This window comes from Sabethes cyaneus, chromosome 1, assembly GCF_943734655.1.
Source record: "Sabethes cyaneus chromosome 1, idSabCyanKW18_F2, whole genome shotgun sequence".
In the NCBI taxonomy this organism is placed as follows: Eukaryota; Metazoa; Arthropoda; class Insecta; order Diptera; family Culicidae; genus Sabethes; species Sabethes cyaneus.
This window is the reverse complement of record NC_071353.1, coordinates 135359941-136508254: the sequence shown is the minus strand read 5'-3', so window position 1 is coordinate 136508254 and position 1148314 is coordinate 135359941. Positions and strand designations below refer to the sequence as shown.

Sequence of the window (1148314 nt, the reverse complement as noted above, 5' to 3'; positions counted from 1 at the left end):
TCCTTACCCTACAATATATTTGAATTTTGACGCATTGATTTGTAGCCCAATTCTCCCAGCCGCTAATTTAATCTCGCGCAGATTGCTTCCACTGTCCCAAAGTTTCTATAGCAATGATATGAAGATCGTATGCGAAGACTAGGAGTTGGCTTACTTTTGCTGAAGATCGTTCCTCTCGTTTCGCTCCCTGCTCACCAGATCACACATTCAATAATTACTTTACTTTAGAGGCGATGGCGACGGTCCGTTATCGATTCAACGCCGAACGAGTTATGATCCTCCAGTACTGTTGATCCTGGACTACCACCAGTCTCCAATGCCCTCGAAAACCAGCAGACCATGCATTGCCCTCGTCAGCGCACATCCACCTCGAAGACTACGTTCTCTTCGAGGTTCTCGGCTGAAAATAGTTTTGGCTATTATTTCATCGGGCTAGCTGGCCACGTGCTCAACCCACAGCAAGTAGTATGTGGGATTACTTGATGATAGTTCTGTTCTTTTCCACGTTTACTCTTCGTATTGGAGCTTCCAAAGCAGTGTTGAATAGCTGGTTAAAGAGTGCATCCCCTTGCTTTAGTCCATCAAACGTCACGAAAGCGGCTGAGGTCACATTCGCTATTCTAACGCATGGTTTTAACCCATCCAGCATCTCACGAATCAACTTAACTAGTTTCGTCAGAAAACCATGTTCTAGCCTTATCTGCCACAGCTCGTTGCGTTTGACTAAATCGTACGCCTCCTCAAAGTCCACAAACTGATAATGAGTCTGCAAATTGTACTCCCGGAACTCCAGTTCACATCAGATTGTCTTCTTAACCTCCTCCTGTGTTGGTGGCTCTACAGCTTGGCTATCGGTCACAACTTTTATCCTGTTGTGCTGATCTGTTCACCTCTCCATTTAACAGCGTCTGGAAATGCATCTTCCACCTGGCTGCTACCGCCGTTTTGTCAGTAAGTAAGTTGCCAGCACTATGTTTGCACATTACAGGCATGGCAAAAATTCTCCATCACTCCTCTACACCGGTAAGCACGTGCTCCACGTACTCGCGTTTTTTAAACTGTGGGTTCTTTTTTGCGCAGCTCTAGTCTCTATACCTTTCTCTATATCTACATGCGACTCCTGACCTGGTTCTTTTCATCTGTCACTCTCTGGCATTTTGCACTGTCGTCCACGCTTCTTACCTACCACCTATCTCCTACTACGAGTTGTATCAAGTATGCAAATATGCTGTTATTTATATGCTGTTAGCTGTTGATTTCCAATCATCGAGAGAAAATCTGTTTCCGAGTTTTTAATCGTGTATTATAGCGGCTACGATAAAAACTTCTTGTAAGATAGTTGGATAATAACAATTAGCTGTATAATTGGAGCCCTTTCTCGACTGTCTAACGTGCGTTTAATATTTTCAATCTTTATAACTTTCCATATCTTTCAACGTTTTCCTATCTTCACTTCAACTTTACACTTCTAACTTCGCTTTTTTCTTCCTTCTCTGCTTGACACTCTATATAGAAATAGTTTAGCTTTAGGATGCATGTTTGATTTAGTTTAATAATTTTAATGATTGTCTTATCGGTTGCTACTGTATGTTTAATCCAAGGCAATCGAGCAGCACAATCCAGTAAGAATGAAGCTAACCTAGTATTTAGTTTAGAAATGTAAGTTATGAATTAAGTACATCATTTCAGATATTGCATGTTTACTAATTACCTCTAAGTTTTACGCCTACTAGTTTTAAGAAATTTAGTTTTAGGAACGTATTGACTTATTATATTAGTTTTAATAAATCTCAACGCACTGTATGCTTTCAATCATAGAACGGTCATTTGCGCAACTAGGTGGGGCTAAGCCCTCCCCCCTAGGAGAGATTTATCCCCTCTAGAAAAATGGAGCTGGCCGATCAAATAAAATGGTCGAAGAAAATGCGGGGGGTTACTTTGCGCACGATGCATGATCTCGTTCACACATGCAGAGGAATTCTTACACTCATACCAGTCAACAAGGTCTATATGCCAACATCATTTTGTAACACGGAAAGGAATACAATCATTTATTACCAACTGGATTAATTATCCAACCAATTTATTTTGCCTGACACATTCCCTACATTCACCCCTTCCCCTACTCTATTGATGTCCTAAGTTAACTGAGTCTGAAAAGAACATGATAAAAACGTAACTTCCAATAGGGTTTTTTATACTATATTTTCATGCAAGTCTTAGAAGACGTACGTCGCGTCTTTCATCCATTTTCAATCAAATCCATCTTCGTCCAAATTCCATTCCAGTGGGGCTCTGAAATTCGCAAACGATATCGGCTTTTTTGTCCTTTCCAGAAACAAAGCTCGCTCAAGTTGTCTTCCGAAAATACCAGCACAATGTAATTTCTAGACTACTATCGAAGTCCCCTGGTAAAATATAGGAACAACTTCCGTTTCAATTTGCCTCAGAAACACGAAAACAACACAATTTCATTCCACAGAACATCCATTCAAGTTTTACCCTGAAGCACAATAACATCTATTCAAATTGTCCTTTCGAAACGCAAGGACAACACAAAGTCCTCAATGAAAACGCAAAGCAACGCAAGTTAATTCCACTACCGAAACACGGGAATGGCGTCCATTCGAGTTCACCCAAGAAATACGCGTACAATGTAATTCCGAGTCCGTTCGAATTGCTTTCCGAAAATCAGAAACAAGTTTTAAGATTCGCTTTTAACTACAGAAGCGCTCGAGCTATAAAGGCAAAAAAATGCTTGCGAAACTACCTTAACAAGTTTCAACTTTTACGTCAAGTAGAACGCTGCTACTACGTAAAATTAAACGTTACATTCTAAACTATAATCGACGGAAACCAGCTACTTTATATCCGTGAGATATAACATATTATTACTAGTGACCATACCCGTCCAAGTTGCTCTCCGAAACAGAAGTAGAGTGATTTCGAGACCACTACCGAAAAGTAACAACGAAACACGGGAACAACGGGAAGCTTTTCGCAAGTGATATTTCATGGCCTTCCCAGAGGCGCTTGAACTATGCACACGAGTATATATCGATACCATACATTTCAAATATTTTGGCAAAGTAACGATACTGTATGTATTCGTTAAACTGTCGCATATCTTTAGTTTTCTATTGAAGAAAAAAAAATAATGGTTATAAACTGAGCTACAATATTCTTCAGCAATATGTAAAATTGCAATTAAGGACTTTTATTTGCTCTCAACAGATGAATATTGAAAACAACGTATGCGCAACTGCCTTACAGACAACTACCGAAACCGTGAACAGTCCAAAAGTAAACATGTCGGTGAAAATCTACGTTTCTTTTCTGTGGACCTTCCGTACACACCAGCGTATTTTATCAAAGCATTCACTTTTTCTCAGGTTCTCAGGCACTCAAACCGCTCAAAGCAAGTACAAAAGCAATTTTCTTAGCCTTCCCAGCGGCGCTCAAACAACGCAAATTAGCGATTTTTCATGGCCTTCCCAAGAACGCACAAACCACGCCGGTTTATTTTAGATAGCATTCATGGCCTTCTCAGAAGCGCTCGATTCACGCACACAAGCCTTTGCAGAGGCACGCAAACCTAGCATACAAGTGATTTTCATAGCCTTCCCAGGGGCACTCAAACGACGCACGCAGCAGTTTTTTTTGTGGCCTTCCCAGAGGCGCACAAACCACGCATACCAGCGTATTTTACAAAACATTCATTGCCGATTTTTCATTGCCTTCTCAGAGGCTCACAAACCACGCAGTCCAGCGAATTTTACAAAACATTCATGGCCCTCCCAGAGGCGCTAGAATCACGCACACTTGCGATTTTTCATTGCCTTCCCAGAGGCTCACAAACCACGCATGCCAGCGTATTTTAAAAAGCATTCATGGCCCACCCAGAGGCGCTAGAATCACGCACACAAGCGTTTTTAAGGCCTTCGCAGAGGCACTCAAACCTAGCATACAAGTGATTTTCATAGCCTTCCCAGAGGCACTCAAACGACGCACGCAGCAGTTTTTTGTGGCCTTCCCAGAGGCGCACAAACCACGCATTCCAGCGTATTTTACAAAGCGTTCATGGCCCTCCCAGAGGCACTAGAATCACGCACATGAGCGTTTTTTAGGACCTTCGCAGAGGCACTCAAACCTCGCACACAAGTGATTTTACGTGGCCTTCCCAGGGGCGCACAAACCACGCACACCAGCGAGTTTTTTTAAAAAAGTATTCTGCCTTTCCAGAAGGCACGAAACAATTAGACGCGCGCAAGCGTACTTCTTTTTTCAAATGCACTCTTGCATTCGGTTCCGGTCGCAAAATTACGCACTGTCTTCACCTGCGTACTACATGATAAAAGAACCACATTATCACGCTATTGAGAAAACATATCCCCACAATAATTTTCTTAAATCAATGAGCCGCCAGCTTCATTCTTCAAAACACCTTTGATAAGTTTAGCACTTTTTCCAGAAAGCCGTGCTCACACTTTGGGAGCGATATTTGCGCCAATGTCGTGTCTCTCCTTTTAATGACTGGATTTTTCACGATTTGGAGCATAATTCAGCTCCAAATCTACCATCCACACAACTTTCCAACTCCGATGAAACACGTCCGTTCAAGCTTACATCGTCCGAAAAACTGTCCCTTGTTTCGCACACGCCTTTAATCACCCCGCTGTCACAAATGTCATTCCCATACATTTTTCGTGTAGCCAACATCTCATCTAGCCCACAACAAACTTTGCCTCGGACAAAATGTATTTGTGAGTAGCCCGCTCTAACTTCAGCCTCGGATGAATCTGTATTGGTAAGCTCCCGAACAAAGTTACTTTTTTGCTTTTTTTCTTTTTGTGTCGGACGTGTAGGAAGCGTAAAAAGATGTTAGCTACTTCTTTACCCTTCAGTTTCATACGCCTGCCTTTAATCAACTCGCAACCGCAATTCGAAACGAACGATTCGCTATCCTTCCCTCTGTTCTGCTCAGACGAGAGAGTGTCGAGCCACGCACTTTGTGCGCACGATGCATGATCTCGTTCACACATGCAGAGGAATTCTTACACTCATACCAGTCAACAAGGTCTATATGCCAACATCATTTTGTAACACGGAAAGGAATACAATCATTTATTACCAACTGGATTAATTATCCAACCAATTTATTTTGCCTGACACATTCCCTACAGAAAGGAGTTTCACTTCTTCCGGAAAGGAGTCATTCTGCGCCAGCCTAATGAGGTAATACACTGCTCGCTGCTCGTTTCCAAGGTCTGACAACCGTTGCTATTTAGTTGCGTCAGCCGCCACGTTATCTTTCATGCCAACCCACCTCCAGTATGCCATTTCACTGGTCTCCAAAATGCAGCTCACGCGAAAAGCCACGTATTGCGAATATCGGCGATGATCTGACCGTATCCAGCATAAGACGTCACGGGAATCGGTCCAGTGTAATCGGTTCTCGTTTATTTTAAACGATAGGCTGCGTTCGCTAAGCGAGCGTCTATGACCACGGCTTGTAGCTCGAGCCATGGGATGGAGACAAACTTGAGTGGGGCAACTCGCGCCTTCGTTGCAACGATCGCACATTCAACAGCACTGTTTTGCTGCACTCGGAAATAAACTACGGCTGCATAACCGTCTTCCCTAGCGTCAACGAAGGTGTGTATTTGTGCAAAACTATTTTAGGCAGAAAATCGGGAAGAGGCCGTAAACTTGGGGGCAAACCCCGCAACTGATGGATGTGCGCTATCGTAGATGATGCCCGTTCAGCTAGTGTTCTAGGAGAACGACGCCCCGGAACCGAATAACCGTAACAGTTCAATATTTTTGAACCATAGAATGAATTTGAGAAATAGAAACTTTGGTTTAATACTGTTTATACTGTTTTCTCTAAAAAAAATCGTGCCTACGCACATGAACAAACAAAAATTAGAATCATAATTTCAATGCTCTTGAACCATTTATTCCGGCCACATCAATTATAGATCGTATTTGAACGTTTTCACAGCAGAATAAAGAACGTTAAGGCAAACCCAAAACAACCCTAATGTCCGTATTTCTGGAATTCCCATTCTCTGTTATCTAGCGGGCAAACCTGACGCGTTTTGAGCCACCTTGAGATGCAGTGGAAGTGAAATGCGTGCTGCAATTTTTAACAATTGCCTGAATTAGTACAAAAAATCAAAGCAAAAGCCAGAATTTAAACACTTACATTGCATACACCCCAAGCGACCGTACATTCCTCACTGGTGGCAGATGCTTGATTCGCTTGGCACTCGATGCACAAGTCCATGATGTGATTACGGCAAATAGCGCAGTTGTCTACCACAATATCTGCAAACGGAAACAGTGCAGTTTAGCAAAAAGATCAAATTAAACAAGAAAGGGCAATTATTTTTCACTAACAAGGAAGTGATTTTACAGGTTAAATCTCAGGGTCAGTAGTTTACACAATGTACTTATACAACTTAATTCATAGATACACTTACCCCAAGCCCATAGAGCGACGGCATTCCACTAAAATTACACAAAAAATCTGCTATATTAAAAACTGCTCTAACTTTAAATGAAGCGCAAAACTGATTACCTTCTTTACTTCGAATCGTTTCCGCTCACCCCGGCTGCTACTGGATGTGGGTTGCTCGAACTCTTCCTCGTCGATCTCCATTTTGTAGATTCCTTTGTTACTTTTTTGCACTTACTGGGGCGTCAATATGTAAGAATTTACAGAAAACTAAGAAATTTGCTCTTTGTTAGTTATTTGTTTTTTTATAGAGATAATTGCAAGAAAATACTACCTTTAAACAGATTTAAACCCAAGGCAAGCAACCAGGATCAGAAACACTCGTTTTGCAATCAGACCAAAATGACAATCAGAAACTTTGAATGTTTTCTTTCAATCGAACAAAACTGGAGATGCCAGAATATTTAAAACTTACAATCACAAAAAAAATGCTCAAATCAAGTTATGAAACAATTAAAATTGTTTTTTAAATTAAAATTAAAAGCAGTAGGTGCAGGCAAAAAGTACATTGCACGTAATCTGAAGCAAACTTTAAAAACTTCAATTCAAACTTTTAGAATATGTAGGAAAACTATACTATAAATTTCAATAATTTGGTAAAAGTGGAAAATTACTATAATTTCAGATAAATTAGCAAATCTGGTATCCCTGGAACATTCCGCCTACTCGATGGCAGCTGAACTAAAACTGAACGAATCCTAGACAAATACAAGGGGTTTGCTAATGCTGTGATTAAAACGCACGCACAAACTTGATCAAAAAGTTACTTCTGATTATTATTTAAATACCCTTGTTAAATATTCCGCATTTTGCACCTTACTGGACACCTCAGTCCAGACATGCCAGAAGTGAAGACCATGTCTTCATTTTGAAGACATTTTTGAGGATTTATTTTGAAATGTCTTCACTTGGAGACTTCACCTGTCTTCACCATGCAATTTAAATAAGCGGGAAATTCTGGAATCCCGGAAGAAGGCAAACGAAGACATTTTTTCTTGATTCGGAAGGTTCGGAAGACTTTTCAAACATTCACCTGGTAACCCTGCCGCAGTCTAAAAGTGCAATTGGCACAAAAAGTGCGACAATGCGAATGCTGTGAGTGAGAAAGAGAAAGAGTGACAACTGCAATGTTGCTGTTTTCTTTTGTCATATACATTGGTATATTAGAGAAAATAATCTGCACTCAAAATATTCTGCACGTAACTAATGGTAAACTTCCATATAAAATTCCAGATAATTATCATGTGCGGATACCAGATTTGCAGATTTGTCTGCAAATTGCAGATTTTTGGAACGGTCTTGCAGATCATTATAAATTTGCAGATATTTGCAGTTTTTATGACTTTTATTGTTTTGTTGCAGATTTTTGTTCGAAGCTCTTTAAACTTTCACAGACTTCCTAAAAAAGTGTGCAGATTTTCGCAGATTATTTTCAAACCAGAAAATTCGAGTAGCCGGAAAACTGCTCGATTTTTCCGGTTGTCGAGCAGTTACAGACATTTTTTTAGAAAATATGGCATCTCTGCATGTGCCACATATAAGCACAATACGCCTAGAAATACACATAAAAATTATACGGATATGAATAGTATGTGCAATTATACACATAAAAAATATACGCATATGAATAGTATGTGCAAAAGTTTAGCGTACCCATAAATTATAACTGTTTGGCATATCCAGCTTTCCACGAGCGATAATGGCGGATATTGAGCACAACTGGGCACAATCTTTTGACATTAATTGGAGGAGCGTCGAGTTCGCCCTGACGGAGTTACTATGGATACATTCATGATTGTTTATTGTTCGAGTGGAAAAATATAAACATTGTTTAATTTTGCAGATCAGCTGAAACGGAACATAACTGAACCGATTCAAACTTTTATAGTGATTTGCAGCCATAATTTGCTGAAGACGCTGGCTCAGAATACTTTTTCATAATCGTACGAATTAAACATTCGAAACATTACACATTAACGCAAACATTAACTTCATGTTGGTCGAGCCGTTGTCAAGTTTGCTCTCGAGCAGCGTCTCGACTTGATAACAAACTTTCCGTTGCGTATTTGGACATTCTCCCTGAAATTTGCGAAAACTGGAAAGCCACAATCCATAAAACTTGTCCGTTCAATCATGTTCCTCTTTAGCTGATCTGCAAAATTGAACAATGTTTGCATTTTTACATTCGAACAACAAAAAATCATGAATGTATCCATAGCAACTCCGTCAGGGCGAACTCGACGCTCCTCTAATGAATGTCGAAAGATTGTGCCCACTTGTGCTCAATATCCGCCATTATCGCTGGTGGAGAGCTGGATAAAGTTCATTAACTGGGCACATTGCAAAAATCTATGTGTGGGACACATAGAAACTATACGAAAAGTTTTCTCAGTGTGGATTAATCCAGGTACAGCTGCAAAGCACAATATTATGTTAAATATATTGTGCAATTGTGCTTCCCAAGAAAATATTTCGTTTTTCAGCTTTACGTAGTTGTGCGCAAAGTTAAAGCATGTATTATTGACAGTGCAAGTTTTCTATGTTTATGCTCTTATTCTTTGTTTAGGTAACACTTATTTTGTTTTATTTTGTACAGACTTTCAAACAACACAGTTACACTCTCTTACGTTAACCGAAAATGATAAAAATTTAAATGCTAATTTAATTGCTTTTGTGAAAAAATTGTCTATGTTCAAACTACCCTAGCTTTCAGCTGATGAGCGAGAGAGAAATATAGTTGCTTTTCTCAGCACTCTTACGTTGACAGTTTCTTACGAGATTTCGTGTTAGTGTAAAGGAGATACTTTGACTGCGAGCAACTAGAACAGAGCTGCACATTAAGGCCAAGCCAGCGCACTAGAGAGAGAAAAAAGACGAAGCAAAATTTTCAATGAGAGTGCGTTTTTATTAGATGGTTTTGAATACTCAATTGTAGTGACATATCGGACATATCATATCAGGTATATGGGTTTTACACACAATGATGTATTTGAAAAACTATGTTGCAGCGTTATTTAAGAAATATGTAAGATTTTCAAAATGCTATCTTTCTCGATCGCACCAACGCTGTTTGATCGCGATGCTTCGGCTTTAATAAACTGACGAAAGAAATTTTTTAGAAAATAATCGCAGTTCTTTGTCTCAAAAAAAAAATGATGTTATAAAATACATCATAAACAACCCTGCACGAAACTTAACGAAAGTACCTGCGAAATGCCGTGTAACAAAATTAATCATCGTCACCCTGTGCCGGTGCTGAAACTGCACTGTCAAACTCGAAAATTTAACTGTGGCATCGATCGGTTCTCTGGCTTTTCAATTGTTTAATATTAGTTAAAAAAATAATCAATTTGCAATTAAAACTGAAAAGTGATATCTTCCATTGTGCACTTGGTGTGTCGTTGGTGAAACCAATATTCAACTGCAAAGAATACGACTAGAAATCCGGCTCCAAATTACGTTTCAGTTTTTCGAGTTTTCCTCCATTGCCAGCAGAACAGAAGTGCAAAATATGTGCGTTTCAGTGCGACGGGTGTCGAAAATAAGATGTCTACACCTGTAAAGCGTAAAATCACACTTGATCTTAACCCTAACAAGAAAGTACTTCCGAAAGATCGTCCTAGCGTGTTCCAGCGTCTCGGTACGAAAAAGTTCCCCCTTCCGGCATCAGCGTCGTCCACCGGCGGAAGTGGATCCTCGAAGCAGCGAGAAGATCAGGAACCGGTAAGGACATTTCGCTTGTAACAATTTTAAGGCATCGAAATGCTAAAGGTCATTATTTTTATCGTTTAGCAAGAGGTTAATAAAGAGGAGATAGTGAAGAGAATTGTTAGCTGTGACGAACCCAAACCGAAACCGGTTCTTCCCCCGAAGGTAGTTCCGGAAAGTGTATCGGCGCACGCCAGATTAATTGAAGCTCAGTTGGCGGCCAAGCTTGGTAAAGTAATTGTAAGCCGAGGTGAAACTATCGGTGCGAGTCCTGTTCCGCCTCCGGGGCCAATCGCTAAGAAAAACGCGGAAACGGACCGTGTCGCCGCAGGCCACAGCAGCTCGTCAGCTGGTGATCGTGGGGGAGGAGGAAGCAACAGAGAAGCAAGCAGTTCCGTTCCATCTGCCGGTGCAGGTGGCGGCTGGGATCAGTCCACCCTGGAGAATGCTGATCAAGACATCCTAGAGCGTAAACGCAAAGAACTGCAACACGAGCTGAAACTGGAGATGGATGCCAGCGGCGGGGGAAGCAGTAGCCATCATCATCACCATCATCGTCACACGTCCTCTTCGGCGGCTGCAATGAAGCAAAAATCCGCCAAGGAAACCTTGGTGGTGAAGAAAGTCCGTAAAGTACCACCGCCTCGAAGATCGTCGTCCAGCTCGGACAGTTCTAGTAGCAGTGGCTCGGATTCGTCCGATTCCGATTCAAGCTCTAGTTCTAGCAGCTCTAGCCGTGACTCGCGTAGAGTAAAAAAACGAGTCGTACGCCATCGGCGGGAATCTAGTTCCAGCTCGGAACGGGGAGGCAGTAAAAAGGTTTTGAAAAAGCATGCTAAAAAATTATCCAGCGCAGATGGAACGAAGCGTATTGTTACTAAGAAGGTTGGCACTCACCTAACCACTAAAATTCGCGTAAAGAAAGTCACCAGCCCCGGTGGAACTAGCCATCTACGGAAGGTAGCTCGGGAGGTTTCACCCAGCGGCAAGACTCCGGTTAAGTACGCAATGAAGAAAGTTGTTTCTTTGAAGAAAGAAAAACACTCCGCTACAATGGTCGATGCTCGCGAACGTGTTCGCGAGAAAGAACGTGAAATGGCACTTCGCGAGAAGGAACGGGAACGGGAAAAAGAACGTCTTCGCATGCGGGAGCGAGAGCGAGAACGTGCTGAACACGTCAAGAGCCGCTCACCGCCACGATCCCATATTCGGTCCCGTTCTCCGCGTTCCCGTATTTCACCAGCTGCTATGTCTTCCTCATCCCGTGGAGGGCGAGAATTGAGCAAAAAATCCCCTGAACCATCACGTTACCGAGACCCCCCGGTAGCAATTTCGAGACGCTCCGAGCGTTCCCCGGAACGTATCGACGATCGCCGACGCCACGAATCTCTAAAAGACCGCGAACGCCGTGAACGGCAGGAACGTGAATTGGCCCGAAATAAAGAACGCGAAGAAGCGTTGGCCCGCTGCCAGGAGCGACAGCGGGAACGAGAACGGTTAGCCGCTGCAAAGGAAAAATCCAGACGGCCCTTGGTATCCGTTGCAATGGACAAGTCGGTGGATGACGGTGGACTGGAGAAACCGGACCGTCATCGTCCGGTCGAACGTTTGCTGCCACGTCCGGCTGAACGTGCTCGTGCATTGGCAGCCGCGAGGTCTCCAGGCAAGCTCGATCACGATCGCAGCCGTACGCCGAATTCGCCGCGAAACCGAGACCGAATTGCACCAAGAGAGAGGTCCTTCGATCGGGGAGGTGGTGGCTTGGAAAGAGGTGAGTTTCAGTGGTTGTGATTCGAATGTTGATAAGTAAAATACTCTTTTTTGTAGGGTACATGGATCACCATGATCGCCGCAGTCGTTCCCGCGAACAGCGGGAGTACGTGACCCCAATCGTACGTGGTGCACGTTCACGGGACAGTCCATTCGAACGACATGCACCACCGATGCGCGAAACACGTGACTATCGTGACACCGAACAACGTGGATATGAGAAAGAACGTCGTGCACCAGATTATGCGCGTACAGAATACCCAGATGATCCCCTACCGCGTCGGGAACATGAGCGAGAATGGGAACGTGAACGAGACCGCGAGCCAGATCGTGGAACTCGTGGCTTCGACCGACGTGGAGCAGATGATCATGGCAGAGAATGGGATAGAGAGCACGTACCAGCACCGTCGCATGGCCACAGTCACAGCCAGGAGCCGTATCAAGCGTCCTCTAGAAGCTGGGATGATCCCCACTGGAAAAAGAATGACGCTTGGAACAGCGGCGAGAAAGAGCGTACCGATTGGAAGTACCAGCCGGAACGCCAGTGGGAACGTGACGATCATGCGGCCGTGGGACCACCGTCTCACTCACATTCACACGGTGGAGGAGGTGGTCGCTGGCAAGGGGGGCATCTGGACCAGCCTCAAGGCTCTAGTTGGCACAACAAGCCAAAGGATGACATGGAATTCACTCCCCGTCATAAACTGGCGGGAAGACTGGGCGACGCTGGCGCTGGAGGTGGTGAGCGCGGTGGTGCAAGCGACCGCGGAATGTTCCGCCGACACCATCCGGGACATCAGCCAATGTTTCTACATGGTCGCAAAAGTCACGTAGGAGGAATGGGTGGTCCAGGTCCAGGCCGCTTCGGCAACCAACCAAAATACGGTATTAATCGTGCTCCGCAGAATGTTGGTATGCAATCTCGTCAGTCGCCTGTCCAGCAATCCGGACCGGCGGACAATCGAGAAGCTCCAGCCTCAAGTGGTACAAAAGACACCGGAGGTCATGAGAGCAGTTTCACGTACAGACCAGCTGAAAAGTCATCTTCTTTAAATGATGCTGTCGCTCCGATTGCTGCTGAGGCCGAATGGGACGAGGAAGCTGATGCGGGACCAATTCCGGTCCCGGCTGCACCGGCTACAGGCACAGCCGTTACGGCAACTACGGCAGCATCTGAGAGCACAGAAAGCTCTGCGACACCAAGCAACGTTGCAACCGAAGCAGCTGCACCTATCGTCGAGAAGAAAGCACCAGAACCAGCAACGGAACCGATTCTAGACGAGGATAACCTAAGTGAAATCAGTGACGATCCGGACGATATACTAACCCGGGAAGAGGTGAGTCTTTTTCGATTGTGTTATATGATTTTGGAGCGACCGCTCAGTCGATTTGCTTTATTGATGTATCGTGAAAGCACCAGTCACCGTGCGGTTCCAATGGTCGCGCACTCGGCGATTTTTTTGTTGATTGCATAAAATTAAGATTGAAACATATAATTTTATGCATACAGCTCTGTTTGCCACGGTTTTTCGGTTTATATTAAAGCAAAACAAACAAACAGGCAACGCTCGACTTTGAACGGGCGATAATGGCAAAACGCTATCTCTGAATGCAGTTTTGTTAGCTAACAAACTTTAAAGAAAGTGCATTCTTAAACTTAAGAGTTTCTTGGGACGCGGAACAAAATACTTGCAATGAAATGCTGCGCATTTTGATCATTGTTTTGCATTTTTCCTGATATTTTCGAGTGTGCTGTCATTGGTACAGCTAAAACAGTACCTTATGCTATCGCCGCGTGTGGGTCTTGAAGTTCATGAAAAGGTTTTAGAGAACGTTCTGATGTTAAACGACAGTTTTTCTCACAGTTTTATACAAAAGTAGTAATCCTATATGTATATGTTATATTATGTATTCAATTACAAGTAACGACCTTTCAACATAGACGTTATAAACATTGTTTGCTTTCCCAATTACGATGCTGAACATTAGTGATTACGCACAATTCAAAACCGGGACACTCAAGTATTTCCCGAGGCAAAATAACACAGGCACCAGTACGCCGAATGTTAGCCATAACTTTTGTAAAGCTTTACAAATTTTAGCTGACTTGGTTCTTTCTTCAACAGAAAATATTTAAAAGGCCATTGCCAGTGGTAGCGGCGAGTCAAGCATGGATAACATTAACAAAAAAAATCTAAAAAACTATGCATTTAATGTAACAAAGAAACTTACATATTTTAAATTTTTTATTTTACCAGAAATAAACTACTGACTGGAAAGCATCATTTTTTGCTTAAAAGGGTGAATATGAGAAAAGAACTATTTAAAAAACATGTTTATGATGCTCTAAATTTATAAAAATGTATTAGCAGCTGAATATAATATTTGTCATTTATTTATTGAAATAAACGTGTACGAAAAGTGCGCGGCGATTGGACCATTGTTGCGCGGCTAAATTTTGTGCAACGGAATTGGTATCACGTACATGAAGCACTCCAAGTCGTTTTCTGCTATCTAGTGCAAGAAAGTGTAATAAAAACACTAACCGAAAATCTCTATTGTTTAATGATATGAAGAAAAAATATGTTTATACTTACATATTTAATTTCCATGTTTATACATGCATTTATGTATCAGCCGACGTACCAAGCGCGCGGCGACTGGTGCTTTCGCGGTATACATAATTGTTTCGAATATCGTGCCATTAGGGAATAATCACTATCGGTCGTGGGCTTAATTATACATCGCATAATGTAGTCCTATCTAACGATAACTTCATTGCATTGCCCAGACAGTGGGATGATTATAAGAAAGCATGGATGTGAAATCAAATTCTAAAAATGCGTTGGTTTTGGTATGCTAATAGCTCGATCGTTTCTCAACCAATTCCAAAAATATCGGCCATAGCAAAGGGAAGCTGTTAATACACTGTAAATAGTTGAAACATAAGTTCATTCCCAATCCAGACTTTGTTCACTATAGGCACTATTTTCATTTCCACTTCAAATTGTTCTGGGCGCAGAGTGTGTCCTGCAGAAACCGCAATCTTCCGTTAAATCGAAGTTTAAATTTCCGCAGAAAACGAAAGAACGATCATCGCGAGATGGTTTCGTAGGGAATTATCAGGCGGGTTTCATGGGGGCGCAACTACGGACCAAATTTTTACTACCCGACAGATTTTGCAGAAACGTCGGAAGTACAACGTGCCCACGCATCACATCTTTATTGATTTCAAAGCAGCATACGATACAGTCGGTCGAGACAAGCTATGGCAGATAATGCGCGAACACGGTTTTCCGGACAAACTGACTCAACTAATCAGAGCTACATTGGATCGAGTGATGTGTTTCGTACGCATCTCTGGGACACTCTTGAGTCCCTTCGAGACGCGGCAAGGGTTGAGAAAAGGTGACGGTTTATCCTGCTTGCTGTTCAACATCGCTGTTGAGGGAGTTATCCAAAAAACGGGCATCGAAACGAGAGGCACGATTTTTACCAAGGGTAGCCAACGTCTAGGCTTTGCAGATGACTTCGATATCATAGCCAGGAACTTTGCGACGGCGGAGGCAATCTACGCCAGACTGAAAGTGGAGTCTAGGAGAATTGGGATAAAAATAAATGCGTCGAAGACCAAATACATGAAAGAAAGAGGCTCAAAGGAAACAAACGCGCGTCTCCCACGGACGGTAACCGTTGACGGTGACGAACTAGAAGTGGTAGAGGAGTTCGTGTATTTGGGATTGCTGGTAACCGCGGACAACAACACTAGTAAAGAGATCCAGCGGTGCATCCAAGCGGGAAATCGGGCCTACTTTGCCCTTCGTAAAACGCTACGATCAGGAAGTGTACGCCGCCGCACGAAGCTAACAATGTACAGAACCCTTATTAGACCGGTAGTTCTTTATGGACTTGAAGCCGTTCACGGAGGACACACGCGCCCTTGCCGTGTTCGAGCGGAATGTGCTGCGGACGATATTTGGCGGAGTCCAAACTGAAAGCGGAGAGTGGCGGAGGCGTATGAATCACGAGCTACAGACACTGGTTGGGGAGACTCCCATCGTACATCTAGCGAAAGTATGCCGGACGACAATGCGACGAAGAGGACTCTCTTCAACAACCCCACCGGCGCCAGGAACAGGGGGACCCAACGTGCACGATGGCTCGACCAGGTCGAAAGCCATTTGCGGCTTCTGAGACGACTAGAAAATTGGCGACGAGTGGCCCAAGACCGAGTTCAATGGAGACGAGTGCTTGAAACAGCACGAGCCATCCCGGCTACTATACTGAAGAAGAATAAGAAGAAGAAGATCATCGCGAGAGCTGACGATCGATAGTGAAAGTGAAGGAACCGGAAGTACACGGACGACATCTCAGAACGCTAGGTGAGTTGCAGGATGCTGCAGCCATTCGAACGGAAGTGTGTGTGTGTGTGTGCTGCTGGAAGCGCAATGATCTTCCGGCCATGGTACGACTGTGAGGGCGTCAAAACTACACATCGTGAGCATTCGCGGCCGATGATCCAGTTGTCGATCCGGGTTTGAACGAGAGGCCGTTAGCGGCAATTTATGGTAAAAGACTGGAACTCCCTGTAGCAGGCTATATACAGGTAGTTACTTACTTATGCGTCCGTATCCGCCGGTCCGGCAGAACAAAGGGATGAACTCAGAGATCTCCACTGCTGACGGTTACCCGTCATGGCCTTTACCTGTCGCCATGACAGGTTCTCGTCTACAGCCCGGATGTCGTTGGCTAGGCTGCGTCGCCATGAGCCTCTGGGTCTGCCTCTTCTACGCTGTCCTTGTAGATTCTAGTCGAGTGCTTCTCTGCAAACCTCGTTCGCTCCTTTCCTCAAGGTGTGTCCGATACACTTCCACCTACGTTGTCGAATTTCTGTGGCTATCGGCTGTTGATGACACCGACGATAGAGTTCCAGTTATCAGGCCACCAGGCATGAATGATGTATCGCAGGCACCGGTTAATGAATACCTTCGGGATTCGGGTTTTCGTACGTAGAGTGATCTGGTTTGAGCGCCAAATGTTTCGTAGACCTGCAAAGGCACCCCTGGCCTTCCTGATCCGTGTGGCTATATCAGTCTTGGTTGTATCATCGGGCGTTGTTTGGCTACCAAGATATTGAAAGGCGTCTACCTCCTCAACTTGTTGTCCCGCGACTGTGATGGTGGTGGAATTGTCAGTGTTCGCTACCATAGACTTAGTTTTTGCTACATTGACTGTGAGACCTGCTGCCTGGGAGCTCTCGGAGAGGTCATCTAACTTGCTCTGCAATGCCGCCGGCTAGGTCGAGGTCATTTAGCTGCTCATTTAGCTGGACTCGGCAATCCTCGATTTGGTCTACTGTCAATTGCTCCAACTAATATCTCATCCATAACGATGAGAAACAGAAGCGGTGATAGATGCAGCCCTGTCTCACGCCAACAGTAACCCTTATGGGGTCGGACAAGACGCCGTCGTGCAAAACCTTGCACGAGAACGCCTCGTACTGAGCCTCGATGAGATGGACTAGCTTATCTGGAACTCCTCTACGCCTAAGTGCGCCCCAGATGTTTTCGTGGTTAAGTCGGTCGAACACCTTTTCGAAGTCAACGAATACCAGCGAAAGAGAGTCCTGGAATTCGTTGATCTGCTCCAATATAATGCGGAGCGTTGTGATATGGTCTACACATGATCGGCCAGCACGGAATCCAGCTTGCTGCCGCCGGAGAGTAGCGTCGATCTTCTCCTGGATCCGGTTGAAGATTACCTTACAGAGTACTTTGAGAGTAATACAGAGCAACCTGATGCCACGCCAGTTACCGCATTCCGTTAGGTCTCTTTTCTTAGGGACTTTGACCAATATGCCCTGCATCTAGTCCACCGGAATAGTTGCGGTTTCTCATATATTGCTGAAAAGCTGATGCGTCATCTGGGCTGACAGAGATGGGTCAGCTTTGAGGATTTCGGCTGAAATACAGTCTATCCCTGGCGCTCTATTGGATTTCATTCTCTTGATGGCTGCTACAATTTCATCCAGCGATGGCGCCTCCGAGTTGACGCGGTTAATTCGACGAACTGTAGGCGTCATACGCTGCCGGTTTTGTTGGTCTCTGACTTCTGACTCTGACTGTTGGCTGAAAATGTTGGTGAATTCATGTTCGGTCAACACTCATCATCCGGTATTCTTGCGACGTGACCGACCCATCGTACTCTCCCAACTTTCGACAAGTGTACTTTAAGAATCATTCCAAGTAGTGCCTGCAGTGCATGGTTCATACGTCTACGCCATTCTTCGCTTTCTGTTTGCGCTCCACCTCCTCCTGGTGAAAATCTATTCGCAACAAAACACTCAGATAAACGTGGTGGGAAAGTGGCATTGATGATATTAAATTATTTAGAAATTTTTCGGGAGAGATTTTCGAATCGCTTCAGAATCCGCAATCAACAGATTCATCTTCGATAAAGTAGCAAGGTATGAGGACGAAGTTTTTGAAGTAACAGGGAAATATGAACCTAACTTTTTCGTTTTTGAAGGTTTATCATTCTAATGGGTTTCAAGAAACCGACAATTATTCAAAAAAAAAATAGCGGTGTTGCAAAGTCCGCACTTGTGTGGGCTAATTTTCTCACACACGCGTACTTGTTCTAATAAACACGCCGGCATAAGCATTCCTTTCGGACTCACTGGGGCTCTTGTTTATTCATGCACTGCAACGACTTTTGCGAGTGGCTAACAGCCACGGTCGTTGCTCTCGCACGTCATTGCAGTTTGAGCAACTGATATGAATCACTCGTGAGGACTCGCACTTCCACCCGCATGTAGAATCGAGGGCGTAACATGAAAAACATGAACATGAAGAAAACAAAAAGTAATACAAAATTTGTATCCTAGTGTGCCGCTAGCCCTCACGGGCAATTGGCTGCTCACGAGTTGTTTACCAGTAAACATTTTCATATGCATATCAGAGTAACAAAAGAGTTATATGTTCCTATATATACCCTGAAAAATCGTATCTAATGCACAAAACTAGCATATGCGTACTAATTTGGAGGCCTTATACGTACTACAAAATATACATTAACAATTCTGTACTGGAAGTCGTAGGTCAATCACTTGCTATCGTCAAATACGACAGAATATAAACTTGTGTGCATTTCATTCGGCTATATTTACGATCCTGATATTTTTAAAAGTCAGTAACGATGATTTTCGTACATTGATATACGAGTTGGTGTTTGCTGGGTTGCCTCGTGAGTGCTTATGCAGAAAGACGCTACGAGACTGTGCGTTTGCGAGTGTGTAGGTAGTAAAATGTCTGCACACAGTAACGCCGGCTGTTTTTCGTTCATTCTGGGGGCGCAATTTTGAGAATTTGCGTGGAGCGACAAACTGGTTAGCGTCGGCCCTGTTCAGGGCCGTAAGATATTCAGATAGCTCTGGCTGCAATGAGCAAAAAAGATTAAACACAAATTGAGCTTGTTGTCTTGCAAGGATTATTCGACGAAGGCGATTAGCGGTCAGCCAATGAGGCAATGAATTGGAGTGATTGTTGAAAAGAGAACTAATCTGCTTCTATTTCTTCAGAAGTTAGCTGCACGTTCGCTACGTCCAACTCGAGTAAATGTTGGCAAATTTCACTACTGGTTCCCATAAACCGCCAAAATCTGGAGTTGTTTTTTTTTTGGCAAATCCGTCCAACATGCAGCCGAAGAAGTTTAGTTGCGTTATCTGTGCTGCTGTGCTGAACCATTCCACTTCGACCGATGAACCGTTTGTTGCTTCAACTAAAAGTAGCGTGTGGTATCGGTGCTGCTTGGCACTTGTAGCACGTTTCGTCAGAAGGATTGGAGATTTAAGAAGGATTGGAAGGAAGTTTGAAATTCTATTTGAGAGTTTTCCTCCAAATAACTTAAACATCAGGCTGGAATCAATTTTAGATTTAGTCGTCGGAACATACCCTGCTTGAGCTCTATCCCTATGGCCGATAGTGATGATTCATTGTGAATGAGTTTATGTAAATCTTAATAGTGTTACCAATTCATAGACAGAAGTGTGATTCACACTAAAACAGGTTCAACCTGTGGAAACCTCGACTTTTTACTGTTGAACTTTATCTTTAAAATTTTAATTTTTTGAACATTGGCCTATCCTAACTATACGATTACTGTGGTTTAGAAGTTTCTAAAATGCTTTATTATCATAATTTGTTCTCCGTCATGCTGCTTCGGTCAAACCCAAAAAATGTTTTCACGCTAGGATGACGATATCAGCACTGTTGCCACATCGGCAAAACACGGTGGTAGTCCTCAAACCGGCACAACTGACACGGCATCCTTCTCAACTGTGGCAAGTTTGAGTTCTTCCTCATCCTCAATGATGATTCCATCGCAAGTTTTGCAACATAATCAACATCAGCAGCAGCAACAACAACAACAGCAGCAGCACCAGCCGCTGCAATCTCGACCCCCTCCAAGGCGCCCTTTTTTATCTAAAGCTCGCTACAAATCGTACGACGGTTGTATCGGAGGTCCCAGCGGACCTTTGCCAGATCTCTACGCCAACGTCGATGATTCCGATGCATCGGCATCGCTTCCAGTTGGTGGCCCCGTAAGCTAGCAAAAAATGCCATCTTCATCATTCGTTTTGTTGATAATTTGATTTGTCGTTTCTGTTGTGTGATTTGTTGTTGCTTAGGTGTGTTCTCCTATTTTGTACCTTCTTTTTTGCTGCAACTTCCGAAGTTCTGCTGGCCGACTGAAAGCCGACAAAAATCTTACGTACCTAGTTTCGATTAGGACACCTGGAACTTCAGGAATTGCACCTGTCCTTTTTCAAAATTGGAAGAAAGCATTCAGTAAATGTTGAGTTAAAACCAATTTTATTTACCATGCATCTGCTTAAGTAGCTCTGCGTCCAATTATTTTCCCCCATGAAAATCAACTTCTTCTCCAAGTTCGGCACATAAAAAACATTTTGACAAAACTGTATTTCCCCTTTTCCCTTTTCGGTTTAAACTTTGTTTCAAGTTTTCCTTCGATACTGGCTTCTATGCTTGTAGCGCATTTTTTCAATGTAACTTCCGGTGGTGCTAAAAATGTTAAAAAAATTCTTTTCTCTCCACATCAAGGACGTAACCAGTCAGCCAAACGAATCGAGCAGTGGTGGCGATAAACTGTTGTCAAGTGAGCAGGATGCTTCCGGCAGCGGTGGCGGACTACACCCGGGCAACAATGTAGGCTCGGAAGAAGCAGCACATTTGAATGCTTCGCAAGCAACCGGAGGAGCACATCCGACGGACACACAATCGGGCAATGTTTCCGCCGAACAACAGGAACCGAAAGATGCCAAGGAGGCAGGGAAGTTGCACGCCAACAAAGAGCTGAAGGAGGAAATGGATCTGGACTTTGAGGAAATATCCGACGGCGAACTGGAGGAGGAAAACAAAGTCAAAGGTAAGCTCTGTGTTTGATTAACTTACACTATTTTAATCGCTTTCGATTCAAATAGGTCTAGGGGACGCACTGGGCGTAGATTGGGCCAGTTTGGCCCATGAAACTCGTGCCAAGCTAAAACCGGAACAATCCATTCCGGTATCGGCACGAAATCGCTGGAAGGCACATCACATTTTACTAGACATCGGCATATCCGTTCGACTCGCAGGTGAGGCTTACGCCCAGCGGGTCCTTACTGGGTCCAAGGAAAAACTGCGCGAAGAAATAGAAGAGTTCAAAGCGGCAGCCGCCGCTGCCGAACAGCAGAAGGTTGCTGCGGTGAAAAAAGAGCAGGAGGAACAACTTTTTAACGGTATTAAAATCAAGAAAGAAATCCTGGACGAAGAGGAGCAAGAAGCACAGAAAGAACTCGAACGCAAGCAGACAACGAATGTGAAGAGCGAAAGCGAACACGTCGAGAGTAAGGAAACGAGCGAACAGGAAGCGAACCTGGCCGGAATCGACAAAATCTTGCATCCGGTAGCGTCGGTACATGTGGCTATGCGCGAAAAAGCTCGAGCACGTCGCGATCTTATCCTGTGCTCGGCTGGTCCACACAGCCGCGCACTGAGCGCCCGACGTGATCTCGAAATCCGTCGCCAGTTGTGCGGTTTTCCCCCGCAGGAATGCAATGAAAGAATCAGCGAGCACCAGTCGCTGCCTACCAATCCGGAACTGCACGAAACCGTTCTGAAGCTCTTTCAGGCCACGATGCAACCGAAAAAGATAGAAGTACAGTAAGGTGATTCTTCGAACTTATTGACCCATTATTATGCAGTAGAGCGTTTCTCCGGTTTATTGTAGTTTAGCATTGACTGCAAAGATGAAGCAGATTTATTTTCTTTTTCTTAGATACTTCATACGCAGGTATATACTCCCTACTTAGATACTGTCTATATGTAAACTTACCTACATATGACACACACACATATATTATTAAATGTTTTTCTCCTAGGCACTCGGCTGATTATAGGCTCAAAACAAGAATGCATTTCTCTTCGCTTAGCCGCAATTTAACCAACTGACAGCGTATTATAGAATCGTGCTGATTAAATTTTCTTTTTCTCGTTGTGTACCCTGAAAAACCTGAAAAACGTAGAAGATCAAAAATAAAGTGATACAAGTTTTAACACCCAATTAGCATTTACCTGCTTAGGTTTTATTTCTATCAGCGTCTTCAAGAGTGCACACCATCAGCTTTCAAAAGTCATCTCAGAACTGGACGGACCCTTCAGTATCTCAAAAGAGCAAAGCCTAACAGACTCTTCCAGTCGAGATTCGAACATGCGACGACTGTAAACCTTTTCCGCATCTACAGGTGAGTAATGTTATGGTTGGTAAACGGCTGGATAATGCGTAAAATAACCCCGGCTGTAACACAGGTTGTATGCCGACAGGAAAGTGGGAATCATCGTCCTGGGACGCTAAACGAGGGCCTTACAAGTCATCCCTAAAATTACCAGTACAGGAAGCAAACAACGTGAATACGGACATGAACTACCCGCATAGCCCAAGACAACGAAAAAGGATTAACGATTGGAAGCTTGGAACATGGAACTGCAAGTCTCTCAATTTTCTGGGAAGTATCTGCATTCTTTCCGACTTACTGAGAGCCCGTAAGTTCGACATTGTATGTTCCAGCAACTCGTGGATGATAATTGGCAACCTCTAGATAATTTCTACTCACAGAAATTCTCCATCGCTCAAACTAAGTATTCTACATTCGGAAGGGAACTTATTGCAGTCAAGATGGCAGTTAAATATTTTAGATGAATGAATGAATGAAGGTAGGGCATTGACCGTATTGTCGTGATCGAACGCTTGATCTTCTTTTTGTGAATGCCGAAGCTTCATCGCACTGTATCTGTACTGAAGCACATGAGCCGCTAATTGATATCGACAGACAACACCCGCCGCTCCTAGTATCGCTTAGCTGTCCCCAGCAAATATCTTTTGAAGATATCTTGGATGTTACCGAGTTGAATTTCTCAAAGACGAATTTTCCTGGGCTTCAGGCGTCTCTCTCAACCGTGGACTGGAACGATTTATTAAACAATGTAGCCGACGTAAACGCAGCAGTAGACATCTTTTCGAACGTTCTAATCCAGCAATTTAGGATGTTTGTTCCCACACCTCGTCCCCGACCTAAACCTCCTTGGTCAAATAGTCGTTTGCGAGAACTAAAGCGACTGAGAGCAGCAGCGCTTCGCAATTATACTAATCGGCACGGCCCCCTGACAAAGCGAGAGTTTGTTTTTGCCAGTAATAACTATAGGGCTTATAATCGATATCTTTTCTCCAGACATGTGTTACGTACCCAATCAGATTTAAAGCGAAATCCGAAACGTTTCTGGCCTTTGTAAATGAGAAGCGCAAAGAGAACGGCCTCCCTTGCAGTATGTTTTTGGGTGAAGACTCTTCAAGTACGATGAGCGATACCTGCAATGTTTTTGCCAAACATTTTTCAAGTGTATTTTCAACCGTGGCAGCTAATCCGGCCCAAATTGAAAATGCTGACCGTGGCATACCAAGCAATGTGTTAAACATAGGTAATTTCAGCTTCTCAGACGAAGATATTCTTGCTGCATTGCGAAAGTTAAAGTCTTCAACATCTGCTGGGCCTGATGGAATTCCGTCTATTGTGCTAAAAAGGTGTGCGGAAGCTTTATGTGCTCCACTGAAACTAATTTTGAATCACTCACTGCCGCAGTCGATATTTCCAACGCGTTGGAAAAAGTCGATCATGTTTCCCGTCCATAAAAAAGGTGATAAACAAAATATAGCAAATTATCGTGAAATTACTTCCCTATGCGCGGGTTCCAAGCTCTTCGAAATATTAGTTAGCAATGTACTGTTTCGAGAGGCCAAAGCGTATATCTCATCTAACCAACATGGATTTTACTCAGGAAGATCGACAACAACGAATTTAGTACAGTTCACATCGCATTGCATTAGGTTCATGGAAACAGGAGCTCAAGTAGATACCGTGTACACAGATATAAAAGCGGCATTTGACAGTGTAGACCACTCTATTCTATTGGCAAAAATTGAGCGACTTGGTGCATCACCCGCTATAGTACAATAGTTGAAATTGTACCTTATCGGTCGAACCCTATCTGTAAAAATTGGAAGCCATGAATCACAAAGTTTCACCAACCACTCGGGTGTACCACAAGGGAGTAATCTGGGGCCATTACTATTTTCATTATTTTTTAACGACGTCTGCTATCAGGTCGGTTTCTTATTTATGCTGATGATCTTAAACTTTACTGTGGTGTACGCTCGACGGCTGATTGTATCGAACTACAGCAACATCTCAACGATTTCTACTATTGGTGTGCTCAAAATCTTCTGATCCTGAGCGTGGCTAAGTGCGCAGTGATCTCATTTTCACGTAGAAAAAATCCAATCCAATGGAATTACACTATTTCTGAAGAGACAGTTAACAGAGTAACGGTAGTTAGAGACTTAGGCGTACTCTTAGACACTCAAATGACCTTTAGAGACCATTATTCTCATATAATTGGTTAGGCGAATAGAAACTGGGGTTTTATTATTAGAGTTGCCAAAGGATTTACTGACCCGTATTGTTTACGAGCACTCTATTTTGCCCTTGTTCGTTCCATACTGGAAGCGTCAGCCGCTGTTTGGAGTCCATACACAGCTGTTTGGTCAAACAGGATTGAAGCAATTCAATCAAGATTTCTGCGTTATGCATTAAGAAGCTTACCGTGGTGAAATCCAATAGAATTACCGCCATACGTTGAACGCTGTCGTTTGCTAGATATGGATACCCTAGCTAAACGAAGAGACATATGTAGAGCAGTTTTTGTGGGAAAATTACTGACAGGCGAGATCGACTCCTCTTTTATCCTTGCACAAATTTGCATTAACATTCCGCCCAGAAACCTGAGATCATGGGAATTTTTAAGATTACAATACCAGCGCACTGAATATGGACAGAACGAACCCGTAAGGGCGATGTGTGAAGTTTTCAATAAATGTTATTTATATTTTGACTTTTCCATGACCAGTGTTAGTTTTAAAAATAGATTAAGAAGATTATTTAGCTTATAAGTTTTGTGAATTTGTATATTAGAAATGTCTGTGAACCTTGTGATATATGTAAACACTTATTGTAAACGTTCAAAAGAAAATGGGGTTTTTATGCCTTTTTGAGAGTCTATGTTAGATTTTTTCAAAAAGGCTTTTCCCCATCCAAGTAAATTCATGGAGGCCTACTTGGCCAGATGGATAAATAAATAAAAATGAAATCCGGACTCGTCGGCTCGTCCGGGATAACAGCGGAAACAGTATCAAATGCTTTTTGTAGCGGATGGGTCTCTCGGTTTGGCGTACCTGAGACCGTAACACCCGATCAAGGAAGACAATTCGAATCAGAGCTTTTTAGAAGAGCTGAGTCATTTGTTGGGAGCGCAACGAACTCGAATCAGCCTATTATCCAGCCGCAAACGGAATGATAGAACGGCTTCATAGGACAATGCAATCTTTTATTATGGCCGATAAGCTTAAACGATAGTGCTACAGAGACTAGATTACAGAGGCGACTAGGCACTCAAAAACTGCTAAATTTTGAATCAAAACGGAGTGTTACCCTAATTTGTGATGATGCTCTCCGTTTTGATTCAAAACGTTTTTGGGTGCCTAGTCGTCTCTGTAGATAGTGCAATAAGCTTCCGTTTTTTTTTTTTTTTTTTGTAGAGACTGCCTATTTTGGCGTTCGCCTCTGCCCTCTGAGCTTCCGTTAATATTAACGGGATTACGTCTTACGTGCATCTTTTAAGGGAGACATGAAATACGCCCCAGAAATGGTCAACGGTTAACCGCAGAAGCTTCCTGAAGAATTCTTTGACCAAATTTGTTCGCTCACTTCGGAGCACCTTGGCAGCAGTTGAAATCAACGAGTAGCAGTAACCACACCAATGCAAAAATTTTCGGCCCTAAGAACCTAAAAGATTGCAGTCTCGGTTTTTATAGGCATCGATTCAGTCAAACGGTCGCTTCAACCTCCTTATGAAGTGCCGTTTGAGGTGCTGAAACGCACGGAAAATTTTTTAGACGTCAATAATATCTATAGACTGGCATATACACCTAATGAACAACAATTCTTAGATAGGAGCACTAAAGTTACACGCTCGAAGACACCAAGAACCGTTTTCCACACTGAATGATCATAGAGCACCACAATCGAAGATTAAAATAAAGTAAGAATTTTGTCTAGCGTTTATTCCCTGGCGTTTTATTTCGCGTGCCTTAGATCCATCACTGGGATGTGAGGTACCGCGACCCTGGTTAGTATACCTGTTACTGTGGGAGTTGTCATCATCCAGTCATCATCATCATCGGAGTTGTATATGCTCCAATGCGGAAAACGCGAGCGTTGGTACCATTTCTCCTGTGCGAAAGTGGACGTTAGTACAGCGCAATCTAGTGAATTCAGCCGTGTGAAGTGCGTTTCTCTGTCACGTGCAAGTTCTAGTACGGGAGATGAACGATAGAGCGGGAGCTTCAGCAATTGGAAGAAGAACGATGTCTACGTGAGAAATTGGAGGAGGAAAGGAGAAACTACTGGTCGAGAAGGCGATGAATGAAAAATTTGAACGTGAGAAGGAGTACTTAGCTCGGAAGCACGAGCTGCTTCGCCAGCAGGATGAAGAAGCGGGGAGTATCCGTAGCAGCCAAAGCAGTAGAAACCACGCAAGTAGCCGAAGTAAAGTAGAAACCTGGTTCCACCAGCAAGCAATGCCCTGTATGACCAGAAATGAACCAAATCAACAAGTTTCGGTTGGAAACGGGGAACCGGTCGGATCGTCCGAGCGAACGATGGCGGACGTCATGTAAAAAGATGCTTTAAAGCAGCAGTGCGGTCAGCAGCAGCAGCAGCATACCGATAGTTTACCGAATCTACCCCCAGTCAAGGTCCACCTTTCCCAAGCAGCACTTGCAACATCTTCCATGTGGCTATTAAGTCTTGTTTAAATTGCAAAAAACTTCACCGGTTACAGTATTGAAACACGCAACAAATAAGCAACTTCATGTTATTAATATGTTGGATTCAGGTTATCCAATACTTATACTGGCTGTCACAAATATATTAGTCTAGTAACATGAAACTTCATCGCAACATCGTGTTATTATAATGCCATTGCTAAACAATAATGTCACATGATGTTGCATCATGTTGATTACGGCATATTGTTAAATAAAATGTAACCAAACAAATACAAACAATGTAACATCATATTCTGCCATATTTTTATGAAAAAATATTTTTCAACGAAGGAATGTTTTTATTTTAACAATAATTACACGAACATTCATCAGGAATCCATGGCATTTACTAAAATATTATTTGATTGCAGTATCTAGTTCGATTTTACACCGCATTTTTCCATCGTAAACGAATTCTTAATCTGGCTGGGTTAATTCTTTAAACTTGAAAATAAATAAATTAATAACTTTCACGAGGCGCATCAAATAATACAAAGCAAAATTAATTTTGCACGATAAATTTTGAATGGCATGGAGATTAGCTCATAATAGGCCCAAAAAACTAAAGTCGCATTAAGAATATTAATATAAATAATTTTCGTCTTGGAGCCCTGAGAGGAAATCCCGGTTTCCGCTAAACATAATTCGTGATGAAGTTGCTCATAATTGTTTGGTTTTTGTGCGAGGAAAAAAGAGAAGAAAGTATTTTTGTTTTTGTTTTCACGCAAGTTTTGACAACGCGACATAGAATTTCGTGTGAGTGCGAACAGGCATAAAATCTCTTTTAGTATCGTAGTCGCGAATACCTGCTTGTATTTAGATAACGCGCATTGGTTTTTGTGCGAGAAAAAAAGAGAAGGAAGTATTTTTGTTTATGTTTTCACGCAAGTTTTGACAACGCGGCATAGGATTTCGTGGGAGTGCGAACAGGCTTAAAATCTCTTTTAGTATCGTAGTCGCGAATGGATAGATAACGCGCATTGATGTTCCATAAAACATCTGTGTAACAATTGGTTGCATATAGGCTCCACCTCTTGCGCTTTTTCAATCACATAACAATTCGATAAAGGTAACTGATGCGAACTTTTACCATATTTGAATGTTTCAATTAGAGTTGCGTAACCCTTCATGCAACAAATGGTGCTGCTTGGGTTAAGCTGATTGTTTGACAGCAGCGGTCAGATTTCGAGTTCATCGAAAGTAGACGCTTTTCCAAAGATCATCACTTAGTTGATTAGAAATCCACTACCGTACGGAGAATGGCAACGCGAGACAAGCAAGATGCGAAAGCATGCCGAGCAGCAGTAAGAAGAGCTCCGGCGGCTAGAAAAGCGAGAGCAGGAGTTAGCAAATCTGCTTAAGCATGCCGAGGAGAATCGAGAGCAGAACAGATACCGTATGGAAGGAATTTATCAGCAACAACGTGAGAAAGAAGAGAAAGCACTACAACTACGAGACCAGCGAGAACAGGAGTTGGCCAACCTGTTAAAATATGCGGATGAACAGCGTAAACAAGACAAGTAGCGACTGCAGCAAATCGAAGCCGACTTGAAGAAGGGGACGACGTCGATAAGCAGCATAGGAATAGGGAAATGGACCTAGTACAACGGATCAAACAGCTAGAACAGCAATGCCAAGTTGAGCGTTCGAAACGAGACGAAGAGAAGCAGAGGTTCCTGGCACAGGAGCAGTATCTTACCGAGGAGGTGCAACGACTTCGCTTTAAGTGCGAACATCAATCGGCACAGCATGCAGCAGAACAGGCCGAATCAGCACGACGTTTCAGCGGCGAACCAGCAAGGTGTACCTGTAAGTAATAACCCTCAAACGACTCCCGACAAAGTAGACCTAGTAGGGACACCCACCCAGACATTTTATGTACCTCCAAAGCCAGGATTGCCCCTCTATTCCTCTTCTAGTAGATCCGTTAGGGCCACGAAATGTCCCCGAAGATGTAAATTATGGTCATGCAATGCAAAGTCCTACGTCCCATCAGTTGGCAGCAAGGCAAGTCAACACAAGAGAGCTTCCTGTCTTTAGCGGGGACCCTGTCGAGTGGCCGCTTTTTATCAGTAGTTATAACCATTCGACAGAGGCCTATGGTTATTTACTTTCTGAAAACTTACTGCGTTTGCAACGGGCGCTGAAAGGTGCTGCGAAAGATGCCGTCAGTAGTTTTCTTCTACATCCGTCTACCGTGCCACAAGTGCTGTCTACCCTTCAGACATTGTACGGTAGGCCGGAGCAGATTGTTCATAACCTGGTGGCCATAGTTTGGCTGTGCAAAATTTGTGTGGTCATATGGCGGCTGTTGGAATAACGAACCACCTGTCCAACCCGATTCTCCTACGAGAACTGGTGGACAAGCTGCCGACAAACATCCAATTTAGTTGGGCGCTACACCAAGTAGGTCTACCCGTGGTCGATTTAAAATCTAGTACATGCGGAACGTTTCACCTCAGCCTCCGAAGGACGAGAAGCATGAAAAACCCAGGAATAAAGAATAGGCGTTCCTAAATACGCATGATGCACACGAACGAAAAGAAGCATCCACCAATCCACCCGGGGAACGGCGAGAACGTCACCAGAATGCTACGAGCAAAAGACAAGAAGTAAACAAGAATTGTCCTAAATAATTCAAACTGCGCAAGCTGGCGCTTCAAGGTGGAACTGCTAGTGATGCGGAGGAACTTGTGTCATTTCGTGAAACTAGGCGTGAAACAGACTGTAGAGGCCAAAACTGCTATTTGAACCGCTGCTGGAGATGCCAAGGTCAGGACACTATTGGGTTGCTCATCGAAGACAGTCAACATGCGCTGATTCGTCCTTCGAAGAACGCGAAAGAAACCTGCAAAGCGCTCCAGAACCATCAGAAGGTGAGCCTCACGTCAAAGGTCTCATTCTTGAAGCGGATCTATAACAAACATTCGAGAGGAGAGGACTTGGCGGAGTACATTTTCGAACCTTACGAATACCGGACAAAAGCTGAAAGAAAATCTCATGGTCGCGATGATCTTGAGGAGTCTTCCGATCTCGTTCGACACCATCATCAGCGTTCTGGAGACGCGATACGATTAGGACCTGACCCTGGAGCTTGTCAAGCGAAAACTCGGACGAAACCGCGAAACGGCATCTTTCATCGTTCGAGAAAAAGGTAATTCACAATTTTGTTTCGTTTGCATTATTCTGACCAACCGGCACAAGGATCGAGGCGAGGACGCCGGGCATCGTGGACTCAGGAGCGAGTAGCCACACCGTTGCAAGTTGAGAATTTTTTACGAAGCTCCACGAAAGAGAGGTGAAGCATGTCACACTTGCCGATGGGAGCGAGCTGTCGTCGAAGGAGAACGCCCGGCGTGGTCCAATGAGAGACCGGTATCTGGTCGAGTTCCTCGGGATTCGAATCGTGTTGTCTACGTGTTGAATCAGACCGGATACATCGACAAGATCGTGTAGCACAATTGCAAAACAATTGCGTGTATTTCAGTTATTTATTATTGAATTCAAGATCTTTTCTTACATAAATGTAACATTTTCTTCATACTTTTAAGAAAAAATACGGATAAAATTATTCGTCACGGTTTCGAAGAAATTCTCGAAGTTTTCCTGTGATGGCTCATTAGATGGCGCACACAGCCCGACAGGTTGGTATTCCTCTTGACGGTCTTCAAAATCTTGCCACGCAGTTTTTGGTCGACAGTTCCACTTCGATGATTAGCTTGAGGCTTCCGAATCGTCGTCAATGTTTCCTTATACCGTTTGATAACGCGCCATACGGTATTTCTGGGCAATTTCAGCTGTGTAGCTAACCTAGAACAAGACCACAATGGATTTCCCAAATAACTGTGCACAATTTTTTCCCTTCTTCCGGCTTTCATGTTGTTTGTTTACAAAACACAGTCGTTTTGCGGAATGTCTTAAATACATAGGTGATGCTAACAAAATTTCCGACACCTGAGCGCCAAGAACTTCCAAATCCGCCCACCAAGTGCGCCACAATATAAGTAAAAGTTTGTTCCAATTCTAAATGAAGCAAGCGGCTTTACCAATGAATCGTACCGAAGATTGGTGGGTAGTTTGCTATACGTCGGGGTCAACATCTGGCCAGATATCTACCTTACCTATCTACCGAGACTGGACCTCAAGGCAACCTTAGAGCTACCGCTGCATGTGGAATCTGGAGACAAAGCTATTAAATGCTTTGTCGACGCACATTGGGCTGGAGATGAAAAAGACCGTAAATCCAACTCCGGTGACCTGATCAAGTTCGGCGGCGGGCTAGTAAGTTGGGGCACCCAAAAACAAACCTGTGTTGCTTTTTCTTCGACAAAAGCCGAGCTCATGGCACTGGCTCAAGGATGCCAGTAGCTGCTATGTATGCACAAACTTCTGAACGACATCAACGAGGAATTCGTCTACCCAACCGTCGTTTACCAGGACAAGCAATTGTGCATCCGAAGGTCTGGAAACAACGACATCGACACAAGATACATATGCGTTCACCAGAGATCTTCTCCAAAAACGGATCTTCGACCTGCAATATCTACCGAGCAGCTCCTCCAAGTGAAATAATGTACCATAATTGGTTCCGTTAACTTCTAGATATTGACAACTATATATGTGCAGGAAAGTCAGAATACTTTGAGGCATTGCTCGATGAAAATCCACGCCAAATGCAAGAAGAACTTACTTCATCATTAGGAGTTACCCAATAAGCCATTTCCAAGCGATTCATTGCATTTCGAACATTTGCATAACAACAAAGGAAAGGACGTTCGTAGAACGTTCGAACTCGGTGGGGACCCTCTGAACTCACATTCTTTCGCTTCTATCTCGATCAACGGCTTTCGCTCTCTCGGTCTCGCTCGTCTAATGTTGAATCGCAATTATTTTATTTGTTAATTTTACCGCCAGTTCCATTTGAAGGTTAGATCATAAATAACATTTGCGTGTGTTTCTGTTTCTGTTTTGCTTTTGCTAGCTTATTGCGACGACTGTTTTCAAAGTGTTATTTTTGCGCTGCTATTTGTTTTCATACTTCTACTATTTGTTCATATCAAATGGCTGTCCCTATAGAAAAATGTATAGAAACAATCCCCCTCTTAAGCTGTTTCTTTAAAACATCACCGACGACGACGACGACCTTGGAATTACTTTTTTCTTAGCATGTGTTGTTGTGGTATTAACTTCTAGATTGTTTTGCTGAAGTTTTTTTTTTGTTTTACTTTATCTCTATATCCAATAGTACAGTTTCAATTATTCACTAATTTAAATGCTGCTTACTTTTTTGAAGATTTTTGTTTGGTTTTCCGTTTTTATTAATAATATTTATTCTGTCATTACTAGCGTTGTATCTTGTTAATAGGTAATGAACAACGTGTGTGGACGTGGATGTTTATTCTGTTCATAATTTTGTTCTAATATGAGTAATTTGTTTTCTGTTATCATCGTACTAAACTAGTAGCTAAACGTTCTCGGCGCGCAATCTGAACAAGCGTTTAATCTTAATAAATTATGTGGCGTACAAGCAGTGATTTCTACGAAACAGTAACAATTGGTTGTGATTATCAAGTTCTATCATGCTTCTTTTGATGACTGAAATCATTGCAAACAGAATACCTGTTCAGTTTTTGCTCCCTCTGTGATGCTTAGCTAAGATAGATCAGGATAAAATTACAAAGGATCTCTTTTGAATTAGCACAAAGGTTTCCTTCCAATGAGTGTAATTTCTGTCTATTTCAGTGATGCTGATATCAATCCACTCGACCAGAGAACACAGTTCCCAAATATAATGTACACTTAACGTTCTAATTTATGGTAAACAATTATACACGAAATAAACAGGTAAAATAAATAACAAACCATGAAAATCTCATTAGCGTTTCCTTGCCCTCTCGCATATCGCATTTTCCACCTAAACATTAGCATGCTCTTTACACTACAGGAAAAGGGAAAGTTACTCATCACGGATGTAGACTGTGCCTTTACGCTGATGTTCCCTTTTTTCTGGTTGAATCAATTCTAAATTTCAATAGCAGAGAATGGATATCAGGATGTACGAAAAATAACCTGAAAAATTTTCCCCCAGAAAACATTTTTCAAATTTGTTCCAATGGTGAAGATATCAAAATTATGCTTTATTTAAGATGTATTTGGGAAACATTTCTAAAACGGCGCAATGGAAAAGACTGTAGTAGGTCATAACAAATAAATTATTTGAGCCTAGCTTAATTTCTTAGTTTGTGATTTACAAGCCAATCAGTAGGTATGAGACTTGTGTCATATAAAAATGGAGTAGTTTTCCGAATAGTTCTCATTGTAGGTAAAGTAGGCCTTGAAAAGTTAAATTACCGGTCAGCTTGCATTTATTATCCTACTAATAGATGGTTGGCGTGACAACAGCGTGTGAATTCAAGTGTTGCGTTTGTTTCGCTGCTGCTGCTGCACATTTCCGGTTAATGAAGCCCTATCAGCCTTTCAATTAAATTTCCATTACCGTTATTAAGCGATATTGCCAAGAACCATCAATATTTTATTGTAAACTCCGTGATGAGCTACGTACCCTCGGTTATCAGAAGGTTGAATGAAAACAAACACTTTTTGTCACGCGTATAACCTATACTTGTATGTAGCAAGTTTGTTGAGTGTGAACAACAAACAAAAGTACAAGACTTTTCTATCAACGCGCGAAACTATACCTTTTCTTGGTAATTCAGAGAAAATACTGAATCATATCAAATTTACAGGTAATAATAACAACAGCTAACCTGCTTAACTTACACAGCTACATGAAAAGAAAAGTTCTAATGCCTAGTAATGGTAAATAATACCGCTAGAGCCTATCGTCATCAGATAGTGAATCGAAGTAATTCATCGGCCGCGACCTTTTCCTAAAACCTGACCACCACCGGTAGTCGTGTAAAGGCAGACTTAAACAGTCACCAGTGCATGGACATCCTTCTGTACGACGTAGAATTTGTGCTTCTTCCCGACGAGACCCCAGATGACGGCAACGTTTTCGATGATAACATTGATCGGGATCGTGCACAGTGCTCCCAGGACGCACGCGAGGAACTTAACCACTCCGAAACGGTACAGGGAGAACGATTTTATCACCCCGAAAACGTACATGTAGATGTTGAAGCCTGCGATGAAAGCGCACAGAAAGTCCACCATGTTCGGACAGGGAATCGGATACAGAGCGGCGAAAATCATGTTCGAAGTGGACAGGGGCATCGTGACCCAGGAGTACACACTGATGGTAAGCAGAAATTTGTTGTACCACGGGATCGCGTTCGAGTGCACCACCAGCAGGATTCCCTGCAGCCAGCGTTTCCGCTGCTGCAGGAAGTCCAGCAAGGTGAACGGCGACTTTTCGTACATTTCACCCTCGATGAAGTTGAAGCTGTATCCCTTGGCGAACGCTCGCATCGCAAAGAAACAATCCTCGGCCACCGAACCGTCGATTCCGTTGTCGAACGAGACCTCCTTCTCGGCGTGGACCTACAATGAAAATGGAAAAAGAACAAAAATTAAAAATGTGGCAATATATTTTGGAATGTTTTAATGACACACTGAGCTATAGCCAAGAGAATTCCTAAGCCGATTAACGGTCCAAATATGCAACTATGGCACAATTTTGTAATTTTGCCTCGCGACATTCATTCAAGAGAATGAATGGAAGAAATCCAGAAAACTAACAGAAGATGACAGAATGGTCTTTTTCGATGTTACGGTCTTATTCCCGAGCGTCACTGTGAAAGAATCGATAACCATCTTGGAAGATTGACTATTGGGGACAACGCATGGAGAACAAAGGTAGGAGGATACTTGAAGCTGACACGTTTATTTATGGAGGAGAGTTACTTTACATTTAGGGGAAACTACTACAAACAGTTGAAAGGGGCGCCAATGGGTAATCCACTATCATCGTTTCTGTACGAACTGTTTATGGCTAAACTTGAAAGTTAGCTGGAACAAAACCAGTTACTCCCGAAAAGATGGTGGTGATACGGCGACAATGTTTTCAACAGAATAAAAAAGGAGAACTAGGAATCATTCTAGCATCCATAAACAGTACGCACAAGAACATATACTTCACAGACGAAATAGAAAAGGAAGGAAAACTTCCTTTCTTGGACATGTTGGGAATTAGACAAATCGAAAATGCAGAAACATTAGAATTTAAAATATACAGAAAACCCACCAATACAAAATGTGTTACACCTAGTTGACCCAACCACTAGCACCAACACAAAATGGCTGCTTTTCATCATATGATGCAAAGGATGAAAACATTACCGTTGAATTACCGTTGAACATTAGGCTTAGGCCCCCTAGTTACGCCAATGCTAACCACACCAACAACACCAGAACTAAAGAGAGTGGCAGTAGAATTCGACGGAAATATAATACGTCCTCTGCGTCGAAAAATAAAGAAATGCGGAATCGACCTCGTCTTCACCGGCCGAAACTAGCGCAAAAGTAAGTTGGGATCAACTAAAGACCCGATTGAGGAACATAGAAAATCAGGGATTTATGCAAACAGTTACCCACATTGTGAACAGGTTTACATAGCCAGGCGAGAAATAATGGAAACACGTGCGAAAGAACGATTGTTAGTTGCCGCTCTCCAATTCCCTGGACACTGTGTCCTCGCCACCAAATGTCGCTCCACCTGGTCTAACCATCATGGTCGCTGTGCTTCTGGTTGTCTTGTCCCTATCGGATTTGAACCAAACACCATCATAACAAGGTCAATGTCTGGCATTCTTGCAACATATCCCTGCGCACCATATTCGCCCAACTATAACTACCTTTACAAAACTGGGTTCATCACCAGTAATCGTTCTTAACAGTCGTCCTTCGAAATCTCCGAGCATTCGCAGGATCCTCCAGCACTCTTTCTTCAGGCTTGATGCCCGTAGCAAACAATCACATTCGGTCTAATGAGCGTCTTGACCCGGGTACACTATGTACGTTCACAGCCGTTCATAGTAAGCACGATAATATGCCTCCGATTCAGTGGTGTCAGTGAGCGAATGTATACAAATTACTATCCAGCTTCGTCAGGTGTACCTCGAAGAAGCCACCTAGGCCCTCTGATTTTTCTGCCGGCATTGCTGCAACAAGAGTCATCAAATTAGCAGCCAAATGCTGTCCAGATAGTCTCTCCATTGATGTGAACGACGTCAAGTTCATTCCATTGATGTCGAACAATCTGTCGGTGGGTCGCCACGGTCAGGAGGTGCGTTTCAACAACAAGGGTGTGAAGTTTATCGATCCGGATAATGAGCTGACAGCAACCGAGATTCACGATTTGTAACATAGATTGTTTCGGAGGGCGTCGTCCTTTGAATCTACGTCAGCAGATTTTAACGTATGACATAGGAGAATGGACTGCATCAACATTTCCTCCATCTACAAGAAAAGCGATAAGCTGGATTGTAAGAACTACCGAGCGAGCACTATCTTGAATGCGACCTACAAAGTGCTGTCCCAAGCTATCACCCACCGACTATCGTCAATAGCCAATAGATTTGTGGGAAGTTATCAGGCCGGCTTCAGGGGGGGTCGGTCTACAACGAACCAAATCTTCACCCTGCGGCAAATCATCCAGAAGTGCTGTCGGCAGAACATTTGAGGCGGTGAAAGATCAGTACACCAGACTAAAACGCGAAGCGAGGAGATTGGGTTGAAGATAAATACGTCTAAAGCAAAGTATATGCTGACGGGCGGGACCGAGTGCGACAGGGACCGCTTGGACAATACCGTCAAGTTATCGACGGGGATGAGTTTGGGAACAGAGGACAACAATACCCGCCGTGACGTATTATCAACGCAAGTCGGGCCTACTACAGACTCCACGAACGCTTGCGGTGAGCCCCCGTACAAAGTACACACTGTACAAAACGCTAAATAGACCGGTTGTCCTCTACGGGCATAAAACTTGGACACTGCTAGAAGAGGACCTACGACCACTCGGAGTTTTCAAATGGCGGGTGCTAAGAACCATCTTTGGTGGAGTTCAAGAGAAGTGTGTATGAACGACTAGCTTGCACGTTTCTACGGCGATCCAATGGGTAAGCAAACCCGTCTCTCATTTCCGAAGAGCGGTCATCATGCCAGTGGCGTCCTGGAACTTGTCCACACGGACATATGCGCACCAAAGTAAGAGAGAGTCGGACGACCGAAGCCAGTATTACGTGGCGTTTGTGGTTGACTTGACACGGCCAGGACTGTCGTTGAGCGGGCGAGGTGCATGCTGTTCGAATTTCGGGTGCTGTTGGAGAGCGAAACAAGGGAGCTAGTGTAACTACCGCCAGGCAAGAAGGCTATCGGTTACAAATGGCTATTCAAGGCCAAGAAGAACGAGAAAGGAAACGTGGTAGGATACAAGGCCAGAATCGTCGCTCAAGGCTTCACCCGATTACGATGAGGTCTGCGCACCGGTGGGAAAGCAGACAACCTTCCGAGCTCTGCTTCCATAGTCATGCGCGTCAATGTCAAAACCGCATACTTCAACGTAACGCAAGATGAAACCATTAACCGGCGCGTATGGAACCGGAAAATGGATTACGTTTTCAAGACCATGGAATTCCATCCAACAAAGTTGAATACATGCCTATACGTACGACGTGGGAACGATGTTTAGTCGTTTATTCTCATTTACATCGACGACGTGATCATCGGGACGCAGACAGAAAAAGAATTTCACGTAATTGTCAAGAGTCATCAAGTCCATCATTTCAACGTGACGAGTTTTTGAAGCGTTTGTCATTTCCTTGGAATGGAGATAGAGAGAAGTGCATTCGGATACAGGATCAAGCAGACCACGTACATCCGAAAACTGAAACGGCACAACGGGTCGGTTTGGACAAAGCGAAATCATCGAAAATTCTCCTCGACATCAGCTTAGTAGGAGGAAATGGATCAGCAACTCAATAATCACACAGTTTCATAGAATTCTGGAATCATCACTCGGGACTCAATCTGTTTCTGTTATAATTCTACGGGAAAATAGGAAACCCCAAATATTTTAAACGTTGAAATTATTCGCAAGTCCATCAAGTATGCTCAACAATTAACTTCAATCAGTCCACAACTGTCCCCACTGAAGGAACATAACATTTGTTGTAGTAGAAATTAAAAAGAATCTTTTGTTCACTTTCGTGTTGATTCAGGAATTCTACCAGGCGCTTTCAAAAATAATTTAAAACTTTTTTCATATTACTAACCTGAGTAACGACGTAACTGCCCTTCCAACTGAAGAACGGCTTGTGGAACATTTTGAACTGCAACCGCAGCTTGCCCATGTCGTCCGAAACACGGAAGCTGTCGGCCAGCGTCGTCAGCCAGTTGACGACGTTTTCGTTGGCGTACGTAATCAGCCCCTGCCCGAAGGGATGCTTCCCGTCCAGGACAAAGTTGATAATGCCCCGCACACTGTTCTTGGTTAGTAGTGTTTCCTCGTCCAGATGCACCACCCAGTCGTTGTTGTTAAGTACGTTTACCGTGTCCTCCAGGCAGTACTGCAAGGCGCGCGATTTGAACATGGCACCGGTTTTCGTTTTGTAATCTTTCGGGACAACGATCTCCCGCGTTCGGCGGTGCTTAAGCAGATTCACTGCCTTGTCGGTAACAACTTCGATCAGGAAGTTTTCCAGCCCGGTATCCAAACATGTATTCATGTTACGCATCACATTGGATTTGACTAGATCCGGATAGTCGCCACGGGTTACGACCCGAATGCATATGAATGGTGCCAACAAAGGCGACCCTTTTAGCACTACCTTGTCTGGGAAGGCATTGTAGCACACCAGTCCGAGTAAATTGAATATCACCTGGGGTAGCGTCAGGAACGTAAGCAACCGCAGCATGTATAGCAGTAGCGTTGGTATCGTGCCATATTCCTCCCAAGGATCAACCGACACAAAGCTGTTCTCGTTTACTTTGATACCTCCCGTAAATACTAGGAACACAACCACTAACGTGACGAGCAGCGCACAATGCAGCAAATGCTTGGAGGTGGAGTTCAGCATCTTATGTTTTGCAGTATCCGGTAACTTGCTGTGTTGTCGCTTTACCACGTTCTTGTTGTACTTGTATTAACTCACTGTTGCAACTTCAATCGTATTCTGCCACGAACAGCTTTGCTGAGATTTCACCTGTTATCACTTGTCAGTTCGTTTCACTAATGATCTAAAGCTAGCTTTCCATTCTACACCTAACGTCGCGATAGTTGCACCAAGGTAATTGAAATTGCTCTCGAAAGTAGTTAGTGCAGTAGGTACTCAGGTTTTGAACGCAGTCCTATCCGCGGGTGGACTACGCTGCGATGAGGGCTTCTTCCGGTGTAGCATTGCGTCCCGTCACGACACGACTGGGTCCTATCGCCGCATTTCGCGCTCGATTTGGTTGCACTCTATCTGTGGCTGTGTAGATTCACCTGTTGAGGAGCGAACGAAAAAAAGGAAAACACTTCAGTGCTCAGCGAATAGGTAACTGATAAGACAGATCAAATATAGTTAATTATTAACGTTGGTCTTGAGATGATACCGGTCACCCTTTGATTATTGTTGTGACACACGTCCGAGCGTAATTGCTTCGGGGCGATAAGAATAAACTGGCACTGAAAAGCTTTAAGTGGTGAAATCATCATTATAACGGTAGGAATTCAGTGCAAAACTGGGAAAGTTGAATTGTATAACGATTGCGCGGTTATCGAATGGAAAGTGAATCATTAAAGTCGAGTCCGTAGTATGACACACTTAGTAATAAATTCTTTATTCGATTGCATTGCACAAATTTCTAAAACACGTCACAACTGTTCCTCCTTCCAATGAGTCCACGGACAAAAACATATCGCGATTAATCAGACACTTATCTGAGGTCATTCTAATTTCATTGTTATTGATAATGATGTCATTTGTATATCAAAAATGAAAAAAAAATCCATTCTAGCACTGCTTCTCGCTTTCTCGTTGATAAAGTAAATTTAAAAAAATGCGCAGAGTCAAGCGTACAGGTCAAACAAAGTTGAACTTATTTTCTAAAAGCCGGCTTTAAAATATACATCCAACTGGTAAGGATTGTTATTGTTGTTGCAGTTGAAAACCGTAATAATCGACGTGCGACATTCGGTTTTATTCTTGTTCTGCGTGTCGCAACTACGTCGCACTTGGTGCGCTGTGTTCGTATATTGATGCGCTATACAGCGCACCACCTGCGACGTAGTCGCGACACACAGAACAAGAATAAAACCGAATGTCGCACGTCGATTATTACGGCTTTCAACTGCAACAGCCATAAATCATATTAAAATGGAAGGTTACAACACGTTTTCAAGCATAACTACAGAGGACGGGGCTATGGAAGTATTTTTTCAACCATGAAAAGATCGAAGCAAACGACGCTTGCATCGTAACTTCGTATTTCCATGAAAACGTGCTCTTTATAAGAATTTTTATACTTAAAGACAATTTCGGTGCAACAACCGAGTAGTTATCAAATGGTTTCTTTCTCCCCTCAAAAATGCAACATTGTTCATATAATGTTCAATCTTATGAATCTTATTACATTTTAAAGAATTATCTCTGCCGTAAATGCTGCTCAATCGGCCTGGCCGTCGCCGATTTAATATTTATTTTGTATATATTTATTACATAATATTATTCGTAGTAAATATTAATACAGAAAATATGAGTATACATCTCATTATTTGCTTGATTGACTATCATTTTAAATACAAAGATTTACTCCACGGTGTACGACAAACGAGATTAACGTAGAGTAGTTTGTTCACTTAATGTAAACTAGAAATCTTTGTATAGGAGGACTTTGATACTGAATTTGAACAACAATTTGAACGATGAAACGGTTTGGAAACTCGGGACGTTGAACTGCCGATCTCTTCTCATCTTCCAAGGAATCGCTCGAGTGCACTTCGAGGTATTGAAAAGCTGTATGTTCGAAGTTGGTACGCCGTCAACGGAGGAGATGTGCTGGATGGAAGGGCTCAATGGCAGCAATGTCAGGTTTACGGATTTAAGAATTTTCTTCGGACCTAGGGAGCAAGTGCTGATATCTACGGATGCTTAAAAACTTTACAGGAAGAGTTGAAAATTTCTTTACAGAAAGGAGTGAAAACATGAAATAAATAATATCCCGAAAAGCATAACTTTATTGTTTAAAAATTGAAAACGTTAGATTTATATTAACATTGATATGCTATCAATGCATTGTAATTGTACCGATTTAAATGAAGCTGTAGATAAATTCTCTGCAACAATTCATCAGCCTCTACCGGCAACCGAAAATGTGATGTGTTTGCTGAATACTTCTTGGGAGTTTTTAAGCCATAAGTCAGTTTCATCGGAAAGTATTGATAGCAGCGTTACGTTTTGCTCCGAGTGACAAAATTGCAGCTCAAACATTCACAGTTACTGAATTTGTAGTTGCTGAAGCCGTTGGTAGAATGGAACGATGCTATTATCCTGGATCGGATGGCATTCCTGCTGTACTGTTTAAAAAAATGGTCAATCGCTTTATTGTTCAGTCTCTCTATACAATGCCATCAATTGGCTCGGAGCTGGCAGTCCGCCTGTATGTTTCCTATATTCAAAAAAGGGGACAACCATAATGTCCTCCCAGTTGGCCACGAGGTAAGACGCTGGTCTAATAAGCCAGTCGTCGTATGCTCGAATCTCGGCTGGGAGAGGCTGTTAGAGTCAATAGGATCGTAGCACTGACCCCGCACTGTCCTGTATTCTAACAGCTGGTTGCGAAGTCTGTCGTATAAAAACGGAAGGTCAAATTTCGATAACGGAATTAGCACCCAGGCTTTGGCTTTATAATATCGAACACCACCGCGGAATTACTTCTCTATGTGCTTGCTCGAAGGTTTTGGAGGCAATTATTTATAAGCATCTCTTGTTTCGTGTTAAGAACTATATATCTACGTCGCAGGATGGCTTTTTTCCTGGAAGATCAGTTGCTTACGTGAAATGGACCAGCGTCATCAGGTTGACGCAATTTACACAGACTTAAAAGCAGCACCTGATCGCGTCGACCACGGAATTTTACTCGCTAAGCTCATAAAATTGGGTGTCTCTGCTGGTTGAACTGCTTGGTTTCAATCCTGTTTACGAGACCGCAGAATGGTTGTTAAATTGGGTGCAGCACTGTGATGTTGGTTCCAAAACAATACTGGTGTACCTCAGGGTAACACTTTAGGACCGCTATTGTTTTCTTTGTTTGTAAAAGACATTTCCCGTCTATTACCATCGGGAACGAGACTACTGTACGCGGATGATGCCAAAATCTACATGATTGTTTGTAACAACGTCGATTGTCTGATACTTCAAGAATTTATCAACCGGTTTATAGAGTAGTGCGATTGCAACTATATGACTATAAGCGTCCCAAAATGTGCCGTTATCGATTTCTGTCGAAAAAAGCATACGTTGTTGTATGATTACCGCATTAACGGTCAAATTCTCCAACATAGTGAGTTGTATTGGATTAACAACTAACGTTTGGACTTCATTATGAACTGATTATCAACAGAGCATCACGACAGCTAGGAAAGATACTTAGAATTCAGGAGCCTGGTACGCTCGGTTTTGGAAGCAAGCTGCGCTGTTTGGGACACCCATTTTGAGAGTTGGTCTCTTCGTATTGAATGAATCCAGAAAGGTTTCGTCCGTAAAATATGCCACATGATACCTTGGTGGAATTCTGATAATCTCACACAAATGTAACAGAAATTTAGCATATGGAAGTTTTTGAAGACAAGAAATGTTTCTATGGTGGTTTGAGACCCGTTCTCTTCTTGAAAGTGGGGCTCTCATACAAATGAAGCAGAAATTTCAACCATATATGAGACTATTTCCAAGCAACTAAAACACAAACTGTGTATTTCTCGGGTAAGAAGCATATTCTGATAGAAGTTTGAGCCCCTCCTTAGTCAAGAAAGGGGGATGCTTGAGCTACTCTCAGTGCTACATTATGCACAAGAAATTAATCAAAGGCTATGCAAAAGAAAATTACTTCACTGGTATGTAAACACTGCAGTAGAAAATACTATGACCTGTCAAAATTTATGGTAGTTTTCACGAAGCCATCGAGTTTAACATTTATTTTTTGTTAACATTTAATAAAAAAATAAATTGATACCAGCACAACTGCTGGGTACTAGAAAATCACCATATTTTTAACGGTTTGGTAATAAAGTTTTAGACTTTAAAAAGATTACCTTTTCTTTACTAACGTTTTAGCATAGTTGTAAAAAACAAATGTTCTGTGAAAATCCGGTGATCCGTTAACTTTTTTTACTAAAGTATAAACTTCTCAAGAAGTGCAAAACTTAACTTACATTTTGACTACATACGAAATTTATAATTTACGTCATTTAGCTCAATTTGTGGCAGTACGAAGGTTGCCGGGTCTGCTAGTATGGTTTAAAAAAGCCACTTAGAACTGCCTATAAAAATACAACCGAAGGATGCATATATATCAGTAAAAACAAACAACTGCTATTAGATGTCTTCCGTAAATTAAGTTAAAGGTCATTTCCTCTACCATCATATGAAGCATGCCGCGTGCTTATAAAGGTACACAAAAACAATATTTATGTTAGTTTTTTATCTGAAAAAAAACATGATTTTGTACTGTGTTCTGGGTTGGTTGACGAAGTAAATAGAACGGATAAGATCGTTTCACATTTTTAGCTTTTATAATATTAATTTTTAAAATCACTCACTTTTCACCTTACAATCAGCAGTGTCAATGGGCTTTTTATCAACTATAGATCTGATGATTTTATTGATACACTTTTAAGAGGATATTTTTTTATTTTTTATCCAGAAACATTCTTTTTTCACTACACACCTTAAGTCCTCAATGTCCACCTTTAATTCATAACTGTTCCGCTCCAAGATTACAGCGTGAATTGTGGGTTTATATCATTCGATCGATTCGATTGTACTCAACCAGATGGAAAAAAACGAAGCAAGATAAGACAATCAAACGAAAGAAGAATTGCTAGCTCCCTATCAGAACGCACTTGAAGGCAGCCCCAAACACTTGAACCGAACTTGCTCCGAAGGGAAAACAGATAAGGAAATAGCGAATTACGATAAAAATACGTCAATATTTACTCATACTGCACCAACCACGGTTAACACACGGCACCGAATAATCTCAGTAGGTTTCTAGCACAACCGAATTAATATTTATGACACACGGAAATCCTTGCTACCAAGCACACTCCCGAACTCGGAGAGGGCATCCTGCTGACACACTGATCTGCCGCTTCCGCCCGCGTCGAGCCGTGCCGGTTGGGTAGAATAGTGAATTAGCAAGCAAGGACACTCCCAGCAACAAGGAAATGAGGTCTGCTATTTCACTTTCATCGTCCAACTACATCCTTCGGAAAGGCTTCTGTTCTGTGCCATCAAACTCGAACATAAAGTCCCGTCGGGACGGACGACAGAAAAAAGGACAATGTAAAGTAAAGCAAAAAACGACTGCAATTCCCGCGCACGCGTGTACCTGCTGCTGCTGCTGCCGTTGTCGATTATGCAACACAAAGTTGTCGCAGTTGTCGTCGGCACCGGCGAATCGTCGCTTCGACACCGCACTAACGACAGTTAGAGTACTCACTCGTCGATATCGGGGTACCGTACCGCACCGACGATGGCCTTCTCCGCGCTACTCGATACCACTGTAGTACCTTTCCCACTAGGTCAAGACGGTTCCAGCGACCGACGACGGTTCAAACAAACCGGCGACGACTACGACGGCGATGACGGTGCTGCTGCTGCTGCATCAGCTAGCGCGCGCGTTTGTCTGTCTAGGCAGGCGGTGTCAACCACCACGATTGTGTCAACCCTGACCAACGTTACGAGAAGCACTAAACCCGGCATTCGGCGGTGCGGCAGTCTGCCCCGTAGACGTTCGCTTCGCAGCGCAGTTTTATTGTTATCAGCTGTGCACTTCGCGTCGCCGCCCGTTTTTTTTCACTTTTTGTTCTCAGCGGAAAAACACCAATGTGCTTCTAGATATGCAATAAATCCATGCACGTGGTAGGTACGAACGGGGAAAAAATACTAAACGGTCGACAAATACCATCTAGCGCCATTGGTTTGAACATTAAACACATTGCCCGTTTTAATTTTACAGCCACAATGACACATAGTAGCTGGCAGGCAGAATGATGGCATTCCATTTGGAATGCAGATTCGGACCGATTCAACTGCAACATTTGTTTAATTTGATTTAATGACATTCATGACATTTTTTTGTGAACTAATCCTTATCAAACGGAAACACCAGTCTCTATTGGAACATACAGTCTGATACCGCTACGATTAAGTGTGTGCATTCTTATCGAAATTGAGCTCATCCTGCCCGGCCGCCGCGCCACGCCGCACTTCCCTTAAACTTGAAAGTGTTACTTGTTTGTACGCAGACTTGTATCAGCTGGTGGTAGCTCCAGTCGGAAGGCCGTGATCAGAGTCACAAGTTGTTTTTTCCTATTCTTTTTTTAGTTTTTTCCAAGTACAAACTGATTACGCGTGCGCTCTCCTAACAAAAAAAAAGCGACAACGAGTGACTCATCACTGTACCGAACCGACGACGACGATGTCCGTATCAAGTACATTGTGTTTTATGTTCGTAACAAGTGATTGCCTATCACAAGCTCCAGAGATCTGCCATGTACGTACGTGTATTTATGGGTTCGTAGAGTCAACCAAGCAACCAACGAGCTTATGAGGGAGGCCGTTCGGGAATAAGACACCGTACCGCTCTTTGTCCGGCGATAGACACCACTGGCACTGCAACGATTCGTCAGTCATCGTATTTTTCAAACAATTACAACGTAATGTAATGTACGCACGATTGACTTGACGGTTCCCAGTTGGTGCACTGGTTGGTGACCCCGTTTGAGGTTGACTCAGTCTGAGCCGTAGTGGAACATTGTCTGAAAGTCATTGCTTTTAGCCACAATCACTCAGTACTTGTTAAATATTTAAATATAAATTTCCCAGTTTTTAGGCGCCAGGACAAAACTTTGTTTAAAAATATCGAGATTTATCTCCAGACAACTTTTGTTTCATTTGTGGGAAATGTTCACTTTAAAGTAAACAAAAATGTGAGTGATGCTGCATTTTTTAAATAAGTGTTACTCATAGAGTACATAGAGTAGCTACTCATAGAGTAACAAATGAAAAAGTTGTAGAGACGATCTGCTGCTTGTGGTTCAAGGACAACGACAACAACTATACTACTGATTGCTATTTTTCCCACAAATATGAGATGCTGCACTTCTAGAAATAAAATATAGATACACATTTTTCTCGCGGTTCAGTTCAAAGCAACACATCCATTTTTGGATATCCTTATTAATTTTGGAAATGAAGTCACGTTAGCTTATGAACATGAAGGTAAATCTAGTCCGGATTTCTCAGTTGCTAAAGGACTCCAAACTATTTTCTTCAAACGAGCTTTATGTCTTTATGGCTCAAGCAGCACGTTCATTTATGTGGTGGTTAGGGATTTATGCAACGGATCAAGGCTGTAAAATAAAAAAAACTTGTCACGTGCTATCGAGAGAAGAAAGAAAAAATCAGAACTGTTGCGACGAGACCTGGGCTTGAGACATGCCTCCTTATTGTTGTTGTCTCCTTTGGCCTGCTTTTGACAGAGATGAACGTTTAACCTATCTTTTAACTGGCTTCTGACCTCCTTTTGACCACCTTTTGGACTCCTCTTGGATTCCATTCGGACCCTTTTTGGACCTTCTCGAGATTCTTTTATGACCTCCTTTAGGGCTCACCTCTGGAGTCATTTCTGGGCAAAATTATAGTCTTGTTTTTAAGTCATGTTTGGGCTTACTTTAGACTCATTTTTTGGCATCGTTTTCTAAACCATTTTTAGATTAATTTTTGACCACATTCATTTCATTTATGGTTTCTTTCTAGACTTTCTTTTAGAATCATGAGTCTATGACTCCTAATGCATACTGAATTTGAATAAAGGGTGTGCCACATCAAATTGCACCACGGAAGAAACGCTGTAGAAAATTACCTAATTGACCGATCCTTTTCAAACTTTCAGACAATAAAATATAGCAGTTCTAGCTTCAGTTTCTTCTGTACGGAAACCCACTTTTTCGTCATGTCTTTCTCAGATTTGACTTTCTAGGGAAGCTTCGGTGGCGCCTGCTTCGTAATAGCCCAATGTTTTTCGATGGGCCTTAGTTCCGGTGCATTGGGGAAGGGTACGAAAGTGACCCCGTTGTCTTCGTACCACTCCTGGACATTCTTTAAATAGTGGTACGAAACTGGTGCTTCAACTTTGCTTGTGGGGTTTTTCTTGTTACGATAAACTAGCTTAAACTAGCTTAAAGGATTGAAGAATGGTGGTGCTTCAACACAGAAAGTAGACGCTTCTGTAGACACTCCTTAAGGAAGATCGGCCCGTTTACAGTCCCGATAGTCACGAACGGCGCACTCCGGCGTATTTCTCCAAATCATGTATTACTCGGCAAACTTTGCAAGTTTCTGCTTCCTTATTTCCTCTGGAACATCAAACTTGTGCTGGGCGGTGAAAAACAGTAGCTCCGGAAGCTACCGGAAGTCCGCCTTGACGTAAGTCTCATCATCCATGATGAGACAATGAGGCTTCGTCGTGAGAAAATCGAGGATTTTCCAGGTGCTTGCGCGGAATTCAATTCAGCTATAAAAATACAGCGTAAATAATACACTCTAAACTAGTTCTGCCCAAATTCAAGAGAAAATACCCAATGGATAATTTTCTACAGTGTTTCTTCCGTGGTGCAATTTGATGTGGGACACCTTTTAAATAGATATTTGGTCTTCTTTTGGACTTTTTTGACCTATTTTTGGACTCAGCTTTCGAATCATTATTGGACTCATTTTCGGACTCCTTTTGATCTCATTTTGAATTCTGTTTGGATTCTTTTGTTTTCGGATTCTTTTTGACCTCTTTTTGGACTGATTTTTAAACTAAATTTTGAATTACTTTTTGCTAAACTTGGGGATTGGGGGCTCCTAACTAGCCTTCTACGCCTCTTTTTAGCGTCATTTTGATTTTCTTTTGGCCACCTTAACGCATCGTTTGACCTGCTATAGACTTCTTTGGTGGAGGTCAACGCTTGAGGGATTGAGAGTTTCCTATTAACTTGCCTCTGACTTCTTTTTGGCCGTCTCTTGCACCACTTTTGGAATTCTTTTAGATTCTTTTTAAACTCCATCCGGGCTCTGTTTGGACTTTTTCGAGACTCCTTTTGGACGGCTTTTGGGCTTATTTCTGGACTCATTTCTTGGCTAAACTTTAGACTTATTTTTTAGTCATGTTCAAACTTTTTTGATTTGTTTTATGGAACATTTTTTATAACGTTTTTGAACATTTTGATTAATTTTTACACTTATTCCAGGAATCATTTTTGATTTCTTTTTGGGCTTCTTTTAGAATCATTATTATATTCTGGATTGGAAAATATAGATTTTTGGTCTTCTTTGGCCTGTTTTGCTTCAGTTTTAGAATGAGTAATAGACTCATTTTTGGATTCAATTATAAACCCATTGATGGGCTCAGTTTAGGACTCATTTCCGGATTCCTTTGAGACCCCTTTGGACCTTTTTTGGACTTTTAAACTTCTTTTGGATTCTTTTTGATTTCTTTTCGGACTTCTTTTGGATTCTTTTTGACCTCTCTTTGGACTTATTTTTGGACCCATTTCTAATTTTTTACTCAATTTAGAGCAGATTTTTCGATTAATTTTTGGACTCTTTCCTTGACTTCTTTTAGACCCATTTTTTGACTTAATTTAGGACTCATTATTGAAATCATTTTTAAACTCATTTTTGAATGCATTTTAGGACTAATTTTTGGACTAATTCTCGGATTCATTTTTGGAGTAATTTTTAGATTCAGTTCTGCGCAGATATTTGGATTTATTTTTAGAGCAATTTTTAGATTTATCTAGAACTGAGTGCAAATTTTTTGACTCATTTTATGGACTAATTTTTAGACTTATTTTTGGACTCACCATTGAACTGTGTTTGATGTCTTCTAGACTGATTATTTTGACTAAATGGAATCACTTTAGGACCAATTTTAGGACTCCTTTTCGATGCTTCAGACTCTTCTTAGACTCCTTTTGGTTTCTTTTTGGATGGATAGATCCATTTGGAATCTTTTTGACCTCTTTTTGGACTCTTTTTGGATTCTTTTTTGAATCACTTTTGGAGTCAAAATGGACCCATTTTGGAACTCTTTTTGGACTCTTTTTGAATACAGTTTTAGACCCAATTGTGGTCTCATCGCTAGACTCATTTTTGGACTACTTTTAGATTCCTTTTTGGGCTTCTTTTGCACTCCGCTTGAGGTCTGGTCTGGTCTGGTCCTGGACTCATTTTTAGATTCATTTTTAGAACAATGGTCTCATCTTTGGACTCATTAATGGATTCATTTTTGGACTCATTTTCGAACTCCTTTTGGACTTTATCTGGATCGGGTTTGGTCTTTGCAGACCTATTTTTGGTCCTTTTTAGACTTGTTTTCGAACTCATTTCTGAACTTATTTTTGGATTCACTTTTGAACTCATTAATAGATTCAACTTTGGACTCACTTTTCGACCCAATGGGAACTCATCTTTGCACTCATTTTTAGATTCGTGTTTTGGACTCCTTTTGGATTCCTTTTCAACTCTTTTTGGATTATTTATGAACTATTTCTGGTCTTTTTTTAGACTCAATTGGATTCATTATTGGACTCACTTTTAGTTTTATTTTCGAACTCCTTTTGGATTTTTTGGACTTATTTTGGATTCATTATGGATTCTTTTTAGATTTTTCTTGACCACTTTTTGTACCCATTAGCAGACTCATTTTTTACTCTTTTTAGACCACATTTTTCGATCAGTTTTTGGACTTATTCATCCACCTTCTTTAGATTAATTTTTTGACTCAATTTAGAGCTCATTGTAGAAATCATTTTTAAACTCATTTCTGAACTCATTTTAGATTTATACTAATTTTTAGACTCATTCCTGGGCTGATATTTTGACTTATTTTTAGGGCAATTTTTAGACTTATTCTGGACTCCTTTTTTGACTAATCTTTGGATTAATTCTTGAAGTCATCTTTTAAATTCTTTTGGATTCCTTTTAAATAATTTTTTTTTATTAATTGGAATTGGAATCACTTAGACTTCTTCTGGACTCTTTTTAAATACTTTTTAATTTTTAGATTTTTAAATTTGTTGGTCTCATCTTTGGACTTATTAATCAATTCATTTTTCGAACTTCTTTTGGACTTTTCTTGGATTCGTTTGGGACTTCTTTTTGGACCTGATTTTGGTCCTGTTTTTAGACTTATTTTCGAACTTATTTTTAGATCCAGATTTGGACTCATTTTTGAACTTACTTTAGGGCACATTACGGGTTTCAACTATGGACTCATTTTTGAGCCCAATTGGGAACTTAACTTTGCATTAATTTCTAGACTTTTTTGGACTCCTTTTGGATGTCTTTTAAACTCATTTTAAACTAACTGGAATCACTTTTAAACTTTTTGGATTTAATTTGACTCTTTTTTGGACTTTTTCTGACTCATTTTTGGACACAATTTTGGAAAAAAAATTAGAATCCTATTTGGACCAACTTGTGATTCAATTTTGAACCCAATTGTGAACTCATTTTTGATTCATTTGTACTACTTTTCGACTTCCTTTTTTGAGCTCCTGTAGGACTCCGTTTGACTCCGTCATGTTTTCGATTCATTTCTGAACTCATTTTTATATTCATTTTTAGACTCGTTGTTGGTCTCATCGTTGAACTCAACCTTTTTTTGGTTTACGATCCCGCTGCCGGAATTCCGTATACTATTTTGCTACGAGCTAGAGTTTTGGCGGTCGCTGCAATAATGGATTCATTTTTAAACCCATTTTTGACCCATTTTTGGATTTTTTCTGGATTGATTTTGGACTCCTTTTGAACTTTTAAAATGTCTTTTTGGTCCTTTTTAGGACTACGACTTTAGGCAGGAAGGAGTTTGTCAATCCAAAAAATCTGAACCTGCGAACGTCAGGAAAAAGGCGCATATAACTATAAATTTTGAGTACTAATAACTCAGTGATTTCCATAGTGAATTCTAATATTTCTGAACCAATCGACTCCAGTAAAGCTTCTATGAGAATTTAACAGCTGGAATTCCCGGGATAACTCGTTAAAGGAATCTCCTTTACTGTGAAATGACTGAAATAAAAATGAGCTACAAAAGGGGATCGATAAAAAAAGCCTTGAGCTGGAACGTCGTTCTAAGATTTGACCCTTCTTTATCGACATACTTAACAGCCGGCTATTAGAGTACAAGACGGTTACGGGGCTAGTACAACAATCCTACTGACTATCTAGCAGCACCGCCTAGCCGATATTCGAACATACAACGACAACAGATCTGTAAAAACATTTCCCTTTTTTCGTCATTTGTCATGGAATGCCTTTACTACTCGATGATGTAACAGAGAAGATGGAACCTGCCGGCGGTCTATCAACGCCACGGCGGGTATGAATCATAACGCCGTGATCTGGCGATGCACTCGAGTTATTTAAAGCCAATCAGACGCGGGTCGAAAGTTCAGTAGCATTATCAGCGCAAGTACTCACCATCTATCACAAAGTCAGAATAATTATGATGAGCTACAACAAAAAATATAATGAAGAGTGACTAAACTGGGACCAAATTCCAAAGTATTTATAATGGTGCAATCAGACGCTAATGAGTAGTTGATTTGATTCCGAACAGTTTCGGAAAGAGTTTACGTAACAAGTTCGTTCGATAATCATGCAATATTGTAAGGATTTTGTCAACATTTTAGTTCATTTGGTTTATTGTTGATATCCCTCTATCCTTTAAGCCAGTTTAATTTATCATCGTAAGAAGAAAAACCCCACAGACGAAGTTTTCAAAATACTATTCTTAACTTATACTATTCTAGAACAGGAAAACAAACTCTATTAAAATTGCCGGTTTGCTACCGTATTTATTTTTACTCCCGACCTAAGAAACAAAGGAGAAAGTTTAGAAGGCATCGTAACGACAAGATTCTTCTTGCGAACGGGCAGGCAGACAGACAGGATGTTATAATTTGATTATGGTAAGAAAACCCTATCATTGTCGTTCCTGTTTAGTGACGAGGCGTGGCTGATAAACAATAAGAAAAACAATAAGAATTGAACTATTTCTTTCGCTTATGTTTGCCGATAAAAATGCTCTTTTTAGGTATACCTTTGGAAGGAAATCGCTTGAAGTGTATACGTTTTTGTTTAATTGTTTGATAATCCAGTCGATAGGGACTGTCCGCTCAAGACAACTTGGTTACCGAGAATTTCAGGAACTTGCAACACACATAACTGAAACACTTCTTATCTTTAAATAGTGATTTAACAATAAACTGCTTTATAAATCCCAAATCTAATGGAAGGTGTGACAATAAAAAAAAATCTTATCAGGTGAAATCAAAGCGGTATTAATAATATTTCTTTGTTCGAATTTTAAAACACCTTGAAGCGGCTAGTTAGTTTTGATCCAACGAAGGTATCTCGCTCGAATGGTCTATATTATGTTTGACATAAGGGAACCCGGGGTAAATGGGAATACGGGGTAAGTGGAAACGGAGCTAATAACTCGTTTCAACGTCATTTTTTCCAACTGAACTTTTCTAGAAATGAAAGATACAACTCTAACACCTAAATTAAAATCATAGATTATTTACAATTGGCATTCCACACACCAAAATTGTTACTGAATTAGAAGACACGGCAGTGCCGTGTTTTATCGCAAATATAAAATTAAATTATGTAAAACTAAATTAGTCATATTTGATGGTTAGGTTATCTCACTATAAACTGTGCTCTACGTTCGTAGAGAACATGATATAACTACGTACCAATCTTAAGTACGTCTAAGGTCTCATTGACAAAGTGTGGAAATGAAACAGAAAAAAACCTACGACGCCAGCCAATATAATTATAGCAATAATTTTAACTATAATTGAACTAGATATGGCATAAAAGTACGGGTCATCGATTATTACTTACACAATTCAATGGCGGTATGACGAAATCCGTAATGACACCGGCCATCCGTAAAAAAATACCTACGTACTAACGATATCTCCACAATCAGATCGCCCATAAAGCACCGTAAAGCTTTCGCGTTGAATGGGCACTGTTCTAACCGCTGTCATTTATCTGCAGTAGTAGCAGCTTGATATCAGCGTTCTAATCATTTTCTGTTTCATTACGCGCGACTAAATTACTGCTATTATACTGGTGATGACTGAAATAAAGATTACACAGGTCCCTTATGGTCGACCGTGTACGAGTGGTTGTGTAACGCACCAGGCACCATGCTAGAATAGGCTAGAATATTTCCATTAAAGTTAACTGATTGTTCTGGAATAACTGAATGATTAAGCCAAATCAGTTCAATCGAATGTCCGCAGGACAAAATTTTAATCGCTGGTCTAAGGAATTTGTCACATTTCTTCAGCGTGACATAATTGAGGGACAAAAAATCCAAATCAATAGAATTGATTGTCCAATCGGGGGAGGAGCACATGACGATAGAGAAAAAGGTCGTGTGTAGCAACACCACCATCATCATTATGAAAACAGTTAACACAATCGGTTATTTTTCCGCTGTTGTACGTGACTTTTGGTGCCTATTCGGGGCTTACACTAACTTGCTCTCTCTGTGGTAAAGATTTTATTATTTAATCTCTTTATACACGCTGGAGGGCGGGTGAATGTACCCATTGTTGGTTCAATGAATGAATGAGTTAAGCTGGATGGCGGCCTTCGCCGTCTAAGCTCGCTTAATGTCACACTGTAACAAATGGAATTTGATAACAGGTACCAACGGCGCTTGGTGCACCACCGGAGAGACCATCCTCTAAAATTATACCGGGCATTCCACGCTCTGATCACGCATAGCTGATAACCGCCGCCGCAATTTTTTATTGCCCATTGTCACTAGTGTAAACATGACATAAGCAATGACATACCTACTAAATAGTGCAAATACTAAACGGCAGGCATATGTTCATTCATTGGCCGCATTCAACAGTGTGCTCACCGCAACCAAAGGGTTAGATATTGAATAAGATTGCACTCGGGGTCGAAAGAAACACTCCAGAAAAACAAGACACGCGAAAAATGCTACCAACTATTTATTTTGTGAATGGACTTTTTGTAAATTATCCTGAATTGCGGTAAAATCGAACGAACTTCGAACCTGGTAAGTGCTGCTTCAATGCTCGCCCCTTATCTAATTTTCCACCTGTGTTTCATTACTTTCTTCTTTCGTTTCCTTTGGTCTATTTGAAAGACTGTCGTTATAAAAAAAAAATACTCAGATTTATTGCCTTTTCTAGCCCGAATCCGCTTCGCTAATCAGATTCGACCAATCAGTGGTACAACGACAATGGCGTCACTGTACCACCCAAGGAATAGAATCCGGCCAATAACACGGACCAACTAAGGCCGAAAAAGGCATATTGGTCGATTATGAAGGGCAAACGGAAGAAAGGCGAACTGCAGGTGCAAGCAACGAGAAGGAGTTCAAGTAAACAGTGGTTTTCGTGGGAAGTGGGAAAACAGGTGATGCAACGGATGTCTGACTCGACCGCGTCTTTAGCCAAATCCTAACGAAATATTCCAAATAATTTCGTCAGACAGTAAGGTTCTATACTTTTCAATATTTTCTGTGCCACAATACGTTTAAAAACGCACGAGGGGGTGATCCAGAAAAAAAATCACAACATATTTTATTTCCTCCCGACAAAAGCCAGGATCCTGTTGTTATTGAATCGCACGTTCCTTCTATTCGTGAGTTATGTGAAAAAACCTCTCTACTGCGAGTGCGGTTTTAGTTGACGGACCTCAACCTTCAACAAGCCAACTTGAAACGTAATCATCTCGGAAGGGTGCTAGTGGGTTTTTTATTCTGCTGACCACGTTGTATCCATTAACGAGTGCGTTGCACCATTACTTCCGGTTGACTCTCATCACCCCTCATTGTTGATTTCGTTACCCGCTTTAAATGACCGCCCCGAGAATCATTCACCTTCAGTAAATGAACGACGAAAATTAAACTACCGCAAAATAGATTTTGACCTGCTCTCTGAACATTTACTAAACTATGACGGGGAGAATCTTCTTGAAATGAGCGAAGTGGATGACATGGCCAATTTATTCTGTAACTCTATTAACCGGTGGCTTCAATCAAATTTGCCTTTTGTTAAGCAACGTTCCACACCGCCCTGGAGTAGGGGAATGTCGTCGTGGTTGGGCCATCTTTTGGTCCACAAATCTCATTTCAAAAGAAACTTTGGAAATTTAACAAAGGTCTTATTAATAGTTCGTATTTAGACATTTGTTAAATTTCCAAAGTTTCTTTTGAAATGAGATTTGTGGACCAAAAGATGTCCCAACCACGACGACATTCCCCTACTAATCGTTTATGAGCCTTAAAACGTTCACGCAATACTTATTTATGTAAATACCGACGCCGTAAATCGCAGAATTAAAACGTGAATATAAACGTACCAGTGACGAGTATCGTCAGCTTAACGCCTCCCTGTATAAGTCATATGTTCTCCGTGTGGAAACTAACCTGCGAAGAAACCCGAAAGATTTTTGGAGTTTTGTTTCCGTTTATACTCGAAACGCAAATGCAAATCTGTTCAGGCCAACGTCTATCTTGATGGCTCAGAATCGTGCTCCACTACAGACTCCTGCGAAATGTTTGCAACCTTCTTTTCTTCGGTATTTGCAAATGAGTTCGCCTCCGACGCAGAAGCTGTATTGGCCGCAGTGAATGTTCCCGAAGAACTCGTCGACCTCGACACTCTCGAAATTACTCCAGTGATGATTGTTGAAGCAGGTCGGAATGTTAGGAACTTCAGAGGTATTACCAGCTTGTCTGCAGCTTCCAAACTTTTTGAAATTATTGTGGGCACTGCCATGCTTAACCGTACCAAAAATTATATATCAGCCTACCAGCACGGGTTTATGCCTGGCCGATCGGTTTCCACCAACCTACTCGACTTTACCTCCTGCTGCATCACGCAACTTGAAGAAAAAGCACAAGTCGACGCAGTTTACACTGACATAAAAGCTGTATTCAACCGGATCGATCATCGCATCCTTCTACGGAAATTGCATTTGGGAGCCTCAGAGCAGCTATTGGCTTGGCTTGAATCATATCTACGCGATAGAGTCTTGCAAGTCAAGTTAGAATCTACTGTTTCATCTGTGTTTAGAAATAAGTCTGATGTTCCTCAAGGAAGCAATATGGGGCCCTTGCTGTTCATATTGTTTTTAACGATGTAGTTATGCTACTAGAAGCCGGATACGCACTTATCTACGCTGGCGATCTTAAATTGTTTCTTACCGTGCGCTCCATCGACGATTGTCGTCGGCTCCAAAGATTGTTAGATGCCTTTGTGAATTGGTGTAAGGTCAACTACTTGACAGTGAGCACAACAAAATGTGAGGCAATAACGTTCCATCGCACTCAAAACCCCATCATCTTTGACTACAATATAAACGGAAATACTCTCCGGAGGGTAGAGCAAGTTAGCGACCTCGGCATCTTACTCGACTCCAAACTTATGTTTAACGCTCACCGTTCTGCTATTATTTCCAAAGCATCCCGAAAGTAAGGATTAATCTCCAAAATCGGAAGAGATTTTAAGGACCCTCACTGCTTGAAATCTTTATACTGTGCATTAGTCCGTCCATTGCTTGAAAAAGCCTGCGTGATTTGGCAACCACACCAGCTCACCTGGATTCTAAGCATCGAACGCATCCAAAGACGATTTATCCGTATTGCCCTCAGACATTTGCCTTGAATCAAAGAACGCTTGAAATTGGTCTCACTCGTTAGGAGATTTGGCCGTGACCTCAATGATCCTCATGTTATATAGGCAATCTACAAAGGTCTTGTTGAGCAAACTGGATTTCGCAAGCGTAATATGACACCCGCAGTACATTACTCACATTCAGCGAGTAGAAGGAGAGATTTCTCTCAGAAATCTCGGATGGAACGGAGAACAGCTACCACCTTATCGTGGTTTGTGTTGTTTGGTTGACCTCGACTCGATCCACTCGAGGCATAAGATTGCCGATATATCGTATTCTTTACGAACATCCTTGCAGGACGAATTGTCTGTTAAAACCTCTTTCCAGTCGATTAGTATTGAATAATAACCCAGTCCCGCTTCGACGAAAGAGAACTTTCGAGCCACCGTTGCGGACCATAAACTACTCCCAGAATGAACCAATTATAACTCAGAAAATAATAGCCATCAACCTGAGCTCAGATACAATAAGACCTAGGCTTAGATTATATGTTAGAGGACAATTATGTTAATATCTTTGTTGTTTATTTGTAATGTTTATTTTAAAAAATGTGATTTAAGTACGTAATTTTTATTTTTTGTAAATAGGTTAGGCTTGCCTCCCAGTTGGCCTTGAGGTATGCTGCTGGCCTAATAAGCCAGTCGTCGTATGCTCGAATCTCTGCTAGGAGAGGCTGTTAAAGTCAATAGGATCGTAGCAACTGGCCCTGTAATTGTGCTGTATTCTAACAGCTGGCTGCGAAGTCTGTCGTATAAAAACAGAAGGTCAAGTTTCCATAACGGAATGTAGCACCTAGGCTTCGCTAAATAGGTTAGGGTTGGGAAACGGGCTCAAAGCCTATATTCAAATTCAATACATGTTGTTTGTAAACATGTTTGTACGATTTGCAGTTGAAGAATATGTTGTTGGGCCCTGATTATAGTTATTTATAAATTCACAAATAAGAAAAAAATCCAGTCAGCTGTGGTTTAAAGGTTCACCAATATCTGCGATTCAAAGGGTCTGGGGGAAAAGTTGGGTTCGAACCCAGTTATAATTGGCTCACGTTGTAGCTTGGTTTAGTCCGCGAACCCTCCAGCTTATGTGAAGAGGAACGTTATACAAACTTAATAAGCGTTGCTTTTATGACTTTCTCGTATATAATTTTTCGTTCTTTCTCCTTCACATCTTATCCCGCCCTGGAGATACTATCAACAGCTTTATATCATTACCTTCTTCTGTTGTCCCCTAAATAATGCCTGATCTCATTATAAAGTTCAAGACAACAAAATATGAGGTTTGTATATAAAAAATACTTCGAAAATTTGTCATGAGCCTTTTTGCTCAACCGCAACCGCCCAGCTAGCTTCGAGGTACAATGCTGGTCTAACAAGCCAGTCGTCGTATGTTCGAATCTCGGTTAGGCGGTGCTTGCTAGTTAGAGTCAGTAGGATTGTTGCACTGGCCCCGTAATTTTCCTGTATTCTAACAGCCGGCTGCGAAGTCTGTCGATAAAGAAGGGTAATGTCTAAAGACGGTATAAATCCATGGCTTTGCTTTTTGCTTCTGTTCAGTGTTTCACTATTGTGGGACAATATATTTCATAGATTGCTGAGAGAATAATTACGTTTTAAAAAATGTTTGGTCTACAATGCTTTGTCTAAGAATTATGAATTTCTAAAATAAGCGATATCCGACCAAATCGTAAAATTTCTCTTGAAGTTTTCTGAGTAAAACAAAAGAATTAGATTCTTTTAAATGTTGTTTTCGTTAAAGTTCGTGTACGAAATTTCGTGAAATTGTGGGACCTTTCAACCCCAGAAATCGGATGGAACAATGTCTAATTTTTCATTTTAGCACTTCAAAACAAGTTTTTATGAGCTTGACAACATATGATCAGACATTGTCGTGGGACAAAATGATTCCTCGTGTCGATTCTTGAAATTGACGAGCTTGTTAACTTTAGACTGTTCTCGACTTAATAGGTCGGGAAATGTTCGCTTTTTTGAATCTACACAGATTTGATGTCCTTAAAGTTAAGCTTCATTAATGTAAAATAAATTATTGTGGGATAAGTAATAGTACTTCGTGCTGATTACTGAAGCGATGACAGCTACCAATATTGTCGCAGACATTGAATTGATGGAAACGAACAGTTTGGCCAACACTTGCGCTCAAAATGCAGAACGCTGTCAAGCAACAACACCTTGGATTCTTCAGAGTTACCTCACAAGAAGGGATAAGATAATATCGAATCAAAACACGGACCTCTCCTTTATAGACCATGCAAAAAAATATATTAGTGGTAATAGGGTAGTAGTTACTTCGATTATAACTAACATCTACGGATTCTGTAAATAAGAGACGAAGTTTTTTCTTTGAATTCTACTGTTTATTTATTTTTTTCGAATTACTGGCGATGTAGACACATATTTCGTGCATGACTCATAGCTTCATCAGTATTAAAATAATTAATAAACAGCAGAATCGGTTTCTCAAAACCACTCAGATTATAGGAGTATGAATAAGAATAGAGTCACGCAACGGCTGCATATCATCTATTGCAAAAAATACCGTAACAAATCAAGGCTTTCGCTGATTTTATGACTGCAGATATGCAGAGTTCAGTTCTCTGAGAATATATTAATCCCGCTTAACAACGGCAGCTATAGAGTAGATTGAAATAATGCCAGTACAGCTTGTTGAATGGAGTTTTTGTCTTATCGGCACTTATATAATATTGTCCGGTGACTAGTAGTTATCTAAGCGAGGGTTTCGTTATCGGCCGGCAGGCGATAGAAAAGTAATCACAATACTTCATATGCACCAACGTAACAATTCTATTGTTCTCCTGCTCCGATAAAGAAATTACCGCGATAGCAAAAAAAATAGGTTTCTGCTTCTTGGCCAGGAAAAGACACGATTCGATCGCTAATTTTTTATTTTCCTAACGCTACAACATACCCAGGTACTAACTTTCCGCTAACCGAAGGCTCACGATTGGTTTTTTTTTCTCCTGCGGACCGTGACCGAGATCATTCTGATTAATTAGTAGAATATTCGCTGCATAATAGTGTTTGGCCATAATAATCCATTTAGCTGGCACATGGTAATTTAGACTTTTCGGTCAAAATTTAAAAATATGCGTGTGATTCAAGTTGAAACTTTCGTGTTTGGTTTAGTTCCATTTCCGATCTGGGATGTTAAACTAGTTGGATAGTTTCGCACGGGCTGTTCGCTGACGGAGTGGCAGAGCAATTTTTCTCGGAGTGGAACGAAAATTAGCTATGACAAATTTGTTTGCAAAAACTGGGCACCCACGTGCGCTTTCTGTGCGATACAGCTAGAGGCTTTTCTGCGTCGTAAATAACCCTGGTAAAAGTGCTGCAAACGGAAGCATGATTAGCTGTTTCTGTGTTCTGCAGGCTGGCTTGTATTTTCAAAGGAAGTCATCGTGAGTTCTGGAATGGCTTCTGAATGGAGCTCAAGGACGCTGAAACGATGATTGATTACTAAGACTGGATTAATGTATAGTTTAGATTGAAGAAAGTGATGGATCGAAGTGCTGACGAGACATGAATTGCTGTTTTTTATTTCCTAAAAGGATACGCACATTAAAGGATATTTTCAAGCGCATTGAATATTTTGCCAATTTAGTTAAAAAATTTAAATGGGAGAATAAAATCGTAATTAATCAATTCAGAACTGGCTGTACAACAGTTATCATTCCTCTGTGACGAACGTACGATATGAACACATTTCATCGACACCATTTCTGTAATATTTTTTATGTGGAAAGTGCAGCGCAGTAATTATGAGCGATTGCATACACCCTATTAAAAGGGTTCAGCGACTTTGCATGTCTGTGGAACAAAGTAGAATTGTGTCGCCTTCGCCGCTTCTTGCTTGCCGCCTGCCAGACGTGTTACTTTACTGGTGACTAAATATACACAATTGCATAAATTCGCTGGTGCCGGGAATCGTCTCTATTCTCTTTATGGCTAGTTTCAATTTCCAACCATCGTTGAACAACCATCGTCGGTACGGCACGGAAGGAAATCATTACGCTAATTAGTAAGCCAAGCGTGGTTCGCATTATTTTTTTGCATGGTCTATAAAGGTGGGTCCGTGTTTTGATTCGATATTATCTTCTCCCTTCTTGTGAGGAAACTCTGAAGAAGCGTTGTTCCTTGACAGCGTTCAGCATTTTGAACGGAAGTCTTGACCAAACTGATCGTTTCCACCAATTTAATGTCTGTGACATTATTGGTAGCTGTCACCGCTGTCGTAATCAGCACGAAGCCCTATTGCCTTTATCCCATAATAATTTACTTTACATTAAGAAAGCTTTACTTTAAGCACATCAATTCTGTGTAGGCTCAAAAAAGCAAACATTTCCAGACCTGTTAAGACGAGAAAACTATCTAATTTTGTTTGACGCGTTTGAATCTAATGTTAACGAGCTCGTGAATTTTAAAGATTGACATTTCAAAGATTGAGAAATTATTTTACCCTACGACAATGCCCGATCACATGTTGTCAAGCTTGTAACGGGTGACAACTAAAATTTTGGATTTTTTTTGGCCCTTATACTCCACAACAAACGAGCTTAGAGAGAAATGAGAGTATGTATGTGTTAGCTCTCTCTCGCTCTCTCCCCTCTTTTTGTCAATATTTTTTATTTTGTTTATGCTTGCCTTGTTTTGCTTAAAATGACGTCGAAACAAGAAACATTTCGAGAGCGCGTTGTACCCTTCTACGAACTGCCACAGAAATGTCGGCAAAAAGTATACGGTTCAACATTTAAAAAGCGAATATGTTGCGGCTTCGAGTGTTTACCATATCCTAAGATGCCCAACAACTATTTGCAAGCAAAATAGTGGAAGACCAGCCAAAATTATGGATGCAGAAGGACATCGTTCTCATTCTCGTTTCTTCAACAACAAGCCCTCTGGTTTGGCTATCAATTAAGATGCAGCAGACGAATGTTTGAAGAAAATTTTGATCCCGTTTCTACAAAAACACCATGCAGATGGACAATACGTGTTTTGACCGGATAGAGCATCATCGCTTTACGCCAAAAAATAACATAATCGTTCCTGAATACCCATTCGATCCCATTTTCACCCAAAAACTACAGCCTGAAAAATCTGTCTCAGTGCGCCCAATCGAAGATTTCTTCGGGATTTTGAGTTCCTTGGTGTACAAAAATAACTGGAGAACCACGAATTGCAAAAAGTTGATTGATAGAATCATGAGATGCATTCGCAAGGCCGTGCAACGCTCCTGTTTCGACGTCAAACGAAAGCTTCGCCGAACAGCCGATTACGGACCGTTTTCAAATGAAGACTAATTTGTATTCAACAATGGATAATATATCTATATCTTTAATTTTGGTAGATCAGATCTTCTTCATGTATGTTTTTTGACAACTTGAGAAAAAAATTCCAAAATTTTAGTTGCCACCCGTTACAAACTTATTTGGAAGTACTAAAATAAAAAGTTCGACATTCGTCGTCGTCCGCAGAACCTTCCGCTCGAACACGGCAAAGACGCGTATGTCCTCTTCACGTCCATAAAGAACTACTTCAGTTCCATAAAGAACTACGGGTCTGATAAGAGTTTTGTACTTCGTCAGCTTTGTACGGTAACGTATGCTTCTTTTTTTTTGTTAGATTATAGTCACTTTAACAGCTTGGGTCATTCATGACTACTGTGGGGTTGGGATTTGAACCCGAGTACTCGGCCTGAGAGGCATCGCATGAATGCTAACCACTACGCCGGAAATGACCCCACGTATGCTTCTTGATCGTAGCGTTTTACTAAGGACAAAGTAGGCCTGATTACCCGCTTGAATGCACCGCTGAATCTCCTTACTAGTGCCCGCGGTGACCAGTGATCCCAAATACATGAACTCATCTACCGCTTCTAATTCATCGCCGTCAACGGTTACCCTCCGTGGGAGACACGTGTTAGTTTTCTTTGACCCTCTTCCTTTCACTCTGTTTAAGTCTGGCGTAGATTATTTCCACCATCGCAAAGTACCTGGCTATGATATCAAAGGCATCTGCAAAGCCTAGGAATTGGTTATTCTTGGTGAAAATCGTGCCTATCGTTTCGATGTCCGCTCGTTGGATCACCCCTCAAGCATGCAGGATAAACCGTCACCTTGTCTCAACTCCTATCCGCGTTTCGAAGGAACTCGAGAGTCTCCCCGAGATGCGCACGAAACACATCACTCGATCCAATGTAGCTCTCTGATCAGTCGCGTCAATTTACCCAGAAACCCGTGTTCATGCATTATCTGCCATAGCTGGTCTCGATCGACTGAATCGTATGCTGCTTTGAAATCAATAAAAATGTGATGCGTTCTGCAAGATCAATCGGATGCCAAAAATGTGATCCGCAGTGGTGCATGCCTCCATGAAGCCCGCCTGGTAATTCTCTACGAAACCCTGTGCTATCGGTGACAGCCGATGTAACAGGATCTGAGCTCGTTTGCTGTTGTGCATAGGTGCCTCAAAAAATCCAAACTTTTATTTGCCACCCGTTATTACTGAGGCTGATACATGGCGGGAAATGAAAAATGGACCACCTATCAAAATTACAGAGACTATAGATTACAGAGACGACTAGGCAGTCAAAAACCGCTAAATTTTGATCACAAATGAAGGTAACTCTCCGTTTTGATTCAAAATTTAGCGAATTTTGAGTGCCTTGTCGCCTCTGTAATTTATAGTCTCTGTAATCACAATATTAGGTGAAAAGGATGTGATGAGCCAATTCAAACAATGGTCAAAATCCAGAATTGATGGCGACGAAGGAGCTACCCTGAAGCTCACGTAATGCAAGTCGGATAATCTTTTTTTGGATATGTTCAATCCGCAAGTTCCAGTGCAACTGATGGGGAAATAAAAATAAATTGCAGTTTTTCAGTATTAGACGAATTAGAGAGCAATAGAGAGGTTTCAGACAATGCGCGAGCAATTTTGGAGATAATTTGGAGATTTTTGGATTTTGGTGTAGCTTTCGATATCAATGCGGGGTGATGTAAGTGAAATGTGAGCTTCCCATCAAGGAGAACTCCGAAATCACCTACATGATTGACTCTTCTTAGTTGCAATCCGTCGGCTGTTACGTCTAGCACAAACTCGCCAACGATATCATTCAGCATGTTCTGCAGACGATGGTAATCATCTATGGTTTGAACTACTAGATACCATTTAAGATCGTCGGCATATACCAATATTGCAGCCAGATGCGAGTAAAATGGCGACGTCGTTGAAAATAGCATGAATTAAAAGAGTCTCATGTTGCTTCCCTGCGGAAACTCTGAATGATTAATAAATTCCAAACACATGCATGTACCGAGTTTAACGCGTAAGATGCTACCGCGTAGTTCCTGTAGACAATTACGGTTGGATGAAATTATCAAGTAAATAATAATAAATAATTATGGTATAAAGCTCGACCCATTCAATATCTGGACCCACTGTCAATTTTTGCGGTCCAATCTGGAACATCAGTCAGTCCAGAAAGCACGTCACGATTAACTTTGTTTCAAAGTTATACTTTATAGAAGCAGCGAACCAAAAATTAATTTTGGACACCCACTTCGAAAATGTGATCGACGTGATCAGGAACTCGTTGAAATTGACCGAATCGACCATGTGCACCGTTTTCAACGATTTCCGTGAGCGGCATACTATCGATCGACAGAATCATAGCAAGCGTCATAGTAGCACTCAGGATCGGAAGCTGCATTCAAAGGTGACCAGGGCTGTCGAAATATGACATCGCCAAGAACATCAAGGCAAGGCAAGGCCAAGGCACCGTCAGAAGGATTCGTCTGCGAGAAGAATTCCGATCTTTTCGGGTCTGTAGGCAGCCAAACAGAACACTGAAGCAGAAATTAGTGGCCAAAAGACGTGCCTGGAAGTTGTACAGTGAGGTTCTTAGGAAGTACAAAGGATGTATTCTTATGGACGATGGAGGGTGCGCGACGTTAAGCATGTGGACATTAGGCATAATGGACGTTGGACATAATGGACGGTATAATTTACAAAACTCCGCTTTCTTATGAATACACACTTAAGCCAATCATCGTTCGGTCACAATCCAATGAGAAGCCATTTGACATAAGCGTGTTTGGTACATTGGCATAATCACAGGGGACCATTTGACATAACGCCGATTTAGCATAATACTGTCATAACACATTACCAATTTAATATAAAGTCATGCTGTTTGGCATAAAACATTAGCATAAACATAAGGGACCAATTGGCAAAAAACTATTTCACATAATGACCTTTTGGCATAATTCCTTGAAAAAATCAATCCTTTAATACGTAATTCAGGACGAGACGACCGCAGGCTGCGAGTGTTTGCCAGCGACTCGCCGTCGGAAGCGGGGAGCAACTTCCCCCTGCAGAAATCACCTCTGTTTAAATGCATTGTTTTTCTTGGGTAATCTGACTAGTAGGGTTACCCAAGACTAGAGTCCAAACGAGAGGCATCGAGTAATGACACTATATAACCTACATTTAAGCAGGTCGAAGACCGCGCATATTTTCTATGACACTCAGCTATTCGTGATTCGGCCATGTGCTACGGCCGTTTGTAATTCAGGGTGTCGATTATCTAGCGAAAATAAAATTCCCTGACTTTTCCAGGTTTTTCCAGGAATATTTCGAAAAAATCCAGAAGCAAAATATCTCGTTAATTTCTATTTTCAAAGTGTTTATTCATTTAAATTGGTTGTGTACTCTTCAATTTTGATTTCTTGATGAATACATTTTTCGTTTTCAGTTCAAATTCATCTTTTATGCGAAATTTCTATGTGCAAAGTGAAAATTAAGCAAAGCTACTTCGTTCTACTATTTAAAACCTGACGTTCTGCTTTTATTCGATCCACTTGCTACTTCGGGTTTTTATCTCCGAGTCGAGTCGAGTTTCAAACAAATGACGGTCTGATCTTGGTTCAGTTTGATTCGTCTTCGTTACAATACGATAATACGTTACAATGCGATTTCGGTCTGGAAATCCGGAATTATCTGAATGCAAAATTGGGCAGTTTCAAGTAATGGTCATTTGCTAAATGAAACATAGAAATTTTGCTAAATTGGCCGCTAAGAAAACAGAGAAAATATTGTTCAAACAATAGTCCTGTATAGACTAAAAAATATGTGCTTGGCGTGTCAACACTCACCAACCTAATACAGCCTTTTCATAGAATTTTCCATACAAAATAATTAAATTTTTATGCACAACTTTTGAACTAAATATCCAATCAACTACGAAGAACTTTCAGACAGTAAATAATGAACAATTAGGCTGTGAGCTCTTCTAGTTGAAACCTAAATCGGTCCAGCCATTGTTGAGAAACGTTGTTTGGTTAGGGGGGTCAGAGGTATATTCATGAAGTTCTAAATTTCGCAACTCTTTGAAATATACACACAGCAAATAGGATGCACATGAGTAAAAATAACGTGTTACCTATATTTTATTTCATTTGGACACACGCGGAGGCATTGAACAAAAAGGTGCCAGAGACTTGAAATAAATATTATCTTTGCAGACTGTTGCTAAGCGCCGGTATATTTTCTTCCAGTGCCAAAAATCCCTGACTACAAATGAAATTCCCTGACATTCCCTGACTTTTCCAGGTTAAAACGAAATTCCCTGACATTTCCAGGTTTTCCCTGATTTTCCAGGTAATCGACACCCTGTAATTTGTGTAATTTGTTATTTTGTCTATTTGAGTTTCGGCCAATCGCAGGTAATAAAAGCCTTACCAGCCACAGGCTGAAAGCCTCTGAAATAAAGAATCAAATCAACCGTAGGTTATCCGACTGAGCCTACATACAATGCTTTTTTAAACAGACTCGAATGAACCTCTTGCAAGCTAACGGTAGATTGCCTAACCTAACGCCTATTATGCCTAACGTCCGTATGCTTAATCGAGTATATCCGAAGATGCATTATGGGCAGCTTCCCGGATAAAAGTTCTATGAAATTCGAGGAGATGTCCCTAGCAAGTCAAATTCGTTTTTACCGATAAATTTACAAGAAAGCTGATGACCTGGTAAGGTTTTTGCAGCTGCTTTGCTAGCTACTCGATAGTATTAAACAATATGCATGGTCACAGTCAATAATTGTGTAAATTATAAGCCGTGTCGAAGAAGGTCGTTGCGGATCGATTCGTGGATTCGCATATACCAAGTTTTTTTACGTTCGCATATCATCTAAAAAACTTGCTACGAGTAACAACCTGTAGCCAAAATGCAAACCCGGTACACGTTCCCAGTTCTGTGCATCGAGGAATGGTAAATTCTCATAACGTTTCACACCACGCGCTCCTAGAAATGAAAATCTATGCTAGCTTTCAACGCACATTTAACCATCATCATAACTCTTCCTAGTCTAGAGGGAGTAAAATACATAATTGACACGTATTGTTGTTGCGAGAAGCTATTAAACAGCAGAGCGGAGCGCAATCAGAGCGCTCTATCCACCAGCTCAGCATCGATGGAAGCTGCGTGTAGCGTATAGCGCCTTCGCTCCACTCGGTCTGGTTCTAAGTGGCACCAACCAACCAACCACCACTTGAGCTAATAGTTTCACACAAATTACGTTTGCCTAACTCGATTGATGCGCCCCTATCGAGCGGAACGATTGCATGGATGCACTTTGCGCTGGCTGCATTGAACTATGAACAGGCCCGTAGGCTAGCTAGCCCGTACGTATGAGGAATACTATTTTGTCACTCGAGTGACAATCTGTCATGGTTCGGGTGTTTCCCCCTGGGTTTCTATCAACCCGTCTGGTTGTTTCTTTTTTTTTGCACAGCTTCATTATTCCATCCGACTGCGAGTGCGATCTGTCTGCCATATATTTTTTTTTTGTTGCCGGTCAATTATTGTCTGTGGCTGCTGTGTGAGAAACACTATCCATAAAGTTGTTACATTTGCTGTCAAATAAAAAATCTAATAACAATCAACACTGGGGGGTTTCGACAATGGAGGTGTAGTGCTCGGTTGTGGTCTTGATGGTATATTCATTGGAGTGGGAGGCGTACAGGGCAGAAACCGACTCACTGAGCTCTACCGTCTAAGTGTAGTGTAGGGTGTTACATTTGCGGTAAAACGGTTCACCGATTGTACAATAAAATCCAATGCTGTTACGTTTACTGATCATGTGCGCACGCGATTTTTCCTAGAAACTGGTATGCATCCGCAAGTTAAAATTAACATCTCCCTGGGAGAGCTTCGAGCGTTATTCGTCTACACTCGTTGAGAACGATAGAGTAAGGTTAATTTTTTTTATTTTTGAAGATCAAAAATTTATCAATACTAAAAGGTTGGTTGCAGAAAAAAAAATTTTTGGGCATTTTGTAAAGGTTAACCTACAGTGAACCCAATTTACGCTCGTGTCAGGAGACATGTGTCGTCGTAAGGCGCACAATAACGAAACAATGCCAAGCTGTGCCTTGTCACATATTTTAATAATATTAGACTTGGCTCTAAAATGCCACATTTCCTTGAAGGCGGGAGGTCAGGTTCAGGTTGCGTATTTTACTCATCTCACAGGGAAGGCGATAATTTAATTTACTACTGCCAGCCATTATTGCTCGTATGCATTGTATGATTTAGGGCGTTTTAAACAAACAAGCTGAGTCTAATAGCGGGCAGCGTAGCAGCTCGTAATTTTCTTAATTTTCGGCTGGGGTGGTGGTATGATAATTTCGTGCTTGTTTTTGCTTCGCTAAAGTTCATTTATTCAACGCAAAAATGCGTGACGTTTTATAATGTTCAACGTTATAAATGACTGGAATTTTGTTCCATAGGTATTGATTTGTCCCAAACTCCGGAAATTCTTTATATGTATACTAATCTGGTGGGGATCGTTCCATATTTCACAGCGATTTTCAGCACATTAAATTGACTAAATAGAACTGTTGAATCTAAACAATCTGTAAAATCTTGCCCTTTCTCTTAGAATTAATTATGCAAATAGCAGCTTTTCAGCTAAACAGCATTGGCACTAAAACACCCCCTTGTGGCACTAGAATATGTTTGTGAATTTTTACACAAATTTCATCACTCTTGAATGCAGAGCATTCTTCATTCAAAAGTAGAAAAAACATGTATGAGAACGGAAGTAAATTTTCTCAGCAAGCCAGAGAAAATAGTACCTTGAAAAAACTTTTCGCAAAGTTATCCACGGTGTCACTACTTTTATATATCAGTAAAAATATTAACGACACATGACCAATCGTTAGTTAAGAATGCACCAATAAAAAATAAAAAAATACCAACCAAAAGCACCAAAACAAATATATTTTTAAATTCCTATAAGTTTTTCCATCTCTTCGTTGGAGTATTTTTTTACCAACGCTTAGTGGAAAACTTTTTTCGGATGATATTTTTCCTGAAATACCGAGATTTGGTTCCATTGGCATAAAAAATGTTATTTGTGCGACGCCTTTTGCTTAGCTTGGAGCAATAAAATAATAAACACAGCGAAGTTGTTTGGAAAATTCTGTAGTTTTTTTTAAATATTCGTTCAATTTTTCCGCCACAAGCCCATGAACCATGGAGAAGTACAAAATTTCATTTTTGGCTCCTTTTGGCCCATTCCGAACGATAATTTTTACTTACGTTCAACGCTCACCTGGAACGTTGTTATTATTTCCAAAGCATACCGGATTTATGCTACTGATTTATGCATTGATTGCTAAAATTGGAAGAGATTTCAAGGACCCACATTGCTTAAAATCTTCGTATTGCGCATTGGTCCGACCTGTACTTTCAAACTTAAACGTAATTTGGTAACCCCATCAGCTCACCTGGATTTTGAGAATCGAGCGCATCCAGAGAAGATTTATCCGTATAATCCGTATATGTCTTAGGGATTTACCTTGGCGAGACCATGAAAATATTTCGCTGTATCCAGCACGTTGCTGTCTACTTGGTTTGGACACTTCAGCAACGCTTGTGGCGAAAGTCCAAAACAACCTTTGTATCTTATATGTACTTTATTCATTAAGACATTGTCAGAAGGATGTGTTAAAAAAATAAGAAAGTATTTGAATTGGATTTGGATTTGAGTTGGATTAAATTTGGATTAGATTTGGATTGAATTTGGATTGGATTTGGATTGGATATGGATTGGTCTTGGATAAGAGGAGTTTATTTAGATTGGATTTGAATTGAACTTTGATTAAATTTGGAATAGATTTGGATGAGATATGAATTGAATTTGGGTTGGATTTGGATTTAATTCCGATTGGATGTGGATTCGACTTTTGATTTTGATTGGATTTGGTTTGGATTCCATTTCGATTGGATTTGCATTGAATTTGGATTGGATTTGGATTAGATTTGGATTGAAGTTGTATTGGATTTGGAATTGAATTGAATTAGGTTTTGTTGTGATTTGAATTGAATTTGGTTTGAAATTTGGAATGAATTTGAATTAGATTAAGATTGAATTTGAACCAGATTTGGATCGAATTTGAATTAGATTTGGTCTGGATTTGGATCCGGATTTAATTCCGATTGAATTAGGATTAGATTTAGATGGGATGTGGATTGTATTTGGATGCTAATAGATTTGGCTTTAATTGCAACTAGGTTTGGATTAGAATTGGATGGAATTTAGATTGGATTTGAATTTGATTAAAATAGGATTTGGGTTGGATTGGAATTGGATTGATTTTGGATTAAATTTGGATTGGATTTGGATTGGACGGGATTTGGATTAAATTCCGATTGGATTTCATTTGGGTTGAATTTGGATTGATTTTCAATGGGATTTGAATTGGATTTGGATTGAATTTCGATTGGATTTGAATTTGCACTGAATTTGCATTTGGATAGAATGTCGATTGAATTTGGATTGGATATGAATTGTATTTGGATTAGATTCGGATTGGATATAAATTGGATTTGGATTGGATTTGGACGAAAAGCATTCATTCAGCAAAATTGTAGATAATGACTAGTTCTATAAATGTTCCATATACAGTAATGTTCCGATTTTGTGAGCTCCCGATTTTGTCTATCCCCGATTTTGTCAGCTTTTTATCCCGATTTTGTCAACCTATAAATTTTGTTTAACTTTTGTGCTTTCAAACATGACTCATAAAACATTTCAGTCTGCATGAAACTATTTGGATTCCCTGGGGAGAGTTTTTGAATGAAATGATGTCTTTTTGCGCGTAGTTCGGGGTCAAAACTAGGGAATTTTTATATTAAAAGTTCTACAATTCCTAAACAAGTAATGACAGAAGTACACTCTATTCAACAATGTATTGTACATTCAACACTGTATTGTACAACTTTGTAAAACATAAAAAAATCATACAACAACTACAAAAATAGAAAAACTGATTTTAACGATTTTACATATATGAGAAATAGAATTTTAGTGTATTCTATTAGTGTTAGTAACATATTAGTGTTGGTAAGAGGAAATGCTTTGGGACTATATTGGCTCGTTTCAATGTGCCTGATTTTTATTTTCAGGTATAATGAATTTAAGTTGTTACGTGTTTTTTGAGCCACCGTATATCTCGCATGAGCATAGTATGTTTCGATATGAATTATGCTGTTTATGAGTACCGTAACCATTATATTAAATTGTTAAAAAAGGTATATTTCATATCTTAATTTTCGTAATACTAGCTTTACGAGAAAATGTTTGAATATCTAGACTGATCTCATATAATTGGTGCTTACATAGAGTCGTAGCATTTTTCTGGCACCGCTTGTTTCTAAAAATCATTTTGAATTAACTTGAGCACACTAACAATGACGTGTTTACAAACCGGGACTTATATTGAAGCGTTATAATCATTTTCGATTTAATTGCCAAAATTAACCCGTTTGTCTCAGCACAACTTTCGCGTATAGCAACAAATGTCATTCGGTGTCTAATAACTGATCGCGCGCGATTTCGGACGGATCGAATAGGTTGAAAGCACATAATCTTCGGTGTCGGTAAACTGAATTCTCGTAGTTTTTTCTTATATCAATATTTCGGTTTTCCCAAAATTGAAAAGCATAACCACTTCAAGTATTAAAAAAACGAAAATAGAAAGCATCTAAAAGTTAATCCATAACTATGATCCAATAATACTCAATTATAACACAACAACATGATAAAAAAGAGCATTCAATATTACTATAACCCAATAATTGCCACGACAGAAGTAATTAAAAAAGAGCACTTAACCAAATCCAACAGGGTACTTGTTTGAAGCAGTGTGCTTAGTGAAGTGGTCAACTCCCTAAGGTTAACCTTGGCCCGGCTAACAACACATTGTGGATGATGAGCGGGTCCTTCTCCCCACCTATTGGGGTCATTCTGCATTGGGAGGGCTTACTTAACGATTGTCTCATGCGAGCTAGTTTCTGTAAGGAGATTCTTAAACACCCCAGGTACGTGCAAGCGATGTTGGTTGCCGACCGATTCCCTTTTGGTCCTTCTTACAGGACCTGGTGAACGTGACCAATGTAACTCTATGAAGTGCAACTACGTTACTTTTGCTCGTCTTGAATGTAATCTGCTATGATTGGTTTGAGCCATTGCTTAATGTGGGAGATTATTATCACGAAAATACATATTTAGTTTAGTTTATTGAACATATATGACGTAAGACAAGTCTTTTTCGTGTCATTAACGGATAAATAAAGAAAATCAAATCTAACATTACTTTGTTCTAGCAACACATCACTAACTCATCTAACTACAACATATCATAATAAAGCAAAATAATTTTTGGCAGCTATTTTATACATTGCTTCTGAAGTCAGCTGTTTTAAAGCAGTAGGTTGCGCGTTCCAATCTACCACACCTCTCACAAAAAAGGTGTTTCCATACAATGAAGTCCGGTGAGTGGGAACTATAAAGCCACGCGTTCGAAGTCCTTGGAGAGCTGTCAGTTTGTCGTAGAGGTACGATGGACCCTGGCGCTGAATTAATCTATGAAGATAAATGCACGTTCTCAATGCATAAAAACTTCGAAAGGGGCATCCAAGAAGGTTTTTCTGCAGATGGCGAACGGAAGTGTAACGGTTTACGTTATAGATATAACGAGCACAATCGTTTAGAGCTACCTCCAGTTTGGACATCATAGCAGAGCGCATGCTAAGATGTATAACATCTCCAAAGATGAAGTGCGGTAATACCAGCGTCTTAAAAAGTTTGAGTTTTATGCATTGCGAAAGATCGGACGTGGTAGCCCTTAGAGTGCGAAGTGCAGCATAAATTTTACCACACTGGCGCGATACTGTTTTATCCCAGCGTAGGTTGCTTTGGAATATGATCCCCAAACTGTTTGCATCATCAGTAAACTGGATATGATTCCCATCAAGCATTATTCGTAATTCCGATGAATCTTCACGTTGAGATGTCCCAAATTGGATGGCTTTCGTTTTCATATGATTGATACTAAGCGAGTTTTTGGAAGCCCACCGAGTAACACGTTGAAGATCATCGTTTAGTTGGGCCACAGCTGTGGAGGTGTCATGATGAATACAGTACAGTTGGACATCGTCAGCAAACATCTGAATACGGCAATGTCTTATCACTCCTGGAAGATCGTCAATATATAGCGAGAAAAGCAAGGGGCCAAGTACAGATCCTTGCGGAACGCCGGAAATGACCGCCAAAGATTCAGATATAGCTCCATTACAGTGCACAGCTTGCTTCCTGTCGGTTATATACGATTGAACAAGTCGAACAGCTGACGGTTCGAAGAAGAAACATGCTCGAAGTTTATCACATAAACGGTGATGAGAGATCGTGTCGAAAGCCTTGCTAAAATCTATGAGCAGAAGAACAGCCTTGTCGTTTCTATCCACTGCAACCGCAATATCGTCGTGAACCCTTAATAGTGCAGATTTAACTCCTTGTCCCTGACGGAAACCTGCTTGATGATCGGAGATGAGTTGAGCAGAAGATAGAAAAGAGCTAATTTGTATTTTTAGCAGCTTTTCAAAAGCTTTCGATAGTACACATAGCAAACTAATCGGGCGGAGATTGTCAATGGAGTTAAGATGTTTCTTCTTACGTAATGGTATAATTATTGCACGTTTCCAGGCATCGGGAAAAACAGACGTCTCGATTATTTTGTTGTACAAATGCACGATTTGGTTGACCACTAATGGAAAAACGAGTTTCAAGAACTTTTTTGGGAAATTATCCGATCCAGCTGCATTTGACTTGATATCGTGAAAAGCGTTTATCACTTCATGGTCACTTACGGGTTGGAACCGAAATCCTTCTTCAAGCCTTATATTTGAATGTACGTAATGGTTGCTATCGTTGGTAAAATGGCTTGCGAATTTAGCATTTATCACATTGGGATCAAAGGAACACTCTTCACCACCCACTGATTTACCAACTCCAAGCTGCTTTAACTTTTTCCAAAGGCTGGTTGAAGACTCGTCAGAAGCAAGATTAGCACTAAGGTGTTCGATTTTAGCTCTTCGTATAAGTGTGTTAGCTCTATTCCGTAATTGCTTATAAACCATTTTTTTCCGGTCCTTGCTAACTATGGGTGCAATTTTCCAGTCCTTGTATGCCATGTCCCTCTCCACTATAGCTTTCCGGATATCCTCGTTAAACCAAGTATTATAGACCTGGCGGCGACGAACTGTCCGCAATGGAATACATATCGCGCCCCTCGTTTTGGTGACAGACATAAGCCTCTTATATTTATGATGATATTGCACTTTTTGGAGGATTATTCCAAATTTGAATCCCGCTAGACGATAGAACTTCTAATTTTAGGAAACTCTGCCAAAGGTTCCATAAACCTAAAACCAAGTTTTCCCGCTCAAAATTCTAATGCGCACTAAAAAGGTTCTGGACTAGTGTGCGGTGCCCAGCTGATTAGACTGCGTTGAGCTTTTGGTTGATCAATTGAAGGTTAAAATTTAATTTTTAGTAGAAATCTTCGATATTGCAAGGCCTTACGTCTTGAATTTTGAATCTAAACATTACTGTACAATTTTGTCAAATTTTGCGCGGCTGACACGGTACTGTCAAATGAATCACAATTGAGCCAAAGTGCCCTCAGGGTGGTAATCTGGGATCACTACTCTTTTCTTCATACACAAACAACGCGATCTTGCTCTTACGTCGAGTAAGTTCCTTATGATCAGGTGCAATAAAGATTGCGAAATCTGTATTTAGAGAGATTTATAGCAGTCAAGTACCAACGACGAAATGTAGATCGAAACGCTCGCAGAAAATATATAGAAACATTTAGATTAAATTCTTGCATTGTGTGGATCCTAAAGTTATACTGATTTGAAGCATTCGATATTTGCTTAAATGAAACACGTAATAGTTGACTCAAATTTAAAATAATTTCTTCGAACTTCGAACTTAGATATAATCAACGAATTCACCACAATTGTTCGAAAATATCCTTGATTTGATAGACGATCTAAATCGCTAATTGCCTCTGAAGGCTAAGTTTAAAAACCATCAGCCTGTTCCTTGTCGCTTATTTCGGTTTGGTCATCTTAAAATATGGCTTACAACCCTCAATGATCAAACATATTAGCTTAATTAGTCTGATTGTAAAAATGATTCACCTTAGTTCAAGAAGGAAAACTTTTTCAAACAGTGTGCTACGCCTCATTTATTGGTTTTTCGCACCTCGAAATATGAAGGTTTTGCGTTATTTCATGTTTCAAGTTCTGTCGCGAGGCAATCACTATTTCGCTGTGGTTCTTTTATGTCAGAAATGAAAAAAAAATCACCTGTATAGATTTCCCTACGACCACGACCTTAATCTTGCCGCACAACTAATTCTGCACAATTGTTCTGAACCCAGAACTTTCCCTTTAACCGCAGTGAACAAGTTGAGTGGAGTTGTGGAGTTGAATTCCGAACCATTTTCTACTTTTATTGTCATTTATTGTGTTATAATATCTTCATCGATATTTGCGATTTCCTTGATGATATTTTTACGCCACTTAATTGAAGTCCGATTGAATCGAGAAGAGAGGAACACCTTCGTTCCAGCACACGTTCCATCCAGCGCATACCAGTTAGAATCGTACTTTGTTAGATTTTGTTTTCCATAATCCATATTCAGACAGGTAATCGACGACCAGTTTCGCGTATAATTTCCATGTACATAGCGTTTGTTAGGTCGGTAATTCCTGTGCCTTCGGCAAACAGGTTTTAACACTGCAGCACGGGCATTGTTTACTTTTTGTGCAAATCATTGCGATGCAAAAAAACAAAATGATTGAAATGATCACTCATCATTACAATGAATCTCAACCGACTAAAAATAGAAATAACTTGTTGCGAAAGTGTGAAAAAAATCGCATTACGAAATCGAAAGCTACTATTACCTTGGCACCGGCGGCACCGCCACGCCGAACTGTCCGATCGGAAGCGAAAAATGTAACTTGTCGCGAATGACATATAATTTCCCCCGGCAACGAGACGTAGCGAAGGCAATTTTATGGTTCGATTTGAGATTTGCATCATGGGCCTGGCGGGACCGGCATCCATGCACCGGCATCGATGATCGATTATGTCAATTTTGTGTTGTTTTTTTTTTCCTACACACTTTGCACCAGAGTACTCCGGTTCGAGTCCCCGCATTCGAGTTTAATCTCACCAATTTCCGGAAAGTTAGCACAATCATTTTTTTTATCATATAAAAGCTACGTTGCGGGATTAGTTGGCTCGTGCCAAATGAAAGCCACGTATTGAAATAATTAGAACGTGGCGATATTTTCTTACGAAAAGCCATGATGGAGCAACAAAACATTGCGAAAACACTCTTTCGGTGTGCAAACTTCGTCCACCACGTAGTGGTGCACCACGCCGGCACCAGCGTTATTGGATTGAATTTCGGCGAATTTGGATCATTATAGCAACAGCACTCCGTTGAAATCGGATTAGTTGGTTGGTAGGATATTTTTGCCAGTTTGTGCGAATTTTCGCCATCATCGATTTGGCTCTAACTGGTATAGGCTACCCACAAGCTCTCTGCAGGGTGCATTAATCATTCGAAACATTTTTCTCTTTGAATACGCAAACCGCCTGGATGAGGAACTGTGTGATGGGTGGTAGATTTGGCACACACAGACAAGGGGAAATTAGTTTGGAGTCTGTTTCCGGCCATCGACACATCCAATTTTTAGATTTAATTGGTCACGTACGTGACCAGCCAGCATAACAGTTTCCTGTTTGTTCCAACGACGACAACGGTTCCAGAATTTTTATTTTACATTGACGTACAAATTCCAGTTGGTTACCATCGAAGGAATATTATATTTTTTCTTAGGATTATCGATTTCTGTACAACACGCTATTGTAGTTTCAAGGTTTAAATGCTTTCTCTTGTTGTAGGTCATAGAATGTAATTATTATGCCCAGCCGCAGCGATAGGCTCGGAAGACCAGTTTGGTTTACTTGTTCTTTGTGTGGTATAATGAACCAAATGAATAATGAATTATTTACGACATCGACTGAATGTCAGGAAAGGAAAAGAAAAAAACGCAATGAGATATGTGTTACTACACACCGGTTAGGACAATCCGGTGGCATAGAGAAAATAGCATGTAACCTGTGGTTTTTTGGTTGCATTGTCCCGTTCTAACGGGTGGCAACTAAAATTTTGGAATTTTTTCGTGACCCTTATGCTCAACAACAAACGAGCTCAGAGAGAAATGAGAGTATGTATGTGTTAGCTCTCTTTTTCTCCTCTTTTTGTTAATATTTTTTGTTTTGTATATGCTTGCCCAGTTTTGTTAAAAATGGCGTCGAAACAAGAAGCATTCCGGGAGCGCATTGTACATTTCTACGAACTGCAACAGAAATCTCGGCAAAAAGTATACCGTACAACATTTAAAAAGCAAATATGTTGCGGCTTCGACTGTTTACCATATCCTCAGATGCCCAACAACTATTCGCAAGCAAGGTAGTGGAAGACCCGTCAAAATTATGGACGCAGAAGGACATCTCTCTGGTTGGGCTATCAATTAAGATGCACCAGACGAATATTTGCCGAAAATTTTGATCCCATTTCTACAAAAACATCATGCAAATGGACAATACGTGTTTTGGCTGGAGAGAGCATTATCGCATTACGCCAAAAAAACACAATCGTTCCTGAATACCCATTCGATCTCATTTTTACCCAAAAACCACGACCCGAAAAACCCCCCTGGGCTTGGTGGTTCAGCCTTTGGGGGCGTACTCCCGGGTGGCGGATGGGAGTGGGAGCTAAAAGAGTCAGTTCTTTTTGGTTTTATTGATTTTTGTTTTTTGTTTGACTCTGCCTCTTATTTAGTCTCTTATGTGGGCGGAGTTTCACGATTCTACATCCACTCAACTTGACCTTAGTGATTCTTGGGATCTAGATTTGAAGAACACTTTCTCGCACGCCGACCACACCACCATTTTTTCTCGAATAATATACCAACCAAAACTGACCAAAAATCCCATTTCTTCTTATTTTCTCTTTTCAACCTCATCTTCCACAATGCAGTAATATGTGTGAGAGGCATCGAGGGTATTTCAGGTCATCACAGAGGATAGAATACGCTGACGACGAAGAATCTAATGAAACTAGAACTAGAAGAAAGAATGGCTCAAGAAAGACAGAAAGGAGGTTTGACCGTAACAGAAGCAAAATACAAGGTAGGACCGGCAAACTGAGGTTGGTAGCGGGGATCACTCCAGGTACCCTGTGATAGCAGGTATGTAGCTACAAGGTAGGGTATGTGTCTCCAACAGAGTTTCGATTGGAGAACTGCACGGCAGTTTCATCATCTATACGTTGCAGTCTCCTTATGTTTTTGTATTCAACACTGTTCTGAGCTATCCACTGCTTTCCGATCTGCACTGCATCGAGAACCAGGAATCAGTTATACGACACGATTATTGGTGTAGCATGGAGGACGTAGATATTTCTTATTGGCGAGCTTTGATTTCATATTCCGTTTTAAGATTGTACTCCCTAGTTGCGGTATTTATAATCAGCTGAAACTGATTGCATATATTCAAATAATTTTCCAAATTATCTGGACATCTGGACTTTCGTGTTTTTTGAAAATCTGTTTGCCTTTTGCCTACGATTTATTAAGTTTTTAATTTCCATCTGCTATAGATATTTCTTACTGCCGACCTGGTCTCCTGGACCCCCTTGTGCGCTAAAATGAAAAATGAAAATGAAAGACGAATATAATACAGCAGTACAACACATGACGAACTGTGACACAAAGACCTCACTGAGCAATCCTGAGTGATATTGGTCCTCTTGGTCCGAGGAACGGCACTCAATTGACCGAAGTGTGTTAGTCCGGCCGGCCAATACCTACTCAGCTTGCTCGCGAGCCGGACCGAGACCCAATTAGCAATGCGCTACAGTCCGTCAACTCGCTGAGAAAAAAAAACACGACCCGAAAAATCTGTCTCAGTGCGCCCAATCGAAGATTTCTTCGGGATTTTGAGTTCCTTGGTGCACAAAAATAACTGGAGAGCCACGAATTGCAAACAGTTGACTGGTAGGATCAAGAGATGCTTTCGCAAAGTTGACATGACGGCCGTACAACGCTCCTGTTTCGACGTCAAACGAAAGCTTCGTCGAACAGCCGATTACGGACCGTTTTCAAATGTACGCTTTTTTTTAACAATGGATAATATATCTTTAATTTCGGTAAATCAGATCTTCTTCATGTATCTTTGTCTTTTTTTTGACAGCTTGAGAAAAAATTCCAAAATTTTACAGTAGTTGCCACCCGTTATGTCTAATTCAAACACCGATATCGAGTCCAATGTTAAATCTAGTTTCAAGATCAATTCCAAATACAATTTCAAGTGCAATTTATATACAATTTCAATTCCTACTTTAAGTTCAGCAATTGAAAAACTGTGTTCGCGAAATATCTACAGACCTGACACCAATATTTAAATCTATTAACAGCCTGAGATAAGTATTTGATTTTTCCTTTATGTATTGCGTCATGCTGTATTCAAGAATATTGATATAGTTCGTGATAGTTGAGTGGTATGATCGGGAACAGAAAATCTTTGCTTGTATTACCATGCATTCGATTCTAATGAAAGATGTCGTGTTGTTTCGGGCGGGTGGCCTTCGAATTCGTTTTCGTTCTCGGGAGTTCTCGTTGTCGATGATATCACAGTCTCACGCGTAATTTAGAGATATTATACTATTCTTTATACTGCTATCAAGGAAGCTTTCTTCCTTCTTTCTTTCTCTCTGCCATCAAGCTTTTTTTACTACCAATATATTGGGCTTACCAATATATTGGGCTAACAACAATTACTTTCCCGAAATGCTTGTGAAGGTCCAGAGAATTCGCTGATCTTTAGTATCAACCAGTATTGGACTAACATTCCTTCCCATCCCACCAGGACCCGCATTCTGACGTGGCCGTCGTCGGCATTGATCAGCATACAGGGACCTGATAAAGATGCACAATGAGGCACAGTGTGTTATCCCAAGCATGCTTTTTCCAGCCATCATTTTGCAATTTTCATCGGTCGTGGTCAATAACGGAGTAGCAGCACACGGCGGTATCCTATGCTTATGCTTCTTATGCTTAAATCCATTTGCATCCAAATGTAGAAGTTTTCAGCCTGGTCGGATATTTTTGTGATAAGTAATAATAGATTCACCATCCTACTATTACTCCGTTGCTCCAGGCCAAAACATTCTTCTGAAAGTTCGAGTGTCCCACCTTTTGTTTATGAGCTTATGAGAACGCAAGTAGTCTCAGATTTTTTACTGCCTGCTCTGGAATCCCACAAGGCAGCCACCTTGGTCCTTAGATCTTTCTCGTCTTCTTCAACGATGTCAATTTCCTGTATTGTATACATGTCCGCGACTCTCCTTTGCTGTCGATCTCAAGCTGTATGCAAAAGTAGAAAACTTGTCCTATACTGCGATTCTGCAGGAGCAGCAATCGATGCTAAGCGATACTGCTAAATGCAATCACGTTTGATATTTTTTCAAAATTAAACGTGACCTCTGAATCTGAATGTAAATGAACATTTACTGATTAGTTAAAAAGCCCTAAACACCACACTAGGATTCAGTTTTATCGTAGGAAGTAATTCGTCTAACAATTCCGAACAGTAAACTCTCGATGCTATTGTGACATCTGACTCGATCGAGTCAATCGGTCAATCGGAGTTGGACATTTGCCCGATCAGCACCACTATCGGGGCGTACATTGTACCCAAAGCACAACACGCCAAAGCAACTGTGTGCCGCCAGCAGCAGTGGCATCAAAATTATTTCAACCAAAAACAGTTCATATTTCATATGTATCACAATGACCGCACCCAAGTAGCACTTGTAACTAATCATAAAAATAAAAAAATACAAAAAGATTGCACAGCAGTTACATTTAGGATACTTGTAACGAGTTAGGTTACATAAAATTAAAAACAGTTATTTTTTAGTTTCCTAGTGACAAAAATCTCAAAAAGTTACCAGGTAGTTACCAAATGACCAAATTGAAACCTTTTTTTCGAACTGTCAACAACTTGGTCGTCGCAAAACAGCCACCTTTTAGTTACGAGTTACCAAATAGTTATCAAGTGACAGAAATGAAACCTTTTTCCAAACTGTCATAAACTTGCTGGTCGCAAAACAGTTAATTTTCCGTTACGAGCAGTTACGATGTCAAAAAAGTCGGCTAGTAACACTTTCGCAACAACTTGTTGACTGTTCCATGTAAACACAATGGATTAAGCAAAAACTAGATCTCAAGAATTTCACTAATGGTAAAGATAAACAATTGGTTCACGGGTTGTAAAATGCTCTTGTAAATGCGTTTATTTACTTAATTGATGGTACTTGGAATTTTCTCCGCATAGACATTAATATTAAGTAAACAAATTTTGATTGTTCTCAAACGTCAAAACGATCAAGTTACATCGAAACTAAACCGGCAATGAAAATAGGTTACAGTGTAACTTAGAAATGACGACATAAGAAATAAGTGACCACAACAGATTTAATATTGGTTACCGTAACCGATAGCGTAACCAGGTCGAAGGCTAAGGTTACGTGAAACTAGAATGTAACTGAATTGTAACCTTCTATGATAAACACTGCTGGTAAACTGTTTTATTCAAACTGAAACTATTCTTTGATATTAAATTAACACTTTCTTTTCACAACAATCACTAAAAACACCTTTTCCCGATATCTTTGAACAATGTCTGCTTAAAATCACTCCATGCAATATGCCGAAAACGATATAAAACTTCAAGGACGATGTTTAGTGGCAAAGGCAAAATGGCTATGAATTTTACTAAGTGATAGCGAAAACAATTTGTTTATTAATGATTTCTAGGTGAATGCTCCACTAATTCTTTATTGCTAAGAATAAATTTAAAAAATCAGAAAATTAAAATGTTTTATATTTGTACATATTTGTTTTACAAAAAATCAATTTTTCAATTTTCAATTTTTCAAGTAACGAAAAGCTAGATTAAATAAGAGCGCGTGAATTTTTCAAAGCTAGAATCATGCATTTCACCATAAATTTAAAGCTGCATTAAAATTTGTGTTGAAATAACAAGTGAAATTTAAACACTCTTCTATATTCAACAATTAAATTTACTGCTTGACGTTGACAGCCATAGATTGAAATAATAAACCTGCTGCATTGTTTTCGCAATGCAATAAAAGTTTCAAGATAACTAATTTGCCACCAATTGAAAGTCAATTTACAGTTTATGTGTAACTTCAATAGTAACCATTTTGTAACCATACATGTTACATATTGGTTATTGAGTAACTGTTAATGTAACCATATTTAGTTACATAAGTTACGCTATTTCGGTTACACAACTGTTATATTTTAGGTTACAGTAACCGAAGTTTTACATTTAAATTTGTCGCATATCAGCCGCTGCGACTCAATTGTGACAACGTGTGCTACTTGGGGCAATAGTCGGTTGGCTTTGCTTGTGCCACGCGATATTATCATTCGGTGAAAAGTTTTGCCATGTTTTCTTCTATTTCGCTCTATTGGACCTGCTACCCAACACGCAAGCTTTATTTTTGATTTCACACATTTAACAACCATTAACTTAGTTGAGGATTATCCACCCAGCAAAGCAAACAATTAAACATATACGGATACAGGGTAAAAAGCAATTAGTCGTTATTTTTAAAGACAACATTTCGGTCAAATTATATCGACTCGGTTAAGCAGCTTATCATCGGTCAAAAATCAATTTTCTCCTCATTAAAAAAATATTACGATTACGCTATCGACACGGGGAAAAAACAACGAAACGTCATTCGGTGCACCTCCCTTGAATCAAGCCATAAACGAGAGAAAAATACACCGAAATCGCTTTACGGACGAGTTTTGTAACGTTCGGTAACAGACCGGCATTACGCCGACAGTCCGGGTTTTATCCTGCACTGTGCCGTAATTTGTTCCATTAACAGGTAGTTTTTTAGTCTACAGGTTTTTTATTAACAACTTTGCAGTTGTTTGGGAGAATTAGGAGGCATAAAATGCCTGCTGTCAGTTTCTCTTCATTTTTGTTTATTTTCCACATAACGTCATTAACAAGGCAGGCTTTGCAAAGTACATTTTTTTATTGATTAATAATTAGATAAATTACACCGTCCAATTAATTTTATCAAAGGCCTTGTCATTATTGAATGTTATGAAATAAATGTGCAACGTAAAAATGCCAATAATACTTCATAAGTACCTACAAATATGTTTTCGTTGTCACTTCGCAATTCAACTGCAGTTATTGAAACTACCTGCTGTAAAACAGTCGATATTATAAAGTTTTACAGTAGAAATTTCGCTTTATTAATTTCAAAGCTGAGCAGATAATTGTTTTTAATGTTCATGGAAATATACCAACTCGCAGAGCTACGTTCATAGAGGTTCATAGTAGCATTAACTGCCACACATACCTACACATGCCGAAAAGCAAGCGAAAATTTCGACTTCGGAAAGGTTTTCAGCGGCTTAAAGTTCAGTTTGCGGATCATTGCACTGGCTTTGGCTTACATTTCTGCCATTCTTCTCCTTCTCCTATACGCACTATTATAAGCGCTGCTGACGCGGCTCTTCCCATTCCCAAAATTCGGTGTTACATCGCAATCGCAGCACCGATAACGAACCGGTCGAAGGCAGAAGAAGCAAGATAGGAAACGGCGAACACCACCACCAAAGGTCGATGAACACACTTCCACTTGACGGTGTTCGTACGGATCGAATGGGGGGTAGCTTTGGCCCTTGCCCAGCCAGCCAGGCAAACTGGGCGGACGTTCGGTTGCGTTCAATTTTCAAAATAAAATAATAATCTCCCGGTTTATCACGCGATGTTTCGTTAGCTTAAGCTCGTCATGCTATGCACTGACTTTCTGATAGCGCGTCCAGTGCCAACAATAAGCGCAGACAACAGTCGTTGTCCGTCGCTGCGCCGATTACTTTCGCTTTCGCCAACAAATCAGGTGTGGTCTGCTGAAAATGATCTTTAAGCGATCGCGTTCGCCAGCCGCCGAGAACATTGGAACCCAAAAATAGATTGCTCCATTGGCAAACACGCACGGGGTGGGGTGTTGCGATGCCGCCCGAGCGCCGCAAACTAGGTGCATGGTAAGATTTGCACCATTTCCTCCGTCCGAAGCGGTGCCAAAAGTGTGAAACGTTGTCTAGCTACCTGGGATAGGCTCGTAAGCTCCCGTACATTTAGATGTGGCATTAAGTACTAGGTACAACTGTGATTAAACAAGACGATTGTATAAATAGCCGTTCGGTATTTTTACCGGGCGTTCGCATTCGAATAGACAAAGGGAACCCCCGCCAACCGAGCGAATAGTGTTTATTTTCACAACTTAAGCTAATCCAATACGAATTTATGGGATAAACTACGGGATGAAACCATATTGTACCAAGAATTTAAAACCGGTACTATAAACATGGTTGTACCTCCATCGATAAATTTGATATCGCTGGAAAAATATATTTTATGAGTAGCGATTCTGCTGAAGAATCTAAAATTGTGTTGTTTACTCTTACAGTATCGTTATTCGACATTTTATGTGCTTGTAGATTAAACATAACCGTACACCTGTAGCATATTTATAGCATTATTAACTAGTTAGGATTACCAAATGCCGACTTACCGTTTTATAATCTATTCACCTGCACGTCTGGATGTGGATAATTAGTTTTCTTATGGCCAATTTGCGAACCGATAACTACTATTCCGAGGCGCTATGCTCTCTTCGTCATAAACCTGCTTTGTATAACTAATTTGCCTCCACCCTTCTTACTTAGATCGGACACTAGGTATAGCTTAAACCATCATCACAGCAAAACAAACTCAGCATACCGACTGCACAGAAGCATCCTTCAACCTTGGTATGTTATTTTCAGGAAACACATCAAATAAATCCAAAATTTTCACTACTTGACCCCTCCCGTTTCTGTGTGGCTCTTGTTTGTACGTTGACAGATTTGCGTCAGCAGCAGGAGCGGTGTGGACAATCGATCGATAAAATGTTGCTCATCAAAATATCACTGCTGCTTCCAAAGCATTCACTGCCATTTTACGTTCACGAAATTTTCCGATCCGAACTGTTAGCAACAAAGAATTACCACCGATTATTGCCGGACAGAAGACGAAAAAGGACGCGGCCGTAAAAAGTTCACCGATTTGGCTTTAAATTTTTAGCTCTTTTTGCAACGCAAACATCACTCGCACAACCAAACAACAACGAAACGCAACGGGAGTGCTACTCCTACTCGTACTGACAGAGAACTGAGATATCCATTCCGGGGTGCAGCGAATCTATCATAACCATGGTTGCCACTATAACCGATTTGTATTAATAGATGCAGACATTTTATTCTTCGTCACACAAACAGACCAATACGCCAAATACAGTTGGATATTTGTTTCTTTTGTCATGCGAAATTATCTTTGTGCCATAATCAAGATAGATGTAATATGCAAAATACCATTTGACCGCATCGAATGACGCAATTTACGCAAATTATCAATCGCGAATTTTCCTTTTAATTTCACTATACTCTTGGTAAAACATTCTGGCTACCCTGCTCAATGCGCCTGGCAGAGCATCACAAATACATTAGAAAAATTTTTCAGTTTGACTTTTGTGACGCTTATATAAAATGAACATCACACGCCAGCTTTTTATACGAGCCATAATGACAACAGACCTCATCATGAAGTAATTTGCGGTTTCGTCACCAACGAGAATGACATTTGCTGAGGATCGCTTATGTAGGAGTGAGAGGGGAGCAAAGAGTGGAGGAGAGGATCCGGGAGTTTGGAATTTGATGTTGTTGATATTACTCCTACTGCAAACAGCCTCAGTGAGGGCCTCAGCTAATGTCAAAAAATCTTTATATGTGTGCGTGGTGGAATACTTCATAGTCCATATAGAGTGACTATATACAGAGTGGCGACAAGTCATCCCAAATGTATGCAATGCGGCTTTTCCAATGTTTTTTTTCTCTTTCCTGCATACGCGTTGGATAGGTCGTCTGCTCGATTGGAATGACACTGACAAATAATTATCATTCCAATTTTGACATTGTCGCCACTCTGTATATAGTCACTCTAGTGTTCGTAACAGCATTTTTAATTGACATTATTCTCTAATTCTAGATAGAATTAACAAAAGGGCGAATGTCGCAAATGTAAACAAAACGAGTGAGAGTTATTTTTTGCTGGGCCAGGATAGGAAAATCAACTCTCACTCGGTTTGTTTACGCTTGCGACATTCCCCTTCCCAAGCCAAGAAGCTGGCTCTTTTTTGACAGAAAATTGGCTTTTTGCGATACAACGTGTCACGTCCACATCCCTGGCACAAATGTCATTCTCATACATTTTTCTTGAAGCCGTTTGAGCCAGACTTTCTGACTTAATTTTATGTAAAATTTGACAGCAGCTGTAAGAATTACGCAATCATACGGTTGTATCCAGCTTTTTACGCGCTATAATGGTGGCCGCTATAAATTGGGTTCGTGATATGCGAACAATCTTTTTGACAACTCTGCATACATCAAATCTGGCACTCTTCTCTTGCTCTTTCCTACCGTGCTCTTTCTTTCGTTTACGCCAAAGAAGGAGAGCAAAAATGTGCGAAATGTAAACAAAACTATTGCTCTCCTTCTTTTGCGTAAACGAAAGAAAGAGCAACACTGCCGTACAGGAGAAGAGTGCCCAGTTTTGATGTATGCAGAGTTGTCAAAAAGATTGTTCGCATATTACGAACACAATTTATAGCGTCCTCCATTATAGCGCGTAAAAAGCTGGATACTCGACTAAATTTGTTGCATGTGGTAAGTAAATAGTGAAAAACGTTCGTTTTTTTGTAATCGACAACGGAAGATAGGAAAAATTCTGATTTTCATTATGTACTCCTATTTTTACGCTAAACGAAAGAGGGGAATCAACGCGCTGCGTCGTCATACCCCAACATCAAACATTTTTGTTGAATAGTAGCTTGCTCAACCATTGTACAGCTAATTACCGGATAACAAGTGATTGATAAGCTGTTATTTAACCAAAATGTTTGTTGGGACTACACAGCATCAAATACAAGCGATGTCCTGTATAAACTTTGCTTCAAAACTTGTCAACCTGGGACAGGACGTGCCAAGTGTCAACCGCGGCGTTGACCCAAAATTGGGTCCTAAAATTTGTGATAAAAAGATGATTTTTTTAGAAGGAACGATAAAGCTTCCCATTATGACTACCAGAGTATAGTTTTTTCTTTTTTAAAAAGATGCAGAGCACTAAAAAATTAAAAAACAAAAATATTGTAATTTATTCTCCCTTGACATTAGAGATCTTCCTTGACATAACGAAAATAACACGTTTCTGGCAACAATGATAACTTTTTCTCACTGGCAACTCTGGTTTGACATATAGAGCAGCTGATCGTTTTGACAGTTACAGCTTCGCAGTTGTCTCTTGTGCTTGTCTGCGTTTTGCTGGTCGTGAGGAAGTGGAACATCAAATTTGTACTAGTTATCGGATAAAAGTTTTGATTCGGGCAATATATTCCAATCCATCGATTCACGGTGCTAGACTTTGTCCAAATCTAGTTTGCGCTAAGAATGACTAAACGGTGTCAAACTGATGACCAACACTATAATCTCGGTACAATCGATCCCGCAGAACAGCATGAAAAAAACGCCAACCGAAACTGGCACCGTATTATCGATCAGATTGGTATGTTCTGCTACTCCGATGTGAATCAGCAGTAGGGCGAACGGCAGACCAAAAATTTCTGTGCGTTTCTAACCAAACACGGTCGCATCTCGATGGCGGGTGTTGCATCCGAAAACTGAAGCCATCCACGCTGTGACCAAGTGCAGTCACTACGCTTATTGCTGATTTTGACAAAGGCCTTAATTAAACTGAGATGACCGGAACCGGAAAATGAGCTGTAAACTCAGAAAATGTTTTAGGTCGCGATTGCCAAGCCATTTCCTGACTTTGCAACTTTTGACTTTTTGACACTATCACATGAGCGTGAAGGTAAACAAAAAGTTTTCCGTGACATTTCAAGACATACTATGGTTTCTTTTTATAATTCGTGTTGTCTAGACACCGCTTGACACAACCATGCACAACTCAAGGGGTCGGACACTCGGCACAGCCGTTTTTATGTTAGGCGACTTGAAACGAACCGAACTGTGCCGGTGCTGTACCGAAAGTGCCGAACTGCAAGATTTGTTAAATTTGTTAAAATCTGATAGACCTGGCAACCGTGCGAGATGATTTTGACAACTGGCAGTGCTCCCATTTCATATGTAAAATTGAACCGGAGGTGTGTAAAGCCCTATAAATGTTATTTTTATAAGGCTTTAGAGGTGTGCCGTTTGATACAGCGGGGTGCTATCTGTATCTTAACGAACGGTGTTTGACAGTCCACTTAACGAAGGGCGCTATTTCAAAAAATGCAAGAAATAGCGCCCGTCTGACAGGTAGATTTGCTGCCAACCTTTGTCGAGATGTGCTGAGATGTTGGCAACAAAAACATGGCACCCATCGCAAGCCCCTGGTTTGATATTTCTGCAGTGCCGGGGCACTATGTGCTGAGTGTCCGACCCCTTGGCACAACTATAGTTTGTCTATATAAGGTTGCCCAAATGTTTATTTTTTGTTCAAAATTTCACAAAATTAAAAAAAAGGTTTTTAACGGCAATAGCCTAAAAATATAAAATTGAATATCAAAATATGTGTTCCTAACCCTTACCTCATCGATTCAAGCTAAAAACGACATAGGGCTTTAGGACCCAATTGACCCAATTTCTGATTGGCTGAAAGCGACGAGCAACCGTTGACTGGAAAATATAACGCGGTATCGCTTTCAGTGTTGCTGAAACTCATTAGTGAGAACACGACGATAAGTTATTATTTCTGAATTTCGATTTCTTTTGTATTCTGTAGTTCTATGCTTGGTTCACCATAAGTTTTGTTTGTACACGAATTTTAATTTTTAAAATGAAATGCTAAACATGATTTTGGTCACATAAACTGTGGCGTATTCGGGAGCCGTTGTTCGGCAAACGAAGTTATTCTTGAAATAATATGTGCAGGCAACAGTGGTGCAGAGTGTAACAAAGAATATTCAATCGGGATGGCGGTAATAATAAGAAGAAGAGTAAGAAGCCAGATGGCACATCCTGTCCTAGGTCAACCCAAGGGTCAACCTCTATTACCCCACTATCGGAGGCAATATGATATATACAGGTGTGCGAATGTTGGTTAAGTGGTGTTAGTGCAATGAAAAAATTTCATCATGGTGTGGGTGGAATCGTAAATCGACCAACCACGATGAAGCGTGACGTCAAACTCCAAAAACAAACCCCATTGTTCGACGTGGTTTGTTTTTGTAGTTTGACGTCGTTTTTTGATTTTTCGCTACTAATATCACCAAATGTCTTCATCTGCCACACCTTTTTAAACCTCATTGTATCGGAGGCGGCTTCAGCTGACAGCTGTCGTGACAGGGATCTTGTCACGTCCTGTGTTAGGATATCCAGCTTTTTACGAGCCAGAATGGCTGACGTGTTGGTAATATTTGACCGGCATCTTTGACATTTCACTAATACATCGCACGTCTTGTTTCCGCGTGTTCACGGTAAAACTGAAGGAATGTACAGAAAGAAAATGAGCGATGTATTAGGGAAATGTCAAAAATGCTGTTTAAATATTACGAACTCGTCCGCCATTATCGCTTGTAAAAAGCTGGATACTCAGAACTCAGGAGAAAACGGTATCCAGCTTTTTACATGTTATAATGGCGGACGCTAGAGCCAGAAATCACAGCAACTGAAATAATTGATGGGTCCCAAATTTATGCATGCACAAATATCTGTATTTGTGGCAGCTCTGCTCTGCGCCAGACTATGTTTTTAGTACTTTTAGTGACTGGGACCGCAGCCAAAAATCAAAATCAAAACAACGTTGCATCAGTGCCTTTTCGCGCCAAAGCCTTGCAAACAATATAATTTTGTAGTTTTCTTAAAATTCAGAATAAACATTTATTTTCAAAGTCACCGTTTAATTGTTAACTATTTAAACGATGGAATTCTCACGCCGAAGCCGCCTGAAGCCGGAAGCACAGTTCAGTCTGGACTCGGTGCTCGAGTGGCTGATTCCGCACAACGTCGCACTGTATGTTATTCCGCCGATGATCGACATGACGATATCGGAGTTCGAATCGCTGGCCCTAGAGCGCCTTAAGGTGTTACGTGTCCTGGAGCAGGCCGCAGCTAAAAACCTAAAACTTATGTCCGACGAGTGGCGCGATTGCATCTTCAACGAGCTGAACCATGAAGGGCTGAAACATTACGTGCGGCTCTGTCAGGGCAACCACTCGAAAGAGCAGGACATTTCCGCACGCCGCAAGGACTATCTGTCCCATTTCATTCTGCGCTTCGCCTACTGCCGGTCGGAAGAATTACGCAGGTTTGCAGCTAGTTTTGTATCTGTGGTATATTTTTTAAACCAAAAATGTGTATTTTTAGATGGTTTATTGCCAGGGAAATGGAGCTGTTTCGGCTAAAATTTAGCGGTTTATCCGCACAGGATACAAAGGATTTTGTTCAAAAATATGAGATGAACTATACCCCACTTTCGTCAGATGAAAAGAATGAAATCAAGGACGGATTGTATGACAGTACTGTCTACCAGAGTATCGTTCAAATTGAAGCTATGGATTTCTACAAAGTTCGTTTCACAGATGTACTGGACTTGGTTCGCGGTCGAAAGTGTTATCTAAAAGATGGTTTCGCTTACGTTTGTTCGAGTGATTTTATTTCGATCATAGCTAACAAACATCAGCAGCTATTGGAGGATGGTTTGCAGGCCCACCTTCGGTTGTTACCCGAGTTGGAGAATGACGAAAGATTTTCTACCCTTCTGAAAGGACTTCATACTTCCTATACCGGAAAGGATTATACCATATCAAAGGCCGGAGATGTTCCGATTGAATCGTTGGATCAACTGTCTAAAAAATCGTTCCCGCTATGCATGCGATATTGTCACGATACTCTGCGCGCCCAGCATAAGTTGAAGCATGGCGGTCGTATGCAGTATGGTCTATTTTTGAAAGGCATTGGTGTGACTCTGGAGGGATCACTGCAGTTTTTCCGGGAGGAGTTTAGCACTCGTGGCACGATTCCACTTGAAAAGTATGAGAAAGAATATGCCTATAATGTTCGACACAACTACGGTAAAGAAGGTTCCCGTATTAACTATACGCCCTATTCTTGTATGAAGATTATTACGTCAAGTGTCGGGGTTCAGGATACTCATGGATGTCCGTTTAAAATCTGGGAGCCTTCTATGCTTAAGACAAAGCTTGGCTCCTACGGCTTAAGCGTGGTGCACATTGAGGAGATTGTTGGGTTCGCTAGCAAGAGCCATTATCAGATAGCTTGCGGGAAGTACTACGAAATAATCCATCAGACAAAACTGGAAGAGGGCATCAAACACCCGAATCAGTATTTCGAGTTTAGCCAGATTACGATGGGTGCCCGGGCCCCGAAGGTAAAAGCAGCACCTGGTAGCGTGCGTCGCTCGCAGGCAAATGAAGGCGGCAGCCAAGATTACACCCTCCGAAGTCAGGATACTACCACGCTGAATGCTGACGATGACGATGAATTGTGGCAACTAATGGAAGCGAATGAAAAGGATGCAAAGGAATGCGATGGGAAGGGCAGTTTGTTGCTTGCTCAACAGCCCAAAGTTAACGTGGACAAGCCTAGCTTAAAAAGAGTCGCTACGTCCGAGTGGGGAGACGATGATTTCGACGTTAGCCAGGTAGACATGGAATGAGGGTGAGTAGTTTGTAAGTGTGTGTATTAAAGTTATGTTTTAAATACAACTTTTCACATGATATCATTCTATAATGGTTGATTCGTGGCAAACAATTGAGTTAAACATTGTTTAAAACTTTATTTTACTTCGTTTAATGTTTTAAATTACATACAAAAATTTATTGCTCCGAGATGGTCCTACTTCCATCCGACTTGTGGGCCCACTCAAGGCTAGCCACCAGGGCGATATGATCGGACGGAAAAACAGGCGACGGGATTGCATCATACGCTAGCAGTTCCTCTTCACTTGGCAGAGGAACCACGTCGTTTACACGCAAAACGTCGGACTGATAATAAATGTAATCAATGCATGCCTGAAAGCCTACCGTAAAGTTGGTATACTTTGGGCACCCACAAGCGGACTGAAATTGGAACGGTTGCGAAAGTGTTACCCCGCGTACAGCTTCCTCCTCGTTGCTCTGCCAGTCGGCCATTTCATCACCGACGAAGCGTTCCGTCATTAACCGATACATGCCACATTCCGGTGTACTGTTAAAGTCTCCGCAAAATACAATTGCAAAATGTTCCCTTTCAAGCTTTAACTTTTCCACAAATTGCTCATACAGACTTCTAACGTACAACATCGAAAATCCTCCCTGCAACAGACGAATGTGGTCCGCATCAGGATGGAAATAGAAATGGGTGTTTGCCACCAGTAGATGTTTCGTGGGATTTTGCCGAGACCTAAGTAACGTAGCTTGGATGGCGGTCGAGCGTTCCTTGATTCTGCTAGCTAACTTTTCGTTCGATTTGATTTGGTTCCACAAAAACTGGAAAGCTTCCAAGCTTTCCAAATTTTCTCCAATAGTGATTCCTTGCTGCTCCAAAACCCTGCAAAAGGAAAAGCGGTAATTTGTTAATTTCAAATCAGTTTTCATGATCAAAAAAGCAAACTTACTCAAATCTTCGGGCATCGAAGAAAGTTGCTAAGCCTTCAGCAGTTTTCCCTTTCGCCTTGAAGTGTCCGTCATAGGATTTTAGTCTCAGCACCGGCAGCAAATCCGAATCGAAGATTTTACTATCAACTTCTTGCAGGCAAATTATATCGGCATTGTATCCCATCAACTCCTTGATGAACAGCTGCTTCCGGTAATCGATGTGCAACGCATAATTGGGACAGTAACCAAACAGTTCCGTTCGACTATAGTCGCTATCAGCGTACAGGTCAGCCAAAATATTGTACGTCACCATTCGAAACTGGTACTCGTTCGAAAGTTTCGTCTGTGTGAACAAATGCCGCACATCGAACGGACACTGTCCAGGACCAGCCTGAACCTCACCAACCGATGTTATCTCCGATGAGGGGCCTGATTGTTGTGCGTTCTTTGGAACGCACATAAACTTCAAATGATGACCAACATCTTCCGGCACAGCCAAATAAGAAAAGTCAGCTCCAATCTGCACCCACTCGATTTGCTGAGCTTTTTTCGATTTGGGCATTTTCCCTCGAAACCACCGGAACTCGGACAGCGCTCGATCGGCGAACACCAGTTCCAGTTTGCTCGGATAAACGTAAAATCCGGCCAAAATTGATTGAGGCAAACTAACCGTCTGTACAGCGGGTGAATTGAAATCTATCCGAAAGTCGTCGTCCAATATTTTCAACAAAATGTTCTTCTCCTCGCGTACGCGATTAAGCAACTCCGAAAAGGCAATTCCCTTAACATCTTGCTCTTTGTCACTGTCGAAAAATCGTACACTTACCTCGGGGAGTTCGTCTTGTACCGGTGCTGATTCCGATGTCGCCGTCTGTTCTGATGATGGGCCGGGTTTTGCTTTCTTTTTCTTGGCCATTCGTTTTTTCGTCTCTTTTTCAATGTTCGCTCTCATCCGTTCGGTACTGGCATCGATATCTTCAGTTACGTCCCGGAAAAAGTTGAATACGCGATTGATTTTATACTTTTCGCTGGCCAGATGGAAAGTTATCGCACATTGTTCCTCGTTGGGTAACTGACGGAAGTATGCGACGTGCATATTGTACTGGTGGTGTACAACGTAGTTGGAAACCAAACGTGATATCGATAAATGTGCTTTTCTGCACAAATTAATGTTAACAGAATATAATAACAAGTTGCCTATGCCTAAACAAGGCGCTAGAGAAAGCATTTTACGATGTTGACAGCAGAACCAGCAAGCTCCGCACTCCACTGACAGCTGCACTGCTGACTGCTCTTTTGACTGCCGCTGAAAGCATATCTGTCCCATGTTACAAAACACGAAAATGAGAAAATCGCACTCAAAGTTGAAAAACCAAGAAAAATCTGATTTTTCTAAAATTATTTAGTTTTGATGTTATTATTGTGAGTTCAGAGAAAAATTATTCTCATCGGCCGATTTTGAACGAAAAAGAAGAAGCAACCCCGCATTTGTCAAACTTCTCAAATACGGAAATTGCGATATTGGGCCAAATATTTTTTAGTTTCAAATTGATTCTACACTCTTAAATGATTCTACCTGTAAATAGGTTGGATTTGGTTAAAGCTAGGTTGAAACTACTCAAAATGCCCTTAAAGCGTATATAAGGGCATTTTGACTCAAACTTTGGGCAAAAATTTTAACCAATTTTTAACCAAACCTACTTGCTACGCACTTTTAAGTTCCTACTATCAATTTTCTGGTTGAAAAACTACTCAAAATCTGAGTTTTTTCACTTCAAGGGCATTTTGAGTAACCTAGCTTTAACTAAATCTGACCTATTTACAGGTAGAATCATCACGGGTTAGAAACCTTATAACAATCCAGTGCTATGCGCCAACAGATGCTGCCGATTTGCAAGAGAGTTTCTACAGCCAGCTGAACAGCGCGGGTAAGAAAATCCCGAAAGGGGACAACCGAAACCATTTGGGCGACTTCAACGCGAAGATTGGCTAAAAAAACGGGGACCTTTAACGCGTCATGTGACGCCATGGCCTAGGAGAGATGAGCGAAAACGGGGAGCTGTTTACAGAATTCTGTGTAACATGGTGATTGGTGGATCGCTCTTTCTCCATGGACCAATACATAAAGTGACGTGGGTTGCCCGCGACGGCCGAACAGAAACCCAAATCGACCAAATCACGATCAATACAAAGATTCCGCTAATGGACAGAGCTGGTCAGCTATTGACTGACCGTATAGAACAGCTTAAGCAATGGGCTGAACATTTTGAACAACTCTTCCGAGTTTCAAATGTCAGAGACCCACAAAACTAGCAGCGTATGACGCCTAAAAAGTTCGTCGAAATAATCGCGTCAACTCGGAGGCGCCATCGCTGGATGAAATTGTAGCAGCCATCTTTGTTAGCCCAGATGAGGCATCAGATATTCAGCAATATATTGGAAACCGCAACTTTTCCGGTGGATTGGATGCAGGGCATATTGGTCAAAGACCCTGAAATAGGAGACCTAATTGAATGCGGTTATTGGCGTGGCATCACGTTGCTCTGTATTACTCTCATAGTACTCCGTAAGGTAATCCTCAACGGGATCCAGCAAAGACTGACGCCACTCTCTGCAGCAAGCAGCAAGCTGGATTCCGTGCTGGCCGATCATATGAAAACTATATCACAACGCTCCGCATTATGTTGAAGCAGATCAACGAATTCCAGGACTTTCTTCTGCTGGTATTCTTTGACTTCAAAAAGGTTTTCGACCGTCTCAACTACGAAAACATCTGGGCGCACTTGGGCGTTGAGGAGTTTCAGATAAGCTAGTCCATGTCATCGAGGATCAGTACGAGCTGTTCTCGTGCAAAGTTTTGCGTCTTATCCGACCCTGTATGGGTTACTGCTGGCGTGAGACAGGGCTGTATCACCGCTTCTGTTTCTCATCGTTATGGATGAGATATTAGTTGGACCAATTGACAGACCAAATCGAGGATTGTCTTGGAATTCTCTAACGATGGAGCAACTAAATGACATCGACCTACCTGACGACATTATCTTGCACGCACAACGTCGAAACGATATGCAGAGCAAGCTAGATGATCTCGCCGAGAGCTCCCAGGCAGCAGGTCTCACAGTCAATGTAGCAAAAACCAAGTCTATGGTAGTGAACACTGACAATACCACCAACTTCACGGTAGCGGGACAAGTTGAGCAGGTAGACGCCTTTCAATATCTTGATGGCCAGGCAACACCCGATGGTGATACCAAAACCGCCCAGGTAACCAATAAGCATTTCCAATGCAAGCCAATAAGCATTTAAGTTACCTTAAATGCTATTTTGACAAAATATGCGGCTGCTTTACTGCTAGCCCTGTTATAGTGCTGACAATGCTTATTTGCGGCTAGTTACCGACAAGAAGAATTTAAATAGGACTGTGGATGCCAATGTACAACAGTTATGCAGTCAAAAGGCTGATAAACAGCAACCTGCAGTATAAAACGCCAGGGATGCTATTGCCTCTTTTATGACTATTTAGACTACTGTGATAATCATTTAATGCAACGTACCGCATTTTGCACTGTTAATCTGACACTAAAGTGGCTTTTAGTTTGATCTTCTAATGAGTTTGACTTCTTTTTCCTTCTTCCCCTTCTTTTTCACTTCATATTCTTTGAGCGAAATCGTGTGCGAGATTCGACTGTGATAATCGTGTAAATCGGGGTAGTCTAAATAGGGGCAAATGTCGCAATAATAAACGATTGATTTGCTGTTTATACTAATGCTTATTGGTTATCTGGGTGATATGACCTGACAACTGGATATCCAATGAGGAACTCCATCGTCGATGTCTTCAACGGCCGATAGCAACAGAAATTTGTGAACGTAGGTGGAAGTGAATAGGTCACACCTTGAGGAAAGGCGCGAACGAGATCTGCAGAGAAGTACTCGACTGGAATCCGCAAACTGCAAGGACAGCGTAGAAGAGGTAGGGTTGCCAAGTGGCCGGTTTTTGGCCGGCCCGACCGGTTTTTCACTTGCAAAGCCGGTGGCCACTCAATCCTGCAAAAAAGCCGGTTTTCCGACATATGAAGCCGGACTTGTACTTTTTGTGTACCCAGGTAACCAATAAGCATTAGTATAAGCAGTAAATCAATCGTTTATTAGCATCCCTGGCGTTTTATACTGCAGGTTGCTGTTTATCAGCCTTTTGACTGCAGAACAGTTGTAAATTGGCATCCACAATTCTATTTAAATTCTTCTTGTCGGTAACTAGCTGCAAATAAGCATTGTCAGCACTATAAGAGGGCTAGCAGTAAAGTAGCTGCATATTTTGCCAAAATAGCATTTAAGTAGCATTTAAGGCAACTTAAATGCTTATTGGCTTGCATTTAAATTGCATTGGAAATGCTTACTGGTTACCTGGGCAGTTTGTAAATTTTCTGATAATTTTTATTAGCAATCCTGAGCAGTGGATTATTGAAGATATTGTTGTTGCAGTTGAAAACCGTAATAATCGACGTGCGACATTCGGTTTTATTCTTGTTCTGTGTGGCGCAACTACGTCGCTGGTGGTGCGCTGTACAGCGCTTCAATGTGCGAACACAGCGCACCACGTGCGACGTAGTTGCGACACACAGAACAAGAATAAAACCGAATGTCGCACGTCGATTATTACGGTTTTCAACTGCAACAACAATAGCCAGGTTTGCAGTGACTATATACTTTGCTTCTGGCGGTTATACACATTAAATTATCCACTAGCGCCAGCAGTAAGTAGTTGTCACTCTGATACTACTGTTTTACCTGACTCACTGCGAATATGCGTATTATTGAAATAAAACGTAACCATACGTTTTATTCGTTTATAACGCATATGCAGTTAATATCGATAACAAACTATTTTTTATAAGTTGTGCTTTTGTTATTGCATTTAATTTGTAAAAGGTTGCATAAATAACAATTCAGTTTCACAATACAATTATTGCGTACTACTGGCACATGAAATATAACGTTTAAGTACGTTATTTTTAGTGATCAAAATTAACGATATTTTCGATACAAAGGCGATATTTTTCGAAACCTTTCGAACCAACACGATACCGCGAATTCAACGCATTTCGCAGTGAGTCAGGTAACACAGTAGCTATCTTCAATAATCCATTCAATGTTCGTTGTGGTTTCGACTGTGATGTCCTACCGTTCCCTATCTCCACAACTGACTGTTCTCATCCCATTTACACAGGAAACTGTCAACTGACTTCCGGCGACTACCCAAATAATGTCATTAACGCACATTACACATTTCAGGCCAATCCTCTAAAAATATGCTGTTTTTGTAATTTTCAGACTTGGCAACCCTAAGAAGAGGCAGACCCAGAGGCTCATGGCGACGCAGTTTAGCCAACGACACTTAGGGTACCGCCAGAGTGCAAGCGACATGCGACGCGACGTGACATTTATTGCTGTAGTTATATGCGCAGCCCTTTTTCGCCCGAGGCAGGACTGTGCATTTAGCAACATGAGATCGAAGTCGTGTCGCGTTTACTCTGCACGGGGCCTCAGGGTGTATAGACAAGTGTGCGTGCGGTAAATGTCAGCAAGCTCTATATAGCATACACAATTGTTATTGTTTTCTCCATTTTACGATTTTACCCCAGTTATTTTATAACCAACTCCCCGGTACATTGCCATTTTTTTATGACAAATGAAGATAGAATCAACAAAAGGGCGAATGTCGCAAGCGTAAACAAACCGAGTGAGGGTTGATTTTCCTATGCTGGTCCAGCAAAAAATAACTCTCACCCGTTTTGTTTACATTTGCGACATTCGCCCTTTTGTCAATTCTATCTAGAAATCTAAAACCTTGTCAGTTGAAATCACTGGACGAAAATCTCTTGAACTGGCAACTTATCGTTTTCATCAAGGTTGGGCAAAGTAATTGAAATAAAATATTGAAAAACCCCTGATAAAGTTTTAAAAACACCTTGATGGTAAATTTAGATGAACATTGAAAGCATCCTCAGGCTCGATGGTATCTTCTATATTTAAAACTATTCTTATTATTAAGACAAAGATTTGTCACGTTGACTCATTCAACATGATATTTTGTAATGTTGCTATCTGATATGCAATGCTTGTAATAATAATTGCGCAATTGAAAATTTGGCACCCCTGCCTATTGCGTGAAAATGATTAGAGAACGATAATTTTTTGGATTGTTCACGCAATGCGCACCCATTGGGCAACATATATCGTTTTCGCCGTAAGCTCTCGGACTGCACGTCTCATATGTGGAGTGAGCAGGGTTGCCACATGCACAGATTATTCTGTGTTTAACAGATATTTGAACGAAATCGCCTGTACAGAATATGTATGCATAGAATACAGATTTTCGCCAAATTACACAGATTAAACAGATTTTTGAACTTTTACATGAGAGTGAAAGAGACGGAAATAGTCAGCAAAATGGCTCTCTATCTCTTTCACTCTCATTGTTTTGCATTGGACAGATTTTTGCACAGATATTTTTCCTCGCCGTACAGATTGTCAGATTTTTCCAACAAAAAACACAGAATTATATGTGGCATCCCTGGGAGTGAGTCCCATCGTTTTCTTTTCACCAGAAGGCACTCATTCTATCTATCGTGGTCAGAAGGTGTTGTGTGAAGGAGATTTTCGCGGATCTGGTGTCGTTCGGTCGGTTATTCCTTGCGAAACGAACCGAATTTTAGGTAAAAAATATCCCATTCAGTGAAGTGAGCAATAATGCGCAAATCAAATCGCAATTTTCATTCTGAAAACGGTGCTCCAGGTTACGGGATTTTCTTACTGAATTTCTTTTGAGTAGAAGGTCTTGCAGGGATACGATAAGAGCTGTATAAGTGCAAAAGAGAGGTTGTGCCAAAAATGAGTAAATGGCAAAATGGTTGCTTTCCAGAGAGGATTTATTTTCTGTCTAAACAGTGTTGCCAATGTTAGGCTCAAATTAGTGTCTGTTATTAATTGCGTAAAACGCCACATTGCAATTGTGTCACTAAATTTAGTGTTTGCACACGGTATGCTTGATTTGAAGATGAAAATTTGGACATTTTAAAGTACGACACAAATGCTTTTAACTGTAATTTTTATCGAATGAAACAAAGAACAATAGTCGTACTAAACGTAATTTTGCTATTGGTAGCGGACCTAAGTGCAATTCGTAGAAATTTATGAATCATTGGCAACGCAATCATCGTGCGAGAGTGAGTATGAGCTGGTTCCGACCGAAAGTTTGCCAGTAGTTGACTTCCGCAGTTTGGTCGCTCGCTTGTTTTTGCTTGCTGTCACTCAGTGACACAATTTGATCGTTTTTACGTCAATTTTGCAGTGTGGCGAGCTGTTGGGCGAGTCACTAAGAAAATTTTTTGACGAGACGAAATCGTCATCATCCAACCGTGCTAGTGCTAGCAAAACGATCGCGACAGGGAAGAGGAAAACCGTAGCCATCTTGTAATACGACTTGGTCGGCCTGGTTTGCACCGTTTTCAGAGTATTTTTTTAATCGAAAAAGTAAAGCGGTTTGCGTTTGTAGACTCGTTGCGAACTGTTCCGTGATTCGACCGTCCTGGTTAAGCTGGTTTCCGGTTCGTACGCGAAGGCTAGACCGAACTGCCTCTGACCCGTGCACGGGCACATTCGTTTTTCCTCATTTCAGTTTTCTTTCGGTTCTTTTTTAATTCCCCTTTGTGAATTTCGTGCGTTCCGCGTGCGTGTGTGTGCGTGAGTAGCGCAAGAGCCAATAGGGGGAAAAAGAAGTAGGCGAAGAAGCAGACGGACTTTTTTCACATCGAGCAAAAGCAAGGAACAGCCAGCCAGCAAGTAGCGATTTCTGAAAGTTGGAAGCGGAAGAGCCAGTTTACTTCAGTTTTTACGGTCAAAACTTAGAGCCTAGCGGCCCAACACACATTGCAATCGCGCAGTACCGATGGCGTTAAAAAGAATTAATAAGGTAAGTTTTCGAGAGCCACCCATTCTTTCACCACTTTCGTGCCAGTAAATGGAGTTAAGGTTGGGTTCGCTCGGTGTTGATAGTTCCGGCCAACAGTGGCACTTTGAAATGGCCTTCAATGTTCATCCAGTGCAATCGTGGCGCTAACAGTTTTCTGCGAAAATTTAATGGACAAAACTGAAGATTGTGCAATTTTCAATCCTTGCTTTTCTACTGTATTTGGGTACGGTAGAAGAAAAACCTTCAATAACGGGGCTCTCGCTTCGCGATTATACCGTCATCCGTCAGCAAAAGGCTGCCGATGTGTGCGTACGGCTTGCTTTGTGTATGTTTGTTGCCGTCAGAGCTGCCAGAGATAGGAGGAGATGGCACTTGGGAAACTTATTTTAATCTATTTTAATGGCATGCTTTATGAAACATTTTAAAGGTGTTTTATTGTATTCTTAAATTTCTTTTCGCTTTCAAGGAACTAAAACTTCGTTTGAATTACTTGTGACAACTGCTTGGAAATTGTTTTATCGTCAATAGGTACAAAAAATTTAAACTGTCATTTTTGCAGTATTCGTTTGATTGTATAACAATTTTCAACTGGTCTATTGTCGAAAATCAGATGAAAGTTTGATATATACAAGATTGCAAATGAAAAACATGATTCATATTTATCATAACCGGATCGGAAGGACAAAGTGATTCATGGCTTAGATGATAATTTACAGACGCCCAAAGTGATCTAAACATTTTAAATGCTTGTGTGGGTTTTATATCCATTATAAAATACAAGAAAGCTTTGATCGAATCATTAAACCGGAAGGAAATGGTTGAATTATATTGACCAATCATTCATCTGAGTTAAAACGTATGAAACAACCGATAGGCTAGAAGATACGACGCATTACGTCCGCTGCGTATCTGGTAAAGTTTGGCTTATCATATTGTGCATATTTTGCATGAAGCAGAAAGCTACGATCGACGCCTGCATAAAGCAGAATATTCAATAAGACCGTGTAACGAAAGATTTTCCAGTGTGCGCACAATAGGTGCACAGCAATGCGGCAAGGGCAAAACGATTGAACAATTACCTTTTTTGCGTTTTTGGTTGCCATCCACCAGACCAAAGTGGCTCAAAGTTTCCAAAATTCAATGGTCAGCTTTCTCCTTGTCCTGCTGCAATTTTCTCAATTGTTTTGGAGCCTTCAAGATTTGAACTACCTTTGTCAATTTTTTTAATTGACCCGTTTAAAGTGTTTTTCTCTTATGTCCAAAATATGCATTTGACGCTAGGTTCTCAAACTATGCCAACAGTTTTGCAATTAGATAACCATGAATATTTTTTTTGCATCTATATATATTAATTAAATTCGTTTTGCGGAAAAAGTCAGTTCACCCAAAAAATATTAAAAGGTACATATTTTTCGAAACATTAAAGTTTTCCAGCAACATTTGATATAATGATGCGCAGTTTTTAACACGTTGAACGTTACATACGCTGTTAGTGGAAGCATAACTGTCCTATGTCACATTTTGTCATTTTTGACATTTTGTTGTCTAACGTTATAATTCGATATATATTTTTAAAATATGAATCAAAAACATGGTGTTTATACTAGGAAAACTCGACACTTCGAACGAGTGTGAGGGAGGCACTGAGCGACGATCCTGTAGCAGAAACGACGATACTAGTGTTCCTGAAAGATTGCAGTTTATTCGACCAAATTTAAATTGAATGCTTTAGCAGAAACAAAATTGTATTCTATTACTTTTCACAAAAAGGCAAACCAGCTGCAAGCTGAAAACCTCTAAAGTATAGAATAATAATAATAGGAAAACTCAAAAAAAAAATTTGAAGATAATTCGTCCCACTGAAAAAAGAAACGCATATTTGTCTCACTGCAACATCTTATATATAAAAAAGGATTTCTGTCTGTCCGACTTTCTCTAGAAAACTAAACACCAGAAAATAAAATACCGAAGGATATTCCCCAGAAAGAATCATTCTCAAGAAAACCAATGCCCAGAAAGTACTGAATTCCAGAAAACCAATTCCCAGAAAATATTAAATTCCAGAAAACCGATTCCCAGAAAGTATTATTTACCAGAAAGCAATTGACAAGAAAGAATCAATATCTAGAAATATATTTAACGAGTAATCCGTAACGAGTAAGTAAATTACACTTCTTTTTTTCGCAAATGTGTTACGCTCGTTGCAAGATGTGGCACCTATTTTAGTAGCAAACGTTTCCTAGATGATTCAGGGCGAGACGGCCGTAAGCCGCGAGTGTTTGCCGGCGACCCGCCTTCGGAAGCGCCGGCCACCGCAGAAATCACCTCTATTTAGGTGCATGCGTTTTTCTAGGTTTACTGACTAGTAGGAGTTATCCCTTAGTTGAGTCCGAACGAGTGGTAGCGAGTAAGGACAGCATATAATTACCCAACAATTGAGTAGGCCGAAAGTTGTGAATGGTTTCTATGACAAAGCAAAGCCTAGGTGCTACATTTCGTTATCGAAACTTGACCTTCTGTTTTTTTATACGACAGACTTCGCAGCCAGCTGTTAGAGTACAGGACAAGCGCAGGGCCAGCTGGTACGATCCTATTGACTCTAACAGCCTCTCCCAGTCGAGTTTCGTACATTCAATGACTGGCTTATTAGACCAGCGTCATACATCGAAGCCAACTGGGAGGTTTCTATGACATACTGTTTAAATTTTCCAACTGTTACAGTTACATCCAATAACCCGTATTACTCTACAGTATACCGCTAGTCCGACGCCCAATAATCCGACGACTCGATAGTTCGGATCTCACTAATCGGGAAAATTCCGAATTAAAAAGCATTGTACTTAGCTTCATTCAACCAAACACTGCCTTCATTGGGAGTCTTCATTTGAGTCAAGATGTTATTCATTCCAACTAAATGGAAAAGGCAAATGGCGCTCCTTATAACTGCGCTCAATTTTGCCAGGAGCTCAATTTTTCATTACTCTTCTCAAAACATTAATGTTCTTTCGCTTATTTTTAAGCTAAACTAGAATTTAATAGTATTTCATAGAATAAATTGAGCATTTTTCAGTACAACACAAATTTATTACGTAATTGTGACAATTTTTTCGGAAATTTCCAGAGTTGTTTACGTCTGGATGTAAACAACACTACATTTCAAAACCCCACTGACATTAATTTGACTGCCGGATTATCGAGTCAAAATTCGTTAATCCGGCCATGAGTTTGTCGGATTAGCGGGGTGGTACTGTATTCCATAACTCACAAGGTACTACTTTACGACTTAACTGATTCTTGGGAATTTGTTAATAGTCATTTATAAAGAAATTTTATTCGAAAGCCAGATTTTCAGAAAAATTAAGAAGGTTAAAGTCCGTCACCTTGCTCCCAATTGTGCGCATCGCATATTTTAAATAAAAATTGAAATATTCTCTAATTAAGAACTAAATGTAGGTATACATATTTTGCGATAAAAATTCATCGGAAATTGGAAAGTTTTAATTGAAATGCGGGGTGCGTAGAACTAGGCGCGCTTACAATAACTGTTATTTCGCGGATTTCGTCTTCAGGAATATATAATTATTTCTGGGATATAGTATTCTGGCGATTAGTTTCTTCTAGAGAATAGTATTCTGGCAACTAGTACTTTCTAGATATTAATTTTCTGGGGACTAATGCTTTCTGGTCAATGGTTTTCTGGTTATTGGTGCTTTCTGGGGTTTGGTTTTCTAGGAAAAAAGCTTCGGCGTTTTATTTTCTGGGGAATAGTTTTCCGGGAATTGTTATACAATCGTCTGTCTGTCTGTCGGGATGTTCCTTATAGAATCAAAAGCTACTGAACCAATCGGCGTGAAAATTTGCATATAGAGGTTTTCGGGGCCAGGAAAGGTTTTAGTGATGGTTAGAAACCCCTCTCCCCACTAAGAGGGGGGCTCCCATACAAATGAAACGAATTTCTGCTTAACTCGAGAATTAAGCAAATAGAACAAAATTTAGCATGTGGGTGTTTTTGGTGACATAAATTTATTCGCTCCTCTTTAGAAGGGGAACTATGACTCCTCTTCCCTTTAAGAGGGGGGGGGCTTCCAAACAAATGAAATACAAATTTCCTCATAACTCGAGAACTAATCAAGCAAATAGAACAAAATTTGGCATGTGAAAGGTTTAGAGGGCAAGAATATTTTCTATGGTGAATTAGGACCCCTCCCCACTTTAAGAGGGGGGGCTCCTGTACAAATGTAAAACAAATTTCCTCATAACTCGAGAACTAATCAAGCAAATAGAACCAAATTTGGCATGTGGGTATTTTTGGAGACAAAATTTTTTTCTATGATGAATTGGCACCCCTCACTACTTTGGGAGGGGAGGTTCCTATACAAATGAAATACAAATTTCATCATAACTCGAGAACTAATCAAGTAAATGGAAAAAAAATTGGCATGTGAAAGTTTTCGACGGCACGAATATTTTCTATGATGAATTAGGACCCCTCCCCACTTTAAGAGGGGGGGCTCCTATACAAACGAAATACAAATTTACTCATAACTCGAGAATTAATAAAGTGAATGGAACCAAATTTGGCATGTAGGTGATTTTGGAGGCAACCAATTTTCCTTGTGATGAATTAGGACCCCTTACCTTTTTAGGAGGAGGGGCTTCCATACAAACGAAATACAAATTTCCTCATAACTCAAGGACTAATCAAGCAAATGGAACCAAATTTAGCATGTGGGTGTTTTTGTGGACAAGAATATTTTCTATGGTGAATTGCGACCCGTCTTCTCTTTAGAAAGCGAGTTATGACCCATCTCCCCTTTAAGAGGGTGGGCTTCCATACAAATGAAATGCAAATTTCCTCTTATCTCGAGAACTATACAAGCAAATGGACCCAAATTTAGCATGTGGTAACACTAGATCATTCAGGACGAGACGGCCGCGAGTGTCTCCGGCGCCCCGCCGTTGGAAGCGCCACCCACTGGGGGAGGCAACTTCCCGTAGAAATCACTACTGTCTAGGTTTATTTGTTTTCCTAGGTCTACCTGGGTTTCCTGAAACGAGCGACAGCGAGTAAGAAGAGGATCGCGAAAGGGTACTTTCCACAAAAAAGTTTTCCGGGAAATGGTACATTCCGCTTAAGGTTTTTCGCAAAATGATATTCGGCAAAATGTACAATCATGGCGAATATTACTATCCGCTTTCTGGCTATGCAATGAGGAGACAGGGTAGTTGTTTTCTACTTTACTGTGAGGAAAAATTGCAAATTTGTATATTAAACTACCCATTCCTGGTAACTAATAAGCATTAACATAAGCAGCAAATCAGCGTATCTGGCATTTTATACTGCACGTTGTTGTATATTAGCTTTTTGACTGCATAGGTGTTGTAAATTGGCATCCAAAATTGTATTCAAATTCTTCGTGTCGGTAATTAGCTGTAAATTAGCATTGTCAGCACTATAAGAAGGTTATCAGTAAAGTAGCTGTATATTTTGCCAAAATAGCATTTAAGTAGCATTTAAGGCGACTTAAATTCTTATTGGCCTACATTTGAATAGCATTGGTGATGTTTATTGGTTACCTGGGATGCTTTCATAGTTACGTAACTGCCAAAATGAATCATCTAAGGTTGAACTCCTCAGAAACTTGCAAAACTCGAGATTGTGACAAAGATCATCCGAGATTCATGATTTATGTGCAACACAGGTTAATTTGTGGCAATACGAAGTTTATCGGGTCAGCTAGTTTCATATAAAATGTTGTTCAATGTAAAATAGTTTTCAACATTTTCTCAAAGCGGGACAAATAATGACAATAAAATTAAATAATTTTATAAAAATCAATTTTTCCACTTTGAGTGTGATTTTCTCATTTTCGTGTTTTGTAAACGTGCGTGAGCAGCTGGATTAGTTATTAGTTAGGTGTATTGTCTTCGGCTATAAGCCGTTGCAAATTATTTATAAAGTTTTTATCACACCTCCTCCCCCACCCCCTTCAAAAATCGGGAAGCAAAACAAAATTGTTGAACTGGAATAGAAAAAATCATTTAAATCGATTATATGTAGGGTTTATAGCCTATAGAACTCGACAAATGAGTGTACGGAGTGTTAACGCTTCTAGGACGAAATAGAAGTGGAAGTTCAATTAATGTAATTTCCGAAAATTTTATTCCATTTTCTCATTTGGTAGGGTTTCGCATGGAAAATGTGTAATATGTAACGGAATATAAAAAGTAACAATATATTTTTCGTTTTTGTGTTTAAACTTTAATAAAAAACTTTAAAAAATCATTATTTTTTTTTGACGATGGTTTACGTCTTACTAGAAGTTAGTACAGTAATGTTCCGATTTTGTCAGCCCCATGTTGAAACATGCAAAACCGGCCGCTTGAATATCACCAACGTATACTCCCTACGGTCTGCGGCTATCATGTCGGACCATTACATAGTAGCAGTACATGTGCACTCAAAACCATCGATTGTTTATACCTTGCGACAAAGTCGCCCCTCTCGATTAAGCATTCTGCTACTAGACAACCCGCGAGTTGTCGAAAACTATGCGCGTACTGAATAAAGCTTTGCCTTTGGCGATATAACATGAGGAAAGCATATAATATTGAAACAATATTTTAGGACAATAAGTAACTCAAATCAATGACAATAGAAAACTAGCAGAAAATTAGCAAAAATCGATTGATAACATTAGATTAAGCTTGTATCACGGTCTACACACGATTGACTGCAAATAAATAAATGAATAAATGAAACGAAACGGAAGTTAACCTCGGAGTGCCTACAAACAACAACAGCGTGCCGGCTCCCGATCTCGAAAGAATCCGGCGAGAAATCAGTCAGCTGAAGAATAATAGAGTCGCCGGAAAGAACGGACTCCCGGCAGAACTCTACAAAAATGGCTTAGAAGCGCTAGCACAGAAATGTCAGATATTCGGATTTTTGTGCATGCTTAAATTTGGGACCCACACCATTACTCGAGATCAGAAAAACGATCCAGTCTAAACATGTACATAATATGAAGTATTTTTTGTTTGAAGTGTACTACTCTATTCTAAACTCACAGAAAATCCGTAGGTTTGACATCTCTGGCTAGCAACGGTACTTCACTGGATAATTTCGAGGATTTGGGAAGAGGAGAAGCTACCGGAGGAGTGAATGGAAAGTGTGGTCTGTCCCATCTACAGAAGGGCAATCGGCTAGATTGCTGTAATTATCGCGGCATTGCGCTGATCAACGCCGCGTACAAGGTGCTCTCCCAGATTTTACTACGTCGTCTATCCCCAATAGCAAGACAATTCGTAGGGCAGTATCAGATCAGGTTTATGGGGGCTTGTGCTACTACTGATCAAATTTCCACTCCGACAAATCCTCCAGAAATGTTGGGAATACAACGTATCCACGCATCATACTTTCGTGGATTTCAGGGCAGCATACGGTACAGTTGAACGCGAACAGCTATCTCAGACAGGGACCTACAACGTCACCTTCAATTGCATAGCGTCACTCAACAATGAAGCAGTGAAGCTTCGGTTTTTACAGAAGCGGCACCGCTTCAGTTTCAAACTAGCTTCAGTCAGCGTCAGCGAAACGGGTTTCACTTCGTCATGACTATCGGTTTCAACTTTTCATTTGTACTTTTCTATCAAATATTCAGAAGAAGGCCAGCAACTATGAATGCAAATGAATTGAATTTAAGGAACAATTCCTACAACGCAACGCATATTAAAGTTAATCTTGTCAATGTCGCCAAATCGTGCCTGACTTTCTGCCGTCGTCAATTGAAACAGCCACCAACTTAAACTGAAGCTTGCTTGATACGTTCAGTTCAACAATTGAAGCAAGTCACTTCATGTATGAAGCGAAGGTAAGAGAAAGTCAGTTTCATTTATTTGTTTCGACGATGCCGGGCCCTGATCTCAGATAACGAACGAGTACGGTTTTCTGGACAAACTGATGCGGCTGATCAAAACTACACTGGAGCAAGTGATGTGCTACGTGCGCGTTTCAAAGGCCCATTCGAGTACTTTTGAATTTCGCAAAGGGTTGCGGCAAGGGGATGGACTGTCCTGTATGTTATTCAATATCGTTATTGAAGGTGTGATCCGGCGAACGAGAGGAACGATCTTCAGCAAGAGTAGCCAACTCCTAGTCTTCACAGACGACCTCAACATAATTGTACTGGAAACCTTAGGACTAAAAACGGATTGGGTTAAATGCATCGAAAACTGAAACTGAAAGTGGTTGATGAGGTCGTATATTTGGGATCTCTGGTCACCGCCGACAACAACACGAGTAAGGAGATTCAACGACACATTCAAGCTGGAAATCGAGCCAACTTTTCCCTCGGTAAGACTCTTCGATCAATGAGCATACGCCGTTGACGATATACAAAACACTAATCGGGCCGGTAGTCCTTAACTTTGCTTACGAAAGACATACGTGCACTTGCCGTATTTGAACAAACGGTGTTGCGGAACTATTTTTGACGTAGTACAAATGGATAGCGAAGAGTGGCGTAGGTTTATGAACTACGAGTTGCAGACATTACTTGGAGAGTTTCGCTTCTTACAGCTGGGTCTCTTCAAGAACCCTACCGGTTGGCACCAGGAATAGAGAGGCTCAACATGCTAAATGGCTCGACCAGGTTGAAGCTGACTTGCATGTGTCGTCCCGCCCAACAAATTGGCGATGAGCAACCCAGGACCGAGTACAGTGGAGAGGATTTCTTGATACGGCAAAGAAGCGGGCTGGGCGTTTGTACAAGCATGTTTTGACGAAATTCAATGGATGTATTTTTAATGGAAGCCGAGACCTACGTAAAAATGGATATCAAGCAACTTCCTGTTAAAAAACTTTACACTGGAACTGTGCGTATTCATCAGTTTCTCAACAATTACCTCACAGGTATGGAACAATGGCATGGGAGAATGCTTGAAGAAACGAATTTAGCCATTCAGTCGTAAACGTCAAGTTAACGTTATTTTCTGTCCTGATTAAGCTAGCTGTCACTACTCTAAAGCGGTGTTTGAGTGGTATGCAGCTAATAATGCCTATTTCGTGCCAAAAGAGATGAATCCTCCAAATTGTCCGTAGTTTCTACCCATTGAAAAATGTTGGAAAGTTGTCAAACAACGACTTCGACGAAGCGTGGTTCAACAGTGTTGAAGAAACGCAAATGGAAGAAAAATGCTGATTCAGTTAGGCTTTATCTATTAAATGAACCAACAAAGCTAAAACATCTTTTTGATAAACAAAAAAGCATCCGCTAGCGTTATGCTGTTACCAGTGTGCAATCAGAAATAGGTTAAAAATACAAATTTATAATGTCTAGCCTTAATGGTACTCAGATGAATGTCATCAAGAAGTGGAGTTTCTGTGTTCTGAGACACAGCAAAATTTTTGGAAGTGTAAAAATGGTACCTAAGAACAGATACAAAAACAGGTCAACTAAAATCAACACTGTGATTAGCGAGCGTGCGGTTAAATTAACACTGTACCTAAAGGGCCATAAGGTAAATATTGATGATAGGAGAGGAAGTACGACAAGATAGTAGGTACAAAAAAAAGGCATTAACAAAGTAGTACCCACGTAGATTTGTTATAACCTTATGCATAAATACTGAGTTTAAAATTCAGATTTTGGAAAGTTTCAGTAAAATATTAGGCTATTGAACTTTTGGTCGGACTCATCATTAGCATTATAATAGTACGGTACTACAAAATTACTGTAGGACATAAAAAATGTTGTTGTTGATTTAATGCGTAGTTCCCTACGATAAAACTGAACCTTGTCGTGGTGTAGGGCTTTTTAACTAATCAGTAAATGAACAGCGGTCACGTTTACTTCTGAATGTGGGTATATATCAAAATACTTTTGTGATTTCAAGTGGGACTCGGGGTAAAAATTTACCAAATGTGATTGTTGCGTTGTTCAGAAAGTGCTTTTATTCCGTTCAAGAATAAGGCCAGTATGGGGATCTCTGACAATAGATGAAGTTTTCTGGGATTCATCCCTATTTATCACAAATGTCACAAATATCTCCGAAAAATGTCGGATTGATTGAGTTGGTCGGGGGCTTAGGGTTAGTAAGGGGATGTAAGCGGGATACCAGATCCGATTGGATGCCGAAGGACCACTCTGTAATGATTACGGGTAATAGCACTTCTTAGGTAGCAGATGGGAAAATTAGGTCAATTCGTGTCGCGTGTTCGAGTTTCGGCTAGGTGGTGTTGCTAGATAGAGTAGGAATTTTGCACTGGCCCCGTGGCTGTTCTGAGCTCTGATGGCCGCCCGCGGCCTCTGTCGATGGGAAGGGGTCGAGTCTTAAAGAGACGTTTAAACCCAGAGCTTTACTGCACTAGCTCTTTGGTCTCGAGGGTTGGAAGGCGGGTGAGTCTATATTTTGAAGCTTCTGTCGACTACCGCGAACGTCCAGCTTGTGCTGCGCTCAATTTACTTTGTATCGTGGAAATGCACTGTGAATGCTAAGGGGCTGAAAGATTAAATTTTCCCTGATAAGTTGATAACCACTAATGCTCCTAAATTTGTCTTACCAATTGGTTCATTTGTGGCTGTTTGTATTGGAAAACTGAAAGCGGGCGCGCGGTTGAAGACCGGTGTCAGGCGGGGCTGACGAATCCTCCACTTCTTCACTATACCACATATTGCAACTCGAGTGGTACAAAAAGTCCAAAGCACATTTACAAATTCGATCTATTATTTTTCTTCTCATCATCATCATTATCATCATCATCGTCATCATCATTATTATATTTAAAATATGACATTCCGGCCTTTGGCAGAGAGATCTTAGAGTCAGTTCGTGGAGTCCGCGCAGGGCCGAAACGCCTCCGCCTGCGGGTATAGGCGTGACGGCTATGCTTGGGGCTCTACCTGTGTTTTAGTGGGCGCCAGTGCCTGTCTCGTCAGGTAGAACTGATGTTCGAGGTCTCCCTGACACTTTGTTGACATCACAAAAGGGCCCAGCGCAGAGTTTTATACGCTATTAAGCGACCAGTTGGATAACCCGAAAAAAAGGAAAAAAAAGGTACTACAAAATTACTGTAGGACATAAAAAATGTTGTTGTTGATTTAATGCGTAGTTAATACGGGATAAGGAAAAAAGGTTCTCCTTTTCATATTTTCTTTTCTTCGGTTATTAGAAAATTATGCCTATATAAATATAATTTTGGCAAAATTTACATATTTTGAGATATCGTATAGATCATAAGTGATCTTCACATATTCTAAAGAATGGGTTTAAAATTTAAATGATTTTTGAAAATTACCACCATTCGAGAGTAGCATTTTACTAACAGTTGAAAAAACAGTAGAGCCCACGAGATGCAACATACTAGCTAGCAACTAGCAGGTCTTACAAATGTATGCCACGGACACCAAAATAAACTTTTCCCGACAACCAACCGCGAGTGGAACGTGGAATTTTTCGAGATAAATTATTTATAGCCAGGCAAAGCTTCAATCAGCAGATGTCTGTCACAGGTGCCTTCGCCTTCGCTTGTTGTAAATGTTGGTTTGGTTTGGCGGTCGGAGGCACCTGTTTTTTTTTCACTAATTTTCGCCCCCCCCCCCAGTGTGGGGTGATAAGAAAGTTTAGTTTAACTAAACTTCAAACCAACACAATTCAAAAGCATTAACTTTCAACATTTCTTATTTTTCATTCAAGGAACTACAAGACCTGGGGAGAGATCCACCCGCACAATGCAGTGCCGGACCAGTAGGAGATGACCGTAAGTATAAAAAATAATAATTTTGTTTCGTTATATCTGTGTAAATTTGGCAATAATTTTAGGCTCGACATTTATGGGAGATAGTGCGTTTTTTATGTTTAAAAAAAAGTCGAAATTAGGCTACACATAAATATTTATATCACCTTTTCCAGCATTTAATACGATCCTTGACTGGAGGTTTTTTTTATTTGAAAAATTGACCTTTCCCGATTCTGCCTTTTCAACATGAAATCTGTTAGTGAAGTTTAATTAGAATTCCTTCAATTTAAGTTATCCAAGTAGTATTCAAAAACTTAGTAGTACATATTTTATTTCACTTCCATAAGTACGACTTTTTAGAATTTCAAATAAATACGAACTAGATTTTTTATTTAGAAGTGTTCGCCTTTTTTTAATTCATTGTATAATTTGAAATTATTCAAATCTTTCCAAAAAATTAAGCACTTTAATGTGTTTCTCTCTTTTTTCCCTATTTTCAGTATTTCATTGGCAGGCAACAATTATGGGACCGGTAAGTTAACATTGATCCTCAAAAAAAAAAAAAGAACACAGGCGTGCTCACAGTATTTTATTTCCAATCGAACACCGGCAAATCCAATATTATTGCAAGCGTTTCTCAATTCCCAATTGAAACAATTCGTAACGTGTTCAGTTTACCAACCAACACTTGCTCAACCGGCTGAACTTGAACTCGTGGCGGCGAAGCTCTTTCCTGCCTGCTGTAACAGGGAAATGTGTAACGATTTTCTACCGTTCGTTGTTGTGCCTAACTTGCTGATGTGCTACAATCATGCATGCATATAGCGGTACCCGATTTATTTCTAAGTTTAAATCAATTTCCGATTTGGCCATCGGCCAGCAGCGTGCTACTGCCGACTGATCGTCGTCGCGTTGGTGACAACGACCTCCGGGGACAAACAATCAATCTGGCCGCTGCTGGCAGCAACTAGCGGTGGGATATAGAGTGTCGATCGATCTGATGATTTAAAACCCGCTTTGTGATTGATGGTTCGATAGTTAATCACTGATGATCGTGCATACATTATGCAAGAGACACCTAATTGAATTTCCAATTAGTTTTGTGTATTCTTATACTTTCGGTGGAGCAATGAACAGATTTTCATATCTGTGTCTCAACTTTCCAGGCGATAGGGACATTCATTTAGCTCTAGTCTAATGCAGAAAAAAACCAACGGATTTCTCAAGGTTATTGTCCAATCGGCAAACCCCAATCAGAATATATCAGCACTTCCGTTATCCGACAGACTAAGGGGGAAAATTCTAGTAGAGAAGGAGGTCAAAGCCACTAACCAGCAAGTTATTAGAAATTTTTACTCTACATGTGAGTGATATTGAACTGAACATTGTGTTAGCATGATGTGGAGAAGAAACGCTTCAGTATGTCTGACGATATTATTATACACATAAAAAGTTAGGTAGGTACCTGCCGGGTTTGTGGATATCGATTTTTCCAACCTCTACACGGTTGTACCCGCTCAGTTCGTGATGAAGTACTTTATTGTCCCTTTTTTTCGATCCCCCCTTGCGTCAATCGGTTCGTCATTGTATAGTTTATATCCTCACGTTTTGCCCTGAACGTATGCATGCCACTCGTTCGCACATGTAATATGCAACGGAAAGTGATAGTGGCATTATAACCATGTTCTCATTATTAGTCGCTAGTAGGTATTTGTTTTTATACAAAACTTGTGAAAAAAAATTGTACTCCTTACACAGTTGTCAGCTTCTGGTTAATAGTATTCTAATAAAATACAGAAAGAAATTCTTTTTCCACCGATTGACAGCTTTAATTTCATGAGAAAAAATCACTTACTTTGCCTAATCATATTTTTATTTTCCTCGCTTCTTCATACCTATTCAAGATGGCCCAAATCAAGAAGCGTAGTCACTTCAATATCTGAATAAAATCGTTTATCTTGTTAGCCGAGGACATATCAGTAAGATTAGCGATGCAGAAGCAAGTCGAGATCATGAGAGTAAAGTATGGAATGTAGAGTTTCGGGGGTTTTTTTTTATTGTGGCATGAAATAGGCCCTTAGAATTTTATGAATTTATTGTTTATTGTGCAAGCAAAATTCATCTGAAATATGTTTGTCATTGTTGTGTGCAAAGTTTCATAGAGGTATGGAACTATTTTGCCCAAGCCTTTACGATATTCTGAAAAGTTTCCAACACCAACTCTGCATGCAATCTACAATTAGGATAATCAACGTATTGTGGACCCCGACAGCGCAGCTGTACATAATTTGGACACTTACAGCAAAAGTGTCTGAATAATGTACAGCTACTGATGGGGTCCAAAATAGGTTGGTTGCCCTAGTTGTAAAGCTTCACAATCATCCTCACAATAAAATCAAATGAAACTTTAAACAACGTTTGTTTATTTGTAAATTTTGCTGAATAATGCAAATTAGTTTTGAAATGTACTGTTCTCTAATATAGCAGAGTAGCCCATACTTTTTTTTTGCTAGATTATAGTCACTTTAACAGCTTAGGTGGTTCGTGGCTTCTGCAGGGTTGAGATTTAAACCCGGGTCCTCGACGTGAGAGGCGTTAGTGCTAACCACTACAGCGCACAGTGGTCCGAAAGTCAAAAAAGCTGGCAGAAATATCAAAACGACCTCCTGGAGGGTAGGTGTCTTCTGCGAAGTTGGTTGAAATACTCAGGAGATCTATTTGATATCATTCAACTAGTGCTTAAGCCTTAAATTTTAAGTTAACTCTTTAAAACACGTTTTATTGCCATAATATAATATAAATTATTGGATAAGTTTTCCAGTAATGGTTGAGTCCCCTACGATAAAACTGAACCTTGTCGTGGTGTAGGGCTTTTTAACTAATCAGTAAATGAACAGCGGTCACGTTTACTTCTGAATGTGGGTATATATCAAAATACTTTTGTGATTTCAAGTGGGACTCGGGGTAAAAATTTACCAAATGTGATTGTTGCGTTGTTCAGAAAGTGCTTTTATTCCGTTCAAGAATAAGGCCAGTATGGGGATCTCTGACAATAGATGAAGTTTTCTGGGATTCATCCCTGTTTATAACAACTGTCACAAATATCTCCGAAAAATGTCGGATTGATTGAGTTGGTCGGGGGCTTAGGGTTAGTAAGGGGATGTAAGCGGGATACCAGATCCGATTAGATGCCGAAGGACCACTCTGTAATGATTACGGGTAATAGCACTTCTTAGGTAGCAGATGGGAAAATTAGGTCAATTCGTGTCGCGTGTTCAAGTTTCGGCTAGGCGGTGCTGCTAGATAGAGTAGGATTTTTGCACTGGCCCCGTGGCTGTCCTGAGCTCTGATGGCTGCCCGCGGGCTCTGTCTATGGGAAGGGGTCGAGTCCAGCTTGTGCTGCGCTCAATTTACTTTGTATCGTGGGAATGCATTGTGAATGCTAAGGGGATGAAAGATTAAATTTGCCCTGATAAGTTGATCCGAAATTTGTCTTATCTATTGGTTCATTTGTGGTTGTTTGTGTTGGAAAACTAAAAGCGGGCGCGCGGTTGAAGACCAGTGTCAGGCGGGGCTGACGAATTCTCCACTTCTTCACTATACCACATATTGCAACTCGAGTGGTACAAAAAGTCCAAAGCACATTTACAAATTCGATCTATTATTTTTCTTCTCATCATCATCATTATCATCATCATCGTCATCATCATCATTATCATCATCATCGTCATCATCATCATTATATTTAAAATATGACATTGCGGCCTTTGGCAGAGAGATCTTAGAGTCAGTTCGTGGAGTCCGCGCAGGGCCGAAACGCCTCCGCCTGCGGGTATAGGCGTGACGGCTATGCTTGGGGCTCTACCTGTGTTTTAGTGGGCGCCAGTGCCTGTCTCGTCAGGTAGAATTGATGTTTGAGGTCTCCCTGACACTTTGTTGACAACACAAAAGGGCCCAGCGCAGAGTTTTATACGCTATTAAGCGACCAGTTGGATAACCCGAAAAAAAGGAAAAAAAAAGGAAAAAGTTTTCCAGTAATGGTTGAGTCGATATGATAACTATCAGTTGCATTAGAAGGTACTGAAAGGTTGGATAACATTACATTTTCATTTAAATGGATTGTTATCTAATAATGGTTTAAGTAATTATTTTTTAATGGAAGATTTTTTTCACATTTTCTCAGCTTATTTGATTCAACAATTGTGCATTCTAATTGCATCCGAATGGTATTATTGACCAGCTATTTGTTAAATAAGTTTTCAAAAAATGAAATACAAAAAAAGTTCAAATTAAAAGCAGATACTGATGAAGCTGGCAAGTCGTAGGCGAAATTACGTATCGGCCCGAATAATGAAACAACAATTAAAAGTTAACCAGAAAAACTTTCTTCTTATTGCTTCGTTTTCAGCCCCTACTATACCCTTGATTAATTAATATTAGACTTCTATTTCCTTCCACTGAAAAGTACAAAATTTTTTTTTCATATTATTTATTGTATTAGATATATTGTATTATGATATATTTATAATAGCTGCGAATTTTGACTAGAGCATCATTAATGTAATGTAACATACAGCGAACGATAATTACAGTTCTATGACTTGTTTCGATGCTGTGTCACATTTTGAATACTTTTGAGTATTTTTTTCAATAAAATATCAGTTTTAGTCCTTGTACATCTTTATCGTTAAAAGGTCTTCAATCTAAAATGCGAGACTTACAATAAGATGTAATGGGAGTGCTATGTCTCCTGATAAAGTCTGTTGAAATGAGCCTTTACATGAGATGGGCCTTAGAAGCGCGTTATTCTGTTTCGATATTCCCAAAACAAACCAAATTGTTGTTTTGCGCTACGATACTTTCTTTGGAGTATACTTCAAAATCAATTTAATAAACTATATTAATGCTCGTCCCTTTCATTTCCACGATATCCTGGACTAGCAGAATAATCAATGCCTACTATCATATATTGAAACCATTGCAGGGATTATTCGTTATAATCAAATTTGCTTACATGAATTCGTACATCTTCTCAAAGAAAGTTGCAGCCAAATTTTGGCTTAATCGGTTCCTTACAAGTATACCTGCACAAAAAAATAATATGGCAGCGGAACTCGACGGGTTCCAGAAGTTACGACTGTCAATTCTAAAGAGTTTAGATTTTTTTCCTTATTTTTGTCATAATCAGGCCAGACTTGGTGAACCAATAATATTTAAAATTAGTGTATCCTTCTAAATAATATTGAAATAGGTGTCTTTCAACTAAATTTGTCATTATGATATTTATGCAACGTCTGCTACATACCGATAAGGAACAGCCATACGTGTTTTTGAAAAGATTTCACCGGATTTAACGTTATTCAACAAGTTCAGAAGGCCACAGCTTTTAGAAAACCAAGAAACGAACAACCAAAACGAGGATTTAAGCTCATATGGGTATGTAGAAGAACACTTTTGAGTTATTTGATCAATTACAAATACTTGCAAAATGGGGTTTCTACCAACTTTTTTGATTTTCGGACCACTGTGCACCGGGACTGACCCTTAGAGTAACCCATATGTGTAATCACTCTTTATCACATTTGTTTTACATGCATTGTTCTTGATCGTATTTGAAGAGAATTAATACTTTTTTGAATTAAATTAGTTCATTAGTTGACACATTTGCGATTTGAGCTAAATTATTCAAGGACGCTAACTCTTGACCTTCGCTATTGGTTTTTCATCATCATTTCTATTGGCCCGCCCAGTTAGCATCGGGGTACGAAACTGGCCTAACAAGCCAGTCGTCGTATGTTCGAATCTCGACCGGTCGGTGCCACTATAGAGTCAACGGGATCTTTGCATTAGCCCCTTAATTTTCATGTACTTACCTTAGTTTAGTGGCAACAGTCCGTTACCGATCCTGCGCCGAACGAATTGTGGTCCTACAGTGTCGTCGGTCCTGGGTTGCCGTTCTCCAATCCCCACGAATACCAGCTGAACGGCATCGTCTTCGACAGCACACACCTACCTGGTGCGGGGTCTGCCTCGAAGTCTACGGCCTCTTCCTGGTTCTCTCCTGAAAATAGTTTTGGCTACTCTTTCATCGGGCATTCTGGTCACGTGTCCAGCCCACCGCAGTCTGCCACATTGCACTACCTTCACTATATCAGCATATTTGTATACTTGGTACAGCTCGTGATTCATGCGTCTGCGCCACACTCCATTTTCCATTCTGCCACCAAGTATAGATCGCAGAATTTTACGCTCAAAAACTCCAAGCACTCGCCGATCAGCTTCCTTTCGCGTCCATGTCCGTAAAGGGCCACCGGGAGGATTAGTATTCTGTATTGCGCCAGTTTTGTGCGAATTTGCAAACTACGGGACTTCAGATGGCTACGTAATCCGTAGAAAGCCCGATTCGCGGTTGCAACTCGTCGTTTCACTTCACGGCTTACATCGTTGTCACATGTCACGAGTGTACAAAGGTATATAAATTCCTCCACTACTTCACATCGTTCCCCATCTAACTCCACCTTGGCACCAACACCACTTGGGCTCCCACGTTCCCTACCAGCAACCATGTACTTCCTTTTGGGCGGTGTTAATGGTAAGTTCCAATCTCGCCGCTTCCCTTTTAAAGGGCCTAAAGGCCTCTTCCACTGCTCTACGGTTAATTCCAATGATATCGACGTCATCCGCAAAACCAAGAAGCATGTAAGATTTCGTGATGATAATTCCATTCCTTTCCACGTTTGCCCTTCGTAATGCACCTTCCAAAGCAATGTTGAATAGCAGGTTAGAGAGTGCATCCCCTTGCTTCAGTCCATCCAACGTCACGAAAGCAGCTGAGGTCTTACCTGCTATTCTAACGCATGATTTGGATCCTTCCAGCGTCGCACGAATCAGCGTAACTAGTTTCGACGGAAAACCATGTTCTAGCATTATCTGCCACAGCTCATTTCGTTTAACTAAATCGTACGCCGCTTTAAAGTCCACAAACAGATGGTGTGTCTGCAAGTTGTACTCCCGGAACTGGTCTAGCAACTGACGCAGGGTAAACATCTGATCCGTCGTGGAGCGACCATCACGAAAACCAGCTTGGTACTCGCCGACGAAGGACTCCGCTAACGGTCCCAGTCTGCAGAACAGGATACGGGAAAGCACCTTGCAGGCAGAATTGAGCAATGTAATTCTTCGATAGTTTTTACACTCCAGTCGATGTCCCTTATTGAAAATTGGGCAAATGAGGCTATCCAACCACTCCTCCAGCATTTGTTCTTCCTCCCAGATCCTGACAATGGTCCGGTGGATGGCTTCGTACAGCCGCTCGCTTCCCGCTTTTAGAAGTTCAGCCGGGATACCGTCCTTCCCAGCAGCCTAACTCTAATAACCGGCTGCGAAGTCTGTCGATAAAGAAGGGTCAAGTTTTTAAGGGCGTTTATACCCATGGCTTTGCTTTGCTTTTTCTATTGTCCCGTCTTTCATGTTTCATTTTTCGTCGATTGGTTTTTTCTTTTGTCTTTAATTTCACATTTTTTGCCGTTTGTTTGTTGTCTTGGACGTCTGTTAGTTGATTTCCAATCTTTTTAACACCTGGCTTTATGGTATTTTCACATCGTTTTTTGTCTCTTTTCTGTGATTTGTTGTCATTTTTATCGTCTTTTGTAGTATTTTATAGCATCTCCTGTCTTTATATTACAGTGTTATTTAGGTTATATCAGCCCCTCAGTGAATTATGGACAGATATACATAATTGTAATTGGAAAACTGATATAATCGGAAAAAATTTTTTGGTTACAGTATGCGAAGTTTACTAATGAATTGTGCTCTGTCTCTGTCTGTGGTCCTGTTACCACAAATTAGGGTTATTAAAAAAAAGTTTTAAATGCATACTAAAAATATGACGTTTTTATAATTTGTAGAATATACTAAACTAAGTAACTTTGTCGAATATAGTAACTATCTATCTCTTATGCTACTCGAAATATAATGATTTTTTTAAAAAAGCACTTTAAAATCTATTTGTGTCAATAATCAATAACTTTTGAGGATACAATCAAATACAGACAGATACAGGCCGGACTCGATTATCCGGGGATTCGATTGTCCGGGTTTTTAGACTCGATTATCCGGGTGAGAAAAAAATATTTTTTTTGATGATTTATTTTAAAGCTTAATGTTATAGTTTTCATGCTGCATGATGATTCTTACTTGACAAGTATTGATTCACCTCTCTAAAGCTACAAAATTCCTTTCTTATATCTGTTTTTTCGGCGAACGAAACAAAAATAAATCCTGTGATAATGAAATCAATTTTTTTATTAAAAAATCATCATCATTATCATCATGATCATCATCATTATTATCGTAATCATTGATAAAAAAAATTGCAAAAATGTGGATTTTAGTAAGATAAATAACTTTCTAGAACACAATAAACACGTAAAAATTGACTACAATAATTCAGAGACAAAAAACTGTTTTCAAGGGTGTGTCCACAAATAACACTTCATAGCTATATATTTTTTAATATTTGTTTTTGAAACGGTGGTTCTACAATTGATGAAGGGACGGTAGGGGAAAGTAATGAGGATTTTTTTGCATGAAGGGGAAAGAGTGGAAATGTGAGGGTTATTGGTAGCTACGCTTAACAAGTTGTCGTTGTGACTCCTTCCTTTTGTCCAATGCTGGAAGGTGCATGGGTCGAACCTAGCTATAATCTGAGTTTGTAACCGGATTCGAACCCACAACACCTGCCAGGGCATGTGGCTTGCTGGTGCTTGTACCTTTGAACCATAGAGGCGCTGGACAAAAGGAGTCTGCAAAAACCCCCTTATTAATGCAGCGATGTATCTTCATATGAGAATGTGTTAATTCTTAAAAGAACGGATTTCGGTAATTGATGAAACTTCCCTACGATAAAACTGAACCTTGTCGTGGTGTAGGGCTTTTTAACTAATCAGTAAATGAACAGCGGTCACGTTTACTTCTGAATGTGGGTATATATCAAAATACTTTAGTGATTTCAAGTGGGACTCGGGGTAAAAATGTACCAAATGTGATTGTTGCGTTGTTCAGAAAGTGCTTTTATTCCGTTTAAGAATAAGGCCAGTATGGGGATCTCTGACCATAGATGAAGTTTTCTGGAATTCATCCCTATTTATCACAACTGTCACAAATATCTCCGAAAAATGTCGGATTGATTGAGTTGGTCGGGGGCTTACGGTTAGTAAGGGGATCTAAGCGGGATACCAGATCCGATTGGATGCCGAAGGACCACTCTGTAATGATTACGGGTAATAGCATTTCTTAGGTAGCAGATGGGAAAATTAGGTCAATTCGTTTCGCGTGTTCGAGTTTCGGCTAGGCGGTGCTGCTAGATAGAGTAGGATTTTTGCACTGGCCCCGTGGCTGTCCTGAGCTCTGATGGCCGCCCGCGGGCTCTGTCGATGGGAAGGGATCGAGTCTTAAAGAGACGTTTAAGCCCAGAGCTTTACAGCACTTTGGTCTCGAGGGTTGGAAGGCGGGCGAGTCTCTATATTTTGAAGCTTCTGTCGACTACCGCGAACGTCCAGCTTGTGCTGCGCTCAATTTACTTTGTATCGTGGGAATGCACTGAGAATGCTAAGGGGTTGAAAAATTAAATTTGCCCTGATAAGTTGATAACCACTAATGTTCCGAAATTTTTCTTACCTATTGGTTCATTTGTGGTTGTTTGTGTTGGAAAACTGAAAGCGGGCGCGCGGTTGAAGACCGGTGTCAGGCGGGGCTGACGAATCCTCCACTTCTTCACTATACCACATGTTGCAACTCGAGTGGTACAAAAAGTCCAAAGCACATTTACAAATTCGATCTATTATTTTTCTTCTCATCATCATCATTATCATCATCATCGTCATCATCATCATTATCATCATCATCATTATATTTAAAATATGACATTCCGGCCTTTGGCAGAGAGATCTTAGAGTCAGTTCGTGGAGTCCGCGCAGAGCCGAAACGCCTCCGCCTGCGGGTATAGGTGTGACGGCTATGCTTGGGGCTCAACCTGTGTTTTAGTGGGCGACAGTGCCTGTCTCGTCAGGTAGAACTGACGTTTGAGGTCTCCCTGACACTTTGTTGACATCACAAAAGGGCCCAGCGCAGAGTTTTATACGCTATTAAGCGACCAGTTGGATAACCCGAAAAAAAGGAAAAAAAAGGAAAAGGATTTCGGTAATTGATGAAACTTAGGTAACTTGGAACTTAAGACTTTCTTTTCGGTTTCCCTAACAAAAAAGAACGGCTTCGCTTGGCTGGTCGTTCGGCAGTAAACCAAGGGTAACCCCATTCATCAATTGTTTGCTGTTCCTTCCAGTTCCAACACTTCAGTACACTGGAGTCGCTTTTTACGCGACTATTTTCACGCTAATTTCGGAATTTTCGCGTTTTTTTTAAGCGAATTTCGGACTTTACGCGGATGTCCTCAAAACTTCTATATTTACACGTAGGTTTGGAATTCACAAGGTTTTTTCGCGAATTTTGGCATTTACGCGAATTTCTGAATTTATGTATTTTTTTACGTTAACTTCGGAATTTACACGATTTTGATTTACGCGGAATGTACCCTTCACGAAAAAATCGAATTGAGCGTAGTTCTCGCTTGAGTTTGTTCAACATAGTAATGGAATGATAGACCATAAAAATAGGACAGACTAAAATTGTGCCTGAAATGTGTTGGTATAAAACAAGGGACGACTCTCGGGAGCGCTACCAGTTGCTACAGAACGACCGAACACAAACCACCCGTGTGGCACAACGGAGAAAAGAAAGAAAGGAGAACTACGCGGAAGCAAGTCCACCCGGACTGTTCTATTATTGACATCCACTGACTGGTATTTCATCGTGACTCATGACTGTCACAAACGGCTTTGCTGATGATATCTTGGATCGGATAGTTGCTGAGGCTTCCCGGTTGGCTCGCTACAACAAGTCGTGCTTGATCTGCAGTTTTCGGTACGGCAATTTTCCGACAAGAAAATTACTCCAAATCCGTTAGTGCAAGTTTATTGCAAGGTGGGGATATTATCGAACATTCAAGCCGATCTGTTGCCAATAAAACCAGAAGCCTAAATTTCTAAAACTGTCCTTTTAAGGACAAATACATCCTTAAATGAAGATTAAATTTTTTTCTTTGTTCTACTGTAATTTGTAGATAATGTTTCATGTAAGTTTAAGTCAACAAAATTAATCACGCGATTTCTCCAGACCTGTGGTGTAATACAAGGAAAAGGAACAAATGTTGGAGTTATACACAAGTTGTTTACCAATGAAATGTTAACATTCATACTATCATTAAAATTTGACTGCATATGGGACATTCCGCGTCAAGTGACCGAGAAAAATTACGAACTTGTAATCGACCTACTCGGATTTGAACCAAATTTTGTCAGATTGTTCGTTTCAGGTCAGCATGAAAAAATCCTAAGTTTGGTGCCAATTGGACGTTCCCTCGGTTAATGGGAGTACCTTAATTTTTAACGAAAAGATATGTTTTCGTCATATTTTCTTATTTTTTTTGCTTGTAATTCTGGAAATACTAGGTTTAGAAAGACTATTTCTGTAATTGTAATTCAACTATTGATTATTTATGAAAAATCGTTGGTTTCTTTCTTCAAATCGCTATAACTCTGGATCAGCAAAGAACACCCCATACTTTTGAGCGATTCTTATGTAAAAAAATCTGAGGTATACAATGGAATTGGAATTTTTGAAATCAAATTGTACTCATTGAGAGAAAAATGCAAATTTAGTTTTTAAATCGAATTTAAAAATATTTGGCCGCACTTCCGCTAAAAACTAATAGTTTTCTCGGATTCCTTTGTCAATTGTCCTTGGAAACATGAGAAAATAGTCTTTCTTAACCTAGTATTTCCAGAGTTACTAGCAAAAGAAAATAAGAGGATTTGACGAAAACGTGTCTTTTCGTTAAAAATGGAGGTACTCCCATTAATCGAGGGAACGTCCAATTGGCACCAAACTTAGGATTTTTTCTTGCTGACCTGAAACGAACAATCTGACTAAATTTGGTTCAAATCCGAGAAGGTCGATTACATGGCACTCGGACACTTGACGTGGAATGACCCATATGAGTGATGTACTATTTGAACGCGTTGCTACTGAGACATCGCGGTTGGCTCGTTAGAACAAACTTTTTTCGAAAACCTCTCGCGACGTCCAAATTTCTGTTTGCTTCTTACAGCCGGGTGAGTTGACCAAGTACGCCATCTCGGAAGGTACCGAAGCTGTGTACAAATGTACCAGCTCTAAGTAAATGTGTCTCTCTACCATATTTCCGTCTTTTTTTCATGGTCTTTTTTCTATCATTTCAATATATTTTTTTCGTCCATTAAACGTCTTTTCTTGTCATTTTTGTGGTCTTATTTGTTTAGACGCCTTTCTGATACTTTTTATGTCATGCTTTTTAGTGCTGTTTTGGCATTTTATTATGTTATGACTCTCACATAGCACTGCATCCCATCCAATGTATCCATGATAAGTCTAGTAAGCTTACCCAGAAAGCCGTTTTCGTCCATAATTTTTCATAGCTCTTGTAAGTTTACACTATTATATGCGGCTTTGAAATCAATGAATAGATGCTGCGTGGGGACTCGAAATTCGCGGCACTTCAGGAGGATCTGCTGTAGGGTGAAGATTCAGTTCGTTGTGGCCCGACCATCCATGAAGCCAGCCTGATAACTTCCCACGAATAAATTAGCTATCGACGATAGGCGATGGAAGATGATTTGAGGGGCATTCAGGATAGTAATCGCTCGGTAGTTCACACAATCCAGGTTATCACTTTTATTCTAGATAGGGAAGATAACCCCGTCTTTTCACTTCTCCGGTAATCGTTCTGTAGCCCAAATCTTGACAATCAATTGGGCCGTTCCGAATTATAGTGGTCTATTGACCGTTTTTACCAAAAATGAGATTTTTGCTTAAATCGTAGCTTTTAGCATAGACGTACTCTGCAAACAACAAAAGTTTCAAAAAAGCAGGTTTCTAACCTGCTAGGAAGACGGTATTTGAATTTACGTTACCATGTCAAAGATTAGTGGAAATTTTTTTTGCAGTTATAGAGTAGGGCGGGGCATAAGTGCGACGTTTGAAGTTATGATCATATTTCATGAGATATGAAGGAGCACAACAATAAAATATTATTTTATATTGATGCAATAACTCAATATTTTCACATTAAACTATAAATCACCTGGAGTAATAGTGTTATGCAAAATAAATTTTTCATTTTTCTGATCAAGTACTAAATCGCACTTTTACCCCACTAGCGGGGGTTAGCAGTAGCTAACAAAACCATAATATCTTCTATCTGTTTCGGAAAGGAATATTATCAATTTGCACCTTTCCTGTTTTCCGCTGGTGTACTGCAGCCTCCGTCAGATCGAAACTTTAACAAAGGTTTTTATTTGTTTCACCAGCGGATAGACACTGTTTTCCTTCGGCCAGCATCTGTAGAGCACACAATTTTCAGCTGATCTTCCTTGCCTAGCATCTGTAATACAGTCCTTAAACTGTATATAATCACCTATGCATTTCTGCCTCGTCCATGAATCGCACTTTTGCCCTGTTCGTGAATCGCTCTTTTGCCCCGCTAGGCGCCTTACGGGGATTGATCAAACTATGGTAAAACAAAATATATTTTGTAAATTCTTCTCATCGCATTTTCAAAAGTGATATGTGAGTGATGTAAAACGCTGCTACAATTTTTCAACAAGTAATATCCTCCTGTCGATATCGTACTTGCAGTATAACGAAGTATTACATTAAAGCCGCCGTTAAATAACATTTGCACATAACTCAGCAACCATGTTTTGCAAACAATAAATGTTTACGATAGATTCAAGCTGTCAAAGTAGCTACCCATACATGCCAATGTAGTTAATTTACTCGGAATCTGTATTGATAAATCATTGAATCGCACATTTACCCCTCCTTACTCCATTCTGCAAATTCCGCAATTTGCTATTTATCTCAACCTTGCCAACCTCCCAAGATAATGATTAATAAAATAAATGAGTCACAAATAATCGCCGATTTTTCAAGTGTGTGGCTCTCTTTGTCTAGCACCTAGTAGTATGTACATTCGTATATGTACTTCACTCTATGATACTGAACAATTCGAATGGTGCAACGCAAAGGTAATCGGGACCAAAAACAATTAGATAACGCTTTTACCAATTAATTGTTGGTTAAAGATAAGTTGATTGCCTACAATCAGGTACAAAAAGGTTGTACCTTTAAACTGACGGTTTTTTACTTATTAAAAATGATTAAATAGTAAAAAGTAAGACTTATTTTTCTCAACAAAAGTGCTTTAAAGTCGTGTTTAGTCTTTAGGTAAAAGCTACTAGACTAAGACGTTACTTGCAGTTGTATTAATTTTATTTTCTTATCGGCACGGCTGGGATGTTCATTTGAAAATGTCGGTCGAGCTTGTCAAATCTTCACGACGAATAACATGATCTTGCATCATTTACACTGCAAAAGCACGCCACAATCTTGATAATATAAATTTTCTCATGTTATCATTTTTATTTTTCTATTTCATGTAAACAACCTGCTGCTACCCCGTCGCTGCTGCCGCCAACTCGCGTGACGCCCCTTGCCAATGGTATTTCCTGCTACTGCCGCGATGCTCCGATCTGATCGACGATGATTAAACCACCGCAGCCAGACAGTCCGTACCAAGGGGGTGTATTCTTCTTAACCATACATTTTCCTACAGATTATCCATTCAAACCACCCAAAGTGGCTTTTACAACACGCATATATCACCCTAACATAAACAGTAATGGTTCGATTTGCCTCGACATTTTACGATCTCAATGGTCACCTGCATTAACTATATCGAAAGGTAAGTTCTACCGTACTCTAAGTTAGGTTTTATAAATCTGGACCAACATTTTGTTTAGCAAATTATTGACACCCTCATGCGGTTATAGAAGATCAGATTGTTTTCCAAATTAATTTTGCTAATACTTTTTCTGTCGGTTTTGGTTTCCTCTTCTTTTCTGTAATGTTACATTGAAATCTTAATTCGAATAAATCGCTTTTTGTGAGGTCTAATTGTAAATTAGAGTGTGAAAATAGTGATGGCATAGAATTACTGAAAGATGCATGATATCCTGGTTAAAATCACACGTGAGTGCAAACCAATAATCAATGCAAAATAATGCTATTCTGTCTCTTTCCAGTGTTGTTATCAATTTGCTCTCTGCTATGTGATCCAAATCCAGACGATCCACTTGTACCAGAGATCGCTAGAATATACAAAACCGATCGGGAAAAGTATAATGAGCTTGCGCGGGAGTGGACTAGAAAGTATGCTATGTGATGCGTTCCAGAAAATAATCTAGAAATCAACAAAAACAACAACATCAACCAGAGAACCAACAGTAACTACAGCAAAAAACAACAACACCCACTTGTATCAGAATTTTTACTTGTGCTACTCCTTCTACTACTGCTCCAACCGTCGCCACCCGTTCGCCGCAACAATGTTGTCGCAGGTGACAAAGCCACCGCCACCGTCGCCGTCGCCGCCACCGCCGCCGCCGCCACAACCGCAACCGCTGGGACGAAAACTAGCGATGATGATGATGATGTCGTTTCTGATAGCAGCAGTAACAGTGTGACTCCTTCTCTATCGACCACGATCCTCCAGAGTTTCCGCCACCTCCAGATTCCTCTTTTCTGCAGTCGTCGTCGCCGCCGCCGTACTCGTCCTTGTAATTGTCGTCATCCGCGCAATGACCCACAGCAGTGGCTGCTGGATGAGCACATGTACCGAGGAGATAAGCCACAGCAGCAGCAACAAAAACAATATGCAAACAATACGTTTACTATTATTTATTAACATACACACATACCAACAGATTAATGTCATGATGATCAGCTGGGACAACAAGATCAAGAACCGTTACTGAAAAAAGCTGAAAACAAAAGAAAAACAGTAAATAAATCTATTGATTACTCGTAAAAAAAACTCAATATCCGTTCTTGAAATGATCGTTTCGACGGCGATTGTGCGCGTTGATTTTTTGAACAATTCCTCTAGAACCTTTCTCTCCGTCTGTGTACTACTACTTGTATAGTGTTGAAGAAGAGCATACATAATCGACTGGTCCCCTTTACGCCACTCAGCACTCAAACTACCGAAGCGAACTGCAACAACGGACAGCCGGTGCAAGCTGTGCGTCACGTTTTCTTCGCAAAAAAAAACAACCAAACCCGTTCTAGACATGTTCCTTATTTTATTTTATTTCATTTTTGCAAAACCTTTCAACTTTTCAAACTTCAAAGTCTAAATAGCAAATTCCAGCCGCCTATTATTATTATTCTAACTAATTTCCAATCTGCAGAGAGCAAACAGACTGCAAGGTTTTAGATTGCTCCGGCCAGTTTCGTGTAATTTTGCCCCTCTTAAGCGAAATCCAGCTCCAGCTTGATGCTGTAAAAAAAAGAAAAGAAATGTGTTTTTACTTTTTTTTTGTTTTGTAGCAACAAAAAAAACAAACTATTGTGGACAATTAAAAAAACAAAGTGAAGTCAAATAAATAGTAGTGATCAAAACGTTATAATTTTATATTTGCTTTAAATACAGCTTATACTTATCGTACTTTGAAACAGAGAAACAAAAAAAAAAACACTGCAAAGAAGAACATTGTAGTACTATAATGCAAGCATTTCAAAAAAAAACAAAACAAAAGCAAGAGGAGATACAAGATACTGAGATAAGTGAGATTTGAACAGAAACTTAAATGATGATGAACAGCAGTGCAACCGTTCGAGGTTTAAAAATATGTGAAAAGCGATAGGAAAAAACAGCAGATTACAGAACAAGAAAAAAAACTATAATTAATTTTTATTAGACTTTTTTAATTAGAATAATTATTACTATTACTGCTATCTTATTACTAAACACATGAAAAAAAAAATACTGGAAGTAAAGCGAAACAAGAGAGATAAAAATCCAGACGGTAAGAGTGTGTTTTTGTGTACGTGTGTTTTCTCTTCTATACTACCTTTTTCCTATCATAGCAAAAGTGTCCAAACTTTAGTAGTTCTCAGGTGTTTTCTCTGTCTCTATCTCTCTCCATTATATGATTCGGTTTGAAATGCAGTTTTTTTCTTTCGGCTCTAAAATGTACGAAGTGATGATATCAAATGTTTAAAAAGTCACTATGGAACTTCAACTTTGGGTTTTCTAGCACAAACATAATGAACCGAGTTTGATTACTATTAAAAACGTTATACGCAAACAAGCAATAAAATATGGGAGAATAAAATTGGAACTTCGACTGAAAATGACATGAAAATAATATGAATGCATCGGTCGGTCGATCCGCATTACGGGTGGATAAACAGTCGTTCAAAGCTATGGTATTAAAAAAATAAGCAAGTAAGATAATCGAGGAGGTAAGTAGAGCAACCATACTCATCATAAGTCGTTTCAATTCGAAATTGTGTCAAGAGCCATTTTTAGCTCATTAATGACTACTTGTTTTAGAAGGTTTCCAAGTAGGCTTTGATTACAAGCTCTACAAGCGTTACTAGACGTCATTTTCTTGCGAAAATTTGCAATCCATAGATTTTCAAAGAAAGTCTAATCACAACTTACAGTGTTTGATAGTGATTACCGTAGTTTAGTCAGAAGCCATGTCTAGAAGAAATAAAGAAGCCCAGCCCTTTTATCCGGTAAGTTGACCCTTACCTAGTTTGAATAGATATTTTAAATCAGCTGAGAGCAGTAACAACCTCCTGTAGATCAAGCCTTAACGTGTTGGAATTAACGGCGAAACCGTGGCCAGAAACAGCAGACGACGCAAAAGGAAATACTGCTTGTGTTAGACATCTTGCAAGAAAGAGCCTAAATACGAATGTGAGACGTTTGGTAAGTATTGTAGTAGCAGATTTTGTTTGGGGAGCCTGCATAATGTGCAGCCAGTATAGTTATTAGGATACTAACTCCTATCCCTACCTGCACGAGGTGCTCGCTGGAGTAGGCAACCCTAGTTGCCGTACGCAAACAGGGAAGAAGGAACAGTGACTCGTGCCCACTCTAAGATTGCAGTCCCGTCATGCATGAAAACGTGGACACGAATCGAAATGTTAAACGTTCTTACCCTTGCCCGGCGAGGTGTAAACTGGTTGAAAGTGCAAGGGAAGCAGGCGGTCTGAAGCTTCAAATTTTGGGGCTGAGCGAGGTCAGTTGGTCGGATACTCTGGCATACGAGTTTAATATATTACTCCAAGAGACAGGAGTTACATTCCTACTGAAACCGGAAAACGAAAGAATAATCGTTACCAGATTCAGAACACGGGTTAGAGCAATCCAGTGCTATGCGCCAACCGATTCTGCCGACCTACAGGAGCTGAACGGCGTGCTAGAAAAAACTCTCAGGGGGAAATCCAAATCCACTTACGCGACTTCAACGCGAAGATCAAACAACGCGGACCTTGAATGCCATGGCCTAGAGAGATGAGCGAGAACGGGGAGCTGTTTACAGAATTTTATGGTAATAAAAACATGGTCACTGGTGGATCGCTCTTTCCCCATATACCAGCACATAAAGTCTCGTGGGTTTCCCGTGACGACCGGACAGAAAACCAAATCGATTACATCTGTATCAGCTGAAAATGGCGACAGAGCCTTCTTGACGTACGCAAGAAACGCTGATATTGCATCCGGCCTTCACCTTATCGCTGAGATACGTTTGCGCATCGTACGTATCCAACGATGGGAAGAGAAAGTTGCCGTTATGACGTCCGCCGATTGGAGAATCCTGAGGTGAAAAGGGCCTTTGACTTAAATCCCGAGTATCCCGAGGAGGATGAGTAACTAGCGGAGAGAGGCGAAAGCCGGCATTAAGCGAGCACGAACCAGATCCTGTTAAACGAGTTTGTAGGCCAGATAAGAAAGCCTGTACCGCCACCAATATTTCTCGGTACCTTAGTATTGCCAGGATGAATACTAAGCCTAACATACAGGGGAAGAAGCGAGCGGGTCAATTATTGCATGACCGTGCAGAACAGCTTAAGCGATGGACTGAACATTTTAAACAATTCTTTCTAGTTTCAAATGGAGTGGAGAGTAAAAAACCTGCATACTATCGTCTTGATGTAACGCACTGGTGCGAAGTGTTGTATTAATATTTATTCGCAACAGATACGCATTTCGAATTCGTCAAGTTCGAAAATAGACACTGATGAAGCCTGTAAGTCGTTGGCGAAGTACGTATCTGACGCGAATTAATTTTAATACTGCGAATTTAATCGGAAATAGTTTTTTCTTTTCTTTGATTTCAGATTAGAACTGAGGAAATTATGATATCATTTGATGTAACGGCCTTGTTACCTATGTAGTTTTCCGGTGAACGAAGCCAAACGAAACCTTTAGAAGACTGGCAACTTTCACGACGTGTTGTAGTGCAAATGAGTGGAGAACAAAGGTTTCGGGTTGCTTGTGGTTGACCCAACTTGGTATGGAGGAAAATTATTTTGTATTTAGAGGGAGCTTTTATGTGCAAATGAAGGGATCCGTAATAAGGAATCCTCAGTCACCTTATGTGAGCTATTTATGGCAGACAGAAAATAAATTAAATGAAATGAATCGCAGGTGGTGATGAGAGTATGTGGACGACAGTATTTTAAAATAAGAAGACCTCGATACTCTCTTGAAAATACTCAATAACGTCCATAGATATGTTAATTTTACATTTGAGAAGGAACAAAACAACAGACTTCCATTCTAAGAGGTCGCTGTTATAAGAAGCTCCACCAATTTCTAAATTAAGGAAACCGACTAATACTAAACGAAAGACACTAATCACGTCCAACCACTCATTTCAAAACAAAATGGCCTTTTGCCACATGATTCCACGTTTAGAAACTCTTACACTGAGTAAGGAAGGAAAAAAGACTAAAATATATTTTTAAGATCGCCATGTTGAACGCCTATAAGAAAGAAACCATCCAAGCCATTTTGAACAAAAAATTACTCAGAAATTTCTTTACGACACTAACCCCTATAGCAGAAGAAAAGAGGGGCTGTCAAGTATAATGGTGCTTTAACCCTTTATAAGGCCGTGGCAATTAAATTGCCACCTACGAAAAATAGTTGTTTTGCGTCTATAACGACATCAATATAATTATAGAAGCAAAATAAAAAATTTTTGTTGGTGGCAATATAGTTGCCACTGCCTTATAAAGGGTTAACACAACAGCTTCCTACAAAATTTAAAAATATGGGATGGATATTGTCTACACTAGTAGAAATAACTGGCTCCAAACATGATTAGGATCCACAAAAGTCCTATTGATAAATAAAATGAGGCAAGAGTCTACAAAATTTCATGTAGTCACTGATAAGGTCTAGATCGGACAAACAAAAAGAAATTTTGGAATCCGATTCAAAGAGCTCGTTTCATAAGTAACAAAAGCTAGGAAAGAACTACAGGAGAAAGGATTTTACCATTTCAAATGCAAAGTAACCGAGTACATTTTCATTTGAGAACACCCCGTTACTTCTGAAATCTCTCCATCACGTCAATAATGGCCTCGATTCTACATTTCGGACGGGCCCGTTCCGATCAGAAACATCCCGATCGCCGTGTGCTATAGCATACGTTGCATTCTGATAGAATATATTTGGAAGCGGATGTTGCTGAATCTCTTGAAATTTTTAAGGAAAATTCATCCAATCTTTTAAATAAACCAACGGTCAGTGACATTTTACCACTTTTCTAGCTATTAGGCGATTAAAATTGTTTGTTTGGGACAAACATGTTTTCTGACATTTGCCTATTGAGTTTAAATAGGAGACCAGGCTGCTATACCGCAAACAGTCTAAGTTAGTTAGATACTAAAGAAGGTCTCACGTCAAGACCAAAATACGTATTTATCGTTAGACTTACACCGCTATTCTATATTTCGAACGGATTCGTATTTCAAAAGTTTTTTCGAACGAAATAACATGATCGAATAAATCAAAGGTGAAGTGTGAACCATATCAAACATTGAACAACGACAATACTGACGATAAGGATGGAGTAAATGACACAGAAAAGAACGAAGGAGAACATAAATATTGAGCGCTGTCCAATATAATAAAAAACAGCCATTTATTTTAAAATAAAATTTATTTATCTGCGTTCAATTTCAGCTCATACATCTTAATTTTTTCCTTATATTCCATGTCCAATTTCATTCTTACCATCTCCAGCCGCTCTTCTTTCTCCAATTCCAACTTTTTTATTTCCAGCTGGTGCGACAATTCCATCCTTTTCAACTCGACTTCATTTTCTGCCTGCATTTTCGCCAACTGCAATTTCTTCTCTTCCAATTCCATCTGCTGATGCCATTTTTTCTCCTCAAACTTGAGCCTTTTCTCTTGAATGTCGACTAAAAGTGACGTAGATCCAGGATTGGCTGTCACTTTATCTCGCTTCAAAGGGTGCTTCAAGTGGTTGTTAAACGTCGTAAAGTTTAAACCAGTGGTACTTTGAGCTGGTTCCGTTCCACCGTCCGCATCAGCATCATCTAGAATGGGTTCTTCGGTCACGCATTCCAGTTTTACTGCGAACGGATCTGGAATGTACGAGTCAGCAACATTAGTGTCGTTGCTTGAAGGCTCTGCGTCATCATAATTGTCGCTCGATGTCTCAAGTACACCGACCGGGGTGACACTTTCGCAGTGACCGAAAATCTGCTCCAGAAACTCCCAGTATGGACATATTTGCTGACTTTCCCCCGACACTACTTTCTGGTACGTAGTCTTCAAATTACGCACCTTACTCTTCATCAATGTCCAGCTCGGAACTTCACTAGAAGACATTTTTCCAGCAATCTTTGTATAGAATACTTGAGCAGTTGGTTTCTGAAAAAAATGACAACACTTGGTTAGTGGAAAATTCTGAAAATCAAACTAACGTTACAAACCTCAAACGCTTCCGGGTTAGCTTTTACTTCATCCACTATATTTTCAAGAAGGTCAATAGTTTCAGAATCCGTCCACCGGTGGATTGGGTTCAGCCGCTGACGTTTTCTTTTTTCCGCTACCTGCAAAATGATGATTTTTATGTTTAAATTACGACAAAAACTGTTTTGTTTTGCTTACCTCAGCCATGATTTCGGCACGAACGCAGCAAGCAATGTTTGAAAACGAGAAATCGAGTCGCAGGTCGCTGTAGGCAGTTTGACTGCTTCGCCTGGTCTTCCCCCAGAGAAGTGAAAATAAATGCTCATCACATCAGGGGTATTCACGTAGTGGTTGCTATGCTGCGTATTCGATGTACTCCGTGTATTGGTGTATATACGTGTTACATACACGGAATAGATTGTATAGCGTGTTTACAGAGTGTATGTGTATTGAGGAGCCATTGGGCAGGCAAACGCAAAAGTGACAGATCCGTAGAAATTATAATTTCTACGCTGAATTACGCTAATTCCGCTGAAATTATACTTTGCTCTATAAATATAGCAAAATATCTATTAATTTTTACTAAATAACCAATTTATTTTTAACGAACAGGTCAATAAGACGCGGAAGAAACGAACAAAACTTTAACCTTTAGCGGAATAAAACTAAACCAATATTGATAAGTAGTGGTTGCTCCTGGTTAAGAAAGCAATTGATCACTCTATAATCAGTTATTTCGAGCTTTTTACAATTCGGACACCGTTTTGAAGCTAACTCACTAAAATATCAATTGCTAACTGTCAGCATATATTTCAAGATACGGTTGCTCGACTTACTTAAAGAATTAATTGTTTTGAATAGACAAATATTTTACAGCAAAAATGGTTATTTTTATCAAACCTCTTTTTGCCCAACTGATTGCTTGCATGTTTGTGTAGCAAAGTGAGCAAAAGAAAATAGTTGGTTAAATATAAGCACATGGAGATGGAATACGCACAGCATAGCGATAGCGATGAATACCCCTAAGGTAAATGTAATAGCGTAGAAGTACCGATTTTGGCCATAGTTTGTCAAGCATTCACCAATATCGATTACGTTGCATCGGAAACGAACAAAGTAAGTATTGAACAAACTCGTGTTTTTAGTTTTTGACCTTGAAATGCGGTCAGGCATTAATATTAATATTTTTTTAAAAAAGATGGTTTTTACAATTGATGGAGGGACGGTAGGGGAAAGTAACGATTTTTTTTTTGGAAAGGAGGGGAAAAAATGAAAAGGAAGGGGGGGGTAATAGGTAGCTACGCTTAACAAGTTGTCGTTGTGACTCCTATCTTTTGTCTAATGCTGGAAGGTGCATGGGTCAAACCGGATTATAACCGGATCTGAACCCACAACATCTGCCAGGGCGTGTGGCTCGTTGGTATCCGTGTACCTTTGAACCATAGAGGCGCTGGACAAAAGAAGACTGCGCAACTCACTTATTAATGTAGCGACCTATCTGGTTTTTGGGCTATTTTTAGACACAGATTGTGCATCTTCCTCCGTCAACTGTAGAAACCACCGACCGAGAAGTTTTAATCTAACTTGTTTTTACTTTCAGAACGACGACACTATGCAGGCCCTTACGACTTGCAAGGTACTGCGTGTGACGTTTTTCGTCCGTAAGCGTGTTAGTCCGCGTTTCTCAGCGCGGGTCTTCGGAGAAAGGCTCCGTTCCTATGAAATTGACCAAACTCGTGTTTTATAGCTTGGTGCACCTTCCAGCATTGGACAAAAGATAGGAGTCACAACGACAACTTGTTAAGCGTAGCTACCTATTCCCCCCTGTTCCTTTTCACTCTTTCCCCTCCTTTCCCAAAAAAAAAATTCATTATTTTCCCCTAACGTCCCTCCATCAATTGTAAAAACCATCGTTTCAAAAAAATATTAATATTAATGCCTGACCGCATTTCAAGGCCAAAGACTAAAAACACGAGTTTGGTCAATTTCATAGTAAACGGAGAAAATGGTTCAAAGGCAAGGATATACTCAGTCAATGGTTATTTATTCGATCTTAGTAGAAAACAGGTATTTTAAATTACTAATTATCCTACAATTACATCAAAATTTTCTTTTTGTTTCAAGGAACCGTCCTTCTACCGGGAATATGCTAAAAGACGACACGTGTCAGTGTCAGGAGAAACGGATTGCAAGGCCAGAGCGACCACCGTGTTGAGCAGTAATGCACACAGACTCCTTCAATCGTCTGAGCATAACCACGCTACCGATCCAGTGAATTGTGTAGGCGTAAAGTGGTGGAACGTGATCGTTTCCCAACCTGGAACCGAAATCCTTAGAAGGGTACACCGTTCCTGACGATAAATGCTCGATGAAGAAAACTTTTTAATTGGAGACGTAGAGGAAGCTGGCCAACGTTAAAAAGTATGGACCGACTCGCTAAGGTGAACTATTGGATCATAAATGGGACATTCGCTACGGTACCGGGGTTATTTCGGCAATTAATAACAATCCACGCTAGCGTGGGAGTTACGCATAACCAAACTTATCCCGTGATTTTCATATTGCTAAATTCAACACATGAACTGCTGCACCGGAAAGTATTTGCAGAAATTTTGGAGTATGCTGACGAAAATCATGTGAAACTGGACCCACCACCAGTTGTAACGGATTTCGGAAAAGGACTTTTAAATGCGGAATACCCGGAAGCACGCCACTCAGGTTGTTTCTTTCATTTCTGCCAAAATTTATAGTTTTTTCCAAAAAAACATCTTGTAGCCTAATTTGCTAAAAACGCGTGTGTGTACGAAATGTTCTAGAAAATACAGGCCCTAGCCTTTGTGTTACCGCTAAAAATCTCTGAAGCGTTTAATGGAATTAAACTGATTGCTCCGGCATGTCTGGAAAAGTTTATAGCCTATGTTGAAGGTTACTACATTTCTGGAAAAACCAAAGTCTCAATAACTAAACGAATCATAAAAACGGATCCAGCGTTCGATCCCAAGCTGTGGTCTGTATATTCAAACGTAATGGAAAACATTCCACGTACCAGTAATTCAGCAGAAAGCTGGCATTCCCGATGGGCAAAATTTAAATTCGCGCAGGGGAGAATACAGTCAAGTTTAGCTGAGCGTGAGCAGATTGAAAATAAAAGGAAGAGACAACAACAGAACAAAGAAGATATAAATTTGAAATTCGTTCAAAATTTTTATAAATATTCAGTATCTGATCATGATAATGCGATAACAGCAAATCTATAGATTACGCCTTCATTTGGGTCATTCCACGTCAAGTGATCGAGAAAAAGTACAAACTTGTAATCGAGATTCGACCTTCTCCGATTTGAACCAAATTTTGTTAGATTGTTGGTCTCAGGTCAGCAACAAAAAAAACCTACGTTTGGTGCCAATTGGACGTCCCCTCGATGAATAACTAACTTTGGAAATACTAAGTTTAGAAAGACTATATTATCACTAGGTGGACCCGTCGTGGCTAACCACGATATCAAAACCTTTGAAAATGTAAAATGGTTCACATTTAAAAAGCACGTGTTAAAAATTTAATAATGAAACAGCTTTAGAATTAGCAAACTTCTATTAATTGAGCCGTTCAGAATTATAGTGGTCATTGACCATTTTTCTCAAAATTGAGATTTTTACATATATCGTATCTTTTTGCATAGATGTAATCTGCAAACAATAAAAATTACAAAAAATCAGAGGGGTTGTGTACAAGACACGACCGCATATATAGGTGACGCAGTACTACGTAAGTCTCTTTGTAGTGATAGTGGCATGTATTCATGCTTATAATCATTCGATTTTTCGTGTATACATGCTATATGCAACATATAAACATGCTACATGTGTTGTATGTAACATTTATCAAAGTAGTAACATTGCATACGTTCAATTCTCAAAAGATTGTGCATTTGAAAACCACTTAACAAAATCAAGAACACAAACTATTGCTTTCCTGCTACCTTACTGAAATTAAAGATTGTTTTTATTACCCATGGTTCCCCACGTTGAAGGGATTTTACCAATTCAATCCTATTTTATCAACAGCACATCTTTCCACTGCACTTCTAATGAAACGGCAAGCATGCGTATTCATAGAGTCGTATTATAACCGAACACTACAGCTGTAGCACATTTTTCCAACACAGATATCAAATTCGCCGAGGTTTAATCAATTTGCAATCTGTTGGGACAACGAACTTGTCATTTTTTGTGGTATACTTCCCTAACACAGACATCAAATTGGACTAGGTTTAATCGCGTTCGTAAGAAATCTGTTGGCACGAGGGGGCTTTAACACTCTTTTTGGCTTGCTTCCCAAGCAAGGACATCAACATGGTCTAGGTTTAACCGCGGTGATAAGAAATCTTGTTGAAATGAGGAAACTTCGTCACTTGTTTTGGCTTACTTCCCAAGCACAGATATCAAATTGGTATAGGTTTAGATCATCGTAAAAAATCTTCCAACCAATCACGAAGCGTGAATTCTGGTAAAACATTATTATTAATTTCAATTTTTCAATAGTTCAACATCAAGAATCCACACTTTTCTTCATTTGAGTCAATTCTTAGAAGATTTTCCGATCGATTGGTGTAAGAAAATTGAAAATCGGTCGGAAAACCGCTGAGCTATTAGCGCTCAAAACCTTTCATTTTTCGTGACGCTCGCATTTTTCGATTTTTTGGAATGACACCCTATCTCAAAACTTGCCGTAAGACGTAGTCCTACGTCAAAAATAAGTTTCTAACTTGCTTTTTTCATGTTGAATTTTTGGTTTGGAACAGAATGACCATTCTGTTCCGCATTATTGTGGTCTATGTACATGCGACTTATTAATAATCGATATTCGACTATTTTTGATTTCAAAACTACATTGGAACACAATATTCGACTTCTGTCCTTTAAACCCTTTCATCTGATACCCATATTATGAGGATTTTGCAATATTTCCAGTCATGTGCGGTCATTTTCAGAAAAGCGGTAGTCGCCATCTTTAATTCCAAAATGGCGTCAGAACACGATGGAATATCGTGTCCCAGTCGTCATACTATTTCACTAATGCCCATTTTATGGTAGTTTTGATATTTACAAATCCCATGGATAGAGGTCACTATGTTGCGGAATGTTTTGGGGATTTCAGCTAAATTATACAGTAAAGATTAGTATAACGCGGTGGGTGGTGCTGTACGCCCATCGCGATATCTCAGCTGCCCATTAACCAATAAAGTTATTGGTTTTAGCTACCATTCTCGTAAGGAACTACGGAAAAAGTAAATGTAGTTATAAATATACCTACTCAACGAGATATGCGCCTTCGCGCTTTACATTGAGTATGCGCTACTATGGCAGCTTCTGATTATCAATTATAGCTTGGTCAAACTATCCTTATTATCACATATGCCAAATCACATGTCAAGAATGTTTCATCACTCTCAAACGATTGATATTTGCTTCAATTATTGCTTTAAAACCAAATTCTTTTGTTCCACCGTGAGACTTGTTGAAATCAGTATCGCATTATGTGGCATCCCATCAAATTGCCGATTTCGCCCACCCAAACACTGCTGAAATCGGTGTTACCTTCACAACGTATGTTGGAGTCAAGAAAAAATTTTATTAACAGCTTGCTTGGATCTAGCGTTACAGTCAGACACAAGGAAACTATATATATTAATGATTCCAAAGGAAATCGTCTAAGAAATCCGAAAAAATGACAGTGCTGCAAAATATTTTTAAATTCGATTTTAAAACTAAATTTGCATTTTTCTCTCAATGAGTACTGAAAATTTAGGACCTCTTTCGCGTTTCTAAGAGCTAGCGCCCTTGGTGGCGACTAGTCTGGTCAACCGTTCACTACGGTTCTTTTTGGGAGTATAATCAAAGGGTCCACAACTTGACCGGAACCACTGAACGAACATATGACAGTTATGTTCTGTTTACCACCCTTTCTGTGCAATAATAACTTCGCGACTCTTTATGGTTGAAGATAAAAATGACGTTTCTTCGCCGTTGAAACACGTCTCACATCAGACATAATATTCATGATTCCCTAATGGTTCATCCACGTGAAAACTTGCTGACGGGTCATGAAAGACGATAACCATTTCCTGCTTTACTACTTTCCGCTTAAACTGTGATGTGAATATTTTACACAATGTGGAAATTACCTGGTTAACTGTTTTTGAATGGAGTAAATGTCACGGGGTTTTTACTGAATATTACGGAAGCGCTGTACTGGAATGCCTCGAAATTGCATTGCAATGAGCCAGGAAACAATATTTTCTTCTTCCTCCTTGGACAGTATCGTTCCGGCACACCGTGTAGTGTTTTTTCCACTTTTCACAATCATGCGGTGTCGAATTGTAGACCTACGATTAGAATACACCACCCGTATATTTTGCAGAATGCATACACCGAAGCTGTTGATGTATCCTGAACATAGAATTAAGGTATCCAGTCATCTTCAGGTCAGCTATTGATTAACAAAATTTTTAACAATGTATAACATAACGACATTTTAAAATAAATGTGGTAGAGTCTATTGAAATTTACCCCGAACGACGGTAAATTTCTCACAGACCATCGCCAAAAAAAATAGGTACACGTAGAAATTCACGAAATGCACATCATCCAGTATCGACCGACCGGTAGGCAAATATCTCCGATTCTCCCGTGACGCATCTTTCTCTCGCTCGCGAATAACGTACTACAGTACAGTACAGCAACGTACCTTCATCACAAGGCCGGCCTACCAGCTGCGCTGCGGCCGAACCGAGTCCTAGTCGGTAAACAGTTTCTCTCCGGGCTGCACATATATCGGTCATCATCAGCGAGCGGCGTTTTGGTCGGTCCTCCCGAGCGAGTCGCGGTCGCGGTCTAAATCGTCCCGTGCCATGATGACCTATAAGTAAACGCGATGAGACGATGTGCCTTTATGAATAAGTGAAAGCGTATTTATCAGAAAAGGTTAAATTACCCGGAAATGTAAACAGTACACTGTGATAAACCGAGGTGACAAGTGAAGCTACCGAAGTAAGCGAGGTGTGAACAACAAAAGTTTGTGATAATTTTTATGCCACAACAAGAATTAAGAATAAGATACAATACATAAAAATTAAATTTATGTTTAAATGAAAGCGGCTAGACACAGATATATTTATTCACTCATAACCGCATTATACTGCAGTGTCTGCTTCACGGAGAGAAATGCGCAGTGTGTATAGAAATCTACAGTGCACTTTCCTTAACTCCGATGGATGGGTATAGACACATCCTCTCCGCCAACGAAACGGACAGTTTTCTCTGCGAACCGAGCAATCGGCGATCCACTATTCACTGCTTTTGCTATTTATGGCAAAATTACTAGCGCCGCAGATGAAAATTACCACCGAAACCCGCAAGCAAGAATGTGCTATAATATGTGCCTTGTTGGTTATAAATCGTTTTTATCACACACAAGTGTGACTAAATTTTAAATTGACCCGCAGGTTTAATTGAATTATCGATGTGTTCCGTTCTCGCTTTTGTGCTGCGTTTAAGCACTTCTCTTTGGAGATAACTCAGCCAGTGAAGCCTCGTGTTATACTAAAAGAATTTTGTCGTGGTCGAGCTACGAGCTGATTGTTATACTTCCTGAAATATTTCTATACTAATATGCAAAATAATTTTATTCTCTGAATAATTAGAATTGGTGTTCTTCACGGAGTGCGTTTGATTCAACTAGTCTTACTAAAGAATGGTACATGAATCATGTCACATTCGATTCACACTTACCGTGAACGCAGGTAATTTCGATCAGTTCCTGATTTCGATCACTCAACTAAAGCAGTCGATTTCCAGAAGATTGAATCAAAAACCAAAGTTCATGTGAATCCCGGAGCCAGTGCTACGATCCTATTACCCTTGCAGCTTGTGTTACTGATATATTTATTAAATTCAATCAGCATATACAAACACTTTCTGTCTTTCATTGATACCATTACAGTACTAAGGAAAACAACTGGTTTATGATTCTCCCGTGTGGAATTTCTCCTAATCATTAGCGACTTCGCGAATGTTTGATATTAGCAGGAATATTGATTTACATGTGCTGTTCACAGAATTGCTTACTTTGCTTATCTGTTTTTGTACTGAATTGTGCTCGGAAAAAGAATGTCCGCCGGTCTGGCAGAACAAACGTTTACCCGCCAGGACAGGTTCCCGTCAAAAGCCTAACTAGATCTATCGAAAGCCTACTGGATTTCCTCAAGGTGTATTCGATCCACTTCCACCTTCGGTCTCGAATTTCTGCTGCTATTGGCTGTTGATGACATCGACAATGAAATTCCTCGTTCGATATCCAGTTTTCAGGTCACCAAGCACGAATGATATAACGAATATATTGTATAATGATATAATGAATATATTGTGATTTGATTAGAGCCTCAGAACAAACTATTCAGGATGGCAGTTGGAGCAGTGATCGTATTGTCGCACCATATCAACACTCCTCCTCTACAATATCTTGCACATCTTGGCAAATGTGTCCCGTTCTTCTCCTTCTGCTGTAGTTACGCAGGATCCAATTAAATTCTTGAAGGCTTAGTAATTTGCAGACCCGTTTCTAGTTGAGCGATCTCTCTCAATCTCGATACCTAGGAAATGCTTTGCGTCACCAAGTGCAGTTATGGTAAAGGATTGTTGCAGTGCCTGGTGTATTGCGTTGAATTCCTCCTCAGTCTGACACACTATAAGCATGTCATCGCCGTATATCGGGATAAAGGTGACCATGTTGACCTTCTTCCGGATGTAGAGAAATTAATCTGCTGACGAAGGTTTGACGCTTTCGGAAAACTGCGTCGATGATTTAATTCCAGATACTAGCGGATTGCTTAAGTCCACACAAACCTTTTTTCAGAATGCAGATTGTATTCAGACCTCCCATGGTGTAACCTGGCGGCTTCATGTAGATAGTTTCTTCCAGCTTCCAGCATGAAGAACATCTCAAGCCGATTTGCGATGATTCCGAAAAATCACTTGCTTGGCGACGGGAGGTAACACCTCATGAAAGTCCACGCCGAACTTCTGCGTGAATCCTTAAGCTACCAGTCGTGCCTTTTGACGACATTTAAATCGTATGGCAGCATTTGCTCTAACTCTTTTATTCATACGGCCTAATGGCCTTGTGAATCGGGGGCAGTTCAACCAGGTCCCATATACCGCTCTCAATCAAAGACAGATACTTGTCGTCCATTGCTTCGTTCCAGATTTTCGCCTTCGGTTTCAGGACTTCGAATGTGTTTCGTGAATCTCCATGGTTGCCGTCTGGCTGCTAGTCCCTACTGTTGTGCGCTTGCCTCAGCTTCAGGACGATCGCGGCTTCTTCTAGTACTTACTTTACTTACTTTCTTATCAGATTTAATCAGACTCTTTTCGGTGAATTATTACTTAACTTTAGTGGCAACGGTCCGTTATCGATCCTGCGCCGAACGAATAATGGTCCTCCAGTATTGTCGATCCTGGGCTGCCGTTCCCCAATCCATACGAACACCAGCTGAACGTGCGGGGTCTACCTCGGAGTCGCCGGCCTCCTCCTGGTTCTCTGATGAAAATAGTTTTGGCTACTCTTTCGTCGGACATTCTGGCCACATGCCCAGCACACCGCAGTCTGCCACATAGTACTACCTTCACTATATCAGCATATTTGTAGACTTGGTACAACCTGTGATTCATGCGTCTGCGCCACACTCCATTTTCCAGTTTGCCGGTTTTGGCACCAATCTCGCCACTTCCCTTTTAAAAGGCATTAAGGCCTCTTCTCTACGGTTGATTCCGATGATATCGACGTACGACGTCATCCGCAAAGCCACACTGAGAAAACTTTTCGTATAGTTTCTATGTGTCCCATAAATGATCTTTATGTGCCAAACAGTTATCATTTATGTGCACGCGAAAAATTTTCACATACTATACATATGCGTATAATTTTCATGTGTATTGCTGGGAGGATTGTGTTTATATGCGGCACATAATAATCATATGGAAATTTACTATTAGTTATGTGCAGAATATTTTGAGTGCAAGAAGCATGTGAGATTTCGTGATGATAGTTTCATTCCTTTCCACGTTTGCTCTTCGTATTGCACCTTCCTAGGCGATGTTGAATACCAGGTTAGAGAGTGCATTCCATTGCTTCACTCCATCCAACGTTACGAAAGTGGCTGAGATTTTACCCACTATTCTAACGCATGATTTGGACCCATCCAGTGTCGCACGAATGAACGTAACTAGTTTCGTCGGAAAACCATGTTCTAGCATTATCTTTCAGCTCGTCTCGTTTGACTGAATCGTACCCCGCTTTAAAGTCCAGAAACAGATAATGTGTCGGCAAGTTGTGCTCCCGAAGCTTGTCTAGTAACTGACGCAAGGTAAACATCTGATCCGTCGTGGAGTGACCCTCACGAAAACCAGCTTGGTACTCGCCGACGAAGGACTCCTCTAACGGTCTCAGTCTGCAGAACAGGATACGGAAGAGCACCTTATAGGCAGAATTGAGCAATGTAATTATTCCTCAATAGTTTTTACACTCGAGTCGATGCCCCTTGTTATAAATTGGGCAAATAAGGCCATCCAACCACTCCTCTGGCATTTGTTCTTCCTCCCAGATCCTGATAATAATCCGGTGGATTGCTTCGTACAGCCGCTCGCTCCTCGCCTTTCTGTCGGGATACCGCCCTTCCCAGCAGCCTCACCGTTTTTCAGCTCACTGATTGGTTTCTTAACCTCCTCCTGTGTTGGTGGCTCCTCAGTTTGGCCATCGCTTACAATTCTTATCCTGTCCCTGCTGATCTCCGCGTTTACCTCTCCTTTCAACAGTGTCTGGAAGTGCTCCTTCCACCTAGCTGCTACCACCCTTTTTTCAGTAAGTCGGTTGCCAGCACTATCATTGCACATCACAAGCATGGCAAAAGTCCTGCAGCTCAGCGTTTTGCAGAAAATCCGTGTGTCGTTGCTGGCGTATCGCTTCTCTGCGCCGGCAAGCACGCGCTCCTCGTACACGTGTTTTTTTAGACGAAAAATTAAATATTCATTCCAACCTTTTTATTTAAAGCTACACTGAGAAAACTTTTCGTATAATTTCGTATAGATTTTTGCAATGTGCCCAGTCAATGAACTTGCATATTCTGTAAAGCCTTAATGGAGAGTTCATTTTACATAGAATAAATGAGTTTTGTTCACACATATATGTTAAAAAAAGTGTTCATTCAAAACATTTAGCTATTAACTATTTCCATCAGTACGTTAATTTTATAGAAGCCTTCAATAGTTGTATCTTAAAATGAAGGCTAAATTATAATTTCCCAAATAAATTTTCCATTTGATTTTTTCATGTGACGTCACATAACTTCATACTCCCCCCCCCCCTCCCCCTACGTCACAAATCGTCACGATTAGGTCAACCCTCCTCCCCCCTATAAGCGTGACGTACTTTATGGATGCCCCCAAACCAGCTGTTATGCTGTCTTCTACGAGTCGTGTCTACCACCTCTCTCGCAGCTGTTTCGATGACACCATTGATGTTGCTCCACAGCCCATTTATATCTTCTCTTATTTGCTGTTCTGCGATTCGTTGATCAAGCTTCCTGGCGTACTCCATTGCCACGCCATCTGCCGTCAACCGCTGAATGTTGAAACGCAGCGTCCTCTCAGTGCGCGCCTTCGCCGTGTTCGACAGCCTTGCGCGAATCTTGCTTACTACGAGATAGTGGCCAGAATCGATATTTGGTCCCCGAAAAGACCGTACATGATTGATCTGAGAGCTAGAGTCTCCATTTGGATGCCTCCAGGTGTGTTTCTGAATATTCAAACGTCGAAAGTAGGTACTACAGAGTGTCATTCCTCTGGCCGCGGCAAAACTTATGAGCCCCAGACCGCTACTGTAGAATACTTTTTTCAAAACATTATATCTTGAAAATTATTTATTTGATCAAAATGGTGTCAAAGGAAAAGTTGTAGGAATTTAAGTGTATTTTTAGAAAAAAAATACACTGAAAGAAAAAACTTTACAAAACCATGATAAAAATCATTACTTACTTACTTATTTACTTACTTATTTACTTACTTACTCACTTACTTACTTACTAACGGGCCTAAAGTCTTACGAAAAGGCCAGCGCAGTATAATTTCTCCATCTGTTTTGGTCCTTGGCAGCTGGTATCCGATTCCGCGGGCACCCAGTGCTCGCCAGATCTCGCTCCACCTGGTCTTACCACCTCGATCGCTGTGCCCCTCTTCGTCTTGTTCCTACCGGATTCGATGCGAAAACCAATTTTGCAGGATAGTTGTCCGGCATTCTAGCAACATGTCCTACCCAACGTATCCATCCACCTTTAACCACTTTCTGAATACTTGGTTCATACGTGGTTCATTCTTCGCCTCCATACACCGCTCTCGTGCCCTCCGTCCATAATGGTTCTTAGCACCCGCCGTTCGAAAACCCCGAGTGCTCATAGGTCCTCTTCTAGCAGTGTCCACGTTTCGTGCCCGTAGAGGACAACCGGTCTAGTTAGCGTTTTGTACAGTGTGCACTTTGGGCTCAGATTATTCGACCGCAAATGTTTATGGAGTCCGTAGTAGGCCCGACTTCCGCTAATAATACGTCTTTTAATCTCACTGCTGGTATTGTTGTCCTCTGTTGCCAGTGAGCCAAGGTATACGAACTCGTCGATTACCACGATCCACCCGAGATTCTCACACAGCACTGGATCCCATCGATCGTAGCCATGATAAATCTAGTAAGCTTATCCGGAAAGCCGTTTTCGTCCAAAATTTTCCATAGCTCTTGTCGGTTTACGCTATCATATGGGACTTTGAAATCGATAAACAGGTGATGCGTGGGGACTCGGAACTCGCGGCACTTTTGGATGATCTGCCGCAGGGTGAAGATTTGGTCTATTGTAGACCGACCCTCCATGAAGCCTGCCTGGTAACTTCCCACAAATCTATTGGCTATTGGCGATAGTCGGTGAAAGATGACTTGGGACAGCACTTTGTAGGCGGCATTCAGAATAGTGATCGCTCGGTAGTTCTCACAATCCAGTTTATCGTCTTTCTTGAAGATAGGACAGATAACCCCGTCTTTTCACTCCTCCGGTAGTCGTTCCGTATCCCAAATCTTGACAATCCACCTTCCGATTACCCACGGTCGTCAGTCAAGATACCTCCATCTTTATCTCTGCACATTTCGGCCCGCGGCACGAAGACTTTGCGAGATCCGTTGAGTCTCTAATAGAACTTCCGTGTGTCGTGAAAGCGGTACAGCTGCTCGAGTTCTTCGCACTCCTTCTCCTCTTGGTGGCGCTTCTTCTTGTTGAAGAGTCGAGTTTGCTATCTCCGCTTCTGTTTGTATCGCACCACCTTCTGACGGGTGACTCTACGCAGCATTTATACCCGCGCTGCGTTCTTCTCAGCCAATATCTGCTGGCATTCGTCGTCAAACCATTCGTTACATCGATTCGGTACTACACGGCCTAGGACGTCCTCCGCTACGCTGTTCATGGCTGTTTTCACGGCATTCCAACAGTCCTCAAGAGGGGCTTCATCCACCTCACCCTCTTACGGCAGCGTGGTTTTGAGAGATAGCGCGTAGTTTTTGGCGACATCCGGTTGCTTCAGTCGCACTAGATTATACCGTAGCGGGCGCCGGTATCGTAAGTTGTTCACAACAGATAGTTATTGATGTATCCTTACCATCACTAGGTAGTGATCCGAATCGATGTTAGCGCCCGGGTAGGTTCTGATGTCGATAATGTCTGAAAAGTGCCGACCATCTGTCAGAACGTGGTCGATTTGTGATTCTGTCTGGTTAGGTGATCTCCAGGTGTACCGATGGTAGAGGTTATGCTGGAAGAAGGTACTACGTATGGCCATGTGCACTGAACCGTCCAATCACCGGTTTGAATTCCTCCTCCTGACCAACCTGAGCATTACAGTCCCCGATGATAATTTTGAGATCATGTCTTGGGCAGCTGTCGTATTCACGCTCCAAATGCGCGTAAAATTCGTCTTTGTCATCATAGCTACTTCCGAGGTGAGGGCTGTGCACGTTAATTATGCTAATATTAGAGAATCCGCCCTTGATTCTTAATCTGCACATTCGGGGGTTGATCGGCCACCACCCGATCACCCGCTTCTGCATCTCGCCCATCACTATAAAAGCTGTACCCAGCTCGTGTGTATTGCCGCATCTCTGGTAGATGGTATGACCATCTCTATACGTACGTACCATTGTTCCTTTCCAGCATATCTCCTGCAGCGCTACGATGTCGATCTTGCGGCTCTTCACTTCTTTCCAAAGCACGTGGATACTTCCGAGGAAATTTAGAGACCGACAGCTCCATATTTTTGCCGTATTTTGGTCTTTGCCGATTGTTCCGATTAGAGTAATTATTACTTACGGAGTCCATTGCTTTGATTTTTAGTGGTTCAGGCTTAGTCATTTAACCCGATCAGATCCAAAAATCGCAAATTCTTCGAAATTGACTAAATCAACCGTGTGCAGCATTCCCAAGCATTCCAGTGAAGTAGTAGTAGTAGTAGTAGTAGTAGTAGTAGTAGTAGTAGTAGTAGTAGTAGTAGTAGTAGTAGTAGTAGTAGTAGTAGTAGTAGTAGTAGTAGTAGTAGTAGTAGTAGTAGTAGTAGTAGTAGTAGTAGTAGTAGTAGTAGTAGTAGTAGTAGTAGTAGTAGTAGTAGTAGTAGTAGTAGTAGTAGTAGTAGTAGTAGTAGTAGTAGTAGTAGTAGTAGTAGTAGTAGTAGTAGTAGTAGTAGTAGTAGTAGTAGTAGTAGTAGTAGTAGTAGTAGTAGTAGTAGTAGTAGTAGTAGTAGTAGTAGTAGTAGTAGTAGTAGTAGTAGTAGTAGTAGTAGTAGTAGTAGTAGTAGTAGTAGTAGTAGTAGTAGTAGTAGTAGTAGTAGTAGTAGTAGTAGTAGTAGTAGTAGTAGTAGTAGTAGTAGTAGTAGTAGTAGTAGTAGTAGTAGTAGTAGTAGTAGTAGTAGTAGTAGTAGTAGTAGTAGTAGTAGTAGTAGTAGTAGTAGTAGTAGTAGTAGTAGTAGTAGTAGTAGTAGTAGTAGTAGTAGTAGTAGTAGTAGTAGTAGTAGTAGTAGTAGTAGTAGTAGTAGTAGTAGTAGTAGTAGTAGTAGTAGTAGTAGTAGTAGTAGTAGTAGTAGTAGTAGTAGTAGTAGTAGTAGTAGTAGTAGTAGTAGTAGTAGTAGTAGTAGTAGTAGTAGTAGTAGTAGTAGTAGTAGTAGTAGTAGTAGTAGTAGTAGTAGTAGTAGTAGTAGTAGTAGTAGTAGTAGTAGTAGTAGTAGTAGTAGTAGTAGTAGTAGTAGTAGTAGTAGTAGTAGTAGTAGTAGTAGTAGTAGTAGTAGTAGTAGTAGTAGTAGTAGTAGTAGTAGTAGTAGTAGTAGTAGTAGTAGTAGTAGTAGTAGTAGTAGTAGTAGTAGTAGTAGTAGTAGTAGTAGTAGTAGTAGTAGTAGTAGTAGTAGTAGTAGTAGTAGTAGTAGTAGTAGTAGAAAGTAGAGTAGAAAGCCACCATCAGTTCAAGGACTTGCCAATGTATGTGGGTAGAATTACAGTAGATCCAAATTTGATTATCAAATGAATTTCACACTAATGCTGTTACAGAAGGGCCAAAAGGGATTGGACGGACCCACAAGCAGAGGCACTTGTGCGCATTCCGGGGCTATAAGAGTCGCCTTCCAGCATTACGATCCTTCCATGTAATAATCAATTTCGCTGTACCAACTTTAACTCACGTGATGATTTGTTTGTTTTAAATTGAGAAGTGCCATATTTGCTTCAGACCTTAAGGATTCAGGTTGGCAATCCACTCCATCATCCAGTCTTCCACATTTATGATACCAATAATAATACTGTTAATAATATAATATTAAGATGAAATGTGGCATATATGGGTAAAATTAGAACAATCTCACCAGCAGTCCTTCGTATGGAATAGCGTGCTTTGAGGTTCCATAAGTGCTTCTAATAGTTAATTTAATTTTTCATTCTGGTATCCATGTGCAGTATTAAAACTCGTTTTGGCCAAAGTTTTTACTATATAACAGGAGATGCTTCATAAGCTAAAACGAAAAAAATAATTAAAATAACTTATTAGGCTTACCTATTAGCTAGGCCGTGTGACTCCGTCGTCTGCCCAAAACCGCGGTTTTGAGACCAGGCAGCCTGGAACTACCCAGCATCGCACCTCCTAGCTTGGCTACTCAATAGAGCGTTACCAGGTATGGCCACGTGGAGGCACTAGGCTTGGGATAAATAATTTCCTGCATCAGATTTCTAGGATAGGCACTTGTTATAGGCTTCAATCATTCCCATGTCTTTCTAGCTGAAAGTACTTCTTTTCGACATCTTTAAACTGTCCGATTGAGTAATATTTTTCTTCCAAAAACCAATTTAATCCACGAAAAACATGGCAAAACATTTCGTGGGAGACATGGAGCAGATTGCAATCTCACACACGATCTCAGTAATCCATCGAAACATGAATTCACCGTTTCCCATCGTTATGTAATCGATAATAGCGTTTGGCTATTGAAAACAGCTTCGGTTAAGTACTAAAACCACGGATTTGAGGTCAAATTTTATCGCTTTGGAGCCCTTTTCAATTCATCACATTTTTTTCCAAAGAAACTGGCGTCGAAAATATCGTATGCTTGCTACAACTGTCCACAGATGGTAGATATTGAACGGGCTATTGACATTGTAATCAGTGTAAGGGCCTCACATTTGAAGCTACTGGTTGTTGCAGTTGTTCTTGTTCTGATGGATCATAAATCGACAGCCACGCGCAAAATTATAGCGCCGATTAGTCTAATCGTTGTTTTTATTTCGCAATTTAGCTTGATTACCACATTGCGTCACATCACTCACTGGCACTGCTCGAGTGTATCAATGCCGAGCAAGACTCGAAATTTGCATTTTTGAACCACAAGAAAAACAAAATTTTCAAGGCAGCTCCGGTCCGGTGAACTTAATAAATGTCTATTTTAAACCGTTTCGCATATTATTAACATTCTTCTTCTGAATCAAACCTGGGTTTGATGTTGTTGTTGTCATACTTTACCTTTTAATTTTGCTCATAATTCACATTTCAATGTGCGATTTAGGTGATTTGCTACTAATTGCAGACACTAACACTGCTAAAGTTCGTAACAAAAGTTGGCTTGTGTGATAAGGATTTCTTATCAGTTAATACATCACTCCCGTTAGTACTTTGGAACCCAGGAGAATTTAAAATATACAATAATTGTTGCATAACGGTTTCCGATTGCATTAGTAACAAATTTACTCAGGAAAGTCGGAACTGTCTAAGCCACTTCCTATATTTTTGAGATGACATCCGGATGTAAACCTGCAGCTATTGCTGCTGGGTCCGAAAGTGTCCACTTCGTATTGATTGCAGCTATGTATGCACTTTAGCGTACGGGCAAGATTTTGCACAAACAATTACTTACTCGTATTCAAGATGACGTGCTTAGGTAATAGTCGACTCGACATGACTTCAGCACCGATTCAGCACATTATGATAAACGATGACTAGCGTGAATACAGCTAGTTCCTTTATTGCCCGGTACCTTTTCGAGCTGCTGGCTGCTGCTGCTGTCCGCTCGTGTAGCAAAATCGGTGCGGGTAGTCAACTGCACGCTTTCGCAAAATCAAAACAATTGCTGCTCGAGGTACATAGGGTCGTTCGGTGGTAAACATGAAAATCGCGGCTCGGAAAGTGGCGAACAGTGCCTAGCCAGCCAGCGCACGGAACTGAACGTTCCGTTTGTAGAAAGTTGGTACCGTTCGCGTCCCTTTATCGCATCCTTCAATCGCTTGCCACCGAGCCAACCGACCACAAGTGCTATGCTGATGAGAGGACGGCTGTGGAAGTGTTTACCAATTAATAGTTATTGAACATAATTGTATTTCCAACTGTTGCTAATTACATTTTTCAAAACTTGGTGTTAATTCCAGTGGAATAATAAGCAATTTCGACGGAAGAAAAAAGTGAAATTAAACAAAAAATGTGATTATAACTGTTAGAACAACCGAAAAAACGGCGATCAAGTGCAGTACAATGGAAGATTTAAACAATCTGTTCCAGGCGGAGATGATCGTTTCAGCAGCAGGATCGGCGGGGATTTCGATCGAAGAAAATATGAACACCGGCGCAGGAGCAGCGGGAGGAGGGGTGATGGCGTCAACATTTTTAACAACTACCACAGCAGCGGCTGCCACGTGTTACAAGCGGTTACAGTCAAGAAATAGTAAGGTATGTATCTACGTTTTTGATGACTTTTCAAAAAAACATTTTGCTTTACCGGTAACGAATTTCTGCACATCGCACCGGTACCAACCGGCTGCAAAATGATCGCGCAGTTTGTTTTGCTTTTCGTCACCGCGAAAAAAATTAATTATATGTACACAACAGTGTGGTTGGTTTGCCAAATTCATCAAATTGAAACCATTTATGGAAGTAGCAATGGAAACAAAGCGTAGCGAAGTTTTTTTTTCGATTTAAAACAAAGAACAGACGAATGTTGCTAACAAATGTATCAATTCATCAGAATTTGCTATCTGAACAAGGGCACTTCTTATGGTTAGAAGAGCATTTGAACGCTAGCGAAAATTCACTGGTGCTTGGTGCTGTTTCAAGCACCACAAGCACAATTGATTAGCACTATACGATTATAGAATAATAATTTAGAATGTGGTTGTTAGAATTCCAGTTCAATTATAATTATAATTTGTGTGTACAAAAAACGATGGATACAATTAATCTATGCACCAGTAAAGTAGTCCGTAACTTTAATGAATGTATATACCTATCTAGACTCTTCTGGATCACGAAAAGGCGCGTATTTCGATTAAGATGCTAATTTAAATTCATAAATAACAAAAACAAATCACGCAAGTATCCCAAAAAACGACTACAAAAAAAGTGTAGCTGCCTCCTGTGAGAATCGAACTCACGACCGCTGGTTTACAAGACCAGCGCTCTGCCATCTGAGCTAAAGAGGCGGATGAAAATGGGTCCGGCTGGAGAAAATCGCGTCGTCACTCGTCGCGGTAGCAGGAGCAGCCAGCTAGCTTTGTAGCTGTAGGAGCCGTCGGCGTCGCAACATTCTGTTGACACAATCGTTGCTTGTACGTGTATGACCCCGAACCTACAAGCTGGAAGCTGCGAGAATTATTCTCTGCCACTAAAGCTGCCATAAAGATATTAAATGCTATTGACGCGTTCAGTCCCGACTGAATTTTAATTGTTTATTATAATTAATCGATTCATTTCTTGTTATAAGTTTATTTTGAATTACCTACTAAATTGCAAAATTGCTTGGGGTAAGCATTTCAAGGTCAAATTTCTTCAGACACACAATTAAACTTTACGCGCTAGCGATTTAACTGTCGTTACAATTCTACTAGCCCGCAAAAAAAAGCTCCGTGAGATTTTATTAGATGAATTTTATGTTTTTAAAGTACTGAATCTAAGACTGATTTCCATGAAATGGAATTTTCTCTCCATCACATTTGCAAAATATACTTTTTATATGATAAAATATAAATGTGATGAAAAAATCAATATGTATTTCACAGCCAGTAAAGGAAAAATAGTTCTACATTCAGTAAAGTTGCACATTTTAGTGCGTTCTACAACTTAACTTTTCTTGAAAAAGTTTTTTGGTGCATTTATAAAAACAAAAGTTTATATCAATCTAACTGGTGGATTCATGGTCACCCCTGTAGTGTAAAAGGAAGCCCTAGGGAAAGGGCAGTAAAGACGGACTCTGCGGGAAAGACAGACACTTGTCATATTTCATAAACAATAATTTTTTGAAGCAAACCAATGATGGGAAATGTTTCTATAGACTGAATGAACACTTGTAAATTTAACTGCCGATTTTTGGCAGCGCAGCTGTCAACTTTATAAGCAAAACAAGAAAAAAATGCGTCGATACGCTAACCGATGTAATTTTGTGTGTGAAGAAAATAGTTGGTAAATCGTTAAAAAGCAAAATCGATGACATTGCGTTAGTTTGATCCTTCACTGAATGTCCATTGGAAATCTGGTGAATTTTTGAATATTCAGTAAAAAGCTTTTGAACTTCGAAAAAATGGTATCCAAGACGGGAAAGACGCACACCCAAAGGTAGGGAAAGACGGACCCAAAGATTTAGAATTCATTTTGCCCAACAACGATTAAAATTGCAAATACTTACATATTATATATGTAAAAGTAACCAGAAGTCATTTACCAGTTGGAATAGGCCAACTTTTAGAAACGATTAATTCGTCACCTATTAATATATTGAAAAATATAAAAGGGAACCATTTTATTTCCTCGCTCAAAGGGAGGATCGGGAAAGGGGTTTTCCCAAGTCAATTCTTTCTTGAATACATGATAAAATATGTTAATCTTTCTTAATATTGATAATTTGTCAGCTCACGATTTTGTCTACCCCGGATTTTTTCAGCCTATAAATTTTGTTTAACTTTTGTGCTTTTAAACATGATTTATAAAACTTTTCAGCCTGCTTGAAACTATTCTGATTCTTTGGGGAGAATTTTTGAATAAAATGATGCCTTCCTGTGAGTAATTCGGGGTCAAAATTAGAGTATTTTGTAGAAAAGTTCTATAGTTCCTAAACAAGCAAAGATAGAGGTGTACTATATTCAGCTATGTTGTGTATTTTTACTATTGGTGCAACTTTGTAAAACAGGAAAAAGTCATACAACAACTACAAAGACAGCTAAAATAGAAAAACTGATTTTAACGATTTTTCTATCTTTGCTGAAGAGATAGAAGTTTACTGTCTTCAGCAAAAATTCTTGTAATAATATGCTGTAAAACTTTGCAGAACACTTGCTTTAGTGGCCACGGTCCGTTACCGATCCTGCGCCGAACGAATTATGGTCCTCCAGTACCGTCGGTCCTTGGCTTCCGTTCTCCAATCCCCACGAACACCCGCTGAACGTGAATCGTCTTCGACAGCGCACACCCATTGGGTGCGGGGTCTACCTCGGAGTGCCTGGCTTCTTCCTGGTTCTCTGCTGAAAATAGTTTTGGCTACTCTTTCGTCGGGCATTCTGGCCACGTGTCCAGCCCACCGCAGCCTGCCACATTGCTGTCCCATCACTATATCAGCATATTTGTATACTTGGTACAGCTCGTGATTCATGCGTCTGCGCCACATTTTCCATTTTGTCACCAATGGATCGCAGAAACCCCAAGGACTTGTCGATCAGCTTCCTATAGCGTCCATGATTCGTGTCCGTAAAGGGCCACCGGGAGGATTAGTGTTCTGTAGAACGCCAGTTTTGTGCGAATTTGCAAACTACGGGACTTCAGCTGGCCACGTAATCCGTAGAAAGCACGATTCGCGGCTGCAACTCGTCGTTTCACTTCGCGGCTTACATCGTTGTCACATGTCACGAGTGTACCAAGGTATATAAATTCCTACACTACTTCATATCATGGGCGTAGCGACGGGGGGGGGGGGGGGGGTTTGGGGGTTTAAACCCCCCCAGGAGAAAATTTGTTATACTATACTTTGTACTTTCAAGCTTGAAATTTCACAGCCAGCTATTGTTTAAAACACAGGAAAATTTACGGGGCTGATTGTACTATCCTCGTCGGCGTCGTGAACAAGTCCATTTGCTGAGTTGTCCTCGGAATGGCCACTCCGGGGACAACTTGTCAGATGGACTCAAAATGGATAAAAATGAACTCCTGGCGTGATTTCATGAATTTTGACATACATATTGCTAGGATTTCTATCCAAACATGCTAGTGACACCCCACGGGAATCTGCTCCGGAATGGCCATTCTGAAGACAACTCATCAAATGGACTCAAAGTGGATAAAAATCAACTCCTGGAGTGATTTCATGAAGTTTGACATACATATTGCTGGGGTTTTCTATCCAAATATGTTAGCGGTCCCGTAAGGCCCCAACGGAGTTTGCTCCGGAGTGGCCATTCCGAAGACTATAAGTTGAATGGACTCAAAATGGATAAACATCAACTCCTGGAGTGATTTCATGAATTTTGATACCAATATTGTGTGGTTTTATTGACAATTGTACACATTTGTTTTGGATCCGGAACATGGTCCCGGAGATCGGGATTTACGTGAACCAGACGTTGTCCCAGGCTTGGTAAGTCTCATGCTCTAAAAATAGACAAGTTTTCCAATGTTTTGACGGTTCAAGATCCAAAATCGGTCAAGAATTGATAAAGTTAGAAGCATTTCATTTCGGTGGGTACCCGGGTAACCATCCGAACACTTATGGGGTAAAAAAAATCGAAGGCCCTCCCTTCGACCCCCTCTGCTGCTACAGGCAATCTGTTGATGGCAAATGGTTTATTCCCACTAGTTATGAGCATTCTACGAGTTTTAGCTGGCTGAGTTATCGTAAACCTTGTTTTTCGAGTCTATAAAGTCTCAAAAGGTACCCGGGTACCCAGCCGAACACATAACGGTTAATGACACCAAACGATCAAGAATTTTCTAAGCTACATTTTACTCTAATAAGACTACATAAATGTTGCAAACAGCCAGTGTTATGAGATGATTTCGAACAATTTATAGCTGCAAACCATACAGAACAGCAAATTTTGAACGCATTTTTCTCGAAATAAGATTTTTGTCACTTGGCTCGGTCTGACTTAACAGCGACCATTTGAGCTATTATCATTCATGTATTTGGTCTTCGACGCGTTGATTTAAAGCCCAATCCTGCTAGGCTCTGCCTTCAGTCTAGCACAGATGGCCTTCGTCGTGGCAAAGTTTCTGTCACCTGCTTATAAGCAGCAAAGTCATCTGCTTAGCTAAGAAGTTTGCTACATTTACTGAGAATCAAACCTCTTTTCGAAATCTGATCGTCGGATCACCTTAAAAACGATGTTGAGAATCATACAGGATAAGTTGTTCTTCAGCACCCTCGCTGCGTCTCGAAGAGACTCAGTTCTATGGATTTTAACAGCCTCTCCCAGCCGAGGTTCGAACATACAACGTATACCTCAATGCCGGCTGGGAAGCCATAACTTCAACTCTGTTATTTTAATTTGATTTTCTGTCTGATGAGCAGAGCAAAGCCGTGGGATTAAACGTCCTTTCTAAGACTTGATCCTTCTTCATCGACAGACTTCGCAGTCGGCTACTAGAGTACAGGACAGTTACGGGGCTAGTGCAAAAAACCTACTGACTCTAACTAGCAGCACCTAGCCGAGATTCGAACATGCGACGACTGGCTTGTTAGACCAGCATCGTACCTCGAAACCAACTAAGAGGCATTTGTCTGATGAAGAACACTCAATTTCAACCAAAATAAGCTGCTTACGGTTAGACTATGTCAGATTTGTTCTTGTAAACCCCCCCCCCCCCCCCCAAGGAACTTTTGGCTACGCCCGTGCTTCATATCGTTCCCCATCTAACTCCACCTCTGTACCAGCACCATTTGGGCTCCAACGTTCCCTGCCAGCAACCATGTACTTCATTTTGGCGGTGTTAGTGGTAAGCACCAATCTCGCCGCTTCCGTTTTAAGGGGGCATAGTACTTTTTACACCATATTTTTTGCCTTATTTCAAATATTTTTTTCTCGATAACGCGAAAAGCGAATCGATTCGGGTTTATTGCTTGCTAAACATTGCACTTAATACTAATATTTGCAGTTTTGTTTGCATATGTGAACCTATTCCCCTCTCCCCTACGGCCCCTTGAACATGATCATTCGAAAAAAACATGATTTGCGGTACCATGGATTGGCGCTGGGGGGCTTATCTGAATTGAAAAATTCCAAAACTACATGCAAGAATATTAAATTATCTCGTGTTTGACCCATCCTTTTTTTAAAATTCGAACGCATAACAAAATGGCGGGCATTCAAACATAAAAGTAAGGTTTTTAGCCGAAAAAATTGACTTTAAACATTTCTAAAAAAATGCAAAAATTGTAATATCGAAAAAAGGATGGGTCAAACACTAGATAATTTTGTTGGCTTTGAAACAAAAAAAGAATCATGATAATTGCTTCAGCCGTTCTTGAGATATTTATGGTACCGACTTTCAAAACCTGGTTTCGAGAAAAACGACGTTGAAGTTTTTATTCGCTGTGTAATCGCTCCAGACATGCGCGGTACAAATAGCTGTAACTTTGTCAATTTTTGGAATTCATCGAAATGACTTGAAACACATATGGTCAAAATGTTAATCTTTCGAAATAATCAATAAAAAAAAATTCGATTTTTTTAAATTGAAAAAGTACTATGCCCCCTTAAAATGCCTGAAGGCCTCATCCAAAACCAAGAAGCATGAGAGATTTCGTCATGATAGTTCCGTTCCTTTCTATGTTTGCCCTTCGTAATGCACCTTCCAAGGCAATGTTGAATAGCAGGTTAGAGAGTGCATCGCCTTGCTTCAGTCCATCCAACGTCACGAAAGCAGCTGAGGTCTCACCCGCTATTCCAACGCATGATTTGGATCCGTCCAGCGTCGCACGAATCAGTGTAACTAGTTTCGTCGGAAAACCATGTTCTAGCATTATCGGCCACAGCTCATTTCGTTTAACTGAATTGTACTCCGCTTTAAAGTCCACAAGCAGATGGTGTGTCTGCAAGTTGTACTCCCGGAACTTGTCTAGCAACTGACGCAAGGTAAACATCTGATCCGTCGTGGAACGACCCTCACGAAAACCAGCTTGGTACTCGCCGACGAACGGTCTCAGTCTGCAGAACAGGATACGGGAAAGCACCTTGTAGGCAGAATTGAGCAATGTAATTCCTCGATAGTTTTTACACTCCAGTAGATGTCCCTTTTCGAAAATTGGACAAATGAGGCCATCCAACCACTCCTCCGGCATTTGTTCTTCCTCCCAGATCCTGACAATGATCCGGTGGATTGCTTCGTACAGCCGCTCGCTCCCCGCTTTTAGAAGTTCAGCCGGGATACCGTCCTTTCCAGCAGCCTTACCGTTTTTCAGCTCACTGATTGCCTTTTTAACCTCCTCCTGTGTCGGTGGCTCCACAGCTTGACCATCGCTTACAATTCCTATCCTGTCCCTGCTAATCTCCGCATTTACCTCTCCATTCAACAGTGTCTGAAAGTGCTCTTTCCACCTGGCTGCTACCACTGTTTTGGCGGTAATTAGGTTGCCAGCACTATCATTGCACATCACAGGCATAGTAAAAGTGCTGCAGCTTACCGTTTTGCAGAAAGTCCGTGTGTCTTTGTTGGCGTATCGCTTCTCTGCGCCAGCGAGCACGTGTTCCTAGTACTCGCGTTTTTTTAGACGATGGGTTCTTCTTCCCGCAGCTCTGTCTCTCTGTACCTCTCTCTGTGTAGACGCGTTGCTGCAGTGAGCATGCGACTCCTGGCCTGGTTCTTTTCATCTGCCACTCTCTGGCGTTCGGCATCAAACCAGCTGTTACGCTGTCTTCCACGCGTCGTGCCTATCACCTCTCTCGCTGCTGTTTCGATGGCACCATGAATGTTCTTCCACAGCCCATTTATATCTTCTCCTTCTACCTGCTGTTCTGCGATTCGTTGGTCAAGCTTCCTGGCCTACTCCACTGCTACGCCGTCTGCCGTTAACCGCCGGATGTTGAAACGCAGTGTCCTCCCAGTGCGAGCTTTCGCCGTGTTCGACAGCCTTGCACGAATCTTACTCACTACAAGATAGCGGTCAGACTCCGTGTCCCCGAAAAGACCTACATCGATAACATCCGAAAAGTGTCGACCGTCAATCAAGACATGATCGATCTGAGAGCTAGAGTCTCCATTTGGATGCCTCCAGGTGTGTTTCCGAATATTCAAGCGTGGAAAGTAGGTGCTCATTCACTCAGGAAGGTAGGAAAGTAGGTTATCATTGGTCAACAGATGAAGGTTATGTCTTCCAATGACTGGACGGCAGAATTCCTCCCTTCCCATCTGCGCATTTGCATCTGCGATAATGATTTTCACATCGTGTTTTGGGCACTCTCCATAGGTCCTCTCAAGCCTATCTTAAAACTCGTCCTTAGCATCATCGGATTTATCATTTGTCGCTGCGTATAAGTTGATTAGGCTGTAGTTGAAGAATTTGCCCTTAATCCGCCACACGCGTATACGGTCATCTACGGACCTCCACCGGATAACTCGTTGCTTTTGTTTTCTCAACACTATGAAACCGACTCCATGTTCTGCTTTTTTGCCGCGACTGTAGTAGATGTGGTACTTGAAAGAAGTGCCTGCAATAGGGTCTACTGCACGGAATTCCCTTTCTCCGGAATTTGACCACCGAACTTCCCGAATAGCAGCGATCTCCACTCCGAGCTGATGCAGCTCTCGAGCAAACAAGCCAGCCCGTGCCGGTTCATGGAGAGTTCGGACATTCCAGGTACCAAGTTTCCAATAATTATCCCTTAATTGTTTCCTTGTCCCTTGCCGTGTCCTATACCGATTGTTCCGTCCTGAATTTCTTTCTTCGTTATTCGTGGTAATTGAGTTTTCGGTATACTACCTCACCGAGGTCGCAATACCTACATCCCGCTGATGGGCTGCCAGTAAGTACATGAAGCATTTCCGGGTAAGGCCATCGACCGTCATCATTTGACTTAGATCTGCGTGGAGGCGCTAGGTGGGAGCTTGAGAGAGCCAGAGCTATATTTGACGCTCCTTCCAGATAACTCTCTCCATTTCATACCCTTTGCAGAACACATCAATGTGTTATATTGAAACTGAAGAAAAATAAATTCATTGCACTTTTAGGGGGATTAGTCAAAATTTGAATTCCGCTGGTCGATAGAACTTTTAACTTTAAGAAACTCTTCCAAAGGTTCCATAAACCTAAAATCAAGTTTTCCCGCTCAAAGCTAATGGGCACCAAAAAAGGTTTTGGACCAGTGTGCTGTGTCCGGTTCATTGAGCGTTCGGTTGACCAATTGAAGGTTAAAAGGTTAATTTTAGTAGAAGTCTTCGATATTGCAAGGTCATAAGTCTTGAATTTTGAAAAATTTTTCGAAATTTTTTTTCCGATTTTGTCAGTTTCCCATTTTCCTAAAATGGGGCCAAAATTTAACATAGGGCTGACAAAATCGGAACATTACTGTATAAACTTCTTAAAGGTATACCAATGGATATGGAATCGTGTTAAACAAAAATTTAATACTCCAATTTCTGTGATGAATGAATAATTTAGTTCGTGTTCGTTCGTTCGTGTCAAGTTTCAAACTTCGTATTGAACTTTTGTCTATGAAGAAGCTTTGAAACGGACGACACCAATGATGTTTTTAATGGTTCACTTAATTTCAACCAGCTACCGTATCCGGTAAATGTAATAAACCCTGAATTAATCGGCGTTATTCGGAAGTACTTATGCGAGTTTCTTCTCACGTTCAATAAAAGTGAACACATTTGTTATTGTCATATTGTCGCCCCGCCGTGTAAACGCTATCACGATCACGACAGGTACTTAACTGCCGTTACAAAGTTCCACACGCGTTGGTTTCGTTTTGTTTCCTCCCCATTTAGTTGTTGAGCTTTCCAACAACTTCCAATTGGTGGGGAAGATATACAAGATTTCGGTATACATAAGGAGATTTAGCAACAACAACCAATTCGGGCCGCTTGGGCTCTGGCCAGGCCAAGGACAAACAAGTATTATTTTTGACAAACCACTTTTTCGACGAATATCGCACTACCGACTGGAGTCCTCTGGTATCCGAAAGAAAAAAACACAAACATCACGGGTGAATGGCCAACGCGGAGGCGAGCGCGCGAGGAAGAGGGTGCGTATCTATACAGAAAATGTGACTTGCACCTTTTTCTTCTAAAAGCACTCAGCCCGAGTTTGGTGTTAAACCGGTAGCCGAATGTGGCTTAAAACGCAAAATCCATTTTAGAATAGACGAATTGTCTTATAAATGCGTAAAATATATTCGAAATCTAAAAAGTCCAAAAGTGACACAGGTTTTTCCGTACAAAACTGTGAGGTTTTTCCGTTTAATCTATACTAGAGAACTACACAATAGCAAACTTTGACAGAAAACAGTTTTGTTCATCACTGTTCGACTTATGTTTTACCCGCTGCTTCTCTAGCCCGCGCGCGCCATGCGTTATTGCGCAGACGGACGATCGATTTAAGCCACTTTCCTCAGCAACTGTTGCGTCAAAACGCAACAGCAGTTGAAGGCCGCAAAAAAGTTCGAATTGTGGCTGATATTTGAAGGGCACGCCGCCACTCGAAGCTGTTCTTTTTTTTTTGGCGAACTTCGATTGTGAGTGACGCACGGTGACTGGTGGAAGTTTATGTACCTACATAACGGTGCCTCGCTCTTTTGATCCCATACAATCGTGTATGCGAAATGCAAACAGCTGGTTTGCATTGGGGGCGCTAATAGACTCATTTTTTAGTTTGTACCAAATTACCACATCTACAGGATAATATAAGTAATCACCAGCATGCTCAGACATAAACAAGGCATTCGACTTTTCAAAAGAATATTTTGACCTGGAAAATGTAGTAATCGTAGAATAGCTCATCTTTTATTACTTCTCAACAAAATGCCGACCGATTAGGTTGAAAACTCCGGACTTTACGGAGCAATTGGATTTAAAATGAAAGCTGAAATTGGACTAGAAAATGGACTTGGAACCGGTCTTGAAATTATAGAATAAATTAACCTTGAACTTTTGATTAATTTGAACTCATAGCTTAAATTCAAATTGAACTGACAATTGAACCTAAATTTGAATTTAAATTGAATTGAAAGTTTTACTTGGAATCAGACATTAAATTGGACTTAAAAGAAGATTTGAAGTTTTTATTTGAAATTGGACTTAAAATTGGGGATGAATTGAATTAGGCTTGGGATTGGATTTGAAATTAAAGTTTAAATTTGAGGATGGAATTGGATTCTAAATTATGCTCGATTATTGAACTTAAAATTAGATTTGAAATTAAACGTAAATTGAATTTAAATTAGACCTGAAATTGAAATTAGACTTGAAATTTGAATTTAAATTTAACAAGAAATTGGACTTGATATCAGAATTTGAATTTGACTTAAAACAATTAAAGTTGAAATTAAATTATACTCGAAATTGGGCTTAAAATCAAATATGCAATTGGACTTGAAATTGAAATTGATACTTGAAATTAAAATTGACGTATTTGGTCTTACTCTTTCTAGCGTATTATCTCTTTTCTGTTTCATTTTTTCCCGTTTTACCATTTTTAGTTTCGTTTTTCTTTTTTTCTATAACTTGGTTTGCTTAGTTTTTGCTTCCATTTTTTCCTTAGATTTTTCTGTTTTCTGTTTCATTGTTTCGTTTTCCATCGTTTCCTGTTCCATTTTTTTCTTATTTTCAGTTCGCTTTTTCCTCCGTTTTCCATTTTTTCTCTTTCCTTTTTTTGTTATCAGTTTCCATCTTTCTCCAACGTTTCTTCTTCTCGTTTCTCATATTCTTCGTTTGTTCCTTTTAGATTTAGATACTTTTCTGTCACGTTGATTCTGTTTTTGGCTCCCTTTTTTCCTTTACTCTCTGGTTTTCCTTTTTTAACTGCCGTTTTTCGTCTTTTTCTTTCCGGTTTTACTTTCTTCTTTGGTCCGTTTTTCTGTTTTTCTTTTGTTTTTTATCTGTTCCCATTTCCTGTTTCCCATTTCAATTTTGTCCCATCTTACTCCTTCTATATCCCGTTTGACCTCTTTTTCCTGTTTTCATGTTCTCCTTTATCGCTTTTCTTTTTCTCTCTTGCTAATCTGTTGTTGCCTCTTTCATGTTTCGTTTTTCCTCTTTTTCTTTTCCGTTTTCCTACTTTTTCTGTCACATTTTTTTCTTGTTCTCTCCCTTTTTCTCTCTATTTTTCTCGTCTCTACCTTTCCTTTTTTCTGCCAACAGTTTTTTTGTTCTTTCCCTGTCCTGTTTTCCCCCTCTTCAGTCCTTTCTATTCTATTTTTCTATTTTCTGTTCCGTTTTTCGTCTGTTTTCTTCCATTTTCAGTTTTTCCCGTATTGCCTCTTTTCCAGTATCGTTATTTGTTTCCTGTCCTGTTATTTCCTTTTCTATTATTCCAGAACAGACCATAGTTTTCCATATTACAGGTCGGACTCGATTATCCGGGGATTCGATTAACCGGAACTTCGATTATCCGGGGATTCGATTATCCGGGTTTTTAGACTCGATTATCCTGGTGAAAAAAAAAATTTTTTTTTTCACTGATTTATTTTAAACCCAAATGTTATAATTTTCATGCTACATGATGATTCCAACTAGACAAGCATTGATTAACCTCCCTAAAGCTACAAAATTCCTTTCTTATTTCCCTTTTATCGGCGAAAAAAACAAAAATAAATCCTACGATGATGAAATCAATTTTTTTACTTAAAAATCATCATTACCATCATCATTATCGTAATCATCAGTAAAAAAATTGCAAAAAAGGAATTTTATGATTTTAGGGGAGATTGATCAATAATAAAAAAACATTTATAATACCTAAATATTGAAAAATATAATATACAAAAAAAAATCATCAGTGGAAAAAATCGTAAGAAAGGATTTTTCTGACTTTTGGGAAGATAGATCAATAATAAATAAAACATTTCTGATACTTAAAAGTCAAAAAACTTGACATACTAAAAAAAATTTTGTACCAAAAATGATGATTCGATTATCCGGGCTGAAAATAAAAATGAGCACCCGGATAATCGAGTCCGGGCTGTAATTTTTTTCCAATTTCTTGTTTTACTCTTCTCAATTTTCTGTCCAATTTATTCTCATTTTCTTTGTCGTTTTTTCGTTTTCTTTATCGCGTTTCCTTCTTTACTCTCATTTTTCTTCTTTACTCACTCGTTACCTTTTCTTTTTCTATCATGCATACTCTTTTTTCTCCTCGTTTCCTCTTTTTCTACCGTTTTATTCTTTTTCGTCCCATTCTGTCACGAATTTTTTCTCGTTGGTTTTTCTTTTCTTTTCTCTCTCACGTTTTTCATGTTTTTATATTCCGTTTGTCTAATTTTCAAAATTGGATATTAATATATACAGTCGGATTTCGAATTTGGCAACAAATGCGTGTCGCCTATGTTGCCAAAATCGAAACCATGCCAAAATCGAGACCCTTTTTCGATATGAAAAAATTTAATGTAAATGCTTTAGAAATTGACTAAATATCATTAATCAACGATTATAACCATTTTATGTTCAAAAAGTCCGACAAGAGCTATCCGTCCGGTGCAAATAAGTTATTGACACCCTGCGGTAAGACGTAGTCCTACGGCAATAAAAATATTATTGTTCGAAACCACATAACTTTTTTTTATTAACATACTCAGGGCATCATTTTTTCGTCATTTAAAGCATGTATGCGGAAACTGATTAATATTTAAGCATATTTTTGGAAAAGAAATATCTCGTGTTGCCAAAAACGGATACTTTTGTTGCCAAAATCGAACCATGCCAAAATTGAACCATGCCAAATTCGAAATCCAACTGTATTTGGTATTAAACTAGACTTGAAACTGGATTTGAAATCGGATTTGACGTTGAACTTGAAAGGTTTTAATATTGTTTGTTTTTTCTTTTCTTTCCCGTTCTGTTTTCTCCCTCTTCAATCCTGATTTTCCTCTGGTTTTTCTTCGTCTTTCGTTTTTTTATCTTCCATTTTCAGTTTTTCCGTATTTCTTATTATCTAGTTTCGTCTCCTCCTTCTTCCGTTATCTCCTTTTCTTTTGTCTGTTACGTTGTATTCCGTTTTGATTTTTTCTCCATTTTCTTCTTTTGCTGTTCTCGTTTCTCAATATTTCTGTTATCTTCCTGTTACCATCTTTTCTTTCCGCCTTTCCAATCCTTCTTTTTTCCGTTTTTTCTCCTTTTCTGTTGAATTTTTCTTCATTGCATTTCTCGTTTTCTTCGTTTTCTTTATCGTGTTTCCTTCTTTATTCTCATTTTTCTTCTTTACTCATCCGTTCTCCTTCTTTTTCTGTCCCGTCTATTCTTTTTGCCTCGTTTTTGTTCTTTTCCGTCCCATTCTGTCACGTTTTTTTTCGTTTTTCTTTTTTTTGATTCCATTTTTTCTTCTTTTTCTCTCTCACATTTTTCTAATATTTGAAATTAAAATATATTTGGTTTCAAATTAGGCTTGAAACTGGAATTGAAATCAGACTTGCAGTTGAACTTGAAAGGATTTGAAATTGGAGATGAAATCGAACATGGAATTATACTTGAAGTTGGACTTAGAATCAAAGTTGAACTTGGACATGAAAATAGATTTGAAATTGGAATTGAATTCATTTGGGAATAGAATCGGATGCATGAACAGCATATTCAATCTACGGTTTTGAACTGACTGCAGTGGACGGCACGGATTTTGCAGCAGATTCCCAAATGGACACAAGGTGCGCAATTTGGAATGAACAAACTGGTAAAAATAGTTTTAAGCTATTTCGTTGGAAGGTATTTCGACACTCGCCAAACTATACTGCATGTAGAACTTAGCTCACGTTGGAAAACAGAAATATGTTCGCGCCACTTCAGGTTTGCCTCAAATGTGAGCCTAAGATATTTGTAAATGAAAACTTTTTCAATCTTAATTGAGTTTACAACTGCCTGGGTTATCTGCCCTATCTACAAGAAAGGTGATAAGCTGGATTGTGAGAACTACCGAGCCATCACTATCCTGAATGCCGCCTACAAAGTGCTGTCCCAAGTCCTCTTTCATCGACTATCGCCAATAGCCAATAGATTTGTGGGAAGTTACCAGGCCGGCTTCATGGAGGGTCGGTCTACAACAGACCAAATCTTCACCCTGCGGCAGATCCTCCAGAAGTGCCGCGAATTCCGAGTCCCCACGCACCACCTGTTCATCGATTTCAAAGCCGCATATGATAGCGTAAACCGACAAGAGCTATGGAAAATTTTGGACGAAAACGGCTTTCCGGGTAAGCTTACTAGACTTATCATGGCTACGATGGATGGGATCCAGTGCTGTGTGAGAATCTCGGGTGGATTGTCGGACCCATTCGAATCTCGCAGGGGACTTCGACAAGGAGATGGTCTTTCCTGCCTGCTATTCAACATTGCCCTTGAAGGTGTTATAAGGCGAGCGGCGATCGAAATGCGGGGCACGATTTTCAATAAATCCAGTCAATTTATCTGCTTTGCTGACGACGTGGATGCTGTCGGCAGAACATTTGAGGCAGTGGAAGATCAGTACACCAGACTGAAACGCGAAGCAGAGAAGATTGGATTGCAGATAAATACGTCTAAAACGAAGTATATGCTGGCGGGCGGGACCGAGCGCGACAGGGCTCGCTTGGGCAGCACCGTGGTAATCGACGGGGATGAGTTCGAGGTAGTCGACGAGTTCGTATACCTTGGCTCGCTGGCAACAGAGGACAACAATACCAGCCGTGAGATTAAAAGACGTATTATCAGCGGAAGTCGGGCCTACTACGGACTCCACAAACACTTGCGGTCGAACAATCTGAGCCCCCGTACAAAGTGCACACTGTACAAAACGCTAATTAGACCGGTTGTCCTCTACGGGCACGAAACGTGGACATTGCTAGAAGAGGACCTACGAGCACTCGGAGTTTTCGAACGGCGGGTGCTAAGAACCATCTTTGGCGGAGTGCAAGAGAACGGTGTATGGAGGCGAAGAATGAACCACGAGCTCGCGCGTCTCTACGGCGAACCAAGTATTCAGAAAGTGGTTAAAGCTGGACGGATACGTTGGGCAGGACATGTTGCTAGAATGCCGGACAACTATCCTGCAAAAATGGTTTTCGCATCAAATCCGGTAGGAACAAGACGAAGAGGGGCACAGCGAGCGAGGTGGCAAGACCAGGTGGAGCGAGATCTGGCGAGCACTGGGTGCCCGCGGAACTGGAGATCAGTTGCCATGGACCGAAACAGATGGAGAAATTATACTGCGCAGGCCTTGTCATAAGACGTTAGGCCAATTAAGTAAGTAAGTAAGTGAGTTAACTAGATCCGAATAATGTAAAATTTTAAGTACCCTAGAGTAAGTAAGTACCCTAGAGTTGTTACGAGCCTCTTTCATCTCCTTGACAACTTAATTCGGTTCAGAGTTTCAATAAGAAAGTGCCGTACCGTCTGCGACTAATCGAGGCTTTTCGTGAAGTTTCAGGTTTGCTAGATCGTTGATGTAGAGGGCCCACATTACTTCCTCGAGGAACGCCCACGGGTTACTTACTGATTCGAGCTTATAGATCCATTGATTGACACATATTGCTTTCTATCAGTTAAATCACTCCTAAACAGACAAAGAGAAGGTGGGACACAGAAATCGAATGCTAAGAACAGAATTGAGAAATTTATAAAAGAATAGGATTAGACTGAAATACAACCAATTTATTAAAAAAAATATATCAAAAAATAGACTGCACGCAAATGTCCAACCCTTTAAATTATTCAGCTTCAGTTGTAATTTTTTGGCTTAAATTTTATCACAAACCGTGCGTGCTCATTGCTTTTAAAATGGATTCATTCATTTTAAATTCATTCTGCACCGAAAAAACTTAGCCCAGTTCCTACCATATGGGGTTGACCTAGGTCATAAACAATGTAAAGCGAACCGAAATAATTGTATGCATCGAAGTTTTCGTCAAACATTATCTAACACTTAGCACGCAGTTCCGTTCCCATTATACTATCCAAACGGTAGAGTACGGTACGGATATGTGCTCAAATATTTATTGTTTCTCGGCAGTGCGGAATATAATCGCCTGCGCCACCCAACCGTCGCACCGTCCGCATCCGTCAGTCAACTGGCTCAATTCTCACCGCCCCGCGCACCGCCCGGGGCCTACCCTCTTGGGGGAGCGCGAAAATTCTTTTTTTTTATTCCTTCCAAGGCTACTTATTTGCACCTCCCCAACGCAACGCAACGCGACGCTGTAAGTCTCTAGTCTAGCTAGTATATAGGTGGATTTGCAAGCCGGTTCGGTCGTTGGTAAGAAATCCTACTCACGCCATATGAGCCCAACCAGCAGCAAGCACATGTGGCAGCAGCGAGCACTGCAGAACCGCGCGGGGCGACCAGACACTGAGAAGTTGACTTCTCACAGCACAAGTCAGTCTTTGTTCGCGTTTTAAGGTGTATCGACCTGCGATCGATACGACCTAGCAGCGTTCAGCATCGCAGGGATCGTCATCGTCGACGTGCACAGCACAGGACACATATTGCCACACGTAGTAAATCTTGCGTATAACACCAGTGCAGTTTTTGTATTTGAGACTGATAGTATAGAAAAGTTCCAGTTACTCAGATAGACCTTCCTGGTCACTAGCCAGTCGTTTCGCGAGTCGGTCAGCAAGCGCCAGCGTTTCAATTGTGTTCGGCGGAAGTGCGAAATTGCGAAAAAGTTGCTACTAGAGCAGAACAAACTTTACAAACAATTCCACGATATTGTGTTCAACCAACAGTTCAGCCACGAAAGAAATCGTCCGCGTTGCTTTCGTATCGTAGGTACTACATAGGTGTACTACCGCAGGAAAGTGAAGCAATTGTGTCGAAATAAGTTGGTTCCGAAGTTCTTTTTTTTTGCGAGCCCAGTTTGCGCGATACTCTACGGCAAAAGTTTAACAGCAACAACAACACACTGCGCAGAAGATATCGTATGCTCGACTGATGCTGTCGCAGCCAGACTCTGTCATGAGTTCTACTTTTCCACTTACTTAAAAGTTTTTGGAGAAAGTAAATCAACTGTGTTAGAGTTTTAAAGTGAAGCTCGACGTGAGAAACGATTGATACTCTACTGATACTACAAAATGCAACCAAAGGAGAATTACAACAATGTACGTAAGATTGTTTTGTTTCGGAGGTACTAAATAATTTTCAGAAAGTTCTAACTGAGCGTAACAAAAATTGAGTAAATATGTAAACAACCTATAAACTGTTTTTACCCTTACACCGATACACTTAAACATAATTTGCATTTCAGATTTTTGCATATTCTAATATTGTGTTTGTTTTTTAAACACCGCTGTCGATGACGAAGTTTGCGTGGATTGCAACTTACCTGTGTACCATCGACCTAGATTGTTTAAGTGACGGTGCTTGACCTAACAAATTGACAGTGCATCACATTTACAATGTTTTCCTATGGACAAATAAACTGCAAACACATGGCCCTCTCATCCTGACAAAACGTGTCAATTGAGCTCGGTTGCCGTTGCAACAGAAGCGCAAAAAGCTTCTTATAAGTGGCCTGCTGCCTTGAACTATGGTGACCTGGTGCAAATCGAGGGTAGAAAGTTTCAGTATGTTGCGCTATTCCTACGTCAGAAGTACTATTTTTTTCCTGATGGTGGAGAAACTTAGTTGATCCTTCCTTTCCTTTGATTTTAAATTACCGTAAAAGAGTAATTTTTCGTAATGTAATTGTCACTAGTCCAAAATCATGGAATTGGCTTTAAAATTAAAATTAAATTTGGATTTGAAATTAAGCTCGAAATGGAACTTAAAACAGGATTTGGAATTGGACCTGAAATTGGACATAAATTGGATTTAAATTGGACATGGAATTACATTTTAATTAGACTTGAAATTAGAATTGAAACTGTACTTCATAATAGACTTGACGTTAAACCTAAATTGGAATTTAGTTTGACTTGAATTTGGTTTAAAAACGTAATATTGGACAATAAATTAAATTTGAATTTGACCTAGTTTATACTAGAAGTTTTACTCTTTTATGTTCCGTGTTTTCTTCTTTTCTGTACCATTTCCCTGAGTTTTATTTTCACTTTTCTTCCATTTTTCCTGTTTCATTGTTCCGTTTTTTCGTTCCCTGTCTTATTTTTCTAGTTTTCTAGTCCTATTTTTCCTCATATTTTCCACTGGTTTTTTGTTATTTTCTTTTTCTATGTTACGTCTTTGTCTAACTCCTTTTATCGCCTTTCTCTCTTTTCGTTTTCGCCTGCCCAGTTTTTCCTCTTTTTGACGCCTCGTTTTTCCTTCTTTCTTTAGTTTTCCTTTTTTGCTTTCCGTTTTTTATTTCTGTTTTGATTTCTCTTGTTTTCTGTTCCGCATTCCCCTCCCCCCCTCTTATTTCGTTTTCCCTCTTATTACCTTTTCATGTTCCCTTATTTCCGCTATTCCTTTGTTTTCTCACTCTCTATTCCTTCATTTTCTGTCTCATTTTTCAACCTTTTTCTATGTTATTATTTACCTCTATTACGTTTTTCGATGTTTTTCTTTTGTTTCGCCTTGTTTTAGGCCTATTTTTACTTGTTTCCTATCTCGGTTTTTATCATTTTTTGTCCCATTTCAACTTTTGTCTTTTTTCGGGTTCCGTCTCTTTTCTATCCCGCTTTTAAACTCTTATCGCGTTTTAACTCCTTTTCTATCCCGTTTTTTGTTTTCGTCTGGTCCATTCTTTCTCTTATTATGTGCTGCTTATCTTTCTTTTCTTTTTTTTATCAGTTTTTATATTACCAAACAGATTTTGGATCCGGGTTTGTACCAAATTCCGGACCTGGACGAGATTGCAAGCAGCATTTTTTATTAGCTTTTGAACCACATTTTTGATTAAATTTTTGACCAGGTTTTGAATCAGACTCTGGGTTAGATTTTGGACCCAGATTCTAGGCCTGATCTGGACCATATCCTAGACCTGTATCAGAGTTTGGTCCAAATAAACGACGATTTTGGACAGATTTTGGATCAGATTCTGAAGCACATTTTATTAGATTTGGACCAGATTTTGGAAAATATTTTGGACCACATTTTTGATCAAATTTTGGACGAGATTCTAGATCTGGATAAGAATGAGGATATTTTTTATCACATTTTTAATCAGGTTTTGAACCATATTCTAGACCTGGACCGTATTCTGGACCTTAACTAGATTGACTACATTTTTATCAATTTTTGTTCCAGATTTTGTAACAAATTTTCAAACAGATTTGAACTAGATTCTGGACCAGATTTAGGACATTTTCAATTAGGTTTTGGCCATATTTCGGGCCAGGCCATTTTTCTGTACCTGAACCAAATGTTGGACCTCAGATCAGATTTTGGACTGCATTTTTATCAAATTTGGACCAGGTTGGGATAATATTTTGGGCCACATTTTTGTTCAGATTTTGGATCAGACAGATGTGCGACCAGATTTTGAACCACATACCGGACCAAGACCAAATTTTGAGCCTGGACCAGATTCTGAAGCACATTTTCTATCAGATTTTGGAGCAAATTTTGGACCAGATTCTCAAATTGGGTCAGATTTTTAATCAGCAGCCAGATCTTGAATAAGATTTTGAACTAGATTTTAAACCAAGACCTTATTTTGGGCCTGGACTATAACGTGGATCACATTTTTTATCAAATTTTGTTTCAGATTTTGAAACAGATTGACTAGATTGTGGACCATGTTTGACTACATTTTTCATCAGGTTTTGGATCAGATTCTAGACCAGTTTTGGCGTCTCCTCGTTTCTTAAATCAGTGTTCCTTCGAGGTTTATTATTCTTTAGAATTAGACTGTCATACATGATTCGTATAACTACCTACATCCAGTACTTCGCTACACTCAAAAAGTCTTACTTTTGGCGTCCCCTAGAGCTAGCGTCCTTAGTCGGGGCCAGTCTGGCCAACTGCACCCTGCAACGCTGACTATGGAGAAGCACGATATAAAATTTCCCACAGGCTATCCTGTGTAGCTGGCACAGCCTGCGTCAGCGACAATTGGCGATATACCGGACGTAGTTGGCGATATACCAATGGCCGATGTCTAATCACAATGATTCCTCTAGCGTGATGATTCCGACTCTGCCCCAGTAGTATTTGTGATGGACGCGGCCATTTTTGGAACAACATGCTCCCTATGCTATCACCGGCAAAGCAACAAAATGAGTTACTGGATTTGGGTTCGGGGACCTGAGTTTTTGTATCTCATTAAGACATAATGTTCAGAGGATTTCAGATGCATCGCAGCCCTTTCATTGAAACCATATTTGAGTTTTCATAATTTGAGTTTTTACGGCAGTTTTTTTGTGATAATTGCACAAATTTTAAAGGTGTTACGAAGGAGCTAGCGGAGATGTAATAATCGTCTAATTGTTAAAGCTTTCACTAATGCTGGTACAGATTGGCACTTCATTCTTCCCTCACACGGGAGGCGTGTGGAGCTGGAAAGTTCGCTCTGTGAAAGAAGCATTCAAAATTCTTTCACGTTGCGTAAAGCAGAATGACAAAGTGCTCGAGACGCTTTTGACGGAGGCAGAATTAAAAGTTAACTTTTGCCCATTGGAACTCACCCACTTGCATGCCTTTGGAGCTTACAATAGATGGTATGATGCAGAGCCAGAGTTGACATGTTTTCCGTAACGGTGATGTGCCAGAGCAGAAAGAGCTACCGAAGTGCTGGAGCTGCCGAAAAGAGACTTCACCTTTATAAGAAACGCCAGCCAGCACTAGGATCGCGCTTTGAGGATACGGAGAATTGCTTCAAAAGGCACGATACAAGAAGCGTCTTCAAAACGATTAATGGAATCAGGAACCGGACCGCGAAGAACTGTATTGTGCAATCCTTCAGGTTACACTAAAGGCAAGGACTGAGAAAGAACTACTTACAAACTGGTTGGAAGGTCTCAAGCGCAGGTTAAAACTTTCAAGCACGAACCCAGATTAATGTATGAATTCGGTAATAGAGTGTGGCCGTTGCAAGAACCCTTTGTTGGAGAATACCAGTGCGCTTTTCAAGAGGGACGCCCAACGAGGCACCAAATGTTAACCTTGCGACAGCACTCCTATATTTGTTTAGATTTCAAGGCGGCGTACGGTTCAGTTAAGCAAAATAAGTTGTAGCAGATCATGCTCAAACCAGCTCCAATAAAACTGATTGGACTGATACGTGCTATCCATGATGGTTTAATGTCAAGTGTCAGAGGAGCGGGTGAGGTATCGGACTCGTTTGTGACGTTAGATTGTTTTGAAGCTGGATGAAGGTGCTATTAGAAGGACAAGCGTGCAAAGAAGCGGTACCATGGTCACGAAACCTCACACATTATCTTAGGGTTCCCAGATGACATCATCGGTTTTGACCGGTTGAGAGAGTGGAAGTTACAGAAGAGCGATCGATGAGCTTTTGATGAATCACTAGATTTATACCACATGCATAAAGATGCGAATATTGTGAAGCGACTAAAACAAGGCAGGCTACAGTGGACTGACTGCGTAGTAAGAATGCCAGATAAGCGACCAGCAAAAGAAATATTCAGCATAGAACGTGGTGGAGACCGACAACGAGCCAGACCCGTGCCAATAGAGCGTAGTTTTTCCGACTTTCTTCAAACCATTTTCTGAGAAAGCAAAACACTATGAGTTTTTTAAATAGTGCCTCCTTTCAAAAGATAATTAACAATAGCTACGTAAATTTTTTATAAAATTCTGGTATTCCAGAAGGTTAACTTACCAAAACTGCCCTTTTATAGATTAGAATAAAATTGAAATTAAATTTCGTCGCAAGAATGTGTCAAATTTTTCTCTCAAATTGTAAATAAATGTACAAGTCGAAATATTCAGTTTTGATCAGCGTAACAAACTAGAATAAAAATTTTAGATGTACGACTTTTCACAAAATGTGTAAACATAACTCGTACGTCATAGTAGAATATGCTATTTTGGAGTACTTCCGGATGTCTACTTAATATTCGTAGACAAAAACATCGTGCTCAGACAATACATAGCAGGTGTTATTCCCTAGAAACCCGTCTAACCAGATCACGCAGAAAAAAATTCTCAGATCAACTTCGCTCGAAAAAAAAAACAAGAATTAACAGAAGCTGCTATAGCAGCAGGTTCAATGTGCGATAGTTGCAATGTCATTTGCCTATACTATACATACATAAATATATAACGGAACTGGTCACTCCGTCAAACTTCCGTCATGCTGACGGTGCAACTCTGTTGCACGGATCTGAATTAGATAAATATCTGCCGGTCAAACCAGTTAGATATGCAGAAAATTTACCACACAGATTCGAAATTTGATACGACTTTGATTGATGACAATTTTAAAAGTTATTCATTCACAAATTTGATTGCAGCTCGATTCTTGTTAGATCAAAAAACAAATAAACTATTCTAGTTTCCCTTTTTTAGAATAATATTTAGCTGTTTACTATGAGTACACCATCAATGATTTATTATTGTGAAGGTTGTCGTAGCGGCACTAGCCTAATGTCCCTCTGGCGCACATTGCAAAAGAATCTAGTAAACAAAACAGTTTAGCAGCCATTGCAGTCAACAACGTGGTGCTGGAATTTGTAACACCCCCTACTGCTACTATTCACTACGAATGAGCTCTCTGCGCTAAAACCAGTTATTCCACACCGCCGTGGTGGCGGTGCACGAAGCGAATGCATATTTATTGGAAACAACACCGTTTTTGCAACATCATCTTCTGTTCGACTCTTGATCAGCCTCTATGTAGGTATCTCAACCACGAACGTCAGCCAGAGAGGCTGCTGGGTTGCTGCTAGACTTTCGATTTTTTTTTCGTCTCTCATTGGAACATTGGAAGAAGTCGGTGACAGAGCAGCAGCAGACTGTCGCGAATACTGTCAGAGGTAAGCGGTAATGACCAACATTCGAACCCCATGAACCGTGTACGGTGATGGAACCTGGGTACAGGCGTACAAGCTAGTGCTCGTAGCGAAAGATTTTCGCAATCAACAGCATTCAATACTTGTCACAGCAATTTACCGCTTCTTTCGGCTTCTTTTGAACATTTAGCTACGCAGGTGCGAAGTTAATCTTGCAAAATTGCTGTAATAACTTTGGATGCATTTAGCATGGAAGCATATTTCAAGACGGTTAAGCAAATATTGTTTAAGGGCATCACGATTGAGTGAATCAAAGTTACGCTCAACAATCGGCAAGAAATTTTTGGTATTAAAGCAATATGATCAATCATTACTGTGATTTAAACAGTTTAAAGGATTATCGACATGCAAATCGCATGATAGATTGCGTGTCAGGTTGGAAGTCAGATTTGCAATTTAAAACAAATACCCCTAATTGATAAACACTAACAGACGTAAAAGATGGGTGCCCCATCTTTTGTTACGATGACGATTACGTCTTACGATGGCGACCTATCAGGAGAATGGTTTGGCCTGGAAAAACGGATTAATCGTAGGAAGGATGGCAAATCTATTATTACTTATCAGAAAAATACCGGCCGATTAGATTGAAAACTCCGGACTTTCGGCTGCAGTTAAATTTAAAATCCAACTTGAAATTGGACTAGAAATTAGACTTGGAACTGGAAATCTGAAATCTGTTGAAAACGGACTTGGCATAACCCAAGGAACAATTTTTGCTTATTAAACGTTTTACCGACAGCTTTTATTCAGCACATGCTATATAGCTGCTTTTCAAGTATGTCTAAACACCTCTGTTCAATGCTTATACAGTTGGTTTTGGAGAATTTAAACAGCACAGTGCTGAATATGGACGTGGAAGATGCGTTTGTATGACTGTTATGCAACGTATAGTAAAATGTTTATTCAGTACGTATAGATATGTTTATTAAACTTCTGCTGATGGCACTGAAGCTACGTTTATTCCACAGCAGTTCAACATTTAGCAAGCAAAAAGAAAAAAAATATGCAGGAAGTATTTTTATTTTATTTTGTGGGTTTCGTTATTTTCATGGCCATGTTGCATATATTATAATTTAATAAGAGACTTAGTAGGAAATCATTGGTTGACTCAAAATTCATCAAGCCTGCCATATACTTTTTTCATTCACCCGGATTCGAACTTACATCCTGTCGGTCGGAAGCCGTCAACGAACACATCTGAGATAATCTGACATATGACAGGCGCCGAGTTTTTAGCCGATGTGGATTTACCAGATTAAGTTTGTCAAGCGTGGAACAAAAATGGGCTAAAATACATTTAAGCGCTGAAGAGTAGTTTCTTAAATCATGTTTGGCATCTGCTATACTAGATTACTTTAGAAGTATTTATTCCGCACATGTTAAACATTTAATAAACTATTTGTACTAAAATAAAGCATTTCGCTTGTACCACCAGCAACATAACACAGTCACAACGCCGAGGACTTTTTTATTTTGAATATTGACGACGGTGAGCGGTGCTACTGAATAAAATTCACTGGAAACTAGAAATCCAGAATGTTCGGCTAGCGATTGTTCATTTAGTTAGCAGTGATGTGATTAGCAGCAGCAGTGATTAGTTAACAGCTGGAGTGATTCGTGCTAGTACTTTGCTGAGCTTATTGCTGCTTTAAGTCGCTCGCTGTCTGTGCAAATCTATTTGTCATCGGCTCTGATTTAGTTTTTTCATCCAAAAAACAAAAAGGAGCAGCGGATGGCACGAGAAGCAGTGGTGTTTTCGCGCACCGGCAGCGGGAACTAGTCACACGATTACGGCGCTACCAGCAGTGGTGGTGGTATCGCCACTATGCCACCCGATCATAACAATTCTGGCGACTTCAGCCCGACGAAATTCATCTCACTGAGCAAATTCATTGTGAGTGACTCGCAAAGTGTCAAGCAGCCAGCTGTCTTTGGATATAAGTTTGTTAAATTTATCGGTAGGATGAGGGATAACGACACGCCGAGGGCAAAAATACACACCGTACAGGCAACAACACCTAAAAGGAATTCCACGACCAGCAAAGATTTGCGGCGACTAAAAGTGGTTATGCAAATGTTTTCTATTCTGATTGTATCTAAAAATAAAATAAAAATAAAGTGTACCTAATATAAATTTAAAGCATAAATTATAAAGTGTAAAGTATAAAGTATAAAGTGTCATTCAAGTTATTGGTGTTATTGGCTGCCATCAAGCACCTTTTATTCCACACCCGCTCTTGGTAGTGCTACTGATACGTTTGTACGACGATTATTCGACACATACTCCATAATTCCTCTTAGCAATGCAGCTGATGCGTTTGGGCAACTTTAATTCCACTCTTATTCTACACTCGCTCTCAGCAATGCTGCTGATACGTTTGCGCAACGCTCATTCCACACTTATTCCACTTTTATTCCACACTTTCTCGCAGCAATGCTGCGCAACATTTATTCCACAGTTATTCTACACTCGCTCTCAGCAATGCTCGTGATACGTTTGCGCAACGCTTATTCCACACTTATTCCACTTTTATTCCACACTTTCTCGCAGCAATGCTGCGCAACATTTATTCCACAGTTATTCTACATTTGCTTTCAGTAATGCTGCAAATTCGTTTGTATAACACTGTCTCCCACTGTTATTCCATTTTTATTCTGCACTTGCTCTCAGCAATGCTGCGCAACATTTATTCCACTGTTATTCCACACTTGCTCTCAGCAATGCTACAAATTCGTTTGTACAACATTTATTCCACTGTTATTCCACTTCTATTCTGCATTTGCTCTCAGCAATACTGCTGATACGTTTGCGCAACGCTCATTCCACACTTATTCCGCTATTATTCCACACTTGATCTCCGTAATGCTGCTGATACGTTTGCGCAATGCTTATTCCACTCTTATTCCACTTTTACTCCACAATTGCTCTTGACTGACACGTTTGCACAACGTCTATTCGACATGCATTTTCATGGTAGCTTTTAAGCAACCATTGTTCCACACCTGCTCTTAGCCGTACTGCCGATACGTTTGCATAACGTTTATTCGACTCTTATTCTGCACTTATATAACAACGTATAGATGTTGATTAGAAGCTAGAAAAAATATAGGATATGACGTTTAAACAACAGACAATTCAGCAAATTCGCTTATTCAGCACCGAATGCTACCATACAACTCTTATTCCACACCTGCTTGTTTAGGTGCTGCCGTTTTGTTCCTTGGGAAGGCATTTAATTAGACTTGAATTTGAACTAATTTGGGTTGAAGCTTTTCTTCGAATTGAACTGGAAACTGGACTGCAGTTTTATCTGAAATTGCATTTGAAATTTTACTTGAAATTGGAATTGAACAAGGCTTGAGTGTTGAACCACATTTTAAATTAGACTTGAAATTGGAATTGACAAGAATTTAGGCTTAGAATCGGGCTGTAAATTTTCCTTAAAACTGAACCTAAAATTGAACTTGAAATTAACCTTAAAAATGCAAATGAATTTGACATTGGACATTAAATTGAACTTGAATTTGGACTAATTTAAATATCAAAGTTTACTCCATACCGAACATAGATACGAAGTATTACTTCACATTAAAATTTACAATTTATGTCTTATTTTCTCACACGCTTTACTTGTTTTGGTATCCTTTTCTTCTTTGTTTTTTTATTCTGTTTTTGGCTCCCTCTTTCCGTTTTCTCTCCAGTTTTTCTTTTTTATTTCCTGTTTATATTTTCTTGTTTTTTTTTGTCTCATTTCTCGTTTTTGTTCCATATTTCTCATTTCCTCTATGCGTTTTCTTTTCTCTCTCGTTATTCTTCTTTTCCCATTTGGTTTCTCTTGTTTTTCGTTCCGTATTTCCTTTCTTATCTCGGGTTTCCTGTTTTTCTCTCTTGTTTTATCTGCTCACTGTTTCTTCTTGCCCTGTTCCCATTCTCTTCGTCTATTGTTCCGTTTTTCTTCCTTTACCTGAGTCCTGAATTACCACTGTTCCGTTTTTTGTCTTGCATCATCTATTTTTCCTCAATTTCGTTTCTAATCTTTTCATGTCTCGTTCTCTGCCATTTTCCGTCCCGTTTCGCCTTTTTTCTTTTTCTCGGTTCCGGTTTTCGTTTTTTTTTGCTTTTAATTTCCTTTTCTACCCCTTTTTTCGTTCGTCCCCTTTTCCTCCTTTTTCGTCATGTTCTCTTTTTATTTTCCTTTTTTATCTGTCCAACACATGGATTTATGTGTGCTGATATTTTTTTCTCGGCGAGCGGAACAGCTTGTATTTAGTTTTTCCTAAATTTAAAGATAAAAGATTGGAGTCTAAAAACTGTTTAAGGATTTTTAAATCATCATTCAGAAATAATAGTGAATAGCATCCCTATTAGGATGAAACATTGCTGTGTCATACACGAATAGTCTTGGTATCGCTTTAAGAGGGAGGTTTCCGAGGTCTTTTATGAAGATATAAAATAAAAGTGGCCCGGTAGGGTTGCCATGTGGAACGCCAATACTAAATGTTTACAAAGAACTTCGTGAGTCCTTGATAGCTACATATTGTTGCCTATTCTTCAGATAGCTTCAAATAATGTCATTTGCTAGACCTCAAGTCCCATAATGCACTAACTTTTGAAGCAGAAAGTTGCGATCCATTATCGAAAGTATTGAACGCTTTTTTAAGATCGATAAACAACCTACCAACAATACATGAAATTAGACTTGGAATCAGACTTTAAACTGAACTTAAAATTGGACCAGAAAATGGCCCTAAAAATGCGATTGAACTTTTGACAATGGACAATAAATTAGACTAGAGCTTGTACTAATTTGAACTTCAAAGTTTACTTCACACCGGACATAGATACAAAATTAGATATGTATGATATGTAATATTACTTCAAATTAAAATTGACAATTTACGTCTTATTTTCTTACACGTTTCACTTGTTTTCTGTTTCGCTTTTTCTGTTTTCCAGTCTCGTTTTTCCACTTTTTGTTGTTTCTTCCTTTTCTGTATCGTTTTCTTGATTTTAGCTCTAAGTTTCAAAACGGTTGCGTCTTTAGCTCTCGTTTTCCTGTTTTTCTTTCCCGTGTTTCCTGTTTCGTTGCTTCGTTTTTCTTTATTTCCTGTTCAATTCCTGTTTTCTTATTTTCAATCCTGTTTCTGTTCATGCTTTTCACTCGTTTTATATTTTCTCTCCCGTTTTCAGTCTTTTTACTTTTTTTCGTTTCGTATTTTCCTAACTCATTTTGTTTTCTTTCCTTCTCGTTTTTCGTCTTTTTATTCTGTTTTCGGCTGCTTTTTTCCGTTTCCTCTCCAGTGTTTCCGTTTTTATCTCCCGTTTTTCGTCTTATTCTCATCCGTTTCATCTTTTTCTTTAGTCTGTTTTTCCTGTTTTTATTTTCTTTTTCTATCTTTTTTGTCCCATATTTCTCATTTCCTCTATCCTTTTTCTTTTTTCTCTACCGTTATTTTTCTTTCCTTTTAATTACTCTTGTTTATTGTTCCCTATTCCCTTTCCTATCTTAGTTTTCCTCTTTTTCTCTCGTTTTTTTTCTGCCTACTGTTTCCCCTTTCTCTGTTCCTTTTCTCTTCTCTTATTGTTCCGTTTTCCGCCTTTATCTGCATCTTGAATTACCTCTGTTCCGGTTTTCGTTTTTCATCTTCCATTTTTCCCTTTGTCCGGTCTGGTTTTACCTCTCTCAATTTCTAATCTTTTAATGAGAAAATTTTCATGATAACATTTTATGTTGTTCCTGCGTTATGGCCGAAAAACTTGGTTTTCCTGAATATTTACCTAATTCAAAAATTCATATTAAATGAACCAAGCGAGCATTGTACGAGCAAACAGTTTGTTATGAAAATGTAAATAAAATGTAAAGAGAAAGAGGAAAAAGAAAGAAAAAAACTGGAATGAAAAAACGAAAAACAAAATAAAAATTGTAGTAGGGTAAACTGGACTTGAAAAGAGTAGAAAGTAAAAAGTACAACAACGAAGAAAGGGAAAACAAGGTAAATTAAGAGTAGACTGGACAAAAAAAGGGATACCGGAAGAAAAGAGAAAGAAAGAAAGAAAAAACTACAAAGAAAACGAGGGAAATGAGGACAAACTGGACAGAAAAGCCAAAAAAGCTCCGGGGTTCGATGCTATTAAGTCAATAGGATCTAATGTTAAAAAAAGGATATAAATAATTGTTGTTCTCTTCTTTTTATCTTTACACTAGCTCCGTAGTTTTCCTGTACTCTAATAACCGTCTGCGAAGTTTGTCGATAAAGAAGGGTCAAGTTCTTACGGATGTTTATACCCATGGCTTTGCTTTGGACAAAAAAAGAGAAAAATGGAACACTAAAGAAAAAAAAGATAGAAAAGGAAGGAAAGAAAAAGAGAAATACGGGACCAGGAAAATTCAGAAACGAGAACAGAACAACGCAAAATGAAAACGGACAGAATAAACGTGACAGAAAAGAAGAATAAGTGGGGCTAAAAGAGCAAAAACGAAACAGACCAGACGAAAACGAGAAGGGGAAGAGATAGAATAAGACGAAAACTTGAAACGAAAAAAAAATAGCCAAAAAAATGAGTCAAAAACAAGAGTAACAACAAGACTGAAAATAAGAAAAATGGGACATGAAACGGAGAAAAACGGAATAATGCAACAGAAAAAAGAAAAACAAGAGAAAAAGAGGAACAATGGAAGGAAAAAAAAGTAAAACCAAAAACCAAGAAAACAGTACAGAAAAAGAGAAACAGTATAACAAAAAGTGGAAAAATGGAACGGGAAAAAAGAATAGAAAAGAGATAAACCGTTTTAAATCCAATTGCATGTCCAATTTCAACTTTAATCGCAAGTCTAATTCAATTCCATTTTAAAGTAAAACTCTCAGTCTAAATTACTCCAAATTAAAGTCCAATTTCAAAGCCAATTTTAAGTCAAATTTCCAGTTCAGCTTCAAGCCCAAATTAGACCAAATTCAAGTCTAATTTAATTTAATGCGGAGGTCCGGAGTTTTTGTGATAAGTAACAATAGATTCACCATCCTACGTTTACTCATTGGCCAGCCCGGGCACGCTAGTGTAAGCCACCTAATAGATTGCGTGCTTGTTCAGTCAGTGTTGCAATTTAAAACAAATACCTATTTGATAAATATTTTCCCATTTATCCCCATTGCAGAACATAACACAGGAAGAGTTCCTGCCTGGCTTCGAAGAAAGCGCGAAGATTCCTACATCATGTGCCACCAGTATGTCACCACCGGTTGGTGCATTCGCTCAACCAACGAAGGGAACCGCTGACTGTCCCTCGCAGCCACATTCCTGTCAGGTTTGCAACGGTTGCTGCGGCGGCGGCGGCGGCGGCGGCGCGAACCGGAACACCAACCCGGCGGCGGAGCTGATCTGTAGCAAACCAACAACACCCGTCTCGTACTACAAGCAACGGCAGCTGCTGAGCTACGATGACGCCCCGAAGCACCTCCAGTTCAACCCGTTCATCCGAACCGGCTACCGAACGATCCTGTCCACCAAACTCTGCCTGGAAAGTATCTTCTGGTGGACGAACGAAACCATCAACATCTGGAGTCACATTTTTGGCTGGTTTCTGTTCATCGGACTGACCTATTCGGATATTATGCTGCTGGAAATGCACGCGAGCATGGTCGATAAATTGATCGTCGGTTCGCTACTCGTTTGCTTTCAAGTGAGTTGGCTGATGTTCGTTTCTATTGATCAATTAACGATTAATATTTTTCCCTTAGGTTTGTATGATCTTGTCTTCCATTTACCATACTTTTTCCTGTAAATCGGAGCAAAGTTATGAGTGTTTTCTAGCATACGATCTCTTCGGAATAGCACTGTCGCTGCTGGCTATTTTCATCAGTGGTATTTACTATGCCTTCTGGTGCAATGCGGTGAGTGATTTACCGCCACAAATTAAATCCAATTGATTAAAAACAACGCTTTTGATTTCAGCCTCTGCGGAACTTCTACATCATTACGATCGGTGTTATCTTCACGGTGGCTATGATCCTGCAGATTCCCCGCCTGAAAGTGAATTCCAATGTCAAGATGATGGCCTTCGTGGCGTGGGCGGCCTACGGCGTGGTACCAACGCTGCATTGGTACATCGTGATGGGAGGTGCAGAAAGTACCATGGTCAAGGTGAGTTGCACGCCGCCTGCCAATCCAATAACCGCGCCACCCACCCATCGAACCGTCCAACGGCGAGCGGCATGCGTATGCGAGCAAACTATTAAGTAACTACTGGGTGGTGGCACGGCGTGGCGGTAATTTCTATGGCTTCCAATTTTCGAACGCGCGATAAATGCGCTTCTATGCGCTACCCTCCATTTATGTGATCCACCGACCTTGAAAAAGAAATTCCAAGAGTAAACACAGTCGCAACTGTGAACGCAAACGCAACTCGTGGTTGCATAATTTCGCACTTCAAGTCTAATGTCAAGCTCATCGACACTCGCGCGCGGCAGGCAAATTAGTATTCGCAACGTAACGCAACGTGTCGCTTTTCGGTGTCGTTGCTCATTTCATGCATACCATTTACAATGCGCTGACCTCCGATTTTCATGTTTTTCGTCGCAGTTATTCATTCCACGCGTAATGATGATGTACCTGCTGACGGGCACTGCCTTCTTGATCTACGTCACAAGGATACCGGAACGCTGGTTCGTCGGTAAGGTAGACTACATCGGGCATTCGCACAATTGGTGGCACGTGTTCGTACTGGCTGCGCTCTACTATTGGCACAACAGTGGTAAGTTGTTTGTTTTGGCCCAAAAGAAAAAAAGAAAAACGGAAGGCCGTTCGCTCTTTTCTGTACTCTTAACATTGCACAATTTCGTAATTTGGCAATTAACTCACACAGTGCCGCCTATGTAACACGCAAAATATGATTTGAGTATTTTTCTACCTTTTTCCTGTTCACAAGTACTCTCTAGCAAAGCAAGTAGTTTATTATGATAAATACGCTATGAACTAAATAACATGCTCAGGATTATGCCATCCCATGCTAAACGACCTATGCTAAACACTGCTGTTGTAGGATGTTTACAAATTTTGGGTTTCACAGCTGATATACACGTTATTTATGTTTTGTTGCATTTTTTCGACACCTTTTGCTTGTGTTGTTGCTTGTTTTTATTTGCATTATTTTACCGCAGATTCCTCTCTCTATCTACTGCCATTTGTTCATTATCAAACTGTGAAAATTTAGTTTGCGTTTGGCGCTGACTCGGCTAGATGTGGATGGGAATTTAATCACTTCCGCACGAGCATTTTTTTATTTTGAAATGAGTAAAGAACTTCCTCCTGAATTCTTCTAACCTGATAGAACATAATTATTTCAAGAATAATAAATCATATTGGGAGTGGAACGTGTGACATGTCACTCTTTTTACTTGAAACATAATGCGAAAGACTGGAGATGATCAAAAAATATACGATACGATAAAAAAATAAAATTGTTATCAAAAAATAAGCCATCAAAACGGCAATTGCCGGTTTGTTTGTGTCTAATAATGCCATTCTACTTATATCTAAGCCAAATTTCAAAAAAACCGTTTGACACATTTTTGAGTTACGTCCTTTAATTTGCATTGCCATGAAAGCAATTGATTAAGCTCGTTTTTGTCTTAATTACGTATGATTTCGTTTCAGATTTTCCAAGATATTATCTGAAAATTAAAGTCGGTTGAAACCGTCAAAAATTGCTCAACACACTGATTATGTTATTACATAATTGATAAACTCTATGTCTTTTTGAAGTTCAATGACTACAAAATACATCAGATTTTGTATCGTTGGCTGATGCTGTATTGTCAGTTTGCTTGAAATTGCCTCTCTAATTCTAATTGTTTTCCTGAGTTTTCTTGAGAGTCCGTTTTACAATTGGCCAATGTTTTTCAGCTGGACGTAGCTCCGGCTTGTTTGAAGGATCTTTCTCCTTGAGTACGACTTGTACATTGTTGGCAGTACCTACACCATTCTTAACTAGTTTTCTCGGGGTAGCTCTGACAGCTTGTTTAAACTTATCATGAATCTTTCCTTTCCGGTAGTCGTGTAAAGCTCTTGACCTGAGAGCTGCTTCGATCTCCCTTCCCGTTTGTTTCATCGTTCTTTACGATAACGTACCCCAGGAAATGCAAGGTTTAATTACGAAAAAGGCCTTTCAATTTACATGAAATGAATCTGGAGGAGAATTTTCAATTAGCGGGGCAAGTAAACTCCAAAATTCGCGTAAAAATAGTTGCTTAAAAAATGAACCTTGTACAAACGACTAAAAAAAGTGAAAACAGAAGTGACTGAATCTAAATGGCTAAATGGCTTTCCACCACTCTCTTTCGGCTTGTTTGTCTGCCCGTCCGTCCGTCTATCCGTTCATCCGTCCTTTCCGTCCACACGTCTGTCTGTTTTTTTTTATAGAAAGGAGAAACCCCTTCAAAAGGCTGGCCTATAGTGTGGTGGTACTGTGTGGGATTCGCAATTTTTGTATTTTGTGCCTAACCACTAAAAACTCCGGGACATTCAGTCGCTGTCACTTACTGCAGCTCGATATACAGATGTCAATAGGGTGATGTCGAGAGATTCGGTATTAGTCTGCGGGACCATCCACCGTTCACGGCCGTCGCCCCACTGTGACTGCCACTTGATCATTGACTTCACTCGCACCAGTTTCCTTATGCCTCTGGTTTCCTTCCGCCTGTAGCACCCACTGTCCTCCTTCAGGATTACGTCGATGGGAATCATCCCAGCGATAATGCATACTGCATCCAATGAGATAGTCATGTACGCACTTGCGACCAGGGCTTCGACCGATCCTTTTTTTCTACCGCAGTCACATCAACGTACATTCAAGTTCACACCGTCCGTTTAGTGGTGGACGTGGTGGAATACGAACGCTATACAACACAACTGGTAGTTTGCTCAGTCAAACGCCGATTGAATGCAGTAGAACGAATGTGTTCTATGCCTTTTTGACATTTTCGTTTCGATTAAGTTGCCTTTACCGTTTGGAGCAGCGAATGACTGCAAAACAGTCAAATGACTGGCAGTCACCACGCTGACGAAAAGCAATTGCGCTATCGTATATTCAATACTACAAAAAAAAACACTACATGTGCATGGAAGAAGTCGGTCGAACTCCGTCCAATACAAGCAATCCAAGCAGACCACAGTACCAAAGTATCGACGAGGATACACTGTCCAGCAGGCGTCTTCTACTACTCCTTGGTTCTGAGTTGTTCGGCATTATCCTAGCAAGTGCTTTGGTGGCCTTCGCCGCCTTCTAGCAAGCGTTCTAGCAAGTTTTCAAGCTTGGTCGGTCGTCACACATCACTCCACTGGTATTTCAGCCTGGTGGTAGCCTCCGTTGCAAGATTGATATGATATTCGACGGTGATTTGTGGCTGCTGCACTGCTTTACGGTAGTAACCACTAGTATTTCCGTCTTGTGGTGAGCTAATTCGAGCTTTCAGCGACTCACTTGTGACCATTAGTACTACGTCGGCGGCAAGGTCGACAATTTCGACACTTTTAGGTAGCTTTAATGTCAATACGTCTTTGTACATTCTATTCCAAAGCGTTGAACCGGGAATGGAAATTTGAGAGACGCCCGCCGTGATCCTGATAGACTTTTGTCCAACTGACGTGCCGTAGACTAGCAGTCGATTCCGAAAATAGCTCCTCAGAATTCTGTATAAGTAGTCCACATTCATTTCACAGGAATCCACATTCTGTGAAGCGCTACGGTAATTGCCTCCTTCCCAGCTGACACTGTTGAAAGCGTTCTTAACGTCTATGGTTATGACGACGCAGTATCGATCTCCCCGCCGCTTCTGCATTACCGGTTTCTCGGCCCTCTCGATTACCGTCCGGAATGCATCCACCGTGTACTTTCAGTTCCGAAAGCCAAATTGCTAGTTGGATAATCCGTATTCGCTCTCTGTGTATGTCGTCAATCTGTTGAGAAGTGTTTTTCTAGAATACCCAAGATCGTCGTTTTCGTAGCAATTTTTGGGGATTCCATCCATCCCGGGTGATATTCTCGACTTCAATCCCTTTTCGACTAACACAAGTTCCTCGTTGGTAATTATTCTTTCTACCGAGTCCCTCGATAATCGGCTTCAGCTTGTTTGGATGTTTCATCGGGCATCGAGGGACCTTTCAACTTTCCCATTGTGGTTCGGTATGCGTCACCTCATGGGTTGGCATCGGCAACTCAGCATAGCTCCTTGAAATAGTTAGTTTTGCACCGCTTCATCTTCGGTTTCAACATGACCCTAACTCTCCAGTATGTGTTCGCCATCAGCGACGGACTGCAAAAGGGCACGTCGTTAAGGGATTCTCGACCATCTTTGCGGAAGGGTGGTGCCTTTATTCCTTAGATTGACATCCAGTTTCGCAAGAGCTTGTAGCACCTACACTGTCCCCCTATCCCACTGGCCAATCATTAAGATCTCCGCCAATCAGAACTGGTCTCCGATTGGTGAGCAGTTCGGTAAGTTCGTCCAACATCTGGTGAAATTGCTTTATTGTCCAGCTTGGAGGCGCAAAGCAACTACACACGGACACGACTTTGTCGTTAATCTTAACGATAACGAACCCGTTGTTTGTGCTTGCGACCACTTCCTGGAAATCTACCCTTGGCATTGCAGCCACATATCTCTCTCTCTCTCTCTCCTCATCATTCTATCTATCTCATTCTTACTCTCGTTCCTTATCTCTCGTTCTTTGCATTCATTCTTTCTGTCGTTGATTCTGTCTCGTTCTCTCTTTCTCGTTTTTTCTCACTCATTCTTTTTCCTCGATTTCTCTTTCACTCCTCTCTCATCGTTCACTTATCATAAAGATATGATTTTTTGTGTCCCATAGAACACATATGTTGAAAGTGAAGTGGTTAACAGTTTACTGCACTTTTGGCAAAATAACTACTTTTTGTTGCCAAAAACTAATACTGTGTCCCTAGCAACACAAAACCGTGAAATGTCAAATTCGAGATGTAATTTCCGCTTTATTTATTCTATTTTTTTTTCATGTGTGGACTCATTACTGCGACCAGTATAGTTGATCTATTGTAATATCGCCCGGGTGTTTGCTGTATGACCTGCACTGCATTTCTTTTTGCTATAATCGCTATTGAGTGAGCGATATGCTTATTAAATTTATGCGTGCTTGTGTGTATTGGGGTTCACCCTTCCTTCAAAGCTTGATCTACTTTACCCACTTATTCCTCGCTGCCAGCACTATCCCATATTACAGCCGTCCCTGGCGAGGACTCATTCGTACCTCTGACCAGTACACTTAACTATAGGAGGGACATTTGCACTGTCAGGAGGCTTCAGTGGGTAAATATAGAATTCAGCACGAAGGAAGGGTAAATTGGAGGGGCCTGAGAATAAACCCATGCTAAAGTCACTTTGACATCAAATGGCTTGATTCTACTAAGATTCGAACCCACGACCACTCACTTGTCAAAGCAGACTCGGTAACCTTGCGGCTACGGGGCCCCCCTCTTTATTCTATTTAGTTGCATAAATTAATTCCACCAAAAAAATCTAGGAAATTTAAATCTTGAAAATAAAACATTAAGGGTAAACCGCAAGTAATATGAAAATATACGCGTGCCGTCTGCCATTTCATACACGTGCTGTTTTGCCCATCTGTATTGGCAAAGCCCACTTTCGCAATGTAATGGCGTACGCTTTGCGCACGTTCGTGTATTTTTGTGGACAAAACTGTTTCTTTCTACCGTCAGATTCGCCAAAATCTGTAGAAGGCAGCATATATAAGTTTGGATTTTAACTTCCCCTTCTGTCATGTGGTGTTTTGGTAGTTACTGTAATTATATGTAACTTCGCTTTCCAAATATCGATCATGTTGTAGCGGATGAACGAACGTGCAACAAAATGTAATTGCTTTTCCAAAATAAATTCAATATGTCATACCGATCCTAACGTGCTAAAAAACTATTGTATAGTTTTGAACATACGCTGTAAAAATTTGGCAGCGATTATAGCTGCAACCGCGTAACACAACTTTTGAAATGTAGCTGGTAGAGTGCCTCAAGGCAGTATACTGAGTTCTTTAATTTTTGTTCTGTTTGTAAGTGTATGTTTGTGATTGTTTGTAATCGAAAAAGTTACTGTTATTAATAGCTTAAAGATGTTTCGAATCGACAAATTGTGCTTTGCAGCGGAATATCTATTCAACACTGGTGTGCTATGCAAAAGATGTGTCATTAAAAATAAAAATGCTGGAAAATTAGTCGGTTTCAATGCAAAAATTGGTAATTTAATTGAGCCAAATTATTCAAAAACTATAACTAATACGACTAAAATATTTAGCCTGAAAAAAAACAGACAAAAATGGAAATCTGAAAATATTGCAATTCCTGCTAGGCTCTGATTTGCTCTCGGTTCTGTCAGTTCTGCTGGATGTTCGAAAAGCTCGGTGCCCACAAATTTTCCGAAACCTGAGCACACCAGTGAAAGGATTTCTTGCAAAAACAAATTTTTGTGGTTTGTATGGAATATGTGGTTTAGCAAATTTTCATTCAAAATGGAATTGTTTGTTAAAATCGTTCCAAAGTGTTTTGTCAGGACAGAGAAAAAGTAACATTTACACCACATTTAAAAAAATATTAACCGGTATTAATCAAAATTTTAAATTTAATTATTGATTTCATGTCGTCTAAATGTTTTGTATTGTTTTTTTTTTAGAATTATCTTTGTGTAACTAATCAACTACTCATTTATAAATGTAACTCCCATCCCAAAAAGTGCTAACAATTGTAACGTAGAAAAATACTCAAACTAATTACTAACCGTACAAAGTCAGCTTGATATAATACCTAGTATGTGATAGCTCTTTGGTGCATTTGTACAAAATGTCGTAGAAGCACACCTACGTTATCCTTGCATAGGCTAAGCGGGTACTGCCAAAAAAATACAGATTTCTTTTATCGAAATTCTTTCGTGTTTCTAAAGGGATCTGAAAAGTTTGTGTTTTCCATTTAAATTGAGTTCCCCAGAAATCGATACACACTTCCTTTCTTTTTCGCAGGTTTGGCCTTTGCATTTTTCATGATTGATAACGGATGTGTGGAGGATAGAGATAAATGTTACCGTTTGTAAATACCCCCTAAAAAGCCAAAGAGAAGCTGCGACTGTGTGCCCGATGTGCACCTTTCCTCTTCGATTGCATATACATACATTCGTATCTAATTGAACAAATAATAGCTAGTACCTACTGTTGATTTTAAACATGATTTCAAAAACCGTTCGGTTGTGCATTACACACTGATATCGTATCCTTTTCTGTTGTTTCGGTGTTCGTTCGATCAGGTTGTGGTAGCTTGTTACGGTAGTAGGATCATACATTAAGTTTTTAACTTTGCATCTGATTTTTTAACGTTTCATTTACGAAAAAACTTACACTCATTCGAACGTCAATGGATTTTATCAACTTATTTATTCGTTTTATTCAATTTTTATTGCAAAATATTTTAAAAATCTCACGAGAAGTTACTAAGTTTTCGTGCCTATTTTATAGGTTTTATCCAAGGTGAAAACTAAAGTAAAAACATTATGAATCAAACGATAATGTTTTATATTCTGATTAAAAGGCGACGGCCAATCAATTTGCCAGTTTCTTTGCCTATTAAAACAAAACTTTTAAATTTTTATGTATAACCTATTTTTTATCGGTTTTTATTTTTACCAATGTTACAACTTAAGATTATTTCGGGTATAAAATTCATACATCAAAAATTACCAGGGTAGCCTGTTTATGTTTAAAAACCATAATAAATTAAGCAGCGAAAGAGCATTCCCTAACTGAATTCATAGAATGTTACAGTAACTATAGAGCATCTAACGTTTTACGGTACTTACATATTTAAAGATTACATCGCATGTGATTCGGCTGATCCTAACGCAGCAACTACACTATTGGCAAGATAAGAAAAAAATTTTTTTTAGTATGTAATCTGAAAAAGTCGGTTTAATCTTGAAAAGTAAAAAGGATGCATGAAAAATCTAACTGACAGCAGAACAACACAGCACGTCGCCTACCATGATTTTCAAATTTTGCTCGCCAACCCACAGATGTAAAAAAGATTATGAACTTTCACAAATCAACCACCATTCACTACTAGTTTTCCAAATACCTAACGATCGCATTCAAATCCATTTTCGTTTCCATTCCTATTGTTTATCGCTAACTGCCTTATCATAGATTTTTTTGCTGGTCGGTCCCGTACCGGTCCGTTGTTTAATTCTACCTGATGATTCAAAAATTCCTCCACGCCCTCCCTCCTTTTCTAGGTATGTTGTATGCCCAGTTCAGAATGACTCATGGGTGCTCTGCTGGTGTCCAGTATTCCTGACCAGATGCAAACAAAAAAAGAAACAAAGAAAAACAGACCACATCGCGCGGTCACGTACCTACCACTAGGTAAGCGAGAGAGAGACTCAAGTGAGACAGTTTTAATAGAGGCAAACTTTTAAACTAAACCGTTTTAACGTTGCGTAGATTTTAATCACATTTATAATGCATGAACAACAGTCAATTACTATTAGACGTTGAAGTTCGCTCGCGCACTGTTCTAGTTCCATAGAATAGTGATTGTTGCTCAAATCTTCCAGGCCAATCAAATAGCGTTTAAGTGTAGACAATTTGCGAAAGAGCGATTAAAGGTAGAAGAAAAAAACATAGTTAAGAGATTTACCAATTCGCAGTACAAGATGTTATTTATGCTGAATCTCTCTATTAGCAGCGAAGAAAGAGCTCAAATATCTTTATAGGCTTTCGTTTTAATACTATCAAAAATAAAGTATAAAAAAGAACGTATGCTTCATTTAACGATGACAGTCAATTATCGTAAAATTCACTTAATCATGTTTAAGCTTTCGGCACGTTCGTAGAAAAATATGCTCTGCTACTGTAAGTCCGAAATCATGCACTCGCTACTTATATAATGGCAGTATGCATTACATTGAACCACAAAATTGATCAAGTTCATAGAAAGATGCGGATATTGAGCAGCGAATAAAACATGGCAGGCCACAGTGAGCTGGTTACGCAGCAAGGACGCCAGATGAAAGACCAGCGAAAACAATGTTCAGTAGAAAAGCCGCCAGAGGCCTCTGACTTCGAGGCAGGCCGTTGGATGAGCGCTGTTGACGAGGATGCTAGAACAGCGGGAGTTAGGGGCGATTGCAGAGTGACAGCCCAAGGCCAAGAAACGTGGAGACGAGTCATAAATTCGGCCAAGATTCATTAAACGGATTGTTGCCCAAAAGGTAAGTAAGTTGTAAGTTGTCCGGCATTCTTAATATTTTTTGAAACGGTGGTTCTACAATTGACGAAGGCACGGTAGGGGAGAGTAATAAAGAATTTTTGAATGGAGGGGAAAGAGTGGAAAGGTGAGACGTTCTTGCAATATCCTCTGCTCAACGTATCCGTCCAACTATAGCCACTTTTTCAATAGCGAGTTCGCAATAGAGCTGTGCGACTTTATGGTTCATCCTCCGCCTTCATACTCCGTTCTCCTGTACGCCGCCAAAGATCGTTCTTACCACTCGTCTTTACTCACAGGTACTCGTCGAGCATTGTCCATGTTTCATGCCCGTAGAGTCCCCCTAAAAGAGCCCGTAGAGCCCGGTCTAATAAGCATCTTATGCAGGGTGCACTTTGTACGGAGGTTAATCTGTTCGACCACAACTGCGTGTGATGTCCATAGTAAGCACGAACGGCTATCATAGGTATCATTGTCCGCCGTTACCAGTGAGCCAAGGTAGGCAAATTCGACGACTACCCTCAAACTCATCGCCGCCGATCATTATACTACTCCCCAAGCGGCATCGGTCGGCGTCGTGTACTTTGTTTTAGGCGTATTTACCTTTAACCCAATCTTTTCTGCTCGTCCTCGATTTTCCATAGCTCTTTCGGGCCAATAGTATCATATGCGGCTTTGCAGTTAATGAACAAATGGCGCGTGGGAACTCTGTATTCACGGCCCTTTTGGAGGATCTGCCACAGTGTTAATATTTGATCCATTGTAGGCAGGGATGGTTCGATCACTTTGATTCAATTTTGATTCATTTGACAGTAGCGTCCTAACCGAGCAAAGTTTGACAAATTGATGTATGGGTCATTTGTAGATAATAACTAGATCTACAATATTGCTGAATAAAGTGTTGCTGTATCTTTATAGTTACGGTGCTACAATGCTAGTACCTCATTAGTAACTAAATGAACGTTCATTTAGTTATTAAAGAGGTACTAGCATTGTAGCGCCGTAACTACAAAAGTTACAGCAACACTTTATTTAGCAAAATTGTAGATCTAGTTATTATCTACAAACGTCCCATACATCAATTTGTCAAATTTTGCTCGGCTGAGACGCTAGTGTCAAATGAATCAAAATTGAGTCAAAGTGATCGAACCATCCCTGATTGTAGGCCGACCTTCAACGAAGCCAGTTTGATAAGTTCCCACAAATCTGTTCGCAATTGGAAAATGATTCGGGATAGCAGTTTGTAGACGGCATTGAGAACGGTGATCGCACTATATAGTTCTTACAGTCCAACTTGTTCCCCTTCCCGTATGTCAGATAACACTATCTTTCCCCTCTTCCGGTAGCTGTTCGTTATTCCAAATTCTACCAGTCAGCCGGTGCAGACGAATGGCCAGCTTTTCTGGTCCGTTTTAAAATGGGAGTTCTGCTCTGATGCCCTCTTTCCCAGCCGATTTATTGTTCTTTAGCTGTATGATGGCCTCCTTAATTTCGCCTGTCGTTGGGGCTGGCGCATTTTCTCCGTTGATTGCACCGTCGAAATTGCCGCCGCCATGGCGCTTCACATGGGCGCCATTCAGGTGTTCAACGAAGTGCTGCTTCTACCTATCGCACACCTCACGATCGTCTGTCAAAAAACTGCCATCCCAACTTATCATCTCAACACATTTCGGCTCGCGACACAGTTCAGTTGATCAGTTCAGGTTCTGGTAGAACTCTCGCGTTTCCTGAGAACGATGCAGTCATTTCAACTCCACATACTCAAAGTAGAAAACGAATGTGGTAGACTGCTGAGCACAATGTTCACCTTCAAGTCTTTGTCGAGCTGTTGACCAGCGAGTTTCTCGAACAGCTCCTCCATTTGGCTAACGTCAGCTCCAACATCTTCACGGTCAACGTACTCCATCCGCATTATTTACCTGAGGATTTTATTTCTACTGGTACGTCGTTGCTTCTCATGAGCACCGTTGATGGTTTCCCAAGCTTTTTTTGCGGTCTTCGTCTTTTTGGTGAGGCTGTACTGGGAAGACAAGCAGTCCTATCATGGAGTTCCGCTCCGTTACCACCTTGAATTGTCTCTTTTCCGGGTGGCTCCGCAGGTCGCTGAGCAGCCTCCACGAACTTCCACAGTTTCTAGCGTACCAGTAAAGGCGCATCAGTATAATTTCAAACTTTCAGTCAGAATAATTCACTGCGTTTAGCTTTTTGATTCCTATTCTTTTCCATTCTAGAAAAAAAATTTCTGTTAGGGTTGCCAAGTGGCCGGTTTTTCACCTGCAAAGCCGGTGGCTGGTCAATCCTGCAAAAAGGCCGGTTTTCTGACATATGAAGCCGGATTGGCACTTTTTGCCGGATTTGTTAAATTTTCTGATAAATTTATTAGCAATTCTGAGTAGTGGATCATTGAAGATAGCCAGTTTGGCAATGACAATACTTTGCTTCTGCGGTAATTAAATTGTCCACAGCACCAGAAGCAACTAGTTGTCACTATAGTTACTATATATATAGTTCGGCGGATAGAAAACCAGGCGAATTGGCATCCCTGATTTATGAAATTAAATTTGAAATTATGGTGAAATGTGCAGGTTTTTACGAAAAATAATCACTGGCGGGTGTTGAAAATGACTAGTTCTATGAAAATAAAGTGAGTTTTTTTAACATTACTCCTGCATTTTCGATTTTGAAAAGCTTTTGGCTCCGCTTTTGACGTTTATTTGGCTCCCGATTTTCTATCCGCCGAACTATATATATAGTAACGATAGTTGTCACTCTGAAACTATAGCTATGCTATCTTCAATAATCCATTTAATGTTCGTTGTGGTTTCGATTCCGGCGTCTACCCAAATAATACCTCGCCTTATCCGGCGTACCAAATAACGCACATTACACATTCCAGGCAAATTCTCTAATAATATGCTGCGACAACCCCCCCCCCCCCCCCCCCAATATTTTTAAGGTAGGACCGAGCGGCCGGTTTTTGTAATTTTGAGACTTGGCTACCCTATTTTCTGTCAAAAATTTTCTTCTCGCAGCTCTTCAAGGCAGACATGATATATCTTGGGTCTTCAGCAGTAGTCCAAAACCTCTTGAGAAAGCAAGAAAAAAAACACGTTTGCTTGAACTCTAACTGAATACGTAATTAAGAACGAGCTTATTATTTGAAAGAATAATAAACTATCCAGCTTCCTATGAGCGATAATGGCGGATATTGAGCACAAGTGGGCACAATCTTTTGACATTCATTGCAGGTGTGTCAGTTTCTCCCTGAAGAAGTTACTATGGGAATATCCATGATTGTTTGTTGTTCGACTGTAAAAATGTAAACATTGTTTAATTTTGCAGATCAGCTGAAGTGGAACATAAAGGAACGGTTTCAAACTTTTGTAGTAGTTTGCGGCCATAATATCCTGAAAGCACTGGCTCAGAATACTTTTTACAATCCTACGAATTCAGCATTCGAGTGCACTCAGAGGCAAACATGAACGTCATATTGGTCGAGCCATTACCAAGTTTGCTCTCGAACAGCGTTTCGACTTGATAAGAAACTTTATGTTGCGTATTTGGACATTCTCCCTGAAGTTTGCGAAAACTACGAAGCCACAATCCATAAAACTTCTTATCCCTTCAATTATGTTCCTTTTCAGCTGATCTGCAAAATTAAACAATGCTTACATTTTTATACTCGAACAACAAACAATCATGGATGTTTCCATAGTAACTCCGTCAGTAACTTATGCTCAATAGCCGCCATTATCGCTCGTGGAAAGCTGCATAGTTAATAATATCATGGCTTGCTATTTCCGTTGCTCTTACTACACTTTTGACTTTGTAGACCAGTGGTGCCTGTCGTATCCGAAAACAAAACACATCTTTCGTTCACGAAAGTAGCACACAGAATCTCGTATCTGACTTTTCTAACGTTACTCGACCTTACGGGATATTTGGCGCACACGCTAAAGCATTATATACTTGGTTGCCAGATATGTCGGACTTCATTAGCGCCTCAAGAATGCTAACATTTAAAAGCGTCCTTTTTGTCTTATGTTCAAGTTTATAACAAGCACGTTTCACAATTCATATATTCTATGAAAGTTATTGATCTGCTCATGTTCTACCTTACCAATGCTATTCACTACAGTGCCCAACCTTAGGCATGAACTAAGAGAAGCCAGCTCAGTGACAGATTGATTGTTTTCATTTTCTTCTTCTCCTTTTTTGAGCAGGAAATTTAAATGGTACCATTTAAATCAAGTCAGCCAACTACTAGCCTTCGCAGACGACCTCAACAGCATTACTAGAAACCTTTAGACGGCGGAGGTAATCTATGCCACACTAAAAACAGAGGTTAGGAGGAAAGGGTTACAAATCAATGCGTCGAAAACCAAATATATGGTAGGAAGAGGCTCCAGAGAAAGCAACGTCTACCTTCCTCCACGGACAGTGACTATTGACGGCGGTAAACTGGAAGTGGTTGATGAGTTCGTATATTTGGGATCTCTGATCACCGCCGAGAACAACACGAGTAAGGAAATCCATCGACGCATTCAAGCTGGAAATCGAGTCTACTGTTTCCTCCGCAAGACGCTTTGATTTAGGAGCATACGCCGCTGCACAAAGCTGACGATGTACAAAAGGTTAATCAGACCGGTAGTCCTCTACGGACTTGAGACAGTAACTTTCCTTACGGAAGACATAAGTTCACTAGCCGTATTTGAACGGAAGGCGTTGCGGACTATTTTTGGCGGAGTACAAACGGAAAGCGGAGAGTGGCGGAGGCATATGAATCACGAGCCACAGGCACTGCTTGGAGAGATTCCCATTGTACACCTGGAGAAAGTTGGCAGACTACGGGTCCACGTCGCAACGATGCCGGGCGACTGTGGATGTCAGCATGTTCGGGCTTGTGAGGGGGTAGAAATTTTATCGCAAATAAATCCTTCCTATTTTATTCCCGGTTTACAGTGACAGCTGAAATCAATCCGCGTGCCGCACGAATTGCTTGTGTAGAGTCTTCTATGTATCTCGCAAGGCTAACTAGATGATACCTTATTGATTGATTCGATGGTGTATTGATGTCCCAAAGGCTCATTGATATTTTCATTCTAGCTCATATAAATAATTATTTCTGATATTCGCAGAAGATTGAATATTTAAAAGTTCAAAAAGTTTATGAAGTACGAAAAAAAGATTGCTTATTTTCCAAAACTTTCCTGTTATTTTGATATCTAATTTCGACTTTGAAAATATTCAACATTCTCATGCAGATGATTATTCTAAATTAATATGAAATGTCGTAATAAGTTAACAAGTGATTGATAAATGGACAATTGTTATTTATGTACGTTCAAAAAAGTGCGAATGATGGTCCATAAATTAGATTGAACCGCATTTACAGTGAGTACCGACTTTGCGGAAGAAAAGGAAGAAAGTTTAAACTGTAAATAGAAATAAACTGGTTTTATTACACCCACGCCCGAAACGCAACACAACCAGCCAGCCAGCCAGCAGTCCGATATTGTTCTCGGTCGCTGCGTGAACATGGCGAACTGCCCGGCCTGGAAGGAGGGAAGCACTACAAGCATCAATTTAATCGCAATAAAGAAAGTACAATAGCGCCCACGAGTGGCGACGGCACATGCCTCTCTCGCTTCATCCGTGGTTGTTACATAGGCATTGTTAGTTGGTGTACAACACTGGAACAACTCGGAAGTAAAATTCGCTACGGATCGCACTCTCCTGTCTACTAGACAAACCCACAGTGAAAAATAGCAAAAAATAAGGTTAAAATGTGTTATTTATCAGTATATAGTTTTACTTGAAAAGTGCCAACTCTTTTAATGACTTGTGGTGATAACAATGAGCGTGAACCATTCAAAGTCACACTTGAAAACTAAGCCCTCGTCGTCCTGCTGAATCGGCCCGTACGGCACGGATGCCAGCAAACGCCGCACGTCGCATGTTTCTGAAAACGTGATAGTATTATCTGAAGTTTGAAATCAGTGCAGCACCCAGCAGTTATACTGAGTAAGCCGGTTACGTGCCATCCACCCACTCACCCGCAGGCCACAAAAAGAATTATTTTTATTGCGATTATTCTGACCGCAAATTTGACCACTTGTTTGGTCTAATCAGCGTTCTATTCAAAGTCCCAGCCAAATGTTAGACTGACTATGTTCCTCTCCCCGTTATTTAATGTTTGAGTTAAGCTTCATGCCAACATAAATGCACATTTTGCAGTTCATTTTTGCAATAGAATTGCACAGTGCAGGCGTTATAGTTCCCCCTGGACTACTCTACAGATAAGTGGATTAGTTGACGAAGAACTGTGAAGTACCGTAGCTCAAGTTTCAAGTGCATGGCGAGATTATCCGTAGTTTGTGCCAGCCCATGCCCATATCGATAACAATGTTGTCCCGTTCCTGTCGCCGGGGACAGTGACTGAGCTGGGCGATAGTTAACAGTAATGTAACGTATTTGTTAGCTATTATGTAGCTATCATGTATGTAAATACGGGCTTATCGATTAAAGACATAGTGATGATTAACCTTCCTCGTAGCTTAAAGTTCAGTTGGAAATTCGATCTGGAGAAGGAGGTTTGAATTCTGTTCTAGCGGTTGTAATTGAAGTATTGATTGTTTACATTTACATTAATGGTATGTTAGCTTTGATTTGATATAGTGAGCCTCGGGGTGTGGTGGCCACACAAACGTCGACAAGTTTATGTTTTTTTTTAGCAGATGAAGCAAGTGGCAAATTAAGCAACAGGTAACCATGTTGGACACGCTAAAGTTCTTCCTGTTTGTGGTGCTCCTATTGATCACTATTATCCTCAACCAAAATGTAACGTCGAAGAAATCCGGCGAGCGAGATCTCAGCCAGTTCTGGAAGCTGGAAAATGCCAACGGAAGTATGCTTGAAAACCCTGCCCTGAGGTAGATGATTACTACTGAATATTTCCTTCTTTTTTTAAGCCCTAAAAATGGAAAACCTAACACTTCCATCCGGAGTTTATACGGCTCTGGAACAAGGTCTCATCATAGAATCTATACTGGACTTTAAGAACGATCTCACAACGAAGTGGATCGCCCACGATAATTGGACCTACTCACTGGATCTGCCGTGTGATTTGGAAGAGCTTAACTTTACGAATGTTCTACTAACGTTGCATGGCGTTGATACTTTTGCGGAAGTTTACCTTGGCGATGTCCTAATCGGCCGGACCAACAACATGTTCGTTCGTTATCGGTTCAATGTCAAAGCGAAGCTGAAATACGAGGTAGGTAAGGAACTCCACTAAACTGTGCGCATATTAAGGAAAATTACCGATAATCATATGCTTTTACAGTGCAAGCACTCCCTACGTCTGCGGTTGGTTATCCGATCGCCGGTAGCGGTAGCCCTGTCCATGTCCGCCGGCTATCAGCACCGGAAAATAGTTCCCGAATGCCCTCCGAAGGTGTACAACGGCGAGTGTCACGTCAACCTGATTCGCAAAATGCAAGCCAGTTTCGCCTGGGACTGGGGCTTGTCGGCCCCTTCGATGGGTATTTGGAAACCCGTCCGGCTGGAGTTCTACAATTCCGTTAAGATACGGGATATCACGTTCGCACTGTCCGATGAGGCAACACACTGGTCCGTGCTGGTGGGAGTCTACTTGGAGGCCGGCACAAGCAGCAGAAAGTTGAATGGAACTTTGACCTTTAAGCTACTGTAAGTTTTTAAAATCTTTAAACTTTTTTATTAAGGTTTCCTTTCCCGAAAATATTTTTCAAATATCACAAATCACTGTGGAAGCTTGATAGGTCAACGTCAATAGTCTTTGCTTTACGGGCTACTATGACCTGGAAAATTGCTATTGTTGCTATCCGACGTCTTTCTATTAGGTTATGGGCAATTATGGGCAACAATAGATCTATTGTAACGACTTCAACAAAAGTGAATTTTTTTCGAATTGTCGCCACAACACTCTCCTAGAAACGGAACTGGATCGAATTCAAATCCTAAAGTTTGAGTCGTAGGAAACAATCAAACGGAACTAGTTCAAGGTGGATCAAATCCAGTAGAACTAGATCAAACATAGAGAGAAATGTTCCAGGAATTGAAATTGAAACTATTTTTAGGCAATTAATTTAGGGGATAATGCTGCAGGTTGAGACCAATTTTGTTTTCGGTCCATAAAACTTGAATCAGAAAGCCAAAGGAATATTGTTTACGATTCAAACAATATTCATCAGATGTTTCATCCCGACCGAACAATAATACTCAATAAAGTTAATGTTCAACTTCCATTTTCCCAGAGGAGTGGAAATCCCTGCGGATGAGCAAATTATCGCCGTCGAAGAAACCACCAACAGCTTCGGCGAGCTGCTGGTGGAGCACAACCTGACGATTGCACGGAAGGACGTAAGCCTTTGGTGGCCAAACGGCTATGGCCGACAGGCACTGTACAATCTGTACGTGAAATGGGAAGACAGCCAGGTCAATAACATTCGAGTTCACAATCGTGACACGCTGATTTCGGAGAAAGTCACCCGGGTAGGGTTTCGCACCGTTAATCTCAGCCAGGAACGAACTTCCGACGGGTTGATGTTCTATTTCATCGTTAACGATATTCCGATGTTCATGAAAGGATCGAATTGGATACCGTCCTCCGTTTTGCCGGAGAGTTCCTATGACGAAAACTATGGTACAAATGCTTAGAGCAATGTTTTCATGTCTTTACTGATGTTTATTTCATTTCAGTTAAATTCCTACTCTACGCGGCACGTGACGCCAACATGAACATGCTTCGCGTTTGGGGTGGAGGCGTCTACGAGAGTGATTACTTTTATCAACTGGCCGACGAGTTGGGAATTTTGATATGGCACGATATGATGTTTGCTTGTTCAACGTATCCCGCCAGCGATGCGTTTCTGGTGAATGTAGCAATTGAAGTGCATCAAAATGTGCGCCGGATACAGCACCATCCGAGTGTTGCCCTTTGGGCAACGAACAACGAAAATGAGGTAGCTTTAAGGCAGAATTGGTACGGTACCAGGTTCGAGGAGGACGCTTATGTTGCGGATTACAAACAACTCTACGTGAATGTTATCCAACCAGAGATTTTGAAGGTAGATAAATGGCGAAAGGTTCTTATATCGTCCCCTTCCAATGGAGATCACTCCATTGAAGAGGATTATTTTGCTAAAAATCCACAAGATCCACGGTATGGTGATGGTAAGACTTTAAAATTTTTAGTTAAACATTCGACACTAAGCTTTGTACATCCCTTAGTTCACTACTACAACTACGTAATGGATGGATGGAATCCAATCATCTACAAAGGTGGCCGTTTCATTTCCGAGTACGGCTTCCAATCGTTCCCCGCCCTTACAAGTTGGCCCATTCGAGATCTAGACATGGATGAACTATCGGACCTAATCGAACATCGACAGCACAGTCCACTGCGGAACGGACCAATCCTACAGATGATCGAAGAAAACCTTCCAATGCCGGCGAAAAATTCTTCCACCTATTGGCGAGATATCATCTATCTCAGCCAGGTTTCACAGGCCATGATAGTGAAAACCGAAACCGAAGTCTATCGGTCGAAACGCATCGAACAGGGCACGATGGGAGCACTGTACTGGCAGCTGAACGATGTTTGGATCGCTCCATCTTGGTCCAGTATAGAGTACGGTGGCAAGTTCAAAATCCTACACTACTGGATGAAGGCTATTTTTGCCCAACGACACGTCGTGGCCTACATCAACCCGATGAAAATGCTCGACATCTATCTCATTCGCGACAACTTAGGACCAAATGAAACGTGGTCTGTTGAAATAAAATTACAACGATGGGATAAATTTATGCCAGTCGATTTGCTGTCTTACAACCCAGTCAATGTTTCAAAAAATACGGTAATCAAACTGGTGGACTCTTTCGACATTTACGGGTTGATGAAACGAAAAAACCTAGATGCCAAGGAACACCTATTACTGATAGATGTTTACCGAAATGATAAACGATTTGCCGAAAACTTCGTATTTCTGGATAAAATCAAGCAGGCAACTCAGCTGGCAAATGTCAGCCTAGACCTGAACATTGCTTCGGTTGTCTGCAAGACGGCATCCAACATTGTTCAAGTGAGCATAGAAGTAACCGTAGATGCCCCGGCCGTGTTTGTTTATCTGGAGCTGACACCGGAAAATAGTGCCCTTAAACAGTGCCAGTTTTCCAAGAATGGTTTTCTACAGTTCAAACCCATTCAGACGGTGCACATGCAGTGCGTCGACATGGGCTGTAAGACCAAAATACAAAGCAGTGACATCACCGTACTTACGATAAATGAACTGATGTTTAATTAGAGCAAGACTGTAAGGATGTTAATATCAGCGTCGTATTGTAGAATTTATAATAAAGAATAAAAATAAAAAAACCGTATCTTGTTGACTGGTTTAAGACCATTACCTATAGGAAGCAGATTCGTTTCTGCAAATATTAAATTTGAACATACAAGTGTCGTCCTAATTTTGACTTTTAATATGGCATTTCATCATTTCGATTTGTGAGACCTATTGAAGATACTGAAATTAATATACTATCCAGCCTCGTTCTGTATTCCGGTGGATAGGTTTCCTGATCGAAATAGGATGGTATTCTTCTCTCCGTCAGCCAAATCATTTGGGCTATTAACCCATTATGTCCTAGCGTATCATACCTTGTCTTCAAAACCTGTTTACTGCTGAATTTCAATAGTTAGCATTGTTAATATATCACTACAAGAGAGATAAGACATAAATCTGACTTGTGTGTGAGATAATCTGTCAGTTTTTGTCATTTCATCTGTATTTTCAACAGTGAAAAGTTGTGATAAATGGCGGAAAAAAAGTTGAAAAAAAATAGCAAAAAAAACTTTGTCTCCAAAACGCATGAAAAAGTCTGCATTTTGTGACGAAACATTACCTGAAATGTAAATTGGCATTTATATGTAAAGCCTATCACAAAATTCAATAAGAAATAAGTAAACGACTTTTTAATTTGTTTGTTTAAAACTGAGCGTATGAAATATAAAACCTGCGATATTTTGGCCTTGAAACCATTCTAAATGACGATGTTGAGTTTCCCGACACAGTCCAGCCATAATATAGTGGATTACACAGTTTCACTTCATTTGGTCCAAATTTAGGTATACCCGGGTCATAATGTGTTAAAATTAACTTGACCGAACAATTTCTAAATTAAAATCCGACTGAATGAAGAAGATGAGAAGTTTATTTTAACTCATTTACTAACCGAGACGACGAAACTGTAAAGGCACTTGCTTGTTACAAGGCACTGCATTGTCAAATAGGTTTTCTTTTACCATGGTTTTTACTAACCTTTTTTACTCTTCGTGTGTCCGTAGATGACTCGCGCCGAACGTGGTTACATCCAGGTTCAGCATTGGCTGCGTTTCTCAGCCGTGCGGTGGTTGTCCACTCTCTGACGAGTTATGGCAGGTATCCATGGAATACTGAATTACTTTTCCGGCTCGACAAAGCCGACTAACGCCGGCTCCCGAAGATGAAATCAATATTTCCCGCTATGCGCCGTGAGCAAGCGACTCGAAATTTTGCCGCACTGAGAGTATCTAGTTTGCTCACACCTGATTACTGATTGCCGCGGAGCGATTTCGGCCCTCTCCTCCCCGAAATCCATTATGGTTTACTCAGCTGTTCATGGTATGGGTCAACTTTTTTCCAATACTTAAATTGCCGGCTACAATTTCTGATGCGTTGGCTTCACCATGGATCAAATAGTTAAACAGATTGTACCGAATCTCATTTACTGATGTCTTCCGTGAAAACCGATTGTAGTCCTGGTAAAGAGGATGTTTGGGTATTCCGAGGTGAACTTAGGTTTTTTCGGGTATGTCTGCCTCAGTGCGTGCTTTGCACAAAAGAGAGCGAAAAAATCGACCGGAAGTCTTCTTGTCATCATAAGCCTGTTCGTCTTTTGACAGTCAGTGCAGCCAACTTTATTCTCGTGCGAAACGGTTCATAGCCACACTATATTTAGTTTACCTCAATTTGAATTAAAATTTCTCAAACATTACAGCACGTTACGTAGTTCGTTCGTTAGTGTTTTTGCCGCGATTCATTATGATTCATTCGTTGTAAAATATGTTGAGAATTGCAAACTCTTGATCCTAATAAGTTGATTTACAAAAAGATCAATTGCTTAAGGATAATTTATTGACACTGACTTTATTCTCACAATTGATTCACTGCCAGAACGACGACATCGGTTGCACGCAGGCTCGATCTGCACCCAACTTCTACACACTCTAACTGAACAAACACCGTCGGACGGAACTGCAGAAAACCATTGTCGGAAAAATGGCATTGTTTTACACCGTCATTGCCTGTTGGTGCAAGGTCCAGGTACACGAAAAGGGCTGGCGATTTAGCGTTTACCATAAGACTGTAGGTAACTTTCCCGGTAGTTACGCTACATTTCATCGCAACAATCGTAACTTCTACTGTGGGATTCTTGGGAAGCGGAAAGGCGTTTTTAATTTTATCGAGAAGCAAAAAGTTTTCCGAAAGTTTTGTGTCGTTTTGCGAGAACAACTTGATGCGTAGGAGATGATCGGCTGGGTTTGCATTGAACCGTTCCAGATAATTGTAGACGTTAAAGTTGCTAATTTTAACGACCGTGTTTTCTGGTACTCTGGTGGAATCGAAAATGATTTCATGAACTGGTTCGAAACTGGACCAACTTTGAAGATACATGCGAATGGTCCAATGCTCATCCTCTCCCAGCGTATCACGGATTAGGTATAAATCCATCATTTTATCGCGGTTGATACTAGCGACAACGTGACTTTCCGAGAACACCTGTTTCATCCAGTAGTGTAGGATTTTGTACTTTCCACCGTACTCTATACTTGACCACGACGGGGCAGTCCATACATCGTTAAGCTGCCAGTAGAGTGCTCCCATTGTACCTTGTTCGAGCCGTTTCGATCGATAGACTTCGGTTTCAGTTTTCACAATCATCGCTTGCGACAGTTGGCTAAGATATATGAGATCGCGCCAATAGTTTGCAGAGTTTTCCGCTGGCATTGGAAGATTTTTCTCGATCATCACCATGATCGGTTCGTTTCTTAACGGACTGTGCTGGCGGTGGTCGATCAGATCGGATAAATCTTCCACTGTAAAGTTTTCGGTAGGCCAACTGGAAAGGGCCGGAAACGATTGGTATCCATATTCGGATATAAAACGACCTCCGGAATAGGTGTTAGGATCCCAACCGTCGTCTTCGTAGTTGTAATAGTGAACTTAAAAAAAAGGATTTTTTAATTAGAATCTTTTTCTACAGAATAGACAAGTTCGTACCATCTCCATATCGAGGATCCTGAGGGTTGTCTGCAATATAATTTTGCAGCGTGGACAAATCACCATTCGATGGTGATGAAATTAGCACCGTTCGCCACTTATCAATTTTCAATATTTCTGCTTCAACAACATTCACATAAAGTTGCTTGTATTCCTCGATGTAAGCGTCCTCTTTCCACTGAGTTCCGTACCAATTCTGCCGCAGGGCAACTTCGTTTTCATTGTTGGTAGCCCACAGGGCTACACTCGGGTGATACTGTATGCGCTTCACGTTTTGTTGTACCTCCAGTGCAACGTTATTTAAAAATGCTTCGTCCGCCGGATACATAGAACATGCAAACATTAAATCATGCCAGATGAGAATTCCCAGCTCGTCAGCCAGTTGGTAGAAGTAATCGCTCTCGTAAAGGCCTCCACCCCATATACGAAGCATGTTCATATGGGTATCTCGCGCGGCAGTTAGTAAATATTTCACTTGCAAGACAAGAGAAAAAAGTAGTTAGTATAAAGTCGCTATTCGTTACACTGAACTTACCATAATCTTCGTCGTAAGATTTTTCCGGTAGAATAGAGGCCGGAATCCAGTTTGATCCTTTCATAAATATGGGGACATTGTTTACCAGAAAGTAAAATGTCAATCCATCGTCAGTTTTGTCCTGCACAAGTTCTATGCTTCGAAAACCTACGCGAATAACTTTCTCGGCCGGTGCGCTAGGAGGTAGGAGCTCATCTTCCCATTGCACACGGAGATCGTACAGTTTTTGCACACCATGGCCGTTAGGCCACCAGAGCTCAACCGTTTGCTTTGGTACCTTCAGCACATTCTCCACCAGCAGCTCACCGTTTTCACCACTCTTCTGGTCAACTGCGATCGTTTGCTCTGCTAAGCCACTTAATCCCCTAAAAAGTTAAGATCTATATAAATGAGAAGGAAAATCCCATCCACCGATACTTACACTATATTAAAACTCAACGTTCCCTCAACTGACTGGACAACGGTACCGGTTTCCAAATAAACCCCAAGCCGAACATTCCAATAGTCCCCTTTTTCAGTGAGGGCAAACGTAACATCCCTCAGCTTGGCCGAGTTGTAATACTCCAACCGGACTGGCTTCCATAGGCCCATCGATGGTGCAGCCAGTCCCCAGTCCCAGGAGAAACTAGCTTGCATTTTACGAATCACATTCATGTGACACTCGCCGTGGTAGACCTCCGGAGGACATTCGGGCACGATCGGCAGTTGTTGATAGCGTGCTGCCAGGGTGGCTGCTTCGGAAACTGCAGAACGAAGTTCAATTCGCAGCCGGACATCCGCTGGACACTGCGAATGTAAGTGTATCATGAAAAACAAATCCGTTTTGGTTTAGCTCATTTTGGTCTTACCACTTTGCGTAGGATGGGCTTAACATCATAATGGTAGCGAACGAACATGTTGCTCGTTGCTCCTAGCAACTGATCGTTAAGATAAACATTCGAAAAAGTATCAACTCCGTGCAGGGATAGTAGCACGTGTTCGTAGTTCAGTTCCTGCTCTTCACACGGTAGATCCAGCCAGTAGGTCCAGCTTTCACGTGCTACCCACTTTGTGCTTAGGTCGTTTTTTAAGTCGTAGATAGACTGAATCACCCGGGCTTCTTCCAAAGCACTGTAGATTCCGGACGGTAGAGACACATTTTCCAACCGTATTGCTTTGAAATTTTAACACATTTTTATTGAAAACTTGCAACTAGATATGAAATTTACAGGAAAAAATCTTACTTCCATTAGAATTTTCGATATGCCACGAAAGATCTAGACTTCTTTCACCAATGATTTTCTGCAGTTCCACATTGTTCACTGATACTATGGCTACTAAGATTAATATATGCTTCATAACTATAAAGCTAAGCTAGCGTCTCAGTACAGTGCTTCAGCTAGAGTAAACGCGCACTCATGAATAACACTTACGAACAACACTTAGGCAGCTATCGGTTAAACTATAAAAGTTTAATACCTGACTCAGGTGTACAGCTTTTCCTGACCCTTACCAATCGCACATATGATGATAACGTTTAGCTACCCGGGAACTTCACACCAATTGCATCCGATATTGTCTGCCTTCAAATGCAAATTGAAGTGGTCATTCATTTCAGCTGGAGTGATAAACCGCATACATACTTTGTATTTCAGAGTAACCCATTCACTACGTACTGGTCGAGTTGTGTTGTTTTCAAGCTATACCTAAAATTTCTCCGTTTAAATCAAATCAAAATCCAGCGGCGGTGACTGATTTTGGTAAAACCAAGTAGTTTGAAATTTTGGTAAAGTTCAATTAAAAATTAATCCATTCTGTTAAAGCTGGATCAATATTCTTCGTAAGCAGGTAAGGTCTTGTCAATGCGTACTTCGCCTGTGGGTGCTGTTCAATCCCCTGGAATTAAGCGGGTATGTAGCATTTGCATGATATGGTAAATTGATTGATTGAAATTCGGCGTTATCAATGTTTGACAGTTGAAAAATAACGATGGGCAGCGGATGTTATAATTAATTGATGCCATTCGGATAAACAAGTCAATACGACAAAAACAGCACGATAACTAGATTATATTTTTTGTATTTATTTGTTACTATCTACACTTACGCTGGAATAGTGCCGTTTCTAAATGATTTCACAGTGTAAGCGAAATGAAGCTATAAGCTGAGATATGTTTCTGAGTTTCACCAAAGTTCATATTGAATATACGGTTATTCGCACACTAGACACTACAACATTTTTTTCAGAGCTCGTTAGTACTGAAATTATCAATAAACGGATTTCGCCGTAACTCGACCAGTACCTGATGTTCAATTTTTCTGAATCAATGGACTAACTTTTAAAAAGGACCGAATATTTCCACTTTCTATAGAAACAAGATTTTAATACGTCTCAAAATGGGCATATTAAAAAAGAGTTCCTAACAGCATTTTCCTTATTCTTTTTGAGAAAAATAATTGTTTTTGACATAGTACTACCGGTACTACACTTTGTGCTTTTAATAACATTGTAGGCACTTTCGACCACACATCCTACAGTTCAATTAATGCGTGTCTCTTTAAAAGCCACAATGCATACAGATTATAATACGTTGCGGAAATTTTGCAGAAAATCCATGGAAAAACTGACAAATTTTCCGCAATGTATTAAAATCCGCATGCATTGTGCCTAAGCCAAAGGAACTAATCAGCCCACAATGCACTGAATTCAAGCAATACGGTCCCATTGGGAGATACGACGATCACGATTACGGCGAACGAAGGATGACTTTAAAGAGGAGTTCTCTTTCCCTTGCCTTGGTCACTAGTGGTCGACTCACTCAAATACTTCGAACACTTCGATACTTCGATACTTCGATTTTACAGTAAAACTCAGGAGTGCTCGACGGATTTCTCATATTAGGAAAAGCAACGAGTTAACGAAAAACTACAAGGTATACAGCCCTAAGAGTTGTAGGAAAGAGTGATGTAGGACTGTATCGGATCATAGATCAAAGACTAATGTAAACTGCATATCTGACATATGTATGTTTATGAAATTCTGTGTGTGTCATTGTTTAAGTGAATGTTTGAAAGAGAAGAGCGAAAGAATCAGATTCAATTCTTCATTGAATGCAATGGTGGCTTTGAAAATACGTGGACGGGGGTTCATAAGTACAACGCCTGCAACCATTGATACATAGAGATAACTCTAGAGATTATTGTATTAAATATGATTATTTGTAGCTTGACATATTTCAATAATCTTACTTTAATTCCCATGTGGCCTTTAAAAGATAGGTTACAAATAACATTAAAGCCAAAGCACGTTCATCGCAAATATGACGTGCCTTTGGAATGTCCTTCTCTTTTGACATGAATCGCAACAACCACGTAAGTTAGCGGCGGCGATTCACTGTCTTTTGCTCCGAGAACGAGAAGGTTTTAATATAGTTTATTTTCAAAGCTTACCGCTTGTTACACAGTAGAAAATATGGTACATGTGCAAAAATTTCTGTTTTATTAGTATGAGAGCATGAGATTTGCATGAAATTTGCATTTCATTTGTATGAGATCCCCCCTTCTTAAAGAAGGCAAAGGTCCTAATTGACCATAGGAAAAAATCCTGCCTCCAAAAACCCCCACACGCCAATTTTGGTTCCATTTGCTTGATTAGTCCTAGAGTTATGAAGAAATTCATATTTCATTTGTATGGGAGTCCTCCCCTCTTAGAAGTAGAAGGGGACTCAGTCACCATAGAAAAAATCCTACCTTCTAAAAGCCCCACATGCCAAATTTGATTCAATGCTTGAAATTGCTTGATTAGTTCTCGAGTTTTGAGGAAATTTGTTTTTCATTTGTACAGAAGCCCACCGTCTTACGCCCTCCATAAAATTGCTTTCTTGCCTTCTCCATAAAATTGCTGGTCATTTTATCTATCCAACGACACATAAATTGTTCAGTTTCGTTCAGTAGTTTAGTAGTTATTACCATTTAAAATCTTTCAATTAAACGTTACACTTCAATTTTCGTTTTCACAAAGTGCTACCCAGCCCCAGTATAGTAAACAAAGACGTAGTCCTACGTCAAAAAACCTCTTAAGGGGCGTTTAGATTGGAAACATGTCGCATGCAACGTATTCCATACTATTGCCCGATGTTTCCAAGTGACTATGGCAATATATCACAAACGTTCACATGGCGACAGAAGCAACATCGAGCAACAACTAGCAACATATCGCCTGCCAAATGTTGCATTCCACATGTTACCAAAAAATTGCCCAGTCTAAACGGAACCCCTGCCTGTACCACCTTTACGGAAAGACAAAATTCAAAACGCGAAAAAGTGATCACGTTTCGAACGCTTATAACACTTTTATTTCTTAACGGATGAATAAAATTTTAGCACGGAAAATTTGCACGGAAAAAACATCGTATTTCGATTGAAAAAATAGTAACAATTAACAATAAAGTTTGACTAAAAGTAAATCTGGAAGCCCCTTGCACGTCACCGGCACGCATCTTGCGGTAGAAATAAGAAAGTATACAGACGGTATATAAAGTATGTAGTAGAACCTGGAGCAAGTTTCATCAAAATATTTCCAGTTTCAGGGCCCAAAATAAGGGTTCGATTTTTAGAAATGCATTCACTGCATTCTTCTTGTCAATCTGAACACAAAGAATACATTTTCATGAACAGATTTTTTGTTTCAAATAAACCAAACTGGTTTTGAAATTTACAGAAGGAGTAAATCCCGGTATAGTGGTTAGCATTCACGCCGAAAACCCGGCTTTAAATCCCAACCCCTCAGAAGTCACAAATGTCCCAAGCTGTTAAAGTGACTATAATCAAATAAATAAATAAAAAAAATACAGAATCAATGACGACTCATTTCTCCTTTTCTCTGTTATAAGGAGAGCCTAGACGTGGAAAGGCCGAGGACCCAGAACTAGAGACTGAGAGCTTAGGAAGAAGATATTGAGGTGCGTTATGTCCAATCCTGGTGAATCCATCCGGGATATGACTAAAAGGTATGATGTCAACAATCAAACCACGCGGACTTCTCAAACAGCTTGGGGAGAGCAGAGAGGAAGCTGATGGGTCAATAGCTCTTGGAAACAGCAGGGTCTTTCCCACGTTTCTGCACTAGGATGACTGGCTAATTTCCACATTGAGAGAAAAAGCCAAGCTCCCAGCACCTGTTGAACAGGTTTGCTACAAAAGTAAATGAGCCGTATCGAATCCGGGGCATTCATGTTATTAGATTCCTTAACATAATCCATTGGCAATTAAATAAAAAGAAAACTTATTCAATTTAATTCTACTTTAATTCTATGTATATGAATTAAATTGGATTAGTTTTCTTTTTATTTATTTTCAGGTTTCGTATTCTACTAAGACGCTCCAAAAACTTCCGATGATCCATCAGCTTATCTGATCGATCAACCTCGGCGACTCTCTCTACAACAATGCACTCGTATGGGCTGACAATATTCTGTCCCAGATTGTGAGACATTACAAACTGCTGACCCAGCGCGCCCACTTTTACACTTGGAGTGATCAGTAAAGTTCCATCGCCTAAACCTCCAGACGACCAAGAGGAGAAATAGGCGTTGGCCTCTGTTTGAACCTTAGTCAATGGATGAGAATGGTTTTGAATGCAGTGGGATTTGTTCGAGATTCTGTTAGAATTCCTTGTTTCTTACCTCTCGTATTCGCTCCTGGATAATCCTAGAAAGACTGTTTGACATAGATTTTTTCTGCCCATCACCAGTACGCTGGTATTGCCGCTGGTATCGCTCGTTGCAGAGATTATAGCGCCTGATCGACCAGCTCCGGTGTATTCAGAAGCTGGTCTGAATCGATGTTGTCGTCGACGATACGTTGAAACTCGACCCAGTTGGCACGATGTCCACCATATCGATAGGGGCAGCAAGCTTCAACATCACAGGGTAGTGGTAGTTCGGAGGATTGTTCTTCGAAAACCTCTGGTACTACGGAAATGGCTACGTTCGTTATAATTATGTCCAAAATGGAATGGAATCCCGATCTGGAGATTCTAGTCGGACTATTTGGCGCCAAGATGTTGTAATAGCCGACCTCAAAATCTTCCACCAAAATGGTCCCATTATGATTTGTCTTTCGGTTGGCCCACACTTCCTGCCAAGCATTGAGTTAGTTTTCCCAAATTAGATCGTAATTGAACGGCAGTACCGTCCCGGGCCCTGCAAGAGTTACAACATGCCCACGCATATTTTTTAAGGATTTTAGCGCAGCATATAATACAGTCGACCGCGAGGAGCTGGGGCAAATAATACACGGGAACTGGTTTTCGTACAAATTGACGCGACTGATCAAAGCTGCTATAGAGCGAGTGCACACTGGAGTCCTTTCGAATTATGCAAAGGGTTGCTACAGGGAAATGGACTGTTCTGAACACTCCTCCGGACGCGATAATAAACAGGTCGAACGCAAGCATAGTGCCTAGCAACCTTCTTCTCAATTCAAAATTTAATTCTTCAAAATATGGCACGTTTCCCAGGATCCTCCGAGCAGGAATTCGGTGATGCGCGTTATAAATATTTGATTGTGTTGATTAATTGATTTGATGTTGATAGGCGATTTATGTGAGTTGTATTTTAGAAAATAAAATTTCTTTTACTGCTACTCTTGTTGTCTAAGTCCTTTCGCGGTGCGAAACATCGGTTTTCTTCTTAAACATTCTGGTAGTTTGCACCCTACGTTATTGCTAATATTGTTTCTACAAAACTCTCCCGATTTTCCTCATACAAGAGTTGGAAAAACCACACCATCTATCTACGAATTTCCTATACTCTCAACATAACCCGTTTCGCACATCCAAATTGGTCACCCGTTTGTCAGCTCTATAAACGTATGTCGGAAAATAGTAGAGATTCTCAAATTTTCTACTCAAAAAGAAGCTTCAAGATATTCAAATACATCGTTCCAATATATACAATAATAATAAATTAGGTAACATTCGCATTATAATTTATACAGTGTAACAGCGACGAAGTATTTTTAGCAGCACAATTTTGCTTTAATTTCAAATTGCTCTGGACGTGATTTTCACATCTAAGCAGCGTGCAACTGAATTTCCTTGAAAATCACGCTATGCCACATTAAATCAACCGAAAATACCCTATTTATACTCAGCACAGCTAAGAAAAGTAGTGGAAAATAGTTATACATACATACAGGTTTTTTTGCGTGAGTGTGCGTGCGCGGTGCCTAAGAGATTAACAACGGAAAAGTTTGAATATCATGTGCTGCTCTAATACCAGCTCGTTTAGAACAACTAATTCTAACCACGTGAAAGCAACGGCGCAGAGCGTGAACATCAAAAAATTTAACTGAAATGCGACAACACGTTCAAAATTTATGTCGTTAAAAAAACTATATGTAGGTACTATATAACGTTTCACCAACTCCTGTTAAACACTTTGGTTGTTGTTCAAAATCGTCATCAATGTTGTTAGATTATAGTCGCTCATTCTCTCAAGCCTTCCTACCGCTGCTGTTTGGTGTTGCATTGGTTTTAAAATATGTCACACTAAATGTCACTGTTGTAGTCTACAATCACGTTGCAACAAAAACGCTCTCTCTAGTATAATTGCAAGTGCGGGTTTTAATGCGCGCGCTCTTCTATCATCTGAATTGTTCATTGTTAGCGTTGTTCTAAACACAGTTAGTGGTTATAATAGCTGACTCAATCAAATACGATAGCGAATTTGGTTTTGTTCGAATAGTTTTGAACCGGAAAAGCATTTGCGTACCTTGCTGTCCACAGGATTATCCCCCCTTCCCAGATACAAACCGCCTCTGCATGCGTACGGACCATCGTTCAATCAAGTATGGCGGTATATGGCAAGCTGCTGTGCTTCGGCTTGGTCTTGTTGATAAACACTTTGATGCAACCGTTGAAGTCGGCACTCACCAGTACGTACCCTCCGCAACCCTTCTTGCGTTGTTCGACCAGTGGATCCGCCGGTTGCGTTATGGAGATCTGCAATAAAAATGAACCGAATTCAGTCAACATTTTCGCAGTTCGAATGACACAAAAAAAACACTACATTATCTGCATTGATTTCATCATCCAGCTCGGGTTTGATGATTGCCTCGGGGTGTAGGGCAAAAATTGCACACGTCACGGTTGCGTTGTGGGCTTTTATGCCCTCCCAGAAATCACTGCGATCCCTCCTGACCTGTAATTGCAATTGCAATCAAACAGTTGTTAGGCCAACCAAACAAAGGTTTTTGTTTGTCGAAAATTGCAAACTCACCGAACTCAGTTTTGTGTAATCGTGGTGCGTCTTCCAGATGTATATGGTCTGGTTTTCGGAGCCGGAAATAATGTACTTTCCATCGTGAGAGAAGGATGCCTTGATCTGTGAGGATACGTTCATATAACCCTTGTACTTACAGCTCAGGTTTAGGTCTCTAAGGTCATACAGCCGTATTCGACTGTCGTTCGATGTTACTAAAATTTTGTCCTCACCTACGGGAGAGAAGGTTCCGTTAGACTTAAGCAAATGAAAGAATTTTAACCACTTACCAGGCATCGGTTCAATGCCGCTTATCTTCCGGCCAATCGCATTCTTCCCACGAGTCGACCGCACATGGATCTGCGTGTGATACTTCAGCTGATCGGTGTTGTAGAACAGACACCTCCCGTCGTACGAGCCAACAACGGCAAACTTCCCGTTCTGACAGAAGTTTGCCGCGGTGATCAGTTTCGTTTGACCGTCCACCTCATTCCACAGGGCTACCTTTTTATCCGGGATATTCCACAGCCGTAGCTTCCCGTCAAGACTGCCACTGAGAAAGTAACGGTCGTCCCGTGGATGAAACGCAATTGCCGTCACAAAGTCGATATGTTGGAAACAGCAAAGACATTCTTTACGCGAGATGTGCCACAATCGTACGGTTTTGTCCATCGAGCTCGATAGGATGAAATAGTTCTTCGACCAGGAAACATCCAACAGATCGGACGTATGACCAGAATAGGTGCAAAACGATTTCGGCATAAATGGGCCGGGAGATTTTTCGGCAGCCATCGCCAGTGCAAGTGCTTCCTCTGCCGAATGATGTGATACCAGCGATTCTTGCGATGGTGTTGGGGAAGATTTTTGATCAGCTGCATTGTATTTTGTGCGCATATCCTGGAAAAAGGGGAACGCGTCCTTCAGAACCCAAATCCGAAGCAGCCGATCCTGACCGGCGGTAGCCAACAGACGACCACACGAGCTGAATTTCATGCACCAAACAGCCCCCGTATGTTCGCCGGATAGATCTTGAACGTGTTGAAGCTTTGCGAATTCATACGGCCCCTTGTTAGTACTAGAAGCTTTAATTTTGATATTCTGCTCTGGATTCATGACATCTTCGATGTCGGCGACGTCTTCCTTGTGCCGGGCGTGCGATACTTCCGAAGCAATCGATTTTGCTTTATCGACCGTCTTTCTAGCTGTCGATCGGAAAAATCTCTTAATTTTGGCAGTTTTTTTCTTCAGCCGCCCACCTTCTTCTTCGATTTCAAGATCTTCTTCGTAACCTGGGGGGACTTCCGAACCGGGCGGCGGACCAACGGACTCCTCATCCGACTCCGGAATATGACTGGTTAACCTCATGATGTGCAAAGACAGTGGATTGATGCATTGAGGCAGCTTTTCCTCCACTGCAGAGAGCGGGAAATTTTCCCCAGTATCCAAATTCTTAACAGGAATTTGTTCTAAAATCTCCATATCAGTCAACTGTTTGCCGGAGTCTGTTCTGGTTTTAACATAGATATTCATTTGTTTAAACATATCCTCATCACCGGCGGACTTTCGGCGTTCTTTCAAATTCATGTGTTTTGCCAGCGAAGAACTGTATCTTGTGCCACTACCCAGGCTATTAGTTCCAGTGCCGGACAAAGCTCGCGTGACGGCTGTATTTCCCATAATCTCCTGCCGCATTTTTTCCACTCTTTCAATCTCCTCCCGTGAGGGTCCTTGTGCTTTATTAAATGCCCCATCCGTGGGTTTTACAACATACTGCCCTTTAGTTGCCTTGTAGATGTTCAATCCCTGGGAAGGATCTATTGAACTGACCCGAGCCGGTGCTGAGTTACTTTTGACGCTATTCGATGGACTAGGCTTAGAGTTGACCGAATTGGATGAATTACCCAATGAGTTCGAAATTCTTCCGATCGAGCTGGTCATTAGTTTCCGTGGCTGTTCGCCACTGACGTCACTTATTCCACTTATGGCCGGGCTTCCGTTGGAGATAGCACTGGCAGCATCCTTAAACGAACTTTCAATCTCTCGTGTTATCGATTCCAGTGTAGCGGGACTTGGTAGCACCTGTACCGTTTCCGGCTCGGAACTGCGCACCGTGGCAGCACAGAGCACTGGCACCTGCGAAGATGGCAGCTTCACCGTAAGCTCGTTGGAAGAATTATCCGCAGGCGGTAGCTTCAGCCCTTCGTTCATGTTGAACTGCTCCGACGAACTGCTGGACAGTTTGCGGGTTTTCTTTTTTCTTCGCGGTGGTGCGATCGGACCGGAACACGTTAAACTATCAGTCGTTTTCGAGTGTGCAAGTTTGGTGCTCGCAATTACATCTGGTTCTGAAAAATAAATCATTTTAGTAAGGGTCAGACAGAAACACTCCAAACGAGTTACTCAAGGATAGCAATTTATATTCATTTAAGTTAGTCGGACTGACTATTAAAGCACAGAGTGAACAAGTGAGAGGGAAAGAAAGAGGGAAAACTTTCCCATTTCTGCTGTTGGTTTTCCATCTTTGCGTTTACTACGGATTAGCTCAAGACTGTCCGATATGCAATATTTGATCGCATCCCCAGCAATCTACAGGGCATGGCCGACCCACGGTTGCCAGGCGTACAAAGGAAATCTCTCCAAGGAGTACCAGCAGCTCGAAATTCATGCGCCTGCGCCACTCTCCGCTTTCTATTTGAAAAAGAGGAAAGTTCTAGCAGCAACTGTACTGCCGAAGCATAACTGTGCCATGTTACATTTTGTCATTTTCGACATTTTGTTGTCAAACGTTATTATTCTGTATGTATTTTTATAATATGAATCGAAAACATGGTGTTTATATTAGAAAACCTAGAAAAAATTTTAAGACAATTTGTCCCACTGGAAAAATGGACGCATCTTTGTTCCGCTGCATATAGCTTTTCATATTAAATGTTTTCAAGTTGTATACAAAATTGAGTGAAGTTTTTCAACATTATCTCGAAGAGGGACAAATAATAACATCAAAACAAAATTTTAGAAAAATCGGTTTTTCAACTTTGAGTACGATTTTCTTATTTTCGTGTTTTGTAACATGGGACAGATATGCTTCCAGCGGCAGTGTATAGAACAATTAAATCTAGCAGACTCTTCCAGTCGAGATTCGAAATTTTTTACGCCGTGCGAAGACGTATGCTGCTTTGAGCTTTGTGATATTCCATTACTTTTTGAGTGTAGTTTTGATTGCAATTTGCTTAGCGTGTTAAATAACGGTTGGATAATGCGTGCGTTGATGTCTCGTGATACTTGTGCGGATTAAATAGACCCCAAATTGAACCTCCGCCTCTTGAGAAGGGTGATGTCTCGGCGCTAAAGCTAAGACGACGAAACACGGACGACGAATGGAACTGCAGATCGCTGAATTTCGTAGGTGGCAAATAGGTATTGCTCGAACAGCTTGAAGCCTTCAAATTCGGCGTGGTAGATTCCAAAGCAGCATACGATACTGTTGATGGAAACCAGCTATGTAGGATAATCTACGCAAGGACACGGTTTTGCGCACCCCACTGTCACACACTACTGGCACTCAAGTGCGTTAAATGCGTGTTCAAATTGGTTTGGGAGTGCAACACAGCATTGAGGGAGCTCTCCCGCCAAAACAAAGTTTCTTTTACTTTGGGTGCTCGGTCACTGCGGAATAGAGGGCAATGAATTGGCTGATAACCTAGAAAAATAAGGATCGGGTCAGAAATTTATTAGCCCTGAACCTATTCTAGCCACATCCGCCGTGAAAGGCTTATTGATGACATGGGAAAAGCTAGAAATAGTATGCCGTTGGAATCAAACACAGGGTTGTAGACAAGCTAAACAGTTTATCTACCCAAACCCTGCAGTTGCTAAAAAACTAGGACTCCATTTAACTATCATCTGACACCTGCCGCTTTTGTATCTCTAAGCCTGAAAGTTCAGCGCATCTGCCCTGCAATTGCGGGGCTCTTGCATTATCAAGGCACAACTTCTTCGGAAGTTTTCTTCTTATTCCATATCAGGTATGGAGCCTAAAACCCAAAAAGGTCATTGGTTTTAGAAACCATGTAGTACCGAATTGGGGCACAGGATTACAACTATCCCGTTCAACTCCATCAATGGGTATAAGCGGTCCGTAAACTGTGTACAGCAATCGGGGCCTGCCACAAAAGACGATCATTAAGACTGTCGCAGTTGCCTTTTAACCCAATACCCTTCTGGCATACAAAAAAAATTGCTTCATATGACCCTCCCTTACTCCCTCATCTTCCGCTCCTTCCCCTTCAAGCCTGTCCTCAATCTGTTAGATCCTACACTGAGAAAACTTTTCGAATAGTTTCTCTGTGTTCTACATATAGATTTTTGCAATGTGCCTAGTAAATGATCTTTATGTGCCAAACAGTTATCATTTATGTGCACGCGAAAAATACTATTCATATGCGTATAATTTTTATGTGTATTTCTAGGAGGATTTTGTTTATATGCGGCACATGATAATCATATGGAATTTCATATGGAAATTTACTATTAGTTATGTGCAGAATATTTTGAGTGTTTCATTGTTTCATTACTGTCTTCTACGGTTCCCTCCGTCAATTGTAAAATCAGCCGTTGTAAAAACTCTATCAATATCTTTGTTTCGTTATTTTCTTCTACCGTCCCTTTCGTTACTTGTAAAAAAAAAACAACGGTATAAAAATTTAATTTTAAGTCTGATCTCATTGAAGGTCAAGACAAAAATACGAGGTTATTCTACTAGGGAACATTCTAGAAGAATATTTTCTTGTACCCGTGCACCAAATACTTTTTCTAAACGGAACACAAAAATTGTTGAGAGATGGCAAAAAGTAATATTGAGCAATAGAGAGCACTGTAATTAATTTATGCATTTATTTTGATATTGAAATAAATGCGTTTTTGGGCTTAGCAAAATGAACCAAATTGAGTTGTACTCCCAATATGTTGTGTTAGTATTCACGACTAGCATAATTGAGTAAAAATACTTCGAACGAGTTACCTACTCAACATAACTGATAGACTTACCTTGCAGAGGGACGTTCATATTCATTCGATAATCGCTGACATTTCCACTGGAAGAGGCATTCTCCTGGTGCAGTCCTACCTCCTCGTTGGAACTGTACTTATTTGTGCTGAAATTATCCTCGCCCGTTTCCCCAATGGCACCACTGCTAGACGGAATAGACGAGCTTCCACTGAGTTGTGTGTCTCTGGATGACGACGATGGTACTGCTGCCAGAGACTGTGGAGCCGACGAGACCGAAGTTCCGACGTACAACGAATCTTTACCTAGGCTCAGTGCTATGAGAAGAAAAAAATATAATGAAATGTACGAACATTCACAGCACAATAGACAATAACTTACCGCTTGCATCAACGCTGGCACTTCCCGCCAGGATTCTTCCAACTCTGCCCAGTGAAGTCATGCTTTGAACGCTGAGCGCGTCACCTTCGATTACTCGGAAAGGATGCGTTGTACGCGTGGACGATGAGTAGACACCTTCGACGGAACTATTCTGCAAAATCGAAATGAAATAAAGAGTTTACATTCAGTGAGCCTAATTTTGATTCAATTGCACAATTTATATTCCACTAAACAAAAAGTCACACGCTAATGAAAACAGTCAGAGACTAAAATAGCAGCTCCATGCGCTACAACAGCAGCATCATACCAACCATATTAATTTTGACGCGTATGAAAAAAGACAAAACAAATGCTTTATGCCCTCTATGCAATCCACCTTTGCTCTAATAATAGGGCACGCTGATGAAATTGTCACTACCGTTGGTTTACAGCGTGGACACGCACCGTTGACTCTGGCTTTTCTGTTTCACATGCAGCATACGATTCGTACGTAAAGCCGATTACTGTATATAACAAGCTAAACAACCTAACAGGTATTAACCTAGCATACGATCCAGATTTAAGCGGTTTCGCTCTGTCTACCATCGGCTGCACCGGCCAGCCCAACTGTTTGGTGGTTTAATTCAAAAGGGTAGCTTTGGAATGGAGTAAAACTAAACAGAAATAGATCGGTACAGTACCTGCGAGTCAGGTGTTAGTGTGTTGCCAGGATTCTCATCTTCGTCATTCTGCATGCATTGACGCAGTTCACGGAATCGCTGTCTACCAAACTACAAGTAAAAGAGAGTACATCAAACGAAAATGAATTATGCAGAACTCGGCGGTGAGCAGAATATAATTGAAAGTAGAGCTAATTTTTACAAATTTCCTCATTGCAGAAATTGCTGCATTTGGATTCCTCCCACTGATAAACCTTTTTTAATTTCTTAAGCATTTTACTTTAAGTATACCATTACAAATTTTAAAATCACAAAAACCACATTTATGGTAGATCAAATAAAATTTAACATACAAACCGTTGAACCGTTGTCGTAATTTAAAATAAATCATGCCTCCAAAATAATAACATGCAAGCGTTTTTGGTTAAAAACAAACTACAAACCAACCAACTTTTTGAAACCACCGAAACCGATTGAAACTTACCGTCTTCGGTTCGACAAAATTAGACTCGTTCCTGTGCTGGATCGGTACATGGGGCTGCTGCTGGGTCGGCGGTGCTTGTTGCGGCTCCCGCTGAGTAGTTTGCAGATTCGGATTGAAGCTGTCCACGCTTAACTTTTCCCTTGTGTCCGTATACGGTAACTCTTCGTCAGTGTTGTTCGTTTTCGATGAACGTTGTTTTCTAAAATAGATTCGAACAATACGCATGTAAGAGGGCCCATAAAAAAAACTTTTCGAAAGCAAATTCCTAGAAAGTGCAGCAGCGACTCTGCAAGCTAATATTCGATGAATACTAATCGCTTTTGTTTTAATTAGCCCGGTGTGGTGTGGTGTGTCCATTCAGTTCGCTATCAATCAATCAATGCAAACGATATCGAGTGTTTGAAACCAATTCATCAAAAAGATTTATGGAAGTAACTACCTACTTTGAAATATTTTTAATGAAATGATTAGAAAATAAGGCATATATCTAAATAAGCAAATATTTACAGAGTACTAACACTTATTATTTGCAGTGATAAGGTCTTTTTCCTAATTAAACTCTTAGTTCAAATGATCAACAATAAATAACATGAAATTGAACAAAGAATTCAATGTACTGATCGTGACTAATCAACACCAAATAAATCGAAATCGCCTCGCCACTATTCCAACTAAATTAACTTCCATTTATTGCCTCCTCTTCGATTACTCACTTGCCACTGCCAGTCGAGGTGCTCGAGGAGTTCCGCAGCAGATTGTGGTGATGGTGACTAGTAGTAGCGTTGGCGTTGTCTTCTTCTGCGTCGAAAAATTCGTCGGAACTATCACTCGCGCTGGCCATATTGTTGCTGCTATCGGTTCTTTTTCCTGCCACTGTAGCGCCGTTAGTTCAGCAACAACAATTTACATGATTCGCCTCAGAAGAACTGCAAAATGTTCGGATTTTTGCAACAATTGCAATTGCGAACGAAAACTGATCCTCTAGCTAGCACAGATGCAATGAGGTTTAAAAAGGTGTGGCAGATGAAGACATTTGATGGTATTAGTAGCGAAAAATCAGAAAACGACGTCAAACTACAAAAACAAACCGCGTCGGACAATGGGATTTGTTTTTGGAGTTTTACGTCACGCTTCATCGTGATTGGTCGATTTACGATTTCACCCACACCATGATGAAATTTCTTCATTGCACTAACACCACTTAACCAACTTTGCCACACCTGTATATATCACATTGGCACAGATGAAAGGTGAAAAATCATTAGCTCACCCAAAGTGTCAGTGTCAATGATGATTTTGACAATACTAATGTTTGCAGGGTTGCAATCACCCACCCAGTGCTCACAGTACGCAGGGTTGAGATTGCAAATTTTAGGCTGGTAAACCTTGATGCTGAATATGCAGCGGGGTGCTATCCCTATCTTAACGAACGGTGTTTGACAGTCGACTTAACGAAGGGCGCTATTGCAAGAAAAGCGCCCGTCTGACAGGTAAATTTGCTGCCAACCTTGTCGAATGAAACGTATGCAGTGAGTTGCTGTTTCTTTCTCGCATGTGCTGAGATGTTGGCGACAAAAACATGGCACCCATCGCAAGCCCCTGCATATTTGGGTTTGATTATTTTTCTGTGTGGATGATAGATATGGCAACCATGAAATTCCCGTGCCGTTGCTTGCTGCAGTACGAGCGCACAATGAGAATTTAAAGTTTGTTTATATTTCTCTTTATTTTTGGTCTGTTTCTCATTGCGTGGATGTATTTGGGGCCATCCATATACCGCGTGGACAGCTTAGTGGGGGGTGGGGGGTATAAAAATGTCCACGCTTGTCCACGGAAGGGGGGGAGGGGGTATAGAAAATGTCCACGTGGACAAGTTTTTTTTCCTACAAAAAATAGACATTAAAAACATTGATCAGTGATTGTTTTTGAGCTTAAATAAAATTTTATCTTCTGAAGCATATGTTGATCTAAACACATGAACTGAGCATTACGAGAGCACATATCTGGCATAAATCTTGTTGAAAAGATTAAGCCTGCGTCAGTACACGTTGATGTTGACTGCCTAGCCTGGATTAATCCACGAATATTCCACCGCTTGCACCAAATGTGAATTGCATTTTGCCTCAAATCAAATGCAGCTCACCACAATTTCCAAAAGGATTCGCCTTCAGACTATTTCAGACTATTAAGATCTTGTGTTGTGTAGAACTAGACGGCCAAGCTGAGATACTCTGGTTAGACAAAGATGCTCTGGAATAAGAAGAATCGTCAAGCGAAAGTTAAGCTGAAACGGACTTTCTTGCAGTCGATAATAATAATTTACAGTAGAACAAGAATTAAGATCCAAACACCTTACATACGGATTTTAATACGCTGAGGAAAATTGATGGAAAAACCATGGAAAAACTCAAATTTCCGCAACTAAAAACTAAAAATTCCTTTGCATTGTGTCGGTGCCTTTAGACTGGAGCCCGGAGGAAGACGGGGGGGGGGGTTGAAAATTGGTATTTTTCTGTCCACGTGGTATCTGGATGGCCCCTTTCTCATTTGTAGCAGCAGTTCTGCTCATTGTGTTGAATGAAAAAAGTTGCACTTTTTTCACAATTAGTGAAAAAATGGCAAGCCTAATTATCGGCAACGTATCGTAACGGAACGTCAGTGATGGTCGCTTGTATTTTCAATGTGCGCATTAACACGCGTCCGGAACGTCACATCACGGAACGTCAAGACACTCGTGTGAATGCGCTCATTGAAAATGCATGCAACCATCACTGACGTTCCGTATTCCGTTACGATACGTTACTGATGATGTTCGCTGATGGTCCCAAGGATGGTCCGTGATGTGATTCCAGCTTTAAGCTGGAATCACACTGACCGTCAGCGAACATCATCGGCAACATATCGTAACGGAACGTCAGTGATGGTTGCATGCATTTTCAATGTGCGCATTCACTCGAGTGCCTTGACGTTCCGTGATGTGACGTTCCGGACGCGTGTGAATGCGCATATTGAAAATGCATGCGACCATTATTGACGGTCTGTTACGATACGTTGCCGATGATGTTCGCTGACGGTCCGTGTGATTCCAGCTTTACTCGGAAATTAAACAAAATTTTTACAGTGTCGAAGGATTGCAACCCTGACGACGTTGATAGATCATTACACGGGAGCTCCTAACCACACTTTTTTGACAGCACTTGGTGGTTTGTTTACGTGGTGTTAAATTTTAAATTGAGTGTTCTATCTTTGTTCGGCAGATAATGATAGAAATTTATAGTTTTTATTGAAGAGAAAGTGCCTTATATGCATTTTACAGAAGTTGATGCAGTAATCCTTCACGAAATTTCAAATCGAAACTGCTGGATGTGACAAAAACATGTAAACAAACCACCAAGTGGTGTCATTTGACGGCAAAATGACGTCATTTTGCGATGACGTCATTTTTCCGTCAAATGACACCACTTGGTGGTTTGTTTACATGTTTTTTGTCACGTCCAGCAGTTTCGATTTGAAATTTCGTGAAGGATTACTGCATCAGTCTCTGTAAAATGCATGTAAGGCACTTTCTCTTAAATAAAAACTATAAATTTCTATCATTTTCTGTCGGACAAAGATAGAAAACTCAATTCAAAATTTAACACCAAGTAAACAAACCACCAAGTGCTGTCAAAAAAGTGTGGTTAGGAGCTCCCGTGTAATGATCTATAGACCAAATCATCATACCGTCAATTGACAGATACTGGCGCCCTTGTTTACATTTTGGAAAATTTTCCTTTTCGCGAATGTAGCGTGTGTTTTAACATTTTAAAGGCATAATGGCGTTTTAAATTTATCCTAATGCTGTTTAAAACAACAAACTTGCCGTTTAACAGCTGAAACTTTTTTGGACTCTGCGGTCTGTTTGTAAACAAGGGCGCCAGTATCTGCCAGATGACGTCACCTTGATTTGGTCTATAGATCATTTTGCGATGACGTCATTTTGCCATCAAATGACACCACTTGGTGGTTTGTTTACATGTTTTTTGTCACATCCAGCAGTTTCGATTTGAAATTTCGTGAAGGATTACTGCATCAATTTCTGTAAAACGCATGTAAGGCACTTTCTCTTCAATAAAAACAGCCCATCGACATCTCTATATCGAGCTGCAGTGAACGTCAGCGACAGCATGTCCTGGGCTCAAAATTTGACAGCGGGCCCAAATCAGACTGCTGGCAGTTGAGTGAAACGCAATGCTGACATGCTATCTCATTTTCGCACACACGAGATGTTGGCGGCGAAAACATGGTTGCCTGCCGATGGGGTGAATAAAAACTATAAATTTCTATCATTATCTGCCGGACAAAGATAGAAAACTCAATTCAAAATTTAACACCACGTAAACAAACCACCAAGTGCTGTCAAAAAAGTGTGGTTAGGAGCTCCCGTGTAACAGAGCTGCCACAAATACAGATATTTGTGCATGCATAAATTTGGGACCCATCAATTATTTCAGTTGCAGTGATTTCTGGCTCTACTAATGTTCCTGAACTTTAAAGTACTTTATAAACTATTTATGTTATTTAAAAGATAAGATCGAGAAAATAAAATACTCCGAAGAAAACGGTAGGGCCCCAAATTTATGCATGCACAAATATCTGTATTTATGGCAGCTCTGCCGTGTAATGATCTATTGGCTGCAATTTGACGTGCATGTGGATGGTGCCAGATATGCCAAATCCAAATGTTCAGATTCTGATACTTTAAATTTTTTTGTTCGTAATTCATTGAAAGGCAGATTTGTTCAACAGTAGCCTTAAATGTCCCATTTTTTTTTCGTTTTGAAAACTAATAGGACTAATTTGTAGAATATTGCATTAGCACATTATTTACATACGGGTTAAAATTTAGTTTCGAGGAGTCACGGAATCGAACACTGTTCCAAAATCTCTGGCAACATTGTAAATACAGTTGCACTGGTTGGGCTGTGGTGATGTTTGGGTTGGCACTTTACGAGCTGTGTTTTGCTAATAATTTCACTCTTTATTGAGATTTGCTACAGTTTTTAACAATTAGGAATATCGCTTGTACAGAATCTATTATTGTGCATTCAGCCGATAATTGTTCTACCAAATTCAAAGTGTGTCTGATAAATAATTATTGTATTTGAAACATTCCATCATCCTGCGTTAGTGACATAGGAGAAATTTACGGGTTCAATTAATCATATTCATTAATCGTAAATAATTCAGTTTGATAACGTGTCCGACTAAACCGTAACAGAAATTTGGGAATTGTTCTGAAACCAGTGAAAAAAGTGAAAAGCGATTATATTTTCATTCTTCAACTACTCATCTGCTGCAACGCCACTAATTGCCTAATAGCTCAACATTGCTGCTCTGGTGGCGCTGTTGGGTGGGGAGCAGGTAATGGTTTTTCTTTCAATCGAGCTTTTCATACATTTTTGTTGAGATATGGTTCGATGAATGCCGTAGGTACACAACGCTGCTTTTGCTTTTTCTGTACTCAAGTTTGTTTGTTTATATTTTGCGTAAGGGCGTTGTCGTTGTTCTATAAAGTAGGTCAACTTTTGCAATATTTAATTTAACACTTGAGCTTGACTTTTGTTTCTTTTATTTAATCCACTTAGTTTGATCGTAAGCTCTGGCTGATAACTGCTTTCGTTTATTACAGATGGAGAACAAACTACATGATCGTGCGTTCGTAGAGAACTACTTTGCAAATCTGAATGATTTGTCAAGAAAAATCGCACTGGACATTGGAGAGATAAAAGCAACATATGAACACATTTGGGATGATCTGAGCTACGACGAGCAGATGGAAATCATAAACGAAACCCTAATCAAACCGGAGCTCACGCTAAAGTATTTCGATAATTTTTCAACTTCTTCCGAATCGTTCAAGAACATCATCGACGGCGGTGACGATAATAGTGACGACCGAAAGGTCAATTTGTACGATGGCAAATCGTTGCACACCTTCCAGCATCTGAAGACGGGCAGAAAAGTGATTCACGATGAATCTGTTGGACTGTTTCGGGATGAGCACTCGGCGCCGTTCTCACACAAGACTAAAAGTCAAATTAATCTTTCGATATTTCCTCCGGAGAAAGAAAAATCCGTCGAACGGCGATTAGATCTTGTGAAGAAGATGGAAAAAATTAAGTCGACGAAACCGAATGAAACAGAAGTGGAGACCTTGAAAATTTCTGCTAAAGTTACACATGCTGGAGATGAGGCGTCTTATAACGAAAACAATAATATGATTTCTGGAATTAAGCCCACCGATCCGACGGCTAACTTTCTTGCAAGCTTTATATGTAGTCAGGCAGGAGGACCAGTGTTAGTCTCTACTGCATCCATTAGCGGAAGTGATGAAGCAGACGGCCAGTCACTGGAGAATATTGGCTTCGATGATGACAAAATCAATCTGTTCCGGAATAGCTCTAGGAGCGACAGTCTACATCAGGTACGACCCTCTTCTGTCGAGGAGGATGATAAGAACTTTGACGAATTGAACAGTTTGTTAGGTAACAGCAAAGGGTTCGATTTTCTTAACAATTGGTAAACCAGTAATCCCCACTATTCCCAATCAGCCAAAACTGGGTAGAAAAGCAAACTGTCGTTTTAATTGTTTAACTTCGCTGGTCTTCCCCGAGTTTCCTTCTAGTCTCTCTTCACATTGTCATTTTCACCATTTTGCCGTGTGTCGTGTTTTAAGTTATCACTCATTTGCACACATTGTAGCGTTAGGCACTGAAAGATACTCAAGTAGACTATTATTCTAAGCCAACAGACTGATTTTGTAGAACCAAATAAAAAAAGAAAAAAATAAATAGTTGCAAGAATCAAGGGTACCTCAAAATTTACAAGTTTCCGAGACATTGGTCAAATTTTATGATAACACAATTAAAGGCTCAGTCATGGTTTGTTTCATAGTTGAAATAAAGATAAGTTCACTGAATGCAGCAAATTGTTAATAAAAACATATCACAATCACAATATTCAATCCCTAAGGTATTGAAAGAACCGATTTTCCGAGAGTGATAAAAAATGAGGAAAAAACAACGACTTTAAAGCGATTATGCAAGCTTACCTGCCATGCAAGTTTATTTGTTTTGATATTCTTGATAGAAGCACATCGTTTTGCCGTGAACTGCAGTTGTTAATGTTCATCACGTAACTCGGCCTGGCATTTATCTCTGCGTACTCTTGGCTATTTGCTCCTTCAACACGAGAATACTGGTGCGCTGTTCCGGTGGTAACATAGCGATTTGCTCGTCCGATAGTTGCAAAACTTGCATAATGAGTGCGGCCTTCTCCTGATCGGAAGCATCATTTGGAATACCATTGGAAGAGGCAGCTGCTGCTGCAGTAGCTGCGGCACTTGACGATGGCGGTGGAGCCGATGGTCCAGGTCTTCCTCCAACTCCGATTGACCCACCTGGCTGTTGACGTGGGTCTTTGGGACCCTGACGGGGGTCAACCGGCCGTTGGCGTGGATCCACCGGGAAAGGATTTGATTGAGGCGGCATCTGGGGTCCGATAGGACGTGGGGGTGGACCCCCACGCTGATTAAAGTTTCCACTCATATTTTCCATCGGCGGCGGAACTCCGCCAGTCGCGCCCAAAGAACGCATATCCTGGTCCAAATTCAATTGCCGGCTTAGTCTAGGATCGACGTTCCGTAAATCAACGTCATGACCGACATTTCCACTGAAAGAAGCGGGTGCTCCAACCGGAGGAACTGGCATCGGGGCTGGAACGGGAAGAGGTGCCGGCGAGTGTTGCGATGGAGAAATGGTTGATGAATCACCCGTCAAAATGGGCGGCAATTGATTAGGTTTATGAAGAAAATTCACTGCCGATGCTGGATCGACAATTCTCATAACAACTTGTGCTTGCAAAAGCGCGTAAGCCAGTTGGGGATTTTTCAAAAGTAAATCTCTAGCTTCTACAGGATTATTCTGGAAACAAGTCTTCATCTGTTTCATCAACTCGTACATCTGCTCGGGTGGTAGAGAAACTACCGTTTTCGTGATAATTTCTGGAGCCTGGGACGGATCGCACGGGTCTCCGTAAGGATTATCAATCTGAGGACCCTGCAACAGCGCTGCCATTTCCATTCGAGATTTCTCAGTACAAGCATTGTCTACGCGCAAAGCGCGACCACCTATTTCGTAACCATTCAAATTGCGCATAGCACTCAGAGCCGTCTCCTGATCTTTATATTCACAGAAACCGTATCCTTTTGGTTTACCACTTTCACGATCGAATACGAGCCTGTAATAGGAGCAGCACACTTTAGTAACCAACTATCCTTGCTACGCTCTTGTTCAAACATCTTAGACATGGTCCGAAATCGAAATTACAATGCACGCATATAATTTCAATATTAATTAACATCATATTCTCGGGTAATTTTTCAAATAGACCTATGTGACAATGAGAGATTCTCTTTGTGTCTCCTCTATTCCGTTTTTTAAGGCGCTACTACCTACTATGTAATGCATATTAACACATCAGTTAGCTAAATGTTTTAAATAAATTCTTTTCTATGCATTTATGTACCTAGCCGTGAAAAGCGGAAGAGAGAAGACGTGAAGAGAATCTCTCATTGTCACATTCACATAGGATGTACTTACTTCAAAGAAATCACCGGACCGACTTCACTGAAGATGTCCTTCAACTTCTCCTCTGTTGCTTCATAGGGAATGTTTCCGACTAAAAGAAAAGATTATAAGCCTATTTCCCGGTCAAGCAGTTGGCTTGAAAAACTTACCAAACACCGAACGCATGGATTTATCCATGATACTTTGGTCACTTTTATCGCCCATCATTTTGACTTTATTAAATTGATTACGGTCAAGTAGCAAAGAAAAATTACACTTTTGATAGCGTCAATCAAATGCAAAATGCAAATCCAAATGGCACAAAAATATGCTTCGAATTCGGGCTTTGGGCTGACACTGGTGAGAGTGTGAGACTGAGGTGAGTTTAAGTTGACGTTACTCGTATTCTAGCCTAAAAATACTATACGCAGGTACGTGCCGTTACACCCACCACCATTGTTGATTACACCGATTTTGAAAGAGGGTATTATGAGCAAGGGAATGCTCCATTAGCAAGAGCAGCGAGTACAACATCGAACAATGAAACTCGATGTTTTGATTTTTTCTTTTTTTTACGCTATGTTACTGCATTGAAATTTGACACTTTTGGAAGCGCGATGTTATCCTCTGTCAAATACACAGCAAGGGATAGCACAGCGCATCCCCTCGATTATGAGGGTAATTCAAACGTTAGTGAACAAAGCTTAAACGGCGTCATTTTTGTAGATAATAAAGTTATAGCGAATTTGTTTATACAATCCGGATTGGAACTGGATGAATTTTTTGTGTTCATTTGCTGCTATCTAACAGATAAAATTCATCCAGTACCAACCCGGCTTGAATAAACAAATTCGCTATTAGTATAATATTGTGCCTGGCTGGCAGGGGTAACTAAATTTGGATTATTTTTTCTAAAGGTGCGTTTAGATTGGCAACATGTGGCATACAACTTTTTTTTCTAAACTGTTGCCCCATGTTTTCAAGCAACATAAGTAACGTATAAGTTGCATACCGCATGTTGTCGAAAAATTGCCCAGTTTAAACGCACCTTAATTCCAATATATATAGGGAAATGTCCCTGATTGTGAAACAGGTTTCGTTTTTTGGTCACAGCTTTTGATCAGAATATTTAGTTTCGAAACTTTTTAAAGCATTTGATTTAAGACTTACGTATCGTTTTGCTGAAGACAGCATATATTTTTAGCTTAAAACAAAAAAGTTATAGCGAAATTGGGAGACGGAGCATTTTTTGACCAAAAAAAATGTCCCCGGTTGTGAAACACATATGAAAAATTCATAAAAGACAATAAAAATAAAGAAGAAAATAAAAAAATATAAAATGAAAATAAAATACAGTGGACCCCCGTTCGTTTGAACGATTCCTCATGCAAACTAACGGGGCTAGTTTTTAATTTGAACAACTGGTAACCCTAAATAGGCTGGAACTTGTGTGAACTGGCTTCCCTGCTCTTTGTTATTGTTTTGGTGGTTTGATTCAGTTGGCAGTTGCAAGCAGCGAATATTCATTCTCCGATCAGATTTCTACCATAATCGTTGGGAAAACGCAATGTGAAACAGATTAAACACGCTAGATCAGCACAAATAAATCGTGTTTATGTGCATTGTCTGCATAAGCAAATGATGTCATATTGAGTATGACGTTTGAACCATTTTTAATTTGCACGTCGTGCAAACCAACGGGGTTCAAATTAAAAAGTGTTCAGATTAAAAACGGTCAAACGAACGGGGGTCCACGGTACTACATTTATTTATTAACGGATAACCAACCCATCGGCAGACAACCATGTTTTCGCCGCCAACATCTCGTGTGTGCGAAAATGAGATAGCATGTCAGCACTGCGTTTCACTCAACTGCCAGCAGTCTGATTTGGGCCCGCTGTCAAATTTTGAGCCCAGGACATGCTGTCGCTGACGTTCACTGCAGCTCGATGTAGAGATGTCGATGGGGTGCGGAAAACACTTTAAATGCAAAGTAGGGTATGGGAGGGTACTTTCAGCAGGTTTCTAAATTCAGCCTATATGCCTTTTTTTATTTTTAAATATTTTGCCGACATCAAGGCCAGAAAACATTTTGGGAATCGTACTTTTTTTGTAGTTCCAATGATCACAACCATGTAGGAACGGTAGCGATTAGTTTTGCTCGACTTCGCCTTTGGATCTTCTATATAACAAAAAAAATCTTTAAAAGGTCAAAATTCTTATTTTTTTTCGTAAACGTCGAGATTGTCTGGAAATTTTAAAACAAGCAAATTATTTATAAAAATCTTAAAAAAAAATTTCTTGCAAACCCGAATTCGGCCGCTGCTGCGTGCACGAATCAATTGACGGTGTAATGCATTTCGATCGTTCATCGCACCGTCGCCCGAAAACGCCGAAATTCGTGAACATTCAATGCGACTGGCAACACGGTCAATAATAAAAATATGTCTAATTGTTGGTTTCTCTCGCACATTAATGGCTGACAAAAATTCCTTGCGTTTTAGTGAAAAAGTTCAACGAAAATGCTGAAAAATGGCACGTAAGTACAGTTAAACACGTATTAACATAAATGCGATAGTTTTAAGATCGTGGAAAACAGTTTTTGAACGTGAAAAAGTGCTTTTTCCAAACGGGTCAATTGCTAGCCCTGAGTGACATTTTTCAGGTCTTCTTCTTTTTCGTCGGATACGTACGGATGCTTTTCGCGGAAGATGTGTGCGTGAATCGCTTCGCGAGTGTTAGTGTTTTTTGTGTAGTGCTTTTGGCTTTCTGGCTTCTGCTGGCTGCCTGTGTTGATGTTTTTCGGAAGAACGGCCCCCAAACAGTGGAGTGGAATCGAATGGCGATTCGTTTCGTTGTGCGATACACGAACAAGATTGGAGGAGCTCGATTGAAAAGCTTACTGCGCTGATTCCCGAATACGGCCCGCTGCTACCCCCCCAGCAGTTACACCCAGCTGAAATATGATTCGAAGAATCGATGGAAGCTGACGAGAATCTTATATTTGTACCGAAAAAGGAATTTTCTGCACAAAAGTCTCACTGACATCAAAAATTGTTGAAGTTAGCATGTTGACCTACATCGTGAAAGATGTCTAAAATTGAAAAACTACTTTTTCAATAGTTGTAAATCACCGATATGGAAAACGTAAAATAACCGTGCCGATGTCATTGCACCGGAATTAATATACACAACGATGTAAAATAGTATGATCGAGATGAATTTCGTGAATGTGAATGGCCGTGAAAAAACAAACGAGGCCAACATCACTGAGTGCACAGACCCACACCGTGCGTGTGAAACAGTATAAATATTAAAATTTGCAGTTGATGGCAAAAAATACTTTGTACTTGTATAAGCGTTAAGAAATTATCTGGGTAAAATTAAACGCAACTGAGCGTGAGAACAACATCGTAGATACAAAACTTTACCCCTATCAAACGAAAAGCTTACGTTTTGTTCGAGACTCGGATGGAATACACCGTCATTTGGTGCTGTTTATAGCGAACAACAAAGCGGAAAGAAGTTCGTCTGTCAAAAGCTCGGAAACAAACCCAGTGCCGCCAGTTTGAACGACAAAGAAAACTCGAAATATACGCACGTCCCTTCTTCGAGCGAGTGAGGGCGTACCATTTTTTAATGTAAATAATATTCCTATCATTGAGATAACATATTTGGCATTGCGTTTGCAATTACTAACAAGGCAATACTTTTCAACGATATTCATTGAAAATTACCAAGTTTTTTATAACTTGTTTGATTCTGGTAACGCTGGACATCCTTTTCCTTGCATGTGAGAGCTGTCCTGTCCGGTTCCCAAAAACACTACCAGCAACAGCACCGTGGCAGCTACTCACAATAACACATAGCGAAACCAATAATGAAGAGCTTAGGTGCTTTGGTTGAACGGTGCTGATGGCACAGACACCGGAGAAGAAATTGAGCAAGTTTAGCAAACAGCCAGAATAGTGAAGATGCTCACAACGCTTCCGATCCGAATATGCTCTCCGCGACTGTTCTGCTGCTGGTCGTCCTACATGAGTTTAATCTTCATCGTTGTCGTACGTAGCGGTTTTCGCTCTGCTACCATTCAGTTTAGGAATATGTGGTATTCGCTGTTTAGACGAAGGGAATTTTCTCGGAACAACTAATTATAGTCAGATTGCATTACTTTGTTCAAGGGCCCGATATACGTAATACAATGATCGATCAGTGAAACGCTTCAATAGTAGAACGCTTTTTTGGATGAGGTAAAAGTGGCAACTTTCAAGATATTGATTGCTGTTGGCTGTCGTTTCGCTGCTACCGTCGCTGTTGCTGTTCGCTGCTGCCGCTGCCGATGATACTCGGCCGAGAAAAATATAACGTGAACAGTTGAAGTGTGTGTTTGTGTGACTCTGCGGAATGTAGAATCCTGATAACATAACAGGCAAACAAGCTGCTTCGGCTCGGCTGTTGGATGTGTTGTGAGAGAAATAAAGCTTTTTCGCCATTCCGTGGGCCCACTGCGCTGCAGAGACAGTCGCGACACGTGCAGAGAGGAGCATCTGACCGACAACCACGACAGCGACGACGACGACGAATTTTCTTCTGCTCATCTGACATCCGATTTCTAAATGGTTAGCTTCGTTTTGGCTCTCTTTGCTTGCTACTGACTGACTGACATAGCACAGCACACCGACACCTTTTATTGATTGGTGTTTCGTCTAAGAATTTTGGTCCGAAAAACGGAGTATTTTCCTATTTTTCCATTTTGTTGATAAGAGTGAGAAACAATAACCCTGCAATCCAATTTAGTATAATTTAAGGTTTTAAAATGCATTTGAAATTCAAACTTGGGTCTATGAAAGAAACATGAAACAATTTGGTTCTTACTTATTTATGATTTCTGTCATTAACTGAAACAGTCATTCTTCTTAATTGTGCACAGAATAAATATTTTGAAATCAGTAAGGCCGTTCTTTAACAAGGTGAAATTTTCTAACAATAATCGATTACTCTGTTACACTTAAATGTATTCTGAAAGTAGGGCGCACTCAATTTTTCAATGGATTGAGAGTCTCCTTAAATAAAATTTATCAAACGACTATTACTATTCATTAGAATTTTAAACGAAATCTGAGCTGTAATTCTCACATTCATTTATGTTGGAAATTTTAAGCATATTATTTCGGTAAAGTAGTTTTTCGCAATTATATACATATACTGTAGACCCAGTCAGTTCAGTTCATGTCGATAAAGTAGGTTTAGTTATAGATAAGAGAGACATGTGCTTAATTTGATTAGACACGCTTTTCAAATCTAGAAAGCCATCTGTGGATATCAGTCTACTTTTGCCTTCTAATACTGCTCTGACTAAACGGACAAATACTATATTAATAGTAGGTATTTACGATTTCTGGTCAACGTTTAGTAGTTTTTGCACAAGCACTACCTCCACTTACCACCATTCACCTCTGTTGTATGTTTGTTATTTGTACTAAACTATATTTTTTTCACGTAAGTTATCCTTGACCCACAAAAATGTCGGAATTTTGACGTAAGACTACGTCTTACAGGAAGATAGCGAAGGTGGGGTGTCGTTCCAAAAAATCAGAAAATGCGAGCATCACGAAAAAATGATAGGTTTTGTGCGTTAGTAACTCGCTTATTTTTCAACCCATTCGAAAGGTATTTATATCATTTGGTCAGTGATCTTTCTGCGGCTTATGTATATTTAAACATTCAGTATTAAAAAATGCATAAACGTTAAGCGTAGTCATAAGTTCCCAAGTTTAGGACGACAACCATATACAGGGTGTTCAATAAGGTCGAATACACATTAAAAATGTGTTTAAAAATGAAAATGATATCCTTTTCTGAGTCAATTTTTGTTGAACCAGTGTTTATTGAGAACCTTTACGACATATTTGGTGGAAGCACCCCTTCTTTGTGCTTTATGACGAGCTTGAGACGTTTCTCAAAAGAATCACACGCGGCACGCACCTGGTACATGGGCATCTCGTCCCAGATCTTGGAAATGAGCTTCTTAAATTGGTCCATATTGCTCACTTTATGTTCGCTCTGCTTGGCCAGCATGTACGACCGTACATAAAAGTCCAGGGCATTAAGATCCGGGGAGCTGGGAGGCCACAAAGTCTTATCGAAAAAATCAGTCAAGTTCTTCCGACACCACGCTTGGACGATATTCGTCGTGTGGGCCGATGCGCCGTCCTGTTGAAAGACGGAACGATCTTTCCAGTAGAGGTCACGAAATGCCGGGGCCACAACCTTTCCAGAAACTCGGTCTTATAGTACGCGGCGTTGATTTTCACGTTTTTCTCGATAAACACCAGTGAAAACTTCCCACGCTTGGATACGGCCCCACAAATCATCACCGACGCGGCGCTCTGGAATCGCGGAATGTTTATGTGGGACGCTGACCAACGTCGGCGCCCACAGCCGATCATTTTGAACATTGTGCGGCTGTTGCAAGATGAAGTGTTTATCATCAGAAAACACGAACTCCTGACGAAAGTATCAGTTTTGCTCTGTCCAGCTTCTTCTTCGTTGCAGCCTCCGTTACCCCGTGAACCTTGCGTTTCTTGTACGGCTTGCATCCCAGGTGCTTCGCCATGATGTTGGGGACAGTCCCGATCGACACATCCAGGTCAACAGCGATCTTCCGGATCGAGCGGTTCATTTTTCGACGAACCCGCTCCCTCCCCACCTTGATGGCTGCTGGCGTCCTCGCCGAACGCGGCCGCCCGGATCTAGCACAGTGCTTGGCCGAGCCCGTCTCCCGGTACCAACGGATGGTGTTATAGATGAAATTCCGCTTCACCCCGTCGAATTTCAACCGCCGAAATATGACGCCGGGTCGCTTACTTCTCGCAAACAACTTTACTACGACGTTGTGGTACTCCTTCATCGCGCGCGATAGACAAATAACAAATGAGATCAAGTCGACATCTTGCGCGTCGGTTACTCTATAAAGGCTAAAGCTGACACGACACCAAAACCAATACACAGAATGCACTTGATGCGCACTTACACAACAATGAAAAGTTGTATTCGAACTTATTAAACACCCTGTATAACTGTGCTTTCATTTGTTGCCACTTTTGAAGCACAATGACCAGGTCTACCTGTTCAAGCAGGTCACGAAACATATTCTCTCTTTTTAACCTAACCGAATTTGATGTCACGGACGTAAAATGTGTTCGTAAAGTGTACAACCATCCCTTACGTTCGCCATTTTGCATCGATATTCTATTAGAATTTAATCAAAATTGATATCTCGTACAAAAACAAAGGTAACGAATATAACATTTCGTGAACACAGTAAGGAATAACAAACGAGCTCTAAGAACGCTTTTATCCCGGAATTGAAGAGGGACGTTTCATTTAATTAGTCGCAACTGTTGACAATTTATTGCAAACCTACAATGGCATTGTTGCAAGGTTCATACAAGAAGCAGCGAGATAATCGTTAGATTGGCAGTCAACTAAATGTATCGCTTGTTAGTTGAAACGCTTTTATTGTTCAAACTGTTCTGTCATAAAATATGGCCATTTCAAACCTTCATTCTTTTCGTGCTGATTGTTGAATGTGAATAAGTATTGAAAATTGAAAACGACAATTTAGAATTTATTCGTTCTTGAATCTGTTGAATTATTACTTGTCGTAAAATAGCAGAAAGTGTTAGAATGTGCTACTTATTATGCGTTTTTTCGTGTTTCTCTTTTTCGGTTCGCTATTTTTAAATATTTTTATTTTTAAATATTCAACTAGCCTATTATTTAAAACAAAAATAATTCTTTCAAAATTCTGAGATTTGCTGTCAGCCATGCGTAATAATCCTATGATAAATAAAGCATCTCTTATGGACTAGTGTGCATTTGTATGCCAGTTATCGAATGTTAGCTTTATTTAGCGTAAAAAATGTGAGGGGTCTATGTCTCAGAACACAAATGTAGGCTTGGCGTAGGATTAGGATTACGAATGTTGGTACTACAGGTTCTGCCTATATGTACAGTCCGTCCCTTTAATGTTGATACTACGGACCTTTCTGTAAATTTCGTATAAAGATATAAAATTTGAATATAATTAGGTCGAAATCTAGGTTCGTGGTTCAAGACGGTCTATCTTGTGGTTTTCCAATTATTACCTAATTTTGATAGATTTAACGCTCACGCATTTTCAGTTACTAGTCTTAAAAACAGTGCTGCGAAGCCCATACTCATGTGGTCTAATTTTCTCACACACGCATACTCATTCTAACGAATACGCCGGCATAAGCATCCCTTTTGGGCTCCCGCTATTATTTCTTCATGCACTGCAACGAGTTTTTGCGAGTGTATGTTTAGGTAACAGCTACAGTCGTCGCTCGTCGTTCGTCGTTGCAGCCCGATCGGCTGATACGGATTACTCGTGAAGAGAAGAAAAAGTAATGCAAAATTTGTATCCCAGTGCGCCACTAGGCCTCACGGGCAGCTGATTCCTCAGGAGTTATTTAACTCGTGAGTAAGCTTAGCAGAAAGACGATGTGAGGATATGCGTGCGCGAGTGTGTGGGTAGCAGAATGTCTGCACACAGCACCAGCGTTTGTTTCTTTTACGCCTGCATGTGTGGCGTAAGGGTTGAATGTCATGTTTCTCATACTTTTTCACGTGTGAGTAAGCATGGTTGACTTCTCGCTCGATCTATGGGTATATCTACCAATAGTGGACCCTCGCGAAATGGTTCACAGCCTAAGTCATCACATTCAAGATTATTTGTAGAAAATATTCAATACATTCAATCCAAACAATTAGTAGGGATTCGTGTTCGTCAGTCAATGCGAAAACTGATGACGCTGATCACAATCAGTTCGTCGAGAGTCCATCCTCAAAAATAATCGATGCAGCAAGATTCAAAATAACTTCCAAAGCAGGATGGTCTGCGTCGAGAATAATCAAAGGCTCAACGGCTTCCGAACTAAATAACTTAACCTGTCGTCTTATAGGCTGGCCTACATGCTTGCTGGATGCATTCGAGAATTATTCTCAGCATTCGCAAAAAACTCGGGTTGCGATCAGAAACCTCCGCGGTAAATACAGGTCATCGTCATGTCTTGAACGTTTTAATTCTTGTAATAGGTGTAATTATTCTTTGCATTATAGGGTAGATGCTCCAGTAATGGAGGGATTATGTCGGGGGATAGTGTGTAAAGACAATTTGAACGCTCAATTTATCAGTTTCCAATTGAACTACATGATAATATGATGCACCATAGTGTTGGCTTTAAATACATACCAAAATTATACAATTCTGCTGGTTATTATATCTCAAATATTGCTTTTCCTGACATTAGTATGTGCTCCTAAAGTAGTGGTAATGTTCCTATAATAGTGGAAAATTTGCCTATAATAGTGGAATGCTGTTTACCGCCTTAGCAACGCTTGCAATGAGCATGGCAGCAGGTGGATAACAACGTAGGCTTGTTAAAATGCTATGGATTGTTACGAATTTCTTAAGCAATTGCACTCTATTGGACTGCTGAAAAGGAATTTGTAATTTTTGCACCAACATCTTGAATTTTAGCTGTGTATCTTAGATAAAGTTGTTAACAAATATATATTTAACAATAGAAAACGGAAATTATCTCGCAATCCGCCAAAATCATGATATATTTCGAGTTTCCACCACTACTGGTACTACCACAACTACTGGAGTATCTACCCTAGATGTTTGTAATGAAAAAACATAACAAAATTTCATATTTTCATAAATGGTGTCATTACTCAAATTTCTCTTTTTTTGTTTTATTTACAGCCGCCAACTGTCCCGAGCTCCGTTAGTTGTCCTCTCTGACACACCTTACCATTGATTGATTGTCCACCAGCGACCTTCAACCGGTACGGTAGCTCGGATAAGACACCAGTTCGCAACAGCAGCAGCAGCACTAGTAGTTAACTTTCATGTGCGTAGAGAAACTTCCACTAAACTAGTTGAACAGTAAGGAGTCTCCCGTATAATTATAACAATGGGTACGGTAGAATGTCCCGTATGTACCCTGTACCTCCGGGCCGACATGAGCCTGGAGGCACATTTGGAGACTCATCCGTCGGATAAGGTTATCAAAGCTTTGGTGGCGATGGTTTCGAAGACAGGTCCTCCAGCGGAATCATCAGAATCATCATCCGTAGTCAACCCTACACCAGCTAATGCATTGGAAATGACCTCAATGCCAGCTTGCAGCTCGCGTTCGCAGACACCACCGAATGCTCTAATGTATCACTCTAGCGGTTATGATCCAATGCATCAGGCTGCACCTCCGCCGCCACCAGCACCGCTGGTTACAAATAGTGTCCCAACCGCGATAACCGTTGTCAAGGCATCCGATGTTGGTTATCCAATAAACAACGTAATGATCGTGAAAAGTTGCAGCACTAAATTCCTTCAGCCAACCGGAAACCCTGCTGGTCTAGCTTATGCTTCGGGATCAATTGGAGGTGGAAAAGGAATGTTTCTAGAGTCCGATCGTGGAGGAACTCAAGCAAGTAAAACAGCCTCCATCACCGTTCGCCGTCAGCTTGCCCCCTCACTGTACCCGCGTTACACAAACGAGCGCTATTCTGGCCCTCCGCCACCCTACAGTACAGCAATATCATCCACAATATCCACCGGTTCCCAACTACAACAATCCACGATGACTGGCATTTCTTCCAAATACGAACAAAGACAACCAGTGGCTCAGACTATTGCAGTCACTCAGCAGCAGCAGCACCAGCAGCAATACTATCAAACTCACCCACCGCCCCCACCTCCGCCGCCACCAATGCTGCATCAATCATCGATTGCAATACACCATCAGCAGCAGCAACAGCAACAACAGCATCACTACCATCAAACAACCTCGACTAGTGGGATCAGAAATTCCAACTTTCTGCAGGCTCAGTACACGGAAAAAGAAGACGGCAACTTTGTGGTTACCGAGAATCCGAAAAAAATAGTCGAATACACCGAGAACGATGAGGGTGACTTTATGGTAATAGAGAAAATTATCAAACCGACCCCGCGGGTTGTTCAAATTCCGCCGGATGATCATTCTAACTCAAAACTAGAACCAACAGCAATCTTGCCTAGCGATCAACAACAACAAGAGGATGTTCAACCGGAACCGGAGGAAGTCGAAGAAAATGAATCGGAATACGAAATGGACATTGAAGAGGATGAGTTGTACGAGGGTAAAGATAAGGAGGATGGTCTTCTGCGGGAGCAACCAAGCACGATTGAGATAGTAGAAAATGAAGACGGATCGTTCAACGATAATCGTGGATCGCACACTATGAAAGAGATGCCAAAACCGATCATGATCGGTGGCAACGATGAAAGCAGCAGCAGTAAGAAATATAATAGGTTTAATTTCATTGTAGAATCATACAGTTCCGGCAATGCTGGTCATTCTTCAAACGGGAGCTACACTCCCAAAAAGAAACCAGCCAGTGGACTGAAAGTGTTGAGCAACGTCAAGGTCACCACTGACCTGTCTCAAGGCATTAAGGATATTATTCTTAATTTAAATAGCAAAAACAAAGCTGCCAATGTTGCTGGCAATAATAGTGGAAATACCAGTAACGCGAGTGAAATAGGCACGTCACTCATTTCCGGGGTTAAGCAAGCAGCTGTTGTCAATAACAATTGTCAGAATGAGCTTATCATAAACACCGGCGGCAATATGCCGCCGATCGATCTCAACAACGTAAATGATATTGAAATCATTAACGACGACGAGGAGGACGTTCGTTCTGGCGAGGAAGAGGAATGCTACGTTGGGTCGATGGAAGTTAAGGCAAGCATCTCCGATATCGTTCCGACTAGTCAAGAATCGCAGGAATCGTTGGGCTCTTCGCAGTCGGCATCCTGCGCTTCACGTACAACACCGACACCGTCGGTAATTACTAGTGTAATCCGTATGACACCTCATACATCGCCGGCAGTTGCGGCTCCAACTCCAACTCCGCCACCGTTAACGCATAACGTCGAACCTAGTAGCGTGCAGCCTCCTCCTGCTGAACCGTCAAACTCGCAGCAAGTGTCCTCTACAATTGCTGACACCTCATCGTCGGTTGCTGACCATAAATCATCAGCTGCTGGACCATCGGATTCAAGTAAGAAAATTGCAGCCGCACCACCGGTAGGAAAAAAATCATCCAGCTCTGCGGGACCTATTTTCAACAAACAACCGAAAAAGCTAACCGTCAAACTAAAAACACCACTTCCACCGGTACCACCTGCAACTCCGCCTTTGGCTTCGGTCCTGCAGAATGCTGATAGCAGCGGCGGTAGTTTGTCAGCCATTGTACCGAAGATTGAGCGTACCGTATATGACGAAGCACCGCTTCATCATCAAGAGCAAGTGTCTCCACACGCTACGTCGTCTGCAACATTTGTCGGTAAAACTGAACTCATCGAAGAGCCACCATCGGTCAATGTAGGGCAAGATGACCACGACGATAAATCACCTCGTAAACGGGAGCTTCACGTAAGTAAAGTAATGAGATCATTGTTGGATGTTATATTTATCCATATGCTTTCTTCTTTAGGATTCGTTTCCGTTACACAATTCGCCAATGGGTGGCAGCGAAGAAGCAACCGACCTGACTACCGAAACGATTACCACTACGACGTTAATCACGACCAAGGTCGAGAAGGACACCAAACTGTCGGAAACTATAATATTTACACAGTCTTCTTCGACACACTGCAGCAGCAGCAACAGTAGCAACCACAGTGGTCCACCTTCGAATGCAAGCGCTTACGATGACGCCGAACAAAAGGAAGTCATCCTTCCGTCAGCGTCGCAGGACATTGTTCCTACCACAATCGCATCAGTCGAGTGCTATAAAATTACCTTCATCGACGATGACGATGCTGTCATGGCTTCTTCGGTCGGCCAATCGGAAAAATCCGACCCCGACAGCGTTGCCGTTGGTGCGCACGAAATCGTAGCGGCACCAAGCGTGGAGTGTGACGTCGAGTGTCAGGACAGCAAAGCCAAACTCGAGCTCGATATAAAGCAAAATATCTCCGGAAAAAGTTCGCTGCACAATGACGATTACTCTTCACCGGTATCGTCCGGTGAATCTTCGCACGAAGACGAAGCGGAAAAAGCAGCAATCAAATCCACGGATGCTTCACCGCAGTCGGAATCAATACTAAAAAAATGCATTAAAATTGAGAAGGTTGACAGAGGAACGTTGGACGACTTAGTGACTTGCACAAGCGTCTCATCGGTAAAGACGTGCGGGGATGAACACTATCGAAAAGATCAAAAGGATTTACTCGAGGCTGGTCCCTCGAGTGCATCCACTAGTACTACTGACGGGAATGGTAACGTTCGTTCGGGTAATGTTGGCCCGACGTTCTTGGAATATTGTGCCGAATATGACGATTATGTTCCCGTTGCCGGCTACGGAATGCCACAGGAGCAGATTCCACTGTCATGGGTACAGAAGTTCAGTCCTCAGTATGCACCGTTTGAGGATCAGAATTCCTACATGGATCTGGATATGTGCAGCAATAAAACTAATTCGAACAGCGTTGGTGAAAATAGTGCTACCAGCGCCAGTGGTAGCGGTAGTATGGCAAGTCGCGTAGACAATAGTATGGATCGGGCGCCTTCGGCGGAGAGTTTAAATATCAGAACCGATGAAAAGATGCCCGCCAAAGGCGAAATTTCCGAACAGGAGAGCAATGGGGATATGGAGCTGTCGTGGAATAGAGTAAGTATTCTGCTTATTACTATTTTGTAAAGATAAATTGTACGAACGTTTCGGTTTTTCCAGTTATATCCGGTGCACGAAAACATCCCAATCTATCCGAGCTCGTACGATATGTCGACGGCGCAGGAGTGCTGGAATTTGACTAATCGTGGCAACACCGGTGGTGGTGCTGCTGGTCATAGCAGCAACAGCAGTGCCAGCAATAATAACAATAGTACTTCCGCCGTTGCCACTGGCGGGGAACCGTCTGGCACTGGCGGCACCCTTAGTGGTGCGCAGCAGGATCGCGGTGGAGTGTACCATCCGTATCATCATCAGTCTATCGGGCTTCCCTCTCATGGGTTGAATTTGTAAGTATTGACTTGTATTAAATTTCATTTCTGGATTTATTTTGTTCAAAATGGGGATGACTGGAACTCCGCTGTGAATACGGATAACAAACTCCCGATTTCAAGACCACATTTGTTCACACCAGTTCTGTTCCCGATTCGCAGCTAAACTACTCCAGACCACTGCTCGCTTATTAACAGAACACTTGTTTGGAAGAGCTTTTTGATGTAGAACTACGCTACCGCTACTCACATAACAGTCTAATTTTCTAAGGAGTTTCCTGTAAAATGGGACTGTTATGCGAGTAGCGGCAGGACGTCCCACCGGAGAGCGTCAATCCAAATTTTAAGATTCAGGCCAGTAGTGTCAAGAAAGAATGAAAGATTTTAAACCCTATTATTTTATTTCTATTTCGAAACGAATTTCAATTTTTGGCATGCACGGAGCTCCGATCCTAGTAAACAATTCCGAAGATTGGTGCTTGAGTAATATGCTTTTAGTATTTGGGACTGCTCTGTTTTGTCTTCGCCGAAAAACAAAACCTGGTACTTATTTTTTTCACCTCATTTTAAGTGGAATAGCGAATAAACCAAATCAGTGACGTGAGCGTGAGCCTTGAACTTCGGCATTATCATTTGAAACTAGCGACGATGAAAAGCTGAGGTTAGGAGCGGCTCACAACTACGTTTGATACGGAACGGGCGGCTGAGTTCAGAAACGTGGTGTCTCGGCACTTAAGCTAAGATGGCAGCCCGCCATCACGAGACGCGGTAGCGTAGACCTAATAAGGCAACATACCCAAGTCAATTTACTATCAACAATGTCGCCAGGACAGGTTCTCGTCTACAGCCCGGATATCGTTGGCTGAGCTGCGTCGCCATGAAACTCTGTGTCTACCTCTTCTACGCTGTCCTTACGAATTGCAGTCGAGCGCTTCTCTACAGATTTCGTTCGCTCCTTTCCCCAAGGAATGCCCGATCCACTTCCACCTGATGATGATTTAGCAGCCGAGAGCCGGGTCGGTCCTGGGCTACTCGTCGCCAATTCGTTGCGACACGCTGGCTTCAACCTGGTCAAGCCATTTAGTACGTTGGGCCCCTTTATTCCTGGTGCCGGTGGAGTTCTTGAAGAGAACGGATTTCACTGCACAGTCGTCCGGCATCCTTGCGACGTGGCCGGCCCACCATAGTCTCCCAACTTTTGCCAGGTGTACGATGGGAATCTCCCCAAGCAGTGCTTTTAGATCGTAATTTATACGTCTGCGCCACTCTCCGCTTTCCGTTTGTACTCCGCCAAAAATAGTCCATAGTTCGTTCAAATACGGCTAGTGTACGTATGCACCTTCCAGCATTGGACAAAAGATAGGAGTCACAACGACAACTTGTTAAGCATAGCTACCTATTACCCCCCCTTCCTTTCCACCCTTCCCCTTCATTCCCGGAAAAAAATCCTTCTTCATTACTTTCCCTTACCGTCCCTTCATCAATTGTAGAATCATCGTTTCAAAAAAATATTAATAGTACGTATGTCTTCCGTAAGCAAAGTTACTATCTCAAGTCCGTTGAGGACTACCGGTCTGATTAGCTTTTTGTACATCGTCAGCTTTGTGCGGCGGCGTATGCTCTTAGATCGAAGCGTCTTGCAAAGGGAAAAGTAGGCTTGAAGCTTGAATGCGTCGTTGGATCTCCTTACTCGTATTATTGTCGGCAATGACCAGATATTCCAAATATACGAAATAATCAACCACTTCCAGTTCATCGCCGTCAATAGCCACTGTCCGTGGGAGGCAAACATTGCTTTCTCTGAAGCCTTTCCTACCATATATTTGGTTTTCGACGCCTTGATTTGTAACCCTATCCTCTTAGCCTCCGTTTGTAGTCTGGTATGGATTACCTCCGCGGTTCCAAGGTTTCTTGTAATGATGTCGAGGCCGTTCCTCTCGTTTCGATGCCCGCTCGCCGAATCACACCTTCAATTTGCGATATTAACAAATAACATCCCCTTGCCGCAACCCTCTGCGCGATTCGAAAGGACCCAAAAGTGTCCACGAAACGCGCACGTAGCACATCACTCGATCCAAAGTAGCTTTGTTCAGCCTCGTCAGTTATAGCCATAGCTGTTCCTGTTCAACTGTATTGTATGCTACCCTGAAATCCACGAAAATATGATGCGTGGGCACGTTGTACTCGCGACATTTCTGGAGGATTTGTCGAAGAGTAAAAATTTTATCCGTAGTGGCACGGGCCCCCATAAAGCCCGCCTGATGCTGCCCTACGAATTCTCTTGGTATTGGGGATAAACGACGCAACAAAATCTGGGCGAGCAACTTGTAGGCGGCGTTGACCAACGTGGTGCCGCGGTAATTACAGCAATCTAGCCAATCGCCCTTTTGTTGATGGGACAGACTACACCTTCCATCCATTCCATTCCACTCCTCCGGTAGTTTCTCCTCCTCCCAAATCCTAGAAATTATCCAATGAAGTGCAGTTGAGGTTCTTGGCCATTTTTGTAGAGCTCTGCCGGAGGTCGGTCTTTTCCAGTGGCTCTATTATTCTTCAGCTGACGAATTTCTCACAGGATCTCTTCGAGATCGGGAGCCGGCACACTGTTGTCGTTTGTAGGTTTACTTCCATTGCGTCTCCTGCTGCTATATCGCCGTTGAGGTGCTCATCGAAGAACTGCTTCCACCTGTCGACCACCTCGCGCTCGTTTGTGATTAGATTCCCTCCCTCGTCAGGTTTAGGTGTGTAGCCCTTACGAGTTTGGTCCACTTCCACTTACGTTCACGAATTTTTGTTGCTATCCAGGACTATCCAAAGGCGAGGCCCAAGCCTGTGTACCGTATCTCAGCACCAAGCTGGCTACCGGACCGTGACCGGACGTGACCGGAGTGAGGGTGTCATTCGCTTGACCGTACGTCAAGTACGGTCGGAGGCCACATCACTGGATCGTGTTGCGGGAATAATCCTTTCACGATGGCTTTCAGCTTGTGTGGGCAGGCTTCCTACGGAGTTGATGCACCCGTCATCTTTTGCATCATCAGCTGATAAGTACCACCAGGGGTTTGAATTCCCATCACAGTATAGCTGTTGAAAACAAGATTTCTTCCTTCGCCTAACCTCTTTGTTGAGCGCCAACCTGGTCGCTCTAATCTTAATCCCACGCGCTTCGACACTTGCATCGGTTCGGGTCCTCTGCATACGCCTTCTCATTCTATGGCATCTGGAGCGGAAGAGACCGATAGCCTCATTCCATCAGCATACTGAGCGACGACCGTTCGTTCGCCGCTAGGCATGGTTATGTCACATGCTTGTGTTAGAACGTTAGTTGCACTGAGGTTCGAGCGATTGCTCTCTGCGCGGAGTGCTTCAAAGAATAGATCTTTATTGAAGGCTTTCACTTCCCACCTCCGGAACTGACGGAACCCATATTTGCCAGACTCACATCCAGCTTGGACATAGGTTCCACTAAGCTTTGCTCCCTAGGAGTAGAAACCCTGCTACCCCACTCGACTGCCCAGGCATTGAAGTCACCTCCAATGACAACCAGCAGCTTGCGGCCCGTGAGCTCGTCGGTAAGCATGTCTAACATCTTAGGGCCTCTTAACATCTTAGGGGGGGGGGGATTCAAGTAGTTTGACAATGACCCTCTTCACTTCAGCATTTTCCAACCAATTGTTGTATAACTCAGGTTGCGTAGCCGGGACCACGTGGAAGTAAAGATAAAAGTTAGTCAACAGAGGTGATAAATTTGCACATATTCATTTGCCAGTGCATCTTGTCGGTAGATGCGCAAATCACTTAAAGAAAATGAATAACGATTGTGCGCAATCACTTAAAGAAAATGAATAACACTCCTGCTTTGATATCAAATTTTTGTTTTGAGGCTTACATAGTCGCCATAGTTACAATGGCTTACGTTTACACGTGAGAGTCCACACTTCGGTTGAAATTGATCGTAACTGTATTGAAAAACTGTATTCAATGTATTTTACAAATAAAATTCTTAATCATAAATAATTATTTGGAGTGCAGAAAACATTCGACCTGTCTTTTTTTATGCTTTTTTTTTTTGTATTCGACTAATATGGATTTTTCTCCACAGCCAATTCCCCCACCAGTACGAGCAGCATCGCAGCGATGTTTCGAACGAAGAGGACAAAGTGGACGACAAATCGAAGATTTTCCTGGACTACGGAGCCGCCGGCAACAGCGGGCTCGGCTACCATGGATTGGGAGGAGCTGGCAATAGTAGCGGATCGGCGTTGCACGATGAGGCAAATCGCAAACTGGCCAAAATTCGTACGTACCGTTGTACGGAATGTCCCAAGTCGTTCACTCTGTTGAAGCAACGTCGAGCGCATATGTTGTCCGAGCATCAGATCGATTGTAAGAGGGAAGTGTTGGGTGCCAATGGCGCTGTTAGTAACAATGCCGGTGGCATTCCGTCGACCGTTACTTCCGGTTCTGCTTTGGGCCTCTTCTCCGGTGGAGCTGGTGAGGGGTCTAGCACAGCGTTGCTGGCTAAGAAGATTAAGCTTGAACCGCAACCGATGCTAATGAGTTACAGTTCATTGAAGCAGGAGCTAGAACTGAAGCGAGAAGGAGGAGTAGCTGATGGAGAAATGCCCGGCCCTAGTGGGATGGGTTCGAGAAGTGTTTCGGCAGGTGGAGAAGTTCGCCGAAGGCGAACCTACGTGTGCGGTACATGCAAGCAAGTATTTGCTAGATTTAAATTGTTCAACGTTCATTTGATGACTCACCCCGCCGAATGCTACACCTGTGGCAAAAGCTTCCGACACTGGCCAAACTTTGCCCTGCACATTAAGCGACACTTGGGTATCAAGGATCACCAGTGTCGGCTGTGCGGCAAGAAGTTCGTAATCAAGCAGAAGCTGGATGAGCATATGCGGGTTCACACTGGGAAAGCTCCGCTCAAGTGTCCGGATTGCGATCAGCACTTCCGACGGTTTTCCAATTTGGCCCAACACCGCAATCGGCATCACCTCAATAAGGTTCCTTCGGAGAAAGATTTTGTGTGTCACTGCGGCGAGGTGTTCCAGTCGAAAGCCAAAATGGAGTGGCATAAGGAGATCCACGAGAATCGGCCGAAGAGTTGTCCGTTCTGTCGGGAAAAGTTTATCCACAAGAATAGTTTGACGCGGCATATTCGGTTGTCTCACACGGAGAAGTATGTTAAGTTGGAGATTGAAACCGAAACGTGCACCATTTGCCAACAGCCGTACATTAAGACGAGTATGAAGCGCCACATGGAGACACACACCGAGGAACGGATGGCCTATTCGTGTGCGATCTGCAATAAGTTGTTTACCACCAATTGGAATTTGAAGCAGCACCAGTGGACGCACGCCAATCCGACGCTGAAGCCCTTCCAGTGCAGTATGTGCTCGAGCGGATTCGTTCGCGAGGCGGACTACATCACGCACATGAATGCCCACAAGTCGATTCGGCCGTACACGTGCAACCACTGCGGGTGTCAGTTCATCCGCAAGTACAACTGGATCCGGCACACGCGCGAGCACGAGTCGGACAAGAAGTACACGTGCGAAATCTGCGGCCGCAAATTCCACCGGAAGTACTACCTGAAGGAGCACAAGCGCATCCACACCGGCGAGCGGCCCTTCTCGTGCAACATCTGCGGCAAAACGTCGTCCACGAAGACCAACCACAACAAGCACATCAAGATTCACCACGCTCGGGATCCGCTGACGGCGGAGAATTAAGTGGTTTGGTTTGGTCAGGGCTAACTAAATAGGAAGCAAGGGGTAGAAGTGGTTGACATCTGGTTTTCGCTTTCGCCGCCACCATTTGCGGGGAGGTAAAATCAACCAGTAAAATGCCGTACTAGCTAGCAGCAGTGGCGACGACTGTGCGGGAAAATTTACACGTGACAGTTTAGTTTTGGAACAACTTTGGGATCCACCCCACCCCCCAACAAACCCAATCGAAGGGGTCGAACAGAAAAAAGTTTATCGATTATTTAAAACCCAATCTCTAGATTATTCATTGGGGAGAGGGCTTATTTTTTTTTTTTGACGAAATTATTATGATTTGATCAATAGGGAAAAAAGTTTACATACACTAAATAATTGTGAAAAAAAGTGTAAAAATAGGTATTTTTGATTATGCTTTATAACAGTTTTCATCACATCGAATATTTTGTTACCATAGTTTAAAAAAATTTTTATTTTCTTCAATCAAGTTTCAAAATTTTAGCGCTTTCTTGAGCCAGATGTCAGCCAGAGAAGATTTGTTAGAAAAAAAAGATCCAGAATTTTTCACAAAATTCCAAAATCAAACAAAAAAACATTTTAAATAATGTCAAATATAAGTAGACAAACAAACAAAGTAGTAGAGCCTAATTTTATTTATTTTAGATATGTTTTTTCCTTTCATCGTACTATAAACAGTCGAGTCCCAGATGAAAAATCCGAGAAAAATAACAAGCTTGAGTGTCAAGTCCACACACAACAAAAAAAAATACACAATACATACAAAGAACTGATTCATTAATCGAACGAACACACAGACAGACTACGGCTTACGTGCGTAAAATAGTCCAATTATTTCTAACACTTAATACCTAGAACCGATAGGGCGATAGCTTCGATTGTGGAAGCAGCGCAACCAATATCGTTTCGAAGAAAGCATAAGAGAAGAGAATGTTCTGGTTAAATTAATTTTAACCTAACAAAGGAATCCCTACAATCTAGTATGAAGGCAAACAGAATGAATTATTACAACCAGCATAAGCTAGAGAATAAGTAAAGCTAGATGAAAGGTAACAAAAAAAAGTAATATTGAAATAATATTAAGTGCAATAGTTAGGGAACAGTTTTAAAATTTTCTTTCCTAGGTACACTTTTTAAACTAATTGCCAATTTGTGGAGATCGTCGTTCGTTTCTTTAGATTTTCCTGAACGTTTTCCCTTTTTGCGGAATTTTTGCAGCCATTTTGCGAAGATTCTTCCCAGCAATCAGCCTGTGGCAAACTGTAAATATAGGTACACTTGCATATGTTCCATCATTTGTTCTGTTTTCCTTCGTTTCCCCTAATATGTATTTGTTAAGAACGTCCTTAGTTCAATTGTAAAACCGCTGAATTTGCTCATCGTTGCACACACACAACAAATCATACCCACACAATTATATACTAATTAAAAGGTGAAAAATAGAAAGCAAAAGATAAGCCACACACTCCCGGCTAATCGTTTGTTTGTCCAGACTATCAGAAGAGGCAACAACATTGAGTTTATGCGCGCCGCGGCGAAGAATTCCCTTCCGCGCCGCGCCCGAATTAAAACAAATGACTGATCTTCTTATATAAGCAACCAACCACACACACTTTTCTCACCAATTTGCCTCATCCATTCGAAGGTCTTTTTTATTTTGTCGTAAACTACTAACTAGTATCGATTGTAATTAACTAGAATTCACACACAGTCACACACACCTAAAAACTCTGAAGTGAAACAAATTGAAATACAGCAGAAGAAAAAAAAACAACAACTGAAGTAATTCGTAATTATGATTGATAGGTGTAATACTGACAGAAATAAACAAAAATTAAACGAAAAAAAAAATCTTTGCAAAACCAACAAATACTTTAAAAAACAACTACGATAGCGTTTAATGACCATGATGATGATGATAATGATCATGATCATGCATGCATAACCTAACTCTCAGCAAAACCAACAACAAGTTTAGTGGTGGAGCGGATAGAGATTTGAAACACCCCGAAGAAACACGCGAACAGAGCACCAGCGGCTCTGCCCGAAAACCCATGTACAGAAGAACCCCACCCAATTTCGGGCGTGCGGTCGAGCCGAAAGACAGACACTCTGCGCCACAGTCAGTCGTCGTCAGTAACCAAACAACAAACAATGCTTTTTTGGAAAACTACACAAAATTAAACAAACAAACTAAAAAGATACACAAAATCGAGGTAAATTGATTTTAGAACGCGAAGATACAGTTCACCGGCGGGGGCGGGCAGATGTGGTGTGGTTTTTGGCCGTAATAAAATTACAAAACAGTTTAGAGAAAGAAAAAAGAAAAAAGTAAACAAAAAAATCAAATTACATTTTAGACAAAGGAAAAGTAAAGGAGTGTGCCGCGTCGTTCCAACAACCGACTTAGCCGACCGTGTTTTTGTGTTTGTTTCGCGGGAAGAGAAGTGAAAACAAGAAGAATAAAACAAACAAAAAATGATGCATATTAAACAAAAACCGACACGTGGAAAACTACATTCAGCAAAATAAATCATGGTGATTATCGAATTAAAGGTAATAAAATTATAAAAATGAGAAGTAATCTGTACAACTAACTGCCAGACAATAATCGATGACGAGTCCTATTTGAAATGCCTCACTCTTCCGCCGATTCTTCCACATATCCATAACCTTCTTTCCATCATTGAGAGGTTTTTCTTTAACACTCTCTTCCAAACGCTCCCATATACCGTTGCGGTTGTGGTGGGCCGAGGGAGGATTAAAAATCCATCTCGTTTTAGCGTCTGTAAACGGTTGTAACGATTTTTCTCGCCGCCTTAGTATTACCTCAGATACCGCTAAAGGACAAAGTTGATCAGTTACTGACTCACCGTACAATGTAACAGAACAGCTTGAAGGGAACTGAGCAATCATCAACTTTTCGTCGGAACGCTCAGTCGAGATTCGAACATACAACGACCGGCTTATTAGGCCAGCATCAACTGGGAGGCAACCTCTTACTTACTTGCCTGCTTATCCTGGCTCGCTGTCCCTCAGGATTTGACCTGCAAAATAACGTTTTGCCAACTAATTCGGTCCATAGCTTTGCGTCTCCAATTTCTCGACTGTCCTACACTTTTCAGGTCATGCTCCGCTTGGTCTAACCATCGAGCACGCTGCGCACCTCTGCGTCTGGTACCAACCGGATTTGAGGCGAAACTCATTTTTGCGGGGTTGTTGTCCGGCATTTTCACAAAATGTCCCGCCCATTGTAACCTTCCAGTAACCTTTTGTAAACTTTTAGCAACTTTCTGGATACTGGGTTCGCCGAAGAACGGCGACAGCTCGTGGTTCATCCTTCTCCTCCTTACACCGTTCTCATATGCACCGCCAAAGATAGTCCTAAGCACACGAAGTTCAAAAACGGCCAGTGCTTTCAAGTCCCATTGAGATGATCGTTAAAAGTACACGATTAAATTAAGGAGTAGATATAACAGTAGTAAGCACGACTTCCGTCTGCGTATTTCTCTGCTGCATTTGTTATCCGACGTCATCAACGACCCGAGGTATACAAATTCGTCCACCACCTCGAACTCGTTCGTCCCCGTCGACTACCTCCCACACTATCGCCTATGCGGGCTCGATCGCATTGGTTTTGAACATATTCACCACTAATCCAACCTTTACTGCTTCACGTTTCAGTCTGGTATACTGCTCAGTAACCGCCTGGAACGTCCTTTCGATAATGTCCACGTCGTCAGTGAAACAGATAAATTGGCTAGATTTGTTGAAGATCGTGCCCCGCACGTTTCATAACACCTTCTAGCGCGATGTTGAACAGAAGACAGGAACTACCATCGTCTTGTAGAAGTCCCCGTTGAAATCGAAGTCGAAGTTGAAATCTAATATGAATATGTAGTGCGAAGGGACTTGGTATTCGCGACACGTTGGAGGATCTGTCGCAGCACAAAGATTCGGTCCGTTGTCGATCGCCCGTCTACAAAACCGGCTTGAAAACTTCCCACAAATCTACTTGCTACCGGCTATAGACCGCTAAAGATGATGGGAGTAAGCACTTTATAGGCGGCCTGACATAAATTAATGCAGTGTCAAACAGGAATAATCGTTTGTTAGATCTGATACATGCCAATGATCTCGCCGACTGAGGTTAATAGACAAGCCTTGGATCCTTTGGATCCACCAACTTTGGAAAGGGTTAGAAAAGCAACGGGAGAGCTCCTCAATACTGCACACAAAGTTCTCTCCCACATCCTGTTTCTCAGACTAAGGCCGTTGCAGGAAATCTTTGTTGACGAATACCAGTGCGGTTTTCGAGAAGGACGCTCCACACCAAATATTCACCTTGCGACAAAACCTCGATAAATTCCGGGAATTCAACTTGCAAACTCATCACTTGTTTATCGACTTTAAGGCGGCGTACGATTCAGTTAAACGAAATGAGCTACTGTATCCGAAAATGCACCGTTACAGAAAATGTAAGAAAAAATGGATCTGGTTTATTGGCAATAACTTTTAGCATGAAAACACGGACACGAATGGGAATATGGAATATACTGACCCTTGCCGGCAGGGCAAGCTGACTTAACTTGCAAGGGAAGCTGATCGCCTGAAGCTTGAAATTTCTGGGGCTGCGAGCCAGGCCCCGGGGGGCCGGGGAGGTGAAAATGTTACTCGAGAAAGAGGAGTTGAATTCCTACTGAACCCAGAGACATGTGCGGCCCTGATGAAGTGGGAACCGACTAACGAAAGAACAATTGTTGCCAGATTCAGAACACGGGTTAGAAACCTCACAGCAATCCAGTGCGCCAACAGATGCTGCCGACCTGCAGGAGAACGAGAGATTCTACAGCCAGCTGAAAAATGTGATTGATAAAGTTCCCAGGGGGATATGCAAATCCACTTGAGCGACTTCAACGCGAAGATTGGCTCAAATAACACGAACCTTGAACTATCCTGAGACGCCATGGCCTAGGAGGAATGAACGAAAACGAGAAGCTGTTTGCAGAATTTTGTGGTAATAACAACATGGTCATTGGTGGATCGCTCTTTCCCCATAGACCAGCACATAAATGGCGAAGGAGTCTTCTTCATGTACGCAACAAACGCAGCGCTAATACGTTTGCGCGTCGCACCTGTTCAACGACGGGAGGAGAAAGTTGTATGCCGTTATGACGTCCGCCGATTGGAAAATCCTGAGGTGAACAGCTTGAATCCCGAGTTGCCGCCTGGTAGAAATGTCGAAGAGCAATGGATCGGCATCAAAAACGCCTTCATCACGACTAGTGACGAAACCCTCGGCAAATTGTGTAAGGGGCGAATGGAGTGGATCTCGGATGCAACTTGGAGGAAAATCGACGACCAAAGAGAGGCGAAAGCCGGCATTGAGTGTACGGACTGAATATTTTGAACAACTTTTCCGAAATTCAAATGTCAGAGAACAACAAAACCAGCAGCGTATGACGGCAACAGTTTCTTCAGCTATCACGAATATGAAATCCAATAGAGGGGATAGGCCAGGAATAGACTGTATTTATCAGCCCAGATGATGCATCAACTTTTAAGCAATATATGAGAAACCGCAACTTTTCCGGTAGACTGGATGCAGAGCATATTGGTCAAAGTCCCTAAGAAAGGAGACCTAACTGAAAGCGGTAACTGGCGTGGCATCATGTGGCTCTACCACTCTCAAAGTACTCTGTAAGGTAATTCTCAACCGGATCCAGGAGAAGACCGACGCTACTCTCCGGTGGCAGCAAGCTGGATTCCGTGTTGACCGATCAATACATTCCAGGAATCTTGTGCTGATGTTCGTTGATTCCGAAAAAGCTTTTGACCGACTCAATCACGCAAACATATGGGGCGCACTTGGGCGTAGAGGAGTTCCAGATAAGCTAGTCCATTTCATCGAGGCTCAGTACGAGGCGTTCTCGTGCAAGGTGTTGCACCACGGCATCTTTTTTGAAATCTAGAAAGGTTACTGCAGGTGTGAGACAGGGCTGCATTTTATCACCGCTACTGTTTCGAATATTGTACTATTCACTGTTTATTCGATCTGATGTCCTTATCAATAAATTTGGATCGCCAGAATCGGAGTAGTGCAGAAAGTTTTTTACTGTATGCTTTACGCAATCTTCCAAGGTGTGATCCCAGAAACCAAAAATGTTACCGCTTGCTTAATTTAGAGACTCTGGAAAGACATGTTAACACTCAAGCCCTGTTCCTGGCTAGAATGATTTTAGAAGATATTGACTGGCTCACCATTCTGAGTCAATTCAACATGTAGACTCCCGAAAGATACCTCAGAACGAGGAATTTTCTGTACCTGCGAGGGCGGAATGGAAACTATGGAATATACGACCCTATTCGATTTAACGCAATGCGATTAAACCAAGTTTATGACTGGTTCGACTTGAACTTGGCGGTTAAAAACGTTCAGCAACGTTCAACATGGTTCAACGTTGATATAGTGGTATGAATATTCGCCTCTATTTTACATATCGAGCGGAGCCGGATCCGATAAGAAATTGCACTTCGATCGGAATACATCGTATGCTACAACACACGTCGATCGGGACGTTTCTGATCGGAACAGGCCCGATCGTAATGCAGAATCAAGGCGATTAGCACTTACTAGCCTAGATGTATGCAGGATCCGTCTCGGCCAGCAGATGGCGCTATCAACAGTGTCTTCTGAATATTAACAAAGCACCCAGTCTTCTTGTTAAACGGGTCTTCGCTAGAATCCGCTTTACGCAACAGGAACGACACACTTTCTGGTTCTAAAGATTTTATTATCCTGTGCCACAAACATCCTGCGCAAGCTTCTTATTCTTATTCTTATTAATACCGTCACAGCCACAATAGAGGATTCCTTGAAATAATTCTAATTATTTCTAACCATAGAAATATGTATTTCGAATTATTTTCTTGTCAGTATTGACATTTGCAAAACATCGAAGATGTATCACAAATGTTAAATCGGCCAGGCCCACTGTGAAGTATTGCCGCAAAGACGATTCTGTGAAATGAATCTTGTGTAAATAAGTTATTTATACCTAAATTCATTTGTGAATCAACAGGGGAAGAAGAAACAGGGACGTCTCGTACCAACCGCTTCTAATTAATTACTAAATTGATGAAGTTTTATTTTCGTTGGGAGTATTTAGCTAGTAAAGGTTAAAAAAATACTCCGGACCATTGGGGATGAACTTATGGCACTTAGCCAAAAGCCAGGCTGTAATAGGCCAAAGATATAGCGCCTTATTTCGCTCTCTGAAAATAGATTGATACACCAACTACTAAAAATCCATCGGCCACATAAAAAAGTAAAAACAATATTTTGAAATTCCTGTTTAAGTTTTAAGTGCGTTTGTTGTAAAGCTGAATTAAATAAAAAACGAAATATAAATGGAACTTTCTCACCACATTTTCCGCATTTGTCGCACGAAACACAATCAACGTTCTCCTTGGCATCGTCTCTCCAAGAAAGATTCCATTTTGTCTATTAGGTGAGCAACCGTTACGATCGGACATTGATTTACAATTTTTCTTGGTTCGTCATATATCATGGCAAACGATGTCAATGGGTTGTAAAGCACCAGGAAGTTGAAGCTGCTACTTATTCAGCGTCCTCCGAACGCAATTTATTCATTAGCGAGGATACCTGCATATTTCTTGACTTCAATCCAATTTTCAATTCAAAGGTTTTTCATTTTACGACTCATCGTTTCTTAACGTTAGTCACTTTTTTTCTCAGAAAAAAGTCTATCTTTTTAGGTAATTTCAGCGCAATAATCACTTCTCGTAACTTTATTTTCAACACTGTAGGTAGCTCACAATCCCACAATCTTGGGTTAGACTAGTATTTAGTCAATTGATGACTAAAAACATTATCTATCGAAAATAATAGAAATGTGGACGAGAAAAATTTTTAAACGTCCGCTTACGGCCGTAGTTTACTACGATCTTCCCACAAACATCCTGCGCAAGCTTTTGCACTAAATTACCGTCACATAATTACATCGCCTAATTGTTAATGATTGAATGAATGAATGTGCTTTCTACTGATATGTAGGCGCAGATTTTCGGAAAACTATCATAACTAGGTAAAACGCAAGAGGAACACCACTTAGCATAGCACTAGTTGACCGGGGAAATAATATTTCGCTTGAATGTGCTTCGGAATCGAAAGAAATTATAATTTATCTTCCACAAGATAAAATTAAGACATGAAAGTTCCACGCCAGCGAAGAATCTTGACGTCTAACTATTTACAGTCACCGCCTACTACCCTACTAAACTGGAATTCACTACACGATTTGGGTGTCGTTTCAGCACAGAGGTTTTACCAAGAGCAAGACAGGAATTCCACTTTGAACCTAACCGGCGAACGGACAGGTTGAAGAGTTTCATATGCCATATCTACAACAGGGACTTAAAAGACTTGAGTACTGCGAATATCGGGGCAAAACTATACCCAATGCTTTACACAAATCCTATTTGCCATACCAGCGTATTAAACTGCTTAGTTCAAATTTGAAATTTTAGTTAGTTTGAATGAACATTTTAAAAAAATGTTTCGAAGAATTCTTTTCAAAATCACATTAAGTCATATTATCTATATTTCAACGTATTTATTTCTTACGTAAAGCACTTAAATTCTAGAGGATTAATTTTCGAAGAAGCGAAAACGAGTGTCACACTTCCCATTCAAAATAAAAATTAATAATAATAGTAGTAATAACAGTACAGGACCCTGCGGGAAGTTTAAAACCAAAAATTCTTCAATTTGTCGCCTCGACTTCACCATTCAACATAATTTCTCTCTCTTTCTCTCAGAATGATCTAATGATCCCGGCGTCGGCTCGATTCGGCCACAACGAAAAACTTCTCCTTGATCATCTTGTGGTAAACTAGATTCGTACACTTGGAATCGGTGTACAGTTCCACCTCGAGTGTCGGTGAATGGCTGGTCACTTTGGCATAGATTCGCTTACCTTCGATTATCTCGACCAGCTTCATCATAATATCAGACTCCCGCATGCGGGGATTCGCCCGGAGGGCGTGCAGCTGCACCTGAACGTTTCGCAGCGAAATTCGCCGCAAACTGACCGGACATTTCAGTATGTCCCGCACACTGATGGTTTCCTTGTTCAGGTAGTCGACGTAGAAAACTCGCACTTCGCCCTGATCGGGGAAATACTCTTCGATGAGGCCACGGTACCAAAAGCTGTCCTGTTTGTATATTGCGAGGCAGGGCATATTTTCTTCGATGTCGGAACACTTCCGTTGCTTCCGCACGTAACATTGGATTTTAGCCATCATTTCCTTCATCTGCTGGATGTGGTCATCCAATTGAGGGAACACAAAAAGATTGAAAGGACTGATGAGGTTGGTAACCTCGCAGTAAAAACCCTTCACTGATTCGTCCAGCTGGAATTTCGGGTAACCGTGCAACGTTGGTCGTGTGATTTCCAGTGGAGGATCGATTTGGGTAGAGGTATCGAACTCGTTTGGATTAAACGAAACATTTGACGAAACGTCTGTCGCAGTTCCACCAACTGCTTCATCATTCTTCTTGTCATCATCCTGTACTTCTCCGTCCTCCAAGTCGAAATCAATTTCCAGCTTGACATCGCCGAAACTGAAGAAATACTGCACCTTATTCAGATCGATTCCGGTTTCGGTGGAATCTTCGTCCAGCTCCTCCTCACAGTCGGCCGCCGCAGCAGAGCGTGATTGTTCTGCCGCCACGTGATCCAGCAGTTCATTTATCTCTTTCTTACTGAAACGACCACGAAAATCCTGTGGCGATCCCTAAAAAGAAGAACCGTTATGTTGTTACTTGGAATTAATATTAAACAAAAGGGAAAGCTTACTGTTTCAGTGTCACTATCGCTGGCAGGTTCAGTTCCAAAATTGGCACCAATTTTAAAGCGAGGAGTTTTCGGTGAATTCACACGCTTACTGCCGAATAGGTTCATGTACGGATCGAAAAGCTGGTCAACCTTCTCTTCGAAGATACCGTGCTTTTTGATGACCATTTTCTGCTCCAGCAAGTACTCGGAAACATCGACCGAAACTTCACCAGTCACTTTAAGATAACAAGGAATCACCCCTGCCGAATCGCAATCCATGTCCGTGTCAACGCGCACTTGGCATTGTTTGCCTACCACCAGCGAATGGAGCGTGTCCAACACCTCCGTCTTCCACACGGTGTCCGTATCTTTCGGCGATACGTCCGTCAAGCGATATTTGTTAACCAGAATCGGTACACGTCCGCAAATTACATTCTTACGCAAATCTTGAACGTCACACTCCTCAATGTTACCGTAGTCAACGAACTGCACCTTGTACCGACAGGGACTGATCGCCTTGCGCACGATGGCCCGATAGAACTGATCGTCGATGTGGAACTTTGCTACGCACGGTTCACCGTTGGCATAGAATTTATCACTCGGCAGCTGCTTACTGCCGTCGAACTTGGCATTAATGACCTTCTTCAAGGCCGACAGAATCGGTTCCTTTTCCACGTCGTGCAGGTAGATGACACCGTTATTGTCAACGTACGTCGGTACACCGACAAAGATACTCTTGTCGATAGGTTTCGCCGCCAGCCAGCGGTCGATCGGAGTCGGTTCGCTCGTAATGTCGTCCTGAGAAGCAAAAAAATGAAAATTTAGTTTGACCACAAAAAAAGCATAATTTGTACTGGACTTATTGAAATTAAGTAGAAAAGTTGGGGTTTTCTAGTAACCGATGACCAACCAGTTCGTTTCACTAAATCGTACGCCGCCTTAAAGTTTAAAGACAGATAACAAGTCTGCAAGTTGTATTCCCGGAACTTAGAATCTGTCGTAAAATACCAAATGTGCCAAGTTAATGAAGATTAAGGCTGTCTTTGACGAAATGTGTTGCTCTTTTAGTTTTTCAAGGAACTTCTGCTCACTATTAATCTAAAGGACTAACTTCCATAAAAACGTCGGTCGTCTTGATAAATCAACAGCCGTCACTTAATCGTACAACGCTGTATGCACCTAGAAAGGCATTGTAACTGTTTCTGCACAGTTTGAGCTATTTAGAACACATTAAGAATAGAAACGGAAGTGCCATCGTTTTTATTAAGTCACGGACGTTTTAAGTCACGGATAAAATCCCAGCTCTAAGGAGTAGAGTTGACTGTCCACCTACTTTTAACCGGACGCTGGGGAAACAATATCTGGTCCATGAAAGCCCCAATAACTCCTACCGCTGTTGAGCTATCTTTGCCGGCGCACTTCAGTCGTTCTAGCCGTATGTGCGGTTGTAGGTTGTCTTTCTCTCGGCTTTTCACCTTCCTATTACTGATACGCATCGCGCTTCTAACACTTTTTTATTCGTCCTGCCGCTACTAGATGATCAATTAGTCGATTTCTACCTTAATGATGCTGTGCCAAAATCTTGACACATTAGTCTTTAGACGAGACACTGTGACACTCTAATCCGTGGTGTTGTAATTTCCAGTCCAATCAGCGAGGAAGGCTTCTAAACTCCCATACAAGGACATTTCGATACCTTCGTTGACAAGTTCCCTTTCTTCGTTTCTAGTACATCGTCTTCTAACCAAGCACATGCATTAAGAAACGAACTGAACTTAACGATTTTTAATGCAATTACCCTGCCACCTGGTAGAGAATCCATCCTAGCATAGATCGCCAATCGCAGCAAAAGAAAAAAAAATGGCAGAGGACAGAAGAGAGCGTCGAACCTGGTACCTGGTTTCGGCCGTCCGACGGTGCTGCACAATCATAAACTGCAGCAGGAGTTGAAGAGGAAGACCGAGTGCAAGGTGGCCTCATTGTTTCGCGCCTTGGGTTTGGACATTTTTAGGAGGAAGCGTCATTGGAGGCCGGTCGTGTTTTAACAGCAGGCAATTACTCAGGAGCGGCTTAAGGTGCTGACGAAAAACATCTTATGGTGGTTATAATGAAGAACAATCTACTCTACGCTAGACGAAAACGATTGACAGGAGTAGGTAAGTAATGACGGGCGTCAAATATAACTCCCACACCACGTTCCCGAAGTTTCTCTATTGCTGGCGATCAGTGGGAAGAGAATGTCCAAATCGTCCTTTCCTACGAGGTTTGCGGTGAATGGGGAAATAGACAGTATGAAATGCCTGCCGGAAGCTGCCGCCTTTCTCAACAAATATCACGCAATGGGGCATTTTTTTTTTTGGCTGGACTTGGCCACGGCCCATTATGCCTAGAGATGAACCGACTGATGTTACCAACGTCCTCAAACTGCGACCGACCGATTTCTTTTTGGCGAACCTCAGAGGATCTGGCCAGTAATTTCGTCGCAAGAACGGAACAGTAGCTGATCGCCAAGGCCCGTGGGTTCATGGGCCGTGGTTAAGATTTCGTCCAGACACCGGCTTTTATAGAAGGCTTAATAAACATAAAATTTAATGAAAATATGTTCCATTCAGTTTTTTTATAGTTGTTTTAGCAAATTAGTCTACATTATCTGTCTTGGAGTACGATTAGGAAGGTACTCACGTGGCCTATATTCATAAACAGCTACAAATACAATACGCAAGTGTGTGGATTTTCGAAGTTGGATAATATGAAGCGGTTGCAGGATAGTTGTCAAGGGAACAAACAGATTGTTCTGCTACAATCTGCGTCCAGATATACAGGAAGAGTTGCGACATGCAGCGCTCACGGCGTACAACTTTCCGCTCCCGTGCGTGGTGGACATCAACCGAATTATCAAGTGGACGCTTCTTGTGCGGACGATGGCGTGCGTGTTCTGGTTCGTGTAGAATTTCCGAAACAAGCGGTCACCGTTAGAAACGTTGAAGCCGACGAGCAGGCAGACAAGAACAGAAGATGTTCTGGCGTTACTGTAGCAGAGCGAGTATGGAAAGGCGGAAATCAGGCTCGTGCAGACGGCTCACACTCGAAACTTTCGGACGAGACGTGGTTGTACGTCGAGAACTCCTCTTACAAACGAGCGCGGCCTCCTGCTTATGGAGGGCTAGGCAGGGTCACATTCATACTATTCGACTTGCGATTCCCGAAATTCTTTTTAAAGGACGATATCATTATCTGGAAAATCATACACTATCACGAGCAATGTTGTGCCAAAATAGCAAAAGCTTGCATAGAACGACGTTCACGGATGATTGCACTTCCGGTGCATCACCTGCAACCATTCGGCTTCCTAGGAATCACCTCATCCAATTGACTGGGAAGGTTGATATTTGATTGTTATGAACCTTTTCCTCGCATTTAAATCTAGGGATCATTCAATAATGACGTCCACTGCTTATGGGGGGAGAGGGGTCAATTTTGTGACAGGTTGTGACAGAGGGGGGGAGGAGGTCTAGGCAAATGTGACATCCATTGTTATTGTTAGAGTTGTTATTCTCAGAAAAAGGCTACAAAAACTCATCGATTTATTTCGATTTTCGAATTTATCAGAAGATCGCAAGAGGACCCGACATCGTCGAAACAAATAAATAAAGCTGATTCTCTCCTATCTTCTCTTCACTCAAAAAGCAACTTGTTTCATTTGTTGAACAGAATCTTTCAAGCAAGCTTCAATTGATGCTGGTAATTGATTCAGCTGACGGCGCCGAAAGTCGGGCACGATTTACCTATGTTACACTAGATTAATTATACCATGCGTTACATTAAAGGGTACATGTAAATCATTTTCAGTTCATTTGCAATCAAAGTTTCTAGCCTTTTACTAAATATTTGATAGATAAATATACAAAATTAACTTTAAAGGCTATCGTCACGATGTAGTGAAACCTGCCTCGGCGATGCAGATTGAAGCTGTTTTAAAGCGGAGCGGTGCTCTTCAATTGAAACCAAAACTTCATTTCTTCATTGATTTGTGGCGATTTGCAATTGAAAGTTGTTAGAGCCTTTGTTCACAGTTCATAAATCGTGTCCATAAAAATGTTTTTTACTAATAAAATTACATACAGCAATTCGATAAAAAAAATCAGTAAAAGTCTACTCGCTGGGTGGAGAAAGTTAGCAAAACGTGGAATCTTTTTAAAATTTCGTTAAAACGATAACTTTGAGATCAGTTTATTCGGAAAATCTAGAAATTAAATTTTTTTTGAGAAAATACGCGACTGTTATTTTCCTTGGTTTTTTAATCTTACACTACTTCTTAAAAGATTAAGCTATTTTTATAAAACACTTTTTACTTTTAACACGCTTTTTATTTCTATTTTAGGTTTGTGTGACGTCCAAAGGGGGGGGGGGAGGTTGAGTTTTGTGACACAATCGGACAGAGGGGGGAGGGAGGGTCTAAAAAGACAGAAATTTAGTGGACGTCATTTTTGAATCGTCCCCTATCGCTTGCCTACTTTATGCTGCTTTGTTAATCTCAAGCTTTCGTTCCATGACGTTGATATCAACGGTGAGTCTAAATTATCTGGACTGACTTTCGGAACATTGTGATAATCGCGTCTAACCTTGTTTCTCAGGAGGCATCCAACTATAAGCACAAGGGCTTATAACCCTTTTCAAAATTCAGAAGAACTCACCGGCTGGTTTCTAACTTCTAACATTTGGTTTGCGACTTATTTCTTTTCAAATTGTACTTCTAGATTTTGTCAATTTTCTTTACTGCTCTCACCTCAATTAGAAAATAAATTATTTGAGTCAGATTATAGTGATTTCATGAGTAACTAAGAAGCAATACGATCGTCTCAACTTACCTGATAGGTATCAATCGATTCCGCGAAGCTGGGCTCCACCCGAGGTTCCTCCATGTCAACGTCCAGCGCCTGAACGAACTGATCGAAAGCTTGATAGTGACGCTGCAGTTCCTCTTCCACCGAAGTAGCCGACGAGAGGGGCATAAACTTCTCCTTTAGGTGCACATAACCGTACTGTACCAGATTGTTGTTGATGTTGGTATACTGGTAGAGTAGCGGCGAAAGGGCTGTCGTGTGCTCTGATGTCATCCCCCAGAGGACAACCGGAAGCGAATCGTTCACACTTCGGCCGTGTAGAGATATTGAGAAGCACTCGAACTTTTCGATTGCCACCTTGAAGGCATCGATAACGGACGAACTCCACGTTGGCTGATTACCCGTCGGACCGATGCATGCCAAAAAGCACCGGATAGCTGCCGGATGTACCTGTAAAAAAATTGCAGCATGAATTTAATCATACAATTGATAATATTGTTACTACTTACTTGTTTGAGATCACCCGGAATGGAACACATGTTAGAGTAATGGGCATTCATGGTGAAAGCCCTGTCGATCAGGAACACCGTATAGTTGCTGTCGTCAACAATCTCTATCACCCGCGCTCGGTACCATTCGCAGCCGATTCCATCGTTGTCGGATGAAGGAACCGCAGTCATTGTAGGAAACACCAGACAAATCTCATCAACTTTCCACTCCGTTTTATCATCGCCCTCGTCCATTTTTTCATCCATACGGTTTTGAATCTCCTCTTGCATTTGCGAAACTCCGTCTGCATTCTTGACTAGGCTCACGTAGAATTCTCCTGGCGAAAATACACGCAAAAGTTCCACCCGAGCTCTTGCTTTGCGTTTTTCCGAAGCAGCCGAGCTCTTGCTGGCGACCGTCCGCTCACTAACGTTGTCACCACTGTCAACGACGTTCTTATCATCGGCAGCTGGCGCCTCCTTAGCTCGTTCCACCACAATGCTTTCCGATCCCGTTGAAACGGCGAAGCCGTTCTTCACCATCAATCCGTTCACGCAGATATCGTATCGCTTTTTAACTACGTACAGTGCTACGTCGTAGCACCGCTCGGAGTCTCGACTATCTACGATAATCTGGAACACGGACTGGCTTTTCGCCAGCCGGTTGAAATCGGTTATCGCTTCCTGTGTCCAGCGGTAATTATGCTGCTTGAAGGGCTGAATATGCATAAGCTTGCAGCAAACGGCAAATTCAGGCTCCGTGCAAAACTGCTTCGGCAGATAGCGAATATCTTGCCACTCAATGAGCAAACGATGACCAGTGTCTACGGAAGCAATCTCACTGTGCGCTTCGCCCAACTTCAATATTCGTCCTCTCTTCCAAATCGTCACATCGTCCGGATCCTGTTCGGCAAATGCACAAACCATTCCAACGTGTGGAAGGTAGGCAATTTTCGCTTCCTTCACGACATACTCGGCCAGCTGGCGCTGCATCCGGTCGAACTGCTCCTGCCAGGCGTTCTTGCGGATGAAAAATTCGCTCGGTGAAACCGAGCACGTTATCCGGGCCTTGAACACATCGTCCAGCTCCAGTTCGCGGGGCTTGATCTGCCGCTTGTATTCTGCGTTCCACTTCTGCAGGCTCTTTTCCAGCTGGTTAATCCTAGCTTGCGCATCGGGCGACCATTTGGTGCTGCCGGATGCGGCTGCGGCAGCGGCAGCAGGCTTCGGATTCGATTCGCTTTTGGCCACTTTTAGATACATCAGTGCACCGCGCAACGATTTAGGGTTATCGACAGTTTGCGAAATCAAATCCACCTGCAACGGGTCAGGGCTTGCTGCGTTTTGTACCACGTACATTATCATGTGTTGGCTGCAAATTTAATTTTAAAATAAAAAATAAAAAAAAATCTCAGCAAATATTAAAACATAGCAACACTTACTTATCGATGAAATCGATCATCAACTGACGCGCCTCGGGACTCCATTCGCAGCCGGTACCGGCTGCCGGAACCAGATCGAACAGCGAACACTCGCAGGCAAGCGGTTCGGTTGCCTGCAGTTCTTCGGTCATTTCGCGAAAGTGGCCCCGCGGGATTTCGTCCGTACGTCCGTAATCGACGAAGCAAACTTCGTACAGCTTCCCGTGCTTGCCCCGGTTCAGTACCTTCGCCCGGTACCAGCTGCGTTCGGCAATCGGTTGTGCCAGATACATTGAACCGACCTTAATTTTCTCCGGTTCTTCGACCTTTTCCGAATCTATTTCGCACAGTTCGTTTATGATCATGAACTGCTTTTGATTCGTGATCACATAGAACTTGCTCGGGCTAACTACGCAGGTAACCTGTACCTTTTGGCTGTACTTTATGAAAGTTGCGTTATCCGGATTGATAGGGTTTATTTCCAAAATCGGTTTACGAGCCGGTTCGTGGGCAGCATCTGCCGGCCGGATGGCCGGTGCCGCTGGGTTTGAATTACTTTGATTTGAATTGGAAGTTGAGCCATACGATACAAGCCGGCTACCACTTCGTGCGACTTTGATTGACAACGGTTGCTGTCCTTTGTGGCTCTCAGCAGTGCTGTGTTGGGAATTCTGCGGGTCCGTTATAGTGGAAACAAAAACCACATCCGGACTGCGAGCTTTTGGCTGAAAGAAATTCCGGAAAACTTGTTAAAACATATTTTGACTTATCGTATTGATTGTTGGTACTAACCTTGGGGTTCGTTTTAGGTGATTCGTTGGAATGCTTTTCATGACGGGACGTCTTTTTATGTTTGCGTTTGCTGTTGCTTTTTTTGATTCGGCGCTGTTCACTCTCCTCGGAACCGATTGACAGATGATCTCGAAGAGCTTTCGTTTCCTCCGAACCTGTATCGCTCTTGGTTTTGTTGATTTCTTTTACCGTAACTTCGGGTAAGTCTTTAGCTCTGTGACCTTTTTTATGAACGACAGTAGTAGGTTTTCTACTACTGGACGCGAATGGTTCCGGCTCGCGGGCTTGTGGAAGCTCCGGAGAGCTTACGGGTTCCAGCACAGGAAAGGGCTCCTGCGTGTAGAACGGGACATACTGGTAGCGGTAACATTCGGACGTGTGGGTCAATCCGAAATAATTTCGGATCTCCTTCCGTAGCGGTTCCTTCTCACGAAAACGGAAAGGGTTTTCCGTGGGTTCCTGAATTCGAACCGTCACCGGCGCTGTATGCAGCATTTTCTTCATGTCTTTTATTAAGTCGGACAGAAGAGTTTGCCGGGGTAGTGCCACTTGGAATGTCTGAAATTGTTCGATAGAGCGCTGCCGGGAGAGATGGAATACGTACAAGTTTTTACTCATAATATTTTTGGATTATCAAGATCTAGTTAGAGTTACCTTGAGATTTCGATCGGAAGAATTTAGTTCCTTCTGGATAGCTTTTGTTTCTTTGTTATACTCAAGGTACTGCTCTCGCACAGCGCACAGCAATTCCTGCTCCACAGATTGAAGCACGTTGTGGAGCGAAAAGAAATAGTCGGTGATGTCGCTTATAACTTTATCGGTATATTCCTTTTGTTTTTCGATAACGCGATCGAGATTCTGAAAAGATAAAAAAAATAATCCAATATGTAGTAAGTACTTGACGGCAATTGTGATCGATAACATGGCCCTAATATTGAATAAATAACACATTTTTTGTTCTAACTACAGTAGAGATTTGTATAACGCGGATTTGTAGAACGCGGATTTCTATAGCGCGGGTACCACGATATTTCTATAACGCGGTTTTCCGCGTATAACAAATACACGTAGCATATGGATATTGAGTTAATTGGGGCTAAACTCGAATTCTGAGCGATTTTGAACAGATACGGTCGTGGTATCTTTTAAGAACTTGTAGGGCATATAACAGTTGACTCTCTAAGTGATGTACGGAAACCACAAAGTTACGGGTTGGCCTGCTGAAGGTTCCGGAATACGTTGAAATTTTCGTATTGGTATAGTTGGTTAAAATTGGTAAAATATTTTTGAAGTAATTAAGGTCGGGTAATTGATACAAAGTATAAAAAAAGTAATAAATAAGTGACCTTAGGAAGGCGTAAGGTGGTCCTCCGGAAAATTCAGAATATATTGTGAATATATTGAGTGCAATTTGACTACACTAGAAATATATTTCGACTATTTGTGACTCAATTTGGCCATTGGATGGTTTACCGGGAGAAAATTCAAAGCTTACCTGAAATTGGTTATTTGAAATGCAAATGTTTTAATTTGTAACAGATTAAAATGAAATGGAATATCAGCAATCCTCAACTAAATAGGCCGCACACGACTGGACATGGCCGCCAAAACGTTCACTGGAAAATGAGGATTTGCAGTCAAAGTGAACAATAAGTGAAAATTCATGTTGAAGTCCGCGTTACAATTTGAAAAGAGTTTGATATAAAATATTTCGGATTTAGAAACAGAAATGATGCAAATACTGCAAATGTTCGCTGACAAATAAACGTGGTTATTTCGCAAGTTTGTTGAAATTACCAATTTCGCTAGTGTAATTTGATAGATGTGGTATAGTAAACTGAACTACCAGCTTGACTACCAGTAACATTTACTATGCAAATCTAATACAAATTTACAAATCTAATAGTAAATAGGTATATCAACTTTTGTATAAGCTCTTCACCACGTGCTCTTCTGCGAAAATTTTCTCAGAAATCTAACCATCGTAGTTGGCCATGGCCATCCCGTAATCCGCGGTGACGGTATTTAATATTTTTATGGGTTTTGCCTAAGAAAAAGTGAGAGCGAAGTATTATTACTTTTGTTTTCACCTTTTCCTGGACAATGCAGAATGGGGTTTCTTGTAAGAGCGAACAGGCTACGAAAACTTTGTTGCTTTCGTCAACGCGATAAGCAGTTCGATGCCGCTGATCATCAATTTTAATTATTTAATATCGGATCTCGATGCATTTCACAGTAGCCAGGTTGAGTCACAAACAGCTGAATTTATATTTCTATTTCACATTGTTCAATTCGAGGTTGAATGAACATAATTCCGAACTCAAAGAACAATTTTCGCTCGTTGACCACTTTTACCGATCTTCCGGATTTGTCGGAGAATCGCATGATGGCTTCTCAATAGCACGGATTGTTTACTTTACTTGTATTATGCCAAATAATAAGCCATAAGGACTTTAAAAAGGATTTTGAAGCTATGAGAAGACTTCACAGAAATGAAAATTTAGCGGCTGTTCCGGAAGCTCTGGAAGACCAAGAGGGGATTTTTTCTGTCTCACCAAGCATCTGTAAGATGGAAAAATATATACTTGACATCTTTCCCAAAGGAACTATGGTCGTGTTGATTCAAAATTTCGTAAAATTCGGGTATAGCCCCAATTAACTCAATTTTCATATGCTACGTGTACTTGTATAACGCGTTTCATATAACGCGGTCCCAATTACCCGCGTTATACAAATATCGACTGTATATTACGATTTGTCATTGATTTAAAGCTGACAGTTGAACGTAGAATCCGTACAAAACCAATAACATTTCGTAACAAAATTCAAATTTTGATTATTAAATTTAGCGTCAGAAGGCAAATTGCAGTCTACTATGCAGGTAGTGACCTCTATATTTCCTTATACGAATGGCATAATACTACCATTTTTGCGGTTAAAGGACATCATTCTTTAAAAAAGATCTCAAATGGCTTTGTCACTTGGAACCGAAGACAAACAGAGCCTATTTTTTGATCGGTACCTTGCTCATTTTTTTTTGTGCGTGTGAATATTATCACTACGACCAGCATTTTGATCTATTGTGATCTTATCCACGTGTTGTTCCGCACTTCGTTGTTATTGCAGTATCGCTATAGACTGAGCGAACTGCTTTATTATCCGTGCTTAAAGTATCGATGTGTTTTCACCCCGTTATCCCTCTACGCTTTTTACTACTTTTCAACCAATCTAGATCTAGAGCCAGGAAATGCGGAGACTAGTTATAATTTGTCCTTGGACTAGAGGCTTCATTAGCACCTCGAGCAAATATCATTCTTATAACCAGCCCCGGCTTTCATTGTTAGTAAATGCAGAATGCAGTAGGAAGGATGTGGAGGGACCTGAGAATAAACCCATGCTAAAGTCACTTAACATCGAATGGCCTGATTCTACTAAGATTCGAATCCACGACCACTCGCTTGTCAAGTCAGACTCAATAACCTTGCGGCTACAGGGCCCCCCTACCTTGCTCATAGTCAGATGGCGCCAAGTCTTGTCAATATGGGTAATCTCATTTAAGACAACACGGATTTGACTATTTAACCTTGTTTTTATCCGGGCTAACCGGACTCGTGACATCGCTCGTGTCGATGCGTACTGCGAATCTGTTTTTACAGTGATCGAGAGGGCTTCTTCAGTCGACCAGATCATGATACTGGGGACTACGATCTTCCTGACATAACGTGGAAGCAATCACAATGCGCTTTCCTGTATTCCGATCCGGATCTTTCTGTACTGTACTGGCGCTAACAGCATTCTCGACAATTATAGTGCCGCCACGCTGTCGCAAATCAATCACGTCGACGGTTTCTTCTCTACACAAGACGCCGCATCATTCAGCTCAGCAGCTCCACTGCCTTTAGTTAAAGGCGTACCTCATCATCCTCCGTAAATCATCTCTGAGACAACTACACTAGCGCTCTTGACACCACCACGGCTGCTGTTTCGTACTATTTTTTCAGAGCAGATCATCGTATCATTGCAGCCTTCCTGTCAGCAATAGACTGGGATAGTAGTCTACAGCAGCTGAGTAAACCATTTCAAATGTTTTGTCGTATGTCATTGATAGACATCAAGTTTCATAGACGTCTTTTGCTTAAAAACATTATACTGGTCCCTGGTCAAATCGACTCTGGAGTACTGTTCTACGGTCTAGAAACCGAACTACCTCAACAGTTCTGAACGAATCAAATCCGTCTGACGCAGCTTTCTGCATTTTGCTCTTCGTCGATTGCCCTAGAAAAAACCTTGCCACTTACCAGGCTAAGAAAACCGGTATCTACTGATCCACCTGGGTACTCTTTCCACACGGAGGGATACATCTAATGCCCTGCTGGTCGCCGACACTCTGCGAAGAAAACTGGACTGCCCTTAAATTCTTGAGCGAATCGACCCTAATGTGTGTTTATGTAATAAATAAATATTTTATATGTTATTTGTATAAAAATATCAACAGGCCTTATGCATTTCAACCAAATTTTTCTTAAGGATTGTCTAGCCAATAACGTAAGCAACCATTTCATACAAAATAGATGCAATCAAGTGCATTTATGCTGCTTAAGCGTAAGAGAGGAGACGTAAAGAGAATCTCTCGTTTGCACATTGGACCTTGTGAAAAGTCGCTGTGAGTTACGAGACCGTCCCCCGTATATGACGTATATTCGTTATGAGTCAGGTAACACAGTAGATCTACAAAGTAAATTGAGCGCAGCACGACCTAGGCATTCGCGGTAGTCGACAGAAGCTTTGAACCATAGAGTCGCATCGACCTCCCAACCCTCGAGACTAAGCAGCTTATGCGCAGTATTTATAACGGGAATCCGTCGCTAAACCTCAAAAACCGACCGCTATTAAGCGCCTGCATAGATATATGTTAGCAACTTCGTAATACGGTCGAACGACCAATCATGTCAACGCTAAGACGACGGAACGTATTTCTCTCCCTTCTAAATTCATAAAATTAATTAAAATTTTTATCATTTTGCTTCTATCGTTTCAGCGGTTTACTTTACTGCCGTGGATCGCGTATCAGTCCCATTTTCTATGGAGTTTCCTATACAAATGGGACTGTTATGCGATTCACGGCAGTTTATCTGTTCTCATCCTCTCCCTGGCTAGCTCTACACGAACTTGCTTGCTTATCGAAATGACTTTATATATTCTAGAACACTTCGATCAACATCAGCAGAAATCTTGCTCGACATCATCAGAATGAATTGTGTAAAATAGAGGATAAAAATCAACATGAATTTTTGCATCCCCTCTTTGTATATTAATCAATAAATAAACTGATTGTAATATATTTCTTCGATATCCAACAGTATCTGGTGATTTTGCTCATTATCCCTTAGAAACATTAAATTTCTTGATGCCCCCTCCACATAAGATTTTTAGATTTTTATGAGAGTTAAGGATATTTAATTCGAAACTCTTAGTTCTCAAAGATCCCCATACTGGCCTTATTCTTATCCAGAATGAAGGCACTTTCTACACAACGCAACAATCACATTTGATAATTCTTACCCCGAATTCTTGAATTCACAAGCATTCTTCTATATATGCATCCCCATTCAAAATTAAACATGACCGCTGTTCATTTACTGATTAGTGTAAAAGCCCTACACCACGTCAAGGTTCAGCTTTATCGCCACCACCGTTCATTTAAAAACCAAACGCCTTGCCTTCTCCAGCGATGGCAAAAGCGACGATGGCACCAGGCACTTCTGCCGGTCAAACCATGTCGATGGTTCAAGTGCGAATGATTTATAGGCATATTTACAATCAATTAACACAATAATTTTAGAAAATTTTGACAGGTGTTGTTTCGCGCACCGCGCGATGGAATAAGTCGCCCAAAAGATTAACCAATTAATTACCCGACTTCGTCGGATTGCGTTAATAAGTTATCTCCGTCGGGTGACAATCAGGTAAACTTTATCTTCCGATTAATCAAACTCCCACAAGAGTTGTTGCAAGAATCTGGCGATTAGCCTTTTTTGTCCTTTTTCGAGTTATCCAACTGGTCGCTTAATAGCGTATAAAATTCTGCGCTGTGCCCTTTTGTAATGTCAACAAAGTGTCAGGGAGACCTCAAACATCAGTTCTACGAGACGAGACAGGCAATGTCGCCCACCAAAACACAGGTAGAGTCCCGCCTAGCCAACTCGCCTATGTCCGCAGGTAGAGGCGTTAAGGCCCCGCGCGGGCGCCACGAACTGACTCTGAGATCTCTCTGCCAAAGGCCGGAATGTCATATTTTATTTAAATATAATGATGATGATGATGATGATGATGATAAGAAAAATGAAAGATCGAATTTGTAAATGTGCTTTACCTTGGATATTTTGCACTACTTGAGTTGTAAAATGTAGTATAGTGAAGAAGTGGAGGATTTGTCAGCCCGGCCTAACACCGGTCGTCAACCGCGCGCCTATTATCAATTTTCCAACACAAACAACTACAAACAAACTAATAGAAAGACAGATTTTGGTTATGAACTTATCATAGCAAATTTCATCTTACATCCAACCAGCATTTATGCACTATCCCAAGATAGGTCTACAAATTGAATTGAGCGCAGCATGACGTTCGCGCTAGTCGACAGAAACTTTAAAATATAAAATCGCACCAGCTTCCCAACCCTCGAGATCAAAGAGCTAGTGCGCAGTATCTGTAACGGGAATCCTTTATCAAATCCCAAAAACCGATCACTAGAAAAATTTTTAATATTGTAAATTAAATGCAATGTATTATAAGAACTCACTTAATTTTCCCATCCCATGCTATCTCTATTATTGCCCGTAATCATTGTAGAATGCTCATTCGGCATCCAAACCGGGTTTGGTATCCGCTCACATCCCCTTACTAACTCTAAGCCCCCGACTAATCCAAAAAAACCTGAATTTTTGGAGATATTTGTGACAGCTGTGATAAATAGGGATGCGCCCCAGAAACATTCATCTATTAATTATCAGAGATCCCCGTACTGGCTTTATTCTTAAACGGAATAAAAGCACTTTCTGAACAACGCAACAATCACATTTGGTAAATTTTTACCCCGAGTCCCACTTGAAATCTTAAAAGTATTTTGACAAGTACCCACATTCAGAAGTAAACGCGACCGCTGTTCGTTTACTGATTAGTCAAAAAGCCCTACACCACAAGGTTCAGTTTTATCGTATAAGGAAGAATCGGGCGATTAGCAAGAACTAAATCGGCTAATTCGACAACCTGCGCGAACTAACTAAATAGGGAGAAAAGTAGGAGGGATTTTTAATCGGGTAGTTAGGGCTAAGTAGAAGACAAGTTAGAAGGTTATGTTTTGCGTTGAGCGAAGCTTTGACCAGATTTTCTTTCCAATATGAATTAGAATGTGGTAAACCAAAAATATGCCCAGTTCAGTTGAGCAATGACAGTGAATGACACAGATCTATGTACCTGTGTAGTTTTTACAAAATAAATTTTATCCTTAACACCAAGCTGTCATTCTATGAACACAACAAAAGGACGCTGTGAGGTTTGCATATCTTTTCACCTATTTCTATATTTTACTTACTTCATAACATGCAATCAATTATCACTTTAAAAGGTCACTTTAAATATGTACAATTGCTGATAAATTGCCTAATGTGCGGTACTATTTTACAATTGAAAGAATTAAAACCAAAACCACCAACGATTAATTAGCGAAAAAAACTAAACGCAATAAAAGATAAAGAACGAAACATGACAGATGATGATGAGACATCAATCCGATTCTGAGAAGTGAGAATCCGAATCGAGTCGGTACCAGATCGGTACGAATGTTGCGCAAAAATGCCAGATGTCGTCTACTTAGCACAACACACGCTTCAGTTTTTAATAAATTATTAAAGCTTTAATGTTCGTAAGCAAGCCCAGCTAGTTGTACGATAAAAATGTAAATCTTTGGGTTTTGTGATATCCTAACTTTACCAAATACGCGTTTAGTAGTATCACAAACAATAGTTTGTAGTATGATCACTTTATGGCTGCAGTGAGTCGGAAAGTTTAAAATCATTAAAACAAGAGAATATGTTTTTCCATCTGGCATCGCTGATCTCAAGCAGAATTTTAAACCGAGGGGTTCAATAACTTTGTCACCAATAAACAAACACACTACACACTTGTTGAATGACTTACAACTCAAACTCGATAACAATGATCACGTTAAAATACGATTAATTTTTGGGTCAATAATTCTGTTGCTGAAATAATAATCATCAATAAATGCCATCGATCGATATAGCAAATTAAATTGCAATGCAAGCAAACGATTCAAACAGTTGGCATCGCGAGCAGTCGCGAGTAGGTCGGTTCAATTTCCCCTCTGTTGTTCTATTTTTAGCTTCTACCAATACATTCACATTATTCGAATGAAACGAACAAAAGCTTTATTTTGGTAGAACAGAAGGAGAAGCAAGCAGAACACCGTATAGAGCGCTGTTCGCTCTGTTTTACGTTCTACGTTAGTATGAAAGCGTTCGAATTAAGTTAAGCTTTTAGTGCTTTCCATGATTTGCACTTTGCTTCGCGGTATCAACAAGCGGTAAGCTTGTTACGAAAGCTCATGCAATGTATTGCGACAGCAAAATTATGTTGAAGTTAGTACATATGTTGATAAATAACCTTACGGAAGCGCTTTAAATAGCATGCTGAGCTCTCCCCACCATCGAGTTGGCCGTGTGGCCTAATGGAGAAGGCGTCGGACTTCGGATCCGAAGATTGCAGGTTCGAGTCCTGTCACGGTCGATGGGCTTTTTTTATTTTTTGTGTTTCATTTTTTCCATTCATATTCATGAGGTAAGTAGGCATTACCTTTTATTTATTTAGTTAATATTTTTTTGTATAAAGAGAATTTAATTCAAATTCACAATTTCATTTGCAGAAATTATGTACAAGGACAAATATGATATTGATGTGACTCATTGGATTGATATGTGAAATATTTGCGTAGGTATCTACTATTTGTGATAGATAAACTCTCTATCGTCCAGCTGTTGGGTTGGAGTCGCTGAAACAGTAGTGACAGGAGATTAAGCAGATGTTTAAGGAATGCACACGTGCTGTAAATCTGACAAGTTGCAGTGAACGAACAGATGTGCTAGCTTTTCGAAATTCCCCAAGTGGAGTGGTGTAAACTGAAGTTAGCGTAGAGAACCGCATAGTTTATGGAAGTTTCGGTTTATTCCCACTTGGGAAGAATTGATTACTGCAGATTATTTGTAATGACATGCTGTTCAGTTCTGGAAGTTAGTGAGTGACAAAATCTAAAGCGGAATAATGAACCGTAACGTAAAAAAATTCCAAATGCTAAATACCTTAGAAACAATCAATAGAACAATCATTGTTTTTATAATCGATCCCCAAAAATCATTTGAAATTCAATATTCAATACTGCTTCTGTAAACCCCAAAGTTTCACATCACTTCAACCCCCTAATTTTCAGTGCCAACTGCCAAAAAACGAATTGAAGGCTTTTGATCTAGCTTTCAACAACAGTCAAGTTCAGAACACACCGAAACAGCGAACAATCTAAACGGTTGTTAATAATAATCACAGTGACGCATTCTAGGTAGACGGCCTTCGGCCGTGAAGCTGACAAACATAGCGAGCGAGAACAACAACAAATGCGGGTGGAAGCGGACGGACCATCATCGAGGAGGTAACCTTATGAAGATGCTGTGTAATTCATTTCAAATTAGAATGCTACTGCCATGTTAATTGAATGCTCGACTCGGTTGGGCTATAAAATTTGAATGTACGCCATTATTACTTTTCCCTATCACAATTCTGATCCAATATGGTAAGGAAGAAGTGATCGCTCGATCGATCCAAACTGTGGTGCGTGCACCTTGACCCTTTTTTACTTGCTAGAAAATCGTGCCGAGCTTAGGAGCCTCTTGAAAGCCAAGGTTCTATAGACCGTGTTAGATCCGTTTGGTTCGGAGGAGTTCTGAAAGGGTACACTTCATTTGCGCAAAATTCCAGGCTTGTTCGGTGTACACTGAAAGATCATACCGAACCGAGCGAGAGAGCCCACAGCAAGGCTGCTGTGCGCACTCATAAACCTAATAGTATCACGACCTGCCGACGTTTATTTCGTCGTCTGTTGAAAGGTAAAATCACATTGAAAAAGATTTACATCCTCGAAGAGAACGCCACCAACCAGCGCAGCGCTGGCTGTGCTGACTTTTCCGATTTCGATCATTCCGCGATGAAGAGACTCCATTCTAAGCGCCATAATCTTCGATTATTTAGCTAGAGACAACTAGAAGACTTGAATAAGTCTGAACTGAAAATCTCATGTTCTGAAATTATGCAAAAAAAAATACGAAGAACCATTGGCTGTGTTGAACGATCGACTACGTCGATTAGAGATCTCGCTTCTTTATGCTGGCTCACATGCCGTAGACAGAATGATAGCCGTGCGCCACCAGGAGAAACCGATCGGGTACAGCCCTTCGCTGGATCTGCCTGCTAAAGTGCCAAGAGTACCGGTCGCGCTGTGAATACGAATGCGAGCGGCATCGGTTGGATTCAGCAGGAGTTCGTGCGATGTGCTATTTACCATCGGTGACTGCCAGCGAGGCAGGATCACAGCTACTTGTGAACAGACCGATTACTTCATCAGACTTGTATGGTAAATGTAAACGAATAATTCGCATCAAAAACTAGCCCAGTTTTTTGAGCTGTGATTGCAACTGTTCAAAAGGACAAAACTATTGCAACAAAATCAAAATATAATTTAAAACGTCAAATTTTAAATTTCAACCAATTCGAAAGATAATGTAAATCTTGGTTTAAATGCGTTGCAATTTCATTAGGGTCCTTAGCCGCAATGAATAGAACAGTGTCAGCAAACAAATTTATATCGCAGAACCGTCAAACTCGTTTCATGTCATTGATAAAAATTAATGAACAAAAGGACTCCCAATACACTCCCTTGCGGTACACCAAGTGTGTTAGCAATGGAATCAGAATTCAAATGATCAAAGCGAGTTTTCTGAGTTCGATTACATAAAAAGCTGATAGCCTGATTGCTCTATAATGATAACTGTTTAAATAATTTAACAACTGGCCTTTGACAACAAGTTCCAGGATTTTATAGGACGGTACTCTTCGGCTTTATCCGTTCCATTAGCTTTGAGAATAGGAATCACAAGTGATCTGCTAAAGTAATAGGGCGAAATCCATCAAATCAACAAAATAACTGTTAAATTTATTCGCTATTACTTGACTCGATTGTACTTCTGTGGTGCCATTAAAAGTTATGGACTGCGGAGAATTATCTTTACTTTAAATCAACTGTTTTAAAATTTTCCTTAACTGTTTGCTGTTATTTTGATGGCGATCATGATCAATCTTCCGTTTAATCACATCGAGCCTTTTTCAAGGTGGGTGAATATACGTTACGTGATGCTGTGTACCCGGTCCAGTCATCTGCATTATTAGCTCTACAAAACTTCTTGTATCTTTTATCTCTTTCACGTTTCAAACGCAATAGATCTAAAGAGTACCAGCTATTCGAGTTATGTAGTTCAATACACTTTTCGAAAACAAGCATATTGGTACACTCTTTCAGCGTGTTGGTAAGAACACCTGTCTTATGATCCAAATCACCAGTTATTGGAATAAAATACAAGCTTCTCGAAACAAGCTGAGACACTGCCTGCTTCGAATATCTATTCCAGCACTTAATCTTCACTATATCACCGTTTTAGTCATTTTCGAGACAAACAAAATTTGTCTCATGGTCAGAAATTTTGCAAGCGGCCTCTGTAATAGAATGGACGTTGTTAAAATTTGAAAACACGTGATCAATTAATGTTCGACTATGTCTAGAAATTCTAGTAAATTGACTAACAGTTTGTTTTATATTGTAAAAATCTACTGGTTGCTTTAATTGGTTCGAATTTGATTCATTAAGTCAATCAATATTGAAATCACCAGCAATAATATTTAATTTATTTAGATCTATTAAGATAACCTACCAGTTATCTAAATTTCCAAGAAACGCTGGTCACTTCAACTAGGGGAGTTTCCCATCGACGCACCTCTTGGAACTGAAATTCCTAGAAACCAACTGTTCTCAACGGATTCGTTTTCACGCGAAATCTTGAGAAATCGCTTCAATATCAACATACGGCACTTTGTGCTTTTCTTGATATTGGAGGCGCTTTGGATAACACATCCTCCGCATCGATTAATACGATTCTCTTTCAAAAGGGAATCGATCATACTACAACGATCTGGATTCAAGCAATACTTTTGAGCAGAGAAACCACGACATCTTTAGGAGATACGCCGTGGCCAAAGGTGTGTGAGGTGACAGCCCAGGCCAAACTAAACAGTTTCAGTTACCTGTGCCATACGTACAACAGCTACCGTAGCCATGGAGGCAATACAATGCTTGCTGCCTTTGCGTCTTCATGTGAAGAAGAAGCTCGGCGCATTAGGATTGAAAAGGAATCAAACTATTTCATGTGAAGTAATTGAAACAAATCGCTCAATGTGAAATGATGGAGGGGCCGATGTTCCACATGGAACCATCTGCTTTTTTACAGATGGTTCAAAAATTGATTGATGCCAAGGGCGACTTCTACGACAGGCTCAAGAGGACCTATCGAAAGCTCCCGAAATATGGCGTGAAAATCATCATCCAAGATGCAAATACGCAGATCGCGAGGGAGGAATTTTTCCGTTCTGCCGTTGAAAAACATAGTCTTCCATCTGTCGACCAATGATGACGGTCTAATGGTAATAAATGTTTGCCCTGCCAGAAGAATGACCATCTATAGCACCTACTTTCCACGTCTGAATATACGGAAACACACTTAGAGGTTGACACTTTTCCGATGTCATCGATGTACGGTCTAGGTTTCGGAAAGCTGGTAGGCACGACGCATGGAAGACAGCTGTACAACTGATTTTGTGCCAAATGCCAGTTAGTGACAGATGAGAGGAGATCAGTAAGAACAGGAGAAGATATGTGAGCGATGGCCAAGCCGGGGAGCCACCAACACACGAGAAGGTTAGGAAGGCAATCATTGAGCAGGAAACCGGTGAGGCTGCTAGGCAGGACGGTTCCCGGCTGAGCTTCTAACTGTGTGAAACGAGCGGCTGTACGAAGCAATCCACCGGATCATTGTCAAGATCTGGGAGGAAGAACTAATGCCGCAGGAGTGGTTGGATGACTTTAAGACGGCGTACGATTCAGTCTAACAAAATGAGTTGAGGCAGATAATGCTAGAACAAGGTTTTCCGGCAAAACTAGTTAAGCTAATTCGTGCGACGCTGAATAGATCAAAATCATGCGTCAGAACAGTGGGTAAGACCTCAGCCGCTTTTGTGACGTTGGATGGACTGAATCAAGGAGATGCACCCCCTAACCTGCCTTTCAACATTGCCTTGTATGGTGCACCATACGAAGAGCAAACATGGAAAAGAACGGGACCATCATCACGCCAAAACGAAGTACATGGCTGCTGGCAGGAAGTGTTAGAATCCAAAAGGTGTTGGTGCCGAGGTGGAAGATATGAAGTAGTTGAGGAATTCATATACCTTTATTATTTGTCATTTGCTCATATACCTTGATATCGTGACATGTGACAATGCTTTCGAGGACGACACACGATCAGCTGGTGTTCGAGGGATTGGAGAATGGCAGCTTAGGGCCGACAGTACTGGAGGACCATAATTCGGCGCAGGATCGATGCCGGACCGTAGCCAATAAAGTAAAGTAAAGTAAAATAGTTATATTTTGCCAAGCTAAGAGACCTCCGGATTCGAATCGGCTTGTACTTCGATCTGAACAATACTGGATTCGAAATCAAACGAGTCTACCTAGGCCCAAAAAACTAACCGATATTACGTAACCCACCCTTAAACTACAAGGACTGACCAGGACTGTTGCAAAGATCTGGTCAGCGGTTGGCAAAGCCATTTTTGCTGTAATACTCTCACAACCAGCTAAATGATAGCGTGTACATAGCAAAATTGTGTGACCTTCCAAAGGATAAGCTAGTTATTCCGACATTTCAAAACGTGATAAAAATAATGGTTTGGGTTTTTTTTCTCGGTAAGGATTAATTAACATTGCTTGTTCATAGAAGAAGATGTAAAAAGTTCTACATTGAAAATGTTTTTGAAGAGTCATTTACTTGCATTTACTTCGAAATTAGCAGGCAATAGTGAACATTGCTTTTAACAGGATTGTGCCAGGGATGGTGCCAGCAAAATTTACCATATTATTTCAAGTCCTGAAACGAATGACCTGTAGCATCGTCGGATGTTGACCGATTGGATTGTTTCATATGAGACTGTATGTTTAGTAAGATTGGTATACTAGAGCGTGAGTATGTTTGTATGTATGTTTGTACGTTCCACCATAACTCCAGAACGCCTTGACCGATCTCCACCAAACTTGGCACACATGTTCCTTGATATAAGCGAATCAGCACTGGGGGGTTGACAAAAGAGGGGGGGTTCCTAATAGGGTGGAGGCCATAACTCCGAAACGGCTTGACCGTTCTTCATCAAACTTGGCACACATGTTCCTTGACATAAGAGAATCAGCATCGGGTGGTCAACAAAAAAGGGGGGGGAGGTTCCCTAATAGGTGGGGCAAGATCCCGAAAAGGGGGGGAGATTCCCTAATAGGTGAGGCAGGATCCCTAATAGGGCGGGGAGGCCATAACTCCGAAACGGCTTGACCGTTCTTCATCAAACTTGGCACACACGTTCCTTCATATAAAAGAATCAGCACTGGGGAATCACCAAAAGGGGAAGGGGAGGTTCCCTAATAGGTGGGGGAGGGTCCTTAACAGGGGGGAGGCCATAACTCCGAAACGCCTTGACCGTTCTTCATCAAACTTGGCACACATGTTCCTTGGCATAAGAGAATCAGCACTTGTGGGTCAACGAAAAGGGGGGAGAGGTTCCCTAACAGGTGGGGGAGGGTCCCGAATAGGGTGGAGACCATACCTCCGAAACGGCTTGAGCGTTCTCCATCAAACTTGGCACAAATATTCCTTTACATAAGGGACTTGACATAAGAACTGAAGAGGATGACAACAAGGGGATCGAAATGTTTGGACGGTTCTCCCATAAGTGACGGTAATCCAAACGGAGGAGCTGATGACAGGAGGTTGCTGACGAAAAGGAGAGAGCAACGCCCATATGACTATAACAATTTATCCGTACAATAGAAAAAATCAGAATACGAAACACTAAACTGCAATGCTCGCAGCTGTAGATTTGTCAAGTGTAATTATGCACCAAATCAAAGTGACCTGTATAAAAAGTGTACCATCATTAGTGTGCTAATTGTTGTTGGCCGATTCTGTTTAAGTCACAGGGGCAATCATTCAAACAGCGTGGAGTTCATCTGAGAACACCATGTTTCTCCCATGGTAAACTTTATGTGGCATGCTTCAGAGTGGGCTCAGCCAATAATTTGTGCATACTTGCTCCTGGTGGTGACACTAAAAACATTGTTTTCAAACAAATTTTGTCTTGAAGTGAGATGAAAGGAATGACAGGTTTGTGGTATCCATGGAAGAAACACTGTTGCACCTTCTACTTTTTTGTTAGGATGTAATGCTGTAATACTAAACTAATAAATAAATAAGAAGCTGTGTTTAGAAAAGTACAATAACAAAACTATTCATTTCTTATAGGTGGAGTGGCCATTGTTAAAAGCGGAAGGTGCAAATTGGAAATATGGCTTTGTTTTTTCTTTTTTTACAGGGTTTTATAGGGATTTCTGTAAAGAAAACAGATGTACAGCTGGCCGGGTTGACAAAAAAGGAGGAACTGACAAACGGGGAGGAACGTCCGAAAAAGGAACAAGCGTTGTATTTTTGCAATATAAGCATTTTGGTTACAATAATCGATATACAAGTGGCTGTGAGACAAAGGCTCCCCGAGTAAGATCGGGCACTCAGCTAAAATATAAATAAAAGTGAGCGTGAGTATGTTTGTAAGTTTGTTTGTATGTTTGTATGTTTCACCATAACTCCAGAACGCCTGGATCGATCTCCACCAAACTTGGTACGCATGTTTCTTGACATAAGAGAATCAGAACTCAAGGGTTTGACAATATAGGAGGGGTCATAACAAGGAGGGTTCATAACAGGGGGGTTATAACAGGGTTATAACAAGGGTGGGGAGATCTAAATAAGGAAAAGGGGTTGCGTTTCTCTGTCATTTAAACCGATTGTAGTTGTACAACTGACTTTGAGAAAAGAGGGGGGTTCCACAGAAGAGGAATATATGGTAAATAAACTTTTGTTTCGTTTACATTATAGCGATTTTCATTGAGCAAACCGATGCATAATTAGCTACGTGACAGAAGAGGGAGCTGATTGGGAAGGAACTGACATGTAGGGGGACGAGGAACGTGAATTTGAATGTATGTTCCGCCATAGCTCCGGAACTTCTGGACTGTTCTTCATCAAACCGTCGATTGTCAAACACATGTTTTTGGCATGGTTCTATTATTCCGGGGGGTTGACAAAAGAGGGAGACGGTCTCTTACAAGGGGAGAGAATGGTTCAAATGGGTAAAGGGGTGCTTTTCTCTTGCATTTTGAACGATAGCAGTTGTACAAGTTGCTTTATTTCTGAAAGGGGGAATAGGGTGGCCATTAAAAAACGGAAGGTTCAAAAACGTAAAAAAGGCTTTGTCAATTTATAGGGATTACCAAGAAGGAGACAGATTTACAAGTGGTTGGGGACAACGTGAGAGGAACTCACAAAGAGAGTAGACATAGTCAAATGAAAAAAAAGGTTTTGTTTCTGGCATTATGAAAGCTTTCGTTACAACATCAGATGTACAAGTAATTTAGTGACAAAGGGGGGCAGAGGGGCCCTGTAGCCGCAAGGTTACCGAGTCTGCCTTGACAAGTGAGTGGTCGTGGGTTCGAATCAGGCCATTCGATGTTAAGTGACTTTAGCATGGGTTTATTCTCAGGCCCCTCCACATCCTTCCTACTGCATTCTGGATTTACTAACAATGAAAGCCTCTTGCCAGGGCATGTTATAAGAGTGGTACTTGCTTGAGGTGCGAATGAGAAGCCTCTTGTTCAAGGCCAAATTACAGCTTGTTCCGCTTCTTGGTTCTAGGAACGAGATTGGTAATGCATAAATAGTAAGGAACACAAACATACACACATACACATCATCAATCTGTGCTAAACTCTGCTTTATCGACCATGAAGCCTTTAGCCGGGGCTGGTTATAAGAATGATACTTGCTCGAGGTGCGAATGAAGCCTCTTGTCCAAGGACAAATTATATATAGTCTCCGCACTTCCTGGCTCTAGAGCTAGATTGGAGCTAGAGCGGAACAACACCTGCATAAGATCACAATAGATCAAAATGCTGGTCGTAGTGATAATATCCACACACAGAAAAAAATGACAAAGGGGTCCGAGTGAGATCGGGCAATCAGCTAGTAGAACAGAAGCTATAAATAATTCGCTATCATACTTTATTTTACTAATACAAAACATGAAGTATACTGTAAACTATTCTTGGAAAATCATAAAATTCTAGGAAACAGGAAGGAAAAGACACATAATGTGAAAGTAATGTGCGAAGAACTAGTAAGTAATAATGATCCTGATATTCTCATGTTTTAGATTCTACTAAGAAGCCGTAAATCAATTGGTATTTATTCCCAGTCGTTTCAAGCTACTATTGTTTCGTTTAGGTTGATATGCTTATTTTGATTTGTGAGTTTTTTCTCGTTCTAGGTTTATTTGTGACTATTCTCCACTTCACATTTCTGGCAATTTAAGGTGATTCAAATTATATACTTCTGTAAATTCTTCACTTATTTACTGTTTCGTTTTTTTTTTCGCTTGCTTATGTTGATATTTTTGTATAACTTGCACGCTTTGTCTTTTTAAACCGGCTTATTAACTGGGGCATGAACTCCAGTATGACGCCACCCAAATTTAGAACTCAAACCTCAAACTTAGAAAACAAACAGAACGCGATCTGTTCGACGATCTGTGACTCACCCTCGCCGTGCACGACTACCCGGGTTTGTTTTTGCATTGGTTGGAATTGAACCGCTCGCGAAGGAAACCAACTCCAACAATCGCACGCGCTGCTGACTCTAACTGAGAGCTTGGTTGGTTCTCAGCTGCCGTTGTATCGTGTGGCTCTGATGATCGCTCTGACGGTATATCTACTCTGCCGTACTTTATGCATAGGATACTGAATGAATCTCTTGCTCTCCGGTGCGCCAGGCCAGGGCGCGCGCATACGGCGGAGTTTGTCGCGTGAGTTCGAGCTCGATCGAGCCTCGGTCGCCTAGAAAAGGTAGGGGAGAATCTGGCTGCATTAGTATTTTGGGCTTTCGACTTCTCTGTGAATAGTTTTTATATTTTAATTCAGTACGCGTTGATCGCTTGAATTAAGACGTTCCATCTAGAGCGCGCGCACCCGTCGTCGAAGTCGAAAAAACGTTCTACACTGGTAAATAGAGTTACTCGGCCTACTCGTAGTAGGATTGGAATCCCCGGGCGTCGTAACGCGATACTCAGGTGGTGAGGCGTACTGCTCATCATTAAGATTCGGTGAAAGCACTTAACTTTGACTTTTTGTGTGCCTTTCGCGTACGGTGGTAGCTTGCCGTGTTCAGTTCAGGAAACGATCGTACGATTGCGATTGCTGGTATTCGCGTGATCGTGGCTCATCTGCAAAACGGGTTAAATTAACATAATTTTTTTTATATAACTCCCAGGTACCGAGCCTTCGAGTGTCAAAGATCTGTGGGAGCTGGTGCATTAGTACCCAGCGAATTCGAATAAAAAAATCCTACTGTGCCTGCGGGTGGTACCTTACCAGAGCGAGCGTCGTCGCATGTGCAGGGGGCGGGCATAATCTTTTAATCAATTCGTGGGTCTTCTCTTCGTTCAAGTGAATCGGTAATGCAAGCAAGCAATGAGGGGCTCATAAATCAGCGAAGAAGAGACCCGGTTGATCAGAGCACAAGCACAGAGTGGGAACCTGCCCGCTGGCGGCTTTTAGTCAAGGAAAAGGTTCATCGATATAAGACGACGACGACTCCGGTTAAACTGTGAAGCGATTCTGCTTCGGTGCCTTGCACGGCCTTAGAGTCTAGTGTTATTATAGTGTTAAATCTTCCTCTTTTCGATTTTTGTTGCATCTTTTATTATTCTCTTCAGTTAGTATACTCGGGGCTTGCATGCATGCCGGTGCTGTAAGGTTTATTGTTCATAAAGCATGATTGTGCCGCAGAAAAGTGTGTCGTGAACGAGCAGTTTAGCGCTGGAATATACTCAGAGCAAAAATCAACACACACAGCAAAAGTATAAACATAGAGTGACATAATAATTATCATCCTCATCATCGTCATCGATTGGACTGAGGTAATAACGGCGGCAGTAGCATCTGCTCGGCGAAGGACAACGATATTCAATACCAATCCGAACAACCGGCCTCTCATCGTGGTTTGCATTCAGGCAAAACTTCGCTGAAAGTGAGAGTCGCGAGTTGGATACCTACTGGCAGTGGCAGCTCCTCGGTTAGCAGCAGAACTTGTTCATAACGCCGGTGCAAAAAAAGCAGCAGAAGGAAGAAGCAAAATGTTCCTGCGCCGTTCTTACCTCGCTGTGCTGATCATATTCGGATACCTGCTAATCATAGGTAAATATTGATTTGAAAGCCAAACTCGTCTAATGTCGTCCGATGACGTGTAGAGTTTCGATTTTTTTACGATGGCAGTCATAAAAGGTCCAGTGACAGTGACATGACAGAAAAAGTCCTTCGAAACTCTATTGTATCACAGACGCAGTCACCAACCAAGTACGGTGGTCACATAATTTCGCTCTCCTAGCATGATGAATCATTAACTGCTGTACCTCTACATGTATCATATTACCAATTGACTTCAAGTAAGGGCATAATGTAAATGTATACCCGTCATTATGTGATCTCGAAACCCACTATTTGAAGTGAAAGTGAAATTAGAAGGTACATTAAGTGGTAGAAATTTATAGTACAGCTCAATCGCTGTTATAAAATTTAAATGAATGTCTTTTTCTATTTTTTAAATCCTTTTGAATGACACTTCATAAGTCAGTCACAGTTTCTCATGACCTTTCTTATCTACAAGTTCGTTACTGTAAATTTTTTATGAAACCTTTATAAGTTTTTTTTGCATTGTTCTGTATTCCCGACTTGGTTTTATTTAGCTTTTTTTTTGATTTGCAAATACCAATTGCCCTACTAAATTGAGCCTAGGAACGTGGAAACTAATTATAACGGGCCTTGGACAATCACGGCCTCAATATAGATGTTTAAAGCCCAAACCACTCGTATAAGCGCTAACTTGCAAAAACGCTTCATTCGTTGGTAATGCAGAATTCAGCATAGCATAAGAGAGGGATTTGAAGGGGTTTGATTGTACTAAGATCGTTTGTCAAGCATCGTAGGTAATTTAAATCTTTATGGGTTATGAATACCTTTAACATGGTTTTTCTCTTTACAAATCGTTCTTTTTAAAATGGTCTATGTAAAACTGGAATGCGAAGTGACCTTTAGAATAATAATATAACGGTATATTTTTTCAGCGCGACATGTCGTATCGCAGTGTTGTCTTTGGCAAAGTTATAAATAACGAAATAACAATTCGAAAAGAAAAAAAAACAGATTTTGTTCAAGCTTTTCAATTCACAAACAATATTGTCCATATTATTTATTACATCGGTACTTGAAGCTCGACCTACTGTTGAAAAAGTAATAATAATTCTCTATTGAACACATCTAAAAGTCTATATCGGCCGTAACTTATACAAAATGCCCATGGCCCGTGGATACTGGAGATATTCAGGTAGTATTTTTTCTTAAAGACAGAAAAAACTGCAGAAATTTTTATTAATACAAGTGCCTGTTTCGAGCTTCACGAAGCAAGTTGGAGACAAAATACTTGTCTGTCAAAATTAGTGTTCGATATCGCAACGAAAATTGAGGTCCGGGTTCCGGTAAAAATCGGCACGAACTTTGTTATTCCGACTTTATTCCGGTCCGATTTGGCTCTGTTCCGGTTCCGGAACCTGAACAGAGCCAAAATGGACCGGATTATTAGTCTTTACTGTCGGAATAACAAAGTTCGTACCGCCTTTTAACTGGACCGGACCGGACCGGAACCCGGACTTCAATTTTCGTTCCGATGTCGAACACTAGTCAAAATAACGAAAAAATAATGTATTCAAAAGCAAAACTGTCATCTTCCGCAAGCTTCGGATTCTATTAAGATGACATAAAAGTTATATTGAATTACGCAAAACTAACATGACACTGACTCAACAAAGTACACAAAAACAAAAGGTACAATAATAAAAAATGATTCAAAAGAGTACATAAATGATACAAAAATGACACAAACAAAACTCAAAAATGACACTAGAAAAATAAAAATTACAGAAATGATAAAAATGGCTTCAAAATGATATTAACACAACAGTAAAACGTCCAACTATGATACAAAAATAGCAGAAAATATTACAATAAATAATACAAAAAACCTCCCTTCTGGCTTCGAGGTATGACGCTGGCCTAATAGTCGTCGTATGTTCGAACCCCGGCTGGGAGAGGCTATTAGAGTCAATAGAATCGTAGCAACTGGCCCTGCAATTGTCCTGTACTCTAACAGCTGGTTGCGAAGTCTGTCGTATAAAAACAGAAGGTCAAGTTTCGATAACGGAATGTAGCACCTAGACTTTGCTTTGCTAATAAAAAAATAAAGTAATAATGAAATAAAATAGAAACCAGCAAAAAAAATTAATCCCTGCATAGAAAATTTTCGTGAAAAATATAAAAATAACATAAAAATGATACAAAATTGGCACAAACTTATGCAAAACAATTACAACAATCAAGCAAAAATAAAACATAAAGAGAAAAACAAAAAGGTGAAAGCGAAAACAGATAGACACAGAGATGGCAAATGATACAGCATTGATACAAAAAATATACGTCACACAAAAATAACCGAAAAACAATTTAAGAATTACACATAAATGAAACAACAAAAGAAATAGACATTAAAAGAATCGCGAATAACAAAATAAAAATAGCACAGAAGCAAAATATAAATACAAGAACAGAATAGATGTAGAAAAAATAATAAAACAATAAAAAAAGAACACAAACATAAAAGAAAAAAAAAATAAAAGAAAATCAACATAACTGACACAGATTACAATTGAAATTATGTAATATTGTGTTCATAGTTTTGTAAGTTTTGAAATCTTTTTGCCAGCAAGTCATGGCCTTCTTTTTATCGTCTCCACATCGCCTTTTCTGCACATATTTAGAGTTTGTCACTTTTTTATCGTTTCTTTCGGCATATTTTCTCCGTATTTTTGTCATCTTTCGTCGTTTTTTCATCGGCTGTTCGGTTGTTTGACATCATTTTTTCGTCCCCTATTCGCTATCATATTGTTGCCTCTTCGTCGTCTTTGTGTCGTCTATTTGCATCCTTTTCGTCGTTTTTATATTTTTGGAGCCTTTTTTAACATCTTTTTATCGTATTTTCGTCGTTTTTCGACGTCTATTTTCGCATGTTTTGTCGCAATTTTTCTATGGCTTTTTGGCACTTTTGTCGTTGCTGTTTTGATGTCTTTTTGTTATCATTTCGTGTTTTTTTGTCGTTGTTTTACCGTTTTTGGCTTTTGGAAAGGAAGGAAGTGTCTGATGAGAAGAATGATTAAATACATGAACTAGAAAATTTCGATATAAACCAAAATATATTGGGTTGTGCAATGGCAGGTGGCGCTCGCACCTACACTCTTTCGGGTGGTACCCGAATGTTTTACCAACTAAACTACCCATTGTATTATCTAATACATACACATTGTCTAATATCTCGTTTTGTTTTATTCTTCATTTCTATCATTCTACATTCGCACCACACACTCCTCGTGCGATGATATTATTTTTCTATAACTACTCTTTGTTTCTTTCGCCGAGATACGTGTAACATGCATTTTTCCGTTGCTGAAGCGAATTGTCACCTTGCTCATGCTGAAAAGGATCACCATCCGGCTACTTTGAGCACTGATTACAGCAAGGATGGTTCGATCACTTTGACTCAATTTTGATTCATTTGACAGTAGCGTCCTAACCGAGCAAAATTTGACAAATTGATGTATGGGACATTTGTAGATAATAACTAGATCTACAATTTTGCTGAATAAAGTGTTGCTGTAACTTTTGTAGTTACGGTGCTACAATGCTAGTACCTAAATGAACGTTCTACAAAAGTTACTACGTAACTACAAAAGTTACAGCAACACTTTATTTAGCAAAATTGTAGATCTAGTTATTATCTACAAATGTCCCATACATCAAATTGACAAATTTTGCTTGGCTGAGACGGTAGTGTCAAATGAATCAAAATTGAGTCAAAGTGATCGAACCATCCCTGGATTACAGCATTTATAAAAGTCAAGCACTCAGTCAATAATAGTCAAAGTCAAAGTCGTAATAATATACCATATTGTAGTAGATATGTGAGCACTTGTATCATTTGAGGATTTGGAACAAATCAGTAAAATTTGGGACTGTTTAAGAAAGCACCTTGTTGGTTAAAATTCGTTCGGGCTGATTAAAATTAGTTTCAGCGCCTTCAGAAGTTTAGCTTAATAATAACCCAGCTAGCATTTTTAAATAAAAGTTAAAAATCAGCATTACGTACATATATACATGCTAATAAATCGTTTTTGACGCGCAAAATTGGCATATAATATTGGTATTTTGGAGGTGATATACGTGTTGAGGAATAAACATAGGCATTTCATCGGTATAAGTAATTATATACGACAACATCCGATTAAGCCCGCCCGCTCCGTACTGCTATACGATTTGATTACGACTCCGAATTTGTCAAGAGTTATTTACGATAATTTTCGGTTATTAATGCACGATTTGGTGCTAGCTAGGAATGACTTTCATTGGTAACAACTTGAAGAATTAAAGTTAACAAGAAAATTTATATGCTGATATCCCCGTTTTAGTCAACCCACCGCTTATGAAACAATCGGCGATACGACTATACGACTAGATTGCTTAAATTAGGTTCCTTACCTTATATTGGGTTGCACAAAAAAGAGTTTATGTCATAACCGCGTATAGAGTTCTATACAAGTAAATAAAAAAAGAAAACACCTCGTGGGGATTAAGCACACGAAGACTTGCCGGTGCGACTGTCGGCCTGTTTCTATCGCATTGATCAATCTACAGTCTATCTCCTCTGCGGTTCTACCAAATAGGTTCTACAAAGAACAGTCGTACACAAATAATATCGTCGCAAGAGGAGTGTGTGGTGCGAATGTAGAACGATAGAATTGGAGAATAAAACAAAACTACCTAATAAAACAGGCGGCGATAGTTTGGTTAGTAAAACATTCGGGTACCAACCGAAAGAGCGTGAGTGGGAGACCCACCTGCCATACATGTAAATAAGAAAGGCCGTTTTCTGGCATTTTCGTCACTTTTCTGAAACTTAAATTAAAAAGAAAACTCTCCAATTAAATTTTACTATGTATATTTATTCTTGACAGATACGTATTTCGCCTACGATATGCGGGTTCCTCATTGTCTGTTTAATTGGAAAGTTTTCTTTTTAATTTAATTTCAAGTTTCATATTCTACTAAGACGCTCAGACACTTTTCTGACAGTTTGGCAGCGCCCTCTGTTGTCGAAAATGTTGGTTTAAGGCGGTTTTTTCTTTTTCTTTCTGACGCACTTTCGCCATTATTTCTTCATGTTTTGTCATTTTTTGACGCACGTTTCTTTTTTTGTGTTGTCTTTTTGTCCTTATTAAGGCATCTCTTTGTCCTCTTTTCTTCGTGTTTTCATGTTATTTCCATCGTATCTTTGTCATCGTTTCGTCAACTTTTCAACGTATTTTTGTGCTCTTTTCGATAACTTTTCATCCCACCAAGGGGAAAGGACCAAATAAGTAAAACGGGTTGCGTTTCCTTTGCATTTGGACCGATGTCAGTTGCGCAAATGGCTGAGTGATAAGAAGTGGGGGAGTCTGTAAACATATGGGGGTCATTGAGGGGAAACATAAGGAAAAAAGTGTTTGTTTCTCTTTCATTACAGAAATTTTCGGAGAGCAAGATGCGTTGAATGGGAGACAGGGATAGCTAGTTTTTCAAAAGTGCTAGATACAATGTTTTCAAATTTTGCTTGACTGAGACGATACTGTCAAATAAATTACACTTGAATCGAAGTGATCGAGCCATCCCTGACGAGAGGAGCTAACTTTGTTATTATGTTCCGCCATAACTCCAGACTAAACTTAATTGTGCGAAAACTAAATCGCGTCAACCAGTGTTTCCGTCATAGAAAAGTTTTGCTGTGATACCCTAAGCTATCATTTGAGGGGTGAGCCCCCAATATTTATGATATGGTGCTATTTTGGGACGCTCCAAATTGTCCCTGTGCAAAAAATAGGATGAATTTTGTACGATAATTTTGAAAAATGCCCTCTTGTACAAAATAAAAAAAATAGAAAACAAATATACAAACCGTATGCCATTCGCTTGCATCGCTCCAAACTTAATCGAATAATTCTTACTGAGATTGAATCACTTGTTCTTAAATAATGTAACATTGTAATTTATTACGCTACGCGCAGTTTTCCTCCAACCCTCTAAAGGTCACTTGGTTCTCAATACCACCGTCAGGAGACTGTGAAACGTTAACCCCATTTGATTGAAAATCATTCCGAAAGCGAAACTTGACAAGCATATAGCCCCTGCTGTTGTTGTGGTGTCCCACTAGTTTCTCTCCTGTCGAAAAAGAGCTGGCCGTTCGTTCTGTTTAAAATAGCTAAGACTTATGTTCGGGCTCATGTTCCCACAAATTCATACCTGCTTGCTTACTTCGGAACCCGTATCTATACGTAAGTAAACAGAAGATTACTACGGGCGCACACACGGGAACCCTGCTCGCGCCCGCCTCCCACTGGGGGGCCGGCCGCCGCGTTGCGCTAGCCTGCGCAACATACTCCTTTAACGACATGCGCCCAGAGACAAACAAAAAAAACAGAACCTAACGACCCATTTCCCAACAGCACGAATTACGACAAAGCCCCCCGCCCAGCCGAACGAGCTTGTTGTCATTCAAGCTCTCTAGTAAGGAGGGTACTTTGTGTGCTAACAGCCGGTAACTACGACGCTACGGTACGGTCTGCCTGACCCGTCTGGCTGAATGACTGGCTGGCCGGCACACAATTCGCAGGCAGAAACGGTCGCGAAGGTAGGTAATAATGATACACTCCGACACTTGGTCACTTTCGAGAGTTGTCCATTATAGCATACACGCGATCGATCGATCGTTCACACCCCTTCTTCCTGCGGCGTTGCGTCGCATTGGCCAGCGAAACTGTTTGATTTTATTTTTCGCATGCCCTCAATACCTAGTACGTACTTTCATTCTCGATCTCTCCAGGCTTACGATAAGAATGCCCTGAATGATCGATAAATCTATTCAGCGTTTCGCTGTTGGATTTGTAACGCACTTGAATTAAAATACTTAAATTGGCTGCCTTGTAATAGTTTGATCTAAAGCTACATTTTTTACAGACCGTTAACTCCCTAGAGTTGATGCGTTTTACCAAGTTTACTGCATTGGTTTTAATAGTAAAGCGGTGGAGTTTATGTAAAAGTACAGCGCAACAGCAAAATAGTTACGCCACGCGTATCCCATTGAGGCTAGGTACAACATAATAATCCGTCGTACTCATGCCCAGGTGGAGAAACAAACAGAGACAGAGTGAAAGATAGAGATACACAGAGGTCAACGGAGAACGTGATCTGATAAGTGGTGAGTGAAGTTTGGCTCCCAACTTTAACACCTCCGATTGTGGCAGCTGGCCTGTGATCGCGATCGAGGCGAGACTTCAGTAGTTCCCTCTCAGCACGCCATTCATCCGTGCGTCCAGTCTCGTCCACCTCCATCCCAAACGTGAAAGCAATGAAAACATTGCACTCTACCGCCAAGTCCTGGTCCAACAATGCAATGGCGCGAGGCGTTGATCTAACCCGTAACAATATTGCAGTTCACGCCCTCTGGGGTTTGGTCCGCTGTTGGCGGCGTCGCAGGACGCGCGGCAGCAATCGATCGATCAATCAATTCTGAAGATTGTACACTGCCGCCGCCGCCACCATCGCCGTCGCCACCGTCTTCGCAGAAGGGTAAATATTTTTGTTGACGCCAATAAATAATTCATTCGGTGCTCTGCTCAAGCTCAATCATGGGCTGTTTCTTTTTTCTTTTCAAAATAAAACTTGTTTCATCATAAAAAATAACAATGTGGAAAATAATAAAAAACGATTTGCTTTGATACGTTATTCTAAAGGTACGCGCGCTCTGTTGGGTGCACAGCCTAGTCATCCAGTATGTTGAAATCTGTCAGACCGAGGTACTGCTTAGCTCTGTAATTGTATGGCGAGCTTAGAATTTACTCTAAAGAACCTCAAGTCTCAATGGTGAAGTATAGGTTTGGTTCAATAATGGTGATCATTTCGAGGAATTATATTTTTTTGTTTATTTTATTGCTACGATCTTTTCAATTATTCTGTTATAGGCACTAGAGTTTTGCGTAAAATGACATACTTATTTCTAGTAGTATAAAGCTGGGGTAATCCTTGCCGTATCAAAAATTTCACTCCACTCCTGGGCTACTCGTCTCGTTGAGCGTCTCGACACCCGCAAGTCGGCTTCAACCTGGTCGAGCCATCTGGCACGTTAGGCCCCTCTATTTCTGGTGCCGGAAGGGTTCTTGAAGAGAACAAATTTCACTGCACAGTCGTCCGGCCTCCTTGCAACGTAGCCGACCCACCGTAACCGCCCGACTTTTGCCAGATGTACGACAGGAATCTCTCTAAGTAGTACCGGCAGCTTGTGGTTTACGCGCCTCCGGCACTCTTCGCTTTCCGTTTGTACTTCGTCAAAAATAGTTCACAACATATTTCGTTTAAATCCGACAAACGCACGTATGTCTTCTGTAAGCGAAGTTACAGTCTCAAGTCATTAAAGGATTACCGGTTTGATTAGAGTTTCTTTGCGGCGTATACTCCTTGATCGAAGCTCCTGGTGGAGGGAAAAGCAGATTTGACTTCAAACTTGAATACGTCGCTGAATCACCTTACTCCTATTGTTGTCGGCAGTGATCAGAGACTCTGAACAGGATCCGAAGGGACTCGAGAGTACCCTCGAAAAACACGCACGTAACATAATACTCACCCCCGGTAGCTTTGATCAGCCCCGGCAATTTTTGTCCGGAAACCCGTTCTCGTGCATTATCTGCCATTGCTGTTCGCGCTCGACTATATCCTATGCAGCCCTGAAATCTACAATAATACGATGCGTGGGTACGTTGTACTCTCGACATTTCTAGAGGACTTGTCGGCGTGTGCAAAATTGATCCGTAGTAGCACGGGCCCCATAGTGCCCGCCCCCGCCCAATACTGCCTTACGACAACCTTTGCTATTAGGGATAGGCGGTGTAAGAAGGTTGCACATTGTAGGCGACGTTGTCCAGATTTCCGGATCTCTTCAAAATTGGCAGCAAGGACACTATTATCGGTTGCAGGTATTCCTACGTTAACTTCCGTTCCGCCACCTTCTTTTATGTCGTCATTGAGGTTTCAGTGTGTATTGGGTTCGGGTTTGGTTTAGCTTCATACTTGCACTTGTTAATAGCTGTTATTTAGTTATAGCTGCTTTTGTTGAACACTTCTATTCTTCTTACAATGAAAGCAGCATCTTCTTCTGGCTCCACAAAGAAATCATTTAGGACCCTTAATATTTCCAGCATGCCATATGATGCCCCTACCACAGGGGTGAGGGGTATCAAACCATCATAAACCAAATTCATACTTCCAAAATAAGATCTCCCAAATGCCAAATTTGGTTCCATTTGCTTGATTAATTCTCAAGTTATGATAAAAATTTGTGTTTCATTTGTATGGGAGCCCCCCTCCTGCTCAACGGGTGGAGGGGTGAAACCAAATTTGGTTCCATTTGCTTGATTACTTCTCGAGTTATAAGGAAATTTGTACATTTCCACATGCCAAATTTGGTTCCATTTGCTTGATTAGTTCTTGAGATATAAGGAAATTTGTATTTCATTTATAATGGAGCCCTCCCTCTTATAGGGGGGAGGGGTATTAATTCACGATAGAAAAAATTGCTGTCTCCTAAAACCCCCACATGCCAAATCCATTTGCTAGATTAGTTCTCAAGTTATGAGGAAATTTATACAGGGATACCTCGATATACGACAACCTCGTTATAAAACAACCTATAAGACCTATAAGATATAAGACAATTTTTACCTCGATGTAAGACAAATCCCTTTGACATAGTTGGTAACGACACCAGAGCACATTTTCCATTCCAAAAGCGGCGCCATAAATTTGTTAATTATTTCGAAATAATCCTAAAAATTGTAAACAACTAATAGCTCAAACAATATTAAATAGTTCAAAAAACATAAACACACAACACAGAGCAAAATTGGTGACTGCTAATGCCAAATTTTTGTGAAAAAATCTAACCTAATAAGATTCCGGACCTAGACCACATTTTGGACCTAAACCAGATTTGGAGCTACATCAGATTCTGGACCAGATTTTGAACCACATTTATCAAATTTGAACCAACTTTTGGACCACATTTTTGATCGAGTTTTGAACCATATTCTGGACATAAACCAGATTGTGGACCTTGCTACGATTCTGAACCACATTTCTTTATCAGATTTTGGACCACATTTTGAATCAAATTTGAGTCTATATTCTGGAACTGGATCAGAATATAAACCAGATTTTGGGGCACATTTTTGATCAGGTTTTAAACCACCCAGCAGAATTTGGATCACGTTTTGAACCAGTATCTGGAGATGGACCACATTTTGGACTAGATGGCAGCCCACATTTTATCAAATGTTGTAACAAATTTTGAAATAGATTCGAACTAGATTCTGGACCAGATTTTGGACTGCATTTTTATATGCCTTAAAAGCAACTTTTTCAACAAGCTAAGGTCCATTTTATGGTTAACAATGCGAAATGTCGTCATTAGTGGACCCTCTTCATGCAAAGTACACTAGAATTTTTATAATGGACCCGGACGCTAACCTGTTGTAAACCACAAGGTCCATAAAGGGAAACCAATAAATACCATAAAGGGACATTCCAATCTGTTTTAAAAAATGTGTAAAATATAGAGATTTGCAGCATAAATTGATATTTTTTTAGGCTTAATCGAAAGTTACTCGTATTGTAAGTGCCATCGGTTGCGTGTTTAGCGTTAACAGTTTAAAATAATTCGTGGAAGAAAACTACACAAGCACTAACTGGCCCACTAATGGTTAATTTACCGTACGTATAATTATTCCTCATCACGTATATCGCCTCCAAAATAGTACGGATATGCCAATTTTGCGCATCAAATACGACTTATTAGCATGCATATCTTACACCACGCATTTTTTTCTTTTATATACGTACAAAAATGCTAGCTGGGGTATTAATGATGATAAGATTTTAAACTACCAACCAGATTTTGAACCTGGACTGAATTCTGCACTACATTTTTTTCAGATTTTGCTTCAAATTTTGAAACAGATTTGGACTAGATTCTGGTCCATATTTTAGACCATAATTTTGATCAAATTGTTGATCAGACATTGGACCACATCCCGGATCAAAATCAGTTTTTGGTTCCAATTTTTTAACAGATTTCGGATCAGATTTTAGATCAAATTTTGGATCAGTTTCTGGAACTGGACCAGGTCGACCAAATTTTTAATTTTTGATTTTTTAGGCCAGGTTCCAATGTTAGTTATTTACATAAAACACCCCTGGATCTAAGGCCTAGAAGTTGGGCCACAGTTTTTTGGTCAGTTTTTGAACCACCAATACGGATTCCGGACCTGGACCATATTTTGGACCTGGACTAGGGTAACCAACCTATTTTGGACCCCATCAGCAGCTGTACATAATTTGGACACTTGCATTTGATTTTGCTGTAAGTGTCCAAATTATATACAGCTGCTGAGGGGGTTCAAAATACGTTGGTTACCCTACATTGGACTGGACTGAAACAAATTTAAACTTGATTCTGGGCCAAATTTCGTACCACATTTTTTATCAGATTTTGGATTAAATTTTGGACCCATGTGGTCTGAACCACATTCTGGACCAGGTTTTGGATCCCATTTTTATCAGCTTTAGGCCAGATTTTCGACTAAATTATTTATCACATTTTGGATCTCATTATTGATTAGATTTTGGATAAGATTCCGGACCTGGACCACATTTTGAACCTAAACCAGATATTGGAGCTACATCAGATTCTGGACCAGATTTTGAACCACATTTATCAAATTTGAACCAACTTTTGGACCACATTTTTGATCGAGTTTTGAACCATATTCTGGACATAAACCAGCTTGTGGACCTTGCTACGATTCTGAACCACATCTTTTATCAGATTTTGGACCACATTTTGAATCAAATTTGAGTGTATATTCTGGAACTGGATCAGAATATAAACCAGATTTTGGGCCACATTTTTGATCAGGTTTTAAACCACCCAGCAGAATTTGGATCACGTTTTGAACCAGTTTCTAGAGATAGACCATATTTTGGACCTGGACTAGATGGCAGCCCACGTTTTTATCAAATTTTGTAACACATTTTGAAACAAATTCGAACTAGATTCTGGACCAAATTTTGGACTGAATTTTTGATTAGATTTTGCCTATATTTTGGACCAGATTGTCGACCTGACTCATATGTTGGACCCCCGTTATATTCTGGACCAGATTTTAGATCACATTTTTAGCTAATTTGAACCAGGTTTCGAATAATATTTTAGACCAAATTTTTGATCAGATTTTGGATCAGATGTGGGACCAGATTTTGAATTCTGGACCAAGACCAGATTTAACACCAAATTTTTTTTACCAGATTTTAAACCAACAGAGAGATTTTGGAACAGGGTTTGAACCAGATTCCGGATCTGAACCTTATTGTGAACCTGGCCCTGGACCAATATTGTGAACCACATTTTACTATCAAATTTTGGAACAGATTTCGACTAGTTTGTGGACCATACCGCAGCGTGATATTGTGGCGGTCATGGCCTTGGTTTCTTTAATCAGTGTTGCTTCGACATGAATCTCTTGAGAGAGAATTCGCTACTTGAGAGTGCCTTACTGAGGTTCAGGCCGGTTTTGGTGCTCTCTAGAGTTAGCGCCCTTGGCGGAGGCCAGTCTATACAACTGCACGCTATGGCGCTGGCTTTGACTTTGACAAACATAGAGTAAAATGATTGAGGATTTGATCAAAACAAACTGTCTCGAACAAAAAATTATACCTCCACTGATCAACACGGTTTATGCCTGTGCGATTAGCTAGCACGAATCTATTTAATTTTACATTTACTAATTTTACATGCTTCACAGATTACAAATGACTCTAGTGTGCCACAAGGCAGTAGTATGGGGCCTTTGCAATTTGCATTGTTTTTAATGACGGAACCATATTGCTGGGTGTTAGTGTAAAGCTAGTATATGCCGGTTATCCGGAAACTGTACCTTATTGTAAGATCCATCGTTCACATTCGCCAATTACAGGAGCTCTTGGATATATTTATTAGTTGATGTCGAAGAAATTGGTTATTCGTTAGTGTTACTAAATGTCACGCAGGGATGGCACGATCACTTTGACTCAATTCATATTCATTTGACAGTACCGTCTCGGCCGTGCAAAATTTGACAAAGTTGTATATGGAACATATGTAGAACTAGTTATAATCTACAATTTTGGTGAATAAAGTTTTGTTGTATCTTTTGTAGTTACGGTGCTACAATGCTAGTAACTCATTAGTGACTAAATGAACGTTCGCTTGGCCACTAAAGAGGTACTAGCATCGTAGCACCGTAAATACAAAAGATACAGCAATACTTTATTCAGAAAAGTTGTAGATAATAACTAGTTCTTCAATCGTCCCATGTATAACTTTTTAAAATTCTGCATGATTGAGACGGTACTGTCAAATGAATGTGAATTGAGTCAAAGTGATTGTGCCATCCCTGATGTCACGTTATGACCTTTCACAGTACAGTGAATCCTGTAGCCTTCCACTATCAAATCGACAACCAAGAACTCACGAGAGTAGACCATGTTACTGATATTGGTATTCTGCTGGATGCCAAACACTGTTTCAATCTTTAAATATAAATAATATCACCATCGACTTCCACATTAGAATAGCTTTCCAATGGCGAAAAAAGATGAATCGTATACTAGTGACGACTTTCAGAGATAATGATGTATCCATCTCTGTATACCAAGAAAAATAGAGTAAAACACCTCTTATTTGGCCAAGGCTAACAACAGGCGCGTACCAGACCCCACACCATTGAAATTCTTATTAATGTTCTTGAAAAGGTTTAATTTTCTGTCAAAAGCTTACCACTCGCGTAATGAAGATTAACGCGATGAATACACTAAAACGAGTTTGGCTACTGAGAACCTGCTGCATTTTGGAGTTGGCCGTTTATGGAACTCTAAAAAAGACCACATAAGGGCAGTTTACAATCAGTAACAGCATTCACTGCATCTCTCTCTGGGTAAACAAATACATTAGTTTTGTTTCATGATCGAAGACATAAACATGATTTGTCTTTACATGAGCCTTCAGGGCTCTACAATGAAATAGGTAATCAAATTTGATTCAAATAGTGGTATTCTCAAAACTAAAATCCTAAACTTGTCCAGAACCACATAGAAGTAAAATTAATTGCTGTTCTTAAGTTATTCTTAGAATTTTTATTGCAAACTTTTTATTTAGTTGTAGCTTGTAGAGGAATCCATTAGTTACATTATACGAATGAGACGGTTTATTATACGCTCGAAGTTGCCACTCACCGGAGAACAAAGATGACTCCAGTAAATTATTCGATTCACGTTCGTAGCACATGAACAATCTGACATTCATACCAGACTGAAGGATCTTCAGTAATCCTCTAACCCAGAGCTTAAGGTGTAAAAACAATGCTCAAACGTTTAAGGTCTGATCTCAACGTTCCCCCAACCAACCAGTCAGCCAGCCAGCATCCATCGCATCATCGCGTTGTGGGTGCTGATGGCATTTGCGGTTAATCTGCGTGTCTCGCTGAAGGGCGCGGATGATCCGCTCCTTTTTGCACGCAAACGACGATGATGTGCGGTACCGTGTTGCTACGGAAAAGGTGTCTCGCCACCGCACACCAAGGATTTTTGGCGAAAATTGTGTCAGCAGTTCGTCCAGCGGTAACATAATAGAATTTATAGCTCTTCAATCCGCTCAATGAATGCTAAGCTAAGGGGCTCTGAACACAGAACAAATAGTGCACGGCACCATTCAAGGCACAGCAGCTCTGAATTGAACTGAAAAGATTCCACTTTTTTTCTGCTACCGTGTCACAACACAACTGAAATAACAAATATGTCAACTGAAAATAAATGTACGTCCTGCGAGCCAACCAATGTGAATTATTATGACTGATTTACAATACACTTGTTTTGCCCGGTGGCAAGTAATGATGATTGATTGCTTTTGTCGAATGTTCAATGCAACCACCAAGTCAGGGAATCGACAACTGGGATTTCCTCAGCGAAATAAAAAATAATGGCGTTATAAAAAAAACTAGTTTTCCATCCATTAAACCATCAAAAGCCAAACGGAAAATCAACTCACCGAGCCCCCAATTAGCCCGCAAAAAGTGAATTGTCAATCTTTCGACAACGGTATGTATAATACAACAACTATCACAATGAAAGCAATAAACATGTCAACTTGCAGATTTGTTCGCTAACTTTTTTCGACACTCCGTGCCGTTGGCTTGGCTTGGCTTAGCCTTTGTAGCAGCATAGTTTATGCAATATCGCTCATTTTGCTTCAGTCGCGTCGCGACTTTGGTTCGAGCTTGTAATAATTAATTTTAATGTCCAACGATTAGCACCGAATTCATTATACGGTCCTGTAAACATCTTCAGCTACCCACCGACGACGCCACGGTGAGAAACCGTCAGTCCCCGGGTGCACCGTCTTTACTCATCTACAGTACTAATCGCTTAATCTGAATTTTACATTGCTCGTGGTCACTGTACCGAACCGAACTTTATCGAACATTTTCTGGTTCCACATTAAAAACATTATCTTTTTCGGATAATTATGAGCCGATCTAATTCGATCTGTCATTCGCGCCTATGTCGATGCATAAGCTATTTAAAGTGAAACCCATTTGCTGAGCAATGTTTAAATGTGAATGACGCACATTTATATTCAGCCAAAATGATTACTGTTTTCGCCATAACTTCAAGTCGAATATGAACAGTAATAAAAACATGCTCATAAGCCTTAGCAACCTCTAAATATGTTAATTTGTGCTCGAATGGGAAGCTCTAATAAAAATACAATTATAATCGCATTCTCGTTGTCTCGTACTCACTGGTGAACACTCACCTCAAGTTCTAGACCGTAAGCTTGCTTGCCTGCCTATGGCCTCTTGCGGAGTGTGATTTTTTCCAAGTACCTTTACGATCGAGACAAATGACGACGATGACGACGACGGCCTGAGTACTTCAGTAGTCCGTCAGACAGTTAGTCAGTCAGCCAGTCAACCACAGCCAGTAAGTCTAGCTGCAGCAAACGGAGGCTGAGCACATCGGATTCCGACCCGCACAAACAACCGGACCGGCATCATCTCGAGCATCACAACACCACCACCGCCGATTGCGAAATCCGGCCACTTTGATGCATCTCCGCGCGCCGGCCAGCAAGCAAAACTATGCTGCGATTTGTCGAGCTTTCAAAAGTGTTTATCGATTGCTAAAACACTTCTCGACGGAGCCCTCTGCCGTCGCTGCCGCCGCCGTCCGGTGAGTGATCTCGTACAGGTGCGTGTACTCTTTTCTCGTTCACCCGCCAGCCATCAGCCAGCCATCAGCCAGCCAGCCAGCCAGCGCTCTCGATAGCCTGCCCAGCAGCCTGCTTCTAGGAAAGCATTTTCCGAGCCCCGGAGATTGCCTTAGCAAGGACTAATTTAGCTTTGTGCAAGCCTTAGTTTAATTAAAGAAAAAATAAGTCTATGATTTGAAACAGAAAATTGTTCGGCTTCGAGCGGAGCCCGACTAAGCGCTACCGTTGCATTGCGGTGCTCTTAGTCGGGCAATTTCTGGTCTTACCGTAACCGCAACTTTTGTGACCTTTGAGAGTGCTGTAGGTATTGTATAACACGGCATCTTATTAAGCCTGGCGTGAGGTTATCCGTATGCGCTAAAACGTTTTTGCGAAATACCAGTGTATGACATATGCCACACAGCTTTCACTTCAGTCAGGCTCCTGAATGCATTACGGTCCTTGGGCCCCTGGGTAATGAGAGCGATATATCGTATTTTATGTTCCAATTTGAAGCTTAGCAAATAACAAAAAATAATGTCATCTGCGATCTGGGATTAACGGTTCGTTTTACGATGATTAATGTTGTTAATGATAGCAAATTAATTCATCCATTTGCCACTACCAACCACCAATAAAAATAAAAATTGTTGACTGACCTACTACGGTCCCACCAGCGACCATTTCTGAAAAAAAACTTTCGCTTTGATTTACAATCCAAAACTAAGCAAACAGTTCATTGATCAATTTCCACATTTTCAGCTGAATCCATCAACGATTTTAAAATTTTGTCCCTTCCATCCGAATGTGACCAGACATATGATGAGACTCGAACCGTCTCTTCAATTACGTTTTATTGCTAGATGTGAAGTTGCTACATCAAAGATGTCTCCTACATACATAAAATGGGTACTTTTAGTGACAGTGTAACTATTAGAGTTCTTCCCATAAAAATTAATAACTAGTTAATTAGAAAATTGCCGTTTCTGTCGGTAATTAAGTTTGAAAGTTGTTTACTTGCCCTGGAGCTCCGCTCCGTATCAAACGCGGGTTACAGTTTCATTTTTTTGTTCTATTAGTATATGTTATGTTTATTGGGTTTACATGTCACAAAAACATCATCAAAGGATTGGCGCACACTTCACAGTTCGCCGTTAAAGCGCTGAAGAAGAGTGTAGAAAGGTTCTTCGAGAGATCAACCTTCTGCGAATGCGAAAGATGCTTAATTTTGGTTAAGTCCAGTCAGATTTTCGCCTATTTTGACACTAACTTTATTTATAATGATCCAACCATAACTATTTTAATGACTTGCACAACAAACTCGACACGAAAAGATGCCGGGGCTCCAGTAAAAATCGTATTCCTCGAGCATTATGTACCTTTATGTTCTTGGAAAATAAACGATGTATTAGACCTATTTGAATTTTGTTTTATTGAAGGATGTTTAATATTGGTAATTGGCGAACACTACAACTGTTGAGCTTTGTGAGCACAGCATATTGAAAAAATAGGCTGGACACAAAAAAAACTAAGTCTGGTCGTCGTAAAATCGATACGATCAAAATTAGCGGAGAAGTAGAGAATTTTCCCAAAGAAACTTTTTTGTGTTTGGAGATGGTTTCTTCAGCAAAGTTGTATAGAATGCAAAAACAAGCAACTTTACTGAAGAAATTAAATTTATATCTCCATCGAGCGCAGAGTTTTAGAGAGTTTTCCTTGGAAGTTCCTTAAAAATTCTTCTTGCGACACGGTTTTGATATTCTCTTCTGCTGTTGCGCACGTAATCAGTGATGCCAGGTCTACGGATTTAGGAATTTTCAACGGACGATGACGATGAAAATGCAATAAAAAATCGAAAAAAGTGATGAGAAGATGGCGCAAATACGATGAAAAGTTAACAAAAAGACAACGCAAAACGACAAAAATACAACAAAAACAACATGAAAATACGATGCAAAGACGCCAAAACACCGACAAAAAGAACAAAAACATGACAAAAAGTTATTTAAAAACCATCAATAGGGCGTCGGAACATACTTAAAACGACAATGAAAGAACAATGAAAAAAGGTAACATTTTTGTTGTCTCGTTAACAAACAGAATTGTCAAAAATCGACAAAAAACGGCGAAACGACGACAAAAGACGATGACAAGATGACAATAACGAAGAAATGACGCCACGAAAAGACGCCAAAACAGCCACAAAAAGTCGACAAAACGGTACAAAGTAAGAACTAAAATACGACAGAGAGCTGACAAAAAGACGACGATCACGAAAAAAATACAACAAATAGATGACAGCAAAACGATGAAAAGGTGTCGAAAAAACAATATGATGATGAAAAGAAACCATAACAGCGACAAAAAAACATGACTAAATATGACAAGGCAAACAAAAACAACAGTATGACGTTCGAAAGTGTCAAAACAAAAAAGATGATGAAAACGGCAAAATACGTTGAAATTAGGGCAAAATGACCATGAAATGACGACGGAAATATGGCAAAGAGATGACGAAAAGATAACGTACACGAGTAGAAGAAAACAAAGAGATGACAAAAAGAAAGTGAAAACAAAAAACAACCAGCTTCAAAAAGGCGACTGAAAGTGCAAAAAGGACGACGAAAAGATGGCGATTATTCGACCGAAAGACGACGAAAGAACGACAAAGAGACAGTAAGAAGACAACTTTTTGTTGTCTTAGCAGCAAAGAGGGCAACACCAAAAAATCGTGGAATGATTACAAAAGACAACGAAACAATGGCAATAAAAAACGAAGAAAATACGACAAAGAGACATGCCACAACAGCAACAAAAATACCGACGAAAACTCCCAAGAAGCCGTCGAAAAAATAAATGAAATGCTGAATGAAAATAAATGCAAAAAACGGAGATCAAAAAACGAAGGATGGACAGACATTGGAAATAACATCAAAATAAAATATGACGAAAACGACGAAGACGCCAAAAAGCGACAAAAATAAAAAAATGATAAAAAGACGTTTAAAGAGCGTCAAAAACATGATAAAACATGCAAAAAAACAAGGGAAAACTGAACCAGCAGAAGCAAAAAACCAACAATAAGACGACGAAAAAAGCCAAAACAGCTACCAAAATGGCAAAAAACCGTTAAAAAAAACTAACAAAAACAGAAAACACGACAAAACAAAAAAAAAAAACATTTAGAAAGCATCAAAAAGACGACACAGTATGCAAAAGGACGACGAATACAGACAACAAAGAACAATGAAACGACAGAAAAAAACATTTAGGTTCCTTTTTCATATTCCAAAAAGGCATTATGTTAAAAGAGCACTGCAACAGCCTTAATGGTTAGCACAGCGAGACAGCGAGAAAAAAATACCAAAAACGTGATGAAAAGTCAACAAAAAAAAACCATGGAAAGATAACAAAAAAATCGACAAAATGACAACACCAAGGTTCCAAAACAGCAACAAAAAGGACGATAACAATGGTAAAAAGCTCTTCAAAAAAGTGACGAACAATGCAAAAACGGAGTCAAAAAATGACGAATAAACGATGGGAATGTGACGTAAAGATGGCAAAACAACCATGAACAGGCAATACAAATATCTCTGTCTGTATCTGTATGACAAAAAGATGCCGAAATACGTCGAAGAAACAACAGAAAATAACGAAAAGACAACATAAGAACGACGAGCAAACAGTAAATAAACGACAAAAGGATGGCAAAGATGCGGCGAAAAGACAAGAAATGCTAAAGCAGATTGTGAACAAAAAGACACAATTAGGAGCAACCAAAATAATAGCAAATCGCTGGAAATAGACAAAAAGGTAATGTAAAGATACCAGAAAGGCAGACGCTAAAAAGAGCGAATCACCAAACCACAGGAAGGAAAATAAAAGATGAAAGACGGGAAACATAGAATGATGAAAGATCAATAAAGAAAGTTGAGAATAAGCGTCCTTAATTAATTTAGGGTAAAACATATCATGAAACGATTTAATTCAAAAAGGTACTAGTGTTCTCCAAAAACAATAAAAGACAATAAATATAAAACAAATGTGATAAAGATTACACATTTGGATGCGAAAAAGCTGAGTTCATCCGTGTTAAAAAAATCTCTAGTTTAGAACTCTTGTCCATACTATTCAAACTAGAACTGTGTGTAAAAAGCAGCAAATGCGTTTCACTTCTAAATGACATTTTGTGTGACTGATCATCGTACATAAGGGAATGTTTCCTTACTATCATGTACGTCTACGGGCTAGTTTCGACGCTTACAATCGACAGGCATTGTCATGTAGTGACAGATAGTGCGGAGCGATGGTATAGCTTAAGAGTCTGACATGACATTGGAAGCTGGTAAACGTATAGAAAAAATGTAAACCGTTTCAGTCTTTGCCTGGGATACTCTTAACCAATTCGTTGAGCGTTTCGACACACGCAAGTCGGCCTGGTCAACCTGGTCGAGCCATCTAGCACGTTGAATCCCTCTATGCCTGGTACCTGGTAGGGTTCTTGAAGAGAAAAAATTTCACTTCACAGACACCAGGTGGCATCCTTGCGACGTGTCTGGTCCACCTTAGTCCGCCTACTTTCGCCAGCTGTACGATGGAAATCTCTCCAAGCAGCGCCAACAGCTCATGGTTCACACGCCTCCACCATTCTCCGCATACCCCTTTGAACTCCACCAAATACATTAGAAGCTATTTCGAAATCAAATTTCGACTCGATTTTAAATTGTTTAAATTCAAATTTGGATACATAATTCGGACCCAAATTTAGAATGAATTTAAAATTTTTTGGGGGGAATGGGAAATTTAGAACTGAATCCATAGTCAAATTTGAATTAAATTGGGACTCAAATTTGAATTATAATTTGGACTCAGATTTGGAATGTCAATGTGGATTAAATCTGAACTCAAATTTCGATTTGATTCTTGAAAATTTTTGTGCACAATATAGGACTAAAATATTTACTGAAATTCGGACTCAAATTTCGACAAGATTTTGGATTCAAAGATGCAATTAAACTTTTGGAGACAAAATTTTGACTCAAGTTTGACGCAAATTCGGATTCAAATTTATATTCCTATTTAAATTCAGTTTTGGCTTCAAATTTGGGCTCAAATTTGGATTCAAATTTAGATTAAAATTCAAATTAGATTTAGATCCAAATTAGTGGAATCTAATCAGTGATGGTAAAAACTCAAAATCTCAAAACTAATCAAAAATCAAAATCAACTGTGAATCATGTCAACTTAATCCTATGCAGAAAAGCTCACGCGTGAGTTTTTCCGTTTTCATAGCAAGAAGCACAAAACTCACACATATTTCTTCCCGCTTGATCACATTCAGTTTTGCTTTAACTGCCACCTGGAGCTATGCACATATACATAAAATACGTTGTTGAACAGCATAGGCATTCTCTCGTGCGATACGTAGCTGTGAGTGAGCGTGAGAACGAATCTCTAAATAAATCGCAAAGTTAAATTAAAATACACGTTTAAATTACATGTTTATCTAATTCTTATGAGGCTTTTTACTTTCTAGTTAAGAAAATGTCGATTCCCGCGAAGGAGGAATGTAAATTCCGCTAATATGTTTGCCATCTTAATTCATGAATGTGTGCGGTATTTTTCCCAGCTGATGTTTTCTCTGGCGGTGTTCTCTCTGGTTCGTTGTATCTTATATGAAATGCTCGTTGTGGAAGAATTAAGCAAAATGCTCACAGCTGAATTTGGTTCACATCACATAGCAACAGAGAATTCGCGTATAATAGCGAGAGAAATTCATGCGTGAGTTTGGCACTTGTGATCAAGGTTGAAATTTCATGTGCTTGAAATCTCATTGAGTTTTTTGCTGCTATGAATTTTTCAACACTGAATCTAATTCGGACTCAAAATTTGGACCTTAATTTGGATTCGAATTTCGACTTGATTCGCGTAAAAAACCGCATAAATTTCAAAATTCACGTGAAAAAACGGCGTTGATTTTGACTTTTCTCAAAAAATTGCGTCGATACCAAAATTTGCGTAAAAAACACATAAAAGACTACGTGCAAAAATAGATCCGTTGAGCATATTCGCGTAAATTCATAAAAAAACTACGTAAATTCCGTAATTAACGTTAAAATAGTCGTGTGAAAAGCGTCTTCAGTGTATTTTGAAATCTGTATCAAAATTGAATCACAATTGGGCTTAAATTCATAATCAAAGTTGCTGGACTGATATTTTGCTTCAATTTTGGACCAAAATTTGGACTCAATTTTATTTAGACCTAATCGATATAAAATTTGGACCAATTGGCACTCGATTTTGAAGGCAAATTTGAATATAATTTGAATTCAAATTCGGACTTAAATTTGGACTCAGATTTGGATCAATTTCTATTCGCTTTTAAACTGAAGTTTCGAATCAATTTACGACTCAAATTTGGACCAATTTCGGGGTCAAATTTTATCTAAAATTTAGACTCAAAATTGGACCATAATTAGAATAAAATTCGTAATCAAACTTGAAGTTAAATTCAGATTTAATTACGGACCAATTCGGACTCAATTTGAACACAAATTTGGATTCAAACCTGGATTTAATTTTGGACCAAATATTTTGGACCAATTTTTGGCCATATTTAAGTCATATTTAAGTTCGAAATAGTCAAGAATCAAGTAGAAATTTGAGTCCCAATTTAGTACAAAATTGACTATGGATTAAATTCTAAATTTCCCTTAAAATCTGGAATTTTTTCGAAATTTGGGTACAAATAATGTATACAAATTTGAATTCAAACAGTTTAGAATCGAGTCGAAATTAGAGTCTAATCTTAAACCCAGATTAAACTCAGTTTTCAATCCAAATTTTAAACTAATATTAATGATAAAGTACAAATATAGTGCGATTTTGAATCAAAAATTGGTTTAAATTTGAGCTCAAATGTATGTCCAAATTGTAGTCTGAATTTTTGCTCAAGTCCAAATTTGAGTGGAAATCCAGTCAATAATTGAGTCTAAATTTGGGTCCGAATTCAAGTTCAAAATGGAGTTTAGTTTAGGTATGAGTTGGTATGGTATAGTTTGGTTGAAATGCGTACCCGAAAAAAAATAACCATAACACGAAGATAAAAATTATGGTAACAGTAGGATACAAAATACAGCAAAAACAATAAAAGTTATCGTCCGAAATATAACCAAACTATCAAACTTATTATTGACCACCATAACTTTCATGGTTTTCAGAGATTCTACCATAAAAATGACGGGTTGTTAAGTATTTTTGCGCGAACAGAAATTTTCATTCACAGTGAAAGTTACCGTCCTATTAAGGTAATTTTTTTGGGCGAAAAAACAAAATATAATTAAAAAAGGCAGTAAATTTGTGATGAAATATGGCCATCTATTGCTTAAAATAAGAAACAAAAGTATGAATAAAATTTGATTTTGAGACACTTTTACAATAAATTTACCATAAGTATTAATGTTCACAATAAAAACTGTTGTAGACGCATTGTTTCTACAACAACATTTAATGTAAATTTTTTTTCGGGTAGGCATGCGAACAATATTGTAGCAAGCAAAATGGTTTGTGTCGACTATTGCTGATTAGAATAAAATTTTGCTGATATGTTGGATACCAGACAAGGATCCATTTTCCAAGTTTTTACCAGCAAAAAACTACAAAATCATGATAAAAATCATAAAATGGATAATTTTTCGAAGTTATACGAAGTTTTTCCAAGTTATATAACTTTATGTATAAATCAAATTCTACGAAATGTTTTCTAAAGAAATGTGAAAAAATAGTATTTAAAACATATTTTTGAAACATATAAACATTAATTCAATGAAAAACATCACACATTTTATTATTATTTGAAAATTACTGCTGAGATCTATCAAACGAAACCGAGTTATTTAAAATCGGACGGTTCATTCAAAAGTTATTCAAACTTTAACACTTAAGCACCGTATATTGAACCGTTAAAACGTGTGAAATCAAATCATATCAATCAAATGTTGGTTGTATTCAATGTGTGTGATGTATGTATGTGTGTATGTATGTATGTATGTATGTATGTATGTATGTATGTATGTATGTATGTATGTATGTATGTATGTACGTATGTATGTATGTGTGTATGTATGTGTGCAAGTGATTACTATTTGCAATTTTTAAATTTGCATTGAAATTCAAGAAAAGTGAGAAACAGGTCAATTGTCTGAAGTTTTTGAAGTCTCTTAGTGGAATACGAACTCTGAAATTAAAGAAAAGAAAAAACTTTTACCGACTAAATTCCACTATTTATTATTTATTCGCGACAGATACGTATACGCTTTGAAATAAGACAGTGATGAAGCCTGCACATCGTAGGCGAACTACGTATCTGTTGCAAATAAATATTAAGTAGCGGGATTCAATTGAAAAGTTTTTTCTTTTCTTTGCTTTCAGATTTCAATTGTCATTTTCTTCACTTGATTTTACTCACAATTGTACAAGAAAAGCAAAAAGCGAAGAAAAGCAGTTAATTTAAGCATGTAGGTCTAGTGGTGTATAGGATTAAAAATACTAGTGAGTTGATTTTTCCAAACAAAATTATACAAACTTCAAACAAATTTTCCGCATCAATAGAAGCTCTTTTCTATCAAAAGATACTAGAGTTTAGGCATGTTATATGAAAAATAGGAAGTAAACGTTGCACGGTAATAATTTTATAAGATTTGTTTTCGTTAGTTACATTTTCAAGGATAGATGTCTTATGTCATGTATCATGTTTTAATAAATAAATAAAAAATGACAAGCACTTGAAATCATATCGATCATATTTCCCATTCTCAAGCATGTTTATGGCGCAGCTTTTGCACTATTTTTTTTATCTCATCTTGTTTCCCTGTCCCTCTTATGGGATACATTGTAAAAACGATGCGACCAAGCTAATGACTATCTTTTCATGAAAGTACATTCAAAAGAAGCTTAAGTTTTGATTTTCATGCAAAAATAAATATTTGAAAGAGCGCCAGCTAATAAAAATTTCACTTTCTCTTTTATATCTAATGCTCTATTCAGTTATTTTTTTCTAATTCAGATACCTATATTGCAAAATTGAAGCCAAGCCAACTAATAGTAAAATTTTGAGATGAATCATTTTGTTGTAGATATCCTTTTTCTTCAAAAGCGAAGTATAATGATAATTTTTCTGAACTTTTGTTTTTCAAAGATGCTAACTTTTGAACGCATGGTATTAATATCAAAATATCAAAAAATCTGCTAAGAACACATATTTCATATTGTCAATTCGAAACATGTTTCGTATGTGGCTCTGAAGCCCGAAAGTTAAGGCCGTCTGTAGACCCGTTAGAGGGTTAATTTCTAATTTTCTATATATGTTCATTCAAGTCTGCAAACATTATATTTTTTTTATAAATCACGTAAAAATTATAAAACTAAATAAGGTGTTCATCAAGTAACATAAATGACGCTTGCAACTATTTACGCACCCAAGGAAAGAAAATATAATTATTCTACGTATTGGACGTTGTGAATTTTACTGGCAAATAAGGATTTTGAGGAATACAGAACGGATATTTAAAAATAGAGTCAAGTTAATTATAGATGCTCCTGAGAAACTAAATAATGATTATTGTGGCAGTAGAAAGGCTAGGTCACGCCGCTAGGTGGATTAATTCGGGTTTTTTGACATTGCGTTGTTGCAAACAAAACAAGAACGAAACCTTGCTTTGAAATGGGGTAAAATTTTCTAAAGCAAGGTAAAAAATGACCCAATTTGAGAGTAGACCTTTTCTATACTCGACGAGAGAACTTCAGCCTTCGCTGTCGTCCCAATGAACCTCCTCTGTCTGAAGCTGAACAATTCTCCGGTGGGTGGCGGCGATGGAGACGGCGGCCAGTGCAGTGGGCGGGTGTTGGATATGGCAGTAACTGATTTTGGTGTGCACTTTTACCGCGGTACCTCTCTGCCCAATGCACTCCTCGAGTCCGCGATGGTTGTCTAAGCCGTAAGACGATCTCGGGTCGGCATTAGACATAATCCGTGGTCGCAATTTGCATTCTTCTCCCCATCATCAACGAGATCAGACGATCAGTTATGGTCTCTACGGTGATTTTCCTTTGCCTGACAGAGCCCCAGCTGTACAGTGTAGCGACGCTAGTTGGATGCTATTTCTTTATATTCAATTACAGTGTTTTGTTTGATTCAAACCATCAAGCGTTAACTGTTTACTTTTGCGTGTTGATCTTCACGGGCTGTCTGGTGACTGGCGAGGTTCGCCAAGAGTGGAGCGTTATTTTCCCATGGAAAATCAATTGTACTCGCTTACGAAGCGCGTTCCTTGCTTAGTGGGTAATATCAGTCGAAACATGAGATCGTCCGACATAATATAGTCTTATGTTTGGTTTGGTGGCGTGCAGCAGCGTATCATGTCGTAGGTGCATGACAAGAAGCGCTTCCGCTTTTGACTACACGACTGAGAAGACAAAAAAACCTAGGCAGAGGCGTGAGTTAGACGTGTTGGAAAAGGTCATTTCTAGGTATGACCCCTTACGCGAGAGGTTGCGTCACTTGACATGGTTCGAGTTTAGTTCTTTAAAGATTCTCGGTGAAGCATTCCAAATTGTTACGAAAATTAGCTTTATTAACCGACGGGTGTTCGCCATAAGTAGGATGGAAATCGAAATGGCAGTGGAAATTGCACTTCCATATACTGGTTGAGGCAGAATCCGGGTTGAGGGTGAGAATAAATAATTAATAATCAAACGGATGGAACATCACACTGCGGATAATGTGATACCACAGATTTGTCCACAGAGAAACGCCAAAAAACACACCTCCGAACGATCGAACACACTTGAAAAAAATTTTTGTTCTACAAACTGTAAAATTTCAAAAAAAAAATAGAGGAAAGAAATCAAATAATAGTAAAACACCTCAAGTGTTTCTTCGAACAAAAAAAATCAAAAGCAAATTTCCTTCCGTGCATGGACAAAAGCCGGTAATTGTGCCTGCAGTGACATTTTCAAATTCGGATGCACTCCGGATTGAAATAGTCCATAAAGCCTGCACACAACATTTCGTCTGTCACTGGTTGTCCTGCACACAAATCCGCGGCTTGGCTTAATGGGCTGCTGTCCCAATCATAACCGATAATTCGGTGCTACACACATCCACAGCATAGGTAGGCCAGGCCAGGCCAGGCCAGGCCGGCCGACCGGTCATGTTGACGGTGATCGGAGTGCGTCTGCCGTTCCACACCAACAGGAAAGAGTGACATTTTCAATTGAATATTAACTAGCGGTATTTATGCGGTAATGTTCCCGCAGTTCCGTTGCATGGGCTACATATAGGTATTTGCTCGTCGGACACACTGCTGTCCGAAACAAGGGGCAGCCAAAAACTTGGTCATCCGGATTCGTCATGTCGCGCTTCATTAATTCAAGCTTGGGTTTGAACACATCCCCGGGTGCTTTGAATTTCAGCAGCATTTGTCACAGTTGGCAACTCTAGGGAACGTTCAATACTTAAGACTTTAGAATAAAAAAAAATATTTCAAAACGAATCGTATAATTATGTTTATTCATTGCCATCTTCCTTGAGCGAGCAATAACAAATGACCAAGAAAAACCAATCAATCGGTCCGAGCGTGCCCAGACCTTGATAGAAGATGGGACACCAAAGTTTATTAATACGCAGTGTTTGTTTTGTGTTTATTTAGTTGCTTTTTATTCATTTAGTGCTATTTTTATCTTTTTGAATCATTTTTCAATTCATCGTAAGTCTGTTTCTGAGAAGCTTACGACCGTATGATATTTCACAGGATCACCACAACCAACAGAATGATCGGATATATGCAGCATACCTTTCTGATATGCCTCGGGACAAACTGGCTGTTCAAAGATTCCAGAATGTTTCCAGGGTGATAGTATGGGGATGTTTCTCCAAAAAAAGTTAAAATCAACAATAAATATTAAAGGGTGTCCTACATCAAATTACACCACGGAAGAAACGGAAGTTGTAAAAAATTACCCATTGGGTATTTTTTCTTGAAAATTTGACTAGAAGTAGTTTAGAGTGTATTGTTTACACTCTATTTTAATCGCGGTCAGTTTTTCGAAAATTGGAAAAATGGCATCACCCGAAAAACGTCGCGAATTGATTTTGCGCAAGCACCTGGATAATCCTCAACTCTCATCATGAATGACAAGGCAAACTTCCGGCAGCTTCCGGGACTCAAACTTCCGGCCCAGCACAAGTTTGATGTTCCAGAGGAAGTAAGGATGCAGAAACTTTCAAAGTTTGCCAAGAAATACATAATTTGGCAAGCGATATGTTCATGTAGTAAACGGGCCGATATACCTGAAGGAGTGTCTATAGAAGCGCCTACTTCCTCTGTTGAAGCAACACGAGGACCCTATGATCTTCTGGCCGGATCTACCTTCGTGCCACTGTTCAAAAGATGCCCTGGAGTGGTACGAAGCCAACTTTCGTACTCAAGAACATGAACCCCCCAACGCACCGGAACTAAGGCTCATCGAAAAATACTAGGCTATTATTAAGCAGGCACTACGGAAGCATCCCAAGGAGGTCAAATCTGAAGAAGACATGAAGAAAAAGTGGGTTTCCGTACAGATGAAGCTGCAGCCAGGTTGTCCATAATTTTTTGAGTGGAGTTAAGCGTAAGGTGCGAGCATACGATTATGATATTGAAGTTGAATGAAATAAATATGCCAAAAGCCTACTAATGGGTTATATTTTGTTGTCTGAGAGTTTGAAAAGGATCGGTCTTTTAGGTAATTTCCTACAACATTTATTCCGTGGTGCAATTTGATGAGGGACCCTTTACATCGATAATGTTTTAAAGAACCATTCCCATCGTCAAAAAACACAACAAGAATGCACCATACTGCTTCCAACAAGATTCCCATCGTCTCACCAGGCGAAAGCTAGACAGGCTTGGTGTGAAGACAACTTACCGGATTTTAATTCTTCGAAAGAGTGACCTGCCTCTTCGCTTGATATGAATTCTCTCGACTCCTATGGGTGTACATGCTAGACAAACTAGGAAGCTGTAACGCTCTTCAACAACGATTGCGACTCGTAATCTAAGCAAAGGGAGAAAGATTGTAATTGGACTACGTTAAGAAAAATGTTATGGAAATGCTTCCCAAGAAATACACCCAAAATTAAAATTTATGTAAGCGTCTTATTCGCTTTGCTGTTTTCTTGTTACGTCTGTGGCAAGAGGCAACATTTGTTTCTAAAACTAAGTCAACTCGCCAGTGTTGGTGGGGTACGAAAATGTGTCACAAGCTTAATAAAGGGGTTGTTTTTTCCCTTTCATGTCTTGTCCGCTCTGTATTCTATAAACGTCTTTGTTTCGTTACTTTCATCTACTGTTCCCTTCGTCGATTGTAACAAATCGTCGACAAAGAGATGCAAAAAGTCCAAAAAGAGCGTAGAAGAATACCAGCCGATATAAAACGTTAAAAAAGACGTTTAAAAAGCGTTAAAAAGCGACAAAACTTGCAAAAGAGACGATGAGAAGATGACGATTATACGGCCAAAAGACGAAGAAAAAACGATAAAAAAACAACACTTTCGACAACAGAGGGCGACGCAAAAGTTACGAAAGAGTGACAAAAAGATGACAAAAAATGGCGAATCGACAACAAAAGGCGATGAAAAAATGACAAAAACACGAAGACAAAATGACAAAAAGACGCTAAAACAGTATCAAAAGACAACAAAAAGCTGCCGAAAAATACCAAAAACAGGCCACAAAAAACTACGAACAAACGACGAATATACGATAAAAAGATGGCAAAAATATAAAAAAAGACTCCAATAATAAAAGAGATGAGAAAAAGACAATCGAAAACACCAAAATAAGTTAACGAAAAACGGCGAATGAACGACTAAACTGCAGCAAATAGACGACAAAAAGCCAACGAAACGGCAGTAAAATTACAGCGGAGAGACAGCGAAAAAATGATGACCAATAGACGTATAGACGACGAAAACAAGACAAAAGATGCCAAAACACCACTAAGAAGCAACAAAAAAGGCGATTGAGAAACGATGAAAAGGAGGTAACACAGTGACAAGAAATGCCTAAAAAGACGGCAGAAAGCCATCATCAAGAGCAACCGAAAACGTTCAAAAATACTTCAAAATATACAAAACAATGAACGCAAAATTACAATTAAAAACTGCAAGTTGGCCTCGCGGTACGACACTGGACTAATAAGTCGTAATATTTCTCAATTTTGTTAGTGTTCATTGTTTGTATCTTTATATTTTTTGTTATGTACATATGTTTATTTCAAATTATTTTCGAAACATTTTTCACTTCTGTTTCTGTTTTCTAGTTACTTCTCAGCTTTTTCGAGTTTTTTTGTGTAATTTTTATAGTATTTTGTTCTATTGTTAATGCCATTTTACGTATTTTGTACATTTTCTGTTTTTTGAATGAATTTGAGACAGTATTGGAGAATTTGTAAACAATAAAATACGTTGAAATGTTGATGAAAAGTTGATGAAAAGACAACACAAATACGATGGAAATAACATGGAAGCACGATGAAAAGACAAAAAGACGCTATAATAGGGGCAACAAACAAGACAAAAAGAAAGCATGAAACATCAAAATACAAGGATACCTCGATATAAGACAACCTCGTTATAAAACAACCTCGATATAAGACAATTCGATATAAGACAATTTTTACCTCGATATAAGACAAATCCCTTTGACATAGTTGGTAACGACACCAGAGCACATTTTCCATTCCAAAAGCGGCGCCATTAATTTGTTCATTATTTCAAAATAATCCTAAAAATTGTAAACAACTAATAGCTCAAACAATATTAAATAGTTCAAAAAACATAAACACACAACACAGAGCAAAATTGGTGACTGCTAATGCCAAATTTTTGTGAAAAAATCATGTTTCGATATAAGACAATTTCGATATAAGACAACTTTTTGAAATTATAAATTGTCTTATATCGAGGTATCCCTGTAGATATTTAAAAACAGTCAAAAAAGTGTCAAAACATGCAAAAAACACGCTGAAAATATGACAAAAATCTTGACCCGCTAGCGTTTGTGAAGTTTGACAATGCGCCGCACGCTTAATAAGGGGGGTTGCTTTTTCCCCTTCACATCTTGTCCCACTCTGTTTGGTATCTATAAACATCTTTTTCATTACTTTCTTCTATCGTCTTCTCCGTCGATTGTAAAAAATACCGTTATATATCAAAAAACTAGACAAAAAGAAACAAAGAAGACAAAATGAAGGCCAAAAAAAGACGATGAAAAGATGAGGAAAATGTGACAGAGAGACGTAAAAAACGGTAAAACAACAACAGTTCTGACAACAGAGGGCAATGCGAAAGTTGCTAAAAAGTGACGAACAGACAATAAAAAAACGCCAAATCGAGGACCAAAGACAATGAAAAGATGACAAAAAGACGAACACAAATTGACAAAAAGACGCTAAAACAATAAGAAAATAAATAAAAATGATAAAAAGCCGCCAAAAATTGTAACAAAAAATACCAATAAAAGACGTTAAAAAACGACGAAAATACGATATGAAGATGGCAAAAAAACAAGAAAAGACTCCAAAAATATGACAAAGACATGAGAAAAACACATCGAAAAGACAACAATAAGATGAGGAAAAGTGGGAAAGAACGAAACGAAAAAACAGCAAATAAACGGCAAAAAGACGACCAAGGGGCAGCGAAATTATAACGAAGAGACGACGAAAAAATGATGACTAGTACAACAGACAGACGTACAGACGACTGAAACAAGATGAAAGATGATGAAAAGATACCGAAAAACACCTAAGAAACAACAAACAAGCAAGAAACTGTTAATATGTGCGGAAAGAATGCGATGAAAGAGCGATGAAGAGACGATAAAAAGAAAGTAAACCAGAAACAAGAAGCCACCATATCGAGAGTAACCAAAAACGTCCAAAAAAAACTGCACACGAAACTACAACCGTAAACGCGCGGTGCGATACTAGTCTAACAAGCAAGCCATCCCAGGTAACAATTTGAGTTTTATTACATTCTTATAATGGCATTTAAGACCAAAATTAGTCTTGAAGACCACCATAAGAGTACAATAAAACCCACATTGTTGCTTGGGCAGTCATCGCCTGTTAGTATCTCGACTGGGAGGGGTTGTAAGAGCAGAGTAGCACTAGCCCTGCAATTGTCCTGTACCCTAACAGCTGGCTGCGAAATCTGTCGTGCAAAAAACAGTTTTTGTATGCTTTCTGTATCATTTTTCATTACTGTGTAAGTCATTTTTTTTTTAATTTTTAGGTTCAGTTTGTGTTCTTTTTTAGGTTCCGTTTATATTCTTTTTCATTATTGTGGTATTTTCGTGTAACTATTAGCATTATTTTGTATCATTTTGATTTCATTTTGATTTTTATTTGCGATAATATTTTTATCTTTTGTGTTTTATGATAAAAGCTATATGTTGTTTTATTTTTTATTACTTGTGTATCATTTTTAAATCGCTTTTCTGCTATTTTTGTATCATTTTGGAAACATTTTTGTATCATTTTTGCACCATTTGTCATGTCATCTTTGTGTCTGTTTTTTTTTTTGCTTTCACTTTTTTGTGTGTTAACTTTTTATGTTTTCTTATTGCAAGACTTTTGTAATATGGTTTGTATAATTTTATGCTAGATCTGTATCATTTTTCTGTTATTTTTGTATCTTTCTAGGCAATTTTTGTATTATTTTTAACGCTTTAATTTTGTAAGTGTCATTTTTGGGTCTCGTTTGAGTTTTTTCATCATTACGTTATTTTCGTATTATTTTTCATTGTCATTTTATGCCTTTTTTATATCATTTATATATTGTTTTTGCAACATTTTTCTATTATTTTTGTATGTCACGTCCTATTTCATTACAGAGTCATTTGAATGCAGCTTACGAATCATCTTTTTTATTATTCTGCATTTTTTGAGTCAGCGATGAGCGATTTACATTTAATAGAATCCGTAGGTTGAGGTAGATGACCATTTGCTTGTAAATAGATGTTTATTCGCTAATTTGACAGATATATGTATTTCGTCTCCAACTTGCTTCATCAAGCTTGAAACAGGCACTTATTTTTATGAAAATTTCCGCAATTTTTTCTGTATTTCAGAAAAAAAACGGCCTGAAAAATTATTTTAAGATATTTTTTTGATTGCTGAGAATTTTGCTTTGCATTTTTATAATAAATGTTGATTGATTCAAGATTTATACAGTTTAAAAATAAATTATCTGAGAAAATTAGTTTTCTGGAAGGTTTTGGTAAAGTTGTTTTCGTTTAGTATTAGGCCATAAACTTATGCAGAACAGAAGGTGGGATACGTGCCCCAGTATTCCCCAGCCTAGGTACGCCAGTGGGTCGAAATCCACATTTCAATCAGTTCCAAACCAAACAGGACACCCGAGCGCCTCCATCCCGAGAAGAACAGAAAGAGGAAGGTATGACATTTCACGACACCCACCACAGCCGCCACCATCCGGCATCGATGATGGTGAGAAAAAATTAGGCTTCTTCGTCAGAGCGAGAAGTGATGAATGATTGAATTATGGTAAGGCCGTAGGCTTTGTCAGGGGGCAGCAGCAGTTCGAATGCGGGTTATCCTCTCAATCGTTTCCCACAGTCCGCGCGCACTGACTAACTGGGTGCGCGAAGTTCGGCCTAGGGACCGGACGATATCGGCGGGACAAGAGAAGGTTAAATTATGAATTACCCTGTCCGCACAATTCGCACCACCCGGATCGAAGCCTCCGTCGCCGGTGGAAATTCCCTTGAGAGAGGCTCGAATCGACGCTTACGACCGAGGACGAGTGATGCCTTCAAAAGCCCGTTCATCTTCTCCGGGCTCGCGATTGGCAAATAACGACGGATAATCATATTTTATAAACATTTCGCGTTTATTATATTAATTTGCATGTTTGATACAATTTTCCGTCATTATTCGCTGGCGATCGGACGGCGGCAGCGCCGCTTTGGATTCGACCCGCGCCGTCGTTTATCTGTCATTTATCGAGACCGTTATTGTTGCTGCTTGTGGTTGCAATGTTGCCATTGCAGCAGCAGCAGCAGCAGCAGTGGGACGGTTTTCGATTTATCACAATTACAAAATTTAAGCGCTATTGAAATGGTAATTTGTCTCGACCGCGCGCTCGCTAGAGATGCAATGCGTGCATCATGCAAGCAATGCATACAGGTCAGGCCGTCGTATTGCGACGCGAATTTTTACCTCTTTCCGCATGTGTGTGTATGTGTGTCTGTGTGCATGTTTGGTGCTTGCAAAGTTTGTGATTGCCGATGGATGACTGCCTGCTAGCCGGCGTCAGTCCGAGCCAATTTGCGCCACTTTGACAAGTTTGCCACGGAAATGACAGTTTGTGGCATTTTTTTCTTCTTCATAAATATTTAGCTACGGCAGAAAACGCGGCAGAACGTTTTGAACGGTTGCGGCAAATTTTGTCACATGTCATTAAATGTTCTGACCATAATCAATGTTGTGAATTGTTGTGCTAAGTTCTGCAGTGTTTGGTTCAGTGGTGAATGAATTTTGAGCACGAAAACAAACGATTAAACTCTGCTGAAAGGAACTTTACTGCAGAACAGGGACTGTTAAATCGACCGCAGAACGGCATATAGCAAGGTCTCTTCGAATTAGTTCCATTTTTTATTGTTTTAGAAACTGTTGCAAGAAGAATAGAAATGGCACGTCTATTTTCAATCAAGGTTTTCTTCTTGTTTCGCTAGCAAAGCCGTCAAACAACTTTAATTTCGTTTGACAAAGAAATTTTTTTTAATTGAGTAGTAAATCTAAATCTTACGATACAGCTCAGTTTCGTAAACTAAGCAAATATCTTTTTAGTTGCATAAATTTTGTTCGTTCAGCGACGAAGCTCATTTGTCAATAAGCAAAACTGTCGCATATAAAGAAACGCCGTTCACTGTTTGCGCTTTATTGGCCAGTTAAATCACTCAGTGGTCCGTTTTCCTTCAAAAATGATTTTTTACACCACAATTGAGTACTCTTACTGTGGAGAAGCTGCGATTTCAGCAAGACGGTGCAACATGCCACACCGTGTGTGCAGCAATTTATGCAATTTAGCACCGTTGGACCATTTTTGAAGGATTATCTGTAGTCTCTGGTTAACATCGGCACGCGCTGAACGATTAGTACCTTGGTAACACAACACTCGTCACGTTATCTCTAATATACGAATGACATTTACGGCTGCGAAAAGTGAAAGGAAATTGGACTTCCTCTAAGACCTTCCGAGACAGCCACAGACATCATACTCAAATAAAAATGGAAAACAATTATCTTTCGAATAAAGCCTAATTCATGGCAAATAACAACATTGATCAGTGTTTTATTTCATTTTCAAATTCTATAGAGCATATAATCGCACAATAACGCATAAGAGAATTGTTTCGGCAGAGAGTCGCATTATGACGGTCGCTCAAAGCCCGTAGCATTATTATGCACATTGTTTATAGCGCTATTATTCATCAGATCGAGGTAGAAACAACAAAGTATTGTTTTACATATCCATAAAACAGGACCAATAAAGAAGTTATCAATGCACTCGTAGTCACCGCCACTGGACAATGACTGCAACGAATCAATACGTTGTTTTCTTTCATTTGTGAACAATACCCTTAGTACAGAGGACTGACCTGAAGACAATCGAAAGGTCATTAAAATACTTTTTATTTGATATTTAGGAATTGATTTTTTTCTTTATCTTTTTTATTGACTTTTATAGTGGTCAGGCTTACTTTTTTCTTGGGGAAGCAAGTAAATGTTTGATGTGAAAATTCCAATTCAGGTGAACTGAAAATGTGTGAAGAATGTTAGAGCCTGACGAGCGCAACAAAACTTGATGGTAGACTACGGAATATAAGTAGAACAATTCATATAACCAACAAAATCGGATGAAATTGCGGTAAAATTGACAAAATTGCTAGGGAAGTAACACTCAAACTATATGAATCGAAATTTACACCAAACTGATATAAAATTAGATGCACTTTGAAACGAAACTACAGTAAAATGACAACGCGATTGGGATAATTGGAATTTGAAACTGCATCTGAAAATGCAACCGATCTCAAAAAGAAATGAAAATGGAACTGAAAATGAAACTGAGAATGGAACTGAAACTGAGAATGGAACTGAAATAAAAATTAAAATTAAGTTGTAGGGCGTCTTAGTAGAAAACGAAAATTAAAAAAGGAAAGTCAAAGATCAGATAGCCATCTGATATCAGATACTGATAAATCTGCTTTCGACAGCAGACTCAAAACAGACGGTGCAAGTCTTGGACGAAATGTATATCTGTCAAAATAAAACAAAAGAAATTCAATCGGCAAAAGCTTCGACTATTCTATTTCGTTCTATAACTGGCAGTGAAACTGAAAATGGAACAGACATTGAATTTAAAAATTGTGCTGGAAATGAATAGCAAATAAAACTAAAAAAAGAACTGAAAATGGAACTTAAATGGGACTGAAACTGAAAATAGAATTGAAAATCAAATTGAAACTGGAAAATAAAATCAAACTGAAAATGGACTGAAAATAAATTTTTAAGGAACTGATGAAACTGAAAATGAAACCGAAAATGGAACTAAAGATGGAATGGAAAATTGTAATAAAACTGGAACCCAAAGCTGAACCGGAAATGGAACAAAAAACGGTGCTGAAAATTGAATTGAAAATGGCGCTAAAAAAACAAATGAAAATAGAAACAAAACTAAAATTGAAACTGCACCAAATGTGAAACCCAAAAGGAAAAGGAATTGGAACTGTAACGAAATCTGAACCAACACTTGAACCGAAGATGGGACTGGAAATGAAAACGATATGGAAATGGAACTGAAACTGGAGCTAAAAATTGAAATGAAACTAAAAATGGAATCGAAAATGGAAATGGAACGAACTGAAAATATAACTGAAACTGTACCAAATCTGGAACCAAAAAGAAAAGGAACTGGAACTGAAACTGCACTAACACTGACACCAAAGATGCTAAAATCTAAAAATGGAAAACGGCACTCAATGGAAACGAACATTGAGTCAAAAATGAAGCAAACAATTGAACCGAAAGAGAGACTGAAATGAACTGAAATTGTTTAGCTTCAGTCGGGCCGGAAAATGGAGTTAAAATGGAATTTGAAATGAAGCAGCAAATGGAGCTAAAAATTAAACTAGAAATAGGGCTGAAAATGGAACTGTAAACGGCACTGAAAATGAACTGCAAATGAGGCAGAAAATGAACTGAAATAGAACTGAATATGAAACTAAAAATGGTGTAAAAAATAAAAATGAAATCGAAAATGGAACGGAAAATGGAGCTTCAATCTTTGAACTGGAAATGGGACTAAAAATGAAACTAAAATGCAACTGAAAATAGAACTGGAAATGGAGGTGAAAAGGCAACTGAAAATGGTACTAAAAGCGGGAGGCATGGAATTGTAGTGAAAATTGAGCTGAAAAGAATTACAAAAGAGCAGAAAATAAAACTTAAACTGGAACCAACAAAAATACAACCGGAGATAGGGCTGACTATAGAACTGAAAATTGAAATGAAAATGAAAGTGAGAAAGAAAACAAATTTGAACTATGTATCAGTTTGGACAGATAAACGAACTGAAAATAAACATAAAAATTGAACTAAAAAGGGAAAAGAAACTGAAATTGAAAATGGAACTGAAAATGGAGTTGGAAATAAAACTAAAAATGAAACCAAAAATTGAGCCTAGAATGGAGCAAAAAATTAAATCGAAAATAAGGCTGAAATGAACTGAAAATGGAACTGAAGCTAAAAATAAACCTAAAAATGGAGTTGAAAAAGAAACTAAAAATGAAATCGAAAATGAAACGAAGAATGGAGCTAAAATTGAACTGACAATGGGACTGAAAAGGGAACAAAAAATAGAACTAGAACTGAAAATGGAGCTAAAAATTAAATTTGAAATAGAGTTGAAAATGAAGCTAAAACTTGAACTGCCAATGAAGCAGAGAATAAACTGAAAATGAAACTGAAAATGGAACGAAAAATTTAACTGGAAACGAGACTGAAAATGAAACTCAAAATGAAACTTAAAATAGGGTGAAAATTGTAGTAAATATTCAGCTGAAAATGGAACTGCAAAAGAATCGAACATAAAATTGAATCTGGACAAAAATGGAATCCAAAAAGATACTAAAACGGAACTGAAACTGGAACCAACAAGAATAAAACCTAAAAACTAAAAATAAGCCTGAAAATAGAACTGGAAATGCAAGTAAAAATGGAACTAACATGGAAATGGAACCGGAAAGTGGAGTAAAAATTCAGCTGAAGAACTGAAAAAACCAAATATAAAACAGAAATTCGACAAAAAATTGGAAACAAAGAAGAAACGGAAAAGGAAATGAAACTAGTACTAAGAATAAAACCTGAACCTGAAAGCTACTGAAAATGTAGCTGGACTAAAAATGGAGCTGAAACGGAAACAACAAATGGAACTGAAAATGGGACTAAAACTGGAGGTGAACACGGAGCTAAAAATTTCACTGAAAACGAAACTGAAAGCGGAACTGAAAATAAAACTGACAATGGAACTGAAAATGAAATGAAATTGGAACTGAAAAATGGACGAATAAGGGAACTGAAATGAAATTGAAAACAGAACTGAAAAAGGAACTGTAATGGAAATAAGAGTGGAACACTCATTGCAGCTGAAAATGGTACTGAAAATTGCACTCAAAATGAAACGGAGCATTAAATAAAATTAGAACTGAATAATAAACTGAAAAAGTAACTGAAATGGAACCAAAAATGAAAATGAAGGTACTGGTACTGAAAAAAGAACAGAAATTAAACCTGAAAATAGAATCCAAGTGCAACTGAAAGTGGAACCGAAAATAAAAAAATTGAAACCACAAAAGAAAGAGGAAATAGAACTGAAACTGAAACCAAAAATAGAACTGAAATTAAAACCAAAAATAGAACTGACCGCGGAACTGAAAATGGACCGGGAAATGAAGATTTCTAAATGAAGCTAAAAACTGCCCTGAAAATGCATCTGAGAACGAAATGAAATTGCAATTGATACATGGACTAAAATGAAACTAAAAATGGAACTGGGAAAATAAAAGTGAAAATGAAAAAGGAACAGAGTGTTACACTGAAAATGGAACTCAAATGGCACCGAAAATTATGGTGAAAATGTAACCGAAAATTAAGATGAAAATGAAACAAAAATAAAATCGAAAATAAAGCTGAAACTGAACAGAAAACAAACCAAAAAAGAAATAGAAATGGAATTGAAGCTAGAACCAAGAATAGAAACAAAAATTGAATTGACAAAGGAACCGAAAATGAAATTGCAAATAGAACTAAAATCGAATTGAAAATGGAACGAAATTGGAACTGACAAAATAGACTCTTAAAAGAACGAAAAATGGAACTGAAAATGAAAGTGGAACAGAAATAGAAATAAAAGTATAACTCACATTAGAGCTCAAAATTGAACTGAAAATGAAATGAAATTGGAACTGATTAATAAACTGAAAAGGAACTAACAATGAAAACATAAATGGAATTGAAAAAGGAACACAAAATAAAACAGAATAAGCAACTCAAATGGAACTGTAAGCGGAACCGACAATTGTAGCAATTTAACTCAAAATGGAACTGAAAATACTACTGAAACTGGACAAAAAACAGACTCATGCACCTTCCAGCATTGGACAAAAGGTAGGAGTCAAAATGACTACTTGTCAAACGTAGCTACCAATATCCCCCCCTCCTTTCCTTTCCGCTCTTCTCCTCCTTCACCAAAAATTTTCATTTCTTTCCCTATCGCCCCTTCATCAATTGTAGAACCATCGTTTCAAAAAATATAAAAAAACAGAACCAAAAAGAAACGGAAATGGAGCTGAAACTAGAACCAACAATAGAACCGAACAGAGAACTGACAATAGAATTGAATATGAAATTAGAAATGGAACTGAAATGCAATTAAAATTAAAATCGAAAAAGGAATGGAAATCGAGCCAAAAACTGCACTGAAAATATAATGGAAAATTGAAGCTGAAATGAAAAAGAAACTGAGAACGAAGTGAAATGAAATCGGAACTGATACATGACTGAAAAAGGAACTGAAAATGAAATGGAAAATAAAACTCAAATGCAACTAAAGGTGGAACTGACAATGAAACAAAAAAAGAAGCAGAAAATGAAACTGAAAATGGTATTAAAACTGGAGGTCAAAGCAGAACCGAAAATTGAAGTGAAACGTAGAGAACGGAAAATAGAACTGACAATGGAACAGAAAATGAAATGTAATTGGAACTGAAAGATGGACTGCTACGTTTATATTTACTTTAACCTAGAATTATTAAATTAAAAAACTTGCGATTGTTAGCTATAATTAGAATCCAACTCCGAACGTAGATTATGAATTTACCCTAATTATTGTGATAGGATCGCACCTTTTGCTACCTTCCGTTGTAGCCTGTTAACAGCCAACGGAAAGATTCCATAATTCTCTTCCAATCCAACCTTCTACCAGATCGGTCATAATTTCGGTTTGCTAATAAAAATTAAAGTAGTGAAATACAAAGTTTTGGTTAAGTTAATCTCTACACAACGCAAGTGGTTTAATTCGGAAATATTACATCCCATCGCTTCATAACCTGTGATTTATCCCGTCATGAAACATGGACTAATAAAGGAATTGAAACGAAATTAAAAGTGGAACTGAAAATGAAAAAGAAACTGTAAAGGAAATAAAATTGGAAGCCATAATGAATCTGAAAATGGAGCCAAGAATGACACCAAAAATGGAACTGAGAATGAAATGAAATTAAAACCGAATGATTAATGAATCGAATAAGCAACTGAAAGGGAACTAAAAATTGTACCGGAATGAAACTGGAAATAGAACTAAAAATGAAACTGAGAACGAAATGAAATTGGAACTGCTACATGGACTAAAAAAGGAGCTGAAATGCAACAGAAAATGAACTTGAAAAAGGAACTCAAATGCAACTGAAAATGACACTGAAAATGAAACTAAAATTGGAACTGAAATAGAAAATGAAACTGAAAATGAATTAACTGAAAAAATGGTAAATGAAAATTAATTGAAAAAATGGACTGATAAAGGAACTGAAATAGACATAAAATTGGAACTCACAATGGAACTGAACATAGAACTGAATAGACCCAAAAATTGCACTGAAAATGGGACTGAGAATGAAATGAACTGAAAATGGAACCCAAATGGAACCTAAACTGGAAGTGAAATGGAGCTAAAAATGAAACGGAAAACGGAGCAGAAAATTGAACTGAAAATAGAACTGACAATGGAACTGAAAATAAAATTGAAAATAGAGCTGAAACGGAATTTGAAATGAAATGAAATCGGAGCTGAAAAATTGATTGACAAAGGATCTGAAATGGAACTAAAAATGGTACTCACATTGGAACTGAAATGGAACCTGAAAATGGAGCTAACCGGATATTGTAATGAAAATGGAAGTGAAAACGCATTTGAAAATGAAACTGAAATTTGGCCTAAAGTGGATCGAAAAAAGAAGCTAGAATTGGAACTGACACCGGAACCAAGAATGGAACCGACAAGGGAGCTGAAAATGAAACTGGAAATGGAAATCAATACATAGAACTGGAAATGACACTGAACTTGGAGCTGAAAATAACATGAAAGTAAAATAAAAATGAAACGAAAATAAAGCAATACTATTACTAAAATTGACAGTAAAGCAAATCGAAATCCGGATGAAGACGAATATTTACTTTATGTAGAAATTAGAACAAAACCAACATAGCGAAAAAGAGGCAAACCACCCACAGGCTGAAAACCTCTAAAATAAAGAATATTAATAATAATAACATACTGAAACATACATTGCTGTGTCGCAATTGTTATATTATTTGGATTAGTTTGATTGACCAAACTCGTGTTTTTAGTCTTTGACCTTGAAATGCGGTCAGGCATTGATATTAGTTTGATTGCAGTTAAAAATAAATATTTATTATTTCATATTTTTAGATTGTTTAGATTGACCTCATTTATGTTCTATTCACTTGACTGTCTTTTTAAATTTTCTGTATCTATACCTATAAAAATGGATTTCTGTCTGTCTGTCTGTCGGTATGTTCCTTATAGAATCGAAAACTACTTAACCAATCCGCGTGAAAATTTGCATGTAGGGGTTATTGGGGCTGAGGAAGGTTAGGAGCTGAGTTCTTATGATGGTTAGAAACCTCTCTCTCCACTAAGAGGGGGGGGGGGCTCCCATATTACCCCCATCGAGAATTAATCAGGCAAATGGAACAAAATTTGGTATGTGGATATTTTTGGGGATAAGATTTTTTTATGGTACATTGAGACCCATCTCCTCTTTAGGAGGGGAATTATGACCCCCCTCCCCTTTAGGAGGGGGGCTCCCATACAAATGAAATACAAATTTTCTCATAACTCGAGAACTAATAAATCAAATGGAACCCAATTTGGCATGTGAAGGTTTTTGGAGGCAATAATTTTTTGTGTGATGAATTAGGACCCCTTCTCATTATAGGAGGGGGGGGCTCCCATACAAATGAAATACAAACTACTTCTTAACTCCAGAACTAATCAATCAAATGGAACCAAATTCGGCATGTGAAGGTTTTTGGAGGCGAGATTTTTTTCTATGGTGAATTAGGACCCCTCCCTACTTTAGGAGGGCGGGCTTCTATACAAATGAAATACAAATTTTCTCATAACTCAAGAACTAATCAATCAAATGGAACCAAATTAAGCATGTGAAGGTTTTTGTAGGCAAGAATTTTTTCTATGATTAATTTGGGCCCCCTCCCCATTACAGGAGGGGGGCTCCCATACAAATGAAATACAAATTTCTTTATAACTCCAGAACTAATCAAGCAAATGGAACCAAATTCGGCATGTGAAGGTTATTGGAGACAACAATATTGAGTTTTGGTGCAGATTTACGCCAGTCATCGTCATCTTATACACGTGAAATAAGTTCCATTGAAATTTAGAGTAACTCATGTTTTTACGCAGTTTTTAATAATAAATCGCAACGCAAAACGATAAACTAGCAATGTAGAACGTCATAATTTTTAACTATGAATTAGTATGTAAATTTTTTCAGCCAAACTTCAGGAGAAGGTCATTTGGAAACGGTTCAAGCTTTAAAATATTCAAACAAGATGAGCTAAGGCAACCGAAAAACAACGGAGATTATTGATTTAACTTCTCCGGTGGCATTGCATGACAAACGTAGCATAAAATATGTTAAAAAATGCTAAACATTTTGTAATCACGCCGTGCAAAGGGGTGTTTATAGCTCCTCATCATAGCCTTTAGATACCATCGGAATGAGGATGGACTCATCAATTTCATCACAACATTCAGGCTCCTGCATCATTAGTTATTTCCACTGTGTTGTGTAAGGGGCAATGAAGATCATCATCAATCGTTTTGGACTAGGAAATTGAGAATACGGTTAGGCTCTGAAGATTTGTGACTGCGCGGAATTTGATTGATTGGAGCTTTTTTTGCGGATAGCTTTTTTGTTTAAATAATCATCTTAAATAGCTATTTTTATTTACTTACTCTCAACTATTTTCTTGAGTAAAATCATTACCTGCAAAGAAAAAAAACATCCATTAATTTCAACGGTAAACTACAATTCCTTAATTATATTAATCTTGGGTGAATCCTTAGGTGAAACACTATTAGGCGAATCACTGATTTTGATTATTTGCTCAGCACAAGTTACGACCTGCCTTGACATTTAGCTTTATGGTGGCTCATTGGAACCAAAAGATTGGTGAATCCAATAATTTAGCGATGGTTGTTGATCGTTCGTTAGGAGGGAGTGACATCGGGGGAAATTCCACGGGATTCGCGCGTGAGAAATATTGTTTCCACTCATTTAAACATGCTTTTTGAAGGTTTGTCTCATCTATCATTTCGGCATAATTTATTCTTCTGTTCTGCTTTGAGAGAAGAGCAGTTCAATATTTAAAAATATCGAAAAAAAACTCGGTTTGAAATTACCATATTGTGCACCTGTAATCTGTAACACCATTCCGACCTGTTGGGACGATTTATAGTGCAGTTGTTGATATATTCCGTTATTATTCTGCTGAATCAGTAATAATTTAGTTATACTCTCACACTACTTGATGGCCGGGCAACCGAACGCACGGCAGCATTTTTCCGTAGATCAAAAGGCACCACTAGCCAGCAGCAGCAGCTCCGGGACTCACCGGAGCGTTAAAATTTATTGCGGAATAAAATAATTTACGACCATAGTGAAACAACGCGTACACCAAATTTGTAAATTAATCACTCACAATTACCGGCTACTAATGGCTGCCCCGCGCTGCTTATAATAATAATTTCTGTCCGAGGGAAAATTAAAATTCAATAATAAATTTGTCAACCACGGGCGCGCGATCCGTCGTCCGTGTCAAAAGGTTTGAGCGAATTTGTGTACTTGGCATCGCCGGCCGCCATGGCCGGTCGGATCGGTCCGCGTCGGTTCGGTGGGGTTAACCAAAATGAGCTCGTCGCCTTCATCATGCAAATTCGGAAAGGGGCAATATTGTACCTGTCCTGCCATCCTCATCATGGTTCTACCACGCTCCTCTTTTCAGGATGCCAAGTATGCCAACAACGATGAGCAGTGGCGTTTCAGGGGTTACCGTGGACCATCGTGTGCTTCTATTCTCATGAAAACGAGTCCTGATATACGTTCAACGTCGCAGTTTTCGGTCAAACAATAATTACATAAATAAAGTGCGTATCCATATTCGTCGTACGGAATTGAATGAACAGCGATGGCTCTTCATTGAAATGCAAAACTTTTAATAACATAATTTATCGAATGATTTTACGAGGCGATTTATGGATTTTCGTCCGCAGTCCACCGCCCACTCTGTCTTTCGTGCATCATCCGATTGCTACCGGTTGGCCACTGTTAAGAGGAACCGAACAAGTTAGGCAGACACCACGTCGTAGGTGTGACAAGCGCGAAACCGTGCCATAATTTCATGCATTTTTGGACATCGTCAACGCCGGCTAGTCGGCTAGGCTAGCAAACGGAGGACGTACGGATAAAGGGAAACCGGACAGCAGCACGCGTGTCCATCATAATTAACGAAACTGTTGTCTGGTTGTTTGCTGGTTCGGAACGGTCCTCCACTGGCTGGCTGGGAAGGTTCACGGCAATTAGCGGCAAGCAGCATGGCCTCTGTGTTCTACGACCGCTCCGAAAAGGGCACCGTGAAGAAGGCTCGCCTTTGTGTATGGTTCAATATCAAGAGTCATCAGGGTAAGATAGGCGTAATTTTGTGCGTGAGAAAACGGATTTTGAGCGTGTTGTGTAATGTCATATGACAACGTCGGATATGTGCAATTGATTTATTTTTTCGCTTTAGTCATGCTGCTGCAGGTCATCAAACAAACAAAAGACAACAACAAAATCGCATTGCCAGCTCGAAAGAAACATTAAGTCTACGTTCATCTATTTCATAAGAGCAAATTTTTAAAGCAATAATATTGAAAATATTTTTATGTAGTATGTTCAAACAAACTGTGTTTGGAAAAATATTACTTCCAATTTAGAGGTAAATTTTATAAACCAACGACAGGAGCACCTATGGGAAACCTTCTTTCGTCTTTTGTTCTTTTGTCTTTTGTTGAAAAAATTCTCCTACCAAACCTTTGCTGGCGATATGGAAACCGACATTTTTTGTATTTTCATTGAAGAAGACCTTGAGCCGTACATAAAGGTATTTGCTTGGCGTTCAAACATACTTTCACAAATTACTTCATCACAAATGATTTCATCTCAGTTCGATTGAGCTGTCAGAACCATCAAAGGGAGTGACAACGTACGCCCAAAAAAGAAGTAGACCCGAGTAAATTGGTTCCATGCCCTGCGACTGGCGTGTAAGCAAATCATAAGAATTTCTCTTATGGTTTAAGTTCTTCTAAATTTAATCTTGTTTCCACGTGTCAGTTTTTTCTCCCTTGAAAACCAATTTAGGAAACGAATCCTTGACGACTATCGTTTTTCCTTGTTTCCCTTGTTTTCCAAGCAGCTCACTATAACAAAGCACCTCCAAAGAACGGTTCAAGGCAACCCATACAACCCGTGCATTCAAAAAGCTATTCTTCGTCGGGTGTAAACACCCACCGATTAACAACTGCTAGATTGTACAAGCTGCACCGTCACGTCGTCGTGTCGTTGTGGTGCAGCAGCAGCAGCAGCAAAAAAAAAGATCATTCATAAGCAGTCGGTACTGGGTACTGCATAAACCTGATCGCATAAAGCAGAACCCCATCAAGCATAAAAGTTCGTGATCTACCACCAGATCGACCGACCAACCGCGAGGTTGGTTCACACGCCACCCCTAGAGTAGAGCCTGAGCCTGGCTGCTCGATGAGACACACTTAGAAACCACGAAGAACCTCCGAATGTTGAATTTTCTGTGATTTGTTGTGTGGTGTATGCATGTATGCTTTTTATTCGCCTTGCAGCACTTTGATTGGATGACGTCATAGAAGATGTCGTCGATTCCGCGAGGCAAACCGCACGGAACTCTAGGTAGGTAGATTCGCGCTGACCTTGCACCTTTACTCACTTGAGCATGAGTTATACGGCTCAGGTGCAGGGAAACTTGAAACAGGAAGTGTAAATACTGGAAACTATGTGCGCCGTGACGGGTACCATTTGCCCTGACATCCCCTAGCTCTTGCAAGTGCAATGCATATAGTCGTTGATAGCGTGAGACGTTAGTTTAATTTGTTTTGTTTTCCTGAAGCGAAAAAGATTAATTTTGCTGCTGGTCGTTGATTAAATGCCAGCTACACCAGCCGAAGCCGAGCGAGTGGGCTTTTAAGTGTTGGTGCTGATGACCGAACAATGTGACTGTGCAGGAGTGCAGCTTTGCAAGTGCTTCTCGGTGCAATCATAATCCGCTTGATTTCGCCGCTGGATGCTGGGTACCTGCAAGCAGATGTTGATTCTGCAAAGCAATATCTGCAGCGGATTGATTGGGCACAGACTTCAGAACGCGAAGTTGAAGTTTTGCATGCCTTCCGCCTGTTGAAGACTACATAGGTGTCAAGCCGTCACCCCTCTTCGTGACGGGTTCGTGAAAACTGACACAATCGCCACCCAGAGTAAAATCAAAACAACATTAGAAGCCCATGAAGTTTGTATGGGTTGCACTTTCCGCTTGAACAGGTGTTTAATTTAACTTTAATAGTACGTGTAAGACCGCTTTATTTTACAGTGGCTGTCTTGAAAAATCATCAACAACGTGGGGAGAGCTTAGTCCGGCAAAACAGCAGGACACTTTCTTATTTTCTAGCACAGTGTGAGGTACAGAATGACTGGGGAACGTTCCCCGCCTTCTGACTAAAGTTCGTTGTCGTTCATGATGATTTACGTTTGTCCTACAATACCCTGCGATTAATTTAAGTATCAGTTCTCTTGAGAAAAGGCCAGAAACGATGGTTTCAAAAATAAAATTTTATCTCCTTTTTTTCATCCGGCTGTATTTCGAGTACAAAGTTCAAAAATTATAAAAGTCTTTTTCAAACTTCATCCCAAAAAACAAAAAAAAAACAATTCCAATACGTTGATTAGCTTCCGAGAAAAAGATACATAAAGTTTGAGTAGTCTTTTCACAGGAGCATAAATAATGAAAACCAACACAAAAATGATACAAAAAGTTATTGCTAGTGATTCAATAGTGTCCACCTTGCGAATTGGCTTTGTATTGATTTTGTTTTAGCATTAAACACTTGAAAATAAAAGTCATGTGGTTCAATGGTATATGAATATATGGTACTACCACCTGCCTTAGCAGAACATCCGTTCATAGCAATGAGCCTATCATGTCACAAAGAGTTGAAGATATTCAACGATTGGTTATGCTTCCCAACTCTTGTATGAAGGGCCAAAAGGGAATTGGTCGATAAGCAACATCACTTACACGTACCAGGGATTTAGAGAATCTCCTTCCAAGGGCTAAATCGCCTGAGTCAATCGTTGAATAAACCGTCTTAATGCAGAATGACTCCAGCAGGTAGGGAGAAGAGCCCGCTCATTATCCACGATGTGTTGTTAATCGGGCCAATATTAACCCTAGAAAGTTGACTGTTTCACTCTCCCTAGGCCCACCGCTTCAAACAAGTGCTCTGATGGTCCCTCCCTCTTCCTCATTCTAGTTAATTTATGAAATGTGGTATATATGGATAAAAATAGAACAATCTCACCAGCAGTCCTTCGAATGGAATAGAGTTGCGTCCTTTTAGTTTCCATAAGTGCTTCTAATAATTAATTTAATTTTTTCTTCTGGTATCCAATATCCATGTGCAGTATTAACACTCGTATTGGCCAAAGTTTTATATAGCAGGAGGTGCTTCATAAGATAAAACGAAAAAAATAATTAAAATAATTTATTTTATGCTTACCTATTAACAAGATCGTGTGGCTCCGCCGTCTGCCCAAAACCTCGATTCTGAGATCAGGCAGCCAGGAACCAACCAGTATCGCACCTCCTAGTTTGGCTACTCAATAGAGCATTACCGGGTATGGCCACGTGGAGGCACTAGGTAAGGGCTTGGGATAGCTAGAGCTATATTGGACGCTCCTCATTTGCCTTCCCCATTTCATACCCAAAAGTCATGTGGTTCAATGGTTGCCTTAAACTACAGTTGTAAGGTTAGGAACTGAAAACCACACGACCCCGCACCTCCTAGTTTAGCTACTCAAATTGAAGTATTTCCAGGTATGGCCACGTGAAAGCGCTAAGTAAGGACTTGGAATGGCCAGGGCTATGTTGGACGTTTTTCCTAGTTGCCTTCCCCATTTCATACTCTAATGTGGCTATATGAACAGTATGTAATAAAATTTTCCTTAACACTGTAGCCCATTTTTCAGTTTTCCTTATGAACATTAGTTAAAGAAAACTTGTACGAGTAAAAGAATTTTGGAAATGGAAAAAAATATTTCATTTCCCAAGTAACAATTCTAAAGCCACTTGGTTTTACTTGAATTTTATAAAGGTTTTATTGCGGTATTAATCATTACCTCTGGGTTTATTGTGGTATTGCGCAATACCAAGAGCATACGAGTCCAAACACACTTATAGCTAGCTAGAAAACCATAATAAAACTGTTAATAAAGCAAATTCATTGTGGTTGCTTATATTACCACGTTAAAACTTGTTGGCTGCCCCACGTCTCTTATAAACTTACCATAAATATGGCGCAGCAATACAAAATGGCGCACCAATCAAAATTGATCTGATCGATTATTGATTTATAGCGGTCATCAGAAAGTTCTGGTGGAGCTCATAGTTTTATTAGCGGTTTTATTAAATTAAATTTTATTAAATTAAATTAAAGTGAAAACCACTACACGAACGTAATAAAACTTGGAATTGATACTTGGATTATGTTTGAGATTCAACCTAAGAATAACCTTTGATTATTTGTCAAGGAAAGGTGAAAAACTTTGGCACACTCCGGACAGCAATACGAACTGCCAGATGCCCAAATATCATGAATCTCTGGCTGGTGGGCGTAAATTAAAAAATTATCTTAACTTTCGAATGTGTTTTTAAACATACAAAACATTTGTTTAGCGGGTCGCCGAGCCAGTTTACCTTTCTAACTTCTACTCATGAGTAATTCTCGCTGAAACGGGGCCACTACTGACACGAGGTCTTCAAATATTGGAACTTTTGCGCTTAATTGGTTGAAAATGGTTAAAAAATAAGAATTACACATTTGACACCTCGAAATAGTGGACCCCTCGTTCGCCAAGGGGCCTAACAGTTTCAAAAAAAGTTGAATTTCGAGTAAACCTGGATAGATTTCCAGGTTCATGTGATATTTCATAAATTTGCCATGAAACAACTAACAATTGGCCCGATTCTGCAAAGAAGAAGAGCAGGGCTTTCTAATGGAGTAAAAATTTGTTTGGCGGCCATCTTGGATTTGGTCGCGGTATTGGATTTTATCAAAAAATGGCCGTTTTCACCATGAGCCAACCGATTTTCATTTTAAAACCACCATTTGAAAGCTGAGAAAAAATTCTATATAAAACATTTATCAGGTTAGGTGTGCAATGGCATTCGGGTCGGGAGGATCATGGCGCAAACGACGATTTTTTGATAAAATCCAGCATGGCGGCCGAATCCAAGATGGCCGCCATTTTCTTTTTCATTTTGTTTATAAGCCCTATCTCTCCTCTTTACAAAACCGTGTCTTTTGTAGTTTGTTTCATAGCAAATTTTGGAAATATCACAATAATTATATGAAAATTGTGAACCTTCCTACCGTGAACGTACCATATTCTGCGCAGTTAAGACATTTTTATGATTCTTCCGCTATTCTAAGTATACTAGATTTGAATTAACAATGGGGATAGCATCAACCTGTAGTGCTACGGTCTATAATATCTGGTAAAAAATATGCCGACCAACAATTGAGTATATTTTTCGTTTTGTAAACTTATCCACGGTGCCTAATTCTGCGCACTTTCTTGCCCATGTTCCTAATTCTGCGCATGTTTGCTCCTAATTCTGCACACCCAAAAAGTGAAAATAAATACTCCTGACATGCTGTTTATGTCCTTACACGCTGAAAGCACACCAAAAAATCCGGCATTAGCCATTACCATAATTAAATCCATGATCCGGCCTTCTTGTGCTGTCCGGGTGGCAAAGGAATATTGTTATCATTTTGATTGCCTCATTTTAAATATTTTATTCTCAATAACGTGAAGGGCTAATTGAATTGGGTTTTCTGCATACTAAACATTACACTGTAAACTAATACTAAAAATTGTGTTTTCATGTAGAAACCACTTCCCCACTATCTGACAGCCCCATGAGGTTGAACATTAAAAAAAATAGAAAACGGTTTCCTGAATTGGCGCTCGTAGGTTCGGACCCCGAGACACAGCAAAGGATGCCAATCAATGCAAATTAAAGATTCTACTTGAATTTTCATGCCTTATACCTCAGCCATTTGGGTGAGGTTGCGTATTCTGTCGCGATTTCTTCGCAGGATACATACTGCGCAGAATTTGGAACATGAATAAAAAATCTGTGCCTAAATCTGCGCATTATTGCATCGCATTTCTCTAAGGAAAGTAATGCATGCAATCACTCTTTTTGTCTAAAACATGCCGAAAATTTTATTCTTTCTAATTATGCTGGGTAATTTGATCATTGCAAAGATTTTAGATCATAAATTTGTTAATTTTCTAGAAGGACAATCTTAACGTTGGTGCTAACGACGATGTTTTCTGTCATATAAAATACTTTCAGTTTCCCGTTGAATTATTTCGTTCTCAAATATTATGGCTCGTTTGTGAATAATGGCGTAATGTTCAACAGACATTTATAAAAAAAAATAACGCAATGATCATAGTTATGCACAATGTTAAAAAATACTTATATAAATGCACAGAATTAGGAGCGGTAACGGTACAAATAACTGGCTGTTTTATTCAGTTAATGCCATTGCACACCTAATTTTATGAATGTTTCTTATAGCATTTTGTCTCAGCTTTTCAATGGTGGTCTTAAAATGAAAATCGGTGGGGAGCTCATGGTGAAAACGGCCATTTTTTTATAAAATCCAATATGGCGACCAAATCCAAGATGGCCGCCAAATTTTTTTTACTACATTTGAAAGCCCTGTTCTTATTCTTTACAGAACCGGGCCATTTGTTAGTTGTTTCATGGCAAATTTATGAACTAAAATTCAACTTTTTTTGAAACTGTTAGGCCCCTTGGCGAACGAGGGGTCCACTATTTCAAGGTATCAAAAGTGTAATTCTTATTTTTTAACCATTTTCAACCAATTAAGCGCAAAAGTTTCAATATTTGAAGACCTCGTGTTAGTAGTGGCCCCGTTTCAGTGAGAATTACTCTCATTCTCTTTGTATTGCCTAGACCAGAATAAACATTCTTTTGTTAACGTTGTGTAACTGGTTTTGACAAGAAAAAAGCAAAGTCGTGAGCTTAAACCGTCATTAGACATTACCCTTCTTTATCGACAGACTTCGCAGCCGGCTGTTTAGAGTACAGCAAAATTACGGGGCCAGTGTAACGATCCTACTGACTCTATCAAACAAGCACCGCCTAGCCGAGATTCGAATTTGCCGCAACTGGCTTGTTAGACCAGCATCGTACATCGAAGCTAACTGGGCGGTGGTTTTGACAAGAAAGCTTCCCGTTATCGTAGTGTCCATCTGCGGAACAGTCTGCCATGTACCGAGTGTGTGTGAAAGTACCATAAATTTGTAAATTGTTCTTTTCTACATTAAACTGATGTGCGGAAGTTGTTTACAATGCACACAAGCATTGAAAGCCAGTAAGAGGTGTCATTTGTGATTTGTGTTACAACAGAGAATTTTTTTTCCGGTTGGGTACATTTTCCACTGCGACCAGTTATTTGATCTATTGTGGCAGGCCCCAGTTTATTGTACGCCACATCAGGGTGTCGTATCACTATTAGTATGAGTGATTTCCACTTGCTGATCGACGGCATTGTCCCAATAAGGTATTATACAACGAATAAAGTTTATTGCCTTATTGGGAGAATTCATCCATACAGCTGCGGGTTGTATCAAACAGAGAATACATTGGTAAATAAATAAACAAGCAAAGTCTTTTAGCCTCAGGCTCAGTTCGTGTGGAACCCAGTTTCATATCTGCTGCCTAGAGATAATACGAGGATTAAACAGGGGACTCGTTGCCCTTGATATCGACATTGCCACCTTAGAAACGTTAAAATCACTCAAAACAGAACGTTCTGGATATGAAGGCCAGTATTGCCCAGTAGCCAAATATTTCTAGAAGCACAGTTGAACGATGTACATACAGATTTATGACCTGTAACCATGTAACTGCTCAAGTCAACAATGAAATTCAACTCTATTCGGGCATATTAGCCGATTTGATTCACAGACTCCCATCGTCAAGGTTGCTGAGCGGTTCTTAAGCGCGTACCGCAGGGAACTGAATTCGGCACGCTGTTGTTCGTACTCTTGATGATCAGCGGACCAGTGGAATTGCGGAATTTCACCGGTATTGGGTTGTAGAAATATAGGACTTCATAATAGATATTATATCCAAAGCACCGATTTGAGTTTTATTGTACTCTTATTGAGGTTTATAAGACCGATTATGATGTTGAGAATCGTTAAAGCTGCGTTATAACACCGAATTAATTATGTGGGATAACTTCATTGTCTTAAATCTTAGATCTTAAGATTCTGCCATGAAAAGGTAATGGAAATATATCAATTGCTTTCAGTGTTCACCAATTTCGCGCTCCCCTTTTCACGTTTATATTTCTTCAAACGCGTTATGAACTCAACCCTCTAAACTGGAACTGTCGGTTCCGTCCGTTCCAGTTTGCTAATTATTCCATTACACACGACGACGAACCAATATAGCGTGCACGCAATTCGACCTGATTACTCAATAGTGTATCAACTGCTAGAAACAATTACAAACCAGATCTAGAACTCAGCGCTGCTGCTGCTCCAGCTGCGGTCGGTGGCCTCCCGCAAGTTTAACGCATTCGTTAACCTTAGCCGGGGCCCCGCGCATAGGGAAACGATGTGTCATACATCTCGGTTAGCTCTGTTCTATCTTGGTCCATGGTTTCCAAAAATGCTCAATAAAATTTACAAATATAAATCTGATCCCGTGTACTTACAATCCGAATCAATATTGCTCCTAGGAAATTTTAGCTTGAGGAAACAACAAATCACTCAAACGACGATCTATATCTACGGGGTGGTAATTCAATTCCTACCAAGCTCGAACAGTTTAACCGAATCACACGCCGCACCGGGGCCGGGGTGTGTGTTGTGCGGTGCCATGCGTGAAGGTGATCCCCTGCGACAGTGTGCCAGCCTGCGCCATCATACGGATTCAGGTTATTCCGAGACCGAAACGTCGTCTTACGACGTCGATGTTGCAGATTTTTGCATAAATCAACGCGCACTGCTGTGAAACAGTGTCTAAAAATGAAATCATCGTTAGGGAAAATACATTTTACCGAATTGTGTGTGGCAGACGGATGACCTGGACTGGCATCAGCAGCCTGGCCGACTGGCTGGCAGGCTGACTAGCTGGGCTTGCTTACGTAGAAACAGCCAAAATTCATCGCCCATTTTCGACACATTGTTTGCAAACCACCGACTGACCAAAAACCATCCAAACAGAAAAGCTGCTCACATATGTTGCAACGTTATCCGGATTTCGGACAAGGCATAACCTGAAACAAGAGATTTCCTCAGCCGCGGGGAGTGGCAAGCACGCATGGGTATGTTAGAACCCCCACCCGTAGCGTCGATGTGCTTTATCAAAACGAATTTATGATGATTAACACAGATCGAAAGTGAAATATAAATTACGAGCCAAGCGCCTAGGCTCCGCCGAGGGGGACCCTGGGAGATGCAACATTTTCGGCAGGATTTTTCCTGCCAAATAGGAAAATTATATTGGAAGTTTCAAGCGACGGGGATCAACATTAGCCGGCTTGGCCGGCATCCTGTGCTAAAGCGATTGTGAACGATGCGTGTATGCATTTGGTGAGCATTTTCTGCCTGCCGCGGCCCCGCTGCTGCCGCCGCCGGTTCTAGGGTTTTGTTTCGGCTCGAATGAATAATTCAGATTTGATGTTCGGAATAGATGTATGTCTCGTTTGCGAGACACGACGGCGCTTTCTGTGGGAAAGTGTGAGCTTTATAATGCGATGGTGTTCCACAGTTCCCTGACTGTGTACGCGCTGGAATGTTGAGTACATGTAGGTTGAGAACTGCTTACCGAAAATGTGAATTGTTCCGGCGACTTTAGATGGTTAGCAGCACCCAAGCACTACCAACAATAGGTTAGTAAAAATGATCTCAAGAAAAGACGAAGCTGGAACCCTCATACTAAACAACATAATCCCCTACGAATGATTGAGACGGGTCTCGGAAAAGAAGGATTGAGTCCAACCAGATTTTAAGGAAATGGGTGACGATCATTAGTAGACCCAGCGTGCCGAGGAGATATCACCGAATCAAAAAAATGAATAGTCGGATGAGAACGGTTTCCGAACGATACGTCCGACGACCGACAGCCAGCCTCCAATTGTTCGACAACAAATGGCTGACGCCTTACTCAGCCTAAATTCGTAAAGCATGATCGAACAACAAGGAAAGTGCTCTCAACGTAGAGACCAAATCATGGTGTGGCTTATTTAGCGTCACCGCTGCGCTACTGGAAAGATTTATCAAACGTTACACAAAACGAGCAATTTGCCATCCTTGTTGAGAGGGAACATGAAACTGTATGAAAAGCTGTGGCTATTCTACAGTTTTAATGAAAGAAGCCCATTGGAATGACGACGTTGAGAACGGGTTTTGTTGGTTGTAAATACGGCATCAGATGTGACGATGTGTGACGATACATGGCGCAACATCCCCCCCCCCCCCCCTCCTCCACACTCTCATCTGAAGTCCATGAGTGTAAGGCAAATTATGTTCACATTCGGAGACAGAGCAGCCAGCTGTGCCTCTGTCAAACTGCATCGGTTCGAACGCGATAGCAGCGCCGAGAACCGAACAACAGCGCACAAGAAGTATCATCATTCATCATTTCTGTGTGTGTAGATTTCTGAGGATTGCCGGCCGGACAAGTGGATTTTTCCGAGCGGAAAAAATTGTTTTCCCTTCAGTTGCTAAATTCGGAGCATATCATAGTGTAGCGCTTCCCAATTTGAAGCAAGACGTGTCCCTGACGGTGCCCAGACCTTGGTAGAAGGTGGGACACCAAATTTTTGCTACCCGCTTTCCTAATTCCATTGATACAACGTAGCTTTAATTTGGATTCGGTTTTAATGCATTTAAGCATATTAAATGTTTTACTTTTTCGTCTAGATATTCAGTCTGATATGGAATATAAATTACGACTCCGTTTTCAAGTCTTTTCCAAGGACTGGATATTGTCCGATCTTCATCGTTTGTCTTTAATGTAAAGAATTTAGTTATCTTCAAACTTTAAAAAGTCTTAAAAACAAAGTCGAAACGCCGGAAGAAATTAAAAGGCTATTTCGAATTTCATAACAAGCTAGCTGTAAAGTTAGACAAAAAGCAATATTAGTCGACAGGCTATAATTTAACATATTCCCAAGTGTTATTTGATTCCGTTTTCACAACTGTCCGTTAATCTCAATTTTATTTCAACTCAAAACTAATATTTTTCTTAATTTTGTGTTAGCTACTTTTACCACATTTTGTGGCATTTTTTAACAATCTATACCTATAAAAATGGATTTCTGTCTGTCTGTCGGGATGTTCCTAATAGAATCGAAAACTACTGAACCAATCGGCGTGAAAATTTGTATGTAGAGGTTTTTGGGGCCAGGAAAGGTTCTTATGATGGTTAGATGGTACAACACAGTTTAATTTGTGGCAATACGAAGTTTGTCGGGTCAGCTAGTTTCAAATAAATTTCATTTTTGTACCTATTTCATCATTTCATTTTGGTATCATTTTCATTTTCCATTATCAGTTCTGTAATGTATCATTTTCGTGTAGTTTCTACATTATTTTACGTTACTTTGTTTGATTTATGCATATCTTTTGTGTTATGTTTATTCCGTTTTTGTATTTTGTTGCTCTTGTTGTTATTTAGGTACTATTTTAAAAATAATTTTGGTATCATTTTTAAATCATATTTGTATATTTGAGAATCATTTTTAAATCATGTTTGTATATTTTTGTATCATTTTGCAGTCATGCATAGTTTTAGTACCGTTGCTGTGCAGTTTTTATTATTCAACTACATTTGATTTACAACCGAACACTAAAAATTTGAGATATTTAGTTGTTTTAATTAAATATTGGAACAAAATTATTTTCGACAATTTATGTCATTTTTATACAATTTTTGTGTTACTTCTGTGTCAGTTTTTGTGTTATTTTGCGGCCTTTTTTGTAATTTTTCATTCAATTTTGCCTTTTGGTTTTATTCTTTTATCATTTTTGTATCATTACATATTATGTGATTCATTAATTTGTACCATTTCTAATTATACTATGATAAAAATAAGAAAATAACTTTTTTGTGTTAGTAGTCAGAGGCATGATTTCTTCAGCAAAGTTGTATAAAATGTAAAAACAAGCAAATTTGTTGAAGAAATAACATTTCTTTCTCTATCCGGTGCAGAACGACAGAGCATTTTCTTGAAAAGTTCTTTTAAAATTAGTTTTCAAGACTTAACTTTTGTAGGCTGGATTTTACAAGAACACATTAATCTAGGCAAATATCGAAGTACCCGATTTGTTTTGCGTTTGCCGAAGGCTCAATACACGTCCACTTTTGACGTAGGACTACGTCTTACGGCAATGTCTGCGATAGGGTGTCATTCCAAAAAACAAAAAAATGCGAGCGTCACAAAAAATGAAATATTTTGAGCGCTAATAACTTAGCGCGGTGGTTCCCAACCTATTTTGGTTCGCGAACCCCCTGGCGGAATTGCCTATACTATTCTGCAGCAAACTAAATTTTTGGCGTACCCCCGGGGTTCGCGAACCCCCATTTAGGAAACGCTGACTTAGCGAATTCCCGATCGATTTTCTGTATTTTTCCACCAATTGATCGGAAAAATTTTTACGCATCCACACCTATAAAGAAAACCGTTGATTTTTAAGTGCGCACTATTGAAAAATTGGTAATAATGGAGCACTGACCAATTAGATTGGTTTAGATCGTGATTGGTTGGAAAAAACGCCATCCTGGTTTTAATGCGTTTTCACAAAAAATGTGACAAAATCTCCCCGTCCCAACAGGTCGAGGATTCTTTGTGATTATGATGATTGAACCTAGTTCAATTTGACATCTGTGCTTGGGAAGTAAACCAGAACGAATGACTAAGTCTGTCCGTCTCAACGAGATTTCTTACGACCGCAATTAAACCTATAGCAATTTGATGTCCTTGTTTGCGAAGTATGCGAGAAAGAGTGACAAAGTCGTGTTGGCACAAGGATATTAAAATTTCTTACGACCATGATTAAACCTACACCAATTTGATGTCTGTGTTAGGGAAGCGTGTCAGAAAAAATGCCAAAAGTTCCTTGTCCCAACAGATCGCGAATTCTTTACGGTGAGACGATTAAACCTAGGCGAATTTGATATCGGTGTTGGAAAAGTAGACCCGACGATGAGAAAGAAGCGTTCTACGCGAGGCTGGAGGCAACGTACGACAGCTGCTCGTCACGGGACATCAAGATCGTCATCGGGGATATGAACGCCCAGGTCGGTAGGCGAGAAATCTATAGACCGGTGGTAGGATCCCATAGCCTGCACACCGACACAAACGATAACGGCCAACGATGTATAAACTTCGCAGCTTCCCGAGGCCTGGTGATCCGAAGCACCTTTTTCTCGCGCAAGGATATCCACAAAGCCACCTGGAGATCACCTGACCAACGTACAATGAACCAAATTGACCACGTTCTCATAGAGGGCCGGTTCTTCTCTAACATCACGAACGTACGCTCCCGTCGGGGTGCGGATATTGATTCTGACCATTATCTAGTAGCAGTACATGTGCGCTCAAAGCTGTCCACCGTATACCGGACACGTCAAAGCCGCCCTCCTCGGCTGAACATCAGGCAGCTAGATAACCCACAAGCTGCCGAGAACTCCGCGCGAGTACTGAATGAGGCACTGCCTTCTTCCGAGGAGTTAGGTGCTTCAAACCTCGAAGACGGTTGGGGCAGAATACGCACGGCCATCGGAGAGGCCGCTACCGCTGCACTAGGCATTGAGCTTCGGAGTACACAAAATGATTGGTTTGATGGGGAATGCCAACAAGCGGTGAAGGAGAAACAAAATGCTTGGAAAAATTATTTAAGTATTGCCACTAGAGAGAACCTGGCCAAATACAGACGAGCTACACACTTAAAAAACTTAGCAAAATTTGCCGAGATTTGGACAGCCGAGCGTTCGGTAAAGATTTCAGTTTTGCAAATCGACGTTTACGGATCTTTACTAACGTTTGGCATCATAAAAAATTTAACCGAACGCTTGGCTGTCCAAATCTCGGCAAAATTTTGCTGACTTCGGCACTTTTTTTAAGTGTGTAGGAACCAGTTGACCACGATCCTGAGGAGGAAAAAGCGCCAAAAGGAGGACAGAGATCGTGAAGAATTAGAGCAACTATTCCGAGCTAATGGCACGCGCAAGTTTTATGATAAGGTGAACCAAACTCGGAAGGGGTACACACCGAAACCTGACATGTGTAGGGACGAGGGAGGAAGCAGTTCTTCGATGAACACCTCAATGGCGAAGTCAGAGAAGGAGGCGGAACGGAAATTAACCTAGGAGCGCCCATGGAAGATAGTGATGTCCTAGCACCTGATCTCCAAGAAGTCAAACGAGAAATCAAGCCGCTGGGAAGGACCGCCTACCGGCAGAGCTTTATAAACGCCTACCGGCAGATTTGGGAGGAGGAAAAGCTACCGGAGGAATGGATGGAAGGAGTGGTTTGTCCCATCTACAGAAAGGGTGATCGGCTAGACTGCTGCAACTATCGTGGTATTACGCTGGTAAACGCCGCCTACAAGGTACTCTCCCAGATCCTGTTACGCCGGCTGTCACCGATAGCACAAGGTTTCGTAGGGAATTATCAGGCGGGTTTCATGGGGGCTCGCGCAACTACGGACCACATTTTTACTATCCGACAGATCTTGCAGAAATGTCGGGAATACAACGTGCCCACGCATCACATCTTTATTGATTTCAAAGCAGCATACGATACAGTCGATCGAGACAAGCTATGGCAGATAATGCACGAATACGGTTTTCCGGACAAACTGACGCGACTGATCAGAGCTACATTGGATCGAGTGATGTGTTTCGTACGCATCTCTGGGACACTCTCGAGTCCCTTCGAGACGCGACGAGGGTTGAGACAAGGTGACGGTCTATTCAGCATGCTGTTCAACATCGCTCTTGAGGGGGTGATCCGACGAGCGGGCATCGAAACGAGAGGCACGATTTTTACCAAGAGTAGCCAACTTGTAGGCTTTGCAGATGACTTCGATATCATTGCCAGGAACTTTGCGACGGCGGAGGCAATCTACGCCAGAGTGAAAGCGGAGTCTAGGAGAATTGGGCTAAAAATAAATGCGTCGAAGACCAAATACATGAAAGGAAGAGGCTCAAAGGAAACAAATGCGCGCCTCCCACGGACGGTAACCGTTGACGGCGACGAACTAGAAGTGGTAGAGGATTTCATGTATTTGGGATCGCTGGTGACCGCGGACAACAACACTAGTAAGGAGATCCAGCGGCGCATCCAAGCGGGAAATCGGGCCTACTTTGCCCTTCGTAAAACGCTACGATCAGGAAGCATACGCCGCCGCACGAAGCTAACAATGTACAAAACCATTATTAGACCGGTAGTTCTTTATGGACTTGAAGCCGTGACGCTGCTTACGGAGGACATACGCGCCCTTGCCGTGTTTGAGCGGAAAGTGCTACGGACGATATTTGGCGGAGTACAAACTGGCGGAGGCGTATGAATCACGAGCTACAGGCACTGCTTGGGGAGACTCCCATCGTACATCTAGCGAAAGTTAGCAAGCTACGGTGGGCCGGACACGTCGTAAGGATGCCGGACGACAGTGCGACCAAAATAGTCCTCTTCAACAACCCCACCGGCACCAGGAACAGGGGGGCCCAACGTGCACGATGGTTCGACCAGGGCAAAAGTGATTTGCGACTTCTGAGACGACTAGGAAATTGGCGACGAGTGGCCCAAGACCGAGTTGAATGGAGACGAGTGCTTGAAACAGCACGAGCCACCCCGGCTCTATGCTGTTGAAGAAGAAGAAGAAGTTGGAAAAGTACGCTACAACAGTGATTCTTGATGGATGCGCATTTTTGCCTTTTCATTGGAAGTGTAATGACAAAACAAACAATCACAAAACAATCTTTATCGAAAATCGATACATACTACTATCACTACAAAAATACTTAAGTAGTCCTACGTCACCTATGCGGTCGTGCCTTGTCACAAGAGGGGTTGTGTTTTCAAAATCATGCTTTCTTCAGCAAAGTTGTAGACAATATATAGGCAAATAACTTTGCTGAAAAAATGACATTCCAATTGGGCGCAGAGCTATAAAAGGCATTTTCTTAGAAAATTCTTTAAAAAATAATTTTTCATACTTTACTTTTGTTGGTTGCTTTTTACAATAATGTATTATTCTAGACAATTATCAAAGCACTCAAAATACACGTTTTTGCAGTAGACTGCAAATCTATATGACCTTCTCTTACAAAGTTATCGCTTATTTGAGTTTTATTTTTCCTTAACTTCACGAGCCACGATTAGAGGGCAGAATGGGGCAAGTGGAGACATTAAATCAACGCTTCATCTTAAGGTTTAGATCAAGTACCATAAGCTTGTATAAGAGATCCCTGACCCCACTCACTCGTAGTAGGGTACGGAAAGCATATGTTTTAATAGTTTTTTTTAATACTGCTTTATATTGCCTTATCAAGCTTTCTGTGAACGTATTGTTATCCTTTCGTTTTCCAAGCTTATATTGTTCTAGAAGGTTATGGAAGCTATAAACTTACTTGTTTTTTTTTGTGTTTTATGAAATGGTGTAACAGTGTGCGTGTATTAAGCTTATGGTGTACGCAAAAACACGTAAAACATATGCTTGACGTACTCTTATATGGGTGGGCGGGGACAAGCGGCACTTAGGCAAGCTTGTAGCACCTGACCTAAACTTCAAGGTGAAGTACTCATTTGATATATCTACTTGCCGCATTTTATCCAATAGGTTAATGAAGTTAAGGAAAAATAAAGCTTATATAAGCGATAACTTTGTAAAGAAAGGTCCTACAGACCTGCAGCCTTCAGCAGAAAGGTGTATTTTGATTGTTTCAATAATTGCCTAGAACAATATGCTCTTATAAAATGTAACCAACAAAAGCTATGCATAAAAAATAAATTTTTAAAGAGCCTCCACAGAAAATGCTTTTTATCTCTTCACCCAAAAGAGATAGAAACATTATATCTTCTGCAAATTTGTTTGTCTTTATATTTACAACAACTTTGCTGAAGAAACTATGCCTGTGTTTCCCAACACAAAAAAGTTATTTTTTTATCATAGTAAGCCATGAGCAACTTTTGACAGATTCAGATTATTGCTAAAAAAGAATGCAAAAGACGGTAGGAAAAAAAGTTCCACTTTTTACCCTTTTGGACCACTGTGCACATTGGCACAGTGGCATTGTACGGAAACTCAGTGTTCCAAGAAGATGTAACTTTGCTGTTGATTTTACATGAGAAGTTGGGAGTTGTCTGCTTTACAGCACAATATCTCGGGAACAGCCCACAGTGCCTTGTTTGGGAAATGCGAAGACGTTGAAATTTTTCAAATAAAATTGAGATCACTGGGAGAATGTTTTTAATTTAATTCTGGATATTGAGCTCCAAATCCATTTTTTTTTTTCATTTTTCAGAGCTTGTGCTGTAATGGCCTTTTTAATTTTAATTAAAATTGAATTTTTTCTTTCGCATTGGGCAATGCTTCTCATCTTGTCAATCTTGTCGCTTTGAGAATGTTCAGAATTCTGAATGTCAATTTAGAACATACCTGGCGCTACTCGCCTAACAGTCCCATTTTCTATGGAGACTCCTATAAATGGGACTGTTATGCGAGTAGCGGCAGTTATAGTACCAAAAAGCTTTTTTTATTCTATTTTTAGCAGTAAACGATTCTGTGTTGCCTGATACAATCTAGGCATACCAAAATTGAAATCTCACTATAATAAAAAAAAGTGAAGGTAAACGCCGAATGGGCGCAATTGGCCATGTAATCCTCAACCTAAACAAACCGTAAACCCACTTTCTCTTCCGTAATGATTCCGTTTTTGGAATATTTCATTCACAGTTCAGTTCGTGATTACTCGGCTAGGTACGTTTTATGAAGCATAGGGTTACGGACCCTCTTCGTCATACGTAAACACGATCCAGACTTTATTGCGAGTTTTTATAAGAATTAATCCAGAAGTACTCAAGTTTTTTACACCAGATAAATCTGACACATCTTGCCTGTACATGTATACCCATTTAGCCTGAAAAAATATTTCGGAACTTACATTTCTCAGTGGAACAATTTTTCATGCTCCAGCGGGAGTTCGTCATACGAAAATTCACTTCGTCATAAGCAAGATTTCTTTCGTTTATCATGGACAGACAGCAATTATTTACAAAAATCTATGCACGTATTCTTTGAGTCGTGTCCAAGAGCTACCCAACTACTATAAAAAGAGTGAAAATAGTTTGAATCACAGCTCAAAATTTCAAGTAGTTACTCTTCGTCATACTCAAGCTTCTCTTCGTCATACTCAAAACTGGTAGAAAAATCAAGAGGACTTCTATTTTTTTTAACAAATATTGAAAAATAGTAATTTTCTAACATAATCTTTTCCTCGACAGCGAAGAGACAATCCATAAATATCAATACCAGGTTGGTTTGACTGTAATTAGCATCGAAATTGGTTAAAATGCTAGTTTCTTGTCGATGTATTTGGAATGTAGACGAACACCCGCCGTAGACGAACCCATCCAGCACCCTACCGGACTCCCATTTTTAGCGTTCCATCACAAATCGTGGACAGCGTCCGAAGTTTGAATCACTCACTAAATTCCGAACGCTGATTATACGTAATATCTTTACAATGAAATAAAATACACAAAATTTTATATTTAAGCTTTGCTTTAGCAATTACGTACGTTTCACACAAAAAGTCACAAAGAGATTTAAAATTGATAAACAAACAGCAAATTTTACGCAAAACTCTAAGAGTAATCTGACTGTGTACTGATTCTTTATAAGAATGTAAATAATGTCATCCCTCACCGGAAGATCTAAACGGACACAATGATGATTGCACTTGATTTTATCCTATTAGCAGCACGTTTAACGATCACTTCACTCCAAAGTATTCTAACAGTTGCCCTCAACTAGGAGGGCCTAAGTCGAGAACGGTGTCCTGAACGGATCGATGGACCTTAATAAAGGAGGGCTCGCTGCAGCCGTCAGTGTGCGGTATCCCGAAGCGAAGGGCCGAAACGAATTGACAACACAAGTTTTCGTACTGGACTGAAATGGTTTGCTTTAAAGTTAAACCGTTTTCCTTTTATAGCCATAATTTGTGATGATGCTTGCATTGTCGCAAATCGATATGTTTAAGTTTACAATTGGTTTTCGTTGGATAAAAAGAGAAAGATTTTTGAGACAGTAAAGTAACATAAAAAAGTTTCTGTTTAATTATTCTACTCGCTGGCCTAAGGCCATAAACAAGTACATATGTAATTTGATCCTTTACCGAGCGCCGATCGACCGATGCTGGCCCACCAATAAGTTACTGAAGAAAGCAAGGTCAGTGAAAAATATGCATTTGTGTATTGTGGCGGTTGTGTCGGGATTCAAGCTGTGCATAAGTATGATCGTTCGGTTGTTTTTAGGAGTTTGTTTCGAATGTTATGTAAGGTGTTGGTATTGGAAATAAATAATAGAAATGGAAAATGTTATTATTCAACGGCCTCCTGCAGGGAAAATATGGTGTACCGGAATTGGAGGCATTTGACGACGATTTGAGTTAAACACCTTTCAATTCTCTGGCGTAGTATTGGACACCTGGTTGGAAAATTAATCAAGCGACAACCTTTAAACCACACGAAAGCTCAATCAGCTCGTAAACCGGGCAACAGACCTAGCAAAGCAATGAAGGTTACCATTAACATTTTCCACAGCTGACAAAGTCGATCCCACACATCCCACATCATCGTCGCGTCGGTACTCGCTTGTTCTGGATCTGTGAGGTTGCCGGCGCGAAAGCGCCTCCTACTCGTGCGCTGTTTTCACGGATGTTATAGAGTAACAAGTGCAGCAACAGCACCCGCCGATCGTCCCCCAGGGACGCGGCGACTTATAGTGGGTATCACAAAGCCAAGTGGATGATAAACGCGTCTCTCAAGTCACAACCGGATTCAGGGCAAAATTTGAAAGGGAAAGGATAGGCAAAACGATGAACGATCGCATTTGTTGAAAAGCGCTTCGCGCTTGATCTGCACTAAAAGTGACAAGTCTAGTGCGGAACGATGTATTTTTTATTTCGGTTGATTGATGATGGATGTTGTTGTTGTTGTTGTGATTCAAAAGGCTCAGCCGCCAAGAACGGCGGTGGGTCTTCACACAGATACCCGCAGGCACTCAACGTCTCCGACCTTAATACTTAAGAATTAATATAGTACGGTGACATATCCGATCCGATCCGTACTTGGCGGATGTTTATGGAAAGCCCGCAAGCAAGTTAGGCGCCAATCGGAAACAAAAGGTTGCACTCGAGCCCATGAATCAGTAACCGTAAAGCGGCTGGCTGGACCGCACTAAACCATAATTTGCAACCACTTACCACTTCTGTTGTATTATGCTACCAAAGCCACCAATAATATATGTCGCACACAAGTAGAGCAGCAGAGTAACTTGCTAATAGCTGGCTTTTTGTTCGGAACTATGTAATAAAATAATTAAACCGTAATTATAGTCACAGCACAACCCTTCCGAGGGGTTTCACCCCTTCCCGTGCCTGTACCTTTTTTTTTGTTCCCATGCTTTTCAAACACACAAAAAGGTAAACACAGAACTTTAACTATGCTGAACTGAACACGGCCGCGGTAGACGCCGTCGTCGATTGGATTTTCATTGTTGTTTATGACTAACCGCAGTTACAGGGAATGCTGCTGTTTACCACCCTACCATTCATGTTTGCAATCCGATGGTGCACAGACAATGTCTTAGGTTCATACCTCTGCTCTGCCCGTTCTGCGAATTGTTGGCCTTTACCGATCATGATGATGGCTGACGATGATGAAGGGATGTTGTATATTCAAATCTGTATGGAGAACAAACCATCATGGCTAGGAAGCGTTACGATTTGAGTAAACGGTAACAAACAGTACGAGTAAGGCTATTAGCTTGCCGCTTGACCGTGATCTTTATGGAGAATGTCGTGGATAAAAAATACGGAACTTTGTTGGGTTTATGTTCCTCTGGATGAAGAATGTGATTGAATGGTCTGTCGGAAGGATTTGCCGTTTGATAGTTCTGCTCACATTCTTCTTTGAAAATAACAACAGCATCTGATCACAAGCTCTATTGACTTTTTGATTGACCACAATTGACGTGTTTGATTTGAATCAGGATGTTTTACAGGATGATTAATTTATTGTCGGGCCCAAATTACTTCCTTGCGGCACTTCGAATAGTGCCTTGCGAAATAAAATAGTTTTTTTAGGTAACGGCAATCCGGAGCACCGACAGAGACCGTGTAACGATACGAAAACCATGTAATGCTGTTGTTTTCACCACAACCAAAAAGCGACTGACTTGAAAATGCTATCTTCCATCGAAGTGTCATGACGAAAAGTATCTTGAACCGTACTTTCTCCCTTGGCTTGTTTAGTTACTCATCGTTGATCAAAATCTATATAATTTAGTCAGTAGTGCGTTTAGTCATGACAAAATAAAATAATATAGACCAACCGTATTTTGTCTTGACCTTTAATGAGGTCAGCTATTACCGTCCACGATGGCAAATTCTTTGCTGGTCCAACAAGACCTGGATATATCTGGCCTGATTTTTGAATAGGTCATAACTGCAAATGAGAGATTCTCTTTGCGTCGCCTCTCTTACGTCTTTCACGACGCTGCTAAAACACTTGACGGCTTTTTTTTCGCACGATATGATTGCTGGCGTCATATGCTACCTAATCGTTAAGAAAAATTGCATTGAAATGCCTTCATGCAGCAATATTAGACGTAAGAGAGGAGACCTAAAGAGAATGTCTCATTTGCAGTTAGGACCTATTCAAAAATCAGGCGAGATATATCCTTTATATGGAAAATATAAAGGCAAACAACTTTGCTAAAAAAATGACATTTTCATTTCTATCGAGTGCAGAGCTATAGAGCTTTTTTTTTTGGAAATTAAATGGAATAAAAATAAGTTTTTCATATTTAGCGCATGTTGGTTGCATTTTACAAGAGTAAATGGTTCTAGGCGATTATTGAAAGACTCAAAACACATGCTTTTGCAGAAGGTTGCAAATCTCTAGGTTCTTTCCTTACAAAGTTAACACTTATTTAAGCTTAATTTTTTCTTAACTTCACGAGCCAAAAGCGATAACTTTGTAAGGAAAAACGCGTATTTTGAGTCCTTCAATAATCGCCTAGAACCATATAATCCTGTAAAATGCAACCAACATAAGCTAAGTATGAAAAACTTATTTTTAAAGAATTGGCAAGGAACATGCTTTATAGCTCTGCACTCGATAGAGATAAAAATGTCATTTTTTAGCAAAGTTGTTTGCCTTTATATTTTCGACAACTTTGCCGAAGAAACCATATATCTATCTACTAACACAAAAAAGATTGACGTGTATCGAGCCTTTAGCAGACGCGAAACACATAAAACGTATGCTTGCCGTACTCTCATTTGGGTGGTTAGGGGCAAGCGGAACCCATACAAGTTTATAGTACTCGACTTAAGTTTAAAGATGAAGCACTGACTTCATAAATCCACTTGCCCCATTTTACCTCATAGGCTCGTGAAGCTATGGAAATTGAAAGGTTGAATATGCGATAACTCAGCAAGTAAAGGTCCAAGAGATTTGCGATCTTCTGCAAAAACGTGTATTTTGAGAGCTTCGATAATTGCCTAGAACATTGTATTCTTGTAAAATGCAACTAGCAAAAGCTAAGTATGAAAAACCAATTTTTAAAGAAGTTTTAAAGAATATGCCCTATAGTGCAGCACTCGATAAAGATAGAAATTTTATTTTTTCTGCAAAGTTGCTTGTTTTTACAATATTTACAACTTTGTCGAAGAAACTATGTCTATATTTCCTAGCACAAAAAAGTTATTTTTTTATTTTAATTATAGTAAGCAATGACGAACTTTTGACAGTTTTAGATTAAGGGGGATATTCATACGAACAAAAGTGCTGCAGACCATAAATGATAAAATGAAAGCAAAAGGCACTAGGAAAAAAGTTCCGCTTTTCGCCCTTTTGGACCACTGTGCACTGTCGTCGTCATTTCAACGTCTCTAACGGTAGACCCTTTAACCTTCTCTTGCTGATTGATATGAACCGGAACACGCATGCCATCGTCCTTACTAGGACCATCCACATGAATATTCGTGTAGATGTGCTCTCAGCTCTTCCTCCGTATCTGGACGCGGCAACTTCTGCTTCGACCAGTCTGGTAGGTGTAGAAAACCCAGCCCTGTGCTCGTCGATCCTACGTCAGCTAGTCTGCGAGGTTCACCCTCTTCGGAACCGAGCGTCAATTCGACAGATTTGTACAGGTAATACGAATGACCACGAACTCCTTGCACTTGCGCTGATCTGACCTGATTCACAGATCACAGCACAGTCGTCGAGTCCCTCCAGAAGACCTGCTGCCTGATCAACGAATAACCGTCTCGTACCGCAGAAGCTATCCTGACTCTCAACACTACCGCTGGTAGCTCGAGTCTAGGAACCGATACTAGTTTCGGGGGAGCCTCTTTCACTCGGCTGGTCACCAAAACACACGGGACTGTGCCCTCTATCACAGCTCGAAAATAGGTCGCACAATCGTTAGCGCCTTTGCTTGCATCGGATTCTACATCCAGCTGAAGGTCCTCAATTTAATCAATTCTTAGCTCTAACGTTTCCAGGGAATCAAAAATCACGAACGCACAAGAGACAAAGATATTGTCCCTACTTCAAAATGTTGCGACAATGTATGATGAAAGTTTGTCATTATTGCATGTAAGTTAGGACAAAGACAAGTTATCGTAGCTGTTTATCGTGGATACAGATGTTTTATGACAACTATGTTGTTGTGTGCGGAAAAGACATACTGCTGCATGCAATCGTATTGTACGCAACAAAAGCAATCCTAATCATGTCACACTGTATCGGCAGTGCTCCGGCAGCGGCAGTATTTGGTAGTTACCCAGGTAACGTTGGTAACTTTTGTACGCCAGACTTTAGATCAAAGCAAGCTAGTCTTTTTCTTAAGGTTTTTGTTGTTTGTCCTTTTTGTTCAAATTGCTGATAAAGTATTGTCTTGAACCAGCCGACTAGCGACAAAGACATATTTTATTGTATACCTGCATCACCAGCAACAAGCGCTTGTGAGAGCAAGTGTGTATCAAAATATATTCTCATCGAAAATTATCCTGCTAGCTGGTGTGAAGGGACATTCATTTGTCCTATTATTTTGTTATCGTGATACATTATGTATGTACGTATGTTTGTTTTATAAACAGAGAATAACTGGTTTCTCACTCTTCGTTTTTGTCGGTTATTTCTGTGTATGAACAATGATATTTCTATTCCCTGAACGTTTCCAAAGGTAACCAGACGAGAGCCATAACGGTGGTCATACGTACGAATGCCTTAAAGACGAGTGCCATAATGGACGGGAGCCATTAAGACGAATGCCACAATGTATGTTTGTCATAATGGATGGGAGCCATAATGTACGTTTGACATAATTTATATATTTCAGGGCGTTTCCCAGATGATTCAGGGCGGAACGGTTGCAGGTCGCGGGTGTTCACCGATGGTTCGCCGTCGGAAGCGCCGGCCACTGTAAGGAGGTAGCCCCCCGCAGATATCACATCTGTCTAGGTCCATTCGTTTTCCTAGGATTACTGACCTCTAGTTAGTTTTCCCTAGTCCTAGCATCGAGATACTCTTTACAAAACAAAAAGCGCTTTTTTGGGCTGATTCATGGCCACGCTAGTCCTTCAAGCTTTGAACTAGTCGAAGTGTAGTTCATTGTTCTGAGCCATCATACCAAAAATCAAAAGTCAAATATATGAATTATGGTAAACATACATTACGGCTCCCGTCCATTATAGTATTCGTCTAAATGGCTTCCGTCCATTATGGCATTCGTACGTGTATCCGCAATCGTCCGTATGGCAAACGTATATACGGCTAATGGGCTGTCAGCGTCTCCAAAGTAACTCCGGAAAATTCGGTTTTTTCGATCAACGGTAGCACTTTTGTCCAGCGAATCCAGATCCGGAATGATTCGCCTTCGATTTGCTCGTTCCAACCGCAGCCGGTCCTCCACAAATCCTCTTGAGCATCGAACATCGCCATGACACAGCTCAACACGATCCTTTTGGTTGGTCGTTTGACCCGTTGCAGAACCGGTTGGAACTTCTCTCGTCCAGCGGTCGAATCCAGGAATACATGCCAGGAACTCGCTCGGTTTGCATGTCTTTGTCCCTGTTGAAGTGGACAGCAAGATTCACACCAAATGCACCTTTCCTGGTTTCCGTGGGTTGACCACCACGTTAAACGGAAGATACCTGAGCGGATTCTTTTTCGCTTTTGCTAGTTCCTCCTTCGTGATTGTATGCGCGTACCGCATCGCCTCGCACTGTGGTATTTTCTGGTGGACATTTTGTTGGCGCGCTGAATTCTTCCCCAGGTTTTTCTCCAACGCTTTCACCCGTCGGATAATTGACTGAGAATCTTCTTACGTCTTCACGCTACGGTAGGCTTGACTCGAATCGGTCGGTCGATTCGCATCGTCGTCGCTTGCAGAATCTTACGAGCGAGCAGATTTTCCGGCGACTCTAATACCGCGTTGCAAGGAGTATCGGTGTTCTGTGTCCTCCAGCTCCAGTACTGAGTTCGCGGTCTTCATTGCTGAATGGTTCCACGGAATGAACGTTAACGAAACTCTCCGCAACAGTTCAATTTTCTGGCCTGTTAATGGTCTACCCCAGCTTTGACCTTACAGCGATCGGTTGACCAGGTCCACGCACGCGACTTTCCTATGGAGCAAACATATGGAGGTTCCTCCAACGCGTAACTAACCACCAGCAAGTTCTTCAGTTGGGACTAGCGATCCTCTCCTACGGCATAGCCTGACTTGGAAGCTATAACATTGCCACCGAACGAGCGTTCTTCACCGGCAGCATTTCTCGGGATCCTCTAGCTGAAAGCTTGAATTCAAACTTCTCTGACCGACTCTCGTAACGTTTCACGTTTCACGTCCACGTAACGACCAGCAATTCTACACCTACGTTCAACTTGTTGACGATAAACTCCTCCACAAGCGTAGTGGACGACCCTTCATTTAGAAAAACAAGAACATCCATCGTGTACCATCCGATTAGCAGAGGATGGTGCTCACCGCGGCGTGCAACGACATTGCAACGCACTTTAATATTACACCGGCTTTTGCCATGATTATCGTGATTATTGCCGTGAAGCACTGCGTACTTTCAACGACACCATCTTCAGGAGCTTTTTGGGTTTTCCGAAGAGACGACGGACGTCAGGAACGGAATCCGTAAGAACTAACCGGGTTCTAACTGCCTCGAGTGCGCAGGCCGTCTTAGAGTCGCTTCAAGTTGTCCAAATTTGAGAAACCACATGCTTGCGTAGAATACTCATAGCTGCTGATGGAAAGAGGCCACAGTTATGGTTCACCCTTGAAGATATGTATATTCCTGGGGAGAGCTTGTCTCACCGCTATTTGTTCCTTGGACTTCGCTTCTTTTCTGAAGGTTGTTTATTTTGTGGTAGCCGCTGCTTTTTCAATGACGACTGCTTCTGTTGCTAGCCAGCCAACAGATGAGAGAGCACTCCTCGGTCTTTTCGAGACAGCTTTGACTTCACGCGCTCTTCTGTCTCTGCATCCTTTTCTTCCTCATTCGCCGAACCGCACTGAACATCTTGAGCATTGCATTCGCTGGCTTCTTCGGACGAGCTGTCATTTTTACCGAATTTTACCGAACGCTCGGCTGTCCAAATCTCGGCAAAATTTTGCTGACTTCGGCACTTTTTTAAGTGTGTAGGCGGGCCCACAACCTGCTTTTCCGTAACGAATGCTCTCACTAGTCTGCTTCTTCGGTCAAAATTTGACTTTATGCTCGAAGGAAGGTTCTGTTTCTTTATCTTCTTTTCTATCACCTACAGCCACGCGACCCACAGCAACTTTCGCAACAACCTCTCTTGCTTTTACTAACTCGTGAAGCATCTCCTCGATAGGTCTGTCTCGATAGGTTTTCTCTTCGGCACACTTTTGTTCCAGCATCTCGCGTGTCTCCTGCCACAGGCGCAGTTTCATCTCTCGTTCTTGCTGCAATTGTTTTTTACGAAATGCCTTCTCCTGAAGTCGCTGCTTTTCATTCAGAGCAGTGTCCATTTTCAGTCGCTTTTCTCTGGGAATCATTATTTCCTCCTCTACGGCCTTTTCTCTGGCACGTTGGTCATTTTCCAGCTGTTTCAGCGCGTCTTCCAACGTTTCGCCATTCCCAGAAATAGTTCCATTATCGCTTCTCGATTTTTGTCCTCCCTTTGCCGAAACCTTCAACCTTCATGACTCTTTAAGTTTTATATTATGGTTGTGTTTGAAGTCGCATCGTTGCATCGCAACGATATCGCCGAAAACTATTCGTCTAATAAAAATCTATACCTATAAAAATGGATTTCTGACAGACAGACAGAATGTCGGTAGGTTCCTTATAGAATCGAAAACTACTGAACCGACCCGCGTGAAAATTTGCATGTAGGGGTTTTTGGGGCCGAAGAAGGTTCTTATGATAGTTAGAGATCCCTTCCTCTTCTAAGAGGGGGGGGGGGCTCCCATACAAATGAAACGCAAATTTCTGCATAACTAGAGAAATAATCAAGCAATTGGAACTAAATTTGGCACGTGGGTGTTTTTAGAGGAAAGAATTTTTTCTATGGTGAATTGAGACCTCTCCCATCTTTAGAAAAGGAATTATGACCCCTCTCCCCTTTAAGAGGGGGGGTTCCATACATATGAAATACAAATTTCCTCTTATCTCGAGAACTAATCAAGCAAATGGAACTAAATTTGGTCTGTGGGGCTTTTAGGGGGCAGAAATGTTTTCTATGGTGGGAATTATGACCCCTCTCCCCTTTAAGAGGGGGGGGGGCTCCCATACAAATGAAATACAAATTTCCTCATAACTCGAGAACTAATCAAGTAAATGGAACCAAATTTGGCATGTGGGGGTTTTCGGAGGCAAGGTTTTTTTTATGAATTAGGATCCCTCCCCCTTTCAATAGGGGGGGGGGGTGCTTCCATATAAATGAAATACAAATTTTCTCTTATCTCAAGAATTAATCAAGCAATTGGAACCAGCATGTGGGTGTTTTTAGAGGCAAGAATTTTTTCTATGGTGATTTGGGACCCCTCCCCTGCTTAGGATGGGGGACTCCCATACAAATGAAATACAAATTTTCTCTTATCTCGAGAACTAATCAAGCAAATGGAACCAAATTTGGCATGTGGGGGTTTTCGGAGGCAAGATTTTTTGTTTGATGAATTAGGACCCCTTGCCTGTTTAGGAGGGGGTTCCCATATAAATGGAATCCCATAGCTCGAGAACTAATCAAGCAAATGAAACCAAATTTGGCATGTGGGGGATTTTGGAGTTTTGAATTTATTTTATGATGGTTAGAGACCTCTCGCTCCTGTGGCGATTTGCATTTGAATAGCATTGGTGATGCTTATTGGTTACCTGGGATGCTTTCATAGCTACGTAACTGCCAAAATGAATCATCTAAGGTTGAACTCCTCAGAAACTTGCAAAGCCCGAGATTGTGACAAAGATCATCCGAGGTTCATGATTATGAACAACACAGTTTAATTTGTGGCAAAACGAAGTTCGTCGGATCAGCTAGTAGTTAAATAAAAATAAATGAACGGATTACAATACTGCTTCAATAAGCGAGCTTTTATTCGAAAACGGAAAGAAAACAGAAACAAATGGGAACTTTATTCAGTTGAGTTGATTGATCACTAATTGCGCTGAGTGCAGTTCTTCCAACAAGTTCTCACGTAGTACGTAGTGCTAAAAAGACGGAAGGCTTATGAATGGACATAATAATTAGCAGCTTTCTGAGCAAAGAACAAAGGTTCGCTATAAACCGCTGAGCTCTGAATCTTCGGTCGGTGATTGTCGCCAGTCAAATCCATCATTTTTTTTCCTGACCATCAGCAGAACGAAGTCCGGTCAGGAACGGAGTGCCCGCCTCCCGCTTTCAATTGTTGATAAAATTCTCATCATGCATGGCCTCGAACTAACGCTTTTTACTAGTAAATTACTTCTTTTGTGGTTGGGATTGATTTTTTTAATGGTCCACTTAGACACGATAATTCGCTTCCGCAATTGCCGTTTCAGATTGTAGGAAGTATGCATAAATTGTTTGTTTAAAAATTTGACGAGCTGCACGTTGCAGAAGTGGTTATCTAATGTTTTAAAGCGAGGTTTTCTTTTGTTAATTTCTACATGGGCTTTTTCCTTTTCATCCGAATATACATGACAAAAGAAAAAATTTCAAAGACATATTAACACAAGAAAGTACTTACCCTACTAGTTTTTTTTGATTTCGTTACCGTGAAAGTTGTCTTCTTACCTGAAATAAAAAAAACAAACAGAATTACTATAGCGAAAAAAAGAAACATTATTTTGTAAAAGCAAACCAAAAGCAAAGCTATTGAAAAACTAGATAGAGTTTTTCGTCTTCAAATGGTAACTGATGTAATGATGATAAACAAGCGTGTAACCTGTGTAATGCGATAATATTTCAGTTCGTTTCATCTTTCCCGTGTTTCTTTCTCAGCAAAATAAAAAAGAAACACTTTGCAAAGAAAAACTCAGCAGCTCCATCATCACCGGGTGGTGACAGACGTGTGTGTCTCTCGTTTATGGAACTGCTTTACATCCGTTCAAGGTGATGAGACTCGAGTGTCTCCGTACGGCACCGGTACCTACCAAACCAACAGCTCAGCTGGCCAGGTTACCGCCAACCACGACGATGATGATGTTGGAAGCCCAAAGCAAGAACCAGTTACCGGCACGGCGGCAGTATAAAATTGAAACACGCGACAAAAATTGCCATGAATCATAGTGCAGCAATCCATAGTGCACTCGAATGTCGTTCGTTGCTGCAATCTTTGTTGGTGCACAGTAAAAATTGTTTAAATTATGGTGTCACTCATCAGTAAGTTTCGAGGATAAAAACGATACAGTACCACTCCGCTAATCCGATAAAATCATGGCTGGATTTCGAATTTTGACTCGATAATCTGGACGGTCAAGCTAATATCAGTGTCAGTAAAACACCCCGGAAATTTTCGAAAAGAATTAAATATGCAGCTAATATAACGGGCGGCAGTAGTTTAGTGAGCAAAACATTCGGGTACCAACCGAAAGAGGGTTCAATTAATCATTCTTCGTATCAAACACTTCCTCTCTTACCAAAGTAGTAAATACGCAAGCACGTGACGTCAGTCTATCGAGAAGAGCGATGACTAAATTAAGGTCCTACTCCTGATAAACTTTAACCTAGTTCGAAGTCGCATCATTTACATACCATAAGTTGGCATTTGGTGCTCAACGCAGGCAGTGTTCGGTGGAAAGAAAGCTTTTTTTTCTCACAGTGCCCCAAAGATTCAGCTCATCGTGCTGACATAAAGATTCATCGCCATACCATATTGGAGAGCGTATGTTTATTATATGTATGGAGAAGCTGTTGGTAACCGGTATCCGGCCTCCGATCAGCAGTGCATTTTACTGCGGGTACCTTTACTTACACATCAGTCGAAAAACTTTTTTGCCTCCCCACAAAGACCCTGTCCTGTCCTGTGCTTGCTAGGTAGGAAACGAAGATCAAGACGTGTGTCGAACGACATAACGAGATGTAAATTTATGTTTGTCAATTTGTTGCTTGTCACATACAGTTTTCGCGATTGGTGTTTTTTTTTTCAATCCAAATCAAGAAAGGATGATGACGGCGCGGCACCGGAAGAAAAGTCTTACTGAACATCTTCCACTCGGGTCTGAGGTTTAGTCTGGCTTAGTTATGCATTTTAAATGGGGCGGCTTTTACCCAGGTTCAAATTTGAAGTCCAACAAATAATTAAAAATACTTTATCTGAGCTTATGATTTTTTTCCTGCGCCTTTCAATAATTTTAATCATGATGTTTTCTTTTTTTACAGGTATGTTTTCAATGATAGCATTGCAACCGATAGGCATGTAAGTAGACATTAATGACTGCAACCATCATTCAAATCTAGATTGCTGAAAGCCGTGCATGATTATGGCTACTAACTTTTATCGTGCTTCAATAAAAAAAATACCAATGAAGCAACATGAACTGACCATGTTTTTTCCGATTTACGACCGAAAACTAACGACCGGCGGTCATATGTCTTCATTAATCCTTAGTTTTTAACCATAACTCGGTTCCAAAAACACTCAAGGAAAGCGTACGGAAAATGTCCCCCTAATAATGGACGTAAAACTTGACTTTGACTGTATAAGCATAAACCTTTGATCAGTGTTTGTTTTTAAACTCAAATAAAGTTTAAACGGTTAAACGACGCATCCAGCGTTCAGCAAATTAGGTCACGAACAATCGCAAAATTAAAGAAACAGTAATATTTTGCTGTAAATATCGTTCCATAATTCCGATTCCGAACAATAGTAACTGCTGTTGGTCCACTATTCGTCGAGTAAGTAATTAAAGTCTCATCGCCGTCAAATTTCAATGACAAGTGCCGACCATCTCGGTCCCGCGAAAATTCGCGGATGGTGGTCTTCAGAACAACGGCGTTTGTGTGCCAATTAAACCTGCGATTGCAAAATGGCTTAATTTGCACGTAAACGTGTACTAGGATGTGCGCACTCGCTTCACAATAGCCTAGCTAATAACCGTGGTCGTCGGTCAAGGTCAGACCGCCTACCTTAAGACCGTCATAATTTGACCCTACGTAGCAGCACAGAGATTGTCGGCTCGCGATCGCACGTCGCGCCGCGGCCCGACGGTACACAAATCCTGGAGTGGATCATTCGCGAATTGTGTTGAAGTGAACAAACGAGAAAAACTCTCATGGCCAATAAGTCGTACACGCGACCGACGCGAGGAGGGCCTCTTTTTAAAGCGTGGCCCTTACTTTGCCGGGAACTGTCCAAATGGTGCCGTTTTGATTGAAAAATTACGCTCGTAAAAGGCGTTGCGTGAGAGGTGAAGGGTTGTGCTATCATATTTTATTGTTTGCGGGTTTGCGTGTTGCATGTTGTAGACGCTATCATCCATGGCTTATCATCGGCAGCATCGTGTCGTCACCGTTCGACGACGGTCTGATGGGTGGGAACTGATCCGATTGTGATACGGAAAAAAGATGACCTACAGAAGATTGTATGTATAGTGATTCAGCAGGATCTGCAGCAGCCTGAATTGAGTTTCCTCTATTGACGACCAATTTTCTATTCATTCACGACATAAAAAATAAAATCAAATCCAGTCACCTTGGTTGCCTCGTGCTGACATTATAAGCACTAGCGTGTCCAGACATAAACAAAAAGTGGGGCACTCGACCTTTCAGCAGAATGCTTTGGTATGGAAAAATGAAGTAATCGTAAGATGGCGAATTTGTTATTACTTTGCAGAAAAATACCGGCCGATTAGCATGAAAACTCCGGACATTCCAGTGCAAATGGATTTGTAATAACTAAATGAAATTAGACACGAATTATTACTTGAAATTCTTGATTATAGGATACGGAACCACTGCGAACAGAATTAGGTCTATTGTGGTATGCTCCATTCCTAATCAGTGTGCACTGTTTGACATACTATCAGTAATTCGAAATGTTGTCAATACCATTATGCCAGTTATCCCAATTAGGCATAGCACTTCTTATGAAGTTAATTGCCTTATCGGGTCTTTCAACCCAAACAGGGTGCAATGTTCCTCTGCAATCGTAAGCAGCCCCAAATTTTACTTACCACTAGATATAATAAACTTCTTTGAAATTAAAATTGACATTTTTCGTCCAATTCTCTCGCACGTTTCACCACTTTTCTGTTCCATTTATTTCTGTTTTCCAATCCCGCGTATTCCACTTTTATCCTTTTTTCTCGTTTTTTTATACCGTTTTCTAGGTTTTTGATCTCACTTTCCATTTTTCCTCTTTTTTGTTTGTCTTTTTTTCTGTCTCGTGGTTCCAATTTCATCGTTCCGTTTTTCTTTCGTTTGTCTTATTTTGTCCTATTTTTAATCACTTTTTCCTAATGTTTTTCACTCAAATTTTGTTAGTTTCATCAAATTTTCCGTCTTTTCTCTTCTCTTTTTCCCCTTTTTTCTGGTTCCAGTTTTTGTCTTTTTCTATCTTTTTTTCCTTTTTGCTTTTCGTCTTCGTTTGATCCGTTTTTCTTCTTTTCTATAATGTTTATTCTGTTTATTCTATTTTGGCTCCCTTTTTTCCCTTTTCTCTCCGGTTTTCCATTTTAATCTCCCGTCTTTTTATCTTCCGATTTACCTTTTTTCTGTAGTCCGTTATTTCTGTCCCATTTGCCGTTTTTTGTCCCATCTTTCTCTTTTTGCTGGATTACTCGTTTCTCCTGTCGGTTTTCTTTTTCTCCTCGCTATTCTTTTTTCTCTTTTGTTTTCTATTGTTTTCTGTCCCATATTGCCCTATTATCAGTCCTGTTCTTTCTCATGTTTCTCACTCGATTTTTGTTATTGTCATCTCGTTTTCCGTCTTTTCTATTCTCTTTTTTCCTTTTTTCCGGTTCCAGTTTTTCGCTTTTTCTAACTTTTTACTTTCTCGACAAAAATCTTTGTCTGTTTCGTTTTTCCTCTTTTCTGTCACGTTTATTTTTATCTCCCGTCTGTCGTCTTTTTACCTTTGTTATACTATATAACAAAGGTTTAGAAATTGGTCGAAAAACACGAAATTGATCCAAGGCCCGGAGGGCCGAGTCACATATACCAATCGATAGGGTTCGACGAACTGAGCAATGTCTGTGTGTGTGTGTGTGTATGTATGTGTGTATGTGTGTATGTGTGTATGTGTGTATGTGTGTTCGCTCCGAATTTTCTATCGCCTGTTACTCGGAGATAGCTGAACCGATTCGACCGCTATTACTTTTGTTTGAAAGGTATTATTGCCTAGTATATCACTATTAAATGGTTTCGTGGTCTGACTTTTCGTTTGAAAGTTATAAGCAAAAATGTGAAAACTACGTGACACGGTTTTCTCCGGAACCACGCAACCAATTTTAACGATCTTAGTACCAAACGAAAGCTCTTACTATTACTAAACATTTTGCTAAGTTTTATTGAACACGGATAAGCAGTTTAAAAGTTAGCCTTGAAAAACCTGTTTTGACTAGGTACAAATGAACGCCTGTTTCTTAGAGATGGTCAAACCGATTTACGCGCTATTAGTTTCATTTGGCAGGTAATATAACCGGATAGATCACTATTGAATGGTTTTCTGATTGGACGTTTAATTTGAAAGTTATGAGCAGTCGAATACACCACACCAAAATTAACAATAATTTATAATGATTTTAACCAAGATAATTTACCTAATTTCAATTATTTTAATATCAAACGAGAGGTTTTCGTACTACGAATATATATGCAAAATTACATAAGAATTGGTTTTACCGGTCAAAAGATATTAACCCTCGAATACTCGCGCCAACTTTTATAACACAGTTACTTGCGCGCACAATAGCCCAAAACCAAAGAAAACGTGCGCACTAGAGTTATGACTAGGAAAACTAGGTTTAAAGTTTATCAAACCTTTGGAAGAGCTTCTTAAAATTGAAAGATTTATCGTCTGGTAGAATTTGAATTTTGATTAATCCTCCTAAAAGTGATATAAAAAAATTATTTTCCTTCAGTTTCAATACAACACATTGATGTGTTCTGCAAAGTTTTAGAGCATATTATTACAAGAAATTTTGCTGAAAACAGTAACCTTCTATCTCTTCAGTGAAGGTAGAAAAATCTTATTTATTGTATATGAATTTGTAAAATCAGTTTTTCTATTCTAACTCTTCTTGTAATTGTTGTATGGCTTTTTCATGTATTACAAAGTTGTACAAATAATAAAAATACACAACTTTGCTGAATTTAGTATACCTCTATGTTTGCTTGTTCAGGAACTGTAGAACTTTAATTGTAAAAAATAACCTGGTTTTGACCCCGAATTACTCGGTTACCAACAGACGGATACATCTTAAACATTTTACATTTGCTGGTAATTTTGCTGCAAACAGACACCATTTTTCCATATGAAGAAACGAGAGAAAATTCCAGTTGGGGTCAATTGCGGTACACCTCACATGCTACTTGCTTCGTTTCTGTGATGTCGGTTTATGCTAATCTTGTTTCCTAACAATTTAAAGTATTAATGCATTGAATAATTCTGACATTTTGCTCATAACAAGTTTACTGAAGAATATACGTTAGTGTATACGTAATATACGATTTGTAACTTTATAACAATATGGCATTCAAAAACCTACACATGTTGTACAAAATACAACAGCGTGAGTAACCGAAGGTTAATAAAAATTGATGAAATTTATTCAAGAAAACTTTATTGTTGTGAATCAAATAGAATGGCATTACAGGAAATTATGCATAGTTCAAAAACTTATAAACTAGACCTTTACTACGCAATGTATATGTTAAAGAATAATATTTCATCTAACAACTTACTTTTACTTGCACTTACCCTCATTAGTAACAACTTACTCAGCAATTTCATGAGAAAAGGAACTATCAAAATTTATAAGTGCTTCTATTTGGTTCAAATTTTGTAAACTTTATTAAATTTCCAAAAATTTCATGTAAACCAAACGTGTCGATTTCTATCTCAAATAGCAAGTAAGACCGTATAACAAAGGTTCCTTTCACCACTAGGTGGATTAAATCAGGTTTTTTTATTCAAATTTTGTTTTTTTCTTTTCCCGTTCCATTTTCCCGTTTTTTATCCCATCTTTCTCCCTTTATATCCTGTTTGACCTCATTTGACCATCCTGCCGTTCATTCCTCATTTCCTCTATCGGGTTTCTTTTTTCTCTCTCGCTTTTGAACTTTTCTCTTTTGGTTTTTTATTGTTTCCGTCCTTATCTTTATCGAACTGTCCGCTGTTTCCTTTGTTTCTTTTCTCTTTTATGTGTCCCGTTTATCATCCTTTTCCTGGGCCCAGTTTTCCCTGTCGTCTTTTTACCTCGTTTTCAAGCCAAGCATTTGATCATTTCCTGTCTCATTTCGACTTCTGTTTCTTTTTTCCGGCCCCGGTTTTTGTCCTCAAATCGTACGCGAGCTCGAATGACAGTGATCGCACCACCTACCTCGGTGGATCCAGATCAATTCCTTTCTACTAACAACAACTCCTTCCTGTGACACGCGTGGATAATGCAGAGGATTCCTCGGTCTCTAGTAGCAGCAAGTGTCCGACTAACCTTCCTTCCCCTCCCAAATTGACCTGCATGGGCGTGGCCAGCTTTGCTATTGATCATCACAAAGAATTAGATCACCAGAAAATGCACACTGAGAATGATCTGCTACCCCCAAGCATCATTCTGATGGTGCTCTGTGCAATCTCAGCTGATCTAGATCAATCGCGGGTAACTCACGGGCGGTCAAACTATGCTGTGCTATGCTATGCTTTTTTCCGGTCCCGGTTTTTGTCTTTCTTTCGCATTCTAAGTCAAGTCGTCGAATTTTACGTTTTCGTCTGTTCCGGTTTTCCTCTGTTCTGCTTTTCCTTCTTTCACATTCTGTTTTTATTTTCCTATTATTTTCTCTCTTGTTTTCATTTTTTTATTTTTTTGAGTCCCGTTTTTCCTCTTTTCTCCTATTTTGAGCCCTGTTTTTCACTCGATTATTGATATTTTCATTCCGTTTTCCGTGTTTTCGCTTTTCTTTTTTCCTTTCTCCAATTTTGTCTTTTTCGAACTTTTGGTTTTTATTTGCCCATCTGTTTTTCATCCCTCTTTTCTGTCCCGTTTGTTCTGTTTTGGCTGCTTTTTTCCCTATCCTCTCCGGTTTTCCATTTTAATCTCCCGTTTTCCGTTTTTATCTTCCGTTTTACTTCTTTTTTGTCACATTTTTCTCTTGACATTTTCTTCGTTACCTTTGTCCATTTTCAGTTTCTCTCGCTATTCTTCTTTGCTCTTTAGGTTTCTATTGTTTCCTTCTTTTACACTCCCGTCCATTTTTTTTAGTTGTCTGTCCCATTTTGCCCTATTTTCAATGCTGTTTTTCCTCATTTTTTGTTATTTTCATTCCGCTTTCCATCTTTTTCCTTTTTTCCGGTTCCAGTTTTTGTTCTACTCGTTTTTTGTCTTCGCCTGTTTCGTTTTCCTCTTTTGTGTCACTTTTATTCTGTTTTTAGCAATCTTTTTCCCTTTTCTCGCCGGCTTTCCATTTTTATTTACCATTTTTTTGTCGTTTTATATTCTCTTTTACCTTTTTCTTTAGACCGTTTTTTCTTCTTTTACTGTCCTATTTACTCGTTTTCCCTTTACACTCTGGTTGGTCTCTTTTGGCCGTTTTCCTCGTTTCCTCTATCTTTTCTTTTCTTTCTTTCTCGCTGTTCCTTTTGCTTCTCTTTTTTTTTTGTATCCCGTTTTTCTCCTTTTTCCTGAGCCCATATTTCCCTCTGTTCCGTTCTTTCGATTTCAGGCCAAGGTCAGGCGTTTTTTAATCATTTTCTGTTCCGTTTCGATTTTTTTTCTATTTTTCAGTCCCGGTTTTTGTCTTTCTTTTGCTGGTTAACTGGTGTTCTACCCCACTTTTCATTTTCGTCTGTACCGGTTTTTCTCTTATTGCTTTTTCTTATCTCGCTCATCTAGCTTTTCCTGCTTTTCTGTCACATTCTGTTCTGTTTTCCTTTACTTTTTATCGCCTACGTCGTCTTCTGTTTCCATTTTTCTTTCCATTTTCTCCTTTTTCCGTTCCGTTTTTCCTCTTTTCTGTTCTCATTTCCCCAATTGTAGGTCCTCCTTTTCTCCTTCTCTTTTCCTACTATTCTATCCGGTTTTATCATCGTTTTGTCATGTTTTTTTCTCCTTTTCTTTCTAGTTTATCCTCATTTTCTCTTTTGTTTTCTTCCTCAGCGTGTAGGGCGCTATATCTCTGCATATTAGCGTTGGTAAGAGGTAATGCTTATCAACCTAGGGACTGTATTGGCTCGTTTCATTATCCCTGATTTGTATTTTCAGGTATAATAAGTTCAAGTTGTTACGTAGTTTTCGAGCCGTAAATTTCGCATGTGCATAGTATTTTGGATATAAATCAAATGATGGTTATTTATCAGCACCATTGGCATTATTTTAAATTTGTTATAAAGGTATTTTTTACATCTTAATTTTCGTAATTACTGGCTTTACTAGAAAATTTTCGAATATCCAGGTTAGTCTCATCTAACTGATGCTTACATACTTACATTATCCATCTAGCTCCTCCCATCTACTAACAATAATTCCTTTCCCGAAATACTTGTAAAGATGCAGAGGATTCCCTGGACTTTAGTAGCAACAAGTATTGGACTAACATTCCTTCCCATCCCACCAGGACCCGCATTCGGACGTGGCCGGCGTCGGTATTGATCAGCATGCAGGGACCTGATATGGTTGCACAATGAGGAATAGCGTGCTGTCCCAAGTATGCTTTTTCCAGCCATCATTTTGCAATTTTCATCGGTCCTGGTCAATAACGGAGTAGCAGCACGCGGGCGGTATCCAATGCTTATGCTTATGCTTATTTTCTCTTTCGTTTTCTTCCTGTTTTTTTCTTCTCTATTCTCCTTTTTCTTCTTTTCTCTTCCATTCTTAATCTTTTTCTGTCCAGTCTCCTTGTTTTGCCTCATTTTCCTCCTGGCTTCATTTTCTCCTGGTTTACTTATTTCTACTTTTTTCCTTTTTACGCTCCGTTTTCCTTTCCGATTTTATCACGTTTTTTCTTTCGTTTTTCTTTTTTCATGCCAGTTTTCATTATCTCGTTTATCGTTTTTGTCACGTTTTACTTCATGCTCGTTTTCGTTTTTCCTGCTTCTGTCTCATGTTTTTTTCCGATTGACATTTTCCGGTTTATGCTCTCATAGGCTCTTTTCTGCTCCGTTTTTTTCCATTTCAAATCCCGCTTTCAACTTTTGTTTCGTTTTATCTCGTTTTTTGTACCTTTTTCTTGCTTTTTGCTCTCGCTTTCCTTCCATTTTTCCTTTTTTTCTCTTGTTTCTTTTTTTTCTGTCCCGTTATTCTTTGTTTTCTGTTCCTTTTTGTCCTATTACCAGTCCTGTTTTTCCTCATGTTTTTCACTCGATTCTTTTAATTTTCATTCCGTTTTTCGTCTTTTTTCTTCTCTTTTCCCCTTTTTTCCAGTTTCTGTTTTGTCTTTTTCTAACTATTTCTTCCTATTCGTTTTTCGTCTTCGTCTGTCAGCTTTTTGGCTCCCTTGTTCCCATTTTTTTTGTCACAAACAGAATGTGGTTCCCTTTTTTTCCTTTCATCCTCCGATTTTCCTCCTTCTGTCTCATTTTTTCTTTATTGTTTCTTTTTCTGGAGAGCAGCAGGAGACGGACTACCCAGCTAGCATTTTTATATGTACATATATAAAAGTTAAAAATCTGCATTATGTACGTATATACATGCTAATAAATCATACTTGATGCGCAAAATTGCCATGTCCGTGGTATTTTGGAGGCGATATACGTGATGGAGAATAAACATACGCGTTTCATCGATATAAGTAATTATATGCGATAATATCCGATTAACCCCGACCCGCTGCGTACTGCTACACGATTCTGTACCGAATATCGTATGTATGTCTTACTTACTTACTTATGCAGCCGAGAGCCGGGGTGGCTCTTGCCGTATCAAGAATTCCTCTCCATTGTACTCGGTCCTGGGATACTCGTCGCCAATTCATTGCGCGTCTCGACACACGCAAGTCGGCTTCAACCTGGTCGAGCCATAAGCACGTTGAGCCCCTCTATTCCTGGTGCCGGTGGGGTTCTTGAAGAGAACGGATTTCACTACACAGTCGTCCGGCATCCTTGCGACGTGGTCGGCCCATCGTAGTCTCCCAACCCTCCCAATGTATGTCAGCTATTATTATTATATACGACTGAAAATAAACTTGGGCGAACTTTATTAAGCTTTAGTTACGATTCCGAATTTGTTAAGAGTTTTTTACGATAATTTTCGGATATTGATGTACGATTTGGTGCTAGCTGGGTAGCTCTAGATCCATCGGTAATCCATCTGTGAATATCCTACTAAGCAAATTAACTAACATTTCCATAAGAAATTCTTTGCTTTACGTCGTTTGTTTCATCAGGAAACCCTCAGAAACTCTAAAAATCTCAGCCAGAGCTCTGCCTGACCCTGGTAGACTGGGAAACTACTGAACCGGTTGACCGGTTGAAAATTTATAGGCAGGGTTTTTTGGGGCCGAGGAAGGTTCTTATGATGGTTCGAGTTCCCTCCCTATTCTGGAAAGGGGGAGGGAGGGGGGGGGAGCTTTCATACGAATGAAACAGAAATTTTTGCATAACTCGAGAAATAATCAAGCAAATGGATTCAAATTTGGCATGCGGGGATTTCTTTTCTATGGTGATTTGAGACCCCTCTCCCCTCTGGAAGAAGAGGCTCTTATTCAAATGAAACACAAATTTCAATTAAACATAAGGATTAACCTTAGTTGAAAAAGGGGGATGCTTGAGCTACTCTCAGTGCTACATGATGCACAAGAAGTTAAACTAAGGTTATGCAAAAGAAAAATAGAGAAAGTTTTGTCGTTTTGTCACACATTAGCAAACGAAAATATTTTAACAAAACTCATTCCGAAAAACAACCATAAACGCCACAAGTCTATTAAAATTTCAATCATTTAGTTGCAATCGAAGCAACGCTCGTATGGGGCAGCTGTTGGGTATAAATTAGATTTAAATTACGCTTTAAATTGTATTCGGAATTGAATTTGAAACTAGATTTAAAATTATACTGGAATCAAGTGTTGAAATTGGGCATAAAATTAGAACTGAATTTAAACTTAAATATGAGCATAAATTAGGCTTCAAACTTAACTTTAAATTTAATTGGTAATTAGATTCGAAACTGGAACTATTGTTATACAATTATTTTACTTATCGCAAAAATAGTACATAGCCTATTAAATTAAAAATTGTGGACTTCTGGGTTACAAATATTATTTAGTTTTACATTAAATTTTACAAAGGATGCTCCAGTTTGGGCACGCTAATGATTGTAAGAGTTGCACCGAGGAGACGTGGGAACACAGATGCAACGAATTCACGGTCCGGTTGGTTCGTTTTAGTTGGTGGTTACACGGACATTATTATAACAAGCATGATGCCTACTTATGAGTGGAAGGGACGATCCCTTTGAGAATAGATTTAGCCTTCACGCTGGCAAATGCCACGCACCATCCGAACAACTATATTTCTCTCAGCTACGATTCGATTGATGAGTCACCACCATCTATTGCGCGCGATGCGATTTTGCCAGTGTACCGGTTGAGTCCGTTCGGCTAGAGGTCTCAATTATAAGTGCCAAAATCTATTTACTTGTCTAGGCAGTGTTGAAACTATTCACAATATAAATAATTGTGCCTAATAATTATTTCCAACGGCCCGTTCCGTTTTGGTTTCCACTTAGAAAACAAATTATCCCGCGGGCGAAATTCTTGGTTAAATGCACTTCTAATTATGACAGATCATGTTCACCAAATTGGGAAATTGTGCTGAAGCCTACAACAAAACGTACTGCTGGCGTATTGCGGCAGCAGCGGCGGCTCTCGGATCCAATCTCGGGCCTTGTTATCCAAGCCCTTAGCAGCAACCTCAATACGCCACAACGAGAGCCATTCTTACCCAATTACCTAGGGGCCGAACGTGACACAAGACTCCGCGCAACGGAACGCAGGTTCAGGGTGTTTGACGTTGCGCAAAACTGGTCCAATTTGAATTGGGTAGACACCGATCTGGACTGGCAGGCTGGCAGCTAGGGGGAGCCTATCGTCGTTGGTCGTTGGTGGAAGTGGCCCAGAACTGGATCTAAGCCCGAGTAAACCGGTGGCCACCCGGCGTGCCTGCCAAAACCATTATGTGTGCTTTCCGCTCGTTCGGTAAAGTTGACAGACTGAAAGCCCGTCGTAGATCGCGTTGCGGTTTAAGGTGGATTGAAACTTATATTGAATGCGATTGTTAAACTCAGGGCGTTCAATTTCCGAGGTCTTGCATGAAAGCGCTACCGCGTGCGAGAGCTAACGAAATCGAAACACTACAACTGCTGCTGCTGCTGCTGCTACACCGAAGGAAACCCATTTCCTCCGGACAAACGATCTGTGTGTTGCTCAGATTTTTAACCTTCAAAAATTAATCGAAATTAAACAAGTACTGCAGCAGTTTACTTTTTACTAGACTTAGAATGAAACAATATTAAAAATTTCGCAATCGCTGGGTTTGAATTTTACTACGGAATAAGCGGAACACACCTTTCCCGTAAACCAACGAGACTCTGTGATCAGGGTCAAAGCCTCCCGATCCGATCACGCTCTACTTTGTCACCTTACGGGGGTCGGTAGGGGTTCGCTCAATCGCCCATTCATTGCTGGTTGGCATATTTATACGATCGATTTTCATGGGCGACATTCATTCCCACAAATCATGCATTGAATAAAATAACATAAAAACATTAAGTGTTTTAAAAATTCCTAGATTTATGGGTGAATGTACCTGTTCGTTATGTTCGTATATGAACTGTACTAGAGAGTCCATCTCAGCAATTGGCACCAAACCTAGTCCTAGATTAGATTCGTGTAACATTCTCTAGCCACAGTTTTTTTTTCTCCATTTAAAAGCGGTAGGTAACTGTGTCAAGGTCAAGTGATGTACCGCCGATTGGCGCAATAGAACGTTAGATTCGTCGTAACCTTTCTGGTTCGTTCGTTCATACGTGCCCCTGCTTGCATCAGACCAGCCAGCCAGCCAGCCAGGGGATTGTCTGCCGAGATCTGAACTTTTCTTCTGAACTTCAAACTAAGTGCAAAAAGCCAGCCAACAACAACAAAGCCATCAAATAGAGGAGATACGATAAAAAGAGGCGTGTTTCTGTGTGATCTCATGGGTTGCCACGGGGTATGTAACAATCGTCAATCAGAGGAACTGCCCTGCTTTAGCGGTGCGGTTTTGTTCACGCTGTTAGAAGAGACGGGGTTTATATGCCCGTTTAATGGAACGTCGGTGATCGTGGCGGCAGCACGATCCATGTTTTGCCCTTACGCTGCTCGGTTGATTTGCGAGGTTGGCTTTAGAAGTATGTTGATTTTAGGTTCATTATAAAAACATAAATAAAGCCGGACCAAATCAATGGGACGCAAATATAAATTTACTGGAATTTAAATCTATGTTTTATGTAGATTTATGAGCTTTTGAGGTTCTCCAAAAAAAAATTTAGTGATTTAGTGAATGCGGTGTGCCTTCCATTTCTATTTGTGTAGGGTAAAGACTTGCTAGTTTTACGACACATGAACAGCGCATTAGGAAAAAAATAATACAATCACTGCTGCCGGAGAATGGGGTTTCTTTTATTCAAAATATCCTTGATTTGTAGTCCAAAGACACAAAAAAGCATTAAACGACAATTACAAAACCAACCGTCAAACAGTCAAAAAAATCAAAACAAACAGATACGAGAATTTACGCAGAACTCAGAAATATTAATAAACCAGAACGGAACATTAAAGTACAAACTTACAAAAAACATTAGAGTAATAAAAATACTCACAAAAAGGCAAACTACGAAAGTACGAAAAAAAAAACAACTATAAAAAACAACGATTAAATATTCAAACAAAAAATAATACTAGCGTCACGCAAATCTATAAAAGCACAACACACAGAATGCAAGAACACTGACTAACGAAACGAGGGGGTACCAAATCGAGTCTTCACCATGGCGGCCACATTATCACGCTACGGCTCTGGAACATCTGGGTCCAAAATCTGATAAAAAATGTGAACCAAAACATGGTCCACAATCAAGGCTAAACCTGTTTCACAATCTGAAACAAAATTTGATTAAAAAAATGTGGTACACGATATGATCCAGGTCCAAAATATGGTTCAGATCCAGACTCTGGTTCAAAATCTGATAGAAAATGTGGTCCAAAATATTTGACTATCCAAAACCTGGTCCAACTTAGATGAAAATGTGGTCCAAAATCTGGTTTTTATTCTGGTCCAGTTCCAAAATCTGGACCCAAATTTGATTCAAAATCTGGTTGCTGGTTTAAAATCTGATCAAAAAAGTGGTCTTGGTCCAAATTACATAAAAGTGTGGCCCAAATTCTGGACCAGAATTCGGTGGAAGTCTAGCATATGGTTCAGGTCGAGAATCTGGTCCGAAATATGACCAACATCTAATCAAAAATGCAGTCCAAAATCTGCTCCAGAATCTAGTTCACATCTGTTCTTAAATTTGTTGAAAAATCTGGAATAAAATTTATTTAAAAATGTGGGCGGCAATTTACTCCAGGTCTAAAATACGATCCAAGTCCACACAAGCCTCTTCTAAACCTGATCCAAAACCTGCTTGTTGGTTTTAAATCTGATCAAAAATGTGGCCCAAAATCTGGTTTTTATTCTGGACCAAACTTGATTCAAAATTTCGTCCCAAAATCTTATAAAAATGTGGCCCAGAATCAGTGAATGGTCTACAATCTGACTCAAGTCTAGAATCTGGTCCAAACTTTGATGCAAATCTGATAAAAACGTTGTTCAAAAACCGGTCTTAAATCCGATGCAGTTCCAAGATCTGGTTTTTAGGTCCAGAATGTGGTCCAGGTTCAGAATCTGATCAAAAATGAGGTCCAAAATGTAAGTTTGGTCCAAAATCTTGTCCAAATCTGTTAAAAAATGGAATCCATAATCTGGTCCGGAATGTGGTCCAGACAAGGTCTAAATTCTGGGTGCAAATTCTAATCAGAAATCTGACCAAAAATTTGATCAAAATTGTAGTTCAAAATTTGGTCCACAATCTGGTGTAAATCTGTTCCGAAATTTGTTATAAAATCTGGAACAAAATTAGATAAAAAATATGGATCGCAATCAAGTCCTGATCAACACAAACTGCTTCAACACCTGATCCTAAATTTGCTTGCTGGTTTAAAAACTGATCAAAATAGTTCTGGTCTATATTCTGGTTTATATTCTGGTCTATTTAAAAAATTTGGAAACACATTTCATTCAAAATTTGGTCCAAAATCTGATGAAAAATGTAGTCCAGAATCGGGGCAAGGTCTACAATTTGGTTCAGGTCGAAAATTTGATCAAAAATGTAGTCCAAAATATTATCCAGAATTTGATCTATATCTGGTCTAGAATCAGACGTACTCCAAGACCTGGTTCAGGTCCAGAATTTAGTCCAGATTCAACATCTGATCCAAAATCTGATAAAAAATTAGGTCCAAAATGTGATAAAATGGTCTAAAATCTGGTCCAGAATGTGGTCCAGATCCAGATCAGGTCTAGATTCTGGGTCCAAAATCAAACCAAAAATATGGTTCAAAATTTGGTCCACAATCTAGTCCGAATCTGTTCTAAAATCTAACAAAAGTTGATAAAAAATATGGTGTACAACGTAGTTCAGGTCCAAAATATGGCCTAGATTCAAAAACTGGTTCAGAACCTGATCCAAAATCTGCTTGGTCTGATAAAAAATGTGGCCCAAAAAGCTGGTTTTAATTCTGTTCCAGAATCTGGATTCAAATTTGATACAAAACTGATCAAAAATGTAATCCAAAACCTGGTCCAAATTAGATAAAAATATGGCCAAAATCTATTAAAAAATGCAGTACACAATCTGATCCAGAATCTAATTTAAATCTATTCCAAAATTTGTTACAAGATCTGGAACAAAATTTGATAAAAACTGTGGGTCTAGTCCAAGTTCATAAAGCGGGCCTGGTCCAGCAACTAGATCAAAACCTGACCCAAAATCTACTTGGCGGTTTGAAATCTGATAAAAAATGAGGCCCAAAATCTGGTCCAAAACCTGGTTGCTGGTTTAAAATCTGATCAAAAATATGGTCCATAATATGATGGAGGTCTGACATATGGTTCAAAATATGGCCAAAAAAAATAAAAAATGCAGTCCAAAATCTAGTTTGAATCAATTCAACAATTTGTTACAAAATCTGGAATAAAATTTGATTAAACGTGTGACCCACCGTCTAGTCTAGGTCCAAAGCTCGATCCTAGTCCAGAATAACTGGTTTAAAACCTGATTCAAAATCTACTTGGTAGCATAAAATATGATCAAAAATGTGGCCCAAAATAAGGTTTATGTTTTACTCCAGTTTCATAATCTGGACCTAAATTGGATTCAAAATCTGATAAAAAATGTGGTGCAAAATTTGGTCCAAATCTGATAAATTGTGGTCTAGAATCTAATGCAGCTCCAAGAACTGGTTCAGGTTCAGAATGTGGTCCAGGTAGAGAATCTGATCAAAAATTTGGTCCAAAATCAGGCACAGAATCTGATTCAGGTTTAGAATGTGGTCCAAACCAGGTCCTGATTCTGGGTCCAAAGTTCAAATCAAAAATCTGGTAAAAAATCTGATCAAAAATGTGGTTCGAAATTTGGTCTAGAATCTAGTCCAAATCTGTTCCAAAATCTAAAACACCAGTAGAGAAAAAATTTGGTTTACGATCTAGTCCAGGTCCAAAATATGGTCCATATGCGGAATCTGGTTCAAAATTTGGTTGGTGGAATAAAATCAATTAAAAAATGTGGTCCAGAATCTGGTCCAGGCCCAAAACCGGGCTCCACATTTAATACAAAATCTAATAAAAAATGTGATCCAAAATAATATCCAAAACCAAATCAGATAAAAATGTGGTCCAAAATCTGGTCCACAAAGTGATGGAGGTCCAACATATAGTCCGGGTCGAGTATCTGGTTCAAAAAATGACCAAAATCTAATCAAAAGTGCAGTCCAAAACCCTGGGCCACAATCTAGTTAAAGAATTTTGGTCGGAATCTAGCCCAGGTTCACACAAACTGGTTCAAAATCTGACCCAAAATCTACTTAGTGGTTTAAATTCTAATCAAAAATGTGGTCCAAATCTGATAATAATGTGGTTCAAAATCTGGTCTAGAATATGATGTAGATTTAAGATCTGGTTTAGATACAGAATGTGGTCTAGGTTCAGAATCTGATCAAAAATGAGGTCTAAAGTGTAATTAAAAATTTGGTCCAAAATCTGATGCAGAATCTGATTCGTATCAAGTTCCAGGCCAGGACTAAATTCTGGGTCCAAAATCTGATCAAAAATTTGTATTAAAAGATGTGGCTTTTCGGTCTCGGGTTTCTTACGAAAACTTTATTTTACGTTTAGCTGACGTTTCGAAGATCTATCTCATCAGAACTATCCACATCTTTTAATAAAAATACAACGGTCTATTATAATTATCGTTCAAAATTTGGTTCAGAATCTAGTCCAAATCTGAAACAAACGTTGATAAAAAATGTGATGTACGATGTATTCCAGGTTCGAAATCTGGTTCAAACCCTGATCCAAAATCTGGTTGATGGTTTAAAAACTGACCAAAATCTGTAGCCCAAACTCTGCCTCAAGTCCAAAATCTTGTACTTTCGTATGAGAGAGTAAATGTTTTGTTTGTGAAGAACGATCATTGGGTTTGGCCTAAAATATCTGATCAAAAATGTTGTCCAATATCTGGTCTATAATCTGGCCCAGTTCCAGAATCTGGTCCAAAATTTGATCCAAAGTCTGACCCGAAATCTGATAATAAAATGTGAACTAAAATCTGGTTTTGATCCGGAATGTGGTTTAATGTCTGATCGAAAATGTGATCCAAAATCTAAATCTAAATCTAAATCTAAATCTAGTAAATCTGTTCCAAAATTTGGTGCAAAAATGGGCCAGAATTCAGTTCAGGTTCAGAATCTGGTTGGTGATGTAAAATCTTATCAATAAATAATAAACTTGGCAGGAACACTGATTTAAGAAACGAGGGAGTGTTAAATTTGGTCTTCTCCAAGAGTGCCACAATGTCATGCTATGGCTCTAGATACACGATGTACAGATGTCAATACCACCTTAGTGAAAACCTCAGTTCCTCAGTGTAAATTAAACAACAGAGTGTGCATCATTCTGCTGACTATTTTGTTTGTAAAGTTTATCTGCAAAATATAACTGCAAAGCTTGTGACTGTGTTGAGTTTGTGACTGTGTTAGTGGTTTGTTTTCCACGGTATGAAGAACTCTACACCAGCACAATGGGAAAACCATCAACAACAACAACAAGTCGCGTGTGCGCAAGGGTTTGCCAGTAAGGTGTATAAGTGCGTAGTGCGTTTATTTTTGTAATAATTTACATATTAAATACGTACTGAACGATAATTAATACAATATCCAATGATAATCTTAAGTAATCCTTGGTAATCATTAATTTGTAGTTATCACAAGAGCATGTTTACCAAAAATTAATGACAATTAGAGGCAGCCAGTAAAGTAATTAAAGGAAACTTTTTTCAAAGATGCGTTGTAATCATAGCTGTAGGAAACCCCTTGCGTGTACGTATACGCGGTAAATTATGCGTACCATAACCACCAGCAAACACTATATTGCTGTTATAAAGTGTTGCACGGGTGAAGCTAACCTCGCTTCTTTGAAGTTTATCGGTGGATTATTTACATGGACTTAGAAAATGAATTAAAATCACAGACAACCAGGCGAAAAACTGGCGTTATTCCATTGTCCGTACAAACCAAAACCGTACAAATGTGACAGCTCCACAGTATAACCCAACACTTATAGAAGTTACTACGCAGCTTTCACAACAGAGTAGAAAAGAATAAAATATAAAAACATAAAAATATAAAAGTACAAACGTAAAAAAGTACAAAAGTTGAGATGTATAAAAGTACAAAAGCACAAAAGTCCAAGAGTAGAAAAGTATAAAAGTATCGAAGTACAAAAGCACAAAAGTATCAAAATAGAAAAGCATGGAGGCATAAAAGTATTGAATTATAATAGCCAAAATATAAACCAGTACAAGCAGTTTCTTTCAAAACACATTACATTTGAACCACTGAACCAGTTTAATGATTTTTAAAAATAAAAGGCATTTCAATGAGCTTTTCAGCATGTAGCATACTGGACTGAACCACAAAGTTTTTCATCATTGCTAAGTTTCATACGTTTGGCTTAGGTGGACAACCCGTAGTTGCAGTCCATGATTGGTCGAACCGGTAAAATTGCGAATTGCATCGTGCAACCTCTACCATTGGTCTCTAACAGGTGACAACTAAAATTTTGGACTTTTTTTGAGGCCCCTGTACTCAACAACAAACGAGCTCAGAGAGAAATGAGAGTATGTATGTGTTAGCTCTCTCTCTCTCCTCTTTTTGTTAATATTTTTTGTTTTGTTTATGCTTGCCCAGTTTTGCTAAAAATGGCGTCGAAACAAGAAGCATTTCGGGAGCGCGTTGTACACTTCTACGAACTGCCACAGAAATCTCGGCAAAAAGTATACGGTACAACATTTAAAAAGCGAATATCTTGCGGCTTCGACTGTTTACCATATGCTAAGAAGACCAGTCAAAATTATAGACGCAGACAGACATCCTTCTCTTTCTCGTTTCTTCAACAACAAGCCCTCTGGTTTGGCTATCAAATAAGATGCACCAGACGAATGTTTGAAGAAAATTTTGACCCCGTTTCTACAAAAACATCATGCAGATGGACAATACGTGTTTTGGCCGGATAGAGCATCATCTCATTACGCCAAAAAAACAATCGTTACTGAATACCCATTCGATCCCATTTTTACTCGAAAACCACGACCCGAAAAATCCGTCTCAGTGCGCCCAAACGAAGAATTCTTCGGGATTTTGAGTTCCTTGGTGTACAAAAATAACTGGAGAGCCACGAATTGCAAACAGTTGATTGGTAGAATCTAGAGATGCATTCGCAAAGTTAACATGACGGCCGTACAACGCTCTTGTTTCGACATCAAACGGAAGCCTCGCCGAACTACCGATTACGAACCGTTTTCAAATGTATCTTTAATTTCGGTAAATCAAATCTTCTTCATGTATCTTTGTCTTTTTAGAGAAAAAAATTCCAAAATTTCAGTTGTCACCCGTTAGGTTATCGACCACCGTGAGACACTTCCAATAAATCTAAAATGAGCAAAATGATTACGGTTAAAAACCGCTGAAACGCACGGATTGTTCGATCACTTTGACTCAATTTTGATTCATTTGAAAATACCGGCTCAACCGAGCAGCATTTGACAAAGTTATTTATGGGACATTTGTGGAACTAGTTATTATCTACAATTTTACTGAATAAAGTTTTGCTGTAGCTTCTGCAGTTACGGTGCTAAAATGCTAGAAGATCATTAGTAGCTAAGTGAGCATTCACTTAGCTACTTATTATCTACTAGCTTTGAGCGAATATCAAATTAAGATATGGGTCAATAAAAAAGTAAAATAACACAGAAACAGCACAACAATCAGAATAACCTGTTTTTTGTCATGGTTGTGCTATTTTTGTATGATTTTTTTTATTTTATTTTTTTTTTTTCAATTTTGTGGCATTTTAAAGTCCTTTTGGGTCATTTTTGAATCTTCTTCCATTTGTGACACTATTGTGATTTCTTGTTGTTTTTTGTCTATAACCTTATTTCTGCGCTTTTTGGCCATTTTGTAGTTGTTTTTAAATTATCTTTGAATTCTTTTTTATGAGTTTGTCAACTGTAGCATCTTTATTTCATTATTATACCATATTTACGTCGTTTTTGTATAAATTTCGTGATATTTTTGTATTATTTTTGAGTCACCGTTTCTGTATTTGTGTTCTATTTGTATCATTTTTGTGCTATATTTGTGTCATTTTAGTATTGTTTCTGCGTCATTTTTGTCATTACATTACGATGTTTTCTATCATCAGCATTTATGGCATGCCTTGAATCATAAAAGGACTCTTCTTCATACAAAAAAAGCGATGTAGTTCAGACCCCTTCCTGGAGGTCGTGTTTTCGTAGCAAGAAGCACAACTCACGGCCTAACTGTCTTACACAAAGCTGAAACTAATACAAGTGCACTTAAACTACAGCTGGTTCGAGCACCTCACTAACACTCCGGTGCAGGAAAAAGAATGGGTTTAAAATTGGTGTTAAAACATAACAATATTCGTGATACAACGGTGCACAGATGTCAGAAACTTGGGTAAAACTCTAGTACCACAGTTAACAATGGCAAATTAGAATGTAAATAAAAGCGAAGACTCAAACCAACTATGCCAGACTATGAATTCAAGACAAGCATCAGTAGCGTAGTTGCATCTGACAGAGTTACATAGCGTTAGAAGAACATTTAGGCATTTTGGTCAAATATTCCGGCTATCTCCATTATAGTGGATGTAGATGATCACACCAAAAAAGGGGGTTTTTGCCGAAATAATAGAAAATTAGGTTGGAAATCTGCGATTCGCTTTCAATTAGAGATTAGACGGAAGGCGACGCAAGCGCGTTATATTACAATCTTTTGTGATTATCACTGCTTTGTTATACCAAATCTCGCTTTACAAGCTATCATTTTTCCAGGCTCCACAGATTTTGAAGAGATGGACAAATTGCACCAGTCGTTCCCAGCCGGAGACATGTACGAACTATGGTTTGTTAGACCACAAAATCGTACTTCGGCGCATACTGAGAGACCAAACATTTATCTTAATCCATTTCTCGCAAAAACGACTTTTTGCTCGCAATTATTTAACTTTTTTTTAGCGTGGGAACTCTTAAGCAAAACACTGGCTCAAATTGGTTTTTTTCTGAAAATTAATGGTTCTCTAACCATTTTTTAATGGTCAACCATTAAAATATGATTAAGCACTCCAGTTGTCAGGTGATGACATTGAGCATGAAAAATATTTTTTGATAGATCTGAAGTTTTTCACCACCTTTTAAAACCCCATCATTAAACAGATTCAAGAAGAACACAAGAAAAACTGTGACCTTTGGCATATTCCTCTCGAGTTCAGAGCAGCAAAACTTGTGAGTAATTGTTTTTTAATTGAATCGCTTGTCTTACATACATATAAACATCCATTCCGTGGGTGCTTACTGCAACAAAACAATCACTCGCTGCGGATGTCAATTTCCGCAGACAATTTATCAAACCTAGAGCCTACCCACCGACCCTACACATATAAGATTGTTGCCTCCGGTCCTTTAACCGACTAAAACGGATGGACAGACAGCGGACGGACGGACGCACGGAATCAACAGTTGTCTACGCACGATCCCGTGCTGTTTCACCGCGTGCTTAGGCGGCGAGTGATTTAAACGAGTTCGCACCCATAAAATCCAGTCCTCGAAGGAAGTGAGCGAGCGGCGCAACGTACCGTTTAAGTACCGCGCGACTTCCTTCGGAACGAGATTACTCATGTTCGCTCCTCATGTGCGTTCGTAAGTCGGGCAGCAAACGAACAAAACAACAGAACATAAATGGTGCGGTACTCGTCCGAAGGACGGGACCCGCTAGGGTCAACCACCACTACGATGACGACGACTACTGTTATATAATGACTCTGTGCCGGTTATTACTATGATTTTACTACTATCAGATCAGAGCAGAGTGACTTCCTCTTATGGGGTCATATATTATACACATGCGGTGTACTTGCGGAGTACGTTGGGAAGTAGATCACTTCCGTAACCATATTTTTTGTTCAAATTGACAGCCACGAACGTCTAAGGAAATAATGATTTCACAGTGGGTGGTTTTGTTTTTAACTAATCCGGGCTTGATGATGATACGAGATCTTTAGCTTTGATTGTCATTTCCATCCCTCATATTCTTCAGGGTAATGTCCCAAGTTCTCACGGTGTTATTAAACCGCCGAAGGCGGTACCAATTTTACGAACGGCTAACTTGTTGGAGATTTTAAAAGAACAAGACATTTTGTTTTAGAGCCCATAAAATAAAACACGACGAGCCAATTAATCAAATCGAAACCACCCTCTCGAAGAGAAGCGCGGTGCACCCGGATCTTCGTAAAGTTCGAAGAGCAACCTTGAAGATGATTTTTATAATCATTGTTGGTCGTTGGGATTTATGAGACCTATCAGAAGCACCACGTGCGTGCGTGAGCCAATCAATTTCACTACCGCAGTTCGAACGGAGCGGAGGTTTGATTGCTCATAAAAAAACAAACGCACTGCAAGAAGACCGAATGCAAGTTAGCACTCATATTCAAATCAATTAAGCCAAACAAATAACCAAATTAATGCAACCCCATAAAAGGCTCGGGCACGATGCAGTCCAAGGACCGATGATGCGCAGAAGATCCAACTCCAATCTGGTCGACTGGTTGGCTGGCTGGCTGTCCATGCCACCGCCGCGCGCCGTTTCAACTACTAATTAATGACGACGGAAATCAAATTGGAGCAGCTGCCGGCCGGCCGACCACACTTCGATCAATTGGCAATGTCAGTAGTAAAAAGCCAAGTGCACATCGCGTGTCCAAAGCGATCATTTTCTTCTAAACTGGAAAGAAGATGCCAATTCAACTTGGAGGCCAACCATGAAGCCACAAGTGTCTGTTTGTGTGTTTGTGCGCACTTCGTTTGGTACTAATTGAACGCTAATTGGGACCTATGTGGGTCGTAAATCACTTTGGCGGAGCGCCACCAGTTTTTACTTCCCAAGTAGCGCTGCATCGAGATTCGAGACAGACAGAGAGACACGGTCGCGTCGGTCGGTCTTAGGTATGTCTGCGAACCAATCGAACTCGATCAAAGTTGCGAGAGGCATCCTCCGACAGGCGCAAGTAACTGCATGGTACTGTAGGTATCCCAAAACAAGAATTGACGGATGATCGTCGGCGACCGACCAACAACGCGGCGAGTATCGTGACATTGAAATTTGGACGGGAAATAGTGGGCTTCTGACAGTAGCGTGCGTTGTTGTTGTTGTTGGACTCTGGGAAAAGCATGTGGCCGTATTACTTCCATAAATGTTTTTGTTGCAATGAAACTCTACCGCAGTAAATACCGATCACGATTTGAAGTAAATTATATAGTATGTAGTGCTGAACATTCCGTCCATCGCGCCGTATGGGGTTTTAATCGAAGGCTTACATACATTAGTCGCATATGATGCTGTACACGCAAAAACTCTACGATAATGGGGTAGCACCAACTTTCATTGAGCAAATATGGTGGATAGAATGGGCCCTTCTGACATTTGTATTGCCTTATATTTAACTTGTCATATATAGTATTTGCAAAAATTCTTATTGTCCCTTGCATTTATTCTGTACAGTCTTCTTGAAATGGGTCAGCACTGCAGGTTCAAAGTTGATTGCCGGTACCGAGATAGAGCAAAGATCTTAGACTTCAGAGGAATTATTTAGGCTTTGAACGCCTTGGCGGACACTGGCATAAATACTTGTCCGAAAGAAAGCAAACGTAGTGTCGATGAAGCGTGCGCAATACCAAATACTGGAATATTAACGGCACCGTAAGGAAGCCATTTGAGACCATTTTAGTTTGTCCCAATAATCAACAAACTGCCAACGACACTGCGCTTGTATTGATTTTGGCATCTCACACTCTTTGCAATAGTGAAATTATTCGCCACAGAACTGAACTGATACAATTAAATCGATAAACGTGAGCTTGGTGCGGTTAAAATTAGAATCTTCAACCGTTCTATAGAGGCCTCTTCTAGGTTACTTACTTCTTTACTTCTACCAGCCGAGATCCGGGGTAACTATTGTCGTATCAAGAATCCCTCTCTACTGTACTCGGTCCCGGGCTACTCGTCGGGTTCAATCTAGTCGAGCCATCTAGCACGTTGGTCCCCTCTATACCTAGTACTAGTGGGGTTGAAGAGAACATATTTCACTGCACAGTCGTCCAGCATCCTTGGAAGGTGACCGGCCCACCGTAGTCTCCCAACTTTCGAAGTCTCTTCAAGTAGTGCCTGAAACTCGTAGCTCATACGCCTATGTCACTCTCTGCTACGCGTATGTGCTCCACCGAACATAACCCGCAACACTTTTCGTTCAAAAACGGTATGTGCACGTATGTCTTTCGTAAGCAAAGTTACAGTCTCAAGTCCGTAGAGGACTACAGGTCTGATAAGAATTTTGCAGATCGTCAGCTTTGAGCGGCGGCGTATACTCCTTGTTTGAAGCGTCTTGCGGAGGGAAAAGTATGCCGTCTCAAGGTTACTAGTAATGATGGTCGTCTGTAAACGCCGAAGATCGTTCCTCTTGTTTCGATGCACAGTTCACCCCCTTTCCGCAACCCTATGCGCGATTCGAAGGGACTGGAAATTGCCTCAGAAACATGCTAAGCCGTGTCAGTTCGTCCGGAAAACCGTTCTCTTGCATTATCTGCCCTAGTTCTTTGCGCTCGACTGTATCGTATGGTGCCCTGAAATCCGCGAAAATATAATGCGTGGGTACATTGTACTCCCGACATTTCTGGAGGATTCCAGTTAAGTGCCGTTACCAGCGGTTTTTTGCCATTTTTGTGAAGTTCTACCGGGAGTCGGTCCTTTCTGGCGGCTTTTTTAATTCTTCAGCTGACCGATCTCTCGCCGAATCTCTTCCAGATCGGAAGCCAGCATACTGTTATCATTTGTAGGCATTCTTAGGTTTACTGCCATTCCGTCACATTCTGTTATATCGCCATTAACATTCCCATGCAAGAGCTGTTTCCATCTATCGACCACCACGCGCTCGTTTGTGACCAGGTTTCCTTCCTCCTCCCTACACATATATCAACTTTCGATGTGTATTCTTTAAGAGAAAAATACTTTGAAAGTATTCTATAAAGTAGAACATAGTTTTGACAAAATTTTCTTTGAAGTTTTCCATCGTCATTTTCGTTCATTAGTTCATAAACCCGGGCCCCGGGCTAGATCCATAGCCAGCAATAGCCATACTTTTAATTCAGCAATATTGTACATAATGATTAGCTCCACAAATGTCCCATATACTCCTCGTTCAAATTTTGCTTGGCTACGGCGCGATGGTATCAAGTAAGTAAATTCGAAGCTCAAATAGCAGAACGAGCGCTGATTGATTGCAATTAAAACTAAATTCTTCAAAGCTGCACATTCGCTCGTAAAAGAGCGATTGAAGACTGCATTATTTGGTGGTTTCTACGCACCTTAAAAAATTTTTCGGATTAAAATAAGCTTGGAAACCGCCTGTCGAAGTCTCAAAGCTTTTCTAACGTTGCCGTAAATTAAAAAAAGTTAGTGAGCAATACAATGATCTATAATGTAAGCTATTAGTCATACGGGACCAGGTCTCGAACTAGATCCAACAAATCAGGGGTGACATTGCGATTCTCGTTTCGAGCGATTTTGGTTCGTTTCGCCCATTCGTTTAACATGGTCGAAACGAACCAAAACCACTCGAAACGAGAATCGCAATGTCACCCCAGGTATCGAATCAAGTACTGAGTTAATACTCAAGTCGCCTAACAGTTCGAAAACAAGTTTCGAATCAATTCGTAAACTAGGTTTCAAATCAGGCCCAAAACCAGGTCTGAAATCATGACCCACATAACAATCTGGTCCAAAACCTGTCCCAACCAAGTTTTAAATCGGACTTCAAATCAGATCCGGTACAAGTTCCAAATCAGCTTGCAAGCCAGGTCTCAAATCAGGCTCGAAACCAGGTTTCAAATCATACCCCACATCACAATCTGGTCCAAATCAAATCCCAAAGCAGGTTTAAAATCGGACTTTAAATCAGATCCGAAACAGGTCCCAAATCAGCTCGCAAACCAGGTCTCAAATCAGGCCCAAAACCTGGTCTCAAATCATGTCTCACATAACAATGTGGTCCAAAACAAGTCTCAAACCAGGTCTTAAATCGGACTTCAAATCAGATCCGAAACAGGTCCCAAATGAGCTCGCAAACCAGGCCTCAAATACGGCCCAAAACCAGGTCTTAAATCATGTCCCACATCACAATCTGGTCCAAAACAAGTTCCAAACCAAGTCTTAAGTCGGACTTCAAATCAGATCCGAAACATGTCCCAAATCAGGTCTTAAATACCTCGTATCAGGGCCAAAATACGTCCCAAATTAAGTCTCAAATCAAATCAGAAATCTGGTCTCAAACCAGGCGTACAACATGTTCCAAATTAGGCCCCAAATCGAATCCAAAACAAATCCTAGATCATGTCCCAAACCAGGTCTCCAATCATGGTTTAAGGCTCAAAAATCAGGTCTTAAATCTAGTCTCGTCTAAAACAAGTCTTAAATTTGGTCCCTAAGCACCTCGCAAATCAATAACATGATTGTGAGGAACGTGCTGCTCGAGCCAAAGATGCTGATACCTCTCAAATCAGGTACAAAATCCAGTCCAAAATAAGTCCCGAAACAGCTTACAAACGATGTCTCAAATCAGGTCAAAATAGAAACTCAAATTAGAAACACAATCAGGTCTATAACCAGATCTCAAACCTGGTCCGAAGCAAGTCCCTAAGCAGATCGCAAACAAAGTCCAAAAGCAGGTTTCAAATATGGCCCAAATCAAGGCTCAAATCATGTTCTAAAACCAGGATTCAAATTAAGTCCCAAAATCAGTCGAAACAGCTCAAAATCAGCTCGCAAACTTTGTCTCAAATCAGATCCCAAATCAGGCTTCAGCGCTGGTTCGAAACAACTCTCATATCAGATCCCAAACCAGAGCTAAAACAAGTTTTGAATCAGATCGTAATTTGATCCAAAATAAGTCTTATATCACATGCAACATGTCAAAAAATACACTGTGCAAATGAGAGATTCTTTTGCGCCTTCTCTCTTACGCTTCTCACGGTGGCATAAACGCATTTCAAACCAATTTTCCTTAAAAATTAGCTAGCCAACAACGTCAGCAACCGTTCCATGCTAAACAGATGCATCCACGTGCATTTGTATCAGTAGGATAAGCGTCGTTAGAGAGGAGACACGAAGAGAATCTCTTATCTGCACGTAAACATTGGACTTTTTGACACATTTAAATCAGGTTTCAAATTCGATTTCGTGAAGAAATCAGGTTTCAAATCTGGTTCCTAATCAGATAAAAACAAGCCCCAAACCCCCAACTACACGTTAAATCAGATTCAAAACATGGTTTTAAATCTGATAATGATCTGATCAAGTTCAAAAGAAGTCTAAAATCAGGCCTCAAATCTCATCCTAAATCAGATCTCATGTCTTGTCCCAAACTAGGTCTCAAATCTAGCCCAAATGTGCTAAATCGGATCCAAAATCTGGTCCAAAACAAGTCTCAAATCGTGTTTCGAAATCAAGTCCCAAATCCAGTCCAAAACAAGACCCAAATCAGTTCACAAACTACGTCTCAAAGCAGATCCTCAATCAGATCCACAACAAGTTCCCAATTAGGTCTCATCTCTGGTTCGAAACTAGTCCCAAATCAGATCTTAAATCAAGTCTCAAATCCAGCCCAAAACAAGTCCCAAAACAGCTTTCAAATGACGTCTCAAATCAGGTCCAAAACAATATCTCAAATCAGATAATGAATAAAATCTATAACCAGACCGAAATCGGATTTCAAATTTGGTCCGAAACAAGTCAGGTCTCAAATCTGGACCGAAACAAGTCCGAAATCAGGTTCCAAGTCAGGTCCAAAAACCAGGTCTCAAATCTGATGCTAAATGAGTCGAGGTACAAAAATAAGTTCCAAATCATGTCAAAAACTAGATCTCAAATCTGGCCCAAAACAGGTTTCACATCTGGTCCGAAATTGGACCAAAAACAAGTCCCAAATCATGTCCAAAACCAGATCTCAAATCAGATTCTAAATCAAATCTCGAATCAGGTCCCAAACAAGTCCCAAAGCATGTCCCTAACTAGGTCTTAAATCTTGCCCAAAACAAGTCTCAAATCAGGTCCAAAATCTGATCCGTAACAGGTCTCAAATCAGGTCGCGAATAAGATCTCATATCACGTTCAAAAGCAGATCTCAAATCTGGCCCAAATCAGCTCACAAACTTCGTCTCAAATCCGGTCCAAAACAAATCTTAAATTAGGTCTCAAATCTAAACCCAAACCAGGTCTCAAGTCATGTCCCAAATCTGGCCATAAATCTAGCCCAAAATATGCCCTAAATCAGATCCAAAATCTGGTCCAAAACAAGTCCCATCATCTTTCGAAACCAAGTCCGAAATCCATTCCAAAACAAGTCCCAAAACAGCTCCCAAGCTACACAAGCCAAATCAGATCCATAACAAGTTCCTAATTGGGCATCAAATCTGGTCCGAAACCAGTCTGAAGTCAGGTCTCAAAACTGGTCCGAATCAAGTCCCAAATCAAGTTCCAAATCAGGTCCAAAAACTAGGTTTTAAATTAGATCCAAAACCAGGTCTCAAATCCGATTCTAAGTGAGGCGAAGTACAAAACAAGTTTGGGATCATGTTCCAAACTAGATCTCCACTCTGGCCCAAAACAATACTCAAATTAGGCGTCACATCAATTCCAAAATCTGACCCAAAACAAGTCCCAAATCATCCAAAACCAGATCTCAAATCAGATTCACAAAAAAACTCTAAATCTGATCTCAAATCTGGTTTCAAACAAGTCCCAGAGCATGTCTCCAACTAGGTGTTAAATCTTGCCCAAAACAAGTCTCAAATCAGGTCCAAAACCTGATCCGTAACAAGTCCCAAATCAGGTCGCGAATAAGATCTCAAATCACGTTCAAAAGCAGATCTCAAATCTGGCCCAAATCAGCTCACAAACTTCGTCTGAAATCTGGTCCGAAACAAGTCTTAAATCATGTCTCAAATCTGGTCCGAAATTAGGTCCAAAAACCAGGTCTTAAATTAGATCCAAAACCAGGTCTCAAATCCGATGCTAAATGAAGCGACATACAAAACAAGTTTCGAATCATGCCCAAAACCATATCTCAAATTTGGCTCAAACCAGGTCTCACGTCAGGTCCAAAATATGGCCCAAAACAAGTCCCAAATCATGTCCAAATTTGCATTAACATTCCGCCCAGAAACCTGAGATCATGGGAATTTCAAGACTACAATACCAGCGCACTGAATATGGACAGAACGAACCCGTAAGGGCGATGTGTGAAATTTTAAATAAATGTTATGTATATTTGGATTTTTCTATGACCAATGTTTTAAAAATAGTTTTAGTTTTAAAAATAGTTTAAGAAGATTATTTAGCTTATAATTTTTGTGAATTTTTATATTAGAAATGTCTGTGAACCTTGTGATATATGTAAACACTTATTGTAAACGTTCAAAAGAAGATGGGGTTTTATGCCTTTTTGAGAGTCTATGTTATATCTTCTCAAAAAGGCTTTCCCCATCCAAGTAAATTCATGGAGGCCTACTTGGCCAGATGGATAAATAAATAAAAATGAAATGGAAAACCCAGTTCTCAAATTAGATTCTAAATTAGATTTAGAAAAAATTCTAAATCTGATCTCAAATCAGATCCCAAATCCCAAATTATGTCCCCAAACTAGGTCTTAAATCTTTCCCAAAACAAGTCTCCAAAATCTGATATGTAATAAGTCCCAAATTGGGTCGCGAATAAGATCTCCAATCACGTCCAAAAGCGGATCTCAAATCTAGCCAAATTCCGTCCAAAAAAGTCCCAAATACTTCGGTCTTCGCAGTTTGCTAATAATTCCGGAGTTCCACAAGGAGGCAACATGGGACCATTATTGTTCATGCTGTTTCTTGGGACATCAATATGTTACTAACATTTGGCTGCAAATTAGAGTACGCGGGTGATCTAAAATTGTGCCTGACAGTTCGGACTCTTGAAGATTGCCGTCGTTAGCAATCCTTGCACGATAATTTTGTTGGCTGGTGCCGGAGGAATTAGCTCGTAATCATTGGCATTACGAAGTGTCATTTCACCATATTTTGAAGCCAGTTTCATTTGATTATCATGCCGACGGACTGAAACTAAAGAGAGTTGATCATGTAAGTGACCTTGGTTCTCTTGGATTCTAAGCCTAAATTTCACCTGCATCATGCTCCCGCCTTGATATCGAAAGCCGCCCGGCAGCGTGGTTTCATCCCCAAAATTGTCCAAGATTTTAAGTACCCGTACTACATGAAAGCATTTTATTGGTCCTTGGTTCGCCCAGTACTGAAAAATTGTAACTTTGTTTGCTTTTCACACTGTTAACCTGCCACCGTACCTTGATCGTTGAAGACTACTCCGTATCGATATGCTGGAGTGCCGTCGTAAAATGCATCAAGCAATGTTTATAGCGAAACTGGTAAAGGTTGATGAAAGGTCAATTTGAAAATTAAATTATCAAATTGGTCATACACTAAAGGGCACATAAAAGCGTATTTCAGTTACATAAGTATATTAAAGATCGAATGTCGTCGATAACCGCCCAAACTGCTATTAATAATACGAGCAATATAAACGAATAACCAATATATCATTATATCGAAATATAAAACTTTATTAGTAGGAGCTATATCCTACCGATTATAATTCCATTTTCAAACAGCTTGACAGAGACTTCCATCATAAATCACGGCTCTGGCAGCGAATGGGCATTAAAACTGACTAGCATATCGATATGGTTTCGATAAATTGAAGCTAAACGCTTGGACACAAAAGAAGAAATCAATGTAAAATGGTACTTAATTAATTACATGGATTGGAATGGTCTGTGGTCTCCTGTGACTACTCCATACATGTTGCTGGAGATGGAGAGATATATGAGTCATTGATTTTTGAACGAAATGTGGAATGTTAAAAACATGTCCGACTGACTGTGCCTGGTATCATTTGCTTATCTGGATCATTCGGTCAGCACATAAGGCTGTTGGCGAAGTTTCAAATTGCGCTTAGATCAAGGTTTTCCGATGTGCTCCGATTTCAGCCGCCAGTAGAGAAATAGAGGAAATTTAAAAACCGTTTCCAAACGTTTATTTTCGAAATCCAATGCTAAATGTTGTCTCATATGACCCATAGTTGGTACTAGGAAACCTTCGCGAAAAAATGACCAGATTAGAAATAGACCAAACTTGCTTCTTTGAGGTACACGAACTAAAGTTATTAGTTTAGCTTCACCGATGAAATGCCATTGGTTATGTAAGGCCGCTTGGCGTGGCTAAAGCACCAGCAGACCAGCGGGGCGTCCTCAAATCCGTGTCTTCTGGCAGACCACTTGGCAGTCACGGTATTTTTTTATGATGATTCCGATCGTGCAAGTCATACATGCCATGCATTGCTGGCAAATTTTTACGGACCAGCTGACGCGATTGCCATTTGCCCTTAACATGGATATCATGACTGAATGGTACAACTATCTCTCAATTTTCAAAACCAAACATAAAACAGCCATATAAATGTAATGAGTTAATTTGTCGGCAGGTCAGCGAGATTGTAAACCCCGGCTGATTGCACGGAATGCATGCCACACAGGGCTCAGGTAGTCCGCGCAGCGCAGCGGCATTCCTCAAAAGCGCAACTAATGTACGGTTTAATTTCATTTGTTTGCTACTTTCCTGAAGTTTAGTGTTTTGAACAACACCTGGTGTCCCCGCAGCAGGTCGACCGCAACGACCCGAGCCAAGTGTTTAAAACCTAATTTCGAACTAATTATCGGAAGCATCATCACGTTTCAGCGCGGCCAAGTAGTTTGCACTGAAATGGCTGACATGGTGCAAATTGATGACCCGCTGTATGAAAAACAAGTGACGAACAACCTGTGCAACTGACTTCCAGGTAAAATTTTTCCTCGATTGTGGGGAAAATTTGATTTACATTTTCATTGAAAAATTGTTTGCTCTACAATGCTTAGTTCGAGAGCAATATATTTTTTTAAATAAGCGTTATCAGAGATAAGCGAAAATTTCCCTTAAAGTTCTCTAACTAGGAAAATAGACCATCAATTTTTTAAACATTTTTGACGTTCATAAATTCACTAAACCTGAACTGATTATTTTCTCGGTACCGCCAATAGACTGTCAGGAAAAGGGCAGTCAAGAAAAGGTCAATAAAAAATAGCAACACGAAATACTTGTGAGCTTTTATGGACCTCATGTTAGGACTAATTGTAGGTTAAATAGATCATTCGAATTTGATTAATGTTATAAATGAACATGTACACCATGTAAAGCAATAAACAAGTAATGTTCGTCAGTGGAATGTTAAAAATGTGTCCAACTAGACAAGCAGCTTAGTTGGCAATTTGTTGGAACTATTACTCTATATTTGGATCATTCAATAGCATACAAGAATGTTGCAACCTGTTTAATGATTTTTATAATATTTCTAACATTTCGGTACTAATTATGTATTATTTTCATGTCAGTCTGAAGTCGGTTTTGCATTACTTTCGTATCTTTTTTTATCGGTTGTGGTACTTTTGCAATTCCTGTAATGTCCTTTGCATAATTTTTGGGCCCTTCTGAAGTAATTTTTTATCATTTTTGTGTTTTTATTATTTTTGTGCTATTTCGATAACAATTTTGTATTATTTTTATATTTTGCTTTGTAATTTGTGTCATTCTTGAGTCATAAAAACGGCACAAGGATCTCCCAGTTGGCTTCGAGGTATGACGCTGGCCCAATAAGCCAGTCGTCGTATGTTCGAATCTAAACTGGGAGACGCTGTTAGAGTCAATAGGATAGTAACAACTGGCCCCGCAATTTACCTGCACTCTAACGCTGCGAAGTCTGTCGTATAAAAACAGAAGGTCAAGTTTCGATAACGGAATGTAGCACCTAGGCTTTGCTTTGCTTTTACGGTACAAGAACACGGAAATCATATAACAATATTACGAATATGGTACAACCCAAATAACCCAAAAGAGATACAAAAATTGATGTAAAAACGACACAAACCAAAGTAAAAATGGCAAAAAACTACTCAACATAGATACAAATTACAAAAACGATACGAATATTACACAAATTACGTTGAAATGGCGCAAAAATCAAACGGATATGATACTAAATTTATACTAAAATGGTATAAAAACTACTCAAATTTAATTAAAAAAACAAAAAAGCAGGGATACGGAAATGATGCACAGTTGATATTATTATTTACTTGAAATTCACACAGAAATAATGTAAAAATAATACAAATCATGACACAAAAAATGTCCGAAATGATACAAACGCAATAGAAAAATGATAGAGTGATAGAAAAATAAAAGGAAACAAGTACATAAATTATGCAAAAAATGCTAACACGATATAAAAATCCCCAAAAAAAGACAAAACTATAGAACTATAATTATGTACAAAAATAAAATAAAGAACACAAAAATGGTACAAAAAATATCCCAAAGAGGTACAACTCTTCAAGATGTACGAAAGTAAATGTGAGTGTAAAAGCATCCCAAGTAACAAGTTGGGTTTTATTATACTCTTATGATGGCATTTAAGACCAAAATTGAAAATCGTTATAAGAGTACAAAAAAACTTACATTGTTGCTTGGGATGTATGTTCCTCCATAACTCCGGAATGCCTGGACCGTTTTCCACCAAACTTGGCATACATGTTTTCCTTAACATAAGGGACAAAAAGGGGTGGAGGGGTCTCTAACAAGGGGCAGATGGGCCCAAACCAGTAAAAGAGATTCATTTTCGCTCATTTGATCCAATAATGTTGATTTTTTTTTTTCAATTTGAAATTGATCTTGATTCAACATTCGTTGCGTTTTAGATGAAGGTAACGGTTTGTCTAACAGCACTGGATACGTATTTCAGGCTGCCTCAATTAAGTGCCTGGTGAAATGCCTAGCTTTTTGTTAAACAGTTCAGTTTTAGATAGCAACATTCTTCCAATTTTTAAAGTTTAGCTGTTAGCCTCATCACATGCCCATTTTATATTGCAAATAATAAAGCTAAAAGGATAAAAAATATTTAGGATAAAAGAATATTGGTGTGTCAAGTTTTAACATATTACCGCGTTCGGTATGGCATAAACTACATTGAGAAGATCCGGAAATTTAACATAAACTTGACAGAAATGAATCTGGTTTGGTAGATTTTTAAACCAAAACAAACCTTCCAGTACTCGAGAAGTATATAACTTGAACATTATTTTCAGAGCAAAAAACGAACCAACTTTAATTAAATAAATAGAACAGAAACAGAAATGGTCCACTAATACTTCCTTGAGGGGATGAGAATGGTTCTACTTCACAGATGAAGTGACCTTGTTCAAACGTATCATACATATTGCTAATGAAATGAAACGGTCAGCCGTTTCTAGCGGTTAGTTCACCCATATAAACATAGTGCAAACTTTTACTACCTGTAAGGTACAACCGGTAATTTGAAGTTTGTTAATTACCGTTAATGGAAAAGAATTACGAGTGAATGGTACAACTATCTCTCAATTTACAAAACAGAACATAAAACAGTAATAGAAAAGTTATGACTTAATTTGCCGCGGCAGATGACTTCTGGTTGCATCTAATTCACATTTGCTAGATTTCAATGAATAGTGTTTCAGGTACTATGCTACGATAATAAACTTTGGTCACTCACCGTACGCGATGTTACTGAAAAGCAACAAAAAATTAAATTTTAATTTAATGTATGTTGGTCCTAATATTAGGAATTTTAATCAACATCTGACCGCGTCCGGTAGTGGTGACATAAATGAACCAACCAGGCGTTTAAAAAGTTAGTTTTGCTACTAATTATCGGAAACATCATCACGTTCCAAGTGGCCGAACATAGGCACGCGGCGGCAGTGCGCTAAAATAGCTTACATGGCGCTAATTGAATGACAACTCCGTCGAAACAATGCAACGGGGAAGTGAGCAAACTATTTTTTTTAGTTGAGTTCCTAGCTATTATTGGCTAGCACAAATTACCCCCAGCGAATCCGGGCGCCAACATGAAACGAATCAGTAATATCAAAACAACATCCAAGCATCAGGCTACCGGGAAGTGCGTAAATCAATTCGAAACATATGCACGCATTACAAATTTAAGAAACGTGTTGCATTTTTTGTAAACTTTGAATAGTGTCGACATAATTCCGCTCGTATAAGGATCAAGCCGAAGCAAGTGTTTTCGATTGGATTGATCGCTTACTGAAAGTTGTAAAATTACATAATATTCGAGTCATACAAATCCCAAGTAACAATTTGAGTTTTATAACACTCTTATAATGGTGTCTATGATCAATTTCGGTCATAAAAACTATTATAAGTGTGCAATGAACATTCCATTGCTGGAACATTGGGGCTGAACCTTTTTCAATTTTCCTATCAATGCTAATTAGTGCTTAAGTGCAACCTATGCTATTCGCATAGGTGAATAGATCATGTGAATAATGCGTGTCTAATCAGCACACGTGGTGTGTACATCGTTGCGTAAAAAACCATGCGCTAGCAGGAAGCCAACATTGTACATTTTTTGTTGCTTAGTTATAATTTTCGATTTTTTCGCATCATCACTAAGCATAGATTTGCATTTTTTTCTCCTGTTTTAGTACGCAATAAACCCCATTCAAAATCATCCGGTCGCGGAATACAGATATTAAAAATTTGCCTTTTTTCAAACATGTTGAATCTGCAAACTTATGTTGTGGCTAGTGTGTTTCATTCAACAGAGCGCAGTAATTACTTTTCCGCATCCTAAAAATTTCGAATTTCCAAAAGAAAACTCAGTAACAGCTCATAAAAAACGTGCACTGCACATAATTGGCCTTTGCGCACAACTCAAGAACAAATATGTAGATATTGGCTGTAAAATACGAGGAAACGTCGTTACAGATCATTTTGGGACACAGACAGTGAGTTTTCCTTAACTAATTTTATTTCATTTCATAGGACATAAAGATATAGAAAATAAAGACTTAATAGCTATATTGTGTTGACCATTTTTCTATTCCGTTATGGGACACAATATTGTTTCCGGCCACGTAACAGTTTTAAAAAGGTAAGTTTTTTTAAATCTTATATTTCCATGTCAAATTTAAGCTGCTTGAATTTGCAACTTTATCAAGCTGAGGTTCAGAAATATTGCTTCTTTATATATTAAGAACATTTACAACTCACTTTCATGGTATTTTCTCGATACTTTTTGGTTCAAATAAATGAAACGTTTGACAGTTCTCATTTGTTTACCTCTTGATACAAAGACGCCATGATTGGGTACCGTAACATGTAGTATTGTCTTTCTAAACATTGTTATCATTCTTTGTTTTTGGAAAATCACTAGTGTCCGGGCATAGAGGCTGTCTGGTCATACAGGACTTCAGCCTACAGTTTTAGATCGATAACCTAAATAAACTTACAGCTATCATGATCATCGGACAACACTGCAAAATCGTTGAAGAAGACCGTGAACAACAAAAGCCCCAAGTTGCTTCCCTGGAGTCCTGCACTTATATTACTAAATGGAGAAGAATTATTACTATTATTATTTACTTTTTTAATGGAGCTTTCAACTGGTAGTTGGTTCGCCCCAAGAGAAGAATTATATTTTTCCAAATTTAAAGTCAACTTTATTTGAATTTGTATTTGTATCTTAACTCCCTAGACGGTGCAGTGTATCCAGAGAAACAGGCGAGGTCTTCCGTGTGTCGTTCGTGTTTGGGAAGTTGAAGCAAGTGTACACACACTTATTATCAATTTGCCGTAAATATCATTTGGAAGACCGAAGCTATTTGAACAATATTCCTAAAAATCAAATTAGCCTGACAGACAGACAGACAGAAATCCATTTTTATATATAAGATATAAAAAAATAAAAGTTACTAAAAAATGCAACGTAATACAATCTTTCTATATATAAGAGGCTTGCCTGTAGCCAAAACTAGGTCTCTGACAGGACGTCGCATTTTACTCTGTCACCTCACTGGTCGACTGCTGGAACAATGGAGCAGTGTTCAACTGCTCGACTCAACTGCTCGATTGGACAAATCGACTTGACTGAAACGCTAGATTTAACTGCTCGACTAAACTGCTCAACTGGACTACTCGACTCAACTGCTCGACTGGACTGTCCGATTCGGCTGCTTGACTTGACAGCTCGACTGAAATGCTAGACTAGACAGCTTGGTTTAACTGCTCGATTTCAATGCTCGACTTAACGGATCGACTTACCACTCGACTGAACTGCTAGACTCGACTGCTCGACTAGACTGCTTGATTAAATTGTTTGATTCGACTGCCCAACTCAACTGCTCGACTCACTTACTCGATTCAAGTGCTCAAAGAGACTACTCGATTGAATTGAAATGCTCGATTCAACTGCTTGACTCAACCGTTCGATTCGACTGCTTGAGTGACCTGCTCGACTGGATTGCTTGACTGGACAGCTTGATTCAACTGCTTGATCTGACTGTTCGACTCGACTACTCTACCCTAATGTTCTACTGAACTGGTCAATTGAACTGCTTTACTGTACTGCTCGGTTCGACTTGATTCCACCGCTTGACTTAACAACTCGACTTGATTGCTCGTGTCAGCTGCTCGACTAGACTGCTTGACTAAACTGTTTGTTTCAATTACTCGATTGAACTGCCCGACTCACCTGCTCGAATGAACTGCTCGACTTAACAGCTCGTCTCGCTGGCTTGACTGGGCAGCTTGATTCAACTGCTCGATTTGACTGCTTGATTCGACTACTCTACTCAACTGCTCCACTGAACTGGTCGAATGAACTGCTTGACTAGACTGCTTGATATGACTGCTTGATATGACTGCTTGATACGACTGCTCGACTCGACTAACGACTACTCGTATTAACTGCTTGATTCGACTGCAGGACTCACCTTGCTCGTCGTGACGTGCCGCTCATTTGAGTCGGTTCGTAGCAGAACATTGAAGGTTCAGAGGCACTCAAAAAAGAGCAATATTACCCACCTATCGGCAGATATGGAGATCTTTTTATTTAGTTAAGTAAACCCCAATGCGAGCATAAAAACTATTTGTTCGAGTTGCAGGCTCTGACTCTTTTATACACAACATCTTAGAGCTCGTGGGGCGAACCACCCACAGGTTGAAAGCCCCATCAAATAGTAAACAAATAAATAAATCTTAGAGGTATATTATATTGTAATCGTAAGATTGCATACCGTGATGCAAATAAATTTTATATAAAGGTCAAAGAACTAATGCCAAGATTAGTAGTAGTAGTAGTATTTATTTAATGCCAAGATTAAACATATTCGCAAACACTGGGAAATGGTTTGTATTCGCAGTTTTCTTGACAGACATTTATATTCTACGGATCGTAGACGTAAGATTCGGGCTCATCTAGTAAATCAATAAAACATCAAATAACAAAAAGAAATGCGAAAATAATACAGCAAAAAATAAAAAAATGACACAAAATAACGCAAAAACTGCATTAAAACGACTTGAATCGGTACAGCAATGGTACAAAATGGTACTGTCCTAAAAAGTAAGGAAAACGAGACAAACAGAGAGAAAGCAGGACAGAAAAAAACGCAAAAATAAGAGGAAAAACAGGACAAGAAAGGTAAAACAGAAAACAAGAGAAACCAAAAAACTAAACCGATTGATGAAACGAGGAAAGACATCAAACGGGACCCAAAAGGTGAAAAATGGGAATGGGATGGGAAAATGCGACAGAAAAAGAACTGTCGGAACGACGGGAGATAAACAAGCAAAACCGGAGAGCGAAAGGAAAAATCATGGGAGCCAAAAACAGCATAAATGTGACAGAAAAGAAAAAACGGAGCGATGCGTCTGAAATGGAGAAACGGAACAAACAAAGACGAAATACGAGGGTAAAGAGAGTTAGAAAAAGAAAAAAAATTAAAGTGTAACAAAGAGAAACAGAAGAGAAACGACGAAGACGAAACATGTCAATCGTAATTTTAAGTAAAACTTCGTGGCAAGTTTTGTGCCCTTTTCACGTCAAAACTCAAGTTGCGAGAAAAATGTGAAAGAAAATGTAGACAAACTGGACAGAAAAGGAGAAAAAGAGAACAGAAAAGGAAAACAACGGGTTTTAGAAAGGAGGAAAGGAAAAGGAGAAAGTACGGGAGCAGGAAAATTGAGAAACAAAAACAGAAAAAGAAGAAAATGGTGAGAAAAAACGAGCACCGAGGGAAAATGGGATAAAATGAAAAGCAGAACGGGACAGGAAAGGCGGAAAAGCAGGACATGATACGAGGAAGGTTGGAACAGACAAAAACAAAAAAATTGAAAAGAGAAAAAACAGGCCTTTGGGGCAAACCAACCAACGGTTGAAAGCCCCTTCAAATAGTAATCTATACCTATAAAAAAGGATTTCTGTCTGTCCCTATGTTCCTTTTAGAATCGAAAACTACTGAACCGATCGACGTGAAAATTTGCATGTAGGGGTTTTTGGGGCTACGGAAGGTTCTTTCGATGGCAAAAGTCTCCTCCCCCCACTAAGAGGATTTCTAAAAAATGGATTTCTGTCTGCTTTATGTTCCTTATAGAATCAAAAATTATTGAACCGATCGGAGCGAAAATTTGCATGCAGGGGTTTTTGGTGCCAGGGAAGGTTCTTATAATGGTTAGAGATCCCTCCCCCACTAAGAAAAGGGGCTCCCATACAAATCTATACCTATAAAAATGGATTTCTGTCTGTCTGCCCGAATGTTCCTTATAGAATCGAAAACTACTGGACCGATCGGCGTGAAAATTAGCATATAGGAGTTTTTGGGGCCAGGGAAGATTCTTATGACGGTTAGAAACCTCTCCTCCCACTAAGAGGGGGGGCTCCCATACAAATGAAACACAAATTTCTGCATAACTCGAGAATTAATCAAGCAAATGGAACAAAATTTTACATGTGGGTGTTTTTGGAGACAAGAATTTTTTCTATGGTGAATTAAGACCTCTCCCCACTTTAGGAGGGGGAGCTCCTATACAAATGAAACACAAATTTCCTCAGAACTCGAGAACTAATCAAGCAAATGGAACAAAATTTGGCATGTGAAATTTTTCGAGGGCAAGAATATTTTCTATGGTGAATTAGGACCCCTCCCCACTTTAGGAGGGGGGGCTCCTATGCAAACGAAATACAATTTTCTCATAACTCGAGAACTAATCAAGCAAATGGAACCAAATTTAGCATGTGGGTGTTTTTGTAGGCAATTTTTTTTCTATGGTGAATTGAGACCCCTTCCCTCTTTAGGAGAGGAATAATGACCCCTCTCCCTTTTAAGAGGGGGAGGGGGGGTTCCCATACCAATGAAACATAAGTTTCCTCATAACTCGAGAAGTAATCAAGCAAATGGAACCAAATTTGGCATGTGGGGGGTTTTGGAGGCAGGAATGTTTTTAATGATGGTTTGAGGCCCCTCACCCCTGTGGTAGGGGGATAAGGACTCTCATACAAATAAAACAGAAATTTTTGCGTAACTCAAAACCTAATCGAACTCGAGTCATTTTAGACTCTTTCATAAAACATCTATCAATAACAAGACCACCAAAAACTATCAATAGTAACATTAGATAATTCAGCGCGAGACGGCCTTAGGCCGCGAGTGTTGCCGTCGACCTGCCGTCGGAAACGCCGGCCACTACGGGGGGCATCCTCCCGTAGAGATCGCCTCAAACTAGGTTTATTTATTTTCCTAGATCTACTGACCTCTATTACTTTCCTTCAGTTGGGTCACCCCTGCGAAATGGTACTTTCTACGAAAAGATTTTCCGTGAAATGGTACATCCCGCGTAAGGTTTTTCGCGAAATGGTATTCTGCGAAACTCTCTATGCCGCTTTATGGTCAACCGAGAATTGGTGTTCCGCAAAATGGTATTCGGCGAAATGGTTTGTAATGATGGCGAATATTTAAATGCTATCCGCTTTATTTTATCAGGCTAAGCAATGGGGGGAGTTGCTTTCTACTTTACTGTGAGGAAAATTTGTATATTAAAACACCCATAAACTCCCCAGAAACTTGCAAAACTCGAGATTGTGACAAAGGTCATTCGAGATTCACGATTTATGTACAACACAGTTTAATTTGTGGCAATACGAGGTTTGTCGGGTCAGCTAGTTTCAAATAAAAGTTTTAAATTTTCTTTTAAGTCTAGTGTCATTTCTAACTTCAAGTCCAAATTACTCCAACTTTAAATCCAATTTCAAATTCAATTTTAGGTCCAATTTCCAGTTCAAGTTAAAATGAAGTTTCAAGCCCAAATTAGTCTAAATTCAGACCTAATTTGATGTACCATGTCAAGTCCGATTTCAGCCCTAATTTCTAGTCCAATTTCAAACCCAATTGCACCCGAAAGTCCGGAGTTCTCAATCTAATCGGCCGGTATTTTTTGTGATCTTCGTGTGAACCCATTTCAAAAATAATTACTCCACTGTCTCTCATCTGGAAGGTCTTGATCTGTCGAACTTATATATTACTTATCTCCCGATAGGGCTGTGAGTAGCACTCAAAAACGTTCTTATTGAAAACGATCTCATTCGAAAATTGTCAGTTTTTATTAAATTTAGTGTCCAAGTATTTAAAAATCATTTTTCTACAGGAGTTAAAAACATAATTTTGATCAAAAACATTCTTTTATAAACTAAAAATCAGTTATCAAAATGGGAAAAGACATTCCCCGATTGAGCGCCAATACCAATGCAAGCGCACAGCTGCTACTCACCCGTTGGCAATTTACAATATTCTCACGATTATCAGCTGAACACTAACTACACCAAATCCTCGTAATCCTCCTTATTATTATTATCATTATTGTCATTATCCAAACGGTATATTCCACCGGCGCGGCGGCACAGCGCTCTAATCCCCTTCGGGGCTACTGCAACTGCAACTGCAGCAGCAGAGGCAGCGGCATTTCTGGTGTCCCTCTTTCGCGCACCAGCAGCCGGATTCAGCTGGCAAATCTTTTGGAAAAATAACACGTTCCACGTTGGGTTATAAAGCCCCATTGGACGAGCAACGACGACTGCCGCCGTCGCGGACCAGCACTCGGAACACGGGCAGATCATTAAAATAATGAATATTTACCGATTAATGACCCAATAAATTCCTACGTGCAGGGAATCGAAACCGGTAGATTTATAATGTCGTGTTGATTTTTCATCTCGGCAATAAACGATGATTCCAAGCTCACCGAGATATGATGATAGGTCTCTCTATGTAGTGTCGCTAAGTGACATTAAAATCTTTGTCGACCTTCGGCTAGGAAGTCCGTTGCTGATTACTCTACAATATCAATTTTCCCCACTCTGCCTTGGGCTCAATAAAAGGTTCTGCAATAGTAATTAGTTTTTCGTAAATGTGTGTTATTAAAAGTTAATTTATTCAGGTAGCGCCTTGCCGCTGATTCCACGGATCGAATCGATATTAATTTTTTTCAATCAACCTCCAATTTGGTCTATGATTTATAATCTTCCAACTACTCCCGTAACAATCTCGAAGCGCTATGATTACATATAGCTACACTAATCTTTCCCATTCTATGACCACATTGAAGTATTTACACCCTCCGCCTTTTCTGCTATCCGTGACACCCAAAAGGCATTAAGCCAACCCGTATTAGGCTCAATTTCGGACCCCAGCAGTTACCGGACCGGCACGGCCCCATCAAGTCAACTACGCATGACCCCCAATTACAAAAATCGACACCGCCTTTCGACAGTTCAGGGCATTATTATTAAAGCGGTGGCGGCGGCGACGATGTGGCTAGCTAATTTGTAATTTTCCTAAAGTGCGTGAATGAGTCTAAAACTAGTTTTTTTTCGCGTATGCGTATCAAATTGCCCACTAATCAACGCCGCCATTCTGTAATTTGATGAGGTACAATATTGAATTATACAACAGTTTTCAACACTAGTAGCACACTTCCATCATACTTAGTGTCAGCAACCCATTTACCCATTTAGGATGACCGGTATTAGTCATATGTGAGGCGATGCAGCGAAATAAGTGTCGGAAGTGTGTATTTTATCTAGTTGCATAATTTACCGGCAAACTTTCACCTAAAAGGAACAAAACCTTTTTTTTTGGAAATTGTGACATTTAAATTAAATTAGGACACGTAGCGAAAATATTTCCCTCTAACCGACGACCTCAACCGTAAATTAGTTTTGATTGGTGATGAACTTTTATAGCAAGCTGCCGCCTTTGCATTTTAGGCCTGGCTGGCATATTCGGCGGATTTTGAAAATTCGCATCACGACCACCATGTATAAGTATAAAAGGATGTCGTAGTCGACGTCGTCCTCGTTTGCGGCGGAGCCCTAATGCGGTTCTGGGCTGGCTGGCTGGCTGGCTGCTGGTTATGCTGGTTATGCTGGTTGAAAACGCGTCCATTTTCACGTCACGGCTCTGAACCGGAGCCACTTTGTGTGAATGAATTCACAATTAGTGGAAGCATAATTAAGCGCTAACCAAGCGCGCGACCGGAGCGCGGGGTTGCGCTTGCGATGCCGCGCTACCAAGAGGGTCATCTCCTAGCCGATGTTGCCTTCGCTTCGCGATTGAATGGCTTCATTATGCTGCAGTTTTGGCAGCTCTCTGATGATGGGCTGCACCACGAATCGGTATAGCGATTCGATCGAATCGGTAAAATAACATATTTATGATATTATCAATTTTCGATGACCTTTCACAAGACGGCGGAGGTAACGAAAGGGGGACAGAGAAAAAATACGCAATGCGGCTCTCAGAAAATTGGCGCATCGATCACTTCTCGCGTCGCTGACTGATGGCCTTCTTTTTCGCACCGACCGAACTTCCCACAAAAGGTTCGCAAAAATTGGGACAAAAAACAGCTATCGAATCGGTTTCGATTAAGACATCCTGTTAGGCAGACCTACGCTTCGCGTATGGTATGATAAATTGATCATACCTCTTCGTCATATTAAATTATAGGAACTTAATATTAGGCGAGAATAAACGAACTGACAAGACTTTTTTAGATGATTGGTTCTTTTCCCACTGTCCACACAAGAAGATCCCCGCCCATACACAGTAGCTGTCAAAATTGTCGAAATAAAAAGTTCGTATTTTAGCACAAGATTGGATGTATTGTTTGCATCTTATTGTTTATATCTTCATAATCTTTGAATGAAATTTCGTTAAACATAAAATATCATTTTAATAGATGCCTATTTCATAAATTTGAGAAAAAAAAGTCGCAGGTAAAATAAAGCGGATAGCACTTAAATATTCGCCGTGATTGTATAACATTTCGCCGAATACCATTTCCAAAGGGAGAGGGATCATAATTCACCATAGAAAAATTTTCTGCCTTCTAAAACTCCCACATGCCAAATTTGGTTCAATTTGCTTGATTAGTTCTCAAGTTATGAGGATATTTGTATTTCATTAGTATGGGACCCCCCCCCTTCTAAACAGGGGAGGGGTCCTAATTTATCAAAAAAAATCTTGCCTTCTAAAACCCCCACATGCCAAATTTGGTTCCATTTGCTTGATTAGTTCTCGAGATAAGAGGAAATTTGTACTTCAGTTGTTGGAAGCCTCCCCTCTTAAATGGAAGAGGGGTCATAATTCCCTTTCTAAAGAGGGGAGTGGTCTCAGTTCACCATAGAAAAAATTCTTGGCTCCACAAACACCCACATGCCAAATTTTGTTCCAATTGCTTGATTAGTTCTCTTGTTATGTAGAAATTTGTTTCATTTATATGGGAGCCCCCCGTTTTAGGAGGGGGAAGGGTCTCTAACTATCATAAGAACCTTCCTCGGCCCCAAAAACCCCTACATGCAAATTTTCACGCCGATCGGTTCAGTAGTTTTCGATTCTATCAGAGACATACCGACAAACAGAAAGAATTTCATTTATATAGGTATAGAAGATTTGGGTCATTCCATGCCAAGTGTCAAGAACCCGTGTAATTGACCTACTTGGATTTTTATCAAATTCGGTCAGAATGTTCGTTCTGAGTCAAAAAGCAAAAATTCCAAGTTTGATGCCGATTGGGATCCCCCTCCCTCTATGGCAGCTCCCTTTTTCTCAGGAAAAGCCTTGTTTTCGTCAAATCCGCAGTCAAAGCTGACACTCATTTGAATAACCTTGCCGAAGACCGGAACTTTCTAGATAGTCAGCAGCGCAAGATACAGCCTATATATGAATATTACATATACTCTAGCGCCACGTTGTGAGACAATTCTGCGCAATTTTCCTTATCACTTTGAAGTACGGTCAGGATCGCGACTTATTCCATGTTGGAACCAATTAAGTCAACTCCCATATAAGCTACATAGACTCCAATAAGGACGTTCGACCGCCTTAATGGAATCACTCGAGACCGTCCTTATTGGAAACGTTCTTGCTCGAAACCGCATATTTAGTCATTTTCAGAAAACCGAAGTCATCATCTTTGGTTCCAAAATGGCGTCAGAACACGATACTCCATACCCAGTCGTCATACTATTTCACCAATACCCATTTTATGGGGGTTTTGTATCATTTACTGACATTTACAAGTCCCATGGATATAGAGCACTATGTTGCGAAACGTTTAGGGGACGTTTTACGGTAAAAATATATATAAAGTCATAGTGGCATGTACATTGGTGTGAATAAATTGCATATTTTGACAAAAGTAAGGATTTTTATGTATTCTCATGTTGCATCATTTTCAATTTACAATTTACAATTTATTTAGAATATATCAACAGACAGTGTTCCCAGTCTTCAAGAAGGGGGATCGGAATAAAGTCGACAACTACAGGGGAAATCAGCCCTTTATGCTGCATCCAAACTGTTCGAATTGGTAGTCATAGAGCGACGAACGAACGAACAACATGGATTTCTACCCAAGCAGCCCTGTGCTACGAATCTACTTTCTTTTACTGAATACGTAACTAATAGCTTCACTGAACGCTCACAGACTGACGCAATTTACACCGATTTTCCTGCTGCCTTCGACAAAGTCACAATTTTTTATTTTATTTTATTTTATTTGATACATTCATCTGACAATGTCTTAATGAAGGTCACCCAAACTCTTACAAAGCATCAGTTCTTGACAATTTTTGAACAAAAATTCGAGTAGGCTCTCCAAATTCGTGCAGTTCTTCAACCCGAGTGAACATCCGGATGCATGACGTCACTGGTTCGTGGTACCCAAACGTGGTTCGGTGAAATTCCGTGTGCAATAAGGCCGTAGTTCGCAGTGATCTTTGAGATGCTCGGAAATTCACTTTTGAAAGCAGCGTCGGCGAATCAAAGTCGTTGTTCAACATTTTTGCTACAAACGTTGCCTGCTGAACTTTTCTGCGCCGTTCTAGTGTGTCCAAACCGAGCAGAAGACAACGTTCACGATAAGGAGGGAGATTCTCTGGGTCTCTCCAAGGCAACTCTCTGAGGGCAATACGGATAAATCGTCTTTGGATGCGTTCGATTCTTAGAATCCAGGTGAGCTGATGTGGTTGCCAAATCACGCAGGCGTTTTCAAGCAAAGGACGAACTAGTGCACAGTATAAAGATTTAAAGCAGTGAGGGTCCTTAAAATCTCTTCCGATTTTGGAGATAAATCCCAGCTGTCGGGATGCTTTGGAAATAATAGCAGAACGGTGAGCGTTAAACATAAGTTTGGAGTCGAGTAAGATGCCGAGGTCGCTAACTTGCTCTACCCTCCGGAGAGTATTTCCATTTATATTGTAGTCAAAGATGATAGAGTTTTGAGTGCGATGAAATGTTATCACCTCACATTTTGCTGTGCTCACTATCAAGTAGTTGATCTTACACCAATTCACGAAGCCATCTAACAATTTTTGGAGCCGACAGCAGTCGTCGATGGAGCGAACGGTAAGAAACAGTTTAAGATCGTCAGATAAGTGCGCATCCAGTTTCTAGTACCATAACTACATCGTTAAAAAAACAATATGAACAGCAAGGGCCCTATATTGCTTCCTTGAGGAACACCAGACTTATTTGTAAACACAGATGAAACAGTAGATTCTAACTTGACTTGCAAGACTCTATCGCGTAAATATGATTTAAGCCAAGCCAATAGCTGCTCTGAGGCTCCCAAACGATGCAATTTCCGCAGAAGGATGCGATGATCGATCCGGTCGAATGCAGCTTTTATGTCAGTGTAAACTGCGTCGACTTGTGCTTTTTCTTCAAGTTGCGTGATGCAGAAGGAGATAAAGTCGAGTAGATTGGTGGAAACCGATCGGCCAGGCATGAACCCGTGCTGGTGGGCTGATATATAATTTTTGGTACGGTTAAGCATCGCAGTGCCCGCAATAATTTCAAAAAGTTTGGAAGCTGCAGACAAGCTGGTAATTCCTCTGTAGTTCCTAACATTCCGACGATCGCCACTCTTATGAACGGGAAACATAAAGGATCGTTTCCAAATACTAGGAAATTTTCCTTGTGCAAAAGACTTGTTGAAAATACAACAAAGTGGTACGGATAACTCAAATGCGCAGCGACAAAAAATAGCGACTGGGATTCCATCAGGTTTTTCAATAACAACAGGATCCGTACTTTTGTCGGGAGGAATGTACACAGCGCCAAATAAAATTTTCAACCCATGAATATTCGCGGCAATACAGACTTGCTCTAACCTACTTGCTTGTGCTGACGTGAGAGCAACGCATGGGTACTGCCGGGCGACCACCGTACTGCTGTTGCAAAGCTAAACCGGCTTGGATTTAACGGAATTTTGCTAAATTGGTTTGACTCCTATCTAACTGGACGTACTTGGCAAGTAAGAATTGATCACGAGATTTCCGAGCCGTTCTCTGCTTCTTCTGGGGTCGCCCAAAGCAGCCATCTGACGTGCACTACTTGCTTGATTGCCCGCGACTAGCGTTAGCAGACGACTTAAAATTATTCTTGAAAATTAACGACATGAATGACGCCCATCTTCTGCAGAAGCAATTGGACATCTTCGCGCACTGGCACTGGTGTAAGCTAAACTGCATGCTACTCAACCCATTGAATAGCTCGGTAATGACTTTTACCAGGAAGGTTCAGCCACTGAACTTTAACTACGAACTCAATTCTACACCGATTCCACGGGCTGACCACCGCAAAGACCTCGGCGTGATTCTAGACTGCCGTCTCACCTACAAACAGCATATATCTTTCATCGTATCTTTAATCGTATCCAAAGCTTCCAGAATGCTCGGCCTAATTATCCGCATGACACGTCAATTCCGAAATATACAATCCCTTACTGTTTTGTATTGTGCATTAGTGCGATCCTTTCTTGAGTACTGTTCAACGGTTTGGAATCCTCAGTATAATAACGCCTCGTATCGCATCGAAAACATCTAACGGAGATTTGTTCGCTACACCCTTCGTCGCCTACCTTGGAGAGAACCAATACAGCTCACTCCTTACGAGGGACGTTGCCAGCTTCTTCAACTTGACACGCTTTATTTATGCCGGGACGCCTCCCGTGCAATGACCGTCGCCGAAGTTTTAGCTGCTCTTATCGACTGCCCAGATTTACTCCAGTGGATCAACATGAACTACGGTGCCAACCGCGCAATTATGGGCTTGCAGCGAGTCTTCACTAGAGTATCGTCTGTTTTCGATGTTCACTTGCCCCACAACATACTACGCTCGAAGATCATTTTATTATTGACACGAATTCTGTATCATTAGGGCAACCACTTTATACACTACATATTAGAACACTTGGTTTTGAGAAAATAATTGTATAGAATTTTTTATAGTATTTTAGACAATTGCGTCTCCTGTAAAATTAACTATATGGTCAATAGACCACTATAATTCGAAACAACTCAACTGTCAGTGTTTTTAGGACGTGTTTAATTGAAAATGCGTTAATCAAAGATTTGTCTGAATATTTTTCGTTTAGAGTGTATTCTAATGTCAACACAGCTTGTGAGTTTGTTTTGAATTTTCATTCATTTTAAAGTCGTGGTAATCATGGACGCAAAGAGGGAACTTGTGATCTGTTTATTTTTTTACCATGTGATATTTTAAAGAAACTGAAGCCATTCGAAATAAACGGAAGATTCATCTTTCGTACCATCGTACGATAGAAGGGCGCCGGTTCTTGGAAAATGCCGGACACCGGAAGCCATCAAATGATTAAGAGAGCGAAGCGATCCGACGAAAACCAGAACGGTATGAACGTAAAATGGCTAACAAACTGAGAATTTTTGCAGTCAACCATGAAGAATATTTAAAAAATGATCACCATTTGATTCCATACAAAAACAACGGGTGCAAGGTTTGACTGAGAAGTAGAAGGTTGCAAGAGTCGAAACATGTCGCCAGCTGCTCAAGCCGGTGATTGTGAAATTATATTTTCGGACGAAAAAATGTACCTGCTACAGGATCCCCACAACCAACAATATGATCGGATGTATCAGAAAGATTTCTAATATTCTTCGGGACAAATTAGCTGCTCAAAGGTTCCAAAATGTTTCGAGAGTTTCTCCAAAAGTCACAAGGTTCCATTGCTGTTCATTGAATTTGGTGTTAAAATCCACACTAAATATTACATCGATAATTTTTATAAGAACCATTTGTTTCCCATCGTCAAAAAACACTACAAGAATGCACCATATTGCCTTCAGTTAGATTCTGCACCGTCTCACCAGGCGAAAGCTACACAGGCTTGGTGTGAGGACAATTTTCCGGATTTTATTTCTTCGAAAGAGTGGGCAGGCTCTTCGGCTGATTTGAATCCTATTGACTTCTTAGCATGGGGTTACATGCTAGGCAAACTAGGGAGCACCAAAGGATTGACTGTGGATACTTTCAAGTAACGTTTGGAGACTTGATGTGGGTTGACGCTGATCAAGTCACGTCATGTCTGCACTCCAAAAGTTAAGGCTTTCACATGCTGTTATAAATGGCATTCCAGTGTATATTCTGAAGTTGTGCTCGAAGGTGTTACTTGCTCTACTAACGAAATTATTTAACAGGTTACTGCAAGAAAGCAAATAATGCTCTGAACCAGGTAAAATCCTCATTTATCTTCCCTGTTCACAAGAAAGGTGATAAGAGAGACATTCGGAACTACAGAGGCATTACCTCTTTATGATGCTGTTCAAAAGTTTTTGAGATCATTCCCAGGTAACCAATTAGCATTACCAATGCCATTCAAATGCCAATAAACCAATTCAAAGCCAATAAGCATTCAATTCACCTTAAATGCTACTTAAAAACTATTTTGGCAAAATATACAGCTACTTTGCTGCTAACCCTCTTATAGTGCTGACAATGCTTATTTACGGCTGATTACCGACAAGAAGAATTTAAATACAATTTTGGCTGCCAATCTAATGCAGTTAGGCAGTCAAAAAGCTAATAAACAGCAACATGCAGTACAAAATGCCAAATATGCCAATAACCGGCTGATTTACTGCTTATGTTAATGCTTATTGGTTACCTGGGTTATCAATGAGGCTCAGCAGGGGTTATTTTCTAAGCGGTCTGTTGCGACAAGTTTGCCCGAATCTGCATCACTATACATCCACACAATGCACAACGGTGGACAAGTTATTGCTGTGTGCACTGATCTCAAGGCAGTTGTGCAACTGACTTTGGGAAAAGAGGGGGTTCCATCGAGGAGGAATATATACGGTAAATAAACCTTTGTTTCGTTTCCATTATAGCGATTTTCATTGAGCAAATCAATGTATAATTAGCTACGTGACAGAAGGGGGAGTCAACTCCAAGGAACCAAATGTAGGGGGACGAGGAACGTCAGTATATTCCGCCATAGTTCCGGAACTTCTGAAGTGTTCTTCAACAAACGTCGTTTGTCGAACACATATTTTTTGGCATAAAAGTATCAGCGCAGGAGGGTTGACACAAGAGGACGACGGTCCCTTGCGAGGATAGAGAAAAGTTCAAATCGGTAAAGGGGTGCGTTTCTTTGCATTTGGAACGATAGCAGTTGTACAAGTTGATTTATTTCTGAAAAGGGGAATAGGGTGGTCATTAAAAAGGGGGAGGTTCAAAAACGTAAAACAGGCTTTGTGTCGATTTCTGGGGATTGCCGAGAAGAAGACAGTTTTACAAGTGGTTGGGGGTCAACTTGAGGGGAACTGACAAAACAAGCAGACATATCCAATTCCATGGCATTTTTGGGAGAGTCGCTGAATTGGAGGCCTCCAATTACAAAAGTAAATACCATTCTTCCATTCTTCCTTTTTCCTAAGCTACGGTAAAGCTGGGTGTGATCAGCAATAATGACTTTTAGGCAAGGTTTTAACTAGTGTTATTCCCCAACATTGGTCCTCAACCGGTTATTGCGGTTATAGCGAATAAGTTGTAAGGAACCTTGACTAATTTGCCGTTTCCTGTCAGCGATAGAAACTACGAATTCAACAATTTATTTTCAAAGAAAATTTCTATTGACAGAACTCAATGGGAACGAATCATAATTCATCATTCAGTAAATCACGTCCAGTAACGATGTGTTTCTTGATCGCATAATATATTGCGCTATGTGTCGATAAAGTAGCACGCCACGGCTGTAAAACTGACGCATGGAGGACATTAGATGATAAGTTTTATGTGTTTTTTTATTGTTGCAAATACACGATTCTAACATTGAACCATTGACCGATCATTGACCAACCAAAAACCCTAAGAAATATATACGATAATTGACACGACTTCGACGGGTATAGTGTCATGTCGGTTTAACAGGCACGAAACAATGCGTGTCAAGGCGTTTTCCTCCACACGATCGAAGCTCATCTTTTATAAATCCTTTGTAGAAATGTCGGTAGGTTCGCCTCATATGTTATCGACCGTTTGAAATCTTCTAGCAGAACGAGCAATATAATCAGCTAATTTTAATTCATACAGTTGAGGCTTCCTCTTACGTAATTCTTCGAATTACGTTTGTATCCAAAAGCAAACCAACGTGAGTTTAATTTAAATCAGAGTAAACTCCACAACAAGTACGTGTAAATGACTCCTAACTGTTGTTGACTTCAGGCTAAAACTAGCAGACGACCTCTTCAACAGATGCAAAACTAGCCGTATCAGGCAGGTACAGGTTTTTTTTTCTACCTTCTCTACACTAGTGGCACTGGCTGGTGCAGTGACACAAAACCCTCGACAGGCCAGCTGCCGGTTGATTTTACGAACCCCGAAGATGACGCTCGATGCTCGCACAAAACTAGGAGGAATGTGGCTGAGGCCAAACTGGCTTGTCTTACACGATATCGTCTTCTTTTCTCCCTCACCCACGTGCCCTGGGCGGCACGTTGCATGTCCAGTTTGTTGGAGCTACTTACCGCCGCGCCGGCCGTCCTGACGCAAACAACCCGCCGCCGCGCCGTGGAGGATGTCAAGGGGTCATTGGGGTTGTTGCGTAAGTAAAAGAAGATGAGCAAAGCTGCTCGTTAAGGCATGGATGGTGTTGCGAAAAAAGCAACAACATCTGGTTGGTCACAAAACCGATGAATGTTTTGATAAAATATAAAATACTAAACTTTTGACAGCGCAGGGACCTTCTTCTTACACTCGTACCGCACAGAACCGATTACACAATCACTAGCGAACGAGGTTATGGGAACGAAGTTTAAACCACCTTTTTCTGAGCTATTCTTTTATTTTTTTTTTTGCAGATGGCCGTGAGGAGAATGTTCGGACCAAACGGGGACGCAAGCCTCGTGTTTCGGTGCTACCCAGCCGGGTCGATGCGGAACCCAGCCAAAGCCTGGACCACGGAGAGTCGGCCGGAGACGATTCACCGGTAATACCGCCCGGATTTCTAAGTCCCTCGGTGCAGGAGTACCTCGAGCTGGGAAAGTCGATTCCTGGTGAGTTCTGTCCAAACCAAAACAAAAAACTATTTCCTACAATATTAATTAAGTAAAATGGACATTTATTTCGCCCACCGAGAGGAACATATCATGCGCAGTAATAATTAATTTATACTCAAATTCACTTTGCAATTAGCAAACGAGGGGGGTGTGCAACTTTTTCGTTGCCCCCGATGTGCGCGATTGGGGACATTTTTATCTGCTGGTTGAGTAGCGCCCCAGCAGCACCGGCGGTGGAAATAAAAACTACAAGAAATTCGTTTGCTAGGGAAGAAAAAAAACGAACGAACGGTCGGCCCGCATGTTTCCTGTCGATAGGTGTTGTGTATTGAAACAAATTGGGTTTGGATGGGCGGAAAGAGATAGAGTGAGAGTGTAAGAGCGGGCGCATTACGCCCATTAGTGAGGTACCGCGCCGTCGTGCCATTGCATAGCGCCATTATTTATTTATCTGAGCCGCGTGCCAACCGGAAAAGCGACGACCCGCTGCAGTACTATTGCTGCAATACTCCACCAAATTGCATCCACGTTGCAATGCAACGACGAACGGAAAGATTCCTTTGGGTAAAAATGCCGTTACTACATAAATTGGGTTTAAAGTTTATAATACAAAAATCTCTTGTCATAACTTGAAAACAATTTTGGTGCACTGTGCACATTTATTTGGGGAAGGTTCGAAGATCTACAACTTTGATGAAGACAGCATTTAAATTCATCAGTTTTATAGAAACGATTATGAGACTCGACTCATATAATTTCTTTCTGTGTGGACGTGATAATGAATTTTTGATCTAGTATTTAATAAGTATTTTTTATCTATTGTGATCTCGTCCAAGTGTTGTATTCCGCAATTCGTTCTTTTTACAGTATCGCTATAGAGTATGCGAACTACGTATTATCCGTGCTTAAGTATCGGTGTTTTTTTTTCACCCCTTTTTTCCTATTACATTTTTAACTAACCAATCGATGCTCTCGATTATAATTTGCTTCATTCGCACCTCAAGTAAGTACCACCTTTTATAACTTGCCCTGGTAAGGCTTCATTGTTGGTAAATTCAGGAAAGAAGAATATCTTATCATATCATTAAAACTCCTAATAAACAAAATGGCCCCCAATACACTACCTTGAGGTACACACGCCCAAAGAGCGATCCTTTCCCGGGATCTAAGGTGAAATCTTCAACTAATAAACTGCTTTGAGTTCCCTCTAAGTTCTGCCGCATAAAGAGCTCTGAAACCATTTATAGGCGGCACTCGTTATTCCAAAGCGCTCGCTTTATAGATACGTAGTTTGTAACAACCGAATGGACCTAGAAGTTTTCTCAAAAGAGTGCCTTTCAGATCGAAAAAAAACGCAACATTCTCCATTATTCCATTTTGCTAGCAAGCACCAAATTCAATGCAGTTTCACAAGGACGCGACAAGCTCTAAAATTTTCATAACCATGCAACATATTAATAGAGCCAATCTCTTCGCCTTTAATTATTTTATTTCCAGAGGTTCATGAACCAATTCAATGTGCTGATTAATTGACGAAACACGACCGATGAAATAATTATTGAACTACATAAGTAGCGGAATGTTTGTTCTGTACCATTAAAAGTTATGGTCCGCGGTTTTACAATCGCCCGGTTTTAACAATGACTTGAGTATTCTTCATAACTCTTTGTTGTTGCTTTTGTCCTTTGATCAATGATTCATTACATATTCCGTAAAACCACACAATTGCACGAAAGATAATTTCTGTTTGCTTTACGAAACTTTTTGCACCATTTGACTTTTTTTTTTATCGCTTAGGGCGCAAATGAGCCACATTGTACCAGCTATTCGAGTTCTTTGTAACAACTAACTTTTGTGTTTGACTAACTGATTGGATACATGCTTTTATTTAAGGCGTTTTTTTATTATCAAGGTGCCCTACTATTAATCAATACAAGCTTCTTGCAATAAACTTGGATACCTTTTGTTTTGGGTTTTTTCTTCAGATCTTTAATTTCACCTGATTACTCTTACTACTCTTTATGATCGTTATTTATAGCTATCGTCTCATCAACATCGGTTGCATTTAACTTAGGACACACCACTGAAGAATTAAAGAGAAACAAAGTTGATGGAAATGTTTTCTTTTCAAGTTTTACTGAACCTGGAAATACACGTACATCCCTAATTACCTACTTTTTTTTTAATTCAATAAATCCGCTAACGATTTGGGATCTAGGGCTTAGAATTAAGAATTTAGAATTTAGATTTAGGGTTTTCAAGATTTAGGATCTGCGATTTGGGATTTTGGATATAGAATTTGTAATTTTGATTCTGGTTTTAGGATTTAGAACTGAGACTGCGAAACCCAAAAATCCAAACCAAGTTTCTATCCACAGTGTAAACCGTTATTATCTTAGTATTAAGGACTCATGATTTAGAATTTCCAATTTAGGGTTTAGAAGATTTGAATTTAGAATTAGGGATCCAGCCATTTTAATTCAACATTTCAACAATTTGAGGATTTCGGAATTAGAATTGCTGATTTAGGATAGGTGATGTAAGATTTAGAATTAAGGATTTTGAAATTTTGTTTCTGGATTTAGGATTTATAATTTGAGGTTTTGGATTACCGATTTATCGATCAGGATCTGGGTATTATGATTTATAATTATGTACTTAGGATTTGGGATTTGAAATTGAGGCTTTTGGAGCTTTGGTTCAGGATTTAGTATTTCCGATCTAGGATTTAAGATGAAGGAATCACAATTTGGGATTTCTAATTTAGGACTAATAATTTGGAAATTATGATTTTCCCTACGATAAAACTGAACCTTGTCGTGGTGTAGGGCTTTTTGACTAATCAGTAAATGAACAGCGGTCACGTTTACTTCTGAATGTGGGTATATATCAAAATACTTTTGTGATTTCAAGTGGGACTCGGGGTAAAAATTTACCAAATGTTATTGTTGCGTTGTTCAGAAAGTGCTTTTATTCCGTTTAAGAATAAGGCCAGTATGGGGATCTCTGATAATAGATTAAGTTTTCTGGGATGCATCCCTATTTATCACAACTGTCACAAATATCTCCGAAAAATGTCGGATTGATTGAGTTGGTCGGGGGCTTAGGGTTAGTAAGGGGATGTAAGCGGGATACCAGATCCGATTGGATGCCGAAGGACCACTCTGTAATGATTACGGGTAATAGCACTTCTTAGGTAGCAGATGGGAAAATTAGGTCAATTCGTGTCGCGTGTTCGAGTTTCGGCTAGGCCGTGCTGCTAGATAGAGTAGGATTTTTGCTCTGGCCCCGTGGCTGTCCTGAGCTCTGATGGCCGCCCGCGGGCTCTGTCGATGGGAAGGGGTCGAGTCTTAAAGAGACGCTTAAGCCCAGAGCTTTACAGCACTTTGGTCTCGAGGGTTGGAAGGCGAGCGAGTCTCTATATTTTGAAGCTTCTGTCGACTACCGCGAACGTCCAGCTTGTGCTGCGCTCAATTTACTTTGTATCGTGGGAATGCATTGTGAAGGGGATGAAAGATTAAATTTGCCCTGATAAGTTGATCCGAGTTGCTCCGAAATTTGTCTTATCTATTGGTTCATTTGTGGTTGTTTGTGTTGGAAAACTAAAAGCGGGCGCGCGGGAAGACCAGTGTCAGGCGGGGCTGACGAATTCTCCACTTCTTCACTATACCGCGTATTGCAACTCGAGTGGTACAAAAAGTCCAAAGCACATTTACAAATCCGATCTATTATTTTTCTTCTCATCATCATCATTATCATCATCATCGTCATCATCATCATTATCATCATCATCGTCATCATCATCATTATATTTAAAATATGACATTCCGGCCTTTGGCAGAGAGATCTTAGAGTCAGTTCGTGGAGTCCGCGCAGGGCCGAAACGCCTCCGCCTGCGGGTATAGGCGTGACGGCTATGCTTGGGGCTCTACCTGTGTTTTAGTGGGCGCCAGTGCCTGTCTCGTCAGGTAGAACTGATGTTTGAGGTCTCCCTGACACTTTGTTGACAACACAAAAGGGCCCAGCGCAGAGTTTTATACGCTATTAAGCGACCAGTTGGATAACCCGAAAAAAAGGAAAAAAAGGAAAATAATTTGGAAATTATGATTTTGGAGTCAGAGTTAAAGAATTTGAAACTCTAATCATGGGTCCCACACAACTGTGGGTCATTTCAGCTTTAGCTGCAAATTTCTGTTTAAATATCCCCTAATGATTGATAATATTTACGCATTAATCGACAGATAAATCTAAAATTACTAATAATAGTGTGTGACCCATGATTGTGGACTGAATGTATTTAGGATCGTAAATCTTCAGTTAGCTTCGAGGTTTGATCCTGATCTAACAGGCCAGTCGTTCTATGTTTGAATCTCAGGTGGGTGGTGTTTTCTACAGTTAGTAGGGCCGTTGCACTTATAGCCACCGTAAATGTCCTGTACTACTGTAATAACCGGCTGCGAAGGCGCTCAGGAACAAAAAAAACAAAAACGCTTTCATGAATCTTTTATCACTATAAAAGACTATGAATTGGTGAAGACAAAAATATGATCAGAATTTTCTAAAGATTAGAACGTAGCTTTGAAAATTTGAAAAAATGTTAGGAAAAATTTCCTTTAAATTTTCTTGAAAAGTATGAACCCTTAATTTTTTTCGAATCTTGTTTCCGTGCATAAATTATGCCTGCATAGAAAATTCCATGAACTCTGGGACACATCTGCCCATAATCGAAATGTTCACTGTTGTTTTTTTTCTGCTAAATAAAATAAAAACTTTTAGGGTTTATTTCTAATTTCCGTCGTAGTAAGTAAAGCCATTCTAATTTTCATCATTTGTTGGATGTATTTAATGAATACTCCAAAAGTTCTTGTGCTGATTTGTCTAAAACACACTTACCTTCCGATCCTTAAACTTTGAAATCACTGAAAAGCGATTATTAAAGCATATTATTGAAATTACGCGACTGACTTTATTTCTTAAATTCGTCGTACCGTTTTAAAATCCGTCCATCAACATTTTTCATCGTCCGAACTAAAAATCACAACAATGTTTACGAAGCTAACGCGAATGTATTTGTGTAGGACGGTATGACAAATGTTATTCTGCAAAATTTCTGCAGGTCAGGCGAGTTTCCTGGCTGTAGAATAACGACGACGCCTTCCATGAGTTATTTTCATTTATGAATGACGGAAATTCAAACGATTAGTCGATATTTTCTTCTTCGTCGCACGAAAAAATGTAGGAAATTTGACTGGTAGGACTTCTCTAATGATAAAAGCAATTAAATAGATCTCAACTCACTTTGATTGATCGCGTTTGATAGACAACAAACTATAATATTAGGGAATAACTAGTTTTGCATTGTGTGTCAAATAAATGCTGATATTTTTAATAATTTGTGTTGGATAGGACGGGAATAGGCAATTATGACGAAGCAGCAACATACCCTATTTCTTTACATTCAATTCCTGAGAACTGCTATGTATTACAGTCCAAGATTTATCAATTCCTTCTACACATGTTTTTTCTTTCAGAAAGAACTGCATAAATCAGCACTTAAAATTTTTCTAGAATTCAGAGAACGTTATTTACATAAAAAATAGAAGAGATCTCAAATGACAACCTTAGGGAACGCATAAAGTATCAAGATCATTGTTCGATTGAACTGTTATAAACAACTACTGATTATTATTTATCGGAAATTAGTAAAACAATATTCTAGTTCAATTTGTTATTTCTGAGGAATTGCAGAAGCTACTCCTACTAAGCCTTAGTTTCGTATTTGGGCATGAGACCAGGCCAAATCTGCAGTGGAAGCTCAAAATAGCTTTTACACCGGAGCACCACAAGCGAGAACAACTTTTAGTTCAAAAGGTCGGTTCTGGGCTCTTTCTCACGTCATATTTTATTTTTCTGTTAAACACCCATAGAAGCGTACCAGGCACTAAATCCACATATTTGTTTTAATGAGAACAAGTTTTCATCGAAGGAAAAGTGACATGGCATTTTTCAAGCCATCGTAGTATGTTTGAGTATTTGTAAACCAATTTTCCAGAAATTCATAACGTTAATTTAAATTCTGGACGTAAAAAAGGGAGGACGTTAATTCAAATTTTCGACGTAAAAAAGGGAGGACGTTAATTCAAATTCTAGACGCCAGAGGAGAGGACGTTAATTCAAATGTTATCCGTAAAAAGAGAGGACGGTTATTCAAATTATGGACCTAAAAAGAAAGGACGTTAATTAAGATTTTGGACGCAAAAAGACAGGCCGTCAATTCAAGTTTTAAACTTATAAAGAGAGGAAGTTACATCAAATTTTTGACATAAAAAGAGAGGACGTTGATTCAAATTTTGGACGTAAAATGAGAGGGCGTTAATTCAAACTTCGAAAGTTAAAAGAGAGGACGTTAATTTGAATTCTAGGAGTAAAAACAGTGGACGGTAATTCAAATTTCAGATGTAGAAAGAGAAAACATTAATTCGAACTTTTGACGTTAAAAAAGAGGACGTTAATTCAAATTTCGGACATAAAAAGAGAACGGTGATTCGAATTTTGGACGTAAAAAGAAAGGACATTAATTCAAATGTTGGACGTAAATAGAGAGGACGTTTGCTCAAATTTTCGACGCAAAAAGAGAAGACGTCAATTCAAATTTTGGACGTAAATGGAGAGGACGTTAATTCAAATTTTGGACGCAAAAAGAGAAGATGTTAGTTCAAATTTCGGACGTAAATAAAGAGGACGTAAGTTCAAATTTCGGACGTAAAATGAGAGGGCGTTAATTCAAACTTCGAAAGTTAAAAGAGAGGACGTTAATTTGAATTCTAGGAGTAAAAACAGTGGACGGTAATTCAAATTTCAGATGTAGAAAGAGAAAACATTAATTCGAACTTTTGACGTTAAAAAAGAGGACGTTAATTCAAATTTCGGACATAAAAAGAGAACGGTGATTCGAATTTTGGACGTAAAAAGAAAGGACATTAATTCAAATGTTGGACGTAAATAGAGAGGACGTTTGCTCAAATTTTCGACGCAAAAAGAGAAGACGTCAATTCAAATTTCGGACGTAAATGGAGAGGACGTTAATTCAAATTTTGGACGCAAAAAGAGAAGATGTTAGTTCAAATTTCGGACGTAAATAAAGAGGACGTAAGTTCAAATTTCGGACGTAAAATGAGAGGGCGTTAATTCAAACTTCGAAAGTTAAAAGAGAGGACGTTAATTTGAATTCTAGGAGTAAAAATAGTGGACGGTAATTCAAATTTCAGATGTAGAAAGAGAAAACATTAATTCGAACTTTTGACGTTAAAAAAGAGGACGTTAATTCAAATTTCGGACATAAAAAGAGAACGGTGATTCGAATTTTGGACGTAAAAAGAAAGGACATTAATTCAAATGTTGGACGTAAATAGAGAGGACGTTTGCTCAAATTTTCGACGCAAAAAGAGAAGACGTCAATTCAAATTTCGGACGTAAATGGAGAGGACGTTAATTCAAATTTTGGACGCAAAAAGAGAAGATGTTAGTTCAAATTTCGGACGTAAATAAAGAGGACGTAAGTTCAAATTTCGGACGTAAAAAGAGAGAACGTTAATTCAAATTTTGCACGTGAATGGAGAGGACAATAATTCAAATTACGGACGTAAAAAGAGAGGACGTTAATTAAACTTTCGAACGTAGAAAGAGAGGACGTTGATTCCAAATTTAGACGTAAAGAGAGAAGACGTTAATTCGTATTTTGGACGCAGAAAGAGAGGACATTAATTCAAATTACGGTCGTAAAAAGTGATGACATTAATTCAAATTTCGGACGTATAAAAAGGACGTTAATTCAAATTTTGGACGTATAAAGAAAGGACATGATTTCAAATCTCGGACGTAAAAAGAAAGAACGTAATTCCAATATTAGACGTAAAAAAAGAGGACGTTAATTCAAATTTTAGGCGTAAAAAGAGAGGACGCTGATTCAAATTTTGGACGTATAAAAAGAGAGGACGTCCATTTAACTTTTGGACCTAAAAAGAGAGGACGGTAGTTCAAATTTTGGACACCAATAGAGAGGACGTTTATTTGGATGTGGAAAAAGGACATTAATTCAAATTACGGACGTAAAAAGAGACGACGTAATTCAAATTTCGGACGTAAAAAGAAAGCAAGGTCATTCAAATTTTGTACGCTAAAATAGAGAACGTTGATTCAAATTTTGGACGTAAAATGAGAGGGCCGTAATTCAAATTTTGAAAGTCAAAAGAGAGGATGTTGATTCGAATTCTATACGTAGAAACAGAGGACGGTAATTCAAATTTTAGATGTAGAAAGAGAAGACGTTAATTCGACTATTTGACGTTAAAAAAGAGGACGTTAATTCAAACTTCGGACGTAAAAAGAGAGGACCGAAATTGAAATTTTAGACGTATTAAAAAGGACGTTATTTCAACTTTCGGGCGTAAAAGAGAGGACATTAATTCAAATTTTAGACGTATTAAAGAGGACGTTAATTCAAATTTTCGACGCAAAAAGAGAGGACGTTAATTCAAATTTTAGACGTATTAAAGAAGACGTTAATTCAAATTTATTTTCCACGTAAAAGGAGAGGACGGTAATTTAAATTTTAGACATATTAAAGGGACGTTACTTCAAATTCTGGGCGTAAAAAGAGAGGACGTTAATCCGAATTTTTGATGTAAGAAAAGAGGATGTTAATTCAAATTTTTAACGTAAAAAGCGAGGACGTTAGTTCAAATTCTGGACGTAAAAAGAGATGCCGTAGTTGAAATCTCGGACGACAAAAGAGTGAACGTTAATTTAAATTTTGGACGTAAAAAGAGACGACGGTAATTCAAATTTTGGACGTATAAAGAGAGGACTGTGGCAGAGGATTGAGCACTTGTTCAATGCGGATTACTTTTGGGACATCGACTTAGTGTAGGCTAGCACGCGGACAGGATTTTTTCTGTAATCGAAGTAAGGGAAATCGAAATTCCATGGGAAATTTATGACACTCAATTAGCTGTCTTAGTTTTTTATTTATCACCATCTGAAAAAGGTCCATTTTTTAATGTATACGTTAATTAACAAAGGTGTAGTCCAAGGCCTCGAATGAACGCCTTGCGTTTAAAAAGACCTAATAAACTAATAACAACAACCACAAAAAAGATGTAGTCCTACGTGAAAATTTCAAATAAATAAAGAACAGATTGCTAAGGAAATTTTCCTCCATTTTTAAACAAAAAATGATGTTTGTGATACAACATTTCACTAAATTTTGCATACTTACGACCGAAACCGGCCTTTCCGTGTTCCAGGACGCGCCGAGGCTCGCTTGCGTCCTGTCCTGTGTCCAACCAAACCAAACGCACATCAGCAGTGGGAAAAATGGGTGCAATTTGGTACCGTTTTTGCTCTGCATTCACCAGCTATTATGTATATCCATTTTTCATGCTGAATGTCGTCGCCGCGCCCGCGAATTCGTATTGAATAAAAATAAATCCTAATAATAAGAGCCCGTGTCGCGTGTAGACAACAACAGACAGGACAGGACACACTCACTCGAACCGGAGAAGAGAAGAAAAAAAGCACCATTAAATGTATGAGGTAAAACACTCACTACATTTTTTGGGGGTGCCACGGCGGAAAAGTTTATTAAAATATTAATTAATTGACATATCTAGTAGAGTGGTGATGAAATATGACTAGTCGAAAGAAGAGAGGTTGAAGAAATAAAAAAAAAGAACTGTTTCCGCCCGGGTTCGAACCGGGGACCTTCTGCGTGTGAAGCAGACGTGATAACCACTACACTACGAAAACTGGGATACTAAACGAAGCACCATGCACAAACACATTTAGCATCGAAAACAAGCGAAGAACCTTATTTTATGAGTTAGAAGTGTGAGTGATTTAACTCACTTTCTAAGCCAAAAAATCTAAAAATAGAACTAATTTAATGCATGACTAGGGTAGTTTCGTCAATGTTCGTCTGCTTGGAATTATGTCCATTGTGAAAACTGATTGTATGATTAACGTGTTACCAAATAAAATAACACACCTTATGCTTTCTCTGTTTCAGGTCGTCCCGGAACAGACTATCCCATTCTGGCTGCTGTCCCGTATACCAACTTCTACTGCGACGAACAGGACTACCCGGGCTTCTTCGCCGACATGGAAACCAGATGTCAAGGTACCCCTCGGATACTCATAAGGATATGCGACTCTGAGACCTAATCCATTTTGTTGCTTCTTTTAGGTTGGCACTACTGCGACATAGACGGCCGGCAGGCGACGTTCCTCTGCCCCAATGGAACCCAGTTCTCGCAGGCCGTCTTCGTGTGCGACTGGTGGTTCAATGTCCGGTGCGATCTGTCCCCGCGGCTGTACGCCATCAACGCCCGGCTCTACCAGCGCCCGAAGGTGAACCCGACCCGGAAGCATCGGGTCATAACGAAACAGCTGGTCGAGGACATTTTCAACAAATGAGTCGTTTAATTGTGAAATGTGTGTTGGGGTTCGTATCGGGAAACAACAACCGCTGCTGCGTGTGTGCTATTCTACAGCATCCACAATCCAAACCGAGGCGAGCAAGCAAGCGAACGAGCGAACGAACGAGTGTGTGACTGTCATGAAGGGTTTATTTCGTGCCCAAACTCAACCTATCTCTTTGCTACTAGAACCAGGTAGACCCCGGTACACCACCGGTGGTGTACCGGCCGGCCGGCGGGTACGAGAGAGAAGCATTTCATAAAATTGTTTTAAATTAAATATTTTAAATCCTGTCACGATGAGACACGGCAGATCTATATATATGTGTGTACAAAGCCAACTTTCAAGAGCTGAATCGCTTCCTAGGTGTTCTACGCGAAAGGAAACTTTGCTCTCCTTTCGACTTTTCATCCTAAAAATCCAACTACAGTCGTACAGCGCAATATGCGGCGTAATGGTACATTGGTTCAATCATTGAAATAAAAATTCTTGTAATATATCGCCATTCAAATACTGTAATTGGACATATAATCAAAACTATGCATTACACCCCTGCAGCTTAACTGTACTGTTAAAAAATACTCTACACATATAATTAGGCTACTTAAGATTAGAGACTAATCACTACCGTGAACCAATCTATCGCTATCGCGCCTTAGCAATAGATGTAGTATATTTAAGTCCACAAAGCGACGACGAAAGGCAAGCACAAAATTTAAATTTAAATTAAATAAAAGCAAATACAAAAATGTTCATACACGCCATAGTCACCGCACCACACCGCCCCTTCCCCGCTCCATCACCGTGATGATAGGAGAGTCGAATCCACTTTAGACGAGAGGTACCTATCACACGGACGAGGGAGTGTGTAAGGCCAAAACTGTAAATGAAACTAATTTTCAGAAGCAACTGCGATATCTCTGTACCGTACGAGGACGACGACGACGACGACCTGTGAGTAGTAGAGAAAGGCCCGAAACTTGTCTTAGACTTTAGTTAAGGAGTTTTTAGTTTTGTTGTTTTCTTCCTTTCCTAGTACGAATGACTTCGAGTTAGGTTGATTTTCTACATCACAGACTACCCCCATCATATCTAAATGTAAATAAAACAGTGTTTGCCAACTCGTAATTTTCCCGGAAAAGTAACCGTTCCCGGGGAGGGAACGAGCGAGAGCAAATGTGTAATTTATGTTCATATTATTTCTTGTTTAATATTAGTATAAGTTAAGTAGAGTTCCGCTGTTGAGAAAATTAAGTGTTAATGAATACTCACTGTTGAGAGAGAGAGAGAAGTTTTCCGATTAGCTCTCGTATGACTATGATTTAACGTTTATGATTATGTAATCAAATATAAAACACCAATTTACAGCGTGACTGTAAAAAGGTAAGCATTTTTTTATAAATATATCTGTAAGTTTTCAACAATCAATTGTGTTAGAGATTTTCTAATAAATTTAGTATAAGGTACTTCCTATTACGAGTTCTTCAATCCGAAAATCCCCAAATAAAGGTTCCCATTCTATGGAAAGGAATGATTTAAACAATTAAGTAATCTACTTACTAAGTTTGCTTTTCTGAAACGCGCATTCAACCTTTCTTGAGTAACTTTAGCGTTGTATAGTTTCAAAGCACATTCTATATTTATGTAAGGCTGATCATATCGTATTGATAACAGGTTTATCCACTGAAACTGATTGCAAAAGTAGTTTCGCCCTTCCCTTGAACAGGTCAGGGAGAAAAACTGAACGGAATGATTTGTTTGAAAATTTGTAATAATTTACAGTATCAGTTCCAGCGAAAATGTAAATATTTAACCACTCGAACACGAATGCAATAGAGCAGTATCTCTGCATAACAGATGTCCTACAAGACTTGAGGTTCTCTAGAAAGCTAAAATAAAAAAACTCTTCGTCAGCGATATAAAATTGTAAAAATTGTAAAAACAATTAAAGTGGCATAATTATCTCACTGAAAAAAAAAACACTGAGCCAAGAAAAAAGAATCGTTGTGGGCTCGTCCGGGATTTGAACCCGGGACCTCTCGCACCCTAAGCGAAAATCATACCCCTAGACCAACGAGCCCGTTGAGTAGATCGATGGAAATAGCCGCTTAATAGCTGCATTGCTTGGCTTCAGTTTTTCTTTGCCTTTGATGTATCATACCAGCGTCGTCTATACGCAGCTTTCATATTGCAACACACTTTAAATGTATGTGTTCACGCTGGTTCAATGAAAGGAAAGGAAGCGGATAAAAATAAACCTGCTCAAATGCGTGCGGTGCCGGTCGTTTCACTGACCAGTGCAGTGTTTCCAGTTTAACAGATTTCACACTAATGAGTTTTCAAGTTACGTTTTGTTGGCGTTTCACAAGCAATGCTGGAAAAAATCACTTTATCGATACTAAACATGGTTGATTGTAAGTCCATGCAATATTAAACTCTTTTTTCAAGAAGGAATATGAATATCATTGAACTAAAATTTATTTGATAAACTATACCGCTGAGTTTCGCTGCTGGCTTTCGAAAATTCATAATGCGCTTTACGGAGGTCAGAGCTGAACATTATTTTCAGTTCCGTGGCAGTGAATATGAATTACAGCACCAGCCCCTGCACTAAATATTTGTATTCTAGTTCTAGTGGATCGGGACGCCTGGGTTTTGAGATGTCAATTTACTTCAGAATTTAGATAGTTGTTGCCTATAGATATAACAGACATTTTAGGTTTTGAATATCAATTGTCATTCCAAATTCGTTGATACTTTGATACGAAAATTGATGGACAAGTAATACTTTGGTATTCAGTTTCAAAGATAGAATAGGGCCATTGCAAATTATTTTTTAAGTTTTTGTCACCCCCCCCCCCCCTTCTTTGAAATTGGCTTTGAAAATGGGAGACCAAAAAAACAATTTATGGGATGCAAGTTAAAATTGTTTGCACAAAATCAATTGTCTGTGGGCTCTACAGCCTAAAAAACTCGAAAAAGTAGTGTACGGAGTTAACGCTTCTAGCACGAAACAAAGTAGAAATTCGAACAATGAAATTTCCGAAAATCGGCAAATAAAATTTTGCTTTTCTTTTCGTAGTTTTTTGCATGGAAAACAATAACGTGTGTATGAAAAGCAAGAACAGATTTGGTTTTCACGTTTAAACTTTAACCCTCTAACGGGCATCGTAAAAACGATGCCATCAAGCTAATGACTATTTTATCATGAAAGTACACTCAAAAGAACCTGAAGTTCTGATTTTCATATAATAATAATTATCTGGAGGAGCGCTAGCTTACAGAAAGTCCAATTTCTCTTTTTCGTTTTTCATGTCTAACGCTCTACCCAGATATTTTTTCAATTCATATACATTACAAAATTGAAATAAAGCATGAAATTTACTCATAGAAAAAATTTAAGGTCAATCATTTTGTACTAGATATCCTTTTTCTCCAAAAGTAAAAATGGGAATATTCGCGCATTAATTATTTCAGAAATTTTTCGGAATTTTTGTTTTTGAAAGATGATAACTTTTGAATGCATAGTCAGGATGTTGTGATATTAATATCAAAATATCAAGAAATCTATTCTGAACACATTTTGCATATTGTCAACTCAACACAAATTTCGTGTGCATCTCTGGAGCGTTTAGTTAGAGGGTTAACTAAAAATGCGTAAAACGCATTTTTTTGTTCGATTTTTAATCGTTTCATTGTTTTTCTCCATTTCAATGTTTGTAACTGATAACTTCATTTATACTTCATTAATGGGACATAAACGACTAAAAATTTTGAAAAAATCACAATTTTGACGTAAGACTACATCTTTGCTAACTATACTGGGTTGCACTTGTGAAAACGAAAGCGAAACTGTAACGTTTGAATGAAAGATTTCAAACATCAATAACTTTTCTATCGCTGTATGGAATTCCAACGTCAATATGTCATTGGATAGAAAAAATGTCCAGCAATTCTATTATGTTACGATTTTAACTATTATTTATTTAGATTGATTGAAAAGTTAGGTTTTTCAATTTCAGATATGTACCTTTTTCTCAGAAACAAATTGCCGTATTGGTAGACATTTGCAGAAAACTTTTGTAGCTTTTGAGATTTGTAAATGAAACATAGCATGAGACAAAAGAAAAAAAGATGGCTGAAAAAAATTAAAATTAATCTTCTTACAAGATTCTGCACCGTCTCACCAGGCGAAAGCTACACAGACTTGGTGTGAGGACAAGTTTCCGGATTTTATTTCATCGAAAGAGTCACCTGCCTCTTCGCCTGATTTGAATCCCCTCGACTTCTATGCATGGGGTTACATGCTGGGCAAACAAAAAAAATCAAATGGAAAATTGATTCGGGGAATTATAATTTGGCCTTCATTTTAAGATACAACTATTGAAGGCTTCTATAAAATTAACGTACTGATGGATTTTAAAACAAATAGTTAAATTTTTGAATGAAAACTTTTTGTTAACATATACGTGTGAATAGGACTCATTTATTCTTCTATGTAGTATGAACTCTCCATTAAGGTTTTACAGAATATGCTGTACACTACTTAAGAGCTCCTTCAGTACCGTTCTGCCTAAAAGATTTTTGCAACCGCAAATAGCAGTCGTACAAACTCCTGAGGGGCTATGAGGCGCTACCAGAGACCAATGGCAATGTTTTTCCTTGATATTCGTGCTGAACTCAATCGATAAACTCATACCGAAGTTTCAAGGCTGCTTTTAAGGGTTTTCGGTATAATTTATATTGCCCCTCACTCAAAAGCTCCCTGACGGATAGAGTTTATGCCACTTGCGGATTAAATTTCGCACCTAAGGTAGTGTTGAATGATTGCACGATTGAATAAATACACAAAATGACAAAATCCGTCAGAAAAGTTCTTCTAAGACGTGTAGCTGCAAGACGTCAGCAGCAAGTCCTGATTCTTTCAACTAGATCAGACGAATTTGAGTGGATGGATGTAAAGGACGTGGATATGCGCGAAACATTAATCGACGACACAGTGACTTCTGAGGCGTATCCGATCGCAACGATTGGAGATCATCTTCAAAATCCGTGAATCGTTAATAAGCTCGAAAATCTTTCTTTTTTTATTTTCTGAAATTCATTTGATAGCTTTAAATGAAAAGGTTGGAATGAATATTTAATTTTTTTTTTGTTGTGACATACTAGATGGATGTCGCCAAAGGTAGAAGAAGATTTGGGATTAAATACCTCAGAATATCGTGCATGCCAGCTGTAACGCCTGTCAACAACGATTGCGACTGGTAATTCAAGCAAAGGCAGAAAGATTTGAATTGGACGACTAACTTAAAACAAATAATGTTATGGATATACTTTACACGAAATAAAATCAAAATTAATATTTATGCAAGCGTCGTCTTCTCTTATCCCGCGTCATCCTGCATATATTTAAATTCTTGAATTTTAAGTGTTGCTGTGCTATTAGCTATGGTCAATGATGTAGTTAAGGGAGATGAAGGAGTCACGTTTTTGCTTTTCTGAACCCAAGAAGGGGAAATTTATATGTATAAGCTTTCGACAGTGTTCCTGTGCTGTTAGTCATAGCAACGAACTCCGGGTTATGACTAGTATTATATAAATTGAGTTAAATAAAATGGAAAGTTGGTTTACTTTGTTTTCTTACCTAAGGCGAAAATAATTCAACGATTGCCTCTTAATATGTTGAAATTCGAAAAATAACGCTTACCTGGAAAAAGAAAAAAAAAAGTGTTATGTAAACATGAATTAGGTTTGTATTGCATTGATTATACATTAAGAGAACAAACAATCTGCTTGTTTTTTTATTCACGTATGAATATATTGGTTCGACAGGTGGTTGTCGTTTTCGACAAAGTTCATTAGATGGAAAAGGTCTAATCAATAGTTAGGGGAATTGTGGGTAAGACGAACAGGGTGGGTAAGACGGACAGGTGGTTGATTCTACCAGTTAAACATTAAAATCCGTAAATGTTTTTATGGGCTTCCAACCATATTACTATCTCATGATTTCTGAACGTTTCCATTATCATTTAGAACTTTCAACTTTTGATAAAATACAGAAAAACTGAAAAGTGGAAGTGATTCTGCGTTTGGATATAACTTTTTTGCCATTGAAAATAAGCTTTTGGCGTGGTTTAATTCTAAAATGTAACCTATAACATGAAGTATTTCGATTTAATACCTTTTCAAGTAACGTCTGTATTGAAAAAATAGGTAATTTTATTTACATATGAAAAATTGTAAACGTTTTAAAAATATGTATAATGGTGGGGTGAAATGGACAGCTGCCAGTGTGGGTAAGATGGTCAGTGAACATATTATAATAAAATGGTTGATTTTGCTTCTTAGTATTATCTCATGCATAAAAATGAAAATTTAACCGGCAAATGTGGACTTCTAACAAATTAGCGGCAGCTAGGCAGGAAATAGACTTTGGAATGCTAGTTCATATTGCCGCTGCCAAACAATTTTCGATTGGCTGCTATTGGTGGGAGGGGGTGGACTGCCCCCTTCACTTTTTGCACGCTACACCACCATATTTTACGTATTCAATTTGTTGAGGGTCAAAAATAATAATATGATCACTGTTGAGGCGATTTACAAAACCTGTCCATCTTACCCCCACACATTGTCCGTTTCACCCGCAGCACTAAAACAGTTCATATTAGATGTTCTTCTTAACCTGTTCGTCTTACCCACAGTTCCCCTAAGAGTATTACTCAAAAAGTAACAAATATACGGTGCGTGTTGATGATAAAACCCTTAGGATCATGTATAGATGTTTGTGTTAGAGATGGTCGGGTATGAATATTTGAATACCCGAACCCGACCCGTACCCGATCATGAAAAAAATTAAAAACCCGTACCCGACCCGAACCCGCAAGTTTATTATTTTTGATACCCGAACCCGACTGCAACCCGACGGGTACGGGACGGGCCCGGGTACCCGACCATCTTTAATGTTAAATGTGGTCAATGGAGATACCCGACCCGACCCATACCCGGTTTCAAAAACAAAATTTAAGAACCCGTACCCGACCCGAACCCGCAAATTATTTTTTTTCAATACCCGAACCCGACCCGAACCCGGCGGGTACGGGTACGGGTGCGGGTTTCGGGCAAATTTTCCGCAACACGACCATCTCTAGTTTGTGTTACTCGTTATCCTAGATAGTATAAAATTTGTTTTCAATTTGTTTTTTATATATAAAAAATTAGTGATTCTTGTAGAAAAACAATAATTATCAATAGGAAATTTTTTGAAAGATTGAATAAATAGTTTAATATTTCATCAATGTCGGAAAACTGTAGAATACTGGTAACACTGTTCCCAGCCTCTAATCACCCACCAGCATCAGAAGCTTTGCGCCCATAACAGCCGGATTTCAACACGAAGTTGGTGTTGTTTCAATAGTTTCGAGTTCGCACGTTAGAGATCTCGAACGGCGACTTAGCGCCTTACAGGCGTATAACCGTTACAGCGGCGGCCTTGGTAAAGCCTGTTTTGTGCGATGGCTAAGCCTATTTTATGGCGAATGATTGTTAGAAAAAGCATTTCTACATCAAAGTGAGTGGCTCGATGCGAGGTTCCAGCATACTACTAAAGAAATACAATATTTATCAATAGTTCAATAGAAGAAATTGATTTTAGATTAATATTTATAGCGATGCGATCTACGGGAGAAAAATATATCAGAAAAAATGGAAATTAATTTAAATTAACTTGTAAGATTTGAATATTCGCAAAAAATAATATTAGTAGCGATTTTAAAAACTAAAAATCTAGATTTTTGAACATATCCTAAAAGAAGATGTTATTTAAAAAGGATCAGATATAATGAGGGTAGTTTTCATTGCAACAAGATTGTGTAATTATGCATACCTACAATACCAATTGATTCTAATTTATCAAAATGGGTCTTAAACAAAAATATATAAATAAGAGTACGAGCAAAAGACATTTATAAGACTAGCGTTCAAAATAAATAAATAGAAAAAAGTTATTGTCAGAAGTGGGATTCGAACCCACGCCTTCAGAGAAGACTACGACCTGAACGTAGCGCCTTAGACCACTCGGCCATCCTGACTTGTGAGGAGAACTAGGCCAAAACGCTTACTTTAGCAGCGGCTGTTACCGGCATATCTATACAGTAGGGCCAAGTGTTAGATACAGCCGCTACTCGATATGATGAACAATTATTATCAACAGCCATGATTCTGCCTTAGAAGACACTTTGGTTTCATAACGGGCTATTTTTTTAATATTTTCTGATGATTTTCCTAGAAAGTGAAGAAGGTACTTGATGCTGCTAGTACGATTCAGCATTCGAGCAAGATTTTTTTTAATGAATGAAAATAATCGGACGTAAAATGCGTTTACATATGTGTGTGAGGTGGTAGATAGCGAGTGAACACTGACAATCAGCAACTAAAAATAGAACAAACGTCCGGTTTATTTTTGAAGCACGCTGCAATGAAATGCTGAATTATTTTGTTTCCTTTTTAGTTTAATGAATTGATTATTGGCGTTACTTAAAAGATATATAAAATCGATTCACATGATGAGCAACGTTTCATCAAAAGGTGCAATGTGCAAACGAGAGATTCTCTTTCCGTGCCCCTCGTATACTTATCACGGCAGCATAAATGCGTCTATTTTGCTGGCGTTATTGGCTAGCTAATCCTTAAGAAAAAAATGGGTTGAAATGCATGCGTGATGAGGCATGATTATTTTACTCGTTTCAAAAAACCTTTGTTTTTTTACCTCAGTTGCCTTATATCGGAAGGACAAAAACATATAAAATATTTGTAATGGCCTTACACGAAACTGATTCGAAATCATACAAAAAAATAGGAAATTACACAGAAGCAGAACCACGAAAACGTACAAAAAATAAAAAAAAATACATAAAATGAAACTAAAAAATATAACAACAAAATGTAATTAAAATGACACGAAAGCACAGGGTATGTTGCTGCTTCGTCGTAATTGCCTATTTCCGTCCTATCCAACACAAATTGTTAAAAATATCAGCATTTTTATGACACACAATGCAAAACTAGTTATTCCCTAATATTTATTTTTTGTTGTCTATCATACGCAATCAATCAAAGTGAGCTGATATCTATTTAAATGCTTTTTATCATTAAAGAAGTCCTATCAGCCAAATTCCCTACGTTTTTCGTGCGACGAAGAAGAAACTGTCGACTAATCGTTTTAACCTTTACGTCCCCGACATCAAAAATGAAGGTACTTTCAGTTACACTTTTGGCTCTATCTCCACTAATTTTCAATCGATTTTTATGAAACTAGTCTTAAAAGAACCACATTAGATTGGCCTTTAATGAAAATATATGCAGGTAAATTATGGTTCCATTTTCCCGGAGATATTCCAGATCGCGGTGGGATTTTTTTTGACGTCATAAGTAACAGATGAAATAAAATTAGAAATCTGTTTAATTGACAGCGCAAAAGTTATCCATTTTATTTGTAGTCACTAATAATGACTTGTACACTATCCTGTAGAGCGCTGGCTTACGCCTCACTGTCCGGAACATCCGTTGTCGGTTCTACCGGAACTCAAAAGTGGTCGTTCAGTATTCTCTTCGAAAATATGGCAAATGGGGTATCAAATCGCAGGATTTTTTAACACGAGCTCGTTAGTGGACATTTGGATGTATTTTGAGTCGATCTGGACATTTCGGAACATCCGGCATCGGTTCTACCGGAACTCAAAAGTGGCTTTTTGGAATTCTCTTCGAAAACATAGCAAATGGGGTATCAAATCATAGGATTTTTCAACGCGAGCTCTTTAGTGGACATTTGGATGTTTTTTGAGTAGATCTGGACATTTCGGACATCCGGCATCGGTTCTACCGGAACTCAAAAGTGGTCATTTGGAATTTTTGTCGAAAATATGGCAAATGGGGTGTGAAAATGTCCAAATCGGCTCAAAATACATCCAAATGCCCACTAAAGTGGTCGAGTTGAAAAATCCCGTGATTTGATACCCCATTTGCCATATTTTCGAAGAAAATTCCAAATGACCACTTTTGAGTTCCGGTAGAACCGATTCCGAATGTTCCGGAATGTCCAGATCGACTCAAAATAGATCCAAATATGCACTAAAGAGCTCGTGTTGAAAAATCCTGTTATCTGATACCACATTTGCCATATTTTCGAAGAGAATTCCAAATGGCCACTTTTGAGGTCCGGTAGAACTGATGCCGGATGTTCCGAAATGTCCAGATCGACTCAAAATACATCCAAATGTCCACTAAAGCGCTCGAGTTGAAAAATCCTGTCATTTGATACCCCATTTGCCATGTTTTCGAAGAGAATTCCAAATGGCCACTTTTGAGGTCCGGTAGAACCGATGCCGGATGTTCCGAAATGTCCAGATCGACTCAAAATACATCCAAATGTCCACTAAAGCGCTCGAGTTGAAAAATCCTGTCATTTGATACCCCATTTGCCATGTTTTCGAAGAGCATTACAAATGGCCATTTTTGAGGCCCGGTAGAACCGATGCCGGATGTTCCGGAATGCCCAGATCGACTCAAAATACATTCAAATATGCACTAAAGAGTTCGTGTTGAAAAATCCTGTCATTTGATACCCCATTTGCCATGTTTTTGAAGAGAATTCCAAATGACCACTTTTGAAGTCCGGTAGAACCGATGCCGGATGTTCCAAAATGTCCAGATCGACTCAAAATACATCCAAATGTCCACTAACGAGCTCGTGTTGAAAAATCCTGTGATTTGATACCCCATTTGCCATACTTTCGAAGAGAATACTGAATGACCGCTTTTGAGTTCCGGTAGAACCGACAACGGATGTTCCGGACAGTGAGGCGTAAGCCAGCGCTCTACAGGATAGTGTACAAGTCATTATTAGTGACTACAAATAAAATGGATAACTTTTGCGATGTCAATTAAACAGATTTCTAATTTTATTTCATCTGTTACTTATGACGTCAAAAAAAATCCCACCGCGGTCTGGAATATCTCCGGAAAAATGGAACCATAATTTACCTGCATATATTTTCATTAAAGGCCAATCTAATGTGGTTCTTTTAAGACTAGTTTCATAAAAATCGATTTAAAATTAGTGGAGATAGAGCCAAAAGTGTAACTGAAAGTACCTTCATTTTTGATGTCGGGGACGTAAAGGTTAAGACGATACGACGAATTTAAGAAATAAAGTCAGTTGCGTAATTTCAATAACATGCTTTAATAATCGCTTTTCAGTGATTTCAAAGTTCACGGATCGGAAGGTAAGTGTGTTTTAGTCAGTTCAGCACAAGAACTTTTGGAGTATTCATTAAATCCATCCAACAAATGATGAAAGTTAGAATGACGGGAATTAGAAATAAACCACATTTCAAAAAACCCTCTTAAAAGAGTCCGATCTGTACTATAACACGCAATAAATAAAATAAAATCAAAACACAAAAGAGACATTAAAATATCAAAAATAAAAGTTGAAAATTTTTGACATTTGTCTTTGGTTTTCGATTTTTTGGTTTTTGAATTTTTACATTTGATTCTTAATCTATGTCTTTGAACTTTTGGTTTTTAACTTTGGACGTTTGCGTAAAGTTTGAACTGGACTTTTAGGTTTGGCGTTTTGACTTTAAACTAGCAGTTTTTGATTTTTCATCTTCGACTTTTGATTTTAACTTTTTGTTTTTCATATTTTTGACTTGAATAAAGTTTCGACTTGACTTTTGGGTTTTGAGACTTTGGGTCGCAACAAATTTTACATACCAGTATAGATTATGAACTTATTAATGACAATAATATTTGAAAAATTCTTAGTCTCCCATTGTCTTAAAAAAGTTCAATGAAAACTGGCTGATTTTCTCGGATATCGCTTATTTCAAAAGTTTATAACGTCGTAGTATAAAAATTTGTGAGTAAAACTTTTATAGTTTTATGAGTAAAAGTATTGTGCCCAACCTAGGAAGAACAATTCATGACATGTTAAAATAGTAATAAATATAACGCAAACAAATGACAGTTACCATAAAACAAATTGTACCAAAATCCAAAACCAGACAACACTGTAGGCTAAAAGAATTTAGACACAAACGATCAACATTTTAAGCCCTGATGAAGATCCAAATCCGGGTCGAAACGTTGGCGTAAAAAAGGCAAATATAACGTCTACTAAAATTTAATGACTCAACGGCCAAAATCCCAATCATTCGATAATTACATCTCAGTCGAAAAATACTAGTTCTAATTTTTATATTATTTTCTTATCTTCCAGTGACGAAAACGTCACAATAGTGTTTTAAGGCCATTGCAAATAATTTTTAAAATTTTTGTTAGCCCCCCCCCCCCCTTGACATGGCATGAAAAATCGGGGGGCAAAAAAATAATTTGTCAGATAGAAGTCAAAATATTTTTATAGAATCAATTGTCTGTGGGATCATTCAATAATGACGTCCATTGCTCATGGGGGAGAGGGGGGTGTCAATTTTGTGACAGGTTGTGACAAAGGGGGGGGAGGGGGTCTAGGCAAATGTGACATCCGTCGAAAAAAAATTGCATTTTCATTAAAAGGCAGCAAAAATATGTTTCTCAGTCATTCATCACTCATTGATTTATTTAGATTTTCGAACTTATTGTTCCAGCTGACGGCGCTTGAAAGTCAGGCACAATTTATCAATGTTAACTAGATAGACCACGAGTTACATTGAAGGATCAATTTACACATCAATTTCAGTTCATTTGCAATCAAAGTTTCTAGCTTTTTACTAAATAATGGATAGAAAAGTATAATGAACTCTAAAAGCTATCGTCACGATGTAGTGAAACCTGCTTCGCCAACGCAGATTGAAGCTTGTTTTGAAGCGGAGCCATGCTACTTCAATTGAAACCAAAGCTTCATTTTTTCATTGAAAATTTTTTCAAAAGAAAATTTGTTAAACTTAAGTAAAATTATTTTGTATAAAATCAATATATCTGTAAGTTTTACAGCCTAAAGAACTCTAAAAAAGAGTGTAGTGTTAACGCTTCTAGCACGAAACAAAAATGAAAGTACAAATAATGTAGCTTCCGAAAACCGGCAAAAAAAATTTTTTTTTCGGTTTTGACTTTATTTTGGGAGGTTTTTGCATGGAAAATAACAACGTATATATCAATGAGCAAGAATAAACTCGGGTTTCACGATAAAAACAAAAATTCCTAAAAATCTTAATTTTTTTGCGTGAATAAAAAAACCTCTTCGTTTTTTTTCGGCCCCCCCTCCTTTAGTTGTCTAGAATCGGAAGGACAAAAACTTTAAAAAATATTTGTAATGGCCTAAAATAAATTTAAACAAATAAATGCTTAGGAAAAGCTCGATTTATCTTGATAAAAGTGATAGACCTAAAAACAGATGTCGAATGCCATTTGAAATTAAAAATTCCTTATTGACAAATTGCAAGACTGTTATGTAGTCGAAACAGTTAGCCGAATAAGCTCTTTCTCCTGATTCCAATTTGGCAAAATGATAATATGTTTGGTAAGATAGCGACAATGTTTGTAGTTCCATAGCAAAGAGGACCGTATGACCATATTGGTGGGATGCTAACGGCCAGTGAACAAAAACCCTACTAACACACTTGTCATAAAGCAGTTGTGACAACTGATTTAAAACCAATTTCAGTCGTAAATAAGTTTCCTTAACTAAAAGTGCCAAAAGTGTGTTGCTTAGGAATCGATAATGATGGGATACAACTGTCGGGACACATGTTGTCCTTACCCGCTGTCGCTCATTCGGGCTTAAACCTAGGGTATAACCCCTAAGTACAGATTGAGAATTATCGACAGGTTACAAATTTTGCTGAAAATTAATTGTAATTTATTTGACAATTAAGATCAGAATTAATTCGATTGAAACCAATTTTTCGATTATCGGTCTGTATTCCAACAATCATTTTTCCTTGACTTAGGGAAATCCGGGCCAGGATAGTATCCTCTAGGGTTTGGATCACGAAGCTCGACTGTCATGCAATAATAATCACACAACTTCACACCAATTTCTAGCGGGTCAATCCAACAAGGAATCAAACTTGATTAAAATCTCATTTGAATGCGCTAATGACAGTCGATTGTGTCGATGAGTTGCACGCTCTCGGTCTGTCTCTGTCTACGAACTCTATCTTCGCAGTCTGTCTTGTAGCAAGCAGTGGCGACAACTGCTACCAGGCCATATGCGACAGGTGTGACTTTTCGCTCGCTGGTTTTACGATTATTATTGTTCTGCTGATGCTGCTGCTGCTCCTGGGAGAAGTTAATTAGAAAAGTTCATCCACTCATCGTGGAAGCTGTGCAAGCCGCCGGGGCAATGAATGGCCAATTTTTATATTCATTGAATCCAACCGTCGTCGTCGTCGCGTCGTGACACCAGCAAGGAGTTGACGTGCCAATGCCAAATGTTCACGACAAAGTTTCCACTTATCATATCATACGTGCATGCATGCAAGCGATCGACTGGCGCTGGTGGCGATATGCTAAGGAGCGTGCGGGAAGGGGTCAGCTCCGGGAGCTAAAGATGATGATGATGATGACAAGGACGATGTGTGGCGATGACACGAATCCGTAAAATACACTGTGCTCACTCTGTGATGAAAAGAGGTCGAGTGTATAATTACGTTTCGCCGGCCGCCCCGGAGACCCCGATATGCAGTGCAGTGGGTCCGATTGTGCACCCGGGTGTCGGGTGCATATGTTCAAGAGATGCGGTTTTTTGCTGCTGCTGCGCGCTTCTGGTGGATTGAGAAAATAAAACTTCGACCGTGTGATGTTGAGGATGACGAAGAAGACGACGACGACAATGATGTGCGGTTTTTCGCGAGCCTTTTGGGACACGTTTCGGTCCGTATGCAATTCTTGACACTGAGAGATAGTACCGTGCCACGCGAAGGAAAACCACTTCGGAGGTGTTTGTCGCTATGTTGCTGCTAAATCAAATAAATGTCATAAAAAATGCGAATCTGATGAGTACAGAATAATAAAATTACATTACTTCAATTTTATTGGAACCTTTATAAATAGGAAAATAACACACTGAAAGCGAAACACTTTCACTAAGTCCTCATTTTTTTCGGGTTGGTCCAGAAACTGCATCAGGAAAATTTCCCCGCAAAAAAAAGAACTACTTTCTATTTCATTTTCCCCAGCACCGAAAATTCACGTGTGGTGAGGTTTTTTCCGGCCCAAATGGGAGAACGGCATTGTAACAGACTTCATGCGGCCTCCGCAAAACTGTGTCAAAAGAAAGAGAAACAGCCTTCGCCGAGTCATCATTGTTGTCGTTTTTTTTGCAAAAGATGCGTCCCGCATCTGATGATGGATGATTGACCATCTGCTAATTTATTCTCAATTCAACTGGGGGCGAGGCAACCCAACAACGGGAGCGCCCGCACGGGGCAGGAAATCTGATTTGCAGATTCGCCTTAAGTTCCCCATTCCATATGCACTTGGCCGAGCGTTTCCCGAGCGCTCTCGTCGTCGTCATTAGCGAATAAATTACTCGAAAGCGCGGTCTCATTTGACTAATTTGACATTCTTTTCCCCGTTTGGCGAATGACTTGAGATCACTTCCTCCGAGATGTTAATCTGTGCTTTGCTCTGGTTTTTTTTTCAGCCAAATCGTGAATATTTTATCACTGTCAGGCGGTATCAGGAGAACCTTTGTTAGCACACGGTCAAAGAGACGTAATCCGCGTCTGCATCCTTGCCTTTCTATCGAGAGTGTTAGCGAAAATGATTTCATCTATATGCAATCTTTTTTGCCTGACTGCACATCGAATGTCTTTTTCCGTTTTTTTTTCTTCTCTCTAGAAAAACGGCATTTCCATTAGAGATGGATTTAGTTGGTACTCTCCAGGATTGCCCTGATTAAGGACTCAAATTCGATTTCAAAGCACACCACCCACACCAGTGCAGTGCAACAGAAAGGGAAGAGCCTGCAGCTATTAATAAGGGGATAGTACATTGATTTGATTTGATTGAAATCTCAGTTGGTTGGATCGGACTGGCGTGTCAGGAGTCCTGAAGTGACCGGAAAGAACAGGATGCTCAATTAAAGAAATCGACCAAATACTGGAACGAACGAACTGGTCCAACCCAGAAGAAAACCGACTGCAGTCGTCGGGGTCGAATCGAACGGGAAATTGTGATTGGAAAAATATTAGTGAAACATCTTCTGTTACCGGCTTGGCTCGCCCCCGAGGGGACCACACACAATCTTCGGTTTGGTCCGGGCAAGAAGAATGCCTACGGTCTACGGTCGAACGGTCGAAGGGAGGGGTACAAGGCTTAAAAAGAAAAGCTGTGATTGAACAATAACACAATCTTCGGAAGGTGTGTGTAGAAGCTCGAATGTGCTTGGAATAAAGAATTGCAACTTGCAGTTTTCCAATACGTTTTAAGTGGGAAAATCTGTCCATCCAGTAGTGTCCAACTGAGCCGGAGCCGAGCCAATTTGAAGCTAACCATAAGGGACGGCGCGCCGGTTCCCTCCGAAGTGGGTCCCCTGTCTGCATTAAAGAAATTAGATTGCCGGTATCGGGTCGGTCGTGATGTCGTGGTACACTCGTCTGTAGAAGAAAGAAGATGCTCAATTGCGGTCCTTTGTGGCGGGTTCTGGGCGTATAATTGCATTAAAATGGATGTTGTTTTTTCCACAAAAAATTAAATTTGCTGCAGGTTGATCTAATTTTAATATAAAATAGTTAAATACTGACGCGTTATTTAAAAAAAATACACATCTTCATTACTCCCCCTCTTTTTGGAAGACGTTACTCATTATTTTGTTACCGTAATTGTGGCCACCATAACTGTAGTCAAACTGGTGTGAATACTAGCGTTGTCTTGCTGGTTGGAGCATAATTGTTTTGCATCAATGTTTAGCTCTGAACAAAACCAGGTTCATCTATTTAAAATTTGAAAGCCAGATTAGGCTTACTTTAATGGCGACCGTCCGTTATCGACCGTGCACCGAACGAATCATGGGCCTCCACTTAGAATAACAAAACACTGAAACTGCGATGAAAATCGTATGATAATTAGTAGTCATCATTTTCGTATGATTGAATATAAACTATGGTCCGATTTAATAAGCCTTGTGTAAGATTTCGATTTTGTTTAGAGAAATTTTAAATAATTTGCATTCATTACTATACGATTTGTGGTTTGCTGGGAACTTGCACACAACAATCTCGAGTTTTGCAAGTGTCTGAGGAGTTCAACCTTAGATGATTCATTTTGGCAGTTACGTAACTATGAAAGCATGGGTTTGATATACATATTTTTAATTTTTCCTCACAGTAAAGTAGAAAACAACTCCCCCCAAATGTGTCCACTAGGGGTACATTTCAATGCAGTCAGAATCCATTTGGATTACTCAATGATTTTTACATCGACGGTACAAAAAGACCGACAGCCAGGTGTCAAAAGAGCTGATAGTTCATTTATAAAAAGCGAAAAGAACAGTGGTCCAAGGTAGCTCCCCTGTGGTACGCCAGAGATGTTGCAGAACGAGTCGGAAAAGTCGGACCCGATCTTCACACTCAGCCTACGATGTGTTAGATACTTGCATAACGGTCTGCAGAAACTCAAGTCTTGTAAGGAGGGTACAGTGATCCACTCGATCAAACGCTGCTTTCAGATCCGTGCACACTGACTCAATTTGCACTCCTTCATTCCTGTTGCGCGGGCAGAACGAGATAAAATCGGCGAGATTCGTAGAGACTGAACGTTTTGGAAAGAATCCATACTGGTCTGACGAAATGTAGTGTTGACAGCCAGCGAACAAAGCGTCGTTCACGCCGGGGACTTTAGAGCTGGGGCACAACTATGTAATCCCTCGATAATTTTTTACGTTGCGCTTATCGTGCTTCTTGAGTACAGGGAACATAACTGAATCTTTCCATTGGGTTGGGCTTGAAGATTAAACAATAGTGAAAAAGGTCTAGTGGAAACAGTAGAACACTTGTTCAGCTTGCAAGATGGAATACCGTCAGGTCCAGCCACTAACGAATATTTTAGTTTTCCGATGGCAGAGTCGACTATCTCCTCCTTTGAATCTATTTGAAGCTTTTTTCGTTTACTTTTTCTTTTATGTTTCAAATTTATTTATGAATTATTTTCTTATTATGCCTTATTTTGGTTTGTTAGTTGATTTCTATTTAATTTGTTAATTTTATTTATTTCATCTAATCACATTTTATTTTCTGAACCTTTTCAATCAAAGCCTTATTTTGAGTACGTTTCCAATTTGCATATATTGCAAGTTTTTTTTGCCTTTCGCTTGTTTGACCATTCTAGCTACCGTAAATTTATCTTTGCTTTTTCTTGTGCTTATTTTGACTTAAAATTTCCTATCATAGTGCAACTTTTCGTTTTCAAATGCCCGGAATAAAAATTCTAGTAAGTGATAGCATTGCCTGAACTCAAAACGTTGATCTATATAATGTGATATTTCTAAAATTTGCTATGAAATAAACTACAAACGACACGGTTTTGTAAAGAGGAGAGATAGGGCTTATAAATGAAGTGAACAAAAATTGGCGGGTATCTAAGATTTGGTCGCCATGTTTGATTTTAATAAAAGCTCGCCATTTTCGACATGATCCCCCCCAACCTATTTAAATTTAAGGCCACATTCTGAAAACTGAGAAAAAATGCTAAAAGAAACATACATCAAATTAGATGTGCTGTGGCATTAACTAAATGAAACAATTAATTTTCTGTAGCAAGATATACCATGACAGTAACATGGGAATTGTAGACCTTGATACAGATAATTATGTAGCTGTTTCGTTAAGTTAATCCCACTACACATCTAATTTGATGAATGTTTCTTGTAGCATTTTTTCTCAGCTCTCCGAATGTTGTCTTAAAATTAAAATCGGTTGGAGAGATCATGGCGAATACGGCGATTTTGACGTAGGACTACGTCTTACGGCAAGTTTTGAGATAGGGTGTCATTCCAAAAAATCGAAAAATGCGAGCGTCACGAAAAATGAAAGGTTTTGAGCGCTAATAGCTCAACGGTTTTCCGATCGATTTTCAATATTCTTACACCAATCGATCGGAAAACCTTCTAAGAATTGACCCAAATGAAGAAAAGTATGGATTCTTGATGTTGAACTATTGAAAAATTGAAAATAATGAACCTATGTTTTACCAGAATTCTCGCTTCGTGATTGGTTGGAAGATTCTTTACGATGATCTAAACGTATACCAATTTGATATCTGTGCTTGGGCAGTAAGCCAAAACAAGTGACAGTTTCCTCATTTCAACAAGATTTAACACCGCGGTTAAACCTAGACCATTTTGATGTCCTTGCTTGGGAAGTACGCCAGAAAGAGTGACAAGACCCCTCGTGCCAACAGATTTCTTACGAACGTGATTAAACCTAGTCCTATTTGATGTTAGGGTGTTAGGGAAGTGTGCCAGAAAAATTGACACAAGTCCGTTGTCCCAACAGATCGCAAATTCTTTACTGCGAGACGATTAAACCTCGGTGAATTTGATATATGTGTTGGAAAAATGTGCTACAGCTGTAGTGTTCGGTTATAATATGACTGTATGAATAAGCATGCTTGCCGTTTCATTAGAAGTGTAGTGAAAAGATGTGCTGTTGATAAAATAGGATTGAATTGGTAAAATCTCTTCAACGTGGGGAACCATGGGTAGTAAAAACAATCTTTAATTTCTGTAAGGTAGCAGGAAAGCAATAGTTTGTGTTCTTGATTTTGTTAAATTGTTTTCAAATGCACAATTTTTTGAGAATTGAACGTATAGAATGTTACCACTTTGATCAATGTTACATACAACGCATGTAGCATGTATATATGTTGCATATAGCATAATACATGAAGAATCGAATGATTACAAGCATGAATACATGCTACTATCACTACAAAGAGACTTACGTAGTCCTGCGTCTCCTATATATGCGGTCGTGTCTTGTACACAACCCCTCTGATTTTTTGATAAAATTTAACATGGCGGCCAAATCCAAGATGGCTGTCATTTTTTCTCGGTTGGGATTGGGTAAAAAATGCGTGATTTTTCAAGGGTGGTGTCTTCGGAGAAGTTTAATGATAAAATCTAGCGTGTCCTTCTGCACTATTAGGGTGACCATGAATTCACCTATTAGGGTGATACAAGCATTTGTTTTTTTAAATAAATAAAAAAAACATTTCTCCAAAATGTTGCAAAACATGCATTTTAGTGAAAAACAGTCTTCAGAGAAAATGATTATTTTAGCATACTGAATAATTCTGTAGAAAAAAACTCTGTAGAACATTTGAAAACCATACAAAAATCATGTGCAAAGTTATTGAACATAATTGATTTTTAAGCGCTCCTTTTTATCCAATAAAAGTATTTTTCAAAAAATAACTCATTTTTCAATTGATTTTTTCTGAGATTCCTTAAGAGATAGATCTCTTGATGGAAATATTTTTTTTATAGATAAAATATAGTACTTTCGCCTAATGGTTGTCTGGTTTGCGCGGAGTCGCCCGAGATTAGAAAAAAATGGAATTTAGCAATGTTTTTTTTTTCATTTATTTTATAACTTACTAGTCCAGCCCGAATCTTACGATCCGGAAAATATAAATGTCTGTTCAGAATTCAGAAAACTGCGGATACATTCCACTGGCGAGTGTTTGCGAAGATGTTTAATCTTTGTATTAGTTCTTTGAGTTCTTATATTGCATAATATAGCTCTAAGATGTTGTAGGGGATTGTCCCCGGTCATAAAATTCCATGTCTCCCAATTTCGCTATAACTTTTTTGTTTCAAGCAAAAAATATATGCTGTCTTTAGCAAAAACATACGTAAGTCTTCAATCTTTCAAATGCTTTGAAAAGATATGGAATTAAATAATCCGTTCAAAAGCTATGACTATGAGCTATGAGTCATAGCCGGACACAGAAAAATAGTTTTTATGGTCGTATTGGATTTTATTTAACTGAATAAAAACATTATCTCCACTGTGCTGATGCTATAGGTGGACAATATGGCTCTTTAGTGTGAGTGGCTCTGAACCGTCTATTGTCTGCCGCAAACCGATTCATATAGTCGGTGTTGAGTCAGACAGAACCGAGTGGCAAAATTCTGACTTCAAGAAAAACGCATTCAAAGTTTACTGTATTCGAAATCATCTTCTAACTCTGGCTGTTAGCAACATTTATGTAGTCTGATTACAGTAAAATGTTCCTTTTAGAAAATTCTTGATCGTTTGCTATCATTAACTTAATTTTTTTAATTTTGCGACTTGGTCCAGTCTGATTTAACACCGACCATATGATATCGTTACAAGCAATCGAGTTGAGCAGACGAGTCGAGCAGTCGAATCAAGCAATCGAGTCAAACAGTTGGTTCGAGCAATCGAGTCGAACAGTCAAGTCGAGCAATTTAGTCAAGCTGTTCAGTCAAGCAGTCCGGTGGAGAAGTTGAGTCGAGCAGTTGAATCGAGTGCTTAAATCGAGTAGTTAAATCGAGCAGTCTAGTCGAGCAGTTTAGTCGCGCAGTTAAGTCGAGCAGTCGAATCGAATGGTTTAGTCAAGCACTCGGGTAAAGCGGTTAAGTCGAGCAGTTCATTCGAGCAGTTGCGTCGAGTAGTACAGTCGAACAGTGTATTCGAGCAGTTGAGTCGAGTAGTCCAGTTGAGCATCTGAGTCGAGTAGTTCAGTCGAGTCGAGTAGTCCACTCGAGCACTCGAATCGAACAGTTTGGTCAAGCAGTCGGGTCAAGTGGTTCAGTCGAATAGTTAAGTCGAACAGTTGAGTCGAGCAGTTCAGTCGAGTAGTCCAGTCAAGCAGTGGAATCAAGCAGTTGAATAGAGCAGTTGAGTTGAGCGTCGAATCGAACAGTTGTGTCGAGCAGATGAATAATGCTGTCCAGTCAAGCAGTTCAGTCGAGCAGTCGAATCGAACAGTCCAGTCGAGCAGTTCAATCGTGCAGTTAAGTCGAGCAGTCGGGTGTGTAGTAAGTCAAGCAGTCGAATCGAGTAGTTAAGTCGAGTAGTCCACTCGAGCAGTTAAATCTAGCTGTTCAGTTAAGCAGTCAAGTCGATCTGTCCAATCAAGCAGTTGAGTCGAGCAGTCGAATCGAACAGTTCAGTCGAGCAGTTCAGTTAAGCAGTCCAGTCGAGCAATTAAATCGAGCAATCTAATCGACCAGTCTAGCCAACCAGTTGAGCAATCCAGCAGTTTAGCAGTCAACCAGTGAGGTGACTGAGAATACAACCCATTGCTACGAAAGTATGACGTCCTGTCAGGGACCTGTTTTTAGTTACCGATAAGCCTCTTATGATGTCCTGTCAGAGACCTGGTTTTCAGTACAGACATAAGCCTCTTATATAAAAAATAGGTGTAACCCCCGTGCGTCGCCTTGCGTCTAATTGAGAGCGAATTGAAGGTACGCTATGTAACGCTAACGCTATGTAACTCTATGAAGTGCAACTACGTTACTTTTGCTCCTCTTGAATGTAATCTACTATGATTGGTTTGAGTCTTTGCTTAATGTGGGCGATTATTACCACGAAAATACATATCGCGCCCCTCGTTTTGGCGACATACATAAGCCTCTTATATTTATGAAAATTAAATATGCGTCCTAGCGACAAACAGTCTTCAGAGAAAATGTGTATTTTAGCATACTGAACAACTTTGTAGAACACTTGAAAGCAATAAAAAAATCGTGTGCAAAGTTATTGAGAATAATTGATTTTTAAATGCTCCTTTTTAACGCATCATTATACACTCAAGTCGCTTTTTACGCGCAGGATATGTCCCGCGTAAATCAAAACCGCGTAAATTCCGAAAACCGCGTAAATTCCGAAAACCGCGTAAAAAAACCAAAATTTCGCGTAGAAAAACTTTGTGGATTTCAACACTACGCGAAAAAATAGACGTTTTGAGCACATCCGCGTAAATTCCGAAAACCGCGTAAAAAACCGCGTAAATTCCGAAAACCGCGTAAATTTCGAAAACCGCGTAAAATGGTCGCGTAAAAAAACCGCGTAAAAAGCGACTTCAGAGTATTTCGCAACCCGTAAGAGATAGATAGTTACTATATTCAGTAAAGTTGCTTATTTTAGTATGTTTTGCAACATTTCAGAGAAAAAAAGTACTTGTTTGGTTTATTCTCTGGTTTTACTTTCCAGCCATTTAATAGTTAATTTCTTTGATAACTTTAACTCAAACTTTTCTGCTTCGTCACAGATGTTCTACTGATTATATGCATATTATCGGCAAAGCAGACAAATTGACTAGATTTGTTGAAGATCGTGCCCCGCGTGTTAATATCCACGGTTTATAATACCTTTCAGTGCTACGTTGAACAGCAGGCATGAGAGACCATCACCTTGACGAAGCCCTCTGTGTGATTCGAATGAACTCGACAATCCACCCAAACACCCGAACACAGCACTATGTACCACCCATCGTTAGATAAGCTTCCTGGGGAAGCCGTTCTCGTCCATGATTTTCCATAGCGCTTTTCGGTCGGTGGTATCATACGCAGCTTTAAAGTCAACGAACAAATGGTGCGTGAGAATCCTGCATTCACGCGGCCTTTTGGAGCATATGCCGCAGTGTAAATATGTGATCCGTTGTTGACTGTCCATCCTTCAACGAAACCGGCTTGATAAATTCCCACTATTCTGTTCGCAATTGGTAGTAGTCGGCGAAAAGCGGTTTGGTACAGCACTTTGTAGGTTTATTTTCTCATGCACTGCGACAAATTTTTGACGGTGTATTTAGCTATCCGCCACGATCGTCACAACCCAGCAGTTGATTTCCGATCGCTCGCAAGGGCAGAATGTATGCACCAGCACAGCAGCAGCGGTTGTTTGTCGTACGTTTACGTCAGTGGAGTAAGCATTGGATGCTATACTTCTCGTACGCGCTCGTCTAAGAGTGCAACATTGTTCCTAGTTACTTAAAAATTTTCATTTATTTTTCTATTTCAACTTGAAAGAGAGCCTTTTCTTGTTCGTTTTGTTGGTTTTGCGTGTAGCTTGTTTTATATTTGATATGAACAGAAAATTGTTCATTTTGCTACCGAGCTATAGATATATAATTTATTAGACTTCCGTCATGAGCAATGCTATTTGAAATAGAAAGCATTTCCGAAAAAAACTACTGCGTATTTTATAAGCTTTATAATAAACATTTTACTCTTATTAAAGGTAATAAATATAAAACCATCACCTGGTCGAAGTATTCAGTTTTTTTCCATCTCTTCCACCGTGTTTGCCCGTGTTTATTGCCATCTGTCATCGACTAAAAACTAATATAAAAAATTATCCCGGGGTACTTTCCCGTAATCCGAGCGCAATGTCACAGCAGACCAACTAACAACTTTGTCCGGATTTGCCCGTCACCCGGTCGGTCGACCAGCCTGCCAGCCGACCAACGCGTACGGAACAGGTTGAAAATTAATCTATTTCAATAAAAATGTACAATCAAATGCAGAGGTTTTCCGCTTCCTATTCATACGACCGCGCACACGTGTGTGAGATGTGGAAAAAGTTTTATTTTTCACTGACTCCTTCCTTTTATTTGTCGTGAGTTATGAAAATGTTATATGACGGAAACCAAATCCACAGCGACAGAGGGAGAGAGAGAGAAAAAAAAGATTGCGATTAACAGTTTGTATGACGAGTAATAATTTTGTTCGTGGTGCTCTGCTCGGCGGCGAAAACAAAAAAAAAAATCAAAGGAAAAACTGTTGCTGACCATAACATAAAAATAAATCGTTGTCAGATTGAAAAAGTCGCGGTCTTTGTGCGGAGCAAAAAAGCAAAAATAAACATAAATCGTTTCCGTTTGTGACTTATAATGAGAGCAGATCCACAGCGCAGCGTTTCTGCGACAAATAAGCTTTCTGCTGCCGGTGTCAATCGAATGCAAATTTTGCAGTACGAGGAAAAACGGTTATAGTTTGAAAGTTTAATTACTGAAATTGCATGGCATTCGATGAAAGAAGCAAGGGTACGGTTTGACATCGTTCTTGCTTGATCCGAAAGAAGCTTTTACCGACGTCATCGTCGTCGTCGACGGACGCAGAACGCATATCCGCCGCTCAGGTTCAATCAAATCCAACACAAACAAAGAAAAACTTTCCCCCGCCCCGGAAAGCCTCAAGCAAGCCAACAAACATTCATCTTTTATTCAAGCTCCCGTCGTCGGTCGATCGGTCGTATCTGCCAAAGTGCCACCACCAATTAGAAATCAATGATTTGAAAATAATACCAACTTCGGCCGGAATGTGAAGGCTTCCGTCACCCCCCCCGCTCCTTGGATGCCACCCTCTGGGCATCAAAATCAAAGTCCGCATCCTTTGGTCCTTTTGGCAGTAGTTGAGCTGCTACTGCTGTTGCTTGATGCTGATGCTGCGGTACGGATCGAAATTTTCTGGATTCTATTTCCAATCTCTTACCACAAGAAGACTTTTCCTGCCTGCCTGTCTGCCTGTGCTGCTTGCCACAGGCACAGTTGGAAAGGATTTCCGAAGTTTTCCGTGGGGGCCTAAAAGAATCTACTGTTGTAGCAAATAGAGACGGCGCTATGTAAAGTTGTTTACAAAAGAGAAATAAAATTATGGTTTTATTTTTCCACGGTCATGAAACATCCCAAAGCGTTTGTTTAAAGTTGTACAATTATTCATATGAGTTGCGGCCTCTCAAAACTTTCATAAAACTTTAACCAGAATGTAGTAGAACGTCCCAAGCAGCATTGTATGTTTTATAGCACTCTTATTAGAGTTTTTATGGCCAATTTTGGTCATAAAAGGCATCATAAGTGTGTAATAAAACCTAAATTGTTACAATTGAAAGCAGTACCAGCGGTTTTAAGGTTTTACCAACTGTGCAACGCACCTGAACCCGGCTGCTGGCTGGTGGTTTGCAGCACACAAACCGATAGATTGCAGCGCCAAAAGCAAACGTTAAACTTTCACCTCTGAACCGACTATCCAAACCGCCGCCCGGCGACGGGCGGTTCCACTGCTGCCAACCAGCCATCCATCAGTCAAAGCCCCAACCCAACCTCTGTGCCGTCTGGGAGCGACCTGAGTGAGGAGTTTTGACCCTCTCTCGTCAGAGGCTGTGTGTGAAAATAACATACACAAAAGGATCTACCACCCTCCTCTGTGTGTCGTAGTAGCTCCGAGCGCCGATTTTCCGCAAGTTCCGCAAAGCGAGGAAAGACCCGGACCGGATGCCGGAATTCTATGGCTTCCAAAATCCGCAGCACATCATAAACAATCACAATCACTTCGGCTGGCAGAACTAGTTGATGCAGGAAAAGGATACTTCCCGAAAGTTTGCACTTCGCTCCTCCGGTGAGGAGGAAAATGCGAGAGCATGGGGGTCTCGGGGGCTAACTTCTGGGCCACAAATATGCGAAAGCGGATCGACTGGCAAGTCAAAACAGTGCGCTTCGGCGGTTCCGATACCGGGAATGGAAAAGTTACCGCCGCTTCTGTGCACAGCACTGGATTTGGACGGACGGCAGCAGATTGGCAAAGTTTACAGGATTTGCGGCTGGTTGACACAGTGGGTGTGATGATGCTGTAAACTGTCGTGTAATTCAGGATCATTAATGTAAATCTGTTGTCTGACGGAAAAGGGGCTTAAAGTTGTGTTCTTGTTTTCCTCAGTCGTAAATCCTTTGTTAGATTATGACCGCCGTTCGGAGCAAACCTTCCCACCGTAGGGCGGTAGTGGCGCCGAGGGCCAATGGATAGTCGAAGCCTTGCTACTCAAAAACGTTTCAATAAGCATCATCATAACGCTTCTGCTGACGTTGATGCTACTACTTTTCCACACTGACTGTGTGTTTGGGTGTGTTTTCGTTTCATCGCTTTTCTCCGACCGACCGACCGAGTTAGAATTTGAAGCGCAGAAAGAATCCTCACATGCTCGCAGGAGCTGATGGCAGTGTGAGGACTTATCGTCTTTATGTTATCTATGATCCCAGATCTGTGGCGTAACCCAGGCCAGGCTCCAATCAGGCAGTTGCTGCAAGCAAACGATGACGCTGACTGACTGACAGGTTCTTGTCAGCACAGCTCGCTCTTCGCATGCCACGACAGAACATGCGGCAACAGGAGATGATGGCGTTTGGATGATGGATCGAGGGCACTCTTCTTGTTGGTTCGGGTTGGTGGTCTCGGCTGATCCGGTGAAGAGGGTCGGAAAAACCAACTTCCATGCCACAGCACCGCAGAAACAGCGCCAGTAGCTGCAGCAGCAGGAGCAGCACCAGCAAGGACGACAAGAAATGTGCGATGAAGGCAACTGAGTGGGAAAATCTCTATTGCAAGCTGTTAAAAACAACGCCCTTTGGCGCTTGATGAAAGATCACACGGAAACGATGCAAGCAACCCCGGAACGGGAGCAAATGGGGAAACGACTGGAGGTGACCGGTGTCGTGACAGTAGAAGTGAATATCCTTCTAATGGCCGTATTCATCATTGGACTGGCTCTTTCCAGTGCATAAAAGGATCAGTCGGTGGAGAATTATGGGTGCAAAGTTTTAAATTTAGTCTAATGGTTACAGGAAATTTGAGTAAACTCTTTGATTGTCTCCTGCTGCAAGCCGGGCTGTTGTGATAATCGTTCCGCAAAAGTTTGTCCTCACTCCTCGGCTCAAATGGTGATGGTTCATTTAAACTGAGCAATATTTGGTTTAATTTAGAACCCCTTTGGGATCCCGAATAAAAATGTATAGCGAAAAAACATTAAATTTCACTGTTACAAACATTGAAAAACTTCGAAAAACCACATTGCAACAGTGAAAATCTTTGTAAAAGTTACACTGAAGTTACCATGAATATCGCTGTTTTCACAGTAAATTTTAATGGAAACCGCCAATTTTACAGCGAATAAGGGGGTGATTAAGTGATGTAACACTAAATTTTTCGGCTTTTTCCCATACAAATAAAAACCAAAAACAGTAAAATTTGTGGTACATTCACTATAAGTTTTACACTGTTTTACAACGAAGTTACAATGAAATTTAAGATAAGTTCTGCAAAAAAAATGTAGGCTTTCGGATTATTAGGACAAAATAAAACCGGCTGATTAATTACGGTATTTCATGTTTTTGAAAAGGTATGATGACAATGAATTTGATAGGCTTCGAACTATTATGATTTTCGAGCCGCATTCATCGCTCATATTAGGAAAGTATTAGAGGTCAGTACACCTACTTAAACAAATTCCGCTTTTTCCCATTTACGCCTTATCTCTATCTGTTAGATCCTATCGACTCTTTATTTCATTACTGTCTTCTATCGTTCCCTCTGTCAATTGTAAACACCCTTATTCTGTTTTTCGTTCGAACATTCATTCGAAAGTTAAACCGATTCGTATTCTTGTTTTCGTTCGAATCAATTCGAAGGTTCGAACGCCCCCTTCCTTTTGCTCATACGAATATGAGAATAGTGCTTCCCGATTCGTTCGAAGCAAACTATTCGTACGAATGCAGGATCCGGCTGTAAACAAGAATAAAGGTGAACATCTACCGTTATAAAAACTTAATTATATGCCTGACACCTCATTCGATGTCAAGACGTACACAACGAGGTTGGTCTATTCCATAGGAACGGAGTCTTTCCCCGAACACCCGCGTTAAGATTCGCGGCTAATATGTTGACAGACGAACAAGTAAGTCGCAAGCGCCTGCATAGTGTCGTCGTCCCGTCAGTAAAACGAATTAGATTAAACTTCTGGCTCGTCGGTTTCTACAGTAGACGGAGGAAGAGACACAATTTGTGTGTACAAATAACTCAACCTGCCAAGGATTGGACCTTAGATAGATTATTTCCTGCTTCGAAACAATTTGCATTGTTGCCGAATTATATGAAAAAATTTCCAAGAACGGTACAGTGAAGTTACAGCATAAAGTGTTGTAAACAGTAAAATTCATTGTAATCGTAAAGTTTTTACATTAATATGAAAAAATTTCTAAGAACGGTACAGTGAAGTTACAGCATAATGTGTTGTAAACAGTAAAATTCATAGTAACCGTAATGTTTTTACATTAATATTCGTTATGCATTTCTACCCGGGATGAACTTTAATATGATGATTATAGTAATTTGAACGTTGTTTTTGCGAATACAGTATTGAATGTGTTTGGGCATTTTTTGGAAGAAATGTTCGTCGATTGAGAATAGTAATCTTAAGAAAATATTGTTTTATGAAATCGAAATCCGTTGTTTCTCCTCATTATTAAAAAAACTGTAAACTGCGAAAAATGAAATTCACTCTAGCCGCCATTACTGATTCAAGATGGCGTCTAATGATCTGAAAATTTGCCAAAATGCTTCCCAGGTCAAGTACTTTGTTTGAATCATTGCATAATTTAATTAGGTTCGGGGGAATTTTTTGTATGGAAAACCGGCTAGTCCCTTTAAACTTAAATTTGGATTCAAATCTAATTCAAATTTTGGATTTAAATTTGCACACAAATTCACACTCAGATATGGACTTGAACTGGTCGGTGTTAAATCCGACCGGACCAAGTCGCCAAATTTAAAAAAATGAGTTAATGACAGCAAATAATCAAGATTTTCCTAACCTACATTTCACTCTAACTAGACTACAAAATGGTTGCGTACAGTCAGAGTTATGCGATGATTTAGAACGATTGTTATGCTATTAACCAAACAGAGCAGCAAGCTTTGTACGCTTTTTCTCGAAATCAGACTTATGTCACTTGGTTCGGTCTGACTTAACACCGACCAATTTAAACTCAATTATGTCAAGATCATTAGGATTCAAATTTGAACTGAATTTAAACACGAGTTCAGATTCAGTTTGGACAGTTCAGACCTAAAGATCTTCAATGTTAATTCGACTAGGCACCTTAATTTGAACTCAAAATTAGAACTCAATTTTCGACCTTGATTCGATCTCAAATTTGCATATAAATTTAGACTCAATTTGAACAGACACAAAATTGAATTAAATGAGGGCCTAAATTTAAGTCAATTTTCGATTCAGTTTGCAAACAAATTCGGATTGAAATATGGACTTCAAATTCAAATTTTGCCTGAAATTTGGACCACAATTAAACTCTATTTTATACTGAATTTGTACTCAAAATTAATCTGAAATTAGTTGGACTGGAAACTGAGTTCAAAGCAGTGCTGCGAAGCCCACACTCGCGTGTGGTCTAATTTTCTCGAAACACGCATACTCATTCTAATGAACACGCCGGCATAAGCATCCCTTTCGGACTCTCGTTCTTATTTATTCATGTACTGCGACGTGTTTTTGCGCGTGTGTATTTAGCTAACAGCTACGGTCGTCGCTCTCGTTCGTCATTGCAACCAGAGCAACTGATACCGATTAACTACTCGCGAGGGCTCACACACCTGCCCGTGGGTAGATTCGAGGGGGAAGATGTATTGTAGAATATAAGAAATCTGTATTGCAGTGCACCACTAGCCTTCATGGGTGGCTCACTTCTCATCAGTTATTTGACTCGCGAGTAAGCTATGTAGAAATATGATATGAGGCTGAGCTTTCGCGAGTGTGTAGGTAGCATAATGAACGGCGGCTGTTTGTTTTACGCTTGCGAGAGTAGCGTAAGCGTTGAATGCTTTGATTCTTTGATTCTCATACTCTCTGGCGCGGGAGTAGGCATCGTTGGCTTCTCGCTTGATTTGCTACATTAATTTAAAGTGGTTAGACTCACATTTCGACTAGATTTCGGACACAATTTGTACCAAATTGTGGACTTGAATTAAACTTGGAAATTTGGGAGTAAATTTGGACATGAATTCGGACTCAATTTTTTTTTGCGGGTTTATGGGCTGCAGCGTATTGCTAATTGGGTCTAGGCCCGACTCGCGAGTTAACCAAGCAAAACAAGCCGTAACCTATGTTGGTCGATTGAACACCGTTCCTCGAACCAAGAGGCCTTAAGTTGCCCGAATTAAGCTCGAGATTAATGTCGGAGAATTGTCTTGCCGTGGTCATCGTATTCATCAGTCGTCTCTTCACTCTTGTCCTATAATGTTTAAGAAAAACCGTCGTATTTCGAAATAAAAAAAGCCATGGGTTTATACCGTCTTTAGACATTACCCTTCTTTATCGACAGACTTCGTATTTCGAAATATGTTATATAAAACTGTGGTTATTCAAAAATCGTCATAGAATAGACCGTGTCAATCCAAAAATCGTCGCAAGAAAACCACGTTCATGCAAAGTCGTCGAAGAAACCGCTTAAATTTAAAAATCGCTGAAAAACCACGTTAATTCGAAAAATGATGTGAACTAAATGTCAAAAAGCATCATGAAAAAATCGCGTTAATTCAAAAATTGTCATAAAAACCCCGTCAATTCAAAAATCGTAAAAAACGTGTAAAACGAGACTTGAGTGTATGTAAGCATCGGTTGTATGAGATTAACCTGGATATTCGAAAATTTTCTTGTAAAACCAGTGATTACAAAAATTAAGATAAAAAATACACCTTTTTATAAATTTAATGTAATGGTAATGACTACTAACCAATCATAATTTGTTTATTTATATAAAAAAATATTATACACATACGAGCTTTATGGTGGCTCGAAAACCTCATTACTCATTACTCATTACTCATTAATACTGTCACAGCCACAATAAAGGATTCCTGGAAATAATTTAAATTATTTCTTAACATAGAAATATTTCAAACTATTTTCTTGTCAGTATTGACATTTGTAAAATATCGCAGATATATCACAAAAATCAAATCGGCCAGGCCAACTGTGAGGTTTTGCCGCAAAAACGATTCTGTGAAATGAATCTTGTGTGAATAATTTATTCATACATAAATACATTTCTGAATCAACAGGGGAGGAAGAAACGGGGACGTCTCGTACCAACCGTTTCTGTTCAATTGTTATTGTTTAGTTTTAATGCTCGTTGGGAGTATTCAACTAGTAAAGATTAAATAATACTCCGGACCCTCGGGGATGAACTTATGGCATTTCGACCAAAAGCCAGGCTACGATAGGCCAAGGTTATAGCGCCTTAGTTCGCTCTCTGAAAAGAGACAAAACAAACGAGCAAGCAAACAAACCAATTCTTATTTCAAGTTACTAAAATTTATAACATTAAGTAATATTAGAATATAATAAAATTAAAAACCAGAAAAATGTAAAAGAAATTAATTCTACAATAATTTCAAATCGCCCAGGTGTGAATGGGTATAATGATAAAACAAAGAACAATCTCACCGGCATCCTCTATTTGTTTTCTTCTGTTCCAATGAGCAACGAAACAATACAGCAAATAGTACATGATTTGGCTCTTCCAAAAGCGTCTAATTTTTGAACTCTTTACAATCCAGAATTGCCTCCTTCCGACGGTAATGAAAAACATGCAGACTTCTTCCTTGCTACCCTTCGACACATGACTAGGAATCTCACACACAGCACGACATATTACATCTCTGTACATTCCAACCCCAGAACGACTGGTTAGAAGGCAGGTCCATCTTAATAATCCAACATTTTACTGACAATTTCATCTTTGTACCCACAAAAACCGAACACTGATGCAACCAGCACAAGTTTTCGAAATCCTTAGGCTTCGTTTTGCCAATCAAACGGGCACGAACCCGGTCACCACTGTCATTCCCATCATGGAGTTGTTTTTCGTTAGTGAGCAAGTACTATTTTCGTGAATGGAACCGAATATTTCAGCACTTCTTCATAATTTCAATCTCAAAACTATACATAATTCGTATTCATGTCCACGATTAGTTTAGGTTTTGATCACTAATTTTCAATCGTTTTTAATAGAAGAATATGTCAAAAATTTGGACGCGAAAAAATTTTTACCCTTTATGGTGGCTCGAAAACCTCGTGACAAACTTGAATTTATTATACCTGAAAATAAAAATCGGGCATAATGAAACGAATCAATATAGTCCTTAAGTCGATAAGCATTTCCTCCTGTCAACGCTAATATGCAGAGATATAGCACGTTTAGACACAAATTCGGACTCAATTTGATCACAAATTTGGATTCAAATTCGAACTCAAATTCACACAGTTGAGCTTTATTTATACCCCATTATGGACTTGAATTTGGATTCAAATTGGGATTCAATTTAAACGCAAATTCGGATTCAATTTGGACACAAATCCGAGCTCAAATTTGGACTTAAATTGAGACTAAAGTTTTGATCCGAATTTGGATTTAAATTTGGGCACATAATTTTAATACAGCTTTCAAGCAATTTCGGATTCAAATCTTTACTGAGAACACGAATTCGGACTCAAATTTGGACTTCGATTAGGACTTAAATTAGGGATCAAATTTGAACAGATGATTATGACCAATTTCAGAATTAAATTTGCACAAAAATCGGACTGAAACTTGGACTTAATTATGAACTTGAAATAGGACTTAAATTTTGAACAAGATTTAGATTCAATTATGGACATGAATTTGGACTCAATTTAAACATAAATTCGGACTCAAATTTGCATTTACATTGGCACTGCAATTGTGACTCAATTTTGGGCTCTAATTTGGACTCAAAGTTAGACTCAATTTGAACACACATTCGGGCAAAAATTTGAATTCCAATTGGAGGTTAAATTTGGTCTCAAATTCTGGGCAATTTTGCGCTTAAATTTGAGCTTAATTTTAAACTTGAATTTGGGCTCAATTTGGACACACATTGGTACTGAAAATTGATTTGAATTTGTACTCAAATTGAAACCAATAATTTCCGATTCAAATTTCAACTAGACTTTGGACTCTTGGATTCAAATTTTGGTACATAATTTGGACCCAAATTTGGTTCAATTACAGGTTGAAATTTTGACTTAAATGTGGATTCAAATTTGGACACAATGAGCCTCAAATCTGAACTCGAATTTGTAATCAAATTTAGACTAAATTTTAACGCAAAATTAAACTACATGTGCACAATAATTTGAACTGAAAAGTGGATTCAAGCGCTGGATTTAGTTTATAACTCAAATTTGGACTCATATCGACTCCAATTTTGACTCAAATTTGGATGACTGAAGTTTTTGGAGCGTCTTAGAAGAATACGAAACCTAAAAATAAAAAATAAGAAAACTTATCCAATTTAATTCTACTATGTGTATTTTATTCAATGACAGATACGTATTTCGCCTACGACTTGCAGGCTTCCTCAGTTCTAATTAGTTCGGCTAGTTCGAAAACAGACACTGAGGAAGCCTGCAAGTCGTAGGCGAAATACGTATCTGTCATTGAATAAAATACACATAGTAGAATTAAATTGGATAAGTTTTCTTATTTTTTATTTTTAGGTCAAATTTGGATTTCAATTTAGATTCAAGCTAAAACTTAAATCTAGACACAAAACTTCGAATTCGAGTTTCGACTCGATTTGAATTCAAAGTTGTACCAATTTCGTATTCCAATCGTATCAAAACTGAACCACAATTGGACACAAATTCTCATTAAAATGTGGACTGGAAGACTGGGATTCCATTTCTATTCCTTTTGGGACTAAAATTTTGACTCAATTGATGAATCCAGAGTTTATACTTAAGTTAGAACTAAATTTGAACAAAAATTAAAGAACAAATCTGAACCAACATTTAAATTTTGACTGGAATTTGGATTTGAATTTGAACTACTTGGATTCAAATTTCGTCTTGAATTTGGAATCAAAATTGCATTCTATCGTGGGCTTGAATTTAAACAAAAATTAGGACTTAAATTTAGATTTCATATCTTGACACCAACAATTCGAACACAATTTAGACACAAATTTGTTCTCAATTTTAAACCAACTTCGAACTTAAATTTAGACTCAGATTTGAACCTAAAATCGCACCCAAATTCGAGCTTGAGTTTAGATTCGATTCGATCGTGTTGGATTTAAATTTGGACCAATTTTGGATTTTAAATAAAATTTGAACTCAAAATTAGTCTGTAATTTGCACTGACAACTGGATTCAATATGGACTCAAATTTAGACTGAAACTTCAACTAGATTTCGGATTTACGGTTGGTTTTAAATTTAGAACTGCTGCGGAGTCAAATTTAGACTATACAGTAAACTCTCGGAAAAGTTAATCGATTGGGGAATGGGTCGATTAACTTTTCCGAAATATTAACTTTTCTGAGTAGTCCTGAAAATCATTGAAAATGATAAATACATAAGCGAAAAATGCACTCCGAGATATAGGATATACATTTTTATGTATTTTGAAATTGTAATGAAAAGAAATATGTAGCAAGATCTTTATGAAATAATACTTAGTTCCTTTCAGTAAGTTTCAAATAGTCGGTTACTCTAGTTTACTTTTGTTTTTTTTCGTATAGTCTGCGACTATACTATATTTTTAGTTTCTTGCTGTTCCTTCTTTTGCATCTAAAATTCAATCTGAGTTTGCGCTTTTCCAGTATGTTATCAATAATCTTGAAGTAACTATGTGTAACTAGCAAATAGTTCAATACGCTATTGTTGCAACTATCCGGTACAAGTGTTTAATTTAATCCCAGTTATGATGCGACTCTGTATGACTCTGTATGACTGTGAAAAGGCGACAATATACCGAAAAATGAGAAATAAAGATAGAAGGTAAACATACGTGTGTGTACGAACGCTTGGACAACCAATAAATTCAAACTCTCAGAAAAGTTAAGGTAAAAATTAACTTTTTAGAGCGTTGCATGAGAGCTGATATTCGCTTAACTTTTCTGAACAATTAACTTTTCAGAGAGTTAACTTTTCCGAGAGTCTACTGTATTTGGATTCAAATTTCGACTCAATTTTGGACATAAATTTGGATTCACATTTGAACAAACTGTTACCAATTTAGGAATAAAATTTAGCTGAAATTTAAATTCAAATTTGAACCATAATTGGGTTACAATTCGTAATCAAATTTGGACTCAAATATAGTCACAAATTTGGACTGAAAACTGGATTCACTATGGACTCGTACTAAAATTCAAATATCGACGTTATTTTGAAATCAATTTTTACCTAAGGCTTCGACTCAATTGTGGACCTGAATTTAGACGGAAATTTTGGACCCGCTGGTCCAGCTGGTCCAGTTTTTTATTTTAATATTTTTAAAACATTATCAGATATATTTTTTCAAGCAAATAAAAAATTAAATAGATTGTAGGGTAGATGCTCCAGTAGTTGTGGTACTACCAGTAGTGGTGGAAACTCGAAATATATCATAATTTTGGCGGATTTCGAGATAATTTCCGTTTTCTATTGTTAAATATATATTTGTTAACAGTTTTATCTAAGATTCACAGTTAAAATTCAAGATGTTGGTGCAAAAATTACAAATTCCTTTTCAGCAGTCCAATAGAGTGCAATTGCTTAAGAAATTCGTAACAATGCATAGCATTTTAACAAGCCTACGTTGTTATCCACCTGCTGCCATGCTCATTGCAAGCGTTGCTAAGGCGGTAAACAACATTCCACTATTTTAGGCAAATTTTCCACTATTATAGGAACATTACCACTACTTTAGGAGCACATACTAATGTCGGGAAAAGCAATATTTTAGATATATTAACCAGCAGAATGGTATAATTTTGGTATGTATTTAAAGCCAACACTATGGTGCACCATATTATCATGTAGTTCAATTGGAAACTGATAAATTGAGCGTTCAAATTGTCCTTACACACTATCCCCTGACATAATCCCTCCATTACTGGAGCATCTACCCTATCTCTTAGTTTCAGTCGATCATCGCTGAAATAATCCAAAATGATTAAGTTAGAGCGCAAAAAAACACCCATCAACAGCATGTCTTCTGTTCAAAACCGAGCCGGTGATCGCCCCCCGAAGTGCATCAGTGGGCACAAGCGTTGCCCTTGCAAAGCGGAAGACGTGAGTTCGATTCCTCTAAGCCATTTTTCTTACCCATCTTCGGCACAGTAACAGGAGCCCATAAGCAAACGGAGGAGCATATAATATAATAATCACCACTAAACTTCGTTTCAATAACTCCTCTGCCTGTGGTGTTGTATTGTGTGTTGGTTGGGTTGTAAAAAGGTAATTGAAAATGGATAAAACAGGACAACCCACCAATGGCAAACAATGTGCACACGATTAGTTTTGTATTTTTGTGCGATAGTTGGATCTATTTTTAACATTTGTAAAATTTTCCATGGAACGATTTAAGCTTCCGTATTTATTTGTAATTTGGAAATCTTTGTAAAGATTAAATAGAAAGCTACTGATTTTATTTTCAAAGTTCTGCTTGGTACAGTGCTACTTTCTAGTGGTGGAACTTTCATAATAAGTATTTACTCCATTGATATCAATTGAACAACATCAATGGAAATCAAACGAAAAATATAGGAATGTTAGGAATTCTAAAATAGATAACTCGTACGAAAATCTTAAAAGTAACTGGTGGACACACATTTTTGGTGACTTAGGAGTGAGTGATAGTGAGTCCAATAAATATAGTTGTCAGAAGTGGGATTCGAACCCACGCCTTCAGAGAAGACTACGACCTGAACGTAGCGCCTTAGACCACTCGGCCATCCTGACTCACGCTCGGTGACACGGTCGTGCGTTTACCGACCATTTCTACCGTGACATGTTCAGGTAACCTCTGCAAAATTGGTGAGTACCTGCTAATTTTGCCACCTCCAATCGAAGCATATGGAACGTCACCTGTTCCAGTTGTTCAACCAGGATCAATGCAAAACAGTTGCAATCCGTCCGGAGGGGTAAACTTACCTGCAAAGAAAAAGGAATCAGAAAAAGAGTTGTTAAGGCAAATAACTAAATACAAGCAGCTTTTCATTAATAACAAAACGTGATTTCCATTGAAAAACTTTTTTCCCTTCCTTTGCCGCGAACTCGTGCGGGCAGGAAAAAAACATTCTTTTGATTGGCAATCAAAACAGATTTTCCACCGTGCTTGGTTCGACTGACTCTCAGTCAACCGTCCGTTCGTCCCGCTCCATTGTAAGACCAACGGAGCTGGCTGGACCGTCGTGAATGCTGTCCCACAACCGATCCGGGGGGTCGGTCGGTCGGTTCTACCCCGGGAACCGATGGAATCCACCGGCGCTGCACGATTGATCGGCTCTCGCGAGGTTAGCGCGTCACCGGTAAACCCCGGACCGGACCGAACCGACCGGCAGGCAGGCAGGCAAGCAAGCAAGAAGCAAACAGCTGCATCTGTTTTGCTGTTTGGTTGATGGCCACAACCAACCAGCAAGACTTGTTGGATAGAAGAAGGAAAAAAAATGAGAACAACAAGCAGCAAATATAATTCGCTTCAACAGGTTCACGAGAAGCACCATCAAAGACTGATTCTGACTGACTGACGGACCGACGGCAAAGGAAAGCCGGAGCGCGAAGGAGCCAAATGCTTAAGAAATTCAATCAAAAACTTGACTTTTTTCTCCTAAGGAAACGTGTTGAATTTTCTCGTGTTTCAGCTAAATGCCTTTGATTGATAGTGACGGACGTGGGAGGTTCTGTGTGTACACAGCAGGACCACAGCACTGCAGCTCAGCCGCGTGGAGGAGGATGAGCGGAAAACAACTTGCACTCTGCTGTTGGTTGGAAGTCGTTTGATCTTCCGCTACAGTCGTGCGGGGCGATGGATTGGCAGAAAACAACGCCGCTTCCACCGATGGATGTTATCGGTAAAAAGTTGAAGAAACCTATCCATTCCATTTAATAACTTTGGGTCGGGTCGAGTGACTTCCCGAAGATAGGAAGTGTAATTGTTTTGTGGTGGGGCAATACCGGTAAAGGATTATTCGAAGAAGTTTTCAAAAATGATGATAATTAAAAGCAAAATGCTATAATGTGTGTATTACAGCTGTATGTCATGTGATAGCACGCTTCTTTATGTGAGACTGCAGCGTATTAAGCTTGGCTTTCAGATATAAGTTCCACTGAATAGCAAATAACAAATGGTGCCGCAGGGTAGCACCATGGGATCATTGATATTTACAGTGTGATGCAGGTCAGTAAAACAAAATAGGGCAGTCGTTACTCATGAGGAGGTGATATTCAAACGGAGATTAGCAGCTAAAGCTAAAATGACCCACAACTGTGTGTGACCTACGATTGTGGACTGACTGTATAGCCAACCTAACTCAACATATAAACCTCTGCCAAATAATCCAATGAGTAAGAATCGGTGATGCTGCAAACCATTCTTTAGAGGATACCATTAGAAACCTTATAAAAAAAATCTTCTTTTGACATCAAAAGATTGAACCTAGCTCAGCGGTATTTTGAAATATAGAGATAAAGGATTTTATTTCGATTTTATTTTATTCCCACTCCTTTCAAAAGCTATTAAATTTTTTAAAAAGGGTTCAAAAGCAAACAACGAACACGAAATATAGAGAGAAAGAGATATGAAGCGAAACAGAGGGGAATGAGAAAAAGAGATAGAGAAAATGTGTGTGAGAGAGAAAACAAAGAAAGAGAAAGAATGAGAAAAAAGGAGGTAGAATTCAGTAAGGATTTTGTATATATAGAATCTCTATATATACAAAATCATTACTGAATGTTGGAATTTTTAGAACGAAAATTAATGCATGAAAACGCGACTTTTGATACGTTAGTTAAATTGTGTCAAATACTTTACAACTTCATTTTTTATAACCAAACGTCGGGCTGGTACCGAATGGCCGAAATCCAAATGGCCGAATCCGAATTCCAACAACAGTCACAGCAGGCCGAATCACGAAAGGCCGAATCGCGAAAGGCCGAATCACGAATGGCCGAATCACGAAAGACCGAATCACGAATGGCCGAATCACGAAAGACCGAATCACGAATGGCCGAATCACGAAAGGCCGAATCAACAACATTTTTATTGCTCATGTTGTAACACTTTACACATTTTGAATAAATTTTTTCATCTATTTCTCTCCGCGAATTTGAAACATCCCCCTAAAAAACCTTTAAAATTTTCCCCTTTATTGCCTTTTGTTCCACTCGCAGCTCTATGATGATCCACGTCATTGATAGGTGAAGGAAAAAAGCTTTTCGTTTAATTCTGTACCTTAGTTTCAGAAAAACAAGACATGCTGTGCGTCTTATTTTTTTATTTTGGGTATGGATGATTGAAGATTCTTTGTTTCCCTAAGCGTGAATTATTTACGTTTATTATAGGGTGCGGGGCCTATTGATCGTGTCAGTAGCAAATGTTTCCTGGGTGATTCAGGGCGAGACGACCGCAGGCCGCGAGTGTACGCCGGGGATCCGCCTTCGGAAGTGCCGGCCACTGCGGGGGGCAGCCCCCCGCAGAAACCATCACGATTTAGGTGCATACATTTTCCTAGGTTTACTGACTAGTATGGATTATCCCTTAGTTAAGTCCAAACGAGCGGCAGCGAGTAAGGACAGCGTATACGCAGCATTTGTGGAAGCTGAAGGCCGTGATTATTTTCGACCGAATATGACGTTTAACCATACGCGTTTCAGTCTTTTGTGATTCGGCAATTCGTGATTCGGCCATTTGTGATTCGGCCGTTCGTGATTCGGCCTTTTGTGTTTCGGCCATTCGTAGGTAATCCATCAATTGTTGAATCATATTTTTGAATAAAAAAAAACTAAATTCATACTCCTTTTGTTTTTACTAGATCGTTAATTAACCCAAAAAGACTTATTTTTGATTCACCAATTTTTTAGCTATTTTTAGAAATAATAAAGCGTATTGTTAAACTAAAAGGTCAAACAGTTAGAATCAAGAAATATCTGGGTAAGCCCTGAGTGTACAATATTTTTTGTTGAATTTATACAGAATACGTTTGCATTTACAAATTATTTATCTGCGTGTACGATAGACACGGAACTAATTTTCTGCTCTTTTCCCTTCACGACTTATCCCTCCTTTAGAATACCAACAAACACTTATCACCTACATCAAGTAATATTGTCAGTTTCATTGTAGTTTTATTGCGGTTCCTATGACCAGTTTTGGTCATAAAAGCTATCGTAAGTGTGTAATAAAACCCAAATTGTTACTTGGGATTCATTCTATCATTTTCTTCATCTATTGGAAAAACTTTCGTTGATTTGATACGTTTTAGAATTGACTAAAATTATTCGAGGACGGTCTTGATCTTTCATCGTTCGGCTTTCGTCTTTGTTTTTTCGGGCATCGCCCGGTTTTTCCGTCTTTTGCATGTAATTTTTCGTTTTGTGGTTTTGCAGTCGACTTCTTGTCTTTTTTTTTGTTGTTTTCTATTTAACATCTGTTAGTCGTTTTTCGTTCTTTTTAATAACTAGCTTTCTGACATACTCAAGTCTCTTTTTACACTATTTTTATGATTGGTGAATGACCCTTTGGGTTGAAACCACTCAAAAAAAACTATTTTTTATGCATTTGAATGAACGTGTCTTCTACGTCGATTTTTGAATTAATGTAAGCCGTACTACGTAGTATAATATACTACGATTTTTGAATTGATGCGGTTTACATTTTTCGAATCAACGCGTTTTTTTAAACGGTTTTCTTTTACGCGCCACGTATCTCCCGTGTGTAAAAAAGACTTGAGTGCAGCATTTTTGTCTATTTTCAGCGATTTGTTGTCATTTTTAATCAACTTTTGTGGTGTTTTTGGTTTGATGGCGTCTTTTTGACCTTCTTTGTAGTGCTTTTTCCTGTCGTATATTTATAATAAGTATTTTCGTCGTTTTTTATTGTCCTTTTCTTGTTTTTTTTGTTGCTTCTTCGATTTTTTTATCATCTTTTCAACACAGTTTAGGCGCCTTTTGTTTTTTTGTTCATCGTCTTTTCGCCTGCCTGTTACCATTTTTTCATTATCTTTCGATCGTCTTTTTTTCCTCTCTGTCGTATTTTTATCGTCTTTCCATGGTTCGTTTCGTATTTTCGACGTTTTTTGTCGTTTGGTTTTGGCATTTTTTGTCGCTGTCTTCGGAGGCTTTTTATCATTTTTTTTATTGCCGTTATGAATTTTTTCGTCACCATTCTCACGTCTTTTCTTCGATTGTTTGTCAACTTTTCATCGTTTCGCGTTTTTTTTTATCCTTTTTTGACTTTTTATCATTTTTTCGTCGTTCTGTACTGTACTTGTACAAGACAACGAAAATGTTCTTTCGTCATCCTATTGTTGTCTTTTCGACGCCTTTTCGTAGTCTTTCGTCAACCATTTGTTATCGTATTCGTTGTCTTTTCGTCATCTGTCTGTCGTATTTTTGTCGTCGTTTTTCTTGCCACCTTTTCATCGTATTTTGATGTTTGATTCTAGCATTTTTTATCGCTTCTCTTGATGTTTTGCAACTTTTCGTCACTATTTTGTCATCTCTCCTTTGGTTTTGATCATCTTTTTATTGTCTTTTGTCGTTGTTTTTTCTTTCGTCTTTCCGTCCCATTTTTACCATTTTTGCGTCGTACTTCTTGTTATCAATGCAACAAAAAAGCTGTCTTTTTAACGCGTTTTAATCGCTATTTCGTCATCTTTCCATCATTTTATTGTTGTCATTTTGTTATCTTTCTGTCGTTTTGTTTTAGTTTTTTTTTGCCGACTGTTCGTTCTTTTTCGTAGTATGTTATTGGCATATATGTTGTTTTTTCGCCGTCTTTTTGTCATCTTTTTGTTTTTTTTTTACATTCATTACTATTTTGCTGATTTTCCATCGAAATTTTTTTATCTTTTCATTGTCTTTTGTCGTCGTTTCATCATTTTTATAGTCTTTTAATCACTTTTTGGCAGTTTTTTCTTCGTTCTGCTTGTTGTTAAAGTAACCAAAAGTTTCTACCAAGTTTTTAAAACCTTTTCGTCATCTTATGTCATATCTTTGTTATTTTTTTTATATTCGTTGTCTTTTCGTAATTTTTCTGTAATCTTTTCATGATTTTTTGCCACCTTTTCAACATTTATACGTCGTCTCTTCGTCATTTCTTGATGTCTGTTTTTGTCCCTTTTTGAGGGCAGCTTTTCTTCGTTTTTATTGTCCCATTTGTTGATGTTTTCGCGTCGCCATTTTGTCGTGTTGTTTTTATTTTTTTATCATCCTTTCATTGTCTCTTTTCGTGGTTGCGCTCTTTTTTCTATCGTATTTTCATCACTTTTTTATTATTTTATCGTTCTTCTGCTTATTGTCAAGACAACGAAAATGTTCTTTTTACTGCCTTTTGGTCGTTCTTTCATCGTATTTTTGTCGCATATTCGTCATCTTTTCGTCGCCTTTATGCATGATTGATCGCTTTTTCGACGCCTTGTTGTTTTGTTGCTCATGTTGCTGTCGCTGTTTTGACATCTTTTCATCGTATTTATGTCGTTTGTTCATTGTTTTTCGCCATATTTTCATTGTATTGCGTTCGTCGTTTTTTGACTAGGATTTTTTTTTTGGTTTCGGTTTCCAATTGTAGTAATTTTCGGCAATTCACTCTGATTTTTCGTATTTTTGTCGTCTCTTCATCGTCTTTTATTCACTTTTTAGTGTTGGTTTTGTTTTTTGTGTGATGTTTTTAGCGTTTTTCCATCGCCTATTAGCCTACTTGCCATCGTTCTTTCGTCTACTTTCTATCGAGTTTTCGCCACGTCTTCGTTGACTTTTTGTCATTCTTTCGTCCTCTTTTTGACGTCTTTTCTACAGTTTTTTCATCTTTTTATTACTTTTTTACCGTTTGTTCCACGTTTTGCTTCTTGTCAAGACAACGAATATATTGTCTTTTTACGTCTTTGGGTCGTTCTTTTTTCGTCTTTTCATCATCATCATCGTCTTCATTCATCATCTTAGTCTATTCAAGGACGTTTACTGTCGCCGTTCGCTCTTGGTTTTTTATTATTCGTTATTAGTCTTTGATTTTCCGGCATTCAACTTTCGTTTTTCGTCGTTTGATTTTTTCGTCTTTTGCCTTCAATTATTCGTGTTTCTTGTTCTGTGTACTCTGTCCCCTTGTGTTGTCCTATCGCGTTTTTTTTCTTCTATTTAACGTCTATTAGTCGTTTTTCGTTCTTTTTAATATCTAGCTTTTAGGCATCTTTGTATCATCTTTTTATCGTTTTCCAGCGATTTGATGTTTTTTATCGAATGTGTTATGTTTTCGTTTGCTCTGCATCTTCTGGTCCTCATCCGTAGCATTCTTCGGCATTTGTTGCCGTTGTGTTTTGCCATTTTTTTATTGTGTCTTCATCGGCTTTTCTACGTCTATTTATAGTATGTACGTCGTTTTCGATTGTCTTTTTGGCATTTCGGTTACTTCTTTGGCGTTTTATCGGTGTCTTCGTCATCGATTTTGGCGGTTTTTCCTGTCTCTTTTCATTACTTTTCTGCCATTTTTGCATCGTTCAGGTCATTACCAAGACAATTTTTGTTGTGTTTTTCACTCTTTTTTTTGCGCCAATTTATTGCTGTCTATTCGAAGCCTTTTCGCCGTCTCTTGTTATCTCTGTTGTTGTATTTTTCATATTTTTTATCTTCTCGTAGTCTCCGTGTTGTATTTTTGTTATTTTTTAATGCTCATTTGCCAGCTTTTAGCCGTATTTTCATCGTTCATTGATGTTTATTTTTAGCATATTTTATCGCTTTTTTCGGCGGTTTTCCTTCGTTTTAGACGTCTTTTCTATTGCTGTTTCGGGGTCTTTTTGTCGCCATTTTGTTGTCGTTTCTTCGTTTTTTTTTCTGGTCATCTTTTCATTGCCTTTATCGTTATTTCGCCATTTTTTCTTTGGTCTTTTCATAACTTTTTTGTCATCTGTCCGTCATACTGCTTGTTGTCAAGCCACCAAGAATGTTCTTTTTGCCTTTTGAGTATTATTTCACGGCCGTTTGCCGTCTTTTATCATTTATTCGTTGTTTTTTCGTCATCTCTGTCGTGTTTTTGTCGTCTTTTCATAGTCGTTTTGTCATCTTTTCGTCGTATTTTGACGGTCGTTTTTGGAATTTTAGTCGCTTTTGTCGTTGTTTTTATCATATTTTGTGTTGCCTTTGCTTTTCGATGCCGTTTTGTCATCTTTTCTTCGTTTTTCGGTCATTTTTTCGTCTTGTGTTGTCTTCACACCGTGTTTTTTCGTCGTATTTTAGTAATCTTCTCATTGCATTTTTGTTGTGTCATTTTCAAGCGTAAATATTCAACAGTTTTTATTTAACGCGTAAGGAGAGTAAAGCTAATTAATGCAAATAGGACAAGGGTTTCAGCTATTTGGTTCTAAAAAAACATACGAGGAAATAGAAACGTAGTACTATCAGCCAGAAAATGAAGAATATCACGCCATCAAAGCATCTAATGGCAAAGAGTTTTATCTGCCGTTAAAGTGAAAAATGCAAGTTCGTATTTACAGCATGGAAGCATTAATGTAGACCTTAAATTTTTAAATCAATACTCATTAGAGATTAAAGTAAATCCACTTTACTAATTCTGTTCATTTCTTTCTTTCAGAAGAAGTCTAAAAGAATAAAGTCATGCTTTTCCGAATATTATTCAATGCCGGCAGATACTGTTTACCAAATTTGTTAAAAAAGAGGTGTTTTAATTTACCTTTCATAGTGGTTTATGTCCGTAATAAAACTAAATATGTTTTTCTCAAACCTGGGAACAGCTCTTTTCAAGTTAATTAAATAAAATACTCGGATTTTTCTCGGTTAAATCGGTCTCGAAAAATGTCGAAACGAGTTTGGTCTCTACATCTGTCAGTTTTGAGGCTTTATTTCATCTCTTTTAGAGGACAACATGAACTTAACACAATCATGCAACGGATTAATTTAGGCAAGAAACTATTGCCACCAGCCTAACAATCAATTCGAGGCAAACAAACATTTCTGATCACTAAGATATGTTCCATGGCAATCAAAAGACAACGAAGATTGGAGACGCATCAGCGAGATTGCGAGGAATTCAATTTCGGTTCACCTCCTCCTGCTAATCGTATATCAAATGGCTAAACAACTGGAAGCAAATGACGCACACCTCGCCGCCGAGAGTCGGAGATTATTAATGAATACAGCGCGACTATCAGACGATTATCCACTCAATTAAACACACTCGTTGCGACTCATCAACAATTCCACACGCCTGCCGCCTGCGGCCACTCCGCCGGGCAGCCGCGCGCCACCCGCCGCCGCGGGCTAAAACTAAAGGATGATTAGAAAGCAACAGCAGCAGCAGCAGCGCGAGCAAACGTCTTCGATTGTATTGTCCCCGAGATCCGACCGTGATCTTCTTACTGTTATCCTTACATTTTGCAGAAACAATATTCTCGCTCGGTTGGGGCATCCATGCATCACATGCAATGCACGTGTGCACACGCGGTGCGCGGCACGGCGTGTTTCGGAGCTTTGTCCATCGAACCGGAAGGTGCTAATATCGTTTAATTAGCAATTAATTAAGACAGAGAGAGAAGACGACGACGACGACGCCGACGCCGACGAGGAAGGGGAAAATAAAAACAAAATCTGTTCAATTTTCCCGATCGTTGGGTGGTGGAACTCCGACACACTGATGGGAACATGAGTTTAGCGATTTGAATTAGAGAGAGAGAGACCACATCAGAAGAAGTCATCAATGTGTGAAAAATTTTCCAGCTGTTTGGGCTGACCAGCAAAAATTTATTTTGACATTTTTACACACCATAAATCCGTACTGGTAGAATGGAAACCCTACTCTATGCAGTACCTGGCAACTGATTCCCATTTCACGCCCCATACAGAACCGGTCGAAGGTGACTTCAGCCATTTCACGATTAATTTTAATGTGAAATCCAACGATTAGAAGATTATTGTTGTCTGTAATTACTATAATTATATTTAGCATATATTCCGTTGCTGCCGGTGTGGAGAGTTCCGGGTGTACCTAAAGATGCAAAATTTATTGATGACGAAGGAAGTTCTTAATTTCAAGTTTGGCATGTAGTCAAAAATCTTGGAAAAATTCGTGGACTAGAAATTTCGTACTATCGTTAGATAGTACAAAACAAAAAGCACCCTAACTGGAGTGTCAAAGTTCAGATCGCCGGCAACTGTCTGCCGGGTGTGTGTTCGATAATAACAATACGATAATTAGTTCTCCATTCAGAAACTGGGCATCTGTAGATGCAGAGTTGTACCGACGACAGTAGCTACCGGCGGGGTTTTGATTGGAATTCAAGCAGAAGCGAACTGTTATTGTCATTCGCAAGATTTGCACCGAGGCTGAGTTTCCGCTGTTCAAAACTGATTTGCTAAACATTTTGAGTTCTAAATATAATACGTTATTTTAATTTCAAGTAGAAATCTTTTCCCATAAATTTTTGTTTCAAAACCCTTTTCCAAACAACCAATAAATCCACAGTTTATCAGCACCCCCAATGTCGTCCGGAGCAAGTGCTTTTGATGAACCGATAACAGGTCCATCTTCAGAGACATTCAACCGTACCGATTTACACAGACGGACCGGATAAGCACAATCCGACTCTTGAACTAGTAGGTACCTACCCAGTTCATACGCTGTTGCTGACCTAACCTGGCCTGGCCGGAAGCAATCTTACAAGAAAGCAAGCAAGCAAGGAAGCAAGGTTCACCCATTCATTTTCACACTTCGCACAAATCTTCGGGTGATAAATCTCCAGGGAAACGGACGTGGTGTTATATCAGCATGTACAATCTGTTGAAAAGACTTATTAAAATAGTTTGCTCTTTCGGATTCAATCCGACAGGCCGGAGGTCCAGGTCCGGAGCAGAAGCTTCCTGCGCTCGCTTTGAGGATGAGTAGGGGAGCAGGGGGGTCGGATCGGGGTAAATTTATCTTCCCATATCTCGGAAAGATGTGCATGTACGACTCCCATTCCTGTGGGAAAAGGCAAGCAAGCAAGTGAGTTATGTCGAAATCATCTTCTTTAGACCAGAAGACCAGATAAGATGATAGTAAACCATCTGAGACCGACCATTAGTGAAAGACGAAGAACCAATTTTGAAAATTAGCGTGTAAAAGCCAACTTTCTTCTTCCCCGGTGGGGGAGAGGAGGAGGTTTGCCATTTCAAAGTCAAGTACTTTTGAACGCCACCAACAACACCACCTGTTGAGTTTTGACTTTGTGCTTGGTTGAATGAAGGTTCCGTTCATCAATTTAAGTTCAACGCTATAATAGCTATTAGCATCTTATCTTATCTGGTATCTGGTATTTAATTTGAATAAAAGCACCGTTTTATTATTTACTAAATTTTCGGCATGCCTTTCGGTAAAAAAGCATCGAAGGTGGGCTCGTCCGGGATTTGAACCCGGGACCTCTCGCACCCTAAGCGAAAATCATACCCCTAGACCAACGAGCCCGTTGAACGATGGCGAGGACACACCAGTGGTGGTCATTGGAGTTGGAGCCGAAAATGTAAGTCGCTTGCGCTGCTCGCAAGCGTTCGAGTCGACGAGCGAGTCAATTCGAAGTCGTCCGTCGCGCGATGCGCAAAAAGGAAAAAAAACGAAGCGCAATCGGACCATTTTAGAGAGAAGCGTTTTTGGATGACCACCGCCGGTGGAGGTGAAACAAATAATCATGGATTCCAGAAATAGAAAAGGCATTTCCTTGCTTAGGTTGAGGGTATTTTTTATAATGTTTGAAATAGACGTTTCCTATTTTTCTAGAAAACTCAAACGGACATTTGCCAACTTCCGCGGAGTCCACTTGTTTAGAAAAGTCGCAATTCGAGAGAACCAAACAATTGTCAAAGCAACCATTGCACAGTGGGCAGAATCGACCGAAAGAACGGAACTTTTTGTTGCCGCTGTTTTTAAGGGGTAAACAGTGACTTTTATTGTGTAAAAAATCACGAGAAATCGATTGGTGATGGTCCTAACGCGCAGAAATGACGGGAAGTAGTCCATTTTGCCCCATTCACCCCTATTTTCTAACAGTTTAGAAAGAATCATGTAGAAACTCTCTCTAATTTGAGATTCTGTGGTAAGGAAAGAAGAAGAATGTTGGGAAAAAGGTCTATGAACAATTTTATCTTAATGCAACATAATCTACAAGTCTGTTTTGCCCCATTTAACTCAAGGTTTCTGCAATACCAGAGATTATAAAAAATGGCTTGCCTGTTGGGCAGGTTGAAAAAGTTAGAAGATCGAACGACGATCAAGCTAATCACTAAATTGTCATGCAAGGGAATGTTTTACCTTGTTTTACCCTACAACATTTACAGAAACCTTAGAATGTGTTGATAGGAAAAGGAGCAAATATGAAAGTGCTCCGATTTCGTTCAATTTTAATGTGTTTGTTCCTAGTTGAAAAATTCTAGACCCATATTTTTTATTGGACGCTTAGTGTGCCACTTTTTGAGCAGGGTAGCCAAAAAATCGTCATGCTTTCCGATTTTATTTCATTCAACACTTCATAACTTTTGAACCACTGAACCGATTTTAATGATTTTGGTTCTAAATAAAAGATATTTCAATCAACTTTTCAGAAAATATATTCGACTATTGCTCAAAGCATTCCAAACTACAAAAACTTTGAAACTTTGAAGAAAGAAAGAATGGCAAACTTGATGAATTTTGAAGCCACCCTAACTCACAAAGCGGCACCCTAAGCGTTCAATAAAAAAATATGGGTCTAAAAATTTGCAACTAGGAACAAACACACTAAATTTGAACGAAATCGGAGCACTTTCATATCTGCTTCTTTTCCTCTTAATACATTCTCAGATTTCAGTAAAAGCTGCAGGGAAAAACAGGGCAAAACATTCCCTTACACGACGTTTTTGTGAAAAGTTTGATCATCGTTCGATCCTCTGACTTTTACAACCTTCCCAACAAGCATGCATTCTTGAACATCTCTGGTAAAAGTATCGAATTGGCATTTTGCCTGTGGTACACAAATCTCGAGTAAAATAGGGCAAAACAGACTACTAGATTATCTTGCATTAAAATAAAATGGTTCATATACCTTTTTCCTAACATTCTTCTTTTTTTCTAACCATAGAATCTCAAATTAGAGAAAGTTTGTACATGATACTTTCAAGACAATTAGAAAATAGGGGTAAATGAGGCAAAATGGGCTACTTCCGGTCATTTCCGCGCGTTAAGATCATCACCAATCGATTTCTCGTGATTTTTACATAAGAAAAGTCACTTTTTAACCCCTTAAAAACAGCGGCAGCAAAAATTTCCGTTTTTTCGGTCGATTTTGCCCACTGTGCATTGTTTAAGCAAAAATGTGCAGGTAATGTGTTGTTTGGAAAAAATCAGTCACAAAATTTTTCATGGCTGTTTCCTTGGTTTTCATTATAGACAAACGTGAATGTCAATTCATATTCTTTCTTTCAATGATAAAAGTTTCACGAAATGGAGTTTTTTGTTGTTGCTAAATTAAAGTGGACAAAGTACGGAGGTCTGAGCCTAGGGCAGCGTTCCCCAAATGGGCAGCAACTTGTTACGCAAATTTATAATTTACTATATTGTAATAAATGGCCTAAAACATTTATAATGTCTGTGGGTATGAAATGGGGAAGGCAACTAGGAAAAAGCGCCCAACATAGCTCTAGCCATCCCAAGCCGCTACCTAGCGCCGCCAGGGGCGGACTGGGAGCCAAAGGGCCCACCGGACCTTTGATATTAGGGGCCCCAGTTTGCAATATTCTCATGATAGTAAATTAACACAAAAAAAGACATCTAGTCAAAAGACATCAGCGTTACAAGGACAGTAAATCGAATAAATATGGGCTCTATTTTGTAAGTCATGTCGTGCAACTCGACTCGACTCAGGCACTATCGAGTGTCAAGTATCGGGAGAATAGGCAGCATAGCGGCTCGATGCTCGAAACAAAACCAACTCAGTCGTTATTAGGACCGAGTTACCAGCTTTTAGCGTATGCGTCATATTAGCGGTTCACGGTACTTTAGTTTTGACGCATTTTTCTTCAACCCAATCTTCGCTGCTTTGAGTTTTAGTTTGTTCAGCCGTCTTTCAGCGTTCTATCGACAATATCCATTTCATTGGGAAAACAGACGAACTAACTAGATTTGCTGAAGATTGTGCCTGTGTGTTGCTCCTTTCATAACATCCTGTAACGGCATGTTGAACAGCCCACATGAGGGACCATCACGTTGATAAAGTCCCCTGCGAGATTAGAACGGCCATGATTTTACGGTCGATGGTATCATACGCAGCTTTGAAATCACTGAAATAATTGTCCGTTGAATTCTGTATACATGGACTTTTTGGAGGATCTGCCACAGCGTGAAAATTTGATTTGATTTGCGTGATAAATGATATGATGTCAATAGTTCAATATAGCTTACTGCTTACGCAGCTTACTGCGTCTACACGTCAGAACAGAACAGTTCATAGTGCAGGCGATTCCCGTGCCGAGTTATAGCTATCCCTGGGATTAAACTCTAGGATTCTCCTATAAGAATCCTGCTTCTATAAGCAAGGTTTTCTGTGCGAATCCTCTGTAGAAATTCTTCACACGATTTCAATGTGAGGAATGCCTGAGACTCTGCGTGAATCTTTTTGGTTCGTCCTGGTAGAGCTGCGGCAAAAGAACCCACCGTCTAAAAACGCCAGTAGGAAAAGCACGTGCTCGCCAGTCCAGAGGAGAGGTTCGTCAGCAACGGCACACGGAGTTTCCACAAAACGGTCAGGTGCAAGAATTTTGCCATGCCTGTGATGTGCAATGATAGTGCTGGCAACCTGCTTACTGACAAAACGACGGTAGCAGCCAGGTGGAAGAGTATTTCCAGACGCTGTTGAATAGAGAAGTAAACACGAAGATCATCAGCTACAGGATAAGAATTTTTAGCGAAGGTTAACTGTGGAGCTATCCTGGCTGAACTTCTAAAAACGGGGAGCGAGCAGTTGTACGAAACAATTCGCCACCTCATTGTCAGGAACAGAATATGGGAGGAAAATAAATATCGGAGGAGTGGTTGATTGGCCTCATTTCCCATAATTTTAAAAACGGACATCAACTTGAGAGTAAAAACTATGGAGGCATTACGTTACTCAATTTTGCCTATAAGGTGCTCTCTCTATTCTGTGTTTTAGACTGAGTCCGTTAGCTGAGTTCTTCATCGGCGAGTATCAAGCTGGTTTTCATGAGGGTCGTTTCACGATGGATCAGATATTTACCCTGCGTCTAGTAACTGACGAGTTCCGGGAGTACAACTTGCAGACACATAATATTTTTATGGATTTCAAGGCGGCATACGATTCAGTCAAACGAAATGAGCTGTGACAGTTAACGCTAGGACATGGTTTTCCCACAGGACTAGTTTCGTTGATTCGTGTGATGCTGGATGAGTAAAAATTATGAGTCAGAATAGCAGATGAGACCTCACGTGATTTTTGATTTTGCGGATGACGATCACCAAAATCAAAAGTAGAGCAGCGAAAGAAGCCTTTAGGTCATTTATTGAGAAATTGGGACTTACCATTAATACCGCCAAAACGAAGTACATGGCGTGGAAATCCAAATGGTGTTGGTTTCGAAAAGGAACTGAATATATTTTGGTATGCTCGTGACATGTGACAACAATGTAAGTCGCAAAATAAAACGACTAATTACAGCTGCGAATTGGCCTTTACGCAGGTATTACATTTTGTAGCTGAAGTCCCGTAGCTTGCAAATTCGCATAAAACAGACGCTCTAGAGAACACTAATCCTCTCGGTGGCCCTTTACGGACATCATGGACAATCATGGACGCTAAAAGAAGCTGATCGACGAATGCTTGGGGTTTTAGCATAAAATTTGGCAAAATCCAAAATGGAGTGTAGCGCAGACGCATGAACCACGAGCTAAATTAAGAATGCTAATATGCTGTTATAATGAAGATAGTACAGTGTGGCAGTCTGCTCTGGGCTGGTCACGTGCCTAGAATGGTCGACGAAAGAGGAGCCAAAATTATTTTAAGCAGAGAATCAAGAAGAGGCTGTAGACTTCGGAGTAGACATCGCACTGATAGATGTGCGCTATCGAGGATAATGCACGTTCAGCTGGTGTTCGAGGGGTTTGAAGAAAGGTAGGACCATAATTTATTCGGAGTAGGATCGATAACGGACCGTCGCCACTGAAGCAAACTGAGTATGGAGCTTAAGCCGGCAGTTCAATATTTATAAGTCTTTATTGGGGCCCACCGGGCATTTGCCCGGTTGCCCGGTGGGCCAGTCCGCCCCTGCCTAGCACCTCCACGTTGCTATACCTGGAAAAACTTCAATTTGTATAATTGAGTAGCAAAGCTAAGAGGTGCGGGGTCGTGCGGTTTTCAATTCCTAACCTTACAAATGTAGTTTTAGGCAACCATTAAACCACACGACTTTATTTTCAAGTATTATATGATTTAAACTAATTTTTTGGCAGACTAATCTATTTTCAGAGAGCGAAATAAGGCGCTATATACCCAGGCCAATTGCGACCTGGCTTCTGGTCTAAATGCCATTAGTTCATCCCTGAGGGCCCGAAGTATCACATAACCTTTATTAGCAAAGACCAAAGATACTCCCTACGACTGTGAATAAATCATTATCTATGTATATGGGAAGCGTTGGAACGGGAGGTCCACGCTTTTTTCCTTCCCCTTGATTTCAAGGAGTTTAATGGAATTAGGTATTTTTCTGGTTCCACTAGATTCCTTGGAAATCTCTGCGGTACATGCGGCGCGGTCGGCCTGGCCGTTGACAAGAAAAATGATTGATTCAAGTAATCGTCATTTTCCAGGATGCCTTCCAGAATTGGCTGCGTCAGTTTGAGATTAGATTAGATAAAACATTTATAATGTCTGTACTTAGTAGATCATTTTTATGGAGTTGGTAGTTTCACTAAGAATTAAACCATCTGACCACAATTATCACTTACACATCTTCGACTGGCGCTGATTTCGCATTTTGATCACTTGTCACTTGTCAACTGTTAATTTGGGCTATCATTTACAACACTGATTCGCATTCGTCAATTTCCACGAAATTGTGATTCATAGTGATAAATTGATTTGAAGTATAATTGCCTTACAACTAACATGTGGACAGTCAGTTAAAATATCAATTAGCTAACGTCCTCTGCATCTTTCCAGTTCCTTACGACACTCTACTCTACGGCTATTTGCTGTAGACTAGACTGAAATACAATTAAAACTACGTAGGGTATGTTGCTGCTTCGTCGTAATTGCCTATTCCCGTCCTATTCAACACAAATTATTAAAAATATCAGTATTTTTATGACACATAATGCAAAATTAGTTATATATTTTAATTTGTTGCCTCTCACACGCGATCAATCAAAGTGAGCTGAGATCTATTTAAATGCTGTTTTTCATTAAAGAATTCCTAGCAGCCAAATTTCCAACGTTTTTTCGTGCGACGAAGAAGAAAATGTCGACTAATCGTTTCAATTTCCGTCATTCATAAAATGAAAATAACCTACGTAACGCATTGTCGTAATTCTGCAGCCGGGAAAACTTGCATAACCTACAGAAATTTTGCAGAATAACATTTGTCATGCTGTCCTACACAAATACGTGCGCGCTAGCTTCGTAAACATTATTGTGATTTTTAGTTCGGACGATGAAAAATTTTGATGGGCGAATTTTAAAACGGTACGACGAATTTAAGATATAAAGTCAGTAGCGTAATTTCAATCAAATGCTTTATTAATCGCTTTTTAGTGAATTCAAAGGGCACGGATCGGAAGGAATGTGTGCTTGAGTCAAATCAGCAGCAGAGCTTTTGGAGTATTCATTAAATCCACCTAAGAAATGATAAAAAATTAGAGTGGCTTTCCTTACTACGACGGGAATTAGAAATAAACCCTACTACGTAAAGAATTGCGAGCAACTAACTGACGCAAAGCAACAAATAAAACGCTCCAAAACTATTCTCGAATCGGACAATCGCTGATTTAACTCGCTTTGAGAATTGCTGCGTCACGTCACATACACAAATATCCGTTCAGCTCTGTTTCTGTGCAAGATAACAGTTCCGAACAAGTTCTTGCAGTATATGGATGCAATCTGGCAACAGGAAAGGATGACCGTTCACTTTTCTATGTCGTTTCACTTTCATTTAGGTTTGAAGATAAAATCGGTTGAAGAAGAAGGGTAGTTTTATGCTTTAACAAAATTGCTTATTTTCAGGACATCAAATTGGACTAAGTTATGTGTTCAAACGATAAACTCGGTTGAAGGAAAGGGCGGGTTTTGCACTCCGACGTATTTCCCAAGGTATAGGTTTAAACGTCGTAAAGAATCTTCGACTTACTGGGACGGGTGGATTTTGTTACTTTTTTTTGTTAAAAGGAAACCTAACCAGATGGTGTGTTTAACTGTCGTCCCTGCTTGTGAAGCAAGGTAATCATAAAGAAAAAGTATGGGGAAATTTGACCTTAAAACTTTACCTACAATTTCACTATTACGCGTATAAAAGATTGTTTTAAATATGTAACAATAAGATAACTGGACATTTTATCCATCCGACGACATATTAACAGTGTTTCGTTCAGTAGTATAGTAGCTATTAGCATTTGAAATCTTTCATTCAAATGTTACACTTCTATTTTCGTTTTCACAAAGTGCTACACAGTATAGTAAACAAAGACGTAGTCCCAGGTCAAAAAGATACAATACTTGCATCGAGTTTGTTTTGCCAGTCACTGGAATATTTAGATGTAAGTTTTTTTTCTCATCCGCGTTGAGGTTGGATCTTCAAAATAATGAGCGCCTGGTGAAACACACTTTCACCAGCGCTGATTGCAGTATAATAAATGGTGCTTCTTTCTGGAAGTAACCAAACAAAAAAGTCGACGTTTACTTTTTAGTTTGGTTACTTCCAGAAAGAAGCACAAAGTATACAATGTTCTTATTTGAGTTTATTTTGTAAACCGTATTCATTCATTTGTCACGCTTTGAATGTGTGCTATCAAATTTCACGACGAATATTGAAAAAAAAAAAAAAAAATCAACGCCATTGTCAATGGCCTATCGTTCGTGACAGTAAATCGATCGCTACCGTTAATAGTAGTGTTACTTTTCTATCAAACAGCTACTAAATCCTGTTTGCAGCGTAGATGGTTTCAATGTTATTGTTTAAGCAGTGCTTGTATTTGCACTAGACGCACTATTTTTATATTCTTTTTTCCTCTTTATTCAATTTTATGGAGGTCTTTGAACAACGCACAATGTATAATGGATATTTCCGGAAAGGTGTTAAAATGACATTTGTTTAACACTAAATTAATATTTGTAATACACCATTAAGCCGAATAGATAATGGTTCAAATGGAATAAAATGTATATTAATATATGTTCAACGAATGCACTCAATTTCAATAACACTGTGATGCCTAGGACCAGAACTAATTGACTTTAATGAACTGTTTGAGCAAATTCAAACGGTTATTGATATTCCATTTGAATGAAACTTAATCGTAAATCGATTTCATCAACTGGTGAATGGTTATCTGATACTTAGTTGCATTACATATTTCAACATAAGTCTTGAAATAAATGCGCAATAAAAAATCAGAAGGGCTGTTTTACAGACACAACGGTATGGTTGAAAAAAAAAACTACGTTGCGTTTTGCTGTAAAAGTTTGTATTAGGTATAAGAAAACTTTTAGCACGCCTTTCGTCCACAGAAAGAGAAAACAAAAATTGCATGATTGTTCATACACAATATAATATCATTACAAACACATACATATACGTTAAAGACGAGGGATTTTTACAATAATAATAAGATAAAACCGTGTATGGGTTTTTATCGTCTGTGCTTGGATTAATCGTGGAGTAAATAAGTTCAAAGAAGAATTCAACTAAATTTTCAAAATAGAAAAAAAAACAAATCAATTGCAATTGTTTGTCTGTAGCTGCAGTGATAATGATCAAACTGACGTCTCTACCAGTAAAACGACTCGTTTTCTAAGTAAATATATTAAAAATGATAAAACTAAGACATGGCATGAAATTTGCGCTAATTTTTCAATAGCGCAAACGTCTAAATTAATTAATTAATCCAAATTAATAGTTGTCTCTTTTGGAGTTGGAGTTGAAAATCGATCAAGAAATCACTAAGCTCTAAGCGCTCAAAACCCAACAACTTTTCCGATTTTCTCAGCCGTCACTTCCCAGGTAACCAATAAGCATTTCCAATGCAATTTAAATGCAAGCCAATAAGCATTTAAGTTGCCTTAAAAGCTACTTAAATGCTATTTTGGCAAAATATGCGGCTACTTTACTGCCAGCCCTCTTCTAGTGCTGACAATCAGGGATGCCACATATAATTCTATGTTTTTTCTTGGAAAAATCTGACATTCTGTACGGCGAGGAAAAATATCTGTGCAAAATTTTGTCCAATGCAAAACGCTGGGAGTGAAAGAGACAGAGAGTCATTTTGCTGACTATTTCCGTCTCTTTCACTCTCATGTGAAAACTCAAAAATCTGTTTATTCTGTGTAATTTGGCGAAAATCTGTATTCTATGCATACAGATTCTGTACAGGCGATTTCTTTCAAATATCTGTTAAACACAGAATAATCTGTGCATGTGGCAACCCTGCTGACAATGCTTATTTGCAGCTCGTCCGACAAGAAGAATTTAAATAGAATTGTGGCTGCCAATTTACAACAGTTATGCAGTCAAAAGGCTGATAAACAGCAACCTGCAGTATAAAACGCCAGGGATGCTAATAAACGATTGATTTACTGCTTATACTAATGCTTATTGGTTACCTGGGTTGTTACAAAAATTTATAGCTCTTGAATCAAGCGTCGTAGAACAAATATTTTCCATTCACGAAAGTTTATTCTTCTTCTTCTTCTTCAGCAGCATAGAGCCGGGGTGGCTCGTGCTGTTTCAAGCACTCGTCTCCATTCAACTCGGTCTTGGGCCACTCGTCGCCAATTTCCTAGTCGTCTCAGAAGTCGCAAATCGTTTTCGACCTGGTCGAGCCATCGTGCACGTTGGGCCCCCCTGTTCCTGGTGCCGGTGGGGTTGTTGAAGAGGACTATTTTCGTCGCACTGTCGTCCGGCATCCTTACGACGTGTCCGGCCCACCGTAGCCTGCTAACTTTCGCTAGATGTACGATGGGAGTCTCCCCAAGCAGTGCCTGTAGCTCGTGATTCATACGCCTCCGCCACTCTCCGCTTTCCGTTTGTACTCCGCCAAATATCGTCCGCAGCACTTTCCGCTCAAACACGGCAAGGGCGCGTATGTCCTCCGTCAGCAGCGTCACGGCTTCAAGTCCATAAAGAACTACCGGTCTAATAATGGTTTTGTACATTGTTAGCTTCGTGCGGCGGCGTATGCTTCCTGATCGTAGCGTTTTACGAAGGGCAAAGTAGGCCCGATTTCCCGCTTGGATGCGCCGCTGGATCTCCTTACTAGTGTTGTTGTCCGCGGTCACCAGCGATCCCAAATACACGAACTCCTCTACCACTTCCAGTTCGTCGCCGTCAACGGTTACCGTCCGTGGGAGGCACGCATTTGTTTCCTTTGAGCCTCTTCCTTTCATGTATTTGGTCTTCGACGCATTTATTTTTAGCCCAATTCTCCTAGACTCCGCTTTCAGTCTGGCGTAGATTGCCTCCGCCGTCGCAAAGTTCCTGGCAATGATATCGAAGTCATCTGCAAAGCCTAGAAGTTGGCTACCCTTGGTAAAAATCGTGCCTCTCGTTTCGATGCCCGCTCGTCGGATCACCCCCTCAAGAGCGATGTTGAACAGCATGCAGGATAGACCGTCACCTTGTCTCAACCCTCGTCGCGTCTCGAAGGGACTCGAGAGTGTCCCAGAGATGCGTACGAAACACATCACTCGATCCAATGTAGCTCTGATCAGTCGCGTCAGTTTGTCCGGAAAACCGTATTCGTGCATTATCTGCCATAGCTTGTCTCGATCGACTGTATCGTTGGTTGGTAAACGGCTGGATAATGCGGAATATAGACCCCATAGTGGTCGTTAGCCTCTTATCCAGCCACTCCGATCCCGACCTCCTCGTGGTACCAGCCGGAATACGAGCAACCTTAGCGGAGATCGGGTAACCAACCCCGGTGGAAACTAAGGTCGTATACTAACCGGGAAGGAGGTAGTGAGTCTCGGCACTATAAGATGGCAGCCCCATCACGAGACTCGGTAGTGTTGCCCCAGTACGGCTACACACCTAAACAACACAAACTAACAACATTCAAGCATTTACGGAGCGGAATATTCGGCATCGACCTAGGCGACGAAAGTTTATTCATGAATTGAATAAATTAGGACCTCTTTTCGCTTTAAGAGAGGGAGCTCCCATACAAATGAAACACAAATTTTTGCATGAAGTCTAAAACCAGGTCCAAATTAAATCTGCAAATCAGGACCTAAACACATTTACAAATCAAGTCCTAAATATAGACTTAAACGAAGTCGCAAAGAAGGGTCTAATGCAGACGTGCTGATTCAGATTCTTAATCAAATCCTAAATAATGTCCCAAATCAGAAAGCAAACTAAGTAACAAATCAGGTGCCTGCCGATCAAGATTCTAGATCAGATCCCAAACCAAACCTCAAATCAAGTTTCAAATTGGGTTCAAAGCAAGTCGAAAACCAGGTCTCAAATCAAATTGCAAGCTAAGTCTTCAAATCAGAACCTGAACAAACATGCAAACAAGACCATAGACCTAGTTCCGAACCATGCCACAAAAAGGTTCAATAGCTGGTCTTGAAATCAGATTCTGAATCAGGTCTCGAACCAAGTCACAAATCAAATTCCAAATCAGGTTCTAGGTAGTGTTCCAAATCAGGTCCTCAACCAGAATCTCAACTCCAGAATAAGATCCTAAACCAAGGTACCAGACCAAATAAAGATGTTTCAAATCTAGTCTCAAGTCAGGTCCAAAATTAGATTTAAAGCAAGTCCAAACCCGTGAGACCTGGGTAAAATACAAACCAAATCTGCAAATCAGCAACTGAACAAATGAGAGTTCAATGCAGACGTCCCAAATCAGATCCTAAATTCAGCCCCAAAGCAGATAGCAAATTGAGTCACAAATCAGGTCCAAAATAATATCTCGTATCTGGCCCAAAGCAAATGCAGGGTCAAATACAGACGTTCCAAATAATATCCCAAATCTAATCCCAGGGCAGGTCCCAAATCAGATTTTAAATCAGTTCCAGTATAATGTTACAGTCACAAATCGGTTTCGAAATAATATCTGGCCCGAAACAAGTCCAAGATTTAGGTACTAAAAGTGTCCCAAATCGTGTCCCAAAGCAGGTACAGACTATTGTTCCATATTAGGTTCAAAAGAAGTCTAAAATTAGGTCTGAAATCAACTCCCAGACCAAGTCTTCAAATCGGAGCCTCAATAAATCAAGATTCAAGTTACAAATCAGGTCCCAAAACAGGTTCCAGTGGAACTCAGGAATGGAGAAGTAATATCCGATCTGTCCGAATACTTTCGGATGAGATGGCACCGAATTCGATAAATTAAAACGACGAGCTTGGTTTTTGATCATTGCAAGTGCGCTAACCTAGGAGTGCCCATGGAAGATGAGATGATAATGTCCCAGCACCTGATCTCCATGAAGTCCAACGAAAAATCGGACTGCTGAAGACCAACAATGCCGCTGGTAAGAGCTCCCTACCGACAGAGCTTTTTGAGCATGGCCCAGAAACGATGGCAATGGCTCTACAGTGGGTCATTTTCAAGATTTGCGAGGAGGAGAAGCTATCGAAGGAATGGATGGAAGGAGTTATTTATCCCACCTACAAAATGGGTGATCACGTCTTTATTACTGTCAAAGCAGCATACGATACAGTCGATCGAAACCAGCTATGGCAGATAATGTACGAACATGGTTTTCCGGATAAACTAATGTAACTGAATATTGGTACAACCAAATATTGGAACTTTTATACTTGATTGGTCGAAAATAATTAACAAATGAACCAAACAGTGGACCCCCCGATCCCTAAGTGGCCCGACAGTTTCAAAAAGAGTTAAACCTTGAATGTTTCTTGTCGTACTTTTTTCTCAGCTTTTCAATCATGAATTTGAAATATAAATCTGTTGATGCGCTCACGCCTAACTTGATTTTTTTTTATAAAATTCAACATGGCCGCCAGTGTTTTTGTTAACTTCTTTTGAAAGCCACATCCTTCCTCTTTACAAAACCGTGTTGTTGTTTTCAATTCATTTTACAGCAAATTTTAGAAACAGCACAATAATTATATGAACCTTGCTACAGATCATTGGTTGTTTTATTTATTTAATGCCAATAAATATTTGAATATTTCTTGTAGCATTTTTTCTGAGCTTTCCAATTGTGGTCTTAAAATTAAAATCGCTTTTCGCAAATTTTTTATTAAATCCAATATGACGACAAAATTCAAAGTGGCTACCAAAAAAAAATTTACTCCACTGGAAAGCCTTAATGCCCCACATGATATCGGCGAACGAGGGGTCCCCTGTTTCGCGGTATTAAAAGTGCAATTCTCATTTTTACCCATTTTCAACTAATCAAGTACAAAAGTTCCAATATTTGAAGATTCGTGTCAGTGTCACGAATCAACGAGAATTACTCTATTATCTATACCTATAAAAATGGATTTCTGTCTGTCTGTCTGTCTGTCCCTATGTTCCTTATAGAATCGAAAACTACTTAACCGATCGAAGTGAAAATTTGCATGAAGGGGTTTTTGGTGCCAGGGAAGGTTCTTATGATGGTTAGAGATCCCTCCCCCACTAAGAGGAAGGGCTCCCATACAAATCTATACCTATAAAAATGAATTTCTGTCTGTCTGCCCGTATGTTCCTTATAGAATCGAAAACTACTGAACCGATCGGTGTGAAAATTTGCATATAGGCGCTTTTGGGGCCAGGGAAGGTTCTTATGATGGTTAGAGACCCCTCCCCCCACTAAGAGAGAGAGAGTTCCCATACAAATGAAACAAAAATTTCTGCATAACTCGAAAACTAACCAAACAAATGGAACCAAATTTTGCATTTGGTTGTTTTTGGAGGCAATTTTTTTCCATGGTGGATTGAGACCCCTCCCCTCTTTGGGAGGGGAATAATGACCCCTCTCCCTTTTAAGAGGGGGGGGGGGCTTCCATACAAATGAAATACAAATTTCCTCATAACTCGAGAACTAATCACGCAAATGGAACCAAATTTGACATGTGGGTGTTTTTGGAGACAAGATATTTTTCTATGGTGAATTGAAACCTCTCCCCACTTTAGGAGGAATTTTTTTATGATGGTTTGAGACCCCTCACCCCTGTGGTAGGGGGATAAGGGCTCTCATACAAATAAAACAGAAATTTTTGCGTAACTTAAAAACTAATCGAACTCGAGAAATTTTAGACCTTTTCATAAAACATTAATCAATAACAAGACCACCAAAAACTATCAATAGTAACATTAGATAATTCAGCGCGAGACAGCCACAGGCCGCAAGTGTTGCCGGCGACCTGCCGTCGGAAACACCGGTTAATGCGGGGGGCAGCCCCCCGTAGAGATCACCTCTATCTAGGTTTATTTATTTTCCTAGACTACTGACTTCTATTACTTTCCTTCAGTTGGGTCACCCCTGCGAAATGGTACTTTCTACGAAAAGAGTTTCCGTGAAATGGTACATGTCGCGTAAGGTTTTTCGCGAAATGGTTTTCTGCGAAATTATATTCCGCGTTATGGACAACCGAGAATTGGTGTTCCGCAAAATGGTATTCGGCGAAATGGTTTGTAATGATGGCGAATATCTAAATGCTTTCCGCTTTATTTTATCAGGCTAAGCAATGGGGGGAGTTATTTTCTACTTTACTGTGAGGAAAATTTGTATATTAAAACACCCATGAACTCCCCAGAAACTTGCAAAACTCAAGATTGTGACAAAGGTCATCCGAGATTCACGATTCATGTACAACACAGTTTAATTTGTGTCAATACGAAGTCTGTCGGGTCAGCTAGTAATCTATAGAAATTGAGAAAAACTAAAAAGCAATTGGGTCAAAAAACAAAAAGTAAGTTCGATTTGTGATTGATATTAGGTATTTACTCTATAGAAAATTGGATAATAACTTGCATCAAACTGTTATAGTTTGGTTTTAAGGATAATTTCACTTGGTTCCAACGAAAAGCTATTTGTAATAGACCATAATCAAGTGTCACACCTATCATACGAAAGCCGAATGATATGCATCTTTTAACATTCTTACATAAGCGCTTGTCCGTAGAAAGTAAATGCTGAAATCGTGCCATATATCATTCGAGCGACCTGTCAAAACGGCTCCTCCGATAGTAAAAACCTAGGAGGGAAAGCTTTTTTGTTCGGTTTCAATCCGGCGGCAATTAAAAGTTACATCGACAAGACGACGTGAAAGAACCGAACCGTGAACCGTGCCGGTGGTGCAAAGAGAAGAAAATCTAAGCAAAATATGATCGAAAAAGTGAAGCTACCATATCCAAATAGTACGCCAGCACCAGCGCCTCACCTGTGCGGCTGCATTTTCTTAAATCCACCTTCGGCAAGGTTTGACTATAACGGCGACGACGACGACGATGAAACATGATGGTGATGCAATCAGATCGTTCCGCGAGCGCGAAAAAGATTTATGCTACCGCCGCCTATTCATAACTGGAACAATCATAAACTAGCGGCGCGCGCGCCCCTTGTTTGTAGTCTCCGAGTCCGAGTTCCAGCCATAGGAAGTTAAAATAAATCTTGCTTTGGGTAATTACTTTAGTTTGTAAGAACAACTTGACTTGATTTATTTTTAAGGACAATTTTTATTCATGGCCAGTTTCACTGTATTCTACAGTTTGATCGACATTCATGACTTGTAGGAAAAATCTTCATTAAAGTCGTTCATTCTTCGACTACCGCACTCCTGCTGCTCAAGTCGGTCCTTCAACGAGCTCATTGCACGGTGGCAGCCACAGCAGCAACCAGTGAAGTGGCAAACGTTCACATTTGGCCTCAATTCGCAAACACTTCGATTGTCTTCCGTAAACAAGTAGCCCATCGTAGAACGATTGCTGCATTTGTGGCAGGAAACCCATTCATTATTGTAAATCGACACCTCCCTGCTGCTGTGCACACCCACCCCCGCCGACGCGTCACCGCCGCCAATGCCGTTGGATGGTATCCGAAAATTTACAAACAATCAATTTTCCTACGGAGGGATCACACACGACCCGCACTTACCCGCGCGCGCGTTGCCGGTTCAAGTTCTAATCCAGAACGAACGTTCGGATCGTTCGTTCGTTCGTTCATCGAGTGGTCAAGGAAATTGACAATTGAATCCTCTCTCGTACGTACGGCGACGGCGGTATCAATGCATTCCAACTGCATTGCAGCCAGCTCCACTCATGCCGGTTTCCATTATGGTCCAACATATGTAACGATTAGAGGAACGCTTTGCAGTATCTTCCGAGCAGGAACTCCGGGTTCAGGATTGTGTGGCTCCCGCTGGGTGTTATCACATGTGTACGACAAGAATAACAGGAAACCCAACAAATCGAAGCACGATGGTTCAATCGGTTCGACACGCTGAAAACATTGCGCTCTAACAGTCGTTTAATTGATTCGTCTCCATTTGGTGATTATTTTTACAGTGTCCACACGACCGTAACCCCTTTGAATAACAGTCAGTTTCTGTTCACGATATCGACACCGGGCGAGGGTCCGTCTTTTCCAATCTCGGCAAACCGGAGAAAAACACATTAGACCGACCGGTTTGACACGACTGGCAGGACGAGGACACCGCTCTTGAATGATGACGATTTCAAATCGGTTTGTTCAATTCCGTCACCTTCACCGTGTCCTGGCCGGGCATCTTTCCTGGTTGGTCCAGTCGCTCGGACCGCGCGCCTGGTCACGTCTGTTGGGGGAGCTGAATTTCGCTGTCTCTGGTCGTCGGCTGGCTGTGTGTGCTAATGACAAAGGTTCTTTTGCTTACATTTGTTCACGGGTCTGTATATTTCGTCGCAGACGACATGTCGAAGCCGGTTCTAATTACCTCTTCTTCGTCGTCGGACCATCGCCGTTGCGGTGCGGGGGCAGAATTTGAGAGGGTCTATTGCATCCGGTAAAAGCCTCGGGAAGCAGACAAATGATTTTATTATTTCTCTGATGCGGCCCCGGTATGATGATGCTCCAATCGAGTTCGAACTTAGCTCGGAACGCACTTGCTGGACGGAATGGCATTGGGGCTTTCTCAGTTCATGTTGGGAGTTTCGCTGTGACAACGTGACGTACACGGTGTCCCCGGCCATTAACGATGGCGGTGATCAATAAGTGTCACATCTTTTTGCACACACTGACAATTTTGAGTCACCTTTGTTCGGGGCGTCCAAGTAATTGATTTTGACGATTTGCAGACCATATGTTCGGGGAGTTTTTTTGGTATGTAAGCCCTAAGTGACAATATTAGAGCTGAATTACGAAAGTAATGGTTGTTTATTGCCTGCATTGAAACTTTTGGATCTGAAAGTACAGTGTTGGATAAAATTGCGGGGGCAAAGTTAGTACTAGAAACTTATCATAAAAATACCAGGCCGTTCAGGTTAAAACGCCGGACTTTCGGGGGCAATTAAATTTAAAATTAAAGTTGAAATTGGACTTCAAATCGCACTTAACAGAGAACAACAAATTAGATTTGAATTTGGACTAATTTTGGGCCTTTATTTCAACTTGAACTGGAAATGGGGCATAAAATTTTGAAATTGAAACTGAATTTGGAGTAATTTGGACGAGAGTCTTACTTCAAATTAGACATCTGAAGTTTTTATTTGGAATTGGGCTTGACGTTTTACTTAAAATTGGAGTCGAATTAGACTTGGAATTGAACTTGAAATTGGATTTGAAATTGAAGTTGAAATTGGACATCAAATTGGATTTGAAATTATGCTCAAAAACGAACTTAAAATTGGACTTAAATTGGACCTAAATTGGACCTAAATTGGATTGAAGATTAGACTTGGAATTGCATTTGAAATTGGACTTGACATTGGAACTCAGATTGTGCTAGAAAGCGGACTTGAAGTTAAAGTTTAACTTTGACTTAAAATTGGAATTGAATTGGACTTGAATTTGAACATGAATACGAAGTTTTATTTGAAATCAGGATTGACATATTTAGTCTTAGAGCATCGACTAACCTTTTGGTCTTACTCTCTCTCATGTTTTACCTCTATTCTGTTCCTTTTTTCTCTTTCCCTTTCTCATTTTTCCACTTTACGATTTGTTTTTTTTCCCCCGTTCGTATCGATTTCTTGGTTTGTTTTTCGCTCATTTTTCGTGTTTTCTCTTCCGGTTTTCTTTCGTTTTTCTTTCATTTGTTCCGGTTTTGTTCGCTTTCAATCTAATTTTTATTTATTTTCAGCTCTATTTTTCTGTTGTTTTTCAAGAATATTTTCAGTTGGGGAAGAATAAATGCTTAATGCGAGAAATGTAAATTCAGGCAAACTGAAAACTCTTGATATTAGGCCAAACATATAGACTTGGCGAAGGTGAGAGTCGAACTCACAGCTCCCAATCTCTAGTTGAGCGTGTTGTTTAACCAATTACACCACTTATTCTTTTGTAATTTTTTTCTTGTTTCCGTCTTTTCCCTTCTTTTTCTTTTTTCCTTTTTGGTTTTCGTCTATTCCTAATTTTCCTGTTTCTCCTTTTTAGTCTTCGTCTCTTCGGTTTTTCCTCTTTTAGGTGCCTTTTTTTTCCTCTTTTCTGTCAGGTTCATTCTATTTTTGGCCCTTGTTTTCCGCAGCTCTTTGATTTTCCTATTTTATTTCCCGTTTTTCGTCTCTTTGGTCTCCAGATTTACCTTTTCCTTTGGTGCATTTTTCCTTTTATTCTTTTATTCCCATTTTGTCCCATCTTTCTCCTTTTATATCCCGTTTGACCTCGTTTCCTTTTTTCTACTCCCGCTGTTCTTTTTCCTTTTGGTTTTTCTTGATTTTTATTCCAAAAAAGCAAAGCCATGGGTATAAACGTCCTTCAGAACTTAACCCTTCTTTATCGACAGATTTCGCAGCTGGTTATTAGAGTACAGGAAAATTACGGGGCTAGTGCAAAGATCCTATCAACTCTATAGCGGCACCGCCCAGTCGAGATTCGAACATACGACGACTGGCTTGTTAGGTCAGCATCGTACCCCGTAGCTAACTAGGCGGGCTGTGTTTTCTATTCCGTTTTGTCTCGATTTCCCTCTTTCTTTCCCGTTTTCCCACCTTTTCTGTCACGTTTTTTTTTCTTTTTCTGTCCTGTCTTCTCTTTACTGGTTTCGTTTTCGGTCCTTTTCTCTCGTTTTTCTTTTTTTCTTTCCACTGTTAATCTTTTTCTTCTTTTTTCCCCGTTTTTCACCTTATTTATTCCTGATTTTCGTCTTGTTTTTATCTCTTCTGCCTTGTCATCTTTTTGCTTTCGTTTTTCCTCTTAACCTGTCTCGGTTTTTATGTTTTCTGTCCCGGTAACTCCTTTTCTTTTTTTTTTGTTTTCGTCTTTTCCATTCTTCCTGTTAATATGTTCCGCTTTTCCTCCTTTGTTGTCACGTTCTGTTTTTCGTTTTATCCCATCTGTTGTCCGTTTACATTTTTTCTCTTTCTTTACTCTTTTTTTGTTTTCATTTCTCGATTTTCCTGCTCCCGTATTTTCGTCCTTACTTTTCCTTCTTTTCTTTTTCATTTGTTTGTTTTTCTTACTTATTAGATTTTCTTCTGTCCCGTTTATTCTCATTTTCTCTTTCGTATTCTTCGTTTTCTTAATCGTTTTTCCTTCTTTTCTTATAATTTTCTTCTTTTCTTTTTTATTTTCCACTTTCTCTACACAGTCTCCACTTTTTTTTTGCCTCGCTTTCCCAATTTTCTGCCGTTCTTTTCTTTTCCACTTTTTCTCTTTTTACTTCTCGTTTTCCCTCCCATTGTGCCTTTCGCTTTTGTTATTTTCATACCGGTTTTTCTTCTTTTTTCTCTCATGTTTTTGTTTTCCTCTTTCCGACCCGCTTGTCTAGTTTTTGTTACGCTTTATCGCATGCTTTTTTCCGTTATTTTTCAGGAGCGGTTAGAGACGGATCTAGAGGTCCATCTGTATCAGTGCTAAAAATATGCTTAAAATTGGACTAAAAATTTAAAATGAATATAGGGTTTATTTCTAATTCCAGTCGTAGTAAGTAAAGCCATTCTAATCATTTTTTGGATGGATTTAATGAATACTCCAAAAGTTCTTGTGCTGATTTGAAACACACTTACCTTCCGATCCGTGAACTTTGAAATCACTGAAAAGCGATTATTAAAGCATATTATTGAAATTACGCAACTGACTTTATTTCTTAAATTCATCGTACTGTTTTGAAATCCGTCCATCAAATTTTTTCATCGTACGAACTAAAAATCACAACAATGTTTACGGAGTTAACGCGCATGTATTTGTGTAGGGCGGCATGAAAAATGTTATTCTGCAAAATCAGGTCAGACAAGTTTTAAAGGCTATTGAATAACGACAGTGCCTTGCGTGAGTTATTTTCATTTATGAATGACGGAAATCAAAACGATTAGTCGACATTTTCTTCTTCGTCGCACGAAAAAACGTAGGAAATTTGGCTGGTAGGAATGATAAAAAGCATTTAAATAGATCTCAGCTCACTTTGATTGATCGCGTATGATAGGCAACAAACTAAAATATTAGGGAATAACTAGTTTTGCATTGTGTGACATAAAAATACTGATATTTTCAATAATTTGTGTTGGATAGGACGGGAATAGGCAATTACGACGAAGCAGCAAAATACCCTAAATAGGTTTCAGATTGGTCCTAAAACTGGATTTGGAAACGGACTGGAGGTTGAACTTAAAGTTGGACCTAAAATTATAGTTGAAATTAGACTTGAAATTCTATTTCAAGTAAAAATAGAAATTGGACTAGTCTATATAAAATGAATTGTTGTCTATCTGTCTGTATGTGCCCTATAGACTCGGAAACTGCTGAACCGATTGGCGTGAAAATTCATATGCAGGGGGTTTTGGGGCCGGGGAAAGTTCTTATGATAATTTGAGACCCCTCCCCCTCTGAAAGGGGGGACTCCCATACAAATGAAACACAAATTTCTAGAATTAAATGAATAAAAAACTTATCCAATTTAATTCTACTATGTATATTTATTCTTGACAGACACGTATTTCGCCTACGACGTTTTCTACTTTACTGGGAGGAGTTTAATTTATTCAGTCTTCTAGACTTGATCGGGTAGTTAGCTGCGACAATTTTTTCCTGAAATGTGTGAAAAAACTCGTCTTTTTATCAATTACTTACTGGCAACATAATATGGATTCACTACAACAATCCAAAGTGCAAGAAATGTTATTGTGATGCCCGGTCAATCAGGACAGCAAATCCGAATATACAGCCAAAGGCCCAAAGTAATAATGTAGACTTGATTGGATCATAAAGTACCGATCAATCGTAAGCTGCTAAAAATAGGGACATCCGTAACGTTCATGATTGACTCGTTTAAAAAGTGTGTTGGAAAAAGTGACCGAGTAATTTTACAGCAAGACAATGCTCGGTCACATGTTGTTATATGTACCGGGTAATTGTTGGGGAATATTTGCTAGGAAGTTTTATCGCATCCGTCATACTCATCAATTCTGGTGGTGAAAAGCATCCCGCATACACAAACATATCCTTTCGTAAATAAATGCACAATTGCAATGATTAAGAGTTGCTAAGGCAACCCCGGTTTGAAAGAGTATCGTTTCCCATTTGAACTTCTGACAGCTGGAGATAAATGGCCATTTTCAGTCCAGTTATCCGCTGGAGGGTGGGTAAACTAATCGTCCAAAAGTAACCTCGGGCAACAATTGATTAGTAAAACCGTCTATCAAGGACGGTCCACCGATCATCACCGTCTCCGATAATCGCGCAACCGCGGCACCTCATTAATCCAATTTCGGTCCCGAATGCCTCAATAAATTTTCGCCAATGGTTACAGGGTACGTACGTACGTATAAATGCAATTATTGACACTTCACCAAGATTGAAAAAGCAAGCATTAGAACCGTGGGCTGTTTGAGCTTCGGAACGCGTTCTGCCCGTTCTGATGTGGGGAGGTGTATAGCGTCGAGTATGTAGATAAAATCTCACACAACGAAGTGGTCTGGTCGGTCTGTGCCATGCAAGCCAAACCAAAAATCGAAGCCTATTAAAATGAGCCAGATGTGCTTTAAAAACGTAATTCCCATGTTGCACCCGCCGCACCCGTGCTGTGCGACGTACTTTAGAGCAACAAGCACTATCTCCCGTAGGTTGTTGGTCGATAAACTAACTATGCATTCGGTTGGTTTATGCGCACCATCGCCGGGGCCGCCGCCGTCGTATTATTTTGTACGCCGCGTAAAGCCGCGAGCAGTTTCGAAATGTCATGCCAAAGAACAGACACGACGAGTCGATGGATTGTGTTTGTGAGGAAGCTAGGGATCGTGTCGTGTCCCCCGTGTGACTTGGGCAACTGGACTGAAACTGAATGGTAATGGTTAATACGGTTTTGCATACGTTAAATGTGATAACATGGAACGAACGCCGCTTTTGCATTGCCCGATTGGGTGAGGGAAAAGGTTATTAGGTAGGTCTCAAACCAAAATGGACCTCGTTGGATTATTAGTCATTTATTCTTATTGGGTGCAGAATATTCGTCACAACAAATATAAAATGATTTTTGTCCCCATTCAATTGCTTTTGGCACTATTCTCAAATGTAAATTTCGTTTGCATCATAGACTATAGAAGAAGGATTCGATTTTTCTAGTGCAAGCCTAAAAGGTCCGTCAATTGTGCTGTCAATCAAATGTCCGCTCGTGTGTATGTCAGGAGGAATATCTTCTGTCAAAAAAACTCGCTTTTGATTCAGTGCTCAATCGACCGACCGGCACTGCAGCTAATTATAATTCTAAGCATAACCCCATCCGAACCGGATCGGAAAGCGCAGTTCCTATTCAAACTCGCCATGATCTAATTTTCAGTCGGTCATAGAATCGGATCATTCTGCACAATTGCGCCGGCAGGGCAGCTGTCTACAGGAGGTTGGTCAGCCAGCGCAGCGCAGCACAGCATACATAGACTGGCCACCCATTCGGACGGATTGAAGGCGCACGACTTTCCGATCAGGATTCGGAGTAATCGCATCGCGCCGCGCGCCGATCATCGTCATCGATTGCATGAGCCGCGGCCGCGGTGTTTCGTTTCCCACAAGGTCGGCCCATGTTCCATACTGAATGGTGTCCCGCAGCCCAGCAGCCCCGGTTACTCCTCACGATCCGGTTTACATGAACTCGATGTGTAAATAATAGCTTAATTAAAATAAAATCAAATGATCCAGTTGAGTCGAGTCGAGTCGACTCGGTAAAGGCGATGGTATTCGTGGTTTACGGCGCATTCGCTATCTTGATTAGCCGAGAACTGTCAGGAAGGTGGTGGAATAAAATGAAAGACTGGATTCTTTTGTGCCACTTTGGGGCGTGGTGGCGATGCCGACAATGCAATGGAGAGCACGTGAACGGCGGAACCGCTCAGCTCAGTCGGTGAGCGCACTTAAGAGCACCGGTAATTGTTGTTCAGTTCAGATAACCAACGCCGCGGGTGGGAATTCATGGCTTCAGTGTTAACTGGAGGAATGATCCGGAAAATGAATAACTAACCCCGAGAGGAGATAACCGTAATTGTGTTTTAGTGTTTCATTTCAATGTCAAAAGTGGCTTGGAAAGTTGGTAAATTGACGGGTTTGTTCTACGAGGGAAGACTCGCTGGTTGTTGATAAAAATGCCAACTGAAGAAACGGAACTTTGACTGTTGACAACGGCAAACTGTGGCCATGACGAGACAACCCGGCGGTGCTGATGTTGACATGGGAAGCATAAGCACAATACTACATAATTGTCAGGAAAAAAATTAACCTTCATATTTATTCACTGATCACTGTAACCAAAACGTCGCTTCAGGTCTGTGAGTAAGTCTTTTTGAACAACGACGCGTCGTACTGCGCAATTGTGCGTCGTTGAAAGCCTAGAGTCTATTAAATTAAATGTATATGCAATAACACGAGGTGATTAAAATAAAAGCACTGGGCTAATAAGCAATTAAATTAAAGAGAACAATTAATACTGGTATCAAAAGCTGCCGATTTACTATCATAAGTGATTGGCAATCAGCATTCCAAGCTAACGATGTAAGCACAAATAAAACGGGTGTATTCTATCGGAAATGCTTTCGAGACTGATCTTCCTCCGCCTTGAAATTTGATAACAAATATCCAAAGAAGGAAGGTACGCCGACTTTTACTTACTCCAATTGAGGAGTGGTTTGCAGCACGAAATAAACTGAAGAAGGTGAAGCATCACAAATTTGCTTCGTTTAGGAAACAGTCCAAGAAAATAAATCACTTTTTCATGAAATTGTAGCAAAAATACCAATCTATTAGTTTGAAAACTAAACTGTGCTGTACATCAATCGTGAATCTCAGATGACCTTTGTCACGATCTCGAGTTTTGTAAGTTTGTGAAGAGTTTAACCTTAGATGATTCATTTTGACAGTTACCGCTTGGCCGTTTGAATTTCGTCAAAATTTTGCTTGTCCCGATCATTTTGTCTAACCCCTGTATATAGATAAAAGAGTAATTCTCGTTAAAACGGGGCCACTACTGACACGAGTTCTTCAAATATTGCAACTTTTAAACCTGATTGGTTAAAACTGCTTAAAAATGAGAATTGCACTTTTAATAGCGCAAAACAATGGACCCCTCATTCACCGATATCATGTAATATTTCCTAAATTTGCAATGAAACAACTAACTAATAATAGTTCTGTGAAGAAAAAGAACAGGGTTTTCAAATGGAGTAAAAATTTTTTTGGTAGCCATTTTGCATTTGGTCGTACCATTGAATTTGATAAAAAAATCGCTGTTTTCGCGATAAGCCCCCTACCGATTTTACTTTTTTTTTCTACCATCATTGGAAAGCTAAGAAAAAATGCTACAAGAAATATTCAAATATTTAAAAAATTAGGCGCGTATTGGCATTACATAAATGAAGCAACCAATGATCAGCAGCAAGGTTCATATAATTATTGTACTGTTTTTAAAATTTGCTATAATGAAGAGAAAGGATATGGCTTTCAAATAAAGTTAAAAAAATTGATGGCCAGGTTGAATTTTATGAAAAAAAAAAAGAGCGCATCAACCAATCTATATTTCAAGCTCTTTATTGAAAAGCTGAGAAAAAAATGCGACAAGAAACATTCAAGGTTCAAATCTGTTGAAACTGTCGGGCCACTTAGCTAACGCGGGGTTCACTGTTTTGAGAGTTTAAAAGTGTAGGAGAATGTCGTCGTGGTTGGGCCGTCTTTTGGTCCATGAATTCCATTTTAAAAGAAGTTTTGGAAATTTAACAAAGGTCTAAATACAAAGGTCTAATTACGAACTATTAATAAGACCTTTGTTAAATTTCCAAAGTTTGTTTTGAAATGAGATTTGTGGACCAAAAGATGGCCCAACCACGACGACATTCCCCTAATTCTCATTTTTTAATTATTTTCGATCAATCAAGTACAAAAATTCCAATATTTGCATATTCCAATATTCAGTCGCATCGCGCATCAGCATTATCCGGGAAACCGTGTTCGTGCATTATCTGCCACAGTTGGTTTCGATCGACTGTATCGTGTGCTGCTTTGAAATCAATAAAGATTTTGTAGATGAGATAAACCACCCCTTCCATCCGTTCCTCCGGTAGCTTCTCCTCCTCCTCACAGATATGGGAAATTACCCACTGCAGAGCCATTGCCATCGTTTCTGGGCCATGTTTATAAAGCTCTGTCCCTTACAAGCGGCATTGTTGGTCGTTAGCAGCCCGATTTCGCGTTTGACTTAATTGGAGATCAGCTGCAGGGACATTATTATCGTCCGTGTGCACTCCTCCAGATTAACTTCCGTTTTGCGCACTTGCAATGATCTAAAACCAAGCTCGTCGTTTTAATGCTATCCAAACTGGTTCCATCTCGTCCAAACGAGTTCAGATAGATAGGATACTACTTCTCTATTCCTGAATTGCAATTCAGGCTCCGATTTGAAGACTTTGTCTGGGATTTGATTTGGGACCTGATTTTAGACTTGTTTTGAACCTAGTTTGGGATATACAGCCCGGACTCGATTATCCGGGTGCTCATTTTTATTTTCAGCCCGGATAATCGAATCATCATTTTTGGTACAAAATTTTTTTTTGGTAGGTCAAGTTTTTTGACTTTTAGGCATCAGAAATGTTTTATTTATTATTGATCTATCTTCCCAAAAGTCAGAAAAATCCTTTCTTACGATTTTTTCCACTGATGATTTTTTTGGTACAATATTATTTTTTGTATGTTATGTTTTTCAATATTTAGGTATTATAAATGTTTTTTTATTATTGATGAATCTCCCCTAAAGTCATAAAATTCCTTTTTTGCAATTTTTTACTGATGATTACGATGATGATGATGATGATGATGATAATGATGATGGCGATGATGATTTTTAAGCAAAAAAATTGATTTCATCATCGCAGGATTTATTTTTGTTTTTTCGCCGATAAAAGAGATATAAGAAAGGAATTTTGTAGCTTTAGGGAGGTTAATCAATGCTTGTCTAGTTGGAATCATCATGTCGCATGAAAATTATAACATTTGGGTTTAAAATAAACCAGTGAAAAAAAAATTTTATTTTTCACCCGGATAATCGAATCCCCGGATAATCGAATCCCCGGTTAATCGAATCCCCGGATAATCGAGTCCGGCCTGTACTAGGTACTAAATCCTGGTTTGGGACCTGATTTGGGACACTTTTGAGTACCTAGTTTGGGACTTGGTTTAGAATCTTAATCGGAACCTGACTTTAGATTTGTTTTGGAGCTGAGCTGGAATATTATTCAGGATTTGTTTTGGAATCCGACTTGGAAACTTGATCGGTAGCTGATTTGGGATCTAATTTTCGCCGAAAGACTTGTTTTGGGTCAGTTATTATTTCGGACCTAATTTGTGACTTTGGGATTATTTAGGATCACTTGGGGCATGATTTAGTAGCTGTTTTAAAATTCAATTTGGGTCCTGCTTTGGTACTAGATTTGGGATATTATTTGGGACTTGGTTTGGGCCCTAATTTAGGATCTTAATCGAGTGCTATTTTAAAACCAGATTTCGAACTTATTTCAGACATTATTCAGGAGCTGATTTAGAATCTCGTTTGTGACTTGGTTTGGGACCTGATGGAGAATCAATTTTGAAGCTATTTGACCTTATTTACCACATAGTTTGGGACCTGCTTTTTTTACGTTTCTTTGTAACTTCATGGGAGTTAATTTAAGACCTGGTTTTGGACTTGCTTTGAACCTCATTTGGGACTGGACTTGGGATTAGATTTGATTCATTATTTGGGACTTGGTTTAGGATCTAGACCGAGCGCTGGTTTGGAACCTGATTTTGGACCTGTTTGGGACCTGCTATGGGATTTTAATTCGAACCAGATTTGTGACTTGAATTTATGCCTGATTTGGGACATTATTGATTTTTTGAGACTTGTTTTAGTACTTGGTTTAGGATCTTAAGGGGACATGAACGACTGAAAATTTTGAAATAATCATTAATTTTTAATTTCAGATTTGGATTCTGCAGTCTTTTCCGCTTATTTTGATACTAAATTTGCAATGCTCCGACCACGGGAAGTGGCCGAAAAACGATCATACACATAAGCATTCCAGTGCGGCGTGGAACATCTTCGGCGGAATAAAACGCCGCTTCTGGAAAACCATGGTTTTCAAACCTTATGTACCTTTTTTTCAGAAACTACACAACGTATTGGAACAAACTTTTTTGTTTTGTTGGTAGTAGCTTGGCAAAGACTTTTATGACTTTTGAGCTTTGTAAACGAACCACAGCCGAAGAAAAAGACAGAATTTTATTTTTTCTACCATCTTTTCTTCTTCTTTTTCGTTTTTCTCAGGCTGTGTTTCGTTTAAAAACCTCAAAAGTTATATAAGTCTTTGCCAAGCTACTACCAATAAAACAAAAAAAAAGTTTGTTTCATCAATACGTTGTGTAGTTTCTGAGAATAAGGTACAAAAAGTTTGAAAATCATGGTTTTCCTGGAGCAGCGTTTTATTTCGCCGAAGTTGTTCCACGCCGCACTGGAATGCTTATGTGTATGATCGTTTTTCGGCCACTTCCCGTGGTCGGATCACTACAAATTTAGTATCAAAATAAGTGGAAAAGACTGCAAAATCTGAGATAAATATATTGCTTTTTTTTAAATTTTAGTCGTTTATGTCCCCTTAATCGGAAGCTGAATTAAATCCTGATTTGGGACACTAGGACTTAATATGGAATCTGATTTGTGACTTGGCCCGAGACCTGATTCAGAATCAGATTTAGAAGCTGCTCTTCGACCATATCTACGAAGTGGTTAGGGGCCTGATTTAAAATCTGATTTCGGGACCTACCTTTTGAGCTTTTTGCGGCAAGGTTTGAAAGTTTGTTCAGGCTCTGACTGGAAAACTTGGCCTGATTTGGCGGCTGATTTTTGACTTCTTCTGAACTTAATTTGGGATTTGATTTAGGATCTGAAATGGGACATTATTTGGGAATTAGTTTGGATTTAAGATCTTGATGGGTACCAGATTCTGGACTTATTTTTGGCCTAAGAGACATTATGTCTGACCCGATTTTTAACCTTCTTTGATACCTAATTTGGGACATTATTTAGGATCTGATTTGGATCGTCTGCATTGGACCCTTCTTTGCGACTTCGTTTGAGATTAGATTTAAAGCGTGGTTTGGAGGTGTGTTTAGGTTCTGATTTGTCTTTTGTTTTGAGACCTAGTTTTGAGACCTGGTTTTGGACTTGTTTTGAACCTAATTTGGGACTTGATTTGGGACCTGACTTGAGACTAGATTTGTTACATTGTTTGGGGTATGGTTTAGCATTTTGATCGAAAGTTGACTTGAAACTTGATTTTGGACATGACGTGGGACTTTAATTCGGACCTGATTTGGATTTTGTACCTCATTTGGGACATTATCGAGGACCTGATTTAGAATCTCACTTAGGACCTGCTTTCTGACCTTTCTTGCGGTTTGGTGTGGGACTGAGCTTATTGTTTGGTTTGGATGTTTGTTCAGGCTCTGATTTGAAGACTTAGTTTGCATTTAGATTTGGGACCTAGGAGCTGATTTGAGACCTGATTTTGGACTTGCTTTGAACCTAATATGGAACTCGATTTGAGGTTTGGTTTGGGACCTGATTTAGAATCTTGATTGGCAGCTGATTTGAAAATTGATTTTAGACTTATTTTGGGTTAGATATGGGACATTACTTCGGACCTGATTTGTAACTTAGTTAGTTGTCAAATTGGATTTGGGACATTATTTAGGACTAGATTGAGAATCTGATACGGCACGTGTGCATTGGACCCTCCCTTGCGATTTCGTTTAAGATTAGATTTAAAACTTGGTTTGGATGTGTGTTCAGGTTCTGATTCGCAGATTCAATTTGCGACCTAGTTTTGGACTTGTTTTGAACCTAATTCGGGACTTGACTTGAGACTAGGTTTGCTACACTATTTAAGACCTGGTTTAGGATCTTACTCAAGAGTTGATTTGGAACTAGATTTTGGACTTGTTTTGAACATAATATGGGACTTGAATTCGGACCTGATTTGTGACTTGGTTTTGTACCTGATTTGGGACATTATTGGAGACTTGATTTGGTACCTGCTTTTTGTGATTTGGTTTAGGACTAGATTTAGGATTTGGTTTGAAAGTTTATTGAGGTTCTTGTTTGGAATTTAATTTGAGAGCTGGTTTTGGAATTGGTTTGCAACTACTTTTGGACTTGATTTGGGACTTGACTTGAGACTAGATCTGAGACTTGGGACTTGGTTTAGGCTCTTAATGGGGAGCTGATTTGGATCCTGGTTTTGGACACTATTTAGGACCTGCTTGGATCGGGACCTCATTCAAAATAAGATTTAAAAGCTGCTCTTTGACCTTATTTACGACTTGGTTTGGGATCTGATTTAAAATCAAATTTTGGGACCTGCTTTTTGACCTTTTTGCGGCATGGTTTGGAACTAGGTTTAGGGTTTGGTTTAGAGGTTTATTCAGGTTCTGATTAGAAGCCTTGGCTTAACTTGGTTAATATGGCACCGGAACCTAACTTGGGACTTGATTTTGGACCTGATTGGGGACATTATTTAGGACTTCATTAGTGAACTGGTTTGAGACTGGTTTAGTAGTTTGTTCAAGTTGTGATTTGAAGACTAGGTTTGCGGTATAGTTTGAGACCCAATAACAAATTGGAGACTTGATTTTGGACTTGCTTTGAACCTTATTTGTAACTCGAATTGAGACTAGATGCGAACATTATCTAGGACCTTATTTGGAATCTTGATTGGCATCTGATTTGGAACCTGATTTTGGACTTGTTTTGAACCTGATCTTGGTCTTTGAGGACTTGATTTATGACTTAGTTTGGTACCTGGTTTGAAACATTATTTAGGACACGATTCAGCGATTTAGGTGACAACTAGATATCTATCGAGGAACTCTATAGTCAATGTCATCAACGACCGATTGCAACAGAAATTAGTGAGCGTAGGTGAAAGTGCCTCGGACTCCCCATAAGGGAAAGGAGCGAACAAGATCTGTAGAGAAGCACTTGACTGGAATCCGCAAGGAAAACGTACAAGAGGCAGACCCAGAGGCTCATGGCTACGCAGCTTAGCCAACGACATCCGCGCGGTCGACGAGAAACTGTCCCGGAGACAGGTGAAAGCCATGGCGGGTAACTGGCGGCAGTGAAGATCTCTGATTTTATCCCATTGTTCTGTCGGACCAGCGAACATGGACCAATACGTAAGTAAGTAAGGTTTAGAATCTGATTTGTGATTTGGTATGGGACATGCTTTTGACCTTTATTCCAACTTGGTTTGGGACTAGATTTATGACGTGGTTTAGGATTTGATTTGAGAAAAAAATTTAAACTTAATTTACACGTAATGGTACACGTAAACTGGATTGCGACCTGATTGAGGACGTGATTTGGGACATTATTCGGGACTTGGTTATGGATCTTGGTTGGAACCTGATTTTGGACCTAGTTTGGATCTGATTTGAGACATTGTTTGGGACCTGATTTGAATATGATTTGGGACTATTTGACCTCATTTGTAGCTTGGTTTGGGACTAAATTTGGGACATTATTTAAGAGCCTGTTGGGTCCTAATTTGGAGACTTGGTTTTTGATTTTCACTTTACGCCTTTACTATGGGCATTTATTCAATATTAGCTCACAAAATGGGCCGAAAGGTCGCAGAATTTCATGGAATATTGCATACGAGCATAGTTTACGAACTAATTAACGAAAACAATATTTAAAAATTTAAGCTCCACATTTTCCTAGAAAACTTAAGGGATTTTTTCCAATTTTCTCGGACATCGTTTGTTTTAGTTCAAAACTCTTGAATCATCGCAGAACAATTTCGCAGTTTGTAAAGGTGTTCACATAACTTCTATCGTCGTCGATCTTCGGAAAACATGTATTTCGATTCTAAGAAAATTTTCCAATGAATTAAAATACGGTTTTTTTCTTTTCTATAGAGTTTTTAACCATCTTAGAAAATTTTGTGAACAACTTTTTCCAACTTTTTTCTAGATTTTTTCTAGATTTCTAGACTTCTGTTAAATTTTTTAAGCAAAAATTCATGTAATCCTGAGACCGTCCTGCTCATATCTGCACGGTAATTTTGAAAAGGTCACCAATAGGCAAACTGTTTTTAATTTTATCTTCCTCATAAAACGGGCTAGAGGATCGAAATTGCTCAAACTTTCCCATTAAAAGGTTCATCTCGTGGTTGACCGATACTTAGTGGTGAACTGTCAACCCTTTCATGTGTCACAGCTTGAAGTTACATGTCTGGGAAAAATGTTCATTATCAGGCTGTAACAGAAATCAAGCAACGGTAGTTTATTTTTAATGACTGTAATCAATAAAACTTCCTCAGTCAGTCCAAGTTTGCAACCAAGTCACTGACCGTTCGGTTCAGATGAGCAACAGCTCTACTAAATTGCTCCAAAGTGGACCTCAGGATCGACTCCATTACGCTTGCGAAAGCTTTTACCACACCGAGACTGACCACCACACCGGTAGCAACAACTATACTTACTATACGAGACGGAGGCAGCAGCAGTGGAAAAAGGGCGTTCGAAATTAAGTAAGCAAAAAAGCACACGATTTGTTCAATAAACCAACCAACACTTAACACGTCGTCAAGTGTTCTTAAGAAGGTAATTGCCGAGAATTAATCCAATTCGTTTCAGTTTCATTTCTTGTTCGCTTCGATGGTTGCCAGACCTACCTATACCTTTCGTTTATCTTTGTACCTAAGTATACTTGCTGCTATTGTGGTGGATGTTTGAGATCTGATTAAATATAGCACCCTGCGACGCAGCGACACCAAGCGGCGCAGTGTGCAACTGTTGCTTTTAACAATGCTTCTCGCGAGCGAATCCATCGGCCGGCAATGAAGGAGTTGGCAGTCTACTTTCAGAGCACAGCTTCGCTCGAACGCGGGCACCACTTAGCTTAGCTCTACTGCTGCCCGCTACCAATCGCTACCGCGGCCCGCCTGCGTGTCCGTTTGACGAGCTGTCGATTGTGATGAAAAATGAAGCGACTTGCCATAGTGAAGTGGAGATCCTCGGCCGAAGAAAAAGGGAAGATTAATTGAAATTTAATTGAAACATGAGAGTCCACTTGGTTATTTTTTTTATTTAAGATGAATCTCTGTTATGGAAGAGGTAACTGAGCATGACCTATTCCTCAATCTAGCTACATCGATGTCGACGTCGTCATCTGAGCAGTAATTCGTGGCGAAATATGCGACAAGTTACGATTTCTTCTGTGGCGCAATCGAAATGAAACAGATTTACAACACCGGCTATTATCATGGCAGGTACGGCGCTATTTTGGCTGAGGAATGTGCTGCACCGGAGCAGCCCGTAATTGCTACCTTGGCATTCTTGTAAAGCTAATCACAGAACTATTATTAAATACCTTGTGTGTGGTCTACGCAGTCACCAATATCGAAACCACTATTGGTTGGTTGGCATATGCTTATCGGAAACCTTTTCAAATCACCACAAACGAGTTCGTAATTACAGGTTTTGACGTGGAGTCCCACGTCAGGGGCACTAGAAAAAAGAGCTGGCGCCTCCGTCGGCCTCGACATTTGCCGCGAATGTGCCAAGTTCTGCGCGGCATAATTTCGCCGCTACCGTACAGTACCACTACAGTCGAGCCATTCTATGTCTTCCAATATCTGATTCAGATGCCTATCTTAACCTTAACTGGAGTCGGTGTTACTATATAGCTGACCCACAGTAGCCACCACGGACGCGGTCACAGTTGGTCGGATTCCGATTTGATTTGCATTCTTCACACGCGGATTTACATGGACTGCGTGCGGATTACCTATGCCCCAAGTGCACGCGGTTTCTGCGACGATGTTCGGCGGAGTTTCCTGCCAAGAAGTGAAACTTCGGCTTGGCCGTTCAATTAATTATTATGCACGCAAATAAAATCACATATGACATGAATGTACGGCATCGGAATGTATTTTAGTAGTGAACGGTAAGGCTATTTTACGCTAGAGTTGTGCAACATCGTGCTAGAGGTAACGTCGCTTCACTGTTTTGCGAAGGACGAACGATCGCATCGACTAATTTTATTAGCTAGTACCTTAGATTCCAAGGATATTTTCCGTTAATGAAAGTTTATTACTAATATAACATGGCGTACGTGATATCATAAATTTAGAAAAAATAATAAATTACCACTAGCAAATAAAATGTACTGCGGGTTTGAATGGTTAATGGTGACTGAAACATCCGCCAAGAGTGCCTAGTGCTAGTGGAAATGTGATTAAAGGAACCAATCAACCAATAAAATCTATCCTCAACAACTGCATAAAATTGATTCGCATAAAATCAATAAAAATCATCTTCCTACGATAAAACTGAACCTTGACGTGGTGTAGGGCTTTTTAACTAATCAGTAAATGAACAGCGGTCACGTTTACTTCTGAATGTAGGTATATGTTAAAATACTTTTGTCAAGTGGGACTTGGGGTAAAAATTTACCAACAGTGATTGTTGCGTTGTTCAGAAAGTGCTTTTATTCCCTTTAAGAATAAGGCCAGTACGGGGATCTCTGATAATTAACAGATCAATTCTTATACTATATAACATTTAATTCACAATAATAATATTTCTAGCGCTCGGCTTTTGGGGTTTGGCGACGGATTCTCGTTATAAATACTGCGCACTAGCTCTGTGGTCTCGAGGGTTGGGAGGCGGGTGCGACTCTGTGGTTTAAAGCTTCTGTCGACTACCGCGAATGTCCAGGTCGTGCTGCGTTCAATTTACTTTGAAGACCTATCTTGGCACAGTGCATAAATGCCAGGGGAATGAAAGATGAAATTTGTTCCATGGGTTCGAACCCTGATAAGTTGATCACTACTGACGGTCCAAGATTAGTCTTCCGATTGGTTTATTTGTGTTGGAAAATTGATGGTGAGTGTGCGGTTCTGGCCAGCTGGTGTTAGACGGAGCTGACGAGATCTCCACTTGTTCATTATGCTACATTTTATAACTCAAGTAGTACAAAATGTCCAGGCAAAACACATTTACATCTATCATTTTTCCTCTCATCATCATCATCACAATATTTAAAATATAACATTCCGGCCTTTGGCAGAGAGATCTCAGAGTCAGTTCGTGGAGTCCGTGCAGGGGCGAAACGCCACCACCTGCGGGCATTGGCGTATCGGTTATGCTTGAGGCTCTACCTGTGTTTCAGTGGGCGACTTTGCCTGTCTCGTCTGGTAGATATGTTGTTTGAGGTCTCCCTGATACTCTAATAGTAATGATAACAACATAAAAGGGCCCGGCATAGAGTTTTATACGCTATTAACCCAAAAAAAGCACAAAAAAGGACAAAGGATAAAATCATGAAAACTGTCTCATTTTTTTGAAAAATTAAAAAAAAAATTATTTTTGAACATCCTTCAAGGTAGCAATATGTAAACTTTTCTATTGATGATGTACTACAAAAACGTAAACGTAACGTAATTTTTGGCACATTGTTCATCTTATGCTAAGAAGTAAAAGTTTCTTAAGTTTCTTATCAAATCTTACCATCTTTCTCAGAGTTTTTATCTGAAAAATATGTAAATATTGCCAGGTACTTCGTACCGATCCAGAGTTACAACGAGAAGCAAACAACTCAAAAAAACTTACTTTAGGCTCAGATTTCTAAATCTTTCTTAATCAGGTCCTAAACTATATTCCAAATCAAGCCCAAATCAAATTACGTTCAAAACAAGTCATAAATCAGCTCCTAGATCACAAATTAAGTCTTCCAATCAGAGCCTGAACAAGCTCCCAAACCAAGTCTTAAACGAAGTCGTAAAAAGGTCAAAGATCCAGATCAGATTCCAGATTCCAGATCCAGATCAGATCCCGAACTAAGTCACGGATTCTAAATCAGCTCCTAAATAATGTCTCAAATCAGGCACCAAACAAGTTCCAAATCAGGTTCCAAATCAGCACCTGATTAAGGTCCTAAATCATGTTTCAAACCAAGTCCCAAATGTAGTGCCATGGAAGGACCCTAATCAAATTTTAAATCTAGTCGTAAATAATGTCCCAAATCAGATACCAAACGAAGTCACAAATCAGGCCCAAAATGTCTCATATCTGGCCCAAAACAAGTTCAAAATCAGATTACAAATCTCCAGTCGATCAAGGTTCTAAATCAGGTCCCAAATCACATCTTAAATAATGTCCCATAACAGATCTACAACAAGCCCAAAATCAGGTTCCGATCAACATTCTAAACTAGGTCCCACTAGGGCTACTAATTAATGTCGCAAATTAGGTTCAAAACAATACTAAAATCAGGTTTGAAAGCAAATCCCAAAGCAAGTCTTCAAATCAAAACCTGAACAAACTCTCAAAGCAAGTTCTTCTTAACCCATTTCCAAACAAAATTGCAAAAAAGATAAAAAAGCTTGTCCCGAATCAAATTCTAAGTTGGATCTTAAATAATTATGACATTGTTTCTCTAGTCGTCTAGTCTAGTGTAATTTGTACCGATGGATTGTTTTACTGCCGCTAAAATTTTCCAATCTTCCATACATTGCAAGATGGTCAAATTGAAGAGAAAAAAATTTCCGGGTTCTTACCGAGAAAAAAGATATTTCAGTATTTCCAAAGTTATAGCACCTACAAAAAAATTATGTATGAGTGACTTTTAGAAAATATTTTGAATTTTCATAAAAAATATTGAAAAACATCAAAAATATTTCCTACACTGAAAAAGAAGTATTTCAAAAATTAAAACTTGATTTCGTAAAAAACGCCAACTCAGAAATCCATGAATTTTTTTTAAAGATAGATAATTCTGTGGCCTATAATTCTTGCATACATTACAAAATGGTAATATTTAGAAGAAAAAAGTTTTTCTAACAAAAACTTCTAGCTGTTTATATCTTTTACCTTTGTTATCTTCTTATATATAAAAATGGATTTCTGTCTGTCGGGATGTTCCTTATAGAATCAAAAACTACCGAACCAATCGGCGTGAAAATTTGCATGTAGAGGTTTTTGGGGCCAGGAAAGGTTTTAGTTATGGTTAGAGACCCCTCCCCCCATTAAGAGGGGGGGGGGCTCCCATACAAATGAAACACAAATTACTGCATAACTCGAGAACTAATCAAGCAAATAGAACAAAATTTAGCATGTGGGTGTTTTAGGTGACAAGAAATTATTCTATGGTAAATTGGGACCCCTCCCCTCTTTAGAAAGGGAACTATGACTGCTATCCCCTTTAAGAGGGGGGGGTTTCCATACAAATGAAATACAAATTTCCTCATAACTCGAGAACTAATCAAGTAAATGGAACCAAATTTGGCATGTGAAGGTTTTCGAGGGAAAGAATATTTTCTATGGTGAATTAGGACCCCTCCCCACTTTAAGAGGGGGGCTGATGGATCAATGAAATACAAATTTCCTCATAACTCGAGAACTAATCAAGCAAATGGAACAAAATTTGGCATATGCGAGTTTTTAAAGGCAGAAATTTTTTCTATGGTGAATTACGACCCCTTCCCCTTTTAAGAGGGGGGGCTCCCATACAAATGAAATTAAAATTTCCTTATAACTAGAGAACTAATCAAGCAAATGGAACCAAATTTGGCATGTGGGAAATTTTGGAGTCTTGAATTTATTTTATGATAGTTAGAGTCCTTTCACCCCTGTGGTAGAAGGATATGGACTCTCATACAAATAAAACAGAAATTTTTACGAAGCTCAAAAACTAATCGAACTAGAGAAATTCGAGACTCTTTCATAAAACATTAGTCAATAACAAGACCACAAAAACTATCTATAGTAACACTAGATCATTCAGGACGAGACGGCCGCTAGTGTTGCCAGCGACCAGCCGTCGGAAGCGCCGCCCACTGGGGGGGGGGAGGCAACTCACCGCAGAAATCACTACTGTTTAGGTTTATTTGTTTATATACCTGGGTTTCCTGGAACGAACGACAGCGAGTAAGGAGAGGATCGCGAAATGGTACTTTCCACAAAAAAGTTTTCCGTGAAATGGTACATTCCGCTTAAGGTTTTTCGCAAAATGATATTCGGCGTAATGTTGTACAATCATGGCGAATATTATTATCCGCTTTCTGGCTATGCAATGAGGGGACAGGGGAGTTGTTTTCTACTTTACTGTGTACTACAAATTGCAAATTTGTATATTAAACTACCCATTCCAGGTAACTAATAAATCCTAACGTAAGCAGCAAATCAGCGTATCTGGCATTTTATAATGCACGTTGTTGTATATTAGCTTTTTGACTGCATAGGTGTTGGAAATTGGCTTCCAAAATTGTATTCAAATTCTACGTGTCGGTAATTAGCTGTAAATTAGCATTGTCAGCACTATAAGAAGGTTATCAGTAAAGTAGCTGTGTATTTTGCCAAAATAGCATTTAAGTAGCATTTAAGGCGACTTAAATTCTTGTAGGCCTACATTTGAATAGCATTGGTGATGCTTATTGGTTACCTGGGATGCTTTCATGGTTACGTAACTGCCAAATTGAATCATCTAAGGTTGAACTCCTCAGAAAACTTGCAAAACTCGAGATTGTGACAAAGATCATCCGATATTCATGATTTATGTACAACACAGGCTAATTTGTGGCAATACGAAGTTTGTCGGGTCAGCTAGTAGTATATAACAAAGGTTTAGAAATTGGTCGAAAAACACAAAGTTGATCCGAAGCCCGGAGGGCCGAGTCACATATACCAATCGATAGAGCTCGACGCACTGAGCAATGGCTGTGTGTGTGCAGCTCATTTTCTGTCGCCTGTTTCTCAAAGATGGCTGAACCGATTTGTCGCTATTAGTCTCATTCAAAAGGTATATTATTACCTAGTATAACACTACTGAATTGTTTCGTGGTCCGATATTTCATTCAAAAGTTATAAGCAAAAATGTGAAAACTACGTGACACGATTTTCTCCGGAACCATACAATCGATTTCAATGATCTTAGTACCAAATGAAAGCATTGGCTATCATAAAAAAAATCAGGTAGTTTTATTGAAAACAAACGAGTAGTTTAAAAGTTATGCTTAAAAACGTGTTTTGACAAGGTAATAAGGCCATTACAAATATTTAAAAAAGTTTTTTTTCCACCTGGTGTTGGGCCACTGAAGGGGGGGGGGGGGGGGGGGTGGCGAAAAAAAAAACCAAGAGAATTTTTTATTCGAGCTAAAAAATATGGATTTTAGGCATTTTTACTTAAAGTTTAAACGTGAAGACCAAATCTATTCTTGCTTTTAATAAATACGTTGTTATTTTTCATACAAAAATCAAAAAGACAAAAACGAAAGAAATTTTTTTTTTTGGCCGAGTTGTGTATGAGTACACTCATTTTTCGAGTTTTTCAAGCTGTAGAACCAACAGACAATTGATTTTATAAAAAAAATTAACTCATATCCTACAAATTATTTTTTTGCCCCCCGATTTTTTAAGCCAATTTTCAAGAGGAAGGGGGGGGGTGACAAAAGCTTTGAAAATGATTTGCAATGGCCTAATTATCGCCTGTTTCTCAGAGATGGCCAAACCTATTTATGCGCCATTAGTCTCATATGAAAGGTAATATAGCCGGATAGATCACGATTGAATTGTTTTTTGGTTGGACCTTTAGTTTGAAAGTAATGAGCAATTAAAGTTAGCAATTAAAGTTGCGAATGTATCTGCTAAATTTCATAAGGATTGGTTCTACCAAATCTAAATTTCATAAGGATTGGTTTTTTGGGAAATCGATTTTTAATTTTAAAAATGCTTTTTTTCAGTGCAGAAATTCATTTTTAAATTTTTCAGTTTTTTTTATGAAAATTCAGAACATTTTCTAAAAGTCACTTATAGATCATTTTCTTGTAGGTCCTACAGTTTTCGAGTTAAATTTTTTATTAAAAAAAATTGCGCCCTTTCCAAAAGTTAGTCTAGAATAATTTTGGAAAAACTAAGTATGCAAAGTTGCTTGTTTATATGAACTCTTTACACACACAATCGAATTAAATTCTGAGAGGGTCGTGCCAACCTTTGGTCGAGTTGGCGTGAAATCCGTTCATAGGATATTTTTCACATTTTAAATGAACAATTTAATTTTTGGCGTAGGACTACGTCTTGTAAGAAGGTAGGGCAGAATTCCAAAAAAATTGATCGATTTTCAATATTTTTGCAACAATAATTGTTGCAATCAATTATTGATCAGAAATTTTATATGCATCGACTACAATAAAGAAATCTTTAAAATTATTAAGTCCAAAATTGCCATGTCATGCCAAGTTTTATTTTTCTCATTGTCAACACGTTTGCTTAGGAAATGAGATGAAGTTTACTAGCACAGACGTCAGTTTGATCAGGGTCAGCGTAGCTGCAGACAAACGTACGCTTGGTGAAGATTAAATTAGCTTTTCCTCGCTATTGAAAATAAATTTTCATAAAATTATCCTTTGGAGTCATTTTGTCCACGATATCTAAACTTTTCAAAGCACCGACTACGCAACTGTACACGGTCTCATTGCACTATTGTTAGTTATTACCACTAATATTTTTATTTGCAAGTTTTGAAAAGATTTCTGTTAGTTAGAATATATGTGTTCCAAAGATCATGAACAGTTATGATTTTATGCTGTACATGAACAATTGATAATAGTTTCGAGTGTTCTTGTGGGTTCGTAATTAACGGTCCATTACGAAATTATCAATTCATTCTTCAAACATGAGCGATAAATGACAGCATGACAAGCGTTTTAGAGAATCATAAAGAAAACGAACCTTTTGCCATATCACGTTTTGATAATTTAAAACCACAGTGAAAATGAGGTTTTCCAGCTTCCAGCCATCCCTCGGAAGCTTCTAACAATGAACTTGATCGTTTTGCAGCCCAATGTTAATTATAAAGCAATAAACACCAATTACTACCTACCCATTTTTCCGATCTGACTTTTATTTTCAATTCTAATTCTGATACGTGCTCTACAGCCAATATTCGTTGCTTGGAAAATTATATTTTCCGCCCCTTAATAGAGACCCTAATCGACCGCTCGTGATTCATTTCGCCCCTAGGAGTGTTAGCTGAGTTTCCTTCGCAAAGTCGCTGTTCGCTCATTGTTTGAGGCATTGCTATTTTAGTTAATTCATCTTACAATTTCCTGATTCGTCGTCGAACAAGCGGCTGCGGTTAATTTTCTCGTTCAAAACCCATACCCAGAGGCAGTTATCATTCCAATTAATCCGCACCCGTCATCGTCGTCATCGTCGTAGTCGGGTTAAATGTAACCACATCACCAAGGAGGCAGGAAGGGGCGTTCAGCGTTGAGTCAATAGAAACGTTAATGTTAAACCGCACAAAACCCCTTAAAACTTCACGTTCCAATTGAACCGCACCGCGCACTGATCCATCAGCGCCAGTGCCAGGGCGAATTAATAAAACGTCATCGAGGACCGATTTGGACTGCCCCGAGCGAAGGGTTTTTGTCTTACAACAATCAGAAAACCCTCCATCGCTGGAGGTGGACAGTTTTTCAGCCTCAATTTCTGGTTCGCTCACGACCGCAAGCCGCCGGCAGGCAGCTGTAAATCTTAACCGGCCAACACCAACCAACAACCGTAATGTCCATCTCATTAGGCAAACTCGCTAATCATGCGCCGCACGAGACCTCCCTCATTTTGAGGTAACAACAAACCAAGGATTGATGGGAGGGAATCCGGCGGCGGTGCACTTTTGTCTGTAAACAGGCGCCCTCTGCTAAGAAATGGCCATTTTTCCAGGTTGCTGCTGTCAGTCAGTGGAGCATGTCTTGCATGCCGCTTCATCACCCCAACCATCAACCGGCACAGGGTGGCAAGGTATGGCAAGGCAAGGCAAGGTAAGAGAATGCACTTTCATTTTTGTTTAATTTTTCTGATTGGCTGCTGAAAACACTGACGTGCCGGTCCGGCCGCCGGCTGGGCTTACGCGATCAAAATTAAACCGTTCGCAGTTCACCTCATCGCATCGACGTGCTTTCGTCCATAATCTATGGTCCTGGGCTGCTGGTGATTATTCAGCGACCATCAACACAGCTGACGAACGGACGGACGGACGGCCGGCCGGCGGCGCATCGGTACAACCTGTGCCGGGCGGCAGCAGGCGCGTTACATAAATCGCGTTGCAATCAACGAATGCATATTAGAAGTTAATAGTTCGTAAAGCTCTGAAATATGTCTTATTTTGGTTAACGAATGAGCAGAGGGATAACACGGTGGAATTTGCTGGTTTGAAGCGAAACGTTCATTTGTCTGCTAACGTGAAACACACGTCGGTGTTTATGTCCTATGCCTTGTTCACAAATTGAATTGCAAAGCTAGGTCAGTTTCAAGGCTTGATGCATGCAATCAGCATAACTGCTTTCGTGTAGTTTCAGGAAAATTGAATTAATGCTTTCTAACATGCAAAAAATAAAAATAAATTACACCATAGTCCAATTAGGAAAACACGTCCTACAAAATAAGTTGTTTTGACAATTAAAAATTTGTACTACTGATCATCGGAATAACAAGACACTAACGCACGACTAAGTCGGAGACAAATTTAGAAAGCACGCGACCATGGATGTTGAACTTCACCTTTCTTCCGCGGCAGCCACGACGGACAGTTTTTTTAGCTCAAGCTGAAGTGTAGCTTCAAAACACCCGGAGGCGATAATTCGGTTCATTGACTGACTGACGACGACGACGACGACGACGACGGACGGCTATCTCCTCTACAAAGCGGACCCGGTTCAGTTTTCAATTTCGCGGCCGACAAAAGTGTAGATAATATCGTCGTGCGAAACAACTGACTGACTGACTGAGTTGTTGTTGGTGGCCGCTAGGCGACGCAAAAAATTCAAGTCGTTTGTCGAAAACAAAAAAAAAACTGCAGTCGAACGAATTCAAATGTCCATCAACCGTCACTGTTGGTTGGGTTTGTTTTGTCGCCGTTTCGTCCGTTCGGAGAGAGCTTGAACTTGACCGTGGGTCTCAGCAGCAGGTGCGGAACAGACTGACGACTTTTGATTTGTAGTTTATTTTTAGTATTTTTTGAGGAAATCTTTGACCCCTTTTCTGCTTCAGCCAGTAACCTAGTTTCCACTAACCTAAGCTCGAAAATCTGTGTGAATATTTGACAGAAACTTTGGAAGTGGCTTGTGCGATATACAATGACCGGATTCCAGTACCAGTACCAGGCCATCGCATCGTCATTTAAGTTTGTGCACTAGTCTTAAATTTTCATTAGGTGCGAATAAAATATCGATGTAACGTGAATAATGGTTACACACTTTACGTTCCGGACATCAAATTCGTGTTGGTTAACCTAAGAAAAATAATTCACGACCTATTGGGACCGGAGGACTATGTCATTGTTTTCAACAATGGGAAGGAATAAAATCGCAGGAGCATATATGTACCTAGTTGTCGCAGGTGTGCGAGACAAAAATGTGCTTACATGTGATTGATTCATCAGTTATATCAATGCTTGACGTTTAAGCATTTATCAAAAATGATTTTTTCGGAATACGTTACTTTCACTATATTGCTCAACTTGTAGAAAGATTACTAATCGATTAATATAAATAATTTTCGAATTGGTTGAAAAATGACCGAGTTCTTAGCGCTTTTTTTGGAATGACACCCTACTTTACAGGAAGACGTAGTCCTATTGTAAAAGAAAAGTTTTTGAATATTGTAAAATAAAGGAAATTATAGAGCACATCATCACACTCCAATGACCACACTTTGGTGGGCTGTGGGAAGCCGAAGTCAAAAGTGAAAAATCCTTTCTGAAGAAATTATACCATTCCGCCTTTTTGAGAATCACAGTATTTTTAAGACTTTTGTGAAAATCGAGGTAGTTTTAAATTCAAGGCCGTTATATGCCCACTCAAATGATCCTATATATCTAGAAGCTTTAATCCCTGGGGACTTAACTATCAACCGACTCTTAGTCGCTATTCCTGAGCCTTTGCTTGCAAAAATTCCGATAAATCTTTTGGGACGTTGCCAGCACGTTCGACAACTTCATGAGCATTTTCGGAATCGTAGGAAGAGAATATCTTGCCGTGCAATCGTCCTTATAAAGGAAGATAATCATCCTCCGCAATAATGGAAAATGGGTCGCATCATAAAAGTGCATCCTGGTCTTGATGGTTTAGTTAGAGTAGTTGACATCCACACAAAACCGAACACAACTAGTCGCCCTATATCATAAGCTCACATCATTATCAATCCTGTACAACCGTACAATCCTGTACAACGTTTCAAAATCAGAGCTGAAAATAAAAGTCAGTTCGGAAAAATGGGTAGGTAGTAGTAATTGGTGTTTATTGCTTTATAATCAACATTGGTCTGCTAATGATCAAGTTCATTACTAGAAGTCTTTGAAGAATGGATGAAAGCCTGAAAATTTCATTTCATTTCATTTCAATTTCATATTGTACAGAGAGGAATTGACATTGGTTTGGTATATATTTTTTTGTACAATATTTTACGAATCGATTCTTAGACGAATCGATTATATACAATTAATTAGTATATTGAAAATTATGATCATTAAAGTACCAGTACCAGTACCAGTACCAGTACCAGCACCAGCACCAGCACCAGCACCAGCACCAGCACCAGCACCAGCACCAGCACCAGCACCAGCACCAGCACCAGCACCAGCACCAGCACCAGCACCAGCACCAGCACCAGCACCAGCACCAGCACCAGCACCAGCACCAGCAGCAGCAGCACCAGCAGCAGCAGCAGCACCAGCACCAGCACCTGCACTAGCACCAGCACCAGCACCAGCACCAGCACCAGCACCAGCACCAGCACCAGCACCAGCACCAGCACCAGCACCAGCACCAGCACCAGCACCAGCACCAGCACCAGCACCAGCACCAGCACCAGCACCAGCACCAGCACCAGCACCAGCACCAGCACCAGCACCAGCACCAACACCAGCACCAGCACCAGCACCAGCACCAGCACCAGCACCAGCAGCACCAGCACCAGCAGCACCAGCACCAGCACCAGCACCTGCACTAGCACCAGCACCAGCACCAGCAGCACCAGCACCTGCACTAGCACCAGCACTAGCACTAGCACCAGCACCAGTGGTATTACGTATTAACAGAGCCATTTTCATTTTAGCCAGTGCCAGTCGTTTACAAGAACTTAAACCAAGTGGATGTCTCGATAGTACAACTTGTTGAAGAAATGCCTAACCAACTTTTTAACTCAAACGGCAGATATAACTCTTCACCATTAAATGCGTTAATAGGTTTAATTTTTTTACGCGACAATTGAAAACTGTAGAATATTTGGTCGGTGGTCAAACCGAACCAAGTAACAAAACTCTGATTTCGAGAAAAACGCGTTCAAAATTTGCTGCTTTATATGGTTTATTGCTATCAATCGTTTGAAATCATCTCATATCTCTGGCTGTTTGCAACATTTATGTAATATGATTAGAGTGAAATGCAGCTTAGGTAATCCTTAATCGTTTGCTGTCAGTAACTCATTTTTTTAAACTTTGCGACTTGGTCCGGTCTGATTTAACACCGGCCATTAAATCCTTAAAAAAACACAACAATAAGGCGACGAAAAGAAATCTGAAATACAAAGAAAAGACAATGAAGAGACGCCGTAAAGATGACGAAAATGCGATGAAAAATTAAAAAGCAATGAGAATATGCTGAAAATGCCATGAAAAGTTGAGAACGAAAATCGACAAAAATACCAATGCAAAAACATCAACGCAACGTCAAAAAGAGCAAAAACGTGACAAAAAAGAGATTTAAAAAAAGCATCAAAAGGAAGACGAAACGTGCTTAAAACGATAATGAGAGAACGATGAAAAGATAGTAGAAAAGTAACATTTTTGTTGTGTTGACAACTAACAGAATGACGACAAATTAACAAAAAGTGAATAAGAGACCGCAAAAAACGATGATAAATAACGATGATAAAAGATGACAAAAATGACGAAAAGACACAGAGACGACGAAAAGAAGACGAAAAGGTTTCGAAAGGACAACAATAAGATGACGAAATGACAATAAATGGATGCAGAAATGTCGATGAAGAAACGATAAAAAGACGGTAAAACAAGGACAAAAAGCAGCATGACAAGAAACAAATAAATAGCTTAAAAAAGGTGAGAAAACTCGCAAAAAAACGAGGAAAAAAAGACGAATATACGACAGAAAACGACAAAAAGGGCGTTAAGAGACAGCTTTTTGCTGTCTTGACAGCAAACAGGGTGACGATAAAATTACAGATATAGAGGAAAAGAAAACGAAAAGACAACAATAAAAAAAGACAAAAAGACAATAAAAAGATGCCAAAACAGCATGATAATACAGCCAAAAACGTCAAAAAATCGCCGAAAAATGCCAAAAACGAAGCTAAAAAAGCGACGGATAAACAGATGACTGAAAAAAAAACATAAAAATATGATGAAGGAGACGAAAAGACGCCAAAACAGCGACAAAAAAACACAATTAAACGACGTTTACAAAACGTTTACGTTTACGACAAAACATGCAAAAAAAAAAACGATGAGAAAATGACTAATTCACACGATAAAAAACAGCAACAAAATGACAAAAAACAGGCAAAAAACCAACGAAAACAAAAAACACGACGAAAAAATTCATTTAAAAAGCGTTCAAAAAGATGACAAAATATGCCAAAAACAAAACGACGAATATAGCAACAAAAAACGATAAACGACAGTAAAGTTAACAGCATTCTGATGGTTTTTTTATATGCCCGAAGGGCATAACGACCAGTTTCAATGATAGTCTTTTGTGGCAGTTTTGGATGTCTTTAAAATAAGCAGCACAACAAGAAAAGGTACCAACAACGTGATAAAAAGACAAAAAATGATGGAAAGATGACAAAAATCGATAAACAGACGATGGCAAAACAGCAACAAAGAAGACGACAACAACAGTAAAAACGGCCGATGAAAAAAGTGACGAAAAATGCAACAATGAAGTCAAACAAAGGTAAAAATGACGAACATACGATGGAAATGTGACGTAAAGGGAGCAAAAAAGAAACATGAAAAGGCGACAAAAACAAAAATACAAACAGAGAGATGACAAAATGCGTCAAAAACACAACAAAAAATGCGAAAAGACAACATAAAAACGACGAAAAGATAGCTAATGTACGACAAAAAGATGACGAAAAAGGGATCACAAATAGGCGATAGCTGTTACCAATAAAAGACGAAAGACGACAAAAAAAGATGAAAAGAGAACGAAAAAACTGTCAGAGAAATGACAAACACAAATCTTAAAAACGACGAAAAGACTAAAAATAGCATTAGCATAGCATTAGCATATGTGACTGCACACATCGTAGGTGGCTATATAACGACGAAAAGACTAGAAATAGATGCAGAAAAGGCGATGAAGAGACGATTAAACGATCGCCATACAGCGACAAGAAATGCCAAAAACCGTCTACAAATGAGAACAAAAACACGCAATCAAGAGCAACCAAGAACGTAATAAAACGCAATAAAAAATTACAACAAGTCGAACGAACCACACGAAGGAAGGTAAAAGATGAAAGACGGAAAAACATAGATGAAAAAAAAATGATGAAAGCACGAATGTTGAGCACGAATAACGAAAGTTGAGAGTAAGCGCCCTTAACTAAGTTGAGTCAAATCTCAAATGTACATGAAATGGTTTAATTAAAAAAAAGTACCAAATACAATCAAGGACAATACCTGTAAAAAATGTGATAAAGAGTGATCAGACATTTGGCCGGAAAGAAGCTGAGTGCATCCATATTATTGATTGATCAGTGATTGAATTTCGCTTCTTTATTGATTATGAAACGAAAGTATGACCCCATTTTCGGTGACAAAACTGCGGATTTTCCTCAGCAAGGTCTGGCAACGGTGGTTAGAATGTTCAAGAAACCAGATGAGCTCGAAGAAATAGTGCAAAAGCAGCGCCCTACAGACGAACAGCCCTAAACATGTTTGAGGATGGGAAATATGATCGTTTTTCCAGCGCTTGCCTTTTTCGATGACACAAGCGGTTCCACAGGCGCAATTTTTTTTTGAAATTTGCATAAATTTATCGACAATCCACTCATTAGCGTATTCAATCCTATACAACACTCTACCTAAAACCTTAAATGAACTTTTTCGCTTTTCAACTTTTCATTTCCGATTACGAGTAAAATCAAATGAAGAAAAAAACGATGAACTTGTATTTCAATAAAAATAGTTTTTCAAGCGTCTCCTTTCATTTGCAATTAAATTTCTTTAAACAGCTTGAGGGACCCCCGAGAAAACGGAATCATACATTTACATTCACATAACTTTTGACCTAAAAGTCTGGTCAATATGAAATTCAGTAGCGACTTATGAGGCAACTCGACAACTTGCTCGACCACAGCTGCATATGGCCTGCCATATTAAATATTTTTTGGGAAACTTGGCTTTCTTCTTTGTCCTAAAATGCTCTGCAACGGCGTTTCGTTTCATGGCAAAAAGACATACCAGGAAGCTGTTTAAAGTCTTCTAGGACATACGTTTCGTCGTCCAACTTCATTAAACTTCGGAAACTTCGTTAAATATTCGTGATAAAGCTTACGAGCGCGTGTTTTGGCCGTCGTATTTTGCTTATCATTACGGTTTGGCACAGTCCTCACCTTGAAATACTTCATGCCTTGCTGTTGCTTAGAAGTGTGCAATGGTACGAGCAATGGTACGTACAGAAAGATCTGGTCTCCTCCGTAATATTGGTTTTACCTTCGCATCCTTGTGGTGGTTCCTCAGATCCGTTTTTGTTCCACTTCCCTTCTTCCTAGCTGTTGTCAAGCGAGTATCGAACGATTTTAAAACACTGTGAACAGTGCTTGGATGAGCTCCAAGCTTTTTGGCAAGTTTTCTTAACGAGAGATCCGGATTTTCATTGCAACCGCACACAATTGCTTTTCGTACCTGCTCTTCTTTCGATGCCATTTTACGCTGAGCGCTTGTAATATAAACAAGTGTTATATTTTCAGAAAGAACAGACATACGTCTACCACTCTGTAAAATATTTCACTCATTGTTAATGTATTTCCGAAGCTGTGTGTGTTTAAGGGTGTCCAAATTTTGTCGCGAACAAGCCTTATAGTTTGCCAGCGACTCAATTTTGCAATAAATCGTTCAAAATGCTGATAATAGCACGTTATGCACTGACCAGGACCACTTTTTGCTTGATTCTAATTAAGTTTCGGAAAAATTTATCTCTAGTTTTGTGTTTTTGGCGCTCTTGTTTTTTTTCGTTATAACTAGAATATAGATGTACCTACACGACTTCCTTGCGGGACTTTTTTCACAAAAGATAAAAAGCAATTTTTGAACACCATTTCGCGTATAGTCAAACGAAAAAAGGAGGGAAGAATATCTGGATCACTATTTTGCGAAAATAGTTGTAGCTGCGTTTTAGAAAAATAGTTTTTCAGTTAGCATTTTTGAAAATTTTTACTATTTTTTATGGAATAGAATATCTATGAGGGTACTTTTTAAAGAAACTGTAAAATACTTTGACTAAATACAGTAAATTTATGTAGAAAAGTGTAATAATAGATAAGCAATAGATTACACACAAATTGCTTGCTCTTAAAAATTTTTCCTTACCAGATTCATTCAATAAGCCTTAGAAAACATTTCCTATCCTATTCGTTAAAATTTACAACCCAATTTAAATATGTCGAACATCTCGGGTCGTTATCCAAGGAGTTAACTCTCTATCGGATTTGGATAAGAAGATCTTAACTCTGCTCTGGTTTAACTGTTATGCTGTACCGTCTCGGTACACACAATTTGGAGTTGCTTCAGTTCGACCGTGCTACTGAGACGGTACAGCAGAGCCGTACACACCGCACTTCATCAACCGAGTTAATGATTACCTATCTTCATCTCGTTTCAGTAGGACACATAATACCCATAGGATTTTACTAAACTCTTATCATTGATTTATAGCAATGGAAGCTGCAACGCAGCGCTCTCTAGTAGGTTAGGTACGCATTCTTACGGACCGGCCGAGCGTCGGCCGGGAAGTTTGCATACGATGGCAAAGATAGCTTCTTCGGGCCGGGCCGATGCTCAATCTTGATTCGGAAAGATTTGTTGTTAGTCGGCTGTGCTGCTGCTGCTGCTGCTGCTGTTGAGGACAAAGCTTGCTCGACGGGTCGGGATATTATGCCTAGGAGCCTCGCCGACGCGCGGACGGACGGAGAAAAGCCGGGGGCCAGTGGTAGACTGTCTGGGCTGTGGCTGGACAGACTCACGCAAGAAACCAGATCTTGCTACAGCATCAATTTTTCATAAGCAAATCTTAAATCTCATAAGCGTAAGATGACGGGCTGCCGGTTATGAGTGCCAGCTTGCTATAAACTGAAAGTTATGTTGTGTTGTCATTTAAGTAGTCCGTACATCGTATATATCTTCTTCTGTTCTCCGTGTCTCATCGTTTATTATAAGGCTGAGCTCGTCCAGTCGGACAACAGAGAGACGCACACCAGAAGGCAAGCTATTAGACAGTATAAACTAACTCAAATCTTGGCACAGTGATATGACGCAGATACCACACACCGTCGTCGTCGTCGTCGTTGTCGGAAGTTATGGATATTAGCAATAAAGCCTATCCCCTTCCAGAGGGTTGTTTCACTGGAAAACATACCCAAAACTTGAAGACAGCTCTCCGTTCGCTTCCGCTGCCGGTGCGGCAGCTTCCAGGTGTTGTCAATTCCTTAACTAATCAAATTGCAGCAAAGGCGAGCGTTCCGCCCTCCCTGCACCTCTGAGGGCATATCAGAAACAGTGTATCCTCACTAGTAAGGTTAGACTGTAACCTTATTGGTGCACCATCCGATATGCATAGGAATCAATTTGGAAACTCCTGTCTCTACTGTCAAGGAGCATATGGTTTCGGAGCTCAGCCAACCGGAGAAAGCCGATGTATAAGAGATGTGTCTTCTTTCAAAGGTTAGAGGCAAAGTATTGCTCGAATCTGTGTACGACGCTATCGAATTGAAAATATCTTAATTTTTATTAGCTGTGGGCTCCGGTTGCCGTTGTGGGCATTTTTTTACCGGAGAAGAGCCCCTTTTTCAGAAGGATAAATAAGAACAATCTCAGCGCCCAGATTATATACACATGTGTGTTTTACTGAGCATTCAAAAACCAATCTGAGAGTTATGTGACTCTATCGGCAATATTAAGACTATTCGGCAATTAATAAAATTCAAGATGAACATCCTTCGCCCAATTCTATTGACACTTCGTTGTGCCCTTTAAATCGTTTCGTGAAGAACTACTCTACAACCTAGCTGATTTTCATCCGATATTCAAGAGACTAATATTGACTCAGCCAACTTGTACTTGATTAACATGGTTTTAAAAGATAAAATCTGGCTGAGCTAACATCTGATTCATATTCTAAACGGCGGGAAGGGCTGTAAGTCGTAAAAGTTCATATCAGTCAGAGCTAACACCCAACCCAGCCCCGGAGGCAGGGGGTCCCTCAGTCGTAATCTACAATCATGAGATGGAAACACATCCGCGTATACAATCTCTTTTCCACAACCCATGACTAACGAATGGCCTGCACAAATCAAACATTGTGCACCCTACTGCAAGCAAGCAAGCAAGCAAAAAAAGCATTGACATTCACTTTCGATTTCTTTGGGTTTGCATGTTAGTGGTTTGTTTCATATTTTCCATCGGTCGTGGTCGCGGTGATGCGAGCGAACCGTGGCGGCGAACGCCGCTGCATTTTGATGTAATCTTTACCACGGCTGACTGTCATCGCAGCCACGGCCGACAACAGAAGGAAAAGTTCGCCCAAAGCGACACTCGGTCCTCCGACAGCCGTGGCGTGGGTGCACTCGCGTCACTTACTACTGATGGTGATCGCAAAATGATTTATTAAGGGCCCCGGAGGGGCAGCATCGAGACCTGTAAGACACAATGGCACCAATCTTTCGCAGATTGGAGGGCATACTGGAGATAAACCTAGTTTATGATTGCGTTTTTAGACGGGACATAGATAATAAAATTGTTTGTCAGGTGCATCGATGGGCGCTAGCAAATAGGGTACGGAACCTATTTTAAGCAGTATAGTCGTATCACTACTGTATTTTAAGCGACAAGTTGAATAAATGGAAGATATCAGCATGCCAACCTTCTTGTTAACTTCAATGTTTCCTGCTGTTACCACTGAAAATCACTATTATTAAGCTAAAGTTCTGATTTTTTACATTAAAAATTGAGGCGCTGGAACTAATTTTAATCAGTCTGAACGCATTTTAATCAGCTAGGAGCTTTCTTAAGCAGTCCTGAATTTTACTGACTTGTTCTAAATTATCACTGTTATAAGCTTGTGATCATCAAATGAAGCTCACATGTCTATTACAATATGATATGTTTAAATTGAGAGATCCTTTTCACCAGTAGCGAAGTGGCGATTATCTTCAGCAGTTGAAAAAATGCTAGTTTTTTAAAACCAATTTTTAATTCTTCATATTTCTTGTGGAAAACACAGTAATATTACATTAATAATTCATCAAAATCAACAAAATGGTGTGTTTTTAAAATATATGTAACTTATTTCGGGAAATGACGTATGTAGTCAAACCAAAATCGTAATAAAAATAAAAGCGAAACGTCGGAGAATAACTAAAAATTTGCTACGATTTTGGTTTGACTGCATACGCCATTTCCCAAAAAAAAGCTACAAACAAATACAAGTCGAGACCATACTACGCAATATAAGCAACTTTCCAGAACATAGCGGGCCTCCAAAATATCATCGAAAAGAGTAAAACGGATGTTTTTAGTATTCAGTTGTTGTTCATACAAAAAATACTGTATGTCGTCTGTTTGAAGAGATAGAGCCGAACTTCGACAAAGTTTCTCTAAATGTTATTTTCTACAAGTTTGCTAAAGAACACATTTTGTTTTTTTCCGGTTCAAAAGTTGGCTTTAATAGCATACAACAACTTTACTAATACAGTAATTTTTTCACATTTCCCTTTGAACATGCTGAGGTTCGCGTATTTCGCGCATTTTAAACCACTGTGGAACGTAACGAAAATTGGACAAAACGCGTAGAAAAAAGAAAAAACGCAACAAAAACTTGCATTTAAAAAAATGAACGATACAAAATCGGAAGGGAAACGGGTTATAAGACGAAAAAACTTGAAAAAACGGGGGAGAAAAACAGGAAAAACGAAGTAAAAAACGAAGAGAAAAAAGAAAAAAATTAAGAAACAAGCACAGTAAAAGGAAAAAGAAAACAATAGAATACAATTACAACAGAAAGAAAAGCAGGACATAATAAGAGAAACGAAAACGGAGATAAAAAACTAGGTAAAAAGCGAAAAAAGACAAAAACCATGACCGAAAAATCAAACCGACACAGAAAATCACAAAAGAGAAAAAGGAGAAACAGGTTTGAAAACCGAAACTAAAAACGAGAAAGAAAGAAGATAAAAAAGCGGAGGAAAACAGAGAACAAAAAAAGAGACGATAGAAGACTGAGAACGGGAAAGAAAATAACAAGAAACCAAGTGAAAAGCATGCGAAAAAGGACTGAAAATTAGAAAAACTGTACAAAACGTGTAGAAAAAAGAAAAAACGCAAAAGAAAATAGTATAAAAATTGACCTGAAAAAAGAAAAACAAAAGAAAACTTCATTACAAAATGGGAAAGGAAATAGGATAGAAAAGAAAAAAATGTATAAAAAGAATAAAACCGGAGAGAAAACGAGCAGACAAAAAAACAGAGAGGAAACAATGAAAAACCACTAAGAAAACGAAAAAAACGGGAATAGAACTGAAGATAAATAGAACAGATTCGGGGGAAAACAGGATTAGGAAGAAAAAGGAATACTCGGGCAGGAAAATGGAGAACAAGAACAGAAAAAGAGGAAAAACCCGAAAAAATTAAAAGAAAAAGAAAAAGAAGAGAAGTAGGACGAAATAAGAGGAAGAACGGAACAGAAGAAAATGAAAAACAGGGTAGTAAAAGAGTTAAAAAGCGCAAAAAGTTGAAAACCATGACTGAAAAAGTCGAAACGATACATAAAATGACAAAAGAGACAGAGATAGAAAGAAAGTCTGAAAACAAGGAAAACCATATGAAAAGAGAAACATAGGGAAAACAAGAAGACATTAAGAATAAGAAAGCTGAAAGTGAAAGAAGTGCATGAAAAAAACGGAAGAAGCAAAATGAGAGATTCCTTGTTTTCTCTCCCCTTCTTTCTCTGTTCACCCACAAATAAAACGAAAAAAGAGAACGAAAATGGAGATAAATTGGACAGAAAAAGAGAACAAAACAAACGGAACAAAATAGGAGAAAAAACGGAATAGAAAAATGGGAGAAAATACGGGAGTAGCAAAATCAACAAATAAAAACAGAAAACAAAGTCAAACGATAAGAGAAAATAGAAAAAAATAAAGAAAATAAAATTAAAACGGAAAAAAAACAGAACGTGAAAGTGATAAACGAAAAAACAGAGCAGACGAAAACGAAAAACGGGATAAAAAAGGAGTTAGAAAGTGAAATCAGATGAAAATCGTGACTGGACAGTCGAAAGTCGAAATGGTACAGAAAATGACAAAAGAAACAGATGAGAAAGGGGCTTGAAAACGAAAAAAACGGTATAAAAAATGAAGAAGAGAACAGAGGAAAATCAGAACGCAGGAGAAGGGCGAAAATGAAAGGAAAAGGAAAAGAAGTAAAAAGGAGAAGAGAAAGAGGAAACAGCGAGAAGAAAAAAGGTAAAACGGAAGAGAAAAGAGACAAGAAAGGAAAAGGGAACAGAAAACGAGAGAAACTAGAAGAAAAAAGAAAGCGAGAGAGGAAAAACAAAACCGATTGACGAAAAAGAGGTCTAACAGGAAATAAAAGGAGAAAGATGTGACAAAATACGTGAAAAAGAACGGATGAAGTATAAAAGGAGAATAGGTAAAACGGATTAAAGAAAAGGAGGACAGTAAAAAAAGAACCAAAAAGAGAACAAACGTGATAGAAAAGATGAAAAATGAGGCATCAAAAAGGGGAAAACGCAACAGACGAAGATGAAAAACGAGAAGGAAAGGAGATAAAAGAGTTGGAAAATGAAAACTGGAAAGCAAAAACAGCAAAGGAGAAGAAGAGACGGAAAAAGTGAAAGAAAACAACAAAAAACGAGTGAAAAACATGAGGTAAAACAGAACTGAAAATAAGAAAACATGCAAACGAAGTAAAAGGTGAAGTGAAACAAGAAACAAGGGACAGAAATAAGGAAAACGAGAGAAAAAGGGGGGAACATAGGAAAAGTGAGAGTAAAAACCAAGAAAACGGTACAGAAAAGTATCAAACACGGGAAAAAGCGGAAAAACGGGTCTGGAAAAGAGAAAATACCGAACAGAAAAGCGATAAAATGTGTGAGAGAATAAGATGAAAATGTCAATTTCAAGTTCAAGTAGATTTTTATGCCAAATTTCGAGTCCATATCCGGTTGGGAGTAAAAGTTCAAGATCGCATTAGTCCAAATTCAAGTCTAATTTCATGTACACTGTCAAGAACAATTTTATCTGTTGTGCTCAATTTTAGGCCTAATTTTGAATCAAATTTACTCTGATTTCAAATCTAAGTTCAAGTACAATTTGAATCCCAATTTCAAATGCAATTCCATGTCTGATCTCAACTCGAATTTAAATTCATTTTCAAGTCCACTTTCAATCCCAATTTTAAGTTCAGTGTTTCAGTAATTTAATTTCAATTTTGATTTCAATTCAGATTCCAATTTTGATTTCAAATTCAATTCCAAGTCTAATTAAATTTCAAATTCAAATTAAATATTAAATACAATTTCAAATAGAAACTTCATATCCTGTTATACATTAAATTTTGTGTCTAATTCCAAGTAAAACTTTTAGTCCAATTACTCCAAATTTAAGTCTAATTTCAAATCCAATTCAATTCAATTCAATTCAGTTCAATATGAAACAAAGCTTCAAGCCCAAATTTGTCCAGTTTCAAGTCTGATTTACTGTCCTATGTCAAGACCGATTTCAAGTCAAATTTCTAGTCCAGTTCCAAGCTTAATTTTTAATTTCTATTTCAACTTTGATTTTAAATGCAATTGCACCCGAAAGTCCGTAGTTTTCAGTCTAATCGGCCGGTACTTTTGTGATATGTAATAATAGAATCACCATCCTACGATTACACGAAGGCTTGGGTGTCCTAAATTTTCTTTATGCCTGGGAACGCTAATGCAGTGACATTTACACATTTCGTGCTTGAATTTTGAGCTATATTAGTGTCTGTTTCGAATTATTTGAAATCTCGGCAGAGCTTCTGAGGAGGGCTGCAATTGGAGGTAAAATACGTACTTTTTAGAACATTAAATACGTATAGTAGAGAAAAAGAACCAATTATTTTTCTTCAATTACAGATGGCACTAATATGCGGTAAAAAATATTCGAAATATTAGTTCGAAAATCTATGTTAAAATTTATTAAATTTTTGGATATAACCATCAATTTTATGTAATTTCAGTACATTTTTCTTGTAATAAATATCTATGCCAAAAACAAGAGGCAAAGGCAATTAAAATTGTAGAATACACCTGAAAAGAAACGGGGTAGGAAAGAAAAAAGAACTCTGTGGCTCCAGAGAGGATCGAACTCACGACCTTCGCGTTATTAGCACGACGCTCTAACCAACTGAGCTATGGAGCCCGGGATGAAGGGCCGCTGCCAGATGCCCTTTTGGTGATGATCGATTCGACAACAAAATCGAGACCGAGAATAAGAGCTACGAGTTAACAGGCGAGCAGCAGACACAAGTGTTTCGCGTTTAACTTTGCTAGACTAGAAGAAGATGGTAGGTTAGGTACGTACCTCTACTATGTTTAGGAAAATATGAGCAAACTGTAAATTTTAGTTATCGATTATAGGCAGCAATGCTCTGGAAAAATCTGTATATGAGTGTAATAAAAAGTAGAAAATAGTTACAATTAAAAATAGATAGAATAGTTTAGTCACTTAGTACAATCTCAAATGTTAGTAAAGTTGTCGCAAACATTGAAATAGAAAATAAACAAGACTGTGCAGTGGATATTTTATAATTTTCAGTGGTAAATCTATATAATACAATAACCCTAAAAATTGTTAAAAATGCAATGAAGCTGATTTGAATCAGCTAAAATAATTGCTAAAATAGTCGTCATTGATTTTTGGATCTTAAAAACTGGTTTTATGCTTTTATGTTCATGCTTAAAACAATAATTCTGAATATTTCAAAGTGTACTAATACACAAAAATAATGCAATGAATACATTTTCATGGACCGAATTGTTATTTTGAGCGTAAAAATCGCTGTTCAAATCTAAAAAGTCAACAGCGACTGTTTCAATTTTAAAATGGGATCAATTTTTCAAGTGATTTTAACTAAAGTGTAAAAGGAAAGTTTGAGCCAAATTTCCAGTTAGCTACTGGTTCATGAAGAGAAAAAAAGAATTGGCTCCAGAGAGGATCGAACTCACGACCTTCGCGTTATTAGCACGACGCTCTAACCAACTGAGCTATGGAGCCACATGTAGCATGCGAGTCTCAAATATCCATCTGGTTTTATGGTTCGACACAAACAGGGTTTCATCTGATATTAACATTAACGACCAATTACAAGTGGAGAAGCTTAATTAGTCTATTCTTTTAAATAGCGCTCAGCTGGTAAGCACATTTCTTTATCACTTCGGTCGGTCTAACTCTAGTTCGAATTGGCGAACATTTTCCGTTAGATAGTTTTGACAGTAAAAGTAGGTATATAACATAAGGCAGCCGGGAATGAAAAAAGTGCACAAAAACCACTTCCCATTCGCGTCGAGCGGGGGTGGGTGCCAATTACATGGGAAAAGCTCACAATGTATTTATCACGAAGGACGGGCGGCCGGAACAAACGACGGAAGGCAGGCAGACAAGGCAAATTGTGGCACATGCACAATCTCTTCCCTCTTTTTTCGGTGCAGTTCCTTGCTGCTGCAGCAGAGGTCATCAGCTGTTTTTGCATTCTACACACAAACACACACGAACGCCACACCCCTTCAGTAGGGCTTCTTCCTCTTTGTGTTGTGTGCAACAACGAGGACGCAGCCGACGAGCACGAGAATCTGCCTGCCTACAGCCGCTAATAGCAACAACTTTTGTCGTTTGTCGAACAACTCGATCCGTCCGGTTTCGCTAGTGCGCATGCGTTGCCTATATTCGCGGTGTTCGTTATATGCTTCATCTTCGTTCGGATGTTCGTGTTCGGGTTGTTTACCTACGGCTACGATAAAGCGCATTTACTAGTCTTGGACCATCGGAAATTGCCGATGTATACCGATCCAAGCGTTCTTATCTCACTTTTTTCTCTCCTTTACACAAGTGGCTCGTTGGTCTAGGGGTATGATTCTCGCTTCGGGTGCGAGAGGTCCCGGGTTCAATTCCCGGACGAGCCCGTGTGTTACTTTTTTTTGAACGATAAATTATTAGCAAATAATTTTTTGATTATTAGTTTTTAATAGGCGTCAAAAATTGTTAATATTTAATTTATTTACTATTCTTCGGCCAAGGCAGTACAGACATATCTACAGACATATTCTAATTTTAGAATTTCATTCTTAAACCTAGTTTTACAGATGTTAAAATCAAACACGTGGTTCACTTCATTGAACAGCCTACAAGACAACCCAAATGCAAAGGATTATTCTGACCATATTGAGTGCAATAAGCCGGAGTTCAGAGACGAACTCGATTTCGGAGAATATGACGGGGTACATTCAAGTTGATTTCTTCCAATAGATTACTACAGTCGATTATTCCCATCAACAGGTCAAAGATCATTAGTCTCTGAATATTGTGTAAATCGAATGAGTATAGAATATTGTGTAAATTAAGAATTGCATTTTTTTTCTTAAAACACCTCTGACAAGCTCCTACTTGACATTCATTTTGATACAATCTACAATCTTAGAGAAACTTTCACTTTGTCTGGACTGATGTGACAATCGATTTTCAGTGAGACTTTGACTATTTAGATTAGATTCTTTCTTGAACCATACATGTGATCTAAAAAGAGCGTTAAATTTTAAGTTTTAAACAACCTGCCACGAGGCAATTCCTAATGACTTTGGTTTGAACAACAGACTCTCTTAGATGTTCTTTTCAATCATCTATTGTCTGATTTTCTTTGTTTTATTTTGTGATTTTATTTCAACATTAAATGTTCAAATTTAACATTATCCTTTGTCCAAAAGCAATATCATGCAGCAACAAGTCCACCGTTAAGCAATTCCCAGAGTTAGGGCCTAGCGAGTAGCGGTCAAGCAAACGACGATGCGTCGCAAAAATGCAGACCTCACACAAGCTGGCCAGAAAGAAGTTGTTCAATTAAATTAAAGCATGTCATCTATTTCTTAGTTTTTACAACCGCATTCAGCTGGTTGCGGCCAGACCGGGCCCGGACGAGGACACGAGATGATCTTGTTTGTGCACTGTTGTAATAAATTGTAAATGTGTACACGTAAATTCTGCGATACGATGATGTTTTGCAAGCGCGCTGCCGCGCCGTGCAGGACAGCCACCAGAAGGTCCGACCAACGAAATTGCGGTCCTCTTGATCGTTCGAATCCTTGTGCTAGCAACCACTACATGGTTTTCATCGTCTGTGTTGACTCCACGTGTTTAGGAATTCTGAAGTCGTTCGTACTAAGCTTACTGAAACAATTTTACACCACCGACGATCGAACGATCGTCGTGTGGAAATTATGCGCATGTTGGGAATTTGTTTCAATGGTTATGCAATGATCGAATTGCTCGATGTTGTTTTTTTTTCTTATGGTGTCTCCACCATAAATGCAATGTATTCTGCAATAGTTGAGGAACTGTCGGATCGATTGAGTGGTTTTATAATGTCGTGAATTCAGGATCAATGTGATGCCGAGTAAGCGCGAGCGGCAGCAGTTTGCTACCATTAATGGAATGATTATTACCTACATGCCACTGTATGTATGATTAATGGTTGTCAATACATTACCCGTTCAGAAGCAACAATTAAACATAGCGAAGGTGCCACCAACCAGCATTGCTACTGGGTGTTGTGGCAGTGCTTATTTCAACGCTCTATTTTGAGTCAATCCAGTGTTTAGTTGTATGTTGTACTAACAGCTAGATTCCAATATGATGGCTTTTTGGAAGAAATCTGGAATTGAGCTGGATCGACGCAAAAATAGAGCTGATAATTTGACTGACTTTGGTTTGGTTGTATTGAAACTCATTGGAGAACAGTAATTTTATGATGCTCATTTGGGATAAATAAAAAAAAAATTGAGAGAAAATCCCTTTAGTACGTTTTCCTGCAAGACTTCAATGTTGAATCATCTTCATTCAACTCGGGTTAGCGCTCACAGGAAATTTGCCAGCTGTTCGCTATAAAGTTTACCAGTATTTTTTCCAGCAAAACGTTAACTTTGTCTGATATATTGCTTACGGCGCGTAAGCTTCCTCATTAATTCAGTCTCTAAATTGTATTGATATCAATGAGTGCACGATACAATATTCCTTTTACTGAAAAGGAGATGAAACGCACATCGATAACTCACAACGATAACCTCAAGCGACCGCAAAGTTCAATAGACCGGGTCTCGGATCAGACGTTTTACGTTGGTTCCAATCGCAGGACTTTCGTTTGTCAGTCAAGATAGGCGAATGTATGTCCAAACGATTTATTTCAACGATGACATGAGTTCGTTGAACTATGCAAACTTTATACACGATTAAAAGTTCAGCACATTGCGTCTACCGGCTCGTGGTTTGGCGACGAATGTCAATGCGTGCTGGATGAATCTCCTTTGAACATCATCGATTCATGATATCCACACTTATGTATGCGGACTCCAAACCACAGAAGCCGTATCGGGAATGGGCCGTATGAATGAAAAGTAGAGGGCGCGTAGGCAGTACGGATCACGAAATTCTTTGGCTAAGCGCATAATGAATTCTATGTTTAAGTTTACTTTTAATATAATACAGTAGGATTTCGAATTTGGCAAGGATTTTGGAATTTGGCGTGTCGCCTATGTTGCCAAAACCGAGACCATTTTTTTATATGAAAAAATTGCATTTAAATGCGTTAGAAATTGGCTAAATGATATTAATCAATGATTGCAACCTTTTTATGTTTACAAAATCCGCCAAGAGCCATCCATCCGTGTGGTGCAAAAGTAAGTTTTTCGCGACCTGCGGTAAGACGTAGTCCTACGGCAATAAAAATATTATTGTTCGAAACATTCTATAACTGCAAACATTTTTTCATGAACTTACTTAGGGCAATATTTTTACGTCATTTAAAGTATGTATGCGGAAACTGACTGATATTTAAGCATATTTTTGGAAGTAAAATATTTTGTGTTGCCAAAAACGGATACTTTTGTTGCCAAAATCGATGCATGCCAAAATCAATCCATACCAAAATTGAACCATGCCAAATTCGAAATCCAACTGTGCCGGAAAAGTGGAATTAAAAGGTGAGCTTAGAATCCCTTTCCACACCCAAGTCTTTGACATTAGCAACACTTTGCAAAGGAGACCCTTCGATTGCATACTTATATATGATTGAAGCTTTACTTCTGGTAAACATGATGAGCGAACATTTGGAGACGCTTATAGAGCGGTTGTTAACACAACAATCAGTAAATCGATCAACAAGATTTTGTAGCTGCTTGCAGTCCTCTATGGATCTAACGACGAGGAATTCTTTCAAATCATCCGCATAATCCAGATGGTATTACAAAACACACATTGTTAAAGTATATGATTAATGGTCCTAGGTCACTTCCCTGTGGTATACCAAACTTATTGCAAAAATAACTGCACTCGATAGAGCCTAATTTCACTAAGAGTCTACGATTTGTCAAGTACGACTGACGCCAGTTGACAACGTAGTCAAAAGCTAATAGTCAATAGAATTTCCGTAACAAAATTTGATGGTCAATACGGCCAAAAGCAGCCTTCAGGTCAGTATACACTGTGTCGATGTGCGTCCACCATATGTCTAAGACAGAATGAACTAAACTGAATGTTCAAAGGTTCCAGGTTGTTTCCAGGGTGATGGTATGGGATGTTTCTCCATAAATTTGAAGGAACCATTGTTGTTCATTTAACCTGATGTTAAAATCTATACTAAATATTTTGATGAATCATTTGCTTCCCATCGTCGAAAAACACTACAAGAATGCACCATAGTTACTTATTGATTCAGCCGAGAGCCGGGGTGGCTGTTGCCGTATTAAGAATTCCTCTCCATTGTACTTAGTCCTGGGCTACTCGTCGCCAATTCGTTGCGCGTCTCGACACACGCAAGTCGGCTTCAACCTGGTCGAGCCATTTATCACGTTAAGCCCCTCTATTCCTGGTGCCGGTGGGAATCTTGAAGAGAACGGATTTCACTACACAGTCGTCCGGCATCCTTGCGACGTGGCCGGCCCAGCGTAGTCTTCCAACTTTCGCCAGGTGTACGATGGGAATCTCTCCAAGCAGTGCCTATAACTCGTGATACATACGTCTCCGCCACTCTCCGCTTTCCGTTTGTATTCCGCCAAAAATGCTCCGCAACACCTTTCGTTCAAAAACGGCAAGTGCACGTATGTCTTCCATAAGCAAAGTTACTGTCTCAAGTCCGTAAAGGACTACCGGTCTGATTAGCGTTTTGTACATCGTCAGCTTTGTGCGGCGGCGTATGCTCCTTGATCGAAACGTCTTGCGAAGGGAAAAGTAGGCTCGATTTCCAGCTTGAATGCGTCGTTGGATCTCCTTAGGCGTGGTACACTAATTACGTAACGTAAAAATTATACTTTTTTGACCCTCTCCCTCCCCTATGTAACAATAAATAACGCTTGGCATAGCCCCCCTTCAAATTACGTAACGTTAACTAAACTTCCCCCTCCCCCTTCTCATTGAATGAAAATAGCACAATCCGTTAATTTTTTTTTTAATTTTGCAAACTCAAGAAACGCATCGGTTATACATTCCTATCAAAACTACTATGATCAGAATATCAATTCTGAATTCTGATCAAATTGTATGATTTAACACAACCAAGTTTGAGTTCAGAACAAAAATTTTGATCAAAATGGATTTGATCAAGTGAAAATTAAGGCTAAAATATAGTTACACAGCTGAAACAGCAATTAGGCATCACCCCATGTTGCATGTTGGGCCAAACGGTTTCCAGCTGCTCAGATTTATTCAGCAAAAACAATTCTATATTTTTTCAATTAGATAAATTTGTTACGTAACTCTTCTCAAGACTACCCCTCCCCCCTACGTAACAAAAAGAAACGCTAGCTTGTCCTCCCCCTCCCCTCTGAGCATTACGTAATTTGTGCACGTAGCCTTACTCGTATTATTGTCAGCGATGACCAGAGATCCCAAATATACGAACTCATCAACCACTTCCAGTTCAGTAGTCAATAGTCACTGCCCGTGGGAGGCAATGCAAGAATGCACCATACTGCTTCCAATAAGATTCTGCACCGTCTCACCAGGCGAAAGCTACACAAGTTTGATGTAAGGACAATTTTCCGGATTATAATTCTTCGAACGAGTGGTCTTCGAGAGCCCCTTCGCCGGATTTGAATCATCTTAACCTCTATGAATGGAGTTACATGCTAGGCAAACTAGGGAGTACCAAAGGATTGATTGTGGACACCCTCAAGCAACGTTTATAGAAGATTTGGGATGAAATGCCTCAGGATATCGTGTGTGTTAACTGTAATGCTTTTCAACAACGATTGCAACTGGTAATTGAATCAAAGGGAGAAATGTTTGTATTGGACTGATGTTATGGATATACTTTACACTACTAACCTTGTAATATAAACAACAGTGATCCTAAATGGGTACCTTGAGCTAATTTCAAATCATATAGAATCTGAAAAAATGTAGGAAAGCTTTGGGAATATTGTTTCAAAATTGGGAAGTAAACATATTTATTGATTCATAGATTTATAGGACACTATTCTATACCCCTTTAAGCACGGAGGGTTTTAGTTACAGTATTTTTGGTTTTTGGATCAACATAATTTTTTTTTATTTCTCGAGAAAACCAATGTATTCTGCACATTGCAATTAATATTTACTAAATTTAGCAACCTTCACAATTGTGTAGGTTCGGCCTTATCTTATACCATTGCACTATGAGCAAAAATGTGCCGAAAAAACGGACGCGATTAAGATATGGCCTGCAGGCTGATAAAATGTAGGTGATCTTATGTAAAATTTTCCGGAGAATCAAATGGTGCCCACCGCTTTCCTGTTTGTCATCTGGAAGTGCCCCATTTTGCTTACTTTCCCCTATTTTTAACATTTTTTACCCTTTTTGGAGTATACTAAGCTAGGATTTGGGAAAACAAAGCTTCGAGGCTCATAGACTTCAGCTTCCGAAGCAGCGGAACGGTCGTTACGTAGCTATGGAAATACACGCAACTTTTTGCAAGTTAAGTTTTTACTAACCTTGATACAACAGATATACCGGAATGTCCAGATTGGCTCAAAAAACATCCAAATGTTGATATAAGAATTTGTGTTAGAAAATCCCGTCGTTGAATACATCATTTGCCACGCTTCTTTATTATTTTACAATTTATAAATGACCTCTTATAGGTTCCGATAGTACTCTAAACAGAAGTTTGGTAGTGTGGAGCATGAACGAGTGCTTTACAGTAAAATGTATTCATTCTTACTGACAGCAACAGCAGATTTCGTTTTATTTCCTCTGTTGCTTATGACGTAAAAAAATATTCCCACTGCGATCTGGAATACCTCCGGGAAAATGGATCCAAAATCTACTAATGTATTTTTTCATTGAAGGTCAATCTAAGGTGGTTCTTTGAAGACAAGTTGTATAAAAATTGATCAAAAAATAGTAAAGATAGAGCAAAAAGTGTAACGGCAAGTACACTAATTTTTGAAGTCCCGGCGGGAAAGGGTTAAAGTAGGTATACAATAAGGGCGAACCTACACAATTGTATAGGTATGAGCAACAATGTGCCTAAGTAAGTTATAAAAGTTATTTCCCGTAAATTTTTAATTACATTCATTAGAATCGATAACATTCGTACGATGAAGACGTGTAGCTCAAGCTTCATACTAATGCTAATACCTGAACTAATTTCTGCGCCACTAGCTCACGAATACGTCCAAGCGCCCTTGTAATTGGCGATAGTTATCAATGAATCGTACAACAAGGCACAGTTTCAGCATAAATTAGTTCGTTTTACACTACACCTATCAAAAAACTAATAGCAAATAGCAAAGGTGCATATTACTGCCTTGCGGCACATCACAGTTAATTGTAAACTGAACTGAATGGCATGAATTGAGTTTAGCGCACCGATTTTTGCTTTTGCTTTCGATTCTAAATTAATAGGAAAATTGCCATAAAATCTCATTTAAGGGGGGACAGAACCTAGTGGACCGATTTGGCTGAAATTTTTTCTAGCATGTAAAAAATAATTATGAAAATTGTTACATAGCCGTTTTTTGATATCTCAATTTTTTAATTTATAGTGAGCTCTCAATAGGCAATTTTTGATGAAAAAACACCTTTCTTTCAGAAAAATGGCAATTTTTCGAATTTTCAAAAACCGCTTCGTGACAATTTAGGTATTGACATAAAGTTTCAAAATCATCATCGAAACCCGTTCACCGATACTCCGTTGGTTCCTGGCACGTACCGCCAGCAAGGAACTGTTTTTGGAGACTGCTAACTGCTAACAGCTCTTTCAGGAGAAGAAGCGTCATCAGGAGGAGAAGGAGTGTGAGGAACTTCAGCAGCTGTACCGCTTTCACGACACACGGAAGTTCTATCAAAGACTCAACGAATCTCGCAAAGGCTTTGTGCCGCAGGCCGAAATGTGCAGAGATAAGGATGGACAAGGAGGTATTATGACAGACGAGTGCGGTAATCGGAAGATGGAAGCAGTGCTATGATCGGGGGCTAACAGCGGAATGGCGTGCAGAGACGGAAGATGGTGGAGGAAGTGACTTCATTTGTGCACCAAGTAACGGAGATGTGCCATCCCTAGCGAAGTTTAAAGAAGTCATCCAACGGTTGAAGAACAACAAAGCAGCAGGGAAGGATGGCATTGAAGCGATGTCCATAAGAGTGGTGATCACCGAATTGTCTGCTGCCTCCAAGCTTTTTGAAATGATCGTAAGCAGCGGAATTCTCAATCGTACGAAGAACTATCTATCTACCAGCACGGGATCGGTCTCAACTAACCCACTCGATTTCCACATCTTCATGCATTGTGCTACTCGAGCAAAAAGCACAAGTGGACGCAGTATATACTGACTTGAAAGCTGTATTTGACCGTATCGACCACCCCATTCTTTTACGAAAACTTCAGCGACTGGGGGCCTCACAATGGCTATTGTGGTGGATTGGTTCATATTTATGCGACAGAATTTTACATAATTGTAAATAAATATATCAAAAATAAATATATAAAAAATAAATATATAAAAAGTAAACATATAAAAATGAATATATAAAAAATAAATAGAAAATTAAATATCGAGCATGTATTTTGCATCGCCGCATAGTTCACTCGCCGACTTGTCTCGCGACGCCCTTATGCTACTAATAAAGGGATCTGATGATTCGAGAAGGCGATGCAGCAAATCCATGTTTGCTGCCGTTCTAGAACATTTTCTGGTTTGGTTATGTTGTAATTTATCTGAAATTAAAAGCCCCTAACATTACGAGTTGAAGAAAAAGTTTTCTGTTTAATTCTGTTACATAACAAAAATCTATCACAATATTCCCGTATTCGAGATTCTGCTAAGACGCTCAAAGTAATGACTTTTAATTACCTAACATTAGTTTGCTTTTCTTACTAGTCTCTTGCGATACAAGTAGAGCAAAGTTTTGGGTATAACCGTCTTGAGGACATTGCCCTTTTTTATCGGCAGGCTTCGCAGCCGGTTATTAGAGGACAGGACCATTACAGGGCTAGTGTAAGGATCCTATTAAACTCTAGCAGTACCACACAGCCGAGATTAGACATATGACGACTGGCTTGTTAGATTAGCATCGTACCTTGCTGTTAACAGGGCGATGGGATATAGTAAAAATTATGATATATATCATATATGTCTCTAAAAGACTGAGTAACACTTTTTGGAAATGTAAATTAAATGATGAAGATACTTAAAGAGACAAATGACTTAGCATGTTTTAAGATCAGTTTTGAATGTACTTTCACTTTAATTATATCTCGGCCGCCAGTTTTTCCAAGTTTTTATTGTATAGCAGTACGAAGTATGGCTAATTTTTACTTAAATCGTTCAGTAACTCGCTCTGTATAGAAGATACGTGTTCACTTTCTTCTGCAAAAGTGTGTAATTTTAATAGATGCAAATGTTTGCAGAACACTATTTTTCGCTAAATCACATAGTTTTGAAGCTACAGTGAAAAACTCGATTTGTGGGGGTCCGTCATGAAAGACGCTTAATATCTCGAAAACTGTGATACCTAGAGGAATAATGTTTTCAGCAAAAAGCTTCATAATAAGATAATCTAAAACTTTCTAGAACATACTATAGCTCTAAATCATTAAATTAGAAAGTTAAATTTTGCAGCGCCACCTGTGTTTGAGTTCCGAACTAATACTAACCATCAGTTGCTGCGCCTATTGATATACAGAAATTCTTCCAAAGACGCCATATTGAAAAAAACACTATGAAAAGAGTTATTAAAAAAGTTCACGATTCCAGAGCAATCAAACCACTGTGCGTCGGAAGCGCCGCCCACTGGGGGGCTTGCAAAACTCGAGATTGTGACAAAGATCATCCGAGATTCATGATTTATGTACAACACAGGTTAATTTGTGGCAATACGAAGTTTGTCGGGTCAGCTAGTAATAAATAAATAAATCTATACCTATAAAGAAGGATTTCTGTCTGTCTGTCTGTCCGTATGTTCCTTATAGAATCGAAAACTACTGAACCAATCGGCATGAAAATATGCATGTAGAGGTTTTTTGGGGCCAGGAAAGGTTTTAGTGATGGTTAGAAACCCCTCCCCCCACTAAGAGGGGGGGCTCCCATACAAATGAAACACAAATTTCTGCATAAATCGACAACTAATCAAGCAAATAGAACAAAATTTGGCATGTGGGTGTTTTCGGTGACAAGAATTTATTCTATGGTAAATTGAGACCCCTCCCTTCTTTATAAGGGGAATTATAACTCCACTCCTCTTTAAAAGGGGGGGCTTCCATACAAATTTCCTCATAACTCGAGAACTAATCAAGCAAATGGAACCAAATTTGGCATGTGAAGGTTTTCGAGGGCAAGAATATTTTCTATAGTTAATTAGGACCCCTCCCCACTTTAAGAGAGGGGGCTCCTGTACCAAAGAAACACAATTTTCCTCATAACTCGAGAAGTAATTAAGCAAATGGAACCAAATTTGGCATGTGGGTGTGTTTGGAGACAAAAATTTTTTCTATGATGAATTGGGACCCCTCCCCGTTTTAGGAGGGGGGGATCTTATACACATGAAATACAAATTTCCTCATAACTGAAGAACTAATCAAGCAAATGGAACAAAATCTGGCACGTGGGTGTTTTTGGAGACAATTTTTTTTTCTATGATGAATTGGGACCCCTCCCCACTTTAGGAAGGGGGGCTCCTATACAAATGAAATGCAAATTTCCTCATAACTCGAGAATTAATCAAGCAAATGGAACCAAATTTGGCATGTGAAAGTTTTCTAGGGCATGAATATTTTCTATGGTGAATTAGAACCCCTCCCCACTTTAAGAGGGGGGGCCTCCTATACAAACGAAATACAAATTTTCTCATAACTCGAGAACTAATCAAGCAAATGGAACCAAATTTGACACGTGGGTGTTTTTGGAGACAAAAATTTTTTCTATGATGAACTGGGACCCCTCCTCACTTTAGGAGGGGGGGCTCCTATACAAATGAAATACAAATTTCCTCATAACTCGAGAGCTAATCAAGCAAATGAAACCAAATTTGGCATGTGAAAGTTTTCGATGGCAAGAATATTTTCTATGGTGAATTAGGACCCCTCCCAACTTTAAGAGGGGGGGCTCCTATACAAAAGAAATACAAATTTCCTCATAACTCGAGAATTAATCAAGCAAATGGAACCAAATTTGGCACGTGGGTGTTTTTGGAGACAAAATTTTTTTCTATGATGAATTGGGACCCCTACCCACTTTAGGAGGGGGGGCTTCTATACAAATGAAATTCAAATTTCCTCATAACTCGAGAACTAATCAAGCAAATAGAACCAAACTTGGCATGTGGAGGTTTCTGGAGGCAACAATATTTTCTATGGTGAATTAGGACCCCTCCCAACTTTAAGAGGGGGCGCTTCTACACAAATGAAATACAAATTTCCTCATAATTCGAGAACTAATCAAGCAAATGGAACCATATTTGGCATGTGGGTGTTTTTGGAGGCAACCATTTTTTCTATCATGAATTAGGACCCCTTACCTTTTTAAGAGGGGGGGGCTCTCATGCAAACGAAATACAAATTTCCTCATAACTCTAGAACTAATCAAGCAAATGGAACCAAATTTATCAAGTGGGTGTTTTTGTAGGCAAGAATATTTTCTATAGTATATTTTCTATGGATTTCCCCACTTTAAGAGGGGGGGGGGGCTCCTATACAAATGAAAAACAAATTTCCTCATAACTCGAGAACTAATCAAGCAAATGGAACCAAATTTGACGTGTAAGTGTTTTTGGACGCAAGATTTTTTTCTATGGTGAATTAAGACCCCTCTCTTCTTTAGAAAGCGAGTTATGGCCCATCTCCCCTTTAAGAGGGTGGGCTTCCATACAAATGAAATGCAAATTTCCTCTTATCTCGAGAACTAATCAATCAAATGGAACCAAATTTGGCATGTGGGAGTTTTAGATGGCAGAAATTTTTTCTATGGTGAATTACGACCCCTTCCTCTTTTAAGAGGGGAGCTCCCATACAAATGAAATTCAAATTTTCTTATAACTTGAGAACTAATCAAGCAAATGGAACCAAATTTGGCATGTGGGAGATTTTAGAGTCTTGAATTTATTTTACGATAGTTAGAGACCTCTCACCCCTGTGGTAGGGGGATATGGACTCTCATACAAATAAAACAAAATTTTTTCCGAAACTCAAAAACTAATCGAACTCGAGAAATTCGAGACTCTTCCATAAAACATTAGTCAATACAAGACCAAAAAACTATCTATCTAGATCATTCAGGACGAGACGGTCGCGAGTGTTGCCGGTGACCCGCCGTCGGAAGCGCCGCCCACTGGGGGGCTTGCAAAACTCGAGATTGTGACAAAGATCATCCGAGATTCATGATTTATGTACAACACAGGTTAATTTGTGGCAATACGAAGTTTGTCGGGTCAGCTAGTAATAAATAAATAAATAAATGTAGGATACAGAACGACTACCGGAGTATAGGAGAGGCGGCGTGATTTGCTCTATCTGCAAGAAATGCGGTAAGCTGGATTGTGAGAAATATAAATAATCGCTACTCTGAATCCCGCCTACAAAGTGCTCTCGCAGCTCTTTCATTGACTGTCGTCAACAGCCAATGGATTGGTAGGAAGTTATCAGGCTGGCTTCATGGAGGGTCGATCTACTACGGAGCAAATCTTCACCATGCGGCAGATCCTCCAGAACTGCCGCGAAATCCGAATCTCCATGCATCACCTGTTCATCGATTTCAAAGCCGCATTTGATAGTGTAAACCGAGAAGAACTGTGAAAATTTTTGGACAAAAACGGCTTTCCGGATAAGCTTACTAGACTTATCATAGCTACGATGGATGAGATCCACTGCTGTGCTGTGGAATTTCGGGTGGAATTAATATCTCGCAGGGGACTTCGACAAGGAGATGGTCTCTCCTGCCAGCTATTCGTCATTGCGCTTGAAGGTGTTAAAAGACGAGTGGCTACCGAAATGCGGGGCACGATTTTTAATAAATTCAGTCAATTTATCTGCTTTGCCGACTACGTGGATGCTGTCGGCAGAGAACATTTGAGGTGGTGGAAGATCAGTGCACCAGACTAAAATGCTAAGCAGAGAAGTTTGGGTGGAAGATAAATACGACTAAAACGAAGTATATGCTGGTGGACGGAACCAAGTGCGACAGGGTCCACTTAGACAGTACCGTGGTGATCGACGGGGATGAGTTTGAGGTAGTCGACGAGTTCGTATACCTAGGCTCACTGGCAACAGAGAACAAAAATACCAGCCGTGAGGTTATGGAGTTTTCGAACGGCGGGTGCTACGAACCAAGAATGAATTATGAATTAGCGCGCCTCTAGGGCGAACTCAGTATTTAAAAAGTGGCTAAAGCTGGACGGATACGATGAGCAGGATATGTTGCTAGAATATACCGGACAACTATCCTGCAAAAATTCAGCAATCGACCGAATTAACATTTTGAGCCCCATTCGCGACTGCGACTCTAAGGTGCCGTCGAAGCAAGGATAAAAATTCCTTGACGAGTACAGAAGAAACAGAGATTTTTGATAAATTTTCAGTCACATTCTCGTACAATTCTACTTACTTACTTACTTAGGTGGCCTGCCGTCCTAAGACAAAGCCTGTTGAACAAAATTTCTCCATGTAACTCGGTTGAGGGCTACCGCTCTCCAATTCCTCGGACACCGAGTATTCTCCGCCAGATCTCGCTCCACCTGGTCTAACCATCTTGCTCGCTGCGCTCCTGGTCGTCTTGTTCCTACCGGATTTGAGGCGAACACCATCTTTGCAGGGCAGTTGTCCGGCATTCTTGCAACATGCCCTGCCCATCGCATCCGTCCAGCTTTAGCTACCTTCTGAATACTGGGTTCGTCATAGAGCTGTGCGAGTTCATGGTTCATCCTCCGCCTCCATACTCCGTTCTCCTGTACGCCGCCGAAGATCGTTCTTAGCACTCGTCGTTCGAAAACTCCGAGCACTCGCAGGTCCTCCTCGAGCATTGTCCATGTTTCATGCCCGTAGAGAACAACCGGTCTAATAAGCGTCTTGTACAGGGTACACTTTGTACGGGGACTTAGTCTGCTCGACCGCAATTGCTTGTGGAGTCCATAGTAAGCACGACTTCCGCTGATAATACGCCTCCGAATCTCACGGCTGGTATCATTGTCCATTGTCTCGTACAATTCTATGAGTGTAAAAAAGATCGTGGAGCTTCGTAGTCACGGGTCGAAGCAAATCTCGCGATCAAAAATTATAAGTACTTATGTTTTCATACAAGACTTCAATGTTGAATTAGAAGTCATTCAAAAGATAATCTATCATTGATCGAGCGGTGACGGTATTCGAAAAGAGATATCATCGCCGTGACTAATACCAGATTACTGAAAACATTTTCTTAGAAGCGGAAAATTATTTCAACAGATACCATACGGAATAATGCGACAAAGCTATCAAGCTATACACGGAATAAAGGAACCGAGCAATGTCAGCCTCTGTAATGTTCAATGACTAAAAAGGGAACCTGATTACTGATAGAGCGAAGGTGATCAAGCGTTGAAAACAACACTTTTAAGTACTGTTTTAATGGTGAACCATGAGACCTGGAAAAAGGTCAACAACTCAGGATAGAAAACTAAGACAGAAAGTAGCGCAACCAGTGGAACTATATCAAGCTATCGTTTGATCAAGACTCGATTATAAAGTTCAGCGTTGCAGTAGTTTCTGTGAATAGTCAAAACCTATTAGACATATATGCCAAGCCACATGAATGAAAAAAATGCTACAATGTGTCCGAATTACTCAGACCAATCGCTATCTTACATCAATCACCGATCCGGTACCGATCATTTTCCGTCCTGCAGAGATGGTAAACAAATCAGGTTATACCAGATCCAGATTTACCCCGCGATTTTCCACATCGTGGGTCGTTAATGTCCGCTGGACCAGTGTTGCTAGCTACGAAAGAGAGTGATTCTTCCGGAGAAAACCGTTTTCCCACCGACAGTTGGCAACCTGAATCCGTTACCCAGCGCGAGCTAGCTATCGAGTCATCGCGAAACGGGTTTAGTCCTCCTAATGGCAAACCAGAAAAGAGCTGCTGTAACCCAGCTTTCGATTTCGTTTGCCGAGCTCGTTGTTGAGCTCCAAGTTCGCACTGGTACCCGGTGGTTATAATGGATCAAGACTCCCGCATGTACCCGGCCGTCCGCCGTGTGATGTTTTATGCGCGGTTATATATATTTCTCCAAACCAAACATAGGTACTATGTTTCTTCTAGATGAAGCTTCTCGAGAGGGCCCACACCACAGCAATACGTTTGGAAAAGCATTTTAATTATACAATCGATGTGCAGTGGCAGCAGCAGCAGCAGCATAGTAAAAGTACACATTTTTAAGGGTCGGCAGCTTGCACTGCCTGAATTATGCATTCGAAACCGTTCGTTTTCCCGCTCTGGAGAAACGTGAAGCAGTAGAGAACAAAGCATTCCGAATCAAGTGCATTTATTTAAAGCATTCAACAGCGAATTAATAATAATAATAGTGGTGCTCGCAGAGCCACAAAAAAGGAGAGCACGGCAAGCAGCATAAACAGGCCCTACAGACAGACATACAGACAGAGTCTGCGGTCATCATAACACGTGTGTGCACACATAATATCTGTACCTTTGCAGGCAGACAGGCAGAACAACAGTGATCAGCATAACCACAAATAAACCACTTGACTCTGGTTGTTGGTCTGGTTGGAGGCCCGGTTTCTCGATCGGAGACAAAGGTAAGAAACTTCAATAAGCAACGGCACAAACAGACTGAAAATTGATCTGTTTTGTTGGAAGTTGATACGACTTAAACAAAATCGAGTGGCGCCTAACAAACAACCTCCTAACAGCAGCCGATCACATTCGCAACCCCCAAAACAAGCTTCGCGTATTTGGTTGACTTGACTGACCTACCCCACAAAACCCATGAACCACTAAGCGGCGAACGTGTTGTTTGCTGCGCGGTCCTCCACCAGCAAAAAAACAAGATTCGATTACAAGCAAACCGCCAACGTTTGCCACCAGCCAAAAGGGCTCCTTCCACAAGCGCGAGCAGCGAACGACGAGCGAGACCCAAGCGTGTTGATCCGATTTGATCGCAGTCGATTGGTTTACCGGCCTCCGGAGATCGGACGGGTGGATCGAAGGAAAGCGACGACGTGCCGATAATGGGAGAAGAAAAGCCCCAAAAGGAAATGAAAAGATATAAATACTAGGTAAACAACGCGGAACAGAAAATGAAATAGAAAAAAACGGTGGGCGAAAAGAAAAATCGGACAATACGTGAGCGAAAACAAACCTGTCCCGCGCGTCGCGTCGATCGAGCCGTGAGAGCTGGTTTGCAATGAGTGCTCCTCACTGAGTGTTTGTGAGAACGTGAGAGCGCGGGCGGGTGGAAACTCATGAGATTCCTCATGCAAAGCATGTGAGAGGAAAATCGATCAAATAAAAACACTTTTCCGTCTGTCGGCGCTTGAGTAGGAAACGAAGGACGACGACTCAGATGTTGGAAACTCAGTGTGGGGAGTTGGTTGGGTGGTTCTTGTTTTAGTGTTATTTCCCACTAGTTATTAAGCAGACGCTGTAAAAAAACGATGTTGAGGTTCAAGGTAACAACGGAAGAGCATAAAATTTAACTATAAAGCTAGGTTGCACTAAGACTCACCGTCTCCCACGGACGTTCGATAATGATCAACCAACTGAAATTATCACACAGATTTCACTTCGGTGCGAAATCGGTGGTAGTAGTGATACAGAAAAGTGCTAAAAATGCACGCAGCTCATTTCGGAAAGTGGAACGCCGCACCGGGTTAAGTTAGCATTTTCACACCGTACTTTCTTTTCTCCAAACCAGCAGAGATAAGAATTATGATTATGGCGGGCGGGTTGCAGTTGGAGAAAGCCGCTAGCAATCTTAGATCTGATCTTACCCGGTTTGAACGATCTACGAAGAAAGCAACTGTTGTAAGAAAGAGTTTGCACGAGTCTCTCCAATGAGGTCGAGAATCCCGCAATGATACGAATGAGTTTTTTCTCTGGAATATCGTATTAAAATTAACTTTAGAAGTTCGATCGATGATCATTTACGTTACATAATTTTTTTTCTAATTGACTCGATTTGTCCGAAATTGAAAGTTTACCGGAAATCGAACTTCGAATCGAAATTAAACTAGAACTGAAATTGGGCTTAAAATCTAACACGCAATTGATCTTAAAATTGAACTTGACATTGGACATTAAATTACACCTGAATTTAAACATGGACACGGAATTAGACACGAATATTTACTTGAAATTAGGATTGACATATTTCATCATACGTTTTAGCACTTTTCTGTCTCTTTTTCGCTTTTCCAGTCCAGTTTTTCCACTCTTTATTCTGTTTTTCTTCTTTTCTTTACCGTTTGCTTGGGTTTTGCTCTCACTTCTTTCTTTTTCGTTACGTTTTACCATTTTTCTAATCGTTTTTCTTTTCTTCTGTTCCATTGTTCCTTTTTGCGTTTTCCTGGTCCAATTTTTCTGATTAGCAGTCCCATTTTTCCTCTTGTTTTTCACTAATTCTTTGTAATTTTCTCTACCGTTATCTATCTTTTCTCCAGTGTTGCGAAGTCCACACTCGTGTGGTCTAATTTTCTCACACACGCGTACTCATTCCAACGAACACGCCAGCATAAGCATCCCTTTAAAACTCACGCTGTTATTTCTTCATGCACTGCAACGAATTTTTGCGACTATGTGTTTAGCTAACAGCTACAGTCGTCGTCGTTCGTCGTTGCAGCCCGACCTGCTGATACCGATTCCTCACGACGGCTCGTACTCCTGCCCGTGACAATCGCGGGTGAAGATGACGAAGAAGAAAAAGTAATGCAAAAGTTGTATCCCAGTGCGCTACCAGCCTCACGGGCAGTTGATTTTCTACGAATTTTTTGACTCGGGCATAAGCTATGGATGCGCGAGTGTGTGGGTAGCAGAATGTCTGCACACGGCACCGGCGGCTGTTTCTTTTATGACTCCAAGTGCGGCGTAAGCGTTGAATGCTATGTTTTTCATACTCTTTCGCGTGTGAGTAGGCATGGTTGACTTCTCGCTGGATTCGCGACATTGCTTTTCTCTTCCCTTTTTCTTTTTCGTTTTCAGTTTACTTCTTTTCTAACTCTCCTCGTTCTCATTCTTCATCTTCCTTTGTTCGGTTTATCCTTTTTTAGATGTCCAGATTTTCCTTGTTTTGTTTTTCTTTCTGTTTTTCCCTCGGCTTTCTGGTTTTCCTTTTTCCCGTTTTTCATCTTTTTCTCTCCAGTTTTAACTTTTTCTTTGGTTCATTTACCCTGTTTTTTTTATTCTTGCGGTATCCTATGCTTATGCTTATGCTTATCCTGTTTTTTTCTTCTTGTTCTGTCTCATTTTCTCTTCCCGTTTCCATTCTGTCTACTTATCTCCTTTTATATCCCATAAAACTTTTTTGATCCTGTTTTCATTGTTTCCCTCACGGTTTTTTCTTTCCCTCACTACTCTTGTTTTCCTTTTCGGTTTCCCTGAGTTGTTGTTCCATTTTCCCTTTCTTATCACGTTTTTCCTCTTTTCCGTTTTTCTGTCAGGCTTGTATTTTTTTCTGTTCCCACTTCCCTCTATTTGTCTCATTTTTCCATTTCGTTTGTTTTTACTTTTGCTTTTAACTTCCTACTGTTTCCTGTTTCTCTTCTCTTCCTATCCTGTTTCTTCACATTCCTGATTTTCCTCTTGTGTTTCTCTTTTCTGTTTTGTTTTTCTTTCCATTTTCAGAACTGTTTTTCCTCTTTTCCAGTCTCGTTTTTTTATTGTCCCGTTAACTGGTTTCTTTTTTTTTTGTTATCGTTATCGTTCCGTTCTTCCTCTTATTATATCCTACTTTTCGTTTTGTCCCGTTTGTCTTTCTATTACATTTTTCCCTCTCCTCTTATCCTGTTCTTGTTTACGTAGGGTACGGGAGGGTATTTTCAGCAGGTTTCTTAAATTTAGCCTACTCACCTTTTCTTTCGCCAATAAAAGTACTTTGCCGACATACAATTTTAAAATGTTGTAACTATTTTCTCAAGACTGTAAGTTCTCTACTATTTTTTATTCAAAGAACGTCAAAACCACATGTTCTTCCATTAGAACTAGGCCATAAACTGAAAAAATAGATGCCATCGCTTAATGGGCCGAAAATACCCTCCCGTGCCCTATTTTCTTTTTTCCTTCTTTCTATCCCATTGTTTTTCCTTTTTTCGTGTTTTCTCCTTTTCTCTTTTAGTTTGTTCTCAGTTTCTTCATCGTTTTGCCTTCTTTTATCTATTCTTTCTTTCCTATTACGTACTTATTCTTTTTCTGTCCAGTTTACTCTTTTTGCCTCATTTTTCCTTGGTGTCTCCCCTTTTCTTCTTTTCCATGTTCTCTCTTTTTATGTCCCGCTTTCCCTTCCATTGTCTCGATTTTTCTTGTATTTTTTATTTTTTCATGCTAGTTTTTCTTCATTTTATCACTCGCGTTTTTTCTCTTTTTCGCGAGTGCTCAGACATAAATCGCGTTTTTTTAGTGAAATTCAGTGCAGCGATGTGTAAATACAAATGCAACCACGAATAAAGGAGCATTGTTATCAATTAATGATCAAATACATTAATGTTCCGATTTTGTCAGCCCCATGTTGAATTTTGGGCTGACAAAAAGGGGAAACTGACCCAATCGGGATTTTTTTTTGAAATTTTTTTCAAAATTCAAGACTTAAGGCATTGCAATATCAAAGACTTCAACTAAAAATTAAATCAATTGGTCAACCGAAAGCTAAATGAACCGGGCACAGCACACTGGTCCAGAGCCTTTTTTGGTGCGTATTAGCTTTGAGCGGGAAAACTTGGTTTTAGGTTTATGGAACCTTTGGAAGAGTTTCTTAAAATTAAAAGTTTTATCGTCCAGCGGAACTTAAATTTTGATTAATTCCTCTAAAAGTGCAATAAAAACTTTATTTTTCTTTAGTTTCAATATAACACATTAATGTGTTCTGCAAAGTTTTACAGCATATTATTACAATAATTTTTGCTGAAGACAGTAACCTTCTATCTCTTCAGCAAAGATAGAAAAATCCGTTAAATCAGTTTTTCTATTTGTGCTATTTTTGTAGTTGTTGTATGACTTATTCCTGTTTTACAAAGTTGTACAAATAGTAAAAATACACAACATTGCTGAATATAGTATACCTCTATCTTGCTTGTTCAGGAACTACAGCATTTTTACTATAAAAATACCCTAATTTTGACACCGAATTACTCGCAAGAAGGCATCATTTTATTCAAAAACTCTTCCCAGAGAATCAGAATGGTTTCAAGCAGACTGAAAAGTTTTATAAGTCATGTTTAAAAGCACAAAAGTGAAACAAAATTTATGCGGTGATAAAATCGGGATGAAAAGCTGATAAAATCGGGGGTAGACAAAATCGGGAGCTGACAAAATCGGATGATTACTGTATCGTGATTTCCGACCGAATTAGTGCTAAATTCGCCAAGCAACAATGTGAGTTTTATTGTACTTTTATGGTGGTCTTCAAGACCAATTTTGGTCTTCAATGCCTTCATAAGAGGGTAATAAAATCCAAATGGTTAGTTGGGAATACAGCTCACCAAGAAGAATGCGTTAGTTCACGTATATGTGAGCGCAGTCGCTTGAAGCACTGTTTCTCACTGTCTGTGCTTTATTCTTATTGGAACGAAGAATTGAAAAAAAAACAATTTCGAAAAATACCTACTGACCTGACACCAGTATTTAAATCTGCTAGAAGCCCGAGACAAGTATTTGGTTTTTCATTTGAGTATTAATATGATGCTGTAAAAGTATATTGATATAGTTCGCGGTAGCTGCGTGGTATGATCGGGGAAGGAGAATTAGAGAAAACTGAAATGAGACAATGGCCAAATCGCTCAATAACTCGGATTATTAAAACGACACTCATTTAAGATGTAAATTCCAGCAAAACTAGTGTCGCTGGTTTAATGATGCTCGCGAGCTACTAACTTACTCTGGTCATTCTCTCATTTCATTTGATTCTTTGAGAGATATCGTGTTGTTTCGGGCGGGCGGCCTTCGAACTCGTTCTCGTTGTTCTTGGATAGTTCTCGTTGTCGATGCATTAAACTCACGATGATATCACAGTCTCGCGCGCGTAATTTAGCAATATTATACTGTTCTTTAGACTGATGAATAAACAATGCTTGATAACTTTCACTACCAATATATGGGGTGTAAGAAAGAAGTATGTATCTCGCTGACATTTTAAGACAACACATCATGTGCCGACATGAAGAAATAACTTTTAGACATCAGTATCTGTAGCATGTATTCGATTCAAATAATCGAATATTAGAATTTGTTGGTGCTAAAAGACTTCGCGAGCGTTTTAATAAAACCACACCGGAGCCGCGCGTAGCTTTCGACAGATTGCATTATCCACTACGATGGATCTTTATCTAGCTCCCCTCTTGTACTCACAATAAATTCCTTTCCCGAAATGCGTCGTAAACAGGCAGAGGACTCCCTGGTCTTTAGCTGCAACAAGTATTGGACGAACATTCGTTTTTCGTTCCCATCCCCCAGGATAGGACCCGCATAACGTCGTGGCCGGCGTGCGTGCAGTGACCTGATAAGGTTGCACAATAAAGAATAGCATACTGTCTCAAGTATGCTTTATCCGTCATTTTTTTGAAATTAAATAAAAAGAAAACATTTCCAAATTAAATTCTACTGGTTATATTTATTCGTGACAGATACGTATGTCGTCTACGACTTGCAGGCTTCATCAGTGTCTGTTTTCGAAAACAGATACTGATAAAGCCTGCAAGTCGTAGGCGAAATACGTATTTGTCGCGAATAAATGTAAATAATAGAATTTAATTTGGAAGAGTTTTCTTTTTATTTAATTTCAGGTTTTCGTATTTTACTAAGACGCTCCAAAAAACTTCAGTCAATCATTTTTTTCATCGGGCCTGGCCAATAACCAGAGATGCCAGAAGTGAAGACAAGTCTTCATTTTGAAGACATTTTTGTTACAAAAAAGTGAAATGTCTTCACTTGAAGACATGTCTTCACCATGCAGTTTAAATGGGCGGAAAGCCGAAGGAAGACAAATAAAGATATTTTTCCTTGATTCGTGAAGACTTTTCAAAAAATCACATGGCATCCCTGCCAATAACACAATAACAATAAAGCTTTCTGAACTAGAGAAGTGGAAATTTACATGCACGAGTTTTCGGCTATTGACAGTGTTCCTGTGCTGTTAGTCGTAGCAACGCACGCCGGGTGTGGATAGTAACACATAAAGTAACACAGTTAAACAAAATGGAAAGTTGATTTACTTCGTTTTCTTACCTAAGGAGGGCATAATGCTTCAATTGTCTCTTCATTAGAAATATTTTGAATTTCGGAAAATAACGCTTACCTGAAAAAAGAAGAAATATATACATAGGATCTTAGTTAAACGTGTATATGCAGTATACATTAATTATATACTAAGGAACATGGCTGCCGAAAATGCTTAGAAATGTGGTGCAAGTGTGCTGTTCGGTGTTTTAAATCGCAGTGATGATTTTCCCCATAGGTTTCGGAGAACAAAGGGTAGGCCCAACATAGAATAATATTATATGGATACGTAGGGTCTGGTGCAGCATCGTCGTAATTATCTATTCCCGTTCTATCCAAAAATCCACGGTTTTTATGACACACAGTGTAAAATTAGTTATTTCCTAATATTTTAGTTTGTTGACTATCATGCGCGATCAATAAAAGTGAATTGAGAACTATTTAAATGCTTTTTCTTTTTATTAACATAAAATCCTAGGAGCTAAATATCTTTTTTATGTGCGACGAAGAAAAAATGTCGACAAATCGTTTCAATTCCCGTCATTAATAAAATGCAAGTAAGTAACTCACACAACACATTGGTGTTATTCTTGCAGAAATTTTTGCAGAATCACATTTGTCGTGCCGTAAACTATGTTGTGACTTTTGGGTCGGCCGAAGGAAAATTTTGATGGGCGGATTTAAAAACGGTACAACGAATTTAAAAAAATAAAGTTAGTGGCGTAATTTTAATAAAATGCTTACAATAACCGCTTTTTAGTGAATTAAATTGCACGGATCGCATCGGCAAGGGTTTTTTATAGACAAAATATAGTACTTTCACCTAATAGTTGTCCGGTTTGCGCAAAGTTGCCCGAAATTTTTTATTTGAATGGTGAGATCTTTTATATATATTTTATAACCCATTAAACTGCCCATAAATGGAAGACAGTCACATCTGCAAAAACGTGCAACTGCGAAAAACGCTGTTAAAGCCACGACAATTTTTGTTTAATATTGAATCGATTTTGGAAACAAATCGTCCAAATCGTCATAAAATCACTTGAATGTACATAACAGAATACTTTTACAAGCAATTTGTTCACAAGTGACCTAAAATTTGTTCCAAAACTTAGAAAAACTGCCGAAGTTACTGATATGCGTTTATTTGTGCTTGAATAAGCAAGAATAAACGCATAACAGTCACAGGCACAGCAAGCCCTGATCCTTGCGTTGTCGGTGACTCGGCAGTATTTTCAAGACCACGTGTGGTTGTTGTTTTATTGTATTGTAATTTGTTATCTTGAGATCTCAGAAACTGGTCGCTTTCCTGTGTGTCCGGAACACTCCCAGAACGTGTCCGAGTATGACCAATGATCCTGGACACTATATGTGACAGCAAATGAACTATTTCAAACTAGTTTTGTAATTTCAAGTACCGACTTATAGATGTCACATGTTGTATTTTAGTTAAATACAGAAACTGATCTGCGTAGAGGTATCTGGAACATTCACGGACATGTTTATATGTGGCCAATGACGTCTTGAATACTTTATACGACTACCAATAGTCTAGATTTGCATATTCGTGTATTTATAGGTGTCACATAATGGGTTTGTTGTGATTCATGGTGCTACTATGTTCAAGTCCCATATATTCCGGAATTTGTTCCTACTGAAACTTCGGAATCGTACATCCGATCCAAATTCTCCTTAATAGTGTTCTTCTAGGCCATAAAATCTTCCGTTTAGTAGTTGCTGCAGGCGAATCGGTCCAGGCATTAGCCAAAAACAGATGCTAATTGATATATTTTTACTACTGTGACTGTTATGCGTTTATTTGTAATATGGGACTGACATAGTTTGACTTTTTTTTAACATCTTGGGAACAAACATAACTTTTTTGTTTGAAATATTAAAAGAACAGTTAATTTAAAGATGATTCCCAGGTTTATCTCAAAAATGGTGAAAAGTCAGATGGGACTGTTATGCATTTATGGGCAGTAAACATGCGTTCTAGCGACAAACAGTCTACAGAGAAAATGTGTATTTTAACATACTGAATAACTTTGTAGAACATTTGAATGCAATAAAAAAACTCGTGTGCAAAGTTATTAAGCACTGCAATTTTAAGCTGAGCAATCGCAATCAGTAAAAAAGAAATAAGTTATAACAAAGCGGAGCATAATAAATCGCGACTGAGTAAAATGAGAATTTTTCTCTTCTCTTTTTTTATTCTTAGGAGTAATCATCCCTGGTGTCCACGGTTGTCTACGGATGAGGAGGGGAAGAGGAATCGGAAATTTTTAATTTTCTTCCCATATGGCATCCGAATGGCTCTCAATAAAGCATTGCATTGAGAAAAACTGTTTCAAATTTTCGGATAATTTATATAAGCAAACTCAAGACGCACTCATGGGAAGCACTCCAGCGTCCAAGCTCATGATCTCAAGTAGATTCGGTAAGAAATTGAAAGGACCATCTTGAAAAAAGACGGTCAAAAGTCTTTTCTTGCTTTTCCTAACGTTTTTGAGCTTAGATGTCTTCAGAGAAGTTTCTTAAAATACTATTGTGCATTTTTTATACAATTAGATATCAAGGGGATATCACACTTGAAAAAATTAACTTTTTGTAGGAACTAGATAGCAGGTTCAAGTATCCAGCAAAGTTATAGAACTATGACTTTCAATAAACTTTACCGAAGATACTAAGTATCTATGTCATATGGTTTACGAGGCATAATTGGTTATCTGTTATGGCCCCCTTCAAATCAGCTTATTAACTTTTTTGTATACAAAACCTTATCTTACTGGTTTGACATGTTCTTCAAACTTTTTGATACCTTCGAAATACGTAACTTTCCAAAAGATATGAATATCGTATGTTGCTTTATTTTCTTTATAAACTGATTTCAAGCAAAAATTTTACCAGTTTTGTTACCTGTAAAACTTTTTTCGTAAATAGGCACCTACTGGCAGCTACAGTTAGCACCGCTTGAACCGCTATAGAATAATGTGTCATAGAATAGCGTGCCAAAAATCATGGCCGGGTCTGCTCGGGCACATTGGATTTACTGAAGAAAATGGGGTATCCAAGCAAGCTGAAATCTCAGTGCAATTTTATTTTTCAATCTAGTAAACTCAAACGTAAATTCATAACTGAAATAACCAAAATGACTGGTAGAAAATCCAATGTGCCCAAGCAGACCCAAACATGAATTACATCTCTCAGCCATATGACGTAGATACTTAGTATTTTCAGCAAAGTTTAATGAAATTCACAGTTCTACAACTTTGCTGAATACTTGAACCTGCTAGCTAGTAACTTCTCTGAAGGCACCTAAGCTCAAAAACGTCACGAAAGGCGAGAAAAGTTTTTTTTTCGCATTTTTGCAGAATGGTTCCACTGTGCGACGCCCGGAGGAACTTGACACAAATGGTAAGGAACCACTGGAGGAGTGGATTGAAAGTGTGGTTTGTCCCATCTACGAAAAATCGGCTCGATTGCTGAAATTATCGCGGCATTACACATGCTCTCCCAGATCCTGCTACGTCGTCTATTCTCAATAGCAAAAGATTTCGTTGGGCAGTATCAGGCGGGCTTTTCGGAGCCACGTGTTACCACGGATGAAATTTTCATTTTCCGTTAAATTATTGAAGGTGTGATCCGGCGAGCAAACATCGAAACGACAGGAAGGATTTTCGGCAAAAGTAGTCAACTTATAACCTTCACAGGCGACATCATTAGTTGAACATTTGGAGCGGTGGAGGCAATCTACGCCAGACTAAAAACGGAGGTCATAAATCAATGCGTCAAAATCCAAATATATGGTAGGCTCCAGAGAAAATAGTGGCTGAGACTTATGAACCACGAGCTAGTGGCTGCAGCTTGGAAAGGTTCCCATCGTACACCTCGCGAAAGTTGGAAGGTGTGCCGCCTACGACGCAAGAATGCCGTACGACTGTGCATTCAAATCCGTTCTCGTCAAGAATTCCACCGGCACCAGGAATAGGGGGGCCCAACATGCTAGATGGCTCGAATAGGCTGAAACCGACTTGCGTGTGTCGAGATGCTCAACGAATTAGCGACGAGTAGCCCAAGACCGAGTACAGTGGAGATGAATTCTTGATACGGCAAGTGTCACTCCAGCTCTATGCAGCTAGAAATATGAACAAAGTATGTAAATTACTCACGGCCTAGATGTCCTTTCTCTTCAAATGTAAAGATGGCCAAAATTCACGAAATTATATTTTTCACACTTTCTTTTACGTAACGTTTGAGTTTATTAACGTCTCGACTATCAGCGAACGTCACTCGAACGTACGCCATGATTAATGAAACAGCATAAGAACTTCAGTACTGCACATTTTGCCACACAAATGACGAATATTATTTACTACATTGCAAAAGGGAACAATTGAACAACAGAAAAATAAATTTACAGCTAAAGTTACGAGTTACTAGGATTACCTTCATTTAGCTATAGTCACAATAAAAAAATTAGTAAAATAATGAAAGAATCATAGATGCGAATTCTCATTTTGTGTCATTTCAAAAAATCATCTTATTTCGCTTTTGAATGTATTTGAAAAATCTTTGCAGTCATATCCTCGCACAATTTCCCATCTTCTCAAACACGGACGACATAACCATATTCACGATCTAATGTACTGTGAAACAATTTTTGTGCCGGCTAACAGTTACGGTGCTGCTCAGGATACAGGACAAAACATGTTCTGACAGGACGCCGGAACAACCTTGGATAGTTTTGAAAAGCAGAGTTCGATCGTTGATTGTCGCCAGTGGCTGGCAGCATCAGACGAACGTGTGCACTTGATGAAAAGTAAATTGATTTTTTTATGATCTGACTGTTTTATCATTGACGGTAATAGTTTATTTTCATGATTTCATTATTCTATAATTTCTTTAGTAGAGTTCATTTATGCAATGGAATGGAACAAATAGAGCTTATGTGTTCTATAGGATACGAAAGCTCGTGACTATAACGTAAGCATAAGCAATAGGTAATAGTTTTGATTGTTTGGGAAGAATTCAATCGTATTTTTTTATGCCATATTGACTCATATGGAAGGTTTTATAGCAAGAATCTGCCGAACGTAGAGTCCGTTGTTGGGGTTTACGACGCTTGATGATGTTGTAAAATCTTCGGTTGCTTGCCTCAGCATGCGAAGTTTCAAATAATGAAGAAGTTACGTCTACGAACCAAAGAAGTAGCAAATATCTCACTGAGGTAAGTGCCGTTTGGAATTAGGAAAGAGTATTTTTAGGTCTTTTCAATAAGTTTTTCACTGACCTAGCCATAAAAAATGTCAATAAAAAAAGCGAACGATAAGCCATTCACGCATTCGAAAAAAATAACGTTTCGTTATTAATGATATGGATATTTTTAAATCTCTAAACAGCGAAAAGAATGGCAATCAATAATGGAAGATTGGGAGCATGATGGACCACATCTACAAATCTCCTCTTTTATGATTTGCGTTCTAAATTAGACCAACATACAGTAGTCTTTCGAAAAGCCGGCTTTTGCACAATTCTGCGGTTGTTTATTCTTTAAATTGGGTCAAATGGCTTCGCTTAAGCAACCAACATTTGAAAACAAAAAGCAAAACTATAGCTTTCGTTGATAATGGGAAACATCAACCCCTGCTGCAACAAATGCAGAAAGAATAAGAGCAGAAAATGGCTTTGGCATGCCAACGAAAAACGAAAAATAAGCCAAGTGCTGTGGAATGTTCGAAGGTGGTGACCCGATTTACGGATGTTGGCCCGTTCAAATATTGTTCCCGTGATGTTGCGTTCTCTCGGAATCGGAGTCCGTTAGGCCATTTACAGCGGCCAAACGAACAAGTTCGGATGAACGGGCACAAACCACAGATGGTTAGGATGCTGCCACCGAGAAAAGTTTAAATATCCGATTATCATACTCATCAATTTATGTATATTCTCAGATTCCCTACTGATCCAGTTTTGAATTGCCAGGTTCTGCAAGCCGGACGCCCGGTGCCACCGAAACGGTACCTTTGCAACCGGTTTGAGCACAGATAAATTCGATATGCCGGTCCCACGGACGAACAAAAGCGGGGCTTTCTCGGCAAAGCTGTTTTTGGCCGTCATTCTGGCATAATTAACTGTATTGTAGCATGCCTTGATCCGCTTCCGAATGGCTCTTTCTCTGACGTCCAATTGGCGAGCGAAGGCAACAGTCAGCCAGCCGGTCCCCGGGCAGCTCTAGGGAACTCCACGAGTTACACCTAAACAAAACAACAAACAATTTCCATACCACCGACCGACCGCCAGTTTCGTAATCTTCTTCAAACTCCCGTAATAATAATCGCTGCTTCACACATTTTACCATGCCTTGCCTCTTTCGCGGCGTGTTTTCATCCCCTTTCGGAAGAAGCAGCTCTTCCGTGCGAACGCATTCCAGCCAGTTCACCTGTCGTCGCGTGTTCCTCATCCATACCATCTCTGTCTATAATTAAGACCCGAACATCTACCCGCGAGCAGCGCAACGAGCCTCCTTTCCCATTGCTGCCCGGATCGCACAGCTCGAAAACCACTCTCACTCTTGAAAAGCCAATAAACATTCGTCGCTCGTTCCGTTCCACCCACAGATTCGCGCCCGTGCAAACCGGACTTGATCGACCGGCATCCGGCGGGAGAGAGAGAGAGAGGAAACAAGATCAAGCTGCACTGCACTCGATGTTCGAATTGATACCGTCAGCTGCTGGGCCGGGGGGAGTCTGCAACCCAACCGCGAGAGTACCGTTACTCGAAGCGGCTTCGAGCGGACGGAACCCACAGCCGCGGCGCTGCGCTTGGGCTGAGTTCCTGCTTGATCGAGTTGCGCGCGACCAAAGAGAGAGAGAAGTTGTTGATCGAGCCACTGGCGCTGTTTGGAGCCTCCGAAAGGCTCCTCAAGCAAGCGTGACGGCGCGCTTCTTGGTAGCTTGACCGGGCAGGCAGCTGGGCAGTAAGTCACAAACGGTGGCCAGAAGCGGTTTGGTGTCTGTCTTGGCAGTCAGCAGAAGCCAGAAGAACTATAACACCGAGAAGTCGGGAATTTGTTTGCTGCCTTTTCGGAGTAAAATCCTAAAGTAGTTAACCGCGCGCGTTGGTGGTTTGGTTGTTTCGCAAAAGTGCTCGCGCGCAAAAGCCGGATCGTATCCGTCGTGGTTTTTTTTCTTCTTCAGCTGGGTTTTCGGAGAATCAAGGCCTGTGCACTTAAGGCACCGGTGCGGCGGTCGGCGGCGACAGGTTGCGCTGCTGTTTCGAATTGTGTACGCGTATTTCGAACCTTCCCCCCGTTGGTAGAGAGTGTTGGCAGGTGTGTGCAAAAAAAATTGGCCGCAGCTTGCAGTGGCCGGGTCAAGAATCGAAGATGCGTGGAGCAATCTTCCGTGATTCGCACTTTGAGGCAGCGTGTTGAGAAACTGCCAGGAATGTTGTTGCATTATTTGTTGTTGTCCAGCGATTTGCAGTGAATCCGTGCGGAGAATTAATCGCGGCTTACGCGAGAAGTGGTGGTTCGGGAGATTCATAAAGAAGATAATTAAGTTGAGCGATATGTGTGCTTATGCTTGTTGTGGTCCGTCTAACGTTTGATCGAATGAATTAATAGTGGTGATTGTCATAAGCAGTGATAGGCTGCGGGTAAAGTGTTCAAGTGGTGCGGAGCAATAACAACCGGTAATTTTTTGGGATTTTTCAAAGTACACTTTGGCGGAAAAGCGGAGTGCAGAAATAATTGCACTTTTCAACGGAATGACCGGAGCGGCAAGAATGGCTGCATCGATGCTCATAGGTAAGGAAACAAAATTTGATTGCTTTCCTATTTAAGGAAAAAAGTACTACGAAAATATAACAACTGAAAGTTATAAAACGCTTTACAATTAATTTCGATCCAGTCTTATCAGAAAGTATATTGGACAGATAATCACAGTGGAAAATTTTGTGAAAAACTGGTTCCAAATGATATGCTCCCTAAATTGCTGAGAAAATTTGCTTACATTTTCATTAAAAAATTTGTTCTGCGATGCTTGGTTCAAAAGTTATGTATATTTGTAATAAGTGATGTCCGAGAAAATCGGAGTTTCCCTTAGAGTTTTCAGACAAAATAAGAGAGCTCGAATGGTTTATATATTGTTTTCGTTCATTTACTAATATCCGCGTACAAAGAATGATGACAAAGGGTTTCCCATGGATGCCCGTTGGGTTTGTTTGTAAATATAAAAGTGTAGATGTGTCCTTCTCCACACACATGCGCTATCAACTTCAAGTCTCCATAGAATTGTTGAAACCGGCTGAATAATTTCTGCGAAAAATTAAGTTACAATGTAACTCAATTTTTCGCAGAAATTTCGCAGAAAGTCACAGCTAACTTTCTCAACTCTAAATCTAACTCAGCAAACAATGAAGAAAATGAGTTCCAATTCCATGCAATATCTTGAGAATAAAGCTGGAATCCGGAAATAAGCTTTTCTGATTATGGATTTGAGCTGTTTCATCCACTTCTATTATCCACTTTCCACTTCCACTTTTGAATTACAGGTACATTAACCATTTGTCTGGACCTTGGGATCAATTTGACCCCAGGCCACTTTGAGCAGCTATAACTTTTTTATTTTTCGGCAAATTAATCTACTTCTTTCGCGACTAGATGTGTCTACCGGAGATCTTTTATTATAAAAGTTATTAGATAAAAAAATTTCGAAAACTTACGTTTTGCAACAATTTTATTGAAAAACTTACGTTGTCTGTACATTAGGGTCAATTTGACCCCAAAGTTCAAACTGCTATATCTCAGCGAAAACTTAACGGATTTCCGAATTTTTAGATGTTTCAGAAAGATAATTCAATGGAGTAAATGACAAAATTGTGAATGGCGACAAATTTCACAAATCCTCAACACCTAGAACGATGCTGTCATTAAAGTAACGTGTGGCATTGTACAGAATGTACTCGCAAAGTGACGTTTATGCAGGAATAATCAATTTTTATCTTAACCTTCCTAGTGCATTGGGGTCGTTTTCGACCCATCGGCATACTTACAAAGCTCGATACTCAGTAACGGAACGAGCTAGAGATTTGAAATTTTCTGACTTTTCCTAACTTTGGAAAACTAGCATTTTGGGGGAGTTTCAGCTTTCAGCGACATCTAGAAGAGCCACAGCAAAAAAAGTTACATATTATGCATTAAGGGTCGAAAACGACCCAAGTTTTGAAATTGCTCTCATTCATTTATTTTCAATCCGAATTTTGTTTTCTTTACCTCATGTGAAAAGTATGGCCAAAACCTGGCACCCAAGGTGTATTAGGGAATATTTGATGACTAATGGCCACTTCTGCGTCGGTTCCGGAACACCCACTACCAGGTCCCGGGGCCATTTTTATACTTTGAGGTAATTCATTTTGCGGCACATCAAATCACATTGGCTTGATAAAATAAGATTAATGGAAGTATAATGGGGACATTTTGGACTCAAACGGCCATTTTCCCATTGGTTCCGGAACATCCGGTACCTGGTTTTTGAGGACAATTTTGAATTTTAGGATGATTTATCTTTGACCAAACTCGTGACATTAGTCATGACCTTGAAATGCGGTCAGTCATATATTAATATTTTTTTTTTTTTGAAGCGATGGTTCTACAATTGATGAAGGGACGGTAAGGGAAAGTAATGAAGAAGGACTTTTTTTCCGGGAATGAAGGGGAAGGGTGGAAAGGAGGGGGGGGGGGGGGTAATAGGTAGCTATGATTAAGAAATTGTCGTTGTGACTCCTATCTTTTGTCCAATGCTTGATCAAATAAGACAGTTACAAGAAGTTTGAGGACAATTTGGAATTTTTCCATTGTACTTCCATTAGTGTTATTTTATCAAGCCAATGTGATTTGATGTGCCGCATGATGAATTATCCTATCCAAAAATGTTCTCATAAACCGTGCACCCAAAGTTTCGGAACCGATGATGAAATTGCCATTTGTCTTCAAATTGTCCTCAAACCTCTTGTAACTGTCTTATTTGATCAAGGCGTTGTGATTTGATGTGCCGCATGATGAGTTATTTCAAAATCCAAAAATGTCCCGCGGAACCAGGTACCGGATGTTCCAGAACCGATGGTAAAGTGGCCATTTGGCTTCTAAATGACACTGTTTTTCTTCCATCAGTCTTATTTGATTAAGCCGATGTGATTTGATATGTCGCTTTATACATTATCCTAAAATACAAAAATGGCCCCAAAAACCGGATACCGGATGTTCCAGGACCAAAGCTGATGTGGCCATTTGCCTTCAAAATGTCTTTATTATACTTTCAATAGTCTAATGATATCAAGCTGACGTAATTTGACGTGTGGCAAGATAAATCATCCTAAAATTCAAAATTGTCCTCAAAAACCAGGTACCGGATGTTCCGGAACCAATGGGAAAATGGCCGTTTGAGTCCAAAATGTCCCCATTGTACTTCCATTAATCTTATTTTATCAAGCCAATGTGATTTGATGTACTGCAAAATGAATTACCTCAAAATATAAACATGTCCCCCGGGACCTGGTAGTGGGTGTTCCAGAACCGACGCAGAAGTGGCCATTAGTCTACAAATATCCCCTAACATACCTTGGGTGCCAGTTTTTGGCCACAGCTTTCAAATGAGGTAAAGAAAACGAAATTCGGATTGAAAATGGATGAATGAGGGCAATTTCAAAACTTGGGTCGTTTTCGACCCCAATGCATAATATGTAACTTTTTGCTAATGCATTAGGAAGGAAAATTTGAACGATGTGACAAGATGTGCGGTGACAGATAAAACTGGGTGTGGTTCAGGATTTGATCGCTAGGTGGCATCGTGCTCCATTTTTTATCGCAGTTTAGAATACTGAATAGATGGAAGATTTTTTGTCTGCGGTATAATTGTTCATATTCTATTCTGAATATTTTGCTGCAAAATTCATTCGCCGGGTGGCGCTAGTGCCGTATTTATTTTCTTCCGGTACTATGATCAATTTAGTGGATCGTTTTAACATACATCCTGGCTGAATCGGTACATTACTTGGCTAGATAGTATTCCGAACTAATGCGACTAATTTTATATTGCGAATTAATGTCGAGGCCGATGGTCTCTTGTCGAAACAATATGTTCATACGCAACAAAAAATTAAAACAAAAAGCATATTAGCGCCACCTGGTAATTAAATACTGTGCTAAACTGTCTACCATAGAATGAATCTAGTTCATCTGACAAATCTTGCCCTATGTTCCTCATAGAATCGAAAACTACTGAACCGATCGGCGTGAAAATTTGCATATAGGGGTTTTTGGGGCCAGAGAAGGTTCTTATGATGGTTAGAGACCCCTCCCCCAGTAAAAGGAGGGGGGGCTCCCATACAACTGAAACACAAATTTCCTCATAACTCGAGAACTAATCAAGCAAATGGAACAAAATTTGACATGTGGATGTGTTTGAAGACAAGAATTTTTTCTATGGTGAATTGAGTCCCCTCCCCAATTTAGGAAGGGGGCTCCTATATAAATAAAATAAAAATTTCCTTATAACTCGAGAACTAATTAATCAAATGGAACCATATTTAGCATGTGGGTGTTTTTGGAGGCATGAATTTTTCCTATGATGAATGCAGACCCCTTACCTTTTTAGGAGGGGGGGCTCCCATACAAATGAAATACAAATTTCCTCATAACTCGAGAACTAATCAAGCAAATGGAATCAAATTTAGCATGTGGGTGTTTTTGTAGGCAATTTTTTTATGGTGAATAGAGATCCCTCTCCTATTTAGGAGGGTAATAATGACCCCTCTCCATTTTAAGAGGGGGGGGGGCTTCCATACAAAAAAAAATACAAATTTCCTCATAATTCGAGAACTAATCAAGCAAATGGAACCAAATTTGACATGTGGGTGTTTTTGGAGACGAGATTTTTTTCTATGGTGAATTGAACCCTCTTCATACTTTAGGAGGGGGCTCCTATAGAAATAAATAACAAATTTCCCCATAATTCGAGAATTAATTAATCAAATGGAGCCATATTTCGCATGTGGGTGTTTTTAGAGGCATGAATTTTTCCTATGATGAATTAGGACCCCTTATTTTTTAGGAGGGGGGAGGAGGCTCCCATACAAATGAAACACAAATTTCCTCATAACTCGAAAACTAATCAATCAAATGGAACCATGTTTGGCATGTGGGTGTTTTTGGGGGTATGAATTTTTTCTAAGATGAATTAGGACCCCTCTCCCTTTTTAGGAGGGGGGGGCTCCCATACAAATGAAATATAAATTTCCTCAAAACTCGAGAAGTTATCAAGCAAATGGAACCAAATTTGGCATGCGGGGGGTTTCGGAGGCAGGATTTTTTTAAATGATGGTTTGAGATCCCTCACCCCTGTGGTAGGGGAATAAGGACTGTCATACTAATAAAACATAAATTTTTGCGTAACTCAAAAACTAATCGAACTCGAGAAATTTTAGACTCTTTCATAAAACATTAATCAATAACAAGACCACCAAAAACTATCAATAGTAACATTAGATAATTCAGCACGAGACAGCCACAGGCCGCGAGTGTCGCCGGCAAGCTGCCGTCGGAAGGCCACTGCGGGGGGCAGCCCTCCGTAGAGATCACGTCTATCTAGGTTTATTTATTTTCCTAGATCTACTGACCTCTATTACTTTCCTGCAGTTGGGTCACCCCTGGTGACGAAATGGTACTTTCTACGAAAAAATTTTCCGTGAAATGGTACATCCCGCGTAAGGTTTTTCGCGAAACGGTATTCTGCGAAACTCTATATTCTGCGTTATGGTCAACCGAGAATTGGTGTTCCGCAAAATGGTATTCGGTGAAATGGTTTGTAATGATGGCGAATATTTAAATGCTATCCGCTTTATTTTATCAGGCTAAGCAATGGGGGAGTTGTTTTCTACTTTACTGTGAGGAAAATTTGTATATTAAAACACCCATGAACTCCCCAGAAACTTGCAAAACTCAAGATTGTGACAAAGGTCATCCGAGATTCATGATTTATGTACAACTTGCGCACTTATGCGCACTTGCCATGTTAGGGGTGGAACATACTGCGGATGATATATGGTGGAGTACAAACTGAAAGCGGTGCGTATGAAATTCACATCGTATAGCTGGCGAAAGTCGATAGGTAATGGTGGGCCGGACACATCGTAAGGATGCCGAATGACAGTGTGACGAAAACAGATTCCCTCAACAACCATCGGTACCAGGACCAGGAGGGCACAATGTGCAAGATGGCTCGGCCAGCTCGAGAGTGATTTGCGACTTCTGAGACGACTGGGAGATAGGCGACGAGTGGCCCAAAATCGAGTAGAATGAAGACGAGTGCTTGAAACAGCACGAGCCACCCCGGCTCTAGACTGCTGACGACGAATGCGGAAGACTACGGAGGATCTGCCATGTCGTAAGGATGCCAGACGATTGTGTAGTGAAATCTGGTCCGAGTCCAACGTGCTAGATGGCTTGACCTGGTTGAAACCAGCTTACGAGTGTCGAAATGTTCAACGATTTGGCGACGACTAGCCCAGGGCCGAGTATAGTGGAGAGCAATTCTGAATACAGCAATAGTCATCCCGAGTCTATGCTGCTGGGAGTAAGCAGCAAGTTAAGTAACTTACAGAAAAATTATAACAAAGGATTTCCCATCGTTGTCCCTTGGGTTTGTTTACAAAAATCACCCCTGCAATTTGTGCAGTTGACCTTCATACACAGTGCGTCGTATTAGCCTGAAATTGCTACAGAATTGTTGAAACCGACTGAGTACTTTCTGTGAAAATTGAGCTATGAGTAATTCTCGTTAAAACGGGGCCATTACTGACACGAGGTCTTCAAATATTAGAACTTTTGCACTTGATTCGTTGAAAACGGGTAAAATATGAGAATTGCACTTTTAGTAACTCGAAACAGTGAACTCCTCGTTCGCCAAGAGGCCTGACAGTTTAAAAAAATGTGAGATTTCTGGCAAACCTAATGATAAATATCATGTGATATTTTCTAAATTTGCAATGAAACAAGTAACAAATCACAGGCACAGTTCTGTAAATCTAATCTAATCTAATCTCACACTAACGCAGCCAATTCTTGAAGGCATCCTGGAAAATGACGATTACTTGAATCAATCATTTTTCTTGTCAACGGCCAGGCCAACTGCGCAGCATGTACCGCAGAGAGAATTCCAAGGAATCAAGTGGAACCAGAAAAAATATCTAATTCCATTTAACTCCTTGAAATCAAGGGGAAGGAAGAAAGCGTGGACCTCCCGTACCAAACGCTTCCCGTAAATCACAGGCACAGTTCTGTAAAGAAGAAGAACTACGATTTCAAATGGAGTATACTTTTCCAAGTGGTCAACTTGGATTTGGTCGCCATATTGGATTTTATCAAAAAATCACCGTTTCCACCATGAGCCCCCCAACCGATTTTCATTTTCAGATCACCATTGGAAAACTGAGCAAAAATGTTTTTCAAACTGTTAGGCCCCTTGGCGAACGAGGGCTCGAGGTTTCGAGGTATTGAAAGTGCAATTCTCATTTTTAACCATTTTCAGCCAAAAGTTCTAATATTTGAAAACCTCGTGTCAGTAATGGCTTCTTTTCAACGAGTATTACTCTTATAATATTTTAACACGTAGCGGAATGTCGTCGTGATTGGGCCACATTTTAGTATTCGCTCATAATTTCTGTTTCAAAAAGGAATTTCGGAAATTTAAATGCATCGTTGCAAGGGTAAAAGAATAAGGAATATTACTGAAAAATATAGAACTATTACTTACTTAAAAATAATAAAGTTATCCGCATTTATGGGAAGACAAAACATGTTGTCAAAGACGGGCCACGTTGTGACTGGGCCACCACCAATCGAAGAAATGTCGAATCTAATCTAATCTCATACTAACGCAGTCAATTCTTGAAAGCATCCTGGAAAATGACGATTACTTGAATCAATCATTTTTCTCGCCAACGGCCAGGCCACCTGCGCAGCATGTACCGCAGAGAGAATTCGATGGAATTAAGGGTGAAAGAGCAGTCATTAACTTTTCGTCGAAAAGCCCAATTTTGGGAAGCTTTGTTTTTAAAAATATATTTATTGCATTCTTCTTGCCAATCTGACAACAGAGAATATATTTTCATGGACAGAACCTTTGTTTCAAACAAAAAACTGCTTTTGAAATTTACAGAATCAATGACGACTCTTTTCCCCTTAAGTTGAACTAGAAATAATATGTCAATCCATTCAACTCCTTGAAGTCCAGGGGAAGGAAGAAAGCGTGGACCTCCCCTACCGAACGCTTCTCATATAAATAATGAATTATTTACAGTACGATCCCCTCGGGGATGAATTAATTTTGGAATTTACGGAAATTTTGAAACCTATGCAATTTTGTACGTAAATTTACAACAATTTACAAGTTCTCTGATGAATTTCGGAATTTACGAGTACACAATTTTGGAAATTTATGCTGGTTTCTACGCAACTTTTGAAATCTAAAACCGCTTAGTTTTTTATTTGGATTTTATATGCTGTAATAATCATAACCTCTGGTTATACTACGGTACACTTAAGTCACGTTTTACGAGCACTACTTGGGGGACATAAAAAATCGGTCGTAAAAAGACAGCGTTAAGGGGGCATAGTACTTTTTCAACTTAAAAAAATCGATTTTTTTTTTATTGATTATTTCGAAAGATTGACATTTTGACCATATGTGTTTCAAGTCATTTCGATAAATTCCAAAAATTGACAAAGTTACAGCTATTTGTACCGCGCATGTCTGGAGCGATTACACAGCGAATAAAAACTTCGTCGTTTTTCTCGAAACCAGGTTTTGAATGTCGGTACCATAAATATCTTAAGAACGGCTCAAGCAATTCTCATGATCCTTTTTTTGTTTCAAAGCCAACAAAATTATCTAGTGTTTGACCCATCCTTTTTTCGATATTTAAATTTTTGTATTTTTTAGAAATGTTTAAAGTCAATTTTTTCGACTAAAAACCTTACTTTTATGTTAGAATATCTGCCATTTTGTTATGCGTTCGAATTAAAAAAAAAGGATGGGTCAAACACCAGATAATTTAATATACTTTCATGTCGTTTTGGAATTTTTCAATTCGGATAAGACCCCCAGCGCCAATCCATGGTACCGCAAATCATGTTTTTTCGAATGATCATGTTCAAGGAGCCGTAGGGGAGAGGGGAAGACGTTCACATATGCAAACAAAATTGTAAATATTAGTATAAAATGCAATGTTTAGAATGCAAAAACCCCGAATCGATTCGCTTTTCGCGTTATCGAGAAAAAAATATTTGAAATAAAGCTAAATATATGGTGTAAAAGTACTATGCCCCCTTAATTCGAATTTTGGACGTAAAAAGAAAAGATGTTATTTAGAATTTCCTGAATTTCCTGAAATTCCTGAAATCATGGTATTTGACGGGGACGTAATTCTAATTTTGAACGTAAAAAGTGAACGCAGATAATTTCGATCAGTTCCTAATTCCGATCACACCATTAAAGTAGTCGACATGTAGAAGACTGTATTAAAAATCATAGTCAATGAGCATAATTTGGTTCTGAGTTTCCTCGCTGATTAGAGTTATTGTTTCAATTTTATAAAAATCGAACACTTTGCTTGAGTGATTGGCATTAGAAGCTGATTGGAATTATGTGCATTCACGGTATTTTTCACGGACGTAAAGAAGTGAACGAAAAAGAAATAACATAAAATGAATGGACATAAAAACAGATTCTAGTGTATTACGCTACACTTAAATGATACGAGTCAAAACATACTTACAGGTAGCTATGAAACCATAATAAAAACTGTTAATAAAGCAAATTTATTGTGGCTGCGACATGCGCCTGACCGGACCTTATGGTTTTGTACCTACAATCGCAACTCATTTCCTAAATGCTCTGCACAAAGTCGAAACTAATACATGTGCATCTAAATGACAGCTGGTGCGAGCGTGAGGTGCTCACGAATACTTTCTTATCCAGGGCAGGATTTGTTGTGGGCCCGAAAAAGAAGTTGGTGTTATAAACATAACAATATTCGTGATAAAATCGATGTCATTATCCTTTTGAAAATCCCAGCACGGAGTTATTGAAGACTCAAACCAATTATGCCAGATTGCAGTTAAGACAAGCATCAGTAACGTAGTGGCATCTAGCGTTAGAGGTACGTTTTGATCATACATTCCGGTTATCTCCGTTGTAGCGAATCTGGATTATCGCAGCACAAAAGTGCTTTTTTGTCGAAGTTACAGAAAACTTGGTTGAGCACCACCTGTCTCAATTTACTCTCAATTAGACGCGAGGCGATGCACACCGGCTACCGCTAGTCTCTTACGCCTTCCCAAGTAGCACTTGTAACTAATCATAAAAATAAAAAAATACAAAAAGGTTGCACAGCAGTTACATTTATGATACTTGTAACGAGTTAGGTTACATAAAATTAAAAATAGTTACTTTTTAGTTTTCTAGTGACAAAAATCTCAAAAAGTTACCAGGTAGTTACCAAATGACCAAATTGAAACCTTTTTTTCGAACTGTCATCAACTTGCTGGTCGCAAAATAGTTAATTTTCCGTTACGAGCAGTTACGAAGTCAAAAAAAGTCGGCTAGTAACATTTTCGCAACAATTTGTTCACTGTTCCTTGTAAACACAACGGATTAAGGAAAAACTAGACCTGAAGAATATTGCTAATGGTAAAGATAAACAATTGGTACACGGGTTGTGAAATGCTCTTGTAAATGCGTTTATTTACTTAATTGATGGTACTTGGGATCTTCTCCGCCCAGACATTGGTATTAAGTAAACAAATGATGATTATTCTCAAACGTCAAAACGATCAAGTTACATCGAAACGAAACCGGCAGTGAAAATAGGTTACAGTGTAACTTAGAAATGACGACATAAGAAATAAGTGACTACAACAGATTTAATATTGGTTACCGTATAACCGATACCGTAACCAGGTCGAAGGCTAAGGTTACGTACAACTAGAATGTAACTGAAATGTAACCTTCTATGATTAACACTGGTGGTAACTGTTTTATTCAAACTGAAACTATTCTTTGATATTAAATTAACACTTTCTTTTCACAACAATCACTAAAAATACCTTTTCCCGATATCAACAATGTGAACAATGAACAATGGCTGCTTAAAATCATTTCATGCAATATGCCGAAAACGATACAAAACTTCAAGGACCATGGTGGAGTAGTTAGAACCAAAGGCAAAATGGCTATGAATTTTACTGTGATAGAAGTGATAGCGAAAACAACTTGATTTTTAATGGTTTCTAGGTGAATGCTCCACTAATTCATTATTGCTAAGAATAAATTTAAAAAATCAAAAAATTTAAATTTAAATTTTTATATTTGATTTACAAAACATCAATTTTTCAAAGAAGTAAGTAACGAAAAGCTATATTAAATAAGAGCGCGTGAATTTTTCAAAGCTAGAATCATGCATTTCACCATAAATTTGAAACTGCATTAAAATTTGTGTTGAAATAATAATTTATACACTCTTCTATATTCAACAGTTAAATTTACTGCTGGACGTTGACAGCCATAGATTGAAATAATAAACCTGCTACATTTTCGCTATGCAATAAAAGTTACAAGATAACTAATTTGCCACCAATTGAAAGTCAATTTACAGTTTATGTGTAACTTCAATAGTAACCATTTTGTAACTATACATGTTACATATTGGTTATTGAGTAACTGTTAATGTAACCATATTTAGTTACATAAGTTGCGCTATTTCGGTTACACAACTGTTATATTTTAGGTTACTGTAACCGAAGTTTTACATTTAAATTTGTCGCATATCAGCCGCTGCGACTCAATTGTGACAACGTGTGCTACTTGGGTTACTATGCAATAAGTAAGTTGTAATAATACAGTATGGTTTACCACCCAGCTAGCACCAAATCGTACATTGATGTACGAAAACGATCGTAAATAACTTGTAACAAAATCGAAATTGTAGCTCAAGCAAGCTTATTATTACTCGAGCTTACTTTCCATGTACATATAAAAATGCAAGACAAAATTGATCTTATTGCAGTTGCTTTTCAAACCGCAACAAATTTGTCAATTTGCTGTTTTTACTGCTGCTTATTTTATGCTGCTATTATGAAAAATATTAGAGGTCATCACCGAAAACATTTTTATTTGAGACGCCATATTGCCATAATCTAGTATGATTACCTTTTGCCAGTTGCCTTTTGCAACATGCACGATTAAATTCAAGCCGCATATGCTGCACAACTACGGAAACTGCTAAAACTTTATTTTTTATTCTTTCGATTGTTCAAGTATGGTCGCTATAAAGCAAATCGATCAGGATGATCTGACAATAAAACTTTAACTTTTCTGCTCACGTATATATACGTATATGTATATAAGTTAACAAAACTGGGTGACAGACTTTTCACCATTGCAAGCTTTATGCTTTATAAAGGAACAAACAAAGCATGCTTTATTATGGCAGTGGCTGTCAAGCTGCGAAAAGCATAATTGGTTTTATTGCTGCTTTCAGCAGAGAGTGCTAAGGCTACTTGAGCTTATAGTCTGATTCCTAAAGGGGATATAAAAACCTTCTGAAGAGTGGGCCACTTGGTCAGAAGACAGTTTTCTGGTGATCATCTGAAAGTTCTAGTGGAGCGCATAGTTTTATTAGCGGTTTTACGAAATTGGTCATGAAAAGCACTAGAGGAACTTAACCCTTGAATGCGCAATGTTGCTTTAAAACAACATAGTGAAAAACATTCCGAAAGTAAATTATGTTTATGTGCCTTTAGATAAGTAAGTTTTCTTTTTAAATGATTTTTTTCAGCGTGCGCATTTAAGGGTTAATAAAACTTAAATTGCTGCTCTGATAAAGCTATTTTTACCCAGATTTAAAAACGGGAATTCTAAAATTCACATGGTTTTCACTGCAAATATTGTAATTTTCGAAGATTCTTTTTTTCAATGAATTTTGGAAATTCCGTGATTTTTCATCGCGAGTTTTTGTATTTTTTGCCAATTTCTGAATTTGTGCGGCTTTGTATTATTACAAAGGTCTAGAAATTGGTAGAAAAACATGAAAGAACCAACAACAATCAAGACAAAAACACGAGGTTGATCTTTTACAATTTTTCGAAAATATCTGGCATCTCTGCGCAGAAAGCTAAAGCAGGTAAATTCCCGGTAGGTAGAATCGAGCGGTAAACAACTACAGTAATGTTCCGATTTTGTCAGACAGTAACCTTCTATCTCTTCAGCAAAGATTGAAAAATCCTATTTCTCATATATAAAAAATCGTTAAAATCAGTTTTTCTATTTTAGCTGTTTTTGTAGTTGTTGTATGACTTTTTCTTGTTTTACAAAGTTGTACAAATAGTAAAAATACAAAACATTGCTGAATATAGTATACCTCTATCTTTGCTTGTCTAGGAACTATAGAACTTTTGCTATAAAAATACCCTAATTTTAGCCCCGAATTACTCGCAAGAAGGCATCATTTTATTTAAAAACTCTCCCCAGAGAATAAGAATAGTTTCAAGCAGGCTGAAAAGTTTTATAAATCATGTTTAAAAGCACAACATTCATAGGCTGACAAAATCGGGATAAAAAGCTGATAAAATTGGGGGTAGACAAAATCGGAACATTACTGTAATACCATTTTTGTTTACCGCTAACAATGTGGTAGAGGAAAATCATTAATCTGTTGGCTGTTAGTCGTTCAATTTGCTGCCGCAGTTCCATCAATTAAAGTTCGGAAACAGTTAAACTTTCATAGCACGGTAAGTATGAACAAGAAATTATAGGTGAAAACTCATATTAACGTAACATTAAAAAAAACTAGGGTGGAATTAGACATCAGAACGTTTGAAGATATGTATCGTTGGAATCGAAGAATGAGGAAGTACCGAAGAAAGGTGGTGAAGCACGACATGATCAATTGTCTTCCTAACGAAATGTTGCAGCATATATTTGATTTTCTACCGCACCTGTATGCTCGAAAAACGGTTTCCCTCGTTTGCAAACGATGGAATGAACTGGCTTTTAGCTACAGCTATTTGCGTGGTGTTCAACTGAAATTGAAGCTTAACAAGGATAAGGTGCAACAATTACATAAAATTAGGCGTTGTTACCGTAACGTTTTTCTACAGTACTATGACAAATTCTTGGACGCAGAGCAAATGGAAAAAGTATTGACTTGCTTCGAGAAACCTAGCTTATCGTTGGAAGAATTAACGTGTTACGATTCATCAGAAAACTTTCTGTCATTAAACCTTCTGGCCATATGTCCTTCTGTTAGGAAGCTTCGACTTAAGTCTCACGTATGTCTCAGGTGTCATGCTATAAAAATTGTGCCCGAACTTTTGGCTGGAATCTTGCGGAAGTTTATGCCTTTTTTGGTGTGTCCAGTCAGGGACCACGACAGTGACAATGGCCAGTGTAACCGAACGTACACCAGGGCACTGGCTAAAGTACCGATCCTAAACGATTTGGAGGAATTATTAATCGGTGGTACGTTCAGCCTAAACATCGTTCACCTTGCTCCGAATTTACGCACGCTAGAAGCCAACGGTGACCGTCATGATATACCATCGGCAATTTACAAAATGCCACTTGAGCATCTACGGGTGATTTCTCGTTCCGTTGATGTATTCGACAACAGTTCAGATGTAACCAAGCTTACCACTGTCACACTACTTGGGGCGTGTATTGACCAAGAAACCTTGGAGCAACTATGCAGATGTTGTCCACTGTTGACCAAATTACGCATTCGTGTCTCAGATGTGATGCTATCATTAGGATGTTTGACGAGTCTAACGCATCTGAAGGTAAACTATTTAAGACCGATATTTTGAATGTTTCCTAATAATTCTTTTTCACTGCAGGTTCTTTCCTTCTACTGTGTGGATGATGAGCTATTTATATACAATGACATTTGTTTGCCAAACATTGAAGCAGTTGAATTCTGCGCAAGCCAGAATTTGAGTTTCGGTCGTTTGATGCGGCGTATTTTCCCAAATGTTCACTATTTGAAGTATGGGACTGATTCTGTTAGTAATGTAGCCATCGACTACAGCCGGGGTTTTCCGCAGCTTAGAACCCTAGAGCTGTCAAAAGTGGTATTTAATCTCCATAGAAGACTATCGAATCTGCAAGAACTTATTGTGCATAATTTGAAACTATCAGCCGACCTGATACCGCCAATGAATCTGCGGCAGTTGACATTGAAAGGAAACAGTGTTTTAGAAGTAACCGACCGTACGGCGATAAGGCTTCCAAGGTTGAAGTTTTTGAATTTATACGGCGGCTCTGGATGTAACAATGCGAGAAAGTTGCCACGTAAATGTAGAATTCGTTGGGATCCTCGTGAGAGAAGCAGTAATGACATCTTCGACGATTTAATATTTAAGCTAACTCACGATGATTGAATATATCAAATGTGTTATCTAATTAATAAGCCTAATTTATATGTTTGCGTTTCTTTCTGGTGAACTGAAATAAGTTAATCCAATCAGCAAGAGGCTCGAACTCGAAAACCCACTGCACCATACCCAAGTAGCACACTTTAGGTCCATTTAGTTGAAGCAACCGAATTACGATTGAAATTAGTCATAATTCGGTTACCACAACTGCTTTGTAACAACCGTGCTAGTAGGGTAGCGTATCCTCTCACCTTTTTCTGCTGTCTTGTTGCCGTTTTGGGGTCGTCTTACTGTTGTCTTTTCAGTAGGTACATTTTATTCTTTTTATCACGTGTTTTGTCGCCTTTCGTAGCATGTTGCTTACGGGTTTTGTAATTTTTTTGGAATTAACATGCGGTAGCGGAGGCAAAAAGCTATTGATGCGAAGGACAATAGGATAATAAAACATTTTTCAATTAGGTTTGTGGGATTGTTATCCCACAAACAACAATATCGGGAAAAGCCCCCACAGCTTGAGCCATAAAGCAAAGGATCTCCGCCTTTCCGTCAGCGCGCGTTGGCAAAAGAGTACACAGCCATTATTGTCGCCTGTTGCCTACTCGTGCCAAGGACATCTCCTTCAACGGTCGATGTCGATGTTGCCTAGCGGCAACTGCAGGTCATCGACTATTATTACCTGCTGAATTATTCTGCTTTCGCCGTTTATTTCGTCTCATCGAGTTGTTACCACAATCTCACCAATGCGGATACACCCTAAGGCTGGTAGGTAAACATGACAAAGTAGGTAGAATTTGAGTTTTTCTACCCGTTTGCCGATGATTTTTTAACTTTGCTGTAATTTTGAATTTGCCTGTCTTTTAAAGTTGTTTTTCTCTGAGACCTTCTGCATTTTCTGATTTTTTACCTCCTAAAGTTTTTGTTCTGAAATTTTACGTCTTTTCGAACCATCTGTTTTCTATAGTTTTATTTTCTGATTTTGCTCGTCTTCTGAAGTTTTCCATATTTTCAATTTTTGTTTCTATTAGTTTGTTTCCGAATTAACGCAAATTTCGCTGTTTTACCCCAATTTTCTTTATGTTTCTCTATTTTCTTTCTATACTTATGGATATTTCGGATTTTCCGCAACTTTTTATCGTGTCTTATTGATTGTTTGTGCCAATTTCTAAATTTACGCGTTCTTTTGCGAATTTCGGAGTCGACGCAGAATTTTAAGCGAAAAAAGCAGCATGATTATAATTAGGTGGAAGAGGGATTTACCTTATTCAACTGAAAAATTCCAAAGAGAGGAACATCCGGAAAGTAGGAACTATTAGACAATGAGAAAAGCAAACGAGAAAAAACTTTAACAGACAGATAAATAAAAGGTACAGCTAAATTCAGAAAACATCAGAAACCCCTATAAAAACAGAAATGCGGAAAATAAAAAACTTTGGAAGACGAAAACGATCAGATAAAAGCAAAGCCTAGATGTTGCATCCCACTATCAAAACTTGACCTTCTGCTTTTCATACGACTGACTCCGCAGCCAACTGAAAGAGTACTGGATTATTCAGACAGAACAGAAGACTTAAAATTATTTAAAAATTCAATAGACACAAAACTTCAGAGAACACAGAAAAGACAAAAAACTGCCAGAAAATCACGGAAAGCGGTAAAATTCGGGAAACAGCAAACTTAAGAAGACAAAAAATTCAGAAAACTTAGAAATTAAAAAAAAAGAAACAGGAAACTTTAGAAAACAGGAAAATTTAGGACACTAGAAAATTCAGAAGAGAGAAAAATCATCAAAATAGAGGAAAAAAAAAATCAAAATACGACAAAATTTGAAAATCGTCAGAAAATAGAAAACATACAACTATAATAGACAGAACATTTGAAAAGACAGAAAAAGAGAAACAAATCAGGAGACGAGAAAATTAGAAATGGAAAAGCTTTAAGAGACAGAGAGATTTAATATACAACAAAACTCAGAAAGGCATAGAAAAAAAAAGACTCGGAACACCTATTATGCCGATGTCCGGCAATTCTCAATAAAAGATTAAGGTTCTTCGAAAGAAGGCTGTTAGAACCCTCTGATATTTGGAGAACAACTCCCAGCGCAGTAGTGCACTTCATCCGAAGTGCATCACCGGGCTGGACAAATGCTATTAGTCAAACAATGACAATCACTTCTGATAGTGGTGCGTCATCTTGACAACATAGCTATAATAAAACGGGGAATATATCACAATAGATCAAACAAATGGTCGCAGTGATAAAAATACTCAACATGAAAAAAAACTCAGAAAACATCTGCAGTCAGAAAACTTCACAAAAATAATGCAACTAAAAATCGTAGAATTTAATGAGACAAAAAACGTCACAGAATTTCCTGAGACAGAAAAATCCTAAAAATAATAAAACAGTCAATGACAGTCAAAAAGCCAATAAAAAAACGACAAAAAATGGCAAAAAACGGAAGAAAAATGACGGAGAGACAATAAAAAGACAATGATTGCAAAAAGATAATAAACTACAATGGAAAAACGACGAAAAGGCGACGAAAGAACGCAGAAAAGATGACAAAAAACGACAAAAAGATGACAAAAATACGACGGAGTTGCGATGAAAAGAAAATAACAGTAAAAAAACAATAAAACGACGTCAAAAATACATTGAAGTAGCAGCGAACGACAACAAAAACAACGAAAAACGATGAAAAGACAACAGCAAAATGATTACGTAAAATACCACCGAGAAGATGACGACAGAGATGCGAACAAGACTATGAAATACTACAAAAGTTCAAATTAATGGACAAAGTAGTCAAATCCCCTCAAAAAAAAAGACTATGAAAAGACGGTAAACATACGACGGAAAAACGACGAAGTAAAAAAAAACAATAAAAGACAACAAAATGTCGACAAAAAATAACGAAAACACTATAGTACTAATACTACAGAAAATAGGCGACAAGACGACAAAAACAGACGAAAATATGACGGAGAAACGATGAGAAGACATTGGCTGCAAAATAAACGGTGAAACAGGAGACGAAAGGACGACGAAAATATATTGAAGAGACAGCGAACGACCACAAAATTAACAAAAAATGAAAAGACGATAGCAAAACGACGATGTAAAATGACCAGGAAGATGACGACAGAAATGGGAAAAAGGCTGTGAAAAGACGGTAAACAGACGACGGCCGGAAAAGCGACGAAAAACAGACAAGGTAACAAAATAGACGGAGACAATGATAGCGAAAAAAAAAACAACAAAAGACAACATGTCGCCAAAAAATTATGGAAAATGATGGAGAGACGACGAAAAAACAACGCTAGCAAGAAGACAATGAAACACTATGGAAAAATGGCGATAAGACAAAAGAACGACAAAAACAGACTCAAAGATGACGAAAATACGACGAAGAGACGATGAAAAGACAACGATAGAAAAAGACGATGAAAGACTACGGAAAAACGGTGCCAAGACGACGAAAGAACACCGATTTTTTGACTTTTTCTTCAAAGAGACGAGTAGGATACCAAAAAGGTGACAAAAATATGATGAAATGTCGTTAAGATGACATAAACAACTAAAAATTTTTAAAAACTCATTATTTTTTTATTTCAGATTTTGATTCTGCAGTCTTTTTTGTTTATTTTGATACTAATTTTGTAATGATCGAACCACGGGAAGTGGCCGAAAAACGATCATAAACATAAGCATATCAGTGCGGCGTGGAATAACCGCGAAGGAATAAAACGCCGGTCCTGAAAACCCACGATTTTCAAACTTTATACCTTTTTCTCAGAAACTACACAACGTATTGGAACGAACTCTTTGTTGTTTTGTTGGGGCCGCAGAGACTTTTATAACTTTTGAACTTTGTAAACGAAACACAAAAAAGAAAGCTTGGGAAATACGAAAAAGACGAAGAAAAGATGGTTTTTTTTCTTTTTTTTCATTTTCTCTGGCTTTGTATCGTTTACAAAACTCAAAAGTTTTACAAGTCTTTGTAAAGCTACTACCAACAAAACAAAAAAAGTTTGTTCCAATGCGTTATGTAGTTTCTGAGAAAAAGGTACATAAAGTTTGAAAATCGTGGTTTTTCAGGACCGGCGTTTTATTCCTTCGCGGTTATTCCACGCCGCACTGATATGCTTATGTTTATGATCGTTTTTCGGCCATATTTTTCAAGTTTTTCAGCCAATATTTTCAAAAGTTTTAGTCGTTTATGTCCCATGCACTGGTAGGGTTTATTTCTAATTCCCGTCGTAGTAAGTAAAGCCATTCTAATTTTCGTCATTTGTTGGATGGATTTAATGAATACTCCAAAAGTTCTTGTGCTGATTTGACTAAAACACACTTACCTTCCGATCCGTGAACTTTGAAATCACTGAAAAGCAATTATTAAAGCATATTATAGAAATTACGCAACTGACTTTATTTCTTAAATTCGTCGTACCGTTTTAAAATCCGTCCATCCAAATTTTTCATCGTTCGAACTAAAAATCACAACAATGTTTACGAAGCATGTATTTGTGCAGGACAGCACGACAAATGTTATTCTGCAAAATTTCTGCAGGTCAGGCATGTTTTCCTGGCTGTAGAATAACGACAATGCCTTGCGTGAATTATTTTCATTTATGAATGACGGAAATTAAAACGATTAGTCGACATTTTCTTCTTCGTCGCACGAAAAAACGTAGGAAATTTGGCAGGTAGGACTTCTTTAATGATAAAAAGCATTTAAATAGATCCCAGCTCACTTTGATTGATCGTGTATGATAGACAACAAAATAAAATATTAGGGAATAACTAGTTTTGCATTGTGTGTCATAAAAATGCTGATATTTTTAATAATTTGTGTTGGATAGGACGAGAATAGGCAATTACGACGAAGCAGCAACATACCCTACTTCTATAGGGTTTCCTTCACATAAAACATCAGAACACTGATGGAAAGTTGTGAACAAAACTTGAAACAGAACACCATAAAACTGAAAAATGCATCAACGAAAAGTGATTACTTGTCGCAAACTTTTATTTTGCAAATCGTTTATACCTTTACATATACGAAGTTACATTTTTTTCTACAAAAAAATGGTTTCGTCACATAAAAATCATTTTACATGACTCTTCGGTTCGGAATGACAAACGAAATCGGTGTTTTCATTTAAAAAACAAACGAACCCATAACGAATCATTAAAGATAGGTAAATCTTCTACGCTCTTCTCGAATTGCTTTTCGTTGGTTTTGCCGATAAAAGTTTATTGCTCTTTAAAACATATCACCCGGAAACACAATGCGGAAACGGCATCGTTTCGAAATTCAATCAATTTAAGGGTAACATCTAAAGCACATCGGACGATTCGGTTGTCACTGTCATATTTCGGTGATTCGGTGCCGGATTTTCCCCCTGGTTCACGGTCGGTATGCATAATCACCGTCAATCCACAATGCGAAATGCGAAAATTAAACATCATATCCGAGAGGTTGTGCAACGCAAGACATTGATAGCCACACGATTGTCCACGTGCGAAACAAAACGAAAAAAAATGTCAAAAAGTTACCGAAAAAAAACGACAAACAATTGAAAAACACTAGTTAAGTGCCCCATTCGTGTCCCGCGTTCGCTTCCCATCGCCGCAATGCGCCGCGATTCGCGAGGACAAATGCAAAAATGTGTGAAATTTACCATGTTGCAGCCAGCAGCCTCTGGCTGGCTGGCCGGCTGGTTGGCTGGCCTGGCCGGTCTCCGTCTCGGGCTTTTCAGTACGCGGCACAAGTCGTCGCGAGTCGATTAAGCTGCCTGGCTAGTCACTTAAGCAAAATCACACTCACCTGTTAAAAGAAAAGAGAAAAGCAGAGGTAAAAAAAATTGATTAGTGACATTTGCGTTAAAATTTTACGGCCAACAGCTCATGACTGACTGACGTCTGCTCGAATTAGTAGTGATGAATGAGGACGACGACGACGACGAGAGCATCGGAGCTTGGCTAATAAATTTCGTTATGGTAAACAGTAAAAATATCACACTGTAAATGAGGCTGTGTTGCACGTTAGCAGGTGCAGAGCCGTTAGATAACCGCTCTGCAAGATGGGATAGTTTCGAATGATAGCAGTATACCAACTTTCATCAAGTAGAACAAAACGAACAAGTCGTAAAAGTCGTAAAACAAGTCGTAAATTAGTTTAATATCATATTAAAATCCGACTACTTCACACCATTAGTGAAAATGGTAAAACTTGTATGGTGATAGCAATCCAGTGCAATGATTATTAATGGCCCAATAAATCTCCGATTAGCATTAGGATCAGTTCACGGTCATTGCATTGTAGCTAACACTAACAGTAGTTTTTTTTATTGTCAAGATTTTCGATTCAAATCAAATAAAATTAAATTAAGCTTCACGCGTCCGGATCGGTTCAATTTCCGTAGAAATTCGTATACAAAGCGAGCCGAGCCGGACGGAGGCCGGCGCAGTGCGGTCGCTCTAGCTACTAGCTAGGTGTAAGCAATCATCTTTACTGACTGCTGCTGGTAAGTAGTAAGTATGGTATTCAAAATGCGCAATCAGCTCAAGGCAAAAGAAGTAATCGTCAGTCAGTCAGTCAGTCAGTCAGTCAGCCAGTAGCCGGGCCCTGGGGTGGAACATACAATGAAACCGAAGCGGATCGATTTGATCGGATTGTTGAATGAACGAAACGAGAGCTCGCAGGAGCGTTACGCAAATTGTGAATGTCCACAGTGCGGTGCGCCACCGCCGTTTACCATCCGCGGTTTGCTCGTGTGCATCATATTTCAAATCCGTTTTGCTATTTTTTTTTGCTTTGAGCATATGGCAGTATGGCAATATTTAATGAGTGACAAGATGTGCACCAATTTGGGAATTTTATTTTTATGACAGTAATCTTCAGATCGGTGAAATCTGCAATAATTACAAGGTTACTCACTTTGGGAAACTTAAGACCGATGAAACGCATTGATCGATAGTGAAGCATCCACAAATTGTCGGACAATAATAGGCAATACCGAAGAATATCGAAGATGTTCGTTTGCTCGAATTTAATGATGCAGCTTACCAGCAATTTAAGACATTTGAAGATGCAGTCTAAAGATTTCAACACTAGTTTCATGTTGCTATTCTGCATTCTAGTATCGTTTTTATCATCATCTCAAGTATAAGAAGTATAAACAACGTAATTTTATTTTGAAAGATCAAATTAGAGTGTTAAATTTTTAATCGGCCATCGGCCCTTAACTAGAGTTCGAGTGAAATCTCTAGCTTCTACAAGTCATCCCCTTTCCAAAAATACTCATTTTCTATAACGGCAGTGTTTTACAATGGGCAGAAGGAACGGTAGAAGAAAGTAATGAAGCAAAGGTATAACACCTGTCCCTAAGGCGAGATAAGACGTGAAGCGGAAAGAGCAGAAAATTAAGGTCATTGTAGCAACGATTATTAAGTTTGTATAACGTTCCTTTTTACACAAGCTGGGGGATACGCGGATCGAACCAAACTATAGGGTATTGTCGTTATCGTCGGGTCACCGTTATGGTCGGGCCATCGCGATTTTACAGTTTTAGTATCTCATGATATCTATGATACAACCATTGTAAAACTTCTTACTGTGATAGCTATCTTTTCACAATATTGTGAGTTTCAATCGTGTATTCAAAACAACCGCACTGAATTCAGTGACTAAAGCTTCTAAAAAAAGTTTTCCACGCGCAATCAACTTGTCTTCAGGAAATGATTCATGAAATGCAATTATCGAGATAAATTTTGAAAATGATGAAGTGTGTTGTGCTGCACACGAAGACTATAGAAAAATCCCCTCCATTAAGGTGTTTGGGAAGGCTAAGGTGAAATACTAGAAAAGCGCTATTTGTAAAGGTCGGACCACTTGAGTAGTCATGGTTGGGCCACCATAATTTTAAGGGCAGAAGCGCAATAATCGCTAGAGAATGTCAGTCACGTAAAATGTGATACAATAAAGCAAAATTAGTACGGTAAAAACCTAGATTTGTATTGTTTTTTTTATCAATGTAGTTGTATACCGGAAAAGGCGATTGTAGTAATATTGATTTTACAAAATCGCCAAAATTTCGCAAATATGCAATTAAAAATAGGGTATTTGTATCTATATGAGCCGTTGTTCACGAAATTCATTTTTTTCATGTCTCAATATAGAATTTTAATGAATATGTCTTAAATTTTCTGCGGTGACCCAACCTGTATAACGTGGCCCGACTATGACAACATTTTTTGTCTTAACGTAAATGCCTATAATTTTTTATTTTTCAAACAATCAGTTCAAAACTTTCCGGAAATATACCTTATTCTTAGACCTTTGCAACGATGTATTTAGATTTTCAAAATTCCTTTTAAAACGAAAGTTATGTGCGAATTCCAAAATGTGGCCCAAACACGACGACACTCCCCTAATAGAAGCCAATTATAATCGGATTAGAATCCAACTTCTTCTCCCAGGCCATGTGGATCGCAGATATTGGTAAATCTTTGAACCACATGCGAACTGAAAACTAAAAAGAAGACTTCAGAATCCCCTTATTAAGCAAGCGACGTCTTTGAAAACCCACCAACACGGGCGGATTGAGTTTTTTGTACGTCTTTTGTAGTCAAACAACTAAATAGATTAGACCAACTTCGTGTTTTTGTCTTGACCTTTCACTTTACACTAAGAAGCTCATATCTCTACGGACAGCCAAGCGGCACTACTGGCTCTCAAATCCACTAAATGTGCATCCAAATTAGTTCGGGAGTACAGCACAACTGTAAGACAACTTTCCACACAGAACAGAATATCATTTTTATGGATTTCCTGGACACTACGAAATCGAGGGCAATTGAACTTGCTGACAGCCTAGCAAGACAAGGATATACTCAACATTTTATAGACCTCGAAACCGTTTCTGGGCACCTCCATATCCGCCGTAAAAGACGAATTACTGACCTGAGAAAAGCTTGAAATAGCATCCAGTTGGTATCGAACGCAAGGCGGTAGACAAGTTAAGCAGTTTATCTACCGAGACTCTGCAGTAGTTAGGCAAATTCCTCACTTTAACGCGTTGTGAACTACGTACAATCATGGGACTTCTCACCGGTCAATGTACTTCTTTTCATCATTTAAAGGAAATACGCAAGGTCTTAACTGACAGTGACGTTTTTGCAACACAGAACTAGAAAGTTCGGCGCATTTGCTCTGCTCTTGTGGAGCTCTTGCGTCTTCTTGGGTTCAGCTTCTTCAGAAGTTATCTATTATCTCCATATTCAGTGTGGAAACTCAATCCCAAGAAGGTCATTGGTTCTTATTACCCATGTAATAGTTAATTGGGACACAGTCTTACAACAATCTAGCTCCACTCCTGCAATGGATATGAGCAATTCGTAAACTGTATACACTCAAGTCGCTTTTTACGCGAAGGATACGTCCCGCGTAAAAAAACCGCATAAATTCCGAAATTCGCGTAAAAAACCGCGTAAATTTCAAAATTCGCGTAAAAAATCGCGTAAATTCCGAAATTCGCGTAAAAACCGCGTGAATTCCAAAATTTGCGTAAAAAACCCTAAATTTCGCGTAAAAAAACTGTGGATTTCAACATTACACGAAAAAATAGACGTTTTGAGCACATCCGCGTGAATTCCGAAAATCGCGTGAAAAAAAACCGCGTAAATTCCGAAAATCACGTTTAAAACGCGTAAATTGCGAAATTCGCGTAAAAAACCGCGTAAATTTCGAAATTTGCGTTAAAAAAAACCGCGTAAATTCCAAAATTCGCGTAAAAAAACCTTTGTGGATTTCAACACTACGCGAAAAAATAGACGGTATGAGCACATCCGCGTAAATTCCGAGAATCGCGTAAAAAAAACCGTGTAAATTCCGAAAATCGCATAAAAAACCGCGTAAATTCCGAAATTCGCGTAAAAAAAACCGCGTAAATTCCGAAATACGCGTAAAAAAAACGCGTAAATTCCGAAATTCGCGTAAAAATAGTCGCGTAAAAAACCGTGCAAAAGCGACTTTAGTGTATAGCATTCAAGACCAGCTATCAAAAGACAATCTCCATGACTGTCGGAGTGTCATTATGAACCCAGAGTCCTTGTGGAATACTAAAAAAGGCGTCATAAAAAATTAGTTGAGGGTGCTTGCAGTTACACTTTGGCTCTATCTCCATTGATTTCTACTCTTTTTAACAATAGTCTTTCTAAGAAACCAATAAGAAGACAAATCTCGCAACTTATCAGGGCTCGAACCATGAAACAAATTTTATCTTCCATCCCCTTGGCATTTATGCAGTGTCCCAACATAGGTCTACAAAGTATATTGAGCGCAGCACGACGCGGGCGTTCGCGGTAGTCGACAGAAGTTTTGAACCATAGAGTCGCACCCGCCTTGCGACCATCGAGCCCAAACAGCTAGTTATAACGGGAATCCGTCGCAAACCCCAAAAACCGACCACTATCAAGCGCCCCGCTGTCCGCGCAGCCTGTATAGATATACGTTTCAACAGCGCAATACGGTCGTAGGACCAATCAAGTGAATGTTAGGTCGTCAAAACGTTTTCCTCTCCCTTCTAAATTTATAAAATCAACTAAAATCTATACCTATATAAAGGATTTGTCTGTCTATCTGTCCCTATGTTCCTTATAGGATCGAAAACTACTGAACCGATCGGCGTGAAAATTTACATGTAGAGGTTTTTGGGGCTAGGGAAGGTTCTCTCGATGGCAAAAGACCCCTCCCCCCACTAAGAGGGGGGCTCCCATACAAATCTATGCCTTTAAAAATGGATTTCTGTCTGCTCTATGTTCCTTATAGAATCGAAAACTACTGAACCGATCGGAGTGAAAATTTGCATGTAGAGGTTTTTGGGGCTAGGGAAGGTTCTCTCGATGGCAAAAGACCCCTCCCCCCACTAAGAGGGGGGCTCCCATACAAATCTATGCCTTTAAAAATGGATTTCTGTCTGCTTTATGTTCCTTATAGAATCGAAAACTACTGAACCGATCGGAGTGAAAATTTGCATGTAGGGGTTTTTGGTGTCTGGGAAGGTTCTTATGATGGTTACAGATCGCTCCCCCCAATAAGAGGGGGGGGGGGCTCCCATACAAATCTATACCTATAAAAATGGATTTCTGTCTATCTGCCCGAATATTCCTTATAGAATCGAAAACTACTGAACCGATCGGAGTGAAAATCTACATGTAGGGGTTTTTGGGGCCAGGGAAGGTTCTTATGATGGTTAGAGACCCCTCCCCCCACTAAGAGGAGGGGCTCCCATACAAATGAAACACAAATTTCTACATAACGCGAGACTAATCAAGCAAATGGAACAAAATTTTACATGTGGGTGTTTTTGGAGACAAGAATTTTTTCTATGGTGAATTAAGACCCCTCCCCACTTTAGGAGGGGGGGCTCCCATACAAATGAAATACAAATTTCCTCTTACCTCGAGAACTAACCAAGGAAATGAAACCAAAGTTGGCATATGGGGATTTTTGGAGACAAAATTTTTTTTACGGTGAATTATGACCCCTCTCCCTTTTGAGAGGGGGGAGGAAGGCTCCCATACAAATGCAACACAAATTTCTTCTTATCTCGAGAACTAACCAAGCAAATGAAACCAAATTTGGCACGTAGGGGTCTTAGGAGACAGGAATTTTTTCTATGGTAAATGAAACACAAATTCAACCAAATTGGGTATGTGGAGATTTTAGAGGCATGAATTTATTTTATGATGGTTTGAGACCCCTCACCCCTGTGGTAGTGGGATAAGGACTCACATACAAATAAAACAGATATTTTTGCGTAACTCAAAAACTAATCAAACTCAAGAAATTTTACTCTTCCATAAAACATTAGTCAATAAGGCTACTACAAATATTTTACCAAGTTTTTGTCCTTCCAGTGTTAGGCAACTGAACGGAAAGAAATTTTTTTAATCGAGCAAAACTAACGCATTTTTATCTAAAGTTAAAGTTTGTATGGAGTCATTTTTCGAGTTCTTTAGGCTGTAGAGCCCACAGACAATTGATTTTATTAAAAAAAAATTGGACTTACATCCCACAAATTATTTTTTGCCTTCCGAGTTTTGAAGCAAATTTCAAAAACTTTAAAAATAATTTGCCGGCTTTCGCTCCGCTTTATCGCCCGCTTTCTGGCTAAGCAATGGGAGGAGTTGTTTTCTATTTTACTGTGAAGAAAAATTGCAAATTTGTATATTAAACTACCCATGCCTTCATAGTTACGTAACTGCCAAAATGAATCATCTAAAAAAACTTGCAAAACTCGAGATTGTGTCAAAGATCATTCGAGATTCATAATATATGTACAACACAGTTTAATTTGTGGCAATACGAAGTTTGTCGGGTCAGCTAGTATAGGATAAAAATCAATATGAGATCCGCGTACTGGCCTAATTCTTAATCAAAATGAAGGTACTTTCTGAACAACGCAACAAACACATTTAGTGATTATTACCCTGAACAGAAAAGTAACAGAAAAGGAGGAAGAGTAGGATACAATAATAGGAAGAATGGAACAGACGAAAACAAAAAAAAATAGAAAAGGATTTAGCGAGACAGAAAACAAAAAGAGGCTGGAAGTGAACCAACGGATCTAAAAATGGGAAACAAGATGAAAAAGGAATAGAAAAGAGAAAAAGAAGTGGAAAAGGGCCGGTAAACAAGAGAAAGAAGAAACAGCGGACAGAAGAAGGAAAAATGAGAGAGAAAAAGAAGGAAAATGGGAAAATTATGGGAAAACGAAACAGAAAACAAGAGAAAACCAATAAAGGAAACGAAGGAGGAAAGGAAGGTTAAACGGGATGTAAAAGGTATTATAAAATGAGAATGTTAAATGGGATATTCAACTGGAGGTTCAACTATAGAGGAAAAGATGAAAAACTGGTGATAAGAAAGGAAAACCGTGACAGAAAAGAAGAGAAAACGGACATCTAAAAGAGGAAAAACGAAATAGATCAAGACAAAAAATGAAAAAGAGCAGAGTTAAAAAACGAGGAAACCTGAAAACGAAAAAAGAATTAAAGAAAGAGAATAGAAGGAAAACGCGAAAGATAATTACAAAAAAAAACAAGTGAAAAACAAGAGGAAAAACAGGACTGAAAAAAGAAAAATGAGACAGGAACCGAAGAAACAATGAAACACGCACACAAGCGATAGAAAAGAGGAAAAACGGAGCAAAAAAGGAGAAAAGTCAGGGCAAAAACCATAAAAACGGTAGAGAAAAAGTCACGAATGACCCAAGATTAAAGTGACTATAATCAAAATAAAAAAACGGTGCAGAAAGGAAGAAAACCAGAAACAAAAAGCAGAAAAAATGGAAATGGAAAAGAGAAAAAAGAAACAGAAAAGAGATAAAACGTGTGAGAGATTAAGACGAAATATGTCAGTTCTAATTTCAAGTAAAACTTCGTGTTTTATTTCTTGTGTCCACGTCCAATTTCAAGTCTAATTTAATGTCCAATGTCAAATTCAACTGCATGTCCGATTTTATGTCCAATTTCAATTCTAATTTAATTTCAATCAGAGACCGAAATGGGTACACTTTTTCTCCAGCATTTTTCACCAGCATGCAATGACATGTCAGGCTCTTAACCAATTTCTTTGCTTTGTACTGTATCGACAGTGCCTATCTTTTGTAAGTGTCGAGACTAATACGTACAAGATAATAAGCAAACATTTTTGTACGTCAGCTGACCAATCATACAAAATGTCGTGTAGAAATGATAAGTCTTTGCCGCTTTTTGTTTACAGTTGTAGTTGGAACAGTATTGTGAGTTTCATTGACAGTTACCCACCGCGCAACTCAAAAATAAAATGCTCTTTTATATTTGCCGGATGGATTTTGATGTTATTGGAAGAAATTAGACAGAAATCATAAAGTTTCATAAACATCATAAACATTCTGGCAGCAGTTCTAGCGCGGTGTGACTTTTAGACCGCGTTTAATTTTGGGCAAAGCTTCCAATATGGAGAAGCGATAGAGAATCGCTTGTGAAATTCGGTTACGTGCTTTATAGGTTACTAGCTGACCCGACAAACTTCGTATTGCCACAAATTAACCTGTGTTGTACATAAATCATGAATCTCGGATGATCTTTGTCACTATCTCGAGTTTTGCAAGCCCCCCAGTGGGCGGCGCTTCCGACGGCGGGTCACCGGCAACACTCGCGACCGGCTCGTCCTGAATGATCTAGTGTTACTATAGATAGTTTTTGTGGTCTTGTTATTGATTAATGTTTTATGGAAGAGTCTCGAATTTCTCGAGTTGGATTAGTTTTTGAGTTTCGCAAAAATTTCTGTTTTATTTGTATGAGAGTCCATACCCCCCTACCACAGGGGTGAGAGGTCTCTAACTATCATAAAATAAATTCAAGACTCAAAAATCTCCTACATGCTAAATTTGGTTCCATTTGCTTGATTAGTACTCAAATTATAAGGAAATTTGTATTTCATTTGTATGGGAGCCCACCCTCTTAAAAGGGAAAGGGGTCGTAATACACCACAGAAAAAAAATTCCGCCATCTAAAACTCTCACATGCCAAATTTGGTTCCATTTGCTTGATTAGTTCTAAAGTTATGAGCAAATTTGTATTTCGTTTGAATGGGAGCCCCCCCCCCTCCTGAAAAGGTAAGAAGTCCTAATTCATAATGGGAAAAATGGTTGCCTCCAAAAACACCCACATGCCAAATATGGTTCCATTTGCTTGATTAGTTCTCGAATTATGAGGAAATTTGTATTTCATTTGTGTAGAAGCCCCCCCTCTTGATGTGTGGAAGGATCCTAATTCACCGTAGAAAATATTTTTGCCTCCAAAAACCTCCACATGCCGAATTTGGTTCTATTTGCTTGATTAGTTCTCGAGTTATGGGGAAATTTGTATTTCATTTGTATTGGAGCCCCCCCTCCTAATGTGGGAAGAGGTCCTAATTCATCACAGAAAAAATTCTTGCCTCCAAAAACACCTACACGCCAAATTTGGTTCCATTTGCTGGATTAGTTCTCGAGTTATGAGGAAATTTGTATTTCGTTTGTATAGGACCCTCCCTCCTAAAGTGGGGAGGGGTCCCAATTCATCATTGAAAAAAAAATTGTCTCCAAAAACACACATATGCCAAATTTGGTTCAATTCGCTTGATTAGTTCTCGAGTTATGAGGAAATTTGTATTTCATTTGTACAGGAGCCCCTCTTAAAGTGGGGAGGGGTCCTAATTCACCATAGAAAATTTTCTTGCTCTCGAAAACCTTCACATGCCAAATTTGGTTGCATTTGCTTGATTAGTTCTCGAGTTATGAGGAAATTTGTATGGAAGCCCCCCCTCTTAAAGGGGAGAGGAGTTATAATTCCTCTTATAAAGAGGGGAGGGGTCTCAATTCACCATAGAATAAATTCTTGTCACCAAAAAAAACACCCACATGCCAAATGTTGTTCTATTTGCTTGATTAGTTCTCGAGTTAGGAGGAAATTTGTATTTCATTTGTACAGGAGCCCCCCCTCTTAGAGTGGGGAGGGGTCCTAATTCACCGTAGAAAATTTTCCTGCCCTCGAGAACCTTCACATGCCAAATTTGGTTCCATTTGCTTGATTAGTTCTCGAGTTATGAGGAAATTTGTATGGAAGCCCCCCCTCTTAAAGGGGAGAGGAGTTACAATTCCCCTTATAAAGAGGGAGGGGTCTCAATTTACCATAGAATAAATTCTTGTCACCGAAAACACCCACATGCCAAATTTGGTTCTATTTGCTTGATTAGTTCTCGAGTTATGAGGAAATTTGTATTTCATTTGTATAGGAGCCCCCCCTCCTAAAGTGGGGAGAGGTTCTTATTCATCATAGAAAAAATTCTTGCCTCCAAAAACACCTACATACCAAATTTGGTTCCATTTGCTGGATTAGCTCTCGAGTTATAAGGAAATTTGTATTTCGTTTGTATAGGACCCCCCCCCACTTAAAGTAGGGAGGGGTCCCAATTCATCATAAAAAAAAATTTTGTCTTCAAAAACACACACATGCCAAATTTGGTTCCATTTGCTTGATTAGTTCTAGAGTTATGAGGAAATTGGTATTTCATTTGTACAGGAGCCCCCCCTCTTAAAGTGAGGAGGGGTCCTAATTCAACATAGAAAATTTTCTTGCCCTCGAAAACTTTCACATGCCAAATTTGGTTCTATTTGCTTGATTAGTTCTCGAGTTATGAGGAAATTTGTATGAAAACCCCCCCTCTTAAAGGGGAGAGGAGTTATAATTCCCCTTATAAAGAGGGGAGGGGTCTCAAATTACCCTAGAATAAATTCTTGTCACCGAAAACACCCACATGCCAAATTTGGTTCTATTTGCTTGATTAATTCTCGAGTTATGCAGAAATTTGTGTTTCATTTGTATGGGAGCCCCCCCTCTTAGTGGGGGGAGGGGTCTCTAACCATCACTAAAACCTTTCCTGGCCCCAAAAACCTCTACATGCAAATTTTCACGCCGATTGGTTCAGTAGTTTTTGATTCTATAAGGAACACAGGACAGACAGACAGACAGACAGACAGACAGAAATCCTTCTTTATAGGTATAGATAATGGCTAATCCAGCACCACGTCCCATGAAGTATTCATGTACATTCTCCGCTCAGATAGCGCAATTTCCATTGCAACATTATTTCAAAAAGCAATGGGTTTTCCGCTACTATTTTATTGCTTTAGGACTATCTATACCGCTGTTCTACAAGATTAGTAAGCTCGCCAATTCTCCTGGAAATGTTGCCAAGTGGGCAGAATCTAAGCAAAAAAAACATTCTGAACATCATTAAATACATTTTCGTATTAATAGGTCAATTTTAATCAGTTCTTTCCAAGACTTGACGTAATAACCTTTCCCGATTACATGAAAACAGTGATCCAACGAGAGAAAAAGTAATACATAGCAAATATGTCGATAAAGGACAAGTCTAACAGATGTAAAAACTAGAAGCAAAGCGTCATGTCTTTGGATTCGTGTGTTAGTCGTGAGCAAATAGCATTAACTATACTGAATTTAAAGAACTGGGCTAAATGGTCGTAAATAATAAGAATAGTAAAAAAAAATAATAGGGTGTATTAGGATCCTTCTTATTTAAAATCGTGTTGTTTGGGGGAAAGCTGTATGTTTGGCTTACGTACGCAACAGCAAAAGAAAATACTAAAAAGTGTCTCCAAGACTGGTGACATTTTCTCTAGAGATGGTCGGGTTTCATATTTTCTAAGCCCGAACCCGACCCGGGCCCGAAAATTTTTTTGCTGTCAAACCCGGACCCGACCCGAACCCGAATTTTTATTTTCTGTCAAACCCGAGCCCGACCCGAACCCGAAATTTTATTTTCAGTCAAACCCGAACCCGACCCGAGCCCGGATTGATTCTCTTCGTTATGCCCGAACCCGAATTTTTTTCTCGGCCAAACCAAAACCCGATCCGATCCCGAATTTTTATATTATGTTAAATTTGATCCCGCCCTGAACTTGAATTTTATATTAATTTTCATAAAACTCACACCTCGATTTAAATCTCAGCAGTTTTCTTTTCGTATTCTCTATAACGTTCGAGCTCTAAAATTCATTTGAAATTGTAGGTTTTTTTTACCCTTCTATTTCTTTTGAAACTGAATTGAAAAGTCTAAAAAAAATAGTATACACTAGAATAGTTTCTTTTACTTCGCGGGAATATCTCTTAAGTTTTGTATGAAACCTGTAAAATGCGAAAAGAAAAATTTACATGAAAAATTATTTTGAAATGCTTGGATCTTGTTTCATTATGTTATACCGGTATCTAATAGCCGAAAGCTAGTTCTTAGTCTAAAGCACTAGCACCTTAGTTTAAAGGTAGCAAACATAAAAGGGATTGATATAAACACTAAACATACCGACTTCACTCTACGAATATTTTTCGCGAGAAGACCGGAAATCCCGCGACTATCAATAGATTAGCGTTAATATTTTTCTCGATAAAAAGAAATAGTAGTGGACCAAACTTTGCATTATGTTTTAAATATATTTTCTAATAAAAGTAACTAAACAGGATTGTGTTCTAACGCCGTGAAAATGAACCAAAAAAGCAGTGTGTCAAATGACCCCTTCACGGCAGAGCTGCCAAAAATACAGATATTTGTGCATGCATGGGACCCTATCGTTTTCTCCGGAGTATTTTATTTTCTTGATCTAATCTTTTAAATAACATGAAGTACTTTAAAATTCAGGAACAATAATAGAGCCAGAAATCACAGCAACTGAAATAATTAATGGGCCCCAAATTTATGCATGCACAAATGTCTGTATTTGTGGCAGCTCTGCTTCACGGTATGTTTAGTGTTGAAGACAGCTAAACTTACAACTATTTCGAGGCAAGAAACTTTTTGGAAATCGGAATAGAAACCAATAATTTATGATAGCACACAATTCTAGTCTTCTGTCAGTCCACCCAATCACTATTAGTTTGGGCGCAGTTATGACATGATCCAACTAACGAATTCTGGCGAATTCTGGAATATATAACTTTTGGTCTAAACTCGATCTAAATCTGAAAACACTAAACCATCTAAAAAGCAACCAGTCCAGTGTAGCTGGTATCTGAGTCATACTAAATATCATTAAAGTACTGCTTATTTTATTATGCTAAAATTATAGTTTTACAAGAACTGAATGTGGAGATGGTTCGGTTTCTCATTACCCAAACCCGAAACCCGGACGTATTTTTTTCGTTAAGCCCGAACCCGACCCGAACCCGAATTTTTTTTTTAGCCAAAACCCGAGCCCGACCCGAACCCGACACCTGGTAAAACTGTCAAGCCCGAACCCGACCATCTCTATATCTCCCCCATAGCAAAGTGTTACGACACGTAATACATTTCATTGTTTTCTTTGTTGTTTTATTTCTTTTCGGTGCTTGTGTAAATTCCAAAGTCTCCGGAGTTTTCAAACAAATTGCCCGGCATTTTTGTGATAATAGATTCGCCATCTTACGATTACTCGATATTCCGTGCAAAAACATTCTTTTGCACCACCTTTTGTTTATGTCTGGGCACGCTAGTGAAAAACCTATGTTTCGTTACTTTCTCCCACCATTTCCTACGTCTATGGAAAGACTGTCGCTATAAAAAAATTTAACTCACGATTCGGATTTTCATGATTTTGGTATGAAATAAAAGGCATTTTAAGAGGCTATTTAGGAAGAAGTATTGGTTTGAAGTTCGAATTTCGAAAATATTTGAATGTATTTTGTATTTTCATGGTTTAAAGACCACAGAGATCCCGACTATTTATGTGTTTTTCTAGAAAACTCTTTTCGACAGAACATATGAGTTTGATTTTTTGGTTTTTGAGATACAAATTTTCTAAAGAAATAAAGCTGTTGTACTGTAATAGAGACCAGGAATGGTCCGATCACTTTGACTCAATTTTGACTCATTTGACAGTACCGTTTTAACCGGGCAAAATTTGACAAAGTTATATATGGGACATTTGTAGAACTGGTTATTATCTACAATTGTGCTGAATAAAGTTTACAACTCCAATGCTAGTACCGCATTAGTAACTAAGTGTGCGCTCACTAGCGCTACTAGCTTTGTAGCACTGTAACTCAAAAGATACAGCAAAACTTCATTCAGAAATGTACCATATATCACTTCGTCAAATTTTGCTTGGCTACTTGGCTGATTCAAAATTGAGTCAAAGTCGGACCATCCCTGATGGGGACGCGTGGTGTTTGGTTTTTACTTGCAATAAAATCGATATTTCTGGCAAGTGAACGTATGTTTTTGGCTTCTGCTCCTGCAGAAATCTGTAATGGTCGTAACAGTTTCGAATTTTCATACTTTGCTCGATGCTGAAATGTGTTTTACACGTGAAAAGCGCAGTTAGCGCACGATTACAACACAATATTTCAGCTTACCCAGTGACCAACCAAGTCAATCATTCACCGTCAGTGATAAAACGGCTGCAATTTGGGATGTCGTAAAAATAGTCTTTACTATCAGTCGGTGCTAGTTTCAGCATAAAGCTTTTCATCTGTTACTGTACGCCTATATGAAACCAAAACAACTAGTTTTATGTTTTATCCTCATGTTGGAGATCAGTCAGCAATCAGTGAGGTTTCGATCCGCACCTCGCAGGAGAACATGCAATGTACTTCGAAGATCAAACTGCTGAACAGCAAAATCAATGTTACGTGCGAAATCCAACTGTTAGACGTTCATTTTCCTTGAAACTGATCGCATATTGAAATGAGTTATTGTTTGAATATAGTACTCAAACAAATAAAAAGGTTACGTGATTTGTTTATGTTTTCTGTCCAGATCCTGATATTTGTTTAGTGTTTAGTAAAGTGAATGTATAATATATTTTGAACATAAAAGTTCTATCCCATATCGGCGGTATTACGTTTGGATAGATTAGATAGTCCAAGACCGCCGCACGAGCTCGGATTGTTAAATCGCAATTGATTTTTATGGGTGATATTGTCTGTTGAAGTTATCTCTATTATAGACTGCGTATTCGGTGTGTGTTAGTTCACAGTTAGTTCACTTTTCAACACTATTAAAATTATATTGATTGCTATAATTTGGAGTTGGCTGCCTTCGCAATTACGACTATTTGTCAGAAACTTTCATGACTTGTAAGCCAAGAAATAAAATTCTTTAAACTAGCTTAATAAACTTAACTCATAACCTATAACAGGGGTTAATCATTACGACAGAGGATTGCATCGATTTTTGTTGAAATTCCATAATAGTTTTATGTTGAGCATTTGTTCATCGTATTGCACCCTTCAACAAGTGAAATAAAATTCTAAATTGACACCGTATTGCGACTAACTTCGGGCTGGAATCGGAAAGTGTAGAGCAGCTTAGCTGTAAGGCTCGAGAATACTGCCTCATTGTGCAACAGTCAGTGCAGCCAAATTAGTTCAATCATCAAGCCTACATCATTTACTGCCAGCCAGTCAGCCAGCGCAGCTGTTAGAATTCCGTCATATTTGTTTTTATTTACCCATTTAAAAGCATGTAATAGTGGGGGGGGGGAGGCAGTGGGAGGAAAAAAACCATAACAAGTTTAGCAAAGCCACAAGATTTCCGCATGCAGCAGCTCACGCCACCGACCGCGTCAGAGCTCCTTTCGCCGTAAGGAGATCAAGATCATGCGCGCATAGGCAATTAAATAATAATCCGCCGGACAGATCGAAGCTGCTGCGTGGCTTTTTTCTCGTTCCCCGCGGTCAAGAGTGCCAACTTCTTGTGCGATGATTTTTTTTAATTGGACAACTCGTTCGGACGACGACGGCGGTTTTGGACGGGGGATGAAATCCACCAAACGAAAGCTCTACTGCCCGACCATCGTCACGGTGGCGGCGCGCGGCGCGGTGTTGAGCCACACTCTTCACGGGGGAAAATCTCGACACACTCCGTCGTCGCCGCTGCCGCCGCCGCCGTGCGCCGGTCGGTATGTCTCGGACATAATTCATCATCATCAGGTGTGCTGCCCGCGCGCGAATTGCAATTGACTACGACCGTGCCGGGGGCACACACGTGCAGCAGTTAATTTAGTGTGCTTGAGTTTGCTAAGAATTTTTCGCCGACTGCGTCGGGTTTTTATTTTCCACCCAGGCAGAGACACTCACCATCGTTCGTCATTGCTATGGCTGTTGCGAACGAAACGAGTGAAATAATGTAATGTTTCACACGTACGCCAGGTAATTTCGGCACTTGCTGGATCCAGTTTCGGTGGTTGGATTTGGTCATCTATCTGCATAGATTTCAATAATGGTTATCGAAGGAGGAGGTACCGACCTTCGTAAAAATTTAGCCCACTAAGTATGTTGCAGCGGTCGGTCTAACGAACAACAAAGTAGAAGGATTAGTTTCGTAAACGGCTTCAGCGTTAGTTTGTCCTAATCAGCTCCCCTCAATTGCTTCCCCGCAGTGAAGGGCACTTTCCGAGTCCGAGGAAATGCACTGGCGGCACTGATAACTTCGAAGGTCGCAGTTGATCTGACTTGCCGTCCAGCCGTCTAACATGTTGCATTGGAAACTGAACTTGTTGGAGTTCAACCAAGTTCCAATCACTCAGCGGCTTTTGGTTTTGTGCTATATAAGGCCAGCAGAAATAACCGGTACTAATATTAATCATAAAAGAGGTTTACACAAAATGAACTTGGCAAAAGCAAACCGGTAATTGAATTAGGTTTGTAGTGTTGTTCACAGTACTGCGGAAGGACACCTGCCTCAAGTCGAAAAGGTGTAGATAATTTACTGTGAACATAAATGTTCTAATTTTTAGTAACTACAACAAAGGAAAAGGTTTGTGGTTTTATGATCAGCTGGAATAAAAATTGAAAAATAAGTATAACAAGTGACTTCTCGCATGTAAAAAGCCGATTTACCGGTTTGTCGGGGCGTACCAATACTTATAGCTTATTTTTAAGTCCAAACAAGCGATAGCGGGTAAGGACAGCATATGCCCTGACGATAGAACTGGCCGAAGGCCGCAAGTATTACTTTTCTCGCATCCTATCACTGGTTAGTATAATTTTGTACACATTCCTTCATACTATGAAGAACTATAAACATTGTCAGTATCATACCAAAAACTTTCTATGTAAACATTTACTATAGATAGTGTAGAAGAAATGGTCTATTGGACAGTCAGTGGACGACATAGCTTTCATGCTCAACAGCCAGTGTACCAATAGCTAGTATTTGGAATTAACCCTCTAACGGGCAACATCGTAGAAACGATGCGATCGAGCAAATGATTTTTATGCCTAACGCTCTACCCAAATATTTTTTCAGTTCAAATATTTCACGAAATTGGAAAAAAGCATGTAAATTACCTATAGGAAAAATTTAAGATTGAACATTTTGTTCTAGATGTCCTTTTTCTTCAAACGTAAAAACGGGAATATTCGCATAATTTTTTTCGGAGTTTTTCGGAATTCTTGTTTTTGAAAGATGATAACTTTTGAACGCATGGTCAGAATGTTGTGATATTAGTATCAGGATGACAGGAAATCTGTTCTGAACATATTTTTTATATTGTCAATTCAAGACAAATTTCGTATGTGGCTCTGGAGCTCCAAAAGCGAAGGCCGTCTAGAGACAGTCTTACCCGTTAGAGGGTTAAATAAAAAGAAAACTTATCCAATTCTAATTCTACTATGTATTTTTATTCTTGACAGATATGTACGTATTTCGCCTACGTCTTGTAGGTGGCGAAATACGTATCTGTCAAGAATAATTTCAATCTAGAATTTGAAAATGGCATTTGACATCTAGTTTTAACTCTACCAGCATCATTGAGCTAATTTCGAATCCCACACACCCCAACTCCTTGTGCTACCAATCGGGGATACGAGCAACCCCGGTAGAAACTGAGGTCGTATACGGACAGGAAGGAGATACTTATGCAAATGGTGAGCACAAGGAGTACTGCGGCCGGAGCAGGTGGCTGAATTAAGACACGTGATATCTCAGCGCTAAAGCTAAGATGGTAACCCCATCACGAGACTATACGAACATTCAAGAGAAGGCAGCGTTCTACGCGAGGCTGGAGGCAACGTGCGACAAGATCGTCACCAGATCAAGGACGTGACGTCAAGGACGTGACGTCAAGGACGTCAAGAATACCCAGATCGGCAGGGAAGCGATGTATACACCAGTAATTAGTCCTCACAGCTTGCGCACCGACACGAAAGCAAACGGCCAGCTATGCATCAACTTTGCAGCTTCCCGAGTACTATATTTCCCCGCAAAGATATCCACAAAGCCGCGTGTATATCACGTGATCAACAAAGATTGAACCTGGAAATTAAATAAAAAGAAAACTTATCCAATTTAATACTACTAGGGTAGATGATCCATTAGTTGCGCTACTAAGCACAATATAACTTCATTTTGCTTGTTTATTGAGGTATATGCTTCAATTAATGCTTGTGGGATATAAATTTATCAAATACAAGGTATTTGCCACAAGGCAAGACAATTGCTTTCGTTGTACGAGAAGCTTTATAAAGAAAAAATGAATTTTCCGATTGAATTATATTGTACCAACAGTTGCGCTAATGTTTCCGTAATTAAGTTTGATGTTCCTTTAATTGTGGTATTCCATACACATTGCTAGGTTGCTAAGTGAAAAAACATCGTTGCAAAACTATAGATAAGCGCCTATAGTTGTGCGCTCCAACTGCGCGTTGGATTTTGGAAAATTGGCAAATTTAGCAAATAATGCTTTAATTTTAAATGGTGTAGTCTAACTACCAATACTTCTAAAAACCTGTTTTATATAATGAATGTAATTGTTTTATCTAAAATGCTACGGTGACGAAAATATGCATTAATAATGAATAGTAGCGCAACGATTGGTACTACCACAACTATTGGATCAAGTACCCTACGTATATTTTATTTTTGACAGATACGTATTTCGCCTACGACTTGCAGGCTTCCTCAGCGTTTGTTTTCGAACTTTCTTTTTATTTAATTTCCAGGTTTCGTATTCTACTAAGACGCTCCAAAAACTTCAGTCAAAGATTGAACCAAATCGAAAAATTACCAACATAGGCTCTCTAAACAACAACAGCGTGTCGAGTCCCGATCCCGAAGAGATCCGTACTGAAAAGAACTGAAGAATAAGACACGAAAAAGGACCGACTCCCGGTAAATCGAGTGAGAACCATAGAAACATCCAACGCTTACTCCACTGCCGCAAGCATATGAGAAATAGCCGCCGTTGCTGTGTGCAGACATTCTGCTACCTACACACTCGCGAACGCACAACCTCGTAACGTCTCTCTGCATAGCCCACTCAAGAGGCAACTCGTGGGTGATAGTGCTAGCCCTCACGAGTGCTCGGTCTCAGTTCGGTTGCAGTGCACGAATAAATAAGAGCAAGAGTTCGAAAGGGATGTTTATGCCTAACGGATATTATCGGAGGAATAAATGGAAGATGAAAGGAATGACATTTTCGTGGATTGCAGAACAGCATGCGATACAGTCGAGGCCCAACAGCTATGGCAGAAAGTGCACGAAAGCAGTTTTCTGGACATACTGACTTCCGAAACGCTCACTGGCGCTCATTGGACTGCACTGTTTCATGGAAGTAAAATCTGTAAATATCAGAGGTTGGAGAATTCGCAAATTGAATATAAACACCAAGCCTCGGCAAGCAGCTTTATCACGAGTAGATATTGACCACAATGATTGGTTCAATTCATCACATCGAATGAGCCGTATGCATTCACGCTTCATAGCATCGCTGAATATACGATCATCGTATACAATGCAGAAGTGCGAAATCAAACATTCTGTTGCTTCAAAAGCCAGTAACACTACTTTAAACTATTCTTTATTCACGGTAATACTGTTTAGGACACTTTCTGGCATTCCCGGGTATATTATATCCATTAAATCGGCCGCGTTCAAAGTTCAATATTCAATTTTTGAACGAACTTGCGATGTTCATGATGAACTATACGCGTGATAAAGTCAAATGCCGATAAATGCATCATCGGCAACAAAAGCGAATAGTGTATATTCATGAGGGACGTTCATCGATTAAAATGTTCTTTTTTCGTGAATTTTACAATCACTGGTAAATATCGATTATGTAACTTTTATAGAGCTGAGTGTAATCTATAATCTTTCTGAAAAGAGCAGTAAATTATTTTTTCAATCTCTGCTGCTAAAGGTCGTTAAACCTTATTATCGATAAATGAACGTTCGTTTGCCATTGAAAAAATGTACAGTTTTACTGCAACGTAAATACAAAAAATAATACACTACTATGTTTAGAAAGAGTGTAGATTTTACTCAACTCTACAGATATTACATACGTAACTTTTATAGGTTTTACCACTGACGAACTGACATGACACTTAGAAGAAAATCCTTTAACCCTAGAGCGGTCGCGCTAGTGTACTGAGTACACGCGTTTTCGAAAAACGCGAAAAAATCATCGAAATTTTAATCAAATCACACCAGGTTTTGGTTGTATTCGAAGATCTACTCTTCCTCTTTCTAATGATGCCAAAATATAGAAAAAAGAAATAAAAAAAGTGGTCGAAAGATGCTTGTAAAAATGGTGTGTCCGCGCGCGTGTACTCAGTACACCAGCGCGACCACTAACGTAACTTTTTTGAAATGAAAAAAGTTACGCAAGCGGTCGCGTCGTGTACTGAGTACACGGCGGGCAATAACTCAAGTTTGTGAATAGATAGAAGGTTGCGACTTTCGACAAAGTTGCTTATCTAGTTAAGACACATCCCGTGATATACAGCAAAATTCGGAACTGATTCGCTAGATGGCGCTAATAATGAAGCAATTAAATTCATTTAAGAATATTTTAAAACCGTAATGAGCTAAAAGGTTACTATTTACTACAAAGTTGTTTGTAAAGCCAAGACGCATTTGGTAACGAACTCTGAAGTTTGGAACTAGTCCGCTAGATGGAGTATACGGTGAAATTTAATTCATTTGGCGATATTTCCGAACCATGATGAGATAGAAGGTTGATGTTTTCGACAAAGTTGTTTATCATGTCAATATGCTTCCAATGAAGGTAAATTAAATTCGGAATGAAGTAGTAGTAGGTGGAGATGATGAGAAAATCAAATTATTTTCGGAATATTGCGGAACCATGATGGCATAGAACACTGCTGTTCGCTACAAAGTGGTTTCTGTAGTCAAAACACGTTAGATAACGTATCGTTGTCCTTTTCATCATCGATTGCGTTGTCAATTCCAGTCAATCAACAGCTATTTTTATGGTTTCCTGAAAGAAGCAATTGATACGTATTGCTTCAACTTTTATCAAAAGACAAGATGAAGAGCACAGACTGATCAAAATGCTTTTGACGAAGCAATTTCGTCGTCTACATCGTCTATATAGAAATATCACCAGAACAAGATTCCTGGAAACCCGTGCTGCGTTTCCATCACATTCTTAAAAAAATATTTTAGAGTGTTTGAGTCCCTATTCTTCCCAGGGTAGCTAATAGGTTTATTCGAAAACCTGGCAAACACGAATAAATGTCAAAATCTGGCGATCAATTTGACCGATGGGGAGGACTTTTTCGGGAAACGTCTTGCCAGTTTTGATCAACGCCGGTACAAAATGTTGTCTGAAATTAGAAGCGATGACTCCTTTGCAGAACGGAGAAACAAAAATCTGGCAAAAATCTGGGACATTACCAAATATCTGGAAGATTTAGAACTTTGTCTGGCATGCAATAAAAAATCTGGTAAAATCTAGATTTATCAGCAAAGCAAAACCATGCATGGATATAAACGTCCTTCAGAACTTGACCCTTCTTTATCGATAGATATCGCTGCCGGTTATTAGAGTACAGGAAAATCACTGGGCTAGTGCAAAGATCCTATTAACTCTGAAGCGGCACCGCCCAGTCGAGACTCGAACATACGACGAGTGGCTTGTTGGGCCAGCAACGTATCCCGGAGTTAACTTGGCAGACAGGCATAATGGCAACGTTGATGCTTGCAATTATTAACGTGTGCGTGATGATAAAACCAAAGCTATTTGTTTTGCTAACGCGACAACACGACTGAAGTGCACTCTCTTGATACTCATTTGCAAAACAGCTTGCTTTTTTCATTGGGCTCGAATTCTTTACTCTTTCCTTGTATTACGTGTGTGTTATTTCCTGTATGATATAAGTGACCGTAATAAGAATATTATAGAATTGTTAGGAATCTAATGTACATTTTTCATTCTCATTATCATAGCAGGAAATAAAACAAACAAATGCTCGTTTTGTATTGTTTTATGGTAAGTGTCAACATAATTCTAACATTCTAATGTTTAAAGCATCACCTCAACATACCATAGCAAGCTTCCCTAATAACATACTCATTATAAAACTGTACAACTAATTGTTATACAACTAATGTGAGTCATTAATAAATTGATTTAAATAAAAGTATCGTAAGTGTGCTACTTGGGTAAGTTGAATAAGTATCATGTATCCCTAGGTGATATGTGCATTATTCAGTTTGTCAACATTGTCGATGATTCACAAACTCTGTTTTGGGAAAATCGTCAAAAGAATACTATTTACAAACATTTTGGTGTTCTTTTCCAGACCAGATAAGCCATTTTACCGTTTATTCGACATAAGCTGAGATATCGCAAAAAGAAATATGATTTTACCAACTGCGACATCTAGCGGGACAGTTCTGAATTTGACCGATCATTTTCAAATTCGTCTTGTCTAGACACACAACTTTGTCAAAAACCGCCACTTTCTATCGTATCATGGTCATGAGATATCATCATAAGATTATAATTTGACCACGCGCGCCACCTACTGAGACAGTTTCAAACTTTGTTATGAATTTCCAAATGTGTCTTGTTCGAACAAATAACTTTGTAGAACACAATAACAGTCTATCTCGTCACGACTCTGAGATATTCCAAAAAAACTCAATATGCTCGTTATAAGCGCCATCTACCGTATCAGTTCCGAATTTTGTTATCCGCAGTCAGATTGATCTCGTCCAGATAAACAACTTTGCCAAAGACAGCAATCGTCTATCTCTTCTCAGTCCCGAGATATTAGAGATTCTAGTATCGAGATTCTAGAATCATTTGTTTTGGTCGCCATTTGCGCCATCTAGCGGATCAGTTTTCAAACTTTATTGTTCGTTTCCAGATGCGTCTTAAATTGATAAACAACTTTGTCGAAAACCGCAACCTTCTATTTCATGTCAGTCCTGAGATATAGGCAGTATTATTCGCCGTGTACTCAGTACACGACGCGACCGCTTATGTAACTTTTTTTAACGCGACCGCTTTAAGGTTAAAAACCATCGTCCTATACATTTTGCTAGCACACTAGCACCCTCTGTTATGCATGTCGCGGAGTAGCTTGCATTTGCAGGGTTTTATGCTGTAGGGTTTTTACATTTGAATGGTTTTATACTGAAAACTCGAAGTAGCACTCGCGCGCCGCTGTGCAGCCATGTTGCGAAACATGATTTTTTGAAAAATGAGTGGTTTTTGATTGGACGATGGAATTGACGCGAGTGTCTCGTCTGTTTGTCTGTGGTTTTACTTCTGTGAGGCAGTACAGTCCAATGAGCGTAAGTGAACGTAACTGATCGCTGAGTCTTGTCCGAAACAACTGATCCGGTGGCCGCGCATCGAAACGAGAGTAACGATCTTCAGCCAAAGTAGCCAACGTAGCCGCAAATGATCTCGACAAGAAACAAGAACAAGAATCCTTTGAACGGTGGAGGCAATCTACACCAGACCAAATAAAAACGAAGGTTAGGAGGATTGAGTTACAAATCAACGCGTCGAAAACCAAACCAAGAGGGTAGGAAGAGGCTCAGAGAAAACAATGTTCAACCCCCATGGACAATAACTATTTGCGGCGATGAACTGAGAGTGGTTGATGAGTTCTCTTTGAGGTTTGGGATCTCCGGTCACCGCCGACAATGATACGAGTAAGGACATTCAATGACGCATTCAAACTAGATGTCGAGCCAATTTTATCTTGCACTTTGATGCTTCGCTCAGGAAGCATACGTCGCTAAACAAAACACTAATCAGACCGCTAGTTCTCTAGAGCCTTGGAAATGTAACTTTGCTTACGGAAGACATACGTGCGTTTGCAGTATTTGAACGAAAGCTGTATTTTAACTGAAAGCGGACTATTTTTGGCGGAGTACAAACAGAAAACGAAGAGTGGTGTAGGCTATGAACCTCTAACTGTAAGCACGGTTTGAAGTCAACAACAGTCGGGAGGCTACGGTGAGCCGGCCACGTCACAAGGAAGCCGGACGATTGTGCAGTAAAATCCGTTCTCTTCAAGTGCCCCGTCGGCACCAGTAATAGAAGGGCCCAATATAGAGTAAGGCGGGTGCGATGTTTGTTGTCATCAATTCTCACGAGATATAGGAAGCAATAAAATATATTTTATATTGATGCAATAACTCAATATCTTCACTTAAATACTATATACTATAAATCATCTAGAGCAATAGTGCTATGCAACATAAATTCTCCATGTGATCAGAATCAAGTGCCAAATCGCACTTTTGCCCCATCAGCGGGGGAAAAGTGCGAATACGGCGGGGCAGAAGTGCGAAATTTGAATCCATAAAATTAGTAGCTAACAAAAACATAATATTTTCAATCTGCGATATTTTTTGGTACGGAAATTCTTAATTCCGCTAGCGTACTGCAGCCTCCATCAGATCGAAACTTTACAAACGTTTTTTTTTGTTTCACCAGCGAATAGACACTGTTTTCCTTCGGTCAGCATCTATAGAGCACACAGTTTTCGGTAGATCTTCCATTTCTTGGTTAGGTGGCTTGCCGTCCTAAGACAAAGCCTATTGAACAAAGTCTCTCCATGTAACTCCGTTTAGGGCTACCGCTCTCCAATTCCTCGGACACCGAGTACTCTCCGTCAGATCTCGCTCCACCTGGTCTAACCATCTTGCTCGCTGCGCTCCTGGTCGTCTTCTTCCTACCGGATTTGAGGCGAACACCATCTTTGCAGGGTAGTTGTCCGGCATTCTTGCAACATGCCCTGCCCATCATCTCCGTCCAGCTTTAGCTACCTTTTGGATACTGGGTTCGCCATAGAGCTGTGCGAGTTCATGGTTCATCATCCGCCTCCATAATCCGTTGTGCTGGACGCCGCCGAAGAGCGTTCTTAGCACTCGTCGTTCGAAAACTCCGAGCACTCGCAGGTCCTCCTCGAGCATTGTCCATGTTTTATGCCCGTAGAGAACAACCGGTCTAATAAGCCTCTTGTATAGGGTGCACTTTGTACGGGGACTTAGTCTGCTCGACCGCAATTGCTTGTGAAGCCCATAGACCTCGACATCATTACAAGAAACATTGGGACGGCGGAGGTAATCTACGCCAGACTAAAAACGGCGGCTACGACCATTGGTTTACAAATCAATGCGTCGAAAACTAAATATATGGCAAGAAGGGGCTCCCGAGAACATAACTTTCGCCTTCCACGGACAGTGACTATTGACAGCGATGAGCTGGAAGTGGTTGAAGAGTTCATATATTTGGGATCACTGGTCACCGATGACCATTCAAACTGGAAGTCGAGCCTACTTTCCCGTCCACTAGCCGCTTCGATCAAGATACATACGACGTCGCACAAAGCTGACGATATACAAAACGCTTATCAGACCGGCAGTCCTCTGCGGACTTGAGACAGTAACTTTGCTCTCGGAGGACATACGTCACTTGCCGTATTTGAACAAAACGGTTGATGACTATTTTAACATATTTTAACCAATTTCAAGAAACTATGGTAATCCTATCAATTCGAAATCTTGTGATTGAGCTAAGCAAGCAAAATAAAAGTGGGAGGTTGTAATCGAACAAAAAGACAGTGACCTTGAAATACTTCCTTGTGGGATGCATGAAGTAGACTGGGCCAACTAAGCTTGTAATATACTAGCTGTAGCCCGCGTCCATTACCTCGCGTCTGGTTGAAGACGAAATGAAGGTACCTAGCTTAATTCAATCCTTAAGATGCAACTACGTTATTTATGCTCGTCTTGACTGCAATCTGGTACAATTAGTTGAGTCTTCGCTTACATTTTATACTAATTTGTCACTGTCAACTGTAGGGCTGGGGTTTTAACCAAGGCACTGACATCTGTACATCGTTGTGTCACGAAAATATGGTTATGTTTGTATCATCAATTTATTTTCCGGGCCCACAGCAAATTCTGCTCCGGATAAGGAAGTGTAGGCTAGGTGAAGATGTATTGGTTTCAGCTTGGCGTAAAACTGCGCGCTACGATTCTTGTTACGAAAACAACAGTCAGGGGTCTGGTCTACGTTACCGACAGAATAAGGCGCTTATAATTTTAGATAGCTGTTCATTTTCAGTAATAGAGATATACATTTACAGATACAGTCGTATTTCGAACATGAAGCGTGATCTTCTTCCATATTAAACTGTACTTTGTTAAAACATTCTACGTATAAGTGCTGCTCATTAGAAGCTTGCATTAACATTTCTTTTGTTTTCTTATCTTTTCAGGTATCCTACTCAAATAACAAATGAAGGAATAAATTAATTAATATTTCTCTCTAAAATCAGAAAGCATTCTTCCAGGTTAGAATTTTTGCAGACTTTTTCTGATTCCTTCATCGTAATATAGTTAGTGACGTTACGATAAGGCGTTTTTTTAACTAGAATACACCATAGTCCCTTTTGCGCGACTATTTTTACATACATTCTCCAATTTACGTGATTTTATGTGAAATTCGGAATGTACGGGGCCTTCTTATTAGCCTTCTTGCCATTAAACTAGCAGCTACACACCGTAAGTTATCTAACAGCCTACAAAAATCAAAATCAATATACAAAATCACAGTCTTGGCAACATTCGTAGAACCGTGACCAACATTCTAGTGGCACTTTTCTACAAATTGGATAATTTAACACATTTAAAGAAGCGATATGGAATTTTTCGATACCGAGTATATCGCAAGAAGTCAAAAAATTGATTATAAAAAGTCACTTTAGTGCTACTTTACTGAGTAGAAATTTGAAGAAAATGATCGTAAATCAAAAAGAACATCAGCGGTTCTGAAATACTCCCTTGGGGGACGGCTGAATTACAGGCTGTGGTTGTTAGACGTTCAGCGTTAGTTCTCTTTCAATGGGGCATGACTGTCCTAGCAAAGCAATCCTTCCTGCAATCGTCGTTGAGTTCGTCCAGATCCAATATTCAAAGATCACTTAAGTCTTTTTTCACACGTTTTTTTTACGATTTTGGAATTAACGTGGTTTATTTATGACAGTTTGTGAATTAAACCGGTTTTTTACACCATTTTTCGAATTAACGCGGTTTTTTTTAGCGGTTTTCTTTTATGCGCCACGTATTTACATGACATTAAATATAAAAATTTTTGGGCAAAGGTTTCTAGTGCACTTAAAAATCATGAAGACAACGGCAATTTTTGGTGAAATATTCTCCTTTCCGAACATGATCACTTTCATCGGTCCTTTCTGAAAACACTGATTGTTAGTGTACAGAACTACTGCTATGATCACGTTGACTTTAACGATTTCTCTCAGAGGCAAATGCCAAAATAGGCAAAGTCGCTATAAAAAAACGATTTCTCCCAGTGACGACTGGCTTATGGACCAACAACTTCCAGCCACGTGATTTTATATTGACCTTTGTAATAAGGTCAGACATTTAATTAATTGTTTTTAAAACGGTAGTTTGTTACAATCGACGAAAGGAACGGTAGCACAAAGTAATCATAACGACATAAAAGCTATATAAAAGCTGCAGCAAACCAAGCTGATGAAAAACAGCACAACATGAAAGGAACAAACATACAACAGCGATACAGAAATAATACAGAAATAATTACACGTATTGGCAAAAGGGATATAAAAAAATTTCATTTTTTATAGAAATAATATAGGGTCTATTTCTAATTCCCGTCGTAATAAGTAAAGCCAGTCTAATTTTCATCATTTGCTGGATGGATTTAATGAATACTCCAAAAGTTCTTGTGCTGATTTGACTAAAACACACTTACCTTCCGATCCCTGAACTTTGAAATGACTGAAAAGCGACTATTAAAGCATATTATTGAAATTACGCAACTGACTTTATTTCTAAAATTCGTCGTACCGTTTCAAAATCCGTCCATCAAAATTTTTCATCGTCTGAACTACACAACAATGGGTAGGACGGCATGACAAATGTTATTCTACAAAATTTCTGCAGGTCAGGCAAGTTTTCCTGGCTGTAGACTAACGACAATGCCTTGCGTGAGTTATTTTCATTTATGAATGACGGAAATTAAAACGATTAGTCGACATTGTCTTCTTCGTCGCACGAAAAAACGTAGGAAATGGCTGGTAGGACTTCTTTAATGATAAAAAGCATTTAAATAGATCTCAGCTCACTTTGATTGATGCGTATGATTGACAACTAACTAAAATATTAGGGAAGAACTAGTTTTGCATTGTGTGTGATAAAAATGCTGATATTTTTAATAATTTGTGTTGGATAGGACGGGAATAGGCAATGTAGCAACATACCCTAAGTGTTTTTTTTTCAAATTATTACAAAAATAGTGCAACCTTTGTCTAGACTACATTCAAATCTCTTTTAGACCTCTTTTGGCGGTCTTTTAGATTCGTTCCAGACTTTTTTTCTGGCTATTTCTAGAGTACTTTTAGACCTCTTTTAGAACTAGTTCACATTTAGACCGGCTCAACACTTCTTTCACTTAAGACTGTCGCAGTGGCCTTTTAACCCAATGCCCTTCTGGCATACAAAAAAAAAACACTTCTTTTAGATATCTTTTACACTTCCATTAGACGGGTTATGGTTTAACTTAGACGCATTTCAAATTTCATTACTTCTTTTACTTACATTACTTCAAACTTCTCTTACACTTTTTAAGGCTACTTTTAGGCATTTTCTTGACTTTTAGAACGCTCTCTTTCAGACTTCTTTAAGACATATTCTAGACTTCTCTAAAATTTTAGAACTCATGTAGATTTTTGGAAGATTTTTTGGACTAGAATTTTTAAACCTGCTTATTAACCAGAACTTCTTTAGAGTTTATTTATAACTCGTTAGCCAGACTTCTTTAAGACTATTTTTAGAGTTCATTTAGATTTCTTTTAGAATTTTTTTAGATCTTTTAATTTTTTTTCACTTTTTTAGTTCGTTTTAGACTTTTTTAAGGCTATTTTTGTAACTGTTTAAGAATTCTTTACGACTTCCTTTAGACCTTTAGATTTTTTAGATCTCTTTTAGATTCCTACCAGACTTTTTTAATACTATTTTAGAGTTCTTTTAAATTTTCTTATAATTCTATTAAACCTCTTTTAGTTTTTCTTGACTACTTTTAGACTTCTTTGAAACTACTTTTACATTTAATTTAAGCGTTTTTGGACTTCATTTAGAGTTCTGTTTACTTTCTTTTGGGTTCCTTTCTAAGAATTCTTTCAGACTTCTTTTAAAGTCCCTTAAGACTCCTTTTGGAAATATTTTTTCTGCTTTTAAGTTTTTGTAAAATTGGTTTAAGACTTTTTTAAACGTCTTTTAAACTTCTTTCAGCTTTCATTCAGACTTATTTCATATTTTGTTCAGATTTCTTTTGGACTTCTCTCGCTCAGCTTCTCTTAGACTCTGTTTAAACTCGTAGATTCCTATCAAGGCTTCATCAAAGCTGTTTTTAGAACCCTTATAGAATTCTTTTGGACTTGTTTTGGAATTTAATTAGACTTCTCTTAGATTTTTCAGACTTCTTTAAGACTTTATTTAGATTTCTTTTAAATTTCTTTTAGATTATATTTAGATTTCTTTTATATTTCTGTAAGGCTTCTTTTAAACTTATTTGGACTTCATTTAAAACCCTTTTTGCCTTCTTTTAGATTCCTTCCAGATTTCTTTAGGGATAGTTTAAGAGATCTTTTAGACCTCTTTTAGAAATTATTCAGACTTATTCTAGGATTCCTTAAGACTATTTTTGAATGTATTTTATAATTCTTTCAGACTTCTTCTACACATATTTTGAAATTTGTTTTAGACTCTTTTTGAACGTTTTTCGACATCGACATTTAGGATTTTATTAGACTTTTTAGACATCTTTCAGACATTGAAGTAACCAACAATTACCGTTGAGAATTATAACAAGGTCGTATTCAGGACTGGAGAAAATTCCAAATATTAGTTCAGTTGTATTCAGAAGTGGTATTTTATTGGGAGTTCAGCACATTTTTTTAAAGAATTTTATACATAAATTAAACTTGGATATAGGCCACAAATTTGGCTCATTTAAATAAAAAAGATCACGTTTTTCACAAGCACTGTCGCTGATTTTATAACACTGAAACAGATTTTATCAATTTTATGCCGTTTGATTTCATTGCTAGTGTTTGTTTTGGGTTTAGATTACGTGACAAGCAACAAATACATGAAAATCCAACATCCGTCATAATTGGACAGCAAATGTCTAAACCCGTCATAAGTTACGACAAGCTGTTCGTTCCGCTAATTTATCGTTCTGCTTCAAAAAAAAAGGAAAAAAAAAGAAAAAGTAAAAAGCAAACACTTAGCGCCGCTTTGCATTAACACTAATTAAACTCATCGAATAGTAGAGTCATGAAAGTACGCTTCGATGATTTCCTACTTAAGTGGTCCGTGTCATGATCGGTCTCTGTTTGTAAGGGTTTTTTTTACTTCTTTTTCGTCACACCTTTCCCGCTTGGTAAATTAGGCAGACATGTAACAGAGAGGTGCCAGATTTGACATCGGACAAGTCCGATCGGTCACTCGGTGCCCTTTCACCGTGGCTCCGCCACAGCTCACGGTACGCACGTGTTAAACTAATCGAGATTGTTACGGTTTCTGGTTTAGCTAAAATGAATGTAATAACACCCTTACACGCTTCGTAATAAGAAATATGATTTGAACGGCCGAATCAATTAGGGCCAAATGTCAATGATGAGGAAACAGCCTCCGAAAAAAAGGTTCAAAAGCCGGTTTGAAAGTTTTTTTCCATAACACTTGTTTCGGAGGGCTTAATTGTTTCGATAATACGCTGTAAGGGGGCACCATCATCGAAATAGCAAGTGAAATTTCCCCGCCGATTTGGGAAAGCGCTTGAAGAAGTGTAATTTATTTCGGATGATGAAGCGTTAAAACGCTCTACGTGCCGGCTCTGACTGCCTGGCTAGGCTATTAGATTATACAATCCCACCGTAAATTTAAAGACCTTGAAATTTACGAGTTTGTTTCTGTTTTCACTTGTGAGTGAAGGATAATTACCTTGTGGCCGTGCAATGTATGGTTGATAATTTCAAATTTTGTCGTAATCAATGATGATCGAAAATAATCATCTTTTAAATGACGATAACGAATTTAATCAAAAAAATAATAAGCCAGCATTTTTCATGCCATTAAAAATGGTGTATCTTTAATTCTCTGAAAAGGCTTAAAATTGTCGATTTCGCACGGGTCTTACGAAGCAAAATATAAGCACGGCTATTGGGGGTCGATTATTCGCTTTTCAATCGATTGCAAACAACCAAATCACGCTGTGTTTTCTTTTTGGAGATTTCAAATTTTTGTGGAAAATCACTCAGATCTCTATCTTCACATGGCATAAACACATGCTTCACAGTTTTCTTTTCCTCGCCACACTTGAGCAACAGGCGGAAAGAGCTCTACCATACCATCATCAAGTTCACACACGCAAGAGCATAACCACCCTTCGACTAGAGCCAATTATGATCTAACAATCGTAATAACTGCAAAAAAGCCAGACTAACTAGCGTAGGTACACCCAAAATAATACCGAGTAACTTAAGTGTAACGGATGAAATCCATTAACGTCTAAAATATCACAGTGCAATAGTTTCGAAATTTTTTGGCAGAAGGCAAAAAAACTGAATCAACATGGAAAAAATTGCGCCCCCCGTAAAATTGTTTCCAATCGGAGTGTGTTCAAAAGCTAAACGCATGCAATGCGGAGATCATGATTTCCATGCATTGAAATGAGCTTACAGATTCCGATAGGGGAGGGTTAACCGCCGACAACCGAGCAGGCAGCCCACAGTTTACGGGAACTGTAACACGACGCTGACGCCGACGCGCGCGGTTCTGCGGAGGCATTATTGACTGGAACTCGTGCGAATCGTGAATGATGGATTTCGCGGGTTTGGTTTTGCTTGCCAAGCATAATGCAATAATGAGCGCTAGTAACACGGCGAAGTTGGTTACGAATGTTACCTACTATTTCGGTTGGCAAAAAAAATATTATGAAAGCGTCGGAATCGATTCTTGCTAATTCCAGTTTTGCTCATTTTCCACAATCTTACTCGTCCCTTAGAGTGTTGTTACCGGGGGTTCAAATATAAAACGCTTAGTTAATTAGGGACACATTTATGTTCAATTTTGCCTAATCAAAAGAGTCTCGATTTTGGCACCATCCCAGGGAGTAATTTAAATTTTTTATGTTTCTCTAGTGGTTCTCATGACCAGTTTCATAAAACCACTAATAAAACTACGAGCTCCACTAAAACTCTTTGTTGACCTTCTGAAGGTTTTTATAACCTCGTTTAGAAATATGCAAGTAGTTTCAAGTAGTTTTATCATGTTCTGCTGAAAGTAGTAATAAAACCGATTATACTTTTCGCTGCTTGACAGCCATTGCCATACTTTAATGAAGCCTTTCGCGTTGTTCTGCAAGGCCATAAAGCATTAAGCTTGCTCTGGTAAAAAGCTAAATCAGTCAGCCAGCTTTGTTAACTTGAAAATATGTATCCGTGAGCAGAAAAGTTAAAGCTTTACTGTTAGATCATTCTGATCGATTTCGTTTATAGCAACTATAATAAAATATCCGGTGGAAAAAATAATAAATTTTTAGCAGTTACCGTAGTTGCGCAGCATATGCGCATTAAATTTTATCGTGCGTATTGGTATGGTAGGTGGGTTAAATCAATGCGCAATTGAATTTTGCCATTTTTGAAAATCAGTTGAATTACAAAATAAATATATTTAATTGGTCAATTTTTCAATTTCTCGCAAAATTATTTTAATTACTTCATGTGACATGAAACAGTTTGGTAATAGTTTTCGTTTTGTAACTCAAACTTTGCTTTGATGAATTGCCGTTAGCAGGCTAAAAATACTAGAACATGGCAGTATGGCCCCGCATAAAAAACGTTTTCGATTTTGAGCTCTAATATTCTTCATAATAGCAGCAATAACTGTGTTTGATCAGGATGTTACCACTTTACTTACTTAATTAGCCTAACGTCTTATGAAAAGGCCTGCGCAGTATAATGTCTTCGTCTGTTTCGGTCCATGGCAACTGGTCTCCAGTTCTGTGAGCACCCAGTGCTCCCCAGATCTCGCTCCACCTGGTCCAACCCTGCTCGCTGAGTCCCTCTTCGTCTTGTTCCTACCGGATTCGATACGAAACCCATTTTTGCAGGATAGTTGTCTGGTATTCTAGCAATGTGTCCTGCCCAACGCATCCGTTCAGCTTTGACTACCTTCTGAATACTGGGTTCGACATGGGGACGCGCGAGCTCGTGGTTCATTCTTCGCCTACGTACACCGTTCTCTTGCACGCCGCCAAAGATGGTTCTTAGCACCTGCAGTTCGAAAACTCAGAGTACTCGTAGGTCCTTTTCTAGCAGTGTTCACATTTCATATCATAGGACGTATAGGGCAACCGGTCTAATTAGCGACAGTAACTACAACACGCTACTTACAGCGTCCTATGCAGCGTACGTGGACAGGTTGCAATCAGACCTAAAGCTAAGTCCGTCATCGTTTTGGGCTTTCATAAGGGCCCAAATGTAATCCAAACGCACACCGAGTAATGTGGAGTATAAAGGATGTGTATCAAGCTTAGCCAGTGAAGCTGCCAATCTGTTTGCTGACTTCTTCGAAAGCGTGTTTCGCACTAGTTCGCCCTCGTCCCATCCGGAAAAGATTTTGTCTGATACCATCTTACAACGTGAACATCCCGAACTTCTGTTTCTCGGATAGAGATGTACACTGAAGTCGCTTTTTACCCGTTTTTTACGCGGTTCGTTTTTTACGCGAATTTCGGAATTTACGCGATTTTCAGAATGTACGCGGTTTTGATTTACGCGGAACGTATCCTTCGCGTAAAAAGCGAGTGTACTTGAGTGCTGAACGAGCTAGATGAAGCAACGGGATCTGGAGTGGATGGACTGATTCCATTCATCATCATCATCATCATCATCATCATCATCTAATATGGTATAAATACCAGGATGCCACATCCTCCCCCTGCGTAAAATAAACAATTCAAAATCATTTAATTCCAGGTCAACTGTAGTTATTTACAATAATGTGCAGACGTCAAATTATTGTTTGTCATATTAAAGTTCGTTCGTTTCATACATAGCCTGCAGAGAAATCGCTCTCCATTTTGCAGTGTGATGACTTAAAATAGGAAATACTGCTTCGTCCCAGAATCTACCAATACGTGTCATTGGTACTGTACGTTTCTTTATGAACCTTAACTTCCTGAAATGAATGGTCATAATAATCCACCTATCCAACGCTTTAGTGTTTTTTTTAAACCATTGGCCTTAGACTCATGTCGACTCAACCTTCTTCGGTATCCTTCGGTGCGCCTTCTCCATCGGTCTGTCTTGTCCAGCAGCCGGATATGTTCATCGGTCTGCCTAGTCAATCGGTCGGTCTTGTCCAGTGGCCGGTCTTGTCCGTCGGTCTGTCTTGCCTACTATTGGTCTGTCTTGCCTATCGGTCTGTATTGTCCATCGGTCTATCCTTTCCATCGGTGTCTTGTTCATCGGTCTGTTTTGTCTATCGGTTGGTCTTGTCCATCGGTCGGTCTTGTCCATCGGCCGGTTTTGTCCAGCGACCAGTTTTGGTCATCGGACGGTTTTGTCCATCGTCGAGTTCTATCCATCGGCCGGTCTTTTCCAGTTTTGTTCAACGACCGGCTTTGACCATCGGCCGGCCTTGTCCAGCGGCTGGTCTTGTCCAGCAGCCGGATAGGTCTGTCTGTCAATCGGTCGGTCTTGTCCAGTGGCCGGTCTTGTCCGTCGGTCTGTCTTGCCTATCGGTCTGTATTGTCCATCGGTCTATCCTTTCCATCGGCGTCTTATTCATAGGTCTGTTTTGTCCATCGGCCGGTCTTGTCCATCGGTCGGTCTTGTCCATCGGCCGGTTTTGTCCAGCGACCAGTTTTGGCCATCGGCCGGTCTTGTCCATAGGCCGTTCTTGTCCATCAGCCAGGTTTGTCCAATGACCGGCTTTGGCCATCGGCCGGCCTTGTCCAACGGTCGGTCTTGTCGATTGGTCGGTCTTGTCCATTGGCCAGTTTTGGTCATCGGCCGGTCTTGTCCATCGGTCGGTTTTATCCATCGGCCGGTCTTGTCCATCAGCCAGGTTTGTCCAACGACCGGCTTTGGCAATCGGCCGGCCATGTCCATCTATTGGTCTTGTCCATCGGTTGATCTTGTCCATCGGCCGGTTTAGTCCAGCGACCAGTTTTGGCCATGGGCCGGTCTTGCCAATTGGTCGGTCTTGTCCATCGGCCGGTTTTGTCTAGCGACCAGTTTTGGCCATTGGCCGGTTTTATCCATCGGCCGATCTTGTCCATCGATCGGTCTTGTCCATCGGTTGGTCTTGTCCATCGGCCGGTTTAGTCCAGCGACCAGTTTTGGCCATCGGCCGGTCTTGTCGATTGGTCGGTCTTGTCCAACGACCGGCTTTGGCCATCGGCCGGCCTTGTTCATCGGTCGGTCTTGTCCAGCGGCCGGTCTTGTCCAGCAGCCGGATAGGTCTGTCTAGTCAATCGGCCGGTCTTGTCCAGTGGCCGGTCTTGTCCGTCAGTCTGTCTTGCCTATCGGTCTGTATTGTCCATCGGTGTCTTATTCACCAGTCTGTTTTGTCTATCGGTCTGTATTGTCCATTGGTCGGTCTTGTCCAGAGGCCGGTCTTGTCCATCGGTCGGTCTTGTCCATCGGCCGGTTTTGTCCAGCGGCCGGTCTTGTCCAGCAGCCGGATAGGTCTGTCTAGTCAATCGGCCGGTCTTGTCCAGTGGCCGGTCTTGTCCGTCAGTCTGTCTTGCCTATCGGTCTGTATTGTCCATCGGTGTCTTATTCATCAGTCTGTTTTGTCTATCGGTCTGTATTGTCCATTGGTCGGTCTTGTCCAGAGGCCGGTCTTGTCCATCGGTCGGTCTTGTCCATCGGCCGGTTTTGTCCAGCGGCCAGTTTTGGCCTTCGCTCGGTCTTGTCCATCAGCCAGGTTCGTCCAACGACCGGCTTTGGCCATATGCCGGCCTTGTCCATTGGTCGGTCCTGTCCAGCGGCCGGTCTTGTCCATCGGCCGGTTTTGTCTAGCGACCAGTTTTATCCATCGGCCGGTCTTGTCCATCAGCCAGGTTTGTCCAACGACCGGCTTTGGCCATCGGCCGGCCTTGTCCATCGGTCGGTCTTGTCCAGCGGCCGGTCTTGTCCAGCAGCCGGATAGGTCTGTCTAGTCAATCGGCCGGTCTTGTCCAGTGGCCGGTCTTGTCCGTCAGTCTGTCTTGCCTATCGGTCTGTATTGTCCATCGGTGTCTTATTCATCGGTCTGTTTTGTCTATCGGTCTGTATTGTCCATTGGTCGGTCTTGTCCAGAGGCCGGTCTTGTCCATCGGTCGGTCTTGTCCATCGGCCGGTTTTGTCCAGCGGCCAGTTTTGGCCTTCGCTCGGTCTTGTCCATCAGCCAGGTTCGTCCAACGACCGGCTTTGGCCATATGCCGGCCTTGTCCATTGGTCGGTCCTGTCCAGCGGCCGGTCTTGTCCATCGGCCGGTTTTGTCTAGCGACCAGTTTTATCCATCGGCCGGTCTTGTCCATCAGCCAGGTTTGTCCAACGACCGGCTTTGGCCATTGGCCGGCCTTGTCCATCGGTCGGTCTTGTCCAGCGGCCGGTCTTGTCCATCGGTTGGTCTTGTCCATTGGCCGGTTTAGTCCAGTGACCAGTTTTGGCCATCGGCCGGTCTTGTCGATTGGTCGGTCTTGTCTATCGACCGGTTTTGTCCAACGACCGGATTTGGCCATCGACCGGTCTTGTCCATTGGCTGGTCTTGTCCATTCAGCCAGTTTTGTTCAACGACCGGCTTTGGCCATCGGCCGGGCGTGTCCATCGGTCAGTCTTGTCCATCGGCCGGTTTTGTCTAGCGACCAGTTTTATCCATCGGCCGGTCTTATCCATCAGCAATTTTTGTTCAACGACCGGCTTTGGCCTTCGGCCGGTCTTGTCCATCGGTTGGTATTGTCCATCGGCCGGTTTTGTCTTGCGACCAGTTTTGGCCATCGGCCGATCTTGTCGATTGAACTCTGTAGTCTTCATCGGTCGGTCTTGTCCATCAGCCGCTTTTGTCCAACGATCGGCTTTGGCCATCGGCCGGCCTTGTCCATAGATCGGTCTTGTCCATCGGCTGGTTGCATTAACTGCAGCAAAAGCTTTTTCTGTTTTGGATGTCGTCCGTCGCCATACAGCATTGATTACAGACGTCTATGCTCTTAAGTTACTATATTGCTCATTAGTACGAAGTATACTTGAGTATGTAGTGCAATTGTGGCTGCCTTATCACGTCACGCAAGTCCTCAAGCTAGAGCGAATCCAAAAACATTTCATACGATTGGCTCTTCGTCAGCTTCCTTCGAACTTATGACGCATTTCTGTTGCCACTCAATAGGACAAACTATGGGTACAGTAACGCATTCAAAGCTTGTATCCGTGCTTTTAACGCTGTTCACGATCAGTTTGACTTTAATATTAGCAAAACTGTTTTTGTAAAAAGAATTAAGAATATTCAATTTAAGCTACAGTCTCTACGAATATGTTTGAAGACAAAGAAAATAAATGAATAAAAAATAAATAAATAATATGCAAGTATGATGCAGAAATGACACAAAACCGATACAAAAATAACGCAAAAATGCCATAAATAAAATACAAATATGATACAACAATCATACCAAAATGGAACAACTATACAAAAATTGCACAAAACTAACACAACAAATGATACTGAATTAACATAAAAGTAACACAAAATGACGCAGAAATGGCATAAAAACTACTCAAAAATGATACAATACGAAAAAGATACAAAAATGATAAATATTTAAAAGTAATTTTTCAGCGTCGTAGCAGAATCTCAATAGTCCGTCACCTTGTTTCAAACCATCTAACGTCACAAACGAGTCTGATGTCTCACCCGCTATTTTGACGCTTGATTTTGAACCATCAAGGGCATCAGCCTACCCAGGCAACAATGTGAGTTTTATTATACTCTTATAGCGGTTTTAATGATCAATTTTGGTCTTAAATGCCATCATAAGATTGTAATAAAACCCAAATTGTTACTTGGGTAATCAGTTTTGTAGGAAAACCATGTTCAAGCATAATCCGCCACAGCTCATTTCGTTTAACTGAATCGTACGCCGCCTTGAAGTCTATAAGCAAATTGTGGGTCTGCAAGTTGAATTCCCGGAAATTAGTGAGGATTTGCCGCAAGGTGAACATTTGGTCCATCGTGGACCGTCCCTCTCGAAAACCGCACTGGTATTCGCCAACAAAGGTTTCCTGCAACAGTCTCCGTCTATCAAACAGGATGCGGGAGAGAATATTTTGCATGCAGATTTGAGGAGAGTAATGCCCCGACAATTGCTGCATTCGATTCGGTGGCCCTTTTAGGGCATATGAGACCTTCCAACCAGTTCGTGCGTAGTTCCTCCCAAGTACAAAAAACTACAAGGTATACAGTCCTAAGGGTTGTACGAAAGGGTGACGTAGGACTGTGTCATATAATACTCATTAAATAATATGTCAAACTAGATAATCTGTCTTACACAATTATTAATAACTGCTTGATAGAAGCTCAGCCAGGTGTATCTGGGACTGGACAATAAAATCGGTGCATTTCTTGAGTCATGAGGATACAAGCAGTTCTCTTCCCTACTATTCCCTAGCAATTTAGCAGTAAATAGAGTAAATAGAGCAGAGATAGTTTGAACATTGTTTTACGATCCACTATGTAATTTAAGTATTCACCAGATTTTCACAACTAATTTAAGTTGAAATTTTAGATTCCATTTTAGATTCACGAATAAACAAACATTTGTTGCCATCAATGCACTCAGTTGTAGTGTATTTTTGTAATTTCGCTACGAAATTTATTATAAACTTCTTTCTAAACAGCTCAAGCTGAGCTCAAATAGCATGCGATAATTTTCTATAAATATGCTTACCTGTCATTTCATGTGACGGAATTATAACGGTATGCGATGGATTGATATCTGCGGGCGATGCCTCTTCGTGCGACAAACTTGCAACTTCACCTGCCGAACTAGAAGCACTCTCACGCTTTCGTTTGCGTGATAATCTAGTACACTCTGCTCCTGTTAAGGATATCCTTGGTTCAGTTACTACACCAGCCACTTGTTTACGAATACGTTTACGGTGGTTACGTAAATATAACGCCTGCAACCATTTAGACATAGCGAATTCTTTAACAAATCACTACTGTATTTCACAAAGGTTGAAATAGCAATGAATGGCCAGCCCACAGATCATTGTAATAAATATGTTATGCGTAGTTTGATATTTGAACCAACTTCCTTCAAATAGTTTCTGGCCGTTGGTTACAAATAATAATCAAAACCATTTTGCACATTTGAGATAAATTCTGATTATGCTTCATTTAATTAGTTTGCGGCCCTTAAAAGGGCCATTGGTTACAAGTAACATCAACCTCTTCAGTGCAGTCAACAATCGGTGTTGCCACCAATAACCGGTCTTGCCGCTAAATGCCGTTGGTTTCGCCACCAATAGCTGTCGATGGTAAATGCTGACCGTCCGTCAGTGCGATTGTGCGATGAATGAGCAGACGGCGAACCAAGAGTACCATTTTATAGTCACTGGCACTGCCGCTGCTGCTTGTAAGCTAGTGAGGTGGTGGGGGAAACCAGATCAATTGCTGCTGCTGCTCGAATGATTATCCGACGCTGAATGAGCAAGCATTTTCCATGGAACGTTGAAACGTTAACCATTTAGAAAAGTGAAGAAAATTCTTTTCATTCTTCAATTACTCTAGTTCTTATAAGAACCGTTTAAGACCACAACGGCCTACTGCTGAATTTGCTGCTGCCCGTCAGTCGATTTGCTTCCATTTGCTGTTGGTTTGCGAAAATAACCGCCAAAATGCCATTGGGTGCCTCGAATTGTCATCGAAAATGACATTAGATGCCGCAAAGGTCCTTGGATTTGCCTCCAATAGCCGCCAAAAATGCTATCGTTACCTCCCGATTGCTATCGTTGTTGGCTCCGATCGCTGGTGTTTGCCGCCAAATGCCGTTGCTTTCGCCACCAATAGCCGTCGATGGTAAATACTGACCGTCCGTCAGTGCGATTGTGCGATGAATGAGCAGACGGCGAACCAAGAGTACCATTTTATAGTCACTGGCACTGCCGCTGCTGCTTGTAAGCTAGTGTAGGTGGTGGGGGAAACCATATCGGCTGCTGCTGCTTAAATGATTGTCCGACACTGATTGAGCAAGCTATCGAACAATTTCGCATGTCTGCGATGGGGATAATGCAAAATGTAATGTTAAGTGCATCGTGTGGGATTCACGTTGGCCATTGCCCTCTGATTCCGCTTGTCTTTGGGACCGGTGTTGCCGTTAATAGCCATCGATGTTGCCGATTGGATTGGAAAAGGGGTGTGGCTTACAAAGTGGTCTCAAGGTTATCATTTGGATCCAAATCCTTTGGTGTATCTAATTGTCGTCCGTGCCTGTGAAGCTAGGCGATAACAAGGGAAATGTATGGAAAAATTCGACCTTGAATCTTTACACACATTTTCACTATTTAGCGTATAAAAAATTATTATTAGTATGTTACTATAAAATTGCTGGACATTTTATCTATCCAACGACATATTAACTGTTATGTTTCGTTCAGTAGTATAGTAGCTATTAGCGTTTGAAATATTTCATTCAAACGTTACACTTCTATTTCTCGTTTTTACAAAGTGCTACCCAGTCCCAGTATAGTAAACAAAGACGTAGTCCTACGTCAAAAGCAAAGCCTTAACGTTAAACGTCGTTTTTAGACTTGACCTTGACCCTCATTTATCGACAGACTTCATGACCGGCTGTTGGAATAAGGGACAGTTACGGAGCTAGTGCATAAATCCTACTGACTCTATCTAACATAATCGACAAGCCAGACAAACATACGACGATTGGCTTGTTAGACCATCATTGTACCGAAGCTAACTGAGCGGTTTAGTATAACCTGATCGATTAGACAATGCTGCCGTTCGCTCCCGGTTTTCAAAACTTCGGCGTGGATGCTGTCCTTTCCAGCTGCGCTGCCGTTTTACAGCTCTTCGGCTGCTTTTTTAACCTCGTCCAAAGTTGGTGGATCCACTGCTTGTCCATCAACCTCAATCGATACCGGATTTATATTGACATCTCCAGCCATTCCTCTGGATGTAGCGAAGTGGAACCATTGTCATTTACGGTAGGTGGTAGGATGGAGGCATTCTCTACCAGTAACGGGACGAAAGAACTCGTCGCGTCCGGCCGGCCTATGGATTTGTATGTTTGAACCAAGTTTCGTAGAAGTTGGATGAAAATGTAATAGATCAACCTCGTATTTTGTTGTCCTGACCTTAGAATTGTTTTACAATCGACGAAGGGAACGGTAGAAGAAAGTAATGAAACAAAGATGTTAATAGTATTTCAGAGGAGACTGGGGGAGAGCGGAAAATTAAGTAAGGGAGAGTCATTGAAGCAACGCTTATTAAGGTTGTATAACGTTCCTCTTTACCCAAGCTAGTGGATTGATCCGCGTATTTCAGTTTAAGACATCCATTCAAGCTGAAAAAATTTGTAAATCAGCTATGGTCTGGCAAGCTATTTGTGGTTATGGCTAAAAATTCGCAATGGTTCATTAGAACTGCCCCGATGGACAGCAAAATTTACGTTAAGGAGTGTTTACAAAAACGTCTTCTACCCATGATTCGTATCAACAAGGATCCTGCTGAATTCTGGCCGGATTTAGCATCTTGCCATTACACGAAATCAGCGGTAGAGAGGCATACCTCGAGGAATGTAGCACTCGTTTCAAAGGTCCTAAAACCTCCTACCTTATCACCCGCAAATTTGAATAATTGTAGAATTTTGTGGAAGAATGTTCACAAGTAGGTGCGCCAGTTAGCATAAAGACTAGGTACGTTCATACTTTCTGCGACAGTCTTTACTGCGTAACTTACTCCTTTCCTTAGCGTGTTATCTAATCGAGAACTTTCGTTATGTACTGCTTTTCTGCCAGATTCTCCTAATTACCTTTTCAGTGAACAACCAAACACTTTACGTAACCTGCGTGCTTGCCTGTTGAGCACTTTGTGCTCAATAAATTAACACCAAATCGAACAGGTGTTATCGAAAACGATTGCAAACAGAGATTCTTCTTTGTAAAACAAACAAACGCGTTCGCGCTAGTTAAGTGTAGCTTTACAAAGCACAGGCGAATCGATGCAGGGCGCACGAAATTTAGCGCTTAGTACCCAATAAATTAACACGAAATCGAATTGCTTATCAACAACAACAACAACAACAACAACAACAACAGCAACAAGCTAACCATGTTACAGCAAACAAACTTGTTGTTTGGCGGTAGAGTTAGCATGCTTACAAAGCCCACCGCCTCACGCCCTCACCGCCTACCGGTTGAAACTTGGAACAAACCCGGCTGGGCCGGCTGCAAGCCTCTGTGTTACCTAATATTTACGGTTGAGCTTTTTTTTTATTACCCGGTCTTGAAAAAAAAGTCCGTGTTTACCAATCATCCCCCGAAAACGAACGGACGAACGAACGAAATGGTTGAGCTGGTAATGCTCGACGATGAAAAGATGAACCTGAAAGATCGAAAAATTGAAATTAATTTGTCTCGCTATCGTTTGTTCAGTCGTTTTGGTAGGTTTAATTTGCAGTGCAGTTACTGAGTACCTACTAGCTACTACGATACTGTCTTCGCGGGAAAAAGTGCGGGGGTTTTGGGTTTTATTGTCATTTTTGTCTGATTTGCTGAGCTGCACGCGAACCGCGTGAAGGGACGGTGATTTGACATTGCGCAGCGTTAATTGCGGATTGTTACTTAATTTAATGGAATTAGTGTCGGTGGTTTTTAATTGATTCTGGTGTAGTAATTAACCTTCGGAGAGAGCGCGACTCTCTTGGTGGAGTTTTAATTACCGCTATATTGGATTTTCACTTCATTGCGTCGGTTAGTGAAATAAATGTACCACCACGATTTGTAGAGAATTGTTTTTGTTTTCTACCATAAAAGTTCAGCTCAAAGCTTTCCCCACTTACAATAGTCGAGCTCATAGCAATGCAAGGACTCGAACGGAATAACGCCACTACTGTTGACAACTAAAAGCCACCATTCCAAGACCAGACGGCGGAGTTGACATCGGTTGTTGAGGTTTCTCTTTTTTGAATGCAATTCGTACCTACAGAATTCCATGCCGGTGCCGGTGGTGTTGTACGATGTTGACTGTCTGTAACGTTGTAGCAGACCAAAGTCAGTGTTTGGAACAGTGACCTCCACGGCGATCGGGCGACGACGAAGGTATAAGCGGTTAAGTTGGACTGTTCTTGGTGAATAAATTTTCGAATCACCTTCGTTCGGTTGCTTCCGTCTTTTTGGTGACATTGAAATGGCCGAATAGTAAGAACCATTCAAAAACAAGTAAAGTTTATTATGATTCCTTCTGAAAACTCAATCTATTCAAAATTATGCTCTAGTCGCCTGCTCGGGATAGGGAATCCGTTGGATTTCATCCACAGCAAAGTGGAAATTTATTACTGATGGAAGACAAAGTTGGGAAAATTTCTGCAACTATTTTGTCGTCCTTTCCACAAATCTAAACTGTTTCAAGTATACTTTCATCCAGTATGTATTTGTAGCATATCACTGAGTTTCGAAAACTTTCCCAGTAATGTCCCACCACATGCGTTCTTTGGATTGGTTGTTGTAATGCAGACGGTCTCAGAATGATGTAAATTGGATGTTGATAGATTTATATGGGTTTACGAAAAACGATTGAAGCTCACATAATTGATGGGAAGTTTGAAGTTCAAAAAAGTGGCTTCACAGAACAGAACAGAAGACTTGCAACTGTAACAATACAAATTTAATTTGTAATGTGATTAACAAGCCACAATCTTTATCTAGCTTTTGCTAAAAATTTGGTGAAACAGGAACCACACATACAAAAATGATTGGTCACTTTGTCCCGTAATGGTGGAATGCTGCAGCTGAGCTTTTGAGCGTTGCACCTGCCATATGGTTTCTACTATTTTGACACTTCTATGAGGAGTGTAAATTTCAGACTTTTAGAGATTCCCTCCCCATTTTTCCTTATCTTTTCGCTCTTCTTTAGTCTCTTTTTCGCTCTTCTTCAGTCTCTTTTTTGATATCTTTGACTTTCTTGTTAGCCCATATTTCACTCATTTTACTCTTGTTTTTGCTATTTTTCGATTTTATTTTCGCAAGCTTTTCAGTATATTTTTTGCATTTTTTACTCTCTATCTTTTCTTCGCTTCTTTTCACTATCTTTTCCGCTGATTTCCTATCTATTTTATTCTCTTTTTCGTTTTTATTGGTCATTTTCCCGTCCTTTTTTGTTCTTTTTTGTTAGTTTTACTCCCTTTTTCGCACTTTTCCCCTTTTTCTTTCGTGCACTTGATAACTCTCTTTTGTGCTTTTGTTATTCTTTTTTCTTTTTTCTCACTTTTTCCACAATTAAGTCTCTTTTCAGTTCTTTTCCACTTTTTTTTTTGCTTCAGTTGTTTGTGTCCTTTTTCACTCTTCTTTTCGCTTTTTTCATTCTATTTTTGTTCATTTTTACTTTATTTTGCTTTCTATTTTCAATAACTGTTCGTGCTCTTTTTGACCTCTTCGTTTTTCTCTTTTCTTTTTATTCTCGTTTATTAGGCCATTGCAAATCATTTTTAAAGTAGGTATTTGTCCCCCCGCCCTTCAAGCTTGGCTCCTAAAATCGGGAGACAAAAAAAATTTGTTGAACCTATGTAAAAATTTTTAGTATAAAATCAATTATCTGTGGGTTTTACAGCCTAAAGAAATCGAAAAAACAGTGTACGGAGTGTTAACACTTCTAGCATGAAACAAAAGTGGGAGTACAAATAATGTAATTTCCGAAAATCAGCAAAAAAAAATTCTTTTGATTTTGACTCTATTTTGGAAGGTTTTTGCATGGAAAATAATAACGTATATATGAAAAGCAAGAATAGATACGGGTTTCACGATTAAACTTCAAGTAAAAATTCCTAAAAATCTTAAGTTTTTTTTTGGGTGATTAAAAAAATCTTTGTTTTTTTTCGACCCCCCCCCCCCCCCTCCAGTTGTCCAGCATCGGATGGACAAAAATATTAAAAAAAATTGTAATGGCCTTACTTTGTTTTTCCGCTATTGTTAACTCTTTTGTTCGCTATTTGCCCTCTCTTTTTCGCTTCTGTGGTTTAATTTCAGTCTCGTTATAATACTTTTTACTCTCTTTTTTACACACTTTCTCGTCCTTTTTTGCTTTTCGCTTTTCACTCTCGTTTTCGCTCTTGTTCACTTCCTCTTTCACTCTTCCTTCCTTTATTTTTCATTTGATTCACTCTCCTTTACACTGTTTTTCTCGCTTTTCTTTGCTAGTTTTTGCGATATATTCTTTTTCGTTCTATTTATTTTGTTTTTTGTACTCTTTTTTTGAAGAGCGAAGAGTAATAAATGCAAAATATAAACCTAAAAGAGGGAGTAAAATTGATCGCATGAAAAACTAAAAAGAGTAATATTTTATTTTATTTCTATTCGTGATGAGAAAGTAAGAAAGTGTCCGGCGCGAAGAATTTAATTAAATAATTGAACCGCCAAATTTTCGATAGACCAAAAATATATCTAGTTTTGCAATAGCAGACCCACGCTTTTTCAGTTTGTACCCAAATGTTTTACTTACTGAACTACTGCCGCCCGTTATGTTAGGTTAGATTACTAAATTGCTAAATGCTAAATGTTAGATTGCTAAATTATATTTTATTTTCCCCATTCTATCATTCCCCGTATATGCATCACACACTTCCTACGCGACGATAATTTTTGTATGACTGCTTTTTGTTTTTACCGCCGAGAAGATAGATTGTTATCTACTCGGTGTAAGTAAAACATAAAAAAATTACTCTTTTTTGTTTTTCAAGCGATCAATTTTACTCCCTTTTTTAGGTTTGCATTTATTACTATTCTTCTTGCTCTCTTTGTTCATCCAAATTTTAGTTTATTTACTCTGTTTGCTCTTTATCAGTCCCTTTTTGCTCATTTTTACTGTTTATTTCACTCTTGTGCTTTTATACTCTCTTTGTTCACTATTCCAGTATGCTTTTTTCCCTTCTTATTTCTGTTTTACTCTCTTTGTCACATTTTTTACTTCCTTTTCTAGTTTATTGCTTTCTTTTTCGCATACTTTACTTTCTTTTTTGTACTTTTTACCTTTTGGCGCTCGTTTTTAGTCTTTATTTCGCTCTTTTACAATTTATTTTTCGTTTATTCACTTTCTTTGCTTTGCCTCCTGCTTTGTAAACTGCCCAGATAGTTTCAAGGCATGATCCTGGTTTAACTAACTAGTCGTCGTATGTTTGAGCCCCGGCTCGGTACTGCTAGTCAATAGAATCGTTTCAACTAGCCTCGAAATTGTCCTGTACTCTAATAACCGACAGGGAAGTCTGTCGAGAAAGAAGGGAACGTCTTTACTTATTGCTTTGTCACTTCTATTTTATTCATTGTCACTTTTTTAATTCTCGTTTTTGCATTTTTGTACTCTCGTTGCGCAGTACTTTACTCTCCTTTTTTTTCCATGTTGGGTATTTTTATCACTGCGACCATTTGTTTGATCTATTGTGATATATTCCCCGTTTTATTATAGCTATGTTGTCAAGATGACGCACCACTAGCAGAAGTGATTGTCATTGTTTGACTAATAGCATTTGTCCAGCCCGGTGATGCACTTCGGATGAAGTGCACTACTGCGCTGGGAGTTGTTCTCCAAATATCAGAGGGTTCTAACAGCCCTCTTTCGAAGAACCTTAATCTTTTATTGAGAATTGCCGGACATCGGCATAACAGGTGTTCCGAGTCTTCTTTTTCTATGCCGCAGAAGCGACATATATCATCATGAAGTTTTCCCATTAGCTTCAGATGATAGCGGCTCGGACAATGTCCTGTTATAAGACCAGTATAAATGCTTAGATCTTTCTTCGAAAGCTCCAGTATTTTGCGAGTAATTGAAACGTTTGGAGAGATGAAACGTTTCGACTGCCTAGCATTGAAAGTGTTATTCCAATTTGATTCCACTTTCGTACATTCCCATGCTTTTAGCTCCATTTTTAAAGCAGAAGCAGATAAGCAACAGAAGGGCTCAGGTCCTACAAATTGATGAGATGATCCGAGTCTTGCTAGTGCATCAGCTCTCTCATTTCCATCAATTCCACAGTGACCTGGGACCCAGTACAAGTTGACTTGGTTACGACGAGACAATTTTTGGAGTGATTGAATACATTCCCAGACAAGTTTTGATGTGCATGTCGCCGACTTTAGAGCGTTTAGAGCTGCTTGGCTGTCGGACATGATGCATATATTTGAATGTTTATAGTTCCTGCGCAAGCACACATTCGTACATTCTAGAATTGCTTGTATTTCAGCTTGGAATACAGTTGGTCATCTGCCCATAGAAATTGACATGTCTATTCCTGGGCCAGTGACTCCTGCTCCCACTTGGTTGTCCATTTTTGAACCATCTGTATAGAAAACTGTCGAGCCTGGACGAATATCGGGACCACCATCTTCCCAGGAATCACGTCTAGGCTCAAATACACGAAATATTCGGTTGAAGTTGTATTTTTTCTCCATCCAATCTTCATTACTGGTTACAAGAGGATTTATACTAATAGTTTTTAGAATACTGAGATGACCTGTTAAGTCCCCTTCAAAAAGGTTCTTTGATCTTTTGATCCTCAGAGCACTTTTTTCAGCTTCTAATTGTATAAACTGATGCAATGGAAGTATATAGAGTAAAGCATCCAATGCCTTCGAAGGTGTACTTCTCATTGCACCTGTTATTGAGAGAGTGGCTAGCCTTTGAAGTTTTTCCAGCTTTGTTTGGGTAGTTTTCTCTTTCGTTTTTGGCCACCAGACCAACGAAGCATAGGTAATCCTGGGTCTGACAATGGCCGAATAGATCCAATGGATCATCTTCGGTTTCAGTCCCCATTGCTTACCAAACGTTCTTTTACATATCCATAGAGCATTTGTTGCTTTGTTTACTGCTTGCTCTAGATGTGTGTTCCAATTGAGTTTTCTGTCAAGAAATACTCCAAGATATTTAACAGTGTCTGAAAGTTTTAAAAGTGTTCCTTTCAATCTGATGTTATTTAATGTAAATTTTTTCCTTCTCGTAAATGGTATGATAGTAGTTTTATTGGCATTTATGCTCAGACCCTGCCTATCACACCATGATGAAATCAAATTTAAAGCCATTTGCATTCGGTCAGCGATAATAGAATCAAATTTTCCTCGAACAATTATGACTATATCATCTGCGAAGCCAATTATTTCAAAGCCAAGCGCCGTCAACTTTTGAAGAAGATCATAAACTATTAAAGACCACAGTAGAGGTGATATTACGCCTCCTTGTGGGCAACCTTTTACTGCTCTAATGCTTATAGATGAGCTTCCAAGGCTTGCTGATATCTCCCTTTTTGATAACATTTCGCTAATCCAGTCGATAATGGATATATCGAAACCACGTTTCGTCATAGCCGTAATCATTGAATTATGAGACGAATTATCAAATGCGCCTTCTATGTCAAGGAAGGCACCTAGTGAAATTTCTTTCGCTTCAAAAGACTTTTCTAGTTTTTTTACAACAGTTTGTACTGCTGTTATTGAAGATTTGCCTTCTTGATATGCGAATTGATATTCGCTCAAAGGATCTTTGGCTAAATATGATGATTTTATATGCTCATCAATTATTTTTTCCATTGTTTTTAACACAACGGACGATAAGCTTATCGGCCTGAAGGATTTTGGTGAAGTCTTATCCTTCTTATTAGCCTTCGGAATGAACGTGACCCGCACTTGTCGCCATACTGCTGGTATATGACCTAGTATCAGGCTTGATTGAAAAAGGTTTGTTAGAATAGGTGTTAAAAACGCCTTGCCCTTCTGTAGTAGTACAGGAAAAATTCCATCCCTACCCGGGGATTTGAAGGGTTCAAAAGTGTCAATCGCCCATTCAACCTTGCTTCTTGTAAAAATTTTTTTGGCCAAAGTACAATCATCATTCCTGTTTCTATCTAACCCAGTCATTTCACTCGCTATTTCGAGAATGTCTGTCCTGGTTTCAAGATTTACAGTTCTCAATGCCGGTGCACTTTGGTCTCCGCATGTATTAATGATTGAACAGGGAAAATGTGTTCTCATCATTAACTCTAATGTTTCCTTAGTTTAGTTAGTAAAAGAGCCATCCTCTTTTTTCAAAGTACCTAACCCATTAGAATGATCTTTAGCGAGGATTTTCTGCAATCTAGCAGTTGCTGGAGTATTTTCAATGTTTTCACATGTGTGCCTCCAGTGAATCCTCTTTGATCTTCGTATTTCCCTATTATAGGCAGTGAGAGTTTGTTTATACTCCTCCCACTGTTGTGTTCTTTTTGCCCGGTTAAATAATTTCCGAGTTTTCTTTCTAAATTTCTCCAAAGTTTTGTTCCACCAAGGTACATCTCTATTCGTAGAGCGTTCCTTTGCAGGACAGCTTTCGTGATAAGCTTGTTGGATCAGGTTTGAAAGTTGTTTTGAGTTGTCCTCAAGTTCTTTACATGTCCTTGAGCAGCCTTTCAAGTTCTTGACTCCAACCTTCAGTTTCAAATTATACTGATCCCAGTTTGTTTTCCTGGGATCTCTTATAATTTCCTTAAGTTGCTGATTAGCTTCGTAATCAAACATGATTTGCTTGTGATCGGACAAAGATTCTTCATCCGATACGTGCCAATTTTTTATTTTATCAGTCATCGTTGGACTGCATAGTGTTAAGTCAAGTACTTCTTGCCTTATTGCGTTTACAAAAGTTGGCTCTTCCCCTTTATTGCATATATCTATATCATTTGATGATATATAGTCTAAAAGGAGTTCACCTCTGTTATTGGTATCTGTGCTGGCCCAAACAGTGTGATGGGCGTTTGCATCACATCCAATTACAAGTGCTTTGTTTTGTTTCTTGCAGTAAGAAACCAAATTTACCACTTCTGGTGGAGGTACTTCACCCAAATCTCCTGGAAAATATGCAGATGCTACGCAAATTTCAGTCGTGCCATGGGTCGTTGGAACCTCCATCATTATTGCTGTGAGATCTTTTGTAATCAATTCTGTAATTGGAAAACTTTTTATGCTTTCACTTACTAAAATGGCAGCTCTTGGCGTGAGCTCACCTTCGGCGTAAATCAATTTACACGACTTTGTAGGAATTCCTTGTATCCTACCTTTATAGGTCCAGGGCTCCTGGATCAGTGCTACATCCAGGTTGCTTTCTGTGAATCTTCTACAAAGTACAGCAGTTGCTCCCTTTGCATGGTGAAGATTCACCTGGACAAATTTAACATTTTTTCTTTGTAATTTTATATGATTTGTGGTACGACCGGGCTGTTTTGGGTTTAGTCCTGCACCGTTGACACAACTGGGTCCTGGGATTTGACTGATTATATCAGCATCGCCAGTTTCCTCTTGAGTCTTATCGATGTTAGGGTCCCTCCTGAGTGCTGATCCCCCACTTGATTTGTTATTTATATTTATATTAAAAGTTTTATTAATTGTTTCCATCTCAATGGTCTTAATTTGCTGGGAGAAAGAATCAGCTGTCCGTTACCAGCTTAGAACAGAGGGAGCAAATTACTGCACGGGGTGCCCTGGTACCATGCAGGCTCCGTTCGACCTTGGGAGACTTAATTAGACCCCCCCAAGCATTCATCCTTAGGCACGGGTCGCGTTACACCGAGGATTGGGGTCCTCCTCCGCAATTTACTCAGAATGCAGCATGCTCCAATGCTGCTTGCTACATTGGGAGCAAACGTTTTTTTACAAGATTTGCCGCGGAAGAGACTCGGTGTGCAGATCTAGATAGATCCATCACATGTTTGTCATGAAGCTATCCAGCGCTGCACACCCAAAGACAAATCTCAACACTCCTCCTTTATCCTGGCTTGTGACAGACAGTTTGGGTCCCGATCCAATTTCCCCATCACTTGTTCACTTTTTTTATGGAGTCACACGTGCTAGTTCATCAGCGTGGTCCCTCACTGGCGGAGTTCTCCTTTTTACTCAATTGTTCGGTTTTTACTTTTTGGTTTACTTTCTCATTCTTATTTTTGGTCTATTTTTTTGTTTATAACCTTTCTTTCTTTTTCTTCTTTTTTTGTTCCTTTCTATACCATTTTTACTTTCTTTTTCGTTTTATTTTACTCTCTTTTGTGTGTTTGCGCTCTCTTTGTCGTTTTAATACTAAATTTTTCGTCTACTGCTCTCTTTTTAATTTCGTGCAGTATTTTTGCCTAGTCACTACTTTTCTGCTCATTTTCGCTGTATTGTTCGTTCTTTTCATTCTCGTTTTTGCTTTCTGTATTCTCTTAGTGCACTCTTAGCACTCTTTTACTCTTCATTCTACTCTATTTTTCAAATTTTACTTCCTCTCTAACTAATACTTTCACTCTCTAACTAATTTTTATTGGGCCGAACCAATAAACTTCCAAACCATTAAAAAGTAAATAAATAAGCAGATAAAATGAATAAATAATTAATTTTTATTCACTTTTTGGTTTATTACCCTTTCTCGCTCTTCCTAATTTTTTTGCAGTTTTGCACACTCTTTAAATCTCTTTTTACTTCTGTTTTACTTTTAACCTTATCTTATATTTTTCACTACATTATTTGTGCTTTTTTGCACTTTAGCGGTCACCATTAGCCCATTACAAATATTTTATAAAGTTGTTGTCCTTCCGGTGTTGGACCACTGAAGGGGGGGGCGAAAAAAAAACAAAGATTTTTTTATTCGAGCAAAAAAAATTGATTTTAGGCATTTTTACTTAAAGTTTAAACGTGAAAACCAAATCTATTCTTGCTTTTAATATATACGTTATTATTTCCCATGTAAAAATCTACGGAAAAAGACAAAAACGAAAAAAAAATTTCGGCCGATTTTCGGAAATTCCGTTGTTTGAATTTCCATTTCTGTTTCGTGCTAGAAGCATTAACTCAACTCGTACACACATTTTTCGAGTTTTTCAGGCTGCAGAACCCACAGACAATTGATTTTATGCAAAAAATCAACTTATATCCTACAAATTATTTTTTTGCCCCCCGATTTTTCAAGCCAATTTACAAGAAGGGGGGGGGTTGACAAAAACTTTTGAAATTATTTGCAATGGCCTTACTTTCTTTCTTTATAAATCCATTTTTCGTTTACTTCTCTCTCTTTTTATCTATTTCATTCTTTTTTCTCATTTCCGCTCTTTTTATTCTGGTTTGTCTTTTTGCACTCCCTTCCCCATTATGTTATTTCCCGTTTTACTTTCTTCTACTTTCAAATTTACTATAATTTCTGTTTATATCCGCTTTTTTACTTCTCTTACCTCTTTTTGTTTGTACTTTTTTACGCAGATTAACTTTTTTTTGATCACTTCTGTTTTACTTTCTTTTGCTATCTTTTGCTCTGTACTTTATATCTTTGTTTTCTACTTTTTTATACATTACTTTCCGTTTGATGCTCTCTTTTGCGTAGTTCACTCTTTTTCTTTCACAATTCCTTTTGTTTGCTCATACTTGCTCTTTTTTCTCATTTTTACTGTTCTGCACTCTCTTTGCACACTGTTTTACTCTTCTTTTTACTCCATTTTTCGATTTTTACTTCCCGTTTTGCTTTTATATGTACTCAATTTTTGTTTTTACTTCAATTTTTCGCTTTTCTTATTTTTTTTGTACTTTTTACAATGCTTAACTATCTTTCAATTCCTTTTCCTGTCTCTTGTACTCTCTTTCGTTATCTTTGCGCTGCAGCTTACTCTTTTTCATATTTTATACTTTATTTTTTGTTTGCAACTCTCTTGTTTGTTTATTCTCTGTTTGCATTATCACTTCCTTTTTACTCATGTTTGCTTTCTTTTTGGTTGTTTAGTTCGATTTTGCTTCTTTTACTCTTTTTGCGCTCTATATCTGCTTTTCACTCAGTATTTTGGTTTTTATTCGATTTACACCCTTATTCTCATTTTTATTCCATTTTTATTTTCACTCCCTTTTTTGTTTATTACTCTTTTTGCTGCTCTTTACTCTTGTTTTGTACTTTTTTACATTCTTCAACCCTCTTTTTCATTATGTTTTACTCTCTTTGGTTATCTTAGCCCTTTATTTTATCTTTTTTGCTTTTTTACACTTTATTTTTCGTATGACGCTTTCTTGTTCGCTTTTTTCTTTTTGATTTGTGACTTCCTTTTCCCTCATTTTTCCTCTCTATATTCTCGTTTTTGCTTTTTTGACTCTCTTTGTACACTATTTTACTCAATTTTTAGGTTTTTTCTTCCCATTATATTACTCTCTTTTCTACATTACAGAAGGTTATTGAGTTAGAAGGCCGCTGCGTTCGTCTTTTGAGGCTTACTTTCCACTTTTGTCTTTGCTCCCTTTTTTGTTTGTTGCAACGTTTCTTTTTGCCTTTTTTTACTCTTTCCACTCTCACAATATTCACGTTTTTATTCACACACTCCCTTTTTGCTTTCACTTTTTCATTCTTTTCACCGTTTATCTAACTCTTATTCATTGTTTTAAGTTCTATTTCACTTTCTGTTTCACTATTCTCACTTTCTTTTTACCTTTCGGTTCCGTTCCTTTTTATTCGTCCTTTCAGCGTTCTCACTCCTGTCTCTATGCCCCTTCCTTCTCTTTATATCTTCTATGTCCCTCATTTCTGTCTCCTGTAAGTCTGCCTCTTATGACCTATGTCTCTTTCTACACTTTTAACTTGTCTGTGTGTGTTTCCTATCTTGTGTGTCGTGTGTTAAATTTTCAAAACCAAATTTTCTAACATTCCTTAAGGTTTCAAATTTATCATTTAATTTTCTAACTTTATACCTAGGTGAGTGATTTTCGACTTGCTATAAATTAGTTTAACTTAGAAGTAGTTCATCTACTCTCTGGCTATTTATATCTCTTTCTCTTTCTGTGCGTGTGTATGAAATTCATGAGTTCGTATAATTTTGCCCAAACCAAGGAATTCTTTTGTTGTAAATATGGTTAATTAACTGTGAAAGCGTCGTTTCGACTGTCGATATTTGATCGTCATCTCTTGAAAAATCAAGGGATAGTTTCACTTTCTTCGACGTTTCAGTAGCATTTCTTTAGTCCTCTCGTTAAGGATCATTTTCTTTCCTTTAGTTTTATGAAATTTTAATTAATTTCAGTTTTCAGACCGTATCTTAAAAAGTGAGGCACAACTAAAAATGATCAATTGAGAGTGATTAATATAACTCTAGTTTTTGTGATCCATTCTAGTTCCAAGAACTACTTCTAGAAGTGTGTAATAAAACCAATTTACTTGTATATGCCAGTTTCTTATTGGAGGGATTTACTCAATTGCAAAGAGGTCCTTTTCTTGACATTTTTGATTATTTTAAAAACAATAAATAAATAAAGTAAATAACTCTTGGATAAAGCTACCTGCTTGAAAATTTAAAACCAAATTTTACTTTTATTCACTCAACTCGACAGCTTGTACAATCCCACGATAGCACAAACTTGTTGCATTCGTTTCAGTCAACCAATCGAACATAAAATACATCCAACATTTATCGACTCTGCTCCTAGACGACGAAGACGGACGTCGAAGAAGCAAACGTTCCCCTCGGCTGCTCTAGCAAAGACAAAGTTCTTCGCAATTTATTCATTGTGATGTAGTTCGACTTCATCTTGAAATTTCACTATCCCCCAAAAACATCTGAAATTTCTGCTGGAGGCACCGCCTTTCACATCCCAGTCAACAATACTCTCTTCCTACCGACCGACATGTTGGCACAGCAGTATGTATCGTTGCTGGACACATGTTTTACTACGGATATGTCAAATCATTGGTCGTTGTCGTCGTCTTCGATCTGCTTCGACTGTAGATTGTTGTTGATTGTATGGGAAAAAAGGGAACAAGTGTGAGTGACTCTTGAGAAAGTCTTAGCCTGAATGAATTCGATTATAAAGACACGATTGTAAAAGAGCTGTTTGCTCTGCTTCTGCTTCCGAAGGGCGGCGAGAACCTTCTTCGCGCTGTCTTTCTCTGTGTCAAGGATAAGGATGTGTGTCTGGACGGGTTCGGAAGTGGCATGTTGCAATGAATTACCAATTAGAATCGAGTGGACGATGATTTATTAGCCAAAGAGATACAGAAGAGGTAACACTTTCCCCGGCAGAAATTGTGTTTGCACTATGGTCCAGAGAAGCAACGTCTTGCGTAGATGGTAAACATCGAGATTTACTTACTCCTTCGCAAGCCCCCGACCAGGGCAGAGACCAGCTAAAGGCGGTACCACCGGCTAAGGTCGACTGCCATGAGCAACGAGAGCATCTTATAGCAATTATTCCATGTATGATTAGGGTAATAACAATAATAAACATCGCAAGAAATGGATCACTCGAACCGGACCGGACCGGACCGGACTCAAACAGTAGCGCACGCAGTGGTAGCCGGATCTAGTAGGGAAGAAGTCGTCAGTCGACGTTGCGTTGTTGGTAAACACACGTGTCGGTTAGTGATGGTAGTCCCGACCGAAGCAGATATGAATCTACAAACAGATCACACTTTCATCTACCCGGTCTCCGGTACCGTAAGAAGCGTTACGAGCTGGGCAAAACACTTGGCATAAATTTGTTATGATACGTTCTTATTAAATAACGTTGTTAATAAATTGCTAAATAATTACACATGGCTAGATGGGAACTTGAAAGCGTTTTGACGCCCTCTGCTAATTTTACTGTGGTCGGTCTGTGTCGGTCGTTCCGTCGTCGTTTTCAATGGAGGTGGTGTTGTTTTATATGCATTGGCAGCCGGCCGTACTGCTACGTCGTTGTCGGCGTTCGGCAGGAAGCGAACGAATTTTCTCACCCATAGCTCATGGCACAACAACAACCGCGTGCATGTTGTAGACGTCGTGGAGTTCTCACGCTCGGGAAATAGTTGTGCAAAAAAAGAAAAAAAAAAATTGAAGTCACACAACCTTAAGAGATCTGCTTAAGTTGTTTGTACTAACTAATGGAAACGGTAGTTGATTCGCTGGAGGTGCCGTTAGAAAGATTCGCACTCCGGTCGGTCTGTGGTTGGATTGATTTAGGGTTAGTTTAAAAACCAGAAACGCATATAAATCAGCTAAATCACCGGAATGCGGCAGGAGCTGGTTTGGAGCATGCAGTTGAGTGTAAAGTTATGTTGCGTGGAAGTCAAGTTGGGCGCTATCAGCGATCATAGTTTAGCACTATCTTGACACTAAAAGAAATAATCTGGAGGGAACAACTAGAAATTAGGCCAGGTATTTCATCTAGGTTAGTTCAGCTGGTTTCAGGAGATTGTAACAGTAAAACCGTCATTGATTAAATCGAAGAAAAGGTATCATCACTACCAGTCACGGGCGAGGAACTTTGCCATGGTCATCATAGTGAATCGACCGAATTGACTCGGAGAAACTTGGGATACCATATGTTTCCATTTAACGCTCCTTTAAACCTCCTATTTTCAAGCGAACTGTCCTCAAAAACATCCATCAAATTACCTATATTAGCAGTACAAAGAGGTTTTGTTAGACGCGACTAAATTATTGCTCTTTTTCTGCGAAAGTTTTAGTCTGTACTGGCACTCACTGAGCTGCTGTGAAATCAGACTGACACAGCAAAACTCACTGGTTCCCCTTTCGGTCGAGCATCAACAACCAATACGACCGATATACAGTAATGTTTCGATTTTGTCAGCCCCATGTTGAATTTTGGGCTGACAAAATGGGAAAACTGACAAAATCGGGAAATTTTTTTTTCGAAATTCAAGACCTAAGACCTTGCAATACCGAATACTTCAACTAAAAATTAAATTTTAACCCTCAATTGGTCAACTGAAAGCTCAATAAACCGGGCACAGCAAACTGGTCCAGAGCCTTTTTTGGTGTGCATTAGCTTTGAGCGGGAAAACTTTGTTTCAGGTTTATGGAACCTTTGGAAGAGTTTTTAAAAATTAAAAGTTCTATCGTCCAGCGAAATTCAAATTTTGATTAGTCCCCCTAAAAGTGCAATAAAAAAATTATTTTTCTTGAGTTTCAATATAACACATTGATGTGTTCTGCAAAGTTTTACAGCATATTATTACAAGAAATTTTGCTAAAGACAGTAACCTTCTATCTCTTCAGCAAAGATAGAAAAATCCTATTTCTAATAAATGAAAAGTCGTCAAAATCAGTTTTTCGATTTCAGTTGTTTTTATTGTTTTTGTATGACTTTTTCTTGTTTCACAAAGTTGTACAAAGAGTAAAAATACACAACATTGCTGAATATAGTGTACCTCTATCTTTGCTTGTTTAGAAACTATAGAACTTTTACTATAAAATATCCTAATTTTGACCCCGAATTACTCGCAAGAGGGCATCATGTTATTCAAAAACTCTCCCCAGAGAATCAGAATAGTTTCAAGCAGACTGAAAAGTTTAATAAATCATGTTTAAAAGCACAAAAGTTAAACAAAATTTATAGGTCGACAAAATCGGGATAAAAAGCTGATAAAATCGGAGGTAGACAAAACCGGGGGTAGAATCGGGAGCTGACAAAATCGGAACATTACTGTAATTAGAATCTACAAATTGAATTTAATTTTATTAAAGAAAAGTCTGACGACTTGACAAAATAAAAATATTTTCATTACCATACTTGCTGTCTTAATCTAATGCCATGAAAATCTACATACCGTAAAAAACCCGATGCCAAGGATACAATACGACTTTTTTGAGGGACGGTCGACTATGATAAATTTATAGTAGTTTTAGATCGTATAAGCTTAACTTTGCAAGACATTTAAATTACAAAAAAAAAGATTGAACCAGGTCTCAAACCTGAATCATACATAACTATTCGTCAATAAATAATATTCAAACACAATGGGAAGAACTGCTACCTTATTCAAGTTACTTACTTCTGGTGTTCCTCAAGGCTCTCATTTGGGATCTATGGTACCAAAAAATTATCACTTTGCCTATGTTTACTATTAGATCTTCGTTTTAAATTCACAACTTTTGTATCACAAGTTTTAACAATTTTGATAAAAAATCAAGATTATTTTGATGGGTTTTCTTCGTAGTGTAAATGTATAACCACATTTTTTATAATCGCTCCAATACAAAAAATATTTGTGTTTTCATTGTCTGCGACCTAAGAGCCCTCTGCTTTAAATGAAATATTCTCGTTGAAGCGGGGCCACTACTGACACGAGGTCATCAAATGTGTGAAACGTTTCTACTTGATTGGTTGAAACTGGTTAAAAACGAGAATTAACTACACGTTGAAGACCACGAAACAGTGGACTCTTCATTCGCCAAAGAACCCGACAGTTTCAAAAAGTATGGAAGTCTGCACCTGTGGGGAACGTACGGGTGATCCACGTAGGACTACGAAGGTGGGTACAATTCGACAATGCTAGTCAGTTTCAAAAAGGGCCAGTACTTAGTTATGCAAATTTATGAAGTACTGAAAGTAACTGGTTTGAAACTGGTATGTAGTTGACGATCATTCTAGAGGAGCTTGATAACAACTACGGTCAAACCGAAAAAATAAAAAACTGCTCTGGGTTATCATTTACAACAATAATACGCATTCGTCAATTTCCACGAAATGGTTGATAGTTCCATTAATTGTGGTAGATTGATTTGAAGTATAATTGGTTGGATTAAGTCAGACCGAACGAAGTGGCAAAACTTTGATTTCGAGAAGAATGCGTCCAAAGTTTGCTGCTCTGTATGGTTTGTAGCTATTAATCGTTCGAAATCATCTCATAGCTCTGGCTATTAAAAACATCTATGTAGTCTGATTAGAGAGATTAGAGAGTCTGATGTAGCTTAGAAAATTCTTGATCGTTTGCTGTCATTAACTCATTTTTTCAATTTTTGCGACTTGGTTCGATCTGATTTAATACCGACTAATTGTCTTACAACTAACATGTTGACAGTCAGTTAAAATATCAATTAGCTAACGTCCTCTGCATCGTACTAGTCCCTTTCGACGCTCTTTACAGCTATTTGCATGCTTAAATTCAAAAATACAATTGAAACTATGTAAAGAATTGTAAGCAACTAACTGACGCAAATCAGCAATTGAAACGCTCAAAAACTGTTCTCGGATAAGACAGTCACTGTTTCTCACTTGAGAATTGCTGCGTCACGTCACATGCACAAATATACCTTTAGCCCTGTTTCTGGGCAAGACAACAGATCCGAACAAATTTGTTGCAGTATATGATGGATGTAATCTGGCAAAAGGAACGGATCGCCATTCACTGCGCTATGACAGGTTTCACTTTCAGGACATCAAATTAGACTAACTAGATTCAATTTTTAAACATAAAATCGTTTGAAGAAAAGGAATGGTGTTGCACTTTAATAAAATTGTTTACTTTCAGAACATCAGATTGAAGTAGGTTAAATATTAAAACTCTTCGACTCTGGCATACTTCCCAAGCACCGATATCAAATTGGTATAGGTTTATACGTAGTAAGGAATCTTCGACCTGTTGGGACGGATGGGTTTTATTACTTGTTTTGGTAAAAGGAAATCACACAAAACAAATGGGGTCTTTAACCGTCTTCTCCGCCTATGAAGCAAGCATATTGCAAAGAAAATATATGCCGAAGTTTAACTTTAAAACTATTTGTTAATTATCACTATTTAGTGATTGAAAATGAAAATTATAATATTATAATTATAAAATTATAATAAAATTATAATTTTTGGAAAGCTTGCATTTTTTGACTTTTTAAAATGAGACAATATCCTAAACCTGCCGTAAGACGGAGTAGGGGAAATGTGTATAATGTGCCCCCCCCTAAGAATAAATGGATATATCTCCGTTATATTTCCTTAAATTAACGTTACAACTACGTGTATATGTTGGTATTTAAGCTGACAACCAATTGCAATTGTTTATTTCATTTAGTATTGAGGAATAAACATGCTAGGAATTATTTAATAAAAGCACCTAAATGTTGTGTTTCTCGTCTGCGCAGGGTAAAATGCCCCACCTGCGGTATAATATGCCCAATGCGGTAATTTGAGCATTTCTACCAGTGACAGACCAACTCTATTTTGTAGAAAGTAAAACTATTTCCTTTGTTTTGCAAAATATCGTTATTTTATGCAAAATAAACCTAGTTTAGGCCTTCTGGTGCACTTTTTCTTTTCTGCATGGGGCACATTATACTGCAGCTGTGGCGTTTTGTACCGGGTAGTTGAATTACCTAGAATATGGACGTTGGTAATAAATTATTCCCACCACGGTTGCTCTACAATACTAATTGAATTAAATAATGGCAATTGGCTTCAACTTAGATCTGTTTACCTATGTTTATAGCCACATTTGCAAGGGGGGCAAATTGCACCATCGCAAGTGGGGCAAATTGGCCTGCTTTTACTTATTTGAAAAAATATTAAATGCTAAAGCAAATCAAGCGTTTCATACCGTTATTTTTGGCAGGAAAGCCTTTTTGAAGTTCATTTTACGCAATCGAATCGCAACAACCGGTTATTTACAGATTTTGACAGGAAAATAGCTTATGGAAATGACGCCAAAAGTTACATCGGAAGCTGCTCAAAAACAAATTTATTTTTGTTTTGTTTTTACAGCATGTGACAACTGTCATACTTGCATAGTAGGCTAGTTCCATCAAATACTATGGTTTCTGGGTGGTTTTGTATTTTGATTACGCTTGTTTAGCGAAAAACGAAGGGGGGGCACATTGGCCAGGGGGGGGCACGTTATACACAATTCCCCTACTAAGTCAAAAGTTATTCGGCATACCAATAAAATGATGAGTTTCAAATGAAAATCGGTTGATGCCAATAGTGTTGCGAAACCCACACTCGTGTGGTCTAATTTTTTCACACACCCGTTCTCGTTCTAACGAACACACTGACATGAGTATCTCTCTCGGAGTCCCTTATTCTCATTTTTCCATACTTTGCGACGAGTTTTTTTTGCATGTATAGTTAGCTATCAGTCATGATCGTCGCTCTCGCTTGTCCTTGCAACCAGCGTAGTTGATTATCGAACATTGACGAGGGCCTGTGCACTTACCCGCTTGTGAAGCGAGGATGTCAGATAAAGAACTAAATCAAAATCTGAAGCCTTGCACCCAATTCACACTCACGGGTTCTTGACAGCTCACGAGCTGTTGGTTTCGTGAGCGGGCTGCGCAGAACGAGGCAACGAGGCTGAAAGTAAACACACAGCAACAGTGGTGGTTTGTAATCGAACTTTTGCGTCTGTGGATGAAGCGTTAGATGCTATGCTTCTCACATTCGCTCGCGTACAAGTCAGCATGGTTTGCTTCTTGCTCGATTTGCAACATTGGATGCCAATGCACACCTAATTTGATAAATGTATTTCATAATAAGTTTTTTTTCAACTTTCCAGTGATGGTCTTAAAATGAAAATCTGTTGGTGCGCTCATAGTGATTTTCTAATGTAATTGAATATGGCAATCAAAACCAAGATGGGTGCCAATTTTTTTTTACTTCAATTCAAAGTACTGTTTTTCTTCTTTACAGAACCATGTCATTCGTCAGTTGTTTCATTGCAAATTGAGGAAATATCCTCTAAATCAAAGCCGTCGTTTCGTACTGGTTTTGTATCGACTTTGCCTATCTCTTACGAGAATTGAGAGCAGCCCGAATACGTACATGACATTAAGAAAACATTTTATTATATACGGTGACAGGTCATTTAAAATATCATGACATTTTTTCCCTGTCGTGACTTCTTTTGTCGTAATGTTGAAATGACCCGGATTTTCCACTTATGCATACCAGTTGTAATTGCAATTTTTGACTGACAAACGAAAACAAGGTTTAAATTATTAATCTGGTTTTCACTTAGAAGAACGATTTAACCAAACGTAAATTTTGGGGAGACTGTATTGATGTGATCAAGAACCAATAGGTCATATGAAAAAAAAACAGTTTATTTTATTTTCTCCATAAGGTTTACACGGGAAAAGCAAAGCAAATTGCTTTATTCGTACGGGTTAATATATTAAAAAATCATCCCCTGATGTACACAACAAATGCACACCAACAACGGGCTAAGAAATCTCGTTTGTACTTAAATACTACCTCCTAGTTGGCCTCGAGGTATCATGCTGACCTAATAAGCCAGTCGCCGTATGTTCGAATCTCGGCTGGGAGAGGCTGTCATAGTTAATAGGATGGTAGCTGTAATTGCCCTGTGCTCTAACAGCTGGCTGCGAATTCTGTCGTATAAAAACAGAAGGTCAAGTTTCGAAAACGCTTTGCTTTGCTTATTTACGTACTAGAAAACAAAATAAAAATCTAAAACAACACACGTTTGGATTCGTCACAGTAAGAGCGATCATAGTCTGCAAGCACTTAACACATTTTTTGTAATGCATATCATTAGAATGATAGAGAAGAGTCTTTACCGCCCCGCAGCCGAATAGTCCAAACGAGTAATTGAGTCAAGCAGTCGAGTCGAGCAGTTGAGTCGAGTAATCCAGTCGATCAGTGGAATCAAGCAGTTGAATCGAGCAGTCGAGCGTCGAATCGAACACTTTAGTCGAGCAGATAAATCATTCTGGCTAGTCAAGCAGTCCAGTCGAGCAGTCGAATCGAACAGTCCAGTCGAGCAGTTCAATCGTGAATTTAAGTCGAGCAGTCGGGTCGAGTAGTAAGTCAAGCAAATGTGTCAAGCAGTCGAATCGAGTCGTTAAGTCGAGTAGTCCACTCGAGCATTTAAATCGAGCTGTTCAGTCAAGTCGATCTGTCCAATCAAGCAGTTGAGTCGAGCAGTCGAATCGAACAGTTCAGTCGAGCAGTTCAGCTAAGCAGTCCAGTCGAGCAATCAAATCGAGCAGTCTAATCGACCAGTCCAGTCGAGCAGTCTAGTCAACCAGTTGAGCAATCGAGCAGTCCAGCAGTCGACCAGTGAGGTGATTGAGAATACAACCCATTGCTACGAAAGCATGACGTCCTGTCAGGGACCTGTTTTTAGTTACCGATAAGCCTCTTATGACGTCCTGTCAGATACCTGGTTTTCGGTACAGACATAAGCCTCTTATATACATAGATGTTCCGCCATAACTCCGAAACGCCTGGACGGTTCTTTATCAAACTTGGCATACATGTTGCTTGACAGAAAAGAAACAGCTCTGGAGGGTCGAGGGAGTGACGGTCTCTTACAAGGGAGGAATAGAGTGGCTATTGACCACCATTTCGTCTTCCATCACATGAAGCACGCAGCATGCTTATAAACTAAATGAAACAAGCCTATGACTATACTATCATTACTATCATTAAAAGAACGGCATTAACAGGCAAGTCTTATTTAAAGACGACATCGTTGCAGCGCATTAACTTAGCAACTTTGATATGAAAACTACAATTAATTTGAAAAATGTTTAGTTTCCATAACCCTTTAAGGTTTCGATTTCTAATCAAAAAACCCAATTCGTCAAGTTCAAGTAGCAATAATTGCAAAAATACTAAATTTTATTTTCATTTTGGTTTTATTTATAAAATTAACAAAAAGGTGCATAGTTTTTTGGTAAGGGCTTCCATTTAATCTCCAGCTTTTCTTAATACAGCGATTAAATCCATCCAGGCATCTTGGAGAAACGATTTTTTTAAAATATTTTTCTGACGAATATCGAACAGAGATTGACATTGACAGCTTATGAGCCGACCAAAGGGAACCGAAAAAAATCGCACTTATCGCACTAACTTGCCCTTTCAACCGGACAGACAGGCAGACAGGACAGGACAAGTGACGCAATCCCATCGTCGCGCGAGGAAACCAGCTTAATCGCTTACTCTTTCAGCTGTCTTTTCGAGATGACTTGATTGATAAGTGACAACTTTCATCGCGAATGCGTCAAAAAGTTCCGTCCTGTAAGAGCTTCTCAACCCCAGTCACCGATATTCGTTCGGGTGCGCTACATTACTACTTGGGCGCAGCAAAATCGGCTACAGCCGCTGCCGCCGCAGTCGGTATCGAACGAGGAAGTTGTGCTTCATATCATTATCGACTGAATATGAACGTGTTCATTATCGATAGGTACCTGGGCGCTGGGCACTGCTACCGCATTTTGTTAGAGACACGATCGACTGACTTACTCCGGACTCCGAAGTGGAGTCAGTGGATCGATTAGAGTTTATGAAAAATGAATGTCTGTGGTTAGTGCGGTATAGTGGTCTGCACTAGGACCGCAGCAAATTGATACTGTAGGTAACGAACAATATTTGCAGGTTGATACCCGATCATCTGGTTGATCATCTGAGTAGCTCTTTTTTTGCTGTTGCCGACACGAAATTAAACTAAAAATTACTTCATTGAAGAAAAAAAAGCCAGCATCCCGCCCGGGCTGAAGAAAGCCGGCAAAGAAAAACTACTGCGATGCATTAACCGGCTTAATTACACGATTAGAGAAAGAGAGGCTTATCGGTTGGAATCGTTCCGCGGGTGGTAAGCTGTTGTGAAAGGGGAGGAGGAAAACGGTGGACTCCGTCTTTTTACCGGTAATGCGGCGGCGGTTAACAAGAAAGTAGATACAATTTTGGAGATTGAGGAAAAATGGAAACATTGATTGATATTTGCTTTTCACTCGTGGCACGAGTTCAGAAGAAGTCGTTTGAATGTACATTGAGAGAGAAAAATGAAAACTTTTTGTTTACGACGATGCCGCTGCCTGCTGCTGGCAGTGGAACAAGCATTACTTTTGAATTGCTTCCATTCAACGCTGGTGAAAAATATACCGTTTATTTTATCGCACCAAGTAGTAAACTTTGTTAGTTTTGTTTTATGACTTTTGGACTCGGGAGATAGGAGAGGCGAGTGAATATAGGAAAGATAACAAAAGAAGAAAGTCTGTTCTAGTTAGTATTTGGCTGCTTCATTGGATTTGCTTCTGTGGTTTGCATCTGAAAGGATTGTTTACTTAGCAAACAATTCAAATTGTAAAATTTCATCAAAATTGAAACCAGTGCTCGAAAAAGTTGATAGTTCTTCATGAAGGCGAATATTAAACGTATTCAGCACATACAGTTTTACCCTTGGTAGAATTCTTTTTTGTGTCAGCCAATAAACATGGCTACTGAACTGCTGACAGTGTTTGTCTTGCTCAGTTTTCTACCCTTCTAAACAATTCATTTATGAATTTCAGTGCTGAATGATTGCTCGACTAACCTGTCAGTCATTTTTCTGCTCTTGACTGATAGTTTGGATCTCAAAGTTGTAATTTCGTTTGCCGTTGTCAGCAGTTCAAAATGAATGAATGATTCATAATCGATTTCATTCCTTATAGTCGAGAATGAACGAATGTAGAAAATAACACGAACATCAATTTAGGTGTATTGTACAAATAAAATATGAGATTTCTAAGCACTGACTATTGCAGTATTGACATACTTAATATTTTGGAAATGAATCTATCTTCCATAGAGCTCTCACAGACCAGTTTTAGGGCCCCTTCAATGAACTGGAGAATTCGTTCTTACCTGAAAAAGAGAAGAAGAAAGCATAATTAGTTTAATATGACCAATTTCATCTACACACAATTTGACTAACGCCAAAATTTTATTTTTTTTTCATTTCAGGTAAAGTTAATAGGAACGACGAAGAACAAGCGAACAACTACGCAATACCTGAACCTCAACAAAGTCTAGATGAATAGTGGAGAATCTTTCAAAATTGTGGTTGTGGTTAACCCAGTCCAACTAATAACTCAACCACACAGTTAACCAAATAATGGCAATCGCAACATAACTCACTGCAATGCATAGCCCTTGCGTGTACCAATTATCATAAGGGCCGGCGGCGGAGCGACCGTATAGGTTTGCCGATGATGCAAAAATTATTGTTTGGGCTGAAAATAATTGTACAGAAGCTAGACTTTCCCTCATTCAGCGGCAGACAGATGGACGTCTGCTGCTCGTTTCTAGTTCTGCGAGCCGTGTAATGATGGCTGGACCGCGATATAGTGCAATTACGCATCCAAATTAAGTGCCAAAGTGAGCCAACCAGCCAAAGTAGAGAGCCTCATATCGACATCGCCGGTGATGTAGGAAATCATCGCGCTAGTGGTGATCGATCATTTACGCAGAGGTCATTGCGCATTCCGAGTCCGAAAATAGCCAAACCACAAAATGAGCGTTGGTTTCGACTGAGTCTTAATTTTCAAGTTTAGGTTGTCCAGTCTTTTGCAACCGGTGCAACATCCTGCTGACAATGTCATAAATCAACCTGATTTTCCTGTTTTTTTTTTACTTTCTCCATTCAAACCAAGGGGCACTACCGTCTTCCGCGCGACGCGCGGATCAAGCAAGTCTCAAAGCGGCCGCCATCCTGGCCGCCACGTCTGCGGCAGATGAACTCAGCCGCGGGAGTCACCACCGAGGAGGTGGACACTAAGTGAAAAACATGCGGAGAAAATGCACATTCGTCACGCATATCAAACACCTTGGCGCATAAATTTTCTTCGCTCTTCTTCGGTTTGTAAAACAGCAGCAACGCGTACCGTTGCGTGGGGTTATGCTGAACCGAGGGGCTGTATAGACTCCTCGAAGCCGTCGTATCGCACTGTTTGATTGGCAAACGCAAAATTGAGGCCGATTTAATTATTCAAATTTTAACGATACTGCGACTGCGAAGCAGTTTGGCAATTCAAACCTTTTTGCTTTTCACGGTACCGCGGATGGACCGGCGAGACGCGTGAAATTTGCATTTCCGAGGAAGTAACTTTCTCACCGCCAGCCGACCGGAACGAACGAACGACGAACTGACGAAGAAATGAAGATCCGTCGACGATAGGCCAGCAGGTCACGCTCGGCAAGTCTATAGGCCACTCGGTGACATAGGTTGGAGGGGACGACACGGACAAACAAATCGGTGCGGGGTGTGGCACGACGACACTACACTGCGGCAGTTGAACATTGTGATTTAAACATTTTGATTCTTCGCACGGAACGTATTACAACCGACGACAACCGACGGCCAATTCTCTAATGGGGCTTTTTCCGAGGAAAGAAGAAGCGATCTCCTCTTCACGGGCGGGCAGACGGGTGCTGCTGCATTTGCTTGTTGATCGAATTACATAATTAAGACATTAATGCCCGCGATGTGGAAGTCGTTTTCAACCGTACCACATTGTACCGGCTCCGGTGGAACTTGGAATAAAAAAAATAAAACCTGATTGACCCCTCGCACGTTGTTACGTCTCTGTACAGAATGTAAATCGACGGAACGTTTTTTTCCCCTGTGAGGAATCGAGATGATTATCACCTTGGTGGATTACGTGGATATAAAGTGTTGGTATAGAGTAATTATTGGGCGGCAAATTGCTAAATAGACAGTAGTGAATCACACCAAGTTATTACTTTTATTTTGACGATTGACGTATGCAAGACAAAAGATTCCTTTGTTTTTATTCGGGGTAGATATTTCAGAGCAATACAAACATGAAACACAATTTAAGTTATGCGGACAGTCGGATTGCCCCACATTTCTTTGTTCCATAAAAACCCAAAACTTTATGATAAAAAGAATTAAATAAAGTGAGACTACTGAAATCCGTATAACCAAAATGATAAAGACAAAAATAGCTTTAAAAAAACTATTGAAAATGGTTTGTAATTAATATTTAGCTAACCTTGAACAGTGTTACCACAATAATCGAAACGTTGGAAAATCCAATTCATTTTTCCGTTCGTTTAAATTCTCAACAATAAACTAAATTTATTGCGCCTTCTTTTAAATTGCTTCGTTACTTTTCCATGCCGGATGTGTTTTCCGTTTAATTTTTAAGTAAATTCGATAATTATCTGTATTTTCCTTTGTTATTGTCAGTTTCACTTCTACTTTAAGTTTTACTTCCGATATTATTTTCTGTTAAAATTCAATTTTAATTTACATTCTCATTACCAACTTCATTAACACGACTTCAGCGGTCGAGCTTTTGGAACATTTCAATATTTCAATTACATTTCAAGTTCCATTTTATTCCACTTTCCGTTTTGCTTTTAGTTTCCGTTCCAAATTACATTATGGTGAAATTTGCCGTTATCGATTCTGCAAATTTCTTAATCTCTAAATCTTCTAATTTCTAATTTCCCGTAAACATTTATAGTTTTAGTTCAAACTTCATTTCTAGGGTAAGTCTCAAGTTTAATTATTTCATGTTCCATTTTCGTTTGTGGAATTCTCATCCTATATCCAGCATCTGGTCTAGTTTGAGTCCCTTTTTCACGACAAATTCCATCGCTCGTTTTATTCTCGATCTTGAATTTCCCGTTACATGGATTATTTATTCTTTATTTTCAGTTGAATTATGATGTTTTGTTTGAATTCCATTACTTTTTTCAGTTTTATTTCCGGGATAAATGTTACCAGTTTTGATTTAATTTTAGGTTTCATTTTTAGTTCTACGTTTAGTTCTAACCCTTTAACGGGCAACATCGTAAAAACTATGCGATCAAGCTAATGCCTTCTTTCGCAAAAGTGAAATACTCTCAATAGAAGCTGAAGTTCTGATCCGGAGAAGTATTTAATGCGCACTTTTTTCTCTATTTTACATTGTCACACTTTCGCATTTTTACTTTCTTTTTGCCGAAATTTCCACTTTCTTTCTTTAATTCTTCAACCTCTTTTTCGTATTTGTTCTTACTTTTTGCTCTTTGCCACTGTTTATATCGTTCTTTTTTGTCGCATTTTTTCTTTTACTGCACTTTGCCATTCTATTCTTCGCTCTTTGTTGCTCTTTTCCATTGTTCGCTCTCTTTCACTATTCGTTAATGTTTTGCCTTTTTCAGTCATTTTTGTCTTTTTTTCCCTTTGCCCTTATTGCTTGTTTATTTGCAGTTTTCTATTCTTATTTTTATTTTTGTTAAAAAGAGACCAAGTTTTCTCCCTCACTTTCCATCTTCTTTTCATTCTTTTTTGCTCTTTTTATCGCACGTTTCACATTTGTTTCGCTCTTTTACGCAGTCTTTTTTATTCTTTTCTTTCTTTTTGGTTTTCCGCTCTCTTTCGAAAGGTTTAATGTTTTTTCGCAATTTTACTCTCTTTTTACACGCTATTTCCATTCTTTTTATTTGAAATTTTTACGTTTTTTGTAATCTTTATCCTATTTTTTGTGCGTTTGCCTGTTGCTTATTCAGCCTTGTTTCGCTCTTTTCAGTCCATTTTTATTAGGTTTTGCTTTTTTATCGGTTTTTTCTCTTTTTTACTCTCTTTTTGGCTTTTTAAGCTTTTCTGCTTTTTCATTCTCTTTTTCAACTTTTTCACTTTTTTTGCTCTTTCCTAATCTCTTTTTCGCTCTTTTTGTTTCTCTTTTTGCCCATTTTTGGCTTTTCTCAGTCCGTTTTTCCCTTTCTCTCTTTTCCTTTTCATTATTTCCGCCCATTTTTCATTTGGTTTTCCGCACTTATATTTACATCCGCAATATATTTTAAGCATTTTACTCTTTAGGCCATGGCAAATCATTTTGAAAGTTTTTGTCCGCCCGCCCTTCAAAATTGACTCTAAAAATCGGGGGGTAAAAAAAAATTTGTTGAACTTGAGTGGAATTTTTTTGAATAAAATCAATTATTTGTAGGTTTTACAGCCTAAAGAACTCGAAAAAAGAATTTACGGAGTGTTAACGCTTCTAGCACGAAACAAAAGTGGAAGTACAAATAATGTAATTTCCGAAAATCGGCAAAAAAATTTTTTTTCGATTTTGACTCTATTTTGGAAGGTTTTTGCATGAAAAATAATAACGTATATATGAAAAACAAGAATAAATTCGGGTTTCACGATTAAACTTCAAGTAAAAATTCCTAAAAATCTTAATTTTTTTTGCGTGTTAAAAAAAATCTCTGTTTTTTTCGCTCCTCTCTTCAGTTGCCCAGCATCCGAAGGACAAAAACTTTAAAAAATATTTGTAATGGCCTTATTGATGTTTTTCATTCTCTTTTTGGCTAGTTTCACTTTTTTGTTCTTTGTTTTGCTCCGTGCACTGTGTTCCTATTTTTATTTCTTTTTTTTGCGTTTTGCTCTGATAAGTTTTCCTTCCGCTCTTTTCATTCGGCTTTTATTGTTTTATTGTTCTATATGTTCTATATTTTTAATCTTTTTCGCTCCGTTTTATGCTCATTTTCTGTCATTTTAGTTTTACACTCTTTTCAGTTTCTTTTTAATTTTTCTCTCTCTCTCTCCTCATTTTGCCTTTTATTTTCATTTTCTGAGTTTCACTGTTATTTTTATTTTCCTTTCCTTCCTTTTTCATCTTTTCCGCTTTTTTAACTTTTTTGGCTCTTTGGCTCACATTTTTTCATTCTCTTTTTCGCATTTTACACACTGGTTTGTTTATTTCCATTCTCGTTTCATTTTCGCTCTCTTGTCCAGTTTTTATTCGTTGTTTTCAGCAGTTGCTTTTTTCGATTATTTCTGCCTTGTTTTCCGGTCTTTTTTGCCCTCTTTCCGCTATTTTCACTTTTTTTGCTCTCTTTTTTGGTTTCTTTTTTGTTTTATTCACTCTTTTCGGCCACTTCTTGCTTTTTCAGCAAGCTTTACTAAAGAGATCACTTTCGTAGTTTTTCACTTCCTTTTTTGACGTTTTAGCCATTTTTGTTTATTTGCACTCTTTATTTCGCAATTATTTAGTTGTTTTTGCATGTTTAGTCTTACTCTGGCGTTCATTCCAACCACTTTTTTACTCGTCTCAGTTTTATTTTAATTTTTTAGTTTTTTATTTACACTTTCATTCTCTTGTTTTTAGTTCCTTTCCTTTTTATCGCTCTTTTATTCGCTTATTTGCTCTTTTTCGCTCTGTTTTTCGCTGTTTTTTCACACTTCCGCATTTTCACCATGTTTTGCTTTTTTACTTCTTTTTTTTATTTCTGATTATATTTTTCTGTTCTTTTTACTCTTTTTTTGCTTTCCTTTCTACTTTTTGTTCTTTTGCATCCTCTTTTACACTTTTTTCATATTATTTTTCTCTCTTTTTTATGATACACTTCCTCTTTGCTTTATTATATCTCTTTTGTTTGTTTCAGTCTGCTTTTTTCCGTTTCTTTTTGGCTGTTTTCCTTTTCTTGTTTTTCTCTTCGCTCGTTTCGTTCTTTACACTCTCTTTTTAGTTTTTCATTTTTTGTTTATGCTCTTTTCTTCTCTTTTCTTCGTTTTTCTCGCTCATTTACACTCCTTAATTTGCAATTTTTCAGCTTTCTGCATGTTTAGTCTTTTTCTGATGCGCTTTTCCATTCGCTTTAGTTTTTTTTTCATTTTCTGACCCTTTTCCATTTTTATGTTTATGCTTTCTCCTATCTCCAGTGTCCCTCTATATTTTCCGGTATATGCTATCGCACATGACCGTCTCTCATCTTTAATGTCTGATGTGTCCTCTCTTCGATATATTGTGGATATGACTCCTAGCTGATGTGTTCTTCCAGGACATCAAAATCATATTTCCTGATGTTCGCTAAGGTTTTGTTAGATTTTTTTCCACAGATTTTTTAGACTTTCTGTCCTTGAGCTAAGCGACAATTCTTAACGTACGGGCTGACAAAATGGGGAAGCTGACAAAATCGAGAAATTTTTTCTCGAATTTTTTTTCAAAATTCAAGACTTAAGACCTTGCAATATCGAAGACTTCTACTAAGAATTAAATTTAAACCCTCAATCGGTCAACCGAAAGCTCAATGAACCGGGCACAGCACACTGGTCCAGAACCTTTTTTGGTGCGCATTAGCTTTGAGGATTGCATTCCAGCGGAATTCAAATTTTGATTAATCCCCCTAAAAGTGAAATAAAAAATTTATTTTTCTTCAGTTTCAATGTAACACATTGATGTGTTCTGCAAAGTTTTACAGCATCTTATTACAAGAAATTTTGCTGAAGACAGTAACCTTCTACCTCTTCACCAAAGATAGAATAATACTAATTTCTCAGAAAATGAAAAACCGTTAAAATCAGTTTTTCTATTTTAGCTGTTTTTATAGATGTTGTATGACTTTTTCAAGTTTTAAAAAGTTATACAAATTGTAAAAATACACAACATTGTTGAATATAGTATATCTCTTTCTTTGCTTGTTTAGAAACTATTGAGCTTTTACTGTAAAAATACCCTAATTTTGACCCCGAATTACTCGCAAGAAGGCATCATTTTATTCAAAAACTCTCCCCAGAGAATCAGAATAGTTTCAAGCAGGCTGAAAAGTTTTATAAATTATGTTTAAAAGCACAAAAGTTAAACAAAATTTAGAGGCTGACAAAATCGGGATGAAAAGCTGATAAAAACGGTGATAGACAAAATCGGGAGCTGACAAAATCGGAACATTACTGTATAACTAAATTGCAAATTTGTGCCAACCAGTGGATGGCACTCTTTAAGCTTCCTGCTTCTGTAATATCATCGGTAGTGATTCTGCCAATTTTTCATACGAGTTTTTGCAGTGGAATGTTTTTGCATTTAATAATTGTCTCAAAGTAGCTGAAAAAAAACACATGGTCCTACGTCAAAAATTTGTTCCACAATTCCTGGTTTAAGAGACACAGGGTATTGAAAAAAAGTTATGTTAATATACATCACAAAATGTTTGAATTTTAAGCATAAGCATAAGCATAAGCATAGGATACCGCTCGTGTGCTGCTACTCCGTTATTGACCAAGACCGATGAAAATTGCAAAATGATGGCTGGAAAAAGCATACTTGGGACAGCACGCTATTTTTCATTGTGCAACCTTATCAGGTCCCTGCATGCTGATCAATACCGACGCCGGCCACGTCCGAATGCGGGTCCTGGTGGGATGGAAAGGAATGTTAGTCCAATACTTGTTGCTACTAAAGACCAGGGAATCCTCTGCATCTTCACAAGTATTTCGGGAAAGGAATTGTTGTTAGTAGATGGGCGGAGCTAGATGGATAATGTAAGTATGTAAGCATCAGTCATATGAGACTAAGCTGGATATTCGAAAATTTTCTTGTAAAGTCAGTAACTACGAAAATTAAGATATAAAAAATACCTTTTTAACAAATTTAATACAATACCAATGGTGCTTATATACAACCATAATTTAATTTATATCGAAAAATACTATGCACATGCGAGATTTACGGCTCAAAAACCACGTAACAACTTGAACTTATCCGCGATCAGGGAAATCAAGGATAATGAAACGAGCCAATATAGTCCCTAAGTTGATAAGCATTTCCTCTTACCAACGCTAATATGCAGAGATATAGCGCCCTACACGCTTACATCACAAAATGTTTGAATTTTGTAGGAAAATAGGAGACGTCAAACTTTTCAAATATTGTTTTACTTTATGAATTTATAAGCTATGTTTGTATACACAATTCCATACAATTTTGAGACCCTTCAGCTGTTTTTACAAGACGATTATTAACATAAACATAAACATAAAAATTGAACTCTTTTATTAGTAGAATGTAATTCGAAAATAGTTTTATTCTGAGAGCGTACATGAGCATAGTTTTGTTGCAATACGAGTGCATACCAATAGACTGTTTCGTAAGTGTTCCACGCGAATTTGTAAATTGATCCCAATCGACCTATTTCGATAGATTGTTTCGACTAATTGAAACTCTATACAAAAAACTCTAAAATTTTGTTTATTTTATAGCCGGAAATATTTAAAATTAAAGACGTTTTGCTATTCCGTTTTCCTTAATCGTCATTTTTAACGGTCATTTTAGCTCAGGTTAGCTCAAGAAATGCTTAGACAATTGACAACTTCTAGCATAGACATTCGAAAATTAAGGAAGTAATCACATCATATTTGCAACAAACATAGTATCAATTAACACTTCCTTAAAAGAGCTTCGCACACAGAAAACTGCCTCAGTCATTGTAACGTTTATAAAATGAAAAGGGTTTTTATGCCTATTGAAGAAATTGCTTTCTCAAGATACAACACTTCAACAGGTTTTTCCCTGGAAAATGGGGAAATAAATAATAATAATCGTTTGTGATGTTTGAAAAAATTAAGCATAGAAGACTACTAAAAACATTGATTTGTTTCTATTACGCTTTTTTGCATTACATCAAAGACATTTCCAAAAAATGATTCTCAGGCAGAAAAAAACTCCACCGCCCGAATAGGGACTTGAACCCTAGACCGTTGGATTAAAAGTCCAACGCTCTACCGACTGAGCTATCCGGGCTTGTCTGGTGGAGAAGCAAAAGTTTCAATGAACATGGGGAACGTATATTTTCCTTATATTTGGGTTTCGACACTGAGCATTTTACCGCCGCCAAACACGGACTTCAAATATATACTCCTAATCCTTCTGAGCGGGACAGTGGCCAGTGAATGTTTAATTTTTCGCAATCGATATATTATATGGGACAAATATTGGAAAAATCTGTAAAAGATATTTTGATTTGCAACATTCGAGACTACTTAAGCAGCGTAATTCCAATTATGCTGGTAAGATTGAACCAAATGGTATCCGACCGCGTTAATTGCCACCAAAATTAAAACAAATTACCAATATCACAAAGAAACAAAATTTCCCGTCAATAAACGAATTTCGGTTACCAGTTCAACAGATCTCTGAGAACCGAGCTCACTTGTCCGAGCTCAGAAAACCTGACAATTCCCTAGTGCTGGTTCACTTTCAGTTAAATGAAAATAAAAATCAAAACACTTTCTAACACTGTCTGGGTATGTCATTATTTGTATTTGTCAGCCACCGGGACCACGCGCCGCGCCGGTGGGAAGAAAGCGAGCCCACCGGCAATTCGCCCCTCAACCAGACCCAGTACCGGGCACTGTGCTTGCAGCAGCAGTCTCGAACTGATGAAAATTTCGAATTTCTATTTCGGCACTTGCGGCCTTCTTTTTCCAGCCAAGACAGACAACCATTTATGTGAAATTTTATATCACTAATTAAATTTAATATTCAGCATTTGATTTCGCGTTCGGGGGGGTTTCCAGAAAAAGGCCAGCTTAAAAAGTGGGATATCTGGACAACACTCAACTCCAGTGGTTGGTTGCCGCGGTCGATGCACCACGCCGCCTAATTGAGGGCCTAATTTCAGTGCAATTCTTGAGAAAGTTGTTCCAGTTTCGTCACCGAGTTGGGGTGCGGCGCAGCCCCAAGCCGCAATTGTCTGATCATAAGCTACAAGTCCAATTACCAAAAAAAAAAATAATCGTGAGAATCAGCATCTGTGCAGGGTGGCTGGTGGCTAATGTTGTTTGCATTGGAAAAGTTGAGTCGAACGAAATTGGTGCAGCGCGGTACCCTTGATTGGGATCTTAAGTAAATGGATGGAAATTGCTGATAATCAGTGATAAGTACACTCACTTCCATGCTGATGTTGGGTTGGTTGGGAACAAATTGTTTAGCGTTGGGGGCTCTTGCTGCGCGCGGATTCATAATTATATTTCAAGTGAAAAGGTAAAACAAAGAAAAATTAAGTGCATTTTAGCTTGAGATTCAATCAACTTCGGGTTTTGGAACTAACAGGAAAAAAAAACAGAGTATTTATAGCGATCGCGTGATTGCGGCAATGAATGCTTTGCTTTGTGAAGTGGTTAAGTTTTATGCGATTCAATTAAAAACGGTGATACTTTCGAAAGAACGCACTCAAGAAAAGGTGGAAAGAAAAACGTTTCATCAAGTTGACATAAATTTTCGCCACCGGCTATGAAACATCATACGAACGCAGGCCACATTTACGTCGCTTATTTACCTGTCATTATATCGCGACGTACTGAGACATGTCACCGCGGGCAGACTGAGTAGGTGCCATTCAGAAGTATTTTAGTTAAAACGAGTGAAGTGTACTTGTTTATTGTCATCGTTGCACTCAAAACCGTTCATGGCGGTGGTAATCGTTTATCGGCCAGGGAATGCTCGTAAAAAGTACAGTTACCGTAAACTGCGGAGTCAGACCAAACACGGTAATTTGATGTTAATGATGAATCGTGGCTCTGTAATTTACAATAAATATAAATAAATTCCGATAATCAAGCTATGCATTATTGCTATTTACATTTATAGAAATAGTAATAAAAGAGAAGGAAAGGAAACGAAAGAATGGATGATGTTAATCAAAATTATAATTAATCAAACTAGTAGTGTAATCAGACAGCACACACGACCGGAAATTGAGAGTTGTTGGTTCGAGTCCCACCATCGCCTAGTGAATATTATTGTCAAATATTCTTTAATGAGCAGGAAAAATAATTTTTTTTACGGAACGAAAAATATTCCAACAAATTAATTAAAAATAATGCAAAATGGAAATAAGTTTGAAGTAGCTTCTTGACTTCAGAATTCCGAGAAGTCTAGTAGAACCAAAAATACATTATTCCATTCAAGTCCGCGAAATCTGGGCGGACGGAAGAAAGCGTGGATCTTCCGTACCAACCGCTTCATGTAAAATTAATATATTTACGATCGTTGCGGAAGCAGTGCTTGAAAAATGGACAGCCCTGCATGAAGGCGAATATAAAACGCATTCCGAGCATTCAGTTTTACCCCTGGTAGTATACTTTTATCTGTCGGCCCATGGACATGACTACTGAAGTGCTGACAGTGATTGTCCTTTTAAGTTTTCTACACAATTCCATTCATGAATTACAAAGCTGAATGATAACACTAGTTAACATCATTTATGAACTCAGTAAGCTGAAGGTGATTTTTCATGTAAAATTGGCCGCTGAATCTGAAAATGTGGTCAGAAAAATTTAAAGTAGGATAGTTTTTGAGATATGCATTAAAGTTGAAATTTTGCTTAAAGAAAGAAAGTACCGTGGACGTACCATATTCTGCGCAATTAAGACATTTTCATGATTCTTCCGCTGTTCTACGTATTCTAGATTTAAATTAACAACGTGGATAGCAGCAACTTGTAGTGCTACGGTCTATAATATCTGGTAAAAAATATGGGAATTATAAGTCGACCAACAATTGAGTATATTTTTTGTTTTGTAAACTTATCCACGGTGTCTAATTCTGCGCACTCTCTTGTCCATGTTCCTAATTCTGCGCACCCAAAAGTGAAAATAAATACTCCTGACATGCTGTTTATGTCTTTATACGCTGAAAGCACGCCAAAAAATTCGGCATTAGCCATTACCATAATTAGATCCATCATCCGGCCTTCTTGTGCTGTTCGGGTGGCAAAGGAATATTGTTATCATTTTGATTGCCTCATTTTAAATATTTCATTCTCGATAACGTGAAGGACGAATTGATTTGGGTTTTCTGCATACTGAACATTACACTTTAGACTAATACTAATAATTGTGTTTTCATATAGAAACCACTTCCCCACGCTCTGACAGCCCCATGAGGTTGGACATTAAAAAAAAATAGAAGACATGGTTTTTATGAATTGGCGCTCGTAGGTTCGGACCCCGAGACACAGCACAGGATTCCAATAAATGCAAGTTAAAGATTCTACTTGAATTTTCATGTCTCTATACCTCAGCCATTTGGGTGAGGTTGCGTATTCTTTCGCGATTTCTTCGTAGGATACATTACTGCGCAGAATTTGGAACATGAATAAAAAATCTGTGCCTAAATCTGCGCATTATTGCATCGCATTTTTCTAAGGAAAGCAATGCATGCAATCACTCTTTTTGTCTAAAACGTGACTAAAATTAATTATTCTTTCTAATTATGCTGGGTAATTTGATGATTGCAAAGATTTTCGATCATAAATTTGTTAATTTTCTAGAAGGACAATCTTAGCGTTGGTGCTAACGACGATGTTTTCTGCCATATGAAATACTATCAGTTTGACGTTAAATTATTTCGTTCTCAAATATTATGGCACGTTTGTGAATAATGACGTAATATTCAACAGACATTTATAAAAAAATAACGCAATGATCATAGTTATGCACAATGTTAAAAAATACTTATATAAAGAAAAATGCGCAGAATTAGGAGCGGTCACGGTACATGCACTTAAATACAAATTCCTCCGGCTGCGGTGCACCAATTTTAGATCTCTTTTTTCCATAATAAAGAGGAGAAAATTTGCTATCGACTAGATGAACTACATTTTTCTGTAAGAATAATAGTACTGTAGATATTTGAGAATTTGTTCACAACAAAACAAAAAAGTACGCACTTTTTTGGAATAATTTCAACTTTATCAAAGGTTTTAGACAAGATTAACGCATTTCAAAAATTTCATTTTAGTTGAGTCTTAAAGGCCGATAAAAACAGGAAATCATGGGGTTAATGATAACTACAATCTCGACTGCACCGTACAACATTCGGTTTCAACGGACCTATCGCTGCGTGCATTCGTACGTTCACTTCAGTTGAGCACCTGTTCGAATTCGGTGAACCATCGCATAGATTTTACCAAAAAATTTATAACTCTGGAATTTTATAGGTTGGCCATGTATTTTAGTTCTATTATATGTATTTTAGCTTATGACAATTATTTATATGACGAAAATTAGTTAAGTGTGATGATATTTGTACGATTGTAACTTATTTATGTATGTTCTGTGAAAAAGATGATGGGGTTTTTATGCCCACATGAGGATGGCCTCAATTGGGCTTTCCCCCATCCAGTTCAATCCATTGAGACCATTCAGGTCGGATGGATATATAAATAAATAAATAAATAAATAACAATCGGTTGAAAATTGTCCTGCCCTGAAAAATACCTGTCCTGTCCTGTCCTGTCCTGAAAAAAACCTGCCAAAACAATACCTAATTTAATATTGTCTAATTTTCATAACTTCTGCCTAACTTTAATAAAAACAAACTTTTCCTATGCCTCTCCATTGCATCTTACTATCATTCTTCCGTGAGCCCGGGAAGGTGATTTTGATACCGTGTGAGAGCCGGGAGCTGAATATTTTTGCAACATTTCAATACAAAGAAATTAAATTTCGTGGCATAAACGCGATAAACAAAAACAATATTTACCAACGATTTGTTGGTTCAAATGTCAAAGGTTATACCACCTTTAACGGTAAACACAAAAGAAACAGAGATGAAAGAGAGAGTGCTGTTGCCAAGCTATGTAAATTTTTCTTGCGCAAAATTGGGTTGTTTTCAATATGTTCAAATGCTATCCGCTTTACTTTATCAGGCTAAGCAATGGGAGGAGTTGTTTTGTATTTTACTGTGAGGAAAATTTGAATATTAAAACACCCATGAACTCCTCAACACAGTTTAATTTGTGGCAATACGAAGTTTGTCGGGTCAGCTAGTGATCTATACAAATGGACACGCAAATGGAAACGCAGTTTGCAATGAAGCAGTGAAATTAACCGGGGTTGTAAAAATATAGTTTCCACAGGCGTAACAGAGTTTCTGTGGATTATGTTCACGTTTAAACTCATGCTTTGTTACGCTTATTTTTCTTACTGTTCTTACTATTTTCACAATTCTTACTATTAAATTCAATCACTCTTCAAGCATGATCATGAGCATGATATTCAAATGCGCAAATATTACTGTTTTAGTAAAATTGTCATAACTTCTACAATTTTCAACCGATTGTTATCATTAACCCCATGATTTCTTTGTTTTTTATCGGCCTTTAAGGCTCAACTAAAATGAAATTTTTGAAATGCGTTAATCTTGTTTGAAACCTTTGATAAAGTTGAAATTATTCCAAAAAAATGCGTTCTTTTTTGTTTTGTTGTGAACAAATTCTCAAATATCTACGATACTATTATTCTTACAGAAAAATGAAATTCAACTAATCGATAGCAAATTTTCTCTTCTTTAATATGGAAAAAAGAGATTTGAAATTGGTGCACCGCAGCTGGAGAAATTTGTATTTAAGTGCACGTACTTTCTTTCTTCAAGCAAAATTTCAACTTTATTGCATATCTCAAAAACTATCCTACTTTAAATTTTTCTGAACACATTTTCGGATTCAGCGCCCAATTTTACATGAAAAATCATCTTCAGCTTACTGAGTTCACGCTTTTTGTTTTATTTTGTTAACTAGTGTTACTCGTCTAACCTGTGTGTGGGTGTATGTGTGTGTGTGTGTGTGTGTGTGTGTGTGTGTGTGTGTGTGTGTGTGTGTGTGTGTGTGTGTGTGTGTGTGTGTGTGTGTGTGTGTGTGTGTGTGTGTGTGTGTGTGTGTGTGTGTGTGTGTGTGTGTGTGTGTGTGTGTGTGTGTGTGTGTTTTATGCCATGTCATCGGAAACTACTTTAAGTTTGAAAATATGCTTATCCGTGCTTATCCTTTGTAAATCAGTGGGATTAGGAAGCCATCAGCGCTGAACAACACACTCGCGCAAACTGCAGAAATAAATACTGAGTTTTAACACTGAAAATTTCTCCAGAACTCCAGAACTCTCAATGATTACTCGTCTAACCTGATATGAAAAATGCTCGTTCGCAAAAAAAACCTGCATGGGCACATCGAAAATAAGAACCTATCACATTGTACCATCGGTAAAAAGTTGAAAATCCCAAAGTCTGCAGTTTCTCATGTCATTAAACGGTTCGAAGAACATCTGACTGTCGATCGTGAGTCAAGACGCAGAGAAAAAAGGGGTCCGTATATGGATAAGAATCACACCTGCGAAGTTGGGTCTTCGATAGGAAACCAAACTCCTCCGTTCTAGAAGTAAGAAAAAATTGAAAACTGAAAAGTTTTCGGTTTTCAGTTTTCAAGCCAATGCATATAATATTTCCAACAATGTCTGGCATCTCTGCTCGGCAATCTAAATTAGGTACAGCGCACGGTAGGTAGAACTACGAGGGTAACTAAATAATACTGTTTTCGCCTAACAATACGGAATATATAAATCATTGATCGAGGCCCGACGAGTCAGTTGTCTTCCCTTGGCGAAACAAAAGTGACAGTTACAAATCGTTTAATTTGCTATAACAGTTCCAGCAATTAAAATTCAGTCAGTTGAACAGTTTAAAATTAATCGACACCGAAACGTTTGGGAAATCGAAAAAGGATGAATCCCTTCAAAATGCACATCGAAAATCTTCCCAATGAAATGCTGCTGCACATCTTTACTTATCTGCCGCGCCTGAAGGATCGAAAAGAGCTTTCCTTGTTGGGCCAGCGATGGAATGAACTGGCTTTTGACTCCAGCTATTTGAAGCATATCAAACTGCAATTTATCCTTGACGCGGCTAGCGTTGAGAGACTACCGAAACTCTCCCGCTACTACCGCACCGTTTTCCTACGGTCTAAGCATACCTTCGATTTGGACGAAGAGAAAACCGAAAAAATTTTAACCTGTCTCGAGAGACCTCTCCTATCGGTGGAGAAATTGGTGTTTTATGATTTATCACGAAACTTCCTGGCGCTAAAACTTCTTGCCAGATGCCCATCCGTTAGGAAGGTGCAACTCAACTTCGCCAGGGACGTGCCAGATGATGAAATACCGGTCCTGGACAATTTGGAGGAATTGGTAATCGGTGGTAAATCAATGATAAACATCGTTCGCCTGGCGCCGAATTTGCACTTACTTGAAGCCAGAAGCGACGTTTCTGACATGCCAACGGTGCTTCACAAACTACCTCTGGAGTGTCTGCGAGTAACCTCTGCGTTCCATTTCACTGATGTATTCAAGGAGTGTTCAATTCAAACCAAGCTTACATCTGCCGTACTACATCGGCAGTATCTTGAACAACAACAGTTGGAACAACTATCCGTGCTTTGCCCGTCGTTGACCAAATTACGGATTCGGGCCCAATCAATTAATACAACATTACGCGGTTTGGTTGGTTTCACGCATCTTAAGGTGCTTTCTTTGTACAATGTTGATCTTGATCCTGATCTGTTTGCAAATATTAATGTTCGTTTACCGAACGTTGAAGTAGTCGAATTCAATTCATGGGAAAACTTGCAATTTAACCATTCCATGCAGCGTGTCTTTCCCAACGTTATCCATTTAAAATTTGGGTATGGTCACGTTGAAGATGAAGTTGATTTCCTGGCAGCAATCGGAATGGTCAACGATGGTTTCCCGCGTCTTAGAACTTTGGAGCTTTCCTACTTCGTATGTAAGATAAAATTGAAACTGCTCGAAGGACTCGCCGATCTGCGTGAACTTATTGTGTATAATTGCAAAAAACTATCAGTCAGCCACATACCGCCATTGCTGAAACTGCAACACTTGACCCTGAAAAACAGTACACTGAAAGTAACCAGGAAAGTGGAGAAAAATCTTCCCCAGTTGCAGTTTTTGAATTTATACGGCAATTCAGGATACAGCAATGCAGCAAAGTTACCATCCAGCTGTACGGTTCGGCGGTACCTTCGGAATAGAAGAGACGGCATATTCGACGATTTATCACCTGAAAAACTACAAGTATTCTTTTGATGCTGAAAGAATTTACGAAGAACTTACACCTAATATTTTGATATTTTGGACACTCTTTGTCAACCTTTTAAGTAGCATTTAAGTCTTCTAGGGCAAAGTATAACTCTAAATAAATATGAATTGATAAATCGTTATTTAAAAATTGTGTCATCGAATATCGGACATTTAACAGAAAACATAAAATATAACAATTTAGGGCTTATATTTTAGAAAAACACTTAATAATGTTTAAATTCTTCTATTGCATACTTAGAATAAATAAACGGATTTTACACAATATATCAAACCTTTTGTGTTTTCTTCGATGAGTTGATCCTCAACTGGTTTCCTTGTTTTTTTTTCACATTTAACCCAACTAGCTTGGTATGAGCAATATTTTCTGTCTTCACGAGTCATTTTTATATATAAAGTCACACGTTCTATTTTTTTCTTTTTTGTTTATTTATTTACAAGATGTAACTAGCGTGCGTCGCCTCGCGTCTAATTGAGACTGAATCGGAAGTAACGCTAACGCTGTGTAACTCTGTAAGATGCAACTCCGTTACTTTTGCTCGGCTTGAATACAATCTGGCGTGGTTGGTTTGAGTCTTTGGGCAATCTTAATACGGGCAATTTTTATCACGATAATATAACTCCCAATCAGGGGCCTGGTTTTGGTTGCAGACAAGGCTCTTATATCTATACCTATAAAAAAGGATTTCTGTCTGTCTGTCCCTATGTTCCTTTTAGAATCGAAAACTACTGAACCGATCGACGTGAAAATTTGCATGTAGGGGTTTTTGGGGCTACGGAAGGTTCTTCCGATGGCAAAAGACTCCTCCCCCCACTAAGAGGGGGGGGGGGACTCCCATACAAATCTATGCCTATAAAATGGATTTCTGTCTGCTCTATGCTCCCTATAGAATCGAAAACTACTGAACCGATAGGAGTGAAAATTTGCATATAGGGGTTTTTGGGGCCAGGGAAGGTGCTTATGATGGTTAGAGACCCCTCCTCCCACTAAGAGGGGGGGCTCCCATACAAATGAAACACAAATTTCTGCATAACTCGAGAATTAATCAAGCAAATGGAACAAAATTTTACTTGTGGGTGTTTTTGGAGACAAGAATTTTTTCTATGGTGAATTGAGACTCCTCACCACTTTAGGAGGGGGGGCTCCCATACAAATGAAATACAAATTTCCTCATAACTCGAAAACTAATGGAACCAAATTTGACATGTGGGTGTTTTTGGAGACAAGAATGTTTTCTATGGTGAATTGAAACCTCTTCCCGCTTCAGGAGGGGGGTTACAAATGAAGTACAAATTTCCTTATAACTCGAGAACTAATTAATCAAATGGAACCATATTTGGCATGTGGGTGTTTTTAGTGGCATGAATTTTTTCTATGATGAATTAGGACCCCTGTCCCTTTTTAGGAGGGGGGGCTCCCATACAAATGAAATACAAATTTCCACATAACTCGAAAAGTAATCAAGCAAATGGAACCAAATTGGGAATGTGGGGGGTTTTGGAGGCAGAAATTTTTTTAATGATGGTTTGAGACCTCTCACCTCTGTGGTAGGGGGATAAGGATTATCATAGAGATCACCTCTATCTAGATTTATTTCTGTTCCTCGATCTACTGACCTCTATTACTTTCCTTCAGTTGGGTCACCCCTGCGAAAGGGTACTTTCTACGAAAAGATTTTCCGCGAAATGGTACATCCCGCGTAAGGTTTTTCGCGAAATGGTATTCTGCGAAACTCTATATTCCGCGTTATGGTTAACCGAGAATTGGTGTTCCGCAAAATGATATTCGGCGAAATGGTTTGTAATGATGGCGAATATTTAAATGCTATTCGCTTTATTTTATCAGGCTAAGCAATGGGGGGAGTTGTTTTCTACTTTACTGTGAGGAAAATTTGTATATGAAAACACCCATGAACTCCCCAGAAACTTGCAAAACTCAAGATTGTGACAAAGGTCATCCGAGATTCACGATTCATGTACAACACAGTTTAATTTGTGGCAATACGAAGTTTGTCGGGTCAGCTAGTATACATATAGATATAGTAGATTGAGGATATTTCAGCTGAGATAAAAATTATTGTACATGTACTTTTACATATACATACTAAACTCACATTTGTTATTATGATGCACCGACTATGAAAGTCAAAAGTGTCCGGTATTGAGAGCTGTCTACTATACTCCAACATGCCCGGTTGCGAGGTCTGTGGACAGAGCAAACTCTCAAATCTTTAAGACTTTTTTGTGACTCAGCATGTCTGCCATTTTCATCATTTCTTGTCACTTATTTTCGTCGTTTGTTCGTTATCTTTTGTCAATTTTATCGGTGTCTTTTTGATGTATTTTTTCGTTTCTGTCGACTTTTCATTGTTTTTTTGTTTTCCTTTAGTCGTTGGTTTTTTATTTTCTATTTTCTGCTCGTTGTCTCTTCGTCTTCCGTTCACCCTCTTGTGGTGATGTTATCGTCGTTCCTTCGTCGCATTTTCATCGTCTTTTGGTAATGTTTTGGTAAACTAACCGCATTTTTGTTATCATTATCTTTTATTCGTCGACTTTTCATCGTATTTTTACTCTCATTGACTTTATGTCACCGTCGTGATCGTCGTGGTTAGTCTTTCGCAGTTTCTTCGCCGCCTTTCAACTCTTAATTTTCGGTTTGTTTTACGATATTTTTTACTATTTATTTACTATTTACATTATTTACTCTTATTGATATTTATCTATTTTTAACATTATTTTACTAATCTGTTACGCATTATTTTTGCCGTTTTTCCTTGTCTTTTTCACTCTTTATTGTTCCCCTCTTACTTTTTGCTATTAAAAGCTTTTCTTCTGTTTTTAGACTGTTTTCCGCTATTCAGTCCTGTTTTATTCTTTCTTTTTAACTTCCTTTTTCGTACCATTTTAAACTTTTTTAGTTTGCTTTGCTTTTTTCACTTTCCTTAATGCTTTTTTGGTATGTTTAGTTCCTTTTTGTCTCTATTACTCTTTCTTTTCTTTGTCTAGCCTCTTTTCGCTCTTTATACTCACTTTTGCTCTCTCCGTCTTCTTCGTCTTTTGATATAATTTCCTGTTTATAATTTTTATTTTTATTAGCTTTTTTCGAAAACATTACTCTCTTTTTTACCTTTTTCACTTTCTATTTCTCTTTGTTTCACTCTGTTTTGCTCTCTTCTACTCTTTTTTTCATATTTTTCTTTTCTTTGTAGTTTTTTCGATCTTAATTCTTTTTTCGCTCTTTATTATTCTCTTTCCCGCTTCAACTTTTACGTCAAATTTGAGTTCTAGTTGAAGTCTCATTTCAAGTTTAATTTCAATTCCAAGTTTCAAGTCTATCTACATGTTCAACTTCAAATCTAATTCAAGTTTAATTTTGAAACCAATTTCAAATTTAATTTCGAGTGTGATTTAAAGCCCAGTATTAGGTCCAATTTAAGTTCAAATTCAAGCCCAATTTCTAGGTAAATTTCAATTCAAGTTCAATTTTAAATCTTATTTTAAACCCTTTTTAAGTCAAATTTCATGCTCAATTTCAATTCCAATTTCATGCCAAATTTCAAATCCAATTCATGTTCATTTCGATTAACATTTTTTAGTCTAATTTTAAGCCTAATTTTAGCCCGAATTAAGACCAAATCCATGTTCAATTTCTAGTACAATTTCAATTTCAATTTTAAGTGCAGATGTAATTCCTTTCTTTCGAGCTATCCAGCTGGTCGCTTAATAGGGAAATAAATTCTATTCCGGACCCTTTTGTGTTGTCATCATTAGAGTATCAGGAAGACATTAAACATCAGTTTTACCAGGGGAGACAAGCAATATCGCCCACTAAAACACAGGTAGAGTCTCTAGTATAGCCGACACGCTTAGGCCCGTAGGCAGAGGCGTTCTGGCCCTGTGTGAACTGACTCTAAAATCTCTCTTCCAAAGGCCGAAATGTCATATTTTAAGTATAATAATAATGATGATGATGATTTGAAAAGAATGATGAACGAATTTGTAATTGTACTTTGCCCTGGAAATTTTGTACTACTTGAGTTGTAAAATGTTGTATGATGAAGAAGTGGAGATCTCGTCAGCCCCGCCTGATACCGGTTGTCCTCAATCGCACACCTGCCATCAATTTTCTAACACAAACAGCCACAAATAAGTCAATTGGAAGACAAATCTCGGACCATCAGTGGTTACCAACTTATCAGGACTCGACCCATGGATCAAAATTTGTCTTCCATCCCCTGGCATTTATGCACTGTTCCAAGATAAGTCTACAAACATAGTAAATTGAGCGAAGCACAATGTGAGTAGTTCGCGGTAGTCGACAGGAGCTTCAAACCATAGAGTCGCTCCCGCCTCTTAACTCACCAAGACCAAACAGTTAGTGCGCAGTAGTTACAACGGGAGTCCGTCGCCAAGCCGTAGAAACCGACCGCTACCAAGCGCCCCACTACTGTCTCCGTAGCCTGCATAGATATGTGTTCGCAACCGCATAATACGGCCGAATGACCAATAATGTTAACGTTAAAACATCGTAACGTGTTTCTCTCCCTTCTGAATTTATAAAATAACTAAAATTTGTCATTATGCTCTTATCTTTCTTCGGTGGTTCACTTTACATGACGCTTCAGACTAAAGAACAGGGTTATAAAACGTGGAATACAAAATTGTTGTTATACGAAGCGTTTTTTTGTTGACTACTAACAGCACTTGATTAACTCTCATACCTACAGTATAAATTTCGAGTTTTTTACACATTTTTGGAATTGTAGAATTGTCTGATTCATTCCTTCCTCGTCCATTCCTCGATTGGGAGATGTATTGGGGGTAAGTTCGATTCAAACTGCGTGCTTCATATTCATATGATTGACACGACCGGCAACCCAGCAATTTGCTGGCAAGATTCCAGCCGTGTCGGAAGAAAAACAAACACCCCCAGGATTATGGCACAAAGCGAACACAATCGTCACATTCGGTTCTGCTGCCTTGGAGCGATTTTGATTTTAACCAAATATTCCTTCCGTTTTCTGCTTGCTTTCAGCAGACATGACAACCGACGTACCTACACAGGATTTGAGTTCCATCTTTAGACAGAGCGCGGCGGCATCATACGTTCGCCGAACGACGCGCAATGTCCTTTGATTGTTACGCGCCGCGCGCTAGATTTGTCGCCATCGTCGCAGCACACAAATTGAAGCTGATGAGGTTGTTCCGATGCTTGCTCCGCCGCGGATTTCGCCCTCGGGCAATGCAAACATACATACACGGTCCTGGGTGGTTTCGAAGCCGTAAATGCTTCCACCAATGTGCGTCTCTTGTACAAGTAAAAACTCGCCATTGTGGGTACCCACTGCGGTAGCAGCAGATTTCGATTGTTGTTTTTGCGGAATTGTTTACTCGTGGAAGAAAGGACTCACTGATTTGCTCTTCTTGTTGCGGCAGGTGGAATAGTTTGAACCACAATTCTCGTAGTTAGGACTGATTTTTCCAGACAACTAGTGGCGAAATGCAAGTGTCTTATTTGGGAAATCTCTCCGCTACAACGTGACGTGAGCCAGGAAGCGACGAAGGTCGATTGCCTGTTCCGAATACCCAGGCAAGACGTACATATTCGAATGCCAGAAACAATGGCTGCGCTGCTACACTGCGGTGTGCGTGTTTACTAACCGCATTTACCGGCTTTTCCTTGTTTGGCTTCATGCAGCAGCGAGAAACCAGCATAGCTTGCACACGCTGCATCATCTGCACTGCATCCAGCCTCGGGAAGACAGGTACATGTCTTCGCCTTTCCTGACTGGGAATCCCTTTTCCCCCGACGGGAATGATGAATGTGGGTTTCGAAATTGGCACACAATTTACACAAACAAACAGTCGCGTGCAATTTCGCTGCATCTTTGCAGCCACCGGAGCGGCATGTGGTAACGATAAATATCCGATTGTCGACATTGCCGCCATTACCATCATCACCAACAACAAACGCCATCATCAACGCGGATGGATATCTTAATGAACTGAAGATGTGATTTTCAACGGGGTCACGTTCATGAAATATTCAACCTCCTATAGCCGTACAAATCCGGGACTTAGTTCGAGAAACCATTGCCTGCCAACGAATAAGGTGAAGCGGCTATGCAGTTGAAAATTTACCCATATTATTTTTGCATTGGAAAGTGCCCTGAAGTCATCTTCGTCGAATGCCTTTACTGTCTCTTTTTACTGAGCTGTGGCTGCCGTTGCAATAGGTGGTGGGTGCCAAGCTGAGCTGACTGACTGGAAACGACTTGTTTTCCAGCCAATCTTGTTCGTTTCCCACAAAAAAAAGACAGAGAGCCGAGAAACAGAAACATTCCTGAAACATCGTGCTTGTCATCGGAATTAGATCAGAATATTCTATCACGCACCGTCGCGGTCGTCGTTTGTGCTCTGCTCGTCGCCCGTTTGTCACTTCTTCATGGCAGCCTCCGGCCGCGGCCCCCCTCGGTGGGTGGTTGAATACCAGTGAAGACATTGTCAGCAGCCTTCAAAGTCCTCAACGAACGGCAGCCATCGCATTTTCATCGGAAATGTTTTCTGCGATATTTGCAACACGACTGGTATTTCTTTTTGTTTTTTTTTCTCTCTCTCTCTAGTCTACTGGCCGTATTAGTCGTCTGCGGCATCAGCCATCGGAAGACGAAGGAAGCAAGTTATCGGGAAGCCACTTTGACTTGTATCATCAAGGCGCGTGTTCTTTTCGGATTGATTGCTTTCTACTGTTATTCTCGTTCACGTGGAAAAATAGTTTCCGTTCGACGTGAGGGAAAGGAAAAATCCTAGCTGGGGGTGCTGGTGCGTTTGGAGAAGCGGTTACTGAAAAGTTCATGCTAAAGTTCGTCGATAGGCTACACACCCAATAAAAATTGACTGTAAAACTTATTTGTTAATCAGATTCATGAAATTAGCTTAAAATTTGAGATGCCAATCTTTAACCATTCACGACAAAGAGAAATTTAACATCTTCAAGGTGACCATAACTTTTAATTAGTTCAAAATTCATAATTTTTGAACCACTGCTTTGAAATAGTTTTTGCAATTATAGAGAACTTTCCACTTCAGTATAATATTTTTTCTTAATTAAAATACGTTTCATCTGACATCAACATAATAAAATCGGTTCACTTGTTTAAGAGATTAAGCATTTTCAAGGAATGGATGCCGTCTAAAATTTGAATAAAAATGCAATACTTTTAAATTTTGAAGTGTTTTTTCATGGAATTTCTATACGAATAAAAGCAAAGCCTAGGTACAGTTGGATTTCGAATTTGGCAACAAATGCGTGTCGCCTATGTTGCCAAAATCGAAACCGTGCCAAAATCGAGATCCTTTTTTGATATGAAAAAATTGAATGTAAATGCGTCAGAAATTGAGTAAATATTGTTAATCAACGATTGCAATAATTTTATGCTTGAAAAGTCCGCCAAGAACTATCCGTCAGGTGCAAATAAGTTTTTGGCGACCTGAGGTAAGACGTAGTCCTACGGCAATAAAAATATTACTGTTCGAAACCGCAAACTTTTTTTCATGAACACACTGAGGGCATCACTTTTGCGTCATTTAGAGCATGTATGCGGAAATTGACTGATATTTAAGCATATTTTTGTAAGGGAAATATTATGTGTTGCCAAAAACGGATACTTTTGTTGCCAAAATCGAGGCATGCCAAAATCGAATCATGCCAAATTCGAAATCCTACTGTACTATATTTCTTATTCTTATTAATACCATCACAGTCACAATATCCGCTATCTAAACTATATATAGCTCTATATTTAATAACTTACTATCATTCGTGCATAGCTCATAGTTGCTAACTTAATTGCTTACTTATTGGATTTCCATTGTAATGTTTCTCTTTATAAATCCTTGACCCTGAACAAAGTTCTAAACTAAGTGGTTAACGTATCTCTAATAAATTACAATTACAATTACAATAAAGGATTCTTGCAAATAATTTTAATTATTTCTAATTATAGTAATCTTTCAAATCATTTGCTTGTCTGTATTGATATTTGCAAAACATCTAAGATGTATTACAAAAGTCAAAACGACCAGGCCAACTGTGAAGTATTGCCGCAAAGACGATTATACGAAATGAATCTTGTGTGAATAAATTATTCAAACATAGATGCATTTCTAAATCAACAGGGGAAGAAGAATCGAGGACGTCTCGTACCAACCGATTATTTGCAATTTTAATTTCGTTGGGAGTATTGAGCTAGTAAAGTTTAAATAATACTCCGGACCCTCGGGGATGGGGCACGTACATTTACTTACTTGCCCCTGGTAAATACCTAGGTTATAGCGCCTTTGATCGCTCACAAAGCTTAGGTACTGAGTAATTCTCGGTGCCACTACTGACACGAGGTCTTCAAATATTGGAACTTTTGCGCTTAACTGGTTGAAAATGGTTGACCTTCCGTTACTCGCGCTGTTGTATTTTGTACAGCACTTGTAGATTTTTGGATGCCATTTTGTTTTAAAGTAACAGATTGATGTCATACCAAAATTCAATTCTTCAATAAATTTATTATGAACAAAATGACATTATTATTCAATACATTTATGCTTTAAACTGATCAGCAAAATCGATGAGCATAAACCAAATCGCAGAAACGATGCAAGCGGCGTGTGAGGGGTACCACAATTGGTGCCTACTGGAATTTTCCCTTATTTCTTCATAAGGGAAAATGGTTTCTGTATGCAGCAAAGTTATTCAACAGCTGATGATCATTCCGCAGGTGTGCAAAAGTTCACAATTTCATGACTTCACGGCGCCAGTGTATGGGCTAGTTTTCTGAATATGTTCTGTCTACGGAATTTGTTTATTTGCAAGACCCTGCTTTCAGAAAATGTTTTAGCGGATCAGAAATGCTAGGCCGATGAACAGAAGTTTCAAATTTTCAGACTATGTGTCATTACTGTGCAAAAAACTGTTTGCAACTGCCCAAGTCTACCCAACTGTGCCCAAGTGAATCAAAACACCACACCAGCCCTACTTTCTAACCCCATCTGCTCTTCTTTCTGCCAATGATATCATACTTTATGAGATGAGATGTTTTATGTGAAAAACATCTAGGAAAACATGATAACTGCTGGGAAAAAATTAATCAATAGAATGCTACATCATTTAGGAACGATAAAAGCACAGACAAACAGACGAGACACTCACGTTAATTCCATCGTCCAATCAAAAACCACTCATTTTTCAAAAATGCATGTTTCGCAACATGACCACACCGCAGCGCGCGAGTGTTGCTTCGAGTTTTCAGTATAAAACCACACAAATGTAAAAATCCTGCAGCATAAAACCCTGCAAATGCAAGCTTTTCCGCAACATGCATAACAGAGGGCGCTAGTGTGCAAGCAAAATGTGTAGGACGATGGTTTTTGAAGGTTTTTTTTTCTATGATCTATGGATCTTTCCGAATGCAACAACTTGTATATATTGGGAGCTTTGCCCAAAGTTAAACGCGGTCGAAAGGAAACACCGCGCTTGAAGTAAACACCGCGCAAGAATTGTTGCCAGAATGTGGTAAACCAACCTGTTGTTCACATTACTGTGTCGCCAAAGGTAACTAAAACTTTATGATTTCTGTGTAATTTCTTCCAATAATATCAAAATCGACCCGGCAACCATAAAAGAGCATTTCGTTTTTGAGTTGTGCGGTGAATAACTTTCAATGAAACTCACAATAGCCGCAATTGTAAGATGTACAATTTACAGCGCATTTAAGCGCCACCTGGTGACAACCTTATAAAATTCTATCCCTCAAATGAAAGGTCTTGGCCTACTGATTAACTTTGTTGAAGACAGTAACTTTCTGTATAACCAGGATTCCGAGATATTTCGAGATAAAGAGTGTTGTACAAAATACAACGCGCGACTATCTGTGTTACAAAAGTTGACGCGAGTAACGGAAGGTTAAAAAATAAGAATCGCACTTTTGACTGGCACTTGAATTTGAATTTATTTTCGCCGAAAACCTCCGATCACAAGAAGGAAACAATTTAAATTGCGGCGATCAACTCAATGGAACTTTTGAAACCTCGAAATGGTGCACCCCTTGTTCGCCAAGGGGCCTAACAGGTTAAAAAAAGTTGAATTTTGAGCAAACCTTGAGATCTATATCATGTGATATTTCACAGATTTGCCATGAAACCACTAACAAATAGCCCAGCTCTGTAAAGAAGAACAGGGCTTTCAAATGGAGTAAAAAAATTTTCGCGGCCATATTGGATTTTATCAAAAAATCGCAGTTTTCATCATGAGCCCCCCAACCGATTGTCATTTTCAGACCACCATTGGAAAGCTGAGGAAAAATGCTACTAGAAACATTTATAAAATTAGGTGTGCAATGGCATTACATGAATAAAACAACCAGTTATTTGTAGCAAGGTTCACAATTTTCATATAATTATTGTGATACCGTGAACGTACCATATTCTGCGCAGTTATGACATTTTTATGATTCCTCCGCTATTATAAGTATTCTAGAGTTAAATTAATAACGTTGATAGCAGCAACATGTAGTGCTACGGTCTATAATATCTGGTAAAAATCATGGGAATTAAAAGTCGACCAACAATTGAGTATATCTTTCGTTTTGTAAACTTATTCACGGTGCCTAATTCTGCGCACTTTAGACAAAAAGTTTAGACAAAAAGAGTTGTTTTGGACAAAAAGAGTGATTGCATGCCTTGTTTTCGTTGGAAAAATGCGTTGCAGTAGTGCGCAGATTTGGGCACAGATTTTTTATTTATGTTCCTAATTCTGCGCATGTTTGTTCCTAATTTTGCGCACCTAAAAAGTAACAACAAACACTCATACCATGTTGTTTATGTCTTTATACGCTGAAAGCACATCAAAAATCCGATATTAGCCATTACCATGATTAAATCCATGATCTGGCCTTCTTGTGCTGTCCAGGTGGCATAGAAACATTATTATCATTTGGGTTGGCTTATTTAAAATATTTTATTGGCGATAACGTGAAGGGCGAGTTCATTCGGGTTTTCTGTATACTGAACATTACACTTTAGACTAATACTTACAATTGTGTTTTCATATAGAAACCACTTCCCCACTCCCTGACAGCTCAATGAAGTTCGACAGTCAAAAAAAATCAGAAGACATGGTTCCATGAATTGGCGTTCGTAGGTTCGGACCCCGAGCCGTAACACAGGATTCCAATCAATGCAAATTAAAGGTTCTACTTGAATTTCTATGCCTCTATACCTCAGCCATTTGGGAGAAGTTGCGTATTTTTTGCGATTTCTTCATAGGATACATTACTGCGCAGAATTTGGAACACAAATAAAAAATCTGTGCCTAAATCTGCGCACTACTGCAACGCATTTTTCCAACGAAAACAAGGCATGCCATCACTCTTTTTGTCTAAAACATGACTAAAACTAATTATTCTTTCTAATTATGCTGGGTAATTTGATCATTGCAAAGAATTTCGATCATAAATTTGTTAATTTTCTAGAAGGACAGTTTTAACGTTGGCGCTAACGACGTTGTTTTCTGACATATAAAATACTTTCAGTTTCACTTTAATTTATTTCGCTGTCAAATATGATGGCCCTTTTGTGAATTATGGTGTATTATTCAACAGAGATTTATAAAAAAATAACACAATGGCCATAGTTATGCACAATGTTGAAAAATACATATATAAAGAAAAATGCGCAGAATTAGGAGCTGCGCAGAATTAGGAGCGGTCACGGTATTTCCAAAATTTGCTATGAAACAAACTACAAACGACACGGTTTTGTAAAGAGGCGAGATAGGGTTTATAAACGAAATGAAAAAAAAATCGACACCCATCCTAGATTTGGCCGCCATGTTGGATTTTATCAAAAAATCGCTGTTTTCGTCGCGATCCCCCCCCCCCCCATTTTAATTTCAAGACCACCATCGGAAAGCTGAGAAAAAATGCTATAAGGAACATTCATCAAGTTAGGTGTGCAATGGCATTAACTAAATAAAATAATTAATTTTCTGTACACGTGAGTTACTTTTTACGCGTGTTTTCTATAAAATCGCGTGAAAAGTGACTGCAATTTTAAAATATGTAATTGATTGGATGTAATTTTTTTTAAATTATTTTTATAAAATCAATTGTCTGTGGGCTCTGCAGCCTGAAAAACTCGAAAAATGAGTGTACGAGTTTCGTGCTTCTAGAAATAGAAATGGAAGTTCAAGTGGAACAGTGGAATTGCCGAAACTCGGCCAAAAAAATTTTCTTTCGTTGGTGTCTTTTTGTTTGTGGATTTTTGCATGAAAAATAACAACGTAGGTATTTATTAAAAGCAAGAATAGATTTGGTTTTCACGTTTAAACTTTAAGTAAAAATGCCTAAAATCCATATTTTTTTTGCTCGATTAAAAAATTCTCTTTGTTTTTTTTCGCCCCCCCCCCCCCTCTCCCCCCTTCAGTGGTCCAACACCGGAGGGACAAAAAGTTTTTTAAATATTTGTAATGGCCTAAATCTACAAAATAAATTGAAATTAAGTCGAAAAGTCGCACCATATTTGAGAAAACAGAAGAAGAAAACAAATCGTGTTAAAGGCGACTGTAACTAACAACACATAAAATTTCGCTAAAAAACGAAAAGTTTGAAAAGCGCATGCTGCAAAAACAACTTCACTACGACCGTGACAGGACTCGAACCTGCAATCTTCGGATCCGAAGTCCGACGCCTTCTCCATTAGGCCACACGGCCGCCGGTGCTTTCGGGCAGCCAGAAAGCAATCGGGTTTATTTTTAGAACAACAGCAACGCCGAATCGATTTGCTGGTATCACATCGTTTCAGGGTACGGTGCTAACTGGTGGTGGGCAGCAATGCAGGGCTGTAAACGAACGCAAAAAAGGAATAAGCGAGCTGCTGCTGATTATCGGTCGGAGTAGGTAATAGCGAAGAAGATCCACACCACAGCAGACGAAACAACAACAGCAGCAAGGTTAGTTAATATTGTGGAAGGCAGAAATAGTATGGTTGCTGGCTTGTGGGCAACAGTTTCAAGCTTTTGGTAAAGGAGAAAAGAAAAATGTGTGAAAAACATGTGCCATTCCAGCACTGTATCAATTTGGTTCATATTTTAGTTAGGAGAATTTGACAGTTCAGTATCTGATCGAGTCAGTATATTTTCACAAAACTTTTTAACTATTGAGTGAAAGCTATCAACAAATCACCGAGTACAATTGAACGTATTTTTTCAAGCATCCAGCATCCGTGCCCGGATTACAAATTCCGACCTGCGGTCGATCCAGGAAGCACTAATTCGTTTCTCATTTTGACGAATTGTCCCCACTTGAGTTCGTGGTAAAAATTCGGATTCTCATCGAGCTCACACGTGCTTAGATTTCTGGATATGAAAAAAAAAAGAGCAGTAGAAAACAGCGCGCTCAGATTGGAATAAAATTAATAAAAGCAATTGCACGTGAGCAAAATTAATATCACCGAAGGGATTCTTTGCTGCAGCGCCGTGGTGTTCGGAACTGTCTGACACTCCGCCTCGGTTCCCCATGAGCGAGTCTCCATCCGTAGGTACTTTTTAATGAACGACAAAACATACGGGAATCGGAAACTCGCAAGCATAAATTCAATAAACCAATCCAATCCGCACCTTACCTTTCTGTCGGAGGAGCCCCGACGGAGCAGGCAGCAGCGACTTCCGTGTGCATTCTATTAGTCATTAGTCTTGGGGGGAAGCTGCTGTGCGCACTGTCGTCGCCGTAATTCGTCCGGCGAATCCGGCGGGAATCGACCGGTTCTTCTTCCGACATTCTTTCAACAGTCCAAAAGCAGCGCGCAAAATGAAAAACAGCACACCCAAAAAAAAGGAGAGCAAATAAAAGCACGAAATGGACCGAACGAACGAACGAACGGTAGCGACGAGAATATCGCCACCGTCATCGGAGAAGAAAGCACACTTCCATGTTTTATTCAAATATTTGATTTTTCAAAATGAAATTAATCAAACTGTAAAAAGGTACCGAGCGAGAACCGAGGGCTGTGCTCCATTGGCTTTTAATTTGAACACAGTAGAAAAAATCAGTAAAAATGTCAGGCGAAATGTTTCTCAAAAGTTTCAGAATTTAGTCAGCTCTTACAACGAATTTTTTTCTAGCCGAGATGGGATCTGGCTTCGATGGGTTCATGGTTTTCGAACAGTGCTGGTGGCAAAGAAATAGGACTCCGATGAACCTATAGGAGCACCAGGATCTTGTCGGTCTCCATCCGAACAGGGCGCTTGGATTGACCCGGGTGGCTACGGCACACAGACGGACGGACGGAGGACAGAATCAGAAACTTATTAAACTAAAATTTGTATGCATGAGTTTGCATGCATTCGAAATTACAGCAGGGAATTGAAAATCCATGTTGTTGCGACCTGTGACAGTCCTGACGGTTGGTCGGCGCAGGTGGCTCCGGTCGTGTGGCGTCCTTCGAGTGAATGGTGGGTTCCGCCGTACAAGCACAGTTTTTAGGTTGCTTTGGAACCTGATGGAACAGGTGCCGGAGCACCTCGAGCATTGCACTGTAGAGCAACGTTTGATGCCCCAAGATTTGCTTTTTTATTTACTCTCTTTTTTCCGTTTCCAACCGTGGGTTTCACGTAAGATGAGCAACAGTCATTCTTGAACAAAAACCCAAGCTTCCTTTACTGCTGAAGAGCACAATGGTTGCGTTGCAATGGAAAAATATTGGAATAACTGTATGGTCGCCGGCGAATGCCGACCGGATAGCCTCGAGGCCATGCCGGGGGCGAATATGGTTTTCCATCATAAATTGCACTTGTGTCAAGCCGCACCGCCACTGAAGGGAATTGGCACTTTGGCAATCGAACCGAACCGACAGACTCCATTTGACCGGAGGCACACGATATTTAAATTAACTGCTCCTACATCGCTTCCGGGAGAAAACAAAATCCTGCAAGCCGGAGCTCTATTATGCCCGAGCGAATGCACTGATTATGGAGGTTCATTTCTGTGCGCGGGACGTAATTGCGGGATTACGATGTTGTGAATGTGTATACTTTGGGTAGACCTCCGCGATGGAGCTGAGCCCCCCGTATCAAATGAGTATTTATTCCTAGAGGTTGTGGCAATTAAGCTAGGCTATAATCCACCGGATAGTATGCATAGTTAGTTCCCAAGTTCCCATCCATTCGTTGTGCTGCGGGTTCGAATAAACGAAATAAGAAACGCGCCATAAGATCGAACATATTTCCGGAAATAGTTTCATTTCCTCGGTTTGATGCTCGCTGAAAAAAAAACAAAAACGGTGTCATTGGACAAAACACAGAATAATTCGCACAGATTCGCTGTGGTCGAATTGCTCAAATCTAGCGGGAATTTGTCGGTTTTCACCAGTGATCTCACGCAGACGTGTGATTTCCCCCCCGAGCGCCGGTAGATTGTTCGTTTTTATTTTATGGCGTAAAGGTGTCAAGAAAGTTGTAAAAGTTGAACACTAAAATGTAGCGCATGCCTTTTTTTAGGCTGAAAGTCTCAAAAATAAAGAAAATAATAATGCCATCTTGATTTGATTTGGTTGAAATGAACTTTCGGTGAATGAAACATTAAAAAAAAAACAAATTTCTAGATTTTTCCTGGGTTATTGTAAAACTTTACTTACATTTTCATTAAAAAAAATTGTTTGTTGTTTGTTTGTTTGATAAATTTTCATTTAAAAATCGAAATACCTTCCTTAGAATAGTAGTGTATAGTGTTGCGCGAATTCCACTTTTTTCATTTTTACGCACCAAATGGCACAAAAACATCCGATTAACCTCAAAGCATATCGTGGCTGGATATCGAAAAGAAAAGGAAAAATAAACCTACATTGCATGAAGTACCATATTAACAAAAAAAAATCCACCGCCCGAATAGGGACTTGAACCCTAGACCGTTGGATTAAAAGTCCAACGCTCTACCGACTGAGCTATCCGGGCTTGTCTCTTTTGGGCCGGTCAAAGATTTGACAAATATCAAAATCGTTTCATTACGATTTTCATTTTTAGCTTGTAACGTTTACGCCATGTCATCCTCCACCAAACACAGACATCAATAACAACAGACCCCACAAAATACTTACTTTCACATTCAATCATAATAAATATTTTGAAAGACGACCTTCGATTGATTCCATGTAAAGAACAACCGGTGCATGGTTTGACTGAAAAGCAAAAGGTTGCAAGAGTCGAAAGATGTCGGCAGCTGCTCAAGCTCAGTTTTTGGAGGTAAAACTGTTCCTGCTACAGGATCACCACAACCACACAAATCTTTGTGATATTTCTGGGGGCAAACTGGCTGTTCTAAAGTTCCAAAATGTTGCCAGGGTGATGGTAAAGGGTTGTTTCTCCCAAAATTTAAGGGGTTACATACAGTTAGGGTGCTCAAAAAGGTGGATTTTTCTAGAATTTTTCTAGAGAAAACCCTTCAACTGGTTTAAGTGAAAATTTGTATACATCTTACAGTAGCTTTTGGCTGTATTTTAACGTATTTTGTTTTTGAAAAAAGTTATTTGAATAGCTGCTATATAGGTAATCTGTCGGAGCTCTTCTAAAATAAGGCGTCTTGCGGTGAGCACGATATCATTGGACTGAATCATCGAAAATCGAAAAACTAAAAAAAGAATCGGTTATACAATATATTATCTATAGATTGATCGAATAATTTTTGACAAAATGGACTGGTTTGTTAAACATCAAAAATCGATTTTTGGTATAAATTTTGCTCTTTAATTGTTCACAAAACAAGAAATACTAATCGGTGAGGTAAAACCTTCGAATAATCTGTAGAATATATCTTTAGAAAACTTGTGTCAAAATTTGAAATGATTCGGTTTAGTCGTTTTCGAGAAATCCATTGAAAACACGGTTTCGAGAAACACGCGCTCAAAGTTTCTTCAATCGCTCTGACAAGTCGTAACGAATAAGCGTATAACTTCGTTAATATTTGCCGGATTGGCATGAAATTTCCTGTGTGCTCGATTTTTGAAAATTCTAACTGTATATAATTTCTTAAAGGTTCCACTTAGCTGTTTACTAGCTGTAACCCGCGTGCGTCGCCTCGCGCCTAATTGAGAGCAAATCGGAGATACGCTACGTAACGCTAACGCTATGTAACTCAATGAGGTGCAACCACGATACTTTTGCTCGTCTTGAATGCAATCTGATGGTATGAATGGTTTGAGTCTTTGCTTAATATGGGCGATTGTTACCACGAAAATATATTGCGCCCCTCGTTTTGGTTACAGACAAGGCTCTTATATATAGATTTTTACACAAAATTTACTCGCGAAATACGAGTTCTTATTCGATTGGCATAAAATTTTCAGGATATGAGATGAAACAATTAAACTTAGTTTAAGTGTCTTTATTTTATTTTATTTTATTTCGCATCCGTATCCGAATGCCTGTACCTTCTCCTTAATTCCACCAATAAGGTTTTGCACAACCTCAAAATCGTCATGTTTGTGCATATTTACCCATGCTTTCTTCATTAATTCAACTGTTTTGACTACTTTAGGATGTTTTAGAAGATTCTGTTTCATAACAACCCGGTTTTTCTCGATTAGTCACAGCTCCGGTGACTTTGGGGAGTGGTTAAGATCTTTCGGCACGGAATCCTTTATACCCTCATTCCTTCGCCTTATACCACTCCAGCACGTACTTTGCGTAATGGCATGAAGACAAATCCGGTCCAAAAGATCGTAGGACAGTTGTGAGACTTCGGAAGAGGAAGAAGTCGCTTTTGGAACAGTCTTTCAAATACATCCGTCCATTTATGTTATCTGTGGTCACGAAAGGTGTACTTCGCTTTCCACATGAACAAATTGTTTGCCAACTCAAGAACTTCTTGGCGAACTTAGGAGTGAAATACTGGTTCCCCAGAACCTGGTTGAAGTCCGCTTTCGCGTAGCTCTCGTTGTCCATAACGCAGCAGCATGGTTCACCGTGACTCGCCTCGGCGAGTCGAATTGACTGCTGTCACCTAGGTGACAACCGTGTCACCTAGGTAACAAACCGCTGTCACCTCATTCGCGATGACTCCAAATTAGTCACGTCACTCGCCTCGCAGAATAAGGGGGTTTAGTCTTAGAAAGAGTGTTTCCCCACCTACCTTGCGTCCCTAGGCGAGTTCTACATAAAATACTTTAAAATACTTAAAATACCGTCATCCGGGGCGAGATTGTGCCAAAAAAGCATATATTTTTGTTCTTTAGCTCAGTATACACACAATTTAAGAATTAAGTTGATTTCAAACCTGTCAATATATTCTAAATTGTTCAATTAACAACTACCGTAGAGATGGTTTAGTTACAATGAAACCTAATTTCACTGGAAGTGCATGAACTTTGGCACAATCTCACCCCTTCTAGGGGGTGACATTGTGTCAAAAACATAAAGTTAGGCTAAAAACCTAAACAGTGAACATTAGCATGTTTATAAATAATACACATAAATATCAGTATAAAGTAGTTCATATGGGGCCGTCCATAAGCTAAGTGGACTATTAGGGGCAGGGGGTCGGCCAAAAACAACGCATCATACAAAAAGTATGAACGAAAATAACCCGGAGAGGTCTGAAATAACTAAAAATGGGTTCGTAGTCAATGGAAAGCCTTTATATAGCCAGTAGCGTTTTTAGGGTTAACAAGGGGGAAATATATGAAGGGGTATATCCTAAGAGGGCATACCTATTTGATCATTTAACAAAAGTGACCATTACTTCGTTCGAGAACTCGCGGCCGCAGAACATGTGGCCTATAAAACCCCCCGCCCCCTCCTTAAAACTGGCAGTTTATACACGGTATAATATATTCGTCTTATATTAGAGTGTTTATTCAAAGTATCTGAAATTTCCAGAGAAAAAGTAAAAATTAGTTTAAATTATTTAGCAGACCTATGATGCTGTTTGCTCCAAAATGGATGATGCAATCTAATCTGTCAAAATATTGTGCTCGATAGTAAATAATGTGAGGGCACTGGTGTATACTGACGTATTTTTGTTGTGTATGTGAAATCCACAAATTGGAGCGATCATTATGGCTTGGCACAATCTCACCCCCGTGAAGCTCGAAAAGTACGAAGTTTGGAAAAATATTATTTTCGTAATCAAAACTTATCCAACGCATAATAACTTTTCAATACATTGTAAATGATTAGTTTATATACCTTCAAAATAGCAAGTTGATGCGATTTCTTGTTTGGGTTGGTTTATGCGGGGCATTTTTTGCAAGCGTTATTTCCGAGTATTTTTGATCGCGAACTTTGAAACCCTGTTTAGGCTAAATAGTTTGCTAATATTAAATAATGCTAATAATATTATCTGTGTTCCATTCTAAGTTATGAATAAATATGTTATGTTCATCATCATTTTGAATTTAGGTTACCAGTTATAATAAATTTTCATAAATAAACATTTTTGGTTTTTGGAACAATGTCACCCCGGATGGCGGTAAGTGACAAAGCGAATCACTTAGGTGACAATTGTCACCGCATTTGCGGTGACCCCAAATTAGTCACGTCACTCGCCTCGCAGAACAAGGGTAGTAGTCTTAGAAAGAGTGTTTCCCCACCTACCTTGTGTCCCTAGGCGAGTTCTACTTCCCATACTCGCGCCTACTCATTCTACCTGCTGTCCGTTCGCTCCTACAAGTGTTCATTTCGGGGCTCAAATGCATGTAGTAGAAGTCATATTGGTAAATTAATCAGCTTTTGGTTTGTTTTAATATATCTTTGTCCCCTCTGGTCGGTCTGTCTTCCGGCCGGTGCGGCTGTTCTCAGCTTGCTGAGAACGGTACCGGGATCCTCCGGGTTCTTGGTAAATAAAATGCTCAAAATCATATCTGCGGGATGTAGGTTAGCTACATCTCCCCCCCCCCTCGCACTGTGAGCTGCTTAGCGTCTTTGAAAGAGAGGCTTAGCAACTGGTAAGTAGTGGAAGAACGAACGGTGGAGGCTTCCACGTGCAGACGACGACTGATCTTCAATTAAATTTGCAATATACAGCTTCGATCCAATTTTTCAATATACATTCTCACCTCAGTTTTTCAATATACATACTCCGTTTGCCATGTAACACATATTTTTGTAGGCAAAATTCAATAGTGTAATTTAATAGTATATTCATGGGGTTTTATCATGTCACCTAATATCGTAAAGCTATCATCATAGCAAGGAGTTTCTTCGTTAAAACTTCCAAATAGGATTCGCTTTCCAACGGGCCATCCACATACCACGTGGACAGCTTAGAGGGGGGTGGGGGGTATGGAAATGTCCACGCTTGTCCACGGAAGGGGGGGAAAATGTCCACGTGGACAAGTTTTTTTTCATGCAATAGAAATTAGAAACAACTCAATAGAACTGCAATAGAAATTTTTTTCCAACTCTTGCCTTCTTTGTGAAATGATAAATGTAACGGAAGAATCCACGAATATTCACCAGTCAGGTGACTCATTTATCACATAGGTCGCACTTGCGCCAAATGATTGCATTTTGCCTCAAAATCAAATGCAGCTCGCCAAAAAAAGGGCTTCCATCGACAACCTACTCTCAAGTCTTTTTTTACACGGTTTGTTTTTTTCGATTACTCGAAAACGGTGCAGCTAAGTACCTATTTACAATCTACGTGAGGAATGTCGAGCTACTCCCAAATGTATTGAGAAATAAATGAATGGTGTCTAAGTTACCCCGTTCTTAATACTCGAAAAACTAGACCGTGTAAAAAAAGTACTTGAGTGTATTTCCAAAAGGCTTCGCCTTCAAAAAAATTTAACGAATCACATTGCGTCGAAAAGGTCTTGTGTTGCGTTGAAGTAGACGGCCAAGCTGAGATGTTCTGGATAAAGTTACTCTAGACAAAGATACTCTGGACAGAGAAGAATCGTCAAGCGAAAGTCAAGCTACCAGCTTTCTTGCAGTCGATAATAATTTGCAGTAGACAAGATCATGAGAATTAAGGTCCTAACACCTTGCATACGGATTTTAATACGCTGCGGAAAGTTGACGGAAAATCCATGGAACAACTCAAATTTCCGCAACGCCTAAAAAGTCGTATGCATTGTGACGCGGCCTTTAGACTGGCGCTTCCTTTCACGTCAGCTTTTTGATAAATACTGCACAAATCAAGTTGAAAACAATATTTAGAACAATGCATTTCTGTTTTCTTAAATTTGACATAAGAAAAAAATATTTACGTGGACAAACAGGGGAGGGGGGTGGGGTTTGAGGGAATGTCCACGCTTGTCCATGGAGGGGGACGGGGGGGGGGGTTGAAAATTGTTATTTTTCTGTCCACGTGGTATCTGGATGGCCCCCTAGTTCCAAGGCTTCATAGTTGTATCAAAGAGTTATATCGATATTCAAGCAAGCGCCTCGCCTCTTATGTAACCTAACTTGCCTTTAACCTACTGTATCAATTTCTGTGCGTTATTTTCAACTATCTTCCATCTCATTAGATTTAAAATGATCGATTTTTGATTCCTAATATTTATCCCCATTCCAGAAAAAGATAGGTATAGGTATCTATATATATAAAAGTGAGCGTGAGTATGTTTGTATGTTCCACCATACCTCCAGAACGCCTTGACCGATCTCTACCAAGCTCGCCACACATGTTCCTTGATATAAGAGAATCAGCACTGGGGGGTTGACAAAAGAGGGGGGGGGGGTTCATAACGGGGGGGAAGCCCTTAACTCCGAAATGCCTTGACCGTTCTTCAGCAAACTTGGCACACATGTTCTTTGTCATAAGAGAATCAACACTGGGGGGTCAACAAAAAGGCGGGAGGTTCCCTAATAGGTGGGGAGGGTCACTAATAGGGGGAGGCCATAACTCTGAAACGGCTAGACCGTTCTTTATTAAACTTGTCACACATGTTCCTTGACATAAGAGAATCAGCACTGAAGGCATTGACAACAGGGGGACCGAAACGTTTAGACGGTTCTCCCATAAGTGACAGTAGGACAAAAGAGGAAGCTGGTGACCGGAGGTTGCTGACGAGAAGGGGGGAGTAACGCCCATATGACTGTAACAATTTATCTGTACAATAGAAAAAATCAGAATATGAAACTGCACCGCTCGCAGCTGTAGATTTGTCAAGTGTAATTATGCACCGAATCAAAGTGACCTGTATAAAAAGTGTTCGATCATTAGTGCTAATTGTTGTTGGCCGACTCTGTTTGAGTCACAGGGGCAATCATTCAAACAGCGTGGAGTTCATCTGAGAATACCATGTTTTTCCCATGGTAAACTTTATGTGGCATGCTCCAGAGTGGACTCAGCCAATAATTTGTGCATATTTGCTCCTGGTGGTGACACTAAAAACATTGTTTACAAACAAGGTTGGTCTTGAAGTGAGATGAAAGGAATGACAGGTTTGTTGTATCCATGGAAAAAACACTGTTGCATCTTCTACTTTTTTATTAGGATAGCATGTAATACTAAACTAGTAAATAAATAAAAGGCTGTGTTTAGAAAAGTACAATAACAAAACTATTTACCTATTTCCTATGAGTGGGGTGGACATTGTTAAAAGCGGAAGGTGCGAATAGGAAAAATGGCTTTGTTTTTCTTTCTTTATAGGGTTTTATAGGGATTCACGTAAAGAAAATAGACGTGCACGTGGCCGGGTAGACAAAAGAGGGGGAGCTGACAAATGAGGAAGAACGTCCGAAAGAGGAACAAGCATTGTATTTTTGCATTATAGGCATTTCGGTTACAATAACCGATGTACAAATGGCTGTGAGACAAAGCCTCCCCGAGTAAGATAGGGCACTCAGCTAGTAGGCTATATTGTTCTTCGATAGCTCTGCGACCAGTGTAACCCTCGTTTCAAAAACGTATTTTGGATTCTACAGGTTAAAAAAATGCGAGGACTTGGAATTTAAAAAACAAAACACCATTCGACGATGAAATACATCTTTAAATTTAAATCTAGGAAACGTTAGTAAATCGTGTTACAATTTACCACGCCCATCGTGTGGCGTTTCATTTCGCCATTAAATGTTGAGCAATGGCAGGCTGATCAATCAGGAACAAAATTCGCCCGCACACGACGACGTTCGCTCATAGCAATTTACTGTTCGATTTTGGAAAGCTTCACAAATTGTCCAGCAGTTCGATTAAGATCTCGGCCCGTTGAAAGAAATTTCACCACCACAAATCGTCAATAAATAATCTATCTGAACAAGAAATCTAACCCTCGAATGGGAACGAGACATGATCTCGTAGTACGGCGCAACCACACGCGTGACCTGGCGGCGGCATGGATCTGGTTCCGTGGTGAGGCACTTCGCAAAACATTGTGTAAACACGAAAACCCACCCATTATGCTTACCGCTGCCTTAAAAAAAAAGTCCACCGAGTCCAATCCGACAAAAATGAAACTCGGCGACTGGGCGAAGGCTGAACCGGTAGCGGCGGTAGCGAACCGTAGCCTAATCTGTATCGCTTTTCAGTTTGTTTTATGTTTAGATAATGGCATGTTTATCGATGTTTGGAAAAATCTATTCAATTATCTCTTGTTAAATTTATTATGGCTTGTGCAAACCACCGACACCCCACACAGCACACAATTACCGATGCAGAAAGAAAGGTGACGGAAGGGGTCATCTATCAATTATGGTCCAACACGAGGGGATATTTTTAGCAGCTGGAAGAAAGGTGTTGAATTGGTTGCGACTTTGGGGACCAACCAGCAGCAGAGCAGAGCAGGGACGACGATTGTATCGATGGAAAATTTCGATTTATCTAGTTTTAATCTATTTTAATTAGTCATCCCAGCAGTCAGTGTAGTGGCAATTGAATTTGTCAACTAACGAAGGTGGAATTAATAGCTTTCGGCATTAATCTAGCCGGCTGGCCGGCCCAATATCGAAAATTAATTGCTGGTGCTGGTGCTGCTGGCTGGAGGGAACACAAACCGGAAATTGGTGTTTTAATTACCTGTTGACCCTGAATTTAAAATGCAAAAAAAAAAACGATGACAATTTCGTTCGCTTTGTAAACCGAAAATTGAACAGGAACAGTGTGAATACTTGAACCAAACTGAAGGAACAATCGTTTCCGATTTTGCACAAACAATAAAATTTCGAGCTTCCATTCAATTTCAATTTTCTGACCGGTTTGTTGGTGCTCGTAGCGAACATAGCGGTTGCTGTTTGATTGCAATCTATACGTACCAGAGCCATCAGTTTTTTGTTGTTGTTGAAAGCAAGCCCGAATGGACGACATTGCCAATAAGCTACTCCGTAGCTTGATGTCACTAGATGAAAATAAGAGGAAAAAAGATATGGAGGCTGCCAATAATTTGTAACCATTGCATTGCATTGGTGGACTGGAAGATCGGACAATGCAATCTTTGAAGAAAATCGCTCGTATTTATTCAAAACCTGGTGAAATCAACATGCAACAGCGACATCGATTCGGAAAGGAAAGTTACCTCCAATGTTGGTTCGTTACTGTGCGGCGAAAGGAATATCACCGCGGCGGTACAGCCACCAATGGACCAAACAACAAACGACCTGTCATCGAAAGTCTTGCGATCGATTGTGCTGGTGCTGACACTGGCACTAGGCCCACGGTAATCGATTACTGAGCTACTGCTGGATGATTATTTTCCTCTCAATCAACAGCTGTTTCAATGGCGGCAAATATTACTTTGAATTTCAATGCCGTTTTGATATGAATTAGTTCCTCCTCCGGGGGATCTTCTGTCGCTTCGATGATCAAATAAGTTTTTCTCATTTCTTCAAATGTCCTCGAGTTCAAATAAGATGTAAAAAATAAATGACTTGACAAATACAATGTTAACGTCAGTAATTTTGAGTCTGAGATGAAATTGAATGTTCTTCTTAAAAAAAAAATACAAAAAAAAAGTTGTGTAAAATCTTATCAAGCGTTATACAATAGTTGAATAAGATACTTTCAAATAAAGTGACATAAAAGTTTGCCACTAAAGTTCCTCTTTATGTTTTTCAGTTTTGTCTGTGAAAGTACGATGCTCGTGATGATCTTCATTGTTGTCACTGTTTGACGGATTGATAGCGAAGTGAGTCACAGATGTGCGCTGCTTGTTCTGTCATTTTCGAAAATTCCCTTTGTATCAAGAGCATGAATAATACAACACAAAATAACCGGGTTAAAGTACCCGGTAATAAAGTTTTTCATGCGAATGTTGAAGACCGCATTACGTGTTGCAACTTTCGAAAAATTACCGCGTCGGTCGTTAAATGACCGAGAGGATGGATGGCCGGCCATTCATTATGTCACTCTGCCCTTCTAAACTAATCAATCGGTGTCACGGAGCCATGAAATTATTGAGTCACCAAACCCTATCATTGGCGTTTTTTTGTGAAACGAGTAAGATCGAGTGTATTTTATGACAAGTATTAACACACAAGTTTTATTCTTTTTAAATCAATCAAACGAAGAATAATCTTTTTACCCATTAATTTTATTGACTTCAGTGGAAAAGAGCAAACAGTCCAATTGTTCCACGTTTCATAAACTAAACCAAAGCATCATGCAGTTCGCTAATTTTAACTGTTAGTATTATGTTTTGTAATAGAGATGGGCGAACGGCTCACGAGCCGTTCAAATGAACCGGTTCACAAAAAAGAACGTTCAAACGAACGGCTCTTGAAAAAGAACCACGGTTCCTCAAACGCACCCGAAGGCGACACGAAGTTTGGTTCGGGAATCGTAATTTACCGAACTGTCAACCTGCCGAACAACGAACTGTGAGCCATGAGCCGCTCATTTGAATCGGTTCGCAGCAGCAAATGAACGGTTCGGAGCCGCTCACACAAAAGAGCCGTTTTGCCCACCTCTATTTTGTAATGCCTACAATAGGTATTTGAGCTGCAATTTTTTATAGAGATAATTCTTCGATAATGCCGCTGAATCGCACGGTGCTTTGTTTGTTATAATGGCATTTGACATTGGAATATTCATTTTTTATCACAAATATGATTTACTCTCAGAAGAAAAATAAATTAAAAACTTGCTAGAGAGCTCCTTTGGAAAAATTTAATAATTTAAAATTATTGAACCGTAGAGATCGACCAAGTGGATGCTAGCAACGTGCGATGGAGCATAGTCATGCAGCAAAATCACTGTTTGTCGCTTTTTTGTATTCCGGTCGTTTTACACCCAAAAACCCGATCCAAATTGCTCATTTGTTGTCGGTTGGATTCAATTTTAACGGTTTTGTCGGATTTGAATTACTCATAGTAGATTAAACCCTTCTGATCCCACCCAACACAAAACGATTTAGACGTACAACCGACAATGGTGGTTCCCCCGGGACTAGGCCAAAATCTTCGACGTTTAGGATTCTGGAAATAACTTCACTTTTCATCGCCAGTGACGACAATCCGAATCCGGAGAAATGGTCTGTTTTACGTGCAGCTCATGTGAAACCCATTTTGCGATCTTCTGGAACTTTCCCGTGACCTTCAAATGATTCGGAAACTGTTCGAAGTTCGACGCGTTCATATTGATCTTTGCTAGAATCCAAGGCGCTAGCTGTCAAGTACGAACCTAATATAAAGCTGTCAGGCTGTATGGACCACGAAACTTGTTTTGCAGTTCCTTTTATTAATCCCATGTTCTTGTTTGCTTTGGAAATGATGCCGTCCTGCAGTGTAAATGCGGTATCCAATAGAACACCGAGATCCTGTTTAATGGAGACAAGAATAGCAACGGTCCGACGTTGCTGTCCTGAGGCACGCCTGAGGTACTCCGGAAGTCGCAAGATTCAGTGTTCCCCAGTTTCACAAAAAGACAGCGGTTTTCAACGAAGGATTTCAATCACCGAATAAAAACAACAGAGGCTCCGGGATGCTTTCTTTTGGCCAGCAGTGCGATGTGGTCAACACGATCGAACGCAGCTTTGAAAGATTTGATGTTGTCAGTAATGCATTATGATGAAGATTACATTGACAGTCAGAGCCATCTGTTGGCACCTTCCAGTTCGATATCTATATGCAGTAGGATTTCGAATTTGGCAACAAATGCGTGTCGCCTATGTTGCCAAACTCGAAATCGTGCCAAAATCGAGACTCTTTTTCAATATGAAAAAATTGAATGGAAATGCGTCAGAAATTGACTAAACATTATTTATCAACGATTGCAACCATTTTATTTTAAAAGGTCCGCCAAGAGCTATCTGTCCGGTGCAAATAAGTTTTTGGCAGCCTGCGGTCAGACGTAGTTCTACGGCAATAAAAATATTATTGTTCGAAACATGCTATAACCGCAAATTTTTCTTCATGAACACGCTAAGGGCATCACTTTTTCGTTGTTTTAAGCATATTTTTGGAAGTGAAATATTTTGTGTTGCCAAAAACGGATACTTTTGTTGCCAAAATCGAGGCATGCCAAAATCGAACCGTGCCAAAATCGAACCATGCCAAATTCGAAATCTCACTGTACATGGTAAGCTTTTGATTATAATTTTATGTTCGTGCATGACCAATTTCATTGAACCGATAATAAAACTATGAGCTCCACCAACACCCTCTCTTCCAAGTGCCTTCCGACCAAGCTGACCAATTCTTCAGAAATTTTTATAACCTCTTCAAAAGTCAGAGTTAGAGTTTAGCATCTGTGGCTCGAGCAGCACGTTCCTCACAATGCATTGCAATGGTGTGGAAGATTTGTATCTTTAAACAAAGTTAGAGTTAGTGAACGGCTGGATAATGCGCGTCATTGACCACATAGTGGTCCCTCCTCGTGGTACCAACCTTAGTGGAGATCGGGTAACCAACCCCGGTGGAAACTAAGGCCGTATACCGACAGGAATGAAGGCATTTACTGTGTTGTCTCAGCTCCTGAGATGGCAGCCCACAGTTGACTAAAGGGTGAAAAGTGAAACTTTTTTCCTAGTGTCTTTTCATTGCATTCAATCATTCGAATGAATGTCCCGCTTAATATAAAAGTGTCAAAAGTTAGTCATCGCGTACTATAATAAAAATATAAAAATATTTTTTTTGTGTTAGGAAATATGGACATAGTTTCTTCGTCAAAGATGTAAATAATGTAAAAACAAGCAACTTTGCTGAAGAAAGAAAATTTCTATCTTTATCCAGTGCTGAACTATAAAGCATATTCTTTGAAACTTCTTTAAAAATTAACTTTTCATACTTAGCTTTTGTTAGTTGTATTGTACAAGAGTACATGGTTCTAAGCAATTATCGAAGCACTCAAAACACACGTTTTTGCAGAGGACCGCAAATTTCTTGGACCTTTACTTGCAAAGTTGTCGCATATTGAAGATTTGAATTTCCATAGCTTCACGAGCCTATGAAGTGGATTTATGAACAGAACTTCGCCTTAAAGCTTAGGTCAGGTGGTAGAAACTTGTATAGGTACCGAGCAAAATTTGACAAAGTTGCGTATGAGACATTTGTAGAACTCGTTATTATCTACAAATGTCCCATACTTCAATCTGTCAAATTTTGCTCAGCTGAGACGGTACTGAGTCAAAATGATCGAATCATCCATACTCACTGTAGTAGATGAATCTCACTTAAAACAATTGCTTAAAAATAGAGTCCAATTTAAATCAAAGTGCCTACCCTATTTCATATCCAATTTCAAGTAAAATTTCAAGACCAAATTACAATTTTAAGCCCATGTTAAATTACAAGTTGACTGTCATGTCCGATTTCTAGACTAATTTCATGTGTCTAATTTTAAGACTAATTCAGTTGTATTCAGTGTTGCGAAGACCACACTCGTGTGGTCTTATTTGCTCACACATGCGTATCCATTCTAACGAACGCGCCGACATAAGTTTCCCTTTCGGATTCTCGTTTGTACTTATTCATGCATTGCGACGAATTTCTGCGAGTGCGTGTTTAGCTAACAGCTACGGTTGTTGCTCTCTTTCGGCGTTGCTCAGACCGAGTTACTGAAACCGATTACTCATGATGGTTTGTACTCCCGCCCGTGAGTAGAATCGAGGGCGAGAATGAAGAAGAAAAGAAAAAGTAATGCACAACCTGTATCCCAATGCGCCACTAGGCCTCATGCGCAGTTGATTGCTCAGGAGTTATTTAACTCGCGAACAACCTATGCAGGAAGACGATGTGAGGATGTGCGTGCGCGAGTGTGTAGGTAGCAGAATGTCTGCACACAGCAACGGTGCTGCTATACTTCTCATACTCACTCGGGTGAGAGTACACAGCATTGGCTTTTTGCTCGATTCGCAACATTGGTTCTATTTGAAGTAAAATTTAACATTTTGTTTATTTGTATATATAAATCATCCGACATTTAATGTCTTCATGAATATGCTAATACACAACGTAAGACCTTAATTCACAACATGGTAGATCTAGAAATCTTATTTTTAAAACGCCAACGCTAACGAGAAGGCACGAATGCAAGCCGAAACAGAATTATTATACCCGAAAGATGATCTATGAAACCTAGATACAAGTAGTGTGTCGACACGCAATGTCCTTTGCGAGGCCCGCAAATTTAAAGCGGAAGGCAGCCAAGGGGAGTCGATTTCATTATACAAAAGCTTTCCAATTAGTATTGCTTGCTAAATTGTTCGTCGTCGTTGTAACGTATCTAATTCCAGAAGTCGCCAACGGTCAGGATACGGGGAAGGTCGGAAACCAGCCTGATGAAACGCTTCTGGATGCGCGCGATTCCAATCATGCAAAATGTTTGATATGGGGGCACCAAACTATAGTAGCAGGTTCCCAAAGAGGGCGTACAAGCGCACAATATAGGACCTTTACTTGGGGCGAACCAACCAACGGTTGAAAGCCCCATCAAATAGTAAATAAATAAATAAATAGGACCTTTAGGCGGTGAGGAGCGAAAAAATCTTTTGCTATGTTCGAGATGAAATCTGATTGGCGACTCGCTGTAGAGATAACAGCTGAACAGTGTAAATCGAACGAAAGTTTCATATTCAGCAGGATGCCCATATCGTTTATCGGATCTAAGTACTCTCGAAAGTGTCGCATCATCAAAAGTGATAGGCCTTAGGATGCGATGGAAAGTGATCACTACGCATTTGTCTGTGCGTTAGCTTATTATTTACCAACTGGCAAACACATCAAGCAATGATTGAAGGTGCACACAATCTTGAATAGCATGTATAATGGAGTAAAGTTTTAAATCATCTGCCGAATTAAGTTTACAATCATCCTCGAGCAACAGGGCGGCGTCATTTAAGAAAAGAATGAACATCAAGGGGCCCAGGTTGCTTCCTTGTGGAGCTTCAGATATATTGGAAAAAGGTCTCGACGTACGGGAACCAATTGTAACTCATGATGCTCTATCAGAGAGGTACGATTTTAGCCACGAAACAAGTTCTCCCGAAGCTCCAAGTCGAGAAAGTTTACAATGCAGTATCCGGGGGTCAATTTTGTCAAATGTGGCTTTTAAGTCGGTATAAATCACATCCATCTGGGCTTTCATTTTCAGGTTCCAATGTTATTTGAAGTTCGATTTCACGGATAGCAAACTGTCGTGTCATGTAACTACATGCCCCACTTCAAGTCCAATTTCAACTTAAGTCCATTCTCAAGTTCAAATTGAAATCCGGTTTCAAGTCGAAATTGAAATAAAATGTTCGGTTTAAATTAATCTAAATTCAAGTCCAACATCAAATCCAACTGCAGTGCAATTTCAGGATCAGTTTCTTGTTCGATTTCAAGTCAAATTGCAAGCTTAGTTTGATTTCAATTTCCAGTGAAATTTGGGTCCAATTTTAACTTCGCTTTCAAACTCATTTGAAGTCCAATTTCGAATCTATTTTCAAATGCCATCGCAAGTCCAAATACAAGTTCTTTTTGAAGTTCAATTTCCAGTTCAAATTAAGGCAAAGCTGCGAGCTTAAATTCATCAGAATTCAAGCCCATCCAGTCTAATTTTAGGTCCAGCTTCAGTTCAATGGCAAGTCCACTTCCAGAAACGCTCTAAACCCATTCTGAAGGCAAGAAAAGGCCAAAAAAGATACCAAATCAAGCTCAGAATCGCTCTAAACACCTTCTGATTTTTTTCGGTGGTAAATTGGGACTCCTCCTCCCTTTAAGAGGGGGGTGGGGGGCTCCCATACAAATGAAATACAAATTTTCTCATAACTCGAGAAGTAATCAAGCAAATAGAAAAAAAATTGCCATGTAAGGGTCTTAGGAGGCAGGATTTTTTCTATAGCGAATTATGACCCCTCCCCCTTTAAAAGCGGGGTTCTCATACAAATGAAATACCAATTTCCTCATAACTCGAGAACTAAGCAAGCAAATGGAACCAAATTTGGCACGTGGGGGATTTTGGAGGCAAGAATTTTTTCTATGGTGAATTAGGGTTTCTCCCCACTTTAGAACAGGGGGGGCTCCTACACAAAAGAAACACAAATTTCCCCAGGACCCCAGGCCACATTGAGAAGCTATAACTTTTTTATTTTTCAGTGAATTAATCTGCTTTTTTCGCGACTAGGTGTGTCTACCGGAGATCTTTTACGTTTTGCGACAATTTTATTGAAAAACTTACGTTGTCTGTACATTGGGGTCAATTTGACCCCAAAATTCAAATTGGTATATCTCAGCGAAAAATGGACGGATTTCCGAATTTTCAGATGTTTTAGAAAGGTAATTTAATGGACTAAATAGTAAAATTATGAATGGTGACTTGGCGAGGGGGACCTTTTTAGTAAAGAAAAGTCGGGAAAATCGAATTTCTTCAGATTTGTGACGTTTATATCACGAAATCCATACCACCTACAGCGATATACGCTGTATACCTACAAAAATATACGCGTACATGGGATCTTCAAAGTTACGTGTGGCATTTTACAGGATTTGCTCGCTAGGTGGCGGTAAAGCGAGAATAATAAACTTTTTTTGTCTTAAATTTATGAATACTACTCGTGTAAATCGTTCTTGCTCGTGGAAAAATTGGACAGATAGACAAGATTTGCAGTAAATATGGTCTTGTGACAGTTAAAATCTATGGCTAATAGTGTGATTCAGAATTTGATCGCTAGGTGGCATTGGTGCTCCATTTGTTTTTATGTTTTTATTGCAGCTTAGAAATACTGACTAGAAGATTTTTTGTCTACGGTATAATTGTTCAAATAGTCGAGACCACTCTATTCCGGAAATTTTGGTACGAAATTCGGTCGCCAGATGACGCTGACGATGTATTCATTTTCTTCCGGTAATATGCGCAATTTTTGCGGATCGTTTTAACGTACATCCGGGCTGAATCGGTAATGTATTGGCTATATTGCGAATAATTGTTACTAGTTTATTTTTGCTTATTAATGTCGAAGACGACAATCTCTTATCGAAACAATAGGTTCATACACAATAAATAAATTTTACAAAAGGCATACTAGCGCCACCTGGTGGTTAAATGCTGTGCTAAACTGTCTATCATAGAATGACCTGACCAATCTTGCCGTAGACAGGAAGCTTGCAAGTCATCTACTTGTTTGACTGCGACCAATATTTATAAAATGGTACACGTACACCACCTGGTGGATCAATTCTGAACCGTTCACCAAGGTCTTATCTATAACCGGACTATGTATACTTCGTATCTTGTCTATATAATCAACTTTAACGAGGACAAGAACGATTTACACGAGCAGAAACCAAAAATTTGAGACCGGAAAAGATCGTTTTTTCCGGATAAACGCCACCTAGCGAGCAAATCCAGTAAAATGCCACACATGACTTTGAAAATCTCGTGTTCACGTATATTTTTGTAGAAGAAAGCATCGTTCCTGCTGGCAAGGATTTCAAGATATAAACGTTACAAATCTGGAAAAATCCATTTTTTCCGATTTGTTTTCACTAAAACCCCTCCTTGTAAAACGTCCCCCCGCCAACTCGCCATTCATAATTTTATCATTTAGTGCATTAAATTACCTTTCTAAAACATTTGAAAATTCGGAAATCCGTCTATTTTTCGCTGAGATATAGCAGTTTGAATTTTGGGGTCAAATTGACCCCAATATACAGACAACGTAAGTATTTTTTTGTACAGACAGAAGGTTAAGAAGGGGGGATCCCATACAAATGGAAAACAAACTTTTTTTTTTTTTTTTTTTCTGTATGGACTCATCACTGCGACCATTATGGTTAGATCTATTGTGATATCGCCCGGGTGTTTGTTGTATAACCCGCACTGCATTTATTTTGGCTATAGTCGCTATTGAGTGAGCGATATGCTTATTGAATTTTTTTTTTTATGCGTGCTTGTGTGTAATTGGGTACCCTTCTATCAATACTTTACTCTACTTTACCCACCTCGTTCCACATGACAGCGCACAGTCCCCAATTATAGTCATCCCTGGCGTAGCAAACCAGTGCATTTTTACTATAAGGGTCTCATTTTTGCACTGTCAATAGGCCATATCGGGATAATATAGAACTCAGCATGAAGGAAGGGCGATGAGGGGCCTGAGAATAAACCCATGCTAAAGTCACTTTGACATCGAATGGCCTGATTCTACTAAGATTCGAACCCATGACCATTCGCTTGTCAAAGCAGACTCGGTAACCTTGCGGCTACAGAGCCCCTCAAAACAAACTTACTCATAACTCGAGAAGTAATCACGGTTTGCTTGGTTAGTTTATTTATTAGAGACACTTTACACCGGGCGTTTCGGTGCATTCGAGTCTTAGGGAGAACTAATCAAGTAAATGGAACCAAATTTGGCATGTGGGGGTTTTAGGAGATTTTTGTCTATGGTGTACTGAGACCCCTCCGTTCTTTAACAGGGGGGCTCCCATACAAATGAAACACCAATTTTCTCATAACTCAAGAACTAATCAAGCAAATGAAACCAAATTTGTCATGTGGGGGATTTTGGTTGGAGGCAACAATTTTTTCAATGATGAATTGGGACTCTTCCCCACTTTAGACGGGGGGCTCTTACACAAATGAAACACAAATTTCCTCATAACTCGAGAACTAATCAAGCAAATGGAATCAAATTTGGCATGTGGGGGATTTTGGAGGCAAGAATGTTTTCTATGGTGAATTAGGACTCCTCCCCAGTTTAGAAGGGGGGAGGGGGCTCCTACAATACAAATGAAATACAAATTTTCTCATAACTCGAGAACTAGTCAAGCAAATGGAACCAATTTTGGCATGAAACGAAAATCCCAAACGACTTCATAATTCCCTGTATTTTGCAATTCTGGAATATAACTATTTGGTCTGTCTACATTGATACAAAAACAGTACTTCATGAAAAACTAGGAGCTTTGTCCCATTTTACCCACTGCGCTGGTGTAAAATAACATGTTGGATGATAGCGGATAATAGACGAGATTATTAGAATTATTCCAACTTAATTGATGAATTTACGTATCACAAATTTCAGCCAGCAATGTGCGTTCACAGGAATCAAACAATGTCGCCGGTGTAAAGATTTACCGAAATCACGCTCTAATCTTGCGGATTTAGCTGCGCAGATAATGGAAGTTGAATTATAATTGCAAATTTAAATATGATCAAATCTGTGAATTTGAAACAGCTTTGTTCAATGCGAATATGAATATTCTCCCAAGCACACACAGACACAAACATAGTTTCAACACATAATTCTAACTAACACAAAATGACAACAATGTGCCCAAATGCATAACCATATTTGCCGAAAATTCGAACCTTTTTACAATCAAGACTGCAATCAGCTTAGCTCTCCCAATCAAAACGATCAAACAAACGCATCCCCGAAACCATCGCATTTCGAATCGGCAAGAGCAAGCAAGACCAAATAACTGTGTTGGTTGGTTGGTTGGTTAGGAGGGACAGAGGGCGAAGAGGGGATGTGTGCCTTCGTGCATACCGAAAACCGGAGCATCGGAGCCTTTTCCGATGGAGGATTCTGTGTCACCGGCTGGCTGGTGCTGCTGCTAGGCCAGTGTTGCTGTGAGCATGCATTCTCCCGTCCCCGTAGATGCACCACAATTATGGCATTTGTAAACAAAACACAACCATCGTTTCGCTTTCCCTGTCTACGGCGTAATTTTGTGGATACACATAAATTTCGATAGATGGAATGGTGACCAAAGAAAAAAATTCAAGGGAAAATCGAACTGGACACGTGTGTATCAAGCCACCACTGAAGAAGTGCTAGAATTCTGCCCAGTCGGAAAGGATACTTAGAATTTTATTTTTCTTGAGATAATTCAGTCGACTCGTGAGTGTTTCAGAAATTGAATTGAAATACTGAGTCTTTAAATTTTTTATAGGTTTATTCTACAGACAACTTAGTTTACTGCTAAAATGTCAACCCCTTTTAGATAGATAGATACACATTACCCCAGACACACCCCGATGAATGCATGATGGACCCCCCGCGGCGGACGGGAGGCGGATGGGTTGTGGTTTGTTGATTATATTGTTGCATTTCGTGACAATTAATAACCCCCTTGGATATCACCAAATAGGCCAATTACGTACGTGTACAACGGGCCAGTACCAAGCGATCGGCGTCACTACTACTGTACTTTGTGTGCGATAAAAAAGATTCAGTGATCAATTCACCCAGCAGAGAGCAGCAGAATCCATCAATCCAAAAACGATTAGGACTGATCAGAGTCCTACTGGTGGTACCTAACTGCGAACGGGCCATTCGTTTTGTTTGCCCATTGCTAAATACCATTCTCAAAAGCCTTTGTTGGAACTGGCCATGTGTGACGTGTGTGGTGTGGTGGAGGTGTTACGAGCAGCAACGTATGACAATCGCCTGGCCGGCCGGCCAGCAGAAGTGCACGTACTGCGTATTTGTACACGCATCCGAATTGCATTCGTTTTTGCACCTACCGTCCTTTCGATTTGCTAACTCATTCGATGGGACTACCATCGCACCGATCCAAGATACAGGTAGCATACAATTCAACTGAAAGCGAGATAGAATAGAGACTGCCACTGAGTAGGACTTACTTGTCCCGACTATCGCAATCATTCGATTGTAAGTGGATGTAAAATCGTCCAACGAAGTTGTTTTGTAAAAACCCTTTTTGTGACTTTCAACAATTAGGAAGTAAATTATCACAAAATGTGAACCACTTGCCACAATCGTCAATACCGAAATATACAAACTAATCTAGGCAATAATCTTCATAAAACAGATACCGACTGTAACTAGGGATCAGCCCACTGACTGGACGGATGGAACAGTTGTTACGGTGTGCGGCTCATAGTCACACCTCTGTCGAATGAATGCCAGGCAGCTCCGCTGCTGCACTTTACACTTGATGCAGGATTCCGCACAACAACACTGTATTGAAATCATTGCCAACCAATTCACGTTCTTGTAGCTTAGTCTCGGTCTGCGGACGGATTCGGACGGATTGCACCAGCAATGGGCTGCAAAGTGTTAGACTGTAAATAAACTTTCCCCGTGCGGGGAAGGCATGTTCGGGCAGGTGAGGAATGGTGGTCCAGTGTCCAAAACCGAATTCGGAGCAACTACACTGGCAGGCCGCAACAAACTGGTGCTGGTGTGGATTTGCTTGCCGCCTTCGGTACGCGCGTACCACAAATATGCAAATGATAAAATATGGGAAACAGATTGAATTAAAATCAGGACTCACTCACAACTGCAACACGAAGTACACGAAGGGGCGCGGGCGGGATGACGATCTACCTGGTGCTGACGGGCGTGTGGCGGCGGCGGTCGACATCGATTCGGTTCCGGTGGAGCAGCAGCAGTCTCCGACGGATTCACATTTACACAATATCGAAAGTAGTATGACAGGCGGTTTGATTGCCGGACAGGCCAGAAACACAGAGTGATTTAGCACCGGTAAAAAGGCTTCCATTAAATGATGGGTGAACACAACAGAAGGAATTTTTATCTGTTTTTGTTTGGCCATCTTGAGTAAAATTTAATGCCTCCGTCTTTTCTTTGAGAAAGATAATTTAAAACGTCTGAAACATTGACCAATTACAGCCGCTGCCGCTATATCTGTGTTTAAAAGTACAGAACAATGATATTTCAGATGTTCAAGAGCGATTACCAACAATCAAAACTGAACTTATTGAAAGCATATTACTTTTCCACTACTTCACTATTATATCTACCAATAATTGAATACTTTCAAATTTTTCTAAATATAACGCCTGTGAGAACGTATTCGTCGTTTTTGGACCTTTTTTGAACGCCCTCCGTTAGAAGTCATTTTCATTATGCATTTCTGGTGACAGCGGTAGGACTACTTGCGACGATTACTTCATCCACTGCCAGGGCGGTCCAGTGTTCAATTGACGCTGTTTCTGGGCGGATTGTGCAACGGAGAGTAGGGGGAAGTCCCCCAGTACCGGACACCTAAGGATTTTGACCCTTAGAATGACTACAGTTTTTATTCACTGGAACAGTAATTTAGAAGATTATTTTCCAATAAAAATAGGTTACACGTACTTGTATCACACTAATGTACCAGTTTAGAAGCCAAATGAGATATCGATGAAAAGCATTACTTAAAAATTGTGTCTCCTAGTACCGGACACTTAACAGAAATCATAAAATAAATCAATGCAGGACTTATATTTCTGCAAAATACGTGTCAAAAAGTTTTACATCTCTTATTGCTTGCACAGTTGTTGACTAAAAATGTTAGAAAACATGCCTTGAATAAAAATCAACACGTCTTAAGCTCTTCTGTTTTCTACGAAAAATTGATCATTAACTGGCTTCCATGTTTTGTTTTATATTTAAAATAGTTGGTTCGTTATAAGTCATGTTTTCTTTCGTCTTAATCTCTTTTTTTTTGCAAAATCTTGATTGCATTTCCGAATTTGACTGAACGAAGTAAAGCATTTTGCTGTCCGGTATTGGGGGACGGCTCGATGTCCGCTACCGGGTGACGGGAATCACTGAGTACAATCTATATTTCTTAAAGAATTAAATATCTTTGTGGAAAAATGAACCATGGTGCTTGGAAAATATTTAATGAATGATGTTTCATACATGGAAAACGAAATGTTATCCGACCGAATAAGGCCATTGCAAATAATTTCAAAAGTTTTTGTCCATTTCTTTTGCTCGGTCAAAAAAATCTCTTTGTTTTTTTTCGCCCCCCCCCCTTTCAATGGCCCAACACCGAAAGGACAAAAACTTTATAAAATATTTGTAATGGCCTAATTGTCTAATGTTGATCCGAAAATTAGCCGAAATATAACAATTCGACCGGCGGTGGATAAAAACAAACACTGATATATTTATTTATTTAATATACCCATCTGACAATGTCTTAATGAATTTATAGGTCCAAAATTAAAAATTATATTAAATCTGTCCTCCATAGTCGCTGCGTGAATTTTCCACTTGGCTCTCCAAACTCGAAGAGTTCTTCAACCAGAGTGAAAGTCCGGACACATGCAATCATCGGCTCGTGGAATCCAAATGTGGTGCGATGAAAAATGGCATGCAGCAACGAGGTAGTGCGTAAAGGTCTTTGTGAAGCACGGAAATTGACTTTGGCAAGTAACGTCGGTGAATCGATGTTGTTGTTTAAAATTTTTGCCACTAGCGTTGCCTGCTGAACTTTGCGACGCCGTTCCAGAGTGTCCAGGCCTAGTAAACGAGACAACGTGCAGGATACGGTGGAAGATTATCAGGATCTCGCCAAGGCAGATCCCTAAGTGCCATACGAATGAACCTTCGCTGGATGCGTTCGATTCTTAGCGTCCACGTGAGTTGATGAGGTAGCATTACACTTGCATTTTCAAGTACTGGACGGACCAATGCGCAATACAAGGATTTTAAGCAATAAGGACCCTTGAAACCGCTTCCAATTTTAGCAATGAATCCGAGCTGCCGGGATGCTTTGGATATAATATTAGAGCGGTGAGCATTGAACGTAAGTTTAGTGTCGAGTAAGATGCCGAGGTCATTGACCTGATCAGCCCTCCGGAGGATACTTCCATCAATGTTGTAGTCAAACACAATCGGGCTGTGAGTGCGATGGAACGTGATTACCTCACATTTGGCTATACTCACAATCACGTAGTTTAACTTGCACCAGTTCACAAAGGCATCTAGTAAATTCTGCAGCCGGTAACAATCGTCGACAGAGCGCACATTAAGATACAGTTTGAGATCATCGGCGTAAACAAGTATGCAACCGGCTTCAAGTAGTAACGCGACGTCGTTGAAGAATAGAATGAAGAGTAAAGGCCTCATATTGCTTCCTTGGGGAACACCGGATTTGTTAGTAAATACAGAAGAAACGGTAGATTCCAATTTGACTTGCAAGACTCTATCGCGTAAATATGAGTCAAGCCAACACAATAGTCGTTGCGAGGCTCCTAGACGCTGCAGTTTTCGCAAGAGGATGCGGTGGTCAATCCTGCCAAACGCAGCCTTCAAATCCGTGTATACTGCATCCACTTGTGCTTTTTCCTCGAGTTGCGCGATGCAAGAGGAAGTGAAGTCGAGTAAATTAGTTGAAACCGACCGGCCTGGCATGAATGGGAAATGCTGGTCAATGGATATGTAGTTCTTAGTACGATTGAGAATTGCGGTGTTGACGATAATTTCAAAAAGCTTAGAGGCAGCGGACAGGCTTGTAATAACTCTGTAGTTCTTAACATTTCGGCGATCACCGCGCTTATGGACGGGGAACATGTAAGATTGTTTCCAGATATCAGGAAATTTGCCTTGCGTAAAGGACGTGTTAAAAATGCGACAGAGTGGCACAGATAATTCTGATGCGCAACGGGAAAAAATAACAGCAGGAATTCCATCGGGTCCAGCGGAGAAAGATCGCTTCAGTTTACGAGCAGCAGCTATAAAATCACACATGCTAAGTTTTTTGTTGGTTGGATGACCACCAGTTTCGAATTACGAATCTCGAATGACGGCATCCCAGATGACCGGGTGTCAAGGATAATCAAGTGTCCCGGGTGTCCTGCATGACCAGTAGTTTCAAGTGACCGGGTATCCTGGATGACTAGGTGTTGCAGTTGATCAGGTATTCTGGTTGACCAGGTGTTCAGGATGACCACCAGTCTCGAATGACCGGGTGTCCCGGATGACAAGCAGTCTCGAATTAACTGGTCTACCGAATAATCAGGTTTCCCGGTTGACCAGGTATCCCAGATAAGCAGCCCCGAGTGCCGCGAATGACCAGCAGTCCCGAATGACCGATTGTCCAAGATGATCGGGAGTCCCGAATGACCGGGTGTCCTGAATGACTAGTAGTTTCGAATGACCGGGTGTCCTGAATGACTAGCAGTCCCGAATGACCGGGTGTTCCGGATGACCAGATGTTCCGGTTAATCAGGTGTCCCGGTTGACTGGGTGTCCCGGATGACCAGTTGTTCCGAATGGTCGGGTGTCCCGAATAACCATGTATTCCGGTTTATAAGGTGTTCCGGATGACTATTTGTCGTGTCCTGGATGACAGGAAGTCATGGATGACCGGATGTTTTGGATAACCTCGTGCGTCGGATGATCGGGTGTCCCGGATGATCGCATATCTCAGATCACTCGATGACCGGGATTCCCACATGATTGGGTGTCCCGGATGACCAGTAGTTTCGATTGATCGGGTGTCCTAAATGACTCGAATGACCGGGTGTATTGGATGACCAACAGTCTCGGATGATCAGGAATCCCGGATGACCAAAGGGTTCCGGTTCCCGGACGATCTAGATGAATAAATGAATAGGTGGATGGATGGACGGGCGAATGGATGGGGCCGTCGTGGAAAAGCTTGCAGTAAACTTGTTACAAGTAAAATGTTGCCTAATTTGCCGAGTAAATTTTGTTGCACTTTCATAAAGAATGTGTGCTCTCAGACGCTTGTTTTAAGAATTATAAACTTTCGAAATAAACGAAGATTGAGAAAATTTTAGAATTTCTTAGGGTTTTTTTTGGGAAATTAGATAACCTTGAGGTTTTTAGTGTCACAGTTTTCGGCTTTGTAGCCAAATTGCTGATAAAAACGAACGTTTTTCTTCTACTTCCGACGTTTTGATTTATATTATATCTTTTTCAAGGCTCATAGAATTATCGTTTTTCGTGTATCGACTCTATTCAGTTGATCATTAACGGTCACCTTTTTATACGGTGCTAGCATTCGGTTTTGCATTAGAATTTTGTATTAAATTTACCACAAAATATCACAATTTCAAAACAAAAACTTTTTTTTATTAAAGATCTAAAATTGATACTATGCGCTACCTTTGCACAAATCTAACCAAATGCTCAACTGAATAGAGCCGATAGACGAAAAGTGGTGATTTTTAAGTTAATTAATTTAATATAAATCGAAACGTGAGAATTAAGTAGAAGATAAACGTTCGTTTTTATCACCAATTTGACTGCAAATCTGAAAAACATAACTCTGAAAAGATTACTCAATCGAAAGCTTCAAAAATACTTAAGATTTTCAAATATTGTTTTCATTAATAAGTTCTTAAACTATGCTCGTGTACAAAATTTCATTACATTCTGAGTCCGCACAAACTAAACCTATACGATAATTTCGAAACATCCCTTGGTCGAAAACATTTTTATAATATACATTAATACTTTTAGGGCATCGACGTGATCTAGAACAGTGATGTCCAAACTGCGCCCCTTCGAGGTAGACCGTGCGACTTGCGGATGGATTTGAGTTGAGAAGTTGAGGAGAATTTTAGATTTTGGAATACCCAACTAACATTTTCATCCTTCCTTTAGCAGCCGAGAACCGGGGTGGCTCTTGCCGTATCAAGAATTCCTCTCCATTGTACTCGGTCCTGGGCTACTCGTCGCTAATTCGTTGCGCGTCTCGACACACGCAAATCGGCTTCAACCTGGTCGAGCCATTTAGCAGGTTGGGCCCCTCTATTCCTGGTGCCGGTGAGGTTCTTGAAGAGAACAGATTTCACTGCACAGTCGTGACGGCGCACCGTAGTCTCCAACTTTCGCCAGGTGTACGATGGGAATGTTTCCCAGCAGTGCCTGTAGCTCGTGACTCATACGCCTCCGCCACTCTCCGCTTTCCGTTTGTACTCCACCAAAAATAGTCCGCAAGACCTTTCATTCAAATACGGCAAGTGCACGTATGTCTTCCGTAAGCAAAATTACTGTCTCAAGTCCGTAGAGGACTACTGGTCTGATTAGCGTTTTCTACTTCGTCAGCTTTGTGCGGCGGTGTTTGCTCCTAGCTCGAAGCGTCTTGCGGAGGGAAAAATAGACTCGATTTCCAGCTTGAATGCGTCGTTGGATCTCCTTACTCGTCTTATTGTCGGCGGTGACCAGAGATCCCGAATATCAAGTCATCAACCATTTCCAGTTCATCGCTGTCAATAGTCGCTGTCCGTGGGAGGGAAACGTTGCTTTCTCTGGAGCCTCTTCTTACCATATATTTGGTTTTCGACGCATTGATTTGTAACACATAAACACATGCCGCAACCCTCTGCGTGATTTGAAAGGACTCGAAAGTGTCCCCGAAACGCGCACGTAGCACATCACTCGCTCCAGAGTAGCTTTGATCAGTCGCGTCAATTTGTCCGGAAAACCGTACTCGTGCATTATCTGCCATAGCTGTTCTCGTTCAATTGTATCGCATGCTGCCCTGAAATCCACGAAAATATGATGCGTAGGTACGTTGTTGTACTCTCGACATTTCTGGAGGATTTGTTGGAGAGTAAAAATTTGATCCGTAGTAGCACGGGCCCCCATAAAGCCCGCCTTATACTGCCCCACGAATTCTCTTGCTATTGGGAATATAGACGACGCAACAAAATCTGGGAGAGCACCTTGTAGCCGGTCGCCCTTTTTGCGGATGGGACAGACTACACCTTCCATTCACTCCTCCCAAATCCTAGAAATTATCCAATGAAGTGTCCAAATCTCGGAAAAATTTTGCCGACATCGGTGTTTTTTCAAAGTGTGTATATGAAAGTTGCAAATGAGCATTACCATTTGCGATTATTGGCCATATTGGCATATTCGTACTATTTTCTCGACAATAGTGAATGAAAGCAAATGTGAATCGTTTATTCATTTTGAAGAGCCGACGACGGCAGACGAAAGAAATAAATAAACGTAAATATTGCACTGAAGTTTTAATTAATTTCCTCAGTCAGGTTTTGGTTGATTTTTAAAAGCAGATAGTTTAAAAACATAAACTTTGAGATCTAAAATATCAGTCAAGAGCCAGAAAACTGGCTGACAGGTTAGTCGAGCAATTCACGAATGAATTGTTTTGGAGAAAGACAAACACTGTCAGAAGTTCAGTAGCTATGTCCACGGGCTGTCAAAATAAAGAATACTACCAGGGGTAAAACTGTATGCGCTGAATGCATTTTTCCATTCGCTTTCATTCGGGGCTGTCATTTTTTTCGAGTAGCAGTCCCAGGTAATCGATACTCAAAAATGCAACGGCTAACTGGTTAGACTAGTGTCGTACGTCAGGACCATACTGGTTTGTATAACTTTATTGAATTCGAGCCAGAACTGTTCGCAACTGTTTCTGGTAAAGACTGGATGACAAATTCTTTTGAATGTTTAATCTGGTTCGATTGTCGAGGACTTTACTTTTTTTCACTGTGGAGAATCGAATTAAATTTACTTTAAAACAAAATTTCCGTACATATTTTGTAAAGAAAAACGACCGCAGGTTAACTAAGATTCTGCGAATCAACAGGATTTGCATCCGTAATTTCGAGACAGTTTCTAGATTATCGAGGTACCTACACATTTTTAAAATTGCGATGTATTAAGTGCTAAATTTTACCATCGGGACATCACTGGTTATTGTCTGATTCTGCCAAAAAAGTGTTTAAATTCATCAACATGTTTTTGAGATGTAAACTTTCAAAATTGCGATGGACAAGTTATTAATTTTCCAACGGGACATTACTGGCTCATATCATACATATTATTGAATCGTGTTTCAAAGGTAATACAAACCCAGAAACGACCGAAACATGTTTCGCTAAGGCAATCTACCGTTGCAAATCGATCGCAAACGTAACCAAACCATAAAAATAATAAATAAATAAATGAATAAGTAAGCTATACGTAAGAAATAGGCGATCAAGTTCGTTATGACCTTATAATAGGGACTAAGAATTATCATCAAAATAATTCAAGCTCGCATTAGGAAACCCTTGCCTCTGCCGTAGGTAACAGCGTCAGCTTGAACAAACCGTCATCAGCAATCGTTCCCGTAAACGACTGGCAATTTCACATTGAGGAAGGTATTCTAGCCAGCCAGCCAACCAGAGCACCGCCAATCGGGATCAGAAAGTTCAGTTATCGTTAACTCCTCAATTACCGAACAATTTATACTAGGCAGAATAGACGAAACATTTCTGGGACTGGAAGCGTTTGCCTCAAGATAAGAGGTACATTGTTGATATAAACGGATTTTCGTAAGATCAGGACGCTCGCAATTTTACAGATTTTATCACCTTTTAATTTAAAATTCTAGACTTTGATCATGCGAAATAAAGTTAGTAATTCGGCACCAACTTTTCTGCTGGATCAACTGCTGGATTAGCATAGGGAAAGAAACCCTCACTCGGTTTGTTTACCATTTTACAGATTGGCCCTTTTGAAAAGTTGGTGCCGAATTGTATTCTCTTTGCCTATTAGCAAACGTATCTTCAAACTGCTTCCAACTTGAATATTGAAAATACTTTTTCTCTCTTTTCCTTTTTTTCAGGTAACTCAAATAAATCAGCATCGCATTGAACCACGACAAAATCCGTGACGCTTGCATTTCAAACGATGTGAATTCCAGCGCGCTAAGCTGAAAATATACGACCAGGAGAAAAAAAACGGACAACCAGGATACCCGGTTAGTGTCGCATGACTGCCCCACAAAACCGGACACAACCTTTCACAAGCGGCCCGACTGGCCATCCATGTCGTCGATATTTGTTTGGCAGACAAGCGCAGCAGTAAGAAAAGCAAAATCAATCGCATTTGCATCCGATCGAAACAGATTCCGGTGGAAAAACTGTGACTGTGGGTTCTATCTCGTCACTGTAAAATTTCGGAACCCGTAATTGAATTCCAAACTCTGCCATGTCCACTGCAAGCAAGAGAGCTCCTACCCCAGTGGTTGTCGATGGTGGTCACTTGGATCAGTGGACCCGAGACACCGCTCGCTGGTGGACAAACGTTTCACAGTTTTTGCAGGTCGCCGTTCTAGGTTTTTGTTTCCTTCGGAAACACCGAAACAGTTCTCTACAGCCAGCAGCTCGCTCCAAAGACCAAAGGTTTTTCCGGAGCTGCTGCAAGCGTGAATTTCCTTTCACGCTCCGAACTGTCTTTTTCGGAAGTGCATTCAGCCGCGTAAGCTGAAAAAGGAAGTGCGAGTGTACACGCCGCTTGCTGCAATGGACCATCATCATTATTGTCATCCGTCGTCGGCAGCTGCCGGCCGGAACCGGAACGGACCGGGATCGGACCGGATCGGACACCGCTGGAGTGAAATGCAAATAGATATCGCTTCGAATTTTCTTTGTTTGTGTTTATCTGTCACTCACGTGCATTGTGGATTGCATTGCGAAGTGGCGGCAGGCGCGACGGCAGGTCCGTTCCGACGTGAAGGGCCCTGCGGCAATATCGCACCAAAGTGGTGTGGTGGTCAGTGTGGTCTGTGGACCACAGGGAAAGAGTGATTTTTTTCTCGTGCACCAGATCGACACAAGCGATCGAATGTTTCTTTTGAAATCTTTTGAAATGGTCGTTCGAAGAACTGGTATAGATTCTTAGAAAAGAGCTGAAAATTAAAATTGAAAATGAATTTCTTGAATGGAGAATGAATCAATAAGCTTAACGTTGGTTATTAAGCATTTACATGGAAATACAATCTGAGACTGTTCAAATAGACTGACAAAAAAATTTCATATGCATCAAATAAAATTTCAATAAATAATCTATTATTCATTGGCATGAACAGCTCAATTATACAAGAGCCACACGAAATTATTGAATGTACAGTACAATTATTTGTCTTCATTCAATACAAAAAATTATAGTTTTTTTGCGCCAGCAAAAAAACACACAATTCGAGTATGTAACCACCTCACAATTTCAATTGAATGACGGCGTTACGTGTGTGTACACAGGGCGAGTTTATAAACACAAGAATAATATGAGCAGAATGAAAATATCACAGGAAACCCCTCAGGAGCAGAGTCAATTTGTCAAACAGAAATAGTAGGTTTCCCCACCAACTAGGTAGGTACCACTTCTATTAGGATTCAGTCGATCTGTCAGCAGGAAATGGCACGGCCGATGAGGCCGGTTGGGGAAAAGTTATAAATTCGATACATTTTTTCCTGTACTTGAACCGCTTGTTAAAATCGGTTATGAAGCAATCAATTTAGGGATGGAGCGAGACTTTTTTTTTTTGTTTTCAACACAACCTAAAAAGCATTGGGACAAATTTAGTCCATCCATCCGTTCGTAAGCGCGGCAGGAAAAGCAACGTTATTTTAATCCCGCGGTGCCGCCGTTCCGTTTGTATTCTTTTTTATTTTTAATTTTTTTTTCGCGGGTCTATCGGTCTGTCCACTGTCACTGTCGGCACTATTTTTACCAACCGCAATTGATTGGGCAAATAAAAATTACAATCGTCGGAACATCATCATCAAACACGCTTGTAGGATCAGCCGGAGAACACATGTTGCGCGCTTGCGGCGCGGTTTCGTTTCGTTTTTGTTTCAATTTGCGATGTGTTTTTTTCTCCACTATTGTTATTTTTTAATATATTCCAATACCAGAGGAAAAAATGCGCGTTTAAAATCAACACGTCTGATGCTGATTCGATGGATTAAAACAATTATAAATGTTTGTGGCGACTTAATTTGTACTCTGCGTCGTCTATTTGCAGGGAACGAGCAAAAACACACCTTTGCTTGTCGAATAGAATAAAATTAACCTGATAACCTGAGATTACGCCTATCACGAAGTTGGATATTGTAATCAGTTTGATAAGACAACGTAGACGCTTGGTGACTAGAAACCAAAAGCACCAACCGGCTCCATAGCTCAGTTGGTTAGAGCGTCGTGCTAATAACGCGAAGGTCGTGAGTTCGATCCTCTCTGGACAAACCAAAAGATAATTTAGGGAAAATGCTTAAGAATAATTCGAATAATTTTATAGGTATGTGGCAAAACATGGGACAGTCCGGATCATTTATACAGTGACAACAGACCTTGAAGAATACATCACAGTCAGTGTCGAAACGTCGGAGACGGAATTTTTTAACCCTTTAATTTTTAACTGCGTAGCAATAACATTTATTATTGAGTTTTTTTTTACAATTTTTTTCTGTTAGCAGAGATAAGAAAATTAATTCTTAAATTATTAATTCTGTGTGAAATATAATCAGAGCTCGAAAAAATTGAAGACTATTCACCGCACGCATTCAGCGTATACAGTTTTGCCTCTGGTAGTATTCTTGTATCTGTCAGCCCATTGATATCACTACTGAGCTGCTGACAGCGTTTATCTTTCTCAGTTTTCTACCCTTCAATACAATTCAGTCATGAATTGCAGTGGTTGAATGATTGCTCATCTAACCTGTCAGTTAATTTTCTTGCTCTTGACTGATATTTTAGATCTTAAAGTTTAGTAAGTAGTTTACTACTTTTTTAAATCAACCAAAACCTGGTTGAAGGAAATTAATTAAAACTTCGGAGCAATGCTTACGTTTATTGTAGCTGGCCGTTGTCAAAATGCAGTTAGAAATGAATGAATTATTCACTTTTGATTTCATCCACAATTGACGAGAATGAAAGAATGTAGAGAACAACACGAGCATGAACGAATCGTTGGTTTCAGGTTGGCAATGCAGAGTTTTTTTCAGCTGTACTAGAAACAGCAAAGAATGAGAAGTCTATTGCATTAATTCAATTCATTATTGCATGAATTGAATATATAATATACGAAAAAAGTATTAGATTTCTTTTGGAACTTCAATATGTAATGATAATATTGTGGACAAGTCTGCTACTATATTTTGAGTATAACTGAGCGTAAAACTGAGCGTAAAGCGTAAATAACTGGGCGTAAAGGTTTGGCTAGATAGGCTGTCATTCCAAAAAATATTTCCCGAAAAGTGGTCAAGTTTTGAACGCAAATAACTTAGCGGTTTTCTGTTCGATTTTCAATATTTTTGCACCAATCGATCGGAAAATCTTCTACGCGTAGACCCAATCAAATAAAAACGTTGGTTCTTGGGGTCACATTGAAAAACTGAAAATAATAAAGCATTGTCCAACTGGAAATCCTCGCGTGGTAATTGGTTGAAAAAGATGTCATCAAAGTTTGAACGTGTTTTAGAAATAAAGTGACAGAATCTCCTTGTCCCGACAGGTCGAAGATTCTTTACGATTAAGCCTAAACCAATTTGATATCTCTGCTTAGGAAGTATACCAGAAAAAATGACAAAATCCCCTCGTTTCAACAATTTTTCGTTCGACCGCGACTTAGACCAATTTGATGGCTGTGTTAGGGAAGTGCGCTACAGCTGTAGTGTTTGGTTGTTAACTTCAGTTTTTATATAACTTTGTTATTCCGTTCCCGTCATACTGTCATTGACGTTCACGCTTTCACCAGTTTCGCCTTTTCCAGCCGAGAGCAAAGTTACTAGTTTGAGCTGACTGAAAATTAGCTTTGTTTCTTAGGGTCCAAGTTGATATCTCAAACCTAGCCTTCTCTAGAATAGAGAAAAGGGTGTGCTGTGTTTCCGCAACGCTGGGAGGAAATGGGTTAATATCTTTATATGAAATTTATAGAAAGGTCCATAGTATCAATATTAAGGGGAGGGACTGTGTGACTACGTTTGAGTTCTGAGATACATACCCCTCTTACTTTTTGGCGTAGGATTAAGTCTCTAAGGAGGGTAGTTGGTACAGGGGGTAATTCCAAAAAATCAAAAAATATGAGCTCCACGAAAAATTAAAAGATTTTAAAGGCTAATAACTCTGCCAATTGTGAATGGTTTTGATGGTTTGAATACCAATCGATTCATAATAGATGTAGTAATTTTGTGGTTTTTATTATAATTTTCATTTTCAATCGCTGAAAAATCGCTGAAAATTAACGAAAAGTTTCAAGGTCACATGTCATCATACATTTTCTTCGTGATTAGCTTGTTTCACAAGCAGGGACGACAGTTAAACACGCCATCTGTTTAGTGTAGTTTTCTCTTACGAAAAAAAGTAACAAAATTCCTCCATCCCAACAGGTCCAAGTTTCTTTACGATGTTTCAACCTACCTACACCAATTTGATATTGCAAAACCACCCCCTTTCTTCAACCGATTTTACATTTAAACATTAAACCTAGCCCAATTTGATGTCCTGAAAGTAAACAATTTTGTTAAAGTGTAAAACCACTCCTTTCCTTCAACCGATTTTATCATCAAACATTTAATTCACTCCAATTTGATGTCCTGAAAGTGAAACGTTGTAGAAAAGTGAGCGGTCATCATTTCCTTTTGCCAGAATTCCGAACTAAGACTAATAATAAACCATTGCCCCTGTTGATATACAGAAATTCTCTCAAATCTATACCTATAAAAATGGATTTCTGTCTGTCTGCCCGTATGTTCCTTATAGAATTGAAAACTACTGAACCGATCGGTGTAAAAAATTGCATGTAGTGGTTTTTGGGGCCAGAGAAGGATTCTTATGATGGTTGAAGATCTCTCCCCCCACTAAGCCCACTAAGAGGGGGGCTCCCATACAAATGAAATACAAATTCCTGCATAACTTGAGAGCTAATCAAGCAAATGGAATAAAATTTGGCATGTGGGTGTTTTAGGAGACAAGAATTTTTTCTATGGTCAATTGAGACCCCTCCCCTCTTTAGGAGGGGAATTATGACCCCTCCCTTCTTTAAGAGAGGGGGCTCCCATAAAGATGAAATACAAATTTCCTCATAACTCGAGAACTAATCAAGCAAATGGAACCAAATTTGGCGTGTGAAGGTTTTTGGAGGCAGGAATTTTTTCTATGGTGAATTGAGACCACTCTTCACTTTAGGAGGGGTTCCTATACAAATGAAATACAAATTTCCTCATAACTCAGGAACTAATCAATCAAATGGAACCAAATTCAGCATGTGGGGGTTCTTGAAGGCCAGATTTTTTTCCATTTCCCAGATTCTTTCCCTTTTTAGAAGGGGGGGGGGGGCTTCCATACAAATCAAATACACATTTTCTCATAACTCTAGAACCAATCAACCAATTGGAACCAAATTTGGCATGTGGGGGATTTTGGAGGCAGGAATTTTTGTTACGATGGTTTTAGACCCCTCACTACTGTGGTGGGGGATAAGGACTCTTATACAAATGAAACAGAAATTTTTGCGTAACTTAAAAACTAATCGAATTCGAGAAATTTTAGACTCTTGCATTAAACATTAGTCATTAATAAGACCACCAAAAACTATCAATAGTAACATTAGATCATTCAGGGCGAGACGGACACAGGCCGCGACTGCCGTCGGAAGCGCCCAGCCCCCCGGTTTATTTATTTTCCTAGATCTATCAACCTCTATTACTTTCCTTCAGTTGGTTCACCCCTGCGAAAGGGTACTTTCTACGAAAAGATTTTCCGCGAAATGGTACATCCCGCGAAAGGTTTTTCGCGAAATAGTATTCTGCGAAACTCTATATTCCGCGTTATGGTCAACCGAGAAGTGATTTTTAGCAAAATAGTATTTGCCGAAATGTTATATAATCATGGCGAATATTTTAATGCTATCCGCTTCGTTTTACCAGGCTAAGCAATGGGGGGAGTTGTTTTCTACTTTACTGTGAGAAAAATTTGTATATTAAACCACCCATGAACTCCTCAGAAACTTGCAAAACTCGAGATTGTGACAAAGGTCATCCGAGATTCACGATTTATGTACAACACAGTTTAATTTGTGGCAATACGAAGTTTGTCGGGTCAGCTAGTATACTATATTAATAAAATCACTATTAAAGAGTTTTTAAAAAGTTCACGATTTGGAGCATTCAAACCACTGTGCAGTGGTGCGGATTGGCAAAAACGCCATTATTTGCGTAAAAATGCGTACTCTTTCAGGGGTTGTATCTTCAAAGAAAATTGTTTTTAAAATATAGTGCATCTATCTACATTATTACTATGACTGTAACTTTCGAAGGTCTGAAACGAGCGGCTGTATTGTGCAATCCATCAGATCATATTAATTAAAGGTTTGAATATCGAAGGAACTACCTACGAATTGGTTGGCAGCTCTCATATGCCACATGCACAAAAAATGTTACCGACTCGAATGCAGCAATTATCGGGATCCAGGCGTCAGAATGGCGAATGTTCAGATTCGTTTGTGACGTTAGATGGTTTGAAGCAAGGTGACGGACTATCGAATTTGCTGTTCAAGTTCAGGTGCTATTGAAGGGCAGGCGTGCAGAAAAGCGGTACTATCAGCTTGAAATATACCATGCTCCTATGGTGTGCGGACGACATTGATACCATCGGTAATTTCAGCAATTTTGTTTGCAATTTGGGATCACTTCCAGCAAATCAAACAAAAATCAATGCTATCCTTTAATTCTACTACCAAGTTATTGTCTAATGATAAATACGCATTTCGATCAAGACGTGAGATCTAGTTTAGTATCAATAACTTCGACTGTTAACCTGTTATTCACCATTAGGTAGTAAAGTGGTGAAACCACGTGAAACTTTTTAAAAGGACCTAAAGTAATATTCAGAGACTCTTTCGATTATTGTGGCGATATAAAAGCAATTTAATCAACATTTTCTTGACGAATAGCTAGGTTATGACCCCAGCACCGATTCATGCAAAGCTGATGTGTTCGCAACGCCGTGATAAGCGGAAGAGAAGAGACCCGAAGAGAATTTTTCATTGTTACTTAGGTTTTGAAAAGTTACGCGAGCATTATTACTACCCGCTGGATTATTTAGAGCATTGGATAAGTTTCCAATGGAAATTTCAAGAGATTCGGCAAAATCCAGCTTTCAAATATAAGCTTCTACGGAAATGTTCTCGACTACTTTGGATTTAAAATGGTAAAATTCTTTTTCCTGTATGATAACTAACTAACGGGTATGGGCAGTGTTGCTGTGCTGTTAGTCGTAGCAGCGCACGCCGGGGACGTATTATAGCAAAAAAGTTAAACAAAATTTAAATTGATTTATTTTGTTTTCTTACCTAAGAAGATGGAAATAATCCAACATGGCATCTTTATTGGAAATAATTCGAATTTCGGAAAATAACGCTTACCTGCAAAAAGAAGAAAAAATACGTTAGATGTTACTTAATCATGAAGTAGGATTCTACTGCATTAGCTGTATACTAAGAGGACATCGTTAATTAAATAGATTTTCCATTAATTTTGATATTAGTGATATAACAATCTATCACGCGAATTGGGCGAAAAAAAGCAGTCAGTCTCATCTTTTGTCACTGTAACGACGCTTACTTCTTCAGTTCCTTTAGAACTTCTATCGAGTTCGAGCCTATCGCAGACCTCTGCGCTAGACGGACCATAGTTTCCGAAACACCGACGATACTGGGATGTTCCATGATCCTGCCTACCCGACGTTACTGTTATCTTCAGACTGCCGCTTATTTCATCCAACGAAATGACACTGGAACGCATCGTTGTTGCGCTCTATCGAATGAAACCTTGTAGACGGCACTCCGATTGCTGCACTTTGGGAATACTACCGGAACGTTCGTGGACTTCAGATCAAAATTTACGACTTGCTTGCACCTAATGTGGCGATGCATTTGTTTTGTTTGACGTGGCAATCGAAATTATCGCCGTAATAACAGCATTTGATTAGCTCTATGTTGATCCGACGCCAATTTGTCTTACACTTGAGCAGCTTTGGGTTAAAATTTCAGTACCTTCTCGCTACATTAGCTTAGCCGTTATTAACCCGACCCGATCCTAGATCCGAGTGCGGATTATTATGTCATAAAGCTTCTTTTTAATAATCTAATACCCTTAGGTTTACGATGTTTTTGCAACAAACATCCATGTTGTCAATAACCATTGGATTTACACAAAATCGTTGTTTTAATCTTCAACCAACTTGTAATTCTTGTTCCGTAATTTGTCGGGCTTTGAGCACGGGCATTCCATGTGCGTATGTGTGTGTGTGTGTGTGTGATTTCTAATTTCCTACCGGAAGTAATCATATCTCATTCCGAGAGTTCAGATAATTGCCGTCGATGTTTATGGGTATTTCTCGAAAGCGCATTTAAATCGTATTTTAACAACCGTAAATGCAAATTGTAATTTGTATAAACTGTAAGCAATACCAGCGATGTGTTGGTTATAGTCAACAAACCGGCAAGATTATGATCATTAAATTTCTATCTCGGAAAGGCGTGAACCGCAACACTCAACTCGACTCAATTTATGTTGTTAATCAAAGTGAATTTTATGGGACTCTTGCGACATGAAAGAGTATTTATTGTTTTTTGTCACCTCTGTGAGCTGCACTTTAAACCGTAATTTCCTCCTCAAATAACCGGAGCACTTTAGACTTATAGGATTGGTGGAACAACAATAATTCCGCGAATCTTATTAGCTCAAAAGGAAATTGGATGAATAGTAAAATACGTAACAGAAAAACGCTAAATGGTAGGACATATATGACACCATAACTACATGGTCTTAACAATGTCCAACTATTCCTTCATTTTACACCCAAGTAATACCAGCATAAAATCGGTTCCAAGGCGTCTGGCATTGTGTAGTTATTTGCTGGCGCTAGGTTAAGTCGTGGAGAAAAACACAGAGAAGGTCAACCAGAACCGGACGCAAATGTAAGAAACAAAAAATATGGCAGCAAACTCGTTAAAAAGTCACTTCAGAAGACATCATAATCATTATTTTTTCTACCGCCATCAGTCAGTAGTGCAGTGAGTGTAGCCGGCCAGCAACGAACGGCCCACGGGGTGTCACTTCTTAACCCAAGGGTGGTCGTTTTGTTTGTGATATTTTTCTAGACATTAGTCTACCAAACGACATGGCGGTTTACCGTCGCGTCGGTCGGCCATTAAAGAGTTAATGTCAGCTTACTAAACGGCTGGGTGCGCAAGGTAGCAATGATAAGCCGAGACCAGCTAACGTGCGCCATCAGTAGAAGACAAATAAACATGGGAAAAAGCAAAAAAAAAAACAAAAACAGAGCCACGGAGTGGCGTTTAGCGTTTTTCTCACGGGCCACCCACAAGCCGTTTAACCTAGAAAACAATGGAAACGGTCAGGGAAATGTACGCCGTAAAGCCTTCTGTGACGGGAGGATTATAAGTTGTACCTCCCGTCACCGCATCGCTATTTAACAGTCCGGTACAAATTAACATCACATCACATTACCATCATCATTCATGTTTTATTCACAGTAAGTTATTGGACCACAGACCGGATTTAAGTATGTTAATGTCAATGTGTAATGAGAAAAAAACTACGCAGCCGGTAGGATTCGAACCTACGCTCCCAGAGGGAATCTGATTTCGAGTCAGACGCCTTAACCACTCGGCCACGACTGCCAGGACGGGAGCGAGCCTCTCCGCTGCCTATCGAATTGCGCACCCGAACGTATCTATTGTCCAAGATTAAGATTATCGAGGATAACGTGAACCGAGATTTGAGACGTAAACGACTAAAATTTCGAGTTCAAGGTAGCCTAATTGTTTTGTTTTGACTCCATTGTCAATGTCATAAATTCACGGTGTTCATTTTTTACCATTACAATCTTACTTTATGATGGATGCGTTAATGCGACATCAAAACGTTTTAAAATGAAGTGATATTTTCCGTAGTTGATATGATTGGACCTTAAACTCTTGAGAGATTTTGTCCGAATCAACAACACTACAAAATTATTATTTAATAATACTGGTAAATCCTTTAAGTAATGGGAAGTAGAAGTCAAGCAGAATTAATCGATGTTGATCTGATAGTTTGGAAAATGCGTCACCTTGTGGCTATTATTGTTATGAATGAGGGTGTAGGTTCGGCCTTATCTTATACCATTGCACTATGGACAAAAACGAGCCGAAAAAACGGACGCAATTAAGATATGGCCTGCAGGCTGATAAAATGTAGGTGACCTTATGTAAAATTTTCCGGAGAATCGCATGGTGAGTACCGCGTTCCTGTTTGTCATCGGGAAGTGCCCCATTTTGCTCATTTTCCGCAATTTTTAACATTTTTTACCTTTTTGGACTATACCATGCCAGGCTTTGAAAAAACATAACATAAAAACCTAATTATTTTGTGTAAAGAAGTCCACAGAATTGAATAGGGTTGACTCCATTTAGTTTAGAGCGAGATCATCGCTTCGACGTTTAGAAAAGAAAGGAAAATTTTTTAAAAGTATTTGCTTTAAAAGTTTAAAGCAAATATCAATCTTAAATACTGCGCATAATCTCATGAATATTAGTTTCTAAGGCTATCATGCTAAAAACCTTTGTGAAAAAGGCGTGCAAAGTGACTTTTGATACTGAGGCAAAAGTCTGAAAACGCAACTAGCCGGGACAAAATGCACCTATTAATGTTTTGTATTAATTAATGGGAATATATTCAATGAATTCAATAATTGTAATACAATTCGTGCGTGCTAACTGACAATGTCGTTTCTAGTTTTTACCAAATGCTGTGATTACAGTTCCTAGGCGAGGGAAGGAAAATGAATTATTGGAGTGTGTTTTCTTTAGATTTCCGTGTAGCCGAGTAGCATAATTTTTGAAACACAGTATTTAACAGCCTCCAGTGATATTTTCTATGACATACGGCCATTTGTGATTCAACAATTTGCGTTTCGGCCATTCGTGATTCGGCCTTTTGCGTTTCGGCCATTCCACTGTAGTCGAAAGAGTACGATTTTCGTCCAAAATTTCTTTTTAGTTTTAAATTTATTCTAGACTAGCTGACCCGACAAACTTCGTATTGCCACAAATTAACCTGTGTTGTACATAAATCATGAATCTCGGATGATCTTTGTCACAATCTCGAGTTTTGCAAGTTTCTGAGGAGTTCAACCTTAGATGATTAATTTTGGCAGTTACGTAACTATGAAAGCATCCCAGGTAACCAATAAGCATCACCAATGCTATTCAAATGTAGGCCAATAAGCATTTAAGTCGCCTCAAATGCTACTTAAATGCTATTTTGGTAAAATATACTGCTACTTTACTAATAACCTTCTTATAGTGCTGACAATGCTAATTTACAGCTAATTACCGACACGAAGAATTTGAATACAATTTTGGATGCCAATTTACAACACTTATGCAGTCAAAAAGAAATATACAAAAGCATGCAGTATAAAATGCCAGATACGCTGATTTGCTGCTTATGTTAATGCTTATTAGTTACCAGGAATGGGTAGTTTAATATACAAATTTGCAAGTTTTCCTCACAGTAAAGTAGAAAACAACTCCCCTGTTCCCTCAGTGCATAGCCAGAAAGCGGATAGTAATATTCGCCATGATTGTACAACATTTCGCTGAATATCATTTTGCGAAAAACCTTAAGCGGAATGTACCATTTCACAGAAAACTTTTTTGTGGAAAGTACCATTTCGCGATCCTCTTCTTACTCGCTGTCGCTCATTCCAGGAAACCCAGGTAGACCTGGGAAAACAAATAAACCTAGACAGTAGTGATTTCTGCGGGGAGTTGTCTCCCCAAAGTGGGCGGCGCTTCCGACGGCGGGTCACCGGCAACACTTGCGGCCGTCTTGTCGTGAATGATCTAGTGTTACTATAGACAGTTTATGTGGTCTTGTTATTTACTAATGTTTTATGGAAGAGTCTCGAATTTCTCGAGTTCGATTAGTTTTTGAGTTTCGTAAAAATTTCTGTTTTATTTGTATGAGAGTCCATATCCCCCTACTACAGGGGTGAGAGGTCTGTATCATAAAATAAATTCAAGACTCAAAAATCTCCCACATGCCAAATTTGGTTCCATTTGCTTGATTAGTACTCAAATTATAAGGAAATTTGCATTTCATTTGTATTGGAGCCCCCCTCTTAAAAGGGGAAGGGGTCGTAATTCACCATAGAAAAAATTTCTACCATCTAAAATTCCCACATGCCAAATTTGGTTCCATTTGCTTGATTAGTTCTCGAATTATGAGGAAATTTGTATTTCATTTGTGTAGAAGCCCCCACTCTTAAAGTGGGGTGTGGTCCTAATTCACCATACAAAATATTCTTGCCCTCGAAAACCTTCACATGCCAAATTTGGTTCCATTTGCTTGATCAGTTCTCGAGTTGAGGAAATTTGTATTTCATTTGTATAGGACCCCCCCCCCCCCTTCCTATAAAGGTAAGGGTCCTAATTCGTCATAGAAAAAATGGTTGCCTCCAAGAACACCCACATGCCAAATATGGTTCCAGTTGCTTGATTAGTCCTCGAGTTATGAGAAAATTTGCCCCCCTCTTAAAGTGGGGAGGGGTCCCAATTCACCATAGAAAATATTCTTGCCCTCGAAAACTTCCACATGCCAAATTTTGTTCCATTTGCTTGATTAGTTCTCGAGTTATGAGGAAATTTGTATTTCATTTGTATGGGAGCCCCCCTCCTAAAGTGGGGAGGGGTCCCAATTCATCATAGAAAAAAATTTTGTCTCCAAAAACACCCACGTGCCAAATTGGGTTCCATTTGCTTGATTAGTTCTCGAGTTATGAGGAAATTTGTATTTCGTTTGTATAGGAGCCCCCCTCTTAAAGTTGGGAGGGGTCCTAATTCACCATAGAAAATTTTCTTGCCCTCGAAAACTTTCACATGCCAAATTTGGTTCCATTTGCTTGATTAGTTCTCGAGTTATGAGGCAATTTGTATTTCATTTGTATGGGAGCCCCCCCTCCTAAAGTGGGGAGAGGTCCCAATTCATCATAGAAAAAAATTTTGTCTCCAAAAACACCCACGTGCCAAATTGGGTTCCATTTACTTGATTAGTTCTCGAGTTATGAGGAAATTTGTATTTCGTTTGTATCGGAGCCCACCCTCTTAAAGTTTGGAGGGGTCCTAATTCACCATAGAAAATATTCTTGCCCTCGAAAACCTTCACATGCTAAATTTGGTTCCACTTGCTGCATCAGTTCTCGAGTTATGAGGAAATTTGTATTTCATTTGTATGGAAGCCCCCCCTCTTAAAGGGGAGAGGAGTCGTAATTCCCCTTCTTAAGTGGGGAGGGGTCCCAATTTACCATAGAATAAATTCTTGTCACCAAAAACACCTACATGCTAAATTTTATTCTATTAGCTTGATTAGTTCTCGAGTTATGCAGAAATTTGTGTTTCATTTGTATGGGAGCCCCCCCCCCCCTCTTAGTGGGGGTAGGGGTCTCTAACCATCACTAAAACCTTTCCTGGCCCCAAAAACCTCTACATGCAAATTTTCAGGCCGATTGGTTCAGTAGTTTTTGATTCTATAAGGACCATACGGACAGACAGACAGAAATCCTTCTTTATAGGTATAGATTATATTGATTACAAAACGCTGCTCAAAATATCGGGTATAACTGCCGCTCGTTCGGACTCAACTAAGGGATAACCCCTAAAGCAAACCAAAGCCTAGGTGCTACATTCCGTTATCGTGACTTGACCTTCTGTTTTTATACGACAGACTTCGCAGCCAGCTGTTAGAGTGCAGGACAATTGCAGGGCCAGTTGCTACGATCCTATTGACTCTAACAGCCCTACAACCCCTACTGGTTAGTAAACCTGGGATAATGCATGCAACTAAATGGTGACTTCTGCGGGGGGCATTCGTTGGGCAGCGGAGAGGCCCGCTTCCATCCCGGCAGTCGTGGCCGAGTGGTTAAGGCGTCTGACTCGAAATCAGATTCCCTCTGGGAGCGTAGGTTCGAATCCTACCGGCTGCGAAGTTTTTTATACGTTTCACAGTAAACAACTAGCTAAATGTTAATTTGTGCCGGCTGGTAAATACCGATACGGTGACGAGAGGTACAACTTGCAATCCTCCTGTCAAGGCTTTTGCGGTGGCCTTTCGTGATTCGACCAAACGAGAGTTCGACCTTTTGTGATTCGGACAAATATAATTTAGGCCTTCTGTGACAGTTGCTGAATTTCGCCCCGGCTATTTGTTATTCGGCCATGCGGTATCAGCCCAGTGAGTCGATGCGAGGGCTGGCGAAAACTCGGTAGAAAGCTAGGAAAGCGAATAAATCTAGACCGATATATGATTTTTGCGGGGAAAGACTGCCCCGCTCAGTGACCGGCACTTCCGACGGTGAGTCTCCGACAACATTCGCGGTATGCGATCGTCTCTCCCTGAATCACTTGTCATAAAATATGTTTTACGCAATTATGCCAAAAGTTCAATATGCCACATGTTTTGCTTCCACATGGTCCCTTTTCTTTTTTTTTATATGCCAGAAGGGCATTGGGGTAAAAGGCCACTGCGACAGTCTTAATGATCGTCTTTTGTGGCAGGCCCCGATTGCTGTACACAGTTTACGGACCGCTCATACCCATTGATGGAGTTGAGCGGGATAGTTGTAATCCATGGTCCCTTATGTTAATGCCAATGTTTTTATAGCAAACGATGTTATGCTAAATGGATTTATGCTAAATAAGGAGCGGAAGAACACAAAGTGGATTCAGGGTTCGTAAGGCCGAGTCGCATATACCTATCGGTACGGTTCGACGAACTGCGCAATGTGCGCGTGGGTTTTTTATTAGAGAGAGGAAAAACCGCTTCAAAAGGCACTGTGATGGCACTGTGGGAGATTCACAATTTTTTTACTTTGTGCTTCCGTCTACTGTCTCCCTTACTTCGGGAGGAGGATGTGCTTTTGCACCAGTGCTCGAAAAAATTGACAGCCTGCCCATTGTCCACTTTCAACAGCTTATTTGCAAAAGCCGTGGACAATCGTTTCGATGCAGTCTGCATACCACTATGTGTTCTACGCATCCGGATGGTCATTAGGACGTCTCCCACCCCGCACTGTGCTTTAAGCGCACTCTGTAGCTCCCCTTGCGTGATGAACTCATCCAAGATTCTACATTCGATCAAAGACTTTTGGGCTCGAACTTTTCAATGAGCTCCTTGAAGGCCGAGCTCTTAATTACCGAATATCTCTTCAGCTCAAAGAGCATCTCACCTTTTCGTGTGAACCCGGTACTTACCACACTTTTCCCTAATTCTCGCAGTTTCGGGTCTTCCCTTACCTTCCGGAGAATTTCTGCGTACGTAGTTTCGTCCGTAGCTTCGACAATCAGGGCATCGCCCTTATATTTCTCCCGACGACGCTTGGGCTTCTCTTTCGTTTTGTCGTTCTTATTTATTCCCTCCTCTTGCTGCTCCTTTTTTCGATTCTGGTTTCCGACGGTTCGCCATTCTCTGCATTCCACAATCTCCTCGGAATCTGCGTTGACCCTCTGTTCATCCTTTTTTCACCTCGTCTCATTTTTCACCGCTAATTTTTCGGAGGCCTCAATCAGGGCTTTCTCAGCAATGTTGGCACGTTCCCCACCAATTATCGCGGATTTGATGGCCGTTAAAAGATGCCTAATTTTTAAAATCTCATAGAGTTTTGTTTAACATCCAGTATAGCGGATTTCTCAAGCTGTTGACCAACTTGGAATGTACCACCACTAGCCTTTGGAGTAAACAGCTGGCTTGTTTCACGGCCAGCCTCTCTATGAGCTTCTTGCTACCAGGGCTTGAAAAGGGATCGCAAGTTGAATGTGACTGCCGTGAATGCGAACTTTCCGCATTCAAACTCCGCTTTTTGAACGATCATTTGACTGTTTTTTAAATCCAGTCAATCTCCCGCTTGCGCTGCTGCCGTCTTACGATTCATGCGGCATCTCAGCAAAAGCAACCAGTCGATCTCCCGTTTTGCTTTGCGCTTTGAGAATATAAACTGCAAACTGACTGGAAGCATACGGTGACGTATTTTTTCGTTTCTCTTTTTGTCTCCAAATCGGCTGCTCACAGTAATAGTTTGTCACCCGGACGTCGGTCCGACGCAAGCAAAATATTCGTTTGTATTGGACGGAGTCCGACCGACTTCTTCCATGCACATGTAGTAGTTGTTTTTTTGTAGTATTGAATCATACGATTGTGCGGTTGCTTTTCGTTAGCGTGGTGATTGCCAATCATTTGACTGTTTTGCAGTCATTCGCTGCTCCAAACGGTAAAGGCAACTTGATCGCAACAAAAATGTCAACAAATTTTAGAGCGCGTTCCTTCTGCTGCGTGCGATCGACGTTTGACTGAGCAAACTGCCAGTTGTGTTATGCATAGCGTTCGTATTCCACCTCTAAACGGACGGTGTGAACTTGAATGCGCGTTGGTGTGACTGCGGTAGAAAAAAAGGATCGGTCGAAGCCCTGCTTGCTACCCTTGTCGAGATTCTACAATACTGGTGCCTGCTGTGGCCACTGAGAAACTGGCGAACGCATTCGTTCTTGCGAGTACATGTGACGCTTGACTTCAGTCGTCTATTTCTTGCAGACGGCTGAACCGATTCTTTCGCTATTACGCTAATTACGCTAAGTCATATCACCTGGTACATTACTATTGATTTGTTTTGCGGTTCGACGTTTGTTTAAAAGTAATAAGTTCGTATAAAATGTGAACGTTACGTGATATGATTTTCCCTAGAGCCGATGATCAATGATAAAGTGAAAGCTCACGCGTCCGCAAAAGTTTTGGAAGAGTTTCATTAAAAAGAAGCAAGTAGTTCAAAGGTTATGTTTAGAAATGTGGTTTTTCAAGGGGTTCGAACGTTTCTCAACAACTTAACTTGATCAACTCCAGGCCGTAGTTTGCTCTGCTGTACGAAGAAGTCGTCTCCATTCCACTCGGTCCATGGCCGCAATTCGCCAGCCACGTAGTCTGCGTAGGGTCCACAGGTCGCCTTCCACTTGATCGATCCATCTTGGTCGCTGCGCGCTCCGCCGTCTCGTTCCAGTCGGATCATTATTGAGAACTTTTTTAACCGGGCTGTCATCCGACATTCTCACGACACGCCCAGCCCATCGCAGGCGACCGATTTTTGCGGTGTAAGCGTTCCCTAAGCAGCTGATGCAATTCATGGTTCGTTCGCCTCCTCCACGTTCCGTCTTCCGTCGAGACTGCCCCTGATACTGGAACAACACACATTACTCGATCCATCGTCGCCTTGACCAATCGCGTTAGTTTATCCGGAAATCCGTACGAACGTTTCTCAGTGATGGCCAAATCGATTTATGCAATACTAATTTTGATTGATAGGTAATATAAGGGGGTGAGTGAAATAACTATGAGTAAAGTAGATGGTCACAAAAATAAGACGCTTGCATAAATTTCAATTTTAAGTGAACCCGTAACCTTCATCTTAAATTAGTTCAATTCAAATCTTCTTCCGTTTGAGGCCGTTTAAGGCAGGTCTTTCGAAGCTCTTTCGAAGAAATAAAATCCATGTAGCTTCCACCTGATGAGACGGTGCAGAATCTTGTTGCAAGCAGTATGGTGCATTCTTGTAGTATTTTCTGACGATGGGAAGCAAATGATTCTTCAAAACATTATTGATATATTATTTAGTGTTGATTTTAACACCAGGTTCAATGAATGGCAATGGAACCTTCAAATTTTTAGAGAAACATCCCCATTCCATCACCCGGGAACCATTCTGGAGCCTTTGAACAGCCAGTTTGTCCCGAGGAATATCAGAAAAGTGTGCTGCGTTGATCCTGTAGCAGGAACATTTTTTCATCCGAAAACAGAGTTTCACATTCACCGTGCTACTTCGAGCAACTGCCGACATTTTTCGAGTTTTGCAACTAGGGTACATTGCTGCTTCGTCGTAATTGCCTATTTCCGTCCTATCCAATACAAATTATTAAAAATATCAGCATTTTTATGACACACAATGCAAAATTAGTTATTCCCTAATATTTTAGTTTGTTGTCTATCATACGCGACCAATCAAAGTGAGCTGAGATCTATTTAAATGCTTTTTATCATTAAAGAAGTCCTACCAGCCAAATTTACTACGTTTTTTCGTGCGACAAAGAAGAAAATGTCGACTAATTGTTTTATTTTCCGTCATTCATAAATGACAATAACTCACGCAAGGCATTGTCGTTATTCTACAGCCAGGAAAACTTGCCTGACCTGCAGAAATTTTGCAGATAATCATTTGTCATGCCGTCCTACACAAATACATGCGCGTTAGCTTCGTAAGCATTGTTGTAATTTTTAGTTCGGACGATGAAAAATTTTGATGGACGGATTTTAAAACAGTACGATGAATTTAAGATATACAGTCTTAAAGGAGAGGTTTTAGTAAAAAAAAGTTTATTCAGATTTGTAACGTTTATATCTCGAAATCCTTACCCAGGTGGTAATGCCACCAGTAACTTTGAAGATCTCGTGTTTGCGTATATTTTTGTAGAAGGAACCATTGCTCTAGGTGGTAAGGATTTCGTGATATAAACGTCACAAATTTGAAAAAATGCGATTTTTCTGACTTTTCTTTACTGAAACCTCTCCTTGTAAAAGGTCTTCCCCACCAAGTCGCCATTCATAATTTTATCATTTAGTCCATTAAACTACTTTTCTAAAGCATTCCGTCAAGTTTTCGCTAGAATATAGCAGTTTGAGTTTTGGCGTCAAACTGACCCCAATGTACAGTCAACGTAAGTTTTTCAATAAAATTGTCGCAAAACATAAGTTTTCGAAATTTTTTGATCGAATAACTTCTATAATAAAAGATCTCCGATAGACACAACTAAAGAAGTCACAAAAGAAGTAGATCAATTCATTGAAAAATAAAAAATGTTATAGCCTCTCAAAATGACCTGGGGTCAAATTGACCCCAGTGTACAGACAAAGGGTTAATTAAATACGTCCAAAACACACAGACAGTTATTACTACTCACCCTGTACATGTTTCTTGACATAATGGAATCGACATAGGGTGGCTGACCAAAGAAGCGGAGTAGAAAGGATAAAAGTTAGGAAAAGAAAAAGATGTACAAGTGGTTGGGTGACAGGACGAGAACGGTGGTGATATTTATTGTATTAAAGTTACAAAATAAATCAGTTTAGAGAGGTCACGGGCATCTTAGTGGTCTCACTCTAAACATTAATTACATATTGATCAAATTTGCACCTTCGCAGCACGACAAATAGCATTAAAGACATATTTCTCGTCGTTGTTGTTTGAAACCGGCGCGTCGCGCCAAGTATTTCTAGATCGATCTTCTGTTCGATCTGCCAAACAGAACTGCAAGGAGCAGGGAAGGTGCACAATTCATGCACCTTTCAAGGCTAGTACTGTCAAAACTGATTGAATTCTACTGCACCACTTATAGACTCACTCGGAACAGACATCAAAACATAAAATATCGAAGCCTCGATCGGTAATGATCTAACCTCTGGTTGAACCTCACGGAACCGGCACCACGATTTTGCTGCCATGAGGTCTATAGTTTTTAGCGATACTTTCGGCAAACTGAAGCAAATCGACGAATCACGTGAAAAATTGTGTGATTTATTAGTCACATCGGTTAAAACAAAAGTGTTTGAATTTGCACCTTCCTAACCTGGTAACCTCTCAAACAGTTTCGGTTACTCAAATACTGTTAGTCAGAAAGCAAACCACTTCAAACGACAACGAAAAAAAAAAATCAACTTCGATCTTGGCTACCACCAAAAAGCGCGCGTAATTAACCTTCAATACCCTGCCGCGCGGTAATTTATGGGAGCATTTCCACCTGAGAAAATGTTCACCTTTGAATGGGTCTCGCCGTGCTTCAAGGTCCGGATTAATCGTCCGTCCGATGCTAGTAAGTGTTTTGGTGCATTTCATTATAATTAATCATCAATTGTTCATCATGAACTAACTGTTTGAAGAAGAACATTTTTTAATCTGGTTTCGATTTTGATGATGTGTGTATCATCCGAGTTTGAAGCAAGCAGTTTAAAAAATTGCCAAAACTGTGTTCAGAAATAGGGAAAAATGTGACAAATTAGCGGAACAGCTGCAACTTTTTCTTTGCTGGACCGTGCATAGATTAAAAGTGTCAAAAGCTTTTAAGACACCAAAAAACGATAACGAAAGGATGAAAAACGAGATTACGTACTGGCTTAAAAGAGGCTTACCGAGCAGAACGAGGGGGGTATCACTCTCGGTGTGACACGCGCGGTAGGTAATTAATTACATATTGTATCAGAGTTTTTGCTTCGTTTTCTTTTATAAGCCGAACAATAATAGTTTTTGCATATTCCTTCTTCTTTTTTGTTGGGGGGCATTCGGTTTTAAAACTAAAGCGTTTTTACGGTACAGACACGCGCGAGAAAGTTATGAAAATTAAAAATGATGACCGAAAAAACTGGCTGTGCTGGCGACGTATCTGATAGTGTGACAAGCAGGAGTCTCACCGTTCCGAGACGACAAGCCAAAACCATTACGGTGGCTCGTGCTACATTTTTCGCTGGAGAATCCCGTAAAGTTTTATGTTAATTAACTTTTAAAAGCAGCAGATCGTCGCTTTTTTTGGTGGGAGGCGTTGCGAGGGGTTCTGTCTTTTCTTTTCGATAAAATAGGGTTACTCTCAGCGGATAGTTTTAAAACCTAGTCAAAGCGTTATCCATATATCATAATTATTACTGTAAAATGTCATTTGAATTTTAAATTAAACGAACGTCCATTATTCGTTCGTGTCGACAAAAATAGCGCCTTTCTTTTGTTTTGTTTTATGGTTACCGCTAACGAAATAAAGTTGTTAAAACAATTGTTACACGAAAAAAAAGGAGGAAAAACCGTCCTTCAAATGGGAGGATAAAATTACCCCGAAAGAAAGAATAACACATTCTTTGCTTCGCACGCGGTAATGGATTAACACAAAGGACCTCATCTTCTAGAGAAAAAAAAAACTTGTGACTTCGTTAGCCTGGAAGAATGGTAGCGAAGAAGCATAATGTGATAATACATTCACGGTTGAACTAATTCAATGGGTTTTCAACGTCAAATTAGCATTTTTCCTTGCTCTCGTCAAACGACTTTCAAGTGAGTTCATTTGCAGCTCAACCTGGATGTGGGCTGGATGAAAATTTTCTAAGCACCAGAATTGCTTTTAAATTACGTTTTTAATTTGTCGGAAATTTATGTGACATAAAATGCTCACAACAAACTCGAAAATTGCTTCATCAAATGCTTTGGCAAAAAAGAATCTCAAACCGCCTGTGCCTCCTGTGAGGATTGAACTCACGACCGCTGGTTTACGAGACCAGCGCTCTACCACTGAGCTAAAGAGGCGAGGTCGGGAGAAGGGCGCTTAGAACGCAAGCACTGACTGGAGTGGTTCGTCTTCACCCGTGCGCGTCGCGCCCTTCTTATCTTTCTTCATAGTTCGAAGGAGCGAGCTGTCAGACTGGCAACCTGCGACTGTATCGGGTGTGCTTGCTAAGTAACAGCCTCAGCGACTGAGAGGCGGACGACAGTAAAGAAAAGTCAGCCGCACGAAGTGTGTGAGTCATCTTCTTCAGTGGGATCGTTATCGATGGAAGTAGCAACTAAATCGTTCCACTAATAACAATCAATACGCACCAAACTGGTTGATTAATAAATCAATTAAAAACTAGTAATCATTCCACACTCAGAATAAAAGAAAGAATAAAAAAGGAGAATGCCGGTTCGCTAATTGCTACAACATAACAACAACACAACGGTAGAAAGAAAAGGCAGGCACCATTACGTGTAGTGGTGGAAATATCAGAATATGAAATGACCAACCTACGCCATGAAAATTCTGTTGATTTCGTTTTAGCACTAAACAATAGTAAACATCGTCGTAGTTTTATACACCAGAAGGGGAAACCAAATTAACAAACAAGAAAAAAACTAAAATTCATATTTCTCTGCAGCATCACAGAGAGTCCCCCAAACAAACGGACACGCGAGTGTGGACGGAAAATTATTGCATTCCTTCCCTCTCCTTTGCTCTTCTATCCTCTGCAGCAGCAGCAGCTGCTGCTGTTGTGGTCTCATAAAGGCACAGGCAGAGAAAAAGGTGACTGAAACATGAAATTATGAAAAAAATGTCATGTAAACTCGTGTCAGCATAAATAATTTAATTATATGATTTATTCACCTGCTTTCGCGATCCACCATCCCCCCACCGCAGAAGCGAAATTTCCACGTTCTCTATCAGCCAGATCGCCAACGACTGCCAGCGGGTCTGATCTCGCACTATGATTGCGATGCGACTGCTTCTGGGAAAAATTTAAACGATTGTGGACAGAAAAATTTGATCGATTTGATCATCTCAATATAGTCAGTCAGTAAACCGGGAGTTCATGCCCGGAAAAAAGATTAAAAAGCACAACAGAGACGTGGAAATCTATACCTATAAAAAAGGATTTCTGTCTGTCTGTCCCTATGTTCCTTTTAGAATCGAAAACTACTGAACCGATCGGCGTGAAAATTTGCATGTAGTGGTTTTTGGGGCTTCGGAAGGTTCTCTCGATGGCAAAAGTCCCATCCCCCCACTAAGAGGGGGGGCTCTCATACAAATCTATGCTTTAAAAAATGGATTTCTGTCTGATTTATGTTCCTTATAGAATCGAAAACCATTGAACCGATCAACGACGCGCGGAAGACATGTCGGACTTTCTGCGGTCAATAGATATTTTAAATGTTGTCTGGGAAAATGCTGTGGTAATCGAGAATTCGATTGACTACAACTCTCTGTTGTTTTACTACATAACTTACAACATTTTTGCTCGCTATTCTCCATTGATCGTGGAACGGCAAAGATCTTCGCACAACTATCCCGAATGGTTTACACCGGCGTTTGCTAATTTAATGAAAGAGAAAAGGCTAGCCTTGAAGCGGATGCGTCGATCACCATCAAACGAAAATGTGACCAATTATAAACAAATGCTAAGAATGTTCAAGGCGGCACACAGAGAAGCGTATCAAGTGTACATCGAAGATATTCAAATCCGTTTGAAAAGCAACCCAAAGTCGTTTTGGAAATTTGTGAATAATAGAAGAAAAAGTACCGGCATCCCGGGTCGCGTTAAGTATAAGGATGTCACAGCTACCGATGCCCAATCGTCAACCGAACTTTTTGCGACTTACTTCAAAAGTGTGTTCACTGCAACAACTGGTAGTATCAGAGAACTTCCTATTACTAATGAAGAGGCACCGTACCAACTGTCCCAGACTTGTGTGGAAAACGGCATTTGTGCACTCAATGCCAACAAATCCGCTGGTCCTGATATGCTGACAAATAGTGTTCTCAAGCAATTTCGGCAAGAATTTGTATTTCCGCTCACTAGCTTATCCAATGCGTCGCTGGCCGCCGGCCATTTCCCAGGAATCTGGAAGATTTCGCACATCACTCCGATACATAAAAAAGGTGCCAGAGGCGATGTAGAAAATTATCGTGGGGTTGCTATACAATCGGCTATCCCGAAACTTTTCGAATCGTTAGTTTATTGTCACCTTTATGACATTGTAGTCGGACGTATTTCTTCTGTGCAACACGGATTCTTGAAGAAGAAATCGGTTGTAACAAACCTGTGTGAGTTCACCTCAATGGTTACGGACTACATATCGAAAGGTTTTCAAGTGGACTGCATATATACCGATATGAGCAAAGCGTTTGATACCGTTAACATTAATAGCATCTTGGAGGCAATTGAAGAGTTTGGCGTTCGAGGTCCATTGTACAGCTGGATGATATCGTATCTGATGGATAGAGTACAATTTGTTAAAATTCGCGGTAACAAATCTTGCTCATTTACCGTACATTCTGGCGTACCACAAGGTAGTCACTTGGGACCGTTGCTGTTCGTGATTCTAATGAACAAATTGCCTGATGTTATCACCCAAGCAAGAATTCTAATTTATGCAGACGATATAAAAATCTTCTTTCCTATCAAGTCCACGGAAGATTGCCTGAAATTACAGCTCGACCTAGGCCACGTTGGAAAGTACTGCGAAAACCGTGGATTAAGAGTAAATGCAGACAAGTGCTCAGTAATGACATTCTCCAGAAAAGTTAACCCCGTGATCTTCGATTACGGGTACCAAAATAGTGTAGTGCCGCGCACAGAATATGTTCGTGACTTGGGTGTAACATTCGACCGCTCGCTCTCCTTCAATAGACACATTGATAATGTAGTAAAAGAAAGCCTGAAACTGTTCTCGTTCATTAGAAGATTTGGCCGTGATCTCAAAGATCCTTATGCAATATTAGCAGTCTACAAAGGTCTCGTTAGAAGCAAATTGGACTATGCTAGCGTAATATGGCACCCGCAATACGTAACTCACATTCAGCGAATAGAAGGAATCCAGAAGAGATTCGTTAGATTTGCTCTCAGAAATCTCGGATGGAACGGAGAAGAGCTACCACCTTATCAGGACCTGTGCTGCCTGGTAGACCTTGACTCGGTACTCGCGAGGCATAAGATAGCCGACATCGTGTTCTTCACGAATATTCTTGCAGGACGAACTGTCAGCCAACCTCTTGCCAACCGACTAATACTGAACGATAGTCCAGTCTCGCTACGGCGAAGGAGAACCTTCGAGCCACCGTTGCGAACCAGGAACTACACACAGAATGAGCCAACGTCCCGCTTCATGAATGCCTACAACACCCTGCAGGAAATTGTTACCATTGATATGACCCCAGATACAATTAGACATAAGCTTAGATTATATTTTAGAGAACAATTGTATTAGTGTCTTTATTGTTTATATGTATTATTCATTTTAAGAAGTGTGTTTTATGTTTATGTTTTGTAACTAGGTTAAGATTGGGTAACGGGCTCAAAGCCTATATTCAAATACATACAATACAATACAACCGATCGAAGTAAAAATTTGCATGTAGGGGTTTTTAGTGCCAGAGAAGGTTCTTATGATGGTTAGAGATCCTTCCCCCCGCCAAGAGGGGGGGGGGGGCTCCCATACAAATCTATACCTATAAAAATGGATTTCTGTCTGTCTGCCCGAATGTTCCTTATAGAATCGAAAACTACTGAACCAATCGGCGTGAAAATTTGCATATAGGGGTTTTTGGGGCCAGGGAAGGTTCTTATGGTTGTTAGAGACCCCTCCTCTCACTAAGAGGGGGGGCTCCCATACAAATGAAACACAAATTTCTGCATAACTCGAGAATTAATCAAGCAAATGGAACAAAATTTTACATGTGGGTGTTTTTGGATACAAGAATTTTTTCTATGGTGAATTGAGACTCCTCCTCACTTTAGGAGGGGGGGGGGGCTCCAATACAAATGAAATACAAATTTCCTCATAACTCGAGAATTAATTAATCAAATGGAACCATATTTGGCGTGTGGGTGTTTTTGGAGGCATAAAATTTTTCTATGATTAATTAGGACCCCTTACCTTTTTAGAAGGGGGGGGGGCACCCATACAAATGAAATACAAATTTCCTCATAACTCGAGAACTAATTAATCAAATGGAACCATATTTGGCATGTGGGTGTTTTTGGAGGCATGAATTTTTTCTATGATGAATTAGGACCCCTCTTTCTTTTTAAGTGGGGGGCTCCTATACAAATGCAATACAAATTTCCTCATACCTCGAAAAGTAATCAAGCAAATGGAACCAAATTTGGCATGTGCGGGGTTTGGAGGCAGGAATTTTTTTAATGATGGTTTGAGACCCCTCACCCCTGTGGTAGGGGGATAAGGACTATCATACAAATAAAACAGAAATTTTTGCGTAGCTCAAAAACTAATCGAACTCGAGAAATTTTAGACTTTTTCATAAAACATTAATCAATAACAAGACCACCAAAAACTATCAATAGTAACATTAGATAATTCAGCGCGAAACGGCCACAGGCCGCGAGTGTTGCCGGCGACCAACCGTCGGATTCGCCGGCCACTGCGGGGAGACAGCCCCCCGTAGAGATCGCCTCTATCTAGGTTTATTTATTTTCCTAGATCTACTGACCTCTTTACTTTCCTTCAGTTGGGTCACTCCTGCGAAATGATACTTTCTACGAAAAGATTTTCCGTGAAATGGTACATCCCGCGTAAGGTTTTTCGCGAAATGGTATTCTGCGAAATTCTACATTCCGCGTTACGGTCAACCGGGAATTGGTGTTCCGCAAAATGGTATTCGGCGAAATGGTTTGTGATGATAGCGAATATTTAAATGCTACCCGCTTTATTTTATCAGGCTAAGCAATGGGGGGAGTTGTTTTCTACTTTACTGTGAGGAAAATTTGTAAATTAAAACACCCATGAACTCCCCAGAAACTTGCAAAACTCAAGATTGTGAGAAAGGTTATCCGAGATTCACGATTTATGTACAACACAGTTTAATTTGTGGCAATACGAAGTTTGTCGGGTCAGCTAGTAGAGATATTAAAGGTCCTAAAAAGTCTTAAAAAGGACAACGATACCGTACAAAAATCAGACAAGAGAGGCACAAAAATGTAGCGGAAATTGCTTTAAAATGGCATCAAACTGTATGAAAAATAACACATACTGAACATAATTTTAATAGTACCATTTTGAAAATGTCTTAAAACTGGCACAGACCCAATGAAAAACAAAATAAAATAACACAAAACAACATAAAGATAACACAAACATGGTGCAAAAATTATATAAAAACAACATCCAAATAATCCAAACAAAAACAATATAAAAATGAATAGAACATAACATGAAAAAGAAACGATGTGATTGTAATAATAGAAGATCTGATCTCAACACAGGTCGACAGGTGGAAGCAGGATACGGAACGGAAATTAATCTAGGATTCCTACAAACGATAACTACATGCCGGCTCCAAAGCTCCAGAAGAGATCCGGCGAGAAATCGGTAAGCTGAAGAATAATAGAGCCGACCGGAAAGGCCCAACTCCAGGTAGAACTCTACAAAATGGCAAAGAACTACTAGCAACAGCAGCATTGAATAATTTCAACACCGCCTACTACAAGATGCTCTCTCCAATAGCCAGATTCATAGAGCAGTATCAGGCGGGTTTTATGGAGACCCTTGCTACTATGGATCAAATTTTCACTCGCTAGATCCTCCAGAAATGTCGGAAGTACAACGAGCGCACGCATAATATTTTCGTGGATTTCAGGCAGCTACGATACTGTCGAGCGGGAATAGCTACGGCAGATAATGCACGAGAACAGGTTTCCGGACAAATGGACGCATCTCCAAAGGAAGATGCTCCAAAGAAAACAATATTTGCCTCCCACGGACAGTGACTATTGACGGCGATAAACTGGAATTGGTTGATGAGTTTGGATATCTGGTCACCGCCGACAATAATACGAATAAGGAGAATCAGCGACGCATTCAAGCTGGAAGTCGAGTCTACTTTTCTCTCCGCAAGACTCTTCACAAAGCTGACAAAGACGCTGCACAAAGCTGACAAAGACGCTGCACAAAGCTGACGATGTACGAAACGCTAATCAGACCGGTAGTCCTCTACGGACTTGACAATTAACTTAACTTTGCTTACGGAAGAGGTACACGCACTTGCCGTATTTGAACGAAAGGTGTTGCTATTACTATTTTTGGCGGAGCACGATGGAAAAGCGGGGAGTGGCGTATGCGTATGAACCACGAGCTGTAGGCACTACTGGGATAGATTCTCATCGAACACCTAGCGAAAGTAGGGAGACTACGGTGGCCGCCCATGTCGCAAGGATGCCGGACGACTGTGCAGTGAAATCCGTTCTCTTCAAGGACCGTACGGGTACCAGGCATAGAGGGGCCCTACGTGCTAGATGGCTTGACTAGGTTGAAGCCGATTTGCGTTCGTCGAGACGCTCAATGAATTGGCAACGAGTAGCCCAGGACAATTTTGAGGAATTCTTCATACCAGCTCTCTGCTGATAGAAGTAGAAGGCGGAGGAGGATTGGGTTATAAATCAATGTGTTTTTCTGCAATTGGGTTACGTGCGCGTAACGATTCAACCCCTAAACATAGCTTATACATGAATTCAGCGCGTCACTTAAGCTACGTATGGAGGTCGCACTTGGTCTACCGGGAACGCATTGCTGATTTATTAGACTGTCCCATTTCAGACTCGTTCGGAAAATGAAACCAAGATTTTTGGCAGTCCTACTACGTCTTTGATTTCTATATTGGGGTGCATTTGAGAAAAACGAAAAGGGAACGTGTAACGAAAAGTGGTTATAGTTTGCACGCTTATAACTCAGTCATCTCTCAATAGATTCTAGAGACACTGGTGTCAATCGATTAGAAATTTTTCTAAGAATCCATTACAATACAGTAGATTACATGTTTCCTTAACAAGCTTCCAAATAATTGAAAAATTTTGGGCATTGTCTAACTAAAAATCCACGCTCTGTGATTGGTCGGTATAAGTAGTGCTGATTTGACGTAGCGATAATTATATTTCCATATCACAAGCAGTACGGTTTTATATAAAAGTACAGAAATTTACACTCATTCCAGTTTTTAAACTTGCATTTTTAATGGTTCTGTTACATTTTTCCGTAATTTTTATAAAAAAAGTGACAAAGCCCCCTTATGCCAAAAGGTCGAAGATTTATAACGACGCTCCTACTTACACTAATTTGATATCTGTGCTTGGGAAGTACGCCAAAAAAGGTGATAAAGTCCTCTTGTCCTAATAAAATTTCTTAGGACCTCTATAAACCTAGACCAATTGGATGTCTGTGTTAGGGAAGTGCGCCAGAAAAAGTGATGTCTTCTCAAACCTAGTTCAATTTGATGTCCTGCAAGTGAGGTTATAAAAAAGTGAGCGACCAACCCTACCTTTCACTCGATTATATGCATATACTGAAAGAATTTATTCAAATTGATGTTTTATATGGAAAAGAGGTTGATGGACTATTCATCATGTGACGTAATCCAGCAATTTTTGAAATGATGAAGAATTAGCGACTGTCCGAAAACAGGTTTTGAGCGTTTAATATGTTGCTTTAATTGATGATATTTTAACTGTCATAATTTTAACTCGTTGTTCGCATGTTAGTTGAAAGGCAATTATATTTCAAATCTACCTGTCACAATAAATGGTGCTATATATCAACTATTTGTTCCTAGCCCACCCCCTTTATATTAAGACCTACTAACCCCAGTAAATCGGGTGTATCGATCATACCTCCTAACATAGATGTAAGCAGTGCTCCCCGTGTACTATTTTTATAAAGGCCTTACGTCTCCTCTAAGCTACCACAAACGAGCTTAATCAAATAAATGTGATAAAAAAATCAACTATTTATAAGAAAATTGACGAAAGTGAATCAGTGTTAAATGATATATTAAATTATTTATTTATTTTTTCCGTTCAGCCATAAGTTTTGCTAACAAATTTGTCATGTTTTGAGCAAGATCCTTAAACCAGTTACCTAAAATTGATTGGTGCTACTAAAATTGACTAGTCACACAAAAATGTTCAAAATGCGATATCGTCGGCAATCACCAGAAGTGTGATTGTGGCCTAATGAAACCATTAGTGGAACTACAAACTCTGAGAAACAGATATAACTGATACACAGAGCACTATACATTATTCGTGCTCCAAGGAACGGACCTTCACACTTTTAGCACTCTCTGTCCACTCAATATCGACCAGTCCATTTGACGAAAGGTGAATGGTTGAATTGATTCATGTTTCTATGACTTAAAAAACATTGCTTGACTCTTCGATTGGTTGACGAATAACTGGTTTCGCTCATTAGTTCATGGGAACAAGGACCAAGGCAGTCATCCGCATACATGTGTATTGAGCAATACCAAAGTACGAACGGAGAATCGTTAACGAAACAACCACAAAAAAGCAGAGGTCCGAGCACCGAGCTTTGAGGAACTCCAGATGTTGAACAGCTAATTTCGGACTGATTTGGCTGATCTCCACAGAATACGACATGGACTCGTTCCTTCAAATTCGACTCTATAACAGTATATAAACAATATGTTTATATATTTCACCGAAAAATCAACGAACAGTGTAGTAAAAATAACAGTAATTCTGTAGATTCTTTGAAATCAGGTACAATACATGTACATGGCGACCGTGACCGGTACACAACTAAAGTAAAGCAATACGATTGACATGAAATCAACATATTCTAAGCGAATCCCAAGTAACAATTCAAGTTTTATGGTACTTTTCAAGTAAAATCCAATACTATGTTAATAAAACCGCAAATAAAACTTCTGAAAATCTTCTGAAGGCAGCCGTAAAACCGTTTTACTGCCTAGTGGCACACTTTTCAGTAGGTTACTAAAGCTTCTTAGCATCCCAGGTAGGAATTCCAAAGCCAGCTTTTTTTTTTCAATTTTACCATATTTTCATTACGGATTTAATCATTACCTTTATTTTATTCATACCGCGGAATATCAAGGTGAGCGAGCCATATAAAATGCCTATAGCTGGCAGTAAAACTAGTTGTATATCTTCTATAAAACGGCTTTTTAAAGTCTCTTTCGGCACAGACCATGCTTTATGCGTTTTTTTCCGTGATGCAATTTGATGTGGGACACTCTTTAGAAACAAGCGGCGGCTCTTCGTTGCCATACTGCATAACTTTATAGATTATTCGAAATCAGGAATTGAATATGTACATGGCGACCGTGAAATAAGTAAACTTACAACTAATATGAGTAATATGATTGAAATGAAATTAACATATTCTAAGCGAAATGCGAGTAACAATTTAATTTTTTAGTACTTTTCACGTGGTTTTCAAGACAAGGTTTATAAAACTACTAGTGATAGTTAGTGATGTTTCTGATAGTAGGTTATAAAATCTGTTTATTAACCAGTGGCACACTCTTCAGCAGGTATTCTTAATACAAGTCTGTGATGAAAACAATATCAAAACTGTCTGGATTTAGCCTCCCATTTTAAAAATTCGGGGGCCAATTCAAACTTATAAAATTTCCATTGCGATATTGACCATTACTTTTAAATTTTATCCTGATTTTGCGCAATAGCAATAGCGGGTAACGAATAAGTGTTGCCAATGCAATTAAAATAAAAGCAAATAAATATTCGAATCACCATCATCAATACTGCAAACGTTGTGCAGTTCATAGCAAAACGTTTACAAAGCATGAGCGTAGGTACCCAGATTGATGCTGTTTATACCGATCTAAATGCTGCATTTGATCATGTTGATCACAGCAAATTACTGGATTAACTGGAAGCTTGTACGATGGTTTCGATCCTATCCGTTGGATCAAATAGTCTACGAGTTGTATAACGTGCAATCGGAGTATTTCTCGAATCTCTCCGGCATTCCACAAGGCAGAAGATTAGGAAGACTGCTCTTCATGCAGTTTATCAGCGATATAGCGCTCGTGCTTCCAGATGCTTGCCGCATGCTTTTTACAGACGATATACAACTGTTTAAAATTGTCAGAAACACTGCTGACTTTTTTGAGCTCCAGCGCTTAGTTGACGTTTTTTGCAATGGTTTTCCAATAATCTTCTAACCGTCAGTATCGAGAAGTGTTATGCGATTTCATTCCACCGCAAGTCCAGCCCGGTTATATTAAACTATACTATGTGTGGTCAGATTGTAGCTAGAATAGATACGGTTCGTGATTTGGGAGTAACTTTGTATACATCACTCACCTTTAGGCCATACTACAACAAAATAATTGCCAAGGCTGTTGAACAGCTCGGACTTATTTGCAAGATAACTGAAGAATTTCGGTGTCCTATTTGCCTTCGATCGCTGTATTGTGTGTTACAGTGTTACTATCTCAGTGGTTTGGTGTCAATTTAACACTAATTGGATAGGAAAAAATGAAGCCGTGCAATGAAGTTTTGTACGGTATGCATTATTGCGCTTTCTTGCATGGCGTAACAAACTCCAGTTGCCAGAATACGCGAATCGCTGCCAACTGCTCGGTACAGAAACACTAGAGCAAAGAAGATTCGAAACACAAGCCGTATTTGTTAGGAAAGTTCCATCGGATGAAATTTATGCCCCTAACATTTTGCAGCAGCTTAACCTATATGCACCGGAAAGATCGTTACGACCCAGGAATCTGTTATTTTTAGTGCAACGAAACGCGTCGTATGGGCCCCGTCATTACCCCATCGCCCATCCGCTTTATGTCCGCGCAAACTTCAACGCCGAGGCGGTATTATTTCACTGCTACATAACAGCAACGATGTTTCGACTTCGTGAATAATCTAATGTATCTCTATGTGCTTCATGGTATATGTATTTTTATTTTTTTATCATCAAGACCACGATAATGTTCGATGATTTTTATACAAAACAAACATATAAATGCTGCTTACAAACCACATATTTGGCAAAATATACGACTACATTATTGCTAAAGCCCTTATAGTGTTGAGAATGCCTATTTGCAGCTGATTACTGGCAAAAAGAATTAGAATAGAATTTTGGGATGCCAATTTTATAAAAGCTATGCAGTCAAAAAGCTAACATATAGCAACGTGCAGGAAAAATGCCAGAAATTCCAATGAATGGTTAATTTATTAGTTACTAGCTGACCCGACAAACTTCGTATTGCCACAAATTAACCTGTGTTGTACATAAATCATGAATCTCGGATGATCTTTGTCACAATCTCGAGTTTTGCAAGCCCCCCAGTGGGCGGCGCTTCCGACGGCGGATCACCGGCAACACTCGCGACCGTCTCGTCCTGAATGATCTAGTGTTACTATAGATAGTTTTTGTGGTCTTGTATTGACTAATGTTTTATGTTATGTTTTATGTCTCGAATTTCTCGATTAGTTTTTGAGTTTCGCAAAAATTTCTGTTTTATTTGTATGAGAGTCCATATCCCCCTAGCACAGGGGTGAGAGGTCTCTAACTATCGTCAAATAAATTCAAGACTCCAAAATCTCCCACTTGCCAAATTTGGTTCCATTTGCTTGATTAGTTCTCGAGTTATGAGGACATTTGTTTTTCATTTGTATAGGAGCCCCTCCTCTTAAAGTGGGGAAATCCATAGAAAATATACCATAGAAAATATTCTCGCCTACAAAACCACCCACATGATAAATTTTGTTCCATTTGCTTGATTAATTCTCGAGTTATGAGGAAATTTGAATTTCATTTGTATAGGAGCCCCCCTCTTAAAGTGGGTAGGGGTCCCAATTCACCATAGAAAAAATTTTTGTCTCCAAAAACACCCACATGCCAAAATTGGTTCCATTTGCTTGATTAGTTCTCGAGTTATGAGGAAATTTGTATTTCGCTTGTATAGGAGCCCCCCCTCTTAAAGTTGGGAGGGGTTCTAATTCACCATGGAAAATATTCATGCCCTAGAAAACTTTCACATGCCAAATTTGATTCCATTTTCTTGATTAATTGTCGAGTTATGAGGAAATTTGCATTTCATTTGTATAGGAGCCCTCCTTCCTAAAGTGGGGAGGGGTCCCAATTCATCATAGAAAAAAATTTTGTCTCCAAAAACACCCACGTGCCAAATTTTGTTCCATTTGCTTGATTAGTTCTCGAGTTATGAGGAAATTTGTATTTCGTTTGTATAGGAGCCCCCCCTCTTAAAGTAGGGAGGGGTCCTTATTTACCATAGAAAATATTCTTGCCCTCGAAAACTTTCACATGCCAACTTTGTTCCATTTGCTTGATTAGCTCTCGAGTTATGAGGAAATTTATATTTCATTTGTATAGGAGCCCCCCACCTAAAGTGAGGAGGGGTCCCAGTTCATCATAGAAAAAATTTTTGTCTCCAAAAACACCCACGTGTCAAATTTTGTTCCATTTGCTTGATTAATTCTCGAGTTATGAGGAAATTTGTATTTCGTTTGTATAGGAGCCCCCCTCTTAAAGTGGGGAGGTGTTCTAATTCACCATGGAAAATATTCATGCCCTAGAAAACTTTCACATGCGAAATTTGATTCCATTTTCTTGATTAATTGTCGAGTTATGAGGAAATTTGCATTTCATTTGTATAGGAGCCCTCCTTCCTAAAGTGGGGAGGGGTCCCAATTCATCATAGAAAAAAATTTTGTCTCCAAAAACACCCACGTGTCAAATTTTGTTCCATTTGCTTGATTAATTCTCGAGTTATGAGGAAATTTGTATTTCGTTTGTATAGGAGCCCCCCCTCTTAAAGTGGGGAGGTGTTCTAATTCACCATGGAAAATATTCATGCCCTAGAAAACTTTCACATGCCAAATTTGATTCCATTTTCTTGATTAATTGTCGAGTTATGAGGAAATTTGCATTTCATTTGTATAGGAGCCCTCCTTCCTAAAGTGGGGAGGGGTCCCAATTCATCATAGAAAAAAATTTTGTCTCCAAAAACACCCACGTGCCAAATTTTGTTCCATTTGCTTGATTAGTTCTCGAGTTATGAGGAAATTTGTATTTCGTTTGTATAGGAGCCCCCCCTCTTAAAGTAGGGAGGGGTCCTTATTTACCATAGAAAATATTCTTGCCCTCGAAAACTTTCACATGCCAAATTTTGTTCCATTTGCTTGATTAGTTCTTCAGTTATGAGGAAATTTGTATTTCATGTGTATAGGACCCCCCCTCCTAAAACGGGGAGGGGTCCCAATTCATCATAGAAAAAATTTTTGTCTCCAAAAACACCCACATGCCAAATTTGGTTCCATTTGCTTAATTACTTCTCGAGTTATGAGGAAAATTGTGTTTCTTTGGTACAGGAGCCCCCCCTCTTAAAGTGGGGAGGGGTCCTAATTTACTATAGAAAATATTCTTGCCCTCGAAAACCTTCACATGCCAAATTTGGTTCCATTTGCTTGATTAGTTCTCGAGTTATGAGGAAATTTGTATGGAAGCCCCCCCTTTTAAAGAGGAGAGGAGTTATAATTCCCCGTATAAAGAGGAGAGGGGTCTCAATTTACCATAGAATAAATTCTTGTCACCGAAAACACCCGCATGCCAAATTTTGTTCTATTTGCTTGATTAGTTGTCGAGTTATGCAGAAATTTGTGTTTCATTTGTATGGGAGCCCCCCTATTAGTGGGGGGAGGGGTTTCTAACCATCACTAAAACCTTTCCTGGCCCCAAAAAACCTCTACATGCATATTTTCATGCCGATTGGTTCAGTAGTTTTCGATTCTATAAGGAACATACGGACAGACAAACAGACAGACAGACAGACAGAAATCCTTCTTTATAGGTATAGATTATGTTAATGTTTATTGCTTAGCTGGGAAATATCTAAAGCCAGCTTTAGAACTGTTTATTCGAAAGCGATGCCTTATATTACCATGATAAAACTAGTTGGCACTCGGACATCTTTTATAAAACTGCTTTAAATATTACTATGAAAAGGGATAGCAATACATTAGCGTAAGTAAGACTTCAATAGCATCATTTAAGACAAGACAAATTATCTACGTTGTGTTCGCATAAGTTTTAAAATTACGCCATTACAAATATTTTTTAAAGTTTTTGTCCTTCCGATGCTAGACAACTGAAGGGGGGGAGGGAACAAAAAGATTTTTTTAATCCCGCACAAAAAATAGAAGATTTTTAGGAGTTTTTACTTGAAGTTAAACCGTGAAACCCGAATTTATTATTACTTTTGATATATACGTTGTTATTTTCTATGCAAAAACCTTCCAAAAGAAAGTCAAAACCGAAAAAAAATATTTTTTGCCGGTTTTCGGAAGCTACTTTATTGGTACTTCCATTTTTGTTTCGTGCTAGAAGCGTTAACACTCCGTACACTTTTTTCGAGTTCTTTCGGCTGTAAAACCCACAGATAATTGATTTTATACAACAAAATTTTGCTCATGTTAAACAAATTTTTGTTTGCCCCTCGATTTTTAGAGCCAATTTTGAAGGGCGGGGCGACAAAAACTTTAAAAATAATTTGCAATGGCCTTATGAAAACTGACGAAATATACGGTGTTTGCCGGAAGAGTTTTCAGAATATTTTTAGTCAAGAAAAACTTCGACTGTCGACTGAACACGTATCTTCTTATACAATAATTTTCAGACTGTTACGCAGATAACACATTCCAGCGAGTCCCGTTACGACGAGGACTCGACTTTCATCGATATTTTGCTCCCGCTAGCAAAAAATACGCTTGTGACTAAGTTATTAAACAAGTTTTAAATTATGTTTGTTAAATGTACTTTCTAACGTAGTATTTACTTTTTGATTTAGATTGTTATTTAGGTAGGTATAACTAGTTACATTTCGTAACGGGACACCATCGCAGAAATACCGGTTTTCTCACTATGTTTTAATATGTGTACACTTCAATATGCTAATTATTAAACGTTCTGTACGTTGATTGTGTTGAGACCTACGTTTTCTTTGTAGTTCAATAACCACTGGTTCATATCCAGTATAATATAAGTTGAAATATGCAGTTTTAAATACCGATTTCTTGGTGTACAAGTGCGTGGAATATGTCACGCGTCTGTCTAATACTACTTGTAACCTTCTTCAGTGTAGCCCGCAGCCGCAATTATCCACACTGAAGAACGTCCAGTCTACTTGCAAACAAAGCGCCAAGCCTGGTCTCTTTTCGAAGAAAGATTGGTTTCGCAATATAACGAAAACATTTGGAAAGGAAAGTTAATGCTCATATTACATTTTAACGAGTTTGCTTGGGTTAAAATTATTCTTTCTCTCGATGTAACTTGTATAAACAGCCCTAAGGAAAGCCGATGGGAAATCCGCTTCCACCTTTCCTATGTTAAGGTAAATCTGAAAAATAAGTTACAGGATGAAAATCCCTTAAGCATGTTAGAGGATAAAGGTTATACCGATGGTTATGGTGTTATAAAAAATTTACAAGTAGTAACTGAAATGCGCGTATCTGGAAATTGGAAATCTGGAAATGTAATAAATTTCAACAACATTTTCTCCGTTCCCTCGTTGAGTCGAAACTTTTGCTAAGATGTTCAAAAATATTTCATAATAATAATATCAAGCATTCTTAAAGGCCCGAAGTTTTTGAGTTCTGACCACTCTCCCAACTGTTGTGACTCACTGTTCAAAAATTCCACTGCGGCTTCGGACCAACCGGCAAAAAAGAAACAAAAACAAACGAGTGCTCTTCTCCCTATTCAATTGGAGGCTGCTGTTGTTATGTGCGAGGTGACATTTTTTCGTTCCCTTCCCCTCCTGCCGTGTGTTACTGGCTGGTGCCAGTCCAGCAGTAGCAGTTTATCGCTATTATGAATTTCGCATAGCAATTATTTAATATTTTACATTTCGATTAGTTGAGCGGTTGTTGTTGTTGTTTTACATTTTTTCCTCCGCGTTCTGTTGCTGTTTTATTGCTCTACTAATGTGAAGCTCATTTTTGTGCACACTCAGCAGCAGCAGCAGCAGCAGCCATGCAGGTTGACCACGGACGGTTCCGTCCGGACTGACTGCCTGCCTGCCGTGGCGTGAAATTAAATGTGATTTTAACGATGGCCATCTCTACCGATTGGTATCGGCCACCGTAGGACGTATGTTTGCTCGGGTGTAAAGTTGTACACATTGTTCCTCCACATTAGCTCGGAAAAGGTGGTTTCCAGGTGATTGATAGAAATTTTATTGGACTTAGTTCATTAAGGATGATGCTAGCGCGAACAACACAAACACATTCCATCGTTCAGCTCATTATGGTTGGGATGGGATTAACGGGGTTCTCCCACCGAGCAGCCGTGGGAGTGAAGTGCCGCATAATATAATGCTAGCAAAACACAACTGCAAATTGCCGTAATTGAGAACGACTAATCCAACCAATCAATTACTTTCATGGTTGGGATTTGATTTCCGCGTTTCACGCGCGTGTGTGTGGATGTATGTCCGTAACTCGATAATCGTTGTTATCACGAATTTGTTCAGGTGCGTGGACCAGCTGCCATTGTGGTATGGTATTGTATCGCTACAACCTAATATCGATGATCTATTTAATTAGATAAACGGACGTTATAAACTTAATTTGAGCAATAATGATAAGAGAATAATAGTTTGGAACTAACGGCTTTTGCTGTTGTTGGAAATCTAATTCAATTATAATTGGTAATCACCATGACCAAATGGCGAATGTTGGGTTTAATCTTCAAACCGGTAGTGATATTGTCCGAACAGTGTTTTAGTAATACTTATCTATGTCACTTGTTTTACTAAACTACATGGGTGAAATCCACAAAATGTTGTACAAAAAAAAAAAACTATCACTGCCTCCTGTGAGAATCGAACTCACGACCGCTGGTTTACAAGACCAGCGCTCTGCCATCTGAGCTAAAGAGGCGGATGAAAAGGGACCGCCTGGAGAAAATCGCCTCGTCAGTGGGCAACGAAAGCCTTCTCCCAGGAGCCATCGCAACCTTCGGTTGACATTCGTTCTACCTTCTTCAATCCACAGCTTCTGATAAACAATCGTCGTTGTTTTGTGTTCGGTAGCTCATTTGTTCAGTGCCTTTTTTGGTGATGAGTTTTTGATAGATAAATAGTTGAAATGTTTTGTAGTAAACGACATAAATCGAAAGTTGTGCCCTATATAACGGCCAGAAAACTAGTTTGCACAGCTTGCAGCAACAAGAGCTGTGCATTCTGGTTCATAATTTGCACTCAACCGATTTCGCTGTGCAAATATCGCACACATTGGCGTGTTCTTTTCCGGCATCAAAGCCATAAAAATGCGACTGCAAGCAGTGCGACGACTACAGCCGACAGACAGGCAGGCAAGCGGACGGTTCGCTAATTATCCTACGCGGCGAGCGAGGCCCTGGTCTGGTCGTGAGAAGCGACGGTGTGTACGGTTCGTTCAATCGACTTGATCTTTTCGTTTCGACTGCTGTGTTCTAGCTAGGCGACCTCCCCTTAAAAAACAGATTGTTAATAGTTTCCCCGTTCGATAGACCGTGTGTATGAATGAATATCGCTTACAATAAGCCCCCGTCCGTCCGTAAGAGAAATCGCAACAGCTGTCCGTAAAGAGACGCATACAATGCAAATTCCGGACCCGCACGATCCGTTCGCCGGGGTCCGTAGCGTACACAGTCGAACAGTGCCCTACTCCTTTGTGACTGTAGGATAGAATTAATTAAATTGTTCTCGCCCTCGCTACCACTGTTCGTTCGTGTGTGCTTTTATGCTGGAGTGTCTGTTCAACATTGACTTGAGTTGAGACCGCGACCCGCGCGTGACTGCACGCTTTCTGGATCTGTCTTGCCGCTTTTGCCAACTTTGGATCGACATATATAATCATAATAAGAAATATGGTAACGATTATGGTTTTTAATAGTTATTGCAACGTTTAGCTATAATACCTCAACAGCATAACCACCGTCTGTCTGCCCTTTTTCGGTAGCACACACTAGCCCAATGGCGGAAAACGATTCAGATGCCAGTCAAGTAAAATGTATATGATTGAGTCCGCCCATTACGAGTGAACTAAAATCTATAATTCTATTTTTAATGACCCGCAAAGAGCTGTTGTTGGCTGGACGGCTGTGCCAGCCGCCATCACTGTCGATTGTTAGAGTGTGCGTTAAAAATCGCTTAAAATAATAACGCTCTCATTTGCCAATTACTAATTGACATTTCAAAAAAACATAGCCAGTGGGCTCGTCCGGGATTTGAACCCGGGACCTCTCGCACCCTAAGCGAAAATCATACCCCTAGACCAACGAGCCCGTTGAAAAAATCGGAAGCTGGAGCCAAAAAGCAGCCGAAATGTCTTCCAAAAGTCTTTATATATTATATATTAATGCAAGCGCTGCTGAGTATTGTTGAGACTTTCGTTAAGCAAGTAGATCATGAAAGCCTTTATATCTCACTAGCTGACCCGACAACTTCGTATTGCCACAAATTGAACTGTGTTGTACATAAATCGTGAATCTCGGATGACCTTTATCACAATCTTGAGTTTTGAAAGTTTCTGGGGAGTTCATGGGTGTTTTAATATACAAATTTTCCTCACAGTATAGTAGAAAACAGCCTGATAAAATAAAGCGGATAGCATTTAAAAATTCGTACATCATTACAAACCCTTTCGCCGAAGATCATTTTGCGGAACACCAATTCACGGTTGACCATAACGTGGAATATAGAGTTTCGCAGAATACCATTTCTCGAAAAACCTTACGCGGGATATACCATTTCACGGAAAATCTTTTCGTAGAAAGTATCATTTCGCAGTGGTGACCCAACCCTAAAACACGCACATGCCAAATATTGTTTCCATTTGATTAATTAGTTCTCGAGTTATAAGAAAATTTGTATTTCATTTGTATAGGAGCCCCCCTATTAAAGTGAGGAGAGGTTTCAATTCACCATAGAAAAAGTTCTTGTCTTCAAAAACACCCACATGTCAAATTTGGTTCCATTTGCTTGATTAGTTCTCGAGTTATGAGGAAATTTGTATTTCATTTGTATGCAAGCCCTCCTCTTAAAAGGGAGAGGGGTCATTATTCCCCTCCTAAATAGGGGAGGGGTCTCAATTCACCATAGAAAAAAAAAAATTGCCTACAAAAACACCCACATGCCAAATATGGTTCCATTTGATTAATTAGTTTTCGAGTTATGAGTAAATTTGTTTTTCATTTGTATAGGAGCCCCCCTCCTAAAGTGGCGAGGGGTCTCAATTCACCATAGAAAAAATTCTTGTCTCCAAAAATACCCACATGTAAAATTTTGTTCCATTTGCTTGATTAGTTCTCGAGTTATGCAGAAATTTGTGTTTCATTTGTATGGGAACCCTCCCCTCTTAGTGGGGGGAGGTATCTCTAACCATCTCAAGAACCTTCCCTGGCACCAAAAACCCCTATATAAAAATTTTCACTCCCATCGGTTCAGTAGTTTTCGATTCTATAAGGAACATAGAGCAGATAGAAATCCATTTTTTGTGGGCATAGATTTGTATGGGAGCCCCCCCCCTCTTAGTGGGGGGAGGGGTTTTTTGCCAACGATAGAACCTTCTCTGGCCCCAAAAACCCTTACATGCAGATTTTCACGCCGATCGGTTCAGTAGTTTTCGATTCTATAAGGAACATAGGGACAGACAGACAGACAGACAGACAGATAGAAAGAAATCCATTTTTATAGGTATAGATAAATGCAATAAACAATATGAAATAGGGGTACGGACCCTCTTCGTCATACGTAAGCACGATCGATATTTTATTGCGAGTTTTTATAAGAATTAATCAGCACGTACCGTCATCTGGGGCGAGATTGTGCCAAAAAAGCTTCTTTAGCTTCTGTTCTTTAGCTCAGTATACACATAATTTAGAAACTAAGTTGATTTCAAACCTGTCAATATATTAAATTGTTCAATTAACAACTACCGTAGAGATGGTTTAGTTCCAATGGAACCTAATTTTACTGGAAGTGCATGAACTTTGGCACAATCTCACCCCTCCTAAGGGGGACATTGTGCCAAAAACATAAAGTTAAGCTAAATACCTAAACAGTGAACATTAGCATGTTTATAAACAATACACATAAATATCAGTATAAAGTAGTTCATATTGGGCCGTCCATGAACTAAGTAGACTATAAGGGGCAGAGGGTTGGCCAAAAACAACGCATCATACAAAAAGTATGAACGAAAATAACCCGGGAAGGCCTGAAATGACTAAAAATGAGTTCGTAGTCAATGGACAGTCTTTATATAGCCAGTAGTGTTTCTAGGGTTAACAAGCGAGAGATATATGGAGGGCGTGTATCCTAAGGCGGAATACCTGTTTGATCATTTAACAAAAGTAACCATTACCTCGTTCGAGAACCCGCGGCCGCAGAACATGTGGCCCATATCCCATCCCCCATCCCCTTCTTAAAACAGGGTATAATATATTCGTTTTATGCTAGAGTGTTTATTCAAAGCATTTGGAATTTCCAGAGAAAAAGTAAAAATTAGTTTAAATTGGCTGTTTGCTCCAAAATGGATGATGCAATCTAATCTGTCAAAATATTGTGCTCAATAGCAAAGAATGTGAGTGTACTGGTGTATACTGACGTATTTTTGTTGTGTATGTGAAATCCACCAATTGGATCGATCATTATGGCTTGGCACAATCTCACCCCCGTGAAGCTCGAAAAGTACAAAGTTACAAAAAATATTATTTTCGTACTGAAAACTTATCCAACGTATAATAACCTTTCAATACATTGTAAATGATTGGTTTATATACCTTAAAAATAGCAAGTTGATGCGATTTCTTGTTTGGGTTGGTTTATGCGGGACATTTTTTTTACAAGCGTTATTTCCGAGTATTTTTGATCGCGAACTTTCAACCCTGTTTAGGCTAAATAGTTTGCTAATATTATCTGTATTCCATTCTAAGTTATGAATAAATATGTTATGGTCATCATATATATAATAAATTTTCACAAATAAACATTTTTGATTTTTGGCACAATCTCACCCACAGTGTCACCCCGGATGGCGGTACTTAAGTTTTTTTACACCAGATAGGGTTTATTTCTAATTCCCGTCGTAGTAAAGAAAGCCACTTTAGTTTTCATCATTTCTTAGGTGGATTTAATGAATACTCCGAAAGTTCTGCTGCTGATTTGACTCAAACACAATTACCTTCCGATCCGTGCCCTTTGAATTCACTACTAAAAAGCGATTATTAAAGCATTTTATGCAAACTACGCAACTGACTTTATACCCTAAATTTGTCGTACCGTATTAAAATTCGTCCATCAAAATTTTTCATCGTCCGAACTAAAAATCACAATAATGTTTACGATGCTAGCGCGCATGTATTTGTGTAGGACGGCATGACAAATGTTATTCTGCAAAATTTCTGTAGGTCATGCAAGTTTTCCCGGCTGCAGAATAACGACAATGCGTTGCGTGAGTTATTTTCATTTTATGAATGACGGAAATTGAAACGGCTGCTTGGAATTCTTCTGGATATTAGAGAATAACTAATTTTGCATTGTGTGTCATAAAAATCGCTGATATTTTTAATAATTTGTGTTGGATAGGACGGGAAGAGGCAATTACGACGAAGCAGCAACATACCCTAAATCTGACACATCTTGCCTGTACATGTACACCCATTTAGCTCGAAAAAATAGTTCGGAACTTACATTTCTCAATGGAACAATTTTTCATGCTCCAGCGGGAGTTCGTCTTACGAAAATTCACTTCGTGATAAGCAAGATTTCTTTTGTTTATCCTGGAAAGACAGCTGTTATTTACAAAAATCTATGCACGTATTCTTTGAGCCGTGTGCAAGAGCTACCCATCTACTATAAAAAAGTGGAAATAGTTTGAATCACAGCTCAAAATTTCAAGTAGTTACTCTTCGTCATACTCAAAACTGGTAGAAAAATCAAGAGGGCTTCTATTTTTTGAACAAATAGTGAGAAATAGTAATTTTCTAACATAATCTTTTCCTCGATAGCGAAGAGACAATCCATAAATATCAATACCAGGTTAGTTTGACTGTATTTCGCATCAAAATTGGTTATAATGCTGGTTTCTTGTCCATATGTCTGGAAAGTAGACGAAGACCCGCCGTAGACGAACCCATCCAGCATCCTATGCAATAAACAATGAATAACAATTGCAATTTTTCAGGCGTTCTCAAATGACGAAAAGATTTAACGAACATTTTAACTTTGACTAAAATATGACATTATTATTCGCTGTAATCCAAAACGTTGACCATTTTGAATCACGTGTTTCCAAAAAAATCAGAGGGGTTGTAGCAATACACGACCGCATGATTGACGTAAGACTACGTTACTTTGGGTGATGAAATTTTAATGGCAGTAGCTAACGTTCGTCAAATCCACGGACGTCCAGCGCTCCAAAGAAACTATTTTTGTTAAACAATGCCTAATGCTTTACAATTGTCTAGAACCTTATAACAAAAATTAACAATTTTCTGTATCACTAGATTCAATCAGAAACGTGCAAAATTGTTTTTCGTCATTTATCAGATAAATTCTTGTATCTGAAAGGTGACCTCTGTGAATTTCCGATTCGAAAATGTCGATTTAACGCTTCGATGACAAAGTCAAGCAGCCCTCATAACGGCTGATGGACCTTGAAATACTGGTGAAGTTTGCATGAACTTTATTTTCGACAATCAAGTCAGCCCAATTAAAGTAAAATTTCAACTCTTCCATGACAGATTTTGATAACCCCAAATAAAGAGTAAATGACTTGAAAATATTTGGCGCTGGCGACAGAGCTTTCATGAACTTTACGACGTTCGAGCAAGCCTAATGTGTGCTTTTCTATTTGAACGGGGAGAACGAGGAAGAAGACAAGTTACTTGAGGTCAGAATTTTGAAATCACTCTACCGTGACCCCACGAATCATTTGATATAGTTATTAACAGCGTCATTTTTATGCACGGCATTGGCTGAGACCGTCGTTAATTTTTTGTTTAATTTTCATGTCTGAATTGGTTCGACATGAAAAGGACGGTCTTTGTTAATTGATGAGATTGTTCGGAATTTAGGTTATTTACACGGTTTTCTTTAGAAATATGTATAACAGCTAATATGTTCGGCAATACACCAGCTTGGGCAATGATCCCAGACAGAATGTTGTTCAATTGTTAGTCGTTACGGATGGCCAGCTGTAAATGACGTGGGATGATTCCGATCTTCTTGTTGTCACGAGCGGCACAATGTGCCAGTTGCTATCCGTACACAGAACATAGATGCTAAATAAAGGGTGTCCCACACTGTACTGTACTGTACTTCACCGCCCAGCACAAGTTTGATGTTCCGAAGGAAGTAAGGATGCAGAAACTTTCATAGTTTGCCAAGAAATACATCATATGGCAAACGGAGTGCGCCGTTCGTGACTACCGGGACTGTAAACGGGCAGATCTACCTCAAGGACTGTTTACAGAAGCATCTGCCTTCTCTGTCGAAGCAACACGAGGGCCCTACGATCTTCTGGCCGGATCTACCTTCGTGCCAATATTTAAAGAATGTATTGGAATGGTACGAAGCCAACGGAGTCACTTTCGTACCCAAGGACATGAACGCATCCAACGCACCGGAACTAACTTAGTTCAACTAAAAGGCCCATCGAAAAATACTAGGCTACTATGAAGCAAGCACCACGGGAGCATCCGAAAAAGTAGATTTCCGTACAGATGAAGCTGCAGCTAGGTTGCACAAAACTTTTTGAATGGAGTTAAGCTTAAGGTGCGAGCAAATCATTTTCCGCCGACTATCACCAATTGCGAACAGATTTGTGGGAACTTATCAAGACGGCTTCGTCGAAGGTCAGTCTACAACGGATCAAATATTTACGCGGCGGCAAATCCTCCAAAAAGGCCGTGAATACAGAGTTCCCACGCATTATTTGTTCGTTGACTTCAAAGCGGCATATGATACCATCGACCGGCAAGAGCTATGGAAAATCATGGGCGAGAGCAGCTTCCCCAGGAAGCTCATCAAACTGATTAAATCTACGATGGATGGTACACAGTGCTGCGTTCGGATTTCTGGTGGATTGTCAAGTTCATTCGAATCACACAGAGGGCTTCGTCAAGGTGATGGTCTTTCATGCCTGCTGTTCAACATAGCGCTACAAGGTGTTATGAACCGAGCGGATATCAACACGCGGGGCACGATATTCAACAAATCTAGTCAATTCGTCTGCTTTGCCGATGACATGGATATTATCGGCAGAACATCTGTGGCGGTGGCTGAACAGTACACCAGACTAAAGCGAGAAGCAGAAAAGATTGAGTTAAAGGTAAATAAGTCTAAAACAAAGTACATGCTGGCCAGCGGAACCGAGGCCGAACGACACCACTTGGGCAGTAGTATATTGATCGACGGCAATGAGTTTGAGGTAGTCGATGAATTTGTCTACCTTGGTTCACTGGTAACGGCGGACAATGATACCAGCCGTGAGATTCGGAGGTGTATTATCAGCGGAAGTCGTGCTTACTATGGGCTTCACAAGCAATTGCGGTCAAGCAGACTAAGTATAAAGTGCAACCTGTACAAGACGCTTATTAGACCGGTTGTTCTCTACGGGCATGGAACATGGACAATGCTCGAGGAGGACCTGCGAGTGTTCGGAGTTTTCGAACGACGAGTGCTAAGAACGAACATCGGCGGCGTACAGAACGGAGAATGGAGGCGGAAGATGAACCATGATGTGTAATTATTGTTTTTCGACTTTATTGCCAATTAACTCTGGCGTTCCGCAAGGGTTTGTTTAAGACCCTTTACTATTCTCATTGTATATCAATGATTAACCTTTACATGTATTTTGATTGTACTAAAAAGACGAAAGAAGAAACTGAAAATCTCATTAATGACTGTTTGATAAATGTGGCCAGTTAGTCCAATGAAAATAGTTTGATTTTAAATGTTCAAAAAACACGAGCTACTTTCATAAATCTTTGTAGAAATACATCTATAGAGCTTAACATATTGCTGCACAATAATAGAATTATATTCTTAAATGAAGTTCTCAGTTTAGGAATAACCATTCAGAGTAACTTCGAATCGGTGGTAAAATATATGCTTCGTTACGATCACTCAGATGGAAAGCCAGGTGTCTGAGTTCTCGAACTAATGCTGTATAATTTAAACTAAAATGTTGAAAATAATCGATGTTTTTACTGTTTCACATCATTCTCACAAAGGGGGATGATGTACTGTAACAGTTTGTTAGATCATAAATTAACGAACTGTACCAAATTTTCACATAATTCCGTCAAACCGTTTTCAAACAAACCTTTTCATGTTCTCACGAATAACTTAACACATTGAACTGCGCTTAATTCATTTGTCTACATAAGGCAAGTTCTCAGCAACCGCACTAGGTTGTGTCGACAACTCATTAATTATTATTTCTCATCTCGTAAGAGTTTGGTTGCAAGTTGCAACAGAGTGCTCTATCCCCATTAGAGATGCCAATACCGGGAGGTATTTTGAAAACCGGGTTTTCGGTATTGATAAATGCAATACCGGTAAAACCGGTAAAAAACCGGTAAAAGTTAACTCTTGAAATTTCTATTTAAAAATCATATGATTTGAAGAAGATGCTTCCATAATCAACGATTCTCAATTTCTGTCACATAGTTAATTGACTAGTTCATTAAAAAGTAATATTTAACAATGCGAAGGGAATTTACCGTGTAATCTTTTAAACGAGAACAAATTTCAATGAAAAACTTCCGGAGCCAGAGAATCTTCATTCGGTCTCCACAGAGAAAGAAAGAATAATTCCTACTGATAAATTAGAAATGTTGCGTAGGAAAACCCTTGTTCAAGAGCTTTTAATAAGCAGCTTAGATACTGACATTTATGATAAATTATAACTGAAGTAGAAGTTGATTTAGTTCCTCTAACTGCTCGGTTTCTGAGTTCATTCAATTGACTTTTAAAATAATAAAACCTTGCAGAATTTTCTTATTAAAACATCCTTGAATCCTTGAAGAATATTACAAAGTCATTGCACATAATGGGGCTAATTATAAAACGAATAAATTTAAATATACGAACTCTCTCTGAAATTGTATCAATACAGTAACTCGAACAGCAGTTGTGCGATACTTGAAAGGTGTTCCGAGAGTAGTTTTAGAGTTCGTAGTTCGTAGAGTTTGCAATTTTTCCGGTACAGCAATTCGACAGCAGCCAAGGCTGGTTCTAGCAATGCGACAATTTCTTATTTCTTCATGAATTCCTCATCGCTTAAGTGAAGCGTATCCTTGTTTCTCAGCAACGAAAACAGTTCTGTTCAACGACCCCATCGACACCAGTAACAGAGGAGCTCAACATGCAAGATGGCATGATCTATCGATCTGTAGTGATTTGCGACTTCTGAGACGACTGAGAAATTGGCGACGAGTAGCCCATGGATTGGAACGAGTTGAATGGAGACGACTGCTTAAAAAGCATGAGGCACTCCGGCTCTATGCTGACAGCGGTGAGGTATTTCAGGGTTTTTCCTTTGGAGGAACTACATAATTGAGTTATTATTTGTAGAACCCTCAATCAGGAATTTAAGTTTCCCCGTGCTTTAAAAGTTTTACCAGCGATTCAGGCTTCTTGAGTTGTTATTTGATCATGCAAAAAAATACCGAAAATACCGGTTTTTGGTCTTGGGAAAACCGGTAATTCGGTATTGGAAAATAGCCCGGTAATACCGGTAAAACTGGTTTCGGTAAAACCGGTATAGCATCTCTAATCCCCATGTAGCAATGTTAACACAAACCACTCAATATGTTAAACTAATTCATTTTTTTCAATTTGCGCTCTTTCTAGTAGACAGTTAAGCATTATTAAGAAGTGCTATATTAAACTACTTAGTCAGAACAGTCGTAAAAATCAAGTTTCAAAAGTTAAATGGCGACAGAACAATAAAAATGACAATTGCAGTGTCCCTCAAGGAAGTGACTTGGAACTACATATTGCTTTTTATTATATTTTACAACAATTTCACTATACTATTACGAGTAGGTTGCAAACTCCTTTATGGTGGCGCTCTCGTCATCGCCGATCTGATTCCGACCGAAGTCAAGATGAATTGCCTAATTGTACGTTTTGAAAACGCAAGATGGTAGCGGCAGACATGGCTAACGACCTATTAGTTTACACCAGCGCAACCAATTATGTAATTTTCACCGGTCGAGGATTTTTTAACTTTATAAACAAGCACTTGAATGAATACTTCGTATTCATAAGGTGGTGGTAAAATAAAAGAAGAATGTGACCATGTCTTTTTCATGATGTGGAACTCGGACAACACAGAAAAAGATTCATATTTCTGTTTGAAAGAAAATAATCTTTTTGACACCAGAATAACTATCCTTTGAATAGCAATAGCCAGCCAGTGTCGTCGTTGTTGGCGAAGCAAATCTCACGTATGGAAAATGCCAAGACACTGTTCCTGGCGCTGGCTGTCTTCATTTGCTCGTAGGTACTTGCTGTTTGCGTACTGCACAACGAATAAATCAACGCGGAAGTCGCCCAACTAAACCAAAGTTTGCCATTACTGTCACATTCATCAAAAGCGGCCAGAGTGAAATCGGCGGGCAATTTTGGTCTCGACGTAGGACACATAATTGATACAATTGCAAGTCGAATGCGGCCGGCGACAAAACCGCTAGGGACACGGGAAGAAATGCAGTTTAGCATTGTGCCTGTGTCATTCGCTGTTTATATATCAGTGAATAACCATCAGATTTCCTAGGGTGTTTGGTGCACTACTCCACGTTAAATACAAACACACATTCTTCTGGGTTCACGGGATTGCCACTGCGACAGCTCGCGTGGTTTCAATTACGGTTCGCGAACGTCCTTAGAGTGCCACCATGTTGTTTGCAGCAAATAAATTGTATTCTTGCCAGACCGTGATAACCGGGCCCAAATCCGACAGCCAACGGACTTGGATACTGCGGAATTCATGACCGCCTGCCTGCCTATGACCAAACCGTCCGGCGGGTTTTCAAAACCGAACAGCATACGGTTGTTTGGTCCCCTTTGTGAGGTTGGTGCTGTTCGCTACAGAAGAGACCAGTCATATTCGTAATAAAATTACAGTAATTAATTAATTTTCAGTAGGTTCCGGTCGAACCATAATCCGGATATCATCTTCATTGCCCTTTGGTCGAACACAAAACCCACGGCGTCGCCGCCGGCCGGCGAGTTGATTTCTCTGCTGCGATAAACAACAACAACAATAACAACAACAACAGCCAACGACGGTCACCAAAAGTGCATCCCCGGCGAATGTTTATCAATTTTAAATTACTTTCATTCCATCAGGTCTTCCGGGATGAGGCACTACGATCCGTGCCAGAAGCGTTGGGTCCATCTTGTAGCGACTGCTGACTGGTATTTGAACCTGCCTAAAGTGGCCAGCGGCTTCAGCGTAATAATAGATTGAAACACCGTCCCATTCATGGTATAGGAGTTGGGTTTTGAAAATCGATTCCGAAGAAGCTGCATCCTCTCACGTTTGACTGATGCTACAAGTAGAATTCTACTGCCAAGATAATTGAAGCTGATTTTTAGTGATTCATTTTCTATTTTGAAATAGAAAACAAGAATTGCTTAAATTTTTTATTTAAACCGTTTTTCCGCTTATTTTCTGACGAGAATTTGAAGCTAACGCAAACCGCCACTGCGTTTCATTTGGTCCCTGCGAATGGTCCAATTTTGCACCATTTTTTCAAACATTTCAACTGGTATCCAACCAATAATAACACATGTAATCTAGGCTCACGATCTAGTGGGCTAATTTCCGGAGGCAAAACAAGAGATTAAATGTTCTTCAAACTCACCTCCAATTAGCGCATTGTTTCATGTGGTATGCTGCGCCGTCTTGATGAAACTAGTGGTCGGCCAGATCTGATGCTTGAATGAGGGGCGCAAAAAAGTCTGTAATAATCGACGGGCGGTAATTGACAGTCATGTGACGGCCTCCTTCTCCCCTAGGTTAACAGCCTAGAGCTCGTGCTGTATCAAGAACTAATCTTTATCGTACTCGGTCTGGAGCTACTCGTCACCAACTCATTGAGCGTCTTGTTACACACAAGTCGGCTTCAACCTAGTCAAGCCATCTAGCGTGTTTGGACCCATTACACCTGGTCCAGCCTCCGGCGTTGCGAAGTTTCTAGCAATGATGTCTGTTACGTAACGGTCCACGTAACGGTAACTTTGGTCTTCGTAAAGGTACGAGCCATTGATCTCGTCGCCTCATAAACTGCTTCTAACAGTGCATTTTTCTGACTGTATTGATAGTTCTTGTATTGTCTGTTTGACTGCTCATCATACCAAATGGGGTCATTTTGCTTGTTGAGGTATCCATTCAACCAGAGCTGAGTTTCGGCGCTAAAAACAATTTTTCGGTAAAAAAACGGATCTTCTTCAACTTCAACAACTACAAACCCACTCATCCAATATTTAATGCTAAGGCAGGTCTTTTGGATACAGTTCTTCTACTAAAATATTGAAACCATTATATACTGTTTAGTACGAAATACGGACCTAGCAAGTGCTGTTTCAATGAGTCTCCCTTTAACTAATTTTCCGCTTTTTCACTTGACGTCTTGTCCCACCCTAGGGGTACTATAAAACACTTTTGTTTCATTACTATTTTCTACCATTTTCTCCGTCCATTGGAGACTATTGTTATAAAAATTAGTTCCTGGCTTCATTGCATCGTGGTGAATGAAAATAAAATCATCGCGTTAGCGTTAATCATCTGTCGTAGTGGTGTTGATAGCGTACTATATGTTTAAATCCTGCTACAATCAAATCAAGGCGAACGTGCTAAACGCCTGCACATTAAAGCGAAGAGCTACAATGGTGGTCAATTCCACATAGGTCTTTATACTAAAACTGAGTAGGGAATAGTAACGCAAATCCTTTTACTCCGAGTGGTTATACCACTCTCTTTAAAGGGGGAGGTGTACCCACTGTGCTGTACACATTCAGTCACACGCCACAACCTAGGTCAAAACATGAACAAATCCAATTCTTTTCTGCACTAAATTACAATTCCAGACATCTCAGAGATAACACTTATGATGACATCCCATGTAAACAATCGCGTACAGTGACCTCGCGATTTGATAGCCATATAGTAAATATGTGATACAATTATGAATCCATAAGCAGGTACAAGCCACAAGCTTGGAGGTCTCTAATTTTAGTAGAAAGCACCAGAGAAAATATTCCGATTTTCACGAGCATTTTGTTGTTAAAGAAATCATCACTCTTCAGCTAGCCATCCTGAAAGATTTTTTGACGTAGGACTACGTCTTACGGCAAGTTTTGAGATAGGGCGTCATTCTAAGAAATCGAAAAATGTGAGCGTCACGAAAAATGATAGGTTTTGAGCGCCAATAGCTCAGCGGTTTTCCGAACGATTTTCAATATTCTTACACCAATCGATCGGAAAATCTTCTAAGAATTGACCCAAATGAAGAAAAGTATGGATTCTAGATGTTGAACTATTGAAAAATTGAAAATAATGAACCTATGTTTTACCAGAATTCTTGCTTCGTGATTTGTTGTTGGAAATGACGTCATCAAAGTAGAAATGCGTTTTCTCCGTTCGGCTTATAATTCAGTCAATTTTCAATAGATTTCCAAGATATTTACGCCAATTGATCGGAAAATCGATTTGGAAAATATTGAAAATACAGAAAACTATTGATTTTCAATGCGCGTCATTGAAAAAGTGAATTATTTTCATATTTTTGCCTTCCCTCGTCAGTGCTTCCCTAGCACGGATGACAGAAATATATACGATATAAGCTATGGGTTAAGCTTCCTAATGATTGTATTTAATTTACGCCCTATAAAATCCGATCGAAAATTGTTGAGTAGATGCTGAGCGTGTGTTGGAGCTGGAGCACTCGTTTTGCTGCCGTGAAGGAATATCTGGCTGCTGAAGTTCCGGAACTGGCAGGAAATATGCTGCTCGCGACAACGAAACGATCAGAATTGTCGTCGCTTGCAGCTGACCATCCACAACAACGAGGAGTTGAACAAATTGCTGTCCCGTGTCACCACTGCTCAGAGAAGTGTCTTTCCGAACATTCAAGCTGTTTTGTTGCTGCCCAAGAAGATGTTTAATAAAATGAAAGTTTTAGTAACATCTTTTGCATCTTCATATAAGAATTTGTTCATTCTTCAAAGAACCGTTCTAGGTAATTGATGAAACCTAGGAAACTTGGAACTTAGGGCTTTTCACTCGGTTTTCTTTAGCAACACAAATTTATCCATCACCAATGCTACAGTAATAATACGTAACGTAATTTGTCTTTGGCAGTAAAAGGCGAACGGCTCACTGGTGACCTTGCTCTTTTGTTCAGACTGAAATTGAAATGCTCTATTTTATTTTACGTACATGATAGAATGAAGGACCATGAAAAATAGGTGAGGCCGATTATTGTCGCTTGCTCTGGTACATAACACGAGGTAAGCCGGTAGGCTAATAGCATTATTTAAACGCTAGCTGAGCTACTGCCAACTGCCAATCGTTCGCCAGGGCAAACGAAAATCACGCTCGACTCGTGCACGTTTCCAGTTCCCGGCCGGTCGTTTCCATCGGCTAATGAGCGTGTGTTGGAGCTGGAGTGCAATATCTGGCTGCTGAAGTTTTGGAATTGACAGGAAATATGCTGCTCGCGACAACAAAACGACCAGAAGCATCCCACGTCACTTGCAGCTGGCCACTTGGAGTGGTATTTCACCGTGATTCGATTCCTGGTTAGCGGTTATCGGTACTCCAGTTTACCGAACAGAGAATTACGTTGAGTGCGTTAGTTTATTGCAAGCTGGAGTTATGATAATCAAACAATCGGTCCTTTCAAGGGCCACACAACGATTGAAGAGTTTATTATATTTTGTTGCCCAGTTAATACCATAATAACACAGGTAACGAGGGAAAAGTTGAATTTTTCGCCATTGCGGAAGACCAACAAATGACGGAAATAAGTTTTCTGGTCAAGGGCGACATTTTCTGCCACTTCCAAAACGTCTGCACGCTGTAAATGCTTTATCAGTGTTCTTTTGCAAGCCGCAGAAAAGTTGCGCAAAATTTTCAACTTTTTGAAAACTCTCGTGTACCGTCTACCGATTAACTGAGGAAAAGCACTATTCAACGTAGAAACAGATCATAAAAATTTATTTAGTGTTTGGTTTCGTTTTAATAAAATAGATTCAATCAATTCATGGATATAACTCCAAAATCGGTTGAGGATTGAATGTATACATTGTTACTACTTTGATAAATGTTGCGTATGTAGCTTGTATACATGAAGAATCTTAGTATTACATACATGGATACATCCTACTATCGCTACAAAGAGACTTGCGTGGTCCTACGTTACCCATGCGGTCGTGTCTTGTGCACAACCCCTCTGATTTTTTGATAAAAATGTGAGCAAATTTTCTAAGCAGTTCAGATGAAATATTACCTAAAAAAAAGTTTTTCATTGAACTGCGTCAATAATTTCGATGGGCACCACAAGGCTGTTATTAGGACCGTTTTCTTGTATATAAATTTTATTCAAAACGAAACATCCTTGCTTGAGGTCGTTGACGTTTTTTTTTGTTTATACTAGTCAGAGTTTATCATAGCTATCTTTCGAAAAATTTGGTTACTTTAAATAATTTAAACAAGTTTTATTCCAGCGCAAGTTGTCTTCTTCAAGAATACAATAAGTATAGATGAACTTATCGCGCTCTTGAAAAATCTTTGTCTTGTGCAAGAAATGTTAGGTTTATTAGCGCTTGCTGGTAACTTTCGATAAAATCATTGAAAATATGGCCAACTGTTTGGATTTGAACAATAACAATGAATACTTTTTTAAGTTTAAACGCGCGCTTGAAACGCTCAAAGCATTTTATTTGTATGTTTCAAGCATTTGATTTACGCTTAGAGCGTAACAAGCAAAGTGTAAACAAAGTCGAAGTTATGAAAAACGCAGATTTTATGCAGCATTGTAGAGAAACAATAATATACGTCGATTTATGGTATTAAACTCAATGTTTTTCACTTGCATTTAAATTACAATTTGAAAATTAACGGTTGCGGCACTAGTTTTTCGGCCTGTTTCTATTTTGGGCCTACCCTCTGTTCTCTTATGGGGCATCCTATGGGGAAAGTAATCACTAATTCTTACCAATATACTCTACTATGTTTGCACATTCATTTCGTGGTGTTAAATTGGTTCTCCAGGTACAGGTAACACGAAAACAGAGTAGGCCCAATAATTAGATGCATGCCGAAAATACCATCCAATGCCCTACTTGCAAATTTTCAAAGTGATATTCTTCATTGTTTATCTTTTGCTAGTTAAAGTCTAATCGCATTTTACTTCGCATTTTTTATCAATATTCTAGACAATAGACGAAGGAAAAATGTTTTAAGAAAGTTATGAAATTAAAGATGTTAACGTTTAGGCTATTACTTACTTAACTGGCCCAACGTCTTGCGACAAGACCTGCGCAATATAATTTCTCTATCTGTTTCGGTCCATGGCAACTGGTCTCCAGTTCCGCGGACACCCAGCGCTCGTCAGATCTCGCTCCACCTGCTCTTACCACCTCGCTCGCTGTGCCCCTCTTCGTCTTCGACCGGATTCGATGCGAAAACCATTTTTGCAGGATAGTTTTCCGGCATTCTAGCAACATGTCCTGCCCAACGTATCCATACAGCTTTTAACCACTTTCTGAATACTTGGTTCGCCGTAGAGACGCGCGAGCTCGTGGTTCATTCTTCGCCTCCATACACCGTTCTCTTGCACTTCGCTAAAGATGGTTCTTAGCACCCGCCGTTCGAAAACTCCGAGTGCTCGAAGGTCCTCTTCTAGCAGTGTCCACGTTTCGTGCCCGTAGAGGACAACCGGTCTAATTAGCGTTTTGTACAGTGTGCATTTTTTTACGGAGGCTCAGATTGTTCGACCGCAAGCGTTTGTGGAGTCCGTAGTAGGCCCGATTTCCGCTGATAATACGCCTTCTAATCTCACGGCTGGTATTGTTGGCCTCTGTTACCTGTGAGCCAAGGTATACGAACCGTTTAGGCTATTATTTTCTTTAAATAGTTTTGTGATTCCTAACGGCGCATGATATGTCGCCTGGCCGTTAGTTTAGTCGACTGAAACTCAAGAACAAAACATGTTTCTTTCCACAAGATATCTTTATTGAATAAGGGTTATACACTAAACAAAAACGGTCCTAATTAACAGTCTTGTGGTACCCATCGAAGGATACTTCAGATTCAGATATATGGTGTTTTCTGTTGCAGCTTTTACCGAAAACATTTTTGGGCACTTGGAAACAACCAACATATAGCGACCAGCATATACACTCTTCCGTCGAAGTGACACCGGGAAGGCGGACCACTCCGGGGGTACCGTTTTCTACCATCGGCATGGCAATTTGTTGCTAGTGACAATCACATTGCAACAATAACAAACGCGGAAGCAATTTGCACAGAATTTTTATTAGCTGAAGGCTGTTTGTTTACAAAACACTGAATTTTGCTCAGCCGTGTTCCACATTTATGATGGTGCTCTAAATTCCTGAGCAAATTACTGATTTTATTTCACCTTCTTGCTGTTATTGACGCAGTTGTCAACGCTCGCCCCACCATACCATGTTGCAGTTCACCCACCGCAAATGCGTTGTTTTTGTGAATTCATCATTATAACTGTATTTTTTCTTTGTAAGCCGCAACCAGTAGCGGATGAATTAATTATCGATGCATTATTCATACGCCAATTCATAAATAATTCAATTGACATTGTTGCACGGCCGGAGTGCTGTTCGTGTGAGTGGATATCGGTGAAGGAACTGCCAGACAGACGTGGCCATCAATTTCCGTTGAAAGGAACGCGTTCAAAAATTTTTTTCTTCTTTAAAGATTTTCTCATCCTGAATACAAGCAGAGTGTCAACTAAATAATGGCAAACGGTTTACAAATAATTCTAGTTCCTCTGCTTAAGTTAGATTTTCACTTGCTTCGAACGCTGCTAGGGCAGCTCGGATCCGGTCGACTGCGGCCTAAGTCAATTATTATCATATCTCTCCGCCGCCCCACGCGGCACGGTGGATGTCTCATACCGTTGCGCTCGCAAGCGACAGATTGCACGCCCACTGAAAAGTGTAAATAAGCTGATAGTAAGCAGCGCACTGCGCGAGACGGTGAACATTAACGTAAACGTCAAAGCAAAACAAACACCATTCACAAGAATAGAAGAAGATAGAGTCTGTATGCACTCCCGCCGGGGTGCGCACTGATCTGAGCCGATCGCTTCTGTTCGTGGTGCGGCCGAATAGTACAAGTCAGGATGGCCGAGCGGTCTAAGGCGCTACGTTCAGGTCGTAGTCTTCTCTGAAGGCGTGGGTTCGAATCCCACTTCTGACAAGATACTATTATTTTGCCACTGTCTGCCTGTGGCAGCTTCATTGAACTCCGAGCCTTTTGTTGCTGCAACGCAGCATAGCAAGTTTCGATGCGAGAAAATCACCAACGAAATGTCCGATTGTGTCTTATATTCAAACGGAAAATCCGGAAACCTATAGAGACGCACTATAATTTATCGAAAACTCACTTCCTCTGATTTTCCACAAGTATTTTCCGCGATTCATATATCATGTAGATGCGGCTTAATCGCATCGGACAAACTCCCGGCCGGTCGGCCGGGGCTGTGTATGTGCATTAATTCTGCAGCTGTTGATTAATTTTCTGTGATTTTTTCCTGATTAATTAAGTGCATATATGCATGCGCATAAATCGCGGGTTGGAAGCAGTAATGTTTTAAGTACTTTTTTGCCCTGTTAAAGTCCTACTTTTCACCGCGCTCTGCTCTGTGGTAGGTGGTATCAACTTCCTGACTGTCGTTCGAAAATTAAAACAAAAAAAAAAGATAAAGCAAAACAGGAACACCCACATTCAGAAATCGCCCGCCGGCAGGCATGAAAGATCGAATGGCCGAGATCAGCCTGAGCTTACCCCATTATCGTTCCGTGGCATTTTGCCGGGACAATTCCCGAACAACACAAACCTTTTGTATCTTTCGGTCGGGAGCAGGATTTTTATCGTTCCCGCAGCTCGTCGCCTGCTGCCGGGAATTCCGGGGCAGTACTTCTGAACTGCCCGCGGGTCAGGTTGTATAAATTATAATTGCGAATCAATTAATTACATGCATTATGAATGCTCGCATAATTAAATTTATGTGCGGATGATTACGTTCTTTTTGGCCAGAGGTTGGCGCTGCTGTTGGTGCCTCCTAGCAGGCAGCGGCGTGCAATGCCGATGGACGACGATTTTTCTCCCATTCGGAACAGATCGATCCGAGGAGGATGAGCTGTGGTCCGTTCCGTACCGTACTTACGTTATTGATGGCAGTTGTGAAAATGGCATCATTATTAATCGACAATTAAATGTGGAAGGTTACAATACCTGAAAAAGGAGAAATAAACAAGATTAACTTTTAATTATATACACAATCGTTTGCTTAAGTTTATGAAAAGCCAATAAAAAGCGACAACATTTCGGAAAAATTATCGTCCCGCAAAGTATGTCTGTTAAAAATAATGTATGATTGGATTGAAAGTTTGCGCAGGAGAGTTTTCTTTCCGCTGAACAATTTCTACTTTTCCCTGAAATTGATTCTTATTTTTATTTTCACAATATATTGTCTTTTTTACGATTCTGATTAAGATTATCGCGAGGAAATATATGCATTTCAAAGCATTTTTGCTTAGTAAGCTAATGATGAGTAGAAACGTTCAAACCTGTGATTGTTCCTTAGGTGCTTTTACAAAATGGTGTGAGAATTGTGCTGGGAAAATCGAAAACTTTGCAGGCTTCTGACGGTCTCATTTGCTACCTTGAAAAATGTTTGATAAATTTATCTACACTACACTGCACAACTGGATTGCAACAAAGTGCATTTTCTGTAACTGTAACTTCTATTACTTGTTCCGCAAGGAAGTAATTAATGGTCATTACTGTTCTCCATATCACGCTGAATTCATCAAATGATCTTTAGAGAATATGTGCTTTTTAATATTTTGAGTGAAAACGCTGAAATAACTGTGTGAAGTGTGCAAAAGATTGGATTTTTTGACGAAAGACTACGTCTTACGGCTAGATTTGGGATAGGGTGCCATATGTCATTCCAAAAAATCTTTCTCGAAAAGTGGTCAGATTTTGAACGCTAATAGCTTAGTGGTTTCTTGATCGATTTTCAATATTCTTACAGCAATCGATCGGAAAATCTTCTAAGAATTGACCCAAATGAAGAAAAGTATGGATTCTTGATGTTGAACTATTGAAAAAAATGAAGCTTTGTCCAACTGTAAATCCTCACTTCATGATTGGTTGCAAAAGACTCATAGTTTTAACGTATTTTTAGAAAAAAAGCGACGAAATCTCCCCGCCCCAACAGGTTGAAAATTCCTTGCAACGATTGAACCTTGACCAATTTGTGCTTGGGAATTGCGCCAGAAAGAGTGATAAAGTCCGCTCGTCCCAACAAAATTCCTTACGAACGCGATTAAACCTAGTCCAATTTGATATCTGTGCTTGGGAAGTACACCAGACTGCAAAACCACCCCTCTTCTTCAACCGGCGTTAGCGTTTAAACATTAAACCTTGTCCAATTTGATGACCTGAACGTAAGCAATTTTGTTGAAATGTAAAACTATCCCTTTCCTTCAATCGATATTACCTTTAAACATTATATCTAGTCCAAATTGATTTTCTGAAAGTGAAACATCACAGAATTGTATCCATAGGCTGCAAGGGTTTCTTCGGAACTGTTGTCTTGCTCGGAAACAGGGCTGAAGGGATATTTGCAGTAGTGGTTGGAGAATTCACGAAAAAATGAACATTTGAATCGACGAATGTCACTCATGAACATACACTATTCGCTTCTGTTGCCGGTGATGCATTTATTGGCATTTGACTTTATCAAGAGTATAGCTCATCGTGAACATCGCAAGTTCGTTCAAAAATTGAATATTGAACTTTGAATAGATATAATATACCCGAGAATGCCAGAAAGTTTCCTAAATAGTATTACTGTGAATAGAGAATAGTTTAAAGTAGTGTTCCAAGGTTTTGTTTTGCTAATGTGTTGAAATAAGTACCCAAATGAGTAGCAAAGCTAGGAATTTTTCACGAGGAGCACACGCATAATTTTGATAGATTTTTTCCAAACCTTCCATGAAAGGTTAAAAAAAACTGGATCATTAGTTTGATAATTTAAGGCCCCAGAGGAATCATTAAGCAATCAGAAGAACCACAAAGACTTGTTTGTTGGGGCTGAATTGGAGCAAAATTAAGATCAATTCCAATGCATAGCAATAGCGCAAAGGAGACGGATATTATCCAAGGTTATTAAATGGATTGTAAATTGTTGATCTCCTTTATATTGGAAATGACCAATTTTTTTTTTAAATTCTTCGCTTTCAGAACACATACTTTTAAACGTATATCCAAATTTGAAAAAAAAATTAATCTTTCAATAAGTTGAGTGATGAGTTTCCCATGGGTGTTTCTGCGGTTTGTTTATGGAAATCACCCAGAATTCTAGAATTCACGAAAAGTCAGGTTCCTTATAAGAGTGGGATTGTTCTATTGTGATAAACACATTCATATGCCTTATATCGTATGTATTGTTCAGTCATTAACCTTAGTAGATAATTAGATAATTAGTGGTGACTTTTCACAACTGCAAGAATATTAGGTAATTAGGACTGGATTATTCCGCAGCAGTTTTCACCAAACTTGTTGAAGAAATCATAGCTGAATTTACTCAACTTCGTCACTATTATTATAGCTGGGGCTCAAAACGGACGAACAATATTCCAGTTTCAGTTTGTGCCTTATTGATACCGTGAAACTGTCGTCGTCATCATCATAAAGCAAGGGCGACTCTTGCTGTTTCCAGAAGTCGTCTTAATTCAACTCGATCTTGGGCCGCTCGTCGCCAATATCCCAGGCGTCTTAGAAGTTGCAAGTTGCTTTCGATCTGGTCGAGCCTCTGTTCCTGGTGCCGGTGGACATGCTGGAGAGAACCGTTTTCGCCGCACTATCTCCCGGCATTATTACGACTACCGACTGTCATCAGATGTGCGAAAGGATTTTTTTCTAAAAATCATTGTCTCAACTCTCGCCGCGCTTCGAAGGGACTCGAGAGTGTCTACGAAACGCATCACTAGATCCAAAGTAGCTCTGATCCGGAAAGCCGTGTTCCTGCATTATCTGCCATAGTTGGTCTCGATCGACTGTATCGTACGCTGCTTTGAAGTCAATAAAAATGACATGTGTGGGCACGTTGTACTCCGCACACTTCTGTATTGGGCGATACGGTATAGATACCCGTGATATCGATACTCGAAGGCCCATATTGCGATATATTTCATCGATAATTGCGACGCCGATATTACGCTAAATCGACACTTTCATCCCGATATTGTTTTGATAAAGCGGGGTACGCAGCTGAAAAGATAAAGGTTGAATATGGGCAAAAAAAAGTGCTCAAGAAAGCAGGTTTTGATCATTTTTTCTTGCGCTGCTCTCTTTTCAGGTGTGTTCTAAGCATAATTCTCAAATTTACTTTATTGAAATTGACTCATTTTCGACATCATCATTTCTGACATCTCTGTTTACGTCAATCTAAGCATTGCTGCGAAGAAGAATTTGGTCAAGTATCGACGAGCGCGTAATGAGTTCGCCACGACCTTGAGGAGGAAAAAAATGCCAGAAGGAGACTTCCGGTAGAACTCAACAAAAATCGAAACGAAACAAGAGGAACGATCTCCAGCAAGCGTAGCCAACTCCTAGCCTTCGCAGACGACCTCGACATCATTAATAGAAACCTTAAGATGGTGGAGGTAATTTATGCCAGGCTTAAGACGAAGGCCTTCCACGGTCAGTGACTATTGACGGTGACTTAAACGTCTTTATAAGACTTGACCATCCTTTATCAAGGACTTCACAGCCGGTAGGGTACAGGACAGCTACGGGGCTAGGGCAACAATCCTACTGACTTTATCTAGCAGCACCGCCTAGCCGAGATTCGAACATACGACGACTGACTTGTTAGACCAGCATCGCACCTCGAAGCTAACTGGACGGTTAGATTCAACGACGTATTGTAGCTGGAAATCGAGCCTACTTTCCCTCCGCACGAGGCTTCGACTAAGAAGCATCTGCCGCCGCTAAAGATATACAAGTCGCTAATCAGACCGGCAGTCTTTTACGGACTGGAGCCAGTGAATTCCCTTTTTTTATTTAGCATTTCCAAGCCCCAGAATGCCACCTTAAGGTAAAGCTAATATTGATTCTTCACGAGCGATACATCGAGGATGTCGATAAAGCTGCGGAGTCAGTGTCGATATTCAATTATTGATACTTTCGAGAATTTTGCCCAATGCTCTGCAAGATCTGTCGGATCTAAAAAATTTGGTCTTTAGCTGGCCTGATGATTCCCTTCATGAACTTTGTGCTATTGGTGACAGCCGGTGAAACCGGATCTGGGAGCAGTAGTCGAGCCAACCACTTTTTTTGTAGATGAGACGAACAACTTCTGCCATCCGTTCCTCGAATAGCGTCTCCTCTTCCCAAATCTTGCAAATAACCTAGTGTAGACTCGTTGCCAACGTTTCTCGGCTATGTTTATGAAGCAGGCTAGACGATGCTTACCGATGGCTTTGTTGGTCTTCAGCAACTCAATTTCTCGTTTGCTCGGACATTACTGCCTTCCATAGGCACTCCAGAGGTGATTTCCAGTCCGGTTCCTTCCGCAACTTCGCCCCTGAGAGGTGTTCATCGAAGAACTGCTTTCACTTCGCACTCGTTTGTGATCAGATTCCCTCCCTCGTCCCTAAACAAGTCAGGTTTCGGTCAGGTTTACCGATCGTCATGTACCAGAGGTACATGCCAGGCATTAGCCAAACAGCAAGCCTTGGTTGACCCGCGAGCTTGTATACAAGAGAACTATTAGGGAATGCTTTAGGCGACATCTGCCGAGGAGAATTCAGCGTAATCTGAAGGTAAAACCGAACAGTTTTTGGAAGTATGTTAGCTATCATCGCAGCGTGAGGAATCGGGCCTTTCTTCAACTATGACCCTGTATGATGAGTTTGGTTGGGATCCTTAGTATATCTGCCAATTATTTGCTGATAATTTCGGATGAATGTTTTGCGATGAAGTGATCCTAGACGACCAAGTTAGTCAAGCTGCTTACAATGTTCCGCTAATGACTGGGGACAACATCGACGAAGTAATGATCTCTAGAGCCGCCTGAACGTTAGAATCCTCGACAAAGCCCGAACCAGATTGATATTCAGTCTGAGTTTTTGAAAAAGTACTTCGCCGACCTGCCTATTCCCCCCCTTCGGCTCGTGTTTAGAGGGGTATTTTCACTGCAATTTTACTGCAAACAATACCTAAGTGATGTTTCGTGCTCAAACAGACGTCACCTGTAGTGATTTGTCTGCAGCGTTCGACAATCAGTCATGCTATTGCAGCTGCAAAATTGGAAAGACTCAGTATCGGTGGAAGTGTGTTGCGTTGGCATTAGTTCCTATCTCGCAGGTCGTAAACTGATTGTGACGCGGATGAAAGTTTTCAATCTAATGCGTTTCCGGCCTCGTTTGAAATTCCACAAGGCAGTCATTTGGGACCGTGCATCTTCCTGCTGAACTTTAATGATGTCAACCACGTTCTTACAAGGCCCTAGTTTATCCTAAGCCGACGATCTGAAGATTTACTAGAGGATTCGCTTCGACCAAGGTCGATGCAATTTGTCTTCAACGAGAGCTTGACAGCTTTATGGATTGGTGTAACTTGAACTGTATGCTCATAAATCAGGAAATATGCTCCATTATTTATTGCTCTTGTCCGAATTCGTCAACCTGTGATTTTTAACTGCAAGCTCCATGGTAATGAAATCGAACGTATCGATCTCGGTATTATTTTGGACAGTCACTTATCGTATAGACGATACATAACATTTCCTACACTGTATCGAGGTCCAGAACACAGGCCGTGGTAGGGCGGAAATTGTTCTCCGTTCCATCCGAGTTCCTTAGAACAAATCTCTTCTGAATTCTTTCCATTCGTTGAACAAATACTGCTAGCGAAGTCTAGTTTGCTCCTGACGAGACCTTTGTAGATTGCTAGCATCGCAAAAGGTTCGTCTAGGTTACTAGTGAAAATAGTTTCAAGCTCTCATTGGTCACATTGTCAATGTGTCTAATGAAGGAAAACGTGCGGTCAAATGCTACCCTTAGGTGATAATTACAATAGACCGTTGTATTTTTATTAAAAGATGTGGCTTCCCGGTCTCGGATTCCTTATAAAATCTTTATTTGACATTTTCGGCTGACGTTTCGAAGATCTATGTATCCATCCTCGCAGCAACTATTATTATTAACAGTTATTTAACAATGTTCATCGTTACTTATAAAATTACATACAAAGTTAGTAATTGTTTTCTTAGATAAGTGTTGAGACGTAAACATTGGTTATTTTGTTTAACCCTCTCAGGGCTGCTTCGTTCAGTTTGACTCAATTTTGATTCATTTGACAGTACCGTCTCAGCCGAGCAAAATTTGACAAAATTATTTATGGGACACTCGTAGAACCAGTTATTATCTACAGTTTTGCTGAAAAAGTTTTACTGTATCTTTTGTATTTATGGTCCTACAATGCTAGTACCTTATTAGTGACCAAATGAACGTTCATTTAGTTAATAATGACGTAGACTTAATGGGAAAAAATATTCACATCGTCTGCGAAAATCAGAATATTGGCATGAGAGATAGCTTCAGGCAGTTTGATCATCAGAATCACGAACAGCAGTGGTCCCAAGCGACTACCTTGCGGTACTCCGGAGTGTACAGTAAACGGACATGGTTTGTTTCCACAAATTTGTTCTTGATAAATAAAATAAATGCTACGTTATTTCTGTTTTATATAAGCATATGAAGGAAATGATGGAAAATTGAAATTCATATAAAAATGTCTCTCAGTTGGCTTCGAGGTATGACGCTAGTCTAATAAGCCGGACGTCGTATGTTCGAATCTCGACTGGGCGAAGCTGTTAGAATCAATAGGATCGTAGCAACTGGTCCTGCAAATGTCCTGCACTCTAAGGTCAAGTTTCGATAACGGAATGTAGCACCTAGGCTTTGTTTTATCTATAAAAATGTATTTCTGTCGGTATGACCCTTATAGACTCGGAAACTACTGAATCGATCGGCGTGAAAATTTGTATGCAGAGATGTTTGGCCGGGGAAGGTTCTTTTGATTGCTCGAGCCCTCTCCCTCTCTGAAAGGGGGGGGGGGGGGTGAGGGGGGCTCTCATACAACCAAACCAACCAGAGATAACAATTGGGTCCTAAAGCCCTATGTCGTTTTTAGCTTGAATCGATGAGGTTAGGGTTAGGAACACATATTTTGATATTCAATTTTATATTTTTAGGCTATTGCCGTTAAAAACCTTTTTTTTTAATTTTGTGAAATTTTGAACAAAAAATAAACATTTGGGCAACCTTATATAGACAAACTATAGTTGTGCATGATTGTGTCAAGCGGTGTCTAGACAACACGAATTATAAAAAGAAACCATAGTATGTCTTGAAATGTCACGGAAAACTTTTTGTTTACCTTTCACGCTCATGTGATAGTGTGTCAAAAAGTCAAAAGTTGCAAAATCAGGAAATGGCTTGGCAATCGCGACCTAAAACATTTTCTGAGTTTACAGCACATTTTCCGGTTCCGGTCATCTTAGTTTAATTAAGGCCTTTGTCAAAATCAGCAATAAGCGTAGTGACTGCACTTGGTCACAGCGTGAATGGCTTCAGTTTTCGGATGCAACACCCGCCATCGAGATGCGACCGTGTTTGGTTAGAAACGCACAGAAATTTTTGGTCTGCCGTTCGCCCTACTGCTGATTCACGTCGGAGTAGCAGAACATACCAATCTGATTGATAATACGGTGCCAGTTTCGGTTGGCGTTTTTTTTTTTTTTTCATACTGTTCTGCGGGGTCGATTATACCGAGATTATACTGTTGGCCATCAGTTTGACATCGTTTAGTCATTCTTAGCGCAAACTAGATTTGGACAAAGTCTAGCACCGTGAATCGATGGATTGGAATACATTGCCCGAATCAAAACTTACTAGTACAAATTACCGATAACTAGTACAAATTTGATGTTCCACTTCCTCACGACCAGCAAAACGCAGACAAGCACAAGAGACAACTGCGAAGCTGTAACTGTCAAAACGATCAGCTGCTCTAATGTCAAACCAGAGTTGCCAGTGAGAAAAAGTTATCATTGTTGCCAGAAACGTGTTATTGTCGTTATGTCAAGGAAGATCTCTAATGTCAAGGGAGAATAAATTACAATATTTTTGTTTTTTAATTTTTTAGTGCTCTGCATCTTTTTTAAAAATAAAAAACTATACTCTGGTAGTCATAATGGGAAGCTTTATCGTTTCTTCTAAAAAAATCATCTTTTTATCACAAATTTTAGGACCCAATTATCCAGGCAACTAAAACACAAAATATGAATTTCTCGGGTAAGAAACAAGTTCTGCTAGAAGTTTGAACCCCTCTTTAGTCAAGAACCTAAGATGTTTGAGCTACTCTCAGTGCTACATTATGCACAAGAAGTTAATCTAAGGTTATGCAAGACAAAATTACGTTCAAACTGACAGGAAACGGCGTAGTTTGAAGATAAAATTTTCGTCTATGAAATTGCTTCTACACAGAAAGATAAGCCATGGTAGAAGCTACCGATCCGGGGGTTAAATTAAAAAGATTGCCATTTCTAACTAACGGTTTAGCACAGTTGTAAGAAACAAATGTTCTGTGAAAATCCATTTCATCAAGATCAAAGTATAAACTTCTCAAAAAAGTGCAAAACTTAACTGATACTTTGAATACATACGAAATTCACAGTTTACGTCATTTACCTCAATCTGTGGTGGTACGAAGTTTGCCGGCTACTGCTACTTATAAGCTTGCTTTAGTATAACGAAACTTGTTTACACATATTTGTGTGACGTAATTCACTCCAATAAATTTCTTTTCTTCATTTCCGGTTATTAACTATGAAATCTTTATATGCAACTGCACTGAAGTATAGTTAGATAAAACAAATTACGTGAGCGAGCGGTTCGAATTCTGGCTCATTAGGATTAATAATATTACAAGTAGCGGCTTAAAACAAAAGGCTCGTATTTAGGAGAAATAGTAACAAAGAAAAAACAGATCATAAAACATTCCGCTCTCGTAAAAGTGAAAGTAAAATTCCGTACCAAGTCAGTCTACTAATGTGACCAATTCTTGGGGTTGTAGTTACGATACGGGTACACCAAGAAGGTCCACTGTTTATGATCCACTGAAATCTGCGGAAAAAAAATCCACAAGTGTTAGACCAACAACAACAACAACAACAACAACAACAACAACAACAAAAAATGGACACAAATATAACACTCCTGCCGGTGCGGCGGCATTTTAACGGCTGACTGGTTTAAATGGTATAAGCAAAAAACAAAAACGAACGGATAATTTTAATGTTGATTGGGAACGATTATTATTGACCGATTCCGGCGGGATCCGGGTTTGTAAACCAGTTCAGTTTTGTCGATTTTTGCAGAAGTGCAAGAAGAAAAATAGTTGTAGGGTTCAGCTAATATTAAAAAAAGACCAAAAAATTAAATTATTATAAGTGTATAGTTTTCCTTTCACAAGGATACAATGTATTTACCTTTATTATTGTATGGACATTGAGTGTTATTATATTCAAGACTATTACCTAGATTACATTGGAAGCATCGTAAACTATCTTTAATTGGAATCGTGTTCTTAAGTATTTTAATCATGTTATGAGACTTCATTGAAAACGTACTATAAATAGGAGCTTATTCCATCTATTATCATGTTGTCCATATTTAATTGCCGCTGCATTTTATAACCACAAGCTGGTCACTTCTCTTAATAAAAGTAAAACGTTCCCTTTATTACTAAAAGAGGCACCTTTGTCTCAAGGCTGTTCGAGTTTTAATCTATATAAAACACGTCAACCGGTATAAAAAAAAAGAAAATTGGAACATGACATTCTAATTTGTTGACAAACAGGAAAAAACATGGCAGAAACTGTTTGCACGTTAATTTAAACCATTCTATTGGGCATGTAGTAGGTTGTAAATATAAAAAGTATAACTAGCTTTGTTTGTAAACGTGACGAAAACCTTAGTTCCTTAGTGGTTTTTGTCATGCCACTGCGCACTGCACTGCACTGTTGCCCAGCACGATCATTGACCATTTGAGGACCCCGCGGCAAATCATTCACAGCAAGCTAAAGCGCACTCAAGTTACGCCACAACTCAGGCGCTTTTTCTATTGGATTTACAATATGACAGTTCCTTTTATAGACAAAACAAAAGTTTGCCCAAATCCTACATCAGACTCAGTGGTTACAGCCTCAAGGAGCGGACCTCTGACATGACCTTTGCTTTTACGAAGTTTGTTTTACGGTAAAGCACTGCGGAGGGAGTCTCTATCGCAGTCTATCGCAGGACTTCGAGCAATAAAACATGCATGAAATCAATTTCACTTTGCTTGCAACCTACTGCACTGTGTGAGCAGCAGGGTAGCAACAAGGCCTAAGCCCGTTAGAAGTTTCCCTCCCTCGGCCACTTTGGCAGGACGGGCTCGGTGGCCGGTGCGAACACGAAAATCGGTTATGTTTCGTTTCGTTTCGTTTGCTTGCAAGTTGTTTCCCCATCCTCAGCGGTGTGACCCCAACGGTCTCGGAATCCAGACAGCAGAATCGAATCCCAAGTCACGAGTAGTTTGCTTTACACATCCTGCTGCCTGCCTGCCAGAGCCTGTCCTATCCGGGGGCAAAACTTTACCAAGTTGTTTGCCAAAACTATACCGGCAGCAAACGAATGGTTCACTACACTCAGGATTAAATGATCATTTTTAATTAAGTTTTAAAATACTTTTATGAAAACGGTACGTTTTGTTTCGTTTCTCTCTTTTGCAGCACTGACCACACTGGCGTTGGTGATGATGGCGGTGGTGGTCGAGTCCATATCCATTACGCCGGAAAATAATCACCACTACGGCGGAGCAGGCCCCGCAGGGGCCGGAAGGCCAGCCGAAGGAAACTATCCACTGCGCCGATATGCCACCCCCAAAGGCCAAGTTGGACGACCACCTTCTTTTGGCGGCGGCGGCGGCGGCGGTGGTGGAGGGGGAGGAGGAACAAGAGGAATCCGACCGGCAGGACCTGGTCCACATAAGCAGCCGCCGCCACGACTAATGTCTCGGGTGGACAACGGTGGCAACAGCATCAATAATAACAATGGAATCTCGCCGGTGTTTGCCAACCAAACGGCTGACCGAATCCGGCGGTTGATTCCCTACATGACGTTTTACATTCCGACGCCCAACGGTGACTACAGCTTGCCCATCAATCAGGCGTACAATTATATGCCCATCGTAAGTATAGGCGGGGTTGTTAAATGATCAAATTTTTACTATACTTGTTAAGTTGATTAGATTTGTAGTCTAAAAAGTCATTTTACAATAGCTATGCTATGGATACGAAGCAAAACCTAGACTCGAGCAAATAACTAAACAAAGTAAAATTAAATCTAATAAAAATAAATTAAACAAAGTATACACTATTACTTAGTAGACAATAGACCGTATGCATAAAATAGTTTGCTTGGCTTTTCCCGTGTGAAACTTATCCCTTTAAGGACGGTATGTTTTTTTTTACAATTTTTGCAACTTTTATATTTGGTGGGTCACTCGACTCACATTTAGTGTAGTCGTTTTAGCAAAACCTGCCATCACCTACCCACAATTGTGTGAGCCCCCCACCAGTGCTTAAAGGGTTATGGGAAAAATCCAAGTCCAATGTTTCAATGTTTAATCAACCAAATTACTACTTATACCTAGCCATAAATTAAACTTTCACTTTTGCATAAATGTCTCCCAATATGTGTTGATTCGTTTAATAGCACCTTCAACACAAGTTTTTTATTGTTTTCTATACAATATAGAATTTTTTTTATTGATTTTATTTTATTTGGTTTCACCATAAGCTTATATTTACGGTGTCTCTGTTTCATCATCTAGTCGGTACTTTCTATTCTTCTATTGTCTCTGTCTTTGATGTAAATTGAATTTGTCTGTTTTAGGAGCAACATAATAATGATTTAATAAAGATAATGACTCTGTCCAGCTTATTGATGACATGAAGAAAAATTTACGGTGAAGTCATTGACCATTTTGTATCAGCATTAAATTCAAAGCTCTTTTATTGTTCATTTGTATTCTAATTTCGTACATATTAAATTAGACGGATTTCCCGCTAACTCGTCTATGGGGTTGGCAGCACCCTTTCAGAATTCAATGAAACAATTTTGTGTGTGTAAAGAGCTCATGCAAATAAGCAACTTTGCATACTTGGTTTTTCCAAAATTGGTCTAGACTAACTTTTGGAAAGGGCTCAACTTTTTTCTCTAAAAATATAACTCGAAAACTATAGGACCTTCAAAAAAATTATCCACGAATGACTTTGAGTGATATTCTGAATTTTCATAAAAAATACCGAAAAAAATAAAAAATAAGCCGCCGATGCTGTGTGCAGACATTCTGCTACCCACACGCTCGCGCACACAAATCTTTCACGTCGTATTCATACTTACTTACTTCCTTATTCAGCCGAGAGCCGGGGTGACTCTTGTCGTATCAAGAATTCCTCTCCATTGTGCTCGATCCTGGGCTACTCGTCACCAATTCGTTGCGCGTCTCGACACACGCAAGTCGGCTTGAACCTGGTCGAGCCATCGTGCACGTTGAGCCCCTCTATTCCTGGTGCCGGTGGAGTTCTTGAAGAGAACGGATTTCACTACACAGTCGTCCGGCATCCTTGGGACGTGGCCGGCCCACCGTAGTCCCCCAACTTTCGCCAGGTGTACGATGGGAATCTCTCCAATCAGTGCCTGTAGCTCGTGATTCATAGGTCTCCGCTTTCCGTTTGCACTCCGCCAAAAATAGTCCGCAACACCTTTCGTCAAGTGCACGTATGTCTTCCGTAAGCAAAGTTACCATTTCAAGTCCGTAGAGGACTACCGGTCTGATTAGCGTTTTGTACATCGTCAGCTTTGTGCGGCGGCGTATGCTCCTTGATCGAAACGTCTTGCGAAGGGAAAAGTAGGCTCGATTTCCAGCTTGAATGCGTCGTTGGATCTCCTTACTCGTATTATTATCGGCGGTGACCAGAGATCCCAAATATACGAACTCATCAACCACTTCCAGCTCATCGCCGTCAATAGTCACTGTCCGTGGGAGGCAAACGATACTATCTCGGGAGCCTCTTCCTACCATATATTTGGTTTTCAACGCATTAATTTGCAACCCTATCCTCCTAGGCTCCGTTTTTAGTCTGGCGTAGATTGCCTCCGCCGTCCCACGGGTTCTAGTAATGATGTCTAGGTCGTCTGCAAAGGCTAGGAGTTGGCTACTTTTGCTGAAGATCGTTACTCTCGTTTGGATGCCCGCTCGCCGGATCATACCCTCAATAGTGATATTGAATAACATGCAGGACAGCCCATCCCCTTGCCGTAACCTTCTGCGCAATTTGAAAGGACTTGAGAGTGTTCCCGAAACACGCACGTAACACATCACTCGTTCCAGAGTAGCTTTGATCAGCCGCGTCAGTTTGTCCGGAAAACCGTACTCGTGCATTATCTGCCATAGCTGTTCGCGTTCAACGGTATCGTAGTATGCTGCTCTGAAATCCACCAAAATATGATGCGTGGGCACGTTGTACTCTCGACATTTCTGAAGGATTTGTCGGAGTACATATTTGATCCGTAGTAGCACGGGCCCCCAGAAAGCCCGCCCGATACTGCCCTACGAAATCTCTTGCTATTGGGGATAGACGACGCAACAAAATCTGGGAGAGCACCTTGTAGGCGGCGTTGACCAGCGTTATTCCGCGGTAGTTACAGCAGTCTAGCCGGTCGCCCTTTTTGTAAATGGGACTACGCCTTCCATCCACTCCTCTGGTAGTTTCTTTTCTTCCCAAATCCTTGAAATCACCCAGTAAAGTACCGTTGCTAGCGGTTCTTGGCCATTTTTGTAGAGTTCAGCCGGGAGTCGGTCCTTTCCGGCGGCTCTATTATTCTTCAGCAGACCGGTTTCTCGCCGGATCTCTTCGAGATCGGGAGCCGGTACGCTGTTGTCGTTTGAAGGTACTCCGAGGTTTACTTCCATTGGGTCTCCTGCTGCTACATCGCCGTTGAGGTGCTCATCGAAGAACTGCTTCCACCTGTCGACCACCTCGCGCTCGTTTGTGATTAGATCCCCTCCCTCGTCCCTACACATGTCAGGCTTTGGTGTGTGGGCCTTGCGAGTTTGGTTCACCTTCTCGTAAAACTTGCGGGTATCATTAGCCCGGAATAGTTGTTCAAGCTCCTCACGATCTCTGTCCTCCTTCTGGCGCTTTTTCCTCCTCAGGATCGTGGTCAACTCATTCCGCGCTCGTCGATACTTGGTCAAATTTTCTCTCGTGGATATGCTCAGATAGTTTTCCCAAGCTCTTTTTTTCCTCTCTATCGCTTCTTGGCATTCCCCGTCAAACCAATCATTTCGTGCACTCGAGGTTTCCATACCTAGCACCGCGGTTGCGGCCTCGTTGACGGCCGAGCGTATCCTACTCCATTCGTTTCGAGGCTCGAAGCATCTAGCTCCACAGAGGAAGGTAGAGCTTCATCCAGGACGCGCGCATAGTTTTCGGCAGTTCGCGGGTTGTCTATTTTCCGAATGTTTAGCCGAGGAGGGCGACTTTGTCGTGAGGTATAAACCGTCGATAGTTTTGAGCGCACATGTACTGATACTAGGTAGTGGTCCGAGTCAATATCCGCACTCCGTAGGGAGTGTACGTTGGTGATGTTCGAGAAAAACCGGCCCTCGATGAGAATATGGTCGATTTGGTTCGGGGTTCGTTGGTCAGGTGATCTCCAGGTGGCCTTGTGGATATCTTTGTGGGGAGAGAAGGTGCTTTTGATCACCAAGCCTCGGGAAGCCGCAAAGTTGATGCATCGCTGGCCGTTATCGTTCGTGTCGGTGTGCAGGCTATGGGGCCCGATCACCGGTCTATACATTGCTTCCCGCCCGACCTGGGCGTTCATATCCTCGATGACGATCTTGATGTCCTGTGGTGAGCAGCTGTCGTACGTTGCCTCCAGCTGCGCATCCGCTTCCTTCTCGTCGTCGGGTCTACCTTCGCGTGGACAATGCACGTTTATGATGGTATAGTTGAAGAAACGACCTTTTATCCTCAACACGCACATCCTCTCGTTGATCGCTTTCCAGTCCATTACGCGATCCTGCATTTTGCCCAACACTACGAAGCCCGTTCCCAATTCGTTGGTCGCTCCACTACTCTGGAAAAATTGGACTTTGCCGCCACGGATCCTCCACACCTTCTCGCCTTTGCGACAGATCTCCTGCAGTGCCACGATGCCAAACTTTCGGGGTTCTAGCTGATCGAGCAGCACCCTGTCGCCACCAACGAAATTTAGCGATCTGCAGTTCCAGGTACCAAGTCCCCATTCCATGGCCTTATTTCGTCGCCTTGGTCCATGCCGAATATTCCGAGAAGATATTTCTTGACTCTTGTTGTTAGTTTTTTGGGTTTAGATAGGTAGCCGTACTAGGGCTTACGCTACCAAGTCTCGTGCTGCCATCTTGCAGTGTCGAGACACACTGTGCCTCCTCCCTTGTTGGTATACAACCTTAGTTTCCACCGGGGTTGGTTACCCGATCTCCGCTAAGGTTGCTCGTATGCCGACTGGTACCACGTGGAGGTAAGATGCTAGATTGCTAGATAAGAGGCTATGGACCACAAAGGGGTCTGTTTAACGCATTATCCAACCCTTTACCAACCTTCGTAATCATGCATAGCTTACTTCCGAGTGAAAAAACTCGCGAGGAATCAGCTGCCCGTGAGGCTGGTGACGCACTTTGATACAAATTTTGCATTACTTTTTCTTTTTCTGCTTCATCTTCGCCCTCGATTCTACTCACGGGCGGGAGTACGACCCGTCGTGAGTAATCGGTATCAGCAGATCGGGCTGCAATGACGAATGACGAGCGATGACGGTAGCTGTCAGCTAAACACACACTCGCAAAAATTCTTTGCAATGCATGAAGAAATAACAGCGGGAGTTTTAAAGGGATGCTTATGTCGGCGTGTTCGTTAGAATGAGCATGCGTGTGCGATAAAATTAGACCACACGAGTGTGGGCTTCGAAACTGCTAGCAAAAAGCGACTTTGGCTTTGTTTATGTTTTGAACTTGGATAAGAAACGACTAATTCGTGTTGTTGCTTCCAATATGGGACAGATTGCAGCACTTGTATGAACCAAGAAAGTTTATACGATGTTATTTTTTCTATTCTCCAGAAAAAAATAAATTGTGAAAAATTTCGCGTGCGTTCAAATGGCAATTGGAAGTTCGTCAGAATGCTGCATTTTCACCTGAAATCTTTAAAAAAGCGATAAACGAAATTGGGAAGCAAAACATGCCTCTAGTAACTCTTGTTTGACTGCTAACACACTCAAAATATTTAAAACTATTATTTTATTTTTAACGGCTGTCAGTCTTATTGAATTAGAACAGACTTTGTACTTTCTCCGACGTTTCGAGTATATTTTGTAGTCTTTATCAAACATAAAACACCATGGATGAAGGGGCGGTAGGGGAAAGTAGTGAATTTTTTTGGAATGGAGGTTCGTTTCCAAACTCTCCATGAAGGGTTGACCGACTTGAACCTGCGCTGAATCAGCTGGCCACCATGGGACCATGGGCCCCAAAGGTGAAAAGTGCAAAAAAAAGTCAGAAGATCGAATGACGATGAAGTTTTTCTCTAGACTGTTGCATAAAGGAATGTTTTACCCTACAACTTGTACTGAAATCTGAGAATGCATTGATAGGAAAAGGAGCAACTGTGAAAGTGCTCCGATTTTGTTCAAATTTGATGTGTTTGTTGGATTGGACGCTTGGGGTACCCCTTTCAGAGTTGGGGTGGTCATAAAAATCATCATGCTTTCCGATTTTACTTCATTCAAAACTTCATAACTTTTGAACCGCTGCACATAAGAAGGGCTCCATATAAAGTAACGGCCAAAATTGCCGAATGTAAAATTTCACATTTTAGTACATGCTTAAACGCGGTTTTGTAGTAAATTGTCTATATTTTTATGATTCGCGAATAAAATTTTGATAGAAAGAAATATCATGTAGAAATAAGCTGTCAAAGTTGCCCATTTCAAAAATTTGAAAAATAAGTCATTTTAGAAAAGTCAAAAAATTAAATAGTTATCGCGGATGTAAAAATTATTGTTATATATCATTTTAAAACTGATATTTTAGCCTATTAAAAATGAAATGAAAACAAATTTAAACTCAATGAGGTGCACTATAGGCTACTTATAATAAAAATTAAATTCTCATAAACTTTAATCAAAAAAACAACTTTTGTCGCCGCAGTTTTTTACAGTGCATCTGAAAGCACGAAGTATGTTGTATCAAAACATAAATTAAAAGTTTGCTATAATTTAACGTTTTCCGAAAAAAAATAATTTTAAAATTGTCATATTTTTAGCAAGTCTTTAAAATTTTAGGTACTCTTTCAACAAATTTGATTATCTTTGTTACTAAATTTATTTAGTACCTGAAGAGAGTTTCAATGAGAAAATGGGAGAGTCCCCGCGAGAAAGAAAATTTTTTGTCAAGCAAATATTTATATCGGAAACAGTTGATAATTTTCCCCAAATCACCCTAAATATGAGTTCTTATAAGTTTAAATCTTTTCTTTTGTAACAAATATAATCTAGAATCAATTTGAAACTAAAAAATCATTTTGGCCAAAAATCGTAACTATCCGACTGCACCGATCTTATTGATCTTGGTTCCAAACAAAAGATATTTCAATCAAGTTTTCAGAAAATATATTCGAATGCAGCTCAAAGAATTCCGGTAAAAATGGCAAACATGCATTTTTGTAGTCAGCCTAACTCAGAAAGGGGCAGCCTAAGCGTTAAATTAAAAAAAAATGGGTCTAAAACATCACAAACATCATATTTGAAAGAAATCGAAGCACTTTTACAGTTGCTCGTTTTTCAATCAATTCTTTCTCACATTTCAGTACAAGTTGTATGGTAAAACAAGGCAAAACATTGCCTTACACGACATTTTTGTGAAAAAAATTGCCGTCGTTCGATCTTCTGACTTTTTCAACCTGCACAACAGGCATGCCTTCTTGAAAATCTTTGATAAAAGTATCGAATTGGCATTTTGCCTGTAGTACAACTTGAGTAAAATGGAGCAAAACAGACTTCTAGATTATGTTGTATTAAAATAAAATTGTTTATTTACCTTTTTCCCAACATTTTTCTTTTTCTTTCTTACCATAGAATCTCAAATTAGAGAGAGAGTTTGCACATGATTCTTTCAAAACTATTAGAAATAAGCGGGGAGTAGGGCAAAATAGGCTACTTCCCGTAATTTCCGCGTGTCGAGACCATCACCAATCGATTTCTTGAGATTTTTTACATAAGAAAAGTAACTTTCTATCCCTTAAAAACAACGGCAACAAAAATTTCCGTTTTCCGATTGATACTGTCCACTGTGCACCGGTTGTTCTCATTCAAATTTCCAGCAATAGGAAGACGGATCTCGGACCGTCAGTGGTTATCAACTTATTCGGGCTCGACTAATGGAACAAATTTCATCTTCCATCCCCCTGGCATTTATGCACTGTCCGGGGATAGGTGTACAAAGTAAATAATTGAGCACAGCACGACTTGGGCGTTCGCGGTAGTCGACAGAAGCTTTAAACCATAGAGTCACACCCGCCTCCCAACCCTCAAGAGCAAACAACAAGTGCATAGTTTTAACAACGGAAATCTGCTGTCAAACCTAATATAAACCGATCATTACCAAGCGCCCCGCTGTCCTCGAAGCCTGAATAGATGTATGTTTGCAGCTGCGTAATACGGTCGAATGACCAATTAGGGTTTTTTTTCTCAATTCAGAATTTATAAAATTAACTAATTTTTTCCATATTTTGCTCCTACCTTTCTCCAGTGGTTCACTTTACCTCTTCTCACCCAAGCCTGGGTCGCTTTACCAGAATTTCATTGCTTATCGAGATGACTTTATACATTCTAGAACAATTGGATTAACATTAGCAGAAATCTTACTCAACATGAAATCTTGCATCCCGTAATATTTGTATTCTAATCGTTAATTAAATTGATTGCAAAATTTTTGTTCGATTTCCAACCGGATCTGGTGATATTGCTCATTATTCCTTAGAAACATTCAATTAAAATTTTTACATTTCATTGAGGTAGAAATTGCTTTTAATATGTTCTGTTTGCAAAGATATGTGAAATTTTCCAGCAATATTGTCAACAAGCCAAACGTTGTATGTTCCAATCTCGACCATTTAATACTACTATTATTACAAATTCGCAAAATATTCACACGGGAGTGATTATTATACAAAATACTCACTCACAATAAAAGCGAATTCACTTGTATAAAAATATTTCAGCAGATACGCATTTCGGTTGCTAGTTACAGCCTTCATCAGTGCTAAGTGCCATATGTATGACGCCTAACAATAACTTTTGATTATTTGACGCTGTTCGTCGCAATAGCCCTGTGATAGTTCCGTACTCTAACAGCTGGCTGCGAAGTCTTTCGAACGAAAAAGAGACAACCAAGTACCCAAGTGCGGAATGTACCACCAAGGCTTTGCTTTTTTTATTTGTTATCAAGAAAGGACGATGCTCGATAAACTAGAACGCTTTTCGAAAACTGTACGAATCCTGTTCTACAGGACATTGTCCTACATTTTTCTACATTCTAAAAGTTGATGAGTAAAAACAGGAGATAAAGTTTCGAAAATGGAATGTAGCACGTCGGCCTTCGCCGAATTCCTGCCTTCGGAAATCACAGTGACGCCATTGTCATTGTACCACCGCTCGTTCGGTACATTTTACCGCCGTTTGCTAGCAATCCAAGCCAGAACAGCTAGCAACCTTTTCTGAAGGGATCCCGTTAGACAAAGTTCCTGGTTCATGGGATTCCAAAAGTTGCGAAAGCATCAATTTTCAGAGTGCAGCGGTAGATTGCTTTCAAATGAGGAACGAACTTTTGCGGGATTTCTTTAGTGTTGCAGCTTTCCGGGGAACTTTGCAAATCGAACAAAGTATGAAATTCTTGTCTAGCCGAATTTGTCCGAAACGACCTTGACAGTAGGGAATATCGTCGTGGTTTGACCACTATTTAGCATTTCATTTCAAAAGAAAAAACTTTAGAAATCTAAATACATCATTGCAAAGGTCTAAAAATCAGGTAGGATTTCTGGAAAATTTCGAACTGATTGCTTGAAAAATAATAGTTAAGCGAGTTGTTAGCCTCGTGAGCGGGCTATGCAGAAAGACGCTACGAGGTAGTGCGTTCGCGAGTGTGTAGGTAGCAGAATATCTACATACAGCAATGGCGGCTGCTTGTCGTAGCGTTGCGCAGTGGCGTAAGCATCGTTTGCTTTGCGCTCGATTTGCAACACTGGCTTCTGTATGGTTTTCGGTTTATCACTAGTATGAATTTCACTCTCAAAAATTCTCACAAAATTTTCGAATCCTAAAATTTTTACCTTTGTGCAGCCGCGGTTGTAAAATTACTCGTTCCGTGAGTTTCCGCTGCAAAAAAACGCAAAAAATTGCTCGTGCTGGGTATGTTTAGCCGTCTTGTTGGATACATACCAGATTTTTCTCACATAGAGGGTTTACCAACAGGGACAATATGATTTTGACCAGCCATATTAGTGAATAAATCTTTAACTTCTCAGTAAATTGGTCATCAGGAAGATTTGGCATTTTAATTGCTCAAACTTTCTTCCAAATTTAGACGTTTGCCGCTGCTGAAAGAGGATTTTGTAGCAAAAATAATATTTCAAAGGGCGAATTATTTACACTGGGTGGCAACGTCGCGGCATCCCCGTAGCCTTTGGGGGACGAACAGAAGAAATCGTGCTTGCCAGAATCGTGCTTGAAATCCATGTATCTGTTTTTTTTCAATTTTCACTAATCGAAAGTAAGTGGACCACATTCAGAAGTGCCATTATATGTTTATACTTTACACTCGAACATATAATTAACGTGGGTAGGCATTTGTTTGCCTTTTGATGAACGTCGAAGAGAAAAGGCTATTCTCATTTGCTCCTCAAATTGTGTTAGACATTCTGGGAGCATTTATTCGTGGTGAAAATTATTTACTGCCAGTTATAGTTTATCCATTTTTAATATTTTCAGCGTCCCCAACGGCCACAGGAGCCGCCACAGCACCACCATCACAGCAGCAAGTTACAAATCTTGTCCCTTCAGCAGCATCAGCGCCAACCGCAGCAGAGCGGAACCGGCCTGGGTGGCGACCCACCGCTCGTGTATCAATCCTATCAGCCGCAGAACCACCAATCGACACGTTATCAATCACCGTCATCGCAATCAGGCTCACCTTCTCAAGGACCATCGAAGACAATTCTAATAAACAATTACCCTGGGAAGTACGAGTACACCCATTCTCGTCCTCAACAACATCAACAGACACAATTGTATCCGTCAAATTCAGGCAATAGCCGTGACCCAAATTTAGCCCTTTTGTACAGTGCTAAAACACAGCTGCAGCAGCATCACCAGCAACAACAGCAGCAGCAGCAACAACAACCGCATTATCAAAACCCATCCTCGAAACTTTATGCCATTGAAATTCAGTCACCTTCAGGCGGCAAGCCGCCGGCGACAATCCAATCTAGCAATGGGGGAAGCTCCTCTGGAATCGAACTAAATTTAATCGTTGCTACACCAACTTCGGCCAACGCAGAACCAAGAGTGCCTGTAAAGATATTTTCTCTTACTTATTTTTAAGACTAAAACATTTTTGTCATTTCAGTATCAACCCACAACGACTTACCAAAAGTATCAGGTAAATCCTTTTTTGCCAACCAACAAACTGCCCGGTCACTTCACGCCAATCCACAACGGAGGAGGTTCGACTTCCGCTGGGAGCCATCAGCCACTCGACAGCAGCGAAGAAGTAGACGAAGATTCACAAGCACCTTCCAGACCCTCGCCTTCGCCTGTCTACACTCAGCCCAAACCGCAAACAACTTACGTCATACTGAAACCTTCCTCCGAGCCTAACCAACTCTATTACCAGGAGAAACCAACCCGACCATCACCCGACACCGGAACTCATGTAGTTTACAAGGAAAAACCCAGTTATCTGGATGACTCGGACTATTACAAACCACTTAAAGCCGTTCATATTGTTAAACCGAGCTTCCTTAACGAGCAGGAGGTCTATAAACCCGTCTCAAAACCTGTTTCAATTTCAAAGCCCAGCTATCTAGATGATCCAGAAATCTACAAATCCATTCCGAAGTCTCAGCTGAACCTACTCAAATCAAGTTACTTAGAGGGACCTGAGTTCTACAAACCAACACCGAAACCTATCCCAATTCACAAGCCCAACTATTACAACGACGGCCCAGTGTACAAACCTTCCCCGAGGCCTATTCCAACATACCCAAGCGACACGGAAGAGCAGTTGCCCGCTGCCAAACCCATCCCTGTTCCTATTGCGGCAGGTGTCGACTACTCAAGTCCCCGGCCTGTTCCAGTTCTAGTAGAATATTCTACCCCACGTCCACATCCGGCGTCGGTCGTAAAAGATCCCCAACCAAACCGTTACATTCCCGCCGATTCTCCACCGCCACCATATCCAACGACTGTGCGTCCTAAGTTTTCCGTCCGTCAAAAACCAACTCATAAGCATCGTGGTTCCACGAAAGTACCCACTTTCCGCCAACACCTAACCGAAAATATCAATCCAGCTGATATCCGGTCCCCAGGCCCCAGTTACTATGACCATTACTCCGAGTACAAACCCCACGTCAAGCAGGTCTACTACTCAACCCCAGCGAATCACATCCCCGCCGCGTACCCAACCAAACCCAGCAAACCCTCGCTCTCATCGCCAATCCCTGTCCATTCGGTGAGCACCCCAAAGCCCCGTCCAGTCTACCAGCATCACAAACCACGACCGGTGACACCGACCAGCATAGTCGAAACGGCCACCGCATCCGGTTCCACCTCGTTGGCCGATCTGCTCAAGAAACTCCAGGACAGCAACCATCTGCCGAAGACGCTGACCCCGGAAAACATCGACAACTCCATCCGAACGTTGGTCAAAATCCTAAACAACCTCAAGGAAACGCAGCAGATTCACAAACCTCCACCGCAGGACTACGACCAGGAAGATAAGGACCAGGATTACGACTACCGGCCTAGGCCGGCGGTCGTAACGTCCGGGGGACGTCCCGTGAAACCGATTGCGAACCATGCCGACGATGATACCGACGACGATCACGTAATGCCGCCGCACCACCAGCACCATTCAGCGGGCGGCTTGGGTACCACCCCACCGGGACCGAACTCCGGTCGACCGGGTATCGACTATCCGAACTTGTCGGAGATTCCGGCAACCAGCTTCAGCTGCAAGGAGCAACGCTACAAGGGCTTCTTCGGCGATCCGGAAACCAACTGTCAGGTGTGGCACTACTGCGATCTGAACGGCGGCAAAGCTAGCTTCCTCTGTCCGAATGGAACCATCTTCAGTCAGGTAGTTGTTTTGGGGGGGTTTGGTTTAACTTTGTTATTACTGTCGTTTGATTTGTTCACAGGTTGCCCTAACCTGCGACTGGTGGTTCAACGTCAAGTGTTCAACGACCGCCCAGCTGTACGTACTGAACGAGCGTCTGTACAAGTACATTCTACCCTTCACGCCGAAGTTCCCCGAGGATTACAGTGGACCATTGGTCGATAAGTTAGTGATTTGTTTTCTAGTTCCAATGCAGGAAAAAAACTCATGTACCCTTAATTTTCAGGTATCTCGCCATAAAGTTCCAAGAGATGGAGGACAAAATGAAGAAGCAGCGTGCCAAGGGTAAACAGGTCATCAAACCCCAACCGGAGAACGAAAACGACGAACTGAACGGGAACAAGCTGGAGGACAACGACAACCGGTACAACCAGAACCAGCCACATCCGATACAGTACGTGACGGAGAACTCGCTGGAATCATCCGTCGGAACGGCTATCCCGATTTCCTCTTCGACACCTATTACCCTGGAGGACATCAATTCCGATTTCGAGCGGACCGGAGGTCCGTCCGGGGACGATTCTTCGTCCATGGAGGCGAACGAGGACAGCAGTCGTGGCGGTTTGCCGATCGTGGTGACCGCTCCCAGTGCGCCGGCAAGTTCGACCGGTGCCGAAGATGATGACCGAGGCGGGGTGGAACCGATGGTGACGTCACTGAGTCCCGTACCGCTGGATGCCGCTGCTATGTCACACTATGCCGGACTATCGGGGCCGGGTTCGATGCGACCGCACGGTTCCGGGCCGACGCAGGTACTGCGGGAGGTAGGAATTGAGGTGAAAAACGATGGCACCAGTGGCCACCTGACACCGAGTCGCGACTACGAGGAGAAATAACGATCGGGGGTTTTTCGTGCCTCGAATTTCTGTGAATAGCGCTTTCATTCAGTAGGTTTACTAATTAATTATTCGTTAGATTAAGCAAAGCTGCAAGCCCCAGTTTCTGGCAGATTCTCCCAGCCGAAAATCTGCATCCTGTGTCCAGAGACTGTACCTTTTAGGTTATATATGCTAGGTAAAAATCAATTTATTACGTCTGAACCATGAACCAAGTGGTTTATAAGAGATTACTTGTGATGCCGCGAGGTTCTGGCGCCACATGGCGCCCAATCTTGTATTAAGTACTGTAATTTACACAGCACACCATTATTTTTATAATTTAAATTCATTTAGAAGCCGTTTAGTAAGGTATTGTACTTGACGACAACACTATGCTCTAAATTGACGTTAAATTATTATCATGTGTTCGTAGAACTGCCACCTGTTGCATTCGCCATTGCAGAGAAAAATGTGGTGAACCATTCGATACCGGCGGGAGGCGTCGTGTCAAATCGAGCAAATCGAGCAGATGAAAAAACAGATATCGAAACAGTTACCCGTACGTTATTACGAATATTATTATTATTAAAAAGTGAGTGTGTGAAAGGGTTTTGAACGGATTACAGATTTCATGTTTGCGAGAGAGAGAGTGTGTTTTATGCATACCAACCAACTGCAATGTAGTCAATCTGAATGAAGCGACTGACCAATAGAAGATACAAAAAAAAAACAGAAACCATTTTGTATGCGACTTAGACTGTTATAGGCGAGGAAGAGCAAATGAAATCGTATGATAGCCATATTGATAAAAAAAGCTACGTAATAATAGAAAAAGTGTAAATTTAAAATACAGATGAGTATATTCGTATCAAACCAGTCTATTATTTTATTGATTTCAATCATAATAACAGTAAAATGAATGGTATCTTTCATATAGCTCCACTTTAAAATTGGAATCTTATTACATTTTTGTACTTTCGAACAAAATAATTCAAAATTAGTTACCATTTTCCGATTTATAACTTAGAGCGGCTTGAAACCAACGAAGAATTTTGCTCGATAAATCAATTCCTGCGGTGAGGCATACTTTCATGTTGGTGTCTACGTTAAGAAAAACTACTGCAATTCGGGAAGTCTACATGTTATTGTCCGAAAGCCAATGCATCTTCATAGGGTGTAGTGTTGGCATAGGTAAACCAATAAGGCTGGAAACGCCATTTTGATCAAAGCAGAAAGCTGCAGAGCCAAGTTAATCGCTTTCTATGACCAGAAAGTGATAGCAACCAATTGGACAGCTAGTTAGTTCAACACCCCCCGTTGGCTTAACATGCCAATTCAAATACACTGAAGTCGCTTTTTACGCGAAGGATACGTCCCGCGTAAATTCCGAAAATCGCGTAAAAAACCGCGGAATTTACGCGTTTTTTTTACGCGAATTTCGAAATTTTTGCGGTTTTTTAAGGCGATTTTCGGAATTTACGCGTTTTTTTTTACGCGAATTTCGGAATTTATGCGGTTTTCGAAATTTATGCGGCTTTTTTACGCGATTTTCGGAATTTACGCGGTTTTTTTACGTGATTTTCGGAATTTACGCGGTTTTTTACGCGATTTTCGTAATTTACGCGGGACGTATCCTTCGCGTAAAAAGCGACTTGAGTGTAATCGTTTCTTGCTTGCTAACTCTGCATACTTTCCCGCGACGGCCGAATAGAAAACCAAGTTGACCACATCTGCAGCCACCGAAAGTGGAATAGGAGCCTCCTCGATTTATGCAACAAGCCATGGATATTGCATCCGACCATCATCTTGCTATCGCTGAGATACACTTGCGTATCGTACGTGTTCAGCAACGGGAGAAAAAAGCGGCTAAAGGCCCAAACACAATGCATACGGATTTTACTACGTTGCGGCAATTTGACAGTTTTTCCATGGGTTTTCTGTCAAATTTCCGCAACGTAGCAAAATCCGTATGCATCGTGTCTGGGCTTTAAGACAGGTGCACGTTAACGATACGCCGAACTGAAGCCACTGCTATTTGTGTTTCAGGGCTATTGATTCTAGCACCAGTTCTATGAACCAAATTTTTAGCCATCGGTAAATTAAACGTGAGGAAATGTGGCACAAATATTAAAAAAAAAATCTGGTTTTTGATGCTGAAATGATCTCTCCTCCGAAAACAAATTAAACATAAATTTTCACTAGTGGCCGACATCAGAACAAAAACTAAAAACTAATGTAGAAGCAACCGGAGCAGCATTTCGTCAAGTATTTTTTTCGTTAATCTCACTTATAACAGCCATTAAATCTGGTCATTATTCCGTGGCGATGCACGCCATTAGTCTTCAACTCCAAATAGACTGAGACAGTGCAAAAATGATAAAACAAGCTCTTGGCATTTAATATCGTTATCACTTAATAAGGCTTGTTCACGACAAAATTTGGACACCCCTAAACACACACAGCTTTGGAAATACATTAACAATGAGTAAAATATTTTGCAGAGTGGTAGACGTATGTCTGTTCTTTCTGAAAATATGGCACTTGTTTATATTACAAGCGCTCAGCGTAAAATGGCGTCGAAAGAAGAGCAGGTGCGAAAAGCAATTGTGTGCGGTCGCAATGAAAATCCGGAACTCTCGTTAAGAAAACTTGCCAAAAAGCTTGGATTTCCTCCAAGCACAGTGTTTTAAAATCGTTCGATACTCGCTTGACAACAGCTAGGAAGAAGGGAAGTGGAACAAAAACGGATCTGAGGAACCACCACAAGGATGCGAAGGTAAAACAAATATTACGGAGGAGACCAGATCTTTCTGTACGTACCATTCCTCGTAAAATAAAAATGTCGCCAACATTCGTGCACACTTCTAAGCAACGACAAGGCATGAACTCTTTCAAGGTGAGGACTGTGCCAAACCGTAATGATAAGCAAAATACGACGGCCAAAACAGGCGCTCGTAAGCTTCATCGCGAATATTTAACGAAGTTTCCATACGTTATAATGGACGAAAAAACGTATGTCCTAGAAGACTTTAAACAGCTTCCTGGTATGTGTTTTTACACTGCCATGAAACAAAATGGCGTTGCAGAGCATTTGAGGACAAAGAAGAAAGCCAAGTTCTCCAAAAAATATTTAGTATGGCAGGCCATATGCAGCTGTGGTCGAGCAAGCAATAGTTACATCACTACGGGAACGGTTAACAAGGAAATATACCGTGAAGAATGCGTGCAGAAACGATTGTTACCGTTCCTACACAGCCATGATGTACACTCGCTGTTTTGGTCAGATTTGGCATCCTGTCACTACGCCAAAGATGTTTTGGAATGGTTTGATGCTAATGGAGTCCATATTGTACCCAAGCAGACGAATCCACTAAACTGTCTAGAGTTACGCCCCATCGAGCGGTATTGGGCTTTGGTGAAGAGAGAGCTATCCCAGCACAAACAACAAGCAACAACTATAGATAAATTTCGAAAATCTTGGACTAACGCAGCTAAATTGGTTGCCAACAAGTCTGCACTGACCCTCATGGCAAGGGTAAACTTCAAAGTTCGCCAACTTTCCATGCAGACCAGACAAGTAATGTTAATTTGTTTGATAATTATTAACGATACACACGTAAATGATATAAAATTGTTTCACGGATTAAACTTCTAGCAAATTTGTTTTATTGCAAAATTGAGGTGTCCAGATTTTATCGTGAACAAGCCTTATTTCGATTGGTACTCCTCTTTTGGCCATACAGCATCACAATGCCATGATATCTGCATCTGCGCATTTAACGAGCCTAAGTTGGATGTGAATGACTCGAATAGTCAAACATGCAGCTAACTTTTTTCTGTTCGATAACCTACAAACACAAGCACGGGGTTTTTCGTCCGAAGGTTAGACCACTGCGACCATTTTTTTTATCTATTGTGGTATATTTCAAGGCCAGAGTGGTAGATGGTCAAGCTGCGGAACTGCCCACGCCATTTGAAGTTAAAAAGGTGATAAAAAAAAGAGCTTCAAAATGCAAAGGCTGCTGCGAACGACTGGGCCGAACTTCTGAAAGTGGAGAGTGAACAGCTGCACAAAGCCACATGCCACGATCGAAAAAATCTGAATGGAATTAGAAATGCCTTCAGACTGGCTTGCCCCGACATACAAGGGACACCGACTCGATTGTGGTAACTATCAGGGCATAACATTTCTAAATTCCACTTATAAGGTACTCTCCCGTATTCTGTTCAACAGATTGAGACCGTTATCAGACTCCCTTGTCTGATTATGGATCAAATGTTCACTTTGCGTCAAATCCTTAACAAATTTTGGGAACACAACTTGCGGACTCACCAGCTATTTGTGGATTTTAAGGCAGCGTACGATTCAGTGAAAAGAAATGGATTATGGCAAATAATGCTCGAACATGGCTTTCCGTCCGAGCTAATAAAATTGTGTCGTACAACACTAGACAAATCAAAATCAAGCATCAGAATAGCTGGTGAAATATCAGATGCATTCGTGACGACAAGGCGATGCACTCTCTAACCTACTGTTCAATATAGCACTTGAAGGGGCGATCGAAGAGCAGGCGTGCAAAGGAATGGAACCATCATCACTAAATCGCACATGCTCCTAGGCTTTGTGGATGACATCGACATTGTTGGTGTTGATCGTAGAACTATTGTAGAGGCATTTGTGCCTTTCGAATGAGAATCTGATGATAAACTGAATCAGAAACACTGCCAAAACGAAGTACATGATTGCTGGCAGAGAGCGTGGAAGTCTGAGGTGGAAAGAAATGGGGAACGGTACGAGGTTGTCGACATGACATATCCGGGAACTCTGGTAACATGCGACAATGACGTTATTCGAGATGTGAAGAGAGGTATTGCTGCTGCAAATTGGGATTTCTACTAACTCCGTAGCCAGCTAAAGTCAAGAAGTTTGCATTAGCATTGCCGGTGGCCCTCTACGGTTATGAGTCATAGACGATGAGAGAAGCAGATCGATGTATACTTGGTGTATTTGAACGAAAAAAATGACGGCAAGATGGAAAACAGCTGATCAGGCTTTGCAGCTGATCAGACGCCGACGTGGGCTGGACATATAACCCGAACGCTACAAGAAAGGTCAGCGAAAATAGTGTTCAGCAGAGAACCTGGACGAGGTCGTCGGCTTCGAAGTAGATCACGCACTCGTTGGGTGTGAGCGATCGAGGAAGATGCACGCACAGCAGGAGTACAGGGTGACTGGAGACTGGCCGCTCAAGACCGAGAATCCTGGAAATCACTAATACATTCGGCTAGGATCCGCTAATATGGATTGCAAGCCAGTAAAGTAAGTAAATAAGGTATATTTCTTCTTTTATCTAGGTATTTGTTGCCGACAAAACACTATTGGTTGAAGTCTTCGTCATTTTCAATTCATACCTCTTCTCCCAGTGCCGCGTTGCACTTCTTGTAAAGTTTATTACCCGATTGGGATTTGCTACCCCGTTCTTGAAGAGTTAGAGCGCAGAGCAGATGTTCTGCGGTTTCGCTTTAGAATCTGCAGAGTTGGCAAGTATCACTGTCCAGCCAACCATCATTTTGAAATGGCGTTTGCTCGGACAATGATCGGTAAATAGTCCTATTATTATACTTAGTTGTTTTTTTTTAGATTAAGCAATGATAGGTATTTTTTAGTCTGGTTGTATGCAGAGGATTTCTATTTTTCTCTTATTGTTATGCGTTCTCATGCACGAAGATCGGATTTAAGTGTGCTTGGGGGCACACCACATAACGGTTCTGGACCGGTAAAGTTGGTAGATGAACCCTGTCTTGCTAAATATGTCATGTTAGTTTTGGCCATACAATGGCCAAGTATAACCAATGAATCATACTTGGCCTCAATCCCCATTTTCTACCGAATGTTTTGCCACGCACCCAAAGAGCACTCTTGGCTTTATACTCAATGTGTGCGTTCCAGACTCCATAATTGCAGCCTTCCTTTTGTTCTTTTCTTGGTAAAGGTTGTATTTTAAGTCAGAATCTTATCTGCTAAATAGGCAAATACACAGTGACAATTTCCACCAACCAAAGAATAAATAACTGATAAATATTTGTAATAAATTATAACAAATCTGGTAAGAATCCCATAAGGGCTTCAAGCTACCATCGAATTATCTGAAATTTAAAATTTGTTCGAAATCTGTTTTATAAAGAATTCATATTCAACTTCTTAAAAACTTCTTTTTCTCATATTACTTGATAGCCTCTTTTTCTCATATTTATTGAATAAGTGTAAAATTCAACATTTATCCACTTTTGGTCATTTCCCCCAGCACAGTGGCATTTTTGCCTATTAATATCGAGCGAAAAAACATCTGAAACGAAAACTTTTTTTTATATTTGTATTATTTTAATATTGATATGGATTTAATTGGTTTATTTTCCTGGTAATTAATTGAAAACAGTTAAGGTGCCCTTTATGCCCCGGGTCCCCCTACGTACATGTCAGAGCTATCAATGAAAATAAAAAAAAATTGTGTCTCGACGATTCTTAAAAGAGAATCATCATTAATCATGCATGTATTTTGTAATTGTGAAGCTTGTTTTAAGAATAATTACTCAATTGAATGGAGCACATTAAAATTATTTTCCTTTAGTTAAGCAAATTTTCAGGTAACAAATAAGGGTGAACAACTCGATACTTGTACCCACAGCTCAGTGCTTTTCGAGCAGTTTTCGCTATTCCACATTCGTCCTTCAGAGACATGCACGACATTCACCAATACCGCCCGAATGTATGCAAAACCCAACACATTTAAAGCACCGTATAAGCGAAGCATGGCAGAATAGCAAAACATAAACAAGCCGCAAACTAACCTGTTTTCCCTGTTGGTTGATTGCGTACGCCTGCTGCATGTCCTGAATCAGCTTCTCAACCCGTGGCTGAGCCTCCCGATTGACGTCGATCACATCAATGCAGAAGTGCGCCGAATGGGACACCTTTCGGCAACCGCTGCAAACCCGCTTCTCACAGGTGGTGCAGAACAGCACCATCGTCAGCTTGTGGTCATCGCAAATACTGATATCCTTCTGGATCCAGTGTTTGGCCGACAGCGAGCACAGCTTGTGCTTGGAGAGGATCTTTCCCACCCGATGGATCTTCTCGAAACAATCGCGACACAGTGGAGTGTCGCATTCCTGACAAAAGTGACGAGTGCGAGTTAGATTACACTCGAAACACTCCTTGTCGCATTCCTCTTCGGCCGGCCCATCGGCGCCGGAAGCGGATGAATCATCCGGCAACTGAGCGGACAAGCACGAAAGCTCATATTGTCGCTGATGAAGGAAGCCCAGCATTTGGTAGCTGTGCTGCAGCTGATCGCGAATACGGCGCTTCGGCTCTAGAATGGTACGGACGTTACACACCCGACAAACTACGGCCCGCGAGTGGCCGTACATTTGATCGGTGATGCACCGCTCGCACATCAAATGGTCACATTTTAGTATGAAGGCCCGGCGAGATGGACCTTGTTTCACTGAAACAAGAGTCAAATTAAGTTTTTGTTTTGCGAGTTGATTCACAGCAAGTTACATACCGTAGCTGGAAGAGTACAGTTGATGGCATTTTGGACATTTGGGGGCAGAGCGCCAGGTCAGGCTCTGGCTCGAGCGGACTAGATTTTCGACGTTGTCGAAAGACATCGCGCACTTTTCCCGGTTTGTTTACGTCCGTTTCGATAACAGTCGCACTCGCGCTAGCGGGACCACAACACGATTCGATACGTTTTTCACGGTACAAAAATTGGCTCTGCTCTTAGCACGCTTAGCACTTATAAACACAACACTCGCGTTTTTACGGAATTAACACTCCCGGCGTCGTAATAACTAACAAGATATCGTTAAATGAGTAACAATTTCGATCCAATTCGCGATGGAAACTGGAAAAACATCACTAAACTTTAGCTTCAGAAGCGCGAGACAAAAGTAACGAACCGGCGAATGTCGAACGAAGAAGCGCGTGTTTATGTAGAAAGACGTGTGTGTTGAGTAAGCGAAAATTGTGTAAAACACGCGCAAATACCAACACATACTTGTTCATTTTGCGTGAAAATCGATCAACATTATTCCAGTGCTGCCATGTTTCAGTCATTGGGCACGTTTAGTAGAAATGAAAATGAAAATTATTATGTCTAAAGTATTTAAATCATTTAAATACAAATAGAATGTAAAACGAATAATGTTTTAATGGAAAACAAAGAAAAACTTTTCGCGAACATACATTTCAGATGGTAATCATTGTTTTATTAAGCCCGTTCGGCTTGAATATATAGTAGATCGATTTTACCAGTTTCATCGATTTACCAGCAAAAAGAAGCTTGAAAACCATGTGACGACTTTGTTTATTCGGTTTACGCTTGTTCAATTAGAGCAAGCGAAACAGCAAAACTTATTTTTTGTTCAGCGGCTCGTCTGGCAAACATTAAGGCAAATTGGTATGAAAGTAAAGAGTAGTTTAAAGATGCCTCCTAATAAACTATTTTTTGATAAGCGTGGAGTGATAATTAAAATCTTATCAAAAATATTCTGTCAAATAAACTTGTTTTGTCGTAGGACTACGTCTTATTTAACTAACGCTACCAGATTATTACCGGATAAAGGCGGTACATATTAAACGGCTTATTTGCCAAATTGATTAAATTTATTGAGAGGCAACTTAGTGCAAAACTTCATTAATTTTACACTTGAATGTGCTTGTTTCAACAATTTTTTGTAACCGGCAGCGTTTCTGTGAGCCTTTCAACATTCAACTGGAACGATAAAAAAGTGGAAGGTTGTATCAGAGACCCTACCGCCTGTTAACGTAGGACTACGCAAAGCCGTTATTTATAAATATAATTTTACTATAGTATACTATAGTATAGAACATATATGTTCTTGGCACAGACAAACAGATATAACTCTTGAAAGAAAAATCAAGAAAAATTATCGTACCTCACATTTAGCCTGAACACTCACACCATCTATGATCGACATTCAAATAGCAACATGGGTATCCCTCGAAGTAGCAAGTATTTTTTTATGGGAAATTCCCCTTCTTTCGTTAAAAAGCGCCACTTTGACCAAAACGGAGACATTTCCAACTAAGCCTAAATTTGAAATGACGGTTTATTCTAGACTGACCAGACGTCCCGGATGATGCGGGACTGTCCCGCTGTCGCCGTGTGGATGGCTTGTCCCGGATTACAAAGCGTCCCGGAAAGTGTCCGCATTGATTAATTTTTTAACTGAAACAGTTTCTAAGGATGAAACATAGGAAATTATGTTAGACTGCATAAAAAAACCTACTGCTGACACCGCTCGTCAGCCGGTGCACAGCCTCGGCCAGCCGGCACCTCGAACTCCTCATCTGACCAATGTCGCTTGTGACTGTTCTCTTCATCTTCAGCTTTCGCTTCATTATTCCCCAGTATTACAATATTGGATGAACCCGGGTACAATTTGGTGCACTCAGTTCTTTCGAGATGAACTAAAGTCCATTGTCAATGCATGTATGCATGCTGAAACTGCGGCAGGCTGTCATGGGACTTAATGAAGGGCAAAATCCGCCTGGTGAGGCACCTACCTCTGTGTATCTCCAAATTCTTATCCATCACAAAACACTGGTTTTCACACGGATGCCAATGAAATAGATCTCTTGCCAAGTAATGACCTTTTATCACGAACCCATTCCCAAAATAAATCTCGAAGTTGCTACAAATCCTACCGCGAGCCAGAGCATGAAGAATTTAACCCCTGAGTTTGGCTGAAATCGGCCTTCTAAAAGCCATGGGTATAAACGTCCTTCAGAACTTGACCCTTCTTTATCGACAGACTTCGCAGTCGGTTATTAGAGTACAGGAAAATTAGGGGGCTAGTGCACTGGGGGTTTCCTTGCACCCCTCAATTACTGACAACAAAAGCTCTTTTAGGATAATATCTTAGTCCCGCCAGCTCCGGAGCCGACGCCGATGGATTCTGCAGGTCAAAAAAAACGCACAAAACTATTTTCATTTCTCCTCTTGCATGATGAATATCTCGCTCCAAAAGCTAGCATCCGCGGCTACTGGGAGCACCGCTATCGCCGAAATGAAATGCCCATTTTCTAAATCCGAACTGAACCGAGTGAGCAAATAAGCCATTTAATATGTCCCGCTTACATCCAAAAAAATCTGGTCACTTTAGTTTAATCGGTACGAAGAATGGAAAACGAGTGTTATGTCTGTTTATCTGTGCTCTTAGGGTGCACTTTATGATACGAAAAATAAATGGTTACTTAACGAAAAGTGGATACGTTTTATACGCTCAGAACTCAATCATTTTCTTAAAGACCTTAGTAATCATATCAACCATTGGTTTGTTGAGCGACTTAGTAATAATGTTTTTACCTTAGAAAATTGTTTTTGCTTTGAAAAAAAAATACAGATTCTAATAATATATTTTGTGTAAGGACTTGAGCACCTTCAAAATTGATTTAGAACAAAACAGTTGATTGAACTAATTTTCACTTGAAGATATATTTCTTTATAATAAAATGTTTTACTGGATTTGCTTTTCAAAACGTTGCAATTGTATTGGAAAATTGTCGGAATGGATCGAGTTTCAAAAAATATGTACCAAATTTAAATCCAAACTCGAATTGAATAACTGAAAACTGACTTCTAAATTAGGCACAAACGTAAATAAACAATTTTAATTAGTTTCCGTGATACCTTTGTAATTTGATAAGTTAATTTTAGTGAAAAGAAAATTAGTTCATTAGTTCAATAGTAGACATCTTCTTCTTCTTCAGCATAGAACCGGGGTGGCTCGTGCTGTTTCGAGCACTCGTCTCCATTCAACTCGGTCTTGGGCCACTCGTCGCCAATTTCCTAGTCGTCTCAGAAGTCGCAAATCGCTTTCGACCTGATCGAGCCATCGTGCACATTGGGCCCCCCTGTGCCTGGTGCCACAGGTGGGGTTGTTGAAGAGGACTATTTTCGTCGCACTGTCGTCCGGCATCTTTACGACGTGTCCGGCCCACCGTAGCCTGCTAACTTTCGCTAGATGTACGATGGGAGTCTCCCCAAGCAGTGCCTGTAGCTCGTGATTCCTACGCCTCCGCCGAACTCCGCTTTCAGTTTGTACTCTGCCAATAATCGTCCGCAGCACTTTCCGCTCGAACACGGCACGTATGTCCTCCGTGAGCAGCGTCACGGCTGCAAGTCCATAAAGAACTACCGGTCTAATAAGGCTTTTGTACATTGTTAGCTTCGTGCGTGGGCGTACGCTTCCTGATCGTAGCGTTTTACGAAGGGCAAAGAAGGCCCGATTTCCCGCTTGGATGCGCCGCTGAATCTCCTTACTAGTGTTGTTGTCCGCGGTCACCAGCGATCCCAAATACACGAACTCCTCTACCACTTCTAGTTCGTCGCCGTCAACGGTTACCGTCCGTGGGAGACGCGCATTTGTTTCCTTTGAGCCTCTTCCTTTCATGCATTTGATCTTCGACGCATTTATTTTTAGCCCAATTCTCCTAGACTCCGCTTTCAGTCTGGCGTAGATTGACTCCGCCGTCGCAAAGTTCCAGGCTATGATATCGAAGTCATCTGCAAAGCCTACTTAGTTCTCGGTTTGGGTCTAGGTTCAGGTCTGGGTTTGAGTGCATGGGTAGGGATTTTGTGTCTGGATTTGTTTACCTTTTCGTATGAACGTACAGAATGTATACTGGAGGCGTTGTTGCGTCTTTGTGCGGCGTGTATATTGCTATTTTTTAATAAAAGGTTCACAAGGCATAACTAGCCTCTCCGCGTCGTATAAGCTGTTTGAAATAATTGTGAGCACTGCTCGTACAAAAAGCTGTATTTCCTTCGATCGGCACGGATTTATGCCAGGTCGTTCTGTTTGTACGAATCTTTTGGATTTCACATCGACTTGCATCACGCATCTAGAGCAGAAGGCTCAAGTTGACGTAATTTACACAGATTTAAAGGTCGCGTTTGACCGTATCCAGCTTTTTACGCGCTATAATGGTGGCCGCTATAAATTGTGTTCGTAATATCCCAAGCAGCACTTGCAACATCTTCCATGTTGCTATTTGGTCTTGTTTAAATTACAAAAAACTTCACCGGTTATAGTATTGAAACACGCAACAAATAAGCAACTTCTTGTTATTAATACGTTAGATTCAGGTTATCCAATACTTATACTGGCTGTCACAAATATATTAGTCTATATCTAGTAACATGAAACTTCATCGCAACATCGTGTTATTATAATGTCATTGCTAAACAATAATGTCGCATGATGTTGCATCATGTTGATTACGGCATATCTATACCTATAAAGAAGGATTTCTGTCTGTCTGTCTGTCTGTCCTGTGTTCTTTATAGAATCAAAAACTACTGAACCAATCGGCTTGAAAATTTGCATGTAGAGGTTTTTGGGGCCAGGAAAGGTTTTAGTGATGGTTAGAGACCCCTCCCCACTCTAAGAGGGGGGGCTCCCATACAAATGAAACACAAATTTCTGCATAACTCGAGAACTAATCAAGCAAATAGAACCAAATTTGGCATGTGGGTGTTTTCGGTGACAAGAATTTATTCTAGGGTAATTTGAGACCCCTCCCCTCTTTATAAGGGGAATTATAACTCCTCTCCCCTTTAAGAGGGGGGGTTTCCATACAAATTTCCTCATAACTCGAGAACTAATCAAGCAAATGGAACCAAATTTGGCATGTGAAGGTTTTCGAGGGCAAGAAAATTTTCTATGTTGAATTACGACCTCTCCTCACTTTAAGAGGGGGGGCTCCTGTACAAATGAAATACCAATTTCCTCATAACTCGAGAACTAATCAAGCAAATGGAACCAAATTTGGCATGTGTGTGTTTTTGAAGACAAAATTTTTTTCTATGATGAATTGGGACCCCTCCCCACTTTAAGAGGGGGGGGGGGGGGCTCCTATACAAACGAAATACAAATTTTCTTATAACTCGAGAGCTAATCCAGCAAATGGAACCAAATTTGGCATGTAGGTGTTTTTGGAGGCAAGAATGTTTTCTATGATGAATAAGAACCTCTCCCCACTTTAGGAGGGGGGGCTCCTATACAAATGAAATACAAATTTCCTCATAACTCGAGAACTAATCAAGCAAATAGAACCAAATTTGGCATGTGGGTGTTTTCGGTGACAAGAATTTATTCTATGGTAAATTGAGACCCCTCCCTCTTTATAAGGGAAATTGTAACTCCTCTCCCCTTTAAGAGGGGGGGCTTCCATACAAATTTCCTCATAACTAGAGAACTAATCAAGCAAATGGAACCAACTTTGGCATGTGAAGGTTTTCGAGGGCAAGAAAATTTTCTATGGTGAATTAGGACCCCTCCCCACTCTAAGAGGGGGGGCTCCTGTACAAATGAAATACAAATTTCCTCCTAACTCGAGAACTAATCAAGCAAATAGAACAACATTTGGCATGTGGGTGTTTTTTTTGGTGACAAGAATTTATTCTATGGTGAATTGAGACCCCTCCCCTCTTTATAAGAGGAATTATAACTCCTCTCCCCTTTAAGAGGGGGGACTTCCATACAAATTTCCTCATAACTCGAGAACTAATCAAGCAAATGCAACCAAATTTGGCATGTGAAGGTTTTCGAGAGCAAGAAAATTTTCTATGGTGAATTAGGACCCCTCCCCACTTTAAGAGGAGGGGCTCCTGTACAAATGAAATACAAATTTCCTCATAACTCGAGAACTAATCAAGCGAATTGAACCAAATTTGGCATGTGTGTGTTTTTAGAGACAATTTTTTTTTCAATGATGAATTGGGACCCCTCCCCACTTTAGGAGGGGGGTCCTATACAAACGAAATACAAATTTCCTTATAATTTGAGTACTAATCAAGCAAATGGAACCAAATTTGGCATGTAGGAGATTTTTGAGTCTTGAATTTATTTTATGATAGTTAGAGACCTCTCACCCCTGTGGTAGGGGGATATGGACTCTCATACAAATAAAACAGAATTTTTTGCGAAACTCAAAAACTAATCCAACTCGAGAAATTCGAGACTCTTCCATAAAACATTAATCAATAACAAGACCACAAAAACTATCTATAGTAACACTAGATCATTCAGGACGAGCCGGTCGCGAGTGTTGCCGGTGACCCGCCGTCGGAAGCGCCGCCCACTGGGGGGCTTGCAAAACTCGAGAAGTGACAAAGATCATCCGAGATTCATGATTTATGTACAACACAGGTTAATTTGTGGCAATACGAAGTTTGTCGGGTCAGCTAGTTTTCAAATAAAATGTAACCAAACAAATACAATCAGTGTAACATCATATTCCGCCATATTTTTATGAAAAAATATTTTTCAACGAAGAAATGTTTTTATTTTAACAATAATTACACGAACATTCATCCGGAATCCATGGCATTTACTAAAATATTATTTGATTACAGTATCTAGTTCGATTTTAAACCGCTTTTTTGCATCGTAAACGAATTCTTAATCTGGCTGGTTTAATTCTTTAAACTTGAAAATTAACAAATTAATAACTTTCACGAAGTGTATCAAATAATACAAAGCAAAATTATATTTTGCACGATAAATTTTGAATGGCATGAAGATTAGCTCATAATAGGCCCAAAAAACTAAAGTTTTGTTTCGCATTAAGGATATTAATGTAAATAATTTTCGTCTTGGAGACCACAGAGGAAATTTGCTTCCTGCTAAACATAATTCGCGATTACAAAGTTGCTTATAATTGTTTGGTTTTTGTCCGAGGAAAAAAGAGAAGAAAGTATTTTTGTTTTTGTTTTCACGCAAGTTTTGATAACGCGACATAGGATTTCGTGTGAGTGCGAACAGGCTTAAAATCTCTTTTAGTATCGTAGTCGCGAATACTTGCTTGTATGTAGATAACGCGCATTGGTTTTTGTGCGAGAAAAAAAGAGAAGGAAGTATTTTTGTTTTTGTTTTCACGCAAGGTTTGACAACGCGGCATAGGATTTCGTGGGAGTGCGAACAGGCTTAAAATCTCTTTTAATATCGTAGTCGCGAATGGATAGATAATGCGCATTGATGTTTCATAAAACATATGTGTAACAATTGGTTGCATATAGGCTCCACCTCTTGCGCTTTTTCAATCACATAACAGTTCGATAAAGGTAACTGATGCGAACTTTTACCATACTTGAATGTTTCGATTATAGTTGCGTAACCCTTCATACAACAAATGGTGCTGCTTGGGATGCGTACAATCTTTTTGACAACTCTGCATACATCAAATCTGGCACTCTTCTCTTGCAACACTGCCGTGCTCTTTCTTTCGTTTACGCCAAAGAAGGAAAGCAGAAATGTGCGAAATGTAAACAAAATTATTGCTCTCCTTCTTTTGCGTAAACGAAAGAAGGAGCAACACTGCTGTACAGGAGAAGAGTGCCCAGTTTTGATGTATGCAGAGTTGTCAAAAAGATTGTTTGCATATTACGAACACAATTTATAGCGTCCGCCGTTATAGCGCGTAAAAAGCTGGATAGATCATCGAATACTTTTACGTAAATTTTCCAGACTTGGCGCATTGCAACACTTTGTTGAGTGGTTATATTCTTATTTAAGTGATCGCTTTAAGCGAACGCTACGCATGCAGCTCAATTTATGTCTCTCCTTCCCATTTACAAATAGATCGGGGGTACCACAAGGCAGCAATATGGGCTCATTGCTTTTCTCGTTATATTTTAATGACGTTGCTTTACTGTTGGGTGATAGATGTAAGTTGATATACGGGGACGATTTGAAACTATATCTCGCTGTTCGATCCATTGAAGATTGCCGAAATTTGCAAAAGCTGCTAGACACTTTCGTCAATTGGTGTCGCAAGAACTGGCTTATCGTCAGCACGGCTAAATGTCAGATTATGACCTTCCATCGAACTGTCAGCCCTATAATGTTCGAATATAACATTGATGGCCAAGTACTTAAGAGAGTTGAACATGTTAACGACCTGGGTGTTGTTCTCGATACCAAGCTGTTTTAATCAGAATCGTTCGAATGTAATTTCAAAAGCAAACCGGCAGCTCGGTTTCATAACAAAGATTGCACGGGACTTTAAGGATCCGTACTGTTTAAAGGCCCTGTATTGTTCCCTGGTTAGACCAATATTGGAAAACGCGTGTCTGATCTGGACTCCTTATCAAGTTGCCTGGACATTGAGAATTGAACGAGTTCAGAAGGGATTTATTCGCATAGCACTACGTGATCTCCCGTGGCGTGATACTATGAATCTTCCTTCGTATCCTGTACGATGTCGCCTTATTGGTCTACATACTTTAGAACGAGCGTTTAGCGTTCTCTTCGTTCCGTTGGTTTACTGCAGCCTGAATCGCATCGTACAGCATTTGGATTCAATGAACCTCTACCAATCACTGCTTGCATCCGTACGTTTTCTTCGGTGGAACATTTATATGAATTTGGTGAGACCTCAAACAAATTCTATCAAAAAATTGTTAATTGTGGTATTATATAATGTGACTGTAATTATTGTATTTAGTTTAATTAGAATTAAGTGATTGACAATGAAATCACTGACGAACTGACATGACACTTAGAAGAAAATCCTTTAAAAACCATCGTCCTGCACATTTTGCTTGCACACTAGCACCCTCTGTTGCGGAGTAACTTGCATTTTCAGGGTTTTATGCTGTAGGGTTTTGTACATTTGAATGGTTCTATACTGAAAACTCAAAGCAACAAACGCGCGCCGCGGTGTGGCCATGTTGCAAAGCACGCTTTTTTGAAAAATCAGTGGTTTTGATTGGACGATGGAATTATCGCGAGTGTCTCGTCTGTTTGTCTCTGATGAAATGTTGACTAATTAGAGTATCAATGTATCAACTGTAAAAGATGGTGGGGTTTTTATGCCTCCAAGAGGATGGCCTCTACTTGGCTTTTTCCCATCCAATCCATTAAGATCAAACAGGTCGGATGGATATAATCGAATAATAAATAAATAAATAAATAAATAAAATGTTTAATGACTAATTAATAATCTGTGTCATTAATAAAACGACGACAAATGGGGGTAGGGTAACAAATTATTATTTTTCTTACAGCTTTTGAAACGAATGCATACACGTATCAAATTAACTCGTTTATATGTTTAATTTGCGCAGTTACCATAGGCTGTGTAATTACTGAATTCACGCTTTTTCGATTACAATTTTACAGGTTAATATTGGCTTGTTTACATTTTACAGTTCAAGCCAATTGGCTTTTCTGAGCTCAAACCGCAGTTATGCTGCGTGTACATGCTCTATTTATATTTCGATCAATATAAAAGTGATTTTTCAGCCTTTTTTCAGTTAATTTACAATTTTTGTAACGCACGCAGAGGCATTAATTCAGCTCGAATGTGGGTTTTCGTCTCGATCGACCGATAGTCCTCCATGCCAGCGGAGAGGCTGTGTAAGTTAATTACAATCAAACAAGTACGAAAGCGGTAAAAAGGCTGAGCAGGACTGAAACATTTAATTTATTTGTTCATGCTTCTTGTGCAATATTTACACATATAAGCTATGGTATGATTGAAACCAAATAGGCGTAAATTCAGTTATGTGATAATTTTTTCTCGAGTTCACATTTTCAAAACAAACGAGTAGATAAATTAAGTAAAGCAATATGCAGGAACATATTTGAACGGCAATAGAGTGTGTTCCAATTTCTCCTGTTCAAACAGTATTTTCATAAATACAGTATAAATCTTATAAACAATTAGAATGGTTGTGCTCTAAAGCTCGAGTCATTCAATATCTGGATATACTGGTTATTTTACTGCAGCGTTGCTAGTCGTCGGATCCGAAATGTTTTGACAGCGGTTTGAAACGTACAAGAAGTTGGATTATGGGCAGCTTCCCGGACAAAAATTCTAGCAAGTTTAAATTCATTTTTGCCAATACATTCACAAGAAAGCTTAGGGCTAGGGCTAGGGCTAGGGCTAGGGCTAGGGCTAGGGCTAGGGCTAGGGCTAGGGCTAGGGCTAGGGCTAGGGCTAGGGCTAGGGCTAGGGCTAGGGCTAGGGCTAGGGCTAGGGCTAGGGCTAGGGCTAGGGCTAGGGCTAGGGCTAGGGCTAGGGCTAGGGCTAGGGCTAGGGCTAGGGCTAGGGCTAGGGCTAGGGCTAGGGCTAGGGCTAGGGCTAGGGCTAGGGCTAGGGCTAGGGCTAGGGCTAGGGCTAGGGCTAGGGCTAGGGCTAGGGCTAGGGCTAGGGCTAGGGCTAGGGCTAGGGCTAGGGCTAGGGCTAGGGCTAGGGCTAGGGCTAGGGCTAGGGCTAGGGCTAGGGCTAGGGCTAGGGCTAGGGCTAGGGCTAGGGCTAGGGCTAGGGCTAGGGCTAGGGCTAGGGCTAGGGCTAGGGCTAGGGCTAGGGCTAGGGCTAGGGCTAGGGCTAGGGCTAGGGCTAGGGCTAGGGCTAGGGCTAGGGCTAGGGCTAGGGCTAGGGCTAGGGCTAGGGCTAGGGCTAGGGCTAGGGCTAGGGCTAGGGCTAGGGCTAGGGCTAGGGCTAGGGCTAGGGCTAGGGCTAGGGCTAGGGCTAGGGCTAGGGCTAGGGCTAGGGCTAGGGCTAGGGCTAGGGCTAGGGCTAGGGCTAGGGCTAGGGCTAGGGCTAGGGCTAGGGCTAGGGCTAGGGCTAGGGCTAGGGCTAGGGCTAGGGCTAGGGCTAGGGCTAGGGCTAGGGCTAGGGCTAGGGCTAGGGCTAGGGCTAGGGCTAGGGCTAGGGCTAGGGCTAGGGCTAGGGCTAGGGCTAGGGCTAGGGCCCTAGTGGATACATTGTATTCCTTCTATTACTGAAGGATTTCTGACGGACCTCCATAAAGCTCGCCTGGTCTTATTCTGTAAATCCTCCATTGACCATCGACGATGTAACAAGATCTGGGGGAGAGCAGCTTGAAGCCAGCAGTGACCAGCGTAATGTCGTGATAATTATAGTTACCAATCCGAGCGCACATTTTGTAGATGAAACAAATCACACCTTCCTCCATTATCTCCAGTAATTTGTTTTTTCCTACACCCTGGAAATTTCCAATGAAGTGCCGTTGCTAGTGGTAGAATACCTTTTTTGTAAAGTTCTGCTGCAAGGTTCAGTCACTGACGAACTGACACGACACATAGAACAAATCCCTTAAAAACCATCGTCCTACACATTTTGCTTGCACACTAGCACCCTCTGTTATGCATGTTGCGGAGTAGCTTGCATTTGCAGGGTTTCATGCAGTAGAGGTTTTACATTTGTATGGTTTTATACTGAAAACTCGAAGCAACACTCGCGCGCTGCGATGTGGCCATGTTGCGAAACATGCTTTTTTGAAAAATGAGTAGTTTTTGATTGGACGATGGAATTAATGCGAATGTCCCGTCTGTTTATCTGTGGTTCAGTCCTTTTCGTCCACTGTCCAATTCAGGGATAGCAGGGACGCTGCTATCGATCGTGGGCACTCCCTAGTTAACCGCCGTTCCGACTCCTCAGGGTCGTGCTCAGGTGGTTCCATGCTTAGCGGTATTTGGTCAAGTTATTCCTAAGGGCCACCTCTCCGATGGTCGAGCGCATTCTGTCCCAATGCGTAGTTCTCGGTCGATTAGCTTAGGGTGGTTCAGCTGTCTAATGTTAAGCCGAGGAGGATGACTTTGACGTGTACAGTTAATAGTTTTAAGGGACACCTATACAGCTGATGATAAAGGTGATGGTCGGAGTGCAAATTCGCATCTCGTAGGGAACGCGTGTTCGTGCCAATAATCAGCGTTCGCATGAGTGTTCCCTTCTATGGCAACATACGACCTTGATTTCCATTGCGTGAAAAATCCGCATACTGACTGTAATCATTTATTTGCAATATATCGTTACTCTAATTTTACTTGCACTAGGATCAAGACTTCCATCTTAAGGACCAAATTAAAACAAATATAATATTCAAATGATTTCGATTTAGTTTAAAGATCTCATAAATTGCCTCACTCCATCATCAACCGTACATAGAATTGTGAAGCTCCTCTATTTCCTGCTCCCGCTGGACTGCCCGCTGGCGGAACTTTTTCTGCTCTTCATAGTTCTCGTCATCAGTTTTCATCTCATACCGGCACAAGGGGCAACTGTTGGTCTGCACCAGAATCGGAACAAATTACTACAACCGTTTTTTCGAAAGTACTCAAAGCAACCTACCTTCTCCAGCCAAGGCAGAATGCAGGACTTGTGAAAAGCGTGCTTGCAGGGCAACACCAGAAAGGGCTCGTTCACGTCTTCGTTCGGTTTGAGACAGATGGCGCAGCGTTCGTCCTCTCGGGTGACCTGCTTTTCCGGTAGACTTTTCACCAGCTCCTTGCTGGCTGGCGGTGGTAACGATTCCGTACTCAGCTCATCGGCGAAGAATCCATTTTGCTGCAGGAAACGAACCATCAGCATCAGCTGATGGTTTTGCGTTTGTTCCGGTGTGATGGGCTCACAGCCCAGCTCGTCGAAGTAGTCTGCCATATTTTGGTTCGCTCTAAAAAGACATAGAAAAAAACAATGTTAATAAGTTCTTCAGTGAGGGGTTTTAAATTACTCAAACAATTGAGTTCGGTGAATATTTCAATGTGAAAGACATCTCAAGTTACCAAAACGTACGTGGGCATAGAACCAAAGTTGATGTCAACGTCAAAGTGGAAACCAACCTAAACCTATCGGTAAAATAGAGATTGCACAGCAAGACGAATCAACTTCTCCTGGAGTGCAACCGAAACACGACAACGCGCTCCCAAAAAGACAAATTGGAAACGGAATTGAACCGTGAAGTAATGAAGCGAAATGCAATAGCAATCATCAAAACCATTCAATTGCACACCTTCGCACCTTCAAGCCGCGTCAGCTAAGCCGCGGATGAAGAAGCACTAGCGGACAATTAACGGTCCGTGAAATTTCCGGTGAAACGGTGATTTTACCTATTAATCAGAGTAATTTACAGCGCCGCGCTCGCTCGGGGCTCTCGCTCATCGTGATAGGCCTCCGGTTTTCTCAAAGCATGCAGCCGGAACGCCGCCGACGTGTCGTCAGATCACGACGAACGGAGGAGGAGCTGCTGGTCGTGTTTGTTTTTGTGTCGCCATGCAATTATCCTCACCGACGGCCGGACGTGTGTCCTCTCGCAATTGGCAATTCCGTTGGTCCGAGTGGGATTGTGAAACCGTCGTCGCCGCGATAGTAAAGCACGAACATCTCGGTACCGGTACCCAACCTCTAGCATCGCATCGTGATCATGCATAATTAGTGTGGGAATAAATACACGGTGCAAAAGTAGGCGCCACCACCCGTGTGTGGGTGTGAAACGGGTGACCGTGTAGTGACCCACTAGGTCGCACCTGGCGGTGTTACTATTTTTGTAAAAAGATGCAAAATACGTTCCTTTGAAGAGAGATTTTTTTTGACAAACAAACACGCGAACAAGGATTGTTGCCGTCAGTTGTTGAACAGTACGATTTGAGATTATCCGGAAGCCGCTATGATTCCCCTCTTCAATCTGCGGCAGTGGCTTGGGGGAAAATGTTTGGAATTGAACCATACTTTTTTAATTGACGAAAAGTTTATATTACATTGGATTATTAGATTACAGTTAGGTGACTGGGATTTTTATTCCAGTCGCCTACGACAGCTGTTCCATCGTCCAAATATATCAGGCAGCATGCAAAGTTGGCGATTCTATGCCTTGCATGACGTCTGCGTCATGTTTTTGAATTTGGATTGGGATTAAGACTAGTTTCAGCAGTATTAAAACCGTCTGGCACTCAGACGGTTATGAAACTTTCTACCCATCTGTTTCACAGAGTCACATTTAGATTTTTAGAAACTATCAATGACGGGACTATTCCATCTGAAGAAGGAAGTCCTCAGAACAATATTTTTCAACGATTTGGATTCCCTCAGTTTTAATATTTGCATTAATTCGTTGGACTACTTCGAACAATTGCAATTATTTAACAGTTAGCACCCCTGTAACAGCAGTCATCATCGTAGCCAGCGCAGCAGCGGCGCGTACCGCACCGTGCCGAGGCGAGTGCAAGATTTCTCATTCGCAAATTCATCCTATACCAACGATAATTGGCGTCGCCGCCGGTTGGATAGAGCTGATGACATTAGCAAATATATGGCTTTTTTGCTCGTAACGTGTGAAACACGTTGTACTTTTTTGGATTGATACCAAACCGTAACGTCAGAGCAGAGGCCTCGTCGGGGTGGAACAAAAACAACAACAACAACGGTAATAGTAATAAGATTGTTTGTGTTTTCCATTCGATGCCACCACGGTTAACTAAAACGGGTGTCCCACCACTGACAGCTGAATTTTTTATAGGCGAATTTTTCTACTTCATACTTCAGTGGGCTATCGCCTTTTGCTAGAATTAGAAGACAGCATACAATGCGCCTCCATCGAACGGGAACTTATGGGTTCGCATAGAACCCATTTCATTTTTCGCTGACGAGTTGACGAGATTTTTTTTATTTTGTCTTTAAATTTTTTCGACCAGTGTAACTTATATAGCAGCTGTTTTGGTGACAGCTCACATGAGATCTATATTTTCCATGATGAAAATTGTTTGCGCTTTTCTTTTTCTTTAAAGAAAAAGTACCTATGTGGAAATATTTAGCATTCCTGATGAGGTTTGTTTTATATTAATGTATTCGATTGCAATATACATGGAAATATTAATTTCACACTCGAAAAGGTTTTCGTTACAAAGCTTTTATTTGGATACTTCAATGGGCTTCTACCACTTGCAAAATACAATTTGTGATCAATATTTTTTTGAAACGATGGTTCTACAATTGATGGAGGGACGATAGGGGAAAGTAATGAAAATGTTTTGGAGTGGAGAGGCAGGAGCGGGAAGGCGACGGGGGGCGGGGGGGGGATGTGTTATTGGTAGCTACGTTTATAACAAGTAGTCGTTGTGACTCCTACCTTTTGTCCAATGCTGGAAGGTGCATGGGTCGAACCAAACTATAATCTAAGATTATAACCGGATTTGAACCCACAACACCCGCCAGGGCATGTGGCTCGCTGGTATCCGTGTACCTATGAACCACAGGGGCGCTGGACAAAAGGAGACTGCGCAACCCCCTTGTTAAAGTAGTGACGTATGTGGTTGGGCTATTTTTAGACACAAATTGTGCCTCTTCCTCCGTCAACTGTAGAAAACACCGACCGAGAAGTTTTATTCTAACTTGTTTTTACTGTCAGGACGACGACACTATGTAGGTGCTTACGACTTGCAAGGTACTGCGTGTGGCGTTGTTCGTCTGTCAGCGTGTTAGCCGCGATTCTCAGTGCGGGTTTTCGGAGAAAGGCTCCGTTCCTATGAAATAGACCAAACACGTGTTTTTAGTTTTTGACCTTGAAATGCGGTCAGGCATTAATATTAATAGTTTTTGTTTGGGAATTTCAAGGTCAAAGACTAACAACACGAGTTTGGCCAATTTGTGATCATCAATTGTATATTAGTTTAAAAAAAAGTACTATTTAATCAGTGTGTCCAATTGATACAAACAGGCTAGCAACCTTTTGTTCCTATTTTTCATATCAAATTTCTAAGCTCTAGCATCTATTAATTGGAAAACATCTATTGATGCGCAAAATTTGTTTGAAATTTGTATAAATTTATATAGAGAAATCCAGCATTTTCAATTCTGTACACCACTAGGGTAATTGGCCAATTATTGCACACCACCCAACTGCCCATAAATGAAGAATTGGCTAATATGCCACGAACATGAAGTTGAGAAAAACGCAATTTTATTACTTTTGTCTGCCAAAGAGTTTTTACGCGGTAATGGCAACCTGTTTAATGTGCATATTACCCGTCATACATGCCGGAGTCATACCGTGGAATTGAAACAGCGATACCTGTGGCCAAAAGACTTCCGGGGCACGTTTTTAACGCAGTAGTCAATTTTTCATTTATTAACCCAACGAGAGTTGACAATCCAGGGAAAAATTTGGCTAACGTGCATACGTTGTCATGCATCTGCTGAGTGTGTTGGCAAAAGGAACAGCCTTGCCAGCCGTGAGCGTCTGACTCCAGGTTATGTGCATTCACTGCACGGTGAATCGCCGTTTCCGTACCAGGTATGCGGCTGTATCCCAGGTTAGGGGCGGCATACAACAGCGACTGATCCGGAGCGGTCGAGGTTGCAGCCATCCAGGAAGTGCGGTGGCCGAAGACGGGAGAACGTGAATTCCGCGCAGTAGATCCTATTGCGGACACGACATTAAAGTATCACATCTACTACAGTGGCGGCGATAAAGCAGAGCATGGAGTCGGATTCGTATTGCATGGAAAACAAATGAAGCGTGTCAGCGTGGAGGCCCATCAATGACCGTCTATGCGTGTTGAGAATTAAGGGCAAATTCTTTAATTACAGTCTGATAAATGTGTACGCACCGACGAACGACAAGCCCGATGACGTACAAGAGGCGTTCTTTGATCTTCTCGACAGAACATATGGAGAGTGCCCAAGACATAAAGATAGTCATCGGGGATTCAAATGCACAAGTCGGACGTGAAGAGTTCTTTCGTCCCGTTATTGGTAGAGAAAGCCCTCATCCTACCACAAATGACAATGGCCTGAGGGTAATCAACTGCGCTGCATATTACATAGAGATACCGAGATGCTAGAGCTGCCGAAAAGAGACTTCACCGTCGTAAGAAACGTCAGCACTGGGATCGCGTTTCTGCGGAGGCGGAGAATTGCTTCGAGAGGTACGATACAAGAAGCTTCTTTAATACGATCAAGCCAGAGGTGGTATAAACCGCAGCGCAGACCAAAGGACACACATTCTTAAACAACACAACACTCGCCATGCGGTGTGTGTTCGCCCACAAATTCCCTTCAGTGTCTCTTTTGCTAAACACGCTCTTTCGTGTTTTACGCGCTCCAGGAAAAGGTAGTCGCAAACGCAGAGTGATAAATTTGCTGCGTGCTTTACCACACCAAGAGCCGCACTCTGCGCGGCTGGATTGTACACCCTGCGCTGGGTCAGTTGAAGTGGTGTGATTGAAAAAAACATTTTTACTGTTGCGTCGCCTGATCCGTACTAACTTAACATAGACCATATTAGTTGTTCAGTGCAGCGTGTATTTTCACTTTTAAAAGGGCAGAAAATTTGTAAATACAAAACAATTTTTTTGCGTAATTCCGCACGGAGTGTGGCAAAGGGCAGCACCAAGTGCTGTTTGGATGGTCACTCGCTGGGCGATTTTCACCGAGTGCTGTCGTTCGCTCCCACTCCGCTTTCGCTCGTACGCTGTGTGCATATTAGCTGTAGAGGTGTGTCGCCGAATCGCTCTGTGCGACAAGGCATAATATTGGAACATTGGGCGCATAGTGTGAGCGAATGACAGCCCTGCGATCAACGGAATCAGGAATCGATTTTCGCTTTTTCGAGTAACTCCTATACCTTTATACTATATTTTCACATAGTAGAAAAGCAAAACGGAGGCTAGAGGGATTCGGCAAAAAAATTGATGCGACGAAAACTAAATGTATGGTATGAAGATGTTCTGAGTATACAACGTTCGCCTCCCACCGACAGCGACGATTGACGGCGATGAACTTAAAGTGGTTGATGAGTTCGTGTATTTGGGATCGCTGGAGATCGACTACACCAATACCAGAACGACACATTCAAGTTGGAAGTCAGACGACCGGCAGTCCTTTACGCACTTCAGATTGTAGTTTTACTTATAGGACTCTACGTTTACTTACAGGTATACCGGCCACTTGCCGTATTTGAACGAAAGGTATTACGAACTATTTTTGAAGGAGAGTGGCGCAGGTGAATGAACCACGAACGATGGAGAGATTCTCATCGTACCCCTGGCGAAACGGGCCACGTCGCAGGTTGCCGGAATACTATGCAGTGAAATCTGTTCCCTTCAAGAGCTCCACTGGTACCAAGAACAGAGGCTACTAAAGTGCTAGTCAGTGGTGCCCAGGCACAGGCATGGTGCGGGCCAAACGAGATCGCCCCATGATGTCGCGGGCCGCAAATTCCTCTGGCCATTCCTGCGCATAACAAAATACAAAATATGCGGCAATAAAAACCATTTTCTGGGAATTACCAGAAGATTTAAACCGGAAAGTATTCGGAACTACAAAATGCACGAGGCATTACGACTGATTTGAGTGACCCCTGTGTCATCAGAAATAAAGGTACTCTTAATCCACCATTTCTCAAATCAGTTCGCGGGCCGCACAAAACATCTTGAAGGGCCGCATGCGACCCGCGGGCCGTAATTTGGCCATCACTGTGCTAGATGGTTTGACCAGAAGCCGACTTCCGAGTGTCAAGTCACTCCGAGTACAGGGGAGACAAGCTTAATATAGCACGAGCCACCCTGGCTCTAGAGGCGAAAAAACGTCGGAAGAAAATCGAATTAAATATTTAATACTAGCTGTAACCCCCGCGCGTCGCCTCGCATCTAATTGTGGGCAAATTGGAGGTACGCTATCTAATGCTAACGCTATGTAACTCTATGAGGTGCAACTACGTTACTTTTGCTCGTCTGAATGTAATCTGGTATGATTGGTTTGAGTCTTTGCTGTGGGCGATTATTACCACGAAAATACATATCGCGCCCCTCGTTTTGGCGACAGACATGAGCCTGATTATTTATGATTATTATGATTATTATATTTATGATGTTGGGTTTATGATGATGGTTTAGAAACGGAAGTTCAAGCAATGTTTCGTTAAAATTTACTAAATTGCATTTATCGTATTAAACATGTGGTTTACATGACGTCATCGTTTCGTGTAAGTCTTTCCTAAATGTGAAAATGAGTTTTGCAGAATAAATTATTTGCACGTGGCTTATCTGTGGTTGAGATGAGGCAAGCCACTAGTCGAGCCACATCCTATAGGATGGTTTACTCCAGTCAGGTATGCATGCACTTCATCGACCGGCACATGTTTTATCTCTAGATTAGGATTACCAGCTCCATCCCCTCGGCTTCTGCTTCCCCAGCAATCCTATTCTTATGAAATATTCTAACGGTCACAATTGTTAGATTTCAATAGTACAATTAATCCGATTCCCACTACTGTTGCTGGTGCTCGCACCATCCCGGAAAGCACCCCGAAAACGGAGATAGCCGAAGTTGTGTACACACTAAATTAATTAAACAATGTATTGTTCGCTAATTCGGCCGGCCAGGCATTCCGCACGGCGGTAGTGTGCCATTCCCCGTTATCGCTCCAACTGGCTGACTGCGTTGACTGGTTGGTCGGGGATTAACAATTTTACACGGAATAATTGCCCCGGCCGACATTATCAACCGAAAATGCGCGGCTTAACAACAGTTGCAGTCGTTTGGGAAACAATTGACATGTCACACAGTCCACACAGTCGGAGCTGCGGCTAGTTGGCCATGAAAGCGCCGATTTGTGTTTGCCCACACTCTACACTGCACGGCACTGCACACTGACTTCATATTTTCGACGTGCCGGCGTGTGTGGATGTGTGTGCGGTGTTGACAAATTTTGCGCGAATTCCGTTTGTGCCACGCTTCCGGTCCAAATGCTATTGTTGTTTGCGCTGGTCATTTGAAGATTCATTATTGCTGCATGCCTGGCCTGCGCTGACCAATGTGAACCTAAATTATTAGTGCTCGGTTGGCATTTAGATTCGAATGATGATTACCTTCCGTTAGGTGACAGCGCGGTATTATGGATGGGCGTTAATGGATGTAGTTATAGTCGAATTGATTTTGTACCTTTTAATTTATTGCCATAGAGTGAAAACATGCTGGTAAAATAATTGCACCCTCGAAAGTGGAGTGATGTTCATTTAGGTTGTATGTACTTCCTATTATTTTTTTATTGAAATCTCACACCAACTGGGTATGTTTGAGACCATACACCCAAGAAGCTAACCTTGACTAAATCGGTTCTTTTCCTGTTGCCAATTTTAGCACTAAACAATAACAGCTAAAATCTGGCGTGAACCAAGTTTGGATACCACGGAAAGTCCATGTGACTAAAACTGCTCAAACATTATAGCGGCGACGGCTGTTTGTTGGCCTTCAGCTGGTTGATGCGATCAGAGCAGCAGCAGTGAGTGCAAAAATTTACGACAACGAAATGTGAGAGAGGAAAGAGTTGTGTTAGACACAAACAACCGGGCAAAAAAAACGGTAAATAGTCGCGCAAAAACACATTTTTTTTTTCAGAAATGCGCCAACCCGCAATGTGGGCTCGGACGGTACAACCTACACAGCAGTTGTCAAAAATGGCAGCTGCTGCCGGGAAATCCTCCCAGATATTTAACTAATTAAGCAGATTTTTTTTTCGTTGCATGTTAGTCCAAGCTCTAACCCGCAACAACGGTGCAGTGCTCTAAGCACGACTGGCTGGCTGCTGGAGGACTGACGGGTCATCAAAAGTGCATGGAGAACATCCATCTGTTGTTCACGTTCCGTTGGTAAATGTGTCCACTGCCAATAATTTGGAACCATTTGACCATCCAGAGCAAATGACAAATTCAATGCTTTATCCCGAATGCTGTTTTTATCTACTATCAAATTTCGTTGAAGTGAGCAAACAGAATGATGTACGATCTATTTGCAGGACGATTTTCACCTCAATTTTACACGTCGGTCACCGACCAACAACCTACCAACCGGTCGACCATGTTCCCCGTAGCTCCGTTCCGCTCCGTTCCGAGTTGGTTTGTTTGTAGTCTAATTAAGGAACGCAGTTGGCCAGCCGGCCGTCGTGGCAAATCTTTGGCAGTGGTAAATAGTGGAAACAGTGACGGAGTGACAAAATCTCTAAAAGAAGAGAAGCTGGCGAACAGACGATGCAGCTTGTGCATTTTGTGCTGATTTTTTTTTGTTGTTCCTCATCTAAACGGCGTGTTTGAACTAAATTCGTCAAAATGTAAACAAATACGCGCAACCATCTCGCATCGTCAAGCCCGAAATACCTTCTGTCGTCCGGTGCGAAATCTCCGTTTTGACCGGTTTCATTGGAGTGAGATAAGGTTGCCGGAAAATTAACATAAATTCATGTTCAATGTCGTGTTAGCGAATTGGAATCCCAAGTAACAACGGTAGCTGAATTGCAAGAGCAATGGCTGTTTACGGGTTGGTTTAAGGCGATCAAAGCTGCATAAAGTTAGCACTTAAATGGTGTTTAAATAAGCGATGTCTAAGCTACTTTAAGTTTTTCAAACCAGGTCTCTCCCAAAAGCTGATAAGTAACAATTTCAGGCTGATCAAACGCTTTTATAGCTGATTTATTTCAACCTGTGGCTGATCTATGGTTTAGGTTTAGAAATACAAACCTTTTTTCAGCTCTTAAACATCTAAATCTGGTGATTTTATCAAGCTTCAGGCTAATTAATAGCTACTTTCGAAGCTGCAATGAAGCTTAATAGAAACTTTTTTGTGCTTTTAAATAGCCAATTTGCGCAATGCTGTCAATTCTATTTTTAGAACGAGAAAAAGTTTTGCAATCTGCTTTTCCAGTCGCTTAATCAACGCTTCATCAACCTTTATGCAGCCAAAAAAAATCTATTTTTAAATTTAAAAAAATGGAACGCGTCATTTTCATTTTGCCGTGCACATACATTGTTGAACGCGATATTTTTAATCTCGTATAACATTAATTCGTATACATAAAAAGCTAGCTAATTAAAAATGCATGTCTTTTTTCCGGGAATTGAATCCGCCATCTTTTGATCCATAAGCACTCACCGTACGATCCGCCCCATTTGCATCTGCAGAACAGACAGTGAGAATATCTTTACACCTGAAGCCTAGCCCGCCTAGCGTGAAGCAGTCGATAATGTCGATAACTGACAAACTTTTGCTGTCAGCCGAACTACGAAATTCTATGATCTGACAGTATGTGTGCTGTGAGCTGGAAGAAAACTTGATAGAAGTTTGTAAAGCTTAACACCCTTAAGCAGCCTTAAAGTAGTTTGAAAGCTAGGAGCCTAATGAAAGCTTTCACTCTACACTTTAACACCTTTAAGCAGCCGTAAAACGGTTGGTTGTTTATGGTTGTTTAGAAGCAGATTGTTTAGAAGAGAAATCCGCCATTAAGCTTATTTATCAGCTTTTGGGAGAGAACTGGTTTGAAAAACCTAAAGTAGCTTAAACATCGCTTACATCGTGCTTACTTTATGCAGCTTTGATCGCCTTAAACCAACCCATAAACAGTCATTGCTCTTGCAATTCAGCTACCGTTGTTACTTGGGCTATTAATTAGCCTGAAGCTTGATAAAATCACCAGATTCAGATTGTTTTTGTTAAATTATAGTCACTTTAACAGCTTATGTCATTCGTGACATCTGCAGGGTTGGGATTTGAACTCGGGTCCTCGGCGTGAATGCTAACCACTACGCCGGGACTGACCCTACCAGATTTAGAGCAGAAAAAAGGTTTTTATCTCTAAACCTAAACCATAGATCAGCCACAGGTTGAATAAAATCAGCTATAAAAGCGTTTGATCAGCCTGAAATTGTTACTTGGGGTGTGTTGCTTGTAAGATTACCGTAAAGTCATGCTAGCTTGCTTCTACGCCGTCGCGTCGGTGAAACCCGAATCAGTGAGAAACGATACCGAATTCAATTGATGCGACTAAGCCGTGCGCTGCGCAAAAAAAACCGACACAATACGAGCAGAGACACGAAAAATTGATTCTACAGCACGACAACGCTCGGCCTCACGTTGTTAAACCTGCTAAAGCCTACTAGAAAACACTCAAATAGGAAGCTCAACCGCCTCCCAGTTGGCTTCGAGGTATGACGCTGGTCTAATAAGCCAGTCGACGTATGTTCGAATCTCAACTGGGAGAGGCTGTTAGAGTCAATAGGACCGTAGCAACTGGCCCTACAATTGTCCTGCACTCTAACAGCTGGCTGCGAAGTCTGTCGTATAAAAAAACAAAAGGTCAAGTTTCGATAACGAAATGTAGCACCTAGGCTTTGCTTTGCTTTAGGAAGCTCAATCTCACTCGCCATATTCCCTAGATATTGCGTCGTTCGATTACTACATCGATTCTTTCGCATTGTGCAAGATATATATATATGCATATATATATATATACATATATATATATATAAATGAGCGTGAGTATGTTTGTATGTATGCCTTGACCGATCGGCCAGCAAACTTGGCACACATATTCCTTGATATAAGGGAATCAGCACTGGGGGGTTGATAAAAGCGGGGGTCGTAACAGGAGGGGGATGCCTGGACGGTTCTTCATCAAACTTGGCATACATGTTCCTTGACATTAAGGAATCAGCACTGATGGGTTGACAAGAAGAGGGGGGGGGGGGGTGGGGAGGCCATAACTCCGAAACGCCTTGACCGTTCTTTATCAAACTTGACACACATGTTCCTTGACATCAGAGAATCAGCACTAGGGGTTGACAAAGAGGAGGGGGAGCAAGGAGGGAGACCATAACTCCGAAACGCCTTGATCGTTCTTTATCAAACTTGGTATACATGTTCCTTGACATAAGGGAATCAGAACTGAAGGGTTGACAAAAGCGGGGGGGTCATAAAAGGGTCATAAGAGGCTCCGAAATGTTTGCACGGTTCTCCCATAAATAACGGTGGGACAAAAGGGGGAACAGATGACCGGAGGTTGCTGACAGGAAGGGGGAGTAACGCCCACATGACAATAACAATTTTTCCGTACAATATAAAAAAATATACAGACTAGTGACCATTGTTAAAAGCGGAAGGTGCAAATAGGAAAAATGTCTTTGTTTCTCTTTCTTTATAGGGTTTTATATGGATTTCCGTAAGAAAACAGATGTGCAAGTGGCTGGGTAGGCAAAAAAGGGGAAGATGAAAAATGGGGAGGAACGTCCAAAAGAGGAGCAAGCGTCATATTTTTGCATTATAAGTGTTTCGGTTCCAATAACTGATGTACAAGTGGCTGTGAGACAAAGGCGCTCCGAGTAAAATCGGGTACTCAGCTAGCTATACATTAAAATGGCATGATTGGTATATAGCCTCAGGACGAATGGTTTTACCGTAACGCCATTATCATAGCATAGAAGCAAAGAGCCGGAGTGGCGACGAAAACCGTGTTCATGCATTATCTGCCATAGCTGGTCTCGATCGACTGTAACGCAGGCTTCATTCTCGGTTTTTTGCTCAGTAGATGCTCATTTGACTACAGCGCCTCAACTAAACAGAATTCGAAAAAGTAGTGTAAAGGGCGATTGTAGAGCTAATTATTATCTACATTATTGTTGAAGAAAGTATAGTTCTATCTTTTGTATTTACGGCGCTATGTAGCTGCTACACCGTTGGTAGCAAAAAGAGCGCTCATTTGGCTACCAACGGGGTAGCAATCGCATAGCGCCGTAAATACAAAAGATAGAACTATACTTTCTTCAACAATAGTGTAGATAATAATAAGCTCTACAATCGCCCTTTACACTACTTTTTCAAATTCTGTTTAGTTGAGGCGCTGTAGTCAATTGAGCATCTACTGAGCAAAAAACCGAGAATGAAGCTTGCTGTAACGTATGCTGCTTTGAAATCAATAAAGATGTGATGCCTAGGCACGTTGTACTCCCGACATTTCTGCAATATCTGTCGGATGGTGAAAGTTTGCTCCGTAGTTGCGCGAACCCCCATGACGCCCGCCTGATGCTTCCATATAAAGCCTTGTGCCATCGGTGACAGCCGGCGCAACAGGACCTGAAAGAGTACATTATTATAGGCGCCGATTACCAGCGTCATGCCGCGATAGTTGCAGCAGTCGAGCCGATCACCCTTTTTGTAGATGGGACAAACCACTCTTTCCATCCATTCTTCCGGTAGTTTCTTCTCCTCTCAAATCTTGGAAATTACCCAGTGTAGAGCCAGCGTTTCTCGGTCATATTTATAAAGCTCTGCCGGTAGGTGGTCATTATCAGCGGCTTCGTTGGTCTTCAGCAGCCCGATTTCTAATTTAACTTTTTGGAGACCAGGTATTGGAACATTACTATCTTCCATGGGCACTCCTAAGTTAACTTCCGTTCTGCCTCCTTGTGCAACTTCACCATTGAGGTGTTCATTGAAGAGTTGCTTTCACTTGTCGACCACCTCGTGCTCGTTTGTGATTAGATTTCCTCCCTCGTTGCTGCACATGTCAGGTTTCGGTCGTAGCCCTTACGAAATTGGTTCAGGTTCTAGTAAAACTTGCACATGTTCTAATTCTTTACGATCTCTGTCCTGCCTTCGGCGCTTTTTACTCAGGATCGTGGTCAATTGAACTGATTCCTAGCTTGTCGGTATTTGGCCAAGCTCTCCCTAGTAGGAATGCTCAGATAATTTTTCCAAGCAATTTTCTCTCTCTGCACCGCTTTTTGGCATTCCCCATCAAACCAATCATTTTGTATTCTCCGGGGTTCTTCATCTAGTGCACCAAAGACTGTATGTTGCTACTAGCATTCGGTACCGTCGGCCGGTACGATATAATCTGGAACGACTCAAGTTACCTGAAGTCGCCACTGAGCACACACAAAGCCCCGAGCCAACGCTGCTGGGTGAGGAAGAGCTAAACGAAGCCCCTCTCAAGAACTTCTGGGATAGCGTTAAAGTAGTCATAAACAGTGCTGGGTGCGATTGGGTTCGCTGAAAGGAGTCGACGTAGCGACTGGTTCGACGAGGAATGCCAGAAGATGTTAGAATGGCGCGGAGATGCATAGAATGGCCAAGATAGCAGAGGGAATTACTACATCAGTACGGTGGATGATGGTGATGTACCGACTTCCACAATAGGTGAATCAGGGATTGAAGCCATCAAGACGCTCATGAATAATACGGCAGCTGGTAAAAATGGCATCCCAACCCGGACAGGTTGGCTACTTGTCTGCACCGGCTGACAGTCAGAAACTGGGAAACAGAACAACTACCGGAGGAATGGAAGGAAGGGATAATATACGCAAAATACAAAAAAGCCTACAGGTTGGAATGTGGGAACTACTGAGCGATCACTATTCTCAACACCGCCTAAGCCTATAGAGTGCTTTCTCATATTATCTTTAGCCGTTTATCGTCGCTAGCCAGTAGACACGACTCAAATCGGGAAGTTAGCAAGCCGTTTTTGTGGACGGGTATACGACAAACGGACCAGATCTATGTGCTGTGACAGATCCTCCAAAAGTGTCGCGAAAATCAAGTCACTACGCACCCTCTATTCTGGTAAACGGCTGGGTAATGCGTACCATCGGTGCTTCGTGCACTGGGCATTAAATACAACCGACAGTGGTCCACAGCCTCTTACCCAGCAACTCCTACATTCGAGCTACGTTGGCCCTCCGGCAAAACTGTGGGGTTGGTTGCGGGCTTTGCAAGCCTGAACCATTGAAAAATCAAAGCAAGAATCTAAGGTCTAATAACCTTCACCCCGTACTAAATGCTTGATGAAAAAATGCTAATAAGACCTTTAGTCCTCTACGGGCACGAATCGTGGACAATGCTCGACGGGGACTTAGCGTTTTCGAACGTTGCGGTTAGCATTCATGCCTTTCACGCCGAGGACCCGGGTTCAATTCCTAACCCCGAAGAAGTCATGAATGACCCAAGCTGTTAAAGTGACTATAATCTAACAAAAAAAGACCCCTGCCACGATTCTATATCATAAGACAATTATATTCGACATAGTCTTGTATGTAATAACTAATACCTATACATAGGAAATAATCCGATAGCGATTGATAAACCTATATATAAAATATCACTTAGTCTCAGCATATCTCTGGTACTCAGCCTGTACCGCACCCGTCACCGTTAACCCATTAAACTATATTTATACACATAGGCTGGTCATTTTTTACAAGGCAATTAAGCAGTAATAAGTAATAGGTTATATTTGAGGCGGAAATTTTGTAAAAATTACGACCAGAAAAGCGTAAGCGTACAAAGTAGATCTTGGCAGCGGCCCACGGCTCAGTATTCAGGCTGATCGAGGCAACGAATGTTTCCCTCGATTATCACGTCCATCCTAACTGCTGGTCGGTCACATGATGTGTACCATATTAATGATATTCTAAAACAACAAAACCATTTGCCTCAAAGTTTCGCATTGATGACCTCAAACCCCTTTTGACTTTGTGGCTATAAACAAAGACGCGAGGTGAAAGACGTCAGAACCCAGCTTCTAAAATCGGTGAATTATGTCAACAATGGCTGTTGAATTAATAAATTTCTATTCAACTTTTTTTTGCTTCGATCCAGCAGTAGATCTGCCTTCCTCGATAATCGATCGGCTCTTCTTTCCGTCCGAATCGAACCCCATCACCATCGGCGGCGGCATGGAACGAAACGTCAGAGGAAACCACAGTTTTACAACGTGTACAATTTATTTTTATTCAATTTTAATTAACGCTGTCTTGTGCAATGATTTATGGCAAGGAATCTGGTGAAGCAGAGAGCATCTGCAAAAAAGGCGGCGCGATAGCGGAGCGGGCGAGAGAGAGACAGAGACAGGGTGAACCCTCGTGCAACATCCGCAGACATTTGTCTAGTACGCCCACCACACAAGATCGACTCTTGGCCGTCACAGCACCGCCGTCAGTCGAGATGGTGCGCCGTCTACTACTAGTAGTACCTCTAATAGTAATGTTGTCGACCGTTTCGAAACGTTCGAAGTCACAAGTAAGGAAGTGCCACATGACAACAAACTTTTTTTTTGCTTCATTGGGAAAGTTTACAAAATAATCGGCCTTGCGGTTTTTCCCCAATAGACATGTCAATAATGGCATCGCATTCTTCTGTAATGGTCATACAGGTAGCAAAACATGTTTTCAATTAACATTTTGGACCAGTTGCAAGCAATGTTTTTTTTTGCTTTCCATTTACAACTGACTGATTGACTGACTGACTGCTGAACTAGGCGTACATCGCATTTAAGTATCCGTCTCCGTTTGTTTGGGACGGAAATAGATGCTGCGAATTTTTTTTTCGACTAAAACAGAGATGGAACTTGAGTTTATTTTTTCGTTTTTTCACATTTGCCTGTACTCTTCCGTCGAGACATTTTTGGTTGCACCACTTAATAGAAACCAGGTTGGATTGCAAACCAGTCGTAAACATATGGCTTCCGTAATGAGATAATTTACGAGATGAATAGTATGATAGCTTGAAAAGAAATTAATTAGCTTTCTCTGCGGTTCACTTTAGAAAGTCGGGGTTCAATAAAAGTGACACTTTGCTCCCAAAATGTATCAAACATTCTACGATTTAATTTCGAAAAGCTGCTTGCTAAAACTGGAGCTGCGGTGGCCCAAGCTGCTGATTCCGTCGTCTGCTGTCTAAACGGCTGGCATCACCGACATATTGCTGCTATTCGCTGCCCGTAAATATTCATGAACTTTCCGAACTGTGTGCGTCAAAGCGTTTGAATTTTGTTTTAATTTACTCCATCAGCGAGCCGAGATAGCTCGCTCTGATCGCTCGGTTGGCTGGCAACATCCGAGTTCGAGTGTTCAATAGCCGTCGCAAATGCGCAAACACCGCACCACCGAGAAGGAAAAGAAGGAGAGACTTCTCCTAATGTGGCCGCTTTTATCCGGATGGTTTTGGAGCCACAACGGGACCACTGTTGGTGCATAGTGGTTCATTTGTGGCCATAGTTTTGATGACAATTTTTTTGTACCAAGAACTTGTCTCCATAGTACCGTGGACCCCCGTTCGTTTGACGGTTTTTAATCTGGACACTTTTTAATTTGAACCCCGTTGGTTTGCACGACGTGCAAATTAAAAATGGTTCAAATGTCATTCTCAACATGACATCATTTATTTATGCACACAATGCACGTAAACACAATTTGTACTGATCAAGCGCATTTAATCTGTTTAACATTCCGTTTTCCCAACGTAGAAATCCGATCGGAGAATGAAATATACGCTGCTTGCAACTGGCAACTAAATCAAACCATCAAAACAATAACAAAGAGCAGGGTGGCCAGTTCATACGAGTTTCAGCATATTTAGAGTGGCCAGTTGTTCAAATTAAAAAGTAACCCCGTTAGTTTGCATGAGGAATCGTTCGAACGAACGGGGGTCCACTGTATTCGGTCCTGGGCTACTCGTCGCGAATTCGTTGAAGGTCTGGACACTCGTAAGTCAGCTTCAACTTGGTCGATCTTTCCGGTACAATGAGCCGCTCTATACCTGGTGGGATTCTTGAAGAAAACAGATTTCGCTGTACAGTCGTTCGGCATCCTTGCGAGGTGACCGGCAAACCATAGTCTCTCTACTTCCGCTAAATTACGATGGGGATCTCTCCAAGTAGTTCCTGCAGGTTTATACATCTGTGCCACTTTCCGTTTTTCGTTTGCCCAAAATAGTCCGCAACATCTTTATATAGCGGCTTAGACTCCTTGATCGAAACGTTTTACGGAGGGAAAAGCGTGCCCGATTTCAACCTTGAGGACGTCGTTGAATCTCGTTACTCGTATTATTGTCGACGATGACTATAGAGATCCTAAAAGTATGATCCCACCCGATTAGGCGCGTCTGGCTGAAATCGAACAAAAATCTAGCAGCGAAAAACTTTTTCTGCCAGACATTCAGTTTATTTGGACGGAAACGAATCCCACCGCTGTCACTAGGGATGCTTTACCGGTTTTACCGAAACCGGTTTTATCGGTGTTACCGTGCTATTTTTCAATACCGAAATACCGGTTTTTACGCGATACAAAACCGGTATTTTCGGTATTTTTTTACATGGTAAATTTAATGAAAAAATAACTCAAGAAGCTTCCATTGCCGTTCAGATTGTTAACGTATAGGACGAATTCAATTCAATGCTTCGAGGTTCTGAAAATAACAGCTCAATTATATAATTTTAACAAACGGAAAATATTTATCTAAATATCTATGAAAGTGACTTTAACAAAAATACAATTAAGAATATTGCGCAACAGTAAAAATTTGCGATACACATTGTAGCTCTTCAGAAAAATTTCAGTGAAAAATTACGAAGTGCTTTAAAAAATGTCATAGCTTATCACGGAAGAAGAGTTCGTTTATGGACCCGTTGTTGGCAATCCTCAACGGATAGACAGGATGCCTGTTTTCTGAAACCACCATCAAAGATTGCATCGCTGCGAGCATAGACTGACTTGTAAGAACCATTCATACTGCGAACTGTGAAGCGAGCTATGTTGGCTTTCAGCCATTCCGACCATGTTCAGTTCCTGATCAATTATTTATCCTCCGTCTTAGAATGCGTGTCTCAAAATTCACTAATGCTCTATGTCACTCAAAATAATTCGAAAAACCAGTAAATATTTCAATTACCTGGCACCACGTATCACAGATGTTTCAGCATGAACAGGGCTTTAAAAAATTAGTGAGAAAATAAGCTGTCAATTTGGACCACAAGACCATATATTTTGGTATTACTCAAATTGTATGCAGTTTCCCAGTAAAGTCTGTCTCGTTTTAGAGTTGACACGATAAACACTCTTTCCGTACTTATTTCTTTTTAAGAGAGCTAGGCACTTAGCTGTTTCAAAAAATTGAGTGCCATTGATTAATGGAAACATTTTCTATAAATTTAACAATTTTTAAATTTATTTTTCAAGAATTGGCTTTTACCGGTTTTTTACCGGTATTGAATTTATCAATACCGAAAAACCGGTTTTCGAAATACCTCCTCGGTATTGGCATCTCTAGCTGTCACCAGAATGTATAGCCGGATTTGCCCGGACTACTTTTCTTTCACGTTTAGATAAACACCGTTTTTAATCGCACTACCGACCGGACGGGTCGGCGTGCCAAAATCGAATCTCTTTTATTCAAAAACTTATTTTACAATCGGTACTTCTTACTTGCTAAAACGATCTTCGCCCTAAGGAAACTCCTCCTTCCCGAGGTAGTTCCGTCCTATTCTGCCTAGCGGTAGACCTCACGCTGTCCGTCGAGCTTCCCTCTCGCGCATACAGTTTGGCCCTTCGCGTGGGGACTTTGTTTCGTCAACTCGAACAGTTTGTCCGGAAAATCGGCTGTTCGTGCTCGATTGTATCGCATGCTATCTTGAAATCCCTGAAAATATAATGCGTGGGCATGTTGTATTCGCGATATTCTTGGAGGATTTATCGAAGTGTGGCATAGGCCGCCATAAAAACCGCCTGATATTGCCCTACGAAAGCTATCGGGGACGGGGATAGACGACGTAACAAGATCTGGAAAAGTGGCGTTGAATAGTGTAATGCCGTGGTTATTGCAGCTATCGAGCCGATCGCCCTTTTTGTAGATGGAAGAAACCACACCATTCATTTCTCCGGCAGTTTCTCCTCCTCTCAAATGCTGAAAATTATCCAATAAAGTGCCGTTGCTAACCGGCGGCTCTTGGGGGTCTTCAGCTATCCGATTTTTCGCTGGATTTCTGCGAGATCAAGAGTTGGGACGCTGCACAATGAGGAGAAGTGTCCTCTTACTTGACGCGCACTCCGCACAGTCACCATCGCAGGATTTCTCCAAGTGCCTTTTTGAACATCTAGATACGGGGACTATTTTGGGAAGAATCCTATTCCTCACACGTATGAGTCCGGTCTGGGGTTTTACCGCGCCCGGAATTTCGTAGCTCTTAATGCGCAGTCTAAAGATCTCTGGCTTCGTTCAAAGGGCCTACCGGTCTTCTTTACACTCATCGTTACACTAACTAGCAAAGGTCAATGCAGCCGGTGCAGCTGCAGCTCAGCTAACATGTCTAAAATATATCAACTGACGACATTCCAAGTGCCGTCTTTACACATTTCCTCAACAATGTTTTCTACGTGCAGTGCGGCCAAGTCTGCATGCATCGCTTCAAATCAGGGGCATGCTGTGACCACATGCCCGGTTGATTCCTCCTGATTCCGACATTCCGGACAGACGGTGAGCGTATGCGAATCGTTGGAAATACTGTCTGAAGCAACCATATCCCGAAAGATATTGCATCAACCAAAAGTTCATTCTTTTTGGGGAGTGAGGAAGTGTCTGACGTGAAGAATCATAAACTGGATGAACTTAGAAAATTTCGATATTCAGGCCGAAAATATATTGGGTCGTTCATTTGCCATCGAAGGGCTCGCACCCATGCTCCTTCGGTTGGCCCCGAATGTTTTACTAGCTACACTACTTCCGCATCCTTATATTAGGTAGTCTAATATCCATTTTTTATTCTCCCAGTTCTATCACTCCACGCACCATACATTCACCTCGACGACAATTATTTTTGAATAATTGCTCTTAGTTTCTACTGCAGAGAAGATATACCTACTGTTATCTACTCGGTTTGTACGGTAGAAGCAGGCAATATGCTCTCGGACGTCGATACGGCTAGTGTAGTGTAATTTTCCACCACTAGATGTGTTTCGTTTTGATTTTACTTGTATATGACTCTATACGCGGTTATGACGTTAGAATTCTTTTTCGAAATTTAGCTGCTCATCGATCACATCGCTAGTAGTTTCACTCCTCACTTCGAGGTTATTGTGTGCTCTCCTACTAGGATCTTCACCGTTTGATTCGACTTTCGATTACTAACGAGAACGACCAACACGTCCGTCTGATGGTGGGCTATTTGTAATTTCACCCGATACAGCCAGCTTTCGATTATGTCTTTCGGTCGCTATTTCCATTTCCACCTGTTCGAGTACCTCAGCTGACACCACTACCATGATGTCGTTCGCCTCTAGACAAAGTCAGCTTTAGTACTGCGTTGTACATAACATTTCCGAGCGATGAACCCAGGAAACAGCTTTGGGAGATTTCCCCGTAATCCTAATCGACCTCTGTCCTTCGCTTGTCCGTAAAGCACACCCGATTCTCGAAGTAGCTTCTCAAAATCACAATGTATGTGTTTGTGTGTATGTGTGTGTGGCTGATAAACGGCTGAATAATACGTATTGTTGGTGCCTTGCGCACCTCACTCACTCACTTTAGCAGCCGAGAGCCGGGGTGGCTCTTGCCGTATCAAGAATTCCTCTCCATTGTACTCGGTCCTGGGCTACTCCTCACCAATTCGTCTCGGCTTCCAATCCAACTGGTCGAGCCATCTAGCACGTTGGGCCCCTCTATTCCTGGTGCCGGTGGCGTTCATGAAGAGAACGCATTTCACTGCACAATCGTCTGGCATCCTTGCGACGTGGCCGGCCCACCGTAATCTCCCAACTTTTGCCAGGTGTAGCTCGTGATTCACACGCCTCCGCCACTCTCCGCTTTTCGTTTTTACTCCGCCAAAAATAGTCTGCAACACTTTTCGTTCAAATACGGCTAGTGCACGTATGTCCTCCGTAAGCAAAGTTACTGTCTCAAGCCCGTAGAGGACTACCGGTCTGATTAGCGTTTTGTACATCCTCAGCTTTGTGCGGCGGCGTATGCTCCCAGATCGAAGCATCTTGCAGAGGGAAAAGTAGGCTCGATCTCCGGCTTGAATACGTCGTTGTATCTCCTTACTCGAATTATTTCGGCGGTGACCACCCAAATATACGAACTCATCAACCACTTCCAGTTCATCGCCATCAATAGTGCACCGTCCGTGGGAGGCAAACGTTACTTTCTCTGGAGCCTTTTCCTACCATATATTTGGTTTTCGACGCATTGTTTTGTAATCCTATCCTGCTAGCCTCCATTTTAGTCTGGCGTAGATTGCCTCCGCCGTTCCAAGGTTTCTAGTACTGATGTAGAGGTCGTCTGCGGAGGCTAGGAGTTGGCTGCTCTTGCTGAAGATCGTTCTTCTCGTTTCGATGTCCGCTCGCCGGATCACACCTTCAATAGCGATATTGAATAACATACAGGACAGTCCATCGCCTTGCCGTAACGTTCTGCGCGATTCGAAAGGGCTTGAGAGTGTCCCCGAAACGCGCACGTAGCACATCACTCGTTCCAGAGTAGCTTTGATCAGCCGCGTCAGTTTGTCCGGAAAACCGTACCCGTGCGTACTCTGCCATAGCTGTTCGCGTTCAACGGTATCGTATGCTGCTCTGAAATCCACGAAAATATGATGCGTGGGCACGTTGTACTCTCGACATTTCTGAAGGATTTGTCGGAGAGTAAAAATTTGATCTGTAGTAGCACGGGTCCCCATAAAACCCGCCTAATACTGCCCTACGAATTCTCTTGCTATTGGGGATAGACGACGCAACAAAATCTGGGAGAGCACCTTGTAGGCGGCGTTGACCAGCGTAATGCCGCGGTAGTTACAGCACTCTAGCCGGTCGCCCTTTTTGTAGATGGGACAGACTACGCCTTCCATCCACTCCTCCGGTAGTTTCTCTTCTTCCCAAATCCTTGAAATCAGCCAGTGAAGTGCCGTTACTAGCGGTTCTTGGCCATTTTTGAAGAGTTCTGCCGGGAGTCGGTCCTTCCCGGCGGCTCTATTATTCTTCAGCAAACCGATTTCTCGTCGGATCTCTTCGAGATCGGGAGCCGGTACGCTGTTGTCGTTTGTAGGTACTCCGAGGTTAATTTCCATTGCGTCTCCTGCTGCTATATCGCCGTTGAGGTGTTCATCGAAGAACTGCTTCCACCTGCCGACCACCTCGCGCTCGTTTGTGATAAGATCCCCTTCCTCGTCCCTACACATGTCAGGATTTGGTGAGTGGGCCTTGCGAGTTTGGTTCACCTTCTCGTAAAACTTGCGGGTATCATTAGCCCGGAATAGTTGTTCAAGCTCCTCACGATCTCTGTCCTCCTTGTGGTGCTTTTTCCTTCTTAGGATCGTGGTCAACTCATTCCTCGTTCGTCGATACTTGGCCAAATTCTCTCTCGTGGATATGCTCAGATAGTTTTCCCAAGCTCTTTTTTCCTCTCTATCGCTTCTTGGCATTCCCCGTCAAACCAATCATTTCGTGCACTCGAGGTTTCCACACCTAGCACCGCGGTTGCGGCCTCGTTGACGGCCGAGCGTATCCTACTCCATCCGTTTTCGAGGGTCGAAGCATCTAACTCCACAGAAGAAGGCAGAGCTTCATTCAGTACGCGCGCGTAATTTTCGGCAGTTCGCGGGTTGTCTAGTTGCCGAATGCTTAGCCGAGGAGGACAAGTTTGTCGCGAAGTATAAACCGTCGATAGTTTTGAGCGCATATGTACTGCTACTAGGTAGTGGGCCGAATCAATATCCGCACTCCGCCTCTGAGAACATGGCCGTACGTAATACCTTCTTCCAGGACAGGCGCCTATTCAAGAACGTCTGGAGGTTACCAAATCAAACGGAGTCACAGATCGACCACATTTTGACTGAATGTCACCACTTCACAGATATTATCGAGGCGCTAACGTTAACTCGAACCACCTAAAAATCTCCGCTGTGAACAACATTTGCTACCGACGACAGCCTCGGTTAAATCTCGCGCGGCTGAAGCAGCCAGACGTCGCCGCAAACCACGCGCACTCACTCGAAGCTGCGCTGCCGGAAGAGGACGAGCTGGTCGAAGCCCCTCTCGAGGACTGTTGAAACGCCATCAAAACAGCCGTTAGCAGTGTAGCGGACAGCTCCATAGGGCATGTGGCACGGAATCAGCGGAACGATTGGTTTGACGATGAATGTAGGCGTATGGTGGATGAGGAGAACGCTGCGCAGGCGGCCAAGATGCGCAGTGTTACACGTCACAACATGGAAAGTCGCAAACGAAAGAAGAAGGTGCAGCGAAACCAAAGCAGGAGCGGCCGCATCGCTCTCAGGAAACGCGAAAGTTCTACCAGAAACTGAACGGATCCCGCAAAGGCTTTGAGCCGTGAACCAAAATGTGTCGGGATAAAAAAGGTGGCTAAAGCTGGACCAATACGATGGGCAGATATGTTGCAAGAATGCCGGACAACTACTCTGCAAAGATGGCGTTCGCCTCAAATCCTGTAGAAACAAGACGACCAGGAGCGCAGCGAGCAAGATGGTTAGACCAGGTGGAGCAAAATCTGGCGGAAAGTACTCGGTGTGCGAGGTATTGGAGAGCGGTAGCCCTCAACATTTACATGGAGTTACATGGAGAAATTTTGTTCAACAGGCTCTGTCTTAGGATGCCAAGCCACCTAACCCAAACTAATCAACATTCAGAATTAAACGTGACCGCTGTTCATTTACTGATCAGTTTAAAAGCCCCACAACACGTCAAGGTTCAGTTTCATCGTAGGGGCACTCCAAAAAATGGATTTTCGGGATTCATGAGGCCAATATATCTGTATAAAAATGTAAGCAAATTTTCTCAGCAAACCAGAATTTTTTTTACTAATCTAAAACAAGTTTTCCAAAAAGAAAAAAATTGGACACTCTAAGCCGCTTTGCCCACTGTGAATGCTGTGCTCCATCACAAACCAGAGCCAACCGCTTCCAAAATATACATATACGCATACCAATTGACGTCGTCTTCGTCGGTTGCCGAGACCGTCGTCTTTGCTGCTGCCACGCCACAAATGCTTCTGTGTTTCTAGCTACTGCTTATGGCGAGGCGAGCAAGCAAAGCAACGGACGGACGTACGTCAGCGCTCAGCGCCACCATCGTGATCGCTGCTGCTGCTGCACTGCAGTTGCCACCCCATCTATCGCCTTCCCCCTCCCCTTCAGGGGGTGGGAACAGGATTTTCGGTGGTGATAAAAACAACGCAAAACGAACGCCAAACAATTCTTCATTATCATTGGGTGGAGGTTGCTTTATTACTTTGTTGATTTTTGCTTTTTGTTTTCTTTTTTTCGGTAAAGATACATTTTGCTTTTCGGGCGTAATTTTTTTTTTGTTTTGTTTTGTCTGTCTCTATTGATAATGTCGGTTTCAGCCGCCGTTGATCGGACTTTTGCTAGATTATTTAGAGGAGAGAGGTGGTACGACATCGGCCGCCTAAAAGACAATGTGTATTTTGCAATTGTTCGTCCTTGCACTGCTCAGTTACAGGTTTTGATGCCTAAATATGGTTGGTTTCTGCTAGTAATGATGAAACGCTGTTAAAATATAACTTATCTTTCACTATTTCTCTGGTTATGCTCTAAGTAAAACACAATTGTTCAAACAGATTTAAATGGTTGCTTTCGTGTTGATCGCATGCATCTCACTGCTATAAACTTGCTTTCTGTCTCTCTGTTTGAAGGCTGCTAGTAGATCACTAAAATGTTGACATCCTTCGTTGGCATGCATATTGTAAAAACGTTTTGGAAAAAGCGGTCAAGCGCGGTTCTACCCCTCCCAATCGTGTTTTCATCAGTACATCTGTTTTAGAATCTCTGCTAAAGCGGTTCAATTTCATCATGCGGTTAAACTGGCTCCCGGCACGCGAGCGATTACAGGTATCACTAAATCCTAAATAACTTGCTATTTATTGTTTTCTTCGTTTAAAAACTATGTAAGAAATCGAAACACAAGGAAAATCTTCCAATAGAATGTTTTCTTTTGTCGCTTTCTCTCGTTCGCACACTGGCACTTTCATCAGCAAAAAACACTCACGCGCACACACTAGGACGAACAGATAAACAGTCAGCAGTCACTTAAGTTAATCCGTGATGGAAATCTGTGCGAAACCGATGAGCGATTTCTCGTCCGGCTGCTCGTCGGTTCCGAAGCCGGAGTTCAGCTGGAAGGTGACCGTTTTCACCGTGCTCCGGGTGTCGATCAGTTTCTGCAGGTTGGCCGCCATTACGACGATATCACGCCCGTCGACCAGTCCGGCACCGACCAGCTCGGAAGCGATGCCCTCGGCCGAGTCCTTGCCGACGGCAAACTCGAACCGGATATCGTTCAGTTCCCGGTTTGAGTTTCGCATCCGTAGCACCAGGTTGATGGGTGGCAGCTCATCGAGGGCGAGCGCACCGAGGGTGCTAGTGACGTCGGCGTTCGCACTGTTGGAGGGACCGGCCGTTGGTGCCGTAACCGTAGCCTCCGAGGGTTCGGAAGCGTCTTCCGTCTCCGATGCGGACGAGTCCATTCGATCCAAACGGTTCATCGGGCGCTCCTCGGAATCCGAATCGGAAGATTGCTTGCCGTTATCTTCCTCCTCCGAGGACCAAACCCATTCGCCGGTAACGGTCCGATGTAGCCGACCGGAAGCACCGGGTTGTCGTTTGGCAGCTTTATGAACGCGGGTGGCCATCGATGGGCCGGTGGCCAGCAAAGTTTGCGTAAGGTACTTGCGGTCTTTCGCCTTCTTGAAGAAGGGATGTTTCAGCAGCTCACTGGCCGTGGGACGTTTCGATGGTTCCTTCTGGAGACACTCGACGATCATTTTGCGGAACGTTTTCCCGTACGCCTTGTATTGATCTTTCTCGTCTGCCCCGGTATCGATGGAAGGAGGATCATTCTGAAGCGTAAGCATCAGTACCTTCATCGGAGGATACTTGTGATATGGTGCTGTTCCGGTGGCCATTTCGATCGCAGTAATGCCAAATGACCAAATGTCCGCCTTAAAATCATAACCATGATCCTGCTCCATTACCTCCGGTGCCATCCAGCACGGTGTACCGACGAAAGTATGCCGAACCTTCTGCCGCGACAAATCGCGGCCAGTAGCCAACCATGCACTCACACCGAAATCCGCAATCTGAACCGTGCCATCATCACCCAGCAGAATATTACCGGCTTTAATGTCACGATGAATCTGCCCGTTGCTGTGAAAGTACTCCAACCCTTTCAGAACTTCCTTCAGAACCGTGGCGATTGTGGACTCATCAAACACTCCGTGCTTGCAGTTGACCGACTTCATCCGATGTTTGATAATATCCAGCAAACTGCCACCCTCCAGCAGTCGCAGTACCAGCCAAAGTTCTTCCTTAACCACGAAGCTGGTATGATACGTGACCACATTCTCGTGGTTGCAGCTGCTCATCGCTTGGATCTCTTTCAGCAGCTCATCCATCGAGGTGTTCCACTTTTCCAAATTGATCCGTTTGATGGCACATTTTTCGTTGCGCGGTAGACAGAAGGCACCGTGCACTACGGCCGTTGCACCGACTCCGATCACCTCCCGCAGTTCGTAGTCGTCCTTACTGTTGGGCCACGGTGCATTGGTGGGTGCGATCGGAGCAGCGGGTGCTGCCGCTACTGCTGCTGCTCCGACGGCCGCAGCGCCTGTTGGCGCCAAACTGGCCGCCGATGCCGACGTCGAAACCGTTCCGCTGTTTGAGCTGGTTGCCATCTCGGCGGACAAAATGCTAAAGGCGAAACCCCTCGAAAATCCGACCCGCACTGATCACTACGCGTCCGTCCGGAGGCGATCACGACGTTGAACTGAGCTGTTCAGTAACCAAGCTGAGCGGCTGCTAATCCGTCCGTCCGTCCGGCCGTAAGAGAGTGCGCACGCGTGGCTGCGACTACGACGACTGCGACGCTACTACTACTAGGTGGTGATGGTGGCCATCCGAGGTTGGTTGACAAAATCGCGTGTGTCCCGTGGTGGAGTGGAGCGAGCGAGCGAGCGAGCGGAAAAGAAAGAGAGAGAAAGAAGAAACAAAAATCAGTTTGATGATCAACACTAAAAACTTTTATATTTGTTTACTGGTTTGATTATTCTGCGGGCCAGCAAAAGCACACACTCGCTCACACCCGGCGGCCGCGTGGTTACGCAAGTGGGGCTCCCGCAGTAAGAAAAAAAGAGTGCGCTTGCGGCCACAGCCCGATGATTCGACAGTGACATAAAGAGAGAGAAAGAGGATAAGCGAAGAGTAGGGTAGCAAATGTAGAAAAGTGAACAACTTTCCCGAATGTTTACAACTTTATTGAAGCGTTTAATTGGTAGGGGCCTGTCTTTGGCTGCACATTAAAAAAACAGTTTACAGGCTGCCTCTGGCGGGTGAACCGTTAACCACTGATGATTTGTCCTTCTTTCTCTCTATCTCCCACCCCCTCCCGTCTTGGGTTTACTGCACTCTCGCTCCTGGTACTCAAGTTTTTACTTCAAGTTGATAACAAATGCTAACACGCACGCACCGCACACCGGTTTGTAACACATAAAGATGATGCATGCACCCACTGTGCTAACATTTGTTGAGCTTGAGAATGTGTCTTACCCGATGCCGCCGGCGCGATGGAATTGAACCGTATACTCGTGAACAATTGAAGCTTTAAAATTTGTAATTATTTAGTGTAAAATTTAACACTCTGAGTCAAAACATTTTGGCGATATGGTTATTTTCTCGTCGAGAAGTGGTAATTATTTATATCAAAAAATAAACCTTTGAAAACATGTCTGCAAAAATGGAATAGGGTATGTTGCTGCTTCGTCGTAATTACCTATTGCCGTCCTATCCAACACAAATTATTAAAAATATCAGCGTTTTTTATGACACACAATGCAAAATTAGTTATTCCCTAATATTTTAGTTTGTTGTCTATCATAGGCGATCAATCAAAGTGAGCTGAGATCTATTCAAATGCTTTTTTTCATTAAAAAGTTCCTAGTAGCCAAATTTCCTACGTTTTTTCTTGCGGCGAAGAAGAAAATGTCGACTAATCGTTTCAATTTCCGTCATTCATAAAATGAACTCACGCAACGCACTGTCGTTATTCTGCAGCCGGAAAAACTTCCGTGACCTGCAGAAATTTTGCAGAATAACATTTGTAATGCCGTCTTACACAAATACATGCGCACTAGTTTCGTAAACATTATTGTGATTTTTAGTTCGGACAATGAAAAATTTTGATGGACCAATTTTACAACGGTACGACGAATTTAAGAAATAAAGTCAGCTGCGAAATTTCAATAAAATGCTTTAATAATCGCTTTTTAGTGACTTCAAAGTAGACGGATCGGAAGGTAAGTGTGTTTGAGTCAAATCATGACAAGAACTTTTAGAGTATTCATTAAATCCACCTAAGAAATGATCAAAATTAGAATGGCTTTCCTTACTACGACGGGTATTAGAAATAAACCCTATCAGAATAGAATATAGAAATAAACCTGATATAATTCCAACGACTATTATAAAACAGTGCTCCAATTAACTAGCATCTCCACTCCTAGACCTCCACTGACCTGCATTTACAATCCATCGCTTTAGTAGCAATATTTTCCGACTTCTAGTATTGCGGAGTTTCCACCTATTTAGAGTCCTACGCGAAAATTATCAGCGTGGTTATTTTCTGCGTTTACGACATATGTTTGCAATTTAGCAATTTAAACCATCAGGTTTTCTTTATTGCCTCCCCACTACCCCCTTCCTTGCTTGACAAGCATATTTTCAATGCATTTTGTAAGTACAGGATAATTATTATTAAAAAAGAATTTGCGTTGGACTCGTAAAATTGCTGCATGGCACAATAAAGATTACTGTATATTAAAGTCTATAAAAAGGAAGGGGGACAACTGTCATACCGCTATAGAGTAATAACCACTTTGCGTGCTGAATCCAAAATATTTGAGACTACCATCAAAAGCACGTTATTTGCAGTCAGCTAGAATTATATAAGCACATAGCACACTATCAACATGCATTCTTTCCTGGGCGAACTGTAGAAACAAATTTGGTGTACTTTGCATCGTTCTGCATAAAGAACATCAGTGATTAAACCGAAGCCTACGCCCAAATTGATACAGTTTATACTGACTTGACGGCCGCTTTTGATACGGTTAATCACGCTATTCTTTAGAGCAAACTTTAAAATCTTGGATGTACCATAAAATATTGTAGTTCGGCAGGAACATCCTTATGGACAGGCAACTTTTATTACGATTTGGCAACTGCCGGTCTGCCGGGTTTACAAATAATTCTGGTGTACCACAGGGTACCAATTTGGGGCCACTGCCTTTCTGTATTTCAAACGACATAGCGTTACTACTGGATGGAATGGAGGTGAAAAAACTTTTCTTCGCTGAGATTCCACCTTTTTACACTCCCACGCGAAAATTTTTAACGTGTGTATTCTCTACGAGTCCCACACACGCTTGTAATTTAGCAATGTGAACTATCAGTTTTTCGTCATTGTTTCCCCACTGCACTGTACCGTGGACCCCCGTTCGTTTGACCATTTTAAATCTGAACACTTTTTAATTTGAACCCCGCTGGTTTGCACGACGTGCAAATTAAAAATGGATCAAATGTCATTCTCAACATGACATCATTTGTTTATGCAGACAATGCACATAAACACGATTTGTTTGTACTGACTTAGCGTGTTTAATCGGTTTCACATTTCGTTTTCCTAACGATTAAGATAGAAATCCGATCGGAAAATGCAATATTCGCACTACCAACTGCCAACTAAAACAAACCACCAAAACAATAACAAAGAGCAGGGCGGCCAGTGCACACAGGTTTCAGCATATTTCGGGTTACCAGTTGTTCAAATTAAAATGTAACCCCGTTAGTTTGCATGAGGAATCGTTCAAACGAACGGGGGTCCACTGTACCCCCTTGTTTGACAAGCATATTTTTCATGTATTTGGAAAGTACAGGACGAGCAGTAACACAGTAACAGTAGCACGAGCCAGTAGACTAGAAAACGTAGAGCGAAAATTTGTTCGTAATGCTCTTCGTCGACTTCCTAGGAGAGATCAACAATATTTAACACCGTATGAGACCGCTGTCGTCTGTTGGGATTAGACACGCTAAGTCAGCGTAGACAGGTTTTGCAAGCTTTAAACTGGTGAATATGATGCCCCAGACATCCTATCGTAAATCAGACTTTACGCACCTCCTTTACGCACCAGATCTTATCAGTAGTCAGAACAGATCTTTCCTAATGCGATGGATTTTTACTCGACCGGACCCTTCTTCCGGAGTCCAAAGTAAGCACGATTTCCCGCCTCAATGCTTCTTTGTATTTTTATGCTGGTTAAGGTCGTATTATGCAGTGCTTCGACTCATTGGTCATTTTCTACTCGAGAAATTAAGAAATAATCAATCGCTTTACTATACACACTTTTTTTTGAAGTACCATAAGTGAGCAATATAGGACCATACTTATTTTTACCGTTTTCCTTTTTTCATGACATTTAGAGACTGTCCCAAAAACTATTAACAGGCCCAATTTTTAGTAAGAATAAAAAAATAATACTGTTATAATAAGACTAGTACAACCGGTGAGTGCTTTTGATTTCGGCTATCTATCGATTATAGCGACAAGTTTTGACAGTTCTTGTAAACCTTTTAAAATTCTTGAACGGTTTCTGTTGGACAGACATATTTTCTAAGATGTGCTTTCGTCAATCTTCAATTGGTTGAATTTGCGGGCAATTAGGAGGATTCATGCCCTTTGGAACGAAGGTTACATTCATGGAGGTATACCACGCTACTGTTGTTTATGCGTAATAGCAAGACGCTCCTGTCAAAAGTCAGCAGGATCCTTGTGGATACGAATCATGGGTAGAAGTCATTTTCGTAAGCACTCCTTGACGTACATTTCACTGTCCATCGAAGCAATGGTAAGATGCGATTGTGAAATATTACCGCAGCCACAAATAGCTTCCCAAGCAACAATTTGAGTTTTATTGCACTTTTATGATGGTATTTTTGACCAATTTTGGTCATGAAAACCCAATGCCCAATGTATCTCTGAATACTGGGTTCGCCGTAGAGTAGCGCGAGCTCGTGGTTCATTCTTCGCTTCTATACATACACTGTTTTCTTGCACACCGCCAAAGCTAGTTCTTCATATCCGTCGTTCGAAAACTCCGAGTGTTCGCAGGTCTCTTCTGGAAGTGTCCACGTTTCATGCCCGTAGAGGACAATTAGTCCTCTATTAGAGGAGGCTTTGGTAAACGGCTAGATAATGCGGAATATAGACCCCATAGTGGTCGTTAGCCTCTTATCCAGCAACTCCGATCCCGACCTCCTCGTGGTACCAGCCGGAATACGAGCAACCTTAGCGGAGATCGGGTAACCAACCCCGGTGGAAACTAAGGTCGTATACTAACCGGGAAGGAGGTAGTGAGTCTCGGCACTATAAGATGGCAGCCCCATCACGAGACTCGGTTGTGTTGCCCCAGTACGGCTACACACCTAAACAACACAAACTAACAACATTCAAGCATATTCGGAGCGGAATATTCGGCATCGACCTAGGCGACGAAATAAGGACGACGAATGGAGACTCGGGACTTGGAACTGCAGATCGCTAAATTTCGCAGGTTGCGAGCGGGTGCTGATTGAACAGCTGGAACCCCGCAAACTCGGCATCGTAGCTCTGCAGGAAATCTGTCGCAAAGGAGAGAAGGTATGGAAGATACGTGGCGGAAAGGCCCAGTTTTACCAGAGCGGTGGCGCTACCAACGAACTGGGAACGGGCTTTGTAGTGCTGGGCGGAATGCAGGATCGCGTGATAGATTGGAAGGCGATCAACGAGAGAATGTGTGTTTTGAGGATAAAGGGCCGTTTCTTCAATTATAGCATCATTAACGTGCACTGCCCGCACGAAGGTAGACTCGACGATGAGAAAGAAGCGTTCTACGCGAGGCTGGAGGCTACGTACGACAGCTGCTCGTCACGGGACATCAAGATCGTCATCGGGGATATGAACGCCCAGGTCGGTAGCGAAGAAATGTATAGACCGGTGGTAGGACCCCATAGCCTGCACACCAACACAAACGATAACGGCCAACGATGTATAAACTTCGCAGCTTCCCGAGGCCTGGTGATCCGAAGTACCTTTTTCCCGCGCAAGGATATCCACAAAGCCACCTGGAGATCACCTGACCAACGTACAATGAACCAAATTGACCACGTTCTCATAGAGGGCCGGTTCTTCTCTAACATCACGAACGTACGCTCCCGTCGGGGTGCGGATATTGATTCTGACCATTACCTAGTAGCAGTACATGTGCGCTCAAAGCTGTCCACCGTATACCGGACACGTCAAAGCCGCCCTCCTCGGCTGAACATCAGGCAGCTAGATAACCCACAAGCTGCCGAGAACTACGCGCGAGTACTGAATGAGGCACTGCCTTCTTCCGAGGAGTTAGGTGCTTCAAACCTCGAAGACGGTTGGGGCAGAATACGCTCGGCCATCGGAGAGGCCGCTACCGCGGCACTAGGTATTGAGCCTCGGAGTACACAAAATGATTGGTTTGATGGGGAATGCCAACAAGCGGTGGAGGAGAAAAAAAACGCTTGGAAAAATTATCTAAGTATTGCCACTAGAGAGAACCTGGCCAAGTACCGACGAGCTAGGAACCAGTTGACCACGATCCTGAGGAGAAAAAAGCGCCAAAAGGAGGACAGAGATCGTGAAGAATTAGAGCAACTATTCCGAGCTAATGACACGCGCAAGTTTTATGAGAAGGTGAACCAAACTCGGAAGGGCTACACACCGAAACCTGACATGTGTAGGGACGAGGGAGGGAATCTAATTACAAACGAGCGCGAGGTGGTCGACAGGTGGAAGCAGTTCTTCGATGAACACCTCAATGGCGAAGTCGCAGAAGGAGGCGGAACGGAAATTAACCTAGGAGCGCCCATGGAAGATAGTGATGTCCTAGCACCTGATCTCCAAGAAGTCAAACGAGAAATCAGGCTGCTGAAGACCAATAAAGCCGCTGGGAAGGACCGCCTACCGGCAGAGCTTTATAAACATGGCGGGGAAACGCTAGCAAAGGCTCTACACTGGGTTATTTCGAGGATTTGGGAGGAGGAAAAGCTACCGGAGGAATGGATGGAAGGAGTGGTTTGTCCCATCTACAAAAAGGGTGATCGGCTAGACTGCTGCAACTATCGTGGTATTACGCTGGTAAACGCCGCCTACAAGGTACTCTCCCAGATCCTGTTACGCCGGCTGTCACCGATAGCACAAGGTTTCGTAGGGAATTATCAGGCGGGTTTCATGGGGGCTCGCGCAACTACGGACCAAATGTTTACTATCCGACAGATCTTGCAGAAATGTCGGGAGTACAACGTGCCCACGCATCACATCTTTATCGATTTCAAAGCAGCATACGATACAGTCGATCGAGACAAGCTATGGCAGATAATGCACGAATACGGTTTTCCGGACAAACTGACGCGACTGATCAGAGCTACATTGGATCGAGTGATGTGTTTCGTACGCATCTCTGGGACACTCTCGAGTCCCTTCGAGACGCGACGAGGGTTGAGACAAGGTGACGGTCTATCCTGCATGCTGTTCAACATCGCTCTTGAGGGGGTGATCCGACGAGCGGGCATTGAAACGAGAGGCACGATTTTTACCAAGAGTAGCCAACTTCTAGGCTTTGCAGATGACTTCGATATCATAGCCAGGAACTTTGCGACGGCGGAGGCAATCTACGCCAGACTGAAAGCGGAGTCTAGGAGAATTGGGCTAAAAATAAATGCGTCGAAGACCAAATACATGAAAGGAAGAGGCTCAAAGGAAACAAATGCGCGCCTCCCACGGACGGTAACCGTTGACGGCGACGAACTAGAAGTGGTAGAAGAGTTCGTGTATTTGGGATCGCTGGTGACCGCGGACAACAACACTAGTAAGGAGATCCAGCGGCGCATCCAAGCGGGAAATCGGGCCTACTTTGCCCTTCGTAAAACGCTACGATCAGGAAGCATACGCCGCCGCACGAAGCTAACAATGTACAAAACCATTATTAGACCGGTAGTTCTTTATGGACTTGAAGCCGTGACGCTGCTTACGGAGGACATACGCGCCCTTGCCGTGTTTGAGCGAAAAGTGCTGCGGACGATATTTGGCGGAGTACAAACTGAAAGCGGAGAGTGGCGGAGGCGTATGAATCACGAGCTACAGGCACTGCTTGGGGAGACTCCCATCGTACATCTAGCGAAAGTTAGCAGGCTACGGTGGGCCGGACACGTCGTAAGGATGCCGGACGACAGTGCGACGAAAACGGTCCTCTTCAACAACCCCACCGGCACCAGGAACAGGGGGGCCCAACGTGCACGATGGCTCGACCAGGTCGAAAGCGATTTGCGACTTCTGAGACGACTAGGAAATTGGCGACGAGTGGCCCAAGACCGAGTTGAATGGAGACGAGTGCTTGAAACAGCACGAGCCACCCCGGCTCTATGCTGCTGAAGAAGAAGAAGAAGAGGACAATTAGTCGGTCGGTTTAATTAGTGTTTTGTACAATGTGCACTTTGTACGGAGGCTCTGCTTGTTCGAACGCAAGTGTTCCGTGGAGTCCGTAGCAGGCCTGACTTCTGCTGATAACGCACCTTTTGATTTCACGGCTGGTATTGTACCCTGTCGAACCAACCTAACCTACTCTGTTTCGCGTTTTAGTCTGGTGTACTGATCTTGCACCACCTCAAATTTTTTGCCGACTGCATCCACGTCGTAAGCAAAGCAGATAAATTGACTGGATATATTGAAAATCGTGCCCCGTATTACGATTGCCACTTGTCTTATAACACCTTCAAGCGCACTTGTCTTATAACACCTTCTGCTATTCAACAGACAGAAAAGACCATTTGCTTGTCAAAGTCCCATGCGAGATTCGAATGGGCCCGACAATCCACCCGACATTCTCACACAGCATTGGATAACGTCCATCGTAACCATGATAAGTCTAGTAAGCTTAATCTGAAAGCCGTTTTCGTCCACAAGTTTTCAGAGCTCTTGTCAGTTAGCCTCCGAGTTGGCCTTGAGGTACAATGCTGGCCTAATAAGCTAGTCGTCACATGTTTGAATCTCGGCTGGGAGAGGCTGTTTGAGTCAATAGGATCGTAGCAACTGGCCTTGCAATTGTGCTGTACTCTAACAGCTGGCTGCGAAGCCTGTCGTATAAAAACAGAAGATCAAGTTTCGATAATGGAATGTAGCACCCAGGCTTTGCTTGTCAGTTTACACTATCATATGCGGCTTTGAAATCAATGAACAAGTGATGCGTGGGGACTGGGAATCTGCGGCACTTCAGGAGGATCTGCCGCAGGGTGAAAATTTGGTCCGTTGATAGACCGACCCTCGTTCCATGAAGCCGGCTTGATAACTTCCCACGAACCTATTAGCTATTGGCGACAGCACTTTGAAGGCGGCATTTATGATGGTGATCGCTAGGTAGTTCTCACAGTCCAGCTGATCACCTTTCTTGTAGATTGGGCAAATAACTCCGTCTTTCCACTCCTCTGGTAGTCGTTCCGTATCCCAATTAATTCTTGAAATCAATTAAGGAAAACAGCTAACCAACTTGTCCGGGCCCATTTCGCTCAAATGCCATCCTTTCTTGCTGCGTTGTTTGTTCTTAAGCCGCTGGATGGTTTCTTTATCTTCGCTTATGGATGGGGATGGCACATCTCCGTTTCTTGCTGCACCAATGAAGTCACTTCCTCCACTATCGAGGGCTTCCGCTATTCAGGTGTTCATCGTAGTCCTGCTTCTATCTTTTGATCACCGCACGGTCGTCAGTCAAAATACCTCCATCTTTATCTCTGCTCATTTTGGCCCGCTGCACAAAACATTTGGGTGATTCGTTGAGTCTCTGATAGAACGTGAAAGCGGGACAGCTGCTTGAGTTCTTCGCACTACTTCTCCTCCTGGTGGCTCTACTGGGGTTTGCAGTCTCCGCTTCTGTGTGTATCGTTCCACATTCTGACGGGTGGCTCCACGCAGTATTTGTACCAGCGCTGCGTTCTTTTCATTGGCACTTCTCGTCAAACCATTCGGTAGGTCGATTCGGTGCTACACGGCTTAAGACGTTTTCCGCTACGCTGTCAATGGCTGTTTTTACGGGACTTCAACAGTCCGGAAGAGGGGCTCCATCCAGATCACCCTCTTCCGGGAGCGCGGCTTCCGGAGATAACGCGTAGTTTTCGGTGACATTCGGTTGCTTCAGTCGTGTTAGGTTATACCGTTGCGGGCGCCGGTATCGTATGTTATTCATAAGTCACAACAGATGCACAACATGGTCGATTTGTGATTCCGTCTTGGTTGGTGATCTCCAGGTGTACCGATGGTGGAGGTTATGCTGGAAAAGCGTACTATGTATGGTCATGTTCTTGGAGGCGGTGAAGTCGCAAGTCTTAGGCTGTTTTCGATTGTTTGCGGTTGTGTGCTGCACTTGGGCAGCGGTCGTATAACGCGCTCCAACTGCGCGTAAAATTCGGCTTTGTCATCATCGGTACTTTCGAGGTGAGGGCTGTGCACGTTAATTACGCTAATATTAAAGAATCGGTCCTTAATTTTTAATCTGCAAATGCGCGGGTTGATCGGCTACCTGTTCTCGCTCATCACTAAGAAAGCTGTGCCCAGCTCGTGTGTATTGCCGCAGCTCTGGTAGAAGGTGTAACCATCCTTATACGTGCATACAATCGTTCCTTTCCAGCATACCTCCTGCAGCGCTTCGAAGTCGAACTTGCGGCTTTTCACTTCTTCAGAAATCACGTGCGTACTTCCGTGGAAATTTAGAGACCGAGAGAGTTCCATGTTCCTAATTTCCAATCGTTAGTCCCTTTTCGTCACGTGGGTCTTTGTCGATTGTTCGAATCTGAGTTATTACTTACGTCGGTTGTTGCTTTGGTTTTTTAGTGGTGCTGGTTTGCAAGGCCCGCAACCAACCCCACAGTATCACCAGAGGGCCAACGTAACTCGGTGCTAAAATCGATAGATAGCAGATATGGAAAACACTGAATGGAAATTTATTTGTTGTACTAGTCTTATTTTAAGATTTTATAAGTTATTTTATTTCATTTTTACTAAAAATTAGAGGCGTCCATACTTTTTGCGACAGTCTCTAAACGTCGTCAAAAAAGGAATCCGGTGAGAATAGATGTGGTCCTATTTTGCTCACTTGTGGTGCTTAAAAAAGTGTGTAAAGTAACGCGATTGATTATTTATCCATTTCTTGAGAGTGTAGAAAATAACCAACGAGGCAGAGCACTCACGGGGACCGGATTTTTGCAGATAGATCACGAATACAATGTACCCGCACGGCGCCCCTGTACATTCAGTTTACGATACAGTCGATCTAGATCAGTTACATAGGGCAAAACCTGAGATGAGACGTGACAACTCATAGCAGACTTTCAGAGTATTTAAGAACCAGTCGCTGATTGGCCCACAGCAGTGTTGTTAAGAACAACATGTTCATAACTTATCGTAACACTGTGACAACGTGTGAAAATTATTAGAAGATAGGTGAAAAGAAAACAAAGAAGCCAATTGTCACGTCTCGTGTCAGGGCAGAACCGCCAATAAAGTACCAGCCAACATAAAAATACAAAATCGCAATATGGCAGAAGATCGTACTTATTTTGGACTCGAGAAGGATCCAGTAAAATTCATCACAACACTGATAAGACCAGTTTCTAGAATATTGTTTCTAAAGCAGTCTATACATACTGTTTTCGGGTCAGTTTTCGACCAAACTCGCCTTTTAAAAATAATGTGTTTGAGAGCTTCACAGTGCGTAGTTTGTTATGTGTATCAACATTTTTAGCATTTTAAGCCAGGATCGTATTTATCATCCATATGCATACAAACAAATCTGTGTACCGCAGGGTAGGAATCTTGACCCATTCTTTTTATTTTTTTTATTTTTTTAATGATGCAGCAGATGCGTCTATGGGTTTAGCTTACAATTCGTAGATTTTTTACAATCTCCTTCATATTAATCGTAGTGCAAGCTCAATGTTTTAATTATAAACATTGCCTAAAGATAAAATTGCACAACATTTAAAAACGATTGGATTTCTATTGATCGATAGGTAAATATCAAAGAGAGTCAACTGGTTCAATCATCTTGGTGTTACTCTCGACCGAGAGCCGATGTTTGAAAGGTATTCTTCGGTGGCGGTTGGAAGCAACTCTTCACTGTTCGATAGAGATTGTTTTAGATCGTACTTGCCCCGAGTCTGGACACTCTGAAGTGTGATAGCTGTAGCTGAAATGAACAGCTTGACCTTGGGCCACTAGGATAGAAAATAATTTTGTGTGTGAAAGTGTTGAACAAGAAATCGTATTCTAGCATTTTTATCTTACAATAGATAATCATCAGGATGCATCATTTGCACGTCGCACTGGCACGTGGACATGATTCACTTGTGCAACCCCAGCAGATTTTTCATACCAGCGCGTGATTGTACTAAGATTCAAACTTGTTTTCATTCGTCAACAGGATTGTTGTATTGTTGCAATAGAACATTCGCGTAAAGATGTACCACAAACGTGAACGTTTTTCAGTAAAAGAGCATTTTGAAAACGTCTAAGTAAAGCAACATTCTAATTTTCTTTACAAAATCATGACGATAATTTTGTTGCTACTCAAGCGTTATTGTTTCACTCCTTAAAAACTGTCAACACCTACTGGAGGTGTACCTTTTGTCCATGCTCATTAGGTTTGGCGACTGATTACACGCGAATATCGCTAATTAAAATGAATAATCAACCACCAATGGAAACGGCCATCACGACCACGGCAAATGACTGAACAATTTCAGCAGAAAATTAAAATGAAAAAAAACCATCAATTCTACCGAATCGATACGTGATGTCATGCGCGCGTAGCGATTTGCGCAAAATAATCGACAGGCACCGTTCACCGTAAAACAGACAACCTCACCAGCCCATCAGAGCCAACCGAACCGAACCACTCGAGAGGTTCCTTATCTGCCATTCTAACAGGTGAGCCGAGGGTTCAGCAATGCAATCGCAGATCCGTTATCTAATCGGCTGTCGTCTCGTAAATGTCATTATACACTCCTAATTAGGTGCACCGTGAAATGGTGGAAAAATTTCTCTCCCCGTATTTTTTTTTTTGGTTTGGTTTTTTTATCATCTTTCCCGGTAAACTCAATGTTACTGCCTGGTGCTGGTGCAACGAATGTTGTTTGTTTATCTTATCGCCACCAGCACGCGGTAGGGCCACCGTCATCGTCATCGTCGACTCAGCCATTGCCTTGCCGGTGCCGGTCCCCGGTACCAACAATGTGGGTAAACATTTGCATGAAAGAATGTTGCACTGTTCAAACGTCTGCCGAGTGTCTGTTGTTTACCCGAATGAGAGCAATACTTTGCCATCATCGCTGGCAACGTGGCGCGTTGGTTGCTGCCAAAGAAAGTTGGGCCGGTTTTTTATCTCCGGTATATTTATTTGTCTTAATTCTTAAACTACCGAAACGGTACGGTTATTGCCTAAATTCACAGCAGCAAGTGCCTGAGCTCCACTATACACCGTGCGTGCGTGTAGTGGAACAAATCCATGGAATGTCACTTGAGAAATCAAAAGTGATTATCGCATCGCATGCCTTCTGCTCAGCACTCGCTACTCGCTAGACGTTGGAAGGCTACAATGATTCACAAGCCGAGGAACCGTCAATTCGACCGCTATTGATGTTAGGCTAAAAATAGCCTTCTTAACGTGGTTAAGCAAACACTGACGGTAATAGCCTTGCCCCTCCGGTTTTAGTCAGTCTCCACATTTGTTAAGGTCGTAAGTTGCTAATAATGCAACTGTGTTTTAGATTATTGCCTATTTTGAATAGTATCCTATAAAATTACTAGAATTTAAGAAGGGACTTAAATTGCTATCCCAAGTTGGTTGTGTCCTTTTAAAGAGTTACGCTTGGAGCGTAATAAAACAGGAATAGCAGCAACGAACGCGATGTGATATACAAAACGCGCCGATGAATAAAGCAAAGTAAGAGTGCTTATAGTGGCATAAGTAAGAGGATCGTAAGTTAGTACATAACGAATAAAATTAGGAAGAAGAGCCAATGCTAAAAATATACCTGCCGCAGTAGTGAATGAACTTTTGCATCGTCGCGTTGTTGGTGTGAAAGAGCAAGACACTCGCTGTGGCGTTTCGCTGATTATTATCAAGACTTACCTACTTATTTTTCATTTTGAATGATGTAAAGCGTGGCAAAGTGATGAAATTCTAAACTTTGCTAAATCAGATAAGAAACCGAGCGCAGTAATAAGTGTAGGAAAAGTGGGTAGAATAGATATACTACTATATGGGGTTGCCGTTATTGGAATTTCTGCTCGGCAGTTACCGTTTTCGATGAGAGAATGTTAATGATCTCTGGTTTTGCCTGCGTGAAGGCGTCGTGATATGGAACTTGATTCGCTTTAGTGTTGGACTAAAATGAATATTTGTAGCCAACTGGACTTCTAATAAAGATGGGATACGGAATTTCTGATTAACTTGGTAATTTAGTTAAAAATAGTACCTCAACTTTCTTCAATCGACAACCAGCAGCCTGGGACATGCGCCTGCTGTCATTCACTGCAGTTCGATATGAAGATTCTAGTACGGTAAACGGCTGGATAATCCTTAACATCGGTGCTGGTATAGAACAGAACCCATAATTATCCTAGCCTCTTATCCAGCAACTGCTATCCCCACCTCCTCGAGGTACCAACCGGAAGGTGAGCACTCTTAGCGGAGATCGGGTTATCACTTACCAGCGCTGGAGGAAATTAAGGTCGTATACCGACAGAGAAGGAGGCACTCAAGTAAGTGTTGAATGACAAACGAGGAATAACCTTGTCAGTCTTGAGGGTCTGTTCCCACGTCAGGGTGGCTCTTAATGGTTCGGCGATTCCTCAACCAATCCGGATCAGACGACTGAATTAAGAAATGTGTTCTCATGGCACTAAAGATAAGATGGTAGTCCCAACACGAGACTCGGTAGCGTGCCCTAGGTGGAAGATCTGTGGCGGCAAGCGATCAACACAAGGATGTGGGTTGATTCTTTAACTACACAAACATAAACGTGCACTGTGCACGTGAACATCCGATGACGAACGGGAAGCGTTCTATGCGCAGTTGGAGCCAACGTACGATAGCTGTACATCATAAGACATCACCCCATTATCAATGGGGATATGAACGCCCATATTGGCAGGGAAGCACTCAAGCAACAATCCTAAAGTAAAGAATAACGATTATCTTTATAGTGGACATATCCATTACCAAGAAGAATGAGTCAAATACTTAATACTTAAAGCTGACTATTTGACTCAAATAAAACTATCCGTAAACTCGCATCCAAGATCCACAAGAAAACTATTTAGCTACGTAACATCTCTTGCAAAACATTCTATTCCCAAGTATTCCCAACATAACGCGAACCAAAACATTGGCGTATCAATACAAAACAGTCCTTACGCCGGCTGCTTGTCAAACTGCAATAAAACTTATTTTTCCGTTTCCGTTTTGTATGGCCGGTTTGATAACGGGAACTCAACCAAAAAAAATTAATATGCTCTAAACTCCCAGTTGGCTTCGAGATACGATTCTGGCCCAATAAGCCAGTCGTCGTATGTTCGAATCTCGGCTGGGAGAGGCTGTTGAAATCAATAGGATCGTGGCAACTGGCCCTGCATTTGTCCTGTATTCTAACAGCTGACTGCCAAGTCTGTCGTATAAAAAACAGAAGGTCAAGTTTCGATAACGGAATGTAGCGCCTAGGCTTTGCTTTGCTCTAAACTAAATGGGATAAAATCTAAACGTTTCTGCGGAGGTCTTTACACAAAACTATTAGGTTTGTAAGTTTTATTTTCTCAAAACGGTAAGCTCCAAAAAGGGTAAAAATGTAAAAAATAAGGGAAAATGAGTAAAGTGGGGCACTTCCCGATTACAAACAGAAAAGGGGTGGCACCTTGCGATTCTCCGGAAAATTTTACATAAGATCACCTATATTTTATCAGCCTGCAGGCCGTATGTTAATTGCCAGGGCCGTCGCTCCATGCAAATTCTCAAAATGACGCCCCCAAAATAAACGAAAAACGCATTGCTGTGTGCAGACTTTTTACTACCTACACACTCGAAAACGCACAGTCTCGTAGCGTCTTTCTGCATAACCACTCACGAGGCAAACAACTCGTGAGCAGCCAGTGGTCCGTGAGGGCTAGCAGCACATTGGGATATAGATCTTGCATTACTTTTTCTTTTCTTCTTCATCTTACGCCCACGATTCTACATCCGGGTGGGAATGCGAGTCCTCGTGACTGATCGGTATCAGTTGCTCAGGTTGCAATGACGTGCGAGAGCAACTACCGTGGCTGTTAGCTAAATACACATTCGCAAAAGTCGTCGCAGAGCATGAATAAACAAGAGCGGGAGTCCGAAAAGAATGCGAATGCCGACGTGTTCATTAGAACGAGTACGCGTGTGTGAGAAAATTAGCTTACACAAGTGCGGTCTTCGCAACACTGGTGACAGTCAACTGCCATTTCTTTTGAATAATTATCGGTTTCTTGAAACCCATAATTAGAATGATAAAACTTGAAAAACGAAAAAGTTCAGTTCATATTTCCTGTTACCTTACTGTCATGAAGTCATTGAAGATGAATCTGCTGACTGCGGATTCTGAAGAGATTGGAAAATCTCTCCCGAAAAATTTCTAAATAATTTAATATCATCAATGCCACTTTTCCACCACGTTTATCTGAGTGTTTTGATTGTTTCGTTTTGTTGCGAATAGATTTTCATCAGGAGGAGGTGGAGCGCAAACGGAAAGCGAAGAATGGCGCAGGCGTATGAACCATCCATTGCAGGCACTACTTGGTATAATTTTCAAAGTACACTTGTCGAAAGTTGGGAGAGTATACCGGATGACCGCGCAGTGAATATGTTTTCTTCTAGACCTCCGTCGGCCTTAAGGACCTCATACACGTACCCATATGTTGGGTTGGAAACGAATAAAATGTTGGCGGGTCATTCAGGTCGAGCGACAAGCCCAACATCTTTTTTTGCTAGCTTGGTTCGTGGCGCTCATACACAGACGAGAGTGCTGACCGAACATGAATTCACCAAAATTTTCGGCCAACATGTTCGTACGTGTATGAGGGCCTTTAGGAATAGAGAAATCCAACTTACTAGATGGCTCGACCAGGTTGAAACCGATTGGCTCAACGAATTGGCGGTAAATAACCCAGGACCCAATACAGCGGAGAGTAACTCTAGATACACCACTTGCCATCCCGGCTTTATGCTGCTAAAAGAGCAGGAAGAAAATGTTATATTACTCATTTATTTAATGCTAGTTTTTTTTAATGTAGGCGAAATGGCACCCCCTCAAAGTGGTGCTCCAAGCAGCTGCTTGTTTTGCTTAAGGGAAGCACCGGCCTTGTTAATTGCTTCCGTTTTTTGCTCATTTTTGCCCATAGTGCATTGGTGCTTCTTAACCTCAGTACAAATTTAAGCGATGACTCGTCGAAATTAAACAATGCTTTCACTTTTGAAAATTTGCAGTAACATGCAGTAACGGGTCCATTACATCCGAAGACGATACGGTGGAATGGAGTTTGCAGTATGCCGGTGAATCGTAGAGTCCGTTGCGAAGCACAGAAATCCATTAGAGATACCGTGGACCCCCGTTCGTTTGACCATTTTTAATCTGAACACTTTTTAATTTGAACCCCGTTGGTTTGCACGACGTGCAAATTAAAAATGGTTCAAATGTCATTCTCAACATGACATCATTTGTTTATGCGGACAATGCACATAAACACGATTTGTTTGCACTGACCTAGCGTGTTTAATCGGTTTCACATTTCGTTTTCCTAACGATTAAGATAGAAATCCGATCGGAAAATGCAATATTCGCACTTGCAACTGCCAACTAAAACAAACCACCAAAACAATAACAAAGAGCAGGGCAGCCAGTTCACACAGGTTTCAGCATATTTCGGGTTACCAGTTGTTCAAATTAAAAAGTAACCCCGTTAGTTTGCATGAGGAATCGTTCAAACGAACGGGGGTCCACTGTAAAAGTCTGGGGGAATCGATTTCACGTGGATGGTTTCGGCCACGGATACTTCTTGCTGGGTTTTTCGTTGATAATCTAACGAATCTAGATCAAGTAGCCGGCAGCAATCAGAATACAGTAGGAGGCTCTCGGCATGACGCAGAGCATGCCGAATGAATTTTCTTTGTACTCGCTTGACGCGCAGGTTCCATGTTAACTGCTGAGGACACAATACAATGCTAGTTTTCAAGCAGTGGCTGAATCAGAGCACAATGCAAGGATTTGAGGCAATGCGTATCATTGAAATTTCCAATTTCCATCCAATTTTAGAAATGAATCCGAGTTGACAGCTCTCGAGATTATCGAATCACGATGTAGGTCAAATGTTAGTTTGGTATCGAGTAAAACACTGAGATCACTAACGTGGTCTACTCTCCGCAGCTCAGACTCATCGATATGGTAGTTAAAAAGAATCGGGCTCTTCATGCGGTAAAAATAAAACCACACATTTTGCCACACTTAACGTTAGCCAGTTTCGTTTACACCAGTCGACAAATGTATCGAGTAAAGCTTACTGGTGGCGACAGTCGTCCAGTTTTTAAACAGCCAGGAAAAGTTTCAGGTCATCAGTGTACACAAGACAAGTCTGCAACCGATATCCAACATCGGAGTGACGTCGTTGAAGAATAGTGAAAATAGCAATGGTCTCATATTGCTTCCTTGCGGGACACCAAAGGTATTGGAAAATTGCGGCGAAATTCAGGAACCAAGTTTCACGCGTAGTATGCTGCCTCGCAAGTACGAACTCAGCCGTTGCACTAATTGTTGAGATATACCGAGTTGGGAAAGTTTACCACTCACGCGTGAGTTTTTCTGCATAGGATCAAGTTGACATGATTCACAGTTGATTGACAAAGTTATAGCTATTTGTACCGCGCATGTCTGGAACGATTGCACAGCGAATAAAAACTTCATTGCCGTTTTTCTCGAAACCGGGTTTTCAAAGTCGGTACCATATATATATCAAGAACGGCTCAAGCAATTCCCTTGTTTGTTTTTGCTTCAAAGTTAACAAAATTATCTAGTGTTTGACCCACCCTTTTATCGATATTCCAATTATGTATATTTTAGAGATGTTTAAAGTCGATATTTTCGTCTAAAGCCTGACCTTTATGTTTGAATGTCCGCTATTTTGTCATGCGTTCGAACAAAACAAAAAAAAATCAGAAAAATGGTTAAATTTAGCAAAATATCAGTACATATAATTAAAAGGTTTGAGAATATTTTAATTTTCAAACAATACATTTAGTACGCAGAATCAAAAACCATGGGCAGAACTGGGCTCGCTTATCATAATTAACAAAAAATGTTAAACATAATCATTTTTTCATTACTCAAGGACTAAAAATGTGATTTTTAAAATTAGTTTTTATATTCTTTGATATAAGATATTCCACATTTCGAAAAAAATGTCAAGCCCACGCCTATTCCATTCAATACAGCATCGTCGTCCGTAGATCTTTTGAAATTAACCCGTCAGATCTAGTCGCAATATTTTAGCGCACGTATTGCCTTGCCTCTGCTGCTGCTGACCAAAAGCGGTCCCTTTGCACTGTTCGTATTGGTGACTTTGATATGGTTTGATGCGCTAACGAAAGCAAGCAAAAAGCAGTCAGTACGGCCGCCCGAGGGAAGTGCGGTAACCCGCTGGTGGCACAGATGGGACCGAAGCTGCTGACGTTTGCCAATGTGTATGTAGCGCTAGCGACTATAGTACCTATAGCGAGAGCCCACATTTGGCAGAGAATTAGGTTTGGAGCAAACGAGGCATATTGCCTTTTGCATTGAATCCGTCTTCTTTTTTAGATGGCAGGCTTTATGGCCGAGCCGAGACATGATGGCTAGACGTTATACGCTCCCCTCCCCGTCAATACCCATAACAGTGTAAAGGAACATATAAGAATATACACTATTCAAATGAAATTATGTAATTTTACCTATTTTGATAGGCCTACCTGTTAGTTCCACGAAGTAAATCGGTTCCGGAATAGTAATTTCCGCAAGAAGCTACCGAACACCGGGTTGTCTTGGCCAATAGCAGCTAGCAAAAGTTTGCACGAATTATTTTCTTCTCGAACTTTTACACTTCGATAGGCACCCCGCAGACCGAGTCGATTTACCAATTGAACAAAACTTTATCGGAGATCGCGAGGAAACGCAATTTTTCACCACGACGTCACTACGAGAGCTGCTTCTTTTCCAGACTTTTCGCAAAACCGTAACCAAGGCTGTTTTATTCGAAGGCTAATTTCATAGCGATTTGCGGCTACCTATCTTCGCGACCATCCGTTCCGTGTGCGGAGCAGGGGAACTTTTTCCAACAAACTCTTCTCTTTCTCGTGGCACTAGCGTAGCGATGATTCGTGTTTTTCCTGTTTTTTTTTCGCCTGACGACGTTTTGTTATCTTGCCTCTTGCTCAAGGGACTGGCAACCCTATCCCTACTCTATGTGTTTGACAGTAGCCAACATCTACTACCGGCGTGGGTATTATTTGCAAAAATCAGGCTAAGATTTGAAAATAATACCCATCTGCCAGCATACCGGCTTTGCAGAGTGAAAGAAACAGAACGTATAGCGGTGTCATGCTGTTTCATTTACGCAAATGGCTAGATGTTGACTGCAAAAACATGGCTGCCAAGCAGGGCCTTGCTCTTGCTGCTTGCCGATGGTGGTCTTCCTTCTGCCTGCGAGACTCGCGAGACTGCGACGCTCTCGCTCTTTTGCGCAATTTTGACGTTTCTCTGCTGGTTCGCTTTGTGCTTCACGTTCTCTCGTCACTGCGCAATGTGTCAAAGCTTATCAATGAACATCCAACTAAGGTAATCTATTTTGGAATTTTGTGATATTCCGTTTACATGTTTTCCATGTTTTATTCTATAAATATTTGCAACACGAAGTAGCATTTTTTTAAACTAAATAAACAGCTTGAATGGTCCATAAATCCATAAATTAGAAACCGTACAGAGTAAAAGCGACTACGACGCGACGCAACTTAACGCTTCGCTCACATGAAGTTAGATAGAATTAACAAAAGAGCGAATGTCGCAAATGTAAACAAAACGGGTGAGAGTTATTTTTGCTGGACCAGCATAGGAAAATCAACCCTCACTCGGTTTGTTTACGCTTGCCACATTCGCCCTTTTGTTAATTCTATCTTCATATAGCCCTGGTTCCGGCGAAAAATATTTAAATATTAAACGAATGTGAGCGAAGTCGCGTCGCGTCCTACTTAGTCGTGTTTACCCTGGCAGTACCCGTAATGTGTATTGAAATTTGTGTAATATCTTTCTGTTTTTGCACTCTAATAAATACTTAAGCTTCAGCAAAATGGTTTGTTGGCACTAACATTAGATGACGTTGATGAAAGCCCAAACAGATTTGTTTGTCAAAGTCAAAGCATCCGTCAACGTTAAAATTGGCAATTTTCCAACAGGTTAACGGTCAAATGCATGCCGACGGATGCGTTGACGCATCACTCTGTGATGGGTCTATGATAACAATTATTTAACATTGATCAATAAAAAACTATTTTTTGTATTTTCGAGCTAAATATCAAGAACCTCCGCGCACCTTTATTGAGCTGGATATTTCTAATCTAAACGTGATGTTAAATAATATTATTTTTCGCGACTGAGAGAGTTGATGTTGCGATAACTTACCTTTATTATATGCTCTTTGAAGCGTTGGCATGATGACAGCGGGGTGCTATCCGTATCTTAACGAACGGTGTTTGACAGTCCACTTAACGAAGGGCGCTATTTCAAAAAATGCAAGAAATAGCGCCCGTCTGACAGGTAGATTTGCTGCCAACCTTTGTCGAGATGTGCTGAGATCAGGCGTATGAAACTGAAGGGTAAAGAAGTAGCTAACATCTTTTTACGCTTCCTACACGTCCGACACAAAAAGAAAAAAAGCAAAAAAGTAACTTTGTTCGGGAGCTTACCAATACTGATTCATCCGAGGCTGAAGTTAGAGCGGGCTACTCACAAATACATTTTGTCCGAGGCAAAGTTTGTTGTGGGCTAGATGAGATGTTGGCTACACGAAAAATGTATGAGAATGACATTTGTGACAGCGGGGTGGCTGAGATGTTGGCAACAAAAACATGGCACCCATCGCAAGCCCCTGCATGATGACCGTCCTGCGCGACGTTAGCCCCAAGGTTAGCCCTTTTTGGGAAGAACGGTGCGAGCAGCGTATTTGTGCTGTATACAAAAGGTGCGGAGATACGTATACTCATGATTATTTTCTTTCTAAATATTTAATTCTAAGCCTGAGCCTGAAATTAAACAGATTTGGTTTAGTTATTGTTTACACCAGTAAAAATCAGCAAATCAAAACTAGATTGGAGTCGACTAAAGACAAAATTGAATTTTTAAACAGAACAATCATGGATTACAAAATTGCTTGCAGCCAATGTAAAAAAATTTACACTGGGCAAACTAAAAGAAACTTAGATATTCGTTTTAAGCAACATACACCTGAACTTACTAAGTCAAACAAACGACGGAACGGACACATTACTATTTTAAGTCTAAAGTAGCGGAATATATATTTGAAAATATTTATTTATTTATTAACCCCCGAAAATATCCATCTCATCCGCTCAGTTAACCATGGACCATGGAAATTGGGTGCTGCTGAGAGTTTCGAAATATTTATATAAACAACAATCCTCCTCGCACCTTAACAATAACCCACACTCTTAAATAATTCTACCTGTAAATAGGTCGGATTTAGTTAAAGCTAGGTTGAAACTACTCAAAATGCCTTCAAAGTGTACAAACTCAAACTTTGGGTAACTTTGGGTTTCAACCAATTTTGGCTACTTGCTACCGATAATTGAATTATTCTCTATGATAAATAACGCACTTTCAAGTTCCTACTACTAATTTTTTGGTTGAAAAACTACTCAAAATTTTAGTTTATACACTTTACACTTTTATACATTTTGAGTAGTTTCAACCTAGCGGTAACTAAATTCGCCCTATTTACAGGTAGAACTATTTAAGAGTGCAGGAAACAATTCTGGCTTTAGTTTTCAAAAAGTCGCATAATCAATCCTTTTGCATGGGTTTGCAACCTTTTGAAAACTAGAGCCCACGGTCCTGATACTGTTTTACCTGACTCACTGCGAATATGCGTATTATTGAAATAAAACGTAACCATACGCTTTATTCGTTTATAACGCATATGGAGTAAATATCGATAACAAACGATTTTTTGTAAGTTGTGCTTTTGTTATTGCATTTAATTTGTAAAAAGTTGCATAAATAACAATTCAGTTTCACAATACAATTACTGCGTACTACTGGCACATGAAATATAACGTTTAAGTACGTTATTTTTAGCGATCAAAATTAACGATATTTTCGATACAAGGGCGATATTTTTCGAAACCTTTCGAACCAACACGATCCCGCGAACACAACGCATATTCGCAGTGAGTCAGGTAACACAGTAGGCAGCTATGTTTTTGCAGTCAACATCTAACCATTTGCGTGAATGAAACAGCATGATACCGCTATACGTTCTGTTCGTTTCACTCTGCACAGCCGGTATGCTGGCAGATGGGTATTATTTTCAAATCTTAGCCAGATTTTTGCAAATAATACCCACGCCGGCAGTAGATGATGTTGGCTACTGTCAAACACATAGAGTAGAAATAGGGTTGCCAGGCCCGTGCTAGAGCCAGAATTTTTCATGGGACGACCGTCACCGTAAACCTATCTAATTTTTGATGTATAGGACATGTAGAAGGTAGCTAATATAGGGAGTCACTCCAAAAAATCTATTTCGAAAAGTGGTCAGGTTTTGAACACTTATAACATTTATTTCTTAGCGACCAGGAAAATTTTCAATACTTTGCCATCAATCGACCGGAAAATCTTCTACGCGTCGGCCCAAATAAAGAAAACTATTGTATTTTTCTTTTTCATATTACTAAATAGTCCAACAGATAACGAACAGTTCCAAGGTCAAATTTCACCAAACATTTTCTTCGTGATCGCCTTGCTTCACAGACAGGGACGACAGTTAAATAGACCATCTGTTTACTATGATTTCGATAGACTAATCTCAAGTTTTTAGTCTTGACCTTGGAATGAGGTCATACATATATTAATATTTTTTTGAAACGATGGTTCTACAATTGATGAAGGGACGGTAGGGGAAAGAAATGGAAAATTTTTTGGTGAAGGAGGAGGGGGAAGAGCGGAAAGGAAAGGGGGGGGGGGGGTATTGGTAGCTATGCTTGACAAGTAGTCATTTTGACTCCTACCTTTTGTCCAATGCTGGAAGGTGCATGAGTCGAATCAAGTAATCTCAGATTACAGCTTGATCAATCTGTAGATGGATGTAGTAAAGTAAGAGATTTGGGAGTGATTCTTGACTTGAAACTGACATTCGTAGACCACTTTAACACGATTGTTAACAAGCCCAATAACCTGCTTAGTTTTATTAAAAGATTTAGCTGCCACTTCAGGGACCCTTATACCACTGACGACCTGACATGACACTTAGAAGAAAATCCTTTAAAAACCATCGTCCTGCACATTTTGCTTGCACACTAGCACCCTCTGTTATGCATGTTGCGGAGTAGCTTGCATTTGCAGGGTTTTATGCTGCGGGGTTTTGTACATTTGAATGGTTTTATACTGAAAACTCAAAGCAACACTTGCACGCCGCGGTGTGGCCTTGTTGCGAAACATGCTTTTTTGAAAAATGAGTGGTTTTTGATTGGACGATGGAATTATCGCGAGTGTCTTGTCTGTTTATCTGTGCTTATACTATAAAAACTCTAACAATTCCAAAACCCAAAATCTGATAAAAAATATGATCCAGAACATGGTCCACCATCTAATCCAAGTATGTTCCAAAATCTGAAACAAAATTTGATAGAAAATGTTTTCCACGATATAGTCCAGATCCAAAATATGGACCAGATCGAGTCCAGGTCCAGAATCTGGTTTAAAATCTGATCAAAAATGTGGTCCAGAATCTAATCCAAGTTCAAAATCTGTTTTTTTTTCAGAATGCGGTTCAAAATCTGGTTCCTCAAATTATTCTTCAAAAACTACACTCAACCCCCGCTAATATGAAAAACAGCTCGTTCAGATTGGGCGAGTTCATTTTTAATCTGAATATTTGGCAACTCTATTCATTTTCACACACGCGCAAGATGCCCACCCTATGAACTTGTTGTTTTGATTAGACGAAAACAAACGTTTTGAAAACATTTCAAACATGCGCGAATTCTAAAGGTTCGGTTTGTATAAAACGAAATTGGCTCGGCAGTTTCGACTAAAATGGTCTATTTTGAGTGCTGGAGAGAGGTAAGTTGCATATGAGCTATATTGCCAAAGCTCCTGAGCAAGAGGAAACGTATTAACACAGACTAACAGACGTAACACTTCGAACAAATTTTCTAACAAAACATCGTTTCAATGACACCCCTAAAACTTGGAAAAAACACTAGCATCCCCTGGTGCAGTCTTCGCGCTACGCAAAGCAGCTTGCTATAAATTTAGCAATGCTATAATTTTACTTGTATATTATCTGACAACAGCGCCAGTGAAAGCGAGCGGCGTTCTCGCGCAGAGACTGTTGTTTGAGTCTTGGCTAAAGCGAACATTTAAAATGATCGTTTTTATTGGCGATGGAATGAGGCTTCAGTGTTACGTCTGTTAGTCTGTGGTATTAAGATTTTTTCCTTTTTTTAAATTTACCGGTCAACTTTAACGGTAGTCCAAAAAAGGCCCTGAATCTGATGGAGCTTCTACATCTGGATCAGATTCAGAATCTGATCCAAACTATGGCCGAAATCTAATAAAAAAATGTAGATTTAAATCTAGTTTAGAATGTACCGCTATCCGGGGTGAGATTGTGCCAAAAACCATAAATGTTAATTTGTGAAAATTTATTATATCTATAGTAAAGTGACCAGATTTTTTTTGGATGAATGCGGGACATATTGAATAGCTTATTTGCTAAATCTGTTGGGTAGTAAAGATGGGATCATTTAGAAATGAGGCACTTCATTTTGGCGATAGCGGCGTTCCCAGCGGCCGTGGATGCTAACTTTTGGTAGCGTTATGTTATTTGTAAACAGTTCGGGGCTCGGTATATTTTTTTTGCAGATTAAAGGTAACGTGGTTTCGAGATATTCATCATGCAGGAGGAGAAATGGTAGTAACTGTGGGCGGTCACCTGCAGAATCCATCAGCGTCGGCTCGGGAGCTGGCGGCTCTGACGGTTTGTTCTAATTGAGGGTTGCAAGGAAACTCTCAGGGTTGTCCATAAGGCGCAGGTCAGACATTGGAGTTGCATTCTTGATCGTCAACTGCGGTTGAGGGTCATTTGGAAAGTCAAGGCTGATCTCAGCATCATGGATTGTGCTTTGGCGACAAAAACTGAATACTGACCGCTGTACGGCGAATCCGTCTCGGAATGGCTACACGTGTTACCGAGGAAGTGGGGAGCCCAACAGAAGCCTCAAACAATAAACAAAGGCTAGAATGCGGTCTCGTGGGATGCGGCCGGGTGCTGACGAAACGCGATGCATGTGTTCATGCTCAGGTTCGCGGTAGGGTTTGTGGTAGATTCGAGATTGGTTTTGGGGATGGGTTCATGATAAAAGGTCATGACTTGGCAAGGGATCTGTTTCACTGGCATTCGTGTGAAAACCAGTATTTTGTGACTGACAAGAATTCGGAGATACACAGGGTTAGGTGCCTCACCAGGCGGATTTTGCCATTCATTAAGTCCCATGACAGCCTACCGCAGTTTTAGCTTGCATGCTACAATGGACCATGGACTTCTGTTCATCTCAAAAGAGCTGAGTGCACCAAATTATCCCCGGGTTCTTCCAGTATTCAAATACTGGGGGATAAAGAAGCGAAAGCTGAAGATGAACAGAACAGTCACCAGACATTGGACAGATGAGGAGTTCGAAGTGCCGGCTGGACGTGGCCGTGATTGGAAAGGGTGTGCACTGGCTAACGACCGGTGTCAGCAGTAGGTTTGTTCATGCAATGTTACTTAATTTCCTATGTTGCATCCTTGGAAACTGTTTCGATTAAAAAATTAATCAATGCGGGACATTTTCCGGGACGCTTAGTAATCCGGGACAAGCCATCCAATTCCGGGACTGTCCCGCATAATCCGGGACGTCTGGTCAGCTTAATCTATAGAGACTGGTGACCTAAATTCAAAATGATGATGAACATAACATATTTATTCATAACTTAGAATGGAACACAGATAATATTAGCAAACTATTTAGCCTAAACAGGGTTTCAAAGTTCGCGATCAAAAATACGCGGAAATAACGCTTGTAAAAAATGTCCCGCATAAACCAACCCAACCAAGAAATCACATCTACTTGCTATCTTGAAGGTATATAAACTAATCATTTACAATGTATTGAAAGGTTATTATGCGTTGGATAAGTTTTGATTACGAAAGTAATATTTTTCGAAACTTTGTACTTTTCGAGCTTCTCGGGGATGAGATTGTACCAAGCCATAATGATCGATCCAATTTGTGGATTTCACATACACAACAAAAATACGTCAGTATACATCAGCACACTCACATTCTTTACTACTGAGCACAATATTTTGACAGATTAGATTGCATCATCCATTTTGGAGCATAGGTCTGCTAAATAATTTAAACTAATTTTTACCTTTTCTCTGAAAATTTCAGATACTTTGAATAACCACTCTAATATAAGACGAATATATAACTATAAACTACCAGTTTTAAGGAGGGGGGAGGGGGGTGGGATAGGCCACATGTTCTGCGGCCGCGGGTTCTCGAACGAAGTAATCGTTACTTTTGTTAAATGATCAAATAGGTATGCCCCCTTAGGATACACCCCTTCGTATATCTCCCCCTTGTTAACCCTAGAAACGCCACTGCACAGTGGTCCAGGAACGAAAGTTAAGTGGAAACTTACTTTTACGGCTAAGCGTTTTATAATAGCTCCCTACAATGTTCAGCAAAGTTGTTCAACTCTAAAAGACAATTAATGCGAAATCAACGACTAAGTTCCAGTTTGGCTTGTAAACACATAATCCATAATAACTTTTTATAAAAAAGAGATAGAAGGATAACTTCTTTGACAAAGTTGTAGCTAAAGATTATATAAGTAACTTTGCCAAAGACATAGTATGCGTATTTCTAGGCGTTTCTAACTTACAGGGTGTTTTACAACAAGACCTCTCAAAAATCACTTTTTCGCTGATTTCTTCAAATTCAGTGGTTTTATTGCATCATAATGTCTTACAAAGTTGGTTATCTTATCAAAAGACATATTTTTGTAGAACATTGTATGTTGAAAACTCGTTCGTATAACGAGTTCTAACGTTTTTCCTGTGTTTTTTTAGTCTTTTTTGGAATAGAATATCTCAAAAAGGGGCAAACGAAAAAAATCAAACTTGGCCGTTTCTGAAAGCTTGGAGTTTTATCTCAAGCATATGTGAAAATAAAAAACTGGTTTTTTCTCTAACTCGAGTAATTTCACTTTAATTATTTCATGTTTGACCATTTTCTACTATGCAGTATTTTCCAATATCTTCTTGAAGACGATTAAAGTCAACATGTCAATAGTAAAAAAGAAATTTGTCGTATCTTGACACAATTTCTTCTGATTGTCACGTAAAATAGTCTTCGAACTCCAGATATGACATCAGTTTTCTATCAGCACCAGCTGTTTTTGATAAATATCTATCTGTCAATTTTCATTATTTTGCAAATATGCTCAATCTACCATCAATAATGTTTTAAAATTAATTTTCAATAAAAAAGCAAAAAATATTGGTTATTTCATACGTAATATTGTTAACTGTTATTTTAGTTTTATGTCATTTTTTAATCGCAGGTAAGTATATCAAAACAGAACTATAGATCCTTTTCGAACTTCAACCACCTTATATCAGTACCTATATCGTTGATTTGGAAAACAAAAAGGGTAGTCATTTATTTGAGAGATTCAATAAATGTTTTGTTTTCGAAATATTTTATTATTGTTAGCAATATAATAATTTATTATATTAATAATTGGTTTGCGCTTGGTGGAAGCTCCAGAGTACGTGTACAATACGAACGATTCTGTATTGCAATGACTGGATCGAACGACAGCAGGAGGCGTTTGAACACATCCTCCAAATTGGCAATCCGGTTAAATTTTCTGACGTGAAATTCCCTGAACTTACAAATACATTTATTTAGCGTTTCCTGTACCTCTTCGCTTAATAACCCTATGAGTTGTGCCGTGGCCTTAATAATATCTGCGCCGTGTACTAGCATTTTATTAACGGTTGGCGATATAGCTAATATGGAATTGAATGGGAAATAATCTCCTAAACTACCGAATTACTTTCACGAACATTTTAGATACTAATTTAAAATAACAATAACGGTACCCTCAAATCTTTTGACAAAAAACTCCAGGACTCTAATAGGATTTGCTTGAAAATGTTCTTCCTTTTTTACTACGATCATAGTCATGTTCCTGTTCCTGAATACGTATAAGACGTCAATTTTGAAGACTTTTCAGCTTTCTGACACTAAAGTAATTTAAAAGATTACTTTAGACTAGAATCAGAAATATCAATATAAAGTTTAATTGCATGTGCATATATCCAAGTGAAGATTTCCATGACTATTTGTAAATTAATGAAAATTGTAAGATAGATATTTATCAAAACCAGCTAGTGCTGAGCTCCATTTGCAGAAAGGACGATACGACAGTGATTATTTGAAATCCAGGATAACTGCTAACCAGAGTACAGTAGTTCTGTGGAGACCACGGCCCTTCACTCTAAACCACCGTCGAACTAACTACGCGCGCAATGAACCAGCCTGCCGCTGTATGCAGCTAATGAACAATTTTAGAAACATACTAAACTTAAACATGTCGACTGATACTATTAAGAAAAAACTTTTGGACTATTTCTGAGAGGTCAATTACATGTACTCTAATACCACTGCATTTTATATTATTTTGTATTTGGTATTATAATTTATATTTATATGTATGGATTGGATGACGGGCGAAGTCCGTTATAAAAACTTATTTGATGAATATTTCAGCAGTGGTTCGAAAACTAGCACTAGGTCAAAAAACTAGATCTCTTAACTTATCCGGAGTTCGAAGACTATTTTACGTGGCAATCAGAAGAAATTTTGTCATGGTACGACAAATTTCTTTTTTACTATTTACATGTTGACTTTAATCGTCTTCAAGAAGATATTGGAAAATACTGCATAGTAGAAAATGGTCAAACATGAAATAATTAAAGTGAAATTACTCGAGTTAGAGAAAAAACCAGTTTTTTATTTTCACATATGCTTGAGATAAAACTCCAAGCTTTCAGAAACGGCCAAGTTTGATTTTTTTCGTTTGCCCCTTTTTGAGATATTCTATTCCAAAAAAGACTAAAAAAACACAGGAAAAACGTTAGAACTCGTTATACGAACGAGTTTTCAACATACAATGTTCTACAAAAATATGTCTTTTGATAAGATAACCAACTTTGTAAGACATTATGATGCAATAAAACCACTGAATTTGAAGAAATCAGCGAAAAAGTGATTTTTGAGAGGTCTTTTTATAAAACACTATGTAAGTTAGAAACGCCTAGAAATACGCATACTATGTCTTTGGCAAAGTTACTTATATAATCTTTAGCTACAACTTTGTCAAAGAAGTTATCCTTCTATCTCTTTCTTATAAAAAGTTATTATGGATTATGTGTTTACAAGACAAACTGGAACTTAGTCGTTGATTTCGCATTAATTGTCTATTAGAGTTGTACAACTTTGCTGAACATTGTGGGGAGCTATTTTGAACCACAAAAAACTTTCCACTTAATTTTAGCTGCTGGACCACTGTGCACTGGCTATATAAAGACTGTCCATTGACTACGAACCCATTTTTAGTTATTTCAGACCTCGCCGGGTTATTTTCGTTCAAACTTTTTGTATAATGCGTTGTTTTTGACCGACCCCCTGCCCCTAATAGTCCACTTAGTTCATGGACGGCCGCATATGAACTACTTTATACTGATATTTATCGGGTGTTCGCCAAGGGTGCCACAATGTTACGCTACGGCTCTGCTCGCAGATCCTATAGCACCATTATGCTAAGGTTTTGGTTTCTTTGAGCCGTTTTAAAGTGCAGAAAATAAAAAGAACCCACTTAATTGTTTCACTCGATTAATGGTTTGGCGCAATTTTGCAATTGTGGCCTCTTCACATACAAAGTCCATATTTTTTTAAATACAAAACTTACTTCACTTTCGCGACTTTCATGCCGCATCAATGAAATTCTGTCAACCAGTTGCACTTTGAAAATGAAAATTGGTATTTGTTTCGAACATGCTGTATGGATAAAAAATCGATATTTCAAATGAGTAATCATGCCTCAGGCAAGTTTATCTTTCGTTGTTAAAGAATGCCTATTATTTGCCTAAAGCTTGTCAATAACCAAATATGTTAGAAGAAAATCCATCTCATTTTGAAATTGCTTAATACTCTTGCTTGGAACAAAAAAATAAATATTTCAATTCCGAAAACAATTTTTTTTAACAAATCATGAATAAAATGATTACTATAGTTTGAGTCCTACTGCAGTTCCATCCTCTCGAACCCGATAACTCCAAAATTTGCATACAATACCATCATTTCCGCTTTATGAACACGAAAGCAGTAAACAAGCTCTCCAGTCTAGGAAGGCACGTTTGAGAAATCAATCTTGCACGACCTACTTCCGGTGGGGTTCAGTAATAAGACCAATCCAAACAGACGTCAATATTCTCCAATCGTAAGCTCGGTTAAAACTAAAAGTACGATTCCATCTACCTCCCACTGCTGTTGCTGCTGCCGTTCACTGCCCCCGAGCTCGGAAAATGAGAGAAAAAAAATCTGCAGGCAGTAAAACTTTCCGTGAATCCGAGAGTCAGAAGCTGTGTAATGTTGATCCGCCGGCATCAAGAAGGAACATGTAAACGTGCCAATTTTATGAAAATGCATTTGCCTGATCGTTTCCACCAGAGTCAGCCGGTTGGTTGGCGTAGTCGGCGGCCAAGGCTGGTATGCGAAATCCACATCTCCAGCTTCCCGTATCAAAGCGAACGCGATGCGATGCGGAAGTGGCCGCCCTGTGTGGGTACTGGGAAGTGCCAGCGCGGAGTACAATGCTCTAGACTAGCGAGAGAACAAGTGCAGCAGCGGGCGGGTGGGGTGGTGGTGTAGTAACCGACCGGGGTTTGCCTCGCCGGCATCAAGTGGACGCAGAGCAAACAACATTCTGCCACAGCCGCCGACGCCGCCGCGGCGAAGGAAGCGAGGGACGAACCCTGGGTCGATGTAATCCCTCTGCACATGGCGTAACGAGCATCACAACTGGGTTTTGCCGTCATTGCTTAGCATAGAACACAGGCAAATCCCTTCGATTGCCGTGTGTCACTGCACTACTGTGCCGGATAGCGTGGCGGGTCGGTTTGCACGGTTCGTCCTGTTCGTCCCGGTTGCGAATGGACCAACCAAACTAACATGGGCTGCCTTCGTCGAATGCTCTCGCAAGTGCAAGCAGCGAATAAAAGTTGATGGCATTTTTTATCCGTACAGCCTGGATTGTTTATTACTTGGACTTTAGGATCGGGAACGAAAAAGTGTGTAGTAAAAAGACTCATCTCGGATTGCAGTGTCCTTCTTTGGAAGCGTATAATTTACCGGACCGGGCCCAAAACAAGGGCGTGCAATTTAAGGATGATTGACTTCACTACTGCTGCTTAGCTTGAATGAGCTGAGCAATTTTGAACTGGTGAGGTTTCCATTGGATTCAAATCAACATGCGCTCGGTAGGATGTGTGTGTGTGGTTATTCGCACTAAATGCGTGGTTCTTGCCGACGCATAGTGGTGCACCTCCATAGGAGGCTTGGCCAAAAGTCAAAACGTGAAGAATTTTTTCGTGCCTCAGGCTTTAGCCATCGCTTTCTAGATCGCAGCTAATACGTTATTTTGTGATGTCATTTGTCATGTGACATTTGACCGCCATTTTGTGCATTGTTGGCATTCAGAGCCAATCCGTCGCCTTTGTTTAGCTCTTATTTCTCCGTAGATGACCACGCAACCGAAGCCCACTACGTAGCATAACACTGCTCGTTTCGATGGCCGCATTTCTTCACTGAGATACCGCAGATGTTTTTCGCGGCGCTACGCGAAGAAAGAGAATTCGTCCAGTACTAGATATCAGATTACGCCCAGCGCGTGTTTATGCAATGTCGTTTTGTCTTCGGATATGTGGACAAGCTTTGGGGATACACGAAATTGAAATCCGGTTCCAGATCTTGAAATATTATTGAGTCCCAATGCTTTCGCACGCTTGATAGTCGCCACGGTGTCGCAGCTGTTTCCCACCTTTTTTGGTTCACGAACCTCCTGGCGGATTTCCCCATACTATTCTGCAGCGAACTAAATTTTTGGGGAACCTCGGGGGGTTCGCAAGCCCCCATTTGGGAAACGCTGGTCTAAATGATCATATACGTAATAATGCCGGATTATCACCGCTGCTGCGTCGGGAGATTGTCGTGCGTATTCATGAGTGTTGAGATTCTCGACGTATTCCGCCGAACAAAGATAACTTGTAGAACCGAAGGTGGCAAAATCCACGATGAAAACGCGGGGAGACTTGTTTACATCTTTTCGGCAAAACTCTTGGAATCTTCGGTCTCGAGCGTAGAAGGCCGTTTCTTCAACTACGCCATCACCATCATAAATGGGCATTGTCCAAACGATGGTAGACCCGACGACGAGAAGGAAGCGTTCTATGCGCAACTGGAGGCGAGGTACGACAGCTGCTCACGACGGGACATCAAGATCGTCATCGGAGATATGAACGCCCAGGTCGGCAGGGAAGCAATGCATAGACCAGAGATCGGGCCCCATAGCTTGCACACCGACTCGAACGATAACGCCGAGCGATACATCAACTTTGCAGCTTCCCGAGGTTTGGTGATCAGAAGCACTTTCTTTCCCCACGAAGCCACCTGGAGATTACCTGATCAATGAACTTCGAGCCGGTTTGTCTGGAACATTTTATTTATTTACAGCAATTGAGCGGATTGCCCTTTTTATACATGGGATAAAACCCAGCTTCCATTCACACCTCCGGTAGTTTCTCCTCCTCCCAATACCTTGAAATGATCCAGTGGAGTGCCGTTGCTACTGGTTCTTGGCCATTTTTGTAGAGCTCTGCCGGGAGTTTGTGATTTTTGGCGGCTCTATCATTCTTCAGCTGACTAATTTCTCACCGGACCTCTTCGAGAATGGGAGCCGGTACGCTGCTTGTAGGCACTCCTGGGCTAATTTCCGATCCCTCTCCTTCTGTTACATAACTTTTGACATGCCCATCGAAGAACTGCTTCCACCTGTCGACCACCTCGCACTTGTTTATGACCAGGTAACCCTCCTCTTTCTCATCTTTACACATATAGGGCTTCGGTGTGTGTCCTTTACGAGATTGGTTCACCTTTTCATAGAACTTGCGAGCCTCATTAGCCCGGAATGGTTGTTATAGCTCTCTGTCAATCACTGTCCTCATTCTGGCGTTTTTTTCCACCTCAGGAACGTCATCAACTCATTCCTTTCTAGTCGATACATGGCCAAATTCTCCCTCGTATCAATGCTTAGATCGTTTTTCCTCTCCATCGCTTGTTGGCATTCCCTGTCAAACCAATCGGTGCACTCGAGGTTTCTTCACCTAGAACCGCGGTTGGGGTCATCGATGAGAAAATGATCGAGTTGGTGCAACATTCATTGGTCAGGTCATCTCCAGGTGGATTTGTGGATTGTGGGGAAAGAAATTGCTTTTGATCACCAGGTCGCGGAAAGCTGCAAGGTTGAAGCATCGCTGGACGTTATCATTCGTATCAGTGTGCAGGCTATGGGACCTGATTACCCGTCTATACATCGCTTCCCTGCCGATCCAGGCGTTCATATCTCCGACGACGATCTTGATGTCCTGTGACGAACAGCTGTCGTACGTTGCCTGCAGCTGCGCGTAGAACACTTTCTTCTTGTCATCGGGCCTACCTTCGTATTGACAGTGCAAGTTTATGTTGGTGTAGTTGACGAAACGACCTCTCGTTGGTCGCTTTTCAGTCCATCACGTAATCCTGCATTCTGCCCTTCACTACAGAGTCTGTTTCCAGTTCGTTGGATACTTCGTCGCTCTGGTAAAGTGTTGTCTTGTGGCCACGTAACTTCTACACCTTCCCACCTTTGCGAAAGATCTCACTACAGTGCAGTGTCATGATGCCGAATTTTGGGGTTCTAGCTGTTCGAGCAGCACTTTGTCGTCACTCACGAAATTCTGCGATCCACAATTCTAGGTACCAAGCATCCATTTGTAGTCTTTATGTTGTCGCTTTTGTTCATGTCATATGTTGCGAGTTGGATTTCCTTGATTGTAGGTAGGTTTAGGTAGGCTGCCTTACCAGGGTCACGCTGCCAAGTCTTGTGTTGTGGCTGCCATCTTAGCTTTAGTGTCGAGGCAACACATCTCTTAATTCAACCGTCCACTCCGGATTAGACGCTGTCGTGAGACGCTTTTAGCCTGGAGTATAAACGATGGTTTACTTGAGCAACGGAAACAGACGCTCAAGGTTGACAAGGCTATTCCTCGTTACTACAGTCAACATTCACTTAAGTACCTTCTTCCCTGTCGGTATACCTACATCTACGATCTTGGTTTCCATCGGGGCTGATTGCCCGATCTTCTCTGTGGACTGGTCTGCGGAGGAGGACTGTGTTCAGATTTCAGTGAAGTTTCTCAAAACAATATTATCCACAAATGCTTCTTAACCTTCGAAGATGTTAAGCTTGAGATTCTATATATGGTGTTACCCGTTTAAGAAATAATATTGCGATGCAAATAGACAATCGATTTATCCATTTATACGTGGCCCGCGACAAGCAACTAGTGTCCGCAACGCAAGAGCGCAAAAGAGCCTTCCAATAAAATTTACTGTGCTCTCTTAACTGTGCTCTAGAGTTCGAACAGCTTATATCGTTTAACTGAATCGTACGCCGCCTTGAAGTCTATAAACAAATGGCGAGCCTATAAGTTGAATTCCCGGAATTTATCGAGGATTTGTCGCAGGGTGAACATCTGGGCCGTCGTTGGTCAAAGGTCTCCGGCAACGGTCTCAGCCTATGAAACCGGATGCGGGAGAGAATTTTGTGTGTAGAATTGAGGAGAGCAATGTCACCTTTCAACCAGTTCGTTGGTAGGTCCTCCTTAGCCTACAACTTTAGTATAACCTGATGGATGACCCTATAAAGTCTTTCGCTCCCGAATTTCAAAAGTTCGGCGGGGATGCCGTCCTTTCTAGCTGTTTTGCCGTTTTTTAGCGTTCTAGCTACTTTTTTAAACTCGTCCAAAGTTTTTTTTGTATGCCAGAAGGGCACTGGGTTCAAAAAATGCTACTGCGACAGTCACGAAGATTGTCTTTTGTAGCTGGCCCCGATTGCTGTACACAGTTTACGGATTGCTCATACCCATTGATGGAGTTGAGCTGGGTTGTAATACTGTGCCCCAATTAGGTATTACATGGTTAATAAAACCAACTACCTTCTTGGGATGAACCCAGATAGCACCAACTCGTATATCAATGTACGAAAACTATCGTAAATATCTCCTAACAAACTCAAAATCGTAACTAAAGCTGGATAAAGTGGGATCAAGTTGATTTTTTGTCGTATATAATGATAATGACTGACATACATACGATTTTCAGCACAAAACGGTACGGAGCGACTCGCGCTTAATCGGATATTATCGTATATAAATACTTATATAGTCGTAACGCTCAAAATTATTCGTAATCACGTATATCGCCTCCAAAATAGTACGGATATGCCAATTTTGCGCATGAAATACGATTTATTTAGCATGTACATCTGTACGTAATGCTGATTTTTACGTTGTATGTATTTTTACCTTGATATGTATAAATATGAAAATGCTAGCTGGGAAGTTTCTATACTGAGTATGGAGTTAATAGGTAGCTTCCGAATAAGCTGAACCTGGAAGACGCAAGAGCTCCACAGTAGCAGAGCAAGTGCGCTGAACTTTCTAGTTCTAAATTGCAAAAGCGACAAATGTCGGTTAAGACCTTGTCAATTCTCTATAAATAGTAAAGAGTGGGACAATGTACGGTGAGAAGTCCCGTGATTGTGCGCAGTTCCCTACGCGTTAAGGTAAGTAGTTTGTTAACTACTGAGGGGTCTGGGTAGATAAACTGTTTAGCTTGTCTACAGCCCTGCGCTTTATACCAACTGGATGCTATTTCTAGCTTTTTCCAGGTCAGTAGTTCGCTTTTGACAGCGGATATGGAGGTGCCCAGAAACGGTTCGGGGCCAATGAACTGACGAGCAGATCCTTGTCTCGCTAGGCTGGTGGCAAGCTCATTGCCCTCGATTTCGCAGTGTCCAGGCACCCAGAATAATGAAACTTTTTTCTGGCGGGAGAGCTCCCTCAAGGTTGTGCTGCACTCCCAAACTAATTTGGATGCACATTCGGTGGACTTGAGAGCCAGTAGTACAGCAGGGCTGTCCGTAAAGATTCCGATTTTAGCATACCTATATTTTCGTTTTAGACATATCTTGGCTCAGATGTATATTGCATATACATCCGCTTGGAACACGATGGCCATTTGCCCAGTGGAAGAACTTCTTTTATTCCGGGTCCGTAGACTCCAGAACCTATGCAAGTCCCAATTTTTGATCCATCTGTAAAGAAGCAGATGGTACCGAATGGAAGAACAAAGTTGGTGGATCCACTGCTTGTCCATCATCCGAAATGTTGTTTCCAACACCTGGTCACCTCCGATCTTTCCGTAATCAGGTTCCCCGTTGTTGTTGCCCATAACAGGAGTTGACACGGTCCGGTCCCTGACTCCGTTGGTCGTTTTGAAGACGCTTCTTGTATCTTGCCTCTCGAAGCAATTGTCCGTCTCTGCAAAAACGTGATCCCAGTGCTGACGTTTCTTACGACGGTGAAGTCTCTTTTCGGCAGCTCTAGCCTCTCTACTTTGGCGTGTTGCAGTCAATATGTGCCTTCTGGTTCGATTCTGCGCGTCAGCTACTCGTTGGCACACTGCGTCGAACCACTCACTGGACCACTCACTGGAAGTGGCTGCAGAGCTAGTACCCAACACTTCTCGCGCTGATCTCATCGTGGATGTGCTTCCGATGCTCAGGATCTCTCCAAGTTTCATCAGTTTTCCAAGAGTACTCTGCAGCAACTCCTTCTGCTAATAACCGCCAAATGTCCAGTCCTACCTGCCCCGTTGGTCTACAAGATAATGGCCCGAGTTGACATTTGATCCCCGGAAGGAACGCACGTCTGTGACATCTGACAGCTGCCGGCGATCAACCAGAACATGGTCGATCTAAGAGCAGCCCTCTCTGTTGGGGTGTTTCCAGGTATGTTTCCGAATGTTCCGTCGTGCAAAATAGGTACTACCGATAGCCATTTCTCTGGCTGCAGCGAAGTTGATTAGCTTTAGGCCATTGTCGTTTGTGGTAGGATGGAGGCTTTCTCCACCAGTAATGGGGCGAAAGAACTCTTCGCGTCCGACCTGTGCATTTGTATTCTTCAATCCGAACAATTTTACATTTGTATAACCTCTGAGTGAAAATAATAACTTTGACCGTCTTTTTTCCGAACGCTCCCAAAGTGATCACGTTGGGTGGTGAAACGAGACCAGTGCAGCGCCAGCGGAAGGTTTGGTAATTGCTCATTTTCATTTTCCGGCCCTGTTTTCATCTTCAGATTCCAGCAGCAGCGCCCGAGTAGGTACTATACGCATACTGTAATGATTGATGGCAATAAAGGTCGACAGCATTCCATCGAATTTCCCTTCCGGGCGGGTTCGAGTGGGTGGCACATTTATCGATAGCCAGACATTTGTCTGGTGATGATGACGACCTTTTCCTCTGGCAGTGGGTGGTGGGTGGCTGCATGTGCGTGTAAGTCCACTCGCAAGGCTTCGCATGATTTTGCCAATATTATAGCCGCCTCGGGACAACTGTAGGATTGCAATTCCAATTTTCAATCAAAAGCAATTTATCTTATGAATGCGACCTTGATATCGAGCCCGAGGACGCACGACGAGTGACGGCGGAGAGATAATCTCTTCACCCCGGACAGAGCCGTTGTAAATATGCTCATTTCTGGTGTTCACTCGAAAGTCAATCGCAAAACAAGAAGTTGGAAATGCGTTCAGAGCTGTGCCGTCTCGCTGATAGTCATTAATAGGATTCGGTTCCGAGGCTTCAGCTTATGTAACGCGTGGGAGAAATCTCTGTTAAGTGGAGTTCACTCCTTCTTCCATGTTTGTGTACCCAGCCGCATATAGTTCACGCTTGAACTCCCAATTGACAGGATGAATGGTTCAAAAGGTACAAGAAAGCGGTTTCCTGTGTGACAGTTTTGGCAGTTGTTCAGAGCCAGCCAGCCTCAGCCAGCGGACGGTGTTAAAAACAACCGAATAGCTCGTGTTACTTCCGTCAGGTTCAATTTTACTGCCATTCTCGGTCGGTTTGGGGCTGTTCCAGTTCTTCCTACCTACCTACGGTGCAGTGTACCTACAGCGAATCGCTCTATTTATAACGTCAAGCTACACCTCACGCTTTGGTGAGAACTTTCACCACCCGGAACCGTTCGGTACATAGGCGAGGAGGGAATGGAGCGGAACATGGCGCAATTACTCTGTGTAATACATAACTGCACGTGCCAAAAAGGCTATAGCTAGTGCTAGTTGTTCGCAATAACCACTGCACGGCATTTGTTATGGTTTATGTATATTTGCTGAAATAGCTTGCACGGAGTGATGAAGCTGCTGAGCCGTTTTACTGGTCTTTTTTCCGAGTCCCTTCACCTTCTGGTCGGTTTTACTGTGGAGAGCTCTTCGCAGGCTACTAAATATCGGGCTCTTCGTACATATTTCACTGTATTTGTCTGGGTTACATTACTCCCCCGGGGGACCATGCCTTGCCTGGCGCTGTCCTTCCTGTCTCGGTCTCTGTCTCAACAGTCCGAAGTGCAGAGGATCCGAATTCGATCGATACTGCCACAGCCTCCAGTTCGGCGCTCGGGACGACCAAGATGGGCTACGGTATGGACGTGTGTGTTTACGCTGGAGGTTTATTACTTCAAACATGGCTTTTGCCCCAAAGCGATGGCTACGGGAACGATGATGACACCGGCTGGCTTGGCTACTGGCCTAGATTTACGCCTATCTACCTACCTTCCTACGACGAGCAGCTAGCGAGACGGTCAGCAGCGGCTGTAGTCTTCACAGGACCTAAGCTTCTAAAATGCATTTTAATTACATCGTTTCACGGCGAATCGCGCCAAGGATGGTGCAGCCCAGGCCAGGCCAGAATGCATTTTTTATTCCTTCTTGCTCTACACGGTCAATCGGGCTATTTGTCACGCGGTAAAGTTTCATGCGTCGTTCGTTCTAAGCCGTCCCTCTTTTCGCAGTATCTACAGCGCGGCATCTTCGGGTAGATTTATGCGTGAATAGCGCAAAAATAATGGCTTTTCTTTTGCAAAAAGTTACAGCAAATCCATTAGCCTGCAATCACTGGCAATTGGACGTGGCAAACGGGGCGATGGGCAGGAGTGGACTAAACAAATTGCATTTTAGGTCCTGGTCTTTCTCATGTAATGAAATTGATTCCTTTAGCATACACCGAAGCACATGAATAAAGGAGGTGTCATTTGGTGAGAGACAATAGGTGTCAAGAAACGTCAGTAGTTGGCATGAAAGCATGATAAGTGTAATCAAACGACAATGGTGATGGGTGTATTACACACAAAGATAGCCTGCTTACATGGTCGATGGGAGTGTGGGACTGTCGGCAGTGTCAGGTCCACCGCTCTGTGAAGACGGGCAACGGTATTTCAAGTAAGAAAGGATAAATGGGCCCGCTGAATGTTGCGACGGTGTCCGCTTTCAGTACTTACTTACGCAAATGGAAAAGGCGTCCGGGAGGCTGGATTCTATTCATCCCATCGCACACACCGGTTCGATGATCCGCTTCTCATTAGCTTGATGTGCATACCGGTAGCGATGCATGATGCAGGCTGGCATTTATAACAAGTGTCACTTGGGAAACGTACATGAGGTAACGACCAGCTGACGTGTCATCCTTGAGCCGGAGTGTAAATAGCATGTTGTAGTACGGACGGATACAATTACGGTAGAACATATGCACAACGAAACAATTAGTTTCTGCCTTTCAACGAAAATTGTGATATTTCCGTCTTCATTGGAAAATGATCTAAATATAAAATAATGCGCAAATATCCTTCGGGCCTTCGGACGAACGTAAATTTCTATAACCGCTAACAGTTGAGGGGAATTGTGGTTGGGGACGGGTCAAAAAATTGATTTTTTCGTTATAAAAGAAGTCTACAAAATTGTAATTGGCTGCGCTGCCATGAGACAAGCTAGGACTAGACTAGAACTTTTCGTTAATTTTCACTAATTAGTCATTGCAAAAGAAGGTTATAACCCAAATAACAATTCTAAAGCCACTTGGTTTTACTTGAATTTTATAAAGGTTTTATTGCGGTATTAACGGTTACCTCTGGTTTTATTGTGGTATTGCGCAATACCAAGAGGATTCTAGTCGAAACACACTTATAGCTAGCTAGAAAACCATAATAAAACTATTTATTGATTGTGGTTTATTGATTTATTGTGGTTGCTTATATTACTGCGGTAAAACTAGTTGGCTGCACCACGTCTCATATAAACTAACTATAAGTGTGGTGTAGCAATACAAAATGGCGCACCAATCAAAATTGATCTTATCGCGGTTGGTTGTCAAACCGCAAGAAATTCGAAATCTGAAATCTGAAATGAGTTATTAAAACGGTAGCACTCTTACCAAACAGTTTTTTTGCTGCTATTATGAAGAATAGTAAAGTTCAACACCAATATCATTTTTTATGTGAAGCCATATTGCCATATTCTAGTATTTTGTTTTAGCTCGCAATCGGTTTTCCTATCACAGGAAGCAACTAAACTGATTTTGCTAGAAATTGACATTGATTAACTGAATATGATTATTTTGTTAAAACATCCAGTTTTCGAAAATTGCAAAATTTCAATGGTGCGTTGATTTTATCCACCTATCATATCAATATGCACGATAAAATTTAATGAGCACATGCAGCAAACGAACCAAAATTGCTCAAAATTTTATTAATTATTCTATGGGATATTTTATTATGATCGCTATAAACCAAATCGATCAGAATGATCTGACAGTAAAACTTTAACTTTTCTGCTCAGGGATGTATTTTCAAATTGACAAAGCTGGTGAATTGATTTAGCTTTTACCAGATTGAAAAGCGATAAACTTTATTTAAGTATGGCAGTAACTGTCAAGCAGCGAAAGCTTAATCGGTTTTATTGCTGCTTTCAGAAGTGCGTGATACGACTACTTCAGCTTATAACCTGATTCTTATAGAGGTTATGAAAACATTCTGAGGAGTGGGCCAGTTGGTCAGAAAGCAGTTTTATAACGGTCATCAGAAAGTTCTGGTGGAGCTCGTAGTTTCATTAGTGGTTTTATAAAATTGGTCATGAAAACCACTATAGGAACGTAATAAAACTTAGAATTGTTACTTGGGAATTAATTGGTACATCTGTTATGAGTCGATCAGTATCTAAACCTTGAAAATCTATTCATAATTGGTAGAGCTATTAGAGTTCAAAACGTTTCATTTTTTCTTGACGCTTGCATTTTTTGATTTTTTGGAATGACACCCTACCTACCAAGCAACAATGTAGGTTTTATTGTACTCTTATCGTGATCTTTGAGACCAATTTTGGTCTTAAATGCCATCATAAGAGAGTAATAAAACCCAAATTATTACTTGGGCTCAAACCTTGTCGTAAGACGTAGTCCTACGTCAAAAACTGGACAAGAAAAGATCGACTATGAAAGAAGTGGGTCATGAGAGAAGTGGATCGTGAGAGAAGTGGGCCATGAGAGAAGCGACCCATTAGAAGAGTGGACCATAAGGGAAGTGGGTTTGAGAAAAGTGGACCTTGAGAGAAGCGGGCAATGGGAGAAGTGGGTCATGAGAGAAGTGAGCCATGCGAGATGTGGACCATGAGGAAAGTGGGTCTTTAGAGAAGCGGGCCATGAGAGAAGTGGGCTGTGAGCAAAGTGCGCCATAAGAGATGTGGGACATGGGAGAAGTGGTCCTTGAGAGAAGTGGGCCATGAGAGAAGTGGATCTGAAGAGAAGGGAACCATAAGGCCATGGGAGATGTGGGTCATGAGACAAGTGGGGCATGAGAGAAGTAAGCTATGAGAGAAGTGGGCTTTGAGAGAAATGGGCCATAAGAGAAGTGAGCCATGCCGAAAATGGACCATGAGAGAAGTGAGACGTGAGAGAAGTGGGCCATGAGAGAAGTGGGCTGTGGGCAAAGTGCGCCATAAGAGAAGTGGTTCTCGAGAGAAGTGGGTCATGAGAGAAGTGGACCATAAGGCCATGGGAGAAGTGGGTCATGAGACAAGTGGAGCATGGGAAAAGTAGGCTATGAGACAAGTGGGCCTTAAGAAAAGTGAGCCTTGAGAGAAGCGGGTCATGGGAAATGTGGGCCATGAAAGAAGGAGGTCTTGTGAGATATCCACCAAGGGAAGTGGGCCATGGTACACTCAAAATAATCTGCACATAACTAATAGTAAATTTCCATATGAAACTCCATATGATTATCATGTGCCGCATATAAACACAATCCTCCCAGAAATACACATAAAAATTATACGCATATGAATAGTATGTAATTGGACATACATAATGGATAATATGTGCAAATTTTTCGCGTGCACTAAATGATAACTGTTTGGCACACAAAAATCATTTACAGGGCACATTGCAAAAATCTATATGTGGGACACATAGAAACTATACGAAAAGTTTTCTCAGTGTAGGTGAATATTGAGTAGTGAGTAGTGGATAGTGAATAGTGAACAATGAGTAGTGAATAGTGTATTTTAAATAGTGAATAGTGAGAATTGAAATATAAATGGAGAGTGAATCATGATAGGTGGATCGTGAGAATGTGAGTCATTAGAAGTAGGCCATGAGAAGTTAGTAATGAGTTTTGAGTAGTGAGTAGTGTATAGTGAGAAGTGAAAAGTGATGAGTGAGAAGTGATAAGTGAGCAGTGAAAAGTGAGCAATGGGAAGTGCGACATTCACCGACATTATGCCGTTTGACAGAATATTTTCCATTCATTATGGCTGATGTCTGTATGCTCATGCTCAGCATGGTGAGAGCCAAGTCAAATCCGTCCACGAAAGACAAGGGTCACAATGGCTTAAGCCTTAAGCATAAGAATTCTGCTCGTAACAAAATGCAACATTTACGGCTTAAACTATCATTACTAGAACCACATTATTTATACGCGAAAGCATTCGGCTTCACAACATTCCCTTCCACCTCGAAGAATTGCCTAGGGCCGCTGGGTGGCAATCACTGGATAAAGATAAAACATGAATTTAAAGTATAAGAACTATACCAAATGAGAAAAACCAATCAGCAAATGATTAAAAATGTACATACAAAATTGAAGATTCGCAAAGACCAAAATTAAGAAAGTCTTAGATTCGAAAGTTATAACTCTATAACTCTATCGTTGGTCGATAAGTCAAAAGGTCCAACATCAAAAAGTCTAATTTTGACCAGGTAAAATATCAATAATTGGAAAGCCTAAAAGTTTAAGAATCACGGATAAAAAAGCCTATAAAAATACTATAAAACTCAAAATGAAATCAACGTCAAAAATCAAAAGTCAAGACTTCAAGAAAACTAAATCAACAAATCTAAAATTCAAAATATCGAAACAACAAAAAGTCTAAAGGACTAATAGTTGAACATGTAAATATTTAAAAGCATTCAAAGTTATAAGTTGTAGTATCGAAATATTAAAAATACTTTTAACGGGAAACTAGCAGTCATTAACTTTTCGTCGGAAAACACAATTTCAGAAGCAGTTTTTGGGCCTAAAAGCGGGATTCTGTTTATAAAAGTGGAAATACTACATTCTTTTTGTCAATCTGAACACAGCAAAGATAATTTTATGAACAGAATTTTTGTTTTAAACAAAAAAACTGCTTTTGAAATTGACAGAATCGATGACGACTAATTTCACCTTAAGGAATCGGAAAGTCGAAAATAAAAATGTCAATAATTGAATAAGTCAGAAGACAAAACAGCTGACACCTGCAAAAAAGCTGTTACATACAGGCCAAAAAGACTAACAATTAGAAAGTCAAAAAGCACTTCCTGGATACAGAGAGCAAGATTGGTTAGAAAGTTGCAGCACAAAAGAAAAAACTTGTGAAATTGTGAAAAAAATGTGCGTACTCTGTAGTGATACTGCAAAAATAACGAAGTGCGGAGTACAGAAAAACACCTGGACACAATAGATCAAACTAATAGTCGCAGGGATAATACAAACAATAGCTGGAAACTCAAACAGATAAAAATAAAAGTCAGAATTAAAAAGTTATAAAGTTAATATAAAGAGCCAGAAAGTCGAAATCTGCAAGTAGAAAGGCTAAAAGACGGAGAAATTAAAAAATCAATAGTTAGCAAAATCGGCAATAGTTAGTAAACGCTAAAAAGTCAAAAAATCGAAAAGTTGGACCGTCATTAAGTCGAAGACCGCGAAAAATCTGCAAATCTATAAATCTAATGATAGGACATTCATAAATATATTGAGTATAAAATCAAAAAAAAATTGACAAAATCTCAATTGATTGGAAGAGAAATACAAAAAATAATGCAACTTTATTCGAATGTCATTCGAATAAAGCTGCATGATTATTATTACAGAAAGCTGCAAAAAGATAATTCAAAGTGAGTTTAGATCAATTGTACAGTCAGTCCACAATCATGGGTCACACACAATTATGGGTCATTTTAGCTTTTTCTGCCAGTTAATGCATGACTATTATATTAACTGATTGATAAAATTGTTACTCATAAGTAGCATTAACAATTTCATCAATCATTAGGTGATATTCAAACGGAAATTAGCAGTCTAAGCTAAAATGACCCACAATTGTGGACTAACTGTAATTAGAATTGAAAGAAAATTAAAAAGTGCGGAAAATTTAATGGTAGTTATGTTATGAAAATACCAAACAGTTAAACAAAAATTAGCTGAAAACACTTCTAAGGCCTAAAAAAGAGAAAAAAGAATATCATGTTCAATTAAGCTTAAAATCGTTAAGAAAGGCAAATTAAGTAGAAAAATGCTCCTAAAGGTCAGAATAAACAAAAAAGAAAATAATCTGGAATTAAGGCGTGAAACGCTTCCTAAAGCCAAAAGAGACGAAATGACCTCAAACTTAGTCTAAAATCGCCGTAAAATCTCTTAAAGGTAAGAAAATGCCGAAAAAGAGAATAACCTATAGGTAATAGGTACAATAGAGTAGAGTAGAGTAGAGTAGAGTAGAGTAGAGTAGAGTAGAGTAGAGTAGAGTAGAGTAGAGTAGAGTAGAGTAGAGTAGAGTAGAGTAGAGTAGAGTAGAGTAGAGTAGAGTAGAGTAGAGTAGAGTAGAGTAGAGTAGAGTAGAGTAGAGTAGAGTAGAGTAGAGTAGAGTAGAGTAGAGTAGAGTAGAGTAGAGTAGAGTAGAGTAGAGTAGAGTAGAGTAGAGTAGAGTAGAGTAGAGTAGAGTAGAGTAGAGTAGAGTAGAGTAGAGTAGAGTAGAGTAGAGTAGAGTAGAGTAGAGTAGAGTAGAGTAGAGTAGAGTAGAGTAGAGTAGAGTAGAGTAGAGTAGAGTAGAGTAGAGTAGAGTAGAGTAGAGTAGAGTAGAGTAGAGTAGAGTAGAGTAGAGTAGAGTAGAGTAGAGTAGAGTAGAGTAGAGTAGAGTAGAGTAGAGTAGAGTAGAGTAGAGTAGAGTAGAGTAGAGTAGAGTAGAGTAGAGTAGAGTAGAGTAGAGTAGAGTAGAGTAGAGTAGAGTAGAGTAGAGTAGAGTAGAGTAGAGTAGAGTAGAGTAGAGTAGAGTAGAGTAGAGTAGAGTAGAGTAGAGTAGAGTAGAGTAGAGTAGAGTAGAGTAGAGTAGAGTAGAGTAGAGTAGAGTAGAGTAGAGTAGAGTAGAGTAGAGTAGAGTAGAGTAGAGTAGAGTAGAGTAGAGTAGAGTAGAGTAGAGTAGAGTAGAGTAGAGTAGAGTAGAGTAGAGTAGAGTAGAGTAGAGTAGAGTAGAGTAGAGTAGAGTAGAGTAGAGTAGAGTAGAGTAGAGTAGAGTAGAGTAGAGTAGAGTAGAGTAGAGTAGAGTAGAGTAGAGTAGAGTAGAGTAGAGTAGAGTAGAGTAGAGTAGAGTAGAGTAGAGTAGAGTAGAGTAGAGTAGAGTAGAGTAGAGTAGAGTAGAGTAGAGTAGAGTAGAGTAGAGTAGAGTAGAGTAGAGTAGAGTAGAGTAGAGTAGAGTAGAGACAGTAGGGAGTAGAGTAGAGTAGAGTAGAGTAGAGTAGAGTAGAGCAGAGTAGAGTAGAGTAGAGTAGAGTAGAGTAGAGTAGAGTAGAGTAGAGTAGAGTAGAGTAGAGTAGAGACAGTAGGGAGTAGAGAACAGTGAACAAAGAGTAGAGAGTAAAGGGTAGATTGGGGGCCCTGTAGCCGCAAGGTTACGGAATCTGCCTTGACAAGCGAGTGGTCGTGGGTTCGAATCTTAGTAAAATCAGGCCATTCGATGTTAAGTGACTTTAGCATGGGTTTATTCTCAGGCCCCTCCACATCCTTCCTACTGCATTCTGCATTTACTAACAATGAAAGCCTCCTGCCAGGGCAAGTTATAAGAGTGGTACTTGCTTGAGGTGCGAATGAAGCCTCTTGTTCAAGGGCAAAGTATAGCTTGTTCCGCTTCCTGGTTCTAGGAACCAGATTGGTAATGCATAAGTAGTAAGGAACACACACATACACACCCTCACTCTCTGCTGAACTTTGCTTTACCGACCATGATCAAGCCTTTAGCCGGGACTGGTTATAAGAATGATACTTGCTCGAGGTGCGAATGAAGCCTCTTGTCCAAGGACAAATTGTAACTAGTCTCCGCACTTCCTGGCTCTAGAGCTAGATTGGTTGAAAAGTAGTAAGAAGCGTAGAAGGAAAAAAGGGTGAAAACACACCGACACTTTAAGCACGGATAATAAGCAGTTCACTCACTCTACTGTGATACTGCAATAACAACGAAGTGCGGAACAACAAGTGGATAAGATCACAAGAGATCAAAATGCTGGTCGTAGTGATAATATCCACACACACAAAAAAAGAGTAGATTGGAAATAGTAGGGAGTAGAGAATAGAGAAAGAAAGTAGCGTAGAGAGACTAGAGAGTAGAGAGTGGAATGGAATACTGAGAAAGGGCGAAAGGGAATTTATCTGCAGATGTACTGACAGTGATGTCTGTGCTAGAAAAATATTTTGTTTTCTCAGCAAATGTACAGAAAATCTTAAAAATAAGCTTTGGATTTACATTCGAATAGAAGATTGTTCGATAGATTGGTGTAAAGATATTGAAAATCGATTTGCAAGTTACTGAGTTATTAGTGCTCACATCCTAACGACTTTTTGCAACGCTCATTGTTTTATGTGTTTTGAATGACACCCTAGCTTCCCGCAAGACGTTGTCGTACATCAAAAAATAATCCCGAATTAAGCCGAAAAAAGCTTCTAAAATTCGGAAGTTCAGGCATCAAATCAACTTGATTTTTCACATCAAGACTGGTTTACCGTTTCTGGTACTGGCTATCGTAATTGAAAAGGGTGCTTTAGAGTGCACTTGTCACTCGCTCGCTTACCACTCTGTAAAACAATAAATAACTTAAGTAATATGGATTAAGCAGCACTGCAAAAGGCACATGGACAATCCTACCAATAGCGGACAGGAGCAGTAATTCACCGGATTAAAATCATGACAAATGTGTATCTCTGCTACTCGTAGCCAGCACAGCTGAACTGCATTACATAATGCTCTCCTGCCAGAGCCTGTGCTGTTTGCGGAACTGTAGAACCTACACGTCCTGCTAGTCGGTCGATTTTCCCAGCATCCTGCTGCAATCGGCAGGGTAGATTTTGTGCGTGTTTGCACCGCAAATCGGCTCATAGCAGCTGCAGCAGCAAGTGATCCTTCCATAGCCAGCGCAGCAGAGAGGCAGAAAGAAGGAGAGACACAGAGAGCGAGAACATCACGGACAAGCGACGATAATAAAATATACGCCACACGCCAAAAGCCATTGTCAAGGTCATGTCTGACCCACTTCTCTACATTTTCCCCAGCAGCAGCAGCAGCAGCAGTCGTTGGTCGTCCTCCGGCGGTACTTTGCATCCCCGATCCGAGCGTCGTGTCTCGGAGACTATGTACACATATTTTCCGAGGCTAGCGGAAGCGAGCATGAGTTACGACCCACCTAAAAATGGTGAGTGCGAGAGGAGCACTTACACTATCGTCAGTAACTCCGATGGTTCTCACCATCACAACCGAAACCATTGGCATCTCGGTTCGGTCGGTCGTTGGGCAATGCAATTTCATCCTGGTTGCGCTTCTGAATGTATCAGTGTCCTTTGCGAGTTCGGATGCAAGCTGGGTGACGGTGACGGTGATGGTGACGGTTATGTAGACACCCCTCCCCCTTCGTCGAACGGGGTAACACGAGCGACGCCAGTAAGTTGCATTCGGGTGCAGCAGCAGCAGCAGCTGCAGTGGCATTCTGTGTGTGCGCGCGCGAGAGAGGGGTGAACTGATGGGCGTTCGGTTTTTCGGGTTTGCTCCATCTCGTTTCCGCAAAGTGGGTTGGAAAATTTTTCTTTTCCTCCAGTCGTCGCAACCGCTGATCCTTGTCACCACCTCCGCTTCTTTTTGCTTCTTCCGGGTGAGTGCATTTCGGTTGTCGTGCGGGTGCTATCAGAGCGTACATACGACGTAGCACGTGTAGGAAATTAAATGATGGTGAAACGAAGATCCCACCGCCACAGCACTGGCACTGGCACTGCAATCGCTCGTTGGCTTTCCTTGCTGTTGTTGCTTTTGTTTTCCGGTTGCGGAACGACGATGTGGTGGGTGTGTGTGTGTGTTGGTAGGTGGTAAGTGGAAATCAATGATGGCGATGATGTTGATGATGACGCTGATGATGATGATGTTTTGGTGACTCGAACAGGAGGCGGGGCAGAATTACCCACCACGTGGTGCCTGCGCGGTTGGTGTGAGAGTTCTACCGGGAGTTCGTTATTGACTGTGGTGATTATTACAGGGTGGCCGTTTTTTGCCAGTGAGTGTGTGAGCGGCGGCGGGCCCACCTTTCACGGTGCTGCTGCTGCTGCCGGAGTTTGATCTCATCAGCTTGATGCATTTAAAAATTTCTGTTAGTCGATGCATCTAGGGCAGACTACAGCGAAAAGTTGTAGAGTTTCGAAATCATTGATGTGGCTGGTACATGTTTTAGCATACATACCAGGGTGCAATAGCAGCTGCAGTTGCAGATTACGTGATTTGGTGTTTCGTACTAGGCTTAATATAAACCATATTGATAAAATTCATCATGCTGGATCGTAGCGCAGTATTTGAACTGTTTAAAAAATTTGTTTTGTAATAGGACTTTGCGACTATACTATATTTCGAAGGCAAAATAGATAATTGAGTCTAAGAAACATTGGAAAATATTTTTTTTGCCAGTAGATAGAGAAAATATTTAAGCTCTTCTGCGGTGGACTTGGATATGACACAAAGACTTTTCTTCTTATAGAAATGGCTGTAGCACCACAGAATGACGATTAACCTAGGGAATTTCTAACGGTAACCTGGTAATAATTAAGCAAAATTAGATGTAAATGTTAAACAAACACAGATAGGTAATCTATCAGATTTGCAATAGGGAGAGACAAGAAGTTCGATAATTTTGTAAAATTTTAACAATTTAAAGAGGCAAACAGAATGTTGAGTCAACGCATCCGTCAGAGATAATTTGATAGTTAACCCATGGGAAAACTGTCAGAACAAGGATGACGGATGCGTTGACATAGCACTTTGTTTGATCCTTGAATTGAAAAATCTACCCTGATTCGATTTCCTCCGATTTCCAGATGCGATATCTCCTACAGCCGTTTTCAGTGAGCTTGACGGCAATCCTACCTCACTAAAATAAGATTTACTGACCATGTTGGCTGTACCCCTTTAGACATACGGACGGTGGGCATCATATATGTTAGGCATAATGGACGACAGGCATAGTGTGCGAAAGGCATAATGTATAGTAGGCATAATTGACGTTAGGCAATCTGCTGTTAGCTTGCAAGCGGTCCAATCGACTTAGTTTAAAAAAGCATTGCATATAGGGTGACTCGGATTACCTACGAATGGGTGCGGGGTCTGCCCCGAAGTCTATGGCCTATGGTTCTCTGCCGAAAATAGTTTTGGCTTCTCTCTTATCGGGCATTCTGAGTACGAGTCCAGCTTATCGCAGCCTACTACCACATTGTACTACTTTTACTATGTCAGTATTATCAAGTATTAATCGCAGAATTTTACGCTCAAAACCCCCAAGCACTTGTGGATCGACTTCCTTTAGCGTTCATGATTTATATCCGTACAGGGCCACCGGGAGGATTAGTATTCTGTTGAGCGCCAGTTTTCTGCGAATTTGCAAGCTACGGGACTTGAGCTCCCGAGTAACAATTTGGCTTTTATTACACTCTTATGATGGCATTTAAGACTAAAATTGGTCTTGAAGACCACCATAAGAGTACAATAAAACTCACATGGGTGCTTGGGCTGGCTACGGAATCTGAATATACCGCGTCAACCCGTGCATCGATATCACATCAACCTAGGTTGCAACGATGCCAGATGCCGCCTCAGCCTGCACATCCGAAGCCGCAGTCACATCCATTGTTGCCTCAACCCGTTTTGTATCAAAATCAACTGCCCAATCAGCCTTTTACTGGATGGGAAACATTCAGGATTGGTGAGAACACACAGCTTCCGTCGAGGATCGAGAATCGTGGATCAAATGCCTTTGGACAAACAGCGGAAGATGAGGGAAACTTGTCCCGTAGCCAAATAGTCGCTCGTCAAGCAGTATCGCGAGAGCTTCCCTTCTTCACCGGTGCTCCCGAGGAGAGACCCTTATTTTACGCGACTTTCATCAATACGACCAATATGTGCGGCTATACCCCTGAAGAGAACTTGGTGCGTCTCCAAAAGTGCCTTAAGGGAATGGCATTCGAAACAGCTGGGTGCATGCTAATGACCCGCCATTCGCAAGGCCCTATTAAAAGGATGAGGTAAGTTGTTCCGCTCAGCCAACTCAAATACCAGTTCTTTGACGTCACGCATACTGAGTCCATAGAACCGCTCCTCCAGCTGCAGCAAATGCTGAACAAGTTCCTCTTCCTGAACAGCATTAAAAACCGGGACTTTGGATCCAAGCCTCATAGTTGGCGTATCGTTGCGTCCTTTTATCTGCCGTCGAAGGATTGTCCTAGGAATTCCGAATGTGGTGGATGCTGTCCTGATGGACATACCTTTATTTATGGCTAATTTGGCTTGATTCATCTGATCCACCGTCCACTGCATTCGCGATGTTGCTCTAATATATTTTCGTGGCATCTGCGCAAACAAAAACAAACATCACACAGGAAAATCTTCAAACATTATTAGCACTACAACGTATGGCCCTTTTACCCCGTGAAAAATGGCCCGTCTTACCCCTAGTTTACAATTTTCACCATTTTGCATGTTTCACCCAAGCCGTACTATTTTACATACCTTTTTCGACACACACAGAACAGGAATCGTTTCGCAAACGTCAGCGATACGGACAAACGGCGAAATACTGCGTTATTTTGCAAAAATCCCTTAAATTTGTTGCTGCTAAAATTAGATCACGCAAAGTCACGTCGAGCGAATAATTTGTTTTGATTCTAATTTTGACGTTTCGTGTGGCAGAGCGGCATAGGGTGTTTCGAAGGTATTCAAATACGTTAACAAACAAGGTGTGGTAGCATAATTGCAAAATTTTTAAGGATTTCTTTTCGAAATCGATGTGGTCCGTCTTACCCCGCCGGACCTTCTTACCCCGTCTTACCCTAGATCCTAAATCAACTCGAATCAAGAAGGATACAGCCTACCTCAACGCGCACACGAAGGAAATAGAGGACGCCCGTTGGGCCAAGCCGAATCAGTCGCCAGAACTGCCCCACCAAATCCTCTAGTTAAAGCCTGTGTAGCCTATGCAAAGGTGACTGTCACGGAGTTGACAAGTGCTCACGGTTTGCCGAACTCAGCTACAATTCCAGATGGGCAACCGTAAAGGAATTCAGTCTGTGCAGGAAGTGCCTTAAGAAGCACAAAGGCTCGTGCAAATTTTAGCAAGTTTGTGCGAAGAATGGATGCCCATTTAAGCACCATCAACTTCTGCACAATAACCAATGAGACAACACTGCATCGCCAAATACATCACATCAGGAATTCACACTGGTCACTGCTGCGCCTAACAAAATTGAACGAGAGTGTTATACGCATCTGAAGACTATGAACAAGATTCTATTCCGTGTCGTCCCCGTCATCCTACACGGACCCGAAAAAGTAGTGAAAACGTGTGCATTCTTGGACGACGGATTTTCGCTCACGTTAATGAATGCTGATCTTGCGACTGAACTGAAGCTAGGGGGAACACCAGAACCGTTGTGTCTTCGGTGGACAAGCAACAAGAGGCGTTTGGAGACCGATTCGTTGCGGCTAGATGTCGAGATATCCGGTACAGGGAAGCACCATAAGAAGTACCGCCTACAAGAGGTACATACAGTTTCCAATTGCAATCTGTTTCACCGGTCCGTCGATGCTAAGGAGCTAGCAGTTCAGTACCCGTACTTGCGCGGAATTCCGATTGAATCCTATAGAGATGTCCAACCCTGCATGCTTATCGGTATTGACAACGCCAACTTAACGCTACCGTTGAAAGGTAGGGAAGGTGGATTGTATCAACCAATTGCCACAAAAACACGGTTAGGGTGGATCGTTCACGGTGGTACCGAACCAGGCGAGGAGCTCGTTGGGTATCACAGCCTTCAGAGGTGTACCTGCGGTGGAATGGTTGACGACATTCTTCAGACCGAGGTGGGTGATTACTTGTCGTTCGAAAGCATAGGGTCGAAAGCATATCCAAGCCTAAGAACTCTCTTGCTTCAATCTACGACCAGCGAGCTGAAAGTATCCTCAAGGCCGTCACTCAAGACAAAAGTAGTCACTACGTATGCAAGTTACTCTGGAAGTACGACAGCTTTCAGCTCCAAAACAGCAAACCCATGGCGTTACAGCAGCTACGCTGTTTGGAATCACGGCTAAAAAAGGACCCTAATCTGGCAGCAAAAATACGAGCGAAAATCAGAGAATATATGGAGAAGGGTTACATACGTAGACTGTCAACAGAGGAGTTATCGGACCATCGGAGTAACCAGAGTCGAGTATGGTACCTTCCTATCTTCCCCGTCTTTAATCCGAACAAACCAGGTAAGACCCGCATCGTTTGGGACGCGGCAGCAAAAACCAACGGTGTGTCACTGAACTGTATGTTGCAAACTGAACCGGATCAGTTAACGTCGCTCGTATCCGTGCTCATTCAATTCCGAGAGAACCAGGTGGCAATCTGAGGGAGATGTTCCATCAGGTGTGGATGTTGGATCAGGTATGGTGTGGATTAGACGATCAAAAATGTCAGCGGTTCCTGTGGAGGGAAAATCCGACGGTTGTGAGGCCTAGTACCTACGTTATGCAGGTGCTGACGTTTGGGGCATGTTGCTCACCAAGCTGTGCCCAAAACGTCAAAAATTTGTATGCTGAAAAGCACGCTGGACAGTATCCGGAGGCAGCTAAAGCGATCGTTAAACACCACTACTTATCACACGTGTTGATCTTTCATAAGGTCCTGCTACAAGAGATTTGGCGCTCAAGAGTCGGCTGGGATGATGAAATTCCAGAGATTGTCAGTGCGAAATGGGAGAAGTGGTTGAAAGTGCTTCCATCGGTACGAGAGGTCCGCATACCGAGATGCTATCGACTGATGACCGTGTTAGATCCAGAGACCAATGTACAATTACATACGATCGTCGACGCAAGTGAGGACGGTTATGCAGCTGTAGTATATCTAACAGGGCTGCTTTGTGGAGTGCACAATCGTTGCGGCGAAATCCCGGGTGGCACCACTCAAGTTTGTTTCGATACCACGGCTCGAACTACAGGCTGCAGTCATAGGAGTACGACTAGCGAATACGGTTGCTAGCAGTCTGACGTTGAATATTAACCAAAAATTCTTTTTGATCGATTCTCGTGGCGTGCTGTGTTGGATTCGTTCCGACCATCGTCGTTAGTCACAGTTTGTGGCTTTTCGAGTAAGCGACATCTTGGAGACCAGCGAGACCGAGGTGGGTTGGCACAAAAGGCAACGTCGCGGATGAAGGTACCAAGTGGCAACGGCTGCCAGATCTTGGAAGCGAAAGTCGGTGGTTCGATGGACCTGTGTTCTTACGACAGGAGCGTGATAGATGGCCTGCAGAATCGTTCACAACTGGGTGCATTAAGGAGGAGATGCGACACCACATGCTATACCATAGCGTTCATTATTGTGGAGAAGTTCAGTAGCTGGAAACGGTTAAACGGCACGGTAGCTTTTGTATTCCGCTTCTTGAGAAACTGTTGAAGTAAGACTACGGGTATCCAGCGTGACCTAGGACCGCTATTTAGGACGGAACTCCAACAAGTAGCAAATCACCTTTTCAAGGAGGCACAAAGGGAATCGTACCCGGTAGAAGTTACTAACCATTTTGAGTAATCCGGCTACATCGAAAGTACTCCCCAAGCAAAGCACAATTTTCAAAATGAATCCATTCACAGACGAGCTACAAATTATGCGGATGCGGGGAAGAATCAGCAGATGCGAGTATGCTACGATAGATGCAAAAAACCCAATTATCCTTCCAAAGAACCATCATATTACGTAACTGATTGTACGCGACTATCACGAGCTCAACGAACTAAGGCAGATATTCAGAATACCGAAACTGCGCGTAGTGTTCCGAAATGGCGAACTGTTAGGTGTGCAAGAACCAAAGGGCAGTACCCCAGCCCCCCCTATGGGCGATCTCCCAATAGCTAGACTGGCGGCATTCACTAGACCATTTACTTTCGTGGGGGTGGACTACTTTGGTCCGCTTACGGTGGCAGTGAGGCGAAAATCAGAAAAACGTTGGGCTGTATTGGTAACTTGTCTGACGACACGGGCGATCTATATAGAGGTCGTGCACACGCTTAGCGCAGATTCCTGTATTCAGAAGCAGTTTCTTGTGTTCCAAATTCAATATTCAGCGACCGTGGCACAAATATCGTGCCCACAAGCAAGGAACTCGAGGCAGCCTTGGTAGAACTGGATCAGGAAAAAATTGTCAGGGAATTTGTCGGTACCAACAGCGAATAGCACTTTAGTCCTCCAGCATCTCCCCATATGGGCGGTTCTTGGGAAAGACTTATCCAGACCGTGAAGCGAAATCTCAAGCAGATTCAACCGCATAGTCTTCTCAGCGACAAAGTTCTCCGAAATCTCCTGATCGAAATCGAAGGCAATATTAATTCACGGCCATTAACTCACGTGCCAGTAGATGGCCCAGAAGCTCCAGTCCTTACTCCCAACCACTTTATTCTGGGTTCATCCAGTGGTCTGAAGCCGGTAACTTTGCTGGATGACAGCGCGGCTATATTAAAGCGTTCGTGGCGAACTTCTCACGTGGAGGCAAATATTATCTGGCGGTGCTGGATTCGGGATTACTTGCCGGATTTGACGAGACGGACGAAATGGTTCTGCGATGTCAAAGCAGTCGTGGTAGGAGACATTGTAGTCATTGTGGACCCTGGGCACCCGCGGAACTGCTGACCCAAAGGGCGTGTGATCTCCGTGAACAAAAGCAGGGACGGAAGAGTAAGATCTGCGGCAGTTCCAACAGGTATTGGTGCGCGATAGTCAGGTAAGCCAGGACACCGGCGGGGGGGGGGGGGAGTTGACGACACATAATGCAAAACTAGTTATTCCCTAATATTTTAGTTTGTTGTCTATCATACGCGGTCAATCAAAGTGAGCTGAGATCTATTTAAATGCTTTTTATCATTAAAGAAGTCCTACCAGCCAAATTTCCTACGTTTTTTCGTGCGACGAAGAAGACAATATCGACTAATAGTTTTAATTTCCGTCATTCATAAATGAAAATAACTCACACAACGCATTGCCGTTATTCTACAGCCAGGAAATCTTGCCTGACCTGCAGAAATTTTGCAGAACAACATTTGTCATGCTGTCCTATACAAATACATGCACGTTAGCTTCGTAAACATTGTTGTGATTTTTAGTTCGGACGATGAAAAATTTTGATGGACGGATTTTAAAACGGTACGACGAATTTTAGAAATAAAGTCAGTTGCGTAATTTCTATAATATGCTTTAATAATTGCTTTTCAGTGATTTCAAAGTTCACGGATCGGAAGGTAAATGTGTTTTAGTCAAATCATCACAAGAACTTTTGGAGTATTCATTAAGTCCACCCAACAAATGATGAAAATTAGAATGGCTTTACTTAGTACGACGGGAATTAGAAAAAACCCTAATTCTTCGTACATGCCGTGAATACTACGAATTAGAAATTTTTTCTTACGATCTACTGTTAAAAATATATATTAGTGCTAAAATTAACTTAAAATTAAGAATTAAGCAACCTGCCAACTAGCGCCGAAATACTAGGTTATGCACACTATGCTCGCGGCTACGATTATGCTACGGCTAATGCTCAAGTGCTAACTGTTTTCATCAACCATACGAATTGATCCGAACACTAAATAGCGGAGGACGAGAAAGCTAACGAAAAGGTTCAGAAGATTGTGATAGAAATCAGAAGCAGAAGAAGAACTTGTTAGAAGAGGTTAGAAGAGAAGGAACTATTAGGAAGTAAATTAGAAACACTAAACAAAATTATCGTCGTTGTCATTTTCGACATCACCGTCGTCATCAATACACGATTAAAAATTTGAAAGGTTGTTTCCTTCGTTGATTATAAATCAACACACCCTGTATATTAGCTTTCTGGCTGCATAGAAGTTGAAAGTTGGCATCCAAAACGCTATTCATATTGTTGTTGTCAGTATTCAGCTGCAAATAAGCTATGAGAGGGTTGGCAGTTTTAAGTAGCATTTAAGGGGACATACACAGGCTCTATTTCTGGCTCTGGACCTAGCTCAGCTTCAGGCTTTAGCTCTGGCTTAGGCTCAGGCACTGGTTCTGCTTCTGGCTCCGGGTCTGGCTCAGGTTCAGGCTCAGGCTCAGATTCAGACTCAGACTCAGGCTTAGGATCTGACTCTGGCTCTAGTTCTTACTCAGGCTAAGGTCGGGCTAATTTTGTTTTAAATTTTTTCGACACACTTTTTGTCAAGTAGCAAGGAAATGATTATTATAAGGGAAGAAGAATGTAAGGCTTAAAGAAAATCTCTTTTTCGCGCAGCCAATTTTGCAAACCTTCAGCAAATCAAATCAGCAATAAATTTTCTGCACACAAGTCATGTTTACGCAGTAAATGAAATGAGAAATTTTAAATTCGTACTGGAAAATGTGCAAGCAGCATGGGCTGGAATCTTGTCTGTACAATATTTTTTTAGCTTTACTATTCTATTTTTCTGTAACACTGATCATGAGCCTCCATTGAAATACATTTTCACTAATAACAGTTAAACCACCAGTACAATCCCTTTTGAAACTACACTATAAACTTTCAACTGCTATGAACAACGTCAAAATGGGTTAATTCAGGAAACTTAGTATGCGATATTTATTATATACTAGCTGACCCGACAAACTTCGTATTGCCACAAATTAACCTGTGTTGTACATAAATCATGAATCTCGGATGATCTTTGTCATTATCTCGAGTTTTGCAAGCCCCCCAGTGGGCGGCGCTTCCGACGGCGGGTCACCGGCAACACTCGCGACCGGCTCGTCCTGAATGATCTAGTGTTACTATAGATAGTTTTTGTGGTCTTGTTATTGATTAATGTTTTATGGAAGAGTCTCGAATTTCTCGAGTTGGATTAGTTTTTGAGTTTTGCAAAAATTTCTGTTTTATTTGTATGAGAGTCCATATCCCCCTACCACAGGGGTGAGAGGTCTCTAACTATCATAAAATAAATTCAAGACTCAAAAATCTCCTACATGCTAAATTTGGTTCCATTTGCTTGATTAGTACTCAAATTATAAGGAAATTTGTATTTCATTTGTATGGGAGCCCACCCTCTTAAAAGGGAAAGGGGTCGTAATACACCACAGAAAAAAAATTCTGCCATCTAAAACTCTCACATGCCAAATTTGGTTCCATTTGCTTGATTAGTTCTAAAGTTATGAGCAAATTTGTATTTCGTTTGAATGGGAGCCCCCCCCCCCCTCCTAAAAAGGTAAGAAGTCCTAATTCATAATGGGAAAAATGGTTGCCTCCTAAAACACCCACATGCCAAATATGGTTCCATTTGCTTGATTAGTTCTCGAATTATGAGGACCCCTCTTGAAGTGTGGAAGGATTCTAATTCACCGTAGAAAATATTTTTGCCTCCAAAAACCTCCACATGCCGAATTTGGTTCTATTTGCTTGATTAGTTCTCGAGTTATGGGGAAATTTGTATTTCATTTGTATTGGAGCCCCCCCTCCTAATGTGGGAAGAGGTCCTAATTCATCACAGAAAAAATTCTTGCCTCCAAAAACACCTACACGCCAAATTTGGTTCCATTTGCTGGATTAGTTCTCGAGTTATAAGGAAATTTGTATTTCGTTTGTATAGGACCCCCCCCTCCTAAAGTGGGGAGGGGTCCCAATTCATCATTGAAAAAAAATTGTCTCCAAAAACACACATATGCCAAATTTGGTTCAATTCGCTTGATTAGTTCTCGAGTTATGAGGAAATTTGTATTTCATTTGTACAGGAGCCCCTCCTCTTAAAGTGGGGAGGGGTCCTAGTTCACCATAGAAAATTTTCTTGCTCTCGAAAACCTTCACATGCCAAATTTGGTTGCATTTGCTTGATTAGTTCTCGAGTTATGAGGAAATTTGTATTTCATTTGTATAGGAGCCCCCCCTCCTAAAGTGGGGAGAGGTTCTTATTCATCATAGAAAAAATTCTTGCCTCCAAAAACACCTACATGCCAAATTTGATTCCATTTGCTGGATTAGCTCTCGAGTTATAAGGAAATTTGTATTTCGTTTGTATAGGAGCCCCCCCTCCCACTTAAAGTGGGGAGGGGTCCCAATTCATCATAGAAAAAAATTTTGTCTCCAAAAACACACACATGCCAAATTTGGTTCCATTTGCTTGATTAGTTCTCGAGTTATGAGGAAATTGGTATTTCATTTGTACAGGAGCCCCCCCTCTTAAAGTGAGGAGGGGTCCTAATTCAACATAGAAAATTTTCTTGCCCTCGAAAACTTTCACATGCCAAATTTGGTTCCATTTGCTTGATTAGTTCTCGAGTTATGAGGAAATTTGTATGGAAACCCCCCCTCTTAAAGGGGAGAGGAGTTATAATTCCCCTTATAAAGAGGGGAGGGGTCTCAAATTACCCTAGAATAAATTCTGGTCACCGAAAACACCCACATGCCAAATTTGGTTCTATTTGCTTGATTAGTTCTCGAGTTATGCAGAAATTTGTGTTTCATTTGTATGGGAGCCCCCCCTCTTAGTGGGGGGAGGAGTCTCTAACCATCACTAAAACCTTTCCTGGCCCCAAAAACCTCTACATGCAAATTTTCACGCCGATTGGTTCAGTAGTTTTTGATTCTATAAGGAACACAGGACAGACAGACAGACAGACAGACAGACAGACAGACAGACAGACAGACAGACAGACAGACAGACAGACAGACAGACAGACAGACAGACAGACAGACAGACAGACAGACAGACAGACAGACAGACAGACAGACAGACAGACAGACAGACAGACAGACAGACAGACAGACAGACAGACAGACAGACAGACAGACAGACAGACAGACAGACAGACAGACAGACAGACAGACAGACAGACAGACAGACAGACAGACAGACAGACAGACAGACAGACAGACAGACAGACAGACAGACAGACAGACAGACAGACAGACAGACAGACAGACAGACAGACAGACAGACAGACAGACAGACAGACAGACAGACAGACAGACAGACAGACAGACAGACAGACAGACAGACAGACAGACAGACAGACAGACAGACAGACAGACAGACAGACAGACAGACAGACAGACAGACAGACAGACAGACAGACAGACAGACAGACAGACAGACAGACAGACAGACAGACAGACAGACAGACAGACAGACAGACAGACAGACAGACAGACAGACAGACAGACAGACAGACAGACAGACAGACAGACAGACAGACAGACAGACAGACAGACAGACAGACAGACAGACAGACAGACAGACAGACAGACAGACAGACAGACAGACAGACAGACAGACAGACAGACAGACAGACAGACAGACAGACAGACAGACAGACAGACAGACAGACAGACAGACAGACAGACAGACAGACAGACAGACAGACAGACAGACAGACAGACAGACAGACAGACAGACAGACAGACAGACAGACAGACAGACAGACAGACAGACAGACAGACAGACAGACAGACAGACAGACAGACAGACAGACAGACAGACAGACAGACAGACAGACAGACAGACAGACAGACAGACAGACAGACAGACAGACAGACAGACAGACAGACAGACAGACAGACAGACAGACAGACAGACAGACAGACAGACAGACAGACAGACAGACAGACAGACAGACAGACAGACAGACAGACAGACAGACAGACAGACAGACAGACAGACAGACAGACAGACAGACAGACAGACAGACAGACAGACAGACAGACAGACAGACAGACAGACAGACAGACAGACAGACAGACAGACAGACAGACAGACAGACAGACAGACAGACAGACAGACAGACAGACAGACAGACAGACAGACAGACAGACAGACAGACAGACAGACAGACAGACAGACAGACAGACAGACAGACAGACAGACAGACAGACAGACAGACAGACAGACAGACAGACAGACAGACAGACAGACAGACAGACAGACAGACAGACAGACAGACAGACAGACAGACAGACAGACAGACAGACAGACAGACAGACAGACAGACAGACAGACAGACAGACAGACAGACAGACAGACAGACAGACAGACAGACAGACAGACAGACAGACAGACAGACAGACAGACAGACAGACAGACAGACAGACAGACAGACAGACAGACAGACAGACAGACAGACAGACAGACAGACAGACAGACAGACAGACAGACAGACAGACAGACAGACAGACAGACAGACAGACAGACAGACAGACAGACAGACAGACAGACAGACAGACAGACAGACAGACAGACAGACAGACAGACAGACAGACAGACAGACAGACAGACAGACAGACAGACAGACAGACAGACAGACAGACAGACAGACAGACAGACAGACAGACAGACAGACAGACAGACAGACAGACAGACAGACAGACAGACAGACAGACAGACAGACAGACAGACAGACAGACAGACAGACAGACAGACAGACAGACAGACAGACAGACAGACAGACAGACAGACAGACAGACAGACAGACAGACAGACAGACAGACAGACAGACAGACAGACAGACAGACAGACAGACAGACAGACAGACAGACAGACAGACAGACAGACAGACAGACAGACAGACAGACAGACAGACAGACAGACAGACAGACAGACAGACAGACAGACAGACAGACAGACAGACAGACAGACAGACAGACAGACAGACAGACAGACAGACAGACAGACAGACAGACAGACAGACAGACAGACAGACAGACAGACAGACAGACAGACAGACAGACAGACAGACAGACAGACAGACAGACAGACAGACAGACAGACAGACAGACAGACAGACAGACAGACAGACAGACAGACAGACAGACAGACAGACAGACAGACAGACAGACAGACAGACAGACAGACAGACAGACAGACAGACAGACAGACAGACAGACAGACAGACAGACAGACAGACAGACAGACAGACAGACAGACAGACAGACAGACAGACAGACAGACAGACAGACAGACAGACAGACAGACAGACAGACAGACAGACAGACAGACAGACAGACAGACAGACAGACAGACAGACAGACAGACAGACAGACAGACAGACAGACAGACAGACAGACAGACAGACAGACAGACAGACAGACAGACAGACAGACAGACAGACAGACAGACAGACAGACAGACAGACAGACAGACAGACAGACAGACAGACAGACAGACAGACAGACAGACAGACAGACAGACAGACAGACAGACAGACAGACAGACAGACAGACAGACAGACAGACAGACAGACAGACAGACAGACAGACAGACAGACAGACAGACAGACAGACAGACAGACAGACAGACAGACAGACAGACAGACAGACAGACAGACAGACAGACAGACAGACAGACAGACAGACAGACAGACAGACAGACAGACAGACAGACAGACAGACAGACTAATAGTTTTAATTTCCGTCATTCATAAATGAAAATAACTCACACAACGCATTGCCGTTATTCTACAGCCAGGAAATCTTGCCTGACCTGCAGAAATTTTGCAGAACAACATTTGTCATGCTGTCCTATACAAATACATGCACGTTAGCTTCGTAAACATTGTTGTGATTTTTAGTTCGGACGATGAAAAATTTTGATGGACGGATTTTAAAACGGTACGACGAATTTTAGAAATAAAGTCAGTTGCGTAATTTCTATAATATGCTTTAATAATTGCTTTTCAGTGATTTCAAAGTTCACGGATCGGAAGGTAAATGTGTTTTAGTCAAATCATCACAAGAACTTTTGGAGTATTCATTAAGTCCACCCAACAAATGATGAAAATTAGAATGGCTTTACTTAGTACGACGGGAATTAGAAAAAACCCTAATTCTTCGTACATGCCGTGAATACTACGAATTAGAAATTTTTTCTTACGATCTACTGTTAAAAATATATATTAGTGCTAAAATTAACTTAAAATTAAGAATTAAGCAACCTGCCAACTAGCGCCGAAATACTAGGTTATGCACACTATGCTCGCGGCTACGATTATGCTACGGCTAATGCTCAAGTGCTAACTGTTTTCATCAACCATACGAATTGATCCGAACACTAAATAGCGGAGGACGAGAAAGCTAACGAAAAGGTTCAGAAGATTGTGATAGAAATCAGAAGCAGAAGAAGAACTTGTTAGAAGAGGTTAGAAGAGAAGGAACTATTAGGAAGTAAATTAGAAACACTAAACAAAATTATCGTCGTTGTCATTTTCGACATCACCGTCGTCATCAATACACGATTAAAAATTTGAAAGGTTGTTTCCTTCGTTGATTATAAATCAACACACCCTGTATATTAGCTTTCTGGCTGCATAGAAGTTGAAAGTTGGCATCCAAAACGCTATTCATATTGTTGTTGTCAGTATTCAGCTGCAAATAAGCTATGAGAGGGTTGGCAGTTTTAAGTAGCATTTAAGGGGACATACACAGGCTCTATTTCTGGCTCTGGACCTAGCTCAGCTTCAGGCTTTAGCTCTGGCTTAGGCTCAGGCACTGGTTCTGCTTCTGGCTCCGGGTCTGGCTCAGGTTCAGGCTCAGGCTCAGATTCAGACTCAGACTCAGGCTTAGGATCTGACTCTGGCTCTAGTTCTTACTCAGGCTAAGGTCGGGCTAATTTTGTTTTAAATTTTTTCGACACACTTTTTGTCAAGTAGCAAGGAAATGATTATTATAAGGGAAGAAGAATGTAAGGCTTAAAGAAAATCTCTTTTTCGCGCAGCCAATTTTGCAAACCTTCAGCAAATCAAATCAGCAATAAATTTTCTGCACACAAGTCATGTTTACGCAGTAAATGAAATGAGAAATTTTAAATTCGTACTGGAAAATGTGCAAGCAGCATGGGCTGGAATCTTGTCTGTACAATATTTTTTTAGCTTTACTATTCTATTTTTCTGTAACACTGATCATGAGCCTCCATTGAAATACATTTTCACTAATAACAGTTAAACAGTTAAGAAATCCTTCTTTATAGGTATAGATTTTCGTTTACAAAAGCTCTATTATCAAGCTAACTTTTCTCGAAAACAGCACTTAAAGGACCGCTTGTTGGTAAAAGTTTTACCGTAAATCTACGTAAACTACCAGTTTAGCTTTCATGTAATTTTTAAGCGAGTTCCTTTTTTTGAACATAACTCTGCAACAAACACATCATGTAAAATATTCATTAGGGCGTGCACATTTTCGAGTTTGCAAAACTCGCTACAATGCTTCAGCAGTGCCGGGCTAACTTCCTAGCTATTTGAAGTTAATCACTGCAAAATACCGTCGTACGTGCACGTTGTAAACAACCAAAAATGCCAGTTTCAGCGACAGACTAAGTATGAATCAAAAGGAAAACCAACCCACCATACGACGTCTTTTTACTGCGAAAACTTGGCAGGTGGCACCACCGCCACCGCCGCTGCCGCGCGGCCGCCACCGGTCGGCACGTACGCCCCGGTATGCTGCTGCTGCTGCTCCTTAATGCTGTAACACAATGTAACCCACGGCAATCATCATCGGTGTTCGCGGGAACCGACGGGAGATCAGCGAAATGGCAACGAACGCTGAAGATGCTTACTCAACTTGTCATCTTGAATTTTGCAAAATACGCGCTTGTCTGTGCGATACGTCTTAAGGAATTTACGTTCCGCCGGTCTTATCATGCGAGCGCAAATGAAGACCCACTCGTCGGAACAACGGTCGCCGTCGTGTAAGCGGTGCGGTGTTCATCAGGGACCGGGACACGGACAGGGACAGGAACAGGAGGACGGTAATAAATTTCCACCACCCTACTACTACTACTGCTGGAATGAATAATTAGCGATGAGATCTGGTTGAGAATGAAGAAAATATCCGAGTGCGTTATATTGTTTGTTGCCATGCAAATTTCAAGTGAAGCTAATGTACAAGACTGCAGCCAACTATCAAGTAGCAGCGTAATGGCTCGGACGGCACGTCTGCATGTTGGCTAGTTACTTTAAGATAATTTCTTTTAGTAGAATTGCTTCATGCCTTTACGATCTTTACTGCAGTTAGTTAGCTAGCACAACGAACAAACGCACAGCAAAAATCGATCCACAGTGTTATCTTGCAAACACGATTACATTCCCACTCAGTCAACCAGAAAGTGCATTGTGACAACAAATGCCCTTTGCATGAGCTAGTAGGTACTTCGAGGAAATGCCCTGTAAATTGCAATCATAACAACAACTAGGCTGTCCTGCCTCCAGCTGCCCACCGGACGGTAGCAGTTACTTCCCCAGCAATAAATTTTCTATTTGGTTAGCAAATCATTTCACCCGACAGCTGCTGTTGTTGCTGTTGCTGCACTTTCATTCAAGTAAACATTGGTGAATGTGTCCTTTCCGAGAAGCTCCCGTCCCTCTCTCGATTCGAAAAATTAGTTTTTCTCCAATTGTTTCGATACTTTTCCCTACAATACAGAGTCAACCTCTCCAGAGCAGATCAGGAAATTTTCTCGGCCAGTTACTACTTGTCGATTCCTGTCTGCCACAGTCAAGTGACCAACTCCAACACTCATGAGTGGAAAGTTATCTTCGAAGTTCAATTATTGATTCCACACGGGAAATGTTCGGACGGAATCGAAGCAAATGAGATTGTTTGAATATTTTGCGGCTGGTCCGAGGTCCGAGGCGGATGCTGAGGCTCCCCACCCGGTCGCATTACATACACACTGTCCTGCTACTACTGGTCCTGGTCCTGACTTCTTCAACCTCAGGATCCTGGTGGGATACCACAATTGGGAGAAGCAGAGACAGAGAAGCAGAGCCGAGACGAGACTCTCATTCAAGATGTGATTGCCACCACTTTTCAGGCCTGTTCAGATTCCCAGAGGAAAGACTACGAGATCTGTTTCAACCGAAGAAAAGAAAGCCACCAGTCGAGTAAAAGAGAAGATAGGCATTGCGTGTTACATGATATAAAATTGAATTAAAACCATGATTGATGATTTATTTATGATTTATGCCTGAGAAAATACTCGAGAGCCGGATACTGTGCCTCCTCGAAGGCATCCTGACAGCAGTCAAGCTCTGCAAGCCAGGCCAGCCTAAAAACGGACCCAAGGCGACGACAAATTAAAGTTACATTGGCTATTGGCATTGAATTCGATTACGGTTGCACAATGGTTGCCACATAAATAGTTTTAGCAAACCTGCAATCAATTGAGATGCCTTTATTGGGTGCTCTCCAAACAATGGGCTGATAAAATGAAATGCAAATTAAGAGCAAGTAGCAGAGCAGAGCAGAACAGAGCAGCAGGCAGATATCCACTTAAGCTATAAATATCCCAGACATAATCAGCCTTCGACGCCTGTAGCAGCACTGGAAGCTCGGCATGAAATCGGCTGATCGGTACGGGTGGTTGGGGGTGGTGGTGAAGGTGGCAAAAATCGATGGGGAATATTCGATCTCACGATTTGAGACGGTTGTGAAAGTTACATTCATTAAGACCATTCTGAAGCCCGTAATTATGAGTTATAATTTATGAGCTGTTTTTTCTAACAAGTCATCAATCATTGATTGAGGAGATGTTTAGAAGACACGTGTATTTATTTGACAGCAAATTGTTATATAAGATGTAGTACGATGAAACTCATTATTTTTGCTGCATGAAATTGAAAGCATTACGTCAATGGAAACTGCACCGTGAAATGCTGCCTGGTATGGTTTATGGACCAGTGCACAATGGGCAAAAAAGAACCGATTAAAACTAAGTCAAAGGTAAAATCAGTCTTCAAAAAAATGTGTAGTTTATCATACTGAATAACTTTGCAGAACAGTTGAAAGCAATAAATTAATTGGATGCGGAGTTATTGAACAGAATTGATTTTTATGTGTACTTTTTAAATAAATCATTATATCTCGCAACTAGCAAAAGATAGATAGTTATTATGTTCAACATAGTTGTCCATTTTAGTGTGTTCTGTAATTTTTCTGAAGAAAAAAATTTTTTTGGACGTATTCAAAAAAACAAAAGTTTGTATCACCCTGATAGATGAATATAAGAGCACCTTGATAGCTTGAAAAGATGCGCTGTATTTTATTGATAAACTTCTTCAAAGACACTATCGTTGAAAGATTACGATTTTTATGCAATAGCAAATAAGCATGTTTTTGTAGATCTAGGAGAGAATCAGGCAAAACGAACCGATTGTTAATTCATCACTGTACTAAATAAATGACAATCAACTCTCCTGAAGTCTTTCAAGTAAATTGGTACTATTCAAGGTCATTTCCCTGTCTTTGAATTAGTTTTAATCGCTCTAATTAGGTTTTACTATGTATTTAGGGGTGACTTGGACAAAATGGACTATACCTGCATTTCGCACAGTATGGAATGGATGCGATTTGATTCTTCTGATGTTTTGACAACATTTGGAACCTATTTGAGTTCGTTTCACTGGCGGTAAATAAGTTTTTATACTGTTTAATTAGCTTTTAACATGATTTTTGGGTAAAATAGGGCAAAATGGATCACTTCCCGAAGTCTGCGCAGGATGAAACCATCACCAATCGATTTCCTGCATTTTTTTACATAAGAATAGGTATCTTGTAAGATTCCAAACCAGCGGCTTCTAATTCTTGGGATTACGAGCTCGTTTTTGCCCATTGTGCGGTGGTTCGGCACGACGAGTACGGTTGTCCACAACTTAGAAAAGACAATTCGACGATTCCTGATAGTACTTGCCTACACATTCGTCGTGTTTCCGGTAGTTCTTACCAACAGGGTCATCTTGACCTTTCGGTCGCGGTTAGTGCATTCATTTTGAATATTTTCCGCTTTCAACTTCGGATCTCCACGTACTGGGAGTTATATTTCGGAACTTTCGGAATGACGCGGGTGACATTTACGCGTACTGTCAGAATGAGCGAGGTTTAACGAATAAAGTAGAATAGACGACTGTCCCGGTTTAGCTGGCTCACATAGATTCTGTTTGAACTGATCGAATCCGCCTTTAAAGTCTATCGTTCTGCCTGTAGCTCGAGCAGTAGCGAAAAAGGTAATTTTAGCGGCGTATTAATTGCCGTTGGTCAACATTTCCCTAGTTCGCAGGTCAATTTGGGGCATGGAAATTATCTCGAACAAGTCTGTGTTGTGTCTGTGCAATTATCAAAGGCATGACGTTTTTACTTGCTGCAGTTTGCATCCTAGTTTCCGATCTCAAAGAGATCCAGTAAAAAATCGAACTGCCAAAGACTAATAGTGCTGCCAGAAAGCACTAAAGGCACTGCAGGCGAAGAAGCTACTGGAAGAACGGGTGGAAAGTGCGGTTTGTTCCAACTACAAAAGGTGCAATCGGCTTGATTGTTGTAATTTCCATTGCATTCTCCCAGCTCTTGCTACGTCACCAGGCGGGTTATATTTTCACATTCCGACAGGTCCTTCAGAACCATATTTTCGTCGATTGACCATATTTTCGTCGATTTCAAAGCAGCATATGATAAAGTCAAACAGGGACAGTTATGGCAGATATTTCACGAATACTGATGTGGTTAATCAAAGCAATTCTGGAACGAGTGATGTACTACAAGACTACGTGCGCGACTCACGGCCACTCTCGAATCCCTTCGAATTGTGCAGGGCGTTATGACAATAGAATAGATTATCCGGTATATTACATAACATCGCTATTGGTGATGTGCTCCGGCGCACGGGCAAGGTTAGCCGACTCCCAAGCTACTCAGACGAATTATAACCGGCCTGAAAACGGCGTTCTACTTAGTCCACTATTCCGTAAGTAGGGCTGTCGGTATTTGGCACTTTTCGTGAAAACCGGTATTTCGGTATTGGCGTAGAAAATACTGGTAAAATACTAGTATTAGTAGATTATTCGGAATCTATAGAAATATTTGTTTTTCAATAAATGTTATTATTTTCAAAATTTAGCTTCAGAATTGTTGCTTAGCAAAGTAGAATTTAAGCAGATATAATACGGTTAGCGATTTATTTCCCTTGCTAGAACGGATTTTATTGCCAACTCTTCCAACAATTGAAAAAACTACCGCTTTCATCGTAGTCTGACGAACGGCTCTAAACGCATCAGTAATTTTGCTTTCATTTCTTCAAATTTATAGCCTATCATCAAACCGGAAGCCTTGCATAATGTCATTCTCTTCATCATCGTTCACAGATACCATCTCTTCTCTGTTATCAATCCCACTATTCGAAGATAGTGGCTTGGAGATGTCACCTACTTGTTTAATCAATGTATCACTCGAAATACTTGGAAAATATTCCAAATTCTTCGCTGGTAGATCCTTCGATGGCAAGAATGCTCAAAAAGTGCAAAGGTCCCCGTATTCTGATCATGACCCGACATCGTCGAAACAAATAAATGAAGGTAACTTTGCTCCATACAAGAAGCGACTTGTTTGATGTGTTGAACGAAAGTTTCAAGCAAGCTTCAGCTGAAATTAGTGACTGTTTCAAGTGAAACATAATTTGTCGTTGTTGAGTTAATTATAGCATGGGTTACTTTGTAAAAAATGTTACTCAAATTCAATTCAAAGTTGCTGACCTTCTAATGAATATTAGCCAGAAAAATTCAAATTAAACATTAAAACCGGTCGTCATGATGAAGTGAAACCCGTTTCATTGACGCTGATAGAAGCTAGTTTTGAAACGGCGTTGCTTCAGTTGAAACTAAAGCTTAATCACTTTATTGTTGTATAGTTGAGTGACGATTTACTATTGATGTGACGTTACCGGGCCCTGATCTTGTTTCCTAAATTCGATATTTGAGCTTCGAATAATTTGGTAGCTTTTAAATATCAAGTTGTTCACAAATAAATTGAAACGCGACGTCTGGTTAATACAATAGCCCGTATGAATAAAACAGTTTGCTTTGCTTTTCCCGTGTTAACCTTATGGGTAAAGTAATGTAAACGTTTTTATTCATATTGCCTAATGAAACATTTTCACAGCAAAGATTGTGCCTTAAAGGAGTTCAAGATCTATAATTATTTGAACCACAGTTTCACCCTTTTCATTGCTAGTAGTCGACGAATCTCTTCAGCATTTACTCCAAGTTGTTTTTTATGAGTTTTACAATCTTCTATAAAACTATGTTCTTCTTCGAATAAGGAAATTAAAAATAAATAAGACATTAGAAAATACCGGAAATACCGGTTTTTTGCCTTTCCAAAACCGGTATTTCGGTATCCAAAAATTGGAGGGTATTACCGGTTTCGGTACTACCGGTACTATCGGTTAGACAGCCCTATCCGTAAGTGATTGAAGCACCGCCCCTTTTGAGGGTCACTTGCAACGTTGAAGCGTGCACAGTCAGCAGAGTTATCAAATATATTTGATAAGTACATTCCTCCAGTATAGTCCCAATCTTTTCACGTTCCTGATTCTGAACGATTACTTGGACATTATGATGAAGCTTCTAGATCCATCCCATTGTCTGTTTCAGCAAAGCAAAGCCGTCTTAAGGACTTGATTAAGGACCCTTCTTTATCGACACGGACTTCACAGTTTGTTATTAGAGTACAGGACAATGACGGGGCTAGTGCAAAGATTTTACTAACAGCGAATCTCTAATGCTGAAATCATAAGCTGCATCCAGTGCGCTACAAATTGCTACTGCATCAAAAGCTTTTTTTTGTATGCCAGAAGGGCATTGGGTTAAAAGGTCACTGCGACAGTCCTAATGATCGTCTTTTGTGGCAGGCTCCGATTGCTGTACACAGTTTACGGACCGTTCATACCCATTGATGGAGTTGAGCGGGATAGTTGTAATCCTGTGCCCCAATTCGGTACTACATGGTTTATAAGGCCAATGACCGTTTTGCGATTTAGGCTCGATACCTGATACGGAGTAAGAAGGAAACTTCCGAGTTGTGCCTTGATAATGCAAGAGCTCGGCAATAGCAGAGCAGATGCACTGAACTTTCAGGTTCAGAGTAACAAAAGCGGCAGGTGCCGGATGATATCTTGCCGATATTCTTCAAATGATAAAGAGCGGGGCTGTGTCCTGTTGGGAGTCCCATGTTTGTGCGTAGTTCACTATGAGTTAAATGGAGTAGTTTTTTACCTACTGCAGGGTTTGGGTAGATAAACTGTTTAGCTTGTCTACAGCCCTGTGTTTGATTCCAACGGGATGCTATTTCTAGCTTTTCCCAACAGTTCGCCTTTCAAGGCGGATGTGGAGGTACCCAGAAACGGTTCAGGACCAATAAATTGCTAAGCTGATCCTTGTCTTGCTAGGTTGTCAGCAAATTCATTTCCCTCGATTCCGCAGTGACCGGGTACCCAAAGTAATAAAACTTTGTTTTGGAGGGAGAGCTCCGTCAATGCTGTGCTGCAGTCCCAAGCTAATTTGGACACGCATTTGGCGGACTTGAATGCAAGTAGTGCTGCTTGGCTGTCCGTGAAGATGCCGATTTTCGCATGCCTGTACTTTCGTTTCAAGCATATTGTTACACAGATCTATATTGCATATACTTCTGCTAGAAAAACAGTGGGCCACTTTCCTAATGAGATAGTTTCCCTGATGCCGGGTCCGTAGACTCCGGAGCCTGTGCAGGCCCCCATTTTTGAACCATCTGTAAAAAAGCAGATAGTTCCAGATGGAAGATCGGGCCCTCCATTATTCCACATTGAACGATCTGATTCAATCACCTTACATGGAACCTCCATATTGGGCATGGCTTCCATACAGTCAGAGACAGAAGTTACTAAGGGTGTCAGATTGAACTCCCGAAGTATGCGAAGATGACCGATTTGGTCACCTTCGAGTATATTTTTACTCTTTTGCAACCGTAGTGCGCCAAGCTCTGCTTCCTTCTTCACATGAAGATTCAAAGGCAGTAAGCATAGCATTGCCTCCATGGCTGCAGTAGGTGTTGTACGCATTGTACGCATTGAACTTTGTTTAGTTTGGCTTGGGCTTTTGTGTTTATTGTGTTTATTTATTTGACTGATGTTAGGCTCTGCCCATTATCGATATTAAAAAATAAAAAAAAAAAAAATGTTACATAGTTATTACCTACTAATTACAAATAATTTACATAAAATATTCTCAGATTATCTCTAATTTGCTTCTTGGTCAAGTCAACACTTATAATGTCACGATGATTGTTAAATGTGGTCATCATTCTATACATTGGCTCATTTCTGGCGTAATTTTGAATTCTATTCGTCAAACGAAAAGGTCTAACACTTCTTAACGATGAACGTCCATCATTCGCGGTCACTTGGCTTAATAAATATGGCGAATTATACCTGCCGGCGAGTATGTCCTTTAAGAACAGAGCATCTGTCGTACGCCTTCTGCTCTCCAAACTTTCCGTTCCAACCAATAAGCATAACGATTTATACTTAGGCATCTCTCCGGTCCATCCTAAATTCCGCAGGGCATAGCGAATAAATTTCTTTTGGATTCGCTCAATTCGCTTTTTGTGCACTTCGTAGAATGGTTGCCATATTACGCTTGCGTACTCAACACCACTTCGTACCAAGGCATTGTATAATGAGATGATAGTATGCGGATCCTTTAATTCTCCACTGAGTCGTTTGATCATGCCAAATAAAGAATTTGCTTTTGCAACAACCTTTTCAGTATGCCGGATGAAGTTAAGCTCGCTGTCCATTTCTACCCCCAGATCGCACACATGGTCTCTTCTTGGTATTATTTCACCGTCCATGGAATAATCAAATAGCAGTTTATTTGTTTTTCGGGTATAGGACACCAGATTACACTTCTTCGTATTAACTTTTAGGCCGAACGTTTTGCAAAATCCGATGAAATGTTGTACACTATCCTGAAGAATTCGACAGTCCTTAACAGATTTCACCGGGAGAAAAACCTTCACATCGTCAGCATAAATTAAGATGTGAACTCCAGGGAGAAGTTCCGGGAGCTCATTCATGACTGTGACGAAAAGCAATGGCCCAAGATGACTCCCCTGAGGGACACCAGACCAGACCGGGAATGGAGCTGACTTGCTCTTGTCAATCTTGACATATTGCGATCGATTCTTTAAATATTCGCTTATCCACCTCAGATTTATACCGCCTATTCCGTATTTTGGCAGCAATGTTGCGATCGCATCAATATTTATTACGTCAAAAGCCTTAGACATATCTGTGTAAATTGTATCTACTTGCCACCCATCCACCATCCATTGCGCAGTTCTCGAAACAAATTCCGCCAAATTAGTTACTGTTGAGCGTCCTTTAAGGAATCCGTGTTGGAAAATTGATATTTTAGGTTCAATCTTGCGATACAAATGCTCATAAACCATGGATTCGAACATTTTCGGTATGGCCGAGAGAATGGTAATTCCTCTGTAATTTTCAACCAGTAATTTGGAACCTTTTTTATGAATTGGTATGATGTGCGATATCTTCCATAGTTTTGGAAATGAGCCTGTTGCTAAAGACACACTGAATAAATTATGCAGTGGAAATAAGAAGCCCTCCATACAAGTTTTTAACACAGAATTTGGAATTCCATCTGGTCCACTGCTTTTAGATGTATCTAGAGCCGAAATCACTTTGCGGACATCTGATAACGATAATTCAAATGCAGCAAAATTTGAATCTAGCGGTGGAGCTGCACTGGAGGGTTCTGTTCGCTGATCATTATCAAAGACATTTTTAAAATAGGCTGTCACCTCATTCACCTTTGGCCACCATACGACTGCAGCATAGGTTATCCTAGGCCGTGCAATAATAATATATAACCAAAAGGCTAGTTGAGGTTTCAATCCCCAAGTTTTGCCAAACAAAAGTTCGGTGAGCTGCATGCCCAGATAGCCGAAGTTGCTTTCTTAACAGCATAATCTAGGCGGGCAGCCCAGTTCAGTTTTTTATCGAGAATTATTCCGAATGGTCTGGTCTGACACCATTCAGTATAGGGGAAGTAATGGTATATTTCCTTCGCCTAGTGAATGGTATAACGACTGTTTTGGTGGGGTCATTAAGTCCCTCTTGTGAGCACCATAACATGGTGGTGTGTAGAGCTCCTTGCAAGCGACTTGACAATACTGCGTTAAACTTTCCACTCACGATAAGTACAACGTCGTCGGCGTAAGCAATGGTCTCATAACCAAGTTGTGATAGCTTGTGAAGGAGTGCGTCGACCATCAGTGACTAGAGCAGGGGGCGAGAGGACTCCTCCCTGTGGACATCCTTTGATCACCGGAATCGTGACCGACGTATCTCCCAATGATGCGGTAATTTCTCTGCTCGAGAGCATTGCTTGAATACAGCTCATTGTAGTATGGTCGATTCTCTTTTGATAGAGAGCCGTATTAATTGACGCGAAGGACGTGTTATCGAAAGCACCTTCAATATCAAGAAAAGCACAAAGTGCTGTCTCTTGACATTTGAGCGATTTCTCAATTAACGTCACTAAGCAGTGCAGTGCGGTTTCCGTAGATTTACCGTGTTGGTATGCATGTTGATTTACATGTAACGGAGAGTTTTTTAAAAACTCATTGTGGATATAGTTATCCGTGATGTTCTCCATCAGTTTAAGAAGCGTTGAAGTCTTGAAGACTTATCGGTCTGAAAGCCTTAGGCATGGTTTTGTCTTTTTTGCCAGCCTTAGGTATGAACACCACCCTTACTTTCCGCCAATTCTCCGGGATATACCCCAAATTGAAACTGGCTCGAAAGTGGTTGATGAGCTCGGATATCATCACCGTCCGTTTTTTGTAAGAATACCATCCGGACCTGGAGATTTCATTGGTTCAAAAGAGCTGAGTGCCCAATTGATCGAAGCCTCCGTAAACAATCGGCGTGCAAGTAGAACCGAATCATTTGGCACATTAGGCAATGACCCATTCCGCTACTGCCCGCCCATGTCTTGTCCAGTGGTCACTGTCGAACCAGGGAAGTGCGTGTTCATTAGAACTTCCAGACTTTCCCTGGTGGTAACAGTGAGACTCCCATTCTCTTTCTTCAATTGCCCTAGACCATTGCAGTGGTACTTGGACATCGCTTTCTGCAGACGCGTAGCCTATGGCAGAGTTTGTATGCTTTCGCAAAATTTCACTCGTGATTTCCTTTTGGCTTTGCGTAGCTCAGCGTTGTATTTGGTGAGGGAAGCTCTGACGTGATTCTGGCCCTGTTGAACAGCCGCCTTGCCTTCCGACGGAGATTGCTAAGCGTCTCATTCCACCAGGGCACATCACGGCAAACTGTTCGCGTGTTTCCGGGACAGTTTGTGTTATACACGTCTGTGATACAACATTGCAGGTCACTAGCGGTGAGCTCAACTGGAGTTCGTATATTAGAGAATTAGCCTCGATGTCGAAAATGATATGTCTGTGGTCTGATAAACTTGGTTCATCAGAGACATGCCAATTTTTGACTTTCTCAGTTATAGCGGTGCTACATAGAGTAAGGTCTAGGACCTCTTGTCTGATAGCGTTTATAAAGGTGAGGTCATTCCCTACATTGGTTACATTGACATCGTTAAAAGTAAAATATTCAAGTAGGTACTCACCCCTGTTGTTTGTATCCGAGTTGTCCCATTAGCGCCGGATAGACCGAGGAGCGTGGCATCGTTAATCCATGGCTCCTGGATCAGAGCAGCACTCAGCTGCCGTTTCAGCTTGATCCAATGATGGATCGAGCCTTGGCGTACGGATACCAGTAGCGTTTTTGCTGAGTTGAGCGATCGAGTCGCCCACACCGGCAGGCTTCGGTTGCTGCAGGCGACAGGCCACAGATGTCCGACCCACACTTAACGGCGAATTGAATCTCTGAGGTTTGCTATCGACTGGTGGTTGCTGCGTACGCCTCTTGCGAGGTTTTCGCAGCGCCCGTCTAGTCTTCGCAGGAGTGCATTGTTTAGGTGGCAGCGGGATACTCCCGGAGGGAAGTTCCGCACTTTCCAACATTGCGGGATTGCATTGTCTTGGTGGTGGCGGGGCGCTCCCAGAAAGGAGTTCCGCTCGTACCGTCCTCGAGTTTGCGGCAGATCAGACCTCTGCCAACCTGTCGCATACGCGCTTTGCCAAACATATAGTTTAGCATAAAGCGCTGCTCGGCGATCTGGCTTGCCGATATTTGGTCAACCTCCATCAACAGTTCGACGGTATTTCCAAACACATTGCGACGCCGTATCTGCCACGCTTGTGTTGAAAAGCCGACGTTCTGATTCTGGGGGAATCTTAAAATTCTCTCGTCCATGGTGCCGACACTGTCCTGGAAGTACCCTATGAAGGTATGTGCCTTCGGCAGGTCCTTCGTGTCGGAGGCCCGTAGTTGTGCCCCTTCCCACGGGACGAGAGTAGATGCCGCTTGCTCCAGCCATTCGACCGTGTTCTGGTCAGAGCAAGCCAGTATCAAGTAGCGCAAACATTACTGTTTTAGTAAAATGGTCATAACTTGTACAATTTTCAACCGATGGTTATCATTAACCCCATGATTTCTTTGTTTTTTATCGGCCTTTAAGACCCACATGAAATGAAATTTTTGAAATGCGTTAATCTTGTCTAAAATCTTCGATAAAGTTGAAATTATTCCAAAAAAATGCGCTCTTTTTTGTTTTGTTGTGAACAAATTCTCAAATATCTACAGTACTATTATTCTTACACAAAAATGAAGTTCAACTAATCGATAGCAAATTTTCTCTCCTTAAATATGGAAAAAAGAGATTTAAAATTGGTACACCGCAGCCGGAGAAATTTGTATTTATGTGCACGTACTTTCTTTCTTTAAGCAAAATTTTAACTTTAATGCATATCCCAAAAACTATCCTACTTTAAATTTTTCTGACCACATTTTCGGATTCAGCGGTCAATTTTACATGAAAAATCACCTTCAGCTTACTGAGTTCATAAATGCTGTTAACTAGTGTAGTTTTCTGCATAGTTTTCTCTGATTCATTCTTGTACCTATTTAATTTTTTTATTATTTTGTGTTTTCTCTACGTTTTTATAGGTTTACTCTATATTCTGTGAACTTCATCGAATGTTCTCGTCCAATCACGACAAAACTTGTGTGAGATCGTACTACTTCCTGTTGAAATGTGCTTCGAAATCAAATTAAACTTTAAATTATGGCATTTTTCGACTCGAGTCAAACTCGCACGTTGCGTTCCGTTCGTGTTTTTTTTTCGTTGTTTGCAAGAAATCCGACAGCTACACGATTTGCGTGTCTCGATTAAGCTTCAGCAGCGCGCGGAAGACAATAACTCTTCAATCAATCAACATCAAAGTGAAAACTTATTACCTACCTCCTTTGTTTGTCTGTGGGTGACAGACGCACGTGGAAAGACGCTGGTCCGGTGCGGCGGAGCTTCGCCATGGGAAACACAAATCTGCTTCATTGGCTGTTGTTACGAGGAGGTAATTATAATCCACTGTTTGTTGGAATAATAATCGATTTCATCAAACAGCTAAAGGATTGCAATTGCTTTCGACGTCACGAAAGGTTTCGGGTACGTAACTCAAATTGTTTTTAACCCTGTTAGGTTTTTGGTTTTTCGTGAATCACAGCGAAGAAATCTTCAGGACATTTTAAATCTTAAATCAAGGTAGTACACTGAAAAACTTTACTGCTTTCATTCCATTAGTCAAGACCGACTGGGGCAAACTTCATTATTGGAAATTTCGGTCAAAACATACTTGATTGTTCAGTTCTTTACGTGCTGAACCAAAACAAAAAAAAAATGAAGTCCAACAGGGCACTGCATCGACGAGCTTTTTTTCCTTCTGATTCGCTGCTTCCCAGTAATTGCGGTCAATGGAAAACAATTGCTGTCTAATGAAAACGCTGGTCTTTCGATTGCTGAAAAACCGACACTTTAGATAGAGAACATGTAGGTACAGCAGCGTATTCGAAATTTAAACTCAACTCCCAGCCCGTGAATCTAGACGGAAACGAACCGTGAACAGAGCTCTATGTGGTACTCCGACGGAATAGTTTTTCCTTCCCGATCCAGAGAGTTAGACTCCCGTTGTAGCGAAACACCCGAAAAAAATCAGTTCGAATTAAGTTTACAGTTTTCCCCGTCAGCCATATTGAATCGGTGTGGATCGGATCAGACGGAGTGGTGAAAACCTACCTAGAAGTGATTCATCGTTAATAGGTATTGTGGTTTGTTTTTTTCGAGTCGCTCTGTTGAGATTCGTCGGAACCGCAGCGAAGGAATGTCACCGTCACGATTTTTTTTCTGTTTCGGCATCCGGCATTCCACCTGGGAACTGGAAACGCACTTGATGCTAGAGCTAGCAGCGTGCTACTATGCGTATCAAATCGCAAACATCAACATCTCGTCGGTTGGTGAATGCCACACCGTCGTCGTCAGCAGCACCACGCACCGGATGCCAGATGCTGATGCCTACTTCAGGAAGATAAATGCCGGGGGAAAACGCGTGCCATTCTGGCGTTCCGGCGACAAGACGATGCCGCAGTTTAGCGGTTGCGGCAGTGTTGCCAATCCTTTTGCTGAATGATGGCAGTTACAAACGTCGTTTGTTTTTTGAATGCCGAATGAAGTCAGCTAGGCTTAAATGTGATTTTCGCGTTTTAAATCTCAAATCTGAAATGTTTAGTCCTAACAACACTAGGAGGACACGATGTTGAACGAATCTTTGGTCCCTGGAAGTCCGGTTGCGGATTTCAATGGATGCTTTCAGGCCGCCACACCGGTTGAAGTACACGCACTTGAACGCAGTGCTGCTGCCAAGCCAGGCTTCAATCGCAAACCGTCAAAGAACCAACGGATGCTGGATGTTCGTCACTATCTTTGACAACTATGGCACGCCGTATTTGAATCGCGATGTTCGTGATGGCGTGATTCGTTCTGTCATGTGTGTATAAATCAGCGGCTGGTTTTTACATCCCGTCGTCCGATAACGAGACGACGCGCGTGCTGCAGCTTCTGGTGTTCCGTTTCGCTAGGCTAATGTCTGTGCGGTCGTTGCTGTCTAGCGGTTTGGGCGGACGGGGTAAAATATCCTCCGGGTAGAGCAATTAAACGCCAGTTAACCACCTGCAGGATAATTTACTGGACCCATTACTGGTAAGTAATGTTGCTTCTGTTATGTTTTATCCCTAAACTCCCATTCCGATTGAACAATGCGTGTTCAGCTACTGAAAAATTCCTACTCCTACTAGCGCTGAAAAAAGGATGCTGTGTTCAACTGTTCGGTTGCTTTAATAGCCGACCGCCTTTTATAACAGCACACACCGGTTGCAGTTGTAGAGCATTAGAGGCTGTCTGTGCAAGTAATTTGAATAGTTTTTTAGTTGAAATTTAACCACCACGAGTGTGCGAATCGGGCCCCGGTCCGGACGATGAACCCTCGCTGATTAAACTGCAACGGACTGTTCACGTGTGTGCAGTACAGTGCAGTATTTCAGGTGAAATCGACACGATTGGGGCGATTCTGCCGTGTAGATTATTTGGGCCAAAACCGCACCGTCCGCCATAATGAGCGAAATGTAAGGTCAGTTGTCTCGTCTGAGATAGCTAATAGCTTAGCTCCATTTCGTTTCCCATGACGGAGCGGTTCAGATGGTTTAATCGATTCTGCTTCTTTTTTCTCTATTTCTCTATATTGCTTCGGTCAGTGGAAAAATCGATGGAAATGCATCGCTGGTTTACTGATTTAATTAGCTGTCCATACAGAGCTAGATCTAGAGCTAGAGAAATAATCAGTCATTCGTTAGTGCTTGGATTCCCTAATGGTTGATTGGTTGACTTACCTTGATATCTCGAATTGGAAAAAAAATATCGCGGAAATTAAACAGCCAGTAAAATGAAATGGCGTACACTAAGCTTGTCGTTATCTCAAATTTTCATAAACATTTTTGTTTTTATCTAAATCGATATTCCAAACAGCTAATAAGTTAACTGAAGCTTTTGGAGCGTCTTAGTAGAACACGAAACCTGGAATTAAATAAAAAGAAAGCTTATGTATTTTATTTATTTGCATTATGTATTTTAATTTTACTATGTATATTTATTCTTGACAGATACGTATTTCACCTAAGACTTGCAGACTCGAAAGTTCGAAAACAGACACTGAGGAAACCTGGTTCGTAGCCTCCCAAGCGACAATGTAAGTTTCACTGTATTCTTATGGCGGTTTTCAGTACTAATTTTGGTCTTAAATGGCATCAAAGGACTGTAATAAAACCCAAATTGCTACTTGGGCTACAATCATATGGTTGGTTAAACTTTACCTGGTTGAGTGCTTGCTTTCCACTGGATTGATATTGAAAATTGAATATGAAAATAGCACAGATGAATTTCGAAGAATCTGCATTCCGGAATTTTGAATATCTATTCTAGTATGCCCAAGTAATCAAAAGTTCCGATAAAAGGGGATTTTTTCGCTTAATCAGCCAACGAAATGATCATGAATAGAACTCCATTCAACTTAATATTTAAGTAATTAACCGTACTTTCTAGTTCGTATTTGATTATTAAACTTCGAAGGAAATATAAAGCAACTTTTAACAGAACTTGAAAGTTCGCAAAAATTCACTTAAGTTGCTAAATAGAACACTGTTCAGCTCAAAAAGAAACTCCAAGAATCTTAAAAATGATTTTTTTTTATAAATATTAATATATTGTAACTTACCACACACCATCAACCACCGAAACCTCGGAGATTTGAACTCAAATACTCCCTTTCGGTGACTTAGATGCATACCACTGCTCGCTCCGTTGCTGGGAATATGCGTTTTGCATCGATTTTATTCGATGTGCTAAATTCTCATTTACCACAGCCCCGAAACGAATTTACACTCAAGAACAACTCATCGGCAAAAATCGTTTCACTAGCGGCGTCAGAGATGGCGCAATGCATCAGGACAGGATATGCTTGCAACATGGAATGCTCGGATTCAAATCCAGCAGCAATAAGGGGTTAGTTAGTGTTTTTTTAAATGGTCTATCTTAATTGTATGAATCGGCTTTACAGAAGTTAGGAGGAGGCGGAGGTAGAAAATAGAAAAGTATAAACATAGAAGTTATTAAAGTGCTATTTTATAAATTGATGTCAAAGTTTCTTTAGAAGCTGCTTAGCGCTCTGTGCAGCGAACTCATGGCAACTTTGTTTGGTTAAGTACAGGTAAAACTGCCTAGCAAGCTATAGTTCCATATTCATAAAGCTTATTAACCTTCCTTAGACACTATTATCTAAACTAAAAGCTACCTTCAAGTTCCATGCTGAACTTTCAAGTTGCTACAGATATTAACGATACTTTATTGAGAATAAAGTTCGGTTAACAAACGTAGTGTCTGGTTGTTCAGCAAGAAAGTTCAACGAAACTAAATTTGAACCAAATATGAACTTCCAAGTTCGTTTCTTAAGTGAAATTTGAATTGTTGGTTGCTTGGGTGGCCTTGCTAGAGGCGTTCGAAACATCGTCCAGCTTGTTCGTCGTAGAATGACAGTTTGTTTTAGAGTGCTTCTTGATTCTAATAGTTCTCTTCTTCCGGTTCCGCTTAACGATGGCCTAATATTTTTCGATTGGTAGGAGCCACTCAGTAGATGTTTTTTCGGACATTCGTTCTCAAACTTTCCGCGATCCGGTTGTGGTAAAAATGTCGCTTTTCAAGCCTGCCAATCAAGCAATTTCTTAGGGAACTTTGACAATTTCATATGCTTGAAAATGTCTGCAGTCATTGTCCTTCCGATCATCGTATAAAACTCCTACTCAGAAGGCAATTTGAAATCTGTCTTGACGTAGGTTTTGTCCGCCACGTAACCGAACTTCGTCGGTATCATCATGTACAGCTTCCGGGATCGTGTTTGGAGGCGATTAACCCTTCTTGTTAATTGACAGTTTGGCTCACCGCACGGTTATAGAGAACACGTTCAACTTATTTGCGACCCAAATCTCAGCAGCCAAATTTTACCTCAGCTTCTAAGACCAACACGTTCAGCGCAACTTCCCCTTCTCAACAAACGACGAATACAGCCCACAAAGAACAGAAGACCAGCACGACTTGAGCGACACTTATAGAGGTTTTTTTGATTGTACTTTCATGCTGATTGAACAGCTCTGCAGGAAATCTGTCGCAAAGGAGAGAAGGTATGGAAGATCCGTGGCGGAAAGGCCCAGTTTTACCAGAGCGGTGGCACTACCAACGTACTGGGAACGGGCTTTGAAGTGCTGGGCGGAATGCAGGATCGCGTGATAGCTTGGAAGGCGTTCAACGAGAGAATGTGTGTATTGAGGATAAAGGGCCGCTTCTTCAATTATAGCATCATTAACGTGCACTGTCCGCACGAAGGTAGACCCGTCGATGAGAAAAAAGCGATCTACGCGAGGCTGGAGGCAACGTACGACAGCTGCTCGTCACGGGACATCAAGATCGTCATCGGGGATATGAACGCCCAGGTCGGTAGGGAAGAAATGTATAGACCGGTGGTAGAACCCCATAGCCTGCACACCGACACGAACGATAACGGCCAACGATGTATAAACTTCGCAGCTTCCCGAGGCCTGGTGATCCGAAGCACCTTTTTCCCGCGTAAGGATATCCACAAACCTACTTGGAGATCACCTGAACAACGTACAATGAACCAAATTGACCACGTTCTCATATAGGGGCGGTTTTTCTCGAACATCAAGAACGTACGCTCCCGACGGGGTGCGGATATTGATTCTGACCATTACCTAGTAGCAGTACATGTGCACTCAAAGCCGTCCGCCGCATACCGGACACGTCAAAGCCGCCCTCCTCGGCTGAACATCAGGCAGCTAGATAACTCGCAAGCTGCCGAGAACTACACGCGAATACTGAATGAGGCACTGCCTTCTTCTGAGGAGTTAGGTGCTTCAAATCTCGAAGACGGTTGGGGCAGAATACGCTCGGCCATCGGAGAGGCCGCTACCGTGGCACTAGGTATTGAGCATCGGAGTACACATAAAGATTGGTTTGATGGGGAATGCCAACAAGCGGTGGAGGGGAAAAAACTGCTTGGAAAAATTATCTAAGTATTGCCACTAGAGAGAACCTGGCTAAATACCGACGAGCTAGGAACCAGTTGACCACGATCCTGAGGAGGAAAAAGCGCCGAAAGGAGGACAGAGATCGTGAAGAATTAGGATAACTATTCCGAGCTAATGACACGCGCAAGTTTTATGAGAAGGTGAACCAAACTCGGAAGGGCTACACACCGAAACCTGACCTGTGTAGGGACGGGGGAGGGAATCTAATTACAAACGAGCGCAAGGTGGTCGACAGGTGGAAGCAGTTCTTCGATAAACACCTCAATGGCGAAGTCGCAGAAGGAGGCGGAACGGAAATTAACCTAGGAGCGCCCATGGAAGATAGTGATCTCCAAGAAGTCAAACGAGAAATCAGGCTGCTGAAGACCAATAAAGCCGCTGGGAAGGACCGCCTACCGGCAGAGCTTTATAAACATGGCGGAGAAACGCTAGCAAAGGCTCTACACTGGGTTATTTCTAGGATTTGGGAGGAGGAAAAGCTACCGGAGGAATGGATGGAAGGAGTGGTTTGGCCCATCTACAAAAAGGGTGATCGGCTAGACTGCTGCAACTATCGTGGTATAACGCTGGTAAACGCCGCCTACAAGGTACTCTCCCAGATCCTGTTACGCCGGCTGTCACCGATAGCACAAGGTTTCGTAGGGAATTATGAGGCGGGTTTCATGGGGGCTCGCGCAACTACGGACCAAATTTTTACTATCCGACAGATCTTGCAGAAATGTCGGGAGTACAACGTGCCCACGCATCACATCTTTATCGATTTCAAAGCAGCATACGATACAGTCGATCGAGACAAGCCATGGAAGATAATGCACGAACACGGTTTTCCGGACAAACTGACGCGACTGATCAGAACTACATTGGACCGAGTGATGTGTTTCGTACGCATCTCTGGGACACTCTCGAGTCCGTTTGAGACGCGGCGAGGGTTGAGACAAGGTGACGGTTTATCCTGCATGCTGTTCAACATCGCTCTTGAGGGGGTGATCCGACGAGCGGGCATCAAAACGAGAGGCACGATTCTTACCAAGGGTAGCCAACTTTTAGGCTTTGCCTAAAAAAACGCTACGATCAGGAAGCATACGCCACCGCACGAAGCTGACAGTGTACAAAACCCTTATTAGACCGGTAGTTCTTTATGGACTTGAAGCCGGTGACGCTGCTTACGGAGGACCGGAAAGTGCTGCGGACGATATTTGGCCGAGTACAAACTGAAAGCAGAGCGCGGCGGAGGCGTATGAATCACGAGCTACAGGTACTGCTTGGGGAGACTCCCATCAAACATCTAGCGAAAGTTAGCAGACTACGGGGGGCCGGACTCGTCGTAAGGATGCCGGACGACAGTGCGACGAAAATAGTCCTCTTCAACAACCCCACCGGCATCAGAACAGGGGGGGCCCAATGTGCACGATGGCTCGACCAGATCGAAAGCGATTTGCGATCTCTGAGACGACTAGGAAACTGGCGACAAGTGGCCCAAGACCGAGTTGAATGGAGACGAGTGCTTGAAACAGCACGAGCCACCCCGGCTTTATGCTGAAGAAGAAGATGTTATCGGAAAAGTTACTCAGCCGCACAGTAATACTGTATATTGTCTAATAGATGCTTGTTTTTTTGCGACAAGAATGCAGTTTCCCTGAGTTTCCTTGAACCGACAATCGCTGAGTACATAGAGCCGATGAGCATTAAAGAAAATTAGCTACCTAATAATAATGCAATGTCATAAAACTGTGAAATCCGCAGAAAACTCACATTTTGCCTTGTTGTATCGACAATATTGCCGCCCAGTCCAGCAGAACGTTTCGGGTTTCGGTTCCCCACGTGGCGGCCGGCGGAAGCTGCTGATCCTAAGCCCCGAAAACTTCCATCGAACGCACTCGATCGGAACCAATCGCACTGGAAGTCTGGAAACATGACGTTAAATAATCTTTTTAATTTCGCCGCTCAACCATGACAGATGCCCGTTCCAAGCCAATATGCAGGTACCTACCTACCGAACGTGTACAGGCCGTCAGCACAGCTAGCAACCAACCCAGACCAGACAACCAGCCAGTCAGTCAGTCTACAACTCGGAGAGGCAGAAATTCCGCTGACCAATGAAGTGGAAAATGATTATCGTTTATGAGACAGAAAATCTTTCCTGCTGCTAGGATGGTGTGTTGTACTCGCTTGGTGCTGCTGGCGAAATATGTGTTTGAAAGAGTTACAAAGAACTTATAGGTTCACCGTTTAGTTCAATTTTTATTCGGTTTAATCACGAAAATACCAAGAGACAAAAGCTAATAACGGTGTTTCAGCAGTTGGTAGTAAGGTCAGATTTTCCACACCATACCGTTCGTGCACGTTTTCGTGAAAGTCTTTCCGTTCCAGCTTTATGCCTTGTAACGGTCACTGGGATGTATAGCATCCTATAGATTCTTCATCTCAATGAAACCAATCAGTTTCGAAGGGTGTTTTTGTGCATCAACAGTTGGATGATATTTTCTTTCAGACTGTAGCTTCTTTCTTGAATCCCACTGCTCTCGTGGGATAAATTTCCTGGTTCACTTTCGCTCGCTGGCGGGAAGGTAGGAGCTGTTCCGGTGCTAGGCATCTTCTGGATGTTAGCTCGTTAAAATTGTTGTCAAACATTTTCAGTATTTTACCTCATCCTGGTGTGAAGTTCATCGAATCTGGCTTATCATTGTGGTGCAAACCTATTGCCACGAAAGCCGAGTTGTCAATAAAAAGTTTCTATGTTGAAGGGAATTTTATTATTTTTATTTGATTATTTAACATATTTTTTCATTTCTTGATCTTGTGTTGTGTTACAGATAAAAATTATACGAACTAACAGATTATGCATCCCTTACGGTACAACCGAGGCTATAATCGTTTCCACCGTACGGCAAATTGACCAGCGGTAGCACACGGGTTTTTCGCACGGTTTCTTCTGGTTCTGTTTAGATTGGTCCGAGCTTTCTCGAACAATAAAAATGATTTCTCATCTTTGGGAGATTTTATTTCTATTGATCGTCCTGCACCTAAAACCCCTAGACTCATTTATGAGTTGAACTTTTCATTTTTAGCGTGCGCGTTTTCGTACGGTCGAGGCAGACGGAAATTTATCATAATAAAATTACTCTACTTTCCAATTTTTCAGCAAAAGCGGGAAAAAGTGGGTTCGGTGGGGTACACAGTAGCATGGTGTGCGCAACGGTTGTTTATTTCTTATTCATTGGACCTTCGGTACCGAGTGTGGTGGTCAGGTCAAGTCTCAAACATTAAGCTTTCTTTTTGGTTCATTTTTAATGGTTTCGATCTGACTGCAGTGGCAAACTGCTGAATCACACCGCTGGCTGGCGCTGCCGTGCTCCAGGGAAAGAGTATTGCAACTATCAATAATAATTTGTTGGGAATTTCTCGAACAAAGTACATTGTACATTGTACAATGATTTTCTTTCCATTCCATTTGTTACTTCATCTGTTGTTACGTCGTCGTTGGATTGCAAAAAGTAATAAGGGTTAAGAAGAAGCTTTAAATACAACGATAGTTCAGAATGTTTGCGATGTCAAACATCGGATTTACTTCAGTGTAGCTTTGATAGAGACTCATTCCTTTATTTTATAATTTTTAGTAAATTTAAATTCGAAACAAGAGGAATAGTTTAGATTACCTCTGTTAAGCCCGAATGGATTGAATCAAGCTATGATGGTTGCCAATTATAACCAGATCCGAATCGAACTTCTCTTTCCAGGCCCTGTGCTTCGCAGATATTGGTGAACCTTTGAACCACAGCGGACAAGGAAACTCCGTAATCCCCTTATGAAGTGTGCGACGCATTTCAGACTCCACCAACATTGGAGGTTTGAGTTAGTTTTAGACACAAATTGTGCCTCTTCCTCCGTCTGTTGTACTGTGTTGTGAACTAAATGAGACGTTCCATCTAACTCGTACTGACGGGACAACGAAACTGTCATTACAAAGGTCAGGACAAAAACACTAGGTTGGTCAATTTCGTAGGAACGGACCCTTCTCCCGAACACCTACGTTGAGAATCGCGGCTAACACACTGAAGGACGAACAACGTAACATGCAGTGCCTTGTAAGTGGCAAGTGCCTGTATAGTGGTGACGACTCTTGCAAGCGATTTACCAAAAATAGTGTAATCCCATATAATCGGGTTTTTTCTGCGTGTGAAGACAATCTCGTGGCATCTAGTTATACTAAGGATTACCTGATTATACAAGTATCATTGCAACAAATCATCAATGCTGCCTGCAACCTGATGGTATGACAAAACAGATATTGTTGAAAATCATGGAGAATCGTAGTGGTCCTAGATTGCTTCCTTGAGGCACACCTGATGTACTGACGAAGTTATACGATCTTCACAATGAGAATACAATTATTCAGGTAAGATTTAAGCTACTCAACGAAATTTTGCAACGAAGATTTGCCTTGAATGCGTAATGTGTGTTAATGACCTCAGGACATCACATTGGGTACCCTTCCTTCAATGCTTTCTCTACTTTACCCACCTTGTTCTACATGACAGCGCTGTGCCTAATTATAGCCATCCCTGGAACAGCTAACCAGTGCATTTTACTATAAGGGTCTCATTTTTGTACTGCCAATAGGCTTCATCGGGATAATATAGAATTCAGTATGTAGGAAGGGTGATGAGGAGCCTGAGAATAAACCCATGCTAAAGTCACTTTGACATCGAATGTCCTGATTCTACTAAGATTCGAACCTACGACCATTCGCTTGTCAAAGCAGACTCGGTAACCTTACGGCTACAGAGCACTATGAGATATCAGGCGGACAAAAATCAGAAAACTGACTTTCACTAATCCGCTTAATGAAATTTTCTATTGGTAGCAAACACTTCAATTAAGAAAAATCCAAAATAGCAAGTCTCTAGTCGATGTTGTTTCTGAGATAGAGGCTGTCAAAGTTGAAAAACGATAGGACATATACGCTTTTTGCCATCCAAACACGTTTACTTTCAAATCTATTTTTAAACACTATTTCCAAAATTAAATCTTATGTATTATATATCATTAGAAAGGCAATGAAATGAACTTTTCGGAAAATAAATGGTTTAGACGGCTAGAGGAGAAATTATAATAATAAAAAGCATGAGAAGAAGGAAAACATAAAAAAAGAAGAGAATTTTCTGCTTTCTTAGTCGAGAACTTTTTTTCTCCAGATATCTCCAGGCTAATTCCTCCTTCTGGGTTAAATCTCAGGTATATACTATCAACTTATGAAATAATTACGTGCCACCATGCGCCACTCTGCGAAATATAGTGTTTTGAAAATTTCTAGTCACCATGGGAGATTTCAAGCTTAAATATATTTCCAGCGAAAAACACACACACACACGCACACACACGCACACACACGCACACACACGCACACACACACACGCACACGCACACGCACACACACGCACACACACGCACACACACACACACACACACACACACACACACACACACACACACACACACACACACACACACACACACACACACACACACACACACACAACGCGCGCGCACAGCTAAATGATCAACGTGAAATTATGTCAACAGAATAAGCATTTAGTATAATCATATTTAGAAACTGGGTTAAACAGATTTCAATATGAAGTAATTCATAGGGAGTCACCGTCGAGATTTCCTCCATACAATGTTAATGGAACTATGAAGAAAACCTGGCCTATTTCAAGATATGTTCTAGATCTGCTGAACTTATGGACCAATTTCGGTAAATCTTACAAAGCTTATATGGGACGAATGAATAACTTAACTGGCCTGATAAACTCCTTTAAATTAAAATATTGTTAAGAATAGGGGAAAATCAGCAAAACTTAATACTTTCCGATGAAAATTAAGGAAGGGGTGGGCACCATGAGATTTGCCGGAAAATTTTACATAAGGTCAGTGGTATTTGATCAATTGCCAGGCAGTTTCTGAATTTCGTTCGTTCGTCATTTTCAAAATTACTTCGAAGTTTCGAATAATTTTACAAGCGAAATGCATTATATTGCACAAATAAATAGCACAATAGCACAATAGAACTATAAAAATTTGTACGAAATTATTACTTTTATTTAAATACATACAAAAGTATCCAGAACATCAAAATTTATTATGTTGATTCTATGTTGAAAATGCATCTTTTTCATTAAAATACATTATTTAGTCATAAAAATGTCTGGAAGCTTCAGGTAAACGTATTTAAACATACTTTTACTAATAATTCGGATAGAATAACGCATGCCCCGGATATTCAAAACACCATATCTCCCAAACTACCAATATTGTCTTTTCTAGTTAAGTGATTCTTATGTAGAATTTGTCTGGGGAACATTTTGAGCACATTTAGTTGAAAATAAAATTGAGGGTGTTTTGAGATATTCGCATTTTTGATTTTAAATTGCAAAAAATGTATGATCTTGACAAACTAGATAAAAACTGATAACAGCATTCGATTGCGCGATCAAAAACCGATGGAAAAAGCAGAGGTGGGCACCGCTAATCAGCTAACCGCTAACATTTTAGCTAGCGAGTAGCACGTTCGCTAGGTTTTAAATGTGCTAGCGCTTCTATTACCTTCCGATAAACATAAGTACTACTAAATAAGCTACCAGCCGCTAATTTTTGAAAATAATTTTTGGAAATAGTTCAACTAGCCATGAATGAACTATATTTGCTCGCGTCACGAACAGCAGCGAGCAATTTTATCAATTTGTAAGAAACCGCACACTTATTTTTGTTATTATTTTCAAAAATTAGCGGCTAGTAGTTTATTTAGTGGCACTTTAACTTATCGGAAGCTAATGAAAGCGCTAACAGATTTGAAACCTAGCGAACGCACTACTCGCTGGCTAAAAGGTTAGCGGTTAGCTGATTAGCGGTGCCCACCTCTGAGAAAAAGTATATTGGCATGTCTTCACATCAAACTGTTGCAGAGATATTTAAACCCGAAAAATGACTTCTTTTGAAAATCTGTAAAAAACGAAGCAGCGCCACTGCTAGGAGATTCAATCGGCGTAAGACTTCGGGAAATTGGTTGTGGGGTCGGAATGAACTATTATGCCAACTTTGGTTGAAATCACTGATGGTCGAATCCAAACGTTTGAGATGGAATGATCCATAGGTATTAGTTTTTCACATATGACAAAGGTAAACAGTTAAACCCTTTTCAAAATATGTTCGTGAAATGTCTGCAAATGTGCTCTAACAACATATTTTAATCATATCAGCTAGAAAAACGTCAAAAATCCTAGAAAAAATTTGAAAATATTTTTGTCCGCCTGCTTGTATGGAAATCCCCCATAGTGCAGAGCCCCTTCGCAACGAAACTTAATGATGTGCCCAATCGAGTAATCCTCGCCACCAAAATGGATTCTATCCTTTTATCAAGTCAATGTTGAAGTTGTTTCTAACTATCGAGTAAGAATGGAGGTCGCGAAAGGTGATCGGTAAAAGTATGTTGTAACCAGCCAACTGAGATATCTCAGCAGCTGCGCGCCTTTCAAAAAGCTGAAAATGTTGCATATTTAATGCAAAACTTTTCTACGGTTTAGAATAAAAGAACATTGAAATCACTTTTATAGGCCACTGAAGTTTTGGTATTTGCAGAAAATGCCCCCGTGATAACAAGAAATTTGACAAGATAAATAAGAAAAAAGACAACATGTCCAAGCTTTGACTGTCATAACTCTAGCTTGCAGCATTTACTTTACACAGCTGTGCCTCATGACAGTCTCATAAACTGCTTACTTAGCAAATTCACCAGGCAATAACAGACATACAGTTTTGTGCGCCTTCTTCTCTTGGTTAGGTGCTTTACCAAATCTCTTGGCGACTTTCTTACTGACGCCGATGGCATGTTCGTGTCTGCTTGCGTTATAGTATCAACCCTAGCGAGCAGTAGGCCGTGTTTTATTCGAACAAAGCATATCTTCGAAGTCCATCCCGCTTTTCAAGTTCATTACGTTTCATTACTTTTGAAACTGCACATTTTCATCGATTTTTGCTCTATAGGAGCAAAAAATCGCCATCAGTTTGAAGCTATTACTATTGCCCGGAGAAGGAAAAATATTTCGTTTTTCATTGTTGCAACATGAAAGGAGGTTGGAAAAGTTGGAATTGTTGGTTAAAGGAGGGAATGGAAAAGTCCCGTTCAAACCGTGTTAGTCTGCAGTTCTTCTTCTTGGTAGGCCGTATTCACTGTGGAACTGAACAAACTTTCGTTCGGAATTACCATTTCCCATGGAGGTGCTCTGCCAAACATTCAAGTTGTTCTATTGCCCAAGTAAACTGAGAAGAATCCGAAGTAAAAAAAATTAAGTTTTGTTACGTTCCTCTAGTGATTTGCATGACCAAATTCATAAAACGCTAATAAAACTATGCGCTCCACTTGAACTTTCTGATGACCGCTACAAAACTGCTTTCCGATCAAGTAGTCCCCTCTTCAGAGGATTTTTAAAGCCTCTATAAGAATTAGGCTATAAGCTCGAGTGGTCTTATCATGCTTAGCTGGAAAGCAGCAAAGAAACCGATTAAGTTTTTCGCTGCTTGATAGCCACCGCCATAATTAAATGAAGCTTTTTGAAGTTGTTTGACAACGCTTTAAAGCATAAAGCTTGGCAAAGAAGCTAAATCAGCTTTCAGCTAGCTTCGTTAAGTTCCAAATATATTGCCGTGAGAAGAAAAGTTACCCAGCTAGCACCAAATCGTACATCAACGAACGAAAATTATCGTAAATAAGTCTTAACATATTCGAAATCGTTGCTAATGCCTAATAAAGTGCGCCCAAGTTGATTTTTAATCGTATATTGCTGTTGCACAGCGCACCATGTGCGACGTAGTTGCGACACACAGAACGAGAATAAAACCTAATGTCGCACGTCGATTATTACAGTTTTCAACTGCAACATCAATATAATGATAATAACTGACACACATATTCAGCACAGAATTGTATAGCAGTACGGAGCAAGTCGCGCTTAATCGGATATTATCGTATATAAGCACTCCTATAGTTGAAATGCGTATAATTATTCCTCTTCACGTATAACGCCTCCAAAATAGTACGGTTATGCCATCAATTATGCATTAAATACGATTTATTGCATGCATATCTGTACGTAACGCTAATTTTTAAATTTTATCAATCTATTCCTATAAAAATGGATTTCTGTATGTTTCTTATAGAATCTAAAACTACTGAACCGATCGGCATGAAAATTTGCATGTACGGGTTTTTGGGGGCCAGGGAAGGTTCTTATGATGGTTAAATACCCCTCCCCCCCTAAGAGGGGGTGCTCCCATACAAATTTATACCTATAAAAACGGATTTCTCCCAACAAACATTTTTGTTTAAGAGTAGCTTGTTCAACTACTGTATAGCTAAAAGCAATGGAACAAGTGCTTGATAAGCAGCTATACAACAAAAATGTTCCTTGGGCTGTCTGTCTGCCCGTATGTTTCTTATAGAACCGAAAACTACTGAACGGATCGGCGTGAAAATTTGCATGTAGGGATTTTTGGGGCCAGGGATGATTCTTATGATAGTGAGGGACCCCTCCCTCACTAAAAGGGGGGCTCCCATACAAATCTATACCTACAAAAATGGATTTCTGTCTGCCTGCCCGTATGTTCCTTACAGAATCGAAAACTACTGAACCGATCGGAGTGAAAATTTGCATGTAGCGTTTCTGGGGCCGGGAAAGGTTCTTATGATGGTTAGAGACCCCTCCCACACTAAGAGCCGGGGCTGCCATACAAATGAAACACAAACTTCTGCATAACTAGAGAACTAATCAAGCAAGTGGAATCAAATTTGTATTGTTTGAGTTAGTCACCGTTCACTTTATATTCTGAGTTTCTTGATATTTTCGGTGAAATTTAGACCAATACTGTGTTTTCAGCGGACGTTTCGACCTACTATTCTTCGGTCATTGACTACGCCTAAAACATATAACATTTATTGGATAATTTATACAGTAGACATTGAACAATTTTCTTCGGCTGTTACCCACTTACATTAACACGTATATTCTCTACCTCGTCATCTATCTAACTAAGCTAAGCTATCGTTTTTTCTTCTTGTCGTTCAATTGTCGTAATTTGAGCATTAGTCCGTTGTATGTGTCATTACAATTTCCGCTTTCTCGTTGTAAATTGACTGTTCTCTCGTTTCCTCTAACTTTTATGTGAAACATTTCGGTTGCTAATCTCGTGTCTTTGTTGTTTATTTTTTCTAAAATCCGCGTTATGCTAAAATCAAATATATGACCTTCTTGTATTGTATGTAAAGCTAAACCTGTTCTTGCTTCAGATTTTTTAGTCATTTTTATGTTCTGCTATTCAAGTTTCCAATTTTCTTCCTGTTTGCCCTATATGATTTTTGTTATCTCCTGCTCCAGATGGTATAGAATATATAACGGTTTTTTGTCTCATCATTGGAATTGGATCTTTTAATTGGCTGAAAATTTGGTTTCTTATTTTGTCCCTAGGTTTCATAGCTGTTATAAAATTACTTTTACGGAGAATTTTTGCCAATTTTTCACTCAAGCCAGGAACATACGGAGTCGATACATATTTTACTTCAATTTGGTTTTGAACATTACTTTCCAACGTGTTGTAATGCTTATGCACGCGCTGCTTCAACATTTCAAATTTGGAAACAAATTTGGCATGTGGGGGTCTTTGGAGCCAAAAATTTTCCTATGGTGTACTGAGACCTCTCCCTCCTCTAAGAGGGGGGCTCGCATACAAATGAAACACAAGTTTCTGCATAACTCGAGAACTAATCAAGCAAATGGAATCAAATTTAGCATGTGGGGGATTTTAAAGGCATGAATTTATTTTATGATGGTTTGAGACCCCTCACCCCTGTGGTAGTGGGGGCGGACTATCATGCAAATGATACAGAAAATTTCTGCGTATCTTAAAAGCTAATCGAATTCGAGAAATTTTAGACTCTTCCATAAAACATTAGTCAATAACAAGACCACCAGAAACTACCTATAGTAACACTAGATGATTTAGGGCAAGACGGTCGCAGGCTACGAGTGTTGCCAGCGACCTGCCGTCGAAAGCGCTGGCCACTGCGCTCGGTAGCATCCAGGATTTATGTACAGCAAAGTTTCATTATTGGCAATACGTTTGTCGGGTCAGCTAGTATACATTTAAGAATGCTAGCTGGATAAAGTCTTATTGTCAGATCTTCCTGATCGATTTGGTTTATAGCCAACATAATAGGATATTTTATACAATAAATAACAAAATAACAATGCTTGCCCAAAAATTGTTGGATGCTTCTAAAAAGGTGTTGAGTGAAAATTATGTAGCTGAGATCCTAAAACCGTTGCTGCCAAGGATAAAGATTTTAGGGGTCCCCAACGATATTATAAATGATGAAATCACTGAAAAAATCAAAATACAAAACACGCTTCCAGAGACGGCCAGCTTAAATCTAGTAAGAGTGCAGGCCAACGCTAAGAATAACACCACAGCTGTAATTATTGAAACTGATGCCTTGACTTTTAATCAGCTAATGAAATTTAAGCGCGTTAATATTGGCTGGGAACGGCATAAAATTTTTGAATATGTTGACGTTATGAGATGCTTTCAATGCTCACAATATGGCCACAAAGCGGTGAATTGTAGCAATGCTGTGTGCTGTCCGAAATGTGCTGAAGGACATCCTGTTGGCCAATGTAAAGCAGAAACTGAGAAATGTATTAATTGTCACACTCTAAATGAGCAGCAGAAACTACCCCTTGGCGATCAGCTAGACGTTAATCATGCATGTTGGAGTACAAAATGCCCACTGTATCTAAAATACCTGAAAAAATCGAAGGCTAAAATAGATTACACCATATAGCAATTAGTGAAAAATTCACCTTGGAATGATGCTTGCATCGGACCACTAGCTCAGTACGACGAAGATGACCAACCACTCAAGGCATCGTTGACACAATCGAATCTAGCAGTCGAGATACTTTCCGCAGTTCCAGCGACCTCCGTTCCTTTAACTTGTGACAACGTGGGATTATCTGTTCTGTCAGGTAATTATACAATGGGTATATGTCCCGCCGAAGCGACCGTAGATGCTACACACATTCAAAGTAATATTCATCCACATGAACCACCCTGGAATGCATTGTATGCTGGTAGATCAGCTGTAAGAGGAAAGTGCGTAATGGACACAACAGCACCCATCACGGCTTCATCAGAAGAATTCGGCACAGATGTTAACACAACTGAGGATGTATATCTCCTTGCGGCCCCGTCGATCCTCGTATATCCGAACTCTGCTTCACCACATCCGGCCAGAGAGTCACCTCAACAAGTTGATGTATATAGGCGAACAGCATCCAAGACGCTTTCTGACAACGTGGGATTATCTGTTCTGTCAGGTAAATATACAATGGGTATATGTCCGGCCGAAGCTATCGTAGGTACTACACACACTCAAAAAGACCTTTTTCCACACGAACCTCACAGATTTGTGATCAGAGGGCAACCTTCCGATCACACGACACCGCCGATTACCAAACCGGTTCTCAATCGCATCGAGAAATCAATTGCGGTATACTACCAAAATGTAAGGGGACTTCGGACAAATATTGACGATTTGTTTTTGGCTGCTTCGGATGTGGAGTACGACATCATTGTTTTCACCGAAACATGGCTAAATGATGAAATCAATTCTGCACAATTATTTGGTGCCAACTACACAGTATACCGGAATGATCGCGATCCCATAGCTACTGGGAAAAAGAGAGGAGGTGGTGTACTCATCGCAGTTTCTTCCAAGATTAGTTCCTCTATGTCTACGTCTCTAGTTAGCGGCAATATCGAACAGCTCTGGGTGAACGTCCATGGACCAGGCAACACCGCTGCCGTTGGTGTAGTATATATAGCCCCTGAGCTTGCATCTGAGGCTGGTTCGATTGACAAACATATCGAATCTGCCCTCAGCATAACTGAATCGCTGCGGCCGTGTGACTGTCACTTACTCTTTGGAGACTATAATCAACCCAACTTGGTGTGGGCAAACTCTTCAACTGGCTTTCTGTATCCCGATCCGTCTAAATCAAGATTTTCCCATCCAAGCTCCGCTCTCGTTGATGGAATGGCTACTTTGAATATGAAACAAATCAATAATGTTAAAAACAGTAGAGACCGTATTCTGGATCTTATTTTCGTCACTAGTGAATTTGTTTCGAGATGCACCGTGTCTGAGGCAGTCGAGCCTCTCCTTCAAACTGACATGTTCCATCCAGCCCTTGTTACTAGCTTGCAATGCAATATTTCAGAGAAGATACATCAATCATCGCAACTCGTTTACAAAGTGTGAATTTAATATCGCTAGTACCAATTACCGGACATTGAGTTGCTACCTTTACTCAAGATACGTCCAGCGAAAGGAAGCTAATCTGAAGCGCAATTCAAAGAGCTTTTGGAATTATATGAATGAGAAACGTAAAACAGGTGGGCTCCCGACAACTATGTTTCTTAATACTAAAGCAGCTGACACTTGTGAGGACATATGCAATCTGTTTGCTGACCATTTTTCTAATGTGTTTAAAGCTGATTCTGCAAGTGAGCAATTCATGAACTTGGCATTGAGATTTGTACACAGCGACGCTATTGACGTCAGAGCTATTAGCTTTACTGTCGAAGACGTCCTATCTGCCATTCGAAAACTAAAGTCTTCTGTAGCGGTTGGACCTGACGGTATCCCCTCGATTGTACTAAAAAGATGTGCGGACTCTATTGCAATTCCGTTGACTATAATTTTTAACGCATCGTTAGCCCAGGCAAAGTTTCCCGAGAATTGGAAGCAATCTGTAATGTTTCCCGTACATAAAAAAGGAGACAGACGTGACATCACTAGCTACCGTGGGATCACCTCGTTGTGTGCCGGATCCAAACTTTTAGAAATTTTAGTAGGAGACGTACTTTTTGCCGCAGTCAGCATGGATTCTTCAAAGGGAGATCAATAGAAACAAATCTTGTTGAATTCTCATCGCTCTGCATCAATGCTATTGAAGATGGATACCAGATAGATACAATTTACACTGACCTTAAAGCGGCTTTCGACCGTGTTGATCATCAACTACTGTTGGCTAAAATCAATCGCTTGGGTGCCTCGTCACATTTCGTAGGTTGGTTGAGATCCTACTTAGTAAACCGTAAATTAAATATCCAACTTGGTTCATGTCAGTCGTACTGCTTTACAAACAAATCTGGAGTACCATAAGGAAGTAACCTGGGGCCATTACTATTCTCGATCTTCTTTAATGATATCTGTTTGCTAATACCGGATGCTTGTAGACTTGCGTATGTTGATGATCTGAAGATTTTTACTATCGTGAAATCAATTGCAGAATGCAGCGAATTACAACGGCTAGTGAAATTGTTTGAGGATTGGTGCGGCTGGAATCAACTGGAAATTAGTGTACAGAAATGTTGTATAATATCCTTCACGCGCAAAAAATCGACTATTGATTGGGTTTATGAAATCGGCGGATGCCCCCTCCATAGAGTTAAAGTGGTGAAAGACTTTGGAGTTTTGCTAGATTCACAGTTCTCATTCAGAGATCATTACTCGAGTTTCAAGTATCATTGCCAAAGCCAACAGAAATTTAGGTTTTATATCCAGAGCTGCCAGTGATTTCCGAGATCTCTATTGCCTGCGATCATTATTTTATGCCCTTGTTCGCTCGGTTTTAGAAACAGCTTCAATAGTATGGAGTCCTTACACAAACTACTGGGTAACTAGGATTGAAGCTGTCCAAAAACGTTTTATAAAGTTCGCTTTGAGGCTGCTTCCATGGAGTAATCCGACACACCTACCGCCGTACGAAGATCGCTGTCGTCTGATTGGAATGGAAAACTTACAGCATCGTCGAAACTCAGCCAGGGCCATGTTCGCAGCTAAGCTATTGCTCGGAAATGTTAATTCTCCGCAACTTCTAGAGAAGATCAATTTAAATGTGCCATCAGTATTCCTGAGATCCAGAGAATTTTTGAGGTTGAACTTCAGACGAACGGACTACGGAAAAAATGACCCTATTTATGCTATTTGCAGTGAATTTAACAAAGTGTACCATACATTCGACTTTTCTCAATCTGCTGCTACTTTTAAAAAAAGACTGAAGAACTTAAATCTGTCCACTAGGTAGTATATATTTGTAATTAGTTGTAAGAGTTATTCATGTAGACAAAATAGTCAGATGGATTAATAAACAAATAATAATAATAATAATAATAATAATAATAATAATAATAATAAAAGTTTCCGCAGTTTCCAAAGTTGTGCACCATATGCGCATTAAATTTTGTCGTGCATATTGGTATGATAGGTGGATAACGCAATATCATGATAAAATCAGAGGCAATGATTAATACCATAATAAAACTTTTATAAAATTAAAACAGACAATGACAATTTACGGCGTTGAAATGGAAGTGGTTAATGAGTTCATATATAAGGGTTCTCCGGTCACCGCCGACAATAATACGAGTAAGGAGATTCAACGACGCATTCAGGTTGGCGACGAGCAGCGCAAGACCGAGTACCAGGAAAAGTTTGGTTCGAATCCGATTATAATTGGCTCCCAAGCAGGTTACAGCTTCAATCCGCGGATCGCATAGCTTGGCAAAGGGTAATGAACTACGTAATCTAGTAATTGTTGCTTCAATGACCCTTTCTTATTTAATTTTTCGCTCTTTCCCCTATACGTCTTGTCCCACTCTATACTCTATACTCCTATAAAACACTATTTTGGTTTCTTTGCTTTCTTTAAGTATTTCGTCCATCTATTTATTGGAAAGACTACCGTTATAAAGAAATTATTAATGACTTACATCATTATAAGTCAAGACAAAAAAAAACATAAGATTTTGCGCATTTATTAATGTTTTTGAAAAACATCTCAAAACATTCAGACTTCGGTTTGTGCCGAATTAGCTAAATAATTTATAATTTCAAAAGTCGGCAGTGAAAAAAATGACGAGCAGTAAATATTAATTACGTATTTTTCTTACTGTTTGCAGGTTAGGGCTTAGTTTTTTTTTCATTGTTTCTTGGCAAAGCAATGAAAACAGATGGATTATCGACGGAGGAAAATTGAAGGAGAAAATTGGGAATAGAATCATACCCAATGCCATTAGTGACTTAACAAGGCCAAAACGAATTTGTAAACTGTTCAGCAAATTGTATGTATGTATGTGGGTAGTCACCATCGCCTCAAGGGTTTCCCAATGTATGCAAGTAGCATTACAGCAGAATCGAATTTATCTACCCAGCAATTTTTCATGTCAATGCTGTTCGTGAAGGACCAAAAAGGGGTTGGGCGGATCTATAAGAAGTGTCGCTTATATGATTCCACGGGAATATAAGGCACTCCTTCCAGCATAGACCTCCGGCTTCTAGATACATAACTTCGCCGTGCAACCTTATCTTGCGTGATGATTTGTGTGATAGAAGGGCGCATCAAAATCCTTTCCGACCTTATATGACTTGGGCTGGTTATCACATCCCTCATCCAGTCTTCGATGCATTCGATAACCTGATGCTCCTTCCCCTTTACGATAATGATGGTATATGGCAACGTAATAAAATATGTGTTATATGATGATACATTATATGAATTATATGAAGATATATGGATATCCATAAGTATTATTTAAACTTTTTTCGGTCAGACCTTTCACTGTACACTGTTTGTTTGAAGCACCTCTCATGAGCTAAAACGAAACAAATAATTAAAATAACTTATATTAAGCTTACCTACTAACAAGGTCGTGTGGCTTAGCCGTGACCCAAACCCGCAGTTTTGAGTTCAGGCAGCCGGGAACCACCCAGCATCGCACCTCCTAGCTTCAATAGAGCATTACCGGGTAAGGCCACGTGGAGGCGCTAGGTACGGGCTTGGGATGGCTGGAGGTATGCTGGACGCTTCCTTATTTGCCTTCCCCATTTCATACCCATTTGTAAACTGTTCAGCAAATTGGTCAAAAACCTAATGAGCTAAAGACGAGAGCTATCCATCACGGCTGAAATAAAGATGCATAAAGTAGCAATCGAAATAAAACCAGAACACGTGTATAATATCGGAATCGAATTGATGGACGGATGGTTATAAGTTGTATTGCGGTGATAAACCAGTTCGCTACTGCTGTTATCGTTTATACCCGTATTCTTCGATATGTAGATCAGCGAGAGCAAACATCGAGCGTCCTCTTCCTCAGGTGAACCGGCACCGGAACGTATCGCTACACCCAGCCAACCGACGGCAGCGCAGCCGTCAGCGTTCGTTGTTATGAACGTCGCCGTGACACGCTCAATGGGACATGAAGGCAATCGTATCAATATTTAATGTAACCAGCCTGAATGGGAAAATCTGTTCCGCTATGCTCCACTGAAAACAGCACCGGGACATACACCCGGTACCGCTTCGCTTTCCAGTCGAAATATGTGCCGGATGCGCTTTCGCCTCCATCATCATCGCCGTTGTCAGGATGCGCGAAACCTAACGCGCGACATGTCACGACGTTCGTTCATTGATGCGCAAGTTTGCAAAAGTTATGATCTATTCTGAATAAATTACCTGTGAAATGGATATTGATTGGTAACGAAATCGTTGAGTCGTTCGGCAATAAGATGAAAATTTGATTATTTTTAGTTTTTTTTTCGTGTTCTTGTTTGTTTAGTTTTGCTAGTCTGTTACGCCGAACTTTTATACACTTCATCACCCCAACAAAATAAAACAAAAAAAAAAAGTTGGAGCCGCTTCCTAACGTAAGGTTTTCAATATTTTAATTACCCGACACAGCAACTTAAGTTTCAATTAATAATCCAACACCACAAAACGACCAAACGGCACGGCGGCAACCGGCGTGGGAAACCACTGTTCCCGGAGGGAACCAAACCTGCTGCTGTTGGTGCTGCTGCTGCTGCTGCTCAAATAATTCGTCGCCTCTTGTGGCTCCGGTTTGACTGCGACTATTTAAACAATGAATATTGCAACGCATTCTTCACTTCAGGGCTAAAGAAACAGTCCCAGGACAAATGCAAAGTTGTTCCGAAAAATGAGCACTTCAGCATTGTTCCATTCCTTAGCATGCTACTCGAGCTGAGGCTGAGGCAAACGCAAATTGGAGTTCTCGAACGCGGGAGAAGGGACCGAGGGTGACGATGATGACGTTCGGGTTCTGTATGCGGGCAAGGAAAAATGGAAACTTTCATTCACCGGAAGAGATTTACAAGCTGCACTTTTTTGCTGCTGAAGAAGAACAAATCGCTTCGAGAGTATTTATTTTGCAAACTGTGAACTAACAAAACAGAGAGTGCTACTAACGGAGTGGGTGGTGGCAGCTCGGTCCTTTTCATCATTCAGAAATAATAAATAATGAACAGTTCCCGGTCTCGGTAAAACTCCTGGCTGGCTGGTTGTTGGCTTCAGTTCAGTAGAAAAGTAGGAGTTGACTCGTCCCGTGCTGGTTGTTCTTCCGTCGGCCGCCGAGATGTGCGAGACCGGGTGTCATGGTGACTTGCACCCACCCGCTTACAAGTGCCCCACAGTCACGGAGGAGTGTTGGCACTTTGTGCGAAAAACAGGTGCTATTGTTTAATTGAACGAATTAGTACCGTTGGTGCTGACTAGTTTGCTCGTCCTGAATCTCCCGGAGAAGTAGATGCCATCCAAAACCAACCAATTTCAACGGTAGTCTAAGTAGCCTGACCGCCATCGGGAATTCACCGTCGGCAACCGGCAACGGTCATACAATTAGTTAGTGGCTTGTTTCAGAATAGTAAAGTAGCTATAAGAAGCTCGCAATATCTGAAAATACAGTGTTGATTGTTGGTTGCGGAAAGTGGGTTGTCTCTCGTGTGCGGTTGGTCTAACTTACCGCTATGAAAGTATCCAGTGACATCGGAACGATAAACGCTTTCATTGTAAGCGGTTTGTTGCTGTAGCAGATGAAGGTTAGCAAGTGGCGGCTTACCGAGCGTGGATAGTTGTACCAGTCGCTTCTGAAAACCGACCCGGAAAGGAGATTTGCCTGGCAAGGAATGACATGTAAAAGATTGTCGTTTTTTTTTTTGCTTTTTCAGCATAACGGTCGACTCACTCACCTGGTGATGAATTTCATTGGCATGCCAGTAGTACAGGAAAAGAATAGCCGTCATCGTCGTTATGTAGCAAATGTCTATGAAAACCTGAACGGTGGAACTAGTCTGGAAAACCAATTCAGTGATGAGATTGCAAAAAAAACTAGCCATCAGCGGATGGTCCCTAGTCTTTAGACGTTCGTCTTTTGTCTTCCGTTTTTCATCTTTAGTCGTTCGTTTTTTGTGTTTCTTCTTTTGTATTTTGTTTCTCGTCACTCATCTTTCATCCGTCGTCTTTCGATATTTAATCTTTCGTCTTTCGCTTTGTGGCTTTCGACTTTTGTCTTTTATCACATTCATTTTCCGTCTTTCATCTTTCATCTTTCATCTTTCATCTTTCATCTTTCATCTTTCATCTTTCATCTTACATCTTTCATCTTTCATCTTTCATCTTTCATCTTTCATCTTTCATCTTTCATCTTTCATCTTTCATCTTTCATCTTTCATCTTTCATCTTTCATCTTTCATCTTTCATCTTTCATCTTTCATCTTTCATCTTTCATCTTTCATCTTTCATCTTTCATCTTTCATCTTTCATCTTTCATCTTTCATCTTTCATCTTTCATCTTTCATCTTTCATCTTTCATCTTTCATCTTTCATCTTTCATCTTTCATCTTTCATCTTTCATCTTTCACCTTTCATCTTTCATCTTTCATCTTTCATCTTTCATCTTTCATCTTTCATCTTTCATCTTTCATCTTTCATCTTTCATCTTTCATCTTTCATCTTTCATCTTTCATCTTTCATCTTTCATCTTTCATCTTTCATCTTTCATCTTTCATCTTTCATCTTTCATCTTTCATCTTTCATCTTTCATCTTTCATCTTTCATCTTTCATCTTTCATCTTTCATCTTTCATCTTTCATGTTTCATCTTTCATCTTTCATCTTTCATCTTTCGTTTTTCGTCTTTCGTCTTTCATCTTTCACCTTTTGTCTTTCGTTTTCAGTGTTTCTTTTTTCGTCTTTCATTTTCTGGTTTTCGTGTTTTGTCTTTCATTTTTCGTCTTTCGCCTGTCGTTTTTAGTGTTTCGTCATTCGTCTTTCATTTTTGGTTTTCGTTTTTCGTGTTTCATTTTTGAACATTCTACTTTCAACTTTCATCGCTTGTCTTCCATTATTCATTTTTCGTCTTTTGCCTTTTGGCTTTTATCCTTCGCCTTTAATCTTTCATTTAACGCCTTTCGTCTTTCTTTTTGTCTTTCGTCTTTTGGATTTCGGCTATCGTCTTTCGTCATTAATCCTTCATTTTTCGCCTTTCGTCTTTTTCCGTTTTCTGTCTGTTTTCGTCTGTTGTGTTTCGTCTTTCCTGTTGCATCTGTCACTTTTTCATCCTCGTTCTTCGTTTTTTATCTTTCTTCTTTCGGTTGTCGTCTTTCGTCTTTCGAGTTTTGTCTTTCGTGTGCTTCGTTGCCTTTTGTGTTTCGTCTTTCATCTTTCCTCTTTCCTCTTTCGCTTTTCGTCCTTTGTCTTTTATCTTCCGTCTTTCATCTTTAATCTCTCGTTTTTCATGTTTTGGCTTTCGTCTTTTGTTTTAAGTCTTGTCTTTTGCCTTTTATCTTTCGTCTTTTGTCTTTTATCTTTCGTCGTTTGTCTTTTGTGTACCGTCTTTCGTCTTTCATTTTTAGGCTTTCATCTTTCATTTTCTTTCATCTTTCGTCCGTTATCTTACGTCTTTCGCTTTTCATCTTGCCGTCTTTATAGTTTTCGTCTTTTGTGTTTCGCCTTTAATCTTTCCGCTTTCGCCTTTTGTCCTTCATCTTTCGTATTTCGTTCTTCATACTTAGTCCTTCGTACTTCGTGCTTCATTTTTTGTCGTCCGTCTTTCGTCCTTCGTCTTTCAATTTTTGTCTTTCGTCTTTCGGCTTCCATTTTTTGCGTATCATCTTTCGTTTCTCACCTTTAGCCTTTCGTGTTTTGTCTTCCATCTTTCATCTTTAATCTCTCATATTTCGTCTTTCATCTTTCGTCTTTCGTCTTTTGTCCTCCATCTTATATCCTTCACCTTTTGTTTCTTTAGACTTTCGTCTTTTGTGCTTCGTCTTTTGTTTACGTCTTTCATTTTTCATCTTTCGCTTTTCGTCTTTTGTCTTTGTCTTGTCATCTTTCGTTTTTAAACATTCAAATTTTGTCTTCACACTCTAGTCTCTACTCTCTATTCTCTACTATTTACTCTCTATTTTCCAGAGTCTCAAAATTTCCACAGTCTCTAGATATCTGCAGTCCACAAATTTGTGCAGTCTCCAGTCTCCATAGTCTGCGGTGTCTGCAGTCAGACTCTACAATTTCCAGTCCCGAGTGTCTTTAGTCTTATCTTCAGTCTTCAGTCTCCTGCTTTTTTTGTCGTCAGTTTCCAGTCTCTTTCGTCTCCATCTTTAATCTCCAGTGTCCAGTCTTTTCATTTCTAATCTATAGGGCCTTTAATCTCCAGCCTTATGAGTCTCCTATCTCTATAGTCTTCAGTCTCCAGTCTCTTTAGTCTCCAGTCACCATTCTGTTTAGTCTCCTGTATCTGTAGTCGCCAGTCTCCAGTCTCTGTAAACTCGAGTAACTAGGTTCATCGGCCTTAGGTTCAAATCTCCAGTGCCTTTAGACCAGTCTCTGTAGTCTTCACTCTACTGTCTTAAAAGTCTCTAGTTTAGTTAGTCGCCAATGTCAGTCTTAGTTATATTCAGTTCTTTTAATCTCCAGTCTCCAGTGGCGTTAGTCTCATATCTCCAGTGTATTCAGTCAGCAATTTCATTAGTCTCCAGTCTGATTAGACTCCAATCTCTTTAGTCGTCAGTCTCAAGTCTTTCAGAGTCCAGCCTCTAGACCCTTTAGTGTGCAGTCTCCTTTCCCTTTAGTCTCTAGTCTCCACTGTTTTTAGTTTCCAAGTATTTAGCCTCCAATCTCAGTCTTAGTTATATTCAGTCTTTTTTTTTATCTCCAGTCTCCAGTGACGTTAGTCCCATATCTGCAGTGTCTGCAGTCTCCAATCTCATTAGTCTTCAGTCTGATTAGATTCTAATAGCTTTAGTTGTCAGTCTCCAGTCTCTAGACCCTTTAGTGTCCAGTCTCTTTTCCCTTTAGTCTCTAGTGTCCACTGTTTTTAGTTTCCTATATCCGGTGTGTTCAGTCTCCAGTTCAATAGTGCGTTCAATCTTTTTAGTTTTCAGTTTCCAGTGGTTTTAGTGTCCACTATCTACTCACTTCAGTTTTCATTTTCTGTATTCGCCAGTCTCCAGTCACTTAAGACTTTTTCAGTCTCAGTCTCTAGTCTCTTCAGTCTCCAGTCTCTGTAATCTCGAGAATCCAATCTCTTCAGACTCCAGTTTCTGTAGTTGCTGGTCTCTAGTATCTTCATTCTCCCGTCTCCTTAGTCTCCAGTCTGATTAGTCTGCAGTCTTCTGCCTTAAAGCTTTCAGTTTCCAGTCTTTAGTCCCATTAGACTAATGAGCTCATTAGTCTCCAGTATTTAGATTTTAGTCTTCATTCTCCATTGTCTTTAGTTTAAACTCACTAGTGGATTCAGTTTCCAGTCTGATTACTCATTAGTCTTTTTAGTCTACAGTTTCCAGTATCTTTATATTCCAATCTCATTAATCTTCAGTTTGATTAGTCTGTAGTCTATAGTCTCCAGTCTTTTCAGTCTCCAGTTTCTTTATTCTCCAGTCTCTGTAGTCTTTAGTTTTCCAGTAACCAGGCTCTTAAGTTTCCAGTTATTATAGTTCCCGGTCTCCAGTGCCTTCAGGCTCCAGTCTGATTAGACTCCTCTCCCTTAAGCCGTCAGTTTCAAGTCTTTAAGTCTTCAGACTCTTTAGTGTCCAGCCTCTACTCCCTTTAGTCCTCATTTTCCTCTGTTTTTAGTTTCATATATCCAGGGTGTTCAGTCTCCAGTCCAATTAGCCTTCAGTCTTTTTAGTCTTCAGTTTTCAGTGGCTTTAGTGTCCACTTTCCAGTCCAGTCTTCAGTCCAGTCTCTTCAATTTCCAGTCTTTGTAATCTCAATTATTGTAATTTGTTCCAGTGTCTTCCACCCTAGTAGCACAGTTGTTACAAACTAGTTGTGCCAACCTATTTAAGACTAATTCTAGTCATTAATAAGTTTCTGCAACCAAAGGTACGAAAACTGTGCTGCTTGGGCAGTATCTTCATTCTCTAGTTTCATTATTTTCCAGTCTCATTAGTCTCCAGTCTCTGTAATCTCCAATCTCTTGTCTTTAATCTTCATTCTCTAGTGTGTACAGTTTTCAGTCTCATTAGTCTCCAGCTTGATTAGACTCCTGTCTCTTTAGTTTTTAATCTAAAGTCTTTTAGTCTCCACCTCTAGCCTCATTAGTCTTCAGTCTCTAGTCTTCGATCTACACTCAGCATTGTCTTCAGTTTAAAATCAGCAGTGGGTTCAGTCTCCAGTCCAATTAGTCTCCAGTCTTTTCAGTCTGCAGTCTCTGTAGTCAGGAGTCTTCAGTCCTTTCGTCTGTAGTCTCCAGTCTTTTAGTCTTCAGTCTCCAGTCTCTAGTCACTTTATTCTCCAGTCTCTGTAATCTCGAGTTTCCTGTCCTTAAACTCCGCGGCTTAGCGTCTTTAGCCTCATATTTCCAGTGTGTTCAGTCTCTAATCTCATTGGTCTCCAATCTGGCTAATCTTTAGTCTTCAATTTTCCAGTCGCTAGTTTCCAATATCATTGATCTCTAGTTTCTTTTATTTTCCAGCCGCTTTATTTCTGCTGTATCCAGATTCCTTAGTCTATGATCTTCAGTCTCCTTAGTCTTTACTCTACAGTTTTTTAGTCTCTAGTCACGGCAGTCTCTTGCATCCAGTATCTTTAGTCCCCAGTTTCTTAAGGGGGGACCCTACTCTGGTAGACCGAAAAATAATAGATTTGCGTAAATTTTTTCAGGTGCTAGGATTATAGTTGAGTGTTGGGGTATTTTGGTTATTGGTTAAGGTATATTTGAAGATATGTTTTGTATTTTTTGGATACCAGAATAGTGATTATTATGCTGGTGCAGGTGGGCGCGTGAATGCCCTCTAGAAAATAGTTCCTTGTTAGCGGTACGTGCCGGGAGCCAACGGAGTATCGTAGAACGGATTTTAAGGATGATTTTGAAGCTTTAGGTCAATACCTAAATTGCAACGTAGCGGTTTTTGAGAATTCGAAAAATTACCAAAATGGCGGTAACTTTTCTAAACGAAAAGTGTTTTTTCATAAAAAATCAGTAACAGTAACAGTTAACAGTAACAATTAAGATAATTCATTTTTACATGCTGAAAAAATCCACAAAATTTCCCGTAAGTTTTCAACGAGATCAGATATCAAAAAATCCTTTTGGCATGACATTTCAGAAGGTATAAACGTCTCGAAAATGCAAAAAAATTAAATTCGATTTTTCCGACTTTCAAGAGTAGGGTTCCCCCTTAAGTCTCCGATCTACAATCTTTTTAGTCTCCAATCCCGTCATTCTCCATTCTCTACCGTCTCCATTTTTAGTAGTCTCCGTTTTCATCAGTCTTCAGTTCCTTTAGCTCCAGTTTCTTTATTTCCAGTCTCTTTAATCTCCATCCTACAGCCTTTCTAGCCTCAAGCTTCTTCAGTCCCCAATTTCTGCAGTTTCTAGTCTCTGCAGTCGCCAGTTCCTTTAGTAGCCAGCTAGCTACAGTCTCCAGTCTGCAGTCTCTTTAATCTTCAGTCTCTGTAGTTTCCAGTCTCCTTATTCACCGATCTCCAGTCTCTGTTATCTCCATTCTACAACCGTTTTACTCTCCAGTCTCAGCAATCTTCAGTCTCTGCAGTCTCCAAACTCCAACCTGTTTAGCCTCAAGTCTCGAGTTCCATAGTTGCCAGCCTCTAGTCTCTAGTTCAGTTTCTAGTCTATTTAGTCTTTAATCTCTTCAGTCTCTAGTCTCTATAGTCTCCAGTCTCTTTTTTTCATTCTCTGCAGTTTCCTGTCTCGGCAGTCAAAAGTCCCTTTAGGTTCCAGTCTCTTTAACTTCCCCAGTTTCTTTAGTCTACCTTTTTATTCTCAAGTCTCTGCGGTCTCCAATTTTCGCCAGTCTCCAGTCTCTTTCGTTGCCAGTCCCCTATATCTTCCCAAGTAGCACATCTTAGGCACATTTAGTTGTAGCAACCGGATTACGACTGAAATTAGTCATATTTCGGTTACCACAACAACTTTGTAACAATCGTGCTAGTAGGGTTTATAGTATCCAGTATCTTTAGTCTCCAGTCTCCTTAGCCTTCAATCTCATTAGTCTCTAGTTTCCTTATTCACCGATCTCCAGTCCATGTAGTCTCTATTCTACAATCTTTTTAGTCTCTAGTCTAAGCAGCCTTTAGTTTCTGTAGTCTACAGTCGCATCCCTTTATAGTATTTTTGCCTGCCATCAGTAGTGTCGGGAATGCTTTCCTCTTTCTTTTCTACAAGGTGTACTTACCACCGAAGCTTCAAACAGCAAAGCGCAGAGCAGCACCGAAAACACCACAAAATCCATGAACACTGCACCCCGGAGCAAACTCTCCAACTCCCGCGTATACTCGTACAGTCCGTGCTGCATCTGAATGCACTCCACGATGGTATCCTGCAGTGATAGCAGACCCTTCTCATCCAGGTCCTTCCATTGCTTCGCACCAGTTCCCCGCAAATGTTCCAGCTTGTAGTTCAAAACCATCAACGCCATCCGCACGTAGACCATCAGGCTGACCATGAACACGTGCCAACAGGGTACGATCAGCTGACCTACGTACATTATGTACAGCTGAATGCAGTAAATCGCAGCAAAATGTTCCATAGCATTTTCCGCGGGATACCATGAACGCAGAATCGTCACTTTCGCCAGCTCCTTTGACTGCGCGCCGAAGTACTGTATCAACGAGTACACGCACATGGAGTTCGCCGTCACCAAGGCACAGATCCAGAAGACGGCCGTCAGCCGCTTTATGTATTTGACATTGTCCGCCAATATGAGCCGCTGGTCAGTGTTTGCTTTCTGAAGAATCTGCTGAGTTCCCTCGTCCGCTTGACGGATTGCATCGTTGAATCCTGCCAAAACAAACACCACGATAAGTCGAGCTCTAAACTCACCATTCCACCGCCACCCCACTCACTAGTTCTATTCCAGTAAAAATGAAACAATCGAATTATGGTCGTACTGAACAGCAAAGTAGTTGATGCGTTAGCCGTCATTGCACCAACATTTCCCCACACCTGGTACAGGTCCACATACTGGGTTACGTTAAAAGCCAACAAGGACGCCGTGAACCAAACTCCTCGGACTTGGTTAAGCGTTTTCCACCGTTGACTTTTGTTCAGCACAATACCGTAAAACTTCAACCCGGTTAGCATCCACTGCAGCAGCGGATTTTCGAAAGTTTCGTCTTCCTGAATCCATTCCTCCTTCAGTTCCATGCTGACCGCCAGCTGCAACTGTCCACCAACCAAGCGAAGCGACCATTATAAAACCGAGACTCTCCGGTCGGTGCCGAGGGACTTAATTGTAACGGAAATTGAAAAGGAACAACAATTAATACTAATTATAATCGTATTAGTTGCCTTTGATGATAGTCCAACACACGCTGAAATATTAATGGTAAATAACGACGGAAAATGAGACCCCGGTGAGACGGTTCGGAGCATCAAAGCAACAACATCTGGTTCATCTGTCGCAGTAGGTTATGGGTTATGTGGCCAGCTGTCTGGAGGTAACAATGCGAATAATTCATACCATAGTGGTTCTGTGATTATGCGTGTGATTACGGTCTCGGGGTTCGCACAGTAGTGTCGGGACATCTAACAGCACGGGAAAGTGTCCGATATTGACATTCATTTACACAGTACACACACCTGTCCAATTGTGTCATCGGCCAGCAACAACGACGCACGGGAGGAGTTCAGTTCGGTGTCAAATGGTGCAGCATAAATTCCTGTTGACTGTCAGCCACAATCTAGACAGAGACAGATCTAGACAGAGAGAGAGAGACAGTGAGCGATGCATAGCTGCTTCTCGTGCGTTTGCCGGCTGGTCTGGCCTGGCCTGGCGACAGACCTTTGTTTGTTTCTCCTGGCCGTGGATGGTGGTGGTAAGCAATTTACATGGTCACAAGGTTTGAATTATGCAGTTCAAGACGAAGCTGTCCTGGATTTGGATTCAAAATGCAACGGTTTGCGTAATGAATCTGTCAGGATTCATAACACCCAGTCAGGTGAATTATATACGTTTGCTTTCGATTGCGCTAGAGGTCGCAAATTGGAAATTTCACATAACAACGGCAAGATGTGCAGCTGTAAACAAAATAAAATTGTCTTGTTCTTTTTGATTTGAAATATAAACAAACTGACAAGACATTCGCTGCAACATCATTCGGCAAATGTCAACTTTTGAACCGATCATGATGTTCGTTAACTTTGACCATGTTTTCGCTTCTAACTCCAAATATCTGTGACATTTTACTATTATCTTCATCCATGAATCGTCAGTTGTATAATAACCATTGTTGTAGGTAGTTGGCGAAATACAATATTTGACAAATTATTTGGTTTTTCCGTCTTTTGTCTTTAATTTTCCGTCTTATTGTAATGTCATTTTTTTTGCTGTCGGTTAATTGTCTTTTTAACATCTGTGAACAAGTGTATTGAAAAAATTGACTAATTTTGGACAGCGATGAAATAAAAATTACAAAAATTAATTCAAAGGAACAAACTTTTTATTAAATCCCACGTTCACTGAGTCATAGACATATATTTGGTTTTTGATTGGTAATGTATCCGTATTCGTTAAACTGGCACTTTTTAACGAAAGCAGGGGAAGGCGAGTTACCAAACCTTCGCATAACCGAGGGATACTCCTGTCAATAAATGGGAATTTTGATCATAGATGGAGCTAATGTGCACCCAGAATGCGCGTGACAATGTTTTTGTAGAATTTGCTACGAAGACTTATGTCTGCTTGTCTGTGAATAAACCTTGCACAACAATGCTTTGACGCCCTTCCGGGCGGCCTTACGGCTGCTGACCAGAACCTCTTTCGTGGCCTTGGCGATCAGCTGCTTCACCATTTTGGTCACAAAATCATTGAGGCTTAAAAAATTTCTATCTTTACCAGCTGAAGGATGTTGGAAGTGCTGGCGATCATCGGGATAACGTTTATTTTAAGCTGATCCATCCCCTCCAGTGATCCCTTGGCATAATAGGCCGAGGAAAGGTCCAGCCAAAAGACCAAATCCTCCTTCACGTGATGCTTCTTGATAAAGGTGTCAACTTCCGGCAGGCACTTGGTACTGTATGTCTCCTTGTTCATCGCAAGCAAGAAAAGAATTTTATTCTCGCTGACGTAAAGTACCCGGAGTTTCTTGCCAGTCGTTGCCGTACAGCGTCAAGTAAATCTCGTCATCCATTATGACCACGACGTTGCGCTTCGGCGGAAAGATGTCAGCCGATCCTTTTAAGTGATTGTCTGCTGGTTAGACACGGCTGGCCTTGCTTGACGCTTCCGCATAAAAGTGTTGTTTATTTCTACCAGGTGCATCTTTACCGTATGACCGGTTTACTCTTCGTCATTTCTCAGAAAGGAGTGTATGTTGTAAATGCCAGATTAGCTATATCAGGCGGACGCGAAGTGCCTCACGATGTCCAACTTCTTCGCTCCGGGGTGGAGCTTGTAGTACACACAAATCATCGAGCGTAATTGCTCGATTGTTTTTACCATGGTTGCTGCAAATCCGACCGATAATGTTGTCATTTTTATTCTGCACACAACAGGGTTGCTTCGACTGGCGGTTCAGCACTCGATAAATATAGAAATTTTATTTCTTCAGCAAAGTTGCTTGTTTTTACATTATTTACAACTTTGCCGAAGAAGATATGTCTATATTTCGTAACACAAAAAAGTTATTTTTTTATTTTCATAATAGTAAGCAATAACTAACTTTTGACAGTTTTACATCAAGGGGGATATTCATACGAACAAAAGTGCTGAAGACCGTAAATGATAAAATGAAAGCAAAAGACGCTCGGAAAACAGTTCCACTTTGTGCCCTTTTGGACCACTGCGCGGTGACGATCTCTTAGACGGTCTGTTTTCGGCATTTGATGTTGTTGTTTTCGATGGTTTTTTACCGTTTTTTCATGTTTTTATGTCAATAACGATGACATTTCATCATTTTTTGTTTTTTCATCATTTTATCGTCATCATGGTAGTTGTCAAAACAACAATGTTATCTTTTTAATTATTATTGTCTTTTTATCGAGTTTTTTGTCGCTGTTTTGTAGCTGTTTTGGAGTTTTTCAAAAAAATAAAATCGGTTCAACTAACCTGCTAGCCGTAAAAAGATCTTGCAACTCAAAGCACTAAACATTGCATTCTATAGGTTCTATTACTTTTTGGGGCATGAATTACACTAAATATTGAGATTTCTGCCCAATTAAAATTCATCACTAGATTTTCACTATTTCGCCTTCGATTTTTCAATAATTTTTTTCGGCCGTTCCATTCTTCACATCACTCGCGAAACTTAACTTGAGGCACAGAAAACTTTGATTTACCACCCGAACAGTTATTTAGTAAGATATTATAATGATTTTGCCCAAACTGTTCACTTGAATTGATAGGAAAAATTTCACTTCGTTTCGATTGCAATTCCGAATCTGCGACCATCGTTGTTCTACGTTGCCAAGGGAACGGACGTTTATATGGAGTGATGCCAACGTAAACATTAGAGCATGAAATTGACCAACTATTTTTGCTATTAAATTAAAGGTCGTAGCGTGTCGATAATATACTTATAAAATTTACTGATAATAAAATTCACCGTAAACAACATTTTATGTGATAGAATTACTGTCGGATCTAGTTCCACAGCAAAAATAGATACGCGATTCTACGTTTCATAATTGTTCATAACAGATTATTACTTACTACTAGCAACTCTATTCTCAACAAAACGATAGTGGCAACAAGTACTGAAATCAGTAAAAAAGCAACTGGACTCTGACGACCTTCACCTTAAGACCTTGCAATATCGAACACTTCTACTAAAAATTAAATTTTAACCCTCAATTAGTCAACCGAAATCTCAATGAACTGGGCACAGCACACTGGTCCAGAAGCTTTTTTGGTGCGCATGTTGGAACCTTTGGAAGACTTTCTTAAAATTAAAAGTTCAATCGTCCAGCGGAATTCAAGTTTTGATTAATCCCCCTAAAAGTGCAATAAAAATTTAATTTTCTTCAGTTTCAATATAACACATTGATGTGTTCTGCAAAGTTTTACAGCATATTATTACAAGAAATTTTGCTGAAGACAGTAACCTTCTATCTCTTTACCAAAGATAGAAAAATCCTTTTTCTCATAAATCAAAAATAGTTAAAATCATTTATTCTATTTTAGCTCTTTTTGTAGTTGTTGTATGAATTTTACCTGTTTTACAAAGTTGTACAAATAGTAAAAATATACAACATTGCTGAATATAGTATACCTCTATCTTTGCGTGTTTAGGAACTATAGAACTTTTACTATAAAAATAAATAATTTTAACCCCGAATTACTCGCAAGAAGGCATCATTTTATTCAAAAACTCTCCCCAGAGAATCAGAATAGTTTCAAGCAGACTGAAAAGTTTTATAAATTATGTTTAAAAGCACAAAAGTTAAACAAAATTGGTAGGCTGACAAAATCGGGATATTAAGCTAATAAAATCGGGAGTAGACAAAATCAGGGGTAGACAAAATCGGGAGCTGACAAAATCGGAACATTACTGTATACAGGTTAACTTCGTGTTTTTGCCTTGATCTTAAATGAGGTCGTCTAAAAATCGACGGAGGGGACGGTAGAAAAAAGTTTCGAAACAAAGGAATTTGTAGTACCTCAGGGGAGGCAAAACGTCATGATTTTTGATTTGTGTTGCTTTTTTTCGTGCCAGTTTTTCTTCTCTTTCTTTCACGTATTTTTCCTCCTGGCAAAAAAAGAAAAGAAACTGAACAGAAAAAGTAGGCAAAACGGAATAGAAAAAGAAAAATGAGAGAAAAGAAGGAAAACGATAAAGAAATACAGTAATGCTCCGATTTTGTCAGCCTCATGTTGAATTTTGGACTGACGAAATGGGTAAACTGACAAAATCGGGAATTTTTTTTTCGAATTTTTTTTTCAAAATTCAAGACTTAAGACCTTGTAATACCCAAGACTTCTACTAAAAATTAAATTTTAACACTCAATTGGTCAACCGAAAGCTCAATGAACCGGGCACAGCACACTGGTCCAGAACCTTTTTTGGCGTGCGCATTAGCTTTGAGCGAGAAAAGTTGGTTTTAGGTTGATGGAACCTTTGGAAGACTTTCTTGAAATTAAAAGTTCTATCGTCCAGCGGAATTGAAGTATTAATCACCCTAAAAGTGCAATAAAAATTTTATATTTCTTTAGTTTCAATATAACACATTGATGTGTACTACAAAGTTTTACAGCATATTATTACAAGAAATGTTGCTGAAGATAGTAGCCTTCTGTCTCTTCATCAAAGATAATCCTATTTCTCATAAAATGAAAAACCGTTAAAATCAGTTTTTCTATTTTAGCTGTTTTTGTAGTTGTTGTATGACTTTTTATTGTTTTACAAAGTTGTACAAATAGTAAAAATACCCAACATTGCTGAATATAGTATACCTCTATCTTTGCTTGTTTAGGAACTATAGAACTTTTACTATAAAAATACCCATATTTTGACCCCGAATTACTCGCAAGAAGGCATCATTTTATTCAAAAAGTCTCCCCAGAGAATCAGAATAGTTTCAAGCAGGCTGAAAAGTTTTATAAATTATGTTTAAAAGCACAAAAGTTAAACAAAATTTGTAGGCTGACAAAATCGAGATAAAAAGCTGATAAAATCGGGGGTAGACAAAATCGAAACATTACTGTAGACCAAAACGAGGACAAACTGGACAAAAGGAGAAAAAAGAAAAAAAACGGGGTAAAAAAGGAGGAAAAGAAAAGTAGAAAATTCGGGAGCAAGAAAACTGAGAAACGAGATAAAAAAGGGGAAAATGGAGAAAAAAATGAAAACGGAAGAAAAACATAATAAGAAGAAGGACGGAACTGATGAACACACAAAAATATCGGACCGACAAGGGCGAAAACCGCGACAGAAAAGGTAAAAAAATGAAGAACAAGCGAGCAGAAAACAGAGTCGATAGAGAAAAGGATAGAAAACTAAACAAATAGAAGGAAAGGAAACAAAAAGAGAAAAAACATGTCAGAAAAGGTATGAGAACGGGAAAGAAAATAGGGAACAAATAAGAAAAAACGGGGTGAAAGAGGACTGTTTAGGAAAAGAAAAAGAGAAAATAGAGGAGTAGGAACATTGAGAAACGAGAACAGGAAAATGGAATGTAACCGTCGGCCTAGTCTCCGCCCAAGATTTAGGATTTAGGGTCACGAAATAAAATGTCAAGAAAATAGTTGAAATACTCTATTGCAAACAGCTTTCCCCGGCGACGTACGCAGTCACACGTCAACGGTTTCCACCCACCCACCGCCAGGGGGCGGAAAATGAAGTCGAGCTAGCGTGGATTGAGTATGTCGGGAAAACGATCAGCCAGAGAGAGAGTTCTTGGCGCGAAGAAAGGTCATAGGTCGTTGGACAAAAGCTAATCGAAGCCATTACCTTGTCGGAAGTCAAACCGTAAACGTGCACAAATTCAAACAGACAGACGAAATTAGACCAGAAGTTTCAGTTTGTTAAAATACATAAATTGGAAGGAAGATAGGAGTGAAAGACAGAAATGACCGCAAGTTTGAAGGAGGAAAGGAAAGACGTGTATAACAAAGCAAACAACAGGTATGGCTATCCAGAAATCTTCTACCATAGTCCCGACCTTGACCGCCTTGAACCGGATGTTAAAAAAAACCCTCTCGCAGTTAGGACCCCTGTGCTTACCCTTTATTTACCCCGATTACCTGCCGTTACCAACGTGACTCGGAACTAGACCTGGGTTGTACCGAATTTGGTCCTCACGTCCGCCGTTGTCACCACATCCGTCAACACCGAAGTTGGAAGAGCGTCCCTGCCATCGACGCCATCGCAGTAACGTCGCGTCGTCGCCATCGCGCTTGACAGAAGCCCTGAGTAAACCAGCAGTCGGAACGCCGGAGGTTAGCCGTCGAACCCCGTTCCAAGGTCGCCGACCTTACCGTAATTGAATCCCGGTCAGCATCTCCCCGGAGGTGAATTTCCCAGATACCAAAAGGTAGGAGTTATCGAGGGAAAGTCGTGAATAAAAGGGAATAGTTTGAGCAGAAGGTTTCAAGTGTTTTCTTGATAATAAGTCGCGAACGTTTGCTGTCCCTGAGGTTTGTTTTAGGGGGTCTCGTAAATGCTGGGTAGTTACAACCCCGTCAGTTACAGGAGAAAAAATAGAAACACAAACTAATGAAAAGGAGAATATTACACAAAAAGAGTAAAAGTAGGACATAAAAAAAGGAAGGACGGAAGTGATAAAAACAAAAAAGAAAATTAGTTAACGGAACATAAAACAAATAGAGACAGGAAAATAGGAAAACCGGGTCTTAAAATGGAACCAATGGACTATTAGAGACCAATCGGGACCGGAAAGAACGAAAAACGGGACAGAAAAAGTAGAGAAAGAGCGATCAGAAAAAAGAAAAGTCAAGAGAGAGAAAAGAACGGCAAACGAGACGAGGGAAGAAAGACAGAAAAAGAAAAACGTGACAGAAATGATGAAAAAACGGGCAAAGAAAGAGGGAAAACGAAAAAGGAAAATCAAAATAGAAAAGAAGAAGCGAGCGAGAAGAATAAAACGGGACATCAAAAAGAGGAAAAACGGAACAGACGATAACGAAAAACGGGAAGAACGAGAGTTAGAAAAAGACGGAAACTGATAACGAAAAAAGGAAATAGGGAAGAGAAAGGATGGAAAACTCGAGGGAAAATTACAAAAAATAAGTGAAAACCAGTTATAACGAAAAACAAGACTGAAAATATGAAAAAATGGAACAGAAAATGAAGAAAAACGGAACAATGAAACAGAAAACACGGGCCAGAAAAAAGAAAAACGAGAAGAAAAGAAAAAAACCGGAAAAAGTGGAAAACGGAATTAAAAAACAAGAAAGAAAATAAGGCAAGTTTCAGTTAATAGGGCATTTCACCCATTTGTAAAATTAGGCACCAGCGACTTGTTTGCTACGCAATTTAGCAAAATTGATTCGACTGAATGTCACTCCACTAAAATAGATTTTTTTTTATCTATTTAGTATATACATACAACATACATATCTCATATGCTCGATACTGGAAAGCCGATTCACTGTTAAAAGTTTCATAACATCGAAGTATTGAAAAATACTGACATGTGGGGACATGGGATGAGGACAAATTTCTCGCGAATTGCGGAGGTCTGCGTTCATGCTTAGTGCGTGCTTTGAGAAGTGCAACGATACTGTACTGATGCTGCTGAGCTTTGGCTTTCGTTTGCGGCTCGACGTTGATAGAAGAATTCTCACCGCTGCTTCTGCTGCTGCCGCTGCTGCTAGCACGCGGGCATGCTTGTCAAAATTTATGACCCTCCATGCATTATAACCGAGGCAGAACTAAGCCTGCAGGTCGCGAGCGATGTGCGTACAACACACTGGCACTGAGGGCGTGCTGTGCGTTGAGGTAGGGCATAAAGTTCGCTTCCCGCCCGACATGGAGACGACGACGGCTACCTATTGATGCACGCGATGAATCCGGATGATTTCTGGAGAAATTCCGGCGAGACACATTGCGGAAGTTGCAGAACAAAACGGGCATCCTACAGGGCAGGGTGGAGTAATAAATTATTTATTTTTCATACCGGTTCGCTGGCGAAACAGCAACCCGATACAGAGAGCAGAGGTCCCTCTTCCTGCTGGAGTCGATGGCAACATCGCAGGAGCGCATCTCCTCGGCACAAATATGATGAATAGAGAAATTTGAATATGTTTATATCCATGTGGAGCCGGCTGGAAACAGAAAAAAAGCTGAACCGAGGCTCGACCTCAACCTGTTGTAGATGACAGGCTAGAAGCCTAGCTCGGTTGGAACATTGTCGAACATACATGAATAACAGAAAACTAGATTTGCTAAGTCAACTGACGGTTAGAGACGGGAACTACCGAAACCAGCCAGCGTCACCGACGGTGACGATAACGACGACGACACCGAAACCGTCGGTATCGATATCTTTTTATGCAGTGTTACTCTTGTTTTCTCTTTATCATTCTGGTTTATGACTGAAGGGAAGTTTGGAAAGTTGGCCTTGATTCTCTAAAGGTTGGCTGGATCCTCCGGATTAACCGAAATTTGACACCGTGTTCACAGGATTTTTTTGTGACAATTCTCGTCTTATCTTAGCAGCGTCAAGCAAATTTTGGGTTTAAATTGTAATTAAAATAATTTACAAACTAGCTAGTAGATGGAAATAGTTTTTATACAGACATTTTGTAAATGATTTTTACAGTCTTGTTTTTCTACCTTTGCAATTGATTAGAAAAAAAAATTCAATACCTAAACAGCCCTACACTCTCGACTGGATAGGTACTAACCATCAATACCAAAAGGAACCCTTTTGGAAGCACATCAATCACTGCAGTTGTTGCTGTTGCCGAGCACGGACTGGGCCAGGCCAGGCCAGGCCAGGCCAGGCCGGGATGCTGCATTAGAGAAATTCATTACCTGCACTTGGTTTGGTCATCCGTCACCCGGAACGAAGTACCCAGCAGTCAAAATGGCTACGTGACATCGTACTTCTTTCCGCATTCCGAAGCAGCGAGTGAAGTGAATGACGTAAACTGGCGCTGATTCTGCACACGGCCGCTCGCTGCGCTGCTGCCAGACCAGACCAGACCATACCAGGCGGCGGACTTTGGAGTCCACCCCGTAGCCGCGCCGTTGTCACGGCCGCTAACGAGCTTCGGAAGAAATCGATCATTCGGAAGAGCTGAAAAGTAAAATTGATAAACTAACTCATGCAGATTTTTTTTTTGCTTCTGCCGCCATCATTCGCAGCTCCGCGGAGCTGCCGGTTCCTTCGGATTGCTTTTCAGCGAACCAAAGTTGACGCTATCGTGATGTTGTTGGCCCGGTTCCTTTCCCTTGTTGGCTTTGGATTTCTTCGGGCCGAGTTAAAATCGTTATAACATCTTGTTATGTATTCATAGCTCTCCTGTTTAGCTAGCTGTTTTTCCTAGTTTGGAGTGGGTGTTTGGTCTGTACCATGGGCAAGGGATGTTGTTCGCTGCTAGTTGATAAGTGTAGTGGCAAGTTAAAGGAGCCCGCTGGGATCGCGTGTAGTCGGTAATCTCTTGTAGTGGAACAAGGCAATATTTAAGGAAGAGAAATTCAGTGTTCGATTGGGACACTTGAAATGGTTGGAAATTATGTCAACACAAAATGAAGTAAATCGCGTCCTTTTTATAGTAGAGCAATTGCACGCGAAATCATCCTAAAAAACTGGAATCTTAAGTAAACCTTGCTAGTTTGGATTAAACTTTACCTACGTGTTTGATGGGAGGATACATGCACCTTTTACAGATTTGGCACCTTTGTGATTCAAGACTCATTGTTGAAAAGGGTTTACAGGGCGAATTGTATTGGTCAAGTTGTTTTGTACTTTCTTATGAAGGAGTAAATCTGTTTTTTTTTGTGAAAAACGAACATTGAAGGGTCAGGCCATTCCAGGGATTGATTTCAACAGCAGGTTCCACGAATAGCAATGGAAGCTTCAAATTTTTGGAGAAAAATCCCCACACTACCACCCTGCAAACATTCTGGATCCTTTGAACAGTTAGTTTGTCCCGAAGAATGTGAGAAAGATGTGCTGCAAATAGACGATCATTTTGTTGGTTGTGATGATCCCGTAGTAACAACATGTTTTCGTCCGAAAACAGAGTTTCACAATCACCGTACCGCTTGAGCAGCTGCCGACATCTTTCGACTCTTGCAATCTTCTGCTTTTCAGTCAAACTTACGTTTATCTTACGTCCAGACTAATCTGGTTTCCGTCGAATTCGCTCTCTTTGATGGTTTCCGGTGTCCTAACAGTACGTTTAGGGCCAGTTTTGGGGAGCATTTTTTAAGAACCGGTTTCCTTGTATCGTGTCGACATACCAAAGGGTTGGTTTTCAAATGGCAAAAAAATGAAATTGTAAATTGGAATCCAAATCATGTCACTTCTGGGGTGCCTCAAGGCTCTCATTTGGGACTTTTTCTTTTTATTTTACGATTTTTCCTTCAGTCTCAAGGAACTTAGAGTGCTACTAAATGCCGACGACGTGAAGCTCGTTTTAGAAATAAGAAATGCAGAAGATAAAAAATGCAACCTAAGATCATTTAGCAGAAAACGAATCCCAACAGAAATCTAAATCAATATCAAAAAGCAGAAAAATGTATAAAAGTTAGAGATTTAGGAAGTATTTTGGACTCTAAACTAACTTTTATCGACCATTATGTCGCAATAAACCACATAGCAAATAACATGTTAGCTTTTATGAAACGCTTTAGCCATAATTTTTTGGGTTAATATACCATCAAAACTCTATAGAGTAGGGCGGGGCATAAGTGCGATGTTTGAAGTTGTCATCAATTTTCGTGAGATATAAAGAAGGACAACAACATAATATATTTTATAGTGATGCAGTAACTCAATGTCTTCACATTCAACTATAAATCATCTGCGGTAATAGTGTTTTGCAAAATAAATTCTACTTTCTTCTGATCAAGTGCCGATTCGCACTTTTGCCCCGCTAGTGGTGCAAAAGTGCGAATACTGCGGGGCAAAAGTGCGACGCTCGAATCCATGAAATTAGCACAATAGTTGCTAACAAAACCATATTATCTCCAATCTGCGTTATATTTCGGTAAGGAATATTCTTAATTTGCACCATTCCTATTTTGCGCTGGTCTATTGCAGCCTCCGTTAGATCGAAACTTTTCCAAACGTTTGTTTTTTGTTTCATCAGCGGAAAAACATTGTTTTCCTTCGGCCAACATCTATAGAGCACACAGTTTTCTGCAGACCTTCCTTTTCTAGTATCTGTAATATAGTGCCTATAGCTGTATATAATGAGCTATACATTTTTGCTTCGTCCATGAATCGCACTTTTACCCCGTTAAGCGCTTGACGGGGTTAGATTATTATTAAATTACGAAAAAGCGAAATATATTTTGTAAATTATTTTCACCGTATTTCCAAAACAGATATGTGAGTGAAGTAAAACGCTGCTACAAATTTTCAACAAGTAATATCCTCCTGTTGATATCGTATTTGCCGTATAACGAAAAATTACATCAAAACCACCCTAAAATAACATTAGAACATAACTTAGCAACTATGCTTCGTACGCAACCAAAGTTTACGTTAGATTCAAACTGTCAAAGTAGTCACCCATCCATGCCAATGTAGTTAATTTACTCGGAATCTGCACCGATAAATCATTTAATCGCACTTTTACTCCTCCTTACTCTTATTGCCTATTAGATTTTAATACTGGAATCAGCACAGTGTGGTCACCTTTTTCAATTACGCACAAAGAAAGAATACAAAAGAAATTTCTCTCACAAGCTCCTCGAAAATTGGGCTGGATAACATTTCCTCTTCCACCACACTGCATGCTTTTAAATATACAATCATTAAAAGAGTGTCGTAAGTATGCAATGGTGTTATTTATAAACGATATTGTTTCGCATCCTATTAAATTAGCAACACTTTTATCAAAACTAAACTTTTTACACCCATTTGGCAACTTCGTAAATGAAATTTATCCGTTTATGACAAAATTCGGTTCATAAAATCGTATGATGGCCTCGTAAAATCAATATTGCGAAACCATTGACTTTACAATGTGTCGGCATAAACTTAAATATCACTTTAATTCAATACGCAATCGTAAGACGTAGAAAATAAAGCAAAGGAATAAGTTAACTTTAAAATTAGTTTGAACTAGCTGATTGTCCGATCTTACTCGGGGCCCCTTTGTCTCTTAGCCATTTGTACCAACTGTTATTGTAACCAAAATTCTCATAATGCGAGGAAAAAACTCCTTTCCTTCATTTGATCGACTCTACTCCCTTTGTCAGCTCCCCTCCTGTTGTCGTCCAGCCACTTGTAAATATGTCTTCTTTTCGGTAATCACTATAAAGCGAGACAAAGCCATTTTTACGTTTTTGAACTCTCTCCTTGTTAATGGCCACCCTATTCTCCCTTTCAGAAATCCTGCTACTTGCACAACTAGGGTACGGGAGGGTATTCCCAGCACGCTACTAATTTTGGCATGCATCACTAGCCATTAGCAGCATTTTGTTTTTAATTCCAGCATATGGTGCGTTATTTACACTATCACCAATATGTGAGGCCTGAAACGCTTCTATCGTGTTGACATAGCTGGTATTTGAGTGACAACCACTTGCTTCTGGTGCTAATGTATATGAACGATTCAATGATGCACTAGCGCCAGCAGCAAGCTATTGTAACTGCAAAACTAATTATCTTCAATGGGCCCGGAATGTAGGCAATAGCGACACGTTATCCATCGGTCTCTCTTTTGATCTGTTATTGTCAAGCATCTAATCCATGTGTTGGCTATTTCGACCGGTCGGATTTAAAAAACACAGACACCACTATAGAAAATGGGCCAATTAAGCCGCAGCGACTTCATCATTTCTCGCGACTATAACTCAAATTCAGTAGCGTTTCATTAAGACCAAAATACACGCCGATATTCAGTAAATAATATTCTATCAACTGGTATAAAAATCTTGTCTCTAATAAATATAGTTTCAACGTAATTCCTGAATATTGTTCAGGCTACCGCTTAATGGGGTGGAAATACCCTCCCGTACCCTACTATCGTTCCAAATGCAAGAGAAACGCACCCTTTTACCCTTTGGCGTTTCTTCACACTTGTAGGAGATTTTCTCCAACTTTTTTCAGCACCACCTTCTGTCACGTAGCTAATTATGCATCGGTTTACTCTATGAAAATCCCTATAACGGAAAGGAAACAAAGGTTTTTTTTTCATATCTCCCACCTCGGTGGAAATTAACCCCCCTCTTTTCTCACAGTCACTTACACAACTGCATTCCATCTAAATGCAAGAGAAACGTAATCCTTTTTACTTATTTGGGCTTCCCGTCCTTGTTAGAGACCACCTTGCTTTTGACAACTTCCTTGCACTGATTCGAGCATGTTGAGTTGCATGCGTTTGAAGAAGAACCGTCCTGGCGTTCCGGAGTTATGGCAGAACATACCTTGATATTCACGTTCCTCGCTCTCCCCTCCTGTTGGAATCCATCCAGTCAGTTCCCCCTGCTTGAAATCTTGTCTCTCAGTCATTTGTGCAACTGCAATCGGTCTAAATGCAAAAGAAACGCAACCCTTTCTACTTATTTGGACCTCCCTCTTCCTTCTTAGGGACCCTCTCCCTTTTTTGTCAACTTTCCAGTACTGATTCCCTTATGTCAATCAACATTTGTGCCAAGTTTGATAACGAACCGTCCAGGGGTTTCGGAGTTATGGTCTCTCCTCCCCCCTGTTTAAGTACCCCCCTTTAAATTTAACTTGAAATTTTGGCTTCAAATTGAACTTAAAATTGAAGCTGGCATCCCAGGCAACAATGTGAGTTTTTTATACTCTTATGGCGGTTTTAATGACCAATTTTGGTCTTGAATGCCATCATAAGATTGTAATAAAACCCAAATTGTTACTTGGGATTGGACGTAAAATTGAAATACAACTGGATTTAAAATTGAACTTGAACCAAATGGAATATGAAATAAGACTTGCAATAGGATCTAAAATTTTACTTCAAATTGAAATTAAAATCGGATTTGAAATTTGATTTAACATTCGACTTGGAATTAGAGTTGAAATCGAAATTAACATAGTCTTGTAAATGGAAAAGAAATTGGGCTTGAACTAAGTTGGGCACAAAGTAAATCATTTAAATTAGTGGTGCCCAGGCATAGGCATGGTGCGGGCCAAATCAGATCGCCCATGAATGCCGCGGGCCGCAATAATCTCTGGCCATTCCTGTGCATAACAAAATGTAAAATAGGCGACAATAAAAATCATTTTCTAGGAATCATCATGAGATTTAAACCAGAAGGCATTCAGATTCACAACATGCGCGAGGCATAACGATTAAACTGAGGGACTCCTATGTCATCAAAAAAATTTCTCGTAAGTCCACCATCTTTCAAATCAGTCCGCGGGCCGCACGGAACATCTTAAAGGGCCACATACGGCCCGCGGACCGCAGAGTGGCCATCGCTGATTAAATGAACTAGATATTTGACTTCAAATTAAACTTGGGCAAAGTGCTTGAACAATTCGACTTGGCATTGGACGTAAAACTAAACATGAGATTGAGGTTGAAAATGTTGAATTTTGAAGTGAAAAGGGACATGAAATTGAACCTAAAATGGAAGTTGAAATAGGGCCCAAAATGGGACACGAAATGGGACATGAAATAGAACTTGAAGTTGGGTTTGCAATAGATGGACATCAGAACGCTGCCTATCATGTTTGTTGTGAATGGCGAAACTTTCTCCATTTCATCACAATAGGATCAGTGTAGAAGATAATAGAACGTCCGAAATTGTACGTATTTAAATACTTAAAATTGAACTTGAAATTGGACTTGACTTTATGAATTTATAGTTGCAATTAGACATGAAAAAAGTTGAAATAAGGCTTAAAATTGGATTTCAAATTTAAGTTGAAACGAGACTTTAAATGGGCCCAGAAATGAAAAAAATAATTTTTAACAGGAAATGGGACTGGGAATGGGAAGTGAAATTGGACTTGATATGAGGCTTGAAATTTTATTCGACATTGGATTCACATTCGACATTGGACACCACGAGGATCCATTTTGTTTTCCAATTTAATAGACAATTATAATAATTTTTAAAACATAGTAGAAAAGGTTGGGCACATGCCCCATTATGGTACAGCCTGAGCCCGTTAATATCTTTGGAACAAAGCACAGTGCTTCACGATGGATCGGTAATCAATTCGGAATAGTACATTCAACCTGCGATCAGGGATGCCACATATAATTCTGTGTTTTTTGTTGGAAAAATCTGGCCATCTGTACAGCGAGGAAAAATATCTGTGCAAAACTCTGTCCAATGCAAAACAATGAGAGTGAAACAGACGGAGAGTTATTTTGCTGACTATTTCCGTCTCTTTCACTCTCATGTAAAAGTTCAAAAATCTGTTTAATCTGTGTAATTGGCAAAAATCTGTATTCTATGCATACAGATTCTGTACAGGAGATTTCTTTCAAATATCTGTTAAACACAGAATAATCTGTTCATGTGGCAACTCTGCCAGGTAGTGGCCAGAACGCTCAAGAAGCATCAAGAAGACTACCAAGCAGAAGGATGGTAGTGGCAGGCAAAGTGACATTACAGAAGCGTCCTGGTATAGACGGCATTTGTCCATTCAAGCGCAACCCAACATTTCAATTCGGGATTTGGCAAAAAACGATCGGTTTATTTCGTACCAAAACCAATAACACGTACTGGGTTACATTACAAGTGTATAAAGCTCGGAAGGTACCGAACCGGAATGACAAACAAAACACAGCGGCCTCGCGCGGGAAAGCTCTACACGAAGAGGCTCACAAAACCGTTCTGCATTATGACGAATGTTTAACCTACATCAAGTGCGACACCGGTGAAATATCGAGACATGAATATTACTCTGCCGCCTGTAAGTTGCAGTTCCCGAGTACGTATGGAAGAAGAAATTGTTCAAATTCGCTAAATATTTACCTAATCCGAATCAGAAAGGTTCATTATTTTGTTATTTATCTTTTTCACATAGAACTGCGCAATACTGCCCGTTAAAGGGTTAAAAATATCTTTCATTTGTCAACAAAAGATTGTATGTAGCCCAGCGGATCTTAGAAATACTGACAAAAAGAACCTTTTTTTTTAAAAAAAAATCCAACTACCGCCATCCGGGGTGAGATTGTGCCAAAAACCAAAAATGTTAATTTGTGAAAATTTATTATATCTATAAAAACTGGTCACCTAAATTCAAAATGATGATGAACATAATATATTTATTCATAACTTAGAGTGGAACACAGATAATATTAGCACACTATTTAGCCTAAACAGGGTTTCAAAGTTCGCGATCAAAAATACTCGGAAATAACGCTTGTATACAATGTCCCGCATAAACCAACCCATACAAGAAATCCCATCAACTTGCTATTTTAAAGGTATATAAACTAATCATTTACAATGTATTGAGTGGTTATTATGCGTTGGATAAGTTTTGATTACGAAAATAATATTTTTCGAAACTTTGTACTTTTCGAGCTTCACGGGGGTGAGATTGTGCCAAGCCATAATGATCGATCCAATTTGTGAATTTCACATACACAACAAAAATACGTCAGTATACACCTGTACACTCACATTCTTTACTACTGAGCACATTATTTTGACAGATTAGATTGCATCATCCATTTTGGAGCAAATAGCATCATAGGTCTGCTAAGTAATTTAAACTAATTTTTACTTTTGCTTTGGAATTTCAGATGCTTTGAATAAACACTCTAATATAAGACGAATATATTATACCGTGTATAAACTGCCAGTTTTAAGGATGGGGGAGGGGGGTGGCATAGGCCACATGTTCTGCGGCCGCAGGTTCTCGAACGAAGTAGTGGTTACTTTTGTTAAATGGTCAAATAGGTATGCCCCCTTAGGATACACCCCTTCATATATCTCCCCCTTGTTAACCCTAGAAACGCTACTGGCATATAAATGCTGTCCATTGAGTACGGACTCATTTTTAGTTATTTCAGACCTCCCCGGGTTATTTTCGTTCATACTTTTTGTATGATGCGTTGTTTTTGGCCGACCCCCTGCCCCTAATAATCCACTTAGTTCATGGACGGCCCCATATGAACTACTTTATACCGATATTTATGTGTATTTATTTCGAATGTTTGGATCACCGTTCAATTATATGTTTGGGTTTGGTTGATTTTTTTCGGTGAGGAATGAAACAGTTTTAGATTTTCTGCGTTACGCGTTTCAGCCTACTATATTTCTTTCAGCCATCTTCGGACGCCTATTTAGAGGTAGAATTACAGAAATTACAAGTCGTCAAGTATTAGTAACACAAAATTTAGATTTAACAAGAAACATTTAACATGTGTATTGTTTATAAACATGCTAATGTTCACTGTTTAGGTTTTTAGCTCAACTTTATGTTTTTGGCACAATGTCACCCCCTAGAAGGGGTGAGATTGTGCCAAAGTTCATGCACTTCCAGTAAAATTAGGTTTCATTGTAACTAAACCATCCCTATGGTAGTTGTTAATTGAACAATTTAGTATATATTGATAGGTTTGAAATCAACTTAGTTCCTAAGTTGCGTGTATACTGAGCATATACTAAAACATGTGCTTTTTTGGCACAATCTCGCCTTGGATGACGGTATTGCAATATCTTGTTATACCAATTTGAGAAAATTCCTGATGTTGTAAACTTTTTCATATTTACGTGGTAAAATTGTGCAAGTTAAGTTGGAATCTATTGTTTCACTAGTGCAGTGTTTTCCAAAAAATCTTGTGTTCCTCAAGGAAGCAATATGGGCCCTTTGGTTTTCATTTTATTTTTCAACGATGTAGTAATGTCACTGCTGAGACATTTATACTGATGATCTTAAACTGTTTCTCACTGAAGCAAGTTCAAGTACTTGATAGTAGTTCGAAAGTTTCGCTTATTTTACTAACAATCCGAAAAATATTCAATGGCATTGCGATTGCAAATTCTAAGTGTCAAAGTGAATGTTCCGACGGCCGGGGCAAAAGGCGTAAATCTGGTCCCTAATAAAAACAATTCCTATCCGGTTCATCTCGTTCGATATCATAGCCAGAATCTTCCGTTACTCTTTCTGCCCTCGGCAAACATCGACAGACAACATGGTAATTGAATCAGACCGCGGCGGCTGTTGAAGTATTTGTTATTCACGATAAATCACCCCAAGATCAACCGAAGCAAATCATCGCAAATTTGCGTACTGAAACTGATACTTTTCCTCCCCCTTCCGGTGTTCACCGGACCATCCGTTCGCTCCATCGGCTCGCTTACCTACCGGCAAACGATGGCAATGGAAATTGTTTTCCACATGCCCTTCCACGTTGGAAAATCCCTTTGATCTGTACTCTTATTCCGCAGTGTACCAATACCTTCGACATATTCAATCCACGGCGCTCCGACAGTCCGATAGGCAACCGTATGGTGGGCAGAATATATTGAATATTGTCCGTGTCCCCGTCATCGAGCAGGGTGTATGGCACGCTGCACGTAGTTAGGTCTATTATTACACAGCAAAGGCTCGTATTGGATGTGTGTGACCTCCAGCTCTGCAGCAGGTGGACGGGTGTCCGGTTAGGGGGATCCTTACTGTGCCAGGCTACTTGCAACTGTTCCCACTCTAACAGGATTTTTTACCCAAACAGGGCACCCCTAGCGACCGTGACCGTGTGTGCAATGGTGCATCGTTGATGGCGCGATGTGGGGCTTCGAAAAAGGCGCTGAAAATCTATTAGTCGCGCTGGAATACTCCCGTCAGCTCCCCGGACGCGAAACCAGCAGGCCAGGGAGTATCGTTCGTCAAGCGGCGACCAGAGATCATCCAGCTCGAATGTGCCACTTTTCGAACAATTTAGTAATAAACAATCACTTGAGCGATGACCCTCGCCCGTTTGCAGCGCGTTCCGTCACTCTACATGCAGCAACAGGATGCCTCTGTGTAGGATGACGATATTCGATATTATAGAATAGCCACATTCTATATAATAATAATTCGAAACAATAGACACCCAATCCCGGAGGCTGGGTGCACGCTTGAATAGGCGCTTGTTTTTCTACGGTCAAATAATAGATGATGGATTAAAGGTTGAAGGCAGTGCGGTCGCACTGATCTGAGGTAGCGGTCGTAACGTTTCCAGATAAATTGCAGAGCAAGAGTCAACAGCTCGATGGTGTTGTAAACGATTAAAAAGGAAACTTTTCAGGTCTAAAACTGGCAAATAAATGAAATCAACTACCCTAGTTGAACTACAAAAAAACAGTCTAATCGTTAAAATCGGAAAAATCCTGACAATGTTAATGAAAACTGCAGCGCAGTAATAGTTGTTCGGGTGACAAACTCCAGCTTATAGTTGATTGCCACCGATAGGATCGCTCTCAGGGGCTGGATTGATGGGCAAAGTACACCGGAGAATATATGATTAGCGCACGCGACCCGTTTCACGGTATCCGGGAAATCCCCAATCCCCATTTTCTCGCTGTGCTTTGCACAGGCTAAGCGGGCAGGAAAATTCCATTCCATCGAGAGCGCGGGCCGGTGCTGGTGCGTAATTGAAAACGTCGGTATCAAAATTTTATTAAAATTCAATTGATTTGATGTGCCGGCGTTGGTTGGTTGGTCTTTTTTGCAGCGTAAAATCCACGTATTTTGCGTTGTCAATTTGGAGTCGCACAACATCCCACACGCTAACTCGGCTGGATCCTGGGAGGACTTTGGGGTTGAGCGTGTGTACGTGAATATAATCCGGAAAACTGTGTTTGGTGATCGGAAACAAATTACAATGGAACGAAAGTTTAGTTGCCAATTCACAGCCACCCCGAGTGATCATTCTCAATTTACGTTCGGCACAAAATTTGACGATAACGACTGCTCTGCTGCCCTTTTTGTTCGCTGGAAGCGAAAATCTACGAATCTCTACTAGTATTTAAAATGAATTATACTATTAAATTGTGATTAAAATTTTATCACGACTACTTGACCTCACCAGCGTCGAGTATATTTCAACCTCTCGACTTCTGGTGCTCGTGAATCAATGGATAACACACATACGAGCAAGTACTCAAAGAGACATCGATAATTTGAGTTCGACTGTTAAGCGTCATGCATGCCTCGCTGAACGTTTATAATTTACAAATGTGTTCCGATTCAGTAGCATTCTGGCACTGATCTTTTGATGGAGGAGGCAGCAAAATCTCTGAAAATTTTCTATCTGTTCCCATGTCAGGGGCGACTCTTGATAGCTTGACGATTTCTCGACCAAGTGCGCGGTTGTATTCAAGGTTAGGAGCGGCTAACAACAGCGTTTGATCCGGAGCGGGTGGGTGAAATAAGAAATGTGTTGGCTCGGTATCACACCTAGGATGGCAGCACCATCATTAGATTGTGCGGATGCGGATCTTACCTAGGATTTTTACGCGACAAAGTCGCCCTCCTAGGTTAAACATTTCCAAACTAGTTACTACTAGTTAAACTAGTTCCAAACGGGTGCAAGGTGGTCGACAGGTGGAAGCAGTTCTTCGATGGGTCTCTTAATGGCGATATAACAGAAGGAGACAGAATGGAAGTTAACCTAGGACTGCCAACTCACAAATGATAACAGCGTCCCTGCACTCGATCTCGAAGAGCTCCGGCAAGTAATTGGTCAACTGAAGAATGATAGAGTCGCAGGAAGGGCCTGGCTCCTACTAGAACTCTACAAAGATGGTAAAGAACTATTAGCAACGGCACATCACTATTGTAATTAGGTACTTACGAATGATTCGTTAAGCCGCATAGAGTCTGGCCGTACAGTGCATTCATTCACAAGTGCACACAAAGTGCTGACTTGTCCTTTTAACGTTCAGTGTCGACTAGCGTTCGCGGCGCGACCAGCGAGGATTCCAATTACCTGCATTGAGGATGGCTTAATCATCGAATACACTAAACATAGCATGATTTTACATACACTCCCTGTAGTTTATCTCTTTTTAGCCTTAAGAACATATTAGATTCTGTAAAATATCGATTCATAGTAACGACTATTTCGAGAGTCAAAATTAGTTTAAAATGAAACATTTTGCTAAATAAAATAAGCCATTTCACCACTGAGCTTCACGTTGTCAACACGACCCTTCGGGCTATCGCCTACTGATGACAATTTCTCTGGATAACCCTTCAATCCTTTGATTGGTACGGGCTGTTGTCAGGCTTAGGCTCAAGTAAGAGCAGTTCAAGTCGTTTGTTACTATCCACCTCGGATAAATCCGCCGCGATTTAAATTCGCTGATGTAATATGTGATTCGTGTTAATACAGATGGCTCGCATGTTGCTTTGGATGGCTCCCTGTTATCTTAGATGACTTCCAAGTTATTGCAAAATTTCATGAATTTTAGAGGAGGAGAAGCTGCCGGAGGAGTGGAAGGAACGTATGGTTTGTGCCATCTACAAAATGGGCGAGCGGCTCGATTGATGTAATTACCTCGGTAGTACGCTGGTCAACGCCACCTACAAGGTGTTCTACCAGCCAAATCCTTCAGAATCCTTGGGAGTACAATGTACCCACGCATAATATTTTCTTGGATTTCAAGGCAGCATGCGATACAGTCGAGCGCGCGCAGGTATGGCACATAATGTTTGAGAACGGGTTTCCGGCTAGACTCACGCAACAGACCAAAGTTTACCCTGGAGTGAATGATGTGCTATGCGCGGGTTCCGGAAAAACTCTCGAGTGCTTTCGAATTCCGCAGAGGGTTACAGCACGAGGATGTACTGTCCTGTATGTACTCTCAACATCGCTATCCGGCGAGCGGAGCTTGAAGTGTAATGGTTGCACGTGCAAAATTTCGACACAATCTGTCAAGTGGTTATCGAGACTGCTCCTAAGCAAGAAGTGCTTCGACAAAAAGCTATGGGCGCGCTCGTAGAAAATCCAGGCCTGTCTCACAAGTGAATCGTGAAACAGTTGAGAATCGACCATTCGACCGTGTCCCATGTGGTAAAATTGCTCAAGGAGATCCAGACGACCTAGCAGCGTGCTGGCAGCGGGGAAAAAAGCAATGACGACCGCTTCCATGAAGGCAAGGAAGGTTAGGGATTACTTCAAGCACAATCCGTACCTTTCGATTCGGAACGTGACCAAAACAATTATCAGAATACGGTGGCCGAATTGCACACCAGGAAGCTGTACCGCAACGGGCTGGTGCCACCGAAATGCATCGTAATGGACGATGAGACTTACATTAAAGCGGATGCCAAGCAGATCCCCGACCTGGAGTTTTGCGTCGGTAAGTCCCGAGAACTTCATCCCGCAAGTCCCGAGAAGAAGGTTATCAAAATTGCCAAGAAGTACTTGGTGTGACCGGCCATCTGTACGTTCGGCAAATTCAGCAAGTCATACATAAGGACCGGTATACCATCAAGCATCAACGGCCAAATAAATAAAGAAGAATGCCTCCAGAATCACCTGCTACCCTTTATCAGGGTTCCGCCATGGTGGCACTTTGTTTTGACTTGTGAAAGACTGTGCAAGTGTTGCACAGAAGTTGATTGGTAGCTCAAATTACACACTAGAAAAACAATATATCACGCCAGATTTTATTGAGATTGATGCCAAAGTAATCGAAATACAACAAGGTACAATACTTCAGGGTTAGCGCAAAAGATGGCAACAAATTTTATTTTCAAATACAATTTTAGCGGAATTTCGGATACGGATTGATTGAATCAACCGGAAACACAACTGGAGTAGTAATATAATTCAGTTTCTAAAAATTGATTTACTATTACAATAGAAGAATCTTTCAGGTTGTAGGTGTTTAGGTTTGTGAGCAGTTTAGCAATATTGTTGAATGTTGGCTAGCTGATTTTTGGTCGCATTTGTAACATTTTGTTCTATAATATCTATCATCGAACAAATCGCACGAGTTTGATAGTTTGGCAAATTCGTATTACAGTTGAGTCGGCGAAAGGCCATGGGTAACCCGCAAAAAATTTTCACATTGAATTTGGTAGCACAAACAATGCCTCTTCAATAATTTGTCTTATTACGAACATTACAATTTACGTTTTTTGTTAAATTATAGTCAGCAACAGCTTGGGCCATTCGTGACTTCTGCGGGGTTGGGATTTGAACTCGTATCCTCCGCGTGAGAGGCGTGGGGCTACTACACCGGGACTGACCCCATAAAATTTATGGTATGTTTATTGCAAAAATATAAATTCAAATTTTATTAATATTTTAGTAAATGTAAATGTAAATAGTAAATAGTAGAGTAAATGTTTAATGTGATAAATCAAAAACAAGATGGACCGAAAATCTTGATCTTTTCGACTAAAAATATCGACTGAGCGAGGGTGAGAGTCGAACTCACAGCTCTCAATCTCTAGTTGAGCGTGTTGTTTAACCAATTTTTGATATTTTTATTTTTTATGGAATGGAATTGGGCAATTCTCATTAAAGTTGAACCGGCGCGCATTTATGTCAGCGCAATAATCGGAAGAGGGACGCCAAAGAGAGTCTCTCAATTATACTTAGGTCCTTTTGAAAAGTTTCGCGAGATATGCACAATAATAGCGATAGTGAGGATGAAGAATCAAATACACTTCGAAATTTGTACACCTCTAACTGCAGTAATTAAATTTCATGCGAAAACGAATTTTGAAAATCTTTTTCTGAATCTACAAATAATCCATGCTGCTTGGATTTCACATTTTTGTATTTTTGTACTTTTTTCTTGCACTTTCACATGGGTATTAAATGGCTTGAATGTATTTGCATGTTTAGGAGTTACTGCTATTGAAAATTGTATAATTTTTAAAAGAAAATTTTAATTTTCTCCGCAAATATTGATGATAGCAAGTTACTATATTTTAGAAAAGTATGTAAATTAACTGTTTGAAAATCTTTGCCGAACGTGTCAAATGTGTATAAATACTGTAGAAAAAACTGTGGTCAAAAAATTGATTTTCGTAAAGTCTCCACAAAAATTGTTCCTTATCTCTAAAACTATAATAGCTAGAAGGTTACTTTCTTCGGCAAAGTTCTTTATAATAATCTTTCCAAAAAATTTGTGGAACATTGTTTTGCCGTATCTCTTACTGTTCAAAAAATAAATTTTTTATCTTACTTTTAGGGGGATTAATCAAATAATCGTTCATACCATATGAAAGAGTTTTTAACGCTGAGAAATTTCTCTGAACATACTTAACCAGTATAATAGACCATTTCGGCACATTTAAAAAAACGCGTGTTTTGATACCAATGGGACCACTGTGCGGCGAGAGGGCTATGAAGATTGAGTCGAGCTAAGGTTTTGAAACCAATAAAGTATTGGATAGGATTATCATGACCATTGTCTTCAGGAAGGTCAACATCAATGATGAGATCTGGTGGATGGTTAAATTATTAAATTAAATTGTTCATTTTACGCGTGGGGAGGATGTGGCATCCTGGTATTTATACGATATTAGAGGATTTGCTTGGAATGTGTAATGTGTGTAAATGACATATTATTTGGGTGGTTGCCGGTAGAGCGTAACCGGCATAGAGAGAAAGTATCGGAGCCTGGTTGACAGCTTTCCGCGTATGGAATGGAATGAGAGTCAGTCAGGATACCGGATGATGACCGTGCAGTGAAATTTGTTCTCTTCAAGAACACCACCGGCACCGGCTGGAATAGAGGGCTCAACGTGCTAGATGGCTCGACCCTGATGAAGTCCCTAATGAACCGTTAGTTAAAGCACTCTATAATAAACTAAACTATTCAAAGGATAGGAAATTGGATTTCATCGAACTGATGCCGAAAGTTAAGGCGAGAGGCGAGCTAGTTCAACCTGAATGCAGTCCCAAATTAGTGCATAATTTTCCTTCAAATCCTTCCTTCAAGTGGTCACACGTCGTTGAGAATTCTACTGACTCTGATTCTGCTGAAACTGTATTCCTTTTTGATAAACATGAGATTTTGTGACATCACTAGCAAAGCAGCTGGTTCTATAACTCATTCCAGGGCGATAGCTCTTTTCAAATGGAATCCAAAGATGCTATCTAGTGACAACGCAAAATTGGTACGAGCTCAAAACAGTAACAAAAATGGGTTTCGTTCCACTACATCATTCTTTTTAAGAGGGGAGGTGTGTTTGAACACTAGAAAAAGTGCATAGTTATCAGCAAGTGCGCACAATTAGTCATTTTAGCACAAAATAACAGATGTAACAATGGAACTTTCTTTCATTGCCAATGAAAACGATCAAATAACATTTCTAGTTGAGTTGACAGTCAAACAACGGGCGATACGCGAGTGCTCTATAGTGATTTATAGTGTGTAGCGTGAATACTGAACGAACTGATTAAAGCGATGCCGTGCAATAAAGGGCTGACTATGAATTATCCATGCATCCAGCATCCATGAACTAGTAAACTCTGTCTTCCTGGGTTAACCACGACAGACTCTTACGACACTTTAAGCTCTCGGAAAATTTAAAGTACAAGACGGTTAACTTGGCAAGAATCTATGTTTAACACAATCTTTTCTACCTTTGACAAGACCAAAATACTATCATTAGACCTTCAGTATGGCAGCAAAATTGAATGTGAGTTAAAAGATCTCACCAGGAACATTTTTCTAAATTTAGTGTAGGATGTAGGATTCTGAAACGTTTTTTGTCCCACGATGGCTCCGTTTTGTTTTGTCTAGATCTTTAGAGTTGCCGGTTACCAGTGAGGTTTAAAAAGGTGTGGAAGAAGAAGGCATTTTCATTATTTTATTTATTTATTTTTCATTATTTTACAATTCAGCTGATTCGTCAGTCTTAATGAACTACGCTATAATAAGCTAGAGCTGGTAATCATTCGCTTAAATTTATGCAAAGGTTCACCAAATTCGAAGTATTGTTCCACACGACTAAACTTTCTAGTACACGATGCAATCGGTTCATTGCGGACAAATTCAGTACGGGGAAAGCGGTTGGTCAGCAGTGAGGATGATCGCAGAGTCCTTTGTACTGCGCGAAAGTTCACCAGCGATAGTAATTGCGGCGAGTCAATCTTGCCGTGTAACAGTTTTGCCACAAGCAAAGCTTGTTGGATGTTTCGACGACGTTCTAAGGTATCTAGACCAAGCAAGCGACAGCGATCCGGATACGGAGGTGATTTTCCGGGTCACGCCAAGGCAAACTACGCAGGGCCAATCTTATGAACCTCCTTTGCACTCGTTCAATTCGGTGGTTCCAATAGAGTTGATGCGGAGTCCAAATTAGGCACGCATTTTCGAGAAGGGGGCGAACTAAGGCGCAATACAGGGCTTTAAAGCAATGCTGGTCTTTAAAATCTCATCCAATTTTTGCAATAAATCCCAACTGGCGAGTCGCTTTTCAGATCATCGTTGTACGGTGGCGATCAAAAGTTAGTTTCGGATCGAGAATCACACCAAGCTCATTCACATGCTCAACCCTTTTAAGTATCTTGTTGTCATTGTAGCTACGCTTAACAAGTAGTCGTTTCGACTTCTACCTTTCGTGCAATGCTGGAAGGTGCATGGGTCGAAACAAGCTACAATCTGTGATTTTAACCGAATTCGAACCCACAACACCCGCCAGAGCACGTGGTTCGCTGGTACTTGTACCTTTGAACCATAGAGGCGCTGGACAAAAGGAGCCTGCAAAACCCACTTATTAAGATAGCGACGCGTCAGGTTGGGTTTTAGACACAAATTGTGGTGCCTCTTCCTCCGTCTACTATAGATAATCACCGACCGAGAAGTTTAAATCTAACTTGTTTTTACTGGCAGGACGACGACACTATGCAGGCTCTTACGACTTGCAAAGTACTACACGTGACGTTGTTCGTCTGTCAGCGTGTTAGCCGCGATTCTCAGCGCGGGTTTTCGGGGAAAGGTCCCGTTCCTATGAAATAGACTAAAGATTAGTCTAAAGAAAAAAATGCTATAAATTTAATTAGCTGTATTCCACGTAATTGATTTCCATGAAGTTCAAAATTTTATCATTAAGGGTTGTTTCACTTCTACTCTTTTTTCACCAGTTTCTAAATCAACTAGCTTATTTCAGTAAAAATATTCATCCAGTGTCGGAACGCTGTCAAGCGGGCACACAGCAAAATTATACGGTTAATTTCCATTAAAGTATGCCAATTATCGTCAAAATATGAGCAAACACGATTGAATGCGTGCGTTTTCGGCTGTAAAAGCATTTTCTTCCACAACATGCCACAAGGAATCAATCAAAACCTTCAGTTAATCGTATGTTTCCATCAATTCATCGGAGTAAGGGTTGTTCATTACTTTTGTATCTGTTGATGCTAATTTTCGCAAACAGCTGTGAGCCAGTGAGTTACAACTTCAGTCGATTTCAGTCGACGATTTGGACTCGCGGACTCGCGGAACTGTGGATACCTTCTGGAGAATCGGTTTGTTCCAGTTTATTTTATTATTCGGTTAGTGAAGTTCTAAAACGAAATGAATATTAAGTGATTGTAAAAAAGTGTTATAAGAAAACTTAGCCAGAAGAAGATTGAAAGTAATACCTTGTATTTTTAATAGAAGCATTAAAATCACAACACCGCAATTTCAAGGATAGCCTTTCATATTTAATTTTTAATAGTACATGGATAACCGATCGACTCGACCCAAGTCAGGTAGCTGAAGGTAGGCCCAGGCTGGTGGTTTCCATACTGCGGTAAATTTATACCGAGAGAGAGATACTTTTGTAAGTGAATTGATTGTAATTTAATTGCTGTTCTTGCCCGAACCCGTAATCTGACCGTGCGTCTCCGCCACCGGCCGCCCCGGCTGGTTGCAGGAGTTGAATCCACCTGCGAACATCGGAGCTCATATCGTGGCTGTCGATTTGGTGTTTGATTAAGTGAATGCCTTCGAATGCCACCACCAGCGCCGCAGCAGCCGCTTTCTTGGGGGTGAACGGGATTCCTAGAAGAGAGATCTGAAGGGATTGGATCTGCCGAACGATTACGCTGCTTGCTGGTCATATTCCTGCCGGCCGGCCCAACCAAAAAGAGGAGAGACACAATAGATAGACACAGTTCGCTGACTGCCGCTGCCGCGCTGCACACCGGGACCGGGACCGACCTGGACCTGGACTGGTCGCGGGCGGGTGTGATGGCGGTGGAGCACCCTGGATTGCCATGTTTGTATGAGCGTTCCGTTCGGTGGTGGACTCTGACTCTCGGTTCGGTAGTTCCGCAGCCGGAATTATTCCACAGGGGAAATCGCTTTTGAATTGGAACTGAATGTGACAGTTAATTAATTGAATTAGCATATGTTGGCTCTGGAACAGGACTCTCTTTGTGGGCGAGTGTTTGTTTGTGCGAGAATGGACAAATAGTCTTTTGTTTTCGGGCGATTTTCATATCAAAGAGATGTTTCTGTGGCGTTTGGCCGTGTGTATGTTTGTGAGTGGGTATGTGTGATGTGTGTATTTTGTGCTGTATTACTATGTCAAACTTACGGGTGACGGGTCGAGCGGAAGAGCGGATGCTTTTTTTCATGTGCTTCTGATGTTCGATTTGATTGGATTTTCATAATCCGCTTTGAGAGACATTGTAAGAAAACAAATGCTTTGGAAATTGGCTGACTGGGATATCAACATCAATACAAACTAGAACGTGATTCAATGATTATGATGACCATTTGGGTTCATTATACATTCCGGCGGATAAAGCCGATGTTTGATGCTTTACACAATGGTAGTTTTGAATGGATTGATTGGAATCATTGCATTGTAGAAAAAAACATTTTTATGGAAATGCTACGAAAAAATTCTCTACGGACCGGTAAAATTATTAAACAAAAAAGTCAGATAGCAGTTTTTGTAGCACATTATAAACATTTGATTAAATTTGCATAAAACGCATCGTTGGTTTCAAACCAGATGAAGCCAAACGGAGACGAAATAGGTATCTTTTAACATAATGAACATGTAATAGGTAGATTTGAAAAGAAAAGTAATCTTTCTTTACGGAAAAGACTCTCATGAAAAGATTGTAAAAACTGACAAAAAACAGATCCAAAAATAATAAAAAGGATACTTACGATAGGATACGATAAACGAAAATGTCAAGCAAAGGGTACGACAATGTTAAAAAAAATGCATCAGGATAATACTAAAATAACAGAAAAATTATCTAAACATGACTGAATTTAAGATATTGCATAGTAACATGGAACCTGCTGAATACCGACCCATCTCAATGGCCAGCTACATCTGTTAAACTATGGAAAGGATGGTAAACCGAAGATTAAGACACTTTTTGTAGATTTTTAAGGAGGTAAATCAGCATGCCAGGTGGATTAATTTCGGGATTTTGCCGTTGGTTCAAATATTCGCTAATATCTACGATCCACAGTTCCTGGAGGAAAAGCTGGTTTCGTATCCGTTTGTAATTGGCTCCCACTATAATTTGATTTGATCCGCTTATCTCCTAGCTTGGGTAAAGGAAAATATTATACAAACTTAATAATCGCTGCTTCAATGACTCTCTCTTACCTAATTTTCCGCTCTTTCAGCTTAACGCCTTGTTTTTTCCCGAGTTACTATCAACTCCTTTGTTTCAATACTTTCTTCCCCTACCGTTTTAAAAAATATGAAGGTCTGTGTCTGGGGGCACGAACGAGGGGCTCACGTAAGACTACGAATGCAGGTTCGATTCGACAAAGCTTGACATTATGCAAATGTTTGTCACGCAAATTTACTAAATTTGTTCTGAAACATTCCTATAAATTTGAAATACAAGAAGACAAGTTTAAATTTCCTAAATGCGCGTGCTCTGTATATTAGTTATATCCATTTCTTAAAGTTTGTAGCTCCACGAAGAGTTTCATCAGGCCACAATCACGCTTCTTTTGGTGATTGATTACGATAAAACAAATTTTCGGATCAGACAGTCGCTAATTCTTCATCATTTCGAAAATTACTACATCACATCACATGCATGAATATTCCGTCAGCCCCTTTTTCTTAGAAGACATCAGTATTGAATAAATTCTTTCAGTACATGGATATAATCGGGCGAAAGATAGGCTTGATCGCTCACTTTTTTATAATTGTTTACTTTCAGGACCTCAAATTGGACTAGAGTAATTGCGGTCTTAAGAAATCTTGCTAGGATGGGGAGACTTATCACTTTTTCTGGTGCACTTCCCTAACACAGACATCAATTCGGGCAAAGTTTATAGTCCTAAGAAATTTTGTTGGAACAAGAGGACCTTATCACCGTTTCCGGCGTACTTCCCAAACACAGATATCAATTTAGTATACGTTTTCTATACGTAACGTCGTTATGAATCTTTGACCTGTTAGGACGAGGGGCCTTTGTCGCTTTTTTTAATAAAAATAAAAGAAAAATGAAACGAGAACCATTAAATGCAAGTGTAAAGTTTGGTTTAAGTGTAAATTTAAATATGGTTGTTTACAACCGTACTGCTTGTGGTATGGAAACATCATTTTCGCTACGGCAAATCAGTACTACTTATTCCGACCAATTACAGAGTGTGAATTTTTAGTTAGATAATACCTGTTAAGGGATGACTAAGTTATAAATGTGCATACTATAACCACTTTTCGTTACATGTTCCCTTTTCGTTTTTCTAAAGTGCACCCCAATGTAGAAATCGAAGACGTAGTCCTACGTTAAAAAAATTAAAAATGATACTTTACCTTGTTTGGTGATAAAATTTTTCCATAATATTTACTCGTCGAGTTGGTTCAAGTGCCCGACTGGCCCAAGCTGGAGCACATTGGAGCAAGTGCCCCACCTTTAAAGTTCAACACAAAACAGAAAAACTTCTGTAACCCAGAAGTCCACAGTAAATTGATTGCGTAAAAATTGTTCAACTTAAAGAATAGAAGAAAAAAAAAAAGAAAAACGCGAGCTAGAAGGAAGAAAAACTGGCGCGAAAAAAAGAAAAATCGTGACACAATGAGCGGCAAAATCGAACATAAAACGATAAAAAAAGTATAATAAAACAACGCGAGAAAACAGAGAAAATAAAACAAACAAAGAAGAGATTGGACAGAAAAAGGAGGAAGAACGAAAGAAAGAAGAGGTAATACGAGAGTGAAAACGGAAAAACGATAAAGAAAACGAGGGAAACGAGAAAGAAAATGAGGACAAATAGAACAGAAAAGGAGGAACAGAAGAGGAGAAAATACGGGAGCATGAAAATTGAGAAACGAGAACAGAAAAAGAGGAAGATTAAGAGAGTAAAATGAATACGAAAGACAAACGAGATAAAACGAGAAATAGAACGTGACAAAAAAGGAGAAAAAGTTGGACGTGATAAGAGGAAGAACAAAGCAGACAAAAACAATACAAATATAGAAAGAGGGTTAATGCGATTGAAAGCAATATACGATATAGGGAAACACGAAAAAAGGAACAGAACGAAGGAAAACAAGAGAAATATTAAGAAAAGGGTGTAAAACGGGAGTGGAAAAGAAAAGAGAGTGGTAAGCGGGCAGAAAAAAGGAAAAAAATGAAAGAAAAGAAAGTCATACAGAAGAACAAATAGAAGGGAGATGGGACAGAAAAAAAAGTGATAGATGAGGTGGAAAAACGGGAAAGAGAATAAAAACGAAGTAATAAAGGGAAAACGGAACAGAAAACAAGAGAAACTAAAAAGGAAAGTAAGAATATCGAGAGAGAAAAATGTAAATCAATAGATAAAATGAGGAAAACAAATCAAACGGGATGTAAAAGGAGAGAGATGGGACAAAATGGGAATGGAACAGAAAAAGAAGCATAGAAAAACAGGAAAAACGGACCAAGGAAAGAGGTAAAACTGTAGAGAAAAAGACGCAAAATGGGAGATAAAGAAGAAAAACCGGAGATCAAATGGAAGAATAGAGTCGAAAACAGAATAAACATGACAGAAAAAAATGTGCCAAAAGTGTGTTAAAAACATAGATAAGGCCATTGCAAATCATATTTAAAGTTTTTGTCACCCCCCCCCCTTGGAAATTGGCTTGAAAAATCGGGGAGCAAAAAAATAATAAGCCTAAAAAACTTGAAAAATGAGTGTACGAGTTGAGTTAACGCTTCTAGCATGAAATAGAAATGGAAATTCAAACAGTAAAATTTCCGAAAATCGGCCAAAAAAATGTTCTTTCGTTTTTGATTTTTTTTCGTAGATTTTTGCATGGAAAATAACAACGTATATATTAAAAGCAAGAATAGATTTGGTTTTCACGTTTAAACTTTAAATAAAAATGCCTGAAATCCATTTTTTTTTGCTCGGTTAAAAATTTTTTTTGTTTTTTTCTCGCCCCCATCCCTTCAGAGGCCCAACACCGAAGGGACAAAAACTTTTTAAATAATTTATAATGTAAAAAAAGTAAAAAAGAGGGTCCGAGAAGAACAGTCAAAAATAGTCATAAAAGAATCAAATAAGGTACAAAAGGAAGCAAAAAAGACCCTAAACAGAGTAGAAAAAGAATCAAAAGTCAAAAGCTTCAGAAAGTGGTCATAAACCAATAAAATATGACTCAAAAAAGATCAAAAAAAGAGTCGCCAGAACAAAGGGATAAAAATAGTCTAAAAAGATTCTGCAAGCAGTCAAAGATGTGAAGTGATAAAAAGAGTCAGAAAAGAATCAAAATAAGACGAACAAATAGCAAAACAAATTAAAACAGAGTCGAGAATAAGTCGGAGTTAAAAACAAAAGTCGAAATAGAATCTGAAATAAAAAAAAAACAAAAAGGAAGTCTCAAACGAGTTGAAAGAAGTGGAAAAAAATTAAGAGTCCGAAAAGAATGAAAAGTGAATCTAAATGGGGTCAAAGAACTGTCAAAAAATCAAAGATCTTTTAAAATAGTCAGAAACGAGACAAAGGTGAATTTAAAACTTAACAAGTTAAATAAAAACTTAAGAACGAGTCGAAAAAGAATTAAAATAATGGCAAATAAAAGTTAAAGAGTGCCAAAAAAGAATTGAGAAAATTCTAAAAAGCTGTCAAAAAAGGGCCAAAAATTAATCACAAAACAAACAAATAACTTTCAAAATAGAGTCAACAGGCAGGAGTCAAAAGAGTCGCATAGAGTTCAGGAAAATAAGGGATCAATTTCCTGGTGGTTAGCAATCGTGCGTCTCACGCCGAGGACCCCTGTTCAAACCTCAACACCGTCGAAGTCACGGTTGATTCACGTTGTTAAAGTGACTATAATTATAGTCGAACGCTATTTAGCCTATTTTAGCCTCCTTTTTACTCTTTTGCGCGATCTTTTCTACCCTGTTTTCGATCTTCTTTTGGTAACTTTATTGAGCATTTTATGACTCTGGCTAGCTTTTCTCTGGTTTTTCTGATTTTCTGACTTTTAATTTATTTTCAAGCCTTTTTTTATTTAATTATAATCATAGGATGAGAAAACTAGTGTCATAAAATGGTCACTAAAGTTACTAAAAGAAGATCCAAAACAGGGTCAAAAAAGAGTCGCAAAAGACCCAAGTAACACACAAAACAAGTTAGAAAATAATCTTCATGGAAAGTAGTCGTTTAAGAGTACTATAAACGTACTTTGAAAACATTTGTCGTTATTATTAGGGTTTTGAGATGTTTTGTGATAACATGAATTTATTTGACATCTCATATCAAATGAATAATAATTGTTTTTGTCAACATGTCAATACGAAGTTTTTATTATGTCTCAATTACTAAATTTAAACTTCTGAAAGAACAAGTTGTAGCTTACGCTATAATAACGCTTTAAAATGGTATGAAATAACCTGATACATACTTCTTTCAATTGTTGTTTCATTAGACTTCAATTTTTTGCGCTTTTCTGGTAATAGAGAAGTTCTGATGTATGTAATGTTATACTATTCTATAATAAGCTGTGTTGCTTGGGGAGAGACTAAAGTAGGCTAAATAGAGTCTGAAAGGGTTCGAAAAGAATCATAAAGGAGTCACAAAAGAGTCAAAGAAAACATCGAAAATAAGTCAGAATCACAAAAAATAAAAAAAAAACGCACGAGAAAGAGACTAAAAAAGTCAAAAAGTCACAAGGGAATTAAAAAAGTTGAGAGCTACAAATTTTAAAATGGACCCTTAACTAAGTAAAAATGGGGCACCCAAAAGAGGGAAAACGGGATTGATGAAGTCGATAAACAAGGAGAATTTGAAAACGACGACAATTGGAAACGAAAAGGAAAATTCGGAGAACGCGAAAGAAAATTACAAAAATGGCCATTGCAAATTATTTTAAAGTTTTTGTGATCCTCCCCCTTTTGAAAATGACTTAATAAATCAGGGGGCAAAAAATAATTTGTCAATTGTCTGTGGGTTCTATAGCCTAAAGTACGGAGTGTACGGAATGCTTCTAACACAAGACAGTAATGGAAATTCGAACAATGGAATTTTCGAAAATCGGCTTATAAACATTCTTTCGATTTTGTGTCTCTTTCCGTAGATTTTTGCTTGAAAAATAATAACGTACATATAAAAAGCACCAATAGATTTGATTTTCATGTTTAAATTTTAAGTAAAAATGCTTGGAAAGCAAAAAAAATCTTTTTGTTTTTTTCGCCCCCCCCCCCTTTAGATGCCCAATACCGGAAGGACTTTTATAAAATATTTGTAATGTAATGAGTGAAAAATAAAATGTAAAACAAAAGAAAAAAACTGAACTTAAGAAAAATGGCACAGGAGACGAAGAAATACGAAACAATGAAACAGAAAACACGGACAGAAAGAAAAAAAGCGAGAGAGTAAGAGAAAAAATGGAAGGAAAAGAAAGAAAACAGAGATTGAAAACCAAGGAATAGAGAAAAATGGAACAGACAAGATGTTAAACGTGCGGGAGTGTAAGACGAAATACGTTAAGCTTTATTTCAAGTAAAGCTTCGTGTCAAATTTCTTGTCTGTGTCCAAATTAAAGTCTAATTCATATAATTTAACTAGCTGATTGCCCGATCTTACTTGGATCTCTTTTGACTCTCAGTCACTTGTACATCTGTTATTGAAATAAAATTCTCATAGTGCAAGAAACTTTTTCTTCATTTGAATGTGTCTACTCCCTTTGTCAGTTCCCGTCCTGTTTACCCCAGCCACTTATAAATTCTTCTTCTCCTCGGTAATCCCATGAAATTGACACAAAGCCTTTTTTACGCTTTTGAACCTCCCCCTTGTTAATGGCCACCCTATTCCCCCTTTTAGAAATCTTGAAATATTTGAGCCTTTCTCTTGCAAGAGCCCGACAACCCCCCTGCGCTGATTATTTTATGTCAACAATCATGTGTTTGACAAACGACGTTTGATGAAGAACCGTCCTGACGTTGCGGAGTTATGGCGAAACATACATTCATACTACGTGATAAGTAATTATTGTTTCGCCATCCTACGAATACTCGATTTTCTAACCCACAACATTCTTCTGAAAGGTCGGGTGTCCCACCAATTGTTTATGTCTGGGCATGCCAGTGATTGTATTCCTTTACAGGTTCATAAACTAGGACCGTGTATAAAATTTCATAACATTCTGAAACTTTGTGCTGATAGGACGTTCATTTCCGAGCTTTTGGGATAAAAAACTACCAGTTTTGTAATAAATTTTCCAGCTCTAGGATTAGGGTAATTTTATTCTGTTTATACAGTTTAGCACGAATTTTCGGCGCTAGCTCTAGAATTGGCGCAAACTCCGACCCTGCCCGCATTTGTTTCCAGCTCAGTGGCACAGCAGCAGCAGAGGTACAAGCCAAGAGAACATTAATCACCATGTAATGATTGTTTATGCATCGATACAGTGGCGCCGTGCCGTTTGTGTGCACGTTTTGTGTGTTTTTCACAAACAACGAGCAGAGTACAGGACGGGGCAAGTACAAAACGAACAATGAGGTACGTTTAAGACTTTGGGATCCAGCCCCAACAGCATGAAGACGTCTTCCAAAACGATGGCGGCGATGGTAATGGTATTCTTTTTGCCTGTAAACAAACAATATCGCCCAGAGTAGTGGGTTATCATTGTGCAATTTGGGAGCACATCTCTATTAGGTACCTTTTTACCAGGCGAAAATATAGCCAGAAAACTATTTGGGATTTTTTTAAACAACTCCATTGCCAATAGTGCATAATTTCAAACTGGCGAGGATACCGCGGCAGTGAAGTTTGTAAACTTCATCGTAGCTCCTTCCGACGGCAACTGTGCCCAAGTGTATGAGTGTGGTTGTATTTACGTCAGTCGAAACGTTGCTGTCAGCCAGCGGGATGGCACACACAGTTGTCGCTGAAGAGTTAAAAACACCACAAGATGACAAAATAATAACCTATTCCTGTGCGAGGCAGTGTTCGCTCTTCGTAGGAACTTTGTCCACCACCATTTTCGGTTGCTGTTCAGCACCGGAAACAGAAATTACTCATGTCTACTTCGACCGGAATACACGACGCTTAGCGGAGGTTAGCGGCAGACAGGAATTTCAACGCCAGCAGCACCAGCACGGAGGAGATTCGATTAATTTAACATCTATGATTAAATATTTACAAGCTTTGTATATGTAAATAGCAGCAACGGAAGCGCGAGAATTGTTTCGAAGTGGCATTGTTCGCATTGATAGTGCGGAAGAGGTGCTCCTACGGGAGTAAATCAGACAATTGCGGAGTAAGAGCAAATTTACACGTGTGCTTTGTGATTTATACTGCAAGATACCAACCGACCAACCAGTATGTAATTAATCCATTGGGGCGTTAGGATAGCATCAGTTGAGCGTAATAATTTTAATCGTTTGTCTATTGTCATTAGCGTTACAGGTTCGTTCGTTCGAATCCCTTCACCAGCTGAAACAATACAGGTGTAAAATTACTCGCAGGAAATAATTGCTTTGCTTTGAATTGAAAAGTACCGTGCGTCGACTTTCAATAGCTGGAATGGATGGAGGGGACGCCCGGTACTTTCAATTGTGTTCTTTAAATTAAACCCTCCACATTCACACAATCAAGGCCAAATACCTTTAAATTTCTCTTCTTCAGTTTCACTTGATTGAGACACCACCGCACCGCGGCATCATCGAATATTCATGAGATGGGACTCGCGTGTGGGTGGTTCTGTCTCCTCCGATGTGGCTGCGAAAGGCTTTAAAGAAACAGCTGGCAGCAAGCATAGTATATGTTTTTGTCCCGGATGTAATTAATTTAGTGCTTTTTTGTGAGGGCCTGTCAGCAGCTTCCAGCTTCTCCGGTCGGGAGAGAGCAATTTTGCTCCTGCGACAACCCCAAAAACCTATAATCAGCCAAGAAACAATAACCGACAAACGGTGGTGCCAGGGATTGGTAGATGGATGAACAAATAAAAATAATATACATTAGGGGAGGGAAATGGAAGAAAAATATCCGAGAAAATAAAGCGTGTGTTTCTACCGGAGGAGGATTTCGAACGTGCCGTTCGTTCCCGGTTCGTACCTTCGACGACTGCCTTGCCTGCGCTGATGTATATTGTAAACAGAATATTTCTATTCAAATTGAATATGTATATGCATCTGCAGATGCAGAAAGAGACGACGGAGTCGGATGATGTGGAGATGCTATTCTTTTCTTCTTTTTTTGTTGGCACAAATTGCAGAGCAACTCAGTGAGGCGGGATAAACCTGCCCAAGTAGTTTATATTGCTATTTGATCGTTTGATTTTGGTGAGAAATGCAAGTAGTAGGGAATAAACAAAATAGGAAAGACATGTGAACCAAGGAATGGTTCACTACTGGACAAAGAAACTATTTTTTTACTAACTTTGCCCAGTAAAGCTTTTAGAAACGGTGCCTATGTAATTTCGATAGCAGTAAATTGAAAAAATAGAACAATTCAAAGTGTTTATTTCATAAATGAATCGAATACCAAAGACCTTAAGACACTGCCTTGGGGTACACCAGAATGAACGTGGAAACTTTAAACGAGACAAGAGAGGCAGCATACTATATCCAGATTTTGTAGTTAAATTAATTTATTAATGATTACATTTAAACAAGCCCTCTATTTGTAAATACTGTGACCAGGGCTTGAAAAGGGATCGCAAGTTGAATGTGACTGTGTGAATGCGTACGCTTTCCGCATTCAACCTGCGCTTTTTGAACGATCATTTGACCGTTTTTTTGAATGCAGTCAATCTGCCGCTTGCGCTGCTCCCGCCTTATAATTCAAGTCACCTCTCAAGAGCAGCTCAGAGTCGTTCTATCGCTTTGCGCGTTCATTCGAAGGATCTAAACTGTAAACTGACTGGAAGCACAAGGTGGCGTATTTTGTCGTTTCTCTTTTCGTCTCCAAATCGGCGCTGCTCACAGCAATAGTTTGTCACCCGGAGTCGGTCCGACGCAAGCAAAATGTTCGTTTGTATTGGACGAAGTCCGACTGACTTCTTCCATGCACATGTAATGGTTGTTTTTTGTAATAATGAATCATACGATAGCGCGGTTGCTTTTCGTTAGCGTGGTGATTGCCAGTCATTTGACTGTTTTGCAGTCATTCGCGGCTCCAAACGGTAAAGGCAACTTGATCGAAACGAAAATGTTAAAAAGGTTTAAAATGCATTCGTTCTACCGTTCAAAACGGAGGCATGACTGAGCACGCTGCTAGTGGCGTTATGCATAGCCTTCATATTCCACCACTAAAAAGACGGTGTGACTTTGAATGCGCGGTGGTGTGACTGCGGTCGAAAAAGAGGATCGGTTGAAGCCCTGACTGTGAAAAGCCGGGGAGGTAGTATTTATGCAAGGTAGAACCCCTACTACGGGACGATAAAAATGTGATTGATTAATAAGGTGAATCCATAGAGGTCAACATCCATAGAGGAAGGAATTTGGTACCGTTTACACTGTCGTGTCCAGACTGGGGTACGTGACCCACCTTCTCTGTAAAACTTAATGCGAGACACAAAATAAGGATAAACTGGATGGAAAAGAAGGAAATTAGGATCAAAATCGGAAAAAACGAGACAAAAAAGGAGAAAAAATGAGATTGAAATGGGATGGGAAAGAAAAGGAGTAAATGCGGGATTGGGAAAATGGAAAAACGAGAACACAAAAAGAAAGATTGAACGGAGGAGATTCAGGACTCTGGAAAATCAACACAATAAACGAAGAGAAAAGAAAGGGAGAAATAGAACAGCGGGCAGAAAAAAGGAAAACCGCTTGCAACGAAAAATGGGAAAATAGGTCAAACAGGATAAAAACAGGAGAATAGAAAAAGGTAGAACGGAAGAAAAGAAAAGGTAAAACGTTACAGAAAAATTTAAAAAGAAGGAAAATGATAAAGAAAACGAAGAAAACGAAAAAAAAAGCGGGCAAAAAATGGGAAAATGTGACAGAAAAAGAAGAAAAAACGAACTGAAGAAAAGCGGAAGAGAAAAACGGGAGAACAGAAAGAAAACGATAAACAAACCATAGGAAACGAGAAAGAAAATGAAGACAAACTGGACAGAGAAGAAGAAAAATCGAAACAGCAAAAGAGGGAAAACGGGTCTGAAAATGTTGTAAAAGCCGAAAAATGGAACAGAGGAAAACCATGACAAAGGAAAAGCGTGAAAGAACAGGATAGGAATTGAAGCGAAAAAGAATAGAAAACAGTAAAAACGAGAAAGAAAAAGAGGGAAAACGAGTCCAGAAAGGACATACGAAACAGAAAAGACGAGGGAAAAGAAGAAAAACTAAAAAGGAAAAGGAGGATAGCGAGAGATAAAAAGAAGATGCGATGGAGGAAAGGAGAAAATCGGGAAAAAAGGTTAAATCTATACCTTTAAAAAGTCTGTCTGTCTGTCCCTATGTTCCTTTTAGAATCGAAAACTACTGAACCGATCGGCGTGAAAATTTGCATGTAGGGGTTTTTGGGGCTACGAAAGGTTCTCTCGATGGCAAAAGACCCCTCCCCCCACTAAGAGAGGTGGCTCCCATACAAATCTATGCCTATAAAAATGGATTTCTGTCTGCTCTATGTTCCTTATAGAATCGAAAACTACTGAACCGATCGGAGTGAAAATTTGCATGTAGGGGTTTTTGGTGCCAGGGAAGGTTCTTGTGATGGTTAGAGATCCCTCCCTCCGCTAAGAGGGGGGGCTCCCATACAAACCTATACCTATAAAAATGGATTTCTGTCTGTCTGCCCCAATGTTCCTTATAGAATCGAAAACTACTGAACCGATCGGCGTGAAAATTTCCATATAGAGGTTATTGGGGCCAGGGAAGGTTCTTATGATGGTTAGAGACCCCTCCTCTCACTAAGATGGGGGGGGGGGGCTCGCATTCAAATGAAACACAAATATCCTCATAACTCGAGAATTAATCAAGCAAATGGAACACAATTTTACAGTGGGTGGTTTTGGAGAAAAGAATTTTTTCTATGGCGAATTGAGACCCCTCCCCACTTTTGGAGGGGGGGCTCCTGTACAAATGAAATACAAATTTCCTCATAACTCGAAAATTTATTAATCAAATGGAACCATATTTGGCATGTGGGTGTTTTTGGAGGCATGAATTTTTCTATGATGAATTGAGACCCCTTACCTTTTTAGGAAGGGGGCTCCCATACAAATGAAATACAAATTTCCTTATAACTCGAGAACTAATCAAGCAAATGGAACCAAATTTAGCATGTGGGTGTTTTTGTAGGTAATTTGTTTTTCTATGGTGAATTGAGACCCCTCCCCTCTTTAGGAGGGGAATAATGACCCCTCTCCCTTTTAAGAGGGGGTGCTTCCACTTGAAATACAAATTTCCTCATAACTCGAGAACTAATCAAGCAAGTGGAACCAAATTTGACTTGTGGGTGTTTTTGGAGGCAAGAATTTTTCTACGGTGAATCGAAATCTTTTTCTACTTTAGGAGGGGGGGGGCTCCTATACAAATGAAATACAAATTTCCTCATAACTCGAGAATTAATTTATCAAATGGAACCATATTTGGCATGTGGGTGTTTTTAGAGGCATGATTTTTTTCTATGATGAATTGAGACTCCTGACCTTTTTAGGAGGGGGGGCTCCCATATAAATGAAATACAAATTTCCTCATAACTCGAGAACTAATCAAACAAATGGAACAAAATGTGGCATGTGGGTGTTTTTCGAGACACGAATGTGAATTGAAACCTCTCCCCGCTTCATGAGGGGGGGCTCCTATACAAATGAAATACAAATTTCCTCAATTCTCGGGAACTAATTAATCAAATGGAACCAAATTTGGTATGTGGTTGTTTTTGGAGGCATGAAGTTTTTCTATGGTGAATTGAGACCCCTCTCTAACTTTAGGAGGGGGGCTCCTATACAAATGAAATACAAATTTCCTCATAACTTGAAAATTAATTGATCAAATGGAACCATATTTGGCATGTGGGTGTTTTTGGAGGCATGATTTTTTTCTATGATGAATTGAGATCCCTTACCTTTTTAGGAGAGGGGGCTCCCATACAAATGAAATTCAAATTTCCTCATAAGTCGAAAAGTAATCAAGCAAATGGAACCAAATTTGTCATGTGGGGGTTTTGGAGGCAGGAATTTTTTTAATGATGGTTTGAGACCCCTCACCCCCGTAGTAGGGGGATAAGGACTATCATGCAAATAAAACAGAAATTTTTGCGTAACTCAAAAACTAATCGAACTCGAGAAATTTTAGACTCCTTCATAAAACATTAATCAATAACAAGACCACCAAAAACTATCAATAGTAACATTAGATAATTCAGCGCGAGACGGCCACAGGCCGCGAGTGTTGCCAGCGACCTGCCGTCGGAAGCGTCGGCCACTGCGGCGGGCAGCCCCCCGTAGAGATCACCTCTATCTAGGTTTATTTATTTTCCTAGATCTACTGACTTCTATTACTTTCCTTCAGTTGGGTCACCCCTGCGAAATGGTACTTTCTACGAAAAGATTTTCCGTGAAATGGTACATCCCGCGTAAGGTTTTTCGCGAAATGGTATTCCGCGAAACTCTATATTCCGCGTTATAGTTAACCGAGTAATGGTGTTCCGTAAAATTGTATTCGGCGAAATGATGTGTAATGATGGCGAATATTTAAATGCTATCCGCATTATTTTATCAGGCTAAGCACTGGGGAGAGTTGTTTTCTACTTTATGTTGAGCAAAATTTGTATATTAAAAAACTCATGAACTCCCCAGAGACTTGCAAAACTCGAGACAAAGGTCATCCGAGATGCACGATTTATGTACAACACAGTTTAATTTGTGACAATACGAAGTTTGTCGGGTCAGCTAGTAGGCTATAAAAGAAGACAGATGGGACAAGAAATGATTAAAGAAAAATGTAAAACGGAAAAGAACATGACGCAAAATGGAAAACAAAAAGTAAAACCGAAGAGGCAAGGGAAAAAGGAGCCAACAATTAGGACAACAATTAGGAGCCAAGAATAAACGTGACAGAAAAGAAGGAAAAATCAGACGGGTTGTGTACAAGAGATATTTTCCGGGTGTAGAATCACTAAACATAGGTCTAAAATTTCTTATAAAGTTCAACTGGAAACTAATAATGTGCCATAATGTAGGAATTTTATAATTAGTCAAAATATATTGGATTACGAAACCGGAAAAAGCCTTGCATTCATTCGGTCAGAAACAGGACTTTTGCCACTGTTTGTGGCGCACTTCCTCAACATAGACATTGAATTGTTCTATGTGCAGCGCGGTTCTAAGAAAACTTGTTGGAACGAGGAGACCTTATCACTTTTTATAGCGCACTTCCCAAGCACAGACATCAAATTAATACAGGTTTTTCCGATCGATCAGTGCAAAAATATAGAAAATCGATTAGGAAATCTCTAGGGTATTAGCGTTTAAAACCTGACCACTTTTTGAGATAGATTTTTTGAAATGATCCTCTATGTTAGCTTCCTTCCTGAAAGACGTAGTCCTACATCAAAACGAGGCATAGAAAGAGGAAAAACGGAAGAGACGAAGGCGGAAATCCTGAATGAAAAAGGAAAAAAAGAGTTAGAAAAAGATGACAAATGCAACCGAAAGAAGGGAAAAAGAGAACAAAAAGTTTGGGGTCAATCCCGGCGTAGTGGTTAGCATTCACGCCTCTCACGCCGAGGACACGGGTTCAAATCCCAACCCCGTAGAAGTCACGAATGACCCAAGCTGGTTGAAGTGACTATAATCAAAAACAAAAAAAAAAGAACAAAAAGTTGGAATACGGGGAAAAAATAAAAAAAAACGAACAACAACATGAAAAACATGAGGACAAACATATTCTGCAGGGCATTTTTTACATTTACATATAGACTCGACTTCTAAAGCAGTTACACGTAATACAAAAATCAAACAAATGATACACATCATTGAATATATCACTTGAATATTGCTCGGAATGGTTCATTTTGACCATAATCCGACCGATGAAAAGTCAGGCGTAGAAAATTAGAGTAGAGGATCGTAGTTGCATTTATATCCACTTGCGCCAAAATGTTGGGTGCGTCTATTCCACCATAAAGCAATTCAGCGATAAATATATCACACGTGCAGATTCTTCTGCTTAGCAAGGTATCCATGGTTAATAATCTACCACGGCTTTCGTATGGGGGAGCAGTTAAACGGGTTAGTCCATGGAAGGAATCGCAATGCTAATCTGTTGAACCTCCTTTGTACGGCCTCAATCCTTGTAGACCACGTTGTAGTATAAGGACTCCAAACTACTGCAGCTGTTTCGAGGGTAGACCGAACTAACGAGTAGTAAAGTGATCTCAAACACTAGGGGACACGGAAATCCTTCCCAATTCTCATGATGAACGCCAAGTTTTTGTTTGCTTTTGCGACAATGTAGTTATAGTGGCACTGGAAAGTCAATTACAACAACATTCCAACAGGCCTTTTACCACTGTTTCACGCTGAATTGGCTGGGTATTAATAGTGTAGCAGTAGTCTAAAGGCGATTTTTTCCTAGTAAACGTAATTACCATACACTTTGCTATGCTAATAGTCAGACGGTTGCACGCGCACTGTTGAAGCCGCGCGCAGTCCTCCTTCTACCGTACGACGGAAAAGATTTTCGGGTCATCAGAATACAGACTTCGACATCCAACTGGAAGCGCCAAGCAGACGTCTTTGAAGAAAAGCGAGAATACCAGCGGTCCCAAATTACTACCTTGCGGTGACTTCATCTGGAACTCCGGCGACTTGAAGGCTCCAAGCTTTACTGATAGAAAGCGGTTGGAGAGGAACGATGTTAGCCAGCGTACGAATGAATCAGACGCTCACAGGCGTCTTAACTTAGCTGAAAGCAGACGATAACTGACACGATCAAAAGCGGCTTGGCTCCATTTGTGCTCCTTTTTCAATATTCCGGACGCAGAATGAAGTGAATTCGACCAAATTTATGTTAATTGAACAGCCAGGATAGAACCCGTGCTGATCAGCCGAGATGTAACAAGTACCATTACGCTGTAACACATCAGATATCAGTATTTCAAATACTTTAGATCCAGCGCAAAGTGATGTGATTCCTTGGTAATTTGAAACACCATTTTTGGTTCGAAGGGAAAACGAATGACTTCTTCCAAACTACAGGAAACGTTTCTTCGCTTAGAGATCGATTGACTATCGTGCGTTGGGGATACACAAGTCGAATTGCACATTTTTTCAACATGAGAGCGGGAATGTCATCCGGCCCAGGAGTTGCAGACGGCTTCAATTTATTTAAAGCATTCATGACTTCATTCTCGGAGAAACTAACAACGTTGATACAGCAGAGAGTTCTCTGGGACAAGCTTGATAGCATCTTCATTCTCCTCGGTTGATACGTCACTCTACAAAAAGGGCGACCGGCTAGATTGTTGTAATTACCGCGGCATCACGCCGCCTTCAAGGTGCTCTCCCAAATTTTGTTGCGTCGTCTATCCCCAATAGCAAGAGAATCCGTAGGGCAGTATCAGACTGGCTTTATGGGGGCCCGTGCTACTACGGATCAAATTTTCACTCTCCGACAAATCCTCCAGAAATGTCGACAGTACAACGTGCCCATGCATCATACTTTCGTGGATTTCAGGGCAGCATACGATACAGTTGAACGAGAACAGCTGTGGAGGATAATGCCCGAGTACAGCTTTCCGGACAAACTGACGCGGCTGATCAAAGCTACCTGGAGCGGGAGATGTGCTATGTGCGCGTTTTGGGGATCGAATTACTCAGAGGGTTGCGGCAAGCGGATGGACTGTCCTGTATGTTATTCAATATCGCTATCAAAGGTGTGATCCGGCGAGCGGGCATCGAAATGAGAGGAGCAATCTTCAGCAAGAGTAGTCAACTCCTAGCCTTTGCAGTCGACCTCGGTATCATTACTAGAAACCGTGGGATGGGGGAGGCAATCTACGCCAGATTAAAAACGGAGGCTAGGAGGATAGGGTTACAAATCAAAGGAACAAAGGAACGTTTGCCTTCCCCGGACAGTGACTATTGATGGTGATGAACTGGAAGTGGTTGATGAGTTCGTATATTTGGAATCTCTGGTCACCGCCGACAATAATACGAGTAAGGAGATCTAACGACGCATTCAAGCTGGAATTTGAGCCTACTTTACCCTTCTCAAGATGCTTCGATCTGGGACAATACGTCGCCGCACAAAGCATTGTGAAGACGACGCTACGTGATAAAGTGCCGACAAAAAACCTCACAAGACGCTGCAAGAAGTTTCCTTGATGGAATGCGGAGCATCAAAACTTGCGCAACCGATTGCGTAAAGCGAGAAAACAGTACTTTCGATCCAAAACGACAACTGCTAAACTCAAAGTGCGCGAAATGGAAGAGCAGTACCACTCCCTTCGAATAATAAGTTTTAACGCATATATCAGCCGCACTCAAAACGACCTGCAACAAAACCCACAATCTTTTTGGTCCGATGTGAAACGCCTTAAACAAACGGACGGTGTAATCTGTACACCACGGCGGTCAGTCTGCTGAAAAACCAACTGATATTCTGATCTTTTCTCCATGTTTTTTGCGGGGTACTGAGCAACAATGAACCACCCTTTGTAGAATCTTATTTAAACAGTCTACCTCAGCTTGGTACATCGATTTCGCTCCTGTCATTCTCGCCAAACGATGTCCTTGTTAAACTTCGGTCACTCGATATTTCGAAAGGCTCTGGATCCGATTGTCTCCCGCCCGTCCTCTTTAAAAACTGCGCAGAGTCCCTTGCAGCTCCTTTGAGCATCATCTTTAACAAATCTCTCAGCGAAGGTGTCTTCCCTACTTGCTGGAAAACCGCTACGACAATACCCATTCATAGGCCGGAAGCATTCATGACGTGAAGAACTACAGAGCAATTTCTATCCTTAGTAGTCTTCCAAAAGTCCTAGAGTGTTTAATCCTGGATGCAGTATACCCTCACGTTCATCATTTTATCAGCGAAGATCAAGGGTTTATGAAAAAGCGTTCTACAACTACCAATATGATGTCATATGTCTCCTCACTAGTACTTAGCGTCGAAAAAAGAGTGCAAGTCACCGCTGTATATGTGGACTTCTCAAAGGCCTTCGATTGTGTACCGCATAGACTCGTCGTAGAAAAGCTGAAACGGAGTGGTTTTCCCGATTGGTTGACAACGTGGATTTCTTCATACCTGAGTAACCGAAGTGCGTCTGTACGAATTGGAGGCACCTTGTCGCAACCGTTTAATATCTGCTCTGGCGTCCCACAAGGCAGACACCTGGGTCCGCTGCTTTTTGTTTTGTTCGTCAATGACTTATGCAACTTACTCAAAGCACCGAAATTTATGTTCGCCGATGATCTCAAGTTCTTCGGTGCGATTACTTCAGTTGATGATTGTATCGCACTTCAGGAAGACATTGATCTGCTTGTGGAAAGGTGTGCAACAAATGGAATGGAAGCTAACGTTAAAAAGTGTCACATCATATCGTTCACTCGCCTGCGCGATCCAATCTATTTTAATTACACTATGTCATCAGCTGACCTGGACAGAGTGCAGACCGTCAAAGATTTGGGAATCACATTGGACAGTAAGTTAACCTTCTCGGAGCACATTTCATCATGTGTGGCAAGAGCATTCTCTGTGTTGGGTTTCATCAAGCGCAACACTCAGCAATTCAGCAACATATACTGTTAAAGTCACTATATTGCTGCCTGGTACGAAGCATCCTAGAGTACGGAGTTCAAGTTTGGGCACCATACCAAGCCGTCCACATTAACAGGATTGAAAGAGTTCAGAAAATGTTCATTCGCTACACACTTCGTTGAACAACGTTGTCAACTCATCTGTCTGACTACTCTGGAATCCAGACGGTTGCTGCTTCAACGGCTGTTCATTTTTGACATTATCAGCAATAACATCGACTACACGCACTTGTTATCGCAATTGCGGTTCAACGTCCCGCCAAGGAACACCCGATCATCAACTTTCTTCTGAACGGTTCATCATCGAACGCAGTATGGCCAATTTAATCCTCTGGAAACCTGTTGCCGAAGATTCAACGAAACTTGTGATATGCATGATTACAATATAACTAAGTCAGTGTTTAGATTAAGACTTTTAAGATACGAACTGTCTGTACGACAAACTTGAGTCGAAGACTGAATAATAATAATAATAAAGCTGACGATGTGCAAAACGCTAATAAGACCGGTAATCCTCTACGGACTTGAGACAGTAACTTTTCTTACGGAGGACACACGTGCACTAGTCGTATTTGAACGGAAGTTGTTATGGGCAATTTTTGGCGGAGTCCAAACGGAAAGCGGAAAGTGGCGAAGGTGTATGAAACACGAGCTACAGATACTGCTTGGAGAGATTTTCATCGTACTCCTAGCGAAAGTTGGGAGATTATGGTGAGCCGGCCACGTCGCAAGGATGCCGGACGACTGTGCAGTGAAATCCGTTCTCTTCAAGAACCCCACCGACACCAGAAATAGAGGGGCCCTACGTGCTAGATGGCTCGACCAGGTTGAAGCCGACTTGCGTGTGTTGAGACGTGCAACGAATTGGCGTCGAGTAGCCCTGGACCGAGTACAATGGAGAGGAATTCTTGATACGGCAAAAGGCACCCCGGCTCTCGGCTGCTAAAGTCAGTATGCCAAGTCTGATGTCAAGTCCAATTTCTAGTCCAGTTCTAAACCAATTGCACCCGATACTCCTAAGTTTTTAGCCTAATTGGCAGGTATTTTTGTTGTAAGTAATAATAGATTAATCTTCCTCTGATTACCCGCTTTTTCCAGGCCAAAACCTTCTCCTGAAAGGTCGGGTGCCACCCCCAGCCACGTAGCCAGAAGGGGGGCCCGGGGGCCCAATTTTGATTTTAACTGTTTTATATGCATATTTTTGCGTTTAGAACTACAATACATTAAATGCATTGTGATGTATTATATTTATAAGCAGTAAGTTACGCATATAATGTATTAAGAGCCAAGATAGAGCTCCTGGCCCCCACCTCTGGCTACGTGGCTGGCCACCCCTTTTCTTTATGTCTGCGCACGCTTATGTTTATATCCGTATTCGATGCGGCAGCAAGATTGCTCTCCTGAACAGGGTTGCCAAGAAAGCTTGTTTATCTATTTTATCTCGATATCATCAATCATCTTGATGTTACCAAAATTGAATGATTGACACCCTGTTGAAATAGAAATTAGTTATTTATTCTTCTATTAAAATAAAATCAAAATAGAACAGTGATTTAAGTGGGATTTCTTCGATTACAAGTAATATTCGAGAACATCACTTTTGTTCACAAACTGAAAATGTACCAACTAATTCTCGAAACAAAATAAAACATTGAATGGTTGATTCACACAATCAAAACACCGTGCCATCGTTCGACGGTGGTGGTGCTGGTGGCTTATCGGGAGCGAATAGCCAAACGGGGAAAGGCTGTAAAAAATCTGCTTCTTCATCATTTCGCTCCTTGCAGGCAAAATGGCTAAAAACCGCAAACGATACTCCCAGGAAAGTGGTTGGCTGGTTGGCTGGCTGGCAAAAGGGCAGCTACAGCTGCCTTTCTCTCTGTGTGTGCAGAGTCAATTGCTGGAAGAACTAAATATTTGGTTTAGTTGAACTCCCGGAAAAAATATTACATTCGATTGCATTCCCGTATTCGTGTGCAGCGCCGAAGCCATTCCGCGATAAAGCTGGACGGGTACCACCGCAGCAGCACCGTACCGGTTCGGAGAGCCGGTAGTCAAAGCAAATAAAAATACGAACCCCCAAATGTATTATTATTGAGGAAATATGTATGTATGAAAACTATTCCTCCGGCCGGCGACTACGATGACGACGGCGATGGCGACGACCACGCCGGTCGGCCGGCCGGGGTACCGAGTAAGCGTCGAGCGCGCCGGAGCCGTTTAGACTGGAATGCTTACAACAATCAAGACTATGAATTTCCACGATCGTTGCAAGCTTTCCGGGGGGGCTCTGCCAGTGGGACAAACTGATTTGGCGCGTAAATCATTAGAAAAAAGAGGTTTACTGCACAGTTCGATATTTAAGAACAGAGGATTTTTGTGTGTGTTGAATTATTTTTCCAAGAGGAAAATTTATTGAAAACTTCAGTGTTGGACCCCTTCCGCTTCGGTAGCCGGAAATCGGCCGTGGCTTAGGATTTTCCCTGGCAATTGAAGTGTATATCAAATTTGCAATAGATGGATGATGCCCCAGAAAGTGCTGTTCGGCAGCAATCATGTTGAGGTCTCGCGGATGGAAGCTGTTTTTTCCTGGCTGTCCTTCATCGGAACAAGTTGGATGCCGGCCGGGAGGTAAGATATACCTCGCAGTGGACCACTTGCAAACCAAACAGCAAACATGTACTCGATATTTTATTTTTCTCTTTACTCTTACCGGGAACCGGGAGTGCACCCGAGATAGAGGTATTTTTTAAAAAGGAATGAATTGTATCGCCAGTAGGAAAAATATAAACATCATTGTTTGGGAATGTCCCCGGCTCGAACCGGTCTTCGCCGTAATGTCCGTAAGGAGCTTTATCATAAGCTATTGTTTTGATTATGATTTTTGCATGCGTATTAACAACCAAAATAAACAAAAAAAAATTAGCCGTGCAATCTAGCAGCACACTTTTATTCTTAGAAAATAAAAATATATAGATTATCCATTAGTTTTTGTTTCCTCCTGAGTAATTCATTCTCGGCCCTCGTTTCGAAATCAACTAGTTCTAGTCTCTAGTTGAGTTCGACAGCTTTTTTTTTGGTTCCCAAAAAATATCCGAACTTATCGAAGCTCTCGGTATATTCGGCGCGGAGGCTTCGGTGCAGATAATTGGAAAAATAAATTTTTATAGCAGTCACTTAAATTTCATATCTTGGCCTGCGGTCCACCGTTTCTTTCGCTCGTCCGTGATGCTCGCTTTTGCCATGATCGCCACATTGAACGGACAACTCTGCTGTTGCTGCTGCTGCTGCTGCCCCGGAGGAACCCTATGCGACCACAGTCTGCCGCACCAGTACTAGTAGTAGTAGTAGTCGACTGGATGGGACCTGTCAAATTGAGGTTATACCGAAAACAAATAGAATTAAGAAGCGCTGGACAAGGTTCGAATTCGAAATGGGTACGGCTCTTTACGGGGGACACAATTTTGCGGAAGTTTATAAAGAGCAAAGCAAAGCGAACAATTTTTGGGTTTCATTTATACGAAAATGGCCTTCGGCCACAATGACCTCAGTCAGTTCGGCGTCGAATACGCTTCGACTAGTTTCGAGCTTCGAGGACGATGCTGGTGTTGTTGGGCCGTCCCCGGCGGTGGAGAGGGCGGTCTGTATGGTCCAGAGAAAACCAAATGTGTCGTCGTTGTGTGAAACAAGTAACTTCTCAAGTCTGGTGCCGAATGAAGTGGTACTGCTGCAATGCACTGATGCATGGCATGATGCTGCCTGGAAGCAGCAGCACCAGCAGTTCTGAGGTAATGTTCATTTTCTTCAACATTATTAAATATCACTTTGGATTTCCTTCAGCTGCAACCGCACTGGTTCGGTGTCTGGCGAGACTCCGGCGGGAGTGCGGCTCGGCTGTGGGGGAAAACTTTTTCCTCAGAACTTTTTTGCGGCAACCCACCGTGCATGTGAGCGGAATGCAGGCTGCCAACGGAAGCCACAAGCTGTCACCATATCCAAGATGTGTTCGCTGCACAATGCGAAAAGTTTCAGAATTTACCCAACTGCTTTCCAATGACAAATTGCCATAAATTGACTTCCCAATAATCAGGCCCCTCTAAAAAGCCAAACTTTCCCAAATAAAACCTCTGTTTACAGCAATTCATGCATTGTTTTCGAACTGTGCATCATTACCGTTACCGTACACGGTACGGTTCTATCCGGTTCGTGCCGGAGCCGGAAGTCGAAATTAAATTGAGGACGTAAAGAGTGCAGAAAGTTTCCTCGTAAGCATTTGCAGGCTGCGAAAAACCGCCGCCGCGCCGTCATTCTCTTCCAGTGTCAAACCGTGTCGTCGTCGGGATCGGGAACGGATTCGGGATGGGCGGCACATGTAACACGCCGCTCACTCGCTTGCCGGTCGCCGGTCGACCGAACCAGATGTGGAAGAAATGCTTTGGTTGATAGCTGACCGGTGCAGTTTGAGGAACCTCATCGTGTGTAGGCACGGCTGAGTAAGCAATCAGTTTCTCCTCCGGCAAGCAAGCAAGCACATCTCTCGAACTCGCATAATCTAATTATCCATTACGAAAGTTCGGCCAACAACGGCAGCAGATGATGATGATGAGGCTGATGATGCTGATGATGATAGTGTCGGGGTGTAACATGGCGTAAAAGGATGACCACTCCGTTTCAGACTTGCTGAGCGATTTCACGCACGTACGTGTAGAGTCTGCCAAAATGTCGAAAGTTTGCTGAGGCGTGAAATGTGAGCGGTGACTGGTGACGATAACTTCATAACGACACTTGTCACGTGAACGTGCCACTGGTTTAGATGGGTTAATACGGTGTTGGGATGATGAGCTGACTTGAGGGGGGGTAAAGCTGGCATCAAAATTTAAACCTTATTCCGGATTGTGTATGTGTAACGGATGGACATATGTTGGATTGTTCGAAATTTGTCGAAATTTTTCAGTGAATAGTAAGAAATATGTTTCGTTAATTTTGCTACAATGTGACACATTCCTTAGGAATTAGCGTAAAGGCATTACTACATTCCGTTTCCGGAACCTGACTTTCTGCTTTTACTCCACACGTTTCGTCGTCTGAGACAAAAAAGTGCGACTTATTCCAAAGTATCAAAATATCAATCCTGTGCGAATCTAAAAGTCGCCTTCGGCCATGGGCAGTCATTCTCCAATCCTACCGAACATCCTCTTCCTAAGACTTCTCGCCGATTGCGCACGTCCGCTTCGAAGTCGTCGACCTCTTTGGAGTTCCCTCGTAGTGATGCCAGATCTACGGATTATTCGGTAGTTCTACGGATTTAGGAATTTTCTACGGACCTGCGGATCAAGTGCTCGTATCTCGTATCAGCTATCTACCTTTGTGTAGTCTACATCCCTCCAGCTCGGATTAACGACGATAATCTAATCGATTGCCATCTCGAGTCACTCAACTGGATAGTTTCGCAATTGGAGTCTAGAGAAAAAATTACAGTTTTTGGTGATTTCAACCTAGGCGCGATCTCTTGGCAGCGTAATTCTTGCAGTTCTCTTTTTGCACCACTTGCTGCCAAAAAACTACTTGATACGTATAGTACCGCTGGACTGAAACGAGAATCATCGTATTTCGTATCGTATTGCAAGCATCATCCTCCCATACTAACGCAGCTAAAGATTAGCCCACAACACCGCTTCCAGGACGTTTCTGAAAGCCTCTCATATGACTACAGAAAGGCTAATTTCAATGGCATGAACGATTTTCTGGCGCATGTTGATTGGGACGAAGTTATTTGTGATTATGATGCCAGTCTCGCTGCGTCGCCGATTTCTAGCATCATTGCGTATGCCAACTTACAACAGTGTTCAACCTATCCTTGGCTACTGGCGTATTTCCAAACTGCTGGAAACAATCATATGTTTTTTCTGTTTTTAAAAAAGGTTGCAAGCGAATCGTCTCGAACTAGCGGGGCATAGCTGCATTAAGTGCCACGTCTAAATTGTTTGAACTGATAATTCTTCAGGAGCTTACTCAGAGATACAATCACTACCTTTCGTCGGATCAGCACGGATTTATGCCCAAACGATCTACAACAACCAACTTGACCTGTTTCACCTCGTTTGTAATACGCCAAATAGAGAAGGGTCATCAAGTAGACGCTATATACACTGACCTATCCGCAGCATTTGATAAAATGAATCATCAAATCGCAGTTGCTAAATTTGAACGACTTGGCATGCATGAACTTATGCTTCTCTGGCTTCAATCATACCTTAGCGGACGAAGCATGTCTGTAAAAATCAGTGATCATCATTTCATCGCCATTTCCAGTTTGTTCTGGTGTTCCACAAGGAAGCCACCTAGGGCCGTTTTTATTCCTGCTGTACCTGAACGATGTGAACTTTATCTTAAAATGCCTGAAACTCTCGTATGCTGACGATTTGAAACTTTACCATATGATACAGGAGTCCCAAGACACAGTCTTTCTACAGAAACAGTTGGAAGTCTTCGCTGAATGGTGTCGATTCAATCGTTTATCGCTAAATTGTATCTAAGTGCTCGGTAATCTCATTTGGCCGAAAACGCTCACTTTTTCACTTTGCACCGTGAATCTACAGTTAAGGATTTGGGAATTCTGCTGGACACTAAAGTTACATTCAAAGACCGCATCTCATACGTAGTGACTAAAGATTCTTCACAGCTCTGGTTCTTATTTTGCTTTGCAAAAAAATTCAAGGATACCTATTGCCAAAAACATTATATTGCTCAATTGTGCGACCTGTGCTGGAATATGCGTCGGTCGACTGGTCCCCGTATTACCAAAATGAAACTGTACGCGTCGAGGCTATACAGCGAAAATTCATCCGCTTCGCTTTACATGATCTTAGATGGACGGCTCCATTGAACCTATAACCCAGCTGTAAAAGTCGTTGTATACTCATCGACTTGGATTTACTAGAGGAGAGACGAAATGTGGCAAAAGCATGTTTTATTACTGATCTTCTGCAGGGTAATATTGATTCCTCTACACTGTTCAGCATGCTGGATATCAATATACCTCGCCGTAATCTTCGATCTCGTTCGTTTCTCATCGTTACTCCAGCAAGCCATAATTGGCTTACATGAGCCAGTACGTAGTCCTATGTCTCGTATTTTCAATACATGTTACTATGTATTTAATTTTAATGTATCGCGAGAAACAAATAAGTGTAGTTTCAGGCGTATTTTATGTTGATTTCTGTTGTATATTTGCTTGTAGTATAATTTATCTGTAGTTGTGTAGTTACACACACACACCTAAATTAAATCATACTTACAAAATTCAAGCAAATTCGGAGCGGAATATTCGGCATCGACCTAGGAGACGGAACAAGGACAACGAATGGAGACTCGGTACTTGGAACTGCAGATCGCTAAATTTCGCAGGTTGCGAGTGGGTGCTGATTGAACAGCTTGAACCCCGCAAACTCGGCATCGTAGCTCTGCAGTAAATCTGTCGCAAAGAAGAGAAGGTATGGAAGATCCGTGGCGGAAAGGCCCAGTTTTACCAGTGCGGTGGCACTACCAACGAACTGGAAACGGGCTTTGTAGTGTTGGGTGGAATGCAGAATCGCGTGATAGATTGGAAGGCGATCAACGAGAGAATGTGTGTATTGAGGATAAAGGGCCGTTTCTTCAATTGTTATCATTAATGTGTTTATTCAAGGTAAACTGGACAATGAGAAAGACGTACGACGTTCTACGCGAGGCAACGTACGACAGCTGCTCGCCACGGGACATCAAGATCGTCATCGGGGATATGAACGCCCAAGTCGGTAGGGAAGAAATGTATAGACCGGTGGTAGGACCCCATAGCCTGCACACCGACGCAAACGATAACGGCCAACGATTTGTAAACTTCGCAGCTCCCGAGGCCTGGTGATCCGAAGCACCTTTTTCCCGCGCAAGGATATCCACAAACCAACCTGGAGATCACCTGATCAACGTACAATGAACCAAATTGACCACGTTCTCATAGAGGGCCGGCTTTTCTCTAACATCACGAACGTACGCTCCCGACGGGGTGCGGATATTGATTCTGATCATTACCTAGTAGCAGTACATGTGCGCTCAAAGCTGTCCACCGTATACCGGACACGTCGAAGCCGCCCTCCTCGGCTGAACATCAGGCAGCTAGACAACCCACAAGCTGCCGAGAACTATGCGCGAGTACTGAATAAGGCACTGCCTTCTTCCGAGGAGTTAGGTGCTTCAAACCTCGAAGACGGTTGGGGCAGAATGAGGAATGAGGAATGGTGGAGGGGAAAAAACTGCTTAGAAAAATTATCTAAGTATTGCCACTAGAGAGAACCTGGCCCAATACCGACGAGCTAGGAACCAGTTGACCACGATCGTGAGGAGGAAAAAGCGCCAAAAGGAGGGCGGAGATCGTGAAGAATTAGAACAACTCAGTGGCGACTCGTCCGCATGTTCAACCTGTTCATAGGACAGGCAAACAAAATTCAGCCCGACAAAATTTCGTTTGCACCGACGCATATGCAATGCAATACGAATTTAGTTTAGTTACGAAGCTGAAGAGAAAACCGTTCAACACGACATTTGAACGTTGCTTTACAGATCTCAATGCACAATACTGAATTAGTACCAGGAACAATGTGTTGGTACGAAGGAGATAAAAAGAGAATGTGACACAGCTTTTACTCGAAAGCGCGGGCGCTTTATTGTCTCGTTCATCTTCAGCATTGAACAACTTACTACCACATATCCCTATGGCCTGCGCTTTGATTCCATATTTTATTTAGTTAGGAAGCTAATGAGCAAAACGTTCAACACGACGTTTGAACGTTGCTTTAGAGATTAGCACCAGGAATAATGTGTTGGTACGAAGGGGATTTGAAAATAGAGCGCGGTTGGCATTATTTGCAAAATTTTCTCATTAACTCGTTCATCTTTAGCATTGAACAACTTACGCATATTGCTTGTTGCCTGTGGTGCGTGTGATGTGGGCTTGTGCGCGCATCGCAGTACGGTGGTAATTCTTGAATTTGGGTCAATAGGTAAATTGAACGAAAAGTTTTCGGTTCGTAACTGAAATTCAGAGACGAGTTTGCTGGTAAAGTACGGCGGTTTACTATTCCGTTGTTATTTAAATAAATAGGGATATTCACGTAGCGCTTGCTATGTTGCGTATACGGAGTATTGCGTATTTACACTGCCGCTACTCGCATAATAGTTCCATCTCCATAGAAACTGGAACTGCAATGCGAATTGCGGCAGTATATACACGAATTACACCGTTTACGCAACATAGCAAGCGCTACGGTGAAAACCCCTAATGTTTGTTTTATGATTAAAATATAGAAACGCGATAATAAAAAAAACCTGCGTATTAATTTGTATTTTTCGCTGGTTGAACAGGTAAGCTAAACCCCCACGAGTCGCCACTGGAACAACTATTCCGAACTAATGACACGCGCAAGTTTTATGAGAAGGTGAACCAAACTTGGAAGGGCTACACACCGAAATCTGACATGTATAGGGACGAGGGAGGGAATCTAATCAGAAACGAGCGCGAGGTGGTCGACAGATGGAAGCAGTTCTTCGATGAACAGCTCAATGGCGAAGTCGCAGAAGGAGGCGGAACGGAAATTACCCTAGGAGCGTCCATGGAAGATAGTAATGTCCTAGCACCTGATCTCCAAGAAGTCAAACGAGAAATCGGGCTGCTGAAGACCAAAAAAACCGCGGGGAAGGTCCGCCTTCCGGCAGAGGAAAAGCTACCGGAGGAATGGATGGAAGGAGTGGTTTGTCCCATCTACCAAAAGGGTGATCGGCTAGACTGCTGCAACTAATGCGGTATTACGCTGGAAAACGCCGCATACAAGGTACTTTACCAGATCCTGTTACGCCGGTTGTCACCGATAGCACAAGGTTTCGTAGGGAATTATCAGGCGGGTTTCATGGGGGCTCGCGCAACTACAGACCAAATTTATACCATCCGACAAATCTTGCAAAAATGTCGGGAGTACAAAGTGCCCACGCATCACATCTTTATTGATTTCAAAGCAGCATACGATACAGTCGATCGAGACACGCTATGGCAGATAATGCACGAACACGGTTTTCCAGACAAACTGACGCGACTGACGTGTCTCGTACGCATCTCTGGGACACTCTCGAGTCCCTTCGAGACGGGTTGAGACAAGGTGACGGTTTATCCTGCATGCTGTTCAACATCGCTCTTGAGGGGGTGATCCAACGAGCGGGCGTCGAAACGAGAGGCACGATTTTTACCAAGGGTAGCCAACTACTAGGCTTTGCAGATGACTTCGATATCATAGCCAGGAACTTTGCGACGGCGGAGGTAATCTACGTCAGACTGAAAGCGGAGTCTAGGAGAATTGGGCTGAAAATAAATGCACCGAAGATCAAATACATGAAAGGAAGAGGCTCAAAGGAAACAAATGCGCGTCTCCCACGGACGGTAACCGTTGACGGCGACGAACTAGAAGTGGTAGAGGAGTTCGTGTATTTGGGATCGCTGGTGACCGCGGACAACAACACTAGTAAGCAGATCCAGCGGCACATCCAACTTTGCCCTTCGCAAAACGCTACGATCAGGAAGCATACGCCGCACGAAGCTAACAATGTACAAACCCCTTATTAGACCGGTAGTTCTTTATGGACTTGAAGCCGCGACGCTGCTCACGGAGGACATACGCGCCCTTGCCGTGTTCGAGCGGAAAGTGCTGCGGACGACATTTGGCGCAGTACAAACTGAAAGCGGAGAGTGGCGGAGGCGTATGAATCACGAGCTACAGGCACTGCTTCGGGAGACTCCCACCGTACATCTAGCGAAAGTTAGCAGGCTACGGTGGGCCGGACACGTCGTAGGGATGCCGGACGACAGTGCGACGAAAATAGTCCTCTTCCAGAACCCCACCGGCACCAGGAACAAAGGGCCCAACGTGCACGATGGCTCGACCAGGTCGAAAGCGATTTGCGGCTTCTGAGACGACAAGGAAATTGGCGACGAGTGGCCCAAGACCGAGTTGAATGGAAACCGAGTGCTTGAAACAGCACGAGTCACTCCGGCTACATGCTGAAGAAGAAGAACGAGAGGGGTTCGCCTCCACGTGCAAAACTCAAACCGCTTAGGTTTATTCGCAGGCAGCAGCTCTTGGACCTATAGTATGGAAAGGATGCATTTTTACCCGGTTGAGCACGCTCCACACCTTCCAGTGCGAACGGGTCTGTAGCACAATTTGGCTTATGCTTCTCTTGGGAGCATTTCCTGTCCGGAGATTTTAACCAGAATGCTCAGTCTTGTCTTTTACAGTCTTCGTTTCCATCTTTATTGATCATATTTCTTTAAATTTTTTCTACACTTTTATGTTTTCAATTACACGAAACTTTCCAGGGGGTAACATTTTAATTATACCAACTTTTTGCAAACGAGAAAAAGTGCCCAAAATTCCTTCATTCAATCGGCTGTCCAGTTGCAGATGTGGCTGTCCGTTCACATCACCCCCCGTATAGGCTGTAGCGGCTCATATTCCGAAGCGGAAGCTCATCCTAGCCAATAGTTTTCCTGCTGACAGCCTCCTTATCTTGGCCACTAGAATTAACGTCTTTTCACTATTCTTGTCCGGAGATGGCTGCTGAAGTTCGCTGTCTGGCCATCGACGTCGTCTCGCACGGCCATATCCGGAGGGGCTAAAGGCTGCTGAAGGAAGTAAAAGTTTTCCACATGCTCTCTTATCCGAACGTGCGCTGCTATAGCGCATTGTCATAAAAACACATTGCACACCTCATCTTCTCAGGAAGTGGCCACCACAAGAAAAATAGCCTCCGGAAAATATGTTTCTCACAGTGCTGCCGTTTTGTCTCTTTTACAAACGAGACAAGTAGGTACCTACCTATTGCTGTGGCCTTCAGCTGCGGGCCCATTTCTACTGTGGCAACTTTCTAAAAATTTGATTCGCTCGTTCGGATCGTACTGAAAGGAGTGTAAGCTAGGCAGCGTCTCATATTTTCCCAGCAGATAAGATTCTTCGGCTTCCGGCTGCTATTGCTGCCACAGGCCAGGCCTGGCCAGACAAGGCCAGTTTTATTCTTGCACGCATTAGGATGTCGACACAATGTGTGTTATCTCGGGAATTGTTATGACTTGTCCACTTTGTTTGCTGCTAATATTTATGGATTGTCATTCATGCGGATGAATAAGGCTTCAATGGCTTCTGTTTTCAACGTGCTGAGATTTTCGAACAATGAAAAGGTATCAATCTGAGCAAATGAATTATCATCTCAGTCTCAGTCTCGTAGTCCTGTTGAATCAATCGAAATCATCAAAGCGCCTTTCAGCCTCTGCTGCTCCACTCGCTGAACTTTTACTCAGTTCGAAACAACGTTCGCTTCAGGTAGTAATAGCTTTGAAATTGTTTTTCCTCTTCCGATGAAGAGTTGGATAAATTGCATTTCGGTCCCCGAAGGGACCACGGAATCACGGACTGAGAATGAATAGCCGCTCGCTGCTGCCGCTGCGGCCCCTGCCTCTTGGTACCGCTGGTTGCTTCTGCGGCGTGAAAGCACCGAAGCGAACGGTTGGAAAATGTTCTTAAAACGAAATGTAAACAGGGAGCAAAAAGGCGCGTATAAATACTATCAAAATAAACAGACAGGAAAAGCAGGCCCGCAGGAAAAGGACCCTGTTGCTGGATGCTGTTTCGCTGCTAGCCCTTGCTTGCATTTTCTGGACCATTCAGGATAAATTGAATTTGTTCGCCTATCTTGGAGGTTCCGTACATGGGAAATATCTGTGTTCTGCGGCAGCAGAACCACGAACGGACCTGAAAAGCGGAGAGGAAGATGATATTCTACTGTTTAGTCTTTTCGTATGCAAAGAAAGAGAATTTACTAAAGCTTTCGGTATAGGGTTTGATTGCACCGAAATTGCGTGCACTGTACTTTCATCTGAATCTGCATCTGATAATGAGCGTTGAACTTCGGAATTGTCTCAAAGTTTGTAAGCAAATGGTTCTTAAGGGGAGACCTCAATGCCAATTTAAAGTAGTTTCATGTCGTCTAAATACTCCCCAGTAGCGGACCGCATTGTCCACTGTAGAACTGTTTCAACCGATACAATAGAACCGACTGCCGGAAACTGGCGGGGAAGCCTTTACCAAGGCCATTAATATAAAATAGATTTTATTGCTTTATTATCGTTTCCTTCGTTGCCGTGATTTTACACCGGCCACCCGACCCGGCCGGGTAGGGAAAATGTTTTCCTTTCGCCATCTTTTCTGCTCATATTGCGGTTGGTTTGCTGCTACCTGGCCGGCCGGTGGACCACCGAAGAAGCATTCTTCTGCTGCTTTGGTTTGTTTCCCTTTCCGGCTCTCTGCCGGGGGATTATCTGCTGGTAATCTCATCCTGTGCATTGCAAAAAAGATACCTTCAGGCCACCGATTTGTGTACCGGTGACACCGAGAGTTCAAGAGTCAACGGAACAAAGTTTGATACTTTGCATGCCCTTTTCTCTGTTGCCGTTGTGATCTTGTGATGTAGGACTCGTTCCTTAGAATCGCAATCAAACGGTATCAAAATTATCGATTTGCATTTAAATATGTATGATGATGGAATCGAATGATGTTTCTTTTGAGTTTGATGTAATTATTTCAGTCCTACAAAATTAAATGATAATTAGAGTATGGAAAACAACCTTCATTTGTAACAGATTTGTTGAATCCATTTGGACCAATTAAAATAGAATTTATTTCCATTTAATCTCTTATAAAATAAATGTTAATAAAATTTGAGTCAATTGCCTGATGAACCCTAACTGTATGCCCTAGCATCGTCCTGATAACACCTCCCCCCCTCCCAGCAAATCCACCTAGATTCTAGTTTCACTATCAACACAACTATCTAGATAGTCTGTTCCGTACTGACCTTTCCTTGCCGTCAAATTGAAAAATTTCACCTGAGGCGAATATCGCAAACTTTGAAACACTTCTCTTCCATCTCGCACCGTTGGCTGATAGTGGTGGTAGATAGTTTTGGAGATAGTTTTAATGATGGACTTTCCCTGACCGAACCGGAAACTACACCATCGTATCCGCAACCGTAGAGAGAGACGAGAAACGGATGAGAGGATTGGAAACCGTTTAACATATCAAAAGTTTTCATCGACGTAGGAATCTTCCTATCCTTCCTGCATCAGGTGAGTATGAAAATGAAGGTGTGTCTTCCGGCTATAAAAGGAGAAACTTTTTGGATGTTGATTTTTTTTTGTGCGAGAACAAACGAAATCATGCTCTCAGGGAAGAGTGGAATCAAAATTTCTATCTGTGATATAATTGGTGGTACACTTGAGAGTTTTAATCCTATTTAAAAATTGTAGGCTTAATGCATGTAACCTATAGATAATGTTGCATATAGCAATGCAGAAAAAAACAAAATCTTACGGAACAGTCATAAATATAAAATCTAGAATTTATTTAGAATTCACTGATTGCCTTTCGACTTTCGATGTCCGTCTTCAAACTTTCAACTTTAGTTTTGTATATTCACAATTTTCAAAATTTGGCATTTAGATTTTCGACTCACCCTCAAAATTCCAATTTACGGGCCTGTTTATAATTTGCAACTTGTGGCTTACGACTTGCGACGTATGATTTTCGAATTACGACTATCAACTTTCGACCCTCGAGTTTGGACATCAGTCCTCGAACTTTGGAGCTGCAATTTGCGGTTCTCCAATTATCAATTTTACTATTGCGGCTTTTGAGTTTCGATTTTAGACTTTCGACGTTTCAATTTGTGAGTTTTAACTTTTAACTAGATGTCAATTGTAGATTGTCGATTGATTGATAAATGTCCGCTTGTGACTTACGACTTACGACTTATCACTTGTGATATTTGACTGATTACCAATTTTCGACTTTTCCTTATGAACTTTGGACTTGCGATTCTATATTTGTAGTTTGTGTCGTATCAACTTTATCTTTGCGACTTACGGCTTGCGGTTAGCGACTTTGTGCTTCGATTTCCGTCTGTCAGTTTTAGAACATTATCATTCGACGTGTACTTTGTTTTAGACCTCTAGCATTCAGAAGTAAATTTTAGTCTTTTAACTCACGACTTGTGGTGAACGATTGATGAATTTTAACCTTGTATTTTCGATTTTAGATACAAGACAGACAGACCAACGGTTTTAAACTTTAGAACTTAAGCTTCAGACTCTATACTTTGGGCTTTTGATTTTAGACTCTCGATTTCAGAGACTTTTAGTCTCTTTTTGCCGCTTCTTCTACTGTTTTTTGATTCTTTTAGATTTAGTACTCTTTGTTACATCTTATCTGATTGGTTTATGACAATTTTTTAGCACTTTTTGGGTTGTTTTTGACTCCTTTTAGACTCTTATTCGACTCTGTTTTGATTTCTTTTTGCACCTTTTCTGACTCTTTTAAAACTTCTTTTTTGACTCTTTTTTTTATTTGCCGATTTTTTTGCCTTTTTTGTACTTTTTTTGACTATTTTTAAACTTTAGTCGACGCACCCACTTTGCAGTCGACATAAGTGAGTACCGGTTCGCCCTTTCGCAAAGTTGGTCGCGACTGTCAGCTCGACAGCGCTGCTCGTTTCAGAGGTAGAGATAATAAATTAGTAAGGAAAGAAAGTGTGACAGAAGAAAAGTGAAAAGTCATTTCGTGTTGAAATAAGAAAGTTGAAAGTTGATAGAAGTTGAAAACTAAAAATTCGATATATAGAAGTAATAAAATTATAGTGTACAGCAAACGGGAAGTTTTTGAAAAGTTAGAAATAGCAAAAGGTTAAGAGACTAATATACATATAATATAAATAAATATAAATAAAAATATTTGAAATAATACATTGGAAATTGTGAAAATAGACAAGACAGCAAGCAAGACAGTTGGATAGTCGGAACAAAGAAGGCCTAACCTATAGAAACAGAAACATTGAAAATGTAAGCTAAATAAAATATAAACTAGAAACTAAACTAGAACTAAAAATTGCAGCTTTAAAGCTCTGCACCAGTACGCGTTGCTGAAAGATCGGTGTCTTACGTTTTCCACCACAAAGTACCGCCTACAACTTTTTTCAAGTATTTTTAGCACCTTTTTACTTTTTTTAAACTTTTGACTCGTTATTGACTCATGTTTGACTCTTTTATAGTTTTTCTTGATTATTCAACTCGCATTTGATTCTTTTTTAAAATAGACTACTTTTGTTTTTTTCAAAATTTTCCTTTTTTGACTCTGTTTTAGGCACTTTTTTGACTCTTCTTAGACTATTTGTACTTTTTAAACCTATTTTTTTGTTTTTGTTTTGACTTTTTTTGTATCTTGTTCGTTTGATTTATTTGATAATATTTTGAAGCTTTTTTGACATATTTTTACTTGTAATGAACCTATCTTTAGGTCTGGAAATTAAATAAAAAGAAAACTTTTCTTTTTATTTAATTTCCAGGTTTTGTATTCTACTAAGACGCTCCAAACACTTTAGGTTCTTTTTTAATTGACCATGTTTTGATTCTTTTTCAAGTTTTTGATTCATTTTTTATTTTTTTGGCATTCTTTGGATATTTTCTAATCTTGTTTTGACTGTTTGCAGACTTTTTGTAGATTATTTTTGGATTTTTTTATTCTTCTGCGACTCTTTTTTACACTTTTTTGAATCTTTCTTAATCGCCATTATTGACCATTTTCTGGCTCTTCCAATTTTTGTTTCTTTTTTGACACTTTTTTGGCTCTTTTTGACGCATAATTGTTAATAACTATTTAGGCCATTACAAATATTTAAAAAAGTTTTTGTACTTCCGGTGTTGGGCCACTGAAGGGGGGGGGGGGCGAAAACAAAACAAAGAGATTTTTTTAATTGAGCAAAAAAAAAAATTGATTTTAGGCATTTTTACTTAAAGTTTAAACGTGAAAACCAAATCTATTCTTGCTTTTAATATATACGTTATTATTTTCCATGCAAAAATCTACAAAAAAAAGACGAAAAATTTTTCGGCCGATTTTCGGAAATTCCGTTGTTCGAATTACCATTTCTGTTTCGTGCTAGAAGCATTACCTCAACTCGTACACTCATTTTTCGTGTTTTTCAGGCTGAAGAACCCACAGACAATTGATTTTATGACTAAAAATTAACTCAAATCCTGCAAATTTTTTTTTTGCCCCTCGATTTTTCAAGCCAATTTCCAAGGGGGGGGGGGGGGGGTGACAAAAACTTTCAAAATTATTTGCAATGGCCTTACTTTGTTTTAATTTTGAGTTAAGTGTGTCGAAAAATAATTGGAAAAAGTTTAAAAGTAGTCAAAAAAGACAGAAAAAGCAAAAAGAAGTCGGCAAATAGTTTAAAAAGAGTCAGAAAAGAGACAAAATCGAATCAAAAAAAGTGTAAAAAACTCAAAAAAATCAGAATCAGAATCAGAAAATGTAAATGAAATACCAAAAGAAATCAAAACAGAGTTGAGCAAGAGTCTGAAAGGAGACAAAAATGGGTCAAAAACAATCAAAAAGTGCTTAAAAATGGTCATAAAATAATCAAACAAGATATGGTTGAAAAAAAAAATTAAAAATTCTATTTAAATTGAAAAAAGAATAAAAATCAATAGAAGAAGCGTCGGAAAAGAGACGAAAAGTCTCTGAAATCGAAAGTCCAAAATCATAAATCTAAAGCCTAATCTAATCTAACTTCAGTTCTAAAGTTTTAGGCCAATGGTCTAAACTGTCTTGTATTTAAAGTCGAAACTGGAAGCTCAAAATACGTTAATCGTTACCACAATCTTTGATGTAATTTGATCGTTTTATGACTATATTTTTACCTTTGTTATCTATACCTATAAAAATGGATTTCTGTCTGTCTGTCCTGTGTTCCTTATAGAATCAAAAACTACTGAACCAATCGGCGTGAAAATTTGCATGTAGAGGTTTTTGGGGCCAGGAAAGGTTTTAATGATGGTTAGAGACCCCTCCCCCACTAAGAGGGGGGGCTCCCATAGAACTTACTTACTTACTTAGGTGGCTTGCCGTCCTAAGACAAAGCCTGTTGAACAAAATTTCTCCATGTAACTCGGTTGAGGGCTACCGCTCTCCAATTCCTCGGACACCGAGTACTCTCCGCCAGATCTCGCTCCACCTGGTCTAACCATCTTGCTCGCTGCGCTCCTGGTCGTCTTGTTCCTACCGGATTTGAGGCGAACACCATCTTTGCAGGGTAGTTGTCCGGCATTCTTGCAGCATGCCCTGCCCATCGCATCCGTCCAGCTTTAGCCACCTTCTGGATACTGGGTTCGCCATAGAGCTGTGCGAGTTCATGGTTCATCCTCCGCCTCCATACTCCGTTCTCCTGTACGCCGCCGAAGATCGTTCTTAGCACTCGTCGTTCGAAAACTCCGAGCACTCGCAGGTCCTCCTCGAGCATTGTCCATGTTTCATGCCCGTAGAGAACAACCGGTCTAATAAGCGTCTTATACAGGGTGCACTTTGTACGGGGACTTAGTCTGCTCGACCGCAATTGCTTGTGGAGCCCATAGTAAGCACGACTTCCGCTGATAATACGCCTCCGAATCTCACGGCTGGTATCATTGTCCGCCGTTACCAGTGAGCCAAGGTAGACAAATTCATCGACTACCTCAAACTCATCGCCGTCGATCAATATACTACTGCCCAAGCGGTGTCGTTCGGCCTCGGTTCCGCTGGCCAGCATGTACTTTGTTTTAGACGTATTTACCTTTAACCCAATCTTTTCTGCTTCGCGCTTTAGTCTGGTGTACTGTTCAGCCACCGCCACAGATGTTCTGCCGATAATATCCATGTCATCGGCAAAGCAGACGAATTGACTAGATTTGTTGAATATCGTGCCCCGCGTGTTGATATCCGCTCGGTTCATAACACCTTGTAGCGCTATGTTGAACAGCAGGCATGAAAGACCATCACCTTGACGAAGCCCTCTGTGTGATTCGAATGAACTTGACAATCCACCCGAAATCCGAACACAGCACTGCGTACCATCCATCGTAGATTTAATCAGTTTGATGAGCTTCCTGGGGAAGCTGTTCTCGTCCATTCGGCTCCCATAGAAATGAAACACAAATTTCTGCATAACTCGAGAACTAATCAAGCGAATTGAACCAAATTTGGCATGTGTGTGTTTTTGGAGACAATTTTTTTTTCAATGATGAATTGGGACCCCTCCCCACTTTAGGAGGGGGAGTCCTATACAAACGAAATACAAATTTCCTCATAACTCGAGAACTAATCCAGCAAATGGAACCAAATTTGGCGTGTAGGTGTTTTTGGAGGCAAGAATTTTTTCTGTGATGAATTAGGACCTCTTCCCACATTAGGAGGGGGGGCTCCAATACAAATGAAATACAAATTTCCCCATAACTCGAGAACTAATCAAGCAAATAGAACCAAATGCGGCATGTGGAGGTTTTTGGAGGCAAAAATATTTTCTACGGTGAATTAGGACCCTTCCACACTTCAAGAGGGGGGGCTTCTACACAAATGAAATACAAATTTCCTCATAATTCGAGAACTAATCAAGCAAATGGAACCATATTTGGCATGTGGGTGTTTTTGGAGGCAACCATTTTTCCCATTATGAATTAGGACTTCTTACCTTTTTAGGAGGGGGGGGGGCTCCCATTCAAACGAAATACAAATTTGCTCATAACTTTAGAACTAATCAAGCAAATGGAACCAAATTTGGCATGTGAGAGTTTTAGATGGCAGAATTTTTTTTCTGTGGTGTATTACGACCCCTTTCCCTTTTAAGAGGGTGGGCTCCCATACAAATGAAATACAAATTTCCTTATAATTTGAGTACTAATCAAGCAAATGGAACCAAATTTAGCATGTAGGAGATTTTTGAGTCTTGAATTTATTTTATGATAGTTAGAGACCTCTCACCCCTGTGGTAGGGGGATATGGACTCTCATACAAATAAAACAGAAATTTTTGCGAAACTCAAAAACTAATCCAACTCGAGAAATTCGAGACTCTTCCATAAAACATTAATCAATAACAAGACCACAAAAACTATCTATAGTAACACTAGATCATTCAGGACGAGCCGGTCGCGAGTGTTGCCGGTGACCCGCCGTCGGAAGCGCCGCCCACTGAGGGGCTTGCAAAACTCGAGAAGTGACAAAGATCATCCGAGATTCGTGATTTATGTACAACACAGGTTAATTAGTGGCAATACGAAGTTTGTCGGGTCAGCTAGTACTATATAACAAAGGTTTAGGAATTGGTCGAAAAACACGAAGTCGATCTTAGGCCCGGAGGGCCGTGTCACATATAGCAATCGATCAGGTTCGACGAATGAGCAATGTCTGTGTGTGTGTATGTGTGTATGTGTGTGCGCTTCAATTTTCAATCGCCTATTTCTCGGAGATGGCTGAACCGATTCGTCTGCTATAACTTTTATTTGAAAGGTATTTTTACCTAGTATATCACTATTAAATGCTTTCGTGGTCTGACTTTTAGTTTAAAAGTTATAAGCAAAAATGTGAAAATTACGTGACACGGTTTTCTCCGGGACCACATAACCGATTTCATCGATCTTAGTACCAAATAAAAGCTCTTACTATCGCTAAACTTCACGCCAATTTTTATTGAAAACAAACAAGTGGTTTAAAAGTTATGCTTAAAAAACCAGTTTTGACAAGGTTCAAATGATCGCCTGTTTCTCAAAGATGGCCAAACCGATTTACGTGCTATTAGTTTCATTTGGCAGGTAATATAGCCGGATAGATCACTATTGAATGGTTTTTTGATTGGATCTTTAATTTGAAAGTTATGAGTATATCAATACACCACACTAAAATTAACAATAATTTATAATGATTTTAACCAAGAAAAATAACCTAATTTCAATTATTTTAATATCAAACGAGAGGTTTTCACACTACGAATATATATGCAAAATTTCATAACAATTGGTTTTACCGGTCAAAAGATATTAACCCTCGAACACTCGCGCCAACTTTTATAGCACAGTTACTCGCGCGCACAATAACTCAAAACCAAAGAAAACGTGCGCACTAGAGTTTTGACTAGGAAAACTTGGTTTTAAGTTTATCGAACCTTTGGAAGAGTTTCTTGAAATTGAAAGCTCTATCGTCTGGTAGAATTTGAATTTTGATTAATCCCCCTAAAAGTGAAATAAAAAAATTATTTTCCTTCAGTTTCAATATAACACATTGATGTGTTCTGCAAAGTTTTAGAGCATATTATTATAAGAAATTTTGCTGAAGACAGTAACCTTCTATGTCTTCAACGAAGAGATCTTATTTATTGTATATGAATTTGAAAAATCAGTTTTTCTATTTTAGCTCTTTTTGTAATTGTTGTATGACTTTTTCATGTATTACAAAGTTGTATAAATAATAAAAATACACAACTTTGCTAAATATAGTATACCTCTATATTTGCTTGTTTACGAACTGTAGAACTTTGATTATAAAAAATACCCTGATTTTGACCCCGAATTACTCGACTACCAACAGATGGATACATTTTAAACATTTTACATTTGCTGGTAGTTTTGCTGCACACAGACACCATTTTTCCATATGAAGAAACGAAAGAAAATTCCAGTTGGGGCCAATTGCGGTACACCTCACATTCTACTTGCTTCGTTTCTGTGATGTCGAATTTTGCTAATCTATTTTCCTAACAATTTAAAGTATTAATGCATTGAATAATTCTGACATTTTGCTCATAACAAGTTTATTGAAGAATATACGTTAGTATATACGTAACATACGATTTGTAACTATATAACAATATGGCATTCAAAAACCTACATATGGTGTACAAAATACAACAACGTGAGTAACCGAAGGTTCATAAAAATTGATGAAATTTATTCAAGAAAACTTTATTGTTGTGAATCAAATAGAATGGCGTTACAGGAAATTATGCATGGTTCAAAAATCTATTAACTAGACCTTTACTACTTTTACTTGCACTTACCCTCATTAATAACAACTTACTCAGCAATTTCATGAGAAAAGAAACTATCAAAAATTATAAGTGCTTCTGTGCTTTTATCTGGTTCAAATTTTGTAAACTTATTCAATTTCCAAAAATTTCATGTAAACCAAACGTGTCGATTTCTATCTCAAATTGCAAGTAAGACTGTATAACAAAGGTTCCTTTCACCACTGGGTGGATTAAATCAGGTTTTTTTTTGAGTTTTTGATACTTTTTGGACTTTTTGTGATTCTATTTTTTAATTTTTTTCGACAATTTTTTGCTTCTCTTCAAGTCAAGTAAAATGTAAAAAAAAAAATCAAAAAAGAGTCACAAATGAGTTAAAAAGTAATATGGTTGAAAATTATAAAGAGTCTTAAAAATTTTAGCTTTCAATTATTAGTGAATGACCAAACGTCAAAACCACATTAAAATAAAAGTATATAAAACGTTTAACTTTTTGACACGCTTTTGACTCTTTTTTGCTTTTTTAGTCTTTTTTTTTGTTTTTTTTATGACTCTGACTTATTTTCAAAACGCTACTTCGTGACTTCTTTTTGACTCCCTTTTGACTTTTCAGATTGTTTTAAGCCAGTAGGCTCTGTATTACTCTTTTACGACTCTGTGAGTTATTCGTGACCTCTCGTTGGGGTTAGGATTTGTGCCCTGGTCCTCGGGGTGAGAGGCGTGAATAATAACCACTAAACCAGCATTGACCTCTTATTTTTTAAATCTATTCGACTTTTATTTTAATCTTATTTGATTGTTTTGAATTTTTGTTACTCTTTGACTGCTTTGTAAGTTTTGCTGGACTCTTTTTTGGCACTCTTTAACATTTGTTTGACACTCTATTGACCTTTATTTGACTCTTTTTCAACTCTTTTTTGAGTTTTCTTAACTTAGTTATATTTCATTTGCCCTTTTTTTGATTCTCTTTTCACTCTTTTCGGACTTCTTTAATTTTTTCCGCTTCTTTCAACTCGTTTGCGACTCCATTTTTGATATTTTTAAATTTCTCACTCACTGGTTAAGACTGTGTCTCATTTTCGACCCTTTGAGGTATTTAGCCTTTTGTTGGTTTTATTTTGATTCTTTTCTGACTCTTTTGTGTCAGAGGGTGACAAAAACTTTAACAATAATTTGCAATGGCCTTATTGTTGGCCCTTCTTTGAATTTTATTTGAGTTTTTTCCATTCTTCTATGATTCTTCGTTTCTTCTATGATTCTCGTTGACTTTCTCCATAATGACGCTTTTGTGGCTGCTTTTCAACTCTTATCCAATTTTCCAACTTTTTTTTAAATTTTACAATTTCTTTCTCGTTTGCGTGTCATTTTTGACTCCTTCTTAACCTTTTCTTACTTGCTGACTGACCTATTTTAAATCTTTCTTTAACTCTTTTGAAGTCTAATGAGCCAGTCGTCGTATGTTCGAACCTCGGACAGATTTCGAAACTCTTTCGGATCAAAACGTCTTTGACTTTTTTACAGGTTTTTGGACCTATTTTGACTAATTTTTTATCTCACTTTTGACCCCTTTTTTGTTTTCTTTAACTCGTTTGATTTTTTATATGTTCTAACATTTTCGAGTTTTTTCAAATTTATTTTTGACACTGATTAATTGTTGATCTTCTTTGACATTTTGTTGAGTATTTTAACCTCTTTTTTGGCCCTTTTTTGATAGTCTATTAATTCTTTCGTGACGCTTTTTTGGCTACTTTTGATACTTTCCTGACGACTTTTTAACTCCTCTATGACTCTTTTGATTTTGATTTTTACAAGAGGACTGCGAACACTGTTTATAAACTATGTTAGAATGTATGATCGATTCAAATCGGTGTCTCCGAGGTAAGAAGACTTATATTTGTTCATGAATTTATTTTTTAATTTTTTACTTTATTTTTTGATTTTGATTTTTGATTTGGTTTACTTTTGAATTTGATTCTTAATTTATGACTTTCAGTTTTTTATTTATGACTTTAAAAATTTAATATTTTTTTTTTTTGAAACGATGATTCTACAATTGATGAAGGGACGGTAAGGGAAAGTAATGAAGAAGGATTTTTTCGGGAATGAAGGGGAAGGGTGGAAAGGAAGGGGGGGGGTAATAGGTAGCTATGGTTAACAAGTTGTCGTTGTGACTCCTATCTTTTGTCCAATGCTGGAAGGTGCATGGGTCGAACCAAGCTGTAATCAGAGATCATAACCGGATTTGAACCATTTGTTGTGGGTTCAAATCCGGTTATGATCTCTGATTACAGCTTGGTTCGACCCATGCACCTTCCAGCATTGGACAAAAGATAGGAGTCACAACGACAACTTGTTAACCATAGCTACCTATTACCCCCCCCCCCCCTTCCTTTCCACCCTTCCCCTTCATTCCCGAAAAAATCCTTCTTCATTACTTTCCCTTACCGTCCCTTCATCAATTGTAGAATCATCGTTTCAAAAAAAAAAAATATTAATGTATGCCTGACCGCATTTAAAGGTCATGACTAAGGTCACGAGTTTGGTCAATTTAAAAATTTAATTTTTAAATTTTCTTCATTTGCTTTTTATCCTGTTATTCATCCTTTTACTTTAATTTTTTCCTGTTTCTTGTCTTACTTTTTGCCATTTACTTCTTCTTACTTTTTACGTTTTACTTGTCGATTTTTTATATTTCATATGTTAGTCTTGATTTTTTACATTTCACTTTTCACTTTTTATTAGCTTGAACTTTTTATATACTTTTAAAACTTTCTCTTTTAAGTTTTTACTTTTTCTGCCAGGGAATACTTTTTAATGTCAGGGAATTTTCTGTGTATATATTTTCCGATTAACTGCTTGAGTGATTGGAGGCTTCTGCGGGGTTGGGATTTGAACCCGATTCTTCGGCGTGCAAACCTTTACACCCCCTGTTGTGTAATCTTGCAATACTCATCTCACAGATATTTTTCCTGTGTTTCAGAATTACACCAGCCAATAAGCGCAGCGATTTTATTCCGACCTAAATAGGACATTCATTTCCGTCGTTTCATTACAGCAATCTGCCGGATCTGTCTTTGTTCACGTCGTTCTGTCGGTTCCTGTGAACCAATTTTGCCCGTAGCGTCCGAAGCGGGTATTTTATTGGCCAACTAAGCAGTGTACATACAACCAATTTCAACTGCGACAAAAATCTTCGTTTGTATTTTTAATTTGTCCGGCTATCCTTCTACGTGCCCTCTTGGTGCTGGCTGCTGACTGCTGCTACTGCTGCTACTGCTGCTGTAGCCGGCAATCTGCAAGTTCTTACGTTTCCGTTCCCGGCTTTATTGAATTTTGACGCTTCGTGCCGTAGTCGTAGTAGTAAAATAAGCTCTTGCCCTTTTGTTTATTTTGCATGGCATGTTGCACTTTGCTGCAAAGACAATGTGGTGAGTGTGTAAGAAGAGCGTGTCCTGTCGGAGCGTGAGGTCAGCATCAACTCATTTCTATGGCCAACCATTGCACTGTACTGTCAGACTGCTGCAATCTTCGGGCACACAATTGGGAGATACGGTCCAAATACTGCACCAAATGGGTGAATCATAATCACAATCACAATTAGAATTCGGTAATTACTTTAATTAATAACTTTTCATGGTTATAAATATATGAAAAATAACAGGTAATGGTCCATTTTACACCAACTCTTCCCAAACCAGGAAGCAGTTGGGTCTGTTTTCTTTTCATTATGACCCGCTTCGGAGCACAGCCAAGAATTGCCAAGTGTCCATCTTATCGGCCCGATGGAAACTGTGGTAAATAAGATGTTAATAAGCCCGATTGAGATCTTTTTCGCAATCCCAGCCAGTCTGTCCAGAGGCACAAAAGACGGACGAAATGAAACAAAAACATTTGATTTGGCTGGATTTTTCCGCTCTAGTCCTATGAGCGAGCGGAGTTAGAGGCAGCAGAAAAATATATGTTTTTGTTTCTCGCAGAATCGCCTCGGCACTGCACAGCACTGGCACTGCCCTGGCTAGCTGTTGGAAAAACTGTCGCTGATGCAGCTGTTACTGTATTATTAGATTTTCATGATGTGCTCACTCTCACCCCCACCCAACCGACGCGCGACGCGGATGCCGTCGACCGACCGATCAGCTCGGCAGGATCGCGGCGGAGCTTGACTTTCTGCACTACGCTACGGGAACGTGATTTGAATGAAGTTGAGAATTGGCTTTTCTTGCTTGTGCTCTAGAGTTAGGCGAATGTCAAATCCCACTCCGGGGGACGACGGCGACGACGACGACGACGACGACGGGTGGAAAGAAAAATCAGTTAATGCTGTAAGAAGCTGACGTGCTTCTGACATCGGAATTGATTCTGCTCGCCGGGGTATCGGGGCTATCGGGAAGAAGATAAATGTGACGAAAAACCGGAAAGAAGCTGATTTGATAAATCGGATTATTCGCCATTCGCGGATAGATTTGTTTTCAAACCGGTGGTGAATTGGTTTTTACTTGGCGCGGAGGTAGGAATTTGCCACTCTGACGCGTTGTGTTTTTTGTGCTGCGTCTTTTATAATAACGCTTAATTGCGAATTCAAATCAGTCGAATTGAGTTGATTGCTAGTTTGACAACGGTTGTACGGATAATTGTGTAATTTAAATGTTCTATAAATCTTCCTTTGACATTTTTGACAAAAGATTTTTAATGGCTGGATAACGTTTTGAATTAAATGATTGAATATAATCCGGAACTGTTCCATGGATACAGTCTAACCATCACAACTCTAGCCTGCACAATTGTGTAGTTGAAAGCTTTTGGTAAAAATACCATCTGAAACCTTTTACGTGGCCTAATGTTTCCACCCGGCACCAAATTTACCTCTAATTGTTCCTCTGTTCGTTGCTCCTGTGCGTTCTATCAATGGCCATGAACGTTGTGTTACTCCTTGGGAGCTTGGTAGGAGAAAGTGGTTGGAAGTCAGCGATTCTTGCGCATCGTTTTTCAATGAGATAAATGTGAATTGGCCGTTAGTTGACTACTCCTATCACTTGAAACGAAAGCATTACGAGGATAGCCGAAAGGCCAGCGAAAGCGGCTTTTATCGATCGGACTAACTGCTCCCACGTCCCGCCCATATGAGGCGTTGCGGGCGAAATGAAAATCCATTTAATGTTGATGTTGGTGGAAACTGTCGACAGCTGTTGGTTGATATGTTTCAACTATTCCTCGAGTTCTCGAGGTAAAGCGGCCCGTTGTCGCTCCAAATTTTCAGTGGAGATCCCCTTCACACCAGGAAGCGTCGGCTGATTATCTTGCAAAAACCCGTGGACACTTGGACAGTGAGAGCGCTGATAGTAGAGTGAGATATGTCAACCTCAACAGTGCGACTCATCGCATTTTGATCTTACGGAGCTGGAAGTGCAGAAATGGTATGTGGAACTGCTGCCTTATCTAGTAGATCAGCATTTTCTGCGATACCAGTATAGCAGTTAGATTTTTAGCGGATGTATTTTTGGTAGAATAATTGGGAACTTTGCTTAAAACTAGTTGAGTAGAGACAAAATTGCACAGCGACCGCTTTCAATCGCTCAACCTTCTCCGAAAAGGCGTATTCTTGGACAAGGTATCAGACCTGGGTTTAATTTCGTTTATCCAGTAAAAGATAGCCACGTTGCCACTGCTGCCCCTGTCGTCTTGTCGTCGTCGTATATTTTCTATTGTTCGATGCACATATGCCACAGCACGTCAGACTCTTTCAAATCACAAAAATCACATCAATTAGGTTGAAAACTTCGAACTATTCCCGGTAGCCATTGGATCTAAAATCAAAGCAGAAATTGGACTAGAAATAAGACTTGGAACTGGACTAGAAATTAGAGCTAAAATTGGACTTGAATTCGGCCTTGACACATGACTTTATATTAGACTTGAATTTGGACTAATTTGGGCTTGAAGCTTTACTTGATATTCATTCTGAAAGTGGAATTAAACTTGGATTTAGGATTGGACTTAAATTTAGAGTAATTTGGAAAGGAAGGTTTACTCGAAATTTATGGAATCGGACTTGAAATTTTAATTCAAACGGAAATTGAATTAGAATTGGCATTGAATTTGAAATTAAAGTTGAATTTGATTGTAAATTAGATTCTTATTCTTCTTATTCTTATTAATACCATCACAGCCACAATAAGGATTCCTGGAAATAATTTTAACTATTTCTATTCATAGAAATATTTCAAATTATTTTCTTGTCTGTATTAACATTTGCATAATATCAGTGATATATTGCAAATGTTTAATCGGCCAGGCCAACTGTGAAGTATTGCCGCGAAGACAATTTACGAAATGAATCTTGTGTGAATAAGTTATTCATACATAGATGCATTTCAAAATCAACAGGGGAAGAAGAAACGGGGACGTCTCGTACCAACCGTTTCTGATTAATTGTAGCTTTGTTTCGTTGGGAGTATCTTTGCTAATAAAGTTTAAGTGATACTCCGGACCCTCGGGGATGAACTTATGGTATTTAGACCATAAGCCCGGCTATTGTTATTGGCCAAGGTTATAGCGCCTTATTTCGCTCTCTGAAAATAAATGAAACACCATCTACCTAGCTACCAAAACATATTATCATAGATAAATTGGTTACCCGTCAAACATTGAAGAATAATGAAATAAATGAATAAAGGAAAAGCAAACAGATAACAAATGAAGTTATAAAACGATCTCACCGAGATTTCCTGTTTCTGTTCTCATCCGTTCCATTTTTTGAAAATTTGTGAACTGTCACATAAGGCACTGAATATGTTCTGGTGTTCCGTCGGATCCAGTACAATCTTATGGACGCTGGCTCCGGGTATTGTTGAACGATCGCTCCGAAATTAATGGACTAAGATAGTACACTATCTGCTTCTTGGTGGTCATGTCGCAAGGAGCCGCAGGTTCCAGGCTAAACGATCATAATCTATTTCTGGAACTCTCCTGTTTAGTACGTTGATGCTTCCGGTGTAATGTCCGAAGAGCTTTAGCTGTTGTTGTTGGTATATTGATGGAATTCGCAGGATAGCAAAGCGTAGATGAACGAATTCACGGCATAATTTTATAATCCAATCCAGAACATTATTTGTTACTTCCATGGCGTAGCAGACATCGCCTCCGGTTTAGTAGTTTCACTGCAAACTAACTAAATGACCCACAAAATGGATTAACTGGCACGAAATTTTATTCACTGTATGCAATCTTTTGGCAATTTTTATTTTAGGAACAATTTTCCTCTTCAAAGAAAACAAAAAAATTTGACAAGAAAATATTTCATGTCCGTCCGCGGTCACAGTTTGCTTCGATCTTTTCAATTCAGACTGAAAATTTATGTATTTTTATAAAAAAAACATCACAAATTATTTTCCATCTGCTTCCTGTTGTTGTTGTTCGCTGGATTTTGATTCCACCGGACATTCGTTACATTTGTTTTCAATTTCCTTTACTTTCTCGCAGTGATTTTCTTCAGGTTCCTCCACAATGTAAGGTAGATACTTTGGCGAATCAGTAGGTTTTTTTTTGTATTGGAAACGTCCTCGATGTGAAGCGCAGCAGGTTCGGTTTCCAGTTCGATTTCTTCGATCACCGGTAGAAGGACGATCGAATCCAGCAGCCGAGGGTACGTCCCCAAAAGAGCCGGAGCAACTTCCATGTAATGATGATGGTGATCCAAAGCGTACGGAATAGCCACTCGGGGCAGCGGCACCGTTCACGGGGAGTGCAAATCTTCCGTGTAATCCTCTTCTACGCCGTCCCATGACGGGTTCACCTCGGAGGAATTATCCATTTTAAAACTGCACGAACGAGACTCACAAAAATGTTTAACGGTTGTGAACAATGAATAGCAAAGGGTTCTTTGATTGCCTTCTAAAATCTGAATTTGATTGTAAATTAGATTTGGAATTAAATTCGAAATTGAACATAAAATTGAAAGTGAAATTGGACTTGAAATGAGAGTTTTAATTTGACTTAAAATTGAACTGAATTAAATTAGACTTGAAATTGGGCTAAAAATCGGAATTTAACTGAGACTAGTTTGAACTTGAAGTTTTACTACAAACCCTGCATGAACACGAAATTAGACGCGTCGTAGAGTTAACGTAGAGTTGACATTTATCGTCTTACCCTATCACACACTTTATCCCTCTTCTGTTTCCCTTTTCCGGTACCGTTGTCCACTTTTTGTTCCGTTTTTTCTCTTTTTCTGTTCCAGTTTTGCTATTACTTTTCTTCCGTTTTATCTCTTCTCCATTTTATCTCTTCATTGTTTTCTTCTTTTATCTTTCCCATGTTTCGTATTTCATTGTTCTGTTTTTCGTCGTTTCCTGCCCATGTTTTCTTATTTTCTGTCCTGTTTTCGCTCATGTTAAACACTAATGTTTTCTCGTCTATTTTTGCCTTTTTTGTCGTTTCCAGTTTCCATCATTTTCTAACTCTTTTTTGTCTCTTTTTCTTCTCGTATTTCGTCTTCGTCTATTCCGTTTTTCCTTTTTTTATTGCCGCATTTTCTCGTTTTTTCTGTCACTATTATTCTATTTTTGGCTTCTTTCCTCTCTTACCTCTCCGGTTTTCCTTTTTATCTTCCATTTTTTTTATTTTCTCTCTTCGGTTTCCATTATTCTTCTCTCGGTATTCATCTTCTCGCTTTTGGTCAATGTCGCAAATCGAGCGAGATGGTAAACGATGCCGACCCGTAGCATCCAACGCCTATTCCACTGACACAAGCGTACGACAAACAACCGCTGTTGCTGTGTGCATACTTTCTGCTACCGATACATTCGCGAGCAAACACCCTCGTAGCGTTGTTCTGCGCAGCCGGCTCACGAAACTAACAGTTTGTGAGCTGTCAACGGCCCGCGAACGTGAGAAGGATGTATAGTTGCAAATTTTGCTTTACTTCTTCATCTTACGCCCTCGATTCAGACGCAGGTAGGATTGCGGGCTCTCATAGGTGTTCGGTATCAACTGCGTGGGTTACAATGACGAGCGAGGGCAACAAACATGGCTGATAGCTAAATAGACACTGGTAGGAACTCTCATGCCAGGGTGTGCGGGTTTCACAGCATTGCTATTGGTTTTACTTGTTTACCGTTCAGGATTCCCATTTTTTTCGCCTTTTCTCTCTTTTTCTCTCTTGGTTTTTCTCTTCTTTCCCTATCTCTTTGTTGCCCTTTCACTGAGCGCTGAGTTCCATCCTCTGTCCCGTTTTTTTCGGTTTTCCTCACTTTCAAGCACGTTTTTCCTCTTTTCCTGTCTAGTTTTTTTTGTCATTTTCTGAACCGTTTCATAAGAAACTTTTTGAGCTAAATTTCAAGCTTGATTTTCCGTCCGATTTTTTGTCTAATTTCAAGTAAAAGTTATCGTGCCTATTTTTAAGTCCACTTTCGGCACCGATTTTGTGATTAAATTTCAAATCCAATTTCAAGTCAAATTTAAATTCTAATTCAAGTCGAATTTGACTTCTCATTTTGAGTTCTTTAGTCAATGGATTTCAGTCTGTCTGTCTGCCCATATGTTCCTTATAGAATCGAAAACTACTGAACCGATCGGCGTGAAAATTTACATGTAGGGGTTATTGGTGCCAGGGAAGGTTCTTATGGTGGCTAGAGATCCCTCACCCCACTAAGAAGGGGGAGGGGCTCCCATACAAATGAAACACAAATTTCTAAATAACTCAAGAACTAATCAGGCAAATGGAACAAAATTTGGCATGTGGGTGTTTTTGGAGACAAGAATTTTTTCTATGGTCAATTGAGACCCCTCCCCTCTTTAGGAGGGGAATTATGACCCTTTAAGAGGGGGGGCTTCCATACAAATGAAATACAAATTTCCTTATAACTCGAGAACTAATTAAGCAAGTAGAACCAAATTTGGCATGTGAAGGTTTTTGGAGGGAAGAATTTTTGCTATGGAGAATTAGGACCCCTCCTCACTTTAGGATGGAGGGCTTCCATACAAATTTCCTCATAACTTGAGAAATAATCAAGAAAATGGAACCAAATTTAGCATGTGGGTGTTTTTGTATGCAAATTTTTTTTCTATGGTGAATTGAGACCCCTCCTCTCTTTAGGAGGGGAATTATGACTTCTCTCCTCTTTAAGAGGGGTGGCTTCCATACAAATGGAATACAAATTTCCTCATAACTCGAGAATTAATCAAGCAAATGGAACCAAATTTGGCATGTGAAGGTTTTTGGAGGCAAGAATTTTCTCTATGGTGAATTTGGACCCATCCCCACTTTAGGAGGGGGGGTTCCCATACAAATGAAATACAAATTTCCTCATAACTCGAGAACTAATCAAGCAAGTGGAACCAAATTTGGCATGTGAAGGTTTTTGGAGGCATGAATTTTTTCTATGGTGAATTAGGACCCCTCCCCACTATAGGGCTTCCATACAAATTTCCTCATAACTTGAGAACTAATCAAGAAAATGGAACCAAATTTTGCCTGTGGGTGTTTTTGTAGGCAAATTTTTTTTCTATGGAGAATTGAGACCCCTCCCTTCTTTAGGAGGGGAATTATGACTTCTCTCCCCTTTAAGAGGGGGGGCTTCTATACAAATGGAATACAAATTTCCTCATAACGCGAGAACTAATCAAGCAAATGGAACCAAATTTTGCATGTGAAGGTTTTTGGAGGCAAGAATTTTCTCTATGGTGAATTAGGACCCATCCCCACTTTAGGAGGGGGGTTCCCATACAAATGAAATACAAATTTCCTCATAACTCGAGAGCTAATCAAGCAAATGGAACAAAATGTGGTACGTGAAGGTTTTTGGAGGCAAGCATTTTTTCTATGGTGAATTAGGACCCCTCCTCACTTTAGGAGGGGGGGGGGGCTCCTATACAAGTGAAATACAAATTTCCTCATAACTCGAGAACTAATCAAGCAAATGGCACAAAATGTACGTGAAGGTTTATGGAGGTAAGAATTTTTTCTATGGTGAATAAGGACCCATCTCCACTTAAGAAGGGGGGGGGTGCTCCTATACAAGTGAAATACAAATTTCCTCATAACTCGAGAACTAATCAATCAAATGAAACCATATTTGGCATGTGGGTGTTTTTGGAGACAAGACTTTTTTCTATGACAAATTAAGACCCCGTACCTTTTTAGAAAGGGGGGTTCCCATACAAATGAAATTCAAATTTCCTCGTAACTCAAGAACTAAGCAAGAAAATGGAACCAAATTTGGCATGTGAAGGTTTTTGGAAGCAAGAATTTTTTCTATGATGAATTAGTACCCCTTCCCATTTTAGGAGGGGGGGGGACTCCTATACAAATGAAATACAAATTTCCTCATAACTCGAGAACTAATCAATCAAATGAAACCATATTTGGCATGTGGGTGTTTTTGGACGCAAGAATTTTTTCTATGATAAATTAAGGCCCCGTGCCTTTTTAGAAAGTGGGGTTCCTTTACAAATGACATTCAAATTTTCTCATAACTCCAGAACTAATCAAGCAAATGGAACCAAATTTGGCATGTGAGGGGTTTTAGAGATAGGATTTTTTTATGATGGTTTGAGACCCCTTACCCCTGTGGTAAGGGGATAAAGACTCTCATACAAATAAAATAGAAATTTTTGCGTAACTCAAAAACTAATCGAACTCGAGAAATTTTAGATTCTTTCATAAAACATAAGTCAATAACAAGATCGTGTTGCCGGCGAAAGCGCCGGCCACTTGGGGAAACTTGGGGCATGTGTCCCAGTGTGCCCCAGTCGGGGCACGCCAATATTTAAGCACAGACGTTTGATCCCTAACGGGAAATTAAACAATGATTAGTTTAGGAGGATTGACTTCAACACAATTTTTTGCTTTGATTCACAGCATTTATCTCGTGTGTAAAGGATCCGCAATTTTCGGAAACCTTTATACTGGTACTGATTCCCTTATTACGCTTCAATTCAAGGCACTAGCAAGACTGTTCGCAACAAGGGGGTCCGTTATTCATTGGTTTTTGAGTTGCCCCACCCCGATTGCCCACAGTAATGTCTAATGAATACCCCAAGGCGCACTCTTACTAATAGATGCTCGATTAAAAGGTTGTTTCCAGCTACGAAACTGGACGGCATCCAGCATCCGATGCACTTTTGGTAAAGTGCAATTATATCGGGCTGATTGATTTTAATATCTATGCAGATTGTTCTTTGTTCTACGGCCCGGCTTCTACGGTTAGCTCGAGGGCTCGATTCCTTAGCCCGTGCTCAAGCCGGACGGTTCACTTTTTGCTTCCAGGATTTTAGCTTCGCTAGGAAAGGCAGTCGGTTGCTCAAATTGACGTTGAAGTTGGCTCATCCGTACCACCAACCGTTCGACCGACCGACCAACCGTACTAGCATTTCGCTAGCGTTAGCAATCGAAACGGAACGAAAAAGTTTGTCCATCTTCCATCCGTTTTGAATGAAAAGTTTGCAAAGCGTGTGACACTTTTCCGATTTGTTTACATAAATAAATGTCACGCCCTCGTTATTCCCGTTCTGCGTGCCAACACGGGTAAGACAAGGTTGTTGCATTTTATACTGGAGTTTGGGTTAAAAAAATACATCGAATCCAGAATTAATTAATGAATAACACTTTTCTCGAAGTTCATTCCGAAAATGAACACATAAATCTCCGTCACAACGTATTGCGAAACATGACGCAGATAAGGAAAGATGATTTTCAGCGACGAATGAGCGAAAACTTAGCCCGTGTTTACGGGCGAAACATTCACTAGACCGTTCCGCGGATCGCTCACTTCCGAATTGTACGTAGTACAGATGATTTATGGCATCCGAATGCCCCAAATTCGCTCCAAATCAATACGGTCGTACCCCGCCATGTCGCTCACCTTGTCGGACATGCAGCGGACAGGAAACAATCGAACGGACCTGCCAAATTAAATAATTTTTCTTCGAAAGTTTCTGCCTGCCTTCCTTCCGCTTTCATGGGAAAACTTTTCCCCTGAAAATGAGCGGAAAAGAGGCGATAAAAATTTTACCTCGTTTGGAAGAAAATTAAAAAGACAGTCCAAGCTTGTCTTCCGTACACTTTTCCGCCGCAGGAAACTTGCATTCTTACCCAAGTGTCTTCGTGGCTGTACGAGTGTGTGTGTGCAAATGGAAAGTGCGGTTTTCACCCTGGTAGTGTCAAATAATGGAAAAGATCCTAGCGGAGAAAATGTGTGAAAAGAAAAATTAACTAATTTCCGTAATGAATGCGGTTTGGAAGCTGTCTCCATTCGCTTTCAGCAATAGTGGAACCACCACCAGCGCGCGGAGTGGGAGAATATGGAAAGCAACCGGAACGAATCGGAAGTAGCAATTTTCCATCGGTTAGACAATGGCGGTCATTCAAAGAAGCAAAAAAAAAAACGAAACTTTGCAAAGGGCAGCTTTAATTTAGGTAGGGTCGTTGGATTTTCCGCTTCGGTACGGTCAAGAGGAATGAATCCTAAATTGTTGAACTCAACTGAAAAGCAATGTTTAACACCAATCAATGGGAAAGAATTAACGCAGGGAATTGAGAACGAGAGAACCAAGTGAATAAACGACAAAACTCATCAGTAAATGTTTAATCAATTCGCTTTAACACCGCTTGTTATCTTCAAAAGGATAGGGAATAAATCACCTGAACAAGGTTCCCGCAGATTCAATCGCTCTGTTTTACACGCACTTCAACTGGTTGGGTGGCGCGTGAGACGGATCTGCCTGGTGGGTGCCGCCGCCGCCGCCACGCTACTGGAACATGGAACTGGAAAATGATTGATGGTTTACAAATTGCACATTTCACTGCAACTGCTGGAACACCCAACCAATGCAACGGGGGCAGCAACATATCGGTAAAGAACTTGTCGACGATTTTGTTGCCCTCCGCACAGCAGCGACGAATATAATTTATCACAATTTATCACATTTCTTTTGGCACGGAGAAAGCAAACAATATCCTGCTAGTGGTGCGGCGGATGGAATGGGGGCGGGCAATTTTTGCGAGTAATAATGGATATTTTGCTTAGACGCTTTTAGACCCTTCTTTACACTGTGCTCTTTGCCCGGGGCCTCGATCGGGCAGCAACGCCTGTAGACAGACACTTTGTCTGACTGTCTGTCCCGAATAAAGTTTGAAGTTCCGTCCGCCACCGGCGGCGATGGCGAAGTGCATTCTATTTGCAAACAATTGAAATGCACTCTCATCAAAATCATCATCGCATCATTTGCTACTCGAGCCATGCCATCGGCCGTGGGATTCCCCACTTGCTTGTCATGCGATCGGAGAAAGGAGATAGTTTCTGAGGGGGGAGGATGGGGAAGCTATTTGAACTGCTCATCTTTTAGTCGCTTTCCAGCGAAACCAGCGGAATTGGTTCCCTTCTTATTAGTTTTCAAATCGGTTAAATTTCGCTTCCCTCTGTGAATGGGCGAATCTGGTTTTATGGTGATTGATGATGCGTGATTCACCGTTCTGGAGTGAATTATCCTCGCTTTGCTGTCATCGTTCGGAAGGTAGCTACTTCCGGTACAATTTCTTCGTGCAAAGTTCGGCGAGGAACTCGCTGGATAGCTGCTCCTTGTTTGTCGGTTCTTAATACGCGGGTAGGCGAAGCGGAAAGACCAGAAAGTATGAATAGTTTCCATTATTTAGATTTCACATTTTAAACTTGAATTAATTTTAACTTTTTTTATTTGTGTCGTTAAGTAAAATTATTCAAGAATCAAATTCAAATCTTTAACATAAAATGTTTGGGGCAATAATAAAAGTAGTTGCGTGATTTGCGTCAACTATTTGATTCCAGTCCATCCCATCCGAATGTGTTCTGTAACGTTCGTTTCCTAACTCCCGAGTTGCAACTGTCAAGGCACGAACATTGATTAACAGTAATTACTAACACTAATTAGAGAAATCGTAGAAGAAATAACTCCAAAGAACTCTTCAAATAACTTCTCAAAAGGAAAGCGTTGCAAGATTTCTAGAAAATTTTTAAGAAAATTTTCAAGAAAATTTAAATAACTCTTCAGTAAGCGTACATTTTTCCACACTGACATCGATCTAAAAAACTATGCTCGTTAGTGCTGCCAGATCTACGGATTGATGTGTGGTTCTACGAATCTAGGAGTTTTCCACGGACCTACAGATCAAGTCTTCGTATCTAAGGATTTTCATAAACTGAATGGAAAATTACTTTCAGTTTCAAAGCTATGAATACACGGGCTCACATGAAAGTTTCTAATACATTTATTGTGAGAGAAAGAAACGAGTAGAATAGTGAACGCGATTTGCTCTAATGAGTTGTGAGTTTAAAAGCGAAGATTTACAATAATGTACTTTTCACTTTGACAGCAGATAGAACTCTTCAAATTACAAGTAATACTGATATTTTTCTAGCTGAACTACGGCAAAAATGCGAAATATTTTCATTTCTATATCACATATTTTGTCTGCTATAAATTTGATCGCTGAAGTGCGTATAATTTCAAATCCTTCAAAATCCAACTAGTGTCAGGCGAATAAGGTTGTTCTTTATAACAAATAAGAGTGGAAGCGTAGTCCAATTAGCATTAATTAGCTTCCCGATCAGATGATTCTAACAAAAATATTACAGAATTGTAGCTCAAGTTGATATTTATATAAAACTTTGTTATAAATGTGATAGAAAAACTAGCGACACACTAATTGTTCTACAAAGATTTTATCTCGTTCTGTTACTTATAACACGCTTTGTTACAATTTGGTTATAAAGAAGGGGAGGATGTTGAGTTTTGTAACTCATCTTGATATAAACTGGACCAGATTAGATCATAATTTGATACATTTGTGATATGCCCAGAGAAGATTTTATTACAATTTTTGTTATTTTAACTACTAGCGAGACCAAATTTATAACAAAACAAAGCAAAGAAGATATTGTTATGAAATATTTGTTATTTAGAACTCATCCTGTTACAAATCTGATATTTTCATTTAATCGGGTTTCCTTTGTTTCACTATAATTAAAACTGTTGATCATTTAAGCCAGTGGTGCCCAGGCATAGGCATAGTGCGGGCCAAACCAGATCGCCCATGAATGCCGCGGGCCGCAATAATCTCTGACCATTCTTGTGCATAACAAAATGTAAAATATGCGGCAGCAAAAAACATTTTCTAGGAATCGGCACAAGATTTAAACCGGAAAGCATTCAGATTCCAACATGCACGAGGCATTACGACTAAATTCAGGGACTCCTAGGCAGGGCTTCGACCGATCCTTTTTTTCTACCGCAGTCACACCAACGCGACCAACATTGAAGTTCACACCGTCCGTTTAGTGGTGGAATACGAACGCTATGCATAACACAACTGGCAGTTTGCTCAGTCAAACGCCGATTGCACGCAGTAGAACGAACCCGTTCTAAAGCTTTTTAACATTTTTGTTTCGATCAAGTTGCCTTTACCTTTACCGTTTGGAGCAGCGAATGACTGCAAAACAATCAAATGACTGGCAATCACCACGCTAACGAAAAGCAACCACACAATCGTATGATTCAATACTACAAAAAAAAACAACCACTACATGTGCATGGAAGAAGTCGGTCGGACTCCGTCCAATACAAACGAATATTTTGTTTGCGTCGGACAGACGTCCGGGTGACAAACTATTGCTATGAGTAGCCGATTTGGAGACAAAAAGAGAAACGAAAAAATACGTCACCGTATGCTTCCAGTCAGTTTGCAGTTTATATTCTCAAAGCGCAAAGCAAAACGGGAGATTGACTGTTTGCTTTTGCTGAGTTGCCGCATAAATTGTAAGACGGCAGCAGCGCAAGCGGTAGATTGACTGGATTCAAAAAACAGTCAAACGATCGTTCAAAAAGCGGAGTTTGAATGCGGAAAGTTCGCATTCACGGCAGTCACATTCAACTTGCGATCCCTTTTCAAGCCCTGCTCCTATGTCATCAAAATTTTTTTTCATAAGTCCACCATTTTTCAGATCAGTCCGCGGGCCGCATGGATCATCTCGAAGGGCCACATGCGGCCCGCGGGCCGCAGTTTGGCCATCACTGATTTAAGCTATCCGAAAACACACCAAAAAGGCGATAAAAAGAAAAGGTGAAGGCCACGTACATACGATGAAAAGATTGCGAAATACCATGAAAAGCCGACGAAAAAACGATAAAACAAGGACTGAAATAACTTAAAATTCGATGAATATACAACGAAAATATGCCAAAACAACGACAAAAAGAAACAACCCAACAAAACACGACCAAAAGACGTTTAAAATGACAAAACAAAAAAAAAAGACGACCATAAAAAGATGACGAATGAACGATAGAAAGATGACAACAGAACGATGAAAAGTCATGTCTTTTTCTTAGCCAATATTTTTTTATCTTGGCAACATACAGAACGACGAAAAACTGGCAAAAAAAGCATCGAAAAGCCTACAACAACATGGAGTAACGAACTACAAAAGACGATGCAAAGATTTAATTTAGGGTAAGTTAACCTATAGCTGACCTCAGGTACAGTTTCCGGATTTATTAGTTTGTACATCTTATTTCCGAGGATATTTGACATGAAACAGAAAGTACTAAACATAGCGCACAGTTCAGACTACAAAATTTTAGTCGCATGTGTCGATTAATGCCTTAAAACCGACATTTTCAACAAGTGGTTATAGGTTAATAATGCAAAATATGTCGCTATTAGTGGACCCTATCCATGCAAAATGCACTATAATTCTTATAATGGACCCGGTCGCTATCCTATTGTAAACCAAAAGGTCCATAAAAGGAAAACGGACATTCTGATTTGTTACAAAAAATGTGTAAAATATAGAGATTTGCAACATAAATTGATATTTTTTAGCGTTAATCGACAGTTACTCGTATTATAACTGCCATCTGTTGCGTGTTTGGCGTTGCCAGTTCAAAATAATGAATGGAGGAAAGTCACTTAAGCACTAAATGGTCCACAAATGGTTAATTTACCCTATTTTGATTATTAATCTTCGACATAAACAACATCGCACAGTGGTCCAAAAGGGCGAAAAACAGAACTTTTTTCCTAGTGTCTTTTGTTTTCATTTTATCATTGATGGTCTTCAGCACTTTTGTCACTGTTGTTTTGTATAAATATCCCCCTAAACTAAAACTGCCAAAATTTAGTCATTGCTTGTTTCGACAGAATCAACTTTGAACCGGAATTCGGACTATAGCACTGAACACAAAAACTGATTTTCGAATGGAACACTATTTATTGCCCAAATTGGCAAACTGGCTGACGGAATATGAATAGAAGTACATCTGTGCGTACGGTCAGTATAATGATAACTGATTTATTAAGCCTAATGATGATCGGTACATATAAATCTGATCGGCTACGTTCGATCTACTGATAACGGGAGAATGAGTGTCTGATCGAATGCATGAAGAGCTATAGAGCGATAGAATTGAATCGTGAGAATGTACATAATTTTATGCTATACATTAGGGTGATAATGTTTTTGCGCGAACATTGCTAAATAAAAAAATATTTTTTTTGTGTTAGGATATATTAGACATAGTTTCTTCAGCAAAGTTGTAAATATTGTAAAAACAAGCAACTTCGCCGAAGAAATAAAATTTCTATCTTTATCGAGTGCTGAACTATAGGGCATATTCTTTAAAACTTCTTTAAAAATTGGTTTTTCATACTTAGCTTTTGTTAGTTGCATTTTACAAGAATACAATGTTCTAGGTAATTATCGCAGCTCTCAAAATACACGTTTTTGTAGAAGACCGCAAATCTCTGGGACTTTTACTTTCTAAGTTATCGCATATTCAAGCTTTAAATTTCCGTAGCTTCACGAGCCTATGGGGTAAAATGGGGCAAGTGTATATATGAAACCAGTACTTAAAGCTCATTCATCTTAAAGCTTAAGTCGAGTACTATAAACTTGTATGGGTTCTGCTAGTCTCCAACCATCCAAATGAGAGCGTGGCAAGCATACGCTTTATGTGTTTCGCGTTCGCTAAAGGCTCGATACACGTCCATTTTCATTGTGTTCGTAGATAGACACATGGATTCTTCGGCAAAGTTATGGAAAATATAAAGGCAAACAACTTTGCTAAAGCAATAACATCTTTATCTTTATCGAGTGCAGAACCATAGAGAATTTCCTTGGAAATTCTTTAAAAATTAGTTTTTCATACTTAGCTTATGTTGGTTGCATTTTACAGGAATATATGGTTCTAAGCGATTATTGAAGGACTCAAAATACACCTTCTTGCAGAAGATTACAAAACTCTAGGACCTTTCCTTACAAAGTTATCGCCTTTGGCTCGTTTAGTTAAGGAAAAATAAAGCTTAAATAAGCGATAACTTTGTAAGGAAAGGTCCTAGAGATTTGTAACTTTCTGCAAAAACATGTATTTTGAGTTTTTCAATAATCGCCTAGAACCATGTACTCTTGTAAAATGCAACCAACATACGCTAAATATGAAAAACTTATTTTTAAAGAATTTCCAAAGAAAATGCTCTATAGCTCTGCACTCGATAGAGATAGAGATGTCATTTCTTTAGCAAAATTGTTTACTTTTATATTTTCTATAACTTTGCTGAAAAAACCATGTGTCTATCTACGAATACAATGAAAATGGACGTGTATCGAGCCTTTAGCGAACGTGAAAAGCATAAAACGTATGCTTGCCGCACTCTCATTTGGGTGGTTAGGGACAAGGCGGATTCCGTACAAGTTTATAGTACTCGACTTAAGCTTTAAGATGAAGCGCTGATTTCATAAAACCGCTTGCCCCATTTTACCCCATGGGCTCGTGAAGCTACGGAAATTTAAAGCTTGAATATGCGATAACTCAGCAAGTAAAGGTCAAAGAGATTTGCGGTCTTCTGCAAAAACGTGTATTTTGAGTGCTTCGATAATTACCTAGAACATTGTACTCTTGTAAAATGCAACTAACAAAAGCTAAGTATGAAACACCAATTTTTAAAGAAGTTTTAAAGAATATGCTCTATATTTCAGCACTTGATATAAATAGAAATTTTATTTCTTAAGCAATGCTGCTTGTTGTTACAATATTTACAACTTTGCTAAAGAAACTATGTCTATATTTCCTGACACAAGAAAGTTATTTTTTTATTTTCATTATAGTAAGCGATGACTAACTTTTGACAGTTTTAGATTAAAGGGGATATTCATACGAACTAAAGTGCTGAAGACCATAAATGATAAAATGACAACAAAAGACACTAGGAAAAAAGTTCCACTTTTCACCCTTTTGGACTACTGTGCATCACCCAGACATAGAGTTTATCAAGTTATAACTACCTAACTACTACTGAAAATGGCAGGACCCCAAAGGAAAGGACCCCAAAATACCAATAGAAAGACAACAGAAACCGAAAAGACCCGCCGGCAAAACGACAAAAATGCCGAAATTAGACGTCAAACACAAGATGATGATAATACGCTGAAAAAGTAAAATTAGGACTAAAATACGACAAATTCGACGGAGAGATGAAAACAAAACTACGAATACGAAGAAAAGACAACAATAAGATGACAAAAAATGGCGAAAACACGACGAGAAGACGACAATAACATTATGAAAAGACGACGAAGAGGTGGCGAAGAGACGACGGAAGTATGACCAATGAGTGAAAAGTTGACAAAAAAGTGATGTAATGATGGCGAAAATACGATGAAAAATTGACGAAAAGACTACGAAAGTCGACCTAAATGTGAGACAAATAACATGGAAATACATTCAAGTCGCTTTTAACGCGAGGTAGGGTATGTTGCTTCTTCGTCGTAATTGCCTATTCCCGTCCTATCCAACACAAATTATTAGAAATATTAGCATTTCTATGACACACAATGCAAAGCTAACTAGCTAATATTTTAGTTTGTTGTCTATCATACGCGATCAATCAAAGTGAGCTAAGATCTATTTAAATGCTTTTTATCATTAAAGAAGTTCTACCAGCCAAATTTCCTACGTTTTTTCGTGCGACGAAGAAGAAAATATCAACTAAGCGTTTTAATTTCCGTCATCCATAAATGAAAATAACTCACGCAAGGCATTGTCGTTATTCTACAGCCAGGAAAACTTGCCTGACCTGCAGCAATTTTGCAGAATTACATTTGGCATGCCGTCCTACACAAATACATGCGCGTTAGCTTCGTAAACGTTGTTGTGATTTTTAGTTCGGACGATGCAAAATTTTGATGGACGGATTTTAAAACGGTACGACAAATTTGAGAAATAAAGTCAGTTGCGTAATTTCAATAATATGCTTTAATAATAGCTTTTCAGTGATTTCAAAGTTCACGGATTGGCAGGTAAGTGTGTCAAATCAGCACAATAACTTTTGAAGTATTCATTAAATCCATCAAACAAATGATGAAAATTAGAATGGCTTTACTTACTACGACGGGAATTGGAAATAAACCCTATACGTTTTTTTAGAGTGGTTTTAACTCAGGGGGTCATTCACCAGTGAAGTATACATTCCGCGTAAATCAAAACCGTGTAAAAAACCGCGTAAATTCCAAAATTCGCGTAAAAAGCAGCCCCAGTGTACGGTGAAAACGTAAAAAGACGCCAAACAGTGGCAAAAAATGAAAAAAAAGTCGTATAAAAAGCATCATGATGACGACAAAACCTGCGGACAAAACATGACGCAGACACCAAAGACAGTATAAAGACAACATTTTTCTTTTTTGACGACAAATAGAACATCGTAAACATGGCAAAAACTGACGAAAAGACAGCATACAAAAAACGGTGAAACGATGACAAATACGACGAAAAGATTTAAATGAACGATGGAAAAGACGACAAAAGAACTTCGAAAACACGAAAAAACTGCAACAAGACATCAAAAAAGTCAAAAACGCCGAAAAAAGTAACAAAAAATGCCAAAACCAGACGTTAAAAAACGACGAACAGACGACAAAAATGCTGAGACGTCGAAAAAATGCCGGAAAAGCGACAAAAAATGCTAGAATAGGTAATAGAAACTGCGATACAGGAAATGCGGTGGAGAGACCAAATGCCAAAAATGACTACAAATGGCGACAAAAAGTCGCAATCAAGAGCATCCAAAAGCGCAACAAATAACAATAAAAAATGACAGCAAATAGCTGAAAACAGATAAAAAGACTATCTAAAGATGCCAAAAAGGACAAAAAAATCTATTTATATAAGAGGCTTATGTCTGTGCCGAAAACCAGGTCTCTGACAGAACGTTATAAGAGGCTTATCGGTAACTAAAAGCAGGTCCCTGACAGGACGTCGTAGCAATGGGTTGTATTCTCAGTCATCTCACTGGTCGACTGCTGGACTGCTCGACTGCTCAACTGGTTAACTAGACTGCTCGACTGGACTGGTCGATTAGACTGCTCGATTTGATTGCTCGACTGGACTGCTTAACTGGACTGCTCGACTGAACTATTCGATTCGACTGCTCGACTCAACTGCTTGATTGGACAGATTCGACTTGACTGCTTGACTGAACAGCTCGATTTAACTGCTCGAGTGGACTACTCGACTTAGTTAATCGATTCGATTTCTTGACAGATTTGCTTGGTTTACTACTCGACCCGACTGCTCGACTCAACTGCACGATTGAACTGGTCGATTCGATTGCTCGACTGGACTGCTTGATTGGACAGCATGATTTATCTGCTCGACTAGACTGCTCGACTCAACTGTTCGATTCGACGCTCGACTCGACTACTCGATTTAACTGCTTGATTCCACTGTTCGACTGGACTACTCGACTCAACTGCTCCACTCGACTAGTCGAATGAAGTGCTTGACTCAACTACTCGATTGGACTATTCGAATCAGCTGCTCGACTCAACTGCTCAACCCAATTGCTCGATTCAACTGCTCGACTAGACTACTCGATTTGATAGCTCGACTCAACTGACAGCTTGATTCAACAGCCTGACTAGACTGCTCGACTTAGCCACTCAACCCGACTGTTCGACTCAACTGCATGACTTGACTGTTTGATTCGACAGCTCGACTTGATTACTCGATTCAACTGCTCGACTGGACTACCCGATTTAACTGCTCGACTTAACTGCTCGACAGAACCGCTTGACCCGACTGCTCAACTCAACTGCTCGACTAGACTACTCGATTCAACTGCGCGACTAGCCTACTCGATGCAACTGCTCAACTGGACTACTCGACTTAACTGCCCGATTAAACTGCTCGACTCGACTGCTCGGTTCAACTTCCCGACTCGACTGCTCGACTCAAATGCTCGGCTGGACTGCTTGACTGAACAGCTTGATTTAACTGCTCGACTAGACTGCTCGATTTGACTGCTTGACTCAACTGCTTGACTTCTGTTTGGTTCGACAACTCGACTTAACTGCTCGATTCAACTGCTCGACTGGACTACTCGACTCAACTACTCGCCTGGACTACTCGACTCAACTGATCGACTCAACTGCTCGACTGAGCTGCTCAACTGGACTACTCGACTCACACATATGGTGAAACTAGCACACATATGGTGAAAACTGAATCTCGGAAGTCGAAAACTGGTGCCTCAACATGCATTACAAAGTTAACTTTTCCAAATATATGATATTAATTTTTATACTTAAAACACACCAAAAATGTTTCTGTTTATTGTAATCCAAAAAGCGCACTTGCCAATAAGAAACTAGATTGCCAATAATGTGTGAAGTTTATAACTGAAAACTAACCAAGTAAGTACTAATAGACGATTTTGTTAGAATCATAATTGATAGTTCTCGAACAGTCAAAGCCTATGAATCGAGTCAGGAAATACAATTCATTACACAAAGGCGCACATCCTTCATTTTCCCTTCAAGTGCCTTCGTTGCAGAACGTTTGTCGCACTTCAGCCCAAGTTTCTGACGTTGCTGACACTAGCGAAGAATGTCTGGGCTTTCTATCGTGTGCAGTAGTTTTTTTTTGCATAGAACTAACAATTGTCTGTCACTGTCTGCCGCTGTAATCCAAATATTGCCTGCAGTTGTCCCCGATAGACAAAGTGCAACTTGACGCAGTCTAGGCGCACACGGATGCACTTCAGAACGGGGTCTGCTCTCGAGGAATGTGCAGTGCTAACACTTCAAAAAATGCTACTTTCATTCTTTGCCTGCCGCTTCCCTTCTACCGTCAAAGAAGGTTACAGTTCTATACACTGCAGGGAAATTTAATTTTTCTAACTTGTAAAGCAAAATTGAGTGAAAAATTAGGCACAACAGCGCTTCATCATTTCCTTAAAACCATAGTGAAGTAGCGTTAACGAACATTTTAAGCCACGAGCGACGACAGGAAAACACCCGAAACCCAGCCACTTGCCACTTGCGAGCGAGCTTACTTGAGTTGAGAGGAAAACCCTGCCGTCGTTCCGTTCCGTTCCGTTCCGTTCCAGGCATGTGGCAACCGCACGGTAGTTGCATTACTCGGGTAGGCAAGGCAGCACCGCCGCTTCCTTGAGCAAACGTTATGAATTTTTGATAGTGTCATCGTCTCCGTTACCGACCGAACCGACCGAACCGACCGACCGACCGGCATGGCATGCCATCATCGCATCATCGGCAGGGCAGATACCTTATTCCAGGACACACCGTCGGTGCATCGGTTCGGCATGCCGGGGCGGTCGTTTTCCTACCAACTGCTTACGAGGGAGCAATTTTCAGATTATCAAAGCTTATTATTGCTTCGAGGCAGGAATGTTTTGGAAATTTTAATAATTTATTTACTTAAAAGGGAGAAAATTGAATTCATGATGGTTTGCGTTTGTCTGCCGGTTTGCAAAGTGACACAGCTGTGGGCTGAGTCTATCAATATGCATTGCGAAGCAATGAAACGCAGCATTCATTTTCTAATGAATACGTGATTTCCTTTCGGAATGTTCCCCTTTAACATGCTAGCTATCTCTATCTGTCGGGATTATTGTTTGCGAGCGCATAACACTCGGTAAGCTAACTAAGTTTCCTCTTCGTTCCACCCTAAACGAACAGGATCAGCCATTCTGCAGTGCCATTCTACTTTGGAAACAGTCGAACTACGCTATTCATTCCATTAATCGGCTTGAAGCTTGATGATAGTTATTATTAAAGCAGCTTACAGTGTGCTTGGGCTTGCTCTCCGAGCATGCCGAGGCTACCAAGAAGATGTACGACGTTTACATGCCAACGATACCGATCCTGGCTTGGCTAGAACGCGGCAAAAGCCTCGAACGGCCGGCAGCCGTTCAGTGCCAACCGGAATGCGTTCTAATAATGTCGGGCCACTCGAAGCGTAAATCTTGAAGTATTTCATCCATCCTTCGCTTCGATCCCTTCGCCGGGCAGCTCGGCCTCCCCACTCCCCTCCCCCCAGATCGACAAATTTGCTAACGAAGCATGAACTTCACACTCGCGTCCGTCAGAGTGCCAGCCAGCTTACAGCAGTGTATTGCCGCGCTACAACGCCGGCCGCGCCGATTGCTTGGGGTAATGTCAACAAATTAATTATTGGTAATTGGTAATTTCACTGGTCGTTTGGCTGTGGTCGTAATTATCGATGTCATAAATTAGCCATTATTTGCCGTTTGGGGCCGAGGCCTGGAGATAATTCCGGTTCGGTTCGGTTGAGATGCATTTACACGCGCTGCGCGCCCTCATGCAAGCGTTATCGTCGCGTTCGGAACCAATGAGTTACAGAAATTGCTTGGTTGTAGCGTTTATTGTTTACCATAGAATGAGTTACAAGTGGCGAACTGAACAATCCTAATTTGTTTATGCGTAAATAGCGGAGGAACTGTTTGCAAAGGATCATTTACCGTGAAATGTAAATATCATTTGGTCATTCATTATGGAAGCGTGAATACATTACATTAATAATCCCCAGAAGAAACTATTTAATACAGTTACAACACATCCAATCAAAGAAATTAATTAAGAATCCTTTATTCAACCGATTCAGTTGATAGAACACAGTTCATCTCTTCTAATTATCAAGCAACAACAAGTATTTTTTCTCTTCTGAATAATTTTTCTTTCTGTATCAGACGTTATTTCAGAAGATCTGCGCCCCCCCATTGGTGAACCCACAATGGAGGAGCTCGGTACTTTGATCCAAACCACTACGCAAGGTTTTTGGAATGTAAATATTGAAACAATATTGGCTGATTTGATATTGATTTAAGAAGAGGTAAATGGCCAAAAAGATGCAATACAGTAATAGTATTACAGCGAAATGCCGTACGGCACGTTTTCAAACGAATCTTGCTTCTGGAAAGTCACGTTTTTCAACCTTCATATTTCATTTTCTTGCAACAATAACATAATATTGTAATTTGCAATTCTACTCCTCGGTAAACACTTGATGATGACATTTTAGAACTTTTTTTTTCAAGCAGCATAATAATTATAAACGAAGTGGAAATGTTATGAAGCTCTTTCCATAACTTTTACCGACGTAATAAAAGAGAATGATGTTGCAATACGATTTTTATATCCTGAGAAAATAGTAGGAACAATAACGTTGAGAAACGTGATCCAACTGTTATCATTTTTAATTATTTTATCGTCCTGTTTTGATTACAATTTTTTTAGAAAGGAGTTCGATACACAAAAAATCGTTCTAGAGCCATTCGTCGATATGAGAGACAGTTTCCAATGTTATTTGTTAATTAAAATGATCAAAATACAGCAATTGGAAGGAAAAAGTTATTAAGGAGCTATTTAAGAAATCATTTAAACAAATATAGCTTCGAATTGGCGCTCAGTGACGCAATGCCTCGGTAATTAGAAATACAGGGATACCTCGATATAAGACAATTTTTACCTCGATATAAGACAAATTTCTTTTGACATATTTGGTAACGACACCTGAGCTAATTTTCCATTCCAAAAGCGGCGCCATGAATGAAGATGTTCATTAATATTTCAAAATAATGCTAAAAATTGTAAAAAACTAATAGCTCAAACAGTATTAAATAGCTCAAAAAACGTAAACACACAATACAGAGCTAAATTGGCGATTGCTAATGCAAAAATTTTGAAAAATTTAAGACAATTTCGATATAAGACAACTTTTTTATGTTATAAATTGTCTTAAATCGAGGTATCCCTGTATTTTGCTTTGAGCTCTTTTTGTAAACAAGTGAAAGGTAAGAAAGTTTCCAGCGGTGACACTTTACTGCTGAGTTCCATACGAAAGAGAACACGTATGTCGTGGATATTTGCTGCTTAGATCTTACCAAGAAAAAAAAGTGAACACCTCAAGTTGTTGTAATTCGTCTATTACAAATATTTCATTAACTTTTTGTTCTTCCGATGTTGGGCAACTGAAGAGACTTTTTTAAATGAGCAAAAAAATAAGCGTTAAAGTTTAAATGCGAAACCCAAATCTATTTTAGCTTTTCATATATGTATACGTTATTATTTTCCGTGCAAAAACTTTCCAAAAGACAGTCAAAATCGAAAAAAAATTCCACTGTTTGAATTTCCACTTGATTTTATGCAAAAAATACAGACTTCTATCTCACAATTTGCGTTTTGCCTCCCGATTTTTCCAGGGGTGTGAAACGAACGTCAAATGCATAGGATTGTAGTGCAGCCGTTTTTTTCTGACGTTTCGGTCCGAGTGACGGCTAACGCTTTATTCAATGAAAATTCTAATTACCGGCAAACTAGTTGAAGGATGCTCTCTTCACTCCTACATGAGAAAGAGATAGCATGATTACATACCCTTGGATTTTTCACCCCAATTCAAAAGGAGTGGTGACAAAATTTAAGTTTTTTTTAAATATGCACTCCATGCAATGCAGGTCCAGGTCCAGGTCCAGGTCCAGGTCCAGGTCCAGGTCCAGGTCCAGGTCCAGGTCCAGGTCCAGGTCCAGGTCCAGGTCCAGGTCCAGGTCCAGGCTGAGGTCTTGGTCCAGGTCCAAGTCCAGGTCAAGGTCCAGGTCCAGGTCCAGGTCCAGGTCCAAGTCCAGGTCCAGGTCCAGGTCCAGGTCCAGGCCCAGGTCCAGGTCCAGGTCCAGGCCCAGGTCCAGGTCCAGGTCCAGGTCCAGGTCCAGGTCCAGGTCCAGGTCCAGGTCCAGGTCCAGGTCCAGGTCCAGGTCCAGGTCCAGGTCCAGGCCCAGGTCTTGGTCCAGGTCCAGGTCCAAGTATAGGTCTAGGTACAGGTCCAGGTCCAGGTCCAGGTCCAGGTCCAGGACCAAGTCCAGGTCCAGGTCCAGGTCCAGGTCCAGGTCCAGGTCCAGGCCAAGGTCCAGGTCCAGGTCCAGGTCCAGGTCCAGGTCCAGGTCCAGGTCCAGGTCCAGATCCAGGTTCAGGTTCAGGTCCAGGTCCAGGTCCAGGTCCAGGTCCAAGGCCAGGTCCAGGTCCAGGTCCAGGTCCAGGTCCAAGTCCAGGTCCAGGTCCATGTCCAGGTCCAGGTCCAGGTCCAGGTCCAGGTCCAGGTCCAAGTCCAGGTCCAGGTCCAGGTCCAGGTCCAGGTCCAGGTCCAGGTCCAGGTCCAGGTCCAGGTCCAGGTCCAGGTCCAGGTCCAGGTCCAGGTCCAGGTCCAGGTCCAGGTCCAGGTCCAGGCCCAGGTCCAGGTCCAGGTCCAGGTCCAGGTCCAGGCCCAGGTCTTGGTCCAGGTCTAGGTCCAGGTCCAAGTCCAGGTCCAGGTCCAGGCCTAGGTCCAGGTCCAGGTCCAGGCCCAGGTCCAGGTCCAGGTCCAGGTCCAGGCCCAGGTCTTGGTCCAGGTCTAGGTCCAGGTCCAAGTCCAGGTCCAGGTCCAGGCCTAGGTCCAGGTCCAGGTCCAGGTCCAGGTCCAGGTCCAGATCCAGATCCAGGTCCAGGTCCAGGTCCAGGTCCAGGTGCAGGTCAAGGTCCAGGTCTAGGTCCAAGTCCAGGTCCAGGTCCAGGTCCAGTTCCTGGTACAGGTACAGGTCCAAATCCAGGTCCAGGACCTGGAAAAGGTCGTCAGTTACTTTTAGCACCCGCAATCTCCATTCCTTTCCTTTTTCTGCTTCCCTACATACCTCCATAGCATCGGGAAACCATCACAATAAACAAAAATTCAGTCAACTAACAGGAAGCAGTAAGAAGGTTTTGCAACTCTGTAGAGGTATACTCTGTATACTGTAGAGGTCATAAATTTCATTAAATACTATAATTGGTTCACAATCGAAATACATCTCATATACCACTCCAGAGGATTTGTTCGTGTTAGCAGAATGCTAAATCCGGCCAAAACAGCACGGTACAAATTGAAGGAAAGGTAGCTAGTTGACGGTTCAAGCTGCCATGAAAATGTCGCTTTTCAAAGCACAGGTACAGATAGTACAGTTTATAAAACTGCATGCCCAGCAAGCTGCTTGAAGTCTGCCTTGACGTAGGTTTCGTCGTCTATCTTAACGGAATCGAAATTTATCAGCATCGTCGTGTACAGCTTCATAGATCTTGTTTTTGCCGTCTAATTTTTTTTTATGGTCGCATTTTAGAGTTAATACCTTCTTATATATGGACAATCCGGCTCGTTTTCAGCTCGATGGACGGATGTAGACGACACTCGCTTTCGATTTCCTCCCGATCCAGCCTTCCTGATTATTGCCAAACGTTCCCCAAATTAACAGTGAAGTGAAATGGGAGTAATTCGAATTTTCGCAGTGCACGAGCAAAATCTTAATGCGGTGCTCCTCTTGCTTGGACGTTATTTCGATAACCGATGAGCAAATGGTAAAAATTAAAATAGAGGCACCACTCTAAGCGTAACATCCCCCATATCATGATTAAGTAGACTAACTTCTGATTGTAATACTTTTTAGAGTCAAACGAGAGTTGCGTTGAATTTTTCATTTCATGGAAAGTTTTAGGAATGGTTCAGTCTCCACCAACGTAACGTTTAAAAAATCGGCATTACCTAATTACCATAGAATATCTATGAGTTTTATGAAAAATATTATTGTAAATTCGATGCCTTCCACACCCAGCCGTCTTCGATTGCCAAGAAAAGAGAGCGACGCTCCACTGCAGATGATGGGCGGTAGTCTAGTAAAACGAGGGGAAGCACAATGCACTGCATTGAGGCTTGAGGACGGTGCACTTTGCTTTGCTGGACCGACCGGAGAATTATGTGCTCCAAGCAGCACTAAGCTGCTGGAATAAGCTTTGAACAGGAGACCAGACGAAGACGTTGCTGCCGGTTGCTGTCCGTTTCTGACCCTGCCTGTGTACAGTATCTCCTGCCGATGATAAATAAGAAGGAATTACACATGTTTGTGTTTATTTATTTACAAGGATTACGCCATGAAAGGCTAGACCACCCGACGACGGCGGAGACGGCTGACTGCTGCCGAAAGCATTTAAGCCACCGAAGGTGGAAAATGGACGAGGAAAAGCTGCGAGTGCATAATCATAATCGGTGTTTGTACGGCCTTGGACTGGAAATATCACTTCACTTCCGAGAGCAGCACAGTGCAGTAATTTACCCTATGAATACTAAGACCGACGGGTAATCTGAGAGTGCTGCTAGGAAAATAAGGCTTTGCAATGAATTCTATAGTGCCTTGCTATTGAGTCGTCTAGTCTGCATGGGAAATAACAGAGTTCAACTACAATGTTGAAACAACTATTATACGCACTTGGTCTCAAGTAGGTTTACACTGAGCAAAATAAGTTGCTACAATTTGTAACAAGTTTTACGATCTACACGAGCCCAGACTATTTGCTTTTTAAATTTTATTTTGATTACCTCAAATTACCTGATGAAATCTGTTTTTCTATTTTAAACATTAATTAACGCACAATCCTAAAAAACTGCACCTCACAACCATTCTTTCATTCGTGCTGGCAAAGTGCCCTGTTTACATTTTCATCTGCCAGTCATTCACCGAACTGCAGTTCGAAAAGCATCGCAGCATTCACCCAGTCGCTCGGCAGAAAAAAATAAAAAAACTTTTCCCTACCAGAGCGCCAACCGACGACGGCAACAGTTTACATCACCAACGCCCTCCCCCATGGACCCCACCCATCAGCGGCTCGACTCGACTGCCAGCCCATCCTGCATGTGCCTGTCATCGTCATCGTCAGTCACCAACCATCATTGGCGGACGGGTGTTGGGTGGTTGGGCGGTCACTCCTCGACCGACCGACCGACCGACCCGTTGGAGACAGTTTTTAGAACGGCGGAATCAAAACAGAGACGCAAGAATATAAGCGCTCCCGCTCCCGTCCGTCCGTCCACTCGGCTCATCCTTTGGCTCATTTTCCCACATCCATCCATGAAGTCAACAGTCGTCGTCGTCGTCAGCAGGCGAAAAGACAGGCGAAACGGAAGAGGAGAAATCGGCGCTACCCACCCTGTTCTCCTCCTGCTCCCCCCTCCTTTCGGGGGAAAACCGTCGGGTGTGCGGTTTTGTTTTCCATGTAAAAGCTGTCGGGTGAGCACCGTTACATATAGCCGTTGCCATCGTTGTTGTTCCTGCCGGAGGTTCTTGTACATAGGGCGTTCTTTGGAACGAGGGGTGAGACAGTAACTTGCCACGTGCCTTTTGGTTGTCAACTGCGAAGGTCATCATCTTTGCCTGCATATAAACTGAAAAAAGAAAATACAACACCAATAGAAGATGGTACTATGTTTGAATGTATCGAACCGGAACTGTTTGTTAGAAATTCCGGAAAACTTTTTAATTAATTCGTGGAGTTGTTATTGTGCACGGATTATCGATTCACCGCTGGTGTGCTCCTCGGCGTTGAACTTTGCCATTCACCAGTTCGCTAGTGCCTGCTGTGCCGCCAGGCTTGGAGGTGGTGGTGGGTCGAGTCGGGCCGGGCTGGGCCGGGCCGGGGGGGATTGATGGATGTGGCGAGACATTTTACCAAACCGAGACAGGATCTAGGCCAAACTGCAGATGAGTTACATCCTGGCTGTCCTCATTTCGGCCTGGTCTGGTGAGACTCTGTGTGTATGCGTGTGGCTCTGTTTACTGGAACCTCGACATTGCCAAGTGAGATCCCTGAGCTTGCCGTCCTAGCAAGCCGGAAAATGTGATGTAATCCGTGTGCCGTGGGTTGTCATGCGAAAAAAATGTTTGTTTGCGGGTCGGGCGGTTTCTGAGCTTAGGCTTTTGTTTTGGGCCCATAATACTGCTTGCTTTGATCTTTGAAGAAAAGAAGAGGCACTTTTTCACACCTCATGCTCACTTCTTGAGGCGCTCTTATTATGATAGGTTTTGTTTTCTGCTGCTTCGTTTGCTAGGTTTGCTGTAGTTGCTGTCGTCGTTTGTCTGGCGGCTAACGCATTTAATCGGTGTTTGACGTTGCTGTGACACAGTCAAGTTAATTGGTTTAGAAGGTCAAGTTTTATCACGATAAACATCCTATGTAGGTGAAAAATCGATGTTGAAAAGTTTTAAAGTTCAAAAAAATTTTGTGTAAAATTTCAAACATACTTAATTTGTGCAATATTTTCTGTGTGCATGTCTGTGAAGATTCATTTTATTTTGGCAATCACTACTATGCTTTCGCATGAGTATGATACCAATTCCCAAACATACGGTACTTACCCATAATATGTGCCATTCTCACGTTTAATTCGCCGCTTATTCTCGTCCACCTGGAGGTCGACCTCTAGAGGTAGAGGTCGACTCGGTTGCTTGGTTTCTAGTTGATAATTACTCCTACTCGAATCAAGTGGGATTTGGTCTTCTCACAGTTTTAGTTCGAACTGCTCAATCTCCAAATTTTTCTGCAAGCCTATCTGCACCATCGACTCCACTAAAAACTCTTTATGGCTATCCTCGCAAGACTTCATCTACTTTAATACGAAAATTTAATTTATTTATTTGATTCTTCGCTTCTCGGGATGAATTTCTAGGAGGAATGTATCCTCCTAACTCTTCATGTTTAGGCAGAGCGCAAGAACATAAATGACTTGTTCCCTTGAGTTCCAAAACCGAAGTTTCACGTGGCCACGTGTAGGTTTGGGTCTGACTCTGTGTCTGGATATAAACGAGAGCGTATGCGTTCTATGGCGTCTATGTCTAGGCTTGGACCTGGTTCTGGATCTGGGCCAGGGCCGAGGTTTTAGTATGGACTGGAATCTGCCCCTGCGTCTGTAGTCTGGATCAAGACCTAGACAGATACTTAGCAGTGCTGGGCACCACCAATTCGTTAACCGACCAATCGTGAAACGCTAATTATACCTTATAATTTAGTCTCAGACTAGCCGAATTGTTGTTGATCCACGATTCCAAATGAAGTGCTGCTGTTTATTTTAAAATTAATAAACTGTAAAGCATTTTATCTATACCTATTATAGTTTTGATCCAAGTTTCATTAAGAAAAGTCGTGTAATAGATATAAGTTAGTACTAATTTGTACAGTGATAGATTACAGAGTAAGTTGTTACGATATGTTCAAAAATAAACAGTGACTGTTAATTTGCAGTTTGCGATTAGTGATTAGCGAAATTTCCACGATTATCAAGCAAATTGTTTCGGTGAACGAATTAGCGGTACCTAACATTGATATTTAGATTATGGTTTAGAATAAGGAGCAGAGCCTGTATTACAGCCTTAATCTGGACCAGTATCCAGATGTCTGTGTCTGTGTCTACGGTTGGGCCAAGGCTTGGGTCTGGGCCTAGGCCAGGATCTGGACCTGGGCTTGGACAGTAATCGGCCCTACTAAACATAGAGAAGGTCCTAAACCATTAAAAACTGGTTTCGAAAATATCTTAAAGTTCCAGATAGATTCCAATATAACTTCAAAAATATACAAACGAAACCATGCCAAAAAGAGATTCTAAATAACTCTCAGATCATTCAAAACGTTCCCAAAAGGTTGAAAATCGCTATCAAAACAGAAGATCGGTGAACGACTGCATACTAACGTTCTTCTGAGTTGGATACCACCGATTCGCTCTCAATCAGACACGCTGCGGAGTGCGAATAATACACATAATGTGCAGTCAAATGAATACAATTTCGATTTTTAACATAATTACTTTAAGAAGAATACAAGTTTGTAGAGACAAAATATAGTCTTCTCAGGGTGTTCTTCATTTTGAACAAACAACTGTAAATAGAATCTAAACAATATGATAATAATGAAGTAAAAGAGAGCCTAAATAAATTGTTTTTTTTTAATTTAAAAAAAAACTAAATGTCATTTCGATAAATAGGGTTTATTTCTAATTCCCGTCGTAGTAAGTAAAGCCATTTAAATTTACATGATTTGTTGGATGGATTTAATAAATACTTCAAAAGTTCTTGTGCTGATTTGACTAAAACACACTTACCTTCCGATCCGTGCACTTTGAAATCACTGAAAAGCGATTACTAAACCAAATTATTGAAATTACGCAACTGACTTTGTTTCTTAAATTCGTCGTACCGTTTTAAAATCCGTCCATCAAAATTTTTCATCGTCCGAACTAAAAATCACGACAGTGTTTATGAAGCTAACGGGCATGTATTTGTGTAGAACGGCATGACAAATGTTATTCTGCAAAATTTCTGCAGGTCAGGCAAGTTTTCCTGGCTGTAGAATAACGACAATGCCTTGCGTGAGTTATTTTCATTTATGAATGACGGAAATTAAAACGATTAGTCGACATTTTCTTCTCCGTCGCATGAAAAAACGTAGGAAATTTGGCTGGTAGGACTTCTTTAATGATAAAAAGCATTTAAATAGATCTCAGCTTACTTGGATTGATTGCGTATGATAGACAACAAAAAATAAATATTAGGGAATAACTAGTTTTGCATTGTGCGTCATAAAAATGCTGATATTTTTAATGATTTGTGTTGGATAGGACGGGAATAGGCAATTACGACGAAGCAGCAACATACCCTAGATAAATAAAATTCATTACGATAAATAGACTTCAACAAAGCGAGAATGTAACATCATATAACATAATCCCTAATACCTAGTTTGGATGGACTGTAACATCAATTTTATATCGTTTTTGTCAATTGGCAAAAAACGTATTTTTAGAGTACAAAATAAATATGTAGTCTATATTCTACATTATCAACAGATTAACTAACATGAAATCACACGAAATTATAAAAAAGATATGAAACATACCCAAATTACTCGGTCCAGGTTGATCCATTCGCAGTTCAGCTTGATTCCGTTCCATTCGACAGCAATGGAAACATTTGTCAGCGATATTTTGAAGCCATTTTCTTTTTACCTACCACAGATTTACTATCTTGACTTTGATTCGATAGCCACTGCACTGAGAAACAACACCATTTTCGGTGAAAACACTTTTTAAACTATTTTCCTAATATTCCACAATGGATTATAACAGCCATTTCAATTTCTGCTAAACTTTTTTCTTCTTCTTTCCACTAAAACAACGCTAACCTGCACAAAATTACGGCCTACATGAGTAAGGAACATGCACAAAAAATAATAGCGTATTTATCAGGAATACAACATATTTTCTGATCCAGCTCGAACCTTTCGCGATTCTGCCGTATGATTCATAGGACAAGATTGCAAACGTAGAGAGCGACATTTTAACACCACTTTTTTCTACTCCTACCAAAACAACTATCTTGATCTTGATCTTGGGATCGGGCACCACTTGCGGTAACATAACACACTTTAAAACATTCACACAATTGCCCGAAAAAGATTATAAAACATAAATCTAATTTTCTTACAATTATAACACAGCGCCGGAACCAATACGGAGAACACGGGTAACGAACGAACGAACCGATTCAGGAGTAAACCGCCGCGCCGCTCTGGTTGACCATTGCGAACCGAACCCGAAGCTAAACCAGTGCTAACTAATCATATAGGTGACCGTTAGTTTTGAAAAATTGCGTGCAAAATTCGGGCTAACTAGAGTAGTCATTTTTCGCGTTCGGGTCACGTCCACCACCACACGACACCATCACAGCCGCCATCGGGTGACCTGATCGTGCACGCCGACTAACGGTACTTTTCGCTTTCTCCTATTTCCAAGTTTCCAACGATATCGTCACCTTACTTTAGAATCGCTGCAGCACAAACACAATGCGAAACTTACTATGGTACGATCGAATGAATGGGCGAATGAATTTTAGAATCAGCAGAAACAGGACCGTATGCAACATGAAAAAAGTGTTCAGAACAGATTTCTTGACATCATACGTCCAAGAGTTATTATCTATCAAAAACAAGAATTCAGTTACATAATTACAAAAAAAAAATTGCATGAGTTTTTCTTATTATACTTTTGAAGAAAAAGGACTTCTAGAACAAAATAATTAATTTCAAAATTTCTCTTTGAGTAATTTTCATGCTTTCTTTAAATTTATACCGTGGACCCCCGTTCGTTCGACCGTTTTTAATCTGAACACTTTTTAATTTGAACCCCGCTGGTTTGCACGATGTGCAAATTAAAAATGGTTCAACTGTCATTCTCAATATAACATCATTTGCTTATGCAGACAATGCACATAAACACGTTTTGTTTGTACTGATCTAGCGTGTTTAATCTGTTTCACGTTGCGTTTCCCCAACGATTATAATAGAAATCCGTTCGGAGAATAAAATATTCGCTGCTTGCAACTGCCAACTGAATCAAACCATCAAAACAATAACAAAGAGCAGGGCGACCAGTTCATACAAGGTCCTGCATATTTAGGGTCGCCAGTTGTTCAAAGTAAAGACTAACCCCGTTAGTTTGCATGAGGAATCGTTCAAATGAACGGGGGTACACTGTATTTATATATCCGTTTTTCATATCTGGATTTCTGGATAGAGCGTTAGACATGGAAAACGAAACGGAGAAATTAGACTATTTCTAACCTGGAGCTCCTTCAGATAATTATTTTTGCATGAAAGCCAGAACTTGAGCTTCTTTTGTGTGTACTTTCATCGAAAAAATAGTCATTAGCTTGATAGCATGGTTTTTACGATGTTGCCCGTTAGAGGAGTAACGATTAGTAAATTAATATATATCACGAATTATTTTTTAAAAAAGGGACAGGTTGACAAAACGAGGTATTTGGAGTCATCCTAACTCGGAAAGGGGTATCACAAACGCATGGTTCCGTTTGATTTATATCAATGAAGATTTCTTGAATAAATTTCAGCGTATTTTTATTATTATTATTATTATTAACAGGTAATACCAATTGTTATTAAGTTTTTCAGATATATGGGATGTGAAAACAACATGACACGATTTTTTTCGGAACTGTTCAACCGGTTTCAATAATCGGTCCTACTACCAGCATATCTTATGACAAGTTTCTTCAAGCAGTTCAAAAGTTATGCTTAAAACCCATTAGCCATAGGGATAATTCATTAATGACGTCCACGGTTTATGGGGGGAAGGGAAGAAAGGAGAAAACCCTTCAAGATGGCGCTGTGTGGGATTCACGACTTTGTACTTTGTTAGTGGATACTAACTAATTCCTTACTTCCTCCATCTTTTTCCCTACTCTCCTGGGACCACCGTTAAGTATTACTTCGGGAGGAGGATGTGCCCTTGCACTACTGCGTTACCTATCGAGACTTCTCCGTACTTCCTATTCACCCAGGCTGAGAGTACCGGTATTAGCCTTTGCGTCCATCTTTCGTTAGTTACGGAGTTCCACTCTTATTAATGCCACTTTACAATTGACTTCGCTCTCATAGCTTTTCGAATTTCTCTGGTATCCTTCCTTCCGAATGCTATCGTTGTCTTCCGTCAAAATGATGTGGGAATTATTTCGTCTATGGCGCAGGTCGCTTTCAAAGAAATAGTTCTGTACACGCTCACGACCCGCATTGCCATAAGCCGATACGTACTGTTCAATCTCTGCTTATTCCGCTGGGTTTTTAGCGCCAAGCAGGTCCACCGTAACGCAGTATCGAGGAGGAGACTCTAGCTAAAATATGTCTGTTACTGAGGCTGGACCAGAGTTATTGGGCACGATTCTGGCCAGCGCGTTAATCGCTTTTCCCGTTTTCTCGAAAGTGCAGTCGATTCTCCTGTTATTACTACTACTGCAGTGTGTCTGTGAAGGCAATGATCTCCGCGCCTCTAGACAGACTCAGTTTTAGTACTCCGTCGTATATTCCGCTGCAGAGAGATAGACCCAGGATAGAGCCTAGTGAGACTTCGGTTGTAGTCCTGATCGTCATCTGTTCCTTGCAGGGATAGTTCGATCACGTTGACTCAATTTTGATTCACTTGACAGTACCGTCTCAGCCGAGCAAACTTTGACAAACTGATGTATAAGACATTTGAAGAACTAGTTATTATTTATAATTTGCTGAATAAAGTTTTGCTGTATCTTTAGTAAAATTGAGTCAAAGTGATCGAACCATCTATGGTTCCTTGTTTGTCTCGTAAAACAGCACCCGCTACTCTAAGTAGCTTTTCAAGATCCTGCACAAATAATCAGGGACTCTCATTCTGTGGAGCACCTCTATTTGCATCTCTCCAGGAAATGGCCTTCGTCTAGACATTTCTGCGTTACTGTCCTGAACATGTCTGGGTACACTTGCACTGCCGCTTTCAAGGCCACGTTAGGAATTCCATCCGGCCCAGGTGCTTTTTTTACTTTCAGTTTTTTATAACCGCTATTAGCTCATCGTTGCACACTGCGCTCAACGTCGTCGCCTACCACTTCATCGGTGGCGTAGGTGACCAGACGGTCGGATCATGCTCCGGGAATAGCTCCTCAACAATGGCTTTTGACTTGCCGGGACACCTTGCAGTTGGTATCGTTGGACCACTTAGCATTGCCATCACTACTCTATGTATGTAACCCCATGGGTTGACATCCGCGTCTCTGCATAGTCTGGCCACTCTAAACCCCTCTCTTCGCTCTTCCCTTACTGCGACATTTCTTTCTCTTTGGAAGCTTCTTCTTGTCCCCAGAGGCCGTTGGCAGTTCCTCGTATCTCCAATAAACTGCAGATCGCTTATTACTCGGCATTACTGCATCGTATGCTTTTACTAGCTTTTCGTCAGTTCGTCTGCGTCCAGGTCCAGGGAATCGCTGCCCGCACATAGCACTTCGACGAAAAGATCCTTCGTTTTCCACCATTGTTTATTGGCTCTATTTTTGGAACTGCTGCATGATTCTGTGAACCAATGGAATACCGGATCGACTGGTGATTGCTGTGAGTGTAGCCCTGACATACCCTCCAGTTCATGTTTGCCTACAACCCACGATGGACTGCAGAAGGTGACGTCAATGAGGGACTCTCGACCATCGGATGCGGAAAGTTCTAATGGTGCCCTCGTTGCAGACTCTAACCTGCAGCATAGCCACAGTTTTCAGTAGGCTATTTCCTCTTGCGTTCCTCACCCCACTGCCCAGTCATTGCAATCACCGACCCAAGCCCTTTATGATCCGTGTTCATCCAATAAGGGGCCATCCATATACCACGTGGACAGCTTAGAGGGGAGTGGGGGGTATGAAAATATCCACGCTTATCCACGGAACGGGGTGAGGGGGCATGGAAAATGTCCATGAACCGAGCATTATGATAGCACATAGCAAAGCAAAGCCTAGGTGCTACATTCCATTATCGAAACTTAACCTTCTGTTTTTATACGACAGATTTCGCAGCCAGCTGTTGGAGTACAGGACAATTGCAGGGCCAGTTGCTACGATCCTATTGGCTCTAACAGCCTCTGCCAGCCGAGATACGAACATACAACGACTGGCTTACTAGGCCAGCGTCATACCTCGAAACCAACTGGGAGAGCACATATCTGGCATAAATCTTGTTGAAAAGATTGAGCCTGCGTTAGTACACATAGATGTTGATTGCCTAGCCTGACATTTGATATAATGCAATAATACACATATTATTATTGTTTTACAACCCTTACACCCTTTTGAAAAGGATAAAGGTAACGAATATTCACCAGTCACGGGACTCGTTTATCATTTAGGTCGCGTTTGCACCAAATGTGGATTGCATTTTAATTTAATTTATTAATACTGGTCTTCGAAGGTATCGTACAGACAGTTCTAATATATACTAATTCTAAGTTTAAAAGTAGTTCTTGTCACATTATAGTCAAAACAGTCATATACAACATTAAACTCACGACAACATACATCAATAGGATTATTCCCGGCAAACAAAGTACGGTGCATTGAAAGTCTAAAGGAGTCCGCTCGTCGGGTACGCCTTGGCGGCACGTTGAGTTGAAGCTGTCCTAACATCTCCGGGCTATCGACATTGTTTTGCAGGAGGTCGAAGATAAATAGTCGTACTCCTCCATACTCCGCAACATACTCCTCCTATTTACCAAAGTGGGCAGACGTATTAGGGCGCAACGGTGCTCGTAGGGGGTAAACGGACTGAGTCATTCCAAGGCAGCATTCGAAGAGCGTACCGGATGAAATTACGCTGGATTCATTCGATCCTGTTGATTTAAACTGCATGGTAGGGCGCCCATACAAGCACCCTGTACTCAAGAATACTGCGCACAATCGAACAGTAGAGGGACTTTAGGTAGTAGACATCCTGGAACTGCTGTGTATTCCGTTTGATAAAGCCTAGTACAGCATAAGCTTTAGCAGTAGTAACTGCGACGTGCTACGCAAAACAAAGCTTGCTATCCAGAAGAATGCCCAAATCTTTTACGGTATCGACCCGGGTGATACTGGCTGTTTCCATCTTATAGTCGAACGAAGTCATCTGTCTATTTCTGCAGAATAAGATGACATTACATTTCTGCACATTCACCTCAATTCCGTTCAGAGTGCACCAATTTAGTAACGAACCAATGTCAGATTGTAAGGCACAGTAATCAACTCTCGAAGCTATTACACGGTAGAACTTCAGGGCGTCGGCAAACATACACTTAGGGGATACAATTGTAGAGCACAAATCGTTCACAAAAAGGATAAATAGCAATGGGCCCAGATGGGTTCCTTAGGGCAGACCTGATTGTATTTCAAATGGAGGAGAACTAGTTCCATTTACACGCACAAACGCATTCCGACCGGTAATTTTGCCTTAAAATCAATTGCAGCTCGCCGCAAAAAAGGCAACCATGGGTAACGTATTTCCAAAAGGATTCGCCTTCAGAAAATTTTATGAATCACATCGCATCGGAAAGGTCTTGTGTTGTGTTGAAGTAGACGGCCAAGATGAGGTACTCTGGTTTTAGACAAAGATACTCTGGACAGAGAAGAATCGTCAAGCGAAAGTCAAGCTGAACCGGACTCTCTTGCAGTCGATAATAATTTGCAGTAGACAAGATCACAAGAATTATGGTCCTAATACCCATACGGAAGCATACGGATTTTAATACGCTGTGGAAAATTCATGGAAAAACTCAAATTTCAGCAACGACTAAAAATCCGTGTGTATTATGTAGGGGCCTTTAGACTGGAGCTTCCTTTCACGTAAGCTTTTTCAATAAATACTGCATAAATCAAGATGAAAACAAAATTTAGCACTGTTTTATTAAATTTGTCATACGAAAAAAAAATGTCCACGTGGACAAACAGGGGAGGGGGTGGGGGTTGAGTCAATGTCCATGCTAGTCCACGGAGGGGGACGGGGGGTTGAAAAATGGTATTTTTCTGTCCACGTGGTATCTAGATGGTCCTTTTCAGCAGCTCAGATTGTGCCGGCGATTTCTTTTTCCGTTCCTTCGAGCAATTTCAGCGTATTTTCATAGTTCCCTGTGTTTCGACCACAGCTTTTTGCAACATTTTAACGAGTTTACGAATGACGAAGGGGGTCCGTCACCAAATGTTCTCTTAAATGATTCTACCTGTAAATAGGTCGGTTAAAGCTAGGTTGAAACTACTCAAAATGCCCTTAAAGTGTACAAACTCAAACTTTGGGTGAAAATTTCAACTAATTTTGGCTACTTGCTACTGATAATTGAATTATTCTCTGTGACAAATAACGCACCAATTTTCTTACTACCAATTTTTTGGTTGAAAAACTACTCAAAATCTTATCTTTCCATGATTTTGACATTAAATGAAAGTTGTTATAATTCGTGGTATATATTTATAAATTTGTTAATCGTTAACCCTTTTACGGTTAACATCGTAAAAGTGATGCGATTAAGCTAATGACTTTTTTTTCATAAAATTACACACAACAGAAGCTCAAGTTTTGATTTTTATGCAGATATAATTATCTTGAGGAGCGCCAGGTAAGACATAGTCTAATTTCTCATTTTCGTTTTTCATGTCTAACGCTCTACCCAGATATTTTTTAATTCATATATTCGAATTACAAAATTTAAATAGGACATGTATATTACCCATAGAAAATCATACCTAAAATCTTGTTAATCTTGTAAAATCTTGAATGTATGATCAGAACATTGTGATATAATTAACAAAATGTCAAGAAATCTGCTCTAAACTCATTTTTCATATAACCAATTCAAAATAAATTTCAAATGTTAAGCTTTAAAAACGGCCTTGCCCGCTATAGGGTTAACTGTGCAGAATATGGTATTAGGTACCCTAATGGTGTCATTTTCATTGTATTTTCATACGTTCCTGCTTCTGCTGATTCCAAAATTCATTCGCTCATTCATTCGATCATACGTATCATTCAACAACAAAAGCTGACATCGTTGGAAACTGGAGAAAGCCGAAAGTACCGTTAGTCGGCGTGCACGATCAGATCACTCGTCGGTGGCGGTGGTTGGCGGACGTGACCCGAACGCGAAAAATGACGACTCATCTAGCTAGTTCGATTTTTGCAAAACTAACGGGCACCTACGATCAGTTGCCACTGGCTTGGCTTCGGGTTCGGATCGCAAATCGCAATTGTCAACCAGAGCGGCGCGGTGGGTTACTCAGCTTGTGTGTTCGTTACCCGTGTTGGTTCCGGCATGGTATAATTAAAAGAAAATTAGAATTTGGAGTTTAATCTGTTATGAGTTATGATGCGCAAATGGTTTCAAGTGTGTTATGTTACGGCAAGTGCTACCCGACTCCTACCTCATCATGATCAAGATAGTGATTTAGATAGGAGTAGAAAAAAGTGGTTCTAAAATGTGCCTCTCTACCTTGCAGTCATTGCCCTGTGCTTGTTCATGACTCGTGTTAGTCATAGCTGTGCGCTGTTTAGTGCTATTTTTTTTAATGGAAAGAAGAAAAAAGTTCGGTGGAAATTAAAATTGTTGTTTTAACCCGTTGTGGGGTTGTGTAAAATAGTTTAAACAGTGTTTTTACGCCAAACAGTATTCTTTTTCAATGTCATTGCTATCGAATCAAGATAGTAGATCTGGTACTAGGTGAAAAGAAAATGGCTTCACAATGTTTCCATTGCAAATGAATCGAATGAAAGTTTTACCTTTCATGCGTCATTTTGCAGTGAACGTGGAGCTGAATCGGGAATGGATCGACCCAGCCCGAGTGATTTAGGTATGTTTTATATCTTTTTTTATGATTTCATCTGGATTCATTTTAGTCAAACTGGTAATCTGCATTCTTCATAATTAAAAAAATATTCTAGAGAAAGTCTACACAAATCTAAAACAAGTGCTAAAATTCAGAATGTCTGTAAGAACTCATAAGAAATCCCAATAGGTCAACAATTTTTTTCACCTAACATGTTTTCTACTCAGAATTTGAGTAAATAGACTTGAAGAGAATTTTAAGTATTTTAACGAAGTTTAAATAAGTGTGATGTAAGAGTGGATGTCTATAGTCGAGCACTTCTAAAGTTAGGTTTCACTGCTATTTGACTTAGAGCTACTATAAGCCGAGATGCAATCCCCTAAAAATTGAAACGAAATTTGAAATAGGCCATTAAAAAATTAAAATTCAATTCTGCCTATCCGGGGGCTCGGAAAAAATGCATTTCAACATTGACATCCCCAACAACCTGGACACACGCCGGTGCAGTGTCATATTACTCCCCGCGAGCAAGTGTGCGAGTGCAAAAAAAAAATCCTTAACTGAGCGTCTGGTTGGTGTGAAGAAGTAGTCAGATTTTCAACTTGCTTCACGCCCTACGCGTCCTAACTCGGGAACTTAGCTCATTAAAATGCCCTGTTACTGTTATCCAGTCGAGGATGACATACTTCAAACCGAGAGCGAAAGAAGAAGGCTCACTCGGTGTGAGACGACGACTGTGTGCTTACGCGTCACAACACACAACCCCCAGGCAAGGTTTAAAAATACACAGCCCTGCCGTTCGCAGTGGAGGGCCCTCTCGGCTCGACACACGATGCAAACACTCGAAAGCATCCCACCATCCCGACCCTAGACTCCCGTCTATGTACCTTCCTACCTACCCACGTATGGGCATGGGTTCGAAGGCTGCTACCGTCCATCGTCCTTAACGCCGTCAGCGTCATCGCCAACATCATCATCATCATCGTCAATGTAACCCAACCCAGCAACAGCGACAGCACCGAGCGAAGGGATTCGCATGTTACTGTGGTATTAGTGTGTAACTAACTGTGAGTGCATTTCCGTGTCCTGTCGGGACGGACGGACGGTCGGTCGGGCCTCCACACCAATCGTCGGACGATGTGCGCGCGTGTGGTGCATACTACATTTACTGATAACATTCCAAGTTACGAAGCCTGCCAATGCAGCCGCAGCTTTGAGCTGCAATTCAGGGTCAGCATAGGATGGTTAAGAGTGAAGTTCGTTTCGACTGTAGTAGGCGGTGTTTTGATAGGTCCTTACACGGTGCTGTTGTGGTCCGGTGTGAAGTTTGTTTAGACAGTTTACGGTGAATTGTGTTTGATGTTGCGTCTTTAGGGTGGAATTTTTTCGGTTTGTTATCGATGGCTGATTGCAGTGCAGTCAGGTGAGTATGCGGAAGTGAAGAAAATTTTTTTTCTTCTCGGAGTCCCGTCACTCTCCGATGTTGGGTCTCATCTGTGGTCTGGTGCGACGAGAGTGAGTGCTGTGCTGGGAGATTGTGAGAGTGAGTGAGTGAGTGAGTGAGTGCGCTATGAGTGATAAGTCTGTTACAGTCAGTGTTGTTGGGATAGGTCTGGTGTTCTGGCGGCTGCAGCAGACGGTTTGAGTGGTGGCTGACCGGTGAGTGGCTGGCTATCGCCGGTCTGGTGCGCATGTAAACAGGAACTCCTGATTGCATCAGAGCCGGGCCGCGGTGGGGAGCCGGTTGGGTGCCGGGAGCCGCTTCTTGTGCTGAGTATAATATATGTACTTTTAATAGACATCAATGTACACTGATTGTATCGGACTGCTGCTGGGTGGGTGCATGTGGGGGGGTTGGGGGAAGTAAAAACGGTGTAGGCAAGTGCCTCGGTGGAGTAGAGAGGGACCGATTGGTTCGCTGAGCTTGCACGAGGAAGTGCACCTTCGTAAGTCGTTCGGCTGCAGTTCGGTGCAATGGCTCGGCTGTAATCGTTTGTTGTGGGACCGCGCCTGGATGGTATGCAATGGGCATATCGTTTCCTCCGGTGCTTGTTGCAGTTGTCGTCGTTTTCGTTCCCGTCGTAGTAGGCCAAGCCAAGCCGAGTGTCATGTTGTGGAAAGTTTGTTTTTCAGCTTCCTTCGTTCGACTACGTCGCCGGCGGTGAACGGCGGTGGTGGTGCTAGTGGTTACCAGAGAGCGGGCGGGTTGCCAACCGAGGTAAGCATCGACAACCATGTGCATCGGAAAGCTTCCAACTTACAGTAGTTGCTCGGGCTGTAGGCGTTCGCTGGCTGTGTGAGTGAGTGAACGAGTGAGTGAGTTAGTAAATAGGGCTGCACAGCAGCAGCTGTCGCTGCCACCTGTCCCTCGTTCTGGTAACTTTTGTAATTGTTGTGTGCGCTTTTCCCGATCGCTTCCATGTAGGATTCCCGATGTTTATGTGCAGCCGGAACTTTTTTTTTGTCGTCCTGCCGGAGTGCACGATTGAGCGAGAGCATCCAATCGGTTTCCAGCGCCTGCTGCTGGTGTTGAGTGTGATCCGAAACGAGGAAGTAGTTGGCTGTGGATGGCTACAGTGCTTTTACATACAGCCTGGCGTCGTCGGGCGAGCGCCGCACTGTATGCAACGTTCAAACCGCGAGGAGTTCCGGAGTGTGCCGTTAGTAAAATGGGCAACTTCGCAGTACATTTAAAGTAATGTTGTGTCGTCGTCATTATTTAGTGCAGTGCGAGATTCCAACCCGTAAGGTCGAGACCTTCCTGCAGTATCAGCTCTGCTGTTCAGATCGCGGGAGTTCAGTTCTATCTAACCCGATCAAGCCGGTGAACGTGCGTACTGATTAGTCCAAGTGGTTGGTCGATGCTTACATAGCTGCAGCAGCTCTAGTAGCTCCTGTGGCAGCGCCGTGAATGCATTTCCTGTCTGGTCGTCAACCGGTGCACTGGTCAACCGTGCGAGCTCCTTCGACTAGCGAAAAGGGTAATTTTCTGATACAAGAAATCCTGAAACCGATGACTGTGTAACTGACGATGATTTTTCCTGGAGCATAGTGAAAAGTATAGGGAAAAAAAAGTTGGCACCAATCGAGATTCCGTCGTCGTCGCTGCAGTAAGTGCCGGTGTTTGTGTTGGTTTGTGTTTCGCATTCATTCTCTGTGTCGATTTTCCCGCTGAGTGTTTGTCGTGTATGCGTGTTACATAATTGGCGTCCTCGCGAAAGTGCATCTTGGTGCTGTTTTTCTCACTCCGATTTTCCTAGCAAACAGATTAAATTATCTCTAACAGTAATTACACAGTACTGTCTATCAGCAGGCAGACCCTTGGTTCGGTCGCCATAAACAAAGACTCTTCAGTAGGTTTAAAAACAGTGTCAAACAGTGCGCCCGCAACATAGGCAATTGAAAATACGATTGTTCGATTACAAATACATAAGTGGGCAAAACAACTGTAATTTCGCTAACAAGTGGTGTGCCCTTCTGTGCAGCAACCGATTCTTAGAGTGTGCCGTGTGGTGTGCTGTGCTGTGCTGTGTGCCGTGCTAGCGCTAGTGTCGTTTGGCAAGTGAACGAAAGGAAGAAAAAAAAAATCCCGTGAAAATAAAGCCTCACAAGAACCGCCGCAAAGGCATTCCAGTGAAGAAAGCCGGGATCGAGGTAGGCCTCCTCGACGACGACGACGTTGAGGCCGATACAGCCGCCGCGAATTCATCAACGCCGGCTGGAGCAGTTCTCCTCGGCGAGGGCCAGGTAAGTGCACGGAATAGACTCCTTCTCGGCATATACACCTAACGTTACGTACGTAGGGAAAATCGAAATTGCAGCCAACCGAGCGAGCGCGCCAAGTGCGCGGTGAAGAGCTATGCCATTCAAAGCCCGCATTCTGTCGGGTTGTGGATTGCAACGCAATCCACAGTTGCATCCAGCTAAAACCATGGTGCAGTGCAATGTAAAAAGTAATTTCCTCCTTTCGTCCTTATGGCCCGTTCCGAGAATAAGCAATCCTTAAGCCAGCCAGCCCGCTGGTGCTGGCTGGTGTAAATATTCAGCCTGGGAGACGGGACTGTCAGGGTGGCTGTCATTGAAGCCAAACACCATCATTCAACCCTCCCTGTTTCTGATACACAGCCAGTAAGCAGAATCCTTGGAGGAAAAACCACCAGTCCGCGGCGCTGGGTTGTAACTGGGAAAGGGGGTAATCTCTGGTGCAAGTGCATTCGGTGCTGGTGACGTTATCGTCGTCGTAGTTGTCGTCGTCGCCGTCGCCGTCGTCGTCGTCGTCGGTTACAGACGGAGATCCGTACAGTGTGTTTTCGGGCTTGCAACCGACGCCGATGATGACGACGATGACGACGGCAACGACGCCGACGACGACGACGACGAGGACCACGACGGCAAACCGACCACCGATGGTAGAACAGTTTTCGGTGTACGGAATTTGTTGCAATTCGCAGCAATCCGACCCGTCCCGACCGGTCCGAAGGCTAGTTGTAATGCGAACATTGTAACGAGCGGATGTGCTTTGTTTTTGCGGTGGCACTCCGAGTACGATGCTTGTTTTCCGCGCCAGCGGGGCCTCTGGGCGATGCGATGAATCGTGTTTTTCGAACACGATTTTGTGTGGTATAATTTATTTTAGAACTTTGTACTATGTTAAAATTCTTAGTTTTGACAAAATGACTTTATTTTTTATGGATCACTATTTAAAATATTTGCTGTTCTTTGAGAGGAACTTAAATTTTTAAGTGGAGAATAATAATAAAATTAATTTTACAACTGTTTTTTTTTCAAATTTAGACACTTTACATCAGTGATGCATTCGTGGGTTGTTACATGAAACTATCTCTTTTCCAAAATTGAATAACTGATATATGTTATTTTACCAAGTCTGAACATGATTCTCGAGAATAAAATAACTCGTATGAAAATATTTGTTACTCATTTTTTTTCGTAAAATTTGAAATCCCGTGCTTAAATAATGAACAGAAAATAACCACTCAAATATTTTTAATTGGTAGAAGTTGCAACAAATTTGATCAGAATTCTTGTATTAATATTATTATGCCCCTTGGGAGAGATATTTCTATATTTTATGCAGAAAAAATGGCAAAATATTTTTTAAGGGAAAAACTATAGATTTTTTGTAAAAGTCCTTTAAATGTGCAAAAATAAAATTTGCGGGTTGAGAAATTTTTCGTCTTTACAAAAATAGGACCGAAAATTGTAGACGAAACGGGACAAGCAGGAGCGCCAATATTTATTGGATCATTAATTTAGTATTAAACTTTTTGGCATTCACCTCTAACTTGCTTAGTATTTTATAATTAAAAATTTAATAAAATATTTTGTGTTGTCATGGTGTTATCACAGCAGTGCTAAATATAAGTAAATAGTCTTGGGTATTGAAGAGTACTGTAAAATTCATTAAATACACGTGCAAACAAAATACAATATTCGCTCGAAAAGGTTTCCGATTTTTTTATTATTGTTTATGACCTGCTTTTTGGGCATTTATCAAAACTATCGTAAAAAATGCGCTAAATGGTATCAGAATTTCTTAAAATTTTGTACAGGAGAATAGTGGATAGACATGGAACGAAGTGGAACGAAAATATTTTTTTTAACAAATTCGAGGTGTCTCCCCGAAAACGACAAGCGTCAAGTTTTCCGTCAAGTTTCAATTTTTTCGGACGTCGCTTATTTTGATAGTGCATAACGCTTAAATCAAATATGTTTTTATGACGATTGATGAAACTTTTCTCAGCAATCGAGGAAAACATCAGCAGGAAAAAAATTTCACAACATTTACCACAACTAGTTGGACAAATCAAGTTCTAATACTTATACATTTTTTGAAATACTGTTTCTCATTAGCCTATTAATGATCTTTAATGATTTTAGATTTATTTGCGTCAACAATTGACATCTGGGGAACCAAGCCCCGCAGAGTAAATATTCTAAGCTGTCCAGAAAAAAAAATATCCGGAAAAAGTTTTTCATAAAATTTTTCACGGTGGCGGAAAACTTTGAAAGAAAAGTCAGAAAAACAATGTTCTAATTCTTGTAAAATGCTCAATATAGGGCAAGGTTTAGATTTCAATACAGACTTAACTAAATCTCGTACGAAAGCGTCTCGTTTTTGTAATGCTCTTGACAATTTCGGTTTTAGTTGCTATAATCGTGAACCGACTCACTTTTATCCTGGTGGTTGTTCCTTAATTGATCTGCCGATAACAAATAACAATGATTTCATTCTCAACTTCAATCAAGTTGCTGCTCCTGGATTGTCGAAACATGACATAATCTTCTCCTCAGTTAATATTTCTCGTGAAACTATAAATCATCCTAAATTTTTTAGAGACTACGGGCGGATTAATTTCGATGATTTACAGTATACATTAAGCTCGCTTGATTGGAGCTTTTTGTACAGCATAACCGATCCAGACTTAGCGACCGATTATTTGAACTTGCAATTATATGAATTTTTTGATAAATTTGTCCCTTTGCGAGAAGTTAGTGCAAGGCGTGTTACTTTTCACATGAATGCTGAAATATACACTGCAATGATTTCGAGAAATTTGACGTATAGACAGTGGATAACCAGTAGAAGCGAATTGGAACTAAACTTAAATTTCAAAAGACTTCGTAATCGAGTCACTCATCTCATTAATTTTGCAAAGTTTAACTATCTCTCCTCAACATTTGGATCCACCGATTCTAGTAAAATACTTTGGAAGAAATTGAAGGAGCTAAATGTTTCCAAAAGTTCTGTTAGTAGCGATCAGTTTCTCAACTCTGCTGATGAAATTAACAAATATTTCGGTGACAATGTCACCCGTGATACTGAAATCTTACCAGTTCTTCCACCAAACCGTGATGGATTTAAATTTCACCCATGTAACGAGCTAGAAGTTTCTACGGCTATTTTTCTATTTCTTCTAATACTGTTGGTTTAGATGGAGTACCCATAAGATACGTGAAAATGATCTTACCGTATGTGATCTCTTCCATCACTTACGTTTTCAACCAAATTATGTCAACTTCAAAATACCCTCGCACTTGGAAAGCTTCGAAAGTTAATCCAATACGGAAAAACTCTAAAGGGACTAACTTAAATAATCTTCGACCGATTAGTATCTTGTGCTCTTTGTCTAAAGCTTTCGAAAAAAATCGGTTTTCGTCCTAATCATAGTACAACTACAGCCCTTTTAAAGGTTAAAGATGATATCCACCAGATCTTAGATAGGAAAGGCGCAGCATTTCTTCTCTTAATTGATTTTTCTAAAGCTTTTGATAGGGTCTCGCATGTCAAGCTATTAAAAAAGTTGTCTGGCCAATTCAGCTTTTCTCGCGAGGCGGTTGGTCTAATTCAGTCCTATTTTTTCCTACGCACTCAACTGTGCGAAACTGAAGGTAGACTCTCAGACCAAATTAACATCTTGTCAGGTGTACCCCAGGGATCGGTTCTTGGACCATTACTATTTTCTCTATTCATTAATGATTTGCCAGTTGTACTTAAAGTATGTATGGTTCATATGTTTGCGGACGACGTACAGTTATACCTTCGTTCTCTTAATATGTCTGTGTTGGATATGACTCGACTTATTAATGCAGACCTAGAACAAGTTTTTCTTTGGTCTAAACGTAATCTCCTTTCCATCAACTCGTCTAAAACCAAAGTAATGTACATAACAAGACAACAGAGGCCATCAACCTTGCCGAATACTGTCTTGGGTTCGGATACTTTGGAATATGTTTATGAAGTAACTAATCTCGGAGTAGTTTTTCAAAATAATCTAGAATGAGACCATCAAATAAATTATCAGTGTTCAAAACTGTATGCTAGTTTGCGTCACCTAAGATTAACTGCAGGAATTAGGCTTTTTAAATCTTTAATACTCCCTCACATAACTTACGGCATGGAGTTGACCACCAATGCATCTATGGCATCTACGGATAGACTACGAATTCCTGTTAACTGTTGTATTAGATGGGTCTTCTTCAACCTCTCAAGATTTTCAAGAATTGTACCTTACCAGAAGAAACTTTTCGGCTGTTCGTTCTATGATTTCTTGAAATTACGTTATTACTTGACAATATTCAAAATCATCCATCGAGGGCCTCTTCAGTATCTGTCAAACAAGTTCGAACCATTTAGAAATACCAGAACAAGAAATTTTATACTTTCCCAATTCAATACATCGCATTACCGTAATGCTTTCATTGTACAGGCAACGATTTTGTGGAACCAATTACCAGTTGTTTTAAAAGAAATTCGATCTCGAAAAAGGTTCCATCATGAGTGTCTTGGTTGGCTGATTGGAAGGAATTTGATCTAAATGATTTAAAAAATAGCATTGCGCCGTTGTTTTGAAATGAACTTAGTAGTTCAAGTAAAGTTAATTACTTTTGGTAAAACTGATTGTAGAGCTTAAAAAGGAGTAGTCCTTAATCTACATGTATTAAAAGTTTAAATAAATAAATAAATAAATAAGGAATGGATTAATCAGGGGTCGCCTATTTTTATCAGTTGAACATAAATGCAGTATTTTGTTCATATTTTCAGAATCTTATGATAATCATCTTGAATCACTTATGTATTTGATACAAACATAGTTGACTGTGTTTTCGACAAGAAATATGTTGATTTAAAATTGTTTTCAAAAAACTTGCAGTTTTTCAGCTGCTGAAGCGAATCACCACCTCGCTACTGCTGAAAAGGATCTCCACCTAACTACTATGCACTGATTACATCATTTCTAAAAGTCAAAAGCACTCAATTTTGACATACCTTATTGTAGTAGAAATGTGAGCGCTTGCGTTATTTGATGCCCCACAGTCACAAGTCTATAACACTGATAATTTGGGACGAGCCAGTGAAATTCAGGACTGTTTAAGAAAGCACCTTACTGATTAAAATACGTTTGGGCTGATTCAAATTAGTTTTAGCCCTTCAATTTTTAATGTAAACTATCAGAAGTTTAGCTTAATAATAGCGACTTCCAGAGATAACAGCTTGAAGAATTAAAGTCAACAAGAAGATTGGTCTGCTGATATCCCACACTTTTTTCCCGTGTTGGGGACTTACTACCGCGACCATTATTTTGATCTATTGTGGTGTGTCCTCTTTTAATTTATGCCATGTCGTATCAGTGAGCTATCAAAGTTTGATGAGCCACCTCAACTACTGTCGGCATTTATCCCAATCAGGTGCTGCATTTCGTATGAAATTTATCACCTGATTAGGAGCAGAATTCCAAATATCGCAGGGCTGAGTCAGCCCCTTATCAAGATATCTACGTCGTTTATGATATAGTGCAACACAGTCGCACAACAAATGTTCGGAGCTTTCAATCTCATGATTACAAAAGCGACAGTTAGCTTCATTCAGTTTACCGATGAGTTTCAGGTGGTACTTACAGGGACAATGTCCTGTTATCAAACCGTTGTATGTGCTCAAATCGGATTTTGAGAGGTTTAATAGTTTTTGTGATTGAAGAGCATTTGGCTCTATAAAACGTTTTCATTGCCGGATATTCGACATAATATTCCAGATAGACTGTACCTTTAGTTTTTCCCAGTTCCTAAGTTCAAAATTATATACTAAAAGGTATAGACTGAGGAGGAAATTCCTACGGACTGGTTAAAAGGTCTCATGTTCTCTGTTTAAAAAATGCACCAAACACCGAGGCATTACTTTCCTCAATTATGCATACAAAATTCTCTCCCGTATCCTGTTTCTCAGACTGATGCCGTTGCAGGAAACCTTTGTTGGCGAATATCTGTGCGTTATTTGAGAGGGATGCTCCAAGACGGACCAAATGTTCACCTTGCGACAAATCCTCGATAAGTTCCGGGAATTCAATTTGCCACCATTTGTTTATAGACTTTAAGGCGGCGTACGGTTCAGTTAAACGGAATGAGCTGTGGCAAATTATGCTCGAACATGGTTTTCCAACAAAACTGAAAAGCTGAAATGTTCTATTGTTAATGGTTCCAATCAAGCATTAGGATAGCGGGTGAAACATCGGGCTCGTTTGTGACGTTATATAGTTTGAAGCAAGATGACGGGCTATCGAATTTGCTTTTCAACATTGTATTGGAAGGTGCTAGGAAGGTGCTTTGGAGGAAATCCAAAGATTGTGAATAGTAAAGGATTTGATTCAGACATGAACATACACAGCGATGAACATTGAGTGATGCAATGAAATATAATATAATATGTTAAAATAAATTGATGATTGAATATGTTATATGTTTTTTTGTTTCGTATGCTGTATCATTAACTGTACAAATCATGATCTGTATAACTACATTGATCTGTCAGCATTCGATTGCAGAGTAACATCTTACCTAGGTCCGAAAAAAGGGTACCAATGTTGCTTACATTGGAAATAGCAAACAACCGATAGTCGGCCGGTATCTATTAAATTTGTTTATGCAGTCAACTAATGAATAAGATCTGTTAAACCTTAGGTACAGTAGAGATTTGAATAACGCGGATTTGTAGGAAGCGGATTTCGTAAAGTTGGTTAAAATTGGTAAAATATTTTTGAAGTAACTAAGGTCGGGTAATTGGTAAAAAAAGTAATAAATAAGTGACCTTAGGAAGCCGTAAGGTGGTCCTCCGGAAAATTCAGAATATATCTTGAATATTTTGAGTGTAATTTGACTATACTGCCCATAAATGGAAGACAGTCACATCTGCAAAAACGTGCAACTACGAAAAGCGCTGTTGAAGTCACGACAATTTTTCTTTAATCTTGAATCGATTTTGGAAACAAATCTTCCAAATCGTCATAAAATCACTTGAATGAACATAACAGAATACTTTTACAAGCAATTTGTTCACAAGTGACCTAAAATTTGTTCCAAAACTGCCGAAGTTACTGATAGGTATGCGTTTGTTTGTGCTTGAATAAGCAAGAATAAACACATAACAGTCACAGCATGCCTTGATCCTTGCGTTGTCGGTGACTCGGCAGTATTTTCAAGACCACATGTCGTTGTTGTTTTGATAATTCACGTGCTCGTTCAATTCAATTGTCCAAAACGTCCTTTTTAACTCAAATCTCTTCCTGGCCTTTTCTTCTTTTTATTGTAATTTGTTGTCTTGAGTTTATAGTGAGGTCGCGTGATGGGGTTTGTTTGACTCAGAAGCTGGTCGCTTTCCTGTGTCTCCGGAACACTCCGCGCTACAATTTGAAAAAGCTTTAAAATAAAACATTTCGGATTCAGAAACAGAAATGATGCAAATACTGCAAATGTTCGCTGACAAATAAACGAGGTTATTTCGCAAGTTTGTTGAAATTACCAATTTCGCTAGTGTAATTTGATAGATGTGGTATAGTAAACTGAACTACCGGTAACATTAACTATACTTACAAATCTAATAGCAAATATATCAACTTTTGTATAAGCTCTTCACCAGGTATTGTGCTCTTTTGGGAACATTTAAACAGAAATCTAACCATCGTAGTTAGCCATGGCCATTCCGTAATCCGCGTTGACGGTATCTAATATTTTTATGAGTTTTTCCTGAGAAAAAGTGAGAGAAAAGTATTGGGAAAGAGCGGAATTTGTTTATGTAGTTGTACTGACCTCTAATACTTTCCTAATATGAGCGATGAATGCGGCTCGAAAATCATAATAGTTCGAAGCCTATCAAATTCATTGTCATCATATCTTTTCAAAAACATGAAATACCGTAATTAATCAGCCGGTTTTATTTTGTCCTAATAATCCGAAAGCCTACAATTTTTTTTCAGAACTCACCTTAAATTTCATTGTAACTTCGTTGTAAAACATTGTAAAACTTATAGTGAATGTACCACAAATTTGACTGTTTTTGGTTTTTATTTGTATGGGAAAAAGTCGAAAAATTTAGTATTACATCACTTAATCACCCCCTTATTCGCTGTAAAATTGGCGGATTCCATTAAAATTTACTGTGAAAACAGCGATATTCATGGTAACTTCAGTGTAACTTTTACAAAGATTTTCACTGTTGCATTGTGGTTTTTCGAAGTTTTTCAATGTTTGTAACAGTGAAATTTAATAACGCGTGCAGGGCGCTATATCCCTGCATATTAGTGTTGATAGGAGGAAATGCTTATTAACTTAGGGACTAGATTGGTACACTTCATTGTCCCTGATTTTTAATTTCAGCTATAATAAATTTAAATTTGTCACGAGGTTTTCAAGCCACCGTAAATCTCGCATGTGTATAATATTTCTCGATATAAATTTTCAAACTTTGGTTCATTATGCAGTACCATTACCATTATATTTCATTTATAAAACAGTTGTATTTTTTATCTTAATTTTCTTAATTACTGGCTTTACACGAAAATTTCCGAATATCCAGGTTAGTCTCAAACAACCGGTACTTACATACTGAGAATCTTTTCGTATGGTGATTTAGCATCGTTTGCTTTCGTGTCTCGCTCGTTACATTTTTCCGACAGCGGTTGTTTTAGGACGCCATTTTGAATTCATTTGAGCACACTTAGCAATGGTGCGTTCACCAACCGGAACTTTTATTGAAATCTTATAAGCGTGTATTTTAATCGTAAAATCGGTTACTTAGGAACATCGCGCGTTATTTCTATCATATGAATATCAAATATCAAAAGCTTGATAGCTTTTATACAGCTCCCTAATAAAGTAGTCAGAGTTTTTTAGCAACTTCTATGATCGAAGGATGCCAAAAGGTATCTCGCGCAGTCAATGTTTTCGATTTAATTGCCAAAATAAACCTGTTTGGCTCGGGACAGTTTTCGTGCATAGCAACAAAGGTCTATCGGTATTTAATAAATGACCGCGCGCGATTTCGAACGAATCGAATATGTTGATAGCACATAACTTTCGGTGCGGTAAACTGATGATTTCTCATAGTTTTTTCCTATATCGGTATGTCGGATCTCCACAACCTGTTTCGCAATGGCCACGTAACCAAAAACGTCCTCAAATCATACGCGAGCTCGAATGACAGTGATCGCACCACCTGCCTCGATGGATCCAGATCAATTCCTTTCTACTAACAACAACTCCTTCCTGTGATACTTGTGGATGATGCAGAGCATTCCTCGGTCTCTAGTAGCAGCAAGTGTCGGACTAACATTCCTTTCCCTCCCAAATTGACCTGCATGGGCGTGACCAGCTTTGCTATTGATCATCACAAAGAATTAGATCACCAGAAAATGCACACTGAGAATGATCTGCTACTCCCAAGCATCGTTCTGAAGGTCCTTTGTGCAATCTCAGCTGATCTAGATCAATCGCGGGCAACTCACGGGCGGTCAAACTATGCTATGCTATGCTATGCTATGCTAGAAAAAGTGAGAGAAAAGTATTATTGCTTTTGTTTTCACCTTTTCCTGGACAATTCAGAATGGAGCTTCTTGTTATAAGCTTCGGTTAATGAAATAGGACACTGTTTTCAAGAAATGAAAAGCTTCTTCAAGTTCAGCTGGAATGGATTTGATACTCTTTAAGTTTTTGAAGCAAAATATTCATCTCTACCTACCACCGATAATTACTTTACTTAAGTTTTCAACTCGACGAAGTGTAACCAGAACAATTAAGAAAGAATCGGGTTACGCCCATGTATAAACAAGGCATAAAATCTACAGTTGAAAATTATGGGCCATTCTCAATCTTATCCAATGTGTCTAATCCACACGAAAAATTTAATACTTAGGTAGGGTTTTTTTCTAATTTCCGTCGTAATAAGTAAAGCCATTCTAATTTTCATCATTTGTTGGATGGATTTAATGAATACTCTAAAAGTTCTTGTGCTGACTTGACTAAAACACACTTACCTTCTGATCCGTGAACTTTGAAAGCACTGAAAAGCGATTATTAAAGCATATTATTGAAATTACGCAACTAACTTTATTTCGAAAATTCGTCGTACCGTTTTAAAATCCGTCCATCAAAATTTTTCATCGTCCGAACTAAAAATCACAACATTGTTTACGAAACTAACGCGCATGTATTGGTGTAGGACGGCATGACAAATGTTATTCTGCAAAATTTCTGCAGGTCAGGTAAGTTTTCCTGGCTGTAGAATAACGACAATGCCTTGCGTGAGTTATTTTCATTTATGAATGACGGAAATTAGCAAGATTAGTCGACATTGTTTTCTTCTTCGCACGAAAAAACGTTGGAAATTTGGCTGGTAGGACTTCTTTAATGATAAAAAGCATTTAAATAGATTTCAGCTCACTTTGATTGATCGCGTATGATAGACAACTAACTAAAATATTAGGGAATAACTAGTTTTGCATTGTGTGTCATAAAAATGCTGATATTTTTAATAATTTGTGTTGGATAGGACAGGAATAGATAATTACGACGAAGCAGCGATATACCCTACTGAGATATTTCGATTTTTTTTGCGAAAAGTAATATAATTAGTAAAAGGAAATTTGGATTTCAGCAACGTTCAAACACCATTAGTGCTATAGCTAGTCTAATCGACCAGATTCAAACAAATATAGATCAAAGAAAAATTAATTCGACAATTGTTGTGAACTTATCTAAAGCTTTTGGCAGTGTCCCACATGACATTGATTGCTACTTTTAAAACTGTTTAGATATCGCATTAGAGGACATGCTTATAGTTTCAATGAAACATTCTTAAAGGATCGATATCAAATAGTTCAGTTAGATGCTCAGAGCAGTCATGAGTAAAGAATTCATAATGGGAGGTGTCTGAGGGCTCAATATTGGGATAAATTCTATAAATTGGGATAAACCTATGTTAACCATATATTTAAACTTCCTCTAAAAGATGCTCTAAAATGCTGACAGATGACTCTATACTTGTCAGTAGTGCAATAAAAATGCTGATGCTGCTGATATTTTTAATAATTTGTGTTGGATAGGACGGGAATAGGCAATTACGACGAAGCAGCAACATACCATGTATTAAAAAAAAGTCATGGACTGACGCTATTATTGATAGTTTTGCAGCACTAAGCATTCCTTTCGTTGTTAGTTATCTTCAGTTTGAAATTTATCGAAATATTTTCAAGATTTTGCGAAAACACGTAGGATTTGCTTTGCCTTTGGTCTAAGGTGATCACTCTTAGGATATAATTTTGACTTTTTTTTAGAAAAAATATTCGTGGTACCTCCCAGTTGGCTTCGAGGTATGACGCTGGCCTAATAAGCCAGTCGTCGTATGTTCGAATCTCGGCTGGCAAAGGCTGTTAGAGTCAAAAGGATCGTAGCAATTGTCCTGCACTCTAACAGCGGGCTGCAAAGTCTGTCGTATAAAAACAGAAGGTCAAATTTCGATAACGGAATGTAGCACCTAGGCTTTGCTTTTATATTCGTAGTTAATAAATCTAATTTCATACAATTTAAAAACAGTTGTAGGCTTATTGTCTACCGCAAACGTTGTTATTACGGATGGTTCATATTTCGTACGAGAGCACATTCGTAGCATATGTTGCACCACGACTCATTGCCATGAGTCTGAGATGGTTTTCCGATGTTTGATTTTAATTTCCGATAAACCTGACATATGCCGACAAAAACCAAGGTCCAGAGTTTTAATGTTATCGGATAGAATAATTAAATATTAAATATTAAATGTTACTAAATATTAAATAGATATTCATCGTATTGAGTTAAGCGTAATTGACTCTATAGAAAATAATGGAATCAGTGTATGTACAAGTGCTGATTAGAAGTGATGTCGATTAAAAGTGAGAAAAGTCACTATAAAATAAAGGAAGTCATCAAGAATTTCAAGAAATATTGTGTGATGTGATGTTATGTGAAATGACGAAAGACTTTTTTGATAGAGCAAATTTTGAAATGAAATTAAATTAGAAAACATTGACATCAGACTAATGCAAACAAACTTACCAAACTTAATGTTATCTTATTTCGTTTGTTTGCAGAAATCTTTTTTGGAAATGCTTAGTTTTTTTTAGGAGAAAGAGTGTCTTACCTGTAACACTGTTCTAAGACGTTCAACATTCAATTGACACGTTGAAATATGCAATCAAAGCAGAACACTTGCAAAAGCCCGAACAATGCCAGCTTTTCCTAGTTATAATGCACAATTTTTCAAGAAAATGGTAGAATGCCGTCGGTTTCGCAACCTATGGAGGCATCCAACCTAATTTAAGGTTCTAAAATAACATGAATTTAGATTTGCTTGACAGCGTGATATCTTTGGCAAATTGTGCCGATCTGTTTCTGAAAAACCTATAAATAAGTTTCTTGGAAAACTGCTGAAAATAGGCGTGCAAATTTCAGCCGGATTACACTGGCAACATGTTCGTTCAGATTATTCAGATTCAGATATTTTTTTCAAAGGGGTCGCTTCACCTTATTGTTAATTCATGTAATAATTTGTACAAGGTTTCTTTAGAATGTTCGATTAGAGAGTGGGATTGCCAATCTATTTTGTTTAGACAATCTTCAATTTTATCATAGTTTGTATTAATTTTTATTAAAAGTGAGTTTGTTTTCAATTTGCTCCGAAGTTCCAACTCACATGTTATTATAAGATCATCTTTTATAGTCCAATAACTTTCTCTTTTTGGATCTTACAGAGAAGTTTTCGTGTTATATATTATGTAAGAATGCAAATGGTTTCGATCGAATTGTTGGCTCATTTGATTTTCCAGCTGAATGAATAAATTCCAGGTTTCTACGTTCAAAATACCGACCCGTCGGAATACAGAATAAGCATGTATGTTGGCAGAGCATATAATATTGTCGGTCAAAACGTTTGTTTGTAAATCTAAAATTTAAAATAATTACAAACTGGGAAGGTTTTATGCAACAGCAAAAAATCTCAAATCTGAGATGAATCCAAAGAATTTCCTTAATTAAATAATAAAATGTAAGCAATGCCGACCACGCAAAGTTGAGTGAACCAACTAATCATTATCATGTCAAATGAGATTAGATTCTTATTTAGAATAGTAACGATAACATGTAACTAGATTTAATGGGAAAGAAAAACAAACTTTAGAGTTCAACAACGTAAACTTTCAAGAGATTTTAAAAAACTGAATGTAAGTTGTAAAATTATATTTTTTGTCCAATTGATTAGTAAACTAATGGTTAAAATGTCTAATATTCCCTATAAATTGCAATTGAACGTCAACTTTACAACAACAAAAATCTAATTTTCAATAAATCTGACCTCATGTACTGTTTAACTACCGCTGTTATCTCACGCCAACTGGCCTTGTTTGCTGAATGACGCCACCACCACCACCAATCTCAAGCAGGCTATTCAAATGTTCTCTCCTCAGCATTCAGGATGTGTTATCCTGCGTCAATGTTCCTGCCTTTCACCCACGTTCGGGTCCTTCTTTAACACAGGGCATCTTCTAGTGGCTACTCAAGCAAGCGCTTGAGAGCGGCTGCACTTAGACTGTACCCTCTAGACATCACGACCTAATTACACGAGCGGAAATCCTCACGCACTAAAAACGGCTAGCAGAAACTAGCTTTCGTTGGTTTCCACTACAACAGGTGTGGGCCCAAACTGGTCTAACCAAGTAAAAGAAAGTTCAAAATGATTTTGAAACTTTATTCGCGGAGAAAAACTTCCGTCCTCCACAGCTTTTGCCATAAAGCATGATTAGCTCAGCTAACGTTTTGTTTTTCGACACAAAAATGTTTTCGCAGCAGTAAAACTATTAGTGATTTCCACGCTGTATACTCCGCATACAGCATTTTGACCGAACGATCGCCGTTTAAGGAATTAATAGTCTTGTTTCACCCAGGGAAGTAGTTTTGGTCCAATATTTATTACTACATAAAGCAGCTTGATTTTTTTTAAATTTTTAAATTGTACGTTATAATAAAAATAACTTTTAAATCAGCAGATAGATATATTATCGGTGTGTTGAAAACAGTTTCCGTAACTTATTCATAGAAATGCATAGATCAATGACTATGGCCGACTCGAACATATTACGACTGAATGGTGAGGCCAGCACCTTAAATAGTGGAGATGCTATCTTCAATCAAATACAATAAAAATATTTTACGACAGCCTATTACAGTTCAGAACCACGGCGTGACGTGGCGGCAGGAACGATTTTTTACACCCAGCTGTAAATTTAATCTAGCGGTGCAATCGAAAACGATTGCTTTCCAATTGAATCTTTTAGCGCCAAACGGTTTGTGCGCGCCTCTCCATTGCATTGGAGCGCTGGAGCTAACCATTCAACCATCCTGCAGACGCAGTGCGATAGATTCGCTCAGCCGATGAAGCCGCAGTATAAAAAGCAGTATAAATGAATGAAAAAAAGAATTTATATTCATATGCAATTTTACATCTCCTCCTCGGCGTGCAACCGACCGACGACCGACGCGACGTCCTTGCGCGCCTTATCCGAGAGCTGTAAACATCCCCGGCCAGGACCAGAAGAGGTCGTTCGGATAGTGAGCCACGTATAACCTATCCCGGCGCTGGAACCGCTGCTGCTGCTGCTGCTGGCTGTTGTTGAGAACTGGCAGAAATCATGAAAGACCATCGGGAGAGCCGGCCACGACGGCTTTTCCCCCTCCGGGTAGGAAATTCATTCACATTATATGGTAATGTTTACTCCCCGGTCTCGCTGCTGACTGGTTCCGGCAGTCTGTCGGGGCCACAGCAAAACCATTTAGCCTGTGACTGCTGCCAACACACTCACACACAATCCTTGATTTTATGCTCAATATGTTCCGTACAACGGTGGAATCTGTTATGGTTTGTTTGAGTAATGATACAGGTTCTCCGTAGACTTGTTAGGCACAATCGGAAGCTGGTCGAAGGTTGCAGTGTCCTCGGCGAAAGCGGTCCGTCATCATAGCTGTGCCATTCGGTTTAGAAATGGGAAATAGTTTATTTCAGTGAATGATCGCAAAGTGAGTAACTCACTTACCCTCGTTGGGGGTTTCCACATATCTTCACTAAATTTACTAAATTTCGTGGTTTTCCTTTTAATATTAAGAGCGTTTTTATAACACCATTGAAGTAATTGTAAAAAAACTTTTCAACCTGCATGGATTTTATCCCAAATTTGAGTTTCTTGGAGTCACATCTGCGTGTTGAAGTATTTATGGAAAAATACCATATTTATCACCATATTTTTTTACCATACGTTGTAAAAAACACGCCTACTTCAAGGGGCGCTCTAATACGACGAATTTACGTGAATTTATGATTGTATTCATCGAATGCAACAGATTATTCAAACCACAGAAAAGCTCTCCATTGCAATTTACCACATCAATGGTACCATTTAAATTGCAAAAATAAGAACTGCGCCAGAGTCGCTGAAATAGCCTAAATCAAATTAAACTAACTTCTAAAAAATAAAGTTAGTTCAACTGAAATATCTCGAACCCAACTTAAATCACCACTGGTGTTCCTCAAGGTTCTCATATGGGACTACTTCTTTTTATTTTGTACTTAAACGATATTTCTTTCACCCTCAAGAGGCTTAAAGTGCTAATTTATACCGGTGATATAAAGCCTTTTTTGAAAAAAGGGAGATAAAAGCAACATTATATGGATGGATGGATAGCTGGATGGATAAGCATGATGTGCCGGTAGATTAGAAATTTAAACTGCGTGGAAGATCACGACGAAATTCATAATTGGTCCTTCCTTATTTCAATTAGGCTCCCGCTGTCACAGATGTCGATACCGAAACCCCGAAAACCTCATCTGTCCGGCAGACCGGAGTTCAGACCAGAGGGTTTTGATGAGGCCGAATGGTCGCGAGGTCCATAAGACTCGAGGCTGAATGTGAGATCAAATTGTATTAAACTGCTCAGTTTTCATTTTTCAGTTCCCAATTCCTAATTCTCACTATCCATATCTCACTTGTCGTTCAGCTTCTGTGGCTCGAGCAGCACGTTCCTCTCAATCGTGTGGAAAATTTGAGCCTCATAACTCTTACTCACAACTTACTCACTTTTCGTCACTTCTCATTACTCGCTCCTCTGACTTCTCACTATAGTCAAAGGCCGCGAGTGTTGCCGATATCCCACCATCATCACAGAAAAAACCGCTGTCTAGATTTGTTAGTTTAAGTTCTAAGTTCCACTAAGCTGTAGTCCGTTTTCTCTAGATCTAGAATGAACTTTAAATTTATTTGTTGGATGTAGTAGATGAAGTGACGGAGACTCTTGCTGTTTTCTTTACCACGAAAGACCATTGTACTGCTTATAACACATGCTTATGCGAGGACGAATGCCGCTTCAAGATGGGGTTGATGGTGTGGAAGGTTAACAACTGGGGCTTCCCCCGCAGCTTCTCATTTAGTTATCAATTAGCTGCTCAACTTGGTATTCCGTAAGGTAGTCACTTAGGGCTGTTCATATTTCTGTTCATGAAAACTTCGAGATCATAATAGCAGAAATTGAGTTGACTTTCGAAAAGTTGGAAGTGTTGCTGAATTGCGAAATAAAACTGAACAATTCTAAGCTTGACAAAACAATAAGCCTTTAATTTCAGCTTTCAAGTATTAGCTTAAAGTAACTGAAGGAGAAGAGTCAAGGTTGTACGCTGAAAATGTTGTTGATTGTCCTGATGGCGACCATATGTGTTTTTTGACGTGGAACTATATCTTATGGAAAGATTTGGCTAGATAGGGTGTCATTTCAAAAAATCTTTTATAGAAAGTGGTCAGGTTTTGAACGCTACTAGCTTAGTGGTTTCCTGATCGATTTTCAATATTTTTACTCCAATCGAATTTCCGCCAATTCACCTAGATCAATTTGATAAAAACTCAACTTGATGTCTGTGTTAGGGAAGTGCACCAGAAAAAGTGACAAAATCCGCTCAACGAACAAAATTTCTTAATTTGCCGCAATTAGGGGAAAAGTGATAGACCTACTCTATTTTGAAGATAGTAAAAGTTTATAGTCACATTTGTGCCCTTGCAAATTGTACCACCGCAAGTAGGGCATATTGGCCTGCTTTTACTTATTTGAAAAAATATTGATTGCTAAAGCAAATCAAGCGTTTCATACCGTTTTTTTGGCAGAGATATCTTTTTGAAGCTCACTTCACGCAATCGTATCGCGACAACCGGTTATATGCCCGTCCCAACAGAATTTTACGTACAATGGTTATAGGGTACCCAGTAAACCATTTGGTTTGTATATCTCGATTGCACCTGAGGTATACGAAATCATATCTGAACGAAAAAGTTATATTTCACGCCATATAAGAGCATATATGTACCAAAGTGGAGGCGATATACATGCAAAAACTTTGACAACTATTTGTAATTCTATTTTGCGCAGTTTTTATAACACGTAACTAAATACTCCTGAATATATGATATAGATATAACCAAATATTGCAATTGTCTATCCTGCTTTATAATTCACAGTCATGAATTGTATATGAAGACACGCACGACTGCAAAACAACTTATTGTTCACTTCGATTTGACATACTCTAATCATTATACAACTCCAATATGAAATTGACATGAAAACGATTTAATGTGAACTTTCTTTTACGATTTTGTGTTATCTGGGTACGGGAGGGTATTCCCATCACGCTACTAATATCGGCATACATTACCTTTTTTGGCTACACTTTCCCAAATAAAAACTTTGCCGCTGTATAACAATACTGAAACGAATGTAGCACTCATAGGCTTTAATGTGTCATAACTATTTTCATAAAAATGTAAGTTATTTGCTAAATTTTATTCAATATCCATCAAAACCATTGTTTTTCCTCTAGCACGTAACCAGGCTGAAAAAACCAGCAGCAATCGCTTTCGCGTATCCGCTCTTGATGATGGTTTGGAAAACACACAAATATGATCACGTTTACTTATTCTAGAAACTAAACAGTTGTGAATATGCTATCACAGAACAATTCTTCTTCTTTTTATCACGGAAGAACACAAAAATTCCCCTCTGATATGAAAATATAAATCAATTTTCATTCACTAGCCATTAGCAGCATTTTGTTTTTAATTCCAGCATGTGGTGCATTATTTACACTACTACCAATATGTGAGGCCTGAAACGCCTGAAACGCTTCTATCGTGTTGATTTGAGTGACAACCGCTTGCTTCTGGTGCTAATGTATATGAACGATTCAATCATACACTAGCGCCAGCAGCAAGCTGTTGTCACTGCAAAGCATCTAATCCCTGTGCAGACTATTTCGGCCGGTCGGATTTAAAAAACACTGACACCACTATAGAAAATGGGCCCAATTAAGCCGCAGCGACTTCATCATTTCTCGCGACTATAATTCAAATTCAGGAGCGTTTCATTAAGAGCAAAATACACGCCGATATTCAGTAAATAATATTATATCAACTGGTATAAAAATCTTGTCTCGAATAACTATAGTTTCAACGTAATTCCTGAATATTGTTCAGGCTACCGCTTAATGGGCTGGAAATACCCTCCCGTACCCTACCCAGGCCAATTTGATATCTGTGTTGGGAAAGTGTGCTACAGCTGAATCGGTTGTAACATAACATACTTCTATATGTGCATCGAAATGGAAAATATCTTCTACATGGGGGAAGGACAGCAGCCGTTTTGTTCTTGATTTTGTTAAATTGTTTCTAAATGCACATTTTCGCCAGAGCGACTATTATGTTTTCTCGTGGTTTGGTTTAAATATCTTTATTTATTAAGGCTTGAAAGCACACGATTCAAATCTACAAATCTAATGCATGATGATCTTTTTGAGCATTTATTCAAAAAACATCAAATGACGGCTGTTCGCTTGATGCTATTCGACTGTAAACAGCGAGTTTGAAAGACTTAAGGGGGGACCCTGCTCTGGAAGATCGAAAAGTAATGGATTTTCGTAATATATTGTCGGAGGTTGAAATTAAAGTGATTTATTGGGGTATTTTGCCTACTAAGTTAGGTATATTTGAAGACGTATTTTGTATTTTTTGGATGCCAAAATAGGGAATATTATGCTGTTGCCAGCTGGGCGTGTGGATAGAGCATCCACAGAAGAAAACAGTTCCTTGCTGGCGCTACGTGCCGGAAACCGACGAAGTATCGAAGAACGGATTTCAATGATGATTTTGAAACTTTAGGTCAATACCTAAATTGATACGTAGCGGTTTTTGCAAATTTGAAAAGTTATTAAAATGGCGGCCATTTTTTATAAAAGAAGGTGCTTTTTCATCAAAAATCGTCAATTAAGAGCTCTTAAAAAATAGAAAAATGAAGCTATCGAAAAACGGCTACGTAACATTTTAGATAATTCATTTTTACATGCTGGATATTAGTTAAATCAGTCCACTAGACTTGAAGATATCACGTAACGCCAGCTGAAAAAACGTGGTTTAGAGAAAAACGTATTTAAACTTTCGTGCAGCGATGTACTTCCCTTAAGGAGGTCCTATAGTTTTTGATGTAACTTCTCAACGAGATCGGAGATCGAAAAATTCTTCTGGTACAACATTTCTGAAGGTATACACACTCAAAAAAAGTACCGAATTTGACAAAATTTTGCCGAAATTTCAACAGCCGAACGTTCGGCAAAAATGTCGATGGTGCAAATCGACGTTTACGGATCTTTAGTAACGTTTGATAACATAAAAATGTTTAATAACGGATAACGGCTGTTAAGATTTCGGAAAATTTTGCCGAACTCGGTGCTTTTTTTTAAGTGTGTAAGTCTCACGAAAATGTAAAACTAAAAAGTTCGATTTTTTAGACTTTCCAGAGTAGGGGAACCCCTTAAATGCTTCTCCTCCACTGGATTTACGATAAAATATCTTTTTGTTTGTTGAAAGGCAGAAGGAGAAGTTAGTTCGCTTATGTGCTCAAAATGCTCACAAATTTCTTATAGGTTATACAATCACAACATTGTTGCATGAAGGGTTACGCAAATATGGTAGAAATTCTAGGTAAACTCGTTAATAAAAGAACAGCAATAGTGAGAATGAAGCTTTTTTGAAACATCATGCGATTTATCCAGTGATTTGCTGGCTTATACAGCGCTTAATATTAGCAAAGCAAAGCCTAGGTGCTGCATTCCGTTATCGAAACTTGACCTCCTGTTTTTATACGATAGACTTCGCCGCAGGCTGTTAGAGTACAGGACAATTTCAGGGCCAGTTTATACGATCCTATTGACTCTAACAGCCTCTCCCAGCCGAGATTCGAACATACGACGACTGGCTTATTAGGCCAGCGTCATACCTCGAGGCTAATATTATCATAGATTATTAAAGGAAGTAGATACGCTACTCTTTACGCTAGTCTTTGATTCCCTCATACATGAGTAAAAAGAATGCCATCAGCACTATCTACTGGCGATAGGGTGAACTAGACCATCTTGTGTTCGCCTTCTCATTTTACACACGTGTTAGTGACAGATGATATAGTCAAACGTGTGCCTATGAGAACGCTTTACGAATACTACGACAGGCTACCCAGCTAGCATTTTTATATGTATACTAGTTGACCCAACGAACTTCGTATTGCCACAAATTAAATTGTGTTGTACATAAATCGTGAATCTCGGATGACCTTTGTCACAATCTCGAGTTTTGCAAGTTTCTGAAGAGTTCATGGATGTTTTAATATACAAATTTTCCTCCCAGTAAAATCAAAAACAACTCTCCCCATTGCTAAGCCTGATAAAATAAAGCGGATAGCATTTAAATATTTGCCATCATTACAAACCATTTCACCGAATACCATTTTGCGGAACACCAATTCTCGGTTGTCCATAACACGGAATATAGAGTTTCGTAGAATACCATTTCGCGAAAAACCTTACGCGGGATGTACCATTTCGCAGGGGTGACCCAACTGAAAGAAAGTAATAGAGGTCAGTAGATCTAGGAAAATAAATAAACCTAGATAGAGGTGATCTCTACGGGGGGCTGCCCCCCGCAGCGGCCGGCGCTCGCGACCTGTGGCCATCTCGCGCTGAATTATCTAATGTTACTATTGATAGTTTTTGGTTTGTTATTGACTAATGTTTTAGGAAAGAGTCTAAAATTTCTCGAGTTCAATTAGTTGTTTAGTTACGCAAAAATTTCTGTTTTATTTGTATGAGAGTCCTTATTCCCTTACCACAGAGATGAGGGTCTCAAACCATCAAAAAAAATTCCTGCCTCCAAAACCCCCCACATGTCAAATTTGGTTCCATTTGCTTGATTAGTTATCTAGTTAAGAGGATATTTGTATTTCATTTGTATAGCAGCCGTCCCCCACTATTGAAGGGAGGAAGAATCATAATTCCTCTCCTAAAAAGGGGAGGGGTCTCAATTCACCATAGAAAAAAATTGCCTACAAAAACACCCACATGCTAAATTTGGTTCCATTTGCTTGATTAGTTCTGGAGTTATGAGGAAATTTGTGTTTCATTTGTATGGGAGCCCCTCCTCTTAGTGGGAGGAGGGGTCTCTAACCATCATAAGAACCTTCCCTGGCCCCAGAAACCTCTACATGCAAATTTTCACGCCGATTAATTCAGTAGTTTTCGATTCTATAAGGAACATCCCGACAGACAGACAGACAGAAATCCATTTTTATAGGTATAGAAGAAGATAAGAGTTGAAAATCAGCATTACGTTCATATATACATGCTAATAAATCGTATTTGATGCGCAAAATTGGCATATCCGTGGTATTTTGGAGGGAGGCGATATACGTGATGAGAAATAAACATGCGCGTTTCATCGATATAAGTAATTATATACGATAATATCCGATTAAGCCCGACCCGCTCCGTACTGCTAAACGAATCCGTGCTGAATATCATATGTATGTAAGCTTTAGACACGATTCCGAATTTGTTAAGAGTTATTACGATAATTTTAGGTTAATTGGAGGAGGTGCTCCCATTAATCGAAGGAACGTCCAATCGGCACCAAACTTAGGATTTTTTCTTGCTGACCTGAAACGAACAAACTGACAAAATTTACATGGCACTCGGACACTTGACGTGGAATGACCCACGCCACTTAATTCACCGGTTTCGTTTGTTTTGATAAATTTTCACCCAATTTATTCACCGATTCAGTGTGGTATCAAAGCAAAGTGAAGCCTAGGTGCTACATTCCGTTATCAAAATTTGACCTTCTGTTTTTTATACGACAGACTTCTCGTTCAACTGTTAGAGTGCAGGACAATTGCAGGGCCAGTTGCTACGATCCTATTGACTCTAACGGCCTGTGGTATCAAAGGTTTTTTAATTTTATGCATCGATTGATATGCTTATTCCGTTTGATTTAAGTAATTCATCATTCAATTTATCCACCGATTTGACTTACTAAACAGTCAACTTAGTCGGTCTTAGTCGATCGATTCAGCACAGCCTTGCATAGATATCCCCTGTTTGTTGCAAGAATATGCCGCTTAGTAGTTATCAAAATAGGTCGCGGATAGGTACGCGAACTTACTGAATTGGGGGAAAAGTTGAAGGGATTTTTTATGGGGACGTTTAAAAATTCAGATTTCAGGACTTCTTAAGAAAGCACTTTCGGGGTGAAAATATGTTCGGTCTGATCAAAATTAGTTCCATTACTTCAACTTTTAAAACAAAAATTCAAACGTTTAGCTCAATAATAGTGTCTTCCAATCAGTGGCAACTGCTTGAAGAACTAAAGGTAGCAAGAAGATTGGTATGCTGATATTCCCCACTTAGTCAACCAATCGCTTGTAATAAGGTAATACAATCAGTGACTCGCTTAGACTGCTTAAAACCGGTTCTTTACCCTCGAATTGTAGCATACACTTCGACCTAATAATGTCGATGATGAAAGATAAAATTTGAATTTGTGACGCTTTTACAATAAATTTACCACAAATTTCAATGTACACAATAAAAACTGTTGTGGACACATTGTTTCTAGTACAAAATGTAATGTAAATTTTTATTCGGGTCTGCAGTACCTGAAAAAATATAACCATAACTTGAAAATAGAAATTATTGTAATAGTAGGATACAAAATACAGTAAAAATATTAAAATTTATCGTCCGAAAAGATAACCAAAACATCAAACTTATTGTAGTCCACTATAACTTTCATAGTTTTGAGAGATTCTACCATCAAAATAGCGGGTTGTTAAGTATCTTAACAATAAATAAAAAAATATGTTTTTTCGCGAACAAAAATTGACATGCAAGATAGCCAGAGATATTGTTTTTACCAATGTTGTTCGAAAGATGCCGTGTTGACCTTTTTGCATAATAACTACAACATTGAAAGTCCAGCAAAATATCTGGCACATTATCAAGTACGTATCTGCAATATTTCATTGTTTGTCCGCTGGTCGCGCAATCCATAATCCATATTTATCAGGCATAATCAGCCATGGCAGCTCTGGTTACAGTTCATACCCAAGCCAAATAACTCGTATTTCAAGATTCCATCGTGAATCAATACCCGTACTAAGCGCATCTTAGCTCATCATCACTCAACGTCGAACAGCGTTCGGAAGTGCGAAAGTTAACGCTTTTGCCAGATAATTCCCATCCGGTTACGGTCGGTGGTGCAATGCATTGTTTTGGTGAACACATTTCTCCGTTCCTGTACCGTACCGTGCCCCGTTCTAACATCCCCCAAAGAGGCTTGTGTGCTGACTGTGATTATCCCTCCTGTTGCTGGGGCTCCACTGCCATCCACTGGATGATGGCCCCAGCAAAATAGCCACTTTCGAGAGAATGAAAACTTTGCCATCCCTCACGTGTTGGCTTCACGTGCTGGCCTCGTCGTGCAGGGGAAAATTTACTTCCAAATTTCAGCGGTTTGCAGGCAACAGCAGCAGCAGCAGCGAACTGGACCAAGGGCAAACGTTTTTCGCTCGGTTCAAGTACGATCCATAACTCACTTCGCCCGGCTGCAGGACGCTCGCTGAACCGTTCCGGTGGCGTCGCGTTTCGGCAGCGATTTATTCCAGCCAAATACCGACGATTTTTCCGACGGGGAATCCGGTAACGTATGAAACGGGAGCCAAAAGTGACTGGTCCCGGCGGAATTTAGCCGCCGAGTGTGCCGAGCTGTGTTTTAGCTTGTCTGTCTGTCGGTACTGTAAGCACATTCTTGGCTTCATTATAAATAAACAATTCCACCGAAGAGAGAAGATCTTTCACTTGCTAAATTTCCCATCGGAGCTTTTTGGTGATTTACAACGAGCTGCGGAAGATATCGGTGAAGTATCTAACTATTCTGCTAACTTCACTCAAACCTTAAAGACAAATAGTGATTAAACAAATCTTTTCGCTTTAACAAATCCTGGAGACAATCACGAAGAAGCGTTTTGAATTGCCTCGGTTAAGAATGCCTAACCAGATGGCTCTTCCTGATTCACTCCATCCAACCATTCACAGTCACACCGAAGGCGGTAAATGAGTAAGCCGCACACGCACTTACCGGCCATCGCGTCGTCGTCGTCGTCGTCGTCATCGGACGGAGGAAACAAGAAACATTTCCTTCTCTAGAAGGAAGAAACAAAAACCTATTTCCGATTTACGCGCTGCACAACACAGTACAGTGGGTTTAATTGCAAAAACTTTCAATTTCAATGCCGGGGCTCAGGCTAATGTTCGCAGCTCTTGAAGCCTTGAAGTACTGACATCATTAGTCTCAACATGCGAGACATGGGAGACATTGCGTTATTTTTTTTTCTTTTCTGTAAATCAATTCATAAGCAAGAAGCACTTCACGGTAAAACGTACGTACGTAGGTAGGTTGCTCGTCCGACCGACCCATTACAAAGATTGCAAAAGTAGGGGTAGACATAGGGCACTTGATCCCCGCTTTTCATTTGCATCAGTCAGCTCCGTAATGCTGCAAGGGGACGTGGCTAGGAGTTGAACTCTTTCCCAGAGGGGTACCATGAATCCTTTTTCACGGTGCGAATGCTCCGATTCCACGTCAGCGTCTACGACACCGTCAAGCTGGTACAAAACAAAACGCAGGTTTTTAAATTTTTCATAGTTTTTTTTGCATCCACATTGTGGATATGAGTAACACGACTAAATCCAAATTGTTGAGCATATGTGATGTTTCCAGCTATTGAAAGAGAGCCAAATGTGTCTTTTGAAAAGCATCAGAATTGCTTGTTCTGTTATGCTGCCCTGAATGGCAACGATAAATATGTGTATATAAGCAATCACACCTCTTTCATAAGGTGGCATGTGTTGCAGGTTACAACACCGGAATGAAAAAGATATTTTTTGGCATTGTGTAGGGTAATTTGGTTTTAAAATTAAAGCCGTAAACGGAAGTACTCTGATGATTTACAGTGTGAACTAAGTGCAGTTTGTAAAGTGGAAAATTCAGGACGAAATAAATTAAATTAAACAACTTTCAAAGGTGAATATTCTATACAGTAAAACTGGGTTTAAATCATCCTGTGCTACAAAATTAAGACAAATTACAGAATTGATTTTCATCCCAAATCTTCTCTAAACGTTGTTTGAAAGTATTCTCTTCGGACTTCACTCTTTCACAATCAACGCACACGTGGACAATCGTTGTTTCAAAGAAATAAAATCCGGAAAATTGTACTCACACCAAGCCTGTTTAGCTTTCGCTTGGTGAGACGATGCAGAATTTTGTTGAAAATAGAATGGTGCATTCTTGTAGTGTTTCTTGGCGAAGGGAAACAAATGGTTTTTCAAAACTACAAACATTCTGAGATCTTTGAACAACAGGTCCTGAGAAATATAAGAAAGATGTGCTGCACATACCCGAGCATTTTGTTGGTTATGGTGATCCTATAGTATCCTGTATTTAGTATCATTTTTAATCTATGTGGGTTAGGTTGATGCGCTTAAATTACATAATTACTTATGTTTAATTTGGGTAATCGCTTTACTTTGTATTCGAAAAGATCGATGTAGGTGTTTGATTTCATTAAGTAGAGTCCCAAGAAACATTTATGCGCTGATTAAACATTTTAGCAGCCATTATTATTCAGCCATAGCTGAATATTCATCAAATAAAATTTATGTAAACAATTCTACAATACTTATTCTGCCGAAATTGGAGAACTTATACAACCTATTCCGTTTGAGGCAGAAAAAAACACTTGATAAGAAATTATATCGCCCTTTATATAACCTCTGTTCGCGTTGTCTCCAGCTTTGCACAAATTGGTTATTTAAAAACGCGCAAAAGCCTCTATTAAGCTCTATTGCAGATTTTGATTTAGATGTTTAAGAGCTGAAAAAAGGTTTTTATTTCTGAAACTTGAACCATAGTTCAACAACAGATTGAATAAATTCAGCTAGCAAAGCGTTTGATCAGCCTGAAATTGTTACTTTGGTAGCTGCTTTCGAAGCTGCAATGGAGCTTAATAGAGGCTTTTGCGCTTTTTTAAATAACCAATTTGCGCAATGCTGTCAATTCTATTTTTGGAACAAGAAATAGTTTTGCAATGCTTTTTTCGTCGCTTAATAAACGTCTCATCAATCTTTACGCAGCCAAAAAATAATCTATTTTTAATTTCAAATAATGGAACGCGTCATATTTATTTTGCTATGGCGTCGTGTGCTATATTTTTAATTTCGAGTAACCTTAATTCGTATATGCAAGCTAATTAAAATGCATGTCGTCTTCTGTCGAGAATCGAACCGCCATCTTCTGATCTATAAGCGCTCATTGTATGATCCGCCCCATCTGTATCTGCAGAACAGTCAGTAAAAATATCTTTACACTTGAACACAATGTCCCAAGTAACAACGGTAGCTGAATTGCAAGAGCAATTGCTGTTTACGGTTTGATTTAATTTGATTTGGCGGTCTATGCTGCATAAAGTAAGCACTTAAATGATGTTTGAACAAACTATGTTTAAACTACTTTAAGTTCTTCAAAACAGCTTTCATTGGGCTCACAGTTTTCAAACTACTTTAAGGCTGCTTAAGGATGTTAAAGTGGTTTTATAAACTACTACCAAGTTTTCATGCGGCTCACAGCACACATACTGTCAGATCATAGAATGTCGTAATTCGGCTGACAGCAAAAGTTTGTCAGTTATCGACATTATCGACTGCCTCAGGTGTAAAGATATTCATTCCCCCGTCTGTTCTGCAGATGCAGGTTGGGTGGATCATATGGTGAGTGCTTATGGCTTATGGAAGATGCCGGGTTCAATTCCTGAACAAAGACATGCACTTTTATTAAAGTTAATTGATACGAATTAAAGTTATTCGAAATTAAAAATATCTCTTTCGACAATGTGCGCTGCAAAATAAAAATGACTCGTTTCATTTTTTTAAACTTAGAAGAAGTCTATTTTAAGAACTGTCTGTGCGACATAGTCGAAGACCAGTAAATAAATATAAAAACAGATTTTTGTGGCTGCAAAAAGATTGATGTGGCGTTGATTAAGCGACTAGATAGTAATAGAATTGACAGTATTACGCAAATTGGCTTTTTAAAAGCGCTGAAAAGCCTTTATTAAGTTTCATTGCAGCTTCGAAAGCAGTCCATAATTAGCCGGAAACATGATAAAATCACCAGATTTATATGTTTAGGAGCTGAAAAATGGGTTTTATTTGCAAAACTAAACCATAGTTCAGCCACAGGACGATTAAATCAGCTATAAAAGCGTTTGATCAGCCAGAAATTGTTACTTAGGGTCGATAACTGACACATATTTTTGCTGCCAGTCGAATTGCGAATATTATTATCTGACAGTATGTTTGCTGGGAGCCTAATGAAAGCTTGGTATTAGTTTGTAAAGCTGCTTTAACACCTTTAAGTAGTTATAAAACGGTTTGATGTTTATGGCTGTTTAGAAGCGGGTTGTTTAGCAGAAAAATCCGCTATTAAGCTTGTTTATTAGCTTTGGAGGAAAGCTGGTTTGAAAAACTTGCTTCGATCGCCTTAAACCAACTCGTAAACAGCAATTGCTCTTGCAATTCAACTAACGTTGTTAGTTGGGAGACGCTTGATATGCAGTAGGCGTTAAAGGGCTTTTTATTAAGATGACCAATCGTTTATTCGGCTAGTATAGCACAACCCAAGAAACATTTATACGCTGAATTAACATTTTAGCAGCCATAATTATTCGGCCATAGCTGGATATGCATCGAATAATATTCATGTAAACAACTGTACAATACTTATTCAGCCGAAATTGGAGAACTTATACAACCTATTTCATTCGAGGCGGAAAAACACTTGTTAAGCCGTTATATCGCCTTTGTGCGCCTTGCTTCCAGCTTTGCGCAAATTGGTTATTTAAAAACGCGCAAAAGCCTCTATTAAGCTATATTACAGCTTCAAAGCAGCTATTAGCAAGCCCGAAGCTTGACTTAGATGTTTAAGAGCTGAAAAAAGGTTTTTATTTCTAATACTAAACCATAGTTCAGCCACAGGTTGAATAAATTCAGCTATAAAAGCGTTTGATCAGCCTGAAATTGTTACTTGGGTAGCTTCTTTCAAAGCTGCAATGGAGCTTAATAGAGGGTTTTGCGTGTTTTTAAATAACCAATTTGCGCAATGCTGTCAATTCTATTTTTAGAACGAGAAATAGTTTTGCAATGCTTTTTCAGTCGCTTAATCAACGTCTCATCAACCTTTATGCAGCCAAAAAGTAGTCTATTTTTAAATTTCAAAAACGGAACTCGTCATATTTATTTTGCTATGGCGTCGTATGCTATGTTTTAAACTTGAATTCGTATATGCAAGCTAATTAAAATTGCATGTCGTCATCTTTTGGGAATTGAACCGCCATCTTCTGATCCATAAGCACTCATCGCATGATCCGCCCTATCTGCATCTGCAGAACAGACAGTGAAAATATCTTTACACTTGAAGCAGTCGATAATGTCGCTAACTGACATATATTTTTGCTGCCAGTCTAATTGCGAAATTCTATGATCTGCTTGGTATTAGTTTGTAAAGCCACTTTAACACCCTTAAGCAGCTTTAAAGTAGTTTGAAAGCTGTGAGTCTAATGAAAGCGTCTACTGGTTTATAAAACCACTTTAACACCTTTAAGCAACCGTAAAACGGTTCTACGTTTATGGCTGTTTAGAAACGGATTGTTTAGCAGAAAAAATCGCTATTAAGCTTGTTTATCAGCTTTGGAGTAAAGCTGGTTTGGAAAAACTTAAAGTAGCTTAAACGACTGAAAAAGCATTGCAAAACTATTTCTCGTTCTAAAAATAGAATTGACAACATTGCGCAAATTGGTTATTTAAAAACACGCAAAACCCTCTATTAAGCTCCATTGCAGCTTAACAAGTGTTTTTTCTGCCTCATGCGAAATAGGTTGTAAAAGTTCTCCAATTTCGGCTGTATAAGTATTGTGGAATTGTTTACATAAATTTTATTCGAAGCATATTCAGCTATGGCTGAATAATAATGGCTGCTAAAATATTTTATCAGCGCATAAATGTTTCGTGGGAGGGCTGTTTATTAAGATGACAAATCGTTTATTCAGCTAGTATAGCACAATTATTGAGAATATTGACAAGTTGTGGAGAGGTTGAAGATGCGCCTAATCTGCTTGTGACACTATTATGTGAAGCAGCTGATTTACAGCGCATTCGTTGGCAGCTTAAATACTTATAGAATACAGAGGCCTTTGCTTAAATTTATTCAGCGTCTACCACCTGTATTCAAAGTTAAATCAGCTGTAATCAGTAGCAGTTCAATTCAGCCAATTGAAGGGTCATTTCCGTCCATGATTATCACGGCTCTTAAATGAGTGGAAATTCGAATCAAACTTGCAAGCTGTGTTTATATTGGAATATACTCTAAACGCAAAATTGTGGTCCTAAGTTTCTGCCTTGCGGCACACCTTCGAGCCAAGTTCCGCTTGTAAAACTGCGTCGCACAAATACGAGCGTAACCATGTGTTGAACTGTATCGATGCCCTGGTTGCTCCAATCCGACGTCTATTTAACTCATCGATTACTTCAAGTATATTTCTCTCTGCTTGGAAATCCGCTTACATGTTTCCATATAAGAAGGGGAGCAAAAGAAACATCGACCACTACTGAGCGCCTTAACCGTATTATCGAAACTTTTCGAGCTCGTTCTGATTGTGCCCATTTCGTCGTTCGTCCAGCAATACATCCCCGACGAACAACACAGATCTATGCTTAAGCGCTCAACGTCTACCAATCTACTAACCCTAACTACTTACTAAACGGATTGCTCTGACAACCGTTCTCAGAGTGACGTCATTTACACGGACCTCTCTGCCGCTTTCGATATGCTGAATCATCAAATCGCCGTCGCAAAACTGGACAACCTGAGCATTGAAGGGCCGCCACTCCAGTGGCTTAAATCATATCTGTTGAATCGTCTTATTAATGTATCTATTGATGGGTTCATCTCACCGGCTTTCACCGCTTTTTCCGGAGTCCCACACGGTAGCCATCTGGGACCGTTGGTTTTTCTAATTTATTTCAATGACGTCAATTTAATGCTAGTCCTCCGCCGACGACTTGAAGTTGTTCTCGAAAGTCAACGGCTCATCGGACACTCTCGCCACACCAGGAGCCACTGTTGATATTCTTGGTACTGAACCCCGACAAATGTGAAGTAATTACGTTCTCGAGAAAGCTGAATCCTATAATATTCGATTACCGATTAACAAGTGTACTTTTACGCCGTGTAGACTGCATCAAAGATCTTGTGGTACGGCTAGACTCCAAACTGACTTTCAAACAGCATGTTTCATTCGTTGTCGACAAGGCCTGCAGGGACTTGGGATTCATTATGCGTATCGCCAGAAACTTCAATGACGTTTATCGTTTGAAATCACTATTCTGTGCGTTGGTTCGCTCCAACCTTGAATACTGAGCAACCGTATGGGGCCCTTATTACCAAAACGGTGTCAGCCGAATCGAGTCGGTGCAACGGAGGTTCATTCGCTTTGCCATCCATAAGTTACCATGGAACGATCCGCTCGGATTACCAAGCTATGAACAACGCTGCAGATTAATCAACTTGGACACCCTGCAAACACGTCGGGACGTAAGCAGGGCTGTTTTTATATCAGGCTGTTTTCATATTCATATCCAGAGTGCCCCTGGACATCTAAGCCCGGCCTCGCTGAACCTCTTTCCTGCCACTCAGAAGCCCCTCTTATCTTCCAGCCACTTGTACAATTGCTATTAGTCCAAATGCAAGAGAAACGCACCCCTTAATCTCCCAGCTAGCACCAACTCGTATATCAATGTACGAAAATTATCGTAAATATCTCCTAACAAATTCGAAATCGTAACTAAAGCTGGATAAAGTGGGACCAAGTTGATTTTCTATCGTATATAATGATAATAAGTGACATACATACGATTTTCAGCACAAAATCGTATAGTAGTACGGAGCGACTCGTGCTTAATCGGATATTATCGTATTTAGTCGTAACGCTCAAAATTATTGGTAATCACGTATATCGCCTCCAAAATAGTACGGATATGCCAATTTTGCGCATCAAATACGATTTATAAGCATGTATATCTGTACGTAATGCTTATTTTTATCTTTTTTATACATATCAAAATGCTATCTGGGCTATTTGAACCTTCCTCCTCCCTGTAAGAGATCGCCCACCCCATTTGTCAATTCACATGCGCTAATTCTTTTGTGGTAAAGAACTTATTTACTATATTTTTTTCGGCGACAACCCGCTTATCGAATCCATCCCGAATTCAGGAGCCGTCTGCACATTACTCGGTCTTGGGCTGCCACTCTCCAGTCGCCCCTAACACCCGCTGTTCTAGCATCCTCGTCAACAGCGCTCATCCTACGGGTACGGGGTCTGCCTGTACGTCTGCTGTATGCGGTCTCGAAGTTGTCGGTCTCTGTCGGGTTCTCTGCTAAATATTGTTTTCGCTGGTCTCTCATCCGGCATCCTTGCTACGTGGCCAGCCCGTTGTAGCCTGCCGTATTTTAATCGCTTCACAATAACCGCATCTCATACGCTCGAAAACGCCAAGAGCTCGTTGGTCGCTTCGTGGCCGTAGAGTACCACCGGGAGAATTAGCATCTTATAGAGCGCGAGTTTTGTACGGAGTTGTAGGCTACGGGACCTCAGCTGGCTACGTAATCCGTAGAAGGCCCTGTTGGCAGCCGCTATCCGACTTTTTACTTCACGGCTCACATCGTTGTCACATGTCACTAACGTACCAAGGTAAACAAATTCGTCGACCACTTCAAAAGTATCTCCATCTATCACCACCGCAGTTCTATACACCCGAAGGGCTACCACGCTCTCTACCAGCCGCCATACTTTATTTTGGTAGAATTTATGATAAGCCCTATCCTCGCCGCTTCCTTTTTAAGATGCGTGTACGCTTCTTCCATAGTTCTACAGTTAACACCGATGATATCGATGTCGTCCGCGAACCGTCGGAGCATATGAGATTTCGTGATGATGGTACCGCGTCTCCGCACGTCTGCCCGTCATGAATAGTACCTTCCAATGCAATATTGAACAGCAAATTCGATAGTCTGTCATCTTGCTTCAAACCATCTAACGTCACAAACAAGTCCGACGTCTCACCCGCTATCCTGACGCTTGATTTTGAACCATCAAGGGTAGCGCGTATCGGCCTAATCATTTTTTGTTGGAAAACTATGTTCAACCATAATCTGCCACAGCTCGATTCGTTTAACTGAATCGTACGCCGCCTTCAAGTCTATAAACAAATGGTGAGTCTGCAAGTTCGCGGAATTTATCGAGCATCTGTCGCAAGGTGAACATTTGGTCCGTCATGGAGTGTCCCTCTCGAAAACCGCACTGGTATTTGCCAGCAAAGGTTTCCTGCAATGGCCTCGGTCTGAGAAACAGGATGCGGGAGAGTATTTTGCATGCAGAATTGAGGAGAGTAAATACCTCGATAATTGCTGCATTCGAGTCGATGACCCTTTTTTGTAAATTGGGCATATGAGACCTTCCAACCAGTCCGTAGGTAATTCCTCCTCAGTCTTTACCTTTAGTATAACCTGATGGATTGCACAATATTTACTTTAATTCAAATCCGACGGTGGGGCACGTGCCCCAGGTTGCTTGTCAAACCGCAATAAATCCGTTAGTTTTATACAGCTGTTAAAACGGTTACACCCCAACCAACCAGTTTTATTGCTGCTATGATGAAAAGTATTAGAGTTCAACACCGAAATAATTTTTTTAATGCGAAGCCATATTACCATTACCATTATCATATTGTAGTATTTTTTACCATTTTTTTTAGTTCGCAAAAAAAATTCTAAGCAAAGTCTGTTGCAGAAAGAAAGTTATTATCAATCGGTTTTCATGTCTCATGAAGTAACTAAAATGATTTTGGTAGAAATTGCTGACTGAATATATTTGTTTTGTTGAAACGACCAGTTTTCGAAAAATTTGGATGGCGCGTTGATTTTATTTGATTTTAATATGCACGATAAAATTTAATGCGCAACGGAGATTGCTCAAAATTTATTAATTATTCTGTGGACTATTTCATTATAGTCACTATAAACCAAATCAAGCAGGATGGTTTAACAGTAAAACTTGAACTTTTCTGCTTACGGACGTACCTACTTTCAACTGATTTGACTTTTTACCAGAGCGAAAAGCGAAAAGCTTTATTAAATTATGATGGTGGCTGTTATGCAGTGAAAGCTTAATCGGTTTTAATGCTGCTATCAGCAGAGTGTGATATGATTACTTAAGCTTATAACCTGATTCTTAAGCAGGTTATGAAAACCTTATGAAGAGTGAGCCATTTGGTCGGAAGGTAATTTTATAGCGGTCATCAGCAAGTTCTGGTTGAGCGAATAGTTTTATTAGTGGATTTCTGAAATTGGTCAAGAAAACCACTATAGGAATGTAATAATACTTAGAATTGTTACTTGGGATATTGTCGATGCCTTTTCACCGCCTTTTTGTCATCTCTTTGTTGCCTTTTCGTTGTTTTTTCAAAAAAATTTGTTCAAAATCTGTTGGGGGTATCATGGCTAAAATGACGATTTTTTGATAAAATCCAACATGGCGGCCAAATCCAGGATGGCCGCCGATTTTTTTTCACTTCGTTTATAAGCCCTATCTCTTCTCTTTACAAAACCGTGTCGTTTGTAGTTTGTTTCATGGCAAATTTTCAAAAATATCACAATAATTATATGAAAACTGTGCACCTTGCTACAAATAACTGGTTGTTTTATTCAGTTAATGCCATTGCACACCTAATTTTATTAGTATTTCTTGTAGCATTTTTTCTCAGCTTTCCAAAGGTGGTCTTAAAATGAAAATCGGTTGGAGGGCACATGGTGAAAACGGCGATTTTTTGATAAAATCCAATATGGGGACCAAATCCAAGATGGCCGCCAAACAAAACTTTACTCCATTTGGAAGCCCTATTCTTCTCTTCTTTACAGAACCGGACCATTTGTTAGTTGTTTTATAGCAAATTTATGAAATATCACATGATATAGATCTCAAGGTTTGCTCCAAATTCAACTTTTTTAAACTGTTAGGCCCCTTGGCGAATGAGGCGTCCACTATTTCGAGATATTAAAAGTGTAATTCTTATTTTTTATTCATTTTCCACCAACGAAGCGCAAAAATTCCAATACTTGAAGACCTCCTGTCAGTACTGGCCCCGTTTCAGCGAGAATTACTGAACGAGAACACAAAAGACTGAAGTCTTAAGTTCACATGTAATTACCTATACCTATAAAAAAGGATTTCTGTCTGTCTGTCCGTATGTTTCTTATAGAATCGAAAACTACTGAACCGATCGGCGTGAAAATTTGCATGTAGAGGTTTTTGGTGCTAGGGAAGGTTCTCTTGATGGCAAAAGACCCCTCTCCCCACTAAGAGGGGGGGCTCCCATACAAATCTATGCCTATAAAAAAGGATTTCTGTCTGTCTGTCCGTATGTTTCTTATAGAATCGAAAACTACTTAACCGATCGGCGTGAAAATTTGCATGTAGAGGTTTTTGGTGCTAGGGAAGGTTCTCTTGATGGCAAAAGACCCCTCTCCCCACTAAGAGGGGGGGCTCCCATACAAATCTATGCCTATAAAAATGGATTTCTGTCTGCTCTATGTTCCTTATAGAATCGAATACTACCGAACCGATCGGCGTGAAAATTTGCATATAGGGGTTTTTGGGGCCAGGGAAGGTTCTTATGATGGTTAGAGACCCCTCCCCCCACTAAGAGGACGGCTCCCATGCAAATGAAACACAAATTTCTGCATAACGCGAGAACTAATCAAGCGAATGGAACAAAATTTTTCATGTGGGTGTTTTTGGAGACAAGAATTTTTTCTATGGTAAATTGAAACCTCTTCCAACTTTAGGAGGGGGGGGGGCTCCCATACAAAAGAAAAATAAATTTCCGCATAACTCCAGAACTAATCGAGCGAATGGAACCAAACTTAGCATGTGGGTGTTTTTGTAGGCATTTTTTTTCTATGGTGAATTGAGATTCCTCCCCTCTATAGGAGGGGAATAATGACCCCTCTCCCTTTTAAGAGCGTGGGGGCTTCCACACAAATGAAATACAAATTTCCTCATAACTCGAAAACTAATCAAGAAAATGGAACAAAATTTGACATGTGGGTGTTTTTGGAGACAAGAATTTTTTCTATGGTGAATTGAAACTTCTCTCTACTTTAGGAGGGGTGCTCCTATACAAATGAAATACAAATTTTCTCATAACTCTAGAAGTTGGGAGAGTTGTTTTCTACTTTACTGTGAGGAAAATTTGTATATTAAAACTCCCATGAACTCCTCAGAAACTTGCAAGACTCGAGATTGTGGCAAAGGTCATCCGAGATTCACGATTTATGTACAACACAGTTTAATTTGTGGCAATACGAAGTTTGTCGGGTCAGCTAGTAAATAAATAAATAAATAAATAAATAAATAAACAAATAAATAAATAACAACAGCACATAGAACAAGGAATCAAGCTGCTGGGTTATAACGAACAATCTTATTCGCTTGATTTTGAAGCTCTTTCGCACTACCGAAAACATATTAGGCACTGTTTTAAATGCGGGAAGAAATAGCAACGAAAATATTTTGCCTCTTAGCCGTACTCAACCAGCAAAATGTCAGTATTACTATAAATGTACAACGATCAGAAAGCAAAGAATATCATGTCATGTCATTCCATAAAGGTTAAAATATCAGTTTCAAGTTAATATGCAACATTAATATACACACCGTCGCAGATACAATCCACTATTTTCATTTTATCCAACAAACAGTTTGCCTTGGTAATAACTCAGAAATTTTTAAGTTGCATACAGTTCCTCCAACTCACATTTAACAAGCTTGTTTCAGTCCCAAAACTTGACTCATAAACTACAGCCGGCAGAACAGGTACCTTCCAGGCATATCAGACCACGTGGCTTGTTTTTGCCTGCTATTTGGATAGTGCCAATTTTCGGAACGAATCCTATTCTAATTTAAATGAAAATTTCAAATGAAGATTTATGTCATAGAAATTATTCCTGCAGCTGTTGAGAGTTCAACTTGGAAGCAACTTACTCATAACGATAGCTGGTGGTGAAACAGACCCAGAACCAGTAGCACTCAACACAAATGTAACGAGAACCCGGCCCAGCCCAGGAGCCTTGAAGTAAACGAAAACATCGTTAATCTCAATTGACCGACAGTCAAATTTTCCCCCAGAATTTCGGTTTGCATCCTTTCCAACAAAGTACCGGTGCTTGATGTAATTTGATGGTCAGCGCTAGAGTTGAAGCCAGTACAAAAAAGCGTCCCAACCAACCGAGTTGGTACACTTAGCTGAATTTGTGAGCTTTGCTTTGAAAGTTATGAACACAACAATTGCAGCGAAAACAAGCGACTCTTAAGCACAGACTCTTTAACAGGGTCAGGCAAAAAACCACCAATTCCATTGTGGGAAAAAAGCGCCAAGTCTTAAAAAAGGATGGCCCACCCCCAAGCAGACTCGATTCGGGAAATTGACACCAGTCACGTCTGATGTTAATGGAGCGTAAACCTTCCGCAATTCATAACTATTGGCAGTATAGCAACTCTCTCGCGCGACTGCCAGGCTTTACTGCATTCTGCCTTCCGGTTTGACTTGTAACCGATTTGCCGGGCGCTTAATGCTATGTTTGGTTTATTTCCAAAACCGACCCCACCACCACGCCCAACTACAGTGCTGTCCACACACCTTCCGGAACCTTCCGTTCCGAGCCCATTGTGTTTACTCTACCGAACCTTCCCCGGGACACCGTCGTTTGGGCCGTCGAGGCCGACAAAAACAATGAAATAAATTTCCCTTCATCACCCTCACAGAACTCAGCCCAAGCCCAAGCCCGAGCACAAGCCGATTTCTTTCGACTTCGACCCGGTCTACGGTCGGCTGGTGGGGCCAAATGAATTACATTTACAAGTTGCGCCAAGAGCCCCCCCCCACACACACAGACACACACACCGGGCGGCGGCATTGTTCTACGTGGTTGCATTCGGCAGCCCCTTTGTCGTCGTATGTGTGTGTGTGTATGTTTGTGTGTCGTGTGGCCTTCAAAAAGTAACGGTCCTACGTCAAGCGGGCGAAGATTCCGCATCGATCGAGTCGCATTTCTCTTGGCAAGCACTTCCCATCGGTTTTTCTTGCATTTTGTCGTTCTAGCAAGGATGCGAGGAAACGGAGCTAAGTTTGGAAGTAAAAAAAGATTTTTCTAGCATGAGAATCCTGTTTATGGTCACTGCTAGGGGGGTTCATCCCATCGTTACAGTGCTGCTGCAAACGCACAGAAGCTCGCGTGTTTTCCAGCTTTGTGCTCCATTGGTTTTTTACTTTTATTGCTGTGCAGCATTAAAGGAGAAAAGTCGCCACCATCCAGTGCCGTACCGCCGCGGCCGCCGCCGGCCGACCGTAGTACGCGCTCGTGGTCATAAAACGGAAGAAATCGTACTGCAACTGCAAATCTGAGTGAGCGAAAAATAAAAAGCGCAGAGATAAAATGGCTGTAAATCGATTAGCGGGTCAGATTCGGTAACGGGAGAATTGAAATGAATTGGCAGCAATAAAAGATGTGCCGCTGCCGCGTTCGAAATATAGAGCATTGTTATGTTTTGAAGGAATGAATCCTTTCAGCGGTAATCTGTGTAGGTTAAAGCATTCTGCGGCAGGGAGCTACTGTTTAAATAATACGGCACTGCATTCACAAGTTTGCCAGTCTGTGCAATACCAGATAATAATATAATAATTAACTGCCAACGGAAATGTTGTTTGTGTAATGGTGGGCCGGCTGCTTATGTTCATTAATAAGAAACTAATAAATCTTGCAACTCTGCACGACGCGAGGGCACCATGCCGAATGTAATGATGATTTTCGCAGAATTATATCGAGTGCTGACGTGTGATGGAATGCAATCAGCAAATATTGCTATGTCAGCTTATCATAGCAGCACAATGCAGAATGCAGAGTAAAATTTTTCACAGCATAGTGCCTCTTTACCCTTCTTGACGAACCTAGTAAGCGTTGCTACATTGCCCCTCCTTTACCACACGGAAAGAAATCTGTTTCTGTTTGCATGAAAAAAAAAAAGAATAAAAACAAATTACTTCAAATTTCATGAAATCTTTATTATGACCCATAATTTCATTATTGTAGCGACAAATATCATGAACTATAATATGCTGGCCACTTAACCCGATGCCGCATGTATTGTGGTGAAAGAAGGACGTGCGCCAGACATCATCGACGCAGTCGAACGACACGTCGGCAGAAACGGAAACGCATCGATTGACGTCATCTGTAACGCCTCCGGCTAAATGATGTCATCATTTAATGATTTTTAGATGTATAAGATTTTGGTTTAAAAGCGCAAGACATCATGAGTAAAATTCCACTTTCCAGGAATTTAACTCATGGTTCTAAGTTAAAAGATTCATGAGGCATTTTTCGCATTATGAAAACCATGAAAAAGTGAACAAAAGAAAAGAATCGAAAGAGAATGTAGAAAAAATCTGGCCAAAATCTAGACAGAATCGAAAGAAAATCGAGGAAAAAACCTAGAGAACATCGGGAGAAAATTTAGAGAAAAAAGAAAAAGTATCAAAAGGAAATTGGGAGGAAATTAAAAGAAAATTAAGAAAAAAGTTGGAAAAATAGGGAAAATCGATTTTTGAAAGAAAATTGAGATGAAAATTGGAAGAACATTGAACGAGAATCGAGAAAAAATTTAGAGAAAATTAAGAACAAATTGGAAAAAATTAAGTAAAAATCGATTTTTGAGAGAAACTCGAGAAAAAATTGGGAGAAAATTGAGACAAAATTACCAAAAACATTGGTAGAAAATTAAGCATAGTATACCGCCCGTGTGCTGCTACTCCGTTATTGACCAGGAGCGATGAAAATTGCAAAATGATGGCTGGAAAGAGCAACCAAAAACATTGGTAGAAAATTGAGAGAAAATTACAAAAAAAAAAAAATCGGGACAAAATCAAGAGACGCGAGACAGATAAAAATCCTGAGTGAAAATTTGGAAGAAACCGAAAGAAAATTGGAAGGACATTTTGAGAAAACTCAGAAAAATAGGAAAAAATCGAGTAAAAATCGATTTTTGAGAGAAAATCGAAAGAATTTTAATTGAAAATTGGCAGAAAATTGAGACAAAATTACACAAATAAATTAGAAGAAAATCAATTCTTGAACGAAAATCTAGAAAAAATTGGGGGAAAATTGGAAGAAAACCTTGAAAAAATCAAGAGTAAATCAAGATAGTCTGGTCAGATAGTCAGAAAAAGTCTGGAAAATAACGGGTGAAAATTAAGAGGATATCGAGAAAAAATCGAAATAAAATATGGCCTTGAAAGAAACGAGAACATTGAAAGAAAATCGCAAGAATATCTGAAAAAACCGAGAAAAAATCTAGAGAATATCGGGAGAAAATTTAGAGAAAATCGAGAAAAGGAAATAGAGAGGATATTAAATGAAAATTGAGAAAAAAGTTGAAAACAATAGATAAAAATGATTTTTGCAAGAAAATTGAGGACAAGAATGGAGGGAAAATTGAGAGAAAAATTTTGGAATAGGAAAAAAAAGAGTTTTGAGAAAAAGAATGGAGAAAATCGAGAATAAATTGAGACAAAATTTTAAAAAATGGGAAGAAAATCGAGAGAAAAATGGTTTTTGATAGACAATCGAGAAGAAATTGGGGGAAAAAATAGGGACAAAATTAATAAACAATCGAGAGGCAATGAAAAAAAACTCAATGAGAAAATTGAGAAGAAACCTAAATAAAATTAAAAGAAATCGAAAGCAAAGTTGGGGCAAAATAAAAAAAAGGAAAAACATCGATTAATTATCGATTTTTGAGTGAAAGTCTAGAAAAACTTGGGAGAAAATAGATTGTTGTGTGAATATCGAGAAGAAATTCGGAGAAATTTGAGAGAATATCAAGGAAAATGCAGGATAATATCACGAAAAAATCAAAAGAAAATCGAAAAATCTCAGTAAAATAGGAAAAAATCGAGTAAAAATAGATTTTTGAGAGAAATCCGAAAAAATTTTAATTGAAAATCGACGAAAAATTGAGACAAAATTACAAAAATAAATTGAAAAAAAGACGAGAGCAAATCGATTTTTGAAAGAAAATCGAGAAGAAATTGGGAGAAAATTGAGAGAAAACCTTGAAAAAATCGTGAGTAAATCAAGACAGAAGCGAAAAGCAAATGAAAGGAAAAAATCAAGAGAAAATCAGAAGAAAATTGAGAAAAAACCTGGAAAATAACGGTAGTAAATTTAGAGAACATCGAGAAAAAATCGATAAAACATTGAAAGAAATTCTAGAAAAACTCGGTTCGGTCTAGAAAAAATCGAGAGAAAATTGCGAGAATATGAAATAAATCGAGAGAAAAAACAAAGAATATCGGGAGAAAATTAAAAAAATATAAAAGAGAAATTGGGAGGACAATACAAAAAATAAAGAAATAATTTGGAATAAATCGATTTTGATTAAAACTGAAGAGGAAATTGAGCGAAAATGGAGAGAAAAGAAGGTAGTTAAGAACAGATTGGACAAAATTGGACAAAACGAAAACAAATGAAAGAAAAAAACCGAGAGAAAATCAGAAGAAAATTGAGAAAAAACCTGGTAAATAACGGTAGAAAATTTAGAGAACATCGAGAAAAAATCGAAACAATATTGAGAGAAATTCTAGAAAAACTCGGTTTGGTCTAGAAAAATCGAGATAAAATCGCGAGAATATGAAATAAATCGAAAAAAAACAAAGAATATCGGGAGAAAATAGAAAAAATATCAAAGAGAAATTAGGAGAACAATAAAACAATTTAAGAAATAATTTAGAAAAAATCGATTTTGATGAAAACTGAAGGGAAAATTGAGCGAAAATCGAGAGAAAAGTAGGTTATTAAGAACAAATGGGATCGAGCACAAATCGATTTTTTGAAGAAAATCGAGAAAAATTTAAGAGAAAATTGAGACAAAATTATAAACAAAATTGAAAAAAAATCGATTTTTTGAAGAAATTGGGAAAAAATTGAGAGAAAAGTAAAAATCTTTATCCCGAAGGAACGGATCAAGAGACAATTGAAAGAAAATCGCGAAAAAACCAGAAGAAGCTTTTCTTGAAAACTTAAAGAATTTGGGGAGTAAATTTAGATGAAATCGAAAGCTGGAAGAGATGTTATAGATGTTTAAAGAAACTTTGAAAAAGTTGAAAAAAAAAACATTTATGAGAGAAAACTGCGACAATATAACAAAAAAAAATTGAAAGAAAATTGAGAAAAAATTGATTTTTGAAAAAAATCGAGCAAAAATCAAGAAAATCAGGACAAAATCAAAAAATAATCGAGAGACAATTGAAAAAAAATCGATAGAAAATCGAGAAAAAATCGGTAGAAAATCGGGATAAAATTGCGGGAAAATCTTGAGAAAATTAACAAAAAAATTGTATAAAAATCGAGGGAATATCGATTTTTGTGAAAAAATCGAATAAAATCGTTTTTATGAAGAAATCGATTTCAAGAAAAAATTGAGGAAAATTTGAGAGAAAATCGGAAAGAGAAGATTGGAAAAATTTGAAGAAAGAGGAAAAAATTGGAAAAATCAAGATAGCATTAGAAGAAAATTGGAAGAAACTTGATAGCAAATCGAGGGAAAAGCAAAAGAAAATTGGTAGAAAATCGAGGTAAGAATCGTGAGAATCCAGAGAAAATTGAAACAGAGAAGAGAAAATTGAGAGTAACTAAAAGAAAATCAGGAGGAATTTGACAGTAAATCGGGTACGATCTGGGAGAATATCGGATAGAATTGAGAGAAAATCGAGAGAGAATCGAGCGAAAATTAAGACTATCGAGAAAAATCAGGAGAAATTCTAGAGATAAACTGGAGAACATGGAGAAAAAATTGAGAGAGAATCACGATTTTAGACCGATTTTAGACAATCGAGAAAAAATCAAACGAAATCGATCGAATTTTTTGGCGAATGTCGAGCAAATATTGAGGGAAAATCGAAAAACATCCGAAAGAGAAACGGTAGAGAATCGACAAGTAATAGAATAGAATATAAAGTAGATCGGAAAAGAGAGAAAAGTAGTAGAAGAAGAAGAAGAAGAAGAAGGAGAGAGAGAGAGAGAGAGAGAGAGAGAGAGAGAGAGAGAGAGAGAGAGAGAGAGAGAGAGAGAGAGAGAGAGAGAGAGAGAGACGTGAGACAACCATGAGCAAATCGTGAAAAAATCGAGCAAAGGAAATTGACAGTGAATTGAGAGAAGATCGGGAGAAAATGGAGAAGAAATCTCCTGATAGGGATGGGAAAACTATCATTAACTACTGATAGTTATCAGTAAGAAATAATATCACTAAGTATCAGTAAGGTTTTGCTGTTATCTTTCGTTGTTATCCGTGTTACGTCGTCCCATTAAAAAAATTAGTTAGATTAAACTTATTGGTCGGTAATTGAGTACAATAGACGAAGATGACACATTATATCGTCGTCATTGTCAGCAGCCTAGAGCCGAGGTGGCCCGTGCTGTTTCAAGCTGTCGTCTCAATTTAACTCAAACTTGGGCCACTGGTAATCCATTTCCCAGCCGTCCCCTGTTCCTGGTGCCGGTGGGGTTGCTTAAGACAACTGTTTTCGTTGCACTGTCGTCCGGCATCCTTATGACGTATCAGGCCTACAGTAGCTTACTGCCTCTCGCCAGGTGTATGATGGGAATCTCTCCCAACAATGCCTGTGCTCGTGATTCCTACGTCTCCGTCACTCTCGGCTTACAAATTGTACTCCGCCAAATATCGTCCGCAGTACCTTCCGTTCGAACACAGCAAGGGCGCGTATGTCCTCCGTGAGCAGTCACGACTCAAGTTTATAAAGAACCACTGGCCTAATAAGAGCTTTGTACATTATCAGCTTCGTACGACGGCGTATGCTTCTTGATCGTAACTTTTTATGAAGGTTAAAGTAGGGCCAATTTCCCGCTTGAAGTCGCCGCTGTATCTCCTACTACTCCTACTAGTGTTGTTATCTGCGCTCACCAGCAATTCCAAATACACGAGTTCATCGTAGTCAACGGTTACCATCCGTGGAAGGCACGCGTTTATTTCTTTTGAACCTCTTTCTTTCATGTATTTGATCTTCGATGCACTTATTTTTACCCCAATCCTCCTAGACTCCGCTGAAAAAGTGGCGTAAACTGCCTCCGCCATCACAAGGTTCTTGCCTACGATATCAAAGTCATCTTGTCACCTCGTTTCAACCCTTGCCGCGTTTTGAAGAGACCCAAGTGTGTCCCCGAGATGCGCACGAAACACATCACTTGATCCAAAGCCGCGATCAGCCGCGTCAGTTTATCTGGGAAACCGTGTTCGTGCATTATGTGCCATAGTTGGTCTTGATCGACTGTATCGTATGCTGCTTTGAAATCAAAATGTGCTGCGTGGGCACGGGAGTGTACTCCCATCATCATAATATTACAATTATCTTGTTTTTTGCTTCAATGCCGTGATGGGTAAAATTACTGATATTTACTGATAGCTTGCTGATAGTTTATTTACTGATACTGATTTTTAATGATAGGTCCCATCCCTACCTGTGCAAGTTTTCCGCTCTTTCCGTTTCACGTCCTGTCCCGCAATGGAGACATTGTCGATAGCTTTGCTTCTTTACTTCTAACATCTTCTTCGTCTATTGTAAAGATTACCGTTACAAAAAAAAAATTAAGGACAAACCAATTTTTTTTGTTTGAAATTAAAATTTTGCTCATGAAAATATATTTTCTGTGTCCAAATTGGCAAGAAGAATGCAGTGAATACATTTTGTTAAAAGAAAGCCCCTATTTTTGGGCCCAAAAACTGCTTCCGAAATTGAGTTTTCCAACGAAAAGTTAATGACTGCTTATTTTCCCTTCATGCCTGACCCTATTATAAAGGTGAAGACAAAAGCATAAGGTTGGTCTATCGATTTATCAGTCCGTAGAACCGATTATGGATATAATGATCCTTATACCTCCTTACCTCCTGTCTAAGAAGAAATAAAAAAAATTATCCAACTCAAACAAAACTAATAAATGAAATTATACAAAAATGATTTTTCAGATCATCGAGCGTCCAAATACGATTTTAAAACTTAAGTACGGCTACAGAAAACAGCCACTGACTTTCATGTAAAAGTGCAAAGTAGAATGACCCCTTATTCTATCATATTCTGTACTATTCTATGGTTTTCATTTTCATGTATTACTGAAATAAATTGCGACTGGTCACAGTTGTATTTCATTAGACTAAGTTTTATACGCTTCGATAGTCTTTACGTTTTTGAAAACAATAATTCAAAGCAGGTAGCAATATGTTAATTTCAGTATCGGACCATCCTAGCGATTGCCACGGCCCATAATAAAGGTATTCAAGATAATCAAAACTAATTATATTCCGATGGCTCACAAGAGATCATATATAATTTCAATTTCATGTCAACTGCCGGAAAACCTATCAAAAGTTTGCTCACATCGCTCTCAGTGGCAGTGCCAGTGCCAGTGTCAGTGCGAACTGAACCGTGCCATAGTTACTGCTGGCTGGCTGACTAGTTGGCTAGCTGGCCTGGCCTGGAACACTACACACCACACACAAAACACATCTCATCGTCAGCGTTTTTCCCGAGCAACCCATCCCCACCAGACCGGCAGCACACTATCAAACTGACTTACTCCGGAAGTATTATTACTCCGGGACCGGCTAATAGTGTCCGATTTGGGCGCTTCGGTTACAGTTCTCGTCCGTCAATGGGTAAATTGCTTGTGTCGTAAAAGTCCTACCGGAGAGCGACCGTCTGCTGCTGTGTTGTCCTCGTTACGAAGTGGGTGACACCAGCAGCAGCAGCAGCATCGGGCATCGGGTACGAGCACAAAAACGGTAACAAAAATTTTAAAAAGCACTAAATGGACCAAATCTACTGCCGTCGTCCCGTCGTCATTGCCAGCAGGTCCACACAAGTGCAGCACCGAAGTTTCGCCTTTTGTGCCAAACCGTCATCGATGAGCGAAGAGCGACAAATGGCCCGATACCGATGAGACTGGCCCAGGGGCTCCTGTGTATGACCCGGAAGTTAGGGTCGTAAGGAGCACCCGTCCAGTGCATTGTGCTCGCTCATGTCCGTCGTCGTCGTCGTCGTCGTGCACTGTTGTGTGCTCTTATTTAATCGTAAAACCAAGCGAAATTCCGTAACTTGATAATGGCCAATGCTGCTACTAGCCATTGCTGCCTGCTATTGCTACTGCTACTGCTGCTGCTGTTACGATTTTAAGGACAGTTGCGTTGTAAAAACTACCCTCGTAACCATCCTGAGACCAGTGGCCAGTAAAGAAGAAAGATCCATATTCAGAGTTGGAATAGGTTAAACATTATTGTAGAAACTATAATTAACATTAGAAAAGCAGACCGATTTGATTCATGGAAAAGCATTTTAAAATCTGATCATCAAAATGAAATATTTTTTTTACTAAACTATTTTTTTCCAGTGACGATAAATTCGTCACTGGTTTCCCCTGGAACTAATAAATGTATGTTTTGGCAGTATGCCAGCTGGTCCACAGCAGAAGCAGCTGTGTGGCGTTGAAGGAATTTTCCTGCAACCGGCCAGCCAGCCAATATTAAACCAACAAGCACAGGAGAGGAACCAGTATTTTGATGCCATGGTTTTCTTCCTTCTGCAATTGTCATTCCGCAATAGCTATTGCGAGCCAGGTTGTAAGTAAGAACACAACCCGTGGCGAAAGTAAGTGGCAGCAGCCCAAACCTCGACGGCGACGTTGGAAGTAAATAACAAGCGATATTAGCTGCAAAGTTAATATAAAACTATGGCAGTTAGCAGCAGCAGCAGCATTTGTTACGGAATATTGTCTTTCACCGTAATCATTGTTGGCTTATTGTTTATGTAGTTTTTATTTGTACCTATTACAATCAAAGTAAAAAGATTGAGGTTCTAAATCTGCTACTATTTTTAATAGTTTGGCTGCTTTTAAGTACAGCGAAATAGATTTCTAACAATAAATTTTAATTCATCGCATGTGGGTAGACCAAGGGGTTGTCAAAATATACCTCAAATGAACGATTCTGTAGTTGGTTCCTTTTCCAATGGCAAACTGACTAAATAAATCGCTTATCAATCATTGCTTCACCTCATCACTTGCCCAGAGCATCCGACAAACAGCAGCAGTCAGCCACGGTGGCGCCGGTTGCTGTCACTGGCGGTCGAGTAAAACAAAACAACACCCAAAAAAAGAAAACAAAACTTTTCCCATTGCTGGTGCTGTTGCTGCTGCTGCTAAAGTCACAGCTTATCCCTCAGCAAAACAAACGGACGTACACGTTGTACAGCTCATCGACCACACCGGCAGATTCCGGGAAATATTATAAAATCACTCCCAACAGACAAAACATAATTTGTCTTTCTGCTGCCGGCCGGGCCGGATGAGTGCGAACACTGGCACTGGCGCTGGCATGATGGCACTGGCAGTTGCATCGCCCGTCGCGTCACCATCCGGTCATCCTTCGGGCGAGCGAACAAATCTGTAACACAAAGTGGCACAAGGAAGCAATATAAGCAAGTTTCCTGTTTGTTGTAACACTCGCAACACAGCAACACCCCGGGTCCGGGTAGGATAAAAGTTTCGTGTGTCCTTCTCTGGCCGGCTGGCTGTGGTAGGATATGGGAGAATCCGCGACAAGCGGTTAAATTTGGTCCTGAATGGATGGTTTAATTGTAAGCTGTTGGTTTTTTTTCCGGTGCTCGTCGCGGTGTTTCTGTAATAGCGTTCCCTCGATACTGCCTGAAACCGTTGTGGATGGATGGCAGGATGACAGAATGGATGTGTAAATCCAAACAAGTTTTTGAATGTAACATTAGCATTCCCAAGTAGCTAAACTTTTACTTGTTGTTGGATGTCAGTTTTCTAAACTACTTTTACACTGAATTATTTGATTTCTTTGTGTTTTGTTTTTATCAAGTGGATTCTTTACCACTAATATATTTTCATCCGCAAGGATGCTTCTTTTGTGAAAGTGGAAACAAAAAAAAACCAAATCGCTAATGCCAACAACAGACTAGACGTCTTTGTTGTTTCAAACTTTGGCAAAGAAATGGAGCAACTGAGTCTTCCATGGTAGGTTTAATGGTAACGAAAATGTTAGGCAATTTCTTAAAGAATTTTTCTACAATATTCAAATAGGAACTGGTGCTGCTTCGACAGGTTCTATCCAATAAAAGGTGTCCACAGTGAAATTGCAAGACAATCAGATTGCTTTAACCTTTTAACCGTTGGGTAAAATTAATTGAAATTTTGCATGGAGAAAGTTCAAAGTGCATTGCTACACTGTGTTATTATTTTCATCAGGTGTGCAAGATCTGAAAAATGGTGTCGAACGAACAGCTCACTCGCGTAAAAAATTGGAATCCCGAATTCTACGGTTTCTCGTGTCATGAAACGGTTCGAAGAACGTTTGGCTGTCGATCGTAATCCAAGATGCGGAAAAAAAAGTCGTTCATATACTGTTAGGATCACACCCGCATAGTTGGGGCTTTCGACGAGAAATCAAACTACTACGTTCGGGATGTGGCAAAAAAAAAACTGAATCTGAAAAAAAGTTCCGTGCCGAAGGTCAAAACTCTTGCTGGATTACGTACGTTCAAGGTTCAAGAAAGGCGTCGACAAAATACGGTCGCGAAAAGTCATGACCGGAAGATATACGATCATAAGTTGACGAAACCAAGCTGCTGCGTTATGGACGACGAGACCTACGGGAAAGCGAACTTCAACAAGATACCGGGGAACCTGTATTTTACTACCAAGGATAAGTTTGATGTTCCAGAGTATCTCCGAAACCAGAAGATGATGAGGTTTGCCGAGAAATTCTCGATTTGACAAGTAATTTGTTCATGTGGAAAGCGGAGCTTACCTTTCGTAACCTTTTCGAATGGACATGGTTATTTGGAAGAATGTCTCCAAAAGCAAGTTCTTCTTCGTCTCCTGAAGTCTCAAAACTATCCTACGATCTTGTAGCCGAAGCTTCATGCTTCATTTCGTGCCGAAAGATCTTAATCCCCCAAATACAGCCGGAGACTGCGGTCAATCGAAAAATACGGGGCTATTATGGGCTAATAGGATAATTATAATCTGATATAATCTCACACTAACGCAGTCAATTCTTGAAGGCATCCTGGAAAATGACGATTACTTGAATCAATCATTTTTCTTGTCAACGGTCAGCCCAACTACGCAGCGTGTACCGCAGAAAGAATTCCAAGGAATCAAGTGTAACCAGAAAAAATACCTAATTTCATTAAACTCCTTGAAATCAAGGGAAAGGAAGAAAGCGTAGACCTCCCGTACCGAACGCTTTCCATAGAGTAAGGAGGGGTAAAAGTGCGATGGCGGTAAAAGTGCGATACAATGATTTATCGGTGCAGATTCCGAGTAAATTAAGTACATTGGCATGGATGGGTGACTACTTTGACAGCTTGAATCTAACGTAAACTTTGGCTGCTTACGAATCATAGTTACTGAGTTATGTGCAAATGTTATTTTAGGGCGGTTTTGATGTAATTTTTCGTTATTCGGAAAATACGATATCAACAGGAGGATATTACGTGTTGAAAATTTGTGGCAGCGTTTTACATCACTCACATATCTGTTTTGTGAATACGGTGAAAAGAATTTACAAAATATATTTCGCATTTCCATAATTTAGTCAAACCTCGTCAAGCGCCTAGCGGGGTAAAAGTGCGATTCACGGAAGGGGTAAAAGTGCGATTAATTGACGAGGCAAAAATGTATAGTTAATTATTACACTATATTACAGATACTAGAAATGGAAGATCTGAACTGTGTGCTCTACAGATATTGGCCGAAGGAAAACAATGTTTTTCCACTGATGAAACAAAAAACAAATGTTTGGAAAAGTTTCGATCTGACGGATGCTGCAATACACCAGCGCAAAATAGGAAAGGTGCAAATTGAGAGTATTCCGTACCGAAACATAACGCAGATTGAAGATAATATGGTTTCGTTAGATACTGCTGTGCTAATTTCATGGATTCGAGCTTCGCACTTTTGCCCCGGTAGTGGGGTAAAAGTGCGAATCGGCACTTGATCAGAAGAATGAAGAATTTATTTCGCGTAACACTATTATTCCAGATGATTTATAGTTGAATGTGAAGACATTGAGCTACTGCATCACTATAAAATATATTTCGTTGATGTCCTTCTTTATATCTTACGAAAATTGATGACAACTTCAAACATCGCTCTTATGCCCCGCCCTACTCTATACATAGATAATGATTTATTTACAGTCGTTGGGAGTATCTTTGCTAATAAAGGTTAAGTGATACTCCGGACCCTCAGGGATGAACTAATGGCATTTAGACCAAAAGCCAGGCTGCAATTAGCGCCTTATTTCGCTCTCTGAAAATAGATTAGTTTGCCAAAAATATTAGTTTAAATCATATAATACTTGAAAATAAAGTCGTGTGGTTTAATGGTTGTCTAAAACTACATTTGTAAGGTTAGGAACTGAAAACCACAAGACCCCACACCTCCGAGCTTGGCTACTCTAACATACAAATTGGTGTATTTCCAGGTATGGCCACGTGGAGGCGCTAGGTAGGGGCCTGGGTGGCGCGAACTATGATGGGCGCTTTTTCCTAGTTACTTTCCCCATTTCAAACCCTTATTATGGGCTAACAGGGTCATTCGAAGAAAAGCTAACTGGAAAACTTGTATTTAAACCTCCCACTTTATGAGATTTAGTAACTTTTAAGAAGCAAAAAGCTTTGAAATAAGTGCCCAGCTAGCATTTTCATATGTATAAAAAGGGAAAAATCAGCATTACGTACAGATATACATGCTAAATAAATCGTATTTCATGCGCAAAATTGGCATATCCGTACTATTTTGGAGACGATATACGTGATTACGAATTATTTTGAGCGTTACGACTATATAAGTATTTATATACGATAATATCCGATTTAGCGCGAGTCGCTCCGTACTACTCTACGATTTTGTACTGAAAATCGTATGTATGTCAGTCATTATCATTATATACGACAAAAAATCAACTTGATCCCACTTTATTCAGCTTTAGTTACGATTTCGAGTTTGTTAGGCGATATTTACGATAGTTTTCGTACATTGATATACGAGTTGGTGCTAGCTGGGTGTTTCTCAAGGCATTTTTTTCGAATTTCTCCTAAAAATGTGTGATAGAACTGATTGCTGTTATTCACCAATTTAAAGCTCTAGTACCGTTCTACAATTAGTTCTTTGTCGTAAAACGTTTATCTCTTTTTGTTTCGTTCCCATTTTATTTTGAACGTATGTTTATGAGCGTTGAATTAGTATCTGAAAACGACTCGAACTCATACATCACGCATAGCACACTAGATCAACGCGTGCGACGGACACGGTGAGACGCATATGGAATACAGTCCCGAAACTGACTTCTCGGGTCTCTCTGGGACGTTTCTAAAAAACGATCGCAGTATTAAAATGTATTCTCCGGAAGGGCTCATGGACATTCACCTTTGTTATGGCTTCGCTAATTGTGTAGCCACGACAGCCCAGCAGGAGTATGGTTGTAGATTTGCTGATCGTCGGCTACCTAATGCAAGTAAGTGAACACAAATCCAGAAGTGCTCGTTTTGTTGCACAATGATTTTAATTCAGGGACGTCCATGACAACGCACCGTCGCTTCCGAGAAGGAATGTTGTTTTCAACGAGGCTTCGAGGGAAGCCTCATCAGCAAGTGGCAAATTTTGCGAACCGTGGGAAATGGTTTGAGGACAAGCACAAGGCAAATTGCGGCACAGTCTCCTGTCACCATGGGGCTGTGAAACGTGCTGAACCGAGTAAAAATGAATCCTTTCCACACTGCAGGTCCAAGAGCTGCTGCCAGCGAATAAACCTAAGCGGTTTGAGTTTCGCAAGATTATGCAAGCAAAAGTGGAGGCGAACCCTAAATTTATGAAAAACATCGTTGGTGTTTTTCATACGTGTCAGACTGTGTTCATCGCACGCGGTAATCTAGTTTGCTATGCGTAATGTATGAATTCTTGCAGTTTGTTTTCAGATGCTAATTTAACACCTAATACGATACATTTAAAATGAAATTTCAGCGAAACTAAAAGAGATAGGCGCTTTACGTCAAAGAACGAATTGGAGAACGGTACCAGAGCTTTAAATTGTTGAATAACAGTAATCAGTTTTATCACACATTTTTAAGAGAAATTCGATAAAAACGGCTTGAGAAACACTTATTCCATAGCTTTTTGCTTCTAAAAAGTCACTGAATCTCATGAAGTAAGGGGTTCAAGATCAATTTTCAGTACAAAATTTTTTCAGCTTTCGAATGAAAGTAACTGAATTGAGCTAGCTAGCCTAGTTTTTGTACCAGAGCCAATTTAAGGCAAACAGAACCGAAAACTAAAAATGTTCGTTAACTCTGTAACATTTGAGATTTGACCATATGCGTAGAAGGATTTTTTTTCGTCAAATATGGTCCTCTATCACCCCCTGAAATATCTGCACTAAGCTAGGTAGCACCCTGTATATCAATAAAGGGAGTTTGAATATTTCTGCTAAATGCTATTGAGTTATATTTATTTAAATTCAGTTTTGGTAGAGCTTTGTGAATTGTGACACCAATTGTTGAATACTTTGACTTTATTCTGAAATACTGCGACGTCATTGGCATTTTTTATTTTCATAAATAGTTTCATGTCAACGGCCAGACACATGTACTTTGGAGTGTTTATGTAGGAAAGAAATGTCATTTACGTGTAAGATGAAAGGAAATGGTCCTAAGTAAGAACCCGGGGGAACGTCAGAGGTGACTTGAATAGAGTCAGAGAGAGGGCATTTTGAAAATGAACAATTCATTTGCGTTTCGTTAAATACAGGCTTCATTCTCGGTTTTTTGCTCAGTACCCTACTAGCACGGTTGTTACAAGGTAGTTATGGTAACCGAATTATGACTAATTTCAGTCGTAATCCGGTTGCTTCAACTAAATGGACCTAAAATGTGCTACTTGGGTAAATGCTCATTTGACTGCAGCGCCTCAACGAAACAGAACTCGAAAAAATAGTGTAAAGGGCAATTGTAGAGCTAATTATTATCTACATTATTGTTGAAGAAAGCATAGTTCTATCTTTTGTATTTACGGCGCTATGCCATTGCGACCCCGTTGGTAACCAAATGAGCGCTCTTTTTAGATAATAATTAGCTCTACAATTGCCCTTTACACTACTTTTACGAATTCTGTTTCATAGAGGCGCTACAGTCAAATGAGTATCTACTGAGCAAAAAACCGAGAATGAAGCCTGTTAAATATGACTGAAGCCAATTCAGGAGTTTGGATTCAATTATAATATTTGCTAATTTGAAGAGTAATAGTGGAATGTCTTATCTGTCAAATGCTTATTAAAGTCCATGTAGATAGCTCTTACGTGGTTATGATTGTCCAAAGTCATCTTTTCGACAATGATCGTAACCAAAACCATTTAATTTTTATCAATGATCGTATTTCAAGCAATTTCATTCATCTATACCCATCCATATCTTTTCATTTGCCTATGTTCGTTTCGAACCATATACAACATTCCACAATGATCAATGATTATTGATCATACCGAATCATTTAATTCATCTATGGTCGTACCCAACCATATACCTTATCAACAATCATCGTATCAAATCGTTTGATCGATGGTCGAACTTCACCAGCGATTATCGTTCCGAAACATTTTAGTTTATAACCATACAGGGATATTGCAGCTTAGTTTTTCTAAAATTGGTTTAGACTAACTTTTGGAAAGTGCTCTATTTTTTTTCTCTTTTTAATAAAAAATATAATTCGAAAACTATAACACCTGCAAGAAGCTGATCTGTGAGTGATTTTAGAAAATTAATTTCAACACTGAAAAAAAAAAGAATTTCAAAAAAGAAAAAGCGATTACCTAATATAGGCCATCTCAGAAATTGATAAAAAGAATTTAAAGATAGATAATTATGCGGTCTACAAATCTTCCACACATCGCCAAATGTGCATTTTTAAGGGAGAAGAGTTTTTCTAACAAAAGCTTTTTCATGTCCATACTGAAGAAAATAGTTTTTTTCAGTAGGAAAATTACTTTGCAGGGGTCAGGGCTGCATTTGGCCATCTTGAACTGCGCGTATGTGGAATGCTTTATTTGCAATTCCTACATTTTATGAAACATATTAGTCCCATATACATTAGAATTTTATTACAGCGGACTCTCGCAAAAGTTATTTCGACTTTTAGAATTCGGTCTATTAACTTTTCTGAATTACTAACTTTGGGTCAAATTTTTACTCTCCGACAAATCCTCCAGAAATGTCGAGAGTACAATGTGCCCACGTATCATACATTTGTGGATTTCAGAGCAGCATACGATACAGTTGAACGCGAACAGCTATATAGCAGATAATGTACGAGTACGGTTTTCCGGACAAACTGACGCTGCTGACCAAAGCTACTCTAGGGCGAGTGATGTGCAACGTGCGCGCTACGGGGACACTCTTTAGTTCTTTCAAATCACGCAGAGAGTTGCGGCAAGGGGATGGATTGTCCTGTACGTTATTTAATTTCGCTATTGACGGTGTGATACGGCGAGCGGACATCGAAACGAAAAGAACGATCTTCAGCAAGAGCAGCCAACTCCTAGCCTTCGCAGACAAGCTCGACATCATTACTAGAAACCTTGGAACGGCGGAGGCAATCTAGGCCAGACAAAAAACGGAGGCTAGAAGGATTGGGTTACAAATCAATGCGTCAAAAATCAAATATATGGTAGGAATAGGCTCCAGAGAAAGCAACGTTTGCCTCCCACGGACAGTGACTATTGACGGCAATGAACTGGAAGTGGTGGATGAGTTCGAATATTTGGGATCTCTGGCCTCTGCCGACAATATAATTGAGCTTGTGGAGTATGTTTCTACAACGCTTGTTTATTACTGTGCTTCCTTTCATTCTTTTACCATCATATGGCAAACTTGGTCCTTACTCCAAATATAACAACGAACGGTTCGATACGTCCGGCGATGCGTTAAATAAAAAGAAATGATATGGTACGACCTTTAGTAACTTTACATAATATTTAGAATATTTCAGGCTATGAAACCGTACCGAATGTTTACTGCCAGGTCATTTTTTACAGAACAAATTTTGATCTAAATAACGTAATATGTCTGTCTGACCCTTATAGACTCAGAAACTACTGAACCGATCGGCGTGTAAATTTGTTTGCTGGTGTTTTCGAGGTCGGGGCAGGTTCTAATGATGGTTTGAAATCCCTTTCCTCTCCCATACAAATGAAACACAAATTTCTGCATAACTCGAGAACTAATCAAGCAAATGGAACCAAATTTGGCATGTGTAGGTTTTTAAAGGCAAGAAATGCTTCGATGGTGGATTAAGACCCCTCCCCCCTCTGTAAGCGAGGGGTCTTTCATACAAGTGAAACACAAGTTTCAATCAAACATGAGAATTATGCCGGCAACTAAATCGCAAAATGTGTATTTTACGGGAAGCATGTTCTGATAGAAGTTTGAATTCCTCCTTTGCCAAGAAACTGGGATGTTTGAGCTACTCTTAGTACATTCATGCACAAAAAGTTAATCTAAAGTTATGCAAGAGAAAATTACGTTCAAACTGACAGGATATGCTGTAATTTTGGCATAAAATTTTTGTCTATGAAATACTTCTGCTCAGAAAGAAAAACCATGATAGAAGCTACCGATATGAGAGTAAATTAAAAACACACACCTAGGTTTTTTACAGAAAATAATTTCGGTTAGTTCTACTATGATAATACACTGGTATGTGAACATTGCAAATAATACTATGGCCCGTCAAAATCTAATGGTACTGTAAATTGAAAAATCACCATATTTCCTACGGTTACTTGGCAATAAACTTTAAGACTTTGAAAAGATTGCCATTTTTTACTAATATTTTAGCACAGTTAGTTGCAAATTAGACAGTAATTATAGCATTAAAATGCAGTGCGGGTTACCACAAACACCCGACCGATATCACAGTAGATGAAAAGTGCTGTCTATTCCCGTGATTAGTAAATTCCCGTGAACAAAATTTAATCAATATTTCTAAAACTTTTAAACTTGGTCCAGTTCATAGGCTAGGCTGTGTAGAACGTGAGACATCAGGCAATCATCCGCAAATCATTATGTAGGGGAGTGTCGTCGTGGTTGGGCCACGTTTTGGAATTCGCCCATAACTTTCGTTTCAAAAGGAATTTTGGAAATCTAAATACATCGTTGCAAAGGTCTAAGAATAAGGTATATTTCCGGAAAGATTTGAACTGATTGCTTGAGAAATAAAAAAAGTTATAGGCATTTACGTAAAGACAAGAAACGTTGTCATAGTCGGGCCATGTTGTACAGGTTGGACCACCACAGAAAATCTAAGACATACGTATTAAAATTCTATATAGAGACATGAAAAGAATGAATTCCGTAAACAACGGCTCATATAGGTACGAATACCCTACTTTTAATTGCATTTTTGCGAAATTTTGACGATCTTGTTAAATCAATATTCCTACAATCGCCTTTTTCGAAGTGTACAACTGAAAAAAACAACAAAAATCTAGGTTTTTATCGTATGAATTTTGTTTTATTTCATCACATTTTACGTGACTGACATTATTGCGCTTCTGCGCTTAAAATTACGGTGGCCCAACCATGACTAGTTAAGTGGCCCGACCTTTACAAATAGCGCTTTTCAAGTATTTCACCTTAGCGTTCCTAAACACCTTACTGGAGGGGATTTTTCTAAACGTGCAGCACAACCCACTTCTTACATTATCAAAATTTATCTCGATAATTACATTTCATGAATCATTTCTTGAAGAAAAGTTCAATGCGCCTGGAAAACTTTTTTTGTAAGATTTAGTCACTGAATTCAATTCAATACGGGTGTTTAGAATACACGATTGAAACTCACAATATTGTGAAAAGTTAGCTATCACAGTAAGAAGTTTTACAATGGTTATATCATGGATATCATGAGTTACTAAAATCGTGATGGCCCGACCATAACAGTGGCCACACGATAACGACAATACCCTAAGACACATCAAAGTTTAAACAGAAGGTGGAGCACGCGTGCCAGTGTGTCTGTGATAATCCACCTTTAAATGCCCATTAAAGATTGACTCAATCATCTGAAACGATCCTTCAAGGCATTTAATCTTCATTTTGTCACCATCGATAGAGCAATCACGGCCGAAAGATTTTCCTCCTCCAGCCGCACGCAATCTGTAGACCGTTCCAGGTCCGGTCCGGACCGGTCGGGTGTGAACGGAGTGAACCTTAAATTTTCGCTTTTTATATAAATCTGCGGTCACGAGAAATAATGGGACACATCTGTTGGTTGCCTGCAAGATGGCTCTATTAGCCATCGTTCCGGGCGGAGTTGGCGTACCACAGCAAGAGTGATGGCAGCAGAGAAGAAAAAAGTCCTGTATATGAAACACCGGAAGGTACTACCGGTTACCGGGCCAGTTCGGGAACCGACTTGTTACTCCAGGATACTAGAATCGTTAGTTCAATCTTTTGCCACGACCTCGAATTTGCCGGGGCAAGCCGAAAACGAAAGCCGGCTTTTCGGAAGAAAAATAGGAAACTCATCGTCCGCTTCGAGAGACAGAGAGAGTGTGCGGGCTACGTTGTTGCAAGCAACGACGGCGGTTTACACACAAATTGCTCACTTGTAGCACCAGGTGGAGGATATGAACTTCGGAAAACCGTGCGACCGGGGGTTTCAAGCCAGCCCGAAAGAATCAAGCTGTTGTCCTGCCCCGCCCCGAGGGAGGGAGAAAAAATTAATAGAGTAATGATGCGGTTGGCCTCGGCTATTTATTATGATAATTTAGTTTACACATTCTAAATAGCGTCGGAGAAGTTAGGGTGGTTCAGCGGTAAGAGATTTTTTCTAGTGTCCGATGATTGGCTGGTTTGAAATGGGAACGCGATGAGAGGTCGCCACGCAGGACGTGGGTGCGTTTGCGATTGGCTGACGTAATGAACCGGGGGTACACCCTACAAGACTCAAACTCTGGTCTGGTTCTCAGACGCACATGTGGGAATGTGAAGCGCCTTCGTCTCAATGCTATTGTGTCGTCGGCAAAGCCGGAAGCGGTAAAGAGCCAGAACTTCGCACACGTAGCAAATAGGTGGAGGCCAGATTAGCCCTTAGCCGGTTTGGCTGGCTTTCTCTCCGACAAGGATTCTTAAGTACCCTACCGCGGTGGGGCTCTCGGACGGGGCGACAGTGCCGGTGCTGCGAGTGGTAGGTAGCGACAGTATCGTCACGCGTTCGTCTCGCTCCGGTTCGAGTGTGGCTTGAGCACGGCGAGCAACCGGGTCTAGTGCCGGGACGATAGGATCTGAAGAGCGAACTAGAGCATGATCATTACGCGCAGATTGCGGGATGGAAATTCAGATCGGGCTAATTGACGTGCTAAGATGCAGCCTCTGGTTTGTAATTAGTTGCGACTTGGCTGAATTGGCTGGAAATTAAATCTGCAATAATAACCGGAACTATGCAAAACGACCTTGTTCAGTGGAAAAATGTAAGAAAACTGTACAACCGATCTTGGTACATTCCAAAATATCATTCATTTTCACCTATTCCTGTTATGAACAGAATTGAATTGTTTTCCCGTATTTAAAAAAAAAAATAATAATTTAACTGAATGTTCACGATGGTTGGGAAAAACCATTCATAAATTCCATTCAGGGAATGCCAACTGATATTTGCGTGGCAGCAGCAGTAAACATCCTTCCCGTTTTTCCTTTCTCAATCTTAACCTTTATTCAAATGTCGATGTAAAACGAAGTGAAAATAGACTTCCTTTTCTGCAACCGAAAGCCCCGAGCAAAAATCTATGTCAATTGAATGCAGAAGTGCACCAGCAAACAAAATAAAAATAAAATAAACCGCATTCTAGTGTAGCTTGACCAATCGATGTGCCTGAAGGCAACCACCACTCTGGTGCTGGTACCGGCAAAAAAAAGGAAGCTCGCGCGAAGGAACTGACTGGAGTTTGCCGGTCGTAGTTGGAATGGAAGTAAGTTTAGCTTTTTTCCACCACCACCAGAGGCGGCGGTGCTTCACAGGTTGTCTTCGTAAACCAACCTGTTTGCGATTCAGGCGGCAAATGCCATTGTGATAGACGAGTATGTGGGTTTTTGTGAGTGCGCCGCCGTTCGTTGTAAGCGAGGAACGTTTTCCAGCAGAACACAAACAGAACGATAAAGTTCAAGGTATATTTTTGCAGTCATCGCTTCCGCCCTGACTTGCCTTAGGATGGAAGGAGCTGGTTTTTCTCTGCACCCAAAGAAACCCACTGAGTGCAAGCTTTCGACATAACCGCGCAATCACCCAAAAGATGTTTTCTTTCCGTGCACCCGAGCGGTGCTGCCCGCCCGAAGGATTGCGTATGCTGAAGGAAAAAGTTTTCCTCGTTTACCCACAAACACAATTTGATAGAGAAAACGGCTGAAGAGATCATAAAAACGGAGCGCTCGAACGGAGGCGAACATTACATTGCAGAACGTTTCTTCTGTTTACAGCGAACAGCGACACCACCAACAACGATGACGACGACGGCGGCGGCGGCGGCGTCGTCGTCTGAAGTCTCAAGGAGTGCCGCCCAGCAGAATGAACGATTATCACCCGAACCAACCAGCCAGCAGGCAGCTTCCAGCAGAAGCAAAGTGCGCTCCTTTGACAATCGAGCTACTTTGTACTCTCGAACAACGGGGATCGATGAATATGTAGTTGAAGATAGAGATCATTAAAGAAACCCAACCGGCAGCATACCGCCGTCGTTCGTTGTTACCGGAAAAAGTTTCCACCGGAATGGTTGCGGTTCGAGGACGTTCTGTGGATTCTGATGGAACAATTACGGATCTAGATTGTTTGCGGTGCGGTGTTCGAAATCCGAATGAATTTTATGACTTAAGTCGGAATGGAACAACAAACATATTGAATAGTTTCTCTGCAGTTTTTGTCACGTTTTTACGTGTTAGAGATTACAGGGGTATTTTGTTGGATTTTTTGTTGAAAGCTGATTAAGTTGATAATGAAAAATTAAACACCAGCTTGAACTATCTGATTTAACGGTTTATTATCAGCCCCGAAATTACTAACAAATTAGATAGTTTCAAAGGATACAGGTTCGATTACGGTGATTTGTAAATTACGGCGTTAGGAGCGTAGCGGATCTGTCTGTAATAGATAGAGTTGTTAAAAATAAGTCCAATACGGAAGCAATAAGAAAATCTTGCTGTAAAGCGAAGGTGAAGAAGAGGTTGCTCAAAATCTACTGAGTTCAACATGTTTTAATCCTAAGCAATAGCATTTAGGGCCCTATTAGATAAGTCCCTTCGAGTGTCACTTTGCTTGACTGATGGTATCACATAAGTCATACGCGAGCGATGGTCATAGTCGGAGATGCTTCATGTACATACGGAAGTAGCTAAGGCCCCGTACAGAGTAAAAGCGACTGCGACGCGACGAGACTTCGCTCACATGTTGCTAAATGCACACAAGCAAGAAAGAAATTTCGCATCGCGTCGCAGGTCGCTTTTACTCTGACGGTGCCCTAAGCCCTAGGGAGGTGCGAATCTGAGCGCCTGTTTCCCAGGTGAAGGGCTCCTCATCCAACGGCTGTCTCGGAGTGAGGAGCTGGATATGTTTCGCTGTATTCCGCAAGCTATACCTAAGATGACAGACCCATCAGCGATGTATGCATTGTGACCCCGGTAAGGTATAATAGTATACAGAAATCCTCATTTACCACGACAAACGAAAATGGAAATACGAAACGGATCAATCAACAAAGAAACGATTAATGGATAATGATTGTTAAATTTACATCTGGAATGTCCGAAGTCTTCATGAATCGGCACGAGCAGGCTTGCTTCGAAACGAAGTGGAGATCGCTGCTATCCAGGAAGTTCGATGGCCAAATTCCGGAGAAAGGTAGCTCCGTGCAGTAGACCTTATTGCAGGCTGTTTTTCCAAGTACCACATCTACTACAAGGGCGGTAGAAAGGCTGAATATGGAGTCAGTTTCGTAGTGTAGGAAAAGCAATAGCAACGACCTATCCGGTGGAGGCCTATAAATGACCGTATAATTGCGTTTAGAATTAAGGGCAAGTTGTTCTTTTTCTTGCCGTTTTTGCTCTTTTTCTCTCGGTTTTGTTGTTTGCTGTTCTGTGTTTTCTGTTTCATTGCTCCGTTTTTCTTTGTAACTTTTCCCATTTCTTTTCTTATTTTCAGACCTGGTTTTTATCTAGTTTTTCCCTCAATGTTTGTAGTTTTCATTCGAGTTTTCCATATTTTCTCTTCCATTCCTTTCCTTTTTTTGTTTCCAGTTTTCGTCTTTTTCTTAACCCCACCTAATTTCACAGACTTAGTCTGTTCCCGTTTTTTGTTTTTTCCTTCTTTTTGTGTTCCATTTTACCTCATCTTCCTCCTTGTATATCCCGTTTGATCTTTTTCCCGTTTTCTTCTCTCTCTCTCTCTCTCTCTCTCTCTCTCTCTCTCGCGTCTTCTTCCTTTTGGTTTCTCTTGTTTTCCGTTTCATTTTCACTTCATTGCCACCTGTTCTTTTTACCTTTGTTATAGTATATAACAAAGGTTTAGAAATTGGTCGAAAAACACGAAGTTGATCCGAGGGCCGAGTCACATATACCAATCGATAGAGCTTGACGAACTGAGCAATCTCTCTCTCTCTCTCTCTCTGTGTGTGTGTGTGTGTGTGTGTGTGTGTGTGTGTGTGTGTGTGTGTGTGTGTGTGTGTGTGTGTGTGTGTGTGTGTGTGTGTGTGTGCGCAGCTCATTTTCTATCGCCTGTTTCTCGGATATGGCTGAATAATTATGCGCTATTAGTCTCATTTGAAAGGTATTATTGCCTAGTATATCACTATTGAATTGTTTCGTGGTCCAGCATTTCGTTTAAAAGTTATAAGCAAAAATGTGAAAACTACCGGACACGATTTTCTCCGGAACCACACAACCGATTTCAATGATCTTAGTACCAAATGAAAGCTCTTGGTATCATAAAAATTTTCAGGAAGTTTTATTGAAAACAAACAAGTAGTTTAAAAGTTATGCTTCAAAACGTGTTTTGACAAGGTAATAATTATCGCCTGTTTCTCAGAGATGGTCAAACCGATTTATGCGCTATTAGTCTCATTTAAAAGGTAATATAGCCGGATAGATCACTATTAAATTGTTTTTTGATTGGACTTTTCGTTTGAAAGTTATGAGCCATTGAAGTTACACGTTAAAATTTACAATACTTTATAGCTATTTTAACCAAGATAATTTATCTAGTTTCAATTGTTTTAGTATTAAACGAGTGGTCTTAACACTGCAAATATATTTCCCAAATTTCATAAGGATTGGTTCTACTGGTCAAAAGATATTTAAAAATGATTGATGAAATTTATTCAAGAAAACTTTAATGACCAAACCTTTAATGGGATAATTTAATAATTTAAAAATGTGTAATTTTTCAACGGGTGTTTCTTTGGAACAGTTAATTAATAAAATATAGCACATTTTCTTACACTTTTAGAGTGACCGTGAATCTGCCTAATAGGGTGACACAAATTTTTGTTTTTTAAACGCGTCCAAAAAAATAGCGTCTTCACAAAAATTGTAAAACACACTAAAATAAGCAACTTTGCTGCACATAGTAACTATCTATCTCTTACTGGTTGCGAAATTTAATGATTTGTTTAAAGAAACCACTTTAAAATAAAGCAAAGCAAAGCCATGGGTGTAAACGTCCTTCAGAACTTGACCCTTCTTTATCGACAGACTTCGCAGCCGGTTATTAGAGTACAGGAAATTTACGGGGCTAGGGCAAAGATTAACTCTGTAGCCGCTCCGATCAGTCGAGATTCGAACATACGACGACTGGCTTGTTAAGCTAGCATTGTACCCCGATGCTAACAGCCACTTTAAAATCAGTTCTGCTCAAAAATTCTGTACACGATGTTTTCATTGCTTTCCTATGTTTTATAAAGTTATTTAGTAGGTTAAAATACACTCTGAAGATTATTTATCGCTAGGATGAATATGGAGGATAACTAGCACAGCGTTAACAAAAAGTTGAATTAAGTTCCGAAGACGTGCAGCACCATAAAACCTATATTTACCCTCCGACGAAGGAGGTCGATTTCTATATGATCATTTCTAGCTCAAAACGCTTAAAAAAGCTATTTTTTACTCGACTATTTTCGATTGGAATTGGAATTTTATTGTGAAAATAGTTTCTTTCTAAACCTAATATTTGACGAGCAACATTTCGAAAGGTCCGATGTGCAAATGAGAGATTCTCTTTGCGTCTCATCTCTTACGCTTATTACGGCGGCATAAATGCACTTGAATGCGTCTATTTTGCATGAAACGGTAACTGGTGTTATTGGAAAGCTAATCCTTTAGAATAGTATGGTTGAAATGTATATATGCCGAATTTAAGATTATTGCTTTCTGACCTAAAATAAACAATCTGACAAAATTTGGTTCAAATCCGTGAAGGTCGATTACACGGTTATCGGATATTTTGCATGTGTTGACTCTAGTAGATAATTTTTAGATTTCACATCTGAATAACTTGAGGCTGGACCTAAGAAACAGTTTATATAAGAGTTTAGTTCAAAGTGATGTGTATATAATTTGACTCTGTCAGTTTTATGAAAATTACAAATTCAAATACAAATCAAAAATAATATTTTAATTGGAAATGTCCGTATCAAATGACATATAAGATGGTATAGCAAAGGTTCCTTTCACCACTAGGTGGATTAAATCGGGTTTTTTTCTTGGGTTTTCCCACATTTCCTGTCATGTTTTTTTGTTCTACTGTCTTTACTTCCTTCTATTTGTCTCGTTTACCCTTCTTTCTCTTTCGTTTATTCCTTTTTACTGACCGCTGTTTCTCCTCTTTCTTCTTTGGATGTCCCGTTTTTCGCTCTTTTCTAGATTTTCCTTTTGTATTTCTCGTTTCTGATGAGTTATTCGTTTATCTTCTACCATTTTCAGATCCGTTTTCGCTCTATGCTAGTCCAGTTTTTTGTTTACTGTCCCATTAACACTTTTTCTATTTTTTTGTATTCGTCTGTTCCGTTTTTCCTCTTACTACGTCTTGTTTTTTCTGCTTTTATGTCACTTTGTTTTATTTCTTTTGTCTTATGTTCACATCTTTTTCTCTAAATCTTCCACTTTTTCTGTTCTCGTTTCTCAATTTTCATGCTCCCGTATATTCTCCTTCTTTTCTATCTCATTTTTTCTTCTTTTCTGTCCACTTTGTCCTCATTTTATTTTTTGTTTCATTTTGTCGTTTTACCTTCTTATCCTCTCATTTCTGTCCTGTCTTCTCTCTTTTATGGCTCATTTTCCCTATTTCTTCCTTTTTTTCTCTCCACTTTTTACTTTTTTCTCGGTTTTCCGTTTTTGAATCGTGACTTTTGTTTCGTTTTTTTTCATACCAATTTTTCTTCCCCCCCCCCTCTCTCTCTCTCTCTCTCTCTCTCTCTCTCTCTCTCTCTCTCTCTCTCTCTCTCTCTCTCTTTCACACACACACACTCACACACACACTCACACACACACTCACACACACACTCACACACACATACACACACACACTCTTCCTCTCTCACTCGCGCGCGCGTTTTTCCTCTTTTTCTACCCACGTCACGTCACGTTTGTCTCATTTTCATTTTTTTGCTCCAGGAGCTCTTGTTCCTGCGGACTATCTCTAGATCCATCGGTAATCTATCTGTGAAACCCTGAGAATTGGACCCTCTAACGGGAAAGGTCGTATGTACATTTTTATAGAGTGTTAGGCCATTGTCGCAAATAGTTTTTGTCCCCCCCCCCCCTTGGAGATTGGCTTGAAAAATCAGGGGGCAAAAAATAATTTGCAGGATAAAAGTTTATTTTTTCTAAATAAAATCAATTGTCAGTGCGCTCTACAGCCTAAAGAACTCGAAAAACGAGTGTACAAGCGGATTTAACGCTTCTAGCACGGAAAGGAATGAAAATTCGTACAATGGAATTTTCGAAAATAACGTGTAGGTGAAAAGCAAGAATAGATTTGTTTTTCACGTTTAAACTTTAAGTAAAAATGCTTAAATTGCATTTTTTGTTTGATTAAAAAAATCTCTTTTTTTACCCCCCCCCCCCTCGCTTTCAGTTACCCAACACCGGAAGGACAAAAACTTTATAAAATACTATCTGACCCGACAAACTTCGTATTGCCACAAATTAAACTGTGTTGTACATAAATCGTGAATCTCGGATGACCTTTGTCACAATCTCGAGTTTTGCAAGTTTCTGATGAGCTCATGGGTGTTTTAATATACAAATTTTCCTCACAGTAAAGTAGAAAACAACTCCCCCCATTGCTTAGCCTGATAAAATAAAGCGGATAGCATTTAAATATTCACCATCATTACAAACCATTTGGCCGAATACCATTTTGCGGAACACCAATTCTCGGGTGACCATAACGCGGAATATAGAGTTTCGCAGAACACCATTTCGTAGAAAGTACCATTTCGCAGGGGTGACCCAACTGAAGGAACGTAATAAAGGTCAGTAGATCTAGGAAAATGAACAAACCTAGATAGAGGTGATCTTTACGGGGGGCTGCCTCCCCGCCGGCGCTAACCTCGCGGCCTGTGGCCGCCTCGCGCTGAATTATCTAATGTTACTATTGATAGTTTTTGGTGGCCTTGTTTTTGACTAATGTTTTATGAAAGAGTCTAAAATTTCTCGAGTTTGATTAGTTTTTGAGTTACGCAAAAATTTCTGTTTCATTTGTATGAGAGTCCTGTGGTAGGGGGCACAGGTATGGGGGGTCTCAAACCATCATTAAAAAAAATCCTGCCTCCAAAACCCCCCATTTGCCAAAATTGGTTCCATTTGCTTGATTAGTTCTGGAGTTATGAGAAAATTTGTATTTCATTTGTATGGGAGCCCCCCTCCTAAAAAGGTGGAGGGGTCCTAATTCATCATAGAAAAAATTCATGCCTCCAAAAACCTTCACATGCCAAATTTTTTTCCATTTGCTTGATTAGTTCTCGAGTTATGAGGAAATTTGTATGGAAGCCGCCCCACTTAAATGGGTTAGGGGTCATAATTCCCCTTCTAAAGAGGGAGGTCTCAATTCACCATAGGAAAAATTCTTGTCTCCAAAAACACCCACATGTCAAATTTTGTCCCATTTCCTTAATTAGTTCTCGAGTTATGCAGAAATTTGTGTTTCATTTGTATGGGAGCCCCCCCTCTTAGTGGGGAGAGTGGTCTCTAACCATCATAAGAACCTTCCCTGGACCCAAAAACCCCTATATGCAAATTTTCACGCCGATCGGTTCAGTAGTTTTCGATTCTATAAGGAACATACGGGTAGACAGAAATCCATTTTTATAGGTATAGATTTGTATAGCCTTATCATCTATTAAAAATAAAACTTCAGTAAAATTCCAAAAAAGTTATTGCGCGAAAAAGCAATAGCATTACTTTTGACGATAAAGGACATTTAGCACAAAATTATTAACCTCAAAATTTTTGTATGTGTACCCGAAAAAAATTAATATTTAATTTTGGAGTAGAAACAATGCATTTTAGAATAGTTTTCATTGTGAACATTGAAACTTATGGTAAATTTATTGTAAAAGTGCCTGAAAGTCAAATTTTATTCATATTTTTGTTTCTTATTTTATGCTGTAGAATTGACCATATTTCATCATAAATTTACTGCCTTTTTAAATTATATTTAGTTTTTTCGCCTAAAAAAAGTACCATTAAAGGACGGTAGCTTTTACTGTAAATGAAAATTTTGGTTCGCGAAAAACTAGATTTTTTACTGTTAAGATGCTTTAACCCGTCATTTTTATGGTAGAATCTCGGAAAACCTTGAAAGTTATGATGGACAACAATACGTTTGATGGATTGGCTATCTTTTCTGACGATAAATTCGATTGTTTTTACTGTATTTTGTATCCTACTGTTACAATAATTTTTATTTTGGTGTTATGGTTATTCAAGTACTACTTAATAGGAAAGTAGGTCTAATTTACCGGGATCGCACGTAAACCAGTTAGTATGAGTGCAAGTTACTAACAATTCACATGAACGTTACATGAAAAGTACGGTGGATGAGAATTACAAATTTTTTCACGTAAACTTGTCGCACCGATTTTTTTGAGTGTATTAAAGTAAGGTGTAGTTCTACGTCAAAAGTGACAGAATCATGCTTTCTCTGATAGGTCAGGAATCATTTATTTAGAGAGAATTTTGACCAAGTTGATGTCGCGATAAAATTCTTCACATACTTTCGGTTGTGTTACTGTAAAGTATAAAACTAACTGAAAATCAGAATGCCAAGAAAACTTGCAATTTTAACCCAGGTCAGAAGCAAGCAAATGTACGAAACACAGTTTCTGCTAAATATAACAAACTGTTCCTATCAACTCTAAAAACCATGACATCACTTTTCCTTGGTGACAACACAACAACATTTTGTTAACTAAAACAGCGCTGTCTTGTTGTAGGTAGGTACTTGCTAACCTTATCCAAGAGATGCAGGTCCCCGGAATACAAATTGCACCCCATTATCAACGATTTTTGCGACAGCAAGCACCTTTTTGCCACCTCTGGCCCTGGCTGCCAGGCAAAGTTGACAGCATGTAACGGTATTATTATGACTGTTATTATGATTACTGAAGCACTGTTCCGCCAAGTAGTTGAGCAAACGATTTTTCGCTCTATGAATATAATCCAGCGCGCCACCTACCGCGGTCCCCCAGTCGGTGTACCCCAACCCCGGCAAGCTCCGGCGAGCAAGGCAACGGCAAACCGTTCGCCATAAACAATCGCTTAATTGGTGATAATCATCGTCTTCTTTCGCTGGTTTCTGACTGAGTCAGTCTCCTTCCTGTTTGGAACACCAACCGAAGAAAGAGTAAGTAAGCGTGGATCGCTAGATAGCGAAAAACTAAGCACGCCACCAAGCTATCTGCGGGGCTGCTTCGGCAGATAAAGTGGCAGAGGATTCGGATGGTTCTCTTCATTATAGCCTCACTTCACTCCGCCACGTGGACGGATAATTTTTCTTACTGCTGCGCTGGTGTAACAAATTTCATTTCATAACTTGCTCCCTTCCCCTCCAAAACGCCGGCCTTCCAGCTGCGATAGCAACTCGAAAGAAGTTAGCTCCCAACCGAAAGTGCTCCCCACATAAGCTGAAAAGCGAGAAGATTTTCTTGCTGCGCTTTCGCCAAGATGCACGAGAAAGTTTCAAGTGTTTGTCCTTCGGACCACGATAGAGCACCAGCGCTGATGACGGTGGTGGTGGTGGTGACGGTGCGGGGGCGGAGAAAACTTTGCCAAGCATGTGTCGGTTCTAATATTTGCCACAATTTATTCGTCGTCGTGGCGAGTCTCACTTTAAAGTAATCCAGGCGTTGCATTGGAAGGAGAGAACGAATTGCCTCTGGAAGTGGTTTGCAGAATGTTGTAATCCACTTGACAATAGACACGTTTGTCAACAGAAAAAAATTGGGGAAGGATAATACAATAGGGAAACAAGTTCCGGCATGTACTTAAAAGCTGCAAATGCTTTAGGCCCCTAACCGAATAACAAAAGTTGTAACAGTGTAATGCCTCGTAATGCACTTGAAAGCTTCCAACTTTACGGTTCCATTTAGAAGAGGCGAACCGAAACGAGACGGTCAACTGGAGGGTGAACTTGCTTGCACCGCATGCAGTGTTGTTTGCAACACTCTGTTGACACGTAATCACCCCGGGCCGCAACACTTTTATTCCTATCTTCGTATAGAGTAGAGGAATATGTTTCTATAGATTTGGTGACGAAGTTGCCCACTCAAAGGTGCACTCATCATATCTTCTCAAGCTGCGGGCAATTCGAAAACATGAACCCCACACACGAACAACGGATGCCGTTTTTTGCGTAAATTGAACCGGACTCACAAAATTAGTTCAAAGTGCAGTAATAAAATTCAACGAGCTTAATACCCGACGTCAAAGGTTTACGGATGATGTCAGGAACCGAAACCAGTGGTACCTAAATGAGTGTCATGCCAAGGGACGGCCTGTGGTGAGCTTAAGCATATGTAAACATACATGTTTCGCACTACTTTCGTTGTGTTAGGAGAAGCGTCGAGTAGTAAACATTGTTGATAACCAAATTCACACCGTTCCAGCTAAGAAAAATGAAAAAGACTCAAATATATCACACTGGATCATAATTACGGTGAGGCTGTGGCCTCACTCGCTATTCTGACGCCGAATTTTGATCCATCCAGCGTTGTTCAAATCAGCTTAGCTAGTTTCGTCGGAAAACCATATTCTAGCCTTAGCTGTTACAGCTCATTTCGTTTGACTGAATCGTACGCCGCCTTAAAGTCAACAAACAGTTGATGCGTTTGCAAGTTGTACTCCCGGACCTAGTCTAAACCGATTCCGACATTTCAACAATTCAACTTACACCGAAAAAAACACAACTACAAACAGATAATATGTTTTCCTCATACCTTAGAGCCTAGAGACTATTTGCTCCGAACGCGAAAGAGAACGTACGCACTGAAATGATTCCGTAACCCTCAGAACAAGAGTTCTGGAGTGTTCCGATAGAAAAAGAAATGAACTTCTTGGAGGTAGAACAAACAGCAGCTGGTAGAATTGCAAAAGAAGAAAAACCTTTTCACTTTTCGGAATAGATCCAAGTGGGCGTTATTTGCGAGCTAATCTTTGAGAAAAATTGGGCAGAAGAGCGTTTATGCCGCCGTGAGAAGCCTAAGAGACGAGACGCAAAGAGAATCTCTCGTTTGAACATTGGCCCTTTTGACATTGTACATTGGACCTTTTGGTTGCTCGTGATTTGACGGAAAGAGAAAGTGAGATAGAGAGTGTGTGAGTGAGTGTGAGAGAGAGATAGAGAGAGAGAGTGAATGTGTTTGAGAGAGAGTGAATGTGTGAGAGAGAGCAGTGAGAGAGAAGGAGAGAATGAGTGAGAGAGTGAGACATTTTTTTTAGATAGTGACAGAGTGAGTTGGAGAGGGAGAGAGATACAGTGAGTGAGAAAGAGAGTTGGAGAGTTGGAAAGAGTTGGAGAGAGCGAGAGAGAGAGAGAGTTCATACTGCTCGGTTTGTATGAAAAACATTTCTTGCCCTAGCCTAGAAGAAACCTTCTTCACCATACTTCCGAGTCGCGCCAAGAAATGCTGCTATGCTCACATCTTCCACTTCCACGCCAACTGACTCAGTGAAACGTCCGAATAATGTTCCATTTATGATCTTTTTGCGCTTTTATGGGGGAGGGATGTTGCGCATTTTAAACGGTACTTAAGACGACGAAACAGACATAGAGAGTCAAATGTAAACAATGATACGCCATGATGGTTAGCTGTATAAATGTCACGTGGAAGCGACAGCGGCGTCCCAACATTACACTTAAACATTCTAGGACACCTTATATGTACCAGAAAATTTTAGCCATCTCGTTCGAATCGTTTGGAAAAGTGTGAAAGTTTACCAAAACACCACTTTCATAATAATATTTAATATTTTTTGAACATATATAACGGTACTCACCGTGACCGTTCCTAATTCTGCACATTTTTCGTTATATATGTACTAGCTGACCCGACAAACTTCGTATTGCCACAAATGAAACTGTGTTGTACATAAATCGTGAATCTCGGATGACCTTTGTCACAATCTCGAGTTTTGCAAGTTTCTGGGGAGTTCATGGGTGTTTTAATATACAAATTTTCCTCACAGTAAAGTAGAAAACAACTCCCCCCATTGAATAGCCTGATAAAATAAAGCGGATGGCATTTAAATATTCATGTCCCTAAAGCTGGCAGCACAAAGTTAGCAGAACATTAGTTACACCATTCAGTTAATTGATGCTCAATTAATGCTAATTAATGCTCCTAACGACGAATTTAATGCTCCATTGTTTCCTAGGAAAAAACAATGCACTGCTAGCTTTAGATAAAGTTAGCAGGACAATGTTCGGAAATGGCACCTCCGGTGCAGATAGAGCTACCCAAGTACAACCATAATTTAATGCTCATTTAATGCTCTAGGAAAAACATAGTTTCGGTAACTTTGGTAGTCATTTTCCATGAAAAATTGAGCCCCTTTGCTTAATTAGTTCTCAAGTTATGAGGAAATTTGCATTTCATTTGTATGGAAGCCCCCCTCTAAAAGGGGAGAGGGGTCATAATTCCTCTCCTAAAGAGGGGTATCAATTCACCATAGAAAAAAAATTGCCTGCAAAAACACCCACATGCTAAATTTGGTTCCATTCGCTTGATTAGTTCTGGAGTTATGAGGAAATTTGTATTTCATTTGTATGGGAGTCCCCCTCCTAAAAAGGTAAGGGGTCTTAATTCATCTTAGAAAAAATTCATGCCTCCAAAACACCCACATGCAAAATATGTTTCCATTTGATTAATTCTTCTTCTTCTTCAGCAGCATAGAGCCGGGGTGGCTCGTGCTGTTTCAAGCACTCGTCTCCATTCAACTCGGTCTTGGGCCACTCGTCGCCAATTTCCTAGTCGTCTCAGAAGTCGCAAATCGCTTTCGACCTGGTCGAGCCATCGTGCACGTTGGGCCCCCCTGTTCCTGGTGCCGGTGGGGTTGTTGAAGAGGACCGTTTTCGTCGCACTGTCGTCCGGCATCCTTACGACGTGTCCGGCCCACCGTAGCCTGCTAACTTTCGCTAGATGTACGATGGGAGTCTCCCCAAGCAGTGCCTGTAGCTCGTGATTCATACGCCTCCGCCACTCTCCGCTTTCAGTTTGTACTCCGCCAAATATCGTCCGCAGCACTTTCCGCTCAAACACGGCAAGGGCGCGTATGTCCTCCGTAAGCAGCGTCACGGCTTCAAGTCCATAAAGAACTACCGGTCTAATAATGGTTTTGTACATTGTTAGCTTCGTGCGGCGGCGTATGCTTCCTGATCGTAGCGTTTTACGAAGGGCAAAGTAGGCCCGATTTCCCGCTTGGATGCGCCGCTGGATCTCCTTACTAGTGTTGTTGTCCGCGGTCACCAGCGATCCCAAATACACGAACTCTTCTACCACTTCTAGTTCGTCGCCGTCAACGGTTACCGTCCGTGGGAGGCGCGCATTTGTTTCCTTTGAGCCTCTTCCTTTCATGTATTTGGTCTTCGACGCATTTATTTTTAGCCCCATTCTCCTAGACTCCGCTTTCAGTCTGGCGTAGATTGCCTCCGCCGTCGCAAAGTTCCTGGCTATGATATCGAAGTCATCTGCAAAGCCTAGAAGTTGGCTACTCTTGGTAAAAATCGTGCCTCTCGTTTCAATGCCCGCTCGTCGGATCACCCCCTCAAGAGCGATGTTGAACAGCATGCAGGATAGACCGTCACCTTGTCTCAACCCTCGTCGCGTCTCGAAGGGACTCGAGAGTGTCCCAGAGATGCGTACGAAACACATCACTCGATCCAGTGTAGCTCTGATCAGTCGCGTCAGTTTGTCCGGAAAACCGTATTCGTGCATTATCTGCCATAGCTTGTCTCGATCGACTGTATCGTATGCTGCTTTGAAATCGATAAAGATGTGATGCGTGGGCACGTTGTACTCCCGACATTTCTGCAAGATCTGTCGGATAGTAAACATTTGGTCCGTAGTTGCGCGAGCCCCCATGAAACCCGCCTGATAATTCCCTACGAAACCTTGTGCTATCGGTGACAGCCGGCGTAACAGGATCTGGGAGAGTACCTTGTAGGCGGCGTTTACCAGCGTAATACCACGATAGTTGCAGCAGTCTAGTCGATCACCCTTTTTGTAGATGGGACAAACCACTCCTTCCATCCATTCCTCCGGTAGCTTTTCCTCCTCCCAAATCCTCGAAATAACCCAGTGTAGAGCCTTTGCTAGCGTTTCCCCGCCATGTTTATAAAGCTCTGCCGGTAGGCGGTCCTTCCCAGCGGCTTTATTGGTCTTCAGCAACCTGATTTCTCGTTTGACTTCTTGGAGATCAGGTGCTAGGACATCACTATCTTCCATGGGCGCTCCTAGGTTAATTTCCGTTCCGCCTCCTTCTGCGACTTCGCCATTGAGGTGTTCATCGAAGAACTGCTTCCACCTGTCGACCACCTCGCGCTCGTTTGTAATTAGATTCCCTCCCTCGTCCCTACACATGTCAGGTTTCGGTGTGTAGCCCTTCCGAGTTTGGTTCACCTTCTCATAAAACTTGCGCGTGTCATTAGCTCGGAATAGTTGTTCTAATTCTTCACGATCTCTGTCCTCCTTTTGGCGCTTTTTTCTCCTCAGGATCGTGGTCAACTGGTTCCTAGCTCGTCGGTACTTAGCCAGGTTCTCTCTAGTGGCAATACTTAGATAATTTTTCCAAGCGTTTTTTTTCTCCTCCACCGCTTGTTGGCATTCCCCATCAAACCAATCATTTTGTGTACTCCGAGGCTCAATACCTAGTGCCGCGGTAGCGGCCTCTCCGATGGCCGAGCGTATTCTGCCCCAACCGTCTTCGAGGTTTGAAGCACCTAACTCCTCGGAAGAAGGCAGTGCCTCATTCAGTACTCGCGCGTAGTTCTCGGCAGCTTGTGGGTTATCTAGCTGCCTGATGTTCAGCCGAGGAGGGCGGCTTTGGCGTGTCCGGTATACGGTGGACAGCTTTGAGCGCACATGTACTGCTACTAGGTAATGGTCAGAATCAATATCCGCACCCCGACGGGAGCGTACGTTCGTGATGTTAGAGAAGAACCGGCCCTCTATGAGAACGTGGTCAATTTGGTTCATTGTACGTTGGTCAGGTGATCTCCAGGTGGCTTTGTGGATATCCTTGCGCGGGAAAAAGGTACTTCGGATCACCAGGCCTCGGGAAGCTGCGAAGTTTATACATCGTTGGCCGTTATCGTTTGTGTCGGTGTGCAGGCTATGGGGTCCTACCACCGGTCTATACATTTCTTCCCTACCGACCTGGGCGTTCATATCCCCGATGACGATCTTGATGTCCCGTGACGAGCAGCTGTCATACGTAGCCTCCAGCCTCGCGTAGAACGCTTCTTTCTCATCGTCGGGTCTACCTTCGTGCGGGCAGTGCACGTTAATGATGCTATAATTGAAGAAACGGCCCTTTATCCTCAATACACACATTCTCTCGTTGATCGCCTTCCAATCTATCACGCGATCCTGCATTCCGCCTAGCACTACAAAGCCCGTTCCCAGTTCGTTGGTAGCGCCACCGCTCTGGTAAAACTAGGCCTTTCCGCCACGGATCTTCCATACCTTCTCTCCTTTGCGACAGATTTCCTGCAGAGCTACGATGCCGAGTTTGCGGGGTTCCAGCTGTTCAATCAGCACCCGCTCGCAACCTGCGAAATTTAGCGATCTGCAGTTCCAAGTCCCGAGTCTCCATTCGTCGTCCTTATTCCGTCGCCTAGGTCGATGCCGAATATTCCGCTTTGAAAATGCTTGAATGTTGTTAGTTTAAGTTTATTTAGGTGTGTAGCCGTACTGGGGCAACACTACCGAGTCTCGCGATGGGGCTGCCATCTCATAGTGCCGAGACGCACTATACCTCCTTCCCGGTTAGTATACGACCTTAGTTTCCACCGGGGTTGGTTACCCGATCTCCGCTAAGGTTGCTCGTATTCCGGCTGGTACCACGAGGAGGTCGGGATCGGAGTTGCTGGATAAGAGGCTAACGACCACTATGGGGTCTATATTCCGCATTATCTAGCCGTTTACCAACCATTTGATTAATTAGTTCTCGAGTTTTGAGGAAATTTGTATTTCATTTGTATAGGAGCCTCTCCTCCTAAAGTGGGGAAGGGTTCTAATTCACCTTAGAAAAAATTCTTGCCTCCAAAAACCTTCATGCCAAATTTGGTTCCATTTGCTTGATGAGTTCTCGAGTTATGAGGAAATTTGAATTTCATTTGTATGGAAGCCCCCCCTTAAAGGGGAGAGGGGTCATAATTCCCCTCCTAAAGAAGGGAGGGGTCTCAATTCACTATAGAAAAAAAATTGCCTACAAAAACACCTACATGCTAAATTTGGTTCCATTTGCTTGATTAGCTCTGGAGTTATGAGGAAACTTGTATTTCATTTGTATGGGAGCCCCCCCTTCTAAAAAGGTAAGGCGTCCTAGTTCATCATAGAAAAATTCATATCTCCAAAAACACCCACATGTAAAATTTTGTTCCATTTGCTTGATTAATTCTCGAGTTATGCAGAAATTTGTGTACCATTTGTATGGGAGCCCCCCCTCTTAGTGGGAGGAGGGGTCTCTAGCCATCATGTGAACCTTCCCTGGCCTCAAAAACCCTTATATGCAAATTTTCATGCTGTTCGGTTCAGTAGTTTTCGATTCTATACAGAACATTCGGGCAGACAGACAGAAATCCATTTTTATAGGTATAGATTTGTATGGGATCCCCCCGTCTTGGTGGGGTGAGGGATCTCTAACCATCATAAGAACCTTCCCTGGCACCAAAAACCCCTACATGCAAATTTTTACTTCGATCGGTTCAGTAGTTTTCGATTCTATAAGGAACATAGAGCAGACAGAAACCCATTTTTATAGGCAAAGATTTGTATGGGAGCCCCCCTTTCTTAGTGGGGGGAGGGGTATTTTGCCATCGAGAAAACCTTCCGTAGCCCCAAAAACCCCTACATGCAAATTTTCACGCCGATCGGTTCAGTAGTTTTCGATTCTATAAGGAACATAGGGACAGACAGACAGACAGAAATCCTTTTTTATAGGTATAGATATTAATATTTTTTTGAAACGATGGTTCTACAAATGATGAAGGGACGATAGGGGAAATAAATGAAATTTTTTTGGTGAAGTAGGGGGAAGATCGGAAAAGAGAGGAGGGGGGGGGATATTGGTAGCTACGCTTAACAAGTAGTCGTTTTGACTCCTACCTTTTGTCCAATGCTGGAAGGTGCATGAGTCGAACCAAGCTATAATCTGAGATTATAGCTTGGTTTCGGATTCCAACCCACAACACAATTTTTTTTATTCATGTTTCAAATTATGAGCAGAAATGTGTCCTGCGAAGAAAATGCGAAAGAATACGTAATCTCACCCAAATAGCTTAGGTATAAAGGCATGAAAATTCAAGCAGAAGTTTCAACTTGCATTGATTGGCATCATGTTTCAGGGTCCAGACCTACGAACGCCAGTTCATCTAACCATGTCTTCTGATTTTTTTGAACGTCCAATCTCATCGAACTGTCAGGCAGTGAGGAAGTGGTTTCTATTAATTAGGAATTAGGAACATGGGCAAGAAAGTGCGCAGAATTAGGAACCGTTGATAAGTTTACAAAACGAAATACAGTCGATATTTGTATAACGCGGGTAATTGGGACCGCGTTATACGAAGCGCGTTATACAAGTACACGTAGCATATGGAAATTAAGTTAATTGGGGCTATACCCGAATTTTACGAAATTTTGAATCAATACGACCATGGTTCCTTTGGGAAAGATGTCAAGTATATATTTTTCCATCTTGCAGATGCTTGGTGAGACAGAAAAAATCCCCTGTTGGTCTTCCAGAGCTTCCGGAACATCCGCTAAATTTTCATTTCTGTGAAGTCTTCTCATAGCTTCAAAATCCTTTTTAAAGTCCCTATGGCTTATTATTTGGCGTAATATGAGTAAAGTAAACAATCCGTGCTATTGAAAAGCCATCATGCGATTCTCCGACAAATCCGGAACATCCGTAAAAGTGGTCAACGAGCGAAAATTGTTCTTTGAGTTCGGAATTATGTTCATTCAACCTCGAATTGAACAATGTGAAATAGGAATATAAATTCAGCGGTTTGTGACTCATCCTGGCCACTATGAAATGCATCGAAAGATCCGATATTAAATGAATAAAATTGATGATCAAGGGCATCGAACTGCTTATCGCGTTGACAAAAGCAATAAAGTTTTTGTAGCCTGTTCGCTCTTACAGGAAACCCCATTCTGAATTGTCCAGGAAAAGGTGAAAACAAAAGCAATAATACTTTTCTCTCACTTTTTCGCAGGCAAAACTGATAAAAATATTAGATACCGTCAACGCGGATTACGGAATTGCCATGGCTAACTACGATGGTTAGATTTCTGTTAAAATTTTCCCAGAAGAGCACAATACCTGGTGAAGAGCTTATACAAAAGTTGATATATTTGCTATTAGATTTGTAAGTATAGTAAATGTTACCGGTAGTTCAGTTTACTATACCACATCTATCAAATTAAAGTAGCGAAATTGGTAATTTCAACAAACTTGCGAAATAACCTCGTTTATTTGTCAGCGAATATTTGCAGTATTTGCACCATTTCTGTTTCTGAATCCGAAATGTTTTATATCAAACCTTTTTCCAATTGTAACGTGGACTTCAACATGAATTTTCATTTATTGTTCACTTTGACGGCAAATCCTAATTTTCCAGTGAACGTTTTGGCGGCCATGTCGAGTCGTGAGCGGCCTATTTAGTTGAGAATTGCTGATATTCCATTACATTTTGAACGGTTACAAATTAAAAACATTTGCATTTCCAGTGACCAATTTCAGGTAAGCTTTGAATTTCCTCCCGGTAACCATCCAATGGCCAAATTGAGTCACAAATAGTCGAATTATACTTCTTGTGTAGTCAAATTACACTCAAAATATTCATGATATATTCTGAATTTTCCGGAAGACCACCTTACGACTTCCTAAGGTCACTTATTTATTACTTTTTTTTAAATTTGTATCATTTACCCGACCTTAGTTACTTCAAAAATATTTTACCAATTTTAACTAACTTTACCAGTACGAAAATTTCAACTGATATTCCGGAACTTCCAGCAGGCCAACCCGTAACTTTGTGGATTCCGTATATCACTTAGAGAGTCAATTGTTATATGCCCTACAACTTCTTAAAAGACACCACGGTCGTATCTGTTCAAAATCGCTTAAAATTCGAGTTTAGCCCCAATTAACTCAATATCCATATGCTACGTGTATTTCCTATACGCGGAAAACCGCGTTATAGAAATATCGTGGTACCCGCGCTATAGAAATCCGCGTTCTACAAATCCGCGTTATACAAATCTCTACTGTATATACTTAATTCTTGGTCGACTTTTAATATCCATATTTTTTACCAGATATTATAGACCGTAGCACTACACGTTGCTGCTAGCAACATTGTTAATACAAATCTAGAATACTTATAATAGCGAAAGAATCAAAAATATGTCTTAACTGCGCAGAATAGGGTACGTACAACATTTGCTTTAAATTGGTACAATTCAATTCTTACTCCCTTTGCTATAATTACCGGTCGCAATCGTTGTTGCAAAGCGTGACAGCTGGCACGCACGATATCCTGAAACATTTCTTCCCACATCTTCGCCAAACGTTGCTTGAAAGTTTCCACAGTCAAACGGTTGGTGCACCCTGGGTTGCCTAGCATGTAACTCCATACATAGGAGCCGACAAGATTTAAATCAGGCGAAGTGGCAGGCCACTCCTACGAAGAAATAAAATCCGGAAAATTGTCCTCACACCAAACCCGTACAGCTTTTGCCTGGTGAGACGGTGCAGAATCTTGTTGTAAGCCCTATGGTGCATTCTTGTAGTGTTTTTGGACGATAGAAGGCAAATGGTTCTTCAAAACATTATCGAAGTAATATTTAGTGTGGATTTATTTATTTATGTTGGTTATGGTGATCATGTGGCACGAACATTTTTTTTGTCCGAAAACAGCTCAGACGCCTTTCGTATGGTATCAATCGAAGATAATTTTTCAAAATCATTTTTTTTTATAATTAACTGTGAAATTCGCAACTGATTTCTCTTACTCGTTTGATGGCTTTCAGTGTCCTTACAGTGTCTTTACGAGAGTATTTTCCAAGAACCAGTTGCCTTGTATCGCTTAATAGTACGAAAGATGAATTTTAAAATATCACACAGTCGAAAATTGTTCTCAAACAGACTTATCACAAGTTCCCTTGTTGCGTCTATGGTTATCACGATTCTTAAATGAATGAAAATTCAAGACAAACTTGCAAGATATGTTGACATTTGAATATACTCTAAACGGAAAAAAATGCGGACACATCTGTGATTAACCCATTTTTAATTACACACGTCCAAAAACACCTACGTACAGAAAGTAGTACAGGAAGTAGAGAGACGTTAAGTGTCCAGATATTCCAGGGTGCATCCTGGCAACCTTATCAGATTACTGTTTAACACCAATTATTTGTTAGCTTTATATTCCAGAGCTTTCTCCGAAATTTCTCAGAAATATTTAATTTTTTTCTAAGCTCGAGTCCGTTTCCATCCACCGACCTTTACTTGCTTTTGTGCGGGCATAAGATTTGCTATTAATATGCCTCAGCTTCGTTTTCGCCAAATCAGAGGACAATCAATCAGTGCGGAATTATTATTATTATTATTATTGTTGTATATAATTTCAATCAATTTGCATCATCATTAAATTGCATTATAGCAAAATGTCGAGGACAACGTTCGTTGTCCTCCCTTTCAGTTTCCCGTCCATCCGGCGGTGCCGTTTTCCTTCGGATTTTTTTATTATTTCGATTGGTATTTATTGGAATGTTGTTACATCCAATCCCTCCCATGATTCTGCGCCACGGTTGCGTTGGGTCTTTTTTTTTATTGTTGTCGATATTGCGTTGTAGCGTGTGTTCATCTCCTGTCATATTCATAAATATGTGTGTACTTTGGACGTCTCCGGTGACGTGATTTTTATAAAAATGTCATTAAATCCTTTCTTTCGAATTGCTTCTACATCCGGACGGCTTTTTTTCCCTCTCTCGCTCTCGTTCAGACCGTGGAGTGACCGACGACGACGGCGGGATGGGGTAGAAAATCACCGGAAAATCAATTTTTCACGAGGTTCAGTTTTTCGGGTTACCTCCAAAACGAAAAAAAAAAAGAAAAAAAAACTATGTGACGACGACAGGCATTAAAGTTAAATTTGCGCCGCCCTGCTCCCTGCTGCTGCAATGCGATGGTCGGTCGGAACTGCGCTGTCGATGTCGGTAAATATCGAACGGCTAATTTGTCTCGCACCGGAAATACATTCGAGGTAAGGTAGGAGTGTTGGACGCGAATGGTTAATGTAATATTTGTGAAATACAACAACCCAAAACGTTGGGGCAATTAGCTTT

General features: G+C 40.2%; 20 protein-coding genes and 20 non-coding genes across 56 annotated transcripts; 14 read left to right on the top strand and 26 right to left on the bottom strand.

The window, feature by feature from the left end:
• Nucleotides 1-5915: 5915 nt before the first annotated feature.
• LOC128744542 (RING-box protein 1A) lies at nt 5916-6890 on the bottom strand. The gene is made up of 5 exons (XM_053841622.1): nt 6795-6890; nt 6584-6730; nt 6486-6513; nt 6209-6330; nt 5916-6139 (listed from the first exon to the last, which is right to left on the bottom strand). The coding sequence occupies exons 2-5, from the start codon at nt 6662-6664 to the stop codon at nt 6041-6043; spliced, it is 330 nt and encodes a 109-aa protein (XP_053697597.1). The 5' UTR covers nt 6665-6730; nt 6795-6890; the 3' UTR covers nt 5916-6040.
• Nucleotides 6891-9819: 2929 nt separating this feature from the next.
• Nucleotides 9820-22613, top strand: LOC128745478 (fl(2)d-associated complex component). Of its 2 annotated transcripts, XR_008412536.1 has the most exons (6): nt 9820-10243; nt 10313-11999; nt 12056-13335; nt 21121-21445; nt 21501-22351; nt 22440-22613. XR_008412536.1 is itself a non-coding variant. In XM_053842586.1 (5 exons), the coding sequence occupies exons 1-5, from the start codon at nt 10067-10069 to the stop codon at nt 22223-22225; spliced, it is 4194 nt and encodes a 1397-aa protein (XP_053698561.1). In that variant the 5' UTR covers nt 9820-10066; the 3' UTR covers nt 22226-22613. The 2 variants fall into 2 exon arrangements, 1 of the variants encoding a protein (XP_053698561.1); XM_053842586.1 differs by having other exon boundaries at nt 21501-22613.
• Nucleotides 22614-32376: 9763 nt separating this feature from the next.
• Nucleotides 32377-86229, bottom strand: LOC128733149 (beta-1,4-mannosyltransferase egh). 4 transcript variants are annotated; one of them, XM_053826782.1, is made up of 4 exons: nt 85625-86229; nt 79610-79634; nt 38734-39944; nt 32377-34999 (listed from the first exon to the last, which is right to left on the bottom strand). In XM_053826782.1, the coding sequence occupies exons 3-4, from the start codon at nt 39535-39537 to the stop codon at nt 34427-34429; spliced, it is 1377 nt and encodes a 458-aa protein (XP_053682757.1). In that variant the 5' UTR covers nt 39538-39944; nt 79610-79634; nt 85625-86229; the 3' UTR covers nt 32377-34426. The 4 variants fall into 4 exon arrangements, with proteins under 4 accessions (XP_053682757.1, XP_053682755.1, XP_053682756.1 ...); XM_053826780.1 differs by lacking the exon at nt 79610-79634; XM_053826781.1 differs by lacking the exons at nt 79610-79634; nt 85625-86229 and adding an exon at nt 45050-45356.
• Nucleotides 86230-91069: 4840 nt separating this feature from the next.
• LOC128732523 (DNA primase large subunit) lies at nt 91070-92838 on the top strand. Its single transcript, XM_053825789.1, has 2 exons — nt 91070-91455; nt 91515-92838. Exons 1-2 carry the CDS (start codon nt 91070-91072, stop codon nt 92824-92826), a joined length of 1698 nt encoding a protein of 565 aa, XP_053681764.1. The 3' UTR covers nt 92827-92838.
• A 121-nt stretch (nt 92839-92959) lies between these two features.
• Nucleotides 92960-95072, bottom strand: LOC128746270 (2',5'-phosphodiesterase 12). The gene is made up of 2 exons (XM_053843318.1): nt 93766-95072; nt 92960-93698 (listed from the first exon to the last, which is right to left on the bottom strand). The coding sequence occupies exons 1-2, from the start codon at nt 95070-95072 to the stop codon at nt 92987-92989; spliced, it is 2019 nt and encodes a 672-aa protein (XP_053699293.1). The 3' UTR covers nt 92960-92986.
• A 5295-nt stretch (nt 95073-100367) lies between these two features.
• LOC128732802 (ubiquitin-conjugating enzyme E2-17 kDa) lies at nt 100368-130513 on the top strand. Of its 3 annotated transcripts, none has more exons than XM_053826197.1 (6): nt 100368-100464; nt 101427-101720; nt 113418-113481; nt 113961-113992; nt 128176-128359; nt 128700-130513. In XM_053826197.1, exons 2-6 carry the CDS (start codon nt 101697-101699, stop codon nt 128837-128839), a joined length of 444 nt encoding a protein of 147 aa, XP_053682172.1. In that variant the 5' UTR covers nt 100368-100464; nt 101427-101696; the 3' UTR covers nt 128840-130513. The 3 variants fall into 3 exon arrangements, with proteins under 3 accessions (XP_053682172.1, XP_053682171.1, XP_053682170.1); XM_053826196.1 differs by having other exon boundaries at nt 100384-100464; nt 101304-101720; XM_053826195.1 differs by lacking the exon at nt 100368-100464 and having other exon boundaries at nt 100476-101720.
• Nucleotides 130514-134644: 4131 nt separating this feature from the next.
• On the bottom strand, nt 134645-135716 carry LOC128746269 (uncharacterized). Its single transcript, XM_053843317.1, has 3 exons — nt 135623-135716; nt 135445-135564; nt 134645-135382 (listed from the first exon to the last, which is right to left on the bottom strand). The coding sequence occupies exons 1-3, from the start codon at nt 135629-135631 to the stop codon at nt 134645-134647; spliced, it is 867 nt and encodes a 288-aa protein (XP_053699292.1). The 5' UTR covers nt 135632-135716.
• Nucleotides 135717-153338: 17622 nt separating this feature from the next.
• LOC128732801 (progestin and adipoQ receptor family member 3) lies at nt 153339-193919 on the top strand. 3 transcript variants are annotated; one of them, XM_053826193.1, is made up of 6 exons: nt 153339-153755; nt 184253-184777; nt 184836-184988; nt 185050-185238; nt 185677-185848; nt 193416-193919. In XM_053826193.1, the coding sequence occupies exons 1-6, from the start codon at nt 153561-153563 to the stop codon at nt 193475-193477; spliced, it is 1296 nt and encodes a 431-aa protein (XP_053682168.1). In that variant the 5' UTR covers nt 153339-153560; the 3' UTR covers nt 193478-193919. The 3 variants fall into 3 exon arrangements, with proteins under 3 accessions (XP_053682168.1, XP_053682166.1, XP_053682169.1); XM_053826191.1 differs by having other exon boundaries at nt 192154-193919; XM_053826194.1 differs by lacking the exon at nt 153339-153755 and adding an exon at nt 170609-171281 and having other exon boundaries at nt 192154-193919.
• Trnat-ugu (transfer RNA threonine (anticodon UGU)) lies at nt 154432-154504 on the bottom strand. Its single transcript has one exon. It is a non-coding gene; the product is annotated as a tRNA-Thr (tRNA).
• Nucleotides 193920-199991: 6072 nt separating the features above from the next.
• Nucleotides 199992-204759, top strand: LOC128745634 (beta-mannosidase). 6 transcript variants are annotated; one of them, XM_053842731.1, is made up of 7 exons: nt 199992-200169; nt 201127-201296; nt 201361-201665; nt 201735-202099; nt 202687-203075; nt 203132-203605; nt 203663-204759. In XM_053842731.1, exons 2-7 carry the CDS (start codon nt 201161-201163, stop codon nt 204733-204735), a joined length of 2742 nt encoding a protein of 913 aa, XP_053698706.1. In that variant the 5' UTR covers nt 199992-200169; nt 201127-201160; the 3' UTR covers nt 204736-204759. The 6 variants fall into 6 exon arrangements, with proteins under 6 accessions (XP_053698706.1, XP_053698700.1, XP_053698693.1 ...); XM_053842725.1 differs by having other exon boundaries at nt 200098-200413; nt 201124-201296; XM_053842718.1 differs by having other exon boundaries at nt 200098-200888; nt 200946-201296.
• Nucleotides 204760-206590: 1831 nt separating this feature from the next.
• Nucleotides 206591-209839, bottom strand: LOC128734872 (beta-mannosidase-like). The gene is made up of 6 exons (XM_053829258.1): nt 209509-209839; nt 209134-209438; nt 208707-209071; nt 208286-208650; nt 207751-208224; nt 206591-207692 (listed from the first exon to the last, which is right to left on the bottom strand). The coding sequence occupies exons 1-6, from the start codon at nt 209621-209623 to the stop codon at nt 206623-206625; spliced, it is 2694 nt and encodes an 897-aa protein (XP_053685233.1). The 5' UTR covers nt 209624-209839; the 3' UTR covers nt 206591-206622.
• Nucleotides 209840-215167: 5328 nt separating this feature from the next.
• Nucleotides 215168-224030, bottom strand: LOC128738579 (WD repeat-containing protein 44). Its single transcript, XM_053834248.1, has 9 exons — nt 223770-224030; nt 223057-223255; nt 222594-222683; nt 221914-222064; nt 221574-221849; nt 216818-218872; nt 216546-216760; nt 216336-216467; nt 215168-216268 (listed from the first exon to the last, which is right to left on the bottom strand). Exons 1-9 carry the CDS (start codon nt 223895-223897, stop codon nt 216107-216109), a joined length of 3408 nt encoding a protein of 1135 aa, XP_053690223.1. The 5' UTR covers nt 223898-224030; the 3' UTR covers nt 215168-216106.
• A 4033-nt stretch (nt 224031-228063) lies between these two features.
• Nucleotides 228064-229974, top strand: LOC128745203 (uncharacterized). Its single transcript, XM_053842224.1, has 2 exons — nt 228064-228459; nt 228728-229974. Exon 2 carries the CDS (start codon nt 228728-228730, stop codon nt 229619-229621), a length of 894 nt encoding a protein of 297 aa, XP_053698199.1. The 5' UTR covers nt 228064-228459; the 3' UTR covers nt 229622-229974.
• A 163-nt stretch (nt 229975-230137) lies between these two features.
• LOC128744680 (cleavage stimulation factor subunit 2) lies at nt 230138-232002 on the bottom strand. The gene is made up of 3 exons (XM_053841888.1): nt 231836-232002; nt 231699-231777; nt 230138-231336 (listed from the first exon to the last, which is right to left on the bottom strand). The coding sequence occupies exons 1-3, from the start codon at nt 231891-231893 to the stop codon at nt 230250-230252; spliced, it is 1224 nt and encodes a 407-aa protein (XP_053697863.1). The 5' UTR covers nt 231894-232002; the 3' UTR covers nt 230138-230249.
• A 2142-nt stretch (nt 232003-234144) lies between these two features.
• On the top strand, nt 234145-254047 carry LOC128744596 (uncharacterized). Its single transcript, XM_053841766.1, has 5 exons — nt 234145-234204; nt 241462-244174; nt 244236-245414; nt 245478-245764; nt 249849-254047. Exons 2-5 carry the CDS (start codon nt 241673-241675, stop codon nt 251485-251487), a joined length of 5607 nt encoding a protein of 1868 aa, XP_053697741.1. The 5' UTR covers nt 234145-234204; nt 241462-241672; the 3' UTR covers nt 251488-254047.
• A 6110-nt stretch (nt 254048-260157) lies between these two features.
• On the bottom strand, nt 260158-802197 carry LOC128732899 (uncharacterized). Its single transcript, XM_053826336.1, has 9 exons — nt 801869-802197; nt 801150-801808; nt 269556-269759; nt 268902-269480; nt 268131-268834; nt 266710-268060; nt 266225-266650; nt 261378-262154; nt 260158-261315 (listed from the first exon to the last, which is right to left on the bottom strand). Exons 1-9 carry the CDS (start codon nt 801972-801974, stop codon nt 260344-260346), a joined length of 5778 nt encoding a protein of 1925 aa, XP_053682311.1. The 5' UTR covers nt 801975-802197; the 3' UTR covers nt 260158-260343.
• Trnar-ucg (transfer RNA arginine (anticodon UCG)) lies at nt 277637-277709 on the top strand. The gene has a single exon. It is a non-coding gene; the product is annotated as a tRNA-Arg (tRNA).
• Nucleotides 287394-429584, top strand: LOC128732900 (uncharacterized). Of its 2 annotated transcripts, XM_053826337.1 has the most exons (5): nt 287394-287445; nt 288159-288639; nt 417636-417830; nt 427900-428010; nt 428077-429584. In XM_053826337.1, exons 2-5 carry the CDS (start codon nt 288579-288581, stop codon nt 428304-428306), a joined length of 597 nt encoding a protein of 198 aa, XP_053682312.1. In that variant the 5' UTR covers nt 287394-287445; nt 288159-288578; the 3' UTR covers nt 428307-429584. The 2 variants fall into 2 exon arrangements, with proteins under 2 accessions (XP_053682312.1, XP_053682313.1); XM_053826338.1 differs by lacking the exon at nt 287394-287445 and having other exon boundaries at nt 288145-288639.
• Trnav-cac (transfer RNA valine (anticodon CAC)) lies at nt 427568-427640 on the bottom strand. Its single transcript has one exon. It is a non-coding gene; the product is annotated as a tRNA-Val (tRNA).
• Trnap-agg (transfer RNA proline (anticodon AGG)) lies at nt 430318-430389 on the bottom strand. Its single transcript has one exon. It is a non-coding gene; the product is annotated as a tRNA-Pro (tRNA).
• Nucleotides 436314-436396, bottom strand: Trnal-cag (transfer RNA leucine (anticodon CAG)). The gene has a single exon. It is a non-coding gene; the product is annotated as a tRNA-Leu (tRNA).
• Nucleotides 465797-465879, bottom strand: Trnal-cag (transfer RNA leucine (anticodon CAG)). Its single transcript has one exon. It is a non-coding gene; the product is annotated as a tRNA-Leu (tRNA).
• Trnap-agg (transfer RNA proline (anticodon AGG)) lies at nt 476512-476583 on the bottom strand. The gene has a single exon. It is a non-coding gene; the product is annotated as a tRNA-Pro (tRNA).
• Trnai-aau (transfer RNA isoleucine (anticodon AAU)) lies at nt 532615-532688 on the bottom strand. Its single transcript has one exon. It is a non-coding gene; the product is annotated as a tRNA-Ile (tRNA).
• On the bottom strand, nt 533470-533543 carry Trnai-aau (transfer RNA isoleucine (anticodon AAU)). Its single transcript has one exon. It is a non-coding gene; the product is annotated as a tRNA-Ile (tRNA).
• On the top strand, nt 534377-534448 carry Trnap-cgg (transfer RNA proline (anticodon CGG)). The gene has a single exon. It is a non-coding gene; the product is annotated as a tRNA-Pro (tRNA).
• Trnak-uuu (transfer RNA lysine (anticodon UUU)) lies at nt 659000-659072 on the bottom strand. The gene has a single exon. It is a non-coding gene; the product is annotated as a tRNA-Lys (tRNA).
• Trnar-ucg (transfer RNA arginine (anticodon UCG)) lies at nt 679905-679977 on the bottom strand. Its single transcript has one exon. It is a non-coding gene; the product is annotated as a tRNA-Arg (tRNA).
• Nucleotides 683141-683213, bottom strand: Trnak-uuu (transfer RNA lysine (anticodon UUU)). Its single transcript has one exon. It is a non-coding gene; the product is annotated as a tRNA-Lys (tRNA).
• Trnai-aau (transfer RNA isoleucine (anticodon AAU)) lies at nt 714258-714334 on the top strand. The gene has a single exon. It is a non-coding gene; the product is annotated as a tRNA-Ile (tRNA).
• Trnas-cga (transfer RNA serine (anticodon CGA)) lies at nt 721709-721790 on the bottom strand. The gene has a single exon. It is a non-coding gene; the product is annotated as a tRNA-Ser (tRNA).
• Nucleotides 726055-726136, top strand: Trnas-cga (transfer RNA serine (anticodon CGA)). Its single transcript has one exon. It is a non-coding gene; the product is annotated as a tRNA-Ser (tRNA).
• Trnat-cgu (transfer RNA threonine (anticodon CGU)) lies at nt 733457-733528 on the bottom strand. The gene has a single exon. It is a non-coding gene; the product is annotated as a tRNA-Thr (tRNA).
• Nucleotides 750393-750465, bottom strand: Trnat-ugu (transfer RNA threonine (anticodon UGU)). The gene has a single exon. It is a non-coding gene; the product is annotated as a tRNA-Thr (tRNA).
• Trnap-agg (transfer RNA proline (anticodon AGG)) lies at nt 751781-751852 on the bottom strand. Its single transcript has one exon. It is a non-coding gene; the product is annotated as a tRNA-Pro (tRNA).
• On the top strand, nt 768971-769053 carry Trnal-cag (transfer RNA leucine (anticodon CAG)). Its single transcript has one exon. It is a non-coding gene; the product is annotated as a tRNA-Leu (tRNA).
• A 12100-nt stretch (nt 802198-814297) lies between the features above and the next one.
• Nucleotides 814298-815526, bottom strand: LOC128746268 (E3 ubiquitin-protein ligase RNF181). Its single transcript, XM_053843316.1, has 3 exons — nt 815432-815526; nt 814495-814816; nt 814298-814432 (listed from the first exon to the last, which is right to left on the bottom strand). The coding sequence occupies exons 1-3, from the start codon at nt 815524-815526 to the stop codon at nt 814298-814300; spliced, it is 552 nt and encodes a 183-aa protein (XP_053699291.1).
• A 23373-nt stretch (nt 815527-838899) lies between these two features.
• LOC128737302 (serine/threonine-protein kinase OSR1) lies at nt 838900-861351 on the bottom strand. 3 transcript variants are annotated; one of them, XM_053831926.1, is made up of 2 exons: nt 860881-861351; nt 838900-841632 (listed from the first exon to the last, which is right to left on the bottom strand). In XM_053831926.1, the coding sequence occupies exon 2, from the start codon at nt 841429-841431 to the stop codon at nt 839794-839796; it is 1638 nt and encodes a 545-aa protein (XP_053687901.1). In that variant the 5' UTR covers nt 841432-841632; nt 860881-861351; the 3' UTR covers nt 838900-839793. The 3 variants fall into 3 exon arrangements, with proteins under 3 accessions (XP_053687901.1, XP_053687893.1, XP_053687908.1); XM_053831918.1 differs by having other exon boundaries at nt 838900-841629; XM_053831933.1 differs by lacking the exon at nt 860881-861351 and adding an exon at nt 854995-855074 and having other exon boundaries at nt 838900-841629.
• Nucleotides 861352-943629: 82278 nt separating this feature from the next.
• On the bottom strand, nt 943630-951814 carry LOC128732468 (odorant receptor 56a). The gene is made up of 5 exons (XM_053825718.1): nt 951514-951814; nt 950844-951448; nt 944392-944493; nt 944166-944318; nt 943630-944095 (listed from the first exon to the last, which is right to left on the bottom strand). The coding sequence occupies exons 1-5, from the start codon at nt 951812-951814 to the stop codon at nt 944042-944044; spliced, it is 1215 nt and encodes a 404-aa protein (XP_053681693.1). The 3' UTR covers nt 943630-944041.
• Nucleotides 951815-1049510: 97696 nt separating this feature from the next.
• LOC128746266 (serine/arginine-rich splicing factor 2-like) lies at nt 1049511-1049825 on the top strand (the record flags this gene model as incomplete). The annotated part of the gene is made up of 2 exons (XM_053843315.1): nt 1049511-1049573; nt 1049787-1049825. Coding segments are annotated over 2 exons (102 nt in total), but the record flags the coding sequence as incomplete, so codon positions are not given.
• Nucleotides 1049826-1148314: the final 98489 nt, after the last annotated feature.

Coding starts and splice junctions, on each gene's coding strand:
- LOC128744542 (XM_053841622.1), bottom strand. CDS start 6,664: ATGGAGATCGACGAGGAAGAGTTCGAGCAACCCACATCCAGTAGCAGC. Junction 6,331..6,485: donor CGTCGCTCTATGGGCTTGGG/GTAAGTGTATCT, acceptor TTCCGTTTGCAG/ATATTGTGGTAGACAACTGC. Junction 6,140..6,208: donor TCGCTTGGGGTGTATGCAAT/GTAAGTGTTTAA, acceptor TAAAAATTGCAG/CACGCATTTCACTTCCACTG.
- LOC128745478 (XM_053842586.1), top strand. CDS start 10,067: ATGTCTACACCTGTAAAGCGTAAAATCACACTTGATCTTAACCCTAAC. Junction 10,244..10,312: donor AGCGAGAAGATCAGGAACCG/GTAAGGACATTT, acceptor TTTATCGTTTAG/CAAGAGGTTAATAAAGAGGA. Junction 21,446..21,500: donor GGAGGAAAACAAAGTCAAAG/GTAAGCTCTGTG, acceptor CGATTCAAATAG/GTCTAGGGGACGCACTGGGC.
- LOC128733149 (XM_053826782.1), bottom strand. CDS start 39,537: ATGCTGAACTCCACCTCCAAGCATTTGCTGCATTGTGCGCTGCTCGTC. Junction 35,000..38,733: donor GCAGTTACGTCGTTACTCAG/GTTAGTAATATG, acceptor TTTTCATTGTAG/GTCCACGCCGAGAAGGAGGT.
- LOC128732523 (XM_053825789.1), top strand. CDS start 91,070: ATGGAATTCTCACGCCGAAGCCGCCTGAAGCCGGAAGCACAGTTCAGT. Junction 91,456..91,514: donor CGGTCGGAAGAATTACGCAG/GTTTGCAGCTAG, acceptor GTGTATTTTTAG/ATGGTTTATTGCCAGGGAAA.
- LOC128746270 (XM_053843318.1), bottom strand. CDS start 95,072: ATGGGACAGATATGCTTTCAGCGGCAGTCAAAAGAGCAGTCAGCAGTG. Junction 93,699..93,765: donor TTCGATGCCCGAAGATTTGA/GTAAGTTTGCTT, acceptor TTCCTTTTGCAG/GGTTTTGGAGCAGCAAGGAA.
- LOC128732802 (XM_053826197.1), top strand. CDS start 101,697: ATGGCGTTAAAAAGAATTAATAAG. Junction 113,482..113,960: donor CGGACCAGTAGGAGATGACC/GTAAGTATAAAA, acceptor CCCTATTTTCAG/TATTTCATTGGCAGGCAACA. Junction 128,360..128,699: donor TGCATTAACTATATCGAAAG/GTAAGTTCTACC, acceptor GTCTCTTTCCAG/TGTTGTTATCAATTTGCTCT.
- LOC128746269 (XM_053843317.1), bottom strand. Junction 135,383..135,444: donor CTAACCCGGAAGCGTTTGAG/GTTTGTAACGTT, acceptor CATTTTTTTCAG/AAACCAACTGCTCAAGTATT.
- LOC128732801 (XM_053826191.1), top strand. CDS start 153,561: ATGGAAGATTTAAACAATCTGTTCCAGGCGGAGATGATCGTTTCAGCA. Junction 184,778..184,835: donor CGCTACTCGTTTGCTTTCAA/GTGAGTTGGCTG, acceptor TTTTTCCCTTAG/GTTTGTATGATCTTGTCTTC. Junction 185,239..185,676: donor CAGAAAGTACCATGGTCAAG/GTGAGTTGCACG, acceptor TTTTCGTCGCAG/TTATTCATTCCACGCGTAAT.
- LOC128745634 (XM_053842731.1), top strand. CDS start 201,161: ATGTTGGACACGCTAAAGTTCTTCCTGTTTGTGGTGCTCCTATTGATC. Junction 203,076..203,131: donor TTCCTATGACGAAAACTATG/GTACAAATGCTT, acceptor ATTTCATTTCAG/TTAAATTCCTACTCTACGCG. Junction 203,606..203,662: donor AGATCCACGGTATGGTGATG/GTAAGACTTTAA, acceptor TACATCCCTTAG/TTCACTACTACAACTACGTA.
- LOC128734872 (XM_053829258.1), bottom strand. CDS start 209,623: ATGAAGCATATATTAATCTTAGTAGCCATAGTATCAGTGAACAATGTG. Junction 209,439..209,508: donor TATCGAAAATTCTAATGGAA/GTAAGATTTTTT, acceptor AAAATTTCAAAG/CAATACGGTTGGAAAATGTG. Junction 208,225..208,285: donor ATCTTACGACGAAGATTATG/GTAAGTTCAGTG, acceptor TTGTCTTGCAAG/TGAAATATTTACTAACTGCC.
- LOC128738579 (XM_053834248.1), bottom strand. CDS start 223,897: ATGGCCAGCGCGAGTGATAGTTCCGACGAATTTTTCGACGCAGAAGAA. Junction 223,256..223,769: donor ACCTCGACTGGCAGTGGCAA/GTGAGTAATCGA, acceptor AATCTATTTTAG/AAAACAACGTTCATCGAAAA. Junction 216,468..216,545: donor ATTACACAAAACTGAGTTCG/GTGAGTTTGCAA, acceptor TTGCAATTACAG/GTCAGGAGGGATCGCAGTGA.
- LOC128745203 (XM_053842224.1), top strand. CDS start 228,728: ATGGAGAACAAACTACATGATCGTGCGTTCGTAGAGAACTACTTTGCA.
- LOC128744680 (XM_053841888.1), bottom strand. CDS start 231,893: ATGATGGGCGATAAAAGTGACCAAAGTATCATGGATAAATCCATGCGT. Junction 231,778..231,835: donor ATCCATGCGTTCGGTGTTTG/GTAAGTTTTTCA, acceptor CTTTTCTTTTAG/TCGGAAACATTCCCTATGAA. Junction 231,337..231,698: donor GGTCCGGTGATTTCTTTGAA/GTAAGTACATCC, acceptor CTCCTATTACAG/GCTCGTATTCGATCGTGAAA.
- LOC128744596 (XM_053841766.1), top strand. CDS start 241,673: ATGGGTACGGTAGAATGTCCCGTATGTACCCTGTACCTCCGGGCCGAC. Junction 244,175..244,235: donor CTCGTAAACGGGAGCTTCAC/GTAAGTAAAGTA, acceptor TTTCTTCTTTAG/GATTCGTTTCCGTTACACAA. Junction 245,765..249,848: donor CCCTCTCATGGGTTGAATTT/GTAAGTATTGAC, acceptor TTTTCTCCACAG/CCAATTCCCCCACCAGTACG.
- LOC128732900 (XM_053826337.1), top strand. CDS start 288,579: ATGTTCCTGCGCCGTTCTTACCTCGCTGTGCTGATCATATTCGGATAC. Junction 417,831..427,899: donor GCTGGGAAAGTCGATTCCTG/GTGAGTTCTGTC, acceptor TCTCTGTTTCAG/GTCGTCCCGGAACAGACTAT. Junction 428,011..428,076: donor CATGGAAACCAGATGTCAAG/GTACCCCTCGGA, acceptor TGCTTCTTTTAG/GTTGGCACTACTGCGACATA.
- LOC128732899 (XM_053826336.1), bottom strand. CDS start 801,974: ATGTCTTTCGACAACGTCGAAAATCTAGTCCGCTCGAGCCAGAGCCTG. Junction 268,061..268,130: donor ATGATCGATTTCATCGATAA/GTAAGTGTTGCT, acceptor TTAAATTTGCAG/CCAACACATGATAATGTACG. Junction 261,316..261,377: donor GCGATAGTGACACTGAAACA/GTAAGCTTTCCC, acceptor TCTTCTTTTTAG/GGATCGCCACAGGATTTTCG.
- LOC128746268 (XM_053843316.1), bottom strand. CDS start 815,526: ATGTTCGTGCTTTACTATCGCGGCGACGACGGTTTCACAATCCCACTC. Junction 814,817..815,431: donor GGACACACGTCCGGCCGTCG/GTGAGGATAATT, acceptor ATGTCTTTTTAG/AGCGAACCAAAATATGGCAG. Junction 814,433..814,494: donor TTCTGCCTTGGCTGGAGAAG/GTAGGTTGCTTT, acceptor ATTCTGGTGCAG/ACCAACAGTTGCCCCTTGTG.
- LOC128737302 (XM_053831926.1), bottom strand. CDS start 841,431: ATGGCAACCAGCTCAAACAGCGGAACGGTTTCGACGTCGGCATCGGCG.
- LOC128732468 (XM_053825718.1), bottom strand. CDS start 951,814: ATGGAACTGAAGGAGGAATGGATTCAGGAAGACGAAACTTTCGAAAAT. Junction 944,494..950,843: donor TGCTGTTTGAAGCTTCGGTG/GTAAGTACACCT, acceptor TTGGTTTTCCAG/ACTAGTTCCACCGTTCAGGT. Junction 944,096..944,165: donor CACTGGATACTTTCATAGCG/GTAAGTTAGACC, acceptor CTGTATTTTCAG/ATATTGCGAGCTTCTTATAG.